The following is a 943,537-nucleotide window of genomic DNA, read 5'->3' on the forward strand; positions in this document are numbered from 1 at the left end:
TTACTGTCCATTCAACAATCCTGTTAAGTCTTTATTTTTGTGCTACGAGGTGATTAAAGATTAGTGCTAGCAGCATCGTTAGCAGGAAGAGAAGCTGCGTACAATTGTATCATGCTTTTGCTTCGAAATGTCTCGTGGTTCTAATACGTTTGTGTTACAACGTCCCGAAACACACGAACGACATTCTATGAAAGACTAAATCAGCAAGGCTGGTGATTAGATTTCGGTTAGTTTCTTCTTTCTTTTTTATGTTAAGCATGACATCGGTTTAGCAAATGTGTTTTACTGAAAGTGTCCTTCCTATGTAAATTTACTTGTTTGTCCTCATAAATTACAAATAAATGATATCTTTCGTGTTCACGTATCGCATGGGTTCTCCTTTATTTTTGTATTACGCCACGCACGAGACTCCGTTCCAATAAAAGGTAAGTGAGATAGATTCATTAAAAATGTCAGTAGAAAGGTAAGTCATATCTATTTACTAAATGCGTACATGATTGGTAACATAGGATTACAAAAATATATATAGTTTGATTCAGCATTTTTCAATTATTTCTATCCTTAAACACTTTAATTTCTTTTCCTTGAATATCATGCTACTGTACTACCCTTCGCTAACAATAAAACAGTGATTCTTTTATACAGTTCATATATATATCTTTGGATACGACCATTTCATTCCTTTGAATAACATGCTATTATACTACCCTTTACGAACTATAAAAGAGTGATTCCTTTATACAAGTACTAAAATATAGATTTATGTGGATAGAAATAAAAAATTGATATCCGAAAGAAATTTAAAACGACCAATGCCGCAATAACGCGAGCGACGATGGCCCACTGATATCAGTGCGATGGCCCCACTGATATATATATATATATGCATACTCAAATTCTTGTATTGCATTAAAAATCAATTCAGCACAGTGCTTCGATTGTGCCCAAATTTTCTCGCGCCTGCGCGAGAAAACAGTAACGTATCTACTATTGGGTAGCAGAGCGGCCAGAGCCCTGAGGCAGTTATATTGGCGGGAATGTACCGAAATAATCTTACCGGACAAAAAGACTTCAGGACGTGTCCTACGAGTACACAAATACACTTGTTATACATTCATTTTTCAGAATCAAATCATATAAAGTTTTTAAAATTCTGCGGGGTGCTTAAGGAACCCCATTTTATCGAGAAGCGTATGTTACTGAGGCTGAAATCGCCGCACATGCGCCAGAAAATTTGGGCACAATCGAAGCACTGATTCAGCATTCAAAAAATTTATTCGTACACTGTATCATATTTTACAATATAAAAACATGTTTCAACTATGTATATAGTTGTTAATTCGGTATTATCCTCGATTTATATATCATATGTAATACATATATGTATATACCAATCCTCTCTGATAATTATATAAGATAAATTGACATTATTAGTACTCCAAACAATCGGATCCTGAAATGTTATCTTCTTCTAATATTACATTCAATGGTATTAGTTTACTGGAAATTTAACATTTTGAAGGTATATTATTAGATCCTGTTGATAATATCTCTGGTCACGTTTGATTATTATAATTCACGCTATTTCCAACTGTTTATTATGTATGCACCTTTATCAATATTCAACGGTCGATACCTTTTCTATTTTTCTATATTGTTATTATGACAAACGAAGAATCTGTGTGGCAAGAATTATCAGAAATATATGCTGACCCTCCAGAAACAAGAGACAAATGTACGCAATGCAAGTAAGTAAGCGAATAGTTTTAGGTTATATCGTGTACTTTAAGAAATAATAATAATGCAAATTCACTCTTTTGCAAATTAATTTCACCCAAATTAATTATTTTTATTTATTTAGATTAAATTATATATGTATATACTTTCATTTTTTAAATAATCAGAAAATGGCTACAATGAATGTACACAAATAGATTTTGCATTCGAACCTCTCCCTGTTACAAATAAAGTATTTTTGGTAAGTTTTTGTAAAGAAAATCGAATCAAATGTAAATTAATTGTTAAGAAATTCAATATTGAGTATTGAGTCTTCTGTTTCCCTTGTAGCAATGACGCCGTTCACGTGTGTTTACAAATAAATCTAAATAAATAATTAATTTTGAGTATTCTTATTAGTAGAAATTGATTTGCAAGAGGTTGAATTTGATTTACAAAACGGTGAAATTCATTTGCAAAAGCGTGAAACAGATTTGCAGAAGGTTGAACTTGACTTGCAAAAGGGTGAATTTGGAGTGCAAAACCTATAGAGTAACGCGCAAGTGATTGATTCTTATGAGGATCATTCTAATTTTTCAGGAGACCAGTGGCAGTTTGCTGGTGTCCAGGACTACCAAAACACGTAGTATGCCCTGCATCAAGAATAATCATTCTACAACATCCCGCAGAAGTAAAACGTTGTTTAAGAACGGCACCAATGTTAGCTCTTGGTCTAGAACCTGGAAAATGCATTACTTATAGGTATGTTATGAGAAATATTATAAATTAATATAAAAGAATACAATTGACTTGATTTTATCCCATGATCCAGGGGCAAAAAGTTTCCATTACCTAAACACGAAGAATTAACAGAAATTTTTAACGACAAGAATACTATACTACTGTATCCATCACCCGATGCTATAGCACTCGATAAACTGACTCCTGTTGGCGTAGATGGACAAAAGCCTTATAATCTCATTTTGTTAGACGGTACTTGGCCACAGGCAAAGGTAATGGGATAATCATATTATGGTACAATCCTCAATAACTCAAATTTCAAAAGAACAATTATCAAAGATTAATTGAAGCAGAATATGCATCATTTATGGAAACTTGTTTCTCAATTTTCTATAGGCAATATATCACTCCAGTCCAGCACTTTGTCTTATAAGGGCATGCAAACTGGTTGGAGTTCCAACAAGTGAATACGTTATTAGAACACAACCAACTGAAGGATGTTTATCTACACTTGAAACTGGTGCATTCGCGCTTTCTATCTTGGAAGGTGATCCGGAATTGAAGAATAAAATGCTTGGACCTCTGCATTATCTCTGCAGGTAAGCCCTCAATGTTATATACAGGGTGGTTCACCAGATATTATCACCTCGATTTTTGTCATTATTAGTTAACTTAACATTCATAAGAATGTTTATGTAAGGTTGAATGGTTTCGAGAGATGCATACTTTGGTGTTGCAAGATTTTTTGTAGGTGGATGCGTAGGGGAGATATGAAGGTCATTAGTATTTTTTCCTGCACCAATCGATGAAGCTTCATATTCTCTACAAAAACCATTAGCTAAGGAAATATTTTAATTTTAGTGTTCTTATGAAATCACGACTCTCTTAATAATGTTTTAATTTTAACTCTCTTAATTTTATTCACACAAAAGGTTCAATGTGTCGAGAATCGAGAAAGTAATGTTTGTTTTACATTATGTAATAAAACTGGTGGTATGTTAATGCATTCAGTGATGATGCGATCTTTCATATCAGCAATTGTAGTCGGAGCCTTAGAATATACTTTATTTTTCAAGTAACCCGTAAGAAAAAGTCGAGGGGTGTTAAATCCAACGATTCATAATGTGCAGGACAACTATCCTGTTGGAGCCACATTGTAAAACGTAAATAGTTGCCACATTGAATTCGTAACATTATCAAGAGATTTCGTAACACTAAAAATAAAATATTTCCTTAATTAATGGTTTTTCGATATTAATAGATAATACTTTGTTTTTAAAGAATATGAAGTTCCATCGATTGGTGCAGGAAAAAAAATTACGATTGCATTTAAAACAATACTGATGACCTTCATATCTCTTCTACGCGTCCACGTACAAAAAAACTCACAACACCAATGTATGCCTCTCTCGAGAGTATTCAACCTTATATAAACATTCTTCGCTACGAATAATAATAATAATGAAAATCGAGGTGGTAAAATCTGGTGAACCACCCAGTAGTACGCATTTGATCTGATAAAATGAATTTTTATAAAATCCCCAGGTTTCAGTTGGAAAATGGTGCTGTAACTCATCAAAGCAAAGAATTTCTTATTAAACAAAAAGCTTATCCTAAACTCATAGGACGGCGGCTAGCAAAGCAATTACGCACGTTACCCGAGGAATCGACGTAACATTTCCATTTTGTAGCTTAAAGTTATAAATGAAATACTAATTATAGCTATTTAAAGAGGTTTGTCCTGTAATAAATGTTTAATTTTTGATAACCGTATACGAAGGGACAGTAATTGAATAACATGTATTTTTATAAATAATGCGTCAGGTTATTTCAAAGGGGTTCTGACAATATATGAAAATCAAATTTAATATTTCCGTGCTGTGGCACAAAGTCGAATGACCATTGGAGAACGCTTTGTTGCGTAACGTCCGTTATGTTCCTGAATAAGTGTACACCTTGTCTCGTGAATGGATCCCACAATATTCGTTTGCCTGGCTGTATTTCTTTCTTTGGTCCCGATGATACTGTGATGTCAGAGTTTAAATGCCAGTCCACCCACAAAGCTATGCCGTTACACGATCCATTCCTAGATTAACAAAGAATCAAATCGTTAATATGTATTCTAGACTCTTGGTAAATAGGAAATAAATAAAAGCAATCTTACTCTAGAATAGGAACCGTATCGGAGATATGTATATGCTTTAATTCATTAATGTTTTGCGTTAAATCGAACTGTTTAATAACAAAAGGTGAACTTAATGCTTTTGCTGGGTACTCCCATAGTGGTTGGGCTTCCACCGAACTATCACTTTTCTCGCTTGATTCCTAAAAAATAATTTTAAACATTATTTACCTCTTAGTAGGTCTAGTTTGGAGCAGTTCTAGGCAACAGTAGCTAGGTAAACCAGTGGAAATATTCTCGTATACTAAATTTTAATGAATTGTTGCCCACTGCTTTACGCTATTAGTGTATCGACTCACTTGGACGAGTACATCGAAGATCGATAAGTCGAAACCTTCGCAGACACCAAGCGGAGCTCGTATTTTATGGAGATCTTTAAATTCGACGGCAACAGCTACTATTGTCGCTCCGATCGGTATCCTTTGAACACGAGACGAATACTTTGAACTGAGATACCAGAAATAAAGATTCTCCCACGGCACGATGGAAGTGACAAAGTACGGTTCACCGAAGATTAAATCAATCTCATCTTCCGGGGGCAGATTATCCACCGATTCAATTATTTCTACTTTCTCCGATAGTTTGTTGGATTTCACAAACACCTCGATGCTTTTTCTGGATAGGAAATTTGCCTCTAAAATAAATACTTTCTTTGCTCCTATTTTAATAGCCGCGAGGCTTAATAAACAACCATCCGACAAACATAAACAAACTGTATCCGAGGTAACTTTTTTCTCTAGCGCTTTAATATATTTCTCGTTTCGTTTCTGATCGTTGAGTTGCCCTATGCGAGTTCTACAATAAGCGACGTGAATGCCGCAACTGCAGATAGGCCTTTCAGAGTCCGGTACCTCGTTGCTGAAAGTAAACGGTCATATTATGCAGCTGTTAAATGGTAAATACAGTAATGTCCGACTGGAAGTCAATTTCCAGGACTGGAAGTCCGACTGGAACGTAGAAAATGACAGCGAAGCTCGAGAGGCCTCGGTCGCCGAGAACCATACTAATCCAATAACAAAACTTCTTTATTTCTCATTATTTTTTAATGGGATTTTGACCAACATATTCGTGGCATTTTTCTAATGAAAATGATACCAAATATGATATCATTTCAATTACATTTATTTGTGTAATGAACGGTGAAAGGAAACGACGCGCAGAGATGCGGCGTGCCGGCACAATTCAAATCATTACCCATACACGCTGTTCTTTCTTGCGTCTGAAATATTCATCGATCATTACACAAGTAAATATCATAGGAATTATATCATATTTGGTATCGTTTTTATTTTTAAAAATGCCATGAATATGTTGGTCAAAGTTCCATAAAAAAATAATGAAAAATAAAGAAGTTTTGTAATTGGATTAGTAGTTCACACGGGGTAGGCCCCCCAGTGGAATGGGCAGCGTGGGACACACAGTCAAGTTTTCAGCAAGACTTACAGTCTGACATTACTCTAGTAGAAACGAAGCGTTGAAATCAGCGTACATTGATTCGTTTAGCAACTGAAACCACAAGGAATATTCGTCATGATATCCAATCAAACTGACTTCGTGATTGGCAACGACCGAGGTTTGGACAGGTAAATAATAAATAGCTTGCATCCAATGGTCCCGCCACGGTATCATATCTGCTATCTCCGTTAGGCTTAATCCTTGGCGTTGTAATTTTTTGGCATCAGGATGCTCCCAAACAGGGGCACAACTTAACAGAACCTATAATACGAAAGATATTTAGCACCAGGTTCAAAGTATCCCTTGGCATATAATTATTACCTTATTATCCACATCCATGTTCAAGTCCCACCACATGAAAATAGCATGAACTGTACCACTGGCTGTTGGCTTAACATCTAAACATATCTTTTCGTTGTACGACAAAGGAGTTTTACCGGAAAAATCAAACCTGAAATGTTTATCTGAGATTTCTCCACCTGTTGAGTGTAGCATGTCTCAGGAAAGGAGTTACAAACCTTTGAAGTATATAGCACACACATCGTAATTGGCTCGAACCAAGCGAATAAACTTTGAGAAGTGAATGCTTATCGAGACATGAGCGACGAGCCGCTTAAATATTTGCTTCATTTACTGGTGTCAAGGCAAAGAGAAGAGTTATTTTCTTGTGTACTATGTTACTCAGAAAGTTTATAATTGTTCCTTCTTAAAACATCCTGCGAATTTTTCAAGAAGTGCTTTAATTTATAATATACACCCACCTAAATATCGGCTGGGGTGGTATCAGAGGTTTAAATGCGTCGTATGGAAATTGCGTTAATTGTATATCGTGCACAGCCGCTGCTCCGAAACAGGACTTTACGGATAGTGGAGTGTGCAATAAATATTTGTCTTTCTCTTTAATTGCTTGTACTGTGTTCCATGCATGAACGGAAGTGCTTTCAACAGCTTGGACCCAGATTGTAGCACTGTGTGGTACAATTATGCTGTTCTCCTAGAGAGAAAAAAGTAATAAGTTATGCATCGCAAGTATGCAGTATACAGGGTGGTTCACCATTTTCATAATTATTAGACAGCGGATTTTATGCATTTCTAGCAAAAATGAGTAGGTGTAATTTAAAACATTGAAAGAATTTTAAAATACTGTTATATTGTTTTCAACCTTTTAAACATGTTAAGATAGAACATTTATTTCTATTTCACTCCAGTCTGTTGCAATGTACAGCTTGTCAAATCTAGCTGTGCGCTTGACCAAAACTTAGGAATGCGCAGACAAAAGCAAAGACTACACTCGACGAGAGAAGGATGCAACATATGAACGGTAAGGTACACACCTCGTCGAAAGTGCATACTGTCCATTATTTCTTACAGCACTAAACATACAAAACAACTGTTTATATGTTTGTGTGAATACACTTGTATCACTTTCCTTTTTAACTGAACTGTCGACACGTGCATCGTTTGACAGGTGACGATCAGTTCTCTATCGTTGTAAAGCTCTGCCTATTTACACCTTGCGGGGGACATTCATCCACACAGCCAGATTTGACAAACTGTGGGTAGAAAATTTGTATTTTTTGCAAAGAATGTACGCATCTATTGAAACCATTCAACCTTATATAAACATGTTTCGCTACGAATAATAATAATGACGAAAATCGAGTTGGTAATATCTGGTGAACCACCCTGTATACAAGGACTCGAACATATGATGTATATACTTCTAGTAGATTTTCATAAGCATGTCGGAATGTGGATAGGGCGCCTTCTCCGATAAGTTCTGTATCAAACACTTCCGTGACTAGAATGTTTGCTTTCTTAGGCATATCACCGTCATCTCCCACTCTTATTTCTGTAGAACGTTTCTGCAGCAGTTTGATCTTATCTCCGTAACTGTTTTTTTTAATTATTTTTGTAGCACATTTAGCCATCGATGTGAAAACCTAAGGAATAATTGACAACTTCTTAACCATTTAATAAATGTCTTATTTATAAATACAGTGATAATTCAGTTTTCTGAAGAAAGGAATCACCTCACATGCTGTTATAGTATCTGCTCCACATGTAGCAGCCATCATCGATAACAAACCAGTACCGCTTCCTATATCAAGTACATTGGCCTTCTCTCCCATTTGATGTTTCCTCTCGATAGCAGCTTTAAGAGCAATATAATACTTCTGATTCTGGAATTATAAGAACACTGGAAACATTGTCGTATAAAGAAGATTATTTAAATAACACTATGTAAGACTAACTCTTTCATGATCATGTAGCATATCAGCGAACGCTGATCTAGCAATTTCTTGATGGTAATCATAATTTTCATCCTTTTCCTCCCAGGTAGTAGTACCAGTCAATGGATTTAAATATTGAGTAAAGATACTCATGTTTCGAATAGAAAATCGATTTAACGATATCCTTAACATACACTTTGTATAAAGTTGTTTAATTACTTAGAAAAGTACAACAACGTTTATTTGCATAAGGGACACTATTTTGAACAACTAATTTCATTTATACGTAGCAAATTCAATTCGACATTAGGTTAAGTTTTACACGGAACGTTCGATAAAGAACTTAATCACATTTAAATGTATTCGAGAATTATAAGCAACTGTAGAATCAATTTTATGAAAAAGAAAGTGATAGTACTACGATAAAATGTGAAAACACTATTGCCGATTTCGGGGTTATGGCGAATGTAAACTATAGCACGTGCGAAAGTGCGAATACGTATACATATATCCCCACTATGACTGCTGAAATCATTTGATCAATATAAATAGTATGTATTTTATTTAGTAGAAAACACAAAAAGATAGCAAAATTACGTAAATTGTCAATAAATACCTTAATTGAAACGGTCATTAAATTTCTCCATAGACTCAACATTAATTTGACACTTCGGAAATTGTGTCTGGCCACGACCTGCCATATCTACTTACTTTACAAAGTAGAAGTTTCTACTATATTACAAGTAGAAATGTCAAGTCATGGTCAGACACGATTCCGATATATGACAATTGAATATCTCTCTTATTATTGCTAATAGGGAAACATGTCAGAGGAAAACATGATTAGCTTTAAAAAGACAAAAATATTATGTTACATAAGAAATTTTCCTAAAGGTGATAATTTTTTAAAATGTCATTACAAGACTGCGGATGTTTATGCAGTTTGCAATTTTTGTAGACTAATATCCATAAAGTGGAATCTAATAAAGTCTTGTTTTCAGGTTTTCTTAGTACACCCCGTACTCACTCACGGCACCATCCGTAAGTGAGCCCCTGGGGGACCTCCGATCGGAGGAATACCAATTTCAGACAAGATATGAAAATGTTTCGAAGCGGGACTTGTGAAAGTTCCGATGCAAACAATTGGAAATTCAATTCAACAGTCAGAAGACTAATCATAATTCTGCACATGAGTGCGAATACAACCAGAGAACCAGCTCATGAGAGCAATTGTAACCCCGCACAGAAGTGCGAATACAACCAGCAGAACAGCTCGTGAGAATAACTATAACCCCGCACACGAGTGCGAAAACAACCAACGAAGCAGTTCACAAGAGCAATTGTAATCCTGCATACGAGTGGGACGCTCAAAATGTAATTTTTATAAAGAATAAAATTGATAAATTTGAAGAAGACTCAATAGTCTTCATTGAAAGTCTCGATAAAAATTTCAAAAGTATGAAGGACGAGTTCAAAAAGACAAAAGAAGTTTTGAAAAATATTAGTAATCAAACTTACCGTTGTTTCTTGAATTGACAGTTGAAGGTAGGCCAGGGTAACTGTAGATGACCTCTAGTCCACCTCTGGTCCACCTCTGGTCCACCTCTGGTCCACCTCTGGTACCTCCGGTTCTCCGGGCGCTCCTGGTCCCGCAGCACGTCCGCTCACGCTGGTCCCCCCGCCCCGACTGACTGACTGACGGAGAGCTCTCGCCAAGTCGCCGAGCTCGAGCGGCTCCCCCCACTCCGCCGAATATCGATCGATGTCGATCGCCGTGGTGTTCACCTCTGGTCCACCTCTGGTCCACCTCTGGTCCACCTCTGGTCCCTCCGGTTCTCCTGGCGCTCCTGGTCCCGCAGCACGTCCGCTCACGCCGGTCCCCCCGCCCCGACTGACTGACTGACGGAGAGCTCTCGCCGAGCCGCCGAGCTCGAGCGGCGCCCCCCACTCCGCCGAATATCGATCGATGTCGATCGCCGTGGTGTTCACCTCTGGTCCACCTCTGGTCCCTCCGGTTCTCCTGGCGCTCCTGGTCCCGCAGCACGTCCGCTCACGCCGCTTCCCCCGCCCAGACTGACTGACTGACGGTGAGCTCTCGCCGAGCTCGAGCGGCGCCCCCCACTCCGCCGAATATCGATCGATGTCGATCGCCGTGGTGTTCACCTCTGGTCCACCTCTGGTCCACCTCTGGTCCCTCCGGTTCTCCTGGCGCTCCTGGTCCCGCAGCACGTCCGCTCACGCCGCTTCCCCCGCCCCGACTGATTGACTGACGGAGAGCTCTTGCCGAGCCGCCGAGGGCGCTGAGCTCGAGCGGCACCCCCCACCCCACCGAATATCGATCGATGTCGATCGCCGTGACAATTATTGATAAATTTATTATTTCTAGCTGGTTAATGTTTATAACAATTCCTTTTGCTAATGATGTTAACGAGCACTCCCTTGACCACCTTGCCATCTAATTTTTTCGTAAAAATAGGCAATAAAACTCGAGATACAGAATAACTTTTAAACCATGAACATTTTCACCTATTAATTTATTCAACATAATACTATGATACATTTATTAATTCTAGCTGTTTAATGTTTATAATAATTCCTTTTGCCAACGATGTGGACAAGCACTCCCTTGCATGACTGCTTCAACATATTTCTGTTCTGACAGATCGATTCTTGGAACATTTATGTATAAAACAGTGCAAGGTAATAATTCTCGTTCATGAAATATTTTGAAATTACAAATTGAGGTGTCTCATATAAAATTTGAAGTAGGAATTGTGTTGATTTTCCTAAATTTATGCTTCAATATTTCTAGGAATTTTTTGTCCTTGAGTTTTGCTTTTAATCAGTGTTGGGCAATAAATAAATTTATTTAAATAATGATTTAAATAACAAGTTATTTGTTATTTGGATATTCAAATAAAACGCAAAAAAATTATCTATTATTTCAGCAAGTCTAAATGAATTTATTTAAAATAATGAAGTTAATTGTTATTTACAAATACAATTTGCAATGTTTTTGTAGACGAATTCTAAGAAAGTCGAATCAAAAGAAAATCTTTTTTTCCGTGGTAGTAGCCTTTTTAGATCAAAAATCAATTAGAATCGTACTAAATTCTGTCATATTTTATATCCTGGCATTTTTTCAAAATTTTCAAGAGCCATATACTTGCATAAAGATAGTTATCAATATATTTGAATAGGTCTGCAATGGCCCCCGATATAGTCCGGTTAAGGGTTAATTAAATCGATCAAATAAAATGTAGTTATAGATCCATATTCACGCACGGTATTTATTTTAACATTCAACTGACAACAATATATATATGTACAGTTTTACGTATACGTAATATAAGTGTATATATATACTCGTATTTTTATATGTGTATATATATAAAACTGATTATATATATATACATATAATTGTAACATTAGCTACCTCCCGCATCTCTGTGTATCTTATTTATTTTATTGCACAAGCTACATCGAGGTTTGGCTATCTGGTACGATGTATCGTGAATAAAATTTAAACAACACGAATCTCGTCTCTGAAAACTAACTTCGTAGCCCACACTCTCGTGTCTCCTCGGATACACAGCCTTCTTATCTCACGCGTTAATTGCATTTTAAATATGGATGGACACCCGACTTCTCGTACACACCTATCGTTACCGATCGGACACCTCTAAAACAACAAACGGAAACAACGAAGTCCAATCGATGAAAATTTTACTATAAAAGTTGATATTCCGTATTTTTTTTATAATTTTATCATTGATTAAGCACGCAATAGACTCTAATAGTATTATTTTATTGACACTATTTATTTGTTTGAGCCTCGAGCGCTCGCAAACAGCACACTAATGTCAACATATTTATCGAAAATATCTAGAAGTTATTGTCTATGTGCGACTAGACATATTAAATACAAATCGATCTAAAAGAATATTTATAAATCACGGCAACTGTGCGCAAACAGAATATTAAATACAAATTCATCTGACTTATTTGTAAAATATTTCTCACACGTGGCTAAAAATATTAAGTGCAATAGAACGTGTTTCTTAGTTAGCTACAAAAATACAATAAATAGCGTATATCGTTTGCTTAACGGTTATTGTCGGGCCGAACGTCGATTCAATCGAGTAGTCTAGTCGATCGACTACTCTTTTTATTCAGAGCTCCTTTCCTGTTTATTTGCGAAATATTCATTATCAAACTCGTTCAGCGTTGCTCTTCTTTAATGTCTTGCATTATTTGTACTATTTATTTCCATAAAAAGTAACTGAATTTTGTGACGACTGAATTTTAACTCAATCGAGATAAAGTAACGAGAAAAAAGCTCTTAAATACGATTAATTAAAGAGTGCTTAACTTTTATTAACCTAACAATTACGTATACTTGTTATACGAGGTGTCCTGCAGTTGTTAGTGTAAGCAAAATCTATAGAAAACTCGTGATAAATTGAACAATTTGTCTGACTTACTCGCTGTTTCTAAATTAAATTATATTGCAATAAAAATTTCAGAAAAATGAAATTTTACATTCTTGCTGTGTGTTGAAATTAAAACTCAATTTCTCAGTTGTATTACTAGTTGAAGAACACCTCGTATTTTATAAGAATTTGGTAATTATTCTAATACAATTGTACGATAGAAGACTTACATGATAACGTTGTCGCTCGAGGCCCGAGCCAAATATTGACACGAAAAACGGAAATGCATTCGATATTATTGTCTGGTATTCCACAGTGTTTCGTGTTTATTCCTACGAAACGCGCCATGGTGAAAGAAGGATTTGTACTATCCATTTTCGGGAGATTCTTCATTTGTTGTGCATGGCAAGTCCTCGTCCGCGTTTTATTGTCGTTTTACAGTTTAAAAGACACTTCAACAATTATTTACAGCTGATCTATGTTATACGAGTAAACATAACACATAAGCCTAAGTAAACCACCTAACCGATCGGGAGCAACCGAATTATTGTCGAAGGCAATCATTTAATTAATTCAATGAGAAGACCTTAGCGTACACTATCGTTAACGACTGTGTATGTATATATGTATATATATATTTTTATATTTATATGTATATGTATATATAACGTAGCATTATCGTTTCGTATTAAATCACTCTTATGTTATCATAGTTTAGCACCTTCTTGATAAACAAAGAACGATCTATGTGAAGGTATCTTAAAAACGAGAAGAAGGTATAGCTATAGTTAATCGAAGACAGGGATCAAATTTTCTCGTTCTTATAGGTGGCCAATCTTTTACCTATTCCTGATATTATGAGATCGTTTTTTTTCGGTTTGTAGTATAACAGATTTGCGATCAACAATTTGTTAGAAAGGGGTAAAGACCATACCCAAAAGCGCACATACAAAATAGAGAGATCCGAAGTACAAATAGACGTGATTTGAGCGCATCTCGCTATTGCTCTAGTCTTCGCTACTAGACGACTCTTTCATCGAAGGAATAGATCTGTGTTAGCTAACTGTAATCAATCGTTATTCCCAATTTAGGCAGTTAGACCGATTTGGAATGTAAAAACTCTACCAAAAAAGAAAAACCTTATTTGCACTATGAAATGAACTAACTTGGCGCATTTTTAGACTACCCTTTGAAAAATAACTAATCAATAATCAACATTCATCTTTTGATTATACAAATTAATAATTCCGCGCCTGTTCTTGTACATGTACATTGACTGTATCTTTTGCTACAAATCGTGAAATATCAATAAACAATCATTAAACAACGGGTGTTTATGCATTTCTGCTACGCGTGAATCTTTAAAATTCTAGAAAATGTTGAAGTTATTTTTGCAACACAGTCCATGCGAATAAAAATTCGTGTAACAATCCGCAGTGTAATAACAACCATGTCGATACAGGTTTTGCACTCCAAATTCACCCTTTTGCAAGTCAAATACACTCTTTAGCAAACCAATGTCAACCTTTTGCAAACCAATTTCATCCTTTTGCAAATAACGTGCTCTTCAGCAAGTTTTTGCAAAGAAAATCGAATCAACTGTAAATTAATTGTTAAGAAATACAAAATTTGATTTATTGCAAGGATGTTCATCAAATACTTATTTAAAAGTAATTACCAATTCATTAATTTTGCAATGTACGAAAACAGTGTGCAGATATGTATATTCATAAGCTTTTATTGAAGCTTATTGAGTATTGAGTCTTATTCTGACTTCTTCTGAACTCAAGGTAATTTCAATTGTAATTAATTTTAAATATTCTTAATGGGTGAAATTAATTCTGCAAAATGTCGAATTTGATTTGCAAAAGGGTGAGATTTATTTACAAAAACGTGAAATTGATTTGCAAAAGGGTGAATTTGCAGTGCAAAACCTGTACTATGCAATGGATTAATGTTAATTGTATTTCGGACCAACAGAAAATTTGGAATAAATGATCTGAAAAATCCGTGAAAGTGTGAAAAGGAAACGTGCTATTCCTTCGATTCGACGCGCCAACTTCACGATTTTATAGGCCTCTGTGAATGTGCAAGAAGTGCAGTGCATACATTGACCATAATGCCGGATTCTCGAATAATTAATTTCAATCGGTTCGATTGTGTTTATTGTCACGCGATGTCTCTTCAACCTCGAGTCTTATGAAATTTGTTATTGTCCTTATAATATTAGAATGCTCTCACTCTCGAGCCCACGCTAAAATTGCAAATGAATCCTCGCGTTTGATACGTTTTTGATATGCGTTCGTCTCAACCTTCGGTATCGTTCCTGATGCCTTTGTGATCCAATTGCCGATCTAACCGATCGATTCTCTCTGTGAATTGTTATTCGGTCTGTTCTCTTAGTAAATACTCCCTTCTAGATATGTAACCGTTTCGATAAATTGATTCGACGCTATTGAAACCATTGGTAAAAGAACGGGGCTCGGCGAATTCTAACACGCGTCGCAAGTAATTGGCATCGATGCTTCCTTTTTGTTCTTCTCTTTTTTTTATATATATAAACTTTGTACGTGATTTTGTATTAAATTCGAAGGAAAATACAAATCGTTCAATTTCGGAGAATCGATCAGGAGCTAGACACCTTACAAAACGGAAATTAGTATAATGATACATTCGGGAACGTCCTCGTCACGCCCATTGGACGGTTCCTACTCTATCCTTACATTTCACATAATCTGCGACCGCTAAGCGCAAAGGTATCTTGTTTCTAAATTTAACGTTATGCTAGTTCATTATTTTTTTTTTCTGTTTCATTAATGATTTGCGATCGGTTTTAAGTTCACCTTTACGAATATGTATTGCAAATGCTAAGATGGTGTGTTACGCGCTAAATAGTTCATGCATATACGATACATCTCGCGAACGTTGTTACAGTTCCACCGATTCGAGTTCTTTAGAAAACATCTTGCAATCAACGAGACTTTCTTACGAGCACTTTCTCTTCTCTTCTTTCGATAATCCGATTCTCTCGATAGAAGAAACGACGAAATAAAACTTCTAAAACCGTACGATATCGAGATGTATTATATATTTATATATAACATGGTTTTTTGTAGATTAAAAAACTGCAAGTTCAAACTCGAGACGCAAACTTCGTGCCGTTAGCATCGCCTGCGTCGAACTTCCAGTTTCACATGCATCTCTTCGTCCTCGTCTTATTGAAAATTCCCTACATGCTCACGATATATCGACCGGATTAATATTGACATGTGTACGCGTTGTCAAATGGTTCAGAAACTCGAAAAACAGCGGACATTGCCAAATGACGTACGACATTACCAAAAATGAGACACGATTCCTTCCTGTTCTCTTTTACCCAAATTTCTTTGTGTCCTATGTTTCTCGCTGAAAGAGAACTGCTAGAAACCATTCGGCGATAATTGATACACTCGCAGACCAGATTGCCTGTGTACGTATGTTTCTTCTTCATGGTAATTGACGCGATATCTTTGTACCACTCTATAGAATCCAATTAACCGTTAAATGGATCAGTGCATCTTTAAATTCAATTACACTCGCAGCGTTTCGAGTACTGCGAAGGCAAAACCACTTATCAATTCGGTAAGAATCACCATGAAACCTAGAATTGACTATTCAACTAATCGTTCCAAGGGACATATCAATATCATCTAAAATTAATTAATTCGATTAAGAATAATCATAGTATAAACTGATGGTGGTAAATTAATTTATAAGTGTGTTGTAATAATAAAATAAACACAAGGGGCGCGTTGATACTTCACTAATATTGACGCCAGATTAAGACTCCCACTCTACCCTTCCCCTTCCACGACGCTATTCTCCCACGCTTCCGCCATAGCATAGTCATGTGACAGAAGATAACCCTATTCCCCTCAAATTCCGCGACGGGCCACAAATGACTCTGGCATAGCATACGGAGGGTTAATCAAATTAGGTCAATTGTTACACTTTGAAAATCCACTTAAGGGTTAACGTCTTTGAAGATCGACTTCGAGCTACAATGTGGGCTAAGTGTCGGGAGTTGAGGCGCGTTGAAAAATGAGAGAACGCTGTTTTCCGGTCTATGAACCTTTTAAACACATATTAGCCCAACATAGGCGACGACAACCATTCCTAGGTGAGGTCCTCGTCGTCGTCGCTGGGACCACCGGTCGGACAACAGAATCCTTCGGATCCGTCGCTTCTTATGCAGAACAACAATGTCTCGGCGGGCGTAACTTCGTGCGGCATGATCCCATGAAACTCTTTCAAATCCGCAGCGGGGAACCAAGCTTTCTCGTTATCTTCGATTATGAGTATTCCGAAAAATCTAGATAGGAGAACAGACTATTGAGAACCCTTTCAACGCCAGCTTTCCAGAAATCTACAGCGACTCCTACTAGCATTCGGACACTGTTAAAAAGACGATTACTTTTTTAATATTGGACCATATGATTTGAACTTCTGTCAGATGTAAGAACAACTATAAAGTGTCACGCTTTATAGAGTCAGAGAAGATTGAAAATCTTCTTGAAAAGATTAGCAAACTGTAACGATAACGTTAGCTACCATTTGTTAGCCAGACCATTTCAATTGTACAAGGAACATTTCTAGTACGATCACGTCTGCAAGAAATAACTGAGCTTGTTCTATGAAGACCTATATTATGTTACCTGCAAAGAGCGACCGCAGGAATCCAGAGAACAGATGCAAGAATAAGAACTCCGATGAGAACCAGAGCCCACATTGGCCACTCGTGTCTCTCCGTGACGCCTTTGCTGGCGATCCAAGCCGGATACCCGCTACCGTCAACGATAATTTCCACGATGGAGGCGACCAGGATACTCAACATCGCCAATGGGCTGAGATACTTCCAGCAGATCAGCCAATAAAGACCTGGACGGTTTCCGGTCATCAATTCGATATCATCGGCGAATCTAACAGGAGAACACTCTTAACACTTTACGTTCTTACAATTAGTTCATAGTATTTAACCCTACAACACTCTGTTACATGCCACGTGTACCAATGGTGGTAACGCTGACATATTTATTTAATGCACTAAAAACATATATTTTATAACAAGTTTAACACTGTAGAATATCTTTCCACCAGAAGAATAAGGGATTATAAGAAATGCAGTATAGAACAAAACACATAAGTTTTAATTGTCAAGCAAAAACGGCTCGGCACGGGACGTGTTAAGGAGATCAAAGTAAAGAAATTCTAAAATAATTTTCTCTTATAATATCTTCATATATCAGAAAATGTTCGGAGTGCTAAGGGTTAAAAATCTATAATTCATATCCAAAGATTTCTGCGTACCTCTTCAAACCGTACACGTAAGACACAGCGATACACTCGAAGAAGGCAATGATTAGCAAAGGGAAGTTCCCGCTGAAATTATCAAACAGCACGAACACGTAGCTACCGGCACCATGGGCGAACGCCATTGATATCATGCAGCAGACCAGACAAATTCCACCTGATAAAATATATTATCGTCATGAGAGAAACCACATGATTGGTCACTGACCAATTCGGAGGGAGCACTGCGGTCAGTGATCAAATGAATAGGGGTATTGCGGTCAGTGACTTCGTCAGGGCAATGTAGGGATGCAAGCGAGAGAAGGTAACGAACTCGTGAGATAACAGCATAATTCCATCTGTCGGCGTTGACAGATGGAGACTGTTACTTAATATGGTAATTAGCTACGTAACATGGTAATCGTGATATAACACGACTGACCTGTGAGAATCTCCTTGCGCAAATTCGGGAACAGCTTCATGTCCACGATACTTGTGACGACACCCTCTAAAGTACCGAATTGTGAATCGATACCCAAAGTGAACAGCATGAGGAAGAACAACACCGACCAGAATTGAGCTCCGGGGAACTGATTGATCGCTTCCGTGAAGATAATGAACGCCAACCCAGTGCCCGACGCTGACTATAACAACGAAATAGGAACTCGTGAAGCACTGAAAAGAGAAGTAGAGAATTTTAATAATTTTATTTACTGACATTATCCAATTCTTTCTCGAGATCGCACTCGGGCAGCTCGGGCATGAATAGATTGTCCAGAGTTCCATTTCCTGTTGTAATATTTAAAAGCGAGCCAGCGATCGGTAGTTCGTCCGGTATTTTGTTCGGTCCGAAGATACTGAGAATCGTGGCGTTCCTGTCTGACAGACATTGTTCGTACACCATGGTCGCCTTGAATCCTGCAACCACAGCGTTAGGAGATCGATGCGTCTAGACACGCGACCGATAGCTGAATAATTCCGGTAATACGTGGATAATTACCAATGATGGAGAACACAACAATCCCTGCAAACATCGAAGTGAAACAGTTCGTCATACTGACCATAATAGCGTCTCGATAGCAGTTATTGTTCACGGGATTGTAAGACGAGAACGCTATCAAACCACCAAATGCCAGGCCGAGCGAAAAAAATATCTGTGTGCCCGCTTCCAGCCAGACTACCGGATCTGCTATTTTCCACCACTGGAAAAACCGGTATTTTACATTTAAAAATGCATACGGTTATATCATCTAGACGTATTCTACGTCATTTTGTAGCTCTTAGAATACTTTTTAACATCGTGCCTCGGTATTAAGGTGGTAGACTCGTTTCCAGGATTGCAAGGGAACGGAATGCGCCTTCTCGTTTCTCGGTAATGCAATGATGGGGTTTTTCAGTAGTCGAAAGCTCTAGATAAAAGATCAATCCAGGCCGCGATTGCCTTGAAAAGTCCTATTTTTACGTTTATGAGGCTTAATTTGCATTATTCGGCAGCATGTACTCTGTAGCAGCTTTATGAAAATAGCTATTTACGTGCGCAGCTGTATGCTTTCGAATAACGGAAATTACGCTGCCGAATAATGAGAATTACGCCTCGTAAACGTAAAAATAGGACTTTTTATCTACTTTTGATTACTGAGTAACCCCTCTTTGCATTATCGAGAAATGAGAAGGCGCATCCCGCACCCGTGCAATCCTGGAAACGCGAGTCTACTCCCTTGTATTCTACTCTCATTATTTCTTCTTTAAAAATGATAATCTGGAAATGACAATCTGGAAATTCGTGCACTTTACGTAAAGCAAATGACAAGAAGAATTATACGGTAATGTTACGCAATAAGTAGCAGATATAATTGGAAGTAAAATATGAACATTAGAAGTATTAGGAACACTTGAAGAATTATAAAATGAGTACATTACGTTTAATTTAACGATGTAGTGATTTAAGACTCGCAACATTACCTTCGGCATAAAAAGGTGGCGCAAACCGTCGGACATGCCCGTCAGTGTGACGCCGCGGAAGAAGAAAATGATCAGAACAATATATGGAAACGTGGCAGTCACGTACACGACCTATAAAAAACATAGCAATTGATAAAGGTGTTTCACAACTCGACCAATTGATTTTGCATTCTATAGTGATGCATCGAGTGTTGAACACTTTCTAAAGGAATACCTTCCCTGAAGACGCGATTCCCTTGATCATGCACATATAAACGAGAATCCAAGCGATAACCAGCGCCAGCGCAATTTTCCAATTGAATAGCTCCGGGCTATTGATGTCCTTCGATATCATCAGAGTGGTCCGATACCAAAAGTATTGTGTAGGACTGCTGACCTATGGAATTAGCACCGGTTGCGGCGTAATTGTCTTCATTAATCGAAGGACTAATTGAACTTACCACACACTCCGGCTCCGGGGCGTACGAGCCGTTTTGGAAATACACGTTCGGACATTCCGCCCACGGTAACTTTGATTGGAAACTCTGCCAGCCAGAAGATTCGTTTATTAGAATCGCCGATGATCGATATTAACGAGTTTACTATTGCTGCTCGTTTCTATAGGCTCTCGATAGAAATTGCTGGATCGGTTTAGACTACTTAGAATTGAGAAATTGAATGCTTCGGATAACGACAAATCAGTAAATATTTCTCTGGAGTATTTAAGACTTTGTTACGGAATGTACTTCCCTGCGGAAAACATTTGTAACGCTTACAAAAATCATTGAGCCGGTGTAATTGCAATTGATCATCTCGTACATTCAAATAAGCAGAGCATTTTCTAAATTTAAATGTACTTCGTTTTAAACACACATCGAACAGCTTTTATCGGGAAACCCTGTGTTATTTTTCGGTGAGGGGTTCAGGAAAGAATTCAAGCAATCGTTTACGTGTGAGCAATGTTTTCTAGGGACTTACTTGAACAAAGTAGAAGAGGCACCAAGCGATAATAGTGTTATAGTACAGAGCTACGTTGAAGGAAACCACGGCACTGCTTATTCCTATGCCACCCATGTACGGAGAAACCTATTGTAAACACGACAGACAACTCGTGAATGCGTATTCAAATATATTTCGATTGTTTCTATAATATTATTCCATGCATCGCGCGACGATCACCTGATTCCACACGCCGATAGCGCCCTTCCGTAATCTCTGGCCAATTGCCAGTTCCAGATAAAATATGGGTATGCCCTCGATCGCCAGCATCACGAAGTATGGTATTAGAAATGCACCTGTTTTCAGAGTCGTGAACATTAAGAATCAACAAGGCATCGACATTGCATTGCGTACAGAAAAATTCATATTTTTTAATCGATCGAAAAACTTTTATGTCGCTTTCGTTACCACATACCTCCGCCATTCTTTTGAGCGAGATATGGGAATCTCCACACGTTCCCCAGGCCCACTGCGTACCCGACAGTTGCTAACAAAAACGTGAGTTTGCTGTCCCAATTTTCCCTCTCGTCCTCACCGGCTTCCGGTCGAAATGTCGTTTTCCCATCGTTGTTGCTGACTTTGCTGCTCCCACCCCCGTTTCCTGGTTTGCTCTGCAATAAATTAAACAAACGAGAACTGATCATCTTCTTAATCTTTCTCGGATCGTGGATAATTAGACGAAAGTTATGTCCTGGAGAAAATGTAACTGGTTTTCTTTGTGATCTGTACGATTACTTTCACGAAAAATTTGTAGATAATCTCTTCCATACTGATCTCGATCGCTAAGATTGAATTGCGAATATTTACCTTTGTGTTAGGACTGGAGTCTTCAAAGGCTGCGTTCGTGGCACCGTAATTGGCAGTACTGACATTTTTTCTGTTCTCCGCCACCAATCTTCCTCTCATCTCCTTCATTTCGAGTCTGTCGACGCTTTTTTGAGGCTTTAGGTCGCGCGAGCTTTGCCGACGGACTAGATGGGCTGTGTTCGCCATTCTTTCTTTCTGTGGCGTGAACCACGGGTTTCTTTCTTTGCTAGAATCAAACGGAAATGCCACACGCGCCTATGGACTCCATCCTGCTGAAATCAGTCGTTTTTAAATCGTTATAAATCCTCGTGCACTCTTGTCGACCCTCCGGCGCGTGGGCGAATACACCCGATCTCTCGTCTACGATTTTCTTGATGAACAGAGTTATTTGTGCTTATAGATCGTTATTTAATCACATACGACTGCCGCGAATAAAAGACGAATTTAATTTAACTATTGGAAACCTCGAAACGAAATTAAGCGGATCAGAAAATAATGCCGAGTTTCTTCCAGTCTGTTCACCAGAGGGTTAAGTAACGTTCAGCCGAGTTCACGTAAATTTACTATTTATAAAACTGAATGAATTATGTGAATAATCATCTACGGGTTTAATTAAACTACGTGCAGTAATGGTGCAAAAACACATTAATCATTCGTTTGTAGTATAAAAGCTGTCTGCGTGTCCTCTACTCTTTTGAGACTCGGCGAACGAAATTAATTGCCAACAGTCTGTTCGTATCCGACGATTATGCACATACAATTCGCACTACAAACTTCAAAGTTTCAGTGGCGTATACGAGAGAAAACAAAAAGCACTTCTCCAAAGTGTAGTCGTTCAAACGGAACGTTTAGTTTCTCACAAATATTTTCGCTCGAGCACTGTTCGCCGACTGTTTCTCGCCCACTTCTGCAAACGCAGCTGCTAATCCATCGTGTGCGTGTTAAACAAAATTGTCTGAATTTGCGCAAAAGAATTTACAAGGCAAAAACGTCTTATTATTCGTAACCGTTAACCGTACCGTTCAAGATGAATGAAATCTCGACGATTCTATGGAAATGATCAAGTAACCAAGAAAGTTCATGCTGCATGTACAGCTATTACTGCTTAAACTTGAGCTTACGTATGCTAAACGAAAGCTAATTCGACGAAGAACTGAAAACTTGAACAAAATCGAAACGTTTCCTTTGATTGAATTGAAAGGTGTCAACCGTTCCGAATATAAATATCGTTCGATCCACTTCGTATCATTGATCTCTATCGATGGAAGCACGAGCAATCTTGGTTACCTAATATTTACGTGACCGTGCGCGCAGGGCGGCCGTCGAAAGCGAAGTCCGTGGGAGCAGGGAAACTCGGAGTAAACAATAGACAATAAAACAACGTGTCGACCACTGATCTTCCGCTCGAGCCTTCTTTCTCATCGAAGCAAAGCACTCGGCAGAAACGTCATCACAATCTCCCAGTGAAAGAATCCGTTGCTGGCTGGGAAGAGTCGCGAAAAAGGGGGAGAGATATTTGCTTTTCAGCTTCACCACGTCCCTGACCTCGTACGCGAGATGCCTCGAGAGCGAGCCGAGAATCGCATGACATTCCGCGAATGAAAAATCGTTCTTTAGCCGCGACGATCTGTGACAATCTCGGAAAATGAAGAAGCAGAAATCGGTGTTCGCGAGATACGAAAGAAAACGAACGTTCGTCGTTGGTTCGCAGGACCAACGGGCGACGATTCAACGCGAGTGACATATACTATTTTCCCCGTTGACGTCATGGGAGGACCGATCGAGTGACATTCCTCTTCGGTTGCGAAACCGAGCGCGTAATTTTTCCGTGAGAGAATGACAAATGCTGAAGAACGGTTCCGTGGAAACGAAGAATCCCGTTTGGGGCCCGCTTGGACGCACAGGGCTGCGATTTGACATGATCGCGTGGACCCGGGGAATGATTCAAACGGAGAGAACGACGTCCCGTGGTTGACGGCGAACCGGTGTTCGCGACCGCGATAATCGAGCGATTCTACGACGGAACTGACGAAAAGAAAAGCGTTAGTTCTTTGTCAGGATGTATCGTTTCGAGTTCGTCACTGACCTGCTGGGGTGAGAGAAAGAAAAGCGCGAGGGCCTCCTTATGGGACGAGGAGCAGTTAGCTACTGTGGCACCCTCTACTACGATGGTAACTTTTGAAATCACGATACCCCACGGAATCAATAGCAAGCGCCGGCGCCCCAATGCCTCCGTGTCCCACAGACCGGAATATGCGTGTACCCCTTTCGCCGAGAGAGATTGGTCGATGATCGACAAAACCGTGTGCGAGAAAGCATGGCAAATGTCACATCGCGACATCGCTCTGTCCCATTAACTCCGAACACACGAGGCTTTACGGATTTCATAACAGAACGATCGATCACGATGAAAGCTCCTGTTAGATCCTGGTCACAGTGTACACGTTGCACGAAAATTGGCAGCGAGTTGCATGATAGTCGTTCGCCACCTCAACTGTGTGACTATGGTCAATACAAATATTTGGCTACTTTACATTCACCCTTTCCGAGAGTTCCTTGAGCCTTTGTCATCAATCTCCGAAATTACTCGCGTCTACAGATCCTCGATTATGCTTGATATAAATAGTTAATGCGGAAACTGCTGCTATTCCTCGTTCTCACTGTCTACAGCTTCTGGTCATCAGAATTAAGACCACTCTACATCCTCATCGTTTTTCATATCGACTGCCACATCGCCTATATGCGATTGACACAATTTTTCGTCCAACTTTAAAATTTAATTTCCCTCGAGATGCGGTCGCCTAAACTGAATTTCATTACGATTTGTGGGATCTAAAAGCTTCGACGGATTCATCATTGTTATTTTAACAGTGCAGTTTTATCGACCGAATCCGCGTACGAGTTAGAATAATTTAATCCAGCCTGTGCACTCTGTAGATTCTAGAAGATATCGAGAAGAATTACTTCGAAGCCATTGCGCGTAAACATTTTTGCTGAGAAAATTTCGAAAATTTCGTATCGCATTGCGCAGATGCTGGAAGGCTCGTTTTCACGGATATATTGATGCAGATTTTGATCCGTAGGTGTGACGCCGCGACAACGCATTTCAAAAGATCAAGTAGAAGCGTTTGACCTTTACGAAAACTGAATCGATACGAAGTTTATATATGTATGTTCGTCGAGTCTATGTATAGAAGCGCATGTTTAAACACGATGTGACAAAAAAATTAGGGCTCCAGCCTATTTTCTTGGATCAGCATCGACAGTGTTACGTAAGGGAAATTGTTCTTTGGCAAGTGGTTGTTTCCTTCCATTAACAGCTGGTCCCATTACGCAGAATTCAGGTGAAGAGGCTAAACCGTCGGTGACAATAATGCGATCACCGTTAATATTGTCCCGGGCGAACGCTCGTTTCGATTAAACATGCTTTTATGGTGACGGACAATCAACGAACGTTTAAGTTCCCGAGCCGAACGAAAATTACAAGATAATTTCGTTTCCCGGCGAACAGCTGTCGATTTTGTTCGACCGAAAACACCGTTCGATAGATTCGCTCCACATTTGTCGCCAACAGAATTTCCGTCGCTCGTTTAATGCATAAAACCGAAGTTTTAATTGAATAGTATCCTTTAATGATGCTTCAGCGGAAACTGTTAATTATCGGCTCGCAATACTAGTGCGACAGTGTGCGATACATATCGCAAGTTGCAAACAGAGGGGATTAGTCCCAGCGTCAGTGGAGAAACGCGCCTTGAATCATACAAGTAGTATAACACGTCGTTGGCGCGACGGCTCCCGTGATGATTAAAGTAACACACGCGTAACACCTATTTTATAATGAACACTGTTAACGCGAACACCTCAGAATGTATAATTTTCACATTAAATTTGAATACTTCTGCCAACGAAAATCAAAGTAATGTTATCCGTTTCCTCCAAACCGGATTGCTTCGAAAAAATATAGCACATTATACAATTTTATCACCGGAAATTGTGAACCTAAAAAACACGAATCTCTTACCGAATTTTTTAACTTGTTTGTTTCTTTAATTAAAGCTTTAATTACGAAATCATGCTCAAGAGAGCGCAGCATAAATTTCTCAGGTTTTGTTCGTATAAGCTAAATAATCCAATGTCAATCTTTGATCACGATTACTCCACAATATTAAACACGAAGAGGAGTATCCGACCATAGCTTTATTTTTAATTTAATTAATAATCATATTGATTGTCCCTCTCTCTTCAGGCAAATCAATTTCTGCGTACCTGAACGTGTATTGAGATCTGTACATTTTCCGAGTCGTAGGGAAGGATAATGAAAAAAATAACTAGAGAAAAAGATATATTTATTTCTTAAGTTTTCGTAAGAAAGGCGGCTCTCTAGTAAATTTTTCTCTTATACAATCTGAGCACCGTAAGAATGCTCAACGAGCAGTCTCCTTGATTAGGAACTGCGTGAAGCCCAATATTTCTGAAATATATAATATAAGTAAGCGATAAAAGCGCTAATTAAGTAGAATTTTAATGAAGGATAAGTGCTCACGATCGATCCGTTCTCTCTTAAATCTGTCCTCAACGAACGAGTTCGTTAAATCTTCCATTATTTCCTCGTTTTTGAAATTGTATTGATTGATGTTTCCACTGATCCGTAGATACCTTGTTTTATGCGAATTAAGTAAAATTGTCACAGTGGGTATAAATAAAACTACGTAATACGAATATTATTAAAGGATACAAATTGTGATAATAGTTCAGTCCATCCATGGCCCATTCTAAAAGTAAATTCAATCTCGGTCTGTAAGGGGTTCCATTAACCAACTCTTTCATCGCATCATCGTTCAATGAAACCTTGCTTCGAGCCTCTTCCAGATTTTTATAACGAGACCTCAGGTTCTGAAACGAAGCTTCGATCGAGAGACTCGCACAGAAAAATTGCAAAACTTCATCCTAACGTTACTTTCTCAAAAATATTATTTATTCAAATAATCAACGAAGAAACGATTGATTCGATTCAATGTATAAACAATTTTTCAGGAGAATGAAATACTTGATTGGCGTGATTGAAGCGATTCGAAATATCCAGCAGCAACGCAATTTCGTTGTCGATTCCTATGAGAATTTTATAAATCAATCTTCCGTGTATCTCGTCCGTTTTGCAGAAATCTGCGTTATCGACCCCCTCGCTGTAACACAATGACATCTCTTGATAAGACGGTGAACTCTCTACCGTATCGAGCGTTCACATCGGTCGCAAACCGTTCGTAGAGTTTCCACTCTGGAAACTGGTCCGAATTACTCCGAATGTCCGAATGGCAATAATCATATGGAAAGTGGAAAGTAGATTTTACCTTGTAACGAGGCGAAGTTGCTCTAATTGGTTCTTTAACGCTTGCAGAGGCCTTTTGGCTTCCTCTGACAATTCCTTCCATTTGCAATCGACTTTTTCCAACTGTGAGAAATAACTGATCAAATGTTTATGCAATTCTACTGCCATAATTTATAGGTTACTTCATGGCACCGTGGTTACTGCATAGACGTTAGAGTGCGCTACTTGAAGTAAGCGCCGTTACAAGAACACGTTGCCGTATGCTCGAATGTGACTTTTGATAAGAATTATAATGTTCAATGATGTGCCGCGCTAACGTTAACACTAATTTAAGAAACAAAATAAAATGATAAATGTTTCAAGTGTACAATTTAGTACGTGTTTCTACATATTGTCATCTCTGAGAGCTCTGTATTGCGTTTCCCCATTTTAACGTGCTCTAATAACATCGTGTTCGAGCATTTATGGAAGTGAAAAAGTAACGAATGGCCACAATTAATCGTTCTGCTCTAATTAAATGGTGAATTGCTAATTGCGGTTTCGAATTACATATTTGATAACTAATACTAGTTTCCTTGTTTCAATCATATACTTTGACTATTTACGCGGTTTTTTATAAGCGTATTCAAATTTTCGTTTGATATACTGCATCATTCGCGTTTCATAGTTATGTTAAATAATTATCAAAATAATCGATACACTATGAAGTAGTAAGAAAGGAAGGAAAAGTATACAACGATTGATTGTAAATAACACAAGACGTAAGTGCCACTTATTTGTTCTTCTGCACCCTGTTGTTACACGAGTTTATAGAAATGCTGTTCGACTTTGATAAAAATTGGATAATAATCCTTGGAAACTGTAGCTTTATCTTACCTTGACACACAATGAAATTATAAGTTACGATTAGTACAATTATTTTTAAACAATCAATACCTTTGACAATGAGGCAATGGAAACCTCGAAGTTAACGCGATACTGCTACCTATAGTACGTAATCGACAGAAAATAAACATTACTTACGATCTGATGATACAATTTTGAATTTCGCGATCGAAATCTTCATTACGAGTGCGTATCGTTTAATTTTCCAAAAGTATTACATTCCAATCACCGAACGTAGACACATTGTATACAAGTAAATAGACGATTAATAGTTACTATTTCTAATCAGTAGACTGCGGATTTTATGCATTTATGAGAAAAATGAGTGGGTGTAATTTAAAATAGCAAAAATATTAGAAAAATTTAAACGTACTATCATATTATTCTCAACCTACTAAACATAAATGGGAGGAAAATAAATTTCTAATACACTCCAGTGCGTTGCAATTCAAGTAAGAAATTTTTGTATTGCATAAAGATCCGCAGTCTACTAATCAGTCATTTACAATTGATATTCACAATCTCCACTTGATTATTAATCGATGAAATACAAAATTTCAATCGATCGATGTCTCCAGATTGTATTTATTGTGAAGGGGGTCTGGGCAGTGCGTTTACGTCCCTGGCCCATGTTCGTGCCCATTCGTGTGTTGAGGGGGGGCCGTTGGGTGGGGGACCGGGAGAACTTTCGACGAGACGACGCGACGCAGTGCGCACGCATCTGACAGTATCCCCGAGCGTTCGGTAGAGTTCGGTAACGGTCGGGAGAGCGTTTGGCCGGTTTGTTCGGTCGAACGAACCGCGAGAGCACAGTCAAGCTGTCAAGCACAGTGTACCGTTGACCAACAACCCTTTCGCGTGCAAGGATGTTTCGTCACGGCTAATCAAACCTCCCCTTTCTCTCTCTTTCTCTCTTAGTCTCTGTCTCTCTTTCTTTCCTCCCCGCTATACATCATCGAGCGCGACCAGTGTACCAGGAAACGTCCAGGGTACGTTGTTGGAACTTTCTCACCTGGCCGATTCGTATCGACGTTTCGCGGCCGACACAGTGCGTGACTCTCGGCCGAGCAGCCAAACCGTGCAACTCTCATCTGGCCTCATCCCACCCCGTCGTTCTTTCTCGCGCTCTCTCTTCTTCTCCGGCACCGGAGAAACATGGACGAGACGAACGGGAAAATGCGGAACAAGTCCGAGGACGTGGACACCGCATCCCTCGGCGCTGACATCCTGAACCCGTTCGTACACCGTCTCGAGCTCGACACAACCTACGACAAGCTCAAGGTCAGTGGTTCTCCGAATCCTTCCCGTACACGGGAATCCCGAGAGGGATCGATGCTCACGCGTCCCGAGCATTTTAGGGGTTGTCGAAGTCGGGCCGCCACGGGGAGGGGGGGGGGGCGCCCCAACCATCCTAATCGCGGGGAAACGACCGTACCTCCCCCAATGTTTGGCATTGTTCGAATATTATTATTTTTTAATCAAAGTGTGACACGATATCGGCGCACAGGTTCGATCAATGATGACACACAAGCAATTTTACAAATTAATTAAACGCTCAAATTTTACACATGTTTCTTCTATCGATCGTATTTGCTGATAATAAATTTTTAAATGTTTTCAGCGCAACACAAGGAAATCATCTTGCAGTACAACTTTGTTTTACAATACAGTTTTGAATAATTAAAGAAAAAGAAATCCATTATTTTTACGTTATCTCAAGCGGAGAAATGATGGATTTCTTTTTGCCCAACCTAATATTATAATAATTATCGTATTCATTTTTTCGGTAAAAAATTGTTCATGTTCGAAGTGTTGTAACCTCGTGAAACAATGTCGTAAATAGAATGTTCGTTTCCGTCTCATTTTAATTTTCTTATTTACCAATGTATCCTTCACTATACAACGAGTGAGAAAGTTCTTGTACCAACAATACAAGTTCTTGTTGCAAAAGCATACGTTCTTGTTTCAACGATTTTGCTAAGTCAATGTTCGTACAGACGTTAAAATTCTTTTTATTTGAAGATTGGAGTCTTACTTTTATAATGACACCTCGGTGGCCGTTGCGTAGTTGTTTTGACCAAGTTATTGAGAAGTGAATGAAACGTGTGCTGCCGCATTAGAGCAATGTCTATTATGGCATTCGACGCGGACATCGTTCGACCGAATACCGTGTATATGTACGTTTACTTCTATGTATTGCGTGTTGGGTGGCGAGCAGTTTTTCAGTTATCCCAGAATTCTTATATTGTTTAATTTACATGCGTGTACGACGTCGCAGCAAGCTTCGTTAACTGTCAACATTACTCCGTATTCGTCACCGAGTATTGCCATCACACTTTTCATTCAATGTTCAATAATTTGACAAAACAAAGTCGTACAGCGACCATCGAGCGGTCGTTTTAAAAGTGAAACTCCAATCTTCAAATCTATGTTGGCTTGATTTATTAAAAAAAGTTTTTATCGTTTCGGCGAATGTTTGAATCTGCAACATTTTTTAAACAAACAAGTATATTCACCACCCGTTACATAGCGTGAAGAACATTGTTGAGAAATACGATCAATGAATTTCGAATGTAGAAGGCTCGAGTTTTAAAATAAGACAGGAACGAATATTTTACGAATTGTTTCATGAAGTTACAACACTTTCAACAATTTTCAAACGAAGAAGTGATCCTTTAATTTCGCACGCCAGTGTATAATTGCATTATTATAAATATTTATATAACATATTTATATCCATTTCGAGGCGGACGAGTAGATTAGGCTTTTAATAATCGTTTTAACAATGTCGGAATATATCCTCGGTTTTCATTAAACCAGAATGGTCGTTTCGAATGACCTAGAAAAATGATCTTTCAGACGCATTTACGGTTATTTTATCATGGGTCAAATTATATATCTATTATTGCCTTAATAACACCTTAATGATCACCTATGTATATGTTCTAGGAAAGATAATTATCATCGTATCATTTTGAAACAATGTGCATTTAGCAGATATGTATATTTTCTAAATTATACTTGTTTAAAACGCGTCGTACGTTACACGCGTCACCCGTTACAAAATGTTTAAAGCTAGAAATCAACCAAATTTATTAGATCGAAACTGTTCTTTCTCTCTGCACAATTGCACCCTGTTTGAATATCCTTTCAAACCTAAACTTTTACATTAAATATTAGGTTGGCAACTCAAATTCACAATATTTTGTTTAGCAACTTCTTTATTGTATCGTTATAACCTCATTCAGTGACCATTCCGTTTGAACTGAATATCATTGGAAAGCTCTGAATTTTGCGACTAATTTGACATAAAATACTCGTGCATAAAAAATATGGAGGTTGAGAAAAATGTGGTGGTTGCGAACTTAGTTGCCAACCTAATAATTACTTAAGGATGTTCTGGAGGTATATAAAAACGCAACAAAATTTTTGAAAATTTGACAAGACATAATTCTTACTAAATTAATGTAATTACCAAAGTTTGGGTTCGATTCACTGCACCGTTTAAGGATTACAGCAACTTAAAGTTTGCACACTGGAGAATTCATAAAATTCCACTTCAAACCCTATTAAAACCTTGAAAAAACGCAACTAGAAACAACTACAGAGCACAAAAATTATAAACTTTTACGAAACGTCAAATTTATCGTGTTGTCTCGCCAATATATTGATGGATTTCGAATTTCTTGTACTTTTGTCTCCCATTGTACCTCCAAATAAACCTTCCGCCATATTGTGGCACGTAATGCCATTATTTCGCCGGCTTTCTGAGGAATTTCTGCGGCTTCCGGTTAGAGAACTTGAAAAGGTTAAAACTTTCCCGACGATCGATCAGAATTGGACTAACAATAAACAATCTGTGATAACAGTCTTAGCAACGTCTACCCTATCATCCGATTGACGAATAATAAATGTTTCCATTATACAACGTGCACATACAGCATCGGTTAGCACGTGGCTGTCGCACAAGACTAATCTGCGATCTTATCGATTCTGTGCGCCAGCCAAAAGAACGAATAGTTCGCGATACTCGTCGCGCGTATTTCGAGTGACGACGCGTGTGAAAATATTATTTTTTCTTGCCACGTGCGGACGTGCGCGCACCCAAACCCTTTGCGCGCATCAATGCTAAAGCGATCCGTGCTGTCGCATCGCATAAACATTCAGAGCGAGATGCAGCTTTCAAACCGAGACACAAAAGCGTGGCACGACGATGCACGCGCGCGTGCATCGGGCATCAAGAAAGGGAAACTGTTACAGAAATCACTTTGGAATCCGGCACTCGTGCTAAAATCAGGCTCGCTTTGGTAACCACCGCCACGGAAATGTATTTTCCTTCGTGTGCGACGAGAAGATAGAGCTGGCCGTTGGATGTTCCATCGCTCAAGGATGTCATTGGTTCGTGTGTGCAGCGTCATTATGTAATAGGAACCCGGTGGTAACGCGAGGAAAGATGAAATTACAAGGAAAACCAGTTCCAGCGATTCCAAACCATGATATTGTAATGATGGCATTGTGATCATAAATCGAAATAAATTCTTGACGCGTCGACAAAGAAGTTAATTTTCTAATTGACACTTCCTTTCGGTCTTGGCATGCCATTTTATTCTTTGGATACCAAAATTACTAATCGTTTTTTACTCAGTTTTCGAGATACATATTACGAATCGTTTTCGAACGCCTCGGAAAATTATCACTAGACTGCGGATCTTTATGCATTTGCAAAGAAATTGGTTGGGCGTGTGGAAATATGTCAAAATGAATCTATTGTTCCACTCAAGGAACGATTTGTTCGATGTATCGTTCAATGCTTTCTAGCCTGAGTGATTCTCGATTGACGTGTGATATTTAAATCGAATACACGTGTTTTCTGTGTGTGCTCATAGTTGTGTTAATAAAACTTCAATAAGTTAATTTGTTTGATTAAATACATAATCTAATAGGGTGGAATATAAAACAGTGAAAGATTAGAATAATTTCAGAGCATTGCGATGTTTTTACTGTACAAAGTCATCGAAGGATGAAATCAATTTTTATTTTATTCCTGCTGCTCGCAATCAATGCAGAACATTTTTATTTTGCATCAAGATCCGCAGTCTAGTTATCACAATTCAGTTGTACTTATTATCGGAAATGAAATTGAGGCTTTTCTATATATGTAGCAATTTCACATGATTGGAGCGGAAAGCGAGAGTGCTACGCATTCAGTGTTATTGAATTTCGAAGCCTCTGCCTTATTCGTCTCGCTCGACAGAAAATCTCTTTAGCTATTACGAGAACATCGAACGGTGACGCGTTGGATCGCATTTAATAAGCTGAAGTAGCATTCGGCTCTAGCCTTCACGACCGCTACGTTGGAACGATTTCGTTTTCCGTTTGTAAAACTCAATTTGGAGAGACGCGACGAAACAGTCTTAATTTTCTAGATGTTTTAGTTTGTTTCGTCATCGAAAGTAGGTTTTTATAAGGTTGATATTTTGGCAGATCGTAATATTAAATTGTTCGATCCAGAACGCTGCAGGACGGGAATATTGACACCCTTTGGTGGAACGTGCCTAAGCACGTGTATAATCTATTCGGGGATGGGGAGGCTCATGTATTTCGGACTCTACTACTACAATTTTACTTATTCCTACAGCACAGTAGCCTTCGGTGACACTTTTGCCAGCGAGATTGTCCGTAATAGGCACGTTGTACGTCTAGAGCACGCGTGGGCACAGATATTGCCCTGTGGGGCGTTGCCCTGGCTCGTAGAGAGCATCTAAGCCACGCCTACTCGGGACACTTTACGTTGAGGACGCGAGATAGATGAACAGCAAGGTAGATGAAGCGTAAGATAGGTAGAAAACAAAATAAATAAGATGTGAAATATTAAAAGAACAAGTCAGATGCAGTACAAGATACTTGAACGATAAGATAGATGGGTTATAAGCTGAAACCGGAGACAGATGGAGAACATAATAGATAGACATTAAGAAAAAGAGTAAGATAGATTGAGACCAAATACAGAGTAAGATAAATGCATTGCAAAATTTTTAAAAATCAATATAGATGGGGTATGAGGTACTGAACAACTAGAGAGATGGAGAGCACGATAGATGAGCGGTAAAAAATAGAGTAAAATATATTGAAAACACATATGTAGAGAGTAAAAGAAATGCAGTACGTGATGCTTGAAAAACAAGATACACAGATGGATGTTGGGATAGAAATTACCAATAAGTCAAACAGAGTACAACGTATACATATATAAAGCACAAGATAGTCGAAGAGAAAAAGTTAGAAAGACACTGAATTGGGGGATAAGATACCTAGATGAAGACTGAGATAGGTGGAAAGTAATATTAGAAAGCAAGATATTTAGAGAATCAAATAGATGGAGGACAAGATAGTATCCTGTCACCATAAATGCCAAACTAAAGAGATTCGACATCTCTTCTTCTTCCTAGATGGTATTTCAATATAAGATACAACAAGAAATAATTTCGCCATTAGTTGGAACAAAATAAAGAAGCTATTCGTACAAAGGACACGTTAATTGTAAAGGCTTCTTAGCTAAATTAAAATTTGAAGTCTCTAGCTCATCGGGAAGTTAGTGTAAAACAATTGCAAAATTTGTACCGAACAAATAGACAGACAAACAGACAGACAAACAGACAGACAAACAGACAGACAAACAGACAGACAGACAGACAGACAAGAAAGCGAGCTAATAAAAACGTGGTAATTAGATATTCGTTCGAAAACATTTCACATTGTCGAGGCCTGCGTAATACGCTATGTCCTTTCAGAAAAATTTTATCAACGTTTCGCTAACATTGCAGCTATTATAGTTTCCTCAGGGAATCGGACGACGCGTTGATAGCCGCACGCGAATCTCTGATTAGGCAAGCGAGCGGACGAACCGAACGACATTGGAGGACATTGTTGACGACGGAAATTATTTCAGAAAATCGCCTGCCGTGTCTTCGGTTTCATTAGTTTTCCACTGGAACGTTGAAAATGTGTGCAACGATTATTAGATACCTGATCGGTGACCTGGGCGCAACACGAGAACCCTTTCAGCAAGCAGTGCCCGTAGAATATTCGATGGTACTTTCTAAGCTCGTCCCGTGCGCGTGTAAATACATCATGCGCAAAACAGCTCTCGTTAGGAGCTCGTTTTTAAAAATTCCTCGTCCTGGAAAGCCTTGACACTATTACCGAGCATCGACCTGAATACCGCGGAGTTCATTAATTCGCGTCATAATATAAACACGACATGAAATTCGTGATTTGTATGACGGATTTTCGCGAGGCGTGCACGCGCTGGCATTGACTGGTTCATTGGGAGTTTCTCAACGAAAACTTGCGCGCACGACGCCCATTCTTCTGGAATACTAATTGTAATCTTATCACACGACCGCCAATCGCCGCGTAGGTTACAAAGATTCGCTCCGTCAGCAGTTAGTGACGTTGCAGAGGCCCGCACAGGTAGATATTTCTTCCTTCTCGCAAGATGGAAAATAGTGTTGCATACACCGAGTTGGCAAGAAAGTAATTTCGGTATTTTAGTGTGAAATGGAACCCAATTCTTTTTATTCAAGCAATGAACTTTAATAAATAAGATATTTTCCCTTTTGTTCGATGATCTTTTGCAAAAAAGAATAAGTAAAAAATATTTTATTGATTAAAGTTCATCGTTTGAATAAAGAAATTCGATTTATTTCACCTTAAAATACCGAAATTACTTTCTTGCCAACCGAATATATTTCGTTTGTCTATAATATAATTGTACATTTAATTATTTAACGTTAAGTATTATGTACACCGTCAGGAAAAAAGATATTTCTTCCTTCTTACAAGATGGAAAATAGCGTTGCATACACCGAGTATATCTCGCCTGATATTACCATCTGATTCACATCGTTATTATCATTTATAGCGAGTGGTGACGCAGATAAGAATTGAATGCTTGTTCTTTTGAATGGCATCGTTTTTAATACACCGGTCAACGCAGCCCGGAATTCGCTTTAAAAATGTACTGACCCGTGCACGTTGCGAAATGACTGGTTCGGGAGGTAATTTGAATACTGCTAGGAAGTTTATTACGAAATTGCAACGTTTCCCGCCGTTTGAACTTAAGAGGACTTTACTACGCAATCTGCCATGCCGGTGCAGTTCACCAGTCACTTTCTCCAATAAAAGCAGCTTTTACCTCGGGCGCATTGTCTCCGGGCGACCGAGAGAAGAGCAAGAAATAAATCAAGAAAATAGTATTTTAGTCGGAGATTCCAACAAGCTCGGATCTTTCTAATGACCTTTCTAACGCGGACCTTTCGGCTTGTTTCGAAGCATTGCTCGTAAACTGGCGATAGTTTTTCACCGAACGAGCCAAGTCTTGCGCAAAAACGCGAACCGGTTGCCAAATACGGTCGGTGTAAACATCTATCACCGGGACAATATACTTTTGCAATATTTAATGTTTGAAAATTCGCGTGAATTAGGAGTCGATGCAAGAAACAACCTTTTAGAATGAAGGAGGATGAAGTGAACATCTGTCGGACATTAACGTAAAGCGGTCATGAAAGTCTACGCAGTCAAGGAAAGCATTAACCCCTTGTCATACAATTTTTTTTACAGTTACAGTGATTAATACGTCTTTATCCCCAAAAGTGTCGTAGAAGGGAAAAGAAAATTGATATTTTTTGTATGGCTACATTTATTTTAATGCTTAAATATTGATTACTAGATTGCGGATCTTTATGCAAAATAAAAATATTTTGCATTGATTGTGGGAAGCAGGAATAACATAAAAATTGATTTCATCCCTTAACGACTTTTTTCACATTGAAAGCAACATTACATCATTCCTGAATTCTTTCAATCTTTCACTGTTTTATTTATTATTAATAACCAATTTCTTCATAAATACATAAATTATTCCATCTAAAAAGAAACGCACAACATTCATATTTGGTAGACCTTGTTAAAATCTTCATAACGAGTCTGACTCGTTAAAATACGGCAAGGGGTTAATAATGTTTTTAATTGAATGTTTGTGTGGCATCTCACGTCAACTAACGGCGATAAAGTTCTTAAAATTATGATTAAATCTCTACGCCTTTAAATGGCATAGCTTTCAATGTAGAAGATTAATTTGTAGTTGATCACGAGCTGTGCGAAAATTGATTTCCCCAGACATTGCAATTTTTTTCACAAGGGTGACCAAATTTTGGAGCATCGTGTAGGTCGGTACCTGCTCGTGCCAATTCGTCTGCCATCTTTTGTAGGATAACGGAACAGAAAATAGAGACACCTCCCTGAAAAATTGAGGGAATTATTCAAAATGCCGTGAAATTATTCAAAAGGCGCGCGCGCATTATTCATGAAGATATCGAACCAGAAAAAAGAAAGTGCACGCAACAGAAGTTCAACATCTTCTGGAATGTGCGTGTTCGATTTACGAATTTGTCGACTATATGTATTAACTTTCGGAATAATATTTGTAATAAATCATTCTGTGAGTCTAATATAATTCTATATTTTCACTACGATGTAGTAGACCGCAATTTCTTAATCCATTGCAGTCGGAGCTATTTTAACTCGAAAATTAAACATTTCTTCCGACCTGGAATACTTCCATTCTATATCATTTTATGGATATGTAATTGAAGTAATACCTCCCACAATACCTAAATGTGTAGTAATTGATTAGATAGCAACATATTTAATAATGTAAACAATATTGTGAATAATGGTACAGCAATTTTTAGCGGTGACCCTCTCTGACCACTTAAGTAGTTTATTTGAAGACTGTGTGTGTGTGTGTGCATTAAAAGTGAGAGGTCAACAGTTTTATTTTAAATAATCGCTCCAAGGAAAATGAGTTTTGCTACGGAAGAATACTCGGCTCCCAACTAATGCTCAGTAGACAGCGGATTTTATGCATTTATGACAAAAACGAGTAGGTGTAATTTAAAACATTAAAAACATTAGACGAATTTAAAAATACTTCTACACCGTTTTCAACTTATTGAACATATTAAGAGAGAAAATAAATTTCTATGTCACTCCGGTTTGTTGCGATTCAGGTGGAAAATTTTTATTTTGCATAAATGTCCGCTATCTAATGATCAATCGGCGGATAAAACAGTTGAATAGAGTCGGCATGTATAAATCTACATATGTATTTCTTTATGAGCGCCAATGAGCCAACGCGAGAGAAACAAGATCGAAGTTCCCAGAAAACTTTCTTCAAAAAAAAGCAGAAATTCTTTCCTAGAAGAAGAATCGATAGTATTTACTTGGTCGTGGCCTCGATCTTGAAAGTTATGTAAATAGATACAACGCGTGTACCTCTTGTACAGGTACAAAATGAAGTGAACAGGTGATGGAGCCTAACGGAACGACTGAACGGTACCCGTTTCTCGTTTTTTCTTGTTTCCCGTCTCTTCCTCTGTCTCGCCTTCCCCGCGTTTCCTTTCTCTTTCTCCCTTGTCCCATCATTCAACTCCTTTCTCTTCTTGTACTCTTTTATCCATTGATTTGATGGCATCCTAAATCCTGGTCAGTCCTATAACCTTGCCCCACTAAGGGAAAAGAGTGTTCCCGTTGTTAACGAGAGAAAGGTGGTCCAAGAATACCTTTACTTTTTTTTTGGTCGCTCGATCGTAAATCTTCGATGACTGATATAGCTCTACTAGAAAATTTAGAAAATTGTCTTCAGGACTTGTACACTACTAAAAAATTTAGAAAATTATCTTCAGTACTTGTACACTACTAGAAAATTTAGAAAATTGCGTTCAGTACTTGCACTCTACTAAAAAATTTTGAAAATTGTCTTCAGGACTTGTATACTCCACCAGAAAATTTTAAAAATTGTCCTGAGTACTTGTACTTTATTACAAAAATTTAGAAAATTGTCTTGAGTACTTGTACTCTGCTAGAAAATTTAAAAAATTGTCTGCATTACGTGTGCTCTCTATTTTGCATGACATTTTCCCCGCCTGTCTGTTAAACGAATTAACCAATCAGAGCGCGATAACTTATTTTTTACAATACTCCCGTTTAAAATGTTATTGCTCTTTACGCTTCTCCAAAAAATTACTTGACGTGTTGTATATTCGTAATTTTATCTGCATTGAATATTTCTTTTAAAAAACATAAGCAATTATGTTTAAATTATAGAGCGAAAAGAAACGATAGTTAAATAAATTCGAAGAAGTTTTACAATACCGGAATGACCCATGTCTTTTTCAACGCGATTGCATCATTTCTCTCCTTGCTCCTTCTGTTTTCCGCATTATTACGTCCATCATTCCTTTTACCCCTTTGGGACACCTCTTCTTGGCAGCTTTAATAACTCGTACTGTTGTTTGTTCTATTCTTCTTTCGTCTTTCGTAACCCGAAGCTACTTTTGATTACTACTCCCATCCAAAAATGATGTCGTACAAACGAAACAAGCTAGACTTTTATTTTTAATTCGTATTCATTTTTCAGTCTTTAAATGTGCACTATTATTCCCAGCATCTTTCAACTCCTCCCTCTGATTTTTCTAACTTGTATGCTTTTTTAATCGCTTCGTGATAATGTTCTGCCTCTGGTACATAGCCTCATACCAATTTACTTAATAGTTCACTGCGAGGTAGCATCCGATTTCCTTCTTTCATAACAAAAGGGAATGCACTCTTATTTCTATTGTATGTGATCAACAAAGGACATCCCAAATAAAAGGATGCTAACTTTGCAACGATTTGCAATCCCTTTTCTTCGTAAAAATGTTCTAAAACACTTTTGGTTGTAGTTCCATGCTACACAATCGAAATGTTGGAAAGATGTCCAAGACATTTTCTATCTGCAATTATTTTGCGACTCAGTACCGAAAATTAGCGCATAGAAAATTTTGGAGAATTCTTTGCATCAGATATTACAGGATTAACAATCAGTGTAGTTACTGAACATAAAGATATTAATAATGTAATAATTTCTTGCGTTTAATTTCCCGAAATACTTTTTGTATGTATAGTTTGAAGCTACAAAATGTCTTATGTTAAAAGAAAATAACACACTACATATTCGCAAGTATATTGCAATCAAGTGGTGGAAGTCAGTATCCAGAAAATTTTGCTGTGGTCATGAATTCCGGAGTATAGCAAGCTGACGAGGTTACATACCTTTGAATGATTTCAACAATTTTGTTTATACAATTATATTTATATTATGTCTTTTTAGAAATCAATATTGTATATATATATATAAGTATTTATTTTGATGAAATTTGCAAAATATGTATAATTAATATAGATCTACAAAATATTTTAAAAATTTTCGACATAGGCCCACGTGAGAAGGTTGTGATAACAACTTTTAGTATTTTCTCTGTAATTGCGGCCAATTTTTTCAAAAATTTTGTTCACGTCATGTAGTAAACCAATTGTTCCAACTTTTTTGCACTCCGAATTATTTTTCAAGTTATTTTTCTCCCTACCATTTTAAGTGTTTCATTTGAAATTTACTTCAAAGGACAGTTTCTTGACTGCTATTTATTTTAAACAATGTTGTTTAATAATTATATTAAATATAGCCCTCAAATTTTATTGTAATTTATATTTGAGGAACTTCTATTTGTTTTTAACTAAGAAATACGACTTAAATAAATAGAGGAACAACCAAATACATGTAAAAACACGTTCCATTTACATTTTCCTTTATCCGATGTCCACTCGACAAAGGAGTGCAAAGGGTTAAAAGAGTTCCGGTGTTTTTAAGAGTGTCCGAATATTAATAAGAGTCACTGTTAATAATCATTTGATCGGAGAGTACTTATTCCTGATAGTAGGTAGGTACTGACAGCTGGTGAAGCAAAAAATGCTTCGTGTTTCAGACGGCATTCCTGACGGTGGCTCTTCTACCATTCAGACTGGCTGCAATTACGGCACTGGTGATCATGGCCTGGCTGCTAGCTTGTCTAGGTCTCCTTGGATTATCCGAGGAGGATCTCCGGCGAGCTCCTCTGAAAGGGTGGAGACGGTAAGGCATCAACTGCCATTATGTTCTCTTCCATTGCGCTTTTTGTGCATACACTTTCCTCATCTCTCGATGATCATGCTTCCTACCATTCACGAACTACCACTAGAACTTTTGGCTGGCTACATCCACGGTTGCTCGATGCTACGACAGTTCGTCCAATCTGAAACTCGTTCCTCGCGGGTCGCTCCATACACACCGATCGATTCTCAAAAGTCCTTATATGTTTTTCTACTATTCTGTGTTCCTGGACTCTCGACGTTCTGCGGATGAAATCAGGGATGGAAGTTACGTTTCGTTTTTTTAACACGTTGACTGCTGTGTCACCCATAAACGGCTGACAAACTTGTTTGTCCAGATTTCAATAGAAATGTTTTTGCTAATACAGTGTGGCCCAAAAGTCACGAAGCCATTTGAAATTCGAATTTGCCTATAAAAGAATAAATGTAGATTAAAAATTTTTTTTAAATAAAAGGGTTATTCCATTTTAACACTTTATCTGCCGGAAGTGTAGGTCAAACTTGTTTGTTCAGATTTCAATAGAAATTGTTTTGCTAATACAGAGTGGCCCAAAAAATGATTCAATTACACTTCATCGCGATAAAAATATCTAAAATGAGATTAATTGAATTTCACGAACAATGATCGACGCATCGATGATGGAGAGCCAAACTAAATATGTAATTTTCATCGAAAGTGTGTGTTACAAATAATAAGATGCAAATATAATAAATATAGGCATTAGCACATGTTTTATTTCACTGTCACGTCAAAATTCACTGAAGCTTCTAACACTGCAAAGTACTCGCACTCGCTTCGTTAATATAATCCGCTCGCTGATACGTCTTTAATCATACTTTTACCTTTCACCTATGTTTGCCGTGCAACCTGGTGTCTGCTGCTCTACTTAACTATCATAATTTTCACTTACTCCATATGAGCGCATCTTGTTCTTGTTCAATTTTCCTTAGAAGCATGGAATACGTTGTCTGCTATAATAATTCCAAGCTAACTAAGTCATTAGGAAATGCTCGTGCGATATAAATTAGCAATTATGACAGTACCTTGTCTAATTGCAGATATTGTAACAGGTATAGTGTTATAGTTGTTATGATAACAACTATAATAAGTAAATAATTAATAGTTATCAATAGCCCAGGAGAATCAAAGAAAAAGTATCTCGAATACGATGAAATTAATCCGAAAAAATCTCGCACTAATCTCGAGTTTAGAGACAGTTAATAAATAAATAATTAACAATTATCAATAGCCCAAGAAAATCAAAGAAAAAGTATCTCAAATAGTTTAGAGACAGTTAAAAGTTCGAGCAACGTTTTACAGAATAAAATGCATAGTTGCATTCTTGAATATTTAACGAAAATTTTCATTATGTTCAGTAATATTTTATATTCAGCATAAATTTTCGCTCGACGGATCTGCTGAAAAGTCAGCTCTAGAAACGAAATGTAGCGATTTCGCGTGATCTCGGCAAGACCTTGACACCTCTACATTTCATTTAGTCTTCGTAAAATTCTAATGACTCTCTCGACATCATTTGATGCCTTCCTCGGCGCAGCACACTTTCCAGGACAAATTTATCCGGGGATTGAAACAAGGTCGCTCTAAACACTAGCTTCCGTAGGAATTAATTAATTATATTTTCAACTTTCTGTTGAAATTCAAAACTCGTATTTATGACTGTATTACGACTCCAACATGGTCACGAAAGAAAGTTGTTATTGAACAAGGGTATCTCTTTCATTTTTACATTAATGTACATGACAACGTGGAAGAATTACTTGTAATTTTTAAAAATAGATTAATCATAAAGACTATGAATTGGTGTGTAGACTGGTTATTAGTGTGCAAAGTTATATTATTAAATCTTGTTAAATCCAGCCTCAAGGCCGAGGACTTTTCTTCGACAATTTCTTGCGCAATACTTTCGGAATTCTTGCAAATGTACAGTCGATAACCGTATTTCCTGATTGTTCTCGCGGTGAAACGGCGATCGCGCTAGACATCTTGAGAAATTGTGCGAGATCCCCGGTGCTATTAAACCGTGACGGATGCAAAGTATCCTTCGGAGAAGATCCGTCGGAATTGAAGCGAAGAGGCTAGGGAAGAGGGGGAGGATATAAATTGCGGAAATCCGTTGAAGAATTTTATTTCATGAATGCATACTTGAAACGATTGAAGATCTTGGTGGGGAGAAAGCGTGAATGACCGCGGAAAAGAAGCGAACGAGGATACTACAAAAAGAAGAAGTAACGGGAGAAAGTATCCGTCAGACAAGTAGTTCGCGTCCATTTTCTTACGAACGACGTACTCGAGGAATCCGCGACGTGCATCTCTGCTAGGCGTTTTTTCTCTTTGTTGTCTGTACCTACTCTTTAAAACTGTGCTCACCACGATTTCCTAAGTAACCTAAATATTCAAATTTCTTCTTATTCGTGCGTTACGTTATCGTGCAGTGTCCCCGTGGTTCCTTCGAGTGTAAATGAATGGTTATCGCCACTTAACCATTGAATTTTATTTTCAAATCGGGCACGAACTTATGCAATCATCTAATAGTATTGTCTCAATTAACGACTGAAAAAGAAAACTAAAGTTAACATCAAGATAATAAGATTACCATCCTATATTTCTATTGTTTCTAAATAATCCACCAATAATTCCAAGGATAATTGATGATCCGATTGGCACAATCAAGTTCGTCACAAATCTAATCAGAGAGCCTCATCGATTGTTGAAGATATTACGTTGTCAGGCACAAGATGGCTACTGGAGTCTATTTGGACCATCTGCTTTTGAGAAAGTCTCGGCTAGAGGGTTTTTACGTCTATCGGGAAATTAAATTAGGAATTCGGGTCGTAGAAATCGTTCTAGTGTTGCTGTTGAACGCATCCGCGTCTGGTGTTCTTGGCTCTGTGCTCGGTCAATAGCGATCGACGCGTCACAAACCCCCATACCGGGATATAGCAATCGATGGGTCCGCCAGGCGTGCAACCCCTTTGGCTTAATACTTTTTCAGGGCTGCCCCATGGTGAACCTGACATATGATGCAACGAACAAGCGGTGTAATTTTAGCTCTACGGTGAGCGTTGATGCGCGCACGTTCAACTTTCCGCAATTCTTAACCCTCGTATGCTTCTTTAAAAAGTAATTCTACAAGAAATCCTTTCCTGGTTCTCACCTATTTTCGATAAATACAAAATTTTGCCGCAAAACGGGTGAAAAATAGTATTAACATTGATAAATTTCTCAAACAGTTTGGTTCGTTTCCGCAAAGATTATGTCATAAATGATCGCGCAAGAGATCGCGTGTCTCCGCGACCGACGAAATTCAACGGACCACGGTGCACAAGATTCCAGAAATAATCGATGCTGTTAACATATTTATAGTGCGATGGTTTACATAAAACGCTAACCTCGAGCAAGTTACGAAAAGAAAGGGACACAAAAGGCCGGCAAGTTTTCTTGAAGCTCGTGTCCGCGAAGCGAGCGGTTCTCACGTTTGTATTGTTTATTCATATAATGATCAATAAAAACGATTGTCCGCATCCGCTAGTGTCGCAGGGTTCTTTCTAGTCTCCGATAAATAATTCAACCACGTAACACCGGAGCTAGTGGGTCGGAATACATCTGGTTGTTTGCCTAGAAGACGGTGTGTCTCTGAGTCACGACTGTGTGGCGAATTTATGTTGATTCGTCTTTGCACAAACTAGTTTGTTATTCTATTTGTTGCGCATCGCGGAAAGTAATACAAGTGTGTATGAGATTATACATATTGTATCTCGTGGATACGTCGAAGTTAAAGAGTTTAGGGTACATACAGTCTAGGTAGAAGCACAGATTGCTTGTTTGGTGTATTCTATGGGGGACAGCATGATGGGAGGCATGGTAGAAGGGCAAGACACTTAAGGAGAGGTCTAATAAAACATGGAGAGGAGAAAAAGTAAACAAACAGATTTAAGTTTATTCATATAAACATTCTTTTCAAAAATCTGGAGCTGGGGTCTCTGAGACCCCACACTACCTTGCGATCGTTAACAAATGGATAAACAGCAAATTAAAGAAAAAGATAGATAGAGATTCAGATAGGAATAGATGGGGGGAACAACTTAGGCGAAGGACAAGGTAGATAAGCGATAGCTGGACAACGAGGCAGACGGAGAACTAGTTAAGTAGAGTGTAAGATAGGTGGAGCACAATTTAGGTAGAATGGAAGATTTTTGGGTAGCAAGATAGATTGAGAGCAAGTGACCAACTTAGACAGAGGGCAAGATACATGGAGAGTAAGAAAGATAGGAAGCAAAGTGTGTACTGAGCAAGGTAAATTGAAAACGAGGTACATAGATGAAGAACCATTTAGGTGGAGAATAAGATAGCTGGAAAACAACCTAGATAGAGATGTTCGGGAGGAAAATAAATTGGCAGTGAAATAGACAAAGAGCAAGTTAAACAGAGAACAAGATAGATGAACGGCACGATACTTACAGTTAGTCAGAAAAAGAAGAAAAGAAGGTTCAGCTTGACTGTTGTCCGAGCAATAGTTCTGTGCTCGATGACATTAACATCGCAATCGCACTTTGTCTTCACAGGAGAAAGTACTATGTACACTTCTATGAAAACAAGTTTCCTACCACATGTTTACTTAGCTGATCCTGATATTACTCCGACGAACGAAGTTCCACAGGAAAGCATGCTTATCGAATATAAAGCCTATTTTGCTCGCGCTAAGTTCGCGTTTGCGTTTTATAATGTAAAATCGATACAGCTACTTTTGTACGAATTCATTACATACGTTCGCCGAGTAATATGCATACGTAAATGTTTCTATAAAACCTTTCATGAAACTCCAGTCCTTTAGACTTTAGATTCTCACCTCCGTGGTAGCTAACATTGCACGTCGTTAACTGTCTCTAATCACCGACGTCGAGCCAATTAGAAATTGTAGTGTCAGATTTTATTACATATTATTTGCTTGATCTCGAAGTCACTCGATAATTTAGTATTTTCTACGCATATCTGTCTCTAGCGCATCACGCTACCATGTACTTTCCAACGTTTCCGAGCATTTCCTTTCAATAGCTTGCACGTACAGCAAGTAATGAATTGCACGCAATGGAGTAGAGCTACTTATGCTGTGTTCATGTGTGCAAAAACAATGGGTGTATTCAATGCAAATTAATCGGTACAAGAGAACTGCTTCTCTGTTCTTTAATATTGTTTCTCTCTTTCTAAACTACTTTTTTCAAAACGTATATTTAGTCATAACATTATTATCACATCATAATTATCATTTAGAGTATCTTCCAATGAGTACAATATAAACAAATTTTCAACTCTGTATTGTCCAATTCTTTTTGAGATAGAGCCTAATTATTAAGAGAGCTTATTAAGGGAGTAGACTCCTTTTTTCAGGAGCAGGGTGCGGGATTCGCGTTCTCATTCCTCAATAATACAAAAATGGCTTTCTCAGTAGTCAAAAACGCTAGATAAAAATTCGATCTAGGGCCCCAGCGCCTTCAAAAGTCCTATTTTTTTCGTTTATGAGGCGTAATTTGCATAGCTACATGCTGCCGAATAATGCAAATTACGCCTCGTAATTCGATTCGATCTTTTATCCAGCGTTTTCGACTACCGAACCCCCAATTTTTGTATTATCGAGAAACGAGAAGGCGAATCCCGCACTCTCGCAATCCTGGAAACGAGTCTACCGCCTTAAAGATCAGATCCAAATGAAAAGAAGCTTCTCGGAGGTATCTGAACAATTTCGCGTCCTTCCGCAGCCCAATTATTTCGCGAAAGATAAGGGAATGGCGGGGAACAATCGCCGAGCAGCCGAGGCCTTCCTTTCAAATCGGAAAAATATAGCAGCCCATTGGTTTTGCATAATACACTTGCAGACCGTGAAGAGATCGATTTTTAAAACGCTTGAACGAAAAACACTAAAATAACAGAGACATACGAATCGTGATCTGCTGGATGATGCGAGCGTTGTTCATCTGCGGGGGATTCCATCATCTGAAGGTGAAAGGTCGCAAAGCAGAAACAAAGGATGCCCCCGTGTTAGCCGTGGCGCCACATTCAAGCTTCTTCGACGCGTTTCCGGTTGTGTACCTCGGCGGACCGAGCATCGTCGCCAAGGCGGAGACCGGGCGCATTCCTTTTTTCGGAAGTAGGTCTTCCATGTTTTCTGTGTCAAGCTTAGCCGTCGCCTAGTTGACGTTCCATCTTGTCCCGGACTTCGTTTTTTTTTTATCCATCTGCTGCTTGACCGTCGTAAACTTGTTTCACTTTTCAATGAACATTCCGCACGCAATTGCAACGGAGCGCGTGGTTCGCAGTCGGGCACAATGTCGGTCGGAATATTCAAAGTGAAGTGCCAAGGCCTTGGACACCTTATTGTCGGATTCTCCACAAAGACCGGTTTTGCACTCCTCCTTTTAATTTTACATTGTGAATATTAAAATAGAGAGTAAGTAGTAGAGTAGTAATATTCTTTTATTTTATTTGAAATCTCTGCCCATGATGAAATTGAAATTGGAGGAAAATATATATTTCCCGAGTCGCGGAATTTATTGAATTGATGATCAAATATTTTCTCCCAACGGGGACGACATTTTTGCAGCTTTTATTCAGTTCCATTTAAAACGTTTACTCTGTACACGATTTTTCAAAGGATCAATTTGAAATAAAATTCGTCGGACTTTTTTAATTGACAATAAATTAACCTCCACGAGGGACGATATTTTTAAATCTTTCATTCGGTTTATTTGTATATAGACAACTTCGTGAACGTTTTTAAATGCAAAATAGATGTTACACTTGACTGCGGATCTTTATGCATTTATGAAAACCTTCAAAAAGAGGATAGAACACCAAATTCGACAAAATTTTGTACAATTTTTATTTGTTTTGTATCGACAAAGGCTGTCTCCATTAAAAGTAGAATTTTATTTCATTCCACTTTCTTAAAATTTGTCTACAAAAATTGAAAAATGCATCAACATCCGCAGTCTAAGTATGAATGTATTATTCGACTCCACATTTATGTAGATTAACACGATGGAACGCAGCTTGGGCTTCGCCGCTTGAATTATTTTACGTCAATCCTGAGATACTGACATGTTTTTAAAGAATCTTCCGTTCGAATAAAGTATTGTTCATCTCCAATGGAGAAGTTATGAATCGTCGAGAACAGATTGTGGTTTTCTGCGGCTGTAATTTATAGATTTACGTCTGCAGCAATCTGTCGAGTACGAACGCGACTCGATATCTCGAAGCTGGTCATCCAAGGCGAAAGGATCGCACTAACAGAGGAATTATGTATGTGGTGAATGGGATCATCCATATTGTTACTAACAAGATCGTGGAATAATGGGAACACTTGCGCTAATTAACTGATGCCTTTCATATCGTGGGACAAACATGGAGCGTCACATAGAATATTATTAATGCTTCACGACGCTATCGAACGCTTCATATTTTTCATTGTTCACATCATGTTTCTACAAATCTGTCTTCCCCTCTTTTTTTCTTTCTGTTTTCCTCTTTCCTGATACGATGTGTGTATCTCCCATAAACGATTACTAGATGAGAAGACCTAAAGTCAAACACCTGGATTGAAAAAGTCTTGTGTCACGCGAGAGTCTCGATCAGCATAAATCTACGAGTCGATCATTTCCAAGGTATTTCCGTTTTACGAAATGTCGGAAAACTAATTGCCACGCAAGTATTTACATAGAATTTGTACACAATGTCGGCATCTGTATGTCAATTGAATTACACCGAAGAAAATTCAGATTAAACACTGGAAAACGATTGCTTCGTCGGTTTGTGTGCTCGAGGATTTCTTCCGCACACACTCAAACGATTTATTTTAACGTCGAAGATTATACGCGCAGACAAATATTTCTGCAAGACGTGCGTATACCATCGGCAAAGAACTCGCGGCCGCCATAAACTTTCTCAGTAAGGTGTCACGTGGCTTCGAAGCCGTTTAGAAGTTTCACTCTTGTGCAAATAAACCGGTGATATGGAGTTTTCCACTGTAGTGGCTAGGTGGTTCTTGTATGCGTTATTGAGAAACACGCTTAGAAAATTGTTAACTCCGCGGAAACCATTTTCTTCCTCGGTTAAAAGCAATACCGACTTACGGTATCGTCAATTTCGTTGGCTGAACGTACGAACCATTGTTCTACTTTCATTAGAAACAAAACATGAATGATACGGAATTACAACTTCTTGGAAAACAGGTAAACATAGTTTCCCAACGTTTCTCGACTCGTAGTTCTCTTTTTCAGAACTTGTAGAAGCTCTCTTGTCCGGCGACACTTCGGATAAAGTATCTGCCTGGTGAAAATTTCAAAGTTTCTCGAAATTGAGGAGGACAGTATGTTACTTATTTTATTTTACTCTGAAATACTCCGTAGAAACTCCCGTCGTCGCAGCGACAACACTTGAACTTTTACATCCCTTAACATCGGCATTTTTTAAATATCCTAGATAGTTTTCTAGTAAATATTATGCAGAAAATTATAAATGTTTGGCTTATGTCGAGCTGTGGGACTGTAATCTGTATCACCGCGAAACAACTATACAAATTAATAAAAGCTGTATTTAAATTTTCCTCTACTTGTATGATAAGAAAAAGGTGGCAAAAAGATGCTACAAATTTTACACACCTCCAAGTGGTTTCATACCTTAACCAGAGAAACAGAGAAATTTTCTTTTACATTGCAATCCTAAATGAAATTAAACAATGCAATCCTATATGTAATTCAGACACGTCTTACTAGGACGTAAGCACTAATAGATAAAACTGTATCGTACTGAAAGTAGTGTGGCCACGTGTAATAACTTTGTTTCGTTAGAGCGAGTGTATAGACGTCATCACTGAATGGTTAATAATATATTGCAACTACGAAGGCTGTTACCAAACTAAACGCTGGTATAGAGCGTACTAAAGTTTGTTTGTTGGGAAGCTATGTAATAAAATGAGAAAGGTATCATTGAAGAAAAGTGGTTAGGCTCGAACCGTGTCACCGAATGCCGAAGAGTGAAACGAATCTGTGTGGAACAGCTAGAAAAGGGGGATTTAGGAAGCCGTTAACCAAAACCCGATTGAAACCTGCAGCAAAATAGTACCCTGGCTGTGCTTCATGGGTCGGCTGACGTACCAGGCAGGAGGGATGAGAATCATTGTGCGTGGAAGACAGGCCAGCAGATCCGAGGCGCCGATCCTCGTGGTCGCACCACATTCAACCTTCATGGATGGCGGGATCGTCTACATAACCGGCTTCCCTTCCATCATCGTAAGACGAGAATCAGGGCTGAATCCGTTTATCGGAAGTATGTGTTAAGTTATTCAAAAGATTCCGTAACTCAACCCTCCGACTAATCGAACCGAGCCAACCATAACCGTAGTATGTAGTTCTTTCTCACCGAAGTTCCTCCACTATTTCAGTCATATGTTTACAAAACCGAATATACCGAGCGATCAACATTGCAATCGCTTCGAATTAGATATCAGGCACAAGGCTATCCCATTATTCTATGATGCACTGCAACTGGCGATCCCAGAAATCTCTTTTCGAAGGATGGTAGTGGTACTCTTTACTAGGAGTATGGCACTTCGAATTATATGTATACATTTTTTTGTATACAGCATTCGAATTATTATACAGCGTGTATCATGAACTCTGTCCACTTGAATATCTTGGTTATTTCAAAGAATACGAGAAAATGTTACTTACAGAAGTTGTAGGGTGAAAGAAACTACACAATATGGTATTCTTGCAAGTGGAGGCGTACAGAAGATATACAGAGTCTGTCCGGAAAGTAATGCAACAGCATTTAAAAAAAAAAAATCTATTATCGAGGATCAAAAATTGGACATTCCATTTAAAAATACAAAGGTGACCTTTATATCTTCTGAACGCCTCCATTTGCAAAAATATCATTTACAATTTACACCATATTATGTAGCAGAGTAGGGCAATAATCAACTATAATTTAAGAATGACTAATAGTCTTCTTAAATGTTAGTCATAGCAAAATAGTCATTAGTCAAAACTTTTTGATTAGTTAGTGATAACTAAATGGCAAATAGTTGGTCACAGCTCTAAGTAATCGTTAGCTATTGCTTATTACTGAATTAGTAGTTGATGATCAGTCATCAATCTTTAGTCATCAGTCACTATTGTGCGATTAACATATATTAATATAAAAAGTTTTGACTAATGACTATTCTGCTATGCCTAACATTCAAAAAGACTATTGGTCATTTTTAAATATTAGTTGATTATTGCCCTATCCTGTTATGTAGTTTCTTAAACCCTACAACTCCTGTAAGTAACATTTTCTCGTATTGTTTGAAATAACCAAGATATTCGAGTGTATATCACTTCGTTAATATTACAGAGGAAGAAATAATTCGTATTCCATTCACCACGATATACGTAAATACATCGACGAACTTGAAACAGGAATATTTCCTTAGAAATAGGAAATGATTACTGATTTTGTGGTCAGTTGATCGATTAATCAATAAATTGATCAGTATTGAGATATCGTACGGAAGCAGAAATCGTCAAGTAATTTTCTAAACGTGTATCGCGGTATTCATTAAAAAATGCAACGCTCAATATATGCAGCAATTATTGTATCATCGCGTTTAGGTATACTTATCGATAGGTATCGCGTGAAATAATGTTGAAACTGGTTGTTCGATTTAATACTCATTCATTCTTTTGTTGTATAATCACTCTCAGAACTCATCAACTACACGCAGCCGGTCTACGTGTGGAGGGAAGATCCAAATTCCCGGCAAAATACGATCAAGGAGATCATTGAGAGGGCTACTTCGAAAGAGGATTGGCCACAGGTACTCTTAACGAAACAATGCAGTATCTTCGTCAAAGCTAATAATAAATGCGACATTAATCGCTTCGTAATCGTCTTCGTATTATCTGATTCAATTGTCTTATTGTTAGTTTTGAACTAGGAGCACTTCGAATTCACAATAAGAAAAACGTGGTATACATTCACGCTATTTTAAATTTCATACGCAATGGTACGGTTAGTGTTAAGAATGACAAAAAAAGTTTGAATCACTGTAATCATAAAATAAATTGTAGGGCAGCAAGTGGTTCAACAACACACTGTGTTAACACTAAACCTGCCACGGTTTTCGACGATTTCTTTTTTGAATCGTATACATTAATCAATCAATCATGATTAAAATTTTCATCGATTAATGCCCAACTCTGGCAGGAAATTACTGAATCGACTTCTTTATTTAAGCACATAGTATAATGAAAACCGTACAAAGCTTAAGTAAATTCAATCTTCTCAATTTTCTAAGATGTTTCACTTTTTATGTGTTTTGAGCTGGGTAGGTTTATAGTGTTAAAGTTGTTTTAATTGTATGCGACTTTTATGGGCAGTGGTGTGGTACTCAAAGTGTTAATGCTGCAGCATTGCTACCGATAGACATAGAAGTTCAACTATGTGTAATTGTTGTCTGTCTCGTTAATTAATATCAAATGAAGATGATTAAATTGCTGGTTACAGGTTATGATTTTCCCCGAAGGAACCTGTACAAATCGATCGTGCCTAATTACATTTAAGTCAGGTGCATTTTATCCTGGTGTCCCGGTGCAACCTGTGTGCATCAGGTACCCTAACAAATTGGACACTGTCACGTGGACTTGGGAGGGTCCTGGAGCGTAAGCATCTTCTTGAAGAATACTTTTAATTTTCTGTCGGCATAGAACTATTTCCTCAAAGTAAAACGATTTCCGAAATGAATAATTAGAAATTCTGATCTCGCAGATTGAAATTACTCTGGCTGACGCTGACCCAGCTGAACAGCAGCTGCGAAATCGAGTTTCTCCCCGTTTACAAGCCAAGCGAGGCAGAGAAAACGGATCCTAAGCTCTACGCAAACAATGTGCGACGCCTGATGGCAGAGTAAGCCTATCTTGTTAATAAATCGTTAAATTAATACTCGGAACGCGCGCCGGGAGTACCTGTAGCTTTCTGCACACGAAAGATTCGAATTTGGAATAATGCTTTCAGTGACCACATCTTCGCCAAGTATCCTTCTGTAAGCAGAAACAAAATCAATTGACATTTATTGGTCTGCTTGAGTAATTTATATTCGTATGAGATCTTCAACACTGCGGTTTATGTTCGTACGCAGTAAATGTCAGTTGGCTTTATTTTTCATTAGAGGGGAATTGTTGCTCGCGAGCTTCGCGAGTAGATAATGCAAACAGACGTCGACAATGTAAATTTCTATTGAAATATTGATTAAAAGCTACGACGTTCGCTTTTTTGTTGTATTGAAATATGATTCTAAAAGCACTTTTAGTTTTTCCCGAATTTTCCATTTTTCCGTGATACTTTTCCAATTTTTCTTATCCTATAACCTAGTTCGGACTAATACGAACATTTTAAAAAAGAATTAGCCAAATTGGTCCAGCCGTTCTCAAGTGATGCGCTTACCAATGAACAGCATTTGATTTTTATTTATATAGATAGATTAAGCAGTCGAGTAAGAAAATTGTGTGGTCCGCAAAATCGGACACTCTGCACGCACCGGTCTAATATTTATTCTTAATTTCTATTTATTTTCAGGGCTCTACAGATTCCCGTATCGGACTATACATACGACGACTGTAGAATCATTAGCAAAGCACATCAACTGCATATGCCTCACGCGTCCATCTTGGTCGAGGCCCATAAGCTTCGCAATAAACTCGGGTATGCTTGTGAAAATAGCTCCCCGGAAAGATAGTTTTTTTTCGCAAACGATGTCAATTTGTTGTTGATTTAGGCTGGTGGTAGCAAAGACAGAAGAAGAGATAGTTCAGAAGAAAACGCAGAGACTCAGCGAAGAAGTTAATTTCCACGAATTCGTACAACTATTGAGAATCGACGAGAAAGAGCCTGCTGCTCAACAACTCTTCCGAATACACGACAAAGTATGTGTTCTATAACGTTCTAATTACAATTCAATGCTTATTATTACCAGACAACGTTAATTTCAACGTCTTACAATCCATGCAGACCACTTGAATTTTGCACACGAAGTGATTTCTCATCCACAGTTCACCAATAGATTAAGTAAGTAGACTCGTTTCCAGGATCGCAGGGGTGCGAGATTTGAAAATTCCCAAAAATGGGGGTTTTCAGTAGTCAAAAACGCTAGGTAAAACATCGATTTAGGGCGCTATCGCCCGCAAAAGTCCTATTTTTTCGTTTACGAGGCTTAATTTGCATTGCAGTAAATTTTCTATAGCTGCGGAGACCTCGGGGGGATTTCTTCGCATCTATCGCATTTGGTACACACTACTTTTTGAGCTTCAAAGGCCGAGCCGAACGTAGAGAAGGACAGCACGTTTAAAGAGAGACCACGGCAACTGTCCGCGTGCGAAACTCTCATCATCGATTAAACCACTAAATACAGTTGAAATTATATCGTGTTTGGTATCATTTTGCATTAGAAAAATGCCAGGAATATGTTGCTGAAAGTTCCATAAAAAAATAATGAAAAATAAAGAAGATTAAATACTGGTGTTACATTGTGATGACGCACGGGCGTTTCAACTGTGCCGACGACTGCGACTCTCCGCGTCGCGTTAGTAGTGGTTCACACCGATATACCGAGCCGAGATCAGGTTACTAAGTTGGGGGGGATATTTTTTTCGCATCTATAGAAAATTTACTGTATTTGGCAGCGTAATTTGTAGCTATTTTCATAGCTACATGCTGCCGAATAATGTAAATTACGTCTCGTAAACGAAAAATAGGACTTTTGAGGGCGATAGCGCCCTAGATTGATGTTTTATCCAGCGTTTTTGACTACTGAAAACCCCCATTTTTGTATTATTGAAAAATCAGAACGCGAATCCCGCACCCTTGAAATCCTGAAAACGAGTCTACCGCCTTAATAAATAACCGATGTCAAGGATTTCACTACAGGACGCTGTTGCGACCGTGTTTATACGTTTGTACATTGTAGATGGTACAATATTAGGGTTTGTTTACTATTAGAATTGGAATGTTATGCCCAAGTTGATAGTGACATCGGTTATTTATTAAGGACACGTGTACTCAACTGATATTTAAATTTAATTTTCTTAAAAACGAAGCCTCCCACGCAATTTCATTATTCTTGATTATCGTCTTATTTCCAGCCATAGAATCGACCTGACCTATTTTGTACCATGAATTATGAGTAGACAGCGGATCTTTATGCAAAATAAATATTTTCTGCTTGAATTGCGACAAACTGGAACGACATAGAAATTTATTTTCTTTCCTAATATGTTTAATAGGTTGAAAATAATACAACAGTGTTTTTAAATTTTTCTAATGGACTTGCCGTTTTAAATTACACCTACTCATTTTTGCCATAAATGCATAAAATCCGCTGTCTAATTTATTACAAACTGTAACTAATGTCAATTTCACTACTGAAAAGTCTTGTTTAGGTTTTAATCGAAAGCAAAATTTCTGAAGAAAACTTTAAAATTTACTCCGGTATGAAATTGTTTGTTCCAAAATTGTGATTTGATCATTGTTGCAGAATGCAACGAATACAATAGACTTCGAGGAGTACATATTCACGGTGTTAGCCACGTCGAACGCGAACACCGAGTTGGACAAGGTCGAAACAGCGTTTGAAGTAAGTGCAACACGTGTTTTTATAGTGTTGTTGATAATCTTTACTACTTCTCTCACGTAATTAACAGGTGTGTGGCACGAAATCGTTATCGTGCATCGGTAAAATGGAGTTGAGGAAAGCCTTGAAAATGTCACTGAACGTACCGGCGGAGGAGTCGGACAAAATTTTCGAACACGCGAAAATTGATTTTCCGGATACAACTGTGAATTTCGGTAAGTTGCATATTGCTCGAGACAACACAGTGTCGTGCTACTAACTAATTCACCAGTAATTACTCAATTATTTAACACTGATTTTTGGTACGTAAAACAAAAATTTTGACATGCTGAAAAAAATTCAATTACTGGAATACGTTCAGTAATTAAAATAGTTCGTAATAAAAAACCATCATACGTTCCTCAGTGTGAAAATTGAGTCATCTTCTTTTTCTAAATACTGAAAACATCCGATTTCTTTAAAATGCAACATTATAAATAAAATAAAATCTGTTGAATTAATGTGTGAAGCAAAAATGGGTGAAGTATTATTATAGAACCGTCTGTGCATTTCTGAGAAACGTATGAGTGGGTTAAGAAAAACGGTGCACCGAGAGATTAAATGTTTCTTTCTTTTCCTTTCATTAGAATTCGTGTTAGCTGCGCTGTCGGAACGCGCGGAGTACACCCACATATTCGCGGTGACCACCGAAACAAGAAAAAAGAGTATTTGAGAATATTTCATCAACTCGTTCCACACTCATCGAAGAAGCAAGACGCGTGCCGTTTGTAGCAGACCGCTTCTCAATCAGATTTGCGCCAGTCCTGTCTAACTTTGTTCTATTCTCCGCGATGCTGCTACTCTGTCAACGACTAGATAGCCATTTCCTGTTAGTATTACATCGTTGATGAAACAAAAAGATTGTCTTCGTGAGGATTAAGCGAAACACGGAACGAGAAGATCGCATGAGAGACATTAGAGACACTCTGTTCATCCTTGAGTCGACTATCGAGGCCATATTGATTCAAATTTATGCTAATTATGTTTCCTATAAATTTTGATATAAAAGCTAGACGAATGTTTTTTTACGTAGAACGGAGATATATAATTTTGTAATATCACAAACATTCAAAAGTGTTTAAACAAAGTTTCAAGAGAAAGTGTTAAAAGCGTTTTACTCTTTTCAGACATTGTTTAAACATGTTTGAGAAAGTCTACAGAAACATTCATGTAGCATTTATAGTGAAAGCAGAACAAATTCACGAAGTTGAAAGCTTGACTTCTTCTTCAGAAGGAATATAAAACGATTTTCATGATCGAAACGCTAAAGAAGTATTAAGATTTGTTGAACAGTATTATTTAACGTGTATTAACTGTCTGAAGATTTAGATGGACTTTCATTATTTGACTATATTTTTCCAATGGAATACAATAAACATGAACATGTTCAAGTTGTTGAGATGGCGAAGCTCGTTTCGAGAGTCCACTTAAGGATTAAACGAACAGCATAGCTGCGTAGCGCAGCTGTAACTTCGTTACTTTATAAAAGAGCTTCTTTTGTACAAATGAAGTCGAATTCCAAAGGAGACCGCGAGGTTCGGGCCGAACGTCTTACTCGAGAAAGTAAGAAATGTATAAATACTGTTCTCTTTTTGTTCTACCCGTAAATAAGCGTTTTAATTTATTGACAAAGTTTTGTATTATGCCATTGTGTTTCACGAGATTTTCGGGTAGGATAAGTATGTACAAGTATGGGCACAGAATCCATAAAAACGATATAAATAACGGCTGCATTATAGCGCCTGACTATACATATAGAAAACACATATGTATCTACACGTTCACACATAGTAAAATAAGACGTAGCCTAACTTTCTCTCTTGCGCTTCATACTTTTACATACTTTCCATCTAGTGCACACACGTGGTCTAGAATAGACTTTATTTCTCGTTAACGCTCGCCTAATATTTATTGTAAAACATTCGACCTCCCTTCAGAGTTTCACCCGCATTTTCGAAGTCATGTAAATAGTATTACACCGAAGGTTTCTTAGGCATAAGCATACAAATCCCCTCCGTGTTGGACTTAATATTCACGGCGGACGTGTTGCCTGTACGAAAGGATTTAGGTTTAGTATTATTTTAGATTACTCAGGGTTCAGAAGAATTTCAAGGCTATTGAGAATTTCGCGCGTTATTAGTAGTACCGATTAAGCCACGACCACAAACTTCTCTAAGTTCGCAATGTGTCCAGATTAGAGCTCTCTCACCGTGCCGATCTGAAACAATGGATCCGAAATGCTTGAGTATAATTTTCTTTTTTTAACAATTAATCAAGTGGAAGAATTTTGTTTTAATTCGGGTATTCCTTTGCCTCGTATTAATGCTTAACACTTCCACTCCGATGCTATGCTACAACGATGCTATGGACGAAATATCTTGTCATGTATCTTTATTAGCGATATGGAAGTGTTGTACGTTTGACATAAGTCAGGGGTCGGCAAACTTCTTTTGAAATTTAGGGCCAGAACGTAAAATTTTTAGGCTAGGGGGCCGGGCAGCAAGCTCAAAGATATTTAGGTAATTCTACTCATAGAGCAACGAAAAAAAACCTGTTCAAAATGTTTTTTATTTTACGTAATTTTATTTATTTTTTTCGTGTTCATTAACCTCACGGGGGCCTGATTAAAAACAGGCGGCAGGCCGGATTTGGCCCGCGGGCCGTAGTTTGCCGACCCCTGACATAAATAATCGATTTTTAAGACATGTCATCGTTGGTGGAAAGTACTTAAAGATAATAAATATTAAATACTCCATATTTGACACACTGAAAGTTTTTATTGTTTGTTTTACATGGAATGTGTGTGTGCTTAAAAGCGCATAGTGAAACGCATAATATGACGGAACAATTTTTACAGAAATATCTGGTTTCCTTTAAATGGTCATTTCTTTTTTGCAAATTACATGTTTTACTGTTGAATGACATTTTTTCTGTGCGTTGTGTTTTTGTATATTGGAACCATTCCTTGTATATTGGATGCATTCCATACAAAATGAACAATAGAAACTTTAATTGTGTAAAATATGGAGTATTTTATATTTACCATCTTTATAAACTTTTCACCAACGATGACATGTCTTAAAAATCGATTACGTGTGTCAAATTTTGGAATAAAACAGTTCATATCAATAATAAGGATATACGAGATATTTCGTCAATAGAATCGTTCTTCGACATCGTGGAAGCGAGATATCTCGCCCACGGTAGTGAAAGGGTTAATATTGACTACAAGAAAAAGGAATTCTGTTTTAATTTTGTTGGGCTCGAAAGAATGTAATGGTACTGACATTTATTAAATTCTGTTGTAAACTAAATTATAAGTTTCAATGAAGAATTAACCCTTAGCACTCGAGTGGCGACTGAGGCGCCACTAAAAATTGCTGTACCATTATTCAAAATATTGTTTACATTACTAAATATGTTAGTGTCTATTCAATTACTAAACATTTAAGTATTGCGTGAGGTATTATATCTATTTCATATTCATACAAAGAAAAGATTTAATATAGAACGGAATTATTCTAGATCGAAAGAAATGTTTAATTTTCCAGTTAAAATAGGTCCGAGTGCAAAGGGTTAAGCCTAAGGGGTGCGAAAGTATGTATACACAGTATACGTAAAACTTTGTAGAAATCTAATTTCTCGAGATTTCCATTAGTGTGATCAAAAACTTGGATTTTCGTTTCTGTTTTACTAAGAACCTTAGTTCAAGGTAATTGAAACATGTTGAGGACTTGGACATGCATTTAGAATAAATATAATATAAAATTTATTCTTTGCACGATAATGAAATATGCTACAGTATTTAATATTTAATAAACATAAATACATATACATGTGTACAATATATGTATATGTATGTAAAATAATAATTATTTATTGGTCATGAAATACGATAAACTATTAATCATTGTATATACGCATATATTAAATACATATATACATGTATTGTATATCAATATATATGTATATACGGGATATATGATTGTATATATATATAGATACAATAAAATATTCTTACAAGATACGAACTATTCTAAAGAAATTTGATCTTTTCTTTTCATTCGTTTGCAGCGAAAGTGTCGGTACTGATGTACTGTTAGTTTGATTTAAGTACAAACACATGACATAGAAATAAATAAATAGATTGTAAATCTTTCTGATGTGGCGCGATAAACAAATCAAAATTTTTAAAAGCAGAAGAAGTGGTCGGGATTTATTTAAAATGCTGTTAGACTTACATTTTGAAGAATTGGAAAGTAGCTAGAAGCAAAAATTGACCGATGCTTCTGTTTTGAAATACTTTTGTAAAGTTTAAAACCATCAGAATATTTGATATAACCGAATTTATGAATTTCCAATGAAATCTAGTATGTAGTAAAATAAAGGAGATATTGAACTTGGAAAGCACAAGAATAAGTCTAGAGGAAAAGAAAATTGTTATCGCCCCAGTATATCACACAACATCGAATATAATATACAATAAAAAACGAAAGCTTTTCTAATCGGAAAACCGCATAGTATACAAAAAAATGGAGCTGTCTTTTAAGATTTTAACGCTCGGTTATTACAACCAATTCATTATACGATTAATATCACCTATAATGTATTCCTGTGATTTACAGTGTAGCAAATATTAATTACTCAACTCTTGAAACTTCAATTTTAAGAGTCGCATTATGGCAGGATATTATTTTCAATTTGTTTCTTAAGAGCACTGTCGTATAGTACACAAAATATCTACAATATAGCAATTTGTGAGATTCCTTTTTAATAAATACATTGTAATTCATATAATATAAAATAACAAGCTATGTTTCAGTTAATGCAAGTTTTCAAAATAACTGAGTATGCAATGTGTTGCAATTGTATTAGTATTTACTGTTACGTTTACACATGCACAGGCGCCCGTGACGCGAGTATGGAAAGTAATCTATTATTGATTGACTGTTATCTGTAAACTCTAGTCTCGAACGCAATGAAATTGGAATTTTTCTTAAGGTTGTTGAAGTAGTATGTATTTTCAAAGGCACATCATTCTGTCGTGATGTTCGTTATTAATTTCTCAATAGATTTTATTATCAAACTTATATCCTGATTGTAATCGATAATGCTTAGACGGTAGACGTGTTCTATTCCGTACAGGTTTTGTGCATTACGTTGTGTTGTAAAATACATAAGTACAAATATATCGTCTGATCCCCAAGAGAGTACTCGGAAAACAATTCAACTAAAGATCTCATAAATAACAAGACATAAATCTATGGACTTAACTAAGAAAGAAACAAATTAGTCTTACTTTTTTCGCAAAATACTTGACATACTCGACGAGCTACTTTTCTGCTGGAAAATTTTGCTCACTTTCTGTCGCATGTCCTCCACACCTTGTCCCACGTTCGCAGTAGCCATCGACAGCAAGAGGCCCGAGTTCATAGACAGCGAACTGTCGAATTTCAGAAAACAACGTTCATGTAATTATTCGGTGAGTAAAATATTACATATTAGAAGCTAGTGCCATCAATTATGATACTGGCTGTATTTCTATAGGGTGGTTCACCAGATATTACCACCAGAGCATCTAAAACTAGAGGTTTCAGGCTTTCAAACCATCGTTTAACGGTATCAATACAGCAATTTTTGACGGAGTTATGATCACGTAAACTGAGAGCAATTTTTCGGGTTCACAGAAGGTATATCGTCGCTTAATTCTTTTGAGGAGTGTATAAACATTCTTCGCTACGAATAATAATAATGACGAAAGTCGAGGTGGTAATATCTGGTGAACCACCCTGTATATCTGTGAGAACATCCGTATTCTCCTCATTAATGACCAAAGTGTACAAACCTCTTCATGGGCTTTGAAAGATCTTGTCGAGATTCTATTTCCCTCAGGAGGGACTTGACCGCATCTTCCTGCTGCGGTAAATGATGAGCTACTAATTGTTCTAGACACTTTAAGCCGGGCAGCAACACGTTCGAAACGCATTGGTAGCTGAGCGGACAATAAACCAGAACGGAAAATGCTTCAACCAAAGCATTAATGAGATCGACTTTACGACCCTGTTGCAACGTGAACGAGGCTGTCGCAGTTAATTGGGTAGCTATCACTGCAAGGAAGATTACCTTTAGTTTTGATACGAACGCTGTTGAAAATATTCGAATCGAAGAGTTCTTACCATCCTCAATGTAATTTTGAGGGCAATTCGGAGCGATAAGAGCTAAAGTGGAAACTAACGGAAGCGCTAAAGCTGGAGGAACACCTTGAGGGTCCTTCGCGATGTTTTCCAACGTTAGGCGTGCTTTATCCTTCATTTCTCTTACTTTGCATTCCGTTATCAGTCGACCAAGCGACGGGATCGCCGCGCATCGAACAGTCCTAAAATCAAATAATCCCGATAACACCAATTACGTCGTTTTTAATGAATAATGCGATTCTAATAAATAATGGGAAGAAAATGACTATACGAATAGAAAAATATTTACAAATATGTCTTACATATCAGGATCACTAACGAGTGTTACAATCGCTGGAACTACCTTAGCGCTTGCTAACCGATCGGAAACATGAGCTATCACACAACCAAATATCGTCGCGGTTGCACATCGTACAACAGGTCTTTGGTGCACTACCCCTATAAAAAAGGGGGATGGAAGGTATAACTGAATCGCTAAAGTGCCGCTAAGAACGCAACAAAATCGCTAGTCATAATGATCAGTGGAACTAACCATCCCATAAACCGCTAAGGACATATTCTTGCATATGTTCATCAGCGCACAACATAATCACTGCGATTTGTAAGCAAGTAATGCTGATACCACTCATGGACAAAGCAACAAGGAATTCTTTCAACGATTTAGCAACCTCTGTACCATTCAAGGTGGACAATAGAATTAAATACGTAGGCATTATCGTCAAATTCATGTTTTTCTTCTCGGTCGACAACACTGTTAATTGCTGCTCGAGCTCGGACACGTCGGACGCAAATATCGGCTGAATCTAAATATTAACAAACAACGTTTATTATAGAAGCACAGTTCCTATCACACTGTCCAATAAATTGAAACTTGTTTTTTGCATTTCGATGATTAACCACTTCGTTCTCGTGGACGTGTTATGTCGCGACGTCTCGATACTGTTTGTAAAAGGTCACAGACGAGTTATCTCGCGACGCAATGTCGTTCGTGCAATGCTACAGACGACATATCTCGCGCGCTTCATTATTATATGAACTTGTTCGAAAAAATGTTAATTCTGGAAACGGTACAGGAAAAGAATAACATTGGTTTCAGTTTCAGGGTAACATTTTTTCGTAAAAGCTCATGTAATAATGAAGTACGCGAGGTATGTCGTCGGTAGCATCGCACGAACGGTATTGCGCCGCGAGATAACTCGTATGTGGCCTTATACGACGAACAGTATCGAAAACGTGACAAAACACGTCCACGAGAACGAAATGGTTAAAATTCATGTTGGACCATAGACATATAGAGATAGACTGCGCGGCCTGTACGAAGCGCTGAAGCCCACAATGGCGGCAAAAAACAAAAATAAAACATCAATAAATACATCAATTAGAAAGAGAGCGCTATGGACCCCGACTAATGCTCTCTCTCTCACTCTTTGTACCGCGCGCCGCCATTGTGGGCTTCAACTCGCCCATAAGACGGCGCAGTCTATCTCTATATGTCTATGTGTTGGACAGTGTTATCGAGTACTTAAAACATTTGAAATTACCCGTGTTTGCGTGATATATCGTCCAAAACCCAAGCATAGTGAGCGAATGTATGTCAGAAGAGTGTGTAAAATGGTTTCGTGTGTGATTTCTATGGATTTTACCATTTCTAAAATTTCCATTACTCTAAAACACAGTAAGTATTAACATACGCGAAATGCCCGTAAAACATCTTACCATTAAAAAGCGTACAATTTATTTGTGAACCACTCTAATTCCGGCCACGTGTCGTTTTCCCATGTATTTGCAAAGAATGTATTCAAAAGTGTTCCGACATCTAAATCTCCCTCGTAAAATACCTTTGGATTCACGATATCGGTCTGACACAAGTAGAGAAACACGTCGGCTGCGAAATAAAGTTAAAAAATAAATTGACAATTATTTAAGCTTTAAATTTAAGTGATTTACGTTGGTATATGTTATATTTACATAATTCAGACGATGTTCCAGGTTCTATGCATGATCTAACTGCATCCGTATCGGCTACACATATCACCATATGTGGTAATAAATACTGTAAAACGTTAATCGACGACACCGTCCTTCCCTCGTTTATGTGATCCTTGTTAGGCGAATGTTGATACTGTCCAGATTTCAACTGAGTTTTCACTTTTGATATTATTCGTGGTAACAAATGTGTTTGCAATCTTCTGAGAGCGAGCGCCCATTGAGCTAAAATCGGTAGAAGCAAAGAGGAAGCGACTTCTACAACGATGGGCGATGAATCGTTTAGCGCGGTTAACGCCAACTCTTCGCACTGAAAAAATAATTGCGAAAGATATAAAACATGTTTACGATGCACAGTAGGGTGGCTTTTATTCACTCTTGTCAAAATTTCGTTAACGACACCCCGCAGAGTTTGTTCCAAATAATTTTTAAGAAAATCTGTGCAAAAGAGCTCCATCGGATAACGGGAAAACATGGCCCAAATGGTTTAAACATTAAAATGTAATTAAAAAAAGTAACAGGACATAAAAGACGCAGCCTGTCGAGATCTACAGGTTTTGTTTAACATGTTTCTCGACGCGGTAAATAGTTTAGAATAGTTTACAAGCATTAAATTAATTATTTTAATGTTTAATCCATTTGGGGCACGTTTTCCCGTTAACTGTGGGCACTCAGATGACAGCAAACTTTGCACAGATTCTTTTTCAATTATTTGGAACAACCCTGGCAGGGTGGGGGGAATCGAAGAAATTCAAAAGTCAAAAATAAGAGCCACTCTAATGCAAGAACACCTTACAATTATCATGTGCAATATATTACCTGAAAATACTTGTCGGGATCATCCATTAAAGCTATGAGTAACGCAAGACTCCTCACAACGCACGCTCTGACCATAGGATCTTTGTCATCGAGTAACATTTGTTGCAACATAGAAAGCATCAAAGAGTTCCTGATACCAATCGACATGTATGGAGCCAATGCGCAGCAACACTCCACAGCTAGTAACCTTTTCTCAGGATATTTATACTGACTCTGCTCCCAACAAATAGTTAAAATTTCTTCTCCTTCCATTGGATCGTTCTCAAGCTTCGCCATTGCGACTAAACCTAACGATACACCAAATAGTAAGCTCAGTATATCACAGAAAACAATATACGGTAATGTTCCATTCTAAATCAATTCTCGGATCTGTGTAGTGACCTGGATCAGAACAGGACACTATTTTTTGTGGCTTCGTCGACCGTAACGAACTAATCCAATAACAAAACCTCTTTATTTTTCATTATCTTTTTATGGGACTTTGACCACTGTGTTCGTGGCATTTTTCTAATGAAGATGATACCAAATATGATATAATTCCGATGATATTGACTTGTGTAATGAACGATGAATGTTTCGGACGCAAAGAAGGACAGCGTATGGGAAAGAAATACGCTGTTCTTCCTAAATATCATCGGAATTATATCACATTTGGTATCATTTTCATTAGAAAAATGCCACGAATATGTCAGTGAAAGTCCCGCAAAAAATAATAAAGAATAAAGAAGTTTTGTAATTGAATTGGTAGTGGTCCACACCGATATACCCGATCCGGTATCGGATTATGCGGCATGTTTACACTGCTCAGCGAACGACGCAGCCCGAGCTTCTTGGCCCTTCGCGGGGTATGCCCCCCAGTGGAATGGGTTTGCGAAGGGACATATGTATGTAGAGCCGTGTCCCCTGCAGGTCTTAGAATGGCACTTTACTGTAATTCGTTTTATATGCTAACCAGCTAGTATCAATTGTCTTTCATCTTCTTGTGGCCTCTTCTTCAGATTAAACAATAGCTGCAAAAATTTCTCTCTTTCTGCGGATTCAGCGTGCAGTCGGATCACGCTTAATATCAATGGTATTACTTCTTCGCGTTTATTGAGTATGACGTTGGGTACAATACGGGGTAAAGTTTCTGCCAAAATGTGAACAAGGTTATCTCGCGTCACTCCGTTTCTAAAAGGTTCTTCCGCTGTAGAAACAATAGAACTTGGAATATTTACTAAACAGTGTGTTATCACCTCCATCTTGAATCTCAGCGGTAAATGTCTAGAAATAATACATTTCAAGTTACCTTCAGGTAACAGAATCAATTTTGTCGAAAGCGCAAATGAAATACCTAGATGGAGGATTTGGAAGGATAGACGATCCTTCAGTGACGTCTACTCTTGGTAGCTGAATTCTCGTCCACTCCTTGTCCCCAGGATCTGTCTCGCCTAGGCTGACAACCACAGACGCACTGTCATCTTCCTCTGGTTCGTGAGTTGCTGTCGACGTATCTCGAGGTGGTGTTTCAAGAAGCTCGAACTTATCCGGAGTTGTGGAACTGGAGTTCAATGTTTGTATCGTTCCGCTACTACCTTCCTACAGAAACAACAAGTCAACTACAGAAACTGAAGCAGCAACATATATTTCGAAAACGTTTTCCTATAGGTGTAGTCGGTGTACCTTGTTTGGATTCTGTGATAAACTTTCATTTGTTGTTGCAATAATTTGTTGCAAGTCCACCTTCTCTTGCTCCAGCATTGCAGTTTGTTGTTTAAGTTCTTCCAATTCTTTGACCTGCAAGTAACACGGTGTTTTAAACTGTGTTTAAGGGAATAGACTCGTTTCCAGCATTGCAAAAGCGCTAGATAAAAGATCAATCTAGGCCGTGATTGCCCTCAAAAGTCCTATTTTTACGTTTACAAGTAGGGGTGTGCGAGATCCCAGTCGGGACAGGAATTTTTCGCAAGATCGAGGCGGAATCTCGAGTCCTTCGGAATCCCGAAAGTCTCGGAATTCCCGAAAATATCTGTGATTCCCGACATTTTGAAGTATCTCCATACTTCCAATAATTACAAGAATCTGAAAGCCATTGTGTTCTCGAAGATTATATATCTTATTAGTCGGGATGTTTATGTTAGTGATATTGTAGAAAGTAATTGCGAATAACGATACTTTCGGGAATCCCAAATATTATTCTATATCCCGTACATTGTTGGGAATCCCGAAAATTCTCGGGAATCTCGGATATTCTCGAGAATCCCGGATATTTTACGGGAATCTCGCACACCCCTATTTACAAGGCGTAATTTACACTATCCGACAGCATGTTGCTGCCACAGCTTTATGAAAATAGCTACATGCGCAGCTTTATGCTTCCGAATATTACAAATTACGCTGCCGAATAATGCAAATTGCGCCTCGTTAACGTAAAGACAGGACTTTTGAGGGCGATCGCGGCCTAGATTGATCTTTGATCTAGCGCTTTTGACTACTGAAAAACTCCATCTTTGCCCATCCAGCTCCCTTGCAATCCTGGAAAATCGAGTCTACCCCCTTAAGCCTTTTACCCAATGGCAGATGTAAAATTCTTGTAACATGCCAGTTGCTTAAATTCATCCTTCTCCACTTCTAATTCAACTTCACTGAAGTCTGTTTGCACACCAATAATCGCGGAAGGTGCTTTCTCGTAGCCATTAGCTCGCATATATTCTCTGTAGATTTGTAATAATTCCGCAGGCTTTGGGATATTCAATCCCACGTCCTGCCAATCTTCGAAATCTTGATTTTCGTTTTCATCGCTGAACGTGATGGAAGTCAATTTGTATGATCGTGCTAATAAATATTCGTTTACAAGGAAATTTAAAGCTCTCTGTTCGTGAGGCTTTATAGGTGGTTCGTTGGCTGAATGTTTGTCGGAACATTTATCTGGTGTAGGTACATCTGACTCTAAAACATTGAGAGATCAGTTAAAATATCATTTTAATAAATAATATTTAAATATAATATAAGAAAAAGATAATAACCTGTGACTACAGTGAGATTCGTACGAAGAGAAGAGATACACTCTCTGGCTTTTCTAAGTTCAAACTCCAAAATCGCTACTCTCTCGTCAACACCTGCACCGTCTTCTGAATATCTTGTCATATCAAGTGAATCCAAAGTTGCCTGACTGGATGATCTTGCTGGATAAATTAAAACAGAAGTATTACACTTTGACTATTACACTTTCGATACTTTTTTCAAATTTTATATCAGTATAACATCTTTATTGTAAATTCACCTTAACCACTGTAATATAACAAATTTTCTCCAGATTTATTATTTGAAAGAAATACTGCTTTTGCAATAGTAACAGCTATTTCATTTATAAACCAAAAAGTTCTCTAGAGTAATATAAATAATACAATTCTTTTAAGATTAATATTTAAAAGAATATTATTAAGCCCTTTTTTGGTATAGTAGAATTATTGAAGAACCACTTTTGAAAAGCTTACGATAAATAAAGCGTTGAATATTAATTTATGTACTTAGACCGAAATACAATTTAAAACGAATCTTTTTTAACTTATAAAATTTGAAATTACTATAATTATTAATAGAATAATTTGTTTTTGAATTAATTGTAGCTAGATACAGGTAAATCACACGTACGCATAGAAGTGAATGGTTCCGGCTTGATGTTTTGGCCTTCGAAATTGCTTGGGTTTGAGAAGAATTCTTGCAAAACAAGCAATTCTTTTCCTGCTTCGCGCAATTCCGCATGCAGCTCCAAGGCCGTTAATAGAAATTTGTCGTTTAAAAGCTTGGTAGCGATTTCTTCGTAAGTTATACATGTTTTCGAGGTTGGGTATCCTAAAGCAATAAAACAATTATTACTAATCTCTTCGAAGAATCAGACTGTTGCTAATTATTATAGGATAATTTGTACATGTTCCTATTACCGATGACGTGTATAAATACATTCTAGTAGCAGGTATCAACGACAAGTAATGTATTCGTTACAGGGATTTCTGATTTCAAGGCGTTTTCACTCGGCACAGCATTGAAATATTAATTTTTACGATAGAAAACGTAAACCTTTTTAATTATTAAAACGAAAGTATTAAAAATTGATTACCTTTACTGTCTGTTGACAGAGGATCCCTAACCTCTTGCACTGCATCGACCATAACTTTCACTCTGTTCAAACGTTAACTGAGAATGACATGTCCATCTAGGCTGATGAATAAAATAGCAACCCACTCGAGCGCATGCCACGCTTTCATTAATTTAATTAAGTATATTAATAGAAATTACTTGGCTCTAAGCGACACAGCACATCGTTTACGATGACAACAAAGCCATGTTTTACACTCTGCGACGGCAGCGACTACATAGCGCCCATCGGGATATTCGGGATTAGAAACTATCATCAGTATCATCGCCGATTGGTTATAACAAAATTCATACACGGTCAGAGTTTGGCGGATAAACTTATTCAAAATTCACGTTTATGATTTCAATGTAAAACCGTGAAAAATCGCGATCGATTTTAAGTATTGATCGGTTACGTTTTTACTCACAATATTCAGTAAGCTTGTTATCTTTAATAATAAATCGACAGAAACATATATTGCAGTAGCATTTAATGACTGAGTACATACTGGAATATTTAATTCACGATGAACAGAATTTGAATTTGAATAAACATCTATTTACTTTAATTGATCGCGATTATACGCAGCGGTTAAATTAAAAATTTTAACTTTATTTGTGTATGAAGTATTGCCCAACTCTGTACACGGCATATAGATTTAAATAAAATATCGTAATATTTATAAATATCCTAATATTTTTAAATACTCGATGATATCGTATGCGGTAATTCAGAATCTATTATTCAAAATTTAATTGTCTTTGCACATTTCCGAATACCATTACAACATATAACAGCTTTACGTCTATGTAGTATCACAGAATTTAAATTATTATATATTCTATCAATATATTTCTACAATAGAAATAATTATACTTCTAAATATATTAAATACACATATTCCATATAGTTTTCACATGTGTATTCAATACGATATATACTTCTATGTTTAGTATACGAGATATGAATTTTTAAATGTACACAGGTATTTCAAAAACATAGTTCTTTATCTTTCTCAGTACAAGTTTGAAGCAATTCGAATATCAATGATTTCATAGAAAAATTACAAATAAAATACAATCATAAGGAAATAAACGTGTATAAAATCAATACTTAAGCAGAATAAGTACTACAAATACAAGTGGCTTTGCATTATATTACACTTAAAAGTCTAAAACGATTCTGCAGCTTGGTTGCACATGGAAAACCTAACGAAGAAACAGGGGTCTAAAGTGTGTACCGAACTACGATTTAATTTATTACAATTATTATTACAATGATACGAACCTGTGTGTGTGTTTTTTTTTCTTCTATGTACAATCTACCTTTCTGCGCGTCTTTTGTCAAATAATAATCGTAATAATTAATAATAGTAGTAATAACACGTGTCTCAAATTCCTTCGATATAACTTTTTCATCTTTTTTTGCTTTCGTCTCGTTGATATTTTTATAAGTGTGTTGAAAAATCGGTATAAATGTAACTACTAAAGGAGTAATATTACCGTAGTAATCGTCGTCGTAGCTTAGACAAAACTCGGAAGGACTGTAACACCGTTTTACGTTATCCTATATATTACTATTGCAACGTTATTAAAGTTGGTTCGTTTAGATACATGGCCTCGAGAGGACCATATTTTAGTAAAGAAAATTCGCCGAACGATCCCTCTCCTAAACCACTAATATGAAAATTATTAATGTTTCCACTCCCTACAATTCGTTCAAGCACCATTGGCTGGTTGATTTTCTCTTTTTCTTTCTTCTGTAGTATATCAGCGATTGAACAAATTGGATTCGATTAATTCTAAAATTATTACTTCGTTCTCGATTTACTATCATCGATAGACAACTACTTTGTAATGTCGATATAAACTTCGATCGACGCTAGTATACTAATATTAATTCTTACAACTAGATCACTACCGTCGATATTATCAGCAATAAAGTTTTTTTTTCTCGTAAGTCTTGCCGTGTTTCGTTTTGGTGTTGGTGGCTACGACACTTGAGACATACTGATATATCCTAATTCTTCTCTCTTTTTCTCTTAGGTTTCTATTTATTTATTTCCTACGATCACGTTCATATAGTTAACAACTAGAGTTTAATTAGAACAATGATTTTTATTTCTCGTTACATACCAATATATTCAATTGTCTCAGCAACCAACAGTAGAGTCAAAAAACAGCATAAAATTTATATAAAGTATTACAGATCTTCCAGAATTTTTCTAAGTTTATAATTATCTCATTAATATCTTTTTTTCCCCTAACCACAGCAACCGCCAACACGAAATTTGACTTAGGCTGAGGTCGAGAGACGCAAGGCGGTATAGTACTTTTTATTTTCTTTTTCTTCTTCTTTTGATTGGTATCAATCTAAATCTAGTATTTGGACGAAGTGCGAGGATGGGTCGTGCGTGCTTTTGCTTTCTAAATCGAGCGTGCGAATCTCATTAAATCGTTTTTTGCTTCATTTAGCCACAAATAGCTTACTTTCGTTATTTCCTTTGCCAAGTTATAATTTATCGCGTTCGTTATTAATTCGCTTAAATACAAGTAAGTACTCTATTTTTTTTTGTTCCTTTAAAAAGAGAGAGAGAAAAAAGAGAAGAAAACAAGAACGAAAGCTTATAACCGTCTGTACGCATGTTGTCCTGTGAGTGTCCGTGTACGATGATTGGAATTTGTGGAACAGCCCTGAGAAAGAACGAACGACGCGCGTGGAAATGATGTTTAAGTGAATCGAGGCATACCCGCTTCTATGAATCTGAATCTGCATGAGAATGAACTTTTTTTTCATCACTGAACATGTGAATTTTGGGAATTACTTATTCATTACTTCCTCTCGTATCCACTTTTAACCTCAAGTCTTCAGAGATGTGTAACGCGAATATGCAAACATGTCCTTCGAATTTTTATACAAATGACAACCTTCAACGCTAAATATCGATACTTCTGCAAAAAGAAAGAAAAATAGTTATATATCAATATTATACTGTGAATGCTTACAGGGTGATTCAAGGATAGTATCATGAGATTCACAAATTACACTAATACGAATATCGATCCGCATCGACTAATGGACCAACAATAATGAATACGCTTTCTCATTTCTCGATAATTCAAAGATGAAGTTTTTCAGTAGTTAAAAGCGTTAGATAAAAGTTCAATCTAGACCGCGATCGTCCTCGAAAGTCCTATTTTTACGTTTACGAAGCGCAATTTGCATTATTCGACAGCATGTAGCTGTCGTAGCCTTATGAATAGACAGCGGAATTTATGCATTTATGGAAAAATAGGTAGATGTAATTTAAAACAGTAAAACCATTGGAAGAATTTTAAAATACTGTGTTATATTATGTTCAACCTGTTAAACTTGTTAAGAAAGGAAATCAATTTCTATTTCACTCCAGATTGTTGTAATTCACGTAGAACATTTTCATTTTGCATAAAGATCCGCTGTCTACTTATGAAAATAGCTACATGCGCAACTTTATGCTTCCGAATAATGCAAATTACGTTGTCGAATAATGCAAAGTGCGCCTCGTAAACGTAGGAATAGGACTTTTGAGGTCGATTGCTAGATTGATCTTTTATCTAAAGAAAACCCCCATCTTTGCATTATCGAGAAATGAGAAAGCGCATCCCGCACTCATGAAATCCTGGAAACAAGAGTCTACCCTCTTAACGCTAAACCTACCAAGCATTGAAAGTATGTGGTAAATATTGCCTTATTAAAATGACAACGCTAAATTTATTGAGCTTGTCTGTAATTTTGTGATATAATAGATGCTTGGACAAGGAAATTTATTCCATTATTTTCCATAAATGGATTTTTATAATTTCGGTAATTGGAAAATATAAAACCGGTTATCTGACCCTGGTAGATTTAGTTCGAGAGGTAATACAATTTGTGAAACCCTGTGCACCTCTGAAACTACGAAACAGTCGTGACTACTAAACTGAAACTTTTCTCTCGGTCCAAAACCGTGTGAACCGCATCTGAAAATTTGATGAGACTATCGTCGAATCGATTTCCGCGTGAAATTCACACTTACCATCAGGCAACTCGTATAGTTTTTTAGGAAGGGAGGAGAAATAAGGGTGCCTTAAAGCTTCTTCAGCGCCTATCCGTTGATCGGGATTTAACTGTAGAAGTGACGACGCCATACTATCACCTTCAGTTATGTCGTAAAGTCTAGGAAACGAAAGACCCAATTTTCGTGGAGGATAGAATCCCAGTCTATGCGGTTTGTATCCCGGCAAGTGCGTGACACCGGGCCAAGTTTCTTCGGTAGGGGTACCCAATACTTTGAATATTTTATCAAGTTGGTCGTATGTACAGCGTACACCTGGGAATGTTGGTTCACCAGTCAACATCTCCATAAATATGCAACCTACACCCCACATGTCAAGCGAGGTAGAATACTCTGTGGAGCCCAGAAGAACATCGGGTGGCCTGTACCATAAGGTCACTACTTCGTGCGAGTACGTGTGTGACGGTACAGATTTAGCTCTAGCTAGACCAAAATCTGCCAGCTTCAGTTCTCCGATCTCACTGATTAATAAATTCTGAGGTTTCACGTCTCTGTGCAGTACTCTCCTATATTAAGGTTACAATCGAATTGATTAATATGTCCATGCGCGGTTACCAAATGAATTATGTATTTTAAATTATTGCATGCTTTTTACCTTCTATGACAATACGCTAGTCCTCTTAATAATTGGAACAGAAACAATTTAACGTTTCGTGGATCTAAACCACCGTTGCCGGTTCCATGCCTCTCCATATATTGAGACAAATCAGTATGAACATACTCGAAAACGAAAGTTAGAGTCTCCCGCGTATGAATTATATCGTGCAAGGTTACAATATTGCTATGCTTCAATTCTTTGAGAAGGCTTGCCTCGCGAATGGCAGTAAATGGAGCACCTTCTTCCTCTTGCAGTCTAATTTCTTTAAGTGCCACCATTTGATTTGTAAGGTGGCTATAACCTTTGAACACTGTGGCATACGATCCTTCCCCTAATTGTTCCAATTTTATATAAGCTTCGGATTTCCCGAACGGAGAGTCACCCTGTAAATATAAAGATAATTACTTTTAACAAAAATACATGAAAAGGTGAAAGAAACGTTTAAAGAATTATTGAGCTTGGAATAATTAACGGATCCCCCTGATATTCTGCATTCGTTAAAATGAAATTAATTTATATAGTAATTCGAATTACGATTCATCATCAGACCAGGACATCTCTTAGGTAGTTTTAAAGCTCGATAAAGACACAAAGAAGATACAATTAAATAGAAAATTACCCCAAAAGCTGAAAATCTTTTGGTTCTTCTAGGAGGTGGATCTGGCCCAAGAAATACCTCAGACTTAGGTCGCGGAGGACGCCGAGGTCGCAATATAACTCTAGCTTCTTCACGTATATCCTCATCAAGAAGCTTGGAATCACTAGAAACGGAAAGCTGCCGATGCACTCTCTCATGGTCGCCCACACCTGTCCATTCTATGACATCCAATTTCGTCCTTAAAACTTTCTTTAAAATAGCAGCAACAGGAATCCACGTAAAATCATAATTTCTCAATAATTGTATCAATACATAATATTTTAGTTTCCACACAACGCATTGTCATCGAATGATACAATAATAGTATTATATATTATATGCATTATGTAGCCTGATCAAAATGGGAAGCACAATTACTGCAAAATCTGTGTAAAAACATTTTCCGGCAAGTCATCCATGCAATTTGTTATCTCCAATAAAAGAAAAAAACACTATGCTATCACTACAAGAAATGAATCATTTTGATCAATACATAGAATTGTGCAACATATGTTATCTCGGAACAACTCTAATATCATCTATCGATCAATTGAGAGAATCATTTAATCACCTTAATCACAGTATATTGTGTAATTAATTTATTTCTCACTCACCATAACGACGATCCTTATCTGCAGGTATATTACCGTTTGGCTCCAAACGGTCTAGGAACTCCTCGGAATAGCCATTATATGGCAGTTGACCTCTGTTCGCAGCGTCATCAGCCTCTTCTTTTGATATTGCTAAAATACGAAAACCAGTTATGTCAATCTGTTGTAATCAAATATCATTCGTTGCATAATAACAAGAACATATATTGTCAAATGTTCTTGTATACGTAAAACTGTAATAATAAATCTACAATAATAAATCCATAATAAAAAACTAAATAAATCCTGAAATACTATCTCCTTTATATAAAAATATTTCAATGATTATTTCCAATACGTTTTATTTGAAATGAACCCAGCTCTGCTTTTTAAACAATTGAAAGATACTATAAGTACATTGTGTACAAGACAGTTTACGATACCTTAAATTCAATGAATAATGTTATTATATAATGTAACATAAAAATAGATAGTTGAGCATGTTTGTGAAACCTTCTGATAACTTCTGGAAAGCATTAATACTTTTGTAGCGGATGTTACGTAATGGAAAAAGACTATAACTGAATCAAGTAATAGAATTACCAATTGTGCATCAATATAAAGTAATCAGCTCAAGCATACTTACAAAGTCTCCCAAAACTGTGGCTAAGCCGTTTTTTCAGCTTTTGTACTCTGCTAAGGGCACCTCCTTTCTTCTCCCGCATTGTCACAGACCCTTTACATAATAATCATAATCTATAGTAACCATAAACTGAAGCAAAAACCTGTGAATTCAAGTGTTTATATATTTATAGCGAATTATTGCTTGTATTTACAATTGTAGTATGCACTTTAAAGAAAAAGCCTGGAAGCCGCTAATAGCTGCAATAGTTATCTGCTTTAAGCACTGAAATGTTGTCATTGTCTTGATACAGTTGATAACTATTCGACTGACAGTGTAAAGTTAGACCTTTTCCTTGAAAAGCAGGTTGTGGTAATGCAAATGTATGTTTTAGATTTTAGATAAATCTTATAAATTAATATTATCACTGTACATAAATGAGATATGCTATTTTATAGCCATTATATCGATAATGACATCCTTCTTTCTATCGAGCACATGGATAATTACATTTTCCAACATTCGTTCGTTACATCGATGAACCAATGAAGTCGAAAAATAGTTAATTGCCTACAGAAATGCTCATGACGTTCACCTTTATCTTAAGTATCATACCAGCATGTACATTCAATTCTCAATGGAACAATGGAAACAATTGCTAGTTTCACTGTCAGACCTGTACCACCAACGAAACGAATGACAGCTAATTAGGCAATAAGTAACATCAACTACTTACAGAAACTACAGGCAAAACAAAGAAAACACCATGGTTCTTTTATAATTATTCTATATGTTTGAAACACCCGTTGGCCATTTCTAATGGAATCTTTTGAAAACGTGTAACCTTCATTTGAATAGCAAGAACTACAATCGTATACTGTGCAAATATGAACTTCATTATCAAACAGCAATAAGACGCTAGATATTTGGTAAATATTGTACACACATATTATCATTCTTATTTGTGTGCACTATATAGGATGTTCCAAGCAGATGGAACACGTTTATTTCATGCTTCTAAACATATTGCGCGATAAAATAATACCCCAATGATGATGTGTCGATAGACAGATACAACTAATGAAGTTTTAGATTGAAAGAACTTTTGTATTAATAATGTCATGATACAAGTGAAAAAGAAAACTACAAAAGAGTTTCCTAGAGAGGTAAATACTTTACTCTCTCATTGTATATTATAGATTTTGCAATGTTGGTATCTGTTTAATTTCAAACACAATTCGAAAAAATTGTTTTATAGATTTCCATATGTACAGCACGTTATATGTACGAATATTGTACTTAAATATTTTACTACGTTATAATTTAAAAATTACGAGCTGTTTCATTTATAGGGAAATTAATACGAAATTGTAAAAGAATTGTTAGTTTCTATCGGAAGGTTTGACGTTCGGTAATTTCAGGTCAGATAATTTATTTTTCTAGTAGAGATGAAATGAAAAATTGGGTTATAGAGGGTTAAAAATACAGCTTGTCCCAGTTGCGTGGAACACCCTATACGATGCGTATACGCGCATCTATGTGCGTACGTATGGATATAAACAAAATACATATGGATATATATGTATGTATATATATATATATACATATACAAACACGTGAGTGTAGTTACAGGTCAACGGACCAACAAAAGTTTTAGTCGGATGTGTGAAATAACAATAAATAAATTACGTTCATAATTTCTAGACTGGCTACTGACTCCGCATCCCGGTTCACGTTGTTCCGCATGCTTCCCCGTACACAAAAGCACTTTCCTCCATTCACGCATCTGTCGCTTTCTAAGAATGACGTTTTCACGGCAACGAGACGGAGCAGCAATTAATAATCCGCATTGAAGGCAACGGATTCATAGCCTTGATGCGCGGCGGTCTCTCGCAAGATCAACAAACTTGCATCCGCGAGCGAAGGTTCGACGAAAGAGAGGCAAAAGAACGAAAAAAAAAAAGAAAAGAGAACCGTTTCATCGAGAATGCACACGATCTCGCGTACGTTTCTCTCTTCGAAATGTGTACTGCTCGACCCCCACCCTTACGGATTGTAAACGACACACTCTCCTACGGCTCCCTCTTTGCCGCACTTTGATGGGCCAGTCACTTTGTCTCTCTTTGTCAGGCATACGTCCACCCCCACGATCGCGGAACTTTTGACACTATCCAACCTATTCGATATGTCTGTCTGTCTCGCACGGGACCACATGTGCGACGCAGAGGGTTTGAAATCCGCAAACAGATTCGCGTAGGAAGGGTAAAAACGGAATGAACGGCGCGGAACCGAGACCGAGGACGAGGACGTAAGTCCGTAAGGCTGCGGAAAATGAAATGAGAGGAGGGGAGTGGAAGGGGGGGACGGAGCCGAGTGAATTACTTCTAGTAGCCGGAGCTGGTCGCGCGGGCGTCAACTTACCCTCTTTGCTCTTCGAGGCGGTCGAGCCCTTGTCTTGACAGTACATGATTACTCATTCGCTCGCACGCACGAAACACATCACATATGGGCGGTGACGCACTCTGTGTGTGTGTATGTATGTGTATGCGCGCGGTGTGTGGTATGTATGCAAGAAGCTATGTTCCGTGATGCTTCTCTCGGGCAGGTCAGGTCCGGCGAGCACCACCTTCACCTTTCTCGTATCTCGTACATCGGTGGCAGTGCACGACGCCTTCCTAACGAACTGATCGCCATGAAAAACACACTGTCGTTCCCACCGTTCGCCGTTTCAAGATCTCGCGCCTTGAACCCTGGCAAACGATACGCGCCACCGATATTCCTCCGGTTGAAACTTCACCGAAAGGTTCGGAACCCTCTCGCTCCCTCGGACTTCTAGTCTCCAGGAACGTAAATAACTTTTCTGACACCGAGGCTTTTCTAGTCGCGATCCCCTGGATGTACGGCGGGTGCTCGCGCACGCCACCACTATCTCGAACAATTCATCCGCGAGAATAAACTTCTTCCAAGAAGTCTTCTTCCCACGACCGGAATGCCTCGCGCCACAGACAAAAGTCTGAAACTGGCCGAACCACATTGGCCCGAGTCTACCTGCCTTAGAAATAGTACGGAAACTCGAGCGCGTTTACAAGGATCCTTGATGGCTGCTATCACCCACTATCTCACCAAAGAGTAGTCGCAGAGTAGTCGGTATAACAAGAGGCAACACTTCGGCGGTACCTTTGAAGTTGATCGGTAACCTGTCCCTTTAAATAGGCAAGCGGAAAATTTAAACTACTCCAATAAAATAATCAATAATAATTTAAATATATTACAGTATATGTGTGTTATAAAATATTTGACATTATTAACAGAGGGTTCATCCTTGACGAGACAAAGGGAGAGTTCTGATATCTATTTGTTGCAGGGAACACAGTAGCAACTTTATGACGTCAAACGCGGCTATGCATGCTTTTTTTGTACGTATGCTAAATAAAACGCAACAGTTATGAGTAATAAGAAAATATCAAATTATTATCTAATTAGTTGAAATACTTACTCTCTCTATAATATTTTACAACTAAATCCGATCTACAGTTTGGAGAAACAAAAAGTAAGTCAGTAAGTGGACAGCAATTGTTAGAATTGTAATTCAAATCATACGCGATTTACGCGCCTTCGCTCAATCGATAAGGTAGCTCCATAGACCGCTGGATATGAGCAGTTCCCACTCTACCGAACCAGTGATACAAAAATGCGTATTTCTAAAACAGTCAAACTTGAGTCTATATAGCTAAAAAAATTGTTTTTTCCATTCATTGAAGCATTTTATAAATAAATAAAAACTAAAATCACTACACCTGTGTTTATATAGTATAAATAGATAGCAATAGATAGTGAAACATCTGGAATCTGGAACATAGAGGGGATAAACACGTACTCGTTCCGTGTCGGAAATTGAAAATTGCGCTAATATTATCTAAATAGATATTGTGTTATGTGAGTAATTGGGATTGTCGGCTATAGAGCGGCAAGGTAAGCAAATTAGTTACATCATTTAGGAAATTATTTATACATCGATGAAATATTAAAATTAAACGAATAAATGTAATCGAGATTTATAATTTACATTTATTTGTGATTACAAATTGAATATCCTGTTCACGGGTCACTAATATGCATTATTTATCCATATTAACATGATTTTACGACAGGCTTGACGATTGTATACGAAATTCTACAAAAATTAGTTTCTATATATGTATAACATTTTTTTAAATGAAATAGCTTGTCCTAGTACAACCTCTGGCAAAAAGTTTCTGTTCGTGAGGCATTGATACGGAATTTACAGAGAACATTCATCTTTATTATAACAAAGAAACAAGAAAATAAATAAAATTTGACATGGAAAAAAGTTTCTGATTACTAGGACTGTGGTAAAAAAGTTTCCAATCAGGACTCGAATCAATAGAAGCGTAGAAGCTACTTGAATGTTAGAAGCATAGAAGTTAAACGTAAACACAAGAGGAGACCACAGAAACATAAATAGAAGGTAATCATTTTTGAAGTATCAGTTCATATAGTACTATTTCATTCAGTAGATATGACACCAGTTGTAATCAAACAATATAAAGTTAGAAATAATTAAGCTTCTCAAGGAAAGGGTAATACACAAAACAAGGTGGCAGAGATCATAGGATGCAGCCAAAGCACTATCAGTAATTTAAAGAAGAAGTATGAAGAAACGGGATATGTATTAAACTCTAAGAAATACAGCTGTCCTCGTGCAACTTATAAATAAGACAATACGAAAGAGACAAATTACCTGTGGGCATAAAATGTTACTGATCGTACTGTTAGAAATCGTCTACACGAGATGGGTTTTTCATTCCGAAAAGCTAAAACAAAACCTTTCCTAACGAAAAAGCATAAGAGAAGGACCATGCAAATTGGACAATGAAGGACTAAGTAATATTCAGTGATGAGTTGCGTGTATGTATCAGAACCAGTGATGATTGCTTAAATTTCAAAAAGAAGTATCCAGAATCTCACGTGATTTGGAGTTGTACAACTCGGAAAAGAGTGGACAAATTATTGCATTCTCTAGCAGAATGTAAATTCAGAAGCATGCATCCATATTCTTGAAAATTTCTTGATTCCCAGCATTGAAGAATGTTTGAAGAACCTTTAAACTTTATTTTCCAAGACGATAATGCCAGTTGTCATTGGAACGAGACAGTAAAAGATTATTTATGACATAACTGCATTAAAAGAATGAAATGGCCAGCCAACACTCAATCCCATAGAAAACTTGTGGACAAAATTAAAACAACTGATCAATGAAAAAAAGCTGCAGAATAAAGAAGAACTTTGACATGCTATAGAACAATAATCATGTGTAGATATCTTATCTACGGATTGTAAAAATCTTATCGATTCCATGCTACAAAATACTAATACATAAAATAATTTATCGAATCGGAAACTTCTTTCCATGTAACATTTTGTTTATCTTCTTGTTTCTTTATTATAATAAATGGAAGTTTATGTTATTTTTTTATTCTGTAATAAGCCCCCTTTAATTTCCCATCAGTTTTAACTCGATAAAGTAATATTTTATACTTCCAAAAAAAATAATGTTTTCTGTAAATCCCGTATCAATGCCTCCGATCGGAAACTTTTTGCCAGGGGTTGTACTTTCCGTGCCTCACAAGTTGTCCCTCGAGATGGCACAGGGGCGAAAGGCCTTTGCTCGCAGCCAATGGTTAGGCCGTGACATCACACACTTTAGCCAATAATTTGGCCAGAACCGAAAGTGCGAGTGGAATGACCCAATCGAACGGCTTGTTGCCGCATTCCTTCTTGCGAGGCACGGAGAGTACTTCTGCTTAGCGTAGCAACGAATTCAATGTTTGTTTTAATGAGCATTAGAGGATGGTAATTAATAACAATTTATAATGCACGTATGCGTTAACTAAATTTATTTTATTCGTTGGTTCATCCGAGCCGCGGGATAATTTATATTTGGCAGGTTAAAAATTCACGATACGGCAAGTTATATAACAATAGCAACACTAGACACGTGATTCAGTATTTATCATTCTTTTTTCTCAAGAAAATAGCTCCATTTTTTATTCTGTAGTCTGAAGCGGTGTGTACGTTGCGCATGCGTATGCAATGCTTATAGGCGTTCTGTGTGGTGTACATGGTTTCGCGTTGTGAGTCAGCAAAAGAGGAAAGCTTTCAGTTACAGGACGGCTTCTAAAATATTTCGGAGTGCAAGAGTTTTTCGGGTTGCGATCCAATATCGAGTGATGTCGAGCACAGAAAAGCAACCGTTCCGCCGGCTACCAACAGATGTTCTGCCATACCATTATGATATTACTTTGTCACTGAATCTGAAAACTTTTATCTTCACTGGAAAGGAGAATGTGCATATTGACGTGAGTTCAATCAATCTAGATCAGCGTTCTCTATTTTTAATCGAAATGTTTCAAGTATTACGTCTTCGAGAGCCTGGTAGACTGGAGACACTATGTATTATACATATAATTGTCTAATACATATAAATAAAATTACATCTATTAGACCAGGCCTCGGAATTAATGGCTCGCGACGGCCGATTTTCGAAGACTACGCCCCCTTGACCCGGCTGCGCATCTCGCACCCCGTGACTGCCCTAGTGCTCGGAGATCCTCAGGCGCGTACCATTCGTGGCGCATTAGGGCGACAATCGTATCACTAGATTTCCACATTCTTAATTCGTTTTTTTGCGAGTAGTTTCCTCTGGAAGCACTATATACGTCGCACGATACTTTTGAAAAAGATATCCCGAAGATAAATTTCGAAAATAGTTTTTAATTGTATTGTAAAAATTTTATTCCGATTTTTGCACACGTTTAGACGTGCTTGGCAAATTGGTAAGATCTACGGGAAGGACGTGTCCGTTCGTATCACAGGCGCAAACTAGTTATCCCAGATGTGAATAAAATTTTTACAATACCATTAAAAGTATATTTTCCAAAATTATCGTACGATATAGTGCTTGCAGGGGATACTACTCGCCAAAAAACGCATCAACAGTGTGGAAATCTATTAATACGAGTGTCGCAATAATGCGCCACGAATAGCTCGTATGGTACGCGCCTGAGACCCGCGGCCGGATCAAGGGGGCGTAGCCTTTGAAAATCGAACGTCGCGAGCAATTAATTCCGAGTTCTATATCAGACAATAATTTGAACGTGTGATAAGTAACATTTGGTGCATTTCTGCGGAGAGAAATGAATTAAAAATGAATATGTACTTTGATTTTAATTCACTTATAATTTTTACACTTCAACAATGAGAATAAATAAAGCTGTCGCTTTTAAATAAGATAGATTGTTTAATAATGATAAAACCAACTAAAATAGTTTTACACAACATGAATAATAATAATATAAGAAATCAGAATTTTTACATACTTTCTTGGCTTTGTCATAAACTAGCAGCTATCACTGTTGACAAATGCTGATATAACTACCATTCAATCCAAATCAAAAATGAAATATGTTGTTTACATTGTCTACATAATGTTTATACATTCACGTTGTCTATACATTGTTATTAATAGATTTTAATTTTTACAGGTAAAGAAATCTACTGATACCGTTGTTTTAAACTCGTTGGATATTGACATAAAAAATGTTGCTTTCACTGGTAACGATGGAAACACTATTTCAACTAAAAAGGTTGACATCTCTATTCCCGAGGAGACAGCCACCTTGATCTTCAATGACAAGTTGCCCATTGGCAGAAGTGGATACTTGACCCTAGAGTTTGAAGCAGAAATTAATGATAAAATGAAAGGACTTTATAGGAGCAAATACACTGGGTACAGTTTTGTTACATAATTATGCGTTCGATTCACGTAAGAATAGATAACTTCGTTCAATACGAATGTGCGTGACAACTCTACAAATCTTGATACTTTGTAGACAAAGTGAGTGGGGTGCTGCAACTTTTTTATGTCCCACATCTGCACGCACTGTTTTTCCTTGTTGGGATGAACCCTCGTTGAAAGCTAGTTTTGCGATCAAAATTACGCTTCCACGCGGCACGTCTCTCGTCACCTTGTCTAATATGGTGAGCTACGATCAATACATTTCATTTGATAACTTCGTTTCGACTTTTCAGACCGGACGGGAGCGATCTTTACGCAGCTGTAACTCAGTTCGAGGCAACAGATGCTAGACGCTGCTTCCCATGTTGGGATGAACCAGCTCACAAAGCCACATTTGATATTACCCTAAACGTGCCATCGGGTCTTGTAGCACTTTCGAATATGGTAAGTAGCGTTTAGCATCTGTTACGTAGGTTTTCTTCGTTATGGAATTTCTTGTATAGCACCATTGAAACCATACTATTTATTATTGATTTCAGCCTGTTAAAAGCAAAGTAACGAATGACGCGACAGAGACGTTAGTCTTCGAGACCACGCCAATAATGTCAACGTATTTGGTAGCGGTGGTTGTCGGAGAATTCGATTACATAGAGGACACGTCTAGCGACGGCGTATTGGTAAGAGTGTACACACCAAAATCGAAAACCGAACAGGGGCAGTTCGCCTTGGAAACGGCCGTTAAGGTTTTGCCGTACTACAAAAATTACTTCGGAATTGCTTATCCGCTACCGAAAATCGATCTGATTGCGATCGCTGACTTTTCGTCAGGAGCTATGGAAAATTGGGGTCTAGTCACATACCGTGAGACGTGTCTTCTAGTGGATCCACAGAACACGTCTGCTCTTCGAAAGCAATGCGTCGCATTGGTCGTAGCTCATGAGTTGGCGCATCAGTGGTTCGGGAATCTTGTTACCATGGAATGGTGGATTCACCTGTGGCTGAATGAGGGATACGCGTCGTTCGTAGAGTTCCTATGCGTCGCACATCTGTTCCCAGAGTACGACATTTGGACGCAATTCGTTACCGACACGTACATCAAGGCACTAGAACTAGACGCTCTACAGAACAGCCATCCGATCGAGGTGCCGGTCGGCCACCCGTCCGAAATCGACCAAATTTTCGACGAGATTTCTTACAACAAAGGCGCGTCTATCATTCGAATGCTGCACGCCTATATAGGGGACGATGATTTCCGCAAGGGTATGAATCTGTATTTAAATAGGCATAGTTACGCGAACGCGGAGACCGCCGACCTTTGGCATGCTCTGGAAGAAGCCAGCAATAAGAACGTAGGCTGCGTGATGTCCATGTGGACCGAGCAGCAGGGTTTCCCCGTTGTCAGAGTTCGACATCGTCAAGATGGCAATGATCGCATTCTGACCCTCACGCAGGAGAGATTTCTGGCCAGCGGTGGCGAGGACACGAGTAACAGTTTGTGGATGGTTCCTATCAGTGTAAGCACATCAAAGACACCCGATAAAAGCGTTCTAACGGATCTGTTAGACGAGAAAACGAAAGAGTTCAGGGTGAAAGACGTCTCTCCGGATAGCTGGGTGAAAATCAATCCTGGAACGGTCGGCTTCTACAGGACTTACTACAGCCAAGACGCGCTGTCCCTGTTGTTGCCAGCGGTTAAAGATCGTACGTTACCTCCGTTAGACAGACTCGGCCTCCTCGATGATTTGTTTGCCGTGGCGCAAGCTGGAAGCGCCTCCACCGTGGAGGTGCTTCAGTTGATGCACGCGTTCCAGAAGGAGGACAACTTCACCGTGTGGTCTAGCATAGACAACGCTATGAGGAAAATCGGTTTCCTCCTCTCGCATTTAGAAAGCCTGAACGCCTTTAAGGTATTTGTGCGTAACTTGTTGCGCAACATTTGCAACGAACTGGGCTGGGACCCTAAACCGAACGAAAGTCATTGTGATACTCTGTTGAGGTCTTTAGTGTTGGATCGTATGGCAGGTCTGAACGACACGGACACTATCGAGGAGGCCAAGAGACGATTCGAGTTGCACATCACTCGTAAAACAATTCTTGCTGCCGACTTGCGTAGACCTGTATACCGAGCTGTGCTCTCCAACGGCAACAACGAAACTTACCAGACCATGTTGAGACTGTACCGCGAAGCCGACCTGCACGAGGAAAAAGATAGAATACTGAGAAGCCTCGGCGCGGTGAAAGACGAAGGTCTACTCGCGGAGACCCTCGAGTTCTCGCTGAGCGATGAAGTCAGAGCTCAGGACGGGGTGTATGCGATCATGTCGGTGTCAATGTCGTACACGGGTCGTCTCATGGCTTGGGACTTTATCAAGAAACACTGGCAGACGCTTCACGACCGTTACGGCGGCGGTTACCTGATGACCAGACTGGTCAAGATCGTTACGGAGAACTTCGTCACCGAGGAACAGGCCCAAGAGGTTGAAAACTTCTTCAAGGAACACCCAACACCTGGCACGGAGAGAACGGTCCAGCAGAGCGTCGAATCGATCAGATTAAACGAGGCATGGCTGACCAGAGACTTAGAATCTATTCAAGAATTTCTGAAAGAGCAGCAGGTGAAGTAGTCGTTCAGAGTCTTTTGTGCGTTGGATTTTTATCAGCGACTTGTTACAATGACCAAGGAAGCAGGAAACGGAGAGGTTGCGTTATGCTAGTGCGAGTATCAATAAATTATTTCGTGCGGACTCGGACGAAGGAAGATGTGTTTTTATAAAACTCGATCGCCGTCGTTCTAAACCTAAATGGTTGGATCTACTCAGACTGAAAATTCCTCGGATCACGGTATCGCTTCACGCAATGCTCGTGTCTGTGCTGGACAGTATTTCGGAAACGCAGCATTCATTTTTGCATTTACTTTTGTACCGCATCCTATTGGGCACATGATCTTTCCATCGCCAGTGCGAGATTGCGTATGCGCGCCGCTGTTGTATCGTGTTGTCACTGGTGTATGTAAGACGAAAAGAGAGTAAGTGAAACAAGCGTATAGCTGCAGTATACATTTATATCACGTACCATAATCGAGAAGGTTGAAATAAATACTTTTACGCTTGTACCTGCACGAATGTTTTCAACGTCCTCTCCATCATCGTTTACAGAATTGTTTTACATTGGTTTTACATAGTTCACTGTTTCTGAATACTTTCAATACTGAAAATCACATTTGGATTTCAATTTCTGGTCGATTTCCGAATCATTGTCAAGAGGATTGAATTCACAGAATGAAAAATGTGAAAAAATCTCTTCAATCTATCTGCCTGATAAACTTTATGGTCTTTCATCAGTAGACTGTTGATCTTTATACATTTATGGCTTCCAAAAATGTTCAAAAAATGCTCAAATATAAAATGTCACAGAATTTGATACGATTTTTATTTATTTCAGATCTACAAAGGCTACTACTACTGAAAATAAGTTTTCGTTTAGTCCCACTTTCTTAAACTTGCCTACAAAAATTAAAAATTGCATAAACATTCGCAGTCTACTCGTAAGGTGTATAATTGGTTATTAATTCGACATAGATTATCTTCATAGGCATTTAAAATTTTATGATCTCGGTTCTTGAGGCAAATGCTACTCCAATTAATTCGGATTTTAACAATTCAACAACATCTAGATGACGACAACTCGCAGTACAGGAAGATGTCTTACCAAGCAACATAGAAAGCTGTGTGTGTGTGCATTGACCTCTGTTATGGTGCTTGCCGATGACCACCATCTATGAATGCATAGGAGAAAACTTATGTTAAGTCTGCTTTCTCCAGTATGATGAGCAATTACTTCGCCCTTTGGCACCCTCCCCAATCAATGAATGATTAAGGTAAAAGCACCAACAGTTGATCAGTAAATTCAATAATTGTGTAAGAAGTTGACCAACTTTGAAAACGAGAAACCTACTAATTGACCATATGTTAGTTAGTAGTTGACCACCTATAGGCAAATATATTTGCCATATAAAATCTAATTTTGGAATAGAGTAGGTAAATGTTTCGTGGTTTGCTTGTTCTTACTTAATATGAGAAACTATATTTATCTATCGCGCCCTTTTCAAAATATTATGTCCAGAAACATTGTTTTTCACGTTTTCCTGAAAAATGGTCAACTACTGATACGAGGTGCTTTTACCTTAGTATGATATATTCTCGACCAAGCCTGGGCATATGAAAATGTAGGAACAACATTGCAATAAGACAAATAGTTGGAATCTACGGTAAAATATTTTTTATATGCATAGAAATATTGACGATCAAAGTTATTCTCAACTAAAGGCTCGAAGATCTCAGCTTTATTCTTAACAAGCCATGTCGTCTCTGATGCAACCTCGAAAGGTAGATAGAGCAAACCTCTTCGAAGGTAATAAAGGCATGCTCTCTTTCAGCTAGTTCTAATCTCATAACATTTGAACACAATGCCACTTTTCCTCACAAATATTTGTTTCATCACCGCACGAATTCGAGACAAATAGATCGGGACACCTGCCACAGAAAGGATTAGCTAGACACAGCTGTGCTGTACGTACCGCGCGATAAGAACTGAATCTCGAAACAATAGTTTGCAAAACTGGACTGTATTCGATTCAAACAAATTTGTTGATCAAAATCCTTATCACGATACGTAGAATCTTTAAAAACGTTACTTCCCTATCTCTACTTCCACCACCTCGAGTTTTAGAATGTTAACACGGGAATTGACACGACCATGCAAAAATTAAGAGAAGAAAATATAAATTTAGAACTGCTCAGTTGGAATGAACAAACGAACATCACGGAACAACAATAAGTGTTACTGTACAATGTATTACGGAAAATTTGGAAGGGCAGGATGCTCGACTGTAGACGATATTTGAAGAACGTAGAAGAATCGTAGTTGTAATTTTATGAATCTGCAACGCAAATACCGAAAGTGGTAGATTAGACTAACTTCGACGATAACATCACTGAAATAGAACTTACACTGTGAACTTGTTTATCGTAGCCATATAACTCCTCTTACAAGTATTGACATTACGCAGGCCATTGTCTCAACCAACCCTTTCTCAGAGAAATCACCTAAGGTCTTAAAATGTTGATTTGCTTGACGGATCCTACGGTGTTTAATACCTAAAAAGTACTTTCCAGTTTCGGTTTCGCTAATAGAATTAATCAAATTTTCTATGATATCTTAAAATTAATGATTCAAGGGATTTCTGTCTCGTCTTGGATCGGCAATTTAGACCCACGTCGCATCGTTAGGCCTATGGTCTGCGTCTCGAAAGAAGATACAGACATAACAGCTGTTCATCTCACCCCTATCACTTCAGATTTGCAAGATAGCAGCGATGTGGACTGTTACGACGACTATAAATACATTTCAGGTGTTTTCTTGCGAAAAACAGGTTATAGAAAAGTGAACTGGGCATAAAGCTAATGTGAAGCGATGTTACAGACAACCGAGGCGATCCTTATCTGGATCGATCAGCCCGTTTAACTTCCTTGTGGGAGGGTTTGCCGCTGTGACACCGTGAGTCAGCCTCCACTTTCGTTATTAGCGTACATCCAGAACGAGAGAGACAGAGAGAGAGCAAGAGAGAGATAGAGAGAGAAAAAGGCAGAAGGTGGTGGTTCGCGTCGGAGAGTAGTTTCGCCACCCCCTAGTCATTCTGTGTTCCCCCATGGCTCCTCGCTATGAATACGAAGTGAGCCTCGAGTGGCCAAAGGGACGAAAAGCCGCGGGGACACGCAGCCAGTCGGACGGAATCAGTTCCCTGGGTATCCCGTGAACCCGTGGTTCCCAGGAACGCGCACGCGACCCGGGACAGGGAACACGATCAATACGAACTTTGCGAACTCCTACACCCTGCGACGATACATCGTCCGCCTGTGCTGTGGCCAGGCCCTCCTTCAACCAGGACAACCACCGAGAGACTCCTCCCTCGCACGTGTGCGTGGATTATTACGTACACGTGTGCTCATTTAACCCACCCCTCGTGAGACTCTGCCTCGCCGAATATACACGTCATATATTACATAACATATACTATAATAAAATAACCTTCCTGCACACGGATCCGCAGAACCTACCAAGAAAATTTTGGCATTCCTTTGAATTTGCGTTAATCCTCGTACGCTCCTCAGAAATTAATGCACAGAAGATCTTTCGGTGATGTTTCAATAATTTCTGTTTCACGCTTTCATAAAATCAATTGTGTTTTGTGGATTGCAAAGACATAAAATTGCAATACAATCGTAGACGAATGTCACTGACATTTCACAGTGCTTAGAAACAGTAATGAGTGAGAATTTTGATTAGGGGATCGTATGAGGGTTGATTTATCTTTGAATTTCTGAATAAATTCATTCATTACCTGCGGTAATGGTATGATTAAATGAAAGGCTCAAGAATAATAGGAAAAATGTAACAAATATTTTTTCATACGGTCAATAATTTATTAGCAAGTTTAAATCATCGCGTTACTCACCTTGTACATGTACATATGCAGCCAAACAAAATCGAAAATTCAATTTTGCGTTACTAAATCGGTTTTCGTTTTACTAAATAAGCTGTTTTCATTTTACCTAATTTTTGTGATTACCGAGTCGACAGTCAGCGTGGTAAACTGTACAATGAGAATGGCTGAATATTAATCGAGAATCTTTTGCGCAATTATTTTGGAGCATGTAGGCGTATAAGTGTCCCTTTGCACTCGAAGCAATTTAAATTCCAAAATGTAATCTTTGTTACATTGTGCACATCAAATTGAACCTGTTTTCTTATATGACAGTTGAGCTTTTTACAATTTATAGAATACGCAGACAAATTTAATAATGTTAAAACTGTTCTGAATAGTGGTATGGCAATTTTTAGTGGCGCCTCAGACTCGCCATTCGAGTGCAAAGGGTTAATATTTGAAATTTGGCAGATGTCCGTGGATTTTTGTGAGCGACTGTATGTATTGGTTCGAGACGCTCGCGGATTTATCGCTTTCAGCGATGCAGGAAGCGGGGAAACGAGCCGGCCAGAAACTGCCGATGGGGATCGTTATGGACGAGCTTGATCATAGAGAGAACCGAGTCCTTTTAGGAATCGCGTTCTACCCGCTCGTGAATGTCGTTCGCTAACGGAGGCTGGTTTTATGGACGCGAAGGGGGATGCTCGTTTTTACCCTCCCGATTGTTACCGCGCCGAGAATCATTACAGGATGGTCGAATGACTTTATCGCTCGCCGAGGTTTATGATGATTTTCAAGTTATTTCTGCTTCTCCTTTTTCGACTGGCTTCGTCGAGATTAGAATCGGAGAGGCACGATAACGACACTGTGTGCTCAGCCGGTTACCAATTTTAGCGAAACTGCTTTCGGCGATACGGGAATCGTAAAGTGTTCCACGCTTAATTACTCATCTTGTATTTTATAATGGAAATTACAGTACCCGGCGCTCTCGGCGTATTTACTTTTATGTCTCGCGTAACTCACCGTTTAATTCGCTCGCTGTTCTTAATGTGTGCGAATAATTTAAGTCTTGTCAAAATTGACGCTGTTATCACCGTTCGTTATCTATTTATAATCGACGAGAGAAGCGTAATTGAAGTACCAGCAATTTTTACCGCCGCGTAAACGTAATAAGAAATGGTGTAAGTGGTTTCTTTTGATACTTTTTAAAGCACGTTCACGCGCGGTGTAAAGTAACTTTATTTTTCGGCCATTTCGCAGCAGTGCGCAGTTTTCTCTGGAAATCCGCCGTACCTAGAAGGAAGTGCACCTTGTCGAGCTACATTTTTACTTTCACTTTCTATCAAATCGTCGACGAGCTGTGTCTTTCTAGCCTGTCGACTAAAAATTACTTTCTACATCTTTCAGCTATTACAATCCTTCCTTTCAACGATCCAGTTTTATTCCGTATTTTACGATTGATTAAAAAGATTAAAAATCATGTTCGTATTACTTGAAACATTGTCCATTTTCTTCAGTTCTCTGTATTTAGAATAATCGTAGTTGGAATAATATACTTAGAGAAAACTGCGATTTCTTGTTAAATAGTCGGAACGATATGAAAAATTTCGGTATCACCCAATACGGTGGTAATTATTGATTATTCGCTACGTCTCGTGAATTGAAAATTAAATATTTCTCATGATACTCGTATTCGCGGTATGTATTGCTTTAGATCATTGCATTTAAAAGTTCAAGACAAGAAGAATTGACGCAAGGGAATTCTATATCAGGTACAGTCGCTAATGGTCGCGCGATAATAGAGTCATACGGTGTCGGGGGAAGGTGTTGCTCTCCAATAAAGAATCACAGACGCAGATGTAAACGTGTGGACACAGTTTGCATTTATTTCGCGTGCGCGAGTGTGACACGCCCGCGCGACAATATTACTTACACTTTACAGCCTTTCAGTCTTCGCGAATATACAGTAGTTAGAGACTCGTCTTTAAGTTGGAGATCTCTGGCGATCGTTTTCGCCGACAAGTTATTAATTATCCTTAATCTATCGCAGTTATCCACGTACAAAACAATTTTTCGTAGATGATCCGCTGCCTGGTGACGGTAAACTTTGCGCAGTAGGGTTGCTGAAGACGTGGAAATGGAAGAGAATCGGGCAAATCGCAGATAGAAGGGCCGATGAACAGGATCTTTTCTGGCCAGAATGAACAGCCGAGGTGTCAGCACCTCTGTTTCGCGACAGGGTGCAGCGGACAAGTTTGAAACGAGCTTAGGACCATCGGAGATCTCCAACTTATAATATGAAAAGCAATAACAACGATAATAATCAAGTAATAATAATAATAATATAATAATAATAATAATATAGTATCGGCAATTACCATTAATGTAATCCATAATCATAATACATATGATTCTCTTTATTATCTACAATGGGTATCGAAATAATACAGGGCTGATCAACGCGACGATAAAAACATCACTTCCGTACGAAATCTACGCGAAAGAATGGGTGGGGGGATTCATTCATGACTGGTTGGGCAGGATGTGCACTGTTACGTGACGGCCAATTAGATTCTATGATCCATACGGGGCGTCGGCGAAGAAATCGTCGAGCGTTTCCGAAAAAAGTCTGAAAGCGACATTTTTACCGTTGAAGATCGTACAGGGCGATCCAAATCAGTCATGAGTGGCGAACGAAAAGTATACACAAGAGAGAGTCCAACGGTCGAACACGTCGAGTTTCGCAACCCCCCCGGAAACGAGACACGAACAGGAAAAATCCATACCGTCGTCGAGGAGGAAGCGAGAACGAGCTTCGGATCGTCGGTCACGGTTTTACAGGGAGCGAGAAAAAGAACAGTGGAAGAAGAGCGGTGTACAATAATAAGTGGTGCGAGGAATGCGGCGAGTTTATGTACAAGTATTTACATCTTTCCCCGGGAGAAAGAGGTTTTTCGATAAGCCATCAGGCGGCCCGCTTTAATTCTCATCCCTTCGAACGCGTCTCGAGTCCCTCGGCGCCGCGCCGAGCCGATTTCCCAGCTGTTCGAGAGTCTTTCTGTACACGGAGAAAACGGCGTGGCAAGTCCTGGGGTGATCCTGGCGAGGACTCCGGCTCCGTTTCAACCCTCGAGCCTCGAAGCGGGTTCGAACACAGTCCCGAGCGACGTCGGAAAGGTCGGAGAGGTCGGCTCGCGGCGACCTGGAGCTTACTGGAGCTGGTGCGACGAGCCATGTCACCGTTCCGTGACCAGTCCGGTGATCGTGGTCGTCGTCGTCGACGCGGTGGAGGTGGTGGGCGCCGTCGTGGCTGCGTTCAGCAACGGCTGCAGCGGTTGCCTCGGGGTGGTCTTGACGATACTGGACTCGTGATTCGTCTCCTCGAGGGTGGTCTGCAGGTCGCAAATGTACTCGATCACCCTCTGGATTACCTCCAGCTTGGACAGCTTCCGCTTCCTCGGCATATCCGGCACCAGCGAGCGCAGCTTCGTCAAATAAGCGGCCACCTCCTCCGCCTCGAGATCCCGGCGGGTCCCGTTGATCCCGAGGCTACTGTGCAGCACACCCCTGCTAGGTGGTACCCTGCCACCCACCGGACTCACTACCATCGCCTTCATTCTCGGTCCTTTTCGTTCTCACACACCTCGGGAACGGAGGATTTCGTTCGGGTGTCGGGGCGGGTCGTGTCCGGGGAAACCAGAAAGAAATGTGGGTCGTTGATTAAATATAGTCACGCACACCTTCTCGACTCGTTATCTGCCGGACGCCGTGCTTGCACCGTACACGCACCCCGTATTTATCGATCGAACCAACCCGCCGATGCGACGACCAGCACCAAAGTCGGTTTTCGTTCGGTTCGATCGTAGGCGCTTTTCGGTATCGTTTCGTCTGCGGTTTCGCCAGTTTTCTACTCTCCTCACGTTGCGTTATTTCCTCTCGGCGTTGCGCACGATCCTATTTGTCACTCACACCACTGTCCAGGTCTCTCCTTGTTGTTTGTCGGTTATCGCGAGACGATCGCACTCGCGTTAAACATTTTTCGATCAACTGTCCAGTTTCTGGTAAATTGCGTCGAGTATCCAGGCACAACCAGTGCGCCAACAAACAGCGATACGATATTTACCACGCTCTGTCGACACGCTACTCTCGACGGATCGAAGTCAACTGGCCTCCGCCCCTCACCTGCGAGCTTTTATAGCCTTCCCCACCACGCCGACTGCTACCCCCGCGACGCCTCCACTACTTGTACGGCGCAATCGCTGCCCGAATAGAATAGCGTTGGACTCGAATTGCTCGCGAATCCGATTTTTCTGTCCCATTTTGTCTAAGCATTTACTCGAGTATGTCATTCTTTTCTTCTTTTCGCGAACGAGTGCTCCTGCTTTGTGATCGATTGCCAGGCAAATAGAGATTATCTCTGCGCTGGGTTTGGTGTTGTGCGATGGGTAAGGAAAACGTCTGAAATTTATTTGTTAATCGTTTGGTGGACAATTTTTTGGGTTTCGAATACAATAGGAAGAAAGTATTGCAATTATTTTCGAATGTGTATACAATGCTAAGATGTGTTGCAAGGTAATTGTTCCAGTCTGCTATTTAAGACCTGAGGTTAGGCATCTTGAGCGTTGTTATTATTAATATATCCACTACTTTTTTAAATTTTTTATACGAGATGGAGGTGTACATTGGAAGTAAGGAATAGGCTTACTAAGGAATAGATATCTCGTATTTTTAACCCTTTGCACTCGGTTGTCCCCGAGGCACTACTAAAAATTGCTGTACCATTATTCAAAATATTGTTTACATTATTAAATATATCGGCATCTAATCAATTACTAAACATTTACGTATTGTATGAGGTATTATAGCTATTTTATATCCATAAAATATTCTAGATCGGAAGAAATGATTAATTTTCCAGTTAAAATAGCTCCGAGTGCAAGGATTAATATTCGGGAAGACTGAGTACTGAACAGAGGTCGCACATAAAACAAGGCACATTTCCCATGGTAATGTTTTTTGGTGTTTCTGCCTGATAAATATGTTGGAATGAAAAATGGACTAATACCATTTGTTTTAGACTGGTTCAAAATTTTTTTTGCAATTTTATCATTGCCTGAACCGCGGTATTAGATTTTGTACCATACACTCTTGCATCTCCAGGAACGTAGAAAACTCTCAGATCAAGACGATTCGAAACATCTCCATTAATCTCGGGTTCTCAAATATTGTGATGAAGAGCTTCTTTTCGCTCCTCTTTACCCGTGCCAACTTATCAATGTTCCATCCAGCGAAAGAAGCTACCATCGTTCATCAAGTTCTGGATCGTGGTAGCTTCGTAGAAACAAAAGATGACCTGTAATTGGTTACCTTTTTCGTTGCACAACCTCGATTTGTGCATTTTCGGTTCCCGTTTTGTACAACGAGCGAGATCCTACTGTACTTCTCGTAATTCTTACAATTAGATGTGCGTGATACCGGTCGGCGAGGGCCAGCAAAACAAACAAACGCTACGAAAAAAAACGAAGGGTGGAGATCAGCGGTGAAAATTTAGCGTTACAGATTTTGTCAAATTTCAGTGAGCACCACTGTAATTTGCAGAAAGATGTGACACGGAGTGCCGGTAGAAATTCCGAACGGTGTATCTGACGCCCTGTTCCTTGGACTCATTGCCGCAAAAATTCCTTGCAAAGGAATACATGACGTCACGTTCTGAGAATTGTCTCATCAGAGTACCAATAGTGGGAGTAAATAGTTGCGTCACGATCTGTACTGCAGGATCGTGATAGGTTCCCCTAAGTATGAATCGTGACGTCACTGTCTGGGACAGACTACTCTACAGCTTCGTGACGTCACTCAGGTACCGACTATAGCATTTCCTCTACTCGAATTCCTCGAATTTCTCGTGACGTCACTCGATTTTGACCACAGCATTTGTTGTACTAGTACTAGCAGTATTTATTTTGGCCGCGCGGCCAAGAAATTGGACTTTCTTTACAATTTTTCTTTGTGTCACACGTCCCTCCATCCATCCATCCATCCATCCATTCATCTATATCGCTGCTAATCTATCCTAATGCCTTACATCAAATATTGCCTCCCTCTCTCCTTTTGGTTATTTCTTCCCTTTTTCTCTCGATACTCCTAAGCCAGTCTACTATTTCTCCCACTTTTTTATATATTGTACTATCTTTCCAATACTTATACATTTATTCTCTCTACACCTTCACAGTCCTCTGCTAAATGTTTTAACTTCCCCAGGTGTCTCTCGCATGTCATGCACATTCTCTCTACCTCCTTGTCCAATATTTATTCCCTTATTCCATATTTCCACATCTTGCTCTAGCCATCAGGCTCTAACTGTCTCCTCCTCTCCTTTCTCCACTAGATACACCTTGGTACCTTTACTTCGTATATGTATATATTTATATCTATCACAGAACCCAGATGTGCCATAGATGTCATTATTTTGGGTTACCCTGGATTGGTCGACAACTCATTTGGCCGACACTGTTTTCATTGACGATTGGACAAATGTCAATCAAATGTCTTCATTGACACGGTTTGGCCGACACTAACACGGTCAAATCGTCAATGAAAACAGTGTCGGCCAAATGAGTTGTCGACCAATCCAGGGTAACCCCATTATTTTATCGTATGCATTTGCTGTACTATTTTTTTTTTCTCTATTCCCACGATCCGCCAATGTTGGCTGTACTTGTTCCATCGAAATGGTCCGGGTCGAAGCCGACCGTAGCCGGGGGTGTTTGACGACCATGGGACTAGAGGCGTCGGCGGGACAAGCCGGGCGTGGAAGAGAAGGGCAACGCCGGGTTTGGGGGGGCCGAGGGGGGGAGGTGCGTGAAGGGTTCTGGGTGCGGGTGGAGGAGAGAGGAGGGGGACGCGACCATTGTTGAACGTCCGGCGGCGCCAGCCACTAGCCATCACGGCTACCACCACCGTGACATCGTCGCACCACTACCAACCGGCGAGACGGCAACCACCGTTCTCGTGTATGCCCATGGTTCACGGGCTCGGCTCGGCGCTCTGTGCACCGGCAACCTGTACACTGTACACCATGATTCCGGGCACGGTTCCGTTGTGTAGGTGTGCGTGCACGGTACCGGGTCCGAGAGAGACTCTTGCCTTCTTGACTCGTGTGCTCGCGCGTACACCGCGCGAGCAATCTCTCTTCCTTTCTCGGCCCTCTCTGTCTTTCTCGCGCTGGATAGCTCAACTCCGTCTAGCCTGCTCGTGACTCTGGTTACTCGGAGTCTCGTTACCGGTCGGGACAAGAATCCACCCGATGTCCGGCGCTACGGACACAGAACGAGGAGAGTCCTTTATTTGCTGCGCCGCTGAACGAGTCCCTCGAGAGGGGCCCACGAAATTGCGAGAGCGACCGGCACCGAATCCACCCGAGGTGGCGAATCCTTCCTATCGACTCGGATGACGGCGGGGTCGGTCCGATTTTTAACCCTCGCGTGGCCAACCGGCTGCCTAGACACCCATTCGGTTTATTCCCTTCGAGGGAATCGATTCATTTCGAAAGCTTCGTACTTTGTCGCAGAATCGCGGAAGAATCCAGTCGAGCTGGCGAACCATTCTTATTAGTGTTGTATTTTTATAGCTCGAGTCTTCGAAGCTCTAGAGCTCAGTCTTAAAAAGTTCTTCTATAGAAACTTGGTCTTTAAGACTGAGCTCTAGAGCTTCGAAGACTCGAGCTTTATACAACACTAATTCTCATCGACTTGGCTGGCGGTGTGCTCGTTCCAATTTTTAACCCTTGTACGGCTAATCGGATTCTCATTTGCCGTACATTCTACCCTCTTATAGCATGCTTCATATTCTGAGTACACAGTTTCGATAGATCACGGTATAATAATTGCTACAAAGAACTGTAGCAATTTTTATGAACTGCTCTTTCGAAGAAGGTCTTTAAAAATCGGGTACAAATTTTTCTAATCATCTGACAGTTCACGAAATTCGATTTTGAATGTTCTCGCGCAGAGAAACATTCTGTCGCGACACGATAACGTAAGTATTGATTGGCAAAAGGTTCGCGACTCACGTATTTCTCGCACGTTTCCCGTTATCCTTCCTCTCAGTCGGCAGCTTCGCGCCTTCGCTTTCAACGACTGCAAAAAGTTTGCTTTTCATCTCGACTGTTCACCATATCCGAAGTCTTTATCACGAGCGGATTTCTCGCGCAATGAGGCGCGGCCCGTTTTACGCTTTGCATTTTTGATTATCGCGCGAATATTTCCATTCCCGCCGCGTTTTATACGTTCACCACGTGCTTCTCACACGTGCGAACACCGTTCGGGAATCCTGTAAAACACGACATTGTTATTTCGCCTCGAGGTAGCTGTTCCTTCTCACCGACTATTCTCGCTTTATCTTCCGTTCGATCCTACATGGAACCTCGTGTCTCTCTTCTGTACGATATTTCGAAAAAATCTCGCTTGCGTCTTAATCGCTGGCATTAGCCACTCGGTTTTAGTTTGATCAAACTGTTACGACTACCCGCTGCAGCGTCGAGCGTTTTAATAGCAGACCGTGGATTTTACTTGTGCGTTTATCACATTCGCGAGATGCGAAAGAACGTGCATTCTATTTTTATTCCGTTTTGCTGTTCGTGGGGTGTTCAAATGTTACTGAATTAAAAGTATCTAGCATGTGTTGCTCTATCAAAATGGCAAGATGGCGGATCTTTATGCATTTATAGGAGAAATTGGTTGAGCAAAATATAAAACAGTGAAAGATTTAAAAAATTCAAGGATGTTGTAATGTTGTTTTTAATGGAACAAAGTCGTCAAGGGATGAAATCAATTTTTATGTTATTTCTGCTTCCCACAGTCATTGCAAACCATTTTTATTTTGCATGAAGCTCCGCAGTCTAATTATGTTTTATCCCGAGATCTCTTGATATTATAATATATTCTTGAATGAAGAAAATCGCGCGATAAGTTCCCGTGAAAGCATCTTGATAATTTCAATAAGCGTAGAATTAGAGATCTGAAACCTGTCATTTGATCATGAAGATAGTGTTGAAGTGCGGTGGGCAGAAGGTTAATTCGACACCGTCCCGCTAACGAAGAGTAAACTCGGAGAGCAACAGAATTTTCCCACGTGCCTAATACGCTCAGGTATCGTGTACCAGACCAGAGTAAACGATTTCAGAAGCTAGTAGAATGAAAGAAGCGGATACGATCGTACCAGCTCCTCCCTAAAATTTTGCAGCATAAAACCTTGACGAGACGATAAAACGCTCGATAAATTGCCGGGATAAGTAGTTAAATGCGTGCGAGACATAAAACTAGGAAGGAAATTTCACAAAAACCGCGGGGATAATTCGTCGGCTGTACGCCGCGAGGAGGACGCGTTCATTATGCCGTCATTATCGGCAGTGATAGAGTGTTCGTGGCTATCCGGTCGTATCCGAGGCTACCAGTTACGGTGCCCCATCGAGTCTGAGCTGGCTCGAATATACCAATTTACCTGTCTCGGAACAGCGGCTGGTTATTTAACGTTTCTCATGGTAATTAAGGTTGTAACGCGGGATAGATAATGCCGCGGCGATACACGCCTTAACACTTTAGCCGTAGCGTAATCGAGCCCGCCGAGTAAAAACCGAGACAAATGAGGTGGGGAGGGTGATCAATTGAACAATTAATTAACGGAATTAAGGAGTTTAGAGGCGTACTGCGATCGTTAAGAAGCGACCGGTATCTATGACCCCCGTAATGACAGATAAACGCAGGCTTGTATCGAGTTCCAATTACCGAGTACCGCTTTGTGCCGAAGAGGAGCATGCCGGTAATAGAGCAGTGATACACCCGGGAGAACGTATAAATAAAGGATCGGGGGGCGGGGGTCAGTGATACCGTCGCGACTCGGGGGCAGGCGGTTTCGTCAGTTTATTTATTCCCCGGGTCAAGGGAACTCCGCTTCTTAAACCGAAAGGTCAAGAAGTCAATGAGATCCGGTTGGCCAGGTATGTAACCGAGCAAGTGGCCGAGTCTCACGGGCGTTTCGTTCGATTTTATTCCCTGTAATTTTCCTTGGAATCCTCGCGATACCTGACCAACCGCCGACCAACGTCCCAGCGTTATAAGACCGGGCTATTTATCGCTGCGACACCGTCTCCGTCGAGACGGATCTCTGCGACACCGTCTGCGTCTCAACGATGCTCCCGCAATCAAACTAGCCCCGTTGTCATCCTCCATCCGACCATACCTCCGTTCTTGCAATGACCGCAAGAAACGAGTGTAAAGTTCACCCATGAATGAAAAATCTACCGGAGATTATCATATAGACTCAAAGCAAACTGTAGTTTGCGTGTCGTACCCCGCAGAAAAACTAGTGTCCGGCGTTAGGAACCGGAATCGTAACGCGTTACATGAGAATTCCAAGGAATACCAACGAGGCGAGGAAGCCGGCTGAATGCCGAACACGTAGTTGCTTTATAACCACCGGATCTTCATTGACTCCGGATGACTCGAGTATAATAATTCGAAATTAACCTTGACCGACAGGGTGAATACCTACAGCGAGATACTGCTCCAAGAACTTCTGCGGTCTCTCTATTCTGATTAAAATTGACGGAAGTAAGCGATTTGAAACTTTGTTAAAAGATTTACCGATCCTTCGAGACCGCATACTAATTTTTGCATCTAAAAGTAGCAACCTAATCCAAAGTTATGGCGATTCAATCGGAGCGCTGCGCGGAGAACGTATTTACTGGCTCTTCGTCCGATATGATGTTTCATTTCAATTTTTCCAAGAATTTTAAGATCTTCCCATTCTGATTAAAGTTGACTTGATTAGATTTACTGATCCTTGGAAGTCGTATAATAATTTTTCTACCGAAAGGTAGCGATGTTATCCAAAGTTATAGCTAGACTGCGGATCTCTATGCAAAATAAAAATTTCTTACCTAAATTGCAACAAACAGGAGTGAAATAGAAATTTATTTTTTCCCTATTAAATGTGTTATTTCTCATGTATGTGGCTTTATATTTTATAAATGCCAGTACACACACACACACAGAAATTTCCTCTGTCCCATTTTCCACCACGTTTGAGTAGCACTTGATCACCGTTCGACGACACAGCCACGGTGTTGCTTTTATTCTGGAGTCCTGTGAAATGACGGATTTCTTCGTTTTTAGCTGATCGAGAACGGATCACGAAGAGCAAATGAAAAAAAGAACCCAGCTCGAAGCCGATCGATCGATTCACGGTCTGATTGACGGCATTCGAAAGCGTACAACGAAATTGCATTTGCACTATCCATGTCAGGTTGTGTACGCACCACTCGATTCGTTAGTTTATATTTAATACCGTCTCCCGCTTCAGTTTACGAATTTTCCACTCGAGCTTTAAGCTCTGTCCCTCTCTCTCTCGGGGAACGGAATTTTCTGTCCGCTTGTCTCGGGAAATTGTGTTCTCGTTCACGTTGTTCCACCAAAATAATCAACGTCTCTTTGCTACGGCACACGCGTGATCAGCGGACTATGAACATTTATACAAATTTACAATTTTGCGGACAAATGCGAGGAAATGAGGTATGCATACTTTATGGCAGGTTTCCATAACTTTAAAAATAAATCAAGGGGTGGATGGATAAAGGTGTCGAGTAACAAATTGTTTGTTTTCTGTAAAAGAGTTTTCAGCGAGGTATGTTGTACTTTTTTGATGAATCAAGATAGTAACATAAATCAATTACAAATATTAATCTCTAATACAAAAAAGGTAATAATTATCTTCATTCATCAAAAAAGGACAACATATTTTTTTTAAAACTCTTTTACAGAAAACACAAACTTGACACATTTATCCATCCACCCTTTCAAATATCGTCCTAAGCTTTTCACACGTTTTTAAAGTGAAATTATCGACGGTTCATTACTGTGTTAGTTTTAGAGACATCATCCTGAATTAGAGTTCGCTTTGTGAACGAGACTTTAACAAGAAATATGTTTCTCCGATTTTCGTACATGGGTATAGCTTGCTTTCGTGGAAACAATATATTGCTTCACATGCACTACATTAGGTTTAATTTAGCGTCCCAGCATGCTCGAAGAAAATCGATGCATTCCTTTTTGTAAAGTCTAGAACTCGGAATTTGCAAACAAATGCGAAATCAGCAAAACGATGACTCAAACTGCCCCTAATTTAGCATGCACGATGTTATGTTCGAATGCGAGCGAAGTCTCGGCGACATTGAACGGTGTTCGAAAGATCGGATCCGAGCCGCTTGTCGATCGATTTCGCGGACGAGATCGCGTTTCGTGGAACTGGCGATCGATGCTCGCGAAACCGGAAGTCCTCGTTTGCTCGTTAGAAAGTCTCGTCGAGCGTCGCTTGCTTTCGTTCGCCGCGAGAACACCTCGGGGCGATCGTTTCTCATAATATATGCGGTTTGCTCGCGATACGTGCGCCCCTTCCCTGACAATCGGAGTAGTCGATTAACTCGTCGATGCTCGAAAAAAGATTTATGCAACGGCGACGGCGGATTACGGTTTATTTAAAACGTTCCCGTAGCGTCGCGATTCGTCGTATCGTGTTGCGTCTGGTCACGGTTTAAAAACGTTGCAAAGCGTTGCGCCGATAGTGTCGGCCCCGAGGAATGCCGTAGTTATTTTCGATCCAGTTCCAATCCAGTTCCTCGTTACGTATCAAGGCGATTCGATTGCAAATTGTATCGGGTCGCAGTCAATGAAACGTCTCGGCCGATTTACATAATGTGATTTATAGTCACGACGGGCCGGGCCGTACCCTTTTATCGATTTTCAACCAAGTTCGGCTGTCTTGTCGACATTCTTGACAGAGCTGTTGCCCTTGCGGCCCTTTCGATCGTTTCTACCGTGTGCCACCGGTTCTTGCAACAATCGGACAATAAATCAGATTTTTTGCTTGCAACCTGTATCCCAGACCGTTTCTTCGATTTGACGCGCTTGCTCTGTGATGCAGGAGTCGCAAGGATATTCGACACGTGTATAATCCTTGCAAATTCGACTTAACACTAAAAATACCTTTAGCAGTCAACTACCCGTTTCTAGAATTTGTATTTTACAATCATTGAATCTATAAAAAGGCTTCCATTGGAAATCCAAATAAACTCGATTGTGTCATTTTTATATGGCAACGCACAGTACATAGTTCTGTACAAAAATCTGTTGTGCGAAGTTTTTAAAACATAATTTGTGTAAATAATAAATTTTATGATTTCGGCGCAGGGTTCTCGATCATTTATAAGTAATATAAATATATAAATGATCGAACCCTGCGCCGAAATCATAAAATTTATTATATATTCAATTTTCGATCGAGAAGAATTCACTTTTATAAATTGTGTAAGTGTGTCAAAGGAGCATGGATGTTAAAACGGTGTGATTTCATAGAGAAAGTATTTCTACATATTGATATAGGCTTGTATGTTACTCACTATTTAAAGATCTCTTTTTTGTACATCTTTCAGGGAAAAAGAATTGCTTTTTCAGAGAAAAAGAAACGTTACGTTGGACTTTTTTTATGGACGGAAAAAGTCCCCCCTTAAAAGAAGTATCTGTACCGAAGAGGGCAGCTATTTTCTTGGATTATTACTTCGATTTTACGAGAGTCAGCCGCGCTCGCGATAACTACATTTTGATGAGACGAAACGAAGTTCCAGTTTTTCTGTTGGCCGAGAAGCGAACGCGACGCGACGAGCAGAGAAAAGCGGAACGCGAGCGCGACGCGACGGCTGCGGACGCATTCGTCAACAGCTGACTTCAGTGCTCGTCGCGATTATCTCATGCATTATGAATGATTCATGAACAATCGCGGTGTTGGCTACGTGGCCTGCTTTTGTAAAAATCGTAGATTTTCCTTGGTACCGTTTCCAAGAACGATATTCTCGACGCGTCCCGTCGCTTCTAGCGCGAACCATTTCGAAACGTACAGACACGACCGGCTCGACGATAAACGTTCGAAATTTTCATGGCGTGGCTGCGTGAAACGTTGAAGTTTCTACAGTGAACGAATGATTAGAGCCACCTGGATAATAAGTCGTTATAGGATAATAGTCATTGATAGACTAGTTTAATAAACTTTAATAGATAAGAATATTAACTGTTATATTATCGTATTTTAATTGTCCAAAAATGTTAACGATTACAGCATTTCCAAAAAACTCTTTCAGGTCTCTAAGTTTGAAACTCGTCGAGTCAGCACATGTGGAAAACAAAGAGACGTTCACAACGATTGTGAAACAAATAATACATCTCAGGTGTTCAAGATCGTTATCTCTGTTTGAAAACCCGTGAGTAAATCAGCGAAGTCCCTTTGTAACGGGACGATATTGGTTTTTTCGAGGAAAATAACAAATGATTCGCATTACGTAACTTTTATTACGCCTCTCTGTAGAAAAGCGTCCCTGTACACAAGGATCTGCTTTATCAACATCATACTCAGATAAACGCTGCGAAAAGCGTCAAGATATCGCGATAAAGGTGCGCACGGCTGCAGAAAAACTTTAAACGAATCGTTGGAATTGTTAGAGTTATTACAACTTCTTTTTTACACCCCACCTTATTGTCATATTGTGTAGAGAGGTTGTTGGAATTCACCTTTTAATCTGAACATTTGAATCGACGTTTATTTCAGTCATTTTTCATTTATTCCAATGATTGATACATACGAATTAAATGAAATTCGATGTGACCAAAGATAGTATTTATTCTTTAATTTATCTTCCGTGAAGTAAACAGGCATGTTTTTGGGATGATAATAGCCACGTTGCTGGTAATACTTGCTCTTAATACTAATATTGTTCCAAACAATTATTTTCAAGATCATGTCCCTCATTTAACACTTTACCTACCGGAAGTCTATTAATAGGATTTTCAATAATTGTGCTGTACCAAAAGAAAGCATAGAAATTTACTTTTACATTGCAATCTTGAATGAAACTATTAGATGACGTTATTGAGGATGACTTATTGGTTCACAATAAAAATTGCTTTTGCTATTTCAAGTTCCATTAAAAAGTGTTTAGCCATGTGCCATAGAATTGTCAAAATTGTGCAATAATCACCGGTCGGTAATGTGTTAAAATGCAAAACAATTATGAAGTAAATACTGGAATACACGTGATACTGGGTTTCCTCCATTCGAGATTGAAACGCAGTTAACCGAAGCGTGCACGTGTCTGGCCAAACATAATCGTCGAAGTTCGCGCGACGCAAAACCCGACTACGTGTTGGAATACTCGAACAGGATCAAAAGAAATCGACGTGACTGGTCAACAAAAAAAAAAGAGAAAAAATAAGAATACAACGGGGAAGCGGGGAAACCATAGAAAAAACAAAGGCTCGGGTCAGAAGTAATTGTCGGCCGCGTTTGTGAGTGATTCACCGAGGGGAAACGATCTAGCTGGATCGAGACGCATCCAGGTGTTTCGGACGCCTGTACTAAGCGCGCACTCGAACGATTTCCGTCTGCGGACAAGCAATCGACTTTATCGAGCTAACGCGATAAGAAATCTGGGTCCCTACGCAACTCCTTTCGGTACAGGTGAACCGAAATTCCATGAACTTCCTGCGGATAACGCGCACCGGCGAGATAAACTGGGTGTAGCGCGAAGCGTTGCTTCCGATAAACAAGACGGAGTCGATTTTTCATGCCTTTTTCTTCGTACGATACGCTGCACACTTTACACATTTATCGTATCGTACAGAAGATTAATATAGATCATTGTTGTCTTGCGGAAAAATGCGCAGTCTACGCACCAACGTTACTACGAATCATTGAATTAAGTGTAAAGTGTAGTTTTGAAGTGAAAACTTCTTTAGGCGCACCGCGTACACAATTTCTGGACAGTGAATGAATCTGATCCGTCACGCTCCGAGGTGAAACGTACTCGGGGCGAACGAGCGAGAAACAGACTGGTGTGTAATTGCTAAACTGCGGATCTTTATGCAAATTAAAAAATGTTTGCATTGATTGCAGGACGCAGGAGCCAAATAAAAATTGCGTTCTTCTTTTAATTATTCTATTAAGCTGAAACTAACACATTGATGTCCTTAAATATTTTTAACATGTCCACTGCTTTAAATTGTATGTGCCCATTTTACGCGCACAGTATTGGTCTGTTTTTTAATTACGAGATAAGGTGGTCTTACTTCGAAGCTATTGTGGTTTATTGAAATAATTTGGATCAATTTGGACTCTTCAGGAGCTCGATATTATTTGCTTTTAGCTACTTCAATTTTGAACACGGAACTGTTCGGCGTTGCTATAGGGTCCTGTCGAATAATAACAGGTCTGTCGTTGCGTTGGCGCGCTGTCTATCAAGATAGCTGCGATTGAGAAATCGTTCTCCGTAAAACATAATTGTATCGCACCGCCGTAATAACTCGATCGAGACTGAGAATTCAGTCAGATAGTGTGATTGATAGGAAGCAAATTATGACGCCGTCAGTATTTACAAACACTCGTTTAGGTACAACGATACGAGCACGTTGAAGCGAGAAACATTTATCAACGCTTGGACAAGTGCGCGTGTACTTGATCGCTTTTGAACCGGACAATCGCGGACACGAAACTTCTTGCGACTTTCATTTTTTCCCTATCAACACAATCCTCGACGCTGCTGGATGTCATTTAGACACTGTTGACAGTTCTATTACATATATTTAATTGAAATACGATTAAATAAGGTACAACACAAGCTCACCGCAAGTCATCTAACTCGAAACGCTCGAGTGGAAGTGCTTTTGCTAGTAATCTACCGAAGTTCCACCGTAAGCCAAACTATCTGAACAGCACTACCGGGATTCGATGATCTTTCCGCAATCGAACTTGAATTTCGATCCCGATGTCTATCGAATAGCTCTGACTAATCAGTTTTCGTTGTCGCGGCGTTCATAAATCACTGTTCCCGATAAACAGGTGTACCGCGAGATTTTATCGCTACGCTGTCTCCTTCCTTTACGATCGAGTCGTCAGGTGTGCACTCCTGCCGTGGCGGACGCTCGAGTACAATTTTCCGCTTTCCGCCTTTTATTTTCCTCGCCGACCCGTATCTGCTCTAGCAATCCGAACAAATTGTCAGCGCAAATGCTAATGTCGGACGGAAAACAAATAGGATGAATGAAAGGACTTCCGTTCGACACCATTAGCTCGTCTTTCAGGCTCGGGAACACGATTTTGTCTGTTTGTCGACACTGCAAACTACGCACATCCTTTTTTGACTCGTGGAGGCAGTGGATTTCGAGTGTTCTGGGACCAATATGGATTCATTTCGGACTCTATACACCTTCTTTCGACTCTGTAGACACTGCAGGCTCCATTCGCGAACTCCACGCCTCCTTTTTCGACTCATAGAGGCAGTGAATCTTTTTGGATCCTATAGACCTTTTCCAGACTCCGTAGACTCTCCATGATCTCTGTAGACCTTCTTTGATCCTCTTGTACTTCCCTCAGATCTATGAACTCCAGTTTTTATATACAGGGTGTCCCAAAATTCGTGAAAATCCCGAAAGGAGGTGGTTCCTGAGACCATTTCAAGCGACAGTTTCCTTTGCAAAAATGTTATCCGCGGCTTTGTTTAGCAGTTATTAACGAAAAACACGGACCAATCAGAGCGCGACGTAGATCGTGCCAACTCGCGTCTACGTCGCGCTCTGATTGGTCCGTGTTTTTCGTTAATAACTGCTAAACAAAGCCGCGGATAACATTTTTGCAAAGGAAAATGTCGCTTGAAATGGTCTCAGGAACCACCCCCTTTCGGGAAGTTCACGAATTTTGGGACACCCTGTAGAACAATCTACATATAAGTTTCTAAAGTCTCTGAAATTTCTGGATCACCACATCCTTAGATCCTTGAGTTGTTCGGACTCGAGGAGCTAGTTGATCCCGAGCTTCCCCCGAGTTTAATGGATCCTGAAGTTTCCTGGATCCGAGGACGCGTGTACTGCGGTCAATCCCGTTCCTCGGCGAATTCGACGCCGAAAAATGTGGTCGGCCGATCTTTTGGCACAGATAATTAATCGCTTCGTCTTAAGACGAAGGTCGAGACCACATAATAACATTTCGTGACGCTTTATGATAAACCGATGGCTGAAAGGTTGGTTACGTAGGTCGACGAATGACAGTGCGCTTTCGTCCTATTATCTCGGCTTGAAAGCGACGTATAAATTAACGAGATTTATCGACCGCCTTAACACCTCAAGTCCCGCCTGTGCGTTTACAGTGACTCACACGCATTTGTTCGCATGCTTTCCGAAAAAAACGAGACGAACAAATCGTTATGCGATATTTATTTGTTCGTTTCCGTTACCTTTGCTCTTTTCTGATGTTTGTTAATTTGAGCATTCATCAGTGCGAAATGTTCCACGGAACTTCGGCAAATAAAATTGCAACTAAATTCTGCGGACAAATACGTGAGTCACTGTATTTTTCTGTCTGTTATCGTAATGTGCGGACGTCTGCTTTCTCAAGTGCAAATACGCTCATTTTATTTATCGTCGCAGCGTTATTATTAGACTGATGAGCTTCACGCGAACTCTCACTTTAATGAATTAGTTTGTAAAATTTTAGGCGAGGCCGAAAAATGTTCCATCACTCGTTACGAAACAACGCACAGATAAAATGAAAATTCGTTTCATTTTTTTGCACGTTTCTTTTTCAGTTGACATTTTACAAGTTTATATAAACACATAAAAGTCCGCAGGATGTTATGGTAATAGATCCAAACGTGATTAAAAGATGATTATGACAGCTTGATTATTTTAATAAAAGTAATTTTAATGAAAGTAATAAGACTAATTTTAATAACAGTTAATATACAAAGTTCCCTTGTATCTAACAAGTATGCACGTGTCATAATTTCATAAAGACCTCGCGCCCCTATAGATATATAATAGTCTTCTAACAAACAAATAGAAAAAACTGCTATCGATACCGGCAATGTCTAGTTCCTATCAAAGGTGCAATAATAAATGTTTAAATGTTTTCGGCGCAACGGTTCGATCGCTTATTACGAATTATAAAGCAACTTTGCTAATTGTCAAACAAAATCGACGTTTCGATCCTAGTTTGGATCTTTTTCAAGATTTATTTGAGTCGCGTCTGTAAATTAAATATGTCATAGTAATTTTGAAAAAACGGAAATATTGAATGATTGAATGTAAGAAATATTGTTTATAAAGACACACTCACTTGCTTCGGGGAATCTAAATTTCTGATAAATGAGCGACACGTGTGTTGCGTGCATCGTACATGCTTGTTGTAAAAAAAACTGATGTACGAACGTATTTGAAACCGATCTAGGTTATATCAATCGATGTAAGGCGGTAAATGTGAAAAGTCATAATATGTTCTTAAAGGTGCAATCGTTGGAAAACGTTGTTTCGAAGAACTTCGAATAAACGAGGCAATTAAAATTCGCAGCTCTCGCGGTTGAAAATTCAGAGACGCGCTGCTAATTTGCTGGGGGTTGTGGAAGATGAATAGCGATTGGTTCGACGCGTGGCCGACGATGACACAGTTCAATTAGCCGTTGCAGGAGCCGGGGCAGTCCTCGACAGCGTGCACGCGTATATGCATTCCCTGCCGGTCCGCGATTTGTCGCAAAGAAAGGCTAGAGTATGCACCTATAATTAGCGCAGTTGCGTGCTCGCCCCTTCGAAATCGGGCCGGCGAGATTGCGACCGGTGAAACTGCGCGCATCTCTGCAGCTGCCGCATATGCATGCACCGATGCACCGTGCACGAACGACCCCAAAGCGGGTCCGTAATCGTGTGCTTCCTGCCGCATCGCGTTCGTCGTCCGTCGCGATAGCATGCGTAGGTACTCACCTCGCACACGCTCCCGTACACTCGCGCGAACAAATTTGTGCCACGACTGCCGCGCACGACACCGACGCTACGCAACCTAACAATAAGTGCAAGGCCGCTGCACGATGCATACGACTTTTCTCCATGAACCGCACTGTTCTATTCGGATTCCGTCTAAATCGAATCAAGGATCGAAATGATCTATCGTTTCTGGATACATTCAGAGTTACAAGTAAAACTGCATGTGCAAAATTTAAAATCGTAGGTAGATTAAATCCTGCCCCTTTCAATTGATGAAGAAAAGTTCTGTTTTGTATACAGGAACGATCCGTTTAAATTCTATCCTTTTAGATTCAATGAGCTTAATGATGTTCGATCAAGGGCCGTAGGCTTAATGAGCAAACATAATAAGACTGGAAAGACTGGAAGCGACATTTCCCTGTGGGTCTACTTAGACCCAACATCCAGCTTGCACGTTACGAAAATCGTTTTCTCTGTCGACAGACAAATCTGTATGCTTAAAAAGTATTCATTTATTTATTGTTCTTAATGTTGTTGAATTTGTGTGTTGAATTTTTCTTTAAACTTTTGTTTATCTTTTTATTGGAAAACAAGACATAGCAAATTTTGGACATTGACGTAAGTGTTAAGACTACTTTGTACGATTCTATTATGAGTAAGAAGCATTCATTATTTTTTCATAATGGTCACACCTCAATGGACTCTTTTTCAATCGTCCATACACAATGACTTATAATTACAATGATTGTAATCTTCCGCCTCTTTGTGCATTGTTCGTTTGCTGTCGATGTGTCTAAATAATCAACTTCATTATCGATTGAAAACATACCTCCTATGACGTGTATAAATACAAGAAAATTGAAGAAGAGACTAAAATATTTGCACACCCCTATATGAGTAAACTACAAGAAGAAACATAGGTCAAAAGCGAAGTTCACCCCCTTTAATGAGAAACGCAATATCCTATAAACAGTAAAATTGATTGGTCACAAGATGTTCATCTTCGAATGGTACATAGATCCATTAACGTTTCTGAACCGGCATAAAGCATCGAACAGTCGAAAGTGCATCGGCACAAGTGTCGTGTGTTTAAGTGCCTGAAAAGTGTACGCATGAGGACGAAGAAAATTAGTCGGTCCTGTTTACTGTCGCGTACGTGGTCTACTTGTCGGTAGGGAGCAAGGATGTTCCGACACGGTCCGCGCCTTGGCACGCTAAAACGACGAAACTCGTTCTCCTTCGAGGCTGATTTCTTTTTTCGCGGTGCCTGTGCGAGTCGAAGGAGGAAGGCATGGGAGTGCCCCTCGAAAATTATTCCGTGGAGTGTATCTTGGCATCCGATGATTGTGCGCCAGAGGCTAGAGTGGTCTCTCGGAGTGCACGTGCGCCTTGCACGTGTTAGCTGTGGGGCGACCCTCCCGATTCCTGACTGCCTACAGACTGTAACATCGTATCAGGGCCACGGCGGCTATAACTATATACCCACACTTGCCTCGTTGTGCTTCGTCTCCTTTTCCTCTCCTCTCCTCTCTCTCTCTCTCACTCTCTCCTCTCTCTTTCCTTCCTCCTCTCTTTCCTTGTGTGTTATCTCTCTCTCCGTTCAATCTCTTGGGTTCGTTCCTCTTTCAAACTTCGTCTTCTTCGTCTTCTTCTATTCTAACACCGTGTTAATTGTAAGCGCTGAGCTTCTCGCAGGAATAGGCTGGTCAGTCGGCGAATCGGGAACAATGTGATTGCATCGCTCGGAGGTGGGACAAAGCGTAGCACAACTCCTTTTGTTCGAACTGAATTTTTCTTTTCCACATTGGCATCTTGTATTTGTTGGCTGAAATTTTAGTGTTGGTTTTACTCGACCGAACCGAAAACGCCGATTCCTCGTATTGCCTCCCTGACAGAATGTATTCGATCCAGAATGCCCTTTGGTCCTTTTCTTCCAGCCACTACCTTTCAGACAGGACCTTCGAACCTTAAAGATCTTCTAGGGATCGGTAGCTAACCTACCAGTTCGAAGAAGTACAGTCTAGGCCTTAGAAATTTGTAAGATTCCGTATACAAGAATCTTTATTATGTGGACGCTCCGTTATCCGAACGCTTCATTATCTGAACACGTTTCACACGCGGAAAATTCGAAGGAAGACGACCCGTATGTAACAGGATTTATTGTACTAATCGGGCGAAGAGTTACTAACAGCGTAATTGATCATAATACTAGTGTCATGTGTGCTTTAAGCAATCAGTTCAAATGCGCGTGTGATGACAATAATGGCTAGACTGTGGGAAAACATTGGAAACATTTGAGGAATTTGAAAATGTTGTTACAGTGGGTGTAAAAAGTATTCGTACGCCCTTTGAAATAGAATAACTATTTTATAATTGTACCAATAGACCTGATTTTTTAATAATCAATTAAAAGCATTGGTTTACGGAAGGATATGCAGAAAAGATTTTCCAAAAATTATAATTTATAAGGTTTTCAACCGATTACAATTATTCAGAAGGTAAATTATGCGGAACGATCCTAGGGGGTGCCGTGAAAGAAATTTTGTAGAAAATTTTCGACACGAGTAAGTATAATTTCTATAGCTGAATCTCTATAAAATTCACGGTCCCTCATGGGACGCATCCGGTTCTCGGGCTTCGACGACGTTCGTGTTGCTCCGCTTCGTTCCTGCCAGAAACGCTGATGAACTTTAATCGGTCTCTAACGATTTAATCGAGCGGAGCGTTTCGACGATCCGGCGAGACCGTTTCCACTCGGTAACGGAAATAACCGGGGGACCGGTGTTGATTCCCGATGATTTCGTCGTGGAGCGGCGCGGTGGAGCAATCGGGAGCGCAATAAAAATACTTGGAGCGCTCGGCGAAACTCGGGAGAGAGACAAAAATCGCGCCGCCGACGCCGCCGCATCGCGAGAGGAGGATCCGCTATTTGCGCAGCTGTTCAAACGGGCCGTACCGCGAAAATACTACCTCGTCGTCATTCGTTTTTAAAATATCCGAGTCACGAGTGGCGGCCGTGCATGACCCAGCGTTCGCGCAGCGTCGCGCACGCACTCGCGCGATTAGCACGCCGAGGAACACTTCGTGACCTGTTTTCGCGGTGCACAAGGTTCGGCGAGGCTCCGCTCGCTTCATAGCCGGGCTTCAACAAGATCTAGAGCAGTAGGTACACGTGGCGGTAGCTTCGTCTACCGGGAGCACACTTCCCCAAGAACAGACCAGTTATTGTGCGGCTAGACACTGGATTTTATGCTGCAGCTGCCAGTTTGACCGCACGGGGTCCCATTAACCGCTTCCCCGCACAGTTGCCTTCGAAATTTAAAGATTAACAACGGCTTTTATGCATTTCACTCTCTACCTGCTTGCCGCACAAGACAACCTGTTAAATGTCTCCGCTTAATCAAGTGGCACCATCAAACTTTCGTTAACACGCTCCTGGAGCTGCTCGACTTTTCATGCCATTTAATTAAGGATGTTCTGGAGGTATATAAAAACGCAACAAAAGTTTTGAAAATTTGACAAGATATAGTTCTTACTAAATTAATGCAATTACCAAAGTTTGGTTTCGATTCACTGCACCGTTTAAGAATTATAGCAACTTAAAATTTGCACATTTTAACACGTCTTCTTATGGAGAGTTCATAAAATTCCACTTCAAACCCTATTTAAACCTTGAAAAACGCAACTAGAAACTTCAGTTTTTTATATGTAGTAAAAATTATGTAATTAATTATGTTCAAAATTTATTAGGATTCACTAAACTTTCTAGGTTTGGTGTTATTAATTAAATTACATTGATTTTTCTAGAATTGCAAGGATGCGGGATGCGCGTTCTCATTTATAATACAAAAATGGGGTTTTCAGTAGTCAAAAAAGCTAGATAGAAGATCGATCTAGGCCGCTATCGTCCTCAAAAGTCCTATTTTTCCGTTTACGAGGCGTAATTTGCATTATTCGGAAGCATACAACTGCGCATGTGGCTATTTTCATAAAGCTGTGACTGTGAATAATGCAAATTACGCCTCATAAACGTAAAAATAGGACTTTTGAGGGCGATCGCTCCCTAGATTGATCTTTTATCTAGCGTGTTTGACTACTGAAAAACCTCATTTTTGCAATCCTGCAGACAACTTGAACTTTGCACACGAAGCGATTTCTCATCCACAGTTCACCGATAGATTAAAGACAGATTTTTCCGTTCCACCTGACATAATGGAGGGTCCTGCAGGCTGCTAATATTTATGGTGTTATTACGACTACATTCTGCGTCCACCATGGTTCCTAAAAGTGAAACCTATACCTCCAGCGGAATCCTGGGATTCCGGATCGTTCCCATCGTGCCCAGGTATTCCCCAGCGCACCAGGTATAATTCAAACGTTTCGGGAATACTCTCTGTTACCTTCTGGACATTGTTATCTGAGAAACAGTCGTTTTGGGTCTCATCGGTCGCCGACTACACAATGCAGAATGCGTGCAACCCAAACGTCTCGAACCCAAACACCCTGGGCCTTGTGCAGTTCCAGATCCTGCAACGGGGACACACCGAAAACAGTTCCCGAAATTACCTGAACGGTACGCAAGCCAACCGCCGTTATTGCGTTATTGTTAAAACATCTGGTTTCGAATTCTACAGAACAGCTTTATTACTAGGCTCTTAAGTAGGGTTTGCATTGAAATGTAGAGAACCATAATATAAACATTACAGGTGAAGGTGAATAAAATTTTGTTACACCCGTATATTTTCAACTTCAACATGTGTGCACGATTGTTTCGCAGAATGGACTTCGTCACTAGACTTCGGATTTTATGTATTTACGACAAAAATAAATAGGTGTCATTTCAAACTGTGAAAACATTAGAAGAATTTAAAAATAGTATTACATATTAAGCATTTTAGCGATGAAAAACTTCTATTTCACTCCAATTTGTTGCAATTGAAGTACTATTCATCACACTTATTGTCGTACATTACTAATTTCCTCTAAACTGAAATAAAATTTTGTTGTTCTCGATAGATAGCCATCGGGGAATACGTAGGCAAACGATAGACACAAAATGTTCTTCTTCTAAGGAATTATGAACGACGAAGAAATTCTAATCACCGCGGCCGTAAAATAAATCGTAGGGATTAATGGTTCAAGGAAAGAACAATTTTGATGAGAACTTCTTACTATTATCGTATTATCTTACTATTACCTGCATTTTGAACAATGACTCGCGCTGCACAGTTTGAAAGACGTTTAAGGATTCGAAGACGCAGTAAACGAATGATTTAAATAGTACAATTCTTTGGATGACGCACTTGCGAAACTGGCAAAATATTATCAAAAATTTTCGGAGGTCGGTGGCGACCGTTTTATCTATTTAAATTACATATCGTAGCGCCGAGGAAAAGTGTGAACGAGAGAATGATTTGACCGGAAGCGGACGATATCAGAGGTCCATTCATTCGGTTTTTTTTTCGCTGGTAATATTATTATCTGGAGAAACGAATGAAACCGATAAAACGAACGGATATGAAAAGGGGGACTAGAATTTCATTGGTAACGGTAACCCTTCTAACCCCTGTCACCATATTTCTTGAAAACGAGCCTGAACTCGCATATCAAAATTCAAGAACGAGTCATGAAGGGCCTAAACGCCCGGTGGCCCACTCTCGTAATATCACTCAGCGTTACTTCGGTTTGGATCGATAACAGCGCACACATCACAAGAACCACCTTTGTTTGCCATCAAATATTTCCGTGGTCGACGATCTGCGTCGAATTTTTTATGTATCACCCATAAAAATAACAAAACTGAGCATTGAAGCTGTTGTGCCTTTTCATTTTCTCTTTTTACGGTGCCGTTGTAAGCGTTTGCTTGTTAGACTGACGAATGACGCCTGGCAAAATAAGGACTTTTTCGACACACTTTTACCGAGCTGGACACAGATTTATGGTTCTTTTTTGTCCAGCGAAAGCATTCGTTGCATGAGTCAGTTTTTACACAATCCTTGCTTTTCTTTGGCGTCGCGAAGTGAATGTTACGTTTCATTAAATACAATTTCAATATCCTCTTAAAAAATATGTATACAGGGTGAGTCACCTAACGTTATCACCTCAAATATCTTTGTTGTTTTCAAAGATACATTAAATGTCTTCAGGACAAAGTTGAATGGTAAAATGGGGCTCGTACGATACCAAAAAAATTTTGTTTTTATGTAACATTTTTTAGACATATCTAGGTCACCTTCATTTTTAAAAATGGAACCATCCTTTTTAAACATCTACAATGATAGTCCTTTTCGTTACGAATTCAGTGACTATAATGTCTCAAGGTTATTCAAGGTCACGGACAGAAAAAACGTATAAAACTAAAATATAGAAGCAGAATACGTTTATCACCAGTGAGACTTGTAGTAAACACGCTAAGTTCTTTCAATGCTACGGAATGTTTTCAAACATCCTCTAGAAAGAAAGAAAGAAGAGGGTGACGTTCATTTTTATTTGGAACGAGTTGTACGAGTTACTATTATATATGATTCTGCGTGTTGACGAGCGATTTTCCAAAGAAAAATTGAGCATGGCCATTTTCTTCGATGCAAAGGGGGAAACAATATACAACATGAGAAGCAAGAAAGAAGAAGGTGACGGAAAAGTGTTTCGTTCGCTTCGCAGAAGGGATAGAGTCGCGGCGAGTCGCCAAGGAGCCATGCGTGCAGATATTTTTAATGAAGCGTTGATCGTTCGTGTGTCTGGTGATTAGCGCATGCGGGACATTTTAATGATACGCGTGCCCGCCAGCCACGTTGTTATAGAGTTAAATTTAAAATGCACGTGTCGCATTGAAATGACCAACGGGGCCTCCTCGAACGTCCATCCCGCTCGCTTGTGTAATATGTTCACCGCTGTCAACTATCTAAGTTTGTACCTGGACATTCTGTTTTGACTACTAAGGAAACGGAAATTATTTTCAAAGTAATGGACCTAACTAAAAATCATTCATTACCGTTAATACCTCGGCAAAATAACGTTCAATTAAAAACAATTTCTTTGATTATTTATTGTTTTAATGACGCCCACCTTATCGTTTCATTACCGTGACGAATGAATGGGAACGAGACCGTCGATAACCGGTAACGCAACGCTCTGTCGGGGAATTAGCGTTATTCTAATCGATGGCTATCGCTTAAGATATTTAATTAATGCCTATACGTTCCATGGTGAACAGTCTTTCAGTTATAAGAAGCGGTCCATTAAATCCGCGGGTTTCAGCCGCGAGCACCGTTCGACCAAGTAAGTAGCAATAAAATCTTTACGACCCTTTCATAAATCATCGGTGCGGGTGGAAGAGACCCGGAGGGTGTTCCTAAAAATCTTCCTGGATAAAAACTAATAGTCATCAATGCTAAAAACCATGAAAGCACACCGCAAGCACTGTTTATTACGTTTGCAAGTGAAATGTATAGTGGTGTTTGTGCGGCAGATTCTGTAATATTGTTTCTAAAACAATCAATATCTTTCTACGAATTTTCTGGGCGGCAGGGGTGAGAGGGAAGACTAAACGAACGTCGATGGCCATCAAATCCAAAAATGATGCACCGCGCAAGAACAGTTTGTGCAGTTTTCAGCAGTTTCTGCAATATTTCTACGAACTTTCTGGACAACAAAGGAAAGAGAGGACGTTTTGAAGAAAAAATGCTGATGCTTCAAGACGAAAAGTCATGGACACAGGCAACGTGGTTCGTATGTCCGGATGGTGCTATTGGAATTACAAGGCAAGTGCAGCGCGTGAAAACGTTGTTGCGCTAGCGTGAGTAATCTTCACGAAACAACGTGGAAAGGTATGAAGCGGAGGTGAAAAGGGACGAGAGAGAAATAAAGAGAGAAAAAGAGAAAGAAAAAGAGAGAGAGAGATAGAGAGGAGCTGAAAGGAAAGAGAAGGAGCGGAGAGAAGCGTGATACCGGCGGTAGAAACGTGGTACGGAGGGGGCGAGGAGAAAGAGAAAGAGAAAGAGGTAAAAGGCGCGTTCGCAAAGGCGACCGAAGCTGGCCAGCCTGGTCGGTTTGGCCCCGTGGGAACGCGTTGGTGGCCAGCTGCACTGATTGCCATGAGAGGACGTGACGTAGTCGTCGTTGAAGCCACACAGCCGCGCATGCAACACGAACGTGTCTTTTACTCTTATGTACTCGCGGCTCTAGCGATGGGATCGAGTCGCAACGTGTTCCACGAACCACACTGAATCTCTCTTTCAACCATTCTCAGCGCAAAAAGCACAGTATTCGTCAATCTTTTGTTTTGTAACATTGATCTGCACACGCAATGATAATTTCAAGATTTCTCCTCTTTCAAGATTATTCTCTTCTATTTATCGATCCGAATAGTAATTGCTTTGTGAACAAGATTGTAAAATAATATGTAAATTAGAGTCGTACGGACGAATGGGAAATAAGATATAATTTCTCTCAGTTACTTTTAAATGATAATGACAGAGCAGTTAAATCTAAAGTCAGCACGGCAATTCTATTTATCGTAAAATTTAATCTATCGCATTACTGTGTTCGTTAAAAAAGTGACCCAGGAAGTTAGGATGGAATCCTCGTCGTGAATTCAGGAATTCCGAGACCGTACAGGAAACCTTATAGCTATGTAAATAATCTTAATCGAGTCATAAAACCCGCAAAATAAAATCAGACGAAGTTTAAAGAGCATATCGCGAAAATATTCTATTATAAATTCCACAGACATGATTGCGATGATATTCGTAGTTTTAATTAACGAGATGAAAAGCCAATGCGGCTTTAGAAATGGAGGATTGTAAAATCTTTGACGATCATAAAAGAACATAGATTGCTAATTATATAGTATCTCTGTTCCGAGCTCTCACAATCTACTAACGACGCACAGCTAATTGATGCAGAACTTATACGTTTATTTATCATTTAATTATACGCAGATTATATATCCTTTAAGCCACAGATTCATTTATTTACGATCATTCATAAATGAACGACTATTTTCTCAAAATGAAACGATATTGATTAAATTGTGTACAGTTTTACTTTGACAAGATGGCGACGTTCATTGCAGATGTTGCATTGAAAGAGCGCGTGTCTCCGTTTTCAAAATATATCCTAGATTTAGTAGAAGAGTATACATTGCTGCTACACGTACAAAACACACAATTGTTTATATCAACGATTGAAAATTGACCCTGTTGTCAATTAAAGTATTCGATTCGAAAGATACTAAATCATTTTGTGAATATCTGGCGAATTGAATCCATCGGGAACTTTTGAATTCCCGCCAGTACAATATTGGAGTGTAATTTGTCTCAGTGCTCCAAGAGCGTCGAAGATGAAAATCAGGAGGGTGGAATCGAGTTTCCTTTCCGCACCATAAAGTCTCGATTGGAAACTTTTCAGGTGCTGATAGTACAATGTCAAAGTATGTCCCGTGTAGGTGCTCCGAAAGCGGGACAAGAGCAAAGCGGATGGAACCGATTTTTCTTTCCCTCTATAATGTCTCGACTACTAACTTTTTAGCTTGCGATGGTGTACAGAGCATGTACAGCCTCGTCATCCCTTCGTAACGTCTTGACTAGCAACTTTTCAGCTTCCGATAGTAGAATGTCGCAGTATGTTGCATCTCATCGATCAAACAGAGTCAAAGGTGAGGACTAAGCCTTTTTCCTCATAACGTGTCGACTAGCAGCTTTTCAGATGCCGATGATAGCGAGGTCAGAACCGCGCCGCACAGTGGTCTGGTAGCTCGCTTTTTGTGGTCGATTTGTCATCGATATGACAGAATTATAATAAGAAATGTTTAACTCCGTTATTTCTTGTCACCCTGTATTTTCTGATATTCGGTGATTGAAATCTGAAACGTTTTATTTTACTTTGAATTTTCTGACTTTGTCTTTAGAACGCTGTATCTCATCACAGAATTATCTAAAATGAACAATATTTTGGATTTGGGAGCTTTGAAGGGTTGTTACGTTATAGGGAAAAAGATTTTTTCAATGTATTGAAGTTGAAAAATTGAATTTTGGCCACGAAAACAAGGTCTCCGGACCACAGTGCGCCGCGGTGTGTTGCGAGAACGTGTCACTCCCATCGCTAGGTTTCGCGGTCTCGATCGTGTGTCGCGACTGGTAGTGTAGAAGCGGTGTGCAGGGGGGCCGAAGGGAGGTCGACTCGGGAGGGTTGGCAGGAGGTGAGAGGTGGGGGAGAGCCGGGTGAGAGGGCTCGCGGAGAGGGGTGTTGCATTCCAGAGAGGCGCCGGCCAGTCTGCGGCACACCTGCGCGTTCGGTTGAATCACGGCGCCTCCGACATAACCCAATCCTTTCGTCCTTCTCGTTCTCCAACATCGGTCTCGCTCCCACCGGTAGATCTCGTCCTCCTGCTCCTTCTATTCGTCCCGCAGCGCTTTCGTCTCCGTCTTTACAATGCCGACGCTATCTATCCTCGTCCGTAACCGGCTCTGTCCTCTTCTCTTCGAGATCTCTCTTCGTCCAGGCCGCGGTACAACCGCCTGTCCTTCTCCCGAACGGCGCAGCCTCGCTCTCCCTAGCCTCGTCTACCGCGCCGGGCACGTCTCGTTGACTCCTCGATCTCGGAACCCCGCCCCCCCCCCTCGGCCCCGCCGTGCGCATTTTCCTACGATTTCTCCTCTCTCCCGTCCAGCCCCGTCTACCTCTCCTTATCCTCGAATAGCCACGGAAGGACCAGGATCAGGCCCTCTGGAAAGGGACGCACGAAACCCACCACCCCTGAGAAAGAGAGACGCGACTAAAAGAGACTCTCCGGAGGACCCGATCTTACGTACAATCGGAGGCGTGCAGGTGTCCGTCGTTCGTCCGGCGGTCGGCACGTCTGTCAGTACAATCTAAGTCGCACCGATGGGTCCCGTAGCGACGGCTACGAGCGGACACCTGTTTTTCCTGGAAGCACCTGTTTTCTGATGATACCCCGCGCCGCGCGAACTTCTTTTTTCGCCGGGAAACGTGACGGGAATCGGGATTTCCCATTCGTCCTGCTCCACCCTGTCCTTCTTTGAATCGTCTTGCCGTTTCCGGCTTACAGAGACTTGGCTGGAGATTGCCCTGTGGGGCACTTGATCGCGCTCACGCGAAGGCCAGAGCGACCAAGCCAACCCCCGTTTATAGGAACGCAGAGCCAAGTAGATTTTGCTGGTTTTTTCCTTTGACCCCGAAGGATAGCCTCTGGCAGCAGTTTAAAGTGGTTTTAGAGCAAACAGTGCTTGGTCTACACTGCCTAATAACTTAGGAGAGTACTCTCGAGCGAAATTGTTAAGGGATGAAGAATTACGACTTGGTACGCGTACAGAGTTAAGAGCAACGAAGTCTTAGGGTGCATTTATAGTGGAGCGGCGAGCATCGATGATAGCGGCGCGGTGAAAGAAAACAAACCAACATTCGTGATAACATTTCGACACATACTAAAGAAAAAGTAGATGTGTATTTTTATTGTTTTTCTTCTTTTTTCACCGCACAGCTCACCTCGCTGCTCCACTATAAATGCATACTTACTGTAGTCTGTCTTGTTAGTCAGAACAAGCCACACCTACACTGTCTCTTATCTCTTGCTCCGGCACGTTTGCCCCGAAGAAACACTCCTAAGGGCAACCCAGAGCGCTCCCAGGGTACACAACCTGTAATTGTCCTATCACCTGTCTGACTTTTTATCTTCGTTGTTACAAGATTGAGAAATTCGATCGGAAATATCAGCTCCTTGCGGAGCTATTGTGACCCCTAGCCGCGGCTACGCTTTCGCGAGAGAGCATGGTTTCATAGCTTCTTCGAAATCTGTTTTTTCTCACCGGGAGACAGAACTGGAGCACCGGGAGCAGGGAGGAAAGGTGAAAGGAGACTCGCACGGTTTACGCGAAGAACGCGACCAGGTACGATAATCCTGTCGGACGTGAGAGACCCGGGACTCATTCAGTGACGTGGGAACGTGTGCAGATACCATTCATAAGTCGGGCCCGGCCGTCTCTGTGTGACGCAGCCGAGCGGCGCCTGTATGCGTGCGATCTTTGAAGCCGTAGAAGCTCGCACGTACGCTTCTTTGCCCCAATTTGGGACCCCGGGCCCATTCAAGTCCCGAGGATTGGATATTTCTGTGGTAATCGAGAAATTTGATGACCCTGTAACGATGGGAAGCGAATTTACTCATCTTCTCGTTCGGATTACTCGTGTTTTCGTGACCATTCGTGTGTGTCGAGATTCGGCTGGATTTTTCACTTGTTCGTGCTCTACGTCGGCTCGAAACTTTCGCTGGCCGAGCCGCGAGAGCCACCGAGAGACCCACAGTCTTTCCTTCACGGCTCAAAACGAATGTCGTGGGATTCGTGGGAGCCTGTTTTCCGTTTTTGCCTTGTTCCATCGCGGCCACGGACCCCACACCGTTGTTTTATTGTCGGACAACCGCGAGGGAGAGAGCTCGAATTTCTGCTAACAATGAGATTCGAGGACACGCCTCGGGCGACACCGTCTCTGTGGGTCCTCCTCAGGTGCACAGATTAGAAACCGTTCGCCTCTCCGTGGAAATCGTCTCCGAGCCAAGCTCCCGAAGCTCCTCGAGACCCGATTGCAACAACCGGTATCATCCGATGATGACATTTTTCTGGACTTGTTCCTCCACCTGTCTATAAGCGTGTCTATAAGTCAATTACTTCGCCTCGCGACTTTCCACGGCCGCAAGAAACGGTTCCGTCCGTTGCTGTTCGATTTGTAACCTTCTTCAAACAACGTTAACTATTCCTGGCGAAATCAACATACACCAAGTTACCAAGAAAGCTTGCGCCTTTCCACATTATTCATCTCTCGCAGACGAGGATTTCTAACTCTATACGGCCGGAGCAATTTTAACTTGAAAATTAAACATTTCTTCCTACCTGTTTTCATTTTATGGATTTGAAATTGATATAATACCTCGTACAGTACTTAAATGTGTAGTAATTGATTAGATATCAATATATTTAAGAATGTAAAGAATGTTATGGATAATGGTATCGCAATTTTTAGTGGTGACTCTGACTCTGAAAATATTGGAAATCTCTCTAAGAAGCTGAATCCTCTACCAAAGTCTTCAGTTTTGGGAAAAAATAAATATAGATACTGATATTCTGTTACTATACCCTCAAGCGCAATAAATTTCATTTAAAATGAAGGCGTCAAAATGGTAATATGACCCGGTTTACTAATTAAAACAGGAATTCTACGAGCATCGATTCTCCAAGTTGCCAGAGAGATGGTAACAGATCATATGCAGAACAAAATGGTAGCTATAAAACTTCTGTTTCATTTTCCCTTGAAAAAAGACGAAGTTACTTTCCGAGCAACCCAATAGAAATTGTCGATATTGTTCGATAAATAGACTGCGGAGCTTTATGCAAAATAAAAAACGTTTGCATTGATTGCAAGACACAGGAGCCAACTAAAAATTTCATTCTGCTTTTGATAATCTTGTTAAGGTGAAGCTAATACACTGGTAGCCTTAAATCTTTTTAATACCTCGACTCTCTAAAATTGTACGTACCCATTTTTCTCATAAATGCATAAAATCCGCAGTCTATTGATAAAGGACGTCGGAAACGGCACTAACTTTGCTGCACAAGGGTTACGTGAAAGCCTTGTGACACGGTTGCCGGCGTCGTTGTTGCAGATGTTCTTGTAACATCGGTGTCCTTACGCAAATTCGTGGGTACGTTCTTGATTCGCATCTGCACTCGCTATGGGGTCCCGGAAACCTTGAACTTTCGGAGGCAGGGGTCCCTGAGAAAATTCGAGTGTCCGTCCAGGTGTTGCGAGGGACCCGACACCTGGAGATTCTCGAGTTTACCGTTATATATATGCTGTGTTTATTGTGCGACGCAAATTGCTACCTAAAACACGTACCGTCGACAAATCGATAATGTGCGAACGTCCAACGGTGAACCGTCACCTTGTTCTCCGTATCAGACAATTTTTCCTTATCGCTCGGATCGCACACCTCAACAATTCCAAAACACTCTGGGTGGCATCGATGCAGTTTGCTTAACCGTCTTAACCAGATGCCGGATCTTTCTGCAAATATTGATTTTTGTGAGCTAATTATTTACAGACAAGTTAATCCTTTACTGCATGATTCCTTTAACTGGGATGAAAAAATTGAAAGAAGGTCAGTTTTTGTGTTTTATTTAAGGGAAAAATATTTTAAAAAATTAAAACATTTTCAGAAAAAGTAATAAAACACATTATAGTAAGAAAACACATTCTGAGCTTACTATAATGATTCATATTTATTATTAGATTGGTTAATACATTTACATATTAGACAAGTTGCAGATCTCTATGCAAACATAGATTTTCAGAAATAGCAATCGCGGAAATATTTGCTCCGTTTCTTGGGACCTTCGATTTGTTTTAATTCGTATTTTGCCATAATTGCAGAAAGTTCGCGTTCCGTTGGTGAGAATATTTCGAAGAACGTTGAACGAAAACGGTCGATTCAGGACAAAACGGAAGAACAGGTAGTTTTTCTAGAGGAAAGGAAAGGGCGTAAATCGTTTTAATTTATTCAAACACGTGCAAACGAATCACGGAAGCTTGAAATTTGATTTCCGTCCCCGTAGCGGCTTCGCTCGGCGCGGCGCGTAGCGATCGTTCCGTTCGATAAGCGAGCTCCCCCTGACTTATTAATTCACCGAAAACGTAGCCATCGTTGCTTCTCGTTTTCATTTTTCTCTGGTGTACAGTCCAAGAGGAATTTCGTCGGGTTTTTGATCGAGGGCAGAGAGGAGAGCCTCTCTTCTTTTAGCCGACGGTCGTTTTATTGCAACCTTTCGATCGGGCTACCAGGAAACGAAGCAGGTTTCGTAGGGGGGCTGCGGGACGAGAAGTGAAGCGAGGGGAGCGAAGAGGGGGGTCGAGGCCGTCAGCAGAAAATCCGAGAGTTCGGCCAGGTGTCCCGCGAATTACCGGTGGTCGGAGAGGCCTGGTTGGGGGGCCTCGCGGGTTTCCTATTTGTAATTAATGAAATGCTTTAAAAGACACCTGTGCGACCATCTCTGTGCCGCTTGCGCACAGGTGGCGACCTGACTGTGTGTACAGGTGCGCGCGGGCCGCGCAGGTACGCCGGCACTCTGAATCGGGAACTGGCACCGGTGCGCCGGTGAAACCTTGTCACAACACCGACAACCGATGACCGTTTTGGCGATTACACGGCTCCGGTGGCCTGGACTTATCGTTCGTTAAAGATTGTACGAGTTTGACTGCGTTCCAGAAACCGACGACCAACCTTCCATCGCCTGGACACTTGGACTGAGTGAGCCGATCGAAGAAACCTCGTTGCGATCGATTGCGACCCTTAAGGGGGTCTGTTGGTCTACAGCGTCATTTTGTACGCCTTGTTTGGAATCTTTTTTAATGAAATCCGACGACTGATCAGTAGACTGCTGATTTTACGCGTTTATCACAAAAGTGAGTAACTGCAATTTCAAACGGCAGATGCGTTAAGATGCTTTATTCTCAAAATACATATTTTTTCTGTGTATGGCTACCAGTAGCGCGTTATAACTAGTTGGGGCCTTGGGCGAAGTAGAATTTGGATCTTGGTTTGTGTTCGGGGCCCCCTTTGCTTCGGGGCCCCGGGCATTTGCCCATAAGGTAACGCGCCACTGATGGCTACATTTATTTTAATACTTAAATATTGATTACGAACATCGTCGCGAGTCTGACTCGTTAAAATACGGCAAGGGATTAAAGGAAATTTAAAAAGAGAACATTACTTTAGAAGTATTTAGAAGTATAGATTATTTAAAACCTTTTGTATTTAACATATTTGAACAAATTCTCATTTTAAGACTATAAATTGATATTGTAGCGAGCAAAGTATGGACATCCAGAGAAATTTTGTAATATTTGCAGAGGAATATTAACAAATTATTCAAAGAAGGCTACACAAGGGTTAAACTATATTTAGGGAAGAAAGCTATTTTTAAATGGCTCTTGTTTTTCTTGCAACAGACACAGACAATTTTTATTTTGCATAAACATCCGCAATCTACTGATTAACATAGCTCAAAATATTATTCTGCTTTAAAGAGTGCACTTAGACATTTTGTACTAGCAGGACAAAATAATCCAATGATAAAACTTTTTTGTTTTTAACCCAGAAAAAATTTCTTTGTTCAATTCTTCCTTCAAATTTTTACTTTTATTGTAAAATTGATGAAACATTTCGTTTAACTAACACTTGAACATTAAAATACAGCAAAGGATTAAAAATGCAAGCCATGGAAAACGTTCAGGAAGCAGGAATTACGTTGGACATGGTAAATAAACGAACACTTTGCAGAATAATTGCAAATACAATTTGATACAGCTGGAATTGCATTTTCGGCCGTGGCGCATCGTGCGCTGCACCGGTGAAACGCGACGAATTGCTGCTTCGCGACCGAGAACGTGACTCAACGCCACTTTTACAGCCGGTTGCTCATTTCGGCCGGTGAAACGGCTCTCGGCTCGTCCTTCGGCGAGGTCAGCTTTGGAGAAGAAAGACACCTCTGCTTTATGCAGTGTCAGAAACAATGCAGGTATCCGTAGCACGTCGAAATATGTCGGTTGATCCTTGAAACGGACATAATGGCATTGTCATGCTGGAACAAATGAGCCGGAGCACGGCCAAAACAAGGAATTCCTCTTTACGATGGTCGCATTCAAACCTGTCAGGTGCATCGACAATTTAAAATTCTGACCATGTCCGAAAACACCGATCGAATCGGACCAAAATCAATCAGATATACAGTAGGACCTCGATTAACCGGCTTGATCGGGAGACAAACAGAGATCGAGACCCGAGGGACATAATTAAAATGTACATTATGTTCGAAAAATAAATGCTTTATTTTTAAAATTTTATTTCTCTTCATAATATTGGGTTGAAACGAAAGTTTTTAACGTTTGTGAATTAAGATTGGAAGCTAAAATTCAGATATTTATTCATAGATTTATTCAATAACATATTTTCCATTCTAGAATATTTGTAGAATTCTTGGCAGATAAATTGCTTTTTACGAAATCAAGTGGTTCATTATATGTACATAGGTATACATGTACAGTAAATATTAGAATGATTCCGTTACTGTATTTTCGAGAATAAAAATTGTACTGTATTTTCGTTTTTAGAAACGTTGGCTCGTATACACCAGGTAATATTAGGTAGCGACTTAAGCCACCGAGAAATTCCAACTGGCCGAAACTCGGGCCGTCTTTAAAGCGTAGGAGAGAATCCAGTATTTTCTTTGCATTCCTTTTCTTCGGCTCACGCACAGGTCATGACGAGTTCAGACGTGTCCCGACTCGGATCTTCCCACATGGTCACCCAGCATCCTCGAGCGTCTTACCTTTAGAAGTCCTTCTCGATTGATCGTCGCCAGCGAAAACCACCGTGCCATTAACCATTCGGTTTTACTCGTCGTACCTGACCGCTTTGGTGATAGCGTCAGTGGTTGTCGTCGCTACCTATTGATAACGATTCACTATTATGCATTTCATGACGGAAACATGGTCCGATAACGTGTCTCGAGTACTTCTTCGTGTACAGGTCTTGCACTACAAATTCACCCTTTTGCAAATCACTTTCACCCTTCTGCAAATCAAGTTCAACCTTTTACGAATAAAGTATTTTTAAGTATATTTTTGTAAAAAAATCAAATCAATTGTAAATTAATTGTTACATGAAATACTGATTTAAAAGTAATTACTAGACTACGGATCTTTATGCATTTATAGCGAAATCGAGTGGATGAAATTCAAAGTGAATGGAAAATTTTACAAATTGAAGATATCGATATTTCGATATATAATTCCTCTTTTATTAAAATCATTAAGGCGAGAAATAACATTAAATTTGGTTTCCATTTCTTACAATCGATGCAGGCGATTTTTATTTTGCATCAAGATCCGCAGTCTAGTAATTAACTAAACTTCTTAACTAAACTAAATATTCTTAATGGGTGAAATTAATTTGCAAAAGGTTGAATTTGATATGCAAAAGGGTGAAATTGATTTAAACAAGGTTGAACTTGACTTGCAAAAGGGTGAATTTGTAGTGCAAAACTAATAAGTAGCTGGGGATCGGGGATTTTTCGAAATTACAGGATAATGAGCAGTAGGTGGCGCGTTAAAAAATCATAAACCCAGTAACCAGGACAGGCGCGAGTAGTTTGGTTTCACACAGGCGGTCCTCGTACGCACTACCTGTTGCGAGGGGGGCAGCGAGGCAGATGGAGAACGGTGGACAAGAAAGAAAAAACCAAGAGGTAGAGAAGGTGCCGCGCGAGAGGAGCCCCTTCTTCATTGGACCCGTGAGGTAGCGACGGGGGGCAGTCGGAGGGGTCCGCGATCTCTGGGTCCTCCGCGAGCGGGGAGAGGAGGGGCGCAGAAGGGTCCGTGGGCTCGTGGTGGGGGGCCTGGCGACAGACTGGCGGCCGCGCACCTGCACTTGCTCGCCGACAGCCAGGGCCGCACCTACGAGGCCCGAACTCCCTTTCCTACCACGGCTCCCGGACTCGAATCGCTCGAGTGCATTCCTCGTATCGTTATCTCCCACGGAGCCCGTACCGAAAAGGTCATGCATCTGGCTACGGAATACCTTTTTTTCGCGCGAGATTTTTCCTCCTGCCCCGCGATCATCGTTCCCCCTCGTTCCTTCAACCCCCCGCGCTCGCTGTGGACGCTTTAAAGGGCTGCATACCTTCGGTGGGACAAAAAAGAGCGGTCTTTCAAAAATTTCATGTTGCACTGAAACTACCGTAGAATTTCTCAGGAATTTTACAGAATTTGACAGAAATTCTAAAGTTTTTGTTTATTACATTATAAAATCTTTTTCAGACGCAGTTTTTCTACTTTCTTGAAAAGGATCCACACATGGATCGAAACGTTGAAAGTTTCAGTTAACGTGCGAAATTTGCTTTTTCGTAATTAGTTGATCGAATCGTTGCGCCGAGAACACCGACATATTATTCATTTCTCAGGAATTGTTTCGAATACCTTTACGTGTCGATAATTTTCGCAACAATTAGGTTTCCCGTTAACGAGTGCCTAACGCCAATTAAATATTGTCATTTGCTGGAGAAGATGTTATTATACAACTTGTTTTGAGGCTAGAGATTGGCTCGTATGCACGAGACACGCTATTTTGAAAACATCCGGTGTTCTTCTGAGGCTTGGCGCCGATAAGATCAATGTGTTGTCAGATACATAAGTATTCCGCGCCATAGTGGAACGAATCTTGCTTACGAGCATTATAACCCGATAGCGGATAACCCGATACTGCTTGCCGACTGGATTAATCGATAACCACAGAGGATTTTTTCTCACAGATTTATTGGCTATCCGAATTAATTATCTTGTCCTTCTCAAAAACCCAAGCTATACCTTTAACCCTTTGCACTCGAATGGCGACTAGTAAGGCGCCAGTAAAAATGGCCACACCATTATTCAAAACAGTTTCAATATTATTAAATCCGTCTGTTTTCTATAAATTGTGAAAAGCTCAACTGTTACATGAGAAAACTAGTTAAATTTCATGTGCACAATGTAAAACAGATTACATAGAATAAAAATGTTCTGGGTCGAAAGAAATAATTTTGAGTTTCGAATTAAAATTGCTTCGAGTGCAAACTGAATATATATACTCTGATTCCACACACTTTAAATCAGAATAACTTTTATGTGAATGAACGACTTCAATTTCTCTGTCAGGCTAGAAGAACTAGTGTAGTAAATGACGTCTAATAAAAAAGTTGTAAAAATCAATTTTTACTATTGTTTTTCACAATTCCGTCCAAATGCATTTCTTCAACATATTTTTTACACACCATTTACTAAACTAATTCTTCTAGCCTTACAGAGAAATTGAAGTCGTTTGGTCCATTCATAAAAAAGTTGTTCTGATTTAAAGTGTGTGGAATCAGTTATGCTCCTTACTGTAGTTATAACCTACAATGGACGTTTATTCGAATTTCCGAGGTTAACGTTTCCTATTTACAGTTTTCAGTAATCTGTTGAATCATTTTCCAGTGCTGAAATCATTTGAATTCGGCTCTCGAAAGTACCAGGACAATTGCACAGCAGTCGCCCTCAATAATTCATGAATCGTGTGCATGGAGCGCATCTCGAATTTCCATATTTAATGCACCGAATTCATCGAACAGTAGTCTCACCGTGAACGGAATTTTCGCTCGGTGAACAAAAGAGAACGGAAATAGGAAACATAATCCTCCGGTAATTACTGTAACGGCACTTTCGCGGCGGGCTGTCTCGTCAAATAGCGTTCCCCGCAATCTTCTTCGTTTTTCGCACCTGGAAATACGAACCCACGATTTTACGATTTTACGATTTTACGAACGGAAAGAATTACAATTTTATTTGCTGTATCGAGGCTATTTCGTTCTACGCAATGTGAAAAGCTCGATTGAAATGATCTGTTTCTTGCGTTTTATGTGCAACTGAGATAACGCGATGGTTAATTACGATATGTAATTAACGTAATCGATGGGTCCAGCGGTACGCGAAGCTGTTCGCACGAACCGAGAGACGGCCGAGTGTAAAGTAGGTAGACCAGTTTGATAAGGCTTATCTAGCGCGCGCCACTACGCGTCGTTGCTGAGTTTGCATATCAATGGAGATTCTTAAGAATAGGCACTCGGGTGTCGCGTTCACCTGGCGCCCATTCTCATATGTAATCGTGATTCATCTCTTTCTATCAACATTCGTTTCCAATTTCGGTCCAAAACAGTCTAAAGGGTGCCCTGAAAATGTTGTACTTCAGTATTTCCTTAAAAGGGTCGATTCCTCAGGTCATTTGAAGTGATTTTTTCCTCTACGTTCTCCGTGGCTTCACTAAGGAATTATTAACCCCTTGCCCTACGATTTATTTTACGGTTTCAGTGATTAGAACTTTCTTCGTAGTTCGTAATTTCCTAAAAAAGGAGAAAATTTATATGTACATATTGTATGCCTACATGTTCCCCAATAACACTAAACTTACCCAGCCTTAAAAGTGATCGGTACATGTTTCCTTATAAAAATAACAAGATTGAGATTTTATTTAGTCTTTGTTATTATTATTATTAAAAATAAAAAATGCAACTCAAGCTGCTAAAAAGATTTGTGATGTTTATGGACGTGATACAGTATCAGTACGTGTGGCACAAAGTTGTTTGAAGCGTTTTGAATCTGGAAATTTTGATGTCAAAGACTCAAAAAAGATACACTTCGTTCTGGTCGGCCAGTCACTGAAAAAGGTCGATGAAATCATGCAAACAGTTGAGCAAGACCGGCACATTAGCAGTCGTGACATCGGTAAGGAACCACGAAACAGTTCTGAACCACTTAAAGAAGGCTGGATACAAAAAACAGCTCGATGTTTGGGTGCCTCATGAGTTTACATTGAAAAATGGGTTTTTGGCGACCCGTCAAAAATTAAGAGAGCTTGGCTGGGAAGTTTTGATGCATCCACTGTATAGTCCTGATATTGCGCAATCAGACTACCATTTGTTTCGATCTCTACAGAACTTTCTGAAGTTGACTTCAAAATAGGCCTGTGAAAATCACGTGTGGCAGTTTTTCGCCCAGAAATTACAGAAGTTCTACAGTGACGGGATTATGGTTCCACCTCAAAAATGGCGAAAGGTGGTCGATCAAAACGGCACATACCTGATTTAATAAACTTCATTTAAAATATGGCAAAAAACTTGATTCATTTCTGCATTAAAATACGAAGAAACTTTGTCCCCACCAAATATTTCCTTTCATCCGCTGCAGGAGTGATTTGAAGTTTCCCAAGTAAGCTTCGAATGAACAAAATAGCTGGGTATAGCTGGATAAGCATGGGCCAGCGGCCCCTGCTCCGATTTTCCTGATTCCTGTCTTAAAACATCGTTTTATGTCTAAAAAAACATGCAAAATAGCCGAAACAAATTGGAATTCGCGTAAAAATCAGCAACTTGGTTACGAAAGAGAAGTTCGCGCATGAAACATGCATCGAAACGCACACGGTGCCAATTTTCGTTTCTGCCACCGGCCACGAAGGAAAATCGAACAAGGCTGGAGCGTGGGATTATTGTTCGAGACGGGTGCATATATGGTCCCCGCGGTTGTTCTTAATACGACGTTGCGTCTCGCGTCTGATAAAAGCAGCGGGCGCCCGCGCTAATAAACAATAATGACACGTTGGACCAGTTCGTGTCGGTGAGCTCGCGGTAATTTGCATTCACCGTAATTACGATCCAGTGACGTGCCTCGTCCTAGCCTGGCTTCGATTTTCTGACTTATGGCAGCGAAACCACGTTCCGCCGACGATATCGCGACGCTTTTCTTGCATTTTCATAGAAACTGCGCCACCGTCGGTCGTAAACGTCCATTGAAAAAGTCACTCGCCCGCACTTTCACGCGTTATCGATCGCAAAATGTCTCACGTCCACGCGGATTACTGCTCCGACACGCAAACGGGAATGGCCTTCGCAAGAATCGATACGTTCGTCTCGCAAAAATCGCGTCGATTGCGAGTCTTTTGGCTGCGTTTGGTTTTCGAAGACAGTAGTTGCATTTATAATAATTAGATTGCGGATCTTTATGCAAAATAAAAATTGTCTGCATCGATTGCAAGAAATAGAAATCAAGTAGAATGTTATTTCTTCCCTTAATAAGCTTAGTAGATGAAAAATAATTATTCATCTATTTAATTTTGCTGTAAATGTGTAATCTGTTGTAAAATCTGTTCAACCACAAATGACTCCAGAATAATGATCTATAAAGATTCCCGTTTTCTTTTCCGAAAATTTCAAATGAAAGCAGAAACCTGAAATTCAATATATCAGATGATTGCATAAGTTCGTGCTCGATTTGAAAATAAAATTCAATGGTTAAACTTTAAAAAATACACAGCTTCACTAATTAATTATATAGTCACCATTCTTTTCTACAATTAGAAAAGAATAGCGACTACATATGTAATCGATTAATAACTTTTCTACAATTAGAAAAAGAATGGTGACTATATAATTTCTTTTTATTAATAAAGCTGTATTTTTTAAAGTTTAACCATTGTCAAGTTTAACCAATTATCTAATATTAAAAACTAAGGTTATCTTTGGTTGGCCATTTTGTCGATGCGCGTCAGTAAAAGCGCACGTTGCTAAGCTCCTCGGGGTGCAATAAATCCAGATGATCCGTGCACTAACGATCACTTTAGCTCCATCATGTAAAGGAAACAGTTTTTGCCTGGGATAACAAGATGGAAGAACGATCATAAAAATTTCATGGGAACGCAAGTTGATTTTGATCGCAGCTACGCCGTACGGTCTCTGGGTTTTCTTTTGATCGAAGGAGACAAGGATCTTGCCAAAAAGGAGCAAGGGCACGTCGCGTCGGCGACACCGTCTCCTTTCGGAACCTTGAAATCGAGGTGGAAACGAAATGCGCGTTGTAAAAGGAGCCAGAGTCATGAATATGCATCGCGGGAGCGCAGCAACAAGCGAAATGAGTAATAGGGAGGTAAAACGATGGCCTGGTTATGATGTAAGCGGTTTATCCCGGTGTAATGATTCGTGGGGGCAGATTATGGCCATAGAATGCCTTCACTTTCTACGTTCCCACCCACTGGCCATGGTGCATTGTCGGGCGCCATGAAAGCGTCGCCATTAGACCGAGCATGTCCAACTCTGCCGAAGCCTGACCTTTTGCGGATGATATTTACAAGATTTCCACATCGACGACCATGACTTCGGATGAGGTCGTCATACCTATAACGTGTCCTTGCATTTATTGTAACGGGGAACGTCCGCCATTATCTCTCGGCCAGATACAGTGACTCCCACTAATATTCGGACACCCTAAAAAAAGACAAATAACTTTTTAAATATTGGACTACACGATTAGAACTTTCTTGAGAAGTTAGAGCAATTAGCCTACTACATGTTGTGAAAAGAAATTTTTCGAAAAATTGCAATAGGCCAGGATTGCAGAGAAAATGCTAATAAATGCAATTTTTACAACTTTTTTATGTGGGCCTATATCGAAAATGTAAAAATTATGTTCTGTAGATCTGTGTTAATTATATGCATCGTGAAAGTGTCATCGAAATCGGTTGATGCGGGAAAAAAACGGCAGACATTGAACGATGTAAGAATCCTTAGATTTATTAAAAACTGCAATTTTTACCATCTTTAAACGTTTGTAGCTGATTGCAATGTCCCGTAACCCCGTTAACATCACATATGAATTAAATCGATGTGATCAAAGATGCACTATATTTTTAATTTATCGTGTAAAATAGAAAATTATGATCACCACGCATGTGTAACGCTGGTAGCATTAGAGAAACCTTTCGCGTCGATCAAAAAAGCTCTAATCGTTTGCGCTGTTTGGCTATGCGAGTAGCAGTCTAGCCGGTGAAATTGTACACGGGTAAAATATGGTCTGGGTCGCCGGTTACACACGACGAGTTAAGCAATTAATATCTCTGCTTCGTTGGCTCGGTGGTTTTCAGATACATGGGAAGGAAGTGGTCGTATTTCTTTCAACTCGTGATACGAAAGACTCAGCACTGGAACGACGCCAAACGGAAGTCTAAAGTTGAATATAAGAGAAGTAATTTGCTAGTAAAATGTTGCAATCTATGTATGTATATGTATACATTCGATCGTCTTGATTGCAATGGCACCCTTTCGCGATTAACGATGCAAAACCGACGGAACGCTAACGAATCCCTTTCAAATATAATGACCGACTTCTTCTCAATGTTCCTCGATTTTTAAACTGATAATGTAACGATTGGTGCTTCATTTGAATTGGTGCTGAGGATTTAAACATATTACAGTCTTTAATCAAAGACCTAATATTCATTAAAATAACTTATGAACGTAGATATGGAAGGATAAACTATTTGCTTCTAATATTTTCATTTTCATGTACAATATCTGAACTTTTATTACAAATGTTTAATTGTTTCAATGGAGAACTACACTGTTTTGCTCAGGGTGAGTATTTGAATCGATCGTTAAGTACTCTAGACGAATTCGTTTGGAGAACATCGAAAACAATATTGACAGGTTCATTGGAATCGCCTAATCAGTACTAATCACAGTTCACAGTGCCCGATTAACTCGTATGAATATGCTTCATTAATTTTTAATAGTCGCCCGACTCGTACAAACAGTTGTCTTTATTATGTGCTGTCGGTTGTCATGCAAATAGCCAAAGCGATAACAGTGTGCCTGTACGATTTGTGAGTCTGTTAACTTAATTTGCATACTGGGTGGACACGATATCTCAATCATCGCAATCAGTTTACGTGAACTTTGCGAAGTATGTATGTACAAGTAGGATTTCGATTAAAACCGGATCCCGATTATGAACAAATATGCGTTTAAATATGATTATATTATGAAGGGAAATGAATTTTCAAAAATGAAAAATTTATTTTTGAATATAATGTACATCTTAACACATTACCGACCGGTGATTATTGTATAATTTTAAGAAATCTATGGAACATGGCTAAACACTTTTTAATGGAGCCCTCAATGGAAACAGCAATTTTCATTGAGAACTAACAAGTCACCCACAATATCGTCATCTAATAATTTCATTTAAGATTGCAATGTAAAAGAAAATTTCTATGCTTTCTTTTGGTACGACATAATTATTGAAAATCTTATTAATAGGCTTCCGGTAGGTAAAGTGTTAACTATGTCCCTCGGGTCTCGATTATTCATCGGGCCTTAATTTGTCCGGGCTGTTTGTCTCCCGATCAAACCGGTTAATCGAGGTCCTACTGTACTTTACATTCTCCAAATCGTGGTTTCATCGATCTGGATTATCTTTGTGGTGTTAAATAGAAATGATCTTATACTGACAAAAAAAGCTGTTGTATAATTCGACCTGTGCCTGTCATGACTCACCGAGTTAACCGGTCTGATAACGTTCTTTTATGACTGATTGTTCAAAAGTGTTAGTCGTTGTCTTGCTTCTTGATTCATCCAGTAAACTAATTGCTCTAGCTTCCCCAAAAAGTTCAAATCGTATAGCCCGACATTTAAAAAGTTATCGTTCTTTTAGAGCGTCCGAATATTAATGGAGGAGTCACTGTAGCAAGATTTATTCGATTTAATTCGGGACTGGATTTCTCTCTCTCTCTAGAGAGATTAAATTTTTTTAGTGCATCGAGTACACTTGCACTGGTCTATCAGCACGTGGAGATTATGAACATGAAGCAATCGATATATTTCGGTGATCCCGTGCAGGTGTGACCGATAGCCATCGTCGAGATAATAGAAGAATTAATGAATCCCCGGTGTCGCGATTAGGATCGAATAGGAGTCCGTACAATGTGCGAACTGAGTGGCCGATGCCAGACCAATGATGGTCACTAACATGCACTCATTTCGTACCGATAATTCAGCACACATTTATCTGCTTTTCTCGAGTACTCCCACAGTGCAAAGAAACATTTTCAGATTATGTGACGATTGTGTCACGGTCGTTCATTACGCAACAAGGTTTCTGTAAACACAAGTATTCTTTGATCGCGGTGTTCGGTCGGGATATACATTTATAACGACATTAAAGAAAGAAGAACAAACGTATTAGCAACAACTTTTACAGAAATATAAATTTGTAGATTTAACTAGGCCAGAAAATATTACATAATCAAGACAATTATCACAAATATAATGATTTGAAGGTCAAAAAAGACTCTGAGAACACGCAGCTGGGTTGAAGACATTTCAAATTTCACCCTTCGGACGCCATTTTTATATACATATATTATATTCACTGTTTTCCGTCGAACATTTCGAATAACAGAGATAGACAATTGGAAAAATTCTTGGAAATATAAAAATATTACCCAAAGAAGATCCTAAAACAAAAATTTAAAAAAGGGAGTAACAAGAGGTTGAAAAACTGTGGTTACACGGGCTATTTCAGAATAAAAAATTCAAGTCTCACCCTTCGTTTCTCACGCCGCACTGCCACTAAATAATTTTCGTAATGGGATCTCGTAATTTATATTCACATTCTAGAATCACCGTGCGAACGTTTAGATATCACGTATAGACGAAGAAGATATTAAAAGATCTGATTGCGATAATAGCTTGCGAGCTCGGCAGATAAGGCCGGATAATTAAGTGCTAATGTACTTGATCGGCCATGTTCCTCGGTTATACAGGACAGATTCGATGCGAACGAAAAGCTGCAAATGTTCCTTCTATAAATGTTGTGTGCGCCATTCGATTTTATGTTACCTGAGATTGTTTCTTAATAGCTTTATTGCAGTTGATCTCGCAAGTAAGTAACTTTATTTGTGTTTGCTTCGTGTCGCAAATGTATTCAATAACAGTATTTTAGGATTAGCATTCCAGTTTATAGGTTGTAATATTTTTTGGTAGATTGTAAAATCTGGAGAATTTTATAAAAACGGCGCAATAAAACATTTACAAAGAAGAATCAAATATATTTCTGTTTCATCTTTCTTTATGTTTATTCGTGTAAAATAAGGATTCGATTGTTGCGGTACCAGCTAATAATCGATTGTTACCGAGTTCTTGAAATAGTCATTTTATCGACATGAAAACGGAAGCCTGATTACGAACGGCGAAACTTCGGATCGAACGAAGTTTCCTCGAAATGCCACGAATGGAAATTACGCTTTGCGAGTACAGTTATCGTGTTGTGAGAAAAAAGTGACCACTGATAAGGGCACACGTGTTCCAACGATGAAACGATTGCTCCCCCGAGCCGTATTAACGCCATATAATCGAAGAATGTCGCCTTCGCGAGCATACGAGCACCTAGCATTGCGAATACATCGAAAACAGACAGAAATCGATCTTCATTAACGAGCCAACACAAAAAGAACCACAATCGATGCGCGAAAATATCACTTTTTCCCTTCAACAACGACAGACTTCGCCATTCTTTGTTCGTTGATTATTAAATATTATTAATATACTATTAGGTTGGTGAAATGTCGGATTTTTCTTAAAGTAACAGTGACACCGTTTTGTTAGCTAGAAAAATTGTGTTCTGTCAAAATATGCACCATGTTAAAGAAAAATTATTGGTACGAAATCCTGCAAACCAACGCTGCTTTTTTCTCTCATGAACGGTATTATCTTCAAAAGCTTTGTTTACACTGCCGACTTTATATTGAAATTTCACTCAACCTACAATTGAAAATGGCAAAAATGTACAGTTCTGTAGAACTTTTTTCAACGAGATGTCACACACGACGTGGATAATCAAACTGTTTAATATGTCACGTGAAAAATAAAAAAATAACGAAACGAAATGTGCACCAACCTACTAACGATTTTCTCGTTCGATAAAAATGGAAGCGATAACATTTTAAGTACATATCGCTTCGCTTGGACTTTCGGTTTTGGCGCTCGTTCGGCTAAAGCTATCTAGAATTTTAAGTAGAAGATAATGCGTTAACGAGAGCACAGCTCGCCGTTATCACTGTATTTTGTACAGAGTCTGAAGTGACAAAATTCATTTTAGTTGTCGATATTTCGCGATATTGGCAAGGCCGAATTCACGCGCCGTGCCCACTCGTCAGAATCTCAAGATTTTCTATTTCTGCCAACCGTTGTGATTAATTTTCACAATAAAATCAATTAACACGAACGACTACCAAGATTTGTATCACTCTCTCAATCTAATCTCCTAACTTGTAGAAGTTCTGATCTTATCTCGATGAGTAATCAGACTGTTTTATGCCAATTACACGTATCGGTAACTGTAACGATAAAACAGTAGGTCAGTTGATGAAAAAGACGTACAATTTTGGAAATCAGAATATCGTCGTTTCGGTATTAGAAATTAGAGAATCTATTCTTTAATCAATATTATTTTTAACAGTAACCATACTGAGCACAAAATGTAACTGGTATACGTTGTTTTATAAACATTACAAGAGTTTATTTATTTATTTGTTTGGATGAAGACTTTCATTTAATAATTTCTGATGGAAGCATCTCTGTAATTTCAATAATTATAAAATGGAAAAGTTATAAAATTATAAAAATCGGTGATATTAGAATTTTGGGGGAACAAAAATTCAATAAGAGTTAATACTTTACACAAGAATGTCTTCACTACTTTGTACAATGCGAGAATACGGTGTTGGAGAACATCCAAGAAATACTATCCAGGCAACTTGAATTCTTAACGTCCTTGGTAACACGAATGTAATACTGACAAATTACAGTCATTGATGACTGCGTCCGTTACTTCGTCTATCAGTACTAAAATGAAACGCGTTCATTTCGATGAAATAAATTGAATAACAGTGCACAAAGCACTCAGGTTCTAAGTAAAGCTACAAAATCTGCACCGAACAAATAGGAATACAAATTACCCGCAATGTTGTGGGCGAAAGAGACAAGTGTTCGGACAAGTGGCGCAAGATCAAAGGAATATATTTAGGTTAAACATGATTGAAATACGTATGGAATGTTTACGAGCAGCGTTAACCCATAGTATTTTGTGCACCACGGACTAAATTAATTTTTGGGACGAGACAACTCGGTTTTATTGCAGGCGCGAACCTGCGGGGAGATCTTATCTCAAATTCTGCTATTTTATCGCGATTTTCATATTTCTGCCATCAATAATGAACTTCTAAAAACTCCGAATTATGTACGTCCATGCAAATTGTCTCGTTCTTGCCAGCATCCGGTTAGAATCTGCCAATTGCACGGCGGCGGCTGTGGGAAACTATTAAAAGTAATTTTTTCATTTTTTCAAATGAAACATTCCTTTGTACGTTGATTTCTTCGGCGGGCTACTGCTATTTATTAGCGCTGCTCGCTGCCACGGTCGCGCGACCGGTGTAATTTCCGCTCGCTCTTACTCGCGCACGCTCGCTTATTAGTAATAAGTTCCAAATCAGTTTATTCTCTTCGTTGCGCTGTTAATAATAGTAACAGTCGCCTCATTACATCGGGATTGCGGTGTAATTACGTGGAAAAGCGCGCGAGCTACGCGCGGGATTACAAACTGGAGTCGCATCGCGAGACGAGAGAGAGACAGAGGAATCGGCGCGACGCGACGCACAGTGGGACCTTTCGTCGGAATCGTAGAGTAATGAAATTTTTTAAAAATTAAAGCTGAAACATTGCAGAATATGGGAAAAATAGGGAGACTATGGTAAGAACGTTTTTTAACGTTGAGAAAATTCGTTAAACTTGCACAATTTCGAGAAAATTGTGGTTTCTCCAATACCACGCGCGGAAAATTTTTTTTTTGAACATGCTGTACTTCATTTCCCGTAGATTTTTTCACGCTGATTTCAAATCTGGTCTCAAAATTTTTCTAAGACCTCAGGATATTGCAAAATCGATTTCTTGAAATTCTACATGTTTACCGAATTTTCTCAAGGTTAAAAAACGTTCGTACCATAATCTCCCTATTTTCCCATATTCTGCAAAGTTTCAGCTTTAATTTTTAAAAAATTTCATCGCTCTACCTCATTTCTATCGAAAGTTCTTTGATTTTGTCTCCGATTTGGACGAAAGGTACCACCTTTTCTTTTTCGCGTGTTCCTTCGAACGTGACGCGACGAGGTGAGGCCTCGCCATCGGAAAGCTCGAGAATAGAGCAATCGATGGAATGCCACGGCGTTATGCAACAACGTCGAAAATACCGTGTGTGTCGCGTAAAAAGGTCGCAACACGCGTGAAAGGGGGCGCACCGTTTCGCCGGTGTTTTTGCTGAAACCGCGAGTAAATTCGCGGCAACGATCCGGCGCACCTGCGTTTCGTTTCGCTTGATATCACAGCGACGCGATAAATTTTCATTGCCACGTACGTAGGAATAAACTTTTATTGGCCATTCAGCGGCCCGATTTTCAACGTTCAATCTGCGCTCGCTAGAGTTCTCGCCGCGTCCCTTTGCTTGTCCGGCAAAGTAACAATCGGCTTTTCCATCGCGTTAAATACCGCAAACATCGCCGGACATCATTTAAACTATTTACTCCTTTCGACGAAACGGTGTACAATCACGGCAACAGACTCAGTACCGTTCTTCATCCCATTCCTCACGTGTTTCACGTCGGCTCCGCGACCTCTCTCATGAATCGAGAAAGAAACTATGAAATCGTTGCATCGGAAGCCGACACGCAACCGACGACAATATTAGGTCATCGTTCAAGTTCTCGTTGCGATTCGATTCGATTCACGACGGAGAAAACGATTTTTGCTTTTGCGTAACGGTGTCTTATAGTCGGGGATAATATTAAGTAGACACTTTTAAAAGTCGCATAACTTTATAAAAATTCGTCCAAAACACTTGAAGTTTTTAAGGATGTTAGACCGACTAGTTTGCCAGAGAATGAGCAAACAAAAATTTTTGTCTGGATTGCAATTAGTAGGAATCATACAAAATTTTAAAAACAATTTTGAAATCGGTTAATGATGCAATAAGCTAAAAACGTTTAAAGATAATCACGTAAGGGCGAAATGACAAGGCTGAAAATCTGCGACTCACCCTTAAACTCTCATCTTTAATGCCATGTCGATCGATTTTGATAAAATTTTCTACAAAACGCATTTTTTAAATTGTCATTACAGACTCGGACAAAAAAGTTGAAGAAACGTCATTTCTTTAATTTTGTATGATTCCTATCGCAATATCTAAACAAATTTTTGTTTACTCATCCTCTAGCAAACTAGTTGGTCTAACATCTTAAAAAAATTGAAGTGTTTTGGACCAATTTTGATAAAGTTATGTGATTTTTAAGAGTGACCACATAATATTTCCCCCGACTTTAATAGTCTTCGTGTTTACATCATTTTATTACAATTTTAAATAACTATACGCATGAAATTTATTCGATTTTTACGTTAAATACAAAATCACGATCATCGTACATATACTCGTAAGATTGCTAGTGGCGAGTGCGTTGATTGAATTATAATTGCGCTATTTTCTTGACAAAATAAGCGGCGAAGAATACAGCGCGGTAATCGAATACTTTTGGAAGATTGAATAAACATTTCATTTATTTTCTTAAGCGCGATGCGTGTTTTGCACGAGGACCGATGACTTTGGAATCTGCCACATTCAAGGCGACATGCGACAGTCCGTGCAAAGAAATGAATTGATATGCATCGATTACATACGCTATTAGCAGGTGTTACTTTTTTTGTATAATAAAGCGCAAGGACATTGGATCGCCGCGTTAACGTTCATTAATGATGTTAATTGATATTCCAGGCGTCTAGCGCATTTTATTCAAATAGACACGCATAGCTAATTCCTGCGATCTGCGTCGACGTGCTCAATTATGCCAGTGATCAACGATTGCACTTCTGTCTAGAATTTTTCTGAAATATTAACGAGAAGCGACTGGAATCGAAGACGGACGTTTATCACTGTTGCATAAAATTTCGAAGCGACATCACGGCAAAAGCATTTCAAAGTCGCAATACCGTGTCACGAAACGATGTCAAGATACCTCGCAGTTATCACAGGACGCGCTATTCAAATGAACTCGAACAAGCGTTCTCCAAATGGCTTATGTAAGGATTGGTCTACGGAAAAAATTATTTACGGCAGCTCGACCATTTGAATTTTCAACGAGGCATTGCTGTGATCGTTGACGATAACTGCGGCGCGTGTAATTCAAAACAGATATGGCGGACTCGACGTAACATTTTTAATAACCGTCCCAATATCTTACTCATTATAGAGTTGAAGTATGAACGGTGTATGTATGTACACTGGTGGACAAAATGATAAGGCACCGTTGTACACACACAAAATTTCATATTTATGTCGTGAAATTTCAAGGGAAACGAATTATATTCACAGATGAAAAGAAACTAAAGGATGGTCCAGAGGGATACAAATACTATATCCATGATGAAAGAAAGGAACAAAGGGTTTTGAGTCGTCGACAATGTCGTGGCGGTACAGTAATGATATGGGGAGGAATCGGCTGCAGAGGAAAAATGGAAATAAAATTTATTCAAGGCCGTATGCATATCGCTGGCTACTTAAATTTAATTAAAGCGAAAATTAGAACATATGCTCGCAGAATTGCTGGCAGAAAATATACAAGGTGTCCCAAAATTAATGAACTTCTCGGAAATGGCAGGTTCCCGAGACCATTTGAAGCGATATTTTCCTTTGCAAAAACGTTATCCGCGGCTTTGTTTAGGAGTTATTAACGAAAACTGATTAACTAAACTGATTGACTTACACCACTTTTTTGTTAAACAGCTAAATTGTCGATTGGAAAGAACTTATTGAAGTTCCGTTGATTCATTCGGGGGCGGAAACTAAATCATAAGTTGCAATATTAGTTCCGAGGAACGATCGACAGGAATATTTTGGGCATGATCGGTATCGAGGAAGATGCGTGTTCGCATTTCTTCTGCGACGATCGCTCGCAGGAATTCATTTCGAGATTCGCGCACGCATCGTGTCGGAACGTCGATTCACCTTGATTATTCGAAACGTGGCTTCCGTACCACGACAGAAGGACGTCGCGCGTTTTTTTACCCGTCGCCTATCTTTTTTTTCCGAGACAACATAATCGATCACGCATTCGAAGGACTTCGAGCTCTATCCAAGCAAGCAAAAATTGTTAGCGGTCTCTCGATTTAGAAAAGACGATCTGTTGGAAGTAAACCGTGAGACGCCGGCATCTATAATGATTTATAATTCCCTATCGGATGTAATTAACTTTCACCGCCCCCGTAATTAATGAATTAATTTAATGAAAGCGTCGGACGATGACACCTCTTGGACGTTGTTGGGGAAAGTTGGAAATCTACGCTTTGTATACATATGTATAACGTTGAATCCTGATCTGAATCGGATATGATATTTCTTGCGGCGCCATTAGTTATATATAATTTTCTTATTATTGATTAAGTAATGATGGATAATGTTAATTTTATAATGTTTTCGCAGTATTTTGCTGTGTATCTTTTCAGGAATGGTAGCAAGGAAACTTAATGGAACGGAGGAAATAATATAGTATAATTAATGGAGGAAACAAATTAAAAAAATGAAAATTTGACATGTAATTTACATGACAAATGATTCTTGCATTAGGCGCCAAGTAAATAGGGGCAAGGAAGAGTCGATTACTTTATAAAATTTAAAAATAACGCCACTTCGTGTAGCGGCGAAAGGCTGAAACTGGTAGAGAAAAGCGGCAAACTTCCGAAAGTCGGTCAAATCAGATCGAACTAAAATTTTGCATATAGGTTCATTTTGCATTAACAACATGTTCAATAAAGAGATTTTTGACGATTTAAAAAAAATTTCTTATCACTTTAGGAACATTTTCTACATACACAGACCACAACACCGACGGTCGGTGACCACAGTACCGACCAGTAAGCAGGCGCGAACGGGCGCGGGGATAACGTGGAACTTACAGTGATCTGAAATACCACATCGCTAAAAGTTCTACCACCGACGAGATACTCGTCAAGCAGAAGAAGAAGGATATAATATAGAATGCTCACATTACCCATTCTGTAATTGCCTTATAATACTATCACCGACGAAATACTATCTCGTCTCTTTACCTAAATAGAACCAGACGATATATGACATTGTTCACGCCCGGGGCAAATCAGCTTGGACATTATTATATATTCTGATTTGAAGGAAAGTGAAATTGCAAAATGTTATGGAAGACAATAGGTATAGGAATAGAATTTATTGAAAAATAAACATATTTATTAAATGTGTAGCTATTAGCTCGATATTATCCTTTATTCATAAGAAACTAGAAGTTCTTACAAATAAAGGATAATACCGATTGCCCAGGTCTCACCACGAGGAGGTTGCTGCACAAGAGACCCGAAAGGGAGTCAGAACTAATGCAATATTCCTTCTGGCTCACTTTCTTACAACGACAGACTAAATACTAAATTACGCAAGTATGTCGAGTAATTATCGCGGAGCAAAAGGTGTGAATCGGAGAAGAAGTCTCCGATCCACGGGGGATTAAAGGCGAATCAGGCAGAAGGCTCTGATTCTATCAAAATGACAAACAAGATCGAACCAGAGCAGAAGGCTCCGGTTCGAAGGTGACGCGGCGCGTACAATGTTTGCAGACCATCTCCGGTCAGAGCCGATACCCGACGTGTCCTCACCAAGAGGAATGGACAGTGAGAAGTGTTCAAACGTAATGCCATTTCTCTGCCAACTACCTGCCACCAGGCAATGCAATGCGTTGAGATGACGTGGGTAGGATGACGAACAGAGAATTTCTCTGCCAACTACCTGCCACCAGGCAACGCAAAGCATTGAGGTAACGTGGGTAGGATTACGAACAGAGAGAATGGCAATACGAGTGAACAGGTCTCAATGAACCACCTCTCTCAATGTATCGACGCCGAATACCGGCTCCAACCGGTCTGGTACATACAAGCAAGGTCCGACACAGCAGAAGGCTGTGTCGGAATCAAGAAAACGAGTAACGTGAATTTAAGGCAATAATTACTCGACTTACTCGGGTGCGGCCTATCGGCGATTCGGGTACCCCGGGGACGCGACTCCCCGTACTCACTCACGGCCGCATCCGTGAGTGAGCCCCTGAGGGACCTCCCTCGGCGAATAAAACTACAACTTCGTGGTACGTCCTCTTCTTGGTGTGTCCTCTTCTTGGTGTGTCCTCTTCTTGGTGTGTCCTCTTCTTGGTATGTCTTCTTCTTAGTATGACTTCTTCTTGGTGTATTCTAGCTGAAAGAGACTAATAATATAGTTAGACATAACAATACATAACCCTGCACACGAGTGCAAACCTAATACCCGCTCACAAGAGCCAACCTAATACCAGCTCACGAGAGCCAAACAAACCCCGCACACGAGTGCGAATCTAACCAGCTCACGAGAGCCAACCTAACACCAGCTCACGAGAGCCAAACTAACCCCGCACACGGGTGCGGCCTATAGGCGATTCGGGTACCCCGGGGACGCGACACCCCGTACTCACTCACGGCACCATCCGTGAGTGAGCCCCTGGGGGACCTCCGATCGGAGGAATACCAATTTCAGACAAGATATGAAAATGTTTCGAAGCGGGACTTGTGAAAGTTCCGATGCAAACAATTGGAAATTCAATTCAACAGTCAGAAGACCAATCATAATTCTGCACATGAGTGCGAATACAACCTGAGAGCCAGCTCATGAGAGCAATTGTAACCCCGCACAGAAGTGCGAATACAACCAGCGGAACAGCTCGTGAGAATAACTATAACCCCGCACACGAGTGCGAAAACAACCAACGAAGCAGCTCACAAGAGCAATTGTAATCCTGCATACGAGTGGGACGCTCAAAATGTAATTTTTATAAAGAATAAAATTGATAAATTTGAAGAAGACTCAATAGTCTTCATTGAAAGTCTCGATAAAAATTTCAAAAGTATGAAGGACGAGTTTAAAAAGACAAAAGAAGTTTTGAAAAATATTAGTAATCAAACTTACCGTTGTTCCTTGAATTGACAGTTGAAGGTAGGCCAGGGTAACTGTAGATGACCTCTAGTCCACCTCTGGTCCAGTGCTGCCAGATGAGGGGAATCACGCCGATATGAGGTACCCCCTCTCTGATGACCAGAGTAATATGTGACACGTTGCGCGTGTGCGACGGGGATTGAGTGAGGCAAATGGGAGACACGTTCCGCGTGCGCGATGGGGACGCAACAATGGCATGACATTTCGCAGGTTTTAGGTTATTGCCGCGTAAAATTCACCCATTTACTTATTTCACATACTATGTAATTATTGATCCCTTTATGTCTATGTTGTGAGTTGTATTTCTTTAAAATATAACGTTACAAATAAAACGTAATTTGTCAATTTATCGTGTAGAAGAAAAATGAGTGAATTTATTATCCCAGTCTCTTTTATGCAACTATTTTTGAGAAGCGTATGAGGGTTAACAGTGTTAAAATATATTATGATTTATTGATTTTACTGGAATGTAACTCAGTACTACATACATACAGATTTCAAAATTTTTTCAATTGTACATATAAAAGAAAGCATTCATACTTCGCTTCACGACTGAAACTCCCACATGTTACAATTCATTTTATTTATTATATAATAAAGAATGTTTACAATGTCTATTTAGAACGAACCATATGATTTATTTCATTAAGTACGTATATGTACACGAGTACGATACGATACGCGGCAATAACCTAAAACCTGCGAAATGTCATGTCATCTCATCTGTCATCGTTGCGTCCCCATCGCGCACGCGCAATGTGTCTCCCATTTGCCCCACTCAATCCTAAAGCGATGGAATAGGATAGTGGAAGGGGAAAAGTAGGAGAGTACCTGGTTGCGATCTCACAACCATCTGGCAGCACTGCTCTGGTCCACCTCTGGTCCCTCCGGTTCTCCGGGCGCTCCTGGTCCCGCAGCACGTCCACTCACGCCGGTCCCCCCGCCCGGACTGACTGACTGACGGAGAGCTCGAGCGGCGCCACCCACTCCGCCGAGCTCAAGCGGCGTCCCCCACTCAGCCGAGCTCGAACGGCGCCCCCCACTCCGCCGAATATCGATCGATGTCGATCGCCGTGGTGTTCACCTCTGGTCCCTCCGGTTCTCCGGGCGCTCCTGGTCCCGCAGCACGTCCGCTCACGCTGGTCCCCCCGCCCCGACTGACTGACTGACGGAAACCCCTCGCCAAGTCGCCGAGCTCGAGCGGCGCCCCCCACTCCGCCGAATATCGATCGATGTCGATCGCCGTGGTGTTCACCTCTGGTCCACGTCTGGTCCCTCCGGTTCTCCGGGCGCTCCTGGTCCCGCAGCACGTCCGCTCACGCCGGTCCCCCCGCCCGGACTGACTGACTGACGGAGAGCTCGAGCGGCGCCACCCACTCCGCCGAGCTCAAGCGGCGTCCCCCACTCTGCCGAATATCGATCGATGTCGATCGCCGTGACAATTATTGATAAATTTATTATTTCCAGCTGATTAATGTTTATAAGAATTCTATTTTACAGCGATGTTCACAAGCAATCCCTTGGCTATCTGACCACCTAATTTTTTAGTAAAAGTGGCTAATAGTTTTCGTGATACGGATTAACTTTTCAACCATGAACATTCGCACGCATTCATTTATTCAATACAATTCACAGATAAATTTATTATTTCTGGCTGTTTAATATTTATAACAATTCCTTTTGCTAACGATGTTATTATAACGAGCACTCTCTTGACCACCTTGCCTTCTAATTTTTTCGTAAAAATATATATATAGGCTATAAAACTCGAGATACAGATGAACATTCGCACGCATTAATTTATTCAAAATAATAATTTTTATTATGTTTATTGTGATTTTTTAATTGCAATTGTTATTTTTATTACTCTTTATGTCAATTCTATACACTTTTATGTCAAGTCCACAGGCGTTCCTCTAATAAAGCTACTTATTAATATTAAATTTATTAGAATTATGTATTACACCGCATCGAATTTTAGCAATTTCTAATACATGGTAATATCGTACGAGAAGCATCAGTTGAAGCTAGTTCTGATTTATGCCACAGGCTATTGAAGGTTCTGTTTCATGCTAAAACATGCTGCTGCAATCTGCTGCATGGTATGGTCGCTGTTTCGTGGTAAAAGCGGGCTCTACGGTGCGCCTAGAAGCTGTTCCGTGCTAAGCGTGAGCGTCCCAGGAAGTGGTGGCAACTCAGACGCGGGCCACAGACGAGATATAAGAATATTATATATATAATATTATATTATATTCTTATATCTCGTCTGTGCCCGAGCGTAAGCACTCTCTTATCCTCTCTGGAGAGATTTTAAGTTTTTGTCCAGACTAAAATGAGACTAGAGAGCAGCACTATAGGCGGGTACTGAAATCCCCGGCGTGAGCTATCTCATTTCCTTTTTGGTTATAAAACTCTATGACTTAACCTTGATGCACTCTGTTGCACTCTATCTAAATATACATTGATTGATATGCATTTTGTTAGCGGCATCCGTAGCGGCAATTTCTGTAACATTAATTTATAATATAAACTGTAATTTACTCCGGAGAAAGTTATAATAATAGTTCATGAAAACTGCATTAATTCTGACAAGCATTTTATGCAGCCGAAGATAAATATACAAGTATGGTATATAAATTTGTAAATAAATATGTACACAATCTTTTTATTGCATTAGTGCACAAAATGTAATTTATGACTATTTATATATATTTGTGAATATATTTTTAATGTTTTCTTACAGTTAAATGTAAGCAATTCAACAGTAGTTTGAAGAAGAATGGCTCATATTACTGCACATGATATAAATAAAAAACCACGCACACAAGATATTAAAATAAAAGAAGATGTCACATTTTTTCAAATGGGATTTTCGGAAAAAATTCTGGATGGATTGTTTACATGTGGATTTCAGAAACCATCGCCGATACAGCTAAAGGCTATTCCATTAGGAAGATGTGGATTTGGTAAATATTATTTTATTTAATAGTGTTTACCATGTTTTAAGTAGCTTATAATTAACAATATTATTCAACGATTATAGATTTAATAGTGCGAGCTAAATCAGGGACTGGTAAAACCTTGGTATTTTGTGTGATAGCACTTGAGATGGTTGATGTACAAGTATCATCTGTGCAAGCATTAATGCTAGCACCAACCAGAGAAATTGCTGTTCAAATTTCAGAAGTTTGCTCGTCTATAGGATGTGAAATGAACGGTACATTTCATGGAAACGTTGGTAAAATATTCTTAGTACATCCAGCGATTGAAATCTGATAATCATTTTATCATTTTAGGCTTGAAAGTAGAGGTATTTATCGGAGGAATGGCTTTAGAAGGAGATAAAAAGAAAGTGAATGGTTGTCATGTGGCTGTTGGCGCTCCAGGTAGAATTAGACATTTAATTGAAAAAGGACTGCTATCGGTTGAAAATGTTAGATTATTTATTCTGGACGAAGCAGACAAATTAATGGAAAGCAGCTTTCAGAAAGACATTAAGTTAGTACAATAGGAAAATTGCATTCTTATCGGTTGGCGTTAGAAACATAAATAGTTATATATAGCTGTTTAAAATTTTCAGTTTTATTTTTTCAAAGTTACCACGGAATAAACAAGTTATAGCATCGAGCGCAACTTACCCTGGGGATCTCGAAATCTTTTTATCAACATATATGTGTTCTCCGGTTTTAACGTTTCCGGATAACGATGGACCAATACTTCTTGGACTCAAACAATTTGTGGCAATTGTTCCTTTCCATCCAAACGCAATGAAACAGGTTCGATTTGTTTGCGATATTTTATTTGAACATATTATTACTTTACTAAAAGATACTTATATTTACCTTGTATATTAGGTCCAAATAAAAATAAACGAACTGGTCAGAATATTTAATAAAGTTCAGTTCAAACAAAGCTTGGTTTTCTCGAATTACCAATCAAGGTAAATACATATATTTAAATGTTTTTCGTGTTAGCATTCTTCTATTTGAAGCAAAATTTCTTTCTTCATTTCAGAGCACAATCTGTGTGCAACAAAATTAATTCTATGGGTTTCACAGCAACGTACATCGCTGGAAATCAAGACATGCAGAAAAGACTTGAAGCAATTAATAAATTAAAAAAATTTAAATGTAGGATAATGTTAACTACTGATTTAACTGCAAGGGGTATAGACGCAGACAACGTGAATTTAGTCGTTAATTTCGACTCGCCTACAGACGCAGCGACATATTTGCATAGAATAGGAAGAGCTGGACGTTATGGGTCGTACGGAATCTCGATCACAATAATTGCAGACAACGAACTTGAAACATTTACACAATTGTTGACTTCAGTTGGTGGTTTGAACTTTTATGTGCTAAAACTTCCTACGGATCCAGGCAATATTTGGACTGATCCCGTTAGCACATTTGAAAAAATTCATGCAGCATCCGATATTAAAGAAAATGCACTAAAAGCTGATATACCTATCGAAAGTGTAAATAATTTAACTGTAACGGACGATAAGATTACATTAGAGAACGACAAAAATGTTGAAAATAATGAACTTTCAGAAAGTGGAAACAATATAATTACGTATAACGTACAGTCCTCGAAAAATGTAAAAAGGAATGTAAAAAGAAATAAGGTTAAAGCAGGTTCTTCACGTTTGGAAATCAGTCGAGAAGAAGACGGGGGAGAGCTAGAAGTCAAACATTACAGTATATCGAAACCAAAAGTGATACATAAATTTAAATTAGACCCTGTTGCAGACAGTCCTTCTCACTGGCAAAAAGTAAACGAGATGACGGAGTTTGATGTTGACTTGACGGATGTTAGAGAGGATGATGTAGCTGATGCTGATATTGAAAACATCATTGGGCACTTAAGATACGATTATCCTGTTAAAAAAGTAGACGCGGAATCTGTTATAGATAATGTAAATACTGAAGATGCAACAATTAACGAAACAGAGACACCGGCAGTGGCGCAAAATCATCAGGATGAAATAAACGAATTAATTAGCTGTTTCGTTACCTGTGTGACAGATTTAAATAAATATAATAGTTGTGCAAACGTGAATACAGAAGAAGCACAAATCAAACAGGCAGACGTTTGGAAGCAAAAGTTGAATATTGAAATTGGATTATTGAATTACATGATGGAAACTATGGCGGAATCGATTCAAAGATCGATACATCTCGAGTATATTCAAGGGCTGAAAACATTGTTTCTTACACAGAAACATGCTGTTCTGTGCGTTTACCCAGAAATACGAAATGAAGACGAAATAAACGATACTTATTTGTTTTCTGGATCTTTAGGTGGAGATTTATTGCAGGCATACAAAGAAATAGAGGACTTCAAAAGTTTACATAGAAAATCTGACAAAGAGTTCTACGCATACTTCCCATACCCTGTTAAAGAAGATGAACATATGCCGAATCTCATGCTCACAAAATCGGATATAGAAGATTATCGCAGCGCATTGCGTTATTTGAGGTCGACTCCTTATCCTGCTGAAACTATAGTTGAAATAATAAAACTTATAGCGTCTATTAGCGAAGCTAAGAAGCATGATGTGATGCAAAAATTACAAGCTCAAAAAGAAAGGTCGCTCGATGAATTATTAATGATAATACAAAATGAAGCAACGAGTGATGAATTAAGTAAAGACAAATGTGTACAGAATGATGTCGATTCATCGGAAAAAGTTGAAAAAGAAGACATAACTATGGACCAAGAGAAGTTGGAGCAAGAAAAGGATGCCAACTCTGAAATTTTGAGGGAGTACAGCCAAGAAATACGTAGAAATTATAATTTACAGAATAGTACATGTTCAACTTCATTGAGCGAAAGTAATAATTTTAAGGAACGCGCGTCTCATCGGATAGCATACACAAAAAGCAAATTCAATAGACAAAAAAAGAGCCAAAGGAAAAGTACGTCTGCCAAAACGAAAGTAGAAGATACACCTACATCATTTTATAGAAACAGTACTTTCTACAACAACGTTAATGCAATTGTTGATAGTTCTGATTCATCCGATAAACAGTCTGACTCGGAAGATCAACTACATTCGTTAGAATACGTTATAAGAAGTCATAGCAATGCTTCTCCATCAACAGTAAAATCAAGATCGCGCGTCAATAATAAATCCGAATATTATAAATATTCTTCTAAATTCCAAGAACATCAAGGCCGCATCTTGGACGAGTCTACTTTTACGACATCGATAAAGGATTCATTGAACAGGCATTGGGGTAATAAATTTGTAACGGAGTCGACCGATTTATATAATAGTAATTATTGGCAACAATCTAAACATAGGATAGAGCCTACACATATACATCATAGTATTCCTTGTATTCCTCAAGAAGACATTAATTCACATTTATCTAATCAATTCTCACATTTTAACGTACCGAAAAACGAAACTAGTTTATATCATTCATCAAATAAACATTTCAACGAAGACGAGACGAATATTGAACAATTTCTAGCATCTTTAAGAGTTGAAACGGACTGTTTACACATGGAATTATATAAGTCTCAAATGCGTTATGGGTGGACACAGAATGATTGAAGTAAATGAATGTAAATTTCAATAACTCAACTTTGTTATAAAATGTATCGTATTGTTTTCTAAGATTTTATAAACAATTCCCAACATGTGATTAATTTAAATTGAAAACGCGCGATTATACTTGTACAGTTACAGTTAAATATATAAAGAACTCTGTTAAAAAATAGATTTATAGATCGTAGTTTATGTGTACATTATGAGGAATGGGTAATGTGTGTGCAAGAATTATATAATAGTCACATATACTGTTACTGTCTTTACACACAGTTACAAATTTTTATACATTTATAACAGAAATATCTACTGGGAATACAAAAGAGAAAAAAAAAGAAGAATTTATTATGACATCTAGACTGCGGATTTTATGCATTTATAACGAAAATAGGTAGGTGGAATTTAAAATAGATAAAAGGTGAAAGAGTTTGGAAATGTTAATGTATTATTTCGAACGTTGTAGAATAATTAAAAGAAACGTAATTGTCTATATGGTTCCAGTTTTTGCCAATTGATGCAAAAACGTTTTATTTTGCACAAAAATTCGCGGTGTATCTTGAAGAATGAAGCCGAGCGGCATAATAAGTGTTTCAAGGTCATTGAGACGAGTGGAATGTCTGCCTATTCCACCTATAATTACCTTCAATTTATTATAATTATTCAGATATCAAATACATTTTAACTTCTCTATTTATTACAGGCAGAAAATGTTTATTTCGCATAAAGATCCGCAGTCTATTTATTACTAATTATTATCAGACTGCGCGGAATATTATGCAAAATAGAAACTTTCTAAGTCAACTATAAGAAATGGTAGTTAAATGAACATCTACTGTTTTGTTCAATAATTTTAATAAGTTGAAAATAATATGTCAGAGTATACATATTTTAGTAATTCTAGCGTCTTTACAGCTTTGTATTTCATCTGCTCATTTCACATCAAATCTGCAGTCTATTTAGTAATTATTAGACTGCGGAATTTTATGTAAAATAAAAAATGTTTGCATTGATCGCAAGCCAGGAGCTAAATAGAAATTTCTTTCTTCTTTTAATTGTCTTATTAAGCTGAAATTAATACATTGATGTCCTTAAATCTTCTTAATTCGTCCACTGCTTTAAATTGTACGTGTTCGTTTTCGTCATAAATGCAGAAAAACAGCAGTCTGCTATTGTTGTACGCAGATTGAAAATGTGAAATGATCTTATTTACATATTTGTACATTGCGGGCCGGCTGTGAGTTAGAGGGATCAGGTTTCTAAGGCGTTTCTTTGAGGGGCACGCTAAGGGGGGAAAAAGCGACCTTACGAAACTCGTCTCGTGAGAATTTAGGGTACGCGCTTCGTCGTGTCCGTCCTTTATTCGCAAAATAATCGTTTGTGTTGTCCGCCTGGCATACTTCAGTCGGTCACCACGTGCTTTCGCGTGAAGGCGTCTCTTAATCGCGGTCGCGAGTTTCCGTATCGTGATAATTAGTAGGACTATCGATCTTTTGTTTCTTTTTTCGAATTTCGTGCGTTCAAAGATATTCGCATCGTGCGCGGCGAAAACATGTCTTCGAGGAAATATTTCAAACGGATCCCAGCGTATGTGGTGGAGGGCCACGACGAGGTACGCTTTACAATGGTCAACGTTTTCCTTGTTTGTTTACATCTCGACTTGTTCCGTATTCACGAGTTTCCGATGTGGCGCGCTAGAGGCGCTGGTCGTTGCACGATCAGTGACGTCACACAGTGGCCGAACTCGTGGCCAAAATTCATGTCTTCAAATCTATGATGAATTACACTGTCCAACAAATTTCAACTTTTTTTGTGATTTCAATATACTGTTGGGTCCTTCTTATAGAGTTTTTTGCGCTGATTCCGAATCTGGTTTTAATTTTTTTCCTATACGTCCAGTTTTTGAAAATCATGGCTTTGAAAAAAAAACATATTTTTCAACTTTAAACAAATATTGTGATGTTATTATAAAAGATATTGAATTGTTGTTTACAGCAAACGATTCTGTAGACTTTCCTGAATACAGTGATATCCAATATTAATACATTATGATTGTTTAAACATGTTTAAACAATGATTAAAGACGGAGATGCACCACTTTTGCACCAATCTTTGCGGATATTTTCGAATTTATCTCAAAAAATAAGGGTCCAGCGAAAAATTGAACTATACCACGCGAAAGAGCAGACTTTTATCTTGAGAAACCCCCCTGTGAAGTTTGCATGGTCGACGTTTTTACCGAACCAGAAAGCAAAATATCTTCGCCCGACATGCGCTGACGCCAGTGGTGCTCTTCCACTAGCGCGGTCGTTCGTCGGGATACGGCGCGGCGCGCTGCGGTGAAACGGCGCGTGGCTATAAGCGCGCAATTATGTCAGCTTACTTAAATGTAATACTTTATTAAATGTTATATTATTGTTATTTATTATTTATTAGTATATTTATTCTGTATAAATTATTTTATGTATTTTTTAATGTTAGTCTCTCGTTTATAGTATATTTAATACAAAAAATACCTTTTGTAACAAAAAAATAATTTATTCACACACTACACTATTACACTATTTACAATGCTAATATATATGTGTACACTATTCAGATATAATACACTATATCGATTTAATATGGAGCAAACTATTTTAATTATGTATTTTAGTCAATAAAAATAGTCCCGTTTATATTGTGTTTGGACTTATTTTACTCGGAAGAATCTCGAGTGTTCATTGGCACTATAATTACAATACATAGATAAGACGACAATTACTGAAAATAGAATTTTTCAGTCACCGCATTGCAGACTTACATTGTATGTATTCCGTTGTCCGTAGACCGTCATTTATTTCAAAATATGTATCGTGTTGGTTCTTAAGAAAACTGATGCCAGAGTTCAGTTTCGGCTTTGTGTTTGTTGAAATCAGTCGTGTCAAGCATTTCAAATCTGCATTGCTACGTATAAAACTTCATAAAAAACATTTATAGTTATTTATAGTATTTTAGTTGTTGTGTATATAATATATGTATTTTAGTAGTGTATTATATCTGAATAGTGTACACATATATATTAGCATTGTAAATAGTGTAATAGTGTAGTGTGTGAATAAATTATTTTTTTGTTACAAAAGGTATTTTTTGTATTAAATATACTATAAACGAGAGACTAACATTAAAAATACATAAAATAATTTATACAGAATAAATATACTAATAAATAATAAATAACAATAATATAACTGGACTATAAGAAGGACCCAACAGTATATTGAAATCAAATTTGGTGTTGGACAGTGTTATTGAAATAAATGACAGTGGTATGACTTTATAATGACAATGCTGTAGTTTTTTAACTAAAACTATTGAGCTTGTATATACAGGGTGTCCCGTGTAACACTTTTCACAATTTTTCAAGTGCTTGCGATAATCTGGCAAAAAATATTTTCAACAAAATTCGATCAGTTTTCGATCGTATACATATACAAATTCATCTTTATGCAAAGTGAAAGTTTTCTATCTGAATTGCAACAAAGTGGAGTGAAATGGAAATTAATTTTCTTTCTTGATTTGTTCAGTCGGTTGAAAATAACAATAAGTTTTTTCTATTTTTGGTCACGAATTCGGCCGAATCCGCCATTGTGCGTCGGTTTACGAACTTCATACGAACTTCAAACGTGACAGTTTTCGCGCGCTTTGCTCTTGACGGGTTTGTGGCTGCTGCAGGTCCTACCGTTTATTTATCGCTGTTTGGGCTCCAAGCATCTTCCGTTCGAAGGAAACACGTTCATACATCTGGATTCTCATCCGGACATGCTCATACCAAAGGCAATGTCCGCTGATACCGTTTTGGACAAAGATGAGCTATTCAGGTACACGCAAATAGTTGACTATGTACGGAGGTATTATTCCATTTTTGAATGTGTTTGTGCTGTTCAAAGATGTATGAGTTATATGTACATGATATTTGTAATTGGTTCGCGGTCTGTATAGTATAATTGTTTGCAAACAAGTTGCAATGATTGCCAATGATGACGGTTAAATTAGTTGTTGTTTTGAAGTGCTGATCTTTGCTAGTGTTGTTTGTGATATTTCGTCGTCACTGAACACGTCGTTGTACTGAACAAATCCTTGGATCGTACAATATTGTTCACCAAACCGTAGTTTCAATCATCACGTCTATTATCGAGTTTTATGAATTTTGGAAATTTATTGTTGAGCATAAAATACATCTGAAATTCGACGATTAGATTTTTAGAAGGTTATAAATAGCCCGGATCTTTATGCAAAATAAAATCTTTCTACCTGAATCGCAACAAGCTGGGATGATATAAATATTTAATTTCTTGCTGACTATGTTTAACAGGTTGAAAATAATGTAGTAGTACATTTAAATTCTTCAATTTATCTTACTGTCAAAAATTAGGATATCTTACTTAATTAGGTTATTTTTTGCCGTAAAACGAGCCCCTGTGGGCATGCAACCACCTGTGCAGTGCTGCATGCACGGTCGGTAAGTTCGGGCGCTCGTGATTGATTTGTTCAAGATTTGTATCAGAATTTGTTACATGTTTACTTTATGAATACGTAGACTCTGAAATTGGTACAAAATACGAGTGTATTAATAATGCTGGTCGTTTAAAAGTGTATAATGAATATAATCTTCGGATTTTCGGTTCATAAAGCTACGATACTGAAAAGGTTGCATCACCGAGGGCTTAAATAAGTTTGTGTGTATCGAAAATATAATTATCTATTAACTTAAATAATTATTCCCCTTATCTTTATAGTAAATATTTACTAAACTGTGATATAGGTAAGAAACTAAATATTTTACTAATCGTTGATCGATTAAAAATTTACAAAGAAAACAAACTGTTGATTTTCGGTTTACAAAAGCACGATGGTGAACGGGTTGCATAGATAAGAGATAATCGTGCCATAAAAGGTGCACTTTAGTCCACAATTACAAACTTGTTTGAAAGATTAATTTAGCGAAGTAAATAGCAGTAAACGTAATTTTTTGCGTGATCAGCATATTGGTGTATTTTTGAGATACTTATACTGTGTTTCTGGCACAGTGAAATTAGCATCGAAAATTGGATGTTACCTGCGGCATACGCTGGCCACCTGAGGCACCTGATCTGGGTCAAACCACCGTGGGCAAATCAGATGAATGATGGCGTGACAACCTTCCTCATCGGCAAGCATAAGGACACCGGCTCAATAAGGTAAGAGTCCTGGTACACTATATCATTTCATTTTCATCAGGTGTCACATTGAACAGGTAATTGGAGATGTCTAATTAAAACCAATGTTCCTGCACCGTCGTGACCGTAACACGAAGGTCGGGGATAACAATCAAATTGCTATTATTAACCGAATGAATAGCAAATACAGGGTCCATCAAGACCCGTAATCAGTGGCGCACCCAGGGGGGGGGGGGGCAGGGGGCCAAGTCCCCCCAAGAAAAAATGTTTAGCTTCCCTAAATAAAATCGCGGAACAGCTCTCGACAGATATGTTGGCTAAAAAAAAGGTCACCACGCAAAACCGAGAGTTGGGTTTAACTCGCCCCCCCCCCAAGATTGCATCCTGGGTGCGCGCCACTGCCCGTAATAGAAATTGCAATTTACGTTAGAGAAAATATGGATTCTTCGATCGAACATTTTTGTTGTCTGTTCAATAAACTCTAGATTTCCATTGTCATGCAATTATCATGGAGAAATTAATCGTGTAATTAAATGCGTAAAAACACATAATGCGTTTATGCACGATATACTGCTTTATGTATTACTGTGAGTACAAACATGTGTACATTTATTGGACACAATAAATAGTGTACATCTATCGATAGATGCCAGTTAGACAAGTCTGATTGGATTCATCATTCATGACTAAACTTCATTTCAGTGAAACAGGTTAACGAAAGAGCAATTAATTCTTCAGTGGGTTTTTAGGATGGACTTAATTGAAACCGAAACGAGATGCCAACAGTTCATGTATAATCATTAAATAGTTACATCGATGTACATGGGTTTATGCAGTTTATGCGAGGTCTTAGAGCAACGAGTAAGCGATAGATTGTCGGAGCACATCGTTTAGATCAAGAATTATTTTTCACTTGCGAGAGCACTGGTCAAGTGTCCGGTCTCGCAGCGATTAGCATACACGAACATGCTACTTCGTGTATATTTAGGATAGCTGAAGCATAATGTTACATGTGTCCTCCTGTTCCCAAGACAAGCATCAGAAAATTAACGACAGGTGGTTGCAGACTTTAGTGTCCAGGCGTGGTAGCATCTCTTACTTTCGTCGGTCGCGTGATTTCAATTTATATGAGAAAACGAAACAATGCAATTAACTGGAGTATAGTGATTATCTTCACTCCAGGGTGACTGGAACTTAGGATATTTTTCAGTTGTATCTAGGCTCCATCTAAGAGACAATTTTTTTTTTCTTTTTTTTTATTTAACACTTTACCTACCGGAAGCCAATTAATAGGATTTTCAACAATTGTGCTGTACCAAAAGAAAGCATAGAAATTTTCTTTTACATTGCAATCTTAAATGAAACTATTAGATGACGTTATTCAGGGTGACTTGTTAGTTCACAATGAAAATTGCTGTTGCTATTGAAGGTTCTATTAAAACGTGTTTAGCCATGTGCCATAGATTTTTGAAAATTATGCAATAATCACCGGTCGGTAATGTGTTAAGCTTAATTAGAGACCTCTAATTGTAAGTGGAGTCTACACAGCTGGACATAATTTACATTGTATTGGGTTGGCAAATAAGTTCGTTCGGTTTTTGTGATTTATTCCAGCCTAAAAAACCGAACGAACTTATGTGCCAACCCAATATTACAGAATAGAGTTTAATTGACATTATTGTTTACCATATCTAGTTATTGTATACGCAGGTTGCATTCTTTCAAGAAAGTAAAAATACGCTAAAAAGCCCGAATATTGGGTCTGACAAAAAACATCGGCTTCCGCGATGTAAATGAGTAGGTGAAAATTGAAACAGTACGAAGATTAGCTTACTGTAACTGTTAAAAGAAGAATAAAGTTCTTTTGGCTTATGCTTGTTGTCTTGCTCTTTAAAATGTGATACATAATGAAACAATTTGTTGAGAAAGAGTAAAACAAGAATAGGTGAAGTAGTGTGCGAAAGCTTTTCGTGTAACCATTTCTGAGGGATGTACGGGGATTATCAGTCATTTAAGTATTTTGAAATCGGACCTTGTTCGAATAATAAAACTGATGCAGAAACCATTACGCGCGATTCATTGTGCAACGGTGAAGCGCTGAAAGTCGTAACACCGACTGTAACGTGCGTATGTACCGTATAATGAAGTTTGAACATGATTCATGAAGTATACGGGTTTTATTGTTCTGTCATGGCTCTTTGTATACGCGTCGTTCGACGATACAAATGATTGCTCCTCCGTTACCAACGGAAGTTCGATGTAGACATTTAAAACTTGACGTATTGTGCGGCTTCGACGACCGTGTAACATCATAGTTTATAACCTGATCTCGGTGTAATTACACCGCTCGACCATAACGCGACACGTTTAACTACTCCTTCGGTAATTTAATTCTTAACTACTGGAATTTGCTGCTCGTTATTTAACCGACCTCGCTAATTAGTAGACTGCGGATCTTTATATTCATTCGTGAAGAAATTGATTGGGTGAAATATAAAATAGTAATAGATTAGAAACATTTTTTAAAATATTCCGATGTTATTTTTAATGTAACAAAGTCATTCAGGGACGAAATCAATTTTTATTTTACTCCTGCTTCCCACAATCAACATTTTTATTTTTCAGAAAGATCCGCGATCTACTAATTAGTTTTTAAACTACTTTTATTACTTCAACGACTCCATGTTTAGTGTTTGCAATTTTTCTGCTCATGTATGAAATAAAGTGTTGTTTCTGCTTGACACGCTTTAATTTTTGCATTCTTTAACATTTTAATTACAAGCAAATTATTGCGGTGCTTTTTTAGATTTAGCACGGTTATGCTGTTTAGGTGTGACTAAAATGAGAGTTCGTAATGCAATATAAGAAAGATTAAGGGTGTAGACTACTGTAGACTCGTATTCAGGATTGCAAGGGTGCGGGATGGGCCTTTTCATTTATCGGTAATGCAAAGATGGGGTTTTTCAGTTAGTCAAAAGCGCTGGATGAAAGATCAATCTAGGCCGCAGTCGCTCTCAAAAGTTCTATTTTTACGTTTACGATATATTTATTAGACTTTGTTCAAAATCTTCAACACGAGTCTGACACGGGAAGGGGTTAACAAATATTGATGTAAGTGCATGTAACTTCAAAGTTACAAGGATCTATAAAGAGTTAATTTATTTATTCGCAACGCACACAGTGCATATGAACATGACGTCGCTGGTGAGATACGTTCTTAAGGTATGAAAAAGTGGGAAGGTTTATTTCTTAAGGGACAGTGTCCCTTTCGTGCAGCTTTGAACCTGTCGAGCAAAAAGCCGTGGTAGATTTTCGGCTCCCCCATTTGCCAGCGTGGACGGTTCGTCTCGGGTATCGGTTTACGTCGCCGCAGCCGTGGTTACACGCGACGATGAAAAATTGTCACAGTCGGTCAGGCTACTGGAAGGGATAGGACATTGTAGAGAAACGAAGAGAGGCGAGGGTCGCAGGGGTGTAGGGGAGGGGTTAGGAAAGGTAAAAGGAAAAAGTGTCCGGTAAAGTAGCAAAGGGAAGCCGACACGGTGTGCCGCGGCGATATCTGCCAAGAAACTGGTGGCCGTGATGTAGCGCTCCGCAGGGACTTGAGTTATGTTTCTCGAATTACCGTGGATATATGTCCTGTGTACTGTGAGTGAAGCACGCGAATTATGCCGTTGTCGGGACTCCTCTGCGCATTTGCGCCAGCGATTCCTCGTCAGATGTGTATCGTGATTAAGGGGCTATTCTGCTATATATAGCAGTCTCAAAAAATCGTTTCTTCTTACTCATTGAACCCTTGCGTTTTACCATTTGCGCTCGCGAAGTCAGCTCAATAATTAGCCGAGATCGGCCCGAGATTTTTGCCTTTTGTACGGAGCGAATGGTAAATATAATACAGGGTGTATCTAGTAACTGGCCTGAATTATAACTCGCTTGTTATTGGAAAGGGAAAACATTATACATACAGCACAGTTTTGCATTAATTGTATCTTCCTACAGTTGTATCATCCTGCAATGCGAATTTTTAGGAAGTCCATCGCTATTTTTAAGGAAATATAAATTGTTTAATTCTATCGTTCCAAAGCAAATCGGCCTGGCTCGCCAACAGAAGCAGAGTCTCCGTTAACTGAAGTCGCGCATTTCAAAAGTTGCACGGTTCACATGCAAATTCGAGCCGCTCCGACGTAATTGCAGAGTGAACGAATTATCGTCGCTGCTGTCAGAGTGTTGCACTCAATAACTACGCATTTGTTCTCGAGCGCGGCCGGCCATAAATATTTGTAACTTGCTCGAAACAGGTGGGGCAGGCCGGGGAATTGATTAAACCGGACAGAACTTGGCGAATCCGATAATTACAGTCCGCGTAAGAAGAATTTAATAGCAAGGGGACCCCGAGTTAACGTTCTCGTTGGAATTCGCGGCGTTGACTTTAAAAGGTAACTGGCCCGAACGTTAGTCACCCGTGTGTATGGTTCAATATAACAGCATATTCATCCTAGCGGAGTTTTAATGGTGTCCTGTTTTGCTCTCTTTGCGGCGGTTTCTCGGTAAAGGATTTTCGCGACGAGGCGCGCGGGCACATGAGGACGGTTATGCGAATCGGTAGCGTTATCCCATTAAAAGGAAGACGCGCGTAGCATGCAAAAAACGAGCAGCAACCTGGAAGAAGTCGCCTGGCATCCTGCGGGCCACCGTTCGATGCAAATCGATCGCGCGCTGATCGGCACCTGCGCGTGGGTACATGCGATTACGTATGTATAACTTCGACGAAAAGCGGTCGACGCCATCATATTTTAGATCTTATCAGGGACGGTATTCTGCCCACGGAGCCCCGATCCTGCCGACCAGCCAATTATTAGTAATTGGCAAATTTTTGTCCCCGTCGTAGTTCACCTTAATGGTCGCGCGTGGATAATGCTCGGCGATTCAGACATTTTGTACGTTTTAAACGACCACGACGAATACTCCGCCTATATTTATAAATAAATTGTCGCGTTTTTTCCCCGTCGAAACTGTACGCTTCAACTTGTGAATGCGACGCCGATCAAATTTGTCATTCCGCGATGCGATAACGTCATCGACCCAGTTCCTCACTTTCACTTCGTTCCAAAAATGCGGACGAGCAAAAAACTCGTTGACATGTTTATTCCAAAACATTGTTGTCTGTATATGTCTCAAATTGTCTCGCTCATGACATGTATACGTACGTCAGAAGTAGTAGTCCTACAAATTTTTCTTACAATTTTAATGATTTAGTTCTTAGCAGTTTTGGTGATTAAGTTTGTTGATACACTGTGAATTATCTGTATGATGTTACCGATCTTGAACATGGGATTATATTTATGGGAACATCGGTAACATCATTATCTGACTTGTACACCTAAGACAACAACGATAGTTTTGGTTCAGGCGATAGAAGCTGTATTATTCGCAGAAGAAATTTCTCAATTACAACGGACTTTGATTTTTCGATGTTCGGACGGCGGTGGTGACTCTTTTTCATCGTTGTGAAGGGTAGGCCCAGAGTGGTGGGCCCAACCAAGCCGTGGGGGATCGCGACAATGGACAATGGCGCAATAATCTACAATAGAGATCCGCTTGGAGATTCCATGCCGAATGAATAGGGCCCCTAGGACAATCATCTCGTAAACTCGGCTTCCTTGTGCGGGGCTCCCTCCGCCCCGCGACTTGTACTTGCTCCTCTGGCCCGTATTTCACGTTTCGTGGTTCTAAGGACGCGACAATCTGAATCACCTACTTATGCGAAAGTGTCGAGTAAGGAAATTCTCCGTGTGCCGCTGAATAATTTTTACTCCTCGCTACCTAGCTACTCGTAGCGTCCTGCTTAACCTCGACGAATGCAGGATTCAATCCTACCTTTATACATTAGTAATTGATAGAACGATAATAATTATTAGACTGCGGAGTTTGTGCATTTATAGTAAAAATGAGTGGTTGCAACCTGAAACGATGAGACTATTAGAAGAATCGAACCAATATCGGTACATTACTTTCGATTGACTAAAATTATTAGGGAAAGAAAGAAATTCCCAAGTGGCACCATGCTTTCATAATGAATTAGCTAAGGAAGAAGGTGCTTCGAGTTATCTCATGAATCAACCCTTTCTTTTTCCGACACTCTTTCCGGGACACCCTGTATGTATGTATATCCCCTATGACGTGACCAATGTAGTGTACTTACAGGAGAAGTTACCCAATCGTACCACGAGGATTTTGATAGAATTTTTGTATGATATAGACTCAAAAAAAATAAAATTGCCTTCAATGTTGGGGTTGAAAAATCTATTTTATTGAATATCTCCGATACTATAACTAGCAACAAATTACATTAAAATCGGCGTGTTACGATTGGGTAACCTCTCTTGTTCGTACTTGCAACCTTTTAGAACCTTTACATAGTAACTTCGTCAGTTTTACGAATTCCGGAGAGTATTTTCGGGAGAGTATAGCTTAAACGGTCCACGATCAAATAAAAATACAATAAAAATATGACTCATTAAGGTGTATGTAGTTCGTTAAGAGCCGTCGAAAGAATATGGTCGCTCATTCCGGTGAAAAATGGCTGTGCACGCCGGATAACGATAGTTTTCGGAATGTGAGGCGCGTGATTCGCGCGAAAGCGGTTGCGCAATGGTTCCTCACGGTTGTTACGCGGTCGCGCCGGGTCTCCGGGAGACGTCGAGCATTCCGCGAATTTCTGGAAAAACAGCGTCGATGTCACGAAACGCGCGATCGAGCGCAATGTCTCCCCATACCGAGTATCAAATACCTCAAGACTGGACTCGCGTCCCGGTTCTTTGAATACCGGTATGGCCGGGGCACGCCGGAGCCCGGATTTTGCAGGCTGCGCCGCCGGTGTGTCTTAATCGCGTAACTCGTTCCAGGTAATGCAACCGTGGCTTATATTTCCTGCCTCTTTTTCCACCAGCGCAGCGGCGGCGTTTATCACCGCATCGGCAACGTCCGAGGAAAGTTCACGGGTTGCGGAGCACGAATTGCTCCTCGCAGCGTCGTCGTCGCTTCGAAAACGGCCATCTCCGTTTGTGGCCGGGGCTGCTGAATTATTTACGGTTTACGTTCTACCGTAATTTAGATAATTGCCGGCGGAAACGATCAAATTCACACGGTCAGTCCGTTTTAATTGGATTTTTTCATCCCGATTGTCGAAGATTATCGCTCGTTGATTGCGCTGCGCTCGAGGTAATTGAGACACGTACAAACGGTCATTTTTCTGTTTCTCGTAGTTCCTATCGTTTTTATCTCGCTCTTTTGGACGTCGTTATTGCACTCAACATGACTTTTATGCACCGTTCTTCGTGGATGTAACGTTTCGCTAACGACATCGTAGCTTTTTGTAAAACGTGAATATTGTCGGAGAAAAGTAACGAATTCCTCGATTATCATGCTAGATCGAACTCTGCTAGTGTAGAGACTGAATGGGCACGGTTTGCCCCACGGGGCACTGCCCCGAGAGCAAGAAAGCCACGCCTACTCAGAGCTCGTGATGGTGTTCTAGGTGAAAGTTAGAGGTGTCGTCCAATTGGTAGCCTGATCCCGTAGCATCTATTGGTCGACAATGATGCACTTTCCAGGAAGAGGTGGCTCGGCTGACATTACAGCACGAGGATGATCCTGGTGGGAGAGATCACAGTGGGTGATGGATGCAATCGTCAGCCATCGAGGACTCTTCTCTCAATTGCCATCACAAGCTTTGAATGTCTCCATTGACTTTCAAGCTGGGACTAGTAGAAAATCACCATATCTTGAATTCCAGGTCTTAACCCTTTGCATCCCGAATTATTTTTAAATTTTCTTGCCACCAACTCCCTATTATTTTAAGTGTTTTATTTTCTTCAAAGGTCAGTTCCTTGACTGCTACTTAGTTTAAACAATTTTGTCTACTAATTGTATTAAATATCACTCAAACTTTGTTGTAATTTATATTTGTGGAACTTATATTGGTTTTTAACTAAAAAATAAGACAATTATTTCTCTTTCTCTGATGTCGAGTCAAATTCGACAAAGGAGTGCAAAGGGTTAATCAAAAGCTATACTAAATTCCAATCAATTTTTCCATCGGACCACCTATTAGCTCTATTGTACACTGGTCCATCAATCTTCATCAGAAATTCTATTTTCTTGCCCCCTTTTTTAATCGCGCGTTGCGCAAATGGATTTATCGTTTCCTCATCGTTGATATTCGCCGGAGATTCAATAATTTCAAATTGTTGCGTCGTATACGTATCTCAGGTAGTGTGATTAAGGCGTTCCAATTATTTTCCGCAACAGTTGCCATCGCATTCCATCGGCTAGTCCATCCATCATCATTAACACGTTCGTGGTATGGGCAGCTAAGCTTGAACGTGACGGAAGACAATGGCCATAACAACAAACTGTGTCGTCTATTCCATCTAAATCCTAATTTTCTAGCAACTAGCCTAAATAATGATCAGCTATTTGCGTTAGATGCAATAAGAGGATCAAGAGAGACAATTCATACCTTAATTCTATTATAATAAAACATGTATTAATGGTATCGGCGCACTTCAATCAACATCCTACGAATTCAAAGTAGGTATTGTTATAGAGAGGTCAGCAATTTGTGTTTTGAGGTGGTTCAATGGTCCTGTGATAAGTGTGTTCGTATAATTATAATTCACTGAGGTACCTCGGTACATTCATTAGAAATTGATGTTCGTTCATGGGCCCATTTTAATCCAATTTGAAAAAGTTAATAGTTTTCAGAGGGTGTCCACTGAATTTTGTACAGGGCTGTATGTCCCAGTTTAGATATGCAATGACGTCAGTATACAATATAGTCGGTGCGATAAATCAAATGACAATTTGCGACTACTAATTTCAACAGACATGCTGCTTAAGCATTCATCCACTGGACAGATCACCCTATAAGTCGCTCTATAAATTTAGCGGAGTGAAGGAGTCGGTTTGGAAGTAGGTAGGGTATCGTTTGGGGGCGGCGTAATCGAGCGAAGGGGAAGAAAAAGGAAAAAGGGTGTAGCTTGAAAGATTGGTCGAGGTGATGGCAGGTCAGGGCCGGAAGGTGGCGCACAGGAACACGTCTCAAGTCGCAGGAGCGTGGGCGCCAGCTGGCATATCACGATCGTCGTCAGGTTGCTCTACACATATCGGCGCGGTTCTTAGCGAAAAGAACAAAAGGGGCCGCCAGTGACGTCGACCAATCGCGACCGGAGTCGCGGCACGACTCGACCCGACCCCGAGGAATTAGCAGCGACCTCGCGGCGATCGGTTCCTCGATCGCGATCCTCCTACCCCCGTCTCTGTACTCGGTTCAGCCTCTTGTTCCTCGGCCGATTGATTCGTCCTGGCTGAATCCTAATTGATTGTTTGCTATGTAACACTGACGCCACGGGCTGCTCCTTCTACAGTTTTCTGCCGGAGGATTTGTCTTTGCTCCTCCTCTGAATCAGTTTGTCCTGGAGACGTCTTACTCACGATCAGTTTTCGTCAGAGGTCCAATGTAACAGTTGTCCTGAAAATGTTTTTGAAAAAAATCATTCAGTCACAGTAAATATTTATATAATTCTATAGTGAAAGCATGTTGTTCTGTTGTGTCTCCTTTGTCAACCAAGAAAGTGATGCATCGTTATTATCAATTCTTATTGAACGCGTCAGAATGCATTCACCTTTCTTCATTACTTATTCTCTAGCGAACTAGCCGGTCTAACATGTTGAAAAAATTCAAGTCCTTTGGACCGATTTCTAAAAAGTTATGCGATTTTTAAGGGTGTCCACTTATTATTGCCGCTTTCTGTAACAGTTATTTTGAAAATGTTTTTCAAAGAAAGTAATTCGGTGTGAAAATTAATATTTACTTAATTCATAATCATTCATAATAGTCATTCGTAAACATGGCTTTTCAATTTTGTCTGATAACAATTGTGTTTTAAGGATCACAGCCGCCGCTGCTACGCCTAATTCACAAGCTGACACTAGTTTGTCACTCGCAGTAGAAAAGACGCGGGCAGAGCTAATTTCGTGTCACCGAACGATCGGAAAAAAGTAAATATGTGTTCGCGTCAATATCCGGTACAAGTATCTCGTATTCAGGTCGCATGCTCGAGCCACGTTTACAAGGTGTAATATTCAAACACATGTAGCGAGTTCCCTAATTAGCATCGTGATTGTATCGTGGAATAAATAACCGGATAGTCTTGTAAACGGCATAATTAAACACAATATTCTAACGTCGTTTGTCAGAGCGGTAACGCGCGCGCGCGCGCACTCGCGGTCTTGTTTCGTTCGGAATTTAGTAAGTGCTCGCATGGTTGCTTAGGCTGTCTCGTTGCGAGATCACGGGTGAAAAACTCGACTGGAAAAACTAGCGAGCGCGGCAACTTGAATGACAATTAGAGCAGGATCGGATGGAATTTAGGCCGCTGGGCCTGATCAGGCACGCACGCTTAGCCGGAAGCCTATTAAGCTGGAATTTCATAATGGGGGAGTGCCTGCTGTTCGCTATGGCATCGATGGGTCACTTTCGCTCGTTACGACGAACAATCGGCTCGTACGCGTTCCAATTAATTGCTCATCCGTGTGACTTTCATGCATATTCTCGAGGCAAATTAGAGAACCAAAATAGGGGAGAGTCGTGCAGTACCGGCCACTTAAGTTTTTCTACCCCGTACAGCCAAGGTAAAGGCGCCAGTAATTGACCACGTACCAGTGATTGACCATTTTTCAGGAAAACGTGGAAAATAATGCTTCTGGACGTAAGAGATAAATACAATCAAACCACGAAACATTTACCTACTCTGTTCCTAAATTAGATTTTATATGGTATTCACTTCTTTTCATTTTTATTTGCCCTTTTACTTGTAATTTGTACTAATTGGTGCAAGCAAACGATATCAAAGTAACCACCTTTAGTGTTTCTGGCGTTACTTTACGTCAATTAATAGTAATTTTCTTGTTTTCGAGGATGGTCAACTTCTAACGCAATTATTGAATTTTCAACAAAAATGTCTACACAATTTGAATAATACAAATATTTTTAAAAAGTTAGCTTTGTTACACAATGTAAGATGGTCAAACAGCATTTTGACGCATACAGTACTTCAATACTTCACGGGTGTATAAATAAAAAAGCAATACTGAAGCCTTGTTCTTCAGACCACGTCAGATAGCAAAAATTCTACATTCTTCCGACTTTTCGGGTCAAATACACCACTGTGGAGCGACACGTTCGATGGCGAATGAAAAATGGGAATGTGAATCGTTGCGAAAGTAGTCTCCGGAGGATGCGTTTCGAATTGCGTTCAATGGCACTGCTAAATATATAATTCGCCGTGCATAATTCTCCGGGTAATTGCACCCGTGGAATGGCCGCAATTACAACGGTCTGCATTTTTGCCCGCCATGGTGTTCCACCAATACTGCCGGCCGAGGTATCATTCGCACCATAAACACAACTTAATTCTGCACACCACGATTCATGGAGCAGATGCACGTATTTACCGTCCGTCACGATCCCAATCCTCATCACCGTCATCATCATCATCGTCGTCGTCGTCGTCGACCTCCTCTCTTCATCATCGTGATGATCGTCGTCACCGTCGTTGTCGTAATAATCATCGTCATCATCATCAACCAGATCAGATCTGCCGGGCAAGACAGGTATCTCCGTTCGGGAATCTAAAAAGGACTCATGCGAACGTAATACCGAGAATCGAATGTAATTGGGGGAGGAACGCGGGGCAAGCTCGCGCGCAATGCTCCTGGCCAACCCGGAGTTCCACATTATTGTTCGCATTAAACCTATCCGTAATTTCTCGGACTCGATGGTTTCGTGTTCGACGCGAATATACCCTACTTATCCAACATCTGCTTGCTTCGCCACTGAAAGATCAACCGTTTCTCCACCGTACCCGTTTGTGTACACGCGTGCATATCCTCCGACGTCAATTGCGCATAATTTGCCTCTCAATTTTCGGACACAGACGCCCGCGTTCTTTTTCCACCGCAAATAACTGCACGGCAATCATGGTAAAAGTCGCGTGTACCCTGCCGTCCATTTCAGTATCTGGACACTCGGTGCAGGGGAGAATGGGATAATGACGGTCACTTAAGCAATAATTATAATGAAACGGAAATATACGGTGAAATATTTATTTAAAGACACGTCTCGTACACTCAAATCATTCATTTATTCGCACAACAATGAAAATTAGTTTCATATTCATCTAAGTGGTCAAATTTATAAAAATAAAACAGAAATGTTTGATTAGGGATGCTCCGAGTTGGCTTAAAGGCCGCAAAGGGTGCACCGCAACCACATTTCATTGTCGTGGCCGAATTGGTGGCAAACATTGCATTCATTTTCCATTTTGTCTAAATCGTTCCTAGAAAAATTTAATCTTTTAGTTTTTCTCCCATCCATTTTAATCTTCTTATGAGTTTGTCTTTATTGTCTTATGATTTCTCCATTTTTCTTCGTTGATCTCCGTTGACCGCTGTAATTGATAGAATTGAGTAGTAAACATTAACGGAAGAGATTAAGTAGACTGCAGATTTTTATGCATTTATGAAGAAATTGGCTAGGTGAAATATAAAACAGTAAAAGAATATTGTAATGTTTTTAATACAATAAGTCATCAAGGGATGAAATGAATTTTTATTTTATTGCTGCTTCCCCCAAAATCAATGTAGAACATTTTTATTTTTCATAAAGATTTGCAGTCAAATTATAAGGTTGGTGCATGCGAAATGCTTGGTTTCGCGAACTTCGGAGTTTTCCTGTTCAGTCACTTAATAAAAAATCTAATCAAGTTATTGATATAGTTATTGTCAAGCTTGAAAGAGTCGCTCGAAGTTAACCGAGAACAGGCGCATAAATTCTCGTTTTCGAGAGCGGTTTAGTGTCAATAAAGTAGACCGGTGTTACGGTAAGATCGAGAACCGATCAAATTCTATACCAGCAACTTTCGCAACGCAATTTTTGAATTATTGTAGAATTAGGAGCGTAATGCTCCACTATGCAACACTGTAGCATTAATACGAAAATATTCTCGTTCCTCGTGGCCGGTTCAACGGGGAAGAAGAATGTCGCGTTACAACGAGTTTGCTTTCAGGCGTGGAACGAGGTCGCTTTGTCAGAAACAGCCTTGCAAGGCTGATACGCGTCAACATACCCACGCGGAGAACGGTTATTTTAGCTGGCGTCAGAAAAATCTCTTCCCACTGGAACAGTAACCGAACAGAGAAATGCTATTTCGCAATCTCCCGTTCAATACGAGAAATTGCTTTTCCGTTTATTATTAGATTTTACAAGCTTCAACGCTCGTTGGAAGGCGAACGCGTTTGACGATTGTACAGATGGCGATGCTTAGCTCCATTTAGGCTCCATTTGTACGGTTTTTCATGAATTCTTTAAACGTATTTTTACTGGTAGAGCTATTGATCTATTTATTGCATCCAATTACTCGACGCCCCAGTTCAGTTAATCATCTGGCGCAGAATAATTACATGCCGAAGGGTTAAGAATTAAAATGTTTAGTATTTTTAGTTGACGTAGTTATGCAGGTTTTCTGTATAATATAAATTAATTAAATCTGTATTGATTTGCATGAACATGCATTCAGTCATCAGTTCGGATAATCGAGATTCCACTGGATTGTGAATTAAACAAGTAAATATCATTCATATGGTATCGTGTTTGGGCTCATTTCCACCAGAAGAATGCTACAAAAATGTTGGTAAAAGTTTTATAAGGAAATAATAAAGACACAAAAGTATTTTGTCCTCGTAATAGTATGATGCACTACCATTTTCGTTTTATCATAGTTTTCGCAACCGTTTCCCTCGGAAGGAATCTCCTAGTCGACAAAACAAATTTCCCCGTCATCCGATTTCTGTAAAATGTCTAACAAAAATTGGAATGCGTGTAAAAATCCGTAACCTAGTTGCGAAAGAGAAGATCGCGTATGAAGTACGCGTACCAATTTTCGTTTCAGCCATCGTCCCGAGGGAAATATCTCGTAAACCCACTATTAGGTACTTGAACGATGGCAGTGCTCATGCTGTGATGCCGAAGAGTATCCTGAAGCATCGCGCATAGTGTGAGCAATATCAGAATGCACGGTCAGGTCGCGAAATAGAAGCGCACGAGCTGAAATGCCAACGCGAGCGCATCTTTTCACCCTCGTCGCAGTAGCTCGATTAAAATTCCGAGGTGAACGAAAGCCTCGTGCAAAGTCGAACGATTTGAGTCGGTCGATCCATCAAAATCCAAGGATGTGTTCTTGCTGGCTCGCTGCCGGTGTTCCGTCTAGTTCATAGTTCCTTCGGTTGGCAAGGTTTACACGCGAATCAATGTTCGTCGGAGGGGGGTTTTCGACTAGGAGCAGCGTGTTCCTGGAGACGATGAAATTATACGGCGGATTATCTGCTCGCCACGTTGTCGGCGCGGCACTGAAAGCGAGCGCACGGCGGTTTTTGATCTCACCGCGACGATTTGTACCCGCGATCCACGGGTAAGAAGAACGTGCCCCGTTCACCGGCAGCTTGGCCGTTCCGAGAGCAAGGGCCGAGACATGAGAGACAAAGAAAGAGAGATAGGGAGAGAGAGAGCGAGTGAGAGAGTATGCTCTTCTCGTCCCGCGGTCTCGCAGCGTCCTATCTTCGCTTTTTCTCGGGCCCGAGCGGGTAAGATCTGCTGCCCCGTCTCTCAGCCGTTGACAAATAGTCGTCGTGGTCTTTTCCACGTATAGAGGCCTTCTGGCTCGGTTAGGCTTGCGCGGCTCTCTCCCGCCATCGGCTCCGGCGATTTCTTTTTCACCCTTCCGTGCGTTTCACCATGCGCATAATTGCCGGTGGGTGTCTCGCGTGAAATGCAGCTGCGCGCATGCACATTCAGACGTCCGTCAAGACCGGGGACGTTCGTGCGTAGGCAGCCGATGGGACGACGCCGGGGATAAGATCGGCCCCGAAGGCCCGGTGATCCCATACTTCGGTCTCTCTTTCTCTTCTCCTACTTTTCTCTCTCCCACTCTCTCTCTCTCTCTCTCTCTCTCTCTCTCTCTCTCTCTCTCTCTCTCTCTCTCTCTCAATATATATCTTTGTCTCTTTCTTTTTTACTCCTCTCGTTTTGTTTCTCTCCGCCCTCCCCTCCTCTTCTCGATCTCCGATCGGATCGCAGGAAGAAAGATACCGCGGCCCCGAATTGTAAATTCATAATTTCCTGGTGTATCGCGTTTCTCGTTAACTGCGCCCGTAATCAGTCCCGGTCCCCGTGTTTCGTAAGCGTGTCCCACGAAATTATACTCGGCGCAAGCAGCGCGAGAGCCCCTCTCTTCCCTCTCTCCGTCCTCTTCTCTCAACCCCCATCCGCCCCTCTTTCATCTTTTTCTCTTTTTCCGCTGTTACGTTTTTACGGACAGCTCCTGCAAATTAAAATCAATTTCCGACGCTACTAAATTGCGCGTTCTTGTAATTTTGTTAACGGAGCACGAATCGGATGGCGCGCGATCGTATCACCGCACCGACCCGGCCCGTTTCTCGGAATATGTTTACCGAAACCGAGTGTGTCAGGGAATCACGAGACTTTTCGGGCGATTGGGACTCCAGGCCACTCTCTGAATTATTCGGGATTTGAGAGCTACTCTCGCGAGTTACTCTCAAGAATTAAATCCGTCGGTGTACACGATATTGAGAGCGGAAAACTGCACGAAAAACTCTCGGAGAGCGAACAGTAACTTGAAAATCGTAAATGGACACGTTCAATTTTTCCCTCGGCGAGTAACTATTAGATATACGAACGCCATTCGTATAGTTGAGAGTCTTCTAGTTGGTTTTCGATCAAATAATGGGCGGGAAAGTATGGTCTGATGCAGAAGTCAGAGAATCCTCAAAAATATTTATATATCGATACCAATTTTTCAATTTTTATTAAAATATTAATTCACCAAATTGTTATTATTCTATATTGTTAAATATATATAAATTAGACTCCAGGAGTAGTACTGTTTGTGCAATACACTCCTTAATTAGTTTAGTCCGGCATTTTCTCTTTTTTGAATATTTCTTGTTCCTTATTAAGTACATTGCAATAATTACAGCTAACTTTGGCATCCATTCTGTTTACGAGTATTCTTCTAACTATCGAAATTCATCTGAGAGCTACACGCATGAAATTCAAATGGCAACGCAAGAGAAAAGAACAGAGACGGTACAGTTTCTTCAATATAAATTGTAATTTAGAGACTTATTTATCAATAAAATTTTAAATTTGGGAATCGGAAGCTTGGTAAACGCGGCAAAGGAAAGAACATGTTGCTCGCTACTACGGGGCTCACACGAGCAAACGCAGGGAGTGCAGCAAAAGGGGGAACAGTCGAGAAGATACAGTTTCTAATTCGCGACGCTTTCCGGAGAAATTCCAAGTTGCGAGAAGGGATGATAGATCGTTGGCTTGTTCGCTGCTCTTCATTCTGCAACAATCTCATAATTTTCGGCTCGCGTAATTTCCCGCGACATTACGAGCCGCAAACGCGTTCTAAACCATGCGAGATTCATAGCACCGTCGTTTACGGTGGACTCTCCCCCTTGTTCTTCTTTCTCGCAACATCTCGCGGTGACACGCTTCTCCGAAATCTTTGCGGAATTTTGCGGGTGAATCCATTAGTAGGTGACAGCACGCGAAATTAAGCGTGCTGAGAGCTTAACCTATTAGGGACCAGCGGGAGATTTATGCGAGCGCTGTTCTCGAGGCGCGTAACGATCGAGTTGATCCCTTAATTCATCGGGATTTCGAAAATGTAATCGTTTTACCGCGTTTGTGACTCGTTAAATGTGTTTTGATACTGAAACTACCAGACGGGTCCAGATATTTTCACATATGTATGTTCTTAAATTATTTTACTATTTTTACGTTTTTCTTGTCATAAATGCATAAAATCCGTCTAATAATGAACAAAATAGCTTTACAGTAAAATTTCTATTTTTGTATTTCGTAAGTTCCATTCAAATTAAAACGTGCCTCACTTGTTCCCTTCGGAGCATACACTATGAGAACGTTTTTTAAAACAGTTCCGTGGCCCAGGTTTTAAATAGAGCTTATTAAAACGATCCAAAGACTATCAATCTCTGGTTCAGAGTATGGATGAGCGATGGGCGGTTGGGACAAGATAATTCAGACCTTAAGAGGTTAAATATACTCGAAACGGCGGGACGATAGCTCTTGATCAGGCTTGGGCAGAATTATCCGGATCCTATTTCATCCGCGCGGATTTGGATGCTAATATTTCCCAGATGTCACGGGACTCATACATCGCTTCCTAGAACCGATGAGAGACGCCCGGTTAACACGACGCGAAGCGTGCATTCCGCTATGCTCGCGAGTGCAGGCGAAAGGTTGCTCTCCCTAAGTTATTGCTGGCGCATCGATCCGAGAGTTTTCACTTTAACTTCTTCGCAAGGCGAGGCGAGGCGAGGCAAGGCGAGGCGAGGCGATGCGCTCTGCGCGCCACTCCGCTGCTCGCGGTCATTGCGCCGCGTCGTCTCTGGTTGTTTATTATGCGTTTGTCTTACTTACGCGCCGCGGCAAATTTACGATCGGCAGGGAGCCGAGTTTTCTGTGAACTACCCCCCGGGACTTGGCGCTCGTAAACGTTGACGAGAAAGAGAGCCTCGCCGCGCTTTTAGATCCGTAGCGTATTTGGAAGTTGGCGCGGAGTGTTGCGAGAAGCGGTGCGGCAACCCGGCAAGAAAGGAAAATTGCTCATTGTTCCAGATTTGATCTTTCCCCGCTGCATTACAAGCTGCTCGCCGACGGTTTAAACGCCAAATACGTCTGGTTTCTTCTGCTCCGAGTATGAATCGCATTAGAACCCCTCTCACCCCGGCGAGGTTAGCCCTTCCTTTTCTTGGTCTTCTTTTGCAGTCGAGAGATTGCGGCTAATGCTGCTCAATTTTCTTTACTTCTTTCTTCCCAGGCTGTGCTGCTTTCCGATTTTTAATTCCTTTTTCAGTATCATAGTACATAGTACTTATAAATAGCTACAACTCCTGCCAGAAACTCTTTTCCAGCAGTTCTATTAATCGGAAACTTTTTTTCATGTAACATTTTGTTTATTTTCTCGTTTCATTTTATTCTATAATATCTATATAAAATTATTTTACTCTATAATAAGAGTTCTCTTTAATCTCGCATCAGTTTGAACTCCATAGAGTAATATTTTATACTTTTAAAAAAACATGAATGTTTTCTGCAAATTCCGTATCAATGCCTCCGATCGGAAACCTTTTGCCAGGGGCTGTATTTCATTCTATGGGCTAATTAATTTGGTTAATGAGCAGCCAATTCTCCATCTCAGTTTACAGAAGCTTCATTTCTACGAGGTTGCGGTCCGTATGGTCTACGGTAAAGAGGATGCTCCGGTTGGTATCCTATTTTCCAATTTTTCTCGTGCGTTCGAACGTAACAAGGCAGTTGCAACAGGCCGCGAGTACAACGCCGGAGTTAAAGTGTTGGCGGGCTTATGAATATGCATCATAGCCCCGCATCCTGTTCGTTACAATTTCCAATTATAATCGGACACTTAGTCGGGCCCGATCGCATCCGATCCATGATGGAGTATCTATTCAATTATGTTTCGAAGCCACGAAGGGGCTAATTTGCGCCCGGTATGTAACAGACATCTGATTAACTGACATATCGGCGAGCGAGCCGCGCACGATCCCGTTAATTTTCAATTTCGCGAGCAGATCCGAGCTAGCGGCCGCGTTAATTATCCGAGCCGTCTGATCTAACGATCCACCGTGGATCGTTTCCACGTGTCGTCGACGCGATCCGGTTGATCATCGGTATCGGGAAAGATAACGGAAACCACATCCACGCCGAACCGGCTCTTACTTCTTCGGACGCGGCCTTATCTATCAGCACCGGGCTCCGCTGATATCGTATCGTAATTAACAACTTTGTTGAAGACTTTTCTCGAATCCAGTCGACACTGATACCGATGCTGGACCAACCAGCTCCAGTTTAGCGTTAATTAGTCGCGCTCCGCATCGACCTTCGGTGTACCTTGTTAATTATCGTCTAAACGATCTTCCGGATCTATTCAGCCTTCGTACGGGCTCTCGAAAGCGTTCGCAGAGCAAGTCGAAAGACAGCAGCCTGGTCAGACGCCGGCGAACAACACGACAGATTTATTCGATCGCCGAGCGCCGCTCGCTGAATTTCCTTTGTCCCACGGTGAACACGTTTCCACGTGAAACCTGCTCCACCGTGGATCCTTCGTCCCGTTTTTATTCCTCGGAGACACATTAACCACTGGCCGGTGTTAATAGACAGTGCTGGCAATTAACCGTTGACGTACCGCCGCGCCGCGCCGGAGCGAATGCGAGAATCGATCCCTGTAACGAGTTCCTCCGAGAGACGTTGACTGGAACAGCGCCATTGTCGCTCGTGGCTTGCACGTTTCCGCTCGACGAGCTTGCGAAATACGTAACAATTACCGCGAATTCGCGTTTCCCGTGGGAACACACGATTTTATACTGAAATACCAAAGTTCTCTTCGGCGAAAGTTGCCCGATGCGAGATTTATTTGTTCAAAAAATGGTAGTTCTCGAGCAAGAAAGCTTTCATTCAAATTCGATGCACGCAAATATGCTCTACACATTCACACAGTAGTGATTCATCTACATCACTTTCTAACTGTTTAGCAATGCCGAAAATTTAATAAATTCAAATGCATGTAGAAGGTCCTCCTTTTCGGTTTTCCGCTTATATCTCGGAAATGATGCGTCCTAGCGATAAGACCATTCTATACAAAATTAAAGGTGACAAAATGTGCCATAAGATTGACTCTATTCAATTTTTCGCTATCTCGTATAGTTTCCGAGATATCCGCGCTCAAAGTTCACTAATTGTGCTGAAGAGTTAGCTAGTCAAATAAGGCAAACAACGTTAAAATTTCTTTTTCACGATTAGTGAACTTTGAACGCGGAATACAATCAATCTTATGGCACGTTTTGTCAGCTTTAATTTTGTATACAATGGTCTTATCGCTAGGACACAAAGTTTCCGAGATATAAGCGGAAAACCGAAAAAGGGGACCTTCCACGTGCCTCCCTGTACACCGCTCACCTCCTAGCACTTTTAGTATGTTTACTTCCTAACTAGTCCAAACAAAGTCCCAAAGTTAAAAATTGTGTTCCTTATGTTTCCCTCTCTACACCCCCCTTACGAGCATTCTTTGATTGGACTAACCGCCAACGTACGAAAATTCAAACGATCTAAATAGATCTAGAATGTTCGATCGCGGAACCGATAAAATATTGCATTGTCATCCAGTTCTGAGCTATGTTTAAAGTTTCAAGTCTCTAACTCATCGGGAGTTAGTTTAATATCAATTGCAAATTTTGTACCGAACAGACAGACAAACAAACAAACAATCAGACAGACAGGAAAGCGAGCTAATAAAAACGTGGTAAAATGGGAAATAATGAATACTCGAGTTCCAAGTTACACAGCGCTGTAGAGGGTTGATCTATCCCACAGATTGAGCAATGTTTAATCAGCGTGTATCGCGCAAAGTGCGACCAGGTTTTCGTTTCACGCGTACGATACCCTATGTTTGAGGCAGGCTTGAGCACATCCGGTTGCACACGGAGTTTATTATTGTTCCGCCTATGGACGAGAAGTTGTACGGTTCCCGGGGAGAAAATCCAAGAGCCTAATCGGCGTGGGCGAATGTTGGCCGAAGATGGCACGAAGAAGCGAATCGGCCGGGCCTAGACAAACAGTTCGACTTATCTCGTGAATCAACGTTCATCCTTGGGAACGTGTTGTTCATAGAGCGCCGGCGTTGTCGCCGCGCCGCGCGCGCGCTTATCCGGTAGCCGATGGGGCTCGTTGCGAAAAAGAGGAACGCTACTTGGGAAAGTAAACGGCTCCGTGGTTAGCGAGCGGGTGCTAAACCGTCTGCGACACGAGTATTCGATTAACCTCGTGAACCCTGTCTAGCATCGAGAAAAAACGGGGAAAGAGAGAGGCCGATATCTTCTTTGCGTTTCGATCTCTGCGCCTCCATTGTTCGGGGTAGCCCCTTTGTTTCCTCGCGGCGTCATTGCCAAGAACTGTATTAGCAACTACATAAACTATTAGGTACTCTCGAAAGATCGGTTCATTTTTTATCAATTCTTGTTGTTATAGTTGCTCACGAAAACAGGATAACTTTTTAAGGATTGCGCTAATCTACCTGACATTTTTAACAAGATTTTGATTAAATTTCAATCGGTAGGAATTACATGAAAAAATAGAGAAGGCACTTTCTAAAACTTTTACATTCGTTCTTTTCTTAAAAAATTTGAATGGACCGGAGAAATGATACAACAGTATTCTATATTTCTTTAAGAACATAAAATCTGCGATCTTAATTAATCAATGGTATATAAAATTTTTCGTAATAGATGTTAAAGTATTTATACAGACTTAATGTGAAGAGGGTCGATCTCTCGGTTCCTGCTAGTTCCCATGCAACGAACGCATTGACCAAGGGATCTTCGAGCAGAAAATAAAACGAAAGGTAGGAAAAAGGACCACGTGATCTCGAACGTGATCTTTAATGAATCCTTTAATCAGCGAATGCGAGAAGATTACCTATTCGCGACAGCTTCGAGGATCTCCCTGTAGAGGATCGGTCGAACAAGGTCGATGCGTTTTCAGGCGGACAGCGATCCCGGTTTTTTCGCTAGAAAAACGTTCCGTCGCAGCGAAAGCGGTGGTCGAGAGCGGTAACGAATGTAGTGCTGGCCTAAGCGCTCGGTTTTCTTGTCATTAGTGTGTTTTCAATGAAAATTAGAAGCGACTCAATCTGTAATTCTGCCGATCGGTTAAGGCCGGTCGGCGTTGCCGCGCGCTACTTTAAATGAAGCGACAAGAAAAACTCCGCCATCTGTCGCAGCACCGGCGACAAAAACGACAGAGACGTCGCGGTCTTTGACTGCGATCGTTTTGCTTTTTCCTGGTCGACACACCGGTGCCTGTTTTTCCTATAGTGCGCGCGGCGGTACGAGCCATATTCGAACCGACGAACGAGTTCCTCTCTCGGGTTTCTTTGCCACATTAGCCTTTTCCGCGGGTTTCGAGCACGGAGGTTTTTCCGTGGCCGCGGAATCGCGTGATTGTACAAGCGCAAGAGAGAGAGAGAGAGAAAGAAAGAAAGAGAGAGAGGGTCTTCTCTCGCAGGCCATCGGTATCGGACGTTGACGAATCGGGTCTCGCCTTTTTCAGAACATCTGGTATTTATCGTTCCGCTCTCTCGGAGCACGCGACAACTCGGTCGCCAATTAATTATCGAAAAATCACGTTAATTGATCGGCCGCCGGACGCGGCGCCTTCCTTTCGCGTGTGTGATGGATCGCAGCCGACTGGTTGGCGAACGTGTCGCGATAAATATGCTTATCGACCTTCTTTCTCTCCAGCACGTGCGAATAAATCGGAATTCATCGGCGAACCCCCCTCCCCGCCCCATCGACAAACGGTATTTCTCGGCGCTCTTTATTCCCCGAGACTGGCGAATTTTATTTGGGAATAAGGCGCGATTGACGTGCTCGCTGCTGACGTCACATAAACCGTGTCACAGAAAGATAGCGCATCTTGCATTTCTTAAAGTTTCGCAGTAAGACTGGTGAAAGTATATTCACCATGTCATTGCTAGTTTTCGACATATGTACCTGGATGCGTAACATAACGTCTCGATCGTTATTATTAGACTGCGAATCTCTATGCGAAATAAAAATTTGTGAGTCAGATACACGTTTAATACTTCCTTGAATAATTCTAACACGTTCAAATTAGTGTATCTTTATATTTGAATCGTCTTAATTTTTCTCTTGTTTTAGACTGCACCAAACAATTTGTATCATAAATGCATAAAATCCGCAGTCTAGTTGTTATCATGATTTGACTATTATTATTAACGAAAGGTATTCAGTAAAAGTATTAGTAAAAGTATTCAGAAAGGATTGACGAACAAGTAAATGTAAAACAAATTTATACCGTGCAGAGGAAGGAATATTTCCAACATTATTAAAAATAGTTGGCGACAAGTTGAAACCGTTCAATATTTCCTCAAAGGGACGCATACGCGCACGCGAATACAATGTCTCGCGTTCCGAGTTGCAGGCGAAGTAAATTCGGTCTATCTTTTATGAGACAGTGCGCGAGATGAGAGATTCGCATAAACATCGGCAGGCCGTCCATTATTTAGCGCACGCATTCGTCCGTCCGGTAATTCATTTCAAGCACAATGGATGAAATTGTTAAACGTTATGGGCCGGACGTCGTATTTACGTCATGTTTGCGCCGACAAGGGACAACACGGTTGTCTCGCGACAGCCGTGGATGGTACCGATGCCATAAGCCTATATACGAGCCTGTCCGGAGCCGGACACGGTAGCGCAGGGGCCGCGCGTACCGCATTTTATTTCACCTCTAATGATTCCTCAAAACAAGCTTTATGTCCCGGACGGCAAGACCGTATTTGGCGCGGCGCTTTTATCGCAATGTTTTCTCCCTGTTCCCTGTCCCCCTGACCGGGGGAACAGCGAAAACCTCCGACAGGTGGCAACCTATCGATCCCGAGACGCGAAAAAGAAGGACCGATCGTCGTTATGATATCTCCTCCTCCTTCCTCTTTTCTTCTCTTCTTGTTTCTCTTTTTTTTTTTAATGCGTCGCACCTTTTGTTCGCCGCCTGAGAAAGGGACCCGCGACGCGAATACCAATTACGCTGTTCGTTATTTGCGACGCGTGCTCCCGAGGAAAAACGAGCACGGTTGTTCGACACCGTGAAAAAGTCGACTAGATTCGTACGTTACCTATTAGAGGATTTTTATGCAAAACTTGTCTGGGTTGATTGTAAAACACCAGGACCACTTCTCTCTTTCCTTGTTCTAACCCAGACTTGTGATGAAGGTTTCTAGCAAAGTCTAACAAATATGAATGTTACGCGTTTCATTTTAGATGAAATAAAATTTGATTCGTTTGTAATCAATATTTAAGCATTGAAATAAATGTAGCCATACAAAAAGTATACATTTTCTTTATCTTCTCCGACATTTTTGTGCATAAACACGTTCTAATCATTGTAACTGTAAAACAAGAGGTACGGCAAGGAGTTAACACAGTCAGTTTTTAAAGTTTTAACTGAAATGTCTGCAATCATACTTTGCGAGCAAAACGTTTTATCTCATTGCATTCATATAGTAGATCGAGGGAAAGTGCGAAAATTATTTTTTTATACTGAAGAGAATTGTTTAACCCCTTACCGTACCTTTTCTTTTACAGTTGCAGTGATTAGAACGTCTTTATGCATAAAAATGTCGTAGAAGGGAAAAGAAAATGTATATTTTGGCTGATCTTGAATTTACCGGACTCAAAATTTGTGCCTTTCTCTGATCCTACAGGATCGATACTTCGATCTGCAGCCGCCCCGGGACCAAATCTACTGGATTACATACCAAATACATCATAATTTATAGGGGGAAGGCATAAACTTTGAGTCCAGTAAAGTAAGGTTTACCCTACTACTTTTTTTCGAAAAAATTTAGGAAAATGTCGTACCAAAGTCGAAAAATATTTTCTGAAACTTGAAAACTAAAGTGTGTTTTCATTATCTTTTATCAATAAACACATTAGCGAGAAATGTGTATTTTTTTAACTTGCGGAATATACTTTTTTTTAATTGCATATTATTTTGCAGGAAATTGCATATATATTTCTTATTTTTTAATGGTGACTCTGAGTCTCTGAGAAATTCTTTCTTACAATCGTCGTCCAACATTTTACATTGTCTTGAGGTCTCTGAAACCGAACTTCGCGATCGTTCAATGGTAGAGAAAGGGTTGGGAAAATCGAGTGAATTAAAAGAACGAACCGATACGGCACGTAGGAAACGATCGAGACGATTGTTTATCGTTTGACGCGTCCTATGACGGGACTCCCTGCACAGCAGGTGATGCTTGCTGGCATAATTGCATAGCAGAGGAATCGGAGTGTGTCCGATCGGGGAACCGCTCGAATTCGAACGCGAGTAACTGTTGTCACGATCGCTATCGATCGCGATACCGTCGGGGTAGAACGTGTCGCCCGTGTATAGCATTCGACCCAGTCGTCTTTGAGATTGTTAACGGTCCGAACGTTCGTGTTTTGCCAACTGTCACTCACCGTGGCATACGAGAGTGCAACGCGGCGCAACCCGCAATTAACGCGTGGTCGCACACTCGCGACACGCAATTCGATGGTTCGCCCATTATCGGTGCTTGGCCGAGGAGGTAGGTAATTAAAAATTACGAGCTATCAGCTTCGGCCACTTAGCGTAATCTACGAGAGACATTTTAATCTGACGTCGGACGTCGCATCCTGTGGTTCGGGAAGACATTGTAGTCGGTGACGAGTGCGTTTCTTCTCCAAAGTAATTATTTATGTTTCTTATTAAAATCCCCTGCGTCGATCATGGCTGATCTGACAAGTACACGGCACAGTTTTTTTAAAGGACTTCTTATGATGTCAGGAGAAAGCGTTTATGTTGTTACTGGCGATTGGGAAATTGTTCGATCGAGGAATAAGCGTTCTCCGGTGCAGAAGTCTGGCTCGGATGTCATTTCAATGATACATTTGGAAAATAAAGATTTTGATAGTTGGAAAATTATTTTCTTTAGGTTCTTTCATTATTTGGCTACCAAATGAAATTATTTCTTATTTTGTGTTTGTGTTTTACATTTGGAAAATAAAGATTTGGATAGTTGGAAAATTATTTTCTTTAGGTTGTTTCATTATTTGACTACCAAATGAAATCATTTCTTGTTTTGTTGGTCATTTTTCACTAATTTTCTCGTTTTCTTTTCCATTTGCAACAATGGTAGGCTTGCTAGAGTACATCTCTCTTTCGAAATGTTTGAAGTAAGAACAATCTTTAAGGCAAATCTGGTTAAGATTATAAAAATTGTCAGACCTTAAGTTGAACTGTTTCTTGTGATCAAATATAAATAATTCATACCAAAATCAAATGATAAGTACATCATGATGTCAAAAATAGTGAATTAGTTACAGTGAACATGTTAAAATTAATTTACATGATTTAATTCGCTGATATAAGAAACGTTGTTTGATCAATCTTATACAAAATGTTGACACTCTCCCCATGACGTCTAAAATGAAAATAATAAAGTATGCGAGATCATTCACGGCTTCGGATGATTATTTTTAATTGAATTCCGACTAAAATGTGTCCGAGTCAGGTAAAAGTTAATGGATCGGTACGACACTTTGTGATCCAGGATCACGAAAGTCTGTCCGGAGAAAAAGTGTATCGCGGTGGATGATCGACACTCGCACCTGTCGTTTCTCAAGCGTTCGAGACAGAGACAGCGCTCGTTGTTTCCAATCGCGTCCAGATCCGCGCCGTATCCACGGTGTCTTTTGAGGCAACGAAAAATCATTTGATCGTGCCATAAAATCACGTTGGCATTTATTGCCGCGTGTCTTGCCCGTTCCGCACCGGTCCGCGCCAACCCGATCGCAGTCCATTTGTAAAACAAATGCGAGCTCGTTCCTGGAGCTCGTTGCCGCCCGAGGTCCGCCGCGCTTGTTGTCGCTCGTATGTCGCTTTCACAATCGGCAGCCTGCAAAAATCCAATGGATACCAACGGTTTACGATCCCCTACAAATCTTCCGATTCCTCCAAAAACTCGTTCTCCTTTAATCATCCTGGGAACCGGACGCGCGACGATTTTCATGCGCGTGATCGTTTGTCGCAAACTAATTTTATTTCCAAATGATGCCGATAGCCGATCGAAATAAAACTTTATGTACATCGCCAGGGAAGGACATGGATCCAATATGTAAAATCTCAAGCTCGAGAATTTATGCTTTCGGAAGATTTTATTTTCTGAGTTTAACTCTTTGCGGTCGTAAAGATTTCCTTTCGTTGTAATTCTTTTTTTCTCGCTTAACAGGCGATCCAGGTCTGATAAATAATTACCTAAACCACCTATAAATATTGTTTAAGTACATAGAATTTTTCATAGAATTTTAACGAAGTATCATTATGCATATTTTTATAATTCTGTCCGGACTTCGACTGCAAAGAGTTGAACTATTAGGTTGTAAAGAAAGAAATGCGGGATTTAAACCTATATTTTAAAAGTGTTATTAACTCACATAAATTTTATTAAAATTGTTTTAATAAAAACAATAATATGAAAATTGATTTTATAGAAAATTTAATATTGTTTAATAGTAACATTAAATTATTATGAGAATTGATTTTAATATTATTGAGGGGAATAGTATTAAAATTGATTGTACAGAGAATTTAATATTATTTACAAATATAAAGCCGTGCATTCGTTGACACTTCCTTCGCCCTTATACTTCGTTGATATTCCGAGTTGCTTGAGCGGCACTTCGGCCTCTAGTTTGAACTCATCGAAAAAAATCACGTTTTGACATCCTGAGATAAAAGCCAAATAATTAAATAAAAATTTGAATAAAATGAAATATCGAAAGCATAATTAGATAGACTGTAAAACAAGCTTTAGAATGACATATAACTCATTAAATTAAGGCAAATATTTATTGGTATAAAATTGTAATTAAAACAAAGGAACAAAAATCCTTTATCTCTTTTTATACAACCTAATAGAAATAATAATAATTTACTCTGTATTTTGCTTGTAACACAGACGCAAATTGACGAAAACTGTGATATTTTTGGGCCGTAGAATAAGTAGAAATGGCACGCCATGAACAGACATGTCAGAGTCCATATGCAATCAATGGTTCAGTTTGTCTGTGCATGGCGAACCGTTTCTACTGGCCGTACGTATCTACTTTAGACTATATCGCTGCTCCGGAAGTATAATGACGCAACTGTAAAATTTTGTGAAATTGACTTTATTGTATTGGCGGGCTCAAAAATGCATTTATTCTCGTTATAACCCGCATGCTTATTTACCACAATGACTATAAACTACTGTCATAGAAGAATTAAACCGAATCTATAGGCCATTCTATTCAAACAAATTGGAATTATTTTTCTTTTGCTTGTCCTGTAAAATTTCAATTTTTTCAGTTGTGTCATTATACTTCCGGAGCAGCGATATGTACACTGCTGTGCGAAAGGAAGACGCACCCGGCCATATTTAATAGAAAAGCATAAAAATAAAAAATCAAATAAGAACACAATAAGTTTTGAAAAAGGATTCCGCTGTTTAATTGAATAGTTCTGAGAATATATTGTTTGTGATTGATTCCAATGAATTATTACATTGAAGTTGATCCAAATAGTTTTTACATATTTTTGACGTGTGTTTTATATCATTATCATTATATTATGTAGTTAATACAGTTAAAGGTTCATAATCTATACGAAATATCAGAGTTTTACTACAAACCAGAGGTGTCCTGAGACTTATGAGCGGGAGTGTATATTTCTAAGGTATCTACTGTGACGTACCCAAGTTTAACTTTTCATTTATTCCATGTTGATGACGTCAGGGCTGAAATAACGTTGTGCTACGTGCGTGTGGTTTGTAGATCCGCGAAACATTTAGTGGTCGGATAGTATATTAGAACAAGGGTGCGAATCGGTCTGTTATGCTCGTCGTCTGCCATGAACGGACTCGTCCCGCGGATAGTGTAGAAGCCTCGGTGAGAAACGAGGGCCGGCCTAATAAATTATGCATCGGTCGCCCTTCTGACATTAAGTCGACTTCAGGCATTGTCTTCGACGGCCATTGGAAGCGCGCACTTACAACCATTGTCGGCCCGCGAGCCTAACCTTTGTCTCCGGTAATAAATGGCCGTCTCGTGCTGGGAACTAGTATCGAGTCACTCGTCGGTGTCCCTCTTGCAGCTGATCAACCGGGGAAAACCGGGTCTGATTGTGATTTTGAATAATGCCGATCGTGGAACTCCGTGTTAACACGTCCCGCTAAACTTTCGTTATCGGGGAATCACGGAGTACAAGGAGAACTCTCTGAAATGGTGACTCATCCAACGTGGATCATTTCTTTCGTGGACAAACAACGAGCACAGTATGTCAACGTTACTCTGTCGCTGCTTTAATCCTTTGCACTCGAATGGCGAGTCTGGGGAGCCACTAAAAATTGCCATACCATTATTCAAAACAGTTTTAACATTATTAAATTTGTCTGTATTCTATAAATTGTGTACAAGCTCAACTGTTATATAAGAAAACATGTTCAATTTCATGTGAACAATGTAAAAAAGATTACAAAAGATTAAAAAAGATTTTGTTCTGTGAACAAAATTGATCTGGGTTGGAACAAATATCATGATATTGGAATTCAAATTGCTTCGAGTGCAAAGGGTTAAAATTTTATTGCATACTGCAGACTTGAATAGATTTTCTTGGAGACGATGCGGTATAGCAGACAAGATCATTCAGCGTCGCCTTTAGTCCGACCGCTGGACATTCCATTCGCGTCCGAAAAATGAATAACGATTGTCAGCCGAGAGGAGGCGGAATGAAACGATGGCACGCATTGAATTCTTCCTTGAACTCCGATGGAAACGAGCTAATGGCTCGGAAGCTGTTACAGCGAACGAAAGGATACTGAAACAGAGCGGTAGCCGCGAAACTCCGGACACAGGCCACGGCCGCAAATTAATTAAGGTGGTCACAATTAACAGTAATGAAAGGAAATGTTTCAACTACCTCGTTTTTAAGAATCCGGCCTCCGCCAGCGGGGCACGTTCCTTAATCGCAATTAACCGACTGCGAAAGTAATTAAGACCGAGGGCCGAGTCGCGCGGCCCGAGTGTAGAAATGAAGCAAAGGTTCGGTCGTGACAAAAAAAAAAGGAGAGGAGAGACGCGAATAAGACGGCCGTCCGCGGAACCCTGTAATTAAGGTGTCTTAATTGGACGCTTTAGCCTGCCAATTATCCTCGGGATTCCCTAGAGGAATCGCTCGCGCACCTATTAACTCTATCGGTAGGATGTGGGTCATTTCGATCGATGAATAACCAATAAATAATCGAATATCCCGCGGACGATCGGCGCTCGAGGCTTTTGTTCAATTAGGCCTTTTGCTTCGAGAGTTTTAAATCGATGGCGTTTCGAATTGAATCGATGGCAAAGATAAAGTTCTCTTTTGTTAACAAAATTATCGGACAGCGTTCGGCTCGTTTCGCCGAGAGTAGACTGACGTTTTAATTAAAATAACCGTCGGCGAGCAGCTAATTTGTAAAGAGCCACGCTAGATCGGAATGCTGATTTAATGTCAGCGAACAACACTGTCGGCAAGTGTTTCAGACAGACGAAAGGGCAACGTGTATGCCGGGGCACCCGGTGGCTGTGTGACATTTTACGTTTACGCGGCGGATCGCAATAAAATGTGGATTGTACGGCTCTCGCGATATTTAGCCGGCATGTTATAACTATCAGATATCTTTATCCCTGTCCGCAATTACGTCATCGGTGGAAGACGGGCCCCTGGGACCGTGCCCCACTCGTAAAACACGGCTGCTAATCGTTATACTCGCTGTTTTCGAGCACCAGCACCGCCTTAATTGCCCGGGCTACACGTTCCCTTATCGTAGATACGCGGGGCCAGTCAAATCTTACTCCGAGCAGCTCTGGAAAGCTTTATTTGTTAAGTGTTCCCGCACGTTTCTTCACGCCGAAGCTGCAATCCATTTCCATTCGATGAACTTCGCACGAAGCTGGAAACTTGTGGTACCCAGTAAGCAATCTGCTCTTGATTTGGCATGTATTTGACAGCAAATGCCGACCCATCTGTTTTCGTATTAGGCTCAGTATTTCGGCTAGAAATTCCATGCCAAGTGGAGGCCAAATCGAGGGCATTATTGTCATTCTTTTGAGACCTGTCAATATTTAAATTATTGAAAGGGCATGCAACTTAAAATTATATCATCTAGAAATTTAAATAAAATTCGATTTTCCCTCCTGCAGAAAGGTTTACTCCGATTTTGCTCGATATTTACTCTTAGAGCAAGACTAGGTTTTGTATAAAAAAACGTCGCTTCTGAGGAATAGCTGAAGTTTAAGCTAAATTATTTTTGCACCAACCTCTGATATAAGGCACGGGGTTGATGTCGACGCGTTCCTAAGCGGTTCTGCGAATTTTTGCGGGCCGGATAGCAGCTATCGCTAGACGTATCTCGTCCTGGGTGGATCCTTTCCTCTCCGGGATCATATCACTGGCATCTGTTCCACGGAGCAGACGAAAAAGTGGGCGGGGGTCGCCAGGAAGCGATATTTTTAGCGGATCCGAGGCACCATCGCATCACGATCGTTGAACAGGTCGTTCAACCCCCTAAAAAAAAAACGAGAACGACCGACACCGTGGCGTGACCTACAGAACGAAAGCAAGGAATTCGCACGCCTAAACGTTCTGACCCCTAATTAACCGGCCCCGCGGCCACCGGAAATACCGTGGATCCGGTGTAGGAGGCAGCGCCCAGATAAATCCTCGTCCGACCAAGATTTGCATTCTTTTATTGCACCGGACACGCGAAACAAAGCATAAACGTCGTATCGACTTCGTTACACGTCGGAGTTGTGGCTTCCTTTCGACAAATCTCGTCGCTCTTCCTCTCGTTCTCCTTTTTTTACCGTCGAAGATGCTATCGCGCGGACCTTCGAGCTAAATCGTGGCAATTTCGTAAACATGTTTTGGCACTAAAGAGCTGATTATCACTCATTCAAAGTGCGTGCACTGTGATTCACAGGAAACCATTCGCAGACTTTTTACTAAAAACAACGCCTCCAATTAGCAAACCAGCTGCCTTTTAATCAAACGATGTATCCCCGGTTTTACAATGGCTGATTAATGATTACGAAGTGTTTTAATAAAAAAATACTATTATAGTCTCACAGTTTTATCGTTAAGATACAAAACACATACTGTTAAGGTTTATGTTTAGGTACAAAGCTGATCTTTAGAGCCCTTTCTTTAGTGTTACTTTTAAATGAAGATTATTTCAATATCAATCAACGACATCATGTATTCCTTTTATACGAGTGGGAGAATAATCATATTGACGACAGTAAATACATCAATGCATCCACTACTGATGGTAGAGAATACTGTTACGATTCATTAAAAGATGTGTTGACTACAGTGACGCTTACCTTGATTAATAAGTTTCATTTAGAACAAAGAATAAATTTATTTGGAACTATTTAGAACATTATTTAACTTGATCATCGTCGTGAATTTTCGTCAGGTTTTTCCAACCCAACCGAGGAACTCCTTCTTTCGCGAGATCATGTTTGTTTCCCCGCAGGAGCGGTGAACCACCTGCGTTTACGGTGGCGCGGCGCGGCGGGGCGGGTAGGGTTAATGGCGTTTGTTGCTGTTTCTCCGTAAGCTCCCGCGAACGAATCTGAACGGTCCTCTTTATGCGATAGGTATCTGGATTCATTACGGCGTATAAAATACGAGATTAATTGCCGCGATACTTTTTTGTCTCTCTCTTGGAAGAGCGGACACCCTTTGCGCCCCCTGCTCTATCCCATTGTCTACGCGAGCCTGGACGATATCGAATCGTGTCGACGAATATGAAACGTTCCACGGGCGTTAGCTGTTCCAGCCCGGCGACCCCGATCCACGACTCTCCTCGTTCTACGATCTATGGGAAAGATGTCCTTCGCGGATCGCACCTGCCTTTTTGGATCTTCGTCCGCCATATCTGATCGTTTCTCTACCGCGCCGCGCCAATAATTAACTGCTAATACACGAATACCCTCCGAACCAAATCGAGGATATATCAAAGACCTTTCGAGTGATATCGATCTCGAACGATCCTTCGTCGGTGCGTCTCTAACCCTTCCGGGACGGACGCCTTTGATGATTTTATGGCACCCATGATTAGATCCGTTCGAATCCTCACGTATGAAATATTCTTTTGTGTACACTGTTCTACCTGAGAGCAGAAATGAACAAAATGTTTTCAGTTCATCGAGTCTAGTCAATGTTATTGCAACAAACAGGTTCGAAATAGAAAATTCTCATTCTGAATAATTTCCGCGCGTGTCTAAATTGCTCTGTTTTTATTATTTTAGCATAAATGCTGAATATTGCTATCTTTGTTGATGAACGCTATCTATGCTTCGATTTCGTTTCTAGAAATAAAAAGGTGATTACTAAGAACAAGAATAGACATATCAAAGGATTTTGAATGTCTCGGTAAATGTTCAGTATCGAAACAAAAAAAGAAAAACACGGTTGCTATGATAGGAAGTTCAATAAAAATGGTGATGTCCAACTAGAATGTCACAAGAGCGCATTACAAGAAAAATGCAGAGAAATGTGTTCAGTATCAGAGAAAAGAGAAATATATTGGTGATATTGGAAGAGGTTGAAGAAAAATGGCGATATTTAAGATCGGAGAACGGCAGGGGAGCGTATCGATCCTTTCTCGTAGATCGAGGTGAGTCGAAAGACGCGACGGTTGAAGCGGTGGGGAGAAGATGGAGCGAAGATCAAGGAAGCGGCAATTTATTGAGGAGAGGAGAGCCGGTGTCTCTAATATACCTTAATAGATATCCTATCGGCTGATTGGGGTACTTGACGGTTGCTAGCGCAACCCTAAATGCCGTGGAGCACGGCTCCCTTCATCTCCTCTCGGCCCATGGAACTTTGGTCGGCGAACGAAGACTATTAGAGACCTCGACGCATCCTTTTACTGCGCAGTAAATGCAGGTATATAACGCGCGACTTTTAAATTCACTTACACCGCGCACCGCGCGGAGCGGAATTAAAACGCGAACTTTATTGCACCCGACCGGTTTTCTGTCTCGCTTTGCATCCCGAGACGTTACCCCCGGGGCTAAAGCCGGGCTCGCCTGCTCAGACAAGAGCCGCGGCTTCTGTATGAGCATCGTTCACGAGAGAGACACCGGACAACGCCCCGCCATCGAACTCTGAGCCAATAATTCATTAGCTTGTAAATAATCCCGGTAATCTTAATCGTTAACCCTTTGCACTGCTTTGTCGAGTGCGACTCGGCATCAGAGAAAGAAAAATGTAAATACAACGGATTCTTATATGTATTTTGTTCTTCCTTTATTTATTTTTTAGTTAAAAACGAATGTAAGTTCCACAAATATAAATTGTGACAACGTTTGAGAGCTATATCTAATATAATCTCAGTAAACAAAATTGTTTAAAATTAATCAGGACAAGGATGTTCTTCCGGAATTCATGTCGGCCCTCTGGATGAGTATTCTTCGGCACGCTTTGTGCATTTATAGTCACGCGAGCGTAACAGTAAACGAGACAATATTTGCGGAAACTATTTCGAAGACGCGAGCACTTTGAACGTACTCTTCGTTAATCAAATTTCTTACTGTTCTGCATTCCTGTCGAACGATACAATTATTAATGAATTAATTTTTATCTTGCAAGGTAAAACGTCGTTATTGCATTATACTGAATGTGAGTGGGTTGGGGTTCAATTAAAAATTCCGACTACTTGTATACTAAATCTGAATGCCTTTCTTTTATGTCGAAGTGAAATTCTCTGTGAATGCGGATATAGAATAAATATACATTTTCATACAATATGCTTGACAGCACTGCAGACAACATTTTTCGCCACGTGGCTAACACATTAAGTGGCATATATGTATGTATAGTTATCAATTATTTGCCATATTTCAAACTAGAAACCTCAAGTTCCAACAAAAGTTCCTACGAGAAATTTAGATTCGAAAGCTCCGAATCACCGAGAAAAAAGTATTTTAATTTCGGAGGAGAGTGGGCACACACGAGAACAGAGAGCACAGAGTCCTCGGCCGTCCACCCACGTCGAAGCGAAAGTCTCCACCGGGTATGCGTTAAACAACTTTAATTAGCAAGGGCGTCCTGCAAACAGATAATGCGGTCTCGCGTTACCAATCATTAATCAACGCTGAACGTTCAATAACGGTGCATAATAAAGCGCTATTCAGGCCCGGCCGTACCGCGGCAAAGAAATGCAAGAAGGAGGGGCTGCGGCCTGGTAGAAACGGTAACAGCTTACTTTAAATATGCTTTATTGTGGTCGTATTGATCGTAAATTTTCAGATTCCTTATTCTTCCGGTTTCACAAGACGGCCGGAGAGCGCGAGATGAATTTATGCCCGCGCGTGGGCAATACGTTACGGCCACGTCCAATAAATATCAAGCCTCTTCATTTACCTGTCCGAGCAATATACCTGGGCCCAAGATACGGCCGACCATCGGTCTAGAACAATGGCGTGAACGCGGATAGTCAGCGCGTTACGCAGAGAAAGAGAGGAAAAGACAAGAAAGAGAGAAAGAGAGAATTACACTCGACCCACGAATTTCGCAATTCGTAGCGGATTTGTGGGTGGAGCCAAGATGTTGCGCACACGCTTCATGAGAAAATGGCAGATCCGTATCGCAACGGAAACGCTAAGAAACCGCAGTTTCGTGGGTTACGAACGAGACACACGCTCGTTCCGAGATCGCGGTCTTACCCCCTTCAACGCTCGGAACGACACGCCGCGCCGCTCCTGACTCTTCGCCCACGAGACTTATTTTTCAGTGTTAACATCAATCTGCCATTCGCTTGGCAATGCCGGCTACGTGGGCGATACACCATTCAGCCGGCCATTGGCGCCGGAATGTCGGTGATTTTCGCGTTATTCCGCTCGAATATACCAACAATGATCTCTTTACTCGCGAATATTACGTGGAAGCGGCCGAATGGCTCTCCGACCGCTCCTGGACGAGAAGATGGACGTTCCTGATGCTAGGTTCATGCTTGTTTCGCGTTCTTTTCATTGCACATTTGCGGTAAGAAGTGCTCGATCGGAACCGCGGATCTCTTTGCTGAATAAAAATGTTCTGTCTGAATTGCGTGTAATGCGAGCCAGACTTGTTTCTTTCTTTCATGATTTATGGAAGTAATCTATCGACATTCTGAAATTGTTTTATGATTTGTACTTTTTCAAGCTCCATCCTCATTTTCGTCATCATTGCATAAAATGCAGGAATCAAAGATTGTTTGCAGCCATTGCAAGAAGTAGGAGTCAAGTACACATCTCATTTTCCTTTGAATCAGTTCAATAAGATGGGAATTGTACATGGGTATCCTTGAATCGTTTTACTATTTTCACTGTTTTAAACTTCGCTGACTTTTCTTCGAATTTTACAAACTTTTAGTATAGAGGAGAGGGTAATAATACGGGACAGGGTAGAAATGTTTCAACTTTAATTTTGTTGAATTCTGTCGACCTTATTTACCGTGTTTTCGTGTTTATCAATCAACGCCACTTTTTTAGTACTACCTACTACCTTTTTATACAGAAAAATACGTTTTTGTTTAAAAAAATGAAGGTGAAATCTTCGAAACTCTTTCACCTATAAGAGAAACTATTATTGCCATATTGTAGTTCAGCTTATAAAAACGTCGGTTAATTATCCATATTTCCAAAATGGGCAGAGATAATTATGTGATAATACGTACTGGACCATCCTGTACATAAAATTGTGATCATTAAATCTTCCTTTGAAATCTGAGAGATCTTATTGCCGCACTTTGTGCATACATAATTTCTGACGTTTTCGCACTGAAGATCACTCGACCGATTTCGCGACACCCTGTAGATAGGAGACGCGGATCGACAGATGGCGAAATAGTCTCCGGTAATTGAGGATCTCCGGCAACCGACAAATGGAACCAGATTTAAATCCGATAGCATCACGGCTCTCCGCTCTCTCCGCTCTCCGGTCCGTGGGCAGACGTAATTGTTAATTGATTTTGACGACCGGTGCAATCACTGTGAAATAGTCAACGATTAAGGCAAATAACGAGACATCTCGCATTACCGAAGGGCGAACGACGCGGACCGTGTAATCGCCTAGTGGTCTTCCGCGAGTAAGTCATCCTCGTAGCACGGCCTGAGTTACGAGGAAATGTCTTGATAGCTGAGGCAACGACCTCGTCAGCGCTCGGGATGCGTTATAGCTCTTTGAAAAATTTCATCCGTCTTTATGCTTCGAAACACCTTTCGTCGTCGTGCGACCATGACCGTGCTGTTCGAGGGATGATGCCAATCGTTAGGATACTATTCTATGAAGTACGTGGCTGATTCAATCATTATGAACAATCCAATCGCGAAGTTTGGTGCGATAATGATAGTATAACACGGTCAAAAGGTTGTTTAAAAAGGCTGTATACATTAGCTGTATAAATTAATTCATAGCTCTTCCTCCATTTCTTTGATTACGAACACCTACATAGAACATACTCTAGAAAATAGTCGTCATTGTTCCCTATGTATTTATTCTATTTTACATGTAATTAACAAGTCTCCTGGTTAAAAGACTTAATAAATAGACTGCCGAACTTTATGCAAAATAAAAATTGTTTGCATCAACTACAACAAACAAGGGCCAAGTAATTTCTTTCATTCTCTAATAATGTTCATAAGCTGCAACCAATACATTGATGTTCTTAAATTTTTAAAATTTGTCCATTGTTTTACATTGCACCTACCCATTTTTGTCATAAATTCATAAAATCCACAGTCTATTGACTAACTTGTGATGGATAATAGAGGGAGCCAGAAATTTCCAAGCAATAAATATAAGAAACTTTTGTTTTGCATACAGTCTAATAATTGCGGATAATCAGAAGCAGCGTTTTCGTGGAGATTCTCAAATTCCATACGTTCGTGCGAGAGAACGTAACAGCAGCGGCAACAACAGGAAGTCGCGCGACGCGCGCATCCGAAATGGCGGCCATAAGCCGCGAAATTCCCAGCGTGTAGGCAGATAAACGCTCCGCTCATTTTACTATCGAGATAACTCGGTTCGCGAGTGTTGTAAGTGGGCTTAATGCGAGAAGCTTTATTACGCGAGTTACGATTTTTCCGAGCGGCCTCGCAGATAATGATCTTCTATTAATCAAAATGGCCGGCCAAGTCGCCGAGCATAATTGCACTGTCCGTTCCCGATACTCTAAAGATGAGTAATCGTGGAAACCAGAAAGAAAGCGTTCTCATTCGATGGAAATTTCAGCGTGATTGATTTCGACGAATAACCCTTTGATGGCGGATTGATTATCCGCTGGGCCAAAAGTCTTGCGATTATTTTCATGTCGATTTTGAAAAAGGTCCATTCTCTGCCCAGTTGAAACGCAACATTTTTCAGTAGTGCTCGGTTAAATGCACATCAGTTATGAAGTCAGCAGTTAAATTCTCTCTGGCATACATTTTATTCATTCTCTATCCTCATTTGCTGAGGTATAGGTCAATGCACTGAATAGAATTGTAGGATAAGAGTGGGGCAGACTTGTGTAAATTTAACCGAGCAGATTTTAGTTGAATTAAACCTACTGTTCTACCCCAGCCAGAAAATATTCGAATTATTTAAGCGTATATTAAGTACGAAAAGTATATACATATATTAAATACGAGTACAAGTACTATTAGACATCTATGTATAAGTGAACGGCCGAAAGTTCTTCAAGTACCTAATCAAAATGAAAAATGCGGTGAACAAATGGGCCGGTGGGGCAGCCTGAAATTATCCGAAATTGTGAATATGATCGTTGAACGAATTATTTAAGCGTGCATTAAATACATGCACTATTAGGTTCGACATCTACCAGTGAACGGCCGAAAGTTCTTCAAGTACCTAATCAAAATGAAAAATGCGATGAAGAAATCGGCCGGTGGGGCAGTCTGAAATTATCCGAAATTGTTCTGTATCCGATATGGAGATCGTTCGGCAAGCTTATCGTCCCTTATCGTTGAAAATTCAGCTCGCGAAACGGCGCGGACTACTCGGCCCGAAGTAATTACTCGTAAGCTGTAATGCGGCCCCGGCTCATTACAGGGAGGCGCTGCGGGGCACGCTTACGTTGAATTTAGTAGCTAATTTCAAGCTGGTGGTGTTCGAAAACCACGGTGCGCGGATTATGGTTTCATTAAGTCAAAACAGCGAAGGCGAAACACACACAGGCTCTCTCTCCTCTCTCCTCTCCCCCGGAATTACAGCACCGCGAGGCGAGCCGCACCGATGAATTTTTTATGCGCAGCTTGCCCCGAGTTGTACCAGCGCGAGTCTCGTGTAATCATCCCGATACATAATTAATAACCGATACCACCAGAAAATCATTCCTCCCCTCGTCTCCGGGCCTCGAATGATCGATAAGCCACCCACGCGATGAAAGGAGGCTCGCGCACACCAGTGTGCCCTCCCATGCGATCGCTGACGCACGCTTTTCATGCGAAACTTTTTTCATTGTGCAACGGCGCGGCGCGGCGGCACAGCGCACCGATGCATCGCGCGGCCGTCTATCCGCGACTGCATCGCTCCTATCCATCGGAATGGTTGTTGGCAGTTGCCCGTCACGTTTTATTGCTGCCTACCGGTAGCCGATGTAAAACATTGATTTGTAAACCCGTCCCGCGATGGACACTCCCGTGTGTCGGGAGTATATTTGCGCGCCTAGAGTACAAGCGACTATGCACTTACGGCTTCGAAACTGTTATCATGACGTTTTCGGTTCTCGAAACAGCAATTAGCAGCCTTCGTTCCGCTCCACTGTTGCGGGGAATCGAAATTTTCACCTATTATCCGTTTCGGTTGCGATTCCTATTTTTCTTTCTGCAGGGTGCACAGTGGTCCAATCTAGCAGTTCATTTGGTAAAAAATGACTTGTCTCATATCGGTATTTAATACGTCTACATTACTTTGTAAGCATTGCCGAGGATGTCGATATTATTGAAATTTAATAAAAGTGTAATTAGAAGAAGCATTTAAAAATGAACAGTTTGTGAATATGATTTTCGATCGAAAAAATTACTAATTTTCTTTTGTGAACTCTGCGAACCTATTTAATATTTTAAAAAAAATTTTGTTCCTCAAAGTTAGAATTATTGCATCATTTATTAAATAAGTGATTCTTAATGGACTAATGAGAAAGTTGTCGAAGTTATTTACCTTTGACATGGAGTATATTTTGATTAACAAGACTAAAGTTGAAAGATTAATAAAAGGGCATGGAATTTTCTAAAATATTAATCGAGTAGCTCTATTTATCAACACAGAAGGATAGTTTATATAGAGTGTAGTACGGTATGCGTAGGATCCGGTTGCGATGTTATTAAGATATTTTCATTCCCGCGAGTCTGATCACGATGTTGTCGCACCGATGTTCGTAGGATGGGAGATTGTCAGTGTGTGACCACGGTGGAACGCTCGCCAGCAATTTCGATAATATAAAGCTAGCAGCACTGAAGTACTATGATTTCTGGGGCAAGAACTTGCGTGTGCCTGCCAGGTAGAAGAATGAGGAGGTTAAAGTGCCGAAGGAGCTCGGTACCGTAGCAAATAGCTAATTCGTACTCTGTGTGCGCATGACCTCCTCTCGCCACACAAGTGGAATTCATAGGAGACCGTTTCAACATCGAGAAATTCGTATCGGCTTCATTTTTATCAAATGATCGTGCCAGCGATCGATCTTTCACACGATCGACGTTACTTTGACTCTCACGCGCCTCGAAAAAATAGCTCTGCACAAAAGATTCTAGGATAATACTTCGCCCATTTTCACTTCACACTTCGGGTCAATCGATTATGCTTCGTTACAACTTCGTATTCTAAAGGAACTGGTCTTGCAATGCAAATTGAATGAAATTACACGTTTTATAAATAGTATCTAGAAACAGAAAATGGGCGAATTTTATCTCGGCGATCCTGGGAACGTTTAATTAGCAGAGAATGGAACATTCTCTTCCAAACTACCAAACAATTGCTTATGGATTTAAAAAGAACGGGTCAATATTGTGCGCATAACGCCATAGAAAACCTCTATGGCGATTGCATACCTATCTGTTTCTCGCTCACTCGGCTAGAGTCCCGAGTTTACCCGAATAGCGTTTCACCTCGGAGCGTGACAGATCAGCCTCATTTAGTGTGAAGAAGTATTCACTTCGAAAATTTAGAAACCGGTTTGCACTGTAGCACTTCCTCTTCGGAAGAAAGTAGAGTATTTTAACGTGCATTAAAACTCGCAATAGAAATTAATTTATTATAACTAGACTGCGGATGTTTATGCAAATATCTTTATGCAAACTAGAAAGGAATGCTATTGATTTTTATTAATATGAACGTTTATTTGTGTTTCATACATTTGTGCATGTTATACACGTGTAAAGATCTACAGATTAGTTAAAAGTTTGAACAGGAAATATAATATCTAACACTCAACTTTGACTTACTCGTTTTTAAAAACTTTAAGTTTGAACAGAAAATAAATTCTCTTAAATCGAGTAGGTCAAAGTTGAGTGCAATCAAATACTGGTTCAACGAACTCGAAGAATTCTAGATGTCAAACCTCATGGTCGTAGTAGCTGTCCCATAGTTCAGGTGTCCTCTTTCGAAGACGACACGCCATAGTATTAGATAGTTTTTAAGATGTGAGAGTTGTACAAGTAATTCCAACGAAGCAGAGCCCATGTAATAAAGTCGAAAGCAGCACCGAGAGATATGTAATTCCAACGAAGTAGAGCCCGCAGAACAAAATTGAAGGCAGCATTGGCTTTTCCACGGTAATCACCTGCGCGACTCGGCTCGGCACGGCGAGGCCTCGGAACAACAGGTGAGGGTCGCTCGAAAAATTCCTAGAGATGTTGGTTTCGCGAGGAACTTTGTCCCGGGCCCTCTTTCTTCGAAGAATAGGCGGGCGCAAAAGAATAAGAAGTGGACCGGGCAGGGTTGAGGAATAAAGGAGGAAGTACAGAGGGTATATATCGCGAGCAAAAGGAAGTGCCACGGGGACAAAGAACAAAAGTGGGCGAATTCCCGGTGTTGGTCCCGAGATAAAGAGGATCTGGAAGGTGGATCAAGAATAAGGCGAGCCAGAACCAGAACCAGAACCAGGAGCAGAGGGCAGAGGCAGAAGAAGAAGACGAGAAAGAAGAAGAAGAAGAAGAGGGCCGCTGCTGCCTCGGCTTGGTCCCGGAGATATTCGCCGACTAATTGAATTTACGAGCTCGCCGGGCAACCGACGTGGGTCGTGCCGGTCTTTGGACCAGATTCAGTGTCGGTACACCGCCATTAGTGGCCGCTCCTCCTGATTCCTCCAGTATTCCAACGACGATAATCGTAAGTTCCGCGATCGTACCGGAGAACCGCCGAAAACTTCGTTCGCGAGTATACGTGACCGTGATATTTGATACGAGGCCAGGTGTTCGGCTTTGGGGTGCCATTATACTTCTTTCCTCGCTGTATTTCTGTGCTCCTGTTGGCGACCTAGTTGCCACCACCGATCCACCATTTGCGGCTCGCAGACGCACGCGAGATGAACACGCATGTGCGAGCAATGCGAGAGAGAACCATTTCGCTAGAATGCCTCCCAGAAGAATACCGGCCTGATGAGGTTTTGCAGGCTTTTCAAGTGATTCCGCTGTTTGTTCGCTACCCGGGACCGGCTGTGTCACTTACACAAGCTGTTTATCAATCCTACTTGCTCGGTACCCTTGCCTCCTCACGGTATTTAAATCATTTTATATTTTATTCTCGCTAAGGGTCAGCTATGTCCGCGCGCAGCTCTGCTCGAATTTAAGTACTGGGTGTCTGGATGGTTCTATAGGAAGTAGGGGCTATTTTACGTTCAAAAATAAGTAGAAAATTTTTGTTTGCGAAAAAATCGGCTCGGAATATTCACCTGGTACCTTTACTCGCCTCTCTCTTTCTTGATCTGCTTTGCGCAACTAATACTATTGCCTTACTTCCATCAGTGCCTATTATTTCGTACTCTTTATATCGCATATTCTGTATCTTCGATATTTAATTTGTCATACTTATTAGCAATGTTTACGAATATGAAATAACACTGCCAAATCCGTCAGTCCAGACTTAATGCTAAATCTACCAAAACTTTGAAGAGTACTAGTGTGTTCAATTTCATACTGTTTTACTATAATATACCATATGCTTGTATAATGAAATTGATTCAATTATTTCTTACACTAATGTCCTGATAATTTCCATAATTTCAACAGAAGAAATCTGTCATTTAACCGTGGTAGGTTTAATGTAAATACAGGAACATCTTTATTCTACATTTTCGTCTTTTATTGTTTCAATTTAAAACTATCACCATTTACCCGACACCTTGTATGTTTGCAAATTTTTATTCGAGGATTTTCATGAAAAATTTTTGATGCGAAAGTTTTTTCTCGTACAATGACCTTACAGCGAATAAGTACTTTGGGAAATTTTTCTTGCTATGGAATTATTCTTTTGAGATGTCCGTGTGAGTTTTCGGAAAGTCTCGGATGTTATTGTAGTGGATGATGGTATTCCCTGTTCCGTGAGAATTTTTTCTCAGGTCCGATCCTTCTCGCGATACGTAACTCGGTCTGTCTCTGGTCTCCGCCGAGCAGATCGGTTCAATGGAATGGAACCGGTCTCTGTTTGTTCGTGAACTCGTACCGACAACCGGTATAACTAACCTCCCTTAACAGCCGACGTGTGAGAGCGCAAAACCCGAGGAAAAAATCGTATGGGCCACTACCACTCGCCTCCACAGTTTATATTTTTGCACCTACTTCTATGAAATTAACGTTGATCCCCTTATTGGACCTAATACAAATAGTTGAACATGCCACATGTTATGAAAAACGCGTTGATCTGTTTTCTTTTCCTATCGCAGTAACTGTAGCGTCCTCGTGAATTTACGAAATTGACCACAGGCTCCGCATTTTCTATTCCATTTATTTCTTTTATTCTCATTGTTATAGTTTTTAGATAAATCAGAAATAGCATAGGCGTTACACGAGGGTCTATGCTATTTCAAATGCCATTGAGCGCGGAACGGCCGAGCTGATTTCCTCACGAAAATCCGCTGACATTTTCCAGCCGTACTTAGACCGTAAAGCAATAAATTCGATAAGAAGGCACTATGAGATCTTCTAAAAAAACAGACATCACATAAATCAACCGTAGCGTAAACCCAGACTGAAATTAGAGCTGGCGACGAATAAACTAATTGTTACTAGCTGCGGACATTGTAGCAGCCACAAAAATGCACGTACAGCACTGCTAATTTGGTACAGATAATTTTTAAACCTTCCTCGAAGAATATCTAGATGGAAAGGCCCGTAAAGTTCTCCCGCTCTCTGTAAATTAAAAACAAAATACGCTGCGGTGTGCGAGTCCGCGCGCCACTGACGGCAGGTTAAGAAAATATTAAACGGTATATATGGTTTGGGCGTTGCAGTTTCGAAAAGTGGGTTCGCTTGAAAAACACGCGACCGTCAGTGTACAAACAAAATCGTCGTCCCGATAATGGGCACGGACACGCAGCGGTTTGCAGCGGGTCCGGGCAGTCACTGTAAAAGGTGAAAGAAAAAGAAGAAAGCGGTGAAAGCTCGCGGAGGCGTTTGTCGAAAAAACGCCGACGCTTTTAGCACTTTTCACCAAGCGGCTCAAAGCCCCGGGTTGGTTCCTCTCTTTTCTCCGGGGTTTCCATCTCGTTTTGTTTTCCTATTTCCAGCGACGACTCTTCAAATCGCGACTCGTTTCGGGAACCGTGCGTGAAAAATGTTTTTCGTTCTCTCCGGTCTCGGCCTCTCTTCTCTCCCCCTTTCGGACATTCTCGAGCTTTGTCCGTGTTGAAATCACGCGACGGGAGAGACGCTCTCCTGTGGAGAAAAATGACCCACGCTCGTTAAACGCTCGCGTTCACGTTAATAATGATAATGGACTCGCGAGATTAGGAAACCGTGGTTGCCAGGCGAGAAGTGAAAACGCTGGATGATGCCGAAGAAAGAGGTTCCGGAGGAGGAAAAGCAACGACGAGCCAACCCCTCGCGTGTTGCATAATTAGAGAAAATCTCATTACGCCACCAATTACCAGAGCTTTTGGCTCGCGCGGAAATTAATTGACGCGCCGTGAATGCCAGAAAGCTTGTTACGATTCTTCGGGGTGTCTCTGTTCTTTCGCGCGATCCGAAAGACTCAATTTGTACGCGTGTCGGTCGTTAGCGATCCTTGCAATTAATTGGCGAAAAGTTCATCTGAAACATTGGGTCACAAATAATTCCCCCCCCCCCCATACCAATTTTATCTAGCAATCAAATAAACGATTATAAAGGGGGAGGCTTCGTGAAGATTAGCGGATATTTGCGAATTTATTTCGGAGGTAGTGTTGGACCAATATTTCTGAAACATTACAGATATTTTGTTGCAATATCGAGGAAACTAGACAAATTTTTTTAATCAAAAAGTGCTGTGAAGAACGTTACTGCCACGGTTTTCGTCCTGCCTGTTTATAAAAAAGTTCTGCAATAGAAAATGAATTATTTAGACAATGTCGGGTACAAGTAGTAAGTTAATGCTGTGCACAGTACATTAAGGAATGTCTATGTACAAGATCAATGGATCTAAGATTGTGAACGCTTCTGACGTTTCAATAAAAATATCGTAAAAATGATTACATCTGGAAATCGCTAATTGCCTATTTACATTGTCGCTGGGGCACCCACTGGATTGATGGCTGTACCTTTCGAATTTCTTCAGAGGATCCAGGCACAAAAGGCGAGTGTTCAAACGAATCGCGATACCGTCAGCGAACAAAGGTGCTTCCGCGTCCCGCGAACTCTCGCCACTCGCTTAATGGCTAACTCTATGAATTTATAAGTATTTCTATAATAGTGTGGTGGTCGAGCGGTACGACATCGGCACACGACAGATGCACTATTCAAGAGCTGGAGAGACCCCGAGCACCCGAGGCTCTTTACAATAAACAAGAGGCAGCAGAGGTAACGATCCCTTGGGCGCTGGACTCTCAAAGGAGCTCGGCCAGATATCGACGCGGCAGCGACGGACCAAACAATGGGAAAAGTACCATTCGAAAGTGCCCGGCGACAAACGGAAATGCGGCGCTGGGAAAATCCGTCCATATGTATAGTGCGTAATGGCCGGCAATTAGCGTGACGAGCGCGAGTGCTGTGCTACGCGATGAACGAACGTTTACGTGTCCCGGCGACAGAAGACGTTCCGGATTCCTTTGATCTTCGAATTGCACTCCCAACTGTTTTACCCTGCACCGAGAATTTTATCTCGGCTGCTCAGAATGCACTTACGAAAAACGACTTTAGAACGCGCATACCTCTTCTTATCAATCGATCTCCTCACCAGTTTCTTCGAATGCAGGTCACTCGTCTTCTGCTTCATCTTAATCGCTCCTCAGATCGGAATAATTCAGTCATACGGTAACCGTAACGTCAACTTTTAAAAGGGATTTATAGGACGGCGTATAACTTGTAGAATCGTACCCCGGTTTTCGATAATGGCTCGGACAACAATCTTGACGAACGAATTCGATTTTCAAACTCAACGTTGAAGGCACGGTGATGAAAATGTAAATACTCAAGCAAAATAAAATTTGTATACATCAATTGCAATTTACAGGAGCTAAGTAAAAATTTATTTTGCTTATTGATAATTTTGATATCGTGAAAATAGTATATCGACACTGTTGAACTCTTTCAATCTTTTTATTGTGTTGAATGACACCTATTCATTTTTGTCATAAATGCATAAAATCCCTCAAGCAATTTGAAAAAGAAAGTAATTGAACTGCTTGTGCAGCGAATCGCACAAAGAAACATTGCACAAATGCACGAGTGCTGTCAAAGCACTTATTTGAGAAAGAAATTATAATGATACAGGCAGTGTCTCTGAGATCGTAAAAGACGTGGCCATCAGCGTTGACGAATTTTGTGCTATCCTAAAAAATGTGAGACGTGCTAATTCAAAATAGATTAACCCCTTACCTCTTACAATTTAATTCCAAGATTTCAGATTGAAACGTACTACCTCGTCTCGTGTGACACTCTAAATAGGTATTGATGGAAAATAAAATAATTTATAGTGCTTGAGAATCAATGTAGTATGGTTACTAAATAGTCTATCATAGAAAATTAAAAGTAATCATATCTGACGTGACTCTGAGACGTCATTTTAAGACAAGGGGTGCGAGCTGCGAGCAAGAAATTGATTAAACGAGAACGGTTACAGTGGCGTAAAAACATATTAATAATGTTTGAATACAATGTCATTCGACTGAATCTGAATCTTTTTGCCAGGGGTTGTAGTTTAGCTATCCTTCCGTCAGTCCGTTTGATCGGAGATCGAACCTCTGACCATCCGTTCGCCTAACCCGATGAGTATCCCGTCGGAAGTTCGGAATAATTGGATCGGTGCAATTAGGGAATGCATCCTTTCCCGCGGAGTCTTTCTACAGTTTTTCTGGAGGCCGCTGCCCGTTCTTTGTTCCATTGGTCGAAGCCAAGGGACACTTCTGCCTCCCCCTAATGGAATCGGATGGTTCTTGTTCCGAATGTGCTGGCTCAGCAATGTCAATAAAATTTAACAAGCTTCCCATTTACCATTTGCGGAATCTTCAGCGCGCACGGTTCGCGTTTTCTTTACTCCGCTCCTTCCTCTCCGCTCAAAGGATAATCACTTTTATTGTCCCGCGTGTTCGTCCCCCGCCCTTCGCCCCTTTCGCGTTACCGGCTACTTCCTGTTTTCGCTCGTTTCTTTCCAGTGTTATCTGGCATCGTGAACGATGACACTGTTATACCAGAAATTCCTCGCCGGATATTATCACCGAGCGAAAACCGAGAAAGAGAAGGACGAAGAGAGCCAGCCTTGACTCGCATTAAATGATGTTTCCGTCAAACGCGACGGCGTTCCTCGTTATTTCGCAAACACGACGACCGGAACCGCGTAGCGAGCATCTCGCGCGCGTTCGCCATTTTTTTTTTCAGTAAATAATTTCGCCGGAAATTTCGTATAGCCGCGTATCACTTCGCGTAACGCGACCAAGTACGCAGCTGTACGCTGCCGGAGGTAATTAATCTACTTGTTTTTAGTGAGCTACGAGGCAATTATCGTCGCGATCGCGAGCAACCCGTTTCTAGCTTTATGGGAAACAGCGGCGATCAACAGGAAAACCTTGAGGAAACAGTTTCAGTTAATTAGCATTCGAAACGGACGCGCCGCGCCGGCTCTTTGTAACTTGTACATTTTTCATTATGTATTTTCTTTTTATCGTTTCTGCGTATATCACGTTTCGGCTTCTTCGCTTCGGTCGGTCGCGGATTACAGATAGACGAGCGTACACGTGATCATGTTCTGTTTCTGCGCAGTTTTTTGGCTTTGTTGTGGATCCTTATCGTTTATCTGAGGTTACCGAATACCAACAGGATGCAGAAAATGTTTTATTAAATTACCACGATCTCGAATATACCTGTTTCCGCTTTGCACCGAGCCTTCTTGTTAGTCGCGCGTCACGAGACGCTCTACGTTCATTTTGAACATTTTTTGTTTCGCATTCACTCGTTGAATACAATGCCAGGTTTTTCATACTGTTTGTTCATTCGACGTAGCGTGCACGATATATTCTTGTTTTTATTCCCAGTCTTCTTATTGTTCATTGGATATTATGCGAGTCTTGCGATTCATTCGAGGATACAATCATTGTTGATGTTGGCATGCGTGATTAATACAAAACTGAATTGATTTGTCAATTTCATTAAAATCTGAGTTCCCCGAGTGCCGAAGAAACTGGTTTCACGTACGGATCCGCGGATCGGCGAACATGATCGCTTTTTTGCGTTTCTTTCGTCGCGAGAGGAGCGAAACTCGTACCGAGCATGCCGGTGGTACACGTGTAAACACGCGCGTCCAACATGACGCGTCGGCGCCTATGAGATCGCCCCAAACAATGGCAAACAGCCATGCTCGTCCTCCACGACTCCCTTAAGTCGGACGAAACAATAGAAAAATCTCAATTATCGAACATCCGCGAGAATCACGGAGTCCTTTCGAATAGACTTCAAGATCTTTCTAAAATTAATTTATTTAACTTTCTTTTTAATTTATTTAAATTTATTTAACTTAAATTAAGAGTGCAGGTAGGATAGTGTTTACGATTGAGGAGCAGTTCAAACAGGTATCCTCATTCCAAGGTATGCTAGAATCGTTAAAGAAGCGTTGGAAAAATATACACCGTTGTATTTATATGGCTTCAGTCTTAATTGTATCGTTCGTTGCCATTCTTATTCGATGTCTGAAATCGCCAAAACAATCGGTAAGCGGTATTTTAAGATTCGATAGGGTTCCTTCTGTAGCTTCTTTAGTTAACGAGTCAGCCTTTTCATTTCCTGTTAAGCCAATATGCGCTGGGATCCAAATAAATAAAATGATTAACACGTTGATTGCCGCGTTACCCATATTTGTTGCAGGTAATATCGCCATGTGCTTAAGAATATAATAATTCAATAACTTGATCACTGTAGGTACGAATTGTAATCAACATATTTTGCCAACAAATTGCAAGTTTCTCGATTGTATTACGAGTAATAGAATTTTTTATCCATTTTTAAACTTTGTTTGCCATCGACGAACAGTAAAACTTGCCCAGGTTTTGCAGCAAGGTCTCGGCGTCCTATTGTCCACAGATAGGGTAGGATTTTCTAAGAAGTAGCTCGATTCGCAGTAACGTTTCGAACACCGTGTATATGAATTGGAATGGTTAGTGGCAAGTGAACCGCCACCGCGGAAGTGCAATTTTCAGCGTTGACGAGGCGAAAGAATTATTAGTTGATCGGAATAGACACATTAATCATTCCCATTTCTGAAAGAAACCAATCAGCGGTACTTGTTGCGCGTGGTTTCAATTAAACATGGTAAATTGCGGCGTGTTTCATTTACAATTAACCGTGCTTCTTAAGGTCGGCCTAAGCCGGTAACTGAGTTACACATACGCAATCAACGTTCATAATCACGGCGCGGAGTACGGAGTCCCCCGTATCCCGTTAATGAGCTTTACGTACTGTTACTTCATCAACTTCTCATCGTAATTGTAAATGGGCCCTTAATTTCCTCGGACCCCGGCATCTCGGGCTCTTCCCCGCTCCACCTCTCTTACCGCTTCTCTCTCTCTCTCTCTCTCTTTTTATTTCTTTCTCCCTTTCTCGGCTAACAAGAATTTCTTAGCGGGAACACGTGTATTATCCTGCCACAGTTGTTTTCCACAGGAATACCGAGGCTCCGCAGGCTAATGCGTTGTCTCGGAACACATTAGGTTATTCACCGATAATAACGTTTCGCCCCATAAGTCCAGGATTATTACACTAATCGATGCACGCTTAATCTCTATTATCTTTCACTCCTCGCGCTCTCGCAATCATTCTCGCGGCCCTCGCTGTCCGTAGTCCTTCTCCACTGATTTCTTCATCAATTTCTCTGGCCTAGGTGCTTGTTGCTATCGATCGTAACTTCGAAACACAGCACGATACCACGATAATCAACGGTTTTTCCTATTCAACGACAAACAACGAAGATACTCCAAGTGTTTGTGCAGAACAGTTGGCTTATACTGTACATCCCACGTGTAACTGCAAGCATTATCTAACATTTATCGATTTTGTTGCCGAGTTTGGAAGCTTCACTCTTTGCGAACATTTTAGAAATCATTTCATACAAATATTCGCATAATTACAGAAGTTATAGAAGTGACGAAGCTGACAAATTATACATAGATCGCAACTCTCGAACGGATAAGTGTTAGGTTGCAAATACGTTCGATTTCAAGTATAAATTTGTTCTTTGTATTGAAATTTGTAGACATTTAAAACATTTTTTTGCCTCATTATCGGAACTGCCCGAAAAATAATGTTCAGTTTTGATATAAACAGTAATCCATAATGGTATTCGTAATTGTTTTTGAAGGTGATGGACATTTAGATAGCAATATACAGATACTGGACACTTTAAACAGTAATAATTTCTGAAGAAAGACGTGGGGGAATTGATTCTTGCGGGATCATACATGGAAAAGTATTTGAAGAAATGATCGACGCAACGCGACGATCGATCTAACCTAATCGCAAGAGTTGGGCATTAATCAATTAAAATTTTAACCAAGATTGATTGATTAATGTGTACGATTAAGAAGGGCAATCATTGAAAAATGGACGATTGATGAAGTTGATCGTCAATCGTCGATTAAAAACAGAAATCGTCGAAAAATTGGAGACTGATTTAATCAATTGTTGAAGTTAATCGCCACACGGTCTATCCATAAATTGTAATAAAAAGGGAGAGAGAGACAGAGAGCAGAGATGGATAATTGACAGAAATATATCTCAATGAAAAAAATTCAGTATGCATACTGAAATTTCAGCAGTTAATCATTAATCAATTATCCGATTGACGATTACAATTGAAAAGAATGTAATCGTTAACCGTAATTAACGACTAAAGTAGGAGTTTAATTTTTAATTGCGATTGAAGTAGAATTTTTTTGTTTTTCCATTGGCGTTCTATTAAGTGCTGGCTTTGTTTCTTACGGTATCGATAAGCAGTGCATCCCCAGTGCATTTCTGCTGGATACCGAGCACGTCGGTACTCTCGGGTACTCATCGGCACGTACGTGAGCGTATGTTGGCACGTACGTGCCGTTAAGAAACTTCCTTTCCCGGATTGCCGGGCCGTTGTCACGTGCGAACCATCCGGTCAACATTGTTACATTCTCGTCGCATTCTTTCGCCGAATCCGCGGGCTCCTCGAACGCTTCGACGAACCGCGTATTCCTCGGCCACGAGGGAAAGAGAGAAATCGGTACGTGTTCCTGATTTTATCGAGCAACCGCCGCGTACCGCCGAAAAAAGGATTCGATGTAGAAGAATCCCGCGCTCAACCAAACAGATAGCAAACCCCGGCCAGATGTTTCTAATCGGTTTTGCGCTCTATGTACCTAAAACCACGCGAAATATTCCGCGCTATCGCGAACCGCGATCGGGGAAAACCGATCTCGGCGAATACCGACGCGGCGGTGTGTTTGATAAGCCGCTATCGAATGCACCTGGTGCTTTGTGTTCTTGCAAGAGAGATTTCATTGTTTCTTCGAACAATATCTTCCTTAACAGGATACCGCACTATTGGCTCCTTTTGGGCACGGTTGCTTTCATACCGTTTGATGAACGCACATTTTTACAGTTAATTGTAGGCTCATATACAATATCATTTCAGATAAGGGCGTTGTCGATGTTGAAAATTGGCGTCGGGGTGCAGCAATGAATATACTTGAAGTCTTGCTAGTTTACTTATAAAAATACTTAGTAATTGAATTAATTGAAAGGTTTGAATTGTGTAATTCGGTTCAATTACAATGTACATAATTCAATTAGCACAACTCTGATTACAACAAAGTTTGGGAGCTACATTTAATAGAATTAGTAAACAAAATTGTTTCAAATAAGTAGCAGTCAAGAAACTGACCTTCGAAGTAAACAAAACACTTCAAAACATTTCAAATAAAACACCTAAAATAGTAGCGAGTTGTTGCCAACAAAATTGAATAATAATTCGGGGTACAAAGGGTGAAATATTAATGAATCAAATGATACAACAATTCTCAATTTCTTAAAACTGTATTTCTGTCCCAGTTTTCGTATCTGTCGACGACTGCGCCTCGTGTCGCACGTCGCGTCGTTCCGCTCGATCGGTTTCGCGAATTGCCGGTCGCAAATAATTCGCCGAGCCACCTGCGGCCCAACAGCCCCTGCGTTGACGCGCTAGGTGCGGTGCTCGAATAATTACGAACGGTGCAATATCTCGAATCGCGTTCCACGATCGCTTGTCGAGTTAACGGAGAAACGAGCCGCTAACAGCTACGGGCCCGACTAATACGGTCGACTGGCGAAGTTAAAAGCTTCATTTAGTTCGCGTTTTGCAGAAAGAGTATCCAATTTCGATCCGGGCGGAATTTCTCGTCGTAAAAATTCCGCGGGAGCTCGTTACGCCCGGCGGATTGACCATTACGCGTCGCAAAACGGAGAAAAAGTGGATCGTCGCCTCATAATAAACGTGTAATCGTAAATCAGTAATTTGGCCGGGCCCGTGGTGAAAGAAAGGAGAGAAAGACTAAAAGAGACGGAGGGGCGGAGGGGAAGACTGACCCAGCCGAGTCATTAATCTACGGCGCGCTGATTAAACAAATTGCTGGAGCGCGAGGCGTCGATGATCGGCCACCTCTAGTTGCAAGGTGTTCCGCAGCGTAATTCGCGAGGCTTGATCGATCGGTTAGTGGCCGATTAAAAAAGGGAGCTGCGTCATCGAGATAAGTGGAGCTACCTTATAATGAGAGGGCGCACTTTCGACGTCGATAGGTGCCGTACGTGTTCCTCCGGGAACGTATCGGAACCGTTTCGAAACCTTTCGAGTACCCGTGCACCGCGGCCGAACTCGGCCTGGCCGGCAACGTGCAATTTCACGACACCCCTGGCTAATTAATTGCACCTTTTTCTTGCCGCTAAACTGCCCGCTCGCTTCGCTCTAACACGCCTCGCTGATTGGGAAAAGTCTTCGTGTAACACGGAACAGAGTAGACGAAAAGTACAGTAATGTCCTGATATATGTATAGTGGCTCGCAGTAATATTCGGACACTTTTGACCCTAAACCTATGAAAACTAGAATTTTGTATTATGTACAATGGGGTCCTCTTAAATGTAGCCATCTAAATATGCTCTTCAGTTGTCATGGATGAATACGCCATAGAGAACATTTTTATCCCAAGATCATTTTACGACCTTTTTCAGTATACACCGAATGAACAAATTATTGGAGACACCTCACATAAATTGAGAAACTTGAACTTTTCTGGAGAAGTCAGAAGGATTAGCTTACTAGCTGACGGGGAAAAGAAATTTTAGGAAAATATTAGAATAAGATGAATTCACTTACACTACTGTGCAAAGGAAGAAGCACCCGGCCATATTTAATAGAAAAGCGTGAAAAATCAAATAAGAACACAGTGAGTTTTGAAAGAGGATTCCGCTGTTTAATTGAATAGTTCTGAGAATATATGTGTTATTGCGGATTGTCTAATACTTTAAGTGCAATAAATCAATCATTGTATATCTTATAATTATACTGGGTGCTTCGTTCTTTTGCACAGTAGTGTATATCGGCAGCAGCGTATATCGATGAGACAATACCACTTCAACGACAAAATTTGTTTCCTTCCAACGAAGTCTATGTTTTGCACCAGTCTGAACCCACTTGAAAGACTTTTCTTTTTCTTCGTTTTAACTGAAAGCATCGCTGTTATTAATATACGCTAACTGGCATTGTCAAAGCATCAATTACATTAGCTATCTTGCTCTCCGGCTCGTTCGCGAATGAACTCGTTAACGAGCAAGCCGAGTCATGACTCGTGCAGCAGCAGCAAGCATCAGCCAGGCGAACCTGCATTTATTAGGTTTCTCATGTTTTCTGCATCAGAGTTTCTTGTAACCGGCAACACGCGACTGATTTCCTTGCTTTACGATATCACACAGAGCGATTTAATAGCTGCGCGAAGCTCTAGCTATCGAACCACTAATAAAATAGCGAAACTCTTCAGCTTCGGCTCGTTGACAAGTTTACTATCCATTATTGATTACGGTGAACGATTCCTATGGTAGCGAGCTGTTTCTAGCAACTGGGTGTAATTATGTGATAGCGACACGTGTTTGTAGTCGAGTCGTACCAATGTATCTTTGAAGGAATCCTTGAGGAATTCGACTCTCTTATTTTCATTAAAATGTGATGTCCAGGTCCTTTGAAATCCATTCAACCTTTCGGCTAGGAATTACGTGATAATTTGTCCACGACATGCTAGGCCACCTACTCCTACATACACTATAAAATAATCCCAATTATCGATCGTAAATGTTGAATATCTAATTAACTAAATTAGATATACATATACACTATGTTGCGAAATTTGCTTTCTTAATTGAAAGAATAGAATCGAAAATATTTCAGATGGAAGGACAAAGTTGAAATCAGTTCTTCAATTTCCAATAATCGAATATTTTCAATTTACGATTATTAAGATTCTAAAAATTCTTAATTCATTTCTCTATCTCTCTCTCTTTGGGTATATATTATAAAAATTTGGATAGATGCATTCCTGTTATTTTCACCTAGTAATGTAAAATAGTCATAGTCACTTATCGGTGGGTTAGTATCCGAGTGTCCCGGTGATGAGACAGTGTGAAATTTTGTCGGTTACGAAGAAGAGGGTTGATAAATGTTGGCAAGGGAAGAAGTTCGGGTAGAAAGAGCGCGTCATCCGGCAAGAATTTCTCCGTCGGCGGACCACCACAGCGAAACGGCGACGACAATAATTCCCGTATCGGATAATAGGTCGATTTAGCGAGGCAGAGAGCCGAGTCCGAACCACATCGCTCACAATAGCGTAATAGATAACGCGATACAAAATGATAACGCCGGTATAGAGGCCGCAATAATTTCAGCTCCCTTCGGCAGCGGCCTTACAGCGCACCGTTTATTACTATCGTCCCGGTTTATCTCGGTGAACGAGAGCCACGGACTCACTTATCGTTCCTGAAAACGTTTTCTGCCACCAAGATACCTATCTGTCTTGCCGCGAGAGAACTCTTTTCCCTCGGCCGCCAAGTGCAACCGATAGTTCCAAGCGAAATCTTTCTACGGCCGTCGCTACTCGATTTATAAGCGATCATTGTTGCCTTTCCAACATTGGCTTATTTACGTCAGTCTGATTTTTCTCACCTGCAACCCGATAACGTACACTACCGGCCACAAGTATTCGGTCACTCGCGATTCTACGCCGACTGGATACATATTATTTACTACTAGACTGCAGATTTTATGCGTTTACCAAGGAAATAAAAGTGGCTGCAATTTCAAACGGCATGAATGTTGCAAGAATTTTACACCTGGACTACCTGAAGTCCATGTCTAAGAGAACTGTAACATTACTGAATAATAGTCTTAACGCTAACCGTACCGGCTACGAAATGTGTCGGATACACACATTGTTTTATAAAAATCACGAGACTGAACTTATTTAGATTTTCCACAATTTTTATAATAATACGTGAATAAATAAAGAAATTTATTGAATAATTTCTGATGGATGCATCTTTATATCATAATTAGAAAATACAAAATGTGAAACTAGTCATTTGACCAGTCCTGGTACGTTTAATGCTAAGAAATGTTATTGGATTATATCTGTAGTTGTCAGGAATAACGCCGCTGTTAAATTGCAATATTTTTTTGAGCCTTTCGTATTTGTTTGCATGACTATTTTTCTGGTAAATACGATCGGAAATTTACCGTCGGAACCGTCGAAAACCTTCACATACTGTTTCTCATTTGTTATTGGACATTCAGTCATTCTGCTATAAAAAGAATACACCTATGTGCTCGGTGTTATGTATCAAGTTAATGAGTAAAACTAAAGGATTTGACTTACGTCGAATCTCAAGAAACAAAAGTCAATTCTCTTCCTCGCCGTTTTGCTGTCCCAAAGATAAAAATGATCGGTGAGTAACGTTTCGTGTTTTATGCAATTCACGAACAATAAATAATGGTATCTGCTTGTCATTTATGACTGGAGCTCGACGAGATCCTTCGCGCAAAATGGCGACCGTAACGTGCTCGCGTGGAGAAACCAAAACGTCTAGACGCCTTCTAGAAACGAAAATAACTAACCGATTTCCCCGGGTATAGACAAACTATTTATTTATTGACAAGTAAATCAAACAGTATCCGTCGGATACTGTTCATTGTTTACCGTGCTACTTACATTTTACGCGAATCTCGCCAGTAAAATCCGCTGGTTTACGCTTCGATGGTAGTTTTTCCGAGACTTACATAACTATTTATGTTTTTAGACTTCGAATTTTTTTTCGTTATGTTTGCCCGAATATACCGTAGTAAATGTTTAAACCTCAACAGGATTATGCCTTTCATATGAGCCATAAACAATCCGCGAAATGATTTATCAATACATTGAGTATCAAACTATACAATGAAATTAAAGAATCGAATAATATTTACTTACCTGGTACGTAAGTAACTAAGCCTTCGTTAATAACTAGACTGCCATTTATATGTAAAATAAAAAATGTTTGCATTGATTGCAAGACACAGGCGTGAAATAAAAATTTCTTTCTTCTTGTAACTATCCGATTAAGCTGAAACCAATACGCTGAAGTCTGTAAATCTTTTTAATATGTCCACTGCTTTAAATTGTGCTTACCCATTTTTGTCATAAATGCATAAAATCCGCAGTCGACAGAGTGTCTACCCACATTTATAACAGAAAGAACTGAAAATGAGTCGGGCGTTCTTCTCTTTTTTTAATAAATAATGATCGGAGAAACTTACCTTGGGAACGTTTAGCCTCGGTCTCCCCTGCCAAATTTTGAAACGCTCTTTAGAGTCGGCACAGAACAGAGACGTGGTGGTTGAGGGTTTAATGATTAATTGGTCGAAGACACGCGGATGTCGCAGCGTCGTCGATTTGCAGCGGAGTCCTCGGCAGCGTGCATGCTTTAGGAGGCTTTATGTTTGTTCAGGTACGTAGGATATGTACGGTAGGAAGCGATTCCCCATCGGTATCATTACTCGGAGCGGTAGGTGGGCCAAAGCACGCGGTGGCTGGTTCCATTTGCCGTGTATCCCGGTCTGGAGAGAGCCAATCCATCACGATGAATGCAATCAGCAGCTGTTCCATCTCCGGGTTGGCGAACGCGAGTGCCAGTCCGGTGGTTTTTAGGTACGAGAGCGTCGTTATCGATATCATTACAAGAACGGTAGGTGGCCTACGCGACCATCTAGATCTAGGAATCAAACGACAGCAGCCTCTCCTCGCCTCCTTTTCTTGCTATCGGTCTCCCGAGCACTCGCAATCCATCATCCTATGGATGCATGCAATCATCAGCAGCTCTCGGGCCTCTGTACCGCTCTCTTCTCTGTTATTTCGTCTCATCTGCCCCCCCCCCTTCTATCCACGCTCCATACACACACGATCTTTCGTTGGGAACATAATCATTTCGTTCTTCGGCCATTTTCGAATCGCCTCATTTCCGTTCCTCAACGACATCAACCGCGCCAGCGATTCTTCTTGCTACCTCAAGGCCGGTTCTTCTGCATCCGCTGATCTCTCGCGATTATCAAACCAACGGAACACGCGATTCGATCGTAGAATTACTCGGCAGCGTGTTTCAATAATGCCAGACCCGTCGGCTTTCGATTCAATCGCCGCCGCGCCGCGTCATTCCCGGGAACCGTTTTTTGGAACTAGATAACCCTGGATCATGGATGAAGTCGAAGTCCCCATATCCCGTAGGTACTTTATTTCTTGCTATCGCGAGTACACTTCAAACTGAATTAACTTCGTGCCGCAGGGTATCATCTACGACCATGATTAACCGTCCGCAAATATCGTAAATACAGACTTTGTTCATAGAAATACTTAGTTGGAGATTAACTGCTCGCTCTTTCATATTTATCGTTGTCGAGAAGTTTACTATCCCTATTGATTACAATGAACGGTTCTAATGGCTCGTTTCACTCGCGTGTAGCCAGTGGATTTAATTATGCGTTACGCGAGACGTGTTTATGGCCAGCTCGTACCGGTGCCATTTTGTTGACGGATTTGAGCCGAGCGAGAAGTCAGCTGCAGGCTATTAATGTTCCCTTTCCGGCTGGCCAAGCTTTCGTTAAATCGTAAACTGCACTTTCGTATGTTCATTAAAAAATTACGAGTAACTTGACACGTATCCGTCCGCGTGACTAAAGTTCATCATTTCGGTGCCGAATAGATGACTTTTTGTTATCACTAAACCTACCGAGGCTTACAAGTAGCAGGTACATGCTGTCTTGTAAAAATAACAAGATTAAATTGATTTGAACTTTGTGCGGTTCATCTTATAATATCTGCTCTACTAAATGTATTTATTTAATCGTTTACCACGAAATCATCTTTATAATTTCTGGAACAGATCGTTTGACGCGTGGTGGTAGGTTTAGTGTCACAATTCGAGGTGAATTAAAATAATCTTCAACGAAAATAAATGAAGAACCAGAAATATGAATACAGAAAATTATGTGTTGATTAGGATATTGGTAAAAGGAAATATTGAAAGCAGGAAGACTCAGTGTCTCCAGGCTTGGAGTAGCAACATTCGCGATATTCTTCATTTACGGAGAAAAATGTGCAAACTCGCAGACGCGAGAGGGAAGTTTAGGAGAAGTTACAACTATCCCAGTATTTATTGCAAGTATCCGTGCAGGATGTCGAAGTGCGTAAATTTCGCTTGAAATTCTATCACAATTTCTGCTTGGAAGAGGATTCTTGAAACAAGGAATCCCATAAACTTGTCAGATTATGTTCTTACGATATCTCACGAGGATTATTTGTCCTGCTGTCGTGCCGTAAAATTGCATTTTATGGCAGATTCGATTAGAAACCGCACGTGTGCGCGGTAATTATTATCCGACGGCTGATAACTTTTAAAACACATACAGCTCTTTATGGACAAATTTATAGTATACATATGTATGTTGAGATTGAACAAAAATGTTTGGTATTTTTTCATACGATCTTTAAGTTTAAAGTTTGAAACTTTAAGTTTAAGTTTAAAGTTTTGCAGTTTAGGGTTTAGAGTTAAGAAGTGTCGGCAACTCAGCTGGGACATGCAAATTTATGGTATGGGCGGATGAAGTATCGGAGTTATTGAGTTTTGTAGATAAGGATTCTTGATTTCTTGTGACAGTTAGCGATTTTCGCGCAGCACGTCATCAAAGTATAGTCCTTCACGAACATTTAAAAAAAAATTCCAATTGAATCGATGAAGAACTGAGTTGTCGGCAGATTTTTGTCCAAAAAGATCGGTTTCTCGCCCACTGTGCGTCGGGCAGCGAAGCGGTCGATAATAAATGTCCCCGGTCCACCAGCAGGTTGTCGATTGAAAATTCGGAATTTTTCGGAGGGGTGGCGAAAGTTGCAGAACACGACCGTCTTTCTGCAAATAATATCCCCGTGGCCGATCGAATAGGTGGTACACGCCACTCCCAGCGGATTACGTAAGCGTGTCGAGGCACACGCGTCCCGATCCCTTGATGTATCACGTGTACCTGCACGTATATCTACATAAAGGAGGGAACCCGGGACCAGTCAAACCGGTCCGGCTCGGTTCCTGGTTCCTGGTTCCTGGTTCCTGTACCCCCGCATGCAAAAGTTTCAAGGTAATCCTCTTCGGAGCAGCACGCCGCGCCGCGCCGCGCCGTTACGATTTCGCGTGACAACAGCCTCCTTGTGCTCGCCAAGAGGAAATTCGCGCGCGCCGCATAAACACAGCTCTTGTCTGAAATTTTCTCTACACCGCTACCACTTTATTGCTTTATCTATCGGTCGACCTCCGTACACTGTGCACCGTCAGCTCAACAACAGGAATTCTTACGCGAAAATGTTACTTGCTACGTTTTCGAGTCGCGATAACTTCACTGTGTGTCAAGTGATATCTAGATTATTTTTTCATTATTCCTGAAACCTCTGTGGTGGTATATTTCTGCATAGATGTACATTTACATTTGGATACAGTTACTCGAATTAATATTCGGACGCTCTAAAAAAGACGATAACATTTTTAATATTGTACTATACGATTTGAACATTTTTGGGAAGCTAGAGCAATTATTCGATTTCGATTTCGATTTGGCATCTCTAATTTGTAATCGATGCAACCCATTCAATTTAATTTTTGATCCATGTGTTCTCGCTTCATAATGCGGCTGTAATAAACCGGCACGCTTCGAATTATGTTAAATATTTCTTGGACGGCTCGGAAGCAGCGTGTTTCAAGGATTATCAGACAGAGCTCGGCGGATTAAGAGTTTAGCGGACGAAAATCGCAGATAAATCGAACGGCGCACAGCTGCCTCGAAACGCGTGCCATGGAAACATAACGAAACGAGCATTTGAACGGGACAGCTCGTGTTCCGTCGAATAACTTCCTTCTCCTGTTCTTAAAAGCTACCTCGCAACGCGAGGATTACTGCGGAATAAGTACTTGTATTTTAAATCGGGGAGAAAAGTACCGACAGTTTAGCGGTGGTAGCCGGTCTTTTAGACGTTCGTTCGCGTGCACAAACTGCGCGAGTGAATTACAGAAAGCCTGTCCAAACATCCGTTTCACGACGAATATAAACACCGCCGCGTGTAATAGCGACACGTTTTATAGCCTCACGATGCGACGGTAAAAACTGTTCGAAGGAAAAGTTCTTCTTTTTCACCGCGAGTGCATGCCGTCGGACGCGACCGATTCTTCTTACCTCAACGCCGCGCCGCGCCGCCGTCGCATGGAGCCTCTTCAGCAACCACTGTCACCATTTATCAACTCGATCGAAATGATTTTCACATTAGTCAATTTGTCCGCGTTTAATATATTGCTAAATAATTCATCTTTGCTAGGTGGACGCTTTTTATCTTTTCATTGCAGTCATGGTGAAATCCGTTCAAATCACGTCCATTTTGTTCTTACATGTTTCAGATCAATGTTGATTTGATTAACGCTAAACTATCGAGCACTAAACTCTTATGGTTTTCATTGTAATATGTGTTTCAATAGAGTTGTAGAAGAAGACATCGGAAATAAGTAATTTTGACCTGTCTGGTATTTCTACTGTTAAATCGAACATAAATATTAGCTGGCTGATTACATTATTTAGAGTGGCTGTAAAAAGTATTCGTACGCCCTTTAAAATAGAATAACTTTTATATAATTGTATCAAACGACCTGATGTTTTATAATCATATGATATGAAAAACGATTATAAAGAAGTTATTCTATTTTAAAGGGTGTACGAATACTTTTTACACGCACTGTATGTTCAATGTGGCAGATAATGTTGCAGATTGATTTAAGGTAAATCGATTGATACGAGACTGTTTATTGGAACTGGTTACAAGAAAACTAGAATTCAGATCAAGAGTTAGCAATTGTTCATCGAACCAAGAGTTCAGCGTGAGTAAATGTGCTCGATGTCACTTTTCCTTGTTATTTGATCCGCTAATTTTCCAAATTGATTAACACCAGACAATAAAGAATAGAGAAAATCAATGAAATTGTACACTTTAATTTTCGCCATCGAATAGTATTGAAACTATTAAGGCAATTTATTTTAATTAGACCAGTAGGCTAAGTTTGACACAATGCTTGTCAAATAGCTTCGAAAGCAAGTAATTAAAATGAGTAAATGATTAAACGAAGCTTTTAAAAACTTCGTAATTATGTAGTATATCCAGTACCGTTTCTTCTGAATTTTCCTTAACTTTACAGTTAAATGTTTTCGTGATCGAACTGCACGCGGACATAAATTGACAAATTGGCTTATAAAGGTCTTAGGGTAAAGGTCCTCCGGGTATTTTCACGGCGATTGATTCGTTCAGAAGGCCCATCGGCGACCATTTTCTAACAGGCTTCCGGGAGAGCTTCGACGACTGGGACGACGGGGAACGTGGATTTAATGCTGCTCGTTAATTCGTTAACGCACGGAGATTGTTATCGGCTCGTAAATTCACGTTGCACGAGCGCCGCTTGATACCACGGATATCGATGTCCTATTGGGCAATTATTTTCGAACGACGACTGAATCCACTGCGATTTTCACTGCGAATGCATCTCGTGTTCCACGCGTGTCTTTCATGATCGATGATTTTTACTTTGGCTCGCGGAAAATGCGTTTTTACGCCACGCGACTTGTCAAGCATTCGTAGCTGCAGGCTGTTACGAAAATAACAGCGCAAGACGAGATTCTCGAGTTCCATAGAATTGCGAATTTTCATGTCTGTCTTTTTGTACTAAATTGCCATTTATGAGAGTGAATCTGTTTTCGTTAGAGATGCAACAAAACGGCGCTTTAATGTGTATTTTCATTCGAAAGTGGTAATTTAAAAATGATTTACAAAAAGATATGAACATGTAAAAGTGATTAATATGTGTATCAAACAGAAAGAACCTGCAGTACAAAGGACTTGCACTATTATATTTTTATACAATTACAACTCTGGTTTATAATATGTATAACTAGACATATGTATAACTAGAAAAATGAATTTTTCGTGTATTTAAAGAAGTTTTGTTTCACTTTCACGTACAATCGAACGAATATCAACGGTACCAAGATAATTCGTGTCGAGCCATTTGTAGTCCGCTAATAATTCCATTGGTTTTGAAACGTCGACTCGTAGCAGCAGTCTGTAGCATTGTGGAGCTGTAATCGGCGTTGTTTTTTTTCGCAAAAAGAGCCGGTCGCGTGTCAAATGGCAACTCCGACGGCGTACATGCGCCGATTTATCGTCGTTCCCGCACACAACGGCTTAGGCGCTATAAAGTAGGTCATATATCTTTGCTACCGCATAGTGTGCAGGTCCTCCGCTACTTTTCACCGAGACCCTTTTATGATTTATGGTTCTCTGGAAGCACCGACACGCTAATTAACCGACGGCTCGCGCATGTTTTTGTCCCGACAGAGAGTCACGTGAGCATAAAACCTGACGGCTTTCGGATAAAAAGTATCAAGCCCGCGACAGCTACTAATAACTTCGTCGAATCAAATGGTTTCTTTTCGTCTGACACGTATAACGACGGCTAAAAATGGACCACCAAATTGATTTTTTATAATAGCCGGTGCTATAAACCGAAACGAGCTACACGCAATCCTTTACAGAGCCTCAGACACGTCGGAGTATCCTTTTTTTAAACTGATTTATTAAGCTACAGTGGCTCCGAAAAGTATTCGAACTCTTTCGATTTGTGAAAGTTATCGATATTTCAATCACAATCCTGTAGAAAATAATCGTACAAAATCTGAACTCATTTTGAGGATTGGAGCCTCTACTTTCACACATCCTGGGTCAGTTTTCTTGAAAATGTCAGTTGAAACTTCCCTAAAAACAATGAAAATGGGATTGTCATTGAACCTTTCATAGATTTCAATAAAAGGTGCACTGCTAATTTTATTATACAGTAATAATTAGGTCGTTCGGTTGCTTCCATTTGTTATTAGTAATTACTAGACAGCAGATTTTATGCATTTATGGGAAAAATGAATAGGTGTAATTTAAAACAGTTATATTATTTTCAACCGATTAAACATGTTAAGAAAGAAAACACATATCTATTTCGCTCCAGATTGTTGCAATACACGTAGAAAATTTTTATTTTGCTATTATTATTACTAACCTTATTTTAAATCGCAAAATCGTGGTATATCTTGACAGCTGACATTTCGGACGTAATTTCCTGCCCCGCAGCGCTTTCTAATCTTTCAAGTATGTTTTTATCATCGCATCAAATATGCAAAATCAAAGTACGCATTTCCATCACCTCTTGCTTTTTTATTACCGCAAGGGTAAAAATGTGGTGCACGAACGAAAAAGTTGTGCGCTGTTCAAGGAGAGGATGTACCATCGGATTACTATTTTTTTAGCTCTTTTCAACACTTTTTATGCGGTGCAAATTTCATTTCAAATAAAGTCGTAAAAAGTCGTATAACTCAATATTTTGCTAATAAAAAAAAAATAGAAATTCTACGAGCATGGGATCTTCAAGTTGCCTGAAAAATCGCAAGAGATCGTAGAACAAAATGTCATAAAACTTATTCTAAATGGTAAAAAGAGCTGGCTTTCATTTTCCCTTAAGAAAACGAAATGACTTTCCGAACGATCTAATATAACGTAAGCTTCCCAATTTTGTTCCATCAAATAATAAAAATGTCGTAGGGATTTCAAAATCTAACTTGTTCTCATTTCTTTCATACAAAATATTAAAAAATCTAACTTGATCTCATCACTTTTATATGAAACATAAAAAAATCGTACATCAAGTTTCAGGCAATCATTAATGGCAGATACAGTCATGAAGCGTCGCTTTCCTTGTGTGACTCTCTGTACGAAATGAATAAACTTAAAAATCGAAAATTTCGTTCAATCGAAAGTTTAAAAAGAAAAGAACTTGCCTGTTGTTGCTTCATTGAGGACGCAGCTTCACAAATAACATCGCTTTAGGAGCACGAAGATGGTCTCCGATGTGGAAATAGTCGCCTGTTCATGAATAAAACAGCATGATTCTTGACAGCAGCTACGAAGAATAGGTGTGGAAAGGGTGGACCTGTCTCTCCATCATAATTGTCAATTAAGTTTTAGCTCGGGTATTCTCGACGGTTCAATTAATCCGTGTAATTAGTCCCGTGCAGCGCAACTTTCGTCCGCGTCGACCATGCTCGTCTCTAATTTGCAGCAGCGTTCGGATCGATCGGTCAACTTTTATTTTTTCCAGGGAAATAACTAATTGGTGGACCTTTACAATAGAGTCAATTTCGTGAGTCAAAGTGCCACTGCCGTTCGACGAATTAATGACGGTAGTATTGTCACACGCTTTCGTATTTCACGTGTTCGAAACGAGCAATCGGTAGGTGGACGTTTTCGTGCATATCCGCATATGCATGAGCCTCGGTCTCATGGTAATGAGCAGATCTGTAATTACAGCTATGATTTCAGATCTAGCTTGCTCACATTTTTATGGGCCCGTTGTTTGCAAATTTATGGTAATCATGTGGGACTTGAAAAAAAAAACACGGTGTTTACAATCGCTTGGTAACGAGTCGATAGATACCTCCGCGGAGGCTTTGTTTGTCGACGTGTGTGAACTATGAAGATTGTTTGCTATTAGACTGCAGATCTTTATATGTTGGCAGCTAATAAATATTTCCATTCTCTGCGCGATGGTTCCTTTAACTCTACGAAAGAGTCTTGTTTTTATTTCGTACAATCCTATTTCTTTATAAATGTTCAAACTATAATGACCACAGATTGTCTTTTATTTAAATCATACCTTTTATTATTTTATTTTACGTCGCTCCTTCAACTGCTATGGTTATTAAGCGACATAAATCATACTTGAAACACACATTTTTCGCGAGTGCTTATCGCCCAACAAAATATTAAATTAATTTTTAATGATCACGACATACATACCTATGTATACATTCTATTCGGAATTAGAAATGCTGCTAGGTTTTTGACGTCTTGCAACAAAAAAATGTGATTGCTCAATTGTTTTATTCTGTTGACTGTTTTAAATTGCACTTACCCATTTTTTTCACAAGTGCATAAAATCTGTAGTCTACTTATAAAGAGAAGAATTAATTAGCGGAGAATCACTGTATAAATTTTAACACGAATTGGGCATCACAAATGTTATTTAAGGGGGCATCATTCTTTATAAAAATGTGAGATATTTAGCCTAATCGGAATGTCGTAAGAAAATTAAGGATAGCTCCAGCCTAGACAGTCTAGGTTTCCATTATTCAAGCCGAGGTTATTATTACGTAGACGCCTCGTTACTCCGTTGAAACGTGTGCCACCAAAGGGATTTCTTCCTCCTGAAGGATCGTTCTCGTCTTTGTCCTCCGGTTCCCTCTCTATCTGCCGCGATTCAAAGGTGTCGTGCTCAAAAGAAAGCTAAGAGTTGTCTTGAGGATCTTCTTACAATTCTACTTTCCTTCTTCCACTGTTTTAGCTCGCTTAGAGCGGAGGCCGTCGCGTCGCGTCGGTCGGACGCCGCCGCACTGTTGCGCCGATCAAATTCAATTCAAGAAGGGAATGTTCATTAAATCTCGTACGCCCTCGGAAGTTCCTTGAACTGTTTCTTGAACACCGTTCCAGCATCGTCCAAAGGAATATCTGCATATCTTAGACGCGAACGGGCGCATACATTTGCGTTGCCCGGAGTGAAAGACGCCGGGTCGGATCCTTTGCGAGGTAGCAAAACGGAGCTCCTTTCACTCGGCAAACATTAAAGAAGAACTGGCGCTCGTTTTAATTGGAGGATGCCAGCGAAACGAGCCGAGAACGCGCGAGATGCGCGCGGCGCCTTGCACTGGTCCACATTCGCAAGATTCTGAAATTTTCTCAACTACTGTGCTTGCTATACTCCAACTACCTTAAAATATTTATAGCCAAATTAAAACAAGTACTTAGATAGTTGCAAAACCGTGTAAGAAATATATGTTTTTAAGGACAGATCTTAGCAATGAAGTTACAGTCTCTATTTTATAAGTACAGTAGAACCTCAGTGGTTGCGCGTAAACGGTCAAAAAATGCCGGCCAAGTTCTTCGGAATGTGAACCACTGTGCGCCGGTGCCCAGTGAAATGTGCCCGCACGTCGATACTGCACCCTCCGCATAATCCACCTTTGCTCCCGTGCACCCTCGATGCGGCGGCCTTAAAGGAGGTGCTTTTCAAGGTTATCCAGAGAGCTGGCTGCTTCTTCTTCTTTCCACCCCCGACTGCACCCCATTCCACCGGTCGAGAAAAAGCAAGCAAGCAAGCAGCATCGTTCTCGGGGACGCGAGTTGCCAGGCGGTAGTTGCCATGCCTACCGGAGCCCTGTCCCTAGGGGGGTAGCTAACTCTTGCGCCCGGTAGCCTCTCTGTTGCGCGGCCACGTTTCACCCCTAATGGAGGGAGAGCCGAGAGGGTGGCAAGTGCGCCCGTTGGAAGATCTTCAAAAGGAAGAAAACACGATTTCACGAGCGCCATTCGTTCGGCCCCCGAAACACTAGGTGGTAGAGGGTCTGTGACGGTGGCGCGAGGGGGATGGCGGCCTCTACCCCAGGTAGAGGGTCCCGGGGATTCAGTGGTAGGGTTGGAAGAATACTCGTCGAAGAATCGGGACGAGGTGGGACGGGCGTTGCCATGCCGACGAATTATCATTTTCGCCCCTGTGCATCCGAAAAAGGGAGTCGCACCCTCTACCTGACTCCGCCCCGTTCTAGCAACCCGGTATGGATTTTTTCTCGGTCGGCGTCCACTTGAGAGCGGCGCGACGCCCGAATTTTTTCCCCTGCGCGAGAGGATCTGGCCCTGCTCCCTCTCTCTCTCTCTCTCTCTCTCTCCTTTCGCTCCTCTCTCTCTCTCATTCTCTCTGTCGTCGAGTGCGCGCCCGGCGACGACCTTTTGTCGCTTGGTTTTTCGCCTCTCTTTTGTCGTTACGAACGGTTGGCACGGCGACCGTCACGCGTTCGTCGCCCGACGCCTGATACGCCACCGCCGCCCACGCTCTTTCAACGAGTGCCAACCGTTCGTTCGTTCGTTCGTTTGGCTGATCTTTCGACGGCGCCAAGATCGCGGTTCAAGATGAATCTTAAGCAGCCGCGACGAAATACCCCGGGCCCCGTGGAAAAGTTTCCGGTGTTTGCTCGTCGATGCCAAAGGCAGGGTGTCGCCTGGGGGCTGAGGTGTCCCGGCGATCACACTGAATGCATTCAGAAGCGGTTTTTCTTAGAGATGGAACCTCGCGATCTCTCCACCTTATGGCAGGTCCCGCAAAATGTACAGAAACTCGGACATTTTTCTAACATTTTGCGAGATCGCTCTGCGCTACATGTGACGGTTTTATATTAGAATTTTATAGATTGTGCAGGAGAAGGAAATGTTCTGTACTCTTCAGTGAAGAGTAGCTTAAATACTTGATCATGTTGTAGATACCAGCCAGTTTTGACTAATTTTAGGGAAAAATTCAAAATAAGATCATCAAGACAAACCCACCGTCGATTTTTTCTGTTTTCGTCCACGTCACTTCCAGATAAACCAACACTTGACCTTTTCCATTTTTATCCGCGTTATATCCGAAATTCTCTCTAACTGCGAATCTTCGCGCAAAATATAAATTGTCTGCATTGACTGCGAGACAGGAGACAAGCAGATGTGTTTTTCTTTCCTAAACAATTTTAAAATAAAACTGGTACAATCCTCTGAGAAAATTCAAAAATTTTGTAACACTTTGCGAGAGTACACTCTCCAAGTTCTAATCGTCAACCCTCGAGATACTTTGATTCGCGTGTATGTAAACCGGAATAGAACACACGTACCCTCGGGCCCGATCTCAATGACCTCGCGAAACGAGACTCGGCGAAATCGACTGACTCATTAAGCGTCTGAAGGACCTTATTAATTTCGAACTCGCTCGAACCGCCCACTAGACAGCCAATCCGGATTGCGACAGTGGAGGGACACTTTCATTACACCGGTGCCGTTCCAATTTTCGTCTCGTTCCGATCTGAATAATTCAATGTGCGCGAGACAGGAGCACAATCGGAATCGAAGGTGAGCTTTCCGGCTGAGTCCACAGAGATAATTAAGAGCGTTAGGAGACGGAAGAATGGTTTCGCAGGAGAATGACTAAGCTCCTCTCTCTCCTTTCTTCTCTTCTTTTTTTTAAACATTCCCTGCTCCAGGTTTCCGCGGTGAAATCCCGACGATACCCGAGTGAATTTCAATTCCGCGTCAGTAAAACGAGCTTCGATTACGGCTAATTAATGAATGTTCTAACGAGTGCCCGTATATCTGGAACGGTGGCTCGGCGAAAGGGGCAGCCGAGTGTTCTCGAGTTAATTTCTATGGGGATTTCAGCGGATCGATACCAACTTTCCGTGGTTCTCTCTCTCTCTCTCTCTCTCTCTCTCTCTCTCTCTCTCTCTCTCTCTCTTTTTCTCTTTTTCTCTGTGTGCATGAACAGGCTGGTTCAGACCGACGGACGAGACCGCTGTACCCAGGAGAACCGGCGTTCTGAAAAGCTGAGAGGAAAAAAACTGGTAGCCGCAGAAGTTACGTTAACGCCGACGGACAAAGGATAATTATACGTTATTGCGTTATTATCGCGGCGAAAATCTGCCAGCGGGGGCAGAGCGTTGTTTAAAATCCCGGTCGTTCAGCAGGCGCAAACGATGCGGTATCCACCATTTTCTTTTGTGCCGCTTAGTTCTGTTATTCTTCGCTTCTGACAACTGATGTTCTCTCGCCCGAAAGTTGCTTTCACGAAAAATGCATTCGACACAGTATTTATATCATGTACAGTGGTTCGCAAAGAATGAAGTCTATTCAATTTAGTTTATTAACGCCTCCATAGCAGAAGCATCCAGTGCATAAGGATCGCCCATCGCACTTTGACGAAGGTTGCAATCCAGGGTGTACTCGTCGCTAGGCTGGGAACTGCGAGCGCAGGAAACTCGACACGAAAGTTTTCGAGAGTCTGGCTTGTCGTGGGTCCATTAGACCGGTAGTTTAGGAATCTAATTAATTTCGTTACAATCGAGACACAGGGTTGGCGGAGCGGCGGCGGCGTTGCCAGGCGCTGGGTCTCGTATTCATCTCTTGAATACACATCCCGCGCGCGTAGCGAGTCGAAAGCACCGGCATCCAGCGCACTAAAAATCGCCAGTCGTCACCCGGGCTGCACGAGAGGGGTCCTGTGAGGAGAGGTTTTCACGTGTGCACGCACATTCGCGCACGTTCACGCACATATTTACGCAGTGAGAGGAAGAGGGAAAGAGAGAGTGAGCGAGAGAGAGTGAGACCGGGCGAGGGTGTAGATCGGGCTGGGCACAGTGGTAGACGAGTGGCACTCGTGGGGTCGAGGGTCCTTGCACGGGTACGCCATGCCCCATGGGGTTTGGATCCCGTCGCGGCTGCTGGCTGTTAGGGTATTCTTGCCTCCGCCCCCGGTCGAAGCAGCCCCTTGACACGAGTCGCTTCGAAATACCCGAAGCAAAGGGGAGCGGGTGACGTGGGTCAGCCGGGGTAGGGGGGAACAAGTGGCGAGAGGAAAGGGTGGGAGACTGACGGCCATGTTTGTCGGGGGTGTGCCTCGAGGGGTGTTGCCAGCAGACCCGGTCACCATGACAACCTCGTTCTACCCCGACCGACCGGAAGCCGGCAGGACGAGGCGGTGCCTCTGCAGCTCGCCGCCAACCGGAAGTCGAGTTAACCGGAAGCCGAGCGGTGCCGTTCGAACCCGAAACCGTGGACAGGAGGCGCACGGGAGGGGGACTGGCAAAAAATGAGGAAGAAAGATGCGATCCCCTGTTGATATACCTATGTACGCACCCTACCGTGACGCTGGATGATCGATCACGATGTCGACCACGCATGCACAACGACCAGACCGAGAAACACCGTATCAACGACTGAGTGCATCGACACCGGCGGATCTCGCCTAGCCTTCGAGACACCTAGATCTCAGTGGCTTTGTCTATTGTCTTTGCACTTCGCGGAGCGCTAGGGTCAGCCTCAGACAATGTGGCTTCTAAAAATCTGACCCTGGAGACCCTGCTCTCTCTCTCTCTTTCTTTATCTCTCTATCTAGCTGTATTATTGCGGGGTAGTTGTTGCAGTGGACAAACATTTGAGGCCAGTAGTCAGCCATTTTAACACACCACCGACCGGTGATCGTTGCATAATTTTGAGAAATCTATGGTACATGGCTGAACACTTTTTAATGAAACCTTCGATAGCAACAGCAGTTTTCATTGTGAACTAACAAGTCACCCTCAATAACGTCATCTAATAGTTTCATTTAAGATTGCAATGTAAAGGAAATTTCTATGCTTTCTTTTGGTACAGCACAATTATTGAAAATCCTACTAATGTAGTCTTCCAATAGCCTTTAACACTTCATCTACCGCTTTAAACACTTCAAATCAGCATTTGGTAAATATATGCCAGTTAATATACATACATATATTGTATTCTAAAAAACGACAGGCATCGGAAGGTATAAGAATCTTTAGATTTAGTTATAGGCTAAAATCGTGAAAAATTCAGTTTTTACAACGGATTTTAATTTTTTCCATATATGCCCACATCAAAAAGTTGTGAAAAACTACTTTGAGTATTTTCTCCGCAATTCGGAGACCAATTGCAATGTTTTCAAAATTTCTTTTTCTCTGTTCCTAAAGTAAACTAATTGTTCCAACCTACCAAAAGTTATCCTTTTAAAATTGTCCAATTATTACTCCGAGTCATTGACTATTTTGTTGGCTAGTTTTGAAATGAAGAACATTCTTTTACCTTGAAAATGCATACATCAAAAATTTCGAATTACAGTTCTGAATAAGTGATTCTTAATTAGTGATTCTTATTAAATAAGTGATACTTAGTGGACTAATGAAAGTTGTCGAAGTTATTTCCCTTTCATCATGGAATATCTTTCGAGTTCCAGATAGTTCCACATTTATTCAAATTGGAATATTTTCAGTATGATACTTCTCCTTGCATGATGCCGCAAGAATCATTTCCACTTTCGTCCTTATTCAGGAATTATTATTGTTTAAAGTGTCACAGATACTTCAATGGAGATTCATTGAATGTATATTGCTTTCGAAATTTCCATCACCTTCAAAAACGATTAAATTAATAAGATTTATTACAAATTGTACAAGTATTTAAAAATCAACGTTTTATGAATACTATTTTGGATTATTCTTTATTCCAAAATTGAATATGAAGTTTCAGAAGCGTGAAAGGCACAAGCAAGACACGTCTTTACAGTTTGAAACGAACTCGTCAAATAAGGATCACTCAGGCCAGGAAATTGAGGGATGATCCCATGAACAAGCAAACAGTGGTTTTAGAAACAAACTGAAATTGAACCGACTCATGTACGAAGTACGTTTCAATAATTTTTGACTTCATCATATTGCAGCTGATGTCAAAACGAATCGAACGACCTACGTTGTTGTACTCTAAAACTTCCAAATAGTCATGAACTGCTAGATCGACCGCAAGACCAATGTGCCTCGCTTCGCCTCGTAGCCACCTGAGCAGAAGTCACAGGTGAACATTCTCGCATACGCAGCCGCAGTTTAATCATACATATGTGTAGATAACTAGCTATGATGTTCCCAAGGAATTCTGTCTGTATGGATTGGATGGAAGGCGTGCCTGTCTCCGTCGCTCATCGATAACTTTCACGCTTGGGTCATGCTTGAGGAACGTTAAGGAAACGTTAAACCTTAGCGAGTAGATGCCAGACGAAACGCATCGGATGTCGCAGAGAAATATTCTAGCGGCACGCGTAAATATTCCGCGTTCAGGCGGACACACCGGGAACAAACAGTATCGCGAGGATAACGGTACGCCGCGTCTGCACGCAACTCTGCACGTGCACCAAGTGCACCGAGTGCATCGAGGCCCGCTACGCATACGCCGCTAAATTATTTTACAACTCGTAAAGTTCGCGCAACGAATACATCGACCGTTAACGAGAGGAGAGAACCGCATCTATCAAGATAATAACGATTATGATCGTAGATACAACAAACTAGCAAACTGCTTTCTGTGCCGAGGATTACCTCAAGTTTAAATAAACAGGAATTAGGGTGAATTGTCCAGCGAATGAACACCTCCCAGTAGATGAACATTATTCACATTATACGATATAAAATAACATTTATGATGTCACGTTATTGTTATCTTATCAATGAACTGTGAATCTCTGTGTAAAATAAAAAAACAGACCAATACTGTGCGCATAAGACCGCTACTGAAAATTTCTATGGCGATTGCACACCTGTCTGTTTCCCGCTTGCTCGGGGAGCCGAGCTTACCCGAATAGCGTTTCACCTCGGAGCGTGACGGATCAGGCTCATTCGCTGTCCAGCAATTGTGTACACGGTGCACCAACAGAAGTTTTCACTTGAAAATTGTCTGAGTTACAAGACAGGCGAGTTACATAAAAATGGAGTCCTCTTGAATTCTCTTGGGAAACGGACCTTAGAACTTCAGCGTCCAGGCCGATCGCGAAAAAGCAGTGTTCGAAGGGGCTCTACACGAGCGGAGGCATGTTTACACGGTCCGTGCAACGCGGTAGACTTTAATAACAGTAATTTCAGTTGGTCCGCCGTTATCGGTAATGGCAACCGCGTCTTCCCTTTGGCGCAACTTTGACCATTCACCGAATTGCAACCGCGACTCGTTTCTTCGCGAGTTTTTTGCCGGTCGCTTTCGCCTCGGGTTTTTGTTCTCGCGACGCGCGGCCTTTCAAGAAAATATTGCACTCGGGCTAGCATAATTCTAGAACGGTATTGTGCACGAAAGTTGCATTCACCGGTGTTCGCGGCTGTTCCTCGCGGCCTGGTAATTAAGTCGTAAAAACCAAGAGCATATAATTATTAAATTAAGTAACACGGTCGTAGCCTCTCTCGGTTCCTCTTCATCTTTTTTCCTGGCCCCTTCTTTTTCTTCTTTCATTTTTTGTCTCCCTCTTCGACCGTTTGCGACTGCCGCTCTCTCTCTCTCTTTTTATCTTTCTCCTTTTCACTCTTCTGCGATATCTCTTTCTCTCTCCACCCACTCAGCGGGTGCAGCGCAGTCGAGTACCCTATTCCTCGGTGAAATTCAGAGAGCGAAGGGTGCGGAAAAAGGGCCGAGAGAATGCAGAGTTTTTCGAGGTGGTGGCCGGATCGATTGGGCACGCCCAGTCGGCCATTTTCGTGGCAATTAACGAATTCGTAATTAATTAATGCACCCTCTCTCTGCTCTGTCCGTCGCGCCGGGCCGACTGCTGCTGCTCCCCGGTTCTCCCTTTCATGCGTACGTCCGATGGAGAGAAAAAAAGTTTTTACGCGTTTCGTGCTTTGCCGCGAACGCCGCGCCGCGCCATGCCGCGCTCTGTGCGTGGGCGTGTACACGCGTATTTCTACGGGCACGCAGACACAGGTCCGACGGATTTTTCGTTCGCACAATGACGGGCTCCCTGTCCAGTGATTTGGCGTAAATTAAATTTTAATTAACGCCAGCCACGAGCAATCGAGGCGAGCAGATCAAAGCGCGCTCGGTGCTCCAGTTGAAATGCTCCGATATTTTTCAGCCAGGACTTTTCCCTCGAAATGTTTATTTATTTATTTCTTTGAAACTCGCCTGTCTGTTAGAACATGTTTAGCTGTGTACCACCGTGTATAATCTGGTATAATTCGACTGCGAATTATATGCATTTACGGCAGAAATGAGTAGATCAAGTGCAAAACAGCGAAGATGAAAAATTTGAAGACACTGCTGTATTATTCTCGACTGATCCAAATTATTAAGAAAAGAAACGGATTTCTATGCAGATCTTACATATCATAGAAGAATTTTTGAGATTAGTAAAATATTAGGTCGTTCGGAAAATTCTGCGGGTTGCTCACAGCTCGCTCTTTGGTTTTTTATAAATTAGGTACCGTGAAATAAGGAAGTACTGTGTACGTCTCAGATTGCAGGGAAAATGTTCTCAGTAAAGGTATTCATCCGTTCTGAAATTAACTAAATTACAATTTAAGGTGCAAATTTCACAATCAAGTAACTGGTAATAACTATTAATCACTAGACTGTGGATCTTTATGCAAAAGAAAAATGTTCTGTATTTATTTTGGGAAGCAGAAGTAAAACAAAAATTGATTTCATCCCCTAATGACTTTGTTACATTAACAACAATATTACAATATTCTCAAATTTTTCTAATCTTTTACTGCTTTATGTTTTACCCAGCCAATTTTTTCATAAATGCATGAAGATCCGCAGTCTATTAATAACTCTGATTTTTATACAAGCGAAATAGACAAGATCTTCATGCAAAATTCACAGTGGACGTGTTAAGTGAATTCTCTTTTCAACTCCTGTCAGGAACTATTTGACCAAAATCGTGCGCACGATTGTTATCGCAAGAGCATTATGTCGGTCCTAAACCGTTAGCACACGCCTCTAAAGCATTCGCTGCTGTTAACGTACGAACCCACCGAGCTACAAATTAAAGCGAAACTATTTCCAGCAATAATAGGCCAGAATACATTTGAGAAGCTGTTAACTTTCCTAGAGAACGGTGCACAACGCGCCTGAAGACGTCCGCAACGAGTGTATCGAGTTTCTCGGCGCGGCGAGCAGCGCACTGAACTCGAAACAACTGAATGGGCTATAAATACAAGAAATCACCGATATGGAATCGAGTAACGTTGTGCGTCCGTCGCGAACTATTCGCCGGATTAGAGAAAAAAGAGTGGAGTCGACGGTGTTAGATAACATCGACCAGTCAGAAAATCGATTTGCTCGGAAAGAAAGATCTCTCCGTTAGGAGCAACGCCATCATCGATCAAGTCGCGGCGACGTTCGACACACCGGCAACGCCGTGTGTACCACCTGAACACGAGAACCGTGCGCTGAAGAAAGAAACCGGCGATTTACATTTTAATTGGCCAAACGGAGCCAAATGATTTATCCCGCACGCTTTTGTCGCGAAGCTGCACTGTGGTCCGGATGGCCGATCTAACAGTTCATTTGGTACAAGAAAACTTGTCTCATATCGGTATTTAATGCATCTGTGTACATTACTTTCTAAATGTTTAGCGATGCCGAAAATGTCGACATTAATGAAATTTAATAAAAACTATCAGAACAATCATTTAAGAATGAACACTTTGTGAATACATAGTACGATTTTCGATTGAAAAAATGACTAAATTTTCTTTTGTGAACCCTGCCGAACCTATCTAATATTTCTAAAAATTTTTGTTTTGAGAAGAAGAGCATTCTTTTACCTTGAAATGCATACCTCAAATTTAGAATTACAGTTCATCATTTATTAAATAAGTGATTCTTAATGGACTAATGAAAGTTGTCGAAGTTATTTCCCTTTGACATGGAATATGGAATATCCTTTGAGTTGGGGAATTGGAATATTTTCAGTATACCTTTCCTTGTATGATGCCGCAAGAATCACTTCGTCCTTCTTCAGGAATTATTATTATTTAAAGTGTCACAGATACTTCAATGGAGATTGATGTTTATCGGCTTTCTAAATGTCCATCACACCTTCAAAAACGATTAAATTAGTAGGATTTATTAAAGATTATACAAGTATTTTTTTTTAAATACTGGATAATTGTTTCCAAAAGTGTTTTAAACAAAAGTTAATCAACGTTTAGCGGTCTACAAATTTCAATACGAGAAATTTTTTAAAACATGTTTATTCTATAAAGAATCAAGGTCACCTCTAATTTTGTTAAAAGTCAATATTATATTGTTTCTGGTGTCAAAACGAATCCACCGAGCTACGCATCGATCTTTCATACAACTATTTGATTATCGAATTACTTGAAAATCATGAGAAAGAGATTGGATCACTTCAGTCAATAATGTTCCTAATGTTACCGTTATTCACTATACTCTGTTACGTACATTATGTTGTAATTAGACTGCGGATCTTTATGCAAAATAAAAAATGTCTGCATTGATTGCGAGACAGAGGAGCGAAATAAAAATGTCTTTCTTCTTTTAATTGTCTAATGAAGCTGAAAACAATACATTGATGTCTTTTAATCTTTTTAATATGTTCACTGCTTTAAATTGTGCGTACCCATTTTTGCCATAAATGCATAAAGATCCGCAGTCTAGTTGTAATAAATCTCATATGGGATTCCCGTAATAAAAAAAAAAAAGGAATTCGCATCACTAGATCGAAGAGTGTCAGGTTGGTCGTCGGTTAAGTGAAAAGGTGTACAGTTAGGCGACAGTAAGAGCCCAGTAATAACTCAGGTAAACGAGGGGGGTCCTCGAACGGATGATTCTGTCCGCGATTCCTTATGATTCCACACTTTCCGAAGTGACCAACCTTTCGCAGGCTCGTTCAAAGGTGGCTGGCAGGCGAACCTCCGACCCCAATGATTATAACTCTCGTCCAGCTCTCTTTCTCGCTGCAACCTCTTCTCCGGGCTGTATAGAGCCCGGAGTGATCCTCCTAGTCGTTGTCGTTCGCTCCCTTCGCTTCCACGATCCCCCTCGTGGTTTCGCAACCATGATCTGTGCGTAGCGCACAGTTCACCAATAAACGAACTTCCTACCAGAGGGGAACCTTTAATTAAGGCGGGCCCCGATCCGTGCATGTGGACGTTCCCTTTCGTGTCGCTGAGGGCACGCGTTCTCCGCGACCTCCGAGCACATCCAGTCTCTTTTCCTCTCACCCTCCTCTCTCTCACTCTATAGCGGCTTTGATCCTGCGTTTACAAGTGCAACGAGATAATGAAATACCATGAACGCGAGAGGAAATTCTTCGGCGTGCGTTGAAACGCGAGGAACATCACGCAGATATTGATCACCGGCCCAACCAGCTCGGTCTGCTCCTTTTTCAGGGTTGTCCGCAATTAACGCGCCAGTTCGAGGGGTCTCGCGTGTCGGCCAATTGATTTTTTCATGGTGGAACTGCTATTGATACGCCACGCACCCGGATGAGTCGAACGCGACGAAATTGTTAGAGGCCACTTCTCCGTTTGGTTTGTTAAACCCCTTTTTATAGAATTTAGGACCCCTTGTAGAGGTATACAGTGAATCATAGCAATATTTGGACTAGACTGCAGATCTTTGTGCTAAATAGAAATTGTCTGCATCGATTACAAGACACAGGAACCAAATGGAAAATTCTTTCTTCTTTTAATCATCTGATTAAGCTGAAACTAAATACACCGATGTCCTTAAATCTTTTTAACACCGAACCTACCACCACCGGTCGAAATGACCGGTTCCAGATTTATTATTTTACAATTTTTGAAATAATAAAAATTATTTCATACGTAATGAATCATTACTAATGATTGTATAGATAATTATAGCAGAGCACGCATCACAATAGGAGCCGCACAAAGTCTAAATAAAATAAATCTTGTCATTGTTATAAGGGAATATGTGTTTGTCTATTTTTGTCATAAATGCAGTAAATTCGCAGTCTAATTCCGACACTTCTAAGAGAACTTTTTAACTATTGGATCATACTTTTTACATGTTACAGCGCAAGGGGTTAGAATCATTAACCCTTTGCACTCCTTTCATCAGAGAAAGATGAATGTAGACAAATCAGGTTCTTACATGTGTTCGGTTCTTCCTTTATTTATTGAATTGTCTAATTTTTTAGTTGAAACAAATGTGAGTTCCACAAATAAAAATCACAACAAAGCTTGAGAGCTATAGTTATCATATAATTAGTAAACAAGATTGTTTAAAATAAGCAGCAGTCGAGGAACTGTCTTCTAAAGTAAATTTCAAACAAACAAATTGAACAATAATTCGAAGCACAAAGGGTTCAAGAGAAGAAGTACATAAATTTTCGTTGCAATCGATGCAGATAGTTTTCATTTTGCAGTTGACTACAAACAAACCATTCAAAAAAAAAATGGTCGTCCTCAGAACACTCGTGCGCCACAAATTCAGCGTTCGAAAGCGGAATCTCCAAATAAAGAGCGTCGCGTGGCATTTAACTGGCGCAACGTTAATCTCGTTCGAGTTGTCAGATGTGCGACAGTCATGACAAGATAGTCGAAGGGTAAAAGTATGGGCAGGACTTCTGTTCCGCGTTATTCATCGTTCGTGGCGTACAGTAAAAGTTGGTAGGCGTTCCGACATCGACGCGGTTGCACGGCGACTTTGTTGCAGCTCGGTTGCACTGGGCAGGCACTATAGGCGACGAAACGCGATAAGCCGAGGATTAAATTACAAGAATATCCTGTAACTCACCGAGAACAGGCCTCTGCCACTGTAATTTATGCGGAAACCCAGCTGCAAAATGTTGAATAGCGAACACGATAAAAGCACGCGTCGCTGAAGTGCATGTGCAATTTTTCCAGACAAAAAGCACTTTGACATGCTGCATTGTGATAGCTCTTATTCGTAAGCTCTCGCGGGAACGCTGTAAGTTTTTCTCGCGAATTTCCATCGAGTTATGGCACGGCCGTTGAATATTTGTAAACATCGTTAGAATATTTTTATGGTGTGCAGAGAGAGCACAGCAAGCGGTCGGTGAACTAATTATTGCAACCTTAGTTTCTTTGGTATAATAATGGGACTGTACGGTTTTCGTTCTGACGAACCCGGCTCGGTGCGGCGGTGTTAAAGCGATCAAGATAGCTGACGGAACGGTTTGCTGGCAGGCACGTTGATTGTTCTCGGTGTTCTGATGTTTCAGCGATTAATTTTTATGGTGTTCACAAATAACAGAGGGAACGGAGGAACGTGGTTTAATTGACGGCCATTGAAACCTCTAATGCGTTCCGCAACAATATACGCGCGCAGCAATTACAACCGATACACGGTTTTGCTTTTTTCACCGGCGCGCGGCGCGTAATGGTAAATTTGTTTTACACGCAACTCGTTCTTCTTCTCCTTATCGTTGCGAGACCGCCACCGCCGCGACGGTTCATGGAAATTTTGATTTCCACGTGTCATTCTACGAAACTCGGAATCACCGAAGTATTTCACAGTAATGAAGGAGCGAGCTGGATACTACGAGATTGCGGATCTTTCGGCGAATTTACATTTTCGCGAGTTATCTCTTAGAAACTTTTTAAAAGTCACGCTTATATTAAAACGCACTAAAAAGGAGAAAATCATATTTTTCCTGGTTCTCCATGAAATACCGAATCCAGTTAAATGATTAATCATATTTGTCCCGAAATTTTAAGCAATTATTTCAACATTTCTTCTGTTATAAAATTAGTGTCGGAATAGATAGGAAAATTTAATATGAATTTAAATAAAATCGTGACATTAGTGACTATAAAAATAAAAGCGCGGAGCGCTAAACTATATTGACGTAATTATAGTCACTACTGTCACGATTTTATTTAAATTCATATTAAATTTTCCTATCTATTCCGACACTAATTTTATAACAGAAGAAATGTTGAACTAATTGCTTAAAATTTTGGGGAAAAATATTATTGATCATTTAACTGGATTCGGTATTTCATGGAGAACCAGGGAAAAAATTATTTACTCCTGTTTAGTGCATTTTAATATCATATTAAATTGTCGTCGGAAGCAAGTGTGTATACAAAATTTCAGCAAGATTTTGACGCATACAACAACACGGCAAGTGAATATAAGCGTGGTAAAATGCGTACATCTTACTGATATCAGTGGATCGAATAAAAATAGTCTAATTAATGCAAACGCTTTATTAATCTCTATACGGAATCGTGTGCTACCATGTTGCGAAGGAGATCAAATTAGTATAGAACTGTTACAGCAAAGCGAACTTCTATCCGTGGAATATATATATAATTAATCGTTCTATAAATTAATTAAAAATTGTTGCAAGACCGAAGTTACCTGATCGCAACATTTCAATTTCAAATGTAAGAGCGGATATCGTTAAGTTAATATCAATTGGAGATTATAAAATGTAATTAAATTAACCGCGCGCGTACGAGTGGCCGCGAGCGATATGTTACCGTTTTAATTTCACGCAGGTGCTCCGTGCGCCCGTAATTAATATTATTTAATTCGATTCCGAAGTACATTTCTCGAAATTACACTTCTTACTTCGAAGATCGGTCGCCGAAGTTTTCTCCACGTTGCGAAAGCACGCATTGCGAAAATTAAATTTTGCGACTGACGATCGTAAGTTTCAATTTTCGACGCAATTATTATAGCAATTTGCATCGGTCGATGCGAAACACCCTATGATTTATCGCGATACATACTCGTTTGCAAGAATTAAAAAATCAACGCGATCGACGAGGGAACTATGTTTATGCGCCGGCCGTGATGCCGATGTTTCGGGCTATAAATTTTTACGACGCTCGCGAAACACTATGCAGAGCGATAGGTATCTCTTTTCGATCTAATTGTGAGCTCGTCATTCGACGCGCTTCCAAGGAAATTCTGCTTGACCTTGGCTTGCTAACGAGCAAACTGCAATTCGTAGATTTCGAGCTAACTATGCGGAAACTGTGACTCATGAAAATTCACAGGCTAGTCATAGTCAATTAATATTACATAATTTCAGAATCAAAGCCGAGCTCTCGTTTCAACTAATAAATATTCCGGGAAGTGCTCATTGAAACACTTCAGGATTTATTTTATTTCTCAGTTTCATATAAGCAGAATGTTCGAAGACAGGCATTTATTTATTATACATGAATTTGCAGTTGCTAATTGGAATAATGTTTCTTGTAGGATGTGATAGATATAATCATTTCATATAATATTTTCGAAATGTATGAGATATGATGATTTCAACTATTACTTCATGCGTTTCAACTTATTTTACAATGTACAAAAATTTATTGCACGGATAATATTTTATTATTTTATACTATTCCAATTTGAAGTCAAATAAATACTTCAAACAGTATTTTCATTAAGCAAATAGACTGCGAATTTTATGCATTCACGACAAAAATGACAGAAATGATAGAAAGTAGAAAACTATGAAGACAGTAGAAGAATTTGGGGATATTATTGTTATGTTATGTGTTTCATTTATTACGACGTTCGTTTCAAATCATCCAATGCGACACAATCTAAGGAACAATCTCTAACAATATTTTCATCTTTCATTTGAGGTACAGTTTCACCCAGCATCGGAGAGATTGCAATGATTAGAATCGTTCGCAGGGAATAAATATTCGTGGTTGAATTCGCAAGATGGTAGAGATGCGGGCGGCTTGTAAGTTGAAAACGGAATAAATTGACACGATTTGGAAAATAATTAAAAAAGGTGTACATAACGCATCCGTTGCCGCCGAACGAGCCGGCAACGTGCCCCGATGCCAGCGGATCGCGATAGCAGAGTAAATATTTTACGTTTAATGAGCTACTTTATAACGATTACCGAATACGCGGAGAATGAACACGGTTGCATGGGAGAGCGAGGGGCAAACACCGGAACCTCATCGCAACGCCGTTCTCCGGCGATAACAGCCCGATATAATTACGTAGTGGGATTTCTATATCAGCGACGATGTTGCAAATGTGCTTTTAAATGCGGGCTATCCCATGGACTGCGGATGATGGTCGTTACATTGCAGAAAAAGCTTGTACATTTTTCTAATTAAGAGTTACGTCGCTATCTGATGCTCCCTTACCGCGAAATGATATCGCGCGCGCTTCTCTGCGTTCAAATTGCTCCGATTTATCTTTCTGCTACCAACTGCCGACTCGGCGCTAACACGATTGCTCAAGATCGCGTGTCCCGACACTCCCGACGGTTAGGGGATGAAAGGCGGCTCTCCGACGATCGACGACCGAGATTCCTCGAGCTTTTCCCAGAAAATTCGTTCGTGACGGACGATCGTCGCTTAGGCCAACAACGAATAACAGGCTCCCGTTGGCGTACAGTTGTTGCAGCTGATTACGAAATCACCGCGGACCCATAACCCCTGTGATTACACGTGTACACATTACACCGCTAAATCCTGCTGTGACAAAGTTCTTGAACTGTCGATTTTTCATGAGCGACCCCGTTTCAGGAGGAAAGATCTCGTTGCATTTCTTCAGAATTATTAGGTGTACACTGAAGTTTCAGGCTCCCTCAATGCACAATCACGTATAATTAGGATTTTTCTGCGGAATGAAAAGTGTATGCAGTCATTGCAAGATACAGGAGCTACATATACACTTATTTCTTTTCTCAATTGTTCTAGTAATCGGTAAATAAATGGACACTGTCTTGAATTTGTGCCAATGATTGTTTGATATCAATTTTTCTACTTACAACCAGCTTCGTTATCGTCAATAGACTACGGATTTCTATGCATTTATGGAAAAATTGGCTGGTTGAAATATATAAATCAGTAAAAGATTAGATAAATCTATGGATATTGTTATGACTAGATTGCGAATCTCTTCATGTAAAATAAAGATTTTCCAAGTTAATTGCAAGAAATAGGAGCAACACAAACATTTATTCTTTCTCTTAATAATTTCATTAAGCCACAAGCAATATAAAAGTATTTTTCAAATTGTCAGATATTTCCACTGTTTTGTATGTCACCTACTTATTTTTGTCATAAATGAATAAAGTCCGCAGTCCAGTTATGATGTCCTCAACGTAAAAAAATAGATTAAGGGATGAAGTGAATTTTTATTAACTCCCGTCGCCCGCAATCGTCGCAAAATATTTTTATTCCGCAACCAAGTTGCGCAGTCTAGTCGTCTAGTCCTCTATAAATCAAAGAAATTCAAATAAGACTACAACTTTTGTATACATCTAATAATCCCAGACAAGAAGGCTGTCTCAGACTGCCTAATCTCCTTAAGGGAATTACGCCTGTAACTTGAACAGTGATCTTGTGAGCTTTTTGTTCGTGCAGTGGATGGAATTATTTGGAATGATTTCTTGTGAAAGTTAACGATTTTCGCGCAGCACGTCATCAAAGTATAGTCCTTCACGAACATTTAAAAAAAAATTCCAATTGAATCGATGAAAAACTGAGTTGTCGGCAGATTTTTCTCTAAAAAGATCGGTTTCTCGGCCACTGTGCGCCGTGTGGCGCAACGTATTGTAAATCATGACACGTGTAACATCGTCGATTGCCACGACGGCGATCGTGTCACAACGAAATTGGTATCTGGGACGTAGCGCGAAAATTACGCGAGGCCGCGAGACCGACCGGTGCGAACGTTTAATCAGGAGCCGATCGGTGTGCACGCGTGCACGTTGCACCAATGCAACTGCGATGGCGATGGCGACGCGGCGCGGCGTGCGTCACGCATACGGGAAACAGAGGCCCTTAACGATCCGGGTCATCTATCGCATAACGATCGCCGATAGACTCTCTCCCGCTTACGATTTCATCGATACCGTCGCGGTATTGTCCCGGCGATCGATCGTCTTATCGAACTGGGGATCTCCCACGGTCACTCCCACACCTGGCCCGCTATCGAAACGGGAACACGTCGCCAGCAGGCCCGTTCGTAAACCGAGGGCTCGATCTTCCCTTTCTTTCCTCTCTTAACACCCTTTTCTACATTCCCAAGCGGTCCTGGACAGTTCTACGTAAATCCTAAATCAATTCTAGACAGTCTAATTATTGGGTTGGAAAGAAAGTTCGTAGCGTTTTCAAACTAAAAATCGAAGATAAGATTAAGGTATTTGTTCATATGCTTATTTAATAACACGAGAAGGTACCTCGAGAATGGAAAATAATTTGAATGATGGAAATAATTGAATAAGTCTATGAATAAATATCTGTATTTTAGCTTTCAATTTTAATTTACAAACACTGCGAACTTTCGTTCCATCCCAATATTATCCTTAACCTTTTCTCTGTGTACTGCTATTCTAATGTTAACCACGTTTTTGGAGAGCTAAATGAAAGAAATCAATTGTCTGCATAAGTACTTGTGAAATTCTATTTTATTTTCAAAAGATAAGTATACGGTACTTAAAAAATTTGAAGTATATCAATAACTAAACTTCTTTTGATCTTTTTGCTGTTTCAAATTTCGCTTGCTCATTTTTATTATATTTCCATAAAATTCGCAGTTCAGTTATCACTAGGCTACGAATCTTTCCACAAAATAAAAATTGTCCAAGTCAATTCCGAGCAACAGGGTTTCGACAAAAATATGATTCCTCTTTTAATAATTTGAATGAGTTGAACACAACATAACAGCAGCCACGTTTCTTCTGAGGTGATCACCGTTTTGTATATTGTTTAGTCACTTTTGTGATAACTGCACAGATTCCGCAGTCCAGTTATCATATTATTGCTGTTACGGCGGCACGAGAAATTCCGAAACGTCTGTGCTCTCTTCAGAAACGGCGAACGGACAGGTAAAAGGAAGATTGATACAGGAATGTTGCTGCTCGAAATTAGAAATTCAGATTCCGCAATGTAATTTGCCAAGCCCGGTTCAACGGCCGTCACATTTGTCATAATCTGTTCCATCGAATACAGTCGGGGCCAGCCGATTTACGAGATTTCCTGGTTCGTTCGCATTTCAAATTCGCGATAAATCTACATGAATCCGCGGCCGGAGAGTCGTGACGTCCGCCGTTGGCATGCATCCTGCCCAATAGATCGCCGCGATCGATACCAACGAAATCGTGACGTCGCGGAGATGTTTGATCCGCGTCAATGCAGAGTCCGAGTGTTTTTCTCCGGCTCGTAGATCATCGGATAAAACTGAGACGTCCCTGAGAAAGAGGTAGCCGAGTCACGACTTTCCTATTTACCCGATCATTAGAATCTTTCGATATTTCTATGGAGAGAGAGACATCGAGTCCCTCGTGATATCGCTTGCCTTTTAAACGCCGGTGAATTATTGTTCTACCGTACCTACGCTGTGTTCCCGGTTTTTACCTTTCCTGGGACACAAGAAGTTGCTCGCCGATTGTCCTGATTGCGATTAGAAAGAACCGTGCGCTGTGGTGAAACAGCATACACAGGAAAAACTTCTGCACCTTCTCTCTAAAATTTTATCGCAGTTGTCGTTTACGTGAAATTGTTCTCTGTGCTTTACTGAACAAGCTGGTTCTTTTCTAAGTGCATTTAAAGATAACAAAAGATAAGTGCATTTTTTAAAACTTTTATTTGGGTCCCCAATGAAAATTTAAGGTATATGTTTTGTAGATCTATGTTAGTTATACACATGCTGACAATTCCATCGAAATCATATTTGTATAGCTAACATAGATTTACAAAACAAATGTTTTAAATTTTCTTTAAGGGTCCGAATAAAAAAGTTTTAAAAAGTTCCTGTTCTATTTTTGCATGCAACCTTGTAAATTGTAATTTTCAGAAAATATTTTTTGCGCATCATTCAGTAAACCAATGCTTCCAATTGCTTCCAAAACATCCGATCATTTGCTATAATTATAAGAAAGTTATTCTGTTTTAAAGGGTGTACGGAGACTCATTTTACCGAGTGTAACTATTTATAATCAACGACCGAAGTGACGAGGAAACTCGACTTCAAAGAATTGATATGAAATAATATTTAGAGATTGCACCACGCGGTAGAAAAATGCGAAACGCTGCACAGGTATGCTTTCCATTGAATTATCAAGATCATAAGAACGCAGAATAAAGGTTGCCGCATGAAAAACATTTGCTCTAATTTAAACCGGGGAAGCATGATCGGGGAAGAGATCAATGAACGCGAAGGATGAAAAGCACGCAAACGGGGCCGTATATCTCGCAATCGAGATTCACGATTACCATTCTTAATTGCATCCATCAAGTAATTATGCGCGTTCCACAGTCACTCGAAGATTAAAGAGCGTACGCGAACCGAAGATCGATTCGATTTCGAAACTGATCATCCCGTCGCATTGAAATCAGCCTTGATCCGTTCGGTCGGATGTTTGTACGAGCTGTGGCTCGTTCTTTTGTTCGGGCAAAAGTCGACCGGTATGCAAATTGCTGTTTACTTGATCCTAATAACGTAACGGTTTGCTATTGATTGTAATCTAGAGAGTGCTATTTATATTATAGATAAATTGTTATTTGCTTCCCAATTACATGAAAATAGAAAGACACGTGTTATCTTGACGAAATTGACAATTTCCTTTCTGAAGGCTTGTTATAAATTTTTCATCGATTGTGTCTGATTTCCTAGAATATTCATTATTTTTATTTATACAACGAATCCAGGAAAGGCATTATCAGATCAGCGTTTCTCAACCTACGAGTCTCGTCCAACCTTTAATGGTAATTAAACTAATACTGTTTTGTGTTATTACATTTGATATTAACACTTTACCTAGTGGAAGCTTATTAATAGGATTCTCAACAATTTTGCTGCACCAAAAGAAAGCATAGAAATTTTCTTTTACATTGCAATCTTAAATGAAACTATTAGATGACGTTATTGAGGCTGACTTGTCAGTTTATAATGAAAATTGCTGTTGCTACTGAAGGTTCCATTAAAAAGTGTTTGGCCATGTATCATAGATTTTTCAAAATTATGCAATAATCACCGGTCGGTAATGTGTTAATATTTATTCCTACGTTTGTTCGTGTATGCGGTGAACGTATACGTAAATGTTTTGAATAAGTGTGTAAATGATCACAGCGATGTTAATAAATTACGTTTTCATAGTTTCATATTTGAAAGATTCATTTTTGCCATAGATGCATAAAATCTGATGTGATAGATGCATCAAACATGAAGTACTTAAATATTTGGTACAAATGAAGGTTGTCTAACATGAGCACGATACTTCGTCTATCTTTATCTCTCCTTTTCTCTAATCTTTGATCCTGAATATAAAATCACCACCGGTAGCTGAAGTGTCAACTACAAATAATTCCAGATAAGAAAATTATGTTTCCAGAGCGTATAAATCTTTCGCTATCTTCGAGCCTACCGCAGAACCAACCCCATCAATAAAACTCCCCTGCCAGATTGCACCGACATGACAGTCCAGCCAGCACCGATAATGGCGGCGCCCTGACTCGATTGGCCGCCATTTCGTGCAGAAAACTCGCAGCCAAGCCATCTGCCCGCGTGGATACAGCGAGTAACCCAGTGAAACAATATTTAATTTTTGTCCGGGAGTAGCTCGCCTACGAGGACAGGAATTGAAGTCGGCGAGGAACGGAGAGAGGGAATAAGGGAGCAGAAATGCTAGAGGCGAACGAGAGCGATTCGAGTCCAGGAAATCGCTTGCGAAGCACGAGTGGCAGCCGAGCAATACGTGCCCGCCGTTCATTGTCCGTCCTTCCGTCCGTCCTCGCGGTCTTTCACGTGATTATTTTTACCGGTTCGCGGGCACAATGAGCGATTTCTAGCCGGTCCCATTGTTCCCCCTCGAGACGCGTTGCGTTTTTTGCCGATGCCCGGCCTTAGCGCCCACTTGCGTGGCCAAGTTAGCAGGAATTTATTTCCTGACGGTGTTCCCAGAGACGACTGCCTGCTACCGTCGACTTTTTTGCCGGACCTTACACTTTCAGTGTCGCGAATCACTATTCTCCACCCTCCGAAGTTCTCGATCTTCAACCCTGTACGATTTATCCCATGATTACAGTGATTAGATCTTCTTTGGCGTTCATGATTTCTCAGAAGAACAAGCAAGTTTAGGTATATTTATTGCATGTTTCTGTATTCTCCAATGGGTATACGGGGTGTTCCGTCTGACGCGACGCACGATGTTTCACCCACTTGCAGACATTCGAGGAATCCCGAGAATCCCGAAAAATCTCTATTAGCTTATAATAATTGAAAGTTAAGCTCGTTTAAACATTTCAAAGAAAGATAAAAAGATTTTTGCTACAATTTTGGCTTAAGGTTTGCCAATCATGGTACAGTTTACCCTACAAGAAAATTTTTAAAGTTTCCTTCAAGCCTTGGGGATGAGACCACGCGGGAATCGTTGCACGTTCGTGGACAGGTCCGACAGCAACAAAGCAAAACGCCCTCTCGCACTATACATATACAGTATACCTAGGCGATCGTGTCGGATTCGCGTACGTCCGTTCAAGTTTTATCGTCCAATAAAACCGTAAAAAGTGTCCGCATAAAAGCTGACCAACGAGAAACAAAATATGGGATAACACGTGTGTGCACGCACACGTCTCTCCCCGTTCTCGCGGCTTCTATCGGTGGGTATACATATTCCGTTTTAATACCTGCAGCTGTTATTTTTACGAACGAACGTCCCACCTCCGCCATCCTCCCACCGCTCGCGCACGTTGCATAAAATCTAACGAGATAAAATATCTCGGGATAATGTCACTGAACTGCTGGATACTAATTATAGGGCCGTTATTAAATAATCGCGGCTCGGATGCCGCCCATTAAACCGCTGCTGACTTTACGACGACTGTATGTCATTGAAAGTGCATAAATAAACCAAGATAAAATATGAATCGCGAGATGCTGGCGTACATTGAAATACTGAAAGCCGCGCCGGTTGTCTCTCTGATCGCCGCGAGAGAGAAACGAAAAGAGAAGCGGAGGAAGAGAAACAGAGTCTTTTCGTCGTATCATCGGGGCGGTATTTAATCATTAGATTGCGGATTTCGCTGTGTAAAGAAACCGTTCATGAATTGTGCACCAACGGAGCACGTCGAGTACTGAGCTGCAGAAATTGAGCCGTTTAATGCAAAATGCTGAAAGGCGAAACAGTTCATTAAAATAACGACGAGTTGTGTAAGATTGTTGAACACGAATTGTGTTATATTATAATTATTTTACTCAATTAAACCCTGGACGTGTGGTGTTATGCCAAACAGAAAAATATTGTTAAAGAGGTACTGTAGTTTTCAATTGCAGAAAAACAGAATTTTTTTTAATATGCTCGCTGTTGTTCCGTTCTTCCGTGATCGATCACCTGTCCTTAAGGATATCCAAAAAAGAAATTAATTTGTTATAGTTCATAACCAGAATAGCCATTAAATTTGCTATTTTTCGACGAAGTGAAGATATTGCTAAAGAATTGCATGCATAAAATTTCTAAGGGGTATGAAGAGTGCAGATTTATGTGTATAGTATGCAGGAACTGTGTTGAAGAATTGTATACCGTCCAACGAAGCACGAAGATTTCCGGTTTGACAGTGCAAAAATTATTGAAGAATTGTGTACCGTGTTTCAACGGAACACGAAGAGTGCAGATGTCACAGTACAGAGAAACCGTGAAAGAATTGTACATCGTTTCTCAGCGGAGCACGAAGAGTGGCTGATAGCCCATAGGACAGTTGATTGAGTGAAATAATAATTGTACCGTTTGGACTTTGAGAGGCCGAAGAGCTCGATTAATGGAAGCTGGTAAAGTGAGCCGAAGATATCGCCGGTAGTCCTCCTCGCCTTTTCGAACCGAAATCGTTCCGCCAATAGATTAGCGAGCCCCGGGAGCTCTTTGATGGACACGACGATTGGCAATTGATAATCCCGGCAAGATCGCCGATTCCTTTTCCACGGAGGAGCGTCGTCGTCGGTGATTCTTCTAAGGCGATGGTTAACTGGCTTCCTGAAACGGGGAATTATTCTTGGAGCGCGACGGAGTGGCGGAGCGTCGTTAAAGTCTCACAAGAAAATGCTAAATAGGTCTTTGAACCGGTATAAACGAGCTCTAGAGGATCCGATAACAGTCCTTAACTTAGAGCCGTGAAGTGGACGCGAGGATGCGAGAAATCGTCTCATTGCCGTGCGCTTTTTTACTTTCATCTTCGAGTGGCACGATACCACGGGAAAAGTCGCACCGTTCGCAAGCGGCGCGTATTATAAAACGTCTGTTTCAACTCGCCGTGAGTGTGACCGTCACTCCGTCCATTACTATGCGCGTGTAATCGGCCTGGATCGATCAACGATTTTAATATGCCATACTTCGAACCTTCCCACAGTGGACCGGGCGATCTAGCAGTTCATTTGGAAAAAATCACTTGTCTCGTATCGGTATTTAACCCTTTGCACTCCTTTGTCGAGTGCGACTCGACATCGGAGAAAGAAAAATGTAAATAAAACGGGTTTTTATATGTTTCCGGTTCTTCCGTCATTTATTGAATTGTCTCATTTTTTAGTTAAAAACAAATATAAGTACCATAGATATAAATTACAATAAAGTTTGTGAGCTATATGAGAGAGTTGTGATAGTAATTTTATTTGTTTTTCAATATTTAACTATGTTCCACCAATCCGACCATCTTGAAACTTTTTTATATGTTAGATAAGCAACAGAACATTGTTCTTGAATTTTTTGGAAGTGGTCACTCGAAGTGTTGCTTGCAATTACCACCCCTAAAAAATTAAATGATTATTAATGAGTATTAATAATATCGACTCTAGCAACTCAAAATTAACGATAACATCATATTACAATAAAAATGAATAACTGAAATTGAATAACTAATTATGTCACCCACTCGGGACACGAGGAGCGCAGAAATATTGAAAGAAAGCCGCTGGTAATAACTAGACAGAGGTAGAACTAGAAACTTCATGCAAAATAAAAATTGTTTGCGTCAATTGCAACAAACAAGGGCCAATTAATAATTTCTCTCAGTCTTTAATAATGTTCACAAGCTGCTACTAATAAATTTATGTTCTTAAACGCTTGAAATCTGTCCACTGTTTTAAATTGCAACTACCGATTTTTGTCATAAATACATAAAATCCGCAGACTAGCAATAACCGACTGTGTATACATATGAATATATCATGAAGATAGGAAGATAAACGGGCTCTGATAACAGGTTGTTAGTCGGCTGTCCCCACCAATTTTCTCGAAAGATAAAACGGGGTCGATTAATGCTCCTTAACTGCTAATTGACAGCGTCCGATGGCAAAAATGTTTTCGTGTCCGCGGAGTAATGTCCTATTAGAAGTTAAACGTTCCTTTTCCAGTCTTTCGACGTGCTCGCAGAGTTGCGAGTCCGCTTTCGTAATTGCGGGGCCTCGCGTTCGTGCCATTGTATATTTTAGTTCTTTTGCCAGATAACGAGAAACAGGAACCATTACCGCGACGTTTTAAATGCTGCAATGTTGCGAGATCCACCCGACGTCGGACTTATCAGGTGTAAATTTTAGAAGTAAACGGTCAATTATTTCAACGCCGTACAATCTTATCAATGAAACGCCGCCAGTGGACAGAATAACAGCGTAACAATTATGGTAACCCCGGACGATAAAACACGTTTTTACGAGCTCGTTATACGAACGTTTAAGCGGCACCGTAACCTAACAATAAACATGATTCGGATTATACATATTGGAACGTTTATGGTAAAGTGTAATGAGAATTGTCCCCCCCGAGTTCCTCATAAAATGCAGATTAACAACGAAAAAATCTAATTAGATTTACAATTCACTGTTAATCAACGATGTTGTTAATTTTTTCGAAGATATACAAGTTAAATCAAGGGTGAAACAAATTTTTTCTTTCTCGTAGATATACATATGTAAAGAAAGAACTTTTCTTTCTAATAGATATGAGATTCTAATAGACATACATATGTGGTGATTCAATTTAAACGCTAAATTAGACTATCTACTTTTACATTTTGTTTTTCTCGGTGTATAACATTTTATTGTACGCCCTACATCTCTCAGGGAAATATTTACAGTATTTTAAGAAATCCTTGCTCTCTCTAGCAAAGTAATAATGACTGACAAGCTGAAGCGACGTTAACCGGTCGACTGTCTTGTCAGTGCCATTATTCTTGGAAAATATTCAATCTAAACGAGATAAAACGAAGAAGTAACAGAACTAACGATACCACAGAAAAGTTTTAACAAAATGCCGGAATAACACACTGTCAAAATTTAACTGGCACGTTCTACGACGGTAATTAAATTATTCTTCCCCAAATCTAATAAATATTTTAATTTTCACGGGCGAAAAAAAGAGACGAGGGTAAGAACACCGAAATTTTCCTGGTTCGGAATTCAATTCAGGATCAATTGGCCAGCACGGGGATAACGTTGGACAAACAATGGCGGCTTGTTACGGGAACGAATCCTCCGAAACGTTTGCATAATAGGCATTAATGAATAAACGGACGGAGCCGACGGCGTTTGAATTCAGGATTCGGTTTTCAAAATGAATTATGATAATGCGCCGGGACGGGTCTCGTGTTCATTGATTCGTCGGATCGATGTCCATTCTGTTTCGTTCAATTTAAACTTCATTCAGGGAACGATCCCTCGCGATCGCTCTCTTACCTCGAAACGTCGACCCCGTCGATTTCGGCCTCGAACGAACAAAACGTCGATTGACCAACTTGTTTAGCGAACTGTGCGTTACAAATTCTTATTGTCCGTTCTTTAACCCTTGGCTCGATCGGGTCACTTCTGATCCATTTTTGTACGGCGGAATTGTGCGAACTGGTTCTGTCGGAACGATGGCGTTGCGGTTTTGAATTCATGCCGCGAGTGTCCTTTTTTTTTAGTTTCTGATCAGTTGATGGAGACCATGTCAGCTCTTTGGGAACGTCGGGAACTTTTTGATTGCCTCTTGTTGCTTTATGTTCTTGAACATTTCTAATAAGTACCGACTTATAGAAACATTTTTAATTTTGAAACTATTTTTTTAGAAGACTTGTTTCTGACGTTGAGGAGGTAGTTTCTCGTTTCTCTAGGATTGCAAGGGTGCGAAATGCGATTTCTCATTTCTCGATAGTGCAAAGATGGTTTTTCAGTAGTCAAAAGCGCTAGATAAAAGATCAATCTAGGCCGCGGCCGCCCTCAAAACTGCTATTTCTACGTTTACGAGGCGTAACTCCGTATTTTCATATACCGGTATGGCGTCATACCGGTTCTGGTATACGGGGTGAACATTATAAAGCGTTACAGTCGAATATCTCCAAAAATATTGATTATACACAAAAATGTTTGAGATGAAAGTTGTTCAGTACCGAGGGGGACATCGTATGATGGGACTTTTATTTTTCCCAATGGACACTTCAAGGTGAGGTGAAAGACCAGAAAGCAAAATATCTTCGCCCGGCATGAGCTGCCGCCAGTGGCGCAGCCTTCAAACATGTTTAAACAATCATAATGTATTAATATTGGATAGCACTGTATTCGGGAAAGTCTACAGAATCTTTTATTGTAAAGAACAATTCAATATCTTTTATAATAACATCACAATATTTGTTTAAAGTTGAAAAATATGTTTCTTTCAAAGCCATGTTTCTTAAAAACTGTGCGTATAGGAGAAAAATTAAGGACAGATTCGGAATCAGCGCATAGAACTCTATAAGAAGGACCCAACAGTATATTGAAATCATAGAAAAAGTTGAAATTTGTTGAACGGTGTAACTGTTACTTGCAACCAAAAAGTATAAAAATCGAAATTATTAAATCATTTGGTTCCTCGACCTTTTTTCTTTATATTTTGTGTACATTATCTTAAATTTCAATAATAATCAACTTTTTATTAATGATTCTTATCGTAGAAAATTTTAGAATAACTGTTATTTTTGTGGTCCCTGGTTTCTATAACGGTTAGGTAGATTGATCTTTTATTTAGCGGGTCTCGACTACCGAAAAGCCCAATCTTTGCATTATAGAGAAATGAGAAAGCGCATCCCGCACCCTTGCAATCCTAAAAACGAATCTACCCCCTTAAGACGAATTCAACGACCTACTATAATTATGACCTTGAGCTCATAAATAACGCTAAAATAGTTTTCTCCGACTTTTTAGGTCAAATACTGCACTGTGCAGCATAGAATGGTAGAATCAAGAAGAAAGTGCCCGTTGTTGATTCAGCGTAGACATACTTGAGAAACGGGACGCGGATATTTTACAGAGCGAGGTTTCTGTCTCCGTCGCGACGCGGATACGGTACAGATTGCGTTTCGGCCACGAGTGATATATTAGTGCGTTGCTAATAGTGATAAGTTACCGCGGTTCGGTCCATAAATTGGAAACAGTGGATACTAATTTCGTCGGTCGGTGTACCGGATATTTTATCGGTACACTTACAGCCACCAACGTGGCTATCCGGAATACCATTAATACGGATTGGGTCTTAATTTATTCGCCAGCGCAACTTACAATTAGCATTCGTTTAATAAACGAGGACGAAAATTCTCTCTTCGACATTCTGCGAGTTTTCTGCACGTGTTGCATCCGAGAACCATCGAGAATACATCAAACTTGAAATTCACTAACGATTCAATAAATCTTTCAGTTAAACATACAGCGAAGATATAGTGGTTCTGCTCGGTTAGCTCGGCAACGGAGACATCGTGTCTACTGTAGTTTCTTTATAAAAGTTTGAAAATGATAATAATTTACATTGTATTTATTCGAAGCCTACTAACAAGATTCTCAATGACTGTGCTGATCGAAGAACTGCTAACCCTTTGCACTCCGAATTAGTTTTCAATTTTCTTGCCGAGTGACAGTTCTTTGACTGCTGCTTATTTTAAACGATTTTGTTTACTAATATAGCTCTCAAACTTTGTTGTAATTTATATTTGCTTTCAACTAAAAAATAAGACAATTAAATAACTAAAGGAAGAACCAAATTGTACATATAAAAACGTGTTTTATTTATATTTTTCTTTCTCCGATATCGAGTCACACTCGACAAAGGAGTGCAAAGGGTTAAAAATTTTAACTTAACATGCTTATCTCTAAAACATAAAAAAACGTGATTATGAAAGAAAATTTTCCTATATTTTAGTATTTATAAGATCACATAAAAAGATAGGAATTTGTATAAACGTTCCTAATCTAATTATCATAAAGATATAGAATCAACATTTTTCATTTCCATCCGGGAAACGATTAAGATCTATTACAGTCGCGAAGAAAATTGTAAAGCAATTTGATTTGTACGTAACAGTTAAATTTTATTTCGCTTGTTATTATTGCGTCGTAAAGTTTCGAAATTGCAACAGATAAAGTATGAAGCGTTTCTATTAATACAGTCAGTATTAATAAAATAATTCCTGGCATTCCTCGTGCGAACGTTCGATCGCGATCTTGGGAACCCGTTCGGATCATTTCTCGATTTCTGGATCGAGTTCTCGGGCATAAAACGCGAGACGAAATTCCACGGTCATAATCTCCGAAGTGACAAAAAGTTCTCTTATCTTTCGCTCGAGTCTTAGGGTCTATCGTTAGCCGAAATCGCATCGGCGATATCAGCCGGTGTAAAGTTTCCTTGGTTTCTAACTGAATCGTCGAAGGCTGTGGCGATCGTAAAGGAACCGTAAAATCCTTGGCGTGTTTACAGCCAATAGCAATTTTCCCAGTCAATGTGGACTAATATCATAAATAGCACCTACCTTTCACGTTTTACGATAATTCGCGAGCCGCGATCCGTTCCACGCTGCGAGTCTCCGTGGCGTACGTCACCGTACGAAACTCTGTAATTCTAACATCTACACCCCCGCTTGCAAATCACCGAACGCCTATACTCGTTGCAATATTAATCGCACGGCTCGAGAATATGGCGAACTATGTCTTCATCCATCGCCGGAACAGTGTAATTATCTTACGAAAAATACGGAAATATTTCTAGCGAATATTAACACCTACCAGCAGTTATTTAGCAATTCCTAACATAAATTTTTCAGAACATGTGTAATTGACACAGATCTACAAAATATATTTTCTAAATTTTCAATACAGGCCCCCATGATAAAGTTGTAAACAAAAACTTCTAGCATTTTCTCTGTAATTCCGACCAATTGCAATTTCGTCCAAAATCATTTTTACGTTTTGTAGTAAACTAATTGCTCTAACTTCTCAAAAAATGTTCAAGTCGTATGATCTCATGTTTAAAAAGTTATCGTCCTTTTAATAGTGTCCACATGTTACAGTGGTTCGCTGTAGGAATCTTGCGAAACATCTTGGAAAATGCAGAGAATTTCCAGCATATCACGATGCCTCGCGGAAAGATAACGACGACTCTCGGAGCACAGGTGAAAGAAAGTTAAGGTGTTGCCAGCAGCAATGGAACAATTTATGGCTAATTATTTCCTCGAGTTGGCGACGGCGCGATAATTCCGCGATTTACGACGATAATCCATCATCACGGCGCCAATTCCGACTCGCAATGGGGGAAACGTTTCTATGAAGACGTTCTGGGAACTAATTAATAATAAAAGAGTCGATCCGGACCGCGAGCTCGTAACAAATTGACCGCGTGCGACCCATGACCTCGCGCTGGAATCCAATTATCGGGAATTCATTCCGTGGATTCCTTATACATGTCTCCGAGCGTTTCGAAATTCAAGCAATTCACCTAAGACATCTTTAGAGAACTGTACCTTTGATAATCGTCGAAATTTGTAACGAACACATTGTGAAAGGAGCTTGCAAGTATGCCGTTTCAAATAGAAACAGATTTATCGCTGCAAGTTTGCCAGGTTTTCTATGAAACATTCTGAAAAATCAATTTCCTCTTGCTGGCTATTCTTCCCCGCAGTCCAACACTTACGAATCTAGTCCGGGAATTATTTTAAAAGAAAGGTGATCGGTAGACTGCGGATTTTTATACAAAATAAAAATTGTATGCACCAATTGCAAGATGCAAGAACTACGTAGGCATTTATATCTTCTTTTGTTATTGAACAAAACAATAACATATTTTCGATTCTGTTCTATTAATTTTTGCCATTTTCGAGGAAACTTCTCGTGTTATTGAATAAACACATGAATAAATAGCTTAATTTTATCTTCGATTCTTAATTTGAAAACGCTACAAACTTTCTTTCCAACCCAATACTTCATTCGTTCGACTGTGACATATTCCGCTAGCGTGCAATATATTGTCAACGTGTTTCCGATTAAATTCCGTAGTATCTTACAAATAAACCTACTAATTAACGGAACACAACAAAACGTCGCTGTCAATAGCACTGGATCGGATCCGTTCGCCATGGATTCGCGGCGATAGTTGTTACGCTTCCTCCTACGAAGGGTATTAACCCACGGCGCGGTCGAATAAATAAATAAATAATTAAACGGGTGGTTACGTAACGGAATTTCATAAAGCGAGGCTCCCGCGATAAGTGAGCATGACCGGGTCCGAAGACAAAGAGTTTCCCATGCGAGGAGGCAGTTGGTTTTTCAGCCAGTGGCCAGAGATAGACACTTCCACTTCCTCCACCTGACAATGGAACGCTTTCAGCCGGAGAGTGTGCCGGATAATTCATGTCGGGCCGAGCAATTAAGACCTAACCCACGCGCACTCTTCGCTTCTAATTATCCTGCTTGACGCGCACAGCGCCGACGACTGCCTCGCGGGATCGGAACCATTATCAACTTGGGAGAGGATAAGGAGAGGAATCACTATATAGGACAGGACACAAAACCGCCTTCTCGGCTGCGCCACGCCGCCGCCGAGAGAGGAGATCATCCGGCAGATTGCATTTCATTTCGAGGCATCGGATTTCAGGCCTACGTCCCCGTGTCCCCGCGATTTCATTACTTGCTAATTGTTTTACTGAAAGCTCTGAGACGCCGAGTAATTTTCCCGCGGCTGGCGTAACCGATCTGATACCGCCTCCTAGCTCGAATAAAAACCCTCATAAATATTTGTCTACGAACGGCCACCGCACCGTACCGTTCCACACTTCGCCGTTTCGTCCAGGTATGCACGTATTTTCAGTATCGCTGCCATCTCTATTCTGTGCCGGCTCGCCTCTTCGCTGCGATGTGCCCGATGTCGCTCCAGATTGTCCTATTCTGCACGAGCATTCCAGTTTTCCTGATCGTCGCTTCACGGATCGTGCGTTCGCAACGTGGAAAGCGTTATCGAAATCAGTGCGCACCGGTACACGTACGGTAAACAACAGTAATGTTCGGACATTTTTAAAAGGACGATAACTTTCTTCATATCAGATCATACGACTTGAATATTTTTTCAGAAGCTGGAGGAATTACTTTACTACAAGACGTAAAAATGATTTTGGAAGAAATTGCAATTGGTCGGAATTACAGAGAAAATGCTAGAAGCTTTTTCATAGGGGCCTGTATTGAAAATTTAGAAATATATATTGTAGATCTGTGATAAAAATCGATCAACGTTGCAACACGTTGCAATCGAATATACAAAGGTTTAAAGATGGTTAAAATTGCAGTTTTTTCACGATTTTCAGCCTATAACTATAATAACTATAAACAAGATTTTTGCATCTTTCAATGCCTGTAGTTTCTCTCCGCATCTACCGATTTTCATGAAATTTTCAGAATGTGTAGAATTGACACAGATTTACAGAACGTATTTTTATGACTTTCAATATTGGCCTAAGTAAAAAGTTGTAAACGACAACTTTTATTATTTTCTTTATAATAGTATCAATCGCAAGTTTTTTCAGAATTTCTTTTTCACGTCTGTAGCAAACTGATTGCTCTAACTTCTCAAAAAATTCAAGTCGTATGATCTGTATTAAAAAGGTTATCGTCCCTTTAAAAGTGTCCTTTACCTGTAAAAAGAAACGCTGAAAATCGTTCAAGTTTAAACACTCATAATTTTCGAACTGCCGATCTCCGAGGATTGTAACTAGGATTTTCGTCATTTCTTCGCCAAAATCTACAGGATTGCATAAGAAAAATAGCAAAAATGTCTGGCAGCTACCATAAAACTTACAGAAAATCGGAATGAGTTAAATGCTGTCATTTCTACAAGTCATCCAACGTTCACTAGTCAGTTTTACTGCTTGGCACACGTTTAGCGTTGAGCTAATAAAAACGTGAATGAATTACACAGAGACCTCGGGAACGCAGCAGGGGTAAGCCGCCAACATGGAAACTGGCAGAAAGTGTGGTAGCAACTATCGGTTCCTCGAAAGTAGAGAAATGTTCACGAAATCGATCCGGGCTTGCTATCTATTTATCATGACTTGTCCGATAACCAGTGACAATTTTATCGACGAGTTCGAGCACTGGTGTAATCTGTCACCCTTCGTGAAAACTCTGAACGGATTGCGGAATCGGTTACACAGATAAATATAATGTTTTCCGGTGTGGCGTACGGCGCTCCACGGAGGAAAAAAGAGAAGTAACAGCGGACATGTGATCGATTAAACGACTCGATATTTGACCATGCTCGGGGTAGATCATTCAGGTAGAAGTCTCTCTTTCTCGAGTCACCTACGATATACATATACATACTGGTTTCGCCTGACGCGCTGACAAAAGGCGTACACGTAGGCAACCGATCATGCATTGCCCGCGCGGTGTTTTATTCGCTACCTACGAGCGGGCGTGTATGTACCCGACTGCCTACTCAATAACCAGACAGCATCGATTAATAAAATAACAATAAAACACTGGCTGCCTACCTGAATCGTATATACGTAAAAGAGCTAGCTGGCGCGTGATTCCGGTTCTCGTCGCATGGGCCCCGGGGGCCCTCTCGCTCTCTAAGGCTGCGTTTATAGTTCCTGACTCGCGTGCTTTTCGTCTCGCGTGCTTTTGGTCTCGCGAGACAAGCGGGTCATAAATTTCGAGCGGGTCGACGGGCCCACTGTGCGAGGCACGAAAAAAGGTCTCTACGGCTTCACGGTTCGTTTAGGTAAACTACCGATAGCTTTCCTTTAAGGCGGTAGGATATCTTCGGAGACCTTTTTTTGTGCCACGCACAGCGGGGGGCACAGTGGGCCCGTCGACCCCGCTCGAAATTTCTGACCCGCTGTCTCGCGAGACCAAAAGCACGCGAGACGAAAAGCACGCGAGTCAGGAACTATAAACGCAGCCTAAACCGCCTTTTACGACTGTTTAAGACCGTGATCGCGATTCCCAATGTTCATAATTCATTATGGTCGCCGGCTAGGACATCCGCGCCTTTTTACGCGCGTTGTAAATTTTGCGAAACGCGTGGGCACTCCAAACGGATTCCCCAACCTCTGAGCGACTGCATTCGTCTTATTCGATCTTCGAGCGACAATGCAAAATTTATAAACCTTTTTGGATTCATGGCAGGTCGCAGAATGATGCATAAAACTTCACTCTTGAATTTCTTTCTTTCCAATATTTATGTTTTCTCATTAACGCTTTGAAGATTTGACGTTCCAACGATTTATATGAAGATAGAGAGTATTTTAGAGAAGTATTTTAACTTTTTAAAAGCAGAATAACTGTTACCGGCCAACTGGAAGAAAATAAAAATTTTCTAAAATTTATGCATACATATATGTAGTAAAAGTTTCAGTGGATTTATAACTCTTCTCCTAGAACAGAAAATTAAAAGTCAAAAAGTAACTGCTATATCAGAATTAATTGAAAATTTTAACAGTTTCCTTTAAGTCCTGTGTAGAACTGTCCAGGATCATTTGGGAATGGAAAAGAGGTTAGCAATAACGTAAGATGTATTTTATTTTCTCGTTCAATGCTAATTATGTTTATTCACTAGGAGGTGTTCATTACTGGATAGGTCACTGTAGTTAATGTCCACCAGATCGATGATTAATCGTCAGACACCGGACTGTGGTAGATCCTAGTTGCTCCGTAGATCGACGGCCGACACTTTTTGCGATTCCCGGCAAGCGGTGTCCCTGTCGCAATTCACTTCGTCCGCTCTCGCCGGACACCGCGAACGAGGCAATAGGCGGAAACATGAATTACCTGAAATCTATTTTACTCGATTGCTTCGGGTTTCCTCTGTGAAAGGCTCGTTTCCCGGTTTCAGAACATTATCGATCGCCCTCCGGTGAACGGGACGAAAAAGATATATCCGAACTTGCGAAAGACGTCGATCCGACGAAAAAGGAGAACAACGTTCCAGGCTGCACGGTCCGGACAAATTATAGGGGAAGGATTGGCAATATGAACGACCCACAAACTTGCCAAAAGTAGAGCAATTTGTTGTTTTAAACCTATGTTAGAAAACGGAGGAAGTAATGCATAACTGCATGTATGGAGTGCAGTTTACACATGAAAGCTATATTGTTGAAGTGTTGTAAAGGGTGTCCCAACAAGAGTGGAATATTTATAATATATTCCAAATCAAATACAGTTTTTTAATTTACTACGGAAATTTTAGTTTAATCATAAAGTAGACATGCGAGAATTATGTATGGAACAACACATCTGATAAATGTCCTCCATGGTTTTGCTGGCACATTTACATTCTTTCAACGAAATTTTCAATCACATTTTGGCACAATTGTGGCTGGATTTCAGGGATACAACGTCCAATCTCCTCTTTCAAGGGTTGGGTGGCCGTGGTCTTGTTCACATAAACTTTTAACTTCAAAAAACTCCAGAGAAAGAAATCCAAAGGCGTTAAGGGGGTAGACTCGTTTCTAGGATTGCAAGGGTGCCTTCTCATTTCTCGGTAATGCAAAGATGCGGTTTTGCAGTAGTGAAAAGCGATAAATTTTCACTATTTTTGTTGTGTCGAATAGTCTACCATTGAACCAAATTTAAAATTTCCGCTATTGTTGGGACTCCCTTCATGATACTGTCGATTTACGTACAAGAATTTATTTGCTCAGATTGCATAAAAATCTTTTCTTAAAATTTCTGTATGGTCACTGACCGATAAATATCTTTTGATGGTCACTGACCAAAATGTTTCACAAGGATCTTTGTGGTCAGTGACCAAGCATCGGGTACCAAAAAAGAAGTTGTCGTCGTTATGTCGTTGTTATGCATTTTCATTATAAAATGTTGCCGTAAAATGATAAACGTAACATTTACAGGTTCAATGTTTAACAAGCTTTTCCACAAATATTGGCTGGATACAACTATTGGTTTTCTAATACATACGCTGTACATACACGGTACGTGTACGTGACCGGGAAATTGTGCGTGCCCGACACGCGTTAGAACTTTCGACTAACAGCGTCCGAGTATCCGCTTCACAATCGTTAACTTCAATATCCTCTGGCAGTGGTAGAAATGGTAAATAACTCCGACCGGCTGCCATTTGCTTCGCATGAATTAGAAACACTGGCTGCGCCTATTCAACAAGTACAATGCTCGCGAATGAATCGCATTGTTACTAACGATGCCCGGTCAAGTGAACGCGGCTATACGTCGATTGATTGCGCGCAGTTAATTTCGCAGACGTGATAACGCCGAGCCGCGGATGAAAATCAACAAATTAGTCTGACGCAGATTTATTTGCTTTGTCCAGCTCGGTGTCTGAAGTCGAATCACGGAAAGGCTTGTTGCAATAAAAAGACAACTTTGCTCGAGTCATTTTAGCGACTCAACGAAAAGTAATTAAAAATATTGCGTCAAATGTGTTATAAATATCGATGTCAATTAATGTTTGTATTAACTAGGGATGACCGGGCATATACATATATATATATATATATACCCGAAAATATCGTGGACCAGAAGCCGGGGAGAATACCCGACCCGAACCCGAATTTCCGGGTACTCGCCTACCCCTAGTATTAACCCTTTGCACTCCGATTTGCAAAGATTGTGGATTTAGTATATTTATGATGAAAACGACTATTTATTAAATTTATTGAAAGAAGAAATACACGTTTATTTATCCTCTGTTTCTGACAATTGTTGCAGATCGTTTTTATTTTGCATAAAGATTCACACATTGAAGCAAAACAATGTTTAATACAGGAATATTACCTGGCAACATGCAGGTAATACTATTCGTCACGAAAAAATGAAGGCCCAATCAGATTGCTGCAACCCTTTTAAGTGTTAAAAGGAAAGTTGATCGGTCCTTTGTGCTTGTTAAGCTCGACCGTTCCTTCGATTTATCAACGATAAAGATGAAAGTCTAAAGGCTGAGAGAGTTCAAGGCGCGGGCGCGGGCGCATAATAAATTTCATTATTCCCGTTTAACCGCAATTTTCAGGGTCCGATTTCAATCGGGCAATTCGTTGCGCGATATCGACGCCGAGATATATCATGCTCAACAACAATGAAAGCTTGCTCTCCCCGCCCGTACGATCTCGGGATCCACGCATAAAATTATGATGAATCGGTCTCATTATGCCGTCCATTGAAACCCAACCACGGACGCGTAAGTAGACAAAAGAGGAATTCGTTTTCTTCGCGGATTTCCATATAGCGAGCACACGTTTATGACTTGCCGGTGATTTATCGATCGGTCGCTGCCTACAATCCTTCAAGCCGTATTTACATAATCCATTCTCAGCCAAGAGAATGACACACAATGGCGACGCCGCGCACTGAAAGCGGGACCGAGGAAAAGATTCGCAATAAACGCAGGCGCTGTACATCAAACCGCTGTAAATTATCCTGCATTAGACAACATTATATCGGCTACCCTGGCCACGATTTGCTCTACCATCACGATCTTCTCATTATTACCGTTGGACGATCCTATCCAACGATCTTGTCATCGATCTCTCTCCATATACCCTAAATCTTCCATCTTAGTCTGAACACACTGTTCTAATTGTTCACCATGAAACCTTTTATTAACCCTCTGACATAGGAAATGAATGAAACTTGATCTGACCAAACATACCATTTACTGGAATTAAACGAAACGCGGTTTTAAAGCCATAACAAATTTTTGCATGGTCACTGACCAATAACAATCTTTCGTTAAAATTTCTGAATGGTCACTGACCTACGAAAGTCCTTCCTTAATAATCCTATATAATCGCGGATTGATGAAAATGCTTCCATAATATTTCTGTGGCCATTGATCAATGCAATTCTCAAAAATTTTTGCATGACCACTGACCAAGATGTTCATTTCACAAGGATCATTGTGGTCAGTGACCGCAAAAGAGTTGAAAAATGGTTCCTCTGTCTTTTTCCTTATTTAAAAGAACCGTTTCCTTCTTAAGCCTTAATTGGAAGTGAAAACAGTTTCAATAATACCATATTCTGTGACAACTTCTCTTTCCTACTTCGTTTTAAACGAAAAGTCTTCCTAGAAGCTCGAGCGATAGTTGTTGCAATAAGTTTCAGAGAAACTGCATGAGGAAATCGAGTTCGATAATTAAATAATGTGATTCGATTCCGCTCGAATAAATAGAATAAATCTATGCCCGGGGACACGTATATTTGCATAATTAAATTCCAGCAGGGATTTTTTCGGCTCTTCGTGGTCGCAGGCTATACTCAAACAACATTAACGTCTAATAACGCTGTCTCTGGAAAGAAACTAGTTTGGCCGTCAAAAATGTCCCTCAATTATCTTTAATTCCGCTACAAATGATCCGAACTTCCCGACCGGTAGAATTCGTTACGCTCCATCTATACGCAACGCGGCTATACATAGTGTACCGCGAGTTGCGTGCCGAATGCTGCCCATAAATTGAACGCCGTTTCTCGCCAACAATTACGGAAACGTTTTCCGGGAGAGGCGAGAAGGGGAAAAGCCACGGAGGAAGAAAAATATGTTGCAGTTGCGCCCCTCGAAAAAATTTCTAACCCGCGCTTTAATTTAAACATGGCAATTAACTGGCGACCGACAGTGACATAAACGCAAAATGTTATCACTGAAATCGATAAATTACACACGAACGCGAACTGTGCGTGTTTCGCGTGTACACAGTGTTCACAAAGTAGCACTTTTCTATGGCAAAATTCCTCCGAAGTAGACACTTAAGTAGCACAAAATCAGAACACCTAATTTAAGCATGTAACATTCTCACATTTTGATAAAATTTGCTTTACTTTTTCGCCAAACTGGAACATCAATTTGGACTACATTCTATTGTGCCTAAGATGGTAGACATTGGCACTATATTAAAGAGCAATCGTTATTGTATATCTTGACATTTTTATTATTTATACGTTTACTAACCAAGATTGCAATGGCCGAAAGCTTACCACAGCAGCAACAAAGAAACACATAATAAAATAAATAAATATTAGGAAAGAAGAGGATAGAGAATTTACCACAGAAAATTATTGAAACCTTTTCTCAGCTCTTTTGTGGTCACTGACCACAATGATCCTTGTGAAATACAACATTCCGGTCAGTGACCATGCAAATATTTTTAAAGAGGAGTTCATTGATCAGTGACCATACAAAAATATTAAAGAAGCATTTTCATCAGTCTGCGATTATTTAGAAATTTTAAGAAAGGACTTATGTAGGTCAGTGACCATATAGAAATTTTGTATGGCTTTAAAAACGCGTTTTATGTAATTCAAGTAAATGGTAACTTCGGTCAGATCCAGCTGCATTCAATTCGTATGTCGGAGGGTTAATAAAAGGTTTCATAGCGAACAGTGTGTTCAGAGTAAGTAAAGTAGGAAGATTTAGGGTATATGGAGAGAGGTCGATGACAAGATCGTCCAATTATAATAATAAGAAGAGTATCGTGTTGGTAGAGTAAAAATTTTTAAAAAGGATTTCACTGATCAATGACCACACAGAATTATTAAAGAAGTATTTTCATCAGTCGACGACTATACAGAAATCTTAAGGAAGGACTTTCGTAGATCAGGGACTATACACAGAAATTTTTCACTGCCGATTAAGGTCTTATAAAATCGTTTCCACGAACGAAGATAAGTAAGGAGAATTTACCAAGCCTCGCGTCGGGGTTTTATTATCTTTCTATAAAATCTTCTGTAAAATTCCCGCTGATCAAGCGCGTAAAATATTGTTATTACGCGTTTGCGCAAATATTGAGTATGCGAAACATCAATTTAACGGACTCGCGGAGTAGGTTTTCAATTACGTGAACGCACGCGGCTTTTGGCAAACATTAAACGTCGCATTAAAGTTTACGACGTCTTTTGCCGCGGTGTGTGTTGATCTCAAAAGCAATCTGCTGAAATCTCGGTTTCACGCGGCGGAGAAAAACGCGCGTGGGCCTTGAGTGGACGGTGACCGGCGCTGCGTGATCGAACAGTAAACAAATTATTTTACAGCTGGTCGATTTCATTATTCATCAATAAAGCGGTCCCGTTAATGGCCGTTTTAATGCCGTAGCACCAGCAGAAGCCGAGAACCGCTAGCGGAATTTCACGCACCCCGGACGTCGAGGTATCGTGCGATTTCTCTTTTATGAAACCGTGGCAGAATTATTTCGTAGTCTCGCTCGTATTTCGCCCGGCGGGAATTAAAGACCGCGCGGCTCGAACAATTAACTTTTCACGGAACCGATGAATAGAATTTCTTTCGTTTCTCCCCGTCTTTCAACGGAGGGATCAACGGATTTATTATTGCGAACAGTAATTAAGCAGTCTGCTCGCCGGTATCCGTAATTCTTCGCGTTACTTTATATCTTAATTAGATTTTATCGAACGGAGGATACACTCGGGGCATCTGCGCGTAATTTGTTCTCGTAGACGATACGTAAATTTTCGTTACAATTAAAAGTTCATGCTTGATATATCCACTCGGTTTAGCTATCAGATTGGCACAATTACATCGATTACGATCGAAGATTACGATCGCACGTATCCACGATAACACGCAGCATCATTTGCATTTCTAATGCATCCACGCACTGTGAACGTGGAAAAGCGCAATCTAAAAGTTATGCTGGAAACACTTGGGGTGTCTAGTAATTATCCGCGGCAGGAGTACCGGCAGTCGTACGAAAACACGGCCGTTTGAGTTAGAACAGTTTAGCATAGGTTAATTGGGGTCCTTCTTGTAATCAGATCGGAAAATTTCATAAATAAGTGAACTACACGACCGGTAGTCCGAGATTTGATGAAATTTTTGCATGGTCACTGACCGAAATGTTCATTTCACGAGGATCTTTGTGGTCAGTGACCGTAAAAGAGATGAATAATCGGAAAGGGTTAATTCGCCGAATACTGTGACAGCGAGGGATTGCGGCGCAGAATAGGTGGATTCGTTTCGTCTCACAGGTTGGCCAACGTTAGCAATGTCTACCGGTGGTGTGCATTTACCCGCGCCTAGCGTTTCTCGCGAGCTCCTCAGCCGCGCTCGTAAAAACTTAACTGCCGTTTATATTTTAAGTTTACGAGCTGAAATTGCGCCAGCCCGCGCCTGTACGCCTAGCCTGCATATTAAACTGGTTCGACGCCTGGACAAGCGATCGCCCCGTCGCGTCCCGTCGAAACAGCCCTAGCCGCTAATCACTAATGAGTTAGGTGACTCGTGCACGGCCTGCTCCTCCAACGTTTCGCGTCCTCCTCCATAAAGATAACACGGCTTATCTTCGACCCCTTCTCCGTTCGGTCATCTGGCCGTTCCAAGCCGCGAAACGAGCCGCTGGGCCAAGTTTTACGCGTTCGCGTGGGATTTCCCATTATCTAAATTCGAAACGCCGCGGAACTCTCTCGGCGAATATAGATATTTATGCGATCCGAACGTAAAATTAATTTTTATATACCGTTTATGCGATTGCATGCGTGGCGCGATTTTAGAAAGGCTCTCGTGGTATAGATATATAATAGAGAATTGCTGGTGGTTAGCCAACGTTATAAAGGATGTATTATACTTGCTAATAAACGAGAGGAAGGAAATATGTTGCGAGATACAGTGACAAATATTCTACGTTCGACCGCGCAGGAAATCGATTTCCTGAAAAAGTTTAATGTGGTTTGACTAATGCGAGTTTAACTGCGTTTCGAGCGGGATAGAGAGATTCGAGAAAATAATCGTTAACGTGATTGTTGAAAGAATTATGTGCGCGTCGATTCTCCGTTATAGTAACATTTTCTTTAAATACGACGAGTTTTATCGTGATGTTCGCCCCTTCGCCGTTAACGAGAAAATCGTCTTATTAGACTGCAGATGCCATTTGCAATTTTTGTAGACGAATTTTAAGAAAGTGGAATCAAATGAAATCTTGTTTTCAGTGGTGGTAGCCTTTGTAGATTTGAAATAAATAGAAATCGTACTAAACTCTGTGGAGTTTTACACTCTACCATTCTGTTGCAAACTTTTAGGAGCCATAAACGCATAAAGATCCGCATTCTAGTAATTATACTCATACTGGTTTGATCGCACACATCGCGGGGGGTGTGTTTGGAAAGCTAAAATACATCGAGTCATTGATATCCGACGATTTCGACCATATCGACGCGATTTCCACGTGGGAATTAATGTACTCCGGATACGAAAAAATCCCCGAATGATTTACTCGCGAGACGCACGTAACTCGAATCATGGTTACAGTAATGGCCGACGCAGCGGTACACAGTGCGGCGGCAGTTATCTGTTATTCTCTGTTAACTCGTATGTTGCGTCAGGTACTATGATGTTTGCAGCTACGGGCCTGGTTGCTTCCCCGGCCACAGAATTAATTATTTATCGGCCGGCGATTAATCAGTGCGCGAACACGTTGTTATTTGGTGTCGCGGCAAGGTATCTATTTCGGTGTGCTCAGAGAAAGACGCCGAGAATTATGATATAAATGAACGTCCGTTCTCTAGGCCCGAGAACTTGTTGCTCGTTTAGTTGTCGTCGGGAAAAATCGCGTGGGAATTGGAAAATGTATCCTATTTCAATTTATTCGTCCGCTAGGCTGAGCCATAACTCACTCTCACCACTCACACTCACACACGCGCTCACGTTGAAAAATCGCCGAGCAATCATTCCTTTAAAAGAATAATAGAAACATTTCATTTACCGCAACTATATTAATAATCGAGCACCCGTTAATAGGGTAAAAGCATCATCGATCAAACTGTTCAAAATGTACAATTTCCAGTCACGTAGCTCTTCGCGAAGTTTATACAGAAACCTGTCAAACGTGCGCACGCACCATGTGATCAAAATAATTATAAGATGTGCTACCAAAAGTGTACGGAACGTTCGTGAATCTTTTTCACAACCGGACACTTAAATTGAGACTTTCGTCGATACGCCTGCACGAGGTTGCGTGATTGCGCGCGCGTTTCCTATTAAGAAATGATTCGATTTCTTCCTCTCCGTGCTCGCCCCGTTCACGGGCATTAAAGTCGTTAAAGATTCATTAGACATGGTCGAAATAAAAACGATGATTTCTATCTGGTCGTGACACCGAGGGGTGGGGGAGGGTTAGGCGCAGAAAATGTGAAAACTCTCGGACAGATCGAACGCGCGAGATTCATTATAGCGAACCGTGTCCGGTATAGGTGTCACGTGAGTTATGAACGGTAGCGTCGCTCGCCAGTAGAAAGTGACGGCAAATGTCAGACAAGCGTTTTCTCTTCGTTAGCCGTCTCGCCGATTTTTTGGACGTCTTACCTTTTCTTTCTCTCTCTCTCACACACACACACGCACGCATGCACGCGCGTACACGCACATACCGAAGAAGGGAAATAAATATCATATCGAACGGCGTTCGACTGCGGCGAACGAAAGTCTATTAATTCGCGCCACGCTTTCTCGGCGCTTGGTCTCTTCGGGTTTTTTCGTCGTAACCGTAAGGTGAAACCGCACACAATGCCGGAGAGGACGACAATTCCGTGGAACACCATGTATGGAATTGTCCATTACTGGTAGCAGGTGACTGCCATACGGTTACCTCAATGACTATCCATCAACCTGCTGGGAAATATGTGGGTCATTCGCGGTGTTAATCCCCGATGATCGCTGCCTACGATAAATTAGTCGTAGAGTTATTGCATCCGTCTTCGAACGACGCACGGTGTTCATTGTTTCATTAGCCATCGATGTAATTACCCGCCGGCGGGATCCACGCTGGGCTGCTGGTCTGTGTTGTACGCTGGAAAAGGTGGGGCATACCTCCTTTCTCTGTACATTTATTGTGTATTGAGATAATCGAAGTAAAGGGTGGAGCAGCATTAAAATAAACACCTTACTAGAAAGGACTGTCTTCTTTTTATTAGGTCGATCAGAAAATTCTGCGGATTGCTCGTAGAAGGTCACGTTAACCCTTTGCACTCGGAGCATTTTTAACCCGCGGACAATGGACGATTTTGGTTATAAGTTAAAAAGGTTTTCTGTTATTAAACAGAAAAATATCCTATTAGTTTATAAACATATAAAACACAGACTATGACACGTTTGGTCACTGCAAAGTATACATATTAATGTATGTTAATCGCACAATAGTCACCGATGACTAAAGATTGATGACTGATCATTTAAACTAACTAATGATTAATCATAGCTAATAAGCAATAACTAACGATTACTTAGAGCTGTGACTAACTCGTGCCATGTAGTTATGACCAACTTATCAAAAAGTTTTAATTAATGACTATTTTGCTATGACCAACAATTAATCAGACTATTAGTCATTTTTAATTATTATTTGATTTGTGCCCTACTCTGATGCCAACAGACGTTAAAAATAATTAAACATCGCCGGTTGGCAAAGCGGTTAATGCGTTGGACTACGAAGCAGATAGACCGGGGTTCGAATCCTGTTGGTGTTAAAGATGATTAATTTAAGTCTCCTCCTGTTAGCATTTATTTGAAAACGGTCACTCACTGGTCACTTGCTGGTACACTCACTTCGATAGTCTGTGATAGTCAGCGGATTTTCCCGGTCTCCAATGGTCGCAGAAACGTCTTCATCGTTCGGGGCCGGAGATCAGGCGATCGGATAACGCGAGATCGGTATCAGAGGCTGCCGCGCATTCCAGCGAGCTGTAACAAACGCTGGGACATCGGAAACGCCGCCTTTAACCCGGCTCTGCACTCGCTGGAATTCATCCAGCGTTAGCGGAGCTGTCTTTCGCGAGCCGAAAGAGGCGCGCCGCTGAGGCTGCTCTGCGAATACGGAATCTGTCGCTTCGTCCTCTATTTCGCTGTCAGACCGTGACAGAGCCGCGTCCCTAACAGCGACCGGAGCAAGACCGACGACGTGAATCGTTGAATTAGGAACGGGATTGCCACTTAACGATCACAAAAACGGCCCCCAGTACACTTCGAAGCCTTTGTACGGCCGAGCCTCTCGTTTTACGAGCGTCGCAGCATTATGCTCCTTGAATATCGCCGGCTGTAACCTCCGCCATCCGAACTCCTAGAATTTCAATAGTCTCATGCACTCGCTACTCCGTTGTTCGAACGCTTTGTTGTGCGAAAACCACGCGGTACCGCGTTCCTTATCCTCGTGTTCATTCTACTACCGCACGGCGAACTTGCCTAATATAAGAATAATCTTGAATAGGGACAGTTTTGCTAACCTCTTAGCTTTATGCGAGGGTTGATCGTTTATGTTACACTCTCTCCCTTAAACTGAGCTTTGAGAGACTCGTATCTCGGGTGGGTGGCTGTTTATAATAGCTGTATTAATGTTGGTGCATTGTGAGTTTCTACTTGACTGCGCCAATCCAGCTTGCAACACGGCACAGTGACCGTAGAGCGGCTCAAATTCGTCTTGCTTCACGCTACTTGTGAATAGTCGGCGGATCTTCGTGCAAAATAATAATTTTCTGTGTCAGTTGCGAGGAACAGAAACCGGGTAGATATTTGTATGCATCTGTAACGCTTTTAATAAGTTCGAAATAATGTATCTTACATTACCGAACCACTCTTTGGACCAGCGTCTATTTCTCTTCCGTTTTGATTTTTTTTGTTCGCAGAGTGAAAAGGTCAATATTGACGCGAATATTTAAAATACATATTATTGACCGTGTAGGGGCCATTTAAGAAGATTGAAAGAATGATTACTGCAATGAATCTAGACTTTTCCTATTCTTATACCGTGAAATAATAAGTTATTTCTATTCTCCTATCATGTGTGTGATAAATAAGTTATTTCATGAATAAGTTATTTCTATTCTTATATCATGATAAATAAGTAGCTTTGATTTCACGGGACTTCTACGAGGTGTACTCTCACTGGTGTAGGGGAATCAGCGTGGTAATAATTATTAAAATTCAAGTATCCACTCCGCGAGCGACTTGGAAAATGATTTGCAACCAGTTAAACACGCGCAGACCCTATAATCAGGACGTCAAATGATTATCTTTAGAGATCAAGTGCATATATATTCCATAATTGCGTCCGCGCACCGGACCAAGTTTAGAATAATGAAATTTTATTCCACCGCAGAGTGATTCCCGTGTTATAGCTCTGTACTTTACCGCGCTTATTTCGCGTGCGAATGAAATATAGCCGAAAACGTTCGTGGTGTTCTTGTTTCGGTTAAAGCAGACGATGATGTAGAGAGTTTCCAGAGCTAACTTGGCTCGGATCATCTAACGAGATGTAAATCCTCACACGAGCTGGCTAATACGTTTATTTTCCTCGTTCGCTGGCCCCTCTAAAAGCATAACAGCAATTACGGAGTTTATTGCGCGTCCTGTAACCCATTCGCAGCGTGAGTTCGTTCGAAATGAAATCCGACGTCGACGTGAAACACCGACAAGCTATTTCTAAACGTCCCCGTACTCTCTTCCGGTCTCTCCGAGCAGATTCTGCTCGCGTGTCCGTTGCGATTCTCGTTCTATCGATCACACGGCACTCGGATTACGTTGACAACCCGACACATTTATTTTTCGAACAGTTTCCGCGCTCCTTACTGCCGGTATATAATTTTTTTCTTTTTTAAAGAAAAGTGCAGTACAGTTTCCGACATCTATGAAAATCGGGCACGGACTTATGCAATCATCTAACACTTTGGAAACTGTACCTTTCCAACGGTATAAATCTTTTTGTGTAATTCTCACCCTATAAAATGTTATAGCTAAAAACAAAACGTGTCCCAATCTTTACGACAGTTTCTTATCCATAACTGTTCCAATCTCTGGTTTTCCTCGACAGTTTGTCCAGTTACAGGTTCAACGATCCGGGAAAAAGGTAACTTCGCCGTAAACTCGTTAGCCGTAAAACGGCGTGGTTCTCGAGGTAAATTAAATTTTCTCGCACCTGATCGTTATGGGACAGAGTCCTCCTCATAAATATCGCGCGGTTCCGTGGTCGAAGTCATACGAGATCGGTGCGCCTACCATCGGGAATCCTCGATCTTGGTCCCGGTGGGCTAAGCGTCGCATTCCTCACTGCCGTTGCCCGTGGCTACAAATATTTCTCCGGCGGAGATATTATTTATTCCACGTCCCGGGCATATTTATATTGGCGGAGATATGTATGGACTCTCGCAAATATCCCTCTCTGTCTCCTTCTCTCTCCTCATCTCCTCCCCCCGTTCCTTCGAAGGAGAGCCTTATTTATATCGAGAACGCGAGCTAAACCGTGGAGAAGTTATTTGACACTTTTCTCGGCCACGCTCGAATATTCTCGCGATATCCTCGCAAATCTGAGCCGACCATCCCTTTCGCCGAGCCTTAGATCGTTTCTCATACGTTTGTCGTTTGCAATCACCGGCGTTTTTCTGAAATTCTAGCCGCCAGAAACGGTCAGGTATTATTATACAAGACACACGGGTGTCCGTCGACTTTCTCTCTCTCTCTCTCTCTATCACGGATCTCATATTTTCCGCGGACATTTTCCACTTGCCTTCAGCCACTGACATCGTCGCTGTTCTCTCCAACGTTTCGTTTTACTATAAATAATAAGCTGAATTACTGATGTCGCCAGGAACGCATTCGTTAGCGGATCAACGTTTGCGCAAGAGCCCCAACACGACTACGACAATCTTTCATACAGCTCTGCGAAGTGTTGTGGAGTCAAACAGATTTTTGCAATTTTCAAAGATGTTGATTCATGCTCTTAACGCTACACCTACCGCCGCTGGCCGAGTGAATGGTCCCATATCTTTTATTTTAGTGTTATAAATAGTAAAGATGCTTCTCTAAAATTGTAAAACACTTTGAAGGGAAATGTCGTACAGAGTGGTGACCTTGACAACATGTATCAATCATCAAAAAGTCATCGAAATCTGAGGCGAGGACACTACTCGACAAGTTCATATCATAAGCGTGAACAGAAGTCACAGCTCGCAGACTTGAAAAGAGAAAAAAAGTGTTGTTTGTATTATATTTTATATGTAACCTACGTGTCTAAGTTTTTTCTTTTTCTCCTTCTCGTTCTCTCTCTCCTTAGAATGTTACCAGCGTTCTTATTATTCACTGTACCCTGCAGTGTACATATTACGATGTAATAAATCTCACACGAGATTTCCTAATAAAAAGAATTTCAAGTTCGTTGTGACGATCGATGCGAACATTTCGGTGTCGATGATCGATCAGTAGAAACTTCCAAGGACCGGGAAGCTTGTAAATAATCTCTCGGGTCTCTCTCGATGCTTCCTAACGGGGGTCTGTAAAGAATCTGACATTCTTGCCAAATGTCCCCGGCGCGGCGCCGCGGCAGGAAATTTATTGTCGCTAATAAAACTATACAATCGAATGGTAGTGCACGATGTCTCCGGGCATTCCAATCAAATGTCCGCGATTTTCGTTCGACGCGAAACATAAATTTCTGATCGCGCGTGCACACAATTACAGACACACGCACACACTCCGTGAAAATAACTTATTACTTGTTGCCTATCTGCCCACAATAGAAAGGCTACACGTATAACATCGATACGAAGATTTATGGCACCGCAGACCTTTCTTGTCTGTGAACACGCGGTAAAGGTTCCCTACAAAATTACCCGCAGCACAACCACCATAAGAAGGCTTTCTTTATCCGCTGCCAGCAAGCGTATGTTCCCACTGTCCTGTCGCGTAACATATTTCACGAGCGTCTCAACTAAAATTAAGGGAAACACCGTCGTCCTCTTCTTCATCTGTGCAAACAAATTTAGTCGTCATTTATTTGGCAATACTGCGTAACTGTACGGAAAATAACTGGACTGCATTGGTGAAATTTTCAATTCATTCAAATGATTAAAAGGAAAGATACAATTTGGGTAAACTTTACTTTGATCCTTTGAACTTTTATTGATCCTAGAGGTTCGAAACTTCGATCTGCATCCGCGCCGGGTACAAATCTACTCGATAACATACCAAATACATCATAATTCGTAGGATAAAGAATAAAGTACGAGTCGTTCACAGGAAAAATAAAAAATTTCAAAAAGTAAAAGAACCACCTGATCAACTATTTATCGAGTTTCCTTACAGTTCCCTACCGAAACACGCGAACATCGCTTAAATTTTCACACTCGAAATAGACTTTCTCAATGATCAGGCCATAAACCACCGAATGCCAAAAAGTGAGAGAATTGTTCAAGATAATCATACACTGTGACATGGATTTTCTCCACTGTTTATTCAGCGGCGCTAATCGATTTGGCAAACCCGCGGCTCGCGCGTTTCTTTGAAGTCGCGGCGAAGTGTTTGTCCGCATCTACTGATGCCTTTAAAATGTGCAATTTATTTTTGTCGCACGATAGTCAACTCTCAGCAGCGTGTCAAACCGCTCAGTTTACATATTCGCACATAATAAAGTCTTCGGCGTAATAACAGTGCTCGTCTCCCGAGTGAAAGTTATATTCCATCGCAGATGCCGGTAAATTCGATAATCGTCGCGCGTTTAACTTGTGCAAACGTCGCCAGTAAATTATACTGATTAACCCCGGCTGAATTCGATTATGATTTCATAAGCGAAGTCATGGTCGTCGATCTAATTACCTCCGGTTGGTTGCCGGGACCTGTTTTCTCGAAGGCTGTCCACATATACACATATAATTAATTAACGCGTCACCGGACCGCCCTTTGAAATTATTCGGTCGCGTGTAAACGCCGATCGAGATCGTCCTCTCCTTCGTTCCGTCGCCTCGTCGGTGTCCGAAAAACGATGCTCGCCGCGGGGCACGCTCGAAAGCAAACAAAAGACAGCGCCGAGAGTGCTCCGTTTGTTTCTCACAATCCATCATACAGATGCATCGCGAGATTACCGGGGTAACGAGTTTATTTCACGCGATCTTTCGCAATGTTATCTGGCTGTTACGAATTGCGAATTCATTACCGTGAAACGAAACGCTGAAATCCCGCGGCTTCCTGGTTCGCCGAGATTCGCCGCGCGCATCAAGACATCTGCACAGACTAAAATGAACCTGCGTGCAGCGCACCGCGTTTCACGTTCAATCCTCCGAGACTATAGGACCGTCGCTTAATTTCAGTTTAATGCCGACCGACTCCCTATCGGCGATACATCGTCCCGGATATTTTAACCTGGCCATTAGTCATTTTTTTTCCTATTCAGTATGGAAATTAATTGCGACACCGAGGGGGGATTCGATTAGCATCTACGATCAACTCTCGTGATTTCTCTATCGTCCAGCTCGTTACCTGCTTCCCACTTTTTGTTTATTAAAAGTTGCGCAGTTCGTATATTGGGAGGCTTTGTTTGCAACCTTATGTTTAACGTTGTTCGCAGGAGAACATTTTCTACTATATGAACGATACATATACTTGCAATGAGCTACAAACGTCGACCGATTTTAAATTTTCAATATAGGCCCACATAAAAAAGTTAAAAAATCAACTTTTAGTATTTCTTCAACAATTCCGATCAATTGTAATTTTTGAAAAAATTTCTTTTCACACCCTTTAGTAAACTAATTGCTCTAGCTTCCCGAAGAAGTTCAAATCGTATAGTACAATATTAAAAAAGTTATCGTCTTCAACTTTTGTCCGCTATTTAAATAGGGAAAATAAGTATTCTACCCCATAACAGCCCTCCCGGTCGAGGTATAGGGTTGAAATTTTTACATATGTTTTGCCCACACATGAGGCGCCCATTCGTCAATGTTATTTACCCTCACACTCGAATTCTCGCGGGCCGTTAAGTCAGCCAACCCTGCGATCGCGGCGCAAGAAGGCAGTATAATAATTCAATAGGCGCTACCACGGTAACAACAGGCTGTCCGTCCTTTCGGATCATTTCGGTAGCGGGCTTCCATCTTCTTGCTTCTCGCATCACCGTGCGCGCGCGAACGTTTGAGCGCGCGATCGCGTTTCTCCTCGGTTTGCTTCTTTCGTCCACAATGCTCGTTCTCGTAACGATAATTACGTGTAATTAGCCGAGCCGCCGTAGCCAACCCTCGGCGATACCCGCTTTCTGCGTGTAGTCGTTATGCCTCGCATGCTCCTATGCGTACGACTATATTTCTTGTGTACTGACAGCAACAGGACTGCCCACTGTGGCGAACCGATCCGATGCTGCCAACGCTGACCAGGACCATGAAAATTCCTAGAGGCTGGACGAGCCTTTTAAGCGAGCCCGTTCCTCCTTTTGCCGTTCAGGGTGTGGCGTAACCTTTTAACGAGCCACGCTTGCCTTGCCTTTTTTCATTTTCGACCCTTCTCGAAACCATTTGCAAACTCGCCGGGCCTTCGCGCACCTCCAATGTCTTTCTTACTTGTGACTTTGGTTCACGCTCGGCTAAGGACGATCTCAATCCTTCGCGGAACAGTGCGATTTCGTTGGAACCTATTCAATTAAGACCAGATCCACTTTTTCCACTTTTGCGAAAATGTTGTCAGTGGAAAACAAAACTGTGAAGACAGAAGCAGAATTTCAGAACATTGTTATATTTCCGTATTATTAAAGTTATTGAGTACATACAGTCGACAATTTTTATTTCGCATAAAAATCTGCAGTCGACGTACAATAAAAACAAAATTCAATGTCAATCTAGTGTTTCGAAATCAAACTGTTGTTGCATGTAACAGTCAACATAAATTATGCACTGATTTAACAGTAACTATGTATACGTCGTTCCGTCGAGAATAATGTACCAACGTCATTCGATTCTGCTATTGTCCTTACAAGTTTGTATTTGATCTATTCATTTTTACGATGAATGCAAAAAATCCGCAATAATGACCAAACTATCGAAAAAGAAGACTTATGGGATGGAGAAGCCACACCGTTAGGAGTTCCAGGGGTCGAACAGCGATGTGGAACCACCGACCGGTAGGGGGTTAAGGTCGATTCCTTTTCCGTTTACGATTACAATGGCATCGCGGATTCTGCGCCGCGGTGATGGATCCTCGGGCTCGTAGATTCGAGTGAAAAGGCCGATTATAATTTCACAGCGATCCGTCACGTGGCACGTTATCTCGCTTACGCGAGACATCGGTTCGTGTACCGTTTAGCATCGATCACAGACGGTACAAGTTCCGTTGGTGGTAGACCGATCGATCTCCGAGCGGATTAGCAGATAATCGGTTAGCGGTTTCGAATCGCGTCGGTGCGGTAAGGTGCGGTGCAGCCGGCGTGGCTTGTCGGATTGTCGGCACGCGACAAATTTAAAATTCCCGCCCCGTACCTACCCGTTTCTTATCGGTGTGCCCGCCGATGACCCCAGCGTTGTTCGCATGATCGGTCCTCCCTCTTCCTTCTCGTGTACGCGCGGAATGCTTATCCGCGTGCGCGCAGCTTTATGGCGGTTTTCAATAATAAAACAGGCGCATGCCGTCGCCGAGCGGAGAAACGAGCAGAGAGCCGGGACGGGCATGACGAAGCCTTCTATTACAGAAAGTTTTATTAACGAGCCGATCCCGGAAGACAAAGCTGCTGCGGCGCGCGCCGCAGTCTGTAAATCAACGACGATGCCTCGGTCATTAAGCCGCGTTCTCAGGAGCGCGGAAGCCTCCGCCGGCAATCGCTTCGTTTCCATTACGAACACGTACGCTCCGCGACGATTCTACACCGGACCGCGGATTGTTATGCAAATTGTCTGTTTTATGGACGGAACGTTGCACAACTGGACTGCCAGCCGCTTTATTGCACGGAGATACAATGTCCACGAGCAATACGGACGCTTGTTGCTGCCGGTTACTAACGCTTTCTAGAAACATTGTGCCAGTCCGAGGAATATCCGGGGTTTTAAGGCTACCCTTGCTGCCGGCGCACAATGGCGAGTTTGACCGAAATCCTGGCCAAAAATCAAACATTTTTTACCGTTATTTAAAGATCTGTGTATTAGTACTTTACTTATAAAGTTCCATCGCACGTTTTTCTGCTACAACCAATATTTAATACGTACTTCTGTCGCAGATACTAAGTTCAAAGTTAGTACTCTAAACAGGGTCGAAATATTGTAGCAATCTGAAAAAGCATTCAGTTTTAAGCCAACTGAACTGCCCGTATATTTAAAAACGCATCTAAACTCTCATTAAAACGAAATGTCTTCATGAAGATAAATTCAGGTTAAAAATGATTGAAATCTTCGAAACCCAGAGTAACCCAGGATTTAAATACACGAAGGATTTTGCCCTTATTTTGGTGATATGAAGATGTAAAATTTGCATGCAGATAAGTCTATTCAAGGATCAGTTAATACGATCGACTTGTCGGCTAAGCAGATCGGCGAATTAATGGGCGCACCTTACAAAATGTCGGCCGATTACAAGCGCGTAATTTAATCTGCAGAGTTTCCGTGAAGGGACTGATTAATATCCGGTGGGCATTTAGGGGGACACTGAATTACCAGCGGCTTCGGACCTGGCACCGAGATGAAGTTATTAATGAAATGAATAATTTAGGGGCGAGTTAATGGGGCGCGTGTACCTTGACATTTCCAACTGGCCCATATTTGTCCGGCACTTTCCATCGACAGTTACGGAGGCGCTTGTGCACCTGGAGGATGCAGGAGATGCCCGTATATGTAGCACAAGGTGGATCAACGGTTCGATATTACCCGGCGATAAACCCGCAGCCCTTTTTCGAGCCTCGGAGTCGTTTTCTCTCGATTTCGCATGATGGCCGCGAGAAAACGGCTAGTTCTTTGGGGGGGAGGAAAAAAACGTATCCCTTCGGCAAAGGTCCGCTGTCGCAAAGTACTCTCGCAGCTGCCGGACGATCCGCATTCCACGGTTTTACACGGTAGCACGTCGTAGGTTAGCCCTTAACGAGGCGTCGAGCGCCACGTGCACCCTGAGCAATCCATTCGGACCACCGGAAAAAAATGGCGAGCATGCTACGTCTCCGGTAGGCGATATCGGTTTTGCCTCGTTACCTACACGAAACGCTCCCCGGAATTTTTATACGATTTTAAACAGGCCCTCCACTACCTCCAGATCTTATCTGCCCCGAGAAATCGCCGGCGCATTTTTGCCGCTATTATTTTTAACGATCCTTAGCCAAGCGCGAATTTCCTCTCTGGAGGAACAGACTGATAGTTAACCTTTCGCACTCGAAGATGCTCGAACTTCGAAATCTGAACGTTTCTTTCGACTTTGAATAGTAGGTTGGTTTGTAGGAAGGTGATATATTTAATTTCTATGACCAACGTGTTTCAATTAATCACGAGGAGAAGCACGATTCAATGTTTCTCTTGATAATGTAAATAAGTAAATAAAGGAAGAACCAAATACATATAAAAACCCATTTTATTTACATTTTTCTTTCTCTGATGTCGAGTCACACTCGACAAAGGAGTGCAAAGGGTTAACCCTCCGTTAACCATCCATTTCACATTGATTTTACTGCAATAAAAATTGACTTAGAATCGACCCTTGCATATACATATAGAACGTCAGGAAAAATGAACGTAGTACGTTGTAATTTTAACGTTGTGCGTTGTAAAATTGTAAGGCAAGGGGTTCATATCCAGATATTTATTTTTTCACTTGTATAAGAAGATTACACGACAATCATATTGATCGACATTGAAATAAACTTTATTCGAAAGTAAAATTAGGAATCCAAATAAAACCTGCAGATAGGACCTTGGAAATCGGTTTCGTATGATAAGATTGTATATAATAAACCTGCATGCTATACTACAGTATTTCTTTATCAAAACGCTTCACACATTTACAATCGAACATTTCATATGCAAGAACCGTAACGGAAAAATTGTATTGAATAACAGTGCGTGAATTTTTGTTTAGGTAACTGTTTGTTTCGATGCCCGGCCAAGATCGATAACGAGACAAAGGACCCGGCAGGACAGGGAGTTAATTGGGTCGTTGGCGTTCGCCCAATAATTACAAAGGACTGCGAGAGATCGTAAGTTATTCGCGCGGTCATATTGCGGCCTGTGTGTTGGCCTGTTGGGACCGGGTGCTCCAGGACACCCATAGTCCCATATCGAGACGCGCACCTGTACCGATCCGTCAGGAAGACCGATCACCGAACGATACGAAACGAAACGAAACGGAACGAAACGGAACGCTTGGTCAACGGGCGCCAATGCGCCTGCCGCCGCCGCCGCCGCCGGCTATATTCCAGAATTTGTTGCTTTAATTACGTCGAGACGACGATCGGTATCGGTTCGATTCCCAAGGACCGACCTTCCGTGTCTTCTATCTCTCTCTCTCTCCCTTTCTCTTTCTCTCTCCATCTCTCTTTCCCCGGTCTCCCGTTTTGCGAGATAAAAAGGTCTGCCCCCATACACAACCGACAGGTTTCTATAAATATTTGATCGCCGGCTGTGAACCGAGATCCTAGGGGAAGATTCTCCAATTGCCCATGCACCGCCCCTATATCACGCTATTATTAACCGCTTCTATGCTAGCTAAACGGGCTACGATGCGCGGGTTACCGTCACCTGACGATTTCGTGAACTATCGATCCCGCAGATAGCGGTGTCGCGATCGGCTTTAAAGCGCAGGTGCTTCCTCGGTTTAGTTCAGATTCGAATCTCTCCTCGACGTAAACTGTACCCGTGGCTGGTACACTGCTGCTCAAAAGTATCTCGACATTTTCTTAACCATGTCACAACGGCAGGTTTCCTCTTAATACGTTTAGTGGGCTGAAAATAATATATAAGAATATTCTTAAATTCTTCTAATGTTTGTACTATTTTAAATTATACCCACTTAGTTTTGTCATAAATGCATAAAATCCGCTGCTTAATAATTATTATCGATAAAAATTCGATCTCAATCTGCCCTGCGAACAACAACGTTTTTCAGTAGGTATTAGATTGGCCCGAAAGTTTCTTTCGCAATGTGGATGTTTAACAATAGTTTATAGTCAATAGACTGCGGATCTTTATGCATTTAAGAAGAAATTGGTTAGGTGAAACATGAAACAGTAAAAGATTTAAGAAATTCAAAACTGTTGTAATGTTGCTTTTCATGTAACAAAGTCGTTAAGGAGTAAAATCAAGCATAATCAATGCAAAACATTTTTAGTTTGCATAAAGATCCGCAGTCTAATAATCAACTAATACTATTACTAACACTGTAACTATTTCTTTTCTCTGAATTTACATAGCGTTCAATCTAGGTGCTGATTCAAACAAGACTATATCTGCTAATACTATTAATAGACACACAAAAGTGAATTGATTGATAAACATCGTTTAATAGAATGTGTGATCGATTCCCAAAAATTTACCACTGTCCACATACTTTCGTGCGGCAGTGTATCCGTACAGTCTACATGTATAACAGGGATATCGCTGTGTGCATATTACTTCGCGCGCGCGAGATCCAAGATTACATTTGAAATAATATTTCATGCGGTTCGTTATCTACCTTGGAAATGAGCGGAATTTCGGGGTGATTCATTGTACCGTTCAATCTTTCCGAGTAATATAATAACTAATGTCGAATATTAAGATAACGTGCTGTTCCCCAATTCTAATGAGCCCGAGTTGCGGATGCTTATTTTTTACCTTGGTTATGGCATCATTTAGGGCTCACGGTAGGCATTTCTTTTATTTGATCGAGGATAGCGATATCCTTTTTTACGGAATCTTGTAATTGAATTTTTTGAACATGCCTCTGTAAAATGTTCAGTTAGAACTCCTAAAATTTCATTAAAAGTTTACTGACTGTAGCTCGTTTTCTTGAAACAAATTTTTCGCATCTAATCTAGTCTAGGCGTAGACAGCAGATTTTATGCATTTGCGACGATAATGGATCGTTGAAATACAAAGTTTTTAGAGAACACAAGAATTTCTGACTAGAATTACATGTATTTCACCTTACTGAAATTTGGTTGGAAAGAAAAGCACATTTTTATTGAATTTCTGCTTCTCAAAGTTTCCTTACGAAGTATTTCTATGAAAATACGTTTCTCGTTAACGAGCTATCCAGCACGATGGCTATCTAGGGTTGAACGATCCACTCTCTCGATGATCTTGGAATCGTCGAAACGAAAGATCCCGGTGTTCCCAGTCGGCTTCACCGGTACGACTCCTTTTGTCGATCGGCGAGCGAGTGGAAGAAGCGTTTCGCAACGCGTCGCTTAGGTAACGAGGTCGCGTTCGTCCTTTTAATTGAAATAATTACAAGATTCGCCCCGGTGCTCCGGAGCATTTTCCTCGTGAGACTCTCTGCCGATGTTGGCAGCTTCGCGAGGTTGCAACGACTACGTTATTTCAGCTCTGTAGGACCTCTTTATCGAGAAAACGAGTTGCCAAGTTATAATATCTTCGCATCAGCATATATCGCCGCGGATTTCCTGCCGATATCGGTTATGAAGCATCATCTGCCGTCCCATAATATGTTAGATCGACGATCGATACCGGGTAATCGGTCGATCAAAGGAGTACGGGGTGTCCTGATTCGAAGGACAAAGCAAGCCACGGTCTTCAATTCGACCCTGTCGATCAAGGGTCACGCGACCGGCGAGCGTCCGAAGCCGACGACACGAAATCGACCGGCGAGATCGGCAAGACAGTTTTATTAAAATTTTCGATCGGGCACGCCGTAGGGCACGCAGATGCACGCGACACGATGCGACGTAAACGAGCGGCGCGGTGACAGGACACGTGCCAACATATAGGCGACACGATCGAAAATTACGATCGAGAGCAGACCGCGTTTAGCGAGCCAACGAGATCCCCGCGGGAAGATTAAGGCTCCTCTGCGTGCACGCGTGCACGAAACACACGGGGTGTCCGAAAATTTATGCTACCCGGGACGATCCTACGCGAAAAGACGCACCGGAAATGTGACGTTACATTTTCTATTGCGAGCCTCCGTTTCCGAGAAAATCGGACATCAATTCAGCCGTCTCATAGTGTGGTGTTTATGGGCTCATGTTCATGATATAGCGGTCGTTGAATTCATCTTAACGTCATTATGAAATCAAAAAATTAAAATGATTTTTATTTTGTAACGAAGAAAATTTTTTCTGTAATTTGATACATAGAAGTTTGTAGATGTTCAAATACGTTTCAACTTTTGTTCGAAACATTTTCTCTTCAGATTATCGGAAACCCTTGAAAAATCGTGATAATGGAGTGATTCCAACGAAGAGCGGGAAAAAATTGTTTTTGCATGTAAATTATGTTGAAATGGTGTAATTTATTATCTTAAAACTAAGTATGTGGGTCACAAAACTTTTTTATAAGTATATACATATATTTCAAGTAAATTCTTACTAGTAATCTTCATCAGGAAACGCACGCTGCGACTGTTGATGTCCATTTCTACTTAAAAATTCGTTATAAATAAACTGCGGATTTTATGCATTTATGGCAAAAATGGATAAGCACAATTTAAAGCAGTGGACATATTAAAAAGATTTAAGGACATCAGTGTATTGGTTTCAGCTTAATCAGATAATTAAAAGAAGAAAGAAATTTTTATTTCGCTCTGTCTGGTTATAAGTCTTGAATCTGTGCAAATCTATGACTAATTCCTTTTGCACTATCATCACAAACCTCTATAGAATCTAATGATATCAAATGTAGCACCGGATATTACTCAACAGTATATCAAAATCGTTAATGAAGTTTGATAATCGTAAAAAACTTATAGAATGATCGATCATGTTGAAATATTAATTATATCTGTGATAAAGTGCTCTGTATACCCACTTGAAAAGCTTCTGCAATGTAAGAATGTAAACAATTTTCTTAAAACACTTGAAAATCGCTAATGAATGAACGCTCTTTCAGCGACTGTTTAAGAACGCAAAGCGTGCTACAAAATCTCTTGACTTTCGATGAAGTAGAATACTTCACGAGTGAACAAATTAAAACAAAACAATACTGAAACCTTATTCTTCAGACCTTTAACTCGTCGGACAGTAAAAACTGTACGACTTTAGCAACATTTTGATCGACTTTTTTCCGACTTTTCGGCCCAAATACCCCACTGTGCGTCTGATCATGGCTGACCGTTTCTACTTCGAGTGTTTACAAAGATCTCCTCGGAAATAAAGCTTTGTTTCGAAAATTTTTGTTCTATGTTTTCGATGCGCTTTCTCATGTAGAATTATTAGGGCACCCTGTACATGCACATTGACACACGAAGGACCGAAGAAACAGGAAGGATGATAATGACGTTTGCTCGCCCCTGCTTGGCCACGGCGCGGCAGTCACGGTTTTTGAAAAAAATTTCGGCCGACCGACAAAATGGCACGCTGGGAATAAGTAACGTGGCTCAGGTGGCCCAATAATGAGTGGTCCTCGCGACACACAGTAAATTTTCTGTGTCAATACGCCGTGCAGCTGGCAGCTGGGCCAGCCAATCTTAACGAGATCGTTTCGACGTTTCTTTCATTTCGTGTTGCTCCGCATGAACACCTTATTATTGGTTTCGCTCGCCGCTGGTTTTCGGCGTGCTCTTCTCAAATTGGTTACTATTATACAGTACATTACGTGCCACGGTATAATCACATTGAAATTTATTTCTATTAATTTGAAAGGTGGAGGTAACTGACAACCGAGTCGGTTCTGTCGCCGTTTCGGCTCTCTCAATCCAACTCACTTTTCGTTATAAATCGCGCGTTTCTTCAATTCTATTAGTTTCTCGGAACAGGACGATAATTTTAACAAAAATGTTCAATGATTTGTTTTTATTGTATGAATATTGATACATTTCTTTTTAAAAAGATGTGATTTTAACCCTTCGCAATCGGAGCTAATTTAACACTAAACCTACCGAGCCTTAGAAGTAACTGCACACACACACACATTTTCCCTTATAAAAATAACAAGATTGATTTTATTTAGACTTTGTGCGGTTCCTATTGTAATACAAGCTCTACTAAATATAAGCTGTAAAATAAATTTCTTCTGGTATAATTTATTTTATTTTATTTTTCTCGGAGTTCTATAAAATTTTTAAAAGACTGTGCAAGAAGATCCACAATTTAATTACAAACTCGATGAATATTCAAATTAATTCAGTGATGAGATCTAAATTATGTTGTAGAGTGCGCACCATAAATACTTCAACCCTATAAAATTTTAATAGTTTGCCTTTTTGGGAGTAAATTATGCCATAATGGTGCTTCTCATTGCTATAGGTAGCATCATCGAAATAAATATTAATCGTAATACCGTTAGTTTATGGTAATCAGTATCTGGACGAATGAGACTGCTGTTTAATTAGTATTTCATACATGTACGAATTATATGTAAAAATCTACTGCGAAATCTAATGAGAAATCATGTACTGACATCTTCGATTTTAACAATTTTCCAACAATTTTCAATTTCTTCTACTCGATTTTCCTATAAATGCATAAAGATCCGCAGTCTACTAATAAATTTCAAGTTCTGACATTGTAAATACTATATGCGAGTAATTAAAAGTTAAACTTGCTGCTTACCAAATGATGTATTATTTCTTCTTATTACATTGAACGGATGTGTCTTTCAATTTCCACAAAAATGCAAATACCACATGCATTCGTAAGTAACAAAGTAACATTTCCTCGTTCGACTTTGTAATATTATGTGCAAGTCTGAAAAGTTAGAACATGACGGCTCGGAATATTTATAACACGCAGAGCTTGCCGCCGCGCCGCGCTATTCTTATTTATTCAGAAAGTCTCGGGCAGCGTTCCCTCGCGTTTCCTCCGTCCGCGTCGATTAAATTGTTAATTTCATTAGCATGTGGTGAAATTGCCGTATCCCAGTTTTCGCGGCACATGTAATTGAACTGAATTATGCCACCCACGGCAGCCAGTTTTACATCGTAATTCAGCCGGGTGAGCGATGGTCTCGCAGCGGCGTACTGACAATTAGTTTTCATATTTTATCCGGCGGCCGCGCGAAAGGCTAATTGCGTAATTACTCTTAATCGACTCGCTTTTTCTTGGTCGGTGGTTTATTGCGTGGATCAACCGGCCGAGAGAAATAGAGAGGATGAGGAGGAGGAGTTATTACGACTTTTAAGCGAGCCGGAGAGGACTCCGATGGGAAGGGCGTGACGATATCCGTCATTTCCGGTGACCGAGCATATTCCCTTTAGCTTTATCCTGGATACTTTTCCTCGGCGTAACTGCCCCGGACCCTGTCCTTTCCTGTGATGTTTCCTTGATTATAGTTGCCGGCGGACAGCACGAAAGATAAATTGTTTGCAATCGAAACTGAGGCCCTGGGCGATCGTGATCATCGCCTGCATACAGCCTCCCTTGATTGCGATTCTCATTATCCCACCGACCGACTCTTCAAATGTATATTGTGTGCAGTAGTTTTTACGCCCGGTTCACCTGCGACTATCATAACTTCGTGTAATCTTTGTAGCTTCCTTTTTTCGCGACAGTGTGCGAATCTCACCCTAAGAAAACGCAAGCGCGCGCGCACCGCTATGCAAAAAGAAATAAGAAAATATCGTTAATCACCTGTAGAGCCGGGGTTTCACGACGTCATGCGCGTCCGGCACACATTAAGTGTACCGACCTCGAAAATCATTTCCACTCTAATGCAATTAAAATGACCGCTCGGCCGAAATAAAAATGCCGCGTCAATCGGCGCGAGAAAGATGTCGAATAATTTATTAAATAATTCGAGGGAACGGACGGGGACGAGCAAAAATTCGTTCCCGATGATAAATCAAGCTAATATTTCGCAATTCATCAGAAACGGTTACATTTCCATTCGCAAGAACATCTGCGTTTGCATCAACTTCGTAGAAGCCAGCCAGCCGCTATATGTATAAGGATTACACGTCAACACTTCGTGGCGCACAGGCGAATATCTGATTGCCAGTTATGATTAATACTTTCGTAGTTCACGTATGTTTAACCGCTAGATCGTCGCTCTTGATATATTGCCGGAAACGAGGTACCCGCCGCCGACCAGTTTCCTATTCTTCGTTGTCCCGCCATCAACGTAATCTGAGCTGATTCCCGAAGATTGTCTTCGGCTAGCCTTCCCTCAATGGAAAAATTCTAATTACACAACCTTCAGCATTCGTCATTCCTGCGGAGACAACGAAGTGTGTACGTTCACACATTCGTTCGCGAGAAGATCCGATATTTCTCTGTCGAAATTGCATGTGGAGTTTAAAGTTTCATGTTGATGTGTAGCATTATCTTTGTCCAAATTGCATTTAAGTTTAAAGTTTCACGTTGAAGATGCAAGTACCACGAAACAGTGTCGAAGGAAATAGATATTTATTAATGGGTAAAAACCAACAATTTTTATCTTGGGACCGTAAGGAATTAAGGACAATGTTGGTAGTATAATCTTTGTCCAAATTACATGTGGAGTTTAAAGTTTCATATTGATGTGGAACATTCTTCGATATTATTCTGTTTTACTAAACTTTTACTTAACACTAACCGTACCGAGCAAAAAATGCGACTGCTATACACTGTTTTATAAAAATGTTTTATAAAAACAATATGTGCTTGAAGGAAGAAATTCATCTAATAATTTCTAATGGAATTATTCTTGCAACTTCAATAATTATAAGTAGACTGCGGACCCTTATGCAAAATAAAAGTCATCTGCATCGTTTGCGAGAGATAGAAACCAAATTGGATGCTGTTCCTTACCTGAATGATTTTAATAGAGACATCTTCATTGACATCTTCGATTTTTAAAATTTTCCAACAATTTTGAATTTCATTCACTCAATTTTCGTATAAATGCATAAAGATCCGCAGTCTAATTATAAAGTTAAAAAAAATGTGACACTGGTCATTTGACCGGTCGTAATACGGTTAGTGTTAATTCCTCGTTATCCAACGATTAACAGTTTTCACTTGCAGCCTTTTTGCGTTAAACAGCTCAATTGAACGGTCGTAATTCTGCACTTTGTTAAGAAATGTGACAGCCCAATTAGACAGAGAGGTACTAAAGTCATTTGATGCCTTCAGACATATGTAAAATTACTTTATAAATTCTGGAGCTAGAAGAATGAGAAGGTAAGAAATAGTAGTCAGATACGTACAGGTAAATCTCGCAAGAGCGGACCAATTCACGCACCTGCACGGATTTTTCCGATGGTATCTCGGCCGAGGATAGATTTACGACAGATTCAACCATGGTCTCGCGATATTATCATAGCTGCGGGTCACCGGTGCACGACGAATCGTCCACGATCGAACGGCGCTGTCGTTCAGCTCGGTCTCGATGCACGCTCTCTTTCTCTTGTCCAGGTAAAATGCAGGAGCGTGGGAGTCGAAGAAACGCGTTTCCTCCGCGAGTTTCACATGCGTATTCCCGTAAATCCGCGCGCTTTAGCGTCGCTTATTAACTCGACAGGCGAGCGTGTGCCTCTAACGATCGGCTGAGCAAATAACGAGCGCACGTTCCAGGTGTCTATCCCATTGAAGTGCTATGGAACCGTGCCGAACAAATATTCCAACTTTTAGCCGGGAGATTTTCTTCGAAATCAACGGGAGGCACTCATGTTGCATTCCGATAAAAGCTACCTAGTCGGCAAAATCTGTTCAAGCAAATTAAAACCAAATGTCTGCAACCATACTTTGCGAGGAAAAGGCGGTCAAGATGTGTTTGGAATAGGATTTGGTCCTTATTTGTACTGTACGAAAGTTCTAGTCTTGAGTGGAGGGTGTTAGGAAGCCTAAAACTAAATCCAGGAATTGAAAGGTTGCGTACGACATAGCTAGGGTAAGGGCAAGGGCAGAGGTCGAGGATGCGGTACAGTTTGTGACCGAGTAAGTGAAGGATGAAATTTGGAGTGGAAAACGGGGAGTCTATGTCTCATTTTAGATACGGAACGACGTTGGTATAGGACACGAACGGCGAAAGAAGGTCTAGAGGCTTGTCGGATCGGCCAGCAGCGGATCCTTCATCGTAGATTTCGCAAGGTTCGTGGCAAGGGCGCAGTAAAAGTAAACGAGGCATTTGTAACCCGTGTACCGTCGATGGAAATTCCTGGTTTGGCCAGACCCGCAATAGCGAGCCCGTAATAGCGACACAGTAGTCATCCTCTTTAACTTAAATCACGTCTGCACGCACGCGACTCGCCGCGTCCCCGTCGTCGTTGTAGTCTTCGTCGTCGTCGTCGTCTTCGTTCGCAACAAGCAGCTCCTTAGCCGGGCATAATGGCGCAATAAATTACGCCACTTTGTGAACGCAGTTGAAGCCACTATTATACGCCAGCGCCATAACCAGCCGGAAGGAATAAAAATATCCGTGTTTCACCGGCGACGCCGATAAAAGTGACCGCCGATACTGGTCCGCATCGCGCGGTCCTCGGCTCCGTTAACTAACTACGCCAATATGCAATGTTTCTTGCGGTGCTTGATGAGCCTGACGTTTTCACACTTGAAGCTTTCGACACATGCTCGCAGCATCCTGCGATAGATCATCGCACACGGTGCTCTACAAGTTGCATGTAGTATCGATCGAGAATTGGTGTCCGCATCCTTTCCAACGAGCCCTGAGGCTAGCTACTGCTGGTGAGCTTGCAGTTCTTGGAAACCGTGTGCCTGGGAAGATAATTGTTTAGGGATTTGATTGGACACAGAGTTTCGCTGACGAGGGGTTCTCAATTTCCCAGCGAATCCGCTTCGCGGAAAGGAGACCATGACGGATGGGCCAGGTCCGAAACAATGATGAGCCGTCCCGAGACTCGTAACGAGACGCGGCTGGTTGGACGTTGAAATAATAGCGGCCACGACTCGCCGTGGTATCATCGTAATGATCATCGTCGCCGTTCTCATTGTCATTATCATTCTTCAGGCCACTTACCACGGGACGGGCTGAACGAAAGCAGCCGCAACCGGGCGCGAATGAAGTCATCTTCTCTAATGCATCGATGGTTATCCCGGCTACGGCACCTTAAGCCCGACTCAACCCATTTACGACATTACCTGGCGCACCCACACGATGAGGAACGGAACGATGGAACGGGTTGAAAAGAGGTGAAAGAGAAGGAGCGAGACGGGGGAGGGGGGGGGAGAGAAGGAGAAAAAGAGAGAGACGGAGCCCACTGTTATGCATTGTGAGTTCGCGCGCTCTTCAAGGCTCCCCTTTTACAAAATGGCGTAATATGTCGCGCCATTATCCGAAGCCATCCAAGGATCTCCCCTCCCGGGCTGGCAGCCGTCAGAGGAGAGACGGTTTAAACGAACCGCGACCACCTTTTCGAGCGTGACTTTTTGCCAGTCACCGGAGCCGGGACGGTGCACACGCGAATCGCAGAAGAAATTGGAGTGGTTTCGTAAAATATCGTCGACGGAACGTCTTCTTTGTCTTTAGGTCATGCCGGGCTCTTCGCTGAAGATCGCACGTGAACAATAGTCGAGTGGATCGCATTAAACCGTTCGTAAGCAGTTTCTCGAATCGCGAATTCGGAACATTGGTTATTTGGGCGCGGGCCGCTGATATCGAAGCATTTATAACTGACGAGACGTTTTACAGATTACTCGGCAAGCGGCTGCTACAGGCTTAACCGAGACAGGAGAGCCTAATTTATAAAATTGCACAGGGAACAATTTTCTAACGAGAGCAAGGCAGAATGCTTTCTAACTGTTTTCTACGGACTCGTAAGGGTGGCCAACTATTTCGAGCAAAAAGAAAAAGACTCTTAGTGTCCACAGAAGCGAGCTGGCCCTCTCTACTCCTTCCTTTTCTTCCGGCGTTCTCCAACTCAATTTAACCGCCAAATTAAACACCTTTTAGTTCCGTAATTACGTCGGAACAATGGCGGCCAAATAACCGGCGGGAGAAACGTTTCCGAGCGAGTCGGCGAAAGAGAGAGAAGAGGGGGACAGAGGGAGAGAGAATGGATGCTCGTGCCACTGTAAAATCAGCACAAAAGCCTGTCTCGAAGAGAGTTCTCCGCAGAGGAGAGTTCGAGAAACGTGCAATGATTAACTGTTCACCGTGCACAGTGGTGCGGAAACAACAAACCCGCGAATGTGATTTGCCGTGGCAAGCTGTCGTTGCGTCGCAGTCGCAGTTGCATTCGGTTTCACTGGCTGGTGCATCGCGTCAACGCAGCGGCAAACGATCCCAAAGGTGTCTCGTCGGCATTGAACCGGCGTGGCACAGCTGCAACCGACGTCGCCCCCGGGGGAAACGCGCTGCTGCAACGAGCTGCAACGAGGCGGCGCATTAGCGTGATTACAATTACGCCGTGTCGGCTAAGTAGCGGACCCATCGATACACATCCCCCGTTGGCTAGACGCTCCAAGGATGAATCGAAAGCCGAACATTCATATTTCCGCGTGCCCAAAGGATCGCATTTTACCCTGCGCCGCACCGCGTAAAGAGCGCGCTTGGGGGATGCGTCAAAAGAGAAAACAGCTCTCCCTGACGGAGGGGGAGAAAATCGTAATCGCGTGGATTATTGTTTATTGCATAGACTTAACGCGCAATACCAAAAGAAAGCATGAAAGCTAAAAAGAAGAAGAGGAAAGACTCGTCTTCAGAGAAGAGCAAACATGAAGACTGTGTGTGCATCAACTAGGAAGAATAGCATCAATTATTGTCTACTTCACAGGCTTCAAATGGGGTAGCAGAAGCTAAGACGAACGGGGGAAAAGACATTATCACGAAAGAAAAAAAGATGAAGGCTGCAATGTGCAGAAGGAAGATGGAATAGTATAAATTATTGTTCATTTAACAGAGACTTAAAACGTGGTAGCAAGAGAAACTAGAAAATGAATCCCGGAGGAAAGAATTTCACAGATTTAATGCGTGGTAGTAAAAGAAATTAGCATGTTCATGAAAGCCAGAAAGATGAAGAGGAAAGACTCATCTTCAAAGAAGAAGACAGTAAAGGCGGTAATGTGCAGCACGAAGAACGAATCGTATAAATGATTGCGTACATCTCGCAGACTTAACATGTGGTTGCAAAAGAAATAACATATTCATAACCGAAAGAAGAAGGTTTCATCCTCGAAGAAGACGAAGAAGAAGAAATATGAAGACAGTAATGTGCAGCAGGAAGATTAGAATTTCTCAGATTTAACGCGTGGTAGTAAAAGAAACTAGCATATTTACAAAAGAAGAATGGACTCCTACTCAGAGGAGAATAATGTTATATCAGAAGAAACAATTCTATGTGTACAGTATTGTCTATATGACAGATTTAACACGTTGCAGCAAAAGAAACTTGTATGTTCGTAAAAGATAGAAATGAGAAGAGACTTGTATTCAAAGAAGAAGAAAAAAAGGAGCGTATACATTATTGTCTATCTCGCATAAATATTAGAAGATGGGAACACTTTCTCAGAGGTGAAGAAAGCTGAAGGACGAGGCATATAGCAGGAAGAAAGAATCACAGAGATTATTTTTTTTATTTTGAAATTGTTTATTTATAAAGGTCGCATTAACATCGAGGTCATTAGCGACCACTTTTGGTATACAGTTATAAGTACTTCTTTTGTTATCGCAATAATACATAAGTGTAAATATAATTAAATTTTGTAGTACAGGTCTACATTTTTGAGGAAAGTAAGAACGCTTGTAATAATCTATTAATGCAAACAGTTTGTACTTTGCATAAAGATCTGCAGTCTAATAATTACGAAGTCTAAAAAGAAGGAGGACGACTCGTCCTCGGGGTAGAAGGAAGATGGAAGCTGCGACGTGCAACAGGGAGTAAGAATTTCTCAGATTTAGCGCGAGGTGGTATTTTAAAAGAAACTAGCATAGTTACAAAAGCTAGAAAGAGGAAGAGGATGGACGCATCGTTAGAAAGGTAGAAAGACGAAGGCTATACTGTGCAGTTGGAAGAAAGCTGGCGCAAGTGACTGTAAAAGCGAGTGGAAACTGAATGATCGGTATACATACGGTGATCGAAACACGGGCGTTGAAGCTTGCTTGACCAATTGGTCGTACGTTTAGGGTCTCGTGAAAGGTGACGCTGGCTACGAGGCTCGATGGCCATTCGGGCATAATGGGCTCCATGGTCGAGGAGCGTCAGACAAAACACCGGCAACGAAAACAACGAGTTTCGCCGCGGTCGCCATTCTGGGGACGCGTGCAAAGAGACATGCAAATGGCTGAATGGCACAGCTGCGGCTCTCGCAACGACCGCGCGAGAACGATGAATGGTGGATTCCTCCCGTTGTCGTTTGGCCGCCGTTTTCCCGCTGGAAAATATTCTTGCGGAGTTTATCGAACGAGGCGAGAAGACGGAGTGCCGAAAGCGGAAGTAAACACTCGAATTAATCGCCTCGTAGCCCGCGACTATACGCTGTCCCATTCTCCCATTTCCTTCTTTTTTTACCGGAACGGTGGGTGACGGGTCTTAAAGTGGCTGACTTATCCACTGTTCTGGTCTATCAATGGACGATTGAGGAAAGCGGCTAGATGGCCGGGGATATTTTCAGGGGAAACGGCGACGAGCGTGGAGATAGGATCCCCGGAGCCAACGGCGATTTCAATTAAACCGGAGAGATATCGCCTGCCGACGCGACGCGTCGAATTATCCTCGTATCTTTCGCCAGTGAATTGTTTTATGACGTCGATGCTGGCTCGGGCTCTGACAACTTGGTTGCTTTAGAGTGGTCGGGGAATGCGTTTGAAAATAGTGAAAGCGCGGGAATAAATGTGGGGTACAGTTTTCTCTTGGTAGGGAAGCGAAGGCACTAGGGAACGGACGAAAGAAAATATCTCCTTAGATAACAGACTAGTCATATAAGTCCTTGAACCATCCTATAGTGTGTACTTCCTTTTAGAAAAATAGGGGAGTAGAGCTGGGATGGATTTGGTTTTAAGGGAGGGAACAGGAGAGAATAAGGAGGGAAAGAACTAGGGAAAAGGGAGAGGGTTCTAAGACGAAGAGCTAGGAAAAGATAGGGGAGGATTTTAAGGTTGAAGACAAGAGAAGTAACTAGATAAAAACTAGAAAAATGAAGTAGAGAAAAAGATCTAGGAGAGGAACTGAAAAAGTCTCTTCTATAATTTTTTAACAATTAAATTACGAACATGTGTTTACAAGGAATAACGGTTGTAGTTCAGTATACAATTAATAGTTTTACGATATAGAATTTATTTGTTCAGAGGACAGAAGATATTCTGTGGAAATTATGCAACGCGAATCAAATCGTCGAACGATAGTAGAACGCTCGAATTCGCTATGGCGGTTTATCTGCCAGGCGAATTTGTCCCTTCTTCCACTAGCTCACCGCCAGAGTGACCTGTCGTTGTAAAACGTTGCAACCTCTTTTAATTGCTCTCCGCACGTACGCCAAACACGAGGATTTTTATCTCGTAAACCTGTTGCGATTCCACGCGACATGCTAAATAGTTTCAGCCGTGCATACATTTACGCACACGGTGTTGCAAGTTTAATTATCGCCACCGATACATTCGTTGTTCTTCGGCAATGTAATCACCGTTCACTTTTACGGCGTCCCGTCCGACACAAATTACGCCATTTTATTTTCCTCGCTTCGATCTTCTTATTCTTTGTAGCGACATTCTGCTAATTACGCCGTGCTCCTATCTAAGTGCAATGAATTCGTTCTTACGGGGAGATATTTACAACCAGTTTGTCGGCGATTATTTCTTATTTCTAGCAATTAATATTTCTGCAACATCAACGAAAAGCTTTGATAAAGTGCCCGATTTACTCGAGTAATTCCTGCAATTAATAATTATTACAAGATCCTCGGAGATCCGGAGGGAAAAGATACAATTATACCTAATTTACATGTTTGTAAATCGTTTTAGAGAAACGTGGATTCGCATAACGTTCTGTAGTTTAGTTCATCAACATTGAAAAGACCAAACCGAATCGCATCGTTACAGGCTACGGCCCATTAAGTTCACAATTAAAAGCTATCTCCGGAGCGTAACTTTTTTCCCCCTGGCGTTCTAAAATCAACTACGTTCTTCGAATGCGGTGAAGTTTTATCGGCTGACACAGAGCGTGCACCATGCGAAGAGCGTTTTTTGGCGTTCACATTATGCCTCGAAACAAAGTAGCAAACGACCTAGAATTCCGTAAGATTTCCGGCAATAAAGAGATAAAGATACCGATAAACAACAGGAAATAAAGCTACGGTTCTATGTAGACCGCCTCGCCGCATTTCTCCTATTATGTCCCGCGTTTTCCCAGCACACCCTATCGCTCGCCGGTTGCAAACTGTTTCACGCTTCTGCTACTATTTCTAGATGCTCTTGGATTGATAAGCCCCGCGTGGGAGGATAGAGTTTACTCCGGAATTGTTTCGAGTACAAAAAGCTGGCTGCTTCAACTGAATAGAACATTATCATATAAATGTGGATCTCGATTTCGACTTTTACAACGCCCCTGCGGCCGTCCATTGTTTCATTAAACCGTCGTGAACGCATTTAACACGATTCTACTATTTTATCTTTCGCGCGGCGACGCGAGCTTCGAACTTCGACGAGCTTCACGAACTGTTCGAATTTCACGAACTGTGAAATAGACGACTGATAGATTAAACATTTGCACACGGAGATATCTTGACGCGAAACATTTCTTCTGACCTAAAATATTGCCATTTTATTCATTTTATGCAAATTAAACTGACGCAATTCACTCATACAATATTGAAATGTTTACTAATTTATTAAATCTAAACAAATTTAATCAAGTAAATTAGTTAATAATTAATTAATAAAGGTATTTTGCTTAACTAGGACTTGTATTTTGAAATGATTGTGCATTAGTTCATTGTTCGCTGTTGTATTATTTTCGACTTATTACAATGATTAAAAAATGGAGCAAGTACATAGCTCCTGTATCTTGCAATTGGAACACACAATTTTTATTTGCTATGCAAATTTACAGTCTACGTATGATATACGAATAAATTCAAATCCAAAAAGAAATAAAACGAAACCGCTGTGGTTCGAACAAATTTTTTACGAGAAAATCGAATACTGATTGGCTTCCGAGTCCTTCTACCCTCCGGATCCTGGATATATTTGGACCCAGGATATCAAAATGGTTACTCATTTAGTTTCTGATGATTAGACGCGGATCTTCATGCAAAATAAAAATTTTCTTCGTCACTTACAGGACGCAGGAAACGTATAAAAATTTCTTCCTATCTTTAAAAACTGTGATAAATTGAAAATAACATATGGATGTGCTTAAATCGCCTAATTGTTTTACTGTTTTAAATTACATCCACCGATTTTTGTCATAAATGCATCAAATCTGCAGTCTAATGATGATTACACGAACCGAACAGTTGTTTAATTAGAGACAATGGAAAGACTACCGCGTCTGCGTATAAAGAAAATTGATAAATAAAGCAGCGTATAGTCCTAAACGTCATGAATGATAAATTTTAAGAATCGTAAATCGTCCGAGGTTTAATTCGTTGTCTAAGATTGCTTGAAATAAAATGTGCTCGCTATGAAACAATGCGAATCCGTCTGGATTCCTGATCGAAGAGGAATCTCAGGATCGCGAGAGGGGTGAACTGAGAAAGAGTTGGTGGGGCTGTTTCGCGGACTAATTTATTCGTCGGAGCACGGTGATAGCTCATTAAACCCGGAACGCAAGAAACGATCCACGCGAGCGGAGATTCGCGTGGTTCCGTTGCAGACTCGCTCCCAGGATAGAAGCGACGCGACGCCCTCTTCTTAGAAGCACGCAATGGGAAAGAAAATATGGAAACGGACGGGGCAAGACAACGAGTTTAATTGCACGAGTGCTAGCGTCGGCTCGGAACAGTTACAAAGAAATACAGTGCCGACTATTGTCCCGGTAATTACGTAAAGTTACGCTACTCATGGAAGACCTGATTAACGGCTCGGCCCCCGGGTTCCGCTGCGAGCATAAATTTCTGAAGTTCCGCGCGCTATTAATGAGCATTTAAGGACTCGCAATCGAGAAGCGACGCGTTGGGTCTATAGATAAATTACCCCAGGTCAGGATAGTCGAAGACAGTCCGTTTTTACCGATTGCTGCTAGCTGAACTCCGCGATAATACCATAAGACCATATACAGCGCGGCTTAGAAGTTGCAGAGCGGCTTTAGAGTGCCGCCATTTTTCTACTGAAAACTGGAATTTGTAACATGAGCACCTAAATTATTTCCGCTACTATTCAAAGTAAAAAAATGACTAAATAGAATATACATGGTTTTAAGGCGTGCATCTGGTGGTTATAAAAAGAAATACTGTGATTAAGATTTTTACAAGGCCTTCGCATGTTTTGCGTATCAGAGTTGGGCAAAAATTTAATCAACGATCGACGAATACATTTCTACTTCAATCGTCAATCGCAATTAACAATTAATCTCCTAGTTTAGTCGTTGATTACGGTTAACAATTAAATTCCTTTCAATTGTAATCGTCAATCGGATAATTGATTAATGATTAACTGTTAAAACTTCGAAATGAAATACGCAATCAAAACTGTATGAATACTGAAAAAAATGTGAACTGAATTTTTTTTAGATATACAATTTCTGTCAATTCTCCATCCCCGGTCTTTGTCTCTGTCTCCCTCCTTATTACAATTTGTGGATAGACCGTATGGCGGTTAACTTCATCAATCGATTGAATCAGTCTCCGATTTTTCGATGATTCCTTCTTTTAATCAACGATTGACGATTAACTTCATCAATCGACTGAATCAATCGCCGATTTTTCGATGATTTCTTCTTTTAATCAACGATGGACGATTAACTTCGTCAATCGATTGAATCAATCGCCTTTTTTAATCGTACACACTGATCAATCAATCTTGATTAAAATCTTAATCGATTAAACCCAACTCTGTTGCATATTAACATGTATTTTGCATAACGCGATATGGTAGTCGGCGTCGAGATGAGTTCAACGACCTTGAAGTGACCTCGAAGGCGAGAAAATTAGTTCCAGTTTCAAGAATGCAAAATTAATAAAAAGGAAAGAGTAATATATACCATAAACATGTTACGCAACATTCCTAAGTTTGTCTTCGACTCTCGTTTTTGCATTCATTTTGTTAGTTTGCTCTGTTTTTTTATTTTTGAATTGTCTCGAATCACTGGCACCACTACAACTTTAGTCATTTTCGGCATTGTCTACCTTCGTTAATTTTCACACTTGTCGCACCGACGAAATATGGAACCAAAGACAAGACTAAATGCACTAAAGCAGAGAAAATAAAATGTCGGAAGTCGTGTTTACATTTGAAAATCTGAAAGCTGCAATGCCGCGGCGGAAATTGATAATATTTTAGGGTAACGCTCGATGGTATTCGTGGTTTGGATTGAATTTACCTCTGCCGGTTTTTAGCATGTCGGAGAGGTCGTGGGACTCATTAAACCAGGATTAAGCCTATGAAGAACAGGATTAAGAATAAGAGGATCACGAGCTGGCCGCGCTTTATTCGGTGTTAAGGTCTTTCATTAGGCGTGTACTGCCGCGTATTATACGTACGCGCAATTATCGTTCATTAGATACGCGGGGGCTATTCAAGGACCGGGAAGAGTATGCGTGGAATTGCGTTAAGGAGGAGGAACCGAGGGATCAGGGAAACTGTAAATAAAATATAAGGAGCCGAGTAAATTGTTCGCCGGAACGTATCCGCGGAATGCGAAATTTCTGCGATCCCCAGCGACCTCCCCTCACTGCACCTAAACCGCACGAGGATTATAGCGCGCGCGTACACACCTTCGATCATTCTTCTATCCCTTCCACAGTCCTTTAATCGCCGGCCATACGTTGCCGGTTTTTCTGCGGACAAACTGCCGCAGCTTTTCCGCGGACATATCGCTTCCGAGTCACGGATATTCCTAGAATAACTGTGTCCTAAACTGGTATTATCATACTAAATTATTTACCTTGCCGCCCTCCTGAATTATTTCAGACAAACTCTTAGTTCGCTCTCCACGGGATAACATTAGAAATCTTTCGAATTAATAATTTGTATTACTCGTTAAAACAGCTTGCACTATTTATATACATGAATCCCTCATCTTAAATGAAAAATGGGTTTGATCGAAAATTAAAAATAGTTCTCGGGAACTATCGTTTCTTTCAGATTGCAGTTAAGAATTTTTTATCATTAACCCCTTGCCGTACCATTTTTTTTTACAGTTACGGCGATCTTTATCCCGAAAAATGTAGAAGAGAAAAGAAATATTTTTTTGTATGGTCACATTTATTTTAATGCTTAAACGTTGATTACAAACGAATCAAATTGCATTTAATTTACAAAGAAATGCGTAAGATTCATATTTGTTAGACTTTGATTAAAATCTTCATCACGAGTCTGACTCGTTAAAATACGGCAAGGGGTTAATAAAATAAAATTCTTCTCTGTCAAAATGAAAATTGGGTTTCATTATATAATTTTCTTGGTAGCTATCATATTTTTGTTTTTGATATAAATAACTAACAGAGTCTGAACATGTCATTAGAAAATTAGAATTTATATGGAACGTTCGAACGGTGAAAATGGTCCCGAGGTACAAGACTGCTCTCTTAGTCGTAAATAATACCTTGAAAAGAAAAGGAAAATTGATATTTATTGTATATCCGTATTTATGGGCTGAATACAAGTAGCTAATGATTTCAGCAGGATACTAACAAATTAAAATTAGTACAAAACGTTTCTAAATCAAAATGGATCCATTATCCGTGGGATAAGACCGCTTCGTCGTTAATAACTCCTCGAAAGAAAAAGGAAATCGATATTTATGGTACGTGCATATTTATATCCATGTAATATCGATGACAGGGAAATACGAGAAAAATCAGGATAGTCGTATATCGTTTGGGGAATCGATTTCAGTTTGGTTTATGGTTAGAAAGTGGTGTCCTAGAACGGCCGGCACTGAAACGCGACAACGGCGACAAACTATGTGATCTATCTCGGGAGCTCGCCAGCTGTGTTCACAGTCCCGATCCTATCTGTCCGTTTCTATCTGCTCGTATCCTTGTCGCCGTTAAAAATATTAATCGTCCTGACAGCAGGGACAGGATAGATCCCCGTCCGCATCCGTTCACGGCTCGCCTTTCGGACACAGAGAGGTGTCCCTTCAGTCGCCTGACTTCCGTTTGTAATTTTCTTTTCGCCGGCCGCCGGAGAATTATGACGGGGAATTTGTAATCAGTGATCATGATAGCGGCCGATGGGACTCTCTCTCTCTCTCTGTCTCTTGCTTTCTCTCCTTCCTCTTTTCTCTGTCTCTCTCGCGCCTACTCTGTCGTTTTCTTATCCGCCTCTTCGTGACAATGAATAACGTTGGATTCTTACGCGAGTTGTAATTTGTTACGCGGTTGTTTATGGAATGGCCGACCCCGCCGCGCCGCCGCGCGGACCGTCCTACCATTAACAACGATTAGAATGTCGCCGATGATATCTGACATTTTATAAACGCGTGCAAGGGTGTATCTAATTGGCATTCACATCTGATCCCCGACGTTTTTACCGAGCGACGCGTACGGTCAATCCTCCCATGTTCAAACTGGGTGAAAGCGGAGTACTACTCTTTATGAGAAAATCTCGAATATTTCATTCGACTTGGCAAATTTCTAAACAGACATTTCATTACAGAGATGTCGGAAATAAGATCTTCGAGAACGCACCCTGTGTAACGACTATGAAAACCATTTTTTTTTATTTTTTTCCCGGAAAATTGTTGATGATACAGGAATAAAGTCTTTCGGGATGTGTAGATGCATCGTTGTACTACAAGAAAATATTTTTTCAGTTACATTTGTTTATTCATTTATTGGACAGCGTACTACAATGTAAATCTATTCGGTGCAAATGCGAAAGTGGCATTTTATTTGCAACTGCTATAAAGGTTGTTTTGATCGTTGTTTTTCTTGAAAATTATTGACGATATGGATACATCCTAAATATCGGCAATTTCTCGCGAATGGGAAATGTAGTGTGTAAAATGCTTTATCGAATCCACTGTATATCCGTCCGTTGAATTCTTCTGGAGAACATTGTCGGTGAAACTGATAGGACAGCTTCCCGTTGGTTCGCTCGTAAGAAGATGTCATTGGCGATGTTGTAGCACAATGGGCGCTCCGTGACACACGACTCCGACGTGTACGCGTGAATTCCAGCGCGCGGCTGGCCGCCGTAACAGAGGAATGATGTAAACTAGGATTCCAGTGTGTACTTTATGGTGGTACAAGCTAACGACGCGCTGCTCTCCGAGACACACCATTAGCGTGGCGCAGTAAAAACCACCGTGACGAAAAAAGGATGTTGCGTGGCTCAAGTTAATAGGCATCTGAGTTGCGTGAACGTAAACACGATTCCACATTGAATACTTTCCACCCGGGGTAGCCGCAACGATGATGGCTTGATTAGGCCAGCGGTACAGGAGGAGAGGCGCGATGGTCTCCGAGATTTATCGACGACGATCGTTGGGAAACCCATGGGATCCGCGTTTCACGCGATTTTCCTTGCTGCGCGAACACTGTACAAGCCGCTACTGTTTCCGATTCGCGACTAAGAACTTTGAAATATTGTCACGGCTAAATAATGGCTACTTAATGTCGAAGCTTGAGATAGAAACGAAGAAAAATCAGTGAAACTCTCTGATAGATTTAATACATGAGTATTATATGTGACCTTTCACGATGTTTATGGCCGCGCGCACATATTTACTGGTTCCTGGAAAACATTCGACGCACTGTTGGAAACATTTACCTGCACTTATATTGCAATCCCGAGAGGCCCGCTCACCAACAATGATTCCCGCGATTTGACTTGGTAATCAGTTTCTAGCTCGAAAGTGTAATACGTTTTACGCTGCGGTAAACTGACGTATTATGACTGTAGACTGTACGCTAAGCGGCGTGTGCATAAGAGCGTTCACGAGTGCACCGCGTTCTCCGGTCGTCGGCACGAAACCGAAAGTCACACTGCCGTCCGTCAAACCCTTCGAAAACACACGGATTCTCGTTTACAACAAATTGGATAGACCACGCAATTCCCTAGAACTGAATCTCTTCAGGTTAGACAGGTGTTCTTGAAGATTGAACGCTAACAATAAGATTGAATATTACGAAACGGTACTCTAGTCGGTAGTCAAACCACGAATAACATTTGTGGGTGCAGATCAGCGACAATGTGGATTTTTATGCATTTATGAAGAAATTGTCTGGGTAAAAAACAGGGTGGGTCGCCACATTTTGTTATATCTTTGTTGTTTTTAAAAAATATTTATTATTATACCCACAATTAGTCACAGTGTAATGGCTCCAGATTCATTAGAAGAATTTAGAACAAATGAATGACATCAATTCTTCAGTACGAATCTACTTCAGCGATTAGTATAACAGTATAAGTAATCTTCTCGTAGAAACACGTTATTGTTGAAAGTACTCGAAGTGACGCCTACATGACTGCAAGTCACGTAATCATATTATACGAAAACGGCAACAAAATCATTATATAAATGCAATAAAAAGAGAGAAAGAGAGAGTGACTACTATACACAAACCTTTGTAACGATTTTACGATCCTCTTAACATTTATTGCTTTATAATCGCTACTTGTCCGCGGGGAACAAACGTTGGGCGATAATTACTGTGATGTGAGAGACAAAAACCACGGGACACTATAAACAAACGCTTTAATTATGAATACTCCAATGAACAGGTGTTGCGTCAAGTGTTCGCGAAAAAATCAAATTAAAGAGACACATAAATCAGCCGTTTGCGGGTCAAATCGATTAATCACTTTCCCAGTTTTCTTACGTTCGGCTGGAACATTTGACGTGTGCTGAAATTTTTCCTCTTAAAATACAATACATTTCCTTAATAATTAGGTTTGATACCGCGCCAAGCGTTGAAGAAAATTTTTAAAATAAATATTCACTGTTGCATCGATTTTCCCCACTTTTTAGTTTGTTTTTGTGTGTCAAACAAATAATAATCACAAGGTGATACGCAGTAAAGAGAGGGGATGTCCAAAATTAGTCCAATATTTAGATTTATTTCAACATAATACAGAATTCAATATGAAAATTACGAACAAGAGAAAATTTTTACAGATTATCTTTAAATAGTTGGCGCGGATAGTTGGAGTTATCTTTCAATAGTTGAAAACATGATAATAATTAGACAGCGTAATAAATTAGACAGTGGTAATAATTAGAAGAATTTTAAAATAGTATTTTCAACCTATTAAACATATTAAGAAACAATATGAATTTCTGTTTCACTCCAGTTTGTTGCAATTCAGTGTAGAAAATTTTTATTTTGCATGAAGATCCGCTGACAAATAATACATTATATCATACAACGAAAGTAGGTACTATTCGCTCGTGTTCATGGTTGCAAGTATGAAGAAAATGGTTAAGCAGAATAGTGATGCGGATTGAGTGTAATACAGATCGACTTGAACTTCCACTTGGCCTTATCTAGATAAGAAACGAACTATATGTTGTTGTAAAGAACAAAATTCAGTTAATATTATATTATAGATGGCCGAGCCTGGTACTAAACTCTCTGATGATGTAGAAAAATGTTAGATTCGTTTTTCGAGGACAGCGATTTTTGGTCGGCGAACCGGGTTTGCTTCCCACATCAGCGTGTCAACGTTAACTATCTAGCGGCGCGTAGGTAGTGACAAACGAGCATCGAATCGGGAGCCCGTCCGAATAGACGGTACGCGAACCGGCTGACCGAATAGCAAAGGTCGATTGCGTGCCAGGGATCGATTATAAGAGGTATCGGCTGTAAATCCAAAGAGCCGCGAGATAAATCACCGTGGCGCGAGGTTTACGCCCGTACGTGTTAACAGGCACGCGGTTTCCTCGGCATAGTCCGCATTGCTTGGCTTCATCTTCCGGCGAGGAGGAATACTTTCCTGGTAGTTAACCTTCTGCGGTTCCAGTGTGCCTCATAGCCGCGGAAGTTGACGGACACTGTGGTCAAAAGGGTACAGTCTCGTCCACAAGTCATCTAACACTTGCCGGAAAATCAGAATTTACGCGAGGCTACCTTCTACTACACTTCAAACTACAGTATATCTCTCTGAAGAATTTAGATACATTCAGATTGATAAAAATCCCTCACCTTCTTTATTTCTCTATAGTTCCGCGCAACTTTGAAGTCACGTACTGATGTATCAATATTATTTAGTCTCATTTTATTCGAGAGCGGATCCTTGTGTAGCCACTACGAAAATCTTTGAATTTTTTCCCGGAAAATTGTTGATGATACGGGAATAAAATCTTTTGGAATGTGTAGATACATCCTGAAGGTATTAGAAAACATTTTTTTTAGTTTTTTAATTTTTTTTTACCTTTAGACCAGGCCTGGTCTAAGGTAAGAATAAGTAGGAACGACGGAGGTTAAATTCTAGATAACATTGGACGGTCTCGAATAACTTTTCGATCCGCCAGCGCTGGAATTGCGTTCGGTCGAAGCAAATTGACGCGTTCCCGGTTGCAACGTGTAGCGGCTTCTAATTACGATCTTCTCATAGCGTTCGCCGGGCTGTCAGCCATCGCCGCACCGCACCGGTTCCGTTTCGTTAGGTTCCTCGCTCGCGCGGAATGCTTTACGCGCAGTAAAACCGGGCCAGGCCGCAGCTTTGTTGCCGCCGTTTACGATCCTAATTTAATTTCGGATAATTTCGCGTTTCGTTGAATTGCTCGGCACGCGTTGCCCCGGCCAAACCCGGGGACTAGAATTATTTCGTTATGCGTGAAACCCGCGGAGACGCGCTGTTCGGGACACTCGAGCCGCGAGCCGATTATCAAAAATCCCAGCCTCCGGTATTTTTCAGCGTGACCTTTTTTCCTTTTTTCGAAGCTGCGGATATAAATTGCCGTGATTTTTATCGCCGCTAACTCTTGCGGCCCGCTTCTCCTCGCTCCCGTGTGCGTGCGGTTTCCAGCCCCGCCGAATCACCTGGCGTAATGTGCTCGATCGTAAAACCTTAAACGCGCAATTACGCCCGTAACTTTCGCTTCGCTCGATGGAAAACGCTCGTGCATATTCGGCGCCGGAACGCACTGCCCGCGATGTCACATTTTGCGGACAAAATGGCCGATTCTTGAACGCCGCGTATACTGCGCCGAGAGGTTCGAGCTACAACTATATTTTTACGTTTTCGTACGATGTTGATTGAAACGAGATTGCTGAAACAAAAGCATAGAAAATGGGATTTCGATGAACTCGCCGAGCAACCCTTACGTCAATATCCGAGTATTCATTTTCAATTTGTCTGTATAATTGTTTGTATGTTCTTCTTATATGGATAATTGTAAATTACATTTATATTTGAAGTTTAACGACTATAATGTTACTAAACGTCGCAGGAAATGTTAGATATTGAGGTGACAACACTGTATTTTGATTTTGTATAATTCTGATTACAATATGAGATGAAGCGAAGAAATTTATGTAACTATTTTCTATGAATCTTTATCTTATAGTTTCAATTGTGAAACAAGCAATTCAAAACCAATCGTTTCACTGGTAGCGGTAGAGTTAGAGATGAAATAATCGTGAATTAATTTTTAAATTTTCGGTGCAAGGCAGCTTACAGTCTGGTTCTGTGAAATCGAACTTTCCTTTTGGCGTAGTTTTCATAAGAAACTCGTGAAAATGGAATCTGTAAAAATCTGCTGTAATATATATATATATATTAAAATAGTAGAAGATAATATGAATCTTGTGTGACTAGTATTAGACCATTTTGTTCTTGCTTCCGACGACATGTATCGAGCTACCCACGTTTTCATAATACCACGAGCAACAAGCAATCTACAGTTGGTCCAGTCTAACCAGTAACACCAGTGCACTATCATTTGAATAAATTTCTCATCTACAAAATTGACATTAATTAAAATACATATTTGCAACATTATTTATGTCTATAAAAATCTACATTCGCAAACAAGACACGAGCGTTTAAGTAGCTCAACCCAGCATCTCGACGAGTTTCTGAACTAAGTATTCAATTCTCCTGTAAAAACTAGACACCATATTTCTTACCTGCAATTTATTTACAATCGGCGCGAGTCGAGCTTATCAATAAAACCGCTACCTTATCGTCAGAGGTTGAAAATAGCAGGAATTCAAGCTTTCGCTGTTTCCCTTGCCCGTTATTTGGCGCTGAGCTCGGTGCCAGCGGCTCAGCATGTGGTTCCCTCTGCGGCAGAACGTCGTACTTGTGTTCATCCTTGCCGCGTATCCTGGAATGTCCTTTTTATCCTGTGTCCCGATGAAATCGATCATCTTCACGAAAATGAACAAAATTCATCCCATTCGCTAGTCCATGTCCAGACAAAGTAGACCAAATTGGCATTGTATCACCACTAATTCCGGATTCGAGAAGAACATTTAAAAAATTTCGGAGGTCCTTGGCTCCAAGGATATCTCGGCAGGGATCTTCTTTTCCATCGGGATTATCCTTTGGTGTTTCACCGCGCAGTTCGAACAAGGCTTCAAAGAATTCTGTGTGAATCTATTATTCTGTTTCATAATTTAGCACTCCGAAGAAGGATGCTTCATTTCATTTCATTATTTAGCACTCATAAAAATTGCAATAGAACGATAACGATCCCTTCCATTAATGAATGATAGTCCTCGAAATTATTGTTTGAATAAAAAATACGATAATACGAGAATAATGGAGATCGTCATGGATCGAAAATCAACCTATCAGCCTACTTCATAATTTAGCACTCGTAAACATTGTAATAGAACGAGATGCTCAATTTCGTTAAAGAATAATAGTCCTCGTTGTTGAAAATCAATACATTTCATAATTCAACAGACATGAAAATTGCAATACATGGATGCTCCATTTCGATAAAGATTGATAATCCTTGGGACTCTTTGATAGTCGTTGTTGAATAAAAAATGGTTAATAAAGGATAAACCAGAATCGTTCTGGATTGACTATCAATCCATTAACTTATTTTTTAATTTAGCACCCGTAAAAATTGTAGCAAATTAAGGGTTCTCCGTTTCATTGAAGAATTACAGTCCTCGAAACCCGTTGATAGTCGTCGTTAAAAAAGAATTTGTTATTAATGAGGGGATAACGAAAATCGTTATGCATTGAAAATCAGAGGGGGAAGAGAATGGAAGGGATGTAAGAGGAAGGGGGGCGCTGTGCAAATTGGATTGTGTAGTGGCATTAATGGCGCCGTAATTGCCACAATAACAGGCGCATTGCGATACGCGTTCAACACGCGGGCCTGTTCTCATGTGTACGGCTACCAAATGTTGCTGACAACTAGAACAAAAAAGAAGAATTGCCGAACAACCCCGATCCCGCCATTGTAACCAATAATTACGCCGTCTACGTATGTATTGTAATTAAACAAAGGAACTGGCGCGTGCGCAGCATGACCGTTGGCTAATGAAATTAACGGTCAGGGTACGCGATGAAAAATTTATCCGAAATTGAAAAAACGCCATTTACTTTAGAAATATTACTAAATTTCATTTCAATTTAATATTAGATCGGAAAGAAAGTTCTTACGGTTTTCGTTACTTTGCTTTCATAATAAAAACCGCTAGAACTTTCTCTCCGTCCTAATATTTATTTTTTCATATAATTTTAGCAGAGAAAAATCTAAAAATATTATCTCTTATGAAAACGTGTACACATAATGCAATTGTTCTTTACTTCAGAAGAGGCGGCGTATTAATTGCGTATGTGAAATTTGTAAAAGCAAATAATAAATGTATGACTCCAGAATTATGCAGCGTTAAGTTTGTGAATATGTAATTATTTTTGGCGTTACATTCAAGTCGTGTTTCATTTAATAATGTTCTGTTAGAATGTCGCGGAATGTTTGCGGAGAATCGAACAAAGTGTCGCAAGCATCGAAAGTTCCCAAAGAAAATTTGCATGGTCTGGACAAATTATGTCTACAAATATTAGTTTCATATGCGAGTCCCGTCTGTGTGCATTTCGTGCGACCAAGCGTGTCGTTATCATTGTCTTCGTAATGCAAACTGCGGCCACGGAACCATTAACGCGCATATGCTTATCATGCGCTTCCTCTCGGTCTCTACGCGACGACCACGTACGAGCCACTTTACGTCGAGTGCAATACTGAACAACATCATACTTTCCCGTCTTTTCTTTTTCAACCTCGGCGTGATTTGCAGCGGCCATTATCATCCGTACAGTCTGCAAAATTTTATTCCATCGTTCTAGTCTGCATTTTAACATGTCGACTGCTGGACTACTGTGACATACTACACAACTGAACTATTTTCAGAGTTAAAATTAAATACAGTAATTATTTCGTGCTCACAGTTATTTTAAAGCAGAATAACTTCTCATGTTTTCACGTGCTGAACATTCCATCGAAATTGGTTGATTGGTTTGAATGTCGACTGAGGATCTGTATGCAGCATTAAAATTGTTCGTATCGATTGTATGAAACACGAGTCAAATAAAATGTGTAATCATTAGACTGCGGATTTTATGCATTTATGTGGCAAAAATGGATGGATGTAATTTAAAACAGTAAAAATATTAAAACAATTTAAGAACGTCCATATGTAATTTGCAGTTTATTAAAATGGTTAAAAATAGAGAGAATGTTTTATATGGTTTCAGTGTCTTGTAATTGACAAAGAAAATTTTTATTTTGCATAAAGATCCGCAGTCTAGTAATCATTTTCCCTAAAATTCTTATATTTATTTAATCATTTATACTGGTTTAAATTGCATCTACCATTTTTTTAATAAATGCAATAAATCCGTAGTCTACTAAAAATTAATTTTTACAATTTTTAATTGTTTGTAGCTCGTAGCAGCATCAATAAATTTCGATGGAATTTTCAGCATGTACATGTAATATTTACACGACTCGATACAATACATTTTTACGATATTCCCTTTTCCAACCACATATCTGCCCAGAATTATAAAAATGGTCTAAGTCAAAATTTAAGAAAAATGAGTTTATCAATGAAATTTTTACGATATTGTTAAAAATGAACCGTTAGATAGAACCGTTATCTCAACATTATATGGAATTCATTTAGTGTTAATATCCTATTCCTTTAAATATCTCGAAACAAGAAATATATGGACCGTTTATTTTGAAAGTGGTGCAAGTCAATTTTCTCTTGTTTCGAGAAAATTAAAGGTTAGCATATTAGTCAATTTAAAAATATGTATAAATTAATTATGTCAACTCTGGCAATATTTCTACTTATTTATCAATATGTAATTTGATCATATACATTTTTTCAGGCTAACTAAAATAATATATATTTCCGGGCTGCAAATAGACTTATACCACTTTCAAAATAAACGGTCCACATAATATGACTTGGACCACTTTCATAATTACGGGCAGACATCGCGTTGCATGAAGACGGTAATATCTTCGGCGCGTTGTAGGAATTCGCGTTATACGGGAGTCTGGTGTGCGCTGTGTGAGGGAGAGCATGTGTAGTCTAATTACCGGACTGATGTTCCGACTTCTGTTTCGAGGAAGGGTTCGGAAGGCAGCTTCATGGTGAAATTGTTGGTTGCAGGCGATCGACGATCGAAAGGGACACGCGTCTCTCCGGTTCAGCGACACCGAGAGCGCGCGGGCTGCTCGAAAATGGCCGATTCCAATCTGCGAAATTTATCCCTTTCGGGTTTAAGTGCAAGCTTCAACGTAAACTCGCACGACACGCGAATAAAATCACCTCTCGTAACCGGAGGCCGCTGTACGCCGAGCCGCCACTTAACCAGATACTGAAATACTGAGCCGTAAGGTCGCTTCCGGCTAACGATCGCTCTCCGGAGTGAATTGCCACTGTCGATTCGTCCGGCAAAAATCCGATTCTCACGGATTCCGCCATTGTCAATTTATGTGAGCCGTTTTCTTTTTTCTCCTTCTTCTTCCCACTTCTCCTCTCGGCCGAACTAGAATCAATCCAGGCTAGTTTAGAAATCCGATCCACACGGATTCCACTATTCTCAATTTATGTTTATTTATTTAGTTTAATCTAGAATTTCGCTTCTCGCAAGTTCCGCCATTGTCGTTTTATGTCAGCCGTTCTTTTTTCCTCTTCTGCTCCTTTCCGTCGAAGGGATTTAGTTGAACTGGAGGGAATCCAGGTTGTCTTTAGTTTAGAAATTCGTTTTTCACGGATTCCGCCATGGTCAATGTATGTTTATTTATTTAGTTTAATTTAGAAATTCGATTCTCACGGTGTCCGCCATTGTCAATTTACGTGATCCTCGCGCCGCGTTCTTCTTCCTCCACTTGTTCTCTCTCTGTCGAAGGGACCTAGTCGCACTGGAGGGAATCCACGTTTTAGTTTAGTTTAGAATTACCGTGTCGGTAATACTAGTATCCTGTTCAGCTTCCTAGCCCTTCGGGATCACGTTTCCATCGGTTTCGAAAACGCAGTTTTCTTGAGAAATGTGCATCGATACTCCTACCCTATCTCCTGCCACACGATTTTTAATTTCGTTTCGATGGCGGTGGTGGTATAGTTTGGTTATCGATCGATTCGTTGCGATAGAATTGCATTAACTATAAGGAGAGTCTATTTAGGTCTGTTTAGGTATCGTGAATTTGTAAACAAAATTGAACTCATCAATTCGATGATGGTGAAATCTAGACTGCGGATCTTTATGCGAAATAAAAAATGTTTGCATTGATTGCAAGACACAGGAGCCAAATAAAAATTTCACACTTCTTTCAATTATGCTATTAAAGTAAGACTAATACACTGGTGGCCTTAAATTTTTTTACGCCTCCACTGTTTTAGATTGTATGTACCCATTTTTTTCATAAATGCATAAAATTCACAGTCTAGTAATGCCACTAGAATGATGGCATTGATAAAAAAAAGTCTGTTTCTCTTTACATACCATAAATTCATGAATAATATTCATGAACCGATAATCATTTTTTCGGTTTCGAACCTCTGCATTCTTTTTCAATTTGGTTACATTTTCATTCATAACTCTGATCGTTGAATTAGTTCCATCTATTTCGTGAAAACGGGCCATTGTGCTCCGCAGGGCTAGCCGGAATACCTCGGAAGCCTGTTCTTTCGTCAGGAGTATACTCGTCGGCCAGCTGAGAGCTCGAGAGCCCGAACTAAAATTTCTGTCGGAGCTCGAAAACTTATTGGAGCGTCGTTCAAAAGTTCAATTGCAAGGCAGTGGCTCGTGAACTGGGTGTCCAGAGTTGAAGGGGCTCCGCAGGGATGGAAGAGGAAGAGGAGACGAAGCGGATGAAGAGGAAAAACAGGAGGCGGCTAGACGAACGAAAACAGCGAAAAACCAAAGGGCAGTGGAGAAGAGCGAAAAGAAGGTACGCGCCAATACCGACGCACGGTTCAGAGTCAAACGAGATAGAGAGGGATGATGAGGGGAACTCGAATGCGGAAAAGAGAGAGAGCGACAGAGAGAGAAAGAGCAAGAGAGGAAAAGAGGGGTAGAGAGGGAGGATGGAAGAGCAGATGGAGAGAGAACTGTTTATTTTGCTACCGGCGGTACGTATCGGTCAATATGTGCCCAGCCTCTGAGCACACAGACTGCATACGTAGGTACATAGGTTCCTACCTCTTCCTCCAGGCGTGATAGCGATGGCAGAGGGGGTGGGAGAAGAGGATGAGGAGGAGGATGAAGCAGCAGAGGGACGCGGAGGAGGAAGAGGGAGGACGCCGGTGGTTGCCTGTGGACTGCACATTACGTAGCGCATTATGCGCGTACACAGGGAGCCTTATCTGCGCGGGCACGTCCGGGTAATTTAGTCTGGCACTCCTCACAACGATGCTTCTTCTTTTCCGAGTGGTTGTCCATCTTTTGATCTCTCTCTCTCTCTCTCTCTCTCTCTCTCCCTCTCTCCCTCTACCACTGCCTCGCTCATCCACCACCCCTCTTTTCCTTCAGCAAAAATTCGAACCGCAAGGATTGATGGAACGAACGTTGTCTGGGCACGACAATGATTCTTGATTTGAAATAATTGCGCAGTGTGCTCTGAGTAGGCGTGGCTCGGACGCTCTTGATTCTTAATGAGCTAGGAATGTGCCCTATGAGACAATATCTGGCTAGTCTATACTTTGTATCGTTTCAAAATCTAGCTCCTGAGACCATAGACACCCTGAATATGTCTACTTCTTACTGGATACTATACGATTACTGTCTTGAAGGTGTCACTCCAACATGTGTGGGCTGTCCGAATGTTGAGGTTGGCATGGTCTATGTGTTGTTGAAGACAGTTAACACTTTACCTACCGGGGAGCCTATTAACAGGATTTTAAATAGTTGTACTGTACCAAAAGAAAGCGTAGAAATTTTCTTTTACATTGCAATCTTAAATGAATCTGTTAGGTGACGTTATTGAGGATGACTTGTTAGTTCACAACGAAAATTGCTGTTGCTATAAAAGATTCCATTAAAAAGTGTTTATCCTTGTACCACAAAGTTTTCAAAATTATGCAATAATCACCGGTCGGTAATGTGTTAAGCAATTAACAAATTGTCCTCGGGCTCACCACTTCTAAATCGATTTAAGTCTTCTATGACAATATCCTGAGCACTGTATAATCATTAGACTGTAGACATGCACTAATAACAATAATTAATAGGTCGAATACAAAACAGTAAAAACACTTGGAGAGTTTAATAATACTGTTGCATTGTTTTCAACTGTATAAAATTATTAAGAAAGCATATATGTACACATGTATAGGTATCATCTGTACTTTAAAATTAATACAAACAATTTTTACTTTGCATGGAAATCGTCATAATTATTGTCTTGAATATCTGGATGTCTCGAAGCTTGGGAAGCGCTGCTCCAGCATCCACTATCGTGGCCTCTGTACTTCGTGGTAGATCCACACGTTTTCGAAGAAAGCTGATCAAGTGACAAATTGTTTTTCCGGTGTTCTCCGTTTCTAAATCGATTTAATTCTAGTCTAACGAGCAGTGCAATATCCTGATTGGGTCTTCATTTGATCAACATTTGTGTTTCGGACCAGCATGAGCTCGACGCTGCCTTACAATGGCTATTTCAATCGGCCCAAGTGCTTCCTAGACGAACGAGAGTGTACTTGCTCCTATGTATCTAGGTTTAATTGATTGCCTTATCACTCGTGTTCGAGATTCCAAGCGCCACTTGGCCCTTGATAGTGGAACCATCGGATCCCGATGCTAATTCGGGGATGATATAGGTTTTGCACTCCAAATTCATCATTTTGCAGATCGTATTCACCCATTCGCAGATCATATTTACCCTTCTACAAATTCACTCTTTTGCAAACGAAGTTTTTTTTACAGATTTGTTTTCTTCGAGCCTTGCGATCAAATTAGATTTCAATGTAGACTTGTTATGAATTTGGTTTCCTGCACTTCGAGGTTTCCAGAGCGCGATCATAATTGAATTTAATATATTCGACTGCAGTTCGAGAGTTCGAACGATTAATTAATTAATTGATAACGACGCGACGTATCATTTCCTTAATGCTATTACCGCGTTTCCGGTGCGAGGAGAGGAACGAATATTCGGAGACTCCGTGGACTCCATCGGATGATATATCACGGTGTAATCCATACATACATCTCGCCCAATAACGAGGAGGGCTTCAAAACGAATTCATAGTGAACGCTTAATTATCCCGATCGTATCGCGATCGAGCTTAATTAATTTTCTTCCGCAAACGTCTCTCGGACGCCCGTATAGAATGAAACAGCAATTAGAATAATGCTAACTTATGGTTAGGCGGGCGTGTGCAGACAGCACAAGTGCATTACGTATGTACATACGAGCCGCATTTGCGCTCTATAATTGCGTTTCTGTCGGTGTATTTTTTTCAGGATACTTCCGATTATCAAGCATCTGTCTGAGTTTCCATTTAAACGGCTCGCTGTTCGCGATACCGCGAGAATTTATGAACTCAAGATACCAGTCTCGGGATAGATATTTCATTAATGAAACGATATGGAGCTTAGTGTCCGACGATGATACCCGATTAACATTTTTCAGCGATCCCCGTTTGTCTTGATCAAAACGCTGCCACGTGTCGGCGCTTCGTGCAGTTTGTCCGGATATATTAATTATCATTCTATTAAAAATCTCATCGATTCAAAGCAATTTATCTTACCGTATTATTTTTGCACAGTTACAGTGATCATAGGAAGAAAACAAATTCATATTTATTATGTATATGTCTACGTTTACTTTGATGCTTAAATATTGGTCACAGAGGAACAAAATTTTACTTTGATTTCAAGAGACATTTGTGTTCAATAGATTCTGTTTGATATATTTATCACGAGTCTGGTAATAAAAACTGAGAAGTTAAGACTGCTTTGATATTAATTACTGTTGTATCTAGTAACCTAAAAATGAATTTTATTTAAATTAATATGAATATTGTGAATGCAGATTGTTATGAATTTGACTATAGCACAGGCTATGGATACGAATACGTTGTTTTATCATCGTTGTTTATATTAAATACGTGGTTCGTAACGCTAGCTCAAGTAAGTCATTTTGTTAAAATCGTATTTTGTGTATTTTTCAAATAACCGATAGGAGGCATGGTAATCAACGTGCTAATAATTGGAAAGGTAAGTTTACTATTCGAAAAATGTATTGGATGCTGATTACGATAGGCTGTCTTGGTGGCCATTTTTCTCCTGACAGTCTTAATTACGTTATTCGAACGAAGCGTTACTTGCATTGCAATCAGTTTTGTTTGCGTGCGACAAACGTATTAATTTCCGTGTATTCCCAGCAAGAGGCGGAGACACCTGCTCCCGCAATAATTTGTCCCTGTATAAGCACGGGCGTGCAGGTGACGTCGAATTGTAGAAATTCGTTCAGGGACATCCTTTGAACAACAGGCACAAACGCATCATTGAACCTCGAACACTGCGCCTCGGGAAACAATCTAATCCTGGGATCGAAATGGACACATTTTGTTTAGAAAGTACATATCTGTTCTTGTTTTATTTTTATAGAGTGAAATGTTATCGTTGGGGTAGCAATAAGGAAGCTGTGGACTGTGTGTATTCAAGATATCCGTTTTACTGTAACAATTAGATCTCTATGAACGATAAAAATTATCCAAATCAATTATGTGGAACCAAAGTTAGATAAAAATGCATTTTGTCCTCTAAAATGCTTGTCATTTTGAAACTGCAGAATGTCTTCAAAAAATTCTTCTCATTTTGAAACAGCAGAATGTCTTCAAAAAATTCTTGTCATTTTGAAACTGCAGAATGTCTTCAAAAAATTCTTGTCATTTTGAAACTGCAGAATGTCTTCAAAAAATTCTTGTCATTTTGAAAATGCAGAATGTATTCGAAAAATGCTTATCCCTTTGAAACTGCAGAATGTATTCAAAAATTTCTTGTCAAATGTTAATCTTGTTAAATGGTATCGAAGGAGGAATATCATAGACGAACAATTTTTTTTGTCCGGTCATTTTTTCAGTTTTCTCAAGGTCATAATTTTTTATCGGGAAAACTTATTCTTTTTATTCCATCTTGTTAATGACTTAAGCATATTCAACTCTATTTTTTCAGCCGCTATAAGATGGAATCAACAAAATTAAGCTTTCCCGATAAAAAAAATAACGATGACCTTGAAAAAACTGTGAAAAAAATAACCGGACAAATGAAACTGCTCGTCTTAAATTATGCTATAAATATTTTTTGTGCCATTAAAAATAAAGGAGATATTTAGGTGGCCTCCTTCAGCTGAGACATCCTGTATATAATTGATTAATAAAGCTGTATTCCTTAAAATTTTACCATTGAATTTTGTTTTCAAATTGGTCAGGAACTTGTGCAATCATCTAATATTTATTTTTACGTATTTGGATGTCATTGTGCGAAAAAATACCGCAGTGAAACGTACACCCGTAATAATAAGTATATGTATTTACCCTTTTTGAAATAATTCTAATCCAGAATCTTAGTTGAATCGATCCCGTATGCGACCCGTTATTCAAGTAGATTCTTGACGTTGCCCCGGACATTTTCACAGGGCTCGATTACGAGAGGCCTATGGGAACTAAGAAGCTTGTGTGCAGTTCCTGTTAATCTTGGTCCCCGCGTCGATTCACGAGCACCTTTCGGTAAAAGACGTTTCTCCCTGCTCGGCGAGAAGCATGTTTCCCTTTCTCATGCTAACTATCGTTCACGGTTCGAGCGGGGGCACGGAAGGACGACTTTTCAGATTTAAATCGAGACCGCGCGCAGAGATTTGCATCACAGTGAGCCATAGCGCGGGTTCACGCACAAACTCACGGCCAGGAATAAATCTGAAGTGCGCTCTCATTGTACAGCCAGAGAGTGGCTACCTGCGCGATATCAACGGAAATGCGTGGAAGCAAGTGCCGGAACAAAGGCAGCATCCGTGTATCATTTTTCCATGAGATCTCCGGGCCACTTCAACTCTGAAAAAATGATACATTGATCCGATTTGCTTGTCGCGACAGAGATCCAAAGAATTAGGGAACTCTTTAATGGGTTCCATTTTAAATGGGGGTCGTGGAACTTTCTCCAAAATATTTTCTCACATCTTACATTTCAATAGGGACACATAAAGAAGCATTTTCCATTGCAATTGATGCAGAAAATCTATATTTTGCATAAACATCCGATTCTAATAATGATTAGACTAAGGATCTTTATGCATTTACGAAGAATTTGGTTGGGTGAAACATAAAACAGTAAAGGATTATAAAAATTTAAGAATGTTGCAACGTTGCTGTTAATGTAACAAAGTCGTTAAGGGATGAAATGAATTTTTATGTTTATTCCTGCTTCCCACAATCAGATCAAAACATTTTTATTTCGCATAAAGATCCGATTCTAATAATGACGAATCAAGGAACAATGATACGATTTAATCGATGACTGTTTGGATTTTTGTGGACGAAAAACGTGCCTCAATTCTCCAGAGCGGGCAAGCTAAGCGTGGCGAACAAGTAGGAACGATGAAGATGCAATGACTACAACGAATGATTCGATTCCGCGATCGGGCCACCTTTGTCCGATTCGGAGAACGATAATCGAGGCTCGCGACGTCAATGACTTGCACCCATGGGCATCATTGTACGCCGGTTGCGTAACAAAGAGCCAAAGAAAAGAGAGGAAACGCGTCGCCGCGTCGCTTCGTGATCCGATTGATTTTTCGATGATAGTGCAGTTGCATTGTCATGACGCTGTTGCGTGTTCCAATTACAACCGACCGATACTCCGATGCGTAATTAGCCTCGTTTCACGCCGCGTCATGACGCTGACACGCGTCCCCTTGTGTCTTTATTAGGAGTTACGAAAAATCGGAATCATTCCGAAGAACGATCTATGAAGATCGTAAAGATATTCTCTTGAACGTATCGGATCTTGTTATTAGACTGTAGTGTGTCTCTAGACGGTATAGAGACAGATGATCTAAAGCTGGAAGGTCTAGAGCTGGAAGGTTTAGAGCTGGAAGGTCTAGAGCTAGAAGATCTAGAGCTGGAAGGTCTATAGCTAGCAGGTCTAAAGTTAGAAGGTCTAAAAGCTAGATGATGTAAACCTACAAGGTATAGAGCTGTCAGGTCTAAAGCTAGAAGGTCTAACACTAGAAGCTCTAGAGCTGGAAGGTCTATAGCTAGCAGGTCTAAAGTCAGAAGGTCCAACACTAGAGGGTCTAAAACTAGAAGAATATCATCGTAACCAAACTCTGTAACATGGATCACCATAAAATCAGTTGAAGTACGAGGATCGTGTAAAATCGCCAGAGAATGGCTTCGAGAAAAAGAGTCTACTGAAGTCTTCGGGGTCTAAGGTTCGAACGGTACCCGGCGGTTTCTGCTGGGCAGTTATGGCTACATGGATATTGAGAAACCCATTAACGGTACTGCGCCCTGCGGTTTCCACGACAGTGGAAGATGATAAATCTCTCGACGAATCACTGTTTAGATGTTTAGAGATAAGCAAGCGGGTACATATAGAGGGAGAGGGAGAGAGAGAGAGAGGGAGAGAAAAAGAAGGGGGGTCACGCCGGGTAGAAACATGGCCGGTCGGACGTGTGCATCCTCGCCGGGCGGGCGGCGGCTCGTGATTAATATAAATGCAGGAACTAACGAACCATAACGACGTTGATGCCTGACAGCCGGAAACAGAATTTTCTGCGTATTCTAACGCTCCGGCATTGTCTGTGACATTCCCGCACTTCAGGTACCCGCGGTGTATACATACACGCACGTACACATGGAACCGCTAACCCACCTCCTGGAACATTGTCCCTAACGTGTACCGGGGCTGTCACGCGCATAATGCCGCAACTTTAGCATTAATGTCTCACGGGCCAGGTATATGTTCTCGCATAATTAGCGCCGGCTTTTTTATGCACCGCGCGGTGTCGTTGGAAAAAAGAAAACGGTCGGCCCGAGCCCCGCTCCGCCGGCGCTCCGACCACGGGTTACGCAATAACTTTTTTTCCCTTGCCCGATGTGTTTCTCGTCGGCACCTTGTTCGTTTAGGAACACCCGGGATCTGTCGCGGACCTTTTCCTCTTCATTTGCATGTCGAAAGAGGCTGCGTCACGCGTCGATAAGCCCCGCAGATTTTTCTCAGGACCCCGAGATGGGAATATAGCAGAGACATAGTGGGGAGCCGTTCTTGTACTGGGAAACGTCGGCTGCGGCTCTTATATTTTATTTTTCAATCTCTTTCTTATTATTTAACCCTCCGTGGTCAACTAGGATCGTTTGGAGCGACATTTCACTCTACAGTTTCTTTCTAATATTTATTTTTTCCGCGCGTGGTATTGGAAAAACCACGATTTTCTTGAAATTGTGCGAGTTTAACGAATTTTCTCAACGTTAAAAAACGTTCTTGCCATAATCTTCCTATTTTTCTCATATTCTGCAAAGTTTCAGGTATAATTTTTAAAAAATTTCGTCGCTCTACCTCATTTCTATCGAAAGTTCTTTGATTTTGTCTCCGATTTGGACGAAAGGTCCCACTGTGCGGCGTTCCGGTAACGGGAACCGCGGATCGCAGAACGTTCTCTAGGTTTGTTTGTAATATTAATCATCGTCACGCGGTGAACCGCTACGTTCATTTAATATGAATAGTAATATCGCGTCGCGTGGGCAAACGCGACATAGCTCGCGCGTGCCGCGATAAACGTGTACAACTGCTTCCTCATGATTTTTCAATTTTTCATTCCGCAGAAAACTTGACCTCTTACGTAGCGCACCGAAACCACTTACGTAGTGTTTCAAACCGAGACAAACCGACCATTACACCCAGGAATAATCTCCCGTTTCCTGTGGCTGAAACTGGGCAGAAATCTCGCGATTGCATCGACAGAGAAAACGCGCGTATCGATCGCCAGCAAAAGGGACCTTTAAAGACATCTCGGCGCGATCGCCGATTACTATCGTTACACGGGTAATATTGCGTCGTCATTATATCCATTACCGCAATCGATGCCCGGTAATCGATCATGGACCATTAGATCGCGCCCCGTTGATCGCGACCAAGCCTACAAATCCGTTCTTGAATACACTTTGCGGGAGGGGGCGTACAAAAGAGGCGCGTCCCGCGCGTCCGTAAAGCGGAGGACAACTCCCGGAGAACAGAAAAGAGAAAAGGGAAAAACGCCACTTCCGCAAATCGGTTTAGTACCTGCGCGTATCGCTTTGCCAGGCCGCAGACTTTGATTTTCGGGGACGCGCGTTAACTTTTCAAGCCCCCCTCCTTCTCCACTATTCTGCAACGATCCCGACAATAGGGGTCGCGACGACAATCGAGTTGCCGAGTAAACAGAGAACGGAGAGCCGACTCTCCACTCTTTCAATTCGTCAATGAAATATAGGATCGCGCGTGCCCTTCGCGGAGAGGTCGAGTGGGGATCAATAGATCACCGATCGAGAGCACTGGGTTAGGTCCTGAATGCCATCGACTGCGCTTCGATTCTAGAGGGGGCCGACGCAGGTTCTACTACAGAGGGCACGACAAAACCTCAAGGGCGGGCCCCTGCAACCCCTTCGCAGGTTGCCCAGGTGGAACACGGGGTACAAGATCAAGGGCCCGATCAGTTTCCCGCGAGAGCCTTACGAATCTCATGCTTCCGGCTCGCGAATGTGTCTCTGTGAATTAAACGATCATTTTTTGAACTCTGTAATCTTAATTGGTGGTTCATTGTTCGGTTGTTTTGAATCGTTGGACGTGATGGCAGTTGCCATTGCAAAATACGAAGTGAGTTGTGCTTCAATTGTGTCGAGGCAACCTGCGGATTTCTCGCTTCTTTGACGAATTTCGTGACGTGTGACCGCCGACAAGGATCTTTGGGAGATCTTCAATCTATTCTGCCGGAGATTTGTGAGTGTTTGAATTTGAGTTTGCACAGATCTACAAAATGTATTTGTTAAATGTTCGATATAGGCCTCCATAAAAAAGTTGTAAACAGCAACTTCTAGTATTTTCTCTATGATTCCAATTAATTGCAATTTTTTCAAAATTTCTTCTCCACGTCATGTTATAAGATGACATTAACCCCTTGTTGAGTCTAATAAATATGTATGTTGTTAATAGACCGCGGATTTTATGCATTTATAACAAAAATGGACACGTACAATTTAAAGCACTGGACATGTTAAAAATATTTATGGACATCAATGTATTCGTTTCAGCTTAATAGGATAATTAAAAGAAGAATACAATTTTTATTTGGTTCCTGTGTCCTGCAATCAATGGGAACATTTTTTATTTTGCATGAAGATCCGCAGTATAGTTAATAATTTCCTTTAAACAGAGGAGATGAATTCTATTTCGGTTTCGTTAATGTATTGGAGAACATGTAGGCATACAATAGATATAAATTTTCTCCTCCTCTATAAAATTACGAACTATAAAAAATGTTCTAATCACTGAAACAAGGGGTTAGAAAAGTTATCACCCTTTTAAAAGTGTCCGAATATTACCGTGGTTCACCGTAAACAGTAGACGCAACGTGAAATCACTGCAGAAAGAAAGACATTCTTTTCCGCGACACAAATTTGTATGGTTTTGCACAGTGTCTTATAGTGTGGCCGTGTAATTGCGAGTATGCAGCAATGCGTGGCAGGAGTTCAAGTATCCAGATCGCCGGTTAGGAGCGAATTCGAAGAAGAGTAGACTCGCTGGAAGCTCGAGAGCGTTGTTACGAGGGTCGGACGCGTTCACAGTGACATCCCGGAATCCCGTCCGGCGCGGCGCGGCGACGTTGCGAAAATACTGTTCCCATTCAGTCGTCTCGTGGAGAAACGATTTTCTGTTCTCGTTCGGGTGAAGGTGTTCAGGGTATATCGGCGACACCGGTAGTTATCGTTCGATCACTTATCGATCGGCGTAAATAGACGTGGATTAGCTCTAACGAGCTCCTAAGCAAATAAACCGACGCGCTGCCAGTCAGCACCGGAAAAGCCTTACTCGGTGAGGATTGAGTTACTAACCGAACACACCAGGATCAACCTAGCCCGAGCGACCTGCGAGTCAGCCGTAAGGAGACCCTACTCGAATCGAACACGGTATTAATGAACAGGTAGCCTAACCGAGCTCCAATACTTGGATAACCTGAGGATCAACATTCTGTGGGACTGCGAATGCTCGCGATATGACAATGATCGAGCGACCATGCGATCGTTAGGCTCTGGGATTTCTACACTTGTGGTATCCAGGAACTTCGAAAACTTGGATGTGGTACCATTTCTATAATAACAATTTTTGATTCGTATTTTGTTTCGGAGTCTGCGATACATTCGTTGGGATATTCTTTGGGAATGATTATGACTAGACTGCGGATCTTTATGAAAAATAAAAAATGTTCGCACTGATTGCAGGACACAGGAGCCAGATAAAAATTGTACTCCTCTTTCATTTATTCTGTCAAGCTAAAACTAATACATTGATGTCCTCAAATATTTTTAGCATGTCCACTGCATTAAATTCTACGTGGCCATTTTCGTCATAAATGCATAAAATCCGCAGTCTAATTATGACATCGCAATGGTCGAGTGACAATGCGATTGACAATTTCATGAAATACCACAAGAACGAGGAAGTTCGTAGGAGTTTCCAGATTCTTCGAGAAGATTGAACTGGAACACCCACTAAGCTCTCAAACACCGAGTCTGAAGTCATGTTTGACCCAGAGAGAAAAACGTTCCATAAAACCTCTAATTTCTGATAAGCTGCTCAAATCGTTAGAGCAACGTTGCTCCTGAAAAAGTACATTTAAAAATCTGTAAAAGAATTGATACATAACAATTACAATGGATTAATCCCTGGCTGCAATGAAATGATCAAAAGTATCTGCCTTGCAAGGGTTAACAAGAACATAATTTCCATTAGATTCCAATTCTCGAGTATCACTTCCACTGTCAAAACATCTGAAGCTCCTCTCTCAGCAAAACACACTTTACAAAAGAAGCGGAAAAAACCGGGCGGAAGAAAATGGACGAAAGTACATTAAAAGCTGCACGGAGAGGGTAAAAAGACGGAGGGTTCGCGATAACTGGTCGAAATTAAATCTCCATTAGGCGGATCGTATGAATAATGAAGACAGAGGCAGCAGGATCCTCGAAAGAAGAAAAAGAAAACGGTGGACGACAAGCAGCGGGAGGATTCGAAGTTGCCGAAACGATCGTCGAGATGGAGAATCGAGTAGATCCATTGCACGGCTAGTTGCACAATGAGCACGGTTGCATGATTGATACGATCGGCCGCGGGATCCTCGAAGTTAGCGACCCGACGACGCGCGACGTTGCGAAACCGGCGACAGACACACATGGCATCGTCGTAGTGCGCTACGCCTACTATGATAGCCCCCCCGGGCTGCCTACGGTTCCCTGGCAAAATGCGGCGCACGTAGATTAAATACGCGACGGTACTACTCTTCTGCTACTTTGCTACTCCTCGCTTCTGCCACTTTGTTCCTCTCCGGAGTTCTCGGAGCTGCGGAGTCGCGCAGGCATTCGCGTCTCTCTTTCTGCTGCCGCATGAACGGCATCGATGCTGCCGGCGATACGACGTTTGCATTTATAGCGGCGCCGCTTTCAGTTATGTGCCTCCCGCTGACATAAATCCGGCAAGCACGATCGCCGCGCCGGGCCCCGGGAATAAGAATACTGATGATCCCCCGTACCCCCGAACAACTCGCCTCGAGACTCTCCTCTGCGCTTCCACAAAATATAGCTAGACCTCGCACAGTGCGGTATTTGGCCCGAAAAGTTGGAAAATAGTCGATTTCAGAATTTCACGTGAGACGTACAATTTTTTCTGGCCGACGTGGTTAAAGGTTTGACGAATGAGAATTCAGTATTGTTCTTTTTATTTGTAGAGATATTATAACACGCTTTGTGTGTTCTTAGACAGTATCTGAAACAGCGTTCATTCGTTAGCGATTTCCAAGTGTTTTAACCCTTTGCACTCGAATGGCGAGTCTGAGGAGCTACTAAAAATTGCCATACCATTATTCAAAACAGTTTTAACATTATTAAATTTGTCTGTATTCTATAAATTGTAAAAGTATGAATTGTAAAAGTAATGAATTGTAAAAGTAAAAAGTAATGTAAAAACTGTATTGGCACACATCTTTGCAGCCAATTCTTTTTGCACTGTCAACAGAAATCTTTACATCTTTTACTAATCTAACAATTTCTTTCTTGAAGATTCTACAAATGCGAAATATCGCAATAAGTAATAGATCATCTTCAAACTTGAGTAATTTTAAACAGGCAAACAATAAGGACGTGAAAATTGCTGGAAACTATAGTATTTACTTGTCTAAAAAGTGTCTGTAAAGAAATAATTAACACAACGTCTTCGTCACATATAAACGATCGTAATGATAGTTGAACGATATTTCAAAAACATACGCAGAGAAAAATGAATACTACGAGAGTCTTTACATAAATAAAAAAAATAAAGCTCCTAATCTTACGAAAGATTTGTGAAACAGTATTTTGGCCAACTTTCCGAGGCAAATAGAGAGAGAAAAGATAGAGCTCATTTCTGCACCTAGTATTTCTGTAATCAATAGTCGATCGCGGTGAAAAAAAAAATGGAGCGCTTGTTCTACATATAACCGAGCGGATTTTTCTAGGGTGAAAGAAAAAGTTCAAAGAACAAAATGTATTTTACTCGAATTGAATTGAATGGCGACGCCCACGCGCGTCCCATCGAGAGAACACTCGAAGAGTACCGGGCTCCGTTTTATTTTGGTATCTTTCGAGCGTGTATCGAACGCATCGTCGTGTGCTACCTACGATTTTCAATCCGGGTCCGCGGCTGCCTACGAGCGTGCTTGTCAACCCGGGACAACGAGCTTTCAGCCTTTTATATACACGTGACGGCAAAGCGTGCCGCGGAACGGTCTCGTGGGCGTGCGTTCGCAATTTGATTCCGACACGACGTGTTGTTGCATCCTCGATGAAAGTGAGTTGCAGCGTAACGGCCCCCGCTCGCGCGGAAAAAATTGATGAACTCGTTCTGATTGAGAGGAAGTCGCGCTCGAGTCGATTGAACGTGTAATTAAAATACATTTTTCAAGGATCGCGGCCGGCTCGATGCGCTTAGAAACGCGTACTTGTTTCGCGGAACGTATCTTTCGATTTACTGGCATGTTTACAGATTCAAGATTACCCGAGACTGCCTCGAGATTGCATCGAACCCTTTTTGTACGCGGTAGATGTGTTCCTAAGACGATTTTTTAAGACTTTTATTTTTTTCCACGGTGCAACGAAGCGAGTGTTAGAATCGGTAGAATAGAAATCGAGGAGAGAAGCGTTTCCGGTGCATTCAACGATACAACAATGATTTTTTCGGCGCGACTCGATCGTGTGGGTGTGCGACGACGCACGCGGAATGCGCTTCATCGTGCACGCACGTGCGTTCGTGCGCAATTTATCACGGGAGATCGAGAGATGCCCCGCGGCGGCCTTGTCGGAGATAACGAGGAACTCTGTTTCATGGAAATCTTAGGTATCTTTATGGTACCCTTCACTCTGCACATCTCTCCACGACGACGTAACAACAACACGAGTACACATTTTATAACTCTTGTAGAACTAGCCGGGATCGCGCAACAACCAGAAATATCATTTGTCGACGCGGACTCGTTCGCTTCCCTTTGATCCACGAGTTTCCACTCTGGTTCGCTCCTTCGATCGCATTGATCTCGCTAGGATCAATGGAAATCATCCGACTCAAAAACTCATTTTATAAAATCAACGCGCCAACTCACACTCGCACATTCTTTATCTCCTCAATAGAAACTTCTTAGAAAATTTTTATTTATGGAGAATTACATATTTAAGGGATGCATCACTTTAGACATATAATAAAAATCGGTACAAATCCAAAGAAATGCAGTTATGTTATTTGTATAATGTCACAGTAATATACGCGCTCGATATTTTTATTGTAGGTAATTGGCATACACCTAAGATATTCTAAGCCGACACATATTTAATCGCGCCATTTTCTTGCTTGAAAAGCTACTTTGAATTCAGGTTATGTACATTAGTTGAGAAATTTTGAGTAGACTGAGAATATTCCAATTTGTAAAAATGCGGAACTATTTGGAACTCGAAAGATATTGCATGTCAAAGAGAGATAACTTCGGCAACTTTCATTACTCCACCCACTTATTTAATAAAAAAAAATGTTAAGACTTCTTAGAAATATAAAATAGGTTCGGCAGGGTTCATAAAACAAAATTAGTAATTTTCTCGATCGAAAATCATATTCATATTTATAATTTTTATTAGATTCCATTAATATGAACTGCTAGATCGGCCGTCCGGAGCACTATGCGCCGTTCAGCAGAGACGTTGGTACTGTTCCAGCGTTTCTAAACGTTCAAGTGGATCGTGGAGAGCAAAATGGTACTCGTTAGCATCGCGATACGTTCCTCCACGTGTCCGTGGCAGCGCGTCGAGGAGAAATGGCAGCAGGCGAGAGGGGTACGCGCGCAGATTTGTTTTTAAGGTTCGTTAAATGACCGGTGCTTTTTGCCGGGTCTGAGAATGATTACGGAGCACGCAACTCGTGACTGGTGACTCGGTAACAAGGGCTCTCCTTGTATACGCCACACGACGAACGACGCCGAGGTCTTCGTCTTCGTCTTCGTCGTCGTCGCGCCGAACATCTCAATCGTACGTTCACGAGGACCACGCGGAGGAATGTCCAACCATTTGATTCTAGCTCCTTATGGAGAAAAGATACTCCATACGACGCCACGGGCTGTGCAAATCATTTCTACCCATTAATCACCCTGGACATAGCTCTAGCATACTTCTAGACCTGTAGAACGCGCTTGACGTTCTACAGAATAGACGGTCGTTTTCGAGAATTTAGATAATAGACAATATTAGACGTTCAACTATCTCTGTGAAAATACTTATATAAAATCACACCATTTTAAGGAACTTTAATTATTTTCTACAACAATTTTTAGAATTAATGTGATGTAACAACTTCATCTGAAAATTTAATTTTATTCCGCTTTTTTACATACTGCTCAGCCATTGAAAAGCATGTTAACCCTCGCTGGGTGGATGCTTGTAATGATTTGATAGCATTCTGATTGGTCCATTCCCTTTTACATATTTGTGAACGTAGTTCTTCAGGATTAATGTTGGTCATCTTCATAGACTCAATATATAAATAGTCTAATTATTTGAATCGACTACTAAAAAAATTAGGATTTAGATGGGGCGTTCGTAATTCTGGGTCCACACGGAGTCCAGTAGGACTGAACCTAATGTTATGGCTTGTATTTATATCCATTTCTTTTCCAAAGACTGTGAGCTATCTATTTAAATCATGTCTCACCTATACTCTCTATTTATAAAAAGGCTTCTTCTTTTACTTTCTTCTTTTTTATAGCATTGTCGCTCAAAATTGTACCGCGACATTTAAATAAAACATTTAAAAAAATAGTAGAACATCATTTTTAGATTCCCTAAATGTTTTTCTCTATTATGCAATTAACCCTCACCCGTCCCTCATTTCACGAACAGAAGCTGTCTTTTGGTGGCACGAGGGACGGATCAGGGTTAATCAAATCATTTTAATCATAAATGTCCAATGTCCGCAGTCTAGCCATCCGTTTTCCTCGTTGAAATAGTTGGCTAATTATTTGGGAAACTCGTTTGCGCGGAAAATCTGCTGCAGCCGCAGTGGATAGATCGGCGCGGCGGCCATGTTGTGTATTTAAAAGGGAGGGTTCGGACGATGGTGGTCAATCGAGCGATTTTTTCACTGGAATAACAAGAGATTTCGATGGAGGGGAGGGATCGCTGCGGTTCCCGATTGACCGTGGTGTTTTGGCAGAGATCCTGTGCGCTACCAACGTATTCATACTTTGTAAACGACCCCACGCGCTCGCATCGACGCCGCTGAATTGCACGCGACACGAGCATGATTCACGTAACCCACTCTGTTCATAACCTGTTTGCGCGGCACAGGTACCGCATCTTCTTATACTAATTGTGCCCCCGTAAACTTATCGACGCACCGCATAACTGCCACACACGAAGATCCGGTGGCAGGGGAGTCGGAGAGACACACACACACACCGTACCCATTTTTGCTTCTTCATCCCCCTACCAATCGATTCGGCGAATAACTCAGCTTCTTCCACTCCGGCTATTTCTTTGCTGCATTATGCCGGCGCAGCGTTATCATTCCTGCTGCTCGTACCACATTCTGAAACGTTCGCCGACTCTTCTTGCCGCGCTGGCACGCATTCGGCTGCCTCCCCCCCTCCACCTTTATTCGTGACAGTTTGTTCAACTTGTTTGTTAGACCGGAATGCCAATTTCCTCCAGATAAAGTTCGCGCGGAATTTCTTCCCCTTTTCTGGCCATTTCTTAAGTGTGAATATACAGTGATTCGCATACTTGTTCGCATATTTTTTTTCGCCATTGAAAAGTGTACAGTATGCCACTGTGTATGCGTAAGACTGATCACCATCGCCGTGTAACCTGTAATAGCGAGAACGCGAGAACGCTAATCCAGTAAAAAAAGATTTTTTTATTTATGTTTTTATGAAACCTTTACTAACACATTTGTGACATTCTCCTGATTAAAATGAGACCAAACATGACGTAACTTGACTCATATTTGCTTGTTCAATCGACGATTCAGTAGAACCTAGATTATCTGAACCGTTGACATCGAATTTCTTGTTCTTGAATTGTACAAATCAGTAACGATTTAATTTAGAATTATAGTAACTAGTTAACTGTTCTAAATATTAACCCAACACTCAAGTTCCATCGCTTAGTTCGGTAAATAGAGGTTCTACTGTATCGTGAATTGAACGCGAAAATGTGATCCAAAGTGTATCATGTTTGGTATCGTCTTAATCAGGAAATTATAATGAATATGATCGTAAAATCTGCATGAGAAAATCATTGCAAACAAAAATGTTCTATTCTCTTATTTTACGATGCTTCTGTCTTCATCCTAACACAAAGTTTCTAATTCTGTATGCAATTTGAATAGAAAAACGTGAGGATTGCTGTATTTTCCACTTCGTATGAAAATTCATTCATTTATTTATACGGTAAATGTTCCCGTTAAAAATTGTAAAATATTAATTTCGATATTCAATAACATATTTCCCATTCTGTTCTATTGGTTTTTGCCATTTTTAACGTATCGTGTTACTGAATTGACCTGTGAATGAATATATTATTTTTATGTTTGAATTTTAATTTAAAAACGCTACGAACTGTCGTTCCGATGGAATGACATTCTATTGTGATTGTTTGCGTGGGTCCTGTGGCTTTGGATTCTTTAAATATTCGACATCTCGACGAAGCGACTCGTGGTGGTTCGATCCTCGAGTTGAAGGGTCGAAGCCACAGTGATTCAGTTGTTTCTTGCCTTCGTGATCTGGTGATTCTTACCAAACCGGTCCTGCAACGGGTCCTGGACCATCGCGGCGAGGATGTAAAGGAGTGGATTACGGCAAGAAAAGGAAGAAGCATCTTCGAACTTCGTTTGACGTCACGGCGGAGGTCAATATCACCTGGTCGAATCGGAGCAGAAGCATCACGGCCTCTCGCGGTGCAAACAAACCCTTTTTCTTTTCTTTCTGGCAAACCGCGCTCGGAATATACGAGATATTGAACCTTGCTGCATCGTTCGGCCGGTTGCACCGATGTTTTGTCCTTTGAAGTGGATCGAGGTTGATATTCGGCAAAGGAAAAGGCTTTCTTACTTTAACCCTTATACGAATCCTCGAACACGTAGTTGTACGAAAGATCCTCCTGTGATTTTATCTGTTTATCGTTTTATACTTCAGTTCGACCGCTCCTCTTTTATTCATAATAAATTTCAACATAATTATAAATAAATGAAATCATTTACGTGGATCTTGAAACATAAAACGGGTGAATTTTCACTGAACAATCAGAATATGAGAGTTAAATACATTTTAAATTGGACGTTTAATGGTTTAATTATTCGCAGACGTGTAAACTGTAGCAAAGTGGGGAACACATTTTCAGAATAGTGAACAGATAAATTTCACATCTCGATTATTATAAAACAATTCTCGCAAGCTTCATAGGGCGTATTACTGAGCATTAATCACTAGAGTAATCACTAGACTGCGGATCTTTATGCAAAATAAAAAATGTTCGCATTGATTGCAGGACACAGGAGCCAAATAAAAATTTGACTCTTCTTTTAATTATTCTATTATGCTGAAATTCGTACATTGACGTCCTTAAATATTTTTAACATGTCCAATGCTTTAAATTGTACTTGCCCATTTTTGTCATAAATGACAACACTAACTTTTTTATTACCACATTTTGTTCTTCACAACGAGATTCTTGCTTTCACTGCAGCAATATTATTATCGTTTCCTAGAATTAAAGACTATGATATATGATTTAACCACTCCAGGAAAATATTTTCAATAGTCCACGCAGATTTAACAAATCCTCGACTGCAAATGGTTCAAATTCCGGAAATGTCCTAAATTCTCAGCAACCGTTTACAAACGAATACTCTGATGGCTCGAATGGAGTGCAGAAATTTTTCCTCGGAGCGTGGTTCGATTAGCAGCAAACAAACGCGGAATCAATGCGTCATCGCATCGCGCAGCATACAGAATCATTGCGAGGTAATAGCGATCGATAGCGGCGTAATGGCGTGCGATTCGAAATTATCGGATCGCCGCGCGTTCTCGTCAGCCCTTTGATCCGAGATACCCGTTACACAGCGTCGTCGCATCGGCGGGTTCGTTGGCCTACTTTCAACCCTCTCCTCGGGTCCGAAAAGTTGGGCGTCTGAGTCTCTCTCCTCCTCTCTTCTGGTCCAGCCTGTACCCTTTTCCGATCCTCCGCGAAAAGAGTTCCACCGCGCGCCGGGGCGAAAGACGAGGGGAAAAGAGGATGAGGGACCGATGCTGGTCTGGGAGGGGTGTTCGGAGGAACCACCCCCGCGATCAATACAGTAATGACGCCCCTGCACTCGCCGATGTTACTATGCTAAGCGTTCCGCTGTTTTATGCCCGCGAATATACTGCCGCCCGAATCTTCCAGGCTCTTTGAACTCGACTACGGCGTCTCTTATCGGAATTCACCCCCGTCTTTTTCCGCTGTTCCCTATCCGACGTCGTCGCTGTCGTTTAATACACCCCCTTCCAAGACCGAGAATCGTTCGAAGACGATCATTCCTAAATTAACCCTCATACGGTCTTCATTTAAAATATTGATATTCCTGGTCCCGTCTGATCACTTAAATTAAGTAAATAGAAATCACATTCGCAACACAACAAAATCATTATACTTTATCACGTGCAGATGAATTGATTGAGACTGCGGATCTTTATGGAAAATAAAATTTTTGTACATCAATTGCAAGTTATACGAGCTACGTAAAAATTGATTTTCCTCATTAATAATTTTTACATGTAAAAGATAGTATATTGGCATTGTTGAACTCTTTTAATCTTTTTCCTGCTTTAAATTACACCTACTCATTGTTGTCATAAATGCATAAAATCCGCAGTCTAGTCATCAACAATGACCCAGGACGGACCTTGAATTTTGGGGTAGGGTTCTTGCTAGAGGAAAAGAAAAGATCGTAACATCTTTGCTATCCGAAAAGATAAGATCGTGAGTATAATAGAGAAGCCCAATGAGTCCGCTGGTGCCCAGTTCTGGTTTGAGCCCTCGAATTCCACGGTGATTTCCGGTTTGGAGCGAGCGGGTCATATTTTATCCGCCGCGGAAGGTGTCGTAGATAGAGTGGCCGGGTAGAATGTCAGTTGGGCTTCATCCCCGGCAAATAGGCCCGATAAAAATACGCTACCCGATCAACATTTCCAACGAGGTGGCGCGAGCCGTGCCGGTGTTGATGCCACACGGTCCACCTTCGAACTTGGAGCCCAGGGCCGGGTCCGTCGGGTCTCTCTTCCTCCGGGCAACCGATAAAGCGTCTCCTTTTTACGGGCAATGAGGCGAAAAATTACTGACCTCCTCCCTCTGCCCGGCGCCTAGCTCTCTCTCTCTCTCTCTCTCTCTCTCTCTCTCTCTCTCTCTCTCTCTCTCTGGCCGGGAGTCACCTACCTCGGTGCACCCCCTATACGATTTTCCAATAACTCGTTTACTACCCTGGCTGGCTTCCTGCAACCCCTCCCCTACCTCTTCTACCATGCTCTCTGCCCGGGCTCTTCAGCAGTCTCATCACGTCATCGACCCTCCAATCGCTGACACGACATCTATATACTCGACGCTCCAAGTGAAATATTTTCTTGGCGTCCTTTGAACGCGTGATCCTTCAGAAAGATGGCGATCTCGGCCGATCATCGAATCAAAAATGGATTTGAAACGTTCTTTAGAAAATGAGCCGGTGATGCGATTGGAAGACTGCATCGAATCAGTGTGGGACCCTTATTTATTCAGCGGCCATCAGAAATTATTAAATCGTCTGCTGGATTTATATGTAGGGAAGCACATCAGCTCTAGATAATAATCTGGGTCCGCTGATCATAATATTTATTATTTTCTGCTAGTAGGAAGCACAGGTAACATAATCTGAAGAACGAAAGTTTGTCGTCGTCTCATAATTGAACTATTTCTTGTAAATTAAATGAGTTGAACTGTTGTGCGTTGTGGAACTTGTTAGGGAGCCATGTTGATCTCACAAAAATTATTTATCATGAACACATTTATAAGCATTCGTAACATTCATAAGCACATTTATCATAAATTTATTTTCCCCAAAGCAAGTGAGTGTGTCTTTGTGAGTGTATCAATATTTCTGTTTTTTCGAAATTACTATAACATATTTAATTTACAGACGCGATTCAAATAAATCTTGAGAAAGATCCAAACTGGGATCGAAACGTTGATTTTCTTTGACAATTAGCAAAGTTGCTTTATAATTCGTAATAAACGATCGAACCGTTGCGCCGAAAACATTAAAAAATTTATTACAAAAATTATTGTTTTCACTTCTACCCTTTATCACCTGCAACCTCATTAGTGTACCTACATCTTCAGCAAAAATATCAAATGAGCCTGAGTTGCGAGTCAGATTTCAAGAAGAAATATAAAACCCTGCCCTCTAGTAATGTTTAGTGATGCCTTGGATGAGACAGTCGAATGAAAAGAGTTCAACGTGGAGTATTAGTCATGTCGCTGACTCGTTGATACAATTCCGTGGCGAGTCCTCGGTCCATTCTAACGGAAGGTCACGGTCGCGAGGAATAAACCCGAAGTAGGTCTGGAGCACGGTTGTTGGATGAAAGTAGACGATCCTTGGACGCGAGGGAGCGAGATAGGGGATAGTTCCAGTTAATTTTCTGGTGGCTCACCTTCATCGGGGGTTCGTCGCGTAGAAAGCCAGCAGCGGCGGCGGCTTGTGGGGTGTGGGGGTGGTTCGGGGGCTAGTCCGAGGGGGTAGAGGACGAAGGGTGATTAGCAGCATCCGCATGCGCCGTGGGCTCGGTTCTCGCAGTGGTAGCAGTCGGCAGCTAAGACCAGGGGCGACCCGGAGCCCCCCTTTTCGTGCGGATGCCCGAGGAAGGGACCAACGAGCGAGGGGGATAGGGGGCAGAGGGGGTTAGGAGTGTCGACGGGGGTAGAGGAGGAGGAAGCAAATTAATACGGGCGAGCAAGAGGGTCCAGCTAACGAACGAACCGACGCCAAGTCTAGTGCCGACCAGCGCCGCGACGCCTTGCAATCCTCTGTCTTTCCTCTTCAGCTACCGTTCCTCCCGTCGTCGTCGTTCTCGTTCTCGTTCTCGTTGTCTTTAGAACGCTCTCACGTTCGAATCCTCTCGACGTGCTCGTTCGACGATCAGGACGCACAGTGCGTATGGACCAATTTTTGTATAGAGGCGCCCGCGAATCCGCAGGCTCCAACGGTGAAGTGTGAACAAGCCTTAACCCTTCAGGGACGGCGCCCGATCCTTGGTTTCTTTCGACGTTGTGTAGTGTCACTGTTGTTACCATAATATATTGATTGATTAGACATTTATTTATTCTCGAATTTTAATAAGCAGTAATAGATGAATATCGTACTTCATAGTCTCTGGTTTGGTGTAATTATGTTTAGAACATTTGTTATTGTTAGTACGGTGCACAAACGTCGTCCCTGAAGGTTAACTGGCCACGCAACGGTGTCGCTGGCCAGAACAGTGAACGACGTTAGATTTTGTTTTCTTCTTTATCGGTCCTCGTCGGATCTGTGACGATGACGGATCAGGACGACGTCCTCAGAGCTCTTCTTGGTGCAACGGTCGTTATCGAACGAGGATCCTCTTACCACGTTGCACAGTCGTTTCTCCACGTTGAAAGTCCTCTCAGTGTCTTGGTTCATGGCCGATCAGTGATTCCGAGGATCTACTTTGCTACCGATCAGCTGTCGATGCTCGAAACAGCCCGAGTTGTTCGTTAGTCTTGCTCTGTGCAGTTCGAATACTGTCAATTGCATTATTTTCTAGGAGACATTGAAGCATCCAGTGTCTAAACTGTTCATGTCGTCCAGTATTGTCCATGAAGAAATTAGTGGGACAAGTTTGAGGGATGGTATCGATCAGTTGCTGCTCACAGCCTGAATAATTTACTGCCTTTGCCCTGTGGCAATTTGAATACTACCAATCCTAGTCTTCCTTTTTTAGGAGACATTAAAGCTTGCAGTGTTCTGATTCATGTCCTCTGACATTGTCTATGAAGAAATTAGTGATTCCAATTTGAGGAACTTAGTTTACCATCGATGAGCTGTTTGCTGCTCACAGTCTGAATAATTTACTAGCTTTGCCTATGGCAGTTGGAGTACGGTCGATTCTATCGTTTCTTTTAGGAGGCATTGAAGCTTACACTGTCTACATCCTCTAATATTTTCCACAAGGAAATTAGTGATTCGAATTCGAGGAAAGTAGTTTGCTATCGATCAGCTGTTGCTGTTCACAGTTTGAATAATTTTCTAGACCTTCCCTGTGGCAGTCCACGAAGAAATTCAGCCGAATTTGCGGAGTTTGGTTCGTTATCGATCAGCTGTTGCTCTTCGAACACAGCCCAACTCGCTTCCAGCGCAGTCTAGATGAGGTGTGCATGACCCGGTTGGCGAATAAAAAGCTCGCGAATGGCGACGCTTACCAGACAGGCTTAGCCAGAGCCGCGAACGATTAACTCGGTATTAATTAGTTGATCGTCGGGCACGATAACGTGATTAACACCGGCCTGCCCTTTCCAGTGGCCTAGCCCCGCCCCGAACAATGCATTTCCCAGTTGGTGCACCGCCATTTTGCCGGTTTACACCTCCCGAGATCGTAATCGGAGCTAATTTCCGCGTGGTCTCACCAGAATTCCCACCACGGCACGAACGACGTGACGCGGAATGGGAGGGAAAAGCGGCGACGACGTTGATCGCGCGATTATTTTTTCATTCCTGTACACGTCGGCCCTTCGCCCGTCGTAATCCACGCCGACGGAGTACCGACGATGCTAATTCGATTTTATGCTGTCGTCGGCGACCTACCGCGCGATTATTTTCAGCAGAAATGAACAGCGGAAAATCGGTCTCTGTTACGCAGAGGAGAAACTGTTTGGTCTTCCACTGGGAAGCGTATGCTCCAGCTGATTATTTCAACTTTGTGGATACACACATTTGTTTCCACTAGAATGAGGAAAGGGGATGTTTCAGATCTATTGTAACATCGATGTTGTACGCAGAATAGAAAGCCGCTACATTGAATTTTATATTTGAAACATTCACCGAGGATTAACGTCCGAGATTATTAAAAAAGCATTCTCCGCGAAGTCGGGAAGGGTTTAAATAGATGTACGCTAAAAAATACTCGCGTGATAAACTGAGAGATCAAATTGTAAGATTTCTCTCGTCAGCATTGTAACCCGTTGGCTGCAGCGGGCGTTAACGGGCGTTGAAATTAGTAGAAAGCGCGAATGCCGCGACAAGGAGGTAGACGACGGTATCGTGTGAATATTTGGTTGGCAGCCGAGAAGACGTTAAGGGAGATTCTTCTTCGGGACGTTGAACCGTGAAGCATTCCGGGGCTGACAATCGAAGACGTTTTTGGTGAAGAACCAAGCGTCTGAAGAAGAAGAGAGAGAGAGAGAGAGCTCTCCTCTCCGTACAGTCTCATTTTAATTAAACGAAATTCCGCGTGCAACAAAGGGCGGCAAGCCAGCCGGATAATTCGAAAGGGCAGATACGTGCTTCCTGGTTGGTCGGGTTTATAGAGGCAGAGGCGAGTGGCAGTGGGTGCGATGGTGGTGGCGTCTGCGAAGGAGGAGGGTGCCGGATCCGTCCGGAACCGGTTCTAGGTTTTCCCCGGGGTAACTAGGTGGTGAAGAGAGACGGGGAAAGATGACAGGGTGAGAGAGCAGGGCCCGGCCCGGCCCGTACACAGGAAGAGAACGAGACGGCCAGAGAGAAAAAGGGTGGAGAGGCGAGAGCGGCCGAAGGGGAGCGAAGAAAAGGAAAAAAGAGAGAACCTGCAAGGATGGAAGGATCAACGAGTGAGGGAGAGAGGCTGGGAGTGGGATCGATAAAGGGAGTGTCGGCCTGAGAATGGGGCAGAAAGAACACGAGGGGTCCCTTGTCCTAAACGAGCCCTTTAAGCGGGTCAACTGAAACAAAAAAATCCTGAAGGATCACGCGGAACCAATCAACTACACAAACTTACGGTTTAATTGCTCCCGGTTGGAATCTTTGTACTCGCGTCGACCGAGGATGCGTAAACATCCTCGAAAAATTCAGAGATGCTTTATGGGCACTTTGCCGTGTGAATGTCTTGTAAACACTTGGGTTTTCTTAAAATTTATTTGTTTATACAGGTCGCATCAACATGTAGGTCTTTAGCGACCACTAGAATTTATACAGCTGAATACAAAGCTCCGAATCCTTATACATAGATATAGATATGTATGTAGTTATAAGCACATTATGGGGAAATCAGTTCGGAGTTGTTACTACCATATTACAGAGTGTGGTAAATACATATTTGTGGATATTAGAAATAGGATAACTTGGCTGATGTTCTTATCATTATTGAGGCATTGCAGAGGCAGTGCAGGATAATAACACTTAGGTTTTGTAATCTTGAACTATACATACACCTAAAAGTATTTTCGTTAATCGAACTCTCATGAAGATCCTAGGGTGGTACTTCACAGGAAGGGTGTATACCAAGGCCAGGGTTAATTTCGATGAAGTTTTCTCGCGAATCTTCTCTTCGGGCGCTAATATATCAGATCATTGCCATTCATCTTGAGAGATGGAATCATCCCCTCGCGTCAAGTTTCGCGTGTTCCATCCGGCGTGCTATCTAACAGACACTTGTTCGGAGTGAATCAGGAACGCCGCGCCGCGCCGGTGTCTCGGTGTTCTGCGTTGTTGGATGTTACAATCCGGATTCCTGCAGGGATTGCGTGACTGGTTTACAGTGACACGCGCGGTTTATTGCTTCTCTCGCATTTATCGCGTAGAATATGATTACGCCGAGGCCGCGATACCGAACAAACCGAGTCGAGGCAACACGATTTTTGTCTAGGAAACGATACTGCGCGGCGATTATAGACATTTTTTTCGTGGCATTCCTCTCTACGCAATAGTTATTCTCCGAGCGGCGCGGCGCAGCGCGCAGCGATCCCCTCGAGATTTTCATAGTTGTTCGGTTACGATCACCGGCGGCGATTACGTCATTATGACCGAACACGCGGGTTCCCGGGGACGGATCTTCAGCGGCTATTAACCACTCCGCTATTCATTAACGTCGCTTAAATAAATTTATTGTACTTTAAAACGAGGCGATTGCTTCCCGCGCATAAATCCGTTCGTTCGGACGCACTCCGGCGCGCTTTGAACCTTTTATGTAACGCTGGAGATCTTGATGCACGAGCAGGCGCAGGTTTATGTTGCGCCGAAGATGCGTTCCGTACAGCTCCTTTGAGCGTACACCCGTGCGCAAATTTTCACCGCGGAACAGCTTCTGCGCTAGAAGTCGACGTCTTTGTACGCGGTTACAGTGATGTACAGGCCTCTCTCTTATTAATAGACGCGCGCGGAACATTCGATTCGCCGCTGGTTTTGTTATAGTTGCCGTTTTACACGTTTTCAATGTGACAACATTAACTTCTCAAAAATAGTTGAACAATCCCGCAGTGGTTTTTTGATCTAATTTCATTTTACACTCCAATTCGGTCAACAGTTCTCGCAATTTTCACATATTCTAATAAGCGCAACGCATCGTCTTATGAAATAAAACACAGAAAATTTATTACACCAACAACGAATTTTAAATGGCGGCAGGTGCGAGATTCATCTGATTTCCTTTACGCAAAGTATAAAATTATGCAGTAGACTCCTGCGTAACGTGATCAAAAAATTGTTTAAAGGATGTGTAAATATACAATAAGGTACAATAAATATACATTACGTTGCGACACAGTTAAAGATGAATAAAAGATGAAAAAATATCCAACTTTGTCAAATCTGAGAAGCATGTTGATCAGCGTCTGGAGATTTTCTTTTTTCGTTGTCCGTACAAAAATAAAAGAAGGAATTTTGCAGTCTGTAATGAAACGAGTAACGAATAATTTTATTATCGTTCTTATTGGTCAATTAAGAAATTATTGAACGACGTAGGAGGGTTCGAAGATGCAAAGCGCGGTCATGCAACGTGTCCATGCACGTCTAATTAATATCTGGGTCAGAGCACAGGGAGAGGCTTTAATTATCCGTAGCTACCGGCGGGCCAACGATAAATACGAGTCTTATTCTGTGCGCTAGACTCGTCTCTGGTTGCCCATGTCCTCCTTTGCCTCGCTCTGTCGTCTACAGAAGCGGAGTTTCTAGCCAAGAGGAAGTCTGTCACCTAGCGAAAGATCTATTATGGAAAACTGCGAGACGAGGATGTGTTTCACTGAAAGAAAAATAGTTGCGTCGCGAAACACTGCATATCGTGAAACGATACTTGAAAATCGAGATTCAGTCGGACATTGTGGTACGTGGATCTTTTAGGATGATTTTAGGGGGAGTGTAGCATTTGTAGAAACCAAAACACAAACTTTCCGTGTCAATTGCTCGTTCTCTTATACGAATATTGATATTCCAATATTTTTTAGTCTAATTTTTCATTTTCAGTAACCATTGTAGATCTTTATGCATTTATGGTTTCTAACAATTTTCAAAAAATGCGAGGATATATAAAATTCCGCAGAATTGAATACGATTTGTATTTATTTCAGATCTGTAAAGGCTACTACCACTGAAAATAAGATTTTATTTGTTTCCACTGTCTCTTGAAAGCACAAATTGAACATACCAGAATGTATTCGAGTTTGTGAAAAATTGTAAATTCATTGTTAATTTTAAGTACAACTTATTTGAAGGTGAATAGAACTCTATAAAGATGTGTAACTTTAGAGTTATATTTTATGTGTCAATATTTGTTGAATCTTCTTTTATTTTAGCGTGCGATGTGCATCATGCTTGTCAATTTTTAGTCCACACACATACCAGGGTAAATTCTTTAGTATTCTAAACCCATTATTAATCACACTAATTATCTAAAGATGGATACTTGCTACTTTCAAGTTACATAAACTTCGTTACACCCAGCGAAAGAATTCGCTCTGTTAATCATGGTCCACGGAATGTTCATAACTACAAAAAATCCTAGCAACTAGGGGGTTAGAAATATCTCCAGAGACGCATAGTGTAGCATAAGTTACATAATATTAATACATTGCTGTTACGGAGTAAAAAAGTAAAAGGTAGATGCAAGCAATAACCGCGGCAAAGTAAATAACGATAAACTGTAAAGCGAAATACCGAAGGCGTAATAACATTACTAATGTTGTTTAAGATATCTCAGGGAAATAACGACTGGACTCGGCTAAACGATCATCGTTTAGAGAATGTCGCCATGCATACGCACGTTTTATTAACGCTCAACGCCCCGTACTCCTTTCTATTGATTCTTTACGACGACGTTTATCGACGATTAAGTATTTCTGGCGACTAAGGCAGTTTCACAGATACATCTCACACATTTCTGGATTTTACCGACCAACTCGCTGGAGATTTTTCCGGTGTAACAACCATAACCGTGGCCGGTGTTCGTATCGGGTATCCCGTCTATCTCGGAAACTATGCGCTTTTCTATGTATACATATTTGAATGAGTTTTGTTTAGCCGTTCCACACGGCGCGCTGTCAGTTTCCTCGGTACTCCGAATGGTAAACGTTCCGCATCGATCGTTTGCAAAACTGTTCAAGAAAATCGTTGCATGGATTTGAAATCTTCCTGGTTTCTGTAAAAGCAAATCCACATCTGATATGTTACGGAGACCAACACCAGTCTACATTGGTGGCTTTTATTTTACCAGAGAGGATATCCTCTTGATGATTCAGAGGATAATCAAAAATTGAAATTGAGACAACCCAGTTGGGAATGGAAACCTAGATGCACTCAGAGTCGCCAGATCAGGGGAATCGACTCGAATCGACTTATCATGGAGTATTACGGTTCTAAGAATTTTTCCTTACTTTTTGGAAACGATTAGTTGGATGAGGCGGGGCATTGTGGGAGAGAAAAGACGCCTAGATGGGTAAGGTGAGGGTGGGGGTTTGGAAATCAAGATTCCAAGTTGATAGATGCGACTTTAGGGGTGGATCCTTGGGTGTGGCGAGAGGGTGCGCTGAGAAAATGCGTGCAACATGCTCTGTCGTGGAATTCTTTGCCGCGTATCAGCGTTCTCGACTTTCCTACGCATCCACGTATGGAAACGTCTTACATAAACTCCCTTTCCTCTCGACCAACCCTGGAACGTGACTGGTCTGACATGCGTGCAACCAACGCGACCATATACAGGGTGTCAGACACGCTGGGAACGCTGGAAATCCTACAGAAGGCAGCTAAATAATTAACAAATAACAATAGGCATGTTCATCTTACTCCAAGATCAGTTTAGTTCTTTACAACGTTGTGTAACTTTAGAATCACATTGTATAAGAATGCTACAATATTTTTTAAATTCATTGTTGATAAATGTTCATGTTATTTCAAGATCAATTTGGTTCTTTATAATGTTGTGCAACTTCGGCACCGCATGGTATAAGAACGTTATAATATTTTTTAATTCATTGTTGATAAATGTTCGTGCTACTTCAAAATCAATTTGGTTCTTTGTAACATTGTGCAACTTTAGAGCCACATGGTATAAGAATGTCGTAATATATTTTTAATCCATCGTTGATCAACTTTTCTACACCACAAAAAGATTCAAGTAACAGAGATTTCAATCAGACTTTTGCTATTAGACGAAAGTTGTTAAATTTCTTCAAGAGAACTATCACAGCTGTGAAAATGAAACACAATTTTTCTGTCGATGATGGGTATACTGCGGATTTTTATGCAAAATAAAAAATGCTTGCATTAATTGCAGGACACAGGAGCCAAATAAAAATTGTATTCTTCTTTTAATTATCCCATTAAGCTGAAACTAATACGTTGATGTCCATAAATATTTTTAACACGTTCACTGCTTTAAATTGTACGTGACCATTGTCATAAATTCACAAAATCCGCAGTCTAATGATGAGACCTACTGCCGAGTTGTGGTGCTAAGTACGTCACCCGCCACCGATTTAGCCGTTTCGCCCTCTTCGACGCAGCTGATGGCCGATAAAAAGATTAGTAGCGATCACATTTTGAAAGGGCCACTTTCCACGAAAAGTTTCCATCAAAATCGGTGGCCGTCACTTGGCTACGTGCTCTTGTAAGCTCGTATTTCGAGCGTCACCGCGTTATACGTTCCCCCGGAAACTTTCAGAATAAGACAACGTCGGTGGGCTCAGCCTTACCCCGGGCGAGTAAATCGAGGCGCACGCTAAAATGGAACTGTACAAAGAACCATTTCATAAATCTTGCCCGGAAAAGCGTGCTCCTCTCGCCGCGCCGCGGGAAAGCACGACGAGGGAAAAGAAAACTGTTGAAGGACTAGGGAAAGAGGGTCCGAGAGGAGTGCCCGGGAATACGGGGCTGCGGAGGCATTATTTCGGAGTCGGTGTATGATATTATGAACCGAGAGGGGATGTATCCCTCGTTCCGCAAAATCTCTGTCTTTGCTGTTTTCGTACTGGGTGATCCGTAATTCCCAGCTACATTTTTACATCCGTGCAGCCTCAAAACGAAACAATTTAGACGATTAAGTAAAAATTATTATTCTTAAATAATGTTAAACAAATTGTTATTGGCAATCGTTCATTCAATTCTTATGTCAGGTGTACGAATTAATTTGTATTTATGAATTACCGAATTTATTCTACTCTCGAAAATAACCTCTATTAATTTCTTCCGAGTTATTAATTAATTTCGAACATGGTGGACAGAAGACTTGAATTTTTGTACACGTAAAATTACTGGTACTGTAGCGATTAACATATTCGTTACATAGCGTCACTCACCACGATTTTGTATTTTACGCAAAGAGAAACTGAGTTAATTTAGTAAATGTGATTATATGAAATTATACCTAAACTGCGGGATTTTTATATATCGGATGATTGCATAAGTTCGTGCCCGATTTGAATATAAAACTCGATGGTTAAACTTTAAAGTATACACAGCTTCATTAATTAATTATACAGGGTGTCTCAAAATTAGGTCCGGAGCCGAAAATGGGAGGTTCCTGAGATCATTTCAAGCGACATTTTCCTTTGAAAAAATGTCGTCCGCGGCTTCGTTAACGAGTTATTAACGAAAAACACGGACCAATCAGAGCGCGAGCTAGACGCGTGCAGCCCGGCGCGCCGGCAGCCGAGTGTCGGTGGCACGCCGCGATGTCGTAACGAACAAAAGTTTCTCGATGATGTGAATCCTCGCCAATTTCGATAAGCTTTGGATATGTTGTCAATACCATGATTCTGAACAACATTTCCCTTTACAGTTTCTGTCGATCGGCTTTAGTTTACGACATTATTGTAAAAATTTGTAATTGTAAATCGATCGATGTACTATTTCCTATCCGATTTCGATAATCTTTGGATATGTTGTCAATACCATAATTCTGAACAACATTTCCCTTTACAGTTTCTGTCGATCGGCTTTAGTTTACGATATTATTGTAAAAATTTGTAATTGTAAATCGATCGATGTACTATTTCCTATCCGATTTCGATAACTTTTGGATATGTTGTCAATACCATGATTCTGAACAACATTTCCCTTTACAGTTTCTGCCGATCGGCTTTAGTTTACGATATTATTGTAAAAATTTGTAATTGTAAATCAATCGATGTACTATTTCCTGTCCGATTTCGATAAGCTTTGGATATGTTGTCAAGACCATGATTCTGAACAACATTTCCCTTGACGGTTTTTGTCGATCGGCTTTAGTTTACGATATTATTGTAAAAATTTGTAATTGTAAATCGATCGATGTACATACTATCTCCTCGCCGATGTCGATGAGCTTCATTTCAAAGGAAAAAGATATTTACAACATCGAATTTATAACATATTTCAAAGTCATCGAAATCGGTGAGGACCCACATCATCGGCAACTTTACCCGAACGATAGAAGAAGCACAAACTTATTGAATCAAAAACTCACTTATTCAGCCGTAAATCCATTTGACTACCACATACAACCACCACACTTTTACATAATTGTTGAACTCGTAGCACACTTTTATAACTCGTATCGATATCGAACGAAATTACTTACTCCGACGCGGAAAGAGTTCGATGCTCTTCGCGATGCCGCGCGAAACTGTGCTCTCCCAGCGTACAATGTATTCGATGAAGGCGTCGTTTAAAACAAATGAAATCGTTCCCAAGGAGATATTGATTTTTCGAGAATCATATGATTCTCGAAAACACCGATTCGAAGATTATGTAAAAGTGTGGTGGTTGTATGTGGTAGTCAAATGGATTTACGGCTGAATAAGTGAGTTTTTAATTCAATAAGTTTGTGCTTCTTCTATCGTTCGGGTAAAGTTGCCGATGATGTGGGTCCTCGCCGATTTCGATGACTTTGAAATATGTTATAAATTCGATGTTTTAAATATCTTTTTCCTTTGAAATGAAGCTCATCGACATCGGCGAGGAAATACTATGTACATCGATCGATTTACAATTACAAATTTTTACAATAATATCGTAAACTAAAGCCGATCGACAGAAACTGTAAAGGGAAATGTTGTTCAGAATCATGGCATTGACAACATATCCAAAGCTTATCGAAATCGGATAGGAAATAGTACATCGAACTATTTACAATTACAAATTTTTACAATAATATCGTAAACTAAAGCCGATCGACAGAAACTGTAAAGGGAAATGTTGTTCAGAATGATGGTATTGACAACATATCCAAAGCTTATCGAAATCGGATAGGAAATAGTACATCGAACTATTTACAATTACAAATTTTTACAATAATATCGTAAACTAAAGCCGATCGACAGAAACTGTAAAGGGAAATGTTGTTCAGAATCATGGTATTGACAACATATCCAAAGATTATCGAAATCGGATAGGAAATAGTACATCGATCGATTTACAATTACAAATTTTTACAATAATGTCGTAAACTAAAGCCGATCGACAGAAACTGTGAAGGGAAATGTTGTTCAGAATCATGGTATTGACAACATATCCAAAGCTTATCGAAATTGGTGAGGATTCACATCATCGGGAAACTTTTGTTCGTTACGACATCGCGGCGTGCCACCGACACTCGGCTGCCGGCGTGCCGGGCTGCACGCGTCTAGCTCGCGCTCTGATTGGTCCGTATTTTTCGTTAATAACTCGTTAACGAAGCCGCGGACGACATTTTTTCAAAGGAAAATGTCGCTTGAAATGATCTCAGGAACCTCCCATTTTCGGCTCCGGACCTAATTTTGAGACACCCTGTATAGTCACCATTCTTTTCTACAATTAGAAAAGAATGGTTACTATATGATTTTCTTTTTATTAATAAAGACGTATATTCTTTAACGTTTAAGTATTGAATTTTATTTTCAAAGCGGGCACGAACTTATGCAATCATCTAATATTTATGTACAACACTTAATGTACATTCATCACAAGGAAACGTTTAATCAATGAATCAACTTTTCCTGTGTTTGACAAAATTATAATTTTTTCATGATAACCAGGTAGTGGATCTTTATGCAAAATAAAAATTGTCTGGGTGAATTGTAAGAATCAGAAATATTAAATGAAAATGTTTTTCCATTCTAATATAACGAAAATAATAGAACAATGTGCTCAAGTTCTTTCAATATCTTTTTTCTTATGCATTTGCTCTATTTATTATGATCATGAATGACGAATGCATAAAATTCGCAGTCTGATGGTAGCATTTATATCACATTTTATAAACAGATGCGTTTAAGAGAACGCTGCAACAATGGAGACTGTTGATGAAACGCACGTTGGTAGCGAGCACGTTAAAGAGCGCGCAAAGTTCATCTCTTAATTATAAATGCACTCACCGTCAGAGATAAGAAATATTTGCGCAAGTGTGAACGGTAGATGCAGCGAAGCCCTGTCTCAGGAGGCCGTGCATTGTACACGGTTTTCAGGATAATGCAAGGAGTAGAGAAACAGCGGCAGAGATGAGTAAAAAAGGGTCGAGCGAGCAATATATCAGTGGAGGGTTGGCAGGAAGACGGAGCCTGCGTGGAGGAACTACTGAGCCGCGTCCTCTCTTCGTTTCTTTTTACCCTACAGCCAAGAAAAATCCCGAATAATCCGCCTGCTAGGATTATCCTGCCTCCCGACGATCTTCCTTTGTTTTATAGAACTCGTCGGATACCGTGACCCTGCGCGACGCGACGCGAAGCCGCGCCGTTTCGATTCGATTCCATTTTCCGGGGATACAAATTCGAAAAAACCATTGTAAAATCAAATAAAGTAAAAACTGTCTGCATCAATTGTAAGAAACAGGCCCCAAATATGTATAATAGCTTTATTTGATCCCCTCGGGGTTACAAATTCATTTCTCCGTTCTCCCTCTTTCACCCTTTCTCCTTCCTCCTCTCTTAATTCTAACTTAACCTATATACACGACCTCAGGACCGTTAAGTTGTATGATTTTAACCCTTCGTGGGCGAATGTTGAGTGCCACATTACAGAGTGTCCCAAAAATTTTGTATTTCCTTGAGAGGGATCACTCCTGAGGTGATTTGAAGAGTTAATAACGAAAAACACGGACGAATCAGAGCGCGGCCTCGGGGAGACCGGCTCGACGGCAGGGTCCACTGATTATGAGCGTAGCGTTGGTATCGCGCCGTGGTGAAGCAGTGAACAAGAGGAGCAGAAATTTCACTTATTCACTCGAATATTTATGAGTCCCCCTGTATAGGTAGAACCAGCAGAATTATGACATTTTACACGTTTACGTGAAATATTGTTTAGTATCAACAAAATTACCAACAAAGTGTCAATTATAATCCGAGGAATTGTTTTGATTTCATGCGAAAATTGTGAATAATAAATGGCACCTTCGGACTCGCATCGAACTCCATTTAATTCGTGCGTCAAGGTGTTAAAGATTACTTTCTGTGAAACTTATTCGACTATTTACGCCATGAATCCATGAAACCCGGGGTCTATCGATAATAAATAAAGTCGAGTTATGACTTTAGCTTTGAAATTATCTTCCTGCGAGCGAACCGTTCCGGTGTATTCCAGCGTTTTATTAATTTTTATTGGAAGGGTTAATTCCGCGGAGCGGAACGGTCGCGTTGCAATGTTTCATTCGAATAAAACACGTCCGCGGATCGTGTTTTAATTCGCAGAGGCGCGCACGCACGCGAAAACTACAAAACGCCGGATAAAGTATGCGCGTCGAAACGGGGCACGTGCAAAGTATCGCGCAGGCGAGCAGGTGCGTTCTCCGGGCAACAGTTTATCAAAGACGTTTTTCTCTAGCCGGTCCCGGTATCAGTTGAAAACGGATGAACATCGGACACGCGGACGCGGCGAACATATTTTTACATAAAATTAATTAAGTCGGTGGCCCTCGCGTCGTAAATAATTGCCGGCTCTGTCGTCGAATTTATTCCTGGACGTTTCCAATGAGAAATGAGGCAAATGTCCTCATTCTCGACCGTATCCCCACCGCCATATCACTCTTTTATTCTACAAAAGCGAGTTTCATGCATTTATGGGAAGGAGCAGTAGGCTTGAAAATACTGAACAATTAATTATATGATATATTATTTTGGACTTTTACAGTATTTTTAAAATGTTAGGGTCAAGAGGTTAGGCTCTGGAGCGAAAGGGAGAGCACGGGGGTGCGAAATGATCTCTAGCGAATCGGCGAAAGGATTAAGCGGCCGGTAATTCTTGGATTTATTATCCGGCGATTTTTAAAATACACCGGCACCGGCGCGAAGCGGCGACAGCGGCTGACGAAAATACTTTTTCGCCGTCTCGGCGCGACTTCATTTATTTCCCGTCCACGTGACTCTTGTCCCCAGATAAGTTATGTATTTCTTCTTTATTCTTTTCGTTTTGCGTGGTCCCTTTTTGCTCCTCGTTACCCTTCCACTGTACTCGCCACCTGTCGCGGTTCTTAGCGAAATTTCACCGGCTTATTTTCGGGACATTCTTCCGGCTGGCCAATAAACCACCGTTTCCTTTCTTTGGCGCTTGCCATATAACCCTCGTGTACTCGAAAATGGTTGTAGGAAAGGTCATCCTGTGATTTACGCTCGGTTCAATTCGACCAATTGTGCTTCATTCGCTATCCGATATTTACAGCGAATGTGTGAAATTAATATCCGGTGGCAATTTTCTCCATTCATATTTTTGTTATTTTTGTTAAAGTTCGTGGATTATTTTCATTTCGATTCAATCACTGTTCATTAGAAGAGGAGGACATACATTTGATAGAATATTGTAACTATGAAGACTATTACTGCTAATTTTGAAGGAAATGAAAACGGACACTGTCTCTTATTTATTAACAGACTGCTGTCTTATGATTTACATTCACTCGAATGTGACCAATTGTGCTTCATTCGCTATCCGATATTTACAGCGACTGTGTGAAATTAATATCCGGTAACAATTTTCTCTGTTCATATTTTTGTTGTTTTCCAATTTTCATTTCATTTTTTGTTAAAATTCGTGGATTATTGCCGGGGATTATACCCTGGGGCAATTTTCTCTGTTCATATTTCTGTTGTTTTCCAAATTTCATTTCATTTTTTGTTAAAATTCGTGGATTATTTTCATTTCGTTTGAACATTGTGCATTAGAAGAAGAGGACATACATTTGGTAGAATATTGCTAAAATAAGTACTGTCAAATGAAAAAAAACTCTTATTCATTAATAGACTGCAGATCTTTATGCAAAATGAAAATTTTCCACCTAAATTACAACAAACTCGAGAGAAATATGAAAGTTGTTTTCTTTTTCAATATGTTTAATAGGCTGAAAGTAATAAAAAAGTATTTTTAAATTCTTCTAATGCCATTGTTCTTTTAAATTACTCATTTTTTGTCATAAATACACCAAATCCGCAGTCCATTTACGAATTTCTATTGATTGATTCTCTTTCGTCAAACTTAAAAACGAGAGTTTACTTTTCTGTAATTGTTCTTACAATGAATGGTGTTGCATCTAGAAACAATAATATTGAAATCGTCTTGCAATAATGTTCTATAAATAATTCGACCCCTGTAACATCAGAGTAATCATATACACGAGTCATACTGGTTGCATTCTAATCTAGAGCCACATCTGATTTTCTCCAACATGTTGCATTGCATTTCTCCAACATCGCAGCATGAAACGTGTGTTTATATTTTTAAATCTAAAGTACATACATCAAACATATCGAGCAGGCTATCTACCGATATCGAAATATATCACTATCGGATCTAGCTCCTTGCCACAAGTGAGATATCATGTTTCTTTTAATGAAACCAGATTCTTATCGAAAAATTCGGCGAATCTCTCGATTTCTGTTTTGGGATTCCATGGATCACACAACAAATTAAGCGGAACGCAGTCGTTTGTTTGGAAAGCATTACATGGGACGGATCCGCGGGGGTTTAGGGGTGGGGGATCCGGAGTATGATTAATTTCGAAGAAAAAGTTCAACGCGGAATCGGTCGATATATTCAGACAGCTTTTTCAGCTCGGACGAGCGAGCAACGGCGCCCGGTAAAAATTCAATTAATCGCTGTCCGTCGATACTTCAGCCCGGCGAGATGGACAAGCGCAATTTGTACGTATCAGAAGCAATAAATTACCGAGATACCGATCCGTGACGGCGACCGTAGACTTTGTTCTTGCGCCGTGAATTCGTAGGTGAACGAACGGTCGTTGTGTGCACACGAGCAGTCGCGAGGCTCGCGTGGATCGCGCATGGAACGGGTTCTGCGTGCGCGAAAATTTGTTGCGATCGCGGCCCGATTAACCCTCGTACTCATACTCGTCGTAGTTCCTCGGATATACGAGGCAGCGTCGAAAAGTATGTTGCGTTCGAATTGAAAAAAAATAAAGTACGAGGCGTCCTCCAAGTATCGAGCATACTAGTGAATCACAGTAGTATTCGCACACTTTTAAAGGGACTATAACTTTTTTTAATATCAGATTATACAACGTGGATATTTTGTTAGATGTTAGAGCAATTAGTTTACTACAAGATGTGCAAAAATTTTTGAAAAAAATTGCAATTTGGTCGGAATTACAGAGAACATACTAGAAGTTGGTGTTTTTCTATACAACTTTTCTGTGGAGGCCTATATTGAAAATTTAAAAAATACATTTTGAATACAAATGTTTAAATATGGTGAAAATTGCAGCTTTAATATTTTCAATATTGGCCCAAATAAAAAGTTGAAAACAACTTTGATTATTTTCTTCGTGGTTCCGACCAATCGCAATTTTTCCAAAATTTCTTTTTCACATCACGTTGTCAATTAATTGTTCTAACTTCTCAAAGAAATTCAAGTCCTATGATGTGATATTAAAAAAGTTATCGTCCTTTGAAAAGTGTCCGTGTGTTACTGTGTTTCACTGTTCATATTTTCTTAAAAATATAAAAATAATACGTGTCTTTTAGATCTTTTCTTACTCATACACCTCAGATATAGGAGCAGAAAGTAAATTGCATTTAATTTGGCGAATGGAAGATTTGGATTTAAAATAAAGTTCCTGCTGATAGATTGTATGGGCCACAATTTTAAATGACGACGTGGACAAAATTAATTTGATTGCCTTTGTGATGTACAAAATCGTCACAGGTGTTATGCTAGTAGCGAATGTCATTAATAGACTGCAGACTTTATGCATTCATGGCAGAAATGTGAGCATTGTGGTGAGATGACAAAAAGATCCGTGAAATCGAGGGGAAAAGTTACCCTCTCTCTCGCCGTACCGAACACAGGTATGACACTAACGAAACGCGTCACGTGACCAGGCCGCGGCGGAGGCGTGGGGAACAGCGTAGTAGAAGGGGAAGGTAGTGTGGGGACCTTCTTCAGTAGGTGCATTTTAAAACAGTAGAAAGAATAGAATGATTCAAACACAGCGATGCAACATCTTCAACTTATTAAAATGATTAAGAATTAAATGTTTATCTAGTTCCTGCCTCTTGCAATAGAAGCAGACAACGTTTATTTAACATTAGAACATCATTGTTCTGTGGTTTAACGAATATTCTTCAAGCCTGAATTTTTTTGCAATTGATGATTTTACGAGTACATGTAATTATATCGTTTTCCTGTTTCCTCATCGTAACGAGAGGATAAATCATCGGATTTAAGCTGAACTCTATTTATTCGCTGGTCGGGCTGTTTAGCTCACCTTGCACCCGAACGGATAAATTAAAATGACACGTAGGTTTATGGATCCCTTCATCCCCCGGTTTAGGATGGAGAACGATGATTCACGATCATCCAACGTGTCCAGCCCGGTCGAAGAAGCCGTTTTGTGGTTTCATAAATTTCTGCAGGTGGACCAAGTGGTTCGCCAGCGAGAATAGATCAAAGCGTCTTCAACGAGACGAAATGGGTGCTCGTAGATGTACGCATAATCTCTCCCGCCTCTATTCATCTATATTTATTACGTCGACGGTAGACTCCCTGTCGCCTCCGTTTAATGACGGAAACGCGGGAAACTGGGACGTTTGTCGTCTAGGCCTGCTCGCTTTAATAATCGAGACGAGGCGGCGTTCTCTTTGACCGACTTTGCATTATGTTTACGAAACTCGACTATGTCAGTCCCATACGTTTCCACAGAATCAAAAAATTTAATTGATAAAACAGATCTGCAGAGATGCATTTGTGCTAAAATCAAATAGGGAACAGTAAAATGAACAAACGTATTGTATAAGAACTCTATTGCATTATTTACAACTCACTAAGGCTATCAATGAAACAAATGAATTTCTACGTATGTAGCTCCGTCTTCTTGCAGTCGACACAATACATTTTTATTTTCTAGTAATGCCTTATAATCACACTGCGGGTATTGATACAAAATAAAAATTGTTCGTGTCAATTGCACGCAGCAGAAGTTTAATAAAATATTGTCTTTAGTAATTCTAATATGTTTCAAATAGTACAGCGATTTCTCGAACACTTTTGCTTTTTACTGTCTTAAACTCCATCTAGCCATTTTTGTTACAAACGCATAGAATCCGCAGTCGAGTTATTAACTTTCCGTAAAACGAAATAAAATTTTATTTTGTACATATTATAAGAAATTATGAACGACAAAGACGTTCTAATAAATCGTAGATAAGAGATTAAAATTGTTCTAATTGAAATTCTTGTACAACGAATAGTAAATTTGGGTGGCACAGTCCTGTACAAGTTCGTTCTCAATTAATTTTGAGTCTTTAATTAGCCCACGAAGCTAAAACGACCGGGGATTCGGGTTGATTAGAAATATCGGTGTTTCCACAATGGTGATTTGCGGCGGCCGTTAATAAGTCTATTAAATCCGGTGTAATTTCACTTTCCACGGGCTTGCGGGATTTCATAAGAGGCCGAGGCGACGCGACGCGACGCGACAGGCACAGAGAGCTAGGGACAGACAGAGCGGGCTGACTCGAACCGGGGCGATTATTAATTTCTCTAGCGTTCAGCGGTTCCATTTAGCCGTAATTTTCCCGGTCGATTTCACTCGCGGACACGTTGGCTTTAATCACCGTGGCACGTCCTGATCGTAATCCCGAAACCGTAAACTGAAAAACCGACGGTATCGCCGCGCGCGCGCGCGAAGATTGCGCAACGGGAAAGCGAAGGAAAACCAGTCGACCGGTCTCGAACCAGCTCGTTACAGCTTACAACGACCGGGTTCCTGTATCGTTCGCTTCCATCTCTCCTAACGAGAGACAAAAATTGTCGGGGCGATTGCTCGCGCTTGCTCGCACTCGCTCGCACCCGCTCTCGCATCCCCTCCGCTCGTAAAGGTGGGTCCACGTTGAACCGGCTCGACATCGTCGTCGCCGAGGATCGACCGGAAGCGGCCTACTTCCGAAACGGCGTATAATTTTTTATGCAAAGTCGAGCTCGATCGTTCCAGCTCGAAAACTGTAATTTGTAGCGGTCGTTGTTAGCGGTGCAACAGGGTGCAAGAATGCATCCGTGGAGGCGCGTCCGCGTGCAAGGTGGCCCTAGACGCACGATAATTACCTCGTCAGAGGCTTCCTCTCTTCTTCACCACTTTATCATTCGTTTCCTTTTCTCTTTAACAAACGATTACGATTTTTAGCATTCCCTTCGATAGGGGAAAAACAAATGGAATTGGTTAATGTAAATCTTTACGTATTTTATACACAGTGAGTGTAAAAAGTATCCGTACGCCCTTTAAAACAGAATAACAGATTTTTTTATAATCAATTAGAAGCATTTGGTTTACGAAATGATATGCAAAAGGATTTTCCAAACATGATCATTTACAAGGTTACATGCAAAAATAGAAAAGGCATTTTTTAAAACTTTTTTATTGGGCCTTTAATGAAAATTTAAAATATATTTATCAATTTTGATGAAATATTTTCAGTATTTCATAGTATTTATTTATAGTATTTTAAATTTTCGTTAAGGGCCCAAATAAAAAAGTTTTAAGAAATGCCTTGTTTATTTTTGCATGTTACCTTGTAAATTATAATTTTCGGAAAATCTTTTTTGCATATCATTTCGTAAACCAATGCTTCTAATTGATTATAGAAAATCAGGTCGTTTGGTACAATCATAAAAAAGTTATTCTATTTTAAAGAGCGTACGAGTACCTTTTACACTCACTGTACATTTGTGAGGAAAATTAATAGAAAGAAATACGAAACAGTGACGACATTAGAGGAATTTAAAAACGCCGCAACATTATTTTCGAATTTGCTGAAATTATTAAGAGAACAAAGAAGCTTTTGCACTTTATTATTCGTTTCCTTTTCTCTTTAATAGACGATCACGATTTGTAGCATTCCCTCCCATAAAGGAATAACAAATGAAATTGTTTACTATGAATCTTTACGTATTATATATGTGTTTACGAGGAAACTTAGTAGAGAAAATAGAAAACAGTGACGACATCGGAGGAATTTAAAAACGCCGTAATATTATTTATGAATTTACTGAAATTATTAAGCGATGAAAGAAGCTTCTGCAATTGATCGTGTTCATTAGAAACGCGAAATTATGAATAATTCATAATCGAACGAATTGCAACGTTGAAAGGAAAATGTGCGAGAATTGTGCGGTAGGACTTTGTGCAGCTATATCCCGACGAGCATTTACGAGGGGTAATATCGGGAAATATAAACATTTTGACATTGACCGATGTTGTAAATTCGTTACTGCGTCTTGTCACGTTTTCAACATATTACTTACGTGGCGAAACCTGTTTCGCCACAAAGGATCTGCCAGCCCGCAGCTTTGTCGCGACTCGATTGCTACTCAGTGCTACTTTATACTCCACTCACGGGCTCACGGCCGCAGAATAAATTCTTGTAGCTAAAATTGCTACTTCGTACATAATTAGCGAGTATTATGTCAGGCTATTACACCTGAAATATCGCGTGCAATTTGTCTCTTCGTCGGGCTTTATCGAGGGCTCTTCGTGCAGCGCGGTGGTGACGATTTGATGCCATTCGTTCCATAGAATTCGTAGCGTTCCTCGGCGAAAAAATACTTACTCCCGGGCCCTATCGAACGTAAATCAGTTTCTCGAAGCATTGGGCAGCTCTCGGTAATAAATTGATTTTATGAGTTTCGGCAACAACCGATACATATAAATAAATATCGTGTTTATGTGACACATTTCCCTTCACTTAATCGTTCGACACGTCCGCGGTTCGCTTCGAGCTTTACATACAGGGTGTTTCTTTTATCTGATAACGGAAATGTCTACAAATTGTTTACAAAAATTTTTCGGTATGAAGGGTACAATCATATAGTTTAATTGTGTTGAGGACTAGAATGGTGGAGAGGGGGATTTCGAAGTCAAATTAAGTTTTTAAATAGAACGTCCTATTTTTTATACCATAGATCGATAGAGTATCAAATTCTGAGTATAATAGTGTTGACCTTCATATGTCCTACACCTAATAGTTAACGAGATATTATCGAAACCGTTTTCTTTCTTCTTTGGATAATATCTCGTTAACTATTAGGTTGAGGACATATGAAGGTCAACACTTTTATACTCAGAATTTGATACCCTATCGATCTATGGTATAAATAAAGGACATTCTATTTGAAAAAATCAAGGTGACCTTGAAATGTCCTCTATGTCTCCACCCACGAAGAAAATGTTTGTGTCACAATATGGCCCGCTCTGTACCGTACAAATTTTGTTGACAACATTTTTCTATATTGTTACAAATAACGAATGTATTCAAGGTGGACATAGTGATTGCCCCACCCTGTATACAATACTTACACAGTATAGAGGGGGGCATATTGTGACATAAACATTTTCTACGTGGGTAGAGGCATAGAGGAGATTTATATGATTTTACTGATGGCTGCAAATGGAAAATCGAGCGTCGCGTTAAACGGATCACCCTGTATGGATTAAAACTATTTCCGTTCGAAATTAAATCATTATCCACAGGTATGACATTAACTGAAACCGAAGCGATAATTAGCAACATTTAGACGAACAGGAAATCTGCAGCATAAAAGAATCAATTTTATTTAAAAACTGTAAAATGTTTCGATTTCTCGAGATAGTCAAAGCAGAGACACGTTAGGCACATTCGATTATCTCCTTGCCGTTTACCTTTAGCCGTGTATTTTGCAGTTCTGTAACCGGTCGCAGAAAAATCGAGAAAATAATCGGCGTTATCGTCTACAAGGTACTTTCAGGTTTCGGAATTAGCGGCGCGCTCGCACGGTGAAACTTTGTTGCAGATTTATGTGATACTGCATATATGGACGCGGACGAAACGAGTTGCGTTTGATCAACATGGCTGTACCGTTTCACAAATGCCTCACTTCTTATCGGCAACGGGCACAAGAATGCTATACTTTACGGACATACCCTTTAGCACGTTCACTGCGACATGAATCCTGTATGGAAGACATAAACGTTAAAACGGCAATCCCATAACGGTAAATCTCGAATCTCTTTGTTGAATCCTGAATCCTCGTGTTTTGTCAAATAAATTGCTGGAATACAAGGTAGTTCTAAATGATTTTTCCATATCGTATTAGGTGTACAAATTTATTAATTCGTGGCCTGTATTTACGATTTTTATGGCATCCAGCAGTCATTTTAATCTAGGACATAAGTACATATCTGAACGTGAAATTTCGAGCTCTTTCAGAATCCGTAGTCAAAAGTAGAGGTTCCCATTTAAAAAATACGTACTGACCTCCAAATAACCTTGAAAATGGATCCTAAGGTCAATTACTTGGTCATGGACATGTGTCCTCCATTAATCCCTGCAACTTTTATTGCAAACATTTTTACCGAATATGCTTATCTAGGAAGTTCACACCCCTGGACGGGTGGTCTTGGACACCCTGTATATATATATAAATGAGTTTGTTTGAGAAAATGTGGAGGTCGCGAACTTAATTGCCAACCTAATATAATACCAGAACCGTTTGATTGGCAAAAGTACGAAGTTTTGTGAGGAGAGCTAGCAAAGAAGAATTGATGGAATCGGCGTGCATCTGGCAACGCTTGCAATTGGCCCGAATAATCTCGGCGGCCATTGTGTGTACATAGGCCGGCGTGTAATTAGCATATTGTAACATATAGCCCTGCATGTAAGCTGCAATAGTGCGAGCTGGATGGGCGCAGAGCACGTTTGATGGATAGAACAGGGCTATACGTAGGTGCACGTAGATACGCGCGAGCGTAATTATACGTACGTGGACAAGGGGGTGGGTGAAGAGGGGTGATGAGAGGGTGAAACGACGGCGGGAGGGAGGGGGGAGGGGGAGGGGGAGAGAAGGCAAGTCATGGTCGCACCTGCTCCTCATACTGACAGCGTGCATCCTATTGGAGGACGTGGTGGTCAGCGAACGAACAGACGGACGTATACGTACATCGGTTATTGTCCTGTCTCGGGCCGAGGCTCAGGACAGGCTTTTGCCCTATTGACTTCGTTAACACTCGATACCTATCGAAAGGTGTTTCCTGTACGAAGGACTCGATCACTGTCATGGCCCGCATGTCCGTATCTCTCAACCTGTCATCGTTAAGTCATCCGAGAGCCGCGGCGCACCGTCGAGAGATGCGTAGGTTAATAACGTTCAAATTAGAGGGCAACGATAACGACGACATTGTCGACGGCCTCCAACGGTATAATTTATCGGTGACGCTTGTTGCTGACGCTAATAATACAAATCGCGATAATATATCGCTCGTTCCGATTCTTTCCGAGATATCGACGGACAACGGACAGGTCACTCCGGACCGCTTGCAACCTGCGAAACCATGCGTTCAACGTAATTCGCCCGGCAACTCTCGTAGCGCACCGACAACTCTCGCCTTTGTTACTGAAAATGACTCGTTGAAAAATGACTCGTCGAAGATGGGATTTTTCAGTAGTCAAAAGCGCTAGATAAAAGATCAATCTAGGCCGCTATCGCCGTCGAAAGTCCTATTTTTTCGTTTACGAGGTGTAATTTGCATTATTCCGCAGCAGGTATACATGAAAATAGCTACATGCGCAGTTTTATGCTTCCGAATAATGCAAATTGCGCCTCGTAAACGAACAAATAGGACTTTTAGGGGCGATAGCGGCCTAGATCGATCTTTTCTCTAACCCCTTCGCTTATAATTTAATCCCCTGTCGTCAGATCAGAACGTGCTATTTCATTTCGTGCTCGATTATAAACCCTAACTTTAGAACTTTAGAAATTCTTTCAAAGGGGACTTCAAAGCTTCTTTCCAATCTGCCATTTACAGTTTCATTAATATGTTTCTTTAGTTTCAAACATTATGATCCTTCCTAACACAAATAATTTAGAAATTTCTATTCGTACACAATACTTCTAAGAAACTATTTTATTTCCAGATTAGCGTCATAAAATAAAATTGCCAATTTGTTATTCACCGATGGGAACAGTATTTTCCTGGCGATAATAAAGCAGGGAATCATTTGCGGGGATGATTTATGCGTGGGTTCGTTTGAGCAGTTTAGACGTTCATGTCACTTGGGGAAATTAATACTTTGGTTGAGTCTCAGGGGATGGCTGACGATACTCTTCGAAATTATTAATTACTATACGCGTGTACGTATTCTTGTACGCGGAGAATGACATGGAACAGGGAGAGCAGGGGTGAGAGAGAGAGAGAGAGAGAGGGAGGATCGGATCGAGGATCTTCGTTTGGCCGCTGCGGCGGTAGAGGTATTCGCAATGGTATGCATATATCATTTATGCATGACACGCAGGTATAGATGCCCATATATGTGTGCGTGAACGCGATGGTGGATGCGACTATCCGCATAACCAGCACGCGGCTAACGTATTATGGTCACACCTCCGCGAAGCGAGTACGTTTTTCCTTTCATTTTGCTCTCGTTCCATATATTCCGCGGTTACTTTGCATATTAAGCAAGTAAACTACTAAATATGTTAAATCGCTGCACTAAGTACCTGCGCTAAGTATCCAACTGCAACTTGCGCGCACCGTTCGAACAACTTTATAAGAAATTCCGCCCATTCGAATTCTGAAACTACTCTTCGATCGAGATCGTCACTATGAATACAGAAAGAATTATTTAAACGTTTATCGAAAATGGAATACCAGCGTGGTAGACAATCATGATAGAGAAAATGAAGGATATTCCACCTATTATTAAATAGAACTACTTTGTTGTCGATAGTGTTCTATATGAAAGTGAAAATTTATATTTATACTGGCTAAATATTGACAACTCAGAGATATCGGTACAACGTGTAGGTATATTATGGTGATGTATGTTGTGTGAACTGCGTTCTCATTTTGTAGTAAATTGTTGTCATGATTCTGCAATGTAAAGATGTCCATCGTTTCATGTAAAATTGATTGTATATTATATCATTTGCATTGGTGTTTAAATTTTCTCCTCGATCGCCGGTGTCGCAAAGCAGCCTATATGAGTTTGCATAAACCCACATCGACTAATTATGTGTGTTATGCAGACATTAACGAGGTGGAGAATGACGAAACGAAGTCCGTTTTTGGCCCTTGAGGCTGCACGCTTCGTTCAATCTGCATATTCATCGATACATTCGTCTGGTGATTGTATATCTTGCGAAAAGAATGATTTAGGTTAAGAAAACTGGTCCTCGCAGGCGCTTATAAAGTGCTAAATTTGCAATATTACCCGATAGAATTTCAATCAATATGCCTCGCTCTAAATCCGGGTTCGTTTGAATTGTTTCAGGTGAGTTCTGTGCTCGGATGGACATCGTGTCGTTCAATCCTATCGTCGTAAGTGTTCATTAATTTTTATTTAAATGCTTTACATTCCTTCGACTTGTTGAAAAAGTAAGGAGAATTAGGAAAAATTTGTTTTCCATTTAAAATTATACGTTCCTCTGAAATATCAATTAATTTGTACATCTTATATGAAAATAAGATGGATACGTACTCATTAATTTATAAGATAATACATCGTCTGAACAAAATGTTTCGAGCTTAAACTAGATAAGTATCTGTCGAGGTCTATTTTGAAAAAATCAATTTTTTCGTTTAATTTCGAATTATTGTCTTCATTTTCCTTATCACGAGAGACTCATTAAGTTTATTGGATTCTTTCTCATATTTACTTCTTCTCGTGCTTTCTTTTCGTCATGTTTCAATCATTTAATGGAATTCTACTGTCCTATGTGTACATATATTCTAGCATTAATTATTAACCGTGAATTCCACAGAAAAATGTAGAAAATCACATTGGCTGCTATGTCACTCATATTCGAGAGACAGAATTATTTCGCTATACTTAAAAATTCATTTCTGCGGTGAGAGAATTGATAAAGCAATTTTGTAAATCTTAATTTCTCACTTTTCGTTGTATCAAACAAATTGCACTGATGTCGCCCAATTTTTGTGATCGTCGAGTCGACTATGTCAACGTGTTAAATCGTAGCAAACAAATTGCATTCGAGGGAATAAAGACGAGCTGCCCTCCGACCCAGTATCCCTTTCTAGTTCAACAAGCTCCAAGGTAGGTTCAAGAAAAATGGTGAAATGAGTGATGAAGTGGACCTAATTGTTGCCAATTGTGCAGTCGTCAGAAACGTCCGCTGTCTGGGGTCTAACCCATCCCGGCGACACCTTGATCAGCGTGTACATATATCCGTGTCAGTCTTTGCGCCGCATTTACAAGTTACGACGACCCGGGGTTAACGTTATGCAACGATCCGCCGCGCCGCGCCGGTATCTCTCCTTGTATATGACCGCGCGCGTACCGCACTAATTCTCACATTAATTTACTCGTGATCCGGATACGTATTCGCATACATCAAACTGTGCGTTGCGTGTGCACCAACACGGAGCTTGTTCAGTCCTTCCGTGAATGTTATTCTGCGGAACGTTCAACAACAATCCCTCGTCTGCAACCGATTCAAATTTCCTTCGTCATATTAACATATTACCGACCGGTGATTATTGCATAATTTTGAAAAATCTATGGTACATGCCTGAACACTTTTTACTGGAACATTCGATAGCAACTGCAATTTTCATTTTGAACTAACAAGTCACCCTCAATAAAGTCATCTAATAGTTTCATTCAAGATTGCAATGCTGTTGCAATTTCTATGCTTTCTTTCGGTACAACACAATTATTGAAAATGTAAAGTGTTAACTTGCCTCGAAAGTTCATTTCATTGTCTTTTTCATATCCGCACCCTTTGTGGACGAGGATTTCTCATTACTTATTTCTATCTGCAATTTTCCAATGAACATTTTGAAATCAGTGATCAACAATTGGCAATTTATACTAAATCCATATAAAATTATGTGAATGAACAGATCCATTTGTTCTGAAATTATTAACCCATAGCACTCGAAACAATTTGAATTCCAAAGCGTGCCCCGAAACAATTTCTGCAGATCAAAGTCAATTAACACTTTACCTACCGGGAGCCTATTAATAGGATTTTCAATAATTTTGCTGTACCAAAAGAAAGCATAGAAATTCTTTTACATTGCAATCTTAAATGAAACTATTAGATGACGCTATTGAAGGTGTCTTGTTAGTTCATAATGAAAATTGCTGTTACCATTGAAGGTTCCATGAAAAAGTGTTTAGCCATGAACCATAGATTTTTCAAAATTAAGCAATAATTACCGGTCGGTAAAATGTGTTAACATAACTACTTGCGTTCGTCGTAATCGTCGAATCGAATCAATTTCCGTCGTTCTTCGGCGTGAATGCAGCATCCGAAATCAGATTCCCCTCGAAGACGCGGGCTCCGTCTCTCCTCGTGCTCCATCACACTCGTGCTGCCAGGTACAATTTCCGCTCCACTTCCGGAAGTGGACCCATTGTCCGATGCAATCGGAAGACAACAATATCGTGGACGATGCGTATCTCTCCGGACCATGAATCCTCGGGCGTGTGCGCGTGCATTCATGTTCCCTGCGCGCACACCGCGATCGTCTCTGTTCGTGTGGCTGCGGAGCTATGTATGCATAGAAAATGATGCGTGGATTCGCGATACAGGGGGTGCCCGATGAATAATTTACCCGCGACTTGGACTCTCGTGATCACGAGAAGGGGATGAATCTGTCATGGTGATAGATTAAGAAACAAATTCCTAAACAACGCTCCTGCGGTACGGACTTTCAGTGCTCGAGGTTGTTCAGATTCCTGGATCATTCTGCATATGAGAACGACGAAGTTCTTTGTAGCTCTGCTTGCAGCCTTGCTGATCAGATCGATTATTAAATCAAGAATTATTCAGGATCAAATCCCTAAACAATACTAGCACGGTACTCGGACTTCGAGACTCTCTCAACATGTTGGTACACCGCATCGGTGAACCGCACAGTTTGCGATTGTTGGATGAATGAACGAATACATTAGCGAATATTATTCGAGATTTTGCAACAAATCCCTAAACATTGTTTCCACGTTTTCCGAACTTGTGGATACATTGTTACGTGTTTGTCCAGCAAAATTGCACAGCGGAAGGAAGGAAGCCTCTTACTTTGATCTTCTATGAAGAATATTTTTTCAAAATCCTGCGATTATAAAAATTCGAGAATGATTGACAATACTGTTTGCCTCGCCAACGAGAATACATTCTGATTGAATTGTACAAATTTATCGAGGGCAAAACATTTGTTTCAAACGCAATCAAACGCACACCCGCAGTAATAGGTACATTTACCCTAAGAGAATGTGTTTCCAGCCGCTAAAGCAATTCTTTCGCGTTTACGCAAAAGTCTTTACTGCTCGGTCAGCATAACTTGCACGGCATACATAGTCGGCACAGACAGTTTCATGGCGAAAGAAATGGACGCGCCTTCATTGGCTTTAATGGGACGGCAAATAGGCGAGCAGGAAATTTGCGCTTTCGAGGCGCGGGATACACGAAAGCGCGCAGGAAATTCTAAGCAAGATGGCCACGTCGGGGCAGGCTGGTTCAATAGAAACTATTTGCAGTGCCATTAGACGGCCCCGGGACTCTCGCGAACGAGAAGCGACGCCCACCGGTTTGGCGCCTGTAAACAAAACCTCGCGAAAGACGCGAGTATCGCGAAGAATCGCGCGCGACCGCGCTTAGCTACGTTGCGCGAGAGAAACTCTAAATTATCGTTGCAACAGGCAACGATTTCATTACAATTGCTAATAAATGGCACGCGGCCCGATGGTCGTGTAGATTTTATGCGCGTACGTGAGCATAAACGTATGCACGAAGCCCAGCAGAGTGAGAGAAAGAGAGAGAGGGAGAGAGAGAGAGGGAGAGAAAGAGGGAGAGAAAGACTGCGAGCGCGGCCCGATGTCTTTATTTCGTTTAAAGGCCACGCAAGCTTCCGAGTTTATGAGAATAAATTATGCAAACCTCGGGGCCCGTTGCCAACGCCAACGGTCTTTTGTCTTAACCGGCTCCGCGGAAAAATATTCGCATTCCACGTGTGTCGCACTTCGACGACGTGAGAATAAAGGGCCCCGTTGTTGTACGGTTCGTCACGTCTGTCGCGCTGCTTGCTTGCTCACTCCGACGCCGACACCACTCCATCCCCCTCTGCCCGCGAACTCGGCCGAAAATTGTAAACTGAAATCCTGACTGCTCCCACCACGGAATTCTCTCGGCTGTTGCTCCTCCAGATATTTAACGGGACATACACAGAGTCGTTCGGTCTAGTTAAACCAGCATTTCCATGCCATTTTATTCATTCTCCACTGTATGCAGGACTGACTACCTCTTGCAACGAAGGAAAAGCAACTTAAGAAAATTTTGAAATTATCTAATTACTAATACTATCATTAGACTGCGGATTTTATGAATTTATGACAAAAATGCGTGGGTGCAATTTAAAACAGTAGAAAGGTTACAATGACTTAAGAGTGCAAATCTATTTGTCTCAGCTTGTTAAAATGACTGAAGTAAGAATAAACTATTTCTATGGCTTCTCAGTGACTTGCAATCGGTGTAAACAATTTTTATTTTGCATAAAGATCCGCAGTCTAATAATCATTATACCTACACCTAAAAAATGTAGATATTTTTATAATTAAATTATGAAATTTTTATTATACAATATACATATATAAACGTAAATTATCAAATTTTATAATTAATTCTACCAACTCTTCTATTAATAGAATAGTAATATTTACATTAAAGTTTGTCCCTTAAATTTGTTTATAGTAAAACGGTACTTTCGACGTTCTCCGATTAATTGCGAACTTCATCAAGAACTTGATAATTTTTTAAAATGACATGCAACGCCGTTGATATAAACACAGTCGAGCAATTAATATTAATTGTGAAATCACACTTGTCTCAGGTGGATGTAGTTTCAGGTGTTTTAACACTACACCTACCACCACCGGTCAAAATGACCGGTTCCAGATTGATTATTTTACAATTATTGAAATAATAAAAATGATTTTATAAGAATTGTTTGTATAAATATCTTTAGTAGAGCACATATTATAATAGGAGCCGCACAAAGTCTAAATAAAATGAATCTTCGTCATTTTTATAAGGGAACATGTACCAGCGTGTACTCATTTCTTCTAACCATAATGGTACTTTCCACGACTTTTAGTGAATTGTCTTTTCTATTCCGAATTCGTGAGTTTTCACGCAGAATTAGAAACCGACATAGTTGATGTAAACACATTCGAGCAACGGCAATTTATATCAGAATCACCTGTTTCGCCGTGGATGCAGCTCTCGGTGCGCCGCATAGGATGCAGGGCCCTCGAGGTCGACGCATTGCACGCGATGCGATGCATCGAAAAGGAGCAAGAGAACAACGGCCGCCTCAGAACCGTAAATATAATTAAAACGAAAAGATAAACGATTACCGTACGATAAATTTCTACCTTCGACGTTAATATCATCCGCGATAATTAAACACGGAAGAAAATTGTACGGGATGAGTTTGATTAATGCACGCTCTTGCACGGCTATCGATGACAATTCATTATCCTCGAGGAGGAAGATCGTCAGGCGTACACGGTATCGGGGCCTCGCAAAATGCGAGGGTGGCCTGTTCTCGTTTATTTTCCATGGCGAGAAGGGGATCAGGTATAATTTGAAGCAATGCCACGCCTTCCGTTCGCCTGTGAACCTCCGTTGCACCGTGAGTCGCGCTCGGTAGCGTTAATAACGTGCGCCGCCGTGAAATATAATAATTGCCGTATTATAATTTACTGGGCGACGTGAGTGAACGCGATCCAGGCCCCGGCCCTGGCCGGCCCGGCTGCCTTCTACGCTTCCGCGAGCTGTTTCCGCGTACTCGACCGGTTCCGACTGCACTGTTCTTCCACTCGGGCAACCTGAAATTTCGCTGGAATTCAATATTCTCATGGAACAGTCCCACTGACATTTCTACACACTTGAATTTCATTTTGGTTCTTATAGATTTTTAACCCTTTGCACAATAATGGTTACTCTGAGGCGCTAGTAAAAATTGCCATACCATTATTCAAAGCAGTTTTGATATTATTAAATTCGTCTGTGTTCTATAAATAGTGGAAAAGCTCAACTGCTATATGAGAAAACAGGTGTAATTTGATGTGCACAATGTCAAAATGATTACATGTAATAAAAATAATCTGGGTTGAAAGAAATGTCTTGATTTTAGAATTAAAATTGCTTAAAATTGCAAAAGGTTATCGTCATATTTGCCAAAAGCCTATTACTATAAAGCTTTTGGGAACGACGTCTGTACAATATTCTGACTCCGATCAGAATTTTCGAATTGATTACACAAGATTAGATTGTTAGGTGCGATACACGTGTATCATCATATTTACTTTCTAGAATTTCAACGTGAATAGAAGTAATATGAATAAGTCTGAATTAAGAACAGATTATAATTACAACTGTGACATCGTCCAACGTCGATCATAGTGAAGGACACCATCTGTCTGACATCATCCTCGAAGGGTTAATACGATTCTCAATTAATGCTAATGCAAAAGTAGTGTAAGTCAATATTTGTCTGTTGGTCGATTACGGGTTTAATCGTGTTATTATGTCAAATGATTGTAAAAATCCTTCGACATTATCGCGTTTTAGAGAACTTTTACCTGATTCCTCATTGTCCAATGATTGTCTTCAAATGATTGCAAACATCCTTCGACATTATTGCGTTTTATACAACTTTTACTTGATTCCTCATTGTCCAATGAGCAAACATCCTTCGACATTATTGCGTTTTATAGAACTTCTACCTAATCCCACACTGTTCAATGAACGTCTTCAAAACTTCCTGACCGTCTTCAAAACTTCCTGACCGTCTTCAAAACGGCCAGCAAGTGCTTCGCTTCGAATTAATGTCTCAAAGAAATCCTGCGTAAACATTCTTCAAGCAAAAAAAAAGTGTTTTCTACCTTGTACGGCGCGGATCAATCCGAAAGTTGAGCCTAAAGGTTGAAAGAATGCGGCTTTCGTAAAAAGATTGCCGGAGCTGAAATCACGCGAGTTTTTGGACCGGCGGGTGAACAAACTCGTTTCACCAGGTCATCGACAAGCTGACTCGCTTTGCTATGCGGTCCCCGGAGCGTTAATTAAACGTCCGCGACAGGGAGACGCTTAGCGAGGGTTCAAGGAAGTGTCCAGGGGGATATCAGGCGAACGGGAGGCTAATAAATTCGAAGCGGCGGGAAGATAAAAGACTCAACTCGCCTGGCCGCGAACGAATCGCGATCGGTAAAAATGGTTGCAGAGAGGTGAGTTTGGGTATTGAGCTGGACCCAGACGAAATCCGTAGCGGCCCCCGGAGCTATTCATTAGTCATCTGCACCGCGGTAAATCCATAATGACAGGATAAACTAGCTGTTTACAGGTGATTACGCCAATTATCGGCGATACCGGGAGCGTCCGCGGTTGTTTACATTTGACGCAGTCTGCGTTCTCTCTCTCTGTCTCTCTCTCTCTGTTTCTCTTTGCGCATGTACCCTGCATCGTGTGCACGCATAATGGCAACCTATGCCTGGCTGCATCTTGCGCCGCTTGTCCCGGTACTGGCTGACTGCGTGTTCAGGGCAATTTATTGCTCGCACGGTACGCTAATCGGGAGACAGAAGGGAGATAGCTTTGACAGCAGGGAAAACAAAGAAATGGCCGGATATAAGGGGGTGGGAGGAGGTTTGCAGTCGATGCGGAAGCGAGCTGCGAAGGTCGGTTTACAGGAACGTTGCTGAATTCCTGACTGGTCGCCATTAGTTGGCAACGTAGTTCTAGGATACAGGAAAAATACGTGCAGCAGGTTCGAACAATATTTGTTCAGGCTTCTTGGGTCTGCTTCTAAAACAAACAGGGGACTTGTCCCAGACAATGAACACCGAAAACAAGAATTTACGGTACTTATACGCTTGCAATTAAGAATTCATGGATTTAGTGTGAAAGTATATATTTATTTTAACAATTCGCGATCAACTCGATCCGTTGGATTGCCTAGAATTTATCTAGGATTTAGGTAGAATTGTTGAGGATGGTTTGGAAATAGAGGGGAAGGGTGGGGTGATCTGGCTAGTGGATGAACACGTAGCTGCATGTCTCTCAAAATTAATATTCGCAAATCATTATTTAATTTGCTCACTGCTGTTTCTATAATAAAAGCTGTGTTATAACGCAACTGATGTACATACCTATATTATTTTATAATAATAACAAGATTGAATTTATTCGGATTTCTCAGAATTTTGATGATAGAATACACTTACATAAAGAACTACAGTATGTAAAAAGTTTCTCATGAAAACCAGACATTTTGACCTATTCGGTAGTTCTAGTTCTCAAATGTTTCGATATTTCCTCATTTTTGTCATAAATGCGTTAAATCCGCAGGCATCGTCATTTCCAAAATCAAGCTAGAAATCAATCACGGTTAATCAACCTGCCGATTCATTTGAATTCCGAATAAATATTTATTTGAAAATGCTCCTTTGCTGTCGATTTTTGGCAGAAACGTGGAGAAGAGGAAGAAGATTTGATTGTAAATAAAAATGAGTTTGCATGGCGTGTAGTCACGACGCAATCTAGCAGCGAGGTAAGGGAATACTAGACAGCCGGAATATAGTGTTTCAGAGCGAGAGAGAGAGAGAGAGAGAGAGAGAGAGATAGAGAGCGGAGGTGTAACAATGTTACGAGCCTTGTTGAACCGAAGACGGACAAGGTCCGCGTAAATCAAGATCACCTAGGAGAGATCGAAATGATGCGGCCAGCACGCCGCGCCGCACCGGCCAGAATTTCAATGAAAACGTTCGACGTGAAACCGTAGATTTCGGAGAACGGCCGCCCTTTTAAGATGATCGTAGGTAACCTCAGCTCGGGCCCACGAGGCACCGTGACTGACTTACATGGGAGACGAGCGGCGGCAGCCCCTCCGGTTTCATTGCGGCGCGCAGCGCCTGATTCGAAACCCGCACAAGATTAAATTTAATCGAAATTGCCGTCTTGAATTTCTTCCGCAGACCACACGGGTGTAATGTAATCTCATACTCCTCGGCCGAATCCTCCTCGCTTCCTCTCCGCCGACTATAACATCTTTTCCATTCTTGCTCTACATTCTTTCCCCTCTGTAACTCCTCCCTGCCCCATTACTTCGCGTCTTTTGTCCTCAAACTGCGCTTCCCGAGACTCTTCGTTGCTTCGTCCATTTTCGCAAATCGCGCTCCAACAATCTTCACAAAAATCAATTATTAAATGAACACTTAATCAGAAACAATCAGTATTTCAGTATGTGAAATAAGTAAATGAGTGAATTTTCACCCTGAGGAACGTATAAGGGTTAATCGTATCTTAATTTTTTCAAATCCAGAAAAAATACTTTCGATTCACCGAAGGAAACGAAATTCTACTCATTTTTTATATCCCCGCTCCGGGCAAACCTTCACTCGATTAAATTATATTATATGAACTAGTGCACTATGAATTTTGTGGTTCTAACTTTTTTTTTAATAGTAGAACTTCACACCTATGAACTACACCATTAGAACACCTTGTATATCTATAATATATGTATATTATTTATATTATGTGAAGAAGAAAGTGTTAGAACCGTATATCTACATCTCTCATAAATAAGAAGAAATGCTGAATAGGAAAGGTAAAAAGCACATAGTTTTTAATGTGGACGATGCATTATCATTTCCGAGTCGCTGTAAACCGTGCTCATATCGCAAACAGTGGCAGCCGCTTTCGCCGATGCCCATGCATTAATTCAGCCCCGTGTAATTATTGATTACATAGTGTCATACTGGGGGTCCAATAAACGTTGCCAGCTCTCGCAGACACGCACGCGGACACACGCATCGAAAACTCACCCCCGCGTTGCTCGCGTGCGCGCACAACAAGCTCGTCTATTGTTGCAGGCCAGACGTAGAACCGAGACTGACTGTTGTCCGAGGTTGATTGTTCGTTGTGGACCCTCCCAATGCGGCTGACAATGACTCGGAATGATTAACAACAAGCGGAATAACACAAAGAGACTGAGTGGTCGTTACAAAAGATAAAAGTTCAATCAAAAGTTCAACAGGCTCAAGAAACGGTGCATTCTTGGGAATTTTTGTCGGAAAACATCATGGATTTGTCGAACATAAAAGATTGTAGATCTTGTAGGATACGTATTAAATGAATACCACGTGTTTGTTATAATAAAAATAATAGAAGTTGCAGAAGAAAAGAGTCTTTTTAAGGGGTTGGTAACAGAGGCAGGAGAACACGTGCAGTTTTCATCATTTTTAATAGAAATACGTATAAATCTTTTGGTATGAAGATTACAGAGCACATAGTGGGTCTACTAATTTATTCATACAAAAGTGTTGTTTTCAAAAAATGATGTAGAAGATCAACGCATCATTGATTGCTCAACGTCGTACGAATAGCCGAATCGGATCAGTAACATTGGTGGTGCCCGTACAAAGTCTGTAATTGTGAAATAAAGAGTCTCGCACGGTTGGTTTCTGCCGGCGGTGCGGTGGCAGCGTTAAACACTCGGAATCCCGTGATTAGGCTGGGGGTATTAGCAGCGTATGAAACGCGCGCGGCGCGGCTCGGCGCACCGGTTTGAGCGACAGGACAGTAGTCAGATTTTTCAGAAAGGCGAACCGGTGAAAGTTGTCCGTGATGCGGACGCAGGAATGCTCGGACCATTGAAACTTCCGATCGAAGCGTAACCGGTTTAGCAACGCGGAAAAGTTTGTCGCGGCGAATAACGCGGCGATTCGCGGGGAACGCAAATACGGGGTCTTAGCGCGCGCGTAACCGTTGATCGCACCTCATCACCCCGCATCGCCGTGCAACCTTGCGTAAGTTCTTAATATAGAATGTTACACGCCAGGGCCCCTTGCTACCCAGCCGCTCCCCGCCCCTCCCCTGGCCCCATGCTACGGCCCACGGAGTGGGTCCCCCCGAGAACGTCTTTGAAGAATCCGTTCACCGGGAGAATGTCCAGCGAACCGTTCCCTCTTGCTTTCCTTCCCGTACACACGGCAAGGTGTGATCGAATTTCCAGTTGTCGGAACGCGTAGTTCCAGTTTGATACTCAAACGTGACGTCGCCTTAATCGCGTGCACCGGACCCCCTGCCTCTGCCCTCCCCGTAACTCCCCGTGGAAGCGCGCGCGTCCTGCTCATTTACCTTTCACAAGCTCGCCCTACGCTTCCAGAACCGATAAACGTTCCTTAATCCAATCAACGTCGTTATCAGCTCGTTTCCCCAGCCATTCTTTCCTCGAACGGTAGGTACTTCGGCGCGAAGTATTACATTGTTAACCTGCTAACCCTTTCGATCAGAGTCCTTCTGTTTGGGACTTCTTACCTTTTCTCCTAGAAATCGATGTCACCTCCCGTTCTTTTTCTATATTTTTAAGAGCATTATTCATAATCTAGATGTCTGAGGAAAGTATTTCTAGCATTTTCTAACAAGATAACTGATGACTTCGGTAGCGATGCCGTTTCCAAGACGTCATTCTACGGGAAGGGGTTAATGAATTTAAAACTGGCCGAATATTCGAATGTGAAATGAATTCATTCTGTGGGACAGGAATTAATTTGTATGCTTAATATTAACACTAATTTTTAATTTAAATCGAATGGGAACCTCGAATAAGGGCCTCCGTTATTATCCCATTATTAACGCTAAACCTACCAAGCAAATACGACAAGACTATATTTACTTGGATTCTGTACAATTTTTATTATAGTATGTGCTGGAATAAAGAAGTTTATTGAAACATTTCCCGTTGTAAAATAAAAAATATGAAACCGATCATTTGCAAAATGATTCATGGAAAATAATGTGGAACGAATTTCTTCGTACAAGCATCTACCATAATAGAAATTACAGACTATCTAAATAAATTTGTCATTTTTATAAGGCAACGTTTAATTATTTCAATGCTTGGCAGGTTCAGTGTTAATTTGAATCTATCGAGAACGAGCGGTCGAATCCAAATGTATGTCGACCGTTTAGCTAAAGATCGGCGAAATCGATCACTGCGCGGCGAGGTGCAAAGGAGTCGGAGGCTGCACGGAAGTGTCGTAAATTAAGCTGCACTGAAAACTGGGTCGTAGGCCAGGACAACGACGGATTGCATTCGCGGTGTAGGGATTTAGTGACGCGTGCGAGAACCTCGCTGACGTATTTGGAACGGAACGAAGCCTTTACAATATTTAATAGATTCTCGGCTAATTTAATCATTTCTCAGTTTGCCTGCTTTGGGTTGATGAAACTTCCGAGGAGTAAATCCAGGAATAGTATAGCAAATCACTGGTAAAAATAATCAAACAAACCTGATTCCTCCTATTGTTTGCAACGTATCACCTTAAGCCTAAACATTATCTAATCTGCCTCCCAGAAAAGAAGTTTGTTTAAAAAGTAAGAAATGCATACATTTAGACTGCGAATGTGCACATTTCTGAAATACACAAGAAAACATTTACATAACACTGTACTTTGACGAGCCAGAATCTCGCCGAAGGTTTTTAACAAAGTCTAACAAATATGAATGCTACGCGTTTCATTTTAGATGAAATAAAATTTGATTCGTTTGTAATCAATATTTAAGCATTGAAATATACATTTTCTTTTCCCTTCGACGACATTTTTCTGCATAAAGAGGTCTTAATCACTGTAACTGTAAAAGAAAAGGTACGTACAAGGGATTAATGACATTTTTCTGTGTGAGAAATGAAAGTAAGTTTTATTTCGACTCGTAGTGGTTCTGGCAGTGAAAGAAAATTGATTCCGAGTTGGAGAGGTTCGAGTAATCGATGTTTGACGGTAATTGGGCTGATTCGAGATGAAATAATTAGCCGGCTAACAGAGAGAAGCTAGAAAACGTAGGTACACGTTGCATTCGGAGATTTACGGGCAGTCCCATGCTAAATACTAAAACGCGAACATTATTCCCGGCGCAGAAACTTCCTTTCAGCCCGCTCCTGTAGAAAGTAAAACGATTCCGCAACTTCTTGGTGGAGGAAATAGTCGAGGCAGCCGTTACGATAAAAAGCATTCGCGACCCTGCGGATATGTACAGCGGAGCCGAGAGAGAGAGACAACCCCGTAGCACGGTATGATGCAGAGGAGGATGAAACGAGGACCATTTGTATTCATATGAAAATATTATCTCGCCGCGCGTCCTGCCTCTTCAGGATCGCTATTGGGTTTGCATAGATACTTATGCATGAAGGTAACATTGCCCGGCATTGTTATGCAACCCGCTGTAGATCCTCAATATAGATCCTGGCTCGCGGTTCCATTCGGATTTGAAGAGCTTCGTCCTCGCCTTCGGAGGATTCATCGGCCAGAACCAACTTCTAAATCGAAAGCCCCCGCCCCTCGAAAAGATTTACATTTTTCTTTTCCTCGTTGATCACACTCTCGGCTCAGGGACTTTGTCCATTTCTTGTTTGCCCGATGTCTATCTTTTTACGGATTAACCGACGACTTTTACTATTAGCCTGCTGGGAAAATTATGGACCAATCCTTTCCTCTTGGTAATCCTTGCTCTCACGTAATCGTAATTTCATAGATTTTCGAATATGCTTGACGGTATGCTATCGAAGACACAATTTACGCTACTCCGAATGATTTGTTTACTGAAAAATCTCCAGTCGAAGATGATTTCAACATGTACTGAGCTCTAAATGGGACTGATGCATATTCTCTCTCTTTTATAATGAAAAGGTTGAATTTATTCAGATTTCAAAGTATACTAGCAGCTGTCTTAAGAAAATATTTCTATAACTTCGCGAATTGTAAAAGAACAAATTCTGAAATTCAGTATTTTGACGGTACTTCAAGTGTTGAATTGACAAACGTTTAAAGAATTTAGAAAAGCTGTCGCGTTATTTTCATCCGGTTACAATTTTTCAGAAAATAAATAAATGTCTATGTAGCTTCGATGCCTTGCGATTAATGTAGATAATTTTTATTTTCTTCGTGGTCTCGCACATGGACATATCTACTAAATAAAATGCTTCGCCTGAAAAGAATTGCGGGTAGTGATACACGTCGGATATTCCAATCCGTAAGCACGACTGCACTTCTCTGCCGAGTTAGATCGCAACGATTCATATCTTCGCTTCTTATCTCCGGTTAGACAGGCTTCCAGGAGACACGATATCGCGGTAATTGACAGCCAGTAATTATTTCGGTCGGAGAGACGAGCGAGCAAGACACGCGGAGAGGAAACATTAATCTGCATCTCGCGGGTTTCGCCAGACTTATCAGCCACTAAAACGACAAACCAGTCCGGCCGATCGTTAGGACATATCCACATCGCCGCTGATGCAAATAATTGACAATGAGATAATTACGGTTCCACGTACGGCATAATGCGTACGAACAAAAGCCCGTTCGCGGCTCGCAGAGGCGAGCAGAAATTTATTGCATAGTTATCGCGCGCGCGTATCGTGATCGCGTGTGCGGCTATAAGAAAAAATAAGACGCGGTGACTGTTGTGCAAACTGTCCGCGGAGTGAATATGATTTACGGTGTCGTATCAATACGACGTGGTTGCTGCCTTTGGCGCAGGCACGCTTATCAGCTCCGATCGAACACGCGTAGATCTCTCCGATCACAATAATTTTCTGCCAATTAATAGAATTTCTCGTGAGCGTGCAGCCGCCTTGAAGATATTCTCTCGTACTTTTATGTGTCGCCGATTGTGCAAAATATTTTATCTCACATCTTACCCATTTCCATCGCACGGCTCGTAGCTGTGAACACACCTGAACGATCCGAGCACGATAAAACGTGTCGGCAGTAAAATGTTTTTCGGTGACTGGTAGTAAAAGCGAAAAGGGGCTAATTCTGCATAAAAAGAATTAGTCGAGAATGTAAAATACAATTGTTTGATATGAAACTTCGTTTTTGAGAAGATCGAGTGTACTTCCGATTATGAAAGTCGATTTTCTCGGAAACAAAGCCTCGCATGAAACAATTTTATTCTACATTTTTTATTTATGTTTTGTGTAGAATCACTCCCATTATAAACGTTAGAGTGAAATATTGTGGTGACATAACAAGAAGGTGAGTGAAGCGGGAAATTGTTGTATTGTACTAATGCTATTCCATAGCTGAGAATGATTCTTTTTACATTGAAAACAACATAGCAATATCCTAAAATTTTTTATATTTTTCTCTGTTTTGTATTTCGCCCAATTAATTCCTGGAAAAATGCATAAAAATCCGCAGTCAAATAATCACTCTTGACTCTCACCGTAAGTATTCCTGTGAATCGAACAGGCACTACTTGGCGACAGGATAACTATTGTGGAAGTACTTTAGCTCGGTGGGAAAGATCAGCTGACCGTAATATTTTTCTCGGGTGGCAGGTATTATCTGATGGTTTCGTGCTTGGTGCGCGAAGGTGAAAATTTCATTCGAAGTTCTGCGGTCTTCGTGGATAACTGTAATGACGGTGGGAAGAGCAAGTTCGAAGGAAGAAAAGGGAGGCGCGAGGCTTGGTTTGCAAGGTGTGCAGGCCTTGTTCGTGTCGACCTCGCGAGGGTACAGTAGCTCCTGCCGATGAAGACTTCCGAGAAACGACGGGAACAACCAGGTACATACCTAACCCAGAGACCAAGACGAAGACAGAGACCGGCCAAGAAACAAGGACCGAGTAAATAAATATTCGCGAGCACGTATAACGAGATGTAAACGAACACCGAACTAAAGGGTACGGAGTAAATCTTCCCGGGCGAATTACAAGCCGAGTATCACCGTCTCGATACGTGTCTGGAGAACCTTAATAGAATCTGTGACCAGCTGAAAAAATTAATTCTTCTGTACTCAATGACGCTACATCTCGGTGTCCTCGAAACTACAAATCGAAATTCGAGGTATCAACCTGGAGTATTAGCCTCGAAAAGTTGGCCAAATTGCGATTTTTCAAATCTTGCGCAAGATTTGCAACAGTGCACCAGTTTATTTTTTTTATTTATGTACTCGTGTAGCGGTGTTATGCATTGAAAGTAAAGACTTCTGTAGTTCTCATTTTTCTCTACGCCGAACTATGGGTCAAACCGACGAAATCTGTGTCGAAATCAAAGAACCTTCGATAGAAATGAGATAGAGCGATGAAATTTTTTTTTTAAATGAAAGCTGAAACTTTGCAGAATATGGGATAATTATGGGGATTGTAGTGCGAACGTTTTCTAACCTTGAAAGAATTCGTTAAACTTGCACAATTTCAAGAAAATTGTGGTTTTTCCAATACCACGCGCGGAAAAAAATTTTTTTCAACATGCGACACATCATTTCCCGTAGATTTTTTCACGCTTGATATTATTAGGATGTTATTTTTTTCTTTACAGACACTTTTTAGACAGGTATACATTATAGTTTTCGGCAATTTTCACTTCGTCATTATTTGTCCGTTTAAAATGATTCTACATCATAATTGAACTCCGAGCACAACAACTCTTTCGAGCCAACATGTTATTGCAGGAGCACAAGTTATTTCACAAGAAGAAGAATATGCATCGCGTAATTAAAAGTTCCCCGGGGAACTTCTTGTTGTTATCGAGAACACATTTAAATTCCTCGCCGGAGCTTTCTTCCAATATCCGCGGCTAATATCGCTTTAATAATGTAACTTCCGGGCTTTGCAACGAGGGACAGTGCATGGTTTCGTCTTCGTCGTACGCTGCAAAGTGTCTCGTAATATAGGGAGGATATTTTAATCGCGAATATCTCTGTTGGTAATTAATTTCGTGCCTTCTACGAGCAACCCAGTCACTCTTATCCAGCGGGAATCGCGTTCTTGTGATTGATTTAGTCGAATCGAATTGTTCGAGGGTCGAAGCGACACGCGGACAATGAACGACTCGCGATCGCCGGTGCGATTCCTTCGAATCGATTAAACGTTCGGTGCGTCGTGAAGGGAATACTTGCCAGCAATTAGCGCTAAATGCCTTCTAGTTAATCCAACAGTCGCAAGAAATCGACTAGTGGCGCAGCTATGTTGTTCAGGAAGCAGAAAAGAACGAGCGTCTTCCCGTTAATGGTTCTTCTCTTGTCGCTGCTCCTATCGGGGAAAATAAAATTTGTCTGACCAATGCTAGCTATTTCCACTCGCGTTAATCTTTGTTTGCAATCCTCGTACCGTCGCACAGCTGCCCTTCCCTGTCTCAAACTTCATATTTTATTAACCCTTACATGGCCCTACGAAGTGTACTTTAAAAATGCAATGAGATTCAATTATATTTCATATTCATCTCTGTCGAAATGGTAAATAGAGGGTGAGATGTAAAATTTCATCTAAATCCACAACTAGATATTATTAATAGCTACACATTAAATAATTATATTTATAAATTCAAGTGGGGGAGGGGGGGCAAACAGGTCCCAATAGATCACTTAATGGTTACGTAACCAGGACCACATATTATAATATTTGTAGACACAACTCTCTATTCCTGACACTAAATGAAGTAATAAATGACTAAACGAGTTAACGAGGCAAGTAGGAAATAAATACTTGTCAAGAAAGCGTCCTCCGAAAAGTAGCAAGAAGTCACGCATTTGTAGCAATGTTCGATTTTTCGTCAAGTCAGGAAAACCCTTTGCAAAGCCCTTTCCCGTGGGGGTCGGCCCAAGAAACCCGGAGGAATAAGAGCGATCTAAACTCCGTGAATCCTTTTATTAATCCGCGTAGCAGAATTGGATTTAGATTCCCCGGCATCCTCCCCGTTTCAGCCTCCATTCGCCACCCTTAGACTCGCAGGAATCCACAAAATTTTCATCGACCTGCCGCAGCGTGCAGGGCGAAATCACATGACCGAGGTAGTTCGCAGGATTTTGTCCTTCGTCGTTTAATCTAGCGGCACTTCATTCTTCAAGCTTATATCTGGTTTAGATTAAAATTCAAATTCCCCGAGAGTGCCTTTTATTTACACGTTTACTACCTCGTACGGTGTGTACAGGTGGTTATCCGATAATGGTGTTAGGTCGAAAAGAAAGTTCTTACGGTTTTTGTTATTTTGATTGTATAATAAAAACCGCGAGAACTTTCTTTCCAACCTAATTCTATCGAGCACTCAACGCGATTAATGTATACATATGTGTAGTGTTAGTATAGAACAGTATAGTACAGTATATGTATAAAGCAGAGTTAGGCATTAATCGATTAAAATTTTAATCAAGATTGATTGATTAATGTGTACGATTAAAAAAGGTAATCATTGAAAAATCGACGATTGATTCAATCGATTGATGAAGTTAGTCATCAGTCGTTATTTAAAAAAAGAAATTTTCGGAAAATCGGAGACTGATTCAATCGATTGATGATGTTAATCGTCCATCGTTGATTAAAAAAAAGAAGACATCGCTTAAAGATTTTTATAACATAAAAACCGATGATTCGGCTGTGGTATGTTCTGTTAATACGTCCTCCTTGAACTCTCGCTCTTTTTATGACGAAAGCAAATGAGTTCCTCTGGTAATGCAAGAAATTTTTCAGAAAAAGAATGAAACCCATTTATATGATCCCTTTAATGTCCGATCTTCGCCCATTTCTCGAAGACGATAAATGCAGGGTATATTCTAAAAAAGGGTATATTCTTGCTGAAGAAATAATGTTAAATCAGATATTGATTTTATACATTTTTAGTCCAAATTACTGTTGACAATGTTTAATCTCTGACGAAATCGTAATTTCAATCGTAATTTAATAAGAGTGATTTCACTTTCGCCGAGGCAAATGTTTAATAATTTAATATGTACTGGATACTCGGCAAAGAAATCGGTCGAACTGCCTCAAATAGGCAATCTTATGTGCATCCCCTAGCAGCCGCCTTAATTGACGAAGAAATTAACGCAAAATCGATTCCACGTGGAGGTATTTTCATATGGTTTGTTTTCAGATTGCGTCTGGTTTGAGCCTCAGCTATATTCATACGTATATAATTGTGTGCCGCAGATGAAATCTGATATAATTTACAAACAAAAACGATAAGACAAGTGTATTTTAATGTTTCCCTGTTATTATATCATTTTTATAAGAGATATTATTAAGATCTATCAACTTAATGGTTATTTGAAGGATAATTGCAGGTTGCTTCGCGCGTCCAATCATAGAGTTGATAATTTTAATTATAGACCCGCGTGGGTGATTTTACATGTTGCATCCAAAAAATGCGCCGGATAATTGCTGAAAATTTGTATTAACAAACACTGTTATCGGAAACCTGAACAAATTTAGTATCAATGTGATCTTGATCATAGATACGCTATTTCACAGATTTACTGGTCTCCTACAATTTTTGCTTTTCTCAAACCAGTTCCACACAAATACTGTCTTGCAAAAATCTGTGTCTCCATAATTACAATGTTTAATCGATGCTCGGAACGCTACACTGTTGGTACATGATAACTTCACAGACCACCGTGCAGAATATTAATTCCGGTATGGAAAAATGGCAAATTGAAACAATTAATTTCAACATTGAAAAATGACAATTTTAAATACTGCCGACTATCATTCACTTAAACTGTGTACTGTACACTAATGTATTACTGTTCAACTTTTGCAGTTATCTAGTACGCACCCTATGAAAAAATATCCTGTGTGAAACATTTGGAAGAAACGTTTTCGAACGTTTTACAAAGAGTTTGTCATAAACGGTATGCACCACAAGATAATTAGGCTTTACAAAATTCATTTATAGACATTGTGTGATTTGTTCTGTACCTCCGTCTCGCAATAAAACTTAGTAGACTTGACGATGGTCGCCGAAATGGTAACTCGCCGATCGCTATAAATGGCAACCCATCGATCGCTAGAAAATATCCACGGTTAAATTGTAAAATTCTTGTCGAAAGAGGAGTTCGAGAACGCGTTTCAAGAAACCCATTTCGAAGACGAAACTGCGGAGATGGGGGCACAATCATTTTAAAACGGTCCCGCGTTTTCTCGGCTGGTGGCCGGTTAAAACGTTTCTCGATGCTTGCGCGCGGAATTTTGCAGCGAGCACTTTCATTAAAAGCCCTAGGACGATAACGACACCTCCTCCATCCGGCTAGTTTTATTCGACCGTTGACAAAGGGACACGTGGACCGGCGAAACGCTTTCCTCTCTCTCTCTCTCTCTCTCTCTCTTTTTCGCGATACCAATTCACGGCGGTACAGAATTTTCTTTCATCCTGGTAGCTGCCGAAAGACACGCTTCAGCACGGCCACGGTGAAAAGTGCGCCGAGAGATATTCCCCTTCCCGTTCCTTCTTTCTCGCGGAGCAAATAAGCGAATGGGGTGTCTAGGTAGATAGCTACGTGTCTATCCACGCAATTACATTATACACGAAGCCCGGGCGTCAACTCTTTGTGTCGAGAAACGCGCTGGATATCAAAGCTCGCAGTGGAAGGCGAGTGCCACCCTCCCCTGCCCCCTTCTGGCCCTCCTCTTCTCCTACCTCTCTTGCAATAGAGTCCCTCGGCTTTCCGCCACTCCAGCTCGCGACGCGCTGCTTCTTCTGCCGGTTCAAAGTAGCCCCCTTCCCCGTACCCCCTATTTTCTTCTCCCTCTTTCACCCATTCCGTCCTATTCTGTTCCGTTCCTGTCAGTCTCTTCCTCCTCGAGTTACCACCCTCGCAACCGGCGAAACGAGAGGAAGACAATTTCTCGCGACGGTCCTCCGCCTATCCCCGCAGCCGCACGCCACCGATCCGAGCCGTTTTCTCTGTGTGACGAACACCGTACCTGCGCGAAACGCAAAATTGAAGATGCAAGAGAAGACTAATAACATTCTTCCTGCGCGCTCGATTTTTATTTCGAAGCCTGGAACACTGGGTCTCCAGGGGTAATTGAACGCGAAGATTTACGCTCGCTCGCAGTAGGACTGATACAGATTCATTTTCGACAGGTTTTCGACAGGACACGAATATTGTTATATTGTTAACCCTTTGCACTCGGAGCTATTTTAAATGAAAAATGAAACATTTCTTCCGATCTGGAATATTTCCATTTGCTATGGTTTTTGAAATTTTATGGATATGAAATTGGTATAACACCTCATACAATACCTAAATATTTAGTAATTGATTAGTAGACTGTGGATTTACATATAAAACAGTGGACATATTAAAAAGATTTATGGACATCAGTCTATTAGTTTTTCAGCTTACTAAGATAATTTAAAAAAGTAAGAAGCTTCTATTTGGTTTCTGTGTATTCGTAGGATGAAACGAGCTCGCCGAACTAAACTAAAACTAAACTAAACTAAAGGCAGTGGTTCGTACGATCGAAAGATCGCCGACCAAGAAGAAAATTGTTGATATCCGAGTTCACTTGTCAGGTGGAGGATTCGTCGGGGCGTAGAGTTCAAAAGACGATTAGAGGACGCAAGCTGAGAAGAAAGTGGAGAAGATGAAGCTCGAAGAATGTCGCCATCGTGTAGTCAGTGGAGCAACCGCAATTCGATGCAAACGTCGTTGCCGGTGCATCCAATCTTTGCGAGCGATGCACTCTCATCAAAGCCGAGTTTTCCGGCAGTCGAGTAGAGAGCGGGGTATCTCTGCTTCTTATTTGCTCGGCGAAAATTCGGCGGCGAATGAAAATAGGCGACAAAGCGTGTCCGAAGGCGGCGAGAGCGAGAGGGAGAGGGGATGGAGAGAAATCAGCGCTCCGTAACATCGAGAGGAAACTGTACGCGCGGCGCGGGCGAGAAGCAGTTAGCTTTATTGCAGCGCGCGGCAGTTTTTAATATCGCTTTGGCGCGGCTGCGTCTGCCAACTGACAAAAGGAGGGGAAAAAGGAAGAAGAGGCGTTAATGGAGAACGTTTTCGCTCTAACGACCATGGAGAAAGGGAAAGGGGTGAAACGGGCCAAGACTGCACCAGGGTACGGGGTACGCGAGAGAGAGAGAGAGAGAGAGAGAGAGGGAGTGAGAGTTAGTAAGCGGGGGTGCGGGTTGCGGGAAGGGGTGGAGAGACCCTGGCGCCTACTCACTGCCCACCAGACATGCTCGCCAGACCGTATGGTTTTTGTGCGAACAGGAGCGGAAGAAGAAGGTACAATAAGAACGCGGGGACCGGTCCTACGACAGGAGAAGTTCGACAGAGGGCGAGGACACGGCCGTTTATCCTTTCCAACGGGGGAAGAATGCCGTGAGTCACGGCGTTAAGGGCAGTCTGGTCCTCGTGCGCCTTCCACGGGTCACCGAGCAACCATTCTCACCCTTTTTTGCCCTGACGTCTTCCTTATTCACTCCTCGCTATATCCCTATCTTCGCCACCAAGTATTAGCTTCTCCCAAAAGTTCGTTTCGCTTTCAATTCCGTTTTTGAACACGACCATTCGCGAACGAGGATTTCTCAGCGCTTTGTCTACCGCACCCTTTCTCGGCTTGACCTCTGCCTGTACGTCTCGTCTGCACGTCGGACGACATAAAATGGTATGCTTTAACACTAAACCACCTGTCATAATGACCGGTTCCAGAGTTTCTATTCTACAATTATTGAAATAATAAAAATGATATCGTAAGAAATTATCGTAAATAAGTTTAAATAAAATCAACCTCGTCATTTTTATAAGGGAACATGTGCCAGTTACTGTTAAGGCTTGGTAGGTTCAGTGTTAATCTGAGAAGCTGCGTAAAAATTGTTTAAAATTTTCTACTGATAAGAAATTATGCTATCAGTAGTACACGTGGCTCAATATTAGATTGTTATTGAATATTACATTTTTATTTCTGATTTACTGGAAGCATACATTCCAGAGAAAAATGCTAAAAAATAATTGAAAAATGTAATTCAGAAATAATTTTCGGGGGAATTGAACAGGGTGAAATAATTTGATCGGTGCTGCACATCTCCGGAGTGCGAAGAAATAACTGGCAAGACGAATTTCCTTAGCTGCGCGGCGTCCGAACGTGAAATCGCCGTCGAAGAAACGTTCCTTGCGAATATCGAGGAACGTGTCAACCAAGAAATAAATTTCGTTTCGATGTCAGGGTGGGTTTTAGGTGTAGCGGGGCAGGCGGTATATTTGAATACATCCCGGAGGATGGAAATGTATTTAGAGGACAGCTCTTCTGAAAGGAAAATAATTTGACATATTTTAAAAGTTGGAATACCGCTCGAACTTCTAAAGCCGCCCTCGAGCCGGCTTCTTCGCTGCTAGGGCTCAGCTGGGGGAGAGGGTAGGTGACGAGGTCGCAGTAGGGGGTGCTACAACTCGAAGACGATGGGCGCCAAGTAATTTTAAAGCGATTTTTACCGGGAGGAAGTTTACATTAATTGAGGGCTTACCGAAACCGGTATTCTTTCGGTTAAAGATACAACGGTCGCGATTCATCTTTCCGCATTTGGTTGACGTTATGTCTAACGAAACCATCGTTTTCGCATATGTACCTCTCTAATTTCGACGATAATATCGGTTGAATTAATTAGTTCTGTTTACACGAATATTGCTGGCTAATGTTACCGTTAATGTTTCCGGGCATTTAGCAGAATCAATATCATTGCTGTAACTAGATAGTAATTGACGTTGCGCGTTCCCACAGCCAATTTAAATTAATTTACTGAATATCTCACTCCCGATGCTCGTGGAAACTAGCGATTTGAAAAATTGTTCTTTACTGTCGGCTGCGTCTATAGCATCAACGCAAATTCAATTAGTAAACACACTGCGGATTTGGTACATTTACGACAGAAATGAGTGAGAATATTATCAGTTACTTACTTTACGACAATTGTCGCAATTGATTCAGACAATTTTTATTGTACAAAAATTCACAGTCTAGAATTGTGTAGATCTGGCTATGACTGCCATAAATCATTTTAAGATCATAAAAACGCAACAAGTGCAAATGAGTATTTATCAAAACTTTTCAATTTTGAGTGATTTCGCAAATTCACGAATTTGAGATTGCCAGATGGACAGACAAAGTCTTAAAGATTCCATATGACGTCGCCATTACACTCCCCCGACCGAGAACAGGGTGCACCGGCAATTTCGATCGAATTTTCGGCACCGCATGGAAAGGGTTGAATTCCTCGAGCAGGCTGGAAGAAAAAGGAATCCTCTGGAAAATTTGCATCGCGGGTGGCCGAGCAACAGCCGCCTCGCTTAGACGTCGGCTGGTGGATAGGGTGCTCGGAGAAAGGGGGTGGTGCGGGGGTTGGTGCCGGGGGTGGCGCGCGGTTAGCGTGGCTTTATCCTCATTCCGGCAGCAGCGTAAAAATAACGAACGAACTGTCTAGGTGAGCGTTTTCGCGGGTGCGCCCCCGGGGCTATGGGAATCGGTTGTGCAGCCGGAGAGAGCCGCCCCCGCGCCCCGTGCCGCCCCCCGTTCAAGCCGTGTACGCGGCCCGGCATGAATATTGCCAATTTACGGGTGGAGGAACGTACGGTTCTCACCTAACCTCGCCTCGTTCCCGTTCCGCGCGCTCTCCACGTACTCTCTCGTTCCATCTAGGCCGCCTCCAGCCTCCTTCTGCACCCCCTTTTTCTCGTTTCGTGCCTCCGCCGCGTTCCCTCTTCCTCCACGGGGGGTGGGAAGAGAATCAGGAGAAAGAGAGAGAGAGAGCGAGGAGGAGAGAGAGAGAGTCGGTAGAGAAAGAGATGCGAGGAGGAGAGGAAAGGAGTGGAAGAGAGGAGCACCGAACGAAACGAGGAAAGAGAGGACTTCGGGTGTGTGAGGGAGGAAGGTAGCTCTGCCGGCTAGGCGGCCGCTTGACGCGATATTGGAAAATGGCGTCGATGTGTGCGCGGAGGGTAGGTGGATGGTAGGTGGAGGAGGGTGGCTTCACCCTTCGTCTACCCTCTTTCTTCCTCTCGTTCGCTCCCCACCCCACCGGGGAGTGGGGAAAAATAAAATAAATTGCTCAACATATCCAATAAGGTGGCAGAGCCGTTGCCCGGGCGACGCCGACTCACTACTTTCCTCTATGCTTTTCCAGAGAACCGAGAGATGTTCCTCCCCCTCTACCCCCCGACCCGACCCGCCATCCTACCCTCCTCTTTCTCCTTCGACAGTCGCGTTCTGGCTCTCCCTTTCGCCGTTCCAATCCTTTTTTTCTCTCCTTCCTCGCGTTTCTTCCTCTTTCGCTGCTTCTTCCTCGCCGGGACTCGTTCGTCTTCTTCTCTCGAGGACCCCGGAGCTTCCCCGCGTGGTTCGACGATGTCGGAATATAGAGACAGATACCTGGGGATGTTTCTCGTCCTCGTTCCTCTTTCTTTCTCTTCTTCTCCCTCTCTTTCTCTCTTTTTCTTTCTCTCGCTACCTCGTGCGTCGTCTCCTCTTGCTCCGGAACCCTCCGCCGATGTCGTTCGCTGCTTCTCTTCTTCCTCGTTCTCTTCTTCTGCTCGTTTTTTCGGCGCCACCGCATAATACGCGCGCGATAGCGAGCTATTGGATCGCAGGGACCTCTCTTTCGATATTACCATACATATAGGGAGGCCTGTTACAACCCTCCTCCTCCTCCTCCTCCTCCCCCCACCCTCCACCTCTGACAGCAGATTCGCCCCCGAGATTTATCTGGCTTACGTGCACGTACAGGTGGCTGCCTCGAACCGCTCCTTCGAGGCCGCCCTTTGAGAATAATCGATGCGTTTCGAGCCCCGAGCGGAAGAGATATCGGGAAATCGTTACGATGTGCCTTGCTTCGTCTCGCCTCGTCTCGCCTAGCCTCGCCTCGCCTCGCCCCGACTCGCCTTGCCTCGACGGCGAGACGATTGCGTCGGGAACCGTTCGCGTTTTCGACTCGCTTTTTCCTTTACTCGGCTCTTGATGCCTTGACAATGTAGTCCCCGAGGATCCTATTGGAAATTTTCGGTCGGATAACCTGCGAACGTGTTCTGAAACCGTTCTCGAATCATTTCTCTTAGACGCCGCGCCGCGAGAGTTCGAGAGCACGACGATTCGGTTTAAACGATGCCGAGCTTTGTGCGGCTTCTCCATCGATAGAAAATGTTCGAGAAAGTGGCGAGCTGATTTTTAAAGAATTTTTAACTGTGGAAATTGCAACGACGATGTTCTGCGAAAGATGTTTCAGCTCTCGATGGGTCAACCGTCAGAGTAAACAATTGCACAAACATTTTCTGTTTCCAGAATAAAATTGTTGATCCTGAAGATGAAAATGTTAATCCCTGACATTATAATATCACATTAATTTCCTTTAAACTGGAGTAAAATTCTATTTTGTTGCTGTTATATAATATGAATTTTCTTCTTCGAAGAAATTATGAACGACAAAGAAGTTCTAATCACTGTAATCGTAAAGTAAATCGTAGTGCAAAGTGTTAATATTCTGGATGTGATAAAAATAATATTATTAATAAAATTAATAAAATAAAATAATATATAAAATAATAAATTAATAAAATAATATTATATAACATTTGCAAATTCTTTTAATCTTTCTGCCGTATTAACACATTCGCTGACAATGTTATTATATTTATAATTTTCTCTCAACTGCGTCGAACCCTGCAATGAAACATAAGAAGAAATATTATTACAGAAAAGTAACAAATTCCTCGAATACTTGTTCATTATAATTTTAAATAACAAACAAAGTCACCGCTAATGATTGCTGTACCATTATTCACAATATTGTTTACATTATTAAATATGTTGGTATCTAATCAATAGACTTCGGATCCTTATGCAAAATAAATATCGTCTGCATCGATTGCAAGAAATAGAAACTAACTTGAACGTTACTTCTTCCCTTAATGGTTTTAATAGAGGAGAAATCTTGAATTTCTAATCAATTTTGCTATGAATGTGTAAAGATCCGCGGTCTACTAATCAATTACTACCCACTAAAGTATTGTATGAGGTATTACATCAATTTCATGTAAAAAGAAATGTTTAGATTTAGAAAGAAGAAATGTTTAATTTTCAAATTAAAATAGCTCCGACTGCAAAAGGTAAATACAAACCCGTTCGCAAGCCCCATATTAGTCATTCATAAAAGAAAACGAAAGACAGAAGAGAAAAAATATACAAATAGTGTGCACAAATGGCGTGATACACGCTGGTAGCGGACGTGCTTAATTCCCACTAATGATTTCGGTCGTGAAAGCCGAAGATCCGGCAGTCTATTAACGACAGTCTAATTATTAGGCCGCGTGCGTGCCCGCCAAGAAAATAAATTTGAATCTCTCCAATGGCGAAAACGTGACGAGGATCCGAGAGACGATAATCAATCATCGCAGTTGAAAAGCTCCGCGTTTCAATAAGACAAAGAGAAAACGGATAAAAAGTCCGGTGGTTAACAAGGTGAACGCCCATCCATTCGAGAGTACCTTCTCATTCCGTAGTAATTTAAAACAATGAACGCTGCCAGGGCAAACGGTGGAAATAATTACACGCGGCCGGAGTCGCGGCGGAAACTGTAATGACGATGCGACCATAATTCCCGGTCATTGGTCGTCCGATACTCAGATAACTCAACGATCCTGTTCTTCCCCTTGATATCCTATCATTTGTCCCCGGTTGTTTGTTAATTATCTATCGAGCCGATTGCCGCGGAGGGTCGATGTCAATATAAGAGGAACGGTTTTTTAAAAGTACCCCGTTGTCTATTTCGAAATGACTGAGGAAACGCCAGGCGATCGCGTTGGCCGAATTTTATTTTGTTATAGGAATTACAAGAACGGATTTGTTGAAATTTTAATTGTCTTTTATTACAGTACGAATCAATCGATATTGTCCTCGAATAAAAATTACCATTTTGTTTCTCACCTGTCTTATCTTTGTTTAAATGCTTAAAATATACATTCTATAAAGAATTGTCGTTACATATTTTTGTGTTTGAATCATTCAATGTTAAAAAAAATTCTTCTATCTTTGGAAAAATTGCCGAATAGTAATACTATTCACAGTATGCTGTGAAACCAATGAATCGAAAGGGCCATGTTGATCTCTCCGGTAGTTCGAGCGTTAATTAGAGCGGCCAGGCGAAACAAAGGCCAAGAAATAACAGCGGCGCCGATCGAAAGCACAGTTGATAGCACTAAAAAGCGAACCTGTTGTTCTACCCGGGGATAGTTAAACTTGAAGCAATGTTGTTAGGTGGTGCACAGGTGCACGCACATGCCGCCACCAAATTGCCGACCGTTCCTTTTTGCCCGGCTGGAAAAATTGGCAAAGGCAGTCGGTACGCCTCCTCCTGCAATATGTAAAATAATGACGGCCGCCTGAAAGGAATGCATAATGAGAGATATCTCCCGACGTGCACCGGGTCCGAGGCGCCTCGAACCTTCACCCCTCCACCCACGTGTCTATCAGCATACGAGTATGCATTATCGTTACGCCATGCACACGCACTACCGTCGAGAAATTTCATGGAAATCGCGAAATCGGCCTCGCCTCGTCCGTCTTGCGGCCACCTTCGCCGCGAGTTAGGCGAATTACGGTGCAGGTAAAAATATCTCGATCTCCATTTTTCATAATAGATACTTCATCTTAGTTAACCACTCTGCACCGTGCCAGAAATCGTCACCATTACGCATTATAAATTATTCTATTTACCGAGACGGACACTCGAGAACTCAAAACGAGCTGCTGCAAATATTGCTAAAATTATGCAGAGACTTCTGCACACACTTCTGCAAACAATCAATTTAATTATTCGTGCATACATTAAAATAGAAACCTTACAACATTTTTAGAAATACATGGCATTTTCAGAGGACATTACAAATTAGCTACTCTAATGTTTGGTACTTTTACTATAATGTTAAAAAAGAGGACTTATAAGTAGGCTGTGGATCTTCAAAATTATATTTTTAATAATTATTTTAGAAATATTTGTGAAAGGGGAATAATAGTGAAATTTTATTAGTATGCCGAGTTCCTTGCATTTTATAAGTGTAATTTTATAAATCAATTATAATGTAATCTGTTGACTGCGGATCTTTGTGCAAAATAAAAAATGTTTCCATTGATTGCAAGACACAGGAGCCAAATAAAAATTTCACTCTTCTTTTAATTATCTTGTTAAGGTAAAACTAATACACTGGTGGCCTTTAACCTTTTTAATACCTCCACTGTCTTAAATTGCGTGTATCCATTTTTGTCATAAATGCATGAAATCCGCTGTCTATTTATTACACAATATGAAAAATATGTAGCTTACGAACAAAATAAATTGGACACGAGTTATTTGAATAAACAAACTGTGATGCGAATGGATGTGCCACGTAAATTTGGAAATATTTTCATTAGCGTGCATCCATCTAGCAAGACACGCAACGCGAAATGCGTTGAAAATTCATTCGAAGACGTGCAATTCTCGTCGTGAAGAGTTTACGTGAAAGAATTCGAATTCAAGTACGTAGACACAGTGTCCTCGCAGCTAGCTAGAACTCGGCGAAAGACCGCATACCTATATCAGTCGGACACCTGTGCAAATAGGACGTGCGAAGAACGCCGTAGTAAAATGTCATCTGTCTGCAGGTAAACTGATAAGTGAAAATCTTGTTTTCTGCTTGCTGTGTCTTTTTTTATACCTTCATTCGGACATGACGCTTTCGTCATTAGACTTCTGGAAGCCGACGATTATCATTCTTTTAATTGGTGTAATTTCATCAGGGCTGAAATGAAAATTCAGAAATTCAAATTTTATACTTTACCTATAGGAAACATTCAAATGGGATTTTTCAGTCCTTTGAATTCCGCAATTGTTTCTTATTCATGCTGAATATCGATCAATATTTTCTCTCTCAATTCTCTTAAAACGTAACAAATAATATGATGACTCGACTGCGGATTGTTATGCAATATAAAATTTTTTAATATTTCTCTTAATAATTTTAATATGCTGTCTATAGTGTACCAGTAATATTAAATTCGGTAAATACTGACAAAAGGGGACCCAGCTCCGATTGCGTTGCCTTTGAAATACATTGTCAAGGTCAATTTTTGTCAAAGGGAAACAAAAATTATTCTTTTAATAATTTTAATAACCTGTACATATACATATAGTAACTGCATACAAGCCGACGTCTAATAATAACATGTTATCATAAATATTATCTATTCTATGTCATAAATCATAAAACTACGGACTTCAAGTTCACAGTGAAAAGAATTCCTGTCGAAGGGAAGTAAAAATACAGGCAAAGAATTTGATCAACGAACAATTGAGGGTAAAAGGGTAAGGTGGGGCACCCCTTGTGTGTGCAGCAGTTTCGTTAGGAGAATTGTCGAAGGAAAAAGTCGTTCGGCGATTATTTATTTCGAAGACAGTGGGGGTGGCAACGGCTGGCCTGCGGCTAGTAGCTGCACCGAGGTTGAATTCAAGGCATTAGTATGGCGGTGGGTATTCTGCGGGGGGGCGCAAAACGCAACGCCCGTGAAAAAAGAAACCGTGGAGCGTTCGGGTAAGGGGTAGCCCCCAAACCACGCCTCGTACGTGAGGCATGCGTTCAAGATACTTGGTCGGATAAAGAATGCTTGCTTCCGATTGGTCTCTGCCCATCCACCCCCTCGTGCACCCTCTGTACACGTGGCCCGTGTGTGCGGATTCACGCATACACCCGGGCACACCCGGTACGTCTGCCATAAAACTTATATGGTTTCCCGTAGCTTTTACTTACCGATACACGGGATTTCCAGCGGGGGAGGCATCCATGTTGGTGAACACGGGTCGGACGGCGTTTTTCTGGAAATCCAATTCCAAACCAAAGCAATCTCATGTTTATAAAGGCCCTGCAAGCTTGAAATAATCAAATTTTAGTCGAACTTACAGAATTTATTTTCTTAAGGGTTGATATAACAGTCTCAACCCTTAGCACTCGAGTGGTCACTCAGAGTCACCACTAAAAATATTGTTCACATTATTAAATATGTTGGTATCTAACTAATTACTAAACATTTAAGTATTGTATGAGGTATTATATCAATTTCATATCCATGTAATGAAAAAAATCATGTAGAATGGAATTATTTTAGGTGTAATGTCCGAGTTAAAATAGCATCGATTGCAAAGGGTTGATACCCTAAAAGTTTCTATCGTTCCCTGAGGCGTAGCATGATCCTAACAAAATTTTCTGTCCACTGACGTTTGCTACTGTATGCCAAGGTATCTGCAAATATGAAACTTTGAGCAAAACTTCTTTTGAATCTCGTGGAACTTTATAGATTGTAGAAAGTGGAGTACCACTGCAGGGTTGGAAATGGAGGACTCGTAAGAATGGTTAAGAGTAAAGATAAACATTGCTGAGGATTTCTTAATTGATTCGTCAATAGTAAGGAGTCATTGAGGAACCGGTTACCAAGCTCTCGACACAAAAAATGAAAAATTTCCATAATATTAAAGAATTAGCTATTTGCGAACCAGAAATTATTTGTTTGCAACCTCAGATGCATGGTCCTGACTGGTTAGAGATTAACATTAAACCTACCGAGAACTGAAATTGAAAAAGATCGAGTTTATTTAGTGCATTAATAATCCTATGGGCTCGAATAATGGATAACGAATTTACCCAATTATTTTATAAAATTCACCATTTTAGTAATTTAAAATAAATTGCTGATCATTCAGCCGTAATAGATTTAATGCTATCGGTGTTTGCTCTAGTTCTTGCTATGGGAGTTCGTCCAGTCATTGAAAATACAATAATATCGTAGATGAAGATTGAAGGTAGCTATCTCCGTTGGTAGCAAACATAAATGGTAGCCGGTTATAGCTCTCTCTCTCTCTCTCCCTCTCTCTCTCCTTCTCTCGGAAACCATTCGGCGAAGCCAAACGAGTGCGGGGAAGAAGCGACCTCCTTTTTCTTCGCGGAATCTTGGTACTCGCGCCGGGGAAGTCGTACGTGTGTAATCTGCGCAAGTCAGCCACCCTCGTGTGTTAGACTCCACCCTGGCAATCAATCAAATCCCCCTTGCACCGCGGCACTTTCCCGTACAAGCTGGCACAGCCAACCGAAGCGACGTTCTATCGGTGAAAGATAAACCGTCGATGGGGGTGCACGGTGTTGGTGGCACTCGTGGTGGAACAGAAAACTCGAACGCGCCCCGGGAATCTTCTTCTCACTTCCACGCGTTTATGTTCTTTCAGATCTTCGACCCTTTATCTTGCAACCCCTTGTCGTGGAATGACGACTCTGGCTCTCTGGAGGGTTGCAGGCGGAATTTACTAAACGCAATTATTATTCGTTTCTTTCAATCCGTATGTCAATAATTAGGTATCCAAGTACTTACCCGCTTCCTTTTAAAACTCCACTAATACGATTGTCGACAAATAACAAAATTGTTGCCAGATATTTATATTCTTGTAGCATCGCAGATTTACAGTCGAGGACAAAAAAAATTAAGTAAACACCCTTGTACAACTAAAAACTACTTTAGAATTGGACCAAGCGAATTAATTATTAATAGATAATGTGTAAAAAAAGTTGTTTGGTATTGTTACTGCACGGAATATCGAAGAAGAAAGTGAAGATCACGAATTTTTACTTTTTTATCTGTCTATATAACGAAAATTTTTGTTCACGATATTCATAATTTTTTTCGATTGATGTTATTTTCTAATTATTTTCCTTTAAACCTAGAAAACTAATCGTTTTAACATTTCAAAAAAACTTAAGTCGTTCAGCTCAATTTTTAAAAGTTTATAAAAGGTTTTACAAGGTTGTCACGAAAATAGCGTGCAGCCGTGAATAATAATGGAAAAATATTTCGATGGACAAGCTCCTGCAATAATTTTTAGTAAGCCTCCAGAATGAATTTATACTTCGACAATACAAAATAAAGATTCAGTACACTCCGTTTGACATTTTCGTCTGACTCGTTACGATAATTCAAAGGGTTAAACGAATGAAGGAAACAATGACGCCGCTACTAGAGCGACTCCGTAGCCATTGAAGGTAGTGGCAGACGATCCCATCCGTTCAGTGGATCAGTCAGCGAAGGGAAGGAACCGGGGATTCAAAGTTCGCGAGAGTCAAGACCCACGCGAAATTTCGGGGCTGGCCCCCTCCCCCTTCCCGACTTCCTTGGACCCACGGCCCAGAAAGTTCCCGGTGGCATCGAGTTTTTCCCTCGGTAACGACCGGCGATGTTTGAGCGCGGTAAAAGCCAACGGGAACGTGCAGACGAGGCAAGTTTCGGCTAACAAGGGACTCTCTGAAAGAGTAGGCACCGGATAGGTATGTAAATCTCGTTTCAGCGAGGTCGCGCCGCTCGCCGCGCGCGCCTCTGCCTCTCTGCCTCTTCCTTTTTCTCTCCCCAGGCTCTCCACCTCCTTCCAGCCGCCGAGTCAGTCCACCCCTGAGTCAGGTTCTTTCGCGGCCCACGCCGGCAGGGGTGGATTTTAACCCTTTTTCCAGCTATCGATTTTCAGCTCGAGACGGATGAGAGCGGCCGAGCCCCGGTGTGCCTTCGGCCACTCGGCTCCCACACTCGACTCCACTCGACTACTTCAACGCCGAGACTCTACCTGGCCACTTGTGCCCTCTCTTCGTTCCTACCCCCCAGTCAACCCCCTCCACCCCTTAGAACCCTCTAGGACCCCCTCTACGACGTGCCCGACTCGAGGGCTCACCCCCAGGTGAGACGGCGACTTTATATTCGCGATAACGATCGTCTTTGATTGGACCACTCGGAGAAACGCTTGCCCATGCGAACTTAACGGACCTGTCGACGTCTCCTATCAGCCAGAGAAATGTGTTCGCTCTTTGTTGTCGACGAGGAGCTCGTCCCAATGAATCTGCAAACCTTTCGAGCTACAGATGTCCCGAGCTAATACTACCACCGCGGATTTTCAAAGTATCGCCGATACACTTTCTTCACGGCAGCAAGTGCTACCCTAGCCTACTCAACGACTCGGCAATTCCGATACGAAACCACTCGTTTCGGTCAACATCCACCGAATTAGGGTATCGATGACATTTAAGGGGCTGCAGACTGTTTACCTGCGTCCTCACTTGCGTGTTTTTTCTAAAAAACAGTCTGTTGCGTTTAACGTCAACGTCAGCTGTCTGTAAAACACATCTTTAACCCTTGATTGGTACCCTGAGGTCTTTGGTGACCCCCGCTAAATTTCCTATGTACACATTTTCGCTGATAAGTTACAAGTTGTACATGAAAGTCTTAAATATTCAGAGCAGGAGCCTAATGTAGTAGTCTAACAATAGTTTAATTCGAACTAGCTCGTACGTACTACGGATGACTTTGAATCATGCTAACAAGAAATCCTTTTAGTGTTGTTAATGACATTAATTACCCGTGAAGTTTGTTTTGAATCATCAGCTACATACTATCTCAAAGAAAATATATGTTGTCAGCATTACTGATGGCGTTAATTAATTATGAATCGTAAATTAAATTCAATCAAGGCACCCATTCAATTTAGTTGGTCTCCGTACTGATTATATTTTTTATGTAGATAATTTGATTATATTTAAAGTACGTTTGTGGAATTCAAAAATTGATTAGATTTCTTGGACCTTGACAGGCATTTAACGCGTTAAGAGATAGTACGATATATCGAATGAAATAATCAGTACCATATTATTATAATGTCGGTTCGAGAGATCGCAGAGAGCTAAAGTTGAAAAATTCAATTCCCATTGGCACGCGGGACGCACAGAGATTTTCTATCGGCCTAACAGGAAAATAGAAAACTGGAACAGGATAAGGGCGTAAGTTTTCGTGTGTACGCGCTGCGGAAGTTCGCGGAAAATAGGAAAATAATAAATTGCTAAACTACTTTAAAGAAATTAGCGAGGTCCGCCCGGATGTTCCCCGGTGGAATTTTTTTCCGGCGTAGCCCGTGTAAACTTCCGTTCTCGTTGATATTGATTAATTTGCTTAAAAAGTTCCTGGCTGCGCCGTCTCTCTCGGTCTTGCCTATTTTACCCTTCTTTTTCCCCCCTCTCTCTTTCTCCCCTATCTTTCTCTCTCTCACTCCCACGCATACACACGTATACATACTCACCCTATCCGTCGTCCCTTACTTCCACTTTCTCTCCTCGCAGTTTTGTTCCTCTCTTCCGTGCGAGTCTAGCTTGGAAAAAAACTTGTAGTTTACAGTTCACCTAATCATTACGCGATATGTTAAACAACATCTCCAAAGAATTATATTTTCATTCCTTAAACACGTCGATAGTAAATAAATAAATAACACAAACAGGCTGGAGGTTATTAAGGTAGACTGCGGATTATATGTATTTATGATAAACACGAGTAGGTGTAATTTAAAGGAAAAACATTACAAGAATTAATATAAAAGAAAGAAATTAAATTTTTATTTCACCTCAGCTTCTTGCGATATAGATGGAATGTTTTTATTTTGCATATAGATCCCGAGTCTAATAAGTATCATGAGTTTTTTTTATTTTTGTTATTGTACAGTTGTAGCCTCCAATAAGAGGTTATTCTGCAGTCTGTATTACATACATAATATTGCAATGATAACCTTATGCTAATGTATAGTTAATGTAATAAGTACATATCAGTTGGAGGCACTTAATTCGTGATGGGCATGATAGTGGCGTTGTATGTATACATAATCCACAATCTTTCAGGGAGGAACATAAGATCTTACACTCAGTAAAATAAGTCTCTCCGTACTCGCTTTAAGACAGAATAACTTTTTAATAATTATATCAAATGGACCTGCTGTTTTGTAAGCAATTAGAAGCAATAATCGAGTCTTCTGTAATTAATTTTGAAATATTTTCCAAGCAATATATTTTCAAACAAGCTTCTCGATTGCATTGCGATAGAAATGTAATTGTTTGATCGTTCACGTCCTCCTCGTTTACAAGTGGACCATCTCCATGCTGAAATTTATTTTAGCACTGTCAAATACTGCATGTACAGTCACATTTTGGTATGACAAAAATTGTTGTAACATAAAAGATTTTAAGATTGACAATACATTATTTTGAACCGATTAAGATCATAAACAAAAAAAGAAACTGGCATACGGCTACTGTATCTTGCAAATTGATGCAGACAGATTTTATTCTGCATGGAAATCCATCCTTGTAAGTAGATTCCGAAAAAATGATTTTACAAGGGCTTGTTAATTACAATCGCTTTACGAAAATGTCAAGTGCCGTGGTTCTACGACGACAGCATAAGTCAGAAGTTATTCGATGATTAGTGGCGTACGATGCTCGAGAGCCGGCCTTTCATTCGCGATCATTTTAAATGCACGCTTCGTCGCTTAACGTCAACCCCCCAAACGATTTGTACCGACCCTAAACAGTTAAACGATCAACGCGAGGAAACCACTCGGTGCTCGATGAATCGGAACCTTCGTTGCATCCGCATGACGTATGCTTGGTGAGCGTGAAAATACGTGTGCTAGAGCGTGCGTGCGCGCGCATCGTGCGAGTGCATCGGACGCACCCGCGCTCGCAGCCGCGCCAACCTCCCTTTAATGAGGCAAAAGAAAAAGACACGTCGTGTTTCGAACCGTCGAACGCAGTAATTGCTCCTGAAAACAATTAGTCCGGCTCCCCAATTTATTTTCGAAATTCCCATTTCTTCTCCGCGCCGGCAACCGCCGCGCCGCGTTGGGCTGTACTGCAACGTTCAGACGCATTTTTTCAATTCGACGAGTATGACGTGCAATTTCCGCGCCAATTAGAAATACACGAAGCGATATCGAAAAATATTTATTCTCGATTTTGGAAACGCTGCCCGCGATGATGTGTTTTCATTCATTATTGTTCCTAAAGTTCGAAGACAGCTAGAGAAAAATATCAAAAATAATCAAGAGATTATTGTAACGTCTGTAATATTATACAACGTCGATCATGCAGAAGCAAACAGCCAATCCAACGTCGTCTCTGAAGAATTAACCCTTGTGTCAAATAACTAGGAATGTTTGCCACTCTTTCAATTTCGTTAATGTTGAAACATTATATATTTTTACGTACTTGGGCGCGATGACAGATTAATTTACATTCGAGGCATAAAAATATGCGTTGAGATGATAAGGTGTGCCATCAAGTTTGGTTATCGACACGAGGGTTAGGGAAGAGCCCCGTCATTTGGTGAATAGCCCAACAAAGCGGGTGCGTTAATTAATTATCGGCGCTTAGCGGAGAGAAACGCGGTCGGTCGAGAATTTTTCGTGTCGGTTGTGCAGGGCGTTTGCATCCAGTCTCCTATTTACTCGAGCAGTAAAATCGCTCGCCTTGAAGCACTGTAAAAGCCCCGGGACGTATTTTCTTTTCGTCGGGAACACGTGCGCGCACGTACGCTGCTCACCTGTGTGTGGGTACACGTGGACCGTGCAGCGCCTACCGGGCGTTCGTGGTCTTGTGTGTGTGTGTGTGTTCCTCCTGTGCGTGTGACAAAGGACAGAGAAAGGGTAGCGTGTGCAGCACCCGTATTGACGCCCACGTAGGCGCATGCGCACCGGATTCCACCCTCGCGAGACACACACACACCCTCGCAGCCACACACCGGGCACACGCACACAAACGTGAACAGACCGGCACGCACCCTTTCACACGCGCCCCGAGATGTCGTGTGTGCTTTCCTCGCAGTTTCTTTCGCGGCGCGGACATTCCCCGCCCGCCAAGCTTTCCCCGGCGTTTCCAAGTTTTTCATTTTACCCCTCTCAACCCCCACCTCCTCCTCCACCACCAGCGCCAGCGCGTTTCTCCTTTTTTGTTTTCATTTACACACGGATGAAACATGGAGGAGACGTTCGATGTCCTCCGATCGGTTCCCAGCGAACTTTATACAGGGCGCGACCGAACGTGCGCTCGGAAAAACGGTACTGCGCGGGTAGATCCTGCAAAAATTAACCGGAAACCTGCACTAATGTTTTTTTCGCACGAGCCTCAGCTCTTGAGATTGTACCGTTTGAACATTCGCTGCACGCGGCGGACTCGCCTGTGCCTGACTTGGTTATTCTACTTGGGCCTCGATGCCTTCTGAACGAATTTTGACGAGAAAATATTGTTGTATACTTCTTCATTTTTACGTGGAGAATCGATGTACACATTTTATGTGAGGACTCCGCCGGATTCGTTTATGTGAGGAATTTCAGATTCTTTATTTGACAATTCTGTTGCAATCTTAACCCTCAGACTAAAAAGTACCACACTGGGGCCTTACTAAATATTTAGTTAAAATTTACTGAAATATTTTGTATAGTGTATATGCAGCTAATTATACTGGTGCCACGAGAGACCCTACGATATCATTATAGGGTTAAAGATGTGCTTAAGAATAAATAGCTATTAACAAATTATTATACATTCGAATGAGCAAACAGATTCTAACTAATACGAAACAACAGTACTTTTTCGTTTACGAATTACGTTTGGAGGCGTTCGTTCACTGGACAGGTCACCCTGCGAAAGATTCAAATTCATTTGAGGCGGAGAAAGAATCCGGATGTTTCAATAGCTTTCTCCGCGCAATCGAAAACTGAATTAACAAAATAAACCGACGATCTCCGCAGACGGTGCGTTTTAATTGCATTGGGAATACATTTCCGGGAGGGCAGAGCTGTTTCTGCGGAAGAGGCCAGGACGTCGACTTAAGCTAGAAGTAGCTCTCGATGGAGGCGGAGAGAGAGAGAAAAAAAAGGGGGAGAAAGGTGGTGGAGAAAAGTGAAACCCGAGCGGAGAGTTGGCCAGTGAATAGGATTTTTAAAGTCAGACCGATTCAAGGAGTTCTCTCTCTCTCTCTCTCTCTCTCTTTTTCCCTCCTGGAACCGCGATAACCGCGACTCCGTTCTCATTTAGACGACGAATTAAGATAAAAGAGGAGCAAAGTCGCTGGATTCCCCGTGAAATAGTTGGGGGAAAGGGAGCCCGGGAGTCGGTACCGGGGTTGGTGCCTCTGAAAGGCAGAAGGTCGAAGGTAGACGCTCCACCTAACGAGATTAATTTGTTTTATATGCGACCGCGCCACCGCCACTCTGTAGAAACATGAAAGTAACTCCTGGCAGATTGCGAGAGGCGTTTCATCCCGGCGTTCCCTCGCCCGTTGCCGGCCCTCTCGACGCTGTTCATCCTTCCTGCAGGAAAGATCAGACTCGGAACAACTCTGAAATTGACGCCTTTTACTGGCGACCAGACCTACCCCGCCATTGTAGCCCAAGTTTTTCGGTTCCCTTCAAGATTTCGTCAGAGATTCTCTTGCTTTATTAGTTTTCTTTCTCTTCGTCCGCCGTGTTCACCTAATTGCTATACATTCGTGTCCCCTCTGTATTAAATCTCGCGTGACAAATATTATTTCCAATTCGCAGCTAAGTTAGACATTGCTCTTTCAAATTTTTTTCTAGTTTTCGCATTAATGCAGTTGTTCGGTGCTGATGAAAATCGTTGGTTCACATTTTTACTTGGCGATCGCATTGTTTCTATCAGTGACATATATTTAATTCCTGCAGTTGCAAAATTATCAATACCTGCTGGTATGTTGTTATGTATTGATGAGAAATTAATTCGTAGCTCTGGCAATTACTGATTTTGCAACTCTGTTTCACATTCAACATTTTTACTGTGTTCATTAGCTGTAAAATTACTTGTGTATGAATAACTATACGTCGACGAGATCACGAATTAATTTGTGCAGCTATTATTTTTAGAGGAACATAATAGACGGTTAAGGGAGTTAAAGTAAATGGGCACCGCTAACAAGGGTTAAACGTAAAAGGGGGTACAGCATTTCCCGAGAAAGTTGAAAAGCGAGCAGATACAACTTTGCAAAGATTTCCGTTTGTATTCCGAGGTCGTGGGTGTTGGCGGGCGAAAGGGGGCGGTCGGTTGACAAAGCGGGACATGCGGGGGTGTCGTTGCCCCGAAAAAATCGTTTCGCTGGAACAAATCGGGAGGAAGGCAACTCGTTGAAATGCACGGCATTCGAAGCGTCAAAGGGAAGGCAGAAGCTGCCGAGCAATTCCGTCTCGAGTGCGTTTACACCGATGCATCTCCTCTCGTTCTGCCCCGCTCCGCCGCCCTTCCGCCTTGGTACAGCCACAGCTATTATTCTTCATCGGTGTTGGTGACTATAGCTACGACATAGAACGCGAACGAAAGAGAGCTCGCGGAAGAGGGAAAGGCGGGCTGGGAAGAGGGAACGGGAAATAGGGTAGGAGAGAGACCGAGAAAGAAAGCTGGAGTGAGAGAGAGACCGGTTGCGGAGGAGTAGAAGGGAGAAAGAGGTAGAGGAAAGCTAGAGGATAGAGAGCGAAAGGATAGGCGGGGGTAGCTCGTGGAGCCGTTCGTGTTTTATCTCCGGGTGAGTCCGCCGAAGTCGGGGTGGAAAAAAGGGGGTAAAGGGTTAGGGAACTAAAGAGCAGTAGACTCGGAAGGGTTGGGTCGGTTGGCTGGCTGGCTGGCTGGCTGGCTGGCTGGCATTGATCTGCACTGCTCCCAGCCACCCCGTGTGTCGGCTTTTCTTAGTACAGTCTCCTCCACCCCCATCCTCCTTCACCGCCTCCCTTGCTTCCACAACCTCCACCTCTTTCCCTCTTCTTTTTCCCTCTGAGCTACTACCACCAATGTCGTTACCACCACCAGCGCTGCCTACACCGAGGCACCTAGCCAGCCAGCCAGCCAGCCAACCAGCTCGCAAGCCAGCCAGCAGCAGCTTCTCTCTACAATCTTTCATCGCTCTTTTCATCATGCCCTCTTCTCCGCGCTGGCTTCTTTCTTCTTTCACGCTTGGATCGCACACAGAACCAACACACACACCCCGGGGTTCCTCTCAAGGGCGCAATTCCTCTCTCTTACCCTTTCTTTCCATCCTTCTCCCTTTCTCTCTCCCTCTCTTGTCCTCTTACTATCGCTCTCATCTTCGATTCCAACGTTCGTCTTCTTTCCCGATCTCGGCACGCTTATTCTTGTTCTTCAATTTCTTCCTCTCTTATTCCTACTTTTGTTCCGGCTCTTTCATTTATAAAGGAATCACGAACCGCTGTTCTCCGCGCAGCAGCTCTTACTCTTGCTTCTCCTTATCCTCCCTTCTTGTCGTCGTCGTCGTCGTCGTCGTCCTTCGATGCTTTCAAGAGAAACCCACTTTTGTTTGTTACGATCGTAACGGAGCCTGACGAGCCACGCGATGCTACACGTATCTCTGCAGTGACGTATAATTAGAGCGTATCCTCCGATCGGTTCCGAAGAGAACTGCCGGAGAGCTGATGCCTCGGTTTGCATTCGGCACGACATGCGATCGCGCAGGGGCTGCTAAAAGTTGATTTAATTCGGGAGTGATTTCAGGAGAATAAACGCTCGAGAAGTTCGCGTTCTTATTTCGGGAAGGAAATTCTTTTGTTCTTAGATGACGATTACCTTCTTCAGGCTTTAAGCGAAATGTCGTATTTGTTTAAGCAGTGGATGGAATTGTCAATGTTTATAAACGAACCATGTATTTAACGAAACATATTACGCGTAGCGCAAACGATGTTTAATTAACGACTGAGAATTTTTCCCAACAAAACGCTCCCTCTTGCATACTCATCTCTTTATTTCGTTCAACTAAATTCACTTCATACATTTTACCTCTCACTCATTATGTTTCTTCCTCATTCTCATCACACATATCCACACAGTATTCTTTTAGCTGTTATTGTTCCAGGTAATTCTTTGAATAAGTTACAGTTACAATATATCTAAACACCTGACGAAAAGTATTCCATCAAGAGATTCAAGTGTCAAGTGTATATAATAATACATATATCGATAACTATTTTGTTTAGAATTCTGTCAACCAAGCTTCGATCTCGGTATACATAAATATCAATATAGTTTATAATCATTGATCAATCAAGATTGATTGATTAATGTGTACGATTGAAAAAGGTAACCATTGAAAAATCGATGATTGATTCAATCGATTGATGAAGTTAATTGTCAAACGTTGATTAAAAAAGAAAATCATGAAAAAAACATAAAAGCACGTATTCAGAGTTTGTATTATAGACCAAATGACAATACAATTTTTGCAGGCGAATTTCAAGAAATAAATAAAAATCGTACTAAATTCTGTCGAATTTTATATTCCACCCTTTTCTGAAAATTTTCGGAAAGCATAAAAACAAAGTATCCGAAAAATAAGACGACTGCGAATCATCCTAAGCAACGTAAATCTTATTTTGGTGAAATAAGTTGGAGGAATAATAAATTCAGTAATAAGTAGATTGCAGATGTTTATTTTCGATTTTCTATTTTTGTAGGCGAATTTGAAGAAATTGGAATAAAATAGAATTCTCTATCTCCAGTGGTAGTGGCCTTTGCGGATCTGAAATAAATAAAAATCGTACTAAATTCTGTCGAACTTTATATTCTACCCTTTTTAGAAAATTTTCAGAAAGCGTAAAAGCGTAAAGATCCGCAGTCTAGCAATAAGAGATCGAAGTCTAGAGGTAAAACAAAGGTAGCCACGGGTTGGTAGTTGATCGGCAGGAAATTATCGAAGCTCACCGAAAACGGCGTATTTCACCGTTATCGTGATCTCGGGCCGACCTCCTGGCATCAGAGTGATATCACGAAGATGTACGGAGACACCTGAAACTTACGACGCGAGACAGTACACGTTAATGAGCACCGTTAAACGGTTTATCGTCAGGTCGGTGCTCGTTAGCCTTATCGGCGCGTCCTAATCGAGGAACCGTAGAAAAGTCTTGGCGGAATTCACGGGGCTCTCCCGATGGCCGGGAGACGATATGGAAACGTTTGCCCGAAGAGACGGTTCTGATGTTTCTCGGACAGGCTGTGTGCCGTAGGTCAGGCAGAGGGGTTAGGGTCTGGACGGGCTTTACGGAGGTCGCGCTTTACGACCGCGCAGGATCTTCGTCTTTCTCGATTCCGTTCCACGGACCTGGAACTGACCACACGCAAAATCCACACCTTCAATTTAGCGAGACCCTCCTCCCTTCCACCTTGGCTGAACGAGATTCGATATTGTTCCTCGAGAAAGGGGAGCCAGGGGTCCGCCTACACCTATTAAGGTTAAGGGCGCCCCGGAGTATTAAAGCGGATTTTCAGGCACTGGTTTTCGAGCTCGGTGATCAATTTCTCCACGAATTTATCGGATACAAGATTTCGAAAAATTTTCGCGATTCTGTTCTATGATATAATGATGAACGAATCGATTATCTATATGTTATCGTCTTCATCGATACTCTTGATTAAAATTTTAATCGATTAATGCCCAACTCTGGTATAAACATTAGAAAAATTTAAAAATACTGTTATATTATTTTCGACTTACTAATCGTATTAACACATTGTCTACTGGCAACTATTTCATAATGTTTGAGAGTCCATGGCTACGGACCATTTTGCATAGATCTTTCAAGAACAATAATGATTGCAATCGTAAACCAATAAATCGTCTCCAGTAACGTAATCTAATAATTTCGTTTCAACTTATTATGTGAAAGAAAATCTTTAATCTTCTGTTCGGTGCAGCACAAATATTGCAAAAGCCTATTAATAGGCGACCAGTAGATAGAGTGTTAAAAAAGAAAATAGATTTCTATTTCACTTCAGGTAGAAAACTTTTATTTTGCATAAAAATCCGCTGTCTAATAATTAAGTATTGATGGTTGGAACATTATCAAAACGGTAAATGCCCTCATCTGCACGGGTTCAGAGGTTCACAATGTAGTTTGGAGCTGAAGGTGAACGGTTTTCAATAATTGTGATCACGGGTTTTCTAATAAGAAGCAAGATGCTACCCTCCCTATTGTTCGCTGTGTTTAACCATCCTGTTCAAACGTTCCCCCGGACTGCTCAGAGCTTCAATAAGAGTGGGCAAACAGAGCACCGTAACAACTTCGATATCCAAGGGTCAAGTGAGTGGTAGAAATAGTGATTACCCGCAAGAGACTGACCGGCAAGATAAGAAGCAGTAACGAGAGGGAGTCCGGTAATCTCTCCCTATTACGTTACATCACGGATTTATCGAACTTGAATGAAAATGGGGTCAGGAGCAAGCTCCTTAAGGGATAATGGCTTATCTCGATGTTGTCCCGAGACAAGAAAGGGTCTGGAAATTTATCAGACGGAAATCTGCTGTCTCTAATTTTTGTCCTTGCGTGCTTATCGGGGGCCGGTTCGTTTCGTATGCAGCACGAATACATCGGGTATTTTTAACGTTTGTTTCTTGTTGATAATGAGAGAACCAGTTCCCTCCCACGTTAACGCAACGCCGTTAATATCTTGTTCGGGTCGACCAGCTCTCTGCGACAACGACGTTTCTTTTTGGAACACGCTGTTGGAAACAAGTATTTTACTTTTTTCAACGCATGTTTATTTCCATTTTAGAAAATGATCGTTACATTATTTATAACGAACCGGGACTCTGGTGGATTATTTCTCCACGTATTTTTAAAACGATCGCCGAGACAGAAATGTTTCCTGACGGAATTTTTACAACAATTTGGTGCTTATTTATGATATTATTGAATAGGACTAAGTAGGATCACTCATTTTCAGTGCTTCAATTTACAAAATTGAAAAGTATATCGACTTAAATGATAATACAGGAAATTCAGAAAAAGCGGTGGCGATTATTTCGGTGAGTAGGATTTCTTTAGCTTGTTTGTAAATAATCAACAAGTTCACGAATAACAACTACACTGCGGATTTGATGTCTTCACGATAAAAATTAATTAATCAAATGTAAAATGGAAAGAACAAAAATGCTGTTGCATCATTTTTCAAGAAAGTTAATGTCTATGTCGCTTCCATGATTTACAATCGGTGCAGACAATTTTTATCTTCCATAAAAGAGAATAGAAATAGATTAATTGTACTATCTTTAAGTAAATTGCGAGATTGTGAATGTCACGTATATGTAACAGTGGTGGCGAACGTGTTAAACAATAGATAAAATATAAATTTTCTCCCTCATCTAGATGAAGACAAAGGAATTCTAATAATTGCAGCTGTCGTAAAAATACGACAAAGGATTTACGCCCTAATATCTGCATTTCTCATAAAACTTCTCTACCACGTATCGAAATATTTGTTACCCTGTTCAGAATTTGTCCAATCTAGTCCGACTTTAGCCCCTGCGAGAAAATTGAAAAATCCGAACGTGATGAAACGATACAGGCTGGGGAATATGTAACATCGAGCAGGGTATCCTGCCGTGTCCCCGTTGCCAGCCCCGACAATTGCCTCGAGTGGCCTCCGAGTGGCTCCGAGTGCGTGGATTATTGGAAGCCGGCCCTAAATCCCGTAATTGCCGACAATACTTGCCCGTAATGCCTTCCCGCCACTCGCGGCAATTTGTTCACCGGTTTGAACTCTGACATAGGTGCGGCGGTCGGAGCCACCGCAGACTGTGACCAGGAAACAGCCGCCTATGGGAAACTATTCGCCGTAGAAAATCGAGTGATCCTGTCGCGACATTTCGCCCGTGAACTACAACCTACCAACCATTCTCCAGAAACTCGTAACTACGAGGATCAGTCAAATGTATAAATCAGGACTTGCTCTCCACAATGTTCCATTCGAGCGAAATTTTCAAAAACACAAGTTATTCCATGTATATTCCGCTACAATACACACACTTTTGTCCACTGGATCGTTAGATTTTTCATTCAACTATCGTAGAATTTAGAGCCCACGAAGTGCTCTATCTATTTCTTAACCCTTTGCACTCCTTTGTCGAGTTACACTCGACAAAAAAATGTAAATGAAACAGGTTTTTATATGTATATGATTCTTCCTTTGTTTATTTGATTTCTTATTAAGTTCCACAAATATGAATTGCAAACAAAATTGTTTAAAATAAGTAGCAGTCAAGGAACTGCTCTTTACAGTCAATTTCAAATAAGACACTTAAAATAGTAGGGAGTTGTTGGCAATAAAATTGAAAAATAATTCGGAGTGCAATGGGTTAATACGCAAACCGTCTCAATGTCTACTTGAGTGATCCAAGCAAACGATAATCAGATGGTAATAGATTTGGAAAGTATATAAAGAGGATGTTTTAGAATAGTCCAATTCAAGATTAAACTTTCACTCAGGGGACTAAAAATTTACAACTTTTCTGAATGCGATATTATAGAATTCGATAGAAAAATGATGAAACCTTAAATTCTAGAGCCAGGGTTCCAAGACCTAATCCAAACCTAACGCAACCGCTCGCTACATTACTCTTTTGTCTGGAAACCAATATGGCAGCGTCCTAACCTCTCAAACGCGCTTGAAATCGAGCAACTTTACTCGTGTATAACTTTTAAATGAGTGAACTCCGCACACTGAAACTTGGATTCCTCGCACTAGAATTTAAAGTTTTATCATTTTTTCAACGAATTGTATAATACTACATTTAGAAAAGTTGAAAGTTTTCAGTCCCCTGAGTGAAAGTTCAGCCCAATGCAGTTTTCAAAATTTTTCTCGTGTTAAAACGGCTGTTCAATCAGCAAGAGAATGTGTTAACGGTCACTAACAAGTGATTTGTGGCAACATAAAAACATGTTGATCTTAAACAAGTACAATTTTACAATTTTCGAAAATAATTATAAATATTCAGGATTAAAAAAACACATCGTTAACGAGCAACTTATTCTAATAATCTTGTTGATCGCTGTTTTCGAAGTTACACAACCGTTTCTAAGGTTTACGATTCTTCGAAACGATCTATTCTCGAGTGGTTTAATGAATTTATAGGATCCGAAGCAAAGCAGAATTCACGTGGATCGAGTTAATAGGACGCAAAGACTCGGCGTAGGCTCGTTATTGTCCTACTTTAGAGGAACGACGACAATCGGACTGAATATTTTCTGCGCGATCTAAACAGTAAAAGTTTCAGCCGTGAATGCCCTGACCTCTGACCGCGAAGGGTTAAGCATAATTTCCACCGCTCGTGAACACGAGTGGGTTAATTCCCATTTGAACTATATTGAGTCATCAAGCCTAATTCCCCCATATCCTGCTCGCACCAGTCGAGATCGTGATCTTCTCTATTGACAAATTTTCTTCAATGTCAAGGAACTCGAGTCGCAAACTTCAAATTATTGCTGAAATGTATCCTGCGATCGATCGGTCGCAATTCTTTCTGCATTGTTGTAAAATTTCTTTCTTGAACATTCTACAAATGCGAAATATCGCAGTGAGTAATAGGTCATCTTCAAACTTGAATAACTTTAACCAGGCAAACAATTATGAAGTGAAAATTGCTGAAAACTGTAGTGTACACCTGTCTGCAAAGTGTCTGTGAAGAAAAGACTAACACAACGTCTTCGTCACATATAAACGATCCTAATAGCCGAACTATACATATTTCAGAAACGGGCGAAGAGAAAAATCAGTACTTCAAGAGTCTTTACTGTCAATGCGTAACAACGCTGCTAAAACTGTTACACTGCTGTTCACATATTCGAATATCTCGGACAACCAAAATTTTTGTCAAACATTTTGGTCAAGTTTTCGAGGCAAATACTCCACAGTGTGGCGATACGGTTCCGATCACGGTTTCGTGCGCATCTCATTTTTCCCCGGTGTTTGGCAACGAGTTTTAAGTACCCGTGTAAATTTGTATTAGAAGAGGAAGAGCCAGCATCGGACACGTGTGTACCTTGTCACATTTTCTAACGACGTTGCCTCACGTGTAAACGGACCTACGGCAAACACGATCGTCAAACAGTCACAGGGCGGCACGAAACTGTTTCCCGATGGCCAAATAACGGCCCCGTCCATCTACGTCTCGATCGGCACTCAAATTATTAATTTGCTGGACAAAACTCCTCGCAGGAAAAATCGTTCTCCTTCGCGAACCCCTAACCGCTCCCACCATTACACGATCCTCAAAGAAGATTAATTCGATCATTGTACACAGAGGAACATAAATCGTCGCTTCGACGTCTTTTTCCCAGAACGTGGGAATCTAATCTTTATGACGCGTGTACACATCGTTGATAAATACGAAATCATTGAATCAGGTTACGTTATCGTATTTTACATATTTATCTTGCTAACGTTTGCCCGTTTATCTCGCAGCATTAACAACATCGAAAGCCTTTTACATACCATCGTTTAATGTCGTGGGAGACTCGCCCGATGTATTTTTACGCGAGAAGCCTGAAATGCGTGGCGGTGAGAAGAACCTTTTCCAAAGATATTCCGATTCCGCCGTAGAAAAGCTCGCAGCGTAAACAAGCTCGGTAACAATGAACACCACCATCTCGTAAATCGAAACCTTGATCGTCGATGTATCGCGCGCGCGCATAACCTCCCGTAGATAAATCTCTTGGAAGATTTGAATATCGCGTGACTAACGTTCCCTCTCTCGGAATTTCCCGTGGCGCGCCCGGGTGAAGAGATTAGGTTTCCTCGGACGGATAGGCTCTGCCTGGTGTCCGCTAGATAGGGACATGGGAAAGCACTCTTCCTTTTCGTATGTAGATTTTATGGAATGCCCGAGGGAGACGAGAGGGATCTCGAACGCGCGAGCGCGCTCGAAGGGAGACCGAAAGGGTTGAGCCACGGATAAGGGTTAAGATATACGCGTGGGAAGACGGTCGTCTGGTGTTTTCGAGTCATGCCACGTGTTCCGTTCCTTTCAGCCACCGGATTAATCCGAAATGGGACTTTTTTCGGGGCCCACGTCACTTCCGCCTGCTTGATGTCGGTCACACCGTCCTCTGAAATCGAACGTTTTTGCGCCCGTGCACCGTGATTCTAGAAATTGTGCCGGCCCTGCTTCTTCGGCCTGTCGATCCCGTCCGGGGACCCCTAAAACCATAAATCTTCAGAGAAGTTTTAACACTTGAGTGGTGCCACGTTTACTACGAGTACGAAGTGTTGCGCTGAGGCTTTTCTAACAATTAACTTTCATAACAATTTACGGACAAGGTCCCGAACCCGGAAATTCAAAAAATTATGAAATTTATAGAGTTTGCTTTAAAGGGGTGAAGACGATTCTTGGAAATTCGTGCTTTTTCAATTCCTAATCCATTAAGGTAGAACGTTGCATTTTAGCACAACGGATATTATTAAATTAATTAGTTTGCATGTTGTAGGTATTAGGTTGGCAACTAAGTTCGCGATCTCCACATTTTCTCAAACAAAGTCATTTATATATACAGGGCGTCCCAAATTCGTGAAAATCCCGAAAGGGGTTGGTTCCTGAGGCCATTTCAAACGACATTTTCCTTTGCAAAAATGTTATCCGTGGCTGTGTTTAGGAGTTATTAACGAAAAACACGGACCAATCAGAGCGCGACCTAGACGCGAGTTGGCACAGTCGGCGAATTTGAGAAAAAATATTAAACATTCCATTTAAAAGACTGAAGGTGACCCTCTTATCTCGATAAAAAAGCAAAGTTTATTGAAAAACAGATTAGAGCACTGTATGTCCCTCAGGAAACCGTGCAACTTTTGTTCGATACATTTTTTCGTACAACAAATACGAGACGTTACGAGGCACGTACGTCACGTTACGAGACTCACCCTGTATACAACAGCGAGCCAGAAGAGCACATGCCCGCGACGCTACGGGGGATGAACCATAGCGTCGCGCGAGACATTAATTCGTTCACGGGCAACGACGGTTGGCGGCCAAAAAAACCCGTGAAGAAGAAAAAAGGGGGAAGGGGTGGACTCGTAAAAAAATTAGAGTGGATTCGACAGAGCTCCCGATGGCAACTGACTACGACATCTGCATGCAGATGCCTCTCCCGATCGTTCTCACGTTACTCAGGTGGCAAGTGACTTTCCGAATAAATTACCGGTCGCTAGGATCGAGAGTCCCTGAAACATTTATAGACACCCTGTTGTGTGCACGGACACACACCGGGTATAATGGGCCTACCTGGTCCTTCAACCCCTTTTCCGCCTCTTTGGCTCTCGCCGCTACGCGCCGGCTGCACGAGCGGACCCCACTTTATGCTCGTTATGCCATTATTTCTCGAGTCAGTTTATTACCATCGACCTGTGTCATCCTTTATGCAGAATAATTTGATATCCCCGTGCTTCAAAGAACAGATATAACGCTGGCCCCTCCCCTCTCCTCTCTCCACCTCCCCGCACACCCCTTCTTTACATTTTTGTCGTACCCCCGGCCACTTTGTCAGTCTCTGCTTACTTTATTAGCTGCACTCTCCGCGTATTTCGTACGCGGACTCTCGGTAATCGTGTGGTATTGAAGCGGAGTTTTTGATCGTCCAACTATGTGAACGTTTCTGTTGAAAATTCTTTTAACATGTCATTAGGGGACTGAGGATTTTTATGGAAAATTAAAATTGCTTGCTTTTGAACGAAACACAGAAGCTGTATAAGCCGTAATTGATTAACTACCTTTGGAGATTATTTACATTTTACTACCAAAGTACATGATTGATACGAACTTTTACAGTTAAAATAAATTTTCTTAGTAATTGAACTTCTTCTACAAAGAATCTGCTACAAAGAATCATACACTATTTTACCAATATTCTCTACTTTTTCGTTTCCGTAAATATATGGGAAACTATTAAAATTATTAAGGATGAAAATAAATTTTCCCAACCCCTTTTTGTTGCAGTTGAGATGGATAATTTTTATTTTACATAGAAACAACACAAAATCTCTCATCCCTTAAATGGTGTGCAGTGTCTACAAATCCAAATTTATTTATTTATTTGTTATTGCTTTAACCCCTCACTGCATGATTTTTTTAATTGCGATGAAAAAATTGAAAGGAGATCAGTTTTTGTGTTTTATTTAAGGGAAAAATATTTTAAAAAGTTAAAACAACATTTTATCAAATGAGATAAACTGTGTAGAATAGTAAGAAAACACATTCTTAGTTGTATCAGATATGATACACTATGCAGCGAAGGGTTAAACCAAGTGGTTTATATGCAAGTACAATATTATTACATTTGTCTTACATTAAATAGCAGTTACATTGTTCCTAAATTCTTACGGAACATTGTTTGAGAGAATTATAAATTATTTTCAGACCTTCTATTATACAAATCCAAATGTTCTGAAGAAGTTAAGGGAACATTACATTTACAATTATCGTACAATATAGTAGCAAAAGTGTACAAAAATGTTGTTGGGGTCACAAGAGACCGCAGTATACCAGTTAAGAATTAACACTACCTTTTAATGAAGCAAAGGGTGAAATGCTGGATAAATGCACAAATAAGGCGACAGGACAAAAATGGCTGTAGGACAGTTTGACCCACTACGGTGTAAAGTAAATTAAGGGCAACAGCAGTTGCGGCTGGTGTTTGTGAATGGCGTTTGACCGCGTTCGGAGGCCAGGGGGTACAAACGACTTGTTGTTGTTCGGCAAAACAGAAATTACCAGGCGGCGTCAGCGTCGTCGACGGTGGTAGCAAGGAAGGACAGTGGAAAGATGAGGACACGAAGATTCCATTAAGGCGTAACCGGCGGTAATGAATGGAAGACACCCCCCAGTTCCACCCCGAGACCTCCAACCCCTGGATTTCCCGTTCAGTTCCCTTTTCTTCTTTCTCTCTCTCGGTGTCTCTTTCTCTCCGAGCACGCCGACTACCGTTCTCTCGCTCTATCGGGGCCACGTGGCCCCGCGATCTACCGTCTTCGTTTCCCCGCTTTTACTACGACCGTAGAGAGAGGTCAGCGTAATTTTCCTCTCGGTAAAAAATACTCTCGTTTAACTTTTCCCTGCTCATTATTCCCTGCCGTCCTGACCTAACCCGACGTGACCCCGAAGGCCGCTTTCTTTAATAACCCAGAAAAGAAAGAGACCGACCTAAAGGAGCGAAAGAGCGAGCGCTGGCTTGCTTCTCTTCTGGCGACGAACGAGGAAAACCAGAAAGAGAAAGAGAACGGGATTCCCGGACAGGGAACGAGAGGGACGAGAGCAACGCCAAGGGCAATCCTAGGATGCTAATTTGTAACTGGGCTACTTCCGGGACAGTGGTTCCCCGTCACGCGAAACTTTATCCGCCCTGCGTCTTGGAAATTAATACCCTCGCGATTGATGAATTCCTACCAATCCGAATTATTTGGTGAACTGAACTCGAAGCAAAAATATTCTATTTTTATATTGAAATTTCACGCGGTAGGTGCCACACGTGTCCAGCTCGTATATCTAAGTTCCAAGAAATATAATCAATTTTCTCATTTCACCCTTAACTGATATGTCAAGATTTATTATAGTCATTATACTATTTCAACTTTCTTATACCCGGTAAGTTCTAATGAAGTTTTGTTTTACTCTGTCTACCACCGCAAGCATTAACGTTGATATTAAAACAACGTCAGTCAGTGTTAATGTTTAAACTTCGCAGCAACTAATTAAGACGCCGACTGATGAGCTCTTGCAATTGCGAGGAAGTGGATTAATGAATAATCACGATGTACATATAAATATTTCATGATAGACACTTCATTTGCTGGATTGAGTTCTTCTTGGCGCTTCTGAACGAATAAAAGTTGGTTCCAATTATATAATATGTATAAATCCCTAATCCTAGCTCAAGATCACGCAACTCTTGAAAGAACTTTTCATTATCATACACAGCAACAGGCATTGCGATTCCCTTGCCCTGTCAATGATAATATCATCATAAAAGACGAATTTTAAAAGTTTCTTTCTATATATTTTATAGAAAAAATGGCTCTCTTCTAACGGTTCATCGATTGGATCAATATATCCCTCATTTTCATTCATCGTTCTAAAAAGTATGAATCTAAGTTCGACTTTGACAAGTTTCTTTTTGTACACTCAGAAAAATGATTCTCCTAAAACGATACGTCAGTTGGATTAACATTCCTGATTTTCATTTGTCATGCTAAATGAAACATACCCAGATCGTATACCACCGTTGCATTTGCCTAAACACACCCCTAGAACATGGAACCGTTTTCGCAGAAACCTCGCCTTGAGTTCTAAACGTAGAATCAACGATCAAATAACAACCTTTACCCTTGCTCAAGCAACAACCACTTTGTCGAGCGATCAGGCTCATAAACTAGCTCCGGAGTTCGAGTTTATTGTTTCAAGCAGGTTCAACGGGTGAACGGCAACAATTCTAGCAAGACGACAGAGTCTACATCCCCTATAAGACGCAGGAAACGGCATTAGCGGAGGCAGAACGCGACGAAGGTCGTTAATAATATGGCGGTATAATCCCAAGGATGAGCACCTTGAAAGATCCTGACGTAACACGGAGGGGGATGGTTTTCCTTGCATCGGCAATTAGCCCCATCCCTCCCCCGGATACCCTTCGCTCTATCCGGTTATAGCAACCAACCCCATCCATGGCATTTAATTACCTTGCCAACCCCAGGCTAGCAGCCTCGGGGCCAAGGTCACGAGCCATTCAACTCTCCGTGTTCCTCGACCCACGGGGGCACACTGACCGAATTTACCCTTAAGCTCCACTTCCGAGTTTCGATTATTTCTCGCCGCCTTTATTACCCCGCTCCTTCGTTACCCGACCCAGTTACCGATTTCGCTCCAACTAACTTCGGGAAACGCTGCCTGTGCCTGACGACCGTTCTATGGGAATTCGCCGCCATACACACCGCCCTACAACCCTTTCTCCCGTATTTTATATTCATCTTTCTGCATTCGCAACCGTGAACCTCGTAAAAGTTATTCAACCCTTAAGGGGACCACGATTTTTTGAAATATTTTCTTACATCAAGGGTTCATATAAAATGTTTATATAATACACAAATTGCTAGTAATAAATGTTTTTAATAGTATATAATATTTGATTACTCATTGTGTACAATGTATGTTGCAGTTTAATGATAAAATTAAACGCTCACACAAAGTACGCATTAATACATCAATGAATATATTTGATATTGATTCCTAATAAACTTAACATTGATTCTAGGAAGGGTTTCGTCATTTTTAAGGGTAGACAAAAGTTTTTAGCAATCTTCATCGTTATCTTCGTCGCTCATAGTAAAGATTAAAAAGTGTTTCAATGTTTTATATTTCATAAAACGGGTTGATTGAGTTACTGTACTCCCCAAATCCGCTTCGAAAGTCTACTTAAGGGTTTTATGATATCGAGGTATCCCGTGCGCCAGAAGATGCGGCATTCTCTTGACAATTGTCGCAGAGAACCGTTCAGAACGATCAACTCGTGCGGAGCTCTGTCAATGGTAAATCGATCGGGTTGATAGCGTATCACGTCTCGAAACGAAATTGACAACGACGACGAAAAGACGTTCGAGGCTCGTGCCTTTGTCAGAGGGCTCGCGTGCGCCGCCCCCATAATCTATAAATCACCGGGAATCTCGATCATTCACGGGTCAGAAAGGAGTATAGCCCCGACGCGGCGTTTCCCCTTTAGCGGGCAGCGCGAGTGCGAGTTCGAGCCCCATGGACGTCTCCCGATCTCGTTTTTATTTATTCGTCCCGGGGCTAACGAACGAGATGCTGGCCATTGTACGGGGTTCCAGGCAGCCCGCCGCGACATCCTTTTCACGATCGATTTGCAGAGACGCCATTTTCGCTTATACCGGCAACCTGCAATTCCATAAATCAGCCGCCCTCCTTCCGCCACACCGTAACCCCGTCGATTCTTCGCGAACGATCCGGGGCCAACCTATATCGCGCCGGTTATCCCCGCGTTCCTTTTTTCATTCGTCTCCTCTCTGTCTCTCTCTCTCTTTCCACCCCCGCACACTCGCTCTCCCCCCTGTTCCCGTTTTACAGAAATATCTCTCTGTAGACGGCGATATTTCTTCGGGTTCGGGTGTTCGGCCACCCCCGACCTCCACTCCTCTCCGTCGCCGCCACCACCCCGCACATCGGTATCCCTTTCAGGGGTGAGTTTAAAATACTGGGCTCACGGAGCTTGCACAGGGAATGATCATCCGGAGTAACAGGGAAGGTAATTTATTCCACGGTATTGTTTTCGTCCGTGGTTCTACTTAGGACGATCCGATTTCACCGAGAAGTCTTATTAAGTTGAGAGCAGGGGGGGGGGAGTACATTGTCCTTGGTTCCGTTTGAAATTGCTTTAAACTCGATATTGCGGGACAGGAAAGATGGTCGCGGGGCTACTTAAACGCTTCTGCATCAATTTGTCATTCTACGAACAAACCCGCCAGCAGGCCTTCGCGCAAAACGTTCGATTGGCTGATTAATAAAAGTCGGGTTTAATCTCCGCAGGGTTGAATATCCGATTCTAGAGTTGACAGAGGCATTTCTGCCTCTGCGACTGCTAAGAACGTTTCTGCATTTCTGCTATTCCATCCCGGTAGTTCTATTCTCCTGCAGTTTTATATTGCTGCTTTGTCAGAGATTTACCTTTCTGTGTTTTTATTGTAGATACACACGAAGCATTCCTCTCGTAATTTGTTCCCAGTTTTCTGTGTTCCCATAGTCCTCTGTTTCTACAATTTTACATGCATATACACCAATGCTTCTACTTTCCTATATTTATATAATCCTACGTTTCTGCGTTTATAGTTTTAGATATACTCAAAGCAATTCCTCTGATCCTTCATTTTTATTTTTCTGCGTGTCCTTGATTCTCCGTTTCTGCAACTCTACAATCCTATGCTCCACTATTTCCTTTTATCTATGTATATTTCTACATTTTCATATTTCTATATACATATATTTTGTATTTCTGTGTTCTACTTTCTTCCATTTCTGTACTCATTTCTATCTCCCTAGATTTCTACGTTCATGCATCTGCATACCTTCACATTTCTACGCCATTTATAGTTCTACGCCCTCACCTTCCTCCGTATTTATCTTACTTACACATACGGTACCGAGTACGGTCGTGAAATGAAAAAATATGCCAGCATAATTTCTGAATATGTACGATCCTACGATACCATACATAAGGGTAGTTCCTAGCAATCCTAACATCTGTTTATTTAACGCTTCGTTTTCGAGTGAATCAGAAAAACAATACTTTTTCATTTCAATTGATGATAACTTATGTGTGTAATGTTTGTTAATACTTGTTAATTATAAGATAAATATAATACAAACTTAGTAAAGAGGGCTTACAGCCACGTGTCTTATAGTTAACGTCCAGCTCGACTGCCGCTCTCTTACACACCTCCATACATACACACATATGTACATATCTACATAGGTATGCTACTATTACAATGTGTATTCACCAGCTTGCAGCTTCTACGACCAGATCGACGACACCCTGTACATTCAACAGATTCTGTGTGTATTTATTACGAGTATGACTCGACGTTATATCCCGCAAGGTGTTAACCCTTTGCACTCGAAGCAATTTTAATTCGAAACTCAAAATCATTTCTTTCGACCCAGAACATTTTTATTCCATGTAATCTTTTTTACATTGTGCACATGAACTTCAGTTTTCTCATGTAACAGTTGAGCTTTTCACAATTTATAAAAAACAGACGAATTTAATAATATTGAAATTGTTTTGAAAAATGGGGTGGCCATTTTTACTGGCGCGTTACAGTCGCCATTCGAGTGCAAAGGCTTAACTCATATGTTTGCGACGTACAGGAGCTAGACGTACAACCCTGACATCGTAAACGTATGAAAATTGGTCGTGAAAGGGTTAAACGTGATTGTTCCGGAACTTGGGTAGCGCGATGCTGCAGGGGTTCGGAAGACGCCATTTTTTCGTGACGGTGGAAGAAGCCCATCCAAATGCCGGGGACGTACGTGCCCGCACTGACGCACGGCGGTCGTCACCCCTTGTGTGTGTTCCCGTCGGGGGTGGAAAGAAAAGAGGAGGTCTCGCGTCGCGGATGCCTGCTGCGGGGGTGGAATATGTGCGTCGGGCCGCGCACACATAGAGAGGGGGTGGTCCGGGGGTGGTGCACCCCCGAGCTGCGCAGAAGTTCCTTCCTTCCGCTTGATCGACATCGATTCCAAGATGGCGGCAGAGAGAGTGGCAGCGATGCGGCCACGGCATACATATCGGCCCATTCTACGAGCCACCCCGCCCTTACGGGAGCCCTCATCGCTTTCATGGCCCACCCACAGCCCGATCTGCTCGGGTCCACGAACCGTCGGGGTGGGAGGGGGTGAAACAGAGAAAGCGAGAGAGAAAGAGAGAGACGACGGGAGAACGGGGAGGGAGAGAGAGAGAAAGAGTGAGAGTTCCGGGGATGTGGCGTGGCGCGAGGGGTGGGGAAACAGGAGCCTGTAGTCGGCTCACGAGATGTCCGGGCCGATATCGGAATCGCATTAGGACGCCGCTCCACTTTCGCCCCCGGGAACACCGAACCAACCCTCTCTCGCTCTCTTCCCCTCGCTCGCTCGCCAGCTCTCCTTTTTCCCTTTTTCCGTGCCTTTTCTCCCGGCCTCCGTGTTCCCCGTCTTCTTCGCCGCTGGCTTTCAGCCTCTTTCCTCGTCCTCCTGCTCTTTTCTACGGCTCCGGTCGCCGCGATCCCTTCCGCGCTACAGAAATACTTCAGGCTAACTCCCGCGACCACGCCTGCACAGGTGAGAACGTTTTTCGGGACCTTTGAGCTCCGCGAAATGGAATTTTTTCATTAACCAGCGTTTCTACGTCGCGCTCCTTGCTCGGGAATAATTGACCCTTCGGGGACGACGTCTCGGCACCGTATTCACTCTGAATCTGGTTCCAAAATCGATTGCACTTGATCGGATTATTGGACGCGATACATTTTCGTTCGTTATCAATGGATAGCGTCCATTAAACGAATTTTATGCGTTTATGATAAGATTGATGGTTACAATTCGAAAAAGTACAAGACTTGAAAGGAGTCGAGAGTATCAATGTATTGTTTTTCAGCTTTCTGTAGTTGTTCAAGAAATTTCTCATTGGTACCAGTTCCTTCTGATTGATGTAGACCAGGGTTTCCCAAACTTTTTCTGCAATGGAACACTTTGCAAACCAGGAAATTTTAACGGAACACTTAGCTTATTTTTTAGGTTGGGTAATTCCTGCGAGTTACAAAATATACACAAATACACTTGTTATACATTCACTTTGCAGACAGGAATCACCTTACAAAATTGTCGCGGAACATCTATTCAGGTTCAGCGGAACACTGGTTTCTATTTTACATAAAGATTCGCCGTCTGGCTAGTAACATACACAAGCATTGTAGATATTCGAGAATGTTGCTGTGTCATTCTTGACCTGCTCAAATTGTTGAAAAGTACATTGTGGTTCCAGTCAATTTCGCCGACCGTGGTAGGTTTAATGTTAATAATAATCCACGTTGGACCCAGCCCACATTGATCAGTCGTAGTCCTAACACGCACCTAACCCAAGACTTATTCGCTTCAGCCAGCGAGGAATTTTTAACTTCAAGGGAGAAACGCACGGAGGAGCGGCCGGATCTATCCGGGAGATGGATCAGCCCCGGGGGAGAGGAATTTCGAATCTGCCGCGGGATCCTAATCGGCTTTACTTTCGAGAGTCAATCTCTTTCGCTTCTTGCCAGTTCCTCCCCGCCCTCCGGCTTTCTTCCTTCCCGTCTGGCTGCTCCTCCGAGCGTGAGCATACGAAATTCCAGCGAGACTCCTTAACGAGCCACGTGGACCGCGTCGATAAGATTGTTTGCGGAACGGACGTTATTCCGTCGCGCGAGCACCAGATTTTCAAATTACTCGGCTAGGGTTGTAGCGGCGTTATCAGCGTGTACGGGCCGCTACGTGCTCGAGCGTTTCACCCTCCAACCACCTCCGAGCTACATGTTATAGTTTTAGCGCTCTTGGCTCGTTTGTTCTACCGGCCAGATGGATACGTTCTGACTAATTAAGTCAATAATTAAAACTGTATAGCGTTGGATTTAGATATTGACGCGGTGTTACCGATCCCTTTTTTGTAATTTTTTATTTGCTGTCGGTTGGACACTTGAGGTCCTTTCCTTGTAAGTGCAAACTAGCCTGCTTTCAGCTACCTACGGACTGTAGACTTTGTCTGCTTTGAGGTAACTATAGACTATTAGAGTTAAACGTATCCATCTCGCAGCAGAAGAAGGCTAAGAACTAAGGGTTTCCTTTGCTCGCCGATGTTATCTTATATCACGACAATTACGGACATACGTTCCTATTGCTTATCAGTTACTGTATTTTTATATAAGCCCGGGGGAAGGAGGGTAGGGGTGTGCGTGCTAAAAGATTGCGCAACCCTGGTCTACATAATTTTCTTGGCCGTCGAGGACGGATGTACGAGACAGAGAAAAATGCCCGGGTACAGAAGGGGGTTGCTAACAGTAATTCAGGAAATAATGGGACTGGCCACGCTCGATAAATCCGGAAACGTAGCTTCCACTCGCGAGCTCCGTAGGAGGGACTTGCCGGATATATTTTCCTCCGGACGGCATACACGCGTGCGTATACTTGACGTGCACGGGCCTCCGTCTGCGTGGGAGAAGAAGAAGCTGGATGGCTGGCTGCGAAGGTGGAGGAGAATCGCGAGACAGGGGTGGGGTCGCGCCACATGCACACGCAAATGCCACGTGCACATATACACAGACGTGTACGTACACACGGGGGAAAAAGAACACTGGGAAAGAAGCGAAGATTGATCTGCCGGCCCCGTACCTCTCTGCCGATGTACGCGTTTTATTCGTTTCGCTTCCTCTCTGTTTCGCCGTGCACCTTTTCCCCTAGCGCCGGTGGGGGTGGGAGAGAGCCTGTTAAGAAAGGGAGCCGGATGATCGTGTAAACTGGTGCACCTGTGGGCCCCGGAACGTAAACATATTTGTAACAATCCTTTGTGGAGGATCGAGCTACAACAACCCGCTTCTCAGAGGACCGCCGCTTTTCGGGTGTCATTAATATAATACTCCCGAGATTATTCCGTATCGCGTTTCCTAAGCGGCTGCCTCTCGCCGGAAACCATTGTCCGTTGCCGTACTCGTTCTCGTTGTCCTGCCTCACCTGATCGATTAAACTTCCACGAACCACCCGATTTCTTAACACTTTAACCTGCCGGAGGCATGTTAACCCCGTGCACTATTCATTGTTTCACAGTGATTAGAACTTTGTCGTTTTCGTAATTTTTTCGAAGTCAAAAGAAGTTTATATTTATTGTATGTCTATGTACTCTCCAATTGCTACGTCAAAACAACAAAACAGCATTTTATTTCAGCATATAGGAAAATAATAAAACATATTTAGTCGAACTTGTGTTCGAAATCTTCGTCACGAGTCTGACTCGATATTAATAGCATTTTCGATGATTGTGCTGTAACAAAAGGAAGCCTAAATCATTTTGTACACTGTAAATTGTGTGACGCATTGTCTCTTCACATGCCAGCATATAAATATTTTAATAACAGCGGTCTGTTTCGTAGAATGCAAGCGACTAGCACGCTCGATTCCACCAGGAACGAAAAGGCGAATGTAAAATCCTTTCCCGTTTACTTCCCGTAGATTGTTTCACAGGAAAAGGTTCTCTTCTTTGACAGCCGAGGATCGTTACGCCAGCTGATTGCTGAGAATCTTGTTAGAGGTTTCGTTTTTGAATAATTGCCGCTCGAGCCGACGATTTTCATGACTCGATCATTGCTTAATGACGCGTGGAAATGGACCCGCGCGCGACCCTTCTTCCTACCCTCACTTCGAGGACTGTCGTTTTGGAGCTCCTTCTAAGCCATCTTGGATAACGATTTTCTTTTTACGGTACACTTTCGAAGTATAATCTTCGAACAATTCCCATCCTTCTGGTTAGTCTTCAAGGCCTGCGTAGATTCTAAAATGTCTGTTCAATGAGAACACTTTGTGAAGGAATTCCTGAGGATAACCATTCTTTTCGAAAATATTCGACAGGAGCAGATATGTTGTTAACCCCACACGTTGTTCACGGTGAAAACTCACCCATTTACATTTTTTACGAATTGTATAACGATTGATTTGTGGAATAAATGGAGCATAATTTGTTGATTTAAAGTTTAAAGCAAAAATAGATGAGATATTATCCTAAGACTTTTTATGCAACTAATTTCTGGAGAGGGTTCAATTTTCTACGTATTGTAAAACGATTGATTTGTGGAATAAATGGAACATAATTTGTTGATTTAAAATTTAAAGCAAAAATAGATGAGATATTATCCCAGGATCTTTCGTGCAACTAATTTCTGAAGAGCGAGGATTTTCGAGGATTAAACGAAACAATCAAGTACATACGAACAGAATTTTGTAAAAAACAGAAGACTGTGATTGGTGTCTTATCTGGGGACGTATTGTGCAACAATATCCGAAGGGGTCGCGAGGGTTAAGCTGCTTTGATTCATCGCGCCCCATTGTCAGTAGGTCAGCGAAACACTAACCAACTTCCCCATTATCCCCTGGAAAGGTCACGGCGGCGTCGGGCAGAGAGGATGGCCACGCGGTTTGCGGGGTTGGTTTCGGCGAGAGGGGGCGTTGTCGTTGGCGATGCGCGAGAGCAAAGAAATAATGAAACTCCGTGCCAGGAAAGTGCTCGCTTTATTGACAAGAGAACCTCGACCAGAGAGAGAGAGCCAGCGAGAGAGAGAGAGAGAAAGAAAGAGAGAGAGCGGCGAAGGAGGTGCGAGACGAGGGAAAATATAATGCTTCCATATCCGTGCGCGGCTGTCTATCGATTCTCGACGAGTATAAAGTACTGCGATTCCACCCGACGCCGTCGCCTACTCGACGGAATAAATTTGCGATCGCCCGGGTAAAACGGGGTGAGAGAGTCGCGAGGAAACCCATGGAAGGGGGCGAATGCCGGAGCACCAGGCAGGAATGGTGGAATGGTGGGGTTCTACGGGGATATCGGGGCTCTCCTACGGGGGTGGGGCTTGGGGAAAAAAGGAGGAAAAAGAACGGGAGAGGAAATGGAAGAGGCGCCAGGAAAGACGAGCGTGCACCCTACGGACTACGATGGAATTTTCGAAATCCACCGTCTCGTCTTTCTTCCCGACAGCTTTTTCTTATTTCAGTTTGTCCGACCGTCCTCCCACGCTCGCCGCCGCCACCGCCGCCGACGATATTTGTTCCTCCGAGATATTACACGCCCTCCATTCAACCGAACAATCTTATATTTCTTTACTGTCGGCTGAGATCGCTCTTGCCGACAGAAAATGAATTCTCTTAGTTAATCGCTCGAAATACTATTCATTTTTAATGAGCGCTTTTGTTGTAGATTGTAACAGTTTAATTTATTTTGGTTGAGACCGTAGCTACATTCATACATTGATCAGAAGAAGAACCGCAATCGTGAGAAAAGAATGGATAACTTATGTAATTTTCATTACTTTTACTTTAAAACAATAACTTGTACAATTCAAATACTCATAAATACGTGTGCCGAACAATGAAGATTTACCTTGAAAGAAATCATGTCAAAGATCACGCAAAGAGAATAATCGTTCGCGAAGAGATTCTCGAAGACGGCACACCGTATTCGTCGAAACAGGCGGCGCCAGAGGTTTAATTAAAACAGCCGAAGTATGTATTTATAATAGATTGAATCCAACGGAGCGGGCGTGCAGGTTCAACGCACTTCCGTCAGCCCCGTGTTCGCCGATGAAAAGAAATTTCCTCGGCGATACGAAAGTTTCGGCACACGCACAGCAAGTTGGACGCCTGCGTTGCACGCGTGTGGGTGAGCTACGCGGTCGCGTTCGCGCTCGGTGGCTTTGCCGCGGCTGGAAATTCGGAGTAATAGGAAAACTCCTGAGCGGAAAAGAAGTTCAATCTAGCCGGCCGAGGGAGAAGCCTGGAAAAGCTCTTTTGACTCCTTTGATTCCGACTCAGCCGTTCCCCCCCCCCCCGACCACCTTCAAAATCTTTCCGCCCTCTTCTCGTCGACGCGGCGTCGTCACCGCTGCCAAGCCACGCCGAGTCGCGTTTCACTAACGGAACGTTTCCCCAGCGATGCCGGGGAGGATCCCGAAACTTACCAATCTACCCTAAGGCCGTGCGTGTTGGGCTAGACTTGAAAAATCTCCAACCCCAACCCACCCTGACCTTCTGCTTCAACCACCCCGGCACGGTTACCAACCCGTGGACCAAAGAAGATCCCATCTTCTATTGGTTTTTCGGCTGGCTCGCCGCGGTACGCCCTCTCAGCCCCATGGGGATCAACGCGAGAATGGTTGACACTCTACTCGATCCCATAGTCAGACGTAGAAACCCATGTCGCGACTTTTAACCTTCAACAATTGGATAAAGTCGAAGCGATTTGTTTAATACGTTCACTGAATTTTCTGCGCTTCGCACAGGTCGTGTCATGTACATTTCATTTGTATAAACAACCAGAGTTATTATTAATTAACACTGGATACAACATAGTTCAATTCGTTTATGAGTATACCATCGGTACGATCTCATTTTTGAAGTCAAACAATGAGAAATTGCAGAAAGCGGTCCATTCCGAAAAAAATTCACGTCTTCGCAAGTTTGATAATTCAAGTATTCGTTCAAGTTTTTCAACGCGAAATGAATTATTCAAACCTGCGTTGCAAAGTCAATTGTTGCACGAGACTTTTACGAATTAAATATATGATCAAACCGAATAAAATGTAAGAATTAAATGAGTTCATATGTTATTATTACAATGAATGTAATTAGAGCAAGATGTGTCTACGTAGGAGGGTTAATTTAGAATCTACTCGCACACAAAGACCATTGTCCAGAATTTCTACCGGTAATGGCACAATAAAAGATCCACGGCAATGGGCTACGTGCCATTAAGAATAGTAATAAACAATCATAACCAGTGATTACGAAAGTGGATTTCAAGGGTTAATGTGCTTTTGATATTTCCTTTAAGATTTAATAGTCGTCAGGATATCGGGGACAAGAACCGAACAAATCAACTTTTATACGCTGCGTGCTATTTCCCACAATTATTGTGCCATTTCTATCGGACATTAAGCGCTAATGATAATTGGATTGGTCTAGAAAAACAGGCTCGATATCGAGCCAGAAATTATACGTTGTTTGATGGAAAATTGTCTACCGGGGACCCGGGGATTGTGGTCACAGGAAATGGACAAGACATTAAGATTCGTTCGTCTCGCTAATCGCTTGTTTAATGCGAATCTATGTAGAGGAAATGCGAGTATCAATCAAATATTCGAAATCAACTTACTTGCGGTTTATTGATACCTGAAAACCCGATGTTCATTCTCTAATGACCATCGTCGTAGAAATCGGAAATTGTTTATTTTACGGTCGCACGTGTTCATGGACGCGCGTATGTGGAAAAAGTCGTGACATCGGTCGATTATTTAAATGGATTTGCCGTTCAAAGACTCGCCGGTACGGAAACGAGTGAAAAAGAGGAATTGAATGTCCCGTTAAAGGCGTCTCATTAGTACCTCCACTTTAAAGCGACGTTTCATCACCCCCTTCGACCACCCTCACCCTTGACTCGGCCGCCTAAGTAAAAATCAATAATTCCTTTATCGTACAAATTAACGTTAAGCATATTCCACCCTCGTATACAGGGTCTACGACCAACGTTACACCGTTTCCTGCCTTCCTGTCCTGCATAATATCGCTGGTCGCGCTCCTGTCATCCTGTTAGGCCTTCACCTTATTTCTATAGTCTTTCGTCCTCTATTCTCGGCCGCCACCGCTTCAGAATTTTTATTCTGCGATCGTCACGATTACCATTAAATTTTCACATACGGGGAGTCCGATTTTTAACAGTTTAGCGAGGGACGTTTCCCTTGTAAGTAGTTCCTAAAATTTATCCGTCGAAGTAAGCATAATTATAATCATATGCTGACCTGTCCGCTGAATGAACATAACTTTTAATCGAGAAAGTAACATTTCGAAACATGTCGAAACTTATACAGTAATTCTATTGTATGATAACAGACGTCTCGATAAAAAGAATTAAAGCTTCTGCTTCTGAATACATAATTTCATTTTACCATTATTAAAAGAATAAAGATGCATTCATAGGAAATAATATATATTTTATTATTCAGGCTTATATTCTATGCAAAAATTGTGCTAATCCTAAATAAACTTACCCTGTCATTTTTATAAAGCAACACACTGAAATTGTTGTAATCGTTTTAATGTTTTACATTCCACCTACTCGTTTTTGTCAAGGAATGCGTAAAGTCTACTGGTAAAAACGTTCGTAATGTTAGTAGGTAGAATGTAGAATAACCGTTTCGAAATTATACAGCTAATATTCTCCGTCCGCAAAGAACATTAAGAACCGTAGGAACTTTCGTTAACGAACTATTCAATTTCGTCCCGTAATATCTTAATCTTAGAATGCGGCTCGCACGGAGAACCGGTGTTTCTCCCCATAGTAGAAAAATTACAGGTCATGTTATCGGCTTGTTAATTCCGATAAACGTTCTTCTTCTTTATCGTCTACCATTCCGAGCGAACGATAGCAACGCGTAGAGAAAGAGCGAGAGAAAAAGAGGGAAAGAGAGTGTGAGGAAGAGACAGCTTGAAAGAGGAGAGGGGGGGAGGAGAGGAGAGAGATCGGTGGACGGGAAACGAAGCACTAGGGCGAGAGATTAACGAAATAAATATGACATCGTCTTGGCGGCGTGCGCGCGTTGTTTCACGCTCGACGCGATAACAAAGCGTTCGCCATTAATTACCGCGGCCTGAAATTATTTAACGACCTTCCTGAACCGACGTCGGCACGCAAACTACCGACACCGCTGCGAATTGATCGAGCTAATTCTCCGGCGATGTATCAGTTTATGAAACTTCCGTGTGTTTTAACGACGCTAAATAAGCGGGCCCCGCTAAACGCTTCCGAGAGATCAAATTTACTTCCTCGGTTACGAAATGCTAGCGAATTCCGCGTTCATGAATTTTCATTGCACTTTATGCTTTCGCAGAAAAAATTTAACCCGAATACCTACTTTTAACGTGACTTTAATACTTGTTCTTTTTGATAAATGGCAAGATTATTTTATGGATTTCTACTTAGACAATTATAAATTAAATTTCCTATTGCTCCAATAGAATTGTTCAATTCAATATCAGGTTAATTTGATGTAATTATTGTAGAAATTATTAGAATAGTCGGTAAACGTATTTTGAAGGTCAGTTGAAGGTCAACTAATCCAAAAGGCTTAAATGGAACTGTTTATTCTCTACGATATTCCAATGAAAAATTTATTATTTCACTTAAGACCATCGATGGCCTTAAAATTTCATAAGCGACCTTGATAACATATCATTTCCGCCATATCTTGGCCCCTTGGAGTAGTATAACGTTGTCTGAAGCAATTTGTTCGTGCGACCACGAGCAACGTAGTAATGAATTATGAGTTTATCTCGATGGACGATAGCATCGTCTGTTCGGCATCGGAAAAGGCAGAAAAGAAACAGAGAAAAAGTGGTGGAATTCATTTGGGGGTTGAAGAACCCTTGACGACGACTTGGCGCGGGATCTTACAACTTTGCTTTCGTTATCCTAATCTAGGGAACGTACACATGCACGGTCAAAGGGGGCGACGTTATACCCGGAGGGTGGGCAGCGGGAGTCATTCGTTTTCTTTGCGTCCAGGGCGGTAATGTCGACCGATAAGGCCCCGATAGTCCACGGTCACGTAGTGTGTTAAGGTGGCATCTCCCAAGCGTCTGGACGCAGCGTTTTGCGATCCATACTCCATTCGTCGAAACTCCCTGGGATAAAAATTCCTATGCGAGGCCCGTTTTCGCCAAAATGGGCAGAAATTGCAAATTTCGAAGGTCTGTCATTTCTAAAACAATTCGGAACCCGCAACATTAGGACTTAACCCCACCCCCCTAATTTCACAGGGACACAACATGTTTCATTTAGAACAAAATCGATGAGGGTGAGGTATTCGAACGTGTGTCAAAGGATTTTGCAAAATCTTAAAAATTGTTGGTTTTACAGGCGTGTAAAATAAAGTGTCAACATTTTTTCCATTCAATTATAATGGCTGAACACTAACAAACCGATGAAAATGCGTTTCTACGAAAAGGGGAGCTTTCTAATCAACTTCTTTTTGTAGTTATAGCATTATTATACTCTCGAGATTGAGACATTTTTTACTGGGAACGACAAAAATGATTTTTGCTTATTTTCGTCATAAATGCATAAAATCCACAGTCCAGTTATTAGAAATTAGTAGGTCACTTTAGTAGATAAAGCGTTAATTAATGTGCTCGATGAATTATGTAGCTAATCTTTCGAAATTTACTCTGTTTCAGGTAAGGAATCGATTGGAGCTGTCTATGGAGTTAGCCAATCGCTTCAACTTCTTGCATCCTGGTAACCTTGACACAGGAGCCACTAAGAGGTTTACCTTGGCGAACCTGGATATCTCGGGATAGCACTCGGGGTCTCGGTTGAGGGATTAAGACAGGGTTGTCGAGCAGGACGACAGAGGGCTGCTGGGATCGACGGGGTTGGAGCGAGCGAGAGAACTGAACCCAGACGAAAGGGAAAAGAGACTATAACCGTACGCCTGTATAATTGATTGAGTGTAATGAGTTAAAGGGGATGCCGCGGTATCAAGGGTGGAAATTATAGAGTTCTGGGTCATGAAAGCGACAACCCCCCGGCTGCTGGGAGAAAGTGCGGAAACTTAGGTTCTCCTCCGCCTCTCCTCCGGCTTCGAGACCCCTTTCCACCGTTCACGAACCGACCACGGGGGCGCTGATTGTAAATTAGTTAAAGGAGATGCTTCATTAAGATCAGCTGATTCATGGGTTTTATCCTTGCGGGGTGCCCCTGATCCTCTCAAAGTACAGGGTGCAGAGTTCACGAATTACCACACCCTCCGATCAACGTATGTTGACCCCGTCGAAATTTTCTCTTTGTTCTTAATCATTTAAATTTAATATATTAAACGAATACCTATTTATATTTATCGAATATCTACGTCTACGTTAATACTTAACACATTCATTCATAACACAAATCAAATATATGAAAAAAACTTTTTAAAAACCACGCTTGTATTAAAATGCACTAAAAAGGAGAAAATAATTTTTTCCCTGGTTCTCCATAAAATACCGAAATTTTAAGCAATTGGTTCAAAATTTCTTCTGTTATAAATAGATAGATAGAATAGATAGAAAAATTTAATATAAATTTAAATAAAATCGTGACATGACTATAAAAATAAAAGCGTGGAGCACCCACGAAAATTACGTCAGTGTATTCGTTTCGGCTTGATAAGACGATTAAAAGGAGTCTTGCAATTAATGCAATCATTTTTTATTTAGCATAAAGATCCGCAGTCCAGTGATTACAGTCCAGAACGATACTCTCGCGGATACCCACGCCATCACTTCTCTCGGCTAAAGATGATTTTCATCCCGTGTGAAAGTGCAACAAAAACCGTCATCCTGCGTCGATAATTTTTTTATCATCGCGGTATGCGTTGTTCCAATTTTCTCGGTAGCCAGAAATAATCGAGGAACGAACGTTCGCCTCGTTAGTCCCGGTAAAAAATCTGTTGGTCGGTGGAGGGAACGTATCAAATCAATTTTGGCCCCCGGAGGTGGGTACAGTGAAGCAGGGAGGGGAAAAGGAGGAGTAGGGAGGAGGAGGAGGTGTGAAGGAAACAAAGGAGCGCGGGATTACGCGAGAAGAAGCGCAAGAAGGTGACGTCTCGGTAGAAGGAGATCGTTGGTGGAGGGTGTTGCGGGGGGCTGAGGGCGGGGGCCGACGTGGTATTTACGACGTCATTTCCTCGCTGACTGTCAATAATTTCCCTGGGGGATGTGGAAGGCACGCCGGCTCTCTTTCTCGTGTGCTCTCCTCTCCGGGCTCGCTTTCTTCGTTTCGCCACACCTCTTTCTTTTCCTCGACGCTTCCCTCCACCTTCGCGGCGTTGTTCCACGGGCAAATTGAAAAGCTACCGACGCCGAGACGTCCTCGAGATACTGTTCCGCGGCGACCGAAAAGTAATATCGCGCCGGTGGAATGAGATTGCGCCGCGCCGCGCCACCGACAGCCGGAATACATTTTTGATAATTTGTTTCTCGCGTTCAGCCAACTTGTCGCGCACAGACACCGACGAATCTGTCGAATACTCGCCCCCAGCCCCCGTCAACGTGATTCGAAAGCGAAATACGCGGTTTTTTTCGGGCGGTTCCCGCCGCAACAATGCTGTTCAGGTGAAAGAGCGGCTGCCACGAACGGTGACGTGACGTTTATAACCGCCGCAGGTCTGCGATGCGTGTGCAACGCCGCTCGTAATTGTCGAACGACTTTAAATGTTCGGAAATAAAATTATTTTACGCTGCAAACTCACGGATACGAGCCTATAAAAGGACAACGTCTCAATAACCGCGATTATGGCTTGCGGCTAGGTCGCTGTGCTGCTGTGTCCGCGTCCTGCGCACTAATTGACGTCGCTTGGCGTTTTCTTGGTAATTAGGAGGCTGTCTGAAATGTAATGTTTTTTTTTATTGAGGAAATCTCTCATAAGAGATTTATCTGAATATTAGATACAAACACAACCAAAGTATACAGAGCGAGTAACCTCTACAAACTGAAAATAAGGGTATACCACTTTTTTCCCGTTTTGTTTTTCCTTAAACGCGCAGGTTACAGATTTTTATAGAATAGAAGGAACCACATTTTTAATTTACACGTTCAAACTTTTAGACTATTTACAGGACAACCTGATGTTAGTTTAAACGTATGAAGATTATCAAAATAGTGAAGAACTTTATAATCAGTATCTATTTCCTGTAATTAATGTAAAAAGTACTCATTTTGCATGAAGATCTCATGCTTATGGGGTATGCCGTATGAAGATCTAGAGTCTAGTTCTGAAAAACTTCAGGGTACCATTGCAGGGTTAAAATTATCAACACTTTCAAGAAAACATTACGAATAGAAAAGAAAATATCAGAAATTGTGAATGGATTGTTTAATGTTATATTACTTTTTGCATTAGAGCTTCTTTTCCACAAGGTGAAGAGGTTAATTGATCGTTGAAATGGTTACAGCGACGAACGCTGAAACATCTGGCCACGAAAAGTTGCAACGCGATTTTAACGAAGGAACGCATTACAAGTCGGTGGAACGAAGGTATTCCAACAGCTGAGAGATCCCGTGCTCCATGTTTTGCGGCGCGTCGTTTAAACGAGGATTCGCCCGAAGAAACAAATAATAAAGACCTCCCCATCCCCCGGTTTCTCATAGCGGTTCATTGTTATGAGCTTCTCGTCTCTTTTTGCCGTCCCGTTGCGCGGTGGTCGTCTCCGTTCCGCTGCATTCGCGAAAAGTTTCAACTTTCACGTGACGCAAAACGATTCCGTGGAAGAATGTTATTGAAATAATTAACGGTAGCCCCGGACTCCCGCACAAAAAACAATGCTAACCGTTTTGGAGATCGAAGCAACCGTAACAATAACTCAAGACGACCATCAACGCGAATCGAACAACTTCGTTAATTTTAATATCTTATAACCATATTTTACTTCATCGAGTCACGTTTATATTTATACTCTGGCTTCATACATATGTATGAACAGAATTTTAAAGTGATAAAAAATTAGTGCAACAAATTTTCCTTGTGTATTTTCCCATTTATGAAGCTAGAGGCTTCATCAAAGCTTTTTGAATTTGGACCTTGAACTACTTATTAGACGAGATTAAAATGACGGTCGATCATGGTTTCTCAATTCATACGATTATACTAGATTATAAGAGAGAAATTATACTAGATTATACTAGAATATACTAGGACATATTAGAATAATAAACTAGAATATATTAGAACATACTAGAATAATAAAGTAGAACATACTAGAACATACTAGAATATACTAGGATATACTAGAATAATAAAGTAGAACATATGTACTAGAACATATAAGAATAATAAACTAGAATATACCAGAACATATTAGAATAATAAACTAAAATATACTAGAATATACTAGGATATACTGGAATACACTAAAATATGCTAGGGTATACGAAAATATACTAGTATATACTAGGATATGGAAGAATGTACTGCAATATACTATACGTAATACTCAAAGGCGCGAATTTTGAATGTAGACCTCGAACCACTGATTAGCCAAGATTGAAACGAATGAATTTCAATCAGAGTGTCCCCGTTCATACGGTACGGTATCGCGTAAAACTGTGTAGTTTCGCGGGGTCACGTGGCGCGAGCGTAATCCGCGAAAAGAACGAGCGTCTTCGTGGTGCAAAACAGCGAGCCGCGGCGCCGTTAGAACAGGCGCGCGTAAAAAGGCCGAAACTCGTTGTCGTAATGTTTTCACCGGGAATATTGCAACTGATGCTGCCCCCTCTGTCCCCACGGCCCCTTGCCCCTCCCCCGTTATCCAGGAGTTTCACCGCCGCGTGGCGAGGAACGAACACATTATTCGCGGAAACGATCCTCCCTTTCGCCTCGCGGCCACGAAGAAAAGGGGACTCCTCTCGCTCCGGTAAAAAACGAGCCAGAAGAAGACGCGATGGAAGAAAATGGGGAGAAGATTATGGTCGCGGCGGAGGTGGAACGAAGACGGCCAGTGTTTCTCTCGGCGGCGATGAAAACCGGAGAAACGGAGGAGGTGAAACAGAGAGCGATAGTAAGAGAGAGGGAGAGAGAGAGAGAGGAGGAGGAAAAGAAAACGAACCGGAAGAACAGAGGAGTAAGAGAAAGAGAGAGAGAGAGAGAGAGAGATCCGCCCCCGCTAAGGGTAGTTATTATAATAAATTTGTCGGGGGTTTAAGAAGCGGAAACAATTCAGAACTGCGAGTGACTCTAAGGATGTGCTTATCGTTGCTTTTATTCAAATGAGAGTGGAAGGCGACGAGCTGCGCCGGATGCGACCTGTATCTCGGACGCTTTTTCTACTCCACCTTCCTGCTGCCTCTCTGTTTTCACTTATTTCTGTTGGACCCCTTGGTACCGGCGATAATCGAGATGGCGAAAAATACTTCCCTTCCGAAAATCCAACCAAAATTCAACGACAAATTGCCTGTCCAATTTCTGCTCTGTGGTTCGGCAAAAACAACGAGCCACAAAGATATTCCCTCGGAAGGTCTTAGCTCGATGAAAAACGTGTGTTTATCGGCTCAATGGTTCAGGGGATGTTCACCCTCGGGTGGCTGGACTTGGGCATATTTCGACCCTATTTTCTAGTAGTCAGCCCAAAAAATTAACTGTTCGTAGTAGATCCAATAATGGACAACCGACAACGAATTTGATCGACAACGAATTTGATCCACAACGACTTGAGACGAACACAGTATGCATTATCATACAGTATAATCATATGTACTACATGTATTATCATACAGTATTATCATACTGTGGTCGTCTCAAGTCGTTGTGGATCAAATTCGTTTTCGGTTTAAAGGCGTTGTCGGCCAAAGTTATTGTCGGTCAAATCTGGAATTGTTGAAACGTTGTCGGGGAAATTTGTGTCGGTGATTTCGATGGGACCCGCTTGATAGTTGCATTGAGAACGAATTGGTGATCCAATTATCACATTACGAAAACCATATTTCTTATCCACCTGGCGAATAATATATTATCTGCAGTTTAATTAAACGTATGTATTGTATATTCGCCATACCCAAGAATATTTTACTTCGCAAAAGAACAATTAAAACAACATCCTCTATAATAAACGCGCGTCGTATCCCGGACGTCTCGGTACGCGAAGGGGTTAGCGCGTTCCCAGCTATCGCAAGGTTCCCCGAGTCTCCGCGTTTGTTTATCGCGGGACAATTAGTGCAACGGTCGTTTCTACGAAAAGAAATTAGTCTGAGAAGTGTCAAGAGTTTAGCGTGTTGAATGCGATATGCTCTCCGGGGTTGTATTTGTTTTTTTTTTTTTTTATTGTCGGGTTAACGACGTCCGCGCGTGAGAATGATAGCCAATGAAACGCGGAACGTTAAAGTTTAAGTGCGCTGACACCATGGGCCAAGGAGGAAGGACCATGATCCCGCAGGACCACCCTGATCACGACCCTGTTTATGACGTTCTTCGTTCATTAACCAGCTCGGCAGGGAGAGGGGAAGCCGCGAGGTTCGCGAGGGTGGCTGTGCGAGATAAAAACGGGCCGTTTTGCCGAAAAGGAAACGGGAGAGCAAAAATCGTAACGAGGGAACGGGTTCGCGGTAGATTCGGCCCGGTCCGACCCGAAATTCCGCCCCCTGTCCCTTTTATCTTTTTCGGTGAGGCTGATATAGTTTAGGGTCGCAATAAAACCGGGGCCCCCTGACCACTTCGATTTACGGCTTAATTAAACGCACCACGTTCCCGGGACACCACGAAAAATCGTCGAAATGCCGGTGGTTTCTTAAAGTTCCTTAAATACGAGCCTACGGTTGCCGGCCACGGGGACCGTTTATGGCCCCTTTCGGGGCCCGGGGCCCCTTCCTTTTTTCACCCGCCCGATAAACGTTTCTTTCGTTCTGGATACCCGCCGCCGGAAGAGATTTCTCTTCCACGTTTTTCGGGCCCGTTTCTTCTTTTTTTCCGATTCTTTTACTAACGAACCGGGCGATCCTGTCCTCCGCGGATAGTCGGGGCAGCGCCAACTCTCTCGATTGCTGGATCCCTCGATCGCACAGTGGTCCGGGCGGCCGATCTACCAGTTCATGAAGATTTTAGCACGATTTGGAAGTTTAAAGGTTAAACAATGTAGGCCGTTGCGTTCGTTTTGACAACAGCTACAATATTATCAAAAATATATATTGATCTTTAAAAATTTAAGGTCACCTTGATTTTTTATAGGATGAACGTATTTTTTTTAATTTTTTGTATTGAAATTTTTAGACCGCTGAATGTTCGTTAACTCTTGTTTAAAACATTTTTTTTGTTTCATTATGGAACTGTCTCTGTTCCGATTCTTAAATGCTTGTACAATTTTTAATAAAACTTACTCATCTAATCGTCTTTGAAGGTGATGGATATTTATAAAGCAATAAACATTCGATAAACATGAATATCCACTGAAGCATCTGTGACACTTTGAGAAATAATAATTTCTGAAGAAGGACGAAGATGGAAATGATTCTCAGGGTTATTTTATGACGTATCCCCGATACCAAAATCTGTGTTTTCCGTTCCCTGGCAGGATCAGCTGTTCGCTCTCATATCCCGTGGTTCGTTGTCTTCGGCCCGTCCAGCACGATTTTTTATTGCCGCCGGTTTACGAGAGCCGCGTATCTCGGCAACGGCTGTAAAATAAATTACTAATGCAGCGAAATTGCACGCGAAATTATTGCCGCGATTACCGTGCCTCGCGCGAATCGTTTGAGCCTCCGGCTGATTAACCGCACGCTGTAAATTAACCGGCGCAATCGCGTTTTTGTTTGCAGATTAAGGGTACGGTTTTTGAAATCAATTTAGTATTATGCGAGCCACGTACGATCATCCGCTTCCTTTTCCCCTCGGCTTTCTGCATGCAGTCTCGTCGTCGGCATGTTATGATTCCAGAAAGAGTACTGAAAAACACTCGGAATAATTAAAAGGAGGTTCCCGAAAATATTCAACTGAATATAAAGAAAAATGACGTTAAAGCCCGAAGAAAACAAAAATTAAAGTGGAATGGAGAATAAGAATATTGTGAAATATTTACTATTAATGTGAGTAAAAATTAATATGAGTAGATGCAAAATCAAAATTTTCTAATTGAATTGAAGAAGTAAAAATATGAAAATGAAGGGAATTTAAAATAGTATAAATTAGTATACTAATTTATAAGGATATTAATCATTCAATTCTTCTAAAGTCTGTACAGTTTGTATTTCATATATCATAAATGCATGAAGTCCGCAATTTATAGTCTGATTATTATTCTACATGCTTCGATAACCCGTGCGGAAAAGCACGAAATAATCAAAAGGAAATTCGCAAGAATAGAAAAGTGAATGAAGATCAATGGAAGATACGAAGAAGGTAGAGATATGAGTGAGATGAGCAAGGATTTGGCATTTTTAAGAAAATGGTGCTAGACGAGTCTGTCGCAGGATTATTAGGGGAGAGTTTCTAGATTCCCTTAGCCGGGCAGCGGACTTGATACGTAATCCGGAGTTAGTGTCTTTTCAGTCGGAAACACCCTGTATACAGGGCCGTTTATACACGTACACGGTGGACCACATCTCGTGGTGGTTTTTCGTATTATCCCGGGCGACATAATATGGGGGTTTATCTCGTGGAATCATGGTAGCTTAGCGGGGTGGTTTCTTCCCTCTCGCAGACCGTAGCCTTCTCGAAGGCAAATCCTCCTCGCGGAAGACAACGTCGCAGCCCCTTGGACCTTCAGGCCATGTATATTTTCACGGTATATATACGCGTCCCCAATTTCTCCTTACCCACCCACTCTTCAAGGTCTAAAGAATTCTGTGACAGGAGTTGTTCAACTGCTTGACAACGCAGGGAAATCCTGAGCAGAAGCAACATATATTATAGTTACAAATTTCCATTATACTTTCTGAAATTATTCAATGATCTATTCACGAAAGTTCAAATACTTTTCTAATTCTTTACAAAATTAGAAATATTGGTGTAATTGTCATTTACTGGATTGATAAAGGAAATTGCTTGTTTGATAATTACGAGTCAGATTCATAATGCAGAATGGTATCAATTTCTTTTGAGCCGAAATAAAATTTTATTTTTTTGTCATCAATGTTGAAGCAGTAAAGCAATTATGGACATAAAATAAATATAGATTTTCTTTTACTGCTAGGACATTGTTGAGGACAAAAGATTCTAACGATTGCAGCTCTGAAGGACATAAAACAGCGAAGTTTTAAGAAAGTTTCTTTAGAAAGTTTAAAGAAAGGCCACTTGAGAATTTGATAGAAAAGTACTTGTGGTCTTTATTAAATTGCTTCTAAAAATTGTCCATATTTCCGGGAGTGTAATTCAAATAATTTTCACGAAGCTCCATCGGAACGTCTTCGTTAATCAACCCCGTGTGCTCAAACCTGTAAAATTACTAGGTCCCCTATCTTTCACCGACTGGAGAAGGACAGGGGAAAGTTTGGTTGCGCTGCCAAAGCAAAGCACAATAGCCTTGAGTGACAGTGCTATCGTAGAAAGTCTTCGAAAGGAAATATATTGGGGGATAGAATTGCGAGCTGAGAGGGATGAGTCCGGGGGAGAGGATGATGCTCGGTGTTATTGATTCTAATGATATATTCGCGCCTGGGGCGGTGGCAGGATGTAATTGATATCTCGTGTGACGCGAAACGTATTTATGGGTCTGTGTTTGCTTCGATTATTCTTTCCCTATCGAAATTCAAATCCTGTACACTCAGCTTTCGTTCAAATCCATTTCAATATCTGTAGTAGTATACATTTAATTCTCCAACTTTCAAGACAGCTCCACAAGAAGGTTTCTGGAAACCTCTGTATCCTAAATTGCGAAGAATTTTGAACGAACCATTTTAATTTTTCTGATAATCCTAGTAATAGAAATGATGGATTGTTTACTCTCGTTTCTGACATTCTTGTGTTTTGCTTTCTTCTGTGACTTCCTCTTCTCTTTCTTCCTCTGTTTCTCTTCATATGGTGGAGTCGACATCGAGTCCCCGTCCATGAGTGCAAATTTTCACTAACTAAATGTTTAAGGGCACTGAGTGACGACCAGTTGTACATTTAGAAAGATCAAATTGAAGATTACCAAGAAGAAAACAGCTCTTACGTGCACACGAAATAAGTATCCTGATGTAGTCAAACAAAATATATACATTATTTAAAACATTTTGTGCTTAACATATTCGCACAAATTCTCATATTTTAAAACTATAAATTAATATATTAGCGAGCAAAGAATGACCACACAGAGAAAATTTTGTAATATTTTTAGAGGAGCATCAACAAGTAGTTAAAAGAAATGCAGTAAATGGGTACTCGGGGATGTGGTTGGTTCCAGAAGGGTTGAATTAAAGATTAACAAAAAAAAAATATCTCTTACTTGCGCACGAAATAAGTAATCACAATTTCAAGCCACAATGAATATGAAGGAACTAAATAGATTTTTGACTGATTTATAATGTTACTTTCGCCCCCTGTGACTACCGCAGAAAACGATAGAAATTCCACGAGAAATAGTCCGATTAGTTTCGAAAGCTCGGCGAGCAACGCACGCATAAAAATCCCGGGTCTAATAACAAGTTTCTTCGACGTGGCAAATTGTGCCTCCAGTTTCAGCGCGGGAAACAACGCCATACGTCTTCATAGCCCCGGTAATGGGGTAATGGTATACACATAACGAACACAGTACGCCGAGCTCATCGGAATAAAGATCCGCGCGGCGTATCCGAACGGATTATCTGTTTCTCTCCGCGAAATAAAGAATTTCCGCGTTGTCGGGTAACGGCCACGGGGAAATTTCAATGTCTCCGGTCTATTTAATGGCCGTAATTCAATTGTCCGACCTCGGTCGAATAAACAGGCCTACCGAGCATTAAATAACCGGCCCTATTCGGCGCTGTGAATTGTCGCTGCCAACTTCGGAACGATACATAAGGCTGCGTCGCACCGCCTCGCGCGTTCACCACCACGGATAAAGAATGTCGCCACGTTCTCGAAAGGATTCGCAATCCCAGCTCTCTCGCCTTTCGGAACTGCTATCCGCTGCTTTTCAACCACTCTCGAATCGAGCCGAATGTTTCACCAATTTTTTACTAAACTATATCTGTCCTTCTTCATTTTCTACTGGAATATCTTCTTACTTCTCCCCTTTCAACTCCTGGAGCTACGGGATATTTTATGATTACAGTGATTAGAACTTTCTTTTTGCAGTGTGTGTGTGTTCTTAGTTTCCTAGAAGAAAATTTATATTGCTCAGGACGGACGCGAGGGTTTTTCTTAGATCAAGACGTGCGTAAAAAGCGGGTTTCCTTCGATCGGTGGAGTGAGTTGTCGTTGCTGGAGGACCTGGCAGAGGCGTCTAGCAACTTTGCATCGGTAAACCGACGCGCAGCATTAATCTATTCGGCGAGGCCCGATTAGCCGCGGCTTCATACGCGTCTCCGGTCGGCATTCCTTGTAAATTTAATCCCGTTTGGTTGGCAGGGCCCGGTGTGTGCTCGAACAGGCGCGCGATTCGATTGTCACGCGACGCCGGCAGAAATACCAAATAAATCGGCGAGGGGCTCTCGTTAAATGAGCCACCCTATTTGGCGTTGCAAATTGTCAGCGTCCACGTAGGAATGGGATACAAGGTTCGATTACGCGGGTATACGAGGTGCAAGGAACGGTATCTCGGCCTAAAGGAGAAGTACAAGGGCTATTAATCCGGGCCCCGAAGCGGGTACATAAACGGCCGCTGCTATCCGCCGACATTTCTATGGACGTATATGTATGTGGCGTCATAGTCCTCGTCCTCCTTGTCGTCGTCCTTGTCGTACCGTTCCGTTCTGTTCCGTTCTGTTCCGTTCTGTTCCGTTCCGTTCTGTTCCTCCGCCGCGGAGAGCTTTTATTTTCTCAAATCGATGCCCTGCCTGCGTGCCAGCATTGTCGCGCAGAAACTACGGCTTTGTATGCATATGTAAACGCGGTTTACTCGTAGAAATTGCCGGGCATTGTACGCGGGACCAGTTGGACGCCGGGAACCCGCCATTCTTCTGGCTTAGGAAATACCGAGGACCCTATTTCACGCGCATCACCGTCCCCTGCACACAACGCGCGCAAATCCTGCAACCAAAATTTCAATTTCGCCGTCAAATGTTGTTTATCTCAACGAAGTTCCGCGAGCTCGCACAGCAACAACTATTCAAGACTTCTTTGCTCAACGTTGATTTGAAAGACTCCAATCTAGGACTGGGCTAGTTTCAAAGGTGTAGCAATACGAACACATTTTCTCGAAATGTTTAATTCCTGAATCATCTAGGACTCATCTCTTACCCTAATGTAGCAAATGCCAATTGATTTTTACATGAAATGCAGCGAAGGTGACGAAGGGTGTCATCTTCTCCTCGACTCGAAAACTTCTCCCTTAATCTGCTCACTCGTTTGTTATTGATATCAGGGTGCGCTCTATTACTTTTTGAAGTCACTTCGACACCATTCACTAAAGTCGGAAATATGGTGACACTTTTTAAACATTTTATGACCCCGGTTCCTCGAAGATTTTCTGGATTAAAATAGAAGGAACTCAGCTGAATGTGGTAATGCGGCGACGGGTGCTGGGCAGTAGCAATTTTTAAAAAATTGTCGAGCCCTAGGGGTCTTCAAGTATTCTAAATGATTACGAGAGCTGAGTCTCCCAGATTGAAATAAAAGGAGACCAGTCGAATATAGCGGATAGGTTCCGAACCCGCGGCGTTTAGGGAACCGCCTCGCGATCACTATTAATCTCGGCGATAGCGTCGCGTCGCTGTCTAATCCGAGAAAGTGGTCGTCCGCCCTCAGCGGACAGGGGGATCTGTTGATTGTGAGAAATCGCGGGATTAGTGAAAGCACGAGGTTCGCGTAAAATCCGAGTGGAGTATGTGGTCGTCTTGTTCATCCGAGGGCTCCGGTGATGCTAAAAAGCGATGATTGAATGGTCCCGCGACTTCCGAGGGGATATTAATTTTCATATTGAAGTGCCTGCATATTGTGATGGAACGGGACTCACGCGTAGAACGTCCACAAAGAACCGTCGCTTTCCAACAACCGAAAAAAACTTTCTACCTTCCGCTGAGGAATCACAGGAAGAACAGAAACGTCCAGCCGATGGATCCAGCTAATTCACCGATCGCTTCCGTTCCAGCTGGAATTATGGAATCGCTGTTGGAATCGACACCCGGAATTGATCGAGGTGTTGAAACAACTTATGACGCGTCGAGCCATTAAAGACAGCAGCCGTAAAAATAAGATCTGCCAGATGACGATGATGATGACGATGGTGAAAGCTCGAGATGATAGCACCGCGGCACCACGCCGTGCCCCGCAGGATACCACCACGATATCCCGGCGAGAGCAAACCGTTCGAATAACTCGTCGGCTTTTCGACGTAATCAATTCTATGCGAGGGCGTACCAACACCTTTCACTTACACATGTCGATCGGCCCGAGCCGTAAAAATCCTCCAGGGTCCTCTTAATCCGACGGCGAATCGGCCAGGTGATACGATATCGGCGGAAGTTTATCAATTTTTCATTATCGTTCGTTCCTTCACCCTCGCACAATTCTCCGAGATAAAGATCATCAGATTATACCTCGCGAAATTTTATGTTGTACATTAATTTTCAAAGGGCGGGCGCTTTTGATTCTTGATCATGACAGTTGTAGTCTGATATATTCGACTACTATCGATTTTAGATATTTTTGAAACTGTTTCTTTCAAATATGTTAAGTTGGTGATAATACAAATATTAAAACTTGGAGTTGTCGGAGCGTTTCGAGGGTTAAATTAATTTAAATAGCCAATACTTGCAGCTGGCTACTGGAAAAGTAGATTTTGGATAGAACGATGATCAAATCTAAAGTGCCGTCTTCATGAGATACTAAAACAAATGGTAGCAAAAAAGTCATGCACTATTATATTACTATAGACCCGAATATTTCATTTCCTCTCCAAATATTATACTATTACGTTTTGTCGTAAATAAAAGACTGCGGATTTTATGCATTTATGACATAAATGGCCACGTACAATTTAAAGCAGTGGACATGTTAAAAATATTTAAGGACATCAATGTATTATTTATTTTCAGCTTCATAGGATGATTAAAAGAAGAATACAATTTTCATTTGACTCCTGTGTCCTGCAATCAATGCGAACATTTTTTATTTTCGCATAAAGATCCCCAGTCTAGTCATAAATATATTAAATCGGCAGTTTACAGATTAACCCTTTGCACTCGGTTGTCCCCTCTGAGGCACCACTAAAAATTGCTATACCATTGTTCAAAATATTGTTTGTATTATTAAATATATCGGTATCTAATCAATTACTAAACATTTACGTATTGTACGAGGTATTGTACCTATTTCATATGCACAAAATTTCAAAAATCATAGGGAATATTCTAGATCGGAAGAAATGTTTAATTTTCCAGTTAAACTAGCTCCGAGTGCAAAGGGTTAATTTTTATTGTAGGCGAGATAGAACCAAGAAACAAGTAATTAAAAGCATATAAAAAATTGTTCTGTACAACGAAAGCGTAGCCAAATCGAAAAAACTCATGAAGATTGTTTAATTATTCAACGTGTGGATGGGACAGCCCCTTAAGGGTTGGAGTTTCGTTCTAGCATTGGAGGTTTACGATGTTTCATTTGACAAGTGCTGGAGAGAAGGAATCGATGCGATAATTCAGTCGGTGTGCGAGGAACGGAACACACGCGTGTCAATAAAAGAGGATCGCCGGATTCACCGTTATTGCCGCCCCGAACGGCTCGGTTTCCCCCCCGGGCCCCTCTAAAACACCTTTCTCCCTTCTTTCGAAACAGAAACTGACCTGAATCGCGGTACATCTATCACGAGGAAGAATCGCGACAAGACACGTATACATCTCGAGGGAACAGAGAGCGCACAGGTACCGGCACCGGCGCGGCTGTGCGGTGTGGCGGCCGCTGTGTGTTCTCTTGCTGGCGTGCCGGTGTTATTGCATGGCGCAAGTCGAAGAGCTGCAGCCGGCTGCAGGTGCACCGCTTCTCCACGCTCGATCCGAAGACGTTTCGGTGTGCATTGTGATCGAATGATATAATAAAGGCTGAAGCCCGTGGGAAACAGAGAGCAGAGCCACCTGACGCACCGTCAGCAACGTCGTAGAAAGCCTTCGTATAACAGGATGATCCTATCAAACTGTGTCACCGGATCGTATCGAACCTACGAAAACGCGCTGTCGTATATTGCAGCAATTATGAATAGTCTTCTTCTTCGTTTATTACTTTATATCCACCGGCAGCTGTTTGATTGAATCGCTCCGAAGCCAATCGGTGTGTAAGACCAATTTTCTTATATCCATTTATTCGAACAGTTTCATTTTATTTTTTCCACGCTTCAGTTTATTTATATGTCAGCTGGTAATGAGTACAGTCCTACAGACTTAATTTTTTCAGAATTAAACGTCAAAAGACTTCATTATGTTAGCTTTCTTGCTCAGCTTTTACACTAATTAGCTTCTGAAGCAATATAGGCAATTTAACCAATGAAAAATCTTTTTCAGCATTGATGACTAGACAGCGGATCTTTACGTAAAATAAAGAGTCAAATGAAAATTGAGTTTCTTTCGTAATATGTCTAATAAATTGAAAATAATATAACAGTATAAAATCGTATCCCTTAAATTCTTCTAGTACTTTTGTTTTAAATTACACCCACTTATAAAATGATAATAAGAAGTCGGTGTAACTAGACTCTCATTTAAAAATTTATCACAATTTGTTTTCTTAAATGATTTGCTTCGATTTAATCCGATACTTGTGACAGCATAAAATTTCATCAAATTTAATACGATTTGTATTTATTCTAGACCTGCGAAGGCTACTTTCTTCATGTCCACCTGCAAAACAGCTACTAACATCAGATTAATACTCCCTCGAAACAAAGCAAGTTCCATCCGATGCATGTTTCCCTAACAGGTGCCTCACCCTGTATAAATATTAACTATAACTTGCATAAATATCCGAGGTCTACTATAACTCAATAATTTTACGAATGTAGCATCGGTAAATCTAACGGAAAGGCATGCAGGAAGGGAGCTAGGTGTGAATGAAAATTTATAGGAATCTCGCAGACCTACCATAGCGATGAAGGGTTAATTTGTCTATGGTAAAGGCAGGTGGGAACCGCAGCTCGAAACAGGGAACGCAATGATAAAATTCCGGAGCGAGCGGCGCTGGAAAGCGGATCGGAATCGAGAACGAATTTTTGCAGGAATTACGGTTTCCTCGTGGTGTCGATAAGTGCCGGCAATCACGAAGAAAGTGTGTACGACACGCCTTTTACGGGACCAATTTGTCACGCAATAACGTTCCGCGAGGACTGCCGAAAGGCCCGGCGAAAGGGAAAAGCTGTGGAACGACGATTCAATAGTCTCCGCATGTTTCATTAATCAAAACATACAAATCGTGACGTCGACAACCGCCGCTCGTCACGCGAAGATCCACCGCAAAACTTTCCGTAACACCGTAGCATGCCGCGCCGCGCCGCGTCGAGGTGAAATCGTCACTTGTGCGAATATGCCGAAGACGACAGACCGAGGGGCCATTCGTGGTCGTGCTCCCCCCCCCCCCCCTTCCAAAGCCGATGCATCCAGCCTAACCGACCACCGGAACTAGGTCGTGTCTGTGCGACCGCGAGAAATTTCAATAATAACCGTGCGTGGTCATTCCCCGGTGGCAATTTCGTGTTACGCAAACGACCGAGAGAGCGGACGCTGTATCTCACGGCTATCCGGGACCAGAAACCGTGTTTTTCTGGACGCTTAACATTCGATTTACACGGCACCGAAAACCTCCGCACGAACCTCCATATCGATGCGCCCGCCAGCTTCCGGACCTGCAAATCATAACCCATAAATTACACAGTCCTCCTTTGACCGACCCACAAGCTTTTCTTCGGATGCGTGCTCCTTATGGTGTACCTCTGCCTCTGCTGTACCTGCTGAAATTGTTTGTGCGAAATTTTTTCACTCCACCCCCTACAATTGTGTCATTTGGTAAGGAAATAATTCTTGCAAAAGATGAAGATGATCGTATGCGAGGACGATGTGGTACAGTGACGTTAAAGTTGCGATATTATATGAAATTTTACATGTGAATGGGAATATATGAAGGATTATATGATTTGATTACAATTAAACGTTCTTCTTGTGCAAAAATATTTATGATAATAGTACCAAAATGTAATCGTTTCAATATAACAATTATATTCAACAATCAATATAACATTAATATCTAACATTAATAATTAAACAATATAACAATACTCATGTCTCGTTAATAACCTAGCAGTTGATGCGACACAAAACTTTTTGAAATCACATTTCGGTTTTCGGGCCAAGTGCCCCACCGTGCACCGTGTAGATCGCAAGGACTACTTTTCTCGCGCCATGTGGCTCGGCCCGGGCATTCCCACACTTAGCATCCCGTGGTCATTCTTCTTCTTCGTCTTCGTTTCTTTCCATCGTTGCTCGCCGACTTTTCAACCCTGCAATCTTTCGCTGGCCCCCACGCCGGGTCGGGCTAATTCTAGGGCACCGAAATGTATCCTCGCGGAATCGTACGAACGGACAAACTGGCCGAAAGAACAACGGGAAGAGCAACAGAAGTGGCGCGTCTGCGGAGGTAAACAATTAAAATACACAAGCTTGTTCGGCACGCTGGCAGGCTCCGTTCCCGAAGATGAAGATGCAGTGGGCCGTACAAGAAACAAAAGCGCCGATGGAAATAACTGTACTTCGACGTACACGCTGCTCTGGAACCGGAGCTGTCTCGTAAATCGTCCGCGCCGCGTTTATGCCACCTCTAATACCGGTTCTCCGGAGCCTTCGGAGGTCGTTTCGAAAATCACCGTTCAGCGATCAAAGTACAGTGCAGTGTCGCATACAACATTTTAATCATTCAGAGAATTTCTCAAAAACTTCTCAAAAACACAGTCAAAGTACAGTGCAGTGTCACATACAACATTTTAATCATTCAGACAATTTCTCGAGAACTAACTAAACACAGTCGAAAGCTAATTTTTGAACCGATGCTTGGAATGCAAAGAATTTGTGTTGGATACTGTAATAGTTACAGATCCTGTATGAATAGATTCAACTCTTTTATGCAAAATTAAAATCGTTATCTTCCTTTTGCTGTTTTACGTGATGTTCAAATTTGAACTACTGCAACTTTTAATTCAATTAATATGACTAACTCCTGGAACATTTATAACTAGACTCTGGATTTTATGCATTTTTAACAGAAACGAGTAGCTTCAATTTAACGCATTAGACAGAGCAAAAGAATTTAAGAATATCAATATATTGGTTTGAAGCTATTCAAATTAATAAAGGAAGAATACAAACAATTTTTATTTTGCATGAAGGTCCGCAATCAGATTATAACATACCTGAAGGGAAATTGAATATTTCGAATTGAATTATTATGAAATTGTTTCAAAACTTTTCTCAGTTTCAGAATTAGAAGAATTATTTTAAGATCTTTAAGTGTTTTAACATGCTCAAAATAATATACACATAAACGCATAGGATCTGCAGTATAGTGATGAAATTAGATTGTCATATGTATGTATCAGAATGATAAAGAAAAAGTGGGTCATCCAACAAAGAAAAATAAGACGGGAAAGCATGAGAATATTTGTTAATACAGACGTTCTTGTCGCTTTTGTGGTTTTTTTGCGGAGGATGTATAATATAAATCGATACGGAAAGGAGGCTTTGATAAATAGCAAGGACAATGGACGGTGAACTTCCTTTTGGGAAGAAAGCAGGAGGTGGTTCATTGTGGGAAGGAGGTGATGCGTGGAGGACGCTGCCACGAGCAACGTTACGAGAGTAAATGGTCACAAAGGGGGGACGGGTGGTCAGTGTCGAGGCCCTTTCATTTTGGGGCCCGTTCGTGTGGAACCGCTAAGTGGACTCTGCGGCTCTGTTGACCGACATAAGTTGTCATTTAAATGCGACGTGGGTGCCTCGTTCCGGGGAAAGAAACGAGCACGAGAACCCTCGGCTGTGAAATCGTATATCTGCCGAACCTACTTCAGAATTATGGAAATTTCTTCTTTGACCATTCAACGGATAACTTACACGGAATAATATTTAACACTGAAACAACCGAGCACTAGAACTGGCCCAATTAGGTGTGTTGCCTGTCAGAATAACAGACCGCATTTATCAAGACGTTGCACGATTGCTTTTACAAAATTCGTCCACAAAATCATCTTTAGACGATTGTAACATAAAGTGATTTTAACGGGTCCAATCATGTGTCATTTGGACCATAAGTGGCCGAAAATGATCCAATCATTGAAATTCTAAAGGTGTTTTGGGAATTGATTGAATACATTGTTTTATCCCAGTACATATTATATAATAAAAATCGCACAAAATATAAATAAATTAAATACAATACACATCAGTCACTTTTGATGACCGGTAGGTTTAGTATTAAGGGTAGTGTGCATTTTTGGAGGTAGGTATTTTTCATTTTTTGCAGAATCTACTGTAGCTATCAGCATCAAGTTTTTGGAACATCTAATACCATACTAGATGTGCATTTTAGCCGAAGAGAATTTCGACCGGTGATGGCAGGCTCAGCATTAAAAAGAAAAGAAGTAATTTATTCTTCGAATACTTGTTAATTTTGCCGAACGTTTATTTTATATTTTTGATACGGTTGTTCGGATCCACCGACCGCTCAATTAGCTTCAATCATGAAAAGTGCTTCGATCGAACGGAGGATTATCAAGCGATCGGCAACTGCGAGTCCGTATAAATCGTTCTCGATCTCATTGAAACTCTCGTGTCCCGTTTCCGTTATCTTTCACTCTGAGCGACTTCCAGCTGTAGCTTCTCTTAATGATCGTCGATCAGGATCTATTCAGATGCAAATGAGGTAGCCGTTAAACGGGGAGGACAATTAAAAGAATATTAAACCACGTCAGGTTGGAACGACTCATTGTATTGCCTTTTCCATCGTGACGAGGGGGTTCCTTATACTGTAATTAATGGACATGAATTACCATTTTGTCAATTATATTTTGCAGATTGTGCGATCCTTTTGTGAGTTTAACTAATGATTTCCGTGCGATTTAAAAAATTATGGTAGAGGAATTTATTAATAACGTTGATCCTTTAGAGATCGAGTCACTACAGTCTTTTCTATATCGGTTTTAGATTCCTTTGAATATAATTAATGGACGCGAATTACCATTTCTTCGATTATATTTTGCATATTGTGTAACCCGTCCGCAAGTTTAGAAATCCTATACAGTATGAAAGATTATGATAGAGGATTTTCAAGAGATCGATTCATTGTGTAGCTTCCTTTGGCTATAATTAGTGGAATTACCATTTTATATATTCTTCAAATACCATTACTCTTTCGCCAGTGTATAAATCACCCTCTGTATGATCTAAAAAATGATAGAGAGCATTGCCAACAACGTCGATTTCTCGAGGTCCATGTGAAACCGGAAACCGGTCGCCCCAGGACATCTAATTCGCTCCCCTTGTCCCCCACGTTCTGGTAAAATAATATTCGGGTACACGTGTTGTGTGAACACTATCCAGATGCGACCTCATGAAAATCTAGTAGCTGGTATTAGATTCCTCGGTAACTAGGTGCTGATGAGATTTCAAAAAAGTCTCCACCACTGCAGAAATGACATTGTGTCTGAGAAATTCCCTCTGACAAAAGACAAAGGCTTGAACTATACAACAACGACGACAATAAAAAAATGGTAACAATTCATACCAGCAAATAACAAGTATTTTTCAGATTGTTCGATTCAACATTTCTCTTAGTTAATCCTTCGAATCAACATTTCTCTGTCCTGACAATTATCCAGAAAATTAACGGGGGACACTTTGCAGACGTGTCGAGCGACTTCTTACCTTTATTTTCATAGATTATTTGTCAGTTTTTATTGCAAAATGTTAAAGATATGGAATAGTGTTTACCATCGCATCTAAATGGACATTACTAAGGGGACATCATTATTTATGTCAGTGTTGAATTAACGAATCAAGTGCTATTTGTCGATTACTATACCAAAACTAAGTGAACCTAATTCTCATTATTCTTTAATTTTCCATTTGTTTTTGCTTCAAGCTGCTAAGTAAAGTATCCAAATCTTTTGAGGGGGTATTAGACAAGTTCCCAATTTGATTTTCATTGTTTAATATCATAAAATATTAGAACTATTCAACCTTGTCTACCATTGTGTCTAAATGGAACTCATTCCCCAATTTGCTTTCGTGTTAAATCACTCGTTTAAATGTTGACATTTTCAAGGAGATTAACTTTTATTATATATCATTTAATAGTATAGAATATATGAGAGCTATATTCGACATTGTCTAGTCTCCACCACTGCAAAAATGTCATCATTTAGGAAATTTCGTCTGACAAAAGATGAAAGGGCTTGATCCCGTTTTCATTTGACAATAATACTCGAACTTTATACCAACAACAACAATAAAAATGGTAACAATTCGTACCAACAAATAACGAGTATTTTCCAGGGAAAAGTCAATTTTTGCAGAGCGCGTCCTCGCAAATAACAAACTCCCTCGTGTGCAGCGTAGAACGGCAGAACACAGTGCCCGTTGGAACAAGCGGGTAGCTGTTCGATTAAACTTTCAAAATTTCGGACAATTCGTGCTCGAATTTTGGCTGGCGTTTCACAATGAATGGCGTGACATAGAGCGGCTCGCGTGGCTTTCATCCTCCCCGTGATTGATAGCGGCGCGTCTCAAGCTCTCTCTCCCTCCCTTGTCATTGTTTTTCACCCACGCTGCTTGCCAGTAATCAACGGCAATCCGACCACTCCATTGCGGATCGCACAAAGACACTGCCGGATCATTGTCCTTTGAAATGGATACGAAGGAGGAGGGCTCCTCCTTCGAGGACCGGAATGCTCCTTGTTCTGGTAGACGCTATCTCCTCGGGACAGTCTTATCGAGACGATAAACGAAGAGCAGCGAGACGGGGGTGGGAACACTCGGTGCAAATGTTCTTTCCATAAAATTCCCGGATCCGGCCGAATTGATCCCTCCGGCTAAACGTCTCCATTCAAATATCACGTGGAATACAATAAACAACGTCCTCTTGATTTTTTACTAACCTCTCCGTTTTTTATTAACCACGGATTGGCTCGTATTTATTTAACGGTGCATGTTACAGAATTTGTCGAAACGCAATTCTTCGTCGCACTTCGACGTATGCGCTAAATAAATTCAATCTTAATACAAACGTGTTCTAACTTGTGTGAACGATTTTGTTGTGACTCGTTGCAAGTGCAGTGTTCTAATGTATTCATAGTTTCGTATTTTGCCTATTCATATCTGCTATAAATGCATTAACGCTTATGTCAATAGCTGGGTACCTGGGTACCCAGTCACCAAAATATGCATTGAATGTATAAGGTGCAACATTACTGAATATCGTAGAAAATTGTGGTTATTGACATAGTCATAAGGGTTAACCCGTCTAATGTCTAATCATAAGGCAACGAGTTAAAATTCGCGTTTCAAATAGCAGAGATTTTATGCATTTGAACAAGTATTCTCAAGTTTGAATATTGCAGACGTTCGAAAGCCTAAGTCCGAAGGTTCAAGGAACGACTTCTTCTGGCTGTCCTGCAGCCGACCGACCGTTGGTTTGTTCCACTGTTTATCCACGTGCGAGTGAACGCCGCGCTGAAGTATCATAAGCCGGGGGTTAAGATAATGTTTGCTTACAGAAAAATTGTCGGTTGACTACGAGGAGGCGGGAACACATTTTTAGCTGACGTAACGCACGCGGAAGGTGTCCGACTATTTTTATAACCGCGCGAGGGAGAAACCAATCGCTTCTGTCTTTGCTTCTGCAGACATTCTACTAAATCTCTACACTCTAAGAAAATAATTGTTCAATACACTGTAAATAGGATTACGAGACTCGATCAAATATTAACTGTTAAGCTAACTTAACTGTTAACTCAACTATTAACTAACTGTGCATTACACAACTAGTTGTCCTTATCTAATATACAATACATGAGACCCAGTTTCGATCAGTATGCGATCGATATGTATTTAAATTAAATATATTCTGAAAGTAATCGACGAAATGTTAATAAAATCATACGCTACATTGGAAAATATTTATTTTTGATTGAGTTTACATATACGTTTTTTGCCTTCTATGTTCCAGTTACGTTTGGTTCCGGGCCAAATATAATGATAGACAAAAGTGTATTAAATAGTGAAAAAACCGTAAAAATGTGTAGAAGTGAAGTCAAGGTGTAGCTAAATATCCCTTAAAAATATATTTTATGTAAATCTTTTGTTTCACCAATATTTTTAAGTTTATATGATACGATCATGTATCAATGTCATTAATATTAAAAAGAAATTCAATATTTTCATCCATGATAATGTGCACAGCTTCATTAAATTTTGTTTTGGGATTGATTAGGAAGAATTGGGATTGATGGTAATGAAAGAGCTGACCTCTTAGCAAAATCGAAGCTTCTTCCTATAGCGTTCCATGTATTTCTACTAGAAAAAACTCGAGCTGTTGGATCCAATTTTGAAAGAGTTATTCGTGTTTAAAAGGTGTACAAATACTTTTTACATCCACTGTATATGTGATCCTTGTAGTGACTCGATTGGGTTTTCCTATTGAGGTGCACACGAGCGTCGGAGTGAAAGGATGCTTTTCCCTCGTGACTTCTCGAAACTTTTCGGGGTCGATTAAAAATCCGAGCGACCGAAGATTATCTTTGCGAGAACGGTCGGGTACCGGGCGTCTCGGAAAGCCGGTATTAGCGCTTAAACTGTTTTATCGGCATCGGTGATCGAGATGCGCCGATAGGATATGAATATGCAAATGACGGGGTGGTCATCGAGCCACGACTCCGAGAGCGCTTCTTAACCGTTCTCCGATTCTGCGCCACGCCGGATCATTCGACGTCGATGCGCCTCCGGCCACCCCGAGATATCAGCCCCGCGAAATTGCGCGAAGATTATCGGCACAGAGAGAATATTGCCGAGTGTCCCGGCGAGATCGATCTCTGTGTCCTGCTTCCCTCTCGCTTCGTGACCAGAAATTCTCGCGAGCCTGCAACTTTCGAGACCTCTTGCAACCTACGATGTTTACCATTTTTCTGCGATTCAACGTTTCTCTTAGTTAGTCCTTCGAATCAACATTTCTCTCTTGTGACGATTCTCCAGAAAATTAACGGGACACTCTGCAGACGTGTCGAGCGACTTCGTACCTTTACTTTCATAGAGTATTCGTCAGTTTTTATTGCAAAATGTCGAAGATATACAATATTGTATCTAAATGGACACTTATTTATATCAGGGTTGAATTATCTGAAGTGTCTACATTTTTAAAGGAAACTGCATTAGCTTTATTGTATGTGCTATTTGTCAATTACTTCACAACTGATTCTTCTATAACTTTCCAGTTGTTTTTGCTTCAAACTGCTAAGTAAAGTATCGAAATCTTTTGAGGGGGTATTAGACAAGTTCCCAATTTGATTTTAATACATGATTCTTTGTTTAATATCATAAAATATTAGAACTATTCAACCTTGTCTACCATCGTGTCTAAATAGAACTCATTTCCCAATTGTCCATTGCTTCCGTGTTAAATCACTAATTTAAATATTGACATTGTCAAGAAGATTTCAGGCAAATTCTTAACTTTCTGTTCACATATCATATATTATTTAATAGTATATAATATATGTGTCTGTGTGTGTGTGGAGTAGACATATTCCCTAATGTTCTATTTGTTTTTCTAAAAAAGTGCTGCAATTTTTTAGAGAATACAAAGCAGCTTCCACATACTTCTCATAATATTGGACTGATTAAGTTGAGCTGCAAAATTAGACAAAGCCTTCGAGCAGTCAGGTCAGAATGGACCCAGACTCTCGAACCATCATGGTTATATCGATTCTCGAGCGGACTGTCGCCGAAAAGAGGTCCCCGGAGCACGTGAAACCCGGAGCAGTCCCGATTTCTCCGAAAATTCGCGGCCGTTACCCTTTGTGTCCCGCGATCCTCGATTGCACTTTTCAAGGAACAACGCCCGTAGATCCGGGGGTAATCCAACACTCGGCGAGGACGATGTTCTCCTCTTTATTTGGTCGTTCTATCCTCCTTTTTTTTTTCTTCCTGATGCCGGTGCCGGTGCGCGGTGTCTTCCTGCACCCATGGTCCCCGATGTCTTCTTTTACGATCGTCTTTGTCGCCGTGGACTTCCCCTAGACGGCATCTAGTGTCACTGACCAAAAAGAGCGCACCCCACGCTGAGTGCCATCCTACGGAGCCCTAAAAATAGGCTAGTTTCGCCCCGGTACCCTACGGCAGCATATTTTTTCACTTCTCTCCGCCGAGAAACGGCTGGTATCCGTAGCCCGGATCGACTCCGGGAGCATAAACAAACTAAAATATTGGACACCCCGGCTACCAGACTCTCTTCAAACAGCGACATTAATTAATTAAGCACCCCTTGTTACGCCGTCGTAAACGCCTGTACCATATTTTTCTCCGGTTCCGGACGCTCCTCTGGCAATTACAGAGTGTCCCGGTTGTCTCGAGTCGAGACTCTCGACCACTTATGGGTCCGAGCGAAACGCGAACTGATCAAGTGCACGTTGGCCATCGGTATTTATAGGAATTTTCTAATCATTGTGATTTTCATCGCAAATCTAACAACTCGAACGTTGATTTAACCCTTTACGAACGATGCTATGGACGAGATATCTCGTTACTATGCTGTCGTACGTACGGAGCTTTGGTCGAGATATCTTGTCTTGTCACTATGATTTCGTCGTACAATGCCATGCGTTATTATTGATATAAAGTGGTAATCGATTTTGAAGACATATCATCGTTGGTCGAAAGTACTTAAAACTGTTGATAAATATTAAATGCTTGAAAGCATGGTGAAATGCATAATGTGATGGAACAATTTTTATGGAAATATCTGGGTTCCTTCCGTCGGCCATTCTTTTTTGCAAACTACATATTCTATTTTTGATTGTAATAAATATTATTAGTTTTATTATTGTATTTTGTATTAGATTTTCTGTATCGATTATGATTATAATTATAACAAAGCATGTACACGCCTGCTACTTATTACCGATTGTTCTTGACGGGGGATATTCAGTGTTACGACAGTTATAGAAGGGGGTACACACATGCCGAAACTTTGGGAAATACTGCTGTAGACACATTATACCCGCTAGCCGGCCGTGCAATAACAATAACGATGATAATCAATATTACAGTATCACTATAAACGCCGTGCATTCAGCTAACGAATACGACCAAAAAAACGTGCGAAAATATTGAACGGTGGAGCGCTCGGAGGCTCGTTAGCGAGGTTGGGCCGCGCTCGAGCTGATTTTAATTTATGAAAACGTTCGATTGGTCGGTCGAATTGATTACCGGGGCGAGCGTGAAAATGAATATTTCATCCTGCGAGGGGGGAGCGCGATTACATTTCGCGGCGCGCAAGTGTCCTCGCGCGTCGCCGCGCGGGTAACGCATTAAAAAACGCGTTTCCTGCTCGGCCCGCGGCTTCCTATTGCGCGAAACGTCCATTAAAGCCCCGGCCATTGTATCAAACAATGCACGGTGCCCGTTTACGCGTCCGTCAAACCGGCACAAACAACGAACCACGGTCCCAAACATTCCATCGCACCGTATTTGGCCTGAAAAGCCGGAAAAAACTATTTTAACGTTAATTTATGGGCTTAAGGTCATGATATAGTAGGTCGTTGGATTCGTCTTAATGTCAGCTGTAACATTATGAAATCAAAACTGCATTTTATATGTATAGAGAAATATTATATTTTGTCCGAAACATTTCTTCCTCAGATTATGGGAACCCCAAAAAAATAATTTTTGCATGTAAATTATGTTGAAATGATGCAAGTTATTATTTTAATATTAAATATGTAGATCATGAAACTTTGTAATAAGTAAATATATGAGTTAAAGTATTAATTATGTTCAAATGTTGAATATATATTTTAAAATATGTGTTTACTTATTAAAAAGTTTCATGATCTACATATTTAATATTAAAATAAATTATTTTTTGGTCTTTATTTATATTTAATATATATTTTAAGAAATCAATATCTGTGTGTAAATCCGTGACTAATTCTTTTTGCACTACGATCACAAGCCTTTATCGAATGTAACGATACCAGAAAGAGCACCGGATATTACTCGATAGTATAACAAAATCGTCAATGAAGTTTCATAATCATGAGAAGTCTTACAGAATGATTCATTGTATTGAAATACTAATAACTGTACTAAATTTAGAGGATAACGGAATGAAATCTGTGCGAAAGTGCTCTGTATACCTACTTGAAAATGAATGACTGCTAATGAATCCTGCTAATGAATGAACGCTGTTTCAGAGACTGTTTAAGAACGTACACACAAAAAGCGTGCTATAAAATCTCTTGACTTTCGATGAAGTAGAGTCGTATCATGACTAGACTGCGGATCTTTATGCATTTGTGAAGAAATTGGTTAGGTGAAATATAAAACGATAACAGATTAGAAAAATTTAAGAATGTTTTAATGTTGGTTTTAATGGAACAAAATCATTAAGGGATGAAATCAATTTTTATTTTACTCCTGCTACCTACAATCAATACAGAACATTTTGCATAAAGATCCGCAGTCTAGTCGTGACTGTACAAATTAAAAAAAAAAACAATACTGAAGCTTTATTCTTCAGACCTTTAACTACGTCGACAGCACAAATTTTCAAATCGACTTTTTTCGACTTTCCTGGCCAAATACCCCACTGTGCACCGGCTCGACAAGAAGTTAGGACAGAGAGAGAAAGAGAGAAGGGAGGGGGGGGAAGAAAGGCCGAACCGATACACGGACCCCTTCCTGATCGATTAATATCGATGCAATAAATGTCGGTGGCGCGTCGATAGGGTGGATTACATACCGCCGACCCTACGGAGAAAAATGCACGCCTCTTTATCCGGTGGATACACGCGACAGCCCTCTCGAACCTTCCGCAGAAATCGGTGACCGGGACGATACTTCGATGGGGGGAAACGGGTTAATGGGTATCGATGACTACCCCGGATTATGCTACCCCTCCACCCCTTTTCAAGACGGTCCTCCGTGGCTCATATCAATAGCCAGACCTTGCAGAATATTTATGTTATTTTATTCAGACAGACGACGGGGAAACTGCATGAAAAATTGCTTTAGCGGAGGCAATGGAGACCCCCCACTGTGGCTCAGCCTTCATTCTTGGCAGTTTGCGTTTGAATGTAGTGCTAAATGAAATGGAAACGTCCGTTTAAAACATTGTTTGACTGGCGTCTGACTGTTGAATTGTTCAGAGTACCGTTTCACTGTTGGAGAATGGGTATCATTGTTCTCGTTGGCGTACGACAGACATTTATTAAATTCGTGATTTCTGCCGGTGCTATTATAAAGACGATTGTCGATATTGAAATCATTCTAGGTCATGAGACAAAGGAAGCTCTCTTACTTTATACGTGTGTGTTTAGTTCGCAGAAGGTTGATCGATCGATTATCGACGTAGCAGTCGGTTAGAGAAGCATGGTTTGGAGAAAATCGCATTGTACGAACTTATTTGCCAACCTAATAGTTATAAAGTACACCACATATATTTATTATCATACCTTTTTTAGAAATGTATTTTGAGTTGTGTCACTTCTCTTATGAATAAATGATTCATTCAACTAAATCGTCGTCTTTTGTTAGAATATGTAAGGTTCTAAAGGGTGTCTCGTCAGTTATTTCGATTTCACAGGATTTTCGAGAGTCGATATCCGACAGTAAACGTGTTAAAACGATTACAAAGCATTCCGAGAAGGAGAATACTGAATCGATGTACGAAGAGAGTAAAAAGAGCTGCGTTTGCAATCGATGCACCTGACCCGCCGTACTGTGAAGCCTGTAGCGTGCAACCTGCTGAACAGGGTCGCGATTAATCACACAATTAAAAGAAAACTGGCGCGCGAGGTACAAGTTGTGCTCCAGCTCGAACGGTCGATTTGCATTTCCGCGGTTGGTTTTCGTTTCGCCGCGACGTGACAGTTGCTTATCAATTAAAACACGTACTTAACGCGGTCGTAAAGCCCCGTGCACCGGCGCTGCTATCGGGCCGAACCTCTCCTAATGTCGTCGAACGACGCCGATGGGCGCAATTAATGCGGCCGCTTTAATTATCCCCTTCTACCGTTCGGAGAAATAGAGGATACCGGAGCGGCAACCCAGAACGAGCGTAAGAGAGAAAGAGAGAGAGAGAGAGGAGGCCAGAAAATACGGAAGTTGATTTTTACGACTCGCAGATGCTAACTGCGGAGTGCATCAACCAGCTACTTAACCGCGTTACAATCTAGCAGGGAGGGAAGGGAACGGGGAAAGAAACCTGACCATTCAGATCAGGTGGAGGTGCTTAGGAGACTTTAAAGTCAACCTAGTTTTTTAAATTGAAAGCACGTATTTCTGAATTCCTACGTTCCTAGCATTCGCGAGACAATTTCAACGATATAGTCATTCAAGGTCATCCGAGGATTTAAGGTCGGAAACGTAAAGAAGAGTGTAAAATAAGAATTCAATTAGTATGCTAAGATATCATTTTTCTTGGTTGTTAATTAAGATTAAAAAGAACGAAAATACTCGAACTCACCTCATACATTTCATATATGTTTTTCACAATTGCAAGCAAATTATTAACGGTAGAAAAAGATTAATTTTTTTAGAGGTGGGCTTGCAAAGCAACCCCTTGTGTGATTTCATCAATAAAGCTATTACGGAAGCATTTACAATGAATTTATATTCTTCATCGCCTTTTACGTTTCTGACCTTAAATGATCTAGAATGACCTTAATTGACTATATCGTTGAAGTTGTCTCGCAAAGGTCTACAAACGTAGGAGTTCAGAGAAATAGGTGATTGAAATTTCATTTAAAGAAGAAGATATACATACATATTCACTTGTAGAAATATAATTTTCTATATGAAAAAAATGGTTGAGTTCGCCATGTTCACCCATTGATCAAAGAAACGTAACGTAACCTTACTGAAAAACAAAGTGAATTTTCCGGATACTTTAATAGTTGTATAGGATTTTGGTGCGTTCGACTGGCGAGACCAGGATGCACTTGTTTCGCGGTGCATTTTGCGTTAGGTTTGCGATAATATGAAAAAGCTCGACCGGGAAATTTCGGCAACGCCAGCGAAAGGGTTGGAGGATCAAGACGGAACGGTAGCAGGACACGTACTGCTCGCGTGTGGTCCATCAATCACGCTGTTCCCGGCGACAGGTGGACACTGGGGTCGATGGAGACCCCACATAATTGGGAGAATAGTGCCGGTTTGCTGGTCGGCCGGACACACGGTCATTTATCTTGTCGCGATCGAGCGCCCATCGACGGCTCGCTACGATTCGAGTTAACGCCCGTGAAATCGTGCGTTGCCCGTTCGGGAAAATCGAGCTCTTGAACCTCCATCGGGTGTAATCGATAGCGGATACTATTGTATTTCCCTCTTGTTACTCGGCTATTTTACCACCTGTCTCGTGGCTGAAAGGCGCCGTAACAGCCGATGAAAGCGTGTAACTGGAATGTCACGATCTCTCTTTTTCTTTGATGCATCAGATTTATTCGGAACCTTTGACAGCCCCTCCTAGATAATAATTCTTGCATAATTTCTTTCTAATTCAATTCCTTTCCAGTCGATCTACCTGACTTCATTAGCCGCATACAATAAACCTATGCAATGAAAACATTCAATGTGCAAATAATGTCTATCGCCAGCGTCCAATAAACTGCAAATATTATTTATTTATGATAAAAATGAGTAGATCAAATGCGAAATAAAGAAAACACCCAGAGAATTCAGAAATGTATTATTTTCATCTGATTATAATTATTCAAGAAAAGAAATTAATGTCTGTGTAGCTTCTGTGTCTTGCAATTAATAGAAACAACTTTTATTTTACATAAAAATGTGCAGTACATACAGTCGTGGACAATATAAAGTGGACATTCTTAAAAATCGCATAACTTTTTTAACATTAGTCCAAAGGACTTGAATTTTGACAGGCTCAGACAAAAAAGTTGAAAAAACATCATTTTTAAAATTTTGTACGATTTCTACCAATTGCAATCTAAACAAATTTTTGTTTACTCGTTCTTCAGCAAACTAATCGGTCTAACATCTTTAAAAAAATCAGGTACTTTGGACTAATTTTAAAAAAGTTATGCGATTTTTAAGAGCGCTCACTTAATATTGTCCACGACTGTATATTAATGAAATTTATGTAAGGTACACTTTGTGAAAAAATATTTGACACCTTCACAGTTAGTTGACAATTAGTCGATTGTCATCAACACGTTGGCTGCTGCATCACTATCGTCAGAACTCGTATAAAGTCAAACTAATTTAGCCAATTATTTCATTACCACATTAACCTATTAAAATTCGCGTTACACAACTCCAGTGCGACAAAGGTTCGTTCAGCGTGTCAACTGTAGTGATTGCATATTTGCTAATATGACTAGCTAATAATGACTCAATCATGATGCTGACATAAAAAGATGTTAATGTTTCAGAAAAAGTTGAACTATCGACCTATGTTTTCAAACGTTTCTACGCTGAGTATGTCATACCCTATATGTACCCTATAAATATTAAATAGTATTCGAGAGCTGCTTGTAATTACAATACTAGAAGAATATTCCCGGAATAAATTAGCATCGCTATCAAAAGCCGCTGTCTCGGAGAGATAAAATTAACAAAGTAACAATGCTCGGTTAAAGCAATAAACCGTTCTACGAACGAGTTCAAGTGCCCTGTCGCGTATAAATAATAATGATTTACACCTGGCCGTTAATTGAAACGTGCCAACAACGCGTCGGAATCTCTTCACTCCGATCACTATAATTATGCATTTATAAACGCTGCTTACCGTTTGTCTGAGAGCGTCTAAGCATTTTCTGCGGTGAACGAGTCCGGCACGGTGGTCTTCTTTATGGGCAACCTTAAATGTTCTTACAAAGTGCTTTAACCACGTTAAAATCGGTGCAGCGAGCGAGCGTGCGTGCGTTTGCCACGAGACCTCTATCACGTTTCTTTGGAACGGGTTCGACGAAATCGAGTTTTGGCCAGAGAACTAGAAGGGCACAAAGCAAACGGAGAAGACGAAGAGGAGTTCGCAGGTTCACGGTGACGAGGCGACCGTATTTCGGTAGCGACAAATTAAAAACGCGCGTAAACGGACAGCGGCGCAAACAAGCGACACGTGTACGGTCTTTCCGCGGAAAGCTCGCGGTGACAGCCGTCGAGAGTTTTATTAATCGACGTCGAGATAATAAGCAGCCGCGACGAAGACGACCAAGACGAGCCCAGTGCTAATTGAGTCGAGCTAATTTCGCTTTTCGGAGTAACGAGAGAGCGGAGCACCCGAAATATTCAACGATGATAAAGTGCATAAACTGCTCGGTGACACCTGGCTTTACTAACAGACGATATCGTCGAACAGAATTTCTCTAGCACGATTACAAACCACGGGACAAAGCTGTATGTACATTTATTAGAAAAATGATAGAACTTGCCGGACGCATCTGTGCTAATTAATTGCGGCGAGGATCTTCGTCAGGTTCGTTGTCCCCGGGTATCTCGCGTGGATAAGCGGCGTTGAAGGCGTCTCTCCTCGGATCTCAATGAGATTGCGGACGATCTGCCGGGGAACGGAAAAGTATGAAACTGCTAATGACCGCCGGCAACACCTGTAATACCCGGTATTCCTTACTGTCGGGAGATGAGCTGGGCAGCTTTCGGTATCGGAGGAGGCTCGCGTGATCCGCCGTCGTAAAGGATACCCGGAGAACTCCTCCGAGGTGCTACCGGCTCATCTGCGTTTCACGTGCTGCACAGCCTCGCGCGTCAGCGTGTCGGGAGGACGAACGCTCGCGTGTAAGTATGTATTCGCGCGAGCACGCGACCTTGAGACCGCACGCGGAAAACTTCATGGTTCAGAGGACGGTAGACCTGTCCGACTAGAACCAGGAACCGAGTCTCATGCATACTGGATGTCGGGGAATCGATGATCGGACTCACCGGGGAACCGATTATCTGCGTGAAAGATTGTTTGAACCGATGAAAATTAATGTCAAATTGCTTTTTCTAACGGTTGCCTTTTGTACTCTTTACGAGGAGCAATCTAGTGACGGAATGCATCCTCCTCTAGGATTGGGTCATTCAAGTTTATAAGTGGTTATTGATCGTCATAAAGTGTTGAATCAATTATGTTCCGGATGATGTCTCTAAATGATCACTGACCGTTATGATCGTGTCCAGCCACGTCGCTGTGGTCAATGATCATGGAAGTTTTCAGAAGGAAAAATATATCCTATCTTTCGCAGTATTCTACTCCACTGTATTTCTTCATTGTATCGTTACTATTTCTCTTATTAATTGTGGACACTGTTTACACAAACAGAAACTACGCCGAACCAAGTATCAGCCAACTTCGTTCTTGAGAAACGTTCATCAACGACTTCGAATCGTTCCTTACATCATTGTAATCATAATAATATTCATGTGAATGAAGAGATAAAACGATGCAACGTCTATTTGCGATCGTCGCGAGCACCGCCTCGGTTATAACGATCATCATCATCATCGTCGTCATCATTATCATCGCGACCGTCAATCCCGTGATCATCATCATTATCAGAACGCTGCTTGCGTGCATGCTCGCTGCTATACCATGCAATTTTTCCTGATAAATTGAGCGGCGATCGAACGTGTTTTCTCTCGCGAATAGATTGGACGTCGCGCTGCGCTTTCAAGTCGAATAACAATTTTAATCAGCATTTTCTTCGACTGTGACTAAGGCAGCGTGTGGCTCTTCATAAATTTTTGCGGTCCACTAACAAGACCCACGGTCCGCAAAAGCTTTTCTCCGAGAGAGAAACTAACGGTGATAACAGCCTAACGACATTCGCTCGCGAGGAACGAAAGTAGGAAAGGGTTTCGGTGTCGATACAGCCGCACGATTACTGTAAATCAACGGAACAGTAACGCTTCGTCAAATTGACAAGGAACAGCGCAAGGTGAGCAGCCTAATGTAAGTAGTAATACTCTAAGAGTAGTCAGCTCTCTTCGCGATCGTGTTCCGGGAGCGGAGAAACGGAGGAGAGATGCTTCTCTGAACAATCAGAAACCTGTTTCCAGAGTGGTACCTCCGGCTGGATCCTCTTTCTCTTCATCCCTCTGTTTCGTTCGTACGCTCGTTCGTTGGTTCGTTCGTTGGTTCGTTCTTTTCAACCGCCTTCTGTCTCTTTCCCTTACTCTTTCGGAGGAGGTTAGATGAGGATCGCCGCGCGTTCATCAATCATCCATTGAAACGTAACCCATGGCGTTCCATAATTAACGACCCCGCCACGAACCTCGAAGAGGTCCCACGCCCAAACGGTACCCGGCCTGTTCCGGCTATTCCCCTTGAAATACTTGTCGACACCATGATGCACGGTGCACCGAATCCTCGATCCAGGAACGTGGCCACGATCGCTGATCCGAGTCACTCACGACGATTTCATATATATCCTTCTTATATCAAGGATATTATTCTCACCCATTTTTTGCAAGTAAAGAAAAATTGCAATCAACTGCTTATAGAGGGATTTCATAGATTTTCGTTAGACCGGGGATCATTCGTATGCATTTGTCACACTGTTATAACATCACTCAATAAGTCCCCGGTCTGACACATATATTCCAGAGCGCGATGAAAACAATGGTTAAATTGGACGAATTACGCTTTGAATTGCTTCCCCACCCACCGTACTCTCCAGATTTGGCCCCCAGCGACTACTGGCATTTTGCAGACATGAAAAAGATGCTCCAAGGAAAGAAATTTGGCTCAAATGAAGAAGTGATTGCCGAAACTGAGGCTTATTTTGAGAGCAAAGACAAATCGTTTTACATAAAGGGCATCGAAAAGTTAGAGGAGCGTTGGAATGAATGCATCACTCGTGAAGGAGAGTATGTTGATGAATAAAGTGGAATGTCTAAAAAAAAATTTGTTTTTCTTATACCGGAGACTTTATGAATGATGTGTTACTTGCCAAAAGCATAAAAAGTTCTGGAAGAAACATGTACTCAAAACTCACAGTTCATTCAAAATAAATATTAGAAGTTTCCTAGTGGTCACTGACCGCTGTGACCAGCTGCAGTTATGATATTGCGGTCACTGACCACACACATTCGGGAAAAAAGTTATATTCCACTTTTTACAGTGGTATAGATCAAAAACGTACAAAATTATGAAATATTCATGTGCTTTTGAGCATATCCTGCATAAAGATCCGCAGTATATTTGTAATCTACATGTATCAACCTGTGATATATTATAGTCAGAACATGCTACTGAATCGTCTTTTAGTAGAAAATCCACCCGTGTTACCAACACAGAGAAAAAATGACACTGTCTATCTGAACCTGATCTCCGCTACAGGTTTCTCTGGTAAAACACCGATCTGTAAGTGCTCGTGGCCACGAAGTTCCGAGTTTGCTGAAAATTTCAAAGAAGTTACGAACGTATGAATTATGCATCCTGTCGCGGATGCAGGAAGATGATTAATCGCAGGGGTACCTCCATAAATGCGTCGAGCGATGGAGCGTGGCGAAAGTGGTATAAGTGCACGATATCAATTCCATCGGTGTATTAATTAAGCATTCGCGCATCGATAACAGCACCGCCGGCTTGTGTATTTCCTTCAACATGATTTGGTGCTCTCGCGGTGAACGTTTAAAGGTCGTTTAACCCTTTCGGAACTGGTTGAACGATGGCAAAGGGACGAGGCGGATCCGCGTGAATTACTGCGGCTGTGAAATTCGAGAATGTTATCTTGTCCCGATGCAAAAATTCTGCGGATACCCGACGCATCCCGGAAACCAGTGCATTTGCACTCGGAACGAAAGTTTCTTCTATTTTCGATGTATGTACAGGACGAGCCACCTGAATAACTTCTACATTTTTTGAGACAGGAAGAAATGTTTCAGACAAAAGTTGTTGGGTTTCGTGGGGCCCATTACGTGATGTGTATAACTTTTTTCAGGTGGAGGTGCTTACGAGATTTGGGAATCAACCTACTTTCTTACAATGGAACTACATATTTCTGAACTCCTACATTTGTAGCCCCTCGCGAGACAATTTCAACGTATAGTCATTCGAGGTCGTTTAAGGTCAGAACATAGAAAAGGATGAAAAATATAAATTCTTACTGTGAATGCTTACGTAATCGGATATTCTCAGCTTTATTGAAGAAATCACTCAAAGGGTTGCTTGCAACCTCACCTCCAAAAAACTTCTGTCTGAAACATTTCTTACTATCTCAAAAAATGTAGAAGTCATTCAGATGGCTTGTCTTAGGTGCCTCATCCTCAATAGTTTTGTAAAAGCACTGTTCTATAAACTACCGAACTAGTCTCATTACTAGACTGCGGATCTTTATGCAAAATAAAAATGTTCTGCATCTATTATGGGACGCAGGAATTAAATGAAAAATTGATTTCATCCCTTAATGACTTCGTTACATCGAAAACAACATTGCAGTATTCTTAAATGTTTCTAATCTTTTACTGTTTTATATTTCACCGAACGAACTTCTTCACAAATGCATAAAGATTCGCAGCCTACTCATTACTTTTTAGTCCGTTTTCTCGGATAGATAGTTAATTGTTGCGAGAAATAGAAAGAGATGCCGATTCGGCTTGGCACAGGGGGAAAATATTCGTGCGAAGTTTTGAAGAAGCTCGAAATCCGATCAGAGGAGCCCCAGCTGAACGAAAAAGAAACTTCGCCTGTGGTCGATGATCGGCGCAGGATCTCACCAGGACCACTCGATGGAATCCGATCTGGCGGTCACCGCGCCGTGCCGCGCCGTCCAGAATTTTCGTGGAGCATCACCGCCGATTACCAATTCCTCGATCGCCGATTCTTCCCGCGTTCAACGCACCTTTTTGCCCCGCCCCCCGTCCCATCGTTCGTTTCGTCTGACAACACCTCGCGCATGGGAGCGTTTACCCGGCAAAATTATTTTTTGGACGACACATCGGTCAGAAGCCTGGCACGTATGAACTGTCCGGTTTTATAAAGCCTTTCTTATTCGATCGCTCAATGAAAAATTAAATCGCATCTATTTTGTAGGAATGCAAGGCTGATATTTCACTAAAACGCATGAAATTAATGGATCATCGATTGTTTCCAAATGAGATCCGGGATAACTAGAGAAAAATAAAAAATCGCGCGCGCGCGCGCGTATCATTTTCTTGTACCAGAATTGTATAAATATCTGCTAAATTATTATGCATCAAATTATCCAATATTCAATATCTGCTAAATTATTATGTATTAAATTATTATTAGATAGTAGAACGAGGAAATAAAGAATGCGAATGAGAGTGAAAGGTCAATTACTATTAAATTATTATCTATTGAATCAACAATTCAGAAATATCGAGCTAACTATTTAAATCGAAGGTACATACATACTTTACATAAAAATCCGCAGAACATACAGTCGCGGACAATATAAAGTGGACACTCTTAAAAATCGCATAACTTTTTTAAAATTAGTCCAAAGGACTTGAATTTTTTAAGAAACTCATTAGTTTGCTAGAGAACGAGTAAACAAAAATTTCTTTAGATTGCAATTTGTAGGAATCGTTAATTATTATTAAATTATACACAAACATTTTCTTCAGAAAACGGTGTAAATGCGTGGCAAAGTCCGATCGGTCGCAAAGGAAAAGTTTGGTAAACGGTACTTCCGAGTGTTTCCGAGGGTCGAGGGGAATCAGGGATTCCGGGCATTTGATTTGTCGGTGCCGACAGTGGAAAATTGTTCATTCTCTCGGATCTATGAAGAGATCTATAGCGTCGGACGTGGCCGGTCGCGGTTGACATTCTAATGCAGCACAGATAAATTGGATTGACAACTCGGATAGGCGGGATTGGCCTGGCTCCAGCGTCGAATACCTTGATTAATACGCCGGTAATTAGTTAGCGCTGCAACCGCGAGTTACAGATATTATTATGCTAATTACGCCAGCGACGTTGAGTAATAGGCTGCACGTGAAGCAACGGACGAGAGAGCCGAGAGCGGTGCCCACGTTTCTGCCATTTGTAGGGTCCGTCGTTCAGTTGCGCCGTTCCGAAACCGTCGGTGAAAAAACGACGACGACCTTGCTACGGAAAAAGGAGGATCGCCGTGAAAGCGAAAGGGTAATCGCGCGTCGCCGCGATATTTTCAGGGGCCCTTGCTCTCTGTCTCTGGAATCTGTTGGACGCGTTCGTCATCGCTACCGATCCCATTAACAGGACCCAGCGCGTCGCAAGCCTTCACTTTCGGTACCGTGCTTTCCCTAAAAGTCCGACTCACAAGGACAGTTTTTCACGATTTTCTTTCAATTTTTTCTGGTGAATCTACAACAATAAGAAGCTGACCCATGTCCGAGCGTTTTTGACAATACTCTCATTATTTATGAAGATAATTGGCATTTAACCCTCGCAAAGTAAGGTCTAATAACTAGACTGCGGATTTGATGCATTTATGACAAAAATGGGTACGTACCATTTAAACCAGTGGAGGTATTAAAAAGATTGAAGGCCATCAGTCTATTAGTTTCACCTTAACAAGATCATCGAAAGAAGAATTGAATTTTTATTTGGCTTCTGTGTCTTGCAATCAATACAAACATTTTTTATTTTGCATAAAGATCCGCAGTCTACTAATAACACATAAATAGCAAGGTGGGATTGCTTACACCCCGACAAATGAATTTCATAAATAGCCTCGTTTTTAATCAATTTTGGATAAAGAATAACACAGGATAAGAAGTAAACAAACAGATTTAATTTTATTCGTATAAAAATTCTTTTCAAAAATCTGAAGCTGGGTCTCTTTTTCGTCGTAGGCTCTATGTTGGGGATTTGTAGGTAAAACCACTAACCATATCCCAACTAACTCCCAAACTAGGGAACATTCATGTAGACACCTCGTATTTTGTATTGCTAACTGCACTTGTTGTTACGATCGTGGACAACAAGAATTGATTAGGAAATAAAATTTGAGCACCTCCCGCTGTTCCATTCGTCCAGAATACGCCTATCTATTGATTCCAAGCGTCCCGAGGAGGCGTCGTCGATTTTTGAATGGGGACTGCATTGTTTGATGCAATAATGGTGCATCTACCTTGCTTACAGCTGCCGTTTTGTTTCTCGTCGCGCAAATACCACGCTCGGCTGCGACGCGACGACGACCCGATTAAATCGAAATGTCGCTCCTTGGCGCGTGACTATCTTGCAACGCGATTTCGATTCCAATCATCGAAACCGGCGCGAAAAGATCGATCTCTGAACGGCGGCCTTCGTCGTCCAACGCTGCCGCTTCGTTTTGCATTCTTACAAATGGGAACTCTGTCCGGCAATTAGTCTTACAACCGATGGCTGCCACCATAACAGACAGATGTCCTGACAACGACAATAAGATAGCGATCGACACGCGGCCGTTGGTAAATGAAAAATAATTTTACCACTGTATCAGTGTCCCCAGCATGGTGAAGTAGGTGGTCCGAATAGCTATCAACCTTTTGCACAAGTTGTGAAATTCTTACTTCCGGACATGGTCGAATATCTGAGGAACAGGGCATCAATGCTGTATTTTTTATGAAAATGTTTTGTTGTAGTTGTAATCCGTAAATTAGTATTTTATTCGTAAGATACGACGGAACTTACCCGGAAACACGTTGACAATATACACCGTTGACATATTGACCTTGAATTTTAAGGTGAAAAGGTAAAAACTTTCTTTTTTATTGCATCGTATTTTACTCGTCGCGGTTGAGTCGCGACCCATGGTTTCTTTTGCACTTTCTCCATTGCGAAAATGGTCTCTGAGACTTTGTTTGGGAATTATTAACGAAAACGCGCGGATCAATCAAATCCGTGCGCTGTATCTGCGCTCTGATTGGTCCGTGGTATTTCGTTAATAACTCCTTAACGAAGCAGCGGAGAACATCTGCGCAAAGAAAAAACTTACTTGAAATGACTTCAGGAATCATTTTAAGGAAGCACAACATTTTTGGGACATCCTGTACACTTGAAACATTGAGGTTACTCTGATGTTTTACATTGATACTACATACTTCTTTCGTTGTTGCACGAAACGCATGCTGCACAGTGCGACGCATCGATGCATGAATCAATGCTTGCGGAATTTTCGTGTATCGGTAAAAAATGATCGAGCCTATCCTCGAACGTCGAGTTAGGCTCGCGAGGCTCACGTAAGAAATGATTTAATTATGATTACACGTTCTAACGGCGACCAACCGAGCGGAAAATGCAATTTATTCGGAACATTTTATCAGAAAATTACTTGGCAAAAAACGAATCGCGAACGGACGACGGAGGAGGTAACACTGCGCACGAAACACGAGACGCAGAAATTACAGAGAACCTGACGAGGGTGATTCATTTAAAAATACGGTCTGGGAGACTCTCGGCAATTAATTCAATTACCATCGAATCAAAGTTTTCACCGGAACGGCTAGCCGGGACCGACCGGCAAGAAAAATGAAGCGAAATGGCGGAAGGCCGGGTGATTAGTCTTCGTTTGCCGGGTTTCCTGCCGTGTTTACATTCTTGCGTATGATGAAGATCCCCGTTCCCATGAAGAATATCCAAGGCCCGTTATTCCAGGCAAAACTTCGCCTCGAAGCGGAGTCGTTACGCTGTCTTGTATTTACCGGCCGCGTTTCCCTCTTTCATCGCGTTATAGTCGGTGGCGGAGACTCGTTTCTACGTAAAGCATAAACTCGGTCCCGCGATGTCTTCATCATCATTTTGTCATTCAATTCCGCCGCGCCGTGAAACGACGCCATCGTTGGCATGATCGGGCCTTATTTTCCTTAACTGTCAATTCTTTTCGTTTCGTCGTTTGCTGCAGTTGTCGGAGCTCAATTTTCATTGTGAAAACAGCCTGCTCACTATTTTCATTCTTCAATTACGATTCTTCTTTGATTGCAGTGATTTTAGGTTAGCGCAAAAATCATTTCGACCAATTTTAAAGCGAATACCTTAGCATACACTACCGGCCAGAAGTTTGGAATCACTGCGTAAATTCAGAGGAACGGGGTAGTTATATTAGGTTGGCAACTGAGTTCACGACCTCCACATTTTCCCAGACAAAGTCATATATATATATATATTTTTTAAGCAAGAGTATTTTATATCAAATTAATGACAAAATTCAGAGCTTTCCAATGATACACAGTTCGAAAGGAATGGTCACTGAATGAGGTTATAATGATACGATAAAAGAATTAGAAAACAAAAGGTCGCAAATCTAATGCCAATCTAATAAGAAAAATTGAATGCCTTTAAAAAATTTACAAGAAGTATGTTTTACATTTTGCATTAATTCTTTTAAGGAATCGTTCTCTACGTTTAAGGACTATTCTCGGGAGAATCCAGAATACTCTCGAAATGTTCGAGAATGCGCCTCAATCCCGATTAAAATTCTCGACCGCAGCCGACATTTTCGGGTTCTGTCGCGCCTCTGCTAAACACTGATCCAGGCGGAGGTCGATCGACGATCGAACGAGCCCGGATCGGTGACGACTCATTCGAAATCGACGAAACTCGAGCCTCGGAGTTCCGGTAGAATTTGGTCTGAGCCAAGATAATACTGGCGCCAAGTGATCGTCTTTGTGGGTCCTTTTTCTCTTCGGCCCGGAGCGAGCAGCAGCGTTTACTCTCGTCTTTACCGTCTTTCGACGCCGCACCGCGTCACCTTGTCCTCTCGTTCCCTTTTTTCTGTGTGGACCATTCCGTTGGCCGCTGCAATGTCACAGCGACACGCATTCGTCGCATATAATTGTCCGCGGGTACGCATACACATTGTCTCCTTCCTTCACCGTTCGTCTTACCTCCCCTGCGCTCTCTTCGGCTTTTACCTCTCACACACTCTCTCTCTCTCTCTCTCTCTTTCTCTTTCTCTCTCTGCGAGCTGGTTCGGAGAATGCCTAGCCGCTCGCAGTATTTTCAGCCTCTCTATTTATACCGGCAGACTCCGCGTGCTCGTACGCGGGGCTCGTAGGTGCCACGAAGTTCGGGTCAGAGGACACACCCTGGGGAATTCGATGGAAGACAGGTCCCTCCGCAACGCCGCGGCATTGTCTTCGCCGGGCCATTGCCTCGGGCCCGTGTAAACATCCGACCAGCGAACTTGATCGACTACTTGCACGAACGGAATTAATTGTCCGGCCCCGACGGTCACTTCTAGGCGCCAGCGAGGAACACTCGCGGAGTTCAAACATTCGGGCTCTCTTGCGCCTTTTTCTTTGCGTGCTCGAAATGCGCTGGCAACATGTAGCCGGGAGTTCTCCGAGTACCAGTCGCATAAGCTTTTTTCAAATACCGGTCAGAAGAAAATTGAACCCCTGTGTTGTCAATCAAAATGTATAGATTATTCAAAACCCTCTGTATTTAACATATTTGCACGAATTCCCATTTTAAGACTGGTAGATGTAGTGCACTAAATTTGTGAGATGATCTGTGAGATGTAAGAGGATTGACAGAGTGGTTTGGTGTTGCCTACTTGTTGTAGCTGTCATGTTGACCAGTCGACGTTGTTACAACTGGTATATGGATCATTTATTTAGAATCGGTGGTACCAATTAGCCAATGGCAAAGTCGATCGCGGTTCGATCTCCATCGCCACGTTTTTCCGTCTCAGCCATGATCTGCTAAACATTATCATCTTATACGGAACTCGGAGGGAAGTGGCGGCATATATTACGAAACCAGTAACAGACTAATGTCATGAAAACTGGCCAAACGAGTTAAAAACCGGCCGGCTCCAAACCGGCGCCAAACTGGGCTCCGAACTTGTTGTTCTCGGAAAACGAAGTCTCTCATCGGCAGTGAATTACAAATTCCTCTGGTGGGCGAATATTTTGCTGGTCCCCATTTAGAAAGTTTAAAAACCTTCGGGAGCTACACCACCCTAGCAAAAAGTAAAAGAGCCTCTGTCTTCTCACGATTTCAACAGCGAATAACACATCGAAATACAGTTACGTCTCTATACATATGTATATTCATCAACGAACGAAACAATTAAAAATGAAGCCTTATAAAAAGGTGTATATGTTTTTCCAGCACTTCTCTAACTCTGGGACTTTAGTATGTTTCAAACCAGCAACTGGCACACATCAATTCTCAATGTTCATTTTTATACATTGTAAAGTTATTATATTATAGCAAAAGCAAATTTCCATCTTTGATAAAGGTTCAAAACGGAATAAATGTTCAGAAAAACGTCACAAATATGTTGGTAAAAGTTCCGTACAAAAATGATTAAAAATAGAAGTAGTTTTAAAAAGAACGAAAAACTGGGGTGCATCGCACGTTAATGGGGCTAAATTATTCACAAATGTCGTGCACGTCTCTTCCACGTACGTCAAGACATTATGTTGCCTAATATTCCCTCGAAAAATGTAAATTCTTCACCGAAGGTTTTCCGAGAGAAAAAATGTCGAGCGGTGATCGAATTACGAAAGTTTCACAGAACACGTGTCCAATTTACGGAATACCACTGCCAGAACCAGAGAATTATCTCCCCACGAAGCGACATTTGTGAGGATCATCGATCCCTCGACCGCACAACATAATCTTCCCCTTGATTCGGCGTTCTCGACTTTCATCGGGAGAGAACACAAAAAGGATTGCGCGCCTTTCTAACATCAATTGGCCAGCCGGAGACCGAGGAAGAGTCACAAAGGAAGGCACTTGTGGCTTGAAGAGGTCGAGAAAATCGGCCGTTCGGATAAACGACGTGCATTGTGCTCCTCGGTTTTCCCCTCACCTCCTTTCGCCCCCTGTAACTGACCGATATTTGGCCGGAGTCGTACTAATAGGGTGGATTAGGGTCCTGGGAGGGAGGAACTGATGCACAGTGGGGTTTTCAGTCGATCTAGCTAGCCATAATACGTGTTCTTCTTCCTTCCAAGTAAAGCTCACCTGTGAAAGGTAATTAATCATCCCCTTGCACAGCTATGTGATTTTTAGTGATTCATACAATTACTGTTTCTTACGACAATGTCATTTTGAAAGTGTGTGGTACTTCATTGTGCATCATTCTGAAGTGTGTGATAGTGCATACACACACAGAGTCGATGCATTTACTTCAAAATTAATTCATTGTTTTATATGTTCTAGTACAAGTTATATTTTTATTTATACAAGCATTTACTTCAAAATTAATTCATTGTTTTATATGTTCTAGTACAAGTTATATTTTTATTTATACAAGATAATCAGGGAAATAAGAGTTAACCCTTGTGTAGCCAACCAAAATGTATAGATTATTTAAAATGTTTCGTATTTAATTTGCATAAATTCTCATTTTTTTTTACGACTATAAATGAATACATTAGCGAGCAAAGAATGGACATTCAGAGAAATGTTGTACTCCCTCTGTCCCATAATAATAGTAGCAGTTGATGAATTTAATTTGTCTCATAATAATAGTAGCAAAAGAAAAAATATAGAACGCAACATTTATTATCAAAAGACTAGATTACATTAGACATTATATTAAAAATATTACTCCCAATTTTTAGTTTGAGTGTTCAGATAGTTTCTGGATTTTTCAATAATTTCGTTACTGCATTTTAAACTTGTAGATAGGTTCCCTTGGCTATGCAAAGCTTTACAATGGGTTGATACTCAACTAAAATAAAACAATTGGTTTCGATCAGCGGATGAAATTAGAAAAATAGTTATAATTCGTAATAATTAGGTTAACCTACAAGGCTTCGCAATTTTGCGCTGCAACATAAATTACAGCTGCATTCGTCAATAATTCCCGTTTAAATATTCCCTTATACTATTATTATGGGACAGAGGAAGTAATATTTTTAGAGGAAAATTAACAAGTTATCGAAAGAAATATGTAGTAAATTGGTACCCCGGTTGAGAGGCTACACGAGGGTTAAAGGGGTGTTCGTACGCTTTCAAATGGTTTGAGGTGAGCGCACAGGTGCGTTTCGAAGAAATGGGACGCCGACAATCATTCCGAATGGCTAGAACAGATAGCCCACTGTGTAGAATCGACTGTAACGTAGACGCGTTGTAAAGAAACGACCGGAAGAATGGGAGAGAAAGGCGGTGCCACTCTAAGAAACGGATCCAGGGTGCCAAATTCACCAAACCTTCGTCCATTCCGACCAACAATGCCGGCCCATCTGATGTCAGACGTGTTTCCTGTCTGGGTGTGTTCATTCTAATATACTGGGTGTTCTGGTTGATCCATTATTCGAGAATAATGGCTTCATTCGTCGTTTCTGTTCTGCCCGCCTCAACTTATTTCAGTCGACAAAGCCACAAGATGGTCAGAAAGGGGAAAGTTGTGCTATTTTTCTCGTGGACGACTTAATGGAGGTCATTAAAGAACCAATAGAGATTAGAAAAGACGTACCTCTTTTCCATGTGACCTATACATAGAAAGCGAAAAATTCGTGTAATTGCTTCTCATTTTCTTCGTAGACCTTTTGGGTTAGAATGTTTCTGAAGAGTAGGCATTAGACATCTCAAATTAACCTTTCCCACATGAACTGTAGAAAGCTTGAAATCGTTGTCGTAAATTTTAATTCGTATATTCCTGGACCTCCAGGTAGATCTTTCAGATTAGTATGTGTTTTCAGAACAGAGATTAGAAATGTCAAATTATAACGTTGTACACGTAAACTCTAGGAAGCTAGAAATCGTTATCATAATGTTTAATTTGTATATAATTATATTATATATTCCGAAATCTCTTCAGGTAGAATTATCTTCGAATTAACCTTTTCTAAATATGAACCTAAATAGAAGAAATACATAATCTCTAAATAAATAAAATAAATAAATTTCTGAATCGTTGTAATGATTTCCAATTTGTATTCCTAAACGTTTAGATCTTTTGAGCTCAGAACCTTTTGTAATGAACACAATTTGATGTAATAACAACAAAAAAATTGCTGTAGTAATTTTTAATTGTCATTATTGGATCTCTAGATAATCAAAATTTACGATAGAATTGTTGTAATGAAATAGGTGAATCACGGAAGTGGTCCAGCAAGTGTATGCGTTCGATGAAAGTGGTGCACACCCAGTATGCAATCAGGCGGATGCAAGTATCGGAGAAGTCAAAGCCCGCGGGTATTATTCCGCAAATCGGTTGTAGGATGTTTGAAGAAACGATTGTTTCGGATCGATCCTTGCCGGAGGTTCGAGCGTCGAAATGAAACTCTTGACGTCTGATCGAGACTCCGTCGAGAAGCATCGGCTCATCGGTCCTTTCAAGCCCCTTCACAATAGTATAATAGAGCCCATTCACGTTAAAAAGGTTCTTCACTATTCTTACGCGATTCCGCTTTAAGTCTTACGTGACTCCGTTTGAATACTTACTCGAGATGCGCCTATTTTTCCTCCCCCTGACAACTTAAAAAGGAAAGTGTCCGTCTCCGCTTTTCACTTTCCGTTCATCGTGATACGGGAAACGATTTTGACATTTTCGCTGAATAACATATGCCACGCTCCATCATTTCCTGCCTTTCTCTTATTTTCGACTGTAATGTAAATGGTCCTTCCATCTAAGAAAAATCTACGCTTGTTCTGAAATTTTGTAGTCCTTCGGAGTGATTTTTGGAAGTAATATCCTTGTTTGTTATTTATAATCAGAGTTGGGCAAAAATATTTAAACTCACTTTATTCGAGATTTTCATTTAAATACAATTTTTGTCCAACTCTGTTTATAATCCATAATTATTTTTCGAAGGTGTAATTTTAAGAAGACCCTACAGTAGATCCAAGAAGTATTTCAAACCTAAATGCCCGATTTTCGAAAAATTACTTAAACTGTGATAATTCCGTAAAAAATGGTCATACAATAATAAATTTGGACTCATTTTAAAGCCAGAAGACTCCGTGGTTTCATACCTACCCTTCACTCTATTTTAAGACTTTTTTCATGATATTCAAACGTCTATGAAAACAGTGAAAAATTTTTCTAGTGACTGAGACCACCATTTTAAAACAAATCCATGGTTGTTCTGGAATATTTACATTTGGGAATCTGCGCTTTTCAGAAATAACACACATGTCAAGGTACTGTTTCTCTGTTATCACAGTAACATAAATAATCCCTCCACCGACTGAAATATTATTTCTCGTTTAGATTTCATTTTTCAGAGGGTGTTTCGAAGGCTTTGTATTCTTTAGGAAGTTACAGTTTTCGAAACAATACAGGCCCACATGAAAAAGTTGTAAGTAGTTAGTAGTTTTAGTATTTTTTCTACAATTCCGATCAATTGCAATTTTTGAAACAATCTTGTTTCACATCCTGTAGTAAACTAACTGCTCTAGCTCCCCAAAAAAGTTCAAATTGTATAGTACAATACTAAAAAAGTTATCGTCTGTTTTAGAGCGTCCGAATATTAATTCGAGTCACTGTATGTCGCGGACTCCATAGCGCGATTCTACAGCCGCGATTTAGTCGAAAACGACATAAGGAACCCCTTGGAAAATTGACCTTGAACGTGAAAAACAAGGTACGAAAGAACCAAAATTTTTTTAAGATTAGAAATCTTAAACTCTAAAAAAATCTTTATTCTTATAAAGAATTTTGGTTTTCTCTTAGCGTGTTTCTCAGGTTCAAGGTCAATTTTGCGGGGGTTCTTATATCATGTCCGACTAAATCGAGAGTGTGGAATTGCGCTATGGTGTCCGCGACATATAATTTTGTGACACCTTATCCTCTTTCCAAAATTATTCGAAATTTCCGCAAGCTAGAGAAATGATTAACGTCCCGCGTCGAAGTTCGTCGCACTGTCGAACTGATTTGAGACACGGCCGCGTTTAGGAAGCGGAGTAAGAGTGCTTTTATCGTGAATTAATACCGAGGCAGTCGGTCGCTTGGAGAACGCAAGAGTTCGATATCTTTATTGTCAGCTCGAAAAAGCTTCTCGAAAGGATGTATTAAGCAGGACTCTGCGGAATGAAGTACGATAAAGGAGAGGTATAAAAGGCGGAGGACATGGAAGCCCGATACATTTGAAAAGCATTAAACGTTCGGCGCCGCGCCGCCTTCGGTTTAATGTATTCTTAAATGCCCCCCGATGGAATAGATTCGCGCGGCACACGTAGATTGAATTTGCGCGCGACGTAAATTAATGGGACCCTTCACCTTTGTGAAAGGTACGCGTAATTACAGGAGGCTTCGCGTGCTTATAAAGTACACGCGCGCATTCTCGTTTCATTGAACAAATTCGCGCCCGACCGATTTGCATGAAATTTTTCACGGACGTTCGCTGCACTCGTACTCCAGTTCTCTCTCGCAACATTTTATCGATTTACAGCTTCGTTTCTTTTATGCACGGGGTAAAGATTGCATAAAGATCTCGGCTAATTTAGAACCCCGGGTACATCCTAAACGTAAAAACCTGCCGAGCATTTATGGGTATCGTTCGCGGACGAAATTTCATATGGCATTGTGTTTAATTAGACACTTTTCTGTTTACCGTGGCATTAAATTCAACCCTTGCCATAAAAGTCGCTGTTCGAAGCGTAAAGACGGAGCCTCTTCTTTGTAGCGCGACTGTTGAATTATATTCTTCTGTTTTCTTTTTCTTTTTTTAACGGCGCGCGCGGTGATACGATCGCGGGAACAGGCATTTTTTTCTTTGCGAAAGTTTAACGCTCGGCTTTTATGTAAACCGTTCGGTTACATCCGCTAATTTACGCCGGCCTTTTCTTATTGCATTTCGATTCGATGTAATGGCGATCTCGCGTTTCCTACTCGTTGCGGACACATAAAATCATCAACTCTACTCGGGCTTATTACACCCGTGTACGTGTACTTCTCCTCGCAGTCTTTTAAGCCCGGTAATAGCTGTATTTGCAGCGCGCCGGTCAAAAAATCGCCGAGCGCTAGATAAGTAAATTATTTATACGAGTGAAATATCGATGCAAATACGGAAGATGGAGGAAGACGCGGACAAATGCATGCAGTTAATCCACGTTAGATATGCTGCAGAGGCGTGTATAGCAGTAGTGCCTGTCGGGTATATCCGTGCGTGTTTCACCGGCGTTTCTTGGGTTGCTTATTAATTTCTTAATTAATTGTAATTATGACGCTTGCGCCGTAACATCGACAGTTTGGTTTTGCCGAGGCTCGCGAACCGTTCCTTCCAGCTTGTTAACAGTAAAAAATATTTGCAAATCTGCAAGCGAATATGCTTCGAAGTCGTTCTCGGTGCCGTAACGTAGACAGATATTTAAATTTCAAACAATTTATGCCTCTCTGATGCAGCGATGCAATTGTAAAGCGATTTTTGAGAATCTTTTAAGAGATGGCTGTTGAATATATTATTTTGGAGGTAAACGTATAGTAGGATATCAATTATCCGAACCAATTGGGACCGAGGTGATTCGGAAAATCGAATTGTTCGGATAATCGAGCAGTTTTAAAATTTCTTATTAAATACAAGAGTAGGCTGAACTTTTCCTTTCAAGGAACTCGCGAACATTTTTGAGACACCTTTTATAGATTCAGTTAGACACATAGTTGTGCAGAATTACAATTGAATCACTCTAGGAATTATAATTACAAAGTAATTGAATTACATTGTAATTCAGTTCTATTGTAATTTATAATTCAGATCTTCGTTCAATTATATTACAATGTAATTCGTAATTGCAATTGGAGTACAATTATAAAATACTTTTGTAATTAAAGAATGATAAAGTAATACGTAAGAAGAGGTTGAAAAATCCATGTGTAGGTTCCGCAAACAGAAGGAATTTATTATTTATATAATATCTGAACAGAAATAGCTTCTGCGTTACACATTTTTTAAATTTCAACCATAAACATGAAATAGCGTTACATACTATGAACGAGGACGAGGAATAGAAACTACTATAAAAATATGTCGCACTTCTTCAAAGTTCTGGGCTATAATTGGGAAAGGTGTATTTTAATTATATTGTATTTTAATTACACATCTGATTAAAATACTTAGTAATTGAATGAATTGAAAGGTTTGAACAATGTAATTCAGTTACGACTTAATTGAATTACTATATAATTGAAACACAATGTAATTCAATTGCGTAATTGAATTACAATGCAATTGAATTAGCACAACTCTGGTTAGACATCAGTGAGTTCCTTTACGTTCCGAAGGATTAAGTATTAGAACTTCATCATTCATGAGATTTCCTCGAAGAAAAAGAAAATGTGTTTTACTGGATATTCATTACAGAAACGTAGTATTTCATTTTCTCGCACGTTTTAATGGACTAATTGTAAGTTTGAAATCTTCATCGCAAGCCAACTCGACATTATAAGGTGAGGGGTTACGGAAGTGACAGATAGCAATATTTAAGCACCGGGATCGTCGAATTCCCAGGGCGATTATCATAACTTCATGATCCATAAGCGTACGGTGTCGAAGAAATATTCCATCGGGTGGCTTCGCGACGTTATCCCCGGGCAATTGCACTCGAGGTAAAAAATTAACGAACGGAAAGGGTTGCCGGCATTAAGGAGGATTAAATTGTCGATGCTGTTCCGAATGCGAATCGTAATCTTCGGGGGGAGAGAGAGGGCACAGAGCGTTACAGGATGCACACACGCGGGGGTCTGAAATTCGGTTGCAATGCTGGTGGGGGGGGGGGATAGAGGGAGTGAGGGGGGCGAGTAGAAAAGGCCGCGTTTAACCACTGGCGCAACTCGTCCCATTGTACGGTAAATTACGGCCAATTTACAGGAATTTTTGTGCCCCGTCGTAAATGAGGCCAAATCAGACGGCGGAGGCGGCGCAGCGCGCGGCGGGGGCTGTTGAACCCGTCCCAATAGCGGCTGCTTGGCAGCCGACCAGCGAACGGCAGAACGGCCGTTTCAAAAATGCAGATCACGCGGGCCGATTCGACGTATACAAATAATCCTCGGGCTGCGGCCGCTTCGAAATTAATGCCCGCGAAACGCGCGATTAATAGAACCGCCGCTCCGCGCCGAACGGTTCAGCCGCGACCAATCCAGCTGGCTGAAAGTCGATTTCGTCCGACTCCAGCGAAAAATTACATAGCTCTCCACCAGAGTGCAGCGGTTTTCTATGCTCACTAGGGTGGCTCTGATTTACTCTTGTCAAAATTTCTTTTACAGCACCCTCCCCCCAAGAGCTCTGTTCCAAATAATTTTTAAAAAATCTGTGTAAAATTTCATTTTTAAAAACGGTCATTTGACCGTTCGTGGTAGGTTTAGTGTTAAGCGCATTGAGGTTAACTTCTTTTACGTGATAATAAAAGCGATCAGTTGAGTGAATTGCAATTGCATGGATAATTATTCTAGCGGAATCTTGATAATATTTTACCAATTTTTAAAAGCTATCAACTGTGAATCAGCAATAGACTAGAGAGCGTGTGATGTTATTTAAACTATATAGTTGCATAAATGTTCCACGTGATTTTGATAAAATATGCTAACCTTTCGAAAGCTATTAATTGTAGATCTGAAACAAGTTAGTCTGCACACGATGCATTTAAATTGCAGTTGCATTAATATTTGTTTTTGCCTGTGTTTGATACAATTTTACATATGTTTAAAAGTAATTAGTCGTAGACCCGCAGACTAGTGAGCACGCGATGCATTTGAAATACAGTTGCATTAATATTTATTTTTTCATGTGACTTTGATGCTAATCTTCTGAAAGCTATCAGTTGCGAATTTCAAGCATGCTAATGCATACGATGCAATAAATTGCAGTTGCATAAATATTTCTTCTGACAATACTCGACTAGCTTTTGTAATTTCGAATTGTAGTTGCATGAATATTTATTATTCAAATGGAAGATGCATTTCGGAAAGTCATTGGATATGAATCTATTCCAGCAAGCATGTATGAATTGAGGTCGTATATATGGATTTATTTCGAAAACATCAGAAAGAGTAAGGTGTTTACGCGAGAAGCAAAACGAATGCTACTTTTGATATTCTGGCCGTAGCGTTAAGGGTGTCAGAAGTTCAAAAGAATTCTTTGATGCCGGTGGTTCTCTCGGTTTAGTCGTTTTGCGGTGGACTGTCACGGAGATTTAGTGAAGCTACACCTCGGGGAAGAAGCCCTCTGACATTGATGGAAATGATGACACGATGAGTATCGTCGTTTTGCCACTTTAATTTAAGACGCACTAAATTTTGGTTTGTAAATCAGGGCTTAACAGGCCCCGCGGTCGCTTTGAGCACCGCGAGATTTGTCGGATGCCGTGTGCGTTTCGGTCGGCAGCAAAACACAGAGCGCTAATTGAATTGCAAATATCGAAGGGGCAAATTCGCGAATCTGTACATTCTTCAATCATTTCATTCGATTAGAGTTAGCCCCGTACAAATAATGAAAATAATCAACGCACTATGCAAATGCTACCCTTGGCAGAAAACGTTCAACAAAATTTGTTAATGAGACTGTTAAATGATTTATTAAAAATAATACTGTATTTAGTTCCTTTCAGACTATTCAATGTCTATAATCGCTGAAGGTCACCGAAGGTCACAGTATTATCATCGTGGATGATTAACAAAGGGTGGTTCCATTAAAAAAAAATTGACACCTCTACTAGAAAAGTTAGATCGTGCAAGCCTCGTTCAATCATTGAACAAAGTGACAACCAAAAGTTTATCATAGAAATGTACATAATTACAACGACAGACATTTGATTTCTTTGATCGAATAATTTTTTCCAAGTGGTACTACATATTAGAAATTGTTTATCACAGATTCCCACGGCAAGAGCAATAAAATCAGCAAATATAAAATTGTAGTACGCAGCGGCGCGGCGAAGCGAACGCAGCCGCACGGACACTGGCGACGCGCTGCTAACGGTAGAAATAATATTTCATGCGAACGGTAAATTGTGATTTATCGATGAAGATAAATGTGGCAATAGGATCAATGGAATTTTTTAATTGCCCGTATAATCTGCGAATCATTCATTATCGCGTATCACGGCGGTAGATTTACGAGCACCGTCGAGATTGTAAATTCGTTGTGGATCGTAACTTATTTTCCGTAGATCAGGCCTGCGACCGATTTCCACGGGCACGACGGAACAAGTGTCGCGTTTTTATGGGGAAACCGGTGTCTGCTAGCTGACAGCCGTGAAATTTTCAAATGTCGCACGATTTCGCGCATTGATAACACCGAAACGAGTTCCGAGGAATGCGCCGAATAGTATCTGCGCGGAGCTGGCAGTGGAAATTCGCGGAAACAGTGGGCACGATTCAAAATAGCAGCAAGAGACAACCGAAAGAGACGGGTGACCGCTAATAAAATGCATTCTCGAAAATTCCTCGGCGCGAGGAATTTTAATGGAAATCGTGAACAGCGAGCTAACAAATTATTGACAATTGTGAAGTTCAGTCGAAAGGTGTACAAACTGGACTTTACAGTTTCGATTCCGCTAATTGGTTTTGATTTCGGCAGCTTTCCGATAGCGATTTTCTTCTGGTTAACCAGATCAAGCATACATTTGTAGTAACGCGATGACTCAGAGTGGGGTATTTGACCCGAGGAAGAAATTAATTTTGCATCTAAATTATGTTGAAATGATGTAATTCATTATTTTAATACTAAATATGTAGATCAGGAAACACACGTTGCGACTGTTGATCCTCATTTCTACTTAAATTTGTTATAATATCCTCCATATGTGCAAATATAGGACTAATGCTTTTTGCACTATGATTACAAACCTTTATCGAATTTAATGATACCAGATAGAGCACCAGATATTGCTCGATAGTACAACAATATCGACAATGAAGTTTTATAATCTTATAGTACTTTATATATAGTACTAATTTAGAGGATAACGAAATGAAATCTGTGCGAAAGTGCTCTGTATACCTATTTGAAAAGCTTCTGCAATGCAAGAATTTATACAGAATCCTTAAAACACTTGAAAATCGTTCATGAATAAATGCTGTTTCAGAGACTGTTTAGAAACGCACACACAAAGCGTACTATAAAATCTCTTGACTTTCGATGAAGTAGAGTACTTCACGGGTGTACAAATAAAAAGAAACAATACTGAAGCTTTATTCTTCAGAGCTTTAACTACGTAAGACAGCATATAAATTTTACGACTTACGAAAAATTTTGAAATCGACTTTTCTCCGACTTTTCCGGCCAAATACCCCACTGTGCGACTGTCGCATCGGAAACGATTGCAACAAGCTTGATAACGCAGTCTCGAAGATCTCGGAGAAGCCACGCAGCTGCTCTACAAGAGAATTTCTGGATGTCACACAGGTTGACGCATCTTAAGACGTACGAAGCACTAAATTAATCTCGGGGACGTTTGCCAAGTCGCCGCTCTTGATGGAGTTACGAGGCCGCGGCTCCTCCTTCTGGCTTTCTTCGCAATTCACGCAAAGGAGCCTAGTTTAAACGTGAAACCCCCATTTAAAATACTGTATACTTCGGTGCCCGGGGACGTTGATCTACGAAGACACGTCGTTGGAATGAACAACAACGGACGAGGAAGCCGAGACGTTGTCCGCGCGTTGTTGATCCCGACGCAGTTGTCACGCGTCTATCATCAACTAGTCATCTTTCCGGACATGATGCTGATGAAAACTGTGCGACTCTCGTCATTTACGGGGACACTGGAGATCTTCTCCTGTATCGCTTCATAAAACTCGTTTCCTTCTATTTCTTCAACTAGCGGCTTAGGTTGCGGCTAAACAATTAGAAGGAGAATAAAAATAATTGATCACTAGGAAGGTGCAGGGACCTAGACGAAATTATTTCTTGATCATCGTCATCAAACTCACCAAGTTTATCATCGTCAATAGACAACGGACTTTATGCATTTTTGGCATAAATGAGTAGGTGTAAATTTAAATAGAAAAAGATTAGAAGAATTTAAAACTACTGCTATATATTCAACCAATTAAACATATTCAGAAAGAAAATTTCTATTTCGCTCCCCAATGTCGCAATTCACGTAGAAACATCTCTCAATTATTGTACTATCATACAGATGTAAATTTACTAATAATTTGTACCCTTACTGTTTTCAAACACGTACTCAAATTACGTCTGGTAAAGTAAAAGTATTTTTGAAACAATTAAGAAGATAGTATTCTTATGAAATAAGGTTAGGGGATCGGTAACAATCTACAAAAATGATCTCTTACCGATTGAAACTGGATTTTACCGTGACTGTTCAAACTATTGTGGTAACAGCGCGAAAACTTGATTTATTAACCACGCGACACATTTAATTGTCTACATATTTAATTTTAGAAAAGAACAAGAATTAAAATTGAATACTATAGTGTAAATTCGTAAATTTATGTAAGCGGCTCTAATAATTGATGGAAAGAAATGATGCTTTTAAAGTAGAGCCCCGTGAGAGAAGGACCGAATGATTTATATCTAACAATTATTAATAGCATGATAGGTACTTTTCTAGTAACTCTGCCATTAGTCACCCTCTCGTTTTTATTCTGACGCGAATTGCAATACGGGTTCGCATCAGATATATCAGGAGCGAAGATATACAGCTTCTGGATAGTCTTAATGCTTCCGATAGCAAGCCATTAGGTTTCGAATTGACTCCGAACGTAGACCGGTAGCAGATCTTCGCAACAGCGACTTGTCTCTGTCGTTGTATCGGGGAAACTTTGGTAAACGGATCGACGTTTCCACACGATCTGTTATACCGTTGCGCATCTCTGTCTCGTTGCTAATGCCCCGTGAAACGCGCGGCGTGCCACCGACCTGCGAATTAAAGAGTGAAATATGTTAATGGAGTTCTCGAACGGGAGAACGCGGCAACCGGCCGGATGGTATCTTGATTAAGGTGTCTGCTAGATGTTACTCACTCCGGCGACCGCCAACAGCACCGCAAAAATCTAATTTTCGTCGGGTTCCCGGAGAAAAACGGCCGTTCGCTCTCGTCTTCGCGAGCACACGACGCCTTTTCAATCTTTCACGCCTCGCCGTGTCCCCAAAACGAACGAAATGCCCCCGCGATCACAACAAATGCACCAAATGCATCGACGCGCAGTGGAATATTTGGAAAAGTCGGCGAAAAGTCGATTTCAACATTTTGTGTTCGACGTAGTTAAAGGTCTGAAGAATAAGGCTTCAGTATTGTTTTCTTTATTTGTGTAAAAATGAGTAGGTGTAAATCGAAATAGTAAAAACATTAGAAGGATTTAAAACTACTGTCATATCATTTTCAACCAATTAAAAATATTAAGAAAGAAAATTTCTATTTCACCCCCGATTGTTGCAATTCACGTAGAAAATTTTTATTTTGCATAAAGATCCGCTGTCTAATCATCAAACACCTCAGTACACCCGCAAAGTTTCCTACTTCATTGAAAGTCAAGAGATTTTATAGCACGCTTTGCGTTCTTCAAACAGTCTCTGAAACAGCGTTGCTTCATTAGCGATTTTCAAGTGTTGTGAGGGTTTTGTGTAAATTCTTGCATTGCAGAAGCTCTCCAAGTATTGTAGGTATACATATAGAGCATTTTTACACACTCAAGAACAATTTTTTAATATTGGACCACACAAAACAAATTTTAAAAGAATAGCACAATTTTTTTATCGAGAGTGTAAAAAGTACGTTTTCCAGATCTGTGTAAAATACACATGCTCCGTGGATAAATTTTACATAATATCGTTGTTATATTAACTTCATTAAAAAAAACTCTGCTGAATTATTATAAGCAAAAAGAATTTCCTCTGTTCCGAGAACTAAAATATCTCCGTTTCAGCAAAACTTGCCGGATGTTTTCTAGAAATTCGATAAGTCGGAGAAGGAAATTTTATTGGTGTGACGCAGCAGGTTAATCGTTGCCAATCATGGAAACGTGCATTCTTTCTTCGGCGAGCAAAATCATATCTGCACAGTTCCCCGACGTTTTCCAAAGATACTGCGCGGTTCGTATTCTCGTATAAGCGGGATACAATTTTCCACGGCGTATAGAAACCGATGGTATTTTAATTGAACCGTAAATAGCTGACGTTTCTTCGGCCAACACAATTATACGAGGATAGGATATCCTGGAGCATTGGAGGCAATTTGTCCTTTCGAGCGGTGCACGTTCTCTGGCTAGCTACATAATTGGCAACGCATTAGAGATACTCTTCGTTATCGTTTACTAATTGAAAATACCTCGAAAATATTTTCTGGAGTATATGGATTTCGTGGCAGTCGCGATTCGAAGGGTCTATGCCGGGCAATGTGCATTCTTGAGCTGCGGTTATTGAAAAATGCGCAGAGCAAACGGTGCAATTTCTTCGCTAATATTTTCTCCGGTGAGTTCAGTTAGCTGAATTTTATATTTGTTTTTGTATAGCATCTTATGAGTAGACTGCGGATGTTATGCATTTATGACAAAAAAGGATGAGTGGAAAACAAAACTGCAAAGGGATCAGAAGAATTTCAGAATACTGTTACCCTCTTTTCGACTTACTGAAATTATTTATAGGAGAAATAAATAAATTTTTATATCTGATGTCACTACCACCTAGCGGCTCTGCTCGGTATGTGACACTACAAACAAATATGGCGGCGCCCTTATCTGTCAAAAACAGTGAAAAATGCATAACTTTTTAAGCAAGCATAACTCCTGAACCATTGCTCTTACAGGATCGAAACAAATCTACTGGATTACATACCAAATCCAACATAATTTATAAAAAAAAGGCACAAATTTTGAGTCCGGTAAAGTAAAGAGCAGCCTTTCCTACGATTTACTCTAAACGAATTTTATGTATTTGCTACTTATATTTAATTTTGGGAAACATAATCGAAGAAATCGTGGTGAATCGAGACAACATACCCTCGAACAAGTGGGAAAGTAAGTTGAACACGTTGAGAAAAATTCAGCCTCCAGGCTCGTTATTTGAAAATGCTGTGAAAAACATTTGTCATATGTAAATAAAGTCAATTGAAATTTCGTACTTAAATTCGTAGACACGATCGAAGAGGCCGTAGTGGTTTGGGTGGACTTGTCGTCGAACAGTTGGAAAACTGGGCGGTCTGGGAAAAAATTCCGCAAACGTAAAGATCCCGGCGGAGATTGGCAGCGCGCAGCTTGGATAAGAACGAACTGTTTTATAGCGCACGACCACGCTATCAAACGGTCGCGCGCAACATTCCTGTTCGTTGGTCAGAAAACACGCTGACGATGGAATCGAACGCTAACGGGATCCTCGTAAACGAACTTGGTCTTCAAGCCCGAACGGCCCGGCGAATTTTACGAGCATCCAACGTCCGCCTGTGGATTTCTGGCATACCTGCGTATTTAACGCGAGGAATAGAATATTTTCAAGATAGGGGCCCTTATCAGGCCCCTGATCATCGACCTAGGAGAGTCCCCCCGCCTTCTTTTATCGGTGCATTGACAAATCATGACCGGACGTGACGCGCAGCGGGGATTTAACTGCCAATAAAATCCCGGTCTACAGCTGTCTTCGAGTCCTAGCAAGCTCGCTGGAATTCGAAGTGCTTACAGCGACCGCACACCCGAGGTTCTTGGTTTCGTCTCTCGGTGTTCACACGCCCCTATCGACTAGTTCCCTAATGAGGCCCGCGCAAAAACGACTCTTCAAAAAATTAGTACCAATTAATCCGACCGGGGGAGACTCGGTGGCTGAGACAGGCTGATATCGAAGGATCTCTGCTCTTCGATTGGGTCCGTTTAACATCTACCAGGCGCCAGCGGTGCTTGAAATGCATTAAATATACTTTACAAATATAGAAATTGCTGTACCATTATACAAAATATTCTTTACTTTATTAAATATATGGGATCTAACCAATTACTCTAAACATTTAAGTATTGGAATTATTCTGGGTTGGGAAAAATGTTTAATTTTCGAGGGCAAAGGGTTAAATATACTTGTAAAATCAAATAAACAGGGAACCTTCAAGAAAGTAAATAATTGTTTCAAATTAAGAGGTTTTTCGAATTTCAATGCCCATTGCTTCACGAACTTCTTCAGGACAACTATTAAATCCTTCCCAGTAAGATGTATAACTTATTTGTCCGTCATACACAATTTTTTTGCAGATTCCACTGCAATAGTAACTGAACAGACATCGATTCGAAAAAGTGAACTTTCAGGCATAGCGTTGGGATTCTCGGATCAGGAATAATTGTGGAGCGTGTCCCGATTATAGTTCGAAAGAATGAACATGGCCGTTTATTCGAAGCATCCCCGGCACTCGGAGGCACGTTAAAAGCCGTGGCTCGGCCGCGATGGCTGCCCAATGACATTTAAATAAAACGTTTTTCCTTTCACCGGGAAAACACGATTGCCTTGGAAAGGAAAGTCCATTTAGCGAAGGGTTAATTCGCTCGTTAGCATCGCGCTTGGCCCGTCCTTCCCGCGGCGCGGCGGCGCGGCGGCGCGGACTCTTAATTGCCAACGGTACCTTCTAGCAACGGGCTGGTTCTCCTTTCCAGGAAATTGTGACATTCTCGATGCGATGCCGCGCCGCGATTCCGTATCTTTTCCCTTTCCTTGTTGCACGCGCCCTCCGGCTTAATGCCGGTCAACCGTTCGCCGCAATTTGCGTGTGTCACAACCCTCCGCCATTAATTACTCTCTTCCGCGTTCACCCCGGATTGTAGCCGCGAGCGTATCATGCGTTTCTTTCCCCCCCTCTTTCTTCGAGGACGCGACTATCCTACTCCAATCGTGGCTCTTCTCAAGCAGTACCATCTAGAACAGTATAAGGGGTGGTAATGTGGCTCTCCAGTTTCTTCATATTTCTTCCTGATATTTCATTCGTAATTAAATTCAATCAAATTTTAATTCATTTAGCACAACTCTGCCTTGGGGTGAGATTCATTGCCTTGAAGTCTATTAGATTATGTATTTAATCAAACAAATTAACTTATTGAAGTTTTATTAAGACAACTATGAGCACACAGAAAACACGTCTATTTGATTTAAATATCACACGTCAATTGAGAATCATTCAGGCTAGAAAGCATTGCACGATACATCGAACAAATAACTAACGGGTTCATAAATAAACTGAACTATACAAATATTAAATCGATTGTTCCGTGAGTGAAACAATAGATTCATTTTGACATATTTCAACAAAGTCGAACACCTGGTAACACTTTGAACGTTTACAATAATCTAAATACATAACAAATAGTGAGTACACGAAGATTTTAAAATGACAGTTTCTAGTAGGCAGATATTTTCCATCTGCAGGCATTTACGATATTTACTATAGAGTAACAGCAAGTTAATTCAGAGTAGAAAAACAAGAGTGGATGATTATTTACAATTGAATTGCTTGGCCGCGTACGGTCGCGGATCGCATGGATCCAGCGAGTACGTAAAATATTGTATTAATGTAAACGAATCGCGCTGTACATTGCGGTAACCGTACCACCGACTTCTAAGTCGGTATTAATGTCCATGCCGTGTGCAGATTTTTCTTGTGCACGCGAACGTCAGGGCTCCCAGTGTGCAGGTCTCCGGTGATTAAGGATGCGCGTAATCCGCGCACGGTGCGGAGAGCTTCGGGGCCTCGCCATCTGCGGCTTCGGCCGATTTTAATTAACATAACTGCAATTGGAGCACGTTGGCGGTAAGTGATAGGCGGCACTAGAAAAATATTAATATTCATACGCCGCCGGTTAGGGCGTGCTGCTTTTTGTTCCGCTCTATCGCCGCGGCTAGTTCTAATACACGCTGTGACGAGCACGTGGGCGGGACACAATTTATAACTTCGAAACTAATACATTTTCGACCGGAGACCTTCAATACTTTTCTAAAGAGCATACATTGATGCGTCGATTAGAAATAGAAACACAATTTTATTCAATATATTAAGGGAAATATCTTCGTTTGAAGTCTTGTGTAGGCGAGCAAAGTGTATAGACGATTGTAAAGCTTCAATATGGGGGAGTTCGGTTGTGTTGAGTAACTCTTTTTATTTATTAATATAATATAATATTGTCCATTAAGTTATAATATGTTCATGTATTGTATATACCACCTAAACCATACTTGGTTTAAAGCATTAAATAAATAATAATAATAATTGAACACATAAAGATAACTAATGCGATGTATAAATGCTATGTATCCTTTATTTCAGGTAACTTCATCTCACACAGTTGCAGAGAGATGGACAGAGCTCCCTGCCGGTAGTGCCAAGCAGCTTAATGCTGAGGATACCACTCGAACAGTATACTTTAGAACTCGAATCGTATCGCCGATCATTTTAACTTGACCGCAACTTCACGTGTCCGCAATTGCATCGGGTATTTCTGGTGGCAAGCCGCCACGCCGCGGAACCTTGAAGTTCGCTTGACCTTGGAATTTATGCATCGAATTGCCGTGTGATTTCCCGGCCGAAGTATTGGGTGCCGATCTTCACGATACAACAGCAAAACACAGAGTAACACAATTTATGACCGTCGATTTCCAGAAAAACTCTACCGACCAGCTTTGCTGGAACTGTTAGCAAGATTGTGGAGGACTTCGAACGTTCTCTTTCATTGGCCCGCCATTATCCCACCTTGTCTCAGCTTCGACAATAATCAACGATCGTACGTTAAGCTACTTTGCGATTTCCATCGCTGGAAACTATACGCTGCACGACGTAATGCAATTTTCGGCTGGGAGACCATAAGTGGACAATGTACAGCGTGCCCCGGGCTTTAATATAATTTTTAAATGAACCGCGATTTTATATGAACATAGCTCTTCTATATTTTTATTAACCTTTTGCAGTAGGAGCTATTTTAACTTGAAAATTAAACATTTCTTCCGACCTAGAATACATAATTCCATTCTACATATATGATTTTTTTCATTTTATACTTAAATAAATATAGTTAATATTTAAATGTGTAGTAATTGATTAGATTGCAACATATTTAATAATGTAATTGATTACAACGTATTTAATAATGTAAACAATATATTGTGAATAATGGTGTCTCTAATAATGGTACCTCTGAGTCACCCCTCGGCTGCTAAGGGTTAAAACGTTAGGATTAGCTTGTGGATTTTTCTGGAAAATGAGAATTTTCTAAATAATTGTAAGAAGCCGAAGATTTAATACAGTTATAGTCATAAATAAATATAAATGGCAAGAGGAAGATGACCAATTGAAAGTAGTATAATCGAAAAAACATTTTTTGACAGAATATGACAATTACAATGATTACGTTAATGAATGAGTTTTATTTCGAGAAAATTTTTTGTCTGAAGTCACCGTTATGAATTGATACATGCAACGATCTAATAGCATAGCAGACAGCCTGCTATCACGAGATTCAGATGTTCCTATCGTCATTTTTACTAAAGATTAGTTATCTAGGGTTACAAGACCTATGTTTATATAACATTTTCTTTTCATTTCGATCGACAGAATACTATACAGGCAACGTTTAAAGCCTGGCGCGTCCTGTACAAAACGATATTTCCCGAAGAAAAATGTGTGGGAACAGCGAATCTATTTCGAGATTTATCTACGTTACTGATTTCGGGAAAAATAGGGAGAGGAAGGATCGAACAAGAAAAACGACCGTGTTATAGGTTGGTTCGTATGGTTGTTATCAGCGAGTAGGAGAGGCTCGGTTATCCAGTGATTTATTCTCGCTCGGAGTAAAACGACCACGGGATAATCGAGATTCAGGATCGAGACTTGAGACTTCCGGTACGCGTACTCGTTGCCACAATCTGTGAGCTGTACCTCCTGGACATACCTGAACGGCAATACGTCGTCGGGTACGTGACGATTATTTCTGCGTGTCCGGCGCGCGTACGATTTCCTGATGTCAGCCGCGGAATGCAAATCCCCGACGGCTGGCCCAAGGAACGCGACCAATTAATATTAACGACAGCAGCGAGGCACACAAGCGGGGGTCGATCCAGCCGCGCGATTTCACCTGCCATTAAACGATCTAATCCGGCTCGTGTTGGTGTGTCCCAGCCTTTTCGGATCACGCGTCGATACTGACGTCCACATCGTTTCTAACGCGGTACGTGTCGTGGGAGTCAATCAACGGCCCGGCTCCGCGCGGCCACCGCTAATTCCTCGCTCGTCTATGATCATGTTTGCTCGTTTGCTGGACGTCAGGCGAGCCTGATAAATATGGACAATGACCCTGCTCTGTTGGACATACTCAACCCAGTTCGCAACCGTTTCGATGCTTGTGTACCGGATCTTTACGGGCTGATCTGTCCAGTGAGTGGACGCTTAACACTTACTGGCGATTATTTCATAATTTTTGAAACTTATCCCCCTCATTCGTTCCTCGTGACACATTTTTCACGTAAAGTATGACGTTATTCTGTCATTTGTAGAACAATTGATCTCAAAATTTGTGAATTTTATTCTTTTTACATGAAATATACGTATACTAAGTAGAGTACGGTACGCATGAATATGTCTTCGTACGTTAAAAATGTTCTTTGAAGAATAACTCCTTCTCGAAGGTCATTTTATACACGGTTGAATTTGTCTTCACGAAGCTGAATTCTAAATAAAATCAATCTTGTCATTTTTATAAGGGAACATGTATCAGTTACTTTTGGCGCTCGGTAGGTTTAGTGTTAAAATTGTTGCTATAATACCGCAGTTATTTTTACATGAACATTGCAAGTATAAATAAGTATATTTGAATTTTAACAATTTAGTTGTGCCCCGTTGCAAACACATATAACCGTGATGAAATAGAAGCCAATATAATATTGGGTTGGCAAATAAGTTCGTTCGGTTTTTTAGGCTGGAATAAATCACAAAAACCGAACGAACTTATTTGCCAACCCAATATTTATCATTACTTGCTCTCGAGCACAGTCTTCCGGGACAAGTTCAGCGACACGAGAAATTGCCACATAATTGTTATTTTTAGTGACCGGTCCCTCTGAAAAAAACGTGGATCTGCGTAAACATCCGCCGTGTGGTTATTACACAGCACAGAATCTGCATTCATTATTACACGAAACAGGAAAACAATGAGAGCAATCCCGTTATAGGTCGCTCGTAACCATTAACTGCAGTTGATGCGGCGTTAGACCCCTATTAAAATCTGTTCTGAGAAACAGCGGTATTCGTCGAGCAATTTCTCTTCACAGAGAATATACTGCTCCATAGTTTCGATAATAATATATATATAGATCAACTCATTACTCTTTATTGTTACCGGTGGAGGTATACTCTAATTACGTTTAACCCCGCGCAAGTCGGGATATACTTAAAACATCTTTACGAACATCGACATATGAATATAAATCCGTCACTTTCATAAATATCCGAATGCAAGTCATTTTATAATACCGATCTTACGAGAATCTGTTCGACTAAAAATAGATCCCCAAAGCAGAGTATGAAACACCTAATTCTGAACCCTCTTCGGACTATCATCGTGCCAGTAATAGCTGTTGATAAACTCCCAGTGAAACAGTAATGCTGTTTGGAAGCTCGCCGATTAACTCACCGACGGTTTTATTGAGCAGATATTAATTACGCGCCAGTATTAATAGTTCCGTAGGCGGAAACTTGTAATCCTGGAATCTCGTCTCTAAATGGACGACGAACATCAGCCGGAAGCTTAAGAGTTTTTCAACCCCCCTCCGAAAAGTTTTCTCATATCCGAAGCTGCTCGGCGATAAAGAGCGTTGGCAGATCTTCTTAATTGTTACGGCAAGAATCTTTGTATTAAAAGACTCAGACTTTCCGCACACTTAATGCATTGTGCGAAATTCTGCTCGTAAATATCACCTGGCTGCACGAAAAGGCGGTTCAGGATGAAGTGAAACATGTTTTCAAGCTCGCTTTAACACTGGTTGAAGTTTTTCGTAGAAAGTATTAGAAATTTGAAAGCGACTGCCGTAACTACAATACATTAAAACTAGTTTACATAGCTTCTATTGTACTTGGTTACGCTGCTTTAATGAAATTAAATTTTAATTGCACATCGAAGATGCTAGTATCATGCTTCATACATTTCTGTAACCCCTTCCCTTACGGTTTCATCTGAGGTTCTCAGCTCAGAACGTACTATTTCATTTCGGGTTCGATTATGAACACTAAATTTAGAACTTTTTGGGATCCGAATTGTGTGTCCGGATCATTTGGAAATAGAGGAAGGGGTGTTCCAGTGGACGAATACTTGGGTGCATGTCTCTCGAAATTAATATGTATTAGTAGACAGGGAATTAAATGATGATTTGGTTTATTATACATTTATCATTATACAATTAATCCCAAACGAAATTGCGGGGGTAAGCTCTGCGAATTTTATACATTTATGAGAAAAGTGGGATGTAATTTAAAACAGCAAAAACATTAAAACGAATTAAGAACATCCATATGTTATTTTCAATTTATTACAATTGTTAAAAATAGGGAGAAATTTTTATATAGTCCATGCATCTTGTAATTGACGAAGAAAATTTCTGTTTTGCATAAAGATCCGCAGTTTATTCATGGTGGAGTCACTAGATTAAGACTTGTCTCCCCACTCTACCTACCCCTTCTCCAATACTATTTCCCTACGCTTCTGCCACGGGTCGGTCACGTGACGCGTTTCGTCTCTGATTGATCCGGACTGGCAGAGAGGGAGTAACATTTTCCCTCGATTCGAGTCAATTCAAAAATTAAAAACCAATACCGGTCTAACCAATAAATTGTTGTGCTAAAATTACACTGCCCCCGAGCTGTCCACACGAGAAACAATAAGACAATGCAGGAAATCGTCACGAGGATACTTGGACACGCCAAAGTCACGTCCACGATTGTGGTGATCGACGTAAGGGTTATGCTGCATTTATCGCAGAAGAATCGATGTTCCTTTTGATAGGCCTGGTAAAATCGACGAGACACGGAGGCTAAAATCTGGGAACAATTTCTCTCTCCCTCTCTCTTTCTCAGTTTCTCTGTGGGATCTCGGCGCACCAACGCAACGGGAAGATCGCAGTGTGGCTGTAGTCGGAATAGGCAACGGGCCCGCTCGATTATACGCATCCACGTTTGAAATGCAATGGAGGTGGTTGTGTATGGGTATAAGGACGAATGTATTACCGGTCGGGCTGTTCTCCATATATGATACAGTCGGCGCTCGGTGTGTTACCTTTAATGATAAAGCCGTTGTTGTACGTGCTGGCTGCTAGCGCTGCATATGTTAAACAACGATGCATTACCATATCCGTCGAGGCTCGCCGGTGTGTTCTATTCCCGATGCGAACGCATCAAACCGGCAGGAGAGCGACGAGCGCCGATGGATAGTTGCGTAGAACAGAGAGAAAGAGAGAGAATATGGTGAGCGAAGTGGGAGTCTTAAGGGCATGTAGGCTCTCCGAGGCCAGGAGGAGCTCGGGTGAACGAGTAATTGAGAATCCGGCTGATCTGGAAAGCGTGGTTCGACGGGATCTCTCGGATCATCCTCGGCAACATCGTGGTAATCTGGTAAACGAGAAATAGAATGGCAGCAGGGAAATCTTCGGGACGCGTGATCGGAGGCCGCAGCTACTTATTTATGGGCATAGGCTGCCAGAGAGAGCACCAGAGAGACCATCAGAGCCTGATGGAGGAACTGGCTTCTAAGTCGGCACATGTATTTTCGGTAATGATAGCCTCGCTCGCGGGATGAAACGACGCGTAATGAACCACGGGTGAAACTGTATACAAGTAATTTCGGACGATCATATTGGATGCTCGCTTGATAGCGAGCTGTTTGCGAGATTAAAGCTCCTACGGTGCACCGATTCTATAAAAATTTATGACCTCGGAAGACCATTTCAAGTTTTCGTATTAACCCTCAATTAAAAAGAATTCCGAAGGGTAATTATTCACGAAAAGATCACACGCTGATCTCACCTTTAAATATTTTCACAGGTCGCCGAAACATTCAGTACACAACTTTTCTTTGGTGTAATTTAAAAGAATAAAAACATTACAAGAATTCAGGTAGGAAATATTTATTATGCGTAAAGATCCGCTGTCTAATAATTACAGACGCGGTATTAAGGAGTATAAAATTACTGTTTCGGTCTCTACTAAGGAATTCCACGGAATAACTGGAAATCCAGAGCGACTCTCGAGAGGTTCTCGTCAGCAACGACTTCTTGTATCAACCAATTACAGCTCTCGAACATGATGCATCGTTGTAATAGATATAACACTCTCATTAACAAGCCGTCCGGCGAGCATATGGTAAAGATTTCCGTGCAGCACTCTCGCGCTGAATAAGCTCGTTTGTTCGATAAACAGTGCGAGTAGCTTGAAAGCGTTCGATCAACGCTCGGCCAGCCTATTAATTAAAAGCGGCCGAGTCTCACTTCGTTAAGTGCATCCGATGCATCACGAAGGCGCGAGAAAAAAGGTAGCCGCGATCCGGGACTGAAAAGGACATGACGCAAGTAACCGAGGAAATGCTTGTATACATTCCTTTCATGCCGACCATCAATTTTCACTATGGATACAACAAACAGTAACTATCTAAACTTTTGTAAATCTTGGTCACAGCGTAATATCCTTCAATACAGTTCAAATTGTATCGTGTTCAGTGTCATTCAACGGCGGAGTGTGGGTCTATTTTGACACAGAGTATCAAAATCGTCAATCAATGACTCAGTTTCTGACGAACCAATGAAATGTACAGCTGCTGTATCAGGGAGAATAGCAAGACTAACTTGTCCACGAGAAATATCACCAAAAATATGTTTAAAAAAACGAGATTAATCTCATTTAAGATTTTGAATTTTAAGGGGGTTTAAATAAATTAAAAAATATAATTTATAGTAAAAGTGTTTAATTACACATATTTATTATATCAAAATAATCCTTTATTCAGGCATTTTACTTATATAAAACATATTTTTCTATATTTATGGTATGAACCTAAAAGCTTAAATTTAGCTTATTTATATGAGTAATAAAAAAGGAAAAATATGTTTAAATTGATAAAGAAAACAGTTCGAATGGTCCTAAACATTATCAATTATAATGTTGTAAGATGCATAAATAAGATGGTGAAAGTTGTATAAAAAAATAATTAAAAAATAAAGAAGTTCCGTAATTGGATTAGTAGTGGGTCACACCGATATACCCGACCCTGTACGGGATTATGCGACATGTTACGAATTTAATAAAGAAAGTGCTTGAAACATTGTTGCTTTTAAGTAGTAATCGAAACCCATGAAATGAAACTTGGTTATCGAAATTGACTCGGATTCGTGAGTACATATTGAACTTGATCCCATCCCTAGTTCTGCCCCGCAGTGGAGGGGATATTCGTTTTTCGTAGATCGTAAACGGTTTGCGTTTTCTTATATCAAGGCTTTACCGCACACGTAACAGAGACCCTTGCTCAAGGTTCCCATTCATACTTTCGCGCATGAAATTACAGCTAGAAATAGAACAGGTACTTTTCCGAGCGGCTAGATCTCGGAAAACAGTGCTCAAAGAGCCGCAAATAGCAGGCGGAACGGAAAACTCGTTTTCCCTGGACAGTTATGCGGTATTGGCGAAAGTCGCTGGTATCAAAGCAAATCGTCGGCTGTGTTCTATTTCTGTTGCCATAGCCGGCAAGCATTATTGCGACCACGCGTACACTCGCGCGGAATGATCACCGGGAGATTCTTGGATCGCTCCGCTTTGAACCTTCGATCGGGGATGGCGGCGGCGTGTTATTCCTCCTTGACATCTATCACGCGTTTACTACGTACCCACGCGAATCACGTGTGACAGCGAGCGAGATCCGGATGCATTGTGTCACCGGTAATCCAACGGGTGACGTCTGAATATCGCCTCCCCGGAAATTTCGGGAGATTTCTGTCAAGAGCGATCCGACGTTCGCGATTCCATACTGGCCGTCTAAATCGGACCTAAAATGTCTGACTTATTTACGGAGGGGAAACTATTCGGAACAAAGCAGCGCTGCTTTGAGATGCGCTGTTGAGAATCTCTCTGTGACAGCGCACACAATTTTCTCTCATCCGACGTGCTTAATCAACGTAACGATCATCTGAGTGGTTGTGCGAGAGGGACTATTCAAAAATTAGATTTTGTTAATTCTGTTATCTCCTATTTATATGTATATGGCATAATTTAAGTGGTATCGAAGGAGGAATATCATAGAAGAACAATTTATTTTGTCCGATTATTTTTTCATAGTTTTTTCAAGGTCATCGTTATTTTTTTTATCGGAAAAACTTATTTTTTTTATTCCATCTTATAGCGGCTGAGAAAATACATTTGAATATGCTTAAGTCATTAGCAAGATCGAATAAAAAAAATAAGTTTTCCCGATAAAACATATTGATGACCTTGAAAAAACGATGAAAAAATAACCGGACAAGAAAAATTGTTCTTCTGTGACATTCCTCCTCCGATACCATTCAAATTATGCCATAAATATTTTCTTGTGCCATTAAAAATGCAGGAGATATTTAGGTGGCCTTCATTTTATATTATATTGCAGCAGCAATAGCAAGAAAAACTTTTTTGAAGAAATGTCAACGAAAAAGCGAATACTTTTACGCACCGAAGAGTCAGCACACAAGTTGCTCGCTCATTCTAAAAGAAAGAAGGAAGAAGATTCAGATGTTAAATGGCACTGGGGTCGAAAGGGTTAATTAATACGATTATTGAAAGTGCGAATTGGCAAGTGAATCGGCATTCCCTAGCTTCTCGGAGCGATCGGTTCAGCATGCAGCGCTCGCCTAATCCGCGTTCTCGCCAACAAAGGGAGTCCCAAGGGCGCGGGGCCAGTAGAAAGAATGGAAAATGCTTTCTCGCTTCGTAACGACGTCGCGGACGCGAATCATTAATCCTCCCAACGCGGTGCCGTGTACCTTGTACCTGCTCGTGATTACGGCTTTTTCTCTTCGTCTATCCTCCTGCTGATCCTCGTCGCACCCATAGTCTCATGCGCTACAACTCCGAGCAGGGTGGTTACGAGGATGAAACACCTACGATTTTTTTCGGTTTCTATCGCCGTTGAACACGCATCAGCCATCCTCCGCTTCGGCGCCGGACTAGGCCGAACACCCCATGACTTTTTACCCTTCTCCCTCTTTTCCCATTGGTCCCCTGTATCTCCTTCATGGTACACGCTCTCGCCTATCCTCGAAGAAACTTTTGCGATTTCTTCCCTCCTGCCCTAACCTCGCTTTTTGCGAGAAGAGAACGGTCACGGACTCTTTCGGCTGTGCATGATCAGCCATGTGATGCACGATGGTTCGAACGCCAAAGCTGGGACCTACGATGCTTCATCAGATCAAGCGAACATTCTCCTGTGAAGGAGAGTTTCAAAATTTTCAGAGTTTCAAAATAACAGTTACATGTCGCCTTGTAAAAATGACAAGATTTAACTTATATTCTATAACTTTATAATTCCAATAATTGTAAAATAAAAAATCTAGAACCGGCCATTGGGCCGGTGGTGCTAGGTTTAGTGTTAAGATATTTTAGCGATCCTTATCGTCGTATTTATTGTTTGGAATGTTGAAAAGTGTCTTAATCGCGCTGCTGAAATTTCTTTCCGATTTTTAGATACGTCCAGGCAGTGAATGCTCAACGAGTGCAGAGGCTCCTGGAGGCAGGCCGGCAAAACGACCGTACGGAACAATAATAATCCGATTTACGCCCACGCGCGACGATAGCGTAGCACGGAAGCCTGTCGCGCGACAACCGCACGATTCCGCGGGGATATTTGCTCGGCCAAAATTGCTCGACGGAACCATGGATGTCCGGGGGCTCAACAAGGTGTAGATAATATCCCGGCCGGCGATCTCGAATTCTGGATTGTGCAATTAGAACCGCGGGAAGCCGTTGGCGACTGCTTAGCCGAGGGAACGGAGAGACGAGCTCCCGGATAAAGTGGTTAGAACACACCGAAAATTAGAGGCTCCACGGCTGACCGATTCCGTAAATAGTAGTTTCGCACGAACAGGTGCCCGGGACTCCCGCTATTCATTAATATTTATCAACCGCTCCGAATCACGTATACCCACCGTGAGCGTGTTCCGACTGACCCATTTCGCTCACTATGTATTCTTCGCGACCTACCATTACATTTCACTTGGCAGGACGCGAATTAAAAAGCGTCACACAGCTCGTCGATTACGTTGTCCGCTAATTCGTTACCTCTACCAAATCTCTTTATCCTACTCCTCCCTCCTCTTTCTCTTCTCACCCCGTCTGTCCCCTAGTGCAGCGATGAGATATGTTCGATTAGCTTTCTAATCTAACGGTTCGAATTTAGGCTCGCCACCTGTTCCCGAGCTTGTAGTTGTAACAGGATGTTCCGAAGAACGGGTTTTCGTGCCGGCCAACGAGACGCTTGAAAATGCCTTGTGAAACTTCATATGCGCTTGATACGCTCAACAGAGTCCTCTTATCTCGTATCGAGTGTCTACACGATGCCCTTAACGCTAGAACAACCAATGTGCCACGTATAGCTTCGCCACATCCTTCGATCTGAAATTAAAGAGGTAGACTCTCGTTTCCAGGATTGCAAGGGTGCGGGATGCGCCTTCTCGTTTCTCAGTAATGCAGAGATGGGGTTTTTCAGTAGTCAAAAGCGCTAGATAAAAGACCAATCTAGGCCGCAATCGCCTTCAAGAGTCCTATTTTTATGTTTACGAAGCGCAATTCGCATTTTTGGAGGCATAAAGCTTTAATAAAGTAGCTATTTTCATAAAGCTGCGACAGCTACATGCTATTCCATATTAAGAGAAAAACAAGTAAAAAGCATAAATAAAAATTTAAAAAACGACACTTTAAATGTCTCTTACATTAAAAATGATTCAATGAAATTATATTTAACTCCTTGTACATTCTATGTTTTATTAATTTCCTATAATTCGAAATAAAATTCTACTTCGTCTGCACGAATACGAACTTCCGTTTTCTTCTAAAAAATTATGCGACAAAGAAATTCGAATTGCACGTATTTCGTATTAGGGTAATTCGACCAATGCTTGTTATTATTAGACAAGACGCATCAAGCGTTAACTGTCCTACAATAATGTTAATTATGATTAAGCGAGAGACTAGTTGTCGCCAAGGAAGTTTGAAAACCCCTCGCTTAACGAACCAGATACTCATCCCCCCTTTTTTCTACGTAAATCAGAGAGGAATCCCTTTAGGGTTGCCTATATCCTTCCGCTAGGGTCTTCTCCTACACCGCAAGCTGCTATGTAAATGTACCTAACTGCTTTTGTAGGCCGTGGATTCGCCTAACTAATTCTCACGGGTTTTCCTCGATTTTTAATCCGCGGAGTTTTTCTTATACCTTGCTTAATTATCAAATTCGATCAAGGCGTCACCCTGTTCATACGAAAGGCAGCATATAAAATTTTAAAATTAAATTAAATTATATAACACATTCTTATTGATTGCGATTTAATTTCAATTTTAAATTCTGTGAAACCGCGGTACTCCTTTTAATTCAACAATATATTTTTCTCAGTATTTTACTTCATCGACGCATAAAACGAAAATAATAACGCACAAACGATGCCATTAAAAATAGAAGTTTACTGTCGGGTCACGTTGACTCGAACGGCGCGCAAAGGGTTAATTTTTAATTTTGTAGACCTTAACTTTTGATTTTAAGCGCCATAAAACCCCGGTGCTCCTTTTAATCCGAAAGTAAATTTCCTCTCGGCCGTTTTACGCCTTCAAATTTATAGAAGTATCAAATTTATAGAAGTAAATAAAAACGCGACTAACGAATAAACGTGACAAGGCGGACGAAAAGAAAAGGCCAGGAGAGTGAAAGGATATTCAGTAGCAGAGAGAAAGAGTGTCCTTGCTAAGGACGGATGAAAGGTATAAATCCACGAATTTACAACTCTCGGGACTGACGTTTATAGTTAGGGGCCAGCTGCATCTCGTTGGATCATTGATTAATATCGATTGCTCGGCAATAAGAATCTCTTTTCAGTCTGGCACCTGTTACGCGCCTCCTCCTTCGCCCGGTTTGCTTCTTAGGTCCTTGTTTTTCGCTTCGCCGATCAGATTGAACCCCCAAACTGCTCCGATAATACCCTCGAGCCATTAAAACGATGTTTCTTCACGATTGTCCATTACTTGAAACATTTAACAGGCTCTTCATCAGGATCAACTTTGAAAACATTCAATATTTGAATGATGCATACGACATTATGTTTATTATTTGTTTAACCCTTTGCAGTCGCAGCTATTTTAACTCGAAAATTAAACGTTTCTTCCGACCTTTCCGATTATTATTTATTTATTGATGCAGTAAACCATGTTTGATTTATATAGCATACATTAGTATAACAATACAAATAATAATGAAGTATATATCATTACAAGAAGTTAAATTATTATGAACGTGTGACGTTAAATCCTAATCTTACATTATAATTACGTTCTATAAGATTTTTTCATTTTATGGATATAATAATCATTATAATCGTTAATCTATCATAATTATTAAAATTCTATTGTATTATAAGATTCAATAACAACAAATATAATAATCTAAACAATATTTTGAATAACGATTTTTGGTTTAAACGTTGATAACTTTGGTTTAACGATTAGGTATCGAGGTGGTTTGTTCGTCAAGGGTTGCGTCGTCTAGCTATCACGTGGGTGACGGCGAGCTGCGCGAAAAGGGCGGATACAGCAGGTGGCAGCGACAGCTGCGAATCCGTGAAAAAGTTGAGTGCCAGATTATCTCCGGTGTGATACGCCCCCGTGAAATCTTGGCTCTGAAAGGAATGTGATACAAGCCTGCGCGAGTTCCTTTTATAGTCACGTCGGACTAGAGAACAGTCGAGAGGCGTCTAACAAGGAGAGGTGTCCGAGCTGACTTTGCAATGGACACTCATCTAATCGTAGAACCACCAATAAACATATTTATTCTTCTGTTTAACACTAAACCTACCAACACCGGTCGAAATGAGCGGTTCTAGGTTTTTTATTTTACAATTAGAAAAGTAATAAAACTGATTTCATAAGGAACGATTGTTTAGATATTTTTAGTAGTGCACGTATTACAGCTCCTATGGAGCCGCACAAAGTCTGAATAAAATCAATCTTGTCATTTTTATAAGGGAATATGTATGTATATATATGTATATATGTATCGAAAAATCGACGATTGATTTAATCGATTCATGAAGGTAATCGTCAATCGTTGATTAAATGAAGAAATCGTCGAAAAATCGGCGATTGATTCAACCGATTGATGAAGTTGATCGTCGCGTCATGGTGGTCACCAGTCCCGGCGCTATGGAACTACAAAATGATCTTTATAAAACTAGCGTCACTGGATATAAATTTATTAATGCTCAAATTAACTAGATTACATAGTCGCTAATTTGGCAAACGAGCGGCTCAATCGTAGAACTTCATTTCAGGATAGCGAAGCGAAGGCAATATTTAAGATAAAAATTGCTCTAAGCACTGCTGGAAGTGAAAAAGCGTATTTAAATGTAAATAGCGTTTTAGATAAGAGAGAAACTCGGACAAACATCCAGCCTCAAGGTTAAGAGCTTGTTAGTACAACTTAAATACGTCTCGGAAGGAACGAAAAGTTCAATATTAGCTCATTAACACGTCGAAATGGTCTCACGAGGGTACACGCATCGCACTGTAAATATTTTTTCTGAAAGTCAACAATCCAAACGTGAACGTGTGCGACTATCAAGCCGAAATAAGTCTTACTCCTGAGGAAGAAGAATAGAAAATGTTTCGGAACTTTTAGGGATCATTTTATTATAATGTAAATTTCGGACTGCACATTAGAAGTGATAATGACTAGAAGTGCATAGTCTAATGGCGTCAAATCAGGAGAGCACGCTGGCCTTATTAGGCACTTCTTCTGGTGTCTTTATCATTGAATAACTTAAAAAGTTGTTGTCGAATTAAAAAACGTTTCGAATAAAACTTACTTGTTTTTTCTCATAGAATAAGTTGGTGCAATAAAAAAATAATATTTTCCATTGTTATGAAAGGCGGAGCAAATGATTTCGAGATTGAACGATGATCTCGTCAAGTTTTCCGGGTGAAAATTGATGTGCAACCGCGTGGCCTTGGGAACCGCAGTATTTAAGCGATCGATTACACGCATCTGGCCAATTAACGCCTGAAACGAAAATCATGTCTTTGGCGCCGGCACATGTCACGCGATCTCGATGTTACACGGTCCGATGATTTCTTATTGATTCACTCAGGAAACTCGTTTGTCGCGTATCTGATCTTTCGAGTGTGCCGTGAATAATAATTCCGACGAAGTTTTCCGCTTGTGTCGCCCACGAAGAGCGCCGTTTGTCGCTCTGGAAAACATTCGTGTCAAGGAAGATAATCGCTATTTACTATTGTAAAGCGTAAGGGCGTTGCGTGATCCGCGCAGCTTGGAAAATCGATGCGCCATTCAAATTGTCTTCTCCGAACTTCATCGCATCATGATGCACTCTAACTTCGATCGTGTAACTCGGCAATCTGCAATCTTCAGATCAGACAGCAGGAAATCAATTTTCACCCTGAGCTGGTCTTTGCCTTTATTTGTAATTTTTCTTGCTGAAACGTACAGGTGATTTGACTGGTACTGGAGCCTGTCATGAATCCCAGAAAATTTCGCTACTTATTGCAGAATTGCAAATAACATTTGTATTTGGTCTTAAATAATATAATTAAAGGTATCTGAGAACATTTATACAGAATTTTAGATAAGTTCTAATGTGATAATTCATGATCTGAGTAACCCTTGTACCACTCAAGGGTTAATTTAACAGATAAATGCAAATAACAGTTTAATGCAAATTGTATTAATAATAACTGCACATTCTGGAATCTTTAAATCAGACGGCAGATAATAAATTTTAACCCTCGTTAACTTACGTCGGTTTGACACGAAAACGAATGATCGCCTTTAATTGTATTTTTTCTCGCTGAAACGTATAAGTTAACACCGTCAGTTAATGTGTACTGCACGCGAGGATAATGATAAAACGATTTGTACGAGGTTCTATTTATAATAATTAATTCTTGTTTTGTAAAATGATTGCACGTCTGGCAAATAAAACGTTGCAGTCAATAAATATACATAATCTACGACAAAAGAATTGGTGAATAGCAAATTATACGGAATGTTATTGCGTGACTGCCGCGATAACAGTGTACATAGAATTGTCCAACATGGAAGGAGAACATTTCAATTGACGGCAGTAGATAATACCGATAACAGATTCTAGTCTTTGAATTTATGGGTTCACATAGCGAATAAATGTGATCGATCTTTTGATTGAAAATGCTTTTAATCCGGGGGAGAAAGGAGTTTGAAGTTCAAATTCGCTTATTAATGGGGATGCAGCTGAAATTGGAATGTACAGAGATGATAAAATCGATCTAGTGGAATCGCCGTAACTTTCTCAGTTCAAAGAATGTAAGCGTAATATTTTGTACGAACAAATTAATGAAAACTTGACTGTAGAGGTTCTCGGTTGACGATATTTAAACTGTTGTAATTTCGTAAAAAACAGTAGCAATAAGCTTAAACTTATTTCAAAGCTTGAAGATTCTACTGTCACACACAATTAATTGTCTTCTAAACTGAAGGGGCATTTTTTCACAAAAAAATGCTATATATTGAATCGTCTGTAAAAACATTGCAAAAGATTTTTGGTGGATGTCTCCTCCACAGATTTGAGAATTGGAGCCTCTTCCTTACACCTTCAAATCGACGTACGATTGTTTCACAGTTTCATGGTTAAACACGCCGTGTGAAGAAATAGTTGGGTGTAATTATTTGTCGACAGGAGAAGGGTTGCGAGTTGCGCGAAGGGCTGAGACGCCGCGGCTGGCGTCCAGCTGGTTGCTCGCATCGTTGCAGTTGGAGGAGCGAAGTTTTCGGGTTGGTGTTAATTCGTCGGTCGTAGACCGAGAAAGGACGGTAAGGAAGCAGCGACGTGAAACCGTGAGAAAGGGGCGTGCGAGGGCGGGGGATGGCGGGCCGGCATAAAAGATGCTGATGGTTGGCGTACTGCCACGAGAGGAACGTAAACTGATCGTGCAATCTGCCGGTGCGCGCGGTAAGTCAACTCTAGCCACGAAGAATTTCAATCAGTAATAATATCGCCGTGCTTTCTATCTTGGCCTCCCTCCCCCGCGATCGCCTGTCCTCCTCCTATCCAAAGCTCTCCCCTGTGTGTTTTCTTCGTTCGGTTCACGGCGAGCTCTTGCTTCTTCTCCGCTTGCCCACGGTTCTCCTCTTCGCCGGGTCCTCATGCCGGTTACAAATGGCGTCATTATTCCTTAATAATTCGAGATATCAGTCGGCCGAACATTTATTGTCCACCGTGGACGGGCCACGGCCGAGAGTCGACGGGAGACGATAGCTCTCAACGGCCCCCCGACCACCGTTCATTTTTTCATTCCGCTGCAACGCGCGCGGCAACCTATTGGCGCGTATTTATTAGCGGCCCGGGAGAGCAGAGGATGCACCGAGAGAGCGCATCCTTTGCACCTTCGTCGTTCGAGGAAAGATGACCGATTTATGCGCCGCCGCGTCGGACCGTGCCCCATAGCGTCCCCCATAACGGCTCCCGTGCGCACGGTAATTGAACTCGCACGGTTTCGAGGTATCGCCGATGCCTCGAGGGGCCTGTCTCATGTAAACGGGTCCGAATAATCGATTTCTTTTAAATTGCATTTTTTCAAAGTACTGGACCTTCTCTCTGTGTACTGGTATTCCAATGTTAACCCTGTCCAGGGGTGTCATTGCACCCCATACACTTTTCAAGCAAAATGTAAAGAAAACACTTGTCTGCACGAGTACTTGTGAAATTTTTTTGATTTTTAAAAATGTGTATACAGTGCTTCAAAAGTTTGGAACATATCATAGATAGCATTCCTAGAAAATCTTTGGAAATTTTCCATTGGCTGGCGTGCATAATACAGAACATTATGCGCAATAAAAATTGTCCAAGTCAATTGTAAAAAACAGGAGTTAAATGCTAATTCATTTCCTCTTTTAATCATTTTAATGATCGTAAATAATACAAGCACATTACTCAATTCTTCTATCTTTTATTAATCATTGGAAACTCGATGTATTCCGTTACGAAACTGTTGCTGCAAACGCTCGGTTATGCACACGCGGACTAATTCGATGAAATAACGTTCACCGACACGAATTTGGACCGGTGTCGTTGGAACGTATGAATTTAGATTTGCATTGACAACACGGTTGTTTTCGTAGCGGTCCCGATAGACTGTGCTCCGGGTAAGCCGCAGCAAATGAATGCGATGCAATTTAGAATCGATTTGTACCGTGTATGTATCGCGCTTAATCCGTACGGAGCAGCCTCGCTTTAACGTTAATTAAATAGGAGAAAAACGAGTCAGCCGACCACACACGAGTCATAATCGCTTTCGCCTTGCGCGCGGTCGTTTCCTGATGAACTCAAAGATTACTGGCAACGGCGCAACCCACTTGCTGCTCCTCGTGACTCTTTTCAGACTCGCCGCGCGCCGTTAAGATATATGTATGTAGAAAGCCGAACGTTCACTGCATTTTTCGGCCCGGGATGTTCTAGGAACGTACTCCGTTTCAATTAGTCGCTAATTAAGTTTTCGATATGCGTTTATACACTCCTTACCACTGGCCGTACAGAGCATTAAATATGACTGGTACACGTTGTTTTGTAAAAATAAGACCAATTTTATTTCAATTTCTTGCAATTCTTACATATGCTTGAATGAAGTCATTTATTTAATCATTTTGGAAGCATCTTTGTAATTTCAGTAATCAAGAAATAAAAAGTGTAAAACCAGTCGTCTGACCGGTCGTGGTAATTTAAGATTGGGATCCAACGATGTTTAATAAGTAGACTGCGAATTTTTATTCGAAATAAAAATTGTCTACATTCGTTGCAAGATACAGAAGCTATATATGTATATATTCATTTCTTTCTTTAATTATTTTAATACGTCGGAAATAATACAAGAGATTCTTAAATTTCTTTAATATTTTCACTGTTTTTTAGTTTAACCTACTCGTTTTTAATTATAAAGATCCGCAGTCTATTAACCCTTTGCAGTCGGAGCTATTTTAACTTGAAAATTGTGAATTTGAAATGTGTAGTAACCGATTGGATACCAACATATTTAATAATGTAAACAATATTGTGAATAATGATACAGCAATTTTTAGTGGCGACTCTGAGTCACCCCTCGACTGCTAAGGGTTAATAAGATATGAGTGGCTGAGCTTCATAATTTTAACGTGTATTTTTATGTCTCAGAATAAAAGATTAATTTATTGAATTGTAATATAAGTGGAATGAAAATTGGTTGAACATTTTTCGCTCAGCATTTTCTACTAGCTAAAATTAGCTAGAACAATAGGCTTGTAAAAACATCAGGTCTTCTCGGAAGAGACTTATTGCTAGTTAAACATTTTTCCTCAGCATCGGTCTGCTCGTCTAGAACAGGTAGAACAATGAAGAGATGTGAAATATTTCCCCACAGGTTCTCACACAGGCAAGAAAATGATAAAAATATCAAGATTTAATAATTTAGTACGATGGTACATAGTAGGAAACGGTCGGCAGTTGTTTCAGGAGAGCTTTAAGCTTGGTTAGGTGTTTCCGAACAGCCTTGGTGGGCCCCGAAGAACGGGGGCCTCGCATTGTTGGTAGGTGTACCGCCTGTCGCTGGGCTCTGATTCATTGCCGCGCCTTGCAATTCATCATTCTACTTCTCGTGTCCCAGCGTCGTTCTGCCCTCTCTTCCTCCTCTGTCTTCCTCCGGTGCTCTTTCCCCTCTCTACCGTTGCTCACGCCAATGATAATCACCGGGAGGCTTCTTTTCTCGCGCACCTACTTCGCTGCACCGAATTTTTCACGGTTACCACACTGGTGGTGTACGCAAATGGACCCTAATCACAGCTTTCTATTTCCGCGGTAATTAACGCTTTCGCAAACACACGGACAGGAATTTCTTAACCCTCGATCTCTGAACCGATTCGCATTTTTAACGCACGCTTGCTTGTGCTAAAATTACCCATGGCAAAGGCGATTAATCAGTATGGATTTTTACTCGAAGTAAAAATTGTCTGCATTCATTGCGAAATGCAGGAGCTATCGGCTCAGTATCTCTGTTTATTCTTGGTTTATTAATGAAGTGCAGAATGATAGTCAATCAATTGTATTATTCCTAACTGCAAGTGGTTTCTTTTTTCTTTCCAATCACAGATATGCACATTTACATGGAGATATTATTAAATCGTTCTACAAAAGTATCTTTAGGATGTTGAATGAGAATATCTGTCAATCGCCATGTTTGTTTCTTGTCACTTTCTTGTATTTCTAACCTACAATGATAGACAATTTTCACAATGGAGTCGTATAGAAAAAGTCGTATACGAAAAGCAAAGTTTATGCCAACAGACTTTATACTATAACATTTTACTTTACTTCTGGATATTTTTTGAAATTCCCGATTGAGTTATAAATAAATAAATACCGATTGAATTTATTTTTCCATCACATTAAAACCGTACCGTTGCTTTAATTTAACACCCAGGGACAAGTTAAGAAAAGCAAAAGGCATTTGAGATTTAAGCACGCATGAAAATTAGTGACGTAGACATAAACATTCTTATTTCGAGAAAAGGAGCGTTCTTCCATGAAATTAAATTACTATCGTCGTTACTTACCGATCCTTTGAATGTATCCCTGAAAAGTAGAAAAGGATTTCACGAAATTTATAGCGCGGACGAACCATAGCAGAAGATTAAGCCGCTGAAACTTTGCAAAGGAGGATTAAAACTGCTCAAATGAATTCGCGTAATTGCAGACGAAGTTAAAACGCGTCTCGAGACTCTTCTAAAAGGTCTTCCGGAATCTGAAGGATTTAGTATCGGCAAGAAAACGGTGAGGTCTAACCACGACCTATTATGCTTGCTTGTCCTCCTCGTATATTTCTCTTTAGTCGGAACAGTTTTCATAATTGATTAAAGCATAACAAAGCAGAAACGTGTCTCGGGTCTCGCAGTTTTTACCTTTCTTTACCGATGATTCTCGAGGAGTCGACGGGGCTTGGGTAAACTTTCTAGCCCGTCCGTCTCTCCGCATTAATTAATTAACGTTCTCTTAATTGAATCACTCCGCGAAACAACGGCGGATTAACCCCCATCGTTCCCCGGTGGATTCTCTCAAGTGAGCCGACGACATTTCATTTGCTTTTCACTCATGGTTCCTAACCAGCTGTTTCCATTCCGAGAGAGCGTTGAGTGGATGTTCATTAAACCTGGCAGAGGTGCTGCGAGGAGACACGGCTCGATGTAAATGGAGATTAGATTCACAATAACATTTCACATTTATCGAACAACCAAAACAAACACAATCCTACTATTACAAAAATTCTGCGAACGTTGTTAAGAAACGAAGTGTCGCAGTTGCAATCGTCAAGCATTGCATAGTCAACGAAAATAAAGAAAATCAGAAAAACAACAAAACTGTCAATGAAGTTTAACGCTCACGAATTCCAATGTTTCATTTATATAAAAATTCTGGGTCATTGCTCAAACACAAACGAAGGGTTGTGCGACGATCTAATTGATAATTAGAAGAAGAAAGTAAGAAAAAAATCACAAAACCACAACAAAGTGGAGGAATAGTTTCTCGTTCGAATTTTACCCCAGTCATGTCCTCTAACAAACTTAATTTCAATATTTCATTTATATAAAAATTCTTGATCGTTGCTGAAATATAAAGGAAGGGTTATGCGACGATCTAATTGATAATTAATGAATAATTAGAAGTCATAATATCGAAGAAGGTACAAAAAGAATCACAAAACCAACAACACGGCGAAGGAACAGTTTCTCGTTCGAATTTAACCAGCGGTTTCCGTGCGATTCGACAAACTAAATGAATACACCATGGGGAACGCGTGGAGGATCGGCAGCAACCCGGTATCCCGACAGCATTTTGCAATTTGTATCTATCGTTCTCCAGGCTGTCGCAGCCCCTCGAAGAATCCGCGAAAGAAAGGCGGAGAAACAAAAGCAAAAGACGGGATCGTGGCGGGAATTAGAGGAGAGCTGGCACGAGAGAGTAGGGAGGACACGGTGGAAACACAGAAGCGCGCGAGAGACATGAATTATTCGTGGCGACGGCTGTCCAGAAACCGCGGGGATCGTGTTTCCCACGATTCATAACGTGTTATCAATAATTAATCGCGTTAGCGGGACACAAAAGCGCGGGCAAAAGACAAGGCCGGGGGAAAAGGAACGGGGAACGTTTATTTCTCGATAAACGAACACGAAGACGGGACCCTGGATCGATCCCGGGGACCGTGTATCCAGCCTCGGAGACCGCTAGCTGTCGCGCGATCCTGTTCCAGGAAAATCGGCTTCCCGTAAGTTGCAAGTAACTTCCATAAATCTCGGCCGATGACAGGTCAGTATGCGCTCCTTGTTATCCGGATCGTAGAAATAGCTGGCGCCCATTTTCCTGTTCTAACCGCGAGCTGCCTGCTAATGCCCTAACGAGATCGCGATTTTGAAACCTCGCACTTCCGGTCTTGAAACGTTGTGGCCATTCCTCTAGTTCAGTGGTCTGCACAAATGAAAATTCAAAAGAAAAATTCAAGACAGGTAGTCTATGGTCGTCACTTTTTATTTTAAAAAACGCCCATTCTGTGATGTGACTTTTTTTATGATATACAGAAATACAGCAGAGACATCAATGAATGATTTCGATATTTCGCTTGAAGCTGCAATCAGATTAACAGGGTTGATTAAAAAGTCTGTTCATGTGTTGGATCCTGAAGAGTTTTATCATTTATCGGAGCAAGCAAAAATGAAATATACATTTTCACCTGACAATAGACATTTTCTCAATCCCAATATACTGTACGTGCCTCAAAAGACGTCTCATGGGACGACACAGTGTCAGAGAGATCCCCACTCTCTCCGCCTATCCCTACCGTTGACGCTCCCATAGTCCCAAAGCGTTGACGTCACACGCTGCATAGTATGTGTGACCGCTTGGACCAATATTGGTCCCCTAGGACCGAAAATGCGTGTGAAATGAGGCGTGGCCCCTCCACTTCTCGTGAAGCACGCAGTGTAAATTGCAACAGATCCACTTCGATAAAATAATATTGCAGTACACTTACAATTAGCATGATTGCCGCAGCTAATATACAGGGTGTCTCAAAATTTCTTCAACATCCGGAAGTGGGAGGTTCCTGAGATCATTTGAAGCAACATTTTCCTTTGCAGGGTCGTGATGAAGATTCTGAATAGAGTCCAATAAATCTGTATGCTACTAATTTCCTTTAGATTCAAATAAAATTCTATTTTGGTTTTGTTAATGTACAGCTATTAGAGAACATATAGTTTCTCTTTTTTTAGGAAATTAAGAATTTTACAGGGGAAGTTTTAATCACTGAAATCGTGAAATAAATCGTAGGTCAAGGGGTTAAAGAGTTATTAACGAAAACACACAAGGACTAATCAAAGCGCGACCTAGACGCGTTTTGGAACAGTCGGCCAATTGACAGTTGGCGTGCCAACACGCGTCTAGGTCGCGCTCTGATTGGTTCGTGTTTTTCGTGAATAACTCCTTAACAAAGCCGCGGACCATATTTTTGCAAAGGAAAATGTTGCTTTAATCGATCTCAGGGACCTCCCATTTCCGGATGTTGTAGGAATTTTGAAACACCCTGTAGAATAACGACGATGGACGTCGTCTATGTATCAGTCCACAAACGGTGCGATGCCAAGTAATGATGACCGATTAACTTCGACGAAATAATGTTGTACTAAACCTTGCACGATTAAAATTACGGCGATGGACGTCGTATTTCGCGCACCGGGGTGTGCTCGCAGCGAGCGTTCCAGGACGCCCCGGTTACTTTTATGGACGGGATCCGAGAATTATGAAGAGATATACGTATTAACTTCGGGACCCTAGGACACGGGACATTTAACGACGCGCGGGATGTACGCGCGTAAACTGGTCACTCAACTCTGCCGGACCGTATTACGCCCGACGTAATTACCATGAAATGTCGTGCATTTCAATTGAATGTGCCGCTATAATAGATTGTGTATCCCAGAGCGCGCGGTCCGCAATAATAATTATATTCTATCGCATCGGGGCAGTGGTAGTGGTGACGGGCGCAGCGAAGGAATTAAAAACCGAGCACGGCGTTCGCGATTGCATCGTCGGGAAAAAAACTGCTAGGATATATTACGCTCGCATGCGATAAGGGATCTACGCATTATGAGCCGACCACGTTCCTCACTATCCAGATGAATTATCGAAATAGACGAGGCACGATTGCGATCAGACCTCCGACCACTTGCTTCGGACTCGCCTCGAACAAATTAAAATATTATCGCCCTGATATGTGGCGGTGTTGCTGCGTTTCATTTCATTTCACCCCCGTATACTCCTCGGCCCGTTCCTCGACGAATACCCATGACATTCTATTCAATTTCCAAGCGAACGCTTCAGTTTATAACCTCTACTCGAAGATTCATTCATCTTTAGTCTTAGGTACAGTATAACCTCGCTAGTTGCACATAAGGGAACCGAAAACGCGTGCAAATATCGAGGTGGTGCAACGAAAGCGGTAACCAATCATAGCGATTCGTAATCGATCCCCTCCACGAGCTCCAGAACTTTGGACAGCTGGTGGGGAGTTGTTGGTATGCAACGAACGAGGTTGCAACTAGCGAGGTTCTACTGTAAAATTCTTTACATACGTTGATACGTTGATGTTCTTAAATTTTTTAAATATATGTCCACTGCTTTAAATTGTACATACCAATTTTTGTTATAAATGCATAAAATCCGCAGTTTAGTCATGAGCATAGACATCCAAAATTTGTGGAATAATCGCCGCTAGATGATGTGTCAAGATACGAATCTGATTTTCCCTGTGCACGTCGTGATAATGTCCTTTCAAATTTGCAAACTTTTCCAGCTAAATCTTAGACGACCGAAGAGCAGACTCTACTGTTCTCTTGGATAATTTTTGACATTTCCGACAAGGTCTCATTTCATCGGAACAGGACGTAGCGGCAGGTGGGTTCGCAGAAACAGTGCGCGAAACGAAAGGTAAATGCGTCGATCGAATCGATCCGGGCGAAACGATAAAATTCCGGTACACTCGCGTCGCCGAGAAATTCGCGGGTGCACGGTATAAAATTATAAATATACATGGCACCGGGTCCTCGGAGCGCGCGCGAGTGCGTGTAAAACGTTAACACACACGCACTCAGTCAGCACCCAGCTCAGTGTAATCGCCGATGATTGCCCTTTATTACAGCAACGGTCAATGCTCGGCCCGGAATCCGGTCCACTCGGCCCGCTCGCAACAGACGATGGATTCGTCGGTCCATGAAGATACACCGCCGCGGTGAACCACGAAAGCCTGCTGGTCTACTCGTTGCGTACGAGTGCGCTTCGTGTACCCCGAATGCACTCGTTGCATCCGATGCGAAATCCGCGGCGACCAATTACCCTTGAAGTCGCGGCAGCTCGGTAATATTCAATTCCACCCTTCGACTAAGGGTGCGTTGGTATTAGGCTGTCGCGAAACTTCTTTTCGTACACAAACAACGCGATTATGCTTCGTGAATGTTTTATCACTCATCTAGAAATCGGCGGGCAGGGCAGCTGAGTCTTGCATGATTTCTTGCAGCCTATATGTACGCATGTTTTCGCCAAAGTCACAATTTTGAGGAGTATTTTATAAAGCGTTAACCGAAGGCATCGGTAATGTTTAAATTTAAATTGTTCATTTTATCCGAGGGAAGTGGAAATATCAAAACCAACATCAAAATAACAAGTACTGTGGTGAGAAGACAAGAAGGTTCCCGGGGCAAGACTTGTGTCCCCACTCTACCTTGTATCATGTTATTCCCCACTCTTCCGCCGTGCCCCACTATGGGCCAAACCGACGAAATCTGTGTAAAAATCAAACTTTTGATAGAAATGAGATATGTAGAGCGATGAAATTTTTTTTAAATGAAAGCTGAAACTGCGGAATATGGTATAATTATGGAGATTGTGGTACGAACGTTTTTTAACTTTGAAAGAATTCATTAAACTTGCACAATTTCAAGGAAACTGTGGTTTTTCCACTACCACGCGCGGAAAAAAGTTTTATTTAACATGCGACACATCATTTCCCGTAGATTTAGTATCTAAATTAAGCTTACACTTTGACTGCAACAAGCTCAAGCGTTAATTTCTTTATTCGTAACCTCCATGAGCTACTCTAACGTGCTAAAGAAAAATTAGCTGCCACGACTTGCGCCTGACTGATTGTGAGCTAGATTGGGCATTTTCTCGCTATTTATCGTATGCTTTCTCGAAAACCGAATGGTGAATTCGCGTTCATTGAAAAGTTTCATGACAACCTAATGCGAACTGACATAGATGGATGAAAACTTAACGATTCATTAAAGATTCTATGCGCAGACAGCGTAGAACGATCCCGGATCGAATAAATACGTCTAGACCCTTTCATCCGAACGGTCAATGGATGCCCGCAGAGAGTGAGCTTTTCTGGTCGCATCATTTATGCATCGAGTATCGCGTGCACCCTGTAATTACCCCGAATATCGTAATACCAGACGAGTGTAAACACTAGTGCGCGCGCACGCAGGCGCGGCCGCGTTCTATGTGTTCGCAATTAGGGAAATAAAATATACGGATCGTTAATTACACCGGTGTGTACACGCCTTACCCGTTGGGCGATCCGTCGATGGCGGTTCTGTCACTGCCTCTCACACAGGATCGTCAATTTTCGGTGTATTGCTGATACGCTTTTACCGTGCCGCGCGTTGCACCGCGCCAGCCGATATTAAATGTTTGCAGGCAATTTCGACGTAAACGGCACCCGCGATCCCGTTTTCCAGTTATTACGGCCGTCCGGAGGCTGACGCGGCCCTTGCCGAGGGTATCCACGTGGCGAGCACGTCGATCGTTATTAAAATTGTTTCTCCTGCGCCTTCGCGAACCAACCTGAACCTCTCTGACCCAGAGACAAGCCGAAAATTACCGCACAGTGGAACGAGCAAGCGGAATAACTGAACACAGTGATGATCGTTTGCGTTGTTTCCGATTTTCTGGTACAAATTGTTTCAGACAGAGCCATATTACTTTAAGGGGATCGTTCGGAGATGGTGGAGAATTTTCTTGCAATGTTATCATCAGAAATATAATAAATTTTTTGATCTCGGCGCAGGGTTCGATCATTTATAGAAAACCAGAATGATCCACATAAGGATGGAAACGTCGAGAAGCATGTTTAATTAATTGCACACACATTTGCTGGTTTTCTATAAATGATCGAACCCTGCGCCGAAATCATAAAATCCGCTGGCGACTTATAGGATACTCAAAAAACACGGTTTCTATACAGAATGTCCCAGTAATGGTGGTACAGCCGTTGAGGGGTGAGTCTACATAAGAAAACACGTCGAAAATGTGGAATAAGTTTTTTTCATTTGACGTTTCATTTCCGAAAAAGTCGAGTTTGAAAATTCGGTGATATTGAGATAAGATGATGCAGATCGTGATCAATGTACAAAGAATTAACAGTTATTATTTCCCCATCTGCGGGCAGATTCACGTCGGCATCGATTTCAATCACTTTCCGATATTTAATGAGGATTTTTTAACCGTGCCGAGTCACGCGACGGACTGTCTCGGCTCGCATACTTCCACCATGGTCTTCCAAAAGGATCGTCAGAACCACTGACGTGGTGGATCGTTTTCGGTTTTACTGAACAGTGATCACGCGAATACGTTTACGTGAATCACGAGTTTTAATCGTATGCGGTGGAATCGACTTTAGTTGGAGTACTGATCTAGATAGGAATCATTGTAGTGAGGTGTACCGATTGCTCTAACACTAAATCTGCCAGTATTATACACTAAATCTACCGGCATATTAAAAATAATTGTTATAATGGCATATTAAAATAACAGTTATAATGGTTCCTAGGTAGCCTACGCTCGTGAAACCATGAATTGCCATCATCTTTATGGAAAAGTGCTATTTACCCTTAAATAAACCTTGCTCTTTGATGAAGTTGTTAGTGGATTTCCATGATTGTGTTTTAAAGTCGCTGACAAAGTCGGTAAACGGGGTCAAGATGAAATTTATTTAAGAAAGAAAGGGTCTTGGAGTAATGGGGAAATTGTAGTAGGAATAGGAACAATGAAACAGGAATAGTTGCTTTGGAACTATCAGAGTCAGGCCCCCCGGAACTCCCGTGACTTCCCGGTGGTCCATCCCAGAGGGACTGACATTTTTGGTAGCTCTACGCTATTTATGTATACAGTACTACATTAGTGGACCGCGCTGCGAACTCCATAGAACGCACAGGTGTCTTTCGAAGTTACAAAGTACAAAATACAAAAATGAGCGTACGCTGGGCTAATAAGAAAGCTAAATTTGAAGAAGAAAATTGCTCACCACGTTCTTCTCGCACGTTATTACGCGGTTGCCTCGAAAATGGCCGTCATGTATTGGCATCGAAGAGCCCTCCCGCTTCACGTAAATTTAGCAATGGGAATCCGCGCATCAGAACGAATCGCTCGAATCTAAAGGAAGAGCAGCAGGACGGAGGATGGGCAAAATTATGGGAACGATATCACGGTCGTTGCACGAAAACGGCCTGGAAGCTTGCCAGTCGGCCCATCTGCGTGCACGTTGCACTTGTTGACGGAGACACCGTGGAACGCCGCGATTCCGGGTACGAATCTGCGGCGCATCCTCGATTTCCACGAGCTGCGTGCTGGCTTTTGATGGTATTCGAGGACGAGTAGCCGAAATTCCGTGTCACAGCACGCGGCGCGCTACTAATATCTCGCTTTCGGATTACTCAATCGTTCAAATCAGATATATTACGGAATATGACAAATGACAATGGGCTCACTGATATTTTAAGTCTGGTTAAGCTGCTCGGGAGACGACCATCGAAAGCGTTGAACATTAAACATGATTGCTCATGGTTTGAAGTAGGCACTCCATTTTTTCGATAACAAAATGCAGCGTTTTCGAAGGAAAATTATTCCACTCCTTAGGTAAATTTATGTAAGAAAACTACTGCAACCATTGAAAATTGAACTTCGCGTAATTATTGTCCATGGTTTGGACTTGTTACTCAATTTTTTGGTGACGAATTGCAGTGTCGTTTTCACATGACGTATACCGGAAGTGATCCCTGCATTTAAAAATCTGTGCCATCGTGGTAAAAGAAAACTGAAGTAATATGAGTTGCCGTAAGCATTGTAGTTTATTTAGATCATGTAGCATTCTTCGACATTTTTCGTCAGCCGGCACTTTTCGACTGGATTTTCGCAGAGTTTCATGACACTTAATCGGTCGAGGTGCTTGAGAGAGACGACGACGTGAGGTTGCAATAATTATTTTTGCAGCTAATATCTTGGGAGCACGTCCGCCTCGAAATGGAGAAGGGGCGTGTGGTCATCGATATCACGTCGAAAAAAGGATAATCGCGATCGCTTTATCGGTCGGTCGATATTAACAAGCGAGAATCTCGGAGGGCAGCAGCAGCAGCTTTGGCAATGAAAGATGGGAAGAAGGGTTTCTGGAGACTGTGGAAGCGGGAAAGGAAGGGTGTAAGATGGAAAGAACCGAGGAACGTATTGCTGAAAGCGAGGAGAGCACGGACGCAGGCATGCCTGGGTCCGCCTTGCTACTCTCCAGAGCGCTGCGCGCTGGTTCAACGACACGCCTCGCCTTCTTTGTAGTAAACAACCTGGCGTAGACTTGTTCGTTGCCTTCTAGCGCGAGTATAGTGGTTCTCAGTCGATTTTCGGTCCGCCATCTCTTAATTAGCTTCACCGGCCGTTTCTTAATCAATCGGTGAACCTATTATTTATACGTGCATTCCCTACCGGTGGCAAAACTGTCGAAAGAATGGAAAATTCCGTTCGAGAGAAAGGGCATTAAAACGCGCCACGTCCACCGATAATATTTCACATGGCGTGCACGGCGTAAAACGCCTGACATAATACGTAAAGTATGAACCCTAATGGATAAAGGATTTGTTTGACCCGGGTTTCACCAAGATCATACATCACCTTCAACTTACGGCCGCATAATACTAATTTCTGAGTAATTAACCGTACGAAAAGCAGCAGATAAGCCACGGTTGGTTCACTTTTAATAAATTATTGACGTATCTTTAGAAAGTAACGGACCAATCTAAGTACACGTTTTGTTCATTATAGCATATACTCCGCGAAGAATGATGTACAAGGCGATCATAAACCTTCTTAGCGCACCCTTCGAACGAGTATTATAGCCAGGAAAATTGGTATTATTAGACCGCGCTGCATAAGCCACCCGACATCTAATCCGAGCTTCTCATCTTTCCGAAAAATCAAATTAACATTGTTCTTGCGGCGTGTTCGTTGTCGTTTGGAGAACGGTGTTTCATGCAACAGAAAAATCTTTCATCGAGTGAGTCACGTTTTATTCTCGGAAACTAGGCAAGCATTTTAATTAACAGAAAGATACACAAACCACGCGCTGCATCGTGTATAATTAAAGAGGGAAAAGAGAAACATGGCCGCGCCTGTTCTCGCCATCGATCATTTCGCAGCCACCTAACAGGACAACTATTTCTATGGCGTGTTTACTATAATGAGGCCGGGCGATCGTGCAACGAACCCGCGGGCTTAGAGGACACAACCAGCCCAAGCCTTCCTTTCTTATGACCAAATTACAAGGGAGGAGGCATTAAGGAGGTCCACGCTCATGGTTTCGCCAGTTACATTCACGAGCCGTGTAGTTTAAATCGGTCCTCGTCCCGTGGGAATTGCGGTGTACGCGACACTTTTTCTTTCCCTCCTAACCTCTCTTCCACCTTCTCTCCTCCCTCTTCCCTTTATTTTTCTCAGCATTGTGACTCGGTCGCCGACGCAATCGCAGCGATTCTCAAGTTCGCCTGCGCGATATCCCCGAAGACACGTCACGTCGCGTCGTCTCGTCGCTCAAACGAACCGATACACTCGAAATTCATCTTTTCATCTCAATTTTCTAACCGTCCTATCGTTACGATAATTCATTTCGATCATTTTTTGCGAGAGAACTACCAAACCTATCATGATGAAACTTTGCGCGATTATTCTTCATTGTTTGCACTAGTCATTTCATTTTTCTTGCAATGAATCGCTGCGCTATTTTCGTGTAAAGTAACTTAGAAATTCAAGCTTCCATTTTCAAAAACGAAGGTACGACTCCTTGGGTACATTAATTTCGATAATTTTTTGTGAGAGAACACTACTAAACCTATCGAGATGAAACTTTGCAAAATTGTTCTTCATTGTTTGCACTAGTCACTCCATTTTTCTTGCAATGAATCGCTGCGCCATTTTCGCGTGACGTGCGCCGGAAGTAACTTGGAAATCTTTGATTTTCAAAAACAAAGTAGTGACTACTTGGGAAGATTTTCGCGAGAAGACCATTGCAACCATTGAAAGTTAAACTTATGATAATTATTGTTCATGGTTTGCAATAGGCCCTCAATTTTTTCGACGACGAAATGCAGTTTCGTTTTCGCCTGCACATAAAAATTAACCGGTTGACACACGAATTACATGAAATTCGATATGATCAAAGGAACCATTTATTATTTCACTTATCATTTGCGTAAGCGTAACAATAAATTTTCGTATAAATTTAACTTATGTTCTTGTAATGATCATAGACATGGGGCTGGTAATATTTACTATTGACATTAAATAATATTTTGTGTATCCGAGACGTCTTTGCACGCTAAGGGATGAATAGTTTGAATGAATTTGGAATCGCATAAGTGGCCTAAAGAGACAGCGGACAGAGATAAATAATGGCGAAGATGCTTGCCGAAAGGTACAGAAACAGAATATATGATTCCAAGTATACATCACGAATCGTAAATGCCATTCGTGCTCCTATGAAGCACGGCGGACAATATCCGTAACATCTGTTACTCAAGTGTCGAGTTAATGCCGGCTTGTGTTGCAAAGGCAAAGAACATTGTATTTCAGCAACATTGCAAAGACAGTAGGGACCGAACACTGATGACACGTATGATATCGGGTATTCGCGGTGGATTGCAAATACCTACTGTGCCTGCTGTGTGTCAAGTACAAGCAACTTGTGTATCGGGTCAGATCAATTGAGTTGTACCGTGGAGCTCGTAATGCACAGCATGGGACTCCTGTTTCGAAAATGTTACTGGAACACTCGAAACATCCAGATGAATATCTCAGTTCGCGAAATAATTATCTCTTCATTCTGGCTCCCATGACATACTTACATATTAATCAACCCTCCTACGCTCTCCAGAAATAATCGAAAAACCTGAACTAACATTTCACCCATTTTTGCTATACGCTTTAACCTTTAGCACTCGAGGGGAGATTCAGAGTCGCCACTAAAACTTGCTGTATCATTATTCAACATATTGTTTACAATATTAAATATGTTTACATCTAATCAATTACTCCCCCTGTCCCATAATAATAGTAACAAAAGAAAATAAATATAGAACGCAACATTTATTATCGAAAAACTAGATTCCATTAAACAATAAATTAATAATATTACTCCAAATTTTTATTTTAAGTGTTCAAATAGTTTCTGGATATTTCAATAATTTCGTTACTGCATTTTAAACTTGTAGGTAGGTTCCCTCGGCTGCGAAGCTTTGCTTTCCCTATATCCGCGAGCTTAAAATATTATTGGAGCCATCGTTCTTCATTGCTTCCATAAAATTGCAATTAAAACAAAGGAACCAAAATCCTGCATTTCTTTCTTTGCAACCTAATATTATGGGACAGAAGGAGTACTAAACATTTAAGTATTGTATGAGGTACTGTATCAATTTCATATCCATAAAATGAAAAGAATAATATAGAATGGAATTATTCTAGATTGGAAGAAATGTTTAATTTTCGAGTTAAAATAGCTCCGAGTGCAAAGAGTTAAGTCAACAAATTATTACAACAAATAATAAACCTAGAATTGTCTCAAACAGTGTTTGACCAATTTTCGGAATCGCTTGCGAAGCAACAATCATCTACAATCTAGCGAGCGCACTAATTCCAAGTTCTACATCAATTGAGTTGCACAATGCGCTGCATGATCCACTTCAAAGATGTTAATTAATTATCTATTATCTCACGATCCAAGACATTCATGGGCGTATTTTCTTACACTTTCCAGAGTGTTCGTATCACGTTCGAAGCCGAAGTATATTGATTAAAATTAAATGAAAATTGAGTGGTGCCGATTAGAAGAAACCTGTAATTTTTCTGGAGCAGTGTCTCACCAATTTTGCGAGTCAGGAGTGCTTGAAGATGCCCAACTAGCGATCGCACTAAATTCCGCGAGGGAAAAAGCACATAAAATGAGCGGCGCGCACGATTCCTGATAAACCTCGTAAATCGCAACTGTCGTGTATAGTTGCTTAAAAACACGCATCTGCAGCATCTGTTCCTTAAGTACCCGGTCGTGCTTACCCCATAATGCAACGCGAAGACAACGTATAATTACACAATACCACGTTGCTAGGCGCGCTCGCGCTCGCGCTCACTGCCAACAAATAAAAGGCTTTGCGAACGGTATGCGGGCTAACCCCGTCGTCGATGCACAATCTACAACAAAGTCAAGTTCTTTCTATACTACCCCTTCATTTACTCGGAATCCTTTCTACGAACGTTCCATTTGCCTAACTATTGGTTACCCGGCGAGATTCCGCCACCATATGTGTCATCAGACTCGCCTGGCTTCGTGAAAAAGAAAAGAGACCCCGGTCGCCGGTTAGGTTCTCGCGGATAGTCATCGTTCTCGCCAGAGGGACAGGTTTAGCGGTTAGACCAGGGATAATCCAGAACCGATCGTGCTCAATCGGTTTATCATTGAAACCAATCAACGTCCACTTTATTAAGCCGATATGGAAGTTGATAAGGCGATCTCCGATAGGAGGGGCCCCGGCTAGAACCTGCATAGGTGGAAGGGAAGCTATACATCACGCTGAAGGCAGAAGAGAACCGTAATGACTAAATTGCGAACTTCCAGTGCGCCTGCACTTTCATGCCTGTGTCTTGATTCGAGTTGACATTTTAGCGCGGAAGCGACGCCGAGCTGAGCCTAGCCGGCGATCATCAGAACGGGCCAGGTGGACGTTCGCAAAAAACTCGAAAAAAATCATTAACCCCTTGTTTAAGGTCTATGTTGCAGAATCGTTGCAACTTTCTGGCGCTGTTGCGCCTCTGGCATGGATATTCGCTCACTTGGATTGGGTTGCAACTACAGTGACTCCCACAAATATTCGGACACTCTTAAAAAGGCGATAATTTTTTTAATATTGTACTATACGATCTGTGAACTTTTTTGGGAAAGCTAGAGCAATTAGTTTACTACAAGATGTGAAAAAAATTTTTCCAAAAATTGCAATTGATCGGAATTGCAGAAAAAAATACTAAAAGTTGCATTTTACAACTTTTTTATATCGTAGATCTTTCGTAGATCTTCGTGAATTAAACATATTCTGAAAATTACGTCAAAATCGGTCGACGTTCCAATGAGCTACAAACGTTAAAAGATCCGCATCAATCGATTTCGATGAAACTGTCACAGTGCATATAATTAACACAGATCTACAGAACGTATTTTTTAAATTTTCAATATAGGCCCATATTAAAAAGTTGTGAAACACAACTTTTATTTCCGTACCGGAAACCGTGCAAAAGTGGACCAGTTTGTCGAACAGCTCTCGCTGCAACGCGTGAAGTGGAAATTGCACCGGTATGGAGATCAGTAGTCTTTTTTCGCTGATTTGCGAGGAGACAAGATTCTTAGCATTTTCTCAAAATATCCCAATGTCTTGCATATCAATGCAGCTTTTACGATATTGCGTAATAAGCTAGCTCCATTAGTAACAGTAACGGCAATGATGTCCCCATTCGCGATCATGTTCCCATTACCGATCGGCATACCGTTCGTGTCAGGAAAAATCGCAAATAGACATGTCGTCGGTTTAATTGCGGTTCTCTTATTCGATCGTTATATTCAGTAATGCGTTTAGTTAATGCGAAAGCTCTAGATTATCCTTCACCGGCGGAGATTATGGCCATTAATAAGGCCGGGGTGATCGAAGCAATTTTAAAACACGCATTTATCGCCGGCCATTTACGAACAGTGTACTTTCTTCATTTTAATCAATGAAGAGCGGATCAAACACTTTATTAACGGGAGAGAGAGAGAAGAAGAAGTGAACGTTCTTGGAAAAAATCAAGCTGATCGTGCAACTTCGCATCTCGGAGGAATTCGGGGTCGATTACCGAAAAACTGTAGTACAAATAATTCCATTTTCACTTCATTACTATACCGTAAACACCTTTTTCGAGAATATATCGCCGGTTGAATCGCATGTGTTATCGGCCTCGTGCAATTTCGAACCTAAACGAAGATCGGGATGTAACGAGCGGACCACTTACAGAACCAGCCACAGCAAAATTGGGCGGCAGAATCCTTAATCGCGCCGTTGTATCTCTCGAACTACACTTCAAAGTAATCTTCTTTGCACGCAACTTTCGAAGATCGTTTCGAAGTATTCCCGCACGCAAACTGTCAGGACCGGGAACATGACCTGGTACTGGCATGTCTGCCTCGCTATCTTTCAGTGTAATTTTCTGTGTATACCTTTTGATCATTCGTGGTTAGGTAGAGTTTAAATTTTAATCAGGTCTTGAAGCCGCCCGAGGCGGTCTCTTCGGTACTTCGTGTTTTTCTGCAACAAAGAATGCAGCTGCAGAATAATGCTCTTACAGTTTCCGACGCGTATGGAACGATAGGGTAGTGGGAGGAACAAAGGTGAAAGAAAATTGGTCGATTCATTAGCGTGGTATATTTGAAGAGAGTTGTTCCTGCTTTCGTAATTATTAGACTGTGTGAAATAAAAGTTTTTCCACCACGATTTCAACAAAGCGAACTAAAACATTTCCGTTCTTAATAGGTTTCACAGAGTAGAATAATGTAACAATAGTTTTAAATTCTTCTGAGTCTACTGTTTTGTGATTCTTTCCGTTTCTTTCGAGTATTATCATTATTATTGTATGCGTCAAACCTTGTAATTTTTGGGAAGAATACTATTAATCATTTAACTAGATTCGGTATTTTATGGAGAACCAGGAAAGAAATTTTCTCCTTTAAAAAGTTTTCTTTATATATCTTTCTTTGTCATAAATTCAGAAAATCCGCGGCTTACGATTTATTAACCATATAATAATATAGGGTTGCTAGCGAGCCCACCAAATATCAATTATGTTTAAAAGAATGATTTAAAAAATTACAATTTCGAACTAATTAAAGAAATGCGTGGAATAAACTTAGTAAAACGATGTACGAAGATGACAAGTAGAATAGCAATATTAATAATGAGCTTATTAACTAACATGGAATTTTTAAAAAGTTACAACTTCAACCAAATCGAGGAACATGTCGATCTTTGCAGGAGATAGTGTCCTATTAAGAGCGAACGAGAGTAAACGCGTTTTAAATGAGAAACGTCGCTCGTAATGGAAGAAATTCGCGAAAGGGGGATTGTTTGATGCCGAAGAATTTTTGCGACGCTCGTGTGTCGGTGTCTTGTGAATTCTTTAAAGGAAAAGGAGCAACGCGTAGAGCAAGCGGCTGGAAAGCAACCCGCGGCGTAATTTCGCTAGTCGATCACGCGAACTTAATTAGAATTTATGAAGAGGAGCACGCTAGCCTGGATAGAGCCGCGCGGCGCGCCTGTATAAACACAACGATATCATTTATGCAGAGACGCGACGTACCGCGGGGCGCAATTAATATAAATGATGGATTATTGCTCGGCTCTCTCGACAATACCGGATGCGTGCGCGTATGGCGCCGTGCAGATGATGCTTGTGTATACGCGGCACCGCCGTCGAATACGACTATTTAGCCCGGTACAATCTCCCTAAAAATTGCAGCCCCGGCCAGGCGACCTCGTCGACGAACGCGTTAAATATGCACGGCCGGAGTTTGCCAAATTTTTGAAAGAGACACCATTTTCCCTGGAAAAAGCCTGGCACCCCGCTTTTCTACCGGCCAGCCTCGAGTATCGATTGTTTGTGATCCCGACTCCGCCGCCGCGCCGAGAGCGAGTCGCGACTCGAATTTATTATGCATTTATCACACACAAACGTCCGACTAATTTTCTAAAATGAATCCGAACTGGAAAATTGGCTCGCAACAAGGTAAGCGGCTGAATGACTGGCTGATGGATTTATAATAAGCATTGTTTGCCCAGGTAGAGAAATGTTTGGTCAAATGTTTCATCATCATTGCGGGCAGGAGCCCTCCAAGATGAAACGAGAAATTATTTGGCAATTTTCCCATGGCAAACAAATTTTTTTTAATGATTCCAGGTTGAGATCAAAGAAAAAGAAAATTATTACATTATTTTTATTATTATTACAGGTAACACCTGCTGGATGAAAAGAGACGAAGAACGAAATCGATCAGATAAATAGTAAGATAAATATTCGTGAGTACATACGACCATATAATCCTTAGCAATCGAGGGGTGACTCAGATTCACCACTAAAAATTGTACCACTATTCACAATATTGTTTAAATTATTAAATATGGTGGAATCTAATCAATTACTACACATTTAAGTATTGTATGAGGTATTACATCAATTTCATATGCATAAAATGAAGAAATGTTAAATTTTCAAATTATAATAGCTCCGGCTGCAAAGGGTTAATTATTTGGGAACGGAGAGAAATTCGAATGTTCGGAGACTTGTGTTTCATAAAAGAATTTAATACCAGCGAAAGGATGACATGAACCTTCCCCAATTTCGCGTGTTCCACGCCACGCCACATTTAATTTCGCACAAAGTCTTTCGCTTTGCCGGTGCAGCGGGGTTTCGTTTCAATTGTTTCGAAATTCGCGGAGTGAAACAGGCCATTAGCTAAGCGGTGTGTACGATATGAAACGTGGAAGATCGATCTTCGCGTGATCCGGCGCGGCGCGGCGTTTCGCCCCCGTTCGTATCACGCGGCTCGCATAAACGGAGGAAACAGCCGTGCAATCGACGCGGAATCGCCGCGCGGCAAAAAAAGAAAGGAACCGTCGTATTTGCGATAATCTGCACTTTGCTTTACGGGAGAAAGTTCAGATTGTCGGTCAGGGGCAAAATCGCGGAGAAAAATGCTGGTCCGAGGTGTGAGAGATCCCCAGCGCCACCACCCCGGCTTATTATCTTCCCGCACCTGCACCTGGCTGCGAAACCTTTTATCGGCGCGGATTCTCGCATCGAATCCGCCCACGGCGAGCTGGAAAAATATTCGAGCGATACGCGGCCGCTAGAAATTTCCCCGCGAATATTACTTCGAAATGATAAATCACATTTTATCGCGCGCATTACAGAATTACGTAACAAGCTACGAATGCAACGTTAAAGAGCGTCATTGAAAATTACCCAATCTCGATACTCAATGCATTGAGTACACACGGGGCCGGGATCCCGCAGCCGGCATCAAACACCAATTGAAATCAGCGCGATTTACTGTGCACACGGTTCGGCTCGCGATTTCGTGCGAACGTGCGTCACGCGAAAGAAGGGGTTGCAATTTCTCGCGCGTCTGGACCGCTGTAAAAATTCGACGGTCTCGGGACCCTTTAATTGTTCTCTAGCTACACTCCAGCACAAAAATGATTGTTACATCGCCAGGCGAAATTAACCCTTACACAGTGTATCGGAGTAATATTCGGACACTGTTAAAAGGACGATCGTTTTTTTAATATTGGTCTATATACGATTTAGATTTTTAATGAGAAGTAAAAACAGTGAAGAATTTGGTCGGGGGATTAGGGAGAAAATATTGAAACTCTTCTATGTGGGCGTATATTGACAATTTAATTAATTAAAACGAAAGATATTCTGAAAATTCCAACATTTCAAATTTTTATTCACCCCTATTTCCCTTCTAGTACCTTTCGATTGGAATCCAAATGTTTGTAAAAGCATTCGACAAATTTTTCCTGGACGAATCTTCTACAGATTTGAAGATTGGAGCCTCCTCTTTACAGTGACACCTGAAAAATTGATGTACGATTTTTTTCACTGTTTTATGGAACAAAAATGGGGACCAAGTTCGGTGGTGTGAAGCCCCGATGGCACACCTTTCATTTAAATGGATGGATAATCAAAGCAGAAGCTTTAAAATGCGACAAGAATTATTACTATTTATTTCAAAGAGAGCATCACGGTTTAATTATCGACAATTTCTCGAGAGTGGAAATTTAAATATTGGATTGGCAAATAAGTTCGTTCGGTTTTTTTACGTTGAAATAAAGCACAAAAACCGAACGAACTTATTTGCCAACCCAATGCTTTGTGGACCCACTGTGTATACGTACATCATTTTGTCTTTAGAGCTTGTTGCTTCAAAATCGTGTGAAAGAGAGGGTGTACGGTATTCGCGTTCGAGGTTCGCGAAACGTCTTATAATTTTGTCGCGGATTGTATCAGGGCTGGGAGCACACTTTTAGTAGTACAATCGGATATTGGAAGGTCGCGCAAGCCGGAAAACAAAGGCAGGGACCGCTTTAAAAATGGTCGGGAGTGAGCTCGTGGTGGCTCCTTTCATCCGCCACATGTCGGGGCAGGACAGTAGTGCTGTGCAGCCGGCGCCCTCGTCTGTCTCGTTCCACGAGATACAGAACAATGCGCCGGGGCCATTTCGACAATCCCGTGACGCGGTCGTCGCGAGATAGAATCGGGGAAAAATTTTTGCTAAGGGGGTCGTGGGGAAGGGGGTTTGTGGCACAACGGAGGCCACGAGAAAAAAATCTGCCGGTCGCTCGCAACACGGGGCCCTCCACTCTTCCTCTCTCTCTCTCTTTCTCTTGCTTCTTCCCTCGACGAGCCTGGAATAGTGGGAGGAGGAAGCCACCCCTTTTGTACAGTGAGAAAGAGGGTGTGCCGCGTACACGTACGCGCCCTTGATAGCCGGAGAGATTGAAAATAATAACGGTCGCAAAAAGCGCACCGGTGGAGGAAAAAAAAACTGCCCCGTACGTTTTAATCCGTGGAACTCTCGCGACCGTGATATGCAGATTTCACGAGGCTACCTTCTCCTGGTCTCATCCCGGCGGCCCCTCGCCACCCGTTCTTTTTTTTCCGTTTCGCATCCCCTTTCTACCCCCGTGGGTCCGCGGTTTTTTTCGTACGGCCCTGCCACGCGATCGCTTTAGTCCCGCCACTAAATCAATCGAGCGTTTATCCGGGATCCGACAGTCAAATGGTAATATCGGTGAATAATCTCGGAGAGCCCGTGTGCTGATCTCACGGATGCGTTTCGGTAATTTGTATGTATGTACCGCGAATGTGCACGCGCGCACGCACTCTCGTGCATCGCTTCGGCGCAGCCCGCTCTACGGCTGCGGACAATGATGTTGTTCATTGATTAACGTTCTTCGATTCAGCGACGTTCGTACTGAACGGCCACCTGCAAACGCTTGCGGCTGTTTGGAAAATGGGCTAAGTTGCGCGGAAACCTACCTCCGAAATGACACAGAACTTAGTTGACACGATCGACATATTTTTCTCTGTTCTTTCTTGTTTATAATTCCTAATTAATTGGGACTTCACACTGGAAATACCGGGCCGGCAAAATGACGGATTCTGTATTTTACAATTATTGGAATTGTACAGATATTTTTCTGGACCATTACTGTATATACATTATACATATACACTCCTGTGAAAAAGAAAGGACCACCCAGTATAATTACAAGATATAATGACAAACAATGAAACAATATCTTTATGTAAAAATTCTTTGTGTACAATGATCGATTTATTGCATTTAAAGGATTAGATAATCCGCAATAACACACACACTTATTCTCAGAACTATTCAATTAAACAGCCGAATGTTTTACGCTTTTCTATTAAATGTGGCCGGGTGCTTCTTTCTTTTGCACAGAAGTTTGTTGGAATTTTTACGTTGGAACAGTGACGATAGGGTTGTCGGAGATATGATGTAGAAATACTAGCAAAACTTTTTGAAACATTTTTGGAAAGTAGGAATTCGATCATCAAACATATGTGTTCCGCAGTGCAGCATTGTCTCTTTGATTGACATTTTCCGCAGACTTCGATGTCAAAGACCTAGCAGATCTCTTGTTCGTTGTGCCACCTGTCTTCGACCTTTTCGGAGAAGTTTTCATTGTTAGCGGATCGAAAATAGCATACTTCCTAAGTTGACTTCCGCTCCTGTCGAATAACAGTCTGCTATAATTTGTCTGTCGCAACTTGGATTTCTCTTGTCAACGACTTTTATAAAGATTCTGACAGTTATTTAACGCAATGGATATTGATGTGTGTCTACTTGAACGTATTAACTCCTTAGACAGAAAAAATTGAAATTTGGTACACAGTACACAGGTAGCCATTAGCCCAAAGGGATGCACAAATATGTTTTTATCCCGGAAATTCCACGGGATTAAATGCTAAAAATAAATTAGTGGCATACCTCCAAAAATAAGCCAGCCGTTGATTTTTCAATGGGAATCACGCTAGTTATGAAATAATGGCCAGTTGCTTCATGTGTTACATTTTAAACTTTCGACGAAGCTCAAAGATTCCTTGGTTCTCCAGGAACGTTATTCACTGTTTCCTTTAAAAAATTCGACTCCGCAGAAACGACGAAAGTATCGAGAAATGTTTTCGCTCGAGGTAATCCGGGGAACCGGTATTCCGTGCGAGCAACGAGAGGAGCCCCTCGTTCTGATTTAATAACGAGCCAGAGATCGCCGGTGTTAAAATATCATTTGCGCTCCGTCGCTTCTTGATCCTTTCTGTTTTCGCCGGGATCCTCGATCCCGGGTACGAAATCCGTTGGATCAATGCGGCTTGCTCTTCGATACACGAGAAAAATACTTCAATATACGAAGTACAGTAATGCCTCGATACATGTGAAATTTTCTGGACTGAAATCTCACAAACTACTTTAGTTTATTATTGTTACATCTAATTGTTATTTTTAATCATTTTTGTATGAAATCGTTACTGACATATTCGCGACATTTTTTCTGATTGAAATGGTAACGCATAATAATATCGTGTAATATTGTTTCCGGGGCGCGGCTTATTGATATTTCGTTCATACTATTCAAGATTCTATTACAAATTTTGTCAGTTCTAAATAAATTGGTTATAATTAGACTGCGGATTTTATGTATTTATGACAAAAATGGGTACGCACAATTTAAAGCAGTGGACATGTTAAAAATATTTAAATAATAATTAAAAGAAGAATACAATTTTTATTTGGCTCCTGTGTCCAGCAATCAATGCAAATATTTGTTATTTTGCATAAAGATCCGCAGTCTAGTTATAATAAATGTAGCAGCATTTTGTAGAAAATGCAACGATTTACAAGAAGCTGCCGCTCGGCGATTCGAATGCGCATTGGTTCGGATAATAGAGATTCCAATGTGCTGGAGTAAAACGTCAGTTCTAACGAGCAAACCGAGGTCGAAGGAGGCTGATGCTTTCATCGCATTAGCAGACGTCGGTCCTCGTGAAAGCTGTCATTGTGCTGGCCCATCTCGGCCGATGCGGGTCCTACGCACATCCGTGCATCGCGTCGCGTCGCGTCGCCAGCGCAGCGCTCGTGTGCATGCGAATGCATATGCAGCTAGGCTGCTAGTCTCTCCTCCGTGAGGCGTGCGTTTTTTTCACGTTCACAGCTGTCCGGCCCGTCCTTTTCATCCCGCTCAAACAATAACAACCATTGTCTGTTTGCTTATATAAACCCCCAGATCACAGCTCGAATTAAATTCTCCTTCCGTGGCGTACAGTAGCTTGAATAACGCGTGCACACTCCGGCCTGACAGAGTCGAGGAACCCGGGGAGAAACTGCTGCTGCGCGAGAAGATCACTATAAAAACCATGAAAAAAAGTTGACAGCGTTTTTTTCTTCACCCTTATGCGTAGGCAACTGGATACACATTTACTGCGTTTCTTCCAACGATCCATTAATGCTCATTCTGAATGTCCATTCTTTGTTCGTATACATTGATTCACACTTTCGAAATATAAATTTATGCAAAAAATTTTTATTCTGAAGCTTTAAGATGGTCTATACCTTTTTTGTTGCACATAAAAGGAATTTTAAATGGCAATAACTGGACTGTGGTGGATCATTAAATGAAATAAAAAACGTTCAATTGTAAAAAGAACAGAGGTTACATGAAGATGTATTTTATTTTTTGGTTTCTCGAATGTCTACAGATTTGTATTTTACAGCAGTTTAATAATAACGAGGCTTCTAGAAGTTAGAATCGAAAAAATGTTATCTTATTACAGGTTGTATGTTTTCGACACGTTTTACTGCGCCTCGTTTCAGAAAATAAAGAATGCTGTGAACGCATAAAATCTGCAGTCTATTAACGACTGTACTTCGCCTGAAGGAAGCTTTAATTTTCCTTTTAATGATGACCTCTTCCTACACGAGACCGTTTGTTGTTTTATGAATAAAATTGCTTGTGGCTATTGAAGAATTTATTAAACAGCTCTTAATTAGCTCTTAAACTGTGTGATAGGTGAATTGATAATATCTATTTATTTCATTAATTACTTATATTAATAATTTATATAATGGAGCAAATGGATAGGAAATTATTTTCGCTAGTGAAGTATATTTTGATCGTAATAATGAATTGCATATTATAAATGAATTCGCGAAGGAAGATCTACGAATTAATTTGTATATCTAGTGCAATACACTTTTGGTTTAGTGTGCTGTGTGATAATTATCGTAGAATTTGTTGAGGAATGGATTAGCAGATGGATAAAGAGTGATAGAGATTATTTTCGCTAGTGAAGTATATTTTGATCGTAATAATGAATTGCATATTATAAATAAATTCGGGAAGGAAGGTGTACGAATTAATTTGTACATCTAGTGCAATACAGTTTTTTGGTTTGGTGTGCTGTGTGACAATTATCGTAGAATTCGTTTAGGAATGGATTTGAGGTAGATGAAAATCATCAATAACGATTGGAGAACGGTGTCGTCGCTGTCTTATCGTGTTTCATAAAGCATTTCGGAAAAATAGGGCCACCAGGCCTTGTTCTGCCAGCGATATATGCAGTGAGACGCCCGGTTTATTAAGATAAACGATTCACCGCACGGCGCGATAAAAAAAATGAGTCGCAGGAGGTCGAAGGGCAGAGGAAGGGCGCCTTCGCAATATTTCGAACGAACTAGCGCCATCCGGTTGTTAATCCACTCGCTGGAAACCCGATGTTTTCGTCGCGTTCGCCAATGGGTCGTTGCTCGCCGTCAGTGGCTCTCATTTTGCCAGAGTCTCAAACCATTTCGTCGTTCCATCAATCCGAAAATTCAAACTCATATTCTCGTCAAACAATAATCCAACAAATCTATCAGTAACTTACTATTTTTCTCAACGCGACAAATTACGATTAACACTAACGATATCGAGCACAAAATTCGATAATATAGCTACGATATTTTATAAAAAAGGTACAAGACTGAATTTATTTAGGTGACGTAATTTTTGTAACAATATGTACAATACTTGAATGAAGAACTTTATTTAATAATTGCTAATAGTAGCATTTTTGAAGGGCACTGTTGGATTAGTTTCATCTTATTAAAACTATGTATAAGGGAAGAAATTATTTCTTATTAAACTTCAGCTTTTTTTTACAGTCGATGTAGAACATTTTTATTTTTCATAGAGATCTGCAGTCTCATTGTGACAATTATGAAACAACTTCACAATTTGTTACGGTGTTCAATAAAATCAGTTAGTCTTCATAGTTTCAGAATGTATATTTTAAGGCTTCAAATCTAAAATAATTTATAATTATCCAGTACAATAATTTTTAATGGAAAATATTGTCACGATGTTAAATAAATGACAGTCATTATGTCTCACATGTTGGTTTAAAAATAACATGCCACACACACACACACACACACACACACAGTGGAAGCTCTAAAAGTTAATTAGGGGTTGAACCAATGACTGAACGAATTTATAATTATTTGGGGTAGTGCAGAATAATTACGGATAATAAGAACAAAAAGTTTAAAGAAAAATAGAATGAGGGTTAAATTGACACAAGGGACAGACGAGGGCTAACCGATTGTTGATATAAAAAAATGATAAGGAATGAGAAAACGACAAGATGCGGACAAAATAAAAAAAGGGGGACACAGGGAGAGAACATGTTGAGGACAGACGACGAATGTTGCCGGCCAAGGAGGTAAGGGGGATGATGGCTGATAGCAGAGTCATTAGAAGGTTGCCCAGAGCCTACAAGTACTGGGATGCGGCCCTGCTTTACGATTACCCGGTTTTTTAAGGTGCACTTGCTCGCCGGTTGCTTTCTAATTGCGCCAAACCGATCAGCGGTTTCTTGTGAGTCGCATTCGTACATCCGCGCAGATCGCGATCCCTTAATGACAGTTTATGAGCGTAATGTGCATACAGGAAGATTCATGGGCGGTTGGTTGCTCCGAGCGAATTTGAGAGCGGCCGCCGCGATATGCACACGATGCAGTACGATGCACGTGGCTCAAGAGCGAGCCGGGCCGGGCCGGGGCCTGACGGCCCCTGACGTAATTTGTCCCGCGCGCAAAAATTCGAGTTACGAGCGAGCGAGAGAGGAGAGGACCCGAGAAAGAGGGCCCTTCTATAACGAGACGCCTCTAATGAATGCTACTCCGGTTTTTGTTCGGCCCATGGTCCCTCGTACGCTCGCATTTTTACGGGTCCCATGGACGCACGCGATTTCTCGGTAAAACTGCACTGCGCGATGTTCGCGGCTCGATCGAGGACATCGGAAGCTTCTGCGAAAATTACCAGCGGCCCTACGTGTTCCCCGTTGCACCTAGGTCTGCAATGTGTTGCAGTAAGTTGCCTAAAGCGAGACCTATTTCTTTAAAAAGTTATAGATTGCAGATCTTTATGCAAAATAGAAATGTCATTATTATTATAAACGCTTAAAATCCGCAGCTGGTTGAAGATGAATCGAACTGCGCCACAACAAATGCATAATTATCAGGACCGCGAATTAATTTGTACTTCGAGTGCGAGTCAATACTGATTATTTTATTTTCATCTGAATTTCTATCAATTCAATCATTTCTTGCGAAGTCTTCTTTATAACTTCAACCATTGCGAAATAAAACAGTCATCTAATAGAGAATGGTAAGTTTATTGTTAAAAAGATTTTATCATTTTACAATAAAAATGTGCAGGTGGAATTTGAAGCAATAGAACATTAAAAGAATTTAAGAGTATCAACATATATTATTTTCAACGTATTAAAATTATCCTGCAATTAAGAGTCTTATTTTGCACGAAGATCCGTAATTATAGTAATCTATTAGTCACCAGGAACTACCACGAGTACCCGAAGCAATCCTTATCGCATAATTACCGGGTTTTTCATCGTTCGTTGGGAGCGTTTTCCACGCACTCATCGATCGCTGTAAAAATGCCGCGACCCGACGATATTAATTAATTAGCAAGTGTAATGATCGCGACGGGTTTCGATGAAAAGAATCTCGCGTACGTGAATGCGGGGTCCATGTTGGAGAGCGTGTGTGCGCGCGCGGAAGATTGGATCGACGTTTTAATGACTGGAATACATCGGGCGAGGAAACTCGCGCGCTCCAGCTCGCCAAACAATTTGATTTGCATAAAACATTCCTATCGACCCTAGCCGAGCCCGCCGCTTTCGGACCATGACAATCGTAAAAATGACGAAAATTCACTTCGACAACGCTGGACCATGTAATTCGGCATACGTAGTTGAATATGTCGTTGTACCTCTACATGCAACGTCTCTTTCAAATCTTTGATCTTGGTCCAACGAGCACAGTTAATCCAGTGATCCTTAAATTGTGTCTTGGGCTGCTGGACGTCAAGCTAAATTGCTAATACGAGACTTGAGCGAGTACGCCAGTAAATTTCGTTTAATGAATTGTACCTTACATGGCACGGTAGACCTAAACGGGCTAATTCCTATTTAGAATGACGAGTTATTTATAGCGATCTCGGTGGTTTTGATTTGTTGTGGGTTTCTAAACAAATGTGTTCGAGGCAGCATCAGGATTACGAGTGGCGTAGCCGCGTTGTATGTAGGAGATTTCTGATCCAGATAGGCGCAAAGGGAATTGCGCAATGAATGGTTCATAAACGGGTTACCGGCTGGTCTCGGTCGATGTCGGACGACAGACGACAAACGACAGGACCCCAGGCGGCAGCAACAGCAGCGATTCTCCTTGCTGAAGGGTTCTCGTCCACGGATCTCGGAGCCGAGCCACCCTTGAGCACGACTCGCTCCTCTCTTCGTAGACCCCTTGTCTCATGGCGTCTATGTTTCACGTAGGCAGCCCGGGCCCCTTTAAGCATATAAATTATTAGAGCCGTTTCAAGGGCCACTCGGAATCCGCTATTGTTGCCAGTCGTATATACTTACATGCCCGTAGGAGAAACGTCCGTATACCACGTCTAAAGGTTGATCTACACTATACGACAGGGACCGGCACCGACCGATACCGACCAGCATTCTCGCGAAGAATGTTGGCAGATTGTTGGCAGGCTGTTTTGGCAGATCGAATCTCAGTTGTTCCGTCCCGGAACGAAACTTCTCCTTCGTTCGGATCAAATTTTTGCCGTATACATAATTATCACGGATCTACAAAATGTATTTCTTCAATTTTCAATATAGGGCCACATAAAAAAGTTGTAAACAACAGCTTTTAGTATAGTTGATACGTTCCTGCTCGAACCGGCAAAACATTCTTCGCGAAAATGCTGGTTGGAGCCGTTTCGTGCCGTTCGCGGAATGTGCCGGTCCCTGCTGTACGCTTGCGTTTTTGCATTGCATCCCTGCAAATCGCATGTTTCGAAATTTTGGTGCCAGTATAGTGTAGATCAACCTTAAGACGGAGAGAACTAATTCGAGGAACCCACTCGAGAGCACACTCGACGACCCTGCAAGCCTCGGCGCCCAGGAGGGCTGTATTTCGTCATCTCACGTCCTTCAGAACACGACTCCAGGCTTGCTGCCTAATTCTTAGTTAAGATTCCAGGCTTCGCTTCGTGAGGCGACCGATCTAGCTGTTCATTTGATAAAAACTTACTCGTCTCATTTCGGTATTTAATGCATCTACATTACTTTCGAAATGTTCAGCAATGCCGAAAATGTCGATATACAGTAATGTCTCTATTGACGCAGAAGTAGACGGGTAACTATTTTTTTGAGCTTCAGAGGCCGAGTCGAATATAGAGAAGAACAGGCCTTTGCCGGCGACTGCGACTCTCCGCGTCTCTTTCTTTCGCGTACGCTGTCCTTCCTTGCGTCCGAAACGTTCATCGTCAATTAAACCACTAAATACAGTTGCAATTATATCGTGTTTGGTCTTTTTCTAATAAGAAAAATGCCACGAATATATCATAATAATGCCTACCACTACATGTCCTTAAAGTGTACTTTGATTGTAAAAATTAAATGTGACATTCATTCTCAATAAATGGCATTGAGATATCTTTTATATCATCCTAACTGAAGAAGATAGGTGATTGCCATTAGGTGGTTTCGTTTCTTGTGGCAGAGGTTTTAGGATGCACAGTTTCAAAGGAGCAGAGGTGCGTAGGAGCTGCAATGGCGGCATAGAACGGCGTGGCACACTCTCGAAGCACACGCCGCAATCATAATTAATTACAACGAAGACAGGGGTAATAATAGATTCGGCCCGCTGACAGACCTTTGACGCAGAAAATCTACGCATAAGGAAAGCTCACCGTTGGTGGTATTTCTCCAGCGGAGGATCTAGAATTACCTGGGGATCGCTGCCCGGGAGACAGTGAAAAAGAGACGGGAGTATGGTTGCTTTTAGAGCTGGAGAACTATGTCTATGCTGTGGCAAGATCATTCATTTTGTCTAACATATGACGTAGCCAAACTGCTTTACTGTCTAACCAATTTCTCACAATTTTTATTGTTTTCCTGTCGCACTTCTCAGATATCAAACATGGTAGAGGAAGGTGACCAAATATGGAAGAGTATTGGGTTGGAACGAAAGTTCGTAGCGTTTGTAAATTAAAATTGAAAGCTAAAATTCAGATATTTATTCATAGACTTACTCAATAACATATTTTCCATTCTGTTCTATGCTTTTCGCCATTTTTGAGGTAGCTTCTTGTGTTTTATTGAATAAACGTATGAATAAATACCTTAATTTTATTCTTTCCTACCCAATATAATATAATATATTATAGTCAGTCTATTATAGGCAGCAGATTTTATGACGAGCATTTTATTCGATAAGAATGAAATAATTTTTTACTTTTTTCATATGATAATATTAGTATCTGATATCACTGTTTCATATTTTCAATATTAGAGTCTATTCAATATTAACCTACGACTAACAAAAAAAAAAATGAGTACGTATAAATATCTTTTTGTTTCGATTAATTTTCTTTTAAAGAACCAAGTGGTATTCCATGTCTGTTAATTTTCCTCTAATATATTATGACCCTTCATCGATAACGATGCCGACTGCACACTTTAATTATGCAACATCGCATACTTAATTGTATAATCTAGCGAATAACATCGACCATTCATTTCTGCCTGCTCGCACGACGACGGCCGCCATATTTCGGTGCTAATTCAATGAAACGCTGCCGACAAAACGCGGTAGCATATTTCCTCGGATGATGTCTCGGCTGTTGCATCCGTGACACTTCCGCGGACGTTAAAAATATACTTAACGACGCATAAACTTCTGAACCTTAAGACCGCCGGTCGTATCGGTTAATTCCCGACAACGACCAGGAATTAATTTATAAATACCGACGTAGTCTTCGTCTAGATTTTATGGTAAGCCGCTAAGTGGTTTAATTAACTCGGAACGAGGTGAACGTACCACGCGCGCGCACGCGGCCTCTCATCGGTCTTACGCGATTACGCTGATAACCTGCGACAAGCCATTGTTGCTATCGGAGAATCCAGTTTGAACAATATACATATTTCCTGCGACCCTTTCACGTTCGCAAACAAAATTTCCCCCGAACAATTGGATGAAGACTAATAATTAAATACCGGCTATTCTCGAATTATTCAGGAATTTAAATAACGTGGTAACAAATTGCGTTAACTCCTTAACTCCATAGGTTTTTAAGTTTCCTTTTTAAGACTTCTAACAAAGAAGAATTCTTTTTCCTAGAAGAAATTCTAATTTTGCCCAACTCTGCTAATAAATACAGTATTACGACTTTATTTCTCTTATTTCTGCCCTTGTATGGCCCTGAACACCTGGTTGAACTCGTCTGAATGCCAGCTTTCATTTCATGTAAAAAGATTTGTAGCATTTCATTTAAAAAAAATGAAGGTCACCCTTGTATTCTAGAAAAATATTAAAAATAGAAACAATTGAGATGCGATATCATATTGCTAGTAAAATATACTACAACTTCCTCCTCTTCGGATCTTTTATAATGTTTACCGTTTACGAAAAAAACGATGGTAAAAATTATCGCGAACACCCTGTACACAGGGTGTCACCTAACGTTGCCACCTTAAATATCTTTGTTGTTTTTAAAGATACGTCAAATATCTGAAGGACAAAGTTGAATGGTTCAGTGGGGCTCACGTGATACCAAAAATATTTTTGTTTTTGTGTGATTTTTTTTAGAGATATCAAGGTCACCTTCATACCAAAATGGAAGCACCTTTTTTTAAACACCTTCAATGATAGTCCCTTTCATTAGGAATCCAGTGACTACAATTACCCATGCACGTATAAACTTTGTCAGTAGCTCCTAGTCCATATAACAGACACAGAACATTATTATTTTGCATTAATCATTAAAAATTCGCAGTCTACTCGTTAATCACTCACTAATTTTCGAAGCCCCTTATTTGTAGACTTCATACTTAGGCTTTAAAAAGAACAATGATATTTGAAGTGGCAATGTTAGGTGACTCACCCTGTATACATAACATTATTTAAAAAAGAAACTGATTTCTATTTAATGTCTGCCTCTCTCGCAGTCGACTCAGAAAATTCTTCAGCAAGACAACACTTAAAAGTTGTCCATCGTTCCACATAATGACGGAGCATCATTCCCCGATCTCCTCAATTAGTAGAAGACTTATGGCCCGTTTTTTCCACCCGAAAACCAAGGCGTTTCGGTTCGAAACGATCGACGACGCGAGAGATCTGTCTCGTCTAACCTTGAAAGGAGCACGATCGCGTACCTCCAGGCTCAATTTACATTTCGTCAACGCCGGCTGTCGTTAGGCAGATGCGAGCGCAAATTGGATGCTCGGTGTCCCCCTTTTTTTTACTGATCACCTGCTTCCTACGTGCAATTACGACCGATTTCATCGGACTTTGAAAAGTGTCGCTCGATCACGAAGATCCTACTTGCAACGTCGCGCGTGTAACGCCTGCGAACACAATCCACGGATTCCCGGTATCGATCCCGGCCTCACTCGGAATCATCGTCGCAGCAATTTATCAACGTGATCTTGTACCGACTGAAATCGTTCTTTAATCATCGCGCGTCGATCGGGTGCGCCCGCGGCGATGGAAAGTGCGTGTTGCGCTGCAGTTTTCATCGGGGAGCTCTACAATGTTCTTTTCGTTTTGGTCCGGACTCGACGAAGGCCGAGTGATTAATAAATTGACACGTTTACAGGCTAATTTTGCGGTTTATAAAACTTATCCCTTAAAAAAAGCCGGGAACGAAATCACACAACTCTCTTGATAATGTTACGAATTCAATGTGGCAACTATTTATTGTGTATATAACCATGTATATAAAATAAATATAACCATTTTACAATGTGGCTCCAACAGGATGGTTGTCCTGCACATTATGCAAGAATAACAAGAAATACATTAAATCAAATTACCTCGATAAATAATGAGTATTCACCGAGAAAAGATTAATTAAAATCGACGACTCCACCACCGTGACCTCTCCTTGTTAGCCGCAGTTAATGACCCTGAAAGTATTTTGCATATTGGAATAACATTACACCTTTTAACAAGTTAATGGAGATATGTGAGTAGAGACATGTTTTTTAAAAATTATTTATTTACACATCAGCTGTTTGAATAGATTCTCAGCTATCTCGTGTCGTGATTCACAACCTCTCATGCAACTTAGCACGTCTCAGATAACGTAAAGCTATGTCCACACTGAAGCAATCCACACCGAGCATCTTTTTGTCGTCTCTTGTTGCCTTCTTCTTCTTTTATTCGATAAAAAGAGTAAATGGAACAGAAAGTGGTAATATCTGGTGAGCTACCCTGTATATCAATCTTCTATCAATAAAGCTATTTTTCACCTTTTCAACTTTTCCGGGTTCTCCGTTTTGCTTCAATTAAACTTAAATAATAAACTTCTTACCACTCGACATGCATGCTGGCGTTCTTGATCATAAGGCTTCGCACACAGGCACGGCGGCGGCCTGTTGGAATAGTAAATCATGCTTTATCGACTGGCAAGGGGGTTCTTCATCGTAAATAATATTATACGGTAATATATGGACCCGTGTAAACACCAGTAATTATTACCAAAGCGAACGTCGAGCTGTCTGCTGCGCAGCATCCATTTCGGTTGACAGTTTCAAAAAGGGTAGGAGAGAGCAAACTGAATTTTTTACTGCTCACAGTTCCTTCAACAGGTTTACTGCCACATCGGTTACATAGCGATGGCTCTATCCCATGACCAGCCTTGAATATTAAACTGCATTCTGCTGGAAATTTTTGGGTGCACAGGAGTTAACACAATACTTATGTTATTGTGAACTTCTAACCCAGATCTACCTATTATAATTATTACTATGGCTTAGAATCTTGAAATAATGTTGAAACAGTTTTGACCCGCTAGATTGGCATTTTCGCCGATTGTGCGACGGAGCGAACGACACGGAACGCGACGCGAAAACCCCCTTAACCCGTTCGTCCGAGGCTCGTCGGCATAAGACCGGAAATCTGCGCGAATCTGGCAGCCGATTCGAAGGAAATATGAAAAGCCGCGAATCCGTTCGGTCGTTCCATAAATTCCGGTGGCTCGTTTGTCCCCGGGGACTAAACGCGATAGCCAATAGTCGAGAGGGTGGCCGGCGCGCGTCGCAGCGCAGTCCTCTTGCGCCGCGCCGGCCACGTTGTTACTAATCTCGATCGCGGTCACTATAAATCGTTGGTTTCTCGCGAAATTTTTCGGATCGCCCGCGCCATTCACCGGGATCGGGGAATATCTTAGCATTATAAGGGCATACCGGCGATAAATCACGGCCGGCCTTAAAGTTTATCGCGCCGGGACGCCCTATCACGGCCGCGGAGCCACGACGATTAAGTTTTTGCAAGCGTTGGTGGTCCGAACGTCCCCGGGTAACACTTTCACGGGACACGCCGAGTGCCATGCCCGGAGTTCCTTCCCGGGTTCCCGAGAGATAGTTTCTCCGGCGACCAGGACGAATATTTACGGGCGTTTAGAAACCCTGGGTGTGGTTCGCCGCACACATAAACGGCGACCGCGGTCGCGGCCTGCCACACCATGCCATGCAACGCCATGCAACTCAACGGCAGAAGCGAGCCACGCCGCACAAAATATCGAAATATCGATAACCGTTACGGTAATATGCAGTCGAGGACCTTGACGGGAAATTCACAAGAGCTGCGACGAAAATCATTTGTCTGGACTTGAAAATAAGAATGAACATTCCACAGTTTTTACTCCTAAGGATTTTTCGGGTCCTTTGGAATTGTTTTCTCTACGTTACACAACCATTGGTAGGGTCAAAGGAAGGAAGGGGAAAAGGAAGAGAGAGAACCCATTTAACCCTTGGACTGCGAGAATCGTATATTGTGTACGCTCTCATAGGGTAATTCATTTATACAAAGGCGTATGTATACGTGCATACATATCACTGCAACAATAATTGAATTATGTTAGTTAGCCATGACGATTGCCACGCGAATATCGCGCAGCAAAACGTTTATGGCTTTCTTAGAGATCGCCGCGGTCAAAGGGTTAATAACTGTTTGACGACTTCGGGCGTTTTGTCCATACACACGTAATACTTCTTCGGGAATTGCTCGCTTATAATCTTTCGTTCGTAAAAATTTTATCAGAGTATGCAGTTATAGTATACGATTGACTGACGCAATCGAGTTGGAATTTACAGTACATCGATACTAATATTGCTTTTATATAGCCGCACACTTGATAGAGATACATTTCTTTCAAAACTGAAGTGTAACTTGTTTATTGAGTTTTGTATTAGGGCTGCATATTTTAGCGTTCCCGACGCAGCTGCAAATGAAGATATTATTGCGCTCGCCGCGGACGCATTGATTTTATATGTTTGATTTACGAAGCTTCTTCTGCCGAAAGAAATCCATTGCTTCTCATGGGGCGCGGTGAAATATGAACCTCGTAAAAAGCTGAACTGTGAAGCAGCCGTGATTTATGTGGTGGACGCGCAACAAACGTGACACTTTGCAATTACTTTGTCCGAGTTGCGAGTTTTCTTTGGCAGTCAATTATTTAGTCTGCAGTTCACTTGTCCCTTTACTGGCCCCGAACCAAGCAGAACTAGCCCAATACTCTCGCGATCTACAGTTTTGATTTAATTAAATCTTATTGAGGGGAAACTAATACACTGGTGGCCTGAAATCTTTTTAATACCTCCACTGTTTTAAATTGTACGAGCCCATTTTTGTCATAAATGCATAGAATCCGCAGTCTAGACATGAGTCAAATTCTGTTTGATCCACCAGAAAGAGTTTAGTTAAAATCGACGACAACTCTGTGGCCTCTTCTTGTAAACAAAAAATCTTGCGTCGAGTGGAGTTTAACATTAGCTGAAACGAAGTGTGATGTAGAATGAAAACTCGACCCTAGGCCCGCGAAGAGTTCGGACCAAGCTGGCGGAAAACGAAACGATCTGGTGCTCGGTGATAAACATTGGCGAACTAGCGCGAGCCAGCGCAGCGGAGAGTGTAGTGATCGAAATTCGGCGAAGCCCGTTAGATCGACAGGTCCGCAGATGCAAGCGGGATGCAAGCGGGATCATCGTCCGGGTGGAAGTCGGCTCACGCTCCAGACGCCTCCTCCTTGGCGCTGGTCGTTCACCGTGCCGCAAAAACTGAGGCCATCCATCTCGGGCCCGGACAGCGCCCTTACGAATTCCAGGGACGTACGTGCCGTATAATTAGAACGTAAAAATTTACATTGCCTGCGAGAACCCGCGGCCGGATTCTCTTCTCCTGAGCGTCGTCCTTTCGAGCGAAAACGAGCAACAGAAAGGGATCGACGGGAAGAGTGGAAAGGGGAAAGAAATAATACTTCGACCCAGAGAGAACGAGCACGACGAATGCCAGGCAAGAAACGGAGGAGAGAGAGAGAGAAAGAGGAGGGAGAAAGAGAGAGAGAGAGAGAGGATCGTTTCGCGCTGCGAGTAGTTTAAAGGATGTTGCGCTGCCGTCTCCCGTGTCCAGGGCCCCGTTCGAAATTCCACGGGACACGGCCCTGTCTAATTGAAACGTAAAAATTTAGCGTGCGTCTCGCGACCTCATCGCCACGATTCCCATTCTGGCCGAGCGCATAATATAGATGTATTATTAAGGAACACCGGCGGCGGACCGCTCGTAAAATCCTCCGAGTTCCGGCACTGCTTCGGGGTTATCTGACGACCCGTGCCAGGTTCACGGTGCATGCCGGGACAACCGACAGCTTTATTTCGCCGTTTGCTCGCGAATTCACGGCATGCAATCGGAAGCTAGTAACTGGACTACGGAGCTTTATGCAGAATAAAAATTATTTCACCTCATTTTCAAGCTCATCACAAACATTTATTTGTTTTCCTGATCGTTTTAACGCTGTGCCGAACGAAAGCCTATCAACCTCGGATAGCGGACTGTTCTTATAACTATAGTAAAGTCGCGTCCACTGTCCAACAACCGTGTTCTGCACGGAGAGTGGTCGCATACCCGACCCCGGACAGCGAACGCGACTTTACTGTATATAATAAAAAAAAGATGATGTTTAGGATCATATAAGATAGACTCTTCAAACATATTTTTTAAGGCATTTGCTGTAGACATGTTAACCTTGCCTTTGCTCCTAATGCAGCAACTGTCATTTAATTGTGCAATTTAAAATAATTGTGATAAAATTAGAAGACTTTAAGAGCATTAATATTTTACTTTTACCATATTAAAATTATTACTGAAAAATATAAATTTACATTTAGCTTCTGTACGTCGCAATTGGTGCACGAACATTTTACTTTGCATAAAAATCCGGAGTCCACTCATCTGAACTCCAACGAACCATTTTACGGAAACGTTTCCTGATGACAGATATATACTTTGAATATTTTATAATTGGTCAAGCCTCCTTTTTGGTCTCCTTAATTTGAATCAGATCTGCAGTCGATTTCCCCGGAGGAGCAACAGAGAAACGAGCTTGTAGAATCTGTTTTACGACCGCGCGATAAATTATGATCTGTCAAAACAGGACTACCAACCTCTCGACGCATTGATCGGCTCGCCTGGTACCAGTTCGGCGATGCAGGTGCAATAGATGCTCCGCAGCCGGTTTTTAACTGAACGTTTCTACCGCGTAGTCAATTCCAATCAAGAAACGACCTCCACTATACGTGCATCTTATAATTGATAATACAACGAAAAGGAGGCGAATCTTACAAGGAAAAAGGACTAGAAAAACGAAGAATAACATTTTTCGTTGAAAAAGTTCCCGCCCTTCGAGCTCGAAGCTTTGATTAACGCGTCTGATCATGTCTGACCGTTTCTACTTTGCGCGCAAGACACGTCGAGTAGCTGGAACACGAGGCTTCTTTTCAAAAATATTCATTCTTCGTTTTCAACTAGTTTTTCTAGTCATTTCTAGTAATTTCTTGATAATGCAAAAATTGGGATTTTCAGTAGTCAAAAGCGCTAGTCGAATAATTTGATATTATTCGGAAGCATAAAGCTGCGCTTTTGACTATTGAAAAACCCCATCCTTGCATTATCGAGAAATGAGAAGGCGCATCCCGCACCTTTGTAATTCTAAAAACGAGCCTACCCCCCGTAAACCGAGGGTCAAGAACTCGCAAAAATAAATAATAGGAAGATTAAATGAATTTATAGATAACTCTACATATTTCTTACAACTTCATAACACCACTAAAGAGAGAAATAAGTAGCTATTTGGTTGACATGTCTCCCAATTAATGCAAACAATTTTTATTTTGCACAATGATCCGCAGTCTAGTCGCGACATATCATTTCTTTACTCCCTTTACAGTTGGTCCAACAAATTTCTTCTGAAATTCCTAACTTTCAAAGGCGTCATAAATGTTATTTTTTTTCTGTTAATACGAATTACGTTCGATCTCTGGACAGGTGATCCTAATATCGCTACGAACATCGCGAGGGATTGGACGCGTTTTCAAATTTCGGGATTATGGTACTTCGAACAATGCCGGCAACGGAAAGCCGATTCGTTTGCCGATCGTTACGGTGCCCGGCGATCGGGCAGCATCGGTCCCATCAACAGTCTAATCACCATGCACTGATTCTCGGCTTAATTCGCGAACGGGCGACGTGTAGTAGGCGTTGCTCGAGGCCCCGGCTACCAGTTCCACCGACTAGCCAGTAATCCTGGTCATGGTTAATCGTTAATTAACACGACGTGTTTTATGGCATCGTGCGTTCTGACCGGCTTTCGCTTCGTCATTTGATTTCTGACGAAGATTGGTCGATCGAATGACTGCCGGATGCCGATCGACAGGATATCCTGCCAGGTAAATTAGCCGGTCGGTAGCCAGTAGACAGACCACTGGAGCTGAGGACAGAAATTACTGTGAAAATGGAAGTTAATAACAACTCGCTGGTCTAATTGCTACCCGGGTCTCTACCTGTGCGTAGAACGCTCACGTAATTGTCCTACCAAAATGTATCCTGCGTCATAAGCTCACCTATTCCACTGAATCCCTCGACTCGAAACTCTCCCGATCGATCCAACCACACTTTTCACACATACATTTAACTATAAAATTCTACAATACAACAAATTTAAGTGTTTGAGCGAAGAAATTTCAATCATGTATAAAATTTTGTATTTTACTACCATTACCTTTTCTGTTGTTACGTAACTGTTGCAAAATGCTGTGGATGAATTAAAATTTATATTTCACACATTTTTGTGTGAATAACAAATTTTTATCTTCTTCAAAGTGGATAGAAGTTCTAGTTCAATTGAAACACTGAATGAACGAAATTGCAGTGTGTGCTAGAAATTCCATGATCAAGTATCACAAAATTCATACAAATGAAATAGTGGACTTGTGTGAAGCAAACAAAATATACACTGTATGTATGAAAACAGAAAACAAGAGATATACAGTTAGAAATTTATTTAAGCCTGAACATTTTGCCAATGCAGATTTAAATTCTGCGAAATCGAAGCGGTTCGAGTCCCGAAGATCGTGTTTAATGCTCCGAGTTTTCTGCGGATTTGCGGAATCCAGTTTTAGATGATAGTCGCCGCTTTTAATGTTTCACCAATTTCATAGCTACGGGCGGTAACGCATACGCAATCACGATCGCCGGTTTGCGCATCAGGTTTATCTCGGTGCTAACAGTCTTCTTCTGGCATCAATGTTTAACGAACACGCATTCCTGCATTCTAGAACTGGTCCCGGCCGCGTGTTTCTCTTGCGTTCCGCATCCGGAAGATTCGATTATCTCCAATTGCTATCTCGACTTGTAATGACGCCGATTAAAGAGAGCCCAAGTGTTACCGGCCTCGCAATAAAGTTCTTCGGGTAAATATATCGAACGCAGCAATTACGATGTAGGTATCGTTATTAGTAATTACAGGCTACCGACGATCGGTTCGATCTCTTTTCCCAAACGTTCCTTGCCACCGACTGAATTCCCCACCGACGAATAATCACGCCGCGTACACACTCGTCTATACATTACACTGGTATTTGTTCTGCGGCGCGGTTCGCTCAGAACGAATTCCTTTCGACGTAGCGAGTAGTGTTTCAACCTTTGAACAGTTAATAATTATTCACTGCGGATGTTTATGTAATTTTTAATTGCTGTAGGCAAATTCTAAGAAAGCGGGAACAATTAAAATCATATTCTCAATGGTAGTAGCCTTTATAGATCTGAAATAAGAAACAATCACATTAAACTTTATGGAATTTTATTCTGTAACATTTTAAAAAATTTTTAGAAGCCATAAATGCATAATGATCTGCGGTCTAATAATTACAGCTGGAGCATAACTGATCACATTTTTACTTTACAATAGTAAAAATTGGTTTTTCAACTTTTTTAGCTGGGTCTTTTTATTCACAGCCATTTGATTTACAGATCACAGTACGAGAAACATATTTTACTTTCGTGTTTTGTCTAATTGTAAGTGTTCATTAAAAAATTATTTTAATACAACGTCGTCAATGAATGGTTCTTATAATTCGACAGCACCTGATGTTTCTTAAATTTGCATCTGAAATTCCTAGGTGTAACTAGGCAACAGATCATTATGCAATTACAGCATGTATCCACTTGTAAAATAGATAACAGTAAGTCAAAGTGGATCACAATGGCGAAGATTTGTCGATGTTCAGAGCAGCGTAAATGTGACGAGAATATCGCCAGCAGGGAGCAGCCCGTTCGTGAAAAGCGAACAATAAAACGATCGGCCCGCTAACGACGCCCGCTATCAGATAAGCAAGAAGAACTTTATTATTCGCCGTTATGGATCGGTCCTCTCGCCAAAAATAAACAATAGTCACGCGTGTATCTCGCGGAAGATTATCGCCGCCAAAGGAACACAATGCAAGACATCAGATAAGAGCAGGAATGCATGAACCCTATGCATGATCCTTGATTATCGTACATCTTGCCAAAGATTTATCGTCTCTATCACGCTCAGGACTAACTTCTCAGGGAGCCTTCTTAGACGCTCGGCGAACAATGCGATCTTTGGGAATTTGTTCAAACTAAACTGCGAAACGTGTCGTCGCTCTTAAACATTAATGGGATATGCTCGTTCTCATTTCTCGATAATACAAAAATGGGGTTTTTGTGCAGAATTCCAATTCAATTACTCCAGGAATTATAATGAAGAACATGCTAAAGAAGTTGAGTCGCTCGAATTCCATCGAATGCATCCTCTGCAAGACAGCTGTGCACCCGAAATGCGCTGCAAATATATTCCTGCAAGTTATTTCACATGCAAGCATTCTGAAAGTGAATCGGATGATTAAGCCATTATTGAGTGAACAATGTTTTTTTTTTTATCAAACCAAGATCTAAGAAATAAATACTCAATAAACATTGAATGTATGGCGTTTTGACTTCATTTCAGAATTTATTATTCAGAGTTTCTGGGGTGTCCAAACTTATACGGCAAAATTCTTCGTTTCCAAAAACATTGTCTTCAGAAAATTGGCTATTATTTTTTATCCGTTAACGCTGTCATCATACTTTCTGCAGCGGAAACATAACTGGCAGCTATACCTTTCCAACGATATAAATTTTTTGCGCAATATTCATCCGACAAAATTTTATACCTAAAAACAAATTGTGTCCCAATCTTTACGACAGTCCCTTACAAATACACGGTTAGACCTCTAAGGAGCGTGACAAAAATTTTACCTGTTAAATATCGTGACTGTATTCCACATATTTCAATGAACGAAAAATTTTTGGTGACTTTCCGGTTGGCAAAAATTGAATTTCGTGAATATCGAGTTTATTCGGACGTCGCTGAAATGTTTCTAATAGGTGTTCGATAAGCTCGATGCGAATCGGATAAAGAGAAACTTATGGTATTCGATAGAAGTCGCATGATTACAGTTTTTAGCTGGGTAGTCGCCTTGTAAATCTGAAATCGAGCATGCTCTGGCCTAGAAGACGGCGGTGAACGTGCACGCGAAAGGTTATTACTATTGTGAGAATACAACGCAAAACATCAGATAAAGTTCACGGTGCGCAGGCACGTGTGATCCGTGATTATCCGGCATCTCATCTTAGATTCGCTATCTTCGTTAGTAATGTAATCCAAAGCTCCACTTTAAGAGTTATCGCCACAATGGGGCGCTTAAGGTCATTGTTTCCCTTGCAAATTAATCTCCGCTGTTACAGCATCCACGCGGAGCGATCGTCGATCGGATCTATTTTACAGTTTTAATTGGCCGTTTAATTCGAGCGACAGCGTCACGGCTTATTAAAATTCATTTACGGCGCTTTCACGCGGCGCGAACGCATCATCGGATTAGACTCCCGATCGAGCGGCTTAGCATTCCCCTGCCCGGCCGAAGCGATGCGTCGTGATTGCACGCGTGCATTCGATGCATCTTCGATCCCCCACGAGAAATCAATATCATTGCGCGAGCATATAATGCTGCGTTTTGATGAATAGCTTATTCCGAGGGCGTGGTCCGTGATCTTTGATTATCTCGGCGAAGATGCATCGGAGATTCGCTCGCGCAGAAACAATAAAACTATTTGTCCGATACATTTCGAAAATATTATTTATCTCGACAGGCTCATCGCTCCGAGTCCGATGGATATTGTTTCGCGAGAGAAATCGGCGGTGTACCAGCAACCGGCGAATTTTTCTCTTTTCGCGTTCGTGTGTCTCCCACACGCGCCCACGTGCTGACAGCATTTTCGACGATCGCGAGGCCCGATAGCACGGTTTTCTATTCAATTACGACTTCCACGAATGATCGTGTGAAGCGAGCGCATTGAAAGCACAACAGGTTTACGTCACAGTGACATTAAGAAGACATGCAGGCGGCTCCGGTCGAGAGTCTCAGCGATCCGCAATGCTTCTCATAAAACTGCTCGACTCGGAGAAGAATTTTTCAAGCACATCAGCTCGACGGAATGTTTATTTCACCGAAAATAGAATATGCTTGTTTTATTGGGTCTACAAGAAAGTAATTTCGGTTTTTTTTTTAGGTGAAATAAGAGTTTCTTTAAGCAATGAACTTTAATCGCGCGCGGTCTCCATTTTGTTCGATGATCTTTCGCCATCTTTCTGGTGGCTTAATAAAGTTATCGGCTATTTTCATAAAGCTGCGACAGCTGCATGTTGAATAACAAACAATTCGATTTCATTTCAGCTTAAAATATCGAAATTACTTTCTTGCCAACCCAATGATGTCGTGCAGTTGATTGTAGTGTGATTTTTGAGCACGATCAACTGACAATCGTATGGAAATATAGTGAAACTTAGAACAAGTTTCACGGACGCATTTAAACGTACCTCCCATGATGGCTGTTCCATATAATTACACCATTAGGACCTCTTTAGAGTCCATTTAAAGTCATAATCACTCGATGAAGAGGACCGGTCCCCCGGCGCGCTTTCTCGCCGCGATTTCACCGTGTTCCTCTTTTTCTTGGCTCCTCGAGTCGAACGACGAGAGGACCACGTTGCCAGAAATCTTCGTAGAATAATAGAACCGCCGTGAATCACCGGACAATGCCAGACCAGACAGCAGGTCTGCCTTCTATTCCTCTTTATGCTTGCATTCGCATAAACACGTTGGCACAAATCACTTTAACATTTCTTGAAGATGCGTCTGCGACAGAAAAAAAAGACATCCACGCTCAAAGTTCACTAACTCTTCAGCACAATTAGTGAACTTTGAGCGCGGATATAATGAAAACCATGCGAGACAGCGAAAAACTGAATCAAATCAATTTTGTGGCACATTTCGTCAGATTTAATTTTGTATTGAATGGTCTTATCGCTAGGACACATAATTTCCAAGATATAAGCGGAAAACCGAAAAGGGGGACCTTCCACGTGCCCCCTGCAGCCCTCTCACCTCCTAGGAGTAGGGACTTTTAGTATGTTTACTTCCTATCTAGTCCAAACAAAGTTCCAAAGTTGAAAATTGTGTTTCTTCCATTTCCCTCTACACCCCCCCTTATGAGCATTCATTGACTGGACTATTACTCCAGTGCTCACATATCTTTGGCTCTCTCCCACACCTGTCCTTGTCTTATACCTCTATTCCCCTCAATTCGAGTCAATTCCCCTGATCTGGCGACACTGCTCGCGCCATACAATTTGACGTTAGATTCTTTCACCGGCGATCCGGGCATGTTTTGGTAAATGGATTGAATGCGAACTGAAATGAACTTTTACAGGGCGACGGAGATATTAATTAAATATGAGTACGCGGTCTGATAATCACGGTGTGATTAACGAATGATCAGTATCATCGCGGGAAGCCCGTTTGAATAGCGAACGGGGCGAAATGGATTCGCGCGATACACGTGAAAGAAGAGCGGCGAGCGAAAAAAAACAAATGGAACAAGAAAACAAAGAAACGCAAAATACCGCGATCCCTTTCATTCGGTTTTAATAGGGGCCGAGAGGTAGGGGGGGGGGGTAAAAATGAAAATCCGTAAAATGAAAATGGCTGGCGAATGGAGAACGAAAAACGCGTGGCCGTTGCCGAGTCGCGAGATCAATGGATAAAAGGGTTGTGAAATGCGAAAGGAGGACAGAGCATCGGGAATCAAACGAGGGAGGGAGAGAGAGAGAGAGAGAGAGGGAGAGAGGTATCGAGAGACCGACAGAGAAATAGATACGGAGGGAGGCCGTGCTGTTTGTTAATTGGTGGCGCTAATTAGCGCCGAGGCGACGTCTCGAAAGTCCGGTCCCTGTATATACCTGCGTGTTTTACACGGCACAGAGGAGCGACGTGGCCACGAACGAAATTTCCACGTTAATAACACTCCGTGTAATACAGAGGCGGACCTACAGGTATTACAGCATATAAACGCGCAATTGAAAACGTTGTTCTATCCGGTACGGATCCACAGGCGTAATTAGTCATTCGGGCCGCTTCCGGCCGGCAATCTTTCACTCGTTCGCGATCGGCGACGCCGATCGGACAACCGAGTAATTAGCTTTCTACGAGTCAGAAAGAAACGAACAGAAAGGAACAGCCGAAGAAAGGAAAAGAGAAGATCCGACGCGGTCTCTCGTAATCACGAGCACCGCGATAATGTCCCGCGTCGTCCGGGCCTTATCATCGATCCATCGTCTACCATGATTAATTAGTATTAATTAATTAACAGACCGACCATGCACCAGCACTCCGAGCACCGTGTATATTCAAATTTCGAGGCCCCTTTGCCGATACCACTAGCCCCGATCGTCTCCGAAGCCGGATCAAATGAAACTTGTATCTGGCAGATCAAAGCTACCTTCGGTGCAATTTTTTACGAAAAAACTATCGAACACATGGAAAATCTGATAGGATCCAGTCATTGTATACGTCTCTAGGTATACAAAGATATTTTTTTAATTTAATTTCTTTGACAACGTTCAGTCGCATTCATAAAAATACGTTGCCAATGAACGCATTTGTCGCACTTGCGCATTATAACAATGACACTTTATTTATTTAATATCTTTTTTATACATATAACGAGCAACAAAAGTTTCAACAGAAATATAAAATCGCCCGGCGGGTCGCGTGTTGGCCAGGCCTGTTTTATGATATTCCCCCTTCGATACCATTTAAATTGTGCCATAAATATATTTTTTTGTGCCTTCAAAATAAAGGAGATATTTAGTGTCAAAACAAATGACAGATGTCATGAAACATTGATTGAATTTCAATTTTATAGCTGGCTAAAAATTCAATTCAAAGTCTTCCTGAATATAATTCGATCACAGTAAGCTCAATTTTCATGTCTCCTTGCTACGCAAAATTGAGAAGATTGCGAAAGCATGCTGTGGAAAGTATGTCTCAAAGTGTTGTATCAAAGGTTTTGTAGCGGCACTGGGCAAAAAATCGCAAAGTTCACCTAGAGCATCCAGAGAAGTGAGTTAGCTTATCGAATCGGGGGTCTTTTCAAATGGCAACCGCGTTTTAAACGCTGCATAGTTGGTTTTCTATGGCAGAAAAGGTGGCTTCCGGGACTTCGAAAGGTAAGTGCCACGAGATCGGAGCACAGCTAGGTTTCGATCGGTCAAAAGTGAAACGCGTTGCTCGGATTCGGAGCACGCTGCATCAACGATCGCGATCGCCTTGTCGCCAGACTTTGTCGGCTCGACGACCTTTGCTCGACATCGTGATAAATATATTAACCGAGCCCCGTGTGGTTCGTGAGCGACGATGACTCAGTTGGTTCGCGGCATTGTCGAGCTGCGGCTGTTTTTTTTCTCTCGCTGGAAAACGGGCTGCCGACCACGAGGCTACATACATTTGCTTTCAAGCAACACGTGTTGTTCCGGCCCCGCGAAAGGAGCCCGCCGATCGTGATTCATCTCGCCGGTACAAATCGACTACCGTTAAATCAAACGTCCCTGCGAGCCGCGATTCAGCCGCGTGCAATTGACCAATACCGTGCAGATATGGTTCGTATCTCGCGCTCTTTCACCGTGCAAACCAGCGCGCCGCCGATTTCGAATCTCGCTTTGTCGTAAACCTATCGCGGAACGGCCGTGTTTCGCCCGATACAGCAAGATCGCCGGAGAGCTATTCTAGCTCTAATTTGTCGCATTGGAAAGTTCGATCGTTTCGCTGCTATTACTACGAATTAGATGTACGGTAGAGTCGCAGTTATCCGAACCAATTGGGAAGCGGAAAAACGAATTGTTCGGATAAAATTACTTATTAGATACAAAAGTGCTGTGTATAAAATGTATGTCTCGATGTACAGTACCTACACTGGTTTCAAGAAATTGGGAATCGCGACGATGCAGCAGTGCTTCGAATAATTGAGGTCCGGATAATTAACACTCTACTGTATTGTCCTAATGATCAAAATATAAAATCGGACTCACGGTAAATTTTCTAAATAATTTTCTTAGAATTTTCTAAATATGTATATTCCTCATTTATGTTAAACCAAAATAATAGATGCAACACCAATGCAGTTCTAATTGCAGTGGTTGCAAAACAAATAAGGCCGAGGAATACGAAGGGAAAACGGAAAATGTGAGAAAATCGTGAACCTGATTTACACATTTCCGGGCTCACGCGGATGGTTAAAAATATTCCCGGTTCTAAGCACACGTGTGTCCTAGCAGCGGTAGAGGATCAGTATCAAAATGGTTGGCCACGTCGTAGCCGGGGGCCTTATTTCTCTCTCTTTATGACTGCTCTGTATGACATTTACGCCTTGACAAAAATATAAATCAGGCGAGAGAGATCCGATCGTGGTTGTCGACACACCCGCGCGGGCCAGAGATCGTCGGGGTCTGAAGCAGCTTCCCGGACGAGCCCCAGAAAAACGAGCGGAGAGCCGTGACTCGTTAACGTGGCTCCGGTTATCTATCCTATTCCCTCCAGAAAATCTCCGTGTTGTATCTTCGAAGGAACGACCTCGTGGCCAAGTAAAGAAGTGATCGCGGCAAACGTAGACCGCGACCGGGTTGGTTGGTGTGTACGTGGCAGCGTGGACTCGCTCCCACGGTATCTTTATTTCAATCGTTATCTTAAGTGTTCATTAAACGTCCAGTTACCGGTGGTAGAGATACAATTACAATAGGCAGCCGGCACACAACCCCGGGGGCAGCAGCATAGGCTTGCACCACCAGCCACGGCTCTGATATTTAGAAGAAACAAGGGGCATTCTGGTTAGCTGAGGCAACCGGATAGCAGATCATCGATCGCGATATCGTTCGCCTCGGCCTTCTTCGAGTCTCGAATACCTCTTTATTTGCCCGTCGATAGATCACACGCTTCCAATTTGCGGCTTGTACCTCATAACTCAGCACGTTCGTTCCTTGCATATTTAATAACGCTCTCTCGCGCCTCTATCTCTCCTTCTCTCCCGGAGAAAAAATCGAGCAGCACCACTGTGTGACCCCTGATCATTTTCGCGACTCCTGAAATACTCGCCGAAAACAATTCCGAAAGGAATGACCTATATCTGAAAGTCTCAACAACGAACACTGTGTGATAGTCTCACTGATCAGCAGACAATAGATAATTATTTTTGTAATCACGTGCTACCTTTACCTGGGAGTGTATCATCAATTTGTTAAAATTACTGAAGAGAGAAACAGAGTTTTGATGGATTCAAGTATTGTGAAAAGAAGTTATCCTCTCTGTACCAGCGCCGGACACATGCACGACAGAGACGGAACGCGTCACGTGACCGGGCCGCGGTGGAAGCGCGGGGAATAGCGTCGTGGAAGGGGAAGGTAGAGCGAGGACACAAGTCTTGCCCTGATAATATCATCACTAGACTGCGGATTTTATGCATTCATGACAAAAATGAGCATGTACAATTTAATTCAGTGGACATATTAACAAGATTTGAGCACTTCGGTGTATTATTTCAGCTTAATAAGATAATTAAAAGAAGAAATAATTTGTTATTTGGTTTCTGTGGCTTGTAATCGATGCAGCCAATTTTTATTTTGCATAAAGATCCGCAGTCTACTCATCACAGTACACCTTGTAATTCATGAAGAAATTCTGAAGCACATTGAAGAAATTCTGGAGCCAATGGATGGCGACCGAAAGTGGACACGTGCCAAGCTTGCGCGAGATGAAGACGCAAGGAAAATCGCGCGAGGATGAATAAAGATCTTTGATTGGAAACAGAAGTCGGACGGATCACGATCTCCATTCCAAGTGTACTACCTCCTCCGGTCAGAGCAACACGCGTTGCTCTTAAATCTCCTGCTAGGTTCACATGTGCGAGGGTATTTGCATATTATAACGATATCGATATAGAGGCACGTTAATACCGCTGTCGCGGCGCTCGACGTACAAGCCGGGCACACCTGCGCTCACGTTTGCGCGGCCCTCCGGCTCCGGCATCCGGCGATTGTCCGTTCTCTTCGGCCTTCTTCGTTCCACTCTTGTCTGCCACCCCTTTTTCGTCATTTCGAGATCTCCGCACGTTTCCTCTACGCGAGCCCCTCGATTGTTAACTTCTTTGAACAAGCTGGCGCATGCACGCGAATCCTCTCGCGTAGGGACGCTGCTTTCCTCGACCCTTTCTTGACCCTGATGATGCCGCGTATGTGTTCCAGTTGTGTTCCCCAGTCTCTGCGAGACATGGTACGTCGCATGTACGAGTTATTTCGTGTTCTTCTAATTTCTTTGAGTATACAGGGTGTTCTGATCATCTACTTGAGAAGCAAGGACAACATTAGAAGAAGCTACGAGGGTAGTCCCAGAAGTACCCGACCTAACAAAGAAAACACAAGAAATTGGGGGAAAAATAACTTTATTTCGCAACGTAGTCTCCTTTTAGCTCGATACACTTTACCTAGCGATGTTCAATAGCTTCGATTAATCAATACACCCAGAATGCACAACCAGTAGAACCAGGATGCAGAGTTTCAATTGGTCGATGGGATAACTGTTTCGAAACTCTCTCAAATCGCCATAAACAGAAGAAACAGCAACCGTTTGACATTTTCGCGAGCGGTCCGCGAGTGTCGCTCGCGATTTACGAGTACCAGAACGGCCAGAGCAATGATTTATCGACGGCGCGTTATACATACTGATAAGTTTACGACAATGCACGATCGTCGATAGGATTTTTTCACAGCCGAAGGGGGGAATGCTTGTAAACTCCGATACATGTTTTAATGTCGCAGCTGTAGTATCACCACAAATTGCCAGGTTGATTTCCTACGAGCTACAGGTCGCCCGAAGAATATAATAGAGAAACGATTGCGTCTCGTGGTCAACAATGGCCAATTGAGACATACACGGGCTACGATAAACGAGAACTGATACACACCGGCGCTCTGGTATACTGCAAAATTTTCACCGGCGAGCTTTATTGCACTCACACGACTTTGTTCCTCTACCCGAAGACATCAACGATGCTATCTTGGTAATTGCTGTTGTCGTTCTTTCGGTAGACGTGCAATTTCTTACTGGAAATTCTAAATCGCCAATCGGGAGATCCAAGTTGATTTGTTAATTATTATGCTGCGGATTTTTATGCATTCGTGAAGACATTAACTGGGTGAAATATCAACCAGTGAAGAATATAAAAAATATGAAAATATATTGTTACGTTGTCTTCAACGTAAAAAGACGATCGATGCAGAATATTTTTATTTTGCATAAAGATTCGCAGTCTATTAATTATACAATCATACTGTACTATAGTATTTATAATCCTGTTGAGTGTTGCTGATAAAACTATTATCAATCGTTATACATAGGCAGATCTTTGCTCTCGATTGCAGATACAGGCAGAAATGGCAATTTCGCATTGTTTATCACGTAAGTTCTGCTTCACTAATGGAAATGAATAAAACGTAAGTGTTCTATTCGAAAATTTTCTGTCATCCTGCAGTGTCTCTATTTGTTGTAATATATATTCTTGCAAGCAATACGATCAGCAGACTGAAAAGAAAAATGTAATGGCGTGGTGACCAGTCCAATGCTACAATTCTTTGCCTTTGAAAGATATCGAAGTTCTAAAAAGAAAAAGGTAAAGACATTGTAGCCAGATCTAACGTAGCAATTCGAGCTTGCTCTTCGGTCCTAGAGAAGGAACTCCTAGAGAGCCTAATTCCGGCGTCCTCGGCCAGGCTATCGACTCATGAAATAAGGTTGAGTTACGGAGGAAAACCAGGTACAAAGAGGACGCCGCTCTCCGATGCACCTACAGGTAATCCGTGGTTGTGACAAGCCCTTTGGCAGTGGCGCTTCGCAGCGGGTCGTCGATCAGGGTGGCTTCATAGTCGGAGTCTGGAGCCGGAGGGTTGGTTAACCAACCGATACCCTATTTGGCGGATCGCAGCGGGCAATCGGTATCGAGCAACAAAAGCCAAAACTGCGAGGCATTAGTCAAACATCACCACGCTGTAAACTAAACCCGTTGCGTGCTCTCTTTCTCTGTCCCTCCAGCATTTCGTTAACCTCTCTCAATCCCGAAGAGAAGGAGAGAGAAAGAGAGAGAATGAGAGAAAGCGATCGTTCACCCTCCACATTCGATTGCCGATACTTCCTTCGCCCGTTGGAAACAGACCAGAATCTGACCACCTGGTAGTGCCAAGAGGATGAAGCCATCAATAATCTACGATCGACTAATGCCCGTTGCCTCTGCACACACACACGCCAATACATACACGAGCGCGTCATGATACAAACAGCATCTGGGCTTGCAAACGCGAATTATCGAGCCCTCAGTCCCGGGAGGAGTGACGTGAGAACGGGACAAAAAGCCGGAGAGAACTCCTGGGAGGGATGAATGGGACGAGAGGAGGAGAAAAACGAGCTGCACGCCAGATAGTAACGAAGGGAGACGCGCATCATCTACGGAGAACGCGTGCATATTACGCCCGGCTCGGCCCGCGGCCCCCTCGCAACCATAAATCTCGCCGCGCGAGCATGCTACGCGGTTTCGACGACTTACTCCTGTGCCTTCGATCTGTTCTGTGTCAGAGATTTTTACCGATCCCGTGCAACCGGCCCCGGTCGGTATCGAGCCACTCGATCCATCATCGGGCCCGCGAAAATGCAAGGTGTGCTCCAAAAGCTACGAGACGCCGCGCCGGCTTCGGACTAAGTGCACGGTTAAATTTAACTGACTCGGAAATCGCGTTGCTTCCATTTGTTCGTACCCGACCATATTCCAAGGCGCAGCATTTCTATTCTAGTGAAAGAATCGATTCAGTGTATTAAAACTGTTGTAGGAAGGAAGACAGTTTTAAATACATAGATATATACAGGGTCTACGCGTTAAGTTATGTCACCATATTTTAGGCATTTCCGGTAGTGCAATTAAAAAATGTTTTAGACAGAAGTTTATCAATACTTGGTGAGCTACATGTTCGCGTATTCTTAAATCTGGAGAAATGCTTTCACAAGAGCACCATGCGGTGAACCTTCCTCTTTCGAATGACCCCTCAATTAGCCCAAAATTTGCTCGTACAAGGACATTAAGCGAAACCTCGCAAACCCATGTTTCGACCCATTTTTCTAGTAAGATTCTAGTTACAATCCGAGGGTGTACTAGCCCCTTATGCGCACAGTATTTGTCGGTTTTTTATTTTTATTGTATTCTATTATCAAGTTGGCGGAACATTGTTAAAGTGTACTACTGTATAAAGGCCAGAAACGAGATTCGATAAGTGTAAATTCCTGGCGATTGTCAACGTGCTAGCGTGTTGACTCAACGTCGCCATTTTTCAGCACCGTAGCCGGACACGTGCTCGATTCTATATATGTATGCAGCGGCCGATATTAGCCAGCCAATTTGTGCTTTACATTGTTCACGAGCGTCACGAGCGTGTAATTAACGTGTGTCGAGGCGTGGGTTGGAATATCATTAGTGGCAACGGGTCTCTATGAATTAGAATAAATCCGGCGTGTCAACTGATTTATTCGAATTCTTGCGACACGGATTTAGAGATAGCCTAACCCAGACTGCAGCGAGAACTATGCGCCACTATATAACAAACGTTCTGCTTTCTTTCATTGGTCGCTTTAGTTCCTTCTCTGTGTCGCGCTGGCCGTTGTTACCAAGAAATATCTTCTGCTGCGAGTGCTGTAACTATTATTCATATTTTGAACCACGTCTTCGCTGGTTTAATTAGTTTAAGTGGGTTCACTCGTCATTTAGAAGATTGCTCTATAAATACTTAATTTCGAGAGCTGAGGAGACCGTGTGCAGCTTGTTCTTCATTCCAGAAATTAAAATTGCATTATGGTTTCATTTTATGCTGTAAGTCGCAAAACTAAATATTTAACTGTATGCTCGGGAAATCTTCCGTTTGACTCGGGCTATAAAAATAGCGATTTGCATAAAGAGAATTTTGGAGTCGGATGGTGAAATATTTTGCGAGAGCGCGCGGCGCGGTGGTGCACGTGACATCCATTCGCATGCGCTGCGCGCAATTACGAAGCAATTTATGAAGACGAGCGCGCGGAGCAAGTAATGGCGGAGTCCGAAGTAAGCAATTATCCAATTAAGTTTTTTGGAAATTCAGCCCGGTGGTGGTGAATTCCATGCGAGTGGCTGCGGCCGAGTTGCGCGGCGCGGCGTAGGCAGACCGCGGTTGAAATCTAGACACGTATGGTTGCTCGCGTTGCATTACCATACTTGTCACAGGCTCGTCGCATTATATTCGGCCGGTGCGCCGAGTTTTCCCTACTTGGCGACTTCCGGTCTAGTCAACAAAGTCCTGTCCTTCCTAACAGGGCTGTCAGTGGAGCTCCGCAAATTTAATTCGTGCCGATCGTGACCCCCGATAATGTTCCGCCTCTTAGCGGCCCCCGCTAACTGAAACGAGAATCGCTCTCCATCGTGCTTCTCAAAAATGAAAAAACCGTTTTCTGTTTCTGAACAATGGCTTCCTCTTCCGAGTAGGAGCCCCGATGATGACCTTTCACCGATGTGGCAACCCGGTTGCAAATATCTGATTCCTGCGGACCTGGCTCACTCGCTTCAATTTCGCAACCGCGGCCGGATCAGATTAGGCTGCGAGTCTACTCACTTTGACGACTTCAGAACATCAGTCTCGCTGTCTTGCATCCTGAGACTAAGCTAACTGCACCGATTACTGCGATATCACGCTTAGATCGTACTTTATTTCTAAGTTATTCCTAACTTATCATGAAATGCATTATATGGAATGCAAGCATTTTATGGAAGAAGTGTTCTGAATACAAAAAAAATTGATGGCCCTCGAAACCTAATACAACGTAAGAAAATATTAAAAAATAAAATCGATATGATTTTATTGACTCGTGCAGATATTCGTACTCCTCAAATAAACTTCGGTGCAGTTTTCATGTGACACGAGAAAATGCTTTGTTGTCTTTTGTTAGAACATTCTTCTGGGAAGCATTTATGATAATATCAAATCTTCAATTTTCCATACAATTTAAGAAAATAAATGTAACGTCTGTGAATTTTAGTTTGCCGCAGTGAAATAAAAAAATATTAGATCATTGCTGCAGATCTTGAAATTGAACACTTATTGTGCGTTGCATCATCTTCTACGCACTATTTGTGCAAGCAAAAATTTTTGTTGTATTCTGTAAAGATTGTTGAGTTAAAAATTTATGTAACTCACAGTTTTGTTTCGAAAAATTCACAAAATTTGCATTAATTTTCGATCCTCAAAATTGGTAAACTAAAGTATTATTTTGTCTGAAAGGAAGTGATTGTGTCAAAGAAAAAGGTTAATAAACCATACATATATCATAGTAATATTTGGCTTAAGATAAATGTGGTTTCGTTTCGTTTGATGCACAGAGTACGACATTATGGACACAGTGCCCTAATCCATTTCTAATTCTGTTTGTCCGTAAGAAGAGTGTACCGATCGATCTTTCTTGGTTAAATATACCCGTGATGTAATTCCACGAAGAGCTAATGCTGTCGAACTTTCCTGGTGTGCTTCATTTCAGACTAACGAAGCCTTTTACTCAGAACTCCTGACCTCCGGCGACGTAGTCGCCCTAACACATCCAATAATCCGGTTAACGGCTCGTTTCCGATTTTATTTTCACTTTCATGTTTTCTTTTCCATGTTCGAGCAGTAATTGACTTGGTACACGCACGTAAAAAATTGATGGTGTGGAGAACTGAAGCACTAAATCGTATGTGTTATCGTATCAGTACTCGTTATCATCCTTTTTATAGGAACGATAATTGTTAAACATTGTCACAAAATAAAAAGACATTACAAAAATCTGAAAATTAGGGGAATAATATACTTGCCCGAGGCATAAAAGTGGTAAACTTTTTATTGGTAAACCAGGCGGCGAAGCATAAGGAAACGAATGTGGCTGACACCGTTGCGTTTGGCAAACCGCGCCTAACCATCGTCCAGATAGGCGGATAGTCGGCTTACGCGTACTCTCGTGTCTGATAATCCGGTTAACGGGGTGGACTCCTCTGTTTTATCCTAATGAGAACAACAGCCGCGCCTGATACGAGCCTCTCGGGAATCGGTGGCCAGGACTGATGAAGATGAAGGTAGCAAAGGCTAAAAAGGAGAGGCGAAAGGGGTCGTTAAACTCGTCCCAGATGAAAAAAGAGGGCCATAGACGCAGGAGACAGAGATAGAGAATGAGAGTGAGAGAGACAGAGGGAGTATGGCGACTCACGGGGCCTGCACGACACTGGACAGTGGCCGATACACTAATTTAATTAACAGGAAATGGACGCGCCGTCTGCCAGGATCTATGCAGCCGCGTAGGACACGTGCGTGTGCCACGGCATTAATGCATGGACACGTTCGCGAGCCGAATGGGGACGAAGACAGCAAGGGATAGGCCAGAAGGCACAGGCCGATCTTGTTCTCTGTTTGCACGAGCCCCTGCGATCCTTTGTGATAAAATCTGCGGAATCAACGATAATGAGACACCAACAAAATTGGAATAGAATGCGTTCCCGTGAAACACACCGCCACGCTACTGTCACGACACCCGTACGCGTCGCGCTCTGTGCGATAAGTATTTCTGTGATCCAGAGGGACAACGGTGAATTTCGATGACAGCGAAGATAATCGCGATATGCGAATCGATAGTATGGTGTCTATTTAATCAGAAAATGGAAGGGTTCTTTTCGAAAATTGCCTGCAATCTTCTACTAATAGCACTCGTGCCGATATTTCTGGACGTGCAATAGATTGTTACTAACTATTGTTTAAAATAGCACTTGTGTCTTCTGATTGAAATTGATCCAAAATCCGAATAATTAAACAAAAATTTATTACGATTGCAATTGGTAGGAATTATACAAAATTTTAAAAGATGATGTTTTGTCAACTTTTTTTATCTGGGCCTGTAACGATAATTTAAAAAATGCGTTTCATAGATTTCGGTAACTTATATGCATACTGAAAATTTCATCGAAATCGGTCAACATTGCAATGAATAACTATAGCAATCTAAAGAGAAGATGCTAGATGCAATAAATTGTCAGAAATGATTTTTCAATGTTGTTTCCACCGCTTGATCTATATTTATCAGCATATCATTCACATGACAGCTGATGCACGATTCTGGTGATGAATCTAGTTCTTTATCTTGCGTATAACTGTAGAATAATGTTGGAAATATTCACGACAATCAGCATTAAATTGAACACTATATTTGCTATCGCTAGAGAAGCTAACTGTTCAAAAGGAGTTTGTGTTCTCCGTGTGTATAAAATTCAACAGAAAGAAGCAGTTGGTTCGTTCGATATTCTGCTCGATGCTCGAAGTAGTCACGATGACACGCTGAATTCTCAACGTGACAGTGTGTACAAAGGATTACCAGTGAGACAGAGCGATTTATTTTGACGTAACTAACCGGTAGTTACCAGGTTGATCAAAATACAACGGTGATGGTCCCCTACGAAACGATCGTATCGTTATCTGCGATCGACAGGAAGAAATTACTCAGGAGGATGACAGTGTGGTAGACGCTCAACGCCGAGTTTACTATTATATTTATCAAGGTTACGTCGAGATCCGAGCACCCAGATAAACCCTAAAATTAAAATGGGATGCTATTGCTGTGACCTTTATCGAAAGAGTATTCCTAGCAATAGTTTGATTTTTAATAAAATGTCTTCTCCTACACAGCTCAAAATGAAATCAATCTTTGATGTGAAATTGTTCAAGAAGGAAACAATTTGGAATTGCTGAATCGAGATGAGAGAAATGGGAGATAGAGTTCGAAGAGTGCGGAACAGAAGCCAGCGAGGAAGGTGTGCCGGTTTCCCATTAAGGGGAGCTCGCACCGGAACTTCGGTTGTTTCATGGAAAAAACATAAAGCCGATAGGCAATGGTAATTGAATGAACAATTACGGCCGGCAGTTAAGGTGAATAAATTGGCAGGATAATCGACGTTGTAAGAAGCCGCGCGGCCTCAAATGAAAGGCGCGTGGCGGCGTTGCCGAGCACGACAAAATGGAGCAAGAACGGAGGAGAGACATCCTCGAGAGAGAGAGAGAGAGAGAGAGAGAGAGAGAGAGAGCACGGCTCTCCTCTCCTTCGAGAAAAAACCAGTGTAATAATGCTCGGTGGCCGGCGCATAACCGCCGGGAAATGTTTTACGTCAGCTTAGAACAGATTCGCGATCCGGGTTTCGCGAGAACTCGTAAAGATGGCGAACGCGAGCGTCGTCACAGGGACCGGAAGTGCTCCGAAGAGGAGAGGATCGTCGATGGCAGAGAACGATGTCGACCCCAGCTTAGAACCGCCTGTCGGAAATGCGCATCCACGCAAAAACCTAGATCATGCAGATTCTATTAGAATGGCAACGATACGGCAAGCCTGTTCGCGGAACGGATGCGAATATTAAAACGGGACTCCAGAAAATTAGTAGACTGGACGTTACCCGCGGACGTGCAGCCTGATGCGGGTAGTCGTTAAGAGTATCATTTGCTTTTATTCACCGTTCGGAGAGATTCACTTTGGCTGCGGAAAAATATCCGCATTACTGCTACGCGATGCTCGGGACGAGCACGCGCGACCTTTAACGGTTCTTCGGTTTTTCACAGCTCGACTAATTCTTTTGCGACCGTACGAAAATTTCTAACGATAGAGCAGATCTTGCGGATTGGAACAAAACAATATTCAACTTCACCGGACAAGTAGTTTCAGAGATATAAACTTTTTAGTGTAGCCTGGTTTCGAGAAAGTTGAATTATTTTTTCACACCTCGATCAATTTTTTCTCGACCAAACCAAAAATTAGGTTGACAGAGGAAACCATGCGGATTAAAACAAAGAAAGAATCAACTTGATCGGACAAGCAGTTTCAGAGATATAAATTTGTTAGTGTAGCCTGGTTTCGAGAAAGTTGATCGAAACTGTTGAACTTTCGAAAGCGTGTATTTCGTGAAGAAATGTGAAACTAGTTCCCTAATTTACGTTTAAAAGAATACATCGTACTACCCATTGATATGGTATTACTATGATAGTACTAGAGCTAACGCCGCGCCGCCGTTACATATTGCGTCATAATAATGACAAACTTGAGACGTCGCGCGTCGTGCGACTTTTATTGTAAAATGTGATTGAATCAAGAAGTTTCTCATCGAAACGCTCTCATAATTTGAATAATTGTAATGTGGAAAGAACGCTCGCTTCGTCCGCGCGGCGAACGGTTTCGGCTGAATATAGAAAAATCGGACAACAATCGCCGGATCGGTGGGACTGCCGGTAGATTTAATTACCCGGGAACGTTAAGAGTAGCTTAACAAGCGATAAAGCGAAAAAAGGAAAGGAATTATCTACGAACCGTGTTAAGATTACGAAATCACTCGAAATACCGGCAATAAATCCGGCGAGCGTTTCTACGAGGAAGGATTGCACAACGGCGTGTAGTTCAACGACTCACAAACCGCAGTTCTCTCTCCCCTCTCTCCCCGTCTCTCCTCTCTCCCTTTCTCTCTTTCGTTCTACACCCTAATCCATTCTCTCAGGAAAGTATCCCTCGGCTCGGATCAAGATAACGATGAACAAGACGACGAAAATGGGAGGAACGGGTTCACGCGAAAAACCTGGAAGCCGTTATCATCCCCGACATCTGGCTGCGCCTTAATTATTTTCCCGAACGGGATCCCGGGGCCCCCCGGGAGAAACACCGGAAGCGACGAATACGTGTGTCCCCGTCGAAAAAAAAACCGCCGCCGAGCCGCGCCGCGCCGCCGCCGACATTCCGCTTTGACGCCGAAACAACGGAATGCACTTTCAGCCGAAGGCGACAAGCCGAAACTTTACGCAATCGACTGGCAAACCGACGAACAATTAAAAGATATCCGTCCATTAGCCTCCAGTACCAACCATTGTTCCTATTACATCAATTTAAATGGGGCGCTACTTTTTTTAGCACAAACTTTAGGTTGGTCAATGTGCCTTTGGGAAAGGGCCAATTTATTAAAAACACTTTCTATTAAGTATTTTTGAAATTTCGTTAACACGCGTTTACCTCTTTTGTTCTGCTATATAAACAAATGATACTTACGATAATTTCATGAATAGTATTGATTGTCCGCGTAGAACTTCTAATCGGTTAATGAGAAGTATTTTTCGTGTACGAATGCAAATTTTAAACTTGATTGAAGTGAATGAAACGAATTAATCGTGAATATATAGTGTTAGAAGATAATGGTGGAAAGTGTAGCAAAGCAAATTCTGGAGACAAAAATGTCAAATTCGACTGCTTCATTCATTAATAAATTAAAACATGCACAAATTCTTGCATTGAATATGGTATTGAAAATAAATGAAAATTATTTAACCAAGTTTTTTACAATCGAAGAATATTTTCGAGGAAAAACACCAAATTTAAAAATGCTGTTGTATTATTTCCGGCTCACTAGAATGATTAAGAAAGGAAATAGATATCTATATAGCTCCCGTATGTTGCAATTAATGCACAAAAATTGAATTTCGCATAAAAATCTGCAGTGAATATTTCCAGAAATATAATCTTTCTTTTGTATTTTACATCTAGGAAATGATTCTAACCAACAAGTGAAATCACTTGTAAGCGAATTTCACGACGTTTCCTATCGCGTTACGTGTAAGAGCTGAAATATAGGTTGCGACAGGTGCAGTCACTTTTGTGGTGTAATTGGAAGATTCTCGGTTGTCCGAACGATCCTAAGGAAATCAGTAAATATCACCGGAGGGAAAGGACGATTCTAAAAAAGAAAAGAGGGCGTCTCGCATGGAGCAAGTCGGGCCCCGTGGAACCGACTTGCGTTTCACACAGTCAACCGAACAATAGGTTTCCTTGGTAGACCAAATTAATGTTATTATTGGACGAAATGTCTGGGGCCATGTCGTGGGAAGAAACGTTTTGCGACAGCCTCCTTCTTCCTCCGACTTGCACGTTACCCTTTCCTTCACCCTGCTACCTCTTCCTTTACCTTGTACTCCTCCGGAAAGCTTGGTTCCTGGGTCACCGCTTCAGATCGCTGGAAATTACATAATTTAAATAAAGAAGTAATTAAAATGAAGAAAGTGAACTCTAAAATACGAATAATACAATAGAAGATACCTATAGTTACCTCTGTTCTGGCTGTCACCGTTTTTTGGAAATTGTTTGGGCAATTTTGGTGGTGTTTTTGGGAGTCTCGTTGAGAAATCGGCCGGAAGAGGGACACGCAGAGGGTTTCTCGAAATTCCGAAAAATCCTCCGGTATTCCCGGTGCACGTGCAGCTGATCGACGATACGCGTGAAAGGCTCCGTTGCATTTCAGAGCCGCGTACACGAACAGAGCGGCACGTTTGCGCCGCAAAAAGGGACAGCGGATCCTGACAAAAGCCAGGTGAAAAAGAGATGGAGCGAGGAGCGAGGGAAAACGTGGCACGCAACGCGGTAGATTGTGCTCAGAGGCTCGACAGGAAGTAGGCGTTCGATGGAATTCGGCCAAGGTAGAAGCTGACCAAAGGTGGAAGTCACCCATTACCCTTACATCCTTTCGTTTGTAAAAACAAACGTTGCCTGCCGCCAAACCGTTCCAGGATAATTGTCATCGAACGAAAGAAACGCCGAGACTTCTGTTCCTTTCGCTTTCTGATCGATCCTCGCCGAAAAACACTCGAAAAAATCCTACGAGATCTAAACATTACATCGAGAAACGAATTCTTTCCTAGTCGATAAACTTCTTTGAAAGACAATTACAGAAAATATTGACCGTTATCAATACGATAAAAATGTAGTAAATCAAAAAACATTCAAAGAATTTAAACACACTGTAGTATTATTATCAACTCATAAAAATTATCAAGAAATTAATTCGTGTAGCCCCCGTATCTCGTAATTAATGCATTTCATTTTGCATAAAAGTCGATTGACGTGTACGTTTATCATGAAATGGCTTTTTCCGCTCTACTTCGTCGTTCAAGTTCAGGTTCATAAAATTTTATCAAGGAATTTCATTGTTTCACAATAGTCAATTGTCACAATGACTCCCACAAATACTTAAATGCTGACGCAGACGTTTGCAATCGTTTTCCCGATATGTAAATGCGAATGGGGAAACTGCTAAAATAATAAACTCGTGATTACGGTGATTGAACCAACTTTTAGCTGAACACAACAGAGAGAGCCAAGTCTGAGAGTTGCGGGAACCGTGGCTGTTAATTATTAAGAAAATCGATCGAGGCAAACTGTCTCGATTTCGGTCGGCTGACGGCCCATGAAAAAGGAAAGGCACACAAGGGAAGCGAAAGGGCCAAGTGGATGGACGTGACGCGAGAGCAATCAATCATTCGCGGAGATTTAAAGACTATAGCTCGAACAGGCAACACGAAACGACGCGAGGTGACCGGGTAAATGGAGGAGGATCGTAAGAAATTTTCGATGATGAAACGCTTCACGCGAACAAACTGGAGCAGATCCTATTCGGATCGTTCCGTGATCGTAGGAGCTTCGTGCTGAAGGATGTCTCGGCTATAAACGCATCAGCGATTCTCTTTCTAACCATTTTTGTAGAACCAGTTGGAAAATTTATTCAACATTCGTTGCTCAATTTCTGTTTCGTTATCCCTGATCTATAATACTTCATTTTTATTTATTTACTAGCATAATTCCCGTTGAAAAATCAACGGCTGGCTTATTTCTCGAGGTATGCCACTAATTTAATTTTAACACTTGATCCTGGAGAATTTTCGGAATAAAAACATATTCGCGCACCCCTTTGAGCTAACGACTGCCTGTGTACCAAATTTCAGCTTATCTCATTAACGTGAAACTTATACACTGGTGGCCTTAAATCTTTTTCATAGATCCACTGTTTTAAATTGTACGTATCCCATTTTTATCATAAATGCATAAAATCCGCAGTTTACTTATTATGGATGAATAGAATGGATGAATTTTCACTGGTTAAAATGGTGCGCGTATTTTACAGTTGCTTTGATCTAGAGATTGCTCGAAAAATGGTGGAAAGCGTTCTAATTTTCTGAATAGTAGACTGGAGGGATCAACAGCAATTATTTCACGAGGGGTTGATTGGGTACGAGATCCCGATTGTCACTGGTAACGAACACGATAATAACCATCAACATTTTCATTATGGAGGCGAAGATTAACAAAATGGAAAGAGAGAGAGAGGGAGAGAGAGGAAGAGTGGTGCTCGTATGCACATGTGCGTCTCCCCGTCTATTGTGTTAATATCTCGTTGTCAATGGTGACTGGCTGGCGGGACTGGACTGATATACTGCCGACACACCCGTCACATTGCGATATGAGAGATACGGCCTCGCGGAGCCGCTGCTGCAACGGTGCACGCGTGCAGCAAACGTTGTCCGTGTGCAACGCGTTGCAGAAACAGGGTCCTCAGTGTGGAAGCGCGTCGTAAGTCGCGGATAATTTTCTCTTAAGCCCCTTCTGACCATTCCCTTTCTCTCTTCCTCTTGATCTCTTTCTCTGCTCCTTTCTCTCTCTGTCATGATGGCTCTCGTTCGAAGGAAACAGATGAAGAGGCAGAACAAATTAGTCGAGGTTCAGGTGCGAAGTGGAGAGAGGAGCAACGGTAATAAGAAAGCCAAATGGTAAATGAAGAATGGAAGGCGAGATATGAAAAAGGGAGGGGAGGGGGGAGAGAACGATGCGCGATGGAAAGAGGCAGCCAAACATGGGGGAGAAGATCGTTTGCAGTTTATGATAGCCTCCGGGACATTAGTAGGTGCATGGCACCATGGAAAAGAGGGAAGCGGGGCGGTATGCTACCGAGACCGCGATCCTGATGATACGCGCGAAGATGGATCGATCGATCGCTCCTGCGACTCGCTAATTCGAAATGAAAATATCTGAAAAAAATGGATTTGGAACTGTGTAAAATAAAATAGCGTGACGATTTAAATGGATCTAGCCATGGTTGCCATAACATGGTCGATAGCATTCGCCTTGCGAGCGTCTCATTCCCATTTCTTACGTGAGGTTATAAAATCGAAGTTTCCGAGAGTTTTTAAGTGATTTTTCATGTTTGGTGCGCGGATCGATAACGCTTTGTTGCACACCTTGTACATGGAACGGGCAGAATACGCTCAATTCAAAAGTGATTGTGTTCTCTGCCGCGGGCCGCTGTAAATAGCGACCTTGGTTCTCCATGCTGCAAACTTCAAGGCTACTGCAATCGGACTGCACGAGTGGGTGGCTGTAAACAACGTCGCGGGAGGGGAGATAAGGGTGCATTCACATCGTCTGCCGCAGACACACGCGTTCCGCTTATCTACAATCTCCCGGTATCACCGGTTATCTGCTTTGGTCAACAACACGTTCCGTATGTTTTCCCTCGAGACAGATGTAAATTTATTCAAAACACATTTTTCACGTTGCACAATTACCACGCGGAACCAAAATCCAACTCTGGAATTGCTGGCCGAGATCTTCGGGCTCGAATATTCTACATACAGCAGCTACTTTAACATTGCACTACTTTTTGAGTCACAAACGGCTAAAAAGTTGATGTTTCTGCTGATCATTGGATGTCTAATACCTTCTAGTTTGCGAGTAAAGAGAATTGTTCATTTTAGGCTCCTCAATTTTTGTCTGCAGTGACGCCCGTTTCAAAAATCAGCGAATAACTCTGCCATTTTTTGAACAGTTTCTTCTGAAAATGGAGATTACTTCCAAAAGCTTCCGATTTTTCCAAAGTTCAAAACCCCAATACCCTCTTGAATGCATTGGAACTGGGTTGGAAAGCGTTTGTTCTGTAGAAACTGGAGAATACTTCAAAATCAGAATTTTTCTATTATTAATAATCCCCAAAAAATCCCTAAACACATGATGGATAGTAAAGATGGCGTCGCCCTCTTAAGGGAAATGCGAGAACAATTGATTTTCCGAAAGTTGCGAAAATGCGAATACCCTGTTGAATGCGTTTGGAACACCTTCTGTGCAGGTTCGAGCCGGAAGTGGGCTGCAGAAGGTGGAAGCAGGACAGCTTACTTGCAGATTATTCTAATTTTATCGCGCGAGGTGGTGCTCCAGTCGAAGGCGCACGAAGTATCTGCGGTCGAAAAGCACGTACCGAGAGGCTGCGATCGGTCGCGTTTATTTTTGCGGTCTTGACTCGCGTCAATCACTCGGCAATCCACGTGAAACCGCACGCAATCCCTATTGGCGGGGAGTACGCCAGAATCTGGCCAACGCACAAGGCCGTAACGCGTGTGGATAGCTTGGGCACGGAATGCAGCGGCCGTTGCATGGACACCTTGGCCATGCATAAACGGACCTCACGTGTCCATCGATCGCTCCTTGTTTCTTTTCATTTTTTTCTTGCCGCGCTTCAGCCTCTCTCCTTCGGATAGAAATTGCGACTAGGATCATTACGCACCGGGAACAAGCTGGTTACCGAGCAGCCGCGGCAGGACTGTTCCGCACTGTTCCGACCGAACCGCAACCGATCCGAGATTGAGTTATAGATGCCAGCCTGCCAATAGCTGCCGGGAATTGTGCTCTCTCGCAGCGCAATACTCTCTCGCAGACCGGGGCCTCGGAGTAATTTCGTTCAAGAAGACCTGCGAGAATAGGCCTGTCGGCGCAGGTGCGTCCGGTGAGAATTTGCTTCCTCAACGAACCGTGCGCGCCGATCGTGCTGTTCATTGTATCGCGGACTTGTACCACCTAGCTTCTGGATTCGAAGGCGACTCGATAGAAACCCTTTGCAGTCGGAGCTATTTTAACTCTAAAATTAAACATTTCTTCCGACCTTGAATAATTCCATTCTACAGGGGGAGTCGCGAAGCTAGATCAGCTTACAGTCAGCGGCGATATTAAGTGGACACTCTTAAAAATCGCATAGCTTTTTAAAAATTGGTCCAAAGGACTCGAATTTTTTTAAGATGTTAGACCGGCTAGTTCGCTAGAGAATAGGTAAACAAAAATTTGTTACGATTGCAATTGGTAGGAATTATACGTAGGTTATACGTTGGTAGGAATTATAAGTATAAAATTTGAAAAAATTTGTATAATCCCTACCAATTGCCCAGTTGCCCGGTCTATACATTGATCCTCGATTCTTTGTGAAACCCTTGTTGATTTCTTCAAGGATTGTCCCTCAATTTTTCTGGCCCGAGTGATTCTTATTTGACGAGTTTCTATTAAACAAAAAGCTTGTGTTTTCTTGCTTGAGAATAAACTTCGTTGGTACATACATATATGTATATAGAGAGTATGGTCTATTGTAGTTCATAATCTAATAGTAATATAAATGTGTGGTAAAGATCGTACTACAAATATGTCTCTGCAAAAAATCAGGAACAAAATGGACCGCGTCTCCGTTTCGCTTAGAAAATCGTAGAAGCAATCGCAAGGCGTTCGACAGAAAAATGCGGCATAAATAAACGACTTTAGCGAAATAGACGTGATTACCATAGAATGTAGGAAAAGGTCCATATCGACAACACCAGCCAGTGAACTGAAGATTATGGCACAACCGCGGCGAAGAAAAGTTCAGGCAGCGTAACCTGCGACTGGAAACAATCGAAGACGAATGGTCTCGAGTTCGAGAACGCTATCCACCGGAAATGGTATCCGCTTAAGTGTGATCGTGGCTCGCGTTAAAAGGGGTGTGCATCGTTTTCGCAATTTCGCGGGCCGGTAAGGATCAGGCCGGGGTTCTGGCTGAGGAGAGGTAGCCGGATAGGATAATAACGCGCGGGGTATCCTGATTCCGTGGATTTATAGACACGATTCCAGATCCGAAATAATTGATAGAAGGAAACCGCAATGAAACGAAACGGAATGGAATAGAGGACGGTGGCCGATCGATCTCGAGGGGATATACGAAGGGGCTACTCGATTAGTTCCCGCCTTGCCCAATGCCCCCGTCCAGCGATTTACGACCTGAAAACCTCGGTCTGGGCCATTATAAGGCGAACCGAATACTGATACTTTAGCAGAAAGACTGCTCTGCCGGTTGCTCGGCTCGAAACAAACAATAATTGCCAGTTAAGTCTCGCGATTACGGCGCATCGCCGTCGTCGTCGTTGGTCGTCGTCGTCGTCGTTGTCTTTTCTGTATGTAGCCGGCTTCCGTTTGACGATACACGACTACCTTGAGTACAGGTTATTACATACACCAATTTCCTGCTGCCACTCTTCCGGTCCCGTCCGCTGACCCTGCATTCCGACATGTGAATCGTACTTTTTCGCTCGCGTATCGAACACACTGAACTGGAATGACGAAAAATCCGCGTCCGAATCTTCACCACTCCACTGTATCTCTACACTTATCGTTAGACAAAAAAGAAATAATTCTTCTTTTTTAGACAACTTTTCGTCGAGAGTAACTAAAGGGGCCCCTAAACAATAATATTGTCACGAGGCGCATTGAAAGGGCATATTGACCGTTTAGCAGGGGTTCAATCGCATTGTCAGCTAATTAATTCATTGTTAATTCGGGTGCTTCAATATTACAATTTATAATTGATCGTCCAGGGGCCATCCTAGAGGCCATCAATTATATGGCAGACTGTATCAGCTAAAAAATTCGTCCAGTTCTGTGCAAGTGGTCGACATCGACGCAGGATTATGCATCCCGGTGTATCGTTCGAATCGGTGCATTTGCGAGCATGGCGCGTAGATCCGCGGACCTTGCTTCAATTATAATGGAATTAAGGTCGCGCGATGTGTCGTAATTATTCATTTGAATAGCATGCAACAGGATTTCGTTGTGATCGCAACGCGCGATCGTAACGTGCAACCGGTATTAGTTTTCTGACCGGGAGAGATTTTTATTTCGAACCACTTGATAGCGGGAGGGAGAGGGCGAGAGAGGAAGAGGAGAATCGAGTGGTACTCCCGTTCCACCGGTTGCCGGCGTTATTAGGAAATAAAACGTTTCCCCGCGACAGAGTTTCTTTAGTTTTTCGCTGTCTAGCTTGCTGGTTGACTCTGCTTGCTCGATTCGAAGCGGAATTCTGTTGATCGAGGCCGAGCAGGATGATTCGAATGCATCGCGCGGCTCTCTCACCTGTTTTCTTCGCGGCGCGCCGCCCGCCGTCACCTCCGATGACACCTTCCGCGGTATAATAATATATTCCTCCTTTGTTTCTGTCTGCTTAGCTTCCTCCCCTCTGTCCCGCGGGACGTTCTCTTTTCTCTTTGTCTCTGCAGTCTTTGTTCTTACGGGACAATACAAGTCCGAGCACAATAAATTCGCCTCGCCTAGGTCTCGCGAGTCTTTTCTGCGAAATGTATCGCTACTCCCGGCCCTCCAGGTGATAAGGCGGGTTTTCATTAAACACGATCCGCCTGGAAAACCGTGATCAGGCACGCCGAATGAGACTGAGAAAAACATGTCGCGATACGTGCAATTATGTAGTGTGTTCGATCTTCTGTGAATAACGCGATTGCGCCGACGTTGTGTTCAAAGAACTAGTTGTATAATCAATTAATATGTCGGACTCGTAAAATATCTATCATAAGACCGCGGATCTTTATGCATTTATGGAGAAATTGGTTGGGTGAAATATAAAACAGTAAAAGATTTTTAAAATGCAAGAATGTTATATTGTTGCTTTTGATATAACAAAGTCGTTATAGGGGTGAAATCAATTTTTATGTTATTCCTGCTTCCCGCAATCAATGGAAAACATTTTTATTTTGCATGTAAATGAAGCTACATACAGATTTATTTCTTGTGTAAATAATTTTAATCGATTGAAAATAACGTCTCCGTATTTTTACATTTTTTAAATGTGTTTGCTGTTGTAAGTTTCACCTACTGATTTTTGTCATAATTGCATAAAACCCGCTGTTTAATCATAACATGGTTGAAAAGAAGTCGAACCGTTTCTAACGATTCAGTGATTTATTTTACGAGTGTTAAGAATCGAAAAGCGTAGTAGAATGAAATTATTTTGAATCGTTTTGGAATTATTCCTTCAAGAGAAATTATATCAAGTATATACACATTGAAGAAAACCACCCAGTATACATACACACACATATGTTTCCTCGAGCCTGACCGCTGCCATCGGCGCGGACTTCTGATAACCGTTATCACTGTTGGTGAAGCGCAGATAAAAAAGAATTTACTTGGTGAAATCCTTACACTGTATTTTTACACTTTTCCTGTTGCGATGGTTGCACTCTACATATTTCCTACATTATTATAATATTATATAAACATCAAACAATCGCAGTAAATGATTGAAAATATTCTTGCACAGCATTACGAATTAGCAATGTAACGAGACGTAATTATAATGTGTTCTGCAACTTATCGTATGAATAATGCAGTAACACTGTTTCCATTTGCATTAGAATGACGCAAACCAACCGGACGAATAAAATTACAAAGAGTATTTGAACGATTCGAGAATTTGCCATTCTCGAAAAATTCTGAAAAAACAGCAATAATTTTGTTTAAAGAAATAGTAGGTGCAACAATAAACGTTTGAAGCTTGAATCGTGTAGTTACTTAATCCACTGTTCATGTTTCTTCATTTAATTTGAAGACTGGAGAGCGTTACAATGCAACCTTAACCCTTTGCAGTCGGAGCTATATTAACTCGGAAATTAAACATTTCTTCCGACCTAGAATAATTCCATTCTACATGAGCTTTTCATTTTATGGATATGAAATTGATAGAATACTTCGTACAATACTTAAATGTGTAGAAATTGATTAAATACCAACATATTTAATAATATAAACAATATTGTGAATAATGGTACAGTAGTTTTTAGTGGTGACTCTAACAAGTTTTAAATTTTCAATACAGGCCCACATAAAAAAGTTGTAAAATGCAACGTTTAGTATTTTCTGAACAATTCCGATCAATTGCTATTTTAGAAAAAAATTTTGTTTCACATCCTGTAGTAAACTAATTGCTCTAGCTTCGCAAAAAAATTCATATTGTATAGTACAAAATTAAAAAAGTTATCGTCTTGTTTAGAGGGTCCGAATATTAGTTCGAGTATAATAGGGCAAATTACGCTGCCGAATAATGCAAATTACGCCTCGTAAACGTAAAAATAGAACTTTTGAGAGCGATCGCGGCCTACATTGATCTTTTATCTAGCGCTTTTGACTACTAAAAATACCCTTGCAATCCTGAAAACGCGAGTCTACCGCCTTAAAATAAAAACGAAGCGGTGCAAGATCTTATAAAACGTCAAAGTCGAGCTAACGACTCGATTGTTCCGTCGACCGCCGTAATATAAATAAATAAATAAATAACGATAATGCCCGGTGTATACGTGCCCAGATGCTGTCGTACGTGGCCGCGGTTGTAAAGGATCGTCATAATCGCAATTACGCGAGACGTGCCCGCTTTTAACAATCACCGTCCCACATTTTCTCCCGGCGCGACGCTTTTTCGATGCGGCGCGAACAACGGCATTCGAAAAATGTCATCGGATTTATCAGCGGGCAGTCACGTGCGGCGAATGTGTCTATTTATCATACGGCGTTATCACCGCAGCTGCCGCGCCGCTATCGCCACAATGACCAGACGCGCCGCTCGCAAAACTTTTTGGGCGTGACCTCCTGGATTCCATGAATTTCATCGCGAACTTACCAGCTTCGGAACGCCGAGGGCCCGATAAACCCGGCCGACGCGTCACCTCGCTCGTAAAATTTTTTACACGCGTCCTCAAACGCTTAGTTAATTACCCGTCGCGGTCGTCACCGACTTCGAGGCACCGAGCTCTCAACCTTGTTGCTATTTTACGGCGTGTCTCACCGTCGCGTCGCCGCGCCGATGCAACATCCGATGCAAATTTCCTGAAGAGATACCGCGGCTATTCCCGCGAAGAAACTGATAACGTCGTCTGCACGATCGTATTGCAAATCGATCCATTCCACGCTTGTAATTAACCCGACCGCGCGTTTCGAGGAAAATTTAAGAAATTCCTGCGCAATTTGAACGACAGCACGAACTGCGTTTCGGAACTTCGCGAGATTATAAAAGGATGGCACTCTGAAGACCACCACGCTGAAGAAGGTGCCATACTCATTGCGTCAAACGCAACTTGTCGAGTGTCTTGAGGTGTCCGAGAGAGCATTATTCATACTAGATGACATCTAATGAAACTTTTGAAAAAATTGCTTCGAATCTGAATTGTTGCTTTCTACACCGTTTTTATTTGGGCTTGAAACGAACATTTATTATTCTTGTAATTTCAGCATGCACACGACAGTGTGCTAATAATCCCATGTGGGGTTTTATAGCTTAATAAAAAAAATGAACTTATGCTGTCGTGTTTGGGAAAGTCTAGATAACATATCTATGCAATAAATAACCGGACAGAGGTCACCGTTAACGAGCAACGCGTGTCCGAAGCGTGGAACGCAGGGTGTGTCGATGGACGACAAAATTTTCATCGGTTTCGAAGAAGTTCAGTTAGTTTCGCGAAGGCTATGCATTATACGATTTGTTTTGCTCTCCCGTTGGGGTGTTAGAGAGTCGAAGAAGGCAGGAGGGAACAGGGAGGGCTCGCAGCCGCGTAATGGAACGCCGGTCTTGGCTATCTAGCCGCACCCGCCACTAAATCACGAGATATTACCACCATTGTGCTCACAATCAGTCGTAATACCTACCACCGACACGGTGCGACCCTGTGTCAGAATATACCGCACGATCGTCTGGGTTACCGTCGATTTCCGATTATTATCAGAAGTAGACGAACATCGGGAATGGCCGGCGCGGCGATCGCATGCGAGGATCGTTCACCGAAGCGTACGATCGCAACGCTTCCCGTGAAAGGCGACGAAACGCGCGGAAACGAAAAAGAAACTTCCGAGTTTATTATTTACAGACACGTTTCTGATATGTGAGCTTACACGAGGCACTGTGTAACAACCTCCAGGTTGTGAGCAATTGATATCGCGCTGCGTTTGTTGCACAATGGGGTATTAGTTAAAGATCTGAAGAATAAGGCTTCAGTATTGTTTTTTTTTTTTACACCCATGAAGTACTCTACTTCATCCAAAATCAAGGGATTTTATAAGCACGCTTTGCGTTCTGAAACAGTCTCTGAAATAGCGTTCATTCATCAGCGATTTTCAAGTGGTTTAAGGAAATTGTGTAAATTCTTGCCTTACAGAAGCTTTCCAAGTAGGTATACAGAGTACTTTCGCACAAATTTCATTTCTTTGTCATCTAAATTAGAGAATAGTTATTAATATTTCATTCATTTAAAATAGTTTGTGTTAAAATATTTGGCTCCTTTCTCTGCGTAAAATATTATTGTGAAAGTGTGAAATACAGATTGTTTCGTATTAGATGCAGGTAGTTTAGAGACGTCGTAGACTAAACCCGGAGTGTTTTCATTTGGCTTCGACGTTCGCGGTGCAGCGAGAGCACTTTTGCGCTACGCGTTGCATCAAACGGAGCGTTGTTCCGCCTACGCGACCGAGTAATTTGCACGTACGCTGGCTGCTTGCCGACACGACCTCTGAATACAGCCGATGCCCTATTTACAAATGTCAAATTGTCCATACGCATTACGTCCGTTCCTGCTACGTGCCGAAGTGGCCGCGTCGGGCTTCTTTGCATGTAATTATCGGTGAAACATCGAATTCCGTGTCCGGCAGAACGGAATCGTTGCTCGAGAACCGCGCACCCCACCGGCCAGATATTCTGACGTGGGAGGTTACGAGCGATGCATGCTTTCGCATAATGCCAGCGCGACCCTGACAGTTCCCCGCTCTCCCGCTACAATAAACTATTTTTCACGAAATTATTCAACACTGGAAGCAGCCATAACAGCGACTAGTCTGTTACCGGACAGAAAAATGACGGGTGTGGGAGGTTATTGCGACAAGTAGACTTGTCACTTTTCTGCGAGAGGCAGTTCATCCCTTGCTGTGTTATATTTTTTACAACTCTGCAATGGTTAACCCTTTGCACTTCGGATTATTTTTCAATTTGAAGTGTTTTGTGTTTGAAATTTACTTCAAGGGACAGTTCCTCGACTGCTATTAGGTCATAAAGAAAGAAATGCAGGATTTATTTTCCTTCGTTTTAATTGCAATTTTATACCAACAAATATTTACCTTAATTTAATGAGTCATATTTCATTTTAAAGATTGTTTTACTCTCTATTTAATTATGCTTTCGATATTTGATTTCATTCAAATTTTTATTAAATCATATTTTATTTCAGGATGTCAAAACGCGATTTTCGCATTATTTTTTTCTATGAAAGATTTAGACTTTGTGCGGCTCCTATTGTAATACGTGCACTACTCTTTATTAGTAGTTGAGAGTTAAGATATTAGTAGTTAAGATATCTTCAGATATCTTTATATCTACACAATCGTTTCTTATGAAATCAGTTTTATTACATTTCTAATTGTAAAATACAAAAACCTGGAACCGGTCATTTTGGCCGGTGTTGGTAGGTTTAGCGTTAACCAGGTGGTTAGTTGAGAAACCATAAAGTTAACTTTCACAATTAAAATGCGTATGTATTTGCAGGATACCCTGTATTCAGGTTGTAACATTTTGGTAAATAATTCGGAATATTCGTTTATGTGAATTTTCACGTAGAAAATGTGATCCGAAACGAGTTTAGTTTTGGAACAGCCTGTAGAGGAGCGTTCCGTGTGAACAGAAAGCTATCGATATGAATCGTTAACGGTATCGCAGTCTGCATCTGCGATTCAGGTACCGATACCGTCGAGATGTCGCACCGTGATCGATTCGTGTCGCTATCCGTTCGAACGAAAAGTCAAACTACCGTTAATCGTCACGAAGGTTGCGCCCCGACGCGGCGCGGCGTCGCGGTCGTCTCTCTAATACGTCGTTAATGATGACATATTAATAGCTGGCTAATGCCACGGTATATCGGTGTCTGATTTCTAAGCGGCAGCTAGTTTGCAAATGTCAGATATCGCACGCATTCCTCCGCTTTCTTGTTTCTTAACGAGCCGAGTCATGATCACTCGGGGTCTACGCTCCCTCTGCTGAAACTATTAGACACTCCACAGGGTGGACCAATTAACCACACAATCTCCAAATTCCTCCCTCTTTCAATACAGGCTGTTCCAGAAATGTTGTACTTGTTTAAAAGGAGTGACTCCTCAGATCATTTGAAGTAAACTTTTTCCTTTGCGAAGTTCTCCGCGGCTTTAATAAGGAGTTATTAACCCCATGCCGTACCATTTTCCTTGCCGTTACAGTGATTAAAACGTCTTTGTCCCCAAAAAAATTTATTTTACTGCTTAAATATTAATTACGAACGAATCAAATTTTATTTCATCTAAAAGGAAACGCGTAACATTCATATTTGTTACACATTGTTAAAATCTTCATGACGAGTCTGAGTCGTTAAAATAAGGGAATGGGTTAACGAAAAAGCATGGACCAATCAGGACGCGGCTATTGGTGGCTCGCGCTGAGCCGGGCGTTGACATTGGCCGAGCCGGAATCCGTCAGCTGCAGCCATGATTGGTCCGTGTTTTTCGTTAATAAATCCTTAACAAAGCCACGGAGAACATTTTCGCAACGGAAAAACTTTCTCACTCTGTACAACTTATAAACAAAATTGTTTAAAGTACCACTTAAATAACTGTTTTTTTAAAATAGATTTTAAATAAGACACTTCAAGTTACAGGGAGTTATCTAGAACAATGTGTTGATCAATGTGGTGATCTCGATCGGTTTGTATTGTTTCCTTTCTGAAAGTCGTACGGGACGTCTGTGTCAGTGGCATGTGTGCATCAAGCGCAGTTTTTCGGTCTCGTTCAGCGGTGTTGAACACTCGAAAGCGAGTTCACGAGCCGACAGCGTTCCATCTTGCACTAATTGACCATATTATGGAAAACAGCAGGGTCAAGTACTCGCGCGATCCCTGATGTCATCGCCGCGCGTCGCAACTGCGTGCAAGCCGAGCTCTCTCGGGAAAGGAGCGTCGTTACAGGCATTCCGCTCGAAGTTTATTACATTTGTTTACGTGGAACCGGTGAGAAGTGCACAGCCAGCCTCGAATGATATACGCACGATCGTAAAGTTGATTTTAATATATGCCGCGGTGGCAGAGGTCGTCTGGCCACGCAACAACCCGACCTAGTCGACGCAATAACGCGCATCGACCATATCGCCGGAAAGAAACGGTGTGAAATGATCTAACGCCGAACTTTGACAATGAGACATACAATGTAAAAAGTAAACGTACGCCCTTTAAAATAGAATAACTTTTCAAAATATTATGATATTCTACATATGTACATGGTACATTGAAATCCACGACGTCTTATTATCACATACAGTGGGTGTACAAAGCACAGTGCTCCCGCGATTGATGTGACTTTCGGGTATGCGGATGATGTGACTTTTTATCCCCACTACTATATGTAGGGGGTTCTTATTAAAATTATAAATTAAGGTATTAGGGTGTTTAAATTGGAGTTTTATGATACTCGATGTATCATTCTCAGTACCTTAGAGTACCTTACATCAAAATTGACAAGAACTAGCTCTTCCTTGCTCTTTTTTCGTCGAATTGTGTAATATTACATTCGGAAAGGACGAAAATTTTTGATCCTCCGAGTGAAAGTTCAACTTTAAAATGAAAAATCATGTACTAGCACCATCTAGTACCACAGATTGTTTCAAAGAAATGAACCCTTCTAGTTGGAGATATTTAGCATAGTTTTTCTGGAAGTACTACATAAATGTCACATAAGAAAATGTATATATTAATTTTAAAAAAACATATTTTTATTTGAATTATTCTTCAATCATTTGAGTCTATGCAACTCTGATTGATCAAATAGAAAGAAAGCCTTGCTAAAATAATGTTACAACGTGTGCAACCCATGTGTTTGGAATGCACCAATTGCAGTCTCGACGTGAAGAAGTGTACACACCTAGGGAACAGTGGTTCCTTATGGTCCAGACCAGCGGAAGAGCCACGCGAAAGCTAGGCCAGGCAATTTATCACGACCGACGTGGACAGGTTTGTTCTTCGGCGACTTCGTTGTCAAATTCGCGATTCACAACGACGCGAAACCGGCCGCGACCCGGGCGATGCGTCGTCGTACACGCGACTTCCGATAAGAGTGTTTGCAGAAAAGCTGACCGACCCGGCGCTCCCGTGATTTATTATAATTACGTCCGGTTAGCTTGTCCGAGATAGTCCCCGTGACTCGTCTTCGGAGTCCGAAGATTTTCGATGCTCGAACGGTTTCGCGCCACGTCTGTAGAAGAACGCTGTACACACGATAAGACCTCGGACCCCGCCTTAACGGGTCTTCTCCTCCTCTCGCGTCTTCCCTTTTCTTCATCATCATCATCTTCTTGTAGCCGGGGCCCGCGCGCACCCGGGTACCATCGGCCATCATTTATCACCCGGCACTTTTTGGTACGGTCGACAAGTTCCGAGAATGCTGGTGCAATTATATTAAACATAAATCAGTTATAACAAGCCTATGCGGTCGAAATGAGGAGCGCGCTATCAACGCGTACCACGGTGTGTCTGTTCGATGCAACATCGCTGCCTTCCCCTTCTCCTCATTCGAAGGAACCCGGTACGACGTGTCGCTACAAATATTTCATTCGACGGATCGTTGGTAATTTTCAATTTCTGGCAAGTTTTCTTTCTGTAAAAATTGTGGATTACAGAGTAGACCGAACAACGTATGAAGCCCTTTTTGCAATTTGGCTCTCGGGGCTTTATAAACAACAAAAGTGTACGTTTTTATAGAAAAAACTTTTTTCTCTACACTTTTTCCAGAAAAGGGCTCTGTACGCTAACCTGCAATAATACAGAGAGTATTTCAACACAAAGAGCATTTGGAAAAAGTGTACAGAAAGAAATTTCTTCTATGAAAACGTACACTTTTGTTGTCGATAAAGTCCCAAGAGCCAAATTGCAAAAAAGGGCTTTGTACGGGACTCCGCAATAATGCAGAGAATATTTCAACACAAAGAGCATAAAAAATATTGCTTCTTCGCTAAATCTTCGCTAAAAATCAAGCTGTTTCATATTCTCTGTCAGTGTCTTTCCTGCGAGAAACATATCTGCTTTTCTCTGTCTTCGTAGTTCACGTTAGTTAATGTTACTATTTCCGCTCCGGCGCACCCTTAAAATGAATCTAAGTGTGTCACAGTATCTCCGTTTTGACAAGATTGTTAGGTCAAACGCTGGGGTAGCGAAGCTAGATGAAACTCAAGTACTATCAGGAGACAGAATGGCAAGACGTCGCGATAGGAAAGCATTGGTTCTTCGCTGAAGCGTCAAATGTTTGAGAGAAAGCGGGATCTGTCGGACGGATTGAAGGCCGTTGATCACGTATGAAATCGAATATCGTCGGCAGTGGACGTGGTGCGTCACGATCACGCGTCGAGCAGATAGGATCTTCGACGAATAAATTCGCGGCGCTATCTCGATTGCCGTTGGTCGCGGCTGCCGCTGTCGATGGAGTCATTAGAAGATGCTCAATAAATAGAGACGAAACTGGCGGGATAAATTTCCGAGAGTGTGGATTGACTCTGATTAGAACGCCCCCGCGGAACTTGGAAGACGGGTCCCCGACGCCATAAAGATTACAGGTGTCGTCCCGCTTCACGGTTGCCATCCTCCTCGCTTCTCGGCGAAGGTAACACACACCGGACTTTTATTATTTAATCGGCGTTTTATCGAGTTTAATATTGTGTTACGTGGCCCGGGCTTTTATGGAATTCCCGGTTAGCGGAGTTTATGAACGCGGGTCGAGCAGCACGGAGTCTCTCTTATCCGGCACGATTCCGCTGGGCCAATTAGCTTTACGATGAATAATGTCAAATAAATAACGAGCCCGCATAACCAACGATGTCGGAAGCTATTGCTACATCGGATGCAAGAGTGTCTGTTTAGGCGGTCGCGCGGTTACCAATGCGCCGGAATTTATGCGCATAATTACGCTACAGTAATGGTACGGATTATACCACTTATTACGCAATTAATAACAACCGCCCCGTTAACGCATCGCGGGGAACGGTTTCAGTCGACCGGCCCAGTTTGTTTTTTCTGCGCCGCGATCCACCGATTGACGCATCTGATCGATCGCCGGTGAAGGGATCCGTCGGTCGGAGATGTCCGCTCGATCGCAGCGTGGCTGATCGCGAGTGTAGTCCGACGAACGGACAGAATGTAAGATTTCCTCGAAGAAAGTATTTCTATCAACAGTGTTATTCATTTTTCGAAAGTGCTACCTACTTGTTCTGTTAGCTTGATCCTTCCAGAATAATCTCCCAAAATTTTACTTAGAATTCGGCGAGGATACCTGCTAGATCTACAACTCCGAAATCACAATCGGATTGCATAATGGTAGCAGATGATTCTCGTTAACCTCTTGTCTTACCATTTCATTCTAACGGTTCAGACTAAAACATACTACAGTGGAACCTCGGTATACGACCTAATCCGTTCCTGATTTTTGCACTTGTACCGAATAGGCCAGATTAATATTCTGACTTGTCCCCCCACTCTACCTTCTCCTACATCACTATTCCCCACGCTTCCGCCGCGGCCGGGTCACGTGACGCGTCTCGTTTCTGTCGTGCATGCGTCACAATGTCACGTGGCTAATCCGGTACTGGCAGAGAAAGGGTAACTTCTTCCCCTGAATTCGTGTTCCCTCCCCTCATCTGGCGACTCTGATTATGACACCTCGCGGTACATTCTCGACAGTCTAACACGGATAAAAAAAAAAATGGAAACTGAGAGAAGGAACAATTCCTTCTGTCCTTAATGGCCGGTTGGGTAATGTCAGTGTTTAACCCGATTCCCAGGAAGAAAAACGTAAAAAGGAGCGTGGGTCGTGGGTGTATCGGCGGCGTGACTATAATTAGCGTGTCCCGCGATTTGATCGGGGCTAGTTTTGTTCGCTGCACGATCCCGTTGTTCGACAAATTTTCCACCGGGGACGGTGTAATTATTCGATACGTACTAAGCAGCAATGGTGGTGCTGACGAACCCGGCCAGCCTAAATGTCTCGGAAACAGCAGAAACGTGTTCGCGCCGCGCGCCGTTTCGTTAAATAATGGCACGGCCGCCGCGCCGCCACGACGGATCTCGCGGCGAGGGATGTTGCAATTGTTTGTAATGTTTTCTCCGCTAATGGTACCCTATCTGGTCTGCACGACCGTGCATTAGATTATCGTACGCTCAAAGGGAATTGCAGCGCGTGTCAATCATCCTTCGCCGGTGCCCGGTATTCATTTCTCAACGGGGCCGCATGATAGGTTAACTGCCAGCGACACATCTTGAATGAGGTCCTTTCTGGCCTCGTCGTCAGATTTTCTTCCCCGGAAAAAATGTCTAGTCTCGCTACATAGTACCAACAAAGGCTGAACTTTACAATTGCCCCACTCCGCTCTACCAAGCTTTTGGAACCTCCCCCTCCTCCTAGCAGTTCATTTGATAAACAACGACTTGTGTCATATCGGTATTAAATGCATCTATTGGGTTGGAAAAATTAGGTTTTATTTCACCTTAAAATACCGAAATTACTTTCTTGCCAACCCAATACATTACTTTCTAAATGTGTAGCAATGTCTAAAATGTCGATGTTACCGAAATTTATATAATAATAATTATAATTAGAAGCATTTATAAAAATGAACATTTTGTGAATATGATTGTCGATCGAGAAAATTACTAATTTTCCTTTGTGTGAATCCTGTCGAACCTATTTAATATTTCTAAAAAATTTTTCTGAAATCAAGAGAGAGAGAGCAGTCTTTTACCTTGAAAATGCATACCTTAAATTTAGAGGATTACAGTTCGTCATTTATTAAATAAGTGATTCTTAATGGACCAATGAAAGTTGTCGAAGTTATTTCTCCTTGACATGGAATATCTTTTGAGTTCGAAATAGTTCTGCATTTTTTCAAACTGAAATATTTTCAGTATACTTTTCCTTGTATGATGCCGTGAGAATCATTTTCACCTTTGTCTTTCTTGAGGAATTATTATTGTTTGAATTTATTGAATGTATATTTCTTTCTAAATGTCCATCGCACACACCTTCAAAAACTAATTTTTAGAAAATATTTTTTGCACATCATTCAGTAAACCAATACTTGTAATTGCTTACAAAACGTCAGGTCATTTGGTATAATTATAAAAAAGTTATTCTGTTTTAAAGGGCGTACGAAGACTTATTTTACTGAGTGTATATACACGTAATAAAATAGTACTCGACAGATGTCGCTATGAATTTTATAATTACTACAGGATTTTGATTTATAAATATACACATATTTATATAGTAACTCGTTGAACAAAAATGAGTGTGAACGCGAAATGATAAATCAGAATCGTGTCAATGACTTGCGCTCAGAATCCGCATAACTTTCAAACCTGTCGGCGCTAACGTAACAGTGCGAATGTATGCGATTAATATTAATATTGGATTGCTACATGCGCACCGACCGCCACTTCGCTCGCATTATCAGCGAGCTGTACGTACAATCTAAATACAACTGTGTAAGCTTATTTATAGTCTCAATAACTGCACGTAAAAACAGCCATGCGTGGCGGCAATAAAAAGACGGTTGGGAACTTTCAATCACGCGTAATCATTGAAACATCGAGAATATTAAATTAGACAAACTCCGCCGTGTTTTGTAAATAATTGCCGCAGATCTTTATGCAAAATACATATTTTCTGCTTCAGTGCGGCGTCACGGGGATTTAAAAATAAATAGTAATTCATTCTCTCGCCTGATAAGCTTTTATTAATATTACTGTTATGTGTTCCACCTACTCGAGCTTTATTACAGTTGCGTTCAGAACGATGCATTTCGTAAAAATAGTTTCATCTAACCAGTGTATGTATACTTTCATATAACTGAGAAAAATGAAGTTTTGGGAGTATCTTCATTTTCTTCTAGCTAATAATTCTTAATTAATCTTCCACCAGCATGAAACGTTTCCCCATGGACCACTGGCCGCGAAACCCCGTGAAACGCTGCCAACGCAATAATTGTGTCCCAATTACAGCGGTGAAGTTCTCGGCTAGCGAACACTGGCAGCATAAAACGAGATCCCGACAAACGATAACCGGCCCACGGTATTCAATAATCATCGGCCGGCGATCATCGGTTCTCGGCCAGCCCGTCGATGATCGGTTTAGGTCAAGATTAAAGTGGCCAGTGGTTTTACGTCTCTATAAAGCGCCGATAAGTCCGCGTGCCGAGGTGTAGATAAGCGCCCCGCGCCGATGGAGGATGCTCCTCCATTCAGCCTTGTTCGAGAGTCGATTATCCCCGCGAACGAGATGACCCGCGAGCTTCGAAGGCTCGTTGCTAACAATCAACCTCGATACGGGTTCCCTGCAGCCTTCCCGGTAGGTGAAAGGTTCACAGCGAAGGATAACTGATTGTTTTTACCTCGCGGATGGGACCTAACGGGACGAATAATCTGGCTTAGACCCCGACGGGAAGATGGAACCGTTTAATGAAGAAAAATGGCCGAGCTAAGCGTGGCTAACAGCCGTTCGTGGGGAACGTTTCGCGCCGAGCACCTCCTCAAATCGAAATTTCTGATGCACGCCACGTCGGGACACGGGAAACATTGATTTTTACGGTGTACCGTAATGCTGAAATATATGAGAAACCATCCGGATCGAAGTGTAACTTACAATCAGGAATAAAAAGAATGTGGGTTTCAATAAATTTCTTATTATTAGATATAACGACTATTCTGAGACGTTGGAAGGATTAGTCTATTAGGCAAAAAAAGTGATAGTGGAATTTCTATGGGCCGGAACTTCGTAGATAATGAAATATTAAACTGTCTTTTGTCTCATCGAAATCGGTTGATGTAGAAAAACTAAAAAAAGTACCAAAGTGACCTAAAAGTTGGTACGTTTTATCTTGCGATACTTCCGAAAATAATTCTGTGGTTGTAAGGAAGAACGCCGTGCGAAGAATATCGCGGAATACCGTGTGCGCACACATGGTACCGTATTTTCCGACCTCGACATTTTTACGCAGTCTGGAGGCGGAATCCCGAGGTAACTGACGCGTGTTTACACGGCCCCTGAATGCGCTCCTATATACGATTTTAGACACCCCGATAAGAGCGCAAACGGCGGTATCGACTATCGAGCCGCGTTGCAAAACACCTGGGTGTTGCAATGCACCTTCGTTCGTAATGCCGTCGGCTGCCGGGAACACGTTCGCACACTGTAAGCGCGTTTTCTGTGTGCGGCGGAGCCGAATGCGGGCGCGCAAACACCAAGCAGATAAATAGACAAACACACGGTTTCGTTGTTCCGAGAAAAGTTGCTGGCTCCCATAAAATATTTACGAAATTGCGGCCGCAACCGATACGTGCCAGATAACAAAAAACGGATAGCGGGAATTTTATCGGGGATGCGGGGAAAACAACGCGGCCGCGGCGTTTCCGGTTTCTTTTAGCCTTTTTCGCAAGCAACCGATCGACAGAGTTGGGCATCGACATAGTTGGGAACCAAAATATTCGAAATTGATAAATTCAATAATAAGTTTCCTTGAAGTAAATGTTCACAAACTACTTTTGTCTCGTGGTTATCGCGCCCAACATTGTCAATGCAAACGAATTCAGTGGTGCTTCCCGTTTGATTTTCCACGGGAATTCCTGAGTAGCGGAAAATAATTTGAGGAGAAACGAATGTTCGTTTTCCGGTTGGATCGGATCGGGAAGCGGGAAAAATGGTAAACGTGTTATTCAAATTGTGAACCGCAATACCGCAGGGATCTAAGATCTAGAATATGCAACCGCATAAATGTCGCAACGACGCCGCGCGGCGAGACCGCTTGTATTCGCACGTCGTAAATCCAAAGAATAGTAGCGTATCCCGTAGCACATATCCCAAGTGCAACCGGTCATCTGGAAGTTCGTAAGTCACTTCAATCAACCGGCATTGCCGGACATATCGCGGAGCCAGCTTCGTTAAGCACAATGCATACGAATAAGAGAAATATCAACCACTGCAACCCGTCGGTGCTCAGTCATGCGATAAATTTCAAGCCTGGCTACGCAAAAGCGAACCGCGAAATACACCCAAGGAGTCCACACCGCGCCGCGGGACTGCCAGCCTCTTTTTTTAAATCTTTTGCGCGCAATTTCAGCGTGAAACGAGCATCGAAAATTGTTCGGTAAACATACGCCTGCAGATCGAGTTCGAACACGTACTGAAAACACCTAGCTGTTCGTTCCGAGGTCATTCTAAAAAAGAAATGGCGATTCTTCGCTGTAATGTTGCCTGTTGCAATATTTTTGTTTCGTTGCATCGAGAAACATTGATATTGTTACAGTGGTACCATTTTGGTGGGCTCTGAGTACTTCAATATCTGGTTCGTAATAGCATCTGTTGGTTTCAATATCGTTTCGAAAAGTAAGTTCAGTTTCTTCGCAGCAATGTTGCAAGTTGCTATTTTTATTTGATCGTGTCGAAAAAGATTGATATTAATACAGTGGTACCATCTTTATCTTTACTTCCTCCCTAATGTAATCCTTCATCTTCGAAATGTGTGTTCGCATTTATTGTTCCCTTAGTATCTATTATTTTTAATTATATTTTATTAAATATATAACGCTTATTAACTGCGTCAATTCTGCCAGAGTCTAGAGGAACAATCCAAAGAAGCAGTCAGTTCGAGATTTATAGTTGAGCATTCGAGTTTCGATAGATCATCGAAGGTTTGCTTTGTCAAGGAGTGCATTCAAGGAGTGCATTCAAGGAGTGTTCTGATATTTTTTTAATAATTTCGAGGTCATAGTGAGTGAGTCATGTATGTTAACGATTTGATATTAGAACAAAACATTTTTATGCGAAGGTCTAGTTCCTGTCATGTTTCTATGAAATATTGCTGTTTGCAAATTACAAGTGCACGTTCCGCAGCAATGTATGTAGACATTATCCATCAGTTTGTTGAAAAATGAACCGTGCGTATTGCGGCTCTAATAATTTGATCACCCATCGTGCATGTATATTAGCTTTTATCCCCGTTACTATGATAAAGGTCAGCGGAATATTGAGCTCGAATCGAAAAGCATTGTTCGAAGGTATTATTTGCCTCGGTGATACGCAACCAGGCACAAAGTAGGTGTACCATTCGTTACGTTCGCCTCTCTATGATCAACTGGGTTGCTTCGTATCTGACACGTGATTTCTATGGACGCAAATAAAGCGGTTGCAAGCAATGCAACGTTGCTCCGTGACTTACCCATCAACAAATAGCAGCAATTCCCCTGGTATCGTGAACGGAAATGAATTCTAGAGCAGCGAATGCAAATGATACTGCCCCTTGGGCTTCCCCACATTGTTGCAAGTCGTGCGATATTTGCACAGTCGCGGACAGAACATTCCCAGCGACAGCGATACGATTGCATTCCGTTCGAGAGCGAACAAGCAACCGAGAGATTGACGGGAAAATTGCGCTCGCTCGTTTCGAATCTTTCTTTGCTCCTCCTCGCACGACTTTGATGAGAAATAGGAAGCAATTTCGCCGCGTTAGAGTTATTATTTTCCAGCGGCTGTAATTGCGAAACGCGACTCCAATTGCTTTAATAGCCGCGATAAAGATTAGACCGGAAGTTCGTGCTTGTGAAAATCTAGCTTGTGAAAATTCAATTTTGATCATGATTCAGATGTACGAAATGCCATTAAAATTCGATAGTTGAATGTCCATTATGCCGGAAAATATGAAAATTATTGCACAATACACACACACAATCTACAATGATATATTAATATTATCTAAAAATGTAGTTCACTTCGTTTACTCTTGTGGTCCTGTATTATGTATCCAAATTGTCATTTAAGTACTCAATTTGAGGCAATTAAATTAAATGAGTAGCTGTTTCATTGAGGATATCGGAAAGACTGATGTGTCTACACGAGATATCATCAAAAGTACATTTTTAGAAATTATTAATTAGAGCTGTGAACGGTCCTAAGCATTGCCAATTATACAGGGTGTTTCGCTTATCTGATAACGGAAATATCTTGTGACTTCGTCAGGGAATTTCGATGTAGGTATTTATCTTTAACCGGGCATTTCCAATAATCTGGCAAAAAATGTTTCGAACAAAAGTTAATTGATATTGAATCGTCTATAATAAAACATTATCCCCCCCTAATTATTCAAATGCCACTACGTATTCTTTATTTCGTATTATTGTAACTAACGTCAAGACAAATCCAATGATCTGCAGCTTCAAATCTTAAAATAATGCTGAAATAATTTTGACCCGCTAGATTGGCATTTTCGCCAGCTGTGCAGCGGCGCGTTTCTTATTTGCGTGTGAATGCCGACGGACTACGGACAATTGTTCGAAGAGGAACAATGCCCGAAGGTTTACTGTAAATGTAAAATTGACAAGAGCTTCGCGAACGCGTGGAGCAAAGGAAGGTGAACATGTCCGTTTTACATGATGCGACGATAAAAATTGATTAGCTGATAATTTGACACGTCCTTTCTTTTCTCCCGGCTCTGTCAATGGGAATTTCATTCCCGGAATAGAATTATCTTTGCGCGATAGGCTATTCGACGCGCAACCCGCAGCCTGCTTCACAGTATATTCACCTCGTGGTTTATTTGCCGATGTAATTGCCATCAAGGCGTGCCATTCTCCACACCTGGTGGAGTGATCCACACCTTTGGAACTCCGTGGTTCGACTCCCAGAGTCGCAGCCTACACGAATTTACCGTGCAATCCACGGAACACTCAAGTGATTATCTGCGAAGGTGTTGGCCGGTACAATCGCGCACAGCTACGTCATTTCGCAATGACAAGTATTACAAAAACCGTGCCGAAATAACGATCACGTGTCGCTTAACATGTCTCCGAAAAATCTCGATCAATAGCCACTTCGAACAAACATTTCCAATTCCTTTACCTTCATCAAATAGATACAAAAATTATCAAGTATAATCTGAATAAATTTAATCTTCTTATTATTACAAAAGAATATAATATATCAGTCTGCGTGCATAAAATGTATAAAATGAATTCGATTAGTCTCGAATAAACCACGAGATCGTGAATGTCACGTGTGTTTGTGTGTGTGCGCGATAATGGTACGGAACGTGTTAGCAGCCACGTTTTATATTTTTAAAGCACCGACATTGTTCAGATTTTTGTAGTGGCGAAGTATTCTCGCGGCTATTGTCAAGGAACCTTTAAAATTTTTTCGGTTTGCCGTATAATGCCTAGAAAGAGATAAAAGGCGATTTCCCTGAGGTGTCACGCGTGAAAGGGTAATTCGCTTTACGGGTTTTTGCGGTTTATTGAGTACAGTGAACGATGTCGAAGAGTTTTGTATGCTACGGGATGGGAAAAAAGCGGAAGGTCTACGGAGCCGTAAAAATGGTGGTTCGTGGAGGAAACGAAAGAACGCTATTCGTTTTCCAGAATGATGAACAGTAACGTCCATCTGGCAGCTGGTTATTGCGTTTCTCTGGCCGGTCGTTCATTCTCGAAGAAGGATTGCGTTTCCTCGAGGACCTCTCGACAGAGATTTCCGTCGTCGTCGTCGTCGGGCCCCTCTCGACCGATGACCTGGAAGCCTTGCGCACACGTGAAAGCCCATGCGTGTCCATCGCGCGCGCGATGCTATTTTATTGCACGCGCAACTCTATAATCTTCCGCTGGCTGCGAGCACGACGACTTATTTCTAATGCCTATACTTACCGCTTTAATGTCTATATCTGTTCTGTCCCGGAGAACAGTAGCGCGGTTGACAGCGGTAATGAACGCCGCGAATCGGGTTTCAACCGCATTCTTCGACGAGCGAGCCTTCGACCATCCATCGAAACGCGAAAACTTAGTTCACTGCGAATCAGATAATTCTTTGGACTGCTCCTCTGGTATCTGACAGAGTTGGCGCAGTTCATAAACGTAATTTAATTAAACACAATGGGAACTATCGAATATTAATGGGACATTCGTTATTAAAATTCGTTATGAACTGTTTTGATATTTTTCTAATAATTTCGAGAGCGAACGTCTTGCATACATTAACGATTTCACTACGAATTTTCTTCTTCGAATAACATAGCTTGCTACAATGATCTCGAAATTATTAGAAAAATATCAGAACAGTTCATAACGAATTTTCATTAACAAATTTTCGGTACTTAATAAACGGCGTTCGTCAAAGAACATTGTTACCAGTTTCACTAGTTCGGATGTTTGAGAAGTTGAAAAAGCGAAAGGAGTTGACGTATTGATGGAAGACTTACCAGAGTGTGTTTCTCAGTGTTCGATGAGCGTGCGAACACATTTTTGTTTGAAAATCACGAGGCTGTCGAGAGTTACGCAGCCGGGTAGGCGTCCATGTTCGAATTGTCTCGTTTTGTAGCGGCTCGGCGGGATCGAACTGCGCGGATTTGAAAATAAATGATTTGTCAAGCGGCTGATTAATCGGGGAAACGTTTGTGCCCCTCGTCGACGTCGGTCAAGATTAATCAGCCTCTGATTTATGCGCAAAGACACGAGTATCGTGATCGTCGATGACCGCGATAGACCGCTACGCAAATCGAATGGAACTGGCCATTATCTCAGCCAGAAAATTGCAAAAGGCGGATACCGTCGAGAGTTCTGCAGCCTTTTTCTCGAGGGATCAGATAATATATTATTCTTTAATAACTTCACTTTGTATTGTGAAAGCTGCTGATTGAAGGTGATCGATATCTACGAGTTTGCATAACGCAGTTAAGATTTAACGAGGATTCCAGCTGGGGCGATTGCGATCATTAATTTCTTTGTCTTCGTTGTTGCCCTTCAGAAATTATTCTGCAACGGGAAAAGAGATTGTGCTTCACATAATTAACCCTTTGGGATGTAGAAGTATTTAGCTTTCAATTTCAACCTGAACTCCTTGTTCGAGCGTTTGACTTTTTGTTGCCGTAATAGTTTTGATATCTTTGATTCCCGTGGTAAGGAGTAGACTGCAAGCATCCCAGATAATTGTCACGCTGCGATCATAACATAATTTGCATTTATAATGCTCCGCTCCTTCTCCCTGTCAGTCAAAAGCGATCAGATATATTTTACAGCATCCGAGACCTTCACATTTCGCCGCGCCGAGGAACGATGCGATAAATACGTCGACCGAGAAAGACATGATTTTATTATTTTATCGATTACGTTAGTAAGAGAACAAAATGCCATGTTATTTCAAAACTGATCATGTTGATTAGATTGAGTCACAGTGTCTACGCATTAATACCCCTTTCAGTCTCTCTTTCACCGGGTTGACGAGCGACTGCACAATTTCATTTATTTACAGGAAAATTTACAGGAAAACTAACCACTTATCAACAGGATTTACATGGTAATTCAACATTGTAGACCTTGAAGAAAGCCCTCTGGTTGCTTGGAGGTCTCAAAACGCTGCAACAGTTTATATTAAATTTAACCATTCACTGTAATTATAAATTACACCTTACACTTTACTTCGACATCTTTTGCCTTTTGCCTGTATTTATATATCAAAATATTGGTATTATATCGACAACAGTAGCACTAGTCATAGCTGTAATCGGTGCATCGGAGGATTTCGGGCAGAGCGTTTTGACGCAGACGCAGACAATCGATCCCGGTGCATCGTCCGTGTATTCCTTGATCATTCGGCTCTCGGGGCATTGAATAGCGAGCCCATATGTCTTTCGAATGGTAGGAACACGATAGCCCGGTTCGATAGGTGGCACGGTTTGCGTCGGTAGATCGAAAGCGGGCTGGTTCGGGCTTGCTTTGATCGCGTGTGCTCTCGCTGCGTCCTCTCCTCGGCCTCTCCTCTCTCGTGCATACGTAAAGGGCTCTGCATGGATAATCGGGGCTGCGCGGGGCAAGCCGGTGCATCCTTCGGGGCGAATATATCCGCAGGTGTCCCGGTCGTGTCGACATTAATACGCGATTGGATCTCGCTGTGTGCGAGAGAGTCGCTCAAAAATGTGCACGATCAGTCAGCGGGTCCGGGGGCCCGGTGCATCGAGTCCTCATCTCCCGCGACGTCGTGATTGCATTTGTATGGATCTGATCGTCGGGGCTTAAACCAGAGTTCGAAGCCGGCCCAAGTAGTAGCCAACGGGAGAGGATACGCGGGGGTGATCGCAGGCGACGGGAGAGAGAGATCGTCTCTCGATACATCCTCCCCGGGAACCATTTTCTTTCCGCTAGAATAAACCACCGATGGTTTAGCCGAGTCTACGCGGCGGTCATTATAAATTCATCTTCGATCGCATTCCTCGGGACGCCGCGCCGCACCGCGCAGCGCAGCGCAGCACCGTGGCCTGTTGTCTCTCGTTGTGTAACGGTCCGATGATTCCCGCGATTCGATCGACACAGAAGAATTTCTGCAGATCCTCTTCCGTGACCGTGTCCGAGACCACCACGACCCAGGAATCGGGCCCCGATTCGATGATTTCGAAGTTGTTTCTACGGCTACAGACTCCACACCATGACCTCTCCTACCCTTTCGCAGCCGATCTTGTTGCGTTCTGTCCGCCGGCGGATTATCTCTCATGAATTTCTGCGGAAGCGATGCCTCCTGTACCACGTCGAGGGATCATTATAAATTCATCCGCAGTCACGCTCCCTTAAGTGCTCCTGACCCCCGCGCTCTGCTATTCCGACTGCTCCTGAATGACTTACGCGCTCCCGCAGACCCTATGGGGCTTCTGCGGTAGCCAGCCGCCTACACCGTCGACCCACGTCGATGATTTTTAGTTGCCAGCCACGGACACCCTGCAGTTCCTTGACGAGATGTTCTTTTGACCGAACGATCAATTTCCGACTCGGTGTAATGCAGGTGTGTCGAAAGAGTAGCAGACTGAGGATGTTCAAGCGAAATTTAACCTGCCGCTTGAACTGTATGAAACAGGAGCTAGATAGGATGGAAATAATATATCAATGTTCCTAAATACAGGTAGCCCTCTGTGCAAACTAAAGACGAATGAGACAAGATGAGTCTCGAAGGAATCTAAGAGGTAGAAGGATAAAACGAACGAAGAAGGGTGAATGAGAGAATTGACAGGAAAGTGTAACAAAGCTGAGATATATTGTAACAAATAAATAGAATATACAACAGAAGTAAAAAGAGAATGAGTGAAAAGGATTGTCGTAAGATCGCGAAGCTCGCGAAGGTACGAGTCGATCGACGGTTAGCTGTATCAACGGCTTGATACAGAAGACGAAGATGTAAGAGGCGAAAGCAGATGCTTCAATAGTACAAAGATATGACTAATCTAATTAAACGCAGATTTTTATGCAAAATAGAAATTATTTGAATTATATTTGCAAGGTATAAGATCTACATAGGGTTCTCTTTTGAATCATTTTAACGAGTTGAAAATAATGCAAAGATTTGTTATTACATACTAGACTGCGGATCTCTTGATGCAAAATAAAAAATGTTTGCATTGATTGCAAGACACAGGAGCCGAAGAAAAATGTCTTCCTTCTTTTAATTATCTTATTAAGATGAAACTAATATACTGGTGGACTTAAATCTTTTTAATACCTCCACTGTTTTAAATTGTACGTACCCCTTTTTCTCATAAATGCATAAAATCCGCAGTCTCTACTAATTGCTAGTTAAATTTATTTGAAATGGGAATATATTCAGCGTCGATCAAGTGATTCTCCAGAAAACTGTAACACCACTCAGAAGTTTCTCAACCGATTTGTGAATAGCTGGTGTAAGTATCGGTATTATGAAATGCCTTGGTTCTCGTGCAATTATTCACAGTACATCTGTAAACCCGATATTTTTCATCGAAATGACGCATGCTCTCGATCGGACGATCCCGATCGATGGATTATCGTGAAAGCAAGCGTTCGATTCGATTTCGCAAAAACTGCCCTCGCTGCCCGTTCCGCGGTATTACGTTTATTGCTAGGAATTCGTGATGAGCAAGCGGGTGCTCCGAACGCGCAGATAATAATAGTTATTACTCATTGGTAATGAGTCGAATTAATCTCAACGGCGCGGACGATCGCTCGATGGACTTTCGATCTAAATGTCGTACTGTTGGATGAAGCAAATACACCGTTGCGCTTAATGGCGCAAGATCTCGGAGGCGATTCGTCTCGTGACAGTCTTTCATACAAACAACTCCGCGAGACATTGGTAAACGTCGGTCTCGAATTTTTATAGCAATTACGCAGCTGCAGCGACAAGATCGCTTTATCATCTGCAAGCAAAAATGCAAGACGCGTGCATCGCTTTGCCATACGCTCGCCTCGTCGCTCTCGTAATTCTGATTTTGCCTTCGCTCCATCTACAACATCCAGATAAACACAGAATCAGTTGTTAACATTCCAGGGAAGACCTAGTTGACCAATTAGGTTAGTCGACTAATCCATTCTAATTGCAATACTATAAAGTAGATAAGCAGATGATGCTGCTTTCCGCGATATTGAAACGTAAGAATGACTAGCTCACCATGTACAATGTATTAAGGGACTATTGTCATACGTCATTTTGCAGCGCAATCGTGCGTGAAATTGAAAGGAAGTCTCCGGATTCGTATGGCGGACTTCTTTTCGATTCGCTCGTAAAACCAGCAATCGCGTATCCGGGATCTAGCAGCCTTCCTTAACAATGGAAGGTGTTCCTGGAAAGTCGCGGAAAGCAAGACAGAGGCTAACAACGCGTGCAGACCACGACACCGCGTATGCACCGTTCGTGATACACGTGGCGTATGAATCACGGGACATTTGTAGCCGCTAGCGTTTCCACAGTCGCGTCGCGGGGATTGATGACGACAGACCCGAGAATCTAGAAATCTGGGCTTCCTGATCGAGCACAATTTTGTTGCTGTCTCAATTAAGACCCGAAGCAAGAGAGTAATCCCTACATCTTGTGCACGGGGATTGGCGAAGGAGCTAACAAATCACTAGCTCTGGAGCTAACTCTAGACCTAGCCCAGACCTGGCAGTGATCTGATCCGTTCGTTGCCTAACCGAACACGTTATTGGCAGCTGCGGTTAGCGAAAAACTTGTAAATTATTCAGAACTCCTTGTACTCTTTGCTATCTGTCTCTTGAAACTTCTTAAATTGGTAACAGGGTAACTCGAGAATTTATTCTATCTTTCAAATGTAATAGTTGGAAATATTAATCCTTTCATGGAGGATTTTTATGCGAAATGAGAATCGTCAGAATTGTGAAATTTACTCTTCTCTTAATCATGTTAATAGGTTGAAAATAATGTAACGGTATCGTTCCATTCCTCTAACTCTCCAACTACTTTGTACTTCATGAAATAATTTTTGTAATAAATGCAAAAAATCCGCAGTTCACATATTATGTTTATTTTCAGTGGAATGAAGTGTTCGTATCGATGAAGCTCTTGTCGATAAGTACCGGAATTGCTGTAGATTATGGAGTATAATGTTAGAGAACGTCCGAAAAATGTGGGATATTGAAATAAGGATTAAACGGGTTTGCCGCGGTCCGCGTGGAAATTCTTAGGAGAAATTTATCCATCGTGAATTTCCATAAACATCTAGCACTATCTGATAATGAGCGGCCAGGCAGTACGAATTCCCGCAAAAGGAAAACAATTGGTGGCCACCTGGAAAAATGACCAATGATTCATGTGCCACGTGCGCCACGTACCGCAGCCACAGAGAGCAGCCCAGGGAGAGGCGAACAAGGGAAAGGGGACGTATGTCGTTGGCCTGTCGTGCTTCCTTTCCCGTGATACCCCGGGAAGTCTATTCAGAGGTTGCGCTACGACGACGTTCAGCATCCACATAGGGCCCCGAAGCGTTCCACGGTGATTACCATATTGCATGTCACATTGTCGGCGCACCCCACGAAGGAGAAAAAGAGGACCGGCAGCCAACGGGACAAGGAGCGAAGGACGGAGGAAGACATGGAGGACGAGGACGCTGACCACATTATAATATACCTGGGGGCACACCGCCTATAAACCACCGCAATTCTACGTTCTTTCTAACCGTGCAGAACTACGGGTCCCCAGGATTCACTCTTTTAAAGATTTTTCAAGCGAATCCTGCTTCACCGAGACTACTCTTCCTGCTTTGTGGCTCTGCTTCTGCATCTGACTTTGCTTCTTGACTGATGGAGAATTTACCGAAACGACATCAATCTCCGAGTTTAGCCATCAGTGCCTCTTGGATTTTCGATTGGACTCGCGTCTGATAATATCATTCTCTGTTCTCATTATCTACTTGGGAAGTCCGATTCATGTTTTTTCTACTTTTTCGTCGATCTCGGAAGAGTTTCATTCGAAATCATTCTGCTTACCCAGACTAGATTGCCCGTGAAGATGGATAATGCTCCGAAAAGTGGTGTCAGGAATGCATTCTTGCTGTGTGGTTGCGGAGATTGCTATTCTAAGGACTATCTCCATCACAGATGAAACGCGTTCACGATATATTATGCATTTATTTATCAATGGTTTGAAGCAATCGTTGCTTTTAGGCGCAAGTTTGATGCGGCTTGTGTCAGTTTTTGAAATCGAGGGACTCCTCATGAGTAAAAATGACTTGAAACATAATATTATCATCAACTAATTAAAATGATTAAAGGAAAAAATAAGTGTTTAGTTTGTTCCAGTACCTTGTAATTGATGCAGAAAGTTTTTATTTTGCCGGAGAAACATACTCTTTTCCGAGTAAAATTTCACATTTATTCTTTTATTAACAAACTTGAGTTTTAAATGGTGACTATTGAATGGGTGTCTGGAAGAAGGGCCTACACTACTGGAATTAGTTCTGGACACTTTTAACTTTCTACTTAAATTTCGCATTCATTTAATACATAATCATTTATATTTTATATTTGAATCATTGTTCTCTAATTTTGTGTCGTCGCTTATATAAAAAAATCAGTAAAAAGACCATTTACAGCCATACTTATTTCAACACGTTTCCAGGTATTCGCAGCCATTTCAGTCGTTGTTCATACTTTTAAAAGCTTTACTAAGGTCCTCACTTCACTACTGTTTGTAAAGACAGTTAAGGCCTTTCTGATTGGTTGTTACAACGAACCTACGCATCCTGTGATTGGCTATTTCACATCATGCGACGTTTCCTGTTGCAACAACAAAAATAACAACACAGTCTAGATTTTTTAGAGATTAAAATTCTAAAACATTTTCAAACCGAATCATGTGCAAATATTAAGTATAAATATTACAGATTACAATAAAAATATTACGGTATCAATTTAGCATAGCATATACATTTCCTGCAGAAATATGAAATAAAGAATATTTTTATTCAAAGTGTCCAGAATTAATTCCACCAGTGTATGTCAGGTTTTTGAAATTTTATAGAAGTGCAATTTTGAATTTGAATTGCAATAATAAAAACCAGGTGAAAACGGCATAGGCCCTTCTTCCATTGGAAAAAGACTGAAAGACTTTCCTTACGGTTTGTTTTATTATATGTTAAAGCAAAATGAGTTCCTAATTGCGCTCCTATAAAATTTAAAAAACGTACCTCTTCTTCCGGACACCGATTCAATTAATTGTACAAAATGTTTTAAGAAAGATAAATCATTCCCTTAGTAATTCCAGGATTAATTGCTTTATTACTCGTGCAAACGGAGTGTCCGGTGACACGCGGGTGCACGTGTTCGTCATTTCTCGGGAATCCGGTGCCCGTGAAAATCGTGTTTGTGAATTCCATGGATCACGAGAGCTGCCCGAGGAACACCGTGCCCGCATGGCACTCGAAACTCTTGGCACCCTTCCGTTTCAGCTTTTGGAGAAATGAAAACACGCGCGCTCTCTCTCTCTCTCTCTCTCCGCGCCGTTTATTGCCAATTGATTAGCGCGTCGTCGCGTCGCGTCGGATCAAAGGGTCAATTTCACCCCGGCGGCCCCGCGGTCGTTAATTATGCGCGGACGCAAAAAATGAAATTACAGTCTCTCGGGACGATCGATAATACGTGCAAAAATGTTAATATTATGTTAAAATATATTATTAAAGCGGAGCACGATCGGATACGTTCGCTATCGCGCAGGTAGTCCTTCGCTGGCTGATTAGTCGCGACCGATAAAACGATGTAATTTTCGGAGCACGGTAGCGACGTGTACCGATCCTCGTCGATCTACTTTTTTAATGTCTCAATTTATTCCCCTTCAAATTTACCGTGTACGAATTAATTCAGATTGATCTAGCGCTCGATATCGGACGACCGATACGCTCGTAATTGCCGCATTAATTATCTTCGGACCGCGAAGACCGAAGAATCATTTCCCATGCTAATAACTCAAACGCGGTGGCCTCTGTCATCAAAATATGTACTTCGACGCGTCTCGTTCAATCATGATTGACGGAATCACCGTCTAATATCCGAGCATCCTATTATTACCCACGAGCGTCTTCGTCTTCTTTTTCAGATTGAATAAATATTGCCACCGTGATCGGTATTTGCTATTACATAACCCACGTATCCATCAAATTGTTTCTGACTGAAATAAAACCACATTTTATACGAGTATTTACAGTCTCCGCTTACAGGTAGACTTCGAATTTTTAAATAAAGATTGTCTGCATTATTTACTGGATGCAAGAGCTGTGGCTACGTTTGTTTCTTTTCTCAATAATTTTTATGCAAAATAAAATTTGTATGCGTTAATTAGAAAATACAGGGCTACATATACAGTTATTTCTTTGCTGAATCATTTGAACATGTCGGAAATAATACAACAGTATTGTTAAATTCTTGAAACATTTTCACTGCTTCGTTTGTGCATGAATGCATAAAATCTGCAGTTTATTTATTAAATATTGAAATAAATATATCAGAGTCTCTGAGAGAGAAAACTAACCTGAACAATTTATTTGACGTCTACACAAGAGAGAGGTAGCCTAATTTGTACAATCGCCCAAGTCGAACCACCTAGTATCATGGGAAAGAAAAATTCTCCAGCTATTAACGGTACTAATTGGCTATGAATTTCACTTTGTGTCTAATTTAGCACGGTGAAAAGAACTATTTGCAGTGTTGCTAATGATGTTGATTGAGCTGTAAATTATATCGAAGGCACCGCACACTGGGCTATTTCCACGATCTAGCTACACAAAATTCAATTCTGATAATGATCTGGCGCAAGTGGAATGTCCATTTCGCCAGGAAATATAAAAATTATTGAATTATTAAAAATGTAGGTCACTTCATTTACTCTTGTGGTCCTGTATTATGGCTCTCAAATTCTTTTTAATTGCGTTGTACTGTATCTAACAATGTTATTTAGAAAATATGTACTGTTATCTTCCACTGTTGAAGGTGCATTTGCAAATTTTATTCGTCCACATTATATTCCATTAATGGACAGCGGATTTTATGCATTTATGATAAAAATGGATACGTGCAATTTAGGACAGCAAAAATATTAGAAGAATTTTAACACATTATTATATTATTCTCAACCTATTAGATATATCAAGAAAGAAATTGAATTTCTATATAATTCAAGTTTGTTGCAATTCGGGTAGAGAATTTTTATTTTGAATAAAGATGCGCTGTCTATTCATTAACCTTTTAAACCTCCATAATAGTTTACATTTTATTACGTATTATTGTAGCTAACGTCAAGATGAATCCAATAGCCTACTTTACTATAGCTTTAAATCTTAAAATAATGTTGAAATAGTTTTGTCCCGCTATCGCACCGGTTCGTATTGAGCCGTTCTCTTCCATATTCGCGGGGCCGAAGAAACAGCATCCCCGACTGGGTGAAACCAAGAAGCAAACAATTATAGAAAGAATTCGCTCGGTCATACTATTTTTCTAGTTTTTCGCGTGGACTTGCTCGGTTGAGTAAGCAGTCATCTGTTTGAAGAAGGTTTCGCGGCTGCCGCGGTAACAGGTAGCATTAGCAGGACAGTGGTGGTGGAACGGCCTTTAAGTTGCACAGAATGTCAAAAAACGAATTCTACAAGAAGATTAATCTTCCCAGTAATTTCTACAGAATAGTTCTTGCCCGGGCAAAATACTGGCCGAGTTTAATAACTCAATTTACACCTAGCATGGCTACAGTTGCCTCGGGGCAGAAGAAACGTGCGGGGAATAGGACAACTGAAAACGCCGGCGAACGGCGCAAACATCTTCTACTTCGCCGGGGAAATTACGGTGAAATCTAGCCTGTGATTTTTCACATAAATAACCAAGCAAAACTAAGTATGAACCGCGAGCGGTGCAATTATCCGCGAATGTAAAAGGACAGGCGAAAACACGCTGTTGCACGCAAAAACCGCCTATCAAGTCGGACGAAATGATTACTTTGTGCCTCTGATCGAGGAGCGTCGAGGACATCCTAAGGTCAACGCCACTTTATTTTTCCAATTTATTATTCATGGAATACTAAGTTTTTCATTCGGAGATCCACTCACGCCTTCGAGGAATCTCAGGATGCGTTGGAGCCACATTCATCAATCTTTGTAACGAAGATCATCCAGTAAATAGAATGTTTATTATATACATTTTATTGTTACCGATTAGTATGCATCTAAAGACAAGTCAAACCTTTTACTAGAGATTATTTAATCCTCATACAAGGTATAAATTCACCCATTTGCTATTTATAGAAAATTTATTATATACGTTTTATTGTACCGATTAGTATGCATATATGTATGAAGACAAGTAAATCTTTTACTATTATTTAATGCTCATAAGGGTGAGCCTTCTCCCATTTGCTATTGTAAAATGATTGTTTGACTTAATTATAAATTAAGCATAATTGGTTGGTTTAAAGCGTAAAGCAAGACTAGGTGAGATGGATAATCATAGAATCTTTTATGCAACTATTTCTGAAGAGTTATGCATAATCTACGAAGTATTTACCGGGAACAAAAAATATTGACTTGCTTTTACTAGCTAATATTATCAGAGAAATATTCGTAAGGAGTATTTGCTCATACTTGTACCTAATACTTACAACCGCTTATTTTGATATACAAGGTTCATTATTTTAGTTTATGTTTCGAAGAAAATTGCCGCGCAGGAGCCATTGAGACAGCGTTTAATCGGCGCGAAAAGCTGTGATCTAACTTATACAACGTCGCGAGTAGAAACGGAACTCGGAATCGAATTGACTTTGCAAACTATCCACGCACGCCTTAATTACCTGCTTGAAGTATCCATTCCCTCGAACGTAGATCTCCGGAAGCGGTTTTCCGCAGTTTTACCGTCTCGGTCACGTCTGCACAAGAGTTTTCAATTATCACGCGTTCCTGCCTGCTCGCGTTTCCTGTTGTTTTTCCCCGGTCGTTTCATTTCTGAAACGACGCAGTTTCCGCACCCTTGTAACAATTTCCCGTCCGCGCTGGCCACATTCGCCTAATCGGCCATGCCTGAATCCTTTCACGCACGCGCGCAATGGGCCAGATCGAGGCGCAGATCCTCATGTCGATTTTTAAATGTCCATTGCATTTTTGAAAACGATAATATTAATTAAAGTTATTAAAAACTCTCGTTACAGTAACCGTTCAAAGATCTAACTTTTTCAGATACCATTTATCATCGAAAAAGTTCCTTTTCTTCGTAATGATGCCCTGGAAAACCTACTGAACATTATTATTTATGCATTTATGCACATTATTATATATTATGTTATGCATAGTATATATTTATGTTGAGAATGCGCCAGAAACTAAACGTTATGGTTCATAATTTATTATAAAAAATAATACTCAGTGAACTAAAGGAAATGGTGAAAAGCTTTCACCTTTCACAAGGGATATAAGTTCATTAATTGACTGTGCGGACCTTTGTTCCATGTTTTTTATACGGCGATTGCAATCAATATTTCAGCGGGCTTTCGCGGGACTCGTATTCGAAGCGTGTGCAGCGCTTGGCTTACCATTTTTCGCTTTCGTCACGCGTTTAGCAAGAATCGCTCGAAGGACTTAACACAATTCCAATCTCCGAAGCGGTCGCCGCGCGGCATTATAATTCAATCAGAACGTCTCAGCGAAGCCGCTAATGTTTAAATGCATCATCTTCGCTGGCCCGGCTGTTCAAGCATTATACGCGAGATCGCGATTGCGTTGGTGCCTTCTTGCGACCCGGCCATCGGTAATGTAACGAGTGTCATTAAGCGACGTTCACTTAATTCAATTATTATCATACCTTGGCGCACCGTAAGGCACCTCTCTTTTTCTCTCTCTCTCTCTCTTTGCCCTTCTGCCCCTGTCGCCTTTCTCTCCCCCCTTTCTCGCCTCTCTCTTCACCCTCGGCAACCGTGTATGCATTCTGCAATCATGATTAGAGTCACGGACTGACTAATGCGGCAAGGAATTATTCTATTAGAGCGGAGGCGCATTAGGGGCCCGCTCGAGGACTTTTCTAGACCCGATAATCGGCCAGGCTCGCCGGCGACTAATAGGATGCCTATTAGCCACGCGGAATGAGCACCGGCGTTCATGGCGACCATAAACAACTCTACGAACGAAGGAGACGATAATGTTCGCGAGGGTGTTCGCGGCCAACGATAATCCGCGTTTCGCAGCCCTTCCAAGCCTGACGGACCCGCCCGTGCTCTCTATAACTCCTTTTACTCCTCCAGTACGAACGCCAGGAACTCGCCTAAACGCGTCGGCAAATTGATTCGCCTAAAACTTCACGTTTCTGCTGGTCGCTCCAGGCTCTCCCACTTGAAAGCGTCCACGAGAAGTTGTTCAGAAACTAGTCGAGTTACAGTTAAGAAAAAAATGTCAAAATATTGTGCGAACGAATGGAAAAAAAAACTGCTTTCTATTGTATTGTCCTCGTCAACTTCTATCATTGATACAGGAACGTAGCGTGCCGTTCTTCCACCATTTGAATTGTTTGCGAGCATAATTTCTTTCAGAGAAAACTGTATACGAAAATGAAAGCAGTTAGATTTTAGTATAAAAAAAGATTTGTACTAATTCCTTCGATTCGCAAAGACGAAGGTTGAGTGGCATTTGCTTATCATCATGATTTGCGGGTACGATGGACGTTTCTAATCGATACCGAGGGATCTGCTGACACATTGTGTTGTCGAGAAAGCTGTTCGGAGGATCCTCAGCGTTAAATTCGTGTCTGCAGCGACGAGAGAGCAGCGGCACTGAAAAATAACGAGGTATCTATGTCGACGGGAGAGACATTTCCTGAAATACACGGCAACTGGATAGAGCAAAGGTTATCGTTGCCCTCGGGCACTCGTTATAACGCGAGCTAATGTCAAAGTCGATCGTGGCTCGCTCGCTAAAGCAGTCATAGTTTATAGCAGCACGACGGGGCGCGAATTATTGTTACCCGCGCACACGATACTTTCCCGCGCGCGGCTTTTAACGAGTCTGAATTTATACCGGTCGTTCATTATCGTTATTTAATAATTGACGGTTAGCGTACGGATTGCGCGCGGTGAACACCGTGTCAGGCCCAACGAACTGCGGCTTAATTGTCCGAGCGAACACGTGATCAATGGGAATTTCTCCTTTCTTTCTTTCTTTGCCGAGAGATACGATTTTCTAATAAGAAAACACCAATCCGACGTCGATTAATATTCATACGATCCTGTCTCGCGCTTGTTACGAGGCTCGATATTATCAGAAGATCATTTTATAAGCGACCGGAAGCGTGTGAACCATTTACCTCGCTGCACGAGAACCATTAAGTAATTATTATGTTAATCCCACCGATGTCGATAGGAGTCATCATAAAAGAAATAAATTATTGTTTTACACCGTTAGAAATTAATGGAAAAATTCTCAAGTGCACTTGTCCAGTGCACCAATCACCGCAGAAAATTGCTGAATCCCTGATTGGTTTATAGTCGGTGAAAACAAAATTTGCCCGATTCGACGCACCTCAATCAACCCTTCTTTAGCGCAAGGGTTGCTTCCGACACACGTCACGTAAAAACTATACGGTGTTTTGCTACGAAAAAAATGGAATAGTTAGTGTAAATTATGAGCTACGATTGCGTTAAGTTTCGATCGCATCGCTTGAACGATTTTGTTCGGAGAATATAAAATTCACTATACATGAATAATAAGTGTGATATACGAGGAACGATCGTGTCAAGGTTAGTTTTAATCGACCGATTAATTTCGTTACAAGAAAATTGCGAATGTAGAGGGCGAGGTAAAACGAACCAGGTTCTATAAAAATTAGTTTGTTTGCTCGGTATCGATAATCACGTAGCATTGATTCGCCGAACGACAGGCATTTCGGTTTTTTCCCCGGGATGCCGGTGATCGGTTCCGCGCAGTTGATCGCTCGGTTTCGAAACCGTTCATGGGGCAATTTCTTTTACGCTTTATGTTAATTGCTCGCCGCGGACAAGATAGCGGGACCGTTTTTCCCCGGACAATAAGTTTTCCGGCTGGGCGGAACGTAATTATCTATAAGTTGGCGGGTACAAGTCGATGAAAGTTACAACCGCTGCCGTTGCCGCCTGGAAGTGGCGTGGGGTGGCTCTCTTGGGCTTGTGGACGAGCGCGGGGCCGGCAACTTTTCGAAGCTCTTTATCGAGAGGCCAACAATTTACAAGCTAATTTGTAACCGTTAATGGTATAGTTACACAGGCCACGCGCCAATAGAGAATTCCTCCTCGCCATGAAAACGGCAATTTATGCATTTGCATTTGACGTAGTCGCGTGGTCGTTAGGCGCGCGCAGAGCCAGAACCGCGGGCCGCACCAGCTCGAAACGTTCAATTTGTTGATTTTTCGCGCGCGCTCTCGCCAACCGAGATTTGTTCTCTCTTGCCTCGCTGTGCGCGCAAGTTTTCCGCCAACTTCCTCGTCTCCTCGCATTTTTCTTTGTCTTTTTAAATAGCCGAGTTTTAGTCGGGGAGGAGCACGATGCGTCTCAAGGATGAGCAATAAAGGCCAATGGGGAGCCGCGAGGCATAATAAAAATGCTAATTCGCGGCTTAACGCGCGTCATGTTTATTTAACGAGAACGGTAGTTTTGCGTCGTACGTACCGGGCACCGCCTGATTGACAATCGCGTGGACAAGCGGTGATAAAAAGCCGCTCGATAATTTTCTCGAATCTCCGACTGATAGAGAAAGCTGACAAATACGTAAGGGACTGTCGTAAAGGTTGGCACAGTGCTTTCTTCCACACTAACGCACTGGAAACACCAATGTCATAGTTGTCAACTTCACTTCTGTTTATAAACATTAGCATTAGGAACAACAAGTCGTGTTCAGTGTAACTGTGCCAAGCAAAGGCTGAAAACACAATATGTCCTAACACGTTTTAACTTGTTTCTTATCGATTCGTTCTCAACTAAATTTTTTTAATGTAGTTTAAGTGAGAAAAAAGAATTGCATACTTATCGCGATGTGAATTTGTTTTTTTTTTGTTTCAACATGGCGTTTTTTGTAAAGGTTGGGACACTCCTGCTGTATAAGTTGGACATAAACTTGTTTTCTTTGTTTTGCATATAGACGTAATTTTTATGAATGGAAACCACGCATGGTTTAAGTGTTTTTATGTAAAGTAATGAAATTATTAAAGCAAGGACTGTGTCGAGTCTAAAAAGTCCAAGCGCGGATAACAGCCGATGACGGATTAATGCAATTTTTACCAATTCATAATTTCTTTTGATTATTCCAGTGAGGCGGAAATAATGTAATGAAACGTATACTCCCGTAGAAATTTTCAACCGTTTGGGGGTTTTAGTGAAAGTTTGAGGATCGCACTTCGTGATAGGTCCATTTGTGTTTTGTAAATAAAATAGTTCGAAATCATATCGTAGGGAAATACCGTGGGGAAAGTATTTTGGGTAAATACCGTGGTATTTCCAAATTCTTTAAGTGTCCACACAGTTTTGTATTTCACCTATTTGTTTCTGTAATAAATGCGCAAAATCCACAGCTTAATCGTGACGTTGAAAAATTAATTTCACTATTATAAACAAGCACCTAATCATCGTCTCTCTCACAGACGATGAAATTGCAACCAAAAATGAAGTGTGAGTTGTTCTTTCTCTTGTAAGCAACAAAATGGCATACGTGATTTGCTTTTACATAACGCAATTGAGAAGAAACGACGGTAATGCTCAGTCTTTCAACGAAGATAGATATGAAATGGGATTTGAAATTGCAGTCATGCCGCATTACGAGATAGGCTGCCGAAATTTACTAGTCTGACTCATAGTTGAACATATCTCGGTGCAGATTATGCACTTCGAGTTTAGCTCGTTATTTCGGCCGAATGGGTTAAATAGCGCGCTATAATTCCTTGTCCTTAATGGAATGGCGAATGTTTGGACGCTCCCAACGATCTGGGACCCTCTTGAACGACGATAAATAGAATCTCGTAGTATTAGGCGACTGATTCTATGCCCCCTTACTTATCGTTCAAACATTCTCCACTGCCCATTAAATCTCTGAATATATTTGATCGTTCTTCGCGAACTTCTGTACGCTATAAGTGCAGAACTAATTCACTTGCGTATGAACATCACGAGTCATTCACAGATGGAAATTCAGTCAATCTAAATAACATATGATATAATTTTTAATAATTTTACCTAAATATACAGAGTGCAGTTTTTATTTAACACGTTGACTGCCGAGACACTAGTCTTTGGTACGGCTTAAAAATTTGTTTTTATCGCGAGATATTCGTGCAAAATTGATTACGATTTGCAATATGTAGAGGCTTTAACGAAGGTATCGCAGTAATAAATTTTAACTTTTCAGTTTCTCTCTCTCTCGGTTACGTTAATTAAATTACTACGACATCGTTGGAGTTTTTGGAGTTGTAACTCGCTAGCCAACGTGTTAAAGTGTTAATCAATCGAACATCTTACTGTATTATTAGTAGACTGCGGTTGTTTATGCACTTTCCAATTTTTGTAGACAAATTTTAAGGAAATGGAATAAAACAAAATTCTACTTTCAGTGAAAACAGCCTTTGTAGATACAAAACAGATAAAACTTGTACAAAATTCTGTCGAATTTGATATTCTATCCATCTTTCGAAGATTTTCATAAGCCATAAATGCATAACGATCCTCAGTCTAATCATTGGACACACAAACGATGAATTAACTTGATCTTTGAGTGGGAAAAGTTGTCGCGGGCCCAGCGGCGGCGCGGCGTTTCGCCACAACCGATCGCAATTTAAAACAAATCAGCGACAGGAACGCTGCGGGGTAAATTCGGCCGAATCATCTATTTCCGGACAGATTCAGCGGAATCAGGGGCTGAAAAAGAGAACTGCTAAAGGCAACGATGGCCAGCGTCTAAGAGTTAAGATTGCCGTAACTCGCCTCCATTAAACTTTTTCGAACGAGCAGCCTCCTGATGGACTTTATGCGTTTTTCGTTGCACAAACGCACGCTTACCTTCTGCGTTCTTAATGACTACGACGTGGCTCGTAAATAGCGACCATACCGAGAGCGCAACGCGCCGCGTTCCCGGAACGTCAACTTACCATTAATTAAATCAGGTCTACACAAGAAAGGAATCTGTTTCAGCATCGAGCGAAATTGTCCGCGCGGTACCGACGTTCTCTGTCGGCTCCTCGCGCCCCGACGATGAATTGCGTCACAGCCATCGGACGATGCAACGAAAAATCCCATCAATTGGTCGGGGACATCCTCCATGCTTCGTGGACCACCCGCGGAAAGAATAGTTGCTCGCAGCGAGCCGTACATATTAACAAACAATTATTTATCCGACGCGGATCGTCGGACAATGAACGCTAGTGCAAATTTATTACGATATAAAATTAAAATACTTTACCATCTAATTTAGAAACACCATATTCAACCATCACCGTTGCAAATGCATTGTGAAATTAATAATTCGATTAAAAAAAAGAAAATAATTACAGAATTTTTCTTTTTGCTTCTGCAGTCTATGGTATCTGTACTTTACAAGGATGAAATGTCCATAGACTGCGGATGTATTCACAATATTTGAAGAATTTAGAAATATTCCTGTATTATATATATTTTCAACTCAATAAAATTATTATGGAAAGGAATCAATGTCTACGTAGCTTCTGTATCTTGAAATTAATACAGACAATTTTTATTTTGCATAAAATTCGCAGACTAAGGTCAGTGACTGATACAAACGCTGACAACAACTGCGTCAACATCATTTTCTGTAAATACACAATCAGAGTTGGGCAAAATTTTTATTTAAAACAATTAAACTAGTCACTGCTATCTTGTGCTGCTCTCTGCCCAACAAAATTGTGTGAAAAGGTCTGCAGTTCAATTAAAAAATATCGGAATAATTGCGGAACTTACCAGAAGGTTAAACATTAGTTCCACATGAGCCTACTATTCTCACATATCGAAGAAATCGTGAAATTAAGAAGTTGCAGTACGAAGAAGAAACGGTGCCGCGTCGAAAGAAGCGCGCGATGGAACGGGATCGAATTAATAAATAATGCATCGAGTCTTGCTTGCGTTTCTTCCGTGAGAACCGTTAATTGAAGTAGATCGACGTGAGAAACCGGTGCGTTTTTCTTTTCACTTGCGAAATCTATTTGCGAAACGCGAAGAATCGAAGTGAAAACTTCGCGAAAATTCAGGTAAACAAAGTCGGATTTATGATCGGTTTTTCGTCGTACAATTTCCCGCCGCGCGTCGCGGTTCGTTCCACAGTCCCTTTCTGGTCCGGCTTTATCTGGATTTCGCTAATTGACCGTGGCAAATAAGAATTCTCCTCGCTCGAACGGATCGTGCCGTTCACGATCTCTTTCGGGCTTGCCGGCGAACCGATCGTACGTGTGGAACGAGGAAAAACTGGAAAACGGCTGGAATGGAAACACTCGACGGAGAATTTAGAGGCTTTTATGGGAAACGTCTACTTTTTTCAAATTACATTTACATCTGGATCTCTTTTTACCTCCTTTCCGATTAATGTGCACAGTGCGAATTCGAAGGGATTTTTTATGGAAGTAAGTTACATGGTTAACCTTCGAGACCCCAGCTTCAGACTTTTGAACAGAATTTTTATATGAATAAAGTTAACCCATAGCACTTATTCAAAATATTGTTTACATTACTAAATATGTTGGTGTCTATTCAGTAACTAAACATTTAAGTATTGCGTGAGGTATTATATCAATTGCATATTCATACAAAGAAAAGAATTAATATAGAATGGAATTATTCTAGGTCGAAAGAAGTGTTTAATTCTCCAGTTGAAATAGGTCCGAGTGCAAAGGGTTAAATCTGTTTGTTTACTTTGTAGCCTGTGTTATTCCTTATCCCAAATTTATTAACACTAAACCTACCATTGCCGGTTTCATATTTTTCATTTCACAATAATTGAAACTACCAAGTTTTATCATTTTATCGACTTCTATATATAAGCAATTTTTTGAGCACCGAAAATCTATTCTGCGTGGAACGCCTCGAGAAGAGCCCGAGTAGACAAGTTTCCATTCACGAGAGATCCATGAAAACGAAATTCTACGTTGTCGTTGGAGAAACCAGTTCGCGCATACATATGTAAGTATGTATATTCGATGGAGGCGCCCACATGCTTTCCAGCGATTCCGTTTCGGCGCTCGTACGTGCGGATCGGTTTCTGTTGGCCTGCCCGTGTGGAATTTATTACAAATTACCTTACGAGCCGACACGCGCCTACGATTTTTACTCGGGGAACGTGGCTTGCTTTCTCTAGGCGAGAAACGAGCCACACAAGCTCCGAGAAATTTCTTTCTAATCGCGTTATATTCTACAGTCTCTCTACACCACCCTCTCTCAAACAGAATAGCTTTTTTCACATTTAATTACTCGCATATAGTATCTACAATCTCAAATCTTTATATTTACTGTTTTAAGCATAAACAAAGGTGTCGACCACACGAGCAAATGTTTATTTTGCATTAAAGTAGCTATTTCGTTGAATAAAAATTCATTTATGTTGGAGTGATGCAAAACTTTTATTATTGACAATTTTTATCAATTTACACCATAACAACTACAACCAAAGGTACAGAATACATATGTGTCTAGAAAAATGATTAAACTCCGTAAACTGCATACACGAATATATGTATTGGGACAACAGCTTTGTCCACTTTCATTGTTTGTAACGATGTAAAAAGAAATGTTGCACACTAAATCCATGCTGTACAAAGTGGGACACAACGTGATGTAAACCTTTTTCGCGTGGGCGTGCGCGCGCGTAGACGAGGCTGAATTTTTTACAACCAGGTGAATGAGACACTGTATCTTTTTCCATCGCTGCGCGATTGCAAACTTTGCGGCAAATTGATCGAGGCAACAACACACGATAGTAAAATCAATTAGAGAGGACGTGCGAAGTGTTGACTGTTTGCGTCGATGCAGAGTTGCAACCTTTGCACAGCCCGCCACGTGCATTGCCAGGAATTAACAGCTTTTCACTTGCGTTTCCGCCGCAAGAAAGCATGTAGCAAAAATTCTGTTAATTTTTAAAAAATACGCGACTAGAAATTCGCATGGACATTCGCGATCTAATAATAGGATTCGGATAGGCGACGATGGAAACGTGGCTGGACGCGTGCGTGGTTCTACGAGAGGTTGTTCGTATACGCCCATACATTTAGCAACAGGCTCGTTTCGAAACGGGACATTAACATGCGGTGATTTATGAATTTATTTGTAACATTTTCGGTTTTACGATCGTCGTTAGGTGTACCCATCGTTTTATTATGCCACGGACGGCTACGGTGTGGCGCAATCGGAATGCAATCCGTCTGTTAGTGGGAACGTTGCTTAGAGACTTTGTGCTCGAACATTTAAGATCCTATTCATCCTACGTTTTATTGACCAGACCTTTAACAAAATCGGTTTCTTCCTAATCGAGCTGACAGCGATTTTTCCCCCAATTTTTTACGCATCACTACAATATATTCTATTCCAGAGTTACCCAACGCCAAACCTGGGCAAATTTTGCTAAAACAATTCATTTCACATTGTTATTTTCAATACTGTTATTGATCATGAGTAGACTGCGGATGTTTATGCAATTTTTAATTTGAGCAGGCAAATTTCAAGAGAAAGTGGGAACAAATAAAACCTTATTTTCCGTGGTAGTAGTCTTTATGGATCTGAAATAAATAAAAAATCGTATTCAATTCTGTGGAATTTTAAATTTTAGCATATTTTGAAAATTTTTGGAAGCCATAAATGCATGAAGATCCGCAGTCTAATAATGAGATATTGAATCATTTGAAATAGAAGCAATTTCAATTAATTCTTATTATTCCGTCGTTTCGTCGAATATTTCAAGAACTGAAAATACTATGCTGAATATCAATGTTTTAAATTACATTCGTATTACATAGTATGAGGTAGTAAAATGTAGAATAATATGAAAGACAACCAGGTGTATTTGTCGTACCGTGGCTCTAATAATTCGATCACGCGCTGACATTCAGCCGACCTTTCGAAAATGTTCAACAATCACACTTTATTTATCCGTTCGGCGCGCCAGTGATCAGGTTACGTATTGTTGTTTACGGAGAGGCCGGGCTAGGGTGCATCGTATATGCATTAGCGACAGGACATCAGGCTCTCTTCGACGCGATGATTCATGGGAACACGCGGAGAACATGAATTAATGAGCTTTCCCGGAGAGTTCGTTAATAGTGTGAGTCGGGTTTTCCGCGATCACGATCAACGGTGGACAGTTACAAAGGTCGTTTGAGAATTAATTGTGGCCACATAAACATTCGCACCGGATTGTGAAACACGGTGTAACGAACGACTCTCTTCGGCTGGGACATTTATCGTTCTCTCTCACACTCTCTCCCCCTCGACTCTGACGCGACATTCATTAAAATCATATTAAAATTAATGCGCGTAGAACCAGTAGTCAGGGATAAGGAGCACACACTTAATCGCATGTTCGGAGGATGTTTATTAACCGGACGGAAATCCTCGCCAGAAGGGATTCTCTATTTGCTCCGCAACCCTCGATTCGCAACGTGTAATTACGAGACGTGATCACCGATCCGCGGGCTTCCCAGAATTCGTTTGGATACGGAAACCGTCGGCGAAACCGTTCCGTGGATTTATCAAGCCAATAAAATCAATGAAACGCTGCCGCCGGGGCTAACGGGCCGATTTCAATTACTAGGGATCCAAATAACAGGCATCGAAGTTCGTTAGCCATAACAATTACATTAGCCGGCCTACAAACAATCCCCCGCTGAATTATTATAATAATATAATACCGACGAATTCTTACGTGATTCGAGTCTACCGAAATCGACGCTCCCGGAACAGGTTCTCGGACAGAAGTGATTCTGATTTCACCGAAAACCGTCCGTCCGGGCAAACACGCTTTAATCTGCTTGATGTGTATGAGTATGCAGATTTTTATGCAAAATAAAAACTCTCTACATCGATTGGATGAAACAGAAGTCGAATTGAAATATACTTCTTCTTTCAATAGTACGATACGAAGATAAATTAAAGTGATCTGCATCGATTGCAAGATACAGAGGCTTCTTTAAATGTTTTCACTATTTTGCAGTTGATCTACACATTTTTCATAGATTTTTCATAGATTTCATAGATTTTAACTATTGGGTTGGCGAGAAAGTAATTTCGATATTTTAAGATCTAAGATGAAATGAACTTTAATGGATAAGATATTTTCCCTTTTGCTTGATGATCTTTTGCCAGAAAGAATAAATAAGAAAATATTTTATTCACTAAAGTTCATCGCTTGAATAAGGAAATTCGGTTTTATTTCACCTTAAAATACCGAAATTACTTTCTTGCCAACCCAATATCATCAAATTCTATATTTATTATGTACTTAATAAATTTTTAAATAGTCTTTACTAATTGTATATATATATAAGTACACAATAAATATAGAATTTGAAGATAGTTAAGACAAAAACACACTATGAAAAATGTGTAGAACATTTCTATCTATGTATTTCTAAATGGTCTTCAAAATCATTATTAAGCCTCTGTCACCGTATTTAATTAATTGATTTGATTTGTTGCGATACACGCTGTTTTGCCACGTGAGTCACCTAGTACAGGTTTTCAATTTTAGTGAGGGCGCCAGGGTGGCCAGGAACGCGTGGGAGATTTTCGTTACGTGACCGGTTTCGGATGGTAATTAATTTTCACTTTTCACACTCCACTTCTAATTGACAGGAACTACCGGGGAAAAATTCTGACGCCGAAAACGTTCTACAGGTTTCGTTCCTATCGGAGAAAGTCGGCTAAACGGCTCTGTATAATCTCTGGGACCGGAGTAAAAACAAGAACCTTTATATACCTGTTCGTTTAAATCTTTTTGCTACAAGGTTCACGATTACCTGATAACAACGATCGGGGTATTAAGTTGCTGAAGCATTGTACCCTTCGACGAACGTATTGATCCCTTGGACAACAATTTTCGATGGGAGGAACGTGGGAGGAGAATCCTATTTGCTGATCGTAGAAAATCGATCTCTTTTGTTCGACTCAATCAATTGTTATTCTGATTTAAAGTGTGTGTGATCAGTTTTGCTTCTAACTGTATAAACAACATGTTAATTTTTGCTAATATCAAATAACGCCTGGGGCTTATATGTATACCAGTAATATAAAAATAAAATAAGTATAATAAAGCATATCTTTTAAAATAGAATATCACTTCAGTAATGTAATTTAAAATTGGAGCGATCGGCTGAGCTAAAAGTACCCGCGGTTAAAGGGTTAAAGCACAAAATAAATATATTTTACACGAGGGAAACATTGTCTTAGTTTTTCTGGTAAAGTCGACAAGGAAATTTGACGCACTCGCAGCACCGCTCCCTGTGTACTATAGGATTAACGATAACGACCGAGAATTCCCGCTATCTAGAGCGCACCTCTCACATTAGTTCTGGGAACGGCGTACCACGTAGTACTTCGTTCCAGGTAAAAACGCATTGATTAGATTTGCAGGTCGCCGTCTCTCGTACCCGAGTATCCAAGGGGAAGCCTGTAATGCCTCAAGGTCGCGGGTATACCTCGCACCGTCACACGAGAATTCAAGCCGAGTCTCGAATTCCCGGTGAATGAACGCGAAAGTGGTGGTTCGCAGAAAAAGGGGTTAACAGAACGTGAGCTCATTCTACAACAAAAAGGAATTTGCGTGTCGGGGCAGCTCTAGAAAAGAACAAAACACCGAACGTCTCTGGTATAATGGGATCCCCCGAACTTAGAATCCAGATCACACCTGGACAAAGTGCCCAGTTGTTCAACCTTCTCGAATTTTGCAGATCCCAAGTAATTTTGCAACACTCGGTACAATAACGCAAAACATATGTGTATATGTTCATTCTGTAAAAATTTTTTCAAACACTAACCCTGAAAGAAATAATTGAATCATTATACAGCGTCATCCGTTTTTAAACGGCCAAACGTTAACCATCTGTAGAGGACCCCAACTTTTACCCCTATCACTTTTTTTGTTTCGGCCTTGATTTCCAGATAATTGCAGAAAACCATCATTTTTTGAGTTAAAATGTTTCCGGTCAGGGATTTCGTGAGGGGAATGATAGTGTGTTAGAAGAAGGTTTACGTAACGGTGGACGAGTGAGTTACCTTCCCTGGATCTTGGATGAAGCCGCGGATGGTCATCACGTGTAAGGTTACTTGGCGCGTGTTCTCCGGCTTTTCTGACGAGACGAACAGACGTTCGTCTGACGAAACAGGGCCCAGGTCACGTGAGCCCCGACAGAAACCGAACGATCGACAAATTAGATAATAAACAGGAATGCGTTAAGTCTCATCCTTCTGTGACGAAACTCTCGCTAAACCGGCTGAACCCCGTGTAAACGCCATGCGTACCAGATAACGTAATTAGCGTTGTGCAACCCGATGTCGGGTAAGTTCGTCTTCGTGCGCCTCATTGATAGCGACGGGTACACTGTTTGCTATTAAAACGTTAACGATCAACACTGTTACGAAACGATTTAGAATGCCTCCAGTTAATTGTCGACCACGGAAGTTCGATTATCACTAAACCTACCAACACCGGTCAAAATGACCGGTTCCAGGTTTCTTATTTTACAATTAGAAAAATAATAAAACTGATTTCATAAGAAACGATTGTTAGTAGTCTAAATAAAATCAATCTTGTAATTTGTATAAGGGAACATGTACCAGCAGAGTTGGACAAAAATTTAATCAATTTTACTTCAATCGTTAATCGCAATTAACAATTAGTTGTTTATTAGTTTTGTCGTTAATTGCGGTTAACGCCATTACATCTGATATGAAAACCCCAATCAGGTTTAACAATCAACTGGGAAATATTGTTCTCCAAGAAATGACAATTCTTGTTCTAGTTTAAATTGTTAACCCTTAAGTGGTACAGTGTTTAGACAGATCACACAAAGTATCATCCTAGGATCTTTCTAAAATTTTGTACAAAAATTTTATAAACTCAATTTTTTTGAAATTGTGACATGCGGCGTTTTTCCTTGCAAGCACATAGTTGAGGTGATAAAAATCGAGGCTGAGTCCGGTTGTTGCAACAGAGTTGGTTCGGAATAATTTGCCAGTGAAGGTGAATATAATTTTTGAATGATCGGTTAATTGGTTTGATGTTATTTGTTGCAGACTGACATGCACCGAGCCCTACTTCGTCAGCGAAGGCTTGTACAGCGGAGCGGAGGAGCTCGAGAATACGCGCGAGGTAACCCTACACGTGATGACCATCGGCGGCTTCATCGAAGAACCCGGGAAGGTAAATCATTCGTCCACCGTTACGCAAACATTTTCTTTTCATCGCGCTGATCGGCGAGGTGAAATTGCACCTGCAAAAGCAACCTCGCGCTGCTGGCCGCGATGCGCCGCTAATGCTCCTCCACTATTTTGTTACCGTTGCAAAATTGAGCGGTGTGACACGCGTCACGTTGAACGTAAATTTACATGCATAATCAAATAACTTTCAATTCATTTTTATATCCCATTTACATAGCAGTGGGCATTCGTAAATCACCAGGCAATTGAATCTTCGCTAAAAACTGCCAGTGTTCAAACTACATATTATAAATTCGATCTCGATTCATTTCGAAGCGTGAAGCATCTACTCTAAGAATCTCTTTTTAATTTTTTTCTATGACGTTTGTGCATTATGCAGCAGTGGAAAATGGAGCACAGCTTTTCATTTTATTTTTCGCAAAAAATTTTGCAAATTCAAATGCTTTAAGGGGATGAGAACATTTTTTTCAGATCTAAAGTTACCGTAGATTTCAATAGTGAAGCTTCTTCTTTAAAATAAACCCACGAAACTTTTCATCGTGCGATTTTTTTTAACCGTTATATTGAATTTTGAAAAGCACCATTTCATATTAACTTACAATTAGGTACAATCTTCATTTTCCTCGAATGTTTAGCACATAAAAAATAAGGGTTACTCCCATAAAAATTCCCTAAATTCGCTTTTTTAGTCCTCTTGATCGAGCACGACTTCTTTTAAATAACAGCTTTTTGAATGGTTAAATAGCAACGCTGAAATAATTTAGTGCAGCCGTGATCATTACAGTGCACTCTAGTTGCTTCTAAAATGAGAAGACGACAACGCAGTGATAAAGCTAAGTTAATAGTCAGATTTATTCTAATTCGCTGTGTATTTATTGCTGCAATTTCGAAGATATTCTTGAACGTTAGTGTACGCTCGGTACGCTCGCACGTAAGAGCGAGCCGAAAGCGCATCGTGCGATCGCAGGCCGCCATAACCTTTTATCAGTTATCTAATTAGCCGTTGTATTTAATTAACGATCCGACGAGAGGGCTGAATGATAGCGGCGGCAGCGTGCGAGACCGACGAACGGTTCTGCCTGGTCGTACGTAATTTTAATCGGTGCACACGACAGATAACGAAGGGTCGAGAGATGAACTTCAGCTTCCGCGCGCTAGCAATTAGTCGTGTTTTTATTTATACGAGCGTTTTGTTGCATCGCCGAGGGAAAAAACAAGACTATTTATTGTTTGTCCGATCGTCGCACAGTGGAGCATTTTTCTGGAAAAGTTGCCCAAAATACGATTTTTCGTCTGAGCTATTGGAATATATGACCAATAGTGTACCAGTTTAATTTTTTTTATTTATGCACTCATGTTATGTGTCGTAAGTAAAGACTTTTGTAGTGCTCATTTTTCTTCTCTATGCCCGTTTCTGAAATATTGTGACGAAAATGTATTAATTTTTTCATTACAGACACTTTTTAGACAGGTATTTGACATTAGTTTTTAGTTTTTAGTTATTAGTTTTTGTACTGGATGTATATATAGTTACCACGATTTTTCAGGCACAGCGAATAATGTGGCAAAAAATGTTTCCAACAAAAATTAATCGGCATTTACTCATCTATAAATCCCGATGATGGTCCACTTAATTTTTTAAATGCCACTATGTGTTTTTTATTACATATTGCTGCAGCCGACGGTCAAGACGAATCCAATGACTCACTAAACGCATGCAAGCAAGTCTAAAAGTACATAATGCTAAAATAGTTTTGGCCAACATTCGAGGGAAATGCTCCACTGTGCGTCGCAGAGAACCTGCTATCAAACGATTCTGCGTGATAATTCCGGATGAATTTCTTTCGAGAGAGCTTCGTCTTTAAGGAAGTTCAATTAGAGTCGAGTTACGATGGCTCTCGAGTAATTATTACTGGCAAATAAAATTTCACCGGTCCGTTTCGAAGGCGCATCACGCGCCTCGGAGCAATATCTTTTTGTTTCTGCGGCCGACAGGATTTCAAACAGTTTGCTCCTTGAATAATGGTATTTACCGATCACCAGCAGTCTCTCGCGAGAAGGATATTTTTCGTGAAAGCACTTTTTCCCCCGTTCGCCCGTGTTGCGATTAACGAGTCAAGAAACTGGTTCGCATCGCGGTTCGCACACACCTCATTACCTACCCGAGGGGATCGAGCATTTTATTTCTGTCTATAGCCTGCGATAGTTATTATAATTGCTTGTCCCTTACACGTGATTTATGAACGCCCTGCTAAACGCTGCCTGTTCAACGGCTAATTCTATTCCTGATTGCTACTGTATCCTTCCGCAGAACTCGCCGCAGAACGAAATTCAACGTGTTCTTATGCAATTGCAATTCAATTTAAATGAACCTTACATTTCTACGATCTTTTTTCAATGTATTCACTGCCTACTGAAAAATTAGTTGTACCTGCTACCACATTTTTATAGACGAATTCGAGTTGAAAGGAGTTGCAAAGAGATTGGAATAAAAAAGTCACATCACCCGCATACCCGAAAGTCACACCAATCGTGGGAACACTGTACTATTACAGTGTACAAATTTATTATACATTGTTTTAAATTACAGAGCTGATCTTCGAGGTCCCGTTTCCAGTTTTAATTGATATATTTAATCTCCATTTTAAATATAATTTATTTCGGTTTTAATCATTGTGATTGTTATTGACAACAGCATTATGTGATTTTTGGTCAAAATGTGATGCTAAGTGAAATTAATACGTTAAGGCTTATAAATAATGAACATGAACGGCCAAATAATTCGCTTTCCTCCATAGTACAATCAAAAAACTTGTAATTCGTTGACAGAATAGATTGATTATAATGGTGCTTGATCAATAAGATTCAGTTCGAAAGGAGTCGTGCTCGTTCATCGTCGCTGTTGAAAATCGGACATTTAAACCTAATAATTTTGCCGTTGTGGTTTCTCTATTTGCTATTGCCGACAGTGTCGACAAATGAGATGCCGTTGTCAACGAACCATCGGTGTCGACTTTTCCTCTTTCCGCGCGCAATTTCGCTTGGGACTCGTTTAAGCGAAAAATTGGATAGTCGATCGCATCTTTCGCTAATTACAGGAACAGCGTTAATGCAGGACTTCTGCCGTCTTTTTGCCAAGGAGTTGTTTACGGGATGAGATTAACTGTTGCTAGTCAGCGTTCGCAGCAGATGAAAGATTGATCGACCACATACTGCGGTCGCATCGGCGCTCCGGAGTGTCGACTGGTTGAACAGGCGGTTCGGGACACTGTTTAACAAGCGTACTACCGAACACCGAGCATAATATTATAATTACAACGACTGATGCGCCGATAGTTTCGCCGATTCCGCGTTCGCGGCTAATAGAACTCCACGCGGTGTCAAAATAGAGGGAAACCGGTTCTTCCTCTTTTCCTCTCTCTCTCTCTCTTTCTCTCTATCTGTGTATGTGTGTTCGCGCTGGAACGTTTCTCAGCTGAGAAACGTCTGTTACTACCGATGACGTGGAAAACAGACGTACCACTGCCACGTAGATTACAGTAAATTGCAGCAGGTGTTTATAATACTCGGCCGATTCGATGCTCGGCAAAACGCGGATGCGTGTCGCGAGCGAACAGAACGATTGCTGACGGATCCCGTCGCTGCTATTGCTTCGAACCAAGCAAAAAATCAGAGTGGTTTGTCAGTTATAAAATTATACCTGCTTCCCTCCTTCCACACGGCCAGACATAGATTTTTTCACCTCGGTAAGGTACAGTCTTGTTAATTGAATTTTATATCCGCTGGCAACGGGTTTATCGTTCGAGGGAATTCAACTTCGCCACACCAAGTTTTGCGATCTCGATGGAAACGCTTCATTAGCGACCGATACAAGTGGTTCTCGTTTGGCTAAAAATCATTAACCACCTGGCTTGTGTTTTCTGTTTTATTTTGATCAATTGAATTGGTGGCTGGAGCAACGTTGAATGTGAGATTTCCTTCAGATCTATTTTAGCTTTTATTGTTCTGACATCAAATCCTCCTCTCCCGCAATATTTGCACTTTATATGAAAAGTAATTGAAGTGCAAATTTTACAGTAAAGACTATTGTACAAGAAGTTCGAAGATAATCGATGGCAGGCGACAATCTATTTCACCCCTGATTCCGTTCAGAGCACGTTAACATTAACATTGCCGTGCTAAAGCAAGGAAAGTATCGCGGCGTTGTCGTACGATTTTTCGCGGAGGGATACTTAATTAACGGAGTCGATTACTGTCACTCGATATCTAAATGGACACGGAGGCAAGCGGCTATAGATAAACGTGAGTTAACCGCAACGCGTTCCGCTTTTCCTTTCGCGTATCCAATTAAGATAGTCGCGGATATTTACTTGATATGTGATTTTCGAAGTTTCTCGAAGTTTCTCAAAGTTTCAAAGACTTTTGGAGAACGTATACAGAGAACCTACATATACGTCAATAACGTATTCACGAATTAACTGTCACGTCACTCGTACGTGGTTGACACGCACCGTTGATCTTAAAAAGTTAAACATAATATATTTTTGTCAACGAAACTTTATTAGACTTTGCAGCAGTTGAACTGATTAAAGTAATCAACGCGATAAATTTGAATTTTGCAATAAATTTCTATTTTAGATTGCTTGCAACCCCCACCTCGAAGATTATTAATGGTTGAAAAAATTATTTTATCGAGGTGGGGGTTGCAGCTTCTACGAAATATTAATGTCGAGGTACAGTGAAGAGTGTGAGGGTACTGTTTAAGAAACAAATGTCTGATAACAAAGTGATTCTTATCGCTCGGCTGAACTGTTTTATATCTACGAAGTTGTTTCTCGACAGAGTGCAGTCTGTCAGGCACTCGCGTCTAATCCGGTGCATTTTTCGAGCATGCAAAGCAAACCATGCGTCGTCGTCGGATTGTAAAAGCTGTCGACGTGCCAATTGGAAGATGCTTCCGTGTTGCGTCTTCACTGCCGGGCAACAATGCTTTCCCCGGCCGTGGCATGCATTATTCAACGCACCAGGAAAACCGCTTCCAGCAGCCTCGAAGAGGCAGCCTCTTCATCGGCGAACCGTCTAACGCTTCTTTTTTTTATCTCTTTGTCGACTTACCAACACCAATCGCGTTCCAAAAGAATACACAGAAAACCCCACAGACTAATTATTCCTCGCATTCTCGGGGAAATAAGACCTTTTGCAATGGCGTTCGCAACCTGCTAGATTTATCTTCGACAAGAACTGTTCGTCAACTACTCCATTTTAGCATGCTCACTGTACCGTGCATCAGTACTGAATAATGTTTATTTAACTGTTGTGTCAATGGTTCGGTACCTGACTACTTACTTTCAATTTGCCTTTACTGTTTTTTATTTTTTTGACGGTTCGTGTTGGCAAGTATGTAAATTCTGCTTACTTCGATAATCATAAATTAACTTTGCATTTAAGGTAGTGAAAAGATGTGCTGAGACTATGCTGTTTAACTATAAAAATCAAAGCATAGTGTAGAAATATATTTCTTCCAGGATCAGGAAAGTTTGTACACTTTAGAATATTACATACTTGACACTTACACATCACTTTATAATTCATAATGAATTTTGGAATTCTATTTCGAAATAAATCAATACATATTTTTTACTTCATAATATTGTAGTTGACCTACATTCTTATACCCTTAAACTTCCAAATAGCGGTAAAATCTTCATGAACTGCTAGATCGGCCTTATTTGTTAGTAGTATCTAACAAATAAATAATTGTAAATGGGTTAATAGATTTCGAAAAAATTCGTTTCTCACGTAATTCGTGCGAAATTAAAGGTAGTTTAAGTGATAAGATCGAACACGTTCAATTAGGTTTATAGACAGAGTATGTCAAAGTTCACGAAACTATCCGCGCCTCCATGTAATAAATTTTTTCTCCGCTCGAAAAATAGTTTTGACTCGCAGCCACGTTATTGGATACAGCGTTCCCCGACTGCAACTGGCACGATTCGTTCGAAATTCTCACCTCCGCGCCGATTAATTCCGTTTTTCTAACTTCGGGTCGATTGCAGCCCGATCGTGCAACAGCCGCCTCTCGCCGCATTACTTTTCTCTTTTCTTTCGATTGGTGTACAACGTGGCAATCGAAACGTATCGCACGTGTTCCGTTGCTAATTACCCAGCCGGATGCTAATTACGATGTTTTACAGCCGTTATTACGTAATTAAGTGTCGCTGGAATATTCGCGCCTGGCTCGAACGAGCGTTTGCTCGATTTAACTTAACGATTTCGCCGCGGTAAGTCGTTTCTCGATTCGATGTCTTTTCAGAGACTGTTTAGTCGATTTTATAAATGATCTGCGCTCGCTGCACTTTCACTCGAATAACTCGATCTTTCCCAGAACCAGTGAAGAACGAAAAATATATGCTTGTGAAAAATAATTATCGCTAATAAAGAATATTAAGTTACTGCTCTGAGCTCGATGACGAACTCTTCGATTCGGACTGTGGGTTTTATGTAGCGAAACTATATTTTTTGAATTTAGTTTTACACTGCCTTATAGTTTATCTACTTATATCATGACTACAAAGACTTTCAGGTTTTCTTATATCAATACACAAGCTTTCTACGACGTTCGTTAACATTGTACTTTATAGTTGTAATAATGCTTATTTCTCTGTCTCAAAATCAATTTATAGTCGTACAGGAAAGTAAAAATCTATAGCAATTTTTCCATTTGTCAACGAGAACATTCAACACATTTTAAGGACTAATTGGAAGTAAGTAACTAAGCATCTAGGTATTAACGTAAAATTAACACTATACTTATCGAGCATTAAGATTGACTAGTATATGTATCGACTTCTAAAAATGACAGGAATTAATTCATTATTGTGCAATGTTTACCATAGTACACACTCGAATAAGAAGTCTATTGAATTAATTCCCATGAAGATGGCATTTGTATAATTTCAATAATTCTAAAATAAAAATCTGAAACCGGTCATTCGACCAGTGTCGCCAGGTCGCCAGCAATCGAGGGGAATCAAGTACCCCCTCTCTGATACCAGTCCACTCTATAGCACGGGCACCGTGGTCTACAGTCTTATTGGGGGATGTTGGAGTGTGCGCGTGGTGCTGGAATGGGATAGTGGAAGGGGAAAAGGAGGAGAGAAATTGATGGCCATTTGGTCATCAACTGGCGACACTGCATTCGACTAACAGTGGTAGAATTCAAGCCTCAAATGCTGGGAGAAAAGAAAACTATATCGTTACACAAATAGTTAAATCATTCGTTTGCAATCTCAGGAACTAAATGCATAATTCTGATGTGGTAAATACGTTGGGCATTCTTGTTCAAGAAACTAATAAATCTTTCGTGCGCGATCTAATATAGTTTCGGCAATAAGGGGAAGCGGACAGTCACGATCAGACAGTGCGATGTGCTCCAAACATTTTCGAACTTCAGAATGAATACTCTGTGAGCAGAAGCCTTGAATATAATATAATATCCAGTTGTGATGTCCCGATGAAAAACCGTGTTACTCGACTCGCTCGCGAAAGGACTCATCGTGCGATTCAATCAATGCGCAGATGTTTGCGCTGTCGCATAATTATGCGAAAGATTCCGCTTCCTACGCGGGCCCACATTACCGATCCGATGACGAGAAAAGCCCGACACGTTCCCCTGCCGTTTTGCGCAATTTTCCCGTGGCCGGTTCTCGTGCAACCACCAACATTAATAAGGTGTTAGCCGGGCCCGCGCATAATTGAGGAACACCGAGCATAGGATACGACGTTGCAACAAAGCGACGGTGACGGGTACAGACGAGCCATATCCGGGACGTCGGCCAATAAAATTAATCGCTTTTGCTACATCGCCTGAATAATTTATGCTCGCTGCCGTGTCTAGGAATTGGCCGATGATCGTTCAGAACGTCGTCGTCGTCGTCGTCGTCTACAGCGTTCCGCTTGCGACACGCTGTTTTCATGGAACACAAACACTCGTTCCCGTTCGTGCCAGCCTTAAAAATCCTTCGCCTGATTAACCGAACCTCTTATGCTACCGTTTACAAGCGTCACACTCCCGCAAATCGGCTAATCGATTTTTAGCGGCGACTCGGAACATGCAGACCGTCTCGTCAACACTGAATACATCATCTTCGACTCGAGAAAATGTTACATAAAATTAAATCCTTACTTAGTGCTGATTTTCATAAGTCTCCGTGAATTAACGATAGTAGTTACAGAAGAACAATTTCTTTAGGCTTCTCTCCAACACCATTCTAGCAAATAAGTTATACATAGTATAATAAGAGTCTTAATAATTCTTTGACGAATGATTGAACCACTTACGGTTTAGTTTTCAAATGTTACACTCTTGCGAATATTAGGTAAATGATTTTTGACAGTAATTTGAAACATATTTTTATTTAATTCCTGCATCCCATAATATAGTTTTCGAAGACACCTGAGATAACCGAAGATCCTCTATAGTTGTAGCTATAACGAGAAGGATGATTGCGGAGGCATTAACATTCGACGACAAAGAATTCCGTGAATAGCGATTAAATGGGACAAGAACGGTCTTCGGTTCGCTGTTACGGTGCAGGCTCTTCTGAAAAGAAGCGAATTGCATTAATGTAGTACACGCAACAGTCCACTATGTTTTCTGCGATCGATGACGACGACACAACTTTCCCAACGTGGGGTTAAGCGTCAATTCTTTCCGATCCTAAAAACCGTCCGGACAGGCACACCATAGATAGCTCTAGCAGCGCGCGCGTTTGTCTCGATGGGTTCCCAGTAACCACCGAGGTCAACACTCACATCGGGACATGTTTGGACGATGAGAAAACCGGGCAAGGAGGAAAGAAACTTAATGGCGGAAGATCTTGAGTAAACGCATTTACGTTCGCCACGTACACCTGCGCATACCGCCGTTCTTTCCTTACCAAATGAATTCCCTGATAGACTGCCTATCTGAAATGCGCCTCGACATGCATCGTCGCCGTCGACACTTCAAATCTGCCAATTTCCTAACGAATCTTAACACGCTTTCTCTACTCTCGGACCTCGCTTCGATATTTGTCATTTCGAAAAGGCTGCAAACAGATTTGCTCATACGGGAGATCCTGCAATCGAATTATGGGAGTTTCAGTGAACTATGGCGAGTTGTTTTAAAGGGTCTGTGAGGCAATTTCAAGTTCAGATAACGTTCTAAACTGTCTAAAATTTTTTGAACTTACTAAAACTTCCTTTGATTTGAATACACTTATAAGAGCCCCAGAAAATTATTTTCAGAATCTGAAAGAAGCCTTCATAACCGATGTCCTATGTTGAAGCATTATTGATCAAAATTTTAAGCGGCTGTAGCTCGAAAGTGAAAGTTTGTGACATGCGGCGTTCTTCCTGACAACCATAGAAATATCGTTGCGAGACAGATCATTTTTTACCAAATGAACTGCTAGATCGGTCGCCTGGACCGGTGCAGTAAAGAAAATTTACTGGCTCGCTCACCTTTCATATTATTTATTTAGCTTGGCGGTAAGTGGAAGGTATAAACTATTTCTAGAAGCTGTACAATATAGTTTTCGTATTTTATTAATGATTTTCCAACGTCTATAATCATCCGTTTGAGTGGCACTTTTCCGATCACTGCTGCTCAGTGTTTCATAGTATCAGACTATCAGTCTGTAAAATTGAACGACTGTCGGACTGTGTTAACAAATGTCTTTAGTTTATAGAAGTTGTATTACACTAAAATTTCCACTGTTATAAATAGACTGCGGACTTTTGTAGACGAATTTTAAGAAAATCAAATCACATCTTATTTTCTGTGGTAGTAGTCTTTTCAAATTTTTATACTCTAGCATTTTCTGATAATTTTTAGAAGCCATAATTGCATCAAGTTCCGCAGTCTAATTATAAAATAAACTTCGTAGTTTCTTTGGAGTCGACGAAACAGGCGCTATCTCACTGTCTGAACGAACCGCGACCACTAGACAATGCTTGATCGGAGATTTGAGCAGATGCCCACGACACCGAGCCGGTGAAATTTATAACAAAAATTCAGCAACATCGTGATTGAATGAATTTCAGCTGAAAACGCATTAAGAGACAGAAACCCGTGAAACACGAGGAGGCTTTCAGCGATATCGCGACAGGCGGATTGGAAATTGATGTTCGCCGATTTCTTTCTCGAACAGCGAGCATAAAGCCGACGATGTTCATCGAGGTTTTCCACGGAAGGGTCGCAAAAGTATGCTCGTTGTGCGTACAGTCGTGTAACGACCCGGCGCGGCGTTGACGTGGCCGCCGCAATAAAAGGCGTTACACGATTTCGTGTTAGCCATTCGTGTTGGTCAGAGTTCAAATCGAGCCGGAAGAGATAGCGCCGGCAACGTTGATAAATCGTCGCGGTAAACCGCGATAAACGCTCTCGCTGTCTTCGTCTTTCTCTTGTTCGCCCTCTCGGTATCGCGCGCGCACGTAGAGACCGCAGATTTGGTAAACAAATTATTCGCGATGCAGAAGTCTCGAAAAGCTCTCTTTCTCTCTCCCCCCCCCCCTCTCTCTCTCTCTCGCGCGCGAGAAACAGCCAATTGCGCTTCGGCAGCCGCCTCACCGCGTCGGGGCTCTCTCTGCGGTTTCGCGAGATAATCATTTCGCGAGATCACTCCGTCGAATGACAAAATAACACCGGTGAAATGTTTATGAGCCCCGTCTCGTCCGCACCGGTCATAATAACGCTCGTTGGCGTGAACCCTCGGCGAATCTAACACTTTCCTTTTCCTTCTCTGTCTCTACTTCTCTTTGTGATTGCCTTCCGCCGTTCTCTTTTGGGAGAAATGACGTCGGATCTCGTCGGGGAATACGTTCGACAATCACTGTGGCGGAAGATTCTTAAAAATAGTCATTTCCTGAGGACTGAGGAATTAAACTATAATATACAATATGAATGAGATTAGTTTGATAATTTTTTTTTATTAGTTTGATATAGGAGATCAAATATAACTATATTGCCAACCTTAGATTCAAAGTTATCTGTGTAATGTTAGCATGCACAGTCATGTGCATGCTGCTAATAATCCCATGTTGTGTTTTATAGCTTAACAAAAAAGAAACTAAATAAATGAGACACGACAGAGATAAAAATAACAATTACGAAAAAGCGGACACTCAAGAGGTAGGACAAGGTAACTAAAAGATGAAAGAGGTTGTAATGATAATACAAGTAAAAATAATGAGACACGGGAGTCCAACTAGAAAATCTGACTACTAATCACACCCAAGGCATTTCAGTTTTTCCTCCGGTCGGTTTTTGCTCGGTTCCATGTCGTGTCAGGTGCGTCGACGCCGGCGATCCGATTCATGCGATCCACGAGACCACTGGTAAAATCGATCTCTCGCCTATTACGCCATTACGAATACATCGGGACCATATTTCCAAGGCCTTAATAACAGCGATCACGGGACGACACCTATGAAACGGACACGGGAAGCGTGTACGAACGGTGCCACTCATTTTTCTCAGCTCGGACAAGATCTATCGCATCCTGCTGCCGACATAGTCGAAACTAAACTGCGCCATCAGGAACCAATGTATTCAGTACTCTCTTCATTTGCTTGTTACTATGTACTGCTACCTCTGATTAGTGTCTGTGACAGAAAATAACACAGCAGCATGGAACAGCATTTTTATTTAGTCAAGATACAGATCCTCGTAACCTCTACTCTTATAATCCATCGTTAATTTTTTCCAAGATCTTTTTGCATGACATAGCGTGTGGGAAACAGAGTTTTTTCCACAAAGATGCCGACAATTGAAACGTCTCTAAAACATAGGAAAATTTTTGTTGTGATTGAATTTAGTGTAAATCTGGAGATCGAAGCTCTTTGAAATTTGGTATACGTTTTTTTTAGTTATCTCTGACTGAAAGATGTATCGCTTACATTGCGATAATATATGGTACACCAAATTAAGAACTTGTTCTCCGTTTCTGCTCCATAAAACTGCCAACTTTTAGCTTTTTAATGTTTTTATGCGTCTCGAATTAATCTATGATCAAATAAAATCTATGGCATATGATTAAACAGTTTTTAACGGACCATTATCCATTTATCCATTTTTAATGGATAAAAGAAAGTTTCTATGCTTTCGTTTGGTACAGCACAATTATCGAACATCCTATTAATAGATCCTAATAAATAATATTATATTACAATTATTTTCAACAGCAAACCCACACATTTTGACATACGAGTACACACAGAAAACGGTTGGTTAAACTCTGAAAATTGTCTTCGCAGTGTCCACGACAGGTACACGTTCACTCAGGTGAATAATAAATCGATTTATTCGTGGTGCCTGTCCGAGAAAAATAGTCTCGCCACAAGAACTGTTATTAACGCAGCGACGACGCGTATCGAGCTCGAGTTTGGCTTAGGGAATTCGTGTCTTTGTCAAATAAATTAATGCGGACTACACGGACAACAAACTGCCTGTAATTTACCGCACCGATCCGCTAATCAGTGTAACATAATTTTATTCGAGCGGCGGGTACACCTGCTCCGTATATTAAATTATGAAAATCAGCTCGGACGCAATACGTTCAGCTGTTTCGCGTTTAAATTCTGCCGAGCGGACTCGCCTTATTCTGAAATCCGCCTATAAAGCGACTGATCCAGTTGAACGACACCGTATTTTCTGCTTAGACGCTGTAAGCTCGCGATGATTTCGAGCGGGGCTTATCAGCTGCTATATTAATGACTGTCTCCTCGAGTCCGGCATTCTTTCCCGGAGTAATATCGGACGACATTGAGGTAAACCAGTTCACCGGTCAACAAGGTTAATTTATTATGTACAGCCGGATACGGGGTGTCGTATACTTTCTGTACAAATGACTTCTCCGCTTAGAGCTGTTAGAGGCACCGAGATATCCTTCCTAATGATCGGGCACCGATTCGTAGAAACTCACTGAGCAGAAAGATAGCAGTCGCAAGGGGAAATGCTGAATGTCAACCGAAGTCATGTCCAAGTGGTTTATAGTCTTTTTCACCCCGCGTGAAAGAAAACAGTTCTACGCGCTGCCCGCATGACGCTGTTAATAATAACTAAAAGCAGATCTGTATGCATTTAAAGCAAAATTGTGTATGTACAGTCAAACCTGTTTGTGTGCGGTAGATAGGAACCGCAGAAAAAGAACCGCACAGAAAAAAATATTCACAAACTTCATAAATAGCTACAACAAATAATTTTTCACAAGATATTGAAGAAAAATCTTTTTTATGCGGTCGAGAGGGACCGCACGAAAATATTTCACTTAGAAAATATGTCAAAGCTTTACAAAATAGCGAGAAAGTGCTTTCCACAGAAAATAAATAATTAAATCACACATGGAAACATATTGAATAATTTTAATTTCTCATTTTAAACATATGGAGAAATTTTCAAAATGTACATAATGCAATACATATACAGGGTGTCCTGCTGAAATGACTTATGCGAGCTTTCCATCTTGTCTGGCAGTTCATAAATATCTGAAAGCGTTGTTAAATATTTTCAAAATCGAACTCATGATATAGGATCAAATAGATCGTTTGTCACTTGAAATATTGTTTATTTATTTTACCAAGTATATGTATATTTAGGTTTTATTCGAAATGGTTTATTATATTAGTGGTTCACTTCTTGGTGCACCAGCGCGGCAGGACTTTCTAACAGTAAATCAAACTGTAGCTTGACGTGTCCGCGGGATATAACAATAGAGCGGATTTTTAGCAACATACTCCCACTCTGACAGCTAAGAACTTGTACCAAACGCGCCCACGCGTCACGTCCTTCGGCAACCGAATTCGTCAGCCACGAGCACTTTGAAAAATTTACATTACGAACACTGTATACCATAAAGGTACATTCGTTCAGACCTCGGCATGTTTTATTTGAAATGGAAATAAGAAATAACCATTTAAAATCATTTATTTCGTATCGTTATCTTTAATACTTTAATATGTATTGTGCTATAGAATTTAACAACACTAGTTAACTATTGGTTAACGACGCTGATAACTTCTACAATTTAATATTTTTGTGACCTAAAAATTGTTTGACCATTATTGCCAGACCAAAAACAATGTCATTGTCTAAAACTTAACCAGCATTATTTAATGGAGCACTTTAATTGCTTCATAAATAACAAGAATTATATATTCTGTCTTAATTTTTCAAAATCGGCTTCAACAAAGACTTCTCTTTTGTCTCGTCTTATATAAAATATAAACAAACTGTGTATGAAATATTACATATTTGGTACCACAAACAGAACTGTATTGATTTTTTAAAGAAACAATTTCATATATAAAAAAATTGATGAAGTGCTCTTATTGTTCAGTCATTCAATGGTAACTTATTAAGCCAGTTCACAGTGGTATTTCACAAACTGAAACACAAAGAGCAATGTGGGATCAAGAGGCGACAAAAAGTAACTCGATGTTGCTTCAGTGTGGACACAGCTTAATAATTCCTTGCGTGTTCCTCCGAGTGGATCTCCAAATAGTCGGGGCACCGCTCGCAAACCGATCGAAGCCTAATCGATCAAGGGCTCGACTGGAGGCGTTAACAGTATTAATATCGCCGTTTCCGATCTCGCGAGGTGATCGGCGCGCGGTCAATTATAATTTTCGTATCGTGGCAGCCATTTCATTATACCGATCGCGGTCGCGCGCGTGTGCACTTACCTTTCATTAGCCCTCGAACGGTCGCGAGAGCGGAAAAAGGAACGCGGCGACGGACGCGCGCCCATGGAAAACAGTTCTGGTAATTGAATTTTGAATTACGATGTCTCGTCACTCACGTACCCGGTATTAAAATTTAATATCTTGCCCGTCCCGTGCTTTCGAGGCGGAAACAAAAAGAGGAAATCGCCGTACCGCACCACACCGCCCCGTGTTCGGCCCCGGCCCCGTAATGCTCACCTGTGTGTTAAATACTCGGGACGAGCGAGCTTCGGGACCCATGTACACCTGGTTGATTTAAGAAACTTTATGAAATTGTAATTACCGTCGTGTCCGTTTCGTCGGGCAGCAACACTTGCGCTTGTGACAGTACCGCGTGCCTTTTCTTTCAACTTTGTACGCCAACGATGCGCAATCTTGTCCTGAAGGGTATACAGGGTGTCCCACTAGAATCGTCTTCCTCGATCACCTTGTTGGCGTGGGTTTGATCGTTACAAATGTACATTGACCTTTTTAAAACGATCCAAACGAAAATATATTGATTTTAAATCAAAAGAATAGAACCATTAAGAATTTGTTTTTAAGAATTTAAAGTCTCGTATTGTCACTACTATTTTTAAAAATGTTGATTTTCTTATTGGATGAAAAATAGGGCCACTTTGTAGGGCTTTGTTAAGAGCCTTGAATTTGTTTTTGACCTCTGTTCACTTCGAAACAAAATTAAAAATTTGTTTTATGACAAGGAAAGTTTTATATCATCACTACTATTTTTAAAAACGTTGACTTTTTTATTGGATGAAAAATAGAACCACTTTCTGGGGCTTTTTCGAGAGCCTCGTTTTAATGTTTCTTCTAACGTTGATTGTCTTCTTAATTCACTAATAGAGGCACTTCCTGGCCCATGGTGAAAGCCCTATGTTGAAACCATAGCTTGTGCTATTTTCCAGTGCGAAACAAAATTTTCCCAATACTATAAAGATCAATTTTTAAGTCATCTAAGCCAAATCATCTTTTCATTTCACATTCGATAGTACATTATTATAATTACATCAATGATAGGACCACTTCCGGTGACTCCAGCGAGAGCCCTACATTGAAATCATTGACTTTGTTTGTATGGTGGAGAACTTTCCCGGTGTTTTTGGGAGGAGCTGTACAGGTATCGAGAAAATCGTTTGATTATCGACTCGTAAAGCGGCGATCGCGCATTGTGTGCTAAATGGTGGTGCACAGGCCCCGGTCGCCCCCTACGGGGAAGGGCCTTGCGGAGCACCACGGGGCCATCGGATCGTAGAAGTCGATTCTTGACTGTTGTCCGAAGTCACTCGGCAGAGCGGCGCCAACCGGTTGCAGCAGCTGGCTTCCTTCCATCGATTTAAACACGATACTCGGGGCCACGAAAGCGATCGTGCGTCTCCGGAGCCGGGGGCTCAGAAGAACGGTGAACAGTGTTGGACGCGGGGCTCGATGTATCGATAAATGCGTCGCCAAGCGACGAGCTTCTCGGGAAGCCTGGACGGACAGGCAACGAACAGCCAGTGTCTTCTCGGAGCGTCTTCCTTTTCTATTTTCCCTCGGCCTGTATTTGCTTTCCTCGCGGCAACCGTATCAACGCTTAATTTATGCCGCGTACGCTCCAAGAGGCTTCCCAGCGCGACCAGGACTCCGCGAAACACGGTAATGCCTCGATATATGCGAAAACTTCGGCACCGAAGAGTGTCACTTACGAGGGTAGTCCCAGAAGTACCCGAAACTGACATATAGCTGGCGGTTGTTATTTGAAAACTTACTATAGCCAAAAGTACAATCTTTATAGAGCTTAAGTTTGAAGTCTGAAGACGCTACGTTGTTTAGTATTTGTTTGGCAGTCACCAATACCATTTAGCGAGAAAGAAAGTGTTGTTCCATCAGGACAATGCACCAGTTCACATATTCGGTATCGCGGTGGCCAAAATCAATGAATTAAAGTTCGAATTGCTTCCTCACGCACCCTATTCGCCAGATTTAGCCCCCTCAGACTATTTTCGTTCGGATAATCGAGGTTCTACTGAATCTCCAATTGAACAAATGCTCCGAATTGTGTCATGCTTGGTCTCATTTTAATCAGAACAGAGTCACAAATGTTTCAGTAAAATTTTCGTAAAAAAATAATGAAAATAAAATAGTGTTTTTACTGAATTGGTATTGTCTTAATCTTTCAGTCCATAACCACATTTCCCACACTCGACACATGAGCGCGAAAATCCATTTGCAAACCTGGGCTTTCGTCTCGCATTTCTGGAAAATACTGGGCTTGCATAATTATTATACTATTAAATCGCCAGCTTGTGGGCCAGAATTGATGTAGGGCAGCAGCAGCGAGCTTAGATTTAATTTCTGCGGTGGCTCATCCGTCATGGCGGCGATAGACGGACAAAACGGAAACTGATACGCTAGAAGGAAGGTGGTGCAATATCTGCAGCTGACCCACTTCGTCCCAACATGGTGTATATCGGTGAAGAAACAACGGAATGCTACCAATGCTACGGGGACTTTCACTCGGAAGGCTCATTCCTGGTTCATAGCTGGGACCAGTATGGCGATCGATTGTTTTCGAAAGGTCGTCGCCCGGTCCTCCATTAGTGGGCTCCCATTAGCTGGTTCCTCTCTTGCAGCCACGATCTAAAGGCCAATCCGTGGATCGTTGCTACAGTTATTTCGAAAATTCTCCTTGTCTTCAATCGGACCGAATGATATACTGGATCGTATAGACGGTAGACGAACGGGAAATATTTACGTTTCATTAAGCGTTGCCTGCTGGCCAATTAGCGTGAATCAATAAACAGAGGTTCGTAATCAAAGTTACTTTGAACCGATGCTAACACACGTTGCAGTTTACAAAACGATTCTACTTCGGCCATTTCGAACAAATTTATCAGATAACGGTGGCGGGAGTTTTTCCAGTTTTCCAAACTGCAAAATATTTGCTGTTGTCAGAGACGGGACAACATGATTCCAGAAGTATGAGGAGGCTGTAGCGGGAGGATCTTTCTCACAAATTGCTATGAAGTTTCTCGAGCATACCGATTAAGGAAACCTTGATGAAACTTAGTGACATCATTGTATAAGACTTCTCATTTGCTTTTCATTTATTATGAATCGTGGAAATCCAAATTGGAAATTGAGGTTCCATACTTTCATTCCGACTCTCCCTCCCAGAAGTTGTTAACTCTTAAATGGCAATACTGGGGTCTCTCAGTACATCAACAAAATTTCTTTACACGAACACTCGCTACTGTATTGCACGATAATTGCAAATATGAAGTTTATTCATTGACTTAAAAACTATCTTTAACTTCCTTTAAAGGAGAACGAACAGGATGCGAGAAGCTTCCCGTAGGTCAATTAAAAATATTGGGCAGCGTTGAGCGCGGTATCGATTCGATTTAAATGTCCGTCAATGTAACATGGATAAAAAAGGGCGACATTCTGGTTCTTGCGAGTCGGTCGAGCATCGAAAACAAGATTTTCAGTGTGCCTTTGAGCAAAACAACGGTAAGATCCGTCGTTCCATAAATCTTGAAGAATGGTCAGTCCCTGTCGGCCGGCAAGAAACGAATGCCGGGTCACCGATATCGTTTCGATGCTCGCAGAACGTCGCAGAAGAAGCTCGCGGCCGCTCGTACGTCACTTCCCGGTGGAAAAAGAGACAGGGACGAGGGGGGGCACCGGTTCGCGAGCAGAAGGCAGGAATTATGTGAATTCATTAACAAACGTGTCGTGCAATCAAACTGCTATTTACCAATCGATTAATTCAACGACTGATGCAATTTACGGCCGCCTCGCGGGTCGAGGAGAGCCGCAAGAGGTTTTCTGCTTCCCGTCCTCTTCCTCCATCTTGCCTCTTTCTCCTCGACCATTATATGTATGTATGGTGCCCCATGCTCTCTCGGTCTCTCGCTCTCGGGGGTTTCGTTGATGCCGGCTATCGGCGCGTCGAATCGAGGCGCAAACATTATGCCTTTGATGCGAATATAATTGTTTAATAACTCATTGTCGGGATCATCCTCGGGGCTGCTGCTCGGCCATCGTAATGGCGAGCAATCCGAAAACCATTTTCGTGCCGTTATGGCAGATCTCTTGGTCCGATCAGCGACATCAACGGCCAAGGTTATTTTCTGCCGTTTAGAATCTTTGTTCTGGAGAGCATTTCATCGTTTCATTATTATTGCTTTATTGGAACGGTCGTTCAACATTGAACGTTTTATATTCGATCTAGGAATAATAAAATTAAACTTCTTCAGAAACACTCGACATTGTGTAGAGTGTGACAAATGATTAGGATCTACAAAGTTCCAGAAGGCTGGAAGAGTATGGCAAAGAATAAGGCAATACTAATTCAGTGAAAATATTATTTTGTTTCTAATTAGGTTTTTTTCTGAAACTTTTACCAAAATATTTGGGACATTTTTTTATTAAAATGAGTCCGAACATGTGACATAATTCGAAGCATACCTGCTTATTCAATCGGCGATTCAGTGGAACCTCGATTATCCGAACCGATGATAGCTGAATTCAATCAAGTCAGTAAAGATTTAATTCAATAATTACTAGACTGCGGATCTTTATGCAAAATAAGAAATATTTGCAATGATTGCAAGACACAGGAGTCAAGTAAAAATTTAATTCTTCTTTTAATTATCTTATTAAGGTGAAACTAATACACTGGTAGCCATACATTTTTTAATATCTCCACTGTTTTAAATTGTACGTACCTATTTTTGTCATAAATGCATAAAATCCGCAGTCTAATAATTACCTATTTCTTATTGTATGATCGATGATGTACAATATTATCCAAATACTCAGGTGGCACTGATGACAGTTAGGATAATCGAGGTTCCACCGTATCGTGAATTAAACGAGTAAATACGAAACCAAATTGTGTCACGTTGGGTACGACCGGAAAAATGTTACGAATAGGCCAGTAAAAGTTCCATAAAAAAATATATAAATTCTATTATTGCTGCATGTTTTAATCACCGGGCTGAAAATTAAGCACAGCGCAGATAATCGAGTGCACAGCTAGACCGAGGAAAATTGATTTGGCAAAGTAGCCTGTTGGGTCTTTTTCGGAGTGTCCATGCGCTATTGTGGTACCGGAAGGTAGTCTGCGGCCATGGTAGCGTGTGATGCGAGGTCTTCGGTGATCGATGGCTGCGGAGTCACTGTACGAGGCCATCGATCATTCCTCTCGCGGTCCTCGTGTCTCTGTCCGGCTACTTCCTTCCTGTGAAATCTGCTGTCGGTTCTTTCCCTTTTCACCGGCGTCGTCTGACTGGCATTCGGTGGCAGATACGCCGATTGTCAGACATCCCTCAAGTGCCCCTCCCTCCCCCTCCTCCTCCCTCAGCGCAGCGGAACAGGATGTTTGCAATGGTAATACCTAGGAAAGTTTCGCTGGGAAAGTCTCATCGATAGTCACTCGAGACGAGACTTTTCATGCAGAAACGCGACTGCCACCGCGTGTGATGCACTTTCCTCTGCCACGTCGATGTACACTGTCGTACAGACGAAGTTAGTTCCTTTCTTCCTTGGAAACGACTACCGCAATTGCTAGTTGCTAATAAAACGCTGAGATCATTCACGTCCGAGTCTGATTTAGAATACCAAATATAAGATTACGTGGATTAACGAATCAGAAAAGCATAGGTTAACTTCATTAGTTTGAAACTACAAGGCGTGTTAAAAACGTAACGATAATTTTCAATTTTCGGAGAAATTTTTAGTTATTCGTCTATAATAGTTTGTATGAATGTTATCCCCTTCAAGAGTTTGGACTTTACACATTTATGGAGAAAAGTTATTTTTCGAAAATCTCAGGAACTGTGCGACCTTTCCTTGCAATATTTGCAATTAGGTTAGACTACCTCTTTGCAAATGGTTGCCTAATACATGCAGGTTTTACTATTGATGAAGGAAAAGAAGTCGATTTCTCGAAGTTGTTCGTTGAAGTATCTACGAGAGGCAGCCAAAAACAATTCGAGGTACCACCCCCATGTATACGGAGGGTAATACTGTTGAGCACACATTCCCAGCGATTTCCTAGAAATTACTTGGCGATTGTCCCGTAAATCTCGGAGTTTAGAATGCCACATCAACGTCGTCCACGTCCCATATAGAACGACCTTCCGCGATCCGTTCGCCGGGCAGGCTCGTGATTACAATTTATTCCCCGGCATCCAAATATAGTTTCCATCAATTCCCGGACGTCTGACGAGAACGTCTCGTAGAACGAGTAGCCTACACTCGCGGTCGCTATCGAAGGCCCTGGTTCATGCAAATCCCCGTGGCCGCGGTCTCTCGCCGATCGAGTGCCACCGCGGCGAAACGTATGGACTTCGTTACTGTCCGCGGGCACAGTTATCTACGAGCAATAGAACTCTTCCTGAATAAACACCGGTGGCCAACCGAGAGCTCCCACTGCGCCTCGAGCTTCTCTATATTATACCGAAGAGCTATCCCACCCGAAGACGAAGACGACGACGCCGCCAACCTTCCTCTCGATGGAAGGTGCCGGGTCATCGAACGAGAAAAACTTTCTACTTCTAAGGTACACGGCCCCGTGAGCCCGATACTCGACCACTGTCCTTCCTGGACGATGTAGATTGCCCGGGGAACATCCCCGCAACCTGGTACCAACCTCGCGACACGGGGCTACTGTGCTACCTGCCGTTAGCGACCGGATCCAGTCGGACATTCAAATCTTGTTCGAAGATACAATCGTCTTCGCCGACTTTTGCTCCTCGTTCTCCGTTGCACCGGGTACCGATCACTGGTTTTTATTCGACTCGTACATCGTTGCAGCGGATTATGCGGAATTATTAATCCTCCGCCATTCTTCCCGTCAACTTGACGCATCTCTCATCGGCTCGGAGTAAGGACGCATGTTGATTTATTATTCGCGAACGATTCGAGCAATTTCAGCTTAATCTGGTTTCATTGTTTTTCTTTTCATGTTTCTGTAGTTTTCCTTTTAACATGTCGATTTTTACGATCGTGTCAATTGCTCAGATCTCTCACTGTTCCACAAGCAGAACGTCCTGCACTTTGCTTTATTATGAACGGTACGAATAAACTAAAAACCTAACTGTGTTTGTTTTTAATATAATGATTTTTCACCAACGTGCCAATACGACGCAGTTTTCAGGGATTCTGTAAAACAATTTCTTACAAGCTGATTTATTATTTGATTTTAACCTTGTCATTCGAAAGAGAAATTTCTAAACCTAATTGTTCTTCTTCTTAATATATTGTTTTTCTAGCATTGTATCAATTTGACGCATTCACCACAGATTCTGAAAAAGGACATATCTTGTTGGTTTATTATTTGAGTACGGTGCGAACAGGTAATTCTATTTTCACCTTGTGTCATCGTACAGAGCGTGTACCTCCGTGAATTGCAGAAAAACGCAAGAGATGCGGTATCTTTTTGTGCGGGGGTGTACAAGTCGATCGTGTCCCTTCATCCTCCGTCGTCCCGTTTATTCGAGCTTTGGCCCCGGCGATACGTATCGTGTATTATTATTCCTCGAAGCCGTCCAATTACCTTAGCCAGCGCCGCAATTCGTGCTAATGGATCGAGAAGTACGGCGCATCGTGGTGAGCCGCGGGGGAAATCGCCATGACGCCGTACGGCGTTCCTGGATTTCTTTGGCGGATTTCCAAACGCGCCGAATGAGTCGAACCCGGAGAGAGAGAGAGAGAGCCTCTCCCATCCCCCCACCCCTTTCACTTCGGAGGAAAAGTTACGTTTACCTAAGGTTTTGATCCTATTTCCGTACGGGTCGGCGACCTCCTCTCTCGCACGCTATCTCCGATTTTCTAGCTGGCCTGTCTCGCTTCTTCTCTCTGCCGTTTCTTAGCCTCCCGTTTATCGGTTCTCCTCAATCCGTTAGACCCTCTCTTGTTGTACACACCTTCTGAACACATCCTTTCTTCCGACCTCTTCTCCCCTACAATGCTTCGGTTCATCTCTCGCTCGCTTCGCCGTTGATTTTCATCTTCGCCAGTGGCCATAGGTTTGCCAAAAGATGCCGAGGAATATTGACCACGGGCTTTCAACATTTTATTTCGATGTCTGTAACACTGACATAGTTACGATTTCCTGAAGATACCATCGTGAGCCTGCAACACAATTTGAACAACGCACAATTTGAAGCAGAGAACGAATCAAGAAGATTTAAGGACATCTGTGTATTAATTTCAGCTTAACAAGACGATTAAAAGAAGAAAGAAATTTCTATTTGGCTCCAGTGTCTTGCAATCAATGCAAACATTTTTTATTTTGCATAAAGATCCGCAGTCTAGTAATTATATTGCAGGGGCGAGGTAATTACCCTGTGTACTCCCTCTAATTTTGCCACTCTTATGTACAGAAATCATTACATATAGATAAGAAATGAATGTATCAGCATCTGTACAACTTTCCTTCTTTTTTGTTTTGCGTTTCGACAGACACATTTGTGAATATATACCAGTAGCTAAAGGGTTAAACTCTTTTGATGTCATTACTGATGTTTCGCCTAGTCATTTTCATCATAAAATCCGCAGTCTGGTTCCAGCTGCTGCTGAACGTTTCCCTGAAGCTGGCCAATAAAAATCCCACGTGCTACCGACAATTGTGATTTACCGTGTTCCCGTTAAAAAGGGAAAAAGGCATCTCGGTAGCCGGCGTGTCCCACGTTCCTCATTCTCTCTCTTTCTCTCTCCGTGGACCTCCTCCTCCTCCTGTTACTCGTTTTTCGTTTCTCCCGTTCGTCTGTGCCTCTTATCCTCTAGCAACAGACCTCTCAACGTTTCGCCTCTCACTATACACCTGTCAGACACCCCGTAATTGCGAGACGACTTTATAGCCTCGAACTGATATCCGCGAAGATAGAATCGCTTCCATAAACCAACGGGGGGACGTTTGATCGTCACGGACGACAGATCTCGGGGAATAAAAGGCTGGACGATCGTAAAATATCTTTAGAAACAGAATATCGCGGATCTCGTATCGGCTGTCTCCTCGAGCGTCGCGAGAGTTGTCGGCGGTTTTTCAGCAGAAAAATTAAGTGTCCCGGCCGTTCGGGTATCTCGATGCGGGCTGATTGACAACGGGACTGGTCCCGATCCAGTTTACAGCGAAATAAGACCGGACTCTGTCCCGGGGACGTCGTAAAAACCTGTCGTCCACTAATAAATTCATTTTCACTAACAAGTCTGGGGAATGCTAGCAGAACTTCCTAGACGCTTGCGATCCAAATAAATTGAAGGACCCTGAAAGAAGGTCTAACGTTTATCGCGGGAACGATGCAGTTCTTCATACACCACCGAGTACACCAGTTCTATAAGCTAATGAAGAAATCTCGGGACGGGCCCGCGAGAGAAAAACGTTAATTTTTCCGGTGATCGGCCCGTGACATAACGAGCAGCAATAACAATAAAGTAAAACGAATCGCGGCGATGCCAAGGCAGGTACGCGAAGCATCGATCTCGCCGGTAACGACACGGGCCAGCGTTCCTACACGACAACCACGCGAACCCGGGGATCCGGCTTTCGTCGATCTTCATTGACCGAACGAAAAACCGGGACGATCGAACGACCGATGTCACCGACACGAAAAATTAATCGGCCCTTTCTAGGATCGCTGTCCCAACCGACATTCCAACTCGTTCGCCACGTCGTACGTCTTCTCTTGCCCTGCTCCCGCAACCCTACCCGGCCGCCATTCTGCTTGTCCACCGCGGTGACAAGAACCCTCGAAACACCCGGGACGAATGTTGCCCGAAGAAACAGCTAATTAATGATTAGCGCGCCATACAGAAAATAGCCGGGATTTCTTCGAAGCGCAGCACGTCAAACTAGTTCGAGGACTATGCCACTTGTACGAGCTGAAACTAGTCTTCTGTATAGCTGTCTATTGTTTATGACGCGTTGATCATCATCACAGTGGATAAATTTATTTATTATGCAACGGATCCATCGAACTAGTTGTACGAGCAGCGGATGGAATTATCAATGTCTATAAACGATGTTCAATCGACTGACAAATGTTGACATAATTTCGTACATTTTTGCCTCTCACTCATTATGTTTCTTTCTTATTCTCATCACACATATCCTCACACTAGTGTTACTCCTAACAGCCACAGTATAATTTCAACTGTATTTAGTGGTTTAATTGACGATGAACGTTTCGTTGCAAGGAAGGACTGCGTATGGAAAAGAAAGAGACGCGGACAGTCGCAGTCGCGGTCTCTCTTTACACGCGCTGTCCTTCTCTACGTCCGGCTCCCCGAGGCTTTTGCGTCAATAGAGGCATTACTTTATCGCTATATGAGGAACAAGAAAGTGACCAATCGCGACAGCATGTCACACTGTGTAAAACTAAGGGAATAAAGATGAATAAAAGGTGTGAGGATCTTGAGTACTTTGTGGCAACCTCAGCTCCAGCTGTCCGTCGAGGGAGTGCGTTCTATAGGGTGGCAAAAAGTATGAGGAAACCCGAAAGACATGACCGGGCACCGTTATAGGCGGCGTCGGGAGATTAGGTTCGCGTTGGGGAACCGACGGCGACCGTCCGCATCGCGATAATCATCGATATTTTCTCTTCCGCATACCGATTTCGCAGCTGGACGTGACCCGGTGGGCAGAAATTGCGGCATGCGGTCGATACTCGATACGATAATGGGCAACGACGCAGAGAAATTTCTCTCCGGAGTCCCGGCTACGTAGCTGATGTGTTCGCCAATCGGATGTTCTCCGCGGCTCTCTGCCTTCGATCGCCGATTTCGATGGAAATTGCGAAACCTCTCTAATTTCAACATATTATTAGGACTCTCGGAAATCTGCGCGCCTTCGATTACAATAAGCCAACGATCCGTATTTACGGCATCGTGCGATTATAAACTGCCGAGTGCCTTGCCCACGATTAGACGTCTAAACTAATTTACCTCGCCGGTAATTAGACGGTGCACCGTTTCATTCGATACTGTTGCTCTTGCAAAAATCGTTCGATGGACGTCCTGTGACGCAAAACATTTTTCTGAAATAACTGGTACACTCGTGGAACGGTTATTTGCATCGTCTGATATCCATGCGCACATCAAACTGCTTTGAACACAACATTTTTAGCTTTTATGTACCGAAACTATGGAATATAATGTATAATAGTTTTTGTCAGTTCCTGATATCCTCAATCAGTTAATGTACAGCTGCCATGATTAAATCCATTCAAATACTTGCGTATCAATTTCCTTTTACATTCTTTTTGGTACCTGCTTCTTCGAGATCACCTGGTGATCCTCTTATTAGACCTGACATAAGCAGCTAATAATTTAGACAGCTTGCTAGAAGGGTCGAAGTAGACCCAACATCTACAGCCCTGGATCGAAGTAGACTCAACCTCTGCCAGCACAGAGAGTTCAATTAAATTCGATAGAATCATCGCATCTATTCCTAACGACCTATAACCAAAGTCTCCTTGCAACAGCTAGTGTAAAGTAGATCCAACTTCTGCTAGCGCAGAGAGTTCAATTAAATTGGATAGAATCATCGCATCTATTCCTAACGACCTAGACCCAACGTCCCCTTCCACCAGCTAATTTTCAAGCCTCGCCGCCATGGTCATCGACCCTACCATCTTGCGACACAATCCACGACTTGGCAGGCTCGCAATCGGAATACGCATGGTCCTCTTAGCAGCCCCCTTCGAACAGTCGACTCGGAACCGAGTCGAATCCCGATATCTCCGAACTACGGGGTCAAACAACCTGCGCAAATTGACGCAAGGGCAAGATCTCGTATTCCCAAAGGTGGGCTTTCGACCATGATTCCGGTGACACGTGGTCGCGTGTCCTCTGGCAGCCACCCTCGAGGAGGGTGCATCTCTGTTTGCCGTGCACTTTGCCCATCGCGATCCTTCAGTCTGGCGCAGCTCCCTTTCGCGTGACCCCGGTCATCGATACAGTCCCCGCTGTGTCCCTAGTGGCATTCCTCTTTCCCGGGATCCGCAGCTTTCGCTAATAGCGGAGGAGATCCTTCCATGCCTCGAGAGGACACTCGTAGAGTGCGTGTACCACGAAGAGCAACGTCAATATTGACACGTCCTCGACGTAGCTTCGCAAACAAGCTTCTGAAATCCGCGATGACGGACGATCGCAACACCTGTCACGTCACCAGCCACGTGGAATTTCGACTTTCCGCGCAGACCGTTGCATTCCCTCAAATGCAAATCGGTCTGCGCTGCATTGTACAGAGTGTCCCAAAATTCCTTCAACAGCCGGAAATGGGAGGTTCCTGAGATCATTTGAAGCAACATTTTGCTTTGCAAAAATGTTATCCGCGGCTTTGTTTAGGAGTTATTAACGAAAAACACGAACCAATCAGAGCGCGACCTAGACGCGAGTTGGCACAGTAGTCATGGCGCGCCAACTGTCTATTGGCCGAAATATCTAGTTTTGAAAAGTCTGCGAGGATCAGGTGACGACTAATTTGGGAATTCGACGGCTCGAACGTTTTCGAGATGATAGGTCGTTAAGCAGCGAGTGGAAAGGCGTCAACTATTGTGAATGAGGCGCGCCTTAAGGTAACAGGCCAACGGGGCGATGGAATGCAGAGGTGAAATTAGTATCGCTGTCGCCATAAGCGCTCTCTCGCCGGTTACGAGTCGCGATTCTTTTCGTTCCTTTGCCTTTTTTTCCCCGGTTTCTTTTGGCGCGGCGTCCTGTATCGCCGACAGTTTCCAGCGAAACCCGGCTGCGGGACCAAGAGGAACAAGAACCGACCGTTGAATTTATTTATCGGTGGAAGAAAAGAGAGCTTCGGGCGTACCACGCTTCGTACGTAGCATTTTAATTACCGCGCTTCGTCCCATTCCGCGCGCGTTCCACCGTGGACCGTCATGCGCTTCCCACCACCGTAGAAATGCGTGCGCGCGCGTAACCAAGCTCATCTTCTTGCATCGGTGCACTCGCGGCTCTTCCAGGAAACCGGCGATGCACCGCGCGCAGAGTCGCGCCGCGATTTACAATCGAGCTTTTCGGATGATCGACAGCTTTCGGAACAGGTGCGCCAAGAAACAATCGGTGTGCACCGTAAACGCGTGAAGATCTGCATCTATAAACATTGCAACGAGGTAAACAATCACTCTTGCTCATCAAGAGGTTTTGCACTGACTGAAAGAAATCAATATACATACAATTGCCTTAATATGAAACAAACATACATAGTGATTATAACCTCTTTACTATTCACAATTTCTTGTAAGAAGCAGGATGATTGTATTTATTGTTTGCCTGTGTAGGGCTCTATATTGACAACAACAACATAGAATTATATTTCGATTTAGAAGAAATTAATGACGTACATATTCAGTTGATCCTGTTCGAAAACTTCATCACGAGTCTAACTCGATGTTATAGTGCGGATACAATCTAGTGGAAAACAAAAATTTAAGAGACATGTATACAGATAACCTTCCCTAATCGAATAGCTGAAAAACACCGTGACCAACATCATGAACGACGCGACCCAAGTAGACCATCGTCGAATCCAGTGGCGCAAATCGTAGCGTCCGCGATTGTCTGGAATATCATTGATTCGCAGCTCGTGCGCGGCGCAATCGGTGCAACGAGATTCACCGCGGAGCGCAGCAGCGACGCGGTTGCATCCGCGTATCGCGTTGCACAATTAGATTTCGCTCATTACGGTGCACGTCGATGCGCGTCTGATCGAACGCGGTGGCCGTGGCGCAGCGCTCTCGGTGGAGCGCTCGGATGCAGCGCGTTAAGCTCTCCCGTGTGTGTTCGGAGGCGTATAATTACTACGGTGACCTTAAAGTCGTGTAGCCAGGCGTCGAACGGTTTTCAAAGCTGGAAAAAGTATCGGCGCGTAAGTTCGACGTGGAACGTGGCTGACATTTAGAACACCCGTTAGAACGACATTCACCGGCGAGCGTGCGAGTGAGCAGCACTTTTTAGCCCACGCGTGCTCCACGCGTTATTGACGCATCTAATTATTAATACACGGTTGTTCGCGCGATGATTGACGACCGATCGGCCATGGGGAACCGGAAACCAGACTCTGAATTGGCTTTCTTCGATAGCTGCCGCTTGTATTCAGTTGCCTGGTTTCCCTGTTTCTCTCACAATTATGGGATTGGTCTGGAAAATAGCTGTAATGTACTCCCTCTGTCCCATAATAATAGTAACAGTTGATGAATTTCACTAGGCCCATAATAATAGTAGCGAAAGAACATAAATATAGAACGCAACATGTATTATCAAAAAACTAGATTACATTAAACAGTAAATTAAAAACTATTACTCCTCATTTTTATTTCGAGCGTTTAGATAGTTTCTGGATTTTTTAATAATTTCGTTACTGCATTTTAAACTTGTAGGTAGGATCCCTTGGTTGCGAAACTTTGCTTTCCCTATATGCGTGAGCTCAAAATTATTGGAGCCATCATTCTTCCAGCATAACTTGTTTTTCCTCATCTTACAATTTAAATATATGGTTTGACGAGTAACACAACGAGTTAACAAAATTACGCGTTACGCAACCCATGCGTATTAAAATTTATTTACTACAAAAACTGCGATAATTTTTACGTCGGAGATCAGGAAAATCGTTTTTTGTTGGGCCGAGGAAGATTGAGAACGTATGATCGAGTTTTGCAAGGTGTGCCAGCGCGACTTGATGGCCAAGTGTTCGACGTGGAACAGGAAAGAGAAGACGGATGTGTCAGCGTAAAAATGTCAGATCGTAGACAACGTCGTCGTCAAGATCATATTATTATGTACAACGACGAGATACCTGCTGTTGGTATGCACGGAGATGCCGATTGGCCGAGAGAAAACGCGCGTACGCACGCACGTACGGCGCAGCTGGTTTGTACGCGAGCTTGCACCGTAGTCAGGGCATATTTATGGATTAGCATACAATGGTGGTGTTTATTAGAGATTCTTCGAAGGTTCCCACCTTCGACGCCGGCTCCGTGCTTCTTCTCCGTTCCCGAGAGCCATCACGCCCTTCCTCGTGTAGCTCTCTCTGGCTGTCCAAAATCGAGCTACGTTATGAACTTCACCTTATTCTCTTTTTTATACAATCCTTGCTTCATTAATCTCACTCGTGCACTTGGTACCAAACTGTAGAAATCGGTCCGTTTGTAGAATTATTTATCCTGCAGAATTATGTGAGAATTCAGATTGAACCGTGAACTCGCCACTGATAATATTATAGTAACTTTCAGCATTCGTAGCCTGTAAGAACTAGTGGAAATTAATAGAGCTTCTTTTTATAGCTAACTTACTACAGGTTGCAATAACGTAAAACTATTCTACTACACTAGAAATAGTGAGGAATAAAATTTAGTGATAGTTAACAGAGTTCCCTTTATCCTAAATTTACTAAACACTAAACGCTAATACTGGGTGAGTCACGAAAAACAACACGTGAATTTCTCTGTTGGTATAAAGGATAACCGAAAGTTTCAAGAGTGAAATCAAACCGTTCAAAGGGGACAATATGATGATATCGACAGATCTTGTGATTAACGTTTCCTTTCCGTCATTTCAAGGTTATCGGTACTTTTTAAAATGGCATCATATATTTTTAACTTCATAGTGTTGTAGCTGATGTTAAGACGAGATCAATGATGTGGTACACAATGACCTTCAAATGACATTATATACTCCATAAAAATTAAATTACACAACTAGCAAGCAGCCCTTGCACAAATTGTAAAATAGAAACTTTAGTGTGGAACTTGAAAGATCTTTATTTGGTTTTTACAAATGCTGCGATAAAGGCAAGAATATTTATGCCTTTATAGCATCAGTTAGCCCACGAAACTTCATAATAATTGAACTCGACAAGAAGCAACCACGCCAACATTCTACGTCCATACATAAAGATCTTGTAGAAAATGTAAAATAGAAATTTTAATGAAACCCAAAAGATCCTAATTGTTGTATTATTACAAATGCCGCGACGGGAGCAAGAAAATTCGTTCGCTTATGAAAATATTTGATTATTGGGCGAAGTTAGATTACCAGATGGCCGGAGCCGCGAGAGAGCTTAACGGCGTGAGAAACGGGCGTGGACCGATCCGACAGAAAAAGCTTGGGTGAAGGGAAAGCGGGATGACATAACAGATCTCGATAATTTCGGGATATCGGGAATTCGGATCGGTCGTGGATACCGTGTGCAACGTTCACAGACAAACTACATCGCGCGCGAAGCCTGAACGGAGAGTTGAAAAGGCCGAGAGCGGTAAATTGTCTCGCTCGTATCGTGCCCGAGAGGAATTAAACGTTGTTTTGATAATCAATCTGCAGATAAAGATGGAGGGGAGCGAATCTTGATGCGGATTTAATTGACGCGATACCCTGCCGATCGTGAGAAACTCTCGTTTCATCGAAAGAAGTCGTTATCTTGAGCACTTGTTTGAGCTGTGTCTTTGTTAACGGCAAATAGTAAGCGTTCCTCGCTCATTTCAATACACGCTTTCCTAAAGATTATTCCATTTGCTTGGATATTTCCTCTCATTGTCAGTTTCCTGCTTTTTATCTTGAATTTTTATTTTCTTCGTTACTGTTGCGGTATTTAAATATACACCTTAGTAGAAATAGGAAAAGATTGAGCGATACTGGCGACGAAGTACAGCATAGACTATTTATAATTCATTATATTTATTTTAATAATCAAATAATAGAGGACGTTATCAAAAAATTCGAAACTTAACACGCAATCTTTAATACTTTATTACAGTGGTTGTCATATATGCTACATAAACCATGCTTGGTTCAAAGCATTAAATAAATAATAATAATAAAAATAAGGTATAATAATAAATATATAAATAGTGGTGTACTTTACAGCTCATGTATAGTGACAATTAACTCTCAGCATCTAAATAACAACAAATTATTATACACTTCTAACAATAAGTTGGTAATATAAAATTTAAAAAATTGGCAATTTAGGCAATTTTTGTGAATGAACGATATATGGTGCGATATATGTATGTATTAGGTTGGCAACTAAATTCGCGACCTTTGGTTCGTAATTCTGTTATTGTATCATTATAAGCTCATTCAGTGACCATTCCTATTGAACTATATATCATCGGAAAGCTCTAAATTTTGCGATTAATTTGATATAAAATACTCGTGCTTAAAAAATATACATAATGTATATAAATGACTTTGTTTGAAAAAATGTGGAGGTCGCGAACTTAGTTTGCCAAGCATATTTGATGCAATAACGATGCAGCTCTCGCAAGCCATCAAAATACCAACAGTTAATTTATAAAAATTGTTTCTGCTAAAAAAGTTTAGTGAACCAGCCTCGGTCTCCCCTACAGTGTCCTTGTGTGAACAATACGCGTCGAAATGTACGGAGCTTTGTATTCCTGAACGTTGCGCGTTGGTCAGTGTCCAGCGACGACCATATCGGCCGCCTAAAAAATGGCGTCCGAAGGAAGGTATCAGGGATTCGCGAGAGCCCGTTAGGCATGGCCCGTGATATTCCTCGAATCCATGTTTAGCCAGGAGCATCTTCCGGGAGATAGTAGGGGGGCCGAGAGGACAACAAAGAAGAAGAAGAAGAAGAAGAAGAAGGTACAGGATGAGGAGAGAGAGAGGGCATCGTGTGAAGCCGCTGAAGAGGAGAGACCAAAGAAAGCGGCTTCCTCGGAAGCGGGCAGCAAGAAGGAACCGTACGGTATTCCAAGACGAGAGATCTCGAAGAAAAGGGGGACCCATCGGGCCCCAGCCGGCCGTCTCGAACGCCCGTTTTGGTCAGAGGGAGTTCATTCGCATGCAACTTCGTCCGCGGCTCTTACTTGGAAGTACGTGTGACCACGTTGCAACCGGTACCAGAAGCCGGACCAGGCTCAACGGGCCCTGTTCGCCGCGCGCACTGCTCCGTTTCTTTATTTATTTCTTAGGGCCGGCGACAAACTTCATTCAGTGGTTTCGGGGCCGGCGAGTCACACGGGCCGGGGCCCCCCGAACCGGATTCGCCGGCCGAGGGAATCTCACGAGAGATCCGGACCCCGTCCCGCTCGGAAAATGTCACTTTTAATGCCCACCTTGCTCCGGGACTCGTTCCCGACCGCTTCGGGGTCGATCATGTTGCCGACGTACTTTTTTCTGTACGTTCGTTTCAATTACTGGCAGCTCGGGCCAATTTAAATTGTTTTGAATTATCCGGGCTTACAAGTAAAGCGAATTGAAACGAGGTATGAATGAAAATGCAGAACGGCACGAAGGGCCCTTCAAAGTAGCCCACAGAAGTGGCCCCCAAAAAATAGCCCTTAAAATCTCGCCTCTATATAAAGGACAATTTGAATTTTTATTAATCCATTTGTAGATGCTGCTTAAATAAATAAAACCATACAATTTGAACAAAATCTGACTGTCCTGTGCCCTACAATGTTCGAAATTTAATTTAGTTCAGTTCGGACGAAAGGAAGATAATTTATGTGTTTACAAAACTCGATGAAATACGAAACTAGACAGCTAGCAATCACGCCAAGTTTCTGCACGCGTAAAGAATAGCATGGCTCTGCTGTATAACCGAGCAAAGAATGGTTAAAAACTGCAAAGTCCGTAGACATTGAAGAGAAGCGATCGTAGGTGCGATCGAGCAAAACGCATAGGATCGATGGTCGAATCGATTGGTCGTGTGTTCGACCGAGATCGTCGTTCGTTGTTTGTTCGAGCGGCGCGGCGCGGCGGCGAGGAGCGCCGAAACGCGGCGGGTCGATAAAATACGAACGCACAATGGACGTGGAAGCATAGAAACACGTGGCACATAAATCGCGCATTATGTGCGGCTCTTTGTGCGCCAAGAGTAAATAGTCTGGCACGCACGCGATCCGGCTACCTTTTCCTTTGGATTTCCTTTCGCTCGGCCCGTTGTTGTTGGTGCAGTTGTTGCCGCGACCGCAGCCGCAATAGACGGCGGCGCGGCGCAGCCAGAGTGCTACGCTGCAGCACGCTTTTGCAGCACGTTGCTGCACCGCGCCACGGTGTTGTGCACGGTGCTGCGCTCGGCGGCCATTACGCCGACGCGGCGTCGTTTTTCGCAATCGCTCCACATCGTGATTTCCCGGAGGTGCAAAGAGTCTCGACGACAGCAAACGAATGCTGGTCATGCGCTGCGCCCAGCCTCGTAAGCTTTCAATCGCATTTGCAACAAAATCCTGCACGCCGCCGTGGCGCAATTCCTCGAACACCTCGGGGAATAACAAGAAGAAGAATAACCGCCGTCGTAAATTCCCTGGATCATGACCACCTGACGTCCGGCCAATAAAACTCGTCGAAAGTCCGATTTTAAGCATCGCTGAAATATTTCGCAGGTTTACACTCAATAAAATCGAACCGAGGCGCACACGCTTTCACGGAATCGCCGCTATTTCTCCTGGTTGCAATGCCGCAGTTGAAAACCACTCTTATATTTCAGGATCAGCGTCATTCGAAAATATGCACACCGCGCAGTATCCCACGGAAATTGTCACTCTGGATATTAAACAGATGAAAGCTGTTGAGTTTATGTAGCCGCTTATTTTGCAACCACACTTTCTGTGAATTAAAGGAACAGTAAAATCAAGCTTCACTTACAACAAAGTAAATGCGTTTCTGTTGCATAAGATCAAAATGTCTTTGGAATTTAATAAAATACACGCGACTTAATACAACTTTTATTGCAATATATGATGCAATCTTGATAGGTCAATATTAAATGACACTATAGCTAGAATTACTTGCTTTGAACACCAATAATTCCGTGCATCATTCTGTAGTTGAAAAAGAAAATAATTTTACTTTAATTTGAATCTCTAAAATCATGAAAAATGATACACCTTGTGAATAATTTACAGTTTCGCTTGAACAGAATTGAACAGCATTATCGCAGGAATTAAGAGAAACACGTGGAATTGAATCACATTTTTAGTATCATAAATACGTGTATCCTCTCTCGTTTCATATAAAAATAATGTAGTTCGATTTGCACAAAATTAAGCGACCTAACTTTCAAGGAAGCACATAAAAATGTATGAATAACTAAATACAGTGTTGCTTGAATAGAATTGAACCGCATTATCGCAGCAATCACGAGAAATATGTACGTGGAATTTAATCATACTTTCCTCATTCGTTTGCAATAAAAATATTGTAGTTCGACGTTTATAAAATTAAGCGACACCGCTGGCGCGAAATTTGAGGCAACGTAGAGACGGTAGGCCCACCGAGTGGAGGGTTAATCTTATCGATAAGAAAACTCCGATAATACAAATCGAATCGCGTGGCCGCTTATTAAATTCGTGGGGAATTGAATTTTCCGCAGGCATCCGGCGAAACTTCTCTATCCGGCGAGCAGTTTTCCGAAGTTTAGTAAACGGCGCCGGCGCGGCGTGGAACTTGGTAATAAAATAATTATTTTCGCGCGACCTCCCGCGTCGATGGTCGCAAAAAGTCTGACGAGAACTTAATAACACCGGGGGGTGCCCCCGTGGTAACTGGATTGTTCGCGCAGTTTGTCGGAACTTAGGTAAACAGGTGTATACTGGGTCAGTTAAACGTCGAGTTTCGCGTTCGCACTCGATTGGATTATGCAAATCCGTCGAATCGTACATGTCCGCCGGCTGGAATTTAAATTACCGCTAGAAATACTGAAACCGTGGTTTCGGCGGCTCGCCGAATAGTTTCTGGTTTAATTTATCGGCCTGGCGTGTTGGATTGTCGAACAATCCGGTAGCCGGAGAGCAATGCGGTCGTCGTTGTCTTATAAAACCGTTCCGTGGCCCCGGAAACTCTTGCTAATTAGCGGCGAGCCGTTTATTATTTATTCTACGGCCGGCGCGATGCACGGTTGACGTTTTAATAGCGTGCGAATTGTGCAACCGCCGCACCGCGTCGGATTTTTGCTAACCCGCGCGCCGCAGCTTGTTTCTGCAACAGGCACGCAACAAGGCTGCGTGGGAAGTGGAACTTGAATTCGGGAAACGTTCGTTGGCCCAACCTCCCGAGAATTAGATTTTCCCGAACGTTAAATTAGAAGAATCAGAAACATGCTCGACGTTCGAGAGTAGGCACGATTCTTTTTATCGGTGAATCAACTTTATATTTTAACAAAAGCAGTAAACGTCTCGAGGACTTTCGACCGGGGATGTACGGATTTGCATTTATTACGCACGGACGGCATTATGCGACTGAAAAATGACGTCGTTTTCGTTCAGCATTGTGCTCGACCGGCTCAACGGGCTCCATATTGCAACACACCGTATGGCTGGCCGAGGTAGGTAACGTCTTTGTTGCAGAAAAGATACGCGTTCCGTCTCGTTGAACATGGTAGTGGTGAATGGATATTTAATCGCGGCCATTTAAATGGATTTCATGGTATTGTTTACGGACCATGGATATTTGATATTTCATTAATGCCAGCTCTGGATCTATTCAATTATGGTAATGCAAAATTATTGGGGCCTCTGCTACCGTGCTGAAACCCCGGTGAATTGTATTTCCGATGCGTGTTGCGCTTGTAATGAGCTCTTAACAGATCGGCGGTGAGCAAGATTACACGTGAAACTTTACGGTAGTCGGAATTTCAATGTTTTCGTGTCTTTACAGCTACTTTGCAGTCAGTTTTAATTATTTTCCAAGTACTTACAGCTGATTCATTTGTATCTTTGAAGAACCTAGTGGGGAGGAGATCTGAGTACAGTAATTGATCTAGTGAAGGATGGGCACCTTAAGAGATATCCTAGAGGAAGAAATGTTCTAGTGGAGAAGGGACTCAAGTCAAAAGTGTGTCCATTGAAAAAGAGACGTAAGAGAATACAAGGTTCTAGTAAAAGAGAGACCCTTGTGAAAGGTAGGTCTAACTGATAGGGAGGTTCTAGTGAAATTGAATCCCTAGTGAAAAAGTGACCCCAGCGAAAGATAGCTCCTCGTAGGAAACAGACCCTAGTGTGATAGACATTCTAGAGCAGTGGTTCTGAAAAAAAGGTCGTTCATATAATTTTCATGTTAAAAATGGTTCATGTTTCAAATTAGGTCTCAAGAACTACGTAAAATGCTTAGGGTTGGGATGGAGTCCGCAAGAAAATGTTGTTCAAGAGTGGGGCTCCGGACTACATAAGTTTAAGAACCACTGTTCTAGAGAAAGGGAAATCCAAGAGAAGGAGAGGTCTTAGTAAAAAAAATCTCTACTTAAAGAAAGACCTAAGAGAAAAAGTGACTCAAGTGACAGATAGATCCCAGAAAAATGGAGACTAATGAATGATAGCTCTCAGTAAGAAACAGACTTTAGTGGGATACAGATCCTAGAGGAAGGAAATTCTTAGAGAAAGGAAAACCCTAGTTAATAAGAATCTCTACTGAACCAAAGACCCAAGTGAAAAATAGTCCTCAGCGAAAAAGAACCCTAGTGAAAGGAAAACCCCAATGGAAAAAGGATCTAGAATGTGTCCTGATATATTTCCAGGGCCAGGAGAACGCCACAATCGATACTGATTGATGGATCCATTATTTCCAGCTATTTAACAGCCGCAACAACATGTTCACCGTCTAAATAGTAGAATTGTTACTTAAATAATTGATGGCCGACGAGAATATGAAAGCACTCGCTGTATTAAAATGGATGTTTAGAGAGGCGAATTGAAAGAGAAGTATAGAGACTGTTTTGAAAAATCCTTAATGCAGTCAACATCATTAAAGATTGCTTATCCTTGCATCAAGTAGCCGCTTTTAAATGTAAAGGTCAATTTGATGTAACAACGATTGATGGACACGCATGAACGCACCTGATACGCTATTCAATTTGAAAGCGTATATCAGTCTACGGTTCCTCACTTGTGAAACCTTACCGTGGTAACTCGGGAATAAAAGTTCTCTACCCTTAAAGTGGCATTTATCTCATTGTGTACTCGTGTTTTTCTTTACTCTACAGTTCCGTCCAGCTCTCTTTAATGGTTGCATCGTATGGGCAAACTGTGATCAGGTTTTAACACTCTTTTCATCTGTAAAATTGCATTTCATTATATGTAATTATTATTGAAAGTTCAGGTACAACAGTTTGTGGAAAATAGGTTTCGGAGAGCGATGTCAATGTTTGTCCAAATGGGAAAAACATTACGGTACAAATTATAGAAACTTTACTGAATATGTTCGCGGGAACATAGTGATCGTGCCTCGACATCTTTGCAGACAGTACAGTTTTCTTGGTATAGAAGATTCATTCTCAGAACAATTAACATTGTCTTTATTGTGCAATGGTTGTAATTGCACGTATCCTGAATCGCAGGTGCCTGCTCTTAATCCTATTAAATGTTAATTGTACTGACTACATAGTAACGCGGAATCTCTACAACTAACAAGGTAACACGTCGCGTCCAACAAATTACAAAAGACATGCGATCAAACTAAAACTGTGAAATGCTAATAAAAAATAGTCGATAGTATCTCGTGACGGCTTTAGAGTTATTCTTTCCTGTGTGTCCGGTTCACGTTATTTACCATTCACAGTGAAGTTCTCATTTAAGAATTGACATGAAAAAGAATAGGATTAAGTCTATTATTTCAATTTTATTAGATCCTCAATATGAACTTTAGTTGTCCACTATAGGAAGATAATTTCAATAAGTAAATGTTCATACGCAAGTGTTCATAAGTAGACGCTGAACCAAAAAATCAATTGAGCATTCCGTGGCTCAGTTGCAGTAGTGTATTTGCATCGGTGGAAGTGGAAATGCATCGGCGAGCGTCGTTGCATTTAGTTCGCGTCGAGCGCAGCGCGAACGCGATTCGCGGCGCCACCGATCCCGACAAACGCGGGACTCGTAAAGTCGATCCGCGCAGGTGAAACCACATCGCCATCATCAACAACAACGACAATATCAACATCGACATCAAGAACAACAACAAGAACAACATCAGCAGCGGCAGCGACAACAATAAGGATCGCGCGACTGGTTTTGTGCAGGCGCACCGGTGGCATACACGCGCGCGCGCGCGAGCGTATATACACAAACGAGCGCGGGCTCTCTTTTGAAACGCTTTAACGCAGAAACGGCCGCCTGCGGCGCGCAAGCCTTTGTCGTGGCGCACCGACGACGACTGCAATGAGACATAAATTGCAATTAGCACCGGCGTATCTGCAACGAGCCGCGCCGAGCCGAGCCGAGCCGTGTTCTCTTGTTGCACGTGCGTCACCCGCGCGCGGGCTCGAACGACGACACGCCTTCCATCTGCGGAGAGCCCGTGACTGCAGCGCCGCAACCGAACACGTGATTTCGTTAGCCTATGCACAGAGACCCCGGCAAAAAACTGTTTGACGAAAGGAATGGTCACTACCAAGGTTATTTATACACTAAGCTCCGACGGCGTACAGGATGCGCCGAGCTTTGGCGCTGGCTCCAACACCCGTTAAAATAAACCGATCGCGTTCAACGTACACACTGGTCATTCATGTTAACACTCGAGCTGGACAGGCTAAGTTACAATACTCGAGGGCCACGAGCAAACTGATGCCTTCGAGGAAATTAGTGTCAAGATAGTTTTTCCAACTGTTCGAGAGACTTTAGGATTGATGGATGAGTCAATTTGTATGATGGTTGCACTTTCGGACACTGTACTGGCACCGTTCAAATTGGGAGCGACGAAACCACGCCTCCTTCAACGCTTTATGAAGAAGCTGACGGCTTTCTAGGGAAGATTTGTTGTGCTTTATTGACTCTATTCGGCTAGTGTATTGTGAATTCTTAAAGCTGGGATTTTAGATGTAAGGTCTAAGGCGGGAATAGCGAGACCACGCCCATTTAGGACACTCCACACTCGAGCAAAAACAACATAAAAATTTTTCTGATCTTCGGAACAAAATTAGAGGATACAAACTGTAAGATAAGCGTCGAATTGCCTTCTAGGGAAAAGCGCTGGCTCTGTTGAAGTGAAGACTTGCAACACCACGCCCCTGTAGGACGTCTCGAATAGAGAAAAAGGACGTTAAATAGTTCTCTAATTTTTTCTAGAACCAGCTTCTTCGAAAATACAAAGCTCACACAGTATCCTCACAACTTATTAATATTCGAACAAAAACAACGACAAACTCTCGCGAAACGCGGAATTCGTTTTTCCGTAAAGTTATTAAGAAAAGCAGGTCCGCGCAGTTGCGAAAGCGGCAGGTGGGTATGCGCACGGACACTATCGCAGCTACTTGCGCAATGGCCGGGCGCAATAAAAACGGGGGAAAACGGTAAATTCGATAAAAGACAAGGTAATAAACCGAGAGGAATGATTGGTGAGACCATTTCACCGAGACCAAGCGCGTCGTGGTCGCGAGAGACTGACCGGCCGATACGAGTTCCACGGATTGGTCACGTTGTATATTGATAGGCTTCGACCGGAGACAGGAAGGAGGAACGAGGAAACATAACCGTGTCCGCGTTCGAGCGGACCACGGGAGGAGGGAAGGCATCGCATTACGGAAAGACAATGAAAAGAAAATGCCGCGAAGTTCTTGTTAAGCCGAGCTATTATCGTTAATTAAATAGCGCCTTCGCTATCTTGGCTCACGGCCCGTCGCCGTGCCTGTGGCATTAAGCCCGTATGACACCGTAAAGACTTTAAGTCGCTGCTCGTTATCGGAAGAATGACGGACGGGTCCGTGCTCGCCTAGGAAAGGACAGGGCTGCGCGATCTCCATTCCGGGCTGCGCTATCCACGATCGCTGTACCGCTCACGGCCGGCGAATAAAGCGGGAGTAAACTCGGTGTGGGTGTACCTTGGGCCCAATGCTCTTCGGCCCGTGGCACTTATACACTAGCTGACCCATAAAGCAAGATCATCCACTGCGGAACCCGAGAGTCTACCCGAATAAATCGAACCCAAAGTTTCTGAACACCGCGAGTGGTCGATGTGTCTACCAAGGATTTGGCTCGGTGTAGCAGTGTCTAGGACCAAGTCGAGATAAAAACGGTTGGGAAGCACGCGAGTAGCGGGTCGGAGCGTGACAGGATCTCTCTCTCTCTGGTCGGGCCTAATCCGATTATCAGCAGAAGGAAGAGGAGAGCCGGTTCGCGGGAGGTCGAAAAGAACGAGCGTCGTGTCCGGGACATTTGGATTTTTCGTGAGGGGGACACGGCACACGGCACCGTGACACGTCGCGTCGGGGCAACACGTGATGTGCCCCGTCATATCGTTCGACGTGGCGTTCGGCCGGGTCGAAACGGCACGCCAGAAAAGAAGAAAAGAAAACCCGCCACGCCGATACCGAAGCCGGAATGGTATTTCATATTTTACGGTCGAGACCGTGCAGGGAGCAGCCCGGCTCACGAACCCGGAGAGTGCTTCTAGCTTTGATGGGGGACACAACATCGTCTTCGACCTCTCGAGGATCACGATTCGGTGACGTGTGGCCAGCCCGCTATCGGGATAACGTCTTGTACGGGCGCATATAAACGTAAAGTTCGCGGTGAAGGTTCTCCGGGCCCTCTCGAGGTTCAACCGGTAGAGAACCGCGCCGGGTGCATCGAGTAGGAGGCATTCGCTGGCTCGTGGGGCCCGGCCCGGTCCGGCCCGGCCGCGCCGCACACTGCACACCGTTTCCTAGTAGTTCTGGTAGTCCCGAGATCGGCCGGAACCGCCGGGAAAATGGATCGAAAGCGGCTACGGGATCGTGGCCCATGCCTCGCGATAAATAAAACCGACCAGGACCAAGGCGAACGGTTTTGTTCCGCGAAATCTCGCATCGTAACGTCGAGACCGACTTCAGCTGCACTTCTGCTGCACGCTAAGCAATTGGCGAGCCTTTCGGCATCATGCCTCTTCCTGCTCACCTTCCTGCTTCGCTGTTCTAACCTGACTGTGGATTTTATTTCTATGCCATGTTCATTTCAATTGTCGAACGTAAAGAAAATGAACGGAAAACATGAAATGCAGAACGGTGAAACCATTTACAGAATTTGATTTAATTCCTGAAATTAGCACACAATTTATTGTTATTTTGCACGAACATCCGCAATGTAGTAATAATATATTTAAATACGATGCAGTTGGAAGTACAGGACGTGGGCGTTGTTTGCTGGAAAATTAAGCTGTAACTGTACCAGCAATTGAACGTCTGAAATGACCGGAGTCGACATCTCGATTTCCGGCGCACGCATCACCGCGAAGCCTGCAATTAAAGATCGGAATTACTGTATTCGTGTAAACAAATCACCGCGGTGGCTGTTCCAGATACACCGCGAACTCGGGTATCGCTATCGCCAGCGAGTAAACCAGATCTGTCGATTCACCGAGCCCGTTTGATTGGACACCCTAATTAAAAGCGACCGTAAAGACCGGCTAAGTCAACCGGAAACCGACGCACGGCGCTCAAATGCTCGCTCCAGCTGAACCAAAATGACAAAACTATGCGAAATATATCTTCAACTGTATCAGCAACATCCTAGGCCATTATTGACCCATAGATACATGTTAGAGTATAAAAATATAAAATAAAGATATGCAGCTTATTGTCTTAAGTTGTCTCTAAGTTTAAGTCTCTTCCTTATAAATTAATATCACATTTTTTGATATTAATCAAACTATGGTTTCTTCTTGGTTCATAAAAGTAGTTAAAATAGGCTCTACCTTTAGATACAAAAATATTCCCTAGGATCTTATTCGTTCCTTTCCACATATCCTGTTTAATTGGAGAGGTACTACCGCTCCATCTCGCGTTTTTCAGCGCGAAGGAAAGCGGTGACGTAGAAAATATAGGAGAAACGCGTCGTCAACGATCCCATCGGGCCGTATCGAATCGAACGTCTCAACTCGAGCGGGGATCGACCGATCGAATCTCTCGCGCACACGAAAACCGGCTGCGTTTCCAATGAGTCACCGGGCAAGCACCGGGTTCCTGGACCGGTTGCGCCGCCGCAAAGCACCTTAGCGCCTTTTAAACCGATGGAAAACACTTGTTAACGCTCGCCGAGCGAATAAAGTGGTGCCTGTCCGAACTAAATGTAGATACAGCTCTTATGCCCGCTATCGCCGCAATCTGCGACTCCGCGTTCGGCCTTCCTTTTATACCCTCGTTCCTCTCGTTCGTCCCTCCCCCCCCGCCCGTTTTCGTCGTTCTTTCGTTCTGTCTTCTTGTCGTGTTACGTCTCTCCTCCGCCCTGCGTTTGGCCTCCCCTCCCCAACCCTGGACAACCGTCGTAGTCGGAAAGACGGCCCCCCTTTCTCGCGTCAGAATCTTGGCGATTCGAATCCCGCTCGATCTCCCGTCGCCGTCCAAGAAATCGCCGCACAGTGGCCGCTTCTTCGACGCAATTTGAGCGTAAACCGCGTCGTTAGATTCCTCTAGAATGTAACAAACGCGTGAACGAACCTCTGTTCGCCTACCGGTGACCAGGCCACATTAATCTGTCGAGGGTACCAACAGAATGCGTCTTTCGTTACTGTTACAATTGTCTGATTCCGAGCCGCGATACGACACTTGCACGGCTCGAGACCGAGTTCCGAGTGTCGCGGACTAAATGGGGAGAATCGTTGCCAGGTTTTTCGGGCGGATAGTTCTATTTCCAGGCAAAATGCAATTTTGGAAATCCATTACCCTCAAAGGGGAGTAGACAGACTATATAATTCGAATTCCAATATTCAAATTTTTAGTTTGTTCGTCTGTAGAGAAAGAATTTATGATCAGCTTTGTTCAAGCAAAATGACGTTTGATTTGGGAATTCAACCCCTCAACCTATAAATTAAACGTTGAAATAACTTAAGCGGCAATTGACCAAGTTTTTAGTTTCTTTGTCTCTAAGAAAGGAGTTTATAATCACTTTTATTCAAGCAAAATGACATTCGCTTTGGGAAATCAACCCCCGAACTACAAATTAAAGGATAAACTAACTCGAGTGGCAATTACTCAAATTTTTCGTTTGTTAGGCTGTAAAAATGGAATTTTTATTCATTTTTGTTCGAGAAAAGTACCATTCAATTTTAGGAATTCGTTTCTCTACGCAAATTAAAGGGCAGACTGTAATTTGAGTACCAAGTAATCAAGTTTCCAATTTATTCATGTGTCACAGAGGAATTTAGAATCATTTTCATTTGAGCGAAGTGTCCCTTGACCTGGGAAATTAATTTCTGGTGAGATCAACTATAAGGCGTCGACTAATTTGTGTTCCAAGAAAGCAAATTTCTAGTCGCATTTGCCTTCTAAAATTAAGAACTGGAATGCACTAACTACCAATTTGATTTTGAACTCGACTTGAATTCACAGGTAAAAAGATTGAGTCCGTATCCCGCGGAAAGCGGGTATTGCCTGTCGACAATTTCCCTCGTGAACATTCTATGTAATTAGGCGGTGGCCGGTGCCGTCGGTACCGAGTAAACAAAGGCCAAGTCTTCTCGCATGCGAGTAAATACGTCAGCGCGACTGTAATTGTCCGGCAATTACCAGTCGCGCGATTGCTAAGACCAGTGCCACGCGGAGCTGCCGTTCCTCCAGACTCGTCTTTTATTGATTCCTTGTTAATTAGTTGGTGGAACGCGCTACTGAGACTTTTCGCCATCGTCTTCCGGTAGTACGTAAAACTATTTCGGTACAATTCACAGTAAACCTTTCATTAATCTATGCAAACTACAAACATTAATATATGCGCCAGAACGCGACCGTACTTACTGCCTTGTACCAAAAAAAGTGAACATTATCGCCATTTATTTTATCAATTTTATTCTATTCATTTTATTTTACTTGTCAAATAGTGCACCTACACAGAAAAAATTCGATTAGGCAAAAAACTCGAAGAAGATTTATGCTGAATATTATATGTCCCTTTTGATGATTTAATTTATTTAACAAGGTACCCAACACATTATCTACTGACGACGCTCTCGTAATTTTTTAGAGTTTGTCCTTCACGGTTAGAGACTTTTTAATAGATCCTCCAACAGCAATAGTGATTTAATAATCCTAAGTTTCCTTCCGATACTGCACAATAATTAAAAATTATTGAAAAATCCAGAAACTATCTGAACACTCAAAATAAAAATTAGGAGTACAGTAAATCTTTTATAAACGCAAAAGCCTCGGGGGGATTCGTTTGCATTTATCGTAGACGGGACACTATGTTTTGAGCTTCAAAGGCCGAGCCGAAGCGACTGCGACTCTCCGCGTCTCTTTCTTTCCCATACGCTGTCCTTCCTTGCGCCCGAAACGTTCGTCCCCAATTAAACCACTGAATACAGTTGAAATTATATCGTGTTTGGTCTTATTTTAATCAGAAAAATGTCACAAATATATTGGTGAAAGTTTCATAAAAAAATAAGTAATAATAAAAAAGATCTTATATTGGTATTACATTGTGAGGACGCACGGGCCTTTGAATTGCGCCGACGACTGCGACTCTCCGCGTCGCATTAGTAGTGTTTCACACCGATATACCCGAGCCGAGATCAGATTACTACAGTGGTGGGGATATATGTTTTAATTTATTGTTTAATGTAACCTAGTTTTTTGATAATAAATGTTGCGTTCTATATTTATTTTCTTTTGCTACTATTATTATGGGACAGAGGGAGTATAATTGTGCACAGAATTTGAAAAAACTAGAGGAAAACTGAACCGAGGTCAGTGCAGTATCGTTTCATCGGAATTTCCGAGCCCCATAGACAGAAAAAGACGACGACGTTCGAGGAGGAGAGATCCAGAGGCAAGATATACACGAAACAGAGAGACACGTCGTGGATCGTCGTCGATTATCGGACCGGAAAAGGCCCCCGTACATTTTCTTCATTTTGCAACACGTCACCAGCTCCTTGCCCATTGCCCCTCCACACCTGAACTATAGTCCACTGCGACCGCAACGAGTCGCAGAGGCTCATAGAAAATTCTATTATTCTATTCTTATCATCGGGATGACACTCGTATCGACAGCCGGATATATAATGCAACGTGAGTTTCTGTGGTTGCGGCGCCTACCGGATGCGCCCACACCGAACTTGCATACTGAACAGCGCCTTCGTCTTCTAAGGCCCAACTAGAGGACGTGCTGGATCGTCACGGCCGCTTATTGCCGATGACCGAACGCATTCGCGGGTAATCTCTTGCAACAAATGTGCTATGAATAGAGATTTCAATTTTTTTCCATTTCTTTTTGTATTGTTTAAAACTGATGACGTGTGTCTGACCTCGTGGAAGCGATTGAACCGTTAGAAATACGGTAGACGCTTCCTTATTTTGAATTTCTACTACCTCAATTTGCAAAGGAAATGCATCGATCATGGATGCAACCGAGTGCAACTAGATGAACTTTGACATAGAGCGCATAACGTGTTTAATTTGTTAATTATTTTCAAGATCGAATATCCTTATCTTGATTATTGGAATGCAATAGGTGCATTGGTAAGGGTGCAATCGAGTTTTTAAATGTTTGTTAAATATTGGAATGCGAAAGAATGCATTCTTGAGAAAAGCACGGTGGACTTTGACAAAAAATTCAATAAATAGAACAATAAATAGCTTCTTTTATAGTGATGACTAGACTGCGGATCTTCATGCAAAATAAAAAATGTTTGCATTGATTGCAAGACACAGGAGCCAAAAAATAGAAAATTCTTTTTCCTTTTAATTGTCTCTGATTAAGCTGAAATTAATACACTGATGTCCTTAAATCTTCGTAATTCGTCCACTGCTTTAAATTGCACGTGCCCATTTTTGTCATAAATGCATAAAATCCGCAGTCTAGCGATGACTATGTATTTGAAATTTGTATTTGTCAATTATTAGAATGCAAAGTAAATGCATCGATTATGGATAATGGATGCAACCGTTAAACGAACACCGCCAATGACCTTCGACACAGAATGCAGCGTTAGCAACAAAGCGGACAGCTTTCTTATGTTATTAATTATTCATAATATTGTTCAGGCGAATGAGTAGAATGCAAAGGAACTGCGCCGATAATAGGTGCAGCCTAGTGCAGGGTGAATGGGGAAATACGGTGAACTTCGACTCGGATTATATTGTCCGCCGCAAGGACAACAACAACAAAAAAAGCCGAGGTGTGACATGTGCGCGCGAAATTTGAATTCTCGCCGCGCCTGATGGTATTGTTTTAATTAACAGACTGTGAATTTTAGCCCCTCGCGTCCCGTCGCGGCGTTCGTAGAACTAATTCGCCTTGTACGAGAACAATGCGTCACGATCGGCGTCGCATCTGCCACGCGATAGGTCGCCGAATGCAGCAGGACGTCCCTGGAGTCTCGCACGCGTACCCCGTTGATTGCAAAAGTGGAATGCCAGGCGGACTGCACGCCAAAAAAGACGAGAAATATTAAAAAGGGTGTCGGAGCATGGTCCTCGGCAACGAATCTGTTAACGAGTTTGAGGAATAAAACCACTCCATCCATCCCCTGGATTCGAACTGAGCGGGCTGGGCCCGGGGTTGAAGTTGTTTGCCCGCGACCTTAGCAACCTTTCACAATCAACTAGACCGTTTAATCAACAGGAAAACAGTTTTGCATTTTCTAGCGGATTCGGATAGAACGTCATTTTTTTCTAGCAATGTGTTTTCGATTCTACGTCTGTATAACAGCAAGGGACTGTCGTAAAGGTTGGGGCACCGTATAAGTTGGGCCAATGCTTTTTTCCCATATTAACGCACTGGAAACACCAATGCCACGGTTCTCAACTTTATTTCTGTTTATAAACAAACTTTTCATGACCAGTAGAAGCAACAAGCCGTGCCCAGTATAGCTGTGCCACGCAAAGGCTAGTAATATGTCCTAAAAAGTTTTATTGTATTTCTTACGAATATCTCGGAAACTAAAACCGACCGCCACGAACATGCAATGGAAAAAGTTGTTTAAAATGTTGAGTTCTATAACATATTCAAAAATAATTGGCAGGGGCGTCACACACCGAAACGTTCACACGAATCTGTTTAAAGAAGAATAAATGTAAATTTTAAAAAATAACGAGGTTATATTCTATGTTAAAATAGTGAGTTTAATGACTTTTAAGCCACCCTGTATAATGTAGAACGTACAAAGCTGTCTATAGGGAAAAGTAGTTCACAATGTTGACCTCGTCATTATATCTCAAGCTCATTGAAACCGATGACGTCACGTCGATTCCAAATAATCACTTTTCCCGTCTTAGAAAATTCTTTTTCGCTGGAAGAAACTCGTTGCACTTTAGCCACGTTTTTCTGGTATTCCCACATTTTTTTTGCATCAATCCGTAGAACGCAATCATTTCACTCGAAGATGACTCCGTCACTTTGACGAGCACAGACCGCAAACCCGTGGGCCCCGAGAGCGGCAACTAATCACTTCCTTGATGTGGTCTCTGACCAATTTTTCTTCTGCCCCTTGTCCCAGTTTAGAAATGATAACAGCATTTGCGCAATCGTTGAATTCCACCATGCAGATGTTCACCGGACTTCTTGCGCCGGCCTCTCTGTGACTTAAGCCGCACGAGTGACCTTTCAACCGAATCACCACTCGCCGATCTAGACCGCTCTCCTCCCTTCGCCACCGACATCTGCTCCTAATCAGTCTGCACCAGTCATTAAATTAAATCCTTGCCGTTCGAAGTCGAAGTTGTAACTTCACACATGCTCCGAGAATCATCAATTTTATACGAAGCTAAATGGAACTCCTATATGCATTACGCTTATTTCTGGACATTTTGTTACTTTCGAGTTACATGTGTATATTGTATACGATTCCACACAACTTCATTTATATTGTAAAACACAAATTTTAGCTGCTGTGTCGTACAATTTGTAGTTAATAAATTTTTTTTACAATATTGAACACTGTCGGACAATGGTGGATTATCCAGATCTTTAAATAATTGCATATGTGCACACGTTAAATAATTATTAGTGGCCCATAAATTTAATAATTACTCTTTTAGTCCACAAATATTTGATGTTACATACGAGCGGTTTGAAAAAATTTAACAAGATTTTACAGCATCTAGATCCACATAAAGATCCACGGAGTAGTTACTAGTTTAAGGATGCACAGTCAACTTCAGTGTCAACTAACGAATGAATTACGAGTATTTTCTGCGATAGGAGAATAATTTGTGCAACATAAAAATAGTAATATGATATTTAACAACCGCTGACACGAACGGTGTATTAGTTGAAGGATGCATAGACCATTCGAGAGTTAACTAACAAATAAATGATGAGCGTTCTGTGGAACTGCAACAAAAAAAATGGCAACGTGATATTTAACAATCGATGAAACGGCCGGGCAGCCATGTGTTTCTGGTGTATACGTTGAAATCATTAAGTGCGCGATTGCGCAACACCCGTAATCCCCTATCTTTGTCATGCGATTTTTAATTTGCATCGAGGCGCTGTTATCTCGCGGGCACGTACGCGTGACGAGCATCGCGAGTCGCGAACCGTGTTCTACAAACGCATGGTATTCGATTCTAAATGACTCATACCCGGGTGAAGCAATTCTGACCGCGATGCATCATCGCGGACAATGTCGGAAACAAAGAAACACCGGTTTGTCGCTTATTGTTAGCCGCGATGGCGGCAACAGCCCGATATTGCGACAGGATTTTCCCCGCGCGCTGCGGAGGCGTTCGCGAGCAATTTTGTTCTGCTGCTTTCGAATCGATAGAGTCACCGGACTTCCCTACCAACAAGACAATCATGTTCGCGTCGTTACGCACAATTTTCCTTTCGTCTGTGTCCAATTAAAAGAATTTATTAACCCTGCGGTACATTATTCTCGAACGATGCCACACAAATTCATTATGTATACATCGTTAACCTTCGCGAGGCTGACGTCTCTGATGATTTCATGGCAGTCATTGCTATATCCATTCGAATCATTACGCATCAATTTTTGCGTATCTAAGAACCTACGTCTCTCAGATTAATGTAAAATATCAATCTGCTTATAAGATCTAATATGTATCAACAGCTCTAGCTATTAGTTTCAACCCTGACGACGAATGTCGACATTGATCACATCATGAGCAAGCATCTCATTCTTGAAGTGGTATATGTGTAATATAAATGTATAATATAATTATGTACATACCAAAATATCTGTATATATTTGTTCATTTATTTTATCAAGCATTTCAGATATCAACTGAGATCTATTTCTGCTGCACTGTGAGGTAAATTACAGTATACAGGGTCTCAGCTGAAGGAGGCCACCTAAATATCTCCTTTATTTTTAATGACACAAAAAATATTTAGGGCATAATTTAAACGGTATAGCAGGAGGAATATCATAGAAGAACAATTTCTTTTGCCCGGTTATTTTTTCATAGTTTTTTCAAGGTCATCGTTTTTTATTTTATGTATAGCTGTCGCAGCTGTAACAATAGCTACATGCACAGCTTTATGCTTCCGAATAATGCAAATTACTCCTCGTAAACGTAAAAATAGGACTTTTGAGAGCGATTGCGGCCTAGATTGATCTTTTGTCTAGCGCTTTTGACTACCGAAGAACCCCATCTTTGCATCATCTAAAAACGAGAAGGCGCATCCGCACCCCTGCAACCCTGGAAACGAGAGTCTTACCCTTAAGGTTCCTCTTAATAGAGAATCGGGTTTGTTGTAAAGAAAAACTGGGGCTTTCAAGTAATATGTGATGGATACTGATGAGCACGCCACGCGAAGTGTCCGAATTCGGGTAATTGCGGCTTGATCTTTTCAAGAAATTGGGGGATGCTTTAAGCAAGAGAATTTGATACGATTTTCGGGAAAGAAAGATATGCGCGGACAGTGGCTCAGCTAATTTTACATCGTTCGCGTTAGGAATCCAAGGCAGGGCGTTGCACCCGATGCGATGGTAAGTGCAATAACGCGATAATCCGCGTCGGTTCGATTTCGGCAGATATTTTTGGCGGCGCGGCGCTGCGCGGGAATGACGCGCGAACGAGCATGCGAGCGGACGGACGAGTTGCAGCACGTGGCAGGCCAGATCGAAGGCATTTCCATGCGCATTAACTGAACAGACGGTCGTCCATCACACCACCGTCGCGAGCGCAATTAAGCCAACCAGTGCCGCATGCAAATCGTCGCATTGTCTTGACCCGAAGTGGCGCGATGTCGCCAACCCGCGGTTGGCCTCGTTGCGCTTTCGCAAATGGCGCACGAGGTCCCGAATTCTCCCGAATTCGCACTTCCAAAATTCCACCAACCTTCGCCGCACTTGCAGTTCACTTGGCGATGGCCATGCACTTACGTGCACTTTGTATTTCCACTTTTATTCCAGCTTGGAACTCTCCATTTAAAGGAGAACACTGAGGTCAGCTGTTGCCAGGGCTGGGGACAAATAGATATGTATTTAAAATAGAGTAATGGAAATTCATGTTTTTTTCTCATAAATACTTTCAATACGCAGTCTATTTATAAATCAACGATCAGAAATGAATTTCTATGCAGCCATTTTTATACAGTTAGGAGCAAAACTGATCACACACACTTTAAGTCAGAATAACTTTTTAATGAATGGACCAAACGCGTCTTCAATGTCTCTGTAAAGCTAGATGAATTAGTTTAGTAAATGACGTCTACAGAATATTTTTCAATTGTGGTATGAATAAATTCACTTGATTTCATGTAGACAAAATGAAAAAGGTCATGCTACGAAAATGGTATCCTGGCAAATATCCTAGATCAGACGAAACGTCGACATTCTAATGACAAAATACAGTTTCAAGTGCAAACAATTAATTAATGTTTTAATAAATGTGACTACATTCTTCGGAAATCTATTTAAAGTAGCAAGATACAGAAATACATATAGAAATACTTGCTCACCTAGTTTCTAGCTCTGAGAACCCTGTGAATCTCGAAGACGGATAATAAATTTAGGACCGTTGAAATATCCAAAATTCTGCACAGCTGATAGCCACATCTCTTGAATTTTGGCTTCTCGATAGCGAAATTTTATTTATATTTGCAGGCGTTTCTAAACCGTGTCCACTCTGCCTAATTTGTCATCACTTGCACTATTCCTCCGAGATGCACGGCCAATCACGTCCGAAATAGTTTGGCTACACGTACACAAATCTTCTTGAAACGTAACGGGACTTTTCTAAATCAGACTTGTTTCGAATTTCTACCGACTAACTACTCCAAGAATAGCCGGGACTGTCTTAGAGACAAGCCGAAACTTGTTTCGAAATTCCACCGATCAACTACTCTGAGAACAGCCGTGTCTGTCTTAGAGAACACTTGTCAGCAGCAAAACGAGCGAAGCGGGAATTGTTATTTTCAGCTGATTCTGCGGTATTCATCTACTTCAGAAGGTATAGATTTTTGTATCGTCTGTAGGAAGAACATGCCAAAGATTTCGAGTCGCTCGAATTCCACTGAATGCAACATCTGCGAGAGAGCTGTGCACTTGAAATGCGCTAATATTCCTGTAAATTATTTCACATGCAAACATTGTCATACTAAATCAGACAATTAAGCCGGTTATTATCAAGTGAACAATGCTTTTCTTTGCCAAATCATGATCTGTATAAGATGTAAATACTCAATTAGCATTGAACATAAGAGTTTTTACTTCATTTCAGTTTTTGGGGTGTCCCATTTTGTACAACATTTTTTTTTACGAAACAATTGTCGTCAGAAAATCGACTACAACCTTTTATCTGTTGACGCTATCGTTATACTTTCTGCAGCGAAAATTTAGCTGGCAACTACACCTTCCCAACGGTATCCTATGAAATTTTATAGCTGGAAGGTGTTCCGACCTTTGCGACAGTCCCTCACAAAATTCTGCATAAAGATCCGATGTCCAGTAATCACAATCTGTTAGAATCACGGAGCTATTCGTTCCCCTTCGACTCGGTGTATACCTTTAATTTATTATGCCAAACGCGTTATGGGGACCGTGAGGCGTCGCAGATAACGAACATTTTAGATCGCGAGGATGAGAAACGCGCAGCCGCGAATTGGAAGGAATAATGAGGCGTTGCTAGTGAATGAAGAAATAATGGAAACCGATATCCAAGGAACGCTGGAAGATTGGTTCTCTGCGGACACGTGATGGCAACGTCTGGCGTGCATGCGGAGCTGTTGGTTTAAGCACAACGGGGATTCCGTAAGAGCCTTTTGTCCTTCCTCGATTCCAGTCAGAATCACCCTGCTGCCCGGTTTAGTTCGCATAAACGGGAAACGGGTTCCAGTCAGAAAGAGCTTTGGTAGTTCAGCGTAAAAGAACAGTGCATTGTCACGGGGGCAACGAGAGAAAAAAAAAGTATACGAACGCGCGCACCTCTTTCGATTGGTTTCGCTTGCACCATCGGCCCTCGTCTCTTTCTCTCTCTCTCTCTCTCTCTCTCTCTCTCTCTCTCTCTCTCTCTCTCTCTCTCTCTCTCTCTCTCTCTCTCTGTCTCTCTTGCTCTTTCTTTTTCACTCTCTTACTCACCCCACACCTCTCTCTCTCTCTCTCTCTCTCTCTTTCTCCATCCACCCTTTCGTTCCCTTCACGCTTCCGTTCTCTCTTTCTCCCCGCGTCGCATTGAAAAGGAAACCGAGGGCTACGAAAAAGCCGATGTTTGGAGAATGCAAATGAATATGTCCAGGAAGAGCGGCCATTCAAGTGCTCCCTTCTAATGCCTGGCTAATGTGGTCGCGTGACACTTCTCGGACGCGTTTCACAAAAACAGGCTCCGGCCTGATGTTTTCGGTCAAAGAAAATTACTGGGTGTCGCGGAAACTTCGCCTACCGGCGGCGATCAATTCGCAAAAGTTGGCCCGTTTAATGAACGACAACTTTAAACTCACTTGATAAGCGGTCTCTGCCGGCTTCGAAAACTTCGTATCGATTGTGCGCCAGGCTCTAGATTCAGGTTGTTTATTTTAAGGGAGAATTGATAGCGGGATACACGAATGTCCATTTTTGGGTTGACGAAATTACGTCGGAAGCACGCCGAGAATAAAATATGCCTCTCACGGCGTGTTCTCCAACGGTTAGAGGATGAAACAGCGATGATTAAATTAAATTATAGGCTACGTCGTAAACTCACATTCACCCTTAATCTATAAAAATTAAAATGTGCTTTTCCCGATGCATTTTTTGGTAGCTACAAATTAAAAAGTGATGGTTAAGATCGAATTCTCCACTCCACAAACATTGATTCTTAATCTCTAGAAATACGGTCACAAATAGGGAAATAAAAAATGTGCACTGCTAGGTGCATTCCCAACGCATGGAGGATAAAACAGCAATAATTAAATTCAATTAAACACCGCGTCACGAACATTCACTCATAATCTATCAACACAGCGACACGTTGCTAATGCCAGTTTACAAAATTCTGTAGATACAGGATAGATAATAAAATATGCTTCTCTCGATGAATGTTTTAACGTTTCAACAACCGGAAATTCGTTCTTAATTCGCAGGAACAGCGGCACAAATAGGCGAAAACTAAAATATACAGAGCTAGGTGCATTTTTAACGGCGGAAGGGTGAAAAAGCGATAATTAAATTAGATTACGCGTTCCCGGGGGGTCCGCAAAGGGAAAAAGCAGAACGTCCGTGGCGATCGAAGACCGTATTAAACGTTTGAAAGCCGTTGACCATAGTGATCGTTGGCTTTGCGTCCCTCCACCCCCTCGATCATCCACCACAACCCTTGCAGCGTGGCCGCCGCTGCGAACACCGTTGCGTTTCATTGTTATGAGCGCATGCAAATCGCGATCCCGCTACCGGGACGAGTATCAATTCTAACAGGATTAATTCGAGTGCAGTCATTGTTTTTTTGCGCGTCACAAAAAGCCTCGAACCCTCGCTTTGCTATCCCATGCTCGGTGTTATGGCGGCCTGTGACGCGTCCGCCTCGTTTCGAATAATATCCAGGACGTGTGAGAGCAACCGGTCCACTTTCTGCGAGGAATCGACGAGTTTGTAAATTGCGCTCGATCAGTCGCGAAACGGGCGATCGACTTTGTATCTCGCGATGTGTATTTAATTGGTGATAAGTAGACTTCGGATCTTTTATTTATTTTAAAAATTGAAGAAGTCAATATATGATTTTCCTCTATTAAAATCATTAAAGGAAAAAATAACATTCATTTTAAACTTTAACATCCGCAGTCTAGTGATAACTAGAACTCGTGGTCTAATTTTTTATAGTTCTATTAGGTTGACTACAATGTCTTCGCATTTATCTTCGCAGTCAGTCGATGGCACTGTTCGCAAGAATAAATATCAAAACAAAATAACGGAACTGCAAGATGCTATAAAAAGTTCTTGAATAAAAACATATCTTATTTATTCCAATTCAATGTAGTAGAATTTACCAAAACTTTCTGGCAACCTAATATTTCGCTGGGTAGTTCGAGTATGTTAAATGAATCAGAACTTCTTGTATATTAACAATTACACGGATTCGAATGAATCTACTGAATAAGAGAATTTTTGCATTTCAGAAAGATGATTTCGGCCTAATCACTGCGGCTCTACGCCAATATCTTCCGGAACGGGGAACCCCGTACATACTGGACATCGATTTGGACTTCTTCAGCACGAAGAATCCTTTCAAAACACTTCACGAAGAAGTCAATCTTTACGACAAATTAGCACCCTTGTATGCTTTCCAACGACCTGAGTCAACGGATCCTGATGTGAGTACTAAAGTTATATTTCACTAGTACTTGCTTGATATATTGATGGCATCTGTGAATTTGCAACTTGTACATTTTTATCATTAGAAACTCTTTAGTCGTTAACGTAAATTTCTACTTCATTCACAGGTTTTGTTCGAAATTGGTAGATGTTTAAATACTGTTCAACTTTTGTTTGAAACATTTTTTCCTCAGCTTATCGAAAACCCTAAAAGAATCGTGATAATGGAGTGAAAAGCTGGAAATTATGTTGGAATGACGTAATTTATTATTTTCATACTAAATAAGTAGATCACGAAATTTTTTAATAAGTAAATGTTAATATAAATATTAATTCTCGTCAGGAAACACGTTGCATCGCGATGGTATACGGCACGTAAAAAAATGGAATTTCTCGAAAAGTGCAAAAAAGTTGAAACCTTCTCTTTTTTTTAGCATTAAAATTAAATAAATTCTCGATATTTTGCTAAAATAATTGTTTCTTCAAGGTAACAAAAAGTTCACTGTAACTAAATATTACCAAATTTTTTAAATACCAAATAATTCAAGTAATTCTTCACTTACCACTATACGACCAAGCCATATTAATTTGGTTAATATACTGCCGCGTCCTTGTAACAATATACTTATTAAAACATCTATATTTTTCACTCCACAACTATACTTAAAACCATTGACTCGAATGACACCGAACATAGCTTTTCAACAACGTTATTGTTTATTGATTCTACAAGAGCATATATTCTTAACAATAATTTACTGACGGATAATCTAGAATTCTTGAATTTTCATATTTCGAGTTTCTGCCAGGTTTTTGAGTGAGCCAGCTTTCGGTATGACTTCCGCTGGTATAGTTAACCGAGTTAGGTGCAGCGAGAACGCACAGGCAAGAAAACATAAAAAAAAGTTTCGCGAAACAAAAGACTCTAAGCTGCGCCAGATTTGAACTAGTGGTGAATTAAACGGAAACAGCCGAGGCCCGGTTACCAAAGACGGAAATTCGCGGTGTTTGAGTGTAACGAAGAGGGAGTGGGAGTGTGGGAGGGGTGTGTACTGACAAGGAGCGGAAGATTTGCGAATAATTAGGTGGGCCGACAATAGCCGGGGTCCCGTGGCAGACCGGATACACAATGTGGCCTGCCACCAGCCGGATAATAGACAGAGAAGAACGACTCTATGGGGTTTTAGGATTCGACGGACATAATGGCACTGGTCCATTGTCTACGGTAGCTGCAGACTGCCAACATCCGCTTTTGAGGGCGGCTATGTCAGCTCATCTGCATGCCAGCTTCCGATCCTTCAAGTGTTTGGTTTCCAGCATCGAAGATGCAAATTACCGTTGCGATTCCGCCCGACGTTCGATTGTTATCGATCATGCAAAACGGGATGTCTGTTTCTCGTTCCTCCTGAGCCCTCCATTGTTCTTTCGACGAATAGAAAATCATCGAAAGAGGAAACTAATGGACGAACAGCCGGGCTAAACTCATAACGCTTCCCTTCGAAGATTTGAAGCATTAGAGCATTCAAATGTTGAAATATTTAAACGTCCAGATATTCGAGTATTCAAATTCTCGAGCATTCAAGCGTTCAGATATTCAAATGTTTAGACTCTTCTGAATAACAACAGCTCGATTAGGATTTCCTTTGATCCGGAGATCGGCAGTTCGTTCCGAGCCACATAGATCGTCCCAAAATTATGCTAGTTCCCAGCGATCAGCATACCTGGTTTAATCAGTTTTCCAAACGCAATCGGAATGACAATTGCAACGTAAGATGGGTTTCATCGACTGCAGATAAATCATTGACGGAAATCGGCTCGAGGAAAGTGCCCTAACCGTGGGATTTTCACAAGGTGCGTGTGTCAGGAGGCACACGCACTATCGCCGGTCGTTATGCTAATCGCGCGGTCCGGTTGAATGTGTGTCAGAGAGCCGGAGATAGAGGCTGGATGATTTCGAGTTTCGAAGGAGGCCGTGGCCGCGGTGCATACAATCAGTTTGGTCGTTCCAAAATATCGCTCATGCTTCTATAGCGGATGGCTTCGATCTAATATATGCGGGACGGACCGGTGTGCTACCTGTCTTACCCTGAGAACTCGGCATTGCATTGTGATTGTAATCGCCGGTTGCAGGTCAGCCCGCGGCCTAACCGGGGTCAGGGTCATTCTTGAATTATTTAAATTACGCAACCCGCCCTCCTTCCTTCCTTCCTTCCTTCCTTCGGGAACGCGATTTTAGTAGAATGCTGCATTCCCCTGTTGAGAGGGGAGAAGAGAGGAAAAGAGAGGAGAGAGAACGCGCAGGGAGAGAGGCAGAAGGAAGGGACAAACCCTTGCAATCCCGATAAGGAGCATGCGTGCCGTTCGAGGTTGGAATTTCATCGTACTCTTTGATGACCGTTTGATTATCAATGACTGGGATCTAGTTTCACGAGGATTCCAACGGACGTACATGGTTCTGAGATCTCTCAGGAACTATTTTTGCTATTCTGACGGGGCACCATGCAAACATTTTGCAGCGTTCGCCGCTCCCTTATCGGCCAAGTATTCTCTTTCCTTATTCGCTTATTGTTTATTCGTTGACCGCGAGTCCTCGTGCGAAATAGCAGTTCGATGCATCAATGCGATGTTCAATGTGTTCAATGCGAGGCAAATAAAACAAAAAATGTGTGTATTAAATAATATATTCATTCAATTCAATATATTCATAAAATTCTTAGAATATTTTTTTCTTTTTTACTGAGCCACTCAAACAATTTAGAATTACCAAAGCATTAACGAATATAAAAAAGGAGAATATTATTAGCTATTACGCGGCATAAAATCAAACAAAAGTACCATCTCGTTCTAAGTTCTCGTATCATCATTTCACGTAAATTCAGAGAACACTGTCATTTTGACTTATTCATAAGACTCTGACATTTAATTTGCTCGATGGCGTTATTAATACTTGACACGGACAGAGTGCCATTCAAATATTTAATGAGATTAAAATGAACCCAACAAAATTCCCGCACGTTATTATTTCATCGAACAGCATTTTTTTATTTAGACGTGGAATTCGTCGAAGACGTTCCCGAATAGAGAAATCGATCGGTGATATTGAGTGAGGAATCAATTCGACCCATATTCGTTTTCTCAGGATCAAAATCGCGATGTCCCGCCGTGATCCCCAGCCTCGAGAAGAAATAACACGAGAGCGGGGGGTCCAGTATGCAAAACGGGCCCGTTTTCTGGTCTCTCTGAATATTGATGTGTAGCCGGGTATGCAAATGAGCGTGAGAATGCAGCTCGTGCCGGATGGTGACGCGAATAAACGAACCGGAAGTTAACTACTACCCCACCTTCCCCCCCCCCCCCCCGAGCGACATGCCCTTTCTGTCGTCTAGGTCGAATTATAGTGATTGACTTTTTCTTGCCGGTGTCAGCCTCGAAAGAAGAAATGCAACTGGCTCCATCTTATACTCGTCCACGCTCTCTTCAGTAAACATTTCAAACAACTAAGTCCCTGTAAAAACATAAAATATTAGCATTATTATAAATTAAGACTCGTTGGCATATTACACTTACAAATTACAATTCTTTGACATAATTGATTGGATAATTTTCATTGTTTAAACTGCCTTTTTTTTGGTCTTCTTATGAACTGTCTAACTCTTGCAGGTGAAGACTTTCAATAATTTCTGTTCTATGCATTAAATAATTATTGAATCAATTTGGATAAAATAGTATCTTCTTTAATCCAATATGAATAAGAAAGCTTAAACATTATTTTCAAGGGAAGAAAATTAATTAATTGGGCTCACTTTCGCCCAAAAAATGTAGGAGCTCGTATTCTATATTTTAATCGATGAATAATAAGACATTAGTAAGAATTGGTAAGAAATATACTGCAGAAAGATTTAAGTTGAAAATAATACAACAGTGTTTCCAAGTTCTTTAACTGTTTCTGCTCTTTTACATTTGATCTAGTAGACTAGTCATTAGTATTTTCTTATCGAGATAGAGACAAATTGTGTTATCTACAGGGATCTTTAAAAATCGTTTCGCCTCGGAATTCGACCGGCAATAAGGCGTCTCCTGTTGTGCTGTTTCCGTTTCTCCTGCATTCGATTAACGCCCTTTACCCCGTTGAAATATCTATTCGGGTGTCGTACGGTAGGAAGCCTTGGGAATAGGACAGAGACAAACACCGTAGAATTAAATATACAATAAAGCTCACGAACCTAGACACAGAAGGGGCGTGGTGGGGATGAAGAAAGGGCGTTGGAGAGGAAACTGCTTTACCGACTGCACCTTCCAGCCCGGCATCCCCTAGTCTCCCACCCCCGTTTGCTACCCGGCCGCATAAATAAATCCAATTGGCTCGAATAAAATGTACGAAACGAAGTCGCGCGCCAATGGCTGGGTGTGTATTTTATTTTCTCTCGTTTTCCTTTCCACCCCGGTGTCAGCCTGGCAACCGGCTGTTTCCTCTCTCTCTCTCTCTCTCTCTCTCTCTCTCTCCTCTTTCCTCTCTCCTCACTCGCTTTGCCCCCTCGTCGTCTCTGTCATGGCACCGCACTGGGATAATTCAATCACGACTTTTCACGGATTTCCCATCGAAGGAAACACGCCGGTTACCCGCCGGAACGACTTCGCTTTTTTCCCCGGAGGCGCCATTGCCTTTTGCAATTGCGATGCGCTGCCTTCTTGTTCTCATTCGTCGGTCTGCTACTTCCAGTTTTGAATAACAAACGCCTCGAAATCACTATCGAATCTTTAAGAGTCCATTCCCAAAAGTTGTCCTTTTCGAAATGAACGTTCATATATTTGTCAAGCTGTTTTGTACGATTTGTTAAATCGTATCTTACATGAATCGTTTGCTGCTCAAAGCGCTTTATCGATAGTTGACTTTTATTTGAAAGTGGTATTTAACTTTCAAATGAATTTCTGAATGCATTCCTTCAGCTGACTGCATAATCGAGCAATTGTACCTGCAGTCAGCTACCTCCAGCGTTGTTATTAATAATATGCTATTTTGTAAGTATTTCGTAATATGGAGATATGAGTCTACCCATTACAAAGTGAAGAATATTGTGCTCATTCTCAATATTTCCAAGCAATTTGTTTTTATGAAGCCTGACTATGGGGTGAGGACTGAAATAAGGTACATTAGCCGACATTATTTGAACTCCTCAGGGAATTCGCACACTTTTGCCAACAAATAGCGAACTGCTCGTTACAGGATCGAATCTTCTGGTTTGTAGAAAATCTCGTGAACAAGTAGACGAACGGTTGCCACGATCACCTCGATCAGATCTGTTCTCAACCGTTTTCTATTTCCGTGGCAGAGGGTTAAGAAAATCGCGGAGAGCCTGCCCGTTTAAAGCGTGCGAACGAAAACTGGTTCATGTGGACCCGGCCAAGGGAACGTTTCTTCATTGACAAGGGGAATGTCATTGAGGTAGGTCACTTCCGTGACTACCTCCTCTCACGGAAGTCCCCCGTCGGTCGAACTTTGCTTTCTGTCGGCCCTTCTTAAGGCAGCCCTTCATTCCCTACAATTAAGCCCTCCGACAATTAAATCGATAACGCCCGCGTGAGCGCTCTTTGCATTCCGCGCAAACTTTCTGTGTCGGTGTTGCTCCCGATCGTCCTAGCTACGTTACAACAGTTTCATTTCGTGATCAATAAACTTGCGATTATTTCCAGTTGGTTGATGATTGCCAATTATATCGCTGGACCTGTCCTCGTCTATCGAAATCATCGATAATGCTCGACTGGGTTTATAATTTTCGTTGTTGGTTGGATACAGATTAATGACTTTGTTACTCAATATCCTCCTGTACATTTCATCTACTTACATCTTACACTTTAATTCCAGCAACTGTTTTGAACTACAACAGAATCACGAAGGAATAATAGATATTGTGAAATCGAAAATGTAAAGTAGGTGAATTTTTACAGGAAGAGAGTACGAGGGTTGCAAAGGTTTTAACGGGAACACGTCCTTCAACTTTCACAAGTTTTACAATTAATACCTGGTAGTTCAGGGTGCAAAACGCAACGCAAGTCTCTCCGCCAACCCTTCGTGAACTTTCACAATAAACTTGAGCGACTCCTTTATGTATTTAGTGCTAGCCGAATTCTCAAATGGTGCTGTGGAATATTAGAAACACTATGAAATAGTAGAAGATTTCTTAAACCTTTAACTTGTTTAAAGATGCATGGGGTTGTAAAGGCTTATGGGACTGTTAGAGACTTCATATTGAATGGAAAGGTGAAATGAAGTTTTTGGAATTTCATTCCAGAAACGATATTTTGAGATTGATTTATTATTGGAAAGTGTAGTCAATTTTAGAAGCTAAGAGAGGCACAAGCTAGTATTTTTAAATTTCTGGGTTCTTTGGAAAAATTGGATAAGAACCAACACTGCCATCTGTTATGGATGATAAGAACGAGGGGTTTCTTCGCAGTTTACGGATAAGCCGCACAGTCCGGGGGTGACGTGACGAGCAACGCCGACGCCGACGCCGACGCCATGTGCTCAAAATGGCCGCGGATCGTTAAACGATCGCGCGCAAGCTCCTAGGGGGTGGTGGGTCGGAAAGGGTTGGTTTTCGGGGTATCCTCGCTTCTTAATAGGATCGAAGAATAGGTACAACCACGTTCTTTTTATAAGCAGAACCCCGTTTAAACGTCAAAGCAACAATTCTATTGACGAAGATTTAAGTAAAATTAAATTGTGATAGAACCTCCACTTTGTTTACAGTCTGTGTAGCCACCCCAATTAATTCTTATAAGTCTACAAGACGTCTATCAATCACTAGATTGTACATCTCCATACAAAAGAGAAATTTTATAAATCAGTTGCAAGGAACAGAAATTCAACCTTTACAGGACAACGATTTTCAAAATGAATTTATATTACATTATGACGACAAAAAGGAACTTCATCTAAATAAAAAACATATATTCTAAGAAATTGTAAGAAAAATATGAGATTTCATAGACAATGTCCGAAAGTGCTTCTTACGTTGTGATTAGCCAGCGAATGGATAGCTTCCACAAATTCTTCATTGAAGTTTGATTATCTACTCCCTCGAAATGGTTGCAATTAATCCAGCTCCGCAACGGCGACTAAATTTTACAGCAACGTTTCCGCAAGATACTTTTACTTTTTAAAACTTGTTGCGTCGATCGTCTCATCATCATCAAAGATTCTTGTTGAAGTTTACCATGGACAATCAACTCCTTCGGAAGGGTTGAAATTATTACTTTTACTTTTTCAAACTTGTTACGTCGCTCGTCTCATTGTTCGTCATCCATAACCAAGCTGGAAGGGTTGAAAGTGTGCGAAAAATTTGTGATTTCATAAACGATGTGAATATGTATACTACTTTTCTACGTTATGATTAGCAAGTTGATAGTGTTCGAAAGATTTTTGTTAATGTTTACCATGGACAATTAACTCCTTCGGAAGGGTTGCAATGAGTGCGACTAGATTTTCCAGCGACGTATCAGCGAGATACTTATAATTTTCAAAACTTGTTGTGCCGCTGGTCTCATTGTTCGTCCTGCTGTCATGGTTTCGGGTACAGCTTGAGCGAGCATGCTCGCGGTTCAACGACCGCGCGCGGCGTCGCCCGTGCCCCATCACCTGACACCTACTCACCGGACCTGGTGACAATAACGAAAATGATCGCGTTAAGGTGACCGCCCGGCCAGTGACAGTTGGCTGGACATGGACGAACGCAATACGACGGAATCATTATGTAAGTGACGCCGTCAAACGTCCCAGGATGAAAATCGGAGGTAGGACCGTCGAATCGGCGACGGCGACGACGATGGCGGCGGCAGAGTGATCCATGGGGTTCGTTGACCAGGGCTGTTATGCTTTCTGTCAACCTGGCAGGGGTCATCGGACTAGTCGCAAAGGTGGCCATTAATCTGCGAAAGGGGTAAGTGCATCCGGTGATGGCGTGTTCACGCTTTTTCGCGTGGATTCCACCGTCGGCCACGCGTTTTTTTTATTTTTACGCCGCGCCAGCCGCGCGCGCGTGCCCTCGCATGCTAGTAATTGTTCACTTGCAGTTCGCACATGTCAAGTGTGTTGCAGTTGAACATCGGTTGTCGATACCACCTGATGTCCTCAGCGTACATCACCGGAGAGTTCCTTGCCCGGTTCTATCTCCCTCCTCGTTTCGTACCCGCACGATTTCGAGCACTCATCGGAGAGAACCCTTATTCTTCGAGGCCGTTTACCCTAAAGAGTAAAATCATACAAACTTCCACGCACGGTGGACGCGGTAAACGTTCGCAGTACGGGACGCCTGATTTCGAGAGCTTGACAACGATATACGAATTTGTTCTTCCTTCTCTTCTTCAATCCCAAAATCTATTTTTTCACCTAGAATATTTACATTCTACATCAGGCCTGGCCAACACGCGGCCCGCCAAGTTAAATCGTGCGATTTTATATTTTTATTGAAACTTTTGTTTCTCGTTGTATGCATACAAAAAATATTAAATAAATGAAGTTGCATTGTTATAATGCGCAAGTGCGACTACGAACTCCAGTTCTATATTTGATATCTTTGATATAATTGAGTCACAGTGCAACAATGAAATGAAACAAATTTTTGCGTCCACGTCAAAAATTAATTTTTACAATATTTATATTACATCCGAGCGATATTCCAACTTAAGATATTTTGCACGAGATGTAAGTGCTTTTGGATCCACATATGTTCGTGAAACATTATTGTCGAAAATGAAATTTACAAAGAGTTCATCGCGTGCTTCATTAACTGATGCCAATTTAGAAAACCAGCTAACAAAAGATGTGCAACGTCGAACATAAATATAGATTTACAAAAATTATGTGAAAGAAAGGATAAAGAAATATCTCATTAATTAAGACTCGAGAGTTAATTATATTGAATCATAGTATAACAATAAGCTTCTATTCATTTTGTATTTGTATTAGATTTTTAAAAGCATGTTTACATAAAGTGCGGCCCGCTGTGACGTTACGCGTCATCAAAGTGGCCCGTGAAACCATTTGGGTTGGCCAGGCCTGTTCTACATGATTCTATTAATTTAACGCGTATGAAACTGATTCAATTTACTCGTAGTAGAACATCGTCTAGTAATAAATTACTAGACTTTAATGTAATAGTGCAAAAAACATTTTATTTTTATTTTGCATAGAAGAGAAAAGGGAAGATAGAAATTAAATGATGCAATTTAAGAATGGGTGATTATTGAGGGGTAATTGTTAGGAAAAAGCTGAAATACAATAATGAAAATATCTAATTAAAATGATGAACATCTCGATGAATTTTGATTTAATGACGAAGACATCGAGAACCCGAAAATTGTCTAAATTTAGAATAAGAATCGAATGGAAATTGAAATGCATGATGGAAGAATTTTCGGAAAATCATCGCGTACAGGCATCGGACCTAATGATCGATCGTTAATGGTCGAGGAGCAGCTACCCTCCGAGGAATTCCCGGTGCACGTTACCTGTGATTACACGATTAAACCAATTAGAAGGACGTAGGAGGTTTGACATTTGGTTAAACGGTCGCCAAATGACTGTCGAATCACGTCATACATGGGAATAGAAAAGATCGTTCTGTTTGTCTCCGGCTAAAAGACTGATGACTATCTCCGACTACCTAAAGGCTTGATTGCATGGCTGCCAAGCTGGAATCTTGGTGTTCTATCGCATAATCAGAATTCCACGTTGATTACGAATGGTTATGTTTAACAATCGGCCATTATCGATGACAAACGTCAACGTTTCGTAATGAACGAGATGATCGGTTAAACCGCATAGGGAGAACACAGGTACGTCGATGCGGGCCCGTTCGTCGACGGAGATCGTTTCGAGACGCGTCGAGACGACGGGTTTTATCGAATTCTCTGTAATTTAAGGCTCTCTAATATAACGCTAATTGCGAGTATCCTTGATGACGGTCGTTCTATTAATAAACTTTCACTCGTAATTTGTTAACGACGTGTTAAAAGCTTCGTCGTGTTGAAAACGACTGCTATAAAACGGGCTGGCATTCGCGTAAGAGCAATAAACGTCCGGTTACAATGATATTCGCTAAGAAGTTGTTACACACTGTTTATTAGCCGTTAACTTTGCTAAGGTTGGCGAGTCTCATTATGGTCTAGATTTTTAATGCTTCGGTGAACGTTCCTTCGAACAACGCGCGACCCCTCGCGTTTACGATTTTTGTACCGACTGCAACACGAAACCTGTTCGCAACACAGATATCGTCTCGAAACGACCTCGGCGCGTGATAATAAAATATTTTGTATCAAATCGTCAGCGACGCCGCGCCGCTTCCAAGATATCATCTCTGCACACCTTTTATATTATTTATACGGTTCAATATTTCCCAGGCAAACTCGCTAGTCGACTTGCGCCGAACGATGATCAGTAGACTGCGGTTCGCTATACAACATGAACATTGTATTGTTCTTTTAATTATCCTGGTAACAGTAGAACTACCGGACGAGTCAAAATGACTTGCTTCTGATTTGTTCGTTTAGAAATATTACAATTATATAACGAATATGTTTTTCTAAGAAATTTTGTAGCGAACTTCTCTATTGAAGTACATATTTAAACAAAACTGGTACAATGTATGCCAATTGCGTTTAGTGCTCGGTAGTTGTAGTGTTAACACGAAGCTGAAACTAACAGATTGATGTGAAATTATTCAACGCTTCAAATTGTACGTGCCCATTTTTGTCATAAACGTATAAAATCCGCAGTAATGATCGCTCACACGAAAGCGTTGATTCCGTGATCGACGTTGCACGAGCTTGTCGAGTCATCCGTATTCTTAGACGTTTGGAGTCCCTCGGTTTTCGATGATTCACGCGGTTGCCGATCGCCTTAAAGATGTGCTAAACGGGTGCAATAACAGTCATGCTAAATAATTTATGCGCCGCGTGAAGTAATGTTTATTAATAAGCGTACTTGACAGAATACGGAGAAATGTTTAATTGTCGATCCGCTCGCCGCGCAGCGGACCATTTATGTCGATACACTGGTTGATTCAGCATTCGTCGTGTTGCGATTAGCGTGTTCTAAAGTCACATAGACGTTTCCTTGTATCAAACTTCAGCCTTATGGCAACTCTAAAAAAATGTGCAGTTGCTGATTGTTTATCTTGAAACTATGTTTTTTGAAATGATTTCACAAATTTAATTTTATTTGTCTCCAGCACATGTATGCTTTCAGCCTTTTAGAGACACAGATATTTCGAGATGTTTCGAAGAAATCGAAACATTATATTGCAAGTGATTGTTATTTTCAACTTATTAATAGACTGCGTAGTTTATGCATTTATGTAAAAAACATAATAGGCCAAATAGAAAACGAGAAAGACATTAGAAAAATACAAGGATGTCGTTCCACAATTTTCAACTTTTTAAAATAATTGAAAGAGAAAATACATTTTTATTTAATTTCGGTTTCTTACAATCACCTTCGACAATTTTTATATCGCATAAAGATCCCCAGTCTATTTATTAATTACAGATAAGTAGAACGGCTCAAATCATGGCATTCACCAACATATTTGTTCTCCCTAACGCAATTATGTGTTTCACTCAAATTTAATCATTAAACTGCGGATTTTATGCATGTATGACAAAAATAGAAACGTACAAGTTAAAGCAGTGGACATATTAAAAAGATTTGAGGATTTGAGCTTAATAAGATAGTTAAAAGAAGAAAGAATTTTTTATTTGGTTCCTTTGGGTTATAATCGATGCAGAAAATTTTTATTTTGCATAAAGATCCGCAGTCTATTAATTATTTTCCTTATATCAGTAAGTGTTACCAAATATTAATAAACAGTATAAAAGAGAGAATTAAAACACTCGTTTGTGTCAAATAAAACACAGGAAAACAAATTGCCATCACCACTAAATAAACTAAGTTTCCGTACGCATGTTGTTGTGAGAATTTTTGAAAAATGCACGAGTAGCCTGACTTGTCACATAGTCAGACAAATTGTAGATGCTCACCAATGCACTGAGATTCTCCAAAAATGGATTGTGAATATTTCTGTACAGTTTACAAGTGATCAGAATGCCTGCTTTTTGGTTGTTCGAGGATCGCGGGAGTGAAGTTACCGTGTTGAACACGTCGAATACACCGAATTCCAGCATGACTTCACCAACTGGTGCTACAAACTAGTAGCTGCAATAGTCATAGGAACGCGAAGGCAGGCGATTTGAAGGCAGCACGCGAGCACACGTGGACGAGGCGAGTAGCAAACGCTTACAGAGCCAACGCCTCGCGTATCAACTCGCGAGGACGGGTTAGACACGCACCCGTCGATCCAGTATGTAGATTTGTGCAGGTGTCGCAGCGTTTGCTCCGCGTAGTTTTCAATTTTAATCAACCGCCGAGGGAAAATGGTGAACCGACTGGCCAACGTGTTATGCTCGTTGCACAACCACTTTGGCTACGTAAAATTTGCCGTCCGACAGTCTAAATTTCAACGCATTGACTGCCGAACACGGTGACAACCTTAAACGATCCCATAAAATCAAAATAATTTATTATAACCAGTGATGCGGGAACAGGAATCTTAAGCAGGTGTACAAATTCATTCAAGGCTCTTTTTCATGTTGTTCAATTACTACCAAAATAACTAAAACACATTCAAACCTTAAAAATATAATTTTCTATGAGCTCACTGCATAAATAAGTGACGATGAAATTTAAATTTATAATAACAATTGATACCTTGTACACCCTATAGAAATTCTGAAAAACATTAGTTTACTCGAGTATATTATAATAAAAATACAATTTGGTTGTTCTTTTGCTAAAAGATTAATTTTTCTATATTCGTTGAATTTATAATGCCATTTAGAAGTTCATCACAATCATCACTTTCGACTAATAATATGAATAGAAGTTGAAACAAAGCATTTAAAGATGGGTGAACATTTCGTAGATAATCCTGAGGTCGTAGACAAATTTTGAGACCAGATTTGAAATCGGCGTAAAAAAATCTACGGGAAATGATACATAGCATGTTTAAAAAAAATTTCTTCTGCGCGTGGTATTGGAAAAACCACAATTTTCTTGAAATTATGCAAGTTTAACTTTCGCAAGTCTAATTTTCTCAAGGTTAAAAAACGCACGTACCACAATCTCCATAATTATTTCATATTCTACAAAGTTTCAGCTGTCATTTAAAAAAATTTCTTCGCTCTATCTCATTTCTATCGAAAGTTCTTTGATTTTTACACAGAATTCGTCGGTTTTACCCACTGTGCGGCGCGGCGCGGCAATGAACGTGTGCAGCGTCCATTGTCTGAAAAGTTTTGTACGTATTTCATAGAAAAAAAGAAATACGAATAGCATTATTCCCTAATATCATTTACATAGGGAAGCCTGACGAGCGTAATGAACGGGCGCTTCCGTCGCGTCGATTAATTGGGAAATGGTGTGTTTTCTTCCAATTAATGGAAAGGGAGCCGCGCGCATGCGATCGCAGTTAATTGGCTCGGCTCGCGGCACTTTGGTGGCCGGCATTAATTAGGAACGCCATATATACCTGGCACGTTTCTGGATATTATTTGGCAGAAAACCGCGGCGTGCAGGTCTGGCTCTGCCGCCGCCGTGCCGCGCTGGTTCGCTGGGATTTTTTTCTCCCGCCGCGCCACCAGCCTTGCCGGTCGATAGCTAATTACACGTTTACCTGTCGAGTGGAATTGCCCCGCGGTATAAATTAAAATGATTTTAACCTTTCGCCGCGTTTTTCCGCGGCGCAACAAACGGAAATAATAAATCGGCCCCGGTGTTCGGCACCGCACGTTCAAACAGAGACGCCAGGCCGCGTCGCGTCGCGCTTTTCGAGCGTGTTTGTTTCATTAATATGAATGCGCACTGGGGAAAAATAACGCGATTTTCCATTTAGTCTCCACCGTGCGCCGCGCCGACTGGATTTTCTCGTAGCTGTGCCCGCTCGTAATGAAGTAATTAGCGACTGAATTTTCCGTTTACGACGAGCATGGTGATCTAGCAAAAAGACTGCTTGCGAATCAACAACTTAAGAATGCGGTCGGAAAGCTGATTATTTGCTTTTGCGAAATTTAAGGAGACAACTTGGAATGCACTGTACAGGGTGAGCCATGAAAAACAGAACAACAGAATTTCTCTGTTGGTATGAAGGCTAAACGAAAGTCTCAAAAGTGAAATGAAACCGTTCAAGAATGGTATCAACAGATCTTCTGATTAACGTCTTTTTTGGTAATTTTGTTTATCCTTCATATCAACAGAGAAATTCTGGTGTTCTGTTCTTCATGATTCACTTTATATATATAATTAACTAATGTTCACATTTAGGTAGCTGCAGAATCGCAATTAAAGGAGCGGCCGCGATAAATAAGTTCACTTTCACGAAATTTAAGTAAATGGTTTCGGATGTGCTCGAAACTCTCTCGTTCCGGCACAAAGCTGTGCCGAGCGGACAATTTTAAAAGTAGAACAGAGATTTTCTTGTCGCGGAAGAAATATCGTCGTCTTCCATATCGGTATTTTATATTATTTTTATAATTTTAATAGCTGCGAGAGATAGAATATCGCAGACAAATCGTTCGCGTTGCTGCGGTAGGTTAGCTCGAAGGAAAGTTTCCGAGGAAAATCTCGGAAAGGGAATTGTCCTGGAAAATGGGGTAAAATTGTCCTGGTAGAAACCACTAAGCCAGATATTCGGAGCAACGAAAGACCGTTCCTTCCTGCGGTTTAACGCGACTCAACCGTTCGCTCGTGAATCCTTGCCGATCTCGCGGGAACAGGAGATCCGGTTTGCGAACGGTTTCGATGGACCTTGTGCAGGAAAGTAATTATCTCATGATTATTTGACCGGATGTCGCCGCATTCCGGCGTGGTCACCGGCATCGGCCGTTCATTTATCATATGTCCGGGGATATAATCGCTTGAATGTCTCGCTGACCGAAGAAAACGTCTGGGAAATGTTTAACGCAGCTCAGAGAAAACGCTTCCTTTCGACAAATAGTTTGACAATATTCTTGGCAATATAGCAGAATAATTGATCTTACTATATTGTTTCCTGAATGAGTCTATGGCTTGATGAAATCAGCAGGGGTAATCAGTTCCTGGGGTAACTCAAAGGAACTTGCAAACTTTGCAAAAATGTCCGCCTCGGCTCTGTTACGACGTTATTAATGAAAAACACCGTAGTCCGGCTCGGCGGCAGATTCTACTGAGCGTAGCGTTGGCATCGCGCCGCGGTAAAACCGTGAACAAGAGAAGGAGCAGAATTGATTTCATTAAAACTCAATTATTCAACCGTGAATGTACTTGCTGTTTCGAAATGTGTGCTACGGAGGAGGCAATAAATGTTGATTCGTGTTTTAAAATATTCGGATAAAAATGGATAGTCAGTTAGGGCACCTAGTAGATTCGAAATGGCTGAATATCCGTGCGGATGATGGTCGCGAATGTGAGTAGGAGATCAGAAATGATCGATCCAAGGTTTCCGGCGCGGCAGATGAGGCAGTTTATGGAGCGTGTCTGTCAGCAGATCAAAATACTCGCTCTGGCTCCTTATCTGTCTCCTGTCTCGTCCTGTTCGTTCGGCCGATGTTTCCTCTCGGCAGTTTTTTTCCCCCGCGTCCCTTCCCCGTTAAGGAAGCCTAAACGCTGGTAACAGCGGAAAAGCATCCGTGGCGAACGTATACGTAAGCGGACGCACGTAACAGAGGACAAGCAGCAATATCGAGGGTGGGATTTATGGAGCATGACGGAGACTTACAACGCTCCTTGCATCCAAGGGGGCTTCATGGATCGCTGGATCGAGGGGACCTTGTTCCGCTCACTTTCGATCGTCCCGCGATCTTCTTCTTTCTGCACGATGACCGCCGCGGTGCACCGTTGCACCGCTATCTGCACCTGCACCCACGCTTGTGTAATCGGGGGACCGAGAACGTGCCCGCGAGGCCGAATAACAGTCGAATCCGGTGGACGCATGGCCGGAACGAACAAGAACAACGATCTCAACCGAGATTCCCTCTGCTCTCGATCCTCTTCAGGACCCACCGGAATATTTCCCTCCGAAAGTCAACGAGATCTTCATCATTTCTCTGTCTGTCATCTTTTCTTTTCGTTCTTTAACCTTCAGTTACTCGCAATCCATTTTCTACATAACTGTTTACGTGGAACTTTATATGACTTCACGTAAATAAATTTATATTCGATAAAATAACTACTTTGTTGCGGAATAAATACTTCCTAGTGTAGATGGCACTTTTATTTATGCTAGAAACGCTACATTTAATGTTCTGAGATTGTAATTACTAAATGCGAGTAATTAAAAGTTAGAGGCATTTTTCCATTGAAAATTTTTTGTACGTAAAACTTGTATCTGTACAGGGTGTTCTATTGCTAGCGTTTTCCTTGCAGATAATATTAGAAAAAACTGAGAGAGGAAAAAGTAATGCTGGTCTTTGCAAACAACGTAATGGCGTATGTAGTTTTCTGCACTATTTTTTTAAATTAAAGAAACCTTGAATTTTTTAAATCAAGTACAATATATTTTCTTGTATTATATCAAACGTGTGTGACAAGACAAAATACATTCTTCAAGGTCTTACAAGGTCGGAAATGGATGATACATTTGGAATATTTTTTACTGATGCGTTTACACGTATACTGTATCAAGTACTGTATACTGTAACATGCCTCAAACTTACTCTTCTGAAACACACAACATTAAAAACAGCATTCAGCAGCATATTCCAAAAAAGGTATAACAACATGGCTCAGCAAGATAGTTTTCATTCCAACGCTACAGTACTATGTATTTTACATGTATACGTCAAGTTTAAGAGCATAACATATAAGAAAGTACAAGAAGATGATACTGAAAGGTCCTCCGGTCGCTAATTTTGAAAAATATCTACCATACACGTTGCTAATTACGATGTTCTCCTACAACACGGTGTTAATAGCGACATTTAGGTGTCTCATAATTTACCCCGCGTGCATAGCAGGCACAGAGTAACAAAGTTTCTGTAATTGACGGTAATTGTCCTGCGTTGTCTATACTGTCAATTAACCCCTTGACTCCAGGCGCGAGCCTTGCGTTTTCCATGTTGCCAGCGTCAGTGGGAGATAGGGATCTATGCAACTATTTACCATCTCCGTAGATCTGGCCTTAGGTAAAAGTTATTTGCATATCATGTTAATTGCAATCAGCGTTGTAATTATGCCATCAGGGTGACTTATAGCACAGGAGACACTTGCTTCAAACATATCAAGTAGTCGGTAGAATTAATTGAGGGCTAGCTCAAATTAACGTCGACTTTACAAACTCATAAATTTACAGATTAAGCATCGCTGGAAAAAATGATTATTAACGTTGGTGCGCTGTCGCAGTGAGTTATTTCATAAATAAATTTCGAGAGAGAGAGATGTTAATTCGCTCGTTGTCAACTCGAACGGAGTGTCAAGGCTGCCATGATCGAACGCGTTGAGTTATTTTCGATCGACCAAGCATGTATGGCTCGCAAATTACCCGGGGGCCCCTTAACGTAGCCTATAAATTCCGTTTACTTGTCCGGAATGTGGGAGTACGGAACCGTTGAGTATCGTTCTGGCCCCCCTACCGATTTTACAACACTCTGTGTCGCAATTGACGTAATTGCCAGCACAAGTAAATCAAGTCGCGTCCGCCGCCGTCGTCGCGTGCACGGATTCGAAATTGCTTCAACAGGTCGATGATCTTCCGGTTCGGTTAGAAAAATACTGCACTGCGTCCACAAAAGTCGATCAATAATTCAAGAATGTCCATTGTGTTGTATCGAACGGATAGAATGGATTAAATTCATCCGCGTCATCGTGCGAATTTGCTCACCAAAATCTGTACCAAATAAACAGCTCGAACTATACGAAATTATTTTACATTTATATTTAACTTCGTTTATAATCTGCGACATGCAAATGATTAAAGTAGCAATTAATGTCAGAAATCTTAACATCTCAGTTTCTGTTTTATTAAATACATTATTACGATTTTACATAACTTATGCAGTTGCCGAATCGGGCAGCGTTAATAATTCTTCTGAAATCAATATTTGAAATAGTACGACTACGAACGAATAATTCTGGCGAACCATTTACAAAATTGAAACGAATAGGAACGGTCTGTTTCTGTTACGGAATCAGACTAATTTTAATGTCGATTATCGACGCGAGCGGCCAGATGCGAACGGGTCATCTCCTCGCAATCGACCGGTCCCCAAAAAGCCGGGGCAGAATTTATAACTGGCCGATCTCTCTTCGTCTCGATGAACTTGTATAATCGTGGAATATGGGCGCGGTATCGATTCACCATAAAACGGAGGACCGCTTCATCGCATCGCGGCGAAACACACCGCGAAAATAACTCACTACGTTTCGTTTAACTCTCTCTCCGCAGATCGCCGCGATAAAATAAGCCATAAAATTCAACTACCTGTCGCGTTTACGCGAAACAAAACGGGAAAAAGAACGCACACACACAAAAAAAAGAACGAAGCCGTGAAAAAATAACAAAACTGCGGGGGCGCGAGCCGATAGGTCTGGGTTAGGTCACTGCCAATCTGAATTTTACAGAGGGTGCCCGATGAATCGGGCGGCAGAGAGAATCAAAAATACAACACGTCTCGTAAATTTATCTGTCCCACGGCTACACTGTTTCCAAGTGAAATTTGAAATTTTTAAATTATTCATGAAATTTACTATACTCATGCCTTTGTGATCGACCTGCTTTTCACTCGTTCGCTGTTTTGATCAATTTGCTTCGCTAAAAATTTTCATAATTAGACTGCGGGATTTTTACGCAAAATAAACATTATCCAAATCAATTGTAAAGAGACCAAAGTTAAATGAAAATGAATTTATTTACTTAATCATCGTAAAAAGTCGGAAATAATAAAACTACATCCTTAAATTAAAGTTTTTCTAATTTTTTGTTGGATCTATTCATTTTCGTTGGAATCATATAAATCTGCAGTCCATTCATAATTGTAGCAATTGGTTGCAACATGTATTGTATTGTATTGTATAAATTTCTTGAATAACATTCCATGTATAATAAAATATTTGGTGCGAAGATTATACATATAAAATATGAAAGAGAGTACTGAAAAATAAATTTCCTTGTTCAAGCATCTATTATATCGCAAAATTACAGAAGATCTCAATAAATTTATCGTTGACATTTTTACAAGGAAATATTGACCAGATACTTTTAATGCTGGGTAGGTTTAGTGTTAATTCGCACATTTCATTGTTCAGTTTCCAATGTTTCTGCGAAAGAATGGAGCCTGCTGGTCGCGTTACTTCTTCTCGCGCATCGCGTGACTGATTTCTTCTCGCTTGTCTTTCTCTCTTCCTTTTTTTAGTATTCTTATGATAAAGCAATTCGTCGCTTGATAAACCTATCGTTGTTAACGCCCTCCGGACTGGCTACTTCCCGCAACCGGAGATTCGATACCAGCAGCGACCACGAAACTGGAAAGCCACAATCTCGAGCAGGCAAAGATATCGCCTCACACAGTCACACCAAGATATCCTGACTGTATTCTGTTTAAGAAATCAGTAAACTTACGACCGTCAAACTGCTGGCAATGCAATATATAATTCCGTGCCAGGCGGCCGCGCTTTCCTCCAGCAAACACTATTCGAACTCATAAAAATTATCAGTCCAGCACGATAATTTTTATATTTTTTCCGTGAATTTACTACCATTTTAGCATTTGGTATTTTCGCTAATGTATCCAAAAAAGAAATGATTTAAGATCATACAAATTATTAAGTGAATGGATACAATTTATTACCATGAACTTACTATAATTCTATTTTTTAGGAGGGAAATTATAGAGCGTATGCACATTCTGCATTTTTATTAAATATCTACGTTTATTGAAATTCATAATATGTCCTTTCGCCGAGCAAACATTCATGATGATTTTACAAGCTGATGCACACAGTTTTTACTGTAGACATAAGGTTATTGTAACTAATATTATTAAAGAATTATATAAATATGCTATTTAATGAATAAATAAAATAACATTTTATATAGCTAAATTAAATTGAACTTTATATAGCTAAATCAAATTGAATTTTATAGTAAGGTTTATAGTCAAGTTTATAGTAATTCCAGTACTTATTTCTAAAACGTATCCAGCATAAATCAAGAGATACACAGTCGTAAAATGAATTTTACAAAAAGATCCCCGTTCAAAATGCTCAGTGCAGGTCGGTTACCTCGATAAAGAAACGATCATGCTCATTGTAAATTTGATATTTCAATTCCGTAAGCTCATTAAAAATCTAATTTACCTGGAGAAAGATAATATAGAAGATAAAATCGGTCTTTCAAAATAATAAATTCCGAACATAAAATCTTGATTCGATGCTAAATAATTGACTGGACTTAAAATAGAGTCTCTCCACGATCCCCCGTGCCACACAAGACGCCTGAGCTGGGTCGTTGGAGCTCGCAGCGAAAACGGGAATACTTTCAGAGATCGACAATTGAATTCCGCGACTTATGGCTTGTCTATTTGCTCGGTCGCGTCGTTCCCTTGGTAGATAAATCCCATCAACACCGGTGGTCTACGGCGAGGCACGGCGATGGCTGGCGATGGCCGTTGCCATCATCCTCTTCCCGGATAGTGAAAGGAGGGATGGTCCTGACACATTTCGAACGACGAAAACTGCGACGATAGTTATGAATCGACGTTGTACAATGCGCGAGCAGGCTCTCTATCGGGTCCGTGAAATTATCGCTCCGAGAATGCGAACAAATTGGCCGGGACGATATTTATAAATTATACATATCGCGAGCGCGAGCGGCGCGCTCTCCGGCCTTTTGTGTTTTTGGACGACCGCTGGCCGACGATTTTGTTATTTATTAACGGTGATGGCGCGGTAAATCTTCGAGTTTATCGCGTCCCCATAAATTGCGACCCTTATTACAATCGATCCTGCCTCCTCCCATTTTTTTTACTCGTTCACCACGTGCCGAACGCAAACGTGTTTTTAACGTAGGTGGCCTCTGTCCCGTTTAGCCGGATCGTTTTTTATTACGTTTCTCGTGATTCAGAGGACCAACACGTTGACGGATCGTTGGGTTAGGTCTGCTGGTTCTGTTTTATCGATATAAATTGGTAATGCGCTCCTGTTGCTGCATTTTGTTCGGTAATGGAGCACAACTCGCGAAACAAAGATGTAATTTATAAATTTAGTTTTGATCATTTTGATATGTTGAACTGTGAAAAGGTTCTCGGAAAGTCCCGACTTCCCTCGAGCGGTGGTGGAATGTGTTTTAACGAAGCACCAGCGATTATTATGCAGATTATTATGCGGATCTTTATGCAAAATAAAAAATTACAAGACACAGGAACCATATAAAACTTTCTTTATATCTTTAACAATTTTAATAACTCGGAGATTACATATGGACCTTATTAAATCGTTTTATATTTTTTCTGTTTTCATTTACATGCACCTATTTTTGTTATAAATGCATAAAATCCGCGGTCTAGTTACGAGCAGCCGGAAGATCCTTATGCAAGACGAACATTTTCTGCATCAATTGTAAGATGAATTTGCAAATGTTGTGTTACATATTACGAAAACAGAGATATTGGGTTGGCAAGAAAGTAATTTCAGTATTTTAAGGTGAAATGTGTGTGATGTGATCAGTTTTCTGCCGATGAGGACCAGAAGTTTTATGAGCGCGGAATTCTGAAGCTACCAGGAAGATGGCAAAAGATCATCGAACAAAATGGAAAATATTTTATTGATTAAAGTTCATTGCTTGAATAAAAAAAATTGAGTTGTATTTCATCTAAAAATACCGAAATTACTTTCTTGCCAACCCAATATTAACAGAGACTGTGTCGGAAAGTGCAGAAGTGAAAATCTTATATTTATGAATATTATCATATTTTTATAAACTCCATGAAAGCCGCAATTCAGTTATAAATATTGCAGAATGTTGTCGGAATTTTCATATTTTCTCGGATCCAATTTCGGATCCAATTCTGACCGTCTAAATGAAATTCTGCTTTAGTGCTTGCTGTGGTCCGTTTTTCGAAAGGAACTGGCGTAACTCGTAGCAGAATTTCGAAGCAACCGAGAGTGCAAGTGTAAACGACAAAGATATTTGCATCGGTCGAACTTCCGTGGCATAACTTTGCAACCCCGGAGAGGCAATCTCATCCCGTGACCATTCACGCAATTTCCGTTGCGCTTTAACGGACGTACCTTGGAAATGTTCGTGGTTTGCACCGCCGCGTTCGCGGTTTCACTCTTACGTACAACGTGCAGCCTTGTTCCTTTGTCACGTTCATCGTTTACAGTCTTCTTCAAATCGCATTTCCATCGCCCTAAAAATGTCATTTTTTAATTGGACCACCACGGTTTCGTTATACGATTATTTACCGCATTCAATACCAACCATAAACATTCGTAACTGAATCTTTTTAACATCAGAATGAAACGTGTATATCGTCAAGTAGTGGGACAATAAAATTTTATGCAAAACTCTCTGGCGATAAGGATAAGCATGACATTTTTTCTATCAAAATTATACAGCATTATCGAGTGTTAATAGATTGCACATTTTATGTATTTATACTAAAACAAGTATTTGCGGTTACATTTTTAGTATTCACGGTGATAAATAATAATTTGTGAACATTTAAACTGACGATTTTGTTATTCTGCAGAACTAAAAGCTTAAATACTGAATGTTTGTTGCGTTAAAACACTAGTAGACATATTTTCAACTTGTCTCTTGCAATCGATGCAGAATGTTTTCGTTTTGTATTGGGTTGGCACGAAAGTTATTTCGGTATTTTAAAGTGAAATGAAACCCAATTTTGTTATTCAATATTTAGCTGTCGCAGCTTTAAGGAAATAGCCAATGACTTTATTCAGCTATCAGAAAGATGGCAAAAGATCATCGAACAAAATATTTGATCGCGATTAAAGTTCTGTGGGAGATTTCTAATACAATGTCGTGGTAGAAGATCTTAAACCATGCAACCCAAAGATCATTGAACAAACAAAATTTATTAAGAACACAATCATTATGATAACAATACAAATGCACTTCTGAACTGAGCGGCGTTTATCGGAATAGTGCAAAATACGCTGGCCTAATACAATAAATCGATATTCGTGTCGCAAAGGAACGATTAAGGTTTTGTTTCTGCATACTGGGCGTTTAAATCCAAATGGAGCAAATCAATCCACAAGTTCATTACTTAAAGAAATTTTTATTTAGCCTCTGTGTCTTGGAATCGACGCAGACATTTTTTATTTTGCATAAAGATCCGCAGTCTAGTCATCACTAAAAATTGCTGTACCATTACTCACAATATTGTTTACATCATTAAATATGTTGGTATCTAATCAATTACACATTCAAGTATTGTACGAGGTGTTTTATCAATTTTATCTCCATAAAATGAAAAAAATCATGTACGATGGAATTATTCCAGGTCGGAAGAAATGTTTAATTTTCGAGTTAAAATAGCTCCGACAGGAAAGGGTTAACTTTCGAATAAAATCGCACGATCGCCTTCCCAGTCTTTCGTTTCGCGAAGCTTCTTAAAATGGCGCGGGCACGCGCGCCTTCTGCACAGGTACCCCAAATTTCTGGACACGTTGTGTATGCAAATTCGTGCCACATGTCTAGCACAGTTCAATGACCAAAGTTACTACAACACTCCGCTCGGCTCGGCTCGGCGCAGCGCGACGTCATGAAGCACAATACAGTGCAATTTTCGTCGAATGCGCGATCGCGCCAGGTGCATACGGTTACGGAAAATATCCTTGTGCGCGACAGATTCCCTTCCGGCAAGACGAGCTTTCGGACAAACGGAAACGTGTCGCAAACCGGAACAACCCTGTTCTGGACGGCCTGCCTTTTATCCATATTTCGACAATGATTGTCTCTGAACTCGAATCGCTTTGGACATTACCAACGATTTTAGAATCTCGAATTTTGATATAGAGCTTGTCACTCTTGCTTCTGACAATTTTTTAAAATTTGGTTTCAACACCTGGTCATCCCTTAAATATTAACAAAACCATTATCCTTTTTTAGTCATTTCTTGACTGAATTAAATCTTGTTAAGAATTTCAGTGGTTCAGACATTTCGCTGTATTTCTGTATTTAATTGACGTCTGTTGATACATCGAAGAATTTATTCCTGTCAATAATATATAATCTGCAGATAAACTGCTTGTTTCTCGAACATTAAAAGAACGATTATACTTTTTGCCTGTCGATTAATTTTTGGACGAAACTGAATTATTTTGAAGAGCCTCAATAAGTTAGGGATGTGTGTGTATTTAATTTTGTTCTATTAATACATCGACGCATTTATTGTCATTCTATTCATTTACAGATATTGTATAACATATGTTAGCATATAATATTAACTTCTGCTCTTCCTACCTGTGCATCGATTTTTGATGAAATTGAATTAGTTTGAAGTATAAATCGGGAATTTTTATATATTTATTTATTCATCTGCAAATATTATATACAATATATAACATACAATCAGTGTTGGGCAAATTTTATTTTACATAATAAATAAACGTGCGATTTTAATTGCAAATAATAACAAAACTTTTTTTTTAAATAAAACTGATCTAGATAATTCCAAAAGTGATGTATTTATTATTTCTTATTTGCAAATAAAAGATATTTATTATTTGGATTGAGGTGGAAATCAAATAAATAGTTTTTGGTCTTCTCTTATTTCTTGTATTTTGCGCGTTTTTGTCTGCTATAGCAACCTTTTCAGGTATACCGCCAGTGGTCGGGCCCGTCTGGAGGGCCTAGCTGCCTATAAAAAAATACAATTTAATTTATTATTTGTCAATACAAATAATAATTGAAATTGTATTTGTAAATAACAATTAACTTCATTATATTTTAAATCATTCATTATTTAGACTTGCTCAAATAATAAAGAATTATTTTTGCTTTTTATCTGAATATCCAAATAACAAATAACTTGTTATTTAAATTTTTATTAAAATTTATTTAAATTATTGCTCAAAAAACACTGCATACAATGCTACTTGCTTGGCCCTAGAAGATTAACAAAACGGTTGTTCTCTGTACATCAATTTGTTGAAGAATTCCAGTGAGTTATGAATTTTTGTATATTTATTTATTTATCTGCAAATATATACAATACATACAATGATACTTGCTTGGACCTAGAAGATTAACAAACCCGTTGTTCTCTGTACATCAATTTGTTGAAGAATCCCAGTGAATTATGAATTTTTTTATATTTCTTCATTTGTTTTCCGTTGATACATGGAGTCGTTTATTCCCGTTTCATTTATCCGGAGATATTAAATTATTTTTAGCCGATATCGTCCCGTACACGAATAATAATCGCTGTTACACAAATAATGAACGCGCCGAGAAATGATCGTGGTGTTGTGTCGGTCACAAAGTACAGGATCAACTACAGGATTTACGAAGAATGTGTATAAAATCAATCCCTCCGGAGAACAAGAAGTTTCGTTTATTAGCAAGTTGCAAATTTCGACTTGCATCCCTAAGATAGACACGGCTATAAGGTTTTTACGACCCAACAATGATCGTAGAATTATAGATAAAAAGATTCACCCTTGTTTTCGATTGTGTAACGGGTGTCGACACGGATTCCGGAGGAATATTTTCAACAACGTCCCCATCGACGCCATAAAAAGTTATGCACCGATACTATCGTGCGCATAAAACTTTGATTCCATTCGCTGGCGAATAGTAGAAATCGTTCTGCGAAAGTGTTTTTATTGCAACGAGCTTCTCTTGGCGAGCTCTCGTAATCGTAATCCTGCGAGAACTCTGCTTCGCAACAACGAGGATAATAAACAATTTTTATAAAGGACTGCTGTGACCTACAACATGTTTAACCCTTTGCCGTATCATTTTCTTTACTGTTACAGTGATTAAAACGTCTTTATCCCCAAAAGCTTCTTAGAAGAAAAAAGACATTTATTTTAATACAAGAAACATTTATTTTAATGCTTAAATATTGTGTGTGTGATTAAAAAGAATAAATAAAATTCTATGGAGACATTTATTGTTCCAACAGCACCGAGATCCAGTGGTATTTATAGTAATTCCGCAATCGAATAGCTAGTAGATCGAGCGCTATAACGACGTTTGCAAGATGATGATGTCAGGGGGTGGTAAGGAAAATGGCGCAGAACACGTTCGTGTATTCCGGGCGAAAACTGCGCGAATGCAGGAGCAGTTCCGCCGAGGGATGAATTTTTTTCATTCGTCCAATCCGCACGGCATAGGAGGAAGATGGCGTTTGCCATAATTTATGCACCCCACCTTCACGTGCGTGATTTTTGTTTAGGGGCCGTCTACGTACGTGACATGTGGAAAAACGGGCAGATGCTGTAGCTCAAAACTTTCGAAATATTGGGCCGTTCCGAATGCCGTACCGATTTCCAACCGAGGAAAAAACAGAACAAAAGAAAATGGCTTTGAAACGATACTGTACAGCAGTAAACAATTCTATATGGAAATGGAGAACGGAAAAAAACGACGCGTTAAAATACTTCTTTAGCACTAAAGTGAACAATTTTTAACTTCGGTACTAATTTAGTTCGTTTAGTTAGTTTATTTTTAATTCGGAAATTGTTTGGTTGCTTAGAAAAATTTAAAATTGCACAAAACTTAAATAAATAGAGCCTTTTTAATCGATATTAGCGCTCGGTAGTTTTAGTGTTAAAAGTGACGGCATCAAATACTTCGCGACAAACATAGTAACATTTTCAATTCTCTAAGGACACGCGAGGCTAATCGTTCACGTTGCAACTAGCGAATAATTGACAACCGTTGATAATATGCAGTTATTCAGCTGTTGACGTCGACACTGGTCGTTCGTCTTTAAAAAAAGGCTATTAAACAATTTCATCGACTTTTTACTGTCTCCATAACTTTAAATAGAACGCGAAAGATAGCGATGTTAATTTCCAGGAGCAGAATGAAGTGCAACGTTAGGCTTTATCAGTTCTTTACAGCTTGGTGTTCATTATGAAAATTGAGCACGTTTATCGAAATAATTGAGCAGGAATAGAATACACAAAGAGGAAATACAATGTTTGACGGGTGGTGTATGCAGAAATAATTATGTACCCGTTTATCTTATATTTTAGTTGTTTTAATCATTGCGAATGGAGAGGTTTAAAATACATTAGGTTGTTGCAAATATATCCGATTTTATTATAGCACTTATTTTCTGATTAGTGTGACAATACAATCGAGTACATACAAATCTTCAAAAATGAAAAAATAAACTATTAAATATTAAATTTTTTTAGTTACACAAAGTTATTTCTTGGTTACATCATTAACGATACTTCTTCGACGGATATATTGAATAAATAGGACCGTATTGATAGGACTTGTTAATCATTTTTAACTTGTTTAGATATAATTATAATACATACTCATCTCCAGAACAAACAGATTCACAAAATAGATTTTTATTTCCAAATACGAGATAAATTTATATTTTCAAAGCAGGCTACAGTACATTAAAGTAATTCTTAATAACATACAATTACTTAAAAACAATTACCGCAACTGTATTTATGCACTTTTGAAGAGAGAACGGTTTTTACAACGTAGACAGTTAAGTTACTGTAAGCAATAATTAGTTGCCTGTACGAAGATGTTCGATTTTTGAATAAAGTAAAGCTAGATGAAACCTCACACTGTGGGACGTGTCAACGAAAAGTATGCGAACAACGGACCACCAACGTGTTAACGACAAAACGTACGTTCGCTGACGAAAGAGATAGCAACTGCGAGCGGAACAGGCTTGGAGAAAAGCGCGGGAACGCACGACCCCACCCCTAATGCAAATATCCATCTGGAGCCCATGAGCGAATACAATTTGTCGAGGAAAAATGGTGCGCGTCGTCACCGTGAAAAATATCATGACGACCGACACATGCTAATAGAACGACGGGGACCAGGATCATCCTCCGCGCAATGTCTTATCTCCTGGGGAGTTGGTAACACTGGTAAAAACCGACACGGGGCCGAAGGGGGTGGCTCGAAAGAGAGAGGGACGCCGAATAATCACCCTTGTACCGTGTCCCTGTTCCCTCCTCGAAGACAGTTCGGCTCTCTATTTAATCTCGAGGTGACAAATGGCCGTGGCACTGATTCGGTGAGTCAAACATAATCCTGTCACCGCATGCAAACATCGATCGAGACCAATATCAGCCGTGCGCTATCGACGACCCCCGAAAACCCCATCAACATTTTCCATCAATTCAAATCAGGGATCGACTAGTTCGGAAACTTTTCGATAGGTTCACGGTTTATACCGTGGACATTTTTTTCAAACCCTTGCCCTAAAATTTTCTTCATGGCTGCTAGGTATGATTAGAACTTCTTCAGCCATCAAATGAATACATTAATTTATGTGTTTAGTATTAAACTGCAGATCTTTATGCGAAAAAACCTCGTCAACCTCTTTTCCATTTTAATGAATTAAATTTTCTTTGAAATGTTCCATTGTACAGAATTTTCATTGTAATGGACTCGCAGAGTGTTTCTGTTTCTTTTATGAAACGTTTAATGGCAATTTTATTATACAGATTCCAAATTGTCCGTTTCATGGGAACACTTTTTAAAGAAGTTCCTGAAGGTGACATTTGTTTTTTAAATATTTTTGCTCAAGGAAGCAAAATATAAGTTCGAACAGAATTCTTTTTAGAAACAGAAGTAGTTCCTGTCTGCTTAAATTGTTCCATCTGAAACATTTATACACATATAAACAAACTCTTGAAAATCGCTCGTTGTCAGTTTGTAAAATCGTTTGATAATGTTTAACTTGTCGGAAATTATTTGTCAGAAAAATTATTGTAATCGAATGAACTGTAATTATTCGTGCATTTATAAATCACGAAAATGATCGAGAAATCAGGAAAATTCAACCGGCGTAACACGAGTTCGCATTATTTCATCGAGTGAAGTAAAATAAAAAAAACTATAACGCTGCTTAAAGATAAAATACAAGACTCAATATTATATGTAAGATATTATTAAAAACAAAACATCGTTTAATGTACAAAAGTTTTCATCAACGATCTCCGATCGAAGAAGAATTTTTAGCATTGAACGCATTGGATTTTTCCTGTTACGGAATGATTAGACAACTTGGAAAGTGGGGACTCGACGAGTTCGTGACTGCATTCCTCGATCTTGAGTAACATTCGAAACCTGTTCGGTGTATACGAAGTAGAAACGATGGAAGTTGAAAACAGGAAACATTTTCGAATGCGACGTGAATAATCGGTCGATGTTCGGAACGTACGTCTACATCGGAGTCCATCAATGTTGGGAACGCGATAAATTTTTACTGACTGTACGAGGCAACGTGCAGTAATGTTGTTATCGTTAATCTGTGAAAAACATCGTCTTATCATCAACGCGCGTATTGTCAATACCGTTTATCTGTTGGCCGCTCGACGTGTAGAAATATTGGTTTCACGACTATTTATTCATACCGTTTTTCCGAAAATTTCTTCCGCTATTTTTACCGAACTATTACATATCAATTAAATTTCGAAACGAGAAGTTGTAAAATAAACGACACGATCGTACGAATGCGCGCGAGTTGCGTGAAATTCTGCGACGCTCGTGGCAAAAGTGCAGGGTCATGTCACTGCATAAGCCTGCGTCGCGACGAATCGATAATTAATCACTAATTATTAATCCCAAACGATCCGACTCGACTGGAAATAGTTCACCGATCGAGAGCCTCGGGTTACCAAGCGGTAAATAAATGAAACTGCACAGTGCCTCTCCTGATCACAGGTTAACTTCTGTCTAATAAGTAGACTGAGGGTCATTATGCAAATTCACGTCTGTAACGACTGAATCATGAAAACAGAGATTAGACACTTGCTACCTCGATAAACGCTTGTGCCGGAGAACGAATAACGTCGCATCTATGCTCAACTTCGATCACAAAATCTTTAATGCAGACACTGCGCTAAATAATCGAGAAACGCTGAAGAAAATTATTCAGAAATCGTCGAATCTTTTCCAAGTTCTCAGACTTTGCAATTTGAATGTCACTGCTATATTTCAAATCTCAATTTTCTCTACTTACAAATCTAGTTTCAGGTTTTTCCACAAACTATTTCTTCCAAAGATACATTTCACTGGAGATATGTTAATATTAGAAGCTCTATTAAATGATTAAATACTGAGTTAAAAGAAACTATGTACTCGCAAATTATCTTGTCTCAGGTTCTCAGAACTTGTAAGATTCGAAGTTGCTTTTTTCCATACAAAAATTTAATTTCTTAGACGAACAAAAAAGTTTATATTCATCGTATATCTGACTCGATGTTATTAGAAGGGGTTAAAAGAAGTATTTCAAATCTCGAATTTCACGAACAGAAGTTCTCACTTCAAGCAATTAAGTTATAAAGAAGGAAACTTTTATCATCGACAAATTCCACGAGCAGAATCCACTTGAATAATTTAACACAAAACGATTAAGATTTGAAACTGCAGTTCAACTAATTATTTCGAACTGTAATATCTAAAATCTTCACTGTCTAGTTTCCTACAATTTAAAACGATCCACACGATTTATTGCGCAACTCAATAATGATTTTGTTCAGCACCTTACGAATTAATAACATTAATACGAATAATTCTACCGTGCATTTTCAGTAGACATACTTCACAGGAAGTTTCAAATTTGAATATGTACGGGATCTAGCACAAGAAAATCGCATCTTACAAAACCGAAGTTTGATAAGAGGTCACAGGGAGAGCTCGATGCACCGCGAAAAACGGATCCTCATCTCCGCGATCGCGACTTACTTGAACGAAATCGCTGGTGCCGGTGATCTGGCACTGATCGCTGATAAATCCTCCGGTTATCAATCGAAGCTCGTGGCCTGCGTCCGTCGGTACTTTTCCGTGATCGATTCCGCGGATCGGTCTCTATCGTTTCGTTTCTCACTTGTCACCCACTGCGATCGACGATCTTTCGGCAAGTCCAAGAGCACGGTATGAAGTTCCTACTTTCTGAACACTACGTAGGAACTCTATACCTCGCTGCTGGATCTCTACCATATATGAATACTATACTCGTCGATATACGTCCCCCGCGTTTTCTCTTCTCTCTTCTTGCGAGCTCTTGCTGGCTCTCGGCACTTTCGTCATCGCACTGGCATCGAGCACTGCTCCGTTCGTCCCATTGATCCGTTTGCTCTTCGATGTTCCTCGAAATCCAATCTTCCGAAGAGAACCATGTGGGAAGACTCCGGAAAAGATTTCTAAAAGACATGGTCAACGCGAGTTACTGAAAAGGAGCAATGATCTAAAACCCTGGGAACCCGGCAAACACCATTCTCCATCATTTGTGAACCGGCGATACACAAAGATCGAGCGAACTCGGAGACCTGACGAATCTAGAAGAATTCGAAGAATGAGGATCGAACCGTTCAAGGACCTTTTGAATCACTATGTCCTAGCTAGAACCGCTACACACCGATCACCATAATGCCCGACAAACCGGTTTCCCTAAATTCAATTTCTCCCGAATCAATGGCGAGCGTTTAACGACCGTTTAAGAAGTTAGCTAGCAGGAGCTAGATGATCCTCGAGGACTTTAAACAGCGGATCGCCGTCTGTGAAACCGCGATTTAACCATTTCGCGACGAGGATGTTTGAAAGCGAACGCGCAGCAGGTCCTGGAGGACTCTATCAAGCACTAAGTGTCCCAGAGTAGTCGATCACCGGTTCTCGAAGAGTTTCCGTCGATTTTCGGATAAAAGTCCAGATGGTAATTCGCGGAAAATCCTAGCTGCTGGTGGATTCGATTGATCCTCGACGTAGATGGTAGCTCTCTCGACCGGTTGGGATGACACGATCACCTGCGATTTCGACTCCGTTCACCTCGAGCGAGGATCAGAGACCCCTGAGGGAGGGGAAGAGCTGGTGACTACGAGGCTTCGAACGACTTTATATGTAGAACCTACTCGCACAGAGACCCGCGGAGAACTGAAGAGTTCCGAGGGGCACCGGCTAGGAGCACACATGACGAAGACACACACGGCCCTCCCGATCTCCCCTCCTTCAGCCCGACGTCCACCGGCGACGCTGACGCCCCTGGCGGTGAGGAATGACACGACGTCCGAGAGGAACAAGACGAAGAAGACGTCGAGGAAAGGGAGACGGGACAGGAAGGAGAGGATCGCGGGCGTGGATCTCTCGATCCGCAGCACACGGGATCGAAACTGTCCTCTGGCCACCGCGCCGCGGAACCAATCAGAAATTTCGACTGCTTCTGACCGCCCTGGAGAGAATTTTTAGTCAATTTCAGAGGAAATCGCTGGGTCAGGTATTGAAGTTTATAGATTCGGAGTAGGTAATATATCAGGCTGTCTGTGGAGAGGAGAAAGGATTGTAAACGTTGCTTCGTTTTGTGGGATCTTCAGGAATTATTTTGGATTCGCTAGGAAAACTTTCTGGAGCTTGTTGGTCCCTAGCTGAAACAGATTAGCTACACCAAAACTAAAGGTTCCTCGAACCACCATTTTATTGATGGTTAAACACTTCTCCAGCTGTTAAAATTAGTTTTTGCAGTGATAGATTAACATACTACTTTGAGATTGTTAAATCTCTAAAATTTTTCGGAGCATGTTTATTTTTAGCTGAGAGAGATCAGCTGGTCCAAAACTTAAAGCTGTCGGAAATAATAGAATGCTGCTTAAAATAATTTTTTGTGTTATTCACTGTCATCTTGCAGACTGTAAAAAGATTCCAAAATTAGTGTTAACAGACACGTCACTCGAATTCTGTGGGATCTTCGGAATTTCTGTTGAGTTAAGGAAACATTCTCTCGGAGTTGGTCTCTAGCTGAAGATCAGCTGCTCGGAAAAATGCTTAGACGTCGTTGGGAAATGGCCGAGTGCTATCGTGAAAAATGGACATGTTATTTCGATCAGCAAATACCGAAATAGCACGATATCATTGCGAACGAGATAAATCGCAAGGGGAAGGCGTACCTTCAATGAACCCGAGGAAGAAGCGGCGCCGCGTTACTATGGACAATCCAACGTTCAAAGGAAAGCCGAGTCAATTGAGCGATTCGATTACTCGACGATTAATAGCATTGGCCGTCGGTTGCCTCGCACTTAAATGCATTAGCTCGATCGACATGACCGCTACTGTGTCAGTCGAATGATATCATTGTTGCTGCCACGATTTACGCGAAATCAACCCTTCCACGCAACGATTTGAAGATAGTTCAACGACCTCGTGGCAATCCTCGAATAACATCGATATACCACTTAATTTTACCTTAAATTTTCCAGTTTCAATTACGATTTCTATAGAAATATATAAATTAATGAGTGTAATTTAATGTATCAAAATTCTGTTTATTTTACCGTCCAATTTTTCATTCTTATTATTTGTCCACTGTTATACACGAGCCATTTTCATCTCACAGCAACACTTATTTAACGAGCGACGATTGGAAACGAACGTCGCCCTCTAATTTAACCGATAAATATTGTTTCAGTTGTCTAAACAGTGCAAATGCAGGCGAAATGATAGAAACTAGAAAATAATTTTCGCCGGCAACGCTGAATGTTCAATTGCTGGATCAGTCTTTATGTAGCGTTCGAGTTCTAGAAGAATCTCGAGGGCTTCATTCTCGAGACCGCTCTCTCGGTCCCTCGAATGACTGCGGTTCGCCTAACAAACACGTTGGACAGATGTTTAGCAGTCGCAACTTGCATACCGAAGGAACACGCGTATAGGCGTGCACGTATCTCAAACGGAGGAACCACGAAACAGACCGGCCATGTGTGAATCGGCTCTAAGTTGTTACAGCCACACGTGCTTCCCTTCTTCTTCCGCAGTTCTCGTCAACTCGTGGGAACTTTTTTCATTCCGGGGATGCACGCCCGCATACACAATTAACGCCGTGACGGAACTCCGTTCTGAATCCCTCGAGAAATCACTCGGGCTCTACGAAGAATTAACTGGCTCAAAATATTTATCCCCGAACTGGATCTTTGTATTGTTATTTTATGTTACTGGTTCGATGATATTTGGTGCATCATGGTAAGAATGGGGTTAGATTTCGAAGAAGTAGAAGATTTTGAGAACATTATTTAGAGAAGAGATAACTTTCCACTTGACTCATATGTTTCCGGTAATTCGTACGGAACATTTTCACTTTACAGAAAGATTTGTAGTCATTTTTGTAACAACTAGACAGCAGATTTCATGAATTGATAACCCAATTAGAATAACAAAATTTAAACATGTCAATTGCATAGAGAGATTCGTACTCTAGTAATAACAGAGACATTTAATCAGGAGAATAAATTGTCCTCTCGATAATTGCTACAGAGAGGTCCAAATAGATGTGATTTTCGTTGTAAGAGCGCTACGATCTGCAGTCCAGTGGGGCCCAGGGCCCGATTCCATGGCCGGAAAATATAGTTTCCCTTTGCAGCATAGAGAGTGGCGCATTTGTGGGTGACGATCGAGATCGACGGGGCTCGCATTGGAAAACAGCGTCGAAGAAGGAAGGAAAACAGCGTGTCGAGTGTTTCGCAAGCGGATCAGAAGTCGCGGAATTCATTAGCGCGGCAGATAAACGAGATAGGAGGATACGTGTGCCAGGTCTCGCGTTAGTTCCGCATATTCAGGCGTAGAGAACAGGCTATGGAAATTCGACGCGGATCCGCCGCCTTGATACCCGCGGATCGAGAAAGATCGCCGGGTACGCGGAAAAGTCACGCCGGCTAGAAGAAGGTTTCTCTCTCCGGGCGTTATCTCGCGGCTCATTTACATTCAATCAAGGAATCAGAAAATAGCTTAGACCAGAATTCGAAGAAACCGGCCCCGGGGAGAGCTGATATTAAACCGCGATTCGACAACAAGCCTTTCTCCCTCTCTCTCTCGCCTCTCGCTGTACGTTTCTCTCGGTTGTCCTGGGCGAGAGGGATCGCGATACTACGGGCGAGCGTGTATTCGTCGGAAACGCCGCGCATAAAATAGAATTATCCTGTAAATCAACTGGTCTCGCGGCGTACCCCGGAAGCGAGTAGCCAGTCCGTGTAATTTAGACGCCGATTAAGCTAAGAGTCGTTAAAGACCTCGGGAGGAGCCCCAGTGGGAACAGGTGCGATCTACGATATTGCGGGCGGTGACGCGTTTCCCTCCTCTCATCTTCCTCCTCCCGCCAGTGTCTCTCCTCTCTCTTCTCTCTCTCTCCCTCCGATTTTCATCCCGGCGGCGAAACACTCGCAGAAGAACGCGCGACGAAACGAACGAGCCGCTCGTTTTTGCCGCCCGTTGATCCTCGGTGTCGTGATCCTCGCGGCTGAATCGTGGGACTCGTTAAACCGTGCCTTCTTCTCGCCCAGGTTAATTATCCTCGGGGCCGGGTGAGAGTTTCTGTTTGTTCTCTCCCTGTCCCGTAAACGGGGCCACAGGACGACAAACGACAAAAAGAAGAATCGAGAGACGCCTGCGAATCTGATTATCCACATCCCCGACAATCTGCCTCCTATCAGAGACACGAATATGCCATTTTTCTGCCGAGGGATCTCGATCCACCTCGCCTCGGACCCCTTCTCCGGAGATCCCCTGATCTCCTACGGCAGGTGTTCCCGATCCCGATCGCATCATCGGCAACAATTTGCCTTTTTCAAGCAAGAAATCTTGTGGAACCGAGGGGCAATTGAAAGCACGTCATTATAGAGAGCCAGTGGTCATGGAATACGAAGACCCCTGTTATTTCAGCTAATCTGCGGGATACATTGCCGCTCGGGTAATGGTGCAGTTAGTTACAGTGTTAGGTTCGAATCTTATTCATTTGCGCAATGAATCGTGTTGCGCATGGGTCGGTTTAGTTGAAATCGTTCGCACGTGTGTGGTCCTCGAATAATCGAGGATTCGTACATATGAGGTTCGGATAATTTCATTGGGATCGTTAGGACTTGGAATAACAGAAAAAATGACTACTTTGGCGAACTAGAACTTCTAAAATCTATCCATTTTGATCTCCATAAGCGCACACTTCGGGCCCTAAACTATCCACTTTGGTCTTCGGAAACCTGGATGCTTGGCCGTAGATAAGCCTAAACTCTAGGCTCCAGATAAGCCTGGCCTCTAAACCCTAGATAAACCTAATATCTAGGCTCTAGACTATCCACTCTGCCTATAAACTCAACATCCGACCACGCAAGAGCAAGGAGTACTTTGTACTGCCCGTGGGAGCAACTCCCGGAGCCAGAGGAGGAAAATGCCATCTATCTTTGCCTAAACAGGCGTGGTTTTCCTGCTCCCGACGGAGCCGGTGCCCCACAGGGCAACCTGCGCCCATGGCAGCTAGATAGCCAGGGAAAGGAAGAAGAAGCAGAAGAAAACGACGAAGAGGAGAGTGCGCATGGTGGCTCCAGAGCGTACGGGGTAGGGGGCAGAGGCGGCAATCAGGGAAGCGGAGACCCCTACGAGAGAGATCAAGGTTGCAAAGTAACTCTGATGACGCAATCGCCTGCAGCTGCATCCGGCGACATCTAATTGCTCTCGCCTTGTCATGCCAGCGGCATTATATATCGCTGCTGGCCGATCTCCCTCTCCCGCACCCGCGGTCCTCTCTTTTCTCTCCCTCTTTCCTCGTCCTCTCGTCCCGTGGACCGAGCAAAACTTTTCAAGCTGCGGACTCCGCTAAGAGGAGAAGGAAAGGGGACGACGCGACGTGTTCGCTCGCTCGCTCGCTCGCTTGCCCGCGCACGCTTTAGCGTAATATACGGCGACGTTAAATGATAGCGTGCCGGCGTGAACCGCGCGTCCAATTTGCGGCTACACCCCGGTTACCAGGACTGATGATAAAGATTCCTGCCGGTATTTTGTCCTACCTCGATCACCGCCAGCCAATGAAACCCACGATTTACTCCCTCGGTCGATCCAATCCTCTGGATCGCGATCAATTCGGTCTGAAGTAAAGATGGAGACACTGAAATGCTATCAACCGGCGCCGAGTGTCTTTGTGGTGTGCAAGTATGGTTGCAAACGCCACGTTAATGCCTGACAAATTGATCTGTCGTCCTTCGAACTCTCGGTTGGAACAACTGAGACAGCTTTATCCAACCACCCAACTTCTAGGTAATTCAAAATTCAATAAACATTTGAGGAGACTAAGATATCAATACCCTAAAAAATGTTAATTCTGCTAATTCTGTTCTATCGGAAAATTTTCCTTGCAACTCTCAGCTGGAGGAGCTCTAGAAGACACCGTCGTCCACCTCCCGATGTTCTGAATGATTCGCAACAGCTACTTTTCACGGAGGCTATGATGCCGGGCGATCGAGGTCCGAGCAAAATTCAATAATAAACAATTTGAGGTCGTCGATCATGTTTCGAGCAGCCTCGAAAACATGGCCGGTGCAAGGTTCTGCGAACCGTTCATCGCGCCGCGTGATATTCTCGTCCCCAATCGATATTTCCTCCTCGGGAAGGAGCGTTCCACCGCGGGCTCGTAACACGGAGCAATTTCGACGGGCGAGCACCTTGCTATTCACTTTGAAACCGGTCCAGAGCGATGAAGCTTTGGGTCTCTTCCTCTCGCGTTCGAGAACCGCGCGTCCGCGCGCGCGCGCGCGCTGGTCCGATCGAATCGAATCTTCGTGTCCGATCTCTCGTTCACCCGCAAACGAGTTCCACCTCGTGCGCGGATGCGAGAATGATTCGCGAGTACCTGTGTTTACTTGCCAAGTCATCTTCTAAATTGCAGCGTGTTACGGACCGTGTGTCGATCGGGGATCGATATTGCGATAAAAAGAGGGGAAAAACATTATTGCCCGGCAGCGGCGTTCATCCTGGACCCGATCAAGTAGCCGCGAGGTGCTATTCCCTCTCGGAACTCGGGTACGCTCGTTGCCTCCGACGCGACGCGACGGTAATACCCACAACCTGCGAAAGAATGTCCCATCGTATCGTAAATTTGGCTGTAATTAAGCCGCCGTCCCCTTTCGTTATGACAAATGCCTTTTCTCTGCTCGAACGCGAACGGGACTGCATGCCCAACGAAGCCAGATCGATTTCCGTAGCTGCAACCCGTACCTCGGATCGAATTAAACCCCGTAACCCTTCCCATAGTCATCCAGTTCCGCATTTATCCGTTATATCCGTACAATTGATTTTCCCCCCTGTCGAGTTGCCTTCTGGCAATTTTCTTTATTAATTTCTTCATTTATTTTTCTCTTTTCATTCCTTCGTAACAACGCGTGACAGTTGTTAAGTATTTTTGAATAATAAAAATTTAATTTCGTGGATCTGCGTTTTTACTCTGATAAATTACAAGCCTCTTAAGCAATACCTAATCTTATATTTATGAAAAAGGTATTTATATTTCTATAATACAATATATTATTTCGGGGGGTCTGTGAGACCACACCTTACCACTTAAGATACATTTTCCCACCTTACCAACGCCGGGTTAAACACTCTATGCTCGACTAAAAAATTTCAGAAAAAACTTGAACAGAAAGTCGCAGGACCACAACGTTCTTTCGAATCTCGTTCCTTTCGAAACAGACTGACACTTCACGGTGGCAATCAAACTTGTCGAGAGTTCCACTTCTGCCGAACTGATGGAAATCTTCGCGAAAGTCTCGGTCATTACTCGTCTGCCACAGAGTTGTCGGGGGATGAAGAGGGTGTCAGAGGGGGGTGGTTCCCCGATACGTAAAACAGAACATTAATACCGGAATGGCGGGCTCGAGGAGAACGAGATCGAGGATTCTACGAGATGCGCTTGTAAAAACGCCTACGTGGTCGTAAACGAGGGCCCAGAAGGGATGAAACGAAGCTGCCCGGGAGCTCTCACCCCCATGGATTCCTCGCGTGGCTTCCCGTCGCAACCCCCTTAGAACCGTGTTACTCCGCTTCCGGCGCGACCCATGGCGCATCCCCATAGTCACGAAATATGGATAAGATTTCGTTTCGAGTGGCGGAGCGGTATTAGACCCATGGAAACGAGGAGCCGCCGTGTAATCTGGGGGAAGGTCGAAGCTCCCGGGACAAGATATTATTCCGAGCTAATAAGCTGGATATTGAAAATTACTCCGCATACCCAGAGTCGCGAGCGCCCTGTCCTTTTTCGATCCTCGGGGACTTTGACTTTAAGAACAACGCTGGAACCGCTGAAACTTTTAGCTAAAGTCACAGTCGTTAGCCATCATCATCTATGTATGAAAATGGTATAGAAAATTTTAGAAAATCATCTTTTCACCTCTGACTGAATTGTGTACATCGTCAAGTTGAAACAGCTCCGACTGCAGAGGGTTAATTATTGTAAAACAATTCAAAGTTCTTGTCGAGAGAACGCCAGCAGTAAAATCGTCATTTTCCGCGGAAACGTGGGATTATCGAGGTATTATTATTGCTCACGTCGTTGGCAATACACCTAAATAGTTTTCATTCATCGAAGCGAGAGCCAACCGAAGGGGCGAATTACATAGACGATGATGTCATCGAATATTTCGAACGCTGTAATTTTGCCAAGCCCACCGGAAGGAAAACCGATGCGAAACGTCGCTTTCGCGCCCATGACGGCTCGCGGAGCTCGCAGATTTTGCAATAAACGGATCCGTGAATCATCCTGGCGATTTCCAGTTGTTATGAGTCAGTTCTCTTCGTATTACAATAATCTAGAATCCGACGATGAGGTAATAAAAGAAGGTCAAATCTAGAGTAATAAAAATCGTGTCGCTCTAAGCTTTGTGTTTCTTCAAAAAACTCTGTCAATGACGTAATACATAATCGAGCAGATAAACTTCTCGTTATCGAATGCGAAAGTCCACCGAACTGCCCTAATCGCGTCTCATTTGCCGATCGCCAAATCAATCGTATAATCGATGTTGAACTTCAGCCTGTTCGAACTTGAAAAATTGTTTTCGTGATATTTGAACGATATTGTTTCTCGCGTTAATTGATATCGGGGGATAGATTAAAAAACGGGGAAAATGTCAATGGAAACGGCAACAAGATGGAGACCATAGGGATGCACACGCGACCCGTCGAGTTTACAAGCGACGATCGACCTTTTCGAAATCCATGGGGGAAGCCTCTAGAGGGGAAGGGCTACGCTAATGCCGGCGGGGTCCTACCCATCGAAAGTGGGATGAAAACCCCTCGAAATCGAATCAATTAAGCCGTGTGCAACCCCACCCTCTCCTTCGCTGCATCGATGATTGGATCGGTTGAAAGGTTCTCGCAAAATGGAGGAAACGAGACACGCGTCGCCTAATTTGCCCCTGGCGCGGGAAAAAAACAAGTTTCCTTGTTGCTGTCCACTTCGAATAGTAATCACCGAAGACGGTCATCGTTAGGCTGCGGATCTTTATGCAAAATGAAAATGTTGTGCATTAATTGCAACAAACAGGGTCGAGTCAAAAGTTCTCTCTCTACTAATTTTTGTAAGTTGAAAATAGTTCATTGAACTCTCTTGATCTGTTCTCTATTTTAAATTGTATCTACTCATTTTCGTCATCAATGCATAAAATCCACAGTGATTACAAACTTCCAGTACATATTTAAGGTTCTTTGTCTGCACCTTTATTTGGAAACTGTACATCGAAGTAGGAATACTCAAAGCAGCCAGGGATTCAGTTTCCACGATAGTTTCAGAAATATATACAAAATCGTTAATGGGATTACAGTAAACGGCAAACAGAAAATCCTTCTATGTTTTGTTTTACACCGAACAAGCTGTGTACAACATGAAAAGGGTTTTATACTACTGGAGCATAACAAAGGAATGAGAGAACAATATAAAATGTCGCAACAAATTCAGTCGATAAACGGAACGAATTTTGGAAAATGCAAATAGAAAATTGGACAACTATTAAACAGCGGAGGGTGTATAACGCGTCGAGTAAACAGTTTTTTTCGACCGGCCCGGGGTATGTATATTTTATGAGGGATCGAAACAAATGGCAACAGCAGTTGATCGGTGGGGATGGGGTGCGGGAGGGGGGGGGGGGGGGGAGCGCGGAGAAGAAATAAAATCAAAGGGCGCGAGAGAACGCGGAAGGGTGAAATCGCACGCGTGACGGCTCGCCGCCCGTTATATTTGCGGACGGGAAATCGAGGAATCGCAGAAGTGGGACGCGGGAAATTTCCAATAAAGGGAAATCCAACATTCGACGGTGGCCGGGTACGCGTCAGTCGGCCCAATAACAAAGCAATAACTATCGACGATGCGCACACGGCCATTATACGCGTCTAGCGGCATCCACGTTGACGCGACTACGTGACAGTGTGGTCGATGCAATTGCATCGCTCTCGCCCATCCTCCTGCGATGCACCTCTGACCACCCCTGAGCGTTGCAACGCATCGTTACACGCCCTGCCCCACCTTCTTGCGTGTTGCCAACAAGGGAGCACGTTGTTCTTTCGCGTTGATATTCCGGAGACGAACCTCTCTCTGTCGCGATCACTGAATGTGCAAATTCTACCTGGCAAATCGCCCATCGCACCGACATTTTCTATCGTTCTACTCGCGGTTCAAACGCTTCAAACACTTCCTCTCAACTACTATTAACGCATTACCGACCGGTGATTATTGCATCATTTTGAAAAATCTATAGTACACGGCGAAACAATTTTTAATGGGACCTTCAATAGCAACAGCAATTTTCATTGTGAACTAACAAGTCACCTAATAGTTTCTATGCTTTCTTTTGGCACAGCACGATTATTGAAAATCCTATCAATAGGCTTCCGATAGGTAAAGTGTTAACACTCAAGTTCTAGGGTTCCTTATTCGAATTTGTTTTTAATAATATTACATAAACGTTCTTGTTCGCTACAAACAAAATTTCTATGAACTTCGTCCTTCTCGGATTATCATTAAATTGTGAATCTTCATCCACAATGAAACTGTCATTTGCAAGGAGCAGAAATTATAAGTTCTTAAATACTCTTAAGGAAACATTAATTTTCCAAATTGTACAAAATCAATTTTTTTAATAGTACAACAGGTAAGCTTTTTAAATGTTTGGGACCGCAGGGAGAGGAATTCGGGGCCGGATTGGAATTATAAAGCGCATCAGCCGAAATCTAAACGTAACAGAGAACAATTCCGTGCGCGCGGGTCGATGGCCGCGCGGCATCGAACCGGCTTTTTTAATTTCGCGGTTTGACCACGAAATCGACCAACAGAAAATCCGTAAACCATCACGCAGAAGGGGTGGAACGCATCGAATCGAGAGCACGATGTTGTACCGCGCCCGCTCGATCTACGGATGCGTGAAACGATCCGGATTTCGAGATGACATCGTCACGGTACACACTGGATCGTCCGGTTCGATCTGTTTATTGCGCGGGCTCGCGATCGCACGGTTTGTCGCGCCGACAAATGGAATTGTTAGGGGGCGCGTTATACACCCTTCATCGACTAGCTATGCCCTTTTTTTTGTCCACGAGCCGACGATGCACCGTTGAGAGTGCGCTATGACACGTTCGCGGAAGTAAAACGTGGCTGCGTATCGATAGCTAATAACTGGACCGCGGTTTGTTTTGCGAGATTCAATTTTCGTCGACGGGAATCCCGAATGAAATTTTAGCTTGGTTCGCACTACAGATCCTACCGTACATTCTTATAAACAGTTAAATGCAGTTCACTTGAAGCGCCTCAAGCGTGTTGCAAAATTAATATTTCCAGTTGTAATTAAAATAATTGTCAGAAAGTAACGAAGTACTTTTTGGATTCGAAAATCGGCAATTTAATTGTGATTACTAGACTGCGGATCTTTATACAAAATAAAACATGTTTGCATTGATTGAAAGACTTTCTTCTTTCAATTATCTGATTAGGTTGAGACCATTACACTGATGACTTTAAATCTTTTTAATATGTTCACTGGTTTAAATTGCGCTTACCCATTTTTGTCATAAATTACGATAAAAAGAGTCGAATTCATTCTTTCGATCTGAAAACATGAAAATTACGGTTCTGGCCAGCTAGCCGCTATCTCTCGGAACAAAGCACCGTCGTCAGCTCGACGACAAAAGAAAAAGCACGCGTGGGCGGTTAGGAAGTAGCCGGGAAACCCTCTAGAACAGTTCGATCTGTCGTCGACGTGCCCTCTGACAATCCCGAAACCATTCGTGTGCCATCTATCCATCCGACTGGCGCATAATAAGCCGGCCGAGGGTTAAGCGGAAACTCGTGCCTCCCAATCACGTGAAGGGTGGCTCTCTCCTTCTCGCTCACTCTTTCGCACGGGGTTACGAGGGGCTTTCGCAGATGCGTGTGAGGGGGTTGCAGGGGAAGGGCTGTTTTTCGTCAGAGTAAACCGGGGCGGTCTGTTGAGGGTGCATCGCACACACGGCATTTATGCGAAAATAAAAGCGGCCACCCTCGCGCGCGCACCGTGGCGCCATTTTTCTCGTAAGCACCACGCCCGCGACCAACCCCCATGCCGTCGCTCGGTCAATCGTCCGGCCTGGATGATCGAGCCCCGTTTTGCATCCACGCTTGCAAACAAGAACAGACGCTTCCCATTTTACCTCCTCTTTTTCTCTTTTTTTTTTTGTGCAATGCAATCGAAAATCTGCCATTTTCGCTGATACCGAAACTTGAACGCCAATTTCTCTAAGCTAATATTGTCTGCGAGTTTGCTTACACGCTTGTGTTATTATTGCATTGTCACGAGACCGTGGATGTTTATGCAAAAATCTTTTATTCAACATTCATCTTTAACAAGCTTCGCGTCAATTTAATCTTCTAGCAATTAAAACGATTTTATAACACTCGCGAAGTTTCTTGCGACCTCGTCTCCGTTGCAGTAACAAAGCGAACAAGAAACAGTCGGCTAGAATTAATCACGGGAATGATTGATTCCAGCGTTAAAGTGTTCTATTTTGATGTGATCCTCGATGAACGAGCAGCTGAATCGGTTATCGAAGTTCTCGCGCGAATTAACCATCGTTAACCACTTCGATCGGCGACGCAGCGAAGAGTGAACTTAGGGTATCGAACGTGGCAATGGTAAAAAGACACGGAGGATCGCGGCGACGACGCTTCGAACAAACGCAAAAAACCGAACCGCCGAGATCGCTTTACTGTTACTACGATTTCCGAGTCGTAGCCGGTGCAGCGCGGCGATCCTGCAAAAAATTAATATTCGCTGCAGCGACGGTTAGAACGGAGTCCGTGACAGTTTACCCGTACCATTTCTCGTTGTAACCGTCCGGTCCGCTCTCCGGCGTGATCGTTTCGAAGAAGAAAAGGAAACGCGAGCTGGCTACGGATTAGCGACGCGGCCAGCTATCGATCTCGTTTTTCATTGACTTTTTGCGGGAACAGGTTTTCCAGTAAGCCGATCGGCGACGAGCACAAGGCGCCATAATAACTCGTAATGTTTCCGCAAAAAATCTATAGGCCTCCGGACTCTGTCGAACTTTTGTTCGCCGTTCGTCGCCGCACACAACAGCCCGTCGGTTCTTAACCCTTGCCTGAACCTGCACAATGCAACAGGTAAAAATATTTCATATTCATTTCTACCGATCCGGTGGAAAGGAGAAATTAATTTTGCTCTTCGGCACTACAAGTCTTCTAATAGTTATCTCAATAGAAACGCATAATTATCGGAATAAATTTTAAGGATTAGACCAATCTCAATTATTTGTTGTTCTTAAGAATTTTCTGCTTGGCCGTAGTTCAACCTCGGCATCCTTATGCGAAATAAAAATAGTCTCCGTCAATTACAAGTCACAGGAACCGTAGAGAAATGTCGTCCTATCTTCAACAATTTTAGTAACTTGAAAATAACATATGGACGTTCTTAAATCGTCTTAACGTTTTTACTGTTTCAAATTACATGCATCCATTTTTGTCATAAATGCATAAAATCCGCAGTCTATCAAGTACACTTGATTCTCGTTAAAATGAATGAAGGCGGCTGATTATACAAGCTCGAAACGTTTAAAATTGATACAGCAGCTTCTACAAACACGCCATACTTGTTTTGCACCGTCTTTAGAATGTTCGCTCCAGCACGATGCATATGCCCGTTGAGAGTATTCACTTTCTATTTTCTTTCGAGGCAAAACGGCTCGTTCGTATCTGTTAACATTTGGTTTGGATAATAGCTCAGTGTACGCGTTTAATGCTCTCACAGAAATGAAACCTTGCACTCATCGAGCACTTCCGAATAGGTTTTTCGATCGTTCTCCCGTCATTACGGAGTGATACTCTTCTTTTAGCATCGTTAGCTCGCCGATGAACATTGAACGAGACGTCTCTTGAATAATGGGCTTCCGCGAATTCAAATTACTTACACTGCACGGCATGATATCGCGTGACATCGTAAAAGGGACTCTCATTAACGGTCGGACACCTCGACGGTGCGCGTGCATCTTTATTTTCGGATTACTCCGCGTATCGTTGGGAAAACGGTATTGAAACATGCTTTCGTATCGCGTTGCTAATTTGCTGCGAGAACGCAATGACTCGACAATTGCGATTTTAGGGAAGATAAGTTTGTATGCTCTGAATTGTTCCGACATTGTAACGACGTCTCATTCAAATGCAAAAGTTGATTTGTCTCGACAACATCTCGATGTTGCATAAAAATTATGGATATGTTCTGAAGGCTGGCTCAGTCTAAAAACAATTCTGTTATTTCTTTTTGTTATGTCCCTCGTGTTGCCTAAACAACCCCTGTACTTTTGGCCAGAAAGTAATTTTTCAAGCGATGAACTTTAATCAGTAAAATATTTTTTTATTTATTCTTATTGGCAAAAGATCATCGTACAAAAGGGAAAATATCTTATTCATTAAACTTCGTTGCTTGGATAAAAAAATTGGGCTCTATTTCACCTTAAAACACGAAAATTACTTTCTTGCCAACCCAATAAAGGGGTAGGTTTCGCTAGAAAATATTTAAAAAATGTTTTTTAAGTGGATTCCTCTTTGTTACACATTTACGAGTGTCCAGAATGCCATTTCCTTTCGATGGAGAAGATTGAGCAATCGTTAAGGGTTGTTTTCCCTCGGAAGATTCAAAGTGCAACACCCCTAACAATTTAACCATGCGTCACAACTTCTCAAGTATTCGTCAGAGCCAGTTTACAGACGTAATCCCCGGAGTGTTAATTGCAAACTGAGGGACCAGTCTCGCGAATGGGTCGCGAGTGACCCGGCACAGTGTTCCCCAGGACCGTGGGTGTTGCCAGGACTGTAAGGTGGAGGGGTGCGTTTTCTCGGTGCTTCGACAACGAGGAAACTGAACAGTCTCGATAACGATCTCGCCGCCGCCTACCTTAATTTTCATAGTAAGCGGCGAATAGCGGCCAACCGCTTGTCCATTAAATTCCGCCATTTTAGTTATCACGGGAGGGGTGTCTCGGTTCGTTTCGCAGCCTCACGGTGTAAGTGTACACAGTACACACGCCGTTTGTATACAGAGAGGGGCGAGGAGGCGTAAGGAACCAACGAGAGAGACGGGAGAGAGAATGAGAGAACGAAAGAGAGAGAGAAAGAGTGAGGAACAAGAGGGAAAGAGAGGGCGCAATAAAAAGTAAGGCGCTATCGCAACAAGGAAGTCGACGTTTCGCGGTTGCGTGCTCAGCATGAGCGACGTCAGCCAAGATGGCTGCCGACCGGCCCTCTCCATAATCGTGGAACACGCACACGCATGACTTGTACGCGTAGACGCAATCACTCTGGTGACAATTTTTTAAAATTTAACATCCATTTCTTCTTAATATTTCAATCATTTTCCTCAAGACAGGTTCATTGAATGTGATCAGAAATACTTTACTATCCACTCCTTACTAATTTAACCCTTTGCACTCGAATGGCGACTGTAAGGCGCCAGTAAAAATGGGCCACACCATTATTCAAAACAGTTTCAATATTATTAAATTCGTCTGTTTTCTATAAATTGTGCAAAGCTCAACTGTTACATGTGAGAAAACTGGTTAAATTTCATGTGCGCAATGTAAAAAAGATTACATAGAATAAAAATGTTCTGGGTTGAAAGAAATGATTTTGATTTTCGAATTAAAATTGCTTCGAGTGCAAAGGGTTAATACCTTCATGTATGTATAATTCTCTCCACGGCTACAATGATTTTCTTGATCTCTTTTTTTATTTTCTCTTGTCATAGTTCCACATTTACAGAGACACTCTAAAAAGATTAATGCAATGCAAAGTAAGGACTTTGAAAGTTGCAGAACGAATCTAGCGAAGTCGACATACAATTTCTACAGGTCGATAGAAATTAATTGCATTAGGCTGATACGTTCGATAACGATTGAAATCGTTCCTGTTGGCTGCGGGATCATAATCTCTCTGGATTTTGCTGGTGCTCCGAAATACATAAATAAATCAATGGGTCGCGTGCAACCTCTCGTTACAATTGAGCCGTGTTCGCAGTGGCCCCGGTTACGTGCAATACCGATCCGTAATCAGAAGTAATGGCACGGGACTCTTTTCAGTTTGCTCGTCCCTGGCCTCTCTCGGCGTGCGCACACATATACCACGCGTGTGAGATTGAATTTATAATAACGTTTGATTCGTCGAGCCGCTTTCGAAGTACTCATTAAATTTCGAGCCGTGTCCGGTCTATCGCAGTAAATTACTGCGAGAGGCAATTTTCTCCCCCGAAGAAAATTTCAAACGCCAAGATAAATATCATTTCACCGAGAGAGCCTGCGTTTCAACCGCTCTTTCCTGTTAATTGCTTCCTGGTATTGAGAGGCCGCCGCTGAAAGATTGATTCAGCTCGTGGAGAACGTATTCCTACAATTCTTGAATGTTTCATTCATATCGAGACTCAAAAGACCGTGGACGTTACGAGTGCGTTTATTGTCGATTCGGTAATGCATGTGTGACAGCAAAACATTGAAAATGTATTGAGCTTGGAACGAGTCGTAAATTGTAATTTTCTATTTCAATTTCGTTATGCTTCGTTTGACGAATATTAAATCCATTCAGATAAATGCATGTAAAACGATAACATGTATCGAGAGAAATGCGACAAATATTGCAAACATGCTGAAGAGAAACTTGCTGAAAGAAGATGTATTGTATCAAGTTCTAATGTGACTCAATCTCACATGTTGAAAGCGATGCTAGAACACTCAAAGAGTATTTTTCTCAGTATTATATGTATTATTGCTGATTGCAAGACGTCAACATATCCAGAATGAAAGAGTAAGAAGAATTGACTGCCTGAAAATTGGTCATAAAAGAATAGAATTCGATTTCGTCTTGTAAGATGGCGCACTGATCGATTTATTAAATTATATTCGAAGTGTCCATTACGAGCCCGCCTCGTTACCGTACGGCAAGGGGTAAACACCCATAAATATCGTATATTTATACACCATAAACGCATTCGGCTTTCTGGAAGACCGACACCGCACATTTCCAACAACATAAACTCCGACTTCTTATAAGCTATACTGGACCGAGTATCATGCGTTAATAACGAGCATCGAGTAGACGAAGGACGGCGCAAGACTAGCGGATGATCGCGTCGGTAGCCGAAGTCAATGGTAATTTCGAGGCGGTCGAAGCAGCGGCGGTTAAAGACCGACGTTAACGAAAATTTAACGGCGAGTTAACGACGCGACCCGCTGAGCCAGTAACCCATAAATGCGTATGCCGGGGGTTGAACGAGCCGAGGGACCCACGAGAAACAGTGAAAGAGAGAGAGAGAGAGAGAGAGAGAGAGAGAGAGAGAGAGAGAGAGAGAGCGAGAGAGAAAGGCGAAGAGCAGAGGAAAATGGAACGAGAGAGGAGAGAGTAGCACGAAGGGGAGGGGGAAATCTGCGAGCGTCACCCTTTCGTATGCAAATTCCGAAACACCTGGAGGCAAAGGTCGCATGCAAATCAGCCCTGTAGCCATCTGATCAGACCCGACCGTGGCGGCTCCCGGGCGCGGACACGTGATTTTTACAGCCTCCGAAAAATCGTGTCGGTTCTCGCGCGCGCGTGGCGTTCTTTTTTTTCCTCGGCTTTTTTATTTTCGCCTCTCCCGTTCTCTCTATCTCGCGCGTTTTTTCCCCCGTTTTTTTTTTTCGTTGGTCCGCCTCTTTATTGCCGCGAAATTTCGACCGCCAGGAAACACGTTCAATCGACCGGGAATATCTTTTCATGGGGATTGGGCCGGTGTGCCGCGCGCTCTCGTTTTTGTTTACCGACCAGCGGAACGATTTTCGCGGTAAATATCGGCCGGCCGGCTCCCGTCGAAAAAAAGCAACCGTAATCGGGCACGGTTTATCAAATATTTCCTCTCTCGCTGCGACTCGTGTCACGGCCAGAAAAAAATCCGCGGAAAAAGCAAACGGCAAACACGCCCGCCCGCGAATCGACCATCGCGTCGATTAAACTCCGCGCCGACCGGAAATACCCGGAGGGGACCTGTATTTTGTTTCGCGTGCGGTCCTCTTCCCTTCGATAATCGAGGAATCGATCATTTTCTCGGCGGGGAACCCTCAAAGCGGGAATTAATCGCGGGTAATTTCGGGGAGGCGTTGATCGCTTTACCACGCGACGATGTACCCCGCTTCGAAACTTGATCAGCATATTTATTTATGCTCCGAGAATTTGCTGTAATATGTAACAATTATGCCGAAGTTTTAACAACTCGAACCATGCGTGTTCTGACGAATTCGATGCACGCTGAAGCAGGATAGTGGACAACCGAAGATGAAAGTTGATTGAAGGGAAAGATGTGTTCCATATTTACTGTGATATTATACAAGGGTTAAAAAAACCAGTTAACGAACAATTCTGCCGGATGACAAGCATGGTATCAGCAATCTGGCCATGTGCAATTAAATATTTTACAAAATCACTCACTGTAAATAATTAACACATTACCGACCGGTGATTATCGCATAATTTTGAAAAATCTACGATACATGGCTAAACACTTTTTAATGGAACCTTCAATAGCAACAGCAATTTTCGTTGTGAACTAACAAGTCATCCTCAATAACGAAATCTAACAGTTTCATTTAAGATTGCAATGTAAAAGAAAATTTCTATGCTTTCTTTTGGTACAGCACAACTATTTCAAGGCCTATTAATAGGCTTCCGGTAGGTAAAGTGTTAACATAAAACTTCTCTGTAAATAACGAAGAAATGAGCTTGTATGACAAATTTGAAGTGTATCGGATGATGAGTTTCCGTGTCACCGAGCCCAGTTTGGAAGATGCTCAAGCATGCAGTGTAGGGTTACGAAAGGCGCAAGATCGCGCCCGAGATCGGGTTTTTTCGGGGATATCGAGGCTCCGAAGTGACAGACCGTGTATTGGACGGTAAGATACTATCCAATTACCGGCGTTTTAATTGCCTGCACCGCGGATACTCGTTGTGTCCGGGCGCATTTCGTATGCAGACGATTTCGGGCGCGGATACCCGTGATGGACATATTAATTCCTGGGCGTCTTTGCGCCACTTACGGGGCGCACCCCGTACGTTTCTCGTCGAGGATGCAAAAGGCGAAGAAAAGAAAAAAAAAAGGTAATCAGCCGGTATTCCATAGTGGACGCACAGGGGAATCGTCCCTCGTCCGCGGAGAGGAGGCCGCGCTTTCTAATTATTCTCTTCGTTAACGACCCCGGCTAACCTTAATTGGCCAACGTGAAGATACAAATCGTAGTTTCTTTCATACATATGTATGCACGATGTAAATCCGAGTAAACGCTGTGATATGAGCGAAGCGCTCGGATAGAGACGTCACTGGGGTTGAAATACGCTCGCAACACAACTGGTTAATTATGCGCGAAACACCGTTGATTTTCTCTTGGTCGAGGGACCCGGGGGCCATGTCCTCGCTTCTTTTTTTCGCCGGGCCTGGTTTGTAAGGGCTGCTGCGGCCCCCTTTGCAATCTTTCAGCGCTCCTGCAGCTTTGGGACTCGTATAATAATTGGCGCGGCTCGAAAACTGCTGAGATTCGTGCAACGACAGCGGGTTCGTTCGATAATGACTTTTTATTTCTGACTCTCTGGGCGCGGTCGAAGAAACCTCGCTTTACCGATTGGTATAGTTAGCGCGAATCTTCGGGTACTTCTGATAATAATTATATCAATTTTTCAAGGTTGAATTCAAGGTTGAAGAACTGGGATTTAACTTTCTTTCTGAATTTCTTTTTGGGAAAAATTAAAAATGAGTGGCACCCACTTCGACTGGGTAGCAAGAATCATCTGCTATCAACAAAATTAAATTTTAATAAGTTTTTACATGCAACGGACAGCTTTCAATTTTGAACGCGGTAAGTGATTTAATAACTGGTCCCGACACTCGCCGACTTCTTATAATCCCCTGAAGCGAAGACGAATGTTTCAGAAGATTTTGTTTCACGTCGGTCGAGGAACTTTCGAGGAAATAAGCCCGTTAGCGTCGAGCAGGTTTCGCGAATAGATGAATTCGCTGTCGCAGTAGAATTTCGATAAGTCCCGGAGACATTAGGGTGCAATTTGCATCCGGCTACTCGGCCGTGTGCAGGTGCACTCGCGTAATCGCGGAACGCGTGCATCGCGGTTCGTAAATCGACTTGTCCGTAATTACACGGCCAGCTAATAAATCAGTTCGTTCCTTCTTTTTTTTTGCCGCCGCCGCCGCGCAGCGCCGATGGCATTTTTGCGCGGGCATGCGTAAAACGTCTCGTAATATTATCATTCCCGTTGGTTTGCTAGCGGCCATTCCCGGGGCCGAGTTCTGCGGTGTTTATCGGCGTTGCGTGCGCCGCGAAAGAATTTTTTTAATGGTGTCCCATTGCGCCGCGGGTTCGTTAAATTTCACGGAGAAATATGGCCGGCCGTTGCGTGTGGCCCATAAACACGCGGCGGGCCGGGCCGGGCCTTAAATTTTTCCTAATAAGGACCCCGCTATCGGGGCCCGCTCACTATTGTCCCGTTAAGACACCGTAATCGAGCCCCATTCCAGATAACGTGTAATTAATTATCGCCCGCCGGGCCGATTATCGGCCGAAACGGTTCGCCAAGTGTGCTTTTAGGAAGTTGAGAAATCCCTCCTCCATTTTTCTCCTTGTAATCTTAACCACCCACCCGTGATCGACCGAATTATCTCGAAGATATCGCACCGGCGCGGTGTGCGCTCGTTTTAACAATCGATTATCATCGTGAACGACAGTAAACGAGACTCGATCGTACATTTGCGAATAATTTCTGAGTTTCTAAAGCATTAAAGGAAGCTTTATAAGAAAAATGGGGAATCAAGGCTAAAGCATTATACAATCCTCCAACAGATAAGTTTCATTGTATATCACTAACAGAAAAATGACCATCTATTGATAAAGCTTGCGAAGACGATTGAGAAATATGTTCAGGATCTAGAGTACAAAATAAGTTTTCCGTTTCTAGAGCATTGAAAGAAGATTTAGTACATTTGCGACCGATCTGATCGATCGATGTTAATTACAGGTATTCGATACGCGGGACAAAATCAAAGTAAAGGATCGTGGTATTTCCAATGGAATTCTTCATTGGCCCGTTCCTTCATTTCACGACGATTCCGCGATTATCGGTATTATTCGAGGAGAACGAATTCACGACGAGCGATCGTGCCGCGAGAGGCCAGCGCGTCGTTTTAATTAACGCGGCTTCAATTAGCGGCAAAAAGCGGGGTTTGGAATTGCGTCGAAGGAAAAAGGAGCACGATAGAAATCGTTTTTTTTTCAAGCTTCTGGGTCGGTTTTGGAGTCGAAACCAGATTCTAGGAGGGGGGGGGGGCGGAGATCGGCCGACGCGAGGCGAGCAGCCAAGCAACGTCCGTAATTAATGATAATTGTTCAACTAGCTTAATGGTTTTAATTAAAGACAGAGGGCTTGAATTCAGCCTGGCCGTAGGCTCTCCCATTTTTCCCACTTTTTCCCGGTTTCCTTTTTTTTTGCTTCACCCTCTCCGCTCCCTGTTCCCTCGATGCAGCCATTTTCTGCGGTTAGGCGAACCTATTTACGTTTGAACAAGCTGAGTCCTCGGGAGAGCGCGCGTTATCGCGCGGAGAGATCGCGAGTCGACAACGCAACGCAACGCAACGCAACGCGTGCAGATTTGACGAATCGAAAACAAAAGGTGATCTATCACCGGTGGCTGTCGGCTCGTAGCGGTGGCATAATGAATCAGGGGATCGCTGGAATTCTGCGGGCAGCCGTGTAATTACTCGCGAGAAGGAACGCGCGAATTACTCCCCTAACGATTTCTTCGAAAACCCTCGTTATACGCTAAGAACGTCTCGTTAGCGGGGCTGCCCTGTTATTTCGCCGTGCTCGCCGTTTCCATTTTCGTCGTTTTCTCTTCGCTCCGCTCGGAGGAGCAACGAAAAAAATCGACGATTCGTTACCGACACTCTGTTATTTCGAAAAATATCGCGATACACAAAGCCCGCGAACCGATAATGCTCGAATAATGAATAGCCCGTTTATCGCTGATTTGAAAATCACAGACCGTGGATCATTCCACCGAGGTCCGTTCACCTAAACGCACCCCGCAACCCGCTGCACAACAGGGTATTTGGCCCAAAAAGTTGGACAAAGTCGATTTCAAAATTTTGCGCAAGTCGTACAATTTTTGCTGTCCGACGAAGAATAAGGCTTCAGTATTGTTTTCTTTATTGCACAGCTGTGAAATAATCCACGTTAGACCTGGGCAACTTCTTCCCCGCAGACGCTGCGAGACCCCCACCGTGGTTTACCTGTCCTCCCACTCTTCACTTTAAGCTTCACTGTATCTGCGGAGACGAAGAAATGCCGCAGCGGCGTACAGTGGGCGAGAAACCGATCTTTTTGGACAAAAATCGGCCGACAACTCAGTTTTTCATCGATTCAATTGCAATTTTTTTTTAAATGTTCGTGAAGTATACTTCGATGACGTGCTGCGCGAAAATCGTTAACTGTCACAAGAAATCAAGAATCCTTATCTACAAAACCCAATAACTCCGATATTTATGGTATGGGCGGATGAAGTTGGAACATACAATCGATGGAATCTCGAGTCGTTTACGTTCCAACGATTCCTGGCAAAAGGCTTTTCAAGGATCGCGGATCGTCGAATAGCAACGTGTTCCCCGGCGATGCAACAATTATATCTAACGAAGAAAACCGTGAACGGTACCGCTACTTTCTAACTGTAACTTCATGATCACCGGGGAATCGAAATTGGCTGCGATTTCGAATGCGTTCCTATGGTGCAACAAAAATTGATGTTATACCCACCGTAGATTGCGGAACTCTAAATGCATATTTATGCTAAGCTTTCGGTATCAGTGGTTTTAAAATCGTATGAAACTGCTCCGGGTTGCATCAAGATCTTATCTTATTATTTAATGTGGCGAATCTCTGTACAATCTTCTAATGAACATTGTACACCGTATTTCCAGAGGGCTTAATTAAATGAAATTTTAGTTTCTCCGTGTTAATAACGTCTGCTCTCATCTTGATTTTCTACGATTTTTAGCAGAATATGCTTTTGGCAACACGTGTTTATTCATGTATTAGGTTGTTGCGTATGTAATGTGTTTAACAGTAACGGTAATCAAACATATCTTCTCTTGAAAACAAAACTTATCGATCGAGGTGAGCACCATTAATACGATGATTGTACTATGTTGAAAATTGAACTTTTTGGTCGTTCATTTTTGAGTTTTTCAAGTCATATTCAAGTAAATTCAATTTAAACATCTACATAAAAATTGGAGATAGCATCTTAAAGGTTAGCTTTGTACAATAAAATGGTGTATTAAGATATCTGTAGACTATAATAATAGTATTTCTAGATCAAAGGCTTCGTTGCATATGCGTTTTATAAACGTCAGAAATATTTCTAAGTATACATATTTCTAAATTCATAGTGCACGGGATGTCGAAAATGAATGTTGCCACTCCTTCTTTGACGTAAAAGGTATCTTCTGAGATAAAGAGTACCGCTACGTTTCGAGTGCACATTTTATCGTGCCACTTCCATGGACAGAGTCCCATAAAAGTCAACGTCACGACAATTTCTGGTGTTAGAACTAACGGACTTGCCTGGAGATGAGAGGAATTTTCGGGAATTCTGTTGGCGACGCGGGATTCGACGGGTTATTTATCACATATTGAGACAGCCAATTAACTGAGGGGGCCCCGTATAGCGTGACACGGGGGACAAACCAGAAGACGATTAAAGAAACGAATCGGTCGACGACTGTAAGCTTGGGCGGCGTTCGAACGGCTACATGAAGAGACGTCGAAATCTAACTTGTAAGTCAAAGTTATCATCTGGCCTTTTTACCGGGGCCCCCCGTCAGAGCCTCGGTTCCTCGGATTCCTCGATCGAGAACCCTTTCGGGGCCTTGCCATGTGTTTCGAATGAATTTACATGACGTTCTCCGGGCCCGTAGCTATGTCACTTTTTGCGCGTGTGCGTGCCCACATACAACCACTGCGGCCAGCATGTGGGCAGAGATTCCCTGCAGCGGCAGATGTTGGACCATCTTCCCGTGTGCCCCTTCGAGATACGAAACCCGCCATGATTATACCCTATCTACCCACCGAGACCAGGGCCGTATCGTCTTGCTGGATTCCGAGGCGCCTCGGATTCACTCGGTGACGCAACCGACCACCATCTCTCGCCCCTCTGCCCCCCTCGAAAACCCCAACAACGATCTTATGGGGTCCCCCAACTTTCTGCACACCCTCCCCATTCTCTCGGGTTTTTTTCGGGCCACGCTGTGATACCTTTGCGGTGCAGCAAACCGACTGACCGGTGGAGCCCCTGTGCTACAATGTTATTATCAACGTTCTAACCGGGTTCTTTATTATTTCCATGGTGAGGAATGAAGCGGAATGTGCGGTGCATTAACGCATGTCCGACCGCATGATTGAAATCAGTATTAGAGAAAAGAAATCGATGGCCACGTAGCAATTTTTACTTTGTGTGAAAATCCGTGGACTAGACGTATTAATCTTGTGTAGCTGTCTTGTTAGAAAACTTAAAGAGATGAAAGATAAACGAATTGTTTCGTAAATTTTGTAAAAGCCCATGGGCTCAAGCTTTTAATGGATTCCTCAACAGTAACAATGATTTTTATTGTAAACCAACAAGTTACTACCCCCAGTTACGTCCTATAATAATTTTGTTTGGAATCGTAACATAAAAGAAGATCTTTGAGCACCCTTTTGGTGCACAATTATTGGACATCCTATTAGTACACTTCCGGTAGGCGAAGTTTTGGGAATCAGCAATTTTTAAGATATCATATGAATCTGCCAGAAGTGTCGGCAAGTGAATTAGTCAAAAATTGAACGAACGTGTAACAGCCTATGGCACACGACCACTTCACTATGATCGAACGTAATCTGAATTAAAGGAAGAGCTCATGCACTGAGAACTTGCGACACTGTTCGATCAATCTCCTCCCGTTTCACGGAAAATTCTTACCGATCCACTAGATACACGTAACACTTCCTATCGAGCATCACACCTGAAACAATAAGAAAAAGAACAGAATTAATATTAATATTTCAGTACAGAATAAATATTTCGAAAATTTCGGCGTGAAATGGTGGAAGAATTTGAAACCGCATTTTACTCGGCAGTTTCTCCTTCGAGAATTCTCACATGAATCTCTCTCGTTCTGCGCGACAACCATTCGCATCCCCTTTTTGCCGGGGACAGGATACGATCTGTTTTCGCGCCGCGCTCCCGTTTAATAGTAATTATTATTATTATTCGGAGAGCTCGGGTATCAACCGCGCGTACGGATTTCGCAACTTTACTTTTAAGGATCAACGGAGGCAACGTATACTTAAAGTGAAACGCTGTTGCTTTGTCGTGGGACGGTTTAAAAACGCCTCGAGCAGCGCCGTTTCTGGAATTATAATAAACACAGGATGTTAAAGAATAACATCTGTAGAAATTGCACGTTACGCAGAAAGTCTTATTACCAAACGAACAGTAACGTTCAGGAATGTTCGACGAGCGTGTAATGTTCGGGATACTAAATGCGAGAATCTGGGACGACCGAATGCAGAGCGTTTTTTTTTCTGCAGATGACATCGTAACGAGCATGCTGAAATAACTCTGCAGCGTACTCAACAAGAAGTAAAGAAAATAATTTAGAGCTGTGTGTTTCGTTGCTTTCTCCGATTTACATAATTATTTCACAATATTCGGATATATTTTCAAAGACTATTTATTCCTGTTGTTATTCATTTATTCATAAGAGAAGTGGCACAACTCAAAATACATTCCTAAAAATGTATAATAATGGATACAAAATTGTGGTGTACTTTTATAACTAATGTACCTGACAATTAACCCATTATCTAAATAACAACAAATTATTGTACATTTCTAAGCTGGTGATATACGATAAGAAAAACTGGCAATTTTGCGTAATTTTCAAATGGCACTCCTTTAAATTTTCCTTTTCGGACTTTTCTCATGAATGAACGATATAAGACCGATATTTCGTGCATTTCTAACGAAAATTTCTCTTTGGTCTACGTTCCACTATATTTACTGGATTTGAAACACCTGTGCCAACAGTTACACACACATACACTGTATTCACGTTGGAAATTTATTTAACGTGTACTTCATTTTATTATTAAGTGGCTGGTTCTATCTGTGCCAATATTAGCAAACCTTTGGCAGTGGCAGCGTTCTCAGACGGAATTGAACATTGTCGAGTAAAAGGTATAGGCGGAAATAGCAACAATATGATGTAATTCTCAGATGTTTCTCTTTAATTCTAATGAAACACATTTGCCTAGAAAAAGTGTGTTATTCTAGCACAAGTAGAATTCATCATGACTGGGCATGTAAGAAGATTTCTTACCTGAATTGTAACAAACTGGAGTGAAATAGAAATTTATTTCCGCATTACCGTTTCGATCAATTACTATGTTTAATAGGTTGAGAATAATATAATATGTAGTGTGTCTTTAAATTTTCCTAATATTTTTGCTATTTTAGATTACAAGATTACACATTTGTAATAAATGTGTAAAATTCGCAGTCCAATCAAGCCGTTCTGAAAGACACCGCATTCTTCCCGAATTTTTTAGGAAACTCATGTCTCCAAGAACAATTCGTTATTCCAGTTTGCTAATACATAGAACGCTGTCGCCAGTTTCGGGGATCGGTTCCGTTGACTCGAAGCGAAAGTAATTCGCAAAAAAATCCGGGTTCCGCGAGTGAATCCTCGAAATGAGCCGAGCAATAATTACCGTGAATTGCGGAAGATAATGGCAGGCACGAAATTCCATGTTGCGTCGTCTGTCTAGCGTGTCAGGCCCGACGCAACGAGAAAGGAGATCCTCGGCCGGCAATTTTCTTGTTCATGGCGCAATGCGTGCGATACCCGCGCGCCCGTTCGAAGTGAATTCAAATTAGCAACGATGTAAGACGTGTTCGCGGAAGCACGATATAATTCTATCTCTGGTAGATCGCAAAACGCCGGGCCAGCAACAACATCGTTTTTGTTGCGAATCGATCCCCGGCCCCGAAAATCCAATTTCATGCTCCGTTCAAGGCGCGCTCTCCTGGCTCACTGTTAGCGCATTACGTATTCCGGCCTGTCCCGCCCTCTCATATTATTGCCCGACTCCGCGCATTTTTCCGTTCCTCTTTTTTCCCCCTATTCTCTTTTTTCGTTCCGGGGCCGGTTTCAGCTTCTTCTTCTTCCTCCTCCTCCTCCCCGTCCTCCCCCTACTCTTCCTCCGGAGTTAGGTTATCGGTAAACCGAGCGTTCATTATAATCGCATCAAGACGCGCAAGATGATGCCCGGGCAACGGCCACGGACCCCTTTAACGAAATTTCGATCGCCCCGCGGGCCCATTTTGACCGTAAACAAGCTCGCTTTCTTCTAAACTTTATCCTCATCGTTATTCCATTTATCCTTTTGTTAGGTCCGCAGAATTTCACTCTCGTTGCCGTACGTACCGTGCAGCTTTTATAGTATTCATACAACTTCATTGTTATTACTAGACTGCGGATTTTATGCATTTATGACAAAAATGGACACGTACAATTTAAAGCCGTGGACATGTGAAAAAAGTATTAGTGTTAGCTTCATAGGAGAATGAGAAGAAGAATACAATTTTTATTTGGCTCCTGTGTCGTGCAATCAATGCGAACATATTTTATTTTGCTTGAACCTCCGCAGTCTTTAATTTCTGTTCCCACGTCCGGAGGAGCTAAATGATACTAATTCATCGTAGAATGATTTTACCAACCAAAGAACGAAGAATAATTTGTACACAGAGTACCATAAAATGTCTAACGAGATACTTCCCTCGAATGAAAGACAACAGATCTCCCGAATAATCAACGATAACTTCATAAATGTTTATACAAATACTAATATAAAACCGTCTCCCTCGCGCAATAGGAGTCCCATAAATCCCCGATACAACTTTATTAATACATAAATCTGCGTTGATAAGACCATACGAGTACCGTGAAAAGAGTCGGCATAACGAATGAAATACAAGATTTTCGGTAATACGCGAAAGTCACGAACGAGTTCCAGCGGTAATAAAGTTCCCGATTAGAGTCTCATGAATACAAGAACACGCGTTCTTCTCGGTTTAATTCCAGGAGCGCAAACACGAAACAATCTAGCGAGAGATCCGACACACACAGAGAGAGAGAGAGAGAGAGAGAGAAAGTGGTGCTGTGCGTGTGTGTTTGTTCGTAGAGGTAGTTTTCTCGAGGTACCCTTTACCTGTTCCCCTTTCCGAATAAATATTACCCGGGATGGATCCTGCGCGTATTATATTATAATGCGCGCGAGAGGAGGGCATGCTAATAGAATACGGAGAAGGTTCGTCAGAAGGTACACAGATGGTCCAGCGTCGCCCTTAACCCTTCATCACGGAGAAATTCGGTCTCGTGTCGAAGACCGATGGATCGGGAACCTATTAATATTCCTTAGACTACCGGATCCCGTGAGAAAATTCCCCGAGGGTGTTTTTCCTTCGCCGCCATTAGCATAAGGCGATCATCCTTTCGTTTCTCACGGATCCTGCCACTGTTACGATCTCGATAAACAAATCCCCGGTGACCATTAACGCATTCGCACCTTGTCCGTCTTAAATCGACGCCTGAGTTCTTTATTGAATCGAGTTTTCTTCCAAATAAATTCAAACTATTTGGTTCAATTCATGGATTCGTATTTTGCTATAAAACAAATCCGAATTCAACTCTCTCCACATTCAAAAAACCCTACATCTTCGCATTCTGTTCGTTTCATTTTCGATATTCGTACCTATTTTCTTCAAAATTAATTCGATTTCACTAACTGCATATTTAAAAAATTTACTACTAACTGTCATATTGATTCACTCGTTCGTACTTTTTACGAAATAAACTCCATTTCAATTGCTTATATTTATAAAATTATTTAGGTTTCATCTCATCTTACTATTAAGGACATCGTTTCGGAACTTATTCATCTTCGTGCAACACTAACTATATTAATTCACTGTTTCGTATTCCACGTTAAAATTGCAATGTTCCCTTAACCAACTGAACTATTCCTCTATTTACTCAGGCGAAACTGAACTCCTTCCTCAGAAAATCCGAAGAGGTCTTCTCTCAACTGGCTTTGTTCCGACGCAAACAATAATAGCATTGCGGCAGCCAGGGTTGAAAATAATCTTGTAATAATTTCTAAGCGATGTGAACTGGTTGGATATGCCACTGTGCATTTTTCCTAGCTACACAGCAAGCTCCTAACGGTTTCCGAATCGTTACAGCCAGTCCCTGCTTTCACCCCTTCGCTGAATTTTCATAAAATTCACATAAATAAGCCCGTTTAGGCGGTGCTTATTTATATACAATATTTATACGCCACGCATGACCTGAAACGGCAGCCCTCGTGAAACTTTAGGTATCGAACTGCCTCGAAAGGGGTGAAAGGGATCACACACCTGTAAACGATCGAATCTTTCCGGTCTTCGACCCTAACATATAACTATTCGATCGTATTCTATTTCACGAAGATGTCGACACTTTCAATAATATTCTTATACACGAATAATACGAACCATTGCAACCTCGACACACTGAACAACGAACGCTGACACATTACACCATTTTATTTCACGCTGCGACGTAAAAATCACTGCTTAATTGGCCTGGGAACACTTTAAGGACTACCCATTAAATTCAGAACTCGCTTTTATATCGTCATTAAATCAATCAATGAAGGTAGAGCGTCATTATTTTTTTTATTAATACCTCAGAACACGAAGGGATCACTTTTCCTGGAGCTTCGAACAGGATCTATCTATCTGTCTACATTGTTCTATCATAAAGAGTGTGATCTTTTAACTATTTATTAGCCCTTTGCACTCGAAGCAATTTGAATTCCAAAATCAAGATATTTGTTTCAACTCGGATCATTTATGTTCTATGTAATCTTTTTTACATTGTGCACATCAAATTAAACCTGTTTTCTTATATAACAGTTGAGCTTCTTACAATTTATAGAATACAGACGAACTTGATAATGTTAAAACTGTTTTGAATAATGGTATGGCAATTTTTAGTGGCGCCTCAGACTCGCCATTCGAGTGCAAAGGGTTAGAAGTTAATAAATTCCTCCGGAGAAGTATTTTAAAAACGAATCGAAGCAACCCGTCGCATACATAGGGAGTCTGCCAATCGTATTTGCACTAACTTACATCTTATTTAAGATATTAACGAATTCCAAGGAGTTAGGTAACAAGTTTCTTCGTGAGTCGCGACGACTTGTGTACGAAAATGCTAAGAAGATCGCGAGAGTAGCTAATTCGCGTGCAGCTCGAATTATTTGACTTTGTCATCGACCGTAGTAGGAGAAGCAGTACAGTTCGAGAGTCTCAGAAGTATCTCAAGTGCGTCAGGGAAAAGAGCAGCCCTCTCTCTCTCTCGGCGGAGGAAAAGTCACGTAGAACTTTTTTCCGGATGGCGAATTTTTCGAAGACCCGATGGAGGTCTGCAGAGGGTGAGAGGCTCCGGGTAGAGGGCTAGGCATCCTCCGATGGCCCGTTTGCAGCCATCATCGTGGAATCGACGAGCAAATACTTAAGGCGTAACCTCGTTACGCCGGCAGCCAGTGGAAAAGCGAGAAAAATCCACTTGAAGCTGCAGCAACGACGCTGCCGGCGGCGACGGCGCGGAAAACTCGCTTCCGGTCGTTCGACGTCCCTTCGGCCGTTTGAAATACGACGGGGAGAGAAGCCGTTGATGCACGTGAGAAATGGGCGAGAGAACGCGATTCGCGACCGCTGCGAATATGCACGCCGAAACTGCCAAAATATCTCTTGCGGAAAATCGCGTCGAGTCACCCCCCCCCCTACGTTCGACCCTTAGCGAATAAAACGAGCTCCTCCGATATTTTTCGGCGCACGTTTGATCTCCCAATTAAGAAAAACGAGTCTGTATCCAGTCGAGATAACTGATTTTCATGATTTCGTCCGTCGTGGCTAGATCCATACTCCACTTGACAATTTTTCAAGAAAATTTCTTTGATTGAAACTCCCCAATTTTATTTTATAGAATTCGCTAACCCTCGATCGACAATTTGACGTTTTTTCCACTGATTCTGAACGTAACCAAGGAAGTTATGCATCGTTCTTGTCAATTCTCACTGTCCACGGTGAATTCACTGTTAATATGTACTTAAATTATTATATTCCCTCCCATTTTTTAATGATTTGTGGATACAAATAATTCCCTCCTGTGCACGGGTGAATAGGACTTCTCGCAATGTGTAGATAAAGATGTTTCACCTGCATTTTCATTAAAAAATACAAATACTTAAGTCATGAATAATTTCAAGAGATTAAATGAACAGCAAATTTCGTCACAACTTGTGCACCAAAGGGCTGATTTATATACTTATTTGTAAATAATTACAAGCGAAGAATTCTAGTCTCGAAAATAAATCTATTTTCTACTTTTCCACTGATCGTCCCGGAACAACACGGTCACGTGTAACATAAGAGTGGTCGAAAAGATGGGCGAGGGATAAAACGGCAAAAAGGGCCGGCACCGTAAAATGGACGAATTTCGTAGCCACAGTCAAGCCTTCACGAGAAACCTAGCATTATACGGTCCGACTCCAGTTAATTATACCGAGATGGAACGGGCTAAGATAGAAATGGATAGTCGTCCGCAAGATGTAATTACCTAATTCGGCCATGCGTAATTTCCGACGATTAGGGTGTCGTTCCCGAGACATTTCTAAGGCAGCTGCAGGTGATACCGAATACCAGTCGTTGCTTCGTCCTCGCTCGCGAGAGACTTAATGCTGTGTGTCAACTTGATGAGAGTAGTAGCCTCTCGTTAGTGGACACACACCTGAGAACACAGTCTCGACAGTTCCTATGCCAATAGCTGTCTCGACTACCAGTCCACAGAACGCGAGAAGAACTTTACTCTCACGTGGACGAGAGCGTGAGAGAGCTGCTTTCCAGTCCGACTCGCTTGTAGACAGCTAGCATAACTCCGCGAATCATACACATAGTACTTCTTTCGCTGGTAGACGAACAACTTCACTGGAAATCGCCCGAAGATATCGAGTATCATTCGAATACGAACTTCTGCACCGCGAGCTCATTTCAAGTGACTTGCTCGAGGACGTCGTACCTTCGAAGTGACTTGCTCGAGGGACGTTGTACTTCCGAAGTGTACTTCGAAGTCGACTAGCTTCCGAATGCATTCACTGTTCACGTGAAAATTACTCTGAGAATGCCTTACGTTGTCTTATGATTGAAAATTGAAAAGTCTAGATTGGAACTGTTGCTGAACACTTATCGAACTTTCACAAAAATCAAATATCTTTACGCTTCTTCTTCGAATTCGTTGCACTTCTGAAAAGAGTTTCCGAGCCCGTCTGTAGGAAAATATGTAGATATGTGATCCATCTTGTATAAAATACCCGGAAGTAAATTATTTCTCGTACATTGTCTACTGGAGTAATTTTCACTTTACACAAAATTTCATTTCAATGAAACTCTTTAATTTTATTGATTAATTTTATTAATTTTATTTCCTCTCGATTCGATATTCACAAAGTAAGCTACGAAAATCGAAGTGTACGTTTCGCAGCCTGATCGTCACTATTGTATCACCATTTAACTAGAAATCTATTGAAAATTTGGAGTACTATCGAAAGAGTCAAAGACTCTTCGAGGTCCAGAAGGAAGTTGACTCTTCAGGATCAGAAGTTCGAGCGAAATTATCGCTGGAGGTGATCGGTAGATTTCGCAGGTCGATTTTCGGAGAGACAACGAGAGAGGAGAGGAGAGGAGAGGGCAAAGAAAGCCAGAGGTTTAGAATAAATCAAGTAGAAAGGCCGAGTGGATTCACGGACTAGAAATATTTGGCACTCGCTTTGTACGAGGCCGCTGCACGGGACGGCCCAAAAGGAAGAAGAAAAACGAGCAACAAGAAGGCTGTCGGCCGAGGAGCAGGACAGACCGAAGCCAAAGGGAGAGAAAGATGCATCAGAGAGAGAGAGAGAGAGAGAGAGAGAGAGAGAGAGAGAGAGAGAGAGAGCAGAAGAAAAAGAGAAAGAGGGAAAAAGGAGGCGAACGAACGCGGACCAGGCCACGTTACAACAGCAACGACTGAAGATATCAATCAACGGGCGCATTGTGCTCAGGGATAATTTGACGCGCGGCTGAAAGGGCCAGATCTCGAATTCCACGATCGGATAATGGCCCCTATAAGGCCCCGAGAAGGCCCCTTCGGCCGCCAGGGGTATCTATCGAACCGCAGCTTGTACGGGAATCGTGGCACGATTGTCTTCGGCTGCCGGAGAGAGCCTTTATTTTCGTCAAGACACATTACTCACGGGACCAGCGACCAATCGATCGCATCGATTTCATTCGCAAACCGATATCTGATACGACCGGTGACACCGGATTAAGTGTTTAAGTCCCCAGACTTTCTAACCGGGCCCGCGGAACGTCTGCGAGACGACTCAACCCTTTATGTCTGACGACCACTGTACCCGGTAGCCAGAGAAAACTGTTTCCGATCCTACCGATCTTCAAGAGGCCTCCAAACCTTCAGATAGCACTGGTTGATTCAGGATAACGAAGCGTTTTATTCAATTTTTTGACTCTCCGAGCGCTTTTGTACTGAACTTGGATTTCTTGTGGACCCGATGCTAAAATTAATGCATTCTTCTGCATTTAGCAACGCGATAGTGTTAGAAGGAGAATATCGACGATCAGAGAACAGTATCTGATATTTTGTATTTCTATTATCATCGGATTTTTCTAACTGTGAATTAATTTTGTGGAAGTAAGTCTTATTTGATTCGAAATTTTGATTCGCTATCATTATTTCAGAATTTCTAACTGCACTACGGTAGCGTGACAAAATTGTGGCTGATCCTGTAAATTTTGAAGAAACCTTGATATACACGATCTTCGTTGAAGGTAGCACTAAGAGTTTAATTGATTCAGAATTTCGAAACATTTGATTTAATGTTTTAACTCTGCGAGACCCGAGTTTTTACAGATTTGGTACTTTTCTTGTGACTGACGCTAAAATATAAACATGCTTCTACCTTCACTAATGCGATGGTGTTGGAAGAAGCATATTAAAGATTACAATATCGGGTATATTAAATTTTGTCAAAGAAAGGCGATTTTTCTATACACAAATCAATTTTGTGGAAACAAGTCTTATTTCTCGACTTGGCGCGATGAGGAACGTATAAACTACGAAATTTAGAGTATCTATCATTATTTCCGAACAATTTAAAACGACGACACTGTTTCTAAATAAATCTTTCACTGAATAGTTGCTCATTTTTATATTCTTTAAATATTTTCTGTAAAGTTCATTGAACTTCTATGTAAAAATGTAAAAACACTACAAACACACAATATTGTACATTTTGGAGCACATCATGAAATAATAAACAGGATCTACTGAATACTAGAAAAGAATATATTTAATCAAAATTAACTCAAATTATCTTTTCTATCATTTCTGGTAACTCCGAAATAATTTCTAACGGTTTATAATCGTCAACCATTTAATCAAAGCACTGTCGATCATTTCGCAAAAATTTTAATTCTTACACCGACTAACTGTATAATTGATCACCATCGCGAAATCATTCCGAATGACGCAGACAAATTCCCGTGCAGCGTCCGACGGCAGATCTTTCGTGCAAGACCATCGACAATCGTGTTCCAGCGTTTCACATTCTGAGCATTTCAGTGAAACCAAATTCCAATGAAACTAAAACCGAACGGAAAAGATACGTGCAAACGTATATCGCGGGTCTCAGTCAATTAACCGCGCGGAGTTTCTCGCCGGCGAAACGAAGCGGATTCGCATATTTCAATTGGCTCGAGAGGTTTCTCCAGAATTCCGTTCGTTCCGCCGAAAAATTACATTTCAAAACGACTTGTGCGCCGATCAAGCTGTTTCGAAACTCGACGCAATAGCGATTTCGAAACGCTCCGCCGATGAATTATGGAGGATGACGTTTCGGCTCGACGGTGGAGAAAAATACGACGGTTATGCGAGAGTGACGGGGACTTCGTAAAGTATCGCCGGAGATATCCGGCTCTAACAACTTGATCGCGTGTGATTAATAGCAGTCCTGATAGTTCTCTCGACGCGACATCGACTTCTATCACGAATGCTTCTTCTGCGACTGAAAGGTGGAGGAATCTCTCCGTGTATTGAGAAAATCTCTTTCCGAACGATGGAATTTTTCGGACAGGTAGTCGCACGTGTCTGAGACGCTTTTCCCTCGATGTGCTGAATGGAGCACTTGACTGGTGGATCCAGCGAGCGCAGGATTAGGAGGAGCATCGCTATTTCGAAGATACAATGCGACCGAACCGGAGGGCGCAGTTACCTGAACCACGGGAACACGTGCTCCAGTTTTTGTTCGATGCGGGCAAATTTTTCGGGACACGCGAGAGACAGTTCGCGCTACAGGTGGACTCTTCTCGAGCCGCAGTTTCGGACGAAGATTTGCGGTCAGCCCGTTTGCCTAACAGGTGGATCTGTTTCCACTTGGGAAACTGTTTGCTCGGGAGTGTCATCGAAATCCGAGACTTGTTTGACCGGACAAATTTGTCCGGATCCGAGGAATCCGTTGACCCTTGGGAACTGGTACCCAAAGACACCTAGATCTACCATATTCACTTAAACAAGATATCGGCCAGGTGAACCGAGTGCTCGAGGTCGTTTTAAATGAGTTAGGGGATGAACCGGGTAACGCGAAGGAAATTTTCGTCGAGTTTATTAAAGCAGTGTCTCTTACCTCACTCTCGAAAACCGATGATCTGTCGATGCCGTCGAGTTGTAGCGACACAGCGACAGTCGTTGTCTGTCGCTTGCGTCGCGTTCGTGCCCACTATTTATCACACATTATTCTTTCTCGCTTACGTTTCTCTTTATACACTAGCCCGCACTCAGTGCAATAATTTATTCAGTTCGCCGATAGAGGAGACCGGTTATCTTAGCTCGTCGTTGCGTAACGATCCAAAAACGGCACCACATACCTGGCGAAGGTATACTATCTTCAAGCGGTTGCACCGTCGACTCAGGGCTACTGCCGATCATCGAGAGCGGCCTTCTCCGGGGATCGAGCGAGACGTCGGTTCACACGATTCGGAGCACCACGTGGCTCGACACGGTATCGCACAAACCGTTCGAACGTCCTTGCGTCTTCACTGAGAGTTGACGTCACTGGTACGGATTCGATAAGACAGATCCGGAGGAGCCGGAGGCATTCTAATCTGCTTAGAGTTCGTCTTCGGGTGATGAGGGTGAAATCCGAGAGACTGCCCCGCGATTTCTTCGCATTGATCGCTTCTCGCGAGGTTTTAATCGACCACTATATCGTTTGTCGTGGATCTTCCCGAACATCTCGAGTTCCCTGGGAGCCCGGGTCGTCGTCGATCGTACCGAACCCTCGGAGGCTCGAACACCAAGAGACGTTCAAAGTGTTTTGCCCGTAGTCGGACGAGAGCATGATATTTGAATGATGTTTCACGAAGAGACGTTCTGGTGAAAAAGCGAATGGTTCTCGGTGGCAGCCGACGGTTGCAAGGCTGGCCTCGACTACCGGAAGCTCGGGTAAATCCATCGCGAAACCGATCCTCCGGCTTTCCGAAGCGGTTATCGGTGCGCGGTGTCCAAGAGGGAAGTAGCAGAGGAGGACTGGATGAAGAGAGACTGCCCAGGAAGGTTCACACTGCCCGGCGGTCTGATCGCTGACGACTGAACGCCGTGGAAGCGTTTCACCGCGTAGTAAGCCGACTCTCACCCCGCCATCGGCCTCTCTCTCTCTCTCTCTCATTCTATCTGCCTCGCCGCGAGGAGTGAGCAAGAGCGAGAGAGAGAAACACTAGCGATCGAAAGAAACGAAGAAAGAGAGAGGGCCGGCGAGAAAGAGAGAGCGAGAGAGAGTAGCCAGCTAGCTAGCTAGTAAAACAGAGAGAAAGAGAGCGAGAGAGCGAGAGAGAGAGAGAGAGAATGAGGTAGGGGGAGAGAAAGAGAGCAGGAGACACCCGTCTTTTTCGACCCACTCTGACGTTCTGCGCGTCCTGAGGCCAGCGTGCCCCCGTCCTGCTACTCGCTCCGTTCTCTGCATTCACCCCACCAGATCTTTTATGCTCTACCCCCACCGGCCGGCTACTCTACCTCCACCAGGACCTCAGTACCCCCTCCACAGACTGGCAGAGGTTCCCGCGGTCGCCGCTGGGCGGCACCAGCATCCAAACGTTCCGGCGGGACGCCGCTCAAGCGTGGCGGGCAACAAAGATCCCGTCGTCGGCGTCGCTGTATGGGAGAGGACGCGTCGCACTGGTTGGTGGAAGGGGAGTGATAACTGCGGGGGTGAGTTCAGTTCCCCTCGCAGCGTGCTCCCACCTTCCCCTCCGTCGCTATCGCTCCTCCTCCACCCCCACCGGTGCGGCACGTGCTCCGTTGCGCTCGGGCCTGCGTGCTCGCCCATAGACCCGTCCTCGTCTCGATAAGCTGTACGCCGGTGCCCCGTGTGGGGGTAGCGGCCACTTCGGCGGGGATGTTTGTGAAACAAGCCCCGGGGGTGGGGGACGGCGGACCGTAACACCGCCAGCACACGTCACGCGCTCTCCATGCTGCGAGTATGGTCTGGTTATCGGGAGCTGCGAGAGGATTTTTATCCGGCCCCGGGACTTTTTCGAGCACTTTCACAGCGAGCCAGATGAACGGCACGAGCAACGCGACAGGGAGAGAACGGACAAGGTCGTCGTCGTCGTCGTTGTCGTCGTCGTCGTCGTCGCCTTATCGTGCCGCGCTATCGCCGATGCAGAACGTTCACCGCGTTTTATTTACATATTCGTATCTAAGAACGACGAGCGTTAATCACTCCCAGCGGATAGATTACGCTCCGTTCTGGGGAGAGCGGATGGGCGATAGGGTCTTTAGAAAAGCTTGACGAATTTCCCGCGAATCTGATCACTAGTTCCGCCGTGCACGAAGATCCGGTGTCCTTATCTTCCTTGCGAAGCGTCGTTGATTCGAGAAGACAGTTCAAATCGAACGCAGCGCACGACAAAGATATCTAGCCAGATCACCTATCTGGTCTAGAGGATCGCGCGAGTCGTTAATCGGTCACTAGCTTCCTACCACTTGGCCACGTGATCCCACGTTCGCTACCGAGACACCTAACCGAGAGCTACCCTCTTCTGGACCTCTCGCGGGGCACATCGAGAGAGGTGCGTGACAGATAGAATTATACGAACCAGGGGACTTTGAACCGCTCTTCCAACTTAGACTCCGCCGTCCGATCATGATACAATCGTCACGATCTTCCGAACGGCCTGCACCAGACCAACGCGAACACTGATCACTGTGAACCTCGCGGACATGTATCTTGGTCCTCTCTCTCAGTTAGAGTACGTCGCGGGAATCACCGATCTCCGAGACGAACGGATACAGAGATCGCTTGGACAGGACAGTGTCTCAAGAGAGGGTTGCCACGCGTTGAACTGACTGTTGTCGAGCTCGATCGGTTCGCCCGAAGCTGCCAGTTTCCCCTTCGCCACTTTCCCTCTGCCTCCCACCCGAGTCTTAGCGGCGAACGCACACCGACCGCCACACGTATTTTCCCCTTCATCCCTTCCCGCGTTGCATCTCGTCTTCCTCCCCCGCGCTCAGGGACGCAGAATTCCGGAATTTCGCGGGTTACCGACTCCACCCTCCCCCTCGCCGGCTGCAAAATCTTTTTTTAAACCCCGCCTAGCCGTGCGCGGAAGTGAGAGGCAACGATCGCCGGGGAAAAAACTGAGCAGGCGCGGAGCCACGCTGCCTTTTTCCCACTTCTTCTGAGAGCGTTCCACGCGCCGAAGCTCCGCCCCCCTTTCCACCGGCCTCCCCAGACGATTTTCCACTGCTTTTCCGGGGAACATGGCTCTCCGCAGCGACGCTCCGGCAGCTCCTCGACCGACGTTTCAACGCGGACGGACACTCTGCTGCCATCTAGCGGCTGGCACTTTGCATCACGGTTGATACTTCTTCTCGGATTTTCCGACGAACGAGCGGTATATCGATGAAAATGCCAGTGAAACTGAGTATTTAACATATTTTTGGATAACTTCGAATTTTTCTGAAGCTGAGAATTTGAACAGCAGCAAAGAATTCTATTCTTTTTCGTTGAATGATTTAATTTTCTTTTTTGAAACAGAAGTGTTTGAGAATTAGGGGTGGGGTATTTGTTGAGGATTGTTGTAGATGACATTGTGTGTGAATTTTTTACAACGTGTTTGCGTTTTCTGTGATACCATCTACTGGTAGGAGAGGAATCTGCAGCCCTTCGGGCATCGATTTTACTAGGACAAGGAAGTTACTAGACTGCAGGTTGGCGACATCTGTCGGCGGAGTTGCCGGCGCAAGGGTAACTCACCCCTCAGGATTTTCACTGTTTTCTGTGTTCACACATACTTATTTGAGTGTTTTAATTGTTGAGTGATTTAACTTGTCAGTTAGAGTTTTGTAAACATTTATATAACATGTTGATTGAAAGTTGAAGTGCGGTTGCAAAATAAATACTTCCTGGGGTGGCTGATATTGTCCAAATTTAATATTTATAGTCTACAGTTTAAAAATAACTAATCCAGGTTTCCGTATTTCACTGCATGGCATGATAAGGAGATAGAAAATAATTTATATTGATAAGGGGAGACCATTCCCTAAAAGGAGATGATATTGCCCACTGATAAAATTCCCCTATTTCGTCGCTCTGTCGGTAAAGAAGGTATTTGCAAGATTCTCACCCAGTTCAGTTTAACTTGATGGGAATCAGACTACTGATGGCGCATGTATGTACAATTTTCACAAATTCGGCAGTTTAAACACAAATGAACTGAAGATGGTATTTCAAATGAAACATTAACGCTAAACGATCAGGATCCTTTTACGACTTATGTTCCATGAATGAAGCACAAACAAGCTTTGAAATGTGAACTGTCTGCTCAAGTATCTACGGCGAGAACTTTTAATTTGTTACAAAATATAGTTCTTGAATTAGGAAAATTGATATTTTCATGTTTCATAGCTCCCATTCAAACTAAAACTTCTCCTGTTTGTTTCACCCGAATTTATGACACGAGAACGTTTTTCAAAAATGTTCCATAATATAAATAAAACCTGCAGAACAGTTTCATAACTCTTTCGTCCAGAGTACAAAGTCCTGACAATTAAATTAATGCGTCTACCAGAAATGTCATGAAAAATGTTTCTAAAAAATTGATAGGTGAAGCAATAAACGGTTCCGCGCGCAGTCAATTATGTAAAAAAGATCCGCCATTCTTGGATTGGTAGTTTATCGGTAGCTAAATCATTGAACCACACATCGAGCTAGACCCCATCCCAATCCGCTCGCATTCCTATTTTCCAGGCACCTTGGTCTCGAGTGTTCTCGTCGGTGGAATGTAGTAACAATTCCGTCGAGATCGCGAAAAAGAAACGCATAGGCTGAGAGGCAGGCAGGCAGGCAGGCAGCAGCGGGCAGTCATGCGTTGAGCCGGGAACGCGTCAAGTAGATTAAAACGATTATGGTCAGACGGGGGCCGCGGCGAGTGTTTATCGGCGGGCCGAAATACCGAGTCGATGATTTTTGTCGGTCTCCGGTCGATTCCTGATCGCGATCGGTCCCGAGTCGCAACGGGAATCGGATGCCTTTTCTCCCTTCCTCCATGGGGCCCCCTATAGTTTTTTCCGTTTCGTTTTTTTTTCCTGTACGGGGGCAGCTTTACGAGTTACGTGCATCTGTCGGTGGCAGTCAGCCACGGAATTCGAGCGAAGCAATGCGAGGTATGTGCGTGGCCGTGTAACGCGTAAGTGACCACCGGCACGGTGATAATTATGACGCTGGCTGCCGATAAGGATCTTCTGGTTTGTCGGCGATAATTATGCGTGTGGGACCGCGCGGCACGGCCCGCCATTACCACTCGGAAGAAAAAGGGAAAGGGGCCCCGGCGACGGCGTTTCCGGTAACCAAGAATGCGACAACCGCCGATTAAACCGAGCCGAGCCGACAAAAGAATCGCTCTCGCGAGTAACACAGAATTTTCGACGGATCCTTATACGACCGCCGCGAGAACTCGTGAGAAGAATGCCGGAATACGTCACCGCGGCTTTCCACCGAATCGTTTAGGCTTCTCCGGCACGGTCTCTCCCCGTTTTTCGCTTCCTTTTTTCCGAGAGAAAGAGATAATTAGGTCTCGGGTGCTAGGATAAACTATCGGCTGACAGTAAGTTCTTCCCGTTTACATCTTGATCGCTGTTGTGTATTCTTCGTCGACAGGCTAGTAATCACCTAACGAGCGGTTTTTTTGCGAGACGCCTCGCTTTCGACCGTGAAATTAGGAGCAATTTAGTGTTTCAGGGAACTCCTCGCTCTTTGCGTACGCGCCGTCGCTTCCTTGTACTCCGCGCAGGTCGGCCGCACGAAAATCGCCTTGCTACATTGTTTGCGGTGCGTGCGCGATTTATTCAGCGGTTTCTGCGCTCCCGGCCCACTTCGAGGCTTTAATTTATTATACCTTGATGGTGGAACGTGTTAGCGAAACGCGCAATACAGGCTGTTCCGAGAAATCTTCTCGAGATGTTCCGAAATACGTTCGGGATTTTCTGTTGGCTCTCGATGCGTGAATTAAACACATTAGAGTAGTGTCAAACTTTAGCATTGCTTAGGAAATGAATATTTATTTTGTCCACATGTGGCACATGCTGATATGTTCGCTTAAATACGTTCGAAACGTATAATTTTATAGCAAATTCAAGCCTGGAAAATATATTGGCAGCAGAAGAAAGAGTGTAACAAAATATTTTATGATAATTAGTCAATCTGTAGCGAAAACATTAAATGACCGATATCGAAACACGAATAGAAATGGCTACCTCCCATTCAAAAATATGTTGGCCTTGGAAGATCTGAGCGAAAACACAATTGCCCCAATGAAAAGTCAAAGTTGAAACTAGATTGTTCCGATTTGGCGTGACTTATGGGCAGTGATACGGCATAGGAACGTGTTAGGGGAGAATTAAGTTAATTCAGGGATCAACGAACGGTTTTTCTCGATGGTTGGACGGGTCGAAAGACTGCTATGATAATATCGAAGGATGACGATGCGATTCAGCCGTGCACGGATGGATTATGGATAGCCGACGGTCGAGCCGCGGCCTACGAAACCCCCGAAGACTAATTCAACGTAATGACAACGGCTTAGAGGTACGATCCAGCGGGGCTGATTGGATGCCAACGGCGTTTCGCAATACCTGGAAGCCGATTGGACGCGGGCACCCCGTTGAGGCCGACGCGTCGCATGGCATCGGCCGTGTAACAACCAACGGATTACGCCGGCAGGCCTGTCGCCGCTCGTAATTGATTTCGTTTAAACTGTGCAGCACGACCCCTCTGTTCACCCCCGCCGCCTGCCAACGTCCCCTTTAACCCTTTCCAGCTTTTTCTGCTCGAATTTTTAAATGCTCGAACCTCTGAATCTTAGAATTTTCGAATATTCGAATCATCGAAGGTTTGAATTTTGTAATGTTCGAATCTTTAGATGTTTGAACCTTCGAGTCTTTAGAGCATTAAATTTCGGAATGATTGAATCTTCGTATTCGAAAATATTTCAACCGTTCACCGTTCTATTAAAATTGCAAAAAGGCCCGGTGACATGACAAAGTTTGGTAAAATATTCAGCTGGAGAGTGGTAGAACTTATCCAAGAAATCGATTCGTATCTCCGAGATTAATTACTCGGAGCGGGGCGTTTAAGAGCAAGAATACTTAACGCTAACAACGCTATCACCGTCCACATCTCTGTGCAGACAGCGAGGAACGTAAGTTTAATTGTTCTCCCCACGCTTTACGTCCGTTTACACCCCCAGGGATCATAAAACCTCGCCGAATACAATATTCAATTATCCAACGACGTGCGAAGAGATCCCGCCGACGGTTTCCGCAAACTGTGATCCCGACGACCATAAACAACGCATAAAATGTCCGCCGCGCCGTGTCGATTAACGCGCGAAAAAATCGCAGTACACAGAGCCACGGGAGGAGGTTGACGTAATCAGGGGGTAGCGGAATCGTTCGTACGCGAGTCTCACGGGCTCGTAACTAATTTCCCCGTTAAAGGAGTTGCACCGACGTAGCTCGCGTGTGCACGCGTTGCATGCGTGCACCGCGTGGGCGGCGCCGCATCAGCGTACCAACGCACCGGTACATTGGACGTTAAACAACGGGCCTGTGTGTTTACGGTCCTGTCGGCTAATAAATAATTCGCGGCGACGATTTTCCCGCCCATGCTGCTCTCGCCTCTCCTGGCGCCTCCAAGTGGCACCGATGCTCAAAACACTTTCAGATTTAATGCTAGATCCACGAACAAATAAAACTAATTTCCAATTACTTTCGGAAGAGTGCAAGAATGCTGTTGCGTGTGGAACGTTCGATTAAATAATGGAAATGTTATGAAGTCTATAGAGAGAGATTTACTGTACTACCCATTGCAGAAAATATTCGATCAAAATTGTGAATATAATGTTTGTGGAACGATTTATTACGGCGTATATTAAATACGAATAAAAGTGCAATATAATTAAACACATATGGTACAAGAGGTGATGATATTTTAGAAGAATATTAATGAAATGATGGATTGTTTTGCTTTTTACCAAATATAAAATAATCAACTGAACTTTCATTTATACTTTTAACAGTGAAGATGACAATAGATTGTCACAAAGATGTTCTGAATATACATATAAGGGTGATTAAACCCTCCGTTGAATAACTACACACAGGGTGTTCATTTGAAAAGTTTCCAGCCGAATATCTCGAAAAGTATGAAAGATATTATTATAAAAAAGTGTAAAACACGTGTCCAAGAATTTCGAGGGGAAATAGGGGCGTTTTCCATGCCATTTGAAGGTCAACTTTGTTTTTTATTATGGGATCTTATTGTACGTAAAAAGACCAGTAATTTTCGTAGGATTCCATTTTAAAAAACAAAGTTGACCTTCAAATGACCTTGAAAACGCCACCCAAATAAAAAACTGATACTGCCCCCCTCTTTCCCCCACGAAAACCTTGGACACTTTTTCAATATCTTTCATACTTTTCGAGATATTCGGCTGAGAAATTTTCAAATGAACACCCTGTATAAATTTCCAATTTGAATAATCACAACATAACTAATTTTCAACCCATCATTTTGACGAGTCTCGTAGTTTTACCGTCACTGAATGAAATGTTGATTATTTTCTATTTCTACGTATCAGAATCGATCAGAATACCTTACCTAAATATGTAGTATTTTATTCGATACGTACATAAGATAGCGTTTTTACTTCGACTACCACTACATACTCTTCGTAAACATACATATTTTCCTGAATGCGCAAGCTCGCGAGTAATTACTCGACAGTAATTGCCAGTCGGATGTTTTGTTCGACGTTAGCGAAAGGTTAATTGAACGTCGTATCAGGATCGAGTAAAAAACAGCTTTTTTAAAAACCACGAAGGAAGCAAACACACGAAACGAAAGAATTTCCGCATGTGGAACGCAAGTGGATGATGATTAACGATACTGGTCCGCGAGCAATAATTAATGAAGATATTGGATCAATCTCGGAGGTTCTAGTTTTTCCTGTTTATACATGAGGAAACTGATAGAGGACGTGTTCGAACGTGGAGGGAGAAAAAAAGCATCACGGAAGAAGTCGGGATATCTGAAACGCGAGAAAAAAAATTCCATTCTTCGGATGGACCCGAAAGCCAGCCCCTAATTCGAAAAATCAACCTGCTAAAAGGGTCGACCACGCCCCTGCAACGTTTTTTCCCGTGGCTACGAAAGAGACCTGCTCTTTCTCTGGGATTAGGGGATTTCGAGTGGTTTTTTCATCGTCCACCTTATGCACCTGTACCCATGATGCGCGAGGTCCCCACTAACTTTCCACGGCTCGGTTACACGGTGTGTGTTCGAGATCGTTTTCCAGATACCTGGACCCTCGAGGGTCTACCTGCAACCTGCACCGTGCCGAGGCACCATCGAGAAGTCGAGAACCAGTAGTTTGCTCTGGGCCTATTGTACTTCTAACGATCCCGTTTATGGGGCAATTTCGGCAAGTAGTCCGCCAGCACTAATGTTTCGTGCCAGATACGAAAATCGCCGGGTCGATATTCGAACGAATGATTGCTAGTTGCCGAATATCGAATCCCGAAATATTGAAAATATTACAACTTCCTGAATTACCCTACTACGTCTTCAATTGGAATTTTGAAGTGTTTAAATTGATATGTTAGAATATTTGAGTCTTTGAAAGTTTGAATTTTGGAATGTTTCAATGTTAGAGTCTTTAAAGGTTGAAATTACTTTTTGAGAATGTCCAATGTTTGGATCTGTGACGGTTTGAATATTTGTGGAGTGCCTGAATCTTAGAATGTTTGAATTTTCGTAAATCTGAATTTTTCAAAATGTTTGAATTTATGTATATTTGTCACTTTTGTATATTTGAATTTCTGAATATTTGAATTCATGAATCTTTGAATCGATGAGCCTTTGAATCTGAAGACGTTGAGTCTTTGACTGTCCGAATCGTTGGATCTTTGAATTTTTGGGTCGTTGAGTCTTTGAAGTTTTGTATTTCTACCAGTACTTAAGATTCTGATATAAAAAGAATTGCCAAAGTGATGCAACGCGTAGTGCAATGGTGGGAGTAACGACACGTTCATTGGTTGGTTGTAGAAACGATCATGAACGATAGATTATAAAGCACGGCATGGGCGTCCATTTGTCTCATATCGTTCGCTCTAAACAGCTATACAGCTAATTACACGTTATTGGTTAATAATAGCGATGATTACTGGGCGAATTACATCAGAGCCAGGAGAACGTGTAGTCACGCTCTAACAGAGGCTTTAATTGTATCCACTGTGAGAATACACGGTGTATCAGTTCATCTCGTGCCGGCCGGCCCTCGCGGATTAATCATTAGCGTTTCCCAGCTACTTTTATAGAAGATAATACCATTAAAAGCGTTGAATAATAACGCAGTCGGCTGATCGTTATCGCGCGGTATCATCCAGCACGCGAAACGCTTGTAAATTGTTTTCTAGCCGACAGGATCGGCTGGTGTTGTGAATAAATTTCGGATTCGTTAGCGGGAACAGTCGTTCACGGCCACCGATACCATCTTCAGTTTTTGTCCGTGGATCTTTTCAAATGTTTAACGGCAAAAAGCCTAGTATCGCCCATTATCATTGCTAATCACGTAACGCTAGTTTTAATACTGCCCGTGCCGAACCGTTCGCCAGTTACGGTTCGATTGTGATACTAATTATTTGGATACACACTACGCAACATGCGAATCTCTGGCCGATGAAATATGATATCGGGTCACGGGACTCGAATTTCAAACTCCACAGAAAAACGCCCGCTAAACCTCAAGAATGTCGAGCAACTTAAATCATTCTGGGGAAAAATTCAACCAGTTTACTTTCCCATGCATGTACATGCATAAAATCTTTGACTTCTGTATGATTGTGTGGTAATTTGGTAATTTGAAAGTGTCAGATTATGAATCAAATACAATTGGCCGAAATAAAGTGTAGAATAAATGTTCAGTCTCCCCGCAATACCTTTTGTACAATTATTTCTAAAGAACATACTACATATAAGGGTTAATTAGTTTATAATTTCGAACCTGTTGAGTCTCTAAACATTGGAGAAAAGTAAGATTTTGTAAAGCCACAAATGCATCATAAGTAATCAACGATAGTCATAAATAAATGTCTGTGAAGACATCGATCGGCTTTCCAGATAAAAGTAAGAAGATTACTTTTGCGACTCTGTTACAATCACTGGTTCAGCAGTCAACCCTTGAATACCCAATGCTGCTATTTGGCATGGCAATGGTTGTCTCTAAAGTAACAAATACCGAGCGAATGTGCTTTTGAAAATTAATTGTGTCTTTAACAGAAGAGTTGTGCCTTTATTAGAAGATTGTGTATTTAAGATTTCATGTTCCAGTCGGTGCTACTTTGTGTGTTACTGTCTACATACCAAATTAGCGAAGTCTTGATTCCGGGGTCGAAGAGAAAAGCTAAGAGTGCAGCACGAGGACCTATGCATTGCCACCAACAGCGTAACACAGCCGACACAAAACTGACCTGCACCCCACAGCTACGAGATGGCTTGTGCTTTTTCTTCCATGGTTCTACGCACACACATGGGCACACCCACACACTGGAGACACTACGTCCCTTTTGACCTGTCTATGCGAGCGGACAGAAACGAAACTGGCCCATGGAAACTTATCTTGGACAGTCAAAGCATCTCGAAGTCGGCTCCTCCCAGTATAATCTCCTACGATGCATTCTAGACCGACAGATACAGCGAAGGAGGGGAGGAAAACTATAGGAGAGGGACTCGATAGCGTTTAACAGCCTCGGTTAGACGCTTCGCCGTACTCGGACCATGAAAACTACCATTTTTACCTTTCTCGAATAGCAAAGACACCTTTCTTTCTTTCTTGAATACTGTGTGCCTCTTCTCACAATACACAGGGTGAATCTGAAGAACGTCTACACTTTCGATGATAGTTCCATTGAACTTTCATCTGTTGCCCAGTTTCAACTATGAATTTAATTCCACCCTTATTTCCTAATGATACTAATGATACAATGGTGAAAAATCTGTCTGATGAAAAGTTATAATATCTGATTCCGCACATTCTTTCCTCGAGAATGTAAAACTGAGGTAACGCGGGGCGAGTTGAATCTTTGAATGTTAGGATGTTCGAAGTTTGTATGTTTAAATGTTTGAATTTTTGCATACTTGTATATTTGAATGTCAGGGTGTTTAAATGCTGGGATGTTGGAAAGTAGGAAATTTCGAGTCTTTTAAAGTTTGAATTGTAATACGCGTTGGAAGAAAATGGTAAGTGTAGCGAAATGGAGGGTTCGATTTGAAAAATCTAAATCTGACCATCGAATCGCTGGAATCCGTAAAGAAAAGCTTTGCTCATCGGCTGAGAACGCCACGGAACCAAGCGGCTTTCCTCCCAAGCATTTCTTCCATCTCCCATGACTCAGGTGGCTTATCTCAGGTGACTCAGAGTCCGTAGATAATAAAAAAGGAATTTCATCGATACACACCGTAGGCAGCGGGTAAAATGCGCGCATGAGGAATATTTCCTATAATTGAAGACATACCGAAAGCACACAAGGAAATATAATAGTTTCGCTGGGGACCCAGATACCTGGAGGACGTCTCCCGGCGAGTATGCGAGTCGATACTGATATTGAGCCGCGGCGCCGTTAAAGTTCATCGACGGTCGACAACCCCGATTGCGGTAATTAAATCTCTTCCCTTTTTGGATTTCAATTCGAATTAATTCCCGCGGCAGAGAAGAGATTCCATCCGTGACCGAAAGGAACTCGACACGGCTCGCCTCGACAAAATTCCCGGCTGTTTTACAAGGCATTAGCGTGGCTACAGGCTCTCCGTGCCGAACATTCGCTGTGAAATATTCATCTTTCACGGGTGGCGGCGAAGAACGTCGGAGAATTACGCGAAAAGCAAGCGGGAACGTTCCTCGAACGAGCAATCGACAACTCTCGATTCTGCAACCGCTTGTTTCATTTTTTTCCTGGTCAGATGAGGCCAATCTGAATTTTCTGTGAACGACAATTAACCCTCTGATTCGCTGAATTTAGAGAACCGACGTTTAACCATGGTCTGTTAACGATTCTAGAATTTGTTTTATGCATTTCTGACAAAAATGGGTACGCACAATTTAAAGCAGGGGACATGTTAAAAGTATTTAAGGAGATCAACGTGTTAGTTTCAGCTTAATAGGATAATTGAAAGAAGAATACCATTTTTATTTAGCGCCTTTGTCTTGCAATCGATGCAAACATTCTTTTTATTTTGCATCGAGATCCTAGGTCTATTTTTTACGATTCATTGTATAAAAATTGCGTCGTGTTCAACGTTTGGAAATTATACCGGCGACGTCATATGTAGCAGACTCTTAAAATTGAAAATCCAGACGTAGAGAGATATTTTTATTACCACGTCTGAGCGCGGGTTATTATAATTAGACTGCGGATATTAATGGCCATGCGGACACAGTTCGATCCCCATTGCATCGAGAGGCGCGCACGTGAAATTCGTGTGTGCGGATTCGATTTTTCTGCGTCGCGTCGAACACAGCCGGCCGTCGCGTCGTTCAATTGTGTTATAATTGCACCCCTCGAATGGAACTGCGCAACATTCCACGTTAATTGCGCGGCGTTCCTTTGACGCAGTCCGATTGACGAATAACAAAATGGCGCATCGGTCTCGCATGTCCGCACTCCGGTCTTTTTTTCACCGGAAAACCAGTTTACAACGACAATAATGCATTTCCGATTCCGCCTCGTTGCAATGCTGTTCTTGAGGTCACCCCTCGTCAAATTTTGCTTGCAGTCTCCATCAATATCTTTCTATATCTACTTTTCAGTGAAAAGACAAGATTAAAGTAAACTGTAGCGGATTAACATTTAATCACAGGGTCATTTAATTTAAAGTCTCGATTCACAATTTAATTCCGAGGTTTCAGATTTAAATATGCACCGATGGAAAATAACATAACTTTTATCACGTCAACATCTGTGCAAGATGGTTAGGTTATTATTACATATGTCAATTTATGATGGATGTATGTATTATTATATCAACTTATTAACATTTCTAAGGGAGAAACACATTTTTAGTTGATTCTAATACCTTGCAACGTTGCAACGGATGCAGAAAATATTTATTGTGCATAAAAATTCGCATTTGTATAGTAGAATATACATGTCACAATAAAAATAAATTTCCAAACCTGACCAAAGAATAGCTTCATCCATATGTGTGTGTGACCAACGTAAAAATATTAATACGACGAATGTTCTAATAAATAATGAAAGAATATTATATTTTCGGTTGAACGCAGCGTTTTGAAATCGACGTCTGAACGATTTCGTGATTATGGAGAGCGTTCCGGCTCGAAGTGGAACGAAAATGGCGCCGGCACGCGTACCGGAAACGCGAAGGAGTCGTTACCGTGTGTACGAGTACGCTATCGCGAGCGGCATACAAACAACGCCACGGAAATGTCTCCTTACGCACGTTTCGCTGTCTTTCTCCACTCCGTCCTTGTTCAAGCCGTTCCCTTCCACCCTGGTCCTGTTCCTTTCCGAGCCATCCGAGCTAGCGGTCGGATCGTAAAAGTCCGGTTAACAGCGGTGCTTGCCAGACAATCGTCGATTTCAGAATACCGGAAGAACCCTCCAACGACCGGAAAACGATTCGAAATCTTATCGGACCTGATCGGCCATTCGAACAACTCTTGCCCCCTTTTTCCGCTGAAAACTCCCTATCGTCCTAATCGCTCGAATCTTTCTCTCACATCTGAACGATTCGCCGTAGAAATCGGCTCGTCGGGAAACTAAATGAAAGATTAGCTGAAGCAAACATACTAGTCCAATTGTATTCTACTCGATTGGTCGAGTCAGTATAGACGTGTGTGCTAATATTGTGCTGTGGAATTGTATTTAAGTGCATTGTATTATATTTAAGTTCGTGTGTATTCACATAAATTAAATGGAAATTATTTCATACTTTTTAGTGCGTTTTCTCGAAGCCGGTTTAATTTTCTTTATAAAATTTTATGTAATTACAACAAAAATGAGTAGATGAAACAGAAAACGGTGAATATATCAGGCAACTTTGAAAATATCGCTATTATTTGTAACTTGTTAAGAACTCGTTTTCATTAGTTTCAATGAAAGAGAAAGCTGGGTTATCACAATTCATTTATTCAACGCAGAAGAACAGTTAGAAATTTTTCTACAGCAGACGCTAAGATTCAAATTTTACATGTTCATGGGCAGTTCTGACATTTTAAATAGAAAATGCCATTGTCCAATGGGGTGAGATAGAACAAGTCGCGTTTTAAATGCAGTGAAAATGACAGGATAGAGAATTTGGATGGACTCGAGCACCCCGAAAGTGCTTCAGGTGTCCGGTAATATTCGACACCCGTTACGTGAAGAGCATTCACACGCCTCGGACGGTATCCACCTGCTAGTTCCGAGCGAGAAACCCTATTCCTCCGGTATCTGGAATCTAGAACCCTCCCTAGACGGTCAAGCACTCTCCAATTTCGGGGCCCGGCCCCTAGACAAGAGGCCCCCATAAAACGGACTGGATGCGTTCGAAGGGCTGCCGCAGTCGACGAGCATCGCTAAGCCTCCTAAATCTCGAGCCACGTCCGTCCAACGCAACGGCACGGCACGGCGTTCCATCTTATTTCATCTGGCTACTAAGATCGCCCTCGAGATTGGACTGTCCCTTTTTTTCCCCTTTCTCCCGTTCGGAGAATCATCGGAGGCACCCGGAATCAACCTAATGCAGGAAAACGTCAACCGGTGAGTTACTCGATTGGCGTGCGGGAATCATCCACTGGAACACTGCCACCTTCTCCATATTCATGACTCGGCCCCTCGAGCCGGGAAAACGATTTTCACTCCATGATGTCTCTATTTTTGGTCTGCGCACGCTGGTGGAAATGAATCGAGCCTTCTTTCGGAATACCCATGAAAAATTATGGCTACTTTTTTTGTAAGAATTCCAGGAAGTTCTCGTCATTTTTCAAACATGTTTCTGAACTCTTTGCTATTTATTTTTACTGCTCTCTCTCTCTCTCTCTCTCTCTCTCTCTCTCTCTCTCTCTCTCTCTCTCTCTCTGGCGGTCCGGTTAGAAATTTATCATTTTATAGCCAATCATCAACGTTCAAATAACTATTTGGTTACTTAAAATAACCCTTCAAAATGTTTGAATTTAACTTCATTGTTGTGAATAGATGTGACTCTAGTTTCTTCCAATCGGCCACTGCTTTTCGCGGTCAGAATTGAACCACTATCCCCAAATTTTATGATTAAGTGCACCACAGTGTTGCGAGATAGTGCGTTATGATGACCAAAAGACGTGCGGGACTTTTCGAACAGTCTCTGCAAAATGTTCACAATTTTTTGTAGTGAACTTTTACAATTTCAATGCGTTGCTCGATCGTCTAATGCTCCAGGACTAAACCTCAATACTTCCTGATGCCAATTGTCAGAAAGATTATTACTCTATGTTCGCCACAAAAGAAATGGCGCGCAATTTATGTATATTAATTTATAGTCATATAATGGGAATATGTGCAAACATGTTAAATACAGAAAGGTTTTTAATAATCTATACATTTTGGTTGACTAGATAAGGGTTAATTAGTCAAATCAGCATAAAATTGATCCACCATTAAATATACAAACGCTGATCACGAATGCAAACGATACCTGAAGAATTTCCTGAATTCTTGAAATATCCTCAGGATATTTAAAATTATAAAGCTTTCGATTGTAAACAAATGGTCTTCTAGCTGCTTGATAGAACGAATTAGAAAAATGCGAGGCTAGAGCCGTTCCAAGCAAGGCGAACTGTGTAACTGGAAAGAATGGCCAGCTGACACAAAGAAAAAAAAGAACAAAAGAGGGAGAGTAACTTATTTCCGCGACAAAAGTGTCCGCTGAAAATAAATTGTCGCGCGCGAGTAAAGATACAATTTAGCGTAATCGCGGAGACGGCAGAAACGGGTGTAGAGTGTAGACACGGGTGGGACGCGCGCGCGCGCGCAATCATTAATTAAACAATAAGCCAAATACGGTGACCCGCCTTCGAGAGTGAGCACGCATTATAAGCATGGGTAACGTTAATGATATGCCATAACATTAACGCACGATCGAGACTACGAGCTGCACGAAGCCCCTCGAATAACAGCGGATCGTGGTTGCACATTGACGAGCTTCATCACGCTCGATAGAAGCCCGCTAATTAACGGTCAGATAACGCCTTTTAGTCGATTTTTCATGCTTCGTAATTCCTTCGACTCGAAGCGTCAAAACTGCCGTGCAAAAAACATTTTTTTTCAATAAAAACAAACCGCACACACATGTGTTGCTCACATCCTAAATGACCTTAAAGCGTTCATGGAATCCTTGACAACGTTTTTCGATAAAAAAGTATTTGCCATCGAAAAATCATAATATACACCTGAAAGTGTACACTTTCATCTATAAGTGCTGTAAGGTTTATTCGAAAATTATTAAAATTGCGGAAATGCCACCGACTTTTCCAGGACAGTCTCCCGATGGATGGTGGTTGACGAGATCGAACGGTTTCTCTAAATTACTGTGAAAATTCCGCTGCCACCGGCGAAATTCTGCGTCTGCATGTGTTTACATGCAATCACCGGTACCGTTAAATTATGCACTTCGGCTAGTTACGCTGAAATTATTACCCTGATCCGGAGAAACGATTAATTAATGATTCCGAGGCTTCGCGTGACTCGATCAAATCTCGCGAAAGGCGTACCCGGCGCCGAATATTTCGTTCCCGGCCGTGGCGCTGTAAATTAACCATAACGATGCCGTGGAATCATTTTTTTTCCTCTCCGTCCAAGTTGGCGCAACGCGGGAACAAGTTGGTAATATCGGCGATTTGTACGAGCAGCTTACGGTTAATACTTCATAAAATCCGACGCAATTGCAACAGCGACACTTAATAAATTCATTATGACGCGACCCGATGTTGCGGATCGAGACGACTTTCTATCTATAGGGTGCGAGACGAAATTTAAGCAGTTGCTCGACAATTCCGAGTGCTGCAATGTCTCAAATTTAATTGTAATTGTAAAAGAAGTCGAGAAAATTGATCAGGCGTTGATATTTTCATGGATATTCAATGGGACAGGTTTAAAAATATGATTATTTTCAATTTAGGGGATAATTTCAAATATTCTCTCTGAGGGCTGTAATATCTTAAATTTAATTTTATTTCATAAAAGAATAAGTCGAGGGAAACATTGATATTTTTATGGGTACTTGATGGAACATTTGTGACAGGTTTAAAAATGTGATTATTTACAATAGGGGAGACAATTTCAAATATTCTCTCTCTCTCTCTCTCTGTGTCTAAATTTAACTATAATTGCAGTTTAGGAAAAGAGGTATTCGTTGATGAAACACTGTGATAAAATTTTTCCGAGAGTTAAAATATCGCGAATTGAATGTCAATTGTAAGGAAAGTTGAATTGCAGGGATTCCTTGTAGTAAAACATTGTCTTCTGACAATTATGAATATGTAATTTAACGTCGAAAAAAACGTGGGAATCATTTAAAAAATTATTTTCAGTACTACAATCTATTATGGTGCTACTAAATAATAATAACATCATTTGTAACTAGAGTAATTGATAGTGCGATCCCATTGTCTTCAGATAAAATGGAAAATTGACCGAGTCGTAATAAATTGCGTGTACGGTTTGAACGGCTCGATGATTCGCGCAAAAATGGCTCTACAACGATCAATTATCACGGTGACCATTAAGAACGCTAATATCGATCATTTGTCAGTAAAATCGTCGACAGATAATTGCAACTCGCCAACCGATGCTCGCTACCGGAATGTAATTGCATGCGGTTGACTAATTGCGCGCTTTACATCTTCGCGAAAAGCAGCAGCCACTACTTTTCTAATTAACAGCCGGCCTAATTGAGACGTGCTCTCCCTACGCCCCTTTTTACCACGTATCATCAATCGTGACTATCATCGTTGGCCAATTATTGCCTCGTGGAATCAATCTGTCGTTTACTTTCGCAATTTGCGGTTAACGCTGCGTGTTTGATTTATTACTTCGCGAACAACGAGCTGATCCAGATGTTAAACCAATAAATCCGATGACATTATCATTTCAATATTTTCTGCTGATCCTCGAAGGCTGTCAAATTGTAATTTCAACAAAGAAGAAAATTTAGACAATTTTTTTTTAGCCGCGAAATCTTCAAACGGCTGTAATTCAGTCGTTTTTCAACATTTCCAATCAGTTCTAGATTCATCCTTAAGCTAATTAAATGCAGTCTCGTACGTTTTTTATCGCGTTTGATTTAAGTAATTCTTCAACGCGCAATTTGCTCCCAAAGTGCCGCCTGAATCAGTAATCGCGATCACTAAAAGCGAAAAACTGATGAAAAAACGCTTGAAAATTCTATTATCCGAAGGTTCGTGTGTCCGAGGTGCTTTCGGAGGCGAATTCTGCAGGTTTCCGTGATCGAGAAATCGCGTGCAAAGTTCGCGGCCCGGGAGAGATCGCGTCGCCGCGCGCCGCGAGCCGCGCCGGCGCGCGATAAAATCGGTTGCAAAACTCGCACGGAACTAAGTGGCAGCGGGAAACAATAGCGGACGAATTACTCGACGATCTGGCCGCGTCCCACTCGGCCGGTCGGCGTCTAATGACGCATTTAAAGTTTCAAAGTGAATCCATCGCGAGTAGGATCGGCGTTCTCCGGTGCGCATGCTAAACGTCGCCCGAGGCCCTCGAAAATAATGGAACCGATTAAGTTATTATCTGCGCGTGTTCCCGAGTGGACAAGGACGCGGGACACGGGTGACCGCGAGCGTATGTGCAGATCGCAGGAAAATCAGTGATCTTTCAGGGTAATTTGAACGTGTCGTAACTCGCTCGCCGAAGCGAAACCCCGCAAGCATGCAACAAAAAGTTGTTACAAGGATCGTTATATTGGAGATACGTGTATTCGCCTCCGAGAAACCTCTGAATCTCGGGTTACTATTCTGTTGCAACAATTGCAAAGTAGATTGATTTCCCATCACTTTCACGATTCTTTTGTCAACTAACGTATGTCTCCACAAGTATGAACAGCTGAAGTGCACCACCATACTTAACCCTTTGCACTCGAAGCAATTTTAATTCGAAAATCAAAATCATTTCTTTCGACCCAGAACATTCTTATTCTATGTAATCTTTTTTACATTGTGCACATGAAATTTAACCACTTTTCTCATGTAACAATTGAGCTTTTCGCAATTTATAGGAAACAGACGAATTTAATAATATTGAAACTGTTTTGAATAATGGTGTGGCCATTTTTACTGGCGCCTTACAGTCGCCATTCGAGTGCAAAGGGTTAATGAAGAAATATATTTGTACCTGACTAAGAATTAGCAATTAATAATTTCTAGGTCCCAGCTGCTCTATTTCGAGACACAGAATGATCCTAGAGGCTTAAACTAGAAACCGATCATTTTCAGCTTGGTTTCTCGCAGAAATAGTTTAAACTATCGAGGTTTTCTCTCAATTCGAGCTGTCCAGAATTGATTGGTCATTAATACGAGTGATTTAACACCTCTCCCGGAAGTGTACGCGCTAATGCACTACCGCGAGGTCACGGAGGTAAATTCCGTCATGCTTTCGGGAAACACCGATTGTAGAAATTTAATATGAGCACATTAGAATCCTTATCGTGCGGTAAAATATGTGGAGAGAGATTGATGGTGTTCATGCCTGACTATGAAACACTAAAAGGTACATAATTCACGAGTCGAACGAAGGTATCGCTATTTTTAAATCGAATGAATAAATCACTCGAAATTGCGATTGTCATTCAACAAAATCGCCGGACGGTGATATTATCTGAATTTGTTTCGCGAATTGCTGCAACTTCGTCTCTGCTAGGTACTTCATAAATTGTGCGTCAGATAACGGTGCTGGTGATAATCGTTGTCTGCTCTTGAGCTCTTAAACGAAAAGCGGCGTGTCCGCTTAGAAATTAATGCTCCTTTATCACGGTGCCACTCGATATTAATGGACAATACCAGGCGAATTTATGGCACCTACAAGTGGCAACAGTTCGCCATATTTAACCACTCTTATGTCTGACTTCGTATAGTAATTTCGTTGCTATCCTTAATAGCGTCTTTTCAGCACACGCTATCACACCTATTGCTCCTTGTCCATTTCGCTTCACCTGATTGCAAGCAAAAATTCTGAAAATAATCCGGCACGTCGCGGACACCTTAACATACATCAGAGAATTTTCTCCGATTTTACGGATGGAAATTCTGGTTGCAAGAAGATCGCGAGAAAAAGAGAAAATATTTCTGATAAGAGTATTTAATCGTTCCGACGTAATTGAGGGGATTCAGTCGTTCTTGATTCAGAACACGTGCAGCAGAAGAACGAGCAAACAAAAATGGATGTTTTGAAAGTTGGAAACCGGATTATCCTGTGAACGTCTCGCGAGTTAAATCCTGTCCTTAATCTTTCCACTAGACACACAGTTTTTGAGAAACATGATTTTGAAAAGAAACTAAACAAATATTGTGATGTTATTATAAAAGACATTCAATTGTTCTTTGCAGCAAAAGATTCTGTAGACTTTCCCGAGTACAGTGATACTCAATATTAATACATTGTGAATGTTTAAACAATTGTTAAAGAGGGAGAGACACCACTTTCGCATCAATTTTCGAGAATATTTTTCAGTTTATTCGATGTCTTATAATAACATCACAATATGTGTTTAAAGTTGAAAAATTGTTTTTCTTCAGAATCATGTTTCTCAAAAACTGTACCTCTAGGGGAAAAATTAAGGGCAGATTCGGAATCAGCGCAAAACCTATAAATATCATCCAACAGTAATTGTTGAACATGAAAAAAGTTTAATTTTGTTGGACAGTGTAATCAGTACACTGCGGATCTTTGTGCATTTATAACAAAATTGAGTAGGTGAAATTCAAAATCGTTGGAAAATTTAAAAAATTGAAAATGTCAATAAATAATTTCTCCTCTGTTAAAGTCATTAAGGGAAGAAATAACATTCAATTTGGTTTCTATTTCTTGCAATCGATGCAGACAGTTTTTATTTTGCATAAGGATCCGCAGTCTAGTAATTAGTCTTGCTCACGAAATCAGCGATATCCGGTGCGAGTCAAATCCGTGCGGGTAGATTAACATTCCTGGTTTGTGGTCGCGTGTTGCGAAACGCAACATTGTCGCGAAGCTCGCGGGTATCGGACTCGACTTATCTGCCACGATCGTTGTACCTACGCGCAGGAAATACTTCTTCGCGAGAGATAACGTGGGGACCGGTTTAAGGCCCGGCTGTTCTAAAACCCGTTCCACTGTGCCTATTTAAAGGTCGGGCTGGCGGATACGCACCCGCGGACGAATATCCTCGCATGACCGACCGTGCGTCCGCGATAAATGGGGCCTCGCGTCGCGTCGTATCGCTCGAATTTGCTCGCCGGCTGATACACCGCTCAGATACCGATAATTCGTCCCATATCGAATAATCCCCGCATCGATTTTCCTCCTTCGAACCCCCAACCTTTTCTCTCCCATCCTCTCCTCCCCCCCTTTCGAACCCTTTATCTCTCTAGCAGGCTCGCGCGTCTGCTGCACAGCCTGCGCCGATCGCATGGAATTAATTAGGCAACCACCTGTTTTCGATAACATTGATACATAAATCGTCCGCGAAGACCGCTCGCTCGCGTGAAAGACGACGGCTATCGGTATGCGAGATCCGCGGGAACGATATCCCTGCGAGAACCGAGTCGCTTTCAGTCGATCGCAGATTTAACGGCAAACACTGCGTCTCGAACGTTTCGAACCAACCAGCCAAAGAGCTATCACGCTTCTTACCAGGTTTTATTCGGAACGTCAACCGTCGATAGTGTTGCCAACTTTTTTTGAGGCCCTTCCGGCACATATTGCCAAGGGTATCATATAATTTCACAATATTCTCCACTGAGAAACCGCTTAAATAACATACCTACTTATCCAAGCAAACTTTCTTCATGTATAATAAAATAATAACATAGTTTTTAAACATTTTTTAAAAATCATACGGTCCTGATGGTCCTCTTGTATACAGAGTGTCCCAAAACTCCTTCGCTTCCCGGAAATGGGAGCTTCCTTAGGTCATTTGAAGCAACATTTTCCTTTGCAAAAATGACCGTCGCGGCTTTGTTTAGGAGTTATTAACGAAAAACACGGACCAATCAGAGCGCGACCTAGACGCGAGTTAGCACAATCGGTCAATTGACAATAGGCGTCTAGGTCGCTCTCTCATTGGTCCGTGTTTTTCGTTAATAACTCCTAAACAAAGCCGCGGCGGCCGTTTACATTTTGATCAGCCACTGTTTAATCATGAGCTCGAGCAGGCCCCTTCAAATTCGCCGACAGAATCGACAAAGCTCATAGCCTAATGGCACGCATCTAATCGATATTCATTCACGATACGCGCACGCTACACGCGAACGGAACTTTACTTTGTGTATAATTCATTGATCCTGCAATTATCGTATCACGCCGGCGTCAGACTATCGTGAAGCAGTTCCCGGTTTTCTGTTGGCTGAACCAATGACGCATTATTTCCTCGATCGCATATCAATCGATCAGGAAAATAACACTAATCAGAATGCGACTCGATTATCTCGAAGGACACGGAATTTTCATCCTCGAGCGAGAACTTACTTGTCGGACAAGATCAAAATTCTTTGGAAAAATTCGTGGCCTATGCCACGCTTACAGCAATGTTTTCAAAGTTACAGGCTACCTCGGTATCTTAACTCTCGAGCTTTTTAAATCGACTCTTGTTCTCTACTTCGAACCTTGTCTACCTTGATTAGAAATTCTTGTCGCATGGGAACTATTCTGTCTGCGGAGCCGGTATGTCGTTATCGATTTATCAAATTAAGTTGTCTTCCGCTTTATCTAGATAGCCAGGCCCCTGTTAGTGCCATTTTTTCCGCTACAACGACGTTAATCAACATCCACAATTACACTAAAATCAATCTGTGGGAGTTACTAAGCTTGCTACAGAATGCCGACTCGGTTTACAACGTCGATTACATATTAGATGTTACATGTCGGCTTCCAAGTTTTATAATCATAAAAAAAAACATACAGAATTGTTGATTATGTTCAAATACTAATAACTATACTAATTTAGATGATAACACGAAATGAAATCTATGTGACAACACCTTTTAAAACAGAATAACTTTTTTATGATTGTACCAAACGACCTGATTTTTTATAATCAATTAGAAGCATGGGTTTACGAAACGACATGCAAAGAAGATTTTCCAAAAATTATAATTTACAAGGTTACATGCAGAAATAAAAAAGGCATTTTTTAAAACTCTTTTATTTGGGCCCTTAATGGAAATGTAAAATATATGTTTTGTAGATCTATGTTAGTTATACACATGCTGAAAATTTCATCCCATCACATTCGTACAATTATAAAAAAGTTATTCTGTTTTAAAAGGCGTTCGAATACTTTCGTGGCTCACTGTACCTACTTCAATGATCACAGTTTCAGAGACTGGTTAAGAACGGAAAAAGTGCTATAAAATCTTTTGACTTTCGATAAAGCAGAGCACTTCACCGATGTACAAATCAAAAAACAATACTGAAGCCTTATTCTTCAGACCTTTAACTACGTCCTCGTTACTTACGCAAAATTTTGAAATCGACTCTTCCCGACTTTTCGGGCCAAATACCCCACTGTGCGATGCAGAAAATCTTTATTTTGCATAGTGACCCGCAGTCTGATAATAAGATTGTCAGGACAGAATGTTTCATTTGAGAACTTGGACGGAACTGAACAATTTTTCCACTAACCACTTCGTTGAAAATTCTGTCGGAGAGTATGCATTGCTAGGAGTGGTGTGGTTATTAGCAAGATCGGTCAATCCTCTTCGAACGCGGCGATCGATCACTGTCGCAGCGTTAACAAGCTCGCGCGAACCTCGCGAAAATTTTCCGCGTTCTATACTCGCCGATGGAAGATTGGTATCCGCTACCGCGGCTTGTCCACCGTGTGCCCGACTTTAATTTGTAGGCGTGCACAATTATACGGCTCGATAAATACTGACAAAACGCGTGCGCTGTCCGCGTCATTCCCGCGCACCGTTGATCCTTTGCGCGATAAGATGTAATTGCATTCTGCGACACGAACGATGCAACTGTCGCGCGAACGCGCCGTTTGGTCCTGTACCTCGTCAGTGCTTCGATTCTTTCGCGGGCGTATCGGAAGGCACACACTGAGCACTGGTTTATGGTGATTAGGCCTCCTTACTCCGGTCCGAACCATCTAATGCTTTGTTTATATTTCTGTAAGTAGCTCGTTTCTGTACGCACTAAAATGATCGTTTCCTTGCGTTGGACAGATGCAAGTAAACATGATTTAATGTATACTGAAGGATAATTCGTTTTGAGATTTATGTACACAAAAAGTGATTTTTTCAAATGTATGTGCAGGGGAACAGTTAGAACGGTCTTCGAATTTTTATGGAGCCATAAGATGTAATTAAGATCCGCAATCTCTTATCTATAGAACGACTTGTGGTAATACAGGAAATATAAAATAGCTATAACTGCTTGTAATTACAATAGATCAAGATAGTCCTAAACAATGTTCACCTCGAAACAGTCAGAATGCTGTTAGTCTTAGCAAGCAAGTAACCAGTTCTATATTATAATGTTTCACCCTGTAAATTGTCCAAGTGTTCGAAGAGTGATTTGAAACAATTTATTTTCTATTACAGTTGACCTTGACTGACCTTCATATTAACATTTCAGACTGCGAAAGGTTAAGTTGTTTTGTCAAAATTTGCCGAGTGGATTTATGGCTGCACCAGTGCCGGCCATAGTGGATGAAAAGATCGAAAAACGGTAACCATAAGAATGGACGAGACGAGACGGTACGGTGGGCAGAGCGACGGGAAGGGCTCGGCGACTTTATCGCTTATTAATCGTGCGACTGTGCACGATTATCTCGAGTGAGAATAGCCATTTCCATACAGAGGGTAGCAATTACCGGTTCGCAGGGTATTATTAGACGAGCAGAATCTCGAAAGCGACCGTGGCCCGCGTAATCGCGGCGTTGTTAAAGGCGAAACCCCACGGCTCCGGCCATCCTTTCGTGTACCCGTGTCCGAGATTGATTTACAAAGTATTAATTGGCAGGAATATCCTGAATTCTGCCGCGTAATTCCTCCGCGCGGCGCGGCGAGCGCAATTGAAAATCATGTCATAACGTAACGCGGTACGCGAGAACATTACGTTCGAATCAATAGTACTAATCACACTAACGATCCATAATAATCTGTTCGCGAAGAAAAATTAGATATGATCTGTGCTACAGATATTGTACAGAGACTGCGGGTCTTTGTGCAAAATAAAAATGTTCTGTGTCGATTGGGAGAAAAAGCAGAAGTTAAAACAAAATAATTTTCTTCCTTCAATAAGGAGCAGAATGAACAATAGATGAACAGAATGAGATAAATATAATAATAAATGCGTCGATGTATTTACAGAAAACAAATAAATACATACAAAGTCCTAATTTATTGAAGTTCTTCGAATTAATTCAATTTCATCTGAAATTAATCTGCAGACAAAAAGAATAATGGTTCCGTTAATCTTCAACAAGATTGTTATGCATATAATATCTGCAGATTCTTAAAATACACCGAAATTTCTGAATCACCGAAATTCTTAACAAGATTCAGATATAACAAATCGAAAATAATGTAACAATATTTTCCAAATTCTCTTCGAATGTGTCCACAGAGTTTTGTACTTTACTTAATTAATATTCTGAGTGCATTAAATTCGTAGTGCAACTATTGTTGCGCATGTATTTATGTACATCTGTGTTTATATCGTCTTATTTCATTGCTCAAGACCGAAAGTGTTAAAGCAGATAACAGCACGCGAAGTGTAAGCCAATATCCGACATCAGTATGCAAATCTGCAAGTTGTGCGTGTTCCATAGCCAGCAAGAATGTTCGCACGATGTTCGCCCGCGGCAAATTGAGACTTCCGAAAAATCCAAGCGAATGGTTAGAAGCTAATTCGAACGTTCGACTCGAGTTTCGTCGGTTGTTTGGAAGAATCGACTGATCGGAATCTCTGATCGAGTTATGGAAAGTGATTCTTGCGGAGTCAATCGATCGTTCAGCCGTATAAACAGTTCCAGTTACCGATTATCTCCAGCAAAAAAGTAGACGGAATTAGTTAACCGGTATATCTAGCAATATCGCCCGGAGGAACGGTCGCGAATAGTTCGACAGCAAGATCGTTTCCTACTGCTTATGCTTCATAAATAATTGAATTTAATGGCGTGGTGTGTCTGTAATTGGAACGGCTATGATGACAGTGGCGCCCTCACAAAAATCAAGGACCACCAACGAACGAACCGCTGCATTCCTTCCACGTTTCTACAACTTCGATACAAAAGTAAAATAATTTACTTTTGCTATCGTTCACACGAGAAACAACTATCAAGGGGGGAACCTTGTGTAAAATGAAACTTTTGAGCATTTCTTTTGCTTGAATCGATAGGAAATTTCCCGAGGAATACGATAAAAAAAGTTAGAAAACGATCAGGGATGTTCTTGTACGTTATTTTCAAAATAAAGTGGACGGCTGTCGGGCCCTCGCCGGACGCTCGAACTTTAAACGCATTTTTCTCGAAACGCAAACATTCGCATGCCGTGCAATGTAGCTCAAAAACTGATTACACGATCTTTATGAAACTTGGTATGTATATATGTTCTATAAATAATTGGTCTCAGCATAACGAGCTCCGATTTTTTTTGAAACAGGAGCCAAGTAGGAATTTATTTCTCTCTTTAATACATTTATTAAATTGTGAGAAATGTATCGACACTTCAAAATTCTTGTAATCTTTAACGTTTAAAATTACACCAACTCATGTTTGCCATAAAAGCATAAAATCCAATAAAATAAAAAGACACGTACGATTCGCTTTCAGTTCTGGATAGATGTAGCGCGAAGTGTCTGTTGTGCAAAAGCACGTTTCAGTATTTTTAAGGGGGAATCAGGCACGTTTGTTGGTAGTATGTCGAAGCGATATTTCGCGGCGAGATCGTTCGATTTCTCGGGATTTCGAGCCAGATTCGCGCAATTACCGCGATGGTAACTGGCGTCGGCGAATCAGCGTTGAAAGTGGTTGCAGAAATTATGCGTAATTGCGCCACCGTACGGTGTATCCCGGCCAGGAAAATTCTAACCGTATCGGACGCGATGCGATTGCCGGCGGCCAATTAGAGATCGCGTTTCCGCGGATCGGGATTTCGAAAGGACAGAATCAGCCGCCTCTTTCTCCCTGCCCCCTTTCTCACTCTTCTCGAGAGGTTTGATCGTTTATCGTCGTGACACCGTCCGGTCTGTGCAGGTGGCGAAGGTGTTAATTAATTCCCCTTTGTTCCACCGCCTCTTAGCACCTCGATCGGCGCCGATGCTCGCAGACAATCATTAGTCATCGAAAATTTCGCCGCACCTGCGAGCCTAACCGCGTTATTCGAATTTCATACTACCAGCAAATGGAAATTTATTTTCCTTGGTATGTATATTCTTCAGAATAATATAAACAAATTTTTTATAATATACAGAATGTACCAGTGTCACAAGCAGGGACTGAAACAAACAATTGTCTTTTGTTTTTAACACATTGCCCCATATCATATAATTTATAAATTGCATTTATACTCAGACTTGGTACGATTTTTAGTGCAATATAAATCATAATAGAATTTATTAGAAACATTCTCATAAAAACGTTTTTACAACTTCAATAATTGTGGGAAGGATCTCTCCAAGATGGCGAATAAAGATACGAGATCGAGATGAAGCTGTTAGTATGGAAAACTTTCTTTTTTAACACCGAGCACACATCCAGCAGGACTAAATACATACATACTAGGATCGATGCAGAAATACTTTATCATGAACGTTACTGACGCCGATCCCAAACGGAAGCATCTGAGCAGATTTAAACGATTTCTGCTAGCTCGCCGCGTCCCCTTTTAATTGCAACGCTCGTAACAGCTAGCGTAAATTAGCCAGAAGAACGATTCCCTGAATTAAAAGCTGGATATCATTGCATAGTCGGGCCAGTAAAAGTTTAATTGCGATAGGAAGTACATCGCCTAATAAGACTTAACCGCTCGGGACTTGCAGGACGGGATCCGCTTTTTTCTGTACGCTGATCGTGCGACGCATTTTTGCATCCTCCGAGCTTACATCGCTGGGTTTATGTTCAATCGTGTTATGTAAATCTAGTTCGGAGAACGTTGACTTCGTTTTAATTTGTTCGCGGGAAGCACTCTTTATTACTCTCGATCGACAGAGATTTTTGCGATAATGCTCCAAATAAAATTGGAGCAAGTCGACAGGAAATCTTTGTCAATAAACCGCGGATTTTATGCGCTTATAAGGAAAACCAGCAGATCTCAAAATAGTACAGGCATTCGAGGAATTGAAGATCACTGTTCTGTTTTTTTTTTTATGTATCACGACTGTTGAAGTTGGTATATTTTACGAAATTTTTAATCTGTTGGAAATCTGTATACGTACTTGAAAAGTTTCTGCAATGGAAGAATTTAAACAATTTCCTTAAAACACTTGAAAATCGCTAATGAATTTTTGTTTTAGAAAGCGTGCTATGCTATAAACTCTCTCGAATTTCGATGAAATAAAGTACTTCACAGGTGTACAAATAAAAAACAATACTGAAGACTTATTCTTCAGACTTTTAGCTGCGTCGAACGCGAGTAAAATTTTGAAATCGACCTTTTTCCGACTTTTTGGGTCAAATACCCGACTGTGCGAGGGTTAAAAATCATTTTCTTTCTCAATCTGGTGTCCAACACGGCCGATGAATAGACTCATAATTAATTCTCGGGGTCGGTTAGGAGCGGTTCTCGATGAAATATCGAAACGGCCGGTGCAGCTCGTATTTCCAACAGGGCGATTATATTGTGATGGTGTCGGCCGTCTGTCAGTTTTGCGCCGATTCATAAAGAACATTTGCGTGGCGGTTTCTGTCGTTTGAGCAACGCGCCCGCGTGCATTCACTGTTGCTCTCGCTTCACATTAATCGCTCGGCTGTACGTACCGCCAACCTGGAGAACGCGATTTCCTCCAAGGACGAACTAATCCGTACTAGTACTAGTTCCATGCCATTTGTCAAACAAATTTCACGCTCGACTGCCCTTTAAGACTGAACATTAAATCGAGGGTGTGTGGGTATCTCGTGGAATGAACGACAATCGTCCAAAACGTTTTTCAGAAATGTTCAACTATCCATACCTTCTTAAAATGAACCTATTAAAAAGCTTTCTGATTAAAAGTGCATAGAATGCATCAGCCAGCTGAGAAAAACGCATGTTTCTTCCATTGTGCATTCGCTTCGAGAAGCCACGGATTCTAAAACTCCTCCTCGCGGTACAGCATCGAATGGTAACGCAACGATAATGGTAATGATACAACAATAACGCCTACGGGGCGGGGAGAAGCAATTATCCGCGAATGAATGGTGCGCGGGGGCACGGGATTAACCGACAAACGGAAACACGTGAAAAATACGTCACGTGTCGCGCCGCATCACGCCCGTCTGCGAATTCTAATCGCGGTGGGTTGAATCCTTTGAACAAAGACGGCGCAAGCCGAGCCGAGCTGAAAGAGGAGGCTCGCCATGAATTATGCTAAATTCGCCTCCGACCAGGTGTGTCAACAGGCATCCGATTGTATACGGGGTTGCATCATCGGAACGTATAAATATGGATCGTTCGACGTGCAACGACAAATCGCGCGGACGCAATTAATTTGTCCTTGATTTTATGTGCTCCGTTTCGGAAAATATTGTTCTGGTTCTTGTGAGGATTTCATGTTAAAAAATGTTTTCCTAGAGCAGATACAGAGTCGTCAGACTTCGTCAGAAAAGTCACGTGACATTTTGACACATGCAGGACAGAGACGAAACGCGTTAGCAATTTTTAGAGGAAACTTCTCGTACGAACAAAACCTCGGTATTTCCATCGAGATATTCGAGGAATAAAAAAGTAATGAAGTTTAGCAGCTAAATTGACAAGCTGACATTCACGGCGACCGTTCGCTGTGTTGTCAGTGACGCTTGAATGATCATTGGTTATCGACGACGTATCGAATTGTCTAAAAAGTTCGCAGCGAATATGAACGTCAATTAACCTGATAGCAAGTTGAAGTAAAAACCGTGTTATTCAACATGGTCATAATATCGCGCGATCGTATCGCAACGTTTCGGGGATAATGGGCGACACAACGTTGTGCAACATTTAGCTCATTACTCGCTTATTATAATACGCATTCCATCGGCTAGCGATAATCAAACTTGGACAGTTAATGTGTCAATCGAGATCTATGGAATATAAAATGTCGATCGAAAGATTAAATCTTGCAGTGTTTATTCAACAGTGAATTGCTATCGGAGTTTCAGACTGGTTTACTAATTAATAGACTTTTTTGTATTCACGACGAAAACGTGTAGATGAAATTCTCATGAATTCACACATTTCTAGTTTATAAATCCTGCAAAAGCTTTATCTTCTTTCTGTATGCGTTACGAAGTCTTGTCCTGTAACGGTGGGTTTACAAATAGAATTTGTTAATTTAAAGTGTGGAGTAAAATTGGGTCAAGTATTATCCTTTTATAGATCCTTTGTGCAACTACACTAGAGTGGAAAATAAAAGAAGCACTAAATTCTCGTCGAGGAATGGCTGACATTTGAACTGGTATAACTTCGTGACCGAAAGTCGTACAATAATCATTCCAAGCTCATTTTATAGTGCAATGTTTCTACTTTCAGAATACGTAGCTAGCTCCTTCATTTCAGAATACGTCCCTGCGTGCATCATATGTAGGATGACGAGAGAGCAAAATTATGTACTTTCTCTTGAAAGCTTATCAAATTCAAACGACTCCGCTATAAACCATTTTTCGAGGAATATGGGGACCATCCAATATGGACGAACATTTTCAATGAAGATTTAGTGTGCTCTTTTATAAGTGTTCACGCTAGTCTACTGTTTCGAACTCACCGCAACGATAAAACGCAGCGAGAAGTTTTTATTTAGTTCTGCAATTGACGCAGCAAACTTTTAGATTGCGTAAAGATCCGCAGTGCGGCTAATTACTGATAGCGCGGTGTTGGCATCGGTTTACGCAGTTCTTTTATGGGGAATCATCGCGTACCGTGAACGCGTTAAATATCGTGTAAATGGGAGAAACAAGAGAAAAAGGCGGGGAAAAATAGAAGAGAAAGTTCACCGGTGTCGTCGGCAGATTTCCACGGATCCCGGTGCCCACAGGCTTGACATTTATTTTACTTGTCTCTCGAATCAGCTGCAACGATCTTCACGATCGCTCGTAGGCACATAAATCAACCTCGGGAATAGCGACGATCGTTCCGTCATGTGGCGACCTTTTACGGGCTCGTTTGCAGAATTTATTGTCTTACGTCACGCGGGGCCCGCGTTTATTATACCGAATAAACTTTTTCGTCGGACGATCGTCCCCGTGACCGCGGGGGCGGCCCAATTGTTGATCGAGACATGCCTCGATCGCACAATTAGGGCCCCCCGATCCCCATAAAGAGGCCTGTATACCCTCGGAGGTACGGTGCTCTATTAAAATTCCAATATTCTCGGATAGATGTTCCGTTGCCGGAAAGGTGTGAGGTTAAACGATCAACAGACGATAAGGCTAATGAGCTATAACGATCCTTTCTCCATTTTACTATGCCCCCGTTCTCGGCCCGGTTAACCTTTATCCTCCATATTCAGGTCCCTTGTCTAACCACCAGACTTTCTCTGTCTTCGTTCGGTCGAACGTCTGCGATCTGATTATGCGAAAAAATCTCGCAATTCTGCTCCGCTTCTCGTCGCACAGAGGGCGAATTGGACATTTGGCCTGAAAAGTCGAAAGAAAGTCAATTTTAAAATTTTGCGCAAGTCGTACGATTTTTGCTGTCGACGAGGTTAAAGGTCTGAAGAAGGAGGTATCAGTATTGTTTTTCATATTTTATAATTAAGCCCATAAATAACGCCAAAATGGTTTTCATCCCCTGTGCGGCGCACAGTGGGCGAGAAACCGATCTTTTTGGAAAAATGTTCACCATAAAATATTGAACACGCTAATAATTCCCGTTTGCAAAGTGTAGCGAGACGTGGAGTGCTACATAAGTAAGCGACGAGCTTGTAGAGGTCACGTATCCGCAACAGTAGCAGCGGTCGTGCTAAAGGAGACTCTCGATCGACAGTAATTGTGAAACGATCCATCAGAAATGACTTATTTTGACACCTCGGGTAGTTCGAGCATTAATTGTTCCCAGGGCAGCGAAGAGGGAGTGCCTGAAGGCCGGCCGGCCTGAATTTTTCGCATTAATGCCGCGCTCCAGCTTTACAGCTTTATCCCGTTGCATGTAGTCCCTCTCGCGGGATAGTTGTTCAGCTGCGAACAGTTGTAGCAAACGGTATATTACAAATCGTCTCGTAAATTACATTCTTTTGTCGTGGCCGCCACGGACACAAAGGAGGAATAAGACATACGGCGAAGGTGTCGATGCTGGCTAGTAACAATAAGAATTACGCGACGTCTCGCGAAGCCGATCAAGATGAATGGTGTGTACCCGATAATTATTGCCGATCGCGTCGCTACTCCCAAGAATAATTCAATAGAATCTTTTTCCCTCTGTCTCCCTTTCGCCTCTCGCTCTCTCCCTCTCTCTCTCTCTCTCTCTCTCGGTTTGTGTCCTGTCCCATTAGCATAATCATATTATTTCAGCGCATTCTAGGCGTGTGTAGGCCGATCGCGAGTGGGATAAACTGTGGAACGGTACTCCCGTCGGCCACTGGAATTCCATCCTACGGCTACAGAGCCGTGTGTGCAAGCCTCGGGTGAAGGAAACCCGTGGAAATACGTGGGAAACGGCAAAGGGAAATGCGTTTACCTGCATCGGCACTCGCCGACCGCTATTTATTGACTGGAAGTAGTTTTCCATGTAACTGACACCGCGTTAATAGAACGCGCTCGCGGTTTGTCTAGCTACCAGAGAAAGGAGACCTAGGACGTGAGAAATAGAACACCAAACCTGTTACCGATTCACTGCTCGAATAGATAATTAGCTGCTGAACCTTTCGGTATCGGCGCGGCGGCTGCGAGCTGATCTTTATGCGCCTAACATTCCATCAAACACTGTGTTTCTGCACACGATTTTCCTTTCGGGACCGTTTCGTTCCATTTCTTCGACTACAATTATTTCGAATTTCCACGATAAGAAATATTGATACGCGAATCAATTCGATAAACATCGAGTTGCAGGAGACTTGATGACGCGAGAGTGTAGCGCATTTAATTCTACAATGTTGTAGCTGTGAAGACTTTTGCACGCTGTGGCATTTTATTTAATTTAAAGTGTTCAATGAGATTAGGGTCTCTGATTTAGTATTTCTTTATGATAAAAATTCAAACGTGCATAAACAATTGCCGAATATTTTATGATCAGCGTAATACATTTAATACAATATTGTAGCTGCGAAATCTTCCACCACTGCATTGCATCTTATTTTATTTAATATTTTGATAAATTGTAGTTACACACTCTTTCCCTTCATACTTAAATTCGCATTTTTTCGTCATACAAAGTGGTACGTGTATGAATATCGAATGGCAGACAGTGCATTTGGAATGATACGTTTTTTTTATCTTTTATTTTACCAAATCCTTTAGTGAGATATAAATTTTTCTCTTTGATACGACTTCTCTCTAATTTGTGCATAAAAATTGCCGCCCGAGTAAACCTCGAATTGCATTATATTTTACGCTGACAATAAAAAGTATTTAATACAATATTGCAGCATTTCATTTTGTTCGTCGGCTTTGATAAAACATGAACATTTTTCTTTATTCCCAATTTCCCGTAATATGTGCATAAAAATTGCTGGATGAAATAGCATGAATACACCTGGAATTGTAATTAAAGTAAAAAGTGTTTAATACAATATTGTATTCATAGACTTTGATAAAACATGAACGTTTTTCTTCAATCCCGATTTTCCCTAATTTGTGCGTAAAAGTTTCTGTATGAATAAACATCAAATTGCAGGATGAAGTGCATTTAATAAAATATTTCAACCGTGGTCATTACGAAAGAAGATATTTTTGTCAACGATTTAAATGAAAAAAATATGAAGAATTTAATATTACCACAGAACACCGTAAAAACTGAAAACGTTGACGAGATTTAATGGCTTTTTAAATGGTCCCTGAAAGTTATAATAGTTGGAGTATTTTGTAAATTTCGGTGCTTGTTTTACGATTCGGAGTCTGTTAACAGGGTTCCAGAAATCTATTTTTGCGAGAAGACAATTGGTATTCTTGCTTCTTGAATTACACGTTCGCGAAATTGCGTACTGGGAAATTACGGGAGATCGCCGGGACGCAACAATTATTTCATGACGGGTGTAAACACTGGTATTACGGTTCCCCGGGTCACCAATTACCGCTAACTCAACAATGTTTACTGCGAGATTTAGTGAAATCGCTGTTTTCGTTGAGCACCGGACTGTAATGTATACTTGGTAATTCCTTCCCACATGGGTATTGCGAAAATGACCATTCGCTTACTAAGAGTAAACATGCAATTCCAACAATTTCTCCCCTTTTCATTTCGACAACTATTTCGAAAGACCGATCGGATAATCATCTTTTCATTCAGCTAATTGTCTTAACGGATTCGCGTTTATTTGTCGCGGCACGAGCAAAAAAGTCTCTGCCCTTCAAAATGATTACTGAAGAGATGAAATATAAAGTAGTAAAGAATTATAATAATTTAAAAATGCTATTCTATTTCACCCTATAATGAAAGCAGCAGTCTGACTTTTTCAATATAAATAAATTTGTATCTCTGTATACTTTTATGTTACACAGAGCAATCAAAATATTAAAAACTTTCTACGAGTTAGCGATTTTGTATTAGAATAATACATTTTTAAATAAACCCTAGCTGCACTAAATTATACAAACTCTTCCAGCCACAATAAAGAGACTGGAAACTGTCGGTTTACCCTTAACAAATTCAATGAACTGTATTGAACATTTAAGAGCTGTATCTAGTAAATGTGGTGAACAAATTCGTGTTAAAATAGATGCAGTGGTAAAACAGAATTCTGGTTTATGCGAAATATCTAAACTCGTGAAGATATTAAGCGATGAAAATGTGTCAACTAATGTACCGCAATGCTATTGGAGCAAATATAAATATGCACCCATCACATCTTGTGATGTAGAACGTACTTTCTCAGCATATAAGTCAATATTAACTGACAAACAGCAACAACTGCTACAAACGTAGAAAAATTACTAGTAAATTATTGTAACGCAAATTATGGTGTTTCCGTATAAATATTTTTGTATTTGTTCTGATCATATTTTTCGTGCATATTTGCATATGCTTTTTGCATATTTTACGTGGATGAACATCCGCAGTCTACTGATAATAATAATTGTTTTGTATGAAATCTTAACATTTCAATCACAATACGCTTTTCAATGATTATACTACAATTACTACATCAACTGCAATTACAAATTGAATCGCAATTTAATTGGTCGAGAGATTTTAACAATAAATTACAATGTAACCTAATTATCTTGTAATTATGAGTCATGAAATAATTTCATTGTAATTGTGTCGCATTAGTGCTGTTTAATTGCGCATGTTTCTCCACAATACGAAAACGATGAACGGCGAAATCGCTCTGCTAAACACAATATCCTCCGATATAATCGATTGCTATTTTAATTGTAAAACTGTTCGACTTCTTTTAATGAATTTGAAAACATCATGCCTATGCAAGTATTATTTTCGTTGTGCAACAAACAGAGAGTAGGTGTGCGATTGTTCGGGAGAGCATAAATCAGTTGTGTTCCTGAATGACAATTGAATAGTCGGAAAAGAATTAATATGCACGTGTTCGTATTTTAATACAATGGGCCTGCGTAGAAATTGTTTTAGCTCGATCATTAAATCCTCGATTCAATTCTACGCGAATCCTGTGAAGTTTTGAAGACACATATACGGCTAATCACCATGCACATTAGCATTGATTAGCATCGTTCCTGTATACGTCATAATAATGCCGCGATTCTTTCCCTAGCGTATTCTCATGCGATCATTAAAGTTTACTACTATTAACTGAGTACGCTGTTGGGGTTGAAATTATGCATTATTAATAATGCAATTCTGAACGGTAGTTCGTTTCACTTGGAATGCTCGCACAGTTTTTCTGACGTAGGTTATAAACATCGTGGTTTATTAACCAAGATAATATTTGACTTGAGCCTGCCACTGAAAAAGGCGTTGAAGAAGTATGTTAATTACGACGAGTTTTTAATAGCTGATTTTCCTCCATTTTTCCCAGTATTTTCCCGTTGCTTCTGGGATCGGGCTGGGTTCGCAGCTCGCGGAGCAACGCATGAAAGAAAAAGAGATTATGGCAGAGACAATCGATGAAGGAAATCAAAGTTGTCCTCGATGTTTAACATGGCGTCAGCAGGCTACGTCGCCTTTCACACGTCCTACACGAAAGACGACGAAGCTCGATCTCTTTCAAAACAATTACGCATTCTTCGGCGCGCCAGTTCTCCCACGTCGACATTAGCCTGCCTCGATGTTCAACCACCATTTCCAGAAAACACCATAGGATACGCGTTTGTCCAGCGCGGCTCGAAAATTGCATTATTATATTAATATTACGAGGATCAACGGTAATCTGAACGAAAAATGTTCAAAAATACGTGAGAAAATAAACATGGCTGCCACAAAATCGCAAGAAGCATCCGCGCGTTACGACGGTTAATTTATTCAAGCATGTTCTCTTCGAGAAGTAAACGACGATACAATAAAATAATGGTTCCATCAAGTATACGGTGTTAATTTTTAATTGGACGTAGCTATCTTGAAAATTACTGTGAAGAGCAAATAATAATAAAAAGTGAGCAAATGCCGGAAAACGAGACTTGTTCTTAACGGGGGGTGGACGACAGCAGGGCTGACGACGACGAGGCAATTCGAATTTTCGAAACAAGATGTATCTGATCGCGGGAGGCAGTCGAGAGGAGACACCAACAATAGGGATTATTAGCATTGGCTGAGCCGACTTCACGTTGATATTGGTCTCTGGAGGACCGACATATTGTAATCACGCGGATATATTGTGCTCGTGCAATGCACGTTCGCCTAGTCCTCTCCAGCCAGCCTATCCTCCGCATCCACCTACTCTCTCCACCTCCTCCACCTCCCGTTCTCTCTCGTCGCTCTTCGCTCTCTCTCTCTCTCTCTCTCTCTCTCTCTCTCTCTGTCTGCTGCTCTCATCCTCTCTCCCTCTGTCCCTTCGGTAGCCGATCAATGCCCTCTTCTCCTATCGATAACTCGATAATATTACACGCGAAAACCGCTTTCGATGTGCTCGCCCAGTCAGCGAGCCACTTGTGCGAGCAAATAACCAGTTATCGGAAAACCGATTTTATTTTCGAGGGACGCTTGCCTTCGATATTTTTTTCTTCTTGTGTCTCGTCGCTACCCTTCGTCCCTTTGTCTCTACCCATCATACCCCTCTCCACCTCCTCTTTCTCTCTTACATCGCTGCGCGAACCTGTGTATCGATACACTATGAGACAAAAATAGGCAAGCATTCCTCTTGGTAGACCTGGCAAACTAGGGACAATTGCTAAAGTTTGTAGAAAACGCGGTAGAAAATTAGGCGAACCACGAGTTACTTTGAACGAGGATGTGTGGAACTTCACAAAGAGCAGATCTACAAAGGATAACCAAATTTTAATGTCTTGACTTCTGGTATTTTTTAACCCCTTGCCGTATCAGTTTCTTTACAATTACAGTGATTAAGGGAGTAGAAGTTTTTCCAGGATTGCAAGGGTGCGGGTTTCGCGTTCTCAGTTGTCGATCATACAAAAATGGGGTTTTTCAGTAGTCAAAAACGCTAGATAAAAGATTATGAGGGCGATTTTTACTTTCGAAGGCGATCGCAGTCTAGATTCATCTTTTATCTAGCGGTTTTGGCTACTGAAAAATCCCATCTTTGTATTATCGAGAAATGAGAACGCGCATCCCGCACCCTTGTCATTCTGGAGACGACTCTACCCCCTTAAAACGTTTCTATCCCCAAAAATATCGTAGAAGAGTATAAATAGAAGAGTATAAATATCGTACATTTAATTTAATGCTTAAATATTGATTACAAGCGAATCAAATTTTATTCCATTTAAAAAGAAAGGCGTAACATTCATATTTGTTAGACTTTGTTTAAAATGCAAGGGGTTAATGGAACTGCAGAAGCATTTCAAACATTTATTTGATACATTTCTATCTTTAAGGGAATTCGAGTCTTGCAATTACACAGAATCTCAATATTTTAGTAAGTAAATTTGTTAAGTAACATAACGAACATTTTCTAAACAGTGGATAAGTATGATTTCATGATAGTTGTCACGCGAACCTACTGTTCAGGAGTAGCCTGATGCATTTTGCCGTGTTCAAGGTAGTAAAAAATCAACGATTTGCATGTCTCAAACATGTTTTCCTTCGAAACAGATTCGCCCCGACCTTTTTCCTCGCCGAGACATCTCGCCGATGTCTGTAAATATTTTTTAAATGTTTCAAGGGCTTCCACCGGGTTACCACGTTATTTCTCATCCTGTCTTTTTCCGCGTTTCTTTCTACGGTTTCTAGAAGACCATTGGAGGAACGATTCTTTGCGGCATTGTCGTGATGCGATACAAGGCAGAGGTATTACAATTATGTAAATCACGCCGCGTATCATAGACGCCATTTTTACACGCGACACATGTAATATGTACGAAATGTGTTACAAGGTTTCGTGAACTCTTCTGGGAAACTATCTGTTACTTTTTATAGCTTCGATGCAATCTCTCTGTTTCGATGCGCGACGGGAAACTGGAAATAAAAGCAAAAATCTAAGTTTTTCGATATAAATGAACTTGTATCTCTGTATGATGTTTAGACTGCGGATCTTTATGCAAGATAAAAATGTTTTGCATTGATTGCGGGAAGCAGGAATAACATAAAAATTGATTTCATCCCTTAACGACTCTGTTATATTAAAAGGAACGTTACAACGTTACAACATTCTTGTTTAATGTTTAATTTTTTAGTTAAAATAGCTCTGACTGTATGGGGTTAATGTAATAAATTTTTTAATGATGTCCAGCTGCACTAAATTCTTATTATTTTTGTATAAGATACCGACAAATGCACAAATTGACATAATAATATTATATTAAGACGATCAATTTTTAAATGAAAGTTTAGGAACACTTTCTTTCCTTATTTTTTAGTTAAAAACAAATATAAGTTCCATAAATGTAAATTACAACAAACTTTGAAAGCTATATTTAATACAATTAGTAAATAAAATTATTTAAAATAAGTAACAGTCAAGGAACTGTCCTCTGAAGTAAATTTCAAATGAAACACTTAAAATAGTAGAGATTTGTTGGCAAAAAAATTGAAAAATGATTCGGAGAGCAAAGTTTTTCTTACCTTTAATAATTAGATTACTATAATAAAGTAGTATTGAAATGGGAGCCCTATATTCAAGGGAAACGTGCAGCAAGTACGATATTTTCTGACCTCAAATGAGAATTTGCTTTCGCCGCTCGATTTCCATGAAAATCAGGGAAAGACGGTGTTCAACGACGTGTTCACCGTTCGATGCGCAAGAAAGCGATTCGGAGCAGCGAAAACACTGCATTGTTCGCGCAAGCTTGCGGGTTGAAATCACCCCTTTATTCCAGAAATTCAGACCCCATTTACGAACGACACCGCGCCATTTCGGAATCGTTCCGCGTCAGATTTGTTTCCGCCCGTAACAACCACTTATCCATTCCTTTCGATTCCCGACCGGGGGAGAGACTTCAACTGTGAAAAATTATCGTGGCCGTGCAGTCTGCCCTTTGACTCAGCCTTCCGAAGGTTTCTCAAATGTATTCAAATTAAGAAACTGAGGAACACGAGCAAATGTTCCCGCTCCGAGAGCTGTGAAACGGTTCCAATTTTCTTTCCACACCTGCCAGTGGAAGATGTTACACAGCCCTGGCAATTTACAAAAGTTTCAAAGAGTTTGAACTTAGTTAAAATTATTCTGGATTGGTTAGAATTAGTTAAAATTATACATTCGAATGTGAAATGGTACTTTATTCGATCATGAAAATCTGCAGTGCAGTCTAGTCATCAGATCTTCACAGACATGGCAGTAAACAATTTTGCATAAATAATCCCAAAATAAATGTATTATTTTTGAAAATTTATTTCTCTTTATAATATAATCATATTTAAATGCATAGTTGTTTATAATCGGGATCCGGTTAATCGAGGTCCTACTGTACGTGACAATGAAGATAAGTTGCTCAACATTGTTATACAAAAATGTAATATTTTATTCAATAATTATTTAAGAAAAAAAATGAAAATCTGCATTGGAATTTGGTGGTATGGTCTTCCTAGACACGGCGGTACACAATATAGCATAACTCTGCCATTTTGTCATAAATAATACATGAAAATAAAGATAAGAACTTGTGTTCAACATTCTCATACAAAAATTTAATATTTCACTTAATAATTACGGAAAAATTGAATATCTAAATATCGATGTAAAATATTGCATTATCCCGTCAACTTGCAATATTATTAAATAATATGTTACGAAAATGAAGTGAAGAAATTACTCCAAGCAAATTAACGTTACACTGATGCCGTTAAGTGTACTCACGATGTTGCGTAGTCTAATTGATGACGACCGGTTGTTCGCAGGTGCTGAAGGAAGCAACAACGGCACGGAACGAGCAGCTAGCCGAGCTGGGAAACCTCTTCGACTATTTGGAGGAACACCGAAGCCTACAGGGTTACGAGGGCGAAAAGTCAGCGCGGTGAGTTTGCATGATTTTCTACGTTTTATTAGACACTCGAGAACCGGGGTGATTTACATCGGCCGCTCGTAAATCAAACGGCCGGTAACGGGATTAAAATGAGTTTCGCCTGACAGAGAAAATTGAAATCCGTAATTGGATTGCGCCGCGTTCAACGAGTTTTATTGGCGTTCGATGTTTGCTTGGTGTCAATCGTCGGGAACTGGGACCGAGCCATTTCGTGTCAAATCGTCCACGGGCCGGAATTATGCTATACAATGCTCCTTGGTTCCTTAGAGAACCCGGAACGTGTCAGCATTTGTACTTCTCGAACAACAATTAAGAATTCACCGGGAAGAAGCACGAGAAAATTTTACTCCCATGAGGAGCCAGCATGCTTTTAGCACGTGATCTATTCTATTGGACTATGGGTATTGTACAGTGGCATCCACTAATATTCGGACAGTCTTGAAAACGCCATAACTTTTTTAATATTGGACTATGCGATTTGAACTTTTTTGGGAAGTTAGAGCAATTAGTTTACTACAGGATGTAAAAAGAAATTTTTTCAAAAATTGCATCTGGTCGGAATTGTAGAGAAAATACTAAACATTACATTTTACAACTTTTTTATGCGAGCCTATATTGAAATTTTAAAAAATATGTTTTGTATATTAGTGGGAGTCACTGTACAATGTATACATATATGTATGTATGTACAGCATACATACAAAAATGTAGACTACACCCTTTATGTGAAAAAACTATAAGTAGACTGCGGATTTTTATGCAATTATGGGTTTCGAAAATTTTCAAAAAATGCTACGATATAAAACATGACAGAATCTAGTACGATTTTATTTTATTTCAGATCTAAAAAGGCTAGTATCACGGAAAATAAGATTTCGTTTGATTCGAGTTTCTTAAAATTCGTTTACAAAAATTGCAAATTGCATAAACATCCGCAATCTAACTATAAGTTTATTAAAAACGATGCTGGAAGGAATTCGTAGTCTGGTCACCATAAAGTTCCATGTTAGATTTAATGTTTAAATTCTTAGAAGATAATGCAACGATGGGAATGCATCCCCTAAAATGGAGATGTGCACAGGACTTTGTTGCCAGTCACCATAAGCTTGTTCTACGTTAGGTTTAGTGTTTGAATGCTTATAGGATGAGATGATGTGCAAAAATACATCGAATACAAAATGGGAGATCACAGGATGGCTTTTTCCTGCTTTTGTCCGTTTGTCCCGAGTATCCGTCGACTATTTTCTAAGCCGGCATTGAAACCGGCGTTTTCTCTGTGCCGACTGAAGATCCAGTATCGAGAGAGGATAGGAGAGAGGCTGATGCAGAAGCATCCGGAAGCCAAAGATCCCCGAGCACAAAGGGCAGACGGCAAAGAAATTGCATTGCATGCTAAATCTCGGACGACGCTGCAACCGCCTAATCAATCTTCAATCGGCTCGATTGATTCTCTCCTCTGCCTCCTTGGCAACTACTTGGTCCCGTCGTCCCTTTCCCCGCGACCTTTTCAGTTCCCCATCTCTCTGCGATCTCTCAGAGTCGCGTCGTGCACGCTGTTTGTCCGGAAGGCGATGAGATTTACACTGGGAAACGCTGTCTCACTCTTCGCTGGGACACACGGACACTGATCCCACAGAAATATTGAAACATGCATTTACGTCACCGATCCATCCATCTTCTCGAAGCTAGTAATTCGTAAGGACTTAAGGACCAAGTAGAAAACATCCTCTAATGATCTTATTCTGTTGTTCCAACCCTGACGCACAGTGTTCCGCGATTGATGTGACTTTCGGGTATGCGGATGATGTGACTTGTTTATGCCCACTACAAAAAAATTAAGGTATTAGGGTGTTTAAATTGGGGTTTTATGATACTCGAAAATTATTTTTGCATATAAAGTAATACTAAATATGTAGATCGCGAAACTTTTGAACAAGTAAATATATATTTTAGGAAATTTTTAAATTCTTACTATTAACTTTCATCGGGAAACACATGCTGCGATTATTGATGCTGATTTCTACTTAAATTAGTTCTTCGATCTGTGCAAATCTGGGACTAATTCTTTTTGCACTGCGATCACAAACCTTTATCGAATGTAATGATACCAGAAAGAGCAACAAAATCGTCAATGAAGTTCTATAATCGTAAAAAAATATACAAGACAGCAAATATTTTACGACTTACGCAAAATTTTGAAATCGAATTTTTTCCGACTTTTCGGGTCAAACACCCCACTGTGCGACGTTCGATAACGTTGTGGTCGTTCAACTACAATGTTGCTTACTCCTAGTAACGTTATGAATTGAAATGGTTGGGAGGCCCGGGACTCTCTCTCTCTACTGTCCACAATCGTATTTTACGATTACTGAATTCCGTGTGATTATGGTGGGCAGCCTGCGATTATCATCGTTCAAGAATCCTCCTGTATGGAACTTGTGAAACATAGTTTACGCGCGACGCTCGTTTTACTGGGACTATTCTCTCCGTCAGCATGTTCATCCTCGTCGTAACCGTCGACCTCGCCGTCCGTTACTCTCGAACGCGCGCATAAATCCCTTTATGAGCGTCGTGTCACGAATTCACGGCTTGTCTCCGATTTTATTGCCCGCCGGATTGTTCGGCGTTCCCGTGACTTTTACGTCGGCGAATACGAGCATCGATACTTCCGGCATTCCCTTCGACCGGCCGGAAAAAAGCGCAAGGTGTAGACGTCGCAATCGGCCGAGGGCTTCAGAAGCAAATTAGAAAATACATTTTATCAAGAATCATCAATCAACAATTGTTGAAGTGAAAACTTCTTTGGACACACCGCGTACACAATTGCTGGGCAGTGAATGAGTCTGATCCGTCACGCTCCGAGGTGAAACACTATTCTGGTAAATTCGGGGGAGCGAAGTTTAGCCGAGCGAGCGAGAAACAGCCAGGTATGCAATCGCCATAGAAGTTTTCACTTCAATCGTGCGGTCTTATACGCACAGTATTGTTTTTGTCACTGCTGATAATTATTATTGACAAAAGAAATTCTCAGTAATTGTATTTAACACACTTCTTTCAATTATAAAGTGTTATATCGGTTGGCAAGAAAGTAATTTCGGTATTTTAAGGTGAAATAGAGCCGAATTTTTTTATTTAAGCAATGAATTTTAATAAACGAGATATTTTCCCTTTTTTCGATGATCTTTTGCCAAAAAGAATGAATAAGAAAATATTTTATTGATCCAAGTTCATCGTTTGAATAAAGAAATTCGCTTTTATTCCACCTTAAAATACCGAAATTACTTTCTTGCCAACCCAATATAATACATCACTTGCGTTTAGAATTCGATTCTAATACGTACGTATTTTTGCGTCAGTCGATTGGTAGTGTGTGGGATGAATGGCGATTCGTTTCACAGAAATCGAAAGCAGCGATTAATCGTATCAAAGATTAGGTTTCTCGCGGAATGTCACAGCCCGTGAAAGATTTACAGGTTCGCGTGATTCGAGACACTTTCTTCTCACTTGATAATTGTCGCGAATTAGTCCTGTAAATCAGACCATTGCGTCTCCGCGTTTCGCGTTCTTTTTCTACGGTTTCGTTACTTCGTTTCCTTTTTTTTCTTTGTCTACTCCCTCACACAGCGCACGAACGTGAGAATGGCGTGATCGTTTCGCGTAAATAACAATTAAATGAAATCCATGGGCGCATTAAGTCGAACTCTCTCGACGCCCCCAGCCAAGTGGAACCATGTTACTCGTATGTTATCATAGCACGCATAAATCCCAATTAACCGCCCACCGCACGCATAATGATCGATAATTAACGGCGGATGTCGGCGCCTCCGTTTTGAACCGTTTCACTTATACCACTTTCCAATAATCTCGTCTCCCGATTGTATTTTAACAGATGCTTTAATTGGGAGATTTATTACATCGTTCGCTATGAACGCATTTTTATAGTTTCAGTAATTATCGAATAAAAGGCCTGCCGTTTAATTGAGGTAATTTCAATATTAGAAGGCTATTAAGACTGCGGATCTTTATGCAAAATAAAACTTGTCTGCATCGATTGCAAGAAATGGAAACCAAATAGAACGTTATTTCTTCGCTTAAGGATTTTAATAGAAGAAAAATATTGATGCTTCAATTTTGCTATAAATACATAAATATCCGCAGTCTACTAACAATACAAGGCTTGTTAAGAAATTTTGTAATAATCGTGATTTTTATGAATAAATCGACAAGTTTCGTGGCATAATATGTATAATTTTGGGAGAAAATTATTAAGCTTCATCCAGAAATAATAGTTATTAAAATATAAAGCTTCCTGCTGACAATGCAGCTATTAGAAAAACAATTATCTTCTGATCGACAGTAACATTTATTCTTCTCTTGTCTACACAATTTCTCTACATCATACATCAAGTGTTACAGATAACGCTTGAAACATTTTCCACTCTCCCAATCAAGCTCTTAATTAATTTCAACGCGTTCATCTCTCGGAGATAAAATCAATCGAGACGAGTCATCAGATTGCACTCGACAGCGAACAATAAGTCATTTTAATCGTTGTAACCCTTGCTCATCAGAAAGTCAGCCACAAAAACTAGAATATGACTTGCCCCGCGTGTTATACCGTGAAAAATTCATCAACGGCGATCGTAGATCGTCCCAGGAATTTTCTATGAAGAGATCATCTGCTCCACGTGCATAGTCATTCTTAACGCGGAGTGTGACGCCTGTTTAAAACACCTGCAGTTTACCAAGAAAGATGAGACAAGAGAATGGAACAGATTTGAACGTTATAAACGTTGCTAGTTACCGAGGATTTTTAACTATAATTTTCCTTTCGCGGACATTGACTCCCATTTAAACCTACCAAGCATTAAAAGTATCTGGTAAATATTGCCTTATAACAATGGCAACGCTAAGATCGTCTGTAATTTTGCGATATAATAGATGCTTGGACAAGGAAATTTATTCCATTATTTTCGATAAATGGACATTTATAATTTCGATAATTAAAAAACATGAAACCCCGGTCATTTGATCGTGGTAGATTTAATGTTTTGTATTTAATATTTTGCATTTAATGTGTAGAATTTATCAAAATATCATGTTCGCAATTAGAGAACATGCGCTCGGTATCGCCAGCATTCAACGGAACCAAATAGTCGTCGGTGTATCTTATGATTGCAACTCAGATATGCAGATTTTATCATTGAATTGCCGTGTCGAACCTCTAATTACTCTTGAAGGTAAATGACTTCTGCGAGCGGCGCGCTCACTTCTCTTGATTCGATGATAAACGGTGTTTTTTCCAGCAGCCTGCAGTTGAGTTCTACCACCGCGATGTTAACACGCTATTTTATTAATATCTGTCGTTTACTTTATTATGCCTGAAATTGCTTTCATTTATCTCCCGCATGGATCATTCATTTTATTGGGCGCAGAATTCGAGTCACTTATCAGGGCTGGTTGAAAGCTAAACTGCACCGGGTACGGCGTACGAAACGTGTTTCTAAATATTCTTTATCGCCGAACAAAATCCGAGTGCAAAAGAGACAACCGACTCTTGGAATGGTAGAACAAGGTGTTCGAAAATGTTTAAACACCATCACAATATTTTTTTCTTCGAAGTCTTGTTTCTCAAGAACTGTTCGTCCAGGAGAAAAATTAAGGGCAGATTCGGAATCAGCGCATAAAACTCCATAAGTACCACCATCACAATGTAATTGTGAAACAAATTTGGTGCTGGACAGTGTTATTAAACGATACTTTAACTTACTTTTGGCACACACACACCAAATTTTGTATATTTAGTATAGAAAGATCAATGTCTTGATAAATCTTCAGATCACTGTGATTATCGTGATAAATTTTGTTCTCAACATTATCATTAAATATGTAATCAACTTGTTTATTTTTATAAGTGAAGAAATATTACTGTTCTCGTGATTTCATTATTGAAAATATGAGTATTAACTTACTTTTGTTATCCGCTGTAACGAAAGGAGGATCTCGAAGACAGATCGCACCCGTGTGAATGGAGCTTAGGGGTGCATAGTCGCGCGGAACACGTGCAGAACCTATGAGAAACTAGAGTAGACGGGTCCGATGGAAATTGGCAATTATCGCAAACCCATAACTAAGGGCCGTGCACTCCGTCGAAACATAAGGTCTGCACACGTGGGGCGCGGGGGTCGGAGTGCAGGGTCATTACGCGATAATTAGAAATAAAAAATCGAGAGGAACGTTGCTATCCTTTACCAACTCCTCCCTCTCACCTTTCCACCGATTTCCTATCTATTTCTATCCTGGACGCGTTGTTCCCTTGCCTCCATTGCTATATAGCGTTTCCTCCTTCCTCCCCCCTCCCATTTCACCCTTCTCCCACTTCACCGCGTTTCTACGCGGGGCCTGCATCACGATCATTTCGTTGCACTTAAGCGCATCGTCAGCTGGCGAATTGCATTTCTGCAAGAACAGGATGAGCTAACGAACTCGGCGTGATCCATTCTTTGTCCGACTACTGTCGCTTCGCCTAATCGCTTTCCTGCTCTGTTTTTTTTTCTTTTTTGTTCTTTTACGGCGATCGTTTTAGAATGAATTATTAATTGCGCTCGGCAAATTGCCTCGCCACCATGCGCGCGGCTGCTCGGAATGCTCCTAATTATACTGCAGATCTTTGTGCAGAATAAAAAGTCTCTTCATTGCAGTTCCAGTGTAAAGTAAATACATACTTGTAAGTGTTATTTCTCATTAATTAGAATAAAATGCGAATAAGAACTTTCACATTTTTCTACTTCACTGATTTGTATCTCGCCCACTTTATCTTCCTACGAGTGCATAAAGTACGCAGTCCATTAACCATATCATTTTGTTGTATTATTATTTGGATGAAGATTGACAGTCTTTTATTTAGACTTGGTCTTAATCAAACGTTTAAAACTTATGGATTAAGTTTTTATTCGATTTGTCTCTGTGTAAATTAATTGTACAAATTCGTGGCACAGTAATTACTTACTGGACTGCGGATTTTATGCACTTATGTTGTAAAACTGGATAGGTCAAATGCAAAACTAAAAATACATTAGAGAAATGTAAGGTTAGTATTACATTATCTTCGAGTTTTTAATATGATTAAAAGATAAGATGCTTAGAATTAACTTGGATTACACTCTAAATAATGCCTCAACAAGGCGTACACAAGAGCATGCATGCAAAATAAATTTTTAGAATTGATTTTCCTTAAAAATATCCATATAGAATGATTCGTTTTTACGATAGAATTTGTTAAAAAATGCGAAAAATGAGTAGTGAACCGACGAAAAATATTATTGCAATCGAAGAGACGTAGACAACAGTAAGGAATTAAACGGACATACAAAATAGTCTGAATAATATGCGCATATCAAATTTAATAGTGCAACTTAATCGGTTGTAAATTAGGTGTACCATTTTATCTTTAACCCTATTTATCCTTAAAAATCTTTTTCACAGCCATTAAACTTCCAGTCACCTACGTTCATTACTACGTTCATTACGTTAGCTATCTAAGGACAACATTGAATGAATAAACCGACACGAAAGAAAGAAATTTTATAGGTGCAACTTATTACATACATATAACCAGAAATTTTATAGGTTATAACGCAGCTTGTGCATGCAGTCTATCTTTAAACAAATCCTTCGCAACAAACACGTTCCCCGACTGAATGCCGAGATTAAACCAAAAGTATCAATAAACCCACGATGAAAATTAGCAAACGTGCACCGTTGATTGCGAGTCGCATTTTTACGAGTCCCGCCGCGGCCGCACCGTGTGAGAAAAGTGTAAACCGTGGTCTTTCGCACTATTTATCATGGAACTAAAGAACAAGTCATTAAACAATGCCGAAGGAAAAGTTAGCCGGCCGTATACGCTATAAAAAGAAACGCAATAAAAAATGCGAACGAAAGGAGCAGTAACGTAAATAGTCCGACAATTTGTATGCAATTACAAAGGGGTCGCGAACCGCGCCACTATCTGATCGTGGAATTTTCACACGAGACTGAAAATAGCCTGCGCTATGAATCTTATCGAGGCAACTGTAATGATTACCATGCTATTTCTCTTCTGGTTGATGGAGAGGCCATGGAATAATACGACGCATCCTTACCGGGAATAACAATTGCAAACGGAGCATCCGCGTTCTCGATCGTTTCACTGTTATGGCTGCCACTGGAGGAACGTCCCAGCGAGTACGTCTTCATCAGGCTCTGAAAAATTCACGGTTCAGCTTAATTTGTTTCAATACACAGACATTTCTTAACACATATAGTCCAGTCAATGAATGCTCATAAGGAGGGTGTAGAGAGAAATGGAAGGAACACAATTTTTAACTTTGGGTCTTTGTTTGGACTAGTTAGGAGGTAAACATACTAAAAGTCCCTACTCCTAGAAGGTGAGCGGGCTGCAGGGGGGCACATAGAAGGTCCCCTTTCCAGTTTTCCGCTTATATCTCGGAAACTATGGATCCTAGCGATAAGACCACTCTATAAAAAATTAAAGCTGACAAAATGTGCCATGAGATTGATTGCATTCAGTTTTTCGCTATCTCGCATAGTTTCCGAGATATCCGCCCTCAAAGTTCACTAATTGTGCTGAAGAGTTTTTTCATAATTGGTGAACTTTGAGCGCGGATATCTCGGAAACTATGTGTCCTAGCGATAAGACCATTCTATACAAAATTAAAGCTGACAATGTGTGCCACAAGATTGATTCTATTCAGTTTTTCGCTATCTCGCACAGTTTCCGAGATATCCGCGCTCAAAGTTCTCTAATTGTGAAAAAGAAATTTTTGCCTCACGTTTTTTGCCTTATTTGACTAGCTAACTCTTCAGCACAATTAGTGAACTTTGAAAAAGTTTGTCATATCTCTGATTTTTGTAATCTTCTCGCGCCTCATAGATCTTATGAAAATAATAAAAATGTTCAAGTACAGTTAAAAGTGTGTCGGCCATATATGACCGACGCTGGAGTCAAAGTGTGAATTATAAAATTGAGTAGAATAAAATCTGGTTGTAAATAGAGGCCAGCTTTGTGTTTATACCGAAGCAGGAATTGTACTGCATCGCCAGCGATGAGGGCTGCACGGTAACCGCGTTCACAATATAGAATGGCAATGTACAATGAAATAAGAAGGCACACGTGCACCCGTGAATTTCCAATGACTAATCTCGCATAGCTATAAAAGGAGCCGGAGCTACAGGTATATTTATCCGCGGCGTGGCGTTTCCACGTGGGAAAGAAATCGTTCTTCCTCGGTTCAAGTAACGCCCAAGGAACTGGTTTCCGAGTTCGTCTCCCCCCGAGCTCGTTCTTTTCGCTCCTCCACGAACATCTTCCGCCTCTTTTTCCTTTCTATCGTTCCCTCTCCTTTCTAGCATTACCGCACGCCGCGTTCCCGAGAGTTTTACAAGTTTCTAATGAGAAGAAGGGGTTGCGTTACCGTGAACAACGGCTCCATAATCGGTCGTGCGTGTGCCAACCAAGGATCCATCGATCCTTCCCCGACCAAACGAGACTAAAGCATTCTCAGGCTTCATACATTCATCGGAATTAAATCGCAGATCATAGAACGATTGCTCATTTTTATTAATAACTGCTGAAAATTATGCGCGTACAAAATCTATATCACTATCAACTAAATGCATTAAAGTAATATTACAGAGAATCGGAAAATTGTTTGCACTCCGACAAACAAAATTACAGAGCAACGAAACGAAACGCTTGAAAAATCGTTCAGTTCGTCGCCGCATCCAGCGTACAATAGGAAATTAATTTTTCTGAGAAGAAGAGCATTTGTTCTTTTTGGATTCCAAACAGAAACGCGAAACGCGCCGTGGTTGCTATGAATTTAAATCTGTTTACGGGATTTCGAAGAAGGTGTCATCAATTTGAATACATTATGTAGAAGCAGCTAGCCTTATTCTAGGACTGTTGGCCCTCGAGAATGTCTAAACAGCGTGTTCCTCTCGATTTGCACATTTCCCTGTCTGGAACGTTTACGGACGCCCACGCGCGCCGAGGAGCGCATCTCCAAGAGTGTTGCGTGTCCGTCCGCCATTCAATTTGTCTTCTACGAGCTTCTATTTCCGCCACGAACGTATTCATAATAGTTTCCGAGGATGCTACAAAGAATTAAACGCGGCCTTCTTTTTCCCCGGTCGCGGGGAGCCTGTTGTTGTTGCGCGAACATGCGACCGCTATCGCTAATGATTCCCCGGTTAACGAGGTGCCATTTTGCGGCCACCATAATCGTTCGTATAATCTGTTTATTATGTTGATGAACGCTTTTTGCGGCCTCGGAAACCGTTTCGAGAGATTCCGCTCGGACTGCGCTGTTTATCCTCGTTTATTAACCTCTGGCACACCGAAGATTCGCCACCGGTGATAGCACACAAGCGCATTCTGCGGATTAAATTTCAATTCTGCGCGAAAAATGCTGCTATTGATTTTTAAACTGGGAACTATATTTTTCAGCTAGTTTGGTTTTCATGTTGTAAAATAAAACTCGGTTTCTTGAGATATTTGCTAATTCTCTGAAAAGAAAAATCATCCCCTTGTAAATTGTTATAAGTGATCAATAGACTGCGGATATTTATGGAAAATAAAAATGGTCCTATTCAATTTTACGAAACTGAAGGTTAGTAAAAATGTATTTTCACTCTTAATCGTCTTAAAAAGCCGAAAATAATATAATAGTATCTTTAAATTGTTTTAATGTTTTTCTAATTTTGTATTTGATCTTTGTCGAGTGTGACTCGACATCGGAGAAAGAAAAATGTAAATGAAACTGGTTTTTATATGTATCTGGTTCTTCCTTTATTTATTTAATTTCGTATTTTTAAGTTTCACAAATATGAATTGCAACAAAGTTTCAGAGATATATTTAATGTAATTAGTAAACGATATTGTTTGAAATAAGTAGCAGTCAAGGAACTGTCATTTGAAGTCAATTTCAAATGAAACACTTGAAATAGCAGGGAGTTGTTGGCAATAAAATTGAAAAATAATTCGGAGTGCAAAGGGTTAGAAAAAGTATAGAAAATATATTAGAATTGAGAAGATTCTTTCTAGAGAAAATGGAATAAAAACATTCCTAATTTTTTCTCGTACATTAAAGCAATACATTTTCATATGAGCCTGAATTCTTGCATAATTGCATAATACATATTATTTTAACAAGAATTGAGAAATCGTGAACCATCTGCTCGGAGACGAAGCACAATTTAAAAAAATGTTGTTTTCCATTTTTGCTTCGTGCGTTTCTTTAACGTACATTTGGTGTCGTGTGAAAATTGAGGCTCACTTTGAACGGTACATCCGTTATTCAGATTTCTGTGCAACAATGTACGTGGGCGTGAACCGTGTGCAGGCCACCTTGGATATACGCGCTACAGAACCTTAATTGTTTAACTCGGAAGCGCGCCGCTGAAACGTGTTATTAATTTAATCGGTGTCGTGCAACGGCCGAGGCTGCAACACGATCAAAAAGCGGGACATTAACGGCGGTTGGGCATCGATAAAAATCTCGTGATGGAGGGCGCGTGTAATTGTTCCTTTTAATGAGTACAAGACCGCCGTGTTAATTCTCTCGTCCCGCCGCGCCGGCGAAAATTTTTCCACGTCGCGAAAAAAGGGGGAAGCCGATGCAGTTTTTACCGTGACAACGACCGCGGCCATCTTGCGACGCAGCAGACCGGAAACCGACGATCGAGACACCTACTTCGCCGGCCTTTTATGCTAAAATTAGTTAATTATAATCAATCTCTTATTATACAAATTATTTACATTCAAAGCGCAAACTAACGATCTTACTATTCATTAAAATTGAATGTTGTACTGTGTAACACTTAATTTTAAGTTTCGGTAATGATCCTATAAACCTCTTCCCATAGTCCAATCTTGCTGAAATTTTTTGTACACGTAGAACGTAGGAAATAAAATATATATATATAAAAAAAACTTTTTAAAAACCACGCTTGTACTAAAATGTACTAAAAAGAAGAAAATAATTTGTTCCCTGGTTCTCCATAAAATACCGAATCCAGTTAAATGATTAATGATATTTTTCTCCAAAATTTTAAGCAATTAGTTCAAAATTTCTTCTGTTATAAAATTAGTGTTGGAATAGATAGAAAAATTTAATATAAATTTAAATAAAATCATGATATTAGTGACTATAAAAATAAAAGCGTGGAGTGCTAAACTATAATATGTATATTGACGTAATCTTCGTGGGCGTTCCACGCTTTTATTTTTGTATAGTCACTAATGTCATGATTTTATTTAAATTTATATTAAATTTGTCTATCTATTCCGACACTAATTTTAATAGAAGCTTTCGGTAATATTTCGTTGGTAATAATTGCAACAGTATTTTCAATATTAACTAATTCTAATAGAAATGTTCAATAATATTTCAATATTGCCATAGAATTTTTAACATTAATTCTAATGGAAATGTGCAGTAATTTTTCTGCTAATTTCTAAAACACAAGTATATTAATAAATATTGATTTGTGTAAGCAATTTACATTGCGGATCGTTATGAATAAATGAAGAAGAATGTGAAGAAGTGTGTCAGAAATTGATTTCGTCTCTTAATAACAATTCGAATAAATTGAAAAGAGTATAATGGCGTGCTTAAATACTTCCAACGGAAAAATAATTAATAATTCAGACGAGAAGTTACTTGAATCTCGGTTATTTCAGAATCGATGTAATCCGCGATTAATTATAATAGAAATTCGTGAAGAATGTCGGCCGTCGGAATACTTTGGTCTAGCGGTCTTTGTAATTTTATTACGCATAAACTCTCTTTCCGCGGCCCCATAATAGATACGGCACCTACGAAATAATTAAAGTTATGCAAACGATGCAGACCTCGCCGTGAGACGATCAACTAACAGCGTCGACTGATTTGCATAATGATCAGACAACGCCACCACGGAAGATTATATAGCATAATAAATCTAGGTTAGAGATTTTTCTATAGCCGGCGACTAACGTGAAAACGTTTCACTTCTTTTCTCGACACGCCGCCGACGAGTATCGGGATCCTTGACACGCTGTTCTAACCGGAGAATTGAAATATCACGAATACCTCAATTAATTCTCCAGTCAATTTTATATTACACAATTACATAGAAGGACGAATCGTTCGCCGAGACAGAATGCGAAATTCCTGGTAGCTCCAGCAAATTTTTAACGAAGATCCAATAATTTTTGACATCCACGCTGAACTGCAAACTGTGTTAAAATGCGGTATTTTTACGAAGTAAACAGCACATGATTATGTTTTATAAATGCGCTTCGTTTCTTGGAAATTGTGATGATACGTATCAAGACATTTGAGCAGGTTTTGCTCTGAATCTTTCACATTTAATTCACAATTTAACGATTTCAGATTTTTTACTCAATAATTACTGGTTTTATTAAGATACTTCATCAATCGATTGAATCAATCGTCGATTTTTCGATGATTTCATTTTTCAATCGTACACATGAATCAATCAATCATGATTAAAATTTTAATCGATTGATGCCCAACTCTGGTCTACAAAAATTGAAAAATGCATAACTAATGTATAATTGCATAAGTAATGGTAAGATTAATAATGGTAGAGAACGTGATTGTTGAATTGATGGATGGCGGCAGCCTAGTATTTTTTGAGCAGAAGCACGAAATATCAATTATAAGAACAAGGATTCCCGCAAGCACGAATTAAACAGCTGGTAAATGCATACGCGATGAACGTTTAATCTGCTCCTGGGATCATTCGAATCGGCGGCGGCGATCGAGTTCGATCGTCTGCATTCCGCGAGTCTCGCTGGACAGTTAAGTAAGAATTCGACCGCTAATTCACGAAAATGATCTAACCGTCGGTTACGGTCCGGGATCGTCGGAGGCACAATGCAATTTGATTCGTTGAACGACGGCCGACCCGCTTATCCGAACTGTGCAATCATTCGATTAAAATTGCATGAACGCCGCGCGTTTCATCTGATACAAGGCAGATGCGGCTCGCAGAAACCGATTGATTTCGAACGCACGAACCCGGGTCTCCGGGACCTGTTTCTCTTTTCGTGAGGCGTGCGTTAATAATGACGCCCGGTAATGATTGACGATCGATGCGATCGGTACGATCCTCTCTGCCCTGCGGCCCGCGGCCCGGCGATCCTGCGATCCGATCTGTAGTCTGCTTGAGAAATCTGTTCAGTTCGGTCAAAAAACGAAACGCGCGATTTCTAACGTTTCGAAGCTGTAGAAATTCATTTTTAAGCAGAAATTGAGTAAGAAGTGTGCTCGAAAAATTTGTCGAGTTCATTAAAGATATAAAGCAATGTCTACAAACAGACTTATGACGTTTCGAGGCCGTTGAAATTAATTTTAAGCAGAAATTGTCAAATTATTTGTAATAAAGAAGTGATAAGTGAACTGTGAATTTTATGCATTTATGACAACAATAAGTAGGTTAAATTTAACACTAGAACTACCGGATGAATCAAAATGACTTGCTCCTGATTTGTTCTCTTAGAAATATTAATATTATAAATGTTTTGGGTACTGCAATTTTCTAGCAACTTCAGCATAAAAATTTGAATAAATTGCATTCGGTGTGCAGAACGTCTCAAAATATTAAGTGCGTGTCTCAGCGTGTTCGAATGTTAATAAGAGTGCAATTTAATTTATAATTTAGTTTAACGAACCGGCGTTTTAATTAGTCGGGATCGATTAAGGAACAATAATAGCAGCTGTACCAGTTTCTGGAATGAATTCTGTTATTCGAATGGTAATCGAGTGAATGAATAATCGACTACAATTTTCAATTGCACGCGACTTGACTAGCAATTAATATATACTTTATGACAGATCCATTAGCTAACGGAACCACCGATTTATGAAACACCGGCGACTCGCTCTCGATCGTCCCTTATATCGATCATAGCGGCATCGTATTCCCATTCGACAAGTGTCGGCGATTAAAATCGCTCATTTAATCAAGGCGCACAATTAAAGATGGAATTATATGCGACAGGACAGCCCCTTTTAATTATGTATTTATTTAGTATGCCTTCCATGTCGATTCCATCTTATGATTCGTTTCTTCTAAAATAAATCTATTTTTCTCTCGAGAAATAATTATGTACATACATTGTCTATCATTTCTATTTATTGATATATCTACTGAAAGATCTGTCTCACTTCCACTGCATTCTTTTTGAATATTAAGGTTGGATCCTATGACACGTTTCTTTTTAATCACATAACCTATTTTTCTCCCGAGTAACAATTACACTGTTCAACAAATTTCAACTTTTTTTATGTTCCCTAATTACTGTTGGGTCCTTATGGAGTTTTTTACGCTGATTCCGAATCTGTCCTTAATACGCACAGTTTTTGAGGAACATGGCTTCGAAAAGAAGCATATTTTTCAACTTGTTTAAACAATGATTAAAGACGGAGAAACACCACTTTTGCATCAATTTTTTAGGATATTTTTCAATTTCAGGGAACACACACAAATTTGGTGTTGGACAGTGTTATCTACATTGTCTATCATTTCGATGGTATAACAGCGATCGCATCTCGTATTAGCAATAGACCTACCAATGAGATCTGTCTCACTTCCACTGGATCATTTTCTGAATATTAAGGACGAATCAATGCTTCTGGACTCAATAATTTCGCAGGGCATAGCATGCAATCAAAGTTGAATTTTACATGCTAACGAACAGTTGATTGCTCTTATATCTATATGTGTGCAGGGTCTCCACGCGAGCAAAAAAATCGCCAGCATCAACCCTGCATATTGCTATATTGGCTATCTACCTGGTGCGCGCTTAAATCATCGGATGCACCTGCGCGAAACAGGCCGCTCCTGCAACACTGTTGCAATATTATCTGATCCACCCCGCCCATCCACCGGACACGATTGACTTGTATTTTTTTGGGCAATCTCTAATTTCTCGTGGCCGTGCGTTTACCAGCACGATTTCTTTGCGAGTTAATTGAGTCCAATCCTCGCGCCGAGCGATAAGCTTGGGAACTTCCTGGTTGCAATTTGCGCACCTCCGTCCCGGCTACCGGTGTATCATATATCATGTCCTGCATGCTGTGCGGTTGCAACAAAATGCGGCAAGCATTTCTCGAATCTTTATCTCTCGGAAATGACAAGTTCGAGCAATCCTTCTAATTTGTAGGACGAAACCAATTTGTACACGATAAAGAATCAAAGCCAGCTACATGCGAGCTAACACATCGCATCGTAGCTTATACTAGGTTGCACAACTTATGTTCGCAATTGCGTCGACTCTGTGAGAAAACTTTGCGGTGTGCAGCGATTATTTAGTTTTGTTCTGTAAAATGTTTTAATTATGGTACACAGGCTTGTTGCTGTGCTGTACGGTTGTAACACGATCGTGTGTAGTGTTTCGGAAGCTGTACATCTTTTCTCGAGTCATTTTTCAACATTCTACATATTGAGCTGGTAGTGATATCATTTTAACAATTTGATAGAGCAATTTGTCATTATTCGTTTTCGTTTTAGAAAGATGCAGAGTTCGATGCAACATTGTGGATCTCGTTATCTTGTTAACGACGCGTTTAGTTCAGTTAGGACGTGTAGCATGATTTATGGAGAAGATTACATCTTTACGTCGACGTTCTTCGTTGTTTATTTAAATATATCGAGACACACTGTTCGCAAATTATCGTTCAAGTGTCATTTTTATCTGGAAAATGTGTTGAAATTATATGTACATATTGCGAGGACGTGTCGAGCACGCCGCCGCCGCGCCGCAACAATATTATAAAAATATTTGATTTGGCTGCAATTTCTATAGCTACGTCAAAACAACAATTTATATGAAAAGCACGGCGTCCATTATCATAAATATAAATGGAATATTTAAACATGAAGAGATTGAAAACTTTCGAAACACTCCGCAGTCGAACCGATACCAGGAATATTTACCAAGTGTCTCTCCACTCCCCTAAGCGTTGGTTTTGATACAAAGTGGAATCCGCATAGTTGAAACGCCAGGAATAGACATCCATAATTAAACGAGGTAACTCCAATAAAACGGTGGTTAATAAATCATCGGCAGCTTATTATTTCTGTTTGATACGAACCCATTACCGTTCCCATGTAAAGGCAGATAGCTCATTTTCTGCAGTGAGAATCTGATTACAAAATAGCTTCTATGCAGTTATAAATCGTTCGAGTTGTGCGCTTGTGGATTTTTACGGCGCGATATCCACCGTTATATAAAAATGTGTAATTTGCCGTGGAAAATATGATCGCTGATATATGGTTTGCAACCTGTCCCGGCCCGTCAGTTGTCTCATTTTCGCGAGCAAAAAGCCGCGAAACTCGGTGGAAAAGTTTGCCGAACAGGTTTGCACTTCTTTCGAGCTACACGCACGGTATCCTAAGTCAATTATCCGTGACCGGACCGTATTTATTCTAAATTATATTAAACCATGCGTGGTTGCGTCGGCCCGTTCAGCTCGAACGATTCAACACTCTCGAGGATCGAGAACCAATAAAGCGTAATCGAGTGTCTCTGCTCTATTTCCGTGTACCGTTCCACTTGCCACGGTTAATGATACAAGCGGATGCACTACTCTTATTTACAGACGATCCGACCATTTCAATGTAATGGGCTGACGGGGAGTTTCTTTGCGGCTTGGCACGCGATATGCTCCGCGGCCCGATCTAATTGACGACATCACGCTTCGTCGCCATTTCGCTTCAAACTTCTCTATATGTATATCTGTATACCATTACACATACCACGACCAAATCCTACCCGATCAAGATGCGATCTCACTTCGAATTTACTGTATTGATTAATGCTATCTAACCGCTTCCTTTTATTTTCCATTCAGCCTGTTGCATGGCAACTGCAAAACCAGGTACTCGTACAGCAACAAATTTTTACCCTGTGTTAGCAACCTACAGATTTAAAAATTTCACACACACAAAAATAAAATGTCAAAGATGAAGGTTCGATGGAGAATCTCAGTGTAACTGTTCTTTCGCTTGGTAAACAAACATTATAGTATAATAATACGTTGTAACTTTGTCATTGAAGCATTGACTCACAATCAGATGAGCAGAGTGGGAACGCGTAGTGGAGTAGGGAGCGCTGTCGCTCGGAGTGGTAACGGTTAAATTTAATAGTTTATATCTCCTAAACGCAGAGGCTTTTAAAAATGTTTTTTTTTTTTAAATGTTGCATTGCCATCCAGTTCTGAGCTATGTTTAAAATTTCAAGTCTCTAGCTCATCGGGAAGTTAGTTTATGATCAATTGCTACATTTGTACCGAACAGACAGACAGACAGACAAGAAAGCGAGCTAACAAAAACGTGGTAAAACATGCATTTTTGAGACGCGTCAACATACTTCCCGCGGCGACTGTAGGTCGTTTACGTCCGGAACGAAAACTGCTACATTCCTTTCATTCCGATATTTATTTTTTCCCATTCATGTTTCAAACACTTGACGTTCCACGTACAGGGTGTTCCGGAAGGAGCAGCGACATATTTGAGCAAGAGATTCTACAATTTAATTTGTTGTTCGACTTTTGTGGAGAGAATTAGACAAGCTATCTGAAAAAGACTAAAACTTTCGCGTACACTAACAGTCACCGATCACCGAGACAGAGAAATGGAACAGGATGCAGTAACAGAACGACGTTCGGCGTGTTCTATCGATATAAATTTCACGAGAGTCGGAATGTTATGTTTACGGACCCGTTCGCTGAAGCCCAGCAAAAGAAGCCGCGAAAGATAAGTTCGGCGGCACCGGTCTCGTGAATCCCGCGAATATAACTTCCTATTACCGAACGGGGGCTGCGCGATCTAGATGGGGGTCGGTCTGGGGGTGAAGGCGGGGGCGGAGAGGTGTCCCGTGTGCCAAAGAAGAGGCGTGCATTAGGAGATTGTGTTCGACAGTTGTTTACGACTAGCTCCTAACCACCTTCCTTCTCGTCTAGCCTTTTGTATCTCGAAACCTCCGCTTGTACCTACGTACGAGAACTTCCTTTATCTCCTCTTCTTCGCCCTCTCCCGCGCTACCCCACACAGTGCACCTCTTCTACCGGGTCTTCATAGCAGAAGCATGGCAGAGGCGCATATTTACGTCGTTCAGCTCGCATAACTCTGCCCGACAAGCTGGTAAGTCTTTCTTCCACTGCGAATATCCACTGCTCTTCTTTCGTGTAATCTCAGCGTCGCGTTTCGGATTGCCTTTTCTCCCGTTTTCCCGCAGTGTGACGTGTTAGCAATCCGACGGAACGGAATGACTGCATCCCGGAGATATTAATTTTTGATCATTTCAATCGCTTTTGTTTATTAGATTGCCGCTTATGACATGTCCGATTATTTTCCGTTCGTTGATCAATTTTTTTTCGAAATAAACTTATTGGTCAATGGTCAGCACTGTTATAATTAGACTGCGGATTTTATGCATTTATAACGAAAATTGGTACGTACAATTTAAAGCATTGGACATATTTAAAAAATATAAGAACATCAACGTATCGGTTTCAGTTTAATAAAATAATTAAAACAAGAAAGCAATTTTTATTTAATCTGTGTGTCTTAGGGTAGAGTTATAGTGGAGCGGCGAGCATCGATGATAGCGGCGCGGTAAAAACAAACCAACATTCGTGACAACATTTCGACACATACTAAAGAAAAAGTACATATGTATTTTCTTTCTTTTTCTTTTTTTTTCACCGCACAGCTCACCTCGCTGCTTCACACTATAAATCCACCCTTAGAATCGACGCAGATACTTTTCATTTTGCATAAAGATCCGCAGTCTAGTTATAATAAACATATTTCACCAGTATATTACAGATGTCTTGATTGAATCACGCTAGAAATTTAGAAAACACGTTTCGTGGATCTGTATCAAGTAAACATATTCTGAAAACTTCATCAAAATCGGTCGACGTTGCAATGAGCTAGAAACGTTCAAATTTCTTTTCACATCCTGTAGTAAACAAATTGCTCTAGCTTCCCAAAAAAGTACAAATCTCATAGTCCAATATTAACAAAGTTATCGTTTTTTTAGAGCGTCCGGGAATCATTGTAATTCTTGCAGATTTTTACGTATTATTATGTAGAAAATTGTATAAATTACGCTTGTCAGTTATCGCGGCGTTTATGGCACCTGTTGCTTCAATTTCCGAGGGGTATTCCTCCAACCAAGTGCTAATAGCAAAAAAACTTGCGCTACCTTTCTGCAATTATTTAAATAAACGTGTCGGCCATCGTGTAAAATAAGTCCAGCGAGAAATCCGCGATTCGGTATCGCTTTTCGCGAAATTTATGTGTCTGTGTCGCAGACAGTGGTTTTTTCGGTATCCTGCGAGCCCAATAAGACAAATGGCATCGTAAATACTCACCCTCGCTGCGATACTAATCGTTACTAGTTTTTCTGCAGCGCAAATAATTTCATCTTCGTAGGTATCTGAGCAGTGATGCAATCTGTAAATGGGATTGTTTTTTCAACGGTGATGTATTTATCAACGGAGTGAGCTATCGTGTCGGAGGCCATTCCGATAGTAAAACAATATTTCTTTAATAATATTCCTTGTTACTAACTCATCAAGGCCGCAGTAGATTACTCACAGGCACACCTGCGAACGACACGTCATTTTTCTTGCACTCAGATCACCGGCGCGCCGCGCCGCATCGGTACGCTCCCGGACGATGTTTCACTAATACTCTTTTCGAATTTCTCAATCAGCGTCATTATGCTCGGTAATCGGTTCAGCAGCATGTCCCGTTCTAATCTATTCTCTGTTTTCGAAAAAGTCGCGGACTAATGGCCGGTCATCAACGTAATCTTATTTCCGCGGGCAGGAAACGGCCTCGGTGTATCCTAGAAATCGAGTCCAATTTGTTCAAGTCTCGATCGACCACGGGTTTTCACGGGGCAGCAACGTGTCAATTTGTACGTTTAATTAGAAACACTTGTTTGGAGTGTGTATGACCATTAATAACGGCGTCTACGAAATGAGTCGCGTTTCCATGCGATGCAGGAGCATGATTTTTCCGGAGCTGAAACCCTTCGATGTTGGCTATCTGGTTTCAGCTGGTACGTGTGCATACGGTGGTCCATAAAGTACAGAATTATTCGTCGTGATTGAAAATAGAAATTCATTCTTAAGAAGTATACATTTTTCTCACCGAAAAGATGATTTTATTCAGCTATTGGTAGAAAAATTGAGACCTTGTGACAAGAGATGCATACACCGATACCGATGAATGAGCTACGCGAATTAATTTAGTGTTGTTAATGACAAAATATAAGACCACAAGGGTGTGAAAATATTTATTTGTTACACAAAGTGCTCAGATTGACATTCTACGTAATTCTTTGGATCGATGCACAGTCCTTTGGCAGCTTGTTCATTGCTTTGTAATTGTTGCTGGATAATTATGCATTCATTGGACTGCCTCTTCAGGATTTCATCTCATTAGAATTCAATTAGATATGCATACTTGTAGAAGAGACAGTGGAATTTCTCTTGATTCTTAATCGCGAGACAAAGGTGAGATTGGATCAATGCAAAATCGAACACGTGCGAATGAAATAGTAGGCATCTCTAGAAGAGAGTTAATGTAATGTGATGAAGTATTTTATTTTCCGTAAAATAATGAGGGAGAAATTAATTATCTTTTTCTTTCATTGGTGTTTCACCTCTGTATGAATTTCTTAAAAACGTTGTTCAAAGTCCCATAAAATGAATTACAAAAAGATAATATAACATTTTGTTAAGTTAGAAGTTGGTATAATCTTTTTGTCTTGGATATCAGCGTTCATCTTTGATCTGAATTGTTCAAGTATTCCGTTTCACGTGGCTCACACTGTATAGTGTTAATACGGTACTATTATAACGACTGAGCATCGCTTCGATAGCCGATTACCACTACCGGTCTTTTATCGCATCATAGCTGCGTCACTTGATACGCTATCACTGTGGTTCACTGGTACGGTAACAGATCCGATATCTCCAAAGCAACATCGACAGCGAATTAAGATTGATGCGTATCATTTTGGCACACACTTCCTCTACATTCTTTTTCCAAACGAGATATGCTGCGTTCTATGTATGTATAGTGTATTTCCAATATGATCGCCATTTAATAACAAATTTAACGTGGCTTGCACATTATCAACCCTCTATAATCTATTTATTGGAAGTTTGAATAAAATATTAGTTCTACAAATTATTTCGTGAATTTATTGTGTGAATTAATTCGTGAATTTATTGTGTGAATTTATTAAATGAGTTAATTTATTAAGCAATCTCATTGGATCAATTTACTAAGTGAATTTATTGAGGGTTATGTCAAAAAATTACCAAGATATTTTGTAGATAATTAATTGGTCATAAAAACTGTTTAAAAAGTCTGTATAGAATATATCTGTGGTTGACAAGAAGAACAAGCCCCATGTCACATTAATATTATATTTAATAAACGGTTAAATTGCATTATTTTTTTGACCATTTCGAATTTATTTTCATTGCCTTTTTCTGGTAAATACGTAAATCCCATACTATAAAGTTCAATTAATGCATAAACTCAAATTTTTCGAAATTGTTACATGCGGCGTTTTTCCTGACAAAATCAATAATAAATGTAGAAAAGATTGTTTAAGAAGACCATGTTTGCTTACTATTATTAAAGGTGGTACAGACGTACGGACATTTTAGAAAAATTTTATCGGAAGTCTGTACTTTTCTGACGCACTGTACAAGTAAATCGAAGGTCGAAATTTGGGCATAGGAAACTCGGTTAACCCCCGTTTACGATTCCCGATTTTTTTTCGATCCTCCATCCACCCCCTTACGCAACGAATACGCGGGAGAAGGCAGATTCGTGCCCTTAGGTCGGAGGGGATGTTAAATCGTGCGGTAAATTCGCTTGCATTTCTCTCTCTGCCGAAGGAGTCTCAAGTAATATGTCGTCGTCGTCGTCGTCGTCGTCGTCGTCGTCGTCGTCTTCATCGTCGTCTTCGTCGTCGTCGTCGTCATGGAGGGCATAAGAGGAACTTGGAGCTATTGGAACGGGGTCGAGTCGAAGGTCTCGAGGATTGTACGGAGATGGAAGGTGGGAGAGGAGAGTGGGTTGGAAGTCTGATCAGTTTATAAGCGCACATTGAGTTATTGGTAGTTCATCTGCCCCGTCGATATCCGACTGGATGGCTCTTCTTCGTGCTCTCGCTGGCTCCTATCCTACGCCGCAAAAAGAAACCTCTCGCGGACTCCCTTTTAAACAAAATCTTCCTTCTTTTGTTGTTTTACCCGGCGTATTAACGTTAACAGAGCCCGCGATACGACGTTTAAGAAACCCGATGCGAATTGATCCTTGCGTGGCTCGAACCGAGTTCTGACGAATGTACAATTCGTATTTTATTCTATACGATAGCAAATTGAATTTTTACAGGAACGACACGATTTATTGACAAAAAGTGATAAATTATTTAAGCAAATTTTAAAGAATTTTATGAAAATGAAAATGCTGTACATAAATTGCAAGAAAGAGGGATCAAATAGAAGTTTCATTGTCTCTCTAATAATTTCAATCAGCTAGAAATTCATCGACATTCTTAAAATGTTTCAATCATTCCAATTTTTTAAATTATACCTGCTCATTTTTGTCATAAATTCATAAAATCTGCGGTATAGAAATGACAATTGGAGCTAGGCAATATGGAGAAGTTCTATTGTATAAGAAATGAACTAGTATTGTGTGTGTGCATTTTGTAAAAATAATTGTGCAATATCTCGACAAGTGCATTTTTATCTTATTCAAGTTAATGCAATAATTATAATAAAATTCAACGATCAATAGTCCAGAATGAAATACGAGAGAAATTGAAGTACAATTTTACAGTAAAATAGGGTATCATCGAAATTCGAAATAAAGTAAAAATGGCGTTGTGAATATTTAAGAATTCTGCTCGATAAGAACACCGTTTAAAAATTTTCTGTAATTTCGAGACCAGCACGATCCCTGGAGATACAATTACACGACCGCGCCTGCAGAACGATTGCATCACAATGGCAGGCCGAGATGGTAGCATCCTTTCAGGGGAACCGGTCTCCGCACAGAGGTGTAGTTCCAGTTGCATGCTTACAGGCGTGGAAGACAGTACCATCTGTAGGGGGAGACTATCGATCTCATTCGTACACGGTCTCATCGAATCTCGTTTACCAGGGGATTCGGTAAAGGACCGGCAAGATCGAACCAGTAAATTCGAGGATTTTGGCCCTCCTCGGGGAACAAATTCAGCTGGGAATCATTCTTATCCGGAGATCTGTTTTTTCAACAAAGAAACATTTCCAATTTTTCGTTCGACCATCTCGAAAATCATAAAGGTTCTCCTGTAAAAAATCGTGCAATACAATCTCCACTATTATACAGATTTGAATATCAAGGAATGTTATGTTATGCACCAATTTTATAGATATTTTTTAAATCTACTTGTCGATCGTCTTACTGAATTTGATACAGATGGCCAATGATTTAAACTGGCTGCTAGTAAATTAGAATTTAGATGTATCCACGAATTTATGGTCCACGATTTGTTTAGCCCTCGGATGGCAGGGTCCATTTTAACCCAGAGTTACAAAGGTTCCAATTTTTCGTAAGAGGAAAATTGTTTCTATCGCGTTTTTCAATGTACTATTGATCTAATTAAAGAAGTTTCGAAGGTGTGTCGAATTTATAGTAAAAATTGCGATCGAAATTGTTCCCCAGTCTTTCGTCTGCAATCTTGGATCACTCTAAGTTCTCAAGGTGGCATTCAGCCATTGTACTGACCCTGTTAGGGCCGTCTATCACGTTTTGCCCACCGACAGATGTTCGCTCGCTAATGTATGCGCGTGTCAACGTATCTGTTCCGGCTCGCTTTTAATTCCTGACGGATTGTAAGCATAAACGCGTGCGGGTGGTGGACGCAAACGCTCCACCCAGTTCATTGCCATAATAGCAATCGGGAAGCCGGAAAACCCTGATCGTATTGCCGAGAGAGAAACAAAACCCATTCATACCAGGTGAAATCTAAAAAATTTACAAAGATGTAAACTTTCGAATAATGTAACATATTTATCGATTCACACATGATTATCCACCGCTTACTGACATTTCGAAGTCGATGTTAGAGTTGGTGGAAATTATATACTACCTTCAACTTTCCACGCTCGCGCACACGCTATTATATGGAGATCGCTATAAACAGGCTTCGCGCGGATAACAGTTATAATTGTTTCTTGACGCCATTGAATATGTAATCCCCGGTGAACAATGATATCAGGGTCGAAAGATCAATATCAGATTAGTGCGCGCGCCTTTGGCTGACCGTGCCTCGACACTAATTAACATCATGCAAATAGTACGTGGAAGCTAGACAATAGGTAAACAATTTTTAGTCACATGCTCCTCTAGGACTCGTCGTCACAACTTTTTCATTCTGGAAAAAGATAGCGAGCTGATGCAGGTGAATGCCTCAGATAAAACCTGGCCGCTTCGTTTCGCATGTTTCACGAACTTCGCGTTTTACTGTGCCATTGTTCGCACTCGGAAAGAAAAGAACTACATTTCAAACAAATTGTAATAAGTTTCTGCTCTTCAAACATTTCGTTGAGTTGTGTATTATCTTTTTCTTGGGCTCCAGGTAAACATATTTTGAGGGAATTTTTATAATTTGTTATGGAACGTAAAACAATTTTTATTGGAATCAAAAGAAGCCTCTTGGTTATCAGTCCTTGTTCATTTTTTGAAATTGATTTCTTGGAAGCAGGTAGATGCAAACCGTTAAGGGAGTAGACTCGTTTCCAGGATTGCGAGGGTGCGGGGTGCGCCTTCTCATTTCTCGATAAACATTAAACATAAACTCCGATAAACTTCTCGATAAACTCTAAAACATTTGAATCGCTTTTAGTGCTTAGTAGGTTTAGTGTTAATAATCCGAATAAGTTGACAATAACATAAAATCCATAACGATGCAGACAATTCTCATTTTGCGTATTGATCCTTAGTCTAACAATTACACTGTTGGTAACACAGAAAGTTGCGATTTCTTCGTGGCGAGTGAGCTAGTTGCATACAGCTAAGAGGTTAACGGGGATTTATTATTAAAAGAGGTTGAAAAGGGAGGGCCGCGTTTCTCAAGGAAGGTGACGGGCTTGTCGCGTGAAATAACGTCGCTCGAGGACCGTTACAAGGTCCCTCTATAATGGACGAAATTTGCATAGGGGACGTTCGTTCATTATTCAAATCGAATTATGTCGACCGATTGACACGTTCTCAGGTGGTGGCTTTTCAAATTCCCGAGGCGGCCGCCGCGCCGCCGCGCCGGGGGTCCTCCACGCGCGAAATGTCGTGAGAGCGGCGCATTTGCATATGGAATCGAACTCTCTTCCATTCTAGCGTTGCCATAGACCCTACGGACTTGCCTGCTAAACAAATTTTAAGTGACAAGATGAAAGGAGACCGCCGAGATACAATGATCGGTTCGGCAACGGTCGTTCGGAGACGATCGAACTTCTAATAGTCTAACAGGTAATTCACCCCTTCGAAAACTGTATAAGAATGTAATTATTTACAGGGTGTAAAGAAATGTTTGGTCTTGACTACCATAGGCGTACCGTAACATCTTCGGATCGATGAAGATCTGTGATTAAAATGGTGCAGCAAAATTGTCCTTGACCTTGAATTTCACGGTACAAAACAAATTTTGATTACATCCTATTCTACTTTTATCCCCATGATGCACAGGATAAAATGCAACAAAAAGATTTGACCTATCTTCATCGATCCGAAGATGCGGAATACTCCTATGGCAGCCAAGACCAAACATTTCTTTGCACCCTGTACATTTGCAATCAGTCGAATAAATTCGAACAGAAAGCTTTTAGATTTTAATAGAACCTAGAACAATAGAAATGAGATTGAAGACGAAGGGAATGGAAAACTTCCATTCAAAAGTGGCGCATTCGAGAAGCGAAGGCCTATAAAATGCATTAGATAAATAGAATAGTTCCGGAGACGTATGTCCAGGAAGTAATAAAACAGATGATACGCGATGCAACGATAAAGACGCCATATCTGCACTGTCGCAGGCGATTAATCGATAATTGGATTACGACCACTTTCTCCAAATACAGAATCCGATTAGCATCGAGCACGGAAGCCATAAATCGAAGAGTCATTTCGCCGGCGGAGAGCCGCCGCGGGTGCGCTGGCTATAATTATTTCGATCCGGCGATGTCGTGAGGCAATCGCGCGCGTAACACGTCCGAACGCACTAATTAAATGTTCCCTCTATCTTTTATCAATTTCGACTCGGCCGATTACGATCGGCTGCAGCCATCTGCGTATCATTTGCCGAGCACCTGCCTCTGCTAGCCGATCCTGCCGTTTCGGTTACGATCGAAAGCTCGCTGCCGTGAAAGCCTTGCTCAATTTCCTGTATTCGAAATCGTTCTGTATGCGAGCAAACAGAAATTAGTATTCATCGATGCTTTTCGAAACGAATCTCCACTGTACGTAGAAACCGCGGAATCAATCGCCAGAAACGATTCGGTTGCTAACTAACTTAACTGTAATTCAACTTTTTCACGTCTGAATTCAATGTTCATTCAAAAGTCTTAGAAAATGTATAACAGAGATGAACAAACTGCAAAATCACAAAATATATAAAGTGTATTTGCAGAATAATTAACAATTAAGGACGATAAGACAGTGTTTTTTTCAAAATGGACGTCTACTTCAAAAATTATTACAATATGTAGAGTTACCGAAGGGCGAATTGAATTGTTAGTTAAGTAGAAAAAGACGATGTTTTTTTGTTGTCCTGTTAAGAGCAACCACTTTCGATGAAACTTTTCGAGTTCAGGCGGTTATTTATGTTTTTCTCTGGAGCGGCAGGGCATAAAATTATGCAGGAAGAAGGGAATACATTCTTATCCGACTTTCGGCGTACGCGCGTTCGCGATATTTCACAGCCGCAGCGATTTATCGGTAAGTATCGTCAACTTCACCGCGAAAACATCGTAAATTACGCATTCAATCATAGACGGAGGCTGGCAAACAGCCCTACAGCGATCGTGCGTGGTGCAGCGATGCTTTCAAGGATACCCTGATAAGCAATAAGCGAACCAAGTCGGCACAGAGTCGGAATACTTTCTCGCGTGTGCCGCGCGGGAAGACTTACAATGGGCTCTGATGAATGTCCGTATACATTTACATGGGAAATAGCCTCCGTCTCCTGGCAAACTGTAATGTGGCAAAATTTTTCGCGTTGGGAATTTCAGACCGATCTTAGATCCCGCCGCAATCGAAATTATTATAGGAATTGTCGTTAATAGACTGTGCACCTACGTGTTTTTGCGTAAGATTTCGGCAAAATGTTTATCTAAATACAAATTTTTTGAATAACGACCAAAGATAAACAAATTTTCATTCTTTATTCGAAGGTTCGAGGAAATATTGAATAAATAATTTTATTCAAAGAGAATTTACGCGACGAATAAAGATAATTTTTTTATACAGAGCAGATTTATTCGAAGCTTCGAATGAAATTTTCATCTTTTATCTTTATGTATTATCCGACAGCTTCGAATAACTTTTGCCAGTCCGAATGAACACTTACTATACATAAATGTGTGGAGCAAAAGGAAATGTATACATTAACCAAGAATATTCATTTTTATTAACCCGAAAAGGGTTTAAGAATATCAATAAATTCCCTGCAACTTATTAAAACTATTCAAGAAGGAAAGAAATTTTTATCGAGCTCCTGTTTCTTGGAATTAATACAAGAAACTTCTATTTTCTATCACATTGCATTTTTATCAAGATATGAATATGATTTTTGAGCTTCTGAATTGTAATGTTTAATACTTGAAACCTCATGATTAAAAAAACAACGTGTACCGAGTGAAAAGATGAATGACATCAAGAACGAACAATTACAGAACCAATTTATACAAAGAAAGAGTGGCAGTAGTTACTAAGGTGGTCATGTGCAAAGGGTAGAAGAGAATTACAAAAATGAGATATTAACAGAGCGCGAGGATTAAGCTCGGTGACTAATTAGCAGTGACTAATTCGCAGTCAGCTGGGAACGTGAATGGAATTCGCGTGCCCGTTGATTTCAACGGTCCGTGGCCACTCGAGAGAAAGTTCTGGCAGGAAGTGGGTGGTGGTTTAAGTCTGTAGGGGGTGGGTGAAACCGCGCGGACGATGACAGTGCCAAAAGGGGTGGCAGGAGCGAGCGGAACAGACGAATAATAGTAACAGAGAAAGAGAGAGAGAGAGAGAGAGAGAGAGAGAGAGAGAGAGAGAGAGAGAAGCGCGGGGAATGGGAGAAAAGTTGTAGGGGTAGTTCGCGCGGGGTGGAGAAAGTAGGTAATCGAATTTCGAGAGCGAGAGTCGTGGACAAAATGGCTGGCACGCTCGCCGCTTTCACGGCGAGAGAATGAGAGGGTGGAATGGCTGCCGTCGGAGGGGCTCTAGGTTAATTAATTCCGGGACATAAACCCACCCCCGCTCTCGAGAGCTCCCTCTTTCTCTCTCGAACAAACTACGAGCTGTCGTTCTGCATAGAGAGCATGGCTCCGCTTCATAAACTATTATCAAGCGCAAGGCTGCGCTTAAATTGTGCCACTGTGTACAGTTTAAAGGGACCGGGACAGAACCGCCTTTAAAACGGGATTTCTCAAACACCCTGATCCTCGAAGAACAAAAAGAGAAGTAAATCTATTTATCTGCAATCGGTTTCATCATTTGTTACGTTCCGTAGTCTATTTTTTATTTGCATTTTGAACGCTATCTTCTATGAGGTGCATCAATAGATGCAGAATTAAATTCTTCTGTAGACTGCATAAATTGATTTCTTGCTTGCTGTTCTTCCAGCTCTATAAAATAGAACAAGAAACGTGTATATCAGCGAAAATTAAATAATAAGCTTCATTTTATTCTTATTCGGAGACAAGGAGTCAACAATAGATATTTTGCTTTCATTCTAATTTTTATAGAGCAGCTAATAAATATTTACGTAAATGTCTACAATATAAAATTGTTGTTATATTATCCAGTTGTACGGCAGTTAACGTTACTGTCACAGTTCTAATTTAAAGCAGCACTGCGTCAAGGAGAGCTCGGGTCAAGTTAAGGTAGGTCAGGTGTTTCGGTTAGCCAGGTATGCCATGGTGTTTGCCATTGTACAGTAGGGGTGCGGAAATTCCGGTTGCGTCTTTCTTCCTCCACCGTTGGCGTCTTCCTCGCTCCTCGCCATTTGTTCCGTAATCTCTTTAAGACTTTAGGGACCCCGCGGTGGAAGGAGTAACTGGCAGATGAGGTAGAGTATTAATAAAAACTCGCATCGCATCTTATCATCCCCCGAGCGAGCTCTCTTAACCACCGGCGCCGTGGAAAATGCTTACCGCCGCCACTTTCCCTCTTTATCTCTGTCACTCTTACCCTCGAAAAGAATATTGTTCGAAAACCCGGGCGAGCCTCTCTCTTCTGATTTACTGCCGCAACTCTCTGTTATTCGATGTCAAAATTGTGAATTAGTTTGACCAACACTTGTGTTCACTGTGTTACTGCATCTTCTCTTTTGAGCACTAAATAAGAAAGCAGGCTATCGCGAAACTGATTACCAAGTTACGTAGTCTACAAGTTTGTTTAAAGAATATTCAGACAGCAGACGTAGTGTAATTATTATTGTAGTCTAACTCAAAAAAACTAATTACCAGATTATATTAGTTCCTTTAACGCGTTACAACTTTTATTCATAGAACTGTCTCATAATACTAATATTTCTCGAGTAATTAAAAGTTAGGTAACGCACCTCCTGCATAAGGAGATGACAGAGCCTCACTCCGCTCACAGTGCGCGAGATGTTAAAAAACATCCTCTGCTCGCTAAAACAATTTTGTTTAAAATTTGTAACAGCTAGTTTTCAGACACAAACAGCTGTATAATCCTCTTACGATCCTTACGAGCCACGTATTATTTTAAAAATCGTTGATGGAACGTTCATGTTCAAAAATTTCCGCCGATGAATCGTTTCGCTTGGATACACTTGGTCTGTTAATTTTAATTCGAAACGCGGCCAAAGCTGAGTGGTATCGACAGCGAGCCAGGCCGGAAGTGGGGTTGAAAAAGTGGCGCGGCAAGAAGTGAAGCCGCAGGAAACCGCGAAACATATTTATTCAACGAGTTCGCTATCCGACGCGATGCACCGCGGCATCCGCATGAGTAATCTGCAAACTTTCCCAGGAAAACTCACGCTCGAGAATCCACATTGCAGAGAAAAAGGAGGGAAAAAAGGGAGACGGCGAGAGAGGGGGCGAGAGACAGAAGGGGTTGGGGAACTTGGTGCCGGTTACTCTCAGCTGCTGTCGGCACGCGAGACCACAATGGAAGTGTTCGCGGAGGTTAGCCCCGCGGACTATCCACTCTCTCTGTCTCTCTCTCTCTCTCTCACTTTCTCTCTTTGGGCTGGGATTTAGCTTCTTCAGCAGACAGCCCTCCATCGCTCGCACATCTATTATCATATTTCACCGAGGAGACTCGAAAACAGCCAGATTTATGAATGGACTTCCGGGCCAAACACACGCGGATACTCGTAGCCCCAGCACTCGTCTTCGGCGTTCACGGAATTCGCTCGGTGACAGGATGCGAAATGGACCGACAGCGCTACCAACCCCCGGGTCCGTCAAATCACCGCCCCAGGAACCGAGGAATCGGCTCTTATCACCAGCCTGAAGCATCACCTTTCGACAACTATGTTTTCATCTATCGCTTGTCCCGGGAACGATATCCTGCACCCATTTACTTATTTATTTATTGGGCAATGATTTCGATGGTGTTTGTCAGTCAAAAACTGTTGTCTTATATTTATTTCGTTATTTATTTCCTAGGCTCCAATTTTTAAAGCATTTGTCGATGTGACACAATTTAATGGTGCAGTAAGCAACACTGTCATTTTTTATTTATTTACTTATTTCTTGATTATGGAACAATTTCTAACTTTACCAATTCACCAAGTTGAGCATTACTTATCGTTGAAGAATCTGAAAAATTCGAACATGTTTAGGATAATACACCATAATAAGTGGCGTGTAGGTAAATATTGAATTCGACGCAGTGCAGACTGAAACAATTTTCAATCGCCTCGTAAAAACATTGGCAGTGCAATTTTCGTGCGAGTAAGAAAATTACCATAAACTCGTCGACATGTTATCCTTACTTTACTGCTTTATATTTATGAACCATTTCGCTGATAAATATGTAAAGTGATACGAGTTTCTTTCCAGTCGTAATGCCAGTGATCAATATTTTGTTATCTCTCTTGTTATCGTTATTTCGAGAAACTTGCGCTGCGTTCTGCTACCATAATATTTAGTGTGCTTATCTTATATGCAACAGTCTAAGTACAGACTTGGTGTTTACCAAGTAGTCTAGATTACATTTGCTATTGACCTCAGCGAATCGTCGAATTTCATTGACATCTTGTACTCTAGAATTTTTTTCTAAATTTTACACACTGTAAATATAATCGTCTGCACTTTCGGTGTACAAAGAAAATTGCTCTGACAACACTGACAATGGCACTATTTGAGGGAAGAAAATTCTGAAAAGTGACTTTCAATGAGAAAATGGTGTGTCGTGTCACAGTTATGTAAAAATTAAATTTTTCTTGCATTGCCGAGAGGTGAAAGGCGTCGCGAGCAGTCTCGCCGAGGCTAATCAACCGTTGCCAGTCGGGTACGGTCCAAAGACGCCAGGTTGCGTCACAATGGCAAATTTATTCCGCGGTGATTCGTTTGCATCTCGTTAAACGCGAAATCATTGTTAAAAGGCGGGCCACTGACACGCGCACAAAAAAGACACATGTAAATCTTGTAACGCGTTAGACGAACAGTAGAGAAAGAGTGTGTGAGAGAGAGAGAGAGGAGAGAGGGGGGGTGGAGCAACCTCCTATGGACATCTTTCGAAGAAAGGCATGGGGTTGTCATGGCGACCGCTCCGAATTCCATAGACACACGCATCCCCGGGCTGGGGTGAGCTGCACACGTTCTACGCTCCTGATTGGGCGTTATTTTTTCCCCGATAAGGGCGCACATGCTTTCCACGAAGACCTTTCTGCCGAGCATGATCGGGACCGTCGGTGGTTTCGAGATTTTCGGTCAAATTCATCCACTTCTGCCACTTGTACCGATTGATATTACATTCGTCATATTTCTGCTATGTTACACCTTCATCTTGCATTAAATTGCAGTGTAGCACTCGCGTCCATCAACGTGGTGTTCTTCATAGGAAAAAACATAAAACAAGTTAGCCTTTTTTGTGGTATATGTAGTAAACACTCAAATAATTATTTTCTAAATATTTTTAAAACAGGCGTCACATTCCATCCTTTAACAGTTTTAATATATTGAGTACAATATATTCATCCCTCAATAATTTTAATATATTGAACACAACATATATATTCATCCCTTAAAAATTTGAATGTGTTTTGAATACAATATATTCATCCCTCAAAAGTTTGAATGTGTTTGAATACAATATATTCATCCCTCAACAATTTTGATGCATCAAACACGATAAAAATAGAATTGTATCATGGACAATATGTTCAATACAATTATTAACCTTCTTCTCATACGTTCCACCAAAAAAATCTAAATTTTGTGTAAGGGGTGATCTTTTAAAACGGAATTAACGAAAATGCAAAAATTGAGGTTGTATTACAGACATATTTTATTTGTCCTTACAATTTTAGGAGTTTTTAGATTTCCGGTTTGCCTAATCTCCCTCTTGTCAGTCAAAGGATTGAATAAACGGAAAAGCAAATTTTAAAATATAGTCGCACCCGGTATCGTTTCGGCGGTTCAATTCCCCGAAAAAACCGAGCTTTTTGCGAGACTGTCCCGGCGCGAGAAGCATGCTAATTCCACTTAATTCCGTCATGCACGGGTTTCTAAGTGCGAACGCATTTCACAGCACACGAGGGAGGCAGCGTGCGCGACAGTACACGCTGGGAAATCCTATTTAATTCCATTCCACTCGCATTTCGTAAAGCTGCACGGTATTTACGGGAGTACGCACGGTGCCTCGATAATTCCATTCGCCGGCTCTGACTGCATCAGCACGTGGCCCACGGTAATGCTTCTGCATTTAAAACAGCGCATTCGCAAGCTCAATTAGGACACCAGTCAACAATGCTGGATTTCAGTTGATCCCGTGGATTTATTTTATCCCGGGAATCTAATTATCGTTTGTCCTACCATTACAGAAGATCTGTTGGAACATTCAGACCCAGAAAGCATGAGAAACCCCTTTTGCGAAAAATTATTTCTCCATTCTCTTTTGTAAAATGAATTTGGATCTTGAAAAAGATCCAAACTAGGATCGAAACGTTGATTTTGTTTGACAATTAACAAAGTTGCTTTATAATTCGTAATAAACGATCGAACCGTTGCGCCGAAAACATTTAAAAATTTATTATCTTTTGTAAAATGTTTGTGAAAAATATATAAAAATTTTGTCTTATCATAAATAGTACGAACATGACTAATAAAATGATGGGTGAATATTGATAAAAGGGGAGCCAGCTCCGGTCGCGTTGCCCTTGAAATATGTTGTCAAGGTCAACATTTTGAACCACTTCTTCCCATACATATACCCGCGGCTCGGTTTCAGAGATATTTGCAAAAAACAGTTCATTCTGCAAGTTTCAATGCAGTAATTCTTTTGTCAATATTTACCAAATGATGTATAAAATATACTATGCAGTCACTATTCATGAAAATTGTGTCGAGGGATGGACGTTAAAGTTTATTTTGTGTGCGCAGAATAATCATTGTACAAGGATCGTAGTTTTGTCAGCAGCGAGACAGCGATTTTTCAGAAGGCAAAAGGACTCGAAAGAGTCTAGGAGCCTGTATATTTATTTTAACAATCGCGACATGTTTACGAGGATATGTCAATACGGCGACGCGATAGAGGAATATTTGTTGGACGGGCGGAGGACTCGAAAGCGGAAGAGGAGGCTTTCGAGACAAATCAACAACGTCAAAGAGTTCATGGGTGGCTGCCAACCATTCCCGTTGAGAATTGATAGAGTCAAGAATATTGCCCCCTCCGACGCTACCCCCCTCGCCATTCTCCTCCAGCTTGGTTATACCACTCGTATTCTTGCGTATTCCGTAAGATAAGCAGGAGGGTAGATCGTCGGAGGGACGAAAATGATGTTGCAGCCCCACGATGGCAAAAAGAATCAATCATACGTGATGGGAGTTTCATTTTTATTGGCGAGACAAAAGGATGCTGCCGCGCCTTCTGTTCGTCCTTCTTCTCTTTACACTAAAAATGTCACTGTATCAATGATTGACCCTGCGCCATATAACATTACGTCAGACTCGAAATCAAAATTTCAAATAGAATCTGCTGAATACAATAAATATTATTCGATCATTCAAGAAGAAATCAAAAGGTTAATCATTACAGCTGTGAGGAATAATAAGAGGAGCATATCTAGGAATTAGATATTAAATCATTCTAACTTTAAATTGTATTAGTCGGCAAATTACTCTGCAAATAGCTGCGAAATAGTTCATTCTTAAATGAGAACCTCGCTTCACTGAATTCTTATTCTTCTTTTATGGTATATGTGCAATATCTGGTTTTAATCATTTGAACGCTCACTGCAATGTAATTCATGGTTATCAAGTTTTGCAACGTCTCTCTTTCCTAGTCGCCGCATACTACTGCCTTCAAAAATTTTTTCGTTGCTGGTGACATGTCAGTGATTGACAGAAATTGCTGAGGCTGGTTTGTCAGTCCGAAACCCGAAAGACAAAACCAATTTCCCGCAACAACCGGGCAAAATACGGGTACGCGAAAGGAAAGAAATTCCGATAACTCTCGATACCATCGAATTTCTCGTATATGGGCACGCACGCAAAGGCGCACACGCGTGGCCCCGAGGGTTCGTCGGGGGGTGGAGAGATCGGGGCGGCCGCCTTTATCCACCCCCGCGGAAACTCGCATGTTTGGCCTCCCCAGGCAGTGAAACACGCATGTGGGACTAGAAGCACACACTTGCCTCCACGTATTGATTCCATTCTCGTTCTAGGGACTCCTTTTCCCTTCCTTTCTCTTCCTTCTCCTTTTCTCCATGCCCTCCTTTCTCTCTCCCCTTTTTCTGGCCCCGTGGCTCGTCTCTGTTGCTCCTTGGAGCCCACCTCGTCGCTTACTCTCCTCCCCCGTTGCGTCCCGTGATCTGAATTCTTTCTATTTTCCGTACATCCCTCGTCGTACCGCATCCGCCCCCGCTAGCACCCTCCAAACCCCTCGTTCCTCTGTCTACCTATCTCGCTCTTTCTCTGTCCCCTCCTCCGCCCCCTCCTCGCCCCTCCGCACCGGCTTTATTCCTTATCCGAGATTGTTACCAACGTACACCGCCGCCCCCTCGCGAGTTTTCCTCTGGCAGACTCCCTTTTCGATGTCGCGAGACGTGTGTCGCGCTCACCCAAGGATTCCCATGATCACGGAAGGATCTGCGAGAAGGATGCCAGCCCTCCGTTCTGAACACGGCTCCGCTAAGCCTGATTCTGATTAGGACAGGGTCGACGGATACCGGCTGCAGCCGTGATTTCAGGGAGCTGCCGTTCTTTCGGGACTCTCTGCTAGGCTTTCGAGAGTTGTTCTTCTTCTTCGGAAATTTTTTTGTGATCGCGATCACTTCTTTTAGCTTTTTAACTAACTTTTTGAAAGGTTGGATCGGGACATTTGGGTTTCAGACTGAGCCACTTTATGTACGACATGTTTTAGCTTTTCGACAGCTTTTTTGAGAGCTTGAAGGACACCTAGATCTAGACTCCGCCATCTTGTGTACAACCTGCTATTTTAGCATCTTAGACAGCAGGGTTGTAGACTTGGCTACCTTGTGTACCACATTTGGTTTTAGCTTTGCAACATGTTGTTTGGGTACTTGAGTGAAACCGATTAACCTTAGTCAGGCACGCGGTTATCTATTTCCAAAATGTCTTTCAAATTAAATTTCTATTCGAGGCATAAAAATATACACTGAAGACTAACTATGAAGTCTATCTTTAGTATACTTGAAGTCTAACTCCAATTGATAGTCGCAAATAATGTTGAGTATTGTCTTAAAAGTTAAGTAAACCGAAACGATTATATTCGATTATCCAAACCACCGTTTACAGTTCAATAATCGAAAGTGATTCCCACGCAACAGCAAACAGAACGATTCAGTAGCGTAATCGCTTCAGCGTCGAAGCTCCCTTAATCAAGAGTTTCGTCTCGGCCAGTTCCTCGAGGACAATGGGAGCCGCTTAACAAGTGGTTGCGGCGGGTCGTAGCCATTTGAGAAGAAAGAAGAGACCCCGAAGGTGGAAGGAAGAAGGTGGAGAGAAACAGCTTTCTCTCTCTCGCTCGTCCTTGTGTTCCCCACCCTCGTCCTCTATCTCTCGAATCAGCTGATGTAATTTAATTCCCACGAAAGGAAGGTAGAGCAGCGCCGTCGCCGCGTGCCATGACCTACCCTTACACATTAATTATAAGGGGGAAACTACCTTCTCCTCTGGTCTCATCTTCCTCGTTCAGCTCCGCTTACTCTCCGCGCCTCCATAGCTCTCTCCCCGTCACCCACCGCCGCGCCGCAACGAACCCTCCACGTTCTCCTTTCTTTATCTCAATCCATTTTTCTCTCCTTCTTGCGCCTCGGAGGATCGCGTTCTTGCGCTTCCCTCCTCTCCCTCTCTCTTTCTCTATCTCTCTCGTTTGGTCTCTCATTCACGTCTGATCGCGACCTTGACTCTTCGCGTGCACCCTTAAATGAGAGAGGGTGCGCGAATGTAGAGCAAACCCGGCAGAGTTGACTCAAGGGATGATACCCTCTCAGCAAATGAATCCCCTTGGAATTCAGATTCGACCTTGTAACAATTGAACCCGGTGCATCCTACGCGAACCGGTTTCCTCAGAATCGCCGACAATTACAGTCGGAATTTCTTCGAAAATCTTGGCGATATTGATTTTTATTTACGCTTCGATGCATGTTGGTAGGCCCGATTCGAGTTTTATTGGTTCCTTGCTTCTGCGGAAGTTCGTGTTATCGATTTTAGCGTCTAGTCTTGGCGAACTTGTTTTCTCCGGATCGCTTCCATTTGCATTCAGAATTCTTTTGAAATTCCTGGAAATATTGTTACACTTCTGTGCTTGTTATTTCGATTTTGCACTGATCCCTAACTTCCACGGGCGTTCAGCATAAAATAAAAGTGCCGCCAATGTTCTGACTTCAGCATAACTGCACAAAAATCTGCACTCCATTTTCTCCAGTATGAAGCCAGAATGAAAGTGCAGGGTGGACTGTGCAAGCGAAGCAGATCGAGCCGATCAAGAACAAGCGTGACGCATCGATCCCCGAACAAACAGCGTCTATCCGGTCGTTCGTTTTCCCGAGAAAAATTCTGCAATTCCCGGGGAAGCCCTGCGTCTCCTGCGCACCTGTCTGTCGGTACACACCTGTACGCACACGAACGGGGGCGTCGCTGGGCGAACACTCGCGATTCCCGAGACGTAGCCGGGACATATCTACAATATTGGATGTACGAGCGAAGGGTGGGCGAGAAGAGAGGGGTTGACGCCGGGAGAGCTGAAGATGGAAAACGGTGAGGGAACCAGAAAGAAAGATAGAGCGAGAGGAAAGAAAGGTTGCGAAGAGGATACGCCGCGACGATTTGGAGCGGGTCCGTAGAGAGGAAGAAGGACGAGAGGAACCCGAGAAAGAGAGAAGGAAGAAGTGAAACGTGAGGGTAGAAAGGGAGAGCCGAGGACTGCGGATGTCGGGACGTCAGTGTCGGGACTGCGGGATGCGAAGAGAGGAATAGAAGTCTCGGTGGTTCCCAGGGGGTGAGCAAAGTGGAATGAGTGAGTAGAATCGCGGAATAGGATGGAGTCTAAGAATGCGTCGGTGACGCGAGACTCGCACTCCCCTCGCACTCACCCCTTTCTGCTCGTCTCTGGTCCTGAAAATGCTCCCTGCGAGACCAACATCCTCCACAGCGTGCCTCGTGCTGGACAAAATTCTACATTACTGTGTCAAGGTCTCAAACTTTCCATTACGTCGTCTTACAATCGTCCATTTTGCTAGAATATCTTACACATAGCAGAACGTACGAGGAAGAACTTCTACTTCAACTGTGGAATCTGTGAAAACAATGTTACGTATCTGAAGAAGCAGAAATGTTTAAAACTCGCCATACATAATGAAGGTGTACCATTAAATATGTTTGTCTTATATGGCACAGAACAAGACAATTTGACGCTGACTTAAGGGAGGGTTCTACAATCCACAAGCGTTGAGGATATTTTTTCCGCAGTCTGTGTAGTTATTTTCGTTTTCCGGAGTAATAAACCGTATTCTAATGAATACTGTCAACTGTTCTACAATATTTAAATAACTAGCTTGTAAACCTTGTCATCCACGTGAATATTCCTGCTCATCCTAGGAAAGGTTCAAAAGAAATCTTGGAAAAAGGATTAGCTGAAGGTAGAGGGATTTAGAATTGCCACTAGGGATTGAAAAATGACCAAAACACTAGTACACGTACTCAAGGGATGAACTTTGAAGGTAAACACCAGAAACAGTGGCAGGATGCAACAGAATTGCCGGATAATTCGATTCGCAGTGTTTGTATCAGGGTTTCGGCGATTTGGCTCTGTCGGCCGACAATCGGGAGTTATCGAAAGTAATTTCATGCGTTCTCGGTGACAAGTGGAAACGTCAACTCTCCAGATTAATGTTCCCCCCATTATAAATCGCTGACACGGTGGCGGAGAGTCGAAAGCAAAATTTCCCGTGTGCTCCGGGAGGACTCATTCGCGCGGCGGTAGCGCAGAATCGAATTCCTCGCCTCATACGCGGGGTTCCAACGAAAGAGAGAGAGAGAGAGAGAGAGTTACGGAAGGGGTGGGATGTGCGGGAGTCGTCGGAGGGTGGAATGGAAAGAGGGTTGGAAGCTGAGTCGACGTCTTTCAGCCGATATAAGCGTGGAGTGCAGGGGAAACGGGTGAAAAGAGACGGACGCGGAAAGAAACAGCCGGCGGAACGAGGAAGGGGGCTGGAGGGGAACCAGGGGGGCAAAAGAGGGACAAGAAGGGGGGTGGAGGATGCGGGGGCGGGTGGGAGGAGGCGCGCGAGATACGAGATTTCGTATGTCTGCCTGTCCGTCGGTCTGAACCCGAGGGCACATCAGCAGCTGGCAACCTCGAAGGAAGAACTTGGCAGATAGACGCATGCCTCCGGTACGATGTGAGAAAAAGAGAGACCGACCGAGAAAAAACGATAGTACAGATAGTACGGATAGGATAGGTAACCTAATAGAAAGGGCTGGGGCGGCGGCTTGAGCCGACGTCATTGGCAGAAGGCTGTCGTCTCGTCTCGGCTCGTCTGCGAGCGGTTTAAAGTCGAATTCAGAAAAGCGAAATCCTCCAGGGTTATCTATCCAGCGATGTACATGCGCGTAACCTACATACATGTCCGGGATAAATACGAACCTCGTTTCCACTCTCTTTCTCTCTCACTTCTTCAGCCCCTTTGAAACCTCAGCGGGAATCGGCTTTGCCAAGAGTCGGTTCCTTCGGTTTTAATTGGTTCGAATGTTAATCAAACTGACGCGGGGGTCGGAGAGAGTCCGGACGTTGACTGACTATGCGATTTTCTAAAATGTTATTGAAAATTTTCTTCTGTATTCGGTAAAAAATTTACGAACACGAAGGGTGTAAATATAGCGATCAATTATTAATAATAAATAACAGAAGCTATGGCTAATGTGAAAATTGGATCAACAGTCCAACACATCGACCGATTGAACAATTTTTAGAAACGTTACCAATGGAAGACTATCCTTCAAAAAATTTTCACGTGATAGTCTATACCTAATCTATCGAATAAAAAAAATTCAAAGAATAACAAAGAATATGAACATATAAAAAATTATCCGTTCCTTTCTTTTCCTCGAACAATTCCGATCGCCTTAAAGATGAAGCAAACATGGGACAAAATGCCAGCGTAACATGAATGATCGAGCACTTTGACATGTCAGAGGACTGCGGGTTTGCCGACGACAGCCGATTCGGAAGGAACGTGTGTCCATAGAGAATATTATCGGGCGGTATGTACGTCACACTCGACCGGTGGCGGCTTATAAAAATGCAGTGTATTCCCCGGTCGGAAAACAGGAAGAAAACTCGCGAAGGATTCGAAGGCATCGGACGTTAAATAGGAACGCAAACGTTCTAACTAAGTCTGAAATACTCTGAAATGCTCCGCCGTGGCGGACGAGCTCTACGTGTCCTGAGAATCTTCGGGCCGTAACTGAATTTTCCTCGTGAAATATTCACCCCGCATACCCACGCCCGTACATATCACTCGGAGTTCACCCGTTCTCGGCCTCCTCTCCACCCTCCGCTCCTTGCATCGCTTATTATTCTTTTCCTTTCCCATCTCTACCCCGGTGTCGTTTCCTTCTTTTACCCCTCGCTGCGCTCGTATTCTACGACCAATCTCGCTGACCCGGTTTTTCGGCGGACCTTAAAAGAAAATTTTGCAGCCCATTTCGGATCTGGATTATACAGCGGGCCGAGGACCCCGAAATACCCTTATTTCGCGAATGTCCTTTCGATCCTGCCATTCGGATTTATTATTTAAGACCAGCCACGGTTGTTTGAATCGTTCGTCGATCCCTAGGTTAGAAATAATAGTATAACGCTGGGAGATAAACCTTTTGTTTTTGAAAAAGTTCTGTACGAACCTCTACGTTTCAGATGTTGAATTTTAAATCTGCGGAAATATCCAGAAGCCTTCCACTTCTTAAAAGAATATTAACCCTGACGTGATATACAGTTTCCTCGGACTGAGAAGCACGGCACGAATGTTTTCATATCACAAAACCCAAATGTTCGAAAGAAGTTTGTCATATTTCAACAGTCTCGTAAAAGTTTATATTATACCGCATAAAAATCGGCAGTCTAACAATTAGTATAGAGCAGGTTCGCCGTCGAGATTGACAAGAACGCAGTCGCGATCGAAGCAGCAACCGTTCGCCGAAATGGAATCGCGGGTTCGCGTGACCACCGACAGCCGGCCGTAAATCATAGATCCGTCTCGAGTTTACGAGAGGATCGAGGACTGTAAGGAGTACGGTGACTGACATTTCTCTTATTTGATCGTTGATTGTCATGCGAAATGCCGCACTTCCTATTGATTGGGGTTCTCTCCGGCAACCCCCGCCGTTTCCGCGTTTACGTGTGTGCCTTTTCGTTCCTTTACGTTCCATCCGCGTATATTCGCCGGCAGGAATATGCTTTTCTTGTCCTGTGTACCTCGTCCGTGAGTCCTTGTACGTATTCGAGAAGATCGTGAAACCCCAAGGACGGGGGTGGAGGAACGGAAAGAATGCCGGGGACAAATTTAGGGACCGTTCGAATGGAGATGCCGTGTCGATGTTACTCGCATTTGCATTCCGACTTTCGATACAAACCCCTTTGTCCCACAGCCCTCCTCCCCTCGGCCATGATTCTCTCCCTACACCCACCCACCCCTCCCCCACCTCCTTGTTTCTCTCCGTTCTTCTCTCCCTGACATCCAACCTTCTTTTTTTCATCCACCGGGTTCGGTTAACTACCGGATGAAATTCAACTCAACCCTGCTGCTTTCTGGATCTCTTCTTTGTACTCTCTTTTTTCTTCGACTGAGGGGTTGCGTAACGTGTGCCGGAGACGCCATGTTGGCTCGCGAGATTCCTTTTCTTCGTAAATCAACGGTCATTGGATATTAACCCAGCGTTGGTAAGGTGGGTCTCACAGACCCACCGAAATAATATATTGTGTTATAGAAATAAATACCTTCTTCATAATTATAAGATTAGGTATTGCTTGAGAGGCTTGCAATTTATCAGAGTAAAAACGCAGATCCACGAAATTAAATTTTTATTATTCAAAAATACTTAACTAATGACACATCTTTACAATGTTACAATCAATCTAACATCTCTGGGGTCTGTGAGACCCCACCTAACTAACGCCGGGTTAAATCGGGTTCAACTGGGCGGAGGTTGAGTTATTCTTTTTATTTTGAGAAATGTATTCAATCTTTTTGTATATGAAACAAGTGGGAACGAACGATTCACCTCATCCAGAAAGTGTGCCATTGATTTGTTAGTGTGTCTCCACAAAGAAATTTGTATCTTCAGTGGTTCCTTCAGTCCGTACCATTTATGAAGGAAGTAGAAGTGGTAGGTTATGATCAGACATATAGAGGCACCCAATACTTCAAGATTTCGATCGAATATCTTGTGGCAAGGATAACAGTGACGTTAAAAAGAATTCACTCTGTCAGAAAGAGCGTCTTTTACAGCGTTAAAAATGTTTTCCCTAAAATTTTAGATTGCGTTTTATAATAAATAGTGAAAAAGATGAAAAATATTTTGACCAAAGAATTATTATAAATATAGTTTTACTATATCAATTTTATATAAAATTAATGTAACATTTTTTCGTGAATTTGTTTACGACTCAACCCGATGACGGAATCCGTCAGGGTTGACTAAAGAATTTCATTATTTTCGAGTTCAGATACGAAAAGAATTAAAATCGATCTGGCGCAGCGGCTAGATTGAATTTTGTATTCTAGCGAGGGTAACAAGAGCAAAGGCGTAGAGCGTCACGGAGTAAAAATGCAAGAAGCGAAGTTGTCGCCGCAGGTGAAGCATCGAATCCTAGGAAGACGGATCGCGAAAAACGCGAAGGCTAGACATGACGACGACGAAGAGGAACCAAATACGAAAGAGCGAACGCGGAGAAGGAGAGAGCGAAAGAGAGGCGAAAGGTGATGCGCGCGAGCAGAACCATGGGGATGATTGGATGGGCGGTTTACGGAGAGCCTCTTCCATATTCCTAGCGAGCGACTTTTTCCTGTTGCCGCCCACCCGATTGTTTGTATTCGATCAAAATTCTATTATTCTTAACGTGCGAGGGATGAGAAGACATCGACGAGCCTCGGCAATTCTCCCGATGACATGTCGTCGAGAAAAGAACGCGTTGCTCCTACTGCTCCATTATGGTCGCTCTCATGCGAAAGAATGCGGCCCGCACTGCTCCGCTTCCGTTTCTCAAACCATAAGAATATCAACGTAAGAGAAAGTCGAAGAAATTCCAAACCGTCTCCTAAGATTATTCCTCGTGCAAATTATTTATCTAAATTATTCCATCTGCCTACAGAATCTTATAACAAAGTATCCTAATACTAATTCACTGATGACTTTTCAGCGGAGCTCTTACTAACATATCCGTGACACTTCCCGCTATAAAAAGACGCGAAACATGACACACTTTGAATCATGTTTACTTGTTTAATCCACGATATAGCAGAACGTCGATTATCCGAACTAATCAGTTGTAGATGAATGTTCAGGTAGTAGAACAGTTTGTTCGATTAAATCGGTACTACTCTTCTAGGTTCTACCAATTCGTGTATTAAACAAGTAAATATGCTCGGAAATATGCCATGTTTGTGCTCATTTTAATCAGAAAAATGTCACAAATATGTTGATAAAGGTTTCATAAGAGAATAATTAATACCAAGGGAGTTTTGGCATTGGATTAGTACTAATCCTGTATCATGTAACACGTCTCAGCAACTAAGCTTCTGAGTCTGTTTTAACTAACTGGTTTCCACTTCATTTTAATATAATAGGAACGTCGGAAGAGTCTTTAAAGAAATGAAACGAAATGAGTATCTCTCGAGATTCTACTTTGTGAAAGGAATAGCTTAAAGCTTAGGGTTAACTTGTGATCGATAGACTGCAGAATGTCAATTTTCTCTCTCCAAAATTGGAAGCTGGTACAAAGGGGGTACGTGGAAAAACGTTCCGAAAGGTTCTAAGAAATTCGTGATACTAACATCATGTAAGTTCACTTGTTACGGCGATAAGAGGATCTTTGACGGAAGAGGCAAGGAAAATCCTGCGAAACGCTTTCGTAACGAACGATTATGCAACAAAAGTGTCGGCTCGTAGATCCGGGTAATTGGGGATTTGAAGGAGGCTTTTACACTCGAGCGACTTGTGCTTTCAGTAAGCATACGAGACACGTTAACAAATGTTCGAGTAAGCGGCTTGCCGATGCATGCAAACAGCGATGCATACAGCCGAAGGAAATCTTGCGAAAGAAATTACGGGATTCGTGTAAAATTTCACTCTGCGAATGTCAATATCGTGCCGTGCAATTTCAGAATTTTAGTTGCGCCGCACGACGAGTTGGGTCGTTGCACTCCAGTCGACTGCGGGAAATGAGGGAAACGTGATCTTTGTACAATACTTTTTTTCAAAAACCTGTAAACTTTCGACAATGAATCTTTCTCTTTCTGAAAGATTGTGCTCTCCACCACCTCGCATAATCTTTTCATTGAAAAATAATAATTGATTCAGATCGATTTAGGGGGTTGAAGATATCTTGTGCAAAATGCATTCTGAAGTGTCTTGTAAACTTTTAATAATAAAAATTTCTTCATTGATAAATATAAAATGGTTCGGATTGCACTAGGGCGTTGAAAATATCCTGAGACACTTTTTTGACTTAGTAGATGTTACTAATTGTCTTTTTTTAAGATTTGGAGGAACCTTCATACTAAATGCATTTTACATGCATTCCCTGCATTGTTGGTATCACAAAAATACTATTAATTGCCCGTTATCATAGTGATTAACCCACGCAGTCACACCAAGATAATGAAATTGTCCAAGCCTTGGAAATACAATTAACGTTTCCAATGTTCAGCGATTGGATTCGCACCGGAAGAATTTCTCCCGTCATTCGTCGGTATTCTGACATGCATCGACCTCGAACCGCAGGGTATTATGGTCTTCCAGTCGGCTAAGTTTTTTTCCTAAGTGAAAGTCGAACCTCAGCCTGTGCTCATCCCCCGCCCTGTTTCCTTTATCTTTCGACAAAAGCCGGTGTTTCATATCGTCGATTTTCTAAACGACTGCCTCCGAGGCAGATTTTTCTGCATTCGCGATAATTTCATAAGGAGCCGCCATCCGAAACAATCGCTTCAATCTTTCCCCTTCTCGCGTGTCTGTAATTTCCCGACGCATTCCTCGGGCTTTACAACGAAGCTGCTTTTCACTTAGAATCAAACGCGGTAGAAAAAGCCGCGTCAATCCTATTATTAATGGAGAGTCTAAGTAGATCATCAGTAACAAATTAACTTTATTCCTGAGGTTGTTCAGAAGTGATTTAGTTCAGAAGTTTTAACCCTTAAATGAATTTTTAACCCATTATTTTAAAAAATATGTTGAAACTATTTTGTTATGCAGTATAGTGCTTTAGAAACGTTCTCCTTCATCACAATTCCTCTTTGAGATTAATTATTGTTTTCACAGCCAGGTTTACTATTGATTAAGTTGCTTTTTATTTATTTCTTTCATAGATTAAACCTGCTCGATTCACTGAAATGGAATGAAGAAAAGTGGATATATTATACGTGAAGTCCATCGATCCAAGCGCCACCCGATTAAATTCGCGTTTCGACAGATCCCTAATCGATCATTTCAGTATTCCGGCAGATTGAAATTTCTTGGTTCCCGAGGCATTTGTTGATTCCGCGCGCAGTTTTTCAACGGTTTTCGCTAAAGCAAGTCGAAACGCAAGGTTAGGTCCGCGACTGCGGTAGTGCGGGAGCGGAGGGTGGAACTGGATGCGAGATGGTTACTCGAAGACAGCTACCGATAATAAATCATACGATGATACATTCTATCGTTCCATCGCCGAGCAGCAGGCTCTCCGTTCCTCCTGGAAGCGAGATCCTAGAGAGAAAGCTCGAGCTTTCTCGAGAGAGATCACCTCTGCCGTTGGAAGAGAGGTTGCCTCGTCCTCGCGAGGAGGCAATCTATCACTCTTGGAACCCGCCGCCATCCAGGACCCCTTTTGCATGCTTGCCTCACCTCCACAACCACAGACTTTACCCCCTAACTGCCCCCTAACCGCCTCCCTCTCGCCCACGCATCTACTCGCAGCTCCCATCCACCTTCTTTATCCACGTCCTCTCGTCCCCCTTGCCGCTCTGGATACTGTCGATCTCTCGCGGTAAACCTTATTTCTCCACGGTATTTCATCCGGGATGTCTTTCTCCGTTGCAATGGCCGCCACGATTTGTCGGGCTTGCGTCCTGCGGAGTCTGTTAATCATCCGAGATGATGTTTATACCGATACGGACAGGTCCTCTACCAGTGGAACGCATCAAGTCCTTTCAAATGCACAAGGTGCGGCCGAGCAACTTGCACAAGTGGTCGCGAGTTCATTCTTCATGAAAAAGTTAAGAGGAAAATATAAATAGAATATCATTTTTTAAAGGTTTAGCTTTTAAGAATAAAATTCTGTAAAATCCGGTGTTTTATCCTGGATGTTTTTCTACGTTGCTCTGACATGAACTCCCATTCCTGAAAAAGCTGTAGTCCAAATTAATTTCATCGAACATGGAGCTCGTATTCAGTTTTCACAGTTCTCCAAAAAATGTTTAGAAACGGAGTGGTACACTCGAATAATTTCTGCTATTCTATTCGAAGGTCGGCGACACGGAGGAGTTTTTCCGGGGCGCTATCGAATTACGAAACGCGCGGAGGTCGTCGCGAGGAAGATTGATCGCGGGTTCAATAACTGGTCCCGATTTTATTTTATCCGGGGCAGAACTGCGACGCACTCGCGGGCAAATGATGAATCGAGGGGAATCGGGCGAGTGCGCGGTAATCGATTCCCGTGTACAACGACACGCGTCCCGCTTTTGAATTCGACCACGAAATGGTTTTACCCGATACAAGGAGAGGTGTGGAGGCAGCAACTAGGCAGCAGACAGGCAGAGGCGGGTGTGTTGCCGGTTGCTGACGAGCTGGAGAAGCTCCAGGACCCAACGGCCGTGTAATCTGCAGGGGTGTTTATGTGCCGACGGAACGTTTACACCCCCGCAGATACCCAGCTCTTTAGCATGTAGACGGAATGTGTACACGCGCCTTCCAGAGATAGGAGTTTGGATATTGATAATCTTCGTGACACGAGGAAGAACCTACCCGCTTACTCTCGACAACCTCTCCGACAACCCCCTTCTTCTGCATCCCCCGCGGTATCTACTATCACTCGACACCCTTTCCTGATGACGCCACTGCTGTCGATCTTTAGGCTCGACCTGGTCGAGAATAGATAAGCCAAGTAAATGGCGAAAGAGCTTGATGATACACGCCAACGAGTCTCTATCTGCCGCCTCGTTCTTGCCGGGGTCGAACTGTCACTGTTTTTATTCCAAAATCTCGTGTTCCCCGAGCTGTTTTCAACTCCTTCGCATGCGATTATTAGGTCTTTCTTCATATTATTGGGGCTTTTTAAATAGTTTTTCGCTTCAAGAAATGAAGTAGTATACATATACTCCGGGACGAAACGATAGCACGCTTTGAAATTACTGTAATTTCTGTTTATTAAACATTAGAAATTCAAGTTTTCTTATACACATATTTTTAGTGTGTCTTTCTTAACATATATGAATGAAATGAAACGAAGCTTCATTAACTTATCTATGTTTATTGAAACACTTAACGAAAAACTTGAAATATAACAGAATTAATTGATAAAAATGAATGCTCAATATTTTGTAGGACCCCCTTTATAGCAATAAATAAAGCATAAAGATGATATCGAAGGAATCCACTGTAGAGGGTGTACCGAAAGATTAATTTATAATTTGTATCAGCTTAACAATAAATGTTGGATTCGTACATATGTCCTCTTTTTCCAAACAAGATAAACTTTAGATAAAAAATTGTATAATATATTTGAGATAGCTGTAATCCTTTCTGAAAATTGATTTTCGGAACAATTGTTTTTTTTCTGAAGGTACATTATTCGCTTTGAGCGCCGTGGTTGAAGTATTAATCCGCTTCTTCTCAAGCAAGATCCTTATCGATCTCTTTCGATCAAGTGTATAGAAGCGATCGAAAATTTCGGCGGTCTGAAAATTCGTTTCCACGAAGTGCCGTTTCGGGAATGAAGCCGCCATGTTTCATCGCGCTACGTAGAGCACGTTGTGGATGTAGATAGGACAAGAACAAATGGCTGGATGCGGCGGAGACGTTCTCTGCCAAACCTCCGACAGCTATGGTCTCCCATAAACACAGCCGAACCTTCTTGGCAAAATCTTTACGCCAACAAACCAACGAATTTTTATTGAATCCAATCCTTTGCCTAAAAGCTTTTGCATCTTTCGATGCCATTTATGGCGTCTGATAATTTTCAATAAACATTAGAATATAAAATTCGATAGAATTTAGTACCATTTTTATTTATTTCAGATCTACAAAGGCTACTACAATTGAAAATAAGTGTTGTGGAAGTAAATTTGATTTCACTTTCTTAAAATTTGTCTACAGAAATCGGAAATTGTCATCAGTAGCAACAATTTAATAATTCTTTTTACGATTAGGTACTATTTGAAGATTTTTCTAACAGTTCTGGTATGTTATCAAGATTGGCTTCTTCTGTATCAGTTTTTCAACATGCAGATATTCTTCTGCTAGATGAAATGCGATTGCCGATTAGCATAATTTCACTGATAAAGGTATTAAAATAGTTCGTGTAACTCTTCGAAGAATGAATATAAACACAGTCTTCAATTATCTTGATACCGAAAATTCCATAAAATTCTGACGGAATTAATACTGGTTGTAAACGGCTGAAAAATTGTTTGATCAGAATATTTTGGCGGAAAGGACGTTTTACCCTTCCACGTGTAATGAACGACGCATCGGCAATGTTCGCGGCGGAATATATGTACGTGTTCGTCGGGCCGTGTGCTTTTTCTTATCCTCTACTCGTAAGAGACGTTGAAAGTTTCGTCGTAGCAGCGATTCAAAATTTTTACGAGGCCGTTACCATTCTGGCAGTGATAGCAACGTGTGCGGCGGGATCGAAGGCGAACGCGTGCACATCCTCATCGAACGAGACCTGGCATGGAACACGGGTTCTCTGTCGCCATACGTGGACACTTACACTCTCGAGGAAAAGGAGAGCGTGCGAGAGAGCGAGAGAGAGACCCGGAACGACCCTCGCATCTGAAAACTTTTACGACACCCTCACGGCGTTTATGTTCCGTGTAAATCTCGCTAATTCCATGGACTTCGCGCGCGCGGGAGGCGTCCCATGACCTTTCGTCGTTTCTTGGCTCGCATACGCGCTCCTCGCCGCGATAAAACACGCAGAACTGCGGTCGCTAACAAACGAGAACACGCCGTTCTTGTTTTATGCGCACTCGGGAACTTGAGTCGTTAAGGCCATCTTTAAGGATCCGAGCGGACATTAATTTAGGGCCCCTAGAAACCCATAGACAATTCGGCGAGAATCAGATTTTCGCTCGTGAACGTATTTCATTGAATAGGGAAATATTATATGTTATTTCCAATTCACTTTCTACTATTAATTCAAACAAACAAATGGAAATATTGTACATGTTTGACGATTTTCATGTCGAATATTTTATGACGTTTTCATACTACTTGAACATTATGTGTATTATGTGAATGAAAATATTATTTACAGAGTCTATATATATACAATCTTCACAGAATGGCAGATATTTGTATTTGGCTCGTATTTCTAATCGATAAACAAAATGTCTATTTTGCATAACAATCCACAGTCTATTTATAAATAAACGTATAGCGATCATCAGACCAGATAAAGAAAATGTCTATTTTGCATAAAAATCCACAGTCTATTTATAAATATGTAATCGTACAGCGATCATCAGTCCAAAGCATCTGACACATTCAAATTGTGTGGGACCAGATTCCCTCATTGCACAATGTCATCCGTGCTTGCAAGGATCTTGGTCGTTGTACCGAGTTGCATCGGTATTCCCGTTGATCCGGTGCTCTATTACTAAAATGATTCGCGGAACAGACAGTGGCATTATTTCAACTTTTCCCGAATCTGTCAACTTCAGCCAGCGGCGGAGCTGCGTTTCCTTTCTTTCGTCTTTCCTACAGCCGGAAGCGGACGTACACAGGGAGGAAACGAGCGAAAGAGAGAGAGAGAGAGAGAGAGAGAGAGAGATGCGGAGCCGTACGTGTGCCACTGCATGCCGCGAATTTCCATACACATTCGCCTGTTTGCGTGTGCTCGTCCGTGTGTAAAACGCGAGACGCCGCCGCCGCCTGCAGCAGCCACAGTATTTACCCATATCGCGAGTTTCTCGATAGTTGTTGTTTCCAAATAGCGTTTCGTCAACGTCAGCCCGGTCTCTCGCGAGTTTCTCCCTTCTCCCGCGAGAGAGCAAAAACCCTCGTAAGAAGACGAAGAAATTCATTCTTCACGAGACGCCGACGCCGACGCTGCCGTACCTGCACGCCAAATGGCGGACCATCATTTATATCCATGGAACCATCGAAATTACTCCCTCCCTCTATTTTCAAATGTTCACTCGAAGACAATCTTGCAAAGATGAATTCAAGATACGGTAACTAACAATCTTTACTTCGACAACCATTTTTACGGAAGAAACTACGAGAACAGATGAGCAAACGTTATCTTATTCTAATTGATAGTACATACATGCACAAGCTCCGTAGTTAAAGAATTTTGAAGTTCCACTGGATCCAGCGAGTTTTGCAATTTTTAGAGACGTTATAGAAACCTGTTGTCCCCATTAAACAGTATAAAATTATTATCCTAGATCGAAGGACGTAGAAAAGTGCGCAGGCGTGCGCGCCACGCAGTCGTGTTTTCGAAACTCGTAAATAAGACATTTTATCAAAGTGCATTCTAAAGAATGCAGCTCGGCGAGATAGGGAGTAGACGAGAGAGCCTGCTGGAGCGGGAGAGAGAGGGAAAAGAGGAAAATAAAGAGCAAGAGGACCATACGAAACACGCATCTTTCATACGTCAGATAGAAAATCAATACCGTCTCAGCGTCTCTGAACCCATTTCCCGTACTGCCGCCTGCAGTGCTGCCAACGGTGAGCGTCCCGACATTCTACAAAACGAAGTACATCCGAAAATCCGCGAAAAATAAAAATCAAAGCGGAACAATGAATTTTCTCCGGAAGGATTGGACAGAAATTTTCTAATGGATTCGCACGGCTGGTTAAATTCGAGATTTCGCGAGAAGAAACAGTTCGCTTTGTGATGGAAATTGATGGAGGACGAAGAGGACCGAAGAGGATGAAGAACTGGCAGCGATTCGAGGGCAACGATCGACCTTAACCTTCGCGTAATCGCGGACAGGTGGTTGATTACGTCTCGCCGCGAGGGGCGCAAAAACGGGGGTGGCAGCTGTGCCAGTCAGTTATAGTGTTCAATAATTAAGTGGAACCTGTTGCGCTTCTCGCCGGCACCGACACATCCAAGTAGCCCCGACCTACGCTTCTTCGTATCACCGAGAGCCAGGATTCATTATTCATGTCAATTAAGTCATACTAACCGCTGAAACGCGGCTCCACCAGCCTGCAATTTTTACAGGAATTCCCTTCTTGCTTCTTCTTACCGTTCACTCCCTTATTTGCAACAATAATTGAACTCTATCAATTCCGGGTCACTTGTAACCCGTGTATCAGGTAGCAAATTTCTTCTCTCTTTTTACTGTAAACGTTTTTAATAAGTAACTAAAACGTTGAGTTGAACCAGAGTTGAATAATTAAATTGGTAATTATATGCGCCAAACGTGACCCAGCATTTTTGCCTTCATATTTACTTTTTGAGCACGTAGACTGGACCAACAATCCCACCTTAATTATTTGTATTATTCTTAATGAGAGTAGACCGCGGATCTTTATACATTTATGGCTTCTGAAAATTTTCAAAAAATGCTAGAATGTAACATTTAACAGAATTTAGTTCGATTTTAATTATTTTAGATCTACGGAGACTACTTCTAATGAAAATAATATTTTCTTCGATTCCCCTTCCTTAAAACTTATCTAGAAAAATCGCAAATTGCATAAACATCCGCAGAAGAAATTGGCTAGATGAAATATAAAACAGTGAAAAATTAGAAAACTCTAAATAAAAATAGTGTTACGTTGTTTTCAGGTGGAAAAAACTGCTAGGGGATGAAATGAATTTGTATTAAACTCCTACTGCCCACGATCGCTGCTGAACATTTTTATTTCTTATAAAAATCCGCAGTCTAGTAATGAGATAATCATTTTAGAAATGTTTTGATCCCTATGCTTAGATTATGCTCATACATTTTGCATTGAACGGTCAGAAGATTGGGAAGTCGGGCCACAAGACACATAAAAAAAGGAAGACGATCTAAGGAAAAAAAGAGCAAACACTGCAAACGCAAGGGTTCTATTACTCAATTCCGAAAGCAAATAATCCCGCCCCTTCGAAACGTTCACTCGACCTTAAACTTCTCAAGATAATTCCTCGACTTCGGATCGCATCCCCCAACGCGACGTGTCTTCAATAAAACGTTCCGAGCCGGGGTCTGAACTTTAAAAAGGGCCGTCCTTTGACCAGGGTGACCATCCTTTCGAAAAAAGGAAATCCGTCGTCAAACGATGAGCTCTCAACTTGCCAAGCAGCGCGGAACAGATCGGCAAAGGACGCAGCCGGGTTTGCAGTCCCGACAAAATACAGATAACATCAAATTGAAGTATTTAAACTAATACAATATTTACACAAGAATGAAGTTTAAAGATCTCTGTACAGATCGTTCAGCAATTTTCGAATTTAGCTGACAGTGTCTCCAGACCACTAAATTGTTTTAATCCAATCCCTAAATTATTTGAAATATAATTCAGTATTATTCCTAGTTCTTCCTAATTTATCATGAAATAATATGTGTAAGTATTTTATGAAAGAATGACGTGTTGTAAATACAACAAAAAATTGGTGGCCCTCAAGAGCTAATACAATATAAGAAAATATTAAAAAATAAAATCGGTCACATTTTGTACGAATTCCTGCGAATGAAAAAGAGCAATGTGCCAAATGATCGAGATAAAAGAAAAATGATCTTATTTCTACCTTCTATGAAGAAAATTTGTCACAAATCTTGAGATTATACAAATATTTTTTCTCATTGAATTGTACAAATTTATTCAAAGCAAAATATTTATTTTTCGTGTTTTAATCTCATTGAGAAAAAATAGCGCAATCAAACGTACGCCAGCGGTAATAGGTACATTGACCCTAGTCGCGAAATAATATTTGATGGCAACTGTGGCCGGGACATGGCATCGAAGATTGTCTAAGCTCCTTGTCCCCTGATAACGGTGCCCGTCGTTAACAATGCGACTGGAAGCTATCGCTCGCTGGCGTCTCACACGGATTCCTGGGAAACATTTTTATACGACGATCCTAATGGCTCTACAGAGTTCCGCGACCGTTCCCGTCGTTACGAATGCTTTTTCAGTACACACATGGCCGTCCTACGAAACGGAACGTCGCGTCGTCTCCTCGAGCATGTAAGAACACTAAGGACCTCGTCGGTATAGTTTTCTCAAGGGTCGTTCGTTCCTCTGAAATTCAAGTCGAAGAGCAAGCCGGGTCTGGGGCTCTCTCTCTCTCTCTCGTTCTCTCTCCGTCTCTTCCGTCGTTTCTCTTTCCTGTTTCCTGTAGGATTCGCCAACCGACCTGAAGGTGGGTGGCAGCCAGGGGGCTGAGACACGTCTGTCGAGGGTCCAAATAGGATTTTGCGTATTCCGGCAGACGTCAGGACCATTACCGGGCGAAGAAACAGAGGATAAGGAAAACTGGAGTGCGCTAGGCCGGGCCTGCGAACTGGAAACGCACCGGAGAACGCCCGACGAATAAACGGGATAGCGAGGAGGAAAAGTTCCTCCTTCGAGTAGGTGTAACGGTGACTGCAAGGTTGTTACTTTCGAATCGGATACACAGCGAGAGAGCCCGGAGAAAAGCCGAAGAACTCGATGCCATCACCGAAACGGTATTGTGCCCGCGTCTTGCGACATATGTGTCGAAGCGGAAGGAAGATAGATTTTTCCTCGCGAGAGGCACGATGAATCCGAAGATATCAGTAAGCTGACTGATGGAGGAGCTTCCAGGACACGTACAATTCAGTCGCTGACTGCCGAGATGGCGAAGGAAATGTGCTGTAGCTCGTCATGACGAAGGAAGAATTTTTGGTGAAAAATCTTTCGGTTTCCTTGCAATTTTCTTTCTCGTCAACCTGATACTTGTTATGGGATTTTTCGTGGAACCGACTTTGGCGATTTATCAGCTGTGTTCCCGAATTTTCAGAAGAAGACGCGATCGAAATTGCGAAATGTACCAGTTAGATATATATTTCTAGCAATGGTGCTGGCAACTTGTACAAGGAATATCTTTACTGAATTTTAAAGATATTATTTATTTTATGTTGAATAGAGTTTCAAGCATTTTATGCAAATACTGTAAAACATATAATAACTAGCTTGGAACTAGTAGGCAGGTTTGCCAATTGTTGGACTGCTCTCACGAATTTTTGGAAGAAGATTAACAAGTTTACTGACTTTTGTTCCGAGGGGGATTGATAAGGAAGCATTGTCTTTCGTTCTTCAGCGTTGCTCTTTTATGTAGAATAGAGTTTTAAGCATTTTGGAGATGCTATAAGGTATGTAATAGCCAGCTTGGAGAGAAGAGAGCAAAGAAGGGATTCGCTGTGAATAATATAATATGGGAGATCGGGATGTGCCAGAGAACTCGACGATGGGGATGGGAGAAGGCTTCTACGGGGTGGTATCGTGTAAGACGATGGAGAGAAAAGCAGCATACTGTATGTCGCACAGTATTCCTGCACCATTTTCCACTGCTGATCTTACAGGACATTTCAATTACCGCCAGCACATCCTTCTGGAACACGGTATCGCAACTCTTACGATGTCTTCTCATCTTTTTCACTGAACAGCTATCTAGAAACTTTATCTTGTAGAAGGTCAATTTTCATGTTTTTTACGTGCAAAAAATGGACTTCGTCGAAACACAAAGAGAAGTGTATAGAAAAATGAAGTGACAGATGATTCTTCAGTATTGAGTTTCAGAGCCTCGAACTTTTCTTGAAACGCAACAATTTGCGTTTGAACAAGGTTTGACAAAACCTGGAGTGTTTTTTCTTTTGTAATAAAATTTCAAAATGTCTCGAATTTCTTCTTCATTTTCACTCATTTTCAAGACGTAATAACTCTTGATTAAATAAACAAATATCACAATTTATTGTTTGTAATTACACTATGATATATCACCTTTCAGACGCACTCGATTAATGCCAAATCCGATTAATATTAACAGAGTTATGTGAGAAAATTTGTCCACAACCTAATATTTTTCTCGGTGTCTAGAGGATTGTTTATACATAAATAAATTACAAAATATTGTGAATTAGATGGCGAGTGTTGTTGCGAGATGACAAGAATTGTTTTGACTATTTCCGAAAAGAAATGACAAAAATTGTCTGGAACGTCTGAAGGATTGTTTGCAGGCTGATAAATTCTAAAACCAGATGTCGGGTGGTTATTAATAATGAAAGGCTGAATATTACCGATACGGTTACAAGTGCTTCACGTTGAACCGACCTATAGACGAAGTCTCGGCTGAAAGGAGGACTCGAAAAGCTCCATCTCCAGCGTGAGCTCTCTTGGGATAAAGGATCAAGGATCCTGGATGCGATGCACACGTATATCCTTATCTTATATCCTTGCCAACCAACCCGCCCTTCCACCAGACCGTCTTCCTTTTCCACGTTCTTCTTCTCTCGCTAGGCGGCTCCCCCGTTTCGCAACCCCATGTTACACCCCCGAGTTTCGCCTAGGCGACGTGTCCTGTGCCTGCCTAATATCAAGCATCATCGCTCATCCCTTATATATCCTGTACCCGTTTCTTAAGTACCGGTCCGACGTCGACATTCTACCATATTACCTCGGATCACCGTTATATCGTGTAACGCGTTGGACGTGCCAATGAAAGCCCAATGACTCGTTTAGGCTACCCCTTTTTAGCAAAGCTTCTATTTAGAAAACGGATTTTTCCTGGCCCTTCGCGACTCTTTCATTGAAAGCAAACAATTCCAGGGAGTTCGGAAATCATGAGAAAGGTTTAATATTTGTTCCACAATTTCCATAGGCTTACTGATTTGCATTAGGACATTTTCATAATAATACAATTTATTAATAGGAGTTGCATTTCAATATTTTTGCATCGCTGTATTCATATTTATGAGCAGACTACGGATCTTTATGCAAAATGAAAAGGTTTTGCATCGATTGTGGGAAGCAGGAATCACATAAAAATTGATTTCATTCCATAAACGACTTTGTTACAATAAAAGCAACATTACAACATTCTTGAATTGCTTAAATCATTTACTGTTTTATATTTCGCCCAACAAATTTCTTCATAAATGAATAAAAAGATCCGCAGTCTATGAGTTTTGCATTTTGTGAGAGAAAATATTCGGGCAACTCCCACAACAGGGGAAACTGTTTCCAGACTCCATCTTTTCCTTCGACAGATACACGCATCTGTCATGGCGCCGAGATGTCACCCTATTTTTACCCCGTACAACACGTACTCGCACGGGGATCGCATGAACCATATAGACGTATGTACATATGTGTGTACCATATACATATACATATGCGAGTCTATGTACATACGTTTACCTATCTTCTTCTGTCTGGCCTCTCCTTGGAAACGTAAAACTACTGGAAACACAAAATCGATAGCTACGATACGTGGGATCTCACGAATGTAACCGTCACGTGACACTGATAACTCTTTGATCAGAAAAACGCTGTATCAGTTTGGAAATTTGCCTGGATCTGATATCCTCTATCTACAATAATTTAAATAATAAGGAACAAACATTAAATTCTCCACGTACAACAAAGCTCCCAATATACCAACAGACCTCCATTTTACTTATTTCTACTTTAAACACTCTGTTAAAATGATTTCTGCGAATGATAAAAATTATTTCCGGTCAATACAAATTTTAAGAAGGAATTTAACAGACATTAATTAAATCCTCGACGTAAAAACAAAACTCCCAATATACCAACAGACCTTCATTTTAATTATTTCTACTTCGACCACTCCATTAAAATGATTTATGCGAATGATAAAAATTATTTCTGGGTAGTACAAATTTTAATAAGATTTTTATTTTCTTTCATCCTTTCATACAACACTTATTTATTCATCCGTATGTTGCATGTTAAATCAATTAATATTCAAACAAATTTGAGATTAAATATAAGTATGCATTAAACGCGAATATCATTTTATTCAGCGTTCGTTCATTAAAAAATTCGAAGTAGTAAATTCGAGAAGTAGAATATTTTATTTACAGGCATAAAACGATTTACTCGAGCGTGGACGTGGCGTTTTGAATCGATAAAGGTGGTTTATCGTGCCATGTATTTGTCAATAAATTAATTATCGTAAACAGACTAATGGTCGATGTGATTTATCGAATCCTGTCGAGTGGAGTACAGTGGCGTACCGCGTGTAACAAATTTATCGTGCGCGCTGCAAGTTCCGTGGTTGTGGCGCGCACGAGAGAGGAAAATTGTTCCTCGTTACTTCGACCGTTAACTCGGGGTAAGTTCATTCGGAGAGAGAGTGAAAGTTACTGCGAAGTACTTTGCGAAACTTCTTAAGGTGGGTCAGGACTTTCCTCGGCACGATGCTATTTCAGAGGGACGCTCTCGAGCAATGAGCAAAAGCGGATAGGTGTGCGACGACGGCTAAGTAAACGAGGGCGAATCAACATAATTGATCGGCCTTCCACAACCCTTCTCACAATTACTCGAACAGACAAATCAAGCGTCTGTTGTTGTAAATATAATATAATTGCTTTATATACATTTATATTATATTATACATATACATTTATAATAATTTTTAATGTACGTTTAGTACGTCACCCTCTAGCAACATTGTTTTATATATATTTATATTATATTATACATGTATATTTATAATAATTTTTAATGTACGTAGAATACGTTGCACTCGTGAAACGTAAAGTTTGTGTGCTTTGGAAAATTGACACGTGTGTTTAACGATTTTCTATAGCTATATTGATGTCATACATATATCAAGATGGAAGCACACAATGCATAATAAAAATGCAAGCAGTAGGTTGTGCAAGATATTCGACTCCTGCAGGTTCTACATCCTGAAAGTATACATACTTCGCAGCCACTATCTCGCCTATCTTTCGAGACGTCTCCCTCGGGACACTATCGTTCCAAGATCCAGCCCTCCTTTGCGATACACGTGCATACACTTACGGGGGTCAGAAAGTCTCGCGTCACGACTTAGAACCTCCCACACCCAGCGGAAACCCATCTTTGACTTCGATTCCGTTGCTTTAGTTAAATCTCGAACCAAGGAGGACTTTGATGCCGAGTTCCGACATCAAAATGTTCAAAAAGAAATTTTATCCAACGCTTCATTTACCCAAGTTCTGCAAACATAATTCTCAATAACAGATATATTGATAGTTTTAAGTATTTTCTTATTTATTTCGTCTAGAAAAAATTTGCCTGGACAACAAAGAAGTTATATCGATCAACCCCTATGTTTAAAAAGTTTTCTATGTTCTTTTAAAAATATCATACAACCGTTTTGGATGTTCATTCTTTGGACACTATTACTACAATTTATAGCTCCAAAACAAAGATCGGTGCAAGGCATCTTAAATACTTCAAAATTGGTTCCGAACATGAAGATTAAAATATAAAGTATACGAGAATGAATTTAAGTGAAATTAAATCTTGATATTTCTTCAAATATAAGACGCCTCCAAATTGTTCAGAAGGAAGTGTTTAAAGGAACTTCGAAGCCAGTAAACAAGAGAGTATTTATAAAGCGATTGAAGTAGTCGGAGGAGTTGTCGGAGCAGAACAAAGTAAATCAGACCGTTGTTTTTTCACGAAAGTTATTCCGAGTGAAGCGCCGGAGCGTGGATGGGTACACGTGAGCATATGAGCAAGAAAATGTATCCAGAAAGAAGTGACAAAGTCCCAACGTATTTCGCCAAACAATTCCGTAGCCAGACAGTGTGTCTTGGTGCTTTAAGCTAGGCCATCGCGCCCCATCCAACAGTATTCTCACCATCCTTGCTCCGCGCACCCTCCGGGTACTATGTTACACAGCATCCCCCTTTTCTCCGCCCTCCCCCCTCTCTCTCCCTCTCTCTCTCTCTCTCCAGTTTCATCCCTCTCTCACATCCCTTTTGCTCCACCCGCGTATTCTTCCTAGTCTTGGTACACACAGTGGTTCAAGTAAAATAGCCAGATTATATTATTCCTAAGGTCGAGTGGGTCGCCATATTTTTCTGGCAGAAATTGTACCACCCGCGATGCATGCGCCAGCCGGTAATAACTGGGAAATCATGGCAGTGACGTATAAGGCCGCGGGAAATATCATGTTACCCTTGCACGCTCGATCGAAATTAAACAGACGACGACTTCTGCGACTTCGTGGATTTCTTCAACGCTACTTGAAATATTCGGATGACAAGCGAAATGACGATGGCACTTACATTTTACTTACCATATTTCTTTTTTTTAATTCTTTAGGAAATTCGTTTCGGGTACTAAAATGTTTTCTTTGATACTTGTCTAGTTGGGAACACGAAAACTACCCCTTAACTTCATAAATACTTTTCTCGGTTACCTCTCGAGGTACTGGGATAAGTAAAACAGCAATTAGTACTTGCACTCTTGCTCTAATTTATGTATTTTTATCAGAATATTATGTCAGCTATTTAGGATAGAAAAAAAATGTTTGTGGAGCCTTGAAAATTCAAATATTAATTTTCTTATCCGAAGCGACGCTTAAACAACCCCAACTTTAGGAGTAGTTTCTCCACGACTACTTTAAATTAATTTCAGTTATCGATCGTAAATGTTGAATATCAAATTTCGATCAATTACTAAAATAGCAATTTTGCAAGAAGTATATTTCAAACCAGCAATTGATACACATCATTTTCCAATGTTCATTTTTATGTTATAATATAAAGTTATTATAGCAAAAGCAAATTTCCACCTTTGATAAAGGTTCAAAACGGAACCGAAACGTCAGGAAAAAAGTAAAATTTTGCAAAATTGCTATATTAGTAATTGATCGAAACGGTAGCGCCGAAAGCATTTAGAAACTTGATATACTACTTTAAATATTTGAACAAATGAAAATGCATTCTTGCTCTATTTCATATATTTAAAAAAAAATTTAGATCGTCTAAAGAGAAAGTTACTACACACCCCCAACTTTACGAGTATATTTCTATCTAAAGATATCCCAATCGAATCAACGAACGATTAGTCCATGCACTGTTGCTCTATCACATATATTTTTTCAAAATCGTCGATCGTCTATTAAGGATAGAAAAGAAGATAGCGCGAGGAAGAATGCTGGAGAAGGCGAAGAATGGGTGAAGTTTTCGCGATTCACTGAGACCGTTTTTCAGAGACAACGGTATCCTTTTATAGAAAGAGCAACGGTATGCGGCTGGTCGAACTTAACGACGGGAAAAAGGAACGGAAGAGAGAAGGAAAGTGGCTGCCGCGTAAAACGAGCCATCATCCCCCGGAGCGTCGCATCCACGAGAAATCAAGTATGGAAGAGATTTGCATACGAGTCGAATATAAGCTTGCTGAATATCCCCTGGTATAAGTATTTCATATAAGAGGCCGGTGCACCCGCGGTATAAGACACTCTTCTTTCGCTCGCCCTCCGGCCCTCCCATTTCGCCGGTGGAAACGAAAAGAAAAAACCCGCCCCCTGCATCAACCCGCGTGCCCCCCCTCCCCACCGCCCCCCTTGGATTCCGGAAACCGCCATAGCCAACCCATCCACTACCCGTTATCCTGGGCTGCAACCTTCTCTTCGTCTTTCCCAGACCGCCTGGAACTTGAGAAGAAAACCCAACGCGCAACGCCGCGAAATGTCTCAAGTGAATAGCACAGTGGCGTAGTCTGGCTGCCACTCTTGAATACCGTGGCAACCACCGTGCAGACTATGTGCTCGCATTCTGTGGATTTTTAATAAAAGTATAAGCGCCACCGGTGTGTCCCCGTGTCGTTCCACGACCATTCACCGACCAATGAAAATGGATTTTCGAGCGCCAGCCTTCAATGAGCTCCTGCCCCCCATTTTGCTCCGAGATTGCCCGCTACCAATGGAATTAATTAACCCCTTACTTCAATTACTCCCCCCACTCCACTGCCTCAGCACTGCATACTTATTGAACGAGAGTCTTTACAAGCTCTGAGAATTATTTCCTGAAATTCTATGGAATTTCAGCTTCTCGGTTTAATTTATACGATTTCATGAAATGTTTACGAGCTGAAATAATGAGAAAAAGTTTTTTCAGCTCGGTAATATTTTATATGGATGGCAAAGATCAAATATGCTCCGCATACATTTCTTTCTTTGAAACAATTACATGGCTTTCGAAGTACAATAAAAATACTGTTGAAATTGTAGAAATTGCTTGCAGAGTTACGGAAAAATTACAGAAATCTTGATGAGAGATTCAAGTGACGAATTTCGCTGCTGACGCGAGCTCGTGATTTGCGAATAGAAGAGAATTGTGAAGAAAATAGTTGGGGCGCCCTGAACTGCAATAGAGGAAGTATTGTTGGTCGCGGGGCGAGCCTTAAAGTGAAACGGAATTTGCGAAAGCAATTTTCGGAGTAGAAATAGTGGGCCGGAATAGAAATAGTGCCACATGAACGGAATATATCGCGGGAAAAGGAAGCCGCGAAGCAAAAGGTCGCCCTGCGGTGTGGAATATGAGAATGTATGCATGAGCTGCGCATTGCAATGTTTAATAATAATATAAATATAGCCTGGCCAAGGTAGCGTCTACGCTCTAGGCAAATATGCCCCTTCAGCTGGGATACGAGCTCCGAGTCCGACTATGAAATTGACAATTCCGCCGGCACGCGTTTTTTTAGACTTCTCAACGTGGCCACTAACTCGCAGCTGGGGGAGCGTTAAAGTTTTCTGGACGACCATACTTTTATTCTCCTTTCATACTGGCCGTAACCACTGGCACACTTTCGAGGGATGATTCTTAGCAATTTTTAAACAATAATCGATCCCCAAAAATTTATATTTTATGCTTTGAGAATTGGAACATTGGAATGTAAATCCTATTTACACACGTACATTACCGTTCATGAGACACTTATCGTTGAAATTTGTGTACTATTTGATTGTTATTAGACGATATGTATTGTTCATGGAGCTGGGTAAAATAGAATTCGAAATATAAATAGTTAAAGCACGCGTACCACTGAAAATGTTTAGAAACGTATTTTAAGGGAGGTTTGTGTAACTTCAGTGAAAAAGTGATTTTTACAAATATTTTTTAGAACAACTACAATTGGTTATATAGAACTTTGCTAAATGTAAACAGGTAGTCTTGAAGTACAAGTGTTCTTGTTTCAGTGTTCAATAAAATTTATATTGTTCAGAAAAAGATATATAAAAAATCGAATATATATTTCGGTCCAATCCCTAGAGAAATGTGTAGTTATGCAGTAAATAATAATTTTTGTTATAAATGCATACAATTATTGCTCGGATAAATTCTGCAATACTGTATAAAGCAGATCACATGAAATTTGATTAAATCCCTTGAAGATTCTCTTTCTTCCAGGAGGAGAATTGAACATAAATTACACAACTGCTGTTATCTTGAATCATTTGTTTGTTGTAATGAAAATTTTTAGTTGTCAGGAAGATCAATTTCAGAGATCTTTTATACGAATGAAAATAATCCTGGGACGTAATGATTATGATTATGATCAAAATGGAAGACAAATTTGGGATTCCGGTCTCGGCACGATTGAAACGCGTGCCGCAGATTCAAAATGGTGCGGCAGCTCACGAGAATTTCATCTTTTACGGAAAGCGCGTAAACTATAGGCGTGCGCGGGCACAAGTTCGGAATGTTCGACGATGTCGAAACAAGGAAACTTGTTCGAGCACGAAAACTTTCGTGTCGTCGACGGAGTAGGTCTTCCGCGAGTATTTAAAAGTACAAAAGAACTTCCGCAGCTATGCCCACTTATCCTCCATTTGAATATAAATGAAAATCCGCGCGCGTTCGCCTTGTATTCAAATACAGGAAATCAAAAACAATACCTCTTTCCACAAAAGCATAACTGACAAATTCCTTGAAAATTCAATGCGACACAAAATTCTCTCTCTCTCGTTCCAATTCGTATATTTTATTAACATTTTAGGTAGTCTGTATAAGGTAGAAAAAATCAGAGGCTTTAAAATAAAAATTAATTTTCTAATCTGAGAAGAAAATCACACACCCCTAACTTAAAAATCAATCAGTAGGTGCACTCTTGCTCTATCATATATATTTTTCCAGAATTTTCGGTAGTTTATTAAGGATGTAAAGAAATACTTTTAAAGGCATGAAAATATAAGGATTAATATTTCAATGAAAGAATTAAAATTGTGAATAATAAATTCGATGGGGGTGGCAGCGCGAGTTCGACGGACAATTCCGAGAGATTTTCGAAGGGAGCTAGGACGACTTTGGGAGGATGTGTGTGTGAGTGTGCGTGCGTGTGGCTGGGGACAGCTCGTTCCATATCTGTTGAAGAAATCAAATCTTCTGGGGCGCAGGAAAAGTGACAAGCTTCTCGTTCGCGATCGAACGAGGCGGCAGAATGCGTGAAATTTCTGGTAACCCGTTAGCCGGCGATTTCCAAACCAGCCCAGCCATCCAGCAGCCTGCCAGCCAGGCACGTACAGACCAGCTCCGCAACTTCTGACAGATACAAATCTTCCCGACGTTATTTGCAGTGGCATGGCGCGACGTTAACCCCGCTCGTGTGCACTCGACAAATCTCGATATGGAAAATCCGCGAAACGTATAAATGTAGCTGTCAGTTGCAGCTTGCACTCCTAACACCTTCATCCTTCGGGCTGGCTGCCTCTTGCCAATAGGCAGGAGGGCTGCTCCGGATTGTAAGTGTCTGCCTCGTGCGAGCACCCTGCCCGAGAGAGTATGCGAATGCTCCAAGCATACGCTCGATATATTGCAAAACATTTTCGCCTCGCGAACTAATCAAATACTGGCTCAAGTAACAAATAGTCGACCCACTCCATTTCCGAACTTCAAACTTCTTATTCAACGTAGAATGTTCTTCATCCACCCAACATTAAAAGTAATTGTTATGTACTCTCTTCAAAAACTGCTCCAACAAATTCGAACATACTTAACTTCAGAAAATATACTCCACACTAATCGAAAGAATCTACATAATCATATTCCTCCAGAAACATTTATATTCCCTTCACAGTGATCACAAAAAATCCTCTAACTCTGTCAGATTGAATTAGAAGAACGCATCGAGAAAGTTTTAATTCGCAGAACAGTGAAGCCGGGAATGCGACAGCAGCTCGAAGAAAAGTTTTCCCAGGGTTTCGAAATTTTTTGGGCGGTGTACTTTGATTCCGCATCCCGTCATGCATTGCACGTCTGTTCGGAGGGTAATGTGCGCGCGCGCGGTCGCGAAAGAATTTTCCAGAAAAAGCTCGCGACTTTCCGAGAGTGGCATCGAGATATGAAAATTCCTGACATCCTATATTCGGGCCTTGGTTGGTCGGTCGCTTCTCCTCCTCTTTTTCCCGTGAGCCCCCCTGGGGCCTCCATTCTGATAGGGTTGCCACTGGCTTTTCCATATCCGCATACATCGACGCACACCAACCAACCGGGTTCACGTGCACAAGACTAACATACACCGGCAAGCCCGATACCCCAGCCACCCTTATCATATATTTTTGCATATCATGCCACTGTTCTCGGAGGCACACCTTTTCGCGAAAGGTCGTAAGGTAGAGACAAAATCGTCGGCGAACGAGAGAATGAGAAGCTCCCGGGATGACGCGAAGATTCTGCTCAGGAAAATATCGCGGCAGTTTCGATTTCGAGAACGATTCCCTAACCATCCAAGAATCTCCGGCGACAAAATTCAACGGAAAATTTATGTCGAGCCACGTCCACCTTTCGGTTCACTCGAAACTGCTTTTACGAAGCTGGCCACTGTTTTTGCAGTTTTAATGTATTCACAGCATTGCTTGCCAGATTTCTGTGTATCGATTTGTGTATTGAAATAAAATAAATTATATTGCAGTGAGAAATAAGTCAAATTAATTCGAGAGAACAAATTAATTCGACATGTGACACTTGTGTGAAAGTTTCAAAATTTTCACAGTATTGAATTTGCTCCAATAATATAGACAAAACTCTAGGAAACCAACTATATTTTTCTCTCCTACAAATTATCGTGAGCTACATATATATGAACGAAAATTCGCAGCCCGATTGTCACTCGACATTTTCCCAACGGAGACCAGACACACTTTCATAAATTGGCGATTTTACTGTATTCCTTTTATGGTGAATCGATGATTGAAAATGTCAAATTGCAAATATGGAGTTAGCAACACTGTAGGTTATTACTAGACTGCGGATCTTTATGCAAAATAAAAATTGTTTGCATTGATTGCAAGACACAGGAGCCAAATAAAAATTTCATTCTTCTTTTAATTATCTTATTAAGTTGAAACCAGTACATTGGTGGCCTTAAATCTTTTCAATACCTCCACTGTCATAAACGCATAAAATCCGCAGTATAGTTATTTTACTGGTTCTAATATAGTTCGATCATCGACACTATTTTGATAATTGACGTCTAATTCAAATGCCAAGTTGAAATGTGTTAAATGTTGAAAATGAAGCACTTTACTTTCGACACAACGTGTACGGACTTGGATAAAATCGTTTAACGAAAATGGAACACTTCACAGGAGGTTTCCATGCAGTTCACATGGTGCTCTAGAGAAAACTAACCCCTATACCCGTCATAGAGCGCGCGTGATCCATGGAATCAGCCCCTACCTTCCGGTTTCGGATCTCGCATACCTGCGTCACTTGATTGGCTGTACCCGTATTTTGAATGACGGAGAGCCCGACCACGGAAACAAACAGCTTTGTTATCTTGTCCCTCTAATAAACCTTGTAAACAGATCCCTCATTAAACGTGGCGAACACGCAGTTTAGTTTACACGTGTCGGTTTTCGTGCGAAGAGTGCAGACAATGCGCTGTAGCTTGTAAATCTGAGTTGCTTATAATTAGACTGCGGATCTTTATGCAAAATAAAAAATGTCTACGTCAGGTCCAAGACACAGAGGTTCCATAAAAATTTCTTTCTTGTTTTAATTTTTCTATTGAACTGAAACTAATACGCTGATGTTTTTAAATTTTGTAAATATATGTCCACTGCTTTAAATTGTACGTACCAATTTTTGTTACAAATGCATAAAATCCGCAGTCTACTTATAATGTACTTGTAATGTACTTATATGACGTACACATTACTTTATTAAATTACATTAGACTAAACTAGATTATTGTCAAAAATTTGTTCATTTGAGAAAGACGAAGAAATCTTGCAACTAAATTGACCTAAACCATCAAAATGTAACAGCGCCTATTCACTTAAATTGTATTAAATTAAGTTCGATCCATTTTTATCTCGGTTATGTGTAGACTGCAGATTTTATGCATTTATAACAAAAATGGGTAGGTACAATTTAAAACAGTGGAGGTATTAAAAAGACTTAAGGCCACCAGTGTATTCGTTTCGCTTTAATGAGATAATTAAGACAAGAGTGACATTTTTATTTGGCTCCTGTGTCTTCAAATCAATGCAAACATATTTTATTTTGCATAAAGATCCGCAGGCTAGTTATGTGTCACCTTCTATTTATTTATGTGTGATACTACAGACGTAACACTGATAAAATAGACTTTCTGTATTGAATCGGGAAAAAATTTCTGAAAAAAATTGCGGTGTTCGCGTTTAATAGGAGAAACAGCAAAACTTGCTATTCCGGTGTACTTCGGTGCGATTAGGTTCGCCGTCAGGCTCCTCTGCTCGAGGGAGTCGCGAGACGCGAACAGAGTAGACGAAATCATTAAATTGACTGCGGCTCAACGAGTTCGGACGAAGTATCGAGCGCACATCGTTTGCCCTTTTAACTTCCCGGCCCTGTCGAATCGGGATAAATATATTTGCAAATATGTACGTATGCTCGACGACGATCTACGGTGCCCCCCTCCCCATCGCTTTTCAACGTTCTTCCGGGCACCCTCTTTCGATCGGCGTGCCCTTCGAGCCTCGAATAATCAGGTAGATGCAGAGCGAGCGCGCTCCCAATTTTTGTCTTTATCCATTTTCCCTTCTCCCTGTCTCTCTCTCTCTCTCTCTCTCTTTCTATTTTTCCCTCTAGACTTGTAGAGACCTATCGCTGTTTCAGTCCCGCGTTCCATAGACATATGCAAATCACCGCGCAAAAGCTGTTCTCCCGTGTGTATCGAGTGGCCCACGTGCGCCAGCCAGGTAGGAGATCCACGCATGGTTCTGCGTGTATGCATGCACACGGTCAGCGAAATTTGCATGACAATATTATTCCACTCCAAGCAGACGCGGATTGGCTACTCTTTTTCACGGAGAATGCTGATAGGACGCCACTGGACGACGCGCGACGCCGCGGCGCTTCCGAGTTGCATTTTCTGATCGGTGAAATCTGGGTAATCGCGAAATGCTTCTAGAGTCGGTCGGTAATCGACAGTGCGGAGGAGCTTTTTAAATTGATGAGAATTTAGCATGTGGCCAGACTTTCATTTTAAACTCTCCTTTAAACTAATTTAGACATACCTAAACTCTGAGAATACGGCATTAAAATGTCGTTCCAACAATGACGACACGATTTTTCGGGGAATAGTTGGAGCAAATTGATTGTAAACCGTCAAGAACCGCGATTAAAATTTGAGAAAAATTAGAAATCGATTTTCGAATATCGGTTCGAGGCATCGCTGCGCGGGAAGGCGTCATTTCCCCGGAAATGGCGGTGCGGGATTACAAGCTTGGCGTACGAGGAATCGCGTGGCAGAACGAAAGGACTGATTCGAGCAAAAGGAAAATATTTGTCGGGCCCGATTGGCGCGCCGTTGAAAGCTTTGAAAGAGCCTGTAGCGACGCGTCTCGTATGCAAATTAGTCGATATTGTCGTGCGTTACGTGGCGGCTTGGTATACATACGCCTCTCTGGTACTATACTCCCGGTCGCGCGGAGAGCTCGCAGTGCTCTCTCGCTCAGGTATATATCGCGGGGCAAAAGGTAAAAATAGAAAGGATGGACGGGGCCCCGAGGAAGAGAGAGAGAAGGCGCAGAGTCGATTCAACGGATGCAAATTCGCCAACTAAAACGGAGTGCATAAAGCCGAAAGCTCAGCCGGCTCGAGGCGCGCGCGCGATTTGCATAAATGTCCTGGCAGCTGCGAGCGGTGCCACCACGAAACACGTGCCCCGACATCCGATTAAAGGACTCGCGACCCTCTGCTTCCTGCTTCCGTATGTTGTGCTTCCCTCTTCTGTCTCTCTTTTTCTATGTCTCCCTCTCTCTCGTCCTCCCTCTTGCTTTCTCTCTGCTCCCGAAACACGTCACAGAATCCCTCATCCTAAACCGAGCCGTTTAGACGCGCTCGAAAACTCCAAACTATCCCGTTCCCGTTCATTCCAATCGGTAATTTGTAGTAACAATTGTTGAATGATATCGGCGCTACGGTTCGATCGCGTAATTTGTAGTGCTTCGTTCTTCCCAATCTGTTCCATAGGCTAAACGGTACTCTTGCTGCAATGTTTCAATTTTTTTTTTTAGCCCTTTTGTTGCTAGAAGACTGTAGATCTATATAGAAAATGTTCTGCATCCTGTGCAAATTCCTTTCTTGCTTCGATAATTTTAATAAATCAGTTAATATTCAAATCTTTTAATTTCACAACTGTTTTCTAAAACCTGTGCCCATTACTGCTAAAAATCAATTGCAACCTGTGGTGCCCAAGCTGGTTCGGAACCCACCTTATAAAGACTGTATATCCCGTCGTGAAATAACCACAGCAGTTAAAAAAGCGACGTAAAATAAATTGAATAAAAAAAAGCCTCGTGAAGAAAGAATTAAACTCCCGAAACAGGGTAGAGTGTAATCAAATAATCTCGCTTAGAAGGTAGCAAATCTTGGGAGACCAAATTGTGTGCCATGGTAATTAAAGTTCGCGTGTAAGATGTCGAGCCATAGTTGGAGCCCTGGAAGGGAAGATTGAACTCGCGAAATGCGGTAAAAAGTGTGACCGAAGAAACTCAATTAGACGGTAGCAAACGTTGAGAAGCTGGAGTGGGACTCTGACAATTAAAATCCGTGTGTAAGATGTCGAGCAATGAGCCATAGTTGGTGTCCTCGAAGGGAAGAAAGAGCGAAAGAAAGAAAGAGTACGCCATGAGGTGAAGGAGGGTGTGTAGGGGGTAGCATGGGGCGCTCGCAAGGGGGTATTGGGGTTGGTCGAGGGTGGTGTGAGTATGTGGGGGTTGAAAGGCGTTGCCTGGCAACCACCCCCGGCACTCCGTAATGGCCGCCACACACGTCACACACACGTACCCTCTCCCTTCCGTTTCCCGTGTTGTCTGTCCTCCTCCAGCGACTTCTCTCCCCGTTCCTCCACTCGCAAGACACCGTTCCCCGCTTAATACATGTCCTGCACCCTACCCAGCCCGCGTGCGGGGTAAATTCTTAAATTTTGCCCGAATTGAAAATTTCCATATCTTATTCCCGTGGCGCGAGGCTGCTGGCTGCAACCAGCAGCAGCAGTCGTCGTCGTCGTCGTCGTCGCGCGCGACAGCTGCAATCGAATCGAAAAATTTCCCAAAGCTGCCGCTGCCGTCTTATCCAGCGGCCGTCTATTGTGAGGACGCCGGTAATCGAGGGGAACGACTGCATCCACGGTTTTCCTCTTTCCCGGCAAACCGGACCCCATTGTTTGTCGAGACCCACTCGAGCCACCCGCAGACTCTAATTTCGCATGGACCATCGTCCGTTCTTCGTACACACTGTAGAACCTGTTGTGCGGCCAGCGGACTCTTAGCAGTGACGGCGACTACGACCTGTTTTCTGTTCGGAAGTTTTTGGACAGAGTCCTCTTTTGCAAGGTCTTATTAAATTTCTCGTCAAACGTCGCGCTCTCACAGGAAGACAGCCACGAGAGCTTAGATTGTTGTACATTAAGCACATCAAGAAGCTTAAAACGTTGAATCACCACTTCCTTTGCACGATCAGTCTGTACACAAAGTTGGCTACTCTTGTGATCGTGCAATTTATGCATCATCGCTCAAATTACGGGGAGACTTTCTCAAAGGATTGCTCTAAAACCCATGTTCTTTATTTTTCGGTAGAACACAATTCAAACCGAACGGAAAATTCATGTGTCGGCTTACTCTGTTAATTTTAAGCAAAGTACGCAATCTGTCGAAAAGCAAATGATACGCTTTTCAGGGAAACAACCTGCGTGGATTCCGCTATCTGCGATCCCGACAATGGATGATCCACTTCAGCTTCTCCGGGTTATCGGTCGCTATCCCCTCGATCGAAGGACGATCGAAAGGTGACAGAGCCGATCTGTTACCGGTGGACATTCGAGTGAAATGCTCGAAAGGGCGATTCTGCTCTCTCGCTTTCTAATGCGCATCAAACGCTTCCGCATTGGCTGTCTTAAATTGGGTGTAACATTCGGCTGTTGACTCTCGGCGCGCACACTCTCGTATGTCGGGGGGCACGGATGCGCGCGGAAGAGAGGCACGGTATCGATGTTAGTCGATAAACATCGACGCATTGTGCAATCAACCGCCTATTTGGTGTCATTGTGCCGACAGTTCAGTAGGTAGCTTTCTCATCCTCTTCTCTCTCGGCCCGGACGCTCTTGTCCCGAGCCGGTCGAGCTTGTCTAGGGGTTGCGCAACCTTTGGGGTAGTCCTCGGTCTCTACCTGAGAGGAATACCTGCGAGCCGACTGTTCTAACCGCTCGAAACCGCTCTGCGCGTGAATATTTCCCATGCTGTTGCCGCCACGCTCTTCGAGCAAATACCGACGATCAAAATTACAACGTCGCTGGATCTTCGAAACTTTTGATTGAACCTGGTTCAAGTTTGTGGATACTTTCAGCTGAAAATCTAAAATCTAAAATTCTTTCTCTCAATTGTTTTGTTATTTTAGTTTCGGTAAAAAGAGAAATTCATTATTTTTACGTTATGTCAAGCGGAAAAATGATGGATTTCTTTTTCCCCAACCTAATATTAATACACTGCATTCTGCGTGCACGAAGGAAATAGACTATATTATCATGGAGGATCATTGAGTGCTAAAAATTGTAGACGTTCAAACAAAAAGAAATCAAAATCTATATTTTTACAACCCTAATTGTTTTTTCGTAAAGTATAGTGCATAAAGTATATTGTGAAGTTCAATCTTTAATATTGTTTATGTTCAACCTGTTGAAACGTTGGGTAAAAATACTGAGAAAGCAGTCACTACATTTTAAAGAGTATAATTTTTTTCGCGATGGAAAATAGACGGGAATATTAAAATTTTCTATAAATTCGAGAGCGCGTCTACAAACTTTTAAAATTATCTCTCACCGTTTACAGTACCCTGGATGTAAAGAACAAACCCTCCCCTGGCTGTAGAACGCACGCGGAAATTTCTTGTACAATATTTCGTTGCCGACTTATCGCGTTTCAAAGGAAAAGATCGACGCCGTTTCAGTCTCCGCCCCTCGGCAAACGACATTTTTAAGAATAATTAAATACCGAGTATTATTCTCGCTGGCACGTACAAAGGCGGTGTCATCAATGGATCCGCTTAGGCTCCGATTTGACGGATTAAACGACAGGAAGACAGTTGGATCGTTCGAACGGCGGAGCGCTTCGAAGCGGCATCCATTAATAACCGGCGTCCAATATAATGCCGCATTAAAGAACAGTGGCCGTGTAAAAGGTCCCGAGGGGCTGTAGAGGAATCATCGTGGAAATGTTTGTATCCGCAGTATCCGTCAGCAGGTAGCCGGGGGTCGTGGGTCAACGTGTGTTCACACAGGAAGGGTGCGTTTCCTTTTTGTGCTACCGTACGAACACTTTTCGGGGAAAATCGGGGTCGCACGATTCAAAGGTGATTCCTGAAGTACGGCGTCAGGTGTTACTGTGCCTCGGTTGACTCAGTGTTGCTCGGAAAAGTGCCTGATCATCCTGAGTGCTGGGCAACGCCCACAAGTGAAGATTTCATAGCGAATTTATTTTTGGAAAATATATTCTTAGAGAATTTCAATATTGCAGTATTATTTAATTGGAGAGTAAAGCTCTGAAATATTAATGTAACCCACAGTATTCGTGGTTGCAACAAATTGTATAATTTAAGTTAAAATTGCGATTGGGCTGCGATTTTTGATATAAAATAAAAATTGTTTATATACAGGGTGCGGCACAAGTTAGTCCCCACGATTTTTGAGCCCCTTCGGATGGTCGGACAGAAAAGTGTTACTTACCAAAGTTAATCAGTATTTAACCAACAAGAAATTGCAATTTTTTGAATTAAAAAAAAAAGATTTTCAACAAAAATCAAGGTCGCTGTCATATTATTAAATGGAACTGGGTATTTTTAACTTCATAATATTGTAGGAGACGTCGAAACGAATTCAACGACCTGCTATACGATGACTTTCAGATGCAATTCCATCCGAAGGGGCTGAAACATCGTGGGGACTAATTTGTGCCGCACCCTGTATATCGCTTTTCTCATGTGTTATTGATTTAAGAAATATAAAATATGTCTCTCACAAAAATTTCTAGGTGAATGCGCCTTGCTTTCGCAGCAAGTAACAAGAAATGTGTCTATCTTTTCTGGTTTTCGTTCTATTTGGAGATGGATTACGTATGAAAGGCTGGTGCTTATGGCAGCGTAGAGGCGCAGGTAGCACGGATATTTAATAACGAGCGGGTAGGACCGGATGTACCGCGTCGTCGCCCCATATATTTCGGCAAGTCGAAGCCGATACCTCGGCTATATTTCGCGAGAAGATATTTCCAATTTGTCTTCGAGCACAAAGTGGTGTGCTGTCCCTGAGGCCGGCGAAGGGTGAAACGGGCTGACTGCGGGGGTGGGCAAGGGTGTAGGCAGAGAACGGCAGAAAGAGGAGGAATACGCCGGAGTAATGGTGGAAAATCCGTCGGCTGAATTGAAGCGAGACGTCGTGAAATTGAACAACGTATGTTATATATACGTATATCTATATATACATGTGTATACATATATTGTATGTACATATACATATACATATACTCCCGCACCAGGCTTATGCGTGTAAAAAGACACGAAGAACCGCTGCGATGTATTCGGTTGTGCAGAGGCGACGCGGGCGTAGTCACCATTCATTCTTATTTCGGCGAAATACGTAGTGCCGATCATTAACGCGTGAATGATCCAGCCGGAACTCTCGTTTTGGAACGTGATTAACTGTGACGACGACCTCTGCTATGCTGACAATGTCGGGATGCCGTAATTTAACATTTTCCCCACTAAAAACTGCCTAATAGCCTTTTAAGACCGAAAGCTTAACAATTGAGTATTTCCTTAACACGTATTCGTGCGACATATTTTTCTGTGCATCTTTCTGCTCTTTCTTATATTATCTAATAAATTATGTGCTCATTTTTCGTTCATACTCATTGATTATTTTTATTCTTTTCGTTTTAAAGAAATCGGAATGAAATATTTACTGCTAGACATAAATGACTCGTATGGCTTTTGAATGAAAGATCTTAGCAGACAGCGCAAAACTGAATTACTTATTGAATTTGCAAAAATGAATGAACGAGACTAAATATAATTTTAATATAAATGTTGTACAAAAATGTGCGTAACTATTTCAGAGATACTTCCCACAGAAGCATTCTGTTTCCACACGATGCGCGCATCCTGCATTTCTCCCCGCTTTTTTTCACGGTCTATATAACGCATTCGTATCTGCATATGGACACAGTGGACTCGAATAAAAGAACCGGGAAGAAGGACATCGATAATCAGGATTTATTGCCAGGTTACACGCGCGTCACGTTGTCCTCGAGCATCGCAAAGTATCGTAATATCGCGCCGGAAAGAGCAGGCCCCGATTCTAAAAGGCCCGTAAAATGCCTACGATTACCCTCCGGTCCTCGAGGATGCACCCTGACCTTCGAAAGGGTTAAACGCAACAGCGCCGATCTCCCATAAATCACAGAATACCCTTTTCTCCTCTTTTAATCGACCGTGCGATTTCGAGTTGCCGGAGAATGGACGCCTCGACGAGCCAAACGGTTTTCTACGGTGTTATTCTTCATAATTAGACTGCGCGTTTTCATGCAAAATAAAAATTCTTCAATCATTTTTGTATCGATCGTTTCTGTCACAAATGGATATGAAATCTGCAGTCTATTCATAATATTTCTTAAAATTTACATAAAGATTCGCAGTATAATCATCAAAAAACTGATTCGACTCTTCTTTGAAAGTCAAAAAATTTTATGCTACTTTTAACCATTTTTCTGCATCGACAGAGGGTTTCGAAAAATCGTTTCAACCGGTGTTTTAGTGGTACCCAAATCGTTCAATATGATGATTGATTGTTGTTAATTGCTCATTACGAACCGTTCCATTTTCAATATCATATCTAAGCATCAATAGACATTTTATAAAAATGTCCTGTTCTCTCAAAACATTGACTGATACAAGCGTTGAAAGTATCAAAATAGAACTGTTAATAATCGATGCAAGATACAGAGTCACAAATAACCCAGCATCGTCTTTAAGGGTGACACAAGATATCGTTGCATTTCGCTGGAATGTAGCCCAATGAGAACGACGCCCTTAATAACTACCGGCGACTGGAGACCAGATAGAGAAAGGGGGTGAGTAGAGCAACTTGTTGCATAATAACGTAGATCTCGAGTTAGGGGTGAGTTTGGTCCTGCGCGATGTAGCGCTTGCGTAGCTCATTTCTTCATTAAACACGCGCGACCTCGTAATATCAATTGAACAAAACCACGCATCACAGTGAAATTCAACTAGAAACTCCCTGTTCACTTTTGAATAAAAATTTCAAATTCAACTCGGACTCTGCAGTATAGTGACATTATTCATTCAAAAATTCTTTTTCTACACGGAACAATGAAATAAATTTTCTTATATGCAACTATAAATTTCTATCAATTCGCAATATTAAAAAATGGTTTTAGTATACGTCGTGAAAAGCTAATAATTTTTCATTACGTACAATTCTACGATTAAATTCTACGAAAATTTGCAGGTACACAGATATAAATATAAATATGAATTTCCAAGGATTTCTGTTTCCCGTAAACGCATAAAGATGCAAACCCAACCGGTAGAGATTCGAGGAAACGTCAAGCAGCATCAAGAGCGAATTCCCGCTGATGAATCTGGATGCTGGGATAAAATTGGAGAAGTCTGAGGAGTGGAAGACTTGGAAAACGAATCGGGGACGTTCGGAATCCCTCGAAGAGGATGTCCAGGTCCTGTCCTCTATCGCGAGAGAGCCTTGGTTGGAGGTGTCGTTCCGTTATCCTGCGGGATAGAGAACGGAAGGCAAAAGAACGTGAAACAGGGCCAGACAGGAAGGAAAGGAGGAGACCGAATAAAGAGATAGTGAGAGCCGGAGGAAGAAAGACGTGGCATGCGATTAGCGTTTGATACCGCGTGCCAACGTCCTGAGGGTCGGGAGTAGAAGCAGACAGCCAGACAGACGTATAATTTCGGGGATAAGATCTAAAACATTACTCCGACCTGCCACAGACGGAGACCGAAATGCCGGCAAAAGGGGTTCCTCCGCGGCACCATGTGTGAAACGGGATACAAGCCAAAGTGCCCGTTTACCGGGAGAGAGAGGGGAAGAGCAACAAAAAAAATCAGATCTCCTCTCCCATTATCCTCCTTCGCCCCTCTGATAGATGAATGTAGTTTCGTTGCGCGGCGCCGTTTGATTTGTTGGACCGCAGTGCTCTCTGTGCGCTTCACCAGCTGGGAATCATTCGGGAAAGTCTCCTTTTGACCTTTTCAAAGTTTTTCGCATTTTGAACGCGCCGACTGCCGGACAATCGTTCCCCAAAAATCGAGCAACATCTATTAATTTAGCGGATTTCATGCATTTACGGCGAAAATTAGTGGTGGGACACGAAACAGTGAACATTTTCGAGCAATTATACAAAACTGTTTTGTTTTAATCTTACACTATCAGAATTTAATTTAATTCTCCGTTAGTTGCATTGAAGAGTAAAGATTTTGTAATTACCAATGCAAAACTAGACGTTCACAGAGATCATTTGAAGTGTTACAATACTATTTCGTACCCAATCTTTTGATTTTAATCTTCAAATTCTAAACGTTATTTGAAAAATTATCAAAGTAAAGATAAAAATTCGCGAGTACAACTTACATATGTTTATGGCAATGGGTAGGCAGCGAGACTCTGCAAAATTCAGTACAACTAACAAAACGATGAATTAATTAGAAACCGAATTAAAATTTCATAATGTATAACAAAGGAATAGAGTATTAACGTGATTTTCTGAATTTTCCGAGTCACAGACCGGTGTTTGAAAAGCCGTGTATAAAACTAAATATTTCTCGGTTCCTTGAATCCACCGTGAATGTTTCTTTCTTCGGATCACCCTTTCGCCTCCCTTGAACCCTTTTTCCTTGCCGGAAGGCGGGCGGGATTCACCCTGCGGGGCATCCCGTTGTCGTATCCCATTGTACGCCGGGTCGAATAATGAATTATATTTTTCTTTTCCATCGGAGCATAGATTATAATATTTTTTACTATCTATAAAAAGCAAACGGCTGGTAGGAACCCTGTTTCCCTTGTCACCCTACCCGCGAAACGGAAGGGTTGGAGAGAGAAAAGGGGGAGGCGCGGGGCACATAAATAATCAGAGCGACTCTTCTTCTACCTGGGCCAGGCTTTGCATACACGATAACTAAGTAGCCGAGCTGGCATCCAACGGCAGAGAGACTTCGAGCCACGACATATGCAGTGGGCTGACCCTATCTGTGTTTAATGACCCGCTGATACCATGGTCTTTCCCTGACACGCTTACTCCTTTTACCGGTCTTTGTTCATACCGCCTTTTGTCACTTATGTTTTATGCGTGTTATGCAGAATGCGTGCTCTGCTCGGCCAGAGTTGCATTTCGTCCTCTGTTGCACGCGACGAACGTTTCGATGTTCGAAATATTTGACAATTGCAAAAGTTCCTGCCCGATTAAACTATTTGTTCGATTAAATATTTACTCCTCAAATAATATTTAATTTTAAAAAATTCATTTAATAATGAATAAATTTAATTTTCAATATAATTTCCATATAAAATTAAAAAGTAACAAGTATAATTAATTTAATATACATTGAATAACAATCATAGAACCCATTTATTCAAGAAGCATATGAAAAGTTACCGAATGGCGATAGGAAGCTCGAAATTGTCTCGTCGTCCCCAATTAAAAAGTGAAGCGCAGTAGAAAGATTGGTAAAATTCACAGAATGTTTGTCTAAGCTAATTAGAAAAAGTATAAAATGCTAACCCTAGTTTCTAGCAGGTCGGGGAGCATACCATCTGTAATTTCGAAAAAAGAAGAGGCAATGTTTCCCGACTGTTCCGTAACACATGCAGAACGAGCGTCGGAAACTGGAGGGGGCGAAAGGGTTAAAGAAGGTCGAGAGAGAGGGGGTTTGATGAGTGCAACCGGTGTCTTCCTCCCCACCTTCTGTCCTCAACAGTCGACAAAACGGCCTCGCGGATTCCTGTCATCGGAAACGTGTCAGTTTAACACGTAATCTCGATGCAGAACGACCGAAAGTGCCAGCGAAAGTGAGAACACGGAAACGTAGATCTACCCTCGCGACTCTATAGTAACTATAGACCACTTATTCAATTTATCGTGCCACCGACTGCTTTAACAAACCGCAACTCGAATCGTCACTCCAGTCCCAGTAGTAATTCGAATTCGAACAGTGACTTTTTTCTTGAGCCTTTAGTTGATAATTTCCATTCAGTAAGTACGTCTCGCCGATCCAAATTGTTAATTAGAAAGTGCTATCTACACGCAAATCGAAATGAAATATTTCTATTATATTTCTCCGAAACACTGAACATAATTTATCGATGATGAAAAGATTATTTTAATAAATATTTTGTGCGAACCAAATGTGGAAATTTGTATTACTGCTTGAGCGATTCTTCATGGTCGAAGGAAGACAAAAATTAACTTTTGAATACGTATGTATGTTTCAATCTAACAAATAAATGCAGAAATGTTTGTAGTGCAAATGGGAATTAACGAAATTAATTTCTCAGGTGATTGGAACGAGACTGAAAGTGACTGTCAAAGTGAACAATCTACATCGCGACTGTCAACGTCCTCCGGCGCGGCGCGGCGCCGCGCTGCTCCCCTCGAATATTTCAGTTTCGGAATTAAAGATTCCATTCCCGCTCCGACCCGACCATAATACGTTTATCAATTCCTCGCTCTTTTCGCTCCGCCCCCGAGAAAATCGTATTTATTACTCGCGCAAAAGTATAACCGTTTAGCCCGGTGAAAGTCTCATGAACGTCGGCAATACTCCGATACTCGGCGAGCAGGCGACCACCGTCGACTTTAAACGTCGCTTCCTCGCAATCTTATTTAATCGTGGCTCCTTAACACGTTCACTGCCGAGCCCGCTACCATGAAAATCCAGCAGAATCAACGTAATTCGCTTTGCGGAGCAGAAATTGAAAAACAGAGGTTTGTAGCGGCCCTTTTGATTTTGCCCACTTCCTATCGCGGAATCAGCAGATACATTACTTTTCGAGTATGAATTAGTCGTAATAAAACACACGGTAAAGTTTAATGTACGCGATATATGAGCAGAAAAATTTATTTTCTAATTTGCTTTCACACACACACATTCTAACAAAATATACCAGAAATATCTATAGTAGTAAATAATTTTCAAATCAAACATGAATTTTCTAATCTGTATTCGTCCTAATCAAATACAGTAGAAATATAAAAAATTATAAAATTTGTTGTACACGATAAATGAGCAGAAAAACACAATTTATTAAATTCAGATTAATCTCCAGATTTGATATTCCTCTTGCAGTTACCAGAAATGATAGTAAAATTTGCCGTATTTGGTACGAAAGCACAAAAATTCATTTAAAAGTTTGGATAGTTAATAGAAACTATATCAAAGCATTTAAAAATTATTTAAAAAATTTCTTTGTCTCCTAAGGTTCGATTCGCCCAGTAGAATGGCAAAATATTGGCTGGTTTTTAGTAACAAAAATCTGTCGTGTTCTCCACGTCATTATAATTCGGTGTGCACTATAGGAAGTATATTGTAAATTTCATAAAGAAATTCCATTCAACAGTTTTGATACATTTTAAGTTCAACAATAATCTTTTAATGTCCAATAAATAGTCATAAAAATCCCAAGAACATATAAAATTAAAAATCGATGGAAAATTTTAAATGAAAATATAAATTGTTATTTATACAGCTTCATTTTAGCTCAAATTTCTAACGAAAGAGACAGCTGAAAACATTGATTTTTATAATATGGGTACAAAATAGTTAGAATTGTTCAAAGTACTCACCGGTCGATGATCCCCGATCGCCGACCTCCCTCTCGATCGCGAACGGAGTAGAAGCGAAGGTCGAAAATGATCGATAGCCCGGTCGGATTTTGTTTCAGAAGCCGAGTGACCGCGTTGATTTTCACGTGCACAGAGAGAATGAGAGAAAGCGAGAGGGAGAGAAAGAGAGATGAGGGGGAAAGGGGTGTAAATAACGGTGAAAGCGCGGGGGAAACGCGTCGTCGGTGAAAGTGAAAATGAATGAGAAGGCACTGGGCGATGGTGGGGGTGTAGGGTGATTAAGAGCGGAGAGAGGGTGGCTCGTGAAGAGGTGGCGGTGACGTAATTAATTCGAGACGGGGGTGGTCGACGCATCGCGAGAGGGAAACAATCAGCTGTTGGCTGCCCTTGGAGACACTTCGTCCCTCCGAAATATCTGTGTCAAGAATCTGCCACGATTTACAGTCTTCCCATTATCCTTACTACTCTACCATCCCCTCGCAAATTATACAATACATCTGCAATACCCAAACGATTAATTTCGTAAAATTCTTCAGCCTTCTATATCTCAATTTTGACAAGTCTGAATGAAATAATAAAATTGTATTGTAGAAATTCTTCGGCTTCAAACAGATGGAGGGACATTGACAATTTGAAAGTTACACAGCTCGATAGAGGGTTGAACAATTCGCCTAAGAAGAAAATAGTCTTCACTGAACTTCACTGTCAACGCAACGGAATTGTATTAAAACTACGGGTCCTATGAATTCTCAGATGTTAAAAGAGAAGGCCGGAATCATTCAGACTCGCGGTTCTAAGAGGATTTTCGAGTAGCTATCTTTTCGAAGAATGAAAATCAAAACGTCACTTCACTCTTTCGATTTTGTATACTGTTAAATAGAATCGACAAGGTGTAATTCATCGAGGTGAAAGTTGTGGACACTTAGATTCGCGACTCTTGTGGGAAGTTGTGAGGAGGGAAGGACGATATGTCAGAGCGAAGGCGTAGGAAGGACTGAGAGTGGATCCTGCCATCTCGAAGGACCGTCCGACGGGAACTGTACCGTCGAACGTCGCGACGCCGGCGTCTGCGTCCCATCTGCCTATATATACATATATCTGCGTAGTCGAATAGAGGCGTGCATGTACGGATTGTATAATATAATATTTACATGCGCGCACCAACCTATTCGGGAGTATGCGGGAGCCTCTCGAAGCGCCAATCAAATTCGAAGGAAAAATATTCTTGTTTTCGTCGTCGTCGTCGTCTTATTACTGGCAGAAAACTCGAAACGTTCCCTGTTTTCCCTCCGTAGTACCTGGAGTAGCTGTTCCCGACTGTTTAACTGATCAGTCGGGCACGAATCCCGTAATTACTTGCATTTCTATCCTGTCGTAATATTATTTATAGCAAACGACGTCACGCATGATTTCTTTAAACGCTCCGGCCCGACAGAGAGTTTCTTTCACATGCCTGTAATTCCTTCAATCGATTTTTACGAATTCGTTTAATGTCGTCAACTGGTTTTTGGTTGTCTGATAACTTTATTTTAATTCACTGTAAAAATTTTTATTGTATCGTTTAAAAAGATTCTACACTTACTGCTACAGAAAATGCATAATGTGTGTATATGGAGTTTACAATGCTACGAGTGCGTTATAAATTATTGCACTGCAGTCAGTGAACGATAAAAAATTTTTTTTCGATTTTCAAACATAAGGGTTGGTTCCAGTATCGATTGAATTTTGAGATGGGCTATTTTTGTATGTTGTTCTTCACGGAACAGCGTTAGAAATGTTTAATTTTAGCTGATGGAATGATCTGAATTTGATGAAAAAAATTGATTGGTGTTATCGGATTTCGGGCAGGATCTAAGGGCAAATAGTTACGCGAGAGATCAAGGGATGAAAATCTGTAAAAATAACGACGCCTTTCAGCTTTTGCCAGTGTGTTTCTCGAGTATCACCCCCTCACGGCAAAGCACAACCCCTTTCCGCCCCCGTGTCGCGACGCCCCAGAAAAGCGTTCCGTCGGCCGTCCACGCAGGCGTCAAAATGGCCGCCACTTCTCGCCTCCATCCAGGCTAGATTCTCCCTCGTTTAACCCGTATCAGTAATTAATAAAACGTCGCTAAGTGCTTTCGTGCCGGCACGATCTCGCGTGCAGGCTCCTCCACGTAAAAAACCCCGAGCCGTTTCGAGTGTTCGAATTTCACGAGAGAGACGCGTTCCAGTGTATCGAAATCAGGAACACGATTAATCGAGGTGAAGTGTGACCGTTGTTCCGTTAATGAAAATTCATTCGGTCGGACTCGTTTCTTGGTCAGGTAGCGGAGGATTAAATAGAAATTCGTCGAGGAAATATTCGTAGATCGTTCACAGAGTAATACGTGTGCTTTCTTTCACGAATTTGTGAGTCGAAGTGGTCATTTTCGCCGATCAATAATTTCCGAAGAATGTGCTATGAACGACCCTTCTTCGAAGGTGGTGACCTAATTTACCGAGAAAACGACATGAGAAATAATTAGAGTCTCTAAATAATTGTATGGCAGACGTATTCTTGTTCCAACGAACGGATTAAACAGTTTTTTTACTGAAAATTACATCTCAAATCTGGAAAGTGAACGTTCGTTCGATGAATAAGGTGTCGGTCGGTGGTCTGACAATCTTTATAAAAAGAAACATTTTCTGTGTCATAGTCCTATTAATAATTTCCATTAATTTTTAATAATATTTCACTAATAGAATTTTATTGGCAAGAGTGCATTTATTGAGAATTTCAACGATTTGTATTATAATATGTATACAAAGAATTCATTGAATAATTCAGTTCATGAATGCAGTTTTGCAATGTAGTTTGTCTCGTAGTTCTAGTGTTAATAATCAGAAAATAAAACGGACTGTATTCATTAATTCTTTTAATATTAATGCTGTTTTCAATCTCATTTACTCTTTCGTAGCATAAATGTATAAAATGTAATTGTAATAATTGTGATCAATCATGTGTTTAGCAAATATACATATACGACATTATCGAAGCAAGAAAGCACAGAAGAGGGTCTGTTTTCTCTTGGAACATTAATAACATTGGCAATATTAATGTACATGTGTGTTATTTCTTCTATTCTAGTGACTTCATTGCAAAACATACGTTTTCTTCACCCACAAGTTTCTGCAGAACATCTCCATCACATTCATTACCATCAAATTTCCAAAAAGCGTAAGATTCTATACATTGTCGATGTTGTAATGTCTCGTAAACCTCAAAGAACAATTGTATATTGTCCACGTTGCTTATCTCGGAATAACAAACATCGAATCGCGATTTTGAGTCACCGAACAACCCTAAACTCGCGCGTTTCGACAAAACCCGGGGCCGAAACTGGTGGCGGTTGGTCTCGAAAAATTCACAAAAGATTTATCATTGTTTTCGCACTAAACGACCAGCAGAGAACGTAACGTTGAGAACGGCACTTGATTAAAGCGGAGAGACGACTCGAGTTAACCCCTCGTCGATAGAACTAACTCGGTTCGCGCAGCCGGCTGGCCGCGTATGCAAATCACTCGCGTGGGGTTCTTCCTCGTTCCTTCTCTTTTCTCCACGGTTCCCGCTCCCTTTCTTTCGACTTTCTCTTTCTATTCTATCCCGGTGCCCCATACCGAACAACAAAAAAAAATCGTTCCGAGTGGTGGGGCCGAACCAGGAAGCTCATTATTTTTTTCGGCCGAGATAGGGGCACTGGGTCCGAGCCGGCAGCCATCATGACGAACAACCCCACCAACCACGCGACTCATGATTGTTTATAAGGGTGTAGTTTACACCGATGGGCGTTTCAGTCGATCCCGTAATCCTTAGATCGCTCGCTTCCTAAATGCCACGCTCTTTTTGCCGACAGTTTTCTGTTAGCTTGACGAGGTCGTAATATGTTGGTGTAATCTTGGGTATTTAGCAGTTTATGGCAACAATATTTCGTTTCTTTCATGATGGCGACGATATTTTGTTTTATATTCTAAAAAACCAACCCTACCTTTCCGTGATCATGATGTTCTTGTATTGTATAGCATTTTTCATCTATTTTTAACAGACTGACCCTTAATAACAATTTAGTGCATTGTAAAACGAGGTCTTTTATCATCTACAGGACGTTACAAACGTAAAACATTGATCACTAGACGGCTGATTTTTATGCAAAATATATAGAAAATGTTTGCATTGATTGTAAGACACAGGGGTCAAATAAAAATTTCATTCTTCTTTTAATTATCTTATAAAGGTGAAACTAATACACTGGTGGCCTTAATTTTTTTTAATATCTCCACTGTTTTAAATTGTACGTACCTATTTTTGTCATAAATGCATAAAATCCGCAGTCTACTGATCACACTTAAACAATGTCCTCCAGTTTCCCCCAAAGTAACACTGCAAAATCGGTAGGAAAGTGGACCGAAGCAACTTGGAGGGTACAAGTTCAAGGTTATACCGGCGAAGATTCAAGGTCAAGCGAATTTGTCCCAGTTTCGTGACTCCGTTAAAACCTCGCCGCATCGTTGCACTCGCCGCGCGTGCATGGGGGGTGAGGGAAAAAAATCGTTTGATAAACGCGAGTCCGCGCATAGGAGAGAAATTGTTCGATAAATCAAATCAGAGAGTCATTGTGCTCGCGTGGCCTCAGGTAGACCAGAATTGATGCGCTTGTAGCCGTGCGAGAGCGTAAAAGAACGTATGATAAGGGGTTGCCGAGGTGAGAGTCGGTGTATAAGAGAGAAAAGAAAGAGAGAACGAGAGAAGAGTGACAAGGGTGGACGAGCGTGAGAATGAAAAGCCCGCGGAAGGATATTCAAATTTCGTACCCTCGTTAGCCCCGAAATTCTCAATGTGCAATAATTTATCATCGGGCCCCGCTGAGGTGAGCGGCCGCACAATGTCAGCTACCTGCATACATAATTTATGCCGATGATTTTTAAGGAAGCAGACGGGGCCCAAGAAAGGAAGGGTTGCTCTACGCCAGGGCCGTAACGTTCAACCACTCCTCCCGTTTAGAAAAATACACAGAATCAAATCCATTCGGAATATTTATCATAAAAATCTGTGGCTCGACGTCTCTTGGACAAAGTGAGCCGCGTTCAAACTAATTTATCAATTTTTTCAAAAGAACCTGTGCCGAACGTTTTTACATTGAATCATATTATATTGAAAATTTCAAACCTATACACATTATATTATTATGCAAATATTGAAAATAGAGTATGCAAAACACAGACTTATTTTAACATCTTTTCCACTTGTACTGTCTATTCAATCAATCAAAATAATTGTGTTGGAGAAGCAATATGTATGAATGCAAATGGAATAGAATCTTAATTAGATCTACTTTAGATTTAAATACTTTTACCATTTTTTGATTATTCTTATTTATGCCGTTACACAATTGCGTTACAAAAGGAAATATTTAGGTAGGTAAAAAGTGGTAGATTTCTTGTCAATTATTTTTAAGTGTGCTATTACATAACCATACAGAGAAAACAATTCTTTTTCCCTTTATAAGCTTCTACAATTTACGATTGTGTTGAAAGGGGAATATTTGTGTGTACAAAAAGAGATGGTTTCTCAAGTATATTTTTCTTTAATTATCTTTAGATTTATATTATTATACAACTATACATTTAAAGAAGAGATCTTGTTCTTAATTTTAATTTATCGTTGGTTGATTTTGTGGTAGGCAACGAGGCTCGTACGGCACTGGCCTAATTCAGTTGCCCTCTTCCGGATGGCCCATTGTCAGGTAATGTGCATGTGCCCTAGAACACGTCACAGGCATGTACCTGCCCGATCTAGAAAGGAACCCACATCCCTTCTCTTTTTACACCGGGTGGAGGAGACCTCTTTTTGTAAAGCCCCCCTCCCAAAAAAAGAGAGAGGAAGAAGGAGAGAGAAAGAGAAAGAGAGGGTTGCATGCTTGCTACTCGGGATGCGAGCAGACCTACCCCCGTGGTCCCATCCTGCTCTTTCACGGTGAAAAGACGTCCGATGAGGGTCGATTCAATGCTCTTCTAATTATATGCAAAGATGTACGAAACTACCTATCTACCGGTGGTGGTCTTATGTAAGAAACTGATCCGATGTGCTTACGTAACGTACAAATCATATCCGGAAATGCGGCTGTGAATGTCGACAGCATTGAACGAAGAACCGATATTTCTTATCCCCCTTCCCTACACCTATTGCGAGCGAGATTTTCTATCCGTGTAATCCCATATCAAATTATATGTATAGAACTACATCGTTACATTATTAATGTGTTACTAATTGTTCAGATACAACACCAACGGACACTACAGCGTCATTACAAAATTTATTTACCACAGAATTGACGTGGCACAATTAAAAATCGAGATGAAAAATATAGTAGCGATAACAAGCTACACACCTGGATCTAAATACCCTAATTTACTTCAGGAGATAATATAAGCTCCTCCAGTCATCTGGAGAGTCTTTTTTACATTGTGCACATCAAATTTAACCAGTTTTCTCATATAACAGTTGAGCTTTTCACAATTTATAGAAAACAGACGAATTTAATAATATCGAAACTGTTTGAAATAATGGTGTGGCAATTTTTACTGGCGCCTCAGACTCGCCATTCGAGTGCAAAGGGTTAATATGGAGAGATACACAACAGAACAACGAACAAAAATCATCGAATTTTATTTTGAATACCAACGGCCAATTGTTTTTACGCAGCGTGCATATCGTCGATATTTCAATGTGCCGGCGATTTCATTTATGTGCGCCGTACGAGGTCTTCCTGTACTCGGGAGGTTGCTTACTGACCCTCCTCGCCGAAAATTTGCAACCAGACGATGTATTGTTGGCACTGTGATTGACCGTTGGTTTTCAAAATAAAATTCGATGTTTTTCGTTCGTTGTTCTGTTGTGTATCTTTCCATATTAAATTCTAGAAGTCTTGTTTGCATTCTGAAACGAAAAATTGAAAGAATGTTGAAATAAAAAGGTTATAAAGAATTGGAACCACAAAGATTATTTTGCGCCACCCTGTATTTCACGGAGGACAGTGAAAATGTGTAGAATCCACAGCCGAAACAATTAAGAGTCCTAGTAAATGGCAAACACGTAGGGCTACATCCACGTGTAATTTTTCCCTTAGGATAAACCAAGCCCCTAGTTTCCTACACGTCCATCCACGATCGCAGGACCGCGAGAAACTCGCGGAATCGATGCTGCGCTGTTAAAAATCGGCGGCAACGAGAAAATTGGCAGCGATCTTCCGGCGCAGCTTATTCCCGCGCTATCAGGATTCGCCGATCCAGCTCGTCGAGATGCTCTCGTCTCGTTCCCGCCCGTTCGAGACATTGTACCACGGCCGCCGAATCATCGTGCATCTTCTCCGCCGGTTTTCTCAGCTTATATACGTACATACATAATACATTATGCGTATATACGAGCGCAGCCACGCGCACACGGATAGGCAGCTGTGGCGTATAGCCTACGCGTCGTCGGTGAGAGGAGGGAAGAGAGAGAGAGAGAGAGAGAGAGAGACAGAGTGAGGAGAGAGGCAAGGGGAACGGAGTACTATCGATGCATGTATGAGTTATCGTCGGGGCCCAAATTGCTTGCCAACCGGTGATGTAGAGCCCCGGGCCGAAGATTTATTTCTTCAAAGTCGTGGGAGGCGAGGGGAGGAACCCGAGGATCCTCTCGAAACCAGAATCACGAGATGCACCGCGTCCCGGCGTACCTCACGAGAGAAGAGGACCTTCTTTTCCGCGGGGAAACCTACCTAGGCGAGCCTCAGTATTATCTTCTTTCGGTGACGTCGGGGCCAATTCCAGGCAAGTCTCTTTCCCCGAGCCGCGTGACGGAAGAACGATGGCACCCATTGCCTTCGAAAACGAACACTTAAGTCGTCCTTTATTGGCCAGATTCGCGAGACCTGCCCCCCTCCATCCCCCCCCGTATCCTTATAAATGATAAATCGAACCGTAATACGCTCCTGCGGCTGCATCAATTTTTGTCTTGTTCCTCAGTCGGCCGATGACGTTTCGATCGGTTGGCGAAATTAACCATTTGCACTTCGAATTCTGTGTTCAATTCTGTTCCCAATAGCTTCCTATTATTTTAACCCTTGGATGCTGGTTCATTTTTACGACCAGGGAAAATATGCATTATTTCTTATTGAATATTTCGATGGGTTAAACATACTCATTACACATACTCATAGTAACATTGCGTACATTTTATAAGGTTATTCTGCAAAAATCCTGTCCACGAAAATAATTAATTGAATCGTTCGGATTTGTCGTTACGTTTCTGCTGTGATTAGGATAATCTTATACACAGAAAATTATACATATGCATCTAGTAAGCGTCCATCTTCGAACCAATTAGGTAGCAACATAATAAACCATAATAAAGAATATGCCAAAGCACAACACAGTAAAACTGTTTTACCATACAGTATGTACAAGCACATTACAGAACGGTGAATGGTCAGGAATAGAGTTTAGTCGTAATTATAAATTCTACCAGATTATATTGCGGTATTAGAAAGATCGAGGATTGCGAGCAGGAAAAATGGTCGACATGTATGTTCTTCTGTAAATGTAATCCCCGCGAATAGCGTCCTTTGATGTCGTCCTTGAGGAATCCAGCAACGCTGCCAGGGAATATCGATATTCCATAGCTGCATCGCACGAAATTTCAAGCATGGCCGAGCCGTTTGATGACAAACGCACCCTCGCACGCAGGGGGTGGAAATCGAAATGCGTCCACCCCGTTCATCAGAGGGGGCCGATTCGACCAATTGATGGGTTTGGGGCTGATGTCGATCAATCGGCAAACCCCGTACCTCAAAGCCAGTGGCCATTCTTATTCCACTGACCTTGTTTGCTTGCTTTACAGACCAGACCATTTTTTTTTTACACTTTTGTTCCAGCATCGATGCTTTCAAGGTAGGTGTGACGAACGATTTTTTTAATTAAACCGACGATCTCGATCTGCTCCTACCGTGTGCGCAAATTCAATTGCAATTCGATCGAAATAAAGAACTACGCGAAGTATGGAAACAATTAGACATATGTTATCAGTAGACAGCGGATTTTGTGCACTTATTACTAAAGTGGATGGGTGCATTTTCAAACAACACAAAGGTACTCGGAAAGGTATTTGGAAGCACTGATACACTGTTTACAATTTAATAAAACAGTTAAACAGAGAAATCAATTTTTATTTGGTTCTTGAGTCTTCCGCGACATAGCTTTTAGACATTTAATTATTATTATCAAACGTTAGTAAAATGAAATATATAAAATAAAAATGTTCTTCGCTGAATGCAACAAACTAGAGTACAATAGGAATTTATTTCGTTAATAATTTTTATAGGTCGGAGATAATGTAATATTTTTGAATCCTTCAATATTTGGATATTTGTCATGAATGCATAAACTCAAGATTCCAGTAATCAAGTATTTCACGAGTACACTTAATATTTTTCTTACAACATAAGCAATTACATATTGCTTGGGTGGTTAAAAATGTAAATGAAACGAAGAAAAGGAATGTGTTTAAATAAATAACGTAGAAGGTCCCCTGTTATCCGAACTATCCGGCTATTTGCGCGTAAAATCTGGGTTTCGGAGGCTGCGTTTGCACTGTTTATGCACGGCAAACAAGATTTTGAGCGTTGATGAAGGCTGTTGTAGGCTCTTTGAACGAGTTTGCTCTCGAACCTCGAATATCCTGTGAAACGAGCCGGCTACTGATTCGATCGAGCAGCGGAATCGCAGGTACATATCGCGTTTGTAACCGGTTACGTCGACGCGCGCAACCCTACCCGGCTTCTGTCTCGTTTTTAGAATATTTTAAAGCTTCTACCTGACCTTCTCTCCCTCTCTCTTTCCCTCTGATCTCCCTCGAACCACAATGCGGAATATCCAGGCTTTATTCGTTCTTGCGAGCATAATACGATCGGTTTGTCTGGTTACTCTAACCGCCTTGCTACCCGATTTCTCGCTCCTCTCGCTCTCTCTCTCTCGGCCTTTTTTTTACGAGCGAGCCATGCGTGAGTTATTAGCATATGGTATCATATTTTCGATGAATCCGTCAGATAATATCGGCCTCGTCGACTATCGATCGCTTTGCTGACCCCGAGCCACTGTTTTTCCCATTCATGCAAAACTTCATTGTTCCACGGGCGCGCATTGTTCGTTATCAGCTGTGCGCGCACAATGCCCGAGATCTGTGTTTCAGGTAAACGAGGTAGGTACGTCCCCGTGTAATTTATACACGTTGCCATTTATTTCTCCTTCGAACCCTTCGAAAAGGTGTTTCTGTTACGGCCGTGCTGTTGTTCTCTACACACGCATATTCGCGGTTATTAAAATCTGTTTAACTCTTGTATGATTTTCTCACGACCGCGATGGTTACAACTATTGTACTTTTGCTGGATAGTTTTCCTGGTAGGGATAGAAAATTTAAATTAAACTTAAGGCGGTAGACTTGTTTTTCAATAATTGCAAGGGTGCGGGATGCGCGTTTTCATTTCTCGAAAATACGAAGATGGGGTTTTTCACTAGTCAAAAGCGCTAGATAAAAGATCAATCTAGGCCGCGATCGCCCTCGGAAGTCCTATTTTTACGTTCATGAGGTGTAATTTGCATTCACAAATGACAAAGTTAGAAGATTAATCATATTTGATATTTCCCTTTTCGACAACAGCTTTGCAGAAATAAATCGGAATTGCGAGCATTCTTCGATAACAAGTTTTTAATAATTGTAGCCACAATTCATCCCAATTCGATTTCAATCTCAATTTAACCTCATCGAAGCTAATTGTTAACTGTTCCTGCCTCGATAATCCTACATTATTCTGTTCGGCCACTTCGGTTGAACTTCGTTCAGGAGGGAAAGCCATTAACCCTGATCGTTCGAGCATAATGCAATTAAAACCTCAAAAGTTATTAAGTATAAAGTTCTTCGAGTGTCCGCCGACCATTGGAGCACAGAGACTACAATCTCCGTGCTGGCTTTATTGTTTCACAATGAATCTCTCCCTCGATTAAATGCGATAAATAGATGACGCACCCATTAATCCTTATGGTATATGAATACTTAAATAAATATTAAGCCACAAAATTCAATACAGTTCTTACTTATTTTTAATCCATAAGTGCTTTTACTACGAAAAGCATGTCTTCTTGACTTTACTTGATTTTGTGCATTTGTAATTTGGCTACAAAATGGGAAATTGTTTTGGTGTTGTTAGTAATAAATATCACATACTCTCAAAACCTAGAAAATAATTAAACCATATTGTTACCGTGAAGATTCAATATTGCATTTATTTGTTCATTATTTTATAAATCATAAGTTTTCCGTTGAACACTTTCCCATACAATACAACTAGAAATCTAAAAATTTTATTTTTCTACTAGCAAGTTGTCAAAGACAAAATTCATTGCAGCTGCAAAGAAAATAATACAATTAGTTAAAAAATGATGCGAACGATAAAGGCGCAGAGAATAGTATTTGAGCGATAAACGCAGAGAATGAAATGTTAATTTTCGTTTCGCGAAGGGATCTGCGTGTGCACGCTCGTTAGCTCCTCGGAAAATCCTCGTTACCGTGGAACAGAGGTTCGAGGTGGGCTGCAATAGACGTAAATAAGGCATTAAATATACGAGAAAATTATTTTTGCCCAGCGAGAGACCGAGTTTAAACTACGTCAGGGTGTCGTTCGCGAACGTAAGTCAACTTGGTGTAATTTCATAGCGTGGCAGCGCCATTGGAGAAATAAGCGTTCGGCGCCGCGTGCAGTTGATTGTGACGTATGATACTCGTACATTACGCACCTCGAGCTTCGTCTCGGTTTCGAGTTTCGACATTTTTCTCGGTGCTTTATTACACGCTCGAGATATTTCTGCTCCACTGCGATAAGTCCGCGGACAGAAAAAGAGAGAGAGAGAGAGAGAAAATGCTGGAGAGGGGAAAGCGCGCGACAGCGATGCGTGTGTGCTTGCAATTTACATTTTGCAATACAACGTGCACCTGTGTAGCAAATAGAACAACAGTTTCTGTCTCTGTGATACTGCAGACCGACGTGCAAACTAAATTTTATGATCTTCTCATTTTTAATCCTCGGAGTACCGACCTTCAGAAAACAGCGGTGGATCACAATTATCTAGTGTACATGTAATCTTTATGCAAAACAAACATTTTCTGCATCAATTTCGAGAAATAAATGACAGACTGACAATCTCATTGTATACTTAATCTTTCTATTTCTATCATAACTAGACAGCGGATCTTTATGCAAAATAAAAATGTTCTGCATTTACTGTGGGCAGCAGGAATAAAATAAAAATTGATTTCATCCCTTAACGACTTTGTTGCATTGGAAACAACATCACAATGTTCATAGATTTTTTAAATCTTTCATTGTTTTACATTTCGTCCGACAAACTTATTCATAAATGCATAAAGATCCGCAGTCTAATCATAACTACATAAAGTCCACAATTTATTTATTACTTACTTTTTATTTAGTGGGGTAGTTTCAGTCACCATTTTGTTCAATTCAAATTTGTCCATTAATAAGTTAAATCTCCAAATTTCTTTGCTCACTTTCGTGAGTTTGCATAGTTATAAACTATTGCCTCGATGCGTTAAATCGACGTGAATCTTTTTTATCTTCATCTAGAGACTTCAGCTCATTTTATTAAATTTTTCTTTTTGTACGAACAACTTATTTTGCAATGCCAGAAATTTTTATTCTATAAATTACATGTCAACGTTCGAGAGGGTTTGAGAATTTTAAATAAGTGTCGAGGTATATAGGGGTGGTAAGTTCGAATTAAAAAATTTGTAGACACATCAGACCAATCTAGTGGTGACGCTAGAAATGACACGAATGACAACAACCATAGATGTCGATAAAGCAGCTCACCCTTTACTGTCCCCATCGTATCGATGCGGCAGAATTCTTTCTTAGGGGGTAATTTCTTTTTTTACCGCCAGCGACCCGCGCGGTGAGGGTTGGTACTACATGACGGAATCCTTTTTTTCAACCCCTAGTGACTTTTCCAGAAAGAACAACCACCAAAAAGTTTTAATCATTTTATTTCTTTCCTAGCTGGAACTGCAAATTGGAAATTATTCCTCACTCCACACTAGTTTATTATCGATTCATTTCATTTAAATTTCTATGCTTGAAATATAATTTCTTTGCTATCCTTAATCTATTACGAGATTAATATTGATTCTTGAATTGTGAGTGTACTGAAAAAATTATAAGATGTCCAAATAGATTGTTTTATTTTATTCGCCCCTAGAATCGGGCAACCACGCATTCTCCGATGAATAACAGGCAGACGGATCCCGTTGAAGGGTTAACCGCCCCTAATATACATAATACTAACTCCTAGGGGTAGGCAACCTAATAGGCAATTATGTCACTTTGGTATCGTAGTGCTGTAACGTTGTTGCTCGGATAACCCTGCTCCTGAAATTGCCCCTCTAGTGTTAACATTCTGAAATTATGTTATTAATGTTACTAAACGTGACATTTTCTGATAAATACTTTTCTGATACTTTCATAATTAATATAATTGGCTCACAGGATCATCGTGGGTGCCTTTCCCTTCATTTTCAATTATATTTCTCTGAATCTGTATTCTTTTTACAAGATCATTTGTCTCTGTCTTAATCGCAATCATGTTCTCAGTTTCGTGCCATGAAATTTAGGGTTTCAAAGCTATAGAAACTGCAGACACCTTTTACTAGTCTCCAAGCTGCAGGAAACGTGCCGTTACCCACGTCATTAGGATCACGATCGAGATATAGGCTCGATGAGCAAGATCGCATCAGACTAAACTATCTTTTCCTGTGATGTCCTCGCAAGATACCCTGACGAGAATATATATATCTGTAAAAGCAGAGAAAAGGAGCAGGCGTAATGGCACCGGCTTTTTATTAGGCTGACTGGAACCCTTCATTATGTGGAACACCTTTTGTCCATCAAGGATGGACCCGCTGCATCTTCTACAGAGGGAAAAAGGGCAAAAGGGACGAAGGAATCCTCGCGACGGAGGAAAACCGTTGCGTTTGAGCCGCCGACAAAGCCCATTCATTCCGACTGTCTTAATGACGGGATCGTTAATCCCCTGATCACCGATGGCCTCGCGTTTTTAGGCGATCCCATGACTTCTGCCGACTCGTTAACGGAGAAACGCCGACTGGACAATTTTTTCGACCTTCCAGGGTTCGTTACAGACTGGTATTTCTTTAAATACGTTCGGTTATTCCATCATCAATGCGAAATCCGTTTAACCCTTAGCACTCGAATGGCGACTCTGAGGCGCCACTAGAAATTGCTGTACCATTATTCAAAATATTATTTACATTATGAAATGTGACGGTATCTAATCAGTTACTAAACATGTAAGTATTGTATGAGGTATTATACCAATTTATGAAGGGAAATAAATTTTCAAAAATAAAAATTTTATTTTGGAATATAATGTACATATTGTAATTATTTCCTCGGACCTTAATTTATCCGGGCTGTTTGTCTCCCGATCAAGCCGGTTAACCGAGGTCCTACTGCACTAATCTGTTTGAGGTTTTAGAAAAATCTAAATTGCACCGTTACAACATGGTCCAATAATAAAAAAGTTATCGTCTTTTCAAGAGTGTCCGAATATTATTGCGGGCGAAATAATGAGAGAATTATGAGAAAGAATTGGATCACTCCCATCGCTACTACAAACAAATTCGAACCAGGGTGGAAGATCTCCCGGTCGTAGTCATCGACAGGGTGACACGAGGTTTCCAGTAGGCGTAACATAATAGTCGTTACATAATGTATTCGCATACATATAGTGTCTGGTCGTTATCGTGGTAGTCGGTCGTTCCTTGAAGGGCTGTCAGGTGAGAGAGGGCCCTCGAGCGCAGGGAAATAGGAGTGCTATCGGGGTGAGAAAGGCGGGACAAGTGGGTGGGCGAAAAGGGACGAAAGGGCCGAAGTGAGAAACCCCGGTGAGAGCAACGGAGACAGTGATAAGGGGATGACGATGAAGGAAAGGGAAAGAGAGGGGGTGGAAACGGGGGGTGGTGGTGGTGGTGGTGGTGGTGGAGAGGAGAGGGCTCTCGGCTTTCGCGAGTATTATCTTGTCAGCGCGGATAACGACACCTCGGCGTCGTTCTACAGCCCTCATCAATTATAAATCCCGGCTACCTCTTACTACCAATCGCGATATCCCTATCCGAAGACCCGCAATCGCAGATCGAGACGTCTCATTATCTCGCTAGTCGGCCATTGCGGTCCCGCCACACATACACCCTGCCGAAATTGAGGGAACGCAGCCGATCGTCAGTTGCATCGTCGATGCAGTTCGTCTAGGGCGGCTTCTACCCAGAGATCGAGATTGATCACAGCGCGACCATGTCATCAAAATTTCAACGCGTGTGTGGGTGACGTTACCGGTCCTGGCTGACACCGCACAATGTTGCTTGATGCAAGATTATCATCAGAGTTTCAAATACACATCTTCACTATCTTTCCTTTTTAAACAAGTACTATTCGATCGTGTATGCCTCGATTAACCTCTTCCCCAGCAGTGCTATCAAATAGAAATATAGTTTTCCTCTTGATAATTTTTTAGCACATTACCGACCGGTGATTATTGCATAATTTTGAAAAATCTATGCTACATGGCTAAACACTTTTTAATGGAACCTTCAATAGCGACAGCAAGTTTCATCGTGAACTAATAACTCGCCCTCAATAACGTCATCTAATAGTTCCATTGGAGATTGCAATGTGAAAGAAAATTTCTAGGCTTTCTTTTGGTATAACGCAATCATTGAAAATCCTATTAATAGGCTTCCGGTAGGTAAAGTGTTAATTTACTCACATTCTCCCCAAACAAATGGAAATGTATTTTTCCTGTTGATAATTTTAATCGTACAAGAAATAACAAAACGTTCTCACAAATGCATAAAATCCACGATTTATTTATTACTTTGGAAAGTAATTCGGTAGGAGTTAAACATCCCTGAAAAATTAGCACATTGTATAGACACAAAGTCATGAATATATGTTCATATCATACTATGTGTTGAGAATATGTATTTATATTGATATCCAGTGTCAAAGTGGATTTCCTTTCTTAAAAAGAAACTTTGATGTTCTTTTTCGGGGGGGAATCAATGCTTCAATACACGTATACATATTTATCATGTGGTTGTTTCCGTACTACTGCAGGTAAAAAGTTAATACATATTCCTTTGATTCGTTGGTTGATTTTACCATAAAGGATATTTTAATATGATCATCTGCGCTCTCCGCACGAGTGGGCAAAGCAACGGGATAGGCATATCGGCTTCGAGATCGGCTTTTCTTCATTTCGAGAACGAAAAGGTCCGAGATTGCCGCCATTTCCCAGTGGAGCACCTTTGATAAGGAAGCTCCGAAGATTTATGTCCTCGGTAACCCCTCCTCCCGCTTTTCCATCTCTCATTTTCAATCTCATTCCGCCATTTACGTATATCAAAGACTTTTTTATTACATCTTTATCCGTACACAATAATTCCGGCGTACATAATATAATCGGACCAATACGTTCTCATTAGAAATGCGATCGAACGTTTCTCGAATTAGGATTTAGGCGAATATGGATTTTTATGGACTGAGCCGTAAATATATTATCAAGAAGGTTTTGACAGAAATGCTTAGCTTTTTTATAAGGTGGGTTCTGAACCACCTTGGGCACCACAGTTTAAATGGCACATGGAATATTCCCAGAGGTGCCGGCGTACCCAATGGATTTATTTATAAACATGTGTATATACAAAAACAATCTTTCACCCTCTGTAAGTAACTGTATGACTTCCTAAAGAAGTACGTTAAAAATAGTTATGTAGAACAAATATAAACATTTCAACACAACCTTGCACGGCAGTGTTGCAAAAGTCTGCCAAAATTCCTCTGGTTTGCTAAAAAGTGAAACTGGCACGCACAGTGGTAAATAACATGTTGTGCCTCGTTTTTTACGGTACCATCTAAACGGCCGCAATCACGCGACACAGAAATAATATAAAAAGGCTATAGTATGTCGTCAGGGGGGGATGATAAAGAAGGGAGTCCTCCCTGATTTTTGCTCGTCGAACAGTCTGCGTGTATTTACATAAAAGGGCGAGTCGTTGGAATTTTTAAATCAAATTCCTTATCGGACAAGCAGGAGGTCGCGCAAAGGAAAGATCGTGAACGGGTGTGCGCGGGGGTTCGCAGAGGGTTGGTCGGGTCGGTACAGGATCTGGGGATGATGCGACAGTGCGAAAAAGGTGAGTCTCTATCCACGAAGCAGGAAGAGGTAACGAGCTCGTTCCTTCTCCACCGATTTTCCTGAAATACCCCTCCCCCCTTCTCAATCCTCCCCCGTTTCACCCTCTTGCCCCGAAACGCCCCTCTGTTTCTCTTTCTTCTTGTTTGTCGTTTCTTTATTCCGTCTCTGTCCTTGTAACTTTCCGAGTCAACAACCGCGCGGGAAACGAGAAGATGATAAGAAAAATACACCCTTCTCGAGGTTATTTGCGGCCGAACAAGTATGGCTGTTAAAACCGATGGAGAAAAATAATAATTGTCCCTGGCATGACGGAGCAAAAAATATCGACGTCGTCGCTCGAACAATTCGAATTGTTGTAATTGTTCCTGGTTCCACTCTCCACGGCCGTTGAATTCGAATTTTCATGCTGTTACTGCGGACAGGGTCCAAAATTTAGTCTCGGAAGAAAACCCCATTTTCATGTTGATTAAAATGTTAAGCATGGTCTCCTCGTAGAAATACATCATATATTAGTCTTGGAGAGAATAAAATGAGTAGATTAATCTGTTGTGATTTCATTATCTGAAAACATATTTATATTACACGAAATGGTAAATTTGAACTAGTATTTTATTGACTTATTCTCAATTGATAATGAAACAATCTGCAAAGCTAAACAGGTATAAATATTCTTCTTTGTCGAATGGAAATGTCCACCGAGGCAGTCAGTATTTTTCTAATTCTTTTTTCTATCGATTGATCCTCAGAAAGGTAGATTTGTCTACAAACTTGAACAGGTGTTAAATATTCTTCTTTGTTTAATAAAAATGTCTGTTGTGGCAGTGAGTACTTTCTAATTTCTCTTTCTATACATGTTTAGCGTCATTATGAAAAAATTAAGGTTGTATGAGTGTTAAAAATTGTTCCTTGTGAAGAAAAATATTTCTGTCCAATGAGTACTTCAAAAAAATTGCTCTTCCTATTTTTATAGATTTTAACGAAAACGAGTGGAAATGTTTGGTAACGAGGGTGGCAGAAGGGTTGAGGCTGTACGAGTTAAAACTTGTGTTTCTCATTAAGAAAACTATTTATCGGTCCAATGAGTATTTCTCAAATCATTTTTCCTATTTATTTCGAGTGTCTTTAACGAGAACGGGTAGAAATTTTTGGTAACAGGGGAGGAAGCATCGGTAGCCAGTGTGTTTTCGTTAACGAGACGTTGATACTCGGAGATTCCTTATTTAATATGCATTACCGGTGGACTCGATTCAGCGGCGTTTTCCTCCGGTCGTTATGAAAATTGTTGAAAAGTAGGAAATCTCGAGTAGGGGCGGGCACACCGGGAGCCCGTGAGAAATAATTCCGCGATTATTCTAGGTTAAGTTGTAACAGCGGGGCCCGGCGTGGCCTCTTCGAAGAGATGGCCATCCATATTTATAACCGGGGCTCGCCGGTGAATTCATCAGCAGTTCCTCCTATAACGATTAACCCGCTCCGTCGCGGGTCTCCGCGCCGAATTAATAAATGCCACGTTGCTTCTTTCCTGCTCCTTGGTTACATAATCGGCATTATAACTTTCAACTGTGGCCGGGAGGAAATTTTCTATTAAATTTCATGCCCCCTTGTAAATACCGTTTTAATTAACCCGTCCCCGATTCGACCAATTTTAATTGAAGTATCCATTAAACGAGTCCTTCATGCACGGCCGCCGTAATTTCACCCCCATCTCGATCCCACCGGCAGACAGAAATAGAAAGAAAAATAATATCCTCCCTCCGAACACACCGCGCCGCGCTTCGAATTTCTAAAGTGTACAATATACACTTTGTTCACCTCGCAGATATCTCGCAACCTGGTTTTACCACCAAACACCACTGGATTATTTATCCACCAGCCTTAATCCCGCAACTGGGCTTTCGGAATTGTCTCGTATAATGCAACGATTCGATAAATATAGTCATTCTTCATTTTTACTGGATCGGTAAAAGGAGACAAATGTTTCTTTATAAAATAGATGTGTGGATACAGGGCCGGTCTCCTCTATAGAGGGGCCTGTGTGTCATAAAAATATAAGTAAAATCCAATAAGTTCTGACAAGAAATTGTATGCGATGTATATAATCTTGTAGGCCCCTGAAATGCTGCATCCCGCCGTACTGGGAATAGATTTTTCTTTACGCCATGAGAAAGCTTAGAGGTCCGGCATTCAAAGCTTGACACAGTCTCCAGCCAATCCGGAAGTCAGCCATCCCGGCGAACGCGTTTATCGTGTCGTTAATCGTTTCTGTGGGTGGCTTTAAATTTTAACGGGTTAATTCCCCCCTCCTGTAGCCCTCGAGGGTTCTAGAGGTTGGTCAACCCTTTGGCCACGAAAGGAAGGAAGGAAGGAAGGAAGATCGTCGCCCCGGCAAAGGGTCGGCTAGGTTTTGTCTGGTGCTTTCGGCGGTGAGTTTAACGGGGTTTCGCTGGTCGCCGGATCGAGGGGTTCAGGCTAGACAGAGAGAGAAGGAGAAAGAGAGAGAGAGAGAGGTGGTTTAGCGAGTTACGAGCAATTGCCCACCGCCATTCTGCGCCATTGCTTCGTTCTTTAACCGACCAGCCACTTTCTCACCCCCTAAGACCGGGCCTCCTATCCGGCTAGGCAGGGGACTTGATAGAAACCGGCGAAAATTGCGTGATTAACTGACAACCGTCTCCCCCGGTTCATCAGTGCGCTCCTGCGACCGCGAGGATCGCCGTGCCTCCGGGTTATTTGGCCCTGGACAATCCTGATGGACCACGTGTCCTGCCACGAACACGTTCACACCATAGGCCAACGATAGCTGCATCCTCTTCCTGCAGCCTCATTGCGGTTCGTTCGATTTTCTCGAGAATGCATAACGTTATTACCAGACTGCGGATTTTATGCATTTATGACAAAAATGGCCACGTGCAATTTAAAGCAGTGGACGAATTACGAAGATTTAAGGACATCATTGCATTAATTTCGGATTAATGGCCTCTTCGAAGAGGCTCTTCCGTTTTCAATATTTTCTCGTGATTCAAAATTCGATTTCAAGAGTACCGCGATTGATGGTACGCGGAGGTTATTGTTCCCTGTTGCCAGCGTCCTTTTCTTCCCATCCAGACGCGCCGTAGATCGAATTATCCGACAGCCACGAAATTACGAGAACGGAATCAGCAGGAGCGAAACGAGGCGCGAAACTTAATATAGATAATCCGCGGTTGATTGGTTCAATTAAAGGTGTCCAGACGAGTTCAGACGAGTCGCGGGAGTGCGTATTGAACTGTTCCCTCTATCGTAATTTCATTGCGATCTGAGAACCGAGCGAGGTTTCTAAGAGATTTTAACGCGACTTGCAGCGAACCAGCCATATTTGGAATTACGTGTTCGGAAATGATTAAGAATTGAGTGGAGAATTTTCGTTTTTCTTCAATCTGTTGCAATTGCGGTAGACAAATATTTTTTTGCTCCAGTCTGTTGCAATTGCGGTAGAGAATTTCTATTCCGCTCCACTCTGTTGCGATCAAGTCTAAGAAGTTTCATCTCGAACAAAGATCCGCTAATTATTATAAATTCGCAAGTGCAAGTTGAAGTTCTAAAACGAGAGGCTGTGCTCGTTAGCGGTCCTTTCGGAGCACAATAGGGCAAGAAGACGGTTAAATGGACCGGGCCGAATGCTCGCAAGGTAAACAGTAATTAACAGAGGTGGTTCTCCCGGAGGCGAAAGTAAAAATGTAAAGGCTCCTGTGCCACGTGTCACCATTTCCAAGGTGATGAAGGCCATCGCTGTGGTTCGTTTCCCCGCGTGTTTTTCGCTCAGTTCTCTCTTCCCGACGTCTCCTCTCGAGACACAGCCTAATAGTCCTGTCGCTATCTCGCATTGTAATCAGAGGGTGGCAGCATGGCTTCCTGCTGGTGGTCCAACTCATTCGCGCGGCATCAATATTTGATCATGGCGGACGGAAACGAGAAGCATGTGTATGCGCTCACGCATTCAGAACGGACTACAGACAGTTCGTTTCATTGAGTATCCTTGGCACAGTGGCTGGAAAACCTCATCATCAGAAACTCACGAATTCTCTAATTTTCCAGACTTTTTAATCCTTCCTCTATTCAAACATTTGAAATTACCCGACGAGCCGACACGAGTACTTTCGGCTTGTTCATTTTACATTCATTCCAATTTTAAGGGTACTCTTGCGGAGAATTTTCAAATCAATTTTTAATACGCGGGTAGTGTGTGTTTGGTGTCTATGCTGTAGCAGCTGCACTCGATTTCCTTGTTTTATATAAACTCGTCATCAAAAGGTAGCAAAACCTGATTTCTTAGGTGTGTTAAATCTTTCTACACTTTCTCTGTTGAAAACGTTGCAAATAGTTATGTATTTTTATATATTTTATTTTCTACTTTTATTGTCATCGGAAGCAAGCGTATATACAAAATTTCAGCAAGATTGGACCCTGGGAAGAGGTTTAAAATTCGATTACAAGATTTGACGCATACAACAACAACAACACGGCGAGTTAATATAAGCGTGGTAAAAAAGAAATCGATGAAGATTTTAAGGGAACACGGTCAGAAACATTTGAAAAGAAAATGATAATTGGGAAGATGAATAGATCGAACAGTGATGCCAGAAATAGTTCTGAGGTCTCCTTTGCGGTGTAATTCGAAGATCTCCGAGTGTTATAGGTTCATAAAGGAAATAGTATTCACGGTCTATACATATATAGTGGTGTGTCGATTATCTGATTTCAGCCCTTTCCCATCCCCCAGGCCTAATGTAATCGGAGTCGCGCAAGCACATTAGCTCCCTTGGAGCTGTCCTAGCGTACCTTGATGTTCCGCCGTGTTATGGACCGTCCTAATTGTCCCTTAGGAGGCAGTGTTTGTACAGGCGAAACTTTTTTCCCTCCTTCTAGGTCTCGTACACACAAAATTATTTCCCGATCCGTCAACGTGGAGTCATTGTCGGTGTCGTGTTTCTCGATGGGACAAGTCTCCCTTGAAATTACCATGGAGAGAAAGGCACTAAGAGATTCTACAATAATTAATAATCGCTTACAATTAATTTTCAATCAACTTTCTAAAATGCTACTGCGAAACATGCTCATCAGATATTATAGTAAAACATGATCCTTTATATTTATCTGCAAAATTTAAACATAACTTTACGACCTCGAACATTTTCATTGTAATATATAATTTCATTCATTTTATACATGAATTGAGAAATCCTATAATCGAACACATGGAGAACAAATAAGAAATTCACTATAATTACGGAGCGCAATATCCATCACGCATAATTAGAGTAGAATAGCAAAGCGCACGGATAATTGGTGTAAGCAACGGCTCGTTAATCATACGTTACGGATCGTTGTCCGCTAGAGACGGTTGCACCTTAGATCCTAAACTTAATTCGATGCTCGATTTCGCTAATTGGACCTAACTCGGCTTGTTTACATTGGGAACGTGGTCGCTACTCATCCCCAGGATGACGTTAATTAGACTATCCCGGTCCCTGCTCGAGGGTCGTTTAGATATCACCTCGCGATTATATCTCGTTTCTAGAAAGACAGCGTTTAACAAGGCGGTCCGCCGCGACTTCTCTCATCGATAATTGAGGTCGACCGTGCCCATTTGTCTCCGCATTAAACCGAGCCATTCGATCCGACAGGAATTTCCGTCTTACGGCCCTTCAAAGGGATAAGTGTGTCAAGAAACCGCCGGGGAATTAAACTACATCCGCGAAACAACGAAACTTTTCCCTCTCAGTCCGCTGCCAAGGGTGCGGGCTGGGTCAAACATGGTGTAACAAGCCGTTTCCTTATAAACAGCTTATAAAATTCATTATATTTTCGTTAAATGTGATTAAATAAAACGATTTTTATATTTAGTCTCTCTTATTCTAATCTGAATGCAAACATCTGATATTTGTTTCCCGTTAAAAAATTAGGAAATGCTATTCAATTGATAAAATAAGGAAGTATCTTGGAAAAATCTGTTCTACAACAAATGACTAGTTTGTAAAGGTATTTGTGTTTCATCTAACATGGAAAATGGAGTCACTATACACGTGACCGTAAGCTCATGACGCTTCGCGTGGCTTGCTAGCTGGACGAGCGTTAATTATCCAAGGGGAAACAGCTCTCCCGACTTTTTGGCTGTTAAGTTTGATCGGCCGGTCAAAGGAGCCGTCGATGCAGTCACAGAAGCGTGCAACAAAGTTGTTAACAGTCGGTATATAAAGAAACGGGGGAGGTGTGGCGACCGGGGGGGCAAGGGACTGATAGGAGAAAGGAGGACGGGTATAACCGAGTCTTCTGCCGTGAGATGAACCATGAACAGAGCTCAATCTCCCGGAATCCTGAAGAACGGACACTGATCCACTCGAGGGACGACTCGGGAGCAAACCATCTGGAAGAGCGTCTTCCAAAAGGACCAGACACAGAGGCTGTGGCCCCTGCACGTTTGCCTACGCGTCCACACAGGTGCTCCTCTAGTTACTCTGCACAGAAATTATGGAAGATCTATTAATACGTGGAGATCATATACAACCTGTAACAAATAATAAGACAGACATGGGTTCTGGGAAATCGCACCAATGACCTGACGCTATCTGACACAGAGTACCCCAGTTACTAGATCATTTTCAAATAGAATTACCCTTATCTTTTTTTGAAATTCACATTTATTCTTTTACAAACAAATTCGAATGTTAAATGATGATGCATTTGTATGTTCATATTCTACCGTCAGTATTAACACATTACCGACCGGTCATTATTGCATAATTTTAAGAAATCTATGGAACATGGCTAAACACTTTTTAATGGAACCTTCAATGGAAACAGCAATTTTCATTGAGAACTAACAAGTCACCCACAATATCGTTATCTAATAATTTCATTTAAGATTGCAATGTGAAAGAAAATTTCTATGCTTTCTTTTGGTACAACACAATTATTGAAAATCCTATTAATAGGCTTCCGGTAGATAAAGTGTTAACTTTTAATAACTTACAATCTCAAAACTTAAAATTTACTACTTTAAGCATAAACAAAGGTGTCGACTATTCTAGCAAATATCTGTTTTGCAATAAAGTAGTTATTTTATCGAATAAAAATTTAATTATGTTGGAGTCATATAAAGTTCCATGTAACCAGATATCAGGCATGTAGAAAATGGAATGCGAGAAGGTTAACCCCTTGCCGTACCATTTTCTTTACAGTTACATCGGTTAAAACACAAAAATGTCGTAGAAGGGAAAAGAAAGTGTATAGTTTTTGTATGGCTCAACGAATCAAATTTCATTTGATCTAAAATGAAACGCATAACATTCATATTTGTTAGAGTATGTTAAGAACCTTCATCACGAGTCTGGCTCGTCAAAATATGGCAAGGGGTTAATCCAGCATTTTCTTCAGAAGTGGGAGCACTGTCTCCGACAGTGTATAGGATCGCGAAGACACTATTTTGAAGGGAAAATAGTGTGTAAACATTTTTATTAGTCCCATTCATTTTTCAGGTACAGCTTGTATAATATATTTAGAGATTGAAGTGTCCATTGCAATTCGTTTCGTTCAATGGCTACCGTAGAAACGGACACGTGGGTGCAACGCATACACACGCGTACACAGACGCAGGAGCTTACGTGTTACATTGGGATCACCTGCTGTCTGTCCACATGTCGCCCGCAGGCAGAATCGTTCAACCGACACCGGGCCTATTCTGGGCCAATCGTCTGTTGAATTACACCTCTTTCTTTTATTTCTACCCCCGCTTCCCACCGCACGATACACCAACGAGAAACCATCTATCCAATGGACTATTAGTATCCAAATTCCTCGAAACTGTCGGTTAATTTCCATCAAAAGGAGTGTAGGATCTTTCTGTCCATTATCGAAACTCTAGATCGAAGTCACAGAACATTGCTTCAATGAGGGAAATTCCTTCAACGTTACTGAAGGGAAAACGCTTTAAAATCCCACCGGAAAGGGACTTTGAGAGAAATCTTTTCCCGTCGTCGAATAGGCCCTTTGAAGCAGTACAACTTCGTCCTGAGGAATTTTTCTGTGGCGTTGTAAATAACCGAGATATTTTCACTTTGTTCGACTCCTGTGTCTAAAAATTAATACGGCGGAAGTCGTGCGGATTGTGAATTTATTCTCGATAGAATCGTTGGTATGGTTACCATCCACAGTAAGACCTCAGTAATGTGTCTTCAGTAATGCGTTTCATATGCAACGCTATTTATTGCACAAATTAATAAATATTAAATCCTGTTTAGTTCGGATAAAGGAGTATCTGTATCTAATTTTGTTTAATGTAAAATACATGCTACACCGTCTCAAATTACACACAGGTACTATGAACCAATGTTCATCTATTAGTAAATGGCAGAAATTTGTTCGAGTACAATAGCGCCTCGCTCGTTGCACAAAATGAGACCGAAAAACGAGAGAAAAATCGAGGTTGTGCAACGAAAGAGGTAACCAATCACGCGAATTGCGTCTCCACAATCCCACTCCATATTTTCTAGAACTTCAAACAACTCGCGGTGAGAATCGCTCGAAGATTCCGGTGGAATGAACGAGGTTGCAACAATCGAGGTTTTACCGCGATAGATTCTTCTCGCATGGAGAACGTGTAGCGAAATTTCAGTTTTCGTCGAAGGGGCTCGATTGATTTCCGATTAATCAGCATGCGTGCAGCCACGTGAGCGGGAATTGGCCAGCACCCATCCCCCGTTTCGGCACCCCCGTTTCCGTTGTCTCGCGACAAGTCCGGTACACAATCAAGACGAGGCGGATACTGTTTACGGAGCGTCGTTCCAACGACGACGGGCTAATGGCTCGAAGACATTAAGTTAATTGCTTGGCACATCGTACCTATGTACTCGCATTTGCGTGCGCGGACGAGCCCATCTTTCGTTCCCCTCTCCCCGTGCAACGCGTCCCTTTCCCACCTTTCTTCTATCGTCACGTAATGTTCTCCGTAATGGAGGCGTCGTAAAGGACATAAGTGCTTCCCACCGCGGAAAACAGCCTCGTCGTCCACGTCAATATTCGATCCATTAAAGTGGAAGTTTTCAGACAGGTTGTTGCACTTCCTCCCCCACCACACGCCCCGCGCCCCGCCGATTCGAATCCGGGAAAATATTTTTACGCCCCTGCTGGAACAGCCGAGCGCAATTCTCGCCCCGCACATTTTGCTTTTCCAGGGACCAGGGACCGGGAGGACAATTGCTTTGCTACCGGGAATTATACCTTTAAAAACTCGGCAGTTTTGTACCTTAGGATTTCCGCAGAATGCTGTGAATGCGCGAAATTTCGATTTTCATGGATGATTATCTGAAACCAGTACGAAGAAATAATTTATTTAGTCGTTAAACATATTCCTTACGTATATCTATTAACAACAATATCTAATTTCAATTTTAATTTAATTTCAGAAGTACTGTTTTAAAACTGTTGAAATACAGCTAAGGGGGTAGACTTGTTTCCAAGATTGCGAAGATGGTGTTCTCAGTAGCCAAAGCGCTAGATAAAAGATCAATCTAGGTCGCGATCGTCCTCAAAAGTCCTATTTTTACGTTTACAAGGTGTAATTTGCATTATTCGGCAACATTCCGAACGCTTATTCTGTACGCTTCCGAATAATGCAAACTACGCTGCTGAATGGCGCGAATTATGACTCGTGAACGTAAAACTACGACTTCTGAGGGCGATCGCGGCGTAGATTGATCTTTTACCTAGCGCTTTTGACTACTGAAAAACCCCATCTTTGCATTATCGAGAAATGAGAAGTCTACACTTAAATTACTCGTGATGTATCAGATGAACGAGAGGTACAATTAACCCTTTGCACTCGAATGGCGACTCTGAGGCGCCACTAAAAATTGCCATACCATTGTTCAAAACAGTTTTGACATTATTAAATGTGTCTGTATTCTATAAATTGTAAAAATCTCAACTGTTATATAGTACAAGAAAACATTTCAATTTGATGTGCACAGTGTAAAAAAGATTACATAGAACAAAACTGATCTGGGTTGAAACAAATATCTTGATATTGGAATTGAAATTGCTTCGAGTGCAAAGGGTTAACGAGTAAATTGATTGAGTGAAAAATAGTGTTAACATAAATATAGATCGTTGCTTAACTTCTCCTGCAACAATGTTTTCAACATTTTCTTTGAATAAAGGTTGCTTACATTGTTCGATAATAATATACTGTGTCTCGAAGACTAGCTGTGACTTGAGGAAGCACACTGTAATATACACTGTGTACACTGTAATAACAGCCTTCTAATTTTTACAACCATTAATTTGGACATTACGGCAGTGCAGAAAATGATTGTTAATACATAGCTAACGGTATATGTATAGGAGGCTCGAAGAATGAAATGGGACGTAAGAGGCGACAGAGAGACGACGAAAAGGAGCAGAAGGGCAAGAAGGGAAGGATAGAGGCGAAGGAAGAGAACGAGGAGGGTTCGGTGCCGCGTAGTTGGGTACTCAGAAACTCACCAAGACCCCCTAACGAGCTCCTTTCTTCCCTTCCTATTTATTTCTGTTCCTTATTTAACCGACCCCCACCAGCCACGATCTATCCTTCTCGGTTCGTCGTTCCGTTTCCCTCCGGTCTCTCGTGAAACACCAAAAATCCTCTTTCTTCGTTGCAACAGCAGCGATCCACCCTACGGCGCTTTCCAACGGAGACCAACCCTCTGAATCGGCCGAATAAAAGTGTTCGCAGAGCCGGCAGTATGTTGACGTATAATAAAACACCCTTTTTCTTTCGTTGCAGTTGAATTAAACGCGCCCCCTTACATTTTAACCGTGGACACTGAAATCATATTCCTATAAACCTTGGGATTAAAACGGCGTTAACAAAACCCTGCATAAAATTTCCTCAAGTTTATTTATTCGTGGAATAATTAATAATAATTCGTGTACGAAGTTCAACGAAATTCTTTTGCCATGAAAATTAATTTTATTCTCGCTCTCACTTCCTAGATTGTTCTCTCTACTTCTCCTAGTTGTAAAAGAAATCCACTGTAGCTCATAGTTGTCTTTCTATGTTATTCAATATTCTTCGGAATGAAAAGAACAAGATACAATCCCCATAGTCATAATCGTGAAGAAGAACACCCTTTACCGTTCGTTGCACTTAAATTGAAAGCACCTCTTTCATTTAAACTTGTGCACACTGAAATTATATTCCTGTAAATTGCATTTTTTTCAATTAAAATACTGTTAAAACACCCTCGACGAGTTATTCAAAATAATTCAAAAACGAGATCTGTAGCAACAAATTAAACTTTTTTCGAGTTTCTTCCTCTTCCTGAAGATCTTTTCTACTTGTGAAATTCACTAGTTCCTAGTTCTTTTTCAATCCTCCAGGAAACCTGTTGCTCGCAAAATAAATTAGTGCATGCGCTATACTAGCAAGTAGTAAATCTATTTTTTGGAGCGGAGAACGAATAATCCTCGAAATCCAGTGATAATTTTCCTCGAATCGTGCCCGACACAACAACCCCCCGGAGCCATAATCGCGGCCGCGAGCTCGGTTTATTAAAATTTCCTAGCAATTTCCTTCAGACTGCGGCACGTGTCCTCTAATCCGTCGAATATTTCGACTCGTGCAATTTTCCTTTTCCCTCGATATTCGTTCGAGGATTGATCCCACCTAACAAACGAGAACCAGAGAAAGAGAGGAAGAGAAAGAGAGATTCGCCCCTCCTTTCCCCACACCCGCTGTCAATCCAGCCGCTTCCGATTCTCTCTTTCTCTCTCTAATCCTCGTAGGAACCACCGCAGCTTGTTATTAATGAATCTCCATGCGGCCGTTCCACGACGTAGGTGAAATAAAAAATGGCGCTCTCACGACTTTACCACCCCAGTGTCGTTGAGAGGGCGGCTTGTGGAACGGCGACAGGGGTAGCAGGGGGTTGAGCGCACGAGAGAGAGAGACAGAGAGAGAGAGAGAGGTGAGGCGAGATGGAAGGAAGGTTCGGGGGGTGAAACTGCGCGAATAAAAATGCCCGGTTTCTGAGCCGGCACCGAACGGGGGTGGGTTGTTCGTCGACGAAGGGGCGAGAGGGGGTGGACGAAACGGGGTGGCGTGCTCCAACGACTTGTGATCTGATCAATAAGCCGGTATAGGGGATTATTTTGCGACAGGAACTGTGTGTGACTCTTCCTCCGCGAATCCTCTGGCTTCCACGCTCCATCGAAAAAGAAAACTTCGAACCCGGTTCACGGTTCATCTTCATCGGAAGAGAGCCCCTGTTGATAGGCTTGCCGCTTCGTTGTTTAACGCTGAAACCAACTGGGGGAAACGAATGACCTATTTCAAATTTCTAGCTTCGCTATTAAGAGAATCGCAAGCTGAAGTTTATTTTGTATTTTGATTTATACAGAATTTGATTGTTGGTATGCAGTGTTGGGCAAATTTTATTTCAAATAATAAATAAACGTATGATTTTAATTGCAAATAAAAACTAAACTTTTTATTGACATAAATTATTATTTCTTATTTGCAAATAACAGATTATTTATTATTTGGATCGAGGTGGAAATTATTTTTCGTATTTCGTTTAAAAATCGACATAGGCCACTTTCAAAATAAACGGCTGATTTATTTAAACAAAACTATTTCACGAGTTCATCGATGTCCTCGAAGGACCACATTCCAGATCCCGGGGGAGAATGGGATCGGGAAGACAAAGATATCCGGGTAGCAGGAAAAATGATCAACGAGAAGGAAGAGTCACAGGCGGTGCGGTATTGTGCATGGCACAAAGCACAGGTTTTCCTCCATTTCTTTCCGTTCCTCTTCCCGCTTTGACCGCTCTATATCAGTTTCTCCATTCTCCGGCTTCGTTTCGGTGAATAATACCGCCTCGGATATAATAATACTCCCGCGCAAAGCACAATGCGATATTTTCTCATGGCAAATTATCTCTGCGTTGCCTCCCCGAGTTCCTTTCCACCTGCTTCTTATCCTCGCGTTCCCTTCGCTTGATCATTTCCCCCCCTTAATTTAGAACCTTCAACAAATACCTCTTTGATATTCTCTTAATCATTTTGGTAAATTCAACAAAATTTATGTGAAGTACCCTTTTAACATTTCGATGTTTGTATTGTTATTCGTGCTACTTCCTTAATTTTTCTAGAAGTGTATAAAATTCATAGTCTACTGATCACTCTCAACATCCTTTTGAAACATTAAAAAATATTGAACTACATATAGTTTAATGTTTAAACAATGTTCATCATGAGTTTAACTCGTTCTTATACGATGCGGGGTTAAAACTATTTCACGTTGTAAAACGGAGTACTCGTTTGGAAATTTCGGCGACTATGCTTTTCGAGGAGAAGCTTCGCGATCTTCGTAGAATCGAAAGAGGAAAAGCTGGGTACAAGAAAACAGAAACAATCTGTCGTGTTCGCGGATGATAAATGTTTTCGTTCTGCGGTGCCATCGGGCCGTGGCATCTCTAAATCCAATTCCTATAATGCTTGCCGCCCCCACCCCCTTGAATCCTCCCTGCATCTTTCGCTCCGTCTACGGTGAAGAGGAAAAGGGGAGTGCAAGCGTAAGCGCGTCCAAACAAACCTGGGACCGGGCGATCCGCGTTCTCGGGGATCTAGGAAAACGGGTTTCCATTCCCGACTCGATTTTCCCTTCGTCGGAAAATCCTTGCCCCATCCCCCCCGCCACTCTATCGAAAAAGAGACGGAAAGAGGCGGGATCGGTATGATAATGCAAAATGAGGCGTCTCTGCGGATACATTTCGGCCGATTGGAGCGTCGAAAGCCTTATAAAATACAGTAGAACATTCCACCATTGCGAGCCATTCCACTAGCCGAATGTTCCATTAGCTAGACGTTCTATTGGTTGATTAATTTCTGGACAAAAGTGTACTAACACAGCGAGAAAATCCAAGTTGTATTAACAGGATACAGATATTAGAACGATTGAATAAATGAGTGGTATTTAATAATATATCTGAAAGGTACCTCGCCTTCTCCCTCGCAGTCCAATCCCCCTCAGAAACATAGTGATTTTCTGAGAGAATAATTTTAGTATAATTATCTCTGCACAAATAATAATAAATGTATGATCGTTTTTATGTCTGCTAATTTTTATGATAGTCAGTTGAAAATTTGTTAAGGGTAGTTCTAGTAGAATGTAGGTCTTCGAAAGGATAGTTTCGAAAGTTCCATGTTACGTTCCATCGAAATCGAGGCGTGACACTTGGATAATGGTCCTGTATGGTTTTTATCTCGAAAGAAGAAATCTAACGCGTGACGAGCGCATGGCATGTAGGGGATCGAACGCTCGTAGCGAATTTTTTGCGACGTTATCGCACTGTGAAGCATGCCATTGTTTCTTTCTGTGCCTAAACTCGTGGCTGTCTCAGTGGCTCGATAAAATAAATTCCTTCATTGTTCTCCCATCACGAAACAATAGCTTCCTCGTTTTACCCATTTCCGCAAAATAATGCGCCGATAAATTGTAAATATCCATTACTTTAATCAGAGGAAATTGTTGAAATCGACGAGTTTACCAGTCATAAACGGTTAAGGGGTTGAATAGATTTTTGAATGACTTTTTTCCAAGAGCATAATCGTAAAATCTACAGAATGGAAAAAAAGCGTCGGGTGTGAATATTTTATAAGGACAAGGCAACCGTATTAAGACACACCGAGGATCCTGAATTATCCAAGCATAAATTGCGACGGGGATAATGGGAAAAACAAGAGAGAACAACAGCAGACGAAGCATCGTTACAGCATCGTTATATTAAAACATAGCAATAAGTAAGGTTCCGTCAGTCTCTTCCTTCCTCTTGCCTTCGATGTTAATCCCCACCCCTCGGAAAACCACCCTCTTGTATCCTGTGTGATCACGGGGATTTTTTTTCATTTCTTGGGACGACGACGTGGTGCCCGCAATGTTCACCGTAGAACAAAGGAGATATGAAATATTCGAAATTCCCAGACAACTCTTGACATCATTTCTTTTGTACCCGGCGAGAGACGAGTGTGTCTGTCGAATATTTCTCCTCGTTTACTCGCGACGCGGACGAGCTGAAATATCACGTAAATATCGCGTCTCTTTTATTTCGACACTCTTTACGCAATTCATTGTTTTAGTAACAAATGTTCCACTTGTAATTTAAACGCGTCTATACTACATCAAACTGGGAACTACAGACATATTAATTGCGACACTTTCTCAACTCAACTTGTCATTTCATTAATAATTTCACTTACAATTTTAACGTAGATAAACATATTTATACCAAACTAGATCAGGATCTTATTAATTAATTTCGACATTTTCTTAACACGTAAGAAACGTACTAAAATAAATCAATCCAGCAATTATAAATAATAAAATCAACATATCCATAATCCATACCCCAGACCAACATTCTGAATATTCAACATTCTTTCATGTATTCCGCGTTGCTAACGTACTCGTACTACTCCAAACTAAATCACAGAGATTACAGGTAAACGAATAAATTTCTACCATCAATTCAACCACTCTTACCTCGTATTTGTCTGAATAAAATGTTTATTTTCGACGAATATTTACGAAGTACTGAAACAAATGTGCTCAAACATACCAACACCAGACGAAACCGCGATTTATGTACGCGCAAATTACGCACACCGCGATTAACGTAATTTATCTGCTCGCTCATTTGTTCAAATAACACTTACCGTGTTATTAAACGTCGAATTATTCTCGATAATTGTCGACGACATGGCGGAACGTACGCAGACGTACAGTCGGCGGCAGTGGCTTTGATCTCTCGAAAACAAAAACTCGCGTCGCAATGCTTAACGTTTCCCTTCCCTTGATACACGAGTATCTCATTAGACGAAATCGTACGCGGCCCCGGGAGCAGTGGAATAGAATTTCTCTTTCTCTCTCTCTCTCGCTTCCTCTCTTTTCCCCTCTCCCTCGTCCTCTTTTTTTTATCGTGCGGCGTTGTACGCAGTTCAAATATAACGATTTACCGTGTTCGCGAAAAGGAACTCTCCAATTTGCGCGAAACTCGTTTGCCCATCCTCCCGCTACCTCATCTAGTCTTTATATATCGTGCTTTTAAAAAATTTGTTCGAAAGTTTCGCGAAAAAAAGCGGTCCGCCGGGGTACCCTTGTCGCATTTCTCGCTCCAATAAATATTTCTACATGAACTGCGTCCCGCCAGGAGAAGCGGAGATTTTAAAAAAACGGCCACTCCATCGCGGTATCTGCATATTCGAAACTATTCCGTATACTGTCGCATTACGAGCGACAAAATTTCTGGAACTTCACCGGAAGCGGAAGAGAGCCCGCGACGCGACGCGACGCTACGCTGGAAATCGGTATCGAACCAGCGCAAACAATTTTCCCACGCGATACCACACTGCTTAAAGCGAGTCTTTTAATTTGCGCAAACTTTCCCTTTCTCTTCCCCCACCTCGTCGTTCGTTTAGCTGTTTCACTGCTCTCTCGCTCGTCCGTGGCTTCCACCTTTTTGCGAACGGAGGAATGCTGCAGCACGTGAAATAACTTTGCGATCGATCGGCAAACGAGTCAATTAAATAGAAACCGTTTTTCTACTTCTTTTTGCGCGCGATTGCGCCTGAACGGACCGTAACATTTTAGTTAAAAAATACGCCGAACACGCGGAACAACGGTCGATTTTGTTGGGAGCTTCGTTTCCCGGAAAATCGAGCTTCAACGTTCACGCGACGTGGACTTTCGAGGAAGTAGAAACGGTCGGACGTGGTCAGACATGACGCTGGTGGACAGCGGACGCACAGTGATACTTCATTCTTATTTTATATCAGCAGAAGTTAAAGAATTCGTTGATGAGAAGTAAGTTGAATAGATTAAATACTTACCTTACTTCCTGTGTAAATGAAAATATAATCATGGAAAATAGATATCTAATTTAAATTACATTACAGTCACGCAAGTGAACTACAATACAGTCAAGTGATATACGTCAAATAAACGTTCAAATACTTCATTATGTTTAATTTTATTGTGTTTTACATATGAGAATACAATATACCTTCAAACTACGGGATTATCAAATCATTTCAATGAAAAAATGATTACACATGATTTCTTGCAAAATTCTGAGGTCGTAGACAAATTTTGAGACCAGATTTGAAATCAGCGTGAAAAAATCTACGGGAAATGATGTACAGCATGTCCAAAAAAAAATTTTTTCCCGGCGTGGTATTGGAATAACCACAATTTTCTCGAAATTGTGCAAGTTTAACGAATTTTCTCAACGTTAAAAAACGTTTTTACCATAATCTCCTTATTTTTCCCATATTCTGCAATGTTTCAGCTTTGGTTTAAAAAAATTTTCATCGCTCTACCTCATTTCTATCGAAAGTTCTTTGATTTTGAATCGAGTTTCGACCAAATTACCCAGTGTGCGCCAGACAGAGGACTATGAAGGGGTGGAGAGAATTAATAAGTATCGAAAAGGTATTGTGAGAGAGTAGAATCGTAGAGATAATAGATTGGCTTATAGGAAGATTGACAAGAGAAGAAATCACTATACAGAATTATTATATTATTAATATTAAAATATCTGGTATAGAGAATGGCGCGAGACATGGAAGAACGAGTGACATACGAAGAAATTGCATAAATATACACATACGTATATTTACCGAGTATATTTACACATACGTATACATGTACCGAGACTCGATGCGAGTAATTATGCAGAAAATACGAATAACCAAAGATTAAATATTCTTAACAACTCCGGCGTAATTGAATGAAAATAAAGTAGCGAAACAATTTTAAATTACAACAAGTTTAATTTAACGACGAACATCGTCCACGAGGCTGAATTGAAAAAGTTAAAATGGAGAATCGCATACAGGATCCGCGGGATAATTCGAAAAATAAAACTGAAGCGAGGCGGTTGTCTTTAAGAAGAGCACAAAGCGGCGTAGCGCGCGAAGAAACGGAGAGGAAAGGAAGTTGAGATTCAGTAGGAAATCAGGACGGTTGAATGGCACGGTGGAACCTGTTAGCCGAGGTCAGGGACTAATTACTTGATTACGTAATTGCCTTCCCGCTCCGACAATAACCCTCCCACGGCTCGTCGCGGCCGGTAAACCCCCGCTGATTCACCCCTAGCTGCGTGATCCTCACCCTGAACATCTTCCTAAAAGAAAGAACCCTTTTAGGACAAATTAATTCCTTCCTGGCCCTTGATACGACGCGGACACTTAAAAACGCGTTAACACTCGACCCCCGCGACATGCAACCAACTATTTTATTTTCAAAATCAAATCTTATGATTCACTAGGCACCTCTTCATATATACAAATTAGTAAATTTGTGAAATACCGGAAATCTTTCCAAATTGGCAAAAATGAAGAATATTTTCATTTTCTCGTGTCAAAAGGGATCGAAAGACCCAACCTTGGCTCTAAGACGGCCAACTAGATTTTTTTTACCACGTTTTTATTAGCTCGCTTTCTTGTTTGTTTGTTTGTTTGTTCGGTGGCAAATTTTGCAATTGATTTTAAACTAACTTCCTGATGAGCTAGAGACTTGAAATCGATTATTTTTCAAAAAGACACCAGTTTTCCCAAATTATTATTATCGATGCGAACTTCATACGTCCACAACAAGTTTGATCTTCTAAAACTGGATATACAGCAAAATGCTAATTGATAATAAATCTGTACATTTCTCAGACCAAGAAAGAGCACTTGGAAGCATAAAATAACTTGTTCGCAGTTCCAATTTCTGTAAATTAACTTCCACAGCGATCGGGAGTGGGATCCTGAGCGTCCTCCGTCCTAAAATTTTCATGGAGACATTATGCAATCCTGCGGGTGGTGTACCATGGGGTGTAGTTGTTCCCGGAGGTTGTTCGGGCGAATCCACGAGCGATCGAAGTCTCTCCGTAGCCGGCAATCGACTTCACAGATCGTCGGAACGGAAGAAAGGGCTTGGGGAGCGGCAAGAAAACCGTATCCCGAACGAAAATGGTTAAATTACGTCCGTACGCGGGCAAGAACAAAAAGGAAGAAAGCCGCGGACTGAATCGACGTGCACGTGGAACAACGTGGCCAGGTTCTCTCCTCTCTTCCTTCTCTCTACTCTCTCTCTCTCTCTCTCTCTTCTCCTTTTTCCCCAACGTCCTCTCATCCTTCGTATCGCATAGACGGTAGCCGCGTAAGAGAGAGTATTTATACATAACCAACTTTCTACGGGGTTTGTCGTAGCAGCCGTGGCAGGAACAGAGGGGGCTGGGAAGGGGGTGGAAAGGGGGAGGGGAATTCCGAGGGTAACATGGGGGTGTGTTGCTCTATCTAACGTCGCTCATGGAGCTCGTTAGCGTTGCCCGTGGCAACACCCTTACCTTCGCAGACCCGCACCCCCGACCGCCAAACCAAACCAAACCCTCGTCTTGCGAGTAGCCTCCGTTGGGGTGGAGTACGGGAGAAAGAAGAGGAAAAAATATGAGGGGGCGCATGCGTCCCGGTACGCCACCATTCGCCATCGCGTCATGTGTGCGCACGGTGTCCCGTGTTACGGCGACGATGGGGGAGGGCACAAAGAAAAATTCGGGGCCGTCTGGAGATCACAAGGAGGATTGCCGACGATTGTTTAACAACCCCTCCGACACCCGGTACTATCGCGGATCAGGCTACGGTACTGGCTAAACAAATTCCTGTTTTTTGGTAGGAGCTGGCGAAACTTCATTTCAACCGCTGCATAATCCTTCGTGGTGAAAATGAAGCAAAAATACTGTATTTGATAGAAGATTCATACGGTGGTATCAATGACCAGAGGGCCACGGTATATCGGCCCCTGATGCGGGCGTACTCTGCTACTCGATGCATACGTCACTGGTTCAATAAATTCTCGTTTTAATCAAGACGAGGTAACACTTTTATTCGTTCACTGTGGAGTTTCTCTTTATATCTGTGGTTGTCAGGACTTTGTTGTCCATGGTTGTCATGGAGTTTTATTTTCAAATCGGGCACGAACTTATGCAATCATCTGATATAATGTAAGTGTATACTAATTGTGTACAGTAGTGTAATTTATTGCTCGATGCATACACCATTGGCTAAATAAATTCTTTAAAATTCCTCATGCTATAAGTAAAGTAAAAATAGGTACTATACACATTTCAGAATCCACCATCTAACAATAAACCAACAACCAAATAAAACTATTAATCAGATGGTTCGCAGCATCGACTAATAATAATTCAAAGGACAGGGGAGAGCAAACAAAGTGCGAAAGAAAGCGAGGGATCGAAAGTTGGTGCTGGCAGTGCATCAAGCGACGGGTGAAATTTGCTTAGCCGGTCGAAGACATCAAACGGGAGACAAAAAGTGCGTTTCCGCGTCGCTGGCGATCATCGGTGTCTCTTTCGTTTTTTGCCAAATTAAATCGGCGAGCATCTCGACCGGAAGTCTCCGGACACCCTTCGACGAGAGGTATCTCCGGTTCGATGCGCCGGCTATAGCAATTTCATTCGATTCGGGAACACGAAACAGCGGCGAAGAACTCTAGAGGGCTTCGGTTGGCTCCAGGTTGGATAGGGGGGGAACATCGAAATTAATAACAAAGTAATTCTTTATTGCGCCGAAAGATAAGACCGGTGATATTAATAATGGCATTCGCGTTGTTCCTGGGCCGCGGCGGATTTCATTAAAAAGCGGGCGCCGCGATGTGAAGAGAGCGAGAAATGAGAGAGAAGAGAGAAAGACAGAGAAATAGAGAGAAGAAGAGAGAGAGTACAGGTCGAAAGGGAAAGCGGAGAAACGGGAGAGAGAGAGACGGGGCCCTGGAATAGTAGAAAACTGGTGGAGAGGAAAGGCAGGGAACCGCTGCGTAAGCCCAGGCCAGATCCGCTTAGGGGATGTAATTAAAATCGGAAAAATGTGTTTAATGAATATTCATTTGTGCCTCGATCTGCTGATATTAAGCGGGCTTGGCTCGATTCGCTTCGAATATTGCCATCCACCCTCATACCGACGGCGTGCCGGCGATTGAAAAAAAGAGAGGGGAACACACACACATACAGAGAGAGAGAGAGACAAAGTATAGCCGTGAAAGAGCAAGAGAGAGAGATTGAGATATCGGATAGAAAATAGAGAGAAAAAACCAGGAGGAAGTCGGTGGGCGGGTTTTGCGGTGATCCGAAACCGAGCGCGGTATGGTATCTCTCTCTTTCTCCGATTTTCGTTTTCGCTTTTATTTTATCTTGCACGACAGTATTTTTGCACGGCCGAAAATCTATCGGGTGGCCGGGGAAATATGGCACGCGCGGTCGGAAGCGTCGCGATACGATAAAAATTCACGAAGCTTGAAAAACGAGGCGCCGTTTATGCCGGGAGCCGAGCCGAAACCGCGTTATCTCGCGTGTCCCGCAGATTTATGGCGAGGGATATCAAAATAATTGGATACCACGAGAATTTGCTGTCTATAAACAGCTCGGCCGACGCTTCTCTATCCTTCCTGCGGGAGTACTTTATGGTCACGTTCTCATTAATTCTCGCGGGCCGCGCCGAGCCTCTGCAAAATGTATAGACGCCCGGATAAATGATTCGGAAACGCCGATTTCCTCGGTTACCGCTCGAGAGATTCTGCTGCACGTTGACTCTATCTCCGGCAATTTTCGCAAAATTTTTGGGGTGCTTGCCGAGGTTAGAAAAAATAGTTTTTGACCACCTTATAATGGAAGAGTTGAAAGGTAATTAAAAATACCTAACTTTGCGAGTGTTTTTTTGCGACAACTACGTAAGATGTTTGAACAACTCGAAAAGCAGGTAATACAAGCACATTAACTCTACTCCACATATTTTTTTCAAAATTTTAGGTCATTGGTTAAGGGTAGAAAAGAATATTTTTTGTCAACCTCATCACGAAAGAATTAAGTTACCAGAAGGATTACGAATATCAAACTTCGCAAGTGTTTTTTTCGACAACTGTTCAAGATATCCGAACAAATAAAAATGTAAACAATAACTGCGCATTGGCTCCACCTCTTGTAATTTGTTAAAAAAAATTTCGTTAATGAAAGGTATGTTTCGAAGTTTATGCAACAGCTCAACATGTGATCGAATGGAGCCACAAGACGAAACTATGCGATTTAACCCGAGACAGTGCAGACACGGCTTAAGTTACTCCGTATATTGGAAAGTCTAGGACACGATTGGACTCCAAAGTTGGCTCAAAGCTCTCCTCCCGAATGTTCCGCTGCCAGTGTACTGAAGATCAAAGAAGAAAAATCTCTTTGTCTTCGGCCGGGGATTTCCTGAATACTTCGGAGAGCAAGGAATATTAAAATCTGGGGAATTACATTTTTAGATCGGTCCAAAACACTCAGGAATGCTCCACTCTAATTCAAATTTCAATGCCTTGTCATTCTATACTCGTAAACAATTTTTCTGAAAGGCAGGTAGTACAATTTACAAAAACAGTCGTTTTCCTCAATTCCTAGAACAATTTACAACAGCTAGAATAATCAATGTATAAATTTATCAAAAAATAATATTAATTTCTCCAGGAGCAGTGAACTGTTGCGCGCAGATTTCTGGCATCGTTCGGAAACCCCTGCCGGGTTACATTCCCGTAAATAGTATTGATATTCTCGGGACTCGAAGATCGAAGGAGACCAATCTCCATATCAAGATGAGCTCCCTAAAATATATTTGAGACGAATCTCGCGGGCGTTATCGCGAGTATCTCGCGCCGAACCGAAGGGAGACCTTATTCAACGTCATTTCTTTTATCGATGAACGGAGAGAGGATGGAGGGCCGAGTTCTCTCTCCTCGAAGGAGGAAATCGTTAGGAGAGCGACATGCAAATTCGTTCGAAAGTTTCGCCCACCTCTGGCTCTAGCACCCTCTGGGCAAGAAAACCGGGACAAGGGTAGAGAGAGGACCCTCGAAGAAGACAGAGGAGCAGCCACGGAGGAACCAGAAGAAAAAGATAAAGACGGAAAAGCTGCTCGCAAATGTTTTCTGTTCCTGGCTGCTGGCTATTTATGCGCCCTGGAAATGAAACGTCGCGGCGATCGCCGTCTGGCCAACAACGAATCACTATAATCAGCGAAAATCATGTACCTCGAGCCACCGTGCGACAAGCATTTTCATATCTTTCCTCTAATAAATCTGACATGTTGTACGATATGTTTAGTAACAAAAACCAGCACCCATGAAAATTGGAAAGTTGCTTCTCGAACCTTGCAGGTCCTAACAAAAATGAACACGGTTGACGTATCAACATAAAAATACAATGAAAAGAGCGCCCAAGCCCAAAAGACAATAGTTTCGACGCTTTAGCCAAAGAAAACCAGTTCAGCAATTTAGCTAGCAGCCAGGTAGCTGAGGATTTCTTTCGGAATTGTTAAGTGTAGCCATCGAAGAGCCTAAACAGGGCAGCTAAGACGTCGAGGACGGTATACAGAGTGGCGGTAAAAATCGCGAGTCTCGACGCAGCAACAACAGCACAATTCCTGCAGGTTGTTGACAAGAGGCCGGCAGTCTGCCTCGGATGCCATTTGCGTTTCCTCTTTCTCCTGCTTTCGACCGACAGCCCCTCTGAATCCCCTCTAGATGCGTTTATCTTCCATACCCTATTGATCCGTAAGTGATGGTGCTCCGGAAGGTGGAGGGTGTCCCCTGACCGGGGGTAGATCGGTGCCGAGGGGGTGAACGCGGGGGTAGAAGGTGGGCTTCCACCGTGGAGTAAACCCGGAGGTCGTATTCGTACGATTAGATCAGGAAAAATAAAGCGAGAGAGAAAGAGAGAAAGACGGCGCGGGAGAGACGGCGGAGAAAAGATGAGAGCCTCTAAAAAACAGGCTCGCGGAATGAAATAATAATATTAAGATGGATAGGGACGAGGGTGTAGGTTCTTCTGTAGGTGACGAGGGGTGAGGGAAGGGACGGGAGGGGCGAGAGGGACGACAGAGGCTGACAGTGACGCAAGAAGCTTTTTCATCATTTTCAAACCGCCCTGGTCTAACCTCTCTCTCCCTTGAAACGGCCCCAAGCAAATCCATACGCGGCCCTACCTTCTCTCTCTTCTTCTTTTTTAGCTCTTCTTTCTCCAGAGACGCGCCTCCTACACCCTCTATATCGCGGGGGATGAAAACCCGGCTAACCAGGTAGACTCGAAACTCTCGCGTGTAACTCGCGTATTTAATATCGACAGCGTTTTTACGCTGCGAACGATACTTCTACGCGAGTTTCCGGTCGATTCGGGGCAAGCTATCCAGCTATCGTGTACAGCGTGTCCCACTTAATTACCCTCGTACGCTCGACTGAATCAAAATCCGTAATTTCCTACAAAGGATCTTCTCAATCTTGATAACCGCAGAACAAAAAAATTCGAGATCAATCGATTCAAGGAATCCGGTAGCTCCAGCGTGAATTAATTTGTTTTCTAACGTAGTAAAACCAATTTTTCTAATTGCTGATACAAATATTAACCTTCGTGTACTATAGAGTATAGACCGTGTGTGTGAGGTCACTCACAATTTCCATTCATCTGTGTCTCAGAATTTTTATTTTTCAATTTCGTTTAGAACACTTCATTAGCAACATATAAAGTAGAAATAACTGAATTGAATTTTTATTTATCACGTGTATGTATGTAATAATTAACAATGAGCATGAAAAGAATTTTAAAATGTCAATAATCTTTGTTGCGATTTTTAAAATATTTCTGTTTGGTTGTTGTCGCATGCAATTTATGTAGAAAATTTTTATTTCGGATGAAGATCTCCAGTCTAATAATAACGCAATAAATATTAGCGGCCCGGAAGACCTTCTACAGTGATTCCGTAAGTTTCAATGTCTGTAGTACTTAAGGGTTGAATTTTTAAATCCAACATATCACGAAGTGTTCGATTTCTTTTCGAAAATGTCTCCCCCGTCCATCTTGGAAAGTCAGCCACCCCACAGCAGGGGTGTATACCCCGAAATGCCCTAATGCTCCACATCCCCACAGTGCGGCCGCAGCGGCCATCTTAGCGAAACACCCCCATTGAACGTCAAACTATTCGAACGCACCAGCTTCGCCATAAACATCGATTGAAACTTCCTTTGCAGTTTGATATTCTCTCACTTTTGATTACAATACTGTACTATTGTCACTGTTTATTTCACATTTTCTCTCGTCGAAGGATACGTGATGCTCCTTGGAATTTCTCGCACTGGTTTATTTACCACGGTGTCACGTGCTCTTGTTGTTTGTTCGCCGAGAACGAGTTAGGCGAATGCGAGTTGCTTGAAAACTGGTTGCTGGAATCCAAGATGGAACTACAATTGGATCGGACGCGGACGAATCGAACGAGAGGGGATGACATTATACCGGTTCCCGCCTCTAGGGATCCCACGGATCCTGCTTCCTTTCCGGTTCCTGTTTTTGTAAATTCCTATGAATCCACATGTCGGCTCCGACCGCGCAAAAAATCTTTTGTCACTACGAGCTCCCTGCGAATGAATTAAAACGGCTCTGGCATCCTCACTATGCCAGCGAGGCTGTAAGAACATGTTCGTAATTTTACTGCAATCCTGTGTTCTCATAAAACCATTCGAAAAATGATGATAACTTTACGTGTTAACCCTTTGCACTCGGAGCTATTTTAACTCTAAAATTAAACGTCTCTACCGACCTAAAATATTTCCATTCTCTACGATTTTTTTAATTTGGTGGATATGAAATTGATGTAATACCTCATACAGTACTTAACTGTTTAGTAATTGATTTGATAATAACATATCTAATAATGTAAACAATATTTTAAATAATGGCATATAGCAATTTTTGTTAAATTCAATTCTAGTATTATAATCAGTGAACTGCGATTTCTATGCATTTATGACAAAAGTGAATTGGTGAAATACCAAACTGTGAATTTTCAGAAGAATTCATTCGTGAAATTATCAAAAGGGAAAATTTCACTTTTATGCAATTTCTACTTGCAATTGATTCAGTAAAATCAGGCTGTCGACTATGTACCAAGTCATTCCATAAGTGATGCGAATTGTCTTTTACATTTTCCAAAAGAAAAATCACCACCTCCACTGGATTTCCATCATGCTACCGCAAATATGTATGTTTCCTTCCAAAAATACGAAAGAGAATTTGCAATGCTCGTGGAAGAACTTATTACACTCGGAACAAATCACGGAAATTCAAGCGCCGACTTGCAAGAGAAATTAATGAATTTCTGATTTACCATGGAGCTAAACTACACTAAAAATTGCTCGAAACTTTGCTAAAGATCGTAGTTGTATCTCGCACACACGCACCTGTCTTGACCGTAAGAGACGCGATTATGATTGAGCCGATAAGTGGTAGCGAAATATTTGAAAGAAGAATTTGCGGATTGAAAGAGGCGAAGGACGAGTGGAAACGCGGGCCCGAATACGCGCGGATGACTGAAACTATTGGAGCAGGTTTGAAAGCATAGGGCCCCCACTGGCCCCCCGTTATCCCCTCCTCCTACTCCGACGTCTCGAGCAACCAAGCCCTCGGATTCATGCCCAGTTTTTATCGCGGCGCTTTGTTCTAGTCCCACGGTGCGACCCTTTGCGCATACATCCCATCACAATGTGTCGTTTTTTCTTGTTCCGGAGCCGGTTCGCGTAATGGGCCCTTTGCACAGCTACCTTGAGGGCTCCTCTCCTACAGGACCAGAGCTCCGGTGGCACATCTGCCGGAGATTCGTTTAATTTCTGCAGTCTGCTCCTTCTCATTGATCCTGTTTCATACAATTAACCCTCTTCTGACTGGGCTAAACTGTGCCAGCCATTTCCGAGCTTTAATATTCACAATCTTCAGGTTTTTTATCAACACCATGAAACACATACAATTTCTAGTGAACATTAACGTAGCTCGTTTTAAAGCTATAACTAATGCAATATCCACACAACTTGCTTCCCTTTTATTCCACGTGCTAAAAACTTATTGGGCAACAGTATTGTCTCGTGTGGGTAAGCCAGCAATATTATTATGCAATATATTGTGCCATATATTGACAATAATATTAATCGTCTAATATTAATCGTCTGAAATAAAAATCCCACTAAGTAGAACGAATTAATACTAGCCAATCACTGGTTTTTATAAGAACGATAGTTTTTGAAATTAAATATTCACTCTTTAATGTCATTAAGATATTATCTACCTTACTATAAAATTATAGTTACATTTCACTCTATAAAATTGTACTACACCACCCCGTAATGAAGAATTACAAAAGCGAGTACATAGTTCGTCTCGTGGTATTTTTAACTAGAAATTGTATAAACTTTATACGATCTAGAATGGACAATAAGTTTACCCGGTTAGGTCGTATCAGATCGAAGATTGAACCTTAAAAACCCGGATATTGACTTTACCGGAGCCATTAGCACGTTACAAGCGTCGTTACCCTGACTTGATTAGACCGTTGGGGTGCATCGGGAAATCAGCTACGTCCCTGCACTCTTGTTATTGCATTTGCATGCTAACACACAGATTCGTGCCTGAGAATCTAACTCGTATAATGCTACATGTACAAAAGGAGAACGAAAGGCGCGACCCTTCTTCGCCCAAATAATGCGAGGCTCTCTCCCTTCTCTCCTACGTATTTTTTTTATTTTTCTTCTGTTCGTGACGAGCATAGTCGTGCGTGTTAAGCGTCGTTTTTCATATAGGAGCGGTTAATTCGTGCGAGATCACGTCGCCGGCCTCTGTGATCCACTACAGATCGCAGCCCGGCGTTCAGATCGGTGTTCATAGATCAGGGTCAACGGAAATAAACGTCGTCGGCTATCCTTAGTAATGGGGATCGTATATCTTTTTCCATAAAGCGCATTCTATTTTGGATTTGAGGACAGAAAAATTAATTTATTCAACTAACCTCTGTAAAACAGAAATATTTTCGTTGGCAATATTTTGCATCAGCTAGTACATTCGTTTATTTGTAATATTTCTTTTTACATTAATAATATTCAGAACGAGTTGATCCTTTCTTCCTTTTAATCTAGAAGTTTCAGCCTATTTTATCGATTTAATATTGTTTCGAACGTCGATAGACATCGAATTCTTTTCAGCGCCCCCAGTTACACCTGCGGAAGCTCGCGCGATCAACAATTTTCGCTAAGAATCGTTTATAATTTTGCATCTAGGCATATTCCATGCTACTTTGTTCAGCTTGGAAATTCGAGAACGCTTCGCTCTCGCTAAAAACCAAAGAAACATTTGTTTATCCTCGCCCGTTCAAGAGTTGCAAACTTTTTGCCACAGAGTCCCCGGCTCTCTCCACCGCGCGGCGTATCGCTGAGCGAATAATTGCCCGTGACACCTCACCCGGGGTTACCAAAAACGTAGGCAACTATTAATCGGTGGTCAGAGAGCGTTTAGGAGCGTTTCCCCCGGAGGGGCGAACGGCGAAATGTTTAGCATATTAAAAGAGAACCACCCGCGGGGCTGGTATTCATTTGGCGCTGGCTGGAGGATGCTGCGAGCACGCGGAGAAAAAGGAGAAGAAAAAAGAAAGGAAAATAAGAGAAGCAAGTTAATTGGGTGAGACGAATCGATAAGAGATGTTAATAAGCATTCCTCGAGGACCGAAACCGAAGTAGCTTTCAGCTGTTCGCCGGGAAAGACCGAGAGCCGACAATGAGTACAGGAAAGACCAAATCGTTCCTGTCGCGTTGCTAGACGGCGATAGGGGGTGAGGGGGGGGGCAACGGGACCGGAGTCGGAGAACAGGGTTCGAAGTTGGAGCCTCCACCCCTTTCGTCCAGTCGCGCCCCCCCCCCGCCCTCGATCAAGGATAATTGCATTAATTTATTCCCGATCTGCCGCAGAAATTCCAGATCCTCCGAGCTAATTACGTTATTAAACGACCCTGCGCCTCCCACCTCCTCGGGATTACGTCTCTCGATAAAATTCCACGAGGAGCAAAACGACCGACCCACCCTCTCTCTCTCTCTCTTTCTCTCCCCCCCCCCCTTCATCTCTCTCTGCTTCTAGTCTTTCTCTCTCGTCACTGTTAAATTACAATTTGTACGAATCACGACCGCGGAAATGCACCCCAGGACGGGGACGTTGAAAGAAGTCGAGAGTTCTTAAAAAATTATTACTACCCGGCCGCCGTCCTCCCTCTGGCCCGTATCAGGGGGCGACTCGGCATTCACCCGGAATCGATAGAGCCCAGTGACAAAGGAAAAGTTCGTTAAGCCGTTCCCGTACAAATTGTCGATTGCGACCGCAATTAAGACGCCGCGCTACGGAATTCTACGACTTAAACGGTGCCCCCTTCTCTGGAACTTCTGCGCCGAATCAAAGGTCGCGGAAACGTGACTTTCCAACGTTCACATTGTCGCTGAAATGATTAAATATATTAATCACCGAGTTTAATCTCCGATCGGCGCAGCAGCGATCATCAGCATCAGTCGAAGAACGACGCAATAAAGACAATGCCCTGCCCTCTTACTAAGCATGGTCATTAGTCAAATTATGGAGCTTCGTCTTGCGGGCTTTGTTGCATTAGTCGAAACACAATGCGTGAAAGACAATAGACTTTCGCATTTCGTCTCTAAATTTCGTTGGAAAGCCTCCTGCAAAATAAAAATATTTTTAACTGGGTCCGGATCAGACAAATTAAAATTGAAAGTCATATAAAATATTTCACAAGATTGATTTTAATATTTTTGGGTGTTTGACGTTGATGCCAGTGTGCCAGAATTTGCTCCCCACCTAAAGGAAACGGGTTCTCCAGGTGGGGATAGCGTGGGATTATTCCAGGAGGCTGATCCACCTTGTTTCCAGCGCGATCGTGTCTTGGAATAGGTTAAGACAGCTGATGGCATCGCGCAGGATACACGATTTGCATACGGTCCTGATTTTAGGCACATCCGGATCGCGTTGTTCGTTTCGGCAGGATCGAAGACGCGCAACCCTTACACGCTTACCGCATGAAATTTATAATTAGTAGGGGCTGGCCGCATGCAAATGCTCGCGAAAATACCAGCGGCGTATTATGTTACACGCTTTTAAATATTCCTGCACGACGACGACACGATTCTCACGACATATTTTACACTTTGCTAACTATCTCACCCCTTGAAAACAACCAACAAATTCTACTAACCCCATACACTGTAGATTACAAAACTTTCTCCTCGATCGCAGTGAATTACAATTTCGTTTCTATCGATACCTAAGTCCTTGAATCAATAAAACTGATTACATGATCAGTAACAGTGAATTTTAAACATTTCTAAAATATGCCTTAGCCTGCAGAATGTGTATTAGTTAATTTTTTCGCGCTGCCTTCTACTTTAATAACTTCGTTTCAAGCTATTGTTACCAGCAACATTTTCTAACACGTCTCGACGATGGAAAAAGCACGTCGAGAAGAGGACGCACGGTACATACTAAAGAGAATAATGGCCAGGCTAATAAATTGCACAGCCGTGCACCTTTTTAACGGCGTTGATCCGGCCGAGAAGCTAAGCGATTGAAATTCCCTCCGTTTAATTGGTACCGGTCGAACGTTTCAATCCGGCAACGGAATTCGCCGGGAACCCTTCCCCATAAAATTAATTAATTAACGACCGATTCCGGCAACAACTGAGAATACGCTCCGTGAAAAATCGTCGCACGAACAGCTCCGCGCCGCGCGCCGTCTGAAAGCGGAGCCACGAGGGCAAAACGCGCAGAGAAGGGAGGCTGTGTCCCGCTGAGCGAAAATTTGCATACGCGTTCGGTACTTTAATTAGGTTACGCCTAGAAAACGGGTTGAAAGTTCACACACTTCATTAGAAATTCGAAAGAGCCGTTTCGTTTTGATATATGCGCCCCTTTCTTCTTGTTTTCTTCTCCCCGTAACTCGACCCTCGTTCCTTCCGCTGATAATTGAATACGGAAGACTTTTCCGGCGCTCGAAATTTATGCTCTGGACTCGCATCTTTCTCCATCCTAATGGATCGACAATTTTTTCTCCAGGCACCCCAGAGTACTATTGTGCAGTTGAACAAATGTGCTTCTGTTCAGGAGGTACCAACAAAATAAAAGAAATATCTAAGCTTGTAATAAAGTCGGAGAAATTTTGTTAATTTTTTAAGAGTCAATTATCGTCAGCAATGCGGATGCTATTTGTGATAGAATGAATTGTTGGTTGTGCTTGAAATGCGTGTATTCAGTGTGAAAATTACGAATAATTGAAAGGGGCACCAGAAGGAACCTGCAGTCGATGATCTCTTCGGCTCGAAGTGCACGGTGCATCAAAGCGCAACCTGCGCGTCCCTCGGTGCAGCTGAATGCATCGTGTATCGACAATAGTGTCGATGGTTCGATGGGGATGAATATCTATTGATTGGCAAAGCCACCCCTCAGAATCGCCTCGATATATAGTCGTATACCTGCTGCCACCCCAAATATGCTCGTGCTACCTGCGAGTATGCAGCAAATTATCCTGTTTTCAGTGGCACGTGCCGCAAGTCAGGTACATTCACTATAACGCCTCTCCTTTTCACTTTCTAACAGCTAATATCGATAACCATTCACCGAGTTATAGCTAAAACTCCACAATCACAGAATCACAAATCCATATTTTAAATAAAGCAAAATAAGATCTCCATTCATCGACTAAAAATAGAAAAGATTGTTTGCGATAAAAGTAAAATGAAAATATCATTAATTCTCATTCGTAAAAGAATCTGTGAAATTAGGGGAGCAGTCCTCAATTGCTGCGTGTATAAATTCTCATTTTTTTTTAAGAACAGTGTTATATCGTGCAAAGAAAAAATCTTTTCAGCTCACCCCCTTGACAGACGTCGGAACGAATGCTTCGTAGCAATCTCCATATGGTTATTATAATTACGAGCACAGCCGAATGCGTAACGGACGCTTGTATTAAATAGCCGCAACCAGTTTTTACCTCGACGATCACACGCGTGATCGCGGCTAGATCCACATCCATTAAAAATTGGTAACTCGATACCAGTGTATTGTCCTAACGTGCGCTCGATACACAGGCCTGAAAAGTTTGCTCAGCTATGCAGGAGAGGCCAAGAAAGCGATACATTTATTATGCGACCGCGCGGTCGAAGGAAACGATACATTTACTATGCAGGATCGCTAAACAATGTTCCGAACGGGTTTTACCGAGTTTGTTCATGCGCTTCTTGTCATGTTCGATATATTCTCAGACATTTCTCTCTTCACTTCGTTTCGGTTCAGCTTTCTTATGCAAATTTCTATTTTCGTTAGTCTTTCTTAAAAGTTCAAATTAATAGTTTCAATTTTTTTTCGTAAATGTCGCAGTTTTATTGAAATTTCGCTGTATTCCGGAATTTTTATCTCGGGAACTGTATGGACGATCGAGATGAATCTTTTTTTCTCTTGATCTAGAGGATTTTAACTATTTTAACAAATTAATATCGATTAGATAGTTGATTGATATCGAATCATTTTCAACGCCCCCATTTACGCACGCAAATGCTCGAATTAATCACTTTTAATCAACAATGTTCGCTAGTAATCGATTATCATTTTTTATATGTATACATTTTTATATGTATACATACATATATGTATATCTGGAAAATTAAAGGACACTTCACTGCTATTAAAAACGAATGACACATTGTCGTATATTCATTTGTTCCGAAGTTACAAAATTCTTACCGCGGTTAATGGGGTTGAAATTTTGGGGATTCGTTATTAGACATTATTAGACAATTATTGTACAAGTTCCTATTTTCCTAGATTATTTAAGAAGAATTAGAACGGGGAAAAAGAATTTTTGTGGACTAAAACGTTTCTGCTGTACAAGAGAAAAGGAAACTATCGATTTTCTATACATATAATATCTGCGTCATCTTACACTTAAAAAATTCGCAGACGTCATAAATGCATAAATATCCGCAGTCTCGTATTCTGTTTTGCAAATACTGTTACCTAGGAAATATTTTCCAACCGAGATTCGCATTTTCTATACCAATCCCAGACGAATATTCGACCAAAACGAGAATCACATTTCGCTCTTCCTCTGGAAGGAGACATATTCGCTCGGCGAATATTCTAATATCGCTCGGAGTATCGATTACGTTCGTGGAAGCTCGTTACAGAGAACAGTGAGAAAGAGAAAGATAGAAAGAGAGAAAAAGAGAGAGGAGAGGAAAAGGCCCCCTCGTATCCGGATACGTTCCTGTCCTGTCAGTCGTATGTCAACCCTCGTTGTTTTTTTGCCGCGCTCTTAATAATTGATCATCTGATTACGATACATTATACCCCCTTTTTTTCTACTTTGGTACACCGTCAGAGAGCATTATTCGTGCACCGAGGGAAACAGAGCGAGAGAGAGACAGAGAGGCAAAGTTTTTCTTCCGTCGGCCGGGCGAGGGACGATCATTTGCATATAGGCCCCCTTATCGACAAATACACCGGGGGCGCCCCTCGTAATGAGGGCTCCCTTCCCTCGCTCTTCATCCCTCTTTCCTTTATTTTTTTAACGTGGACCGCCATTGTCCGTTAACTCATTCGACGTGGCAGCGTGGACCAACGCTCTCGTATCTCCCTTCCTTCCTCGTTATCCTCTTCATCTTTCCTTCGCCTTCTCTTTGTCCCCCTGCCCCCCCCCCTCTCCCTCTCACTCTTTGTCTCTCTCCCTCTCTTCCTGTTACCGTTCGCGAAACGTGTTAAGTAGAAAAAAAACTGACGGGGTCGAACCGGTTGCACGTCAGAAAATATGAATCATACAGATAGAGAGGCGCAACCGTGAAAGCGTTCGAGAGACTCCACTGTGACATCTGCTTTTCGAAATAAATATTGGAAAAAAATGTACTGGGGAGAACTAGACGAAACTTCGTGGCGAATGCAGTTAGGATTGCTGGGTACACGAGAATGATTATATTAGTTTTGCTAACTCCGTTGTACAGTTATTCGGCTGACAAAATGAAACTAACGAGCTATCATTTTACATTTAACTGCGCGGCATATAATAAAAATAATAATCACAATCCATCTTGCCTAAAGATGGCAATATTAATTTCGCCAAGCTTCTTGTGCTGTGTTACTTGACCGCGCGATAGTTAAGGAACGCGTCATTTTCGTTGCGATTAACATTAACTATTAATAATGAACTTTGAGCCAGCGGGTATTTTCCAGGATTTTCTGGGCAGCTCGCTGGCAGTAAAGTACTGTACACGGCTGGTTTCGTATCCTCGAGAGACCGATCGTTACCGACTTCGTTACACAACTGTTAGGATAATCTGCGGTGAGAATCATGAGCCGTGATACATGTACACGAGCATGTATAGGTATGTCCGGCCCCGAGGGTGAGGGCAGGTGTACCCGCCGAGGGAATAATTAATATTCAGCGAGGAAAAAGTGGGCGAGAGCCAATGATGGTCTTCTCCGATGAACAGTTAGCGCGTTAGCGAACGGGCGCATCGCTTCTACTTAGACACGCAGCTGGTCCTCGCCAGGAAAGACACCGGAGTCAATTATGTTCGTCTGCCTGTCCTTCTTGTACCGTAATTGTTTAACAATTCGATCCGGTATCACCGACGATTTTACGCCATCGATTTTATCTCAGTGGTTCCTCGCGTTTTATCCAACTATGAGAGAATCCTTTTTCGGACGTGACTGGGCAAAAACATGATTTTTAATTGTCTAACATTCGATTGATTCTATCTTAGTGGTTCCTTGCTATTCTCGAAACTTCCGACGATGAGAAAATCCTTTTCTTTGACATGACTGGGTAAACACATGATTTCGGAGCAAACTTCCACAGAAATTGATATGTTAATTTTTAGGTATCCCTTAAGACACGTTGCAAATCCTTCAAATTGAATTTAACAACTGGACAAAAACGGAAAGGCGAAACATGAATCACTGAAAGTACCACAAGAATTTCAGAATTCGCTTAAGTTATTTGTAACTTATTAACACTTTACCTACGGAAAGCCTATTAATAGGATCTTCAATAATTGTGCTGTGTCAAAAGAAAGCATAGAAATTTTCTTTTACATTGCAATCTTAAATAAAACTATTAGATGACGTTATTGAGGGTGACTTGTTAGTTCACAAAGGAAATTGCTGTTAAAAATTGAAGAACATTGTGATACTGTTTTTAACGAAGCAAAGTCATTAGGGGATAAAATCAATTTTTGTTTTACTTCTGCTTCTGACAATCAATGCAGATCATTATTAGAATATTAATTCGAGTAACTGTATTTATTTCCCGTACGAGGTGAAATACAAATAAATGATGTTTCTGTTTTTGTGACGTAGGTGTTTCAATTAGAGCAACGGTTACATCGCTTTGTGGAAGCCGGTCAAGGATACTTATTCCTCAAACGAGGTGAAACGATAAAGAAATTTTACGAGGAAATTGAATACAGTGTTCGGAAAGTATTCGTAGACCGTAATTAGGCGTAATGCTAGGGTGTTCATTATGAAGCCGTGAATTTCAGAAATTCGTGATGCAGGCTTTTGCTTTCGTAAACGGATATTATCTGTAACGAGCGGTAATCACGGTGGCGTGCCAAAGTGTTCAGCGGCAACACTTTCCTACAACGCGTTTTAGTGAATATTTATAATTACGCTGTTGCCTGATAGACTTCGCTCTCGCATTTCAATGTATCAATTTCAGACACGCGATGCGGTAAACAATCGCGTCGCCGTGTTCAAAAATCTATGTTATTTATTCGCTTAAGTAAATTCTATTAACTAGAAAAACGGAGAAAAAAGGAAAAGAAGAAAATTCAAGCAACACGTTACGTTCAATCTACATCAGATACTTGCATTAAAATTGAATATACAATCTTAATATGGAAGTGAAAAATTAACAAGTACAATTAATGTTCTCTTAAAGAACAAATGTGTGGAAATTCTTATAAAAACATTCATGATAATAATACAGTACAGTATAAAGATCTATGTGAAATAGCAAATTTCACATAGACAAATTGTATTGCAAAGGCTTTGTAAGGAGTAATCGAAAGAAAGGGATGTCAAAATTGGTATAGTTGATAGTAGAAGCACCAAATGCATATGTTATCGCCTGACGTTCACTTTTATAAAATTAGAAGCCAAGTAAAAATTCGCGTCAGAATCAAATCTTTATATTTTAGAAGCCTTTGGTCTCTTGACAAAGGCTGCAGAATTGATGGGAGGAAGCGCCAAGTAAAATTTAGATATCTACTTTTGTCGAGTAGGAAGCAAATAAAAATTCGTATAAAGACCTATGTGAAATAATACAGTGACAAATTGTACAATAAAGGCTTCGTAGGGAATAATCGAAAGAACGGGATGTCAAAAGTGGTATAGTTGATGGTAGAGGCAGCAGAAGCGATTCGACGGTCGCGCGGCAGTCCGCTAACACACATACTGGCAATCTTTGGGTGGAATCTCGGTAGCCTTGATAACGAAAGCGTGTACGTAGCGCACGGTGCAGGACGAATTGCAGCCACAGAAAACGAGGAAAACTTGGGATCAGATAAGGGTGAAAGTGGAGGCGAGCGCAGGGCATAAAAGGAGTTCGAGAAAAAGAGATAGCAGAAGAGGGAGCGGAGGGAAGCGGAGTACAAATTACGAGCACCCGGAAACTGGTCTCGTGGCCGTGTTAACTTTCGTCGCGTGCCCCCAGGAAATGCCTCAACTTTTGCAGCCGCGTGTTATCGTCCGCGCATTATAAACTTTCCATTGCCCCGGCCTTTCCCTCTCTATTCCTTTTCCCTTTCCTTGTTTGCCTTCATTATTTACGACACTTTAACGAATTTTACGCGGCAACCTTGCCGGTCGCGTCGTTACCCTGCTCTCGAAAGTGAAACACCTTCGCGAAATCTTCCGCGATTCCCACGTTTTTTCGTATTTATGCCCACTTTGCGAGCTCTGCGTCCTAATAGGCGTGCTTTGTTTTAACACTTTAATCACTGGGCTACGGATCTTTACGTAAAATAAAAATGTTCCGCATTGATTGCGAGAGAAGCAGGAATAAAATAAAAACTGATTTCATCCCTTAATAATTTTGTTGTACTGAAAACGACAATACATTCTCATCGTTTACTGGTTTATATTTCTCCCAGCTAACTTCGTCATAAATGCATAGAAGTCCGCAGTCTATTAATCACACTGAAATCACCAATTGTTGCGAGTTTCTCAATGAACTGGTCAAACGCAACACCCCATTATCATTTATAAATATGTTAAATGTGTATTAATATAAACTGATATTTTATTTTCAGATTCGAGGCAGTGCAACTCATACACCGCGAGTTGACAAAAGTTTGCAAGCAGACGGACATCGACTGGAAGATCATACACGATGCAGGATGCACCAGAGATGACACCGACTTGCCCCATCACGTCACTTCGCGTACAGATCTTGATCGTTTGATTACGGGAACTTTCAGAGCGTTTCTGGCTGCTCTACCCAGCCCGCCAACAATTGTAACCATCGCCAGGTAAGATAAAAAATATTGAAATAATTTTCAATGATATTTAAAGCGCTGAATAGAGCACATCGTTTAAAATTAACAAACCGTAATCTACAAATGCACCACATTCGCAGTCTTTTAATAGACTGCGGATTTTCATGCATTTATGAAGAAATTAACTGGATGAAATATAAAACAGTGAGAAATGTAAAAAAATTCAAGAATATTGTTATATTATTTAACTACAGCTTCCAACAATCGATGCAGAATATTTTTATTTTGCATAAAGATTCACAGTCTAGTAATTAGACTAAAGTTTTAGTTCTTTATGAGAAAAGTGAAATCCGCAGTCTAGTAATTAGATTTTATGACTTTACGAGGAAATTCGGAAGGTGAACCATACAACAGTAGAAAAATTAAAACAATTTCAGTTTCAATTTAGCAAAATTATTTTAAAAAATGAACGAATGCCTGATTCCTGTTCCTCGAAGTCAATGGTGGGAAAGTTTCATTTTCTATGAAAGTCCGCAGTCCACTGATAATCGCGGGGCGATTAACCTTCATAAATAAGCGAAAGAAAAGTTCTCGATGTATGTTAAACGGAGGCTTCTCCATTTCCTTCGGAAGCACGGGGTTAGAGAGTCGCAGATGGCGCGGCCAAAGATGCTAGGGGGGTTGAAAATCGAGAAAAAGGGAGGACCATAAGGGAGGCATGGTTGGGCCGGGCGAGGGGTGGGTTCATGGAGGCTCAGGTACCATCAAGCCCCACCTTCTATGTGGGTAAGGGGTGGCCTCCGTCAGGGGTGCACAAAATCAAACAGACCAAGCTTTCGGCGGTCGTTGTCAGATGTCTCTGTCTTCGATGTCCTGCGACAGATAGGTACTAATTACTCCTTTATCTTCCTGCCACGCTCTAGTTGGCCGGATGATTAAGGCGAGACGTGGTAATCCGTTTCTCAATTTCTGCGACCCCGTAATAAACATCCCCATACACGGCCGCGTACACCAGGAGAATTGTAAAATTTATGAATTACGCGTGGGGGATGCTGGCCACGGCGAGAGCTCGTTCCGCAGGAAACATTCGTCCCCTTTATGGATTCTTCCGGATAAATACTTAAATCTCGTTTTCCACAAAATGTCCTGTCCTCTCAATATTTTATGACGATGCTCGCAATTTTATGAACTGTTAATTATCAGGCTGGAAACTCTTGTTTATATTAATGCACGAGCCGGGCTGCTGTTATTTATTGCTATTTATTTATTTAAAGCTATTCGTGGGAAACCGGCTTGGCTGGGAGAACAACGAGAACCATTGGAATAATTTATCTGTCTTCGATGTATTCGGTTCTTTGCATTTTTCATAGATGAATTTGCTGTTTATTAATTTGTTGCAGGAAGTGTGTATGTCCAATCAATATTAGAGGGTTCATAAATTCTCGAAAAGATTTCTATTGCATTCATTAACTCCCGCTAGTCAGACGTTCTTCACAATTTAATATAATTAACATTTACAGCGCAAATAACTATAAATTAGCCACCAACAATTAAGAAATAAATGAACAAAGTCTTGGAGAAGATAGTTGAATCTAAATTCTAGAACGTCTGTTAAGTGCTACAAAGAGAGACTAGACAAAAGAAAAAATGATAAGCTATTGAAGATGTCAAATATGTTGTTTAACAACAAGATCGCGTGGGCGAAAATGGCAACGCTAGCCGTAAACGGTTGAGTTGGCGCCATCTCGCGATGAAATTAGGGAAGCGCTATTCGGAATTCCGGCTGTGCGAGAAAAAAAATCGATTTCATCGTGTTCGGCCCACTTCCAATCCCTCGCAATCCGCTCCTCTCTGCTCCGGCACGCCTCGCTTCCGGCGAAGACGCGAAAACGCTGCCGGATGTCGCCTCTGGACTGCACCGAGGTTCTCTTGCAGCTTTCCAGGCTCTCCGAAGAAAAGCAAAAAGTCAACCGCCGACGATGAAATCAAATTTACCCCTTAATGATCACTAAAACTCGTTACGTCCACGGATTACGCCTTATCAACCCCTCGATTATTCGAATCCTCGTTTTCCATGGCTAAATAATAGACTCTGCTATCAACCCTTCGAAAACGACAGTTTCAAACTACTCTACTGTCGACAATACGACCCGTCGAACAATCGAAATTATCAATTACCGAATTAAACGTCTGACAACCTAAAATTTTAGGCTATAGCCACACGAAAGTCGTGTTTATTTGTTTATTCATATGTTTGTAATACAAAAAAGATTAAGTATGGCTGACCTAATTGGATCTAAATGTTTAGTAAGAAGATAATTACGTAAAACATCAGGGGGTACAATTTGTTTCAATTTTGTTGCTTCAGGTCGAGCGAAGATGAGTATTGTCCACCGGAAGACGTCGATCTGATACAAATAGGCGTCCTCGAGGAGCTTCGTCAGCGATTAGGCGACATAGACGTTAAGTTGACGTACCAACAGGAGGAAACATTCTAATCCTACTTTCCAACATAATAAATATCCTCTCCCTTCGAAATAAAATGTATGGGCTCCAATAAAGATTTTTTTAATATTCGCATAAGAATGATTCCAATTTCTTTAGACTTTTCATTCAACCTTGCTGCGTTCCTTGGAACTTTCATGATTCCTTAACATTCCTATTTCGTTGACACCATTACAATTCTTTAATATTTTCAGACCTCGTTCCTCTTAATTATCCCAAAGCCTCGCCAAAGACTATAGCGTCTATCAGTTTACATCAGAGGCGTCGAAATGATCAGGACATGTCAACGAACACTACAGTTTTCGTCTTCGAGTCCGACGAATCTGAAGAGCCAATTAGGGGATGAATTACACTCGTCGAAGAGAGGGATAAGGCGAAAAGTCCGAGTTGTGAGCAGTGCATCGAATCGATGGAATACATCAGATGATCGGGCGACCGAGGAGGAAGAAGGAAACTGGCTTGTCTTTGATCAAAGCGGCGATTTACATAAGATCGGTGCCACTGGTCCATTATAAGGACTGAGCACAATGCCAACCTGAAGGTTAGCGTTTTTTTTTTTTTGCACCCCTGCGCCCCTAGACGGTTCCTCGTTCCAGGCAGTCGGCTATTTGCATACCGTAGGGCTAGTTTCCCACACGTCTTACCCGGGCGATCGTTAGCTCGCTCTCTTTCTTTCTCTCTCGCTTCCTACTTCTCTTGTTTCCGTCTCCCTCGACTTCCTCCTTGCTTCCTTTGCCCCTTCCGTTGCTCGCTTCACAACCCTTTCAGCCGGCAAAGACAAAAAATTTGAACAGACTTGGAAAAAAGACGTCTTCCTTCTTCTGGAGAATACTGGCGTTTCCTGGTGAGACTTCTCTCCCACTGACAGCCTCTATGCGCTGTCACTGAGGGAGAATGGTCTTCTGTTCATCCCATTAGAGAATTTCTGCGTTTATTGTAATTATTTTTCTCTAATAATTCTTTTTGTGGAATTATCTTAGACGTATATCTCAATAACCATCCCTTATTGCACGTTACAATCATTTTTCTCTGACTCCTTCTCTTCAATCTTCTAATTTATATAGTTTGTGTCACAACGAAGCCGTAAGTTATTCTAACCCATCATTCAACCCCTTGTTTTACCATTCATTTTGTGACAAAGCTGAAAAATATTATGGAGAAAGGAATTAGTTCATCGGGATAGTAGAATCTTAAGAAAATTGTGTTGACGTACAATTAGGGGTGGTTTTCGGTGTCGCGGATCAATTAGCGGGAAAACTGAAGTCTTGTCGGGCTCGTTTGTTTCATGTGCGGCTAATAGTTGGCGGGAATGAGTCATTCCGCAGTTAGGCGATGATAGAGAGTCGCGTTTAAGGGGTTGTACGGTGGCAACGGGCGATAACGGCGTCGAATCAACGTGAAATGGACAAGGTGAATGCGGAAATGCGGTCGCGAGGGAGGAACGAGATTTAAAGGAGCCGCAAGAAGAGTTTACGAGCTGCCAACCTCACGTAATGACTGTCGTTAACCACGGCGCGAGCCTCTCGAACGGCGGAGCCAGACTTTTGTATGCTAATGACAGGGTGGTCCGATTTCACCCGGCCCGGGGAGTAAAAAATCTTGGGGGTCAACAGACCCATCGTTTCGCCCGAGTTTTAAGTCTCCCTCGAGCACCATTGACCTCAAATTAAACACGGGCACGACCTTCGACCCGCTGAAAACTTTACGACGCGGCCGGTATACATACCCGTACTTTTCGCAAATTCATTGACGAACACGGAACCCCGAGAGCCCAACCCCCCTCCACCTTTCTGCCAACCACTCGACACAAGCGGCGAGCTCTCTCCTATTCGTACGAAATTAACTTCCGGTCGGGAGACTCGAGATGCCCGTGGCAAACTATGGCAAACGCTTCAAGGCCCTTGGGATAACCGGCACACCACCGTTCGCCCGAGCAACACGCGTATTAATATTCATTAAATTACACTCATTGTTCGCACCTAACGAGAACCGCGCCGCGGACCTGCTAACCCAGAAACCAACGATCCGAGGTAATCACAGACATTGTTATCATTTTCCTTGGAGCACTTCAAACGCTTATTGTTTGTTTTTTTTTTATTACGCTCTAAAGGGAGTTATAAAACTATACATTGGAGTTAACATAAGGTCTAATGTACATTAGGTTGATATGATATTTTACATTTGTGCGTTGATAGTATAAGTACAACAGGGCATAGCGTATTTAGTGTATAGCTCTATGTTGCATTGCTTGAAAAATTTCAAAAGAAGATGACGTGCCTGAATATTCGGTCCGCAGAGTAGCGATCTGATATTTAAGGATGTTCTGGAGGTACAATGGGAGACAAAAGTACAAGAAATTCGAAATCCTCATGAGTATATTTTGCATTAAACTTTTGCGAATACTGTACCCTCTGTAGCTATGTTCAGTGGTCTACGCTTGTCGCGTTTCCATGCTAGTGAGAGACAACACGATCTATTTGACGTTTTGTAACAGTTTGTAACTTTTTTGCTCTGTAACTGTTTAGTGAATCCTAATAAATTTTGAACATAATCAATTACATAATTTTTACTACATATAAAAAAAACTGGAGTTTCTAGTTGCGTTTTTTCAAGGTTTAAATAGGGTTTGAAGTGGAATTTTGATACTATTAAGTGGAAAAAGATAGTATTAAATTATCGATTTACTAATGCAAGTACTAATTTACGGGAATCGATGAACTAATGAGATTCGCGAGAAATTAATTATCCGAAGCAAATGTTTAATTATAAAGATGGTTAAGAATATTGTTTTCTATCGCAAGCTGCATATAATTTGAAACGTTCCGGTCTCTCCCACGGCTGTTCGGATTTCATTCACCCAGGTGACACCGTGACATTGAGTTCTAGCGGAATTATTCAAAACCAGGCCTGGCTGGCAAAAGCACAACCGTCCCCGGCATCGTAATCCCGCATCTGATTTGCATAAGGGAGAAATACAATAAACGCGAGAGAAGAAAAAACAAAAGCGATAAGAAAACAACAAAATGCGACAGCCAACGAACTGTCGAGATTAAAAACGGTATATTAAAAACGCTCCTTTTTACCCGTAATTTATAGCACGTTAACAATCTCGCGGCAGTCACGGTAGGAAAACTTAAACCAGTCTCTTAAAAACCGGTGTTTAACGCAAAAAATAATTCCACTGAAAAAAGTCTCTAATTTTAAATGAATTTTTCAAGCAATAACCACATTTTAAAATAGAAACTTTTCACTTTATGTACGCGAGAGGCGATCTAATAAACCACCTCAGGACTTTAAACCATAATATATGAATTTGTTAATGAAAATTCAAAGTGAAGAAGACGATCTGACCAACCACAACAAGAAAATTCGAGTATTTACCTTAAAGAATGGCATCAGAACCAATAAATATTGCTATTAAAAATCTCTGAACTGCATATCTCAGCAGATCATCTAATTCCATAAGTTTCCAAATGGAATTTTAATTACATTCCGCTAATTTTCGCACACAGTTAGAAGCCAGCACTATAAACTCGATATATTTTTGCAAAACCGTATTTTTTGGCTAGCTAGCAGCTTCCAGAAGGGCCAAGTCACGCATCCTGTTGAAAAAGTCGCCTGGAACCCTTCCTCGGGCATACCTGACGATTATGCGCGTGACGAAAGAGATCTTCAGAGAGGCAAGTATGCTAATCAGCAGGCATAATGCAATATCGATACGCCTGCAGAAAGCCAATTATGCCATGGGGATCCATGCGACTATCCTTCTTCCTCTCTCGAAAAATGTCTAGGTGAATCGCATGAAGGGTCGTGCACGCAGCATCGCATCGGCGAGAGAAAATGAATGGCAAATAAAAAAGATGGAAGAATGAGAACGGGACGCTCATAGACAACGGGATAGGCGGAGACCTCGTTGGCCGTTGTTCGAAAGTGCTATTTGTATTTATTCGAGCTCTTTGTTCCGACCCTGGAGATCCATGGGGTGGAGGGTGGGGTGGGTCGCGCGAAAAATTATGCAGACAAGAAGCAAAGGGTGAAGCTTGCTAGTTGCTACGCCACTACAACGCGTTTCAGTCGAAAAAAATCGTCCTCACGCGATACGATATCCTTCCTGCGCGGTCTCAAAAGAACAAAAGTGATCTAACTACCGCGTAAATCGTTCGAAACAACCCCGTACGCTGTGCGTACATTAGTCGATTAAGTGTCAGTGACTCGATGCACTAAAACATTTGCTTTACTTTCACAACAGTTGCAATCTTTTTGTACTCTGTAAACAATTTATCTAATATCTTCTCACAATTTTAAATTTCACGTTTGCTCATTCTGACTATCAAAAATATGCAGTCTATTAACCCCCTGCCGTAACATTTTCTTTACGGTGATTAAAACGTCTTTGTCCCCAAAAATGTCGTGGAAGGGAAAAGAAAATTGATATTTTTTCTATGTCTATATTTATTTTAATGCTTAAATATTGATTACAAACGAATCAAATTTTATTTCATCTAATAAGAGAAACGCATAACATTCATATATTTCTTAGACTTTGTAAAAATCTTCATGACGAGTCTGGCTCGTTAAAATACCGCAAGGGGTTAATAACAATTCTATTCATTGGTCTGATGTGTAATTATTTTTTGAACGTGCAGAAACTGCATTTTTTCTCCAGCAATATGTAGAATTATGATGGCATTCGTAACTATAGACTCAAGTGCTGAATTCTACAAACGAAACGGTTGTTTTTGTGTGTAAAGGTACCGTTTCATCTTTTAAATAAAAATATCGTTCGAATTTTTTGGGCCATAGATAATTCAGGGCTGATTACGGAGTTCAAAATGACGGGTTCCGCGGATTGCGAATCGGAGGGAAATTCGAAAGAAAAACAGGGCGCAGCTGTTCGGACGGTGGGAATAATTCGCGAAATCGAATTACGAGCGAGCGTTTGCTCCGTCATGCAGATTCCCTCGTTCCCGTTGGTGCAGTATGTGACGAGATGATTCCATGTGTGCGTGAATGCATCTCGTGCAGTGGATGCAACTGCGAGTGGCCAGTAGCTCGCAAAACGACTGACCGCTCGGTACATTCCCTCGCCGCTTATTCGACGAGGCTCGCGAGTGACGTGTCGCGAACAATTCTATATCTATATTAAACAACAAATTCTCAACAACAATCGGTCAGTGTCTGGCAACTAAATTTCCACGAAATTATTTATAAAATCCAGTGTATCTATCGGTGTGCTTGCAAAGTGCTTTATCGAAACGACTGTAAAGTTAACTAGACTATTTAACAGTTAATGGAAAATGTGCTCGAGGCGTTTGTCGGTGCAATAAAGTTTCTTTAGCGATTTCTATATATTCCAAGCTCATTCCTATGGATACCCACGACATTTCGCGGGGAAGAGAGACCGGACAAGTAATTTCATAATGTCGCAAAATGAACTTCCGACAGTTTTTACATGGTCGAAGTACGAAACGAGAAGTTCCGCTATAAGTTTTAATGGTACATAAATAAACGGGAACGTTGTAATAGAGTTCCCGCGGAACGAGTTTCCCGAGCGAGATTCGTTGCAAAAGTAACGCGATCTCGTTATAAATATTCAATGACAACCATCACGGTTTTTCACTCCAACGCGTCGTCACGCGAGACACACGGAGGCAGATAAGCGTGATTCGAGCATGTGCCGCTGCTAGAATTTAATCGTGACCTCTCTGGGAACCTTCTAACCGGAATTATCGAAAATTAACGAGCTTGAACTCCGTCGCTACGGCAAGAAACAACAGAGCTAGGTGCTACAACGCGGTCTGCTAAAAGTCTTTCCTCTTTAAGAGCGCGTTTGTTCTGTTTCGCCATGGATGGAGACGTTGGGTCCCCTAAACAATTAAGGAATGGAGATTGTATATTTTTGCATCGTTACATCTTCGTACTGCGTTTGCTCGTTATTGCAATTTTTATGTGACGTTCTTTCGTTGATATGAGCAGTGTCGAACATAATTAAATGCAATATTTTTAGTTGTATTTTTAAGGGTTTTTAAAGCAACCTTTCATCCAGAAAACATAAGTGAATCGCCTAGATACAAAATAATTAGACTGCCATTATTTTAACGGAATATTATATTTTTTAAATGATATATGTACATATGGAGATAAAATAGAAGAAGCAATCAATATTTCAGCAATTTTCGACACTTTCAAGTATACAAAGATATTTTAAACGCACGAAAAACATTAAAAATTTGTTTTCAAACCTCCACTCGTCATATGCAATCTATCAAACAGTTTAATTTGTAAATAATTTCTACAGTTCCGAAGAAATCGACATCCGCGAGGACACTGAGAAAACAAAAAAGTATTTTCAAAAGCACCGCGTCCGGTGAAGGGTTGATCCCGAAATCAGAAAATCGCATAAACCCCGCAGCGAGAAAGGAACGAGACACGCGGATTTTCTTGGACAAAGGGGCGAGTCTGCGGGTGGTTTTCATTTTCTTTCCATTTTGTTTGCTACTCAATCGCGCGAAGTGAACCTGCCAGAATCCATTGCCGATAAGAGCGAGTCTCTCGCGGGTGTGGTGGATGGGTGTGCGCGAGGGAGTTGGAGAGAGTGGATCGCGGCGGCTCTAATACACGCGGGGGTGCGTGTAATTCCGAGGCCGCGCCATATTTTAACATCGTTCCGAGTTACATTATGTTTCAGCAAAATGGTCGGCGCACACGTGGCAGCGCGCCGTCGACGAGGAGGGTGGTTTATCTGGAATACACAATCCCACCCCTCCGCCACCCTCTATGCCGAACACGAGGGAGGAAGGGGGGATGGAGGGGCTCTGCGAGAGGGTGGAAGGGGTGAACGATGCAGAGAGCTGCACGATGAGACCGTGGAAGCGTGGTGCGGGGGAAAGGAGACTATCTGAGGGGAAACCGTCGGGCGAAGGGGGGGTGTGGAGGGGGTGGAAGTCGACGTCGACCCCTCGGCAACCAACGCCCATCGCCGACCACCCCCTCCCCGCTCCGTTGGCTTTTGCGGGGGCCGCGGGGAGGGGAGGATGGAAGGCAAACCGGTGCGATGCGCGGGCTAACGACGTTCTTTTACTTTTCGCGAGGAAGGGGACGCGGAGGGGCGCAGGGGTGCGATCGAGCGAGATGGAAAACGGGGGAAGCGGAGGACACAGAGGCAGAGAAAAAAGGGGAGCAGGAGGTACAAACCCCCCTCTCCTTCCCTCTTCCATTCCCTCCCCGTCACCCCTCGCCAACCCCTCTCCTTCGGGCTTTCTTCCTTTCTTTGCTCCGTCGCATTCTGGTTCTTTGTGAACGTAGACACGAACAGGGGAGACTGCACCAGGTAATGATGTACCGCGGTAAATTTCCTGCGGAAAATTACTCGCGCGGTTCACCGCCGAGCAGAGGAGTCACGACTGAGAGGTAATCATTCTCTTTTTGCCGACCGGGCCCCGGACAAACATGCGTACACGCGTGCCGCGGAACAGTGAAAGTTACCACAATGCCCCGAGACGCGATTTACTGAATTATTAAATAGAACGAGGACGAGCGCGGCCGGACCAAGGACATGCTTGTTTTGTTTGGTCCTGCCGGAACGTTGCACCCACGTTCCGGGATTCTACTCGATTCGGAGATCATGCTGTGGGCTTCAGGGGCAAACGTTTCACTTTGAGTGCCACGTCTCCCCGAAATAGAAAACAGAATTATTTAGACGGACTTACAAACGAATTCTGGCGATCTTGCGGTGAGTATAGCGAATTTGGTTAGGATCTGCTCGATGAAGGAAGACTGAGAGGATACTTGATTAATATCTGTAAGGGTGCATTTATAGTGGAGCGGCGAGCATCGATGTTAGCGGCGCGGTGAAAAGAAACCAACATTCGTGACAACATTTCGACACATACTAAAGAAAAAGTACACATGTATTTTCATTGTTTTTCTTTTTTTTCACCGCACAGCTCACCTCGCTGCTCCACTATAAATGCATACTAAGGCGTGCCCTTACAATTTTGCCTCGCGAGGGACCTCGCGGGCTTGTAAATCGCGAGGTTCGAGCAGGCCGACCTGAAATCCCAGGGAATCGCGGACATCGGCGGACCTTGTGTCGCACAATCACGCCTGTTATTGTCGGCCGACCCCTTTCGTTTGCCATTGAGGAAAAAGTTGCTTTCAGATAATGGAAAAAAGGGACACGATTCGCGACTCCGGAATTATTCGATCTGTGCCCCTCTCCGAGTGGTGTGGGAGCATCGGAGAGAAAGAAGAGAGAGAGCTGTTTTGGGTGACTTCGGACGACCGACGAGAGGGGATAGGGAGGGGGCAGCGTTCGCGTGGCTGCTTGGAAGTTTGCCGGGCGGAGCATAATGTCTCTAATGAATCCTCAAACTCAAATTAAAACTTCGAAATTGTCGGCAGTCAGCGAATGCGACACTCGATTCCGTAACAATTCAAAGTTCGCTCGCATCTCTCTCTCTCTCTCTTTCTTTCTCTCCGTGTACTACCCCTATTGCGAGAGGGAAAAAGAACAGGCCCAAAACAAATTATCGGCTGTCTCGTTCACGATACGCCTTCGAGGGGTTTCCCGTGCATCGCATCGCCCGGCTACCCAGGAAAGAATTTCTCTTTCTCGTCTGACATCTTGTTTCCCTCTCGAGGAGTCCTCGTTTCAACGGCGCGCCCGCGTGCCTTCGTTTGTTCGGAACAAATTAGTTGAACGCCGTTTTCGATCGTAGCCACCTCCTCTACGTCGGAGAGCTCCTTCTTTCTTCGTTACTTCATGCGAGCGATTGCATTCAATCTTTTATCCGACGAACGGAAACATAGTTCAATGCCATTGACGCGAATTCCTAAACTTCTACATTCTACTCTGCTAGATTAAACGCAACTCGGACGACGAGGAGGGCCGATTCAACTCCACTGTGGCGCTGATTACAAATTAAATCAACAAGTTTTTTGTAACAATGGCAGTTGACAATAAAGAAATCTGAAAAATTTTGGAAATTGTATCAGCAGCGGAGTATCCCCTACAAGATGTAGAGAGGCGCGTTCTGATAGGTCCATTCATTCTGGAGTTATCGCTGGACAGATATTCAAAAAAACAACATGGGGATAACGACTTTACTATAACTTCTATCTTTTCAATCTGATGTTTTAAACACATTAATAACAGCGAGAGGAGAGAGTTCTGAACAGAACTAATAGAGGGTGTAAAATTTCAATGTCGACTTGTTTGATTTTTCGTTACTTACAATGTAATAATATTTTCGAGAACTGTTAAAAGGGTGTTAAAATTATCTCGCTATTTTACACTGCTCACTTTCAATCAGTCATTGTAAAAATGTTAACAATAAAATGGGATACGCTGAAGGCAAGAAACTGAGTTGAAGTTTCCCCTCTAAACAATTGCGTAAGGTGGCACGAAAAATTAGCACACGTCACCGATGGAGCAGCTACAATGACAGCAAGGTAGGTGATAGCAAGAAAACGGGCTCGTCGAGGGCGGAAAAGGAAATCGTTGGCCTTGCCCGGTGGCACGCGGGGGTGACCCTCTTCCTTCCTTTTTTTTCGGCGAACGAACTCACGCGAAATATCGATTCGCCATGGCAGCGTGGAGCATATAAATAAGAAGAGTTTTCCTGCGTGCACACGCGTCACTGGCCACGCCACGTTCTCGCAGCCCCTCCAGCCCATTTCTCTGGCATTTACGTCACGGCACCGGGGGTTTTACACCGGAGATGGGTGGAGGGCCACGTTCATAGAACAGAGGATGAGCGAGTTTCACCCCCTTGTGCGTTGTGAGGGGGGTTGGAGGAAGGGGGATAAAGCGAGAGAGAGAGGAGGGGGTGGGGGATGCGAAAGAGACGGGCCAGAGGGATGGAGATTATGCTGCGGGACTTCTGGCCGACCGGGGGTGGTGGAAACCTACTGCCTACGAACGAAACATCTCCCTCAAAAACCACCCTCGCGACCTCCCCTACCCTCTCTCCACGTGTCTCTCCTCTCTCGTTCTCGCCGTGCATCCACCTCTCGTATCGATTCACTCGCAATCTTGGCACCGACGACGTGTACCACCTTCGTTACCGGCGAAAAAAAAAGGAAAACGGCCATAACTCGATAGGTGAAAGTGAACGACAGCTGGCCTCGCGTCCTTCTGACCGGCCCAGCATGCATAGAATACACGGAAATCCATGGGAAGCCATCTTTCTGCCTTGTACATATTTTTCATCTTTAACCCTTTGCACTCAAAGCAATTTTAATTCGAAAATCAAAGTCATTTCTTTCAAACCAGATCATTTTTATTCTGTGTAATCTTTTTTAAATTGTGCACATGAAATTTAACCAGTTTTCTCATGTAACAGTTGAGCTTTTCACAATTTATAGAAAACAGACGAATTTTTAATAATATTAAAACTGTTTTGAATAATGGTGTAGCAATTTTTACTGGCGCCTCAGAGTCGCCATTCGAGTGCAAAGGGTTAAGCTTCGACGTTTCCTACTTTTTTAACACTTCCCTCAGTTCGCAACATTTTACGTTGCTTCTGGGTTACGGGTTCAAATTGTTTATTTTCAAAAGACGAATTAAACTCGAGAAAGAAGAGACGAACGAGGGTTAATTTCTCCAACAGAGTCCTAAAAATACATATACTTATTCTTATGACCAGATTTCGTCGCGAGTTTGACTCTAATTATAGTGCAAGGGGTTAGTGTAACCACATATATTTCGTCGGAAATTAGACCAGCAACCAGGGAATTTTTGGGATCAGTTTGCTTGGGAAGGACTTTTCTCCTCGCATAGAAAGTTGGAGACTCTTACATATCGCAGTTGGCAAGATTAAGGTTAGGGCGTGGGTGGAAGGGAGAGACGAACCGAGGGGGTGGGCCAGAAAGATACGAGGGTGGACCGCGCGGCTCGGGAAGGGGATGAAAACGTAGTTGGTTCGTATCAGCATAATGTAGATATCTATTCCTTGCCTCTTCCGTTAGCTTCGAGGTTTGGAGATGGCTGGTATAGGGGGCGGGGGATGAAATTGAAATGAAACTACCCGAAGGAGCAGACGGCCCCGCGGGTTTCCAAACCCGAGGAAAGATTAAAACGCGGCCGAATGGATGCGAAAGAAAGTTAGCCGGCGAACTATACTTCGCCGAAACTATATAGAACGCCCCCCCCCCCCAAGTTCTTGTGCATGCGGGTAGCGGATCCTTGTCGGGTTTGGGGTTAGGACGATTCTTTGTGCAACTGGAAACCAACCGGAAAATCCCGAATGCAATTCTGAATCGAAACTTTTCGCCGCTGACCACTATCTGTAATCGTGAACCCTTTGCGGTCAATCTTCTGCGCCCCTTTTGCCCCGGGACCTAATTCAACGACTTGTCAACCCTTAATCAGGTTAAATGAACCCTTGTGAATTTGCGGACTTCTTAAGCTAACAACGCTTTCGTTCGATTCACCACAATCGAAATTTTAGCTACGCATTTGCATTTGCGTATTATTTGATTTTGTTTCGGGGTGAACATTAGGTAAGGGTGAATTTGTTCAACATCCTATTGCGTTTTTCTTAGAGCTATGTTTGTGTAGCTGCCACGAATTTGCCATAGTAAGTTAAAAATTGTGTTCATACATAATAAAGATTTTATTTTTCCCGTTTGTAAATTGTTAAATGAGTTACAATATTTCTCCGCTATTGTGAGAAATATTAAAGAAGCAATAACATATCAAGAAATGAACAAATAAATTTCCTCCCTGGGTCAGAATGACCCAGCATACGAAGCCGGTGAAGTTGCGAAGCTCTCGGCAGTGTCCGAGAGTTAAAGTGTGAGCTGAGAGAGCGTCGTCGTTCCCGTCGTCACTTTTTTCTCTATTTCTTAGTCTTTCTATCGCACCGCGAAGAAAGTAAGCGCGCGGCGGTGTGAAATGGAATTAATTATGAGAGCGTCTCAACAGGTGGGTGTAGACGTCTTTAAACTCTCTCACCCTCTCTCTCCCCCGGTCTCTCTCTCTCTCTCTCTCTCTCTCTTCTCGTTTGCGTTGGCTCTCTCTCTCTCTCTCCTCGTCTGTTTCATTGGTCTCACACTCCTCGGCCGACGATTCACCCCACCGGGCCACCCCTTTTCACCGTGTCCCGGACCGTCCTCAAGTAATTTACTAAGAAAATAAATAGAGGACGAGTCCCTGGAAAAATGGAAGGTTAAACGAGCGCGTCGACGCGCGATCTTCAGCTTCCTTAATTGAGAGAAAAGGAAAGAGAACGCCGGGCCCGAGGAAAATAGGAGAATCGGGGCTCCGGCGGCGAAGAATGCATCATTAAGAATCGAACGAAGCAAAACACCATCATAACCCGCTGACGATCTGAACGTTAAACAATCCTCGAGCCTCGCTTTCATTAAAAATAGTTTTACATGCATCTTCGACGCCTTATCAAATTACTCCTGCAAGGTTTTATAAATCCTACGTCTTTAAATTATGCAAAGTTATTTCGAAATTGTTACAAATTGCAAATAGAGAGTAGAAGTACAACAATCCTATTATAGATAGACATTTTTCAGCCACCTAAATATATAAAAAAGAACGCTTCTTTTAATCATCCTTTTAAGCTGAAAATAATACACATTGATGTCCTTAAATATTTTTAACATGTCTACTGCTTTAAATTATACGTGGCCATTTTTGTCATATATGCATAAAATCCGCAGTCTAGTTATAAATGTTTGTAGTCGTGCGATTTTTTAGCCACTGGTAAAGGTGCATGGGAATTGAATCGGGGCACCCCGTAAGAGGCTCAGATTAATGATCAGTTTTGACAAACTATCGACATTACCCCCTATGCACTGCAATTCGATTTCTACTCGCACTTAGGTTTGTCAGATCGCTCTTAACCTCGCCGACCTTTTCTGGGATTGATTAATTGACTTTTAAAATATATACTTGTCTCGTCACCATTGTACCGCTCCGCTATTGTGAACCGCAGAATATACGACCTATCGAATCCTTTGTCGGGATACCATACCGATCCTGATTCATAAGTCACCAATGTCTCGTGTGTTTTTTAACTGGTATTGTTATGTTCGCTGGTGAAATTGCATTTAATTAATTTTGCGTTAAGCCGATACATTTTAATGCACTAAAATAACCGCGATATTAATCAGAATCATTTTTGCATGACAATATACATTTTCGTAAATCTGTATCATTAATAATAACGATTTATGTGCATGTTTATGGTCTTGTATTCTGAGTTACAATTGGCGGAGATCGGGGACTAGTTGTGCTTCGAAATTCGATGAAGTAAAATTGAAATGCAAATCTTCTAATTTGTATTTGTTAGTACTTAATATCTTTCAAATTCGATTAGATCAGGAATTAAATGAAAATTATTCTCTTCAAATTTCTACTTTTTTATTACAATAACGAAGACAATGTTAGACAATTCTTCTTGTTTAGGGTTGAAACAATTTATGCATGCAAAAAGGACACGAATGAGCTCTGTAGACTAGAATACTACATTTCCTTTTATTTTTGAAAATCAGGGAGCAGTAATTTCAGGGTTGCTAGCCGAATAAATTGCCCGAGAGAACGACATTCGATATCCACTTGCTCCACCCCTGAAATCAACACTATTATTTCGAAGCGCAGGCCGGCAGAAAGGGGTTGGTGCTTGAAAATTGAAAATTCGACTATCGAGCATTTCTTGCTCTTTTCCAGCCCCGGCTTTTTCACCCCGTGTCTCACCCTTAACGTTCTCCGAAGGAAAACACCCTTGGCGGCGCGTCAAAAGTTTTTTCTCCGGCGGAACGCATGTATATATGCTGATTTATGCGATCGTTCACCGGTGAAAGGAGGAACGGGCAGCCCAGGCTAACCTTTTCCCACGTTTAATTTAAACATCCAACGTGTGTTTTACCTGTCCCGCGCGGACGGGGCAGGTGTGTAGTGACGCGAAAAAGAAAGAAGATGACACACGTATCAATGGCCATTGATATTCAGCCGAGGAAAAAATGCTAAACCGTGCACACCATGTGACTCCGGGACGCGCATAAGAATTATTCGAGAGGCATCCTCGCTTTCAAATCCTCTGCCGAATCGGTGTTCATTTCACTACCATTCAGAAATTCGATTCGCAGTCGATGCACGTACCCGTTGAAACAATTTTTCCCTCGGCCCTTCCCGTGGTTTTTTTTTTTTGCGGCACCGAGTGCATTTTGGGAATTTCTAATCTCGCTGTGTATCCTCGCGTTCTCCATTTTTCCACATTCGTACACTCACTTTTAATATTAAATTATAGCCTCTCGAAAATTTTCGGAACAACCAGCTTTTAGCAGAGCTGAATATTCCTTTGCTATAAAGGTAACCTCTCTCTCGTAAACCTAGTGTTAAGAAGATGTACGTGCGTGTATGTCTTATTTACAGGGAAAAGTTTCAATTCTTCTGAATCGATCCATATTAAGACCGTTAAAAAGTTCTCATTATCTTCATAACTACACCACTTACAGGATGGAAAATTAACATTAAACTTCAGGATCACGAATTACAATCGAAAATCAAAGACCACTCAAAGATCCTGATTTTCTTCACAACTGTAAAAAATGTTCGGTATCGTTTCCTTTTTTGAATCATCAATTGAGCAAACTATTGCGAGCCTGGCGCCGGTAACGACTCTAAAAAGAGTAATAAATCGCAAGAAGTATTTTTCAGTGAAATAAGGACGGTATTTTCGAGGTAGCGAGAGGCAGCAATGCTCGAGACATGCCAATGCGGAATAGCGTCCGGGAGATATTGATGACAACGTTAATAATGGATCAGGTTCTCCAGCCGATGGATATCATTAACGATGATCTGCTATAGTAAACTATAGTGGCTTCGATCAATCATAGGAAAGCTCGACGTCGCCGGCAGACCTTCTTTCCCCGTTCCCTGTCCGTCTCAGCCAGCTCCGAAACGTCGTCCACGGCGTCGGCAGCGGCAGCGGCGGTGTTGTCGTTTCTTCTTTCACACCCCCGGACACAACGACGTCTTCGTCTTCGAATAATTCCCGCATAGGCCAGGATATCTTTTTTTCCCTCCTTCCCTGTCCTGGAGGTTCGCCAGGATCCATTCATCACCGACATCCGAGGGCGCGAACGGAAGGAGGCAAAAACTCCTCCGGAGGAGGAAGAGATGAGAGAGCAACGAATAGCGTCGCGCCGGGCGAACCAAGATGGAGTGGCGTCGTTATAGCGTCTCCGAGGCTTCCAGCGTGTCCGTTATGCCGATTATCAATAAATCACGGGGGAAAACACCGAAACAATGTCTTGGAGAAGCCCGGGGAGGCCCGGCAGTACCATCTGCATCGATAGTTACCATAACTTTCTGCCAAGATTTTCCTACTGCAACATTCGACAAAAACATAGCATTTACTCTCGAAACCTTCGGGATCGTTGGCCGTTGACTCTCGATCACTTCGGTGACCAACCGTTAGTTTTGTCTGCGGAGAAAGACACCCTACGCAGTTTATTCGAGGTAGACGGTACGTAAGAAACAGGTGTTCGAGCGATTGCTTCACTTGGAGACTGTGATCAGTGAAATTTAATTATGTTTTGCGTGGCAATTTCTGCAGTTTTGAATAAATTTGTGCTTGTTGGAAAGTCAATATTTAACCCGTTGATGTACGGACATTTCAGACACGTCACATGTTTCTCTCTCCTATTTCACGATTTTTACAAAACCAAAAAAAAAATTGTCGAATATTACTTTTCGTATTCAATTATTCTGTCTGTTTTTCTTTTCCAATCCAGCTGAACTGAAAGGAGCCAGTTTCAAGTGCTCTTGACCCAGAGAACAATTTCAAAAATGTTACATTGGGAACAAAGAGTAATGGATCCGTGAGAAATCTCTTCAAAATGTTAAAAAAAAATGGATGAATAAAGGTGTGAATGGTCTCGAGCAACATCAGTTTTACAGTTATGAAAAAAGGTCCGCTACCCGAGGCTTAATACATTGTAAATTTACATTGTTCGAATGTATATCGATGGAACGTTGTCTGAAGTGTGATTTCGTGTCGCCTACAAAACTGGAAAGAAATTTGTTGAACGTTACTTCTCGCGTTGAACCATTCCCACGTATTTTTCTTCTGGCGTTCGAACCGGTTCGTCAAAAAGCACGCTCGAGAGGAAGCGGGAACAGCCTAACGCATTCGATTCGGAGTCGTCCGCATAAATCAAGTATAGGGTAATACGAGAGAGGATCGGGTCGGCCGGAATAACGTCACATTCTCTTCCTCCCTCACGTGAAGAACGCGGGGAAGAGAAAAAGAGTTTGCAGAGGCAGAGACTGGTTTCTCGTATTTCCCGGCTCTTTCTCGCATCCACCCGCGATCAATAGCGTGTATTCTTGACGCGCACACATTGTATCCGAAGAGAATGAGCGAGAGAGAGAAAGAGGGAGAAAGAGAGTGCGCGCGCTACATTCAACAAGACAGAGCGAGAGTCAGAGAGGGGTTGTAGAAGGGGAGAGAAAAGGGATAGAGCGAAAGAGAAGCAGAGAGATAGGACACCCGTACATACTAACCCATTCGCCCCAATACCAAGGTGCGCACACATACAGGGTGTACCGTGCAACTTCGTCACCTGAAACGCTACCGGTGTAATTAAAAATGTCGGTGACACTTGCCACGTGTTGACAAACAACCACGCCATCCCCAAAACCGGAAAACCAATAGTTGAAACTCTCGCACAAAGTCCCGACATTAGAGCACTCGTTAAACGGCTGTAGTTGACTCGAGTACTGTAGTCCTGTAGCTGTCGCAAATAAATAAATAAAAAATAACCGGCAAGGTGATTAGACAAGGTTCGCTCTTTCATTTTATCAACTGTTCGCAGCTTCAATAAATTATGATTCCTTCATTTCATCAACCTCTTCGAGCTTGGAAAAAAGTTGTCGCAAAAATACACCGGCTCCTAAAGAATTGTGATTTCGGGGATCGCTTTCGTTTTTCGCGTCTTCCGAAAATTTTCTCGCATTTTGGCCGAGAAAAAATATCCGTCAATTTGTTAAAACTAGATTGGTCCCTTCATTTTATGAAATTGTGATTTTGGGATTTCCGGGAGTAGCTTTTCGCAAGATTGTTTTCAGCGAGAAAAGATAGATTTGATAAAATTTTATAAAACTAATAAATACCGTAAGAATACGCTGGTTATTGAGGAATTGTGAAGTTGAGATTTTCAGGGGTGGCTCTCCGCGAGTTTTCATCGCAAGATTGTTTCGGGGTGAAAATGTTGCGTAGCGCCCACCCTGTATACGCGTTCGAAGGGAACACACACGTGACGGAGGAACCGTGGAGGAGCAGATGGAATATGCGAACACAAGGACGACTCGCGTAAGCTTCAATCTTCGCCTTCCATCGCGAGAGATGAAGAGGGAGAGAGAAAGAGAGGCGAAGGGGATAAAGGTGGGAAAGAGAAAGAGAGAGAGAGGCCGATAGGGGAGAAAGGGACCGCGCATCAGGAGGAATGCGGGGGCGGAAGCCGGCAAGGAGGCGGTATAGGAGAACTTTTATCCGACCGGCACCGAACCGAAAAGCTTTTTCCAGCTTTCGAGCTTTTACACGCTCGCGCTTTCCCCGAGCGACCTTTCGTCGCTCGAGAGATGGAAATCGCGCCGCAAACTTCTTTTTACGCTTCCGTGTGTTGCCGTTGTACACGGGGTTTCGCCGGGTTCTTCTCGCGGGATTTCAATCCGTGGAATGCAATTGGAAACTGTGCACTCGTTGCATCGGGTTCCAGAGCACGCGATCCGCGAATCATTTTCGAATCCTTCGCCGAAGCTACCAAGACATTCATCTCTGGGAGAAGCTGACTAAATATGGAGTACTACTCTAGTATGAAGTAAATAACAGTGGCTGATCAAATTATTATTATGAACACTTCGAAACTACTACTTATTCGAAGTTAACAAATGGAATTAACCCTTCGCACTCGGAGCTATTTTAACACTTTACTTACCGAAAACCTCTTAATAGGATTTTCAATTATTGTGCTGTACTAAAAGAAAGTCTAGAAAGTTCCTTTTACATTGCAATCTTAAATGAAACTATCAGATGACGTTATTGAGGGTGACTTGTTAGTTCACAATGAAAATTGCTGTTGCTATTGAAGATTCCATTAAAAAGTGTTTAGCCATGTACCATAGATTTTAATGTACCAGAATTTAATAATAAGTTCGTTTCTTTGTTAATCTAAAGAAAAGTACTTCAGGCTACCCAGATGGAGCCAGGTTTAGTTTATCATTGTAGAATTAACTTTCTCTTGAAATCGAATAAATAGGACCGGTTCCATTATACAGAATCCGTTCTCCATTCAAATTACAAACGTCCACCAAACAGAAAGTTCGCGGGCAAGTTCCGCGGACAAGAAATTAGTTTGTAAATCTTGTATCTACATAAAATTAATCCTGGGAAGGAAACGTCAGAAAATCGCCGAGTAAGCATCGCGGTAACAATTACCATGGATAATACCCGGAAAGTTGCGACACTCTAATAAAGTTAAGGTCTTCCTGAGTGCCAGTCAGCCGAGCTTCCGTTCTGAATAAAGGTGAGAAAAACAGAGGATGCGGTTTCATTCAAGAAACAAAATTTCTGCAATATTCTACACACTGGTCCTTTCAAAATAAATAGGCGTACAAACATCTGTCGCTCTTTTATATCCTCTACAATATTAAATACCAAAAAGTTCTTTCCACAGGAATTCATTCATTCGAGAAAATACAAAATTTCTCGTCCATTTTGAAATCTGTGTGTGTGAACAGGCATAAAAACATTCGTTACATTAGTAATAAAAAATTAAAAAATTCGTTGCACAAGAATTGATTAAAGAATTGATTTCATACGAAGAATTACGAAGTTTCGTATTCAAATTCAAATTCGAATGAACCCCTTGAAATTCAAATTAAATGTAATTCGATGTGGCCAAAAGTACCATTTGAACAAACAGGTTCCTTTGCATCATAATAGACAAATATTTGCTGTTGATATTAAATAATCTCTCACGTGCCGTGTCCGAGACGTCTTTGTACTTCGAAGGGTTAAGTAAAATTCAATTTTTCACAAAGAATATCACAAATTTGTATGAAATGCAGATTCTGCTGTTTCTTCTTTTAAATCGTGCAAGAATAGAAAAGTCTTGTGTTCAAATTCCAGGTGAGAATGAAAATTTAAGGGAAGGAAACTCGTATGAACTTTTATTGAAAGGATTCTGTTTTTCGGAAACTCGAGGAACACACGCACGGAGATTCCAGACCGGTGATCACAGCGCGGCATGCAGAGGATTATTAATATTTCCCGGGTATATTTCTATGGTGTTCGAATAGAGACGCCGAAAAAGAGAAGCGGAGATGGCATTCGCCGGTAGGATCGAAGGGAAACACATACCGAGGATCCAAAAAGAAAGGCAGGCGTCGCAACGCCTCGGATCGATGCGCGTCGGAGTGCGCGTTCAACCCCAGGCCAACATGGACGCGGATTTACGAGGTTGAAGCGAATGGGGAAAAAAGGAAATAAGAAGAAAGGAGAATGGTCGTGTCTCCCGGCCTTATCATGCGAGCCCCGCAATATGCAGACACCGGGCGAAATGTTCAATTAATACTACAGCGAAAGCGTGTCAAACCCGGAAACTTCCACTCGCGTTCATCCCCAATTCATGAACCGCAAACTAATAAAAATTTGCAATACTTCCTTTCTATTTTTTCGATAGAAAATAAGTCTAATCGGTGGAAAGAATCATCCGAAATCACAACAGTTCCGAAACCTTGTATTGTACAACGTATAAACATTATTTTTGCATAATGGTTCACTTCGGAAAAAATTAGCAATACATTTTCGGTTTAGTTTTTTACTACAAAAAAGTCTAATCAATGGGTAGAGTCATCTAACATCATATCTTAAATCTAACATATCATATATCTTACAGGCGTCTTAATATTATTTGAGAGGATTAATATTATTTATATAGAATTAATATTAATTGAGGAGTTAATATTATAAATTTTACATAGAATTAATAGTATTTGAGGATTAATATTATTTATATAGAATTAATATTATTTAATGGATTAGTATTATTTGTATTGTATTTAGTATTGAATAGTTATTTAAAAAACGTCTAATCAGTGGATAGAGTCATCTAAAATCATAAAAGTTCCGGAACATTGTATTGTAGAACGTATAAGTATTATTTTTGGCATAATGGCTCGCTTCGGAAGAAATTCGCGGACACGCTCCGCACGAAATTCCGCGCACGTTTTAATATTTTAACCGTGTATCTGGCCGCACCGTGTACCGCATTAATACGAGTGAAAAAACAACTCTCGAAAAGGGAGTCCACACAGTGTTCGTCTTTTGTTTTTCGCCGTGCAAGCATTTTCGATGCAATGGCGCCGAAAAGAAGAGGGCCCCGCGCCGACCGAGTAATGGGGTGTCGCTGGCAGTCGCGCATTTATAATTTCTGTCCCCCACACCACCCTTCCGACCACTCCTGGTACTTTATTCTTTCTCTCTTGCAGACTGCCAGGTCGAAACAATTGCTTTCCGCCCGACAAAAACGAACAAAACTGTCTGGGATGGCGGAGGCAGCCGGGGTGCAAGTTGCAAGATGAGTTACTGCGACAGCCCCAAACATCTGATGACATCTGAGGGTTTTGTTTATCCTGTCGAATTGCACTCGTCCCTCCAAAACGAATAATCCATTTAACACCTCACTCGCGACTTTATCCTCTCTCTCTCTCTCTCTCTCTCTCTCTCTCTCTCTGTTAAACAATATATATTCCATTTATTTAACAGATTGACTCAGCTACGAACAATGCCAAAAGTGTAACAAGTGTCCCTAAATAAATTGTTGAACAACAATTTGTAGAAAAAGCTCATTCAAAATCGACTTGATGAACACTCTAACCAAAGCGAATTATTTACTTAACACTCCATTTGCGCTTTTATTTTCTCTGCAAAAATATATTCCATATATTTAACGAGTAATGTCGAGTAATGCAACAGATGATGTGACGAATACCTCTAAACAGATTGTTGACCCACGATCATTTCTAAAGACCAATAAAATGTCAAACATGTAGTAAAGTCAAAATTAATCTTGATTGTCTGCTATGTTTTATCATATTAATTTTCATCGTAATATCACTTCCGAGTGTTTTAACATTTTTGGTTAATTTCTATGAATAAAAGCCTGAGTTCCTTGAGCAAGGATCTTCTTTTTCCTACCCAGCCGTTTGAGAATTACATTTTTGGACCTCCCTGATTCTGATCGCTGACTAAGGGCCGAAGCTGAGGTTGCAACATGGTATTAATTCAATAAACCTGATGAGGAGCGATCGCGGCAATTTATACAGATTATCGAGAACGCTGGTCTCTGTCTCGTTTGCGACAGGCCAAAGGGGGATCGAAGAACGAGAACATCGTAATGTCCTCGCATTTTTCAGCGCCGGTGGACACGTTTCCCTCTTTTCTTTCCTTCAGCTCTCCTCCTTCCTCCCTGACTTCCTTGGGGATTTGTGTCTTTATCAATGCTGATCATCGCGCTTAATCCTCCGCGCGAAGTCGTTACAACTCGACGCGTACCTCGTTCGCGTCTTTTCAAATCGGGAGGGGTGAATATTGTTTGGAACGCGTACAATTAAATTCTGCCATAATTGATTTCAACGGTGAGACAAAAGCTCTTCATCAAATATTTCTCTGTTCTCTATTAATAAAATTTATTTATTTATTTATAGATTTGTTTTTATTAAGAATATAAATTAATCCTTTGAGGAAAATGGTTAACGTATCGACGACACACACATCAAGAGCCATTTAAATAACACAAAATATCAGTACACATTTTCCCCTTTTTTCAATATGAACTTTAGAATACGACTTTGATACATTATGTAATTTTCCTAGGAGAATATTTTTAGTATTTGAAAGAAATCTTCGTTGGTACGGGGTTGAAGGTGAGAATGTTGATACAGCGAACGATAATTTCTATGGACTGTTAATGGAAACGGCAACACAACAGACAAGTACACCGTTCGAGCATAGAATGACGGCGTTCGACCCTTCCGGGTCTGTTGTCTCGCGGAACTCGTTTCGATTTAATTTATGCATGGTGGTCCACGTTTCCCACCCCGTTCTTAAGGCCCTTTTGTATAGTTATTAATGCCCTGGGCCACTTCATTTTCACCGTGCGCGCACCAATGCTGGAACTGCGACGGCATCGCTACCTGACATCCTTCCGGATCCAGCGATTCGTTCCCGCGTATGCAAATTTCGCCGTTTCGAGGCTGCGAGTGTGAAAGAGAGAGAGAGAGAGTGAGAGAGAAAGCAGGCCTTTCAGTATACATCTGCCTGCTCGAACAATCGTCGAAAAAATAATAACTGTTTTTACAGGAGAGAATACATTGCCCGAGCGAGAACCGGCTCTACCGCTTGTCAACTCGCGATTCCTTGCGAATTTCGCCGTACTCGTTCCGAAACGCATTCGATTATCTTGCTGATTCTGCTCTGAGCATGAGAGAAATAAAAATACCAAAACTGCACGTAGAACACAGAAAATATATTTATATAAATTATATTTTATAAATGCAAAATTCTACACAGGACACAATTAAAGTGTAAAATAGAAATGAATAGAAACTACAGAATGGTCTTTTGTGCAACTATTTTTGGGGGCGTATAAGGGTGGAATAATAACTCCAAAAGAAATTATTAGACCATGGTACTGAGGGTGTTAATTGAGCAACCTTCAGCTACGAATTATAGAGTACTAAAAATGATTGCATATCTACAGACGGATAATGTGTTACGTTGACTTTATTTTCAAGTCACAGATCATACAACAATAATTTTCAGCTAATCGCGACAGACAGTAACGAATGCTTCTATTCAAATGACCCACGCAAAGTATAATTGTGTATTAAGGGTCGTTTGAATGCGTCGAAATAGGTTGCCGGAAGATGAACGCATGCAATTAACTCGGTAAGATGGTGAATTGGAATTTATACGAGTAATTTGAGCGCTTTCAGTGCATAAGTGACTGTTTTATCGCCGGCATAAATCGTTTAGAAGCGAGACGAGCAATCGCATTCGATACGTGAGATACGTTCAAACGTGGGAATTAAAGGGGGTTGTGAATTGAGAATCACTGATGAGATAAGGCAGAGATCTTCCTTCCTTGCAAGTCACTTTGTCGATAAAGAAATTTTCTACTTTGTCGGAATTGGTCTAGTGGAGGGGGGATGGTGAATTTTACACCATCTGGCGAAGGGTGCCTGAAACTTTACCAGAACTGTTTTGCAGTCGATAATGTCGATCTCACCCCCATTTTATCAATAATTTCAGTGCACGTTTTTTAACTTTTTTAATGTCCAAATAGCATTTAGAATTTAATGCGCTCAGTACACATTGTGTGGTGTGTTTTTTGTGAAGATTAGTTTTCTGCTATGTTCATTTGTACCTCTGCTGATTGAAAGATCAAAGGATAAACTATTTTGTAAATTCTGATATTTGTATTAAGAATTGAAGAATTGAGATATGTGAAAAGAGTGAAACACCACGGATTAACTACTGAACACTATCCCCAATCATTAATTAGCAAAGAAACAAACAAATGTCAGAAATCATCGAGTTCTGAATAAATTTACATAGTGACTTACACAATGTTGATTCTAAAAATTTCAGGCTTGACATACACGAAGCCTATTAAATTTGATTTTGATTTAACCAGAGTTTGAAAAATTCAGCGACTAATTAAAATTGACGTAAAATTTTGGTACAAAGCGGAACGGTGTTCTCGGCTCTCGGAAAAATAAGATCCCATTGAAAGCCACCCCCATCAAAGCGATAGATCTTACAAAGCTACGCGCTAATTACGATCATCTCGGTTCTCTCCCGTTCGAACGGAAACGTAAGTCCGGGATTACCTTACACGTTAATTACGCAGTAATTAACTCTCGTCGCGGACATTGTCAGAAAGGAAATCGTAGAAAGTCAGCGGAACGATTTTACACCGCTTACCTCGAAAATCCTTCGTAAACTCGAGCCACCGTTAACGGCGCCGAATAAAACGTAACGATGGCGATTATCGACCCCCTCCGACACAAAAAAAAGGGAAGAAAATAAGATGAAGGGAGAACGATGGCAGAATCGAACACCGCGCCATTAAAACTTCATTTTATGCCTACTTATAGCTTGTACTTTTAACAACGCGGTCGAAAATTAAATGGACGTGCATGTTCACGTGAACTTTCTCTCTCTCCTGTCACTTTCTATTACTGTTAGTTCAACCTCCGCTATTTTATATACCGTATAATGCATTGTTTTCATCACACAACTGAGTAACTAGTGATTAGACTGCGAATTTTATGCATTTATGATAAAAATGGGCACGCACAATTTAAAGCAGTGGACATGTTAAAAATATTTAAGGACTTCAATGTACTAGTTTCAGCTTAATAGGATAATTAAAAGAAAAATAGAATTTTATTTGGCTCCCGTGTTCTGCAAACAATGCGAACATTTTTTATTTTGCATAAAGATCCGCAGTCTAATAATTAGACTGTGAATTTTATGTGGTATTAAAGAAAACTACAACATCAAATTTAAAACAGTCGAAAGGTTAAAAATGTAAGACTGTTCAAATGACCGGCAATGGCAGGTTTAGTGTTTTAGGTTTTAGTGATTGGTACAATTATAAAAAAGTTATTCTATTTTAAAGGGCTTACTAATACTTTTTACATCCACTGTAGTTTGCACAGCGATGCACTGTTCTACTAATTAATGTTGTTAAAACTTTGTAGTTGATGAGCCATAAATTTTGATGAAGGAGAAGAAGAATATCGAATTGAATTACTCTGTTTACCAGAACAGGTAGGCACAGGGGGAAGGATTCAGTTGGTTGACAGTGCATGAAAGCGAATACCGAGGCAGGTAACAAAACGGGCTTCCAGCAACAGGTATCGATACCTTCTATTATTTTCGCACTATTGATTCGATACCCAATACCATCGATATCGCACCTGTTCGTCACACAGCAGGTAGGTGGCACGCGACCAGGTAAAATCGTTCGCAGGTTCACTTCGAATTCCATTCAGGGCTTAGCTTTCTCCTTTCAAAAAGATCAATAACCACTGACACGTTCACTGTTTGATTTCTCCGACACTTGTCCAGATTTACAAATTCGTTTCTCTACCGATAATCCTTGCTCTTCTTTTATTGTATCGTTAAAATGTTCTAGGAGTACAAAGAAAGGGTTGTTCCAAAAAAATAAGTACACGTTAAATTAGTACTTTAATGAAAATGAAACGAAGCTGTTTAATAGAAATATATTTGGTGAATTCTAACAATTGTTGTTACAGTTGATGGTTTGGTTAATCAGATTTGGCGAGTATATTCGAGGGATGTGAAGCCCGAGCAGCCGCCATTGCACAGCAGAGTTTGAATTGTATCATTGGCCGTAGAACCACCCCCTAACCCCCACCCCTAGCATCCCCTTGTACTCTTTTATTCGAGCTCTGTATCGTCACTGTAAAATTACAAATACTTCAATCGTGAATTCTACACACACACACACACACACAGTGCCTAAAAATATTTTTCATTTACGCAGTGCGTATACTAAAAACATATGAATATGTATTTGTACGTATGAACAGTATCTTTATAACATTATGCAGATCATTTCGGAAACAAGAATGTTACCAAATTGACGTGAATATTTTTTAAATAACTC

The 943,537-nt window shown here is 41.5% G+C and overlaps 13 protein-coding genes and 3 long non-coding RNA genes across 47 annotated transcripts; 7 read left to right on the forward strand and 9 right to left on the reverse strand.

The window, feature by feature from the left end:
- The first annotated feature begins 1,411 nt into the window (after positions 1–1,411).
- Positions 1,412–4,628, forward strand: Dtwd2 (DTW domain containing 2). 2 transcript variants are annotated; one of them, XR_013008960.1, is made up of 6 exons: positions 1,412–1,748; positions 2,317–2,478; positions 2,549–2,729; positions 2,854–3,056; positions 4,003–4,191; positions 4,282–4,628. XR_013008960.1 is itself a non-coding variant. In XM_076423355.1 (5 exons), the coding sequence occupies exons 1-5, from the start codon at positions 1,663–1,665 to the stop codon at positions 4,130–4,132; spliced, it is 762 nt and encodes a 253-aa protein (XP_076279470.1). In that variant the 5' UTR covers positions 1,413–1,662; the 3' UTR covers positions 4,133–4,628. The 2 variants fall into 2 exon arrangements, 1 of the variants encoding a protein (XP_076279470.1); XM_076423355.1 differs by having other exon boundaries at positions 1,413–1,748; positions 4,003–4,628.
- Art7 (arginine methyltransferase 7) lies at positions 4,283–10,227 on the reverse strand. Of its 6 annotated transcripts, XM_076423327.1 has the most exons (10): positions 10,147–10,227; positions 9,847–9,909; positions 8,128–8,249; positions 7,816–8,037; positions 6,856–7,088; positions 6,416–6,545; positions 6,129–6,355; positions 4,939–5,497; positions 4,622–4,782; positions 4,283–4,543 (listed from the first exon to the last, which is right to left on the reverse strand). In XM_076423327.1, exons 3-10 carry the CDS (start codon positions 8,224–8,226, stop codon positions 4,288–4,290), a joined length of 1,887 nt encoding a protein of 628 aa, XP_076279442.1. In that variant the 5' UTR covers positions 8,227–8,249; positions 9,847–9,909; positions 10,147–10,227; the 3' UTR covers positions 4,283–4,287. The 6 variants fall into 6 exon arrangements, with proteins under 6 accessions (XP_076279442.1, XP_076279439.1, XP_076279441.1 ...); XM_076423324.1 differs by lacking the exon at positions 10,147–10,227 and having other exon boundaries at positions 8,128–8,277; positions 9,847–9,988; XM_076423326.1 differs by lacking the exon at positions 10,147–10,227 and having other exon boundaries at positions 9,847–9,980.
- Positions 10,228–11,591: 1,364 nt separating this feature from the next.
- Positions 11,592–24,035, reverse strand: LOC143208687 (sodium-dependent neutral amino acid transporter B(0)AT3). 5 transcript variants are annotated; one of them, XM_076423317.1, is made up of 14 exons: positions 23,923–24,035; positions 21,837–22,108; positions 21,445–21,640; positions 21,210–21,325; positions 21,009–21,116; positions 20,492–20,575; positions 20,266–20,427; positions 20,052–20,162; positions 19,090–19,291; positions 18,808–19,007; positions 18,532–18,733; positions 18,108–18,267; positions 17,456–17,719; positions 11,592–17,112 (listed from the first exon to the last, which is right to left on the reverse strand). In XM_076423317.1, the coding sequence occupies exons 2-14, from the start codon at positions 22,020–22,022 to the stop codon at positions 16,917–16,919; spliced, it is 2,187 nt and encodes a 728-aa protein (XP_076279432.1). In that variant the 5' UTR covers positions 22,023–22,108; positions 23,923–24,035; the 3' UTR covers positions 11,592–16,916. The 5 variants fall into 5 exon arrangements, with proteins under 5 accessions (XP_076279432.1, XP_076279434.1, XP_076279435.1 ...); XM_076423319.1 differs by having other exon boundaries at positions 21,837–22,105; positions 23,923–24,021; XM_076423320.1 differs by lacking the exon at positions 23,923–24,035 and adding an exon at positions 23,124–23,916.
- Positions 24,036–26,165: 2,130 nt separating this feature from the next.
- Positions 26,166–27,594, reverse strand: LOC143208702 (uncharacterized). The gene is made up of 5 exons (XM_076423361.1): positions 27,185–27,594; positions 26,884–27,019; positions 26,572–26,729; positions 26,380–26,492; positions 26,166–26,307 (listed from the first exon to the last, which is right to left on the reverse strand). The coding sequence occupies exons 1-5, from the start codon at positions 27,328–27,330 to the stop codon at positions 26,261–26,263; spliced, it is 600 nt and encodes a 199-aa protein (XP_076279476.1). The 5' UTR covers positions 27,331–27,594; the 3' UTR covers positions 26,166–26,260.
- A 1,168-nt stretch (positions 27,595–28,762) lies between these two features.
- On the forward strand, positions 28,763–59,823 carry Lpcat (lysophosphatidylcholine acyltransferase). 2 transcript variants are annotated; one of them, XM_076423347.1, is made up of 11 exons: positions 28,763–29,328; positions 40,914–41,059; positions 50,202–50,416; positions 51,838–51,950; positions 52,640–52,794; positions 52,901–53,038; positions 53,708–53,833; positions 53,907–54,054; positions 55,662–55,760; positions 55,828–55,972; positions 56,384–59,823. In XM_076423347.1, exons 1-11 carry the CDS (start codon positions 29,203–29,205, stop codon positions 56,467–56,469), a joined length of 1,497 nt encoding a protein of 498 aa, XP_076279462.1. In that variant the 5' UTR covers positions 28,763–29,202; the 3' UTR covers positions 56,470–59,823. The 2 variants fall into 2 exon arrangements, with proteins under 2 accessions (XP_076279462.1, XP_076279461.1); XM_076423346.1 differs by lacking the exon at positions 50,202–50,416 and adding an exon at positions 47,023–47,240 and having other exon boundaries at positions 28,767–29,328.
- On the reverse strand, positions 40,788–69,988 carry LOC143208683 (RAB11-binding protein RELCH homolog). Of its 3 annotated transcripts, none has more exons than XM_076423303.1 (17): positions 68,895–69,988; positions 68,429–68,629; positions 67,801–67,959; positions 67,377–67,723; positions 66,458–66,571; positions 66,129–66,373; positions 65,748–66,058; positions 64,796–65,082; positions 63,959–64,286; positions 63,722–63,875; positions 63,532–63,655; positions 62,523–62,793; positions 62,293–62,428; positions 61,973–62,172; positions 61,642–61,903; positions 61,096–61,239; positions 40,788–41,319 (listed from the first exon to the last, which is right to left on the reverse strand). In XM_076423303.1, exons 1-17 carry the CDS (start codon positions 68,944–68,946, stop codon positions 41,142–41,144), a joined length of 3,513 nt encoding a protein of 1,170 aa, XP_076279418.1. In that variant the 5' UTR covers positions 68,947–69,988; the 3' UTR covers positions 40,788–41,141. The 3 variants fall into 3 exon arrangements, with proteins under 3 accessions (XP_076279418.1, XP_076279419.1, XP_076279420.1); XM_076423304.1 differs by lacking the exon at positions 40,788–41,319 and adding an exon at positions 50,342–53,172; XM_076423305.1 differs by lacking the exon at positions 40,788–41,319 and having other exon boundaries at positions 57,127–61,239.
- A 157-nt stretch (positions 69,989–70,145) lies between these two features.
- On the reverse strand, positions 70,146–78,536 carry Eip63e (cyclin dependent kinase Eip63E). Of its 3 annotated transcripts, none has more exons than XM_076423344.1 (7): positions 77,874–78,536; positions 75,477–75,566; positions 74,855–74,983; positions 74,223–74,419; positions 73,601–73,986; positions 72,967–73,511; positions 70,146–71,863 (listed from the first exon to the last, which is right to left on the reverse strand). In XM_076423344.1, exons 1-7 carry the CDS (start codon positions 77,917–77,919, stop codon positions 71,772–71,774), a joined length of 1,485 nt encoding a protein of 494 aa, XP_076279459.1. In that variant the 5' UTR covers positions 77,920–78,536; the 3' UTR covers positions 70,146–71,771. The 3 variants fall into 3 exon arrangements, with proteins under 3 accessions (XP_076279459.1, XP_076279460.1, XP_076279458.1); XM_076423345.1 differs by lacking the exon at positions 77,874–78,536 and adding an exon at positions 77,170–77,867; XM_076423343.1 differs by lacking the exon at positions 77,874–78,536 and adding an exon at positions 77,142–77,867.
- Positions 78,537–79,141: 605 nt separating this feature from the next.
- On the forward strand, positions 79,142–86,381 carry LOC143208685 (puromycin-sensitive aminopeptidase-like). 8 transcript variants are annotated; one of them, XM_076423311.1, is made up of 7 exons: positions 79,142–79,424; positions 79,819–79,941; positions 80,048–81,326; positions 81,637–81,832; positions 83,018–83,262; positions 83,565–83,715; positions 83,811–86,381. In XM_076423311.1, the coding sequence occupies exons 3-7, from the start codon at positions 81,298–81,300 to the stop codon at positions 85,893–85,895; spliced, it is 2,706 nt and encodes a 901-aa protein (XP_076279426.1). In that variant the 5' UTR covers positions 79,142–79,424; positions 79,819–79,941; positions 80,048–81,297; the 3' UTR covers positions 85,896–86,381. The 8 variants fall into 8 exon arrangements, with proteins under 8 accessions (XP_076279426.1, XP_076279421.1, XP_076279422.1 ...); XM_076423306.1 differs by having other exon boundaries at positions 79,677–81,326; XM_076423307.1 differs by having other exon boundaries at positions 79,741–81,326.
- Positions 86,382–91,615: 5,234 nt separating this feature from the next.
- LOC143208705 (DNA-binding protein inhibitor ID-2-B-like) lies at positions 91,616–93,926 on the reverse strand. Its single transcript, XM_076423365.1, has one exon. It carries the CDS (start codon positions 93,370–93,372, stop codon positions 92,992–92,994), a length of 381 nt encoding a protein of 126 aa, XP_076279480.1. The 5' UTR covers positions 93,373–93,926; the 3' UTR covers positions 91,616–92,991.
- Positions 93,927–148,530: 54,604 nt separating this feature from the next.
- On the forward strand, positions 148,531–153,186 carry LOC143208882 (uncharacterized). 3 transcript variants are annotated; one of them, XM_076423798.1, is made up of 7 exons: positions 148,531–148,767; positions 148,883–149,105; positions 149,183–149,356; positions 149,436–149,637; positions 149,720–149,915; positions 149,994–150,079; positions 150,154–153,186. In XM_076423798.1, the coding sequence occupies exons 2-7, from the start codon at positions 148,919–148,921 to the stop codon at positions 152,702–152,704; spliced, it is 3,396 nt and encodes a 1,131-aa protein (XP_076279913.1). In that variant the 5' UTR covers positions 148,531–148,767; positions 148,883–148,918; the 3' UTR covers positions 152,705–153,186. The 3 variants fall into 3 exon arrangements, with proteins under 3 accessions (XP_076279913.1, XP_076279911.1, XP_076279914.1); XM_076423796.1 differs by having other exon boundaries at positions 148,531–148,762; XM_076423799.1 differs by lacking the exons at positions 148,531–148,767; positions 148,883–149,105; positions 149,183–149,356 and having other exon boundaries at positions 149,508–149,637; positions 149,703–149,915.
- Positions 153,187–153,327: 141 nt separating this feature from the next.
- Positions 153,328–917,907, forward strand: Mesr6 (misexpression suppressor of ras 6). 2 transcript variants are annotated; one of them, XM_076423800.1, is made up of 8 exons: positions 153,328–154,307; positions 156,410–156,555; positions 157,765–157,914; positions 614,770–614,896; positions 670,095–670,289; positions 779,600–779,715; positions 915,119–915,337; positions 917,673–917,905. In XM_076423800.1, exons 1-8 carry the CDS (start codon positions 154,248–154,250, stop codon positions 917,800–917,802), a joined length of 1,143 nt encoding a protein of 380 aa, XP_076279915.1. In that variant the 5' UTR covers positions 153,328–154,247; the 3' UTR covers positions 917,803–917,905. The 2 variants fall into 2 exon arrangements, with proteins under 2 accessions (XP_076279915.1, XP_076279916.1); XM_076423801.1 differs by lacking the exon at positions 156,410–156,555 and having other exon boundaries at positions 917,673–917,907.
- Positions 167,293–170,743, reverse strand: LOC143208884 (uncharacterized). The gene is made up of 2 exons (XM_076423802.1): positions 169,411–170,743; positions 167,293–167,425 (listed from the first exon to the last, which is right to left on the reverse strand). The coding sequence occupies exons 1-2, from the start codon at positions 169,703–169,705 to the stop codon at positions 167,391–167,393; spliced, it is 330 nt and encodes a 109-aa protein (XP_076279917.1). The 5' UTR covers positions 169,706–170,743; the 3' UTR covers positions 167,293–167,390.
- LOC143208885 (uncharacterized) lies at positions 167,293–451,557 on the forward strand. 4 transcript variants are annotated; one of them, XM_076423803.1, is made up of 6 exons: positions 182,819–183,230; positions 240,027–240,130; positions 279,425–279,542; positions 310,561–319,881; positions 357,909–357,955; positions 424,640–451,557. In XM_076423803.1, exons 2-4 carry the CDS (start codon positions 240,109–240,111, stop codon positions 310,712–310,714), a joined length of 294 nt encoding a protein of 97 aa, XP_076279918.1. In that variant the 5' UTR covers positions 182,819–183,230; positions 240,027–240,108; the 3' UTR covers positions 310,715–319,881; positions 357,909–357,955; positions 424,640–451,557. The 4 variants fall into 4 exon arrangements, 2 of the variants coding, with proteins under 2 accessions (XP_076279919.1, XP_076279918.1); XM_076423804.1 differs by lacking the exons at positions 240,027–240,130; positions 310,561–319,881 and having other exon boundaries at positions 167,293–200,464; XR_013008995.1 differs by lacking the exons at positions 240,027–240,130; positions 310,561–319,881.
- Positions 188,379–227,367, reverse strand: LOC143208888 (uncharacterized). 2 transcript variants are annotated; one of them, XR_013009001.1, is made up of 3 exons: positions 222,840–227,367; positions 189,016–222,437; positions 188,379–188,810 (listed from the first exon to the last, which is right to left on the reverse strand). It is a non-coding gene; the product is annotated as an uncharacterized LOC143208888 (long non-coding RNA). The 2 variants fall into 2 exon arrangements; XR_013009000.1 differs by having other exon boundaries at positions 189,016–221,769; positions 222,065–227,366.
- On the reverse strand, positions 479,345–487,379 carry LOC143208886 (uncharacterized). Its single transcript, XR_013008996.1, has 2 exons — positions 486,941–487,379; positions 479,345–479,954 (listed from the first exon to the last, which is right to left on the reverse strand). It is a non-coding gene; the product is annotated as an uncharacterized LOC143208886 (long non-coding RNA).
- On the forward strand, positions 897,285–913,733 carry LOC143208887 (uncharacterized). Of its 3 annotated transcripts, none has more exons than XR_013008998.1 (3): positions 897,285–897,527; positions 897,584–897,782; positions 898,039–913,733. It is a non-coding gene; the product is annotated as an uncharacterized LOC143208887 (long non-coding RNA). The 3 variants fall into 3 exon arrangements; XR_013008997.1 differs by having other exon boundaries at positions 897,324–897,782; positions 898,039–900,310; positions 900,423–913,733; XR_013008999.1 differs by having other exon boundaries at positions 897,335–897,782; positions 898,039–899,606; positions 899,733–913,733.
- Positions 917,908–943,537: the final 25,630 nt, after the last annotated feature.

Source organism: Lasioglossum baleicum, chromosome 5 (assembly GCF_051020765.1).
Source record: "Lasioglossum baleicum chromosome 5, iyLasBale1, whole genome shotgun sequence".
Classification (NCBI taxonomy): domain Eukaryota; kingdom Metazoa; phylum Arthropoda; class Insecta; order Hymenoptera; family Halictidae; genus Lasioglossum; species Lasioglossum baleicum.

Bases quoted from the DNA above. Each gene is read 5' to 3' on its own strand.
- LOC143208884 (XM_076423802.1), bottom strand. From the start codon at position 169,705: ATGCGAACAATAATGTGGAACTCCGGGTTGGCCAGGAGCATTGCGCGC. The intron at 167,426-169,410 runs GTAAATACGTGC...AAACATTTTCAG, and splicing joins GATTGGGATCGTGACGGACG to GACAACTGTTACATTGGACC.
- Art7 (XM_076423322.1), bottom strand. From the start codon at position 8,520: ATGTTAAGGATATCGTTAAATCGATTTTCTATTCGAAACATGAGTATC. The intron at 8,038-8,127 runs GTGATTCCTTTC...ATTATTCCTTAG, and splicing joins ATACTATAACAGCATGTGAG to GTTTTCACATCGATGGCTAA. The intron at 4,544-4,621 runs GTAAGATTGCTT...TTGTTAATCTAG, and splicing joins GATACGGTTCCTATTCTAGA to GAATGGATCGTGTAACGGCA.
- LOC143208705 (XM_076423365.1), bottom strand. From the start codon at position 93,372: ATGAAGGCGATGGTAGTGAGTCCGGTGGGTGGCAGGGTACCACCTAGC.
- Eip63e (XM_076423343.1), bottom strand. From the start codon at position 77,238: ATGCGTGAATGGAGGAAAGTGCTTTTGTGTACGGGGAAGCATGCGGAA. The intron at 73,987-74,222 runs GTAATTTTCTAT...TTATATTTACAG, and splicing joins AAAGATTTTCAGCTTTTGGG to GGTGACTCTCCGTTCGGGAA. The intron at 71,864-72,966 runs GTAAGTGTGAAT...TTCTTTTTGCAG, and splicing joins ACTATACGAGTTGCCTGATG to AAGTATCGATATTTAGCGTT.
- Dtwd2 (XM_076423355.1), top strand. From the start codon at position 1,663: ATGACAAACGAAGAATCTGTGTGGCAAGAATTATCAGAAATATATGCT. The intron at 2,479-2,548 runs GTATGTTATGAG...CCCATGATCCAG, and splicing joins GGAAAATGCATTACTTATAG to GGGCAAAAAGTTTCCATTAC. The intron at 3,057-4,002 runs GTAAGCCCTCAA...TAAAATCCCCAG, and splicing joins CCTCTGCATTATCTCTGCAG to GTTTCAGTTGGAAAATGGTG.
- LOC143208885 (XM_076423803.1), top strand. From the start codon at position 240,109: ATGGTAGAGATGCGGGCGGCTT. The intron at 240,131-279,424 runs GTAAGTTGAAAA...ATTTTTGTTTAG, and splicing joins GGTAGAGATGCGGGCGGCTT to GTAACTGTTTGTTTCGATGC. The intron at 279,543-310,560 runs GTAAGTTATTCG...TGTGCTCCGCAG, and splicing joins ACAAAGGACTGCGAGAGATC to GGCTAGCCGGAATACCTCGG.
- Mesr6 (XM_076423800.1), top strand. From the start codon at position 154,248: ATGTCTTCGAGGAAATATTTCAAACGGATCCCAGCGTATGTGGTGGAG. The intron at 156,556-157,764 runs GTACACGCAAAT...TTTCTGGCACAG, and splicing joins GACAAAGATGAGCTATTCAG to TGAAATTAGCATCGAAAATT. The intron at 779,716-915,118 runs GTGAGTTTGCAT...TTTTATTTTCAG, and splicing joins GAGGGCGAAAAGTCAGCGCG to ATTCGAGGCAGTGCAACTCA.
- LOC143208702 (XM_076423361.1), bottom strand. From the start codon at position 27,330: ATGGCAGTAGAATTGCATAAACATTTGATCAGTTATTTCTCACAGTTG. The intron at 26,493-26,571 runs GTATCCTTTAAT...GCATAAAACAAG, and splicing joins CTGAACTATTATCACAATTT to GTATCTACGGATCAGTGGAA. The intron at 26,308-26,379 runs GTGAGCACTTAT...TATATATTTCAG, and splicing joins TAAGAGAGAACGGATCGATC to AAATATTGGGCTTCACGCAG.
- Lpcat (XM_076423346.1), top strand. From the start codon at position 29,203: ATGGACGAGACGAACGGGAAAATGCGGAACAAGTCCGAGGACGTGGAC. The intron at 41,060-47,022 runs GTAAGGCATCAA...CTAAAATAACAG, and splicing joins CCTCTGAAAGGGTGGAGACG to AGACATACGAATCGTGATCT. The intron at 52,795-52,900 runs GTAAGCATCTTC...CTGATCTCGCAG, and splicing joins ACTTGGGAGGGTCCTGGAGC to ATTGAAATTACTCTGGCTGA.
- LOC143208687 (XM_076423317.1), bottom strand. From the start codon at position 22,022: ATGGCGAACACAGCCCATCTAGTCCGTCGGCAAAGCTCGCGCGACCTA. The intron at 19,292-20,051 runs GTAATGTTGCGA...CGGTTTTTCCAG, and splicing joins GCCACCTTTTTATGCCGAAG to TGGTGGAAAATAGCAGATCC. The intron at 19,008-19,089 runs GTAATTATCCAC...CTGTGGTTGCAG, and splicing joins TGTTGTGTTCTCCATCATTG to GATTCAAGGCGACCATGGTG.
- LOC143208685 (XM_076423306.1), top strand. From the start codon at position 81,298: ATGTTTGTTTTAATGAGCATTAGAGGATG. The intron at 81,327-81,636 runs GTAATTAATAAC...GAAAGCTTTCAG, and splicing joins TTAATGAGCATTAGAGGATG to TTACAGGACGGCTTCTAAAA. The intron at 83,263-83,564 runs GTACAGTTTTGT...TCGACTTTTCAG, and splicing joins TATAGGAGCAAATACACTGG to ACCGGACGGGAGCGATCTTT.
- LOC143208683 (XM_076423303.1), bottom strand. From the start codon at position 68,946: ATGGTCGATGCAGTGCAAGAGGTTAGGGATCCTCTGTCAACAGACAGT. The intron at 63,656-63,721 runs GTACGCTTTTTA...ACTGTGTTTTAG, and splicing joins GAGTGGTTCACAAATAAATT to AGTAATGGAAATTTTAGAAA. The intron at 61,904-61,972 runs GTAAGAACTCTT...TCTTCCTTGCAG, and splicing joins TCAAAATTACATTGAGGATG to TGATAGCTACCCAATTAACT.
- LOC143208882 (XM_076423798.1), top strand. From the start codon at position 148,919: ATGGCTCATATTACTGCACATGATATAAATAAAAAACCACGCACACAA. The intron at 149,106-149,182 runs GTAAATATTATT...CAACGATTATAG, and splicing joins ATTAGGAAGATGTGGATTTG to ATTTAATAGTGCGAGCTAAA. The intron at 149,916-149,993 runs GTTCGATTTGTT...CTTGTATATTAG, and splicing joins ATCCAAACGCAATGAAACAG to GTCCAAATAAAAATAAACGA.